The sequence below is a fragment of the Hemiscyllium ocellatum genome, chromosome 37 (genome assembly GCF_020745735.1).
Source record: "Hemiscyllium ocellatum isolate sHemOce1 chromosome 37, sHemOce1.pat.X.cur, whole genome shotgun sequence".
Taxonomy (NCBI): Eukaryota; Metazoa; Chordata; class Chondrichthyes; order Orectolobiformes; family Hemiscylliidae; genus Hemiscyllium; species Hemiscyllium ocellatum.
The window spans coordinates 13674214-14827646 of NC_083437.1; the positions used below are offsets into that span (position 1 = coordinate 13674214).

The following is a 1153433-nucleotide window of genomic DNA, read 5'->3' on the forward strand; positions in this document are numbered from 1 at the left end:
TGAGACCGGGAGTTCAAGTCCACGCTGAGGCTGGGAGTACAAGTCCATGCTGAGGTCGGGTGTTTGAGTTCACACTGAGGCCAAGTGTTTGAGTCCACGCTGAGGCTGGGAATTCGAGTCCACGCTGAGGCTGAGATTTCAAGTCTACACTGAGGCCAGGAGTTCAAGTCCACACTGAGATTGGGAATTCGAGTCCACGCTGAGGCCGGGAATTCGAGTCCACGCTGAGGCCGGGAATTCGAGTCCATGCTGAGACCGGAGTTCGAGTCCACGCTGACGCCGGGAGTTTGAGTTCATACTGAGGCCAGGAGTTTGAGTCCAGGCTGAGGCTGGGAGTTCAAGTCTATGTTGAGGCTGGGTGTTCGAGTTCACACTGAGGCCGGGAATTTGAGTCCACGCGGAGGCCGGGAGTTCGAGTCCACACTGAGGCCGGGAATTTGAGTGCACGCTGAAGCTGGGATTTCGAGTCCACGCTGAGGCTGGGATTTCAAGTCCACGCTGAGGCCGGGAATTCGAGCCCACGCTGAGGCCGGGAGTTTGAGTCCACACTGAGACTGGGAGTTTGAATCCACGTGAGGCCGGGAGTTCGAGTCCATGCTGAGGCTGAAAGTTCAAGTCCACACTGAGACTGGGAATTCAAGTCGACGCTGAGGCCGGGAGTTTGAGTCCACGCTAAGGCCGGGAGTTCAGGTCCATTCTGAGGATGGGAGTTTGAGTCCATGCTGAGGCCGTGTGGTCCACACTGAGGTCTGGAGTTCAAGTCCCATGTTGAGGTCTGGAGTTCAAGTCCACACTGAGACTGGGAGTTTGAGTCCACGCTGAGGCCGGGAATTCGAGTCCACGCTGAGGCCGGTTATTTGAGTCCACGCTGAGGCCTGGAGTTCAAGTCTATGCTGAGGACGGGAAGCCGAGTCCACGCTGAGGCCGGGAGTTCGCGTCCACACTGAGACTGGGAGTTTGAGTCCACGCTGAGGCCGGGAATTCGAATCCACACTGAGACCGGGAGTTTGAGTTCATACTGAGGCCGGGAGTTTGAGTCCATGCTGAGGCCGGGAATTCGAGTCCACGCTGAGGCCGGGAGTTTGAGTTCATGCTGAGGCCGGGAGTTCGAGTCCATGCTGAGGCCGGGAGTTCGAGTCCATGCTGAGGCCGGGAGTTCGAGTCCATGCTGAGGCCGGGAGTTCGAGTCCATGCTGAGGCCGGGAGTTCGAGTCCATGCTGAGGCCGGGAGTTCGAGTCCATGCTGAGGCCGGGAGTTTGAGTTCATGCTGAGGCCGGGAGTTTGAGTCCACGCTGAGGCTGGGAATTCGAATCCATGCTGAGGCCAGGTGTTTGAGTCCACGTTGAGGCTGGGAATTCGCGTCCACGCAGAGGCCAGGAGTTCAGGTACACACTGAGACTGGGAGTTCGAGTCCATGCTGAGGCCTGGAGTTCAAGTCCAGGCTGAGGCCGGGAATTCGAATCCACGTTGAGGCCGGGAATTCGAGTCCACACTGAGACCGGGAGTTTGAGTTCATACTGAGGCCGGGAGTTTGAGTCCATGCTGAGGCCGGGAGTTCAAGTCCATGCTGAGGCTGGAAGTTCAAGTCCACACTGAGACTGGGAGTTTGAGTCCACGCTGAGGCCTGGAGTTCAAGTCCACGCTGAGGCCGGGAGTTTGATTCCACGCTAAGGCCGGGAGTTCGAGTCCATGCTGAGTCCATGTGTTTGAGTCCGCGCTGAGGCCTGGAGTTCAAGTCCATGGTGAGACTGGGAGTTCGAGTCAACGCTGAGGCCGGGAGTTTGAGTTCATGCTGAGGCCGGGAATTCAAATCCGCTCTGAAGCTGGGAGTTCGAGTCCATGCTGAGGCCGGGTGTTTGAGTCCACGCTGAGGCCGGGAGTTCGAGTCCATGCTGAGGCCGGGAGTTCGAGTCCACGCTGAGACAGGGAATTCGAGTCCACGCAGAGGCCATGAGTTCAAGTCCACACTGAGGCCGGGAGTTTGAGTTCATACTGAGACCGGGAATTTGAGTCCACGCTGAGGCCGGGAGTAGAAGTCCACGCTGAGGCAGGGAATTCGAGTCCACGCTGAGGCCGGGAGTTCGAGTCCACTCTGAGGCTGGGAATTTGAGTTCATGCTGAGGCCAGGAGTTCGAGTCCACGCTGAACCAGGAGTTCGAGTCCACGCTGAGGCCGGGATTTCAAGTCCACGCTGAGGCCGGGAATTCGAGCCCACGCTGAGGCCGGGAGTTTGAGTCCACACTGAGACTGGGAGTTTGAGTTCATACTGAGGCCGGGAATTCGAATCCACGCTGAGGCTGGGAGTTCGAGTCCACGCTGAGGCCAGGAGTTCGAGTCCAAGCTGAGGCCGGGTGTTTGAGTCCACGCTGAGGCCGGGAGATCGAGTCCACACTGAGGCCAGGAGTTGGAGTCCACGCTGAGGCTGGGAGTAGAAGTCCATGCTGAGGCCAGGTGTTTGAGTTCACACTGAGGCCAGGTGTTGAGTCCACGCTGAGGTCGGGAATTCGAGTCCACGCTGAGGCTGGGACTTCGAGTCCACGCTGAGGCCGGGAATTCGAGTCCACGCTGAGACCGGGGGTTTGAGTTCATACTGAGGCCGGGAGTTTGAGTTCATACCGAGGCCGGGAGTTTGAGTCTACGTTGAGGCCAGGAGTTTGAGTCCACGTGAGGCCGGGAGTTCGAGTCCATGCTGAGGCTGGAAGTTCAAGTCCACACTGAGACTGGGAGTTTGAGTCCACGCTGAGACCGGGAATTCGAGTCGACGCTGAGGCCGGGAGTTTGAGTCCACGCTAAGGCCGGGAGTTCGGGTCCATGCTGAGGATGGGAGTTTGAGTCCATGCTGAGGCCGTGTGGTCCACAGTGAGGTCTGGAGTTCAAGTCCTATGTTGAGGCCTGGAGTTCAAGTCCACACTGAGACTGGGAGTTTGAGTCCACGCTGAGGCCGGGAATTCGAGTCCACGCTGAGGCCGGTTATTTGAGTCCACGCTGAGGCCTGGAGTTCAAGTCTATGCTGAGGACCGGAAGCCGAGTCCACGCTGAGGCCGGGAGTTCGCGTCCACACTGAGACTGGGAGTTTGAGTCCACGCTGAGGCCGGGAGTTCGGCCCCATGCTGAGGATGGGAGTTCCAGTCCATGCTGAGGCCGTGTGTTTGAGTCTACGCTGAGGCCTGGAGTTCAAGTCCACACTGAGACTGGGAGTTTGAGTTCATGCTGAGGCCGGGAATTCGAATTCACTCTGAGGCCGGGAGTTCGAGTCCATGCTGAGGCCGGGAGTTCGAGTCCACGCTGAGGCTGGGAATTCGAATCCACGCTGAGGCCAGGTGTTTGAGTCCACGTTGAGGCTGGGAATTCGTGTCCACGCAGAGGCCAGGAGTTCAGGTACACGCTGAGACTGGGAGTTCGAGTCCATGCTGAGGCCTGGAGTTCAAGTCCATGCTGAGGCCGGGAATTCAAATCCACGCTGAGGCCAGGAGTTCAAGTCCACACTGAGACTGGGAGTTTGAGTCCAGGCTGAGGCCGGGAATTCGAATCCACGCTGAGACCGGGAGTTTGAGTTCATACTGAGGCCGGGAGTTTGAGTCCATGCTGAGGCCGGGAATTCGAGTCCACGCTGAGGCCGGGAGTTTGAGTCCACGCTAAGGCCGGGAGTTTGAGTTCATGCTGAGGCAGGGAATTCAAATCCGCTCTGAAGCTGGGAGTTCGAGTCCATGCTGAGGCCGGGTGTTCGAGTCCACGCTGAGGCCGGGAATTCGAGTCCACGCTGAGGCCGGGAGTTCGAGTCCACGCTGAGGCCGGGAGTTTGAGTTCATACTGAGGCCGGGAGTTTGAGTCCACGCTGAGGCTGGGAATTCGAATCCACGCTGAGGCCAGGTGTTTGAGTCCACGTTGAGGCTGGGAATTCACGTCCACGCAGAGGCCAGGAGTTCAGGTACACACACTGAGACTGGGAGTTCGAGTCCATGCTGAGGCCTGGAGTTCAAGTCCACGCTGAGGCCGGGAATTCAAATCCACGCTGAGGCCAGGAGTTCAAGTCCACACTGAGACTGGGAGTTTGAGTCCAGGCTGAGGCCGGGAATTCGAATCCACGTTGAGGCCGGGAATTCGAGTCCACGCTGAGACCGGGAGTTTGAGTTCATACTGAGACCGGGAATTTGAGTCCACGCTGAGGCCGGGAGTTCGAGTCCTTGCTGAGTCCATGTGTTTGAGTCCGCGCTGAGGCCTGGAGTTCAAGTCCATGGTGAGACTGGGAGTTCGAGTCAACGCTGAGGCCGGGAGTTTGAGTTCATGCTGAGGCCGGGAATTCAAATCCGCTCTGAAGCTGGGAGTTCGAGTCCACGCTGAGGCCGGGTGTTTGAGTCCACGCTGAGGCCGGGTGTTTGAGTCCACGCTGAGGCCGGGAGTTCGAGTCCACGCTGAGGCCGGGAGTTCGAGTCCACGCTGAGGCCAGGAGTTCGAGTCCACGCTGAGGCAGGGAATTCGAGTCCACGCAGAGGCCATGAGTTCAAGTCCACACTGAGTCTGGCAGTTTGAGTCCATGCTGAGGCCGGGAGTAGAAGTCCACTCTGAGGCTGGGAATTTGAGTTCATGCTGAGGCCAGGAGTTCGAGTCCACGCAGAACCAGGAGTTCGAGTCCACGCTGAGGCTGGGAATTCGAGTCCACGCAGAGGCCATGAGTTCAAGTCCACACTGAGGCCGGGAGTTTGAGTCCACACTGAGGCCGGGAGTTCGAGTTCCACGCTGAGGCAGGGAGTTCGAGTTCCACGCTGAGGCCGGGAGTTCGAGTCCATGCTGAGACTGGCAGTTTGAGTCCACTCTGAGGCTGGGAATTTGAGTTCATGCTGAGGCCAGGAGTTCGAGTCCACGCTGAAGCCGGGAGTTTGAGTTATACTGAGGCCGGGAGTTTGAGTCCACGCTGAGGCTAGGAATTCGAATCCACGCTGAGGCCAGGTGTTTGAGTCCACGTTGAGGCTGGGAATTCGCGTCCACGCTGAGGCCAGGAGTTCCGGTACACACTGAGACTGGGAGTTCGAGTCCATGCTGAGGCCTGGAGTTCAAGTCCACGCTGAGGCCGGGAATTCAAATCCACGCTGAGGCCGGGAATTCAAATCCACGCTGAGGCCAGGAGTTCAAGTCCACACTGAGACTGGGAGTTTGAGTCCAGGCTGAGGCCGGGAATTCGAATCCACGCTGAGGCCGGGAATTCGAGTCCACGCTGAGACCGGGAGTTTGAGTTCATACTGAGGCCGGGAGTTTGGGTCCATGCTGAGGCCGGGAGTTCAAGTCCATGCTGAGGCTGGAAGTTCAAGTCCACACTGAGACTGGGAGTTCAAGTCCATGCTGAGGCTGGAAGTTCAAGTCCACACTGAGACTGGGAGTTTGAGTCCACGCTGAGGCCGGGAATTCGAGTCCACGCTGAGGCCGGGAGTTTGAGTCCACGCTGAGGCCTGGAGTTCAAGTCCATGGTGAGACTGGGAGTTCGAGTCAATGCTGAGGCCGGGAGTTTGAGTTCATGCTGAGGCCGGGAATTCAAATCCCCTCTGAAGCTGGGAGTTCGAGTCCATGCTGAGGCCGGGTGTTTGAGTCCACGCTGAGGCCGGGAGTTCGAGTCCACGCTGAGGCAGGGAATTCGAGTCCACGCAGAGGCCATGTGTTCAAGTCCACACTGAGGCCGGGAGTTTGAGTCCATGCTGAGTCTGGCAGTTTGTGTCCACGCTGAGGCCGGGAGTAGAAGTCCACGCTGAGGCAGGGAATTCGAGTCCACGCTGAGGCCGGGAGTTCGAGTCCACTCTGAGGCTGGGAATTTGAGTTCATGCTGAGGCCAGGAGTTCGAGTCCACGCTGAAACAGGAGTTCGAGTCCACGCTGAGACCGGGAATTCGAGTCCATGCAGAGGCCATGAGTTCAAGTCCATACTGAGGCCGGGAGTTCGAGTTCCACGCTGAGGCCGGGAGTTCGAGTCCATGCTGAGACTGGCAGTTTGAGTCCACTCTGAGGCTGGGAATTTGAGTTCATGCTGAGGCCGGGAGTTCGAGTCCAGGCTGAGGCCGGGTATTCAAATCTACGCTGAGGCCGGGAATTCGAGTCCACGCTGAGACCGGGAGTTTGAGTTCATACTGAGGCTGGGAGTTTAAGTCTACGTTGAGGCCAGGAGTTTGAGTCCATATGAGGCCGTGAGTTCAAGTCCATGCTGAGGCTGGAAGTTCAAGTCCACACTGAGACTGGGAGTTTGAGTCCATACTAAGGCCGGGAGTTCGGGTCCATGCTGAGGATGGGAGTTCGAGTCCATGCTGAGGTCATGTGTTTGAGTCCACACTGAGGCCTGGAGTTCAAGTCCACACTGAGACTGGGAGTTTGAGTTCATGCTGAGGCCGGGAATTCAAATCCGCTCTGAGTCTGGGAGTTTGAGTCCATGCTGAGGCCGGGTGTTTGAGTCCACGCTGAGGCCGGGAGTTCGAGTCCACACTGAGACTGGGAGTTTGAGTCCACGCTGAGGCCGGGAGTTTGAGTCCATGCTAAGGCCGGGAGTTCGGGTCCATGCTGAGTCTGGGAGTTTGAGTCCATGCTGAGGCCGGGTGTTTGAGTCCACGCTGAGGCCGGGAGTTCGAGTCCACACTGAGACTGGGAGTTTGAGTCCACGCTGAGGCCGGGAGTTTGAGTCCATGCTAAGGCCGGGAGTTCGGGTCCATGCTGAGTTTGGGAGTTCGAGTCCATGCTGAGGCCATGTGTTTGAGTCCACACTGAGGTCTGGAGTTCAAGTCCACACTGAGACTGGGAGTTTGAGTTCATGCTGAGGCCGGGAATTCGAATTCACTCTGAGTCTGGGAGTTTGAGTCCATGCTGAGGCCGGGTGTTTGAGTCCACGCTGAGGCCGGGAGTTCAAGTCCACACTGAGACTGGGAGTTCGAGTCCAGGCTGAGGCCGGGAATTCGAATCCATGCTGAGGCCGGTAGATCGAGTCCAGGTTGAGGCCGGGTGTTTGAGTCCACGCTGAGGCCTGGAGTTCAAGTCCATGCTGAGGCCGGGTGTTTGAGTCCACGCTAAGGCTGATAATTCGGGTCCACACTGAGTCCGGGAGTTTGAGTTCACATTGAGGCCGGGAGTTTGAGTCCGGGCTGAGGCCGGGTGTTTGAGTTCACGCTGAGTGCGGGAATTCGAGTCCAGGCTGAGGCCGGGTGTTTGAATCCACACTGAGGCCAGGAGTTTGAGTGTGGGAGTCGAGTTATGTTGAGGTCAGGAGTTCATATTAGATAGGCTCAACGCATGCCAGGCCATATGTAATTTTTGCAGCCCAGAGGAAACAATTTTTCATATTTATTTGGATAATTTTCTAATCCTTTTAAATTTTTTGTTCAGCCTCAGGCTTTTAATCTTTGAACAGCCTGTGTAGAAGCAGCAGGCAGAAGCAAGGACCTCTTTGGGCCTGCTCCTGGGCCTGGCCAGAGTGGTCATCAACAGGTCCAGGCAGTGGGCTGTGGAGGAGGTTGCAGCACTTGGCTGTATACCGCTCTTCTGAGGTTGCATCGGTGCTTGGATCTGTACATGGAGAAGGAACATGAGGAGTCCACTGGCATTGTGTAGATTTTCAGGAATGAATGTTCGCTGCAGGAGCTGGGCTGTGCCATCATTCCTGGTGGTGACATTTTAATTTGATTTTTATAAGTTCCCATTACAGTTCTGTAAGTTTCCTTCAATCGCTTCATTTTTGCTTTGTTACAGTGCAGTTTGTGCAGTTCTGAGCAAGCGTCATATCAGACCTAAAAGGTTCACTCTATTTCTCTTTCCAGCGATGCTGCCAGACCTATTGAGTTTCGCTGGCATTTTCTGTGTGTGTTCCAGTTTTCAAACATTTAGAGTGCAGGTGCATTTTGTTTTCATTTGAGGTAGAAAAGAGGACTAGTGACAGCAAGCAATCACAAGCAACCACTTGTTGGAAACCAGAAAAATGATCCTGACAGCGCTGGTACTGCAGAAATTAGTGTAAAGAGCCCAGTATCTGCAGCTGGCTAACAGTATATTGAAAGATGATATAGGAGACTGCTGGCCAATGATATTCTGTATGTATATTACAAAATAATTTAGATATGTGCATGGTTGGCCTGCATCTATCATTTTGAAACAATTCAATCAAGTGTGATCTTCACACTGCACCAATAAGAACTTCAGGAGCACAGCAATGAACTTGAATTAGGAAGATGAAAAATCACCTCACATTTCTTGAGGAAAACATCCCTGTGCATTCAGAGCCTGTTCTTCTGATTTTCTCTCCAACATTTTGTTCATCTATTACAAAGCAAAAGCTTATCACTCTGAAAGCTGCACTGTTCTTTTTCCAACAATCTCATTAATTTCAGGTCACTTTCATCACTCGAAGGTCGAATAATCATGAATCATGGGTTACATGGCTTGAGGACATATAGCATGGAGTGAATTAGATAACAGATAAAAATCAACAATAAATGATTTACAAGAAATATCCTGTGAATTTGTCCAGCTGAAGAACATGGGCACTAAGTGAAACATGTGAAATGGAAAAGGAAACATTTATTTTTTGCACAATGCTGTCCATTGAGGTGTTTCATTTATTTAAAACTACATGTGTAAAGCAGTTTAAGATTTTTTTTATCACAATGACCACACCAAAATGTCCACCTATACTAACCCCAGTTCCCTGCACTTGGCCCATATCCTTCTAAACCTTTCCTATCCACCTGATGAAGGAGCGGTGTTCTGAAAGCTAGTGCTTCCGATTAAACCTGTTGGACTATAACCTGGTGTTGTGTGATTTTTAGCTTTTTCCTATTCATGTATTTATCTTTTAAATGTTATGAATGTATCCAACTCAACCATTGGCAGCTCATTCCATATGTGTACCACCCTCTGTGTAAAAAAGTTGCCCCTCAGGTTCCCTTTTGTTCTTCCTCCTCTAACATTAAACTGATGCCCTCCAGTCCTCGATTCCCAAACCTTGAGAAAAAGACTCAAAGTATTCACCCAATCCATGTCTCTCATGGTCTTATACACTTCTATAAAACCCCCCTCAGTCTCCTACGCTCTAAAGAAAAGTCCTAGCTTGTCCAGGTTCTCCCTATAACTCAGACCACTGTGTCCTGGTGACATTTTTCTGCACTCTTTTCTATAATAAGGTGACCAAAACTGAGCACAATATTCAAAGTACGGCCTCACCAATGTCCTGTACAGCTGCAACATAACTTCCCAATGTGTATCCTCAATGCCCTGACTGGTGAAGGCCAGTGTGCCAAAAGCCTTCTTCACAAGGCGAAAGTGAGGACTGCAGATGTTAGAGATTATAATCAAGATTAGAGTGATGCTGGAAATCACAGCAGATCAGGCAGCATGTGTGGAGCAGGAAAATCGACGTTTCAGGCAAAAGCCTTTCATCAGGAGTGAGGCTGGGGGCCTCCAGGGTGGAGAGATAAATGGGAGGGAGTGGGGCTGGGGAGAAGGTAGCTGAGAGTGCAGTAGGTAGATGGATGTGGGGGTGAAGGTGATAGGTCGGAGAGGAAGGTGGAGCAGATGGGTGGGAAGGAAGATTGACAGGTGGGACAGGTCATGAGGATGGTGCTGAGCTGGAAGGTTGGAACTAGCCTCAATTTACCCCAGTTCCAACCTGTCAGTCTTCCTTCCCACCTATCTGCTCCACCCTCCTCTTTGACCTATCACCTTCACCCCCAACTCCATCCATCTCAGCTACCTGGTCCCCAGCCCCACATCCCTCCAATTATCTCTCCACCCCCGAGGCTCCCAACCTCATTCCTGATGAAGGACTTTTGCCAGAAATGTTGATTTTCCTGCTCCTCGGATGCTGCCTGACCTGCTGTGATTTTCCAGCACCACTCTAATCTTGACAGCCTTCTTCACTGCCCTGTCTACCAGTGACTCCATTTTCAGAGAACTGTGCACCTGAACTCCACAGTCCCTATGTTCCACTACACTCCCTAAGATCCTACCATTCACCATGAAACTCCTACTTTGATTTGACGTTTGTTACGAAATGGGGTAAACCCTCCTGTTTAATTTAAAGCCAGCAACACAGAAAAGACTTATTCCGTGCAGTAGTCTGTAAAAATTCGAGTGACCAAGAACTATTTAAAGTAAAAATTAATAACTTTATTTCTTAATATATAATAGAACAAAATTAACTAGCAACTGTTTACATTTCCTTTCTGCAACCTATAATTTACCTTCCCTTCTATAATACTAGTCCAAAAAAACTCCCAGTTGAGATTTACAGAAAAATTCACTTTTTACAACAAGCCAGCGATCGAATCTTTATCTTTATCTTCGTTGGTAGATTGGCTCTCCAGGTCGGTGTTGAGGTTTTTCTCTGTGCAAACTCCTTCTCTAGACAGGTACCTTTCAGAAAGTTCTGACTAACAGTCTACAGTTTTGGTCTGGTGGCAGTTCTCCTCTCAATTGTTAAATTTTCCCCAGTTTTATCACCACTATTGTGACCATCTCCCTCCTCCTCAAAAGTCTGAAGCTCAAGTCTAGATGATCTGGAACTCTATCTCAGTATCCAATCTATTTTAATCACTAAGATAATGATGTTATAATATGTCTGGAATTGTTGTACCAAACTGTAAGAAGTTGTGTCATTGGCTTTTAAGATTGTCAGTATACTCAATTCAAACTTGATTGGAATTTGGTATTTTTGGGGTACAATTTAAACTGATTGGCCTAATTTGAATCTGATTTTTCACTTCCAGGCAACCAGCTATCCCAGTAGCTGGAGCATATGTTACATTGTGTCTTACTGAGAACACTTCGTGCTGTCACTGTTAGCTTTTACTCACTTGTGAGTATATTACACCCACATCTTCATAACACTTTCAAAATGCAACACCTCACACTTATCTATATTAAACTCCATTTACCATTTCTCGGCCCACTTGCCCAGCTGATCAAGGTCCGGCTGCAATTTCTGATAACCTTCCTAACTATCCACAATACTGCCTACTTTAGTGTCATCTGCAAATGTACTAATCATGCCTTGGACGTTCTTATCCAAATCATTGATTATAGTTAACAATGGGGCCAGCACCACCTCAGAGGCATTCCATGAGTCATGGACCTCCTTCCATTATTATCGTCTGCTTCCTACCATCAAGTCAATTTATATCCAATTTGCCAGCTCCCCCTGGATTCCATGCAATCTAACCTTCCAGAGCAGCCTACAATGTGGACCCTTATCAAAGGCCTTACTGAAATCCATATAGACTATGTCTACCGCCCTGCCTCATCAACCTTTCTGGTCACTTCATCAAAGAACTCTAACAAATTTGTGAGTGATGATCTCCTATGCACAAAGCCATGCTGACTATTCCTAATCAAACCGAATATGACATAGTTCAGTGTGTCAGCTTGATTGTGATATTCTTTATCTCTTTCTCTGGTTTAAACTTAAACACAATTCACCAAATGTGGATTCAAGTTGACAACACTTGAACTGTTTTGAATTTGCTGATTCTTCTCATTGACCTGTATGGGGTAGGCTTTATGTGTAACAGCCTTTTAATGCAAGCTGCCCATTGTGAAAAAGAAAAGGCCTGGTTATATTAGTTCACAACCTCAGAATCTCCCAAAGTCCCTTATAGCCAATTCATTACTTTTGAAGTGTAATCACACAGGAAAAGCAGTAACAAATTGGCACACATTATTTCAGTAATTTCTTTTTAATGCTTACATTGTCTTTGCAATCGTTACCATCATTATCACCACTGTTGTGACCATCTCCCTCCTCCTCAAAAGTCTGAACCTCAAGTCTAGATGATCTGGAACTCTAACTCAATATCCAATTTGGTTTGTCTGATTTCATCACTAAGATAATGATGTCATAATAATATGTCTGGAATTGTTCTACTAAACTGTATGATGTTGTATGGATTTGTCTGCCCCACATCCCATGATATCCTGCTCAGTCTCACTTCTTGACTGGAATAAGATCAATATCCTTCTATTCCTCCTGAATGTGCCTTCAGGTATTCTCACAATGTAAGATCTCATTTAATCTGTTTTTCCGATAACTGTGATTTTGGACTTCCCATCTTTTAAGTAAACTTCTTGCCCTGGTTTTAGGATTTGTACGGTTTTCCCCACATCTACAATTGCACCATTACTGCTGTTTTGAGCTTTGATATTTTTCAGTTTGTTTTAGCTGTGGTCCTGAGTGGTTACATTTAGAGTCATAGAGATGTACAGCATGGAAACAGACCCTTCGGTCCCACTCATCCATGCCAACCAGATATCCCAACCCAATCTAGTCCCATCTGCCAGCACCCAGCCCATATCCTTCCAAACCCTTCCTATTCATATACCCATCCAGATGAGGCTCAGTGGTTAGCACTGCTGCTTCACAGCACCAGGATCCCAGGTTTGATTCCAGCCTTGGGTGACTATCTGTGTGGAGTTTGCACATTCTCCCCGTGTCTGCATGGGTTTCCTCTGGGTGCTCCGGTTTCATCCCACAGTCCAAAGATGTGCAGGTCAGGTGAATAGGCCAGGCTAAATTGCCCATAGTGTTATCTGCATCATTCAGAGGGAAATGAGTCTGGGTGGGTTACTCTTCGGAAGATTGATGTGGACTTGTTGGGCTGAAGGGCCTGTTTCCACACTGTTGGTAATCTAATCTAGATGTTGTGATCATACCAGCCTCCACCACTTCCTCTGGCAGCTCATTCCATACATGCACCATCTTCTATGTGAAAAGGTTGCCCCTTAGGTCTCTTTTATATCTTACCCCTCTCACCCTGAACCTATGCTCTCTAGTTCTGGACTCCACCACCCCAGGGAAGAGATTGTGTCTATTTATCCTATCCATTCAGTTTGAGGTTGCATTTTAAAATTAGCACATTACTTTTGTAACCTTCTTCCCACTAACAAATCAGCCAGAAAATATCCATTATTCAGTTGTATTGCTCTGTGTTTGAATGGCAATAATTCCCCTTCTGGATCATTGGCTTTATGCAAATAAACCACTCGACTTGCCTCTCCATTTTACTGAGACTGGATTGGAGAACTTGTCACCTGATTGATGCGTTTCTTGAGTGTGAACTTTCTGAAGCCTTTGTTCACAAATCGAGTTCTTCTCTCTATTACTAATTCTTCAGGTATAACATGTAGAATTTTTCAGTGTCTGACCACTGACTGTGCTATGGATAAATGAGGTCTTGTCGCTTGAACCCATCCAGAATAATGGTTGACTAGGAATAGATACATCTTCCCTTTGATGCCAAATACAATTAATGCTTCTCATTGTCTTTCTAGAAATCTTGAGGGAATCAATGGTTCTGTGTGCTCTTGGCTGTGTGAAATATGGGGCTGAAGCTTACCAGATATTTGCCAGTTGTTTTCAGTGAGTTTCTTTGAGGGTTACTCTCTGTCAAATATATTTAGCTTTCTTGCACTATCTTCCCAAACTTGCCTTGTTGCCTATGCATCATGCTTCGAGGTGCCCGCTCAACCAATTTTCCTGCTCGCTGTGTGCAGAATTGCTCATATTTGCCAGGATATACTGGAACCCTTGGTGCAATGCCATCTTTGAAGCCAAGAGTTAGACCTGGTGAAGCATTAGTGCTCTTGAGTTGCCTTTCACCAGAGTGGGGCAGCAACCACAAACAAATGTTCCTCAGGGCATATAGTTTACACAGCAGAAACCTCATTGCACATACAAGTCCTCCAATGCATTACATCGCCTTCCCATTCTATTTGAATTTCTCCCCTTTCACATTGTTAATTCCCTCCATTCCCAGCAATTATAACACGTTAATCCAATGACAGTGTGCAAATAAACTCTTGTTGCTCACTAGCATGAATTTCATCTTGCTGTTCAACACTTGACTGGAAATGAAGTTGTTTTGTTCTAGATGCTGAGAAGCTCCTTGCTGGCCACCACACAGTTTTCCCAAATTTAACCCACATTATTTAAGGGCTGGGATAGTTCCACCCATGATCCTGTGCTTCTTTCGAACATAGAGCATTACAGCATAGTACAGGCCCTTCGGCCCTCGATGTTGCGCTGACCTGTGGAACCAATCTGAAGCCCATCTAACCTACAGTATTCCATTCTCTTCCATATACCTATTCACCTTTTAATGACCTTTTAAATGCCCTTAAAGTTGGCGAGTCTACGACTGTTGCAGGCAGTGCATTCCATGCCCGTACTACTCTCTGAGTAAAGAAACTACCTCTGACATTTGTCCTGTATCTATCACCCCTCAATGTCCCCTTGTGCTAGGCATTATCATCGAGGAAAAAAAGCTCTCACTGTCCACCCGATCAAACTCTCTGATTATCTTAAATGTCTCAATTAAGTCACCCCTCAAACTTCTTTTCTCTAAGAAAACAGCCTCGAATCCCTCAGTCTTTCCTTGTAAGACATTCCCTAATACCAGGCAACATCCTTGTAAATCCTCTCTGAACCCTTTCCGAAGCTTTCACATCCTTCCTATAATGCAGTTACCAGAACTGTATGCACTACTCCAATGTGCCCACTCCAGAGTTTTGTACAGCTGCAGCATGATCTCACGTTTCCGAAACTCAGTCCCTCTACCAATTAAAGCTAACACACTGTACGTCTTCTTAACAGCCCTATCAACTTTTAAGGATCCATGTGCCTGGATACCAAGATCTCTCTGCTCGTCTCCACTGCCAAGAATCTTACCATTAGCCCAGTACTCTGCATTCCTATTGCCCCTTCCAAAGTGAATCATTTCAGACTTTTCTGCATTAAATTCCATTTTCCACCCCTCTCACCCCAGCTCTGTAGTTTCTCTATGTCTCTCTGTAACCTACAACATCCTTCATCACTATTCACAACTCTATCAACTTAATGTCATCCACAAATTTACTAACACATCCTTCTATGCCCTCATCCAGGTTACTTATAAAAATGACAAACAGCAGTGGACTCAAAACAGATCCTTGTGGTACCCCACTAATAACTGAACTCCAGGATGAATATATCCCATCAACCATCACCCTCTGCCTTCTTTCAGCTAGCCAATTTCTGATCCAAACCGCTAAATCACCCTTAATCCCATGCCTCCATATTTTGTGCAATAGTTTACCGTAGGGAACCTTATCTAATGCCTTACTGAAATCCATATACACCACATTGATGGCTTTACCCTCATCCACCTGTTTGGTCACCTTCTCAAAGAACTCAATAAGGTTTGTGAGGCAAGACCTACCCATCACAAACAATGTTGACTATCCTTAATCAACTTATGCCTTTCTAGATGATTATAAATCATATCTCTTTAAGCCTTTCCAACACTTCACCCACAACCGAAGTCAGGCTCACAGTTCTCTCATTACCAGAGTTGTCTTAGCTCCCCTTCTTGATCAAGGGAACAACATTTGCTATCCTGCTGCCTTCTGGCACTATTCTGTAGACAATGACAACATAAAGATCAAAGCCAAAGGCTCAGTAACCTCCTCCCTGGCTTTCCAGAGAATCCTAGGATAAATCCCATCTGGCCCAGGGTACTTATCTATTTTTACCCTTTCCAGAATTGTTAACACCTCCTCCTTTTGTACCTCAGTCCCATCTGTCTAATAGCCTGTATCTCATTAAAAATCACACAACACCAGGTTATAGTCCAACAGTTTAATTGGAAGCACACTAGCTTTTGAAGCGCTGCCCCTTCATCAGGTGGTTGCACCAGCTGATGAAGGAGCAGTGCTCCAAAGTTAGTGTGCTTCCAATTAAATCTGTTGGACTATAACCTGGTGTTGTGCGATTTTTCACTTTGTATACCCCAGTCCAACACCGACATTTCCAAATTAAGCCTGTATCGCAGTATTCTCTTTGACCATATTGTCTTCTTCTAGTGTGAATGCTGACGACAAATGTTCATTTAGTGCTTCCCCTATCTCCCCTGACTCCACGCACAACTTTCCGCTAATATTCTTACTCTCGTCATTCTTTTATTCCTATAGAATAAAAAATATCTATAGAAAGCCTTAGGGTTTCCTTGATCCTATTAGCCAACGACTTCTCATGTCCCCTCATGGCTCTTCTTAGCTCTCTCTTTAAGTCATTCCTGGCTAACTTGTAACTCTCAAGGGTCCTAACTAAGCCTTCTTCTTCCTCTATGTAAGAGATTCAACTTCCTTGGTGAACTACACTCCCGTCCTCAACAACTTCCTCCCTCCCTGACCAGTACAGACTTATCAAGAACCTGCAGTAGCTGGTCCTTGAATAAGCTCCACATTTCAACTGTGCCCATCCCCTGCAGTTTCCATCTCCACCTTATGCATCCTAAATCCTGCCTAATCGCATTGTAATTGCCTTTCCCCCAGCAATGACTCTTACCCTGCATTATATACCTGTCCCTTTCCATCACTAAAGTAAATATAACCGAATTGTGGTCACTATCACCAAAGTGCTCACCTACCTCCAAATCTAACACATGGCCGGGTTCATTACCAAATCTAATGTTGCCTTGCTCCTTGTTGGCCTGTCTACATACCATGTCAGGAAACCCTCCTGCACACATTGGACAAATATTTACACATCTAAAGTATTTGAAATTTAGTATTCTCAGTCAATATTTGGAAAGTTAAAGATTCCCCCATAACAACTACCCTGTCACTCTCGCTTCTATTGAGGATTGTCTTTGCTATCCTATCCCCTATATCTCTGGAACTATTCGGAGGCCTAGAGAAAACCCCTAACAGGGTAATCTCTCCTTTCCTGTTTCTAATCTCAGCCCATACTACCTCAGTAAACGAGACCTCAAATGTCCTTTCTGCAACTGTAATACTGTCCTTAACTAATAGTGCTACACTATTTTAACATTTTCTCTGTTCTTACTGAAACATCTAAATCCCAGCACCTGCAATACCTATTCCTGTCCCCACTCTACTTATGTCTCTGAAATGGCCACAACATCGAAATCCCAGGTACTAAGTTCACCCACCTTATTCCGGATGCTCCTGGCCTTGAAGCAGACACACTTCAAACCAACTTCTTGTTTGCCGACGCCTTCTTGCAATCTTGAAACCTTAGTTCTGCCTTCACTAATCTCAACTTCCCGTATACTCAAATTACAATTTCTGTTCCCATCCCCCTGCTGGATTAGTGTAAACCCACCCGAAGAGCATTAACAAACATCCCCCGGATATTGGTACCCCTCTGGTTCAGGCGAAGACCATCCTGTTTATAGAGGTCCCACCTACCCCAGAAAGAGCTCCAATTATCCAGGAATCCAAAACCTCCCTCCTGCGCCATCCCTGTAGCCACGTGTTCAACTTCTCTCTCTCCCTATTCTTTGCTTCGCTAGCACGTGGCACGGGCAACAAACCCGAAACAACATCTGTCTGTTCTAGCTCTAAGCTTCCACCTTAGCTCCCTGAATTTCTGCATTAAATCCTCATTTTTTTTTTCCTACCTATGTCTTTGGAGCCTATGTGGATCATGACTTGGGGCTGCTCCCCTTCCCCCTTAAGGATACCAAAAACACGATCAGAGACATCACAAACCCTGGCACCTGGGAGGCAACATACCAACCGTGAGTCTATCTCGTTCTCATAGAACGCCCTGTCTGTCCCCCCCTAACTATGGAGTCCCCAATGATGAATGCTCTGCTCCTCTTCCCCCTTCCCTTCTGAGTAACAGGGACAGACTTTGTGCCAGAGATCTATGCCCCACTGCTTACCCCTGGTAAGTTGATCCCCCCAACAGCATTCAAAACAGAATACTTGTTATTGAGGAGATCGGCCCCAGGGGATCCCCTCACCACTGACGGTTCCCTTTCCATCTCCTTATGGTAACACATCTCCCTCCTTCTTTTCCCTGAGGTGTGACTACCTCTCTGTAACTCCTCTCAATAACCCCCTCTGCCTCTCGAATGATCTGAAGTTCATCCAGCTCCAACTCCAGTTCCCTAATGTGGTTTTTGAAGGAGCTGGAGTTGGGTGCACTTCCCAGAGATGCAGTCAGCAGGGACACTACTGGTGACCCTTACCTCCCACATTGTGTGGAAGGGACATTCAACTGCCCTAACCTCTATTCCCATTATTCTGAATTCTCAACGAGACTACTGAAAAACTACAAAAGAAGACTAGTCACTTTACCAAACTGGTGTACAGAGAACGGTGGCTCAGTGGTTAGCACTGCTGCCTTACAGCACTAGGGTCCCAGGTTTGATCCCAGCCTTGGGTGACTGTCTGTGTGGAGTTTGCACATTCTCCTGTGTCTGTGTGGGTTTCCTCCCACAGTCCAAAGATGGGCAGGTGAATTGGCTATGCTAAATTGCCCATAGTGTTAGGTGCATCATTCAGAGGGGAAATAGATCTGGGTGGGTTGCTCTTTGGGTGGACTGGTTGGCATGAAGGGCCTGTTTCCACACTGTAGGGAATCAAAAACCTTTCATTTTGGTGGGAGACACTATATGAGTCATATTTTGGGTAAAGCAACCACCGAAATATAACACCTCACTTACCCAGCAATCCCACGTCTGCTCCTGCTCAGTATGCACTCCACATTTATATCTTTTACATCTTTTAAAATTTACCTTCCCATCGGGCCTCTGGTCCTCGCTGTCACTCCTCCCACTTCAACTACCGCTGAAAAAAATGAACTCCCGAGGAAAGCTTTCATATCTTTTAAAGTTGTTTTGGAATACTTTGGAAATGCTTGGCCATCTGCTGACTAATGCGCTCATGCTCTACACTTTGTGATGCCTGAGTGTTCCCGGTGTCGTCCTTGTCGGATTTCTCTTCTCATTGATTTTGGTGAAACTAATCAATGGTCATAAAATGAATCTTCAAATATTGGCAAGTGTTATTTTTGCTCTGGTGTCTTTTTGGATTATATTTCAATCAGCCTTCCAGCAGATTTGCCAGGCATGCGTCTGCCTCTAATCCTTGCACTTGTGTGGCCATTGTGTACTCCTTGTCAGATTTTTAAGCTGCTCAAATTTCTCTGTGTAGTTTTCCTCAATAGCAGAGAATGGGTTGGTTGTTGCCAAAGAATAAAACTCTACTCCGGCAAGAACATCCTTTTTTCACAATTGATCCAATGTTGCCTTTGGGAATGTATCTGCCCTTAGTTGAGCCTTACCTGGAACATAAACTAATGAGATTCAGTTATGTCATAGTGTAAGTCTGAATGTATGCATGCTTCAAGGCATTTTTGATAATACTTTCAATCCCAGTGATACTACTAAAGGTTTATGGTTTGTCTTGACACGGAGCTTCAGTCTCATGTAGTAGTCCATGAACCTCTCCCAAACCCATGTAACTGCTAATGCATCCATTTCTGTGGTTGCTCACCTCTGTTTATTCTCCATCAAAGTTCTTGATACAAAATGTAGAAGCTTTTATGGTGTTATTACCATTGTAATTAAAATCTGATTGAAGATTTGTAGCTCGGGTATCCGTTGTTGTGGTTCTGCTCGCCGAGCTGGAAGTTTTTGCTGCAAACGTTTCGTTCCCTGGCTAGGGAACATCATCAGTGCTGTTGGAGCCTCCTGTGAAGCGCTGCTTTGATGTTTCTTCCGGTATTTAATACCGGAAGAAACATCAAAGCAGCGCTTCACAGGAGGCTCCAACAGCACTGATGATGTTCCCTAGCCAGGGAACGAAACGTTTGCAGCAAAAACTTCCAGCTCGGCGAGCAGAACCACAACCATTGTAATTCCTCTGTTATGAACATTTTTATCAGGAGTAGGTCTCAACTAATTTCCCTCAACTTAAGCCAGAGAACAGCTACACTCGAGGATGTATTATTCAGATCCATGGAGTTCAACGATCCCTCCTTAAAAAGGGGAAAGGCCATGGGTGTCATCTTCTTCCAATAGTCAAAACTACAATTTCTTTTTAAGTGAAGCGGTAATTTTCCTACATATTGTAAATGTCTGGATGGAATTCCTCAGAAAATATTCCCCCACCAAGGGAATAAGAGTTTGGTTTGCTGAGCTTTTGTACAGAAGACTGCATGAGACATTGTAAATTTTCAGTAAATGTATAAATTTACTAAGAGAAAGCACATAATTTTGAAGATTGTGCATAGAAGTCACAAAGTCACAAAACTAAATAATATCCTGAAAAGTAAACTAGTTCTTATTTTTACAAGAACATTCAAACTTCATCATCTAATAATACATGTACAAGACTTGAAAATAAAGCAAGGATACCAACTGAACATCAAAGCAATGTCACTCTGAACCTTAAGACTGAGACCTATTGGTTTTCAGAATGCATCTGAAGTGGAGGTGACCAATACCAATGACTTGCCCTAATGAATTTGATTGTTTACGTTATGTGGAACTATTTATAACAATTAGTTTTGCTTAATAAAATGGTAAATGACAGATAGTTGTTAGCTCAATAATAGACCATCCCCAATCATTATCCCATACTAGGTGAGATGCACCCCACCCACCCAAAACCCTGCCCCATCCCATTGCAATTATTTACCCATTTAGTTTCCTAGAAATTATTTTTTTTAATGTGTCCTTGAAAACCTACAACTGAATAACAGTCATGTTGGCCAATTCCGTTTGGTTAAAGTATTGCATTTCACCACCATAATAAAATTTCATGCTTAATGTTCCTTCATCAGATTGTGGTTTTACTTATCTGGAATGTCATAGCATTTTAATGCTAGCTTTCATCCCCAAGATCCCCCAATTTAGTAGCTTGTAGGTTTGCATAATCTATATCACCAATTTCACTTTGTTGTGAATAGTGATCTCTGTCTTTAAAACAATGCAGTACACTGTAGGTTTTATTGAAAATTAACTTTAAAGATCAATTTTTGCACTCTTTTGGAAGAATGTACAGTTCCATCAGCTTCACTTGGATAAGGATTGTTTCTGGTCCTGTGGGCTATGTATCTGGAGAGATCAGACTGTATAAGCCTGGATTGAAATGCACCGAATGGCAATATTTTCAAAAGCCGCAGTCTGTTCCTGTCTCTCATACTATTGCAGGCTGTTTTTCAAATGGCTTTGTATGGACCCAGGCTAAGTTAGTGATAAAGGTTCCCATTTGATTCACTCTGCCTGAGGAGCACTGTACATCATTTATGCATTTTGGTGCTAGAAATTCATGCTGGTCTTCTTTGGATCTACCATGGTGTATTATTCTTGGATTATGTGTTCCCGAAATGTATATCATCATTCCAGAGAATTTACGTTTCTCAGTTAGGGTAAGACCTGCATTCTGTAGTGCCCTGAACACATCTTTGTCCCTATGGCTATGTTCCTTCTTAATTTTGCCATGCACTACGATATCATTCATGTGGCAAGCAGTTCCCTGCTTCTCATTTGGGATTCTAGACATTGTTATTTGGAAAATCTCTCATGTAGAAGAGATCCCAAATGGAATTTTGTTGAAGTGAAACTGATTGAATAGTGTCATAAGTGTGGTGGGCAATCTTAACTTGTGGTCTCACAGTATCTGTCAGAACACATTGTTTCTATCCAGATTTGTGAAAAGATTTTTTTTTGCCAAGCTATCATTAACAGACAAAATCAGACAGATTTCTCTTTTATCTCCTTTGTCTAAATGAGTGAGAATCACACACAATCTCAGCGTTCCATTTGTCTTGGCAACAACTATTAGCCCTGAGCAACATTGTGTTGGTTCTGTCAGTGCCGATATGACCCCTGCTTTCAATTGTGCTGACTATTGAGATTATATATTTCCCATCAAAGGTTCAGGAATTTCCTGGGAGTGTAGAGCAGATTGCTTGTATCTTGATGCAGAATACATGCATTTCTGATCAGTAATGATATATTCTAATTCTTCAGTATAAAGAGAGTCTCACAGACTGCCTTTCCTTCCAGCCGTTTGTAATTTAGATTAGATTAGATTACTTACAGTGTGGAAACAGGCCCTTCGGCCCAACAAGTCCACACCGACCCGCCGAAGCACAACCCACCCATACCCCTACATTTACCCCTTACCTAACACTACAGGCAATTTAGCATGGCCAATTCACCTGACCCGCACATCTTTGGACTGTGGAAGGAAACCGGAGCACCCGGAGGAAACCCACACAGACACGGGAGAATGTGCAAACTCCACACAGACAGTTGCCCGAGGTGGAAATTGAACCCGGGTCTTAGGCGCTGTGAGGCAGCAGTGCTAACCACCGTGCCACCGTGCTGCCCACGTCATCCAATTCTATCGTCCTGCATTTGAATTCTTATGGGTTTTTTTTCTCTGGTCTTTGGAGTTCTTTACTTCACCATTTTCTTATACTAAGTCTTCTAGGATCCTTTCCTGCCTTTGGAAGCTTCTTTTTTCAGATCTGAGCTAAGGATATATATTATTGTATGCATATAGCATGCATAGAGCACTGTTTGAACATATACGTGGACATATACTCACCAGTCTTTCATTGGTGGCCCCTCATAGGTGAGAATGACTTTCTTCCACTCTCAGGGTGAATCTGTACAATTCAATGAGGCTACCCCCAGGCTCTGTTATCCTTGGGAAGAAGCTGGTTGTGGGAAAGGGGTGGATGGGGTGTGGCAGCACGCTCCTTGCGCAGTTTCCCCTGGCTTCTGCCTTTCCCGATGGTAAGTCTCAAGGTGCTTGACACCTTCCGGGATGCTCCTTCTCCACTTCTGACAGTCTTGGGCCAGTGATTCCTCAGTGGCTGTGGGAATGACGCACTTCACCAGTGAGGCCTTGAGGGTGTCCCCGAGGCGCTTCCTCTGTTCCACCTGGGGCTCACCTGCCATTTCAGAGCTGGGAATAGAGCACCTGCTTTGGGAACCTTGTGTCAGTCACAGGGATGACAGGCCCAGCTGATTGCAACTGACTGGGGGGGAATGGGGTGAAGGTGGTTTGGTGGTCAATATCTCAATGCTGGGAATGTTGGCCTGTTCAGGGACACTGGTGTTGGTGCCTCTGTCTTCCCAGAGGATTCTCAGGCTGTTGTATAGGCAGTGTTGGTACTACCGCTCCAATGCCTTGAGGTATCAGCTCCACATCTCAGAGCCATTTAAGGGGGTGGGAACCACCACACCTCTGTAAACCATGAGTTAGGTGTTGGACATATACTATCCCTCCAATCAGTGGCACAAATTCAAAATCCTAGAATCTCTTATCCAACGCCATGTAGGAGTTCCATTACCATATGGATGTTAGTGGGTTACTTTCATCCTCTCACATGAACTAGGTTGGATAATGTACATGGATATCACGAACCTCTTCAGGTTTGACTACACATCTAGTGTTTGGTGTAGGTCATGAGGCAGCACATTAAAGGAAGGAGAGAAAGAGCAGGACTTTCTTACATACTCAGGAGCCCAATTCTCGGATTCCAAGCCTATGTCTGTCAGGAGGCAGACCAGGGGAGCTATATTCAAGGAGGTAGCCTTGATGACAGCACTCTGATGTTATCGGCCCAAACACACAACTGGCAATTCCAGAAACTTTAGCAGCGCCACTGGGAGGCGAGGTGTTGCTGAGGCATGAAGATAACTACGAGGATGCCTCAACATGGAAGCACTAATAGGGGAGCAAAAATAATGAAGTGTTTTTGAGGAGGGAAGATGGCAGTCTCCTTGGAACAGATAGAAAAGTCCTCAGTGATCATTGGTGTCATGTGTGTGTGTTCCCATGAATGGGACTCATGGTACCTGGTTCAGCTGACACACCAGCCTGCTGCATGTGGCAGCTTTCTCATGTGGTGGAGGAAGGGAGCCACCAGAAAAGTGATGGTCTGACCAGAAAATCACCCTCAGTTGTTCTCTGAAGTAATAGTTACTTAAATTGGTGTTTTGAGTTCATGGGGAGCCAATCAGCAACCTGGGTGTTTAACCAGAGGTGAGAATGCATCATGGAGTCTTTTGGCATGGCTCCTAAGTTATTCCTGGCCCAATTCCACTAACATTTTTGGTAATCCAGGACCAGGAAAATTCTGTCTAAATTGTCATGGGTGTCCATCTCTTGCAAAGTTTGAGTCTGAGGATTGAATGTTCCTTGGGTGTAGGGGAGGGATTTAGCAATACTTGCCCCTATATACCAATACAAGATGAATTGCAATGGGCTGTTGTAGTGGGTAAATATCTGATGAAACCAGACAGCCACTTTTGATTTTCCAGTGTGTATATGACAGACAATATTCTTCATAGCCTTGTAACCGGGATAATATCCCTTATGTTCGGATATTGTTCATGGTCTGTGGATTGGTTTGCTACATCACAAGCGGTTGGCCATCTTCACATTCATAATATCACAGAATTGTATCATTTGTTTGAATAGATTTAATACATCCATCACATTGTGTGAAGCTAATGGGCTGGAAGAAGGTTTATGTTTTCCACAGTGGAACTTACTACTAATAAATCATAGTTTAGAGATTTTCTATTCACCAATTCCTGCAATGTTGAGGCAATAAGCATAAAACAGATGCATATTTAAAATCAGTAATGGAAAAATTAAACAGTTTGCCTGCTGTGCAGGTAATTGAAGTTGAAACCATAAACGCCATTAAACAGTTGGATGGACAAAATCTAGGTATTTGTCGGATGCACACTAGTTAAACAATGGGCCATAACGTGCTGTAGCTGGGCACCTAAGAAGTCTGCTGTTTGTTAACTTTGCCCTTGAAAATACTTGCATGACAACTTGCTGAAAACATGAGCTGATAATATTGCAGTGAGGGGAACTAAACATCTGGGACTCCTATGAACAGAACAAGCGAGTGTATGTGCTTAATCAGTCAGATTGATTGATTGTAAAATTAATAGAGAATGACTGAGGGGAAATTGTTAATTGAGTCAGTGAATTCAATGTCAAATCAAATATGGAAAGTGAAGTAAAGAGAAGGGAGGAAAGACAGGAGTAAGAAAACAAAGTCAGAAATGAAAAGTTACCAAAACTATATTTAAATTTATCTTTTATAAAATATCCAATAGAAAGCCTCAAGAAATGAAACTCCATACTTGGAATAATTAATTTTCACTGCAAAAGAAGTTGATGGCAAAAATCAACACATCATTAGGATATTAGCCTTCAAATAATGAGAAGTTAACTTTCTGTCATGACTTTAATTTGGAACTGCCATGCTATTGCAGGAATATTATGCCATTCATACATTTTATGGGGAACCAGATGGCAAGAAGCTAACAACAAACAGCGTTCTGGGACAGCAACTTTTGGACTCTGTGTTGAACTGCGTATTTGCCCTCGCCTTAACATTTTACAGCATTGTGTATCCGGTATCTGCCATTAATCAGAGTGATGGTTTTACAGTAAATTATGGTTTGTCATAAATAAACATTATAAATGGATCCTGCGGAAAGATCAGAAGCATTTAAGAGCAGACAAAATTTGTAGATTTGTTTATGGGTCACAAGTCACCTCAATATAAAAATTCCATGTTCTCATGTCAGACCAGTTTTCTGTGGGAAACCTGAATAAGGAGCTAAATAGCAGGACACAAAAGGAAGGAAAAACACTTGCTTTATTCTGGTGCCTTTAAAAAATATTAGCCAGGTTACAAGAAATAACTCATTTGCTATTCTTTGAATAGTGACATGGAATCTTTAGTATCCATTTAAGAGATCAGAGGTCCCCAGCATCACATAGATCAGTGTTCAGGCAATTTGACTCACTCCATGTGAAATCAAGAAACAGCTGAAGGGACTAGAAACTTCAAAAGTTAGAGGTTGTGACAATATTCTGGCATTAGTATTGAAGAGTTCTTCTTCACAACTGGCTGTGTCTCTAGTCAAGCTGTTCCAGCATGGCCACAAAGCTAGCATCTGTCTGGGACTATGGAAAATTGCCTAGGTCTGTCCTGTACACAAGAATCAGGACAGATTCAACTTAGATAGTTACTACTCCCTCAGTTTACTTTTAATTATCAATAAAATGACAGAAGGTGTCATGAACAATGTTATCAAGCAATAACCTGTTCACTGATTCTCAGCCTTAGTTCCACCAGAGCCACTCAACTCTTGACCTCAATACAACTTAATTCCAGAGGTAAGGTAAGAGTGACTGCCCTTGACATCATTTGAGTGAGGGAGGCATCAAGGAGCACTACCAAAACTGGAATCAATGAGCACAAAGGATGATGATTGGAAGTCTGTCATCTCAGTTCCACTGTATCTCTGCAAGAGGTTCCTTAGGATAATGTCCTCTGCCCAACTGTATTCAGATACATCATCAATGTTCTTTGCTTCATCATTATAGGGTCATGGAATATAGAGTTGAGGGTGTGGTGCTGGAAAAGCACAGCAGGTCAGGCAGCATCCGAGGTGCAGGAAAATCACCATTTTGGGTAGAAGACCTTCATCAAGAATCCTGATGAAGGTCTTTTGCCTGAAACGTTGATTTTCCTGCTCTTCGGATGCTGCCTGACCTGCTGTGCTTTGCCAGCACCACACTCTGGACTCTAATCTCCAGTATCTACAGTCCTCACTTTCCCCTCATGGAATATAGGTGCAACATTAGCGTCTTACCTGACAATACAGAAAATTGTCCAGGTCTGTCCTTTGTATAAAAGCCTGGACAAATCCAATCTGTACAATTACTGTCCTGTATATCTACACCATGATCACAAAGAGACGGAAGGATCATCAGCAGTGCTATCATGCAGCACTTTTAAAAATTCATTTATGGGACATGGGCATCGTTGGCTGGTCAACGTTTATTGCTCAGCATCGACAGTTTCCCTTGAACAGTAATAGTGAGCTACCTTTTTGAACCACTGCAGAGCAGGTGCAAAGGAATAACCTGCTTGTGGTGATCACTTTGGATTCCCTCAGTTTGTGACCTCTTTAGAGCCTTTGTTCAAATATGGATGAAAGAGATAAATTCCAGAGGCGAGCTGAGAGTAACTACCCTTGACATCAAAGTTGCATTCGACCAAGTGTGGCATCAAAGAGCCTGAGCAAAACTGGAGTCAATGGGAGTAAAAAGTGAGGTCTGCAGATGCTGGAGATCAGAGCTGAAAATGTGTTGCTGGTTAAAGCACAGCAGGTTAGGCAGCATCCAAGGAACAGGAGATTCGACGTTTCGGGCCAGAGCCCGAAGGCTCTGATGAAGGGCTCTGGCCCGAAACGTCGAATTTCCTGTTCCTTGGATGCTGCCTAACCTGCTGTGCTTTAACCAGCAACACATTTTCAGCTGGAGTCAATGGGAGTCAGGAGTTAGAACTCTCCGTTGGTTGGAGTCATACCTAGCAGGAAGAAAGATAATTGTCGTTTCAGGGTTCAATCATCACAGCTCTGGGACATTTCTGCAAGAGTTCCTCAGGATAGTGTTCTTGGTCCAACCATCTTCAACTGCTTTTTCAATGACCATCCCTCATGCCTAAGGTGGGTATGTTCGCTGATGATTACATAATGTTCAGCACCATTTACAATGCTTCAGATCCTGAAGCAGTCCACGTTCAAATGAAACACAATCTATACAACATTCAGACTTGGACTGTTAACAGTCAGTAACATTCATGCCACGTACGCCAACCATTAATAATCTCCCATATGAGAGAATCTAATCATCATCCTTGATATTCAATGGCATTACCATCACTGAATCCTCCACAGGCAACATTCTTGGCTCCAAACCCAAACTGATCACAATGGTCCCAACTCCAAAGTGATCACAGCGATCCCAATTCAACTGATCACTGTGACCCCAACTCCAAACTGATCACAGTTATCCCAACTCCAAACTGATCACTGTGACCCCAACTCCAAACTGATCACTGTGACCCCAACTCCAAACTGATCACCATGACCCCAACGCCAAACTGATCACAGTGATCCCAATCCAAACTGGTCAAAGTGACCCCCACTCCAAACTGATCACAGTTGTCCCAATCCCAAACTGATCACTGTGACCATGCCCCCTAACCTGAGCACTCTGAGCACCCTATACCAGGCTCTGCCTCAGGTAATCTTTCCTGATAATGATTTAGACAGAAATTTGTCGTTCACATTCAGCAGAGATGAGTCACTAATTTCTATTTCTACTCTCTCTTCCTCCCACTTGTAGCTGAAGGTGATGTTATCTTTCCTCATGGATATGGACACGCTGCTGGCCAGAAGTTTCTTGTACAGCTCCAGCATATCCTGGTCAATCAGGTCCCACAAAGGTAACTACAACTTGAACTGTAAGTCATCTCTTCTGAGAGTTTTACTGTTCTGAAAAGATTTGACGATGCTGGTCAGCTCATCCAAAGTTAACTGTTTGTCCAGACTCTCCAACACGCCATGATCTAAGACCTTTCTGATAGATGAGAGGAATTCCTGAGAGATCATGGTGTTTGTGGACTTCTCGTAATACAGTTTTGCATAAAAGGATTGGCTGATCCTCAAAATTGTTTGACATTAGTGCCTTTTCTGAGCCTCCTCTTTCGATCACAGCTAACTTTCCCTTAGCTTCACTTACCTTTGTATTGTCATTAAATTGGATAAAGTACTTTTGGTCCACTCATTTAAGTCATTGAGATCAAAACATTGATTCTCACAATACTCCGTTTGTTGTCCCCTACTATCCCAAAAATAACTTGTTGATTAAAAAGGCTGAATACCTTGCTCTTTGTTTTTTCAATCCATGCTCACACGTTTACTACAATTTCACATGCCCTAATCTCGAATTACAGTTTCTTAGGAGGCACTTTTTCTTCTGCCTCTTGGGATCCAAATATACTATGTCAGTTGGTTCCCTGTAACTATCCTGTTAAACTACCATCAGAAAACTCCAATAGATTTGTCAAGTACAATTTTATTTTGTAAACGTATGCTAATTGTGCCTAACATTGTGATATCACAAGTGCCCAGTTACTACATCCCCAAGAATATATTTGAGCAGTTTTCTGCGCTGCTGATGCCTGGTTTCTCTCACCCTCCCCATATTCACTATCTTCAGTCCCACCTGTCCTGGATGTATGTCATTATATTTCTGGGCAGGTTGATGAAAAATATTTTTTTAATTTATGGAACCTGTTCCACATCCCAAGTATTATGGACCAGGCCAGACCCTCTCGAAACATTTCAAGAAGGTATCCCAGACCCTAAGTTTTCTAATTTTTGAGCAGGTGTAAAGTGGATATTCCAGGAGGAATGCAGCTGATCAAAACTCCTCAGTTTTAAACAAAACGGAATTTATTTACAGAGTGCCAAATGAAACACAAACAAAAGAGAACAGAATACAGAATAACCTAACCTATCCAAAAACCCAGGAGACAATCCCAACTTAATGGTCCAAATCCCTACAACAATCGCCATAAACACTCCTTGGCAAAAAAGGTGTAATCAAACATAGGATCTTACAGGAGAGAGAGAGAGCATAGAGATTCAGCATGGACACCTTCTTCCAGGTAGCTGTTTCTTTTGATCAGGAGTCTCAAAAACAAAACTGACTAGTAGCTCTAAACAACCAGACGGCTAAAAACCAAACCAAACCAGGAAGGGGGGGTTAGTGGTTGGTGGTGGTGCGGAGAGGGCTGAACTCTTCATGGAGGACAGACTGAGGATGGCACTCCACCAGACCCTGGCTCCCTGTTCCAAGGTCGCCAAGGTGTGGAGGAATGGCCAGCACTGTTGTAAGAGGGTCATGACCATCTCTGCTGTTACAGAGCAAGTGTCACCACCATCTCTCCAATACCTTGCACTCACTCTCTTTGCTACTGCACCCACCTCCCACCAAGGCTCATGTTCTGACAATCTCACTATCAGTGGCAACCTTCTTCCTCATTCCATCTCACACCATCCTGACCTTCCACAACATTGACATTGCATGCCCTCTACACGGCCTCCTCCCTGTTTAGGAACACCACACCATTTTAGCCCCTTTTAAGGAAGGGTCTCTTGACCTTCAATGTTAATTCTGATTTTTCTCCACAGATGTTGCCAGGCCTGCTACGCTTTTCCAGCAATTTCTGGTTTAGTTGCATATTTTACTCACCTGCATCAGAATGAACAACCACTTTCAATGCATTCATTGCTTCCTTTTCTCGCATTACAGAAGAAGGCAGCCAATGGTAAGGCTAAGACAGAGCTTGTAAGGGGTGGTGGAGATGCCGAACATTAGGCTCTTCCCCCCATGAAAGAAGAGAATCCTGGAGAAGATCGGATCCATTCCTGTGATGATGCTGACTCATCAGTGTCCTGCCGAATCTTCATTCCACTGCTACAGTCATATTAACCCCTCTGTGAGTCTTTTCCATTGCACACCACTTCCAGGATGCTTTCTTTCTCATGTAGCCTCAGCTAGCATCTTAACCACTTCCACAGAGAAACTCCTGGGTTCCCACGGGGTCACTCCTCAATCTCTGAGAATGAAAGTATGGAGGCCTCGGAGGGAGCACTGACAAAACTGCCTCCAGTACCCCCTCTCCCTGCACCGATACTGACTCCTCATTGGGAGCGTAGGGCTTAGAACTTGTGGGAACCCAATCTGATGAGCATCTCACTGCAATAGCTCCTCAGCTACACCCCAGGCTGCTGGCACTCGGAGGACTGCTGGTAACCAGACACCTGGTTAGTCCCAGACAGGAGAGGACTTGTGGGTGTCAGCAATCAGGGCCCTGAGGATGCATAGGGAAGAAGAGGAACAGCATGCAGGGATGTGGGAGGCAATGTTTGGAGGCTGCAGCACTGCAGCAAGTCATGTGACCATCTGTCCGGCTCCATGGACAGGCTGGCACTGCCTGTCAGGTCCAGCACCCTCAGGGGTCTGCTAGAGAGACACACACCTACACTCCATCACTCCAGATAGTGGTCCTCAGGACTGGAGGCATGTTACAGGGGACAGAGAACCTGGTGCATACTGCAGACACCTCTTCTCCATATGGTCAGTGCCAGGAGTAACATAGCCTGCTCAGAGGTCTCTATTCAGGACACTCCAAAGGTGACTGTGTCCTCCAATTTCACTCTATCTTCTCCCCTCTAAGTCTTGGAAGTGCATATTGAGGTGCATCTGACAAGGAGACGCGCAGTATTTCTGACTCGTGCAGACATGAGCCACTCTTGGCATCACCCAAATGTCCAGATCCAATAGGATCCACTGCTGAGCAGGGTTTCAGATCAAAGGGTCATTAACCTGAAACATTAACTTTGCTTTCTCTCTCTATTGCTTCCAACTGACCTGCTGAATGTTTCCAACAGCGACAGCATGCATGGTATTTTGCATATGAATGCTGGTACAACCCAAGATATGAAAATACAGTGCCTCAGTGGTTAGCACTGTTGCCTCACAGTGCCAGGAACCTGGGTTAAATTCCCACCTCGGGCAACTGTCTGTGTTGAGTTTACACATTCTCCCTCTGTCTGCATAGGTTTCCTCTGGGTGCACTGGTTTTCTTCCACAGTCCAAAGATGTGCAGGTTAGGTGAATTGGCCATGCTAAACTGCCCGTAGTGTTAGATGGATTTGTCAGGGATAAATATAGTGGGATGGGTTTCTCTTCGGAGGGTCAGTGTGGACTTGTTGGGCCGAAGGGCCTGTTTCCACACTGTAGATAATCTAATCTAAAGAAATGCAAGCACTGAAGGAGCACAAGAATTCAGTAAGCATCCTATAGAACAGAAAATACAGCTGGGATCCTTCATCAGAAATGGCATGGTCAGACTGGTGATACATCTGTATAGAATGGATCAAAACACAGCAAGAGGGCTATTGACGAGAGGTTAATGGCTTTTAAATAGATGCCCTTATGAGTTAATGAGTTTAATGAACTGTAAATAGATTCGAAGATGCTGTTAAAAAAGGTAATTTGCATTGTGCCAAGGTCATATCAAATAGTTATTTTTAAAGACAAAAAATTACAATCACATATGGATCCAGTTTCCAAAATTGGAGGGAAAGGAACAGAATTTAAATAGATGTGTCTACCAGAAAAATGAAGGAGACAACTAAGATCTGCAGATGCTTATGTAATTTCACTAACGGTAGCAAAGAGAACATTGTTTATTGGAAAAACTTTTGAAATTCTTGGATGTCTAAATAGAAGCAAAATTCAGAAAAAAAGAGTTATAATAAAGGAGGCAACATAGACATGATCTTTAAAGTGAAGTAAATGAAAGAAAAATATAAGGGACAGCAACAACTGCTGACCATGGTCGTTTGCAACCTCATGAAATTCTTTGACTCAGTAAATTGTGGAGATTTATGGAATATCCTTTTCCAATTTGGTGTACTCAAAAATTTCCAATCATCCTTGTGCTCTGGAATGTACTGACTGCAAGGCTGATGGAAGGTAGCTTTTTGAATATCATTAAAGCTAGCATTAGGTTCAGAAACAACCTCCAGTTTCTTTGCTGCTCGCTGTCGCCCTTTACTGTCCCATAATGATGTCATCATTTCACTCGACTTCCTTTTGCCCAATGTGGAGTACAGTATATGGTCAGCTCAATGAACAAGTCAGTGTGATCCGGATTGATGGGGCCTCTCTTGGCAGTTTTCATGGCAGCTTGCACAGCAGCCAAAATGGGCAGACCAGCAATTACCATGGATGGAGGGAATGAGCCTTTTATAAACACTGATGACATGTCCCTTAGGACAGTAGCAGTGATGGACTTTCCCTCTTTATGGGCATTTAAACGGGCATTGGATAGGCATATGGAGGATAGGTGGGCTAGTGTAGGTTAGGTGGGCTTGGATCGGTGCAACATCGAGGGCCAAAGGGCCTGTACTGTGCTGTATTTTTCTATGTTCTATGTTCTATAACTGTTGGCCTCATTAATTGCTAAGTGAGTTCATTCCATAGTATCTCAAGCACATTGAACAAACAAAGAGATGGTACTATAGCAAGAGTAAGGTGCTTATAAAAATGCTTTAAGAATTGGTTTTACTGCTTCTTTTGTATGCACTGCATGCCTGTGGATGAGGCCAATTAAGTCCAAGGCGTAACAGCGTGATAGAATGGAACGTGTGAGCACACACCATATTGGATACTTGGGTTGCTGTTTTTTGCCTGCACACTGAATTTGCCACTGAGTTTTATTGATGTTCAGGAGTAATGTCAGCTGCACCAAAAGGTTATTCTATCTCGACCAGTACCTACACAATCGTAAATTCGAACCATGTCACTGGACAGTGAGTGAAATGAACACATTTAGATCAGATCAGGGGATGAATCTTTTATTGTGTCAAGCTGCACAGTTGATGTCCCCAACCATGCTCATTAATCCACCAGGCCATAAGAAATGAACAAAAACAATTCACATTTTAACCTGTACGATTAAAGACTTTTTGCGGAGTCAGGACGACTAAGCGGACATTTAAAAATGGTGAGCAGACTCTTGATCCTGCCTCTCTTTCTGGGCAATTACATTTTTGCTATCGGAGTGGGGCATGAATCGTACAAGAGGGAAAACTGAGTGCTGCAGTCATTTGAAGTTAATGCTGAATTTAAAAAATCCCATTTTGGGAGTTCTAAGGGCTTTGACCCACAATGTGGATGCCACACATTTATGGAGTAGATGTATATCCTTTAAGGGCAGGTTTATCTGATTAACTGTCATGATATGCAGCCTTTTAAATCTGCATTCTTTAAATATGACTAAAATAAAATTAAGCTGTTAAATGAGTGTTAAGAAAAAACTTTCTACTTGTCCAAAGATGTGCAGGGCAGGTGAATTGGCCATATTAAATTGTCCGTAGTGTTTGGTGCATTAGTCAGAGGGAAATGAGTCTGGGTGGGTTACTCTTCAGAGGGTCGGTGTGGACTTGTTGGGCCAAAGGGCCTGTTTCTACACTGTAGGGAATCTAATCTAATCTAATCTAATCTGATGTAATCTATCACTTTGACTGACAAACATCTGGTGCAAGTTAGAAAGAAATTGCTGTCTGTTCAATACAGGATCAATAGATTTCTTTTTTGACATTTTCCAAGTACTATTGTTAAGTTCTTATGAATATTTCAAAATCTAATTCATCTCTACAAGCGACTCTGAATTTGAAGTTTGACTGACAGTTTAAAGGACTAGTAAGAAGATAAAGAGTCTTTGATCCACAGTCTGAACAGAAGTTTGTTTTTTAAGAGGTTAACCATTTGATGATATTGAGCATGAGTTTGAGATTGTTAGAAGTTTAATTCTGTCTTCATGTAGGTCCATCTTCATGTAGGTCCTGAAGTTTATCCATTCTGGATATAGGGTGAATGGCTATAGAATAGAATGGGCTATTGAAAGAATATGGAGGTGGCTGGGGTAAGTAGATATTAGTTGTCCTGGGCCTTGCATGGGGTTTTCTGAGCACAAAGTAATGAGAGCTTATCGAGGTATATATGGGATACCAGTGTGCTTAGAGGGGTCATTTGGTTATTACAGGCAGCAAAATAAGAAATTGCTGGACAAACTCAGCAGGTCTCACATCATCTGTGGAGAGAAAGCAGAGTTAACATTTTGTGTCCAGTGACCCTTCTTCAGAACAGACTGTAGCTCAGAAAAGATTGGTATATGTGCTACAGGAGGATGGAGGGAGTAGGAAAGAGTAAAGAATAGGTGGAGACAATATCGAGATTTAGAGAAAACAGTTGGGCAGACAAAGGAATGAATAAAAGGTCAGCCTGGGAGAGTGAATAGCTGCTCATGGAACCACTAATGGCTGAGAATGGGGTGTTGATGGTTATCGCAGGTTATTATGGGGCTTGGAGGATATGACACAGGAAAAGCCATGAGCAACATGGGGCTGGGGGAGTGAGGTTACAGGGTGAGGGCCCCAGTTGCTTCTAAAACAGCAAGGATGAAATCCCAAATGGCCATGATGGACCTTCTAACCAGCCTTACTTGACACTCACTCATTGTTTAGGTTAAAGTCAGAAGTCACACCGCACCAGGTGTGAGGACTGCTCTCAGAGTGCTGCTCCTTCATCAGCTGAAGTCATCTGATGAAGCAACAGCGCTGCGAAAGTTTGTGATTTCAAATAAACCTGTTGGACTGTAACCTGATGTTGTATGATTTCTGACTTTGTCCACCCCTGTCTAACACCAGCACCTCCTCATCATGGTCAAGCAGGTTTATCACCCAGGATCTTCTTCAGGGTGGGTGGATCTGAATAGATCCCGCTTCCATCTTCTTGGAGTGAAAATTGGATCCAATGGGATCCTTTAAACCAAGACTGTTCTGTCATGTTGGGCAAGTTCAGCCTCAAGCTAGCTACCTCATTAGCGAAAGTTTGGCCCTTAAATTTAAGTGATTGGTCACATCTCACATAATTATCTCAAAGTCCTTTGAAGGTATGAATTTATGGCAAATAGGATCCATTTCATTCAATCTTGCAAACATCTTGAGAAGAAATGAAATCATATGTGTTACATTTAAGGCAATCACATTAGTGATTATCTCTCATGGATCTCATTAATTGAAATTCTAATGTACGGATAAATTGCTTATGTAATTCGAAGCAAACCACATTAGCAAGCAATGGATGACCTTAACAAACATTGCTTTCCTTTGGCATGGATATTATTTGCTTCATGTTCCTTGACAGGTTGTCTGGGAGTTTATGTACCCTGTCCATCAGTTGAGCAGAGATCCTGGCCAAATGTGCTGCAGTGGTTTCACGTCTTTTGGATTTGGGATTAACTGCTTCCACATGATGCCTCAAAATAAATTTTGAGATCTATAAATACTCTCTGTATTCAATTATTTCGTCATAATTTACCACCGAGGTTACTTGTGCAAACATTTGGTATGAACTAAAAAAATTACTTGCAATTGCTCAGTTTCTGGCTTTGTCAGGTATGTGAACACCTTTTGTTCTTTAAGGTCCTCTGTATTGCCAACACAATTGCAGGTGGCGCATTCATTAAACATGTAGCTGCAGAGCCTGCAACATCACAGCAGTCCTCTGGCAACCTTACAACTACACTCTCAAAAACAGCATTTCTGAAGAAATTGAGACAACCAACCCACGTCCATCTCATCCACTCCGTAAAATGAAAAGATATATAAGTATTGGTAAAATTGCTGGAGCTGGGATGCACTTTGTACACAAACGCAGTAAACCAAACAATGAAGGGATTGGAGAACAATAGGGTATGTGGGCCAGTGACAGAAATGCAGAATGGGCTGATGAGTGGAATAAAGATGGGACGGGTGAGGGGAGCAGGGAATAAAGCTATATGCAGAACAGAGGATGAAGTGGAGTACAGAGTGATGAGACAGGAGGAGAGTGGGTGTCAGAGAAATTGAATGGTGAATGGGGTGATGAGGGGAACGGAAGAAAGTCATGGGGGGAATGGAAAGCAGGCTATGAGGGGAGAGAACATGATGATGACCTGAGAAGACAATGGGATTGAGGGAGAGGGGAGTGCATTGACAAGGGGAGAGGAGAATGGAGCAATGAGAGGAAAGAAGAATGAGATGGTGAGGGGAGAGGGGAGTAATTGCAACAATTGTCAACGGATATTAAGCAAAGACAATTTTCCCATAAGATATTATCAGCAGTCCATTTTAGATAAAAGTATGGGATGGGGGGGAAATTGCTAAACAGTAATTTCACACCCCAGGGAAGTGTCAGCTCACAGCGGCTCACATTTCCTTTGTTTCACATGTAACTTTAAATATACTTGAGATAAAAATTCTTATGCTTATTAACATCCTTGGAAGAAAGAGTCTCATTGCAGATATGATGGACTTCATCACATGATGTTCTGACAACTATTTCTAAACAGGGTTTATCACCCTTGCTGTCCCTTTCATCTACTGCAGCATTCCATGGAAGATGAGTGAGTGTGGCTTTCCTGCATCTTTGTCACATCATGAGGACACCTATGGCTGGAACCTGTACCTTGTGAGCTTGCACTACATCTAATGAAAGCAGCTGCTGGTCCTGGACTACGTACGGATGCAGTCAGTGCAGTGGACACAGAAATGACCCCAACTTCTGTGTTTGGATCCACTGGGGATTCTTGCACACGGTGCTGGCGAGGGTTTAGAAAAGATTTTCCAGGCTCTTCCCAAGATTCACCTGATGACGGAGCATCCCTCCGAAAGCTAGTGTGCTTCCAATTAAACCTGTTGGACTATAACCTAGTGTTGTGTGATTTTTAACTTCCCAAGATTGGAAGGTTTGGGTTTTAAGGAGAGGCTGGGACATTCATTGGGGTGAAGAAGATTGAGGGGTGACTTATAGAGGTTTATAAAATCATCTGAATAAAGATAAGGAGAATGGCAGGAGTCTTTTCCCTAATTTTTCAGAGAATTTTAAGACTGGGGGCATATTTTTAGGGTGAGAAGAGGAAGAGTTAAAAAAGACAAGAGGGGCAATTAATTTTACACAAACAGTGGTTTATGTGTGGAACGAACTTCCAGAGAAAGTGGATGTAGGTACAGTTACAATGTTTAAAAAACATTTGGATAGGTACATGAATAAGAAATGTTTGGAATGATATGGGCCAAATACAGGCAATTTGGACTAGTTTAATTTGGGATTATAATCAACATGGACTGGTTGGATCGAAGGATCTGTTTTTCTGCTGTATGACTCTATGATTTTGTGGGCAATATCAGAAACAAACCAGCTCTTTAGCTATGTGTTCATTCGACATTTGCAGATCACACAAGTAACATTTGAACATTGCCTAGAAATCATTTGTGTGCCTCTGAGGCCTCTGACAAGTGGAGGGCAGTGGGATGCCTCCACATGGGCCTTGCTCAATGTTGACCTGATTCAGATATACACATGCAACAATAATGAGAACCTCTTCTCACATTCTCAACCCCCACAATACCCAGAAAAGACAGCTTTGCATTTGGATATTGCTAGGAGAAAGTGAGGACTGCAGATCTGGAGATCAGTCGAAGAGTGTGGTGCTGGAAAAGCACAGCAGGTCAGGTAGCATCCGAGGAGCAGGAGAATCGACATTTCAGACATAAGATTTTCATCAGGAATTTTCCAGCACCACACTCTTCGATTTGGATATTGCTGTGGGCATTTTATAGTCCAAGGTGAGAGGTAAGCATTTCCTGCAAGCTTAGAAAGTGATTGTATTTTTTGCAACTAAAGCAAATCTTCACATTATCAATGTTTCACCATAGGATTCACTTGTAATGTTGAATAAAATGGTCAGGATTGCTTGTGGCAGGATTTTTAGTTGACACAGTAGCTCAATGCATGAGGTCCACAACTAGAACTATGTGATCACAAATGTTAATCACCCATTATGGGCTTCACGTTACACTGAGGTAGAGCCCTCTCCTTTAGAAGAGAAACACTTACACTGCCCGTTCTAGCCATTCATCATTCCAATTGCATCCTTGTGATTTTGTTGAAGATGGAAGGCCACAGCAGGAAGCACTTCATGGAGTGAGTTACAAGCTCAGACTCTGAATCCAATCAAAAACCCCAAACCCTTCATGCTCTTTGTTGCCTTGCCCTCCTTGTGATTCCACTGGCTTTGATTTTCCCCAGTTGCCCACCAACTGTTTATCTAACTGCTCACCTGCTCACTTTACTCCCTCCATCCCAGGTATACAGTGATGCTTCTCACTTCTACAACACCCTTTTGCTTCAGTGCTGTGTCTTCCTTCACCATTATATGTTGAGTTTCCCCAATTCACAATTATTATGCCAACTGCATCTCAGCATGCAAATTCTAATCCCTACAATATCCTTCCCCAGTGCAGCACTGGCCCCTGATAACCCCACTCTCCCACTTTGACTTTCAGTGAATAGACCTCCTGGACTGATCTTGGCTTCATCCACTGACTGATTTGGAAAGCCAGCCCTGACTTATGAGTGACCAGATCCCTGACTAACCCCTGTGCAGTTCCCTGTCTGACTTTCTATTAATTCCTGGTCTGATTACACTGGACTTGCAGGACTGGCCCACTCCCTGGATTGTAGTGATGTGGACCTCCTGACTGATGAACCAAAATACTCAACTGACCATGTCCTGGACTGGCATCAGATGATGCCCTGGACTTATTGTGTCAGTATGTCTCTGGCTGAAGGTTGGCTCCTCTGACCTGACTCGTTCTGCTTAGATGTTGAGATTTGCTTGCAGTGTGTTTTCTGTGTAAGCTGTTGACACATGCTGCCGGTATGATAATGATGTACAGCAACATGTTCACCTCCTCGACTGGTCAGTGCTGACAACTGTGACAGACTGCTCTGCTTTGTGTTTCTGCTGTAGGCCATGTTGGTGACTAGTTTCCCTCCACTACATGAAAGAAGAGGAACCTGCATATAAAAGAGGTGAGATTAAATAATAATGAGATGTTAATGGAAACAAATAAACCCCTCATGCTCATTATCACTATCACGTTAAACATTGAGAATAAGATATTTTCCCTTGACGTTAAGAATCTCAATCTTCATTCTCATCCATCTCATTCTCAACAATATCATTCTTATCTCGTTATATTTTCTCAACAATTCCCCATTGCCCATATTGTCCAGTGGTTGGAAAAATGCAGCCAAATGTATCTATTAACTTTGAAATCGATTGACCTGTTACACATCCCAAACAACCTAAACATGCAGTAGATGTTTTTATTTCGGCTGGGCTGGCATTCATTCTGTGATCACATGATCCAATGTGAACGTGTATTCCCCTAACATCAGGCCTCTTGCAATAATGCAGTTATGACAGCTCACCAAGATGTGGCTGGAAATATCATGAATTTTTCACCTGATTGTTGATTAAATGAAAAAGAGAATATAATAAATCATCATTCCTGCTTTCATGGCTTGCTGTGGAGGACATTAACTTGACAAACTCCACGAAAAAAACATAAAGTGCCATTTATCACAATCAAACTGAAGCTGTTAAAATCCAAGACCACATCAATTTTATTCATGAATTTTACCAGCATTTTGAGTAAGCTCCATACAAGAATTACAGTACAATTTGCACAGCAGATGTATAAATATTCATAACTATTGAAGGACGATCAGAAGAACAGAGTTATTTTCCAGAGTCTGCGTCAGATTCCTTCCTATAATTTTGACATGGTGCTGATATAAATGAACTTGTTGTTGATGAATTAGTTTCCACAACAGTATGTTGCATTTTCAAAACCAATGAAAAATTATTGGCTTTGATATTCTTTTGCTCAGTTTGTAAATACTGCATTCTACACTCAGTGGGTTGTGGCAAATGGCCTTTATTTATCTCAAGCCTGGATTAGACAGTGGATGCTGGCACACATATTTGGTAGCATCAGATCTGGCCAGGTGACATCCTCAGCTAATATCCACACTTGTGCAAATATCCACAGGTATCTCAAGACGGTAATCAGGATTCTTACGTGAGAAAATCCAAGTATAAAACAGTATAAAAAAGTACTGGAAAAGCATTTGGTCTGAAAGTATGAATACATTATCATTTTAGGTGTAACCCTTTGTCAAAATTGGAAGACATAACAGCTCAACAGTTCATAAGAAGGAGTTGAATAAGATTGGAGAAGCCACTAATACAAGGAAAGAGATTGCGACTCCTACAGTTTAGATGGGAATGAGATATGAGTTAAATAACAGGGTGTTAATATGAATATAAATGAATGAATAATGAGAGAAATAGAAAAAAATTACAAAACCCAGGGAATATTAGAATAGTTAAAGCAGATTAGCTTAGATCCCATGGAAAACACACAAACGACTGGAAAATCAGACTCCAAATTCCTAGGAATGTGGTGTAATAATGTGCATTAATTTCAACAACAAATGACAATTCAGCTTCCTCCTGTTGTTAATTTTAAAGGTGTCAGCTAGGGCTCAGCATTTTCTTTGAGTTAAAGAGTTATGACATCGAGCCCCTTTCAGAGTCTTGATAGTAAAATCTAGGCCGTGCACCAGTGCAGTACTGAGGAAATGCTACACTGTCAGAGATGTCTCCTCTGGATGAAATTGATGCCCCATCCTCTCGGATGGTTGTAAATGTTCTTTTGGCGTTATTTCAAATTAGGAATTATTGCTGGTGTCCTGGCCAAAATTATTCCCTCAATCTATATAATCAGAAGAAATTATTGGGTCAGTATCACCTTGCTGTTTGAGGGAGTATTGGGCCCAAGTTAGCTGCTGTATGTCTACATTGTAACAAATGGATCATTGTAAAGCTCTTCATAAGCTATAACGTGCTTTGTGATGTACTTAAGGGCCAGAGAAAAAAAAAGGTTTTAGAGGAGGAGAAAATCAAAATTAAAAAAAAAGTCACATTTAAATGCTAGCTCTGAAATCAAGATCAAGGTGAGGGACACAAAGGAATTGTGAAATCAATGGTTTGAGATGGTTAAATGACCAATTGTGGTGAAGTCCCCGTACAAATAGGTATGCACGATACAATCATGCAAGTTAATGGGTCTAGCTGGCCTTTCAGGCGGTTATCCATCTCTTAAACCAAAATCCCAACTAATGTCACATAAGCATTCAACAAAAACCTGAGGTATTAACCTCCCTTTATTTAAGTGGAAGAATTCAACTTTGAATCCTATTCACAGGCATCAACAATTATAGTGACAGACAGTATCAACATTGCATGGACATACCACATATATAAGATCAGAAAATATTCTACAGCAGTCTTGTTGCTCTTTTGAAGTCATTGTTCACCTTCAACTTGTGTAATGTACTATGGACAGGATAGTGACGAAAATGTAGCTTTTAGTTGGAGGGGACTGAATGCACTTTTGCAAGCAGCAGTCGATCATTTGAGTGAGAAACTGGTTTTACAGGCATTCAAAGATTATTATTCAGCAACTCAAAACATATTTAAAATATTTCTCTAATACTCGTCTGACATATTCTCTAATACTGGTCTGATATATTTTCTAATACTGGTCTGATATATTCTAAATTTACGGCAAAGTCAATTTCATACCAGGCATAGTCTTTGAATGTGGCGGGTGCATTCCTCATTCCAAAGGGCATCACTTTGAAAAAAAAGTGGGTGGCACGGTGGCACAGTGGTTAGCACTGTTGCCTCACAGCGCCAGAGACTCGGGTTCATTTCCCGACTCAGGTGACTGACTGTGTGGATTTTGCACATTCTCCCCTTGTCTGCGTGGGTTTCCTCCGGGTGCTCCGGTTTCCTCCCACAGTCCAAAAATGTGCAGGTTAGGTGAATTGGCCATGCTAAATTGCCCGTAGTGTTAGGTGAAGGGGTAAAGGTAGGGGTATGGGTGGGTTGCGGTTCGGTGTGGTCTTGTTGGGCCGAAGGGCCTGTTTCCACACTGTAAGTAATCTAATCTAATCTGATCTTAATGTAGAAAGACAGAAATCGTCCCAACTGAAGTTATGATTCAATTAATATGAAAATGAGTTACTTTAATAAATATTAGGAGCAGGTGTCACAGTATCTCTGTAGCTGTCAAACTGTCTTCTTAATTGTTTCCTTATTTCTTATTCAATTGTGTATGCCACATCCTTCTCTTTCTCTAGTCCACCGAGATAAACTTTCCCAAGGTTCATCCTCATACTAGCCCTGAATCCATATACTTTTGTAGTTGCCCTCTTAACTTCCCTCATTCCACCTCTGAGTTTTTCTTGTCCAGCAGATCCAATTCCTACTGTCTTCACTCACAGGCTTGTCACAGGTTGAACCAGATGGTTTAGGCAGCTCAGCATTATATTTAACCTTCAGCTGAGCTTCCAACCCTGTAATCATTCCACTACCAAGCTTGTTCATATCTGTTCTATAATATGAAATGTCTTTGTGCTCATCGCAGCTCATCTGCTGTTGAAATCATTATCCATGTAATTGTCACCTCCAAATCTAACCATTTCAATCTTTTCTGGCCAGCCAAACACTTTCACCTTTCATAAGCATTGCTGCCTATTTTGTTCACCAATCATCCCTCTACATCGGCTTCAATTCCTTGATTCATCTATTGCTTTGTTGCTTTGTTCTCCCTCTGTCATATTCTCCATCTCTAGTATATTACAGATCTCGAGGTGAAGCCCAGCGCAGTCTGGACTCAAGGCCCAGCATAGTCTGGAGTCAAGGCCCAGCATAGTCTGGAGTCAAGGCACAGCATGATCTGGACTCAAGACCTAGTGTGGTCTGGAGTCAAGGCCCAGCACGGTCTGGAGCTAAGACCCAGTGTGGTCTGGAGTCAAGGCCCAGCATGGTCTGGAGCCAAGGCCCAGTGTGATCTGGACTCAAGGCCTATCACAGACTGGTGGCTAGGTGCCAGCACGGACTAGCTTGGAAGGACTGTTGTACTAAACTTTTTACTTCTGTACTTCCTAATTTATTCCTACAATCTGCATTGCTGGGCTTTTATTCTTTCATTTTCTAATATTTTTTCTGAAGAATTTGTACTGAAAAATCTGTGCCTTTGTATCTAATATAGCATTGTAAACTTTTCACTGTACTCATCTGAAAACATGTGACAATAAAGTAAATTCAATTCAATCTCTGAATTTCTCAAACTTGTATGTTTCCTACTTTCTTTATTCCATTTGCCTTCTGCTCTCTGAATCCAAAGATTTGGAATTCACTTCTTAAACCACTCTGCTTATCCTTCTTGCTCTTCACATATAAGGTCCTCCTGAAACAAATCATTGATGTCTAAACCCTTTGTTATTCCTTTTAATATCTCCCATTTTTGTACATTTTTGTCTGATCATGTCTCTGCAAAGCACATTGGGATATTTTTCAACATTAAAGGTGTTATATAAATGCAAGCTGTTGAAGTTAGATGCTGGAAATATCAAAGGTTCATTAGAATTCCAGTTTGAGCTACACACAGATGAATCAGACAATATGCTGTCACACCAAGTTCCTGGCTCTAATGTATCTTCAGTTTGAGTTTGCATTTATAAGGCACTCGGTGAATGATATACATCCACTGAGAAAATGCCAGAGATTCGGACTGGAAAATATAATACATTCGTTTTTTAACCTTCATCACTCAAAGCTGTCCCCAAAACCTCAATTCAACACAATGATCACAGAATATGATTTTGAAAGTGTTCCTGAAGAAAACATGATGGTATTTTTGCATTAACAATCACATTTAAAAACACAATCAAATGGTACAAGTGATCTTTCCACATGACAAATCCTGCTGAAGTATGAATTTGTAAAATTTATTCGTAACTTGTAATATCATCTTTGTGATGTTAAACCAAAGCCATCTGCTTTTCTTGTGATTCATGCGGATACCGAAGATTCTATGATGGTAGTAAATTGTCCATCATTTTAGACAATTATTTTCTTAACTAATCAATGTTAAATATTAACCAAGTGTACTTTCATCGCTGTTCGTGGATGTTACTGGTGTAGAATAATTCCAAAATAGCAGTCACAGTGCCTCAAAAGTAATTTAATGTGTGAAATGCTTTGGACATTTTCACATGATAAGTTGTGAAATATGCAAACTGAGAAAGCAATAGTTTCTTCTCGGAAGCACTCCCATGGCAGTAAGACAGAATTAATGATGTTTGAATCCAAATTATAACAAATTAGTCGGAGAGAAAATCACTCTAGTTAGTCAAAGGTGGCAGTATTCACAGCTGTTTGAAGCCAATTCTTTAATCGGTTGTCAAAACGTACTGTCTCTGGGATTATCAGCTTCAAAACACCAAGTGACTATATCTTGCTTTCAACCTGCTTTCTACTGCTTTCAAGTTATCTGTATGCTTGACGAGAGTCTATCTGCCAGACGGACTTCTTGATTATGAATTAAGATGAAAATTTACAACGTCATGCCGCTATAGAGTCATATCGTATCACCCATCAGTCCAACCAGTCCAGACTGACCTTAATTCTCAAACTAAACTAGTCCCACATATCCCTCCAAACATTTACTGTTCATGTACTTATCTAAATTTTTTTAAACATTGTGACTGTAGCCACATTCACCACTTCCTCTGGAAGTTCATTCCATGCATGAACCACTCCCTGTATAAAACAAAATTGCCTCTCATGTCTTTTTAAAATCTTTCTTCTCTCACCCAGTTGTTTCCTCTCATGTTTCTGAAGTGCAATTAGGGATGGGCAACAAATGCCAGTCTGGCCAGTGACACTCACATCCCATGAAAGAATATTAAGAAACCTTTGATCTCATTTCTCATCTGGCACAAGATGGCGGCAGAGCAGCAAGGCTGCGTGGAAGGTTTTGCCTGGGGCCCATCTGCTCTAATCTGCTTCCTTTCCTTGTGTAATGTTTGCTTCTGCTCTTTTCTTTTGTTTATTTTGTTTTATTTTTGGTCTTTTCTTCTTTTTCTCTCAGGAAGCATCGGTGGGGCAGTGAGAATGGGCGCTGGCGGAGTGACAGACTTGGCTGCTCCTGGTGATAGGAGACTGGCAGCAGACAAGTGCATTCGCCTGCCATTCGGGGCCAGTGCCAGGAATAGTGAGGTCATTCTCCTGGCGCTCAGGGCCGGTGGCAGCAGCAGCAAAGCTCCTCCACAGTCAGGGAAGGTGGCAGCGGCAGCAGCGGACTCTCCAAGATGGTGGCACTGGCAAGGTGACATTTGCAGCAGGACCCATGGCCCAACTACGGCCTGGCCTGGCCTGGCAGCGGAGCCAGGGAATCTTTGTTGTGGAGCGAGTGTGGGTTCAGCAACGTCAGTGAAGTGGGCCCAACGGCGAAAAGATGGCACCTAAAGTGGAGCGACTCATATATTGGTGGGTTCAAGGCAACGAGATTGTGGAGGTCTCCCTTAAGGCTAGGTGCTGGTTTGGACTGGGTCAGAACGACTAACATTCTGAACATTTTTCTTCTTTATTTTTCCAATTTATTTCCTGCTGGACTGTTTATTTCTTTACTATCTAATTTTTTTTTTGTTTCCTAAGAATTTAATTTTAAGTATCTGAGCCTAGGTTCTCTTGTACCTAAGATGGCGCTGCAATGCAGCAACTATAGACTTTCCACTGTACTTATTTGAGTATGTGACAATAAAGCCAATTCAATTTAATTCAATTCATTTACGGAGCAATCAGTTAATGGAAAACTTTCATTGAGAGAATGCAAGTCAGCCTGTCTGATAATGCACTGGATTAACTACCTTCCCCTTTCTCACCCTCTTCAGTGGCAGTCAGGGTCTGAGATGAAACAACTTTCGATAAATTAGCCCCATTTTCTATCCTTCCGAGCAGATGGATGCTCCCTGTTTCGGATAAGGTATATATTGAGGTTTTGTCTGCCATCGTAGGCAGAGCCTATCCTTTAGAATCATGGCATTATTTTGAAGATGAGTGAGGGGTATTTCCCCTGCTTTCTAGCCTATATTTGCACATAATTTTTAAGCAATGTTATTATAAAATGGGTTTGCTTGTCATTATTCTATTGTGATTTGTGGCAGTTTGCTTTGTGCTAATGAAGGTGCTGCATTTTTAAAAAAATTCATGGTATGCGGCCTTTGTAAAAACAATGACTGCAGAGGCTGGAAACCAGATTTTGGATTAGTGGTGCTGGAAGAGCACAGCAATTCAGGCAGCATCCGAGAAGCAGCAAAATCGACGTTTCGGGCAAAAGCCCTTCATCTTGATTCCTGATAGAACATAGAACATAGAAGGATACAGCGCAGTACAGGCCCTTCGGCCCTCGATGTTGCGCCGACCGAATCCTACCTAACCTATACTAGCCCAATAACTTCCAAATGCCTATCCAATGCCCGCTTAAATGACCATAAAGAAAGAGAGTTCACCACTGATACGGGCAGGGCATTCCATGAACTCACAACCCGCTGTGTGAAGAATCTACCCTAACATCTGTCCTATACCTACCACCCCTTAATTTAAAGCTATGTCCCCTAGTAACACCTGACTCCATTAGCGGTAAAAGGTTCTTAGTATCTACCCTATCTAAACCCCTAATCATCTTATACACTTCTATCAGATCTCCCCTAAACCTTCTCTTCTCCAATGAGAACAGCCCCAAGTGCCTCAGCCTTTCCTCATAAGATTTTCCTACCATTCCAGGCAACATCCTGGTAAACCTCCTCTGCACTCGTTCTAAAGCTTCCACATCCTTCCTATAGTATGGCGACCAAAACTGCACACAATACTCCAGATGAGGCCTCACCAGAGTCTTATACAACTGCAACATGACCTCAGGACTCCGGAACTCAATTCCTCTGCCAATAAAGCCCAGTACACCATATGCCTTCCTCACAGCACTATTTACCTGGGTGGCAACTTTCAGAGATCTGTGTACATGGACACCAAGATCCCTCTGCTCATCCACACTACCAAGTAGCCTACCATTAGCCCAGTAATCCATCATCTTGTTATTCCTACCAAAGTGAACGACTTCGCACTTAGCTACATTGAATTCCATTTGCCACATTTCCGCCCAGCTCTGCAACTTATCTATATCCCGCTGTAACCTACCACTTCCTTCCTCACTATCCACAACTCCACCGACTTTTGTGTCATCCGCAAACTTGCTTACCCAGCTTTCAAGTCCTTCCTCTAGATCATTTATAAAGATAACAAAAAGCAATGGTCCCAAAACAGATCCTTGTGGTACACCGCTAGTAACTGCGCTCCAAGATGAACATAATCCATCAACTACTACCCTCTGTCTCCTTCCAGCCAGCCAATTCCTAATCCAAACCTCTAATGTATCCTCAATGCCATACCTCCGTAGTTTTAGCATTAGCCTACCATGGGGAACCTTATCGAACGCCTTACTAAAATCCATATACACAACATCTACTGCTTTACCCTCGTCCACTTCCTTAGTCACCTTCTCAAAGAACTCAATAAGGTTTGTGAGGCACGACCTGCCCTTCACAAAACCATGCTGGCTATCCCTGATCACGTTATTCCTACCCAGATGTTCATAAATCTTATCCCTTACCATTCTCTCTAAGACTTTGCCCACCACTGAAGTCAGACTCACTGGCCTATAGTTACTAGGGCTATCCCTACTCCCTTTCTTGAACAATGGGACCACATTCGCTATCCTCCAGTCCTCTGGTACTATTCCCGTTGACAATGACGACATAAAAATCCAGGCCAATGGCTCTGCTATCTCCTCCCTAGCTTCCCATAGGATCCTGGGGTAAATGCCATCAGGCCCAGGAGACTTATCTATATTCATCCTTTCCAATATTCCCAAAACCTCTTCCCTGCATATTTCCAGGGCATCCATTCTAATTATTTGTGATTCCATATTCACATCAGCAACAGTGTCCTGTTCCTGAGTGAATACTGATGAAAAGTACTGATTTAATGTCTCTCCAATCTCCTCCGCCTCCACACACAACTTCCCACTACTATCCTTGACTGGACCGATACCTACCCTAGTCATCCTTTTATTCTTGACATACCTATAGAAAGCCTTTGGGTTTTCCCTAATCCTACCAGCTAAAGACTTTTCATGTCCCCTTCTCGCTTCTCTTAGCTCCCTCTTTAGCTCCTTCCTGGCTACCTTATAACTCTCAATCGCCCCTACTGAACCTTCACGCCTCATCTTTACATATGCCGCCTTCTTCCCTTTTACAAGGGACTCCAATTCCTTACTAAACCACGGCTGCCTCACAAGGCCCTTTACACCATGCCCGACTGGTACATACCTATCGAGGACACGCAGTAGCTGCTCCTTGAACAATCCCCACATCTCATTAGTGTTCTTCTCTTGAAGCCTGTTTTTCCAATCCACACATCCTAAGTCATGCCTCACTGCATCATAATTTCCCTGCCCCCAGCTATAACTCTTGCCCTGCGGCGCACGATTATCCCTCTCCATCACTAAAGTAAAAGTCACCGAGTTGTGGTCACTGTCCCCGAAGTGCTCACCTACCTCCAAGTCTAACACCTGGCCTGGTTCATTACCTAGAACCAAATCCAATATAGCATCCCCTCTTGTTGGCCTGTCGACATATTGTGTCAGGAAACCCTCCTGCACACATTGTACAAACACCGACCCATCTAATGAACTCGAGCTATAGCTCTCCCAGTCAATATCTGGGAAGTTAAAGTCCCCCATAACAACCACCCTGCTACCTTCACTCTTTTCCTGAATCATCCTCGCAATATTATCCTCTACTTCTCTAGGACTATTAGGAGGCCTGTAGAAAACACCTAACAGGGTGACCTCACCTTTCCTATTTCTAACCTCAGCCCAAACTACCTCAGATGGCAAGTCCTCTTCCATCGTCCATTCCACTGCTGTGATACTATCTTTGACAAGTAATGCCACGCCTCCCCCTTTTTTACCCCCATGTCTGATGAAGGGCTTTTGCCCGAAACGTCGATTTTGCTGCTCCTCGGATGCTGCCTGACCTGCTGTGCTCTTCCAGCACCACTAATCCAAAATCAGCATTTATATGCCATTTCTAAATGTTTTTAAGATGGAGCTATGATTGAGGAGTCACAGGCCTAGACTTAATAGGAATGGAAAACGTTCCTGTTCAGAATTACTCATAATGTTTGTGCTGTGGTTTATTCAGACTTTCTATTGCTGGCGTTGGACAGTATAGGCTGTGAATCTCTAGGAGATGAAGGATGAGGGAAGCAAATCAAAATGTGAGAAAATAAAGTCAAATAATAAAGAACAGAATCTAAAGATTCATCATAGACTCTATATTCAATAGAAAGGGTTAAAGGAAAAGAAATGAAGGAAGAGTAGCTGCAGGTGATATATCTACTGGCACTGTGTAGAAAATGCTAATGTTTCATAATAACTGGGTTATTTTCATTCTGATGGAAGGGATAGGTTCTGACACTTCTGTTTGCATAAACCTTGTGACTACATAGAAGGAATATCAATGCCCTCTATTTATACACAGCTGCCTGTGCTGATGGCTACTCCTCATTTATGACAAGTCACAATCTGTCGTGTCTTACTTACCCTCCTACGGATCTGTCAAAATGAGATTGTTGGGATTTAAAGCTTCCTGTGTGATCTGTTCAACCACTGAAAAATAAGGTGACTGCTAGCAGTACGCTCTCAAATTCAAACATCTCTCTGCTCTGCATCTGCTCGCGGGTTGCAAAGTGGAAATTTTCTCTATCCCCACACTGGCTCTCGGTGGGCTGCAATAATGTGTATTACAGAAGCTGTCCAATCTGCAGAATGAGTTCGATCACAATACCCTTTCAACAGTGGAAGGTATTGTGATCAAGCCTGATGTTATCTTTGTCTGTCACCACAAAAACTACCTCTTGAAGATGACTGCTGGATAATAAACAGGGTTGAAACATGTAGCTTATTATTCTTTAGCTGTCCTGGGAATGTTGCGCACATGGGCTGGACTTTTGAGTTTTGCTGAGATGAGAATGGAGGTGGTGGGTGGTGCAGAATGCTAGCAGTGGTTGCAGTGATAGTTTCCTGGTGTAGTTCCCATTGTTGTCAAGCACTAGCAGACGGTAACATTGTGATTGCAAACAATTCTTGATTAAGGTCAGTCAAGGGGGCTGAGGAGAGTCATATAGATATACAGCACAGAAACAGGCCTTTCAGCCCAATTCATTCATGCCGACCAGTTATCCTGAACTGAATTAGTCTCATTTGCCTGTATTTGACCCCTATCTCTCTAAACCTTTCTATCCATGGGCATGTCTAAATGTCTTTTTAATGTTGTAATTGTTGTTCATTAAGAGTTTAGTAATTAGGAGGTGTTGTGATTTTCATGAAGGTACAGGGGTTGTGTGTGCTGTCTGGAGCAGAGAGACTGGAGGAACTAAACTCATGGCCGCTGCAGTGAATTAGCCTGCCTCCATAAATGGGTGAGCGCGGCAAGAGGATTCAACTATTGACAAACAGGTGCCATTGCCACTGTGCTGGTGGCACGGGGAATGGTCAGTAAGTGCTCGGCCAATGTCATGGTGTCAAGGAGTCCTAGCTAAACTGGAGGAATCAAGGGACAAACTCACTGTTGGTTGAAGTCATACCTGACACATAGGAAGGTGGTTGAGGTTTCCAGAAATCAATCATCTCAACTCCGGGACATTTCTGCAGAAGTTCCTCAGGGTAGTACTCTAGGCCTAACCATCTTCAGTTGCTTTATCAATGACTTTCCCTCAGAAGGTCAGAAGCAGGGATGTTTGCTGATGATTGTACAAATTTCAGTACCATTCACGACTATTCAGATTCTGAAACATTCCATTACAAATGCAATATTCAGGCTTGGGCTGACAAGTGGCAAGTAACATTCTTGCCATACAAATTCCTGGCAATGACCAACTTCAATTAGAGGCAGTGTTACCACTACCCCTTGACATTCAATGGTATTACTCCCCCACTATAAACATCCTTGGTGTTACCCTTGATCAGAAAAGCAATTAGAATTACCACATAAACACAGTGTCTACAAGAACAGGTCTTTAGGAATACCATGGTGAGTAACTCACCCACTCCCCCTCCCGACTCATCAAAACCTGTCCATCATCTACAAGGTACAAGTCAGGCGTGTGATGGAATACTTCCCACTTGCCTGAATGAATGCAACCCCAACAACACTCAAGAAGCTTGACATCATCCAGGACAAAGCAGCCGGCTTGATTGGCATCACATTCTCAAGCATCTACTCCCTCCACACTGACACTCAGTAGTAGCAGTGGGTACTATCTATATGGTGCAGTGCAGATACTCACCAAAGGTCCTTAGACAACACCTTCCAAACCACTTCCATCTGGAAGGACAAGGGCAGCAGATACATGGGAACACCATCACCTGCAAGTTCTCCAAACCACTCACCATCCTGACTTGAAAATATATTGTCGTTCCTTCACTGTCATTGGGTCAGAATCCTGAAACTTCCTCCCTGGGGTAATTGTGGGTCAAGCCACAGCACATGTACTGCAGTGGTTCATGAAGGCAGCTCCCCATCGCCTTTCAGGGGCAATTATGGATGGGCAATAATTAGCGATCTAGACAGTGATACCTGTGTCCCACTAATGGATTTTAAAAAAACTCTCCCCTATCCTGGCATTACATGGACATAAGAGCATGGTGTAAGCATGTTAGGCACAATGACAACAAGGAAGGCAGAAACTGGCAATGAGGCAATAAGGAGCAATACACTCTCTAGGAAGGCCAGAGCCCAGGTATCAGCACAAAGGGACTTAAGGCTTGATGGACATAGAGACCATACCCTCAGCACCAAATTTACTGACAAAGATTAAGCTGGGCTGTGGTTACAACAACACTTTCCCCTGTGTGTATGGTTACATTTCGAGAAGTTCTCGTGACCTTTTCATTCTCTGGCAGGCTAGGCTATATAGCTTTTCTCTTGAACTTCCAAAGTCTGTGGATAGCCCTGAGGAAACAAAAGATGTCTTCTGAAGAGTTGGCTATGCACTCCTTTTTGGAACACCTAGACAGAGGCACATGAGACTCAAAGAAAAGCCACCATTAAGAAGGCTTCTTGAGCTTCTGGAGGTATGCTATTTAAACCCAGTGCTTATGCTAGGGGCTAGTGTCCCACCATACATTCCTAGCTGGGCTCACATGTTATGGTGGTTTGCTATGCTCTCTATAACATGGCCCTTGAAGATGAAACTGTGGTGGGAGACCAGTCACCAGACGAAGACTGTATGGCAGGCAGAACACAAAGATTCTCTAGTTGCTGAGCCAGCATGGAGTAGAGGTTGCCATTAACATCAGGGGAACATCTGGTTTAAGAACTTCTCAACTGAGGCCTTCTGACCCAGGATGAACTGTATAACATGTACCATCTTCTAAGTCTTAGGCTAACACTTCCATTGAAGATGCAGCCTAAAGAATATGAAGTCTTCCTGTCAATGAAGGACGAACATCTGCCTGGACCTTTTTATATTTCTTTCATTCCCTGCTCAACCCCACACTAGTTCAGGAAATTCTGATATGTAGGGACACAAATGCTTTTGCTGTTCTACACCCAATCCCATTTCCATGGACTCAAAGTACTGGATCTACAGCCAGCTGAGCTAGGGCTGTATCTGTCTTATCACTCTCAGGGGAACAGACCACAACTGCCTCAGGCTTTGGCATCTCCACTTGTTCACTTGGCTGGGCTCTTCATCCAGTGCCACCAGTGCTGGTGCAATTAAAATTAGAGGTTCTCAAAATGTAGAAACTTACAAGGGCACAGTGAACATACAGAGTTGTTGGTCTGGTGGACATTATATTGAAAGGGAAGAGAAAAGCCATGGTGGGACTTGAAAACAATCATGAGAATATTAAATTTGAGGCCTTGTTTAACTGGAAGCCAATGTAGGGCAGTGAGTAGAGGTGTGATGGTTAAATAGACCATAGGTTTTGGATGCCCTCTATAGAGGATAATTATGGGAGGTTGGCTAGTGTGTTAAAATAGGCACATTGAAGGTAACAAACATGAATGTGGGCTTAAATAGCAGAACAACTGTTATGGAGACAGAGACAAGCAATGTTACACAGATGGAAATAGGCAGTCTAAGTGGAATGTGGTTGAAAACTCATTTCAGGGTATAATTTGATATTGAGGTTGGTTTATTCTTAGACAATTGTCAGGGAGAAGAATGGAATCAATGAAATTGGCCTAACATAACGAGTGTGTCCTTTTGCAGGACATATTGTTGAATTCAGAAGCTGGTGCACACTTAATAAATTGGAACAACACCTATTTCTTTCCTTGACAGAAATTGGAGCAACCAACTGAAAGAACCTTTAAGGAGTTATCCTCTGATTGTTTCACATATGAATCAAATGAAAGGAAACCCATGTTGGAAGTTGTGATGCTCATGAGATAGCTACTAAGAAGTTTGGGAGGCTTTGTTTAATATGCTATCATCTCAGTACAAATTGGGCACAGTGGTCTTCGTGCTGTTACATATATCCTAAAGCTAGGCCGAGGGTCACTATTGAATATATACTGGAGGTCAAATCACAGCAACAGGATTTTAATTCTCTGCTGAGGTTTGGAAAATATACAGAAACATCACTTGTCAATGTCACAGCTGCACAGCGTTTAATAAATCTCTGTCTCGTTCTAAAGCTTTGCAAAAATGAAAGGAAATAGCAAAAGCAAAAGAACCTACATGTTTGGCTGAGTTTCTGAGCCTAGAAACATTCAAGGACATAGAAGTCAATGTAGGAATGTAATATAGAAACAGGACTTAATTATGAGTTTGTTCTCTACAAGGACATAATATGGAAGCTGATGATGAAAAAGTCATATTATGACTTTTCAAATTATAGATAAAATGAAGGGCCAGACCTGGCAGTGGAGGGTAACAGAATGAGATTCCCTGGAGGTGGCAGTCTCACCCCATTTCATCTTGTAAACTGGTCATGTTTTCACATCCAATTTATACTATTCAATTTCATTACTAATGAACAGATAAAATCACTTTGCAGGCTCGGTTTAATTTGTAGCTATAGATTGGAGACTATTATCACTGATATTAATTATACTACCTGAGGTGTATCGAGGGCAGATGAACAATTTTTCAGCATGGCACATATTTGAAGACAATGACCCAGGTTTTGCTGCAGTGGTGAGATTGGCTAATGTACACCATACATTTTCTCATCTGGTGTTCTGCATTTGCTGATGGTAAGTTACTCTGTGGGTTGAGGTGCATAGGTCATGGCACATGCATAAGGAACAGTGGCTGTACCATGCCATTATGGGTCAATTGCCTTGAGGCAGGACCTCCACCCTTTGGAACATTCAGCCTCAGAGTTGTTGTTGAGGAAGAACTAGGTGCTTGGAGTGGGCATGTCCCATTGCGTGTAAACCCCAGTGATGGGACGATGGGGCCCTCTGTCGGAATGAATCATCCATTTAAGTGCTGCCACCTGAGGGCAGGCCATCTGATGTTGCCCCTGCAGCTGTAAAATTGTGACTGGGGCAGCGATGGATGGTTAGGTTTGGGTATTGATTTTACATGAACCGCCGCCTTTAACCCACTGGCAAGTTTCAGTACAATCCAGCCTCATATTTTCCTGCATTTCTGCTTAGAATACATCTCAACATGAATCAGAAGACCTGAGCAAGGTAAGGAAAGATAATGGTTATTCGTGTACCCTCAATTGTGATGAACCCTCAAAGAATAAAGAAAAATCTCCCTCATTAGCTCCCAACAAGAATAGGGTCTAAGTTTAGCTTTAAGGAATTTTATTTCAAAACTATATAAATGTAAGTATTGAATGACTATGGGTAATGTACTGAAAAGTGATGTTTTTCTCTAGCTTTTAAGCATTCCTGAAATGTTGCTCTGCTGTTTGTTAGGAAGGCAGTTTTCTGAAGCAGATGCTAACTCTGATACCTTGACAGGAGGGAGTCTCAGTTGGATTTGCAAGCTGTGAAAGTTTCTCAGATTCTGTGCTGCCAATTGTTTAATCTTTCCAACACTTCAACAGCTATCACCTACACCATACCAAAGTCTTTAACACTGACATATTTGCTCTAAAAATCAAACCTGAAATAAATTATTATCTGCCCATCTGGATTGACAAAAATATCTCTATCATAGTCACGTAGCAAGGAAGAGAAATAATAATGAGAAGAAAAGTAAAATGAATTGAAACTTACTTTGATGTGTTTAATTCCCATAAATAGCTTGAACATTCATCACTGGTCTGGACATAAGGAAGGATTTCTAGCTACTTATTAATTTCCTCAAACATTTCTCACATATCACTGTAGGGAATCTAATCTAATTTAATCATGCATTTCAATGGATTTCAATGTCCACCACCAAGATGGCTCAGCAGCAGTACTACTGATTGAACTGGTTGGGTCCAAAAGGACTTTATGGCTAGACTGGGTCTACGGCAGATGGTGAGGGAACCAACAAAAGAGAAAAACATACTTGACTTCATCCTTATCAATCTGCCAGCAGCAGATGCATGTCTCCATGACAGTATCAGTAAAAGTGAACACCGCGCAGTCCCTTTGGAGATGAAATCCTGCCTTCACATTGACAATACCCTCCGCTGTGTTGTGCGCACTAGCACTATGCCTAATGGTACAGAATTTGAATAGATCTAGCAACTCAAAATTGGGAATCCATGAGGCACTGCTAGCCATCAATAGCACTCCAGAGTTGTACTCCAGCACAATCTGTAACCTCATAGCCCAGTATATCGCTCCACTCAACCTCATTACAATTAAGCCAAGGGATCAATCCTGGTTCAGTGGAAAGTACAGGAGGGCATGCCGTAATAGCACCAGGCAAACCTAAAAATGAGGTGTCAATCTGATGAAGCTACCTAACAGGACTACTTGCATGCCAAACAACATAAGCAGCAAATGATAGACAGAGCTGAGCGATCCCATAAGATCGGATTTACGCTCTGCAGTCCTGCCACATCCAGTTGTGAATAGTGGTGGACAATTATACAACTCTCTAGTAGAGGAAGCTACAGAAAATATTCCCATCCTCAATGATAGAAGAGCTTAGCCTATCAGTGCAAAAGATAAGACTGAAGCATTCACAGCAATCTCCGGCCAGAAGTGCCAAGTGGATGATCCACCTTGACCTCCTCCAGTGGTCTCCAGCATTACAGATACAGTTGGTTCTGCTATAACACGCATTTCTTCAATGCAGATTGGCTATAATGCGATTGAAGAATTTAGACCACTATTTTCAGAACATAAACTTTCCTTGCCAGTATTGGCTATAATGCGATTCCACTCCCATTGGTTTAAATGATGTGGCCATTACACAATTTTCTTATAATATGGGATTGCATGGGTATGGTGCTATTGTATTATATCAGAACTGACTGCACAAGTCTTCAGCCATTTTGATTCTCTGCATTCTCAACCTTTCATCAGGAAATGGTTGGAGGCACTGGATATTACAAAGGCAATTGGCCCCGATAACATTCCATCAATAATACTGAAGACTTGTACTCCAGAAATTGTCACTGCCTTAGCCAAGCTCTTCCAGTGCAGTTACAACACTAGCATTTATCCAGCACTGTGGAAAATTGTGCAGATATGTCCTGTACAGAAAAGGCAGGAAAACTCCAACCCAGCCAAAAACTGTCCCATCAGTCTACTCTCAATCATCAGTAAAGTGATGGAAGGTGTCATCACCAGTGCTATTATACAGCATCTGCTCAGCAATAAATGCTCAATGACACCCAGTTTGTGTTTCACCTGGCCACTCAGTTCCTGATCTCATTACAGCCTTGGATCAAGTATAAGCAAAAGAGATGAATTCGGAGGGACTTGAGTGTGACAACCCATGACATCAAGGATGCATTTGATGAGTGTGGCATCAAGGAATCTAAGCAAAAACTGGAATCAATAGACATCAGGCGACAAACACTCTGATGATTGGAGTTATACCTGGCATATAAGAATATAGTCATGGAAGGTTGGAGGTCAGCCATCTCAGCTTCAGCACATCTTTGCAGGAGTTCCTCAGCTAGTGTCTTACATTCAACCATTTTCAGTTACTTCATCAATGATCTTCCCTCCATCATAAGGTTAGAGGTGGAGACCTTTGTTGATGATTACACAATGTTCAGCCCCATTTGCGACTCCTCAGGTATTGAAGCAGTCCATATTCAAATGCAACAAGATCTGGGCAATAGTTAGTCTTGGGCTGACAAGTGGCAAGTAGCATTTGCACCACATAAATGCCACATAATGACCATCTCCAATAAGAGACAATCTAAACACCATCCCTTGACATTCAATTGGGGTTACCATCACTGAATCCTCCACTAACAACATCTTTGGAGTTTCCATTGACCAGAAACTCAACTGGACTCACTGCCAATGGGATCAGAAAGCAAATGTTATTCAAAATTCAACTGCAGTTCTGCTAAAGGAGTCTAGACAAACTTCAAAATATGCAACCACTGAATGAATAAGGAACCAGACACCTCCCTCCCACAACCTGCTGATCTGTTCAATCACCTATACAATCTAGAACTCCAGAAAAGAGAGACTTCAAGAATTAACAGGGATGCAACAATCTTAGAGATGGATCTTACTTTCATCTTTATAAACATCTTTTATCTTTACCTACTTTTATTCTTTGTATATCTAACCAATGACCTTCTCAATTTTACTTGAATAATTACAACAATAATTTTGCAACAAACAAACTGTTATCTTGTTCGAAGCATAAAATTGTGCTGCCGTATTATTTTTGGGCCGATGCTCTTCAAAAATAAAACAGGATGATGTATGAGCTTAAAGAAATTCTTGGTTCAAGGAAGACACTGAAGACATGCCTGGTGTAGTTGTGAATTGCTCGTTACGATATAGCTGTTTGTGGACCCTTTTGCACAACTTGATAACCACATTTCACTACAGTGAAACAGCGACTGAACATCAAAAGTAGTTAATTGAACATAGAACACATTTCGACATCCTGAGCTTATGAAAGACTCTTCACCTCAGTTTTTCTTTATTATTTTTAATCGTTACTATTCCATAAAGCAATAAAAGATATACAATAATGTTCTCTGTAACTGTAAGTCCATCTTTTATTTCATCAATCTATTTTCAGGCAAATAACATTTACAGTATAAAAGCATCAGGCAATGACTTTTCGCAAGAAGAGAGAATCTAATTTACCATCCATTGACATTCAATAACATTAACATCACTGAATCTTCCACTGTGAACAATTCGGAGACTCCCATTGACCAGAAACTGAACTGGACCTGTGGTACATATGTGGTGGTTATAAGAGCAGGTCAGAGGTTAGGAATTTTGCAGTGAGTAACTTGCCTCCTGTGTCCTCACTGCCTATCAACTACCTAAAGTGCACAAGCCAGCAAATGATGAAATTTTCTCCACTTTTCTGGATAGCTGCAGCTCCTACAACATTCAGGAATGGCAATGCCATCGAGAATAAAGCATTCCACTTGATTTGTACTTCACCTTCAACAGTCATTACTTTCAGAATTGCTATACATTAGCCCCAGAGTGCACAATCTATTAGATGCACTGCAGTGACACAACAAGATTCCTCCAACAACACCTTCATAATCTGTGACCTCAACATTCTAGAAGGCCAAGTGCAGCAAATTCAGGGAACATCATGACTGCAAGTTCCTCTTCAAGCCACACAACATCTTAATTTGGAAATATGTCAATGTCCTTTCAGTGCTACTGGCTCAATACCCTGAAATTCCATTTCTAACAATATTATGAGTGTCCCTACGTCCCAAGAGCTACAGCAAATCAAGAAAGCAGTTCACCACCACCATCTCCCAAGGCAATTAGGGATGGGCAATTAATGCCAGCCATGCCCACATCCCATGAACAAATATTTTTTAAAAAACCCATTGATGACCATTGTAAATATTCTTGTGGTTTAATTAGGTATCAATGTAACCAGAAGTTTATTTGGTTTTTACATGTCTCTTCATCGTTTGAACTCAGCTTTTAACTCTGATAAACATCATCCCAATTTGAGTGATCAATTAAATTTAATTAACTGTTCTCTGAAGCACACACTTGCAATTTAGTTAAGATTGTGAAAATTTTATCTGACTAATTAAATGGTCAGCAATGAATGATATGGGGCATCACATTAAACATTTATATTCACTGGTATTTTAAAAGTAATTACTACAGGTGGCCAAGAAATTTCATATCTATAGAATCATAAAATCAGGCAGTTCAGAATGAGACCATTCATCCCACTGTACCAGTGCTAACTCTTTGTGTCATGCTCTAGCATATTATGAACTGTCAGTCAATACCTTTTAGATTTTGTATACTAAACATATTAAAGAATGAAACCTTTGGCATTTTGACCTGTAGACAGTCTGAAGAATCCAGGAAATACCTAAGTGAATATGATGTTCATAAACATTTGGGGCATTCACATATCCCTTTGTTTAAGGATGGATCTTCACCTAAAGAAACATAGCATTCCGAGTGGACCATTTCTCTTTCTCACATTGGAATAAAGGAAATAATGAAACTTAATGTGTATAAATTGACTGTGAATGGATCCTATTGATTTCAACAAGGTTCCACATAGTAGACTAATCAGTAATTTAGATCACATGGGATTCAAGGTGAACTGCCAATTGGATACATAATTGGCTTAATGGCAGGAGACAAAGAGTGATGATAGAGGGTTGTTTTTAACTGGAGGTCTGTCCCCAGCTGTGTTCCATGGGATTGGCACTGGGTCCTCTTTTGTTTCTCATTTATAGAAATGATTTGGATGAGAATATAGAAGGCAAGACTAGTAAGTTTGCAGATGACATCAAAAGTGGTGGTATAGTAGACAGTGAAGAAGATTTTCTAAGATTACAAAAGGATCTTGATCAAATAGGTCAATGGGGCTGAGAGATGGCAGATAGAGTTCAAATTGGTTAAATGTGAGCCATTGTATTTTGGTACAACAAATAAGTGTAGGCTTATTAATGGTAGGGCCTTGGGTAGTGTTCTCGAACAGAGGGACCTAGGGGTTCAGGTACATAATTCTTTGTCTACATGTGATGAAAACTTCAATGTGGCTAAAATGGTGATTAGCATGCTTGCCATTATTGCTCAGTCCTTTTTGAGTGTGGGAGTACAGGACATTGGTGAGGCCTCTTCTGGAATACTGTGTCTAGTATTGGTCACTCAGTTCTAGGAAGGATATTATTCAACTAGTGAGTTCAGAAGAGATTCACTTGGATTTTGCAGGTTTTGGAAGTTTTGCGTTACAAAGAAAGGGTAAGCTGGGCCATTTTTTTCACTGGAGCATAGTAGGTTGACAAGTGACCTTGTAGAAGATTATAAAATAATGAGGGGTATAGATAGGGTTAGTGGTAGTTGTCTTTTCCCTAGAATGGGGATTTCAATATTAGGGGGCATATTTTTAAGGTGAGAGGAGAGAGATTTTTAAAGAAAATGAGAGGCTAAGTTTTTAGAGGTTGTGGTTCAATGAAATTCCTGAGGAACTGGTGGATGTGGTTATAGTTACAACATTTGAGAGATTTTGATAAGTACATGAATAGGAAACATTTAGAGGGATATGGGCAAGGAGCAGGCAGGTGGGACTAGTTTCGTTTTGGATTATGTTTGGTATAGACAGGTTGGACTGAAGACTGTTTCCGTGCTGTATGACTCTATGATTCTGTGATAGTTACCCTCATCCAAACTAAACTGGATAAATCTCAACATCAGATAAGGATGGGAATCAACAGACACATCACCCTTTGTCTGGTAAAAATAGTTTATTTTGTGAAAGTCACATGATGAGGAAACCATTTTGGTTGTTTGTTTCAAATCAGCGGAGGCCGTTTACAGATAGAAAGAGTTGTATAGAAAACCTTCAAACAAGCTGTAAATAATCAAAGGAAATATTTGAAACTTGTGTCAATGTGTGATACTGTTCATTATATGTTTTCATGCATCCTTTTGCACAATTTGATAACTAAATTTCATTGCAGTAAAACAGTGTCTGCGTATCAAAAGTAATTAATTGACACAAAGTATATTGGGATGTCCTGAGCTTACGAAAGGCACTTTATCTCAGTTTTTTGACCTGGCAACCAAAGATATTTGACTCCAAGAAACTTTGTAAAGTGCTGAAACTCGTCACTTTCATTTCAACAGTAAAGCATCAACTGTAAAGAATCTCCAAGGTTGCCTTAATTGCACTCTGATAATTAAAGTTTGCAACCGTGTTGTTTCACTGTCATCTGAATCTATCCTCAAGTGCGAGAGCATGTGAGATGAGGGAGTGCGACATTGCAAAATCTGCATCAAGAGTGTGATATTAAATAAACTTTATTTTTAAAACTCACTAAAAAGCTTGGTGGTAGAATTATTTGGTTGGAACACTCTTTCTGAGAGTAAGAAAACATTTTATATAACAGCATCCTGATCATAGGCAGTAAATAGAAGCACACAAATTCTGTCCACAACATTTCAGGAAAGTTATCCAATTATTCCCACTTCCCTGGTCCTAACATCACAATTCTGGAAAATGGTCCTTTTCAGTGATGTACTTAATTCCCTAATCACAATTGCTATTCAATCTGCTTTGATCTTTTTTTAGGTAGGCCTTCCAGATCAAAACAACTCTGGATGAACCTTAAATCCAACTGATGGAATATAACATGTGAACTTGTCTATTTTAAGATCGTAAGAATTAGGAGCTGAGTAGACAACTGAGCCCCTCGAGCCTGCTTTGCCATTTGATATGATCATGGCAGATCCCATCATGGCTTCAATTCCACTTTCCTGCACACTGTCTATTACCCTTCACCCATTACCAAGTAAATATCTTTTAATCACCTCCTTAAATTTACTCAGTATCCCAGCACCCACCGTATCTTGGTGCAATGAATTCCACACATTCATGATCCTTTGAGAGAAGTAATTTTTCCTTATCTTTGTTTTAAATCTGCTACCACTTATCATGTGTTCTAGATCACCTCTCTCGGGATACATTGTCAATCCCCTTTAGCATCTTATATACCTCAATTAAATCTCTCATTCATGCCAACTCTAAAGAGGCCTAATCCTCTCAATCCCTCTTCATAAGACACCTTCCTCATATCTAATCAATCTGGTAAACTTCCTCTGAACTGCCTCCAATGCAGATACATCCCTTCTCAAATAAAGGGGCCAAAGTTGCATGCAGTGCTTCAGGTATGTTTCACTAATGGTTTGTACAGTTGCAGCAACTTTTCCCTAATTTTATACTCGGTCCTTTTAGTAATAAAAGCCAAAATTCCATTTTCCATCCTTATTACTTGCTGTATCCGTATGCTAGTTTACTGTGATTCATACACAAAGACACCCAGAAGTACTCAAGCTCTGTGAAATGTACTTCCATTTTACATATTATATTTCCTTCTGACCAAAATGGATAACCTCACATTTATTCATGTTTAATTCTATCAGCCAAAATTTGTCTCATTCATCTAACTTACCCATATTCATTTGAAGATTTCTTATATCTTTATTGCAATTTACTTCCCTGCCTATTTTACTGACATCAGAAAATTTGGCTAAAATGCCTTCTACTCCTGTTACTGAATTGATAGAACATAGAACATAGAACAATACAACACAGAACAGGCCCTTCGGCCCACGATGTTGTGCTGAACATTTGTCCTAGCTTAAGCACTTATCCATGTACCTATCCAATTGCCGCTTAAAGGTCACCAATTATTCTGACTCTGCCACTCCCACAGGCAGCGCATTCCATGCCCCCACCACTCTCTGGGTAAAGAACCTACTCCTGACATCCCCCCATACCTTCCACCCTTCACCTTAAATTTATGTCCCCTTGTAACACTCTGTTGTACCTGGGGAAAAAAGTCTCTGACTGTCTACTCTATCTATTCCCCGATCATCTTATAAACTTCTATCAAGTCAACCCTCATCCTTCGTCGTTCCAATGAGAAAAAGCCTAGCACTCTCAACCTATCCTCGTACGACATATTCTCCATTCCAGGCAACATCCTGGTAAATCTCCTCTGCACTCTCTCCAAAGCTTCCACATCTTTCCTAAAGTGAGGCGACCAGAACTGCACGCAGTACTCCAAATGTGGCCTTACCAAGGTCCTGTACAGCTGCAACATCACCTCACGACTCTTGAATTCAATCCCTCTGCTAATGAACGCTAATAAACCATAGGCCTTCTTACAAGCTCTATCCACCTGAGTGGCAACTTTCAAAAAGCTATCAACATAGACCCCAAGATCCCTCTGCTCCTCCACCTTACTAAGAACCCTACTGTTAACTCTGTATTCCGCATTCTTATTTGTCCTTCCAAAATGGACAACCTCACACTTGACAGGGTTGAATTCCATCTGCCACTCCTCAGCCCAGCTCTGCATCATATCTAAGTCCCTTTGCAGCTGACAACAGCCCTCCTCACTATCCACAACTCCACCAATCTTTGTATCGTCTGCAAATTTACTGACACACCCTTCGACTCCCTCTTCCAAGTCATTAATAAAAATCACAAACAGCAGAGGACCCAGAACTGATCCCTACGGAACTCCACTTGTAACTGGGCTCCAGGCTGAATATTTACCATCTACCACCACTCTCTGACTTTGACCGGTTAGCCAGTTCTCTATCCAACTGGCCAAATTTCCCATTATCCCATGCCTCCTGACTTTCCGCATAAGCCCACCATGGGGAACCTTATCAAATGCCTTGCTAAAATCCAAGTACACTACATCCACTGCTCTACCCTCATCCACGTGCTTGGTCACCTCCTTAAAGAATTCAATAAAACTTGTAAGGCAAGACCTACCCCTCACAAATCTGTGCTGAGTGTCCCTAATCAAGCAAAGTCTTTCCAGATACTCATAAATCCTATCCCTCAGTACCCTTTCCATTACTTTTGTTTGTAAATAGTTGGGGATTAAGGAACAAATCTTGTGGCACCCCAATAGTTACATCTTGCCAACAGGAAAAAAAAGTACGTTTATCCTAGCTCTCTGCTTTCTGTTACTTAGCCAATCCTCTACCCAAAGTGATAAATTAACCTAGCCCCATGTGATCTTACTTTGTGTATTAAGCTTTTGTGTAACAACTTAACAAATGCCTTCTGGAAGTCCCGATATACTATATGTAGAGGATACCCATTGTCTATTTTGTTTGTTACATCTTCAAAGAACTGTAGCAAATTAGTTAAACACAATTTACCCTTCATTAAAACATGCTGACTCTGATGGATTATACTTAGATTTTCCAAATGTATTGTTATTCCTTAATAATGAATTTTAACAAATTCCCAATGGCAGATGTTAAATTAACTGGTTTATAGTTTCTGCCTCCCTGTTTGGATAAGCGTGATATATTATCATTTTCTTAATCCACTGGAACTTTTCCTGCATCCAAGGAATTTAGAAATATTATAACTAATGAGTTCACTAGCTCTGCTGACATTTCTTTTAAGATGCTAAAATGAAGCTTATCATGTGTTGGGGTCGAGTCTGCCTTTAATCCCAATAGTTTGCTCAGTGCTTTTTCCCTAGTAATGATGCTTGTTCTAAGTTCTCCCTTTTTGTAACCTCTGCATTGCCTGTAACTATAAGGATGACACTAGATTACTTACAGTATGGAAACAGGCCCTTCGGCCCAACAAATCCACACCAACCCTCCGAAGAGTATTCTACCCAGACTCATTCCCCTACATTTACCCTGAACACTATGGACAATTTAGCATGGCCAACTCACCTGACCTGCACATCTTTGGATTGTGGGAGGAAACCAGAGCACCCGAAGGAAACCCACGCAGACACGGGGAGAATGTACAAACTCCACACAGAAAGTTGCCTGAGGCGACTCTACATATAGTATATCTAGACTTCCAGAAAGTATTGTTAAGTTGTTATACAAAAAGTTAATACACAATGTAAGATCACATGGTGCTAGGGTAATTTATCAGCTTAGGTAGAGGATTGGCTAACCAACAGAAAGCAGGGAGTTAGGATAAATTCACTGAGTCTTCTTCGACATCACCTTTCACTAGTGTCCTCCACCATGAAAAGAGAAAAGATGGTGAGCTGTCTTCTTGAACTGTTGGATCCACTGTGCTACTGGGGAGGGAGTTCCAAGATTTTGACCCTGCAACCATGAAGGAACGGTGATATATTACCAAGTCTGTACAGCGAGTGACTTGGAAGAGAATTTGCAGGTGGTGGTGTACCCAAGTATCTGATGCCCTTATCTTTCTAGATGATGGTGGTTGTGGGTTTGAAAGGTGATGTCTAAGAAGCCTCAGTGAATTTCATGGAATGTTGTCATCAGTTGCAAGAAGATGAAATATACAAGTGAGAATTTTTCTACAATTGTGTCGGGTATTGGTGAGACCACATCTGGATTGCTGTGTAGACGTTATCTTACGAGGAAAGATTGTACAGATTGAGTCTGTATACATTAGAATTTGGAAGAATGACAAGTGATCTTATTGAAACAGGTAGGTTTCTGAGGGGAATTAGCATGTGGATGGTGAAAAACTGTTTTCTTGTTGGACAGACAATAAGGAGGGAACAATAATAGGAAAAACAATATGGAGATGAAGAGATTTTATTTCTCTCAGAATATAGTTCTATTAATTTCTCTTCCCCAGAGATCCACAGAGTCATTGAATATTTTTAAGGCTGATTAGATAAATTCTTGAGTGATAAGTGTCCAGAAGGTGACAGGGATTTGATCGAAAACTGGAGTTGAGGCCACAGCCAGATTAGTTATGATTTTATCATTCGATGGAACCAGCTAGAGGGGTTAAATGGTCTATTCCTGCATCTATTTGATATGTTTACATGAATATTCCTGCTATTACTTGCCTCAAACAAAGGTTGGCCAAAATCCATAATGAGCAAATTGTACATGATTTGTTGATGGCTTGAGCATGCTCCATAGAAATACATGCCCTATATAGCAATGCGGAGATAGTTAAAGTAACAACAAAACAGAAAAGAAGATACAAAGTGCAAGATTGGAAACTTTTATGACAATTTATAAAAATTGGAATAGTAACTGACTCGTGACAATTCACATCGGGGGCCTGTCCCTTTCATAAAATTCAAGAGCCAAAAGCTTATCTGTACAGCTCTATTCACAGAATCCCTACAGGGTGGCAGCAGACCATTCAGCCCACACTAACCCTCCGAAGAATATCCCACCCAGATCCACACCCGTACCTATATAACTTTGCATTTTACATGGCTAACCTACCTAGCCTGCATATCCCTGGACACAATGGACAATTTAGCATTGCCAATCCACCGAACCTGCTCATCTTTGGACAGTGGGAGGAAATCCATGCAGATGTGAGGAGAATGTGCAAAACTCCACACAGTTGCCCAAGGCTGGATTCAAACCCAGTTCCTTGGCACATTATGGCAGCAGTGCAAACCACTGAATCTGCAGTGCTAACCATTGAGTCACTGTGCCACACAACAAACCCTGAATAAACTCAGAAGACTTAACGTTCAAGAGAAGTCCATGTTGAACTTCAATACCCACAATGCCCTCCCCATCTTCATAGCAGTGCAAAAGGTTACCATGAGTCCATTTTGTTTTGTTCTAAATACCTTCTTATCTGACATTGTCCTTCTGGGTTGCTGTGCACCAAAAATAAATGGAAATTTTTTTAAAAGGCTCATTAAAGCCAGCAGGACCATTGAAATATGATCCCTCAGATCAGGAAATATCTCCGCAGGCCAAAGCGTATTTACTTGCTGCACAGATCACAGTAGCAGGTGTCAGAGTCCTGATTTTCAGCATGCTAATTAATCTATCGTCGTTTGAAGAACAGTGAAAACCATGATGACTTCAGAGAGGCATATTAGATTAACGTGCAGCCTCATTTCCTTTCTAATTAGTGAGTTCCCTGGTGGTGCAGTTTGATGCCAAAATGTATCGGCTGTAATCCATAAATTCTTACAGCTAAAACATATTAAAGGGGAAAATGGCAAAAGAAACAGTTGTGAAGTTCGCCTGTGCCTCATCATTGTGTTTCTTCATTGTAGTGCTAGCTTAGAGTTTTAATGAGAGGACCCTGGGGTACATTAGAAGAAAGTTATTTATAATGTATAAAGTTATAAAGCATCTTCAGAATGTCCTTGAATAATATACAGCCAATAATTTTCTCAGCATCCAATGTGCATACACTGAGATTACACAGCTAACAAATAAGTGAATGACCAGATAAATATACAATACATTTGAAGACTATTTGGATCCTTATGATCCACTCTTTCTACTTCATCACAGCTTTTCAACATATCCTTGCATTTCTTTTCCTTTCAACTTTATTTTTGGGGTCATCTAACCTATTTTTAAATCATTTAAATATTGGTCAGAATCCTTCAGTTACTTGCACTTCTTCAAATAAGAGTGGGATATTTAACCTTCAGATAAGTATGTAAAAAGGGATGCGGTTTAATGTTTCATCTAAAAGAAAGAGCTTCTCTAAATGTAAACTATTCATGGTATTGCAACAAGCTACTTAGAGTATCCATTAAAGTTCTGCATGGAATAACACTTGATGACAGGTCCCATATGTTTCCAACTTGGGACTATTCTGTGCAAGCATGCTTTGCTACTTTTGAAGACCAGTGGTCCCATTCACACTATAATCACAACTGTGGACTCATGTATATACTCAATAAATGCAACACAAAAAGCATTAAGTTAATTATATTTAAAGCACATGTTGGAAACAATTGAGAGAAGGTTTACTAATCTGATAACAGGAATGTGCAGGTATACTTCTGCAAGAAGGTTGGACAATCTAGGCTGGTCCCTGCTGCAGTTTAGCAGTGTGGAAAGACAATTTGTTTGAAGGATATAAGATCCACAGGGTTTTTGTCAAGGTTGATGTGTAAGACATTGGTATGGCCGCAATTGGAATCTGCATATAATTCTGGAAGATAGGAAGGATGTTGTTAAGTTGGAAAGGGTGAAAAAAAAGATTTACAAAGTTACCGAGACTGGAAGGTTTGAGTTAAAGGAAGACTTTGGATGGCCTAGGACTTTTTTCCCTGGAGCGTAGGAGGCTGAGGGGTAACCTTTTAGAGGCTTGTACAATCATTCAGTACTTAAAAAAGGTGAAGAGCCAAGGTCTTTTCCCCAGGGTAAGGGAGTCCAAATCTAGAGGGCATAGGCTTAGGGTGAGAGGGCAGAGATTTAAAAGGGGCCCAAGGGGCAACTTTTTAACACAGAGGCTGTTGTATATATCAAGTGAGTTGCCAGAGGAAGTAGCAGAGGTGGGTAAATTACAACATTGAAAATACATTTTCACATGTGCATGGATAGAAAAGGTTTAGAGGGATATGGGCCAAACACAGGCTAATGGAATTTGTTCAGTTTAGGAAACCAGGGGGTCAGCATGGGCAAGTAGTGACTGTAATGAGGTCAGCCAGATTCACCTTATGGAATATAAGCTCCCTGATTGCGGCTGTTAATCTGGTCCAATCGGGGAGCCCAGGCTGACATAAAAATATGAGTGTCAGACATGCTGACACTCAGAGCTAGCTTTGAGGGAGCTGGATCACTGTCAAGGACTTCCCACATGTAAATAAAGGGTGACTTAGTGGTAGATATCGGCCTCTGTGCAGTTATTTCAGGACAATGTGGGCCTAAGAGCCTGTTATTGTGCTGCATACCTCTATGATTGTTGTGGGAGAACCTAGGAAAATAATGGGTTGCCCACTTAAGAGATAGATTTGTGCATAAGGTAATGGTTCTGAATGAGTTAATGTGTTTGATACATTGAGTTCTTTCCCTTTTGCTATGTCATTTAATCATTTGTAGGTGGTGACAGCGAGTTTGAGACTAGCTTTGATAGGAAGTAGATGTATTCAATGCAGTAGTGCCCAAGAGTCCTAGTAATTAGTTTGACTTGCAGTGCGTATGTACTGATAGTTAACAAGGAGGTTTATTGCATCATAGCCAAGGACAGTAACTCTTCTGTAAAGACTCTATAGTTGTGTATCCTCTACAACTGGTCACTATTAAGTATAGACAAAAGACAATTGGTGTTAGCAAACTATTTCCAAAACCCTTTATTCTAAACCATATACTGGCAGAGGTGATAGATATCAGGAGATGTCAGAAGCAACATTCTGAGTAATGCCACATGATGTGTAGCAGTGAGAATTGGAATTCCATGCAGAGACCATTTACATGAGGAGAAGATCCAGAAGAAGTGGGAAATATAGAAACTAGGAGCAGGGAATAGGCCGTTCAGCCCTTCGTGCCTGCACCACCATTCAATATGCTATTCCTGCTCTCTCTCTCTCTCTCTCTCTGTCTCTCTCTCTCTCCCCCCATATCCTTTGATCCATTTAGCCACATGCAATGCCCAGCTCCCTCTTGAATCTACCTAACAAACTGACCCCAACAGCTTACTGTGGCAGAGAATTCCACAACCTCACAACTCTGAGTGAAGAAATTCTTTCTAATTTCAGTCCTGAATGGTTTACCTGCTATTCTTGGATTGAGCAACATCATTTTGACTGCGGAAGGTGGAAATACATGCAAAGGTTGAGCAACCACTGTTCTGATAGACAGAAAGGGCAGGAAATCTCTGAAAAAAGCTGGGAAAGTATAATATACAGTGCAGAAATACAATATCATAAAGAAACAGATTTGTATTGGTTGAAAGCTGTAAAGTGCTACAGAGCAGCTAGTTAATAGAATTTAAAATGTATTGAATAAGTTAATTCAATATTACTGTAATGCAGTGCATAAGAAAATTGACAAATACAGAAAATAATTTACAATAATTTACAAATTACAGAAATTTAATGTAAGCTAAGGAACATGAAATCATAAGCAGCATTAAATTGATACAAATTCAAAACAACTTTATGATAATAAGATTAAGAAAAAAATTGAGAAGAGTTGGAAAATATTATAATACACAAAGATTCAAGATCACAGAAAGACAATAAAAGATGTCAAGATTGTGCAATGTGAAGGTGACAATTCTTAAGATACAGCATTGTCTCAAAATAAAACACTAAGCTTAGAGATGAGCAAGTTAATGCACCAAGATATTCAGTGTGTCTGATTGTAGATAATCACATTAATCAATAGAGCATTAAAGAGAGAAAACTTTTTATTTACTGCCATCTACATGGGACCAGGAGTGTGGCGGTTGATTAACTATTCTGAATAATCGAGAGGTACACATAACACTGACCAAAAAAAGCTTCAAGACATCAACATCCCTCAATAAATTTATGTACAAACATCACCACACCTCCTAAAATCAATGTAAAAACACACAGTAAGTAATAGAAACATAACACAGGGGTATGCACATCACTGTTATACTTTATTTACAGCATAAATATTTGATATCATGGTAGATCGTGGTAGTTGAGGTACATATTTTTTGCCAGTTGAACAAGATTCAGGGTTGATAAGGTACCGGTTAAATCAAAGTTTGTTGGACACTACTTTTGCAGGCGTCAATTTAAAAACAAATAAAATTCTTGAGTGATAACAACCTAACAGAGGAGTTCAACTTCCAGGTGAATTCATAAACAATTTCCTTAAAGACCTCTGCAGATTAGAGGAAATCTGTTAACATGGAGCTTTGAAATCAGAAATCATAAAAGAGGCAGAAATGTATTTGGAAATTTGACGGAACTTTATTATATTTCTTATAGTTCGAGGAATTTAAACTTTAGAGAAAGCTACTCAAACCATTCTAGTGGCAGAAACCAGAAAGACTCAAGAGAGGTCCTGAAAGGAGTAAACCAACACTACCTCAAGAGGGCAACAGAGCCCATTAACTTTATAACTCTTCAGTCGATCCAATACAGAAAGACAGTTAAACAATAGCTGCTAAGAACTAGTCTCGGTATTGAGGAACAATTAAGCCTCACTGGTACAGAAAACATCCAGCTATCACAAAGGGAGGCTACATTTGCAAAACAGTAGGTCACTGCCAGAAGATGTGTCAAAGTAGAACATAGTTTCAGAACAGGGAAATAACTGGTGGTCAAATATTCAAAAGAGGTCTATAAGTAGTGCAACCACTACCATTGGACAGGATATCTACATTGGAGAAAGTACCACAGATTTCTGGAGGATTGTTGGATGAACCAGAAGAGACAGAACTGATTTGAGTCAGTGGATATCCTGTTAACTCTATGTTTGAAACAGGAGTAGGTGTTATGGTACTATCAGACTGTGGAATAGAAGTATAAATTGCAGCTGACAGAGTTGAGACTACATGCACGGATGGAACAACTGTCAGAAGCTTAGGAATGTGACAAGATACACTGCAACACAATGTGCACAGGAGAATTGACATTTGCACATTGTTCACACTTCAAAAATGCCATCTTTGAGTTTGCATTGACCTCAACTTCATCAGAGGAGCTGGAAGAGATCCCAGAGAAGAACTGGCTCAGAAGAAAGAAACTGTTCAAACACTGGTCAAGTCCAGAGAGCAAAAGTGCTCCTGTCTCGATTAGCTATAGATCATAAATGGGCAACTTAATTCATGGCAGCTTTCCCACAGTTAGTGCAAGAATTAGAAAATGCGATACTTACAGACATTTTTAAACAAACTGAGTGTGTTGTAACAAAACACTGGACCAGGATAGACTTCAACCAAGACCTCCTAGCTCAGGGGTGCATGTTACATATCAGTTTGTTAGATATATTCAAGACGGAGCTGGATGTGGTCCTTGTAGCTAAAAGATCAAGGAGCATGGGAAGAAAGTGGGAATGGGATACTGAGATCGCATGATCAGCCATGACATATTGAATGGTGGTGCAAGTTCAAAGATCCGATTAGCCTACTCCTCCTCAGATTTTCTGTGTTTTTATGTTTTTCTTACCATTGCACCACTAGAACCCCTCAATGTAATACCTGTACTCTCGCACTCATTTGAGGTTGGTCTGAGACAGATTGAAGGAAATTTTACATTACACTTATGTAAAACCAAGAATCTGGTACATAATCTAGATTAGTACTTCAAAACAATGTGAAAATAATGCTGAACTTTGAGAAGTGTTTTATTTTGGGTGGGATGCCTATCATTTCAGGTGGGTGTAAATGATCCTGTGACAATATGAAGAATAAAGAAAAATTCCTTTACACAGAAAGATTAAAATTACGAATTCAATATCATGAGGAATGTTGAAACAAATAACATAGATGCCGAAAGGAAAGCTAGATAAAAGTCTGAGGGAAATGATATTGAAAGATCCTGCTGATAGGTTGGATATGGAGGTAGGAGGAGGCTTATGTGACTAGTCTGAACCAGTTAGGGTGGCACCGTGGCAGGCACTGTTGCTTCACAGTGCCAGGGACTGAGGTCCGGTTCCACTCTTGAGCAACTGTCTGTGTGGAGGTTGTGCATTCTCCCTGAGTCTGCGTGGGTTTCTGCTGGGTGCTCCAGTTTCTTCCCATGGTCCAAAGATGTGCAGGTTAGCTGAATTGGCCATGGTAAAATGCAGAGCTACAGTGATAGGATAGGGGTATAGGTCTGGATGGGATGCTGTTCAAAGGGTTGGTCCGGACTCAATGGGCTGAATGGCCTGCTTCCACACTATAAGGACTCAATGATTCTAATTATGCTGAGTAGCCTGCTCTGAGCTGTAAATTCTGTACACTATAAATAGCAATGAGATTTCTAAGGTCCTGATGAATATTCATCCCTCAACCACTGAAACAGACAATATGGTAATTTGTCTCAGTGCAGGTTGTGGGAACTTTGCTGAGCTGTGATTGGCCACATTACTAAAAAGACTGTTCCAAAGTAAATACTTCATTGGCTGTGAAGCACTTAGGATTTCCCAAATGGCAATGAAAGGCACTGTGGAAATACAGGAATCTACTTTTCCTTCATATAAATGCTAATGAAAAGTATTGAACCAGAATTGCTGCCTCCTTCAACACGTGATGTATTTCTCAGTGCTGAGATTAGTGGTTGGAAATTTAGTAATCAACAGTGATTAGTGCTCACTGCACAGTGTTAGTTTTAGCAAACGATTCAACACAAAGCTCAAGGGTTTGACAGGTAAAACCTGCCTATCTGTATATGGAAGCCAATTTCCGCTAGTGAGTGTCAAACCCAATAATTGAGTCATCACTTAAAGTGTAATGCAAATAATTAAATTGTCACTGAAAACATAATCAGCATAATTAACTTGTCTCTTAAGATTTAGTGACTACCTGAACCAGTCCTTATTGTAGTTTCATTTAACTGCAATTTTTTTTCAAGACTTCATCTTGCCCAAATTTCCACTGATAAAAAAATTTTTATTACTTTGAACAAGGGTCAGCATTGCAAAGGCACTATTATATTGAAAGAAGCAATAGTGGATTATGGTAATATTATCTGAACATGGCTTTTGTCTGTGGTATGGGATTGTGTTGGGGAAATGTGGAAGTCATAGAGATGTATAGCATGGAAACAGACCCTTCGGTCCAACTCATTCATGCTGACTAGATATCCTAACCTGATTTAGTCCCATTTTCCAGCACTTGGCCCATATCCCTCTAAACCATTCCTATTTATAGACCCATCCAGATGCTTTTTAAATGTTGTAATTGTATCAGCTTCCACCACTTCCTCTGGCAGCTCGTTCCATACACGCACCACCCTCTGTGTGAAAAGATTGCCCCTTAGGTCCCTTTTAAGTCTTTCCCCTTGCACCCTAAACTTATGCCCTCTAGTTCTGGACTTCCCCACCCCTGGGAAAAGACCTGGTCTATTTATCCTATCCATGCTCCTCAGGATTTATAAATCTCTGTAAGGCCACCCCTCAGTCTCCAGCACTCCAGGGGAAAAAAACCTAGCCTATTCAACTTCTCCCTATAGCTCAAATCCTCCAACATTGGCAACATCCTTGTCAAATGAGTGCATTAGAATTTGTGACCTTGCCTCCATTTTAATAATCTTTTTTACTTGCAATTTTGTCTCCAAGCTGTGTGAAAGTGAGAGTCCTAAGACATAAAGTTGATGAGCTTACAATAGACTTTTTCTTTCTTGCTCTCTCATAGAATGTGAATGGGAGCAGCATTTCCTGCCCAACTCTAATTGGGCATGCTTGGACATTTCAGAGAGAAGTTAACCCACAATGCTATTGACCTGAAACCATACGTAGGCCAGGCAGTGTAAGGATGGCAGATTTCCTTCCTTTTAGTGAACTGGTTAGGTTTTTCACAACAATGAATGGTAGTTTCATGGTCAGGCTTTCAATTCCAGATTTTATTAAGTGACATTCGCATTAGGCCACCATCTCCCAGATTCCTGGTGAGTACAGGACAAGGGCATCAATGAGAATCCATGCTTCCACACTGAAATCTTTGTTGGGTTTCAGTCGAGAGTGGGTAGGACGCAGCTCTCCCTATCAGGTGGACTTCAAATCTCCTTTCACTCATAGATCTGTTTTTATTCTTCATTGTAGAAAAGGACGGTACAAAATGCAAGGGATAAGAACTGCACAAGAGCTATCACGAACAGTACAGTTCACAGAGAAAGATACTGTGAAGATAAATGAGTTATCTGTTTGCCCTTCAGTGAAGAGATAGGGACCTTGCACAGAGTTGTTGAAAGAACTACAAAACTCTAATGCACACAATGACTTCATTCCACCTGAACTGTTATCTATTAAATTGCACCATTATTTTTCTATTCACTGCTCAATAAATTAACAAGGGACTAATTATTGACTAAAATGTAATAAAATAAATAAGATCACTAAGCAGAGCTGAAATTAGATACCTAAACACTGCCTTGCCCATGATAGTGTTACAAATTTTAAGACAATCTTTAAAAATCAACACAAATGCTGCAGCCATCTTAAGAACGTACGTATGACTTTGGACAGCATTACCTTAAGACAGTTTGAAAATCAGGAAATAGCCTAATTAAATCACGGCCAAGTGAAATTCACACAACACTTCATTTAAGGATGGACAAGAGAGTCATTGAAACTCAATGAGTTTTAGATAAATATGAAATGGATTCCATTGATCCTTCATTGTATTATGGTGACCCTTCATCCCAAACACAAAGACCTTAATTCTCAGAGCATGAAAAACCACAATACAGATGTTTAACAGCCTAACACATCACCTTATTTGGAAAAGGATTTTAGACTTGAAAATATTAATTAAACAAATATATGTTTGTTATTGGCTTCAAAAAAACAAGAGAAGCTGTTCTGAAACTATCTGAAGGTCATTGAACTATGTGAAGAGAACTCCATGTCCAAACAACAAGCATCCATATGTTGAACGTGTGAGAAGGATTTAATCTCTCCTAACTTAAAGTGCACATGAAAGTTGTTCTTCTGGCAATTTAACCATAAGAATCCTCACACCTTACTGAGAATCCTTCACTCCAGCTAAAACATCAATTAACTAAGGCTTGTTACAAAAGAGACCAAAATCATTCTTTATTTAATTTTTAAATTAATTTTCTGGATCCGGTCTTTGTGTATGAAACATAATATGCCTTTAGAGAGTGTGCAATAATAAATCATTTGTATTAGTTATAGTGGAACAAATGGCAGAGGGTAAGAAAACACATTAACTTCACACACAAAATTGCTTGATCACAGACAACAAACTTTATTAATTCTGTCCGTGACAGTGCTTCAGCTTGATAGTTAGGATCCTCAATTTTGCAGTTCCATCCCTTTTGGATTAACAGAAAGTATGCAAAACTCTGATACCAATTACAGAAGGGTCAGTAACTAATAGAGACAGACTTAAGGTAATTGACAAAGCAAGCAGAGACAGTGTGAAGAATCCTTTTTATATGGTCACAAAAGAAATGAAAGATAATTATGTATATTCAGCAAGTGATTTAAAAAACCCAGTAAACAGCTAACAAAGCGCTAACTGTTGTCAGTTATAATCATGTGATTGGATTTGGCAATACCTTCTGGAACCTCCTCTGATGTCAACAATAGCCAATACCTCCTGATGGGTCTGGAATGCTCCCTATTGTGTTAGAATCTGCTGCAAAAGCATTCATCTCCAAGAGAAATACTTACACAATTGCAAATTACATCCATTTTACAAGAAGATGTGCACTCGCTTAGTCACTTATTCGCTGAAGTGGACCATAGACAAAGGGCTATTTGCAAAGGCTTGAAGATAAATGCTTTTCTTCCCTAAGGGGTCTTGGTCACATGATTCCCACAGTTGCTTTTTGTATAAATGATATTAAAACAGCAGGCAGTTTACGGCTGCTCCATAAAACATCTATTGATGAAATTCAACATTGGGCTATAAAGATACAAAAGTCTCTGGTAACAGCATCCAACAATTTGTCTTTGTGCTCTGCAAGTAAAAGTTTTATTTCTTCAAAGTGGTGACGTAGCAGCAAAGCTTCTCAGCAGAATTCTGAAGCAATTTTAAAGGAGAAGAAACTGTTCATAACACCTCAACATTTTGCTGGCCAACCAACTATCTCAACAAAGGAATTCCAGACTGCCAAAGCCATCTTTGGACTTTCGGGCTCTTTAAAATCAAAGACACAATTACACTGGTGTCATAGCATCATAGAACCATACAGCATGGAAACAGGCCCTTAGGTCGAACTCATTAATGCTGACCAGACATCTTAAACTGATCTGCTGCCATTTGCCAGCATTTGGCCCCTATTTCTTGAAACTCTTCCTGTTCATCCTTCAGGTGAAAGTAGGTACTGCAGATGCTGGAGATTAGAATCAAGATTAGAGCGGTGCTGGGAAGGCATAGCAGGTCAGGCAGCATCTGAGGAACAGGAAAATCGACGTTTCGGGCGAAAGCCCTTCATCAGGAATCTTTCAGTTATTTTATTTAGTACATAAATTGTAACCTTTGAGTAATATGCACATCTTTCCCATTATATCTTTCTGTGGATGTTTGAAAAATCCACAATGTCCATGTCTGAGAGTGTGGACTCAGAATAAAACCTTGTTCTGGTTTATAACTTTCTTTCGGCAGTTTAATTTTGACAACTACAAAGTCAGACCCTCCAAACAGAATCAATACAGGAAATGCACCTCTGCTGTTAAATTGAGGGCAAAAAGCAAAAGCACCATTTGCATACAGACAGGTGTTGAGTACAGTAATATTTGTTGTAAAACTCACAACCTATCCATTACAATACACAGCAAATCATTGTGATCACTGCCTAAAGGATCAATGAATCAGATCCAATAGTAACATTACAAAAATGAAGGGCAAATGTCAGAGGTTTTTGGGAAAAAGCGGAGGAATGGAATTAATTGAACGGGTCTTTCAAAAGTGTAGGCATAATGTAGCCAATGTCTTCCTTCTGTAATATTCTATGAATTGTAACATCCTTTCTCCAACTGTTGATTACAAATCAGAAAGTCTCAACAAGTTCTAATGCAATGACAAAATTTGGATGGTCAACTGAGCTGCTGTTTTAACACTTTCCTCTATACCTTGCCATTTTCTCCACTTTCTTTAGTTCCAGATTTTTGTGTAGCATCCTCCCTTGCTTTCTATGAACGTCATTTTCAGTGTCTAGATAAGCAGGCCATCAAGGCAAGCTCTATTCTATATTCATTAAATATACACACCAACATCACAAGGACTCACCCGATAGCAAGCAAGAATGGAAATCCTGATTGATTTACTTAATCATTAACCAGTCCTCTGAGATTTCTGTTCTCTGTTTCGCCCCCTGTCCTGACATCATTTTATATGGATCAGTGGTGCTGGAAGAGCACAGCAGTTCAGGCAGCATCCAACGAGCAGTCATTGTTTTTACCTTTTTACATCATTTTATATGGCTTTGTTTCAAATTTTGTTTGCTTGTGTGGTAGAATGTTTTATTACATTAAAGTAACAAATGTAAGTTTTCGTTCTGCACCATGGAGGTGCAGTTCCACAGGCTATGCCATCCCTTGGTCTTGCATGTTGAAGCCTGGATAGAAGCACTCACTTCTTTTTAAATCCACATTTTTTTATTCTCTGCTTCCCCTGTTTGAGATTCATGAGACTGAAAGTTTGAATAGGGTTATTTTTAATTCTATGTGGATATATTCAAAGTCAACACCAAAATCTATTTGTATCAATGACAACTTGAATAATATTAACATGTTGAAACATAGGTACTGGCACCACTCCCCACCTCTTCCTCTGCTACATTGATGACTGCATTGGCACCACCTCATGCTCCCGTGAGGAGATTGAGCAATTATTCAACTTCACCAACACATTCCACCCTGATCTTAAATTTACCTGGACCATCTCTGACACCTCCTTCCCCTTCCTGGACCACTCCATCTCCATTAATGAACACCAACTCAACACTGACATTTTTTACAAACCCACCGACTCCCATAGCTACCTGGATTACACCTCTTCCCACCCTACCTCTTGCAAAAATGCCATCCCGTATTCCCAATTCCTCCGCCTCTGCTGTATCTGCTCCCAGGAGGACCAGTTCCACCACAGAACACACCTGATGGCCTCCTTTCAAGACCTCAATTTCCCTTCCCATGTGGTTAAAGATGCCTTCCAATGCATCTTGTCCACATCCCGCACCTCCACCCTCAGACCCCACCCCTCCAACCATAACAAGGACAGAACGACCCTGGTACTCACCTTCCACCCTACCAACCTTCACATAAACCAAATCATCCGCCGACATTTCCACCACCTCCAAAAAGACCCCCCCACCAGGGATATATTTCCCTCCCCACCCCTTTCCGCCTTCCACAAAGACCGTTCCCTCCGTGACTACCTGGTCAGGTCCACACCCTCCTACAACCCACCCTCCCATCCTGGCACCTTCCCCTGCCACCGCAGGAATTGCAAATCCTGCACCCACACCTCCTGTCTCACCTCTATCCAAGGCCCTAAAGGAGCCTTCCACAACCAAAGTTTTACCTGCACATCCACCAATCTCATTTATTGTATCCGTTGCTCTTGATGGGGTCTCCTCTACATTGGGGAGACTGGACGCCTCCTAGCAGAGTGCTTTAGGGAACGTCTCCAGTTCACCCGCACCAATCAACCACATCGCCCTGTGGCCCAACATTTCACCTCCCCCTCCCACTCTGCCGAGGACATGGAGGTCCTGGGCCTCCTTCACCGCTGCTCCCTCACCACCAGACGCCTGGAGAAAGAATGCCTCATCTTCCGCCTTGGAACACTTCAACCCCAGGACATCAATGTGGACTTCAACAGTTTCCTCATTTCCCCTTCCTCCACCTCACCTTAATTCCAAACTTCCAGCTCAGCACTGTCCCCATGACTTGTCCTACCTGCCTATCTTCTTTTCCACCCATCCACTCCACCCTCCTCCCTGACCTATCACCTTCATCCCCTCCGCCACTCACCTATTGTACTCTATGCTACTTTCTGCCCATCCCCACCCTCCTCTCGCATATCTCTCCACCCTTCAGGCTCTCTGCCTTGATTCCTGATGAAGGGCTTTTGCCCGAAACATCAATTTTACTGCTCTTCGGATGCTGCCTGAACTGCTGTGCTCTTCCAGCACCACTAATCCAGAATCTGGCTTCCAGTATCTGCAGTCATTGTTTTTACCTCGTTGATTTTAACCCTACTGCGAATCCTCTTGCAAGGATGCCTGCCTTGAAGAAGTTTTCCTCCTCTCTCTACAAGAATCTCAGGGAGTCCCACTCCCACTGCAACTCCCAGGTCATTTCCTCTGCCCTGAAGCTCTTCAACCATGTCCTGAAACAAATTTGCTACCACAGCCACATTTGCTTCTTCAGTGCTTGTCTCCATAACCAACTCAGCTGCAAATGTGTTGCTGGTCAAAGCACAGCAGGCCAGGCAGCACCTCAGGAATAGAGAATTCGACGTTTCGAGCATAAGCCCTTCATCAGGAATAAGAGAGAGAGAGCCAAGCAGGCTGAGATAAAAGGTAGGGAGGAGGGACTAGGGGGAGGGGCGATGGAGGTGGGATAGGTGGAAGGAGGTCAAGGTGAGGGTGATAGGCCGGAGTGGGGTGGGGGCGGAGAGGTCAGGAAGAGGATTGCAGGTTAGGAGGGCGGTGCTGAGTTGAGGGAACCGACTGAGACAAGGTGGGGGGAGGGGAAATGAGGAAGCTGGAGAAATCTGAATTCATACCTTGTGGTTGGAGGGTTCCCAGGCGGAAGATGAGGCGCTCCTCCTCCAGCCGTCGTGTAGTTGTGTTCTGCCGGTGGAGGAGTCCAAGGACCTGCATGTCCTCGGTGGAGTGGGAGGGGGAGTTAAAGTGTTGAGCCACGGGGTGATTGGGTTGGTTGGTTCGGGCGGCCCAGAGGTGTTCTCTGAAGCGTTCCGCAAGTAAGCGGCCTGACTCACCAATATAGAGGAGGCCACATCGGGTGCAGCGGATGCAATAGATGATGTGTGTGGAGGTACAGGTGAACTTGTGGCGGATATGGAAGGATCCCTTGGGGCCTTGGAGGGAAGTGAGTGTGGAGGTGTGGGCGCAAGTTTTACATTTCCTGCGGTTGCAGGGGAAGGTGCCGGGGGTGGAGGTTGGGTTGGTGGGGGGTGTGGATCTGACGAGGGAGTCACGAAGGGAGTGGTCCTTGCGGAACGCTGATAGGGGAGGGGAGGGAAATATATCCTTGGTGGTGGGGTCCGTTTGGAGGTGGCGGAAATGGCGGCAGATAATACGTTGTATGCGCAGGTTGGTGGGGTGGTAGGTGAGAACCAGTGGGGTTCTGTCTTGGTGGCGGTTGGAGGAGCGGGGCTCAAGGGCGGAGGAGCGGGAAGTGGAGGAGATGCGGTGGAGGGCATCGTCGATCACGTCTGGGGGGAATCTGCGGTCCTTGAAGAAGGAGGCCATCTGGGCTGTGCGGTGTTGGAATTGGTCCTCCTGGGAGCAGATGCGGCGGAGACGAAGGAATTGGGAATATGGGATGGCGTTTTTACAGGGGGCAGGGTGGGAGGAGGTGTAGTCCAGGTAGCTGTGGGAGTCAGTCGGTTTATAATAGATGTCTGTGTTGAGTCGGTCGCCCTATAATAGATGTCTGTGTTGAGTCGGTCGCCCTATAATAGATGTCTGTGCTGCACCCGATGTGGCCTCCTCTATATTGGTGAGACAGGCTGCTTACTTGTGGAACGCTTCAGAGAACACCTCTGGGCCGCCCGAACCAACCAACCCAATCACCCCGTGGCTCAACACTTTAACTCCCCCTCCCACTCCACCGGGGACATGCAGGTCCTTGGACTCCTCCACCGGCAGAACACAACTACACGACGGCTGGAGGAGGAGCGCCTCATCTTCCGCCTGGGAACCCTCCAACCACAAGGTATGAATTCAGATTTCTCCAGCTTCCTCATTTCCCCTCCCCCCACCTTGTCTCAGTCGGTTCCCTCAACTCAGCACCGCCCTCCTAACCTGCAATCCTCTTCCTGACCTCTCCGCCCCCACCCCACTCCGGCCTATCACCCTCACCTTGACCTCCTTCCACCTATCCCACCTCCATCGCCCCTCCCCCTCGTCCCTCCTCCCTACCTTTTATCTCAGCCTGCTTGGCTCTCTCTCTCTTATTCCTGATGAAGGGCTTATGCTCGAAACGTCGAATTCTCTATTCCTGAGATGCTGCCTAACCTGCTGTGCTTTGACCAGCAACACATTTGCAGCTGTGATCTCCAGCATCTGCAGACCTCATTTTTTACTCCATAACCAACTCATCCCACTTGGACTCCGGACCACTTTTAAATCAGCAGAGTTCGGACCCAAACAGGACAAACAGCACAGACTACAGATTCAAAAACACCAGCAATGATTCGCCTTCAAGATCCTCCGCTCCATGCTTGCAGCAATGCGCCAGCACCTAACCTCTCTACAGTCAACCCTGTCTCAGCTGAGGGCCACACTCTCTCAGAATTGCAAAGGACCCACTCTGTACTACATCCTCAGGAGAACTCATATTCTCAACAAACAGTATTTCAACTCCATCTCAAACATCAAAAACTGTAAGTACAACAAACTTTTATCTATCCACCTCCGTAATCAGCGCTCTTCAAAAATTCCAGAAGATTCTCCCAGCCTCTGGAATTGCTCGGATGCCATTAGCCATGCGGCATGTGCAGCTGCCACTCCCACGCTGATTGATGATGTCACTTCTGCCCCCATCATGGCCACTCCCACAGCCACTTCCGCCCCTTACATTTCCTCATACATCACACGATATATCACTTCAGCCCCTTACATCATCGCTAATGTCACACGCTCAGTGACTTCCGCCACCCCGTGCTCCCGCGAGGAGGTTGAGCAATTCATCAACTTCATCAACACATTCCACCCTGACCTTAAATTTACCTGGACCATCTCTGATGCCTCCCTCCCCTTCCTGGATCTTTCCATCTCCGTTAATGGCGACCGACTTGACACTGACATTTTTTACAAACCCACCGACTACCACAGCTACCTGGATTACACCTCTTCCCACCCTACCTCTTGCAAAAATGCCATCCCGTATTCCCAATTCCTCCGCCTCCACTGTATCTGCTCCCAGGAGGACCAGTTCCACCACAGAACACACCAGATGGCCTCCTTCTTTAGAGACCACAATTTCCCTTCCCACATGGTTAAAGATGCCCTCCAATGCATCTCGTCCACTTCCCGCACCTCCGCCCTCAGACCCCACCCCTCCAACCGTAACAAGGACAGAGCCCTCCTGTTACTCACCTTCCACCCTACCAACAATCGCATAAACCAAATCATCCGCCAACATTTCTGCCACCTCCAAAAAGACCCCCCCCACCATGGATATATTTCCCTCCCCACCCCTTTCTGCCTTCCGCAAAGACCGTTCCCTCCATGACTACCCGGTCAGGTCCACACCTCCCTACAACCCACCCTCCCATCCTGGCACCTTCCCCTGCCACCGCAGGAATTGCAAAACCTGCGCCCACACCTCCTCCCTCACCTCTATCCAAGGCCCTAAAGGAGTCTTCCACATCCATCAAAGTTTTACCTGCACATCCACCAATCTCATTTATTGCATCCGTTGCTCCAGATGCGGTCTCCTCTACATTGGGGAGACTGGACGCCTCCTAGCAGAGCACTTTAGGGAACATCTCCCGGACACCCGCACCAATCAACCACACCGCCCTGTGCCCCAACATTTCAACTCTCCCTCCCACTCTGCCGAGGATATGGAGTCCTGGGCCTCCTTCACCACTGCTCCCTCATCACCAGACGCCTGGAGGAAGAACACCTCATCTTCCCCCTCAGAATACGTCAATCCCAGGGCATCAATGTGGACTTCAACAGTTTCTTCATTTCCCCTTCCCCCACCTCAACCTAGTTCCAAACTTCCAGCTCAGCACTGTCCCCATGACTTGTCCTACCTGCCTATCTTCTTTTCCACCTATCCACTCCACCCTCCTCCCTGACCTATCACCTTCATCCCCTCCCCCACTCACCCATTTTACTCTATGCTACTTTCTCCCCACCCCTCCACCCTTCAGGCTCTCTGCCTCTATTCCTGATGAAGGCCTTTTGCCTGAATCGTCGATTTTACTGCTCCTCGGATGCTGCCTGAACTGCTGTGCTCTTCCAGCACCATAATTCAGACGTTGAAACATAGATTAATTCAATCAATTTATGGATCCTCAGTTGCCAATGGAAAAGTGTGCATAAATTGAGTTAAGTTGCTAAAGCCCTATGTTCAAGCCATTAAACCTCTCAGTACAGATCCTCATGGTCAATGAAAGCAAAGTCCTTGCCAACCGTACCCTAGAGAGAAGATACGTCTTAAGGATAAAGGTCACCATTTGGATGTTCCAGGAGAGAAGTAAGTTTCACACTGTGAGAGCTGAATTGAGAATGGTGGCCTGCAGACCTTTTGTTGCTTTCCAGTAATTTAGATTTAAATTGGAATGAGCTCTACAATCACAAGTTTCAACACTAATTATGAGGCAATGTGCCATTTCAGTTCCCTCCTGAGCTCATATACTTCACAGTCCAAAATAAAACTCATGCTAAATGCTGCCAATTTAATTTTGTAAGCAGAACAGTCTTGTAAATATTTATCTTCATAGTTTGGGATTGTCAATTACACTGCTTACAAGATTGACATTTTAATTTAACATGTGAAAATCAGTAATGATTATACATTTCTATATAACACTTAAGAGTCAGAGCAGTTATCTGGAATTCATTAGTCTTGCATTTCATATTACAAAAGAATGTAGGATGTGCATACTAATGTGTTGAATCATCTTTTGCAGCAAGGAAACTATGGAGGTAATTGTGAGATTTAGCATTCCTTATATATGATTTCAAGTGACAATACTGTGTACAGGAATTTAGGGACACAGAGATAAATGAAAGATTTTATCTTCATTCAAATGAATGGGTGGAAAATTGTGCAAGTCACAAAATAATATTTTGTGACCTTCGTATTGAAACCTCTGCTATAGTGTCCTGTTTTTGAAGCCATGTAGTGATAGTGCTACATTGTAAGAGTTGGCAAGTCATCAATTTGAGAGTCTGTCATGCATCATCTAAAGAGCAGCAAGTTCATCAGTGGGTGTTTCTGATGGGACATTGGACAGAAGGAAAGATTAGATTATGCATGTTTACCAATGACCATTTGAATCCATGCAAATAGGCTGCAAAATTCATAAACAGAATAAACAGATGATTTTCAATGTCCATCTGCAACTTACTGTTTTGCTGCCAAAGAGAATTTCCAAATAAGTAACATCCTTTGTTTCATCATTTCTTTGTGGCGATCGAGTCCTCCTGGTCTTTGACGTGACTCTGTTGCACTCTGCATTAATTTATTTTAATATTTTACATTGCAGAAATATGCTTTACTCATAAATTATCCATAAGTACATACAAAAGGCCAAAAGCACTTTGTACAGACTTTGAAGAATATGTACATTAGTGCTTGACATTCCTCAGAGTTACCACCCAGTTGCAACAAAGGCCTTTTCTAATCATGCAGAGAAACTATTTGCGTCCTCTTAAGGCAAAGAGGGGGGTCTCTGATCTTAACAGAGTCCCATTATACTTTGACAGAAAGACCTTAGACAGTCGTCCTTCCAGCAGCTATCCTAAGCTTTAGTGTGCCCCTCAGCATGTAGTCCTGTACCTTGGAATGTGCCAATCTGCAACACTTGGTCAAGGTCAACACTTTACACTAGAAAACGGACAAGTTACAGGCAGACCAAAGAGCATCTTTCACTGAGTTGATGGTGCTCCAGAGAAAGTTGTGCATCTCAGGGTATATCCAGAGGAACGCAGAGTCCTGCATCACTGAGCTGCTTGGGCTGAACCTCTACAAAAACCCTTGCATTGCTCTCCAGACCTTCCTTTTAAAGGCACATCACAGCAGGAGATGTGTGACAATCTCCTCACCAGCTCAATCACTTTAAGGCCAGTGTGCAGTGATGCATAGAGAATTAAGAAATTGATGGATAGAGCCCCCCTCAGCAGCAGCTAAGCTATGCCTTGATGCTTGTTGGAAACTTCTGGCCATGAGGCATTTGGCCAAATGACTTTGACAGCCTGCTCAGAAAACCACCCTAGAGGATCCACCCTCTCCTTTTCACATAGGCTCTTGAGGACCCATCCTTCATGGTAAAATAGGGCTGAGTCAACACAGCTTCACCAGGAGGAGGTCATGACTACAAAATCTGTGTGAACTCTTCGAGGAAATAGCAAGCAATTTAGACAAAGGAGAACCTGTGTGTTTGATCTATTTGGATTTCAAGAAAATCTTTGACAAGGTTCCACGCAGGATGCTGCTAAATAAGATGAGTCTGTAGTGTTAGGAATAATTTGCTGGCCTGGATATAGAATTGACTGACTGCCAGAATCAGAGCAGGGATAAAAGGATGTTTTTTGGGTGGCAGTCTAGTTCCACAAGGAACTGTGCTGGGACCACAACTATTCACATTGTACATTAATGAATTGGGTGAAGGAACTGAGGGTTAGGTTTGGCGATGACGCAGAGATAGATTGAGGGATGGACAATGTTCAGGAGGTAGAAAGCTGCAGAAAGACTTGGACAGACTAGGAAGTGGCAGATGGAATGCAGTGTGGGAAAGTGTGAGGTTATGCACTTTGGAAGGAAGGATAGAATCATAGACTATTTTCTAAATGGGGAAAGGCTTTGGAAATCTACAGCACGAGAGGCATTCGGCATCTTAGTTCAAGATTCTTTTCAGGTTAATATGCCGGTTCAGTTGGCAGTTAGGAAGGCAAGTGTAATATTAGCATTCATTTCAAGAAGATCGGAATACAAGAGCAAGAATGTACTGCTGAGGCTGTATAAAGCTCTGGTCAGACCAAGGTTGGAAAATTGTAAGCAGTTTTGGAACCTGTATCTAAGGAAGCATGTATTTACCTTGGTCAATAGGAGGTTTACAAGAATAATCCCAGGACTGAAGGGTTTATCATACAAGTAGTAGTTGAAGACACTGGGTCTGTACTCGATGGAGTTCAGAAGGATGAGAGGGGATCTTATTGAAACTTACAGTGTACTGAAGTCCTGTAAGACCATAAGACATAGGAGTGGAAGTAAGGCCTTTCGGCACATCGAGTCCACTTGCCATTCAATCATGGCTGATGGGCATTTCAACTCCACTTACCCGCATTCTCCCCGTAGCCCTTAATTCCTCGAGACATCAAGAATCTATCAATCTCTGCCTTGAAGACATTTAGCGTCCCGGCCTCCACTGCACTCTGCGGCAATGAATTCCACAGGCCCACCACTCTCTGGCTGAAGAAATGTCTCCACATTTCTGTTCTGAATTGACCCCCTCTAATTTTAAGGCTGTGTCCAGGGGTCCTAGTCTCCTCACCTAACGGAAACAATTTCCTAGCATCCACCCTTTCCAAGCCATGTATTATCTTGTAAGTTTCTATTAAATCTCCCCATAATCTTCTAAACTCCAATGAATACAATCCCAGGATCCTCAGCTGTTCCTCGTATGTTAGACCAACTATTCCAGGGATCATTCGTGTGAATCTCCGCTGGACACGTTCCAGTGCCAGTATGTCCTTCCTGAGGTGTGGGGACCAAAACTGGACACAGTACTCCAAATGGGGCCTAACCAGAGCTTTGTAAAGTCTCAGTAGCATAACGGTGCTTTTATATTCCAACCCTCTTGAGATAAGTGCCAACATTGCATTCGCATTCTTAATCACGGACTCAACCTGCATGTTTACCTTTAGTGAATCCTCGACTAGCACTCCCAGGTCCCAGGTCACAGCCAGGTATATTTATGCTGTGCTTCGTCTCCAGGGGGTCATGCAGCTTGGTATTTTTTGCTGTTTCCATCAGGAATCTGGAAATGAAGTTAGCAACACATCAGCTGAAGTGTCTGGTTACTCGGAGCTGCTGCAGGATGGCCAGCCACTCTCTCTTTACCAACAAGATGAACATTCCTGAAGAAGGGCTTATGCCCGAAACGTCAATTCTCCTGCTCCTCGGATGCTGCCTGGCCTGCTGCGCTTTTCCAGCACCACATTTTTCAACTCTGGTCTCCAGCATCTGCAGTCCTCACTTTCTCCATGTCCTCTCTTTCGCTTACATGTTAATTAGTCTTGGGGAGAATTCCTAAATTTAACCATCTGCTACAAGGCATCCCCCCTCACCCCCCACAACCTCCCCAACTACCTCCTTAACCTCAGAGATGGTAAAGTTGCCTCCTTGTAGCAGAATATCCAGGTCAGAGGCATTACACCAACAAATTTTTCTTCCAAAATAGCATTTCTTGATTCCTGCCCAATTTGCCTTTTAGAAAGTGAATCTGTTAGGATGCTGTGTGAGCGCAAAATTGCCCTTTATTTGGTATTGCACAGAATACACAATACAGGAACAGGCCATTTGGTACAATTCACTTCATGTCAGTATTTATCCCCACTTGAGTCAGCTCGCAGTTTTCAGTATAATAATTTGATGACATGAATGAGCCATATCGTGGTGTGCAGGTGGCCTTTGCTGAGTTAACTGCTTTTTGCTGGACAGTAAATTGGTGCTACAATTGAATCAACTCCCTTGAGTGAAGAAAGAATCACCAACCTCACCACATTGTAAATACTTCCTCCTTAAAATATTCAAATGAGGATTGAATGATAAAAATATCTGCCTGGTATTGCCTGCCAAATTCACACACCAAATGTTCTGCCTGTATCTACGGAACATAAACTTACAAAGGATTATGCACCACAAAAAACATTAATAGCATAATATTCTATTTCCTTCCCCCTCATATCCTTATCTGCCTTTCTATGGCAGTGAGTTTTACATACTCTCCTCTCTGGATAAATACCTTTCTTCTGAATTCCCTGTTTGATTACTCGGCTATCTTATACGGAAGATCTCTGTGTTTGTTCTATTCGATAAATGGGATTTACTGTAAGACAAGTAATCCCACTTCCTTGATCTTCCCAGAGCCATACCTTTCCCCACCAGGGGTCTAAAGTCTCCAGGAAAGGAAAGAGAAGAAGTGGAAGGTAAAGATTATTCAGAGCATGTAGTATCAGGGTAGGAAAAATGGAAGTGTTTTATTAGAAGAGAATTGTTTACAAGCAACTCCAGAATCCCTATATACAAGGATTAAAGGGTGAGGACACTAATTTGAAGAGTACATTAACCACCAACTTGTACACCTTTCTATTTCTCTTGCATGCAGTCCTACATCTGCCTGAACCTGTGACTGCATTACAAATCATGGAATGGATAGATTGTACAACTGTTACTTCAACAGCAGACTTATGGATAAAGCTTTGAATGCTAAATGACTCATTCATTTTTCATCAGCTATTTGCTAAGTCTTAAATTAGCATAGATGTTAAATGTAAGGTTTCTCACTTAGTCTCTAAGATTTGGAGATGCTGGTGTTGTACTGTAGTGTACAAAGTTAAAAAACTCACACAACGCCAGGTTATACTGGAAGCACTAACTTTCAGAGCACTGCTCCTTCATCAGGTGGTTGTGGAGTATAAGATTGTAAGACACAGAATTTATAGCAAAAGTTTACAGTATGATGTAACTGAAATTATATATTGAAAAAGATCTGGATTGTTTGTTAAGTCTTTCATCTGTTAGAATGACCAGTTTGGTTTCAGTTCTTTCATATGTAAATTGCAAAACTTTTTTAAAAGTTGCATTCTCATGTGAACTTTAACACTTGGTGTCATGTTGGCCTAGATAATGTATTGAAGGTGTGAGCATCCCTGTGTGAGACTGTCTGAGCCACAATGGTCAGACTGATTCAAATCTAAGAAATGGATTTACAGAATCTTACATGGATTCATGCAGTTTTTGAGCAAAATAAAATGTAATTCTGCAAGTACAGATTCATCTCATAAACTTATACGTGTACGTGTGCATATGGGTGAGTGTGTGTGTGTTTGTGTTGCGGGTGGGGGGGGTGGAATGGGGTTATGGATGTCTGTGAGAGGGTGTGTGTATGTGTGTGAGTGTAAATGGGTACAAGTCTGAGAGGGTACGTGTGTGAGTGTGGGAGTGTATGTGTGAGCGTATGAGAAAGAGTCTGCATGACTGTCTGTGTGTGTAGGAGTGTGTGTGTGTGTGTGGGAGTGTGTGTGTCGGTCTGTGTGTGTGTGTGTAGGAGTGTCTGTGTGTGTGCTTAGGAGTGTGTTTGTGTCTGTGCAGGAGTCTCTGTGTATGTGTGTGTAGGAGTGTTTGTGTGTGTGGTTGTGTGAGTAGGACTGTCCGTGACTGTGTGTGTAGGAGTGTCTGTGTGTGTGTAGGATTGTGTGTGTGCATCTGTCTGTCTATGTATAGTGCAATGGGGTCACCTGTAGTGTGACATGAACCCATGGTCCCAGCTGTGGTCCTCCCTATGGGTACCGAACTTAGCTATCAGCCTCTGCTCGGCCACTTTTCGTTGCTGCCTGTCCCGAAGTCCACCTTTGAGGACGGTCAGCTGAAAGTTTAAGGTTGAATGTCTCAGACTGCTGAAGTGTTCTCCAACTGGGAGGAAACACTCCTGTCTGTCGATTGTTGTGCGGTGTCCATTCACCCATTGCCGTAGCTTCTGCTTGGTCTTGACAATGTACCATGCCTCAGGGCATCCTTGCCTGCAGCATATGAGATAGACAACATTAGCTGAGTTGCATGAATACCTGCCACGTACATGGTGGGAGATGTCCCCATGTGTAATGGTGGTATCTATGTCGGCATTCTGACACATCTTGCATCGTCTACCATGACAAGGTTGTATGGCATTGTCCTGAAAGCCGGCAGTTTACTATGAACAATGATCTGTTTGAGGTTTGGTGGTTGTTTAAAGGTGAGAAGTGGAGGTGTGGGGAAGGTCTTGGCGAGGTGCTCATCCTCATTGATAATATGTTGCAGGCCGTGAAGAACATGGCATAGTTTTTTGGCTCCTGGGAAGTACTGGACCACAAAGGGTACCCTGTCGTTTGCTGCACGTGTCTGTCTCCTGAGGAGGTCATTATGGTTCCTCACTGTGGCACATCGGAACTGGCGGTCAATGAGTTGAGGATTGTACTCCGTTCTTATGAGGGCATCCTTGAGTACTTCCAGATGCCAGTCTCATTCCTCCTCATCTGAACAGATCCTATGTATGCATAGGGCTTGTCCATAGGGGATGACTGTTTTAATATGTTTTGGGTGGAAGCTGGAGAAGTGTAGCACTGTGAGGTTATCCATGGGTTTGTGGTAGAGTGAGGTGCTGAGGTGCCCATCCTTGATGGAGATGCATGTGTCCAAAAATGAGACAGATAGTAGGGAGTATTCCATGGTGAGTTTGATGGTGGGATGAAACTCGTTGATATTACTATGTAGTTGTTTCAGTGACTCCTCATCATGGGTCCAAAAGAGGAAAATGTCATCAATGTACCTGATGTATAATGTTGGTTGGAGGTCCTGCATAGGGAAGAAGTCTTGTTGGCCTCAGACCTTCATGTGACCGTCCTCCAAAGCAGACTTTGGGACAGGCAACAACAAAAAGTGGCCAAGCAGAGGCTGATAGCCAAGTTCGATACCCATGAGGATGGCCTCAACCGGGGCCTTGGTTTCATGTCACACTACAGGTGACCCCATTGCATTATATACACACACACACACACACACACACACTTGCACACATACACTCCTATACATACATACATACACACTCTCCTACAGACACACACACTCATGCAGACCCTCTCTCATACGCTCACGCACACACTCCCACACTCACACACGCATCCTCTCACAGACTTGTACCCCTTTACACTCACACTCACACACGTATACACACCCTCTCACAGACATCCATAACCCCACAACTCCCCCACCCCCAACACACCCACACCCATATGCACACATACACATATACGTTTATGGGGTGAATCTGAACTTGTAGAATTACATTTTATGTTGCTCAAAAACTGCATGAATCCATGTAAGATTCTGTAAATCCATTTTTTAGATTTGAATCAGTCTGACCATTGTGGCACAGACAGTCTCACACAGACGCTCATACTTTCAATACATTATCTAGACCAACATGACACCAAGTGTTAAAGTTCACATGAGAATGTAACTTTTGAAAAAGTTTTGCGATTTACATGTGAAAGAACTGAAACCAAACTGGTCATTCTAACAGATGAAAGACTTAACAAACAATCCAGGTCTTTTCCAATATATAATTTCAGTTACATCATACTGTAAACTTTTGCTATAAATTCTGTGTCTTATACTCCACAACCACCTGATGAAGGAGCAGCACTCCAAAAGCCAGCACCTCCAATTAAACCTGTTGGACTATAACCTGGTGTTGTGTGATTTTTAACTTAGTCTCTAAGCCATTTCATGTTGCTCTGTAAGTGGATACTAATAAGATATGAAGTAATGGGTTAACAACATGAGGCAGATCAAAATGTTCAGTCACAGATTACAGAGAGCACCTTAAACCTGAACAAGAAGGATTCTGCAGAGTTAATTTGACTTCTGTATCATTATCTTTCTCATCTCTTTGTCTCTTCATGGTGAGACCACAGGTCAGCCATGTTAAATGACAATGGGCTGCATAGGAACAGAAGTAGACTATGCTGCCCATTAAGTCTGCTTTGTCATTCAATGAGATTATGACTCACCTGCTGATCCTCAACTGCACTTTCCTATCTTTTCCTCAAAGCCTTCGATTCTCTTCCTGATTTAAAATCTGTCTATCTCTGCTTTGAATATACTTAATGACCCAATCTCTACAGCTCTCTGTGGTAAAGAATTCCACAGATTCACCCACCCATTGAGGGAACAAATTCCTCCTCATCTTTGTTTTAACTGGATGGTCCCATGCTCTGAGATTATGCAGTTTGCTCATATACACTCCCGTAAGGGAAACCAGCCTCTCAGCATCCACCCTGAGAAATGTCAATCCCCTCAAGAATCTATGTATTTCAGTAAGGTCACCTCTGATTTGTCAAATCTTCAATGCAGAGGAAGAAGACAACTAGAAACAAACCAATGGCTTAGTTAGAAAGGCCAGTGAATTCACATCCAAAAGTGTGCATTTTGATTCAGCTACTTATTCTTAATATTCAATCTTCCTGTGCAGTGATGGGGTCCTGATTATCTTTCAAATGACTCTACTGCAGTGTTCATTTCAAGAAGAACATTTATTTACAGATTTTTTACTTTCACAGTTAGAATTAGACATGATTTATAGTGCGTCTCTATGAGATCTTGCTCAGATATTAGCTTACACTCTCATATCTGATCTACTGCCTTGAGTGCTTTATTTAAGCCCTAAATCATTCCTTCTCACAGTTTTTTCTCATCTCTATTGCTGAAATGCAAAATCTGATGTTGTGTGATGATCTGTGACAGTTTCATGATGGTCATCACTGAACCTTATGTGATTTTGCCCCCAACAGGGCATTTCACCTGATATGACAACATTTATATTTACTTTTTTAAGTAAAAACTGGGTGTGAATATTGAAGAACCTGACAGACATTTACTACAGCTAACTAATATGTACAAACATTACATTACTGAGGCAGTTAACTATCTGGGCTAACGTTAACTTATTGGATTACAACAGAGCAATAGCATTTCATGCTTCAGTTGATCCAAGGTAAGATGGAGTATGAGATCTTTATACCCCCAGGTCATAAAGTATGATGCAGCAATGACTCTTAAAGGTGTACTGCCATACCAATTGTGAAACTTAACATCTCTATTGCTGTTTTTCAACAATAAAAATTATCCTAAACAGATTTGCATTGTTCCTCAAAGACCCATTCTATTAATTTAGTAGTTATGTGAACAGGTAAAATGGAGTTTACTAGTGTAACATTTTTAAGTTTGATATCACACTTTGAAGATTTGACAACACATCCTGATCTGGTAACCATAATCTCATCTGGAGATGCACATGTTGTTCTCTGTGTTTAACCATAGTCCTCTGGTGATTACTGTTACTCACCATCACTATGCAACGTTATTGTTGGGAATGTTCTTTCTCACTCTGTTCATGCATGATTCACATGCCCTACATTAATCTGAATTAGCTTCTGTTCCTTTGCAATATAGAATCAAGATCAGAAATAACTTTGCATGATCTGGGCTGGCTGCATATTCTAGGATTCTTTGTTGGGATCCAAGTATTTGCATTTCTAACTCACTCCCAGTTCAGTGGACAGGTTTGGTAAATCTTTGCTCATTGTGCATCTCTTTAACTCTCTTCTATCTTTGAAGAGCAATATGCTGTGTTTCACAATGGTGAAATAATTTGTTGCTTCAGCTATGTCATGTATGGTGTGTTTCACCACAGGAGGTGTGTGGCTTCAATTTCAGGGATTGTAACTGTAGTTGGATGTTTGTAGGCTGGGAGTTCTGCAAAAGCTGGATTATTGATATGTGCCAACGATTTTGAAGTTCACGTTGAACTTGTGTGTTGGCAGTGCAGTGTCATTCTGCCAATGCATGGAATTGATGATATGTTGTACACTGCAAGATTTTCTCTTGTGGATAGATTAAAATGCGACATTATAATGCAAAAATCTGACTTTGTTGCTTACCTTTTAATAATCATTGATTTGATAGTACATGCTATGGATTCTGCTGGATCATTTAAACATGACCAGTATGATGCTGATGATGCATCTTGGGTCATTTGCCATTTAGTCCATGTTTTAAATAGTTTGCCAGTTGTTGAGGTCCATTGTTAGACACTATCTGATTCTGAGTACTGCATAAAATAGAAGTAGTACTCATCATGTCAGTGATGTTGTGCTATGTTGACAAACAATGGAAAAGTTAGCGAAGCAATCTGTCACAAGGTTGTAATTTTCTCAATGCACTGTGAATAGTGTTATTCCTTTATCATTTCTGTTCAAGGACTGGATGGAACATTGTGTGGATATGTAGGCTCTCTCTAATGTGGTCTAATGCATTTGGCAAGTTTCAAATATATTCATGAGATGTTAACTATCATATTTCTGCCCAGACCAGTATGCAGACTCCTTGTTACCCTGCTTGCGCTTTCAATACCGAAGTCTCCACGGTATGATGTAGACATGATAACTTGGAGTAATGCTTTAGGTGTTAGAACCAGTTTGTCCTTGAAAATAACTTGTCATGATATACCAAATTTGTCTCCACATTACCGAAATGACCAAATCTTCTCAGGTATTTTGTTAATATGGAAGTCTGTCCTCGATAATGATCTTTTACAATTGTTTTAATTGTTCATCTTTAGTGACTGTGGATAGCAACAATTCATACTTGGTTTGGTGCAAGTATAACAGATCAACTTGGAGAATATCTTCAACTTTGTAATCAAGAGCATCAACATGTGAATCAAAAGAAATATCTTGGCTTTGTGTAGGTAGGATAATTTGATTAGTGTTTTGGATGTCATCATCTATGTTCTATCAACCATCATCATTTATATCTCACTTCAGCTACATCATGTATGGTGTGTTCCACCACAGGAGGTATGGCTTGAATTTCAGGGATTGTGACTGTAGTGGGACGTTTGTAGGCTGGGAGTTCTGCAAAAGCTGAATTATTGGTTTATGCCAATGATTTTGAAGTTCAAGTTGAATTTGTGTATTGGCACACTGCAGTGTGATTCTGTTAAAGTATGGAATTGATGATATGTTATACACTGCAAGATTTTCACTTGTTGATACATGGAGTGCCACTTGCTGAGGTGCATAATGGTAATTTATTGGCACTAGTTCCTGTGTGCATTGTTCGACTTTATCAGGATGCATGCTATTAATGTTAAAGCTTCTTATTTACAAAGTTTGGGAGAAGATTTGTAGCTCGGGTGCTCGTTGTTGTGGTTCTGTTCGCCGAGCTGGGAATTTTCAACTCACCAGGACGAAGGACCCGATACCCAGCTTGAGCAAAACCAATATAGCGTACAAAATCCCATGCAAGGACTGCACAAAACATTACATAGGACAAACAGGAAGACAGCTAATGATCCGCATCCATGAACATCAACTAGCCACAAAACGACATGACCAGCTATCCTTAGTAGCCACACACACAATGGCAAGCAACATGAATTTGACTGGGACAACACTACTATTATAGGACAAGCCAAACAGAGAATAGCCAGGGAATTCCTAAAGGTATGGCACTCATCCATAGATTCAATCAATAAGCACATCGACCTGGACCCAATATACCGGCCACTGCAGCGGACAGCTGGAACTGACAACCGGAAGTGGCAGATACAAATCACTATAAATGCCGGAGGAAACATCACAGAAGCGCTTCACAGGAGGGTCCCAAGCACTGAGGATGGGACTAAACTTCTGCAACACAAATTCCCAGCTCGGTTAACAGAACCACAACAACTTCTTATTTACCTTATACCATGTATATGATCTATGAGGTTAACATGTTGATAAACTTGGTATTTTCTGAAATTTCCCTTTTCCTTGGTTGACCCAGAATCTCACTGATATATTGCATTTGTACATTTTCTGAACTCTTCCCTTGCAGACAGTGTTGTGGTATTCTACCATTTTACAGGTCACCTGTGTTTTGCCCTAGGTCTGGCTTAACTTATTACAGATTTTGTTGGGCTGGTGGACTTTGATGGACATAACAATAACAATTGCTGCATCTAAAGCATCCAATTGTTGTTGATCTGCTATGATGGCTTCACGCTTGTGTCTATCCTCTAGTAAAACATCAATGCTGTGGCCCTTTATCTTGCCATCTGAATGTTTTAAATGATGTACCTGCAATGATCAACTCAGTGTACTTCTCTGAAAGTTTCTCTTCAGAAGAATCAAACTCATGTCTTTGCTGCAACATCTTCAGGCAGCCTGGTCAATATATTAATGAGGCCGATGTCTGTATGACGTGTTGGAGTCTACTAATCCTGACAATAATTCTTACCTTGATCTGGGCTTTGAGAATTGTATTTACATCTTTTACATCCATGACTCCTGCTTCTAGTTCTTATGTTCCAATGTTCTTCTGGTCATTCATAGAAAAAAAACAGATGTGCTAGCTCTGCAAAGTCCCTCATTGCCAATGGTAAATAATATTTTAGAGCTCTTACTCAGGATCACCTATCGCTTCAGCTCTCTACAATCCACTGCACTTTATCTCAGTTCAAAAGTGGACTGCAGACTTTAAATTTTTAAGTGAGGCAATTTTATTTGGAAAATCTCACCTTCCAATAACAAAAGTCTGTTTGCTTGGTGCTTAACGTCCTATCTACAGATCTGTACATCTTTCCATACCCACAGAAATGGATGCTATTTAAGGATAAGAAACTTCCCGTTTGTTCCAGTTACAAACCGTTCTCTGAATTAGATTTCCAAAGGTATGCCACAAAGTTGTTGAAATCTGACGTAGATAGCAGCCATTGCTGGCTATAATGTGATTTTGCCCCTAGAACATAGAACAGTACAGCACAGAACAGGCCCTTCAGCCCACGATGTTGTGCCGACCACTGATTCTCATGTATCTAATACCTTGCCCCTGACAAGGTATTAGATCTTATGCAACAATGCTTATCTCCTATAACATAAGAAACTGGTTACGAATGTAGCGATATTAGAGAATCCAACAGACACTTAATACAGCCAGCTATTATGTACAGCAATACATCCACAGCCCGATAAGTGTTTGTGCTAACATTAATCCACAGGTTAAACTAATCTCAGTGACCCCTAGTAAAATGGCGTATGACATCTTTTATAACTTCAGGGCACATGCTACGATGCAGCAATGATATATTGAGCAGATCTCTTAAAAGTATATTCATATACCGACCATGAGATATAACACAACAGATACCAACTCTTGATCACAGATAATTAAATGTAAATTTGAGAAACTTGGTCTTTTTCTAAATTTCATTTGGTTGAATTTGAACCCATACGTCAAGAGCTTTGACCTAGGACTTTGGTTTCATTATCAGTGACATTGTTAACATACCACCATCACCCTTTAAATGAAATCTAAATTTTAATCTAAAATAGAGCTTCTTGATAATTACTCTGGGTGCAGTATCAGAGTTATTGGTACTCATCAAAGATGTAAGAGGCAAAGACCAGCTGCAGACAGAATCTTGTGTCCGATTAATATTGCAGTAATAAAGATTATAAAAGCCTAAAAGAAATTCTCACACACAAAAACAGGATCATGCCTTCAGACAAATGATTCAGATTGACACAAATGCAACAGTATAGTTACATCGTTAAACAAAACAAAAATAATGTTCTTTTTTATAGGGACATTACTGAAGTGTTGCTTTATGTTTGTTTGTTTTCTGATAGACAGGAGAACTGGGGTATTATCAGGTACAATTGATGAACTTTAACATAGCTTTCATCTTCGTGCTTAGTCAATTTGAAGTTATGAACTAAATACATAACTCAGTTTTGCCTTTCTTTTTTTTGGCTCTTGAGTAGAAAGGTTCTCTTTATTTTTTTTTGACAGTTGAGTAAAGTAATAGTTCAGTCAGGTGGTTCTTCCAGATGGAAATAAAATATCTTTTGTCTTGGCAGCGCAGTGTAACTTCTATCAAAGAATAGACATGAAACAAAATAAATTCCATGCTGCTAAACGTATGTGAGTGAATCTGAGCTGGTCACACATTCACTCTTTCTCCCCTTTCTACATCCACAATGCAGGTTTGGAGAGGAGGAAAACCCAAGATGAGTGGTGACACATTTTCAGGTAACCTCCACTAAGGCCATCTCAGAGTGTGGCCAACCCGAGGCAGACTAGGAGCAGTGTTAGTTAAAGCTGATTCCTTAGCTTGTCCATGGTCCCAATCCCCTTCCATAGAGAACAGGATTTGGGGCCAAGTTTTTATCTCTGCTTTTTAAATGAAAATGCAAACATTATTTTATTGGTGAGCCCTCACATTTGGCACTTATTACTCTGGATTTTTTGTAACTGAAATTGATGTTTAGACTTGTGGCAAAGTTTCTGACTTTACTCACTAGTCCCAAAAATGAGAGAAAATTGAAATGTGGCCCTGCTCTTAATCTCTCATGTGCAAAGGTCAGGATCCAAAGAATATGAAAGGAACTACAAACAAGAAATACCTGCTTCAAAACTCAACTTGATTACAATTCATCTCAAACCAAAATGACAGGTCCACATTACTTTTGTCCATATCTCCAGTGGGGTAGCCGTACTTAAGATACAACCTGACCATTATCGAATTTAGCTCTTGCACCAATCTGCCTGATCGCTAACCCAAAAACAAATTGACAATCAATCCTAAAAATAAAACAAGAGATTATATATTAGGAAGCATTTTTTTTTGTCTATGATTGAAACATCAGTACTGTAATTAGGACTCACAATGATGATTGAAGACAAGGGCCTAGCTGCACTCAATTAACAAAAATTGATCCATCATCCAGTCTGACAAGAGATAAATACAAGATCAGTCGACAAATCACATCAGATACTTGATGTGTATTGGATACAGACAGACTTGTCTATGAGATGGACTGTAACTGAAGAGAAATCTGTATGGAAAAGCACATCCTTTTATCTTACTTTCTGTTTGTGGTGAACTTCATCGATTAACATCTGTTGGTTGTCAGCAACATCCCAATTGCATAAGATGATGGACATTAGGAATCAAATCCACTGGGGATGGGAGGACCATGTACAGTGTCTTTTTGCTGGTAGCTGACAGAAACAATCAGCGAGAGGGAGGGTCTGTTACAAGTACTGCATATGAAATGGCTTTCAATATTATGGGGTGTTGTTTTTCGTGCTGATGCCTGTTGTTGAGCATCTGTAGCATTTAAAAAGTGATATATTTGCCAAAGTTTTTAGCTGGAAGGATTCTTTTTATTTCTCGTCTTGACATTTGTCATTTGTAGGTAATGTGACGTAATGGAAGGTTTTAAAAGCTACAAAGTTATCACTTCCTCCATACCTATAACCAACATCATAGCAACCAATAGGGTGGTTAGGCCTAACTGGCAGGATGGTTTTATGGGGTTCTGCAATCCGTATGACAGCGGTCATATCACCATCGCACACTTGAGCATCTCTCTGGAGGTCAAGGAAGTCTGGAGAGGAACGCAGTGGAGTTTGTTGAGGTTTTTCCTGAACAGCTCTGTGACGTGGGATGCCATGCTCTATGGTCTGTTCCCCCAGGATGCACACCGAGATGAGCATCAAATATGCTGGGAGGACCATCAACTCCGTAAAAGATGCACCTTGATCTTCCTGCACTTGCTGGTCTTCCACTTGAAAGAGTTAACCCCGACTGAGTGTTGCAGACTGGCACATTCCAAGGTCCAGGACTACGTGCTGAGGGATGTGCTGAAGCTTGGGGCAGTAGCTGCCAAGGCGCGGTGGGGAAAGACCACCATGTAAGGTCCTTCTACTGAATAATAAGGGGGGGTCGGGTCCATTCAGGAATTATGTCTGTAAATATAGAATATAGAATATGGTGGACATCTGTAAGTAAAAATTTGAGTGCGTTCATTAACTGTCCATGTGCCAAAGATTTATTTTCTGTGAATAAAGTATATTTTTTAAATTTAAAAAAAAATCTCTCTGGAGGTCAAGTGAAAAATATAATTCCAGTCTTGACTCCCTGGGATCTGGCTCAGGGATGGAAATGTGACCACTAAGCTAAATGTTTATTTCATTATTATTCTATCTAGTAAAGAATGCAAATGTCATAGCTTTGCTTCCCCTTTTTCTTTCTGCTCCCAAAGAAAAGTGTCATTCCATGAATATAAAAACAGAAGGGGCAGGAACTGGAGTAGGCCATTCAGCCCCTCAAGCCTGCCATTCTATCAGATTGTGGCTGATTGTCCCAGGCCTCAATTCCTCTTTCATGCCAGCTCCATGTAGCTCACACCTCCTCAATATTTCAAACATCTATCTGCTGCTTCTTTAAATACTTTCAGTGATGCAGCCTCCAAACTCTCTGGGTCGAGAATTCCAAACATTCACTACTGTCTGAGGGAAGAAATTCCTTCACATTTCAGTTTTAACTGAGTGTCCTATTATCCTGTATCAATGTTCCTTATTTTGAGATACCAGCATTATTAGAAATATCTTCTCAACACTCCCCATGTCAAGCCTCCTTATATGTTTCAATAAACTATTACCTCATTCTTCTAATCTTTAATAAATTAAGGCCTGATCACTTTAGCTGCTATTGACAAATCAACATCTTCTCCCAGTAATCAGCCCAGTGACTGTCTTTTAAACTGCCTCCAAAGCCAATATATCCTTCTTAATTTTCAGACTCAAAACTGTACCAATTAGTTTAGAGCTCTACCTATAATCCTAACTGTACAATTTTCGAAATCACAGTTCCCAGCATGCTTCAAATGAAGCCCATCTCAACAGAACAGCACTCCCTGACCCTGTACTTGTGTCAATGCCTGAGACTCGGAACCTATTACTCTCACATCAATTTTTGAACCAAACATTTACCTCTCTCTCATGTATCTTTTATTTATCCTGCACTCATGTAGCTTGACTTGGATAGTAATCCTGATTTTGTTTCCTTGGTGGTTCTGCTTTTTAACTTAACCCTGAGCTGACTCTCAGCAGAATCTCTCTCCTAGTCATTCCTATGTTGTTGGAACCTTTGGGGACCATGTCAATTGGATGCTTCTTTTCCTATTTCAAATGCTTCTCTGGTCCAGAGGAGATGTTCTTAATCTTGAAACCATATGACCACCACAGTCTTTGGGGATCTCTGTCTTTGCCACAGACAGCAGTAGGTATTTCCCTAATTATGCTATCCATTTTACTACTATACCTTTCTCCTCAAATTGAAAGCCGTTCCATATCATGATCTTTGAGTCAGTTCATAACCTCCCTGCAGTCTGTGCCTTGTCACCACTGGCAGCAAGAATCTCATATCTGTTGGTCAGGAGCATTTGTTGAGCCTCGTCCTAAGATAAATTCTGGATCCCAATATCTGCCTCACTCACGTTCAAACCCCTCCCTCCCCAACCACAGATCAAATTTGATGTAATCAATCTAAGAGGTGTGACTGTCTCCTGAAGCACAAAATCCAGGTAACTGTGTCCCCTCTTTGGCGTGTCACAGTGTCTACACCTCAGACGTCAGCTTATCAAATCTGAGCCAAAGTTCCTTAACCAACCAAGACTTGATACAGGATCATGGATCATCCACCAGCTCCCACATGCTACAGCTGCCACACGTTGCCTTCCCAGCTATCACTATTTTACAGAATCAGTTGATTTGAATGTTAAATATTTTAAAAATGGATTTCCTAACCATACCCTTCAGTTGTATTAACGCGTCCTGGTTTAACCCACTTTCCCAATCAGGACAGACCCGGAAGAAAAATTCACTAAAGTATGGTTAATGCAGCAAATTTGTAGAAGGACTTTACTTTTCAAAATGATCCTGCCTGGCGTACATAATAAGAAAGAGCTGGAAGAGTTTTATCTCTCTCTTCTCTTTTTCTCTGTGTTTTTGCAATGGGACAAAGACCTTGAGTACTGGTATAATTGAAAAAATATGAGAATCCTTTTATGCATTTGTTGAAAATTATTTTCTCGATTACATGAGCTGAGGCAATAATCTACACTTTTTGAATGGTTAATGTTTTTATTAAATAGCTGATTTTCCATCTTCCTTTCACTAGCATTCTATAGGAAGGTTTTACCTCTACATGGACAGCCCAGGTTGGGATTACATCATCAAAAGATTCACAAGTATATAACAAAATAAGTTATTGTCATTCTAAAATACCATTCTGTGTAAATGTTAATTTTATTCTGTATCTTCTGTTTATTTGGAATTTATTACCGGCCTTGTATTTCAGAGACATGTGGAAATTATCTAACGATTTGGTGGCACTCAGTGTCATGACAGTTTACTGTGAACAAGATTTGAATCCAAACACATTTTGTTATATCGATATTGGCAGCACTATTCATGCTGAGTCACAACACATTTCCTTTGCTTTTCCAAGATAGGTGAAATCCTGGAAGTCAGCAGCAAACAGAGTGGGTGGCTGGATTGTAATAGCAAATGTTAGCAGAAAATTGTCTCCAAAATTATTGTTGAACAATGGTGACTGTTAAAATTTAGAGTACATATTTCACTCTAAGGAAGCATTTTATATATGAAACATCTTTGAGCTGCCTCAGTCAATTCCGATGGGCATAAGACCATGGTTTGAATCTACTTTATCCCACCTAATTCCAAAGAAGAGACATATTGAACTCGACACATTAATTTTGTCTTTCTATCTACATAGATGCTTGCCAGACCTGTTGTGTTCCGCACGGTTTTTTTTATGTTGTGTTTTTTAAACCTGGGGACTGAAATAAGGAAGAGCTGCTTTAAAAACCAGTGCTTTGAAACTTGGCTGCAGTTCTGAAAGCAAGAAACCTGAAATCCATGCCTGCTTCTTTCTGGAGCTGTTATAGATATGATGGGCCAAGTGGCCTCTTCGTATACTGTAAAATTCTATGATTCTATGCTCATGTAAAGAATTATTTGGACAAGTAATAATTGCAAAGTAGCAGACAATTTGGAGCTGAGGGTGTTTACTGATGCAGCTTTTGTTGGCAACAAGAAGTTGATTGGTCTAGGGCTAGTGATCACAACAATACATTTGCCTGCCAAAAATTTCGCAATAAACTTGAATGGAAGCTTTCCTACAACAATGCTGTAACTTTTAATTGATAAGTCAGATAACAAGTGATTTGACCATATTGTGCCAATCAGTGAAAGCAACTGCAGAAAACTGACTGAACTAATGTGCTGGCCAGCAGAAGTTTTGTAAAGATCCTCTCCACAATGGGACCTGGGACCAAAGACTACTAAACTGTTTGTCCAACTTTTCTCTTCTGTCCTTAACCTATTAACCCTGTCTGTTTCAAAAACAGAAATTTATGGAGAAGTTCAGCAGGTCTGGAAGCATCTGGTGTAAGAAAGCAAAGTCAACCCTTCAGGTCTAGTCACCCATCATCAGATCACTGTCTGCTTGTCTATGTGTGTAAGAGAGAATTTATAAAAGGATTCCAGTTTTAATAAGTAAATGGTTCTAAACTATTTAATAAGTACTTATTAAATAGTTTAGAACCATTTACTTGCAGCCAAAGTCTGATTTATGAATTTTATAAAATCTTTAAATATTATGACAACTTCAGGGACTTGATTTCCAATGCAAAAACCTAGTGAATTGTAACACTTCTTTATTATATTACCAGCTCCTAGATGGTATCAACATACTTTATTTTGGGAAGTCTTATTCGACCAGATTTTTGTAGCCTCCCATTTTTATGAACTTGGTGTCAACATCAAACACATCTTCAGCTAATCCTCAACAATTCACTGAGCAAGCGTAGTTCCACTGGGTTGCAATACAAGGTGTGAAGGTTCTCTGACAGTTGTATCAAGCTCTGGCTAGATTGCATCTGGATGGAATACACCATTCAATTCTGGGCAGTGCACTCTGAGAAGGATATTTCAACATTAGAGGAGATGAAGTTCAGATCCATTGAATGAAAGAGTTAAATTGTGAATAGATTACACAAATTGCATAAATCTCTTTTGTAGAACAGAGAGACCTAGGGGTTCAGGTATATAATTTTTTTTTAAGTTTGCATCACATGTGAAATTGGGTGGTTAAGAAGGCATTAGCATACTTGCCTTCAATGCTCAGATCTTTGAGTATAGGATTTGGGACATCTTATTGAGGTTGTACAGGACACTTGTGAGGCCTCTTCTGGAGTCCAGTTATGGTTGCCCTGTTGTAGGAAGGATATTATTAAGCTGGAGTAGTTTCAGAAAAGATTTTCTAGGATGTTGCCAGGAACGGAGAGTTTGAGTTAAAAAGAGAAGCTGGATAGGCTGGGACTTGTTTCACTGGAGTATTGGAAGATGAAGATGACCTTATTGAGGTTTATAAAATCACGAGGGGTATAGATAAGGTGAATGGCAGATATCTTTTCCCAAGGAGGGCTGCATATTTCAAAACAGAGGACATGTTTTTAAGCTGAGAGGAGAAAGATTTAAAAAATACATGGGGGCAATATTTTTACTTGTAGATTGGCTCGTGTGTAGAATGAACCAGGGGAAATGGTAGATGTGGGTTCAGTTAGTATATTTAAAAGACATTTGGATAAGTTTATGAACAGGGAAGGTTTGAAGGGATATGGGCCAAGCACAGGCAGGTGGGACTAGTTTAGTTTGGTTTTATGGTCTGCACAGATTGGTTAGACTGAAGGGTCTGGATCCATGCTGTTTGATTTTATGACTCTAAGTAAATTTGTTTTCTCTTGAATTCAGAAGATTAGGGGATGATCTAAGAAAGGTGTTTAAGGTGAGTGAAGGATTTCACAGGGCAGCTACCTCCTTTGGTGGTGGCATTCTGAACAACAAGCTATAACCTTAAAGTTAGAGCTGAGCCATTCAGGGGTGTCAGAGAAAGCATTTCTTCATGCAAAGGGTAGTGGAAATCTGGAACTTGAGCCCTCGAATATCTCTTCCGTCTTGAGGTAAACAGAAAATGTTCACACTGAATTGATAGACCTTTGTTACCAATCTAGTAATTGGACGTACAATGGGATGCTTGTGGGCGGTATGGTGGCACAGTGGTTAGCACTGCTGCCTCACAGCGCCAGAGACCTGGGTTCAATTCCCGCCTCAGGTGACTGACTGTGTGGAGTTTGCACATTCTCCCCGTGTCTGCCTGGGTTTCCTTCCACAGTCCAAAAATGTGCAGGTTAGGTAAATTAGCCATGCTAAATTGCCTGTAGCGTTAGGGGAATGGGTCTGGGTGGGTGGCGAGTTGGTGTGGACTTGTTGGGCCGAAAGGACTGTTTCCACACTATAAGTAATCTAATCAATACACGCTTTTGTCGGGTTGAAGGGACTGCTGCATTTTTAAAAGTCTTTCTAAGTACATCAATGGCTCACAAGCAGTGCTATTGGATTGAGGCTGTCAAAACATTTCACTTATAGTTCCTCACTCAAGCGCCAAGGGGATTTCTGTAGAAGGAGGATCAGTATGCAATGTAAATTAGTCTTAAGTATGAAGTCCCCAAATAAAAACAAAACACTAGTTGCCTTCAGCAAATTATATTCTGATAATGGAAAAGTACAAATGTATTACCAGAGCTAAATATGTTTACTTCTGGGCAAGGATAGCATATCATTACAAAAAAAAAGTTTTGAACGCTCAAAAGCTACATGCCGAAGTAATTAAGGAGACTGACAGTTCACAGCTTATTCAGAGATAAGCATTAGTTGATTATCCCTGCAATGCATATTAATGTAAAAATCTGTTTAAAACCATTCATCTCCAGTTTGCTTGTGAACCTCAGTTCCTCTGAGGAGGAGATTAATGCTTTCCATTGAAACATTGCCTTGAGTCAGATAACAGTAGAAATCACAACTGAATATTGCTTGTGAGTTGCATAGTCTCCTTTGCTCATGGGAGAAATGTAATCAATTATGTCACTTGCTGTGTTCCATATGGCTGAATACATTTATGTTGCAAACATTTTGAGCTTATCTGTGTTAAACTTACATGGATTGTACTTTACTGCCTCTGTTATGACACACATGTAGAGACAATCACATGTGCTTCTATCATTTATCGTAGTGTCTGATCAGAAGAGTAGGGGAGAGATAGAATTAACTGGACAGTTTCTTCCAGCAGACAATCACTGTAAGAGATGTGGGTTTAATATTAGAATCATGGAAACACCACAGTGCAGAAAGAGACCATTCAGCTCATCAAGTCTATACTGACCCTCCAAACAGCGTCCTAAACCCCTCCCCTACGTCTTATCCCCATAACTCTGTATTTTACATGGTTAAACCGCCCAGCCTATACATCCCTGGTTACTAGGGACAATTTAGCTTGGCCAATCCACCTAGCCTGCACATCTTTGGATATCTTTGATCAATGGTCAGGGGCAAAGGGAAGTGACTATAAGTTTGGGAAAATAGGGATCCAGCATGTAATGATGTAGTGAGTGGGAAGACAGAGGGCAGGTAAGGAGGCAAAATGCAAAAAGGAACCGGCACTAAATTGAAAATTTGATAAAGGTGGGATATCCTTGGTCAGCTTTTCTCAAGCTATAATTCACACCAAGGCTGAGACTCACTTAGAATTTTAAAATTACATTTTTGTTGAAAGCCTGATTGACATCACTGTTACATGGGGGTAGGTTAGCTTGGCTGGCTGATACAGTGATATCAATAGTGGTGGGTTCAATTCCCACACCAACTGAGGTGACTAGAAGGCCCCTCCTTCTCAAAACTCCCCTTGCTTGAGATGTGGCAGCCGTCAGGTGAAACCATTACCAGTTGCCTCTCTCTAATGAGCGAGCAACCCTATGATCTAGTAGAGCTGTGGTGACTTTATTGTTCACTTCCCACATCAAAGATTAGCACCATACATAACATCGACAAATTCAAAGCTATTTTAAAGATTGCATAATCAATAAAATGCGTTCTTTAACAAATATTTCTTTATTTCAGATATTCCGCAGTGAAGGGTATGGGACCCTCGGGTGGGGTTGTGATCTGGTTCTATTTGGGATTGCAAGCTCTGAGGCAGTAATGGCCACTGTGAAGCTCTGAGTTAAACACTCTCTAAAAGGCTCTTGCTCTCAATTTTCATTCAGTTTTCAGGGGTCGCAGTAACTTTCAATTTTTAAAATGGGAAAAGGTTTTGGAAACACTGCTATAGTTTTAAATGTTTCTCCTTCAAGAGGAGCAGTGAACCGGAGAATGGATCTTGGGGCAGCAAAATGGCATAACCAGCTCACAGTAGGACACCTGAGCTGGGCCATGAAGCAAGTTAGCTCCCAGAGGATGTTCGGGCAGTGAGACAAATATTGGCAGAGCAGTGCGCTGATGTGACATACTGATGAGGTCAGTGCCAACAATCACCTGTACCAGTGTGGCAGCAGGAGATACTACTATCATTCCCGGTCCTAAAGTCTCTTTATTCAGGTTCAGCAACTGTCCAGCATCTTGGGGTTAAGATTGCTCTATAAATATTAATTGCTGTTGTTATTGTTGGTATCTTTAGTAGAGTAGAGAGGCACTAATAGATTAGAAAGCACTATCCTTTTTGAGGCACATTCTGGGTCTGACCTGATAAGAGAAAATCACAAATGTGGCAATCCTTTCAAAGGCGACACTCCCTAATCTGTGAGCACTCATCAAAAATGTCTTCTAAGGCTTGGCCACTTCTGCAGAACGTATGATGCTCATGTACCCGAGGGCTTCCTGTACTGTGAGTGAGTTAGAGCGAGATAATCAGTGGAGCACTCAAACTTCTTCTGAACGGATGTCAAAAAGGATGACACAATGCCCCTGATTATTATTGAGTGGACAGCTAATGACATAGGAAAATGTTGACTCCTTCTGTAAACTGATTTACACCACTCTGATGATTAAAGGTTACAAAGGGCTGACTACTGACACCAAGACCAAAAGCAACAGCCTGCAATAACCTTGATATCTCAGAATGCAGCACTTCTGGCACCATGTCTGTCACCTCTGACCTCTGCTGTCATTGCAAAGGAGTGCCATATGAAGAAACTCCGTTTGAAATAGGTTGTTTGTTGCATGTCCATCATCTTTTTTAGAGGAAAGAATGCTGAAGACAAGATAGTTTTCTCATTGTGCATTGCTGGGCCTGGCTTGGTCTGCTTGTGGAAGGTTGAGATAAGCAGAAGGTTCATTTGTAAGGCCCTCCATAGCACAGAGGTAATGCCCCTGTCCTTGGACCAGGAAACCCAGGTCTAAGTCCCACCAGCTTCTGAGGTGTGTAATAACATCTGTGAACAGTTTGATTAGAAAAATAGGTTAATTACCAAAAAGAAAACCTCATTTGTGCAAGGTGGCCTGCATCTTTAGGTGTTCTTCCAGTTCTGTGCAATGACTGGCTCTGATTCAAAGATGTTTCTTGCAACATTTTATCACCCATTTGATATGGGAATTATAGGATTGCAGCATCAATTAGGAAATGTGGGGGAACTGGGGACAGCATGAGGAGCATCTGCTTGTCAGCAGGGTGGAACTCTGTGTGAGTTTGTAAATGATACTGCTTCCAGTTGATTGGGTATGCACAGGTTGGGGCTGAAGTGAATGCTCACTCATTACCATCTTTAAGAAATAAGAGAAAAACTTCCATTTGTATAGCATCTTATCAAAACCTTAGGACGTTGTTCAGTGTTTCAGGAATGGTTTACTTTAAACTGCTGTTTTTCAGACAAAATTGGAAAGCAATTGTATAAATAAAGGTGCCTAATAGACAATGAACGGTCATTATCCTATTTGTGGTTGTTCTAGGTGATGTGGAATGAGTTAACACTGCACAGGGAGAACACCCGCATTTTCTTTGATTAGCACCGTAGGAACCCTTATTGATCTCCTCAGAAGCTAGTTTAGTTTAACGTGTCCAGAAAATATATGTCTGAGAAGTCTTTCGTAAATGGTATTGAAACATCAAGAGCTGAACTTTCAACTAATATTTACTCATTATCTGTGAGTATAAGCTGCATTGGAAGAGTTGTTGAACCATCAGAGTAACATACACAAGCTCCATTTTACAGCAGGGGTCAATGAATATTCCAAAAATGGGAATCCTTGCTGACATTTTCAATTCCTAACCTGTTCCAGAACCAAATCCTTTGGTAACTGTATTTCCAACATATATTTCCCTCATATTCTCCTTTAGCCCATCAAATCATTACAATGTTGTAATTTCTAAACATTAATGTAAAATACTAATCTAATATTTCCACCATGTCTTTACAATGCATTTTTATGATCTATGTCTAAACATATCACCTCTTTGACTTTACTTTTCACATGCTTGTCAAAATGCTTACTATTCCCCTTCTTTAAGTCTGTAAAGTTTTTTGTGTTCGAAGATGGTCCCAAATTATACGGAGCACTGTGTAGCAAATCACTTTGTAGCAAGTGCTTTTCTAAATTCCTAATAACCAAAAGGAGGGCAGTGACTTCAGTTGGCTGGACAAATGATTTGCAATGCGGAATGATGCCAACAGCGTGGGTTCAATTCTCACATTGGCTGAGGTTATCAGGATGGGTCTCCATCTCAACGTCACTCCTTCTCTGAGTCATGGTGACCCTCAGGTTAAACCACCACCAGCTGTCTCTCCCTAATGAGAGAGTGGGACTGTGGTGACTTTTATGTGGACTAAGCTGTTGATTAGAGGGTACCATTTCTGCTGTGTGCTAACATTTGGCACAGACAAATAATTTCATTTTAATAGGGAAGAATTTATTAATTGACAATGTCAAATAATATATACTGGGAAGTATTTTTTTTATCAGGAGCACTGAAAAAAGGAACAGAAAGAAAATTGAACTCATTACAAACTAATTTGAAAAATTCCAGGCAAAGATTGAGCAATAATATTAGAAATTTAGTGCTTGAGAAATCACCAGAAAAGCAGCCTTGCAACGCAAAATAACTTAAACTGTAGCAAATGGAAATTTCCTGGCTCTTATTCCAGTCATGCTGAAGCATTGCCAAATACAACAGTTTGCAACTATGATGATAGTAATTACAGGCAGATTGCATTTATGATTAAAATTACTTCATGTTTCAAAACAGCGATCTTCAATGAAAAGATTCTAGCTGTGTTTTGAAGTTCACACACCTGCATGTTGAGAGTTGAGCTGTTGTTGGCTGAACAAATATAATAGGGAACATTTGTATCTGGGCCTTCTGATTGTCGCCTTGATTGATGTCCCTTATTCACTGCAAGCGCTCAGTGAAAGGTACCATCTATCGTTTCCATCCAGCAAGGAGAAAATCAGGCAGATCATTTCTTAGATTTGTATTCCAGCAGCTTCAAGGCCCATTATCAAACAGCATGGGGGCAGTTACCTGCACGGTACAATCTGTACTCCTTCACTTTTGCAATTTTTCACTCAACACTTGTACAGAAACTTTGAATAACAAAGTATCCTTCTCAGTTGGTTGTTTAATGGTCCCTGTGCATATTTTACCTTTCAATTCTCCATGCTGTTATTCAATGCTATGAAATCCTCCAGAGTCTGTGACTGCTTTGATATAGGTTTGAATGGCTTCATTACAGGACTAACATTATATTTATATGCTAAGATGATTGTAGGTTCTATTATGGACCTTACCAAATTACCTTGAAGCATACTAAGAAGATGGCCTAGACCATAATTTTACTTACTTCAAAGGCAAGAGCCAGGCGTTATGTTCCGGTTGCAATTTGATTGGTCAAACTAAAGTGCACTTTATGTATACTCGATTGTTAAAATAGAACAAAAGAAAGAACAAATTGGAATAACTTAATGGAATGATGGATTACTTCATTACTAAGCAGTAACTGTATTAACTATAGTGATGTCTCATAAACACACCCCTGGCAAAGGCAAATTCAATAAAATAGATTGTCTCACAGGCAATTCTGTAATCTAGGAGGAATAGCTGAAGAGAAAACTCTGAGGGAGAGAGTAGCAGGGAGAGATATACAGCAGCTCCCTAATCCAGCTTCAAAACCCCAGCAACTGCTACTGCAAAATGAAAACTAAAAATCTCTGGAAGCAGAAAGTCTAAATAGGAAGTGTCAGAGAGTGATAGAGATATGCAGCACGGAAAAGACCCTTTGGTCCAACTCGTCCAAGCTGACCAGATATCCAAAATTAAATCTAATCCCATTTGCCAGCACTTGGCCCATATCCCACTAAACCTATTCATGTATCCTTTTAAATGTTGTAATTGTACCATCCTCCACCATTTCCTCTACTGCTCATTCCATACACTTACCACTCTCTCCAGGAAAAAGTTGCTCCTTAGGTCCCTTTTATATCTTTTCCCTCTCACCCTAAACCTATGCCCTCTTGTTCTGGACTCCCCCACCCCAGGATCTATTTAAGCTATTCATGCCCATTATAGTCACCCCTCAGCTTCTGAAGGTCCAGGGAAAACAGCCACAGCCTGTTCAGCCTCTCCCTACAGCTCAAACCCTCCAAGCCTGGCAACATCCTTGTAAATCTTTTCCGAACCCTTTCAAGTTTCACAACATCCTTCCTTTAATATAATCAGAAGAAACATGCACACAGGAGGACAGGTGGCTCCTTCTGTGTCCTCCTGTAATTTTAGTTTACATTTGAGGCAGCCAATAATATATCGCTTCAGGAAAACCAACTTTTGGCACATGGAATGCAAAAGAGATAACTGCTCGCCTCAATCTCTTCCATTCCTAATTGGGGAATCTCCAACACTACTCCTGACTTCATCCTCGAGGCCCCTTCTGTTCACACTCCAACGCTCCCCAACAGCATTTCAAACACCTGCAAGCCTACCTCCCATTTACTTTGACACCCAGTCATTTCTCCACAAACCGCCGATGATCTCACTCACTTACCTCAGGATTGACACAGGAACATATGTGGATTGAAGCTCTTAGACCCAATCAAAAGAAAGGGGATTGGTGGTAGCACATGATCTTCTACTTAACCCAAAACCCTGCACTGCTCAATGAGTCTGCAGAATTCCCTCTCCATTCAAATGGTTCGGCATTGAGCAGCCATCTTTCATGGGAAGGGAAAAGGATGGTGCAGGTTTAGAATTTTCTCTGCCTTCTATTCAAATCCTGGCATTGGACCCAAGCAGATGTCTGGTACTGGAGATCTCAGAAATTTCCCAGGATGTAAGGGCAGCAATTTGATACATTCCCTAGTGCAATAAAGACGGAAACCCAAACCAATATCTATCACTGAAGAAAAGCCGATTGATTAGCAGTGCGACATTCAAATTGAGGATCAAGTGGTCTTTGGGATTTAATTTCCTAAACTTGGTTTATTCAAAGCAAAACAACACAAAAAGTATGATGCAAACTGCTCTGATGTTCCCTTTACAAGGTCTAGAATTTTTAGATGTTATTTTGTGTTGAGATGAGAAACATGTTTTGCCCATAGAGTATTAAATATGTGGAATAGGCTGCTAATTAAAGCAATTGATATTATAACAATAACCTGTAAATCTAAAGGGAACACTTCCACTTTCTAAACATTCCTAATTGCAATTCTATTACAGGTAAATTACAGGAACCATTTTTCAACTCAGATCAATATTTCAGGAAGGTGATGACCCTCAGTCTGAGGACCAAACAAATGTAATACCAACAAAGACTGTGTCAGGAATGTTTTGTGTTATTATTCACTCATTGGATGGTTACTGGCTGGTGCAGCATTAATTGCCGATCTCTAATTGCCAATGAGAAGGTGGGGAGCTGCCTTCTTGAACCACTCCAAAGCAGGTTGACCCACAATACAGTTAGAATTAGAATTAGAATTAGCTTTATTGAGACATTTACTCAAATGAGTACAGTGAAAGGTTTATAAGTCACCATTTCCATCGCCATCATAGGTACAAAGCTACCTAAGTACAGATTCCCACTGCTCCCACTCTGCACTGGGACACTGCTCCCTCTCTGCACTGGGTCACTGCTCCCACTCCGCACTGGGACACTGCCCCCTCTCCGCACTGGGACACAGCTCCCGCTCTGCACTGGGACACTGCTCCCTCTCCGCACTGGGACACTGCTCCCTCTTCGCACTGGGTCACTGCTCCCACTCTGCACTGGGCCACTGCTCTCACTTCACACTGGGACACAGCTCCCGCTCTGCACTGGGACACTGCTCCCCCTCTGCACTGGGACACTGCTCCCGCTCTGCACTGGGACACAGCTCCCGCTCTGCACTGGGACACTGCTCCCTCTCCGCACTGGGACACTGCTCCCTCTTCGCACTGGGTCACTGCTCCCACTCTGCACTGGGCCACTGCTCTCACTTCACACTGGGACACAGCTCCCGCTCTGCACTGGGACACTGCTCCCCCTCTGCACTGGGACACTGCTCCCGCTCTGCACTGGGACACAGCTCCCGCTCTGCACTGGGACACTGCTCCCCCTCTGCACTGGGACACTGCTCCCGCTCTGCACTGGGACACTGCTCTCATTCTGCACTGGGACACTGCTCCCGCTCTGCACTGGGTCACTGCTTTCATTCTGCACAGGGACACTGCTCCCACTCTGCACAGGGACACTGCTCCCACTCTGCACTGGGACACTGCTCCCATTCCGCACTGGCTCTCTGACCCTGCTTTGCACTGGGTCACTGACCCCATTCCACACTGGGTTACTGACCCCGCTCTACACTAGGTCACTAACCCCGCTGGTTTATGATGTCCCTGGTTCAGAGGTTGGGAATTGGAGGCTGGAGCTGGTTGTCTGAGGCCAAAAGTCTGAGAAGATTAAATAAAAGAAGGAAAACATGGAAGGGAGGAAAATAGGGAGAAAAAGAAGAAAAAGAACAGGCAGAGCATTCTACTCTGCTGCCATCTTTACCCAGACTTCCAGGATTTTCATGCAGTAACATGAGTAACAGCCCTGTTCCCCCCCCCCTCCCAAACCCATCCAACACCTCCCTCTGCCCCTTAACACCTCCCCCCATCTGCCCCGGTCCCCAGCCCTGTCCAACATCTCCCCCCCTCCAAACCCATCCAACACCTCCCTCCGCCCCTCAACACTGCTCCTGGCCCCCAACACCACCCCATCTTGCCCCCCCCTTGTCCAACACCACCACTCAGAGTGGTCCATACCAGCGTGGCCCCCCAATCCAAAGCGTGCGAACCACCGTGCCCCCCCGATCCAGCCCCTCCCACTCCCCATCCGTCCCCGCCCCTCTCCGGAGCAGCCAGACTGTACACCAACAAGACTGCTGCTGCTGCTACTGCTGCCTTTATGGGGTATGTCTCCAAATAGCAGGTTCCATGTTTGCCCTGCCCAATTTTGGACAGATTATTCCTGGGAAGCGGGGAGGGGGGTGGTTTAGGGTGGGGAGACAGAGAGGGCAGGAGATAGGTTATTTGGAAATTGTGCCTGTTTAATCAGTATAAACAAAAGACGCGATCACTGTTGGAAACACGTCTGATGTAACATTTCTATCGGGACCTTGAGATCTCCTTTTTAATCCGATTTTCAGATAATTGGTATTCAGATAATCGAGGTTCCCAGTATAAGGAGCAAGAGGGTAACTATAGAAAGGGTTGGCCCACTCAAGGACAAGGAAGAAAGTTATGCGTGGAGTAAGTTTCTTAACGAGTACTTTGCAGCATTATTCACCGAGGAGAGGGACATGACCGATGCTGAGGTTAGGGATAGGTCTTTGATTATTTTAGGTCAAGTCAGCATAAGGAGGGAGGAAGTTTTGGGTAGTCTACAAGGCATTAAGGTAGACAAGTTCCCAGGTCTGGATGGGATCTACCCCAGGTTACTGAGGGAAGTCAGAGAGGAAGTAGTTGAGCTTTAACAAATATCTTTGCAGCATCCTTGAACCTGAGTGAGGTCCTGGAGGACTGGAGAATTGCTAATGTTGCCCCCTGTTTAAGAGGGGTAGCAGGGATACACCAGGTAATTATAGACCGGTGAGTCTGACATCAGTTTTAGACAAGCTGCTGGAGAGGAGACTGAAGGACAGAATCTCTTCCCATTTGGAAGAAAATGGGCTTATCAGTAATGGACAGCATTGTTTTGTGCAGGGAAGTCATGTATTATAAACCTAATAGAATTCTTTGAGGAGGTGACAAAGTTGATTATAGGGCAAGGGCTGGATGTCATATACGTGGACTTTAGTGAGGCATTTGAGAAGGTTCCCCATGGTAGGCTGATAAAAAAAGTGAAGTCGCGTGGGGTCCAGGGTGTATTAACTAGATGGATAGAGAACTGGCTGAGCAGCAGGACACAGAGAGTAGTAGTGGAAGGGAGTTTCTCAAACTGGAAACCTGTGACCAGTGGTGTCCCACAGGGACCTGTGCTGGGACCACTATTGTTTATTATCTATACAAATAGTCTGGAGGAAGGTGTAGATTGCCTGATTGGCAAATTTGCAGATGACACTAAGATTGGTGGAGTAGCAGATTGTGAAGGGGACTGTCAGAGAATACAGCAGAATATAGTTAAATTGGTGAGATGGGCAGAGAGATCGCAGATGTAGTTCAATCCGGGCAAATGTGAGGTGATGCATTTTGGAAGATCCAATTCAAGAGCGAAAAGTCCTGGGGAAAATTGATGTTCAGAGAGATCTGGGTGTTCAGGTTCATTGTTCCCTGAAGATGGCAACGCAAGTCAGTAAAGTGATTGAGAAGGCATATGGCATGCTTTCTTTCATTGGACGAGGTATTGAGTACAAGAGCTGGCAAGTCATGTTACAGTTGAATAGGACTTTGATTTGGCTGCATTTGGAATACTGCATGCAGTTCTGGTTGCCACATTACCAAAAGGATGTGGATGCTTTGGAGAGGGTGCGGAGGAGGTTCACCAGGATGTTGCGCGATATAGAGGGTGCTAGTTATGAAGAGAGGTTGAATAGGCTAGGATTATTTTCATTAGATAGACAGAGGGTGAGTGGGGACTTGATTGAGGTCTACAAAATCATGAGAGGTATAGACAGGGTGGATAGTAAGAAGTTTTTTTCCCAGAGTGTGGAACTCAATTACTAGGAGTCATGAGTTCAAAGTGAGAGTGGAAAGGTTTAGGGGAGATATATGTGGAAAGTTCTTTACACAGAGGGTGGTGGGGGCCTGAAGCGTGTTGACGGCGGAGGAGGTAGGGGCAGGAATGATAACATCATTTAAGATGCATGAAAGGGATACAGATCTTTAGAAAATAGGGGGCAGGTTTAGATCGAGGATCTGGATCGCTGCAGGCTTGGGCGGCTAAAGGTCCTGTTCCTGTGATGTAATTTTCTTTGTTCTTTGTCCAACAGACAGTTGGCTGGAAGGCTAGAATCAAACCCTGTTCTCTTGTGCTGTAAGGCAGCAGTGCTAACCACTGGGCCACCATGTTATCCAAATATGGCAAGTTAGGTTGAATAAAAGGTAATTAAATAGTAAATGCCAGGCTTAGGGTAGAAGGGGCTGGATCTGAATGAAGTGCTCTTCAGAGGATCAGTGCAGGCTCAATGGTCCAATAGCCTCAATCCATATTGTAGGGATTCTATGATTCTGTATAACAGAGACTATATTGAGTGTGTGGGAGGTCTATGCTAAATGTTTCATGACTTCTTATGTTTTAAAAGTGTTATCTAATTGATTTGGTTGCCAATCGTCTATTGAGACAATTGTACCTTAATAGCCACAGCTGCCCTATTTTGATACCTTAGGACATACCTATACTGTTTTAAAAGTATCCAGTAGAGTGAAATACTGCTCTATTTCCTTCATCAGAACATTCTTAGCCTCGCATGTAACTAGGCATTTGTGAATTCGACATTTTAAATTTATTTATTCACAAGCTCAAGAAAAGCTGACAGGCAAATGATTGAAAAATGTAGGAAAAAAATACTTGGGATTATAAAGCACCTTTCATGACATCATAAACAGTTTCAAGAAATTACTTTTTGGGAGCACAGCTACTAATATTTTGTAGATAAATGTGGCATTTAGTTTGTACAAAGCAATATCTCACAAACAGCGATGAATTAAATGACTTGTTTATCCTGCTGATGGCATTGATTGAGATGTTACACACCATGGCAGGACAACTCGTTGGCTCTTGGCAAATAGTACCACAGCATATTTCATGTCACCTTGAACAGGCAGGAACGTGCTCCTTGGTTTAATAGTACAACTGAAAGTTATCACCTCTATTAAGGCTACTTCCTCAGTTCTGCACCGAAATGTCAGCAGAGATAATGTGCGCAAACTCTAAAGAGGACATGAAACAAGATGAGGCAATTCATTGAGCGGTTCAATGCTTGCAAGCTGGAGTGTCAAACCCCTGTTGGGGGGAATGATGATATATCAGCAGCAGGTTGCGTTTCTGCATGTAAACTGTTGGTGCTTGTTGTTTTTACTGAACACTCAATAGCAAAGTAATAGCAATAAAAGCAAAATATGCAGATGCTGTAAATCTGAAAACAAACACTAAAAGTACTGGAGAAACTCAGCAGGTCTGGCAGCATCAGTTGCCTGATTAGCAAGTTTGCAGATGACACTAAGATTGATGGAGTAGCAGATAGTGAAGGGGCCTGTTAGAGAATATGGCAGAATATAGATAGATTGGAGAGAGGGGCAGAGAAGTGGCAGATGGAGTTCAATCCAGGCAAATGTGAGGTGATGCATTTTGAAAGATCCAATTCAAGAGCAAATCATACAGCAAATGGATAAATCCCTGGGGAAAAATGATGTACAGAGGGATCTGGGTGTTCAGATCTGTGGAGAGAGAAACGGAATTAATTGATTGAACCTGGTGTGACTCCATTTCAGAAAAGAGTCTCTGAAGAAGGGTCAAATCAGACCTGAAATGTTAACTCTGTTTTGCTGTCTATAGCTGCTACCAGACCTGCTGAGTTTTACCAGTAATTTTTGTGTTTGTAGCAAAGTAGGAGTGTCTGATTAGCTATAGGATGGCCATAGATGAAAGGACCGTTCCCCTCACTTCCTTGTTTAGTGGTGGAAGTGAGAAACTACTTCACAACAGTGTGCATTGGCACAATGCCAGAACACTGAGGTTGTGAGTCTACTCCCAGAATGACATTTCTTCAAATGGGAATGCAGCTGACTCAGTCTTAAATGTGAAGTCTGCAGCTGCTTCTCCCCTTTAGGCCTGGTGGTATTATCATGAATCTATAAATCCAAAACCTCAGCTAATGTTCTGTTCAATTAATGAGTTCAAATCCTGCCATGATGGATGGTGGAACTGGAATTTAATAAATAATTCAATTCAGTGAAGAACTGATGACCATGCTGATTGCTGGAAAAAAAATCTTATCCTTCAGGGAAGGAAGTCTGCAAACCACCTGATCTGGCCTACAGGTGACTCCAGACCTGTAACAATGTAGTTGACTCTCATTTGCCCTCCAAAATGGCCTAGAAAGCAACTCTGTTGTTTCAGTTGTTCCAAAGTCTCAATAAAGGAATAAAACCACTTGGCATCAACCTGGGCGCTGAAAATGACAATGGCAGAAACAGCCCTGTCGATTTTGTGAAGTCCTCCTCACTATCATGTGGGGGCTGGTGCCAAAATTGGGAAAGCCGTCTCACAGATTAGTCAAGCAACAGTCTGACATAGTCATACTCATGGAATCATAAAATGTCCCAGACACCATCATCACCATCCCTGGGCAGGTCCTCTCCTCTGGCAGGACAGACCCAGCAGAGGTGATAGCAGAGTAGTATACGGTGAGGCGGAATCCTCAATGTTGACTCTGGATCCCATGAAGTCTCATGGCATCAGGTTGAATATGGGTGAGGAAACCTCCTGATGATTATCATATACCATCCTCCCTGAACTGATTGTCAGTACTCCTCCATGTTGAACAACACTTGGAGGAAGCACTGAGGGTGGTAAGAGCTAGGCATATACTCCAGATGTGGGATTTTGATGTCCATCACCAAGAGTGGCTCGGTAGCAGCACTACTGATTGAGCTGGTCAGGTCCTAAAGGACATAGCTGATACACTGGGTTTGCAGCAGGTAATGAGGGAGCCAACATGAGGGAAAAACATAAATGACCTCAAGCTGCCAACTGCCAGTGCTACTCAACATCACGGATACCAGTCTTCAGCCAATTCAATTCACTCTATGTGATATCAAGAAACTATTGGAGGCACCGGATACTGGAAAGACTATAAGCTCTGATAACATTCCAGCAATAATACTGAAAACCTATGTTCCAGAACCTGCCACAGCCCTAGCCAAGCTCTTCCAGAAAAGTTACAACACTGGCATCGCCCAACAATATGGAAAATTGCCCAGGTGTGCCCTATACACAAACAAAAATGATAAATCCAGTTCAGCCAATTGCTGCCCCAACAGTCTTCCCTTGATCATTAGTAAAGTGATAGAAGATATCATCAACAGTGCCATCAACAGCACTTGCTCAGCAATAACCTGCTTCAGTGATGCGCAGTTTGGGTTTTGCCAGGACCACTGAGCTCCTAACCTTTTTACAGCCTTGGTTTAAACATGGAAAAAAAGATGCTGAATTCTAATGATGAGGTGATAGTAACAGCCCTATGCTGAATTTGAGTTAGTGTGGCATCAAGGAACCTGAGCAAAACTGGAATCAGTGGGAATTGGGAAATCTCTTCACTGGCTGGAGTCATACCATAAGACCACAAGACATAGTAGTGGATGTAAGGCCATTTGGCCCATCGAGTCCAATCTGCCATTTAATCATGGTTGATGGGCATTTCAACTTCACTCACCCACACTCTCCCCGTAGCCTGACACATAGGAAGATGATTGTGGTTGTTGGAGGTCAGTCACCTCAGCTCCAGGATAACTCCACAGAAGTTCCTCAGGATAGTGTCCTAGACCCAACCATCTTTAGTTGCTTCATCAATGACCTTCCCTCCATCATAAGGTCAGATGTGGGGTTGTTCACTAATGATTGCACAATGCTCATCATTTATGACTCCTCAAATACAGAAGCAGTCCATGTTCAAAAGCAACAAGACTGGATAATATCCAGTTGCTGGAAAAGCGCAGCAGGTCAGGATTCCTGAAGAAGGGCTTATGCCCAGAACGCCGATACTCCTGCTACTTGGATGCTGCCTGACCTGCTGCGCTTTTCCAGCAACACTTTTTTCAGCTCTGATCTCCAGCATCTGCAGTCCTCACTTTGTCCTGGATAATATCCAGGCTTGGGCTGACAAGTCGCAAATCACACCACACAAAAACTAGACCATCTTCAATAGGAAAGAAGTGAGGACTGCGGATGCTGGAGATGAGAGTCAAAAAGTATGGTGTTGTAAAAGCACAGCAGGTCAGGCAGCATTTGAGGAGCAGGATGAAGAGCTTAAGCTTGAAACATTGTCTCTCCTGCTTCTCAGATGCTGTCTGACCGACTGTGCTTTCCCAGCACCACACTTTCTGACTCTCATCTCTATTAAGAGATAATCTAACCACCTTCCCATGGCATTCAATGGTGTTACCATCATTGACCCCCCTACTATCAACGTTCTGAGAGTTATTATTGCCCAGAATCTCTACTGGACTTGCCATAGAACCACAATGGTTACAACAGAGGGTCAAATGTTTGGAATACTGCAGTAAATAACTCATCTCCTAACTGTAGTGGTTCTGTTCGCCAAGCTGGAAGTTTTTGTTGCAAACGTTTCGTCCCCTGGCTAGGAGACAATATCAGTGCTCTGGAGCCTCCTGCGAAGCGCTTCTTTGATGTTTCTTCCGGCATTTATAGTGGTCTGTCCTTGCCGCTTCCGGGTGTCAGTTTCAGCTGTCCGCTGTAGTGATTGGTATATTGGGTCCAGGTCGATGTGTCTGTTGATGGAGTTTGTGGATGAATGCCATGCCTCTAGGAATTCCCTGGCTGTTCTCTGTCTGGCTTGCCCTATGATAGTAGTGTTTTCCCAGTCGAATTCATGTTGCTTGTTGTCTGAGTGTGTGGCTACTAGGGATAGCTGGTCGTGTCGTTTCGTGGCTAGTTGGTGTTCATGTATGCGGATTGTTAGCTGTCTTCCTGTTTGTCCTATATAGTGTTTTGTGCAGTCCTTGCATGATATTTTATAAACTACATTAGTTTTGCTCATGTTGGGTATTGGCTCCTTTGTTCTAGTAAGTTGTTGTCTGAGCGTGGCTGTTGGTTTGTGTGCCGTTATGAGTCCTAGGGGTCGCAGTAGTCTGGCTGTCAGTTCTGAAACGCTCCTGATGTATGGTAGTGTGGCTAGTCCTTTTGGTTGTGGCATGTCCTCGTTCCGTGGTTTATCTCTTAGGCATCTGTTGATAAAGTTGCGCGGGTATCCGTTTTTGGCGAATACCTTGTATAGGTGTTCCTCTTCCTCTTTTCGCAGTTCTGGTGTACTGCAGTGTGTTGTAGCTCTTTTGAATAGTGTCCTGATGCAGCTTCGTTTGTGAGTGTTGGGGTGGTTACTTTCATAGTTTAGGACTTGGTCTGTGTGTGTTGTTTTCCTGTGTACCCTTGTGGTGAATTCTCCGTTCGGTGTTCTCTGTACTATCACGTCTAGGAATGGGAGTTGGCTATCCTTTTCTACTTCTCTGGTGAATCGGATTCCTGTGAGTGTGGCGTTGATGATCCGATGTGTTTTTTCTATTTCCGTGTTTTTGATGATTACGAAAGTGTCATCGACATATCTGACCCAGAGTTTGGGTTGAATTTGTGGTAGGGCTGTTTGTTCTAACCTTTGCATAACTGCCTCTGCTATGAGTCCCGAGATTGGTAATCCCATGGGTGTTCCGTTGATTTGTTCGTATATCTGATTGTTGAATGTAAAGTGTGTAGTGAGGCATAAGTCCAGTAGTTTAAGTATGCCGTCTTTGTTGATAGGTTCCTCCTCCTGGTTTCTGTTATGCATGTCCAGTAGGTTGGCTATTGTTTCTCTGGCTAGGGTTTTGTCAATCGAAGTGAACAGTGCCGTCACGTCGAATGAGATCATGGTTTCTTCTTTGTCTATGTGTGTATTCCTGATGGCGTCCAAGAATTCCTGTGTTGATTGTATGGAGTGTTTGGATCCGCTGACCAGGTGTTTCAGTTTCTGTTGTAGTTCTTTGGCCAGTTTGTGTGCTGGTGTCCCTGGTAGTGATACTTCATTCGACGTGACTTTATCAACAGATGCCTAAGAGATAAACCACGGAACGAGGACATGCCACTACCAAAAGGACTAGCCACACTACCATACATCAGGAGCGTTTCAGAACTGACAGCCAGACTACTGCGACCCCTAGGACTCATAACGGCACACAAACCAACAGCCACGCTCAGACAACAATTTACTAGAACAAAGGAGCCAATACCCAACATGAGCAAAACTAATGTAGTTTATAAAATATCATGCAAGGACTGCACAAAACACTATATAGGACAAACAGGAAGACAGCTAACAATCCGCATACATGAACACCAACTAGCCACGAAACGACACGACCAGCTATCCGTAGTAGCCACACACTCAGACAACAAGCAACATGAATTCGACTGGGAAAACACTACTATCATAGGGCAAGCCAGACAGAGATCAGCCAGGGAATTCCTAGAGGCATGGCATTCATCCACAAACTCCATCAACAGACACATCGACCTGGACCCAATATACCAATCACTACAGCGGACAGCTGAAACTGACACCCGGAAGCGGCAAGGACAGACCACTATAAATGCCGGAAGAAACATCAAAGAAGCGCTTCGCAGGAGGCTCCAGAGCACTGATGATGTCTCCTAGCCAGGGGACGAAATGTTTGCAACAAAAACTTCCAGCTCGGCGAACAGAACCACTACAACAAGCACCCGAGCTACAAATCTTCGCACAAACTTTGATCATCTCCTAACTCCTCTCTAAGCCTATTCATCATTTACATGGCACATGCGGAGGAATATTCCTCACATGCTTGAATGAAAGTAGCTCCAACAATGCTCAGAAAATGTGACATCTCTGAAACAAAGCAGCCCACTTGATTGACACCACATCCACAGGTATCCACTCCCTCTATGGTGTCACTCAGTAGCAGCAGTATGTATTATCTACAAGATTCACTGCAGAAATTTGCCAAAGATCCTGAGTCATCAACTTCCAAACCCAGGACTAATTCTAGCTAGAAGGACAAGGGTAGCAGATAGAAGGGAACACCACCACCTGCAGGTTCCCATTCACATTCTGGCTTGGATTAGTTTTTGACGTTCCTTCACTGTTGATGGGTTAAAATCCTAGAATTCTCTCTCTAATGATATTGTGGGTCCAACTACAGCACTTAGACTGCAGTGGTTCAAGAAGGCAGCTCACCACCACTTTCTCAAGGGCAACTAGGAACGGGCAATGAATGATGACCAGTCAGTGATGCCTGCACCACACGTATGAATAAAACAAAATCAGTTGAAACGCCACCTCAGGACTGGAGACTCGTCACTTCAGCATGTTCAAATCCGATAACAGATCGGTGTCTGGCAGTAATGTGCATGGGCTGCAAAGTTATTTTGCACATACTGTTCCACTCCAGTTTCTTCAGAATTGTAATGAGCTTCTTCCTAGAATGGGCAACCTTTTAAACTATTTTTAATCTTCATTTACAGCTGAGTAGTCAGTAGCAAAGTAGTAGGGAGTGATTAACTGTAGAATGATCAGAGATTAATGAACCATTGTCCTCACTCCTCTTGTTGTTATCAAAGGTGTGATACATTTTTCACACTTTCTGGTCACAAAGCTAATAGATGTCATGCTTTTCTGCACAGCTGCTTTATTTGGCTACAATTGCTTTGGTTACGTTTAGTGAAGAGCAAACGGGAAAGTGAGGGGAGAGAAAAAAGTGAAAACTTGCTGTTTTTGCATAAACTTAGAAGGAATCACATGATCAGATGTAGCAAAATATTCAAAATTGATCCTTACAAACTGGCATAGATAGGGTGGGTAGTCCGAGGCTTTTCTCCAATTTGGAAAGGTCAACTATAAGAGGGCACAGGTTCAAGGTGAGAGGGGGAAAGATTGGGGAGAAGTGCAGGGCAAGTATTTCACACAGAGGGTGCCTGGAACACACTGCCAGTGGCAGAAGCAGGCACGCTGGCAGTATTTGGGGCATTTCTTGATCGACACATGAACGTGAGGCATACAGAGGGATTGATATAAGTAATGGGTCTAAATAAGGACTGGGAACCTGTGCAGGCTTGGTGGGTCAAAGGGCCCGTTCCTGTGCTGTACTGTACAATTTCCTTTTCTCCTCTCAGTACTCAGTTTCACAACTATCCCATTTCCCTTACACTATCCATGTAAAAGTACAAAGTTAAAAATCACACAACACCAGGTTATAGTCCAACAGGTTTAATTGAATGCTCACTAGCTTTCGGAGCGATGCTCCTTCATCAGGTGATTGTGGAGGGCTCGATCGTAACACAGAATTTATAGCAAAAATTTGCAGTGAGATGTAACTGAAATTATACATTGAAAAGTTGATTGTCTGTTAAGCCTGTTAAATCTGTTAAATATGTAAAAGTACTTGAAGTAGGGGGTCAGTGGATAGTGATCAGAAGCATAGACTGATCATAGCATCAAAATTTAATAGATGTCCCAGCAATATAAGTATCTCACATAACATCCATTTTTTGAAAAATACATCTCACGCTTCCAGTGCACACAAATTGGAAATTTCGTGGCTTCAAAGAAATGCAAATGAAGTTAAAATCTTTTAGTTTTATTTAAACTTGAATGAGAAGTGAAGAAGTGTGAGGCTGGTTGAAACATGGGTAAGGGGAACAGTGGGAGTCTAGTTCCAATAAAGCAGTGTTGCAGAGATCTAGATAACTAAATATACCTGCAGGTTTACAATTATAACAGCCTGGATATTTTCATATAAATAAAGGATTGGATGGAAATCTGGAGTCAGTGTAGATGTTGCAAAACTAACAACTGCAATTTATAACTAGGTTAACAACTTTAATGTAGTAAAGCATCTGGTGTCACTTCTCACAAGAGAGACCTTATGTACATTTGGCCCAAGACGATTTCAGCTGTGATCTCACTAGTATCTTCTATAGTTTTAGCAAGACCTCATTATTATTATACTCAATTTTCCTGTGAAATAAAAGCCAGCTCTTCATTTGCTTTCATAAAGTCATAGAGTACAGAAGCAGACCCTTTGGCCCAACCCATCTGGGCCCCAGCTATGCCTGCCTCTTCGTAGGATATGTGGAACAGTCCATCTTCCGCAGCCCCACTGGCACCACCCCCCACCTTTTCCTCCGCTACATCGATGACTGTATCGGCGCTGCCTCGTGCTCCCATGAGGAAGTTGAACAGTTCATCCAATTTACCAACACTTTCCACCCCGACCTCAAATTTACCTGGACTGTCTCAGACTCCTCCCTCCCCTTCCTGGATCTTTCCTTTTCTATCTCGGGTGACCAAATCTACACAGACGTTTACTATAAACTGACCGACTCCCACAGCTACCTAGACTACACCTCCTCTCACCCCGCCCCCTGTAGAAATGCCATCCCATATTCCCAATTCCTTCGTCTCTGCCGCATCTGCTCCCAAGAGGTCCAGTTTCAATACTGTACAACCCAGATGGCCTCCTTCTTCAAAGACCGCAATTTGCCCCCAGAAGTGATCGATGATGCCCTCTCCTCCATTTCCCACTCCCCTTCCCACTCCACCAAGCACATACAGGTCCTTGGACTCCTCCATCTCCTCCATTTCCCGCTCCTCCGCCCTTGAGCCCCGTCCCTCCAATTGCCACCAGGACAGAACCCCAATGGTCCTCACCTACCACCCCACCAACATCTACATACATCGTATAATCTGTCGTCATTTCCGCCACCTCCAAACGGACCCCACCACCAGAGATATATTTCCCTCCCCTCCCCTATCAGCGTTCTGAAAAGACTACTCCCTCTGTGACTCCCTCATCAGGTCCACACCCCCCCACCAGCCCAACCTCCACTCCTGGCACCTACCCCTGCAACCGCAAGAAATGCAAAACTTGCGCCCACACCTCCCCCCTTACTTTCCTCCAAGGCCCAAAGGGATCCTTCCATATCCACCACAAATTCACCTGCACCTCCACACACATCATTTACTGCATCCGCTGCACCCGATGTGGCCTCCTCTATATTGGGGAGACAGGCCGCCTACTTGCGGAACATTTCAGAGAACACCTCTGGGACACCCGGACCAACCAACCCAACCACCCCGTGGCTCAACACTTCAACTCCCCCTCCCACTCCACCAAGGACGTGCAGGTCCTTGGACTCCTCCATCGTCAGACCATAGCAACATGATGCTGGAGGAAGAGCGTCTCATCTTCCACCTGGGAACCCTCCAACCACAAGGGATGAACTCAGATTTCTCCAGTTTCCTCATTTCCCCTCCCCCCACCTTGTCTCAGTCTAACCCCTCGAACTCAGCACCGCCTTCCTAACCTGCAATCTTCTTCCAGGCCTCTCCGATCCCACCCCCACTCCGGCCTATCACCCTCACCTTGACCTCCTTCCACCTATCGCATTTCCAACACCCCTCTCCCAAGTCCCTCCTCCCTACCTTTTATCTTAGCCTGCTGGACACACTTTCCTCATTCCTGAAGAAGGGCTCATGCCTGAAACGTCGACTCTCCTGCTCCTTGGATGCTGCCTGACCTGCTGAGCTTTTCCAGCAACACATTTTCAGCTCTGATCTCCAGCATCTGCAGTCCTCACTTTTTCCAACCCATCTGTGTCTATCTGTTATCCCAATCTGACCTCGTTAGCAATTGGCCCATCTCCCCCAAACCCTTCGTATTCGTATACCCATCCAAAAACATTTTAATTGCTGTAATTGTACAAACCTCCACCACTTCCTCTGGCAGCTCATTCCATACCTTCTGCATGGAAAAATTACCCTTCTGGTCTTTTTTAAACATTTCCCCTCTCACCTTAAACCTATATTCTCTTATTTTGGACTCACGCCACCCTAGGGTAAAGACCTTGGCTATCCATGCCCCTCACGATTTCATAGACTTCTATGAAGTGATCCATCAGACTCTTTCAAGTTTCACAGCAGGGAGACTAGAAATGAACACTGTATTCTAAAAGAGCCTCACCTGTACAGCCAAAATGTGACATCCCAACTTCTATATTCAATGCTGAACTGGCACCAGTGCCCTATGAAATGGAACCCATTCTACTTACACAAATGTTTGAGCCATACATTTAACTTTTTTACCCTATGCCAGTTTGCCCTTGGTTCAGGTAGTAAGGCAAAGGTTTTACTTTTCTATTTGGCTCTCAATTGTTTAAGTCCGTTCAGCAGAATCTCCTCTCTAGTCCTATCAATGTCATTGGTACCAATATGGATGATAACTAGATCCCTCTGCTCTCATTCCAAGTTCCATTCCAGCCCTGAAGAGATCACCTTAACCCGGATAATTTAACGCAGAGCTTTGGAAAATAGCGAAGTCAAGCTTCAAGGTTGTAAGGGCTGCTCAGATTTCAAAGTGCAGTTAGGCATGGGGAACTCCTGCATGGAAATGTCTGAACAAAAACTGAAAAAGGTGCAAGAGAAGGCATGTGACATTTATTAACAGGAAGAAAGGTCATCACCCATGTTCAGTAAAGTGTTACAGAGACTCTCGTACTTACGAAGAAGTGAAAGCAACAAGTCCTCTGAAAATACATGGAGGATAAATTCCTCTCCCAACAGGAAACCAATCCTCCTCCAAGAGAAAGCCAATTCTCTCCTGACAGGAAAAATATCTTCTCCCAACAGGAAATGAATCCTCCCTCAACAGGAAACCAATCTTCCCCGACAGGAAACTAACTGTCCCCCAACAGGAAACCAATCCTCCCTCGTCAAGAAGCCAAGCCTCCCCTGACAGGAAACCAATCTTCCCCAACAGGAAACCAACTCTCCCCCAACAGGAAACCAATCCTCCCTCGTCAAGAAGCCAATCCTCCCCTGACAGGAAACTAACTCTCTCCCAACAAGAAAACAATCCCCCCTTGACAAGAAACCAACCGTCCCCTGACAGGAAACCAATCCCACATTAATAGGAAAACAATCCTCTCCTGACCAGAATCTAGTCTGGCCAGTTTTATAGACAGCCATAAGAGCAAAGAGAATTCCTGTCTGTTCTAATATGACGCGATAGTTCTGTTCTCGTGCGATCCTGAGTTATAAGCAAATCGCACAATAGTAGCACCATTTAAATCAATGGGACAGGAATCACGTTATAGCTCATACAGGTAAGGAAAGTTTGTGTTATACAAATAATGGTCTAAATTTTTCAGTCATGTTATAACTTCACATTGAAGAAACACACATTATACCAGAACTGACTGTACTAAGGTAGGACTGCAGCAACAACTCTGAAAATGTAACCCAGCCTCCAGCAGTTTATGTGAGTCCCAGCTGTAGGGATATACAGTGGTAGGATGAGCTCTTCCTGAGGGATGACCACAGCAAGAATTCAATGACCTTGATGATATACTCCCAGGAGAATGAATTGATAAGTGTTATGGGTTATATATAGATGATAAAACGGGGTGTGGTAAAAGAACTTCTGGCAAGATTTACAGGGATTACTGGAGTTGTAGCTCCTGTTGCATTGACTCCACTATTTCCATGGATGTCACATGCAGACTGTGGGGACAATGAATTCTGCTCTAGGTTTCAGAAGGGGCTGATGTATCAGCACCAGTTCCGAACATCCTAGGAATTGTGTCTGAGCAAATGTAGTTGTACTTATTGCTATCATGCCACAAAAACTTCTCGTTATCTAAGAATATCAGTCTATGGTAGTGTGTCTTCTCTCGCTAATTACATATGGGTCCAAGACAAACTGACAGCAAAATACCTCGAGGAACAATGGGAGAGATGGCAAATATCACAAAGTAGCACGAGTGATTATCTGGGAAAATACCACATGGTTGATGTCACTCTCACCACAAGTTGAAGAAATATAGACCGTTCAGACAAGAAGGTATCTCAAGCAAACTTTTTCTTATCATTACCATGTGAAGAAGACAGATGTCTGTCCACTACTGAAATGTCATACAGGTAGAAACAGATAGTGGAAGCAATAAAAAGGCCAGTTCAACACTTGAAGTGCAAATCTTCATTTAGAAGCTGGCAACAGGACAAGAATATGAGCTAAAAAAAAAGAGAGCAAAGGCAGCCATACTTAGAAAATAGAAGGCCTCAATCAAAGAGACTCTGTAATGAGCAACTGAAAGCTTCAGGAGTTAAAGTTAGACATCTCCAAAAGGAAAAGGAATAACCTGAGTCCACCAGCGCCACAGAAGTGGAAAGGCCTCAGAATTTAATCTGAAGGCAAGCAAATATTGTTAAAGAGCTCACACCTATCACCTTCAGAATACTTGCTCCATTTAATGAGATGTCTCCATTGGAGAAGATACTTGAAGCATTCTTGAGGGAACCAACTAGTTGAGTTGGATAAAAGGAATTGAACTCATCCATATCAAATGACGTTCTATTGATTGTGTGTCTGTTACAGGAGTGAGTATTAATATTGTGTCAGACAAATGGCCTTGGATGAAGGAACTGAAGCTGCAAGGTAAGATTCATCACACAGATGGAATGGCTGTCGGAAGATTGGGAATACTAAAAGGTACACCACGATGTAACACACAAAAAATGAATTGAAAATGTGCAAGCTGTTCACAATCAACCAACTTCACCCTTGAGCATGTGTGCATGTCTCAACCTCAATGTCTCAGAGGAGCTGAAAGGATTCATGACCTAGACACCCAGAAGCAAGCATCTGTCCATGCTGGTTCATGAACAAACTATTCTTGATTAACTTCTCAGGAGACAACCTTGCAGTTTCATTGAGTCTCCCAGATGCATAGTGGAGCCCAAGTAGAAAGAGGACTCAAGTGGGATTACTTATAGTAGCATAAGCAAGTTGTTAATACTGTCAACATACAGGAAGTCATAGACATCACAGGACTAGTGGAAGGGTTCAATCCTCTGTTTTTCATAACAGAACAATCAATGCCAGTAGCTGAGATGCTGCTGAGCTACTCTCTATCTTTCAGTAACATAAAACAGATTTCTTCACCAGTCAAACAACTACAATGGGTGACTGAAGACATCAGCCTGATCAATAAGTCAAGCGGGAAAAGAAAAACTGCATGTAACTATGTAGCAGCCAGACACATGCCAACAAATCCAGCACATGGTCAAGAAAAGGTAACTGCATGGTCTAAGCAGTCAGGTTGCTGCAAAAAAGATATGCCTTCTTCCAGTTAGAACATGACCACCTGTACCCAAAATCTAGTATACTAAAAGAAAGGAAGTATTTATTTCAACAGAGCAGCTACATTTAAGGAGGTCAATTGCCTTTCAGAAAAGGTCATGGAAGATAAATGATGCGAATGACATCATTCACAAAGGATATCTGAGGGATAAAAGATCTTCCAGTGGAGGAAAGATCCACAAATCAGAACCTTGGTCAATAATCCTCAAGCAAAAGACCTTCCATTATTCTAGTCCAAAGGGACTTTCTGAGGAAAGTGTAAAACATCAGACCACCTGCATCAGAGATTTAAGGGAAGATGTAGCAGTAGTAAAACAGACATGGCTCTATACATAATTGTATAATGGGTTAGTCAGGGGGATAAATGCTTGGGGATGGGAATGTATAAGATAATAGTCTGAAGGGGTTAATGTACATGTTATGTGATGCTCAAAGCTTTATGCTGATGTTAAACGCAGTCTGAGAGTGGAGACAAGGTGTTCTATCTGAGTTTATAGAGGGAACGGATGAATCTGCACCAGTTCTTAAATGTTCTCGTAGTTATACAAAACTAAATGAAATTGCACGTGTTGCGATCATGCTTCCTCTTTAGATAATTTATTATGGTGTAACTTCTGCTGCTAACCTCCAGGGAGTGAATCCTGCATTAACAGCTGGCACAGGGAGCGGGTCCTAGAGCAGTGGCGGGAGGGTGGGGGGAGTGATCCCAGAGCAGCAGCAGGATATGGGGGGAGTGAGTCCCTGAGAGGCATCAGGGAGTGGGGGGAGTGTGTCCCAGAGCAGCAGCAGGGTGAGGGGGGGGGAGTGAGTCACAGAGCAGCAGCAGCAGGGGGTGGGGGGAGTGCGAGTTGCAGAGCAGCTGCAGGGGTGGGGGGGGAAGTGAGTCCCAGAGCAGCATTGGGGGTGGGGCGGGAGTGTGGGGGGTGTGTGGGGGGAGTGAATCACAGACCAGCAGCAGGTGGTGGGGGAAATGAGTCCCAAAGCAGCAGCAGGGGTTGGGGGCAGTGAGTTGCAGAGCAGCGGGGGGGGGGGGAGGGAGTCCCAGAGCAGCATTGGGGGTGGGGGGGGGTGTGTGGGGGGAGTGAATCACTGACCAGCAGCAGGTGGTGGGGGGAATGAGTCCCACAGCAGCAGCTGGGGGTGGGGGGAGTGAGTCGCAGAGCAGCTGCAGGGGGTGGGGGGAATAATTCCCAAAGCAGCAGGGGTGGGGGTGGGGGAGTGCGTCCCAGAACAGCTGCTGGGGATGGGGGGAGTGAGTCCCAGAGCAGCAGCAGGGGGTGGGGGGAATAATTCCCAAAGCAGCAGGGGTGGGGGTGGGGGAGTGCGTCCCAGAACAGCTGCTGGGGATGGGGGGAGTGAGTCCCAGAGCAGCAGCAGGGGGTGGGGGGAGTGAGTCACAGAGCAGCAGCAGGGGATGGGGGGAATGAGTCCCAGAGCAGCAGCGGGGGTGGGGGGAATGAGTCCCAGAGCAGCAGCGGGGGTGGGGGGGGGGTGGGGGGGGGTGCGGGGAGTGAGTCACAGAGCAGTAGCAGGGGGTGAGTGTGAGTCCTGGTCCCTGTGCTGAGCTGCTGCAATGTAATGTTTATTTGAAATTTTTAAAAATCTGACTGTAATTTCCATCCTTTAACTTGGTCTTATTTCTAATTTATCCCGTAAACATTGCAACTCCATTTTTATTTATTCCTGGTTTGTATCTAAGATTTGTACCAACGTACTCGTACCTGAGATGGCACCATAAAAGGTACATTACAAAGCTTTTCACAGTTCTCCTGTATTTGAGTGCATGTGACAACAAAGGATATTCTACTATTCCAGTCACCAGATAGACCCAAGACAAAGCAAAGACAAAGGAGGATTGGAGGCAGGGAACAACCTCAAATGTCCCTTACCCAGTGCCACATACTGTACTGGTAGAGGTAGCAAATACCACAGGATGCCAGGGGCTCAATGTAAAGTGATCTCCCTTACCATCCTTGGCAGCTCATTATGTTCAGTGAGGAATGCTGCTGTTCAGCGATAAGATCATCTTACCATAACATTCCTCTACCCATGACATATTTTCTTTTTCTTTCATGATTTACCTGAGGGCTGCTCCACAGTTTATAATGTAAACACCTTTTTCATTATGTGGAGAAGCTGGTGTTGGACTGGGGTGGAAAAGTGAAAAATCACACAGCACCAGGTTATAAGTCCAACAGGTTTATTTGGAAGCACTAGCTTTTGTAGCTACCTGATAAAGGAGCAGTGTTCCGAAAGCTGGTGCTTCTAAATAAAACTATTGGACTCTTACCCGATGTTGCGAGATTTTTAACCTTTTTCATTGCAATTCTACTTGGATACACTCAAACGATATGTGCAGTTTTGCCGGTGTCCATTAAATAAACATCGAAACTTGTCTATCGGATCTACCTGCTCAACCAAGGAATTAATTCCATATTTTCTAGACCCATGTCACTATTACATTAAGAGGAGGCAATTTTTATCTACTTTGGAAAATGTCTGCTGCTATCAGATTTAAACTGACTTTTCATATGTTTAAATTTATGATCTCCAGTCCCACTTTCCTGAATCATTTTGTTCTGATGTGACTCAAACCAGATTTTTGTAAACCGTTTAATGTTTGATGCGATTCACTAAGTTTATCCTTGGTGGTCTCATCTCTCCAGGATGTCGAGTTTGGGCGTATATTCTTTTAGCCAATACTTCCCCATTGACATGGGATGTGAAATAAAGCTATTGCAGGCTGCTGTAGTCAGTGTCAATATACCTGGGTGAATGTGGCTGCTGTTTGTGAGAGAAGCTCAGGGTAGGAATGAAAATCTGGGATTATGACAGTGTTAATAAGTGTTGATACTTTACGCTGGCGTTGGCTGGAATAACAAAATGAAAGAGACAAACGTAAATATCTCAATTATCTCACAATAAATTGCACCTCTTCAATCCACATCAAAGATTTTGTATTTTCTTAAGCTTTTGCACACTCAACTTCCAGCTGGAGAAGTGAGGAAACAGTGGTGGCAAAATTGGGTTTCAGCACCAAGGCAAGACAGATGATAGCCAATCAATAGATATTTTACATCCTACCCCAGGAATAGATTAGCCAGTAGGAGCGTATTGAGTGAGGGGGTCTGGGTATGGGAGATGTGGCTGGAGAATCATTGGCTTTCAGCTCCTCTGAGGAGAGGATCCTGATCCAGACCTCCCTGAGGATGCTGAGCGACTGTGTCCAAGTCCCTGGGACTGATATTGGAGGCTTCACCCTACTTAGTGTGCCAGAACGTTCTGGCTATTTCTCTTGATTTAAGTCAGGACTACTCCATTTGACTTTGAGGCATGGTCATTTGGGAGATTCACATGCAGTGGGTTTGCTGCGTCCACATGGTGCCGCACAGCAGTAGGTATGCTCTTTTGGCGGATGATAATGACAACCAATGACAAGCTTTTTGGCTTTGAGTCGGAGGTAGAAGACAAGCCAAGGTGGGAACACTGTGAGTCTGTTAGCTTTAGCTGAATGAGGCAAAATGTTGAAATTTAAGGCAAGCAAGCCATGAGCATCCAGGTCAGGGCTAAATGAGGGAGTGCTAAGGAAGTGACTGAGCAGCTCTGAGATGGCGGCCACTGTAGTCGATACTAAATAAATACCAAAAGAACTGAGGATGCTGTGAATCAGAAACAAAAAACAGAAGTTGCTGGAAGAGCTCAGCAGGCCTGGCAGTATCTGTGAAGAGAAATGAAAGTTCACATTTTGGGTCTGGTGCCCCTTCCTTTTAGGTGTTGGGTGCTCCAGAAATACGGCATTAAAATGCAAAAGTGTTCTATAAGTGGGTCGGAGATGCCCCTTGATGGAGCAAAGATGCTGGCATGTGCCAGGCGCCAACAGTTGTGGATGTGAGCTGTGTGTGGCTGCAGCTCATGGAGCATGTCAAATGTGACTAGGGTTTAAGATGGAGGTTCAGGTAACGACTTAGAATCCAGCAAGTGGCAAGCTGGAGTTGCCAGGTAACCACTTAGACTTTCACATTGGGAGTGATAAGTGTCTACTTTCCATGCAGGTGGACTGCATATTACTGAGGCAAAATGTGGTGATAATGCGCGATAATCCCCATTAATAGGCTCCAGCTCCTTACAAGGATGTTACTGGGGTTGAGCTATAGACTGGGCTTTCTTCCCAGGGTCGCAGGCTGAGGGCTGACATTATAGAGGTTTATAAAATCATGAGGGGCATGGATAGCGTAAATAGACAAAGTATTTTCCCTGGGTTAGGAGAGTCCAGAACCAGAGGGTATACATTTGGACTGAGAAGGGAAAAGTTTAAAAGGGACCTAAGGGGCAACATTTTCACACAGAGGGTGGTGCGTATATGGAATGAGCTGCCAGATAAAGTGGTGGAGGCTGGTACAAATACAACATTTAAAAGGTACCTAGATGAATATATGAATAGGAAGTGTTTACAGGGATATGGATCAAGTGCTGACAAATGTGACTATTAGGTTAGGGATATCTGATCAGCATGGATGAGTTGGACTGAAGGGTCTGTTTCCATGCTGGACATCCCTATGATTCTAAGTGAAAAACCTGCCTTGATATCCAGAGGTTAGTTTGAAAAATTCATCTCCTGCCATTGAGAAAGGCCTCACTTGACTACTCCAACATATTTAGCCATAGTCTATATCATTCAGGCCCTCAGAAGATTCTGTCCATTATATTTGCTTTTATCACAACTACTGATCTTGTCTCATCTTTTCATATTAGATTAGATTAGATTACTTACAGTGTGGAAACAGGCTCTTCGGCCCAACAAATCCACACCAACCCGCCGAAGCGCACCCACCCAGACCCATTCTCCTACACCTAACACTACGGGCAATTTAACATGGCCAATTCACCTGCACAGTTTTGGACTGTGGGAGGAAACCGGAGCACCCGGAGGAAACCCACGCAGACACTGGAAGAATGTGCAAACTCCACACAGTCAGTTGCCTGAGGCGGGAATTAAACCCGGGTCTCTGGCGCTGGTCAATATTAGAGGTCAATGCATTTTAAAATATTAATTTATGCAAGTTGGTGCTGCTAATTGAGGCCTTCAGAGGAAATCAGCAACAATAAAGTAAAATCAATGCAAACTAACTTTCAGTTTATCAGCCCTTAAGTTTTATTATACAATAAACATGTTCAGAAGTACAGTGGCTGTCCTGTGATTCATTAAGCATAGGTGTGATTTTTGTTAAGCTTTGTCACTGTAACTATGGCAGTGCAATGTCAACACTTCCAGATGGTTTCTCCATCAAAGCGACAGCAGCTGATCTGGAGAGGCTCCTGAAGAAATGTACCTTATGACATGGGCTGCAGGTGGGGTTGGGGCTTCTGTGTAACCAGCATGAGAAGTGTCATCCTACCAAACTGAAAATAGAATTCTGGAAATCAGTGATAATCATGCAGGAATGCTCAACGTGTTGAGACTGATACATTTAAATTTGGTAAGGGATTTAGCTTTAGGATTGAGGAAGTCAGCTCGGTCGTAGGAGGGGCCATAAGGACCAGCTTCATCTAATTGAATAGGCAGCAGAAATTTGAGGGCTGAATGGTTTTCTCCTTTTCTGTTTTTAATGAAGGACACAGTTTTAAAATTTGATTTGCTTTGTCTTCTAATATGTCTCATCTGTGCTTTTAACCTTACCCCAATGTAAGCTTACTGTTTGTTCTGTTTTTTTGTAATCCTTTGCTCAATGATCCAATCAACTTTTCTTTCTTTAAACTGAAGTACACCAGTCTTTCTACTCCCTATATCTGCAAAGTGAAGTCTAATTTGCTCACTGACTTGACACGTTCTTCTCCTTCTGAGTCTCAAAACCATGGAATTCCCACCTTCCTCACTGCCACCATCTGCAGCAGACGAATCTTTAAAACCCAAGTCTGTGTCTGCCCTCACCTCCATTGCCTGGACTATCTAACTTCCTACAGCGCTTCACCAAGCACGTCTAAATCATTTTTCTGTGTACGGTGAGACAGACTATAAAACCTGCTGACTCACCATATTTACCAATAGTCACGGGCAGATATTAAAACGCAACCTATGTGTACGGTGAAATGTAAATGATTAAGAGTTTTGCCTGCAGTCCCATGAGGCGTTCAAGAATGGATTTTTGAATAGGTTTGGTGACTGTGACTTCAATTTCTCATTTCTTTCAGTACACACCACAATTCCACTAAATCACCTGCCTTAATAGATGATCTCAAAATCATTTACAAAGTAAGAGGGGAGCAGCTGTAGCTGTAGGGTGATCAGAGATTAATGGGCTGCTTCCCTTGCTTCTTTTCTTTCCATTTGGCAGTGCAATAAATTTTCCACACTCTGCACGCAGAGCAGACACATATCCCACTCTCCCTTCATGCTGCATTTATTTTAACCAGTTCCTTGAGGGATTTATTTAGCTGTGAAGTTGCAATGAAAAATACAGCCTGGTTTCCACACATTCTAACTTATACTAAGAGGGAGAGAACCTCAGCTCAAGAGTGTTTTGAATTAAGAAATAAGTATTTATGTTAACCTGAGTGAACTGTAATTCTCTGATAAATGGGGAATTTATCAGTGGTGTTTTAAGTACTTCCACAAATTGGTCAGTGACAGAGAGTGTCCCTGCCAAACCACTTGCATTTCTGTGTGTTAAAGGGCTCAGTGCCCTTTAACAACTAAGCACCGAACAGGAGAATGATGAGGCGCACTCTGTCTGTGAACAATACTGGGGGGGAGGAATCACCTCCCCCAGATGGGTGAAGCAGCAGAACCATATCTTCAGAAACCTCTGCTTCAACACAGGTCTTAATTACAGCTTGCGCACCAACTTGGCAAAGATGCTGCACTAACTAAATAACCAACACATTACATCCAAAAGGGAGTGCCTATTGCATTATGGTCCCCTCCCTATCCTAGGCCCACCCTGAAATAACTACACAGAGACTGGCATCCTGTCACCAAGTCACCAGTTGTTTACAGGTGGGAATCCTTGACACTGATCCAGTTCCCTCAAAGCCAGCTCTGAGAGTGACCAGAACCTCTGACATAGCTGTTTGTATCTGTCAGCCAGGGCTCCCTAATTGAACGAGGCTAACAGCCCAATCAGGAAACTCATATTTCTATTTGACTTATCTTGTTACAATGCTGGAAAAGCACAGCAGGCCAGGCAGCATCTGAGGAGCAGGAGAATCATGTTTCGGGCATAAGCCCTTCTTCAGGTATTCTGAAGAAGGGCTTATGCCCGAAACATTGATTCTGCTGCTCCTTGGATGCTGCCTGTCCTGCTGTGCTTTTTCAGCACCACACTTTTCAACTCTGGTCTCCAGCATCTGCAGTCCTCACTTTCTCCTTATCTTGTTACAATCACGACTTTCCTCACCCGCTGAGTCAATGGATATAGGCCGGTTCTTGTTTTTTGTAGATCCTCTGTGCGTTTTAGCATCAGGTCAGGTTCCTGCAAGGGCGATGAGTAACATACAGTAGCTTGCCTCTTGCAGACGAAGGGTCTCGGAAGAAATTCAATCTCCTTTTCAGGCAGCAAAGAATTAGGATCCCAGTGTGGAAACAGGTCCTTCAGCCTAACAAGTCCATACCTGCCCTCCAAAGAGTAACTCACCCAGACCCATTCCCCTACCCTATTCTTTTTACCCCTGACTCATGCACCTAATCTACACATTCCTGAACACTATAGGCAACTTACTGTAGTCACTTCACCTGACCTGCACATCTTTGGAATGTGGGAGGAAACCCACAAGATACGGGGAGAATATGCAAACACTAGGCAGACAGTCACCCAAGGCTGGAATCGAACCACTGCGCCACCATGCTGCCCATAAGGCATTGAGATGGTGCCATCCAGTGTGTCCATCTCAGATTCTGAGGTATCTTCAATGCTTGGCCAAGAGGGAGAATCCTCAGGTTCCAGAAAGGCAGTTGAGGAGCTGGGCACATTTTGCTCCCACACCTTTTGCAAGTTTGCAGCTTTTATGTGGTCCACGTGCTTGTTCAGGACTATCACACTTACCTGAACTTTTTACTGGGTTTGACTTCACTTTGACCATGCCTCTTACCCAAGTCAGGCCATTCCCATGGTTCCTACACCAAACTTCACCGTCTGAAATAAACAGTCTCTTTCGCTTAGCGGAGTCTTGTGTTGCACATTGCTGTCCTGATGCAGTTTCACTCTCATTTCCACCCAGGTCTGGGAAGATCAGAGTTAACCTGGTGTTGAGTCTTCTCCTCATGGGTGACTCTGCTGGAACTATTCTTATAATTCCATGAGGGGGTGGTCCTATAATTAAATAGGACTGGGATAGTTTGGTATCTAGTGAAGCTGTAGGCCCTTTTTTAAGCCTGCTTTCAATGTTTGAACTGCTCTTTCTGCCAGCCCATTGCATGATGGGTGGTTTGGAGTTGTCCTTATATGATGAATGCCATTTGACTTTAGGAAATATTCAAATTCTGTGCTGGTAAACAATGGCCCATTATCTGTGACCAACACTTCTGGGAGTCCGTGTGTTGCAAACTATGCACATAGTTTTTCTAATATTGACTAAAAGCATTGAGCCCATGAAAGGAGCCCACGACATAGTTGACGTGTAACCAAGTCCAGGGTTTTGTCATTGTTGCACTCTGGGTACTTCTCCAGCAGCACAGCTCTATCTGTATCCAATCCTGGCCACCAGCCTTAATGTCTGGCTAACATCTTCATTTTGCAAACCCCTGGATAACCCTGGTGGAGTTCAGCCAGTACCTGATGGCGACCTTTGCTCGGGACAATCACTCTTGCTCTGCATAATGATATCCTATCCTCTGCTATAATCTGGTCTGTCCGGGTCCAAAAAGGTTTCAGTTTTGGTTGTGATGACCCTTTGGTTTCCCTCATTACCACCAGCTGTTTCAGTTTTGCCAGGACGGAATATTTCTGCGTCCAAAACCTGTAACTGTGGTCTGTCCAGAAAATTTAAAACCATATGGACTCTTCCAGTGGCAGAACCGTGGATGGTGTGTCTGCCAGCAGGAGGCAGCACAATGCATCCCCATTTGCTACTTGGTCTCCCAGACAGTGTTCCATTGTACATGCTTAGTATTCAAGCCCACCATTGAATTCAGCCTGAAGCTACAGATGGCATTGCCTTGTCCTTTTTAAGTAGATAAACAGGGGTTTATCATCCTTATTATTACAAATTTATATCTGTAAAGGTATTAGTGCAATGTCCTGACTCCAAATTTGACCTACAAACCTTACTTTTCTATCTGGATGCCTTTACATTTTGCATTAGCTGAAGACCGAGATGCATTTGCCGTTGGACATTCCTCTCCACTGGGCTACCTATGAATGAATACTACCCTAATGCCGTACAGGATGGTATCGCATGTCAAACGCTGCCTGGGATCGTGTCATGCCAATACCTTAGGGAATGGTAGCTATTTCTTCACTTCCCTGAAAGCTGTGGCTTGGCCACGTGACCATTTCCAAGGCTGACCCGATTTTAGAAGTTGATGTCAAGGTGCCAGGATGGAGGCCTGTAGGTTGTGTATGAACTTTTTGTAATAATTCACCAAGTAAAGGAAGGACTAAGCTCTGGTATGGACATGGGAGCCAGGGCACCTTTGATCACCCTCACTTCATCTTCCAATGAGTGTAACCTGGTCTTGTTGACTCTGCAGCCCAAGTAGGTCACTTCAGGTGCCTGGAACACACTTTTTTTTCCCTTCTAAGGCATACAACTATCTGGGAGAACTGTCTGAAGTCTATGTCCAAATTCTGTAAATGTTCCTTACTGGTCTTCCCTGTTATTATGTAAAAACAAGGACTGCAGATGCTGGAAACCCAGAGTCTAGATTAGAGTGGTGTTGGAAAAGCACAGCAGGTCAGGCAGCATCTGAGGAGCAGGAAAATCGACGTTTCGGGCAAAAGCCCTTCATCAGGAATAGAGGCAGGGTGCCTGCAGGGTGGAGAGATAAATGAGAGGGGGTGGGGGTGGGGAGAAAGTAGCGTAGAGTACATACGTGAATGGGGGTGGGGATAGAGATGATAGGTCAGAAAGGAGGGTGGGGGAAGGTAGCAAAGTGTACAACCTGATGGCATCAATGTAGATTTCACCAGTTTCCTCATTTCCCCTTCCCTCACCTCACCGCAGTTCCAGCTCAGCACCGTCCTCATGACCTGTCCTACCTGCCTACCTTCCTTTCCACCTATCCACTCCACCCTCCTCTCTGACCTATCACCTTCATCCCCACCCCCATTCACCTATTGTACTCAATGCTACTTTCTCCCCACCCCCACCCCCCTCTCAGTTATCTCTCCACCCTGCAGACACCCCGCCTCTATTCCTGATGAAGGGCTTTTGTCGATTTTCCTGCTCCTCGGATGCTGCCTGACCTGCTGTGCTTTTCCAGCATCACTCTAATCTTCCCTGTTATTAGCAAGCCATTTAGATAAATGGTGACCTTGGGTAGATCTTGTAAAATATTTTCTATCATCCACTGAAAACTAGCACAGGTACATTGGTACAAACCCTTCTAGGTATTAATTGAAGTATACTTCAGGGGATCCTCATCTAATCGCAATTGCAAGTACACATGGCTCATGTCCAGCTTGAGAGAGCATATACCTGCCAGCTTCATGTATAAATTCTCTTTTTGAGGAATTGGGTATTTATCCAGCTGCAATAGATGATTTAGTGTTTGTTTAAAATCCCCACAAAGGACCTGTCAGGCTTCACAGTTGGTACAACTGGTGCTATCCATACAGCAAACTGGACTGGCTTGATGATTCCTTCACTCTCTAGCCTTCTGATATTTGACTCTAGTTTTGCCCTTAAGGCAAATGGCACTGGGCAGATTTTGCAGAATTGTGAAAAATTGCTTCCTGGTCAACATGCAAGGTGGCCCTAGCTCCTTTGATAGGGCCAAGACCTTCCTGAAAAACGTCCAAATATTTAATTAGAACTTCACTCAGGCATGATGTGGAGGTGCTGGTATTGGACTAAAGCGGACAAAGTTAATAATCACACACACCAGGTTATAGTCCAACAGGTTTATTTGGAAGTATGAGCTTTTGGAACGTTGCTCCTTCATCAGCTAGTGGGGCAGGATCATAGGACAGAGTCTACAGTAAAAGACCAAAGTGTCATATTTTGTTTGAAGAATTCAATGTATTGAACAAACCTAGATTGCTGTTAAGTCTTTAATCATTTAGAATAGGGTTGCAGGTTTGATTCATAATATGTGAATCCCAGAACTTCTTTCAAGTTACATTTTCGAGATAACTTAGGATTTCAAGAAAAAGGTGACATCTCAGCTCAGACAATGAATCACAGGTATAAAATTAGCATCTTTCTGTATTCCAACCTTTAATCAGACCGGTTCCATTTCCAAAGTAGGAATTTATACAATGTCATATAGACTGACTGCCTACAGATTGTGCACTCTTTGAACAAAATAGAATGTATCTGCAAATGCACATTAACCTCATAGACTTATATGTGTGTACATGTGTGTAAGGGAGTGAGTGAGTGTGTGTGTGTGTGAGCACATAGTGTAGTGGGATCATCTACAGTGTGACGTGAACCCAAGATCACAGTTGAGGCCATCCCCATGGGTACCGAACTTGGCTATCAGCCTCTGCTTAGCGATTGTGTTGTTGCGTATCCTGAAGTCCACTTTAGAGGATGGTCACCCGAAGATCCGCGGCTGGATGTCCTTGACCGCTGAGAATTGTTCCCTAACTGATTTGTACTTCCAAATAAACCTGTTGAACTATAACCTGGTTTTGTGTGATTTGTAACTTCATAGTGAAAGGATTTGAATAAAGGAGCAAGGATGTCTTGTGGCAATTGTACAGGGCCTTAGTTAGATCATACTTGGATTATAGAGGAAGTGCAATAAAAGTTTATCAGACTGACTCCTGGCATGGCAGGACTCACTTATGAAGAGTGACTGAATGAGTTAGGACAATATTCACTGGAGTTAGATGAATCAGGGAGGTCTCTCATAGAAACCTCTAAAATTCCAACAGGACGATAGAGGATATATACAAGAAGGATGTTCCCAACGAGCAGGGAGTTTAGAACCAGGGTAAAAGGTTAATGATTCGGGGTAGGTCATTTATCACTGAGATGAGAAGAAGTTTCTTCTCCCTGAGTGGTGAGCCTGTGGAATCCTGAACTGCGGAAAGTGGTTGAGGCAAAATATTGAATGTTTTCAAAAAGGAGATAGATACAATTCTTGGGGCTAAAGGGTTAAAAGGGTATGGAGTGAAAATTTGCTCATGGATTGAATTAGACGATCATCGGTGTCCATATTGAATGGTGGAGCAACTCAAGTGGCTGAATGACCTATTCCTGCTCCTATTTTTGATGTTTCTATGGATGCTGAGTCTTGAGTTGCCAGTCTAAGTGTTAAGCCTATCTCATTTAGCACAGTGATAGCGTCATACTAGATAACTTAGAGTATTCTTAACATGAAGAGAGGACTTTAATAACAACCATGCAGTTATTCTTACCAATTCTGTCATGGGCAGATGCATTATGGATGGGTTGTCCTACCAGTTTCATTCATTTTTTGGCTGTTGATAAACCTTCATAAGCCAATTCAGAGGACAGTTAAAAATCAACCACACACTGCTGTGGGTCTGAAGCCGCATGTAGGCCAGACCCGCTGTGCAAACTACATAATGTATGTGGTCACAAAGAAAATAATCATTTATAACGAAATTGAATTGAATGATTTATAGTCGTTTGTACTTTACAGTGAATAATATAGTAAAATACAGCAAAATTCTTCAATTGTCGCTACAACCAGAAGCATTTTGAATAGTTAAGAACAAAAAGATATAACTGAAAGAGAATCTATTTTCATTCCATTGACTCTGTTGTGAGTCCTGAGCCAGCTCACCAGCAATACCTCGCTCTCCCAACCCTCCTCCACCACCTGCACCAGACCTAGCCATGTAGGGGTCACCAGTCTTCAAATGCCATCCCTTCACCATTGGGCCCACTTCGCCACTGCTGATGCCAGGTCCTGTGCTGATCCCACACTTGCGTTGCAACCAATGTCCCCACTCGACTGTTGTCACTGCCTCATTGAGAACCAGGAGTCCCTGGTGAAATAACTCCACAGAGACTGGTGTCCCATCACCACTAAGTCACCCTTTATTTACACATGGGGGTACGTCCTGGGCACTGATCCGGATTCCTCACAGCCAGCTCTCAGAGTGAACAGGATGTCTGACACTGTTGTTCATATCAGCCAGCCAGGGCTCCCTGATTGGACCAGATGAACAGCCCCAATCAGGAAACCCATACGCTATGAGGCCTACCTGGTTGACATCGTTCCAATCACTACATCCAGCCCCAGGCCTACACAATCAGGAGCTACTGCAGCTGCCTAATCGATAACCAGGAAGCCCCTGCTCTGGGCCTACCACAGCCACAAACGGGTGTTCCTGGCTCTGCTGCTACTTCAGTGTTACCAGGAGGCCCCGTTCTGGGCATACCACACTACCACCACTGCAGCTGCCACCTGCCAACACCAGAGTGGCTCTACTGCAACCAGGAGTCCCTGGTTCCACTGCCAGCTCAGGCCACTGCCATCACCATGCCTGGAGCCCCACTCTGGACTCCCTCCTCCAAGATGTTGCCATATCTGACAGGAAGAAGATGAAAAGAGTAAGGACGAAAGAAGGAATTAGCTGGTCTGGAGTGGACAGGCTTAGGAGCCCAAACGCTGCCTAATTTGCTGGAGCTGCCATCTCAGAACATGGAGTTGGAAGTATTGATAATGCATTAATTCTAATTAGTTCCACTTTTGACAGTGTCTGCAGTTGCATTGGATACAATGGATTTCCTGCTGGTCAAAGCGTTGCTTTAGCAGTGCAGTTGTGTATGAAGACCCTACCGAACCTCCATTGTAGGACACTGGAGAAATAGTCCTAGAAATTAAATCTTCAACTGAGCAATTTTCCTAACGTGGAAGCCTCTGAAATTATCCATTTAAATCATACAATTTAGAGGAATCTGATGAAATTAAGTAAAATAGTTACTTGGTAAACATTAGACTGTTAAATACAGAGTCTAACTCCCGACTAGCTACTAAGCTCATCTCATATTTACCTCATATATTCCCAACTGAGTCTCCCTCAGACCCTAACCTGACAACCCCTGCTTTGAACCCACCCCCTGTTATTAGAGCCCACTGAAACTTCACAGAACAAACATTAGTCTGGGATCAAGTAGATACCTGAGGAACAGGCAGTGACAATGCTAATGTGTGCCTTTGGGAGACCTCTTGTTTTAAAGAATATGGATGGATTTTCAGGGAGTTGTAATGTCACACAACTTACCACACTGGCCCTTCCTTTTTAAGAAAAGATGGGAGCACTGCATTTCTGAGAGGAGATTCCATTCAGGACTCCCTCAATATTCCACAGTCATATTTCAACTGTGACAGCAGTTTTATTCACGGTCTTCTGGAATGTCACGTGTCATTAGCAGCTTTTAGCTTGTTTAACTTGGTATTCATTCATTATAGACACTGCACTGAGTGATGTGGTGCTTAATCACATTATTCATACTTGATCAGTAAGGTACTGCTCTTACTTTCCTCAGAGTCAACTCAATTCCTTGATGGTTTACATCAATGTGCTTCAATATCTCTTTGAAGTTTGATTCAAACTGAATTAACTTTATCGTCACATATGCGATGATGCTGTCACTTTAAAAAGGTTATTTTGTCCTGGTTTTTTTGAAGAGAGGTTGTAAAGGCAGAGGTACAAAATGGGAATGAGAGACTGCCTCAGTCAATAATCACAGTTTGAATCAAATTTCAAAGAGATATTGAAGCACATTAATGTAAACCATCAAGGAATTGAGTTGACTCTGAGGAAAATAAGAGCAGTACCTTACTGACCAAGTACGGACAATGGGATTAAGCACCACATCACTCAGTGCAGTGTCTATAATGAATGAATACCAAGTTAAACAAGCTAAAAGCTGCTAATGACATGTGACATTCCAGAAGACCGTGAATGAAACTGCTGTCACAGTGGAAATATGACTGTGGAATATTGAGGAAGTCCTGAATGGAATCTCCTCTCAGAAATGCAGTGCTCCCATCTTTTCTTAAAAAGGAAGGGCCAGTGTGGTAAGTTGTACAATGGAAAGGGAGTAGTCTGTTCCTCCAGTTCAGGCTTTTTTGTTTTCTTAACTGCAGCAGTCACAAGATGTTTTGCATCCAGTAGGGTTGCAAGCTTCAGTCAGTGATTCCTAGCTGATTTTTTCTGGAATCTCTCTGGATGTTGTTTCCTCCTGTCTATAAGAATTTACCTTTTTTACCAAGAGGTGAGTTTATGGGATGTTACTATTAGTTAAATTACTGTATTGAGTATTTAGTTAAGTTTTTCAATAGTTAAATTATTCTAAATTCAGTTTTCTGTTGTTCGAGATTAAATAAACTCTGTTATGCTTAAAGCTGAATGGTTTGACCAGTGCATCACACCTGGAACATCCATTGCACATCTACCTTTAAAATAAGAAAAAGTTGGCGTCCAGGCTACCTTCTTAAATTATATTGAGGGGATCTGGCCAGGTCTATAACACATATACTCAAATGTGTAGAGAGAACATTTTAGAAGTCACCACTTATGGTGCCATCTTATGTACAGATTCTTCAGTTCAGATTTTCTCATTGTCCTAAAGATTGAATTGCTTTTGTACAATTTACCATTCTGGGCTATCACTTCATTTGTATGCGCACAATAGTCTCTGCTAGCAACAGGTGTGTCCTTGATGGTTTCACGCTATCCTTTCATCATAGAGTTATAGAGATATACAGAACTGAAACAGACCCTTCAGTCTGACTTATCCACGCCGACCAGATATCCTAAGCTAATCTAGTCCCATTTGCCAGCACTTGGCCCACATCCCTCTAAACCCTTCCTATTCATAAACTGATCCAGATGCCTTTTAAATGCTGTAATTGTACTAACCTCCACCACTTCTTCTGGCAGCTCATTCTATGCACACACACCTTCTGTAAGAAAACGTTGCCCTCAAGGTCCCTTCTAAATCTTTCCCCTTTCACTCTAAGCTTATGCCCTCTAGTTTTGGACTTGCCTTCCCCAGGGAAAGGACCTTCTCTGTTTACCCTATCCATGCCCCTCACGATTTTATAAACCTATATAAGGTCACCCTCACCCTCCAATGCTCCAGGGAAAACAACCCCACCCTATTCAGCCTCCTGCAGCACTTGGACAATGGAATGGTATTTTATGTAGTTTGTCTGATTTGAGCAGGACACTGTATTTCAGGTTCAGCGTCTCTGCTGGGATGATTACTTCCACAACATACTGAATTGTTGCTCTTTGTTGAATCTGAAAGATTTACACTATCTCTTGGCAAACTGAACCACATTCCTAGGAAGTGCTTCTCTCAACAGCATGTTATCAGCTTGCTTGCATTATCATATAGACAAGATATGCAGAGAAGATATCTCTGCAAACTAAGTAATATTCCATGTAGGTGCTGTGGAGTAGGTAAAGGTAGATTGAGGATGATGATTTGAAGTGGCTTTTAGTTGGGCTCCATTGTTACGATGTGTTTCTCAAACAGGTTTTGATTAACCAGGCAATCTTTCTCTACCGCTGAAAATGTGTTGCTGGAAAAGCGCAGCAGGTCAGGCAGCATCCAAGGAACAGGAGATTCGACGTTTCGGGCATAAGCCCTTCTTCAGGGCTCATGCCCGAAACATCGACTCTCCTGCTCCTTGATGCTGCCTGGCCTGCTGCGCTTTTCCAGCAACACATTTTCAGCTCTGATCTCCAGCATCTGCAGTCCTCACTTTCTCTTAGAAAATCTTTCTCTACCCCAGAGCAACATCATTCAGTTTGTATAAATGCCCTGCAAACAACTGGCTGTTCTGTTGTATAATGTTGCCTGCAAGTCCTGCCTTACTGGCATCATATTGCAATGTGACTTCACCAGAAATCAGCACTAGTTCTGTCACCTCTAGTTGTTTGATTTTAATGAAAAATGCTTCATGGTTTGTAACCCATTGTTACTGCACATTCTTAGCACTGAGCTCATATAAAGGTTTGCACTCTAATGATAAATTAGGTAAGAACTTTACTAAATAGTTTAGAGATGCAATAAAGTGTTGCACTGCTTTTATATTTGCTGGTCGCTGCATCTCTGTTACAATTCTCACAATGTCAGGATCCAAGTGAAGGCCTTTCACTGTCAATACATAATTAATGCATTTGCCTTGAGGCATCTTTAATTGCATATTTTTTCTAGTTCAGCTTCAGGTTCAAGTGGTGAACTATCTAGCAGTGTGATTGTGATCTCCGGTGGCTTTTCCCACAGTGTCTCCTCGTCCACAGAGTAACAGATCATCCATGATAGCTTCATCTCCTGGCTGAACACTGAATATTTCATGCTGTTTGCATTGATACTCTTCTAAAGCAGTGGAAATGCAGGATGGCATGCGCAACCAACTGTACCTCCCAAATGGCATCTGGAATGCAGTCAGAAAACTGCTGCTTGCACCCACCCTAACCCTTCTTCAAACCAACCCTTATTTCTCTCCAACTCAAAGTATACCTCGCAAGAGGTGAACCAAGGGCAATATTGATCAAACTCAACTTCTTAGATCAGCCCCACCTTCATCTTCTACCCAAGTGACTGGATGTGGGGCCTAGACATTATCTTTCTCTAGATTAGTATGGTGCTGGAAAAGCACAGCAGGTGTTCAAAGTTTGTGAAAAGCACAGCAGGTCAAGCAGCATTCGAGGAGCAGGAAAATTGACATTTCGGGCAAAAGCCCTTCATCAGGAATGTGGCAGGGACCATCTGGGGTGAAGAGATAAATGGGAGGTGGATGGGGCTGGGGAGAAGGTAGCTAAGAGTACAACCGGTGGATGGCTCCACTTTCTAATTGAAAAGGGAAAAAAAGGTTTAATAGTTATCTCTGCTATATGGTCATTTTTATTAACTACTGGTTTTAATGATTAATTTGCTGTTTTGGAATATTCCCAACCCTGAAATACATGCTCACTGTTGTGGTACACCTTATCTTTCTAATATAGCAAGCAGGCCTAATGAGTGATGGGTGTTTTAAAACTGACATAAGTTGATTTACAGAAATACAGAACCAATCTAATTCATCATAACTATCATTCCGCTTGCAAATGAGATGATATTAAAATAAATCATAATTCATGAAAAAGTCTCCACTAATATTTTTGTTACTTTTCAGCAACATAATAGTGACGTTTACACCACGTGGTTTTCTAAATATATTTTGTAAACATTTTAGCTGCTTGCATTTGCTTCATGCTCACTCTGTGCCATTGACTGATGAATCTCTTCTATGGTACCTGCAGCTTTCTGATGCTTCCCTCAATGCTTATTTTTCATATGTCCAAAATCTGCAGGTTAGGTGGATTGCCCAGGCTAAATTGTCCATAGTCTGGATCAGTGGTGCTGGAAGAGCACAGCAGTTCCAGGCAGCATCCAATGAGCAGCGAAATCGACGTTTCGGGCAAAATCCCTTCATCAAAAGCCCTTTTGCCCGAAATGTCGATTTCGCTGCTCATTGGATGCTGCCTGGAACTGCTGTGCTCTTCCAGCACCACTGATCCAGAATCTGGTTTCTAGCATCTGCAGTCATTGTTTTTACCTTCCTAAATTGTCCATAGTGTCCACAGATGTGCTAGCTAGATGGATTAGTCATGGAAAATGCAGAGTAACAGGGATAGGCTAGAGGTTGGGTCTGGGTGGGATGCTATTCAGAGGGTTGATGTGAACTCAATGGGCCGAATGGCCTGCTTCCACACTGTAGGAATTCTATGATTCTTTAAGTCAGTCCAAACAGTAAGGATCAGGAGGTCATACAACCGTGGAGGTAGGGGATGTGATGACTTATCCTAATCCTCTATCACTCAATAACTTGCATTTATATTACATTTTTGATGTCCCAGCATATGTCACAACAGTATAATCCAAAAAACAAAGGACGATGATCCAAAGAAGGGATTTATCAGGAAGTGTAAGTTTTAAGAAGGACCTTACAGCAGGAGAGGTAGCAGGAATTTAGGGACAGAATTCCAGATATTTGAGCCAAGATAGCATGGCCGGCATTAGTGAATAGAGTTGAATAGACATGAGATATGTTTATGCAGAATTGTGAAAATCATATTACGCATGACCAGAATATAAACTGATGATGTTAGGTTTGCTGTGCAGATCACTTGCTGCAGGCAATAAGCATCTCTTGGACACATGGACCAATCATTACTGTCTCCAGATGCAGCTGTCTTCATTCTTCTCTGTTGGATTCAGTTTGATTCCAATGATTATTGTTTGAAGAATAGTGGAGTGCGAGCTGCTGAAGAACATCAAACCAACAGTTAATTAAAACAAATCATAGCACCATCAGTAATATAATAATATTGCCAATCAATATGGGGGCAAGCCTTTGACTTAGCGGTCAGTTCTGAAAATTTCAGCTCACAGACTGAAACTCAGACTCTGAGTTTAAAGATAGTTAGTATCCATCAAGGTACTCTGTAACAGAGATGCATAAAACCCTTCTGTCTGTCGGGACAATTTTGACTGTTATAATGATGGCGACATCAATGAGAAGAAGTCACAGTACAATTTGTAAAACAGCTAATGAACCTGTAATTTTTTTCCACCCTTTCACATTGTTCTCTATCGGAGGGTACAGATAAAACAATTCTACTAACATTACTACACAATCCTGAAACTATGTAAAATAGGATAAAATATTGCATGTTTAGTAAGCTTTCCAATTGATACAAAGTTGGGTTTATGGTACGAAACAGAGGGTGGTGGTGGAGGCTGTTTTTTTGAACTGGGGTCCTATGAACAGCAGTGTTCCACTGGGATCAGTGCTGAATCCACTTTTGTTTGCTATGTATATAAGTGATTTGGATGAGAATATATGAAGCATGGTTAGTTAGTTGGCAGATGACATCAAAATTGGTCATAGCGTGAACAGTGATGATTATCTAAGATTACAAAGAGATCTTAATCAAATGGGTCAATGGGCTGAGGAGTGGCAGATGGACTTTACTTTGCACAAATGTGTGGTATTGCATTTTGGCAATAGAAAAAAGGATAGGACTTATATAATTAACAGTCGGGCTTAGGTATTGTTGTATAACAGAGAGTCCTAGGGATTCAGATTCATAATTCTTTGAATTTGCATCACAGGTAGACAGGATGATTAAGAAAGTGTTGATCATACTGGCCTTCATTGCTTAGACCTTTGTGTATAGGCGTTGGGCTGTTATATTTAGGTTGTACAGGATGTCGGTAAGGCCTCTTCTGCGATTATCATGTCCAATTCTTGTCGCCCTGTTAGAGGAAGAATATTGTTAAATTGTAGAGGGTTCAGAAAAGATTTACCAAGATGTTACTGGGAATGGAGGGTTTGAGATATGAAAATAGACTGGAAAGGCTTGGACTTTCTTCACTGGAGTGTAGAAGGTTGAGGGGTGACTTTATAGAGGTTTATAAAATCATGAGGGATATAGATAAGACAAATGACAAGGGTCTTTTTCCTAAGGTTAGGAGAACTCAAAACTAAAGAGCATATTTTTAAGGCGAGAGGAGCAAAATTTAAAAGGGACATGAGGGACCACGTTTTTACACAGAGAGTGGTTTGTGTGTGGAATGAATTGCCAGCTAAAGTGGTGGATGCAGTTACAACATTTAAAAGATATTTGAACAAATTCATGAATAGAGTCAAAGAGTGAGGTGCTGGAAAAGCATAGCTGGTCAGGCAGCATCCGAGGAGCAGGAGAATCGATGTTTCAAGCATAAGCCCTTCATCAGCCCTTCATTCTTGATGAACAGTTTATGCTCGAAACATTGATTCTCCTGCTCCTCGGATGCTGCCTGACCTGCTGGGCTTTTCCAGCACCACATTTTTCGACTCTGATATCCAGCAGTTGCAGACCTCACTTTCTCCTCGTTCATTAAGTTCATGGAAAGGAAAGGTTTGGAGGGATATGGGCCATGCACAGGACTAGGTTAGTTTGGGAACATGGTCGACATTGTTTGGACTGAAGTGTCTATTTCTATGCTATATGACCGTATGGCTTTAAGTTGATATTGGGTTCCCTTCATTACAAATTCTGTTCATTATGTTGGAGCAATATTTGTTGTGTATATCTGAATTAATTTGAGTGTCTAGATGAAGCATGATTTCTAACAAAGCCTTCCAGTGCTGAAGCAGGGGCTGTTATCTCTCACAGTGCAATCACACATCAAATTAAATGTTATCATTGCTGCAGAATGGACTGTGACCAAATTGTTGCTCTATTGTTAAAGTGGTTCAGGAACCTGCTTGATGCCACTGCACCATACAATATCCCAGATGTACTAGGCCAGAGTGAATCGGCAGAAATGCTTTGGGCAGACAGGATTCAAATTTTAAGTTAGAGCACTCTGAGGGAATCTTTTGGACTCGCAACAGTGAACACAAAATAGACCATGACTTTTGTTTTGCTAATCTAACCTTCTCTGTGTGATTCACATCAATTCTCAGCAATAGGAGGTGGAGCAATGCTCCCCTCACAAGAAATCCAAGAGTTAGCTGATTGTTGTGTTGATCTGACCAGTGGACATCTACTGATACTCACATCTCCTCAGCAAATCAGTGGAATCAGGACAATCTTCACACCCAGTTGAAAAAATTCTATACGTATGGATGTCTATGACTGGTCATGGGTATTCCTGATACCTGACTCCTGCAAAACCGAAAGAGGCTTAGGGACTTATCTTCAAAGATTTATAAACATTATTCAGACAGTCTGGAGTGTCATATAGATGCTATGTTCAAATGACAAATCCACATAATTTTTTTTATCAACCTAAGCTGCTTTGTTCCAATTACTTTGAGAGAAGAAATAATGTTATTAAGTTTCTGTTACAATTAAAATAAATGAGGGTTTCCTGTCCTCAGTTGAAGCTCATTCATCAGCAATGCAACCAGAGTCAGTACATTGATCAGGCAATGCTAAAATAGCTTGCAATGTGGATAAAGTAAGTAATTGTGTGAATTTGTTTACCCAGCATGGTGTAATAATGATGAATAGCAACCACTCACAAGGAAGTAATTCAATCAAGTCCAAATGTATGATAAAAACAGACTAGGGTACAAGCATTCCTTCTAAAATAGCTATCAGGAATGTGAACTGGAACTCATTCTAGTTGCTTGTTCTGTTTCTGACAAGTAGAAATTTCTATTCAACAATTTGCACACCACTAAGGTTAGCAGTATTTTGAATCTTTTTAGCAATTTCGATGCAGTAAATCAGTGACAGTCATTTTTATTTCATCATTGTCTAATGGTACTTTCCAATCCAGGACTGAGAAACAAAAGATTATTGAACTATCCAATTGTGAAAAAAGAGGAGTTAAATATTCTTTCCCGCCCTTTCATCAATCTGGCCTCGTGTGAGTGTTATGTGCATCCTTCCTCTGCTTTGGGTAACATAGCTCAGATTGTGGATTTTTCCAGGATTCTTTGTGCTATGCTCTGACATCACTAGCTTCACAAGTTCAGTTTTTCTGCAGCTTCCAAGATGAGATGCTGTATTAGTGACAGTGTTTTTACTCAAGCTAATCAATTCCAGGCAGCAGGACGTCCAACTCCTTATTTGCTCCATTCTGTCTTCAGTATTCGAATGTTATGCAGGTTTCAGATAATGTATACCAATATTTAATGCTAATGTGAAGGTCCAAATTGTGCCAAGTTGCAGAGAGTGAAATACCTTTCATTTTTCCCTAAATTCTACTGGACCACATGTACTGCATGTTAAGGTTTGAAAAGGACCAAGAGTTTCATCTGACATTCTACAATCAGAACATTTGGAATTGATTATTAATTGCTCCTTTTCATCCCATTTTCTCCTTCTTCATCCTTCTCTTACAATTGCGTGGCATTGCCTCATGCAAATGATTATTTATAAATAAAATGTGAGTAGTGAGAAATATAACAGCTAAATCCTTACCATCTATCCCCAGATATGCCAGTTTTCATTGGAACCTCTTCCTGATCCAGAAATTAAAACAAATTGGAGTTTCTTTATTGCTGCACAGAAGAGATATTAAACCTGAGCCTTTCCTAGTCTGTATAGCTCATCGGGAGAGCTTAAACATCAATATTCCAAATGTTAAAAAAAATGACGTCTACAGCTGTTGCACCAAGAAGTAGTTAATTGCAGACAAAAGTTAAAACCTATTGACAGGATTCCAACATGAAATTGGGGGCTTTATTATAGGATTGCAGCCCACTGACTGAGAGGGGAAAGGGCAGGAAGCAACAGAGACAAAAAAAAACAAGGACAGAGAACTCATTGACAATGAATAGAAATTTATTTTGGATTGAATTAAAGCAGCAGTAATACAACAATTTGAATGTCAAATAATTCGACAACAGTTCCTAAAACAGGGAACATTGTTCAAAGATTCCTTTTCTACAAAATTACTTAAGAAATTTACACAATATGGAAAAAGAAATTACTAACTAACAATATACAGTAATTAGAATTATTCAGACTATTTTCAAAACTTTGTTAGATTTTGATACTAATGTAGATGTACTGGACAGTTCAGTACTTCAGAATTAATTGCTTTTCATTCCTGGTTAACCAGTCCTCTCGGTAATATGTTGCGTTTTAGTTCAGTCTCTTTAATTATAAAATGGGGCAACCTATTTTATATTTCCACTTCACTTAACTGACACCAGCCATGGAAAAACATACTCAATAAACTTTTAACAGCTCTTGCAAATTTTGTTATGCAATTTTGACAACAAAAGAACAATGAAGCAGGTTTAATGGCTGAAGCATTGGATGTCAACATCATATCTGGTCTGATACCTCTATTCTTTCAACGCAAGGATGTATAGATAATAAATCTCCTTCAAAAATGAGTGATCCTGCTGCAGAGCTCCCACATTGAGTATCTGTATTATGGGTAAAAGACAACAACCACTGCATCACATTGTATCTATTTCTCCATTTTGTTTCTCGGCCTATCTCAACTAACTTGTATTATTTAACTTTTCCCACCACATAATTGGTATGATGCAATTTTATTACTTTATTTTTATATATCTATGTATTAAAATATAAGTTACAATGTCAATAGGTTATTTCATTTTATACTGACAGTAACTGTCCAATTTTCATTAAACTATAGTGTTGGAGATTGCATTTGTGCATTTTTATCAACAATCTCTAAATGTGTTTTAGTGTGTAATCTACTTGCTTATGCTTGACCATGAAAATGAAATAGCTAGAAACAGATAAACAAAATACAATAGCAAATCAAATGTACCTCACTTCAAAATTGTGGGCCAGGGTTATTGAAGAAAGGAATGCTGTGCCACCAGTAGTGCTTGAAGCAGAGGACACTGCATTCTTTTGGGAATCTGAATGAATATGAAATGCAGTTAAAAAGCCATAGGGAGAGAAAGGGATCAGATTTGGGTTGTTCTCAAAAAAAATCCAGGACAGATTGCGCAGGTTAAATGGTCTCTTTTTGTGTTCTGGATATATGAAACCCAATTTATGTGTGTATATAAATATAATATATATATAGGCAGCTATTGTTTGGCTATTCCTTGTGTTGAAGCACGTACTGAAGAATTGTCAGGGCATGTTGATGAATACTGGATGCTCTGGAACTATTTCTACAAACACTATGCTAAAATTTGGATATGTGAATGGCTGATTTACAACAATCCCCTGCAAACACAATCCTTAATATCGGTCTTGAGTTCATTGACTTACCTTGTCTTGACATTTTAAGTCAACCTCCATAACAGCTTAGTATTCTCCCCAAACAGGCTCACTTTCTGCTGACACTGTTCCCCAATCCTTCATTCCCCACTTTGTTTCAAACCCTGTGTTCATCTCCCTTCTTATCCAATGAGTTTTTCAACTCTCTCTCTCTCACCCTGACAATGCTCATTTTGTCTTGCCTCACCTCAGAAAATCATTCAACACCCCCACTTCCCCAATAATTCTGATTGTTCCAATGCCAGCCAGATGGAGCCAGGCTTTGTGGAGAGTGTGCCAGGAGAGGAGGTGAGCACTATCTGATAGGGGTGCGAAGGAGTGAATGTTGTCTGATGTATGCTGTGCAGCGGGCTGGATGTTGAGCACTATCTGGGAATGGAGAGGAAAACATTATTGATACAGAAGCTGAACATTACTGTGACTATTGGAGGGCTTATTTACTTCTGTCACATTCCTGAACAGGCTTTACACCAGCTATGAAAGTATCTAAGTATTTTTGTAAAAAATCAAAGTAGGGAAAGGGCAAACAGCCTTAGTCTGCATGTTTCTGGTGGTCTGACTGCGCTATTGGTTGAGAAATGGAAGTGCTTGAATTCCCAAGCCAGATGTTGACGGTCAATTCAAATATGGTGAGGAGGGGAACATTAACCCAAATTTCATTAATGTATTTTTCCACCTGAAGTTACTGGATGATAGGTAGGAATGGGAATGAAGGTCACTACTTCACTGCTCTCCAGCCCAAGTGTGTAAAAGCCATTGTATCAACCTTATTGCAACTTCAGACCAGCAATCTCACTACACATTGTCTGGTCCATAAGGTTCACTGCCATATATCTTTATCAAATGAGCCATTACCTATCTCATTAATGATAGCTACCTTGCATTGTTACAGTGGATTAGCTATTCTACTTGCAACTGGGTTAAGCAAATATTTATAAATGCATTCATAATCAACAGACTGAGTTTGTAACCTTTGTCTTTATTATTTCAAATCTACAATTGCTCAGATTGGGGGAGCTGGTTTAGTTTAATGTCTTAAAGCTTTCCTTTTTGCTTAATGTGGGACCAGTTTAGTTTGAAAGGAGATTTTACTATGAAGAAGCAACCTGCGGAAAGATTACTTAGATAGTTTTTGTATGAGTGTACGTATTTGATATATTTCACTAGTGGAAGTGATGATTGTTTGGCTAATATTGAGCAGGGTACTGAGGAAGATGCAGTGTTGGAAGTAAGGGTAAGATATTAAACTAAACATCCATCCGTCCGTGTGGATTTGTTTCACTATTAGAACAAAATCGTTGATTTCTCTGGATGTCCTAAACAAAATTTCTCCCCCACTCTACCTCACCAAAGCTCACTGTTTAGTTATTGAACTTTTCTGTTGTTGTTGAAACTTTATGTATGCAAATTAGCTACCATGTTTATCACTGACATAACAGCAGCTGTACTTCAAGAATTATTAACAAACCAAACAGCTCTTAGATGTCCCAAATTTCTAAAAGACCTAAACCAACAAGAATTTTGACTTCCCTTACAACATGGATATAGGAACACTTGGCATAACACAGCATCATGTAGGTCAGGCCATTAGCATCATTCGAGATGGTAGTGGAAGGGGCTGACTCTATCTGACTTTATGGCCAATGGACTATAAAGGCATATTGTACATTGGTCTAGGTGATCATTCCAGCAAATTCTGTTGGCAGTGTCTGCTTGATGGTCAGATAGAATACATGGGTGAAGAATGGCACTTGGGTGATATTGTGTATGCCTATATCCTTGTGATTACAGGGGACAAGGAGCAAATGAGAGAAACTGGAGAATAAAAAAATGAGTAAGAAGTAAATAAGAGAAATAACTCATGGAAAAGTTATTCAAAAACTGAATTTCACTTTAACCCAGAGCTTGGAGGGTTGAGTTTCAATGACCCATATCACTGAATTTCTGTTGGGAACCATCTTTTCTTAGTTGGTCTTTCACATGATATTTCTTCACGGTGTTGGGAAAAGACTGGTGGTGAAGTGGTCATGCCCTCCATGATTATACCTGCATTGGTTGATCATGAACACATACAGTGTTTGAGATGAATCTGTCCAAACTAACAGAATCTTAGTTAAACAGTTGAAGCCTGTAACAGTTGAAACATGGTAGTAGGAAGGAAATTAAGGAGAGTACCTCAGTATTAACTAGATAGCTGCCAGCTTTCAAATGTAATGAACAGATTTCCTTACAACTATGCGCAAAGGGTATGTCTACCACATATCTAGAACCCGTTGCTCTCAGAATGCATTTTCATTTGTTTCAATGCTTTCCTTACAAATAGTGGAAAATCATAAAGAGTTTGACCATAGTTGTACATCTAAACAGCAGGAAAAGCTGCACTCACACCATTGCTTGCAGTTAGGTCATTACTTATAGCTTCACCAAGTCAGCAATCATCTGCCATACAAAGGAAAGAAACAACTGATACAAAAAAAGTGGCAATAGTCCCAGTTTTTGCATTGTGATGAAATTCCCTTTTTTAAAACATTATTTCTGTTGTCTCTTGTATTAAAGTAGTATAAATAAATTACAGTGTTGATCCATTGGGGAGAGGGATTTTGAATCCCAATTTAATCAATACAAGGCAGACACAGAATCCTCCACCTCCTATGGCCACTACTCCCAGGACTGCTTTAATTAAAGATCTCCTTGAGCGATAGAAGTCACTTGGAGCCAGGATGCTGAGCAGAGCCGTGTTGACCGTCAAGGTGTAGAACATAGAGATGCCAGTGTTCAGGGCAACAATCTTCCCAAACTTGGCAAATGGAGTGATGATGCAAAAGAAGAGGGGGATAGTTGCTATGACTGTAGTGATGGCACTGGACACAATGGCAACACCAACATGGCTCACAGCAGCGAGGGTTCTCCATTTCCCCATTTCGGATTTATCCTATTAATCAAATAAGGCAGGGTGTTATCTAATGTGTTCATCTATCCAATGAAAATAAGACAAAAACTGCAACTACAGATGTCTTTTAGAATTGAAATACACATATACATTTACTGGGAAAATTCGCCCCCTTTTAAGGTTACAATCCTGGTCATTTTGAAGCAATTTCTAATTTCTTTTCTCCAAAACCACCACTTCTTCAATTCCCCCCTTCTTTACATCCTCCCATCACTTTCAATTGTATGGAGTTCACATGACCATCAGATGAGGGAGCACAAGTCGGTCATTCTGCCCTGTGGGTTTGATCCATCATTCAATGAGATCATGGCTGATTCCATAATCCTCCATTCCACTTTTCTGCCTTGGCTCCATAACCTCTACTGATTAAAAATCTGTCTACCCCAGTCATGAATACATTTAACAATCCAGCCTCTACTGCCCTCTGTGGTAATGAATTCTACAGATTTCCTACTCTCCGAGAGAAGAAATTCTTCTTCATCTCTGTCCTAACTGGGTGACCTATTACTCAGTGATAATGACATCTGGTCCTAGACTGTCCTATAAGAAGAAACAACCTCACCACATCTACCCTGTCAAGACTCCTAAGAATCTCATATGTTTCAAAAAAAACCTCTCATTCTTGTAAATACTAATGAGTACAGACCCAACCTACTCAAACTAAGATAATCCCTCGATACCTTGGATCAATATAACAAATGAAAACTGGACTGCTTCTAGTCATTATATCTTTCCTTAGAAAAGGAGACCAAAACTGTTCAGTGTCCTAGGTGTGATCTGACTAATGCCTTGTGTATTTTAGCAAGACTTCCTTATTTTTATACTACATTATCTTTGAAACAGACATTCCATTCACCTTCTTGCTGAACTTGTATGCTCACTTTTCATGAAGGCGTTAATTGAGACTACATTTTTCAGCTGCTTCTTTTTCATATCTCCCTTTCTCTTTGGTGCCAAAGCTGGAGACCCTGAAAGCCTGAAGCAAAATATCATAAGCCCTTAATTAAAGTCATACATGACATCATCTGTGACTCGAATGAACTTCTTGCTCCCTCTGCAGCATTCGACACATTAATCCACATTATTTAGCCTATTTAGCGTCACACAGACACTTCAGTTCAACTCATCTGTATCAACCAGGTATCCAAATCTGACCTGGTTGCATTTGCCTGCATTTGGCTTCTATACTCTTCCTATTCATGTATCCATCCAGGTGCCTCCAACATTTCCACTGGCAGCTCATTTCATACATGCGCCTCCCTCTGCTTGAAAAAACTATCTTTCCCCTCTCACCTTAAACCTATACCCTCTAGTTTTGGGCTCCCCCGCCATAGGATAAAGAGCTTGGCTATTAACCCTACTCATGCCACTCATGATTTTATAAACCTCTATAAGGTTGCTCCTCAGTCTCTGATAGGGAAAAACAGCCCCAGTCTATTCAGCCTCTCCCTACAGCAACATGACACCCCAATGTTCTGACCAATGAAGGGAAGGGTGCCAAATGCCTTCTTCACCGTCTATATACCCATGACTCCACTTTCAAGGAACTATGTCCCTGCACCCCAAGATCTCATTGTTTGGAACACTCCCAGGGCCCTAGCATTAACTGTTTAATTCTTGTCCTGGTTTGCTTGATCAAAATGCAACACCTCACATTCATCTAAATTAAACTCCATCTGCCACTCCTCTGCCTGTTGGCCCACCTGTATACTGAGATAATCTTCTTCACTGTCCACTATATCAATTATTTTGGTGTTATCTGCTAACTTACTAACCATACCTCCAATATTAACATCCAAATCATTTATATAAATGACAAAAAGCAGTGGACCCAGCCCTGATCCTTGTGGCACACCAGAGGTCACAAGATTCCAGTCCTAAAAACAACCTCCACCACCTCTGTCTCCCAACTTCAAGCTAATTTTGAATCCAATTGGCTAGCTCCCCCTGGAGCCATGTGATCTAAACTTATTAATCAGTCTACCAGGCAGAACCTTGACAAATGCTTTTCTGAAATCCATATAGAGAATGTCTACTGCTCTGCCTTCATCAATCTTCTTTGTCACCTCTTCAAAAAACTCAATCAAGTCAGTGAAACATGATTTCTCACACATAATTTCATGCTATCCACAATCAGTCCTTGCCTTTCCAAATGTATGTAAGTCCTGTCCCCCAGACTACTACTGATGTAAGGCTCACTGGTCTATTGTCCCCTGTTTTTTTTCTTGCAGCCTTTCTTAAATAATGACACCACATTAGCCAACCTCTAGTCTTCTGGTACCTCATCTGTGGTTATCGATGGTAGAAATATCTCAGCAAGGGGGCAAATAATCTCTTTCTTAGTTTCCCACAAAGTTCTGGGAAACAGCTGACCAGGTCCCAGGATTTATCTACCTTTATGTGAACAGCACCTCCTCTTCAGTAATATGAACTCCTCATCATCAATATTTATTTCCCCAAGTTTTGTTTTCTTCATTGTCCAGCTGAGTGGGATCACCATTGACTGGTTCCCATTTGTTTATTGATTCCCAGGCTATGTACCTCTGGCCTCAGGACCATTCTAGCACTCAGTGTTCTCTCGTGCATCCCTCAATCATTTTTCCCACCATTCGTGGGTGTGTTAATAAGAGAGTAAATTGCTGAATTCTCTCCATTAAGTATCTTTACCTTTGTCCCTTCTTTTCTGTTAAGACCTTTCAGAAAACCTACCTCCTTGGCCAATCTTTTAACCACCTATTCTAATTATCTCCTTCTTTGACTCAGCACCAATTTTTGTCTGATTAGGTTTGTGAGAGGTGTTTTGGATGTTTTGCTGCATTAAAGGCACTGTTTAGAATGCAATGTTGTGTAAAAACTATGCAAAAAAATCTGAATCAAATCAAAAATGATTGTTTTTTCTTAGCTTTATGTAATATAACCATGATGTGGAGATGTCGGTATTGGACTGTGGTGGACAAAGCCAAAAGTGAAATGACGTCAAGTTATAGTCCAACAGTTTATTTGAAGTCACACGTTTTTGGAGCGCTGCTCCTTCAGTAAATGAAGTGGAAGGAAGCACACAAGCACAGAATTTATAGGTGGAGAGATCATTGCAAAATAATTCCAGGTAATCCCGGCCCTCCAAAAGCTTGTGACTTCAAATAAATCAGTTGGAATGTAACTTGGTGTTGTGTGACTTCTGACCTTATGTAATATAGAGGTGAATAATATAATGGTGAGCATCAATAAGCTTTGCATGTTCAGGAATGATGCTGAAAATCTGTAACAAAATCTGTAACAGAAACTCAGCACGTCTGGCACATCTGTGGAGAGAAAGCAGTGTTAATAGTTTAGGTCCAGTGACCTTTCTTCAGAACTCTTCTTCAGAAATGTAGTTATAATCAGGGATAATATAGTCAGGGCGATAGACACTCTTTGGCTAGGATCGAGAATCCTGAAGGTGATGTTGCCTGGGTTCAGGATATCTCAGCTGGGTTACAAAGGAACTTGAAGTTGGAGGGGAATAGCCAGCTGATGTGGTCCAATGCAGGTACCAATGATATAGGTAGAAAGGTGAAAGAGGATCTGTTAGGGGAGCTGCACGAGGCTAAATTATAAAGCAGAATCAAAAAGGCATGGTGGCTCAGTCGTTAGCACTGCTGCCTCACAGTGCCAGGGGCCTGGGTTCAATTCCCACCTCGGGCAACTATCTGTGTGGAGTTTGCACATTCTCCCCGTGTCTGCGTGGGTTTCCTCCCACAGTCCAAAGATGTGCAGGTTAGGTGAATGGGCCATGCTAAATTGTCCATAGTGTTAGGTGTAGGGGAATGAGTCTGGGTGGGTTGTTCTTCGGAGGGTCGGTGTGGATTTGTTGGGCCGAAGGGCTTGTTTCCACACTGTAGGGAATCTAGTCTAATCTAATCCAATCTGCAGATCACTACCTGAAGCAGGACCTAACTTGCACAGGATAAACAAGATTACAGACATACTGTAAACTGTGGGAGAAATAGGGTTGAATTCATGGGACATTGGCATCAGTACTGGGGAAGGAGGGAGCTGTTCCAATGCAACAGGGTCAGAGTCCTGGTGACTCACAAAACTAGTGGATAGGGATTTAAATTAAATCGCGGGGAACAGGGTGGGTTCAGATGTACGAAAAATGAGAAAATCAAGCATCTGATTGCAGGTTAATAATGGGCTGATTGTTACCAGAAAATAAAAGGAAGGGACAGAATGTAAGTGTCATATTACACCAAGGAAACATAGAAGTGTAGGGGAAAATTTGACAGTAAAGCAAACTTTGCGCAAAGCATTTGGAAGAAGGTAGATGAATGATGGTGTAAACTGAGGTAAAATGAACATGATCTTATCACCATCACGGAAACATGCTTCCAAGGAGATCAAAACTGGGAATTTAACATTCATGACTATTTCACTTTTTGGAAAAATAGGTTGGATGGAAAAATAGAAGGGATAGAAAAGAGGCTAATAGATAAAAGATAAAATGAGGACAGTTGTGAGAGACGATCGAGGCTTGGATGATATAGGGTCCAATTGGGTGGAATTAAGTACCATCATCACCACTAAGAGAAATTGTATGAAGTAAACTAATAGGTTGAAGGCACTTAAGTCCCCTGGCCCTGATGGGTCCAAAAGAGGTAGCGAAAGAGATAGTGGATAATACCATAAGAAAGACCATAGAAATAGGAACAGGAGTAGGCTGTTTGGCTCCTTGAGCTTGCTCTGCCATTAATAGATTCATTGATGATCCAACATTCTGTACATCAATTTTCCTGTATTTATAAGAATGCACTGGTTGTAATTTTCCAAACAATCCTTGGATTCTGGAAAAGAGGATTGGAAACTGCCAATGCGGCACCAATATTCAAAAAGGGAGGGGGGCAAAATTAGCCTAACATATGCTGTTGGAAATGTATTGGAATCATTTATATCGATAGGTTAAGCATTAATATGGATAACAAGCTGGTAATGGAGTATAACGTGAGCAAATGCGAAGCTGTTCATCTTAGAAAGGCGAACAAAAGAACAGCATATTATTTAAATGGCAAAAAAACTGCAGAAAGCTGCAATAAAAAGGGATGGGGACATACTTGCGCACGAAAAACAGGAAGCTAGCACACAGGTGCAGCAGATAATCAGGAAAGTGAATGGAATGTTGGCCCTTAGTTCAAAGGACTTGGTGTATAAGGGTAGAGAAATCTGACTGTAAATGTACAAGGTACAGGTGAGACTACAGCAGCAGCACCATGAGTGGTTTTCATTTCTTTATTTAAGGAAAGATTTCTGAGGCAGTTCAGATAAAATTAATTGGAAAGATCCCTAGTATGGAGGGATTGCCTTAAGAGTGAAGGCTGAAAAGATTGGGACTCTACTCACTGGTGTTTCAAAGAGTGAGAGGCAATCTCATTGAAACATATAGGATTCTTAAGGGGCTTTACAGGGAAAATGTTTTCCGTCATTGGAGAGTCTAGGACCAGACGGTATAGTCTTAGAATAGAGGTGCATCAATTTAAGACTGAGCTGAGGAGGAATTTCATCTCCCAAACAAAGATTCTTTTCTGAGTCTTTGGAACTCCTTGCCACTGAGATTAAGATTGAGATTAAGATAGAGATAGAATCATGATAGAGATAGATAGATTCATTATTAATAGGGGAATCAAGCGTTATGAGGAAAACTTAAGAAAGTGAACATGGGAAATGTTGGATCAGCCAGGAGCCTATTGGAGTAGAGTCAAGGTACCAAACAGCCTATCCTCTACCCATTTCCAGTGGTCTTCTGGTCTTAACAGATTGCAGGCAGGGCAGGAGAAATTCCTGGAGGCCAGTGACATTTCAGTGCAGCTGACAATTAGTTTAAGAAAGCCCGTATGCAATCTATCTGAGAAATATTGGAGCTTGGAGAAATCACAGGCAGAGTGTCAGCACAGTGAATCTAACTATCTGTGAAAGAGCTGGAATTATGTAGGTGCTGGAGTGCAATGTTGGGAATCCAATTTCAGGAAGGATACTGGCAGTCATTGAGGTAGTTTGTGATGGATTGGCTATGGAATGAATTTTAAGGCTAGACAATTGGAAGTGTAGATGTGGGATGTAATGAGATTTGTAAACCATAGTGTCATTAACATCTGGATTGCAACACTGTTGACCCCACTGGCCATTTAAAGTGCAGCCTGAAGAGTGTTTTACCAAAGATTGTCTAAGAATTAATATTACCTCATGGTAATTCTGTTTTTAGCGTATAGGTTATGAATAATTTATGGATTGTTTTACTTTTCCAGTCTTTATAAGATAGCTTGGTTGGTTGGTTCGTTCAAAACAGTGAAAACTTGAGGCTTTACTTTCTTAACCGATACCTGGGATTTCAAAATGTGTTCATTTTAAACAAAAAAAAAGACATTCATCCCTGCAGGAGTATAACCTAAATGTGATGGACTCCCACCTGGTCATAACAAGAGCAGCAGGTAGATGGAGTCCATTTGACCTTAGTTTGTATGCGATCCTTTACTGAATGTAGGAGTGGTTTCAAATGCTAGATACTGTAGCTAGCATTCTTGGTGCAACTGTTCATCTCAACAGGTATTTGTATTATTGAGCAATCGAAAACAAATGGTGAACGACTCTGGCTTTCCAATGATTTTCCACAGCTGTGTATGGTTGGTTACTATGATATTAAGTGATAATTCAACCAGGATTATGATTGTGTTTAAATTTCTCTCAAGTGTAAAGCCATTGATCACGGGAATGAAATATTTTCTATACTTCCCCAAAATGTACTTTACACATATATTCCCATTTACTTAGTTTCACAGCAATTTAGAAAGAAATAACATTTTGCCTCTCGTTCTCTTGCTTAGTTGTCTTAAGTAGACACTACTCATTAGTTATCTCACTCAGCTGAATTGTGTTTGCACTGAATACAAAATGCTCTGTTTCCATTACTGAAACACTTCTCCATTCATAGAGTTTTAAAACCCTAGCTCGTGGCCCTTAGCATCTCCTTCTTAGTTTGAACTCCTTCAGTGAAATTCACTGGAAAACAATTATGCCATTTCACAGTTGCCCTTGTAAACTCCTGTTTGCTCCTTACAAAGGCAGTGATAGTTTTGGGGACTCCCTGTGCATAGAGTCAGATGGGCCAGTGTGGGCTATTTAATTTGCAGTTATCTTTTAGCCTTGAGAATATTACTGGATGGGATCATTATTGTTCAATACTGCCTTGACAGATGATATCTGTTTGATAACCACTTGTCATCTTGAAGAGTGGCATTTCAATTGGATCCACCTATGAGTTTCAGTAAGTTCAATTGTAACTCCAGCAACTAAATGGGATCAATAAGATTTGTCAGGATAAAAGTCATGATATTACAACTTGACTCAACTCAAATCAGTCACCCTTTTTTCTCAGAACTAAAAGAATTATTACTTTTTCCAATAATTTATAGTTTGCAAATGGAATTGGCAACTGGTTGAAAAGGTTGTAGTCTGTCATGCTTGACATTGGGAAGGTGCACTCCATCACTGAAAGAAATTGAACTAGCTGTAGGTTCTACTTACGTCGGTCTCAGTTATTGGAAGGTTTTCTCCTGCTAGCAGGTAACCCTCGACAAGATGGACACAATAATCCACAGAAGAGCCCACTAAGATGGACAGAGAGATGGCTTCCACAGCTCCCATCTCCCAGCTAAACCAATACATGATGGCAACCATCAAGCAGATAACACCTGGCAAAATGTAGTGGATATGCACATATTAATACTAAAATACTCAAATCCAAAGACAATAACAAAAAACAAGAAGGAAGTTAGTAAAACAATGTCCAGAGAAAGGAAAAATCGGGTATAAACTTAAGCTAAGAAAAAGGAGGATCTGGAGTTCACTATGTGCAACAGTGGGTGAGAAAGAACACTAATAATGTTTAAAAAGTTAAAAGCCATATCTTTAAGGCCATGGACCAAGAGCTGAAAATTAGGAATAAAATATATGATTACTTGTTATTTTTAACACAAACATAATGGGCTAAATGTCCCCCTTCTGTACGTTAAATGTCTATGATTTAATAAAAGAATGATTCTGCTTAAGAACCTTTTTGCAGCCAGTGAACCATTATTGCAGTTAGACACAGCTGTTTTTCAGGCAAACAGAATCTAATTTTAGCATAGCAAAGCCCCTTTAAATAACAAAGAAAATAAATGTCAATGTATTATTCTTTGGTCAGGACACAAAAGGTATTATCTGACTCTTATTTAAAAATAGAATCATAGAATCTTGTAAGAATACCTGAGATAGCTGATGGAGCCTTGATTTAACATTTCATTAAAATGATGCCACCTCTGATAATACAGTATCTCTTTAGTACTGGTATTGTGTCAGTTTGTGCTCAAGTCTCTGGATTGAGATTTCATTCCTTAAACCTTTTACTCAGAGGTAGTTCTTATCTAATGAGCTATGGCTCAACAATGATTGATGATTTTGGGCAGGAAGTTCCTTTCTTAATTTTCAATTAGTGTCATGTGATCTTTTATACCTATCCAAGTAGGCAATAAGGCCTTTGTTAATGTCTCATCTGGAATATGGTACTTCTAGGAGTTATCCACCCCAAACTGCCTTCTGTAGAGACCATTCCCTCTGCCACACCCTTGTAAGGTCCATACACCCCACCAACCACTCCTCCACACCTGGCATCTTTTCCTACAGCCAAGGGAGTGCAATACCTGCTGCCACACCTGCTCCCTCTTACCTCCATCCAAGGCACCAAAGAATCAATCCAAGAACAGCAGAGATTCACCTGTGTTTCCTCTAACCTGATTTACTTTATCTATTGCTCCCAATGTGGTCTCCTCTACATCACAGAGACTGAGTGCAAACCCAAGGACTGGTCCAGGGAACATCGATAGTCTGCATGCTCCAATCAATCTAACTTCCCGATTGCCAGTCATTTCAACTCTGTCACCCACATCCCCAACAACATGTCCATTCTGGGCCTCCTCCGCCACCAAAATAAGGCCACACATAAACTTGAGGAAGAACACCTCATCTTTTGTCTTGGGAGCTTACAACCTGATGGCCTCAACATAGAATTTAGCAGCTTCCAAATCTCACCACTCAGAACAGGACCAGTCCTCATCCCAGGACCAGTCCTCTCTCTCCATTGTGCCCCCTTGACCTGACCTAACCTGTCTATCTTTCTTCCCACCAATTCCTTCCAAATGTCCCACTTACCAATCCCATTCACCCTCTACCTGTATTCACCTATCATCCTCCAACCTATCTTCCCCCCAGCCCCTCCCTCTATTTATTTTTCAGCCCCTTGCCTCTCCCCACTTCTATGAGTTCAACACTCCCTAAGTATCATATTAAAGTGTCACCTTAGATGATGTAATCAAACCATTGGAATGTAACTTAAATCCATGATTGTCTTGTTCAAAGTCAAGAAGGCTCCGAAAAAGGAAATTTTAAGAAAGATCAACATTTGTAAATTTTAGTCTGATAATAGTCTTGTGCGTCAAGCCTTACTGCAAAATATTAAAACTAATGGACACAGGGAATTTCATCTAGGTTAAAGTTTTATGTCCAAAAAATAGTTGACGCCTTAGTTCAAGTAAGGCAAATTCGGTTTGAGTCTGTTACTGATTTTATATGTGACAATTTCACTCTGTTATTGATTTTCAGTACAACAGTTAAAATATATACGTAACAATAATCACAAAAATAAGTTCCTCATGCCAACATTTCATTTAGTGATATCACTGTGGTGATGTCGATTGTGGGGATATGTATGGACTCTTGAGATGAAATTGCATTAGTCTGATAGTGGTCTCTGCTGATTCACTTCAGCATTTAATTTCAGCAAATTATGTATTTTCTATAGTGATAAACTTGTCAAATAATTTATCAGTTAGTATACTCTACCTTCAACCATCAATTGTTTTCATTTCAGAATTCCATGAATGGAAGAGTATTTCACAACTTGTACTGAGGAAGCCCCTTTACACAAAAGGATCCTGTGGTGCTTCACTGAAGTTCAGCAGACAAAAGAAAAATAGATGTGGAGCCAAGAAGTAACTATTAGGAGCCTCAGTTTACTTTTAAGGAGGGTCTTAAAGGAACAAGAGAACTATCTGGTGATAGAAGGTAAAGCTACCAATTTTGGGTAAAGAAATGGGCAGGGTGATGTGTAATTATAGGACTGGAGGAGATTGTAGAGATATGGAGAAGTGAAGATAAAATTTTGAGAGATTGGGGGCTACTGTGAATCAGCAAGGATAAGGGCTTGCTGCTGTTGATAGGCAGGTAAATATAGATTAGCTGAAGTCAGTCCCAAATACTATATAAATTAAATTAAATGTTATAAACAGCTGTCTCTGTGGTAACATAAAGTTTACATTCCTTTGAGTAACCATTAATAGGCTTATTAAATATAACATTTTACAAAGCATGATATGAGCTGATGTCCTGTTGGAACTTTACAGATATATTCCACATAATCTGAAAGCACAATGACATTTGCTATTTTTGCACGTTTATTAATTCTTTATAAAATATAGGTATAATCAACCCTTTAGTCTACATCACCTCAAGGTCTTTTATGATACCCATTAACATTTACATCTTTACTCCCACTCCTCTCCCCCACTTAACACATTAATCTCTGACAGCATTCTGAGTTGCTTTAGAGAATGCATAGGATACATGAGTTCTCTCGTCATTGTATCAAAGAGTGGGCTTGGGCTGGAGTGGGATGGCACCTTCTCTGCAGACATTAACATTTCTGAAACACCAGTAGAAGATAGAAGTACATCATTGTCAGTGAGGAACTAAATTTCTGGAGCAGTATATATAAAGTGCTTCTGTATAGCATTGAAGTATTTAGGCTGGATGTCAATTTGGGGACTCCCACAAGCATTTTCTTTTCAAAAATTCATGCTTATCCTACATGCAATCTCAAGTCTTAACAAGGGCTTGCATTTCCATTCTAGCTTTCTGCAATGTTCAAGAGATTTGTTCTTGCTTTCAAGAGTTTTTTTTTCAATTGTAAGGCTACCATTTGTTTATTGTCGCTCAATACTTTCCTCAGATGGTAGTGTCTAATGATTTTCAAGGCTCTGAGTATTTTCATAATAATTGAATAAGAACAGGGGGCTGACTCTGTATTAGTTTCTTTAGGAAATCTGCTGTCACCTTTGTTTCTCAGTCTTCAAGTCTTCATTGTGTCATATGATTGCTAATATCCAAGTCTTCAGTTTAACAGTCTCTTTAAGAATATTGGACAACTACAACTTTGGCTACCTCAAATATCATAGAATCATAGAAGCCCTACAGTGTGGAAACAGGCCTGTAGGTCCAACAAGTCAACACTGACCATTTGAAGAGTATCCCACCCAAACCCATTCCCCATTACTCTGCCCTGACTAATGCATCTAATGTACAAATCCCTGAAAACTGTGGGCAATTTAGCATGGTGAATTCATCTAACCTGCACATCTTTGGATTGTGAAAGGAAACCAGTGCACCCAGAGGGAACCCATGCAGATTCAGGGAAAATGTGCAAACTCCACACAGACAGTTGCCTGAGGCTGGAATCGAACCTAGGTCCCTGGTGCTGTGAGGCAGCTGTGCTGACCACTGAGCCACCGCATTGCCCATATCTTGGAAACTTGTTTTTAGTCCAGGCTTTAGAGATGTAAAGAGGGGAAAATGTATAGGAATTGAAGGAAAACAGGAAAAAACAGTTTCAGGAGTCCTACTTCACAAGATCTGTTGAGTTGGCTCTTCCTGATTAGAAGGCTTCATCTTGGCCTGTTTTTTCCAAATCCATTCACTGATTTGCAAGAAGCACAAGGTAGCTAGTTCACTTCAAAAAGAAAAGGTCTCTGATTTATCATTTAAAATCACAGCTTACAGCAACTGCTGAAGGAAGAAATCAACTGGCTTTCTTTCAGGTTAAAGTGTCTTACTGCAGAGAATAGAGAAGAAGCTCCTGATTGGAGGACACTTGGTAGTTTTTTCCACATGTTGTTCCTCACCCTAGGTTATTCAGTTACCAGACAACCGATTACATAGTTGTCGGGAAGCAACAGGTTTTTGTAATTGATAACTGCTGACTAGACTACAGAGCAATCAATCTCTTGTTGCCAACCAGAGCTCCATCTGAATACAGAACCCCTCAACTCTAGTTGCTTGTTCAAAATCTAAACTTCAATTACTTCTTAATATATATGATGCTTGCCTTGTCTTACTCCACATTCAGTGCACTTAGCCGTTAACAAGTTTAGTTTGGTAGAGAAATGGGGGTGGATGTTATTTGAATTTTCTATTGCTAGCTTTCTAGATTAGTGGATATGTTATTGACTCAGTTAATGACAAAACATAGATTAGAATTTTTGGAAAATAATTAACAAGCATTGCGTGAATATTGAAGAAATGGAAAATAACTTGCATTGATGCAATGCATTCTATATCCTCGAGTTGATTCATTACATTATTTTTGAAATGTAGTCAATTCCATTAAATAAACTTAAGTAAACATTCCTGCAAATTTTCAACAGTATATCTTTATTTAGCTGCAATCTTAAGGTGTTACTGGAAAGCAAAATGCAAGTCATTAAAAGTTAATCTGCTCATTTATTCACTAGTTTCAAATCTGTTGCATTTCAAAACTGTGTAGTGACAGGTAGGATGAGACAATCAGTGGTTTTCTTACCTAGAATGGTCAGCAAGACTGGTAAGAGGAGTAGTACATGGGTGGTAAAAATAGCGACTGCAGCAACACAAATTATCAGGGAGAGAATCAAGCTATATAATGCACTCTGAACACCTGCAGGGATGGAAAAGACAATATAATGTTTCCCAAGTCATTTCAAAGGATAATGGAATATAAAACCATAGCTAAATAACAGTGTTTTGTTATTCTATCAGACAACCTTGTGACAATATTCATTGTGAGACTGAAGCATCAGTATGTTAATCAACAGATGCAAAACCCCTTAACCTACTATCAGATATTGTCCTTTGCTAAGAACCACTAGCAATCTTCTGGTAGCCTTCACAGCAAGACATTTAATTGCAGCAACAACATCATATCATTTAGTACTTAGTAGTTTTCTGTAAAAGTGCAATGGTATTTACATTGTCTTGTTTAATCTTTAATGATATGTAACCTAACTGGAAAATACATAGGACTGAGTTCAATAAAAATGTTGTTTGCTGAGCTGGCTAAGTCTTAAATGATATAGCTACTGGACTGAGTCTACAGAAGATGTGAAAGAACCAAGAAGAGGGAAAAATTTACCTGCCTTGTCCTTTCCAACCTACCTGTCACAGATGCATCCATCCATGACAGTATCATTAATAGTGACCATCACATGGTCCTTGTAGAGATTAAGTCCCATCTTCACATTGAGGATACCCTGCATTGTGTTGTGTGACATTACGCTGTGTAAAATGAGGTGCTGTGGGCCATCAGCAGCAGCATTTTATTCATCACAACCTGTAACCTCATGGCCCTGTTCAATGAAGATGCTGGAAGGCATGCTAGGAGCAGAATCAAGCAGAACTAAACATGAGATATCAGCTTGGTGGCTATTTGCATGCCAAACACTGGACACTGCATGCATACACTAGACATAGTTGTGTCAACCCACAATCAATGGATCAAATCTAAGCTCTGCTGTCCTGCCAAATCCAGTTGTGAATGGTGGCGGACAATTAAGTAACTGACAGGAGGTGTAGGCTCCATAAATATATTCATCCCAAAGATGAGGGAGTCCAGCACATCAGCACAAAAGAGAAGACTTAAGTATTTTTATCCATCTTTAGTCAGAAGTACCAAGTAGATGATCCATCTTGGCCTCCTCCTGAGGTCCCCGCATCACAGATGTCAATCTTCAACCAAGTTGATTCCTTTCACATGATATGAAGCCTCTGGATGCTCCTATGGTTAAGGCCATGACAACATTCTAACAACAGCACCAGAGACTTATGCTTCAGGATAAGAGTGAAGCTGTTCTAATCCAGCTCTAAAACTGGCATACATTTGATAATTGACTCTTAACTGTCTTTTAGGGGACTAGAGATGGGCAATAAATGCTAGCCAGTGACACACATGTCTCAGAAATGGAAAAAAATAACTGGACCAACAATTTAAATATTGTGGCTACAAGAATAGGGCAGAGGCAAGACATTTTGTAATGAGTAACTCATCTCCTGTCTCCCAATTGCTTGACAACAATTCACAAGGTACAAGTCAAAAGTATACTTGACTGTTGCCCCATCCACCCCTCCAACATTTACTCCCTTGACTACCGATACACAGTGGCAACAGTGTGTACCATCTAGAAGGTATCCTTTCAGTAAGTCACTAAAGCTCCTCCAGCAGTACCTTCCAAATCCAAGAAATCTATCTCCTAGAAGGAAAAGGGCTGCAGGTGTAAAGGAGCATGAGCAAGAGAAAGCTCCCCTCCAAACCACCCACCATCTTTTTTAGAATTATATTGCCATTCATGGACTGTCTTTAGGTAAAAATTTTGGAACTTCTTTCCTGTCAGGACTGTGGATGTCCCTGCATTCCAAGAACTGCAGTGATTCAAGAAGGTAGTTCAACACTGCCTTCTCCAGGGCAATTAGGGATGGACTATAAACAGTGACCCAGCCAACGACACCCACGTTTCATAAACAAATTTCAAAGTATCTATTTCCAATTGCTCAAGAGAAGATGTTGATGAGCATTCTTTTTGGGTGGAGTTGGTAACTCAGATAGCTGGACAGCTGATGTGTGATGCAGAATGATATGATCAGTGCTGGTTCAATTTCCACACCAGATTAAGTCAGTATGACCAATCTTGTCTCTGATAGTCAATATGGTTTTGTGCATGGGAAATCATGTCTCACGAACTTCACTGAATTTTTTGAAGAAAACCAAAGAGGAATTGATGAGGGCAGAGCAGTGGATGTGATCTATCTGGACTTCAGCAAGGTGTTTGGAAAGGTTCCTCATGGTAGACTGGTTAGCAAGGTTAGATCTCATGGAATACAGGGAGAACTAGACATTTGAATACTGAACTGGCTTGAAGGTAGAAGACAGAGGGTGGGGGTGGAGGGTTGCTTTTCAGACTGGAGGCCAGTTGTGCGTCACAAAGATCGGTGCTTGTTCCACTGCTTTTCGTCATTTACATAAATGATTTGGATGTAAATTTAGGAGGTAAAGGTAGTAAGTTTGCAAGTGACACTAAAATGGGAGGTGTAGTGGACAGCGAAGAAGGTTACTTCAGTGTACAATAGGATCTTGATTAGATGGGCCAATGGACTGAGGAGTGGCAGATGGAGTTTAATTTAGATAAATGTGAGGTGCTGCATTAATGGTAAGATCCTGGGAAGTGTTGCTGAACAAAGAGACCTTGGAGTACAGGTTCATTTTTCCTTGAAAGTACAGTTATAGATAGATAGGATAGTGAAGAGCGCATTTGGTTTGTTTTCCTTTATTGGACAGAGCATTAAGTATAGGAATTGGGAGGTCATGTTGCAGCTGTACAGGACATTGCTTAGGCCACTTTTGGAATATTGTGAGCAATTCTGGTCTCTCTCCTATAGGAAGGAAATTGTGAAACTTGAAAGAGTTCAGAAAAGATTTACAAGGATGTTGCCAGGGTTAGGGGATTTGAGCTACAGGGAGAGGCTGAATAGACTGGGGCTGTTTTCCCTGCAGCGTCAGAGGCTGATGGGTGACGTTATAGAGGTTTATAAAATCATGAAGGGTATTGATAGGGTAAATAGACAAGGTCTTTTCCCTGCAGCGGGGAAGTCCAGAACCAGAGGCCAGACACTTAGGCTGAGAGGGGAAAAGTTTAAAAGGGACCTAAGGAGCAACATTTTCACACAGAGGGTAGTGTGTATGGAATGAGCTGCCAGAGGAAGTGGTAGAGGCTGGTACAATTACAACATTTAAAAGGCATCTGGGTGGGTACATGTATAGGAAAGGTTTAGAGGGATATGAGCCAAGTTCTGCAAATAGGACTAGATTAGGTTAGGATAGCTGGCCAGCATGGATAAGTTAGACTGAAGGGTCAGATTCCATGCTTTACATCTCTATGACTCTAGCCTGAGGTATGGTGACCCTCATCTCCCTCCTATGAAACAGCAGCCCTCTGGTCCTCTGGGACTTTGGTGATTACTATTGATATAATTAGTATAGTGAGGACACGTGCACAATGTTCTGAGTTAGGGAGCACCAGGATTTTGACCTAATGATGATGAAAGCCTGGAAACAGGGAACTGCTGCATGTCAAACAAAAAGCAAGAGCTAGTTTCCTTTAAAAAGGGGCTAAAAACTAAATTCAGGCAAAATCAAATATATATTCTGTGCCAATCAGAGACAATGACATTTTATCATGAGATATCAGCTTGGTGGCTATCTCATTTGCTGACCAATTGCCATATCTTCTGGATCTGAAGCGGATTATGAAGGATCTAGTTTTCTGGAGGCCATTATAAAACACCAGCGAGTACAAAATACACGGATTATTATGGAGTGCAAATGTTTATGTTCTCATTTGAGAAAAAAAAGGGGCTGATTGTCCTACTCCTGCTCCTGTATTCACCTTTTATACAGCAACACCTGAAATGAATTACCTACAAATAGCTCTTTATGTGGTATCTATTGTGTAATCTGAGTCTTCTGCTCAGTTCTATTTTAATTCCAGTGGCAATACATTTATTTCAAACTACCAATTGAAAATCTCAGGCACTTGTATCTTATCTCATGAACTCTTACACTGATCTTCCTGTGACTTGCCTATTATTTCCATGAATATCTGTTTCCAGTGCTCGCAAGTCTGGAATCCATGATGTAGTGATGATTGTTCCGAAAACTGATGTAACTGCTCTTGAAGGTAGTTCTCCCATTTCAAATAGTCTGCATATGTCTGAAATGATGACTTTCCTTTATAAGTTGTCTGTGAAGAATCAAAGAGATAACAAAAGGAATTAAGATATCTTCAATATATATTGTATCAGTTAAGTCATATTTCTGTCTAAAATACAATGCCAAACATTTTTGTGGAGTATACCATCAACAGCTTTTGTTTCTAATTTAAATTATTTGATTCCTTGATTCTGGAATCTTCCCAAAATTGTTTAGTTTTTCTTACTCTCCTCTTAAAAGTTTGTTGGTTGGATCTCATTCATTCCATTTACATGTCCATTGTAATTGGCACATTGATTTGAACTACTAATATATTAAGTACCACAGTTTCCTGGTTTCTTGGCAAATATCTCTTTCTAAACCATGATCACAATGTGGTCCCATATGTCACTTTTGTCTGTGGAATCACGCCTTGGATAAACTGCCTGCTGAGGTTGCCTATACAGAAAGTAGATTCTCCACTTCAAAGTGCTCCACTGTATGTGAAAAAAATCAGAGGACTTTTTCAGCATCTTTCTATGTGAGGCAAATCACTTTTTTTGGTTCACTAAACAAAATTCTTCCTACATAGTTCAGCTGTTACATAATGACATACTTTGAAATTACAAATGGACCCAACTGGAATAAATTCCATCAGTCTTAGCATGATTCCTCGTAGGGTGATGTTCATTTGGTTTTCACCCATATTCTTGGTTTGTTGAAGAAAACTGTCCTGTGCAGCAGATGGCATCAGAGACTTAAAGAAAACATCATTTTCTCCTCCAATATTACTTTACTCTTCTGGGCAAAATCTTGGGTTTTTGTTTTTGAGCACATTTGTGGTTAAGATAACGTCCTCTGGAAAATTAATCCCCTGATCTGCTTTAGGCAGGAAATGACATTCCACAACAATCCACTGACCAGCTATCATGCACTGTACTTTTTGCACATGTAATCCCTTTATCAGTAAAATGATTGGGTCCTGAATGAATGTGGCACTAACAGTTACCTTCAGTAGACTTAATTCTCATTGGTTTCCACATGTGGTGGAAAACTAATGGAGGTGATTTCCTGAGTGAGGGAAAGTGAGAAATAAAGTCTGAAGGATATATACTCAGTGATCACACATATACACACTTCAAAAAGAGAGCTGACTGGCTATCAGAAACAGATGCTTTGTTGATTTTTCCTTTACCAGCACAGGGATGCTGAGACTGATCATAGTACATTTCAGTGGCTAAGTATCAATTAACATTGGTAGAGACCTATGCTTTGTGATGAATATAACTTCTGCAATAGGAGAAAAGAAAAACTTTATTTTCAAAAGTAGTACAACTGACCAAGATTGATTAAGATAAAGAAGCTCATAGACATTGTGTTAGATGGACAGATATCTTTAGGGCATTAAGAGGCTGTGTTGAAACCTAATGTGCCCTGCAAAACAAAAACAAGGTGTTTAGAGTGGAATGGCAAATTGGAGCAGAGAAATCAAAGGAAAAACATCATTTTGGGGTTTCACCCATTTGTAACAATTTCACAACATAACTGTTTTAAATAGATGTTGATATTCTCTTGCAGGTTGAACAGTATGTTATAATCACATGGATTTCCGTTCTCCTGGGATTCATGATTCAGGTTCTGCCTTGGGTCAAGAATGGACAGCAGTCCTACTATTAGAAACATGAAAATTATCGAGTTTGGAGCTGGAGTAGGCCATTAGGGTCTACCTGCTGGCACTGCCTTTCACTCTGATAATGGTTGTTTATCCAATTTAGTACCCTGTTCCTACTTTCAGCCCATATCCTTTGATTCCTTAGTCCTGAGAACTACATCTACATCATTCTTGAAAGCCGTCAATGTGTTGGCCTCAACAGTTTCTGTGGCTGCAGGCTCTGCAGGCTCACAACTCTCTTTCGTGTGAACAAATTTCTCTTCATCTCTGTCCTAAAAAGCCTGCTCTGAACCTTTAGATGCCTACCCCTGGACTCCCTGGTCATTGAGAACATCCTTTCTGTATCTACTCTGTTTAATCCTGTTACAATTTTACAGGTTTCTATGAGATCCCCCTCAACTGATTCTCCCCGTACATCAGTTCTGCAATCCCAGGAATCAGTCTGGTAAATCTTTTTATCGCTCCCTCAACAGCCAGAATATCCTTACTTAGACATGATTTGGAGGTGCTGGTGTTGGACTGGGGTGCACAAAGTTAAAAATAGTCCAAATAAACCTGTTAGACTATAACCTGGCATTGTGTGATTTTTGACTTCCTTATATAAGGGACCAAAATTGCACATAATAAGACATACATCTGTCCATCCAATATGCTTGAGCTTTTTTTATCTTAATAAATTTTGGCTTGTTTTAATTCTTTTGCAAAGTAAAGTTTTATTTTTCTCCTGTCCCTGAAGGTACATTCACCACATGGTTGCAGTAAGACATCCCTGCTCTTATATTCGAATCCTCTCACTATATATCATTTGCCTTCTTCAATGCCTGATGTACCTGCACAGTTACTTTCAGTGACTGGTGTACAAGGACACCCAGGTCTCATTGTATGCTCCCCTTTCCCAGTCTATCACCATTCAGGTAATAATCTGGCTTCCAGTTTTTGCTACCAAAATGGATAACCTCGCATGTACCCACATTATATGTATCTGCAGCACATTTGTCACTTAATTGGTCCAGATCACACTAAAGTGTCTCTGCATCCTACTCACAACAGACACTCCTACCCAGCTTTTTGTCATCTGCAAACTTGGAGATACTTAATTTCCTCATCTAAATCATGAATATAGGTGATTGACTCGTGATCTGACAAGTCCCATACAGGAACGCTGAAAGTATGGCAACTAATTATTTCTTGCAGAGATGTTAGTGCAATCTTGATACCAACAGTTGATGGGAGCTGGCTTTCTGCAAAAATGCTATTGGAAGACATAAAGGCAACTTGTTTCATATAAACAGCTTTGGGACATTTAAAAAATGCAATCATGATGCTAATAAATTTCTTGATATTCTTATTTTGAAAGCTTACAGATTCAAAGGCCATTGAAATCCACTGGACTTTGCCATCTTTTACTCCAACAGCACCATGAGACAGTTGTCCAGGAAGCAAGTTAGGCTCTGGAATGCTCTTACATTCTGGATGTAACATTTGCACGAAGGTTGAAATACTGTAACCTGGGAAATAAGAAGAACTTAATATTACTTACAAACTTTTCAAGTTGATATATGATAGAAAGGCCAAACTCAAATCTGTATATGGACTTCAGCAAAGTATTCAACAAGGTTCTACATGGTAGATTGGGCAGTAAGGTTAGATCACATGGGATCCAATGTGATCTGGCAAGTGGATAGAAAATTGGTTTGAAAGCGGGAGACAGAGGGTGGTAGTAGAGGGTTGCTTCTGACAAGTGGTATAGTGCTAGGTTTGGTGCTAGGGTTGCTGCTTTTTGACACTTATATAAATGAGTTAGATGTGAATACAGGAGAAATGGTTAGCAAGTTTGCAGATGACACCAAAATAAGTGGTGCAGTGGACAGTAATTAAGATTATCCCAGATTACAATGGGACCTTGATCTGATGGGTCAATGGGCTGAGGAGGGGCAGATAGAGTTTAATTTAGATAAATGTGATATATTGCATTTTGATGAGGCAAACCAGGGCAGGACTTAAGAGACCGAGGGGTGCAGATGCATAGTTCCTTGGAAGTGGAGTCACAGGTAGATAGGATGGTGATGAGGCATTTGGCATGCTTGCCTTCATTGTTCAGAACTTTGAATATAGGAGTTGGAATGTCATGTTGCAGTTTTTCAGTTCATTGGTGAGACCACCTTTAGAATACTGTGTACAATTCTGGTCGTCCTTCCTTAGGAAGATGTTGTTAAGCTTGAGATGATGCATAAAAGATTTACAAGGATGTTGCTGGAACTGGAGGGCTTGAATTATAGGGAGAGGCTGAATAGACTGATGCTACTTTCCCTGGAGTGTTAGAGACTGAGGGATGAGGTTATAGAGGTTTATAAAATCATGGAGAAATGGATACAATTAATAGGTCAGGTCTTTTTCCGGGGATGGGGAGTCCAAAACTAGTAGGTATAGGTTTAAGATGAGAGATGAAAGACTTTAAAAGGACCTGAGGGGTAACTGTTTAACACGGAGGGTTGTGTGAGTATGAAACAAGCTGCCATAGGAAGTGGTAGGCTGGTACAATGACAACTTTTGAAAGGCATTTGGATGGGTATATAAATCAGAAGTGTTTCGAGAGAGATGGGCGAAATGTTGGCAAATCCAACTACGTCAATTGGGATGTCTTGATGGCACAGATGAGTTGGACTGAAGGGTCTGCTTTTCTGCTGTATGACTCTATAACTTTAAATGACAGGAGCTGAATACAGACTAGATGTTTGATTAATTAGGTATTATCATGCCAACAAAAGTGTATGTTCCAGCTTTAAATACTTGTCTGTGAAGAGTTTACTGATGTTAGTCATTGAGCCACAATAGGGGGCACGGGAAGGGAATGGGTAGTGCTGGCAGCTTCAATTGGTGTCAAGGCCCTCTAGGCTACAACTGCACAAAATTCAGGCAGAAAATTATCTTTTGGTCTATCTAAATATTTTCAACTTTAGGATTCACAACATACACACTCTAAATCATCTGTAATCTTAAGACCATAAGATTTTGGCTCATTGAATCTGCTCTGCCATTCTCCTGCTTCTTCCCGTACTAATCAAGAACCTATCTCTGTTGTGCTGATGCTGCTGCTTTAACAAGGTTACGGTGTCCTTGGCTTTTTTTTCAGAGATGTCGTAAAAGACACAGACTCCGAAAAGTCTAAGTGTGAATGGTTTTAGGGCCAATTTCATTATAACTGCAGATATTGCCTCAGACTTTCAAGTTTAAGAAAAGCACTTGTGCAATGTCAGGGAAGTGGCCAGTTCTCCCAGCTCAGCTTTTCTCTGGTTTGGTTTGATTATTCACTGAAAGCAGTCAGGCAGTTGAGAAGCTGCAAGACCCAAAGAAGTAGGTCCATGCTGAACCTCTCTCTCTGACTTCTCTCCTGTAAGATCCTGTGTCAAGGGGTGTTTATGGGGATTGTTGCAAGTATTTGGAACAGCATCATTAAGTGGGGATAGCCTGTTAGGTTTTGGATAGGTTAAGTTATTCAGAATACTGTTCACTTTTGTTTGTGTTTCATTTGGTAATCTTGTAAATAAATTCTGATTTGTTTGAAGCTAAGTTGATTGACCAGCTGCATTACTCCTGGAATATACGCGTTATGCCTGCTTAAAACAACTAGAAAAGTTAGAGTCTGGGCTGCTTTCATGAAATGTTTTGAGGGGTCTGGCCTGGTCCATGACACTGTCTTAAATACATTCAATGACTTGGCTTCCACAGCCTTCTGCAGCATTGTGTTCCACAGATTAACCACCCTCTGGCTGAAGAAACTTTTTCCCCTCATCTCAGCTCTAAAGGGTCATCCCTTCACTCTGAGGCTGTGGCATCTTCTCCACAGCCATTCTATTCAGACCTCTATGTATTCTGAAAGCTTCAATAAAATCCCCCCAACTTTCTAAACTCCAAGTACAGAACTAGAATTTGCAACTACTCCTTGAGTGACACCTTCACGCCTGGAATCATTCTTGTAACCTTCTACGGACCTGCTCCAAAGTCAGCACACCCTTCCTCAGATATGGGGCCAAAAATTGCTCACAATATTCCAAATATTCTGACCAGAGCCTCAGCAGGTACATCCCTGTTGTTGTTTTCTAGCCCTCGCAAAATGAATGCTAACACTGCATTTATCTTCCAACTGCCAACTGAACCTGACATGTTAAGAGAATCCTGAACTAGAACTCCTTGCGCCCTTGTGCTTCAGATTTCTGAAGCTTTCCCTATTTAGAGAATAGTTTATGACTCTATTCCTCCTACCACAGTGCACAGCCTCACATTTTCCCCAGACTGTATTCCATTTGTGACTTCTTTGCCCACTTTTCTAGTCTGTCCAAGACCTTCTGCAGCATCCCTGCCTCCTCAACACAACCTGTCCATCCACCTATCTTGATCTCCCGTGAAAAGCAAGAAAATAGATAAAGAAAGCTTTGATTAATTTGTGGGAAATATCTGGAAAATGCTTGACAGGTGTGCAAGCCACACCCACTCCCCCCTTCCTAATAAAACTCAGGTCAGGTCATTGGAGTTAATTGAGGAGTTCCTCTGATCTTGGCAATTCTATGCAGTATCGATCTTTTGTATAAAGGAAGAGAAAGCATAGTTAGGTTTTTCCATCTTTAACGTTTCTGAAATCAAACAAATACAGTTTTCAAAGGAAATATTTTTTAAAATGTTCAACTTTCCTGAAGATTATTTTTTGGAGAATGCAGAGCAATCCTAAATAGCAATCTATTTAGGGAGATCATTAGAGTGCAAAAAAGGCTAATTGAATGGGCATATTAATGATATTTAAAGCTTTCAGAAGATGATCAAGAAGGAAATAGTCTAGAAAAGAATGGACAACTATCAGTTTTGCAGTCAGAAAATATGGGCTCAGCCTTTCTAATTCTGCTTCATGATTAGTTTGGTTTTACTGCAAGCCATTGAATATGACACTCATATCAACCTTCATCATCCCACCCAAAAAAATTAGCTAAGGGTGCAGAGGCCTCATTAAAATGCAATACTGGAAGGAAAACTGTTTACAACAACCTCAGAAATTAGTTGCGGAAAAATCGCGTCCGTTGCACTGAAGCTTGCTTAAGAGCCACACGTAAGGCTCAATAATTTTTACTATCAAGTTACAGACCATAAATTATATTTTTATGCTCATATGTCATATTATAAGAAACAATCCCATGGCAATACTTTAAATTTCAGCAGGGGCGTGCTCTCCTTATATCTTGTTCAATATTTATACCTCTATTGATATAACTAAAATAACTCATTTGGTTATCATTGCATTATTGATTGTGGAACCTTGCTGTGTGCAAATTGGCTGCTTTGTTTCCTAGATGATATATTAAGACCATACAAAATAGGAACAGGAGTAAGCGGTTTGACCCGTCGAGCCTGCTCTTTCACCCAAAAGGATCATAGCTGACCCAACATTCCTCACAGTCACATTCCCGCATTTTACCCAGAACACTTGCTTCTCCTAATGATCAAGAATCTATCCACAATATACAAGGACTCTATCTCAAAAGCTTGCAATTGCAAAATGTTCAAAAGACTCACAACCCTCTGGGAGAAGAAATTCCTTCTCATTTCAGTCTTTAATTAGCACCCCTTCATTCTGAGACGATGCACTCTCATCCTAGACTCTCCCATGAAGGGAACTACCCTCTCAGCATTTATCCCGTTAAACCCTTTAAGGATCCTATATGTTCCAATGAGATTATCTCTCATTCTTCTAAACTCCAGTGAGTAGAGTTCCAAAATGTTTAGCCTTTGCTCATAAGACAATTTTCCATTTCAGATATCATTCTAGTGAACCTTCACTGAAGTGCCTCCATTAAAATGATATCTTCCCTTAAATAAGAGACCAAACTGCCCTTAGTACTGTAGATGTGGCCTCACTTGCATTATGCACAGTTGCAGTAAGACTTTTCTAATCTTATATTCCCACCCTCTTGAAATAAGGGCCAATATGCCATTAGACTTCCTGATTACCTGCTGTATGCATGTGCTAAATTTTTGTGTTTCATGCAAAAGGACCACCAAGCCCCTTTGAATTGCAGTTTTTTTCTAATTATATTCAAAAATAATAATTTAGCCGATGTTGTGAAAAATGCATTTATTATTCTACAGTGCAAACATTTTTTTCACACTATTGAGATCAAATTCATACCACACATCTATGACCAAGTGACACAATGCTGCTAATTGAGGTACTTGCACATTTCTGCCTCTGGTGAATATTTCTTCACCTTCCAACATGAAATTGTTCCACATCTTTTGGATTTTGATTTTACACATGTCCAAGACCTGAGCAGCACTGACTGCCAGGAATAACTGCAATGTTAGTGTTGATTGATTTCACATCGTAGACCATACTGTCGACAGGATGGGTTTTGAACATGTCCAAGATTTTCTTTGGATTGTCTTGCTGGTATCACATTCTACATTTTTTGTTTGATTCTTTCAACTACCTACAGCCATCCAGCCTTTCTCATGCATGTGGATGACAATGCCTCTCTGAGATTGCTTTTGGGAAGAGATTTGTGCTTGAATATCACCATTGGCTTTAATCTTTGTCATTGCACCATACAAGACAGAACCGTTATGGATCACATTTTTTTGTGGTCAGTCATCTTTAAAAGGATGTCTTTACCGCAAGCTTTGGTCTAATTTACTGGCATGTGAAAGTCCGTCAGTGTTTCACCCATATTTTCAATGCAAAAAAAATGCATCGTCAACAGATGACAAAATGGTGGAATTTAATCACTGATAATTATTGAGATCAGGTAGCATATGCTGTGAAATATATTTTTTTGAATAAGTACCAGATCACACATTTTCATGAATCTTATGCACCTTTTTGTACAGACCTTGAAATTTGGAATACCATTTTTCTTCTCTAATGAGAGCATAGAATTGGATAATTCCAAGGGTGGCATTTTGATTATTTTGCTGATGTTAGTTCACCAATTCTGCTACTTTTAAATTAGAATGTGTATACGTGATTCAATCTGAAAAGTATTGTAATAAATCATGTGATACAATTTGCCTTTTTGATTGGTTCACGGGGATGTACAGGAATGCCGGACCCATGTGCAGCTCTAAATTTGGACCTACTGCATGTCACTGACATGAGCTTAGTGGGTTCTCTAAAGCCTTGAGCCCTGATTACTGGGCCCTGATGTACCCCATGTGTCCTAGGCCCTGGGATGGCTAGGTACTTGTGCTAGAATTGGTGGAGGATAAACCTAAAGTTTCCCAACACTGCCTTTAAATTTGTGAACTGTAGCAATTGCTGGTAAGTAAGAATTAATCACAAAAAATCTACACTTACATGAGATATGTGGAAAATTATGTATTTTTAGGCCAAAGTTAATGAGGCTGGTTTTTACAATGATAACTTTAACATGAATATTTAAATCTAAGTTTTATACAGACAATAATATATGGAATTTGCTTTGTTTCTAAATATGATGATTATATAGCATTATGCATAGAACAATTAGTTGGATATGAGTCAATAAATTACCACTTTTCAGAGTATTTCTGACTTAGTATCATTACAAATATTGTCCGTAACTGCAGCATTTATCTTCGACATTACTTCAAAGTAGCTGTTGAATGATTTTAAAAGTTACTGTGAGCCATTGTTTGTAAACATTTCCTGTAATCAACTTGTTGAAAGACTTCTCTGTTTTTAAACAAAGACTACCCCATCCTGGCCAGTGAACTTCTATATCAGTTCCTGACTGTGACTGAAGTGGATCCAGAGAAGTTTTCTAACTGTCTTTGTTGATACATCTCAGGATTTATATTCACTTTAGTGCTGAATGTGCACTCGATAACTCTTGATCAACACATGTGTGCATCTATTAACTGCCTGGATTTTGAGTACTTTTTTCCAGTTGTGAAGAGCATAACAAATGTACCTTTTCCTGTAATATATGTGTTTAGCTTTTCAAAAATGTTTTAAATTACATAGACAGTCACTTCTATTTTTCAAATTGCTGTTTTTAAATTTGAAAAACGCAAATACATTCACATCAGGCAGAATATGTCACAGTCTCAAATCTTGACCTCAGTAATCACTTGAATTACAGACGAACTGTCATTTTGGAAATTATAGCAAAATCTCTCACTGAGGATGAAATTTTTAAAGGACAGAAAATTATGGAACACATGGACGACTAATCCCATCACAAAGAGACTTGGTGTTCGGGTACAGAGGTCTTTAAAATGTCACAAACTGGTGCAGAAAATATAAAACAAAACAGATGAGATTCTGGCTATTTTATCTAGAAGATTGCAGTATAAAGACGCAGAGATTATGCTACAGTTAAATAAAACCCTGGTTAGAATTCACTTGGAACACTGTGCAGATCTGGGCACCACACTTTGGAAAGGCTATATTGGCTTTGGAGGAGTACAATACAGGTTTACAAGAATGATACCTGGACTTTGGGGGGTTAAGTTATAAAGAGTGAGTAAATAAATTAGGCCTGTTTTCTCTCGAAGTTAAAATGTTAAGGTGTGACCTGATCAAAGTCTTCAAGATTTTAAAAGACAGGGTAGGTAAAATTAAACTATTTCCATGGGGTGGGGATTCTAGAACTAAATAGCTTGAGAATTAGGGCTAGACTGTTCAGCAGAGATGAACTATCCTATAAGGGATGTTAGATTTCTTTTTGTTAAGCAAAGGTATTATAGATATGGGCCAAAGGCATACATATGGAATTCATGTGGCCACAGATCAGCCATGATCTCATTAAACAGTGGAACAGGCTTGAAGAGCTGATTGGCTTACTGTTGTTCCTACGTTCTTTGGGTACCTTCTCTATTTTTCACTTACAGTATTTTACATTCTAATCAAATTGAGTATGGTATTCACTGAAGCAAGGAATGTTAGTAGTTGGGGCACAAAGGAGACTTATTTCGAAAAGCTTGTATTAACATCAAGCATTCTCAAATATTCATCCTCTTCAGATATGCTATGATGCAGCTCTGCAGCAGGTGGGTCTTGAACCCAGATGTCTTGGTCCAGAGGTAGGGGGACAAACTCGGTGTGCCACATGAGCCCTATTAAGAGAAATTAGATGCAGGGTGAAACTCAGCTTACTCTGCACCAGTCATTGCATCTCAGCACAAACTCCTGAACAGTGGGGTTCAATGCTCAAATGGGATTTTTCTTTTCACCAATTGTCCTGTGTTCCCTCACAGCAATTAATGTAAGGTTACAGTTGTTTCTTTGCTAGGGGACCATGCCCATTAGGAACAGGGCTCCATGAGTCAAATTCATAAAAGTACTGGCAAATTTCTCTTGATATTTCTGATATTATTAGATTTTGCACAAAAGAAAATAAATAATTGCATTTATGTAGTGCCTCTTATAACCTCAGGACTTGCAAAAGTACATTTGTTATTGTTGTAGTTTTGAAATATAGTTACTGCAGTGATTTAGAAAAGGTGACAGCTAATTTCCATACATGAAGATTCCAGAAATAGCAACGTAAGAATGAAAAGACAGTTGTTTTTTGAAATGTTGATTGACAGATGAATATTGTTCTAAGAATAGTGCCATGAGATCTTTTACAGCTGAAAATGTGTTGCTGGTTAAAGCGCAGCGGGTTAGGCAGCATCCAAGGAACAGGAAATTCGACGTTTTGGGCCAGAGCCCTTCATGAGATCTTTTACATACAACTGAAATGGCGGATGGAGCCTCAATTTAAGTTATTGTGTGATATCTATTATTTGATAGTACTATAAATTGTCAGTACTACATTTGAGAGATAACCTAAAATTTCTGTGCTCCCTTCTTTGGATTGGGATTAGATCCTAGAGCTATCTGACTCGGAAGGAAGTATGCTCCAAACCGATCCAACATTGACACACTGAGAAGGATGTCATATCATTTTTAAAAATCCATTTATAAGACGTGTGCTTCACTACTTATTGCTGAACGCAAAGTGACCTCGAGCAAACTGTGGTGAACTGACTTCCTAAACCCTTACATCTGTTTGGTAAGGTAGACACGTTAGAAAGGGAGTTCAGAATTTGATTCAGTGACAGTGAAGTAGCAGTGACATATTTCTGAGACAGGATGATGAATGACTTGGAAGGGATCTTGCAGGTCGTGATGTATCCATTTATCTGTTGCCAGTGTCCTTCTAGATGGTAGTGTCATGAGTTTGGAAGGTGCTGTCAAAAGAACCTTGGTGAATTTCTGCAGTGCATCTTGTATATAGTACACACTGTTGCTACTGAGCTTTGGTGATGGAGAAAGTGAATTCTCGTGGCTATGATGCCAATCAAATACGTTATTTTGTCTTGAATGGTGTCAGGCTTCTTGAGTGTTGTTGAGGCTGCACTCATTCAAGTAAGTGGGGAATATTCCATCAACTCCCTGACATGAGCCTGATTGATGGTCGATAGGCTTTGCGCATGAATTACTTGCAGCAGGATTCCTATCGTCTGACCTGCTCTTGAAGTCAGAATGTATGTATGGCAAGTCCAGATTGCTTTCTGATCAATGGTAACCCTACAGGATGTTGAAAGTTGGTTCTAGTAATGATAATGCTATTGATTATCAAGGGATGATGGTTTCATTCATACAGTGAGTTTTACAGCATAAAAAGAGGTCCTCCAGCCCATTGTGTGGCCAATGGTCATCAAGCACCTGCCCACTCTATTTCCATTTTCCAGCACTTGTCACATACGTGTGCTATGCCATTTCAAGTGATCTTCCAAATATTTTTCAAGTGTTGTGATGATTCTTACTTCTAGCACCTTGCAGGCAATGAGTTCCAGATGACCTCTGGATGAAAGAAATCCTTCATTGAATCCCTCTAAACCTCTGACTCTTTACCTTATATCTATGCTTCAGATTATTGATTCCTCTATGAAAGGAAAAGGTTTCTATCTATCCTATCCATGCCCTTCATAATTTTGCTCACATCATCCTTCCCACAGTGCTGTGACCAGAACTGCTACAGGCTATGGCCTAACTAACATTTTGCACAGCTCTATCATAACCTTCCTGTTCTTGCAATCAAAAGCATTTAGTAATTTAAACAAATATACCCTTATGCCTTCTGAACCATCTTATCACTTGTTCTGTTGCCTTCAATTATGTGTGGAGATATACACAATGGTCCTTTTGATCCTCTGTATTTCCTAGGGTCTTATAATTTATCTCGTACTCCCTTGATTTGTTAATCCTTCCAAAATGCATTACCTCACACTTATCAGGATTAAGTTCCATTTGTCATTGTTCTGCCCGTTCAACTAACCCATGTTGTAGTCGAAGGTTTTTCTCCTCACTATTTACCCCACCATTCATTATCTATCATCACTAATTGTATCAAATTACAAATCAAACTTCTTACATTCATGTACAGATCACTAACATACACTACAAACAGACATAGACTTCATATCTCAAAAACAAACTTTAATTATCAACTTGCCATTAAGCAAATTTAAATCCAACTTGCCAAATTGCCCTGGAACACTCCTTGACCAATTTCCTACATAAAAGCATCGAAAAGCTCTATTAAAATCCAGATGAACTATATCCATTGCACCACCTTCATCCACACATCTAATCACCTCTTCAAAAAACTTAATTAAGCCAGTTAGTTATGAGATTCCTTGGAAAAAGCTAACTATTTCTGACAGATAAAAACAAGGGCTGCAGGTGCTGAAAACCAGAGTCTAGATTACAGTAGTGCTGGAAAAGCACAGCAGGTCAGACAGCATCCGAGGAGCAGGAAAATCGACATTTCGGGCAAAAGCCCTTAATCAGGAAGAGAGGCAGGGTGCCTGCAGGGTGGATGGATAAATGAGAAGGGGGTGGGGATGGGGAGAAAGTAGCATAGAGTACAATGGGTGAATGGAGGTGGGGATGAAAGTGATAGGTCAGAGAGGAGCGTGGAGTGGATAAGTGGAAAGGAAGATAGGCAGGTAGGACAGGTCATGGGGACAGTGCTGAGCTGGAAGGTTGGAATTGGGGTGAGGTGGGGGAACGGGAAATGAAGAAACTGGGGAAGTCCACATTGATGCCCTGGGGTTGAAGTGTTCTGAGATGGAAGATGAGGTGTTCATCTTCCTCCTCTTCCGTCTCATCTTCCACCTCTGATATCCTTGCCTCTCCAATGGAGATTCATTTTTTCCCAATAGTTTCCTTACCACTGGTGTTAGACTCCTTAGCTATAGTTGCTTGAGTTATCCCTACCACTTAGCCATACTTCATTTTATATTAATCCAGTCCTTCCATAATGTTTTCTGTCTCCAGACAGGATTTGTAAAATAATGTGAGGGCCTTTGCAATCTCCTCTCTTGCCCACCACATCACCCTGGGATACATCTCATCTGGAGCTGGGGACTCATTCAATTCTAAGCTCACTAAAACCTCCTCCCTCTCAATAGTAATTTGTTCAAATATATCACAGTTCTCTTCCCTGACTTATATACCTATAATGTTCTTCTCCATCATGAATAGAAAAGTAAAGCAATCATTTGAAACCTTACCTATATTTCCCAACTCAATCCAAATTTTGTAACTTAGGCCCCTATTAGGCTCCATACTTTCCCTGGTTATTTTCTTGTTCCTAATATTTGGATTTTCCTTTATTTTACGTGCCACTGCTTTTTCATGCCCCCCTTTGCTATTTATATCTTCTCACACTCTCATATTCAGAGCCCTCAATATCTACCATAAGCTTTCTTTCTTTTCCTTATGCAATCCTGTATATCCCCTCGATACCCAAGGTTCTCTGGACTTTACATCTCACTCTTTAGCTTTACAAAAATGCATTAGCTCTGCACTTGCACTATTTCTTTTGTGAAAGATTCCAACTGCTCTGGTTTTCAATTTCTCTGGATTCTGCTTAATCATATTATAATAAATGAGTTGTGATCTCTATCACTAAAATATTCTGCCAGTGACACTTCTACCACTTACTGGCTTTGTTCATTAATATTCGGTCCAATATTGCTCTGTCTCTTGTAGGAATTTTGACCTACTGGCTTATATGCTCTTCTGGATACATTTTAAAAAATCCATCCCCTCTTGGCCTTTTACATTTAGTCTATCAATCTTGAGAAAATTGAAATGCCCTACTATTATTACTTTTACACTTCTTTGAAATTTGTCTATATATGTGTCGCCTTCTGAAAGTCCAAGTAAACCACATCCACTGGCTCCCTTTATCAACTCATTATTGTCCATGCCATACACAGGGAAGGGAAAAATCTATCTCAGGAGCAAATTAACTCCTGTCTTCCAATTTTTTATGAATCTAGGCAGAAAATAACCTTGCAAACATTGCTAAAAATATTTGGCAGATAGCAAATCAAAAAGTGGGCAGAAAGGCAGAAACAGGTGACACAGAAGAAGGTTGCAAACACACAAATCATCGTGTAGGAAAAGGTTATTTGGCCCATCAAATGTGCTCCACATTATGATGGCCGAAGACGTCATGGATATAAGTTTTCTTGCTCCCTCCCAAAACCCAGCTCCCGCTTGCCTTCACCGAATCACTACACCAATATGTCATTTTCTGCGGTACTTTGTAGATTGACCCTGTGGTCCTCTAATGATTCACTATCTGAACTGACTCTTCCAGATAGTTGAGTTTGGCTTTATGCGTAAGTTCTTATCTCACCTGAAGGTAAACACTGAGCTCCTCCTGGCTTCACCAATTCCGAATTACTGCTGATAGCTTTGCAAATCTTACACAGATTTCCAATTTCTTGGAACAGGTCAAAACTCTCATCGTAGATGACACTGCCCTTTCAGGAGAGAAAAAGAGTGGGAAAGAAAAATAGATAATAAAGAAATTAGTCACATTTCTACATCATAATTTAGCTTAGCTCATCCAAACATCATATATTCTATGACCTTGGTAGACCCAGGAGACTACCATCCACGGCAAAGCAGCTGGCCTGATTGGTACTCCATCCACCAACTTAAGAACACATTGCCTCCAATGTTGATGCTGCAGAACATACTACCTACAAGCTACACTTCAAAAACTTCTAAGCCTCTTTTGACAGTGCATTCAAAATGTGTCACCTTGACAACCTAAGAGAAGGGTAGCAGATGAATGGGAGTATCACCACCTGAATATTCCTCTCCAACCCACAGGCAAATCTTGGCTTGGAACCATGTTGCCATTTCTTCACTGTCACTGCACCACATGGGTTGCAGAGGTTGAAGATGACAGCTCACCACCACTTTCTTGAATGAGATTAGGATGGCCATCAAATGTTTATGTTGTCAAAGATACTCATATCCCTTGAATGAATAAAAGTATAAAAGCTTTTTATTGACCAACTAACTCTCCTGTGATTATTCAGGAATTTGTTGTGACAATCCTCAGTGGTTTATTGGCAATTTTTAAAAACTACTAATTGCAGGGCATTGCTACAATTAAAAACAAAGTGGTTTCAGGGATATGGTCATGTTTATTAAGGCCAACATTTGCTACTTGTTCCAAGTTGCCCTTGAGAAATTGGTAGTGAACCTCCTTTTTTGTCCACTTTAGTGTGATAAAGGCATTTCATTAGTGAGTTCCAGAAATTTGACCTGGTGACAAGCGACATCCCTGAGTCAGAATGATGCTTGATTTTGGAGTTCAGAAGTGACTGTCCCCATCTCCTGCTGTCCTTGTCCTTGCAAATGGTAGAGCTTGTGGGTTTAGTCAATAGGTTGTTCATGGAAGGTCAGGTACTTTCTGCAGAAGCATAGTCTTTCTTGGAATTGGAAAATATCATAAATGGATCATTAAAGAAATCATGCAAATAAAAACAGCATTAGAGAAATGGAAGGACTGACAGGCAAGCCTATCTTGCTCTATAATTCCCATCTATCAGCAAGTATAAGAAATAGAGGGTGAGCTATTCACTGAATTACTTTCATAGACTCCATAGTGACATTTTAGGGAAATATGAAAGAAGTCTTATCCTTTAAAGACCATTATTGTGTAAGGTTTTGAAGTCCGTATCATGGCTTTTATGACATGTAGACAGGGTAATTTTGGAACAGATCATTGGCAAAGGAAGAATACACACAATTTGAAAATAAAATGATTCAAAGGCAGTCACATACCATATCTCCTATCACATGATTATCTTGCTTTCTTGTGCGATTCACTCCCAAAATCCCAAACACAACGAAGACCATAGCACCTGTGTCCACTAGAGGACGCACTGCTGGCTTCCCACAACCATCGTTCATGCAGGGATTGAAATCAAGTGTTGGAGTTTCCTCAACATTCGAGACTAAGAAAGCAGAACAAAAGGACATAATTAAACAAGACATCAGCACCTTTTATAAATTATACACTAGTTTTATAGGCACTGTTTCTCATGATAGTCAAATTCCTTCTTTTTGATCCCTACTTTTTATAAAATATAATTCTCCTCCTCCTGTTCCTTTTCCTGTCCATTATCCAAGGGTTCTTGAGGATGTTAGCAATGTCAGTCTGAAACTAGCCGTTGTATTCTATAGCAATATTTGCTGGCGACACCTTCCATCCACCAGTCAGTGGATAGTTTGGAATTCACCAGCACTGCTTGCACCATGCCATTTTAAAAGCCAGGAGTGTGCATTTGGACAAGGACTGATGATCCAGAGTTATCCTGCACGGTTCCTGACATTTGCACCTGACGTGACTCCCAGGGGGATGTTGGCATCCTGTTTTGTGGGCAGGGTACCGAAAGTCCCGCTGATGCAGTGGTGCTGATATGGGACCTCCTCCTCCTACAGGAACACAAAACCATGTCAGCTTGGCTCAAGTTTGTGACCCAGGTCAGTACAGTCTAAACCATCTGGAGAAATGCCCAGCACTGTAGGAAGAAGGTCAATGAAGAAGGTCAGTGTAGGAAGAAGGTCCACCTTTCCATTTAAGTGCTACCATATTCTCTCTGATATCTCACAATACTCTAACTTTGCTGTACTGGCCACCTAAGACTATATTGTACTGCTCTTACTATTGCACGCAATATCTTCCTTGACTCCCTGCCACCGAATCCCCAACACCACTAAACAGTATACTATCTGTGTTGCCAACTCACTCACTCAGGGCACCTCCCTACCTGCACCCATTATAATAGCTTCATCTCCTGTGGTACCTGCCTTTCCTTCATTCCATTTGGAAAACAGAAAGAGTCAAGACGGGGTGGTGTGTTGCCTATCATTTGGCTTTTCACCAATTATGAGGACAGGATTTGGACTTTGACGGTGCCAAACGGCTGACTAACTATGCTTAAACCCCTGTACTGGTATTAGTGGCTACCAGTTTATTGTTACAGGATTCCTCAGTTGAAGGCTAATCCCCTTGATTTGACTGAGGCCTGCTCACAACAATGACAAGCTTCCTGGCTTTGGTCTGTGTTAAGCAGTAGGCATGTCTGTAGTAAAATGAGCTTGTTATCTCTGACTGAGGGACAAAGCACAAAAAGGGAAGCAAGGCAGGAATGCTATGAACAATCAGGGAGGCTTATAGTGAGTGAGCCCTGTGACAGCAAACAAACAGCCAAGAATGCAGCCTGGTTCTCTGGATTTCAATTTTGCTTGCAGAATTAGCACTTTATAAAATGTATCTTCGAAGTCCATATACACAATATCAATCACATTATTTTATTAATTCTCTCCGTTACCTCATCAAACATCAGTCGTGTCAGTTAAAATTTTATTTCCCTTTAGGTGATAGTAGAATCCTTGTCTAATAAATGGCAGCACTAGTTTGTGAATATTTTTGGATATAAGTTGCTTAGGAAACTGGGGAAGGCAAGAAAGGATGTAGGAAGGCAATGTTACTTAAGGTGAATATTGCAGTACTGGAACATGAGCTAGAGCTGTCAAAGACTAGCAGGTTTGAGTTAAGGAATAATAGTAGTGTTATTACACATTAGGTTTTATTCTTTCAGGCACGGACCAATGGAAAAGAAGGGAAGCAAACACGCAGGGAAATTCAAAATGTTGCAAGGAGTATAGAACAATGGAAATGATGGACCTCTAATATTCTACTCTTACATAAATAAGGTTAGCACTGGTGTATAGAGCAGAGAGGTGGAAGAGTATTGGAACTGTGTTCAGGAAGATTTTCTTAAACAATACATTTCATCCAAACAAAGGAGGAGACATTGCTGATTTCTTCCGTGGAATGAGGTAGACCAAGAGGATCAAGTGTGAGGAGGGAAGACTAAGGGAACACCTTTGTATCATGAGGGTTAAACTATTTATGAAAAAGGACAATGAACCTAGCTGTCTTCCAAAAATCTAATCTTGCACTCTCTGATATTTCTTATATGTTGCCTCTTGGTGAATCATTTAAACTGACAATATTAGTTTTCAGATGTGCATTGATGATACACACAAGTTTAATCTCACCACTACATCTCTTGATCTGTCACTGATTTGTAAATTGTTACATTACTTGGGCAACATTCAACACTGATAAGCAGAAATTTATGCCAACTAAATATTACCAAGTTCAAAGTTATTATCTTTAGTCCTAACACTAACTGGGTCTGGCCACTGATTCCATTTCCCTTCCTTCCATCAATCAGAATGGGCCAGTCTGTATGCTAGCATGATGTCATATTTGACCCCAAGTTGTATTCCTGACCACGTATGCATTGTCTTTAAGAATGCAATATTTCCATGTTGATAACAGCACTTGATATTTGCTTCACCTAATTGGTTTGTGAAACCTTCACCCATGCTTTGGTACCTCTAGATTTCACTATTTAGCCAAGGCTGGCATGCATCCCATGTTCTACTCTCCATAAACTTGACATAATCAAAACCTTGTTGCCTGTGTCCTAACTCACACTAAATCCAATTCATCCAACATTGCAGATCTTGCTGGTCTGCATTAATATTTAAGCATTGCTTTGATTTCAAAATTTGCATCCATGTTTCAAATCACAAATTGTCTTGCTCCTCCCTATCTCCATAACGTTTTTCAATCCCGCAATTTTCTAACATAATCCCATTCTTCTAATTCTGGTCTCCTCTGCATCTTTTAACTTCTCCATCACTGCCATACCTTTCGCTGCTGAGGTTTTAAGCTCAGGAATTCCCTTCCTAAACCTCTCAGTATTTCTACAAAGCTCCTTAAAACCACTCCTTGCTTTTGGTTATATTCCCTAATATTTCCTTATGTGCTGTAGTGTTGAATTACTTTGGTAACATTCTTATGAAATGCTTATGAATTTATCACTATGCCACAGATTTATACAAATGCAATTGATTATTGTTGTTAACATACCTTTCTCATCAGGAACATAGAAAAATCCTTTATTCGGACCATTGGGTCCTGCACTAAGGATGCAGCCAGGTGGTGCTAAGCAGATCCGACTGTGATAGGGAGTCTTCCGCAGCTGAGCAAAGTACAACTTCCTAAAACAAAATTCAGAATTTAAACTGTGAGATGAACTTGTTGACATGAATAAATGTGTCTACGTTGGAGTAGGAATTAATACTTTGGATGTGCAAATCTTAATTAATAGCAAAATATGGGACCAACAGACCTTCTCAAATTGGAAGGTCTTCTAATAGCACAAGGAGACAGCCCTGTTCAAACTTACAGTTTAAAATTATTATTTTCAAGAAAAGCTTTCAGCTAAGATAAAAGTATGCTTTACCTCTTCACTCATGGTCAGTGAATATATTTGGCAACACAATTGCAGAGATGCTGGCCAGAATTTAATTGGTCTTTGGAGTTACAGCTAACTAGAAGGATAGGTACAGTGACATGGGGAGACTTCCATTGGCAGACCTGACAACATAACCCCACCATGCTATTTTCCACTGGCAGGAAAGATGTGGAATGGCCTATCCATCTGGACCCCAACCATTTAAGTGGTCAGTTAAACATCTCTTCCCACCTCCACTGGACAACCCTCCACTGTTCGGGGGAACTGTCAGGTACATTCTGCGGTCCATCTCGTAGGTGCATGAGATGAGTGTGTATCGTTTGGCTTATGAGAAGACCCTTGGAATAATGGCCACTCCCTCAGCACAATGAGGGCAATTCCTGCCCCGAGTGACCCAGTAGCCTCAGACCCACTTACCTTGCTTCAACATGTTCCCTGTACTCCAAAGCAAGGCTCAACAATGAACATCATTCCCAGTAGCTACTAAGGTTACCAAGCTGCTGTATTTCTGAATGAACAGGCGTCTCATCCAACAGTCACTGTCCTTAATATGACGTCACCCTTGGTGACTGCCATTTAATTGACAGTAGCTGGTAACACACAGCTCATGTCCCTATGGCCCACAAACAGGAGCCGCTCCCTGCTTTCAGGCATAGCAGTAGGATCCCAGATATTTCAAATACTTCCAGCCACTGAGTCTTAAAGGAATTAGATTATGGAAGTGTAATGCAACATCTCTGACTGTGTGGAGTTTGCACGTTCTCCCCGTGTCTGTGTGGGTTTCCTCCGGGTGCTCCAGTTTCCTCCCACAGTCCAAAAGATGTGCGGGTCAGGTGAATTAGCCATGCTAAATTGCCCGTAGTGTTAGGTAAGGGGTAAATGTAGGGGTATGGGTGGGTTGCGCTTCGGCGGGTCGGTGTGGACTTGTTGGGCTGAAGGGCCTGTTTCCGCACTGTAAGTAATCTAAATCTAATCATTCCAATGGTTCTATGCAAGATCAAGCAACTAAGATGTTTATTTCCTTATCTGTGGTTGCTTAATCAATCTCAGTTGAAGTGTAGCAACTTGTTACAAATATGTCAGAGTTGCTGAGTTGAGCTGTGGGTTTTGAATGAATAGCCAGGATTCCTGCCTCTGATAGGATTCAGGTATCTCTTGTCTGAACGTTTACTTACATGGATGTTGGGCAAAGATAGATATGGGCTCAGTTATGTGGTGTCTGATAGCTGAATAGTACTCAACATTCATTGTCTGGCTTCATAAATTAAGAATGGCCACTTCATTGACGGACTGAACAATCTGTAATTCCTGCGGGACCAGCCGTATCAGAGAAAATAGGACAAATTATAAATTATCTTGACATAGGGAACTATGTATTCAGGTGTATTTTATCCTACAAACTTCAGAATCAATTTTCAAATTAATCTTGGATTCATAGGTTGATCTTTTTTTTCTCTTGCAGTAAATTGCAATGCTACAGGGACCTTGATCTTTGTTCTTTGTGTAATGGTGTGCAGTGCAAAGCTATCTCTATTTGTTTCTCATTCATAGAAATGCAGGCCTCACTGGCTAGGCCAGTATTTATTATCAATTTCTAATTACCCCGGAGTATTGGTAATAAGTTACTTTCTTGGTCCATAGCAGTCCATGAGGTGTAGGCACACCCACAGTTCTATTAGCAAGTGAATCCCAGGATTTTAACAGTGAAGGAACAGTGATATAGTTTGAAGTCTTCATGATCGAAGACACCAATAATACTCCAATGATAACAGATAAGCAAGCTACTCATGGGAGGAAGGATCTTGCAACAATCTCTATCATGAGGGATAAAATATTTGACAAACTGAAGAGATTAAATACAGACATGTCACTAGGCCCTGATGATCTGCATCCAAGAATTTTAAAGGAGGTAGTTGCAGAAGTAATGGAGACATTGGCTGAAATGTTCCAGAACTCACTGAATTCTGGTTCTAGCAAATTTGAAAACTGCTTATGTAACAAGGGAGGTACACAGAAAGCAGGAAACTGTGAGCCTCACATTTGTCGTTGCTAAAATGCTGGAATCCATTACTAAGGAAGAAATTGGGCATTTAATAAAATTTAATGCAATTAAATAGCTTCATACATGGTTTTCCAAAAACAAGTAATGTTTAACAAATTTTCTAGAGATCGTTGAGCATATAACAAGCAGTGTTGGTCAAGGGGAATTGGTAAATATAAAATAAAACTGGTTTGTTTGGATTTTAATAGGCATTAGATAAGACTCCATATAAAAGTTTATTACACAAGAAGGAACCCATAGTAGTGGCAACATATTAGCATGAATTGAGATCATTGAAAGTATTTAAAGAGGAGGCAGATAGATGTTTGAAATATCAGGGAGGTATGAAAGAGGAGGTTTGGCCTGGTGCAGATCAATTATGATTTCTGAATGGCTTGGCAGGCTTCAGGGGATGAATTGCCTACTCCTGTTCCTATTTCTTATGTTTGGAGTCAGAATGATGTACAGCTTGGAAGGAAACTTGCAGGTGATATTGTTCCTATGTATCTGCTGACCTCCTAATTGATATAGGTCATGGAGTTCAAGAACTGATGGAAGAGCCTTGGTGAGCTATTGTAGTGTGTCTTGAATATGACAGTCACTGCTGAGACAGTGTGCCAGGTGTGGTCAAACTGAAGGTGGAAGGTGGGGATGTGTCAATTAAGTGCGATGCTTTCTCCTGGATGTGTCAAGCTTCTTGAATATTGTTAGATCTGCACCCATCCAGGCAAGAGGAGAGTATTCCATCATATTCCTGATGGAGATGATGGACAAGCATTGGGGAGAGGAGCTACTCCCCAAAGAAAACCTAGCCTCTGACTTGCTCCTGGAGCCATAGTATTTTTGTGGTTGGTCCAATTCAATTCCTCGTCAATAGTAATTTCAGATGTTAATAGTGGGGAATTCAGCAATTGTAATGCCTGTTGAACCTCAAGGGGAGATGGTGAAGTTTTTGCTTGCTGGAGATGTTACATTGCTTAGTATTTAGTATATTTGGCACAAATCTTGGAGGTCCCCTGGTCTGTCTGCATATGGATGTTAATAGTGTCAAATATTGTGCAAATTTCTATGAACATCCCAGCTCCTCAACTTTTGGTGGAGGGATGGTTATTGATGAAATAACTGAAAATGGTTGATCCTAGAACAGCATGATATCATGGGACTGAGATAATTGACTTGCAACAACCACAACCACCTTCCTTTGTGTGAAGTATAACTCTAAACAGTGAAGAGTTTTCCACCTGTTTCCAATTAGCTCCAGTTTTACTAGCTCTTTGATTCAATTGGGATAATTTTGTATAATGTAGCAGTCAAATGGTCATCTCATATTTAAGGGGCATTAACATGGTGTGGTGAGAATAGAGACGATTGGCTGGTGAGAAGGACTCTACTGAGATTGGGTTAAGCCATGCTCTTGGTCCAAATTGACTGAACACTCCTCAAGCATGTTGGAATTTAGTTGATGCTCATCCTGAGTATAGAACATTAAGAATCTGTTCTGACACCACTGACATTCCTTACCTCAAACACAAAACATTTTCACAATTTTTTTTCTCCAGGTGCTATGTGGGCAAGGGGAAGACACAGAAACAAAGCAGGCCATTTAGCATCTTGAGCATGTTCTGACATTAAATTAAATTATGTTTTATCTGTATCTTAACTCCACCTACCTTCCTTGGTTCCTTAATATTTTAACGTTGCAAAATATACAATATGTATATAAGTATAGGTCTAACAATCTGATTTCTGAAATTTGTAATTCACCTAGGTTGAGCAGAATTTTGAGTGGGCTGGCTGGTTGGGGGTGGGGATGGGGTGGGTGGTTGGAGGAGTTAGTGAGGGGGTGAATAGGAGCTCCAGCTTTCCACTACCCTTTTCTGAAGAAGTAGCCTTGGTGTCACCTTTGGATAACCTAGCTCTTATTTAAGTTTTGTTCCATTTTTTTGGTAACGCTCACCAGAGAAACAAAAAAACAGTTTTTCTGGACTGATTTTTCTGGTAAAATAATTTCCCCAGTGGGATCTGACATGCCCAATTTGGCATGCCACAATTTTGTCATTAATCATGCAATTAGCTTTTATGGTGCCAGTCTTGCGGAGTCAAACAGAAGGAGAATCAGCAGTACTCTCTGTTGCTGAAATATGATGTTCATACTGCTGGCGTCATATTTGAGCTCAGGATTCACAGTAATTTAGATGCTTCAAACTAGGAACTACTTCTCACATTGTAATTTTAGACTGTCACCTCTGAGGATATGGCACTGTAAGGTAAGTTAGCTCGACAGTTTACTGAAAGAAACCTGAAGGTGGTCATGGAGGGGATGCTGGAGAGAAGGACAGTGCTGTATCCTGCTGACCAGGCAACAGGGCCAGCCAGCTTAGTCTGAGATAATGGCTGAGTCAATGCAATGCTTGGTATGAAATACAAAAGACAGCAGTGTAGAAACAAGATTAATGATCATTGCGAGGTGCCATTATCTTTTCTCTGCTAATTCATACTCGCAGGGTCACCATTCACTCTGAATCAGCCACTGCACATCCTTCTCACCAAGGCTTATGGACTACGGATCTCAAGAAGCAAAGTGTCCACTCAATGCTCTCACCTACCTCATTCTCTTAAATTACCAACTCTTCTTGTCCTTTGAGCTTCCTATGGATTCACCGTGGCCCAATCCATGGACTGGAAAGGCTCTGGCAGGATTAAGCACCTAACTGACCATGGCCAATCCCTTGGGTAACACCCTTGACTGATTGTGATGGTATCTATTGACTGCTGGACTTTCACACAAGGCTATTCAGTCCAACCTATGCAAAGTGTTTGTTGTGTAAACTGCTGGCACATGCTGTTGGTGTGACATCGATGTAGCGCAGTATGATACAGCAACATGTCAACCTCCTGTAAAAGAGTGGTTCAAGAGAATAGCTCACCATCACCCTCCAGGACAAAGTAGACCATTTGCTTGGCACTGCATTGAATGCCGTCAATATTTATTTCCTTTAACACAAGTGAACAGTGGCACCAGTGTATACCACCTAGAAGATTCAGAACATTACCTCACTAAGGCTCGTCTAACAGCATGTTCTGAATCTGCAACCACTACCACCTACAAGGTCATGGGCAGAAGATGCTTATGAATATCATCACTTGCAAATTCCTCTCCATACACACCATTCTGACTTAGTACTATTTCAACATTCCTTCAGTTTCTCTAGATTAAAGTCCTGGATCCTTTCCTAACTGCACTCTGGATGTACTCATTATATCAGGATTACAGTGGTTCAGGAAGGTAGCTTCACATTCTCAAACATAAGTAGGGATGGACAATAAATTATGGCATAACCAGTGATACACACAGTCCATGAATGAATGAAACAGAATCATTTTAAATAGATCAAATGTATACCCCATACGAACAGGATTAGGCCACCTAGCCCTTCAAGCCTATTCTGTCATTCAAATAGATCAAGGCTGATTTGCAGTTAAATTAATTTACCAACCTTAGTTCTATGACTTTGATGCCTAAGTAAAATCAGCGTGGATAAATGGATCGCAGGTGCAATTCTTAATCTTTGATACTCCAGGGAATGCATTTTGGAGGTGGGGTGGGCAATGGGGTAAGGCAAGAAATGCAAAAGAGACATTTGACAAATCTTATAACTTACTGAGTGTGACGTTGTTTAGTGGCTGCTGCATAGAAATGGAAATCAAGCTTCCAGCCTTTCTTTTTATTGCATGATAATGATGTGATCATCCATTTCTTTGGACACTTGGGACTTGGCAACCCAACAATGGAAGAGCAAACAGTCAGCTTCTTTGTAAAATTACCGTAGGGTGCTGTGTAAACCTTGGAAGCAGAAACAGATAATCAAAGTGATTATTATAATTCAGAATTACATTATCCAAGGTCCCTTAATGCAGGAAAATGTACCTTGGTGTATTTCAGTGGTGAATAATTAATCAAAAATGGACACTGAGGAAGATATTAAAATGAGGTGTGGTTGGCTTTCAGGAGAAGTGAGAGGTAGTGTTATGAATTTGAAGATGTGGACTGCACCTTTAAGGGAGAGTAAATGCTGTTCGGAACTGAGAGCTTTAGAACACCTGTGTTGTGACTAGATAACATTCTCAGGGTGTAATGGAAAATTGAAAATAAGCATTTGGCTGTGAAATGGATACCTGAATTGGTCATTGTTTTGACAACAATTCGAATTTAACAATTTAAATTATGCCCTAGGGTACTAAAACCCAATTGAGTTTGAATTTATTGTTTTGCCAACAACGAACCAATGAGATGATCCAATGTTGGGGATATAAAAAAAGGCAGGCATCTTGAATATTGGAGACAGAGCAGCTGCCATTGAGAGAGAGCCAAGAAATTAGGAAATACTCTCTATCAAAGGTACCTTTTCATATGAAACAAACTCGCAGTAAAAAGAAATAAGACAACCCAGGGAGATCTTCAGCTGGAAGAAAATAGACAATGAAGTTGACAGCTGCTGTGTGGTTTTGAAATTAATATAATTTTCGTAAATGTCTTATTGGAACAGCATACTGTTGTAGAATTTGAGACAGATAATAAATAGTTAAGAGAAAGGGGGGCTTAGAGTTGAGAATAGTTGTTGTTTAATGTTCACTTTTAGAGTTAAAGAATAAATTGATATTATTTTCTTTAAATAGTGGAATTTGGGATTTCCTTGTCACTTATAGTTTAACAGATTATGGGGCAAGGTGAGCTTTTCTGGTGTTTGGTTTAATTAACAGAGGGGTTCACTGCCATGTCATAACAGTTTGGAAGCTCAAGTCTGAGATTTGGACAGATTTAGACAGATCCAGTGTCAGATTTGGACAGATTAGAACATATTTGGGGTAGGAAAGATCCCAGCAGATTTGAACACTTGCTGATTAGTGTCCTAGATCTTTTAATAAAATGTAAGTGAGACAATTTGTTTAATTTCAGTTACTTGTCGTTAGTTAAATTGAAAATAAGAGAAATGGCTCTTCCGATTGCTAAAGAGGTTCTGGGACTTGAAGTTGCTGCCCAAATTTCCTAAGAACGTTTAGAAAGTCAGAGGGAGGATGTAATTTTACAATTAACAAATAGGTTAGAGTTGCTTTTAATCAGGGATAAAAGCAAAGCTGAAATTGTGATGGAGTTGGTCAAGCACTTAGGTACATCAGAGAAACAGACAAGTGAGCAGAGTTAGTAAAACTTAAATTGCAACTGAGATAAATGGAGTTAGAAAGTAAAGAAAGAGAAAGAGAGAGAGAGGAGAAAAAGAGAGAGAGGGATGAGAGAGAGAGAGAGAGAGGAAAGAGAAAGGGAGAGAAGGTTCTTAGTTCAGTAAAGAGAGAAAAGAAAGAGAAAGAGAGAAGGGGAGAGTGAATTTGAACTTCATAAGTTGCAAACTAGTCAGGAAAGTCAAGTCAACAGGGTGGAGATGAAGGCAGAAGGTAGTGATGTATACAAATATATTAAAACAATGCCACATTTTACTGAAAAAGATGTCAAAGCCTTCTTTTTTTCATTTGAAAAATTGGCTAGGCAGATGGAGTGGTCAGAGAACTTGTGGGTAATGCTAGTTCAGATTAAGCTGGTAGGCCGAGCTAGTGAGGTGTTTGCAGTGCCTCAAATACTTGAGGGGTCAAGAGATTATGCAGATGTCAAACGGGCTACTTTGATTGCTTATGAACTGGTATCAGAAGCGTACTGACAGCCATTCAGAAACATAAAGAAGAAAACTGGTCAGACTTATGTTGAGTTCGAAATAATTAAACATTGTCATTTTGAAAGATGGTGCGGGCCTTAAAAATGGGTAAAATCTATGAGGTTCTAAGAGAGATTACTCTGGTGGAGGAGTTTAAAAACTCACTTCCAGAGATGATAAGAATTCATGTGGATGAACAGAAAGCTCAAGAAGTGAGAAGAGGGGCAGAGATGGCAGATGAATAAGCATTGATGCATAAGGCAAAATCTAACTTCCGGCAAGAATTTCATCTTGTGAGCAATAGAAACTGGGAGAAAGGTATAGCCTACACTACAAAACAGAGTGGAGCACACTGGTAATAGTTTACCACAGGTGAAAAAAGAAGCCCAAGTGGGTAAAAAGGGGATGAAAGTCCTCAGGTGTTTCCACTATGGTAAGGTGGCACATGGAAAGTCACGGTGCCGGTTGTTAAAGAAAGGCACTGTGGGAAAAGATGTGGTAAAAGGGGCTAAGCCAGTGGAATTATTGAAGGTAGTAAAGGAGACCCCAGGAAAAGTCGAGGAGCTGCAGGAGAGTGCACAGCCTTGGCAGGGAATTGGTATTGAGTTAGTGTTTGCTCTTTATAAAGACATCGTCTCTGTGTGTAAGGTTTACTCAGGAAGAACATGTGGAGAAGGGAAAGAAGTTATAATTTTGAGAGATACGGACTCTTATCGGTCTCTAGTAGTAAGGGATGAACGTATTTGCACACTTTCTGACATGTTACCTGAGAGAGTGGTAACTTGTGGAATAGATGGATAGAAATTTAGCATTCCCTTATTTAAGGTCAGGTTGAAGAGCCAAATCAAGTCTGGGGAAGTAACAGTGGAAGTGATTGACAGAGTGTCAGCTCCAGGAATACAGTTTGTTCTTGGGAATGATTTAGCAGCATCCAAGGTGGGAGTGACACCTCTTGTTGTGGAGAAGCCAAAAGAAGACCAGGGAACTGAGGAATTAAAAGAAAAACACCCTGGAACTTTTCCAGACTGTGTTGTAACAAGATCCCACTAGCATAATTCACAGCAAGAAGCAAAAACTAAAGAGAAAGATAAAGGAGTTGAGGTTTAGTTAGCTGATACCCTGTTGGATGTAATAATGGTGCAGGAAAAACCTGAACTGGAAGAAGGTCAGGCAGAAATGTTTAGTCTTGAAAGACTAATGGGCTTACAACAGTAAAATGAGACAATAAGATATATACATTGATGCATACTCAGAAAAGGAATCAGAATGTATTCCTGAGGGTTATTATCTTATAGATAGGATCCTAAGATGAAAATGGAGACTACGGCAGGTTAGTGCAGAGGGGAAATGGGTGGAAGTGCACCAGATTGTGTTGCTGGTAGCGCACACACAGGAGGTGTTAAGGGTAGCACATGAGTTACCAGTAGGAGGTCACCTAGATGTGAGGAAGACTCAGGCTAAGGTACAAAAGCATTTGGGTATTGGCCTGGACTGCACAAGGATGTGGTTAAATTTTGAAGTAATCATACTTGTTAAATGGTAGGTAAGTCACAGGCAGTAATGAAACCAGCATCTTTGTTGCCAATTCCCGCATTCAAAGAACCTTTCATGTAGGTTATGATTGATTATGTAGGTCCCCTCCCTAAAACTAAAAGTGGGAACCAGCACTTGCTAACCACAATGGATGTGTTTACTAGAATTCTGGAGGCAATTTCGTTATGGAGTATAAAGGTAAAAACGGTGGTCGAGAAGTTAGCAGCTTTCTTTACATGGTATGGGCTACCCAGAAAGATTCAGTCAGACCAAGGGTCTAATTTTACTGCTAGGCTGTTTAAGAAAGTCATGGATAGCTTAAATCAAGCCCTTTAAATCAAGTGCATACCATCCTGAATGTCAGGGAGCTTTGGAAAGGTGGCATCAGACCTTGAAGACCATGTTAAGAGTATACTGTCAGGATTATCTGAATGATTGGGACAAAGTTAACCTATTTGCATTGTTTACCATTAGAGATGCCCCAAATGAATCTACTCAGTTTACTCCCTTTAAATTAATATTCAGACATGAACTGAGAGGGCCTTTGAAATTAATTAAAGAAAAATTGACAGGACCAAAGTCAAAGATCTCACACTTGGATTATGTATCTGAGGTGAGGGAGAGGTTAAATTGGGTAGGTAAGTTAGTTAAACAGCAACTGAAGAGGGCACAGCATAAAATGAAGCAGGTGGCAGATAGAAACTCTAAAATTCAGACATTTTCCCATGGGGATGATATATTAATATTGTTACCAGTGGTAGGAGAGCCCTTCAATGCCAGGTTTAGTGGTCTCTATCAAATTTGGGAAACACTTGAGTCAGAGAAAAAGTTGATAAAGATGCCGGTTAGAAAGAAAACTGTATTAGGTATGTGTCACAAAGTTGGTCTTTTTACAAGTTTACTATGCCCTTGACTTTTTTTCCCAGAGAGGGGGTAGTTGGCCAGGCTCCAACTAAGCTGAGTTTCAAAGGTGTATTGGGGACCTTTTTATTTACCCCTATCAGATAATGCCTTCAGCCTGAGGTTTTCATGTTTTAAAGCAAAGATATAATCAAAGGGGAGTGGTCAGCCAGCTGTGTAGCTAGCCATCATTTAGATTAGAGGTTTTGAATCAGTTCAGCAGCAGTGTAGGTGAAGGAAGGCTGCTGATTCTCTCCCTCCTTCTGCCCTTCTGACTTTGTAACCTATAAGCGTTTTGTGTCATTCTTACTCTTTGTGCTGAGGGGTTTATTTATGGGGACTGTTACAAGTATTTTATGAACAACATCATTCAGTTGGGATAGTCTGTTGAAGTTTTGGATAGAATAAGTTATCTTGTATTCTATTTTCTATTCTTTATGTTTTATTCTGTTCTTTTGTAAATAAATTCTATTTGTTTAAAACTTGGCAGTAGAATCAGCTAATTCACTCCGGGAATATCCACTATACACTTATTTAAAAGAAAGAGTAAATTTACGGTCTGGACTACCTGCTTAAAACTGTTTTTAGGGGTCAGGTCTGGTCCATGCCATATGTCATGTGATTATGTTGAAACCCTACGATAATAGAGACAGGGAACTAGAGAAACATGTGTTAGTTTCTGCTCTGCAGAGTGAGGAGTCAAATCTAGATGTCATGGAGTTTGATGTGCCTCAAAATATGTTAAACAATGAGGAAGTTCAATAAGTGGGATAGGTTAGTGAACTATCTGTCTCAGGAACAAAGAACCCAGTTGAAAAGTTTGTTGCAGTAGTATAAGGACATATGCAGGAATAAGATGGGGAGGATGAATACGATTGTGCATGAGGTGGAAGTAGGGAATGCTGTCCAATAAAACAAAACCCCTACAGACTTGATCCTCTCAAAGCCACACAGGTCCAGAAGGAAATGCATGTGATGCTCAACAAAAATATCATTGAACCGTGTCAGCGTGAATGGAGTTCACCGATTGTGTTAATTCCCAAACGTGACAGGACTCGATGATTTTGCGTGGATGATCAGAAAAGGCAGTAACAAAATCAGATTCTCATACCCAATATCAAGGTTGGAGAACTGTGTAGAGAAAGTTGGACGAGCAAGTTACATCACAATATCAATACAAAGTGATGTCTTTTGGAATGAAGAACACACCAGTCACATTCCAACGATTCATGAACAGAGCTGGGGCTGGATTAACAAACTGTGCAGTTTATCTGGATGATGTAGTGATCTATAGCGGGTCATGGAAAGGTCACATGGTACAGTTGGCAGAGCTCTTTGAACTATTCCCAGAAGGGTTCACTGTCGTGTTTAACAGTAGAGAGGCATAAGGATGGAATTCTAGTGTGTGGGTCTAACTCATTAGTAGGGTAGCTGTAAAGGATTAAGAGGATAATCCCATTGGAAACCAATCTGAAATGGGAATCAATGAAGGTGACCAAAATTCAACAACTTAATTCTACTTAATTTTACCAGCTGGGGGTGATGATTTATATTCAACCATTTCTGCATTGTTATTAGCTACCTTTACTCAAGTGACTTTATTTTTATCACTATTACATGCAGTGGTTAGATATATTAGTATGAGAGAATAGTTTAGCAATTTTAATTGATGTTTGTATCGAAGCATTTTCTGGTAGAAATCATTGGAATACTGACATAGGTATACTGAAGCCAAACTTAGCACTCTGTTATGGGATCAGCTCCCAGTATGGATCAGGGGTCAATTTCGTAACAGTTATTATTCAAATCTGTACGAGGAGTCATCAGCGAATTCTGTACACAATACAGTTTGTGCCACAGAAAAATTAATGCAATTTATTAGGAAAGTGATGTCGCGAAAATAGAGGGTTTATTACATAGAATTTACAGCAGAACAACAGAAGTCAGTTCTAGTAGACTGTATGAGTACATGTACCATTCAATGTTCTCCTACCTACTTCATCTAATCCTTTCTCAATATCTCCCTTTGTACTTAACTCGTTTGTTTTTGAATGCATTCATGTTATTTGCTTCAAATACTTGTGTGTAGCAATATTCACATTCTAACCACTGTGTGGATAGAGGTATCTCTTCCATATTCCCTCTTAATCAAAGTTTATTTACAGCTTCTAACTTTTTGGCTCCTGTAAGTGCTGCATGACTACCATATAAATGTTTTGTTCATTTTATTCTATTGTCAGCCCAAGTTTTCCCTCTTCTAAAAAATCCTAGTTGATGCATTTTTTAAATTATGAACTTCTTGATGCAGTTGTTAGAGTTCAATAATTCTAGTCTATTCAAAAGACATTTTGCAGGAACTCACTTTAAATGATGGGATCTCCCCATTCTTTGTTGGTGGCAAATGCCATGGCCATGGAACAGAGGAATCCAAAGAAAATCTGTAGATGGCAGGTTGGACATCATCTTCATACTTGGTGACATAAACAGTCCGTAAGGCACCTGAGAAAATGTATTTAAATTGCAAAGATTCTAGTGATAAACAGAAATTGCATGTTCCAAGGGAAATATTAGAACTCAGCATTTCTCTTTTTTATGTTTTCTTTCTTCTCATCTTGATTTTTTTCTTAATTTTTGAAATTTTGTATACACTTGGTGAATTAGTGGAAGACAGACTTGAGCTACCTGTATTGCCAGTGGAATGAGAAACCTAATGCAGCAACATTAGCCACAGAAAGAAGACCTGTAATGATAACAATGTGTTGCCCATTTAAGGAGGCTAAAACCCATTGGATCTAGATATGACAAGATTTTTAGCTCTTTGATGCCAGCACTGCAGGATGAAATGAGCTAAATTGACATTAGATTTCCCCATTTCCATTATGTTATGAAAATTCAGGAATATTTTCAATTTTTGAAATAGTTTATATAAGACTTGTTCACCAATGAATTGCTGAATATTTGGAATCAGTTACCTGAGGTCAAGTTACCACTATTCACACATGCGAGTCTAAATGTTGGCACCAAAGAGGGAATTAATCGTGTCATCAGAACATGTTAAAGTGTATGCAAATTCTAGCAGGTGTAACTAGGAATAGGAACCTTGGGTAAATTTTCCTATTCAAGTCTTGGGTCTTTTTAGTTTTGCACCTCACACGTGCGATCGAATTCTACACTGTATTAAGAGTAAGATGTCCACAATTCCCCCAGATAGTTGAAGATCCATTAATCGGCCCAAGCTGCATCTTCCACCCCATTTTGGGAAGTGGTCTCACTCTCTGATCTCTGCAACTGGGATTACATTCAGTCCCCAGAAGAAATTGTTTTTGAGACTAAACACTAAGTTAAATGAAAGTGATGGGTATTGCCTGGGTCGGGATGGAGAGGTAGGGGCGTGGTATGGTGGGGGAGGGGGGCATAGATGGCAGGATTAGACCTTTGGAAGGAAGGGGGTGCCTTTTCAAGATCTTGAAAATGGGGACCCTGCAAACAAAGTAGCCTTCCATTGCCCACAAACACCCAATGAGTGAAGCACCACTGATCCAGAATCTGGTTTCCAGCATCTGCAGCCATTGTTTTTACCCCAAGGAGTGAAACCTGTTGGGTTTCCCAACTGTCACTGATGACTAACAGGGAAAACGTTGTAGTGACTTGTCAAGAAATCCTGATTTAAATGCTGCAATTAGCATGTGGGAAGAGGCAGCTAAATGCTCCGCCTTCCTGTGTAAAATTGTAGCATTAAGTGGATAGGCACCATAAGCAATGCCTATGGCATTGGATCTAATTTTATGGATCTCTGGACCTGACTGCCAACAACAAAGCCCCACTTTCCCATCCCACCCCTGGGGAAGTATAACATTCACGACAAGGTATGACTTCCTCCAAAAAAAATCTGAGTTGTTTTAGGAAAGAAAGAAAACTCAGTAGGAACGAAGTAACTTTAAGTGGCACAAAAGCAGTGGCAGGTGAGTCTTAGCACTATTTACAATATAGGGAATAATAAAGCAGATAAACAGTCAGTGGAAAGGAAGCTTGTACTAAAGGCCAAATTTATCCATTATTTTTAGGGCAAATGATTTCCTTCATTTAGATCAGGTCAGAAACAACCATTTCCAGCACCTTAAAGAGATTTTGTTGTAAAATTATAACATAACACCAACAATGCACAAAACCTATCAGGTTTACTGTTTCATATTATGCCATTTCAAACTACTAGCCCAAGTGTAATTAAAGTAACATCCCTTTCAAGCTAAAAAACAAATGCTTTGATACACTTTTTTAGGTTCAGACACCAATTTCCTACTATCTCGGCAGAAACAGGCAACAATTTTGGAGGAGAATTAGTAAGAACAAGCCAAAAACGTAACGACACATCTGACCTGTGCCTGTATTCTGTGTCATACCTCCTTTATTCCATGGGAGATTCTCTCCTCGTTTCGTCTTGTCTGAAGATGTTCGCATGTTATTTAGCAGAGGTTGCGGCTTTTCCTGAAACACACCTATTGTATAGAAGCATGCCAATTAGAATACCAACATATCAGCATACACTGATAACTGTAAACTTTAAATGTTTACAGATTTTCATATTGGTTTATTCACACAGTAAAACAAACACATCCAGCAAGTATTAGTAAAAGTATCATGATTAGTTTTATCTAAATTCAATATCTGGGGTGGATATTAGGCTAATTTTTGTGAAGTGAAAATGGCCAGATACCCACAGGCTCCTTGAACAGGAATGTTGTAGGATTGGAATCTAGTTCCTCTATGGTGCCTCAGGTTTAGTTATTACAAACAAAAAAAAAGCTGCCACTAGTACCTCAGCATTAATTGATCCATGATATAGAAGATATTGATATGCCCCATTGTTCTTGCGTCTTTTTTTGAAAATACCTATTTACCTAATAATTTCCTGTCACTATTTCTTTTTCAAACATTTATCAATTTTTCTTGTATATTGTTATTGGTCCAATTCCGCTACTTTTTCTATTAGGGCATTCAATGCCCTAAGAACCATTTGCATGGAAGAATTTCTTGTATCCTCACCTTTTATTCTCTGTTGATGGTTTTAAATTAATGTCCATAAATGCCCTCTAGTTTAAGCAAAAGCAATAGGTACGTTAGACTGTTATTTGATTTCCATCATTAATTAGAGGATGCAGCTGCAAAGTGATGCACAGAAACATGCATGAATACTGTAGCTTTAAATCTAATAAACCATCTATCTGCACAAAATAAAACTCAAGATGCATTAACAAATTAATGCAAACTTTATAAGTGGTTTAAAAATGAGACTTTTACATTGTAATATTTAGAAGTATAACATTTGATTTATACAGAATATATTAGGAGTGGTTTATAAGAGGAAAAAAGTTAAATTATTCCAACTGAGTACTTTTTTTTGGAGCAAATATGTATCTGGAGGATGGGAATGTTTCCTCTACTGTATTTGTGTTGGTCTTGACAAAAACAGAGTACAGTATACACCATCAGAATATCTCTGTTATTCAGCTTCAGAAAGCATTATGTGTAATATTGCTAATGCTTTATATGCAGAAGCAATCTTTCTTTACACAATCTGAGGCGTGGCACAGTGGTCAGCACTGCTGCTTCACAGCACTAGGGACCTGGGTTCAATTCCACCCTTGGGCAACTGTCTGTGTGGAGTTTGCGCATTCTCCCTGTGGGTTTCCTTCCAAAATTGTGCAGGTTAGGTGAATTGGCCATACTAAATTGCTCTTGGTGTTCAGGGATGCATTGGTTAAGTGCATTAGTCAGGGGTAAATATACGATAGGGGAATAGGTCTGGGTGGGTTACACTTTGGAGGGTTTGGTGCGGACTTGTTGGGCTGAAGGGATTCTATGAATCCCAATAAACAATTACAATGCTGATTTTAAATGGTAAGAGACAGCACACCACATACTTGTTTGTACACTGTTATAAGTATGCAGAAAACTGCTAACTTTTCTTGCAGTTGTCGACACTATAGATCAGAGTTGTCAAACTTTTCACATGGGGCCAGATTTCAATATTTCTCTCACTTGGTAGATGGGGGCAAATTGCAGAAAGACAAGTCTTGGCCATCAATGAACAAGAATAAGTATTAAACAGATAATTTTAAAAAATGAGTCATTAATAAAAATGAGCACTTAAAAATGCCAAGCAGCAAGGCTAAAGAATTAAACGTTTTTTGGTATCTTGCTTAAGAAATAGCACTAGAGAGGGAAAGTCTAGGGAAGGGAGAGTTGGGATTCAGAGCCAAGTCAAGGTAGGTCTAACTAACATTGACTTTGAATTACCCCTGGTGGTATACACACCTTTTTTTTTCTAACCCTGTCACTCAAGGAGAGCAACAGCTTAAAAAAAGGGACAGAGAGCCAGTAGAAGTTCAGCACTGTACATGAAGAGCTTGGGAAGAAGCTGGATCGTGAATAGCTGGTGAATTATTCTACTTATTGTAATTGTAACAAAGAGGTTTTTTTAAGTAACAGTAGGGCAGATCAGTTGAGAGAAATGGAACACTCTGGCAGCAGGAAACATGTTTCTGCTGATGAGTGAGTGCCGAACCAGAGGACACAGCTTAAAAATACGGGGTAGACCATTTAGGACAGAGATGAGGAGAAACTTCTTCACCCAGAGAGTGGTGGCTGTGTGGAATGCTCTGCCCTAGAGGGCAGTGGAGGCCCAGTCTCTGGATTCATTTAAGAAAGAGTTGGATAGAGCTCTCAAGGATAGTGGAATCAAGGGTTATGGTGATAAGGCAGGAAGCGGATACTGATTAGGAATGATCAGCCATGATCATATTGAATGGCGGTGCAGGCTCGAAGGGCTGAATGGCCTACTCCTGCACCTATTGTCTATTGAATGTATATTCTCCTTTTTGTGGCTAGTCATGGATGTTCCATGTATCCCAGATGAGCATATCAGCAGGAAAAATCATTACCCTCACAAGTTTGAGCTCTAGGCTTTGGAACTTAGTGGTGACTGGAATCATGGATTTATATCCTGCTGGGGAAAGGTGAACAGCCAGAATCTTGGTACACATTGGTACCAATAACTTGAAGAGAAATGAAGAGCTGAAAGCAGAGCTTAAGAAGTTATGAAGGAAATTTTTTAAAAAACAGGCTCTCAAGAGCAGTAATCTCAAGATTACTCCCAGTGCCACATGCTCGTGAGGAAAGAACTATCAATATTGATTGATTGAACATGTGGCTATAGAATTGGTATAGGAGGAAGGCAACAGGTTTTAAAGGCAATAAGGTGAGCTCTGAGGTAGTTGAGACTTGACAAGCTGTTAAAGTTACACCTTAACAGGATTGCGACTGATTTCCTGGGCAGGGATATTTATTAGTGCTGTTTAGGAGAGTTAAAACCAACTTGATAGAAGGATGTGGACCTGAGAGTAGTTCAAATCGGAAAGAAGTTAGAATTTCAAAAGTGCACTGACACATATGGTAATTGGGAATTTAGCCCTTATTTGTGTTCATTATCAATACATGCAAATCCAAATACAGTACAACCTTGATTATCTGAACAAGATGGGCCGGGAATATTGTGTTCGGATAACTGAACATTTGGATAACTGATCTGATCGTAAACAAGTGGTAACTTATGAGTGCCAGTTATCCGAACGTGCCTCAGTTATCCAGTAGTACATGCCATAATACCATTTAACTGATAACTGATCTGATTGTAAACAAGTGGTAATTTATGAGTGCCAGTTATTGAACATGCCTCGGTTATCCGGCACACCATAATGCCATTTAATTAATAACTGATTGCAAAGTTTCCTAATGCCATTTTCATAGGACCTTGAGATCTTGTTGAGATAATCCAAAATTCAGATAATTGGTGTTCGGTAAGTTTTACTGTACATCTAGTTTCCCAAGTAATTCAATGTGGGTGCTATCTTTAGTAAGAAAGTTCTATTCAGAATACCACAGTAGCTCTTCAATGACTTCAAAACATATAATGATAAACTGCTGAGGGCCTCGGAAGGCTAGTATTATCTCATCTGAGCACTTACATTATGAAAGATATTTGTTAAAAATTACCGTTAAAAATTACAACAGGAACTTATTGCAACGATGTAAACTATGCAACATATCTGCCAAAACAGCTATTCTGAGGAAGCATAATCCTTTCAAAAAGATTGCTGTGAATGCTTTATATGGTGAGACATAAAGTAACACAATTTCAAACCACTTGCACATACAGTTGTGATAAATACTGCAAATTGTTCACCTTTCATCACTAGATGAAATAAAATATTATTTTAAATTAAAACATAAAAATACAAAGTATTTTCAATTTAAGCATTCATCTTGGGTGTTACCATCCCATCTGGCACCATAGCTATTTGCCCTGATAATAAGGTAGAGAACAATCTTCTAGTAGCTTGGTGTAACTGAATAACCTGGCAGACCATCTTACAGCAATAATTAAGAATCAACTTGATTGGAACTAGAGACACAGAGAAGGTCAGATTAGGTAGGGATACCAGATTTCCTACTCAAAATGACATTGGTGAACCGATTAGGATTTTACAATCATCTGACAGCTTCACTGTTATATTAGCAGCTTTTCACTTGCATTAAAACTGAACTCAAATGTTAAAAACTAACCTTCTACAAGTATGATATCAGAATCTGTCATTTACACATTTTTAAACTAAGGAAATAAAATACAATAATTTGAATGCTATCTTCTTGACATTTTGCATTTGAATTTTTCTGACTGTATATTGAAGAAATTTAAATATTTCTACATTAGTTGCATGCTGAAAGATCTGAGTTTGGCCAAATGCATCAATTGAAAAAGGAACTGTTTACTGGCTGGATAATGCAATGCTGGGAAGGTTGGCTACATGTTAAAAATCTTATTCAGCTCATTATCTATTTACAGAGAAGGCAACTACAGGACTTTTAAAGGTCAGATGTTGTATTACCACTAATTGTGAGTACAGTACTTAAAGTATGAACAGTGTACATGATAGAAAGTTATAAAACAAGTCATTTTTGCAAACTTTAAAATACAATGTTCATTACAGTTCATGCGACAGACCACAATAGAAATTCAGGCTGACCATGGTCTATGAAAATGTCATTGACAATCTGTGAAATAACTCTTTGGATGCTGGTATCCTGACACCAATTCACCCTTTATTTGCATGTGTACAGTACGTGGACTCTGACCAGCTAGCTTAGAACCAGTCCCTAGAATGAGGACCCTCCCTTGCGACTCCTGATTATATCTGTCAGCTAGGATTCGATAGTTAACCCTCCCTGATTAGCCCAGGTTAACAGTTCTAATCAGGGAACTCATACTCAATGAGATCCACTGGCTAACCACATTCCTATCAGTACAGTCTGCAATGGGGTTCAGAGATACATCAGTGTAGAACTGACTGATCTGAGTTTCAAGTTACACTTCTAATGAAGTTATATGAACTTCTTTCTGTAGGACATCTTGTATTTCAATGTTTGTAAGACCATTGTTAGAAAAGTTGAAAATTTTGCTTAACTTTACTTCTGTTATCAATTGTAGTAAAGAGTACAAATGTTATAATGATGAATTCAAATGTGGAACTTTGTGATCAGTTATCATGACCTTATAGTTTAAGGATCCCACTTGGAGGGTCTCAGGTGTCAGTTAAAAATATACTTCTGAGACTGGGCAGAATGAATAGAAATTGATGATGTTACCAGCAGTAGTGGAAATAGAAAATGATTTGTTTCCCATTGAAAACAACTTCCACCTCAATGAATAAACATAATAAAAATGCTAAGAAAGCAACTAAACTCTTAAGTTAACAACTTCCATCTTGCTAGCAATATTGTACTCGAAGTATATATGGCAGATGTCACAGGTTAATTGCATTTCTGGGTTCTTCTTTTAACTTCAGGAATACAATTTCAATTCAAAGGTGAAATGCTTCTAGATAACATTAAGAGACATTTCCGTCTTTTTTGTTTTCAGTCATGAATATTTGAAGTCTAAATTAGGAATCATGAATGGCCTGGATTGCACTGGAGATGGTTTTCAACCATGAACAGCTACAATGTGAAACTGTCAGAAACAATTCACTTCTGACTCTCAGTGATCATCAGTCGAGTGCATCTTCATCCTGTGTCACTAAAATATGCTTGTTTCTAAATTTCTCTCTACCTCTTACTCCACTTGACTGGATTTAGTTTCCAGGAAGAATAAGTAATTTCTGAAAAGATTCCAACAATAAAATCCTATACTTTTAGAGTTTGGGACCTATCTTTTCTAAACAGTCTATGCAACCTGAAATGCAGAATTTGTTACAATGTTAGTAAGGTTGCAACCCTCTATTGGGTGAAATATATTTCTCTCTCGAGGTATGACCATAATATCATTAGGGAGGAATTTCTGAGACTTTGACCCAGTGACATTGAAAGAATGAGAATACATTTCTAAGTCAGGATGGTGAGTGGCTTAGAGAACAACTTGCAGCTGGTGGTGTCCTTATGTGCCAATGCACTTCTCCTTCTAGGTGGAAGTCTTCGTCAGTTGGGAAGGTGCAGTCTAAAGAGACCTGCTGAATGTCTGCAGTGTATCTTGTAGATACATAACACTGCTACTGAGCATCAATGATGGAGTGAGTGGATTTTTGTGTATGTAGTGCCAATCAAGTGGCTTGCTCAGTCTTTGGAAGGTGTCAAGCCTCTTGAATGTTGTTGGATCTGCACTTATCGAGGTAAGTAGTGTGTATGCATCACTTTCCTTACTTGTGCCTTTTTCAGGTAATATGTTTATCAACCTCATTCTTTTGCCTTCTCCCTGTAACTCTTGTTCCCCTTACCAATCAATAAACTTTCTATCTCTGTCTTAAATACACTCAATGATTTGGCTTCCACAGCCTGCTGCAGCAATGATTTCCACAGATTAACTACTCTCTGGCTGAAGAAATTCCTCCTCATCTCAGTTCTAAAGGCAAGGCACTCTGAGGTTGTGCCAGCAGGTACGAGTCTGTCCAACTGTTGGAAAATCTTCTCCATGTCGACTCGATTCAGGCCTCTCAGTATTCTGTAAATTTCAATCAGATCTCCCCTCATCCTTCTAAACTCTGAGTATAGGCCCAGAGTCCTCAACTGCTCCTCATAAGACAAGCCATTCACCTTGTGATCAATCATGTAAGCCTCCTCTGGACCCGTTTCAACGCCAGCACATCCCTCCTTTTAAAGGGGCACCATCTTCTGGGTGATAAAGGTTTTCATCACATTCCTCCAAACCTTCTGCCCTTACCTTAAATCTATACCACCTGGTCATTGATCCCTCCATCAAGGTGAAAAAAGTTTCTTCCTGTCTCCCCTTTATTTGCCCCTCATTATTTTATACATCTTAATACAGTCCCCTCTTACTCTCATCTGCTTTAAGGATATAATCCCAATATGTCCAATCTCTCTTTATAACTGAATCTCTCCAGCCTAGGCAACAACCTGGCTAACCTCCTCTTCTCTTATTCTATCACATCCCTCCTATAATGTGGATTCCAGAACTGACACTGTAATCTAGCAGCAGTCTAAACAACGTTTTATGTCTGGATTACAGAACCATTTGTAAGTCAAGCTCAAAGGTCTTACCCATGTCTTAATCTATCCCAACTCGTATCACCTTATGCTCACCCACACCGATGGCCTATTATAGACCCATATGAACACATGTACTCAGATGGCCCCATATCCTACAGGCCAAACCCTTTCAAACTTCTTTGTCCTCAAATACTAGATACCTATTTACCATGATTGTAATTTTAGACTCAAAAATAATATCTTCAAACCAAACAATTAAGATTTCATTGTTAAGCGTTAACAGGACATGACAATGAATATAGAGTCATAGAGATGTACAGCATGGAAACAGATCCTTCAGTCCAACTTGTCATGCCGACCAGATAATCTAACTTAATCTAGTCCATTTGTCAGCACTTGGCCTATGTCCTTCTAAACTCTTCCTATTCATATGCTCATCCAGATGCCTTTTAAATGCTGCAATTGTACCAGCCTCCAATACTTCCTCTGGCAGTCCATTCCAAACATGCACCACCCTCTGTGTGAAAAGGTTGCCCCTTAGGTCTCTTTTATATCTTTCTCATCTCACCCTAAACCTCTAGTTCTGCACTCCCCCACCCCAGGGAAAAAGACCTTATCTATTTATCCTATTCATGCCCCTCATGATTTTATAAACCTCTATAAGGTCACCAATGTTCCAGGGAAAGCAGCCTCAGCTTACTCAGCCTCTCCCTATAGCTCAAATCCTTTAACCCGGCAAAATCCTTGTAAATTTTTTCTGAACCCTTTCAAGTTTCACAACATTCTTCCAATAGGAGGGAGACCAGAATTGCGCGCAATATTCCAAAAGTGGCCTAACCAACACCCTGTACAGACGCAACATGACCTCCCAAGTCCTATTTCAATACTCTGACCAATAAAGGCAAGCATACAAAATGCCTTCTTCACTATCCTATCTTCCTGCAACTCTACTTTCAAGGAACTATGAACCTGCACTCCAAGGTCTCTTTGTTCAGCAACACATCCTAGGACCTTACCATTAAGTGTATAAGTTCCTGCTATGATTTACTTTTCCAAAATGCAGCATCTTGCATTCCCCTAATTTAAACTCCATCTGCCACTCCTCGGCCCATTTGACCAAGATCCCATTGTACTCTAAGGTAACCTTCTTCGCTATCCACTACATTTCCAATTTTGGTGTCATCTGCAAACTTACTAACTACATCTCCTATGTTCACATCCAAATCATTTATATAAATTGAAGTAGCAATTGAAGTAAAGTGGAAAAGTACGTGAAAAACAGGACTAATACAAAAACAGCATGTTCTGACTGAGGGAGACTGCCGGACCTTGAGGGTCGGTGGAAACCGTTTGCTTGTGTTGTCTATGTGAGGCCACCTGGACTTATTAATATCAGGGATTCCGTCTCTCTCCTTGGATGTTCCTTATTGGGCTGGGATTTGAAAACCAGTGCCATGGAAGCTGTGATAGAGCTCTGAGTGTCAGCAATTGTCCCAAGGTGAATATGTCTAATGCAGTTTTGCTAATAGATTCTCTCATGTATATATCTAAATAAATTTACCTATTAAATTTGCTTTATATTAAAGCACATGGGTCTTCTTGTATTCATTTTAATCAGACCTTGAAGAACGAGTTAGGTACTTCCAGCCAAACAATGCAGGGGCTTGATGTGCAGTGAGAATTTTATAGGAAGACATGGCAGCCAAGTTATAATAGGATTGCCCCACAATGAAATGAATGAGCAGGTGGTTAACTTTTAGACAATGTTTGGAGAATACAATGAGATCTTCAATATCTACTCGAATCTACATGGAGATGACATTAAAAACAGTTATTGGGTTAATCCTTCATCTGACAATGCAGAGTTAAGTGTATTACACCAGGGTAACAGGCTACACAGTTCTGAAATTTAACCTACAAACATTTTGATGCAAAGGCAAGAATGAAAACATGTTATAACAATCACATATTAGAAGGATCCATTAATAAAATAACAATTGCTGCACAACTTTACATACCAGTAGTTTGCAGTCACATTAGAAATCCCCTCCATACTGAGGATTCCTAATCTTGATCCAGTTGTAAAAAACCCAACGTAACAGGATACTTTTTCCAAGGGGCTGGGAGAATGAATCTACCCCTGTCCAGTCATGCTAGTAATGATAAAGACCTGTGATTACATTGTTTTTCTAGGCTTTGGGCTGGACAACAACTTGTAGCAGAGAGAGATCTAATAATTCAATGACAAATATGAATTCTTGAGTTTTGGCATATTGGGTTTTTATTCCAGATGAAGTACTGGTCTATCAAGAAGAATATTTAAACTGAGCTAGGAAATAACAAGGAATAGTGAAAGATACAAAATGAACAGTTAAGTAATATCTTACAGGGCATTTTAACAAGCACTTAAACTGTGAACATTTTGTTCAGCTGCTTATATAACATTATACAATGCTTTACAAAATTACGATGAGAGAAGTCACATAAATATAAATAAAATAATTAAGACCGTAAAACTCTCTGTTATCTCAGTCTCTCATCTCTCCTCTTAGCTGAAAACTCTTCCCCATGTCCACTTTATCCAGGCCTCTCAATATTCTGTAAGTATTAATGAGTTACCCCTCCTTCTGAACTCCATTGAGTACAAATCCAGAGTCCTCAACCGCCAGTCGTATGATAAAGCCTTCATTCCATAGATCACTCTTATAAATCCATGCTGGACCCTCTGCAAGGCCAACACATCCTTCCTCAGATGCAGGGACCGAAACTGATCACAGTATTCTTATCTACAGCTTGCATTTGCATAACACCTTTTCATATTGTTATGCCTGCCACAGTGTGTTTAACTCATACCTGACAAAGAAACTGCAAGTTGACTCTTAATAATAGTAAACCATAATATTTATTTATTTAACATTATTAATATTATAATAACAAAATACTCTACAAACTAACAATTTACACTATAAATGTAACTAAATATCTTATGCCTTAATTTAGCTCTGGATCATTATATACCGCCACACAAATCTTGATCTTGATCCACATGGTGATGGTCATCTGGCTTTCTCCCAGTGGTCCCTGGGATGCCTTCTCTTCTTGGTAGTTGGTCTTGAATTACTGCTCCTGAGAGTGGTGTTGTAGCATTATTATACTTAGAAGTCTTTGCTCTCTTTTGGTACAGTCTTCGATGTCCACCAATAGATAAATCAGAGCTTGATTACTCTGATCCAATCATGTGTTGACATGTAAATGGCAGGGTAGTCGTTGGGCATCCATTCCTGGAGGTGTTGGGAGCACATAGGTCAGGTAGCTAAGGGTGTGAGGTGCGCCTGTGTCTGGTAAACAACTCAACGTTTCCGATTGTCCTGGGAATGGCACTCAGGACTATTGTTTGCAGCGGCTGTGTCAGTTGTATATTATCTGTTTGTAGGTGCAGCCTGTCTGGATTCTGCAGCTTATTTATTTCAGAGTCTCTGATCACAGTTACCTTTGCCCAAGGCTTGTCTCAATTTCCCAGTATGCTTCATTTATTGTCCTATTTTTCCTTAAGTCCATCATTTTGAGTGGCCCGTCTGGTCACAATATGAACATCCTGAGGGTCTTTAAAAGTTGGAAAGATTAAGAAGCGAAAATCTGCGTGGGCAAAGTCTTAGATTGCTCCAATGGCTGAATTTTCCTGGTCCTGTCGAGCCAGCATTACATGTAGAGAGGTGTGATATTTTTCATCAACCTGTTCAGTGGTGCAATTGCACAGTTCTGGTACAGATGGACGTGAATCTTGGTCTCCTGGCTCAGAGAGCGGGGCACTCCCACTGCACCACAATAGCCATCATGTCAAGAGGTAATAAATGGGAAGCAAGGGTGTTACCATGGATTCTCCCATTTTCCTCCTCCTGGCAATATTTCCCACTGCGCTGTGGATTGGCTGCCAACTCCGTGGAGTCAATTTATATACTGAAGGCCCCAACAGGGTTTACTTTTCGATATTATCCATTTAACACTTGGATTTGCAACAGCATGTGGGATTTAAACCTAGACCTCCTGGCCTAGACATAGGCTTCTGATTGAGCTGACACTATTGAGAATCTGACTACCTGTTTAACAGAACAGTAATAGTGCAAGTGGTCAATTAGAATGTCACTTTTGGCACTATCACAAAACCTATCTCAGTGCTGGCAAGTTTGGGCTGGGCACTGACATTAGGGCCCTAAACCACACCAAAAGCTTTTGAAGGTTTGAAGATGAACAGCAAACAAAAACGGATTTGAGAAGGGACTGACATGGTTGCAGGTTCTGCCATTAATGATGGAAGCAAAGGAAGGACAATACACCAGGAGTTGGAAATTGTGCGTAGCTCCTTCACTGGAGCATAAAACAGCAGTATAATGGTATCATATGCTTCATGAAATGCACAGGTTATCCAAAATTAGATCACCAACCTCATTTCAAACAGGTTCATGAATTGACTCCTGCCATACTTCTGCAGGCTGCCCATTCAATTAAGTTAATTCTGGCTTGAACCCAAGTTAAATTGAGGAAGGGGAATGGATATGGCTGATGGAAGTGGTTGAGAGATTCATGTAAATATAGATTCATTCCTGGGGAACTCTGTAAATACTGACATGCTCCCAAGATCTATACAAATATTGCCAGACTTAGAGTCATAAAGATGCGCAGCATGAAAACAGACCCTTCGGTCCAACCCGACCAGATTTCCCAACCCAACCTAGTCCCACATGCTAGCAAGCAGCCCATGTCCCTCCAAAACCTTTCTATTCATATACCCATCCAGATGCCTTTTAAATGTTGCAATAGTACTGGCCCCCACCACTTCCTCTGGCAGCTCATTCCATACACGGACCACCCTCTGCATGAAAAAGTTGCCCTTAGGTCTCTTTTATATCTTTCTCCTCTCACCCTAAACCAATGCCCTCTAGTTTTGGACTCCCCAACCCCAAGGAAAAGACCTTGTCTATTTACCCTATCCATGCCCGTCATGATTTTATAAACCTCTACAAGGTCACCTCTCAGCCTTTGATGCTCCAGGGAAAACAGCCCTAGCCTATTCAACCTCTCCCTATAGCTTAAATCTTCCAACCCTGGCAACATCCTTGTAAATCTTTTCTGAACCCTTTCAGGTCTCACAACATTCTTCAGGTAGGAAGGAGACCAGAATTGCACACAATATTCCAAAAGTGGCCTAACCAATGTTCTGCAGAGCCACAATGTGACCTTCCAACTCCTGTACTCAATACTCTGACCAATAAAGGAAAGCATACCAAATGCCTTCTTCACTATCCCATCTACCTGCGACTCTACTTTCAAGGAGCTATGAACCTGCACTTCTTTGAATGCATTATACTAGCCACTAAAAGGTTTTATCAGTGACTGAAAGGAAAAAACAGCATTTATTACAGAAAAAGATTTTTTTTAATAAAAAGCTTACTTTGTTTGGCTAAGTATGAGTTGTGTCAAGTTTTTGGAAGATTTTTCACCATGAGGCCCAGTGTGTTTTCTTGCTGCATCTTATCAAACTTGATTCATTGACTACCTGCCCACCCCTATGATGTTCCTGCAATTGGTTCCAGCTTCATCTTACCAGGTTCTGTTTCCAGAACAACCACTATCCAGAAAACTGGAATTAATCAGCATTCGTTGCACCTGTGTCATCTTTAAAACCCTGTTGTACATCCAGCTAAGAAATGTAAATCCAGAGCTATCCTGCATGGCTCCTGACATTTGCCTTGGATATCGCAGATAGGAAAAATTGGTGTTATGCTTTGTGGGAACTGGAGGGTGTACAGGGTGGTGTACTGGTAGCACTTCCTCCTTTCACAGACCAGATGAGGCCACAACACCAGACCATGCCAGCCTGGTCAGAGGTTGTCACACAGGTTAGACCTATCTCAACTGGAGGAATATCAAGTAGGTAGAATCCAATATCCTTCTACACTTTGCTAGCTTCAGTGCCATCACCTTCTTTCTTATATCTCAAAGTTACTCCATGTTTGGTCCTGTATCAAACTCCCACCAAAGATCATGCTCTGGTACTCATGATTGTATGCAACATCTCCCCTCACACACTGTCTTCTCAGACCCTGACAGCACTAACCTTGCTCTTAGCCCTGACTACTCACTTACACAGGAAACCTCCTGACTTGCCTGTACAGTAACAGCTGTGTCAGTCTCTTGTAATTCCTGTCTCTCTCTATTTCTAGGATAAACCCAGTTTCCAATAAGGAAATTAAAGTGGGCTGCCTGACATTTGGCTCCCACCTCTTATTCAGAGAGCATCTTGGCTCTGATCTGTCTTGAGCAGCTGAGCGACCATGTCCAAATCTCTGGACTGGTATAAGAGTGCTGCCCTTGACTCATTGTCCCTGGGGTTGCTAAGTGAAAGCCATACTCCTCATCTTTCAAGGCCTGTTGACAGTTCATGACAAACTTCCTACCTTTGTGTCTGTGCTAAATAGCACAAGACAGAAATAACATAAAGCTGGTATCTCTGACTGAAGTGAAAAGTGCACAAAGGCATGGTAAGACAATGCAAGGCAGGAATGCTATGAATTTTAAAATCTATGGGCTTAATGCAGGAAAGTTCAACTAATGTTGATAATAGCATGCTTTTGGCAGTACAGACTTGATGTGTCAAGGAGCCTCTACTATGTAGTACGATTCTATGACCATCCAGGCCCAGAACGAGCAAGATCTATGAAAGAAAGTGAAGAGACTGAAGATGCAGCCTGGCACATTCCATTATCTTGTTGTGTATCCCTGAGCTCATGGTGTTTTTGCTGTAGCATTACAATGATTATTGATTGTGTAGCACAAGGTACTGCATAGAATTGCAGGAGCATCCTGTAAGTTGATCAGAGATATGCCTTGAGGGTTCTTAGAGATTGTGGATATGGAATGCATTGGCCAGCGTCCATGGAGGGTGCCCTGAGATGTTGATGCCCCATGTCAACGGAGCAAACATTGAGCTAAAGTCACCAGTATCTGCTCCAATTTCCATGTTGAGATTTCTCAACATCTAGTTTCTTTGGTGTATTTGATAAGATAGGAAACCAAATATTAATGGGGGTGAGTTGGCCATTAACAATGCATTCAATGAGCAATAATCCTTTTCAACTGACAACTCACAATTGCTTTGTGAGAAACTCAGCACACGGCCTATCAAACGTGTACAAGGTGCTCCATATGTCTTGGCAGGCCTCGCCAGACCTATCACATGATTATACCACTAATCTCCCCAGAGCCCACGTCGCTTGTAACCCTCTAACCTTCACTTCAGTTAAAGAAATTTCCAGTCAACATATTAACTAAAAATTTACTATTAAGATGTTTCAAGGCACAGTGATTTTGCACATCAGCTGCAATGCTGCCTGATTCACTCAATCTATTTTCTGTTGTTGCAACTTTCCACATGCAACTTTTACTTCACTGGAGCATTCCCATCAGAATAAGGAATATTACAACTGGAGGACAGACTGCAGAAGTTGGGGAATTCTCAGGTCATGCTCTGGAGAGTGAAAAATTCACATGTCTGAACTGGAGCATCAGTATCATGTAATGAGTTCCTTCAAAGCTCTCTTTCAACAACAGCAAGACTTCTTTGTTTTGTAGCTGTTTAACTTGATTATGTTATTTCATTTTAAAGCTTAGTAAACAGAAAATAGTAAAATGCCCAATATTGTTAGCTGTGTTTAGGAAAATCATGTTTTTGCATGATTCACCAATTACAAAATTTGGGCCGGTTTCACCAATTCCCACAGGAGTATAGTCCTTGAAGGAACAGCTCCAATAATAGAGATGTGCTCTGATTTGTTTTATTTACACACTTCATACCTCATTTCAATTCTCTCTCAGAATCTTTCAAGTGCTATTGTATATACTGCACAGGGCAAGTAATTTACATAAAATAAAGATTGAGGTGACATATTCTGTTCATCGCTCACTCTCAGGCTGTTTGCCATGGTTTTATTATGTATAAATTCTGGGTTGCAATGCATTAGGAAAACAGCTTCACTTTCAGAGGCTGAATTTAATCAGAAGTCTGGAAGCATCAGAGTCGATAGCTACACTAAAATCACATTTGCACAATCTCAACAACACATTCGTAGGAGACAAACATACAAATACAAAATAAAGAGTACTGGAGAAATGATCAAACGTGTCATGCATTTTAGGCAAAGTTGAGGCTGGTGCTCATCGAAAGTGTACAATGAGACAAAATACTAACAAACACGTTAAAACATTTATGAAATTCCACAATCATCTCTTGTAATAAAGTGTAAGTGTCAGCTCAGCTGACTGATAGCACTCCACCTTTGGACTAGCAGATTGTGCGTTCAGGCTGCAGTTAGGCTTGAGCACATTATCAAGTCTGGCACTGCAATGCAGCACTGAGGCAGTACTGGCTGACGAGATGCCAAATGAACACCCTGTCTGACAGCAGTTTGAAGTAAGATTTTCTGCAACATCTCTTCAAGGATCAAGGAGCTCCCCAGCTGCAGATAAGAGAAAAGTGTAATTCTTCCATCAGTTATCCCAGTTTCATTGTTTCTGGGATCCTGTTTGCAAACTTCCTGAAACTTTGGCTAAAAATATTGACGTTATCTCATGAACAATACTTTGTCAGAGAAACACTGAGCTTATTTATTTGGAACAGGATAATGTTGTATAAGGTGATGGTTTTGAAAGGGTTAAAGTTGCAGATTGCATTACTTTCCACCCAATCTGAAAATTTCATCCAATTTTGAATGGGAGTATCAGAGAATGGCTCCGAAGCACAAATACGGCAGATGTGTAATTTATGTTTCTCGATAGACTTCACAACTGTACTGAAGTAGTTAATGTGACATGTAACTAATTGCGTTCATGTAGTAAACTTCATCGTAAGAGAAAAGTCTCTTCTTGTTAAGACTCCCTAGCGATTGTTCCATTGCCACTGTAACCAACTACGCATTCAATCCAGTCAAGCAAGGAAAAGTAGTTGCAGAATCCTTCTCCCTACAAATATCACAGTTACTTTATTTTTAAACAGTATGCTATGATGATTACTCACAATACACAGTCTAGTTTCAAGGGTTGCATTTAATAATACTCCTTCTGACCTTCAACTTCACATCCAATGGTCTCTCCAATTGTAACTTTTCACATTCCTTTGTCATATAATACATCACTCATAAATTTGCTTTGTTTTCTCTTTTCAAATGCTCCTTGGTATTAGGGAGCTTAAAATTAAAATGGAATGAGAAATCATAACTTTTATATTGATAGGATTTTATCTTAAGTTCTTTCGATGAGTTGAACTGAAACTTGCAAACTTACGTACTTAAGTTTTGCAAAGCTGGATGTGGCTCAGATATTAGCATTTATCTAGAAACAATAAAAAGGTTAAATTGTTTGGATCACTTCTTCTTCCGAAAGTATCTCCTTTTTCTAATCTATCCTGTTCTACAGATGCTGTCTTTTCCCCAGATTTAGTTCCACAGTATCAACTGCACGCACAAGTCCAAAAACTCAATTAATGATGTCTATGTCCATGGGAAGAATGCAACAGAAATTACTCCCTCCTTATCCAACAGCACTGTCATGCCTCACTGGAGTGTGCACTAGAAATCAAGCCCTGCTATTCTCAGAGTCATCATAAAAGTTAAAGATTTTATAAAATTATGCACAATTCCCCAATTTACCCGTCTTTATTGAAGCAGGATGACAAAGCATGAACCAAGTTTTTATAGCTAACAAGAATGACAATTAATACAAATGAATAGATTTTAGTTACAGATAAACAATTATGACCCTTTGATACATAACACTACTCATTTAAATTCTAACTCCCTTATAAAATTCCCCTTACAGACATATCTAGACAAACAAACAAACATTGGTGTTGTGTGTGGAGGGCAAAACTGTGAAGGAACTCCAGTAAACACTTGGACTTGTTGAAATCATCCTTTTCACTTGCCAGAACTTCTTGTTCCTCATCTCTCTTCTCCAAGGTATTTTAACTTGCTTGCAGAAGAAACAGAGTGAATGATTCAAAACTTATAAAGTCTCTGACATTTTTGTTGAAAGGAACAGCTTAGACCAACTGGCGAGGGAAAATACACTGGCTTTGTTCAGGCTTTAGGTAATCAACAATGGGTCTCAACTTCAAAGACCAATCAGTTATTTGTTGCCAGCTGAATCTTACTTTTGTTATGACACAGGGTAAACCCTCCTGCTTAATTTAAAACCAGCAACACAGAAAAGATTCATCTCATGCCGTAATCTGTAAAATTCGAGTGGCCAAGAACTACTTTAAGAAATAAAGTTGTTAGTTTTTACTTTAAGTATAACAGAGAATAATTAACTAACAACTATTCGCAAGTCCTTACTCTAACCTATCTTTTATCTTCCCTTCTATAATACCAATCCGATCAAACTCCCAATTAAGATTTACAAAACAACACTTTTTATCTCAAAACAAGACAGTTTTCATTCTTCTATTTGGATCTTCCTATGTCTTCTTTTCTTCTTTTTAAGAATTTCTGCATCACATATTACTGATTGAAAACGTACCTTTTAAGAAAGCTATTTTTGCATGCGTCTGGTACCTGCTGGGGTTTGGCAGTTCTCCTCTCACCTGTTTAATTTTCTGTGGTCTTATACTCCCAAAGCATCAGATTGTGTCTTTGGCTTTTAAGATTGTCAATATACTCAATTCAAACTGGATTGGAGGTTGGTATTTTTCAGGGTAAAATTTAAACTGATTGGCTGCATTTGAATTTGTTTTTGTCTCCAGGTAATGAGCTAATCGAATTGTTCAACCAAGTGTTACATCGTTACCTTATTGAAAACACTTGGTGCTGTGTCCGGTAGTTCTGTTGCTTTTAATGCTCTTAATAGGTATAGTTCATCCACATCTTTATAACTGCCCCCATTAAGAAAAAAAATGAACCATCGTAATGAAAAGATGGCTTCATATTTTTTCTCTACTTTTAAAACGCATTATCCTAACATACAGATAGCCTTAAGATAAGTTTACCTTAACTTCTCCCCATATACCTGTACATATATATAAAATATTAAATAAAGACAAAACTCATCTAAACTCTGTCAGTTAAATCCATGATAATGCATTTGCAATTACATTCTTTCAACCCGCAACAAGTACAATTTGTAAATTAAGAGTCTGAAACATAAGACTCCAACAAAATAGTCTCATATTCTTGTCTTCAAAGCTTTCTAAGAATATAAACAGGTTGTGGTCAGTGTACACAACTATCTCCAACACATTGTTCGTGACATACACATTAAAATATTGTAAGGCCAGTACCAAACTCAATAGTTATTTTTCGATTGTGGAGTATTTCCTCTGGTGGATGTTGATCTTTTACAAAAAGTAACCAACTGGCACTGGCAGTACAATCCCATCCTCATCTTCCTGTAGGAGTACAGCTCCAACTTCAATGTCACTAGCATCGACGGCGACTTTAAAAGATTTTGAGAAGATTGGTGTAACTAAAACTGGTTTGGTGGTTAGTATCAATAACAAATGGTTGAATGCTTCCTGGCATGGTTCTGTCCACAGAAATTTTGTGTTCTTTGGTTAACGATGCCACAACACTGCTGAAGTTTGGAACAAAGTTTCGATAGAATCCGCCAAGTCCTAAAAATCGAAGCACCTCTTTCTTCGAGGTTGGTCATAGAAATTCCTCGATGGCCTTTGTCTTTATGTTCCATGGGGTCAACCTTCCATGACCGATGTTATGTCCCAAGAATGTCACCTCTGCTTTCGAAAATACTGTTTTATTTAAATTTATCACCAGTTTTTCTTAGCATAGTCATTCAAAGAGCTCTGCCAACTGTACCATGTGATCTTTCCAGGACGTATTAAAAATGACTGCATCGTTCAAATAGTTTGTTAACCCAGCCACAACTGTGTTCATGAGTCTTTGGAATGTGGCGGGTCCGTTCTTCATTCCAAAGGCATCACTTTAAACTGATATAGCCCATTTGGGGTTACAAATGCAGAAATTTCTTTGCCATTTCTGATAAAGGTAACTGCCAATAACCATGCATTAAGTCCAACTTAGTGATGTAACTGGCTTGTCCGACTTTCTTGATACAGTCCTCTAGTCTAGAAACTGGATATGAGTCTGATTTTGTACTGGTGTTGACCTTCCGATAATCCATGTAGAATCACTGAGTCCCATCCAGTTTGGGAACTAAGATGATTGGCAAACTCCACTCTCTCTGGCTTCGTTTGATGATGTTCTCGTCGAGCATGGCCTCCACCTCTTTCTGGCCCTGTCTGGCTTTGAAAGGATTAAGCCGACAGGAGTGTTGTTTTATTGGAGCTTTATTCCCTACATCTACTTCATGTATAATAGCATTAGTCCTCCCTGTCTGATTCTAGCGTATGTCCTTGTACTGCAGTAACAAATCTTTCAACTACATTCTATGCTCCTGAGACAGATAGCTTACTAATCTATCCCACTTTTAAAGGACTTCTTCATTTTTTAATCTATTTTGATTTGATTAGATTATATCTGGATTTGATTCCTCATTCTGTGGGGCAGTAACTAACACCTGTTTCTCCAGTTCTTTCTCTCTAGTACAATACAGATTCAACACGAGCACATGACACACTCGATACTTTTTTTTTCTATCTGGCATCTTTACTAAATAGTTCACTTGCCTCAATGTTTTCTCAATTTGATAAGTACCACTAACCCTGGCTTTGAAGGGATCTCCTACCACTGGTAACAGATCTAACATGCTATCCTCTTGGGAAAATGTCTGAGTCTCAGAGCTTTTATCTGCTAACTGCTTCATTCTCTACTGAGCTCTCTTTAGGTGACGTTTATCTAACTCATCTACTCAGTTTACTTGCTCCCTCACCTCCGATACATAATCTAATTGTGAGATTTCCAACTTTGGTCCTGTCAATTTTTCTTTAATCGATTTCAAAGGATCTCTCACTTCGTGACCAAATATTAACTCAAAGGGGAGTACACTGAGTAGATTTGTTTGGGGCATCTCTAATGGCAAGCAATATGAATGGGATGCCTTTATCCCAATTATTCGGGTAACCCTGACAGTATGCTCTCAACATGGTCTTCAAGGTCTGATGCCACTTTTCTAAAGCTCCCTGGGATTCAGGATGATATGCACTGGATTTAAAGGGCTGTATATGTAAGCTATCCATAATCTCCTTAAGCAGCCTCGTAGTAAAATTTGACCCTTGGTCTGACTGAATCTTTCTGGGTAGCCCATACCATGTGAAGAAAGCTATTAACTCCTCTACTACTCATTTTGCCTTGATACTCCGTAATGTAGTTACCTCTGAAAATCTGGTAGACACATCCATTATGGTTAACAAATACTGGTTCCCTCCTGCTTAATTTAAAACCAGCAACACAGAGAAGATTTATCCTATTTGTTACCTATTTGAACTATTTAAAATAAAATATGAATAACTTTATTTCTTAAAGTATAACAGAGAACAAATAACTAACAACTATTAACAAGTCACTACTATAACCTATCTTTTACCTTCCCTTCTATAATACTAGTCCGATAAAACTCCCAATTAAGATTTACAAAATAACACTTCTTATCTCAAAAATCAGGCAGTTTTCAGTTCTTCTATTTGGATCTTCCTATGTCTTCTTTTTAGGAATTTCTGTGTCACGGGTTACTGATTGAAAAGATATCTTTTAAGAGAGCTATTTTTCACATAGTCAGTTACCTGCTGGGGCTTGGCAGTTCTCCTCTCAAATGTTCAATTTTCCCTGCTCTTATACCTCCCTAAAGCATTGTATTGTGTTATTGGCTTTTAAGATTGTCAATATACTCAATTCAAACTTGATTGGAAATTGGTATTTTTCAGGGTAGAATTTAAACTGAATGGCCGAATTCGAATTTGTTCTTGTCTTCAGGCAACAAGCTAATCGAGTTGTTCGACGAAGTGTAACATTGTTACCTTATTGAGAACACTTGGTGCTATGTCTGGTAGTTCTGCTGCTTTTAACCCTCTTAAAAGGTATAGTTCACCCACATCTTCATAACACCTTAACACAGCATTGCCTATTCGTCTGAAACTGAACCTTCCCATTGATTAAATAAAGAAATATAAACAACAATTACAACAAGCTTCAAGTGCAGCAATCCTTCCCACAACCCTTAGTGGTTAAGATAGTCCTTTTCTCAGTTCAGGCCATAATCAAATATACAGAAAAAGGGTATAGACCTTAAACCTACACACTCATGCTGCATACATGCACACACACACAATTTCCAAAAGGGTCACAGTAAGTAGCAGTTGTAGCCTCAACTTACATTTACCTCACCTTCCAAATCAATTACACTCAAGTTGCCATCCTAGCTAGGATCATTTATTAAGTACTGAGTATTGTTGATGTGGCTCTGTTCCAGACTGGACTTTGCATTTACTACATGATCCATGGGGAGAAATTTCTGATAGGTTCAACCTTCAGCAAATTACTTATTATAAATATGGTGCCACTTTCACCCCTATTTTCTGTTGACATTTTCAAGTGGAAACATTTTGTCATTATTGCAGACTTCTGTTCTTAATTAATCAGAAATATTTCAGACAAGATAAAACACTTGTTTAATTTAGTAAATAGAAACCAAATTTTCTGTACTCAGGTAGCAATCATGTCAGTCACTATTAACAGCAGTTTTGAAAAATAATGGTGGCACCACTCTCGAAAGATGAAATCATGCATTAGAATTTAGAAAAACTAACAGATATATGGTGTAACATGATCAGTATAATCAATACATATTAATAGTGTGTTGTGATTTGTTCAACTTCAATGATGGGATGCTGAAGCTTGTGTGGCCATCAGCAATATGTGTGTATCTAACCTAAACCAGATCTGATGAGTCCCAACCAACTAATGATAAATTTGATCTCTGCTCACTTGCAAATTGGATAGGGTAATACATTTAGTGTTTTTCAGATATGAATTAATAATACTGTCGAAGACATATTCTGTTACATGCTGTCATGTATCATCTCCTTTGTGCAAGTTAAAGCAGCAGTTTCTGAATTTCAGGTTGAGATCCAATTTCACGGCAGGTTGGCTTTGACTTGTGCCACTTTGGTATATTGACTTCAATTGTATTCTGGGATTATAAACTCAAGTTGGGGTTAACTGCAAAGGTTTTGAAAGACCATAAAATTGGCTCATTCACAGAAAGCAATCACATGCAGACAAATCAGGGATAAATTATTCTTTTTCCCTTATATTTTTAGTTTGTCTTTTGGTTTCAGCATTGCAGAACTGTACACTAGTAACTGCAATTTGGCATATTTCTTTCTGGAGATTACAGATGCAAAGTGTGCTGAAGATAAACAAATGCGGCAACTTTCTTCTGCTTTTATTTCAGGTCTGATTTTTCTTCTTGCAGCTGCTTCAAGTTAAATGGAAGGCTCCAAAATTTTCCAGAAAAGGTTCCACCCTTTTTCAAAATGCTTTTTGTTACCATTGGAAACAGCTACTTGCCAGGTTGCTGAGCGATAGACCATTATCACAGTTACAGACCCAACCCCATACTATGCTAAAATGGAAAAATTCAGAGCTTAGTTTGTGGCACTATAGAACCAGGGAACCAGCTGAGTTTGCTATTTTTGAGATTCTCTGGATTTCTGCAGCAATGCTCCTAGCATTCGTCAAGATGCCTGTATGTTACTTGCAAGATACGTCATGGACATATTGCTTTGACATGTGGCTATCAAAAGTTACCAACAAGCTGGTTGACCTCTCAGTTCTTGCAGCTCCCATGGGGATTGATGGTTGCAACTTCCTTTCACTTTGAAGATGCACATGTGAGAACATTTATTCTCAGCATCTGTTTACAAAATGATCATATCTCTAACTCATTTTCCATCAAAATCCTTGAGATTACAACTGACTGACAACTTTTATATGGACTCAACACACAAATACTGTGGAATAAGCTGGTTAATTTGGCTGTCACTATCGCGTACAGACCTCAGGAGGTCTGCATGGAAGAAAACAAAACCAGTGGGAACAAATTATTGCAGATGGTGAAATCTCTACTGAGAAAAAATAAACAAATGCTGGAGATGACAGTGGCTCAGACAGCATCCATAGAGAGAGAGAGCAAACTTACGTTCTGAATCTAGATGACTCTACTGATGAAGATGTCATCTAGACTTGAAACGTTTGCTTGTTCTCTCTCCATAAAATTGACAGGAACACTGGTTCCAAGTCACCTACCATTCTGATTTGGAAATACATCAGCGTTCTTTGATTGTTGCTGTATCAAATTTCCTCCACCACAGGGAAGGATGCAGTTCAAGATACCTTTCCACCATGACCTTAAGAGCAATTAGTGGTGGGGAATAAATGCATGACCTATCAGTGACATGCACATGTATGAATGAATTTTAAAAAAGTGGTGCTGGTTAATGATTAATCCATGACTTTACCTGAGCATGTGATGCAGGAAATGCCCTCTGCACTGAGATTATACTTAAGATCGAGGAGGACCTGAATGTTGGTATCAGGACTGAACAGCAATGGTGCTCTGCTGGCAGCTCGCAGTTGGGTTGCAAATCCTATGGACATCACCAGGGTAATGATATAAAGGCCTGAAAGAATGAAAAATAGAACAAAGAAATGTGCTTTTTTGATTAGAAAATAATAGGTTTCGTTCCTAAAAAGTCCTCTGTGTAAGAGGGTAAATTCACTGATGTCACAAATCTGGTGTGCAGATGTGTTTGAACACAGCTTGGGGAAAATTGATGTGGTGTTATCACTTCATCGCCAAAATGAACTGGCATGATCACATTGGTGAATTTAGCATATGGTATATTAATTTTTAAAAGAAATGTGAAATTCCACATTTTAATATATCGTTAATGCCTCCAAAATTACAATCTTAAAATTTGAGCCAGGATATTCAGGCGTCAAATCAAGAAGCACTTCTAAACCCCAAATAATTGTCTCCCCCAATAGGCTGTTGAAGCCACCCAATAGAAATTTTCAGACCGATATCAATAGATTTTCATCAGGTAAGAGTATCAAGGAATATGGAAGGGAAAGCACAGATCAGACATGATCCAATTGAATAGCAGAATAAATTCAAATAACTGAATAACCTGCTTCTGTTCCTATATTTCTATTAATATTAAACCATTAAATAATATATTTCACAAGAATCAGACATGACATGGGATTTAGCAAAGTATGCTTTAATGTGTACATGATAATCATAAAAGTACAGAATTAATGTTCAACTCTAATTTAATCCCCCATAAGCTTAAATTGAGAAATAACCCAACAATCTTTGGTGTCTGACAGGCAAAGAATATTGGTTTACAGTAAGCTTCCATTAGTCCATATGCAACATTCACACATGAAGGAAAAAGCAACATCATCTCAGTAAGGAGTTTAATAAGGTTTCCCATGGTATGCTCATAGAGAAAGTGGGGTCCAGGATGTACTAGCTAGATGGATAGAGATTTGACTGGGCAGCAGGGGACAGAGAGTAGTAGTGGAAGAGAGTTTCTCAAAATGAAGAACTGTGACCAGTGGTGTTCCACAGGGATCCGTGTTGTGACCACTGTTGTTTGTGATATACATTAATGATCTGGAGAAAAATATGGGCGGTCTGATTAGCAAGTTTGCAGATGACACTAAGATTGGTGGAGTAGCAGATAGTGAAGGGGACTGTCAGAGAATGCAGCAGAATGTAGTTAGATTGGAGAGTTGGGCGGAGGAATGGCAGAAGAAGTTCAATCTGGGCAAATGCGAGGCGATGCATTTTGGAAGATCCAATTCCAGAGCGAACTATACGACAAATGGAAAAATCCTGGGGAATATTGATGTACAGAGAGATCTGGGTGTTCAGATCCATTGTTGCCTGAAGGTGGCAACACAGGTCAGTAAAGTGGTCAAGTAGGCATACGGCATGCTTTCTTTCATCGGATGGAGTATTGAGTACAAGGGTTGGCAGGTCATGTTACAGTTGTATAGGGCTTTGGTTCAGCCACATTTGGAACACTGCATACAGTTCTGGGTCACCTCACTACCAAAAGGATGTGGATGCTTTGGAGAGGGTGCAGAGGAGGCTCACTAGGATGTTGCTTATTATGGAGGGCGCTAGCTATGAAGAGAGGTTGAGTAGATTACGATTATTTCCATTAGAAAGATGGAAGTTGAGGTAGGACCTGATTGAGGTTCACACAATCATGAGAGGTATAGACAAGGTGGATAGCAAGAAGCTTTTTCCTAGAATGGGGGACTCAATTACAAGGGATCACAAGTTCAAGGTAAGGGGGGAACAGTTTAAGGAAGATATGTGTGGAAAGTTCTTTATGCAGAGGGTGATGGGTGTCCGGAACGCATTGCCAGCAGAGGTGGTAGAGGCGGGCACGATAGCATCCCAGAAGATGTATCTAGACAGAGACATGAATGGCTGGGAGCAGGGGGATACAGACCCTTAGAAAATAGCCGACAAATTTAGATAGAGGATCTGGATCAGCACAGGCTTGGAGAGTGAAGGGCCTGTTCTCTTGTGTTGTAATTTTCTTTGTTCTTTGTATCTCATTGTCTCCTCAAAATAATCTCTTTCATATTTTTTCTAGAGACAAATATCATCATTATGAATTTGGAAGAGAGATGGTAACCATATAAAATATAAGACCATCAGATATAGGAGCAGAAATTAGGCCATTCAGCTCGAGTCTGCTCCACCATTCAATTATGGCTGACAAGTTTCTCATCGCCACTTTCCTGTTTTCTCCCCGTAACCCTTGATCCCCTTGACACTCAACAACCTATGTATCTCAGTTTTAAATTCATTCAATAACCTAGCCTCCACAGCCTTCTATAGCAATGAATTCCATAGATTTACCACTCTCTGACTGAAGAACTTTCTCCTTATCTCCATTCTAAAAGGTCTTCCCTTTAATCTAAGGCTGTGCATTAATCTCTCTTATCAATGGAAACATCTTCCCAACATCCGGTCGGTCCACGCCATTCAATATTCCGTAAGTTTCAATTAGCTCTCCCGATATCCTTCTAAACTCCATCCAGTATAACCCGAAGTCCTCAAACGTTCGTCATATGTTCAGCTTTTCATTCCTAGGATCATTCTCATGAACCTCCTCTGAACATGCTTCAGGGCCCGTACATCTTTCCTGAGGTATGGGACTCAAAACTGTGCACAATACTCCAAATGTGGTCTGACCAGAGCTTTATAGAGTCTCAGAAGTGTGTCCCTGCATTGATATTCAAAACCTCTCAAAACAAATGCCATCATTGCATTTGCCTTCCTAACTACTGACTCAACCTGCAAGTTTATCTTGAGAGAATCCTGGACTAAAACTCCCAAGTCTCTTTGGTCTTCAGATTTCTGAATTTTCTTCCCATTTAGAAAATAGTCCATGCCTCTATTCTTCCCACCAAAGTGCATAACCTCACACTTTCCCACATTGCACTCCATCTACCACTTCTTTGCCCACCCTCCTAACCTGTCCAAATCCTTCTGCAGCTTCCCTGCCTCCTTAATGCTACCTGTTCCGCTAGCTACCTTTGCATCATCTGCAAACTTAGCCAAAATGCCCTTAGTCTAGATGGTTAGTGTATAACGTGAAAAGTTGTGGTCACAACACTGAGCCTTGCGGAACACCATTTGTCACCGGCTGCCATCCTGAGAAGGACCCTTTTATCCCCACTCTCTGCTTCCTGCCAGACAACCAACTTCTATCCACATTAGCACCTTGCCTCTAACCCCATGGGCCCTTATCTTAATCAGTAGCCTCCTGTGCAGCACCTTGTCAAAGACCTTCTTGAAGTCCAGGTAGATAACATCCATTGGCTCTCCTTGGTCTAAGCTGCTCATTACTTCCTCAAAGAATTCTAGCAGATTTTTCAGGCGTGATCTCCTCTTGATGAAACCATGCTGACTTTGCTCTATTTTACCATACATTTCCAAGTATTCTGAAATCTCGTCTTTCACAATGGATTCCAGAATCTGACCCACAACCGAGGTTAGGCTAATTGGTCTGTAAATTTCCGTCTTTGCATTACTTCCTTTTTAAACAAGGGTATCATGTTAGTGATTTTCCAATCTTCTGGGACTCTTCCTGATTCTAGTGATTCCTGAAAGATCACCACTAACACCTCCACTATCTCTTCAGCTATCTGTTCGCCGAGCTGGGAATTTGTGTTGCAGACATTTCGTCCCCTATCTAGGTGACATCCTCAGAGTTTGGGAGCTTCCTGTGAAGCGCTTCTGTGATGTTTCCTCCAGCATTTATAATGATTTGTACCTGTCGCTTCTGGTTGTCAGTTCCAGCTGTCCGCTGCAGTGGCCGGTATATTGGGTCCAGGTCAATGTGCTTATTGATTGAATCTCTGGATGAGTGCTTTGCCTCTAGGAAATCCCTGGCTGTTCTCCGTTTGGCCTGTCATATAATAGTAGTGTTGTCCCAGTCGAACTCATGTTGCTTGTCATGTGAGTGTGTGGCTACTAAGGATAGCTGGTCGTGTCGTTTCGTGGCTGGTTGGTGTTCATGGATATGGATCGTTAGCTGTCTTCCTGTTTGTCAAATGTAGTGTTTTGTGCAGTCCTCGCATGGGATTTTGCACACTACATTGGTTTTGCTCATGCTGGGTATCGGGTCCTTCGTCCTGGTGAGTTGTTGTCTGAGAGTGGTTGTTGGTTTGTGTGCTGTTATGAGTCCTAGTGGTCGCAGTAGTCTGGCTGTCAATTCAGAAATGATTTTGATGTATAGTAGTGTGGCTAGTCCTTTGGGTTGTGGCATGTTCTCATTCCGTTGTCTTTCCCCTAGGCATCTGTTGATGAAATTGTGGGGGTATCCGTTTTTGGTGAATACATTGTATAGGTGTTCTTCTTCCTCTTTTTGCAGTTCTGGTGTACTGCAGTGTGTTGTGACCCTTTTGAACAGTGTCTTGATACAACTTCTTTTGTGTGTGTTGGGATGGTTGCTTTCGTAGTTTAGGACTTGGTCTGTGTGTGTGGCTTTCCTGTATACCTTTGTGGTGAATTCTCCGTTTGGTGTTCTTTAACACAAATTCCCAGCTTGGCGAACAGAACCACAACAACCAGCACCCGAGCTACAAATCTTCTCTTCAGCTATCTTCCTTGGAGATGATTAGTTGCCAAAGGTATGCAATCTTCTTGGAAATGGGCCAAGTGTCTCCATAAAATCTTAACAATCCTTCAGACCTTTCTGCTGACACTCAAATCCAGTTACAAATCAACCCTGCAATTTATCTTGCACACGTAGTGGGCATCACACTTGTCCACTCGCACCCAAGACCAGCAGTAGGTTTACAACCACCCCAGCCTATTCTTCACAGTAGAAGAGTGGAATGGCAAAGGTTTATTTTCAACCAGTTGTGAAGCATCCAGCAGTTTTGCACATAGACCTGGATAGTCAGCAGTAAGTTAATCCATCAGAAAAATTAGCATGCAGTTGAAATCTTGACATCCAGTGTCAAATATATTAAAGATTGGTACTTAACTTGGGATTGTAAATTTTATTTCTGTATTCTTCAGTTGAATATTTTTAATAGTTTTAGGTTTTGTTCTGTTTGTATGCACTGGAAGATCATTAATCCTTGATATATTTTGCACTTAAGAAAAATGGGAAGAAAAGGCTACTAGATTTTTAAATGTATTTTAAACAAGAAGCCTTGGCTTTTGAAAAAGTTTTCAATTGAGAGATTTTTGGTCAGTTGAGAACACAATGGAAATAAACAGTACTAGTTTAGATCGTATCAATTTCTGAGTAAGTCAGCTGTATTTGAAACAAAGTTTCTTCCCTCATTTTTCTGCACTTATCATTTAATTGCTTCAATTTATAATTAAAATCCATCTCCGATTAAAAAAAAGGAGAGAAATTATATCCTTCTCACCCACAGAAACAGGAGGTAAAGTGACTGATCCCACACCCCAGTTTCATGAGGGCTGCTAACCTAGTGCCAGTCATGTAGCTCTTTCTTAGATTTGCACTGACTTCAAGTGTGGTTTTCCAGCTGGGAGGGTAGGATTAGTAAATTTACCCAAAAATCACATCTCAGAAATGGAATGAAATTCAAAAGAAAAACATAAATCAACTAGCTGTGGAGATGTTGATTCAACTGAAGAATACAGAAATAATAATAGAAGCAATTTCTGTTCCCACTGTGCACAGCTGACATGAGTTAAGCTTCAGTGCATTTATTCTCAGATGATCAAACAGAAATAATAGAAGAAAATTCTCCAAACAAAATCCCATGAACTGAATGTTATGAAGTAGAAATGGGCAAGGTGCTGTGGAACATTCATCAGCAAATTATCTTTGTATCATATCTAAGATTTCTCTATCTTCATTCCCCATTCTGTTCAGAAATTAAAACATAGATTGAGAAATCAAAGCTTTGATGAACAGCAAGTCATTAATTGTATTAAATGATGAAGCATTTAGCAAATTTCAAAAATGAAAAGTGATTGAGGTAAGTGATATTAGTGACCTGATCATTTTTGAAAAATCTTTTACAGAGTTTATAGCATTTAGCGATTAGTGTTTCTGGCTGTTGACCCAGTACAGTCCTCATTTCCCCTTCCTTAAATCCAAAGGCTGAAAAATTGAACAACTCTGGCAGACAAATGGATTAGCTATTTACTTCCAGATCTGCCTGGATAACATGTTGCTCTCTTCTGCAAAAAATAGCTTACTATTTCACAATTATTCTGGATAATTCAGGATTATTCTGGAATGCAAAGCAAAAATCCAGTTTATTTTCTTTACTGCAAGAGGTCTCCTTAAACATCTTTCCCAATTTCTTCCAGTCTCTATAGATGATAAGAATGGCTCATGGATAGTTACCAAGATTGAAGTCATCTAATTAGTTATGTCTGTCACTTCCCTCTCTTCCCCAACACACTGGACCATACCTACAATAAAATTCTCCCTACCCTTGACCTGAACATGTTTTTTTTTCTTACTTCCTGCCTTCTCTAAGCTGATCTCATTCATGAGATCCATTTTGTGTTGTCCTAAATAGCTGATCACCTAGACTCCCTTACTGGTTCGCATGTAAACAGACATAATTAATTGGTTGTTTCTCCTCAGTAACTGTCCAACTTTGCTGCATATCTCTGCCTTCATCACTCGCCTAAAAACAAACAACTTTTGACCCTGCTGGCTTTGCAAGTGACCACCCCATCTCCAATCTCCCTTCCCTTTCCAAAATCATTGAATGAGTAGTCACTTCCCAAATTTGTATCTCGCCTTTCTGGAACTCCATGTCTGAATTCTCCAATCAGGTGTCTGCCCCTACAACTGTAACAAAACAACGCTTATCAACATCAGAAATGACTTCATGTATTACTGTAACAAAAGCAAACCAACCCATCTTGTTTTTCTCAATCTAACTACAGCTTGTGACACAATTGATCACATTATTCTCCTCCCCATTGTCATCTAGCTATTTGATATATTGAATTGCCTGGCTCCATTGTTACTTGTTTAATGGTAGTTATAAAATCATTATCAATTACCTTTATTCCCACCCCTGCCCTTAATATTTCTGGTATTGCCCAAACACTTATCCTTGGACTCTTCATATTTGTCATATAAATATTGCCCCTCAGCAACATCATCCAAAAACTGTTATAACTTCCACAAGAATACCGATGCAATTCAGATCTACCTCATGCCTACCTAGCTCGACATCTGTTAGCTATTGAGTTGCTTATCCAACATCCTGTAACAAAACAGCAGAGATTTCTTCTAATTCAACAATGGGAAAACTGAAGCCATTTTCTTAAATCTGTGCTCCAAGCTCTACTTTGTCATCATAGATTTCATCCTTTTCGGAGGCTAGCTTGTCACAATCCCAGTGTATAAATAGTTCAAGATGAGTTTTCAACTATACCCATTAAGCCAGCCTATTTACATTTCCATAAAATTGACCATCTCTATCTCTACTCACATTCACTGCTGCAGAAACCTTCATTCATGCTTTTGTTACCTGCAGACCTGGTTCTTCCAGCACACAGTTAGTGGCTTTCCATCCTGCAACCTCTGTGAACATGAGTTCATTCAAAACACTGCTAACATTCACCTTGATGTCACTCATCTATCAGCCTAGAGTTGATCTATACCAACTCACTGTTATTTAATGATTGAATTTAAATTCTTATCCTTGATTTTAAAATGCCTCCATAGTGATTTCTGTGCTTTGGATGCTTCAATCAGTTTACGTATTAAAAACATTTTACCGAAGTGGTCTTGATGGCGAGCTGGACAAAGTGACACAGAAATCTGTTTGTGGGCTCAACCTGATTTTACTAATAAATTATTCCTTATTAAAACATCCTGTGAGCATTTCCCAGATTCCCACAATATTTGCTCTGTATTTGGCACATTTGCCTGAGAGAACATTACCCGCACTGATTCAAGTGTTTGAGTTGAATTGTTGGAATCTCCATCGTCTCTGATGTAGGGTTGGCTCTCTTCCACAAAACTGGGTCTTGCAGGTCAGGCTGGATCTTTTCCTTGGTCTTCTTGGGTTGCCACACGATCTTCTGACATGAGACTTCCTTGGGAGTCTTCACCGAGTCTGCCGTGACTGAGGGGATGGCACCCGGAAATGTGTTCTTCTTCTCATTTGCACCAGATATTGCAAAACACTGTGTGGCCTTTGGCAAAAGGGGTCATGAGCTAGGTTCAAATCGTCTGATGGTGTCAAGCTAATACCATTCACTGTTGCCATGTCAGGAGGTGTAAAGTGCATGGCCTCAAGCAATCAAGATGCCAGGACGTCTAATTGACACTTATCTAATACACAACCATTAGGTTGATTTCAACTGGTTCTCCTTGAACTTTTGTAAACTCTTTGTTCTGGGTTTCCACTGTTCTCTGTAGCTGATTGCTGCTGGCTGCTATTTAATTTCGTTTGGCTAATTTTCTGTCAGGCATGATTTCTCCAGCTATGGGCCAATATAGAATGTTTAATTTGACCACAATAGCCTCAGCCTTTCCTCTTCTAGCTCTGCAATACTCGGGGATAGCTACACTCCTTTAATTCTGATCTCTTGTGTGGCTGTGCCTTCTGTTACCTTGGTACTATGTTCTGGAATTCCCTTCCTACTCTGGTGATTAGGACAGCTACCTGATGAAGGAACAGCACTTCGAAAGCTAGTACTTCCAAATAAACCTGTTGGAATATAACCTGGCGTTGTGTGATTTTTAACTTTGTATACTCCAGGCCAACACCGGCACCTCTAAATCATGACTTCCTAATCTTTAAATCTTTATTTCACTTTCCTCTCTTAACACATTGCTTAAAACCTATCTTTATGGTTAAGTCGTTGGTTTTCTGTCCTAGTATTTCCTTATGGGGCTCTGGTTGTTATATTTATTTTTTAATGTTCCTGTGAAACAATTTGGGATGTGTTATTATGTTACAGGTTCATTTATAAACACAAAGGTTTGGCCTTGGAGCAATTTCCACAACAGTGATTACAATTCAGTAAAAATATGTAATTGCCTAGAACGTGCTTCAGGGCATCCTGAAGTCATGAAAGACACTATATAAATGCAAACCTTTTCTTCTTTCCATAACTGAAAAAGTGAATACATTTGCACTATTTCTTCATGTGCATAAGATCAACATTTTACTTAACACTTGTTAAAGGTCTGCTCTCTCATTTTGGATTGAAATACTATCAACAGTTAAATCATAATCAACTTAATTCTTACCTAAAATGACCCATTTACTCTTTACTGCAGGAAGTGCAACAAAGTGGTAAAGTACATCTTGCAGTCTTGTTATCAGTTGACCAGGATTATGTCTTCCATCTTCAGGTGGAGGTGCCTCAGGCACCAGTGAAACCAAAGGCACATCCCCATTGTCTAATGAAGCTTTAGAAAAAAAAGTAATGAACTATTTTAAAATAATGCACTTATATCAAAATATAGCCGGTAATTGATTTTAAATCATGGAAATGGTCCACAATTTTCTACCTCAAAATCAACAAATCTACTCAATCTTGTTTCAAATAAGTAGTGAATATTCAAACATATTTAATTGAACATCAAATGAACATTGGTGAAAATTCAAATTGGTGTTCTAAGCTGTACTTTTAAGAGTAGGCAAAAGTGAGGACTGCGGATGCTAGAAACCAGAGTTGAGATCAGAGTGGTGCTGGAAAAGCACAGCAGGTCAGGCAGCATCTGAGGAGCAGGAAAATCAGTATTTCGGGCAAAAGGGCTTTCGCCTGAAACATCGAATTTCCTGGTCCTCAGATGCTGCCTGACCTGCTGTGCTTTTCCGGCACCACTCTGATCTAAAAACTGTACCTTTAAAAGTGCCCAGGCTTAAGACTTGGTTCTACTGCTGTAGCACTGCTTCCTCTAAGAGGCCAGTGAACCTATCCTAATAACCTAACAAAGGATACTTGTAAAGTGACAATTATCTGCCAGGTTTTATTTTGCTGACATGCCTCCAAGAACTTACTAATTAATTAAGATGCTGCAATGGAAGAAAAGCAGCAAACTTGCCCATTGCTCTGGCTTTGAAGTCTCCCTCAATCAACAGCACCAAAAACAGCTAGGTTAACTGACCTGACTATCTGGGGGACATGTATGTTACAGAATAGTTGCTGCATTTGCTAAAAGAACAGTCACTGCATGCCAAATTCTTCAGTGATTGTAACACTTTAGAGGTTTGTGTGCTAAGATGCTATAATAAAGTATTACTTGCATAGAAACATAAAAACAGGAGTATGTCATTCAATCCTGAGAGCCTGCTTGGCCATTCTAGATCAGGGCTGATCTTTTATTTCAGTTCCACTGTCTTGTGCTATTCCCATACATGTGATGTCATTAGCATTCAGAAATCTGTTGATCTCTGTCTTGAAAACACTCAATGACTAAGCCTCCACAGCCTTTTGAGATAGAAAATTCTTAAGATTCACTACTCTCCGAGTGAAGATGTTCCTTCTCCTCTCAATCCGAAATACTTGTCTCTTTTTCTGAAACTGTGCCCCTTGATTCTCAACCTTCATGGTCAGGGCAAACATCCTTTCTGTAACTACTGTCTTGATGTTTAAAAATTTTGTATGCTTTGATAAGGTAACTTTGCATTTTTCTAAACTTTACAGAATTTGAGCCCAGTTTCCTCAATCTCTCTTCTTTAGTTCTGTGGCAAATATATCTTTTGTCAGGTAAGGGGACCAACCTTGCACGTAATTCTCCGGGTGCAGACTCAACAAGGCCTTATAAAACTAAAACAAAACATACTTACGTACCCAAAATCTCTCATGATAAAGACACAAACTATTTGCTTGTGGCACCTACATTTAACTTTCAGCATCTACAAGGATAACCAGATAATTTTGGCATCTACACTTTCCAATTTCTCACGATTTAAAAGAATTTCTGCAACTCTGTTCCTCCTATCCAAGTGAGTAACTTCACATTTACCTACATTGTATTTTATCTGCCAAGTCTTTGCTCACTCAATCAGCCTTTGCCTCATTTTAGTTCAAATTGCCACTTTGTTTTGTGTTGGCCACAAAGTTGGAATTTTAAGTTTTAATTTTAACTTATTTGGTCCCCATATCTATCATTTCACAGTGCTTTGTATAATTTAATCACATGCATGTGATGGAAATTAGTGTTTTTATACATTAACCTCCAGGAAGAAAGGAAACACCTGCTTCTTCATCAATGGATAGAAGAGGAATATCATCATCCAAGTATTGAAGTATCCCACCAATCACCAATAAATCCTGGTCTGTGACTAGAAGTGACTGATCACACTCTCCTGAATTCTGGGTTGTGTTGCTATCTTTCTTCTTACACACACGTTGACAGCTGAAACAGAAGGTTAAACATGAAATGTACCATCAAAACATAGGGTTTTTGATTCTAACACTTGTACTACCATTCCAAATGGTAGGTAATTCAGCACAGACCAAGGACTGAATTCAGAAACTTCCTGTTCAACTCTTTAAATATTAAACTGTGCTGCATTGTTTATGTGCTAAAAATAAAAAAAATTGAAATGTCAACAGTTACTTGTCTATCTGGGAGAGATGCTTTCACACTTGTGTATTCTCTGATGATCAGAAATGCAACCAATCAGACCATTGTTTAATAATTTATTAGAAACAGAATAACATGTTTATAAATAAGGGAAAAAAGTCAGCATTTTTCTGATACTGCACTTATTGTGTATCTGTTGGACAGTTGGAACTTGGTCGTAGCAAAATATTTCCAAGATGACAGTAGAAAATGATTGAGAGATTTCCTCACAGCCTCCCTTAAGGGTCAAATCACAGTGCTGATTCATGCGAGTTCCTGGTCTGTGACTGACCAAGATGGAAATAATTAATTTGATAAGGCATCGAATACAGTAAGTGGAATCCCCTGGGCCTGTCTGGAGCTTTGAGAAGGTGGTCAGTGACTTTAAGTGGATTGGAGACTAAATTTAAGTGGCCTGATGGCAGATTAATATTTTAGTATGAAATTATTGGAGCCTTTCAGATGGGCTGGCCTGATGGTCAGGAACTTCGTTTGCATTCATTGGCATCCATGAACATCACTGACTGCCCTAGACCATTGGGAATATATTTCATGGGCACAGTGTGAGTGACTTGGGATTGGGTGTATAGTTATCCAGGAGCTGGACTAGAATTTTTTGGCCTAATAGTTCCTGGATACATATCCATGTTAGCTAGATGAAACAGTTGAAGTCCCAGCTCTAGCTCAGAATAGGAGGCATTTTCGAAGGAGTTCTGGTGAGCAGGAGAATTGCTCATCACAAGTTCAAATGTTCTGGGCAATTTCCAAGGCATCAATGTTTTGGGACATCTGAGGGATAGTAATTAGTTTGTCTGAGTGAGAATAATTGGGCTACAGTGATATTTATTGCATAAGGTTTTGATCAAGTTGGTAACTGGGTTTGATAATTGGGAAGAAAGATGTGTAGAATGAAAATTAACATACATATATATGAATTATAAGCAGAAATAGGACATTCAAGAAGGTCATGGTTGATTCGTTTATGTTCTGAATTCCACATTGCCATGTTTCCAGATAACCTATGATTTCCTTGCTTAACAAGATTCTGTCTACCTCCACATAAATATTCAATGACTCTAAGTCCATTAGGTTTCTGAGGCAGAGTTTTGAAATTGCAATAGCCTTGGAGAAAAATGATTTATTGATCCCTGTTCTAAAAGGGTGACTTCTAATGTTAAAAAAAAGCCTTTAAACATCCACTGTGTCAAGAATATTCAGGATCTTATAAACTTCAATCAAATTCAGGATCTTATAAACTTATGCTTCTAAATCTAGTGAAAACAGACCCAGAGTGAAAAATCTTTCCTCATTAGATATACTGCTCATGCTAGGAATCAATATAATAAAAGCAGAAAAGGCTGAACTTAGATTACTTACAGTGTGAAAACAGGTCCTTCGGCCCAACAAGTCCACACCGACCCGCTGAAGCGCACCCGCCCAGACCAATTCCCCTACACCTAACACTTCGGGAAATTTAGCATGGCCAATTCACCTAAGCTGCACATTTTTGGACTGTGGGATGAAACCGGAGCACCCAGAGGAAACCCACGCAGACACAGAAGAATGTGCAAACTCTACACAGATAGTCGCCTGAGGCGTGAATTGAATCCATGTCTCTGGCGCTGTGAGGCAGCAGTGCTAATCACTGTGCCACCGTGCTGCCCACGAAGAAACTAAGCAGGTGTGAATGTATAGTTTCTTGTTTTCTACTCTTCCTTCTTGAATAGCAGGGTTATATTTGTTGCTTTCCAGTCTGATGGAACTTTTCCAGAAACTAAGAAATGTTGAAAATAAGAAATATTGGAAAATTAACACCAACACACCTTCTCTAATGAGAATGAGAGAGCAGGAGTCTGACATTGGATTCAAGGGATTAGATGAGATTCCCTACAGTGTGGGAACAGGCCCTTTGGCCCAACAAATCCAAACCGACCCTCCGAAGAGCAACCCACCCAGATCCATTCCTCTACATTCACTCCTGACTAATACACCTAACACTACGGGCAATTTAGCATGGCCGAACCTGCACATCTTTGGACTGTGGGAGGAAACTGGAGCACCCAGAGGAAACCCACGCAGACATGGGGAGAATATGCAAGTTCCACACATTACAGTTGCTCGAGGCGGAATTGAACCTAGGTCCCTGACGCTGTGAGGCAGCAGTGCTAACCACTGAGTCACTGTGCCACCCCAGCTTCAAACAGTCCTTCAAAATGGGAAAAGGTAAGTCAAAACAGACTGTGATCTCTTGTAACTACAAAGATCAGAAGAGGCTGACAGACACTCAGCAGCAATCCACTCTCCTATGGATTACGTCCCAATCTGCAAATAAAAAGTCAGTTTCAACTCTACTGAAGTGTTCCCGTGAGACCGAACATCCTCTTGTTTGGCAGCCTGGGTTTGAGCATTTGCCTGCTGTTAAAATGATAGTTGAAGAACTAATCCATAGTCATATCTGTGCTGAAGGTAAAGGGGGACCTGGCCTCACTGAGCGCTGTAAGCCATACAAACAGGAACAGGCCAACAAAAGTCATCTCTCTTATTCTGAATACCGGAAATCAATCAGAGTGGAAAGGAAACAGAACTAGAGAATCTGAACAAAATGCAAACTGAAGACATAAAACATGCAATACCCATGCACATAAATTAGAAATTTAGGTGAGTTCAAAAATACAAATGTTTAAAAAAACTGATCAATGTCCAAGTCTCTACATCTCCCATTTCTTCACTATTTAGTAATAAATCCAAAGTTTTGCTCTCCTGAGAATCAACACCTTCTTTTCTCACTTTGTTCCATTTTAGAAATCTGTGAAAATTCTTGCTTTTTTACATTTCTAGCTTACTTTCTCTCATGCTTTAACTTATTTATCCTGATGGTTGTTTTAGCCATTCTCTATTCATCTTTGGATTTCAGTCATTTGCCAAGCACCTTTGTACAATTGTATGCCTTATCCATATTTCTGATGCTTTCCTTAACTTTTTCAGTTAACCATAAAATGCCTATACTGTGGAAGCAGGCCATCTAGCCCATTGAGTCTTCACTGACCCTCTGAAGTGCATCCCATCCAGATCCAGCTCCCTACACTGCACATCTTTTAACTGTGGGAAGTAACCGAAGTACCTGGAGGAAACCCATGCAGACACAGGGAGAACGTGCAAACTCCACACAGATTGTTACCCGAAGGTGGAATCGGACACAAGTCTCTGGTGTTGTGAGGCAGCAGTGCTAACCACTGAGCCACTGTGCCGCCCCATACCATGGATGGTATGTCTTCTTCTTGGAACATTGAACAGTACAGCACAGGAACAGGCTCTTCAGCCCACCATGTCTGTTTTAATCATGATGCCATTCCAAACTTATCCTATCTGCCTACACTTGGTCTGTATCCCTCTATTCCTTGCCTGATTCGTGAGTTTAAATGCGTCTTAAACTTTGCTACCATATCTGCAAATGTTCTTACTATGAATATTCTGAAATATTCCTTTGAATGCTTGCCATTGTATCTCCCCTGATCTATCTCCTAGCCTAATATCTTAGTTCACTTCAGCTATTTCTATTTTCATGTCCAATGGTTGCTCTTTCTCAAATTTAAAATTCAAGTCTCACACCCATTTTTCTCTCTTTCAAACTGGATGTAAAACTCAGGCATATTATGACTATTGTTACCTAGCCCACTGATTCGAGTGTAAACTCATTGACTTCCAGGTCTGGATGAGTACAGAATTGTAAAAGGCAGAAAATATCTGAATAAGAGAATTGCGTTTTTTAATGAAGTAACAAAGAAGGTCGATGAAGGAAATTAATTGAATTTCTAAATTAATTTTCATAAAAGACTACATAACACAACACTGAAGATCACAGAATAGGATGGAGAGTGTCAACTTGGAAGAAACAATATTTAATGATGAAAAACAATAAGGTTTAGTAAATGGCTATTTTTCAGATTGGAGAATGATGAACAGTTAGGTTCCACATGGCCACTGCTGATTTTTCTATCTTTTATTTTTCATTTCAAATATTCATCCAATTCCATTTCAAATAACATTTTGCTCTTTGTATGGAGTAGCTATTTGTAATTAAACATTTATAGTAATACCTATATCCAGAGGGAACCATTTTCCATGTTGGATGGGCTCTCATAACCCAATTGGGTACCACAAGATTTCTTCTATTATCTAATAACAAACCATAGTGTGTACCCTCCTCAGTGACAATGTTCTAAATCAGGGATAATAAATATTTCACTACTAATCTTTCAAAACTTCTAATAGAACATTTCTCAACTTTCTGTTTGAGTTTTAAAAAAATTCAAAATTATTTTTCCATATCAACAATTTTTTTATTGCTGGTATCATTGAGTAGATGCTTGTACGTTTTGTGGCTCTAATACCTGTTTTGTAATGAATGCTCAAAGCAGTATGTAACACTCCAACTTGGCATCAACAATGACTTGCATAAATTTGACGTGAATTTCTTGCTTATGGGCTTTTGACCTGTACTCCATGTAGATTAAGCTATCTGCATCTCTACATCTCTCGGCTCCCTCATTATCCGAAGATCTTTGAGTGCAATTTTATTTTGAACAATAGTTTAAGGCAGACAATTTTGAATAGGCAGTTTATTTTTAATATCACAATTTTAATTTCAATTGAGTTCATTTGAAATGAAAATTACAGTGGGTTGTGTAATAGGGGGTTGATTTGATATTTTCTGCTTTACACTGATGTTCAAAATCAAAATTACTCCTTTGATGTTTAAGATGCGCCACTTTTCACTGCTTTTCTCAAAACTTACAGCTTCACATTTGTCTGCACTGAACTTCATCTGGCACTTTATTGCTCAATTTGCTAAACAGATCTTTCTTCTGTAAAATCTTGAATTCTCCCCTTAGTTTTCCCTGCTCTTGAAATTCATATGATCAGGAAGCTCAACATAACTCCTTTTTACCTATGTTCATCTATGAATGGAAAAAGTAGATCCTTGGCACTGCACCTTAAAGCCCTTGAGAAGATGCAAAGAAAACTTACTACAAATTATATCAGGATGAAGAATGTCAGTTATGTTAAGAAACCAGAGATTCTGAGATCTATACCTACAACAGAAAATGCTGAGTGGCAATTTAATAGAGATGATTAAAATCGTAGAAAATTTTGATTGTGTAGGCTAGCAAGAGAGGTAATCAGAGGACACAGATTGAGGACAATTGGTAGTGGTATCAGATTTTTTTTTACACTGAGTTCTGATGATATGGAATGCTCTATTAAAAGGTTGGTGGAAGAAGATTGAATTGTAACTTGCAACTAGAATTTAAATATACTTGAAAAGGAAAGAAAAACCGAGTTCTTATTGAAGAAATATGGGAATGGAATAAGTTAGATAGCTCCTGTAAAAATGTCAGCAAAAGCATGGTGGATTAAATTGCCAACGTGTGTGTTGCATCATTTTATACTTCTACAATCTATCATATCCAAATCTCAACATAAAGAATGGATACTAATACAAGTTTTGGAAAGGCTGTAAACATATAGTGCAATATCAAAGTAAGTCTTGTTTTCAGAATTGAATAATGGAATAAAATTGGCAAAAAAATTTGTTTGACCTCTCCTTCCATTCTACAGAAGAAGTTGATGTCAAACCTGCCTCTGCTCCAGCAATCTGTCCAATAGCCACTTAACGCTTGGAGAATTGTGGCTCAGAGCAAGACCCCTTATCCATTTGGGAAGCAAACTGTGCCTCCAAGAGCTCTTAGTTGGTCAAACCAAGAACAGTGACCACTGCCAGGAGTAGACCCAATGTCATATGGTTAGATAGGTAGGTAGGTGAGAGGCTTGGTGGGGAGAAATTGAAGCAGTGGGGGCTGAAAGGGTAGGGATCAGGGAGCACAGGTAGGAAATAGGAGGAGAAATCTGGGACCAATTCTCTAACATGCCCAGCAGACTCCAGTCCAATCCTGACAGGCTTAAAAACCACTACTCCTGTCAGCTGAGAGAGAAATTACTGAGATGAGGGAATGAGCCACCTTTCACCCTGCCTCCCAACTGGCTGCTTATAACATTGCAGTGGGTTCATATTGGGAGGAGGGGTGTAGGTGCTGGGAATGCTTCCCATGGCATCATACTTAATTTACACATCCCAATCTGCTCCTGGCGAGAGAGTAAAACGTTGTCCATAAATTTGTTTTTCTCTTCAGATTTATCTATACTTAATGGCCAAATGAAGGCCACCTAATTGCCCAAACTAATGATAATGGTCACTGATGAACCAGAGGTTGTTATTTTTGTACCTTTACTGACAAAATAAGCTGAAAAATTATTATAGGATTAAGGCAACTTTCACATTTAATGTCCTATGCATGGAAAAGTTATAGGTACACAAATTAGCTCATCATCAATGCTGAGATCAAGCAACAATTTGACTTTTGTGAATTGGGATACTGTGGATGGCTCCAATTTTACTGAATTGGGAAATATTCAAAGGCAAATTTTACATTCCTAACATGGTATTGAGACTAATAGGCTGTTGCATACAGTGTTGTAACAATGATTATTTTCTTGCCTTCTTTTCATAACTTTGGTGATTGTTTTGCACTTAGGCAAAAGGCCTAAGCCCAAAGTTTCACAATTTAAAAAAAGTTAGATCAGGAAGATGACCCCTTGAAGAGGCAATTAACTCAAATGGTTGGGTAGAAGATCTAACATGATGTCAAGAAATGGGAGAATAAGCTGAAATAGCTGAGGCTTTCCTTCATATTTTATATTTTTCTGGGTTACAAATTAATGCCTTTAAAGCAAAGTAAGTTTTTAATGCATTGTGAAAGACATGTTTGGCCAAATGACTGATATTGTAATCAAAAGGTTGAGAAAAACTGTACGGATGTTGCTGTATACAGCTTGATCCTATTATTTCTAACTCCAAGTAAGTGTACATGAATGACGAATCTAGATTAGATTTACAGTGTGGAAACAGGCCCTTCAGCCCAACAAGTCCACACCGACCCGCCGAAGCGAAACCCACCCATACCCCTACATTTACCCCTTACCTAACACTATGGACAATTTAGCATGGTCAATTCACCTAACCTGCACATCTTTGGACTGTGGGAGGAAACCGGAGCACCCGGAGGAAACCCACGCTGACACGGGGAGAACGTGCAAACTCCACACAGTCAGTCGCCTGAGTCGGGAATTGAACCCGGGTCTCCGGCGCTGTGAGGCAGCAGTGCTAACCACTGTGCCACCGTGCTGCCCACTATCTGTTAAAGGAATAAACATTTATACAGGAATCATGTAAATGGGGAACAAAAAACAATTCTTTAGTCACAAACAGAGAAAGCTTCTGTAGCTTCAAATTAAAAATAACATATTGTCCAATTAATAGCACATCAAGTGGACGATCCCAACCAGCGTTCTTACCTGCGGCAAGTCCCTTTATTTACTAATTAACTCTTTGTGCAAATTGTCATGCTGTTCACGAAATAAGTTATACAGTTGGGCACTGGTGGTTTTTACATCACTGCTACTCCACAAGCACTTCCTTTGAAAGGCTTCAAATGGGTTGACAAATTTAATGGAGAGGGTTAAAAAAAACTACAAAAATAAAGAAACAAACTTGATGCTTCATGTCAGAAATCTACAGAATTAAAGTGAAAGTCATTTACATTATCAGATGTCCAAGGGAGAAGTGAGACACAGTTACCTATATTATTTTTATTTTAGAAGGCAAGATAATGCAGGACAACAGTAAATTGAAACAGTAGGAAAGTAGATGGGAAGACCAAACAGTGAAAAATCAGGAAAGACAATGGTAATCAAAAAGCAGTAATCAAGCAACACCAAATCTGTAGTTTACATTGAAATGCTATAGATTGCAGCAAATAAATTGAAGCTTCACAAAATCCTTCCAAAAGTGGGGTACCTTGTTAGCAGAGTACAAAATATGTTAAGACACGTAGCGATAATGATTGTAAATGCTCACACTTGTTTCCCTTGAGAGGCATGACAAATCTGTACTGTTTAAGAAGGGAAGTGGCAAAGCCAAACACTACACCTTTGCTGCAGTGGGTATATTTTACATATGTTATTTGAAAAATCCAGGGTGATGTTCACAAGCCTTTGAAAAGATATTTGTACAGAAAGAAAATAAATTACTTGCTGCTGTGTTATGAATTCACCTAAGCATAAAACTGGACAATTCCAGAGCTTAAAATAACAGCAATGTAGTTGAGAAAATCAAGCTGAAAAATATCCAGAGCTTCCAAACTTGGCTTGATAGACCAAGTACTGAATGTTCCTATATTTTGGCAGCGTGTTATTTTAATTTAGCTTTCTGCAAGTCCTAGCAAGTTTTCTTGTGTTCCCATTCCAAATTTACCTTACCACTCTCTCATGGTGTCCCTCTTGGACGGTGCTCGCCCAATCCTACTGCTCATTGTAGTCAAAAGCACTCACCAGAGAGTCATAGAGTTGTACAGCATGGAAACAGACCCTTTGGTCCAACCTGTCCATGCCGACCTGCGTCCACACCTCCTCCCTCACCTCCATCCAAGGCCCCAAAGGAGCCTTCCACATCCATCAAAGTTTTACCTGCACATCCACCAATATCATTTATTGTAACCGTTGCTCCCGATGCGGTCTCCTCTACATTGGGGAGACTGGACGCCTCCTAGCAAAGCGCTTTAGGGAACATCTCTGGGACACCTGCACCAATCAACCACACCGTCCCATGGCCCAACATTTCAACTACCCTTCCCATTCAGCCGAGGACATGGAAGTCCTGGGCCTCCTCCACCACCGCTCCCTCACCACCCGACGCCTGGAGGAAGAACGCCTCATCTTCTGTATAAGAAACTAACTGTACATCAACTAACAACTACAGAAGCCATTACAGGAGCAGCGTCTGACTTCCAGTGTTAACCTCTCCACCAGAGAAATCAAACAATTTGACTCAACAGTTTTACACACAGACATCTTAGGACTCTATTTTTCTAAGTATTCATTTACCTTTTCATACCTATTTTAATCTCTATCCTTAATTTCTTGTTCATAATTTTGATTTTCTCTTTTGGGAACCTTCAGTATTAACTTACAAAAACCAATCTTTTATCCATTTAAACAAAAGCTTGACCTGGTGGTCCTCTTCAATTTGAATCATTATGAATTAAAAGAGGGCTACACATGGTTCACTGACCATGTGTCTGTCACACCTGATGATCACAATGACCAACAAAATCAACCTTTTATGTAAAACCTTTCACAATTTCAGGTTGCGCAAAAATGCTTTACAGCAATGAATTGTTCGAAATATATTCATTGCTGTAATACAGGAAATGGGTGGCCAATTTGTGCACAAGTTCCCACAAAAAAAACAAATAAAAATGGATTATCTACTCATTTGTTTAATGATATTGTCTGAGGCATAAATGCTGATGAGGATGCCAGGATAAACTGTCTCACTTGTCTTCAAAATAGACCCATTTTACTAAAAGGTATTTCAGATAACTTACATAACAAAAGGAATATAAACGATCTTGTCCAGTGTTCACCTTAAGGAGGCATTGTAGTTGATTAGAACATAGAATGGTATATCTCAGTCTTGTCCCTTCAGCCCACAATGTTGTGCTGAGCATTTGTCTTAATCTAAGGTCAACCTAACCTACACACCCCTCAATTTACTGCTATCCATGTGCTTGTCCAGCATTCACTTTAATGTCCCTAATGTCTCTGACTCTATTACCACCACTGCATTGCATTCCACGCACCCACCAGTCTCTGTGTAAAGAACCTACCTCTTACATCTCCCCCATATCTTTCTCCAATCAGCTCAAAATTATGATCCCTTGTGTCAGCCATTTCTGCCCTGGGGAAAAGTCTCTGCCTATATACTCTATCCATACCTCTCATTACCTTCTACACCTTTATCAAGTCACCTGTCTTCCTTCTTCTCTTCAGTATGAAAAGTCCTAGGTCACTCAACCTCTCTTCATAAGACAAGCCCTCAGTAGCATCCTGGTAAATCTCCTCTGCACCCTCCCTAAAGCATCTACATCCTTTCCATAATGAGGTGACCAGACTGGACACAATATTCCATGCATGGTCTAACCAGGGGTTTTATATAGCTGTAGCAAAACCTCTTGGCCCTTAAATTCAATACGCCTATTAATGAAAGTCAAAACACCATATGCCTTCTTAACAACCCTATCAACTTAAGTGGCAACTTTGAGGGATCTACGTATATGGGCCCCAAGATCCGCTGTTCCTCCACACTGTCAAGAATCCTGTCTTTAAACCTATATTCAGCCTTCAAATTCAACCTTCAAAAATGAATCACTTCACACTTATCTAGGTTGAAGTCCATCGGCCACTTTTCAGCCCAGTTCTGCATCATGTCTGTCTTGTTGTAGCCTGCAACAATCCTCGACACTATCTACAACACCACCGACCTTTGTGTCATTGGCAAACTTACTAACTCACCCTTCCACTTCGTCAGCCAATTTATAAAAAAACTACAAAGAGGTGAGGCCCAAGAACAGATTCCTGTGGGACACCACTAGTCACTGACCTCTAGGCAGAGTACTTTCCATTCATTACCACTCGCTGTCTTCTTTAGGTCAGCCAATTCTGTGTCCACACAGCCACATTTTTCTGTATCCCATACCTCTTAACTTTTTGAATGAGCTTACCATGGGGAACCTTATCATGACCTGCCCCTCACAAAGCCGTACTATCTTTAATCACATGGCACAGTAAGAACTTGAAGGCTGTAATTCCCAAGAGTACCAAGTAGGGAACTTGGACAATTCTGTTCATAGCTGTCAGTGTGCAATTGGATGGATTTGGTCATTTGGATTAACCGATTTCATTTGGTAATTGGTGGAGTCATTTGAAATAGTTTATTCTTTTGTTGCGTGGTTTTATGCTCACATCCACATTAAGGGAGACTGGTCAAGAAGGTGGCAAGGTCAAAAGCTGTCTTTAGCTTTAAGCCTTGCTGCTCTCACTGAAAAGCCAGCATGACTGCTTTCAATGCTGAAGTGATTTTCGGAACAGCAGACTTGTATTAGTGCCTTGCAGCATTTAAAAAAGAAAGATCAATCTGAAATTTGCGGCAGAATTTAAGTGCCAACTTGAAAGCAGGAACTAAAAAGGCATAGATTGTTGAAGAATTACCTCACATCTGAGCCAAAAGGGGAAGGGTGAGCTTCAACATGATTTAACTAGAATTCAAATCCAAATAAAACAACTTGAATTAAAGTCAGGCATTAAAACAATTTGAATTCTAGAGAGAATGAGGGGATGAAAAAGGGGGAATGAATGTGAATGTGGTGCCTATCAAATGGGCTGCTTTGTCCTGGATAGAATCAAGCTTCGATTGCTATTGGAGCTGTATTCATTTAGGGAAGTGGGGAGTATTCTCACTCACTCCTGCCTTATGCCTTGTAAATGGCAGACAGGCTTTGGGGATTCAAGAGTGAGTTACTCACTGCAGTATTCCTCTGACCTACTCTTATAACTACTATATTTATATGGTAAGTCTAGTCAGTTTTTGGTCATGATAACACCCAGGAAGTTGATAGTGGGTCATTTAGTGGTAGTAACACTATTGAATGTCAAGGGATAGTGGTTAGGTTGTCTCTTATGGATATTAGGTAAAAACAATGACTTCAGATGCTGGAAACCAGATTCTGGATTAGTGTGGTGCTGGAAGAGCACAGCAGTTCAGGCAGCATCCGAGGAGCAGGAAAATCAGCGTATCAGGAATAAAGGCAGAGAACCTGAAGGGTGGAGGGATAAGCTAGAGGAGGGTGGGAGTGGGGAGAAAGTAGCATAAAGTACAATAGGTGAGTGGGGGAGGGAATGAAGGTGATAGGTCAGGGAGGAGGGTGGAGTGGATAGGTGAAAAAGAAGATAGGCAGGTAGGACAAGTCATGGGGACAGTGCTGAGCTGGAAGTTTGGAACTAGGGTGAGGTGGGGGAAGGGGAAATGAGGAAACTGTTGAAGTCCACATTGATATCCTGGGGTTGAAGTGTTCCAAGGCAGAAGATGAAGCGTTCTTCCTCCAGGCATCTGGTGGTGAGGGAGAGGCGGTGAAGGAGGCCCAGGACCTCCATGTCCTCGGCAGAGTGGGAGGGGGAATTGAAATGTTGGGCCACAGGGCAGTGTGGTTGATTGGTGCGGGTGAACCGGAGATGTTCCCTAAAGCGCTCTGCTAGGAGGCGTCCTGTCTCCCCAATGTAGAGGAGACCGCATCGGGAGCAATGGATACAATAAATGATATTGGCGGATGTGCAGGTAAAATTTTGATGGATGTGGAAGGCTCCTTTAGGGCCTTGGATGGAGGTGAGGGAGGAGGTGTGGGCGCAGGTTTTGCAATTCCTGCGGTGGCAGGGGAAGGTGCCAGGATGGGAGGGTGGGTTGTAGGGGGGCGTGGACCTGACCAGGTAGTCACGGAGGGAACTGTCTTTGCGAAAGGCCGAAATGGGTGGGGAGGGAAATATATCCCTGGTGGTGGGGTCTTTTTGGAGGTGGCAGAAATGTCGGCGGATGACTTGGTTTATGCGAAGTTTGATAGGGTGGAAGGTGAGTACTGGGGCGTTCTGTCCTTGTTACGGTTGGAGGGGTGAGGTCTGAGGGTGGAGGTGCGGGATATAGACGAGATGCGTTGGAGGGCATCTTTAACCATGTGGGAAGGGAAATTGGGGTCTCTAAAGAAGGAGGCCATCTGGTCTGTTCTGTGGTGGAACTGGTCCTCCTGGGGACAGATACGGCGGAGGCGGAGGAATTGGAAATACAGGATGGCATTTTTGCAAGAGGTAGGGTGGGAAGAGGTGTAATCCAGGTAGCTGTGGGAGTCGGTGGGTTTGTAAAAAATGTATTTTCTATGTTCTATGTCAGTGCCAAGTCGGTCATCATTAATGGAGATGGAGAGGTCCAGGAAGGGGAGGGAGGTGTCAGAGATGGTCCAGGTAAATTTAAGGTCAGGGTGGAATGTATTGGTGAAATTGATGAATTGCTCAACCTCCTCATGGGAGCACGAGGTGGCACTAATGCAGTCATCAATGTAGCGGAGGAAGAGGTGGGGAGTGATGCCGGTGTAATTACGGAAGATCGACTGTTCTACGTAGCCAACAAAGAGACAGGCATAGCTGGGGCCCATACGTGTGCCCATGGCTATCTCTTTGGTCTGGAGGATGTGGGAGGATTCGAAGGAGAAATTGTTAAGAGTGAGTTCCTGGGCTAGGGAAGATAGGACAGTGTCGAGGTAGGTAGAAATGAGTTCAGTGGGGCAGGAGCATGCTGAGACAATGGGTCGGCCAGGGTGGTCAGGCTTGTGGATCTTGGGAAGGAGGTAGAACCAGGCAGTGCAGGGTTCCCAGACTATGAGGTTGGAAGCTGTGGGTGGGAGATCTCCTGAGGTGATGAGGTTCTGTATGGTCTGGGAGATGATGGTTTGGTGATGGGGGGTGGGGTCATGGTCGAGGGGGCAGTAGGAAGAGGTGTCCTCGAGTTGGCGTTTGGCTTCAGCAGTGTAGAGGTAGTGTGCCAGACTACTACTGCGCCCCCTTTATCTGCTGGCTTGATGGTGAGGTCGGGATTGGAGCAGAGGGATTGGAGGGCTGCGCGTTGTGAGGGTGAGAGGTTGGAGTGGGGGGGGGGGGGGGGGGGGGGGGGGGGGGGTAGATGGGTTGAGGCGGTTAATGTCCCAGCAGTAGTTGGAAATGAAGAGGTCGAGGGCAGGTAATAGGCGAGCGCGGGGTGTCCAGGGGATGCAGTGTGTTGAAGGTGGGTGAAAGGGTCCTTGGAAGGTGGGTGAGAGTCCGGATTGTGAAAGTAAACTCGGAGGCGGAGGCGGGGGAAGAAGTGTTCGACGTCACGGCGTGTATTAAATTCATTGATGCGTGGATGGAGGGGGATGAAGGTGAGTGTTACTGTATCAGGAGCAACAGATACAATAAATGATGTTGGTGGATGTGCAGGTAAAACTTTGATGGATATGGAAAGCTCCTTTAGGGCCTTAGATGGAGATGAGGGAGGAGGTGTGGGTGCAGGTGTTGCAATTCCTGCGGTGGCAGGGGAAGGAGCCAGGATGGATATTTGTCCAGGCCCTGTGCATTTGAACATAGACTGCTTCCGTGTCTGAGGAGTTGCAAATGATTGCACAATGTCAAGTACTATTGGTGAATATCACCACTTCTGACCTTATGATGGAGGGAAGCCCATTGATGAAGCAGCTGAAGATGATTAGGCCTAGGATACTGCCCTGAGGAACTCCTGCATGTCCTGGAGCTGATGACTGACCTCCAGTAATGACAACCATCTTCCTAATTACCCAGTATGACTCCAACCAGTGCATATTTCTCCACTTGATTCCCATTGAGTTTACTTTTGCTCAGGCTCCTTGACGCCACATTTGGTTAAAAGGGTACTTGATGTCAAGGGTTGTCACTTTCACTTCACCTCTGGAGTACAGCTCTTCTTTATGGTTGAACCAAGGCTCTAATGATATCAGAAGCAGAGTAGCCCTGGTGGAATCCAAACTGGGTGGAAATGAGCAGGTTGTTGCTAAGTAGATGGTGCTTGATAGCACTGTTGATGACACCTTCCATCATTTTACTCCTGATTGAGAGTAGACTGATGAGTCAGTAATTGGTTAGGTAGGATTTGTCCTGCTTTTTGTGACAGCACACACTTGGACAGTTTTCCACATTAATGTGTGGATACCAGAATTACAGATATACTGGAACAGCTTGGCTAGGGGTGTGGCAGTTCGGGAGCACAAACCTTCAGTACTACTGCTGGAATATTGTCAAAGCCCATAGCCTTTCAAGTATCCAAATGCCTCAAACTATTTCTTGATATCATTTGAAGTGAACTGAACTGGTTGAAGGCTGGCATCTGTGATGCTGAGGATTATTTGAGGAGGCTGAGATGGAGTTACCTTATTTTCTTTGTACCATCCTGTCCAGTAGGATTTCTGGGTCCCTATTTCACATCAATTTCGCTTTGTACAGGACCGAGAAGAAAAATCCTCACATATTATTAGAGTTCCCAAGTTACATCATCACAATGTTCATTCCAGTAGTTTCCTCAATAGGAACAGGAAACAGAGCGCAACTCTTCTCATACCATTGCAAAAAAACAGAACTTTGTAATGTTCCATGTAGAGTAATTGGGTATAAAATGCCCACTCCAAGAGTACTTCTAGTAACAAAACACAAGAGAAACTTTATGAATGAAAGCATCTCCTTTCAGTATTTCTGGGCTCAACACAAACAATTTGATTTACACAACATCTTACAAAGTTAGAGTCACTCTAGCCCCAGAGGACTCTCTCACAGAGAGAGAGAGATGACTAGTGGTGGCTTAATCTGAAGGTCACCACTTTTTATAACAAATATGAATCTGTGCAAAAATATACAAGTCTAATCTAAAAATAATGTATTTTACCAGTATTAGTCAAATGTAACCTGTTATCTCATTAAGATGTAAAATACTTCTTGCTTTTCAAATACATCCATCTTCTACAGAAAGATTATTAGTGGTTAATCCTTCATCACTTAATATCAATAAGATACATTGACTAAGTTTATAACAAGGAGAGAGTGAGGCCTGCAGATGTTGGAGATCAGAGTTGAAAGGTGTGGTGCTGGAAAAGCACAGCCAGTCATGACTGCTGATGACAGAAATGACTGATGAAGAGCTTATGTTCGAAGCGTCAACTATCCTGCTCCTCAGATGCTGCCTGACCGGCTATGCTTTTCCAGTGCCACACATTTAAACTTATACTACAAGAAAGGTTGGTGGCATCATACCTACCCAAAGAAGTTTCTAGTAAAACCAAATGTCAACTGGGGCACCTCTAACAAGGGGTGTGGGTGTGTGGTAGGCCATGCAGGGATTTAAAAATAAGAATAAATATTTTAAAATGAAGGTGTCACTGGATTGGGAATCAATGTTGATGCGAGAGCACAAGGATGATAGGTGAATGTGACTTGGTTCAAATCAAGATGTGGGCAGCAGAGAATTGGATAAACTCATGTTTATAGAGATTGCATGGCAACAGGCTAGCCAGCAGCATGTTAGAATAGTTAGGATCTCCTAATCAAGGTTTAAACTTATCCTTTAGGACTAATATATAAGATGCAGCATAAATTTTCTTCTGAGTTTTTATTGCTGAAAGTTGAACAGAGATTTGTCAGTTATCTTGAGAGCTCATAATCATTGTTCTAGCACTGCTGCCTCACAGTGCCAGAGACTGGGTTCAATTCCTGCCTCAAGCAACTGTTTGCGTGGAGTTTGCACATTTTCCCCGTGTCTGCGTGGGTTTCCTCTGGGTGCTCCGGTTTCCTCCCACAGTCCAAAGATGTGCAGGTTAGGTGAATTGGCCATGCTAAATTGCCTGTAGTGTTAGGTGAAGGAGTAAATGTAAGGGAATGGGTCTGGGTGGGTTGGTTTTTAGAGGGTCAGTGTGGACTTGTTGGGCCGAAGGGCTTGTTTCCACATTGTAATTAATCTAAGTAATCTAATATAATCTAAACTGAAAGGTCACAGGCACTCATTACTAACACTAATATTTAACTTAAAATGAATATTCTCACCTCATTCAAATATACTATAACAATATAACTCTAAGGAATCAAAGGACCCAAGTTAAAATGCAAACTTTCAGAACAAGTCAGATTTAACTCTTTCCAGCAAAGGTATAGTAGGGTAATGAAATGCATTGCACTGAGAATATTGTAGTACAAGTAGGTTTGCAAGAAATTATTTTTCAAACTTTCTGCTGACTACTGTGCCATGTTAGTAAATTATAGAGACTATCTTTAATCAGTTAAAACCTGATCAAATAGCAGATTATTACATACCACGGCTGACAACTTCCCCTCAGCAACTGGAAAGACTGAAGTAGGAGGGAAAATGGATGCCAAGAAAAGTGGCTTGCTACCATGCCATTTTCCATCCAAAGGTGGGAGAGTGAACAGGTCCCAAACTATCCAGCTCTTATTAACAAGGTAATTTACATCGTGGAGTGCTTATTAAAGATCATATCTCTGGTAAGTTTTAAAACTTTCAGTAAGTTTGGTAACATTCAGCAGCTTCAGATTTTAGGCCAGCTAGCTGGAGGTGAGAAAAATGAGATGGAGATCGGAAGAGTTTTAAAAGGGGAATGATTTTGCCCTTTACAGTTAATTAGAAAACTGTCAATACAGTAGCATGATTTTGGTCCCTTTTTCTGTATTTCAGGTGGACATCGCTGTTAAGACCTGCATCGTTCTTCAACTGAGTAGCCTATTTCAGACAGCAGCTAAAAGCTAATCACATTGTTATTGTCTGGGTCACATATAGGCCAGACTAAATTAGAACAACAGATTTCCTTCCCTCTAAGTCATTAGCTAACCAGGGTGATCTGTACAACAATGACAACTTCGTGTTCATTGGTACAGAGAAGAGTTTTAGATCCAGATTTTATTTATTGAATTTAGGTTCCACCAGCTGACATGGTGGGATTTGAATATGTGTCTCCAGAGCATGGCATTAAAGTCAATCTTGACTTTGTTATGAATGCATGATTTAACCACTACAAAATAATGTGCTTTTCCAAATTTTCACTTGGCATTTTCAGACATTTTGTCATAGAATTCCCTACAGTGTAGAAACAGACCCTTCAGCCCAACAAGTCCAAACTGATCATCTAAAGAATAACCCACCCAGACCCATTCACCTACCATTATTCTTCATTTCCCCCAAATGACCTACACATTCCTGAACACAATGGGCAATTCAGCATGGCCAATTCACCTAACCTGCACATTTTTGGATTGGGAGAGGAAATCCAGACACGGGGAGAATGTACAAACTCCACACAGACAGTCACCCGAGACTGGAATTGAACCTGGGTTCCTGGTGCTGTGAGGCAGCAGTGCTTGCCACTGTGCCACCCCAATTGTCAGAATTACTAACTTGATGCCTGATGATAGGAATGAAAAGCTAGCATGAACATCAGCCTGGTTGTTGTTTGAAGCATTGCAGGGCCATAACTAGACAGCTGTCTCTGCAAAACAGGTTTGGGAGTGGCCAGGCCCCTGCACTGTCACCTCCAGGCTGGGGCCTCACTACAAATTGTGGAGAGATACAAACAATGCTGCACACTACCAAGGAGTAACCCCCTACAGACCGAGCCGTTTGATTAATCACCTAAACTTTGCCATTAAGGAAGCTAGTAATTGCATTCATGGTTTTGATTTTTCTAAATACACAATAACCTTGACATTGTTTACTCATCCTGCAGGAAAATGTGTATAGCCGTAGCATCTTTGTCAAAATGGGAGAATTGTTCTTTTTCTAATAAAGAAGTTTTATTTACAAGCTGCTATATAAAAATCTAAACTAATATCCCTGTATTAGATTAGATTCTTATATAGCAGATGGTTAATAAAACTTTTAAACTTTGGAGCCAAACACTCTTTAATCTCTCTGTGTAAGGGACTAAACCTTATGTAGATTGTCTCTAGAACCACGAGTAATCGGATGGGTTTCTCGTTTCTCAAAATGAAAGGGACTGATGATTGGCACAATAGTGAGTAAATGGGTTTAATCTAATCTACGAAAACCTGTTTGGTAATAGGAACATGGGAAATTGGAGCATGAGCAGACCAGGATGGCACAGTGGCTCAGTGGTTAATACTGTAGCCTCACAGCACCAGGATCCCAGGTTCGATTCCAGCCTTGGGCAACTGTCTATGTGGAGTTTGTACATTCTCCCTGTATCTGTGTGGGTTTCCTCCCAAAGTTGTGCAGGTCAGGTGAATTGACCATGCTAAATTGCCCATCATTCAGAAGGAAATGGGACTGGGTGGGTTACTCTTCGGACGGTTGGTGTGAACGTTTTGGGCCGAAGGGCCTGTTTCCACACTGTAGAGAATCTAATTTGGTTAATCAAGCCTGATTATGATTCAACTAGAGCATGACTCATCATATACATCAACATAATTTTCCCCGCATTATCTCCAGATTCTTTGATACATTGAATGTCTAAAAATCTATCTACCTATCTTGAATAGACTCAGTAACTTATCCTCCTTATTAGAAAATTCCAAAGATTTACCATCCTCTGAGTGAACAAATTCCTCATCTTCATCTTATTTTGAGACTGTGTCTATAGCAATGGAAAACACCCTTCCAGAACCCAAACTGTGGAGTCCTAAAAGAATTGTGTATGTTTCAAAAAGATCATTTCTCATTATTCTAAACTTTAGAGAACACAAACTAGCCTCCTTAATCTACCTCAAAGGATAATTTAACCATCCCAGAATAAGAACAAATTGAAATCAGATGAATTTAGGCTTACTAAAATCAATGGAGGTATTACTGTTTTTGCCCATAGCAGGACCTCAAACACAAAGAATTTATCTCAAAGAGAATAACTTACTCCCCCCCACTTTTCACAGGATATCAGCCATCTAGTGTGGTTATTGTATATTTGACATTCAATCTGACATAACAAAACTCCACCTTTGTTTTGTCACTGAGTTGCAGGTTTCAGTTGTGAGACAAAATATTCCCACCAGTAGTCATGTTCTCTTTCATCTAACTATTCCTGTGGACCCGATGATCTTTCAGTTTTCCTTCATTTCAGTTGAGCCCTTCCATATTACAATTAACATGCCCACTTTATTCACGAAGGCCATGATTTTGGAAATTCCCGTACCATTGATATCCCTCCCACATAGTGTGACTGTGACCTATAAGGACACCCCCTCCCAGAGATCACAGTCCCTCCTGTTCTCAGAACATTTTAATCTAGAATGGCCCCCTAAAACAGCAGTCTCAACGACCTGCTGCAATGAAACTCATCTCCAGATTTGAGTAGCAATTTTCCTCAGGACTTTACCAACCACCCTGAGAAGTCTGAGATTGACTAGTCCAAACTCCTTTATTGACTTTGCACACCAGCATGGTCCAACCCCTTGGATTTTCTCTCCATAGCATCATGACAGACGTGCCTGTAATCCCTGGACTGGATGTGCTAAATCTGGCCCAATTCCTAGACTATGGACATGAGTCCTCGGATCTGACAGGACCAAGCGCCTGATTGGTGGCCAGTCCTTTGGATGGGAATTGGACAAACCCATTGACTAACTGTGGCAGTCCCCTGACACACTGTACTCTCCCTTTACGCCATAAGGACTTGTACCCTTTGACTTTCAATCATGGCCATTTGCTTGACGCATATGCAGTGCATTTTTAGCAAAAGAAAACTGCTGCATATCTGCTGGTGATACAGCTTGGTGTCAACACAGTGATGGGTCAATTATAAGATTGTTAAGTGCTTCAAATTGTGACTACTTTCTTTACTTACATTGTGAGCTAAAAGGCAATGCAAGCAAGAGGCTAGCTGCCTATAACAAAACTGAAAATCCTTTCCAGTAAAAAGCAATGCGACTCACAAAGACTGGCCCTCTGATCAGAAACTAACAGTCTGCAAGTCAATGATGAAGTCAGTGAATGTACTCTCAGAAGGTCATATGAAGTAGACAGAGTTGTAGCCTCCAAGTAAGTGCAAAATGAGTGAGTGCTGAGGAAGCAAGCTAAGAACCATAAGATGAATCCTGTGTAGATGTATGAGATGCATGCCTTACCTGTGCACAAAATGACCAGACAAAAGCATGTAAATTGTAGATGTTCCTGATTTCCAAAGTGTTGAAAAGTTTAAGTGCTCTGAGACTTTGTCGGTAAGCAAGCATGATGAGTTGAGGCTGGTGGTTTTCTAATGGGTGGATGAAGAGTCGAGGAGGATGGGCGCCATGGAGCATGGAGAGACATTGTGCTGAAGAAACAGTTGGATGATGGTTGGGACATGCATTTGGCAAGCTGTAGGTACCAGGTAATTTGGCTCTGATTTGCATGTTGGGAATGTGTGCCATTTAGCTCCTCGAGGAGGAAGAAAAAGAGAGTTAGATATGGCAGGGAATAAAACAGATGAGATATAAATACATAAAAAAAAAGGACAGTCAATAGCAAAATTCTAAAATTCCCAATTTAAGATGCATAGGAAAAAACTGTGAAAATGTTTTCTTGACATTGATATTCTGATTGTTATATTCTGACTGTATTTTCTCAACTTTCTCACCATTGGTCATGCTAAACTAGAGATGGGAAAATTCCTTATTCCCATTATAAATGATTTTGTCTTTAGTTGCAATGGACTCACATTTGTCTTTGTTGACTTCTTCCTTTTTACATAGCTATGGAAACTTTTCCAGCCTTTTAAGGTTTTAAGGTTTCTTTGGTGCTTACTTTCATATTATGTTTTCTCTTTTTAAAAAAAAAATCAGTTTCTTGGCCATCCTTTTATGAATTTTAAAATACAACCAATTCTCAGACTTACTGTTTCTATAGCAACTTCATAAGTCTCTTCCTTTGATCTAATATAATCTTAACCTTGCTTGTGAGCAATGATGGATCACTTTTCCTGAACCGCTTTGTACCTCAAAAGAAATTTAACAGTTTAATAAGCTTTTCTGTTCTTGGAAAATAGAAAATAATGTTCAATTAAATATCAAATTTAAGGCAAAAGTAAAGACCTGAGTAATTTTGCTTCCTTACTGGTGTCTCTGACTGCAAGAAAAAAAATAGAAGGAGTAGAAGCTGCACTAACCTCTTAAGTAAACAATACTCAATTATAATTCCATAGCTATGTGTTACTGTACCACACTACTGGAAGATAGTGGGTACAGATGTTGGCATGTACATTCATCAGTATATAACCAAATCAGTAACATGTACTTGCACTCTATTGGTTCTTGCATTTGGCAGGCTCAAGGTACAGATTTTCCACATCCATAGCACAATTATCATAGAGCTACCAGGATCTAAACGCTTTCAACAAAAAACAAAGCTAGGAAATTTTCAGTAAATTATAACTATACTACAAGAAATGCAAGGCAGTATAGTGAAGTTTTTTTTGTACAAACACATAAAACAGGAACAGGAGTAGGCCATTCAGCTCCTTGAGCCTACTCTTCTACTTAGTAGAAAATTGGTTGATCTGATTACTCTATAATCTCAAACATCCCTGACAACATTTCATCCCTTGTTGTCCAGAAACTATCTATCTCTGCCTTAAAAATATATACTAATACTCTGTTTCCACTGCTTTTAAAGGAAGAGAGTTCCAAAGAATCTCGACACTGAAAAAATAGCTTCTCACCTCTACCTTAATCGAGTGGCCCCCCATTTTTAAACAGTGACTTCTATTTCCAGATCCTGGCACAGGAAGAAAGATCCTTTCCACACACACCCGATCAAACCCCTCAAGATCTTTTACATTTCAACCAAATCACATCTTAACTTTTCTAAACTTCAGCAGATACAAGCCTAGCCTGTCCAATCTTTCCTCATAAGACAACACAGTCATTCAGGTAGTAGTCTAGTAAATCTTCTTTGTACTGATTCCAAAGCATTTTAATTCTTCCTTAACAAAGAGACCAAGACTGTACACAGTATTCCATGTGTACATGCCTTTAATTCTAAATTCATTACTTTCCAAACTGACAAATGTAATTATCAGCAAATCACTAATAGAATATATTTCAAATAATTAAGAAGAATCAGCTAATTTAACAAAGTTGAATGCAAGAGAAGTCTGTATTAATACAGTGCTAAGAACTCAGAACAGTTCGGATTTCCTTTCTTATTCATTATTTTTTAAAAATAGTTCATATTTAAAGCAGAAACGAAATACTAATGGTATGCTGACAAAGCTGCTTGCAAGTTGGGATATAATCACTGCTATTATAAAACTTTTATACTACAAGCTTGGTCCTTCACCTTTTAAAGTGTAGCTCTGTTCAAAACATTGGGCTAAAGATACCTCACATAATCCATTTTTGCAATAAAAATATACATTTCTGAGATGGTGGAACCCTAGATTTGAAGAGAGACATTGATTCCGAGAATGAGGTAATTTGTTAGCAGTGCAGCAAACACGCTGATTATGTATTTTCATCTATATAGTCTTATAGAGGTGAATCATTTTAAGTTCCCAGTGAGGGAGATATATCGTCTTTCATGTGTGATAATGTCATATGATAATAAGAAAATACTTCAAAGTGATTCGCAAAACAACTTGCCCAAAAACATTTTCTTCCTTTGAACTTCTGCAGCCTTGGTATAAACAGAGCTGCTTCACATTCAGGGCAGCTAAATGGTTAGCACTGTGCCTCGATGCACCAGGAACCCAGGTTCAATTCCACTATGTGTGGTTTGTACATTCTCCCTGTGACTGTGTGGGTTTCCTCCAGGTGCTCTGGTTTCCTCCCACAGTCCAAAAATGTACAGGTTAAGTAGATTGGCCATTCTAAATTGCCCACTGTGTCCAGGAATGTGCAGACTAGGTGGACTAGCCATGAAAAATGCAGAATTGAATGGATGGGTGGGCCTAGATAGGATATTCCTCAGGGGGTTTGTGTGGACTCACTGGGCCAAAATAGCCTGCTTCCGCACTGTAGGGATTCTATAATTTCAGGAATATTATGGAGAAAACTATCAAAGAATCTACATCAAATTGAATAACACTCAAAGAAGGAAACAGTCATCTGGAGAGACATTCTAAAATGCAAATGTGATCTCTTCTTCACCAGAATTATTCCTCCTTTTGAGCTGCAAATATAATTATTTTATACTGCCCTGATTTCAAATCTGTTCTTTAATGTTCTGCTCATACTTTAGGTCATTAGAATATGATAACATTCTTTCAGCTGATAAGTGATTTAATTGCCATTAATGAGTGGATCCTGCATTCAGTTAATTGGTCTTCAAAGGTCAATTGGAGCCCCACAACGAGTGCCTGAACACAGCCTTCAAAGGCTTATTTGACTACTATTTCCACCGGAAATATGACAATTTATTCAGTGTATAAACTCTCGTCTTTCTTCAAATTGATCCCCTTTGGTCAGGTATCGCAGCTCCACGCCCTCTAATAATTAATATATAACCAAACCAGCCACTGAACATCTCAAGTGGCACTTGGTCTAAAAGTTGTTCCTGGACAATGAATCTCTGACTGTTAGTAACAGTGAAATGCTTATCAGTGATATACCTTTGCACTAGATTGAGCTTGTCATCTCATTGCCTTCAAGCAGTATCTCGGTGTTGCACTGCATCACAGTTAAACTCAACAATATTTAAGGCACTGGGTTTTTCTGACATAAAAAATGCATTTAGCAACTCCACGATTATAAGGCCATCTGTCTTTTGTGCCTGTGCAAATTCTTTGCATAATTTGCTTTCTGCTTGTTTGCCATACACTTGACTTTCTTTCACTTCTAATCAAGTTTGCTTTGACATTACTAACGAATCTACTCCAGGATTCTATAAGACAATTAATTTCAGATAAAAATACCTTGTAGTACATTAAAAACAATCACCCACCTATTCTTTTGCTGGACAATTATTTGAAAAAGATATATATCATTAGCCTTTGGTGATGCCCAATATATTATTGTGTGCAGTCCATTTCCAATCCTTTGGAGTGGGCAAGAGAAAATTATGGCTCTGGGTTTGAGATTCTTACAGACATAGCTCATAGATGACCTGATATTTGATTTTACAATGGAAAATCAGAATAGCTATTTTGAGGTTGAAATTGTAGCATGTTTGACCAGAGGAGGAGAACAGAAATTGCATTGTTACATGTTCATATTCCTGATAAAACATCCAAAAACACTTCACTGAAGTGGTTACTTGGAAGTGTAATTATTATTGATATTCCGGTAAGAAGAACAGATACTTTGTGTAGTGTAAGTTCCAATAAAACAGTAAGATGCACGAACAGTAATTTATTTTTGGAGGTGTTTGGTCAGGGAAGAATTTTGTAAATGACATTGAAAGAACTCCCAAATCCTCTCAAATAGATTAGTATAAGAACATCATAAATAGCACAAGTAAACCATAAAGATCCTTTAAGTCTGTTCTGTTACTCACTATAATCATGGCTAATCCGCAGCCTCAAATGAATAATTGGTTATCTAGCTGTGCAATAGCCTTTGGGGAAGAGTAACTTTAATATGACAGAATGCTTTATAAAGGTGGAGAGTGATGTAGTTGATTCTGAGACTAAGGTTCTGAATCTAAATAAAGGAAGCTATGTTACTACGAGATATGAGCTGGTTATGATAAATTGAGGAACATTATTGAAAGGGATGTTGGTGGTTAGGTAATGGCATACATTAAAGCAAACATGCAACAAGGTTCCAATTCTGACCTGAGGGGAACTCCAATACAAATCATCCTCCATCCTGAAAAATGCCTATTGATCATTGGGTGGCATGGTAGCTTAGTGTTTAGTACTGCTGCCTCACAGCTCCAGGGACCCAGGTTTGATTCCAACCTTGGGCAACTGTCTGTATACTGCATGCACAGTCTCCATGTTAATGCATAGATTTCTGTTTCCTCCCACAGTCCAAAGATGTGAAGGTTAGGTAGATTGACCACAGCATCCAGGGATGTGCAGGCTGGTGGGTTCTGATGGGGAATGCAGCGTTACGGAGGTAGGCATGGCTGGGATGCTCTTCAGAGGTGCCTTGTCAAGACGTTTCCTATTCAATCATGGACCTTTCTCATGTCAGAGTTCCCTTCTCTGTTACCATGACCTGAGCATAATCCTCCTCTTTTCTATAAAAAAGGCAAGGTATTGATTTATCACCTCAGTTATTCCCTTTGCCTCCACACTGAAACCCATTTTTGGTCCTACTCCTCATTTAAACGCTCGCTTACTGTTTAATGCTTATAGATAACTTTGGATTTCCCTTTATATTATTATATCTCCTAGTTTACAGATAACACAGAGTTAGGTAGAAGCATGAACTGGGAGGATGCAGAAATGATTTCAAAAATAGCCAAATACATTATTGTCTGAATGATGATCGATTAAAAAAGGGGGAGATGAAACAAGACCTGGGTGTCCTTGTTCACCACTCACAATGTAAGCATACAAGTGCTGCAGGCAGTGAAGAAGTCAAATGATATGTTGACCTTCATAGTGAGAAGATTCAAGTACAGGAGCAGGGATCTTTAGCTGCAATTATCCAAGGCCTTGGTGAGATCACATCTGGAGTACTGTGTGCAGCTTTGATCTCTTTATCTGAGGAAGAATGTCTGGCTATGGGGGGAGTGCAATTAAGATTTGCCAGAGTGATGCCTGGAAGGGCAGAACTGACATATGAAGAGAAGTTGGATTGATTAGGATGAAATTCATTAGAGTTTAGAAGAAAATTCTAACTGGACTACACAAGGTAAGTGCAGGAAGGATGTTCCTGGTATCTGGGGAGTTCAGAATCAGGGGCCAGAATCTAAGGATATAGGCTAAGAGATTCTTGGACTGAGATGAGAAGTGTCTTCATCCAGACAGTGGTGAGCCTGCAGAATTCTGTGTCACTGAAAGTAGTTGAGACCCATATATTTAATATTTTCAAGAAGGAGCTAGATATAACGACCTTGGAGTGCAGGTTCATAGTTCTTTGCAAGTAGAGTCGCAAGTAGATAGGATAGTAAAGAAGGCGTTTGGTATGTTTTCCTTTATTAGTGAGAGCATTGAGAATGGGAGTTGGGAGGTCATGTTGTGGTTGTACAGGACATTAGTTCGGGCACTTTTGGAATATTATGCACAATTCTGGTCTCCCTCCAATAGGAAGGATAATGCGAAACTTGAAATGGTTCAGAAAAGATTTACAAGGATGTTGCTGGGATTGGAGGGTTTGAGCTATAGGGAGATGCTAAATAGGATGGGGCTGTTTTTACTGGAGCATCAGAAGCTGAGGGGTGACCTTAGAGAGATTTATAAAATCATGAGGGACACGGATAGGGTAAATAGATAAGGTCATTTCCATGAGATGCGGGAGTCCAGAACTAGAGGGCACAGGTTTATGGTGAGAGGGGGAAGATTTAAAAGGGACTTAAGGGGTAACATTTTCACATGAATGATGGTGCGTGTATGGAATGAGCTGCCGGGGTAGTGATAGAGAGACTGGGACAATTACAACATTTAAAAGGCATCTGGATGGGTATATGAATAGGAAGGGTTAAGTGAGATATGGGCCAAGTGTTGGCAAATGGAACTAGGTTAATTTAGGATATCTGGTCAGCATGGATGAGTTGGGACCGAAAGATCTGTTTCCATGCTGTACATCTCTATGACTCTACATAATTCTCAGGGTTAAATGTATGAAAGGGCGTACGGGGAAAGCAGGAACAGGGTTCTGAGTTGGATGATCAACCATGATCATATTGAAAGGCAAAGCAGGTCTGAAGGGCTGAGTGGCACACTCCTACTCTCTATGTTTCTAAAACTCCAAAGATTAATAAACCTTTGACAGAAATAAATTCTTCTCATCGGAATCTAAAACGGTCAACCTCTTATTCTGCCTATGTGCTCCTGTATTGGGGAAACAGTTTCTCAGTATTTAGCAGGACAGATGAAAAATTGTGTATGTTTCAATGAGATCATGGGGTTATCTGCTCAGTTTATTCAATCTCTCATCACAGAAAACAATTTATAAGTCCTTTGCTGCACTGCCTCTCCAAATAAATCCATAAATCCTTTAATATAGAGAGCAAAACTGCACATATGTGCAATTCTGTGTTGTCGCATTAAAGCCCTTTATAATTATAGATAAATTGTCATATTGTTGTGTTCCTTGTAAAAGCATACCCTCTCAACATTAACATTTACAAGTTTTGCAAATGCTTTTCTACTTATGTAGCTAAAGTGTACAACATCCATTATATTCCATCAGATTCTTTGTTGCCCACTTACTTAAAATAGGAGAAATTGAGGACTGCAGGTGCTGGAGATCAGAGTCAAGAGTGTGGTGCTGGAAAAGCACAGCTGGTCAGGCAATATCCAAGGAGCAGGAGAATTGACGTATCAGGCAGAAGTCCTTCATCAGGAATGAGGCTTGTGGGCTGGGTGGCAGAGATAAATGGGAGGGGGTTGGGGCTGGGTGGAAGGTAGCTGAGAATGCAATAGATCAATGAAGGTGAGGGAGAAGGTGATAGGTTGGAAAGGAGGGTGGAGTGGATAGATGGGAAAGACGATGGACAGGTCAAGAGGGTGGTGCCGAGTGGGAGACTTGGGACTGGGGTAAGGTTGGGGGGAGGAGAAATGAAGAAACTGGTGAAATCCACAATAATCCTGTGTGGCTGCAGAGGCCCAAGGCGGAAGATGAGGCGTTCTTCTTCCAGGTATTAGGTGGTTAGGGTTTGGCGACGGAGGAGGCCCAGAACCTGCATGCCCTTGATGGAATGGGAGGGGGAATTGAAGTGTTCAGCCAAGGGATGGTGGGGTTGGTTGGTTGGTGGGGTGTTCCAGACCCTCCATCACCCTCTTGACCTGTCCGTCGTCTTTCCCATCTATCTAGCCCCACTCCTCTCCCTTTGATCTCTCACCCTCCCAACCCCAAACCACGTTCCTCCATCTTGCAGCGTGTCAGAATGTGGACATAGATACCACCATTACGCGTGGGGACACCTCCCACCTTGTACATGGCAGGTACTCATGTGACTCAGCCAACGTTGTCTATCTTATACATTGCAGGCAAGGATGCCTGGAGGCATGGTACATTGAGGAAACCGAGCAAAGGCTACGACAATGGGTGAATAGGCACTGCTCAACAATCAACAAACAGGAGTATTCCCTGCCAGTTGGGGAACACTTCAGTGGTCCAGGACATTCGACCTCGGACCTTCGGGTGACCATCTTCCAAGGCGGACTTCAGGACAGTCAGCAGCGAAAAGTGGCCGAGCAGAGGCTGATAGTTAAGTTCGGTACCCATAGGGAGGGCCTCAACCGGGACCTTGGGTTCATGTCACATTACAGGTGATCACCATTGCACATACACACACACACACAGATATTCCTACACACGCACACACACACTCTCACACGCACACAGGCACTCCTATACACATATACACATGGACACACATATACACAGATGCACACACAGACACCCACACACACCCTTACAGACACACACACACTCCCACACTCACACATGCATCCCCTCATAGACTTAAGACACTCTGCACTCTCTACACAATACATACACTTTCTCACACTCACAACACCCAATCCAGACAGACAAACACACACTGACAGACAAAGACCCACATGCACACATATATATTGTGGGGTGAATTTGTACTTGCAGGGTTACATTGTACTTTGTTCAAACACTGCATGCATTCATGTAGAACTCTGAGCTCAAAAACTGCATGAATTCATGTAAAACTCTGTTATCTCACTTTTTAGATTAGAATCAATTTTAACATCGTGGCATAGACAGAGAACATGGGGCTAACACCTTCAACATATTGTCTAGCTATCACCATTGTGGTGGAATGCTCTGCCCCAGAGTGGAGGCCCAGTCTCTGGATTCATTTAAGAAAAAGTTGGATAGAGCTCGCAAGGATAGTGGAATCAAGGGTTATGGAGATAAGGCAGGAACAGGATACTGATTAAGGATGGTCAGCCATGATCATATTGAATGGTGGTGCAGGCTTGAAGGGCAGAATGGCCTACTCCTGCACCTATTGTCTTTTTTACTTTTAACAGCTAACCTGAGAACGCAACTTTTTAAAAAAACGGTTTTGAGATTTACATATGAAAGAAGTGAAACTATCAAGGTATTCTAACAGATGAAAGGCTTAACATATAATCAATATAAAATTTCAGTTACATCACACTGTAAACTTTTGCTATAAATTCTGTGTGTTAGGATTGAACCCTCCACTAGCACCTGATGAAGGAACGACACTCCGAAAGCTAGTGTGCTTCCAATTAAACCTGTTGGACTATAACCTGGTGTTGTGTGATTTTTAACCTTATCAACTCAGTTTACAATAATTCTGGTTTAATCTTAACCAGGGAATGAAGACTATCAAACAGAATTGTGCTGGGTGGAAGATGATAATAATTTGATTTTCCTAGTATTTGACTGGAGGAAATTGCAGGTGAAAAGACTTAATGTCAGATCATGAGTCTAGAAACAAAGATAGTGGCACGACTGATTATAGTGAAGTGAAGCTAGATTTTGCTAGTGTAGAATTAAACAAATCACCTCATTTCAATATATCATGGGAGGCATCAACAGCAAGCCTGCCTTCATTTTATCCAACAATTCAACAAGAATAGTTCAAGAAGTCAGCTTGAAAAGAATATCAATTCGTGGAAAAGGAAACATTTCTAGAGATGCAATATAAATTACTATTCCAAAGACAAGCAACATTCCCATTAATGGATGTAAAGCATTGCTATAGTCTCTGCCACTGTTACTGGTCATGGCTAAAGGAAATGCATTCAGTGTACTTTATTTGCACATGGTCTTATCGAAAGTACAGAAAAAAGCTAACTTGTGTGTCATCTTTGTTCAAGTGATAAAATTCTCAATTTTGTTTTAGATGTGTTCAAGACCAGTCCTTGAGTATAATATCCAGCTGACACTCAGGTCATGCCATGTTGCCAGAGTAATTGTTCCTTTGTTATTATACTAAGGATTCATTCTTACTGGCTTGAAAAAGGTTTTATTGCATTATTTGAAGAACAGCGATGTGTTTTCTCAGTTTCCTGTCTAAAATTCTTCCTTCCAACAAAACCGCTATGGAAACAAAAAATGCTCAAACCATCCCTTTGCAAACTATGATCCAGCTCTGTGCAAAATGTATGTCTATTTAACTCAAGAGCTAGGGTGGAAGCTGAGAGCGAGAACAAACAGAGTTGTTATCTCTGGTTTGTGACCTGTGCCACGTGCTAGCGAGGTGAGGAATGGGGAGAGAGAGCAATTGAACACGTGGCTATATGGATGGAGCAGGAGGGAGGGATTCAGAAAGCTGGATAATTGGGGCTCATTCTAGAGTGGGTGGGACTTCTACAAATGGGATGGTCTAGAACTGAACCAGAGGGCTACTAATATCCTTTTTGTGGGGGGGGGGGGGGTGGGAATGGTGGGGGAGGTTTGCCAATGCTCTTCAGGAGGACGGGAACCTGAATTGTAGCTCCAGCGTACAGAAGGTTGAGAGTAGTGAGGCCATGAATAAAGTTTCAAGATCGCAGGACTGTACTGGCAGGCAGGAAAGTGGTTTGGAGCATGTTTACTTCAACACCAGCAGCAACCAGAATAAGATGGGTGAACTTGGGTTGGTCTCTGGGACTTTGATGTTGTGGCCATTTTGGAGACATGGATAGAGCAGGGATAGGAGTGGTGTTGCAGGTTCTGGGGTTCAGATTTTTCAGTAAGAACAGGAAAGGTGTTAAAAGAAGGAGAGGTGTGGTATTGTTAGTCAAGGACAGTATTATGGTGGTAGAAAGGACGTTTCATGAAGAATTGTCTACTGAGGTTGTATGGGCTGAGGTTAGAAACAGAAAAGAAGTGTTAGGAGTTTTCTATAGGCCTCCAAAAAGTTCCATTGATTTGGAGGAAAGGATTGCAAAGATGATTCTGGTCTGAGCGAAAGTGACTGGGTAGTTCTTATGGGGACTTTAACTTTCCAAATGTTGACTGGAAATGCTATAGTTTGAGTACCTTAGATGGGTTGGTTTTTGTCTAATGTGTGCAGGATGGTTTCCAGAAACAGAATGCAGATAGGTCAACAAGAGGCGAGGCCACATTGGATTTGGTTCTGGGGAATTGAACTGGGCCAGGTGTTAGATTTCAATGTGGATGAGCACTTTGGTGACAGTGATCACAATTTGGTTCTGTTTACTTTAGCGATGGAAAGAGATAGGTGTATAGCACAGAGCAAGATTTACAGCTGGGGGAAAGGCAATTATGATGTGGTTGGGCAAGATTTAGGATGCGTAGGATGGTGAAGGATACTGCAAAAGATGTGCACAATTGAATTGTGGAACTTGTTCAAGGAACAGCTCCTCAAGGAACAGCTCCTGCATGTCCTTGAAAAGTATGCACCTGTCAGGCAGGAAGGAAGCGGTCAAGGGAGAGAACTGTGGTTTACTAAAGAAGTTGAATCTCTTGTCAAGAGGAAGAAGGAGGCTTATGTTAGGACGAGACATGAAGACTCAGTTAGGGGGCTTGAGTGTGACAAGTTAGCCAGGAAGAACCTAAAGAGAGAGCTAAGAAGAGTCAGGAGGGGACATGAGAAGTCTTTGGCAGGTAGGATCAAGAAAAACCTTGAAGCTTTCCATAGGTATGTCAGGAATAAAAGAATGACGAGAGTAAGAGTAGGGCCTGTCAAGGACAGTAGTGGGAAGTTGTGTGTGGAGTCTGAAGAGATAGGAGAGTTGATAAATGAATATCTTTTGTTAGTATTCGCACAGGAGAAAGACAACACTGTCAAGGAGAATACTGAGATACAGGATATTAGACTAGATGGGATTGAGGTTCATAAGGAGAAGGTGTTGACAATTCTGGAAAATGTGAAAATAGATAAGTCCCCTGGGCTGGATGGGATTTATTCTAGAATTCTCTGGGAAGCTAGTGAGGAGATTGCAGAGGCTTTGTCTACAAGAATATTGCCAGAAGACTGGAGTTTAGTAAATGTTGTCCTCTTGCTCAAGAAGGGGGGGGTAGAGACAATCCTGATATTTACAGACCAGTGAGCCTTACTTCAGTTGTCGGTAAAGTGTTGGAAAGGATTATAAGAGATAGGATTTATAATCATCTAGAAAGGAATAATTTGATTAGGAATAGTCAATATGGTTTTGTGAAAGGTAGGTCATGCCTCACAAACCTTACTGAGTTCTTTGAGAAGGTGACCAAACAGGTGGATGTGGGCAAAGCGGTTGATATGGTGTATATGGATTGCAGTAAAGGCTTTTGATAAGGTTCCCCATGGTAGGGTATTGCATAAAGTACAGAGGCTTGGGATTGAGTGTAATTTAGCAATTTGGATCAGATATTAGCTAGCTGAAAGGAGACAGAGGGTGGTGGTTAATGGGAAATGTTTATCCTGGAGTTCAGTTACTAATGGTGTACCAGAAGAGTCTATTTTGGGGCCACTGTTCTTTGTCATTTTTATAAATGACCTAGATGAGGGTGTAGAAGGATGAGTTAGTAAATTTTCAGATGACGCTTAAGTCAGTGGAGCTGTGGACAATGTGAAAGGATGTTGCAGGTTACAGAGGAACATACATAAGCTGCAGAGCTGGGCTGAGAGGTGACAAATGGAGTTTAATGCAGAAAAATGTGAAGTATTCACTTTGGATGGAGTAACAGGAATATAGAGTACTAGGCCAATGGTAAGATTGCTGATAATGTAGTTGAGCAGAGAGATCTCTGTTCTATGTTCATAGATCCCTGAAAGTTGCCACATAGGTTGATTGCCTTGTTATGAATGTGCATGGTGTGTTAGCTTTTATTGGTAGAGGGATTGATTTTCGGAACCATGAGATCATGTTGCAGCTGTACAAAACTCTGGTGCAGTTATGCTTGGAGTATTGTGTTCTAGTCGTTGCACTACAGGAAGGACATCCAAACATTAGAAAGGGTGCAGAGGAGATTTACCAGGTTGTTGCCTGGTATGAGGGGAAGATTTTATAAAGAAATGCAGAGCGACTTGAGGCTGTTTTAGTTAGAGAGAAGAAGGATAAGAGGTGACTTAATAGAAGCATACAAGATGATCAGACGATTGGACAGTTAAACAGTGACAGCCTTTTTCCTCAGATGGTGATAGCTAGCACGAGGGCACATAGGTTTAAACTGAGGGGAGATAGAATAGACAGATGTCAGAGGTAGGTTCTTTACTTGGAGAGTAGCAAGGGCGTGGAATGCCCTACCTGCAGCAGTTAAGTAATGCCAACGTTAAGAGCATTTAAATGGTCATTGGATAAACATATGAATGAAAATGGAATAGTGGAGATTAGATCGGCTTCAGATTGGTTTCACAGGTTAGTGCAACATCGAGGGCCGAAGCGCATTACTGCGCTGTAATGTTCTATGTTCTATCTCACAGCCGCTAAATTCAACACTTCTTGAATTACATAGAAATATTGCATGCTAACGTACTATTTAAGCAATGTCTTTTTATTTGCTCTTGATGGCCAAGAATGTGATTTTGTTCCCTAATATTATTTATCTCCATGCCATTTGGAACTGCCACCTTGGAAGTGCCCCTTAGTCTTTTTGTTCAATTGTAGGTTGGAGGGTAGCCTTCTCTCAGTACTCCTCCATAGAAGAATGCACACTTGAAACAGAAGTTATATACAATGATCAAGAATGAGAAGTTTTGTAATTTTCATCAGAGTCAGAGTCATAAAGTATGGAAACAGATCCTTCAGTCCAACCAGTGCATACTAACCATAATCCCAAACTAAACTAGTCTTACCAGCCTGCATTTGGCTCATATCCCTCCAACTATTTCTAATTCATGTATTTACCTAAATGACTTTTAAACATTGTAAACATACCTGCATTCACCACTTCCTCTGGAAATTCATTCCACACACAAACCACTGTGTAAAAACATTGCCCCTCATGCTTTTTTAAATCTCTCTCTTCTCACCTTAAAAGTATGCCCCTTAGTCTGAAAACCCTCCACCATAGGGATAATACACCTGCTATTCACCTTACCTATATCCCTCGAGAAGGTTACCCCTCAATATCCTATGTTCCAGTGAACAAAGTCCAAGCGTATCCAACCTCTCATTATAACTCAAACCCACCATTACTGGCAATATCCTGTTATATCTCTTCTGAACCTTCTCCAGCTTCATTATATCCTCCTTATAACAGAGTGACCACAACTGGGGCACATAACTGTAGAAGAGGCCTCACCAGCCCCTCATAATCTCAGCATAGTGTCTATTCAGGCTCTACTCGAAGATCTGAGCAATGAAGGCAAGCATGCTAAACACCTTCTTAACCACCCTATCTATATCTGATATAAACATCAAAGCATTATCTAACTGAATGCCTAAATCTTTTTCTTCTTATTGAACCCTGGGACCAAGTGCATTTCATGACTGAGAATTCTTTAGGTGTGAAACAGACCATGGACAGGGATATAAAAATGATGGAATCACTTTCAATCTGTTACAATCATATCTGATATTCAGTTCTTTCAAAGTCAGTGAAACTGATTCTGGAACAGTAGGTGGTTCTAATAGATGATTAATACAACTCTGCACAAGTAGCATATTTGCTAATTTGACCTCCAGTATTATGTTATAAATTTGACAATGGAATTTGGGCCCTTCATGGCTTGAGCAGGATAATTGTTCTTAATGTTAAGTTCAGATGGAAGTTAGAACTTGATAGAACAACCATAGCAACACGACAACATATTGTGAAGGTGTGTTACAAATCACATTCAATCTAAGTTGCTATAGCAACATGCGTTTCTGCATGTTAGCTTTCCCCCATGCTTTCACTGTCTACCATTGGTATTTTCCGAAAGATCTGCAGGTTATTATTCAACTTGACTGGCAATGTTATACAAGTATTTTCTTCAGGCATTGAGCTTTAGACTGCTACTCAACCTCAAAACTCTCGGTCAGAGGCAGAGATGTTAACTATTGCACCACAACCTTTTCCTCATTACAAATTCTAAAAGCACAACTACAAATTTATAGTCCAGTTCATATAAACACAAAAGATATTTTTTAAAAGGCTGCCTCTACCTGGAGCAGCAGGATGCTTCCAGAGGTGAGATGTACAGACTCCAGATACAGAGTGCTGCTGGCATAAGGAACAGAACAGCCATCCAGCAGCAAGCAACTATCAAAGACATGAATAGTCCAAAGTCATGGACAGCTGGGATCTGCGAGGCATAGAATAGAAATATTATAATTATTAAACATCAAAAACAATAACATAGGTCAATGGGCCATGAATCAGTACTGAAAGTGGAATAATCTGAATTTTAGCTGATCATGGTTCAAATCTAGTTGGACTGGTTTCCTGTCTTGCTGGCAAAAAGGTTTATATATGAGATATGTCTTTGGATGTGCATTACATTTCCTGACGGGTGTGAATGTAAGGGTAAACTGGCAGATGGTTCAGTAAGATCAGGTTTGTGGCTGGTTCTGGAAAATAAATACATCCTATTGAAGAAGATGAAGTGCCACCCCAAGTTGTGAAATAAGATATTAAATTGGGGTAATAAAGTAGAAGTTTTACCTTGAATGAAACCATTTTTACTCCTGATCACAGAGGACATGTTGTTAATGCAGATAATCAAATTAAAGGCAATCATCCAAAATTAACATCCTTCACATTAATAATCTCAGAAAAAGTTACTTTCAAACAACATATTTCAAACATTAATAAAATGTAAAAGACAAAGTGAAATAAACATTCCTATGTTATATTCCAGTGGTCAAGAAAGAAACCAGAGCTAGGTCTTAGAATTAACTTGTTCAAAGTGAAACACTGCAAATATATACCTCATGAGTTTACTGTGCCACTGACTGTCTCTTTATAATTATCATTTCTTGACCTATTATGTCACAATTTCTTCAAAATTATATCCTCAGGTTAACTGGTATTTTCTGGCACAAAAATATAGACACTATCACAGTGCCACAAGACCCCACCAAATCTATTCATACAAGATTGAGAGAGACAACACTAAGATTTAAACTAAAAATCTCCTACCTACTATGGAAGTAGTTAATTATGTGTTCAATTAATACCCTCAATCTTTATGCATTCAATTTCAATTGATATAATTATTATTCTGCTATCTAATTATTAATTGGACAGATGCTGAGTTTCTGAACACAAACTGATCAATTTACATTGTTTTTGAACAAACTGAAACTAAATTAATATAGCAGATTTTTAAATTCCGTCTTGGAAAATAAATGTCACGTGCAAAATTGGTATTTATTACTCATCCCAAACTGTTTTGAGAAGTGGTAGTATCCTGCTTAGGTAGCAGTTTGGTACTAAGTGATGTGTCTCAGCACCTCAGAGGATAATTAAGTCAGTCCCGTTGTATAGGATTCCAGTCTTATGTAACAACAACTTGTATTTAAACAAACCTATTAACATGGTCAAACGTTGTATTATGTTATTCAGAAATTATTATTAAATAAAGTATGAGTCAGTGTTATCTAAGGAGATGTTAAGGAAGGTAAAGTCAAAAAGCTGGAAAGAATGGGAGAGAAGGGGAAAGATTTATGAAAGGAATTCAGGTGCTGAAGGTCCTTAGAGGTGAGCTGAAAGTGGCGCAGCAATCAAAAGCCAGAAGTGAAGCGTTCAGATAACCCAGAGTTTTTGAGGCAATGCAGGAATTTGAAACTTATTGCTTAATTGCCAGCCAGTGTAAATTGGTGATAGGTGAAGAGGCAGTAGCACGAGTTAGAACGTGGAGAGTTTATGGAGTTTATGGAGAGTTTATGGAGAGTTTGACCTAATGGAGAGTGTTCAATGGGAGGCCAGTCAGGAGTCCAATGCAACAGTCAGAGGTAGAGATAACTGAGACATGATCTAGATTAGAAAGGCAGGTTTCTCTTTCAAAAGGATATTAGAACAGCGAAAGTGAATTTGAAGTCAAAATGAGACATTTAGCTTTCCAAACTGATATGAGGATTCAGTCATGGTCAGAAATGAACTATCAATTCTTTAAATTTTGAAAATCATACTGATGTTAAAACTAATGCATGTTGCTGCAAATTGGACAAGTGGAACAAGTCAGTTTCAATTGAATATATGGGGCTATAATCAAATAAAGGGGTCCTTGTGGTGCACTGGTAATGTCTCGACTGCTGGCCAGGAACAAATCTCACCTGCTGGAGAGGTGTATCGTAATGTGTCTGAACAGGTTGATGAAAAATAACTATAACCAAGTAAGTTAACAACAATATCAAGGGATTCTGAAATAGCCATTGTGAACACTTTGCTTCATCTAATTAACAGATTTTAGCCAATCCCTCAACCTCTGGAATGAAAGACAGCCCTTGAGATTGACATTATAAACAAACATACTCATGCAAAAATTGTGAACAGAAAGAAACAGGGAAATATCGCAATCAGGCAAATAAAAGAAATCAGTAGACTGCACACAGCATGAAGTTTGTTATAATTAACTGACCTGGGAAAATATATTTGCTGCATAAGCAGCTGCTGTGGTGAATGAGGTGAAGAAGGTGGCTTTCCCTGCTGTTTTAATGGTATGAATCATCCTTTCCTGTGGGTTACGAAGGTGGCTTGCTTGCCGGAAAGTGTTGATGAACACAAATACATCATCCACCCCTGAAAATACAACATTTAACTGAAAAAGCAAACAGATTTTTTTTAAAAATTGAAACACACACAGGAAATTTTGGAAAAACTCATCAGGTCTGGCAGCATCTGTGGAGAGAGAAACTGAGTTAACATTTCAACTCAGATATAACTGAAGTTCTGTTCTGAAGAAGAGTCATGCTGGACTTAAGATATGAATTCTGTTTCTCTCTCCACAGATGCTGCCAGACCTGTTGAGATTCTCCAGTAATTTCTGTGTTTGTTTCAGATTTGCAGTGTCTGCAGAATTTTGCTTTATTAAAAAAAAACTGGCCTTTTGAGCATTTCAAAAGATTGACAATCCTCATTTTATGTTAATGTACTTGGATGAAATTCTTATGTAAAGCTGGTAGAACAGAGATATATTTTCAATGGATTGACTCTTTTAAATGTTTGTAAGTGGTGTTTCACACAGATGCACCATTCAAAAGAACAGCAACATTTCAAATAATGATAGGGTATTGAGTGAAGGGATTTACAGGGATTTACAGGTGAACAGAGCTCTGCAAGATAGGGATTGATAGCTTCAAAATATTAAATTAATACCAGATGCTGTGGAGCAGGATCATAAGACACAGAATCCTGCTCCACAGCTACCTTATGAAGGACCAGCGCTCCAAAAGCTAGTGCTTCTAAAGAAACCTGTTGAACTATAACCTGGTGTTGTGCGTTTTTTAACTTTGTCCACACAATCCAATACCGGCCCCTCCACTTCAAAATATTAAGTTAGATACCAAGGTATGATGATGATATCATGGACATATCCCTTAAAGGTATGTCACACATCTGCTGCAAGACCTAACACAACCATACTTACTGCATACACCATGCAAATATGAATTACTGCATGTGTGTAGCAAATGATAAATCTATTTGATTCCCTTACACCTAAGATTTTGAAGAGGTAAGGTCCCAAGAATCATAATCTTATTTAATAATGGTAGGGAACTGCATTATATGATACATAATGCAGCTTGGATGATGATTTATTTAAATAGCATTCACAGATCATTTGTATTTGGTGAACAGCTGCTTGATGTTCGATTGTTAATGCTACTCGCCAGAGAAATGGAAACTTTGAGCTTCCTCAGGTGGACAGTGCAGTAAGGTACTCATTATGTTGGTAAATAATTAATTGAAGAAAAGATCCCTTGTGTTAATATACTCAGTTCATAGTACACCTAAGTGCAAAACTGAAAACCTGACTGACAACCCTAAATTGGCAGAGTCAACAAAATATATGACAGCAATTTGCTGATTCATTTCTCAGGGTACCGTCTTGACGAATCAGAATGAAGTCATCTGAACAATGCTTAGAAGTTAGCTGCCAATCATCATTAATTGGTACATTCTTCCTAGCAACACAGTTACCAATCAGCATTTTCCTCTCCTAATCGTTCTCCCTTTGCTTTTCAATGATGAAAGGTTTAAATGAAGTGTGTCACTTTTCAACAATATTTTAAAATTAAACAGTCAACTTTTTTTTACACTTATAATAGAAACAGAACAGCTTTAGCTATGAAAGAGTAAATGAGTCATTTTGGGCAGTAAGTTCCCATGAACTCAGGCTCACTGCCCAAAGCAAAAACTCAAATTGAAATTAAGTGGGTAGTCACTTACAAAGACCACAGGATAGCCAACATAGAATAAGGCTTTTTGAGTATGAAAAAAATTTTCAATAGAGTTGGTACTGAGGTATATTGAAGGATCTTTAACAGTGTTGTGTCTCGTCTTTGATTTGATGCTGATAATGGGTGTCTATAATAGCACATATTCTATTCCACAGCATGAAGTTCATTCATTTGAATGAGCATGAAGAAAGAAACAGGACTAGATAATTAAGGCCTTATTCATTTGTATAATAAACTTAGAATCCTTTCTTTACTTTTTAGATGTATAGGTTTACCTTTACTGATTTAAAAAACTGAAATGAACATATTCACAATAAAAACTGAAGAACTGCAGATGCTGGAAAACAGAAATAGCTGGAAAAGCTCAGCAGGTCTGACAGCAGCTGTGGAGAGAAATCAGGGTTAAGATTTCAGGTCCAGTTACCCTTCCTCAGAACTGACAGTAGCTCGGAAAAAGTTGTTTTTTATGCAGAAGATAGCACCCAAAGAAAAGAACAGAATGTATAACTACTAATGGCTAACAATGGGTTGTATGCAATAGCAGACGATGTGATAACAAGACCTGGTGTGTGGGGGGTTGTGCTAAGGACATGGGAGAAGGTGCTTCAAGCTCTAAAATTGTTGAACTGGATATTGAGTCCAGAAGCTTGTAGAGTTCTGAAGTGGAAAATGAGGTGCTGTTCTTCTAACTTGTGCTGAGCTTCACTAGAACACTGCAGCAAGCCTGAGACAGGTGTTGGCCAGGAAACAAGGTACTGAGCTGAAACAATCATTCTCCAAGGCTGATTGTTATCCACTCTTTTGCCTGTTCATCTGTTCTTCTCTGTCTTTGGGCTCTATCTCCACCTATCTTTACTCCTTATCCCCCCACCATATCTTCTGCATAAAACCAACTTTTTCCTAGCTACCATCAGTTCTGAGGAAGGATCATTGAACCTGAAATGTTAACCCTAATTTCTCTCCACAAACCTGCTGAGCTTTTCCAATGAATATATTCACCTCCTGATAGTTAAAACTCCTGATAGTTAAAATGCACAGCAAATGAAATCATTGTCAGATCACTTACCAATACCCACAATGACAAACGCTGCTACTCCATTTAAGATGCCCAGGTACTGGATGCCAAATACTACATGGTATAGAAACAGGGCAACCAAGCAGCTCAAACCAATACTGGCAATTCCAAAGAACGTCAGAAAGGCTGGAGAAACACAAAACAGGTATAAGATTCTGCATAGATTAAAACGGTTTCTTAAAACAGGGAAAAATGAAAAATGCATTCTAAAAGCTAGTTAAAGAAAAAGAAAATATTGCAGTTTAAAGCAAGTGGTAACATTACAGAAACAAATATGCAATTGTGGAACTTGTTTGTTTTAATATTCATTTCAACTCCCATTTAATAGACACACAATAAGATGCTACTATTTATGGACGTGCACCATTAACCGAGCGTCTGAAGTAAGTAAAGAAGAAAATTTGATGCAGGGCTTTTGATTTTAACTATTCATTTAATGTAGCTGAAAATGTGTTGCTGGTTAAAGCACAGCACGTTAGGCAGCATCCAAGGAACAAGAAATTCGACCTTTCGGGCCAGAGCCCTTCATCAGGAATTCATTTAATGTAGCCATGTACAATGGACTTCCAGCAGAGTTACAAAATTTTGCTATTGATTTCAAGGTAGGAGGTAGTGATGGAAAGCGTTCCATTCAGGTGAGTAAAGGAAGAGAGACAACAAAATACATTCACAAGTGTGGGGACAAATGTATGTTATGTAAGTCGGTAACGTATTCACAATGTATTATTTGTTCTTTTGAGGAATACAAGCATCACTGGCCAGATCAGCATTTATTTCTCATCTCTAACGACATTTGAAAAAGTGATGGTGAGGCAGTCTATTGGACTATTGCAGTTCATGTGGTGCAGGTACAGCCACACTTTGTAAGCAATTTTAGACTTCTAACTGTGAAGGAATGCTGAAACAGTTCTAAGTCAAGATGGAGTGCAGGTTGGAGGGAAGCATATAGGTAGTGTCTTCTGTATGCATCTCGTGGTCTTGTCCTTCTTGATAGTAGAGGCTGCAGTTTGGAAAATGCTGTTGACAGAGCCTTGTTGCAGTGCATCTTGTTGATGGTACATACTGCTGCCACAATACATGTGCGATGGAGGGTGTGAATGTACTAAGGTATAAAGAACAGTACAAGTACTGGTAGTAGATACAATCTTAATCAACCATGTTGTTTTGTCCTGGATGGTGTAGAGCTTCTTGAGTGTTGTTGAAGCTGCATTTACCTAGACAAGTGGAGAATATTGCATCATATTACTGACTTGTGCCTTGTAGATGTTGGACAAACTTTGGGGAGTCAGGAGGTGAGTTACTCACCACTGAGATCTCAGCCTTTGACCTGCTGTTGTCGTCACTTATTAGCCTCTGAGAAAGTTTGAGTGATGATGGGGATAGTTTTCAGTCACAACTCTGCACATAGGTAGCCACAGACTGACTGATACACCCCAAAGATCAGGGCAGATGCGGAATTTGTATCTTTTTGTGGCAAGAAAGTAGTCCAAATTTATGGGTATAGTGTTGGGGAAAATAAAGAAACTGGAACCCTAAACATATCCTGTTTACTTGCAACTGCCAGGTTACCAATTCTGAATGGTCACACATTCACTAAAGTTAAGACATAAACAGTAAGACTGCTAGTTACAGTATGAAAATTGGTCTAAGAAATATTAGAATACTTCTAGACAACAATACAAGACCAGAGTCCAGAATAGCCCTTAGTACCAGAATGTTGAATGGATATGACATCCATACAACGGCCTCAAGTGAAACATAGCTTACCGATGAGTTTCAACATGAGGCAGTTGATATGAGCTACACATTTCGCCACATGAAAATTCCAAGGACCAGCCTCATCAATTAGGCATGGGCTTTGATATTTAATTTGAATTGGCATACAAGCTTGACTCAGCCATCCAAGGATCAGTGACCAACTCACCATTCTTAATTTTACATCTTGCAATAATCTTGCAAAATACAACATTCAATAGATCCTACACTTCAACAAAGACACATACAAATGAAGTCAAAGAAAACAGTATGATGATCTCAGCAAGATAATTAGAGAACTCTAACCTTATCCAAGCAAGACAAACTCATTAGTCTTGGTGAATTTCTTGATTGCTGCAGATTGTAACATATGGACAGGAGAAGTACTAGGACACCACTATATTGGCAAAGCAAACTCCAATAGCCAACTCATCTCTAAATGCAATGAATTTGATCTAACCAACAGCAAGCAGTCAAACTTTGTTATGTTGAGGTTGTACAGGATATTGGTGAGGTCTCTTTCATAGTACTGTGTCCAGTTCTGGTCACCCTGTTATTTTATTAAACTGGAAAGGATTCAGAAGAGATTTACCAGGATATTGCTGGGAATGGAGGGCTTTAGTTGTTTGGATAGGCTGAGGACTTTTTCATTGGAGCATAGGAGGTTGAGGGGTAAACTTCTAAAGGTTTATCAAATCATGAGAGGTGTCTTTTCCTTAGGGTGGGGACTTTCAAGATTCAGGGGCATATTTTTAAAGTGAGAGGAGGAAGATTTAAAAAGACATGAGGGGCAATGTTTTTAGACAGAGTGATTTGTGTGAAGAATGAACTTCCAGAGGAAGTGGTGGATGTGGGTACAGTTTAAATGATGTTTCGGTAAGTACATAGAATAAGAAATATTTGTAGGACTACGGGTCAAATGCAGGCAGGTGGGACTAGTTTAGTTTGGGATTATGGTTGGAATGGACTAGTTGGATTGAAGGCTCTGTTCCAGGCTGTATGACTCTACAACTCTAAACTGGAAAGAATTTGGATGCATCCTAGATTCAAAAACTTGCAACACATTGGACTATGTTACTGTCTGTTGTAGAACTCTCAGGATGTTGCTTGACCCGCTTGCTTAGGGGTAAAGAATGTTGGCTTCCAAACAGCTCCTTAGCAATATTCTGTCTTTGAAGATAAAGTTTACGGTGTTGTAGCACAGAGGCAAGCCACAAAGTAAGCCTGATGTAACTTTTCTTAAAGGCATAGCCAAGAGACAAGAATAACAACAGAAACTAGCTACAAACTAGGAATTGCAGATATCCTGCAGGACAACATTGCCATTGATGATTTTTGAAAAAAGTTAAAGGACACTACCGACAGTTAAACAGAAGCTCCAAAACTGATTTGACAACAGTGAAAATATATCACCAATTTCAAGATGATGTCACAAAACACTCAAAGATCTTGTTTCTCTGGCAAAATATCACCTACAAGGAATGGCAGATGCCATTGCGCAAAACACATGCTATGGGCTAAACTGAGAAAAATTAAAAACTATTGGTGGGAAAACATGGCCAATGAACTTCAAGCAGTTGCTAATAAAAATGTCTGAAGGCTCCATCTGAAGGTTTGTATTCAGTGGTGGTCCCAAAACCAATGGTGCGATATCCATCCTCTGAGCGAAGGCAATCTGCAACTGACAAATAGATACAAGATCTGTCTCTTTGAACAGAACACTGACCACATCCTTAATCAAAAATCCGTAGCGTGCAATGATGCCATTGAGATGCATAATGGCATTACACTCTGGAACAGCTTGCTCTTGATCTTTCTCAACTGGAAGTCATGAAAGCCACAAAGCAGCTTGTTGTGGGAAAATCACTGGGAGCTGGTGACATTCTAGAGTACTTGATATTCAGTAAGAATGAAGCATTCAAGTACAGAGGGGCTAACATGGTTAGGAAACTCATTCAACTCTCCAACCTTATCTGAAACCAGCATGCTGTGTTGCAAGACTGCAAGGATGCATTAATAATTCACCTTTACAAACAGAAAGGAATCAAATCTATCTGAGTTTCAACATGGAAGATCATTACTTTTAACTGCAAGAGTTAAAAATCATACAACACCAGGTTATAGTCCAACAGGTTTATTTGTAAGCACTAACCTTCGAAGCGTTGCTCCTTCGGCAGGTAGCTAGTGGGGTAGGGTCATAAGACACAGAATTTATAGCACAAGATTATAGTGTTGTGCAACTGACATATATCAAATGAACCTATAAATTCTGCGTCTTATGATCCTGTCCCACTAGCTACCTGACGAAGGAGCAACACTCTAAAAGCTAGTACTTCCAAATAAACCTGTGGACAATAACGTGGTGTCGTGTGATTTTTAACTTTGTCCACCTCAGTCCAACACCAGTGCCCCCTCATCATTAACTGCAAGAACAATTCTTGCAAGGGCTAATCTCAATTGAACTGTCATTCATCTCATTGACTTGGTGTAGCTTTTATGCAGTTTGGGGGGACATAATTTTTGCAGCATGTCAAATTTAAGGAAATAAGCAAATAAAATAAGGAACTGTATATGATATTTATTGATCTGAACAAAGCTTTTGACACTGCAAACAGTGTAGAGGATCTGTGCAGTTAGAAAGCATGCTCATCAGAGTTCTGTTTCATTGGGTTTGTTATGTGGTTCACATGGAGTACTCCAGAAAACACAAAGCCAGTTGAGCATAGAAACTTGCTCAATGGACTGTATCAAACTTAGATATAAAGATATCTTGAAAACCAACCTCAAAGCTTGCAAAGTCCTAATACATGGAAAGCAAAATAATCTTAGACATACTTATATTGAGGAATCTCTGCATTGAGTGATTTCAGTGTTTCAGAACAGCAGAGTCAAGTGCCTCCAGGGCATAAGTGAGCGCAGTACAATACCAATGCCTCCAGTGAACCTACAACACCAACTTCATAGGCAGTATTTGCATTTGTTAATATAAATTAAATCTTGATCCAATGGCACATGTATGATGATAGCAAGCTAGACTGTAACACTACCTTTTATTTTGTTTTTGAAAGAACACATCCATTTAAGTGATGGGAGAATCCATCAGAGATATCAAAAACGTGAAGGAAAGTTTCAGCAGTAGATGAGTTGATAAGGATGAAGTCAGGCAGAATTACAGAAGTGGAAATAAGTGGTTTTATGATAATGCTAAAGTGGTTGTAAGGTCACCTTAGGGCCAAATGTGACACCAAAGTTTTGAACATTCTGGTTTAGTCTGAAATGAAAGGGAGTGAAATGGAGTCAGTATTAGGGATCTGATTTAGGAGGTTTTGAGGAAAATTTCAACTCATCTAGCATTGGTTGAGGGAATTGTTGGGGAGATAGAATTTGGTGTTGTAAACATGCATTCAAAGACTAATCCAACGCTTTTGAATTATGTCACCAAGAGGCATTATGCAGTTGAAAAACAGAAGCAAGCCAATAATAAATCTTTGGGGTCACCCGATAAAAAAGGTGACATGACGAGCAGTTGTGGGCAGAAATGAATTACTTGGAAGGATAAGGAAAGTACATCCAAAAGTAAAATGTAAAAAAAATTAAATACTTAAAGGAAAAACAATTTATAAAGCAATGAATTAAAAGGACAGGTCTATCAAAGAGCTAGTACAGATATAATGAACCAAATGGATTGCTTGTGTACAATAAAGATTCTATGATTATTGACATAGGCAACTAGATTGCATCAGGGACTTCTAAAAAACAACAGAAACTGAACAGAATCAAATGTTAGAACTTGACAGTTTTTAAAAAATAATTTTTCATAAGGATTGTTTATGACAGGTTTACTCAAAAATGTGATAACAGGAAATTCAAAGCTCAAATCCCCAGAGAGCTTTTAGTGTTACGAGTGAGAAGTTAAATTTTGCAGGCATTCTGTCCATTTTCTTGATAGGAACATTGCATATGTGGTCATTGTGCACAACTTGGCTGCAGAAATTGAAAAGTGAAAACGATATTTAATTTTTTTTGACTAGTGCACAGAACTTTGATGTAGACACACAAGAGTAACTAAAAATAATGCACACACACATTTATGTTCAAACTAAAAAAGAAACAGGTAGTGATAGCTCAACACATTTGAGATACAAGAGTTTTCAATATGGATTATAATAATCTCAGACTTCACATACAACAAAAATACTTTCAAAACTTAATTACAAAATGCTAATTTCCCAATGATAATGATATTTGTTCTTGCACAATTATAAGCACTCACACAATTCATGCTTTCCAGCCGTTAATTTCTAAAAGAAATGAAACATCTATTTGCAATTAACCTCTCCAGTTATTTTGTTGCCCTATTTTCTGAATTGAGAACATCTGGCTTGTGTTGGATAGCAGAAGTACAAATGTATAATATTGCCTGTGAAGTTTTATTGTGCCCATAAAGCACAGCAATACAGAGCTTAAAGGCAATTTAACAAATCACTTTCCATGAAATTGATTGCAGAACCTGACATCCATTAATAGTGTAAACAATCATTTGAACCAATTTGTTAATTCATAGATTTGATTTTTTGATGCATTGCTCTGTCATGCAGATCAAGCTTTCAGAAAAATCTATCCCTTCCATCATCATCGCCAGCTGTATAGATAACAGATGTGTGGTATGACTTTCCAAAATTTCCTGGATTTTAGAACATTTGTTCCTCAAACAAAATTGTGGTCAGTTAACTTATTTAATTGCTATTTGTGGGACTTTGCCTTTGCAAATTACAAAATATTCTTGCAAATGGACTGCCTCATTTTCCTATATTACAACAGTGATTATACTTTAAAGTTTCATCACTGGCTGCTATGGGATGTCCTGGGAAAAAGCATAAACGCAACTCTTTTTTTTCCTCAATAGAAACAAATACAACTGTAGTTGGAAATCTGAAATGAATACAGAGAATGCTACTGAAACTCAACAGATCAAGCAGCATCAGTGGAGAGAGTTTCAGAAAGGTCATATTGAACTTGAAATGTTAAATCTATTTCTCTCTCCACAGATGCTGCTCGACATGCTGGGTTTCTCCAGCACTTTTTGTGCTTGCTTCATTTCTTTTTCCTTCCTGATAAGTTGTTTCCATGTATTGCATCTGCTTGGCCTTTGCAGTTTGAGTCAAATAGTCACTAATTCTCTTAAGATCTTGAAAAGCATTAGGCCCACCCACAAACCAACTCCACTGATTTAACTTTGCTTCTTTAAGGAAGATACAGTGCCATCCTCCCAACTTTAGATTAGATCAGATTACTTACTGTGTGGAAACAGGCCCTTCGGCCCTACAAGTCCACACCGACCCTGCGAAGAGCAACCCACCCAGACCCATTCCCCTACATTTACCCCTTCACCTAACATTAGCATGCCCAATTCACCTAACCTGCACATCTTTGGACTGTGGGAGGAAACCGGAGCACCCGGAGGAAACCCTCGCAGACACGGGGAAAATGTGCAAACTCCACACAGACAGTTGTCCAAGGCAGGAATTTTACCCAGGTCTCTGGCACTGTGAGGCAGCAGCGCTAAGCATTGTGCTGCCCACTCTTTAAGGTGGTTCAATTCAGGACTTTAGTGGAGCTGCTGTTAAATTTACACTCATGCAGTTAATGCCCGTCTTCACTATCATCTCAGTACTCAACGAATTTTTTTCAGAAATGTGGGGAGTATAATAAATTTTAAAAGTCTTTTAGGAACTTATACAACTAGTAGTTGGAGGAATGGCAATTACTGATGCTTAGTTTGATAAATATATCAAGCCATTCAATATTGCTCTCAGCAAAGATTTTGAGTTATATGTTTAGTGGGTGTTTATGATAAATCTATTGCAACTCTATTTGAGCTTCATTAACAATTTCCCATAAAGACTGCTTTAACATGACTACTGCACTGTGTATATACAATAAAAATGACACAGATGAATTATAGAGCTATTATATAATTGAGGCCCTACATAATCTTATAAACCATAGGAGCAAAGAATTGTTGCATATTAAACAATGGGAAGTATGTTTAAACTGTATTGAAGCATACATTTATCTTTATCTCTCAACTTTATTTTTGTAATTTCAGTCTGTGACTGGAATTCCAGTCTTCGAGGACAAATCGCACATTCCACTTAACAGCTGATTTTCTAATGCAACATGCTTGGCTTATTGAGTTTTGTAGCATGCTCTGTGGCACTGAGTTACACAAGCCAGAAGGTCATTGATCAGTGTTGAGTTAACTGATCTCAATTAAAGCAACAGCTGGCGCATGAATAACAAATGGGTTAGAGAGTTGGATGAAGGAGAAAAGGAGAATATGAAAAGTGTCAACTTGAAAATACAAGGACATTCAGGCTAAATATAAAAAGAGAAAGGAAAAAGAAAATTAAAGGAATAAAGGGACCAGAATAAATTGGTAGCAAACACAGAGGCAAATCAAATAAGATCATAAGCTGTAGGAGTAGATGTCAACCGTTTGTCTCAATGAGTCTGCTTTGTCAGTCAAAGGCTGATCTGATATCCTCAATTCAACTTCCCTGTTTTAACCCTATAATATTTGGTTTCCTTATTGATTAAAAAATTGTCGATCACAACTTTGAATAAACTTCATGACTCAGCTTCGTCAACCATCAGCGGTAAAGAATTCCATAGACTGACCATCCTCAGAGAAATATTGTTCCCCATTTGTCTTAAATGGTAGACCTTTACTCTGAGAGTACATCCTTTGTTTCTAGAGACTCTCCCAAAATGGGAAGCATTGTCTTTGCATTTACCCTTTCATGCACCTTAAAAATCTTAGATGTTTCACTAACGTCTCCTGTCAATCTTCTAAATGGCAAGGAGTATAAGCTCAACTTACTTGACCTCATCATAAGAAAATAGCCAGAATCAACTTAATGAATATTCTCTTTATTGCTACCAATGCTAGTTTACCTTAGATAAAGGAACCAAAACTATTCACAGTATTCCATGCGTTATAAAGTTGAAAGAGTGTATGGTCTCTTTCCGAATTTAAAGTACAGCCAACTGCTGCCAATATACAGAATAGCTAAGATATGGGCTGTTCCAGAATAGCTAGATGTGACAATTGGCAGTTAAATGGAAACCTGAGTTTTGGGTTTCTGTTTTGACAGCCAATTCAAATTTAACCAGTTAATTTAAATTATCCCTCATCACGAAGGACTCAAAGCCCTCCGCTTCTTCCTTTCCTGCCGTACCAACCAGTACCCTTCCAATGACACCCTCCTTCGACTGTCTGAACTGGTCCTCACCCTGAACAACTTCTCTTTCCAATCCTCCCACTTCCTCCAAACCAAAGGAGTTGCCATGGGCACCCGCATGGGCCCCAGCTATGCTTGCCTCTTCGTAGGATATGTGGAACAGTCCACCTTCCGCAACTACACTGGCACCACCCCCCACCTTTTCCTCCGCTACATCGATGACTGAATCGGCGCTGCCTTGTGCTCCCACGAGGAGGTTGAACAGTTCATCCACTTTACCAACACCTTCCACCCTGACCTCAAATTCACCTGGACCATCTCAGACTTCTCCCTCCCCTTCCTAGACCTTTCCATTTCTATCTCAGGCGACCGAATCAACACAGACATCTACTATAAACCGACTGACTCCCACAGCTACCTAGACTACACCTCCTCCCACCCTGCCCCCTGTAAAATGCCATCCCATATTCCCAATTCCTTCTTCTCCGCCACATCTGCTCCCAGGAGGACCAGTTCCAATACAGCCCAGATGGCCTCCTTCTTCAAGAACTGCAGTTTCCCCCCAGACGTGATCGATGATGCCCTCCACCGCATCTCCTCCACTTCCTGCTCCTCCGCCCTTGAGCCCCGCCCATCCAACCACTACCAGGACAGAACCCCACTGATTCTCACCTACCACCCCACCAACCTCCATATACAGCATATCATCCGCCGTCATTTCTGCCACCTCCAAACAGACCCCACCAGCAGGGATATATTTCCCTCCCCTCCCCTATCAGCGTTCCTTAAAGACCACTCCCTCCGTGACTCCCTCGTCAGGTCCACACCACCCACCAACCCAACCTCCATTCCTGGCACCTTCCCCTGCAACCACAAGAAATGCAAAACTTGCACCCACACCTCCTCCCTTACTTCTCTCCAAGGCCCCAAGGGATCCTTCCATATCCGCCACAAATTCACCTGCACCTCCACACACATCATCTATTGCATCCACTGCACCCGATGTGGCCTCCTCTATATTGGGGAGACAGGCCGCCTACTTGCGAAACGTTTCAGAGAACACCTCTGGGACACTCGGACCAACCAACCCAACCACCCCGTAGCTCAAAACTTTAACTCCTCCTCCCACTCCACCAAGGACATGCAGGTCCTTGGACTCCTCCATCGCCAGACCATAACAACATGACGGTTGGTGGAAGAGCGCCTCATCTTCCGCCTAGGAACTCTCCAACCACAAGGGATGAACTCAGATTTCTCCAGTTTCCTCATTTCCCCTCCCCCCACCTTGTCTCAGTCAAATCCCTCGAACTCAGCACCGCCTTTCTAACCTGCAATCTTCTTCCTGACCTCTCCTCCCCCATCCCACTCCGGCCTATCATCCTCACCTTGACCTCCTTCCACCTATCGCATCTCCAACGCCCCTCCCCCAAGTCCCTCCTCCCTATCTTTTTTCTTAGCCTGCTGGACACACTTTCCTCATTCCTGATGAAGGGCTTATGCCCGAAACATCGAATCTCCTGTTCCTTGGATGCTGCCTGACCTGCAGCGATTTTCCAGCAAGACATTTTCAGCTCTGATCTCCAGCATCTGCTGACCTCACTTTCTCCTCTAATTTAAATTATGTCCAGGATACCAAAACCCAATTGAGTTTGAATTTATTGTGCTGACAATATTGGACCACTGAGTGGGTATGATGTTGGGGGTTAAAAAAAGGGCTTTTTGAAAATTGGTCAGAACAACTGCCATCCAAGGAAATAAATGTCTTGCTCTCCCAGAAATCTCAGAAGGCACTATCTATCAAACATACCTTTTCCAATAAAAGCAGTAAAACGTTAGAAGACAACCCAGGGAGAAAACAGCAGAATCGCAAGCAAGTAACATATCTGGAAGACTAGAAGGAAGACAGCATAAGAGACTGTATGGACTTTGAGAGATTAAGTTAATGTTATGTTTAATGATTGTTATGGGCATACTTTGTTTTAGAGATGGGGCCAGATAGTAATTAGTTCAGAAAAAGGAGACTCAGATTTATTAACAGTGTTCACTGTTAGAGTTAGGAAAATAAGTTGTTTCTTTTTCTTTAAACAGTGGAAATCAGGGGTTCTCTTTCACTCACTCACTCATCCTTTTAGCAGATTGAGGTGAAACAAGCTATTCTGCATGTTTTACTTATACTTAACACAGGGGCTCGACCTCCGTGTCATAACATTTGTGTGACTTTGACTTGTGTCTTGTATGGCAAGACCTCCCTTGTTCTTCATGCACAAGAACGCCAAATCTGTGTGTTGCAGCTTTCTCCAGTCTTAGATCATTTAAATGATATTCAACTCTTCTAATCTTTGTCAGGTGGATAACCTCATATATCCCCACAAAATATTCCATCTGGAAAGTTTTTACCCACTCATGTAACCTATCTATGTTGATCCTCAGACTTTGTGTCATTCTCAGTACTTGTGCTCCCACCTATTTTTGTGTCATATGCAAATTTAGTGATAGTACATTCATTTCTGTCATTCAAGTAATTGTTTTTATATATTGCTCGTAATAATGTGACCAGCACTGATCCATGTGCACTTGACTAGTTACATGTTGCTGAAAATGGCCTCTTTATCCTAACTCTCAGTTTTCTATTAGTTAGCCAATCCTCCATCCATGCTAATATATTATTCCAACACCATTGGCTTTTTTTCTTCTTCAGTAGTCTTATGGGTGGTACCTTATAGAAAATACTTTAGAAACCTAAATATGTTCCATTCACTGGTTCTCCTTTATCTATGCTGCTTACTATCTCTTCAAATAACGCTATTAGATTTTTCAGGCATGCTATCCCCTTCATAAGCCATGTTGATTCTACATATAAAAATGCCACCTTTATAAATATATCAATGGTGTTGAAGGTGGGGCTATGGTCGAAGAGGAGGAGTCTTATATAGGTGTCCTGTCCAGATGTTCCAGGGATGAGTGTCGAGCTAGGGAAATGGCATTCACTGTGGACCTGTTACTTCGATAGGCAAATTGTAGAGGATTGAAGTAGGCTGGATCGCTAGAGTTGAGGTAGGCTAATCAGCCTTTCGAAGCACTTCATAATTATGGGTACTGAGTACTTGAATATGGTCCAGTCCACCAATCCCAAGCAGTCCTGGTGATGTTCAGTCTGCTTATTATCCCTGCAGTCTGTACACTCATCCACAACAGCCGCAAGAACCTCATACCTATCGGATAACAGCACTGCCTGAAACTCCTCCAACACTAAATGCGGCTCCCCAAAGCTGCCTTACTCACAATCACACTCTCTTGTCCATAGCCAGGGACTAAATTTGATGTAATTCATCTAAGGGTGTGGGTACCTCCTGAAGCACAGTGACAAAATGCCTCTCCTCTCCATATAACCAGGTTGGATTCCAGCTCATCTTTGAGCTGAAGTTTCTCAGGCAGCAAACATTCATTGCAGGCATCCACTAGTTCCCACAGACTACAGGTATAACATAACACCTCTTCAGCCATCTTCACCCAATCAATTAATTTAGATCTTAAATATTTTAGAAGTCACATTTATTAATTGTACTCTTCTGATATAATATTTCCTGATTCAAATCATTTGGCCAATCAAAAGAGATTTCCAGCAACACATTTTTCAGCTCTGATCTCCAGCATCTGCAGTCCTCACTTTCTCCCAATCAAAAGAGAGACAACATAAATATTCACAAATCACTGAGCTGCTTTGTGTGATGTCACATTTCACCCGGAGAGATAGAAACAGTTTAGGGGCTCTCTGCTATCAGTTTTATCACCACAATCGCTGATCTTCTCATCCATGGCTGCCCCTAATTGAGTACTTATTGGATGGAATTGGGCATTCTAGTTCCCATGAGTGAAATCAGGAAGTGGGTGAAAATCCCATTCCCAAGATGTGCTAGCCCATGAGAGGACAGCAGCTGTCCAGTACTGACAATGCCATGGTGGCCACCACTAGTTCTTCAGTATGGCATATATTAGGAATTGACATAAGAGCTCCAGGAAATGGCTTGTGGATTGGGGTTGCTGGGTTGGATGGGTAGGGAGGGAATGAAGGAGTCAGCTTATATAGGGCAGATAAATTCTTATTTTGGAATCTTTTCTTTCAGCCAGTGGATGTCAAAATCTTGCAAGGAGTCTCTGTTAAAGAGCGGTCCCACTTAACAAGCTTGGTTTTGGAATGAGGCTCTTAAGGGTTCACTTAACTGGCATTTCAGAGGAAAGAGTGACTCCATCTTGGAAGGGAAGGTAGTCATGGTCTCAGGATGTTAAATTCTGTCTGAGTTTCAATGTGAGAGCCCAAAATGAAGAGCAACAAATATAAGATAGTCATTCCTAAATCCAACAGGGAATTCAGGAGAAACAGGAGAAAGGGAGAATGGATGCAATTTACTATCACATGAAGATAACTGGCAAAATGCACTTATGGGGAAGTTACGTAAACGTGAGAGGGAAAAGAATAGAAAGATTTACTGATGGTGCCAAATTAAATGGTCTTCAATGGTATAATTAGTTTACGTTTCTATGAAGAAGGATTGGAAGAAACATATATATAGCATAAATACCAGTATTCATTTGTTGGACTGAATGACCAATGAGGTCATAGATGATCTGCAACTGATTCCATTCATCAAAGATTAGCAAAAACAATCCATTTCAGAGACTATATTTACAAAAGATCTAGCATTAATTGTCATTTGTGTAACTCAGTGCCAAAAATATCCTGCCTTTTCTCGGAGAAATGTTTCCTAATTTTACTCCTGAAAGGAACGCTGTCATTTTTACTTCATAGCTCCTATTCCTTGACAACTCAACCAGTGGAAATAATTTTCTTCTCTCGACCTTATCTGTTTCCTTTACCATCTTTACAACTTTGATCAAATACCTTATCTTTTAATTTCCAGGGAATATAAACTTAGTTTGTGTAATTTCTCATTGTAATTTAGACCCTCATGTTCAGTTGGTATTCTGTTTAATCTACTCACACAAAGGCCAACATATCCTTCCTCAAATCTGGTGCTCAGAACTGCTCACACTAAGTTTGAATTCAGTCACCTGCTGCCCTACTTAGTCAATGAGTAATTTATGAAACTGGGATATAAACAAATGGAAAGATTTTTTTCATTGGAAGGGGAGATAAGCAAATTCATTAAATGTGATTGTTGAAATGGTCAAAGTGGCCAAATATGAACAAGCTGCAAAATGAATAGCTAAAGCTTGCCAAATGCCTACAATTCTGCAAATGAAATATTTGCTATTTCATACAAGGTTACCAATATATATTTGCATTAAATAAAACATGTGTAAAATTGTGAAAACATTCTAATACCTTCTACTGGAGCATAATCAAACCAAATATCTATGTGAAGAGATGTTAGAACAGGTCACCTAAATCTTGTCAAAGAATTGAATTTTAAGAAGCAACTCCACGAAAGTGAGGTGCGATGGGTGGGATGAACCACACAAAGAGAGAATTCCAGAACTTAGGGCCTAAGTTGCTGAATGCAGGAATGCATAAGAGGATAAATATGGAGGACCATTTGAGAGCTTGGTGGTTAGTAAGGCTGGTGCATCCTGGTACTTCTTGTTTTAGAAGAGTGAAAAATTAGAACTGAAAGTATTCTGTGTTCCAGCATCTCCCAGTGACCCTTTGCAAAGCAATGCAGGTAAAGGTAAGGGAAAGGGAATAAAATTAATTTACTTCACAATAAAAACAATTAATGGTTAAAATGGGCAGGGGCTTGCTGACCTGAAAATGAGGTGAGAATATACACCAGAACTGCTATACATCCACTGCTGATAAAAGCCAGCAACATATCATTCTTAAATGTTCGTCGTACTTCATAGTCAAACAGGTCTGTTCCACCATATAGGACTTGCACTTTCCTGGAAAATTAATGAAAAAAATTAATGAAAAAAATCAATTCAAATAAACCATTCTATATTCCCACAATGTTGATCTCTATAAATATATTTATATATTTTCACCAGTGTTAAATCATAGATGCAACAGAAGTATCTAATTTAGTGTTACACCTATCTATTCATAAATAGTTAATCATAATAATTGCTAATTTGATGAACCTTTGAAAAAGAAAAATATAAGGTTACGTACAAACAAAAACTGGCTGTCAAGCCCACCCAGTTCAAGACAATGTTTATACTCTGGTGAAGCTTCTTCTCATCTAACATGTATTTACAGAACCCTCTAGTTTTTTCTTTCTGATATTTATCCAGCTTCCTTTTCGAGACAACTGTAGCAAATGCTTCAAATGTTTTAAACATTTACATTCTCACTACTCATAGAGTTCACAGCTTCATTTCTAGGTGACTACTTTATATTGATATTATATTCATTATTGATTTTATATTCTTAATTTGCTCTTCCACACAAGTGGAAAAACTTCGTGTCTGTTCTAGCAAACATTTTTATAAATTTGAAGACCTCTATCAGGTCATACTTCAGCTTTTTAGTTTCAATAGAAAAGAAACCTGTTTATGCTAATTGTGTAGTTGTGCTATTATTCTTGTAAACTTTTTGCAACTTCTCTCATGCCCTTATATCGATTTTATGATATGGTGACTGAAACACACGCTTCCAACTGTGGTCCAAACAAGGTTCAATACAGATTTACCATAAACCTTTCTTCTTTCCAACTCTTTCGTCCCAGTCGCAGCAAGAATATTTTGGTTTGCATTTCTTATAACATAATTTGTCTTCACAATTTTTTGTAATTTTTGTATTTGTACTCCCTGGTTGCTTTGCTCCTAAATTCCATGTAAATTTTTATTCTTATGTAATATGCAACCTTATTCTTACAAAATGCAATGCCCCACATAAATAGAGCCATAGAGATGTATAGCACGGAAACAACCCCGTCCATGCTGACTAGATATCCCAACCTAATCTAGTCCCACTTGCCAGCACCTGGTCCATATCCCTCTAAACTTTTTTTATTCATATACCCATTCAGATGCCTTTTAAATGCTGTAATTGTACCAGCCTCCATCACTTCCTCTGGCAACTCACTCTATACACGTACCACTCTCTGAGTGAAAAAGTTGTCCTTAGGTCTCTTTTATATCTTTCCCCACTCACCCTAAACCTATGCCCTCTAGTTCTGGACTCTCTCAACCCAGGGAAAAGACTTCATCTATTTATCCTATCCATGCCCCTCATGATTTTATAAACCTTGAAACAGTCATACCTCAGTCTCTGACGCTCCAGGGAAAACAGCCCCAGCCTATTCAACCTCTCCCTATAGTTCAAATCCTCCAACCATGACAACATCCTTGTAAATCTTTTCTGAACCCTTTCAAGTTTCACAACATCCTTCCAATAGGAAGGAGACCAGAATTTGAGATTCATTAGCCAATTCCATTCCCATTCTGTAAATGTACTAATGTTTTATTGTAAGTTGTTATAGTGCTTTTCAGTCTTGACTAGCCCTCTCAGTTTACTCTCATAGACACATATAGAAGCTATGAATTAAAAAAAAAGGTGCTGGAGAATCTCAACAGGTCTGGCCTCATCTCTGGAGAGAAACAGTTAACATTTTCAGTTTGATATAACTTCTTCAGAAGTTTTTTTGCAAATTCTAAGGGTCCCCGAACTAATCCTCATGGGGCTCCACATTCACTGTTTGCCACTCTAGTAATTTTGTTTTGCAGATAGCCTGCTATCCACTCTAACACTAGTCATCTAGCTCCATGTGCTCTACCTTATTCATTAGTTCATATGAAGGTTTACTAAACCTATCTATCTCTGTCTTAAATACACTCAATGATTGATAGTCTCCACAGCCTTCTGTCTTAATGAGTGCCACAGATTCATCACCCTCTGGCTGAAGAAATTCCTCCTCATCTCTATTCTAAAGGGTTGTTCCTCACTCTGAGGCTATAACCTCGAGCCCTAATCTCTTCAACTAATGGTAATATCTTCATATCCATTCTATGCAAGCCCCTCTGTACTCTGTAAGTTTCAATGAGATGCCTCCCCCACATCTTCTTAAGTCCATCAATTACAGAACCAGTGTCCTCAACAACTCCTCATATGACAAACCTTTCATCACTGAGATCATGTTTGTAAACTTCTTCTGGACTCCTTCCAATGCCAGTACATCCTTCCTGAGATATGGTGCCCAAAACTGTCCATATTATTCCAAACAAAAAGTTTTATTTATGGAGAATTATGTATTAAGTAGAATATTGAATATTTTTATTTATGTCCTTTGACAATCTCATTTCATTTGCCTACCTAATTGATCTTTTTTGACTTCATTACTCATCCATTTGTATACTCCCTTGCAATATCCATGAAGCTACACATTTTCTTACTTTTATATTTTCCCTTCATTTCTTTTTTCACAACATCTCCTTTATTGGTGAAAAGGAATAAATCAGTTTCCTTCTTTTTAATTATGCAGTGAATGTAGTTCTGGGCACCACATTATAGAAAAGATGTGAATGCAGTGAAGAAAACTGTTTCTGTACTTACAGGAATGGTTGAGGGGATGAGAAACTTCAGTTATAAGGATAGAATAAAAAAGTTAGGACTACACTCCTTGGAGAGAAGAAGGGTAAGAAGAGATCATATTTAGGTTTACAAAATCTTGAATCATGATACAATCATTGGGAGAAACATTTCCCGCTTGTAAAAATAACAAGAACAAGAGGACACAACTTTAATTTGCAAAAGAAGAAAATGTGAGGTGAGAAAAAACAACAAGTAGTGAGGGTTTGGAATGCACTGCCTGAAAGTGTGGTGGAAGCAGGTTCAGTCTGAGGAAGCTGAGAGTATTGGATGATTATGTGGATTGAAATAATGTGTAAGGATATGAGGAAAAGGAGTTTGGCACTGAATAAAGTACTAATTTGAAGGGCGGTACACATATGACAGGCCAAATAGCCTCATTCTATGTCATAACACATTGGTGACCCTATGATTTTTTTGTCAGTCTCCTTAGTTGGTCACAACAAAGATTTAACTTATGTTTAGCACAAGGCTATAATTTTCGCCAGTTAAAATGTGTTAATGTCTGCTGACAACAAAAATGGTGTCAGTATGTGTGTCCAAAATGTGAATGTGCACTGCCCCTGCCAGTACTATTAGCAATATCATTTGCTTCAAGCACATCAATTGCAACCATTTACTTTCCTTAAAAGCACTCAAACATGTTCAACTGCAATCAGTTTAAATCAAATGGAAAGAAAATAAACCTAGGTCATATCAAGGAGATTCTTCAGAATCTTTTGAAGGCCTAGCTGCAAGCTGTGATTGTATACCAAGAAAAAGAACACAGACAAATCTCAAACATCCGCAACGACTACCCAAGTTAGCTGTACTGCTCAGAAGGCAGCTGAACTACATAGACCCTGCTTAAGGCACTCAGAGAGAAATCAATACCAGATGAACGGCTCTACTCCAGAAGAACTTGGATAGTGAGGATTGTTCTGGGTGCTGTGGTCCTTCTCCTGGAGGTACTTGCAGGGGATCCTTCCCTGTTCTGTTTCAACCCCTTCTGACTTCTTTTTGATCTGGAAGTGCCAGCCTCTTATCTCCCCGCTAAATCTGTTTTCCTATAATAGTCTCTTTGCTGTTTCTTTCAAGATGAATTGGTCATCCTGATTATTAGAGGAGGTGCAAATGTCTTTTCCATCAGGGTGAATAGGCTTCCTGATTGTATGGAATGCCTGTGATTATGTGATTGAATATCAATTGAAGTTAGAGGGTTTGGAATTTGCGCAGAGTTCATGTTGTCTGAATTCCCCAGCTTCTAGACAAACTGCCCCTGTGACTGTATATTATAGCATATTTTAACTGCTGGGGTTTTCTTTAAGTTTAATTTCAAAAATAACTCCAAGGTTCTGGTAGAATTTCAGTAATTTTAGATGGTAGGGAATCTTCTCAAAATAATTGAGATTTTTGCTTAATCCTACAGAACACACAGATTGGGTATCCTTTTAATGTAAGGCTTTGACCTGAGATGAGTGAGCAGTTATGAATTTGCAGTTTTTTAAAAGTTTTCAGTTCTCTGATTCTTCTTTTCCAGTCAGTGCTGTCAACTAGGCTCTTCTCTTCTTGAGAAAGAGAAAGATCATTCTCAGGTGTGTTCAGTTCTGCAATCTTAATCCAATATCTCTTGGTCTACCTCAAAAGCTCTTGGAAATATAAGCTGTTTCTATATTCCGTGTCCCCAAAGGTTGTCATTTCCTGACTGGTAACTCAATTAAGTGTTTTGTCTCCAACATTTGAAAATTTTCATAATAGTGTAAATCAGATAAGAGCTTTTCACTCCTCCCACACAGGGTCTAACTGATTTCATTTTGGATTAGTGGTGCTGGAAGAGCACAGCAGTTCAGGCAGCATCCGAGGAGCAGCAAAATCGATATTTCGGGTAAAAGCTCTTCATCAGGAATAGATGAAGGGCTTTTGCCTGAAATATCGATTTTGCTGCTCCTCGGATGCTGCCTGAACTGCTGTGCTGTTCCAGCACCATTAATCCAAAATCTGGTTTCCAGCATCTGCAGTCATTGTTTTTACCTGATTGATTTCATTGCCCTTATTCACTTTAGCTCAGGCTATCTTTTGTCTGATCCACACTGGCTTCATGAAACATGGCCATCCTGTCTGGACAAGTCATGATGTGGAGGAGCTGGTTTTGGATTGGTGTGGACAAAGTTAAAAATCACACAACACCAGGTTATAGTCCAACGGGTTTATTTGGAAGAACAAGCTTTCGGATACCTGATGATATGATATGATATGGATAAGACAATTACTGTGACCATTTAAAATCGCTGTTTTGGTCCTTTCTTTGAAACTATTTCTGTCCATGAAAGTTGTATGCATGCATTAAATTAGCCAAAGAATTCAATCAGTAGTTCATATTTTATATCATCACGACAATATCTAGATGTTCCACTTTTTAATGCAAAGTATATTTTTCCTGGGCTTTGTTCAACACTGTTTACATGCTTCCCAATTCTGTTCCATCTGATTCTTTGGCAATATTGCTGTCCAGCTTGCATATATTTGATATATTGTCAACTCTTGAAAACTAACATCTTTCCAATCTATTATCTTAATCTTTGTCATGTTTGTATTGTTGTGAATTACTTTCTAAATCTTATTACAGTCATGCTTGCCTGGACATTAACCTACTTTAATTTCTTTGACCTGCTTTAATACATTTTCCATTTCTAGAACCACGAGCAAATCCTCCTTTGTGGGGAAGGAGCAGTGAGAGGATGGGGAAGGAGCAGTGAGAGGATGGGGAAGGAGCAGTGAAGGGAGATTAAAGGGGATAGCTCTAACAAAGAGCTAAATAGTCACCTTCTGACAGAATTATTATTTGTTATGGCGCAAAAGGAGGCCATTGACCCACTGTGCTTGCACCTTTTCAATTAGCTACTACTGCCAATTTCCTGTCTTTTCTTCATTTCCACGCACATAATTTCTATTCAAATAATTATCCAATGCCCCGTTGAATGCCTCAGCTGAACTTGCCTCCACCTCATTCACACCCTAACTACTTGCTGTGTGAAAAGCTTCTTTCTCACATCACTCTTATTTCTTTCACATACCACTTCAAATTGTTCCATTTTTCTTATTTTCCAATAACTTCTCCTTCTACTTTTCAGCCACTTATGATTTTGAAAACTTGCATCAAATCTTCTCTCAGGCATCTTATCTTGAAGGAGAAAGTCTGAACTCCTTCAATCACTCATCATAACTGAAGTTTCTCAATCCTGGTTCTATTCTTTAAATTACTTCTGCAATCTCTCCAATGGATTCACATCTTTTCTATTGTGTGGCACCCACAACTGTGCACAATACTCCAGCTGAGGTCTAACAAGTGTCTTGGAGAAAGTGAGGACTGCAGATGCTGGAGATCAGAGCTGAAAAATGTGTTGCTGGAAAAGCGCAGCAGGTCAGGCAGCATCATAGGAGCAGGAGAGTTGATGTTTCGGGCATAACAAGTGTCTTGTACAAGTTCAGCATCTGATAAAGAGACTACATTCAAAACAATAGCTTGCTCTCTGTCTGACCCTCTGATTTCCAACTGTTTTTGTTTTCAGTCCAATACCTCCTCCCTGCAATTGTACTCTATTCCTCATTAATAAATCCAAGAACACTGTATACTTTATTAATTGTTCTCCTCACCAGTCCTGCCACCTTCAATGATCTGTGGACATAAACACCTAGGTCCCTCTGTTTCTGTACCCTTTTAGAATTGTATCCTATATTTTATATTGGCTTTCAAAGTTCTTACAAAATGGCTCACCTCACACCTCTCTGCATTGAACCTCATCTGCTACCTATCTGTTCACTCCATCAATCTATGTCCATCAATCTCCATCTGTCTATGTCCTTTTGGATTTCCACATTGTCCTCCTCACAGTTTAAAATTCTTCCAAGTTTAATGTCATCTACACACTTTGAAATTATTCCTGTAAATCAAGAGCCAGAAGATAAATATATATCAGGAAAATCAAGAGTCCCAATAGTGACCCTTGGGGAACTCCAGTGCAATCAGCTTCCAACCCAAAAAATATCCATTGATCAGTATTCTCTATTTCCTATACTCATCCAATTTTATATTCATGTATCTGTATATACTTTTCTACAAAAACAACAAAAAGCAAAAGTGATCTCAACTATGTGGTTCCTATTCAGTCCCATAGTTCATTTCACAAGAAACAGTGGAGGGTTTTCCCTACAGGCATGGACTTCCAGCCAATAAACTCAATAAAGTCATAAATTTAATATCATTATAAATATATTGCTTCCAGTTTTGAGTTTGTGTAGTGCATTGTTACGAAGTGGATCATAATTAAAACTGAAACACACAGAGAGATTCACCTCATCTCATAATCTGATAAAAGAAGTGTGACAAGGAGTATAACCTACTTCTCAGCCCCCAATCTAATATAAAAGAGTGGTTAAATGAAAGGAATCCCTGATACTCACTTTATAAGAAACAATTTATTTATTTAATCCTAACAATGAATAAATTTAAAAATCACACATCACCAGGTTAAGTCCAACAGATTTATATGGAAGCACTAATTTTCAGAGCGCTACTCCTTCATCAGGGGGTTGTGGAGATTAAGATCATGCTCATAGAATTTATAGCCAAAGGAGTCCATTGTCATGGTGATGTGATACAGTAAACAATCTTAGATTAAAAGTTTCACTTTTACAATGTGATATACTGGTTTCTGTTCTTTGATATGTTCTTACATATGTAATTTTCCATCTTACCACCTACCACAAGCAAATTAGACATTATGATTTTGTGAAATGGCTACCATAATTGTACTTGGCAAATTCAGCTCAGCACTATATCAGTTACCATCTAACAGTATCTCAGGGTATAGTGCATAGGCACCAACCACAAAACCCCCCTGTCTATGAATGTTGGCATATGATAATCGCAAATCCTCAGACCCCTTGTGCACCTCTTTGATCCATTTACAAGAAACTTAGGAAATTGAGACCTGAATTGCAGAGGCATACCAGCAACTAGCATTGATTAGCTGCTGCAAAGAGCTTTGCCACAGGGACAGGTACCCAGGCGACCAGACTGCATCTCAGGCTGTTTGCTAGCTTTCTTAGCACTCCCTCACCTGGGACCTAACCGAACGCTTGCAAGATTTCTGCCTTGCCAACCCAAGCCTGTTAGCACACTGGTGTTTTGCCCACAGATTAAAGGCTATTGGCATGAGCATATTAATGTTCATCGTTTGTGAAGACACACAGACAGGCTGCTTGGTATGGTTGTTAGTAGGGATCTAACCATGTGGGGTAGGTAGGAGGGGAGCATCTTTCTGTATGGTACACCAAGACATTAATCTGACTCTTACAGCATGTGCCAGCTGCCTGCATGATAAACACACTGCATGTTTATTCAACCAAACGGTCATGAATGAGGAAAGTGAGCTAGTCCTCATTCTAGTCAAGGGGATCCAATATTGGTCAAAGGTCCAGATAGCCTCAGTCTCTGGCACAGTCTACATACAGTTCAGGGGCTTGGCCACGGTCAGTCATTTTCTCAGGTGGTTAAGGTCAGGGGATATATCCTACTATAGCCTTGGCAGTAGGCACTGCTCAATTTGTAGGGCTATCTCAAGCAATCAAGGGAATCGCAAAGATAGCAATTAGAGGTCTGGTCAGTCACATCTAGGCATTGTCTGTTGAATTCAATCAGAGGTCTAGAGTAAATAAAGTCCTGGTGTCTTTGTGTTATTGTGGAGGATTGAAGGGCTTTTGGGACAAAGGATCATACTTAGCATCAGTAATATGTAGTGTTCAGGCTCAAGAGGCAAGGGGGTAGGCTGAAGGCAAAGTTCGACATGGTGGGTTTCTAAATGGGTAGAAATGGGCAGTCCAGGCAGTGCAAGGTAAAACAGGACATGGAGACTTTGGAGATGGGGGAGTATGTGGCAACCAGATAGAACATAGTACTGATGGTGACCACCATGAATTGCGTTTCCTGCCACCACTTGCTGTTTACTGAATCCAAACTGCATTGCAGAACGGCTGAGGCAATGCTTAGGGAGGTCGGAGTCAGTGTCAGTTGAGTCAAAATGCAAGCTTCACATCGTATGAGGAAAGGCTGAGGCACTTGGGGCTGTTCTCATTGGAGAAAAGGTTTAGGGGAGATTTGATAGAGGTGTACAAGATGATTAGGGGTTTAGATAGGGTTGACAGTGAGAACCTTTTTCCGCTAATGGAGTCAGCTGTTACTAGGGGACACAGCTTTAAATTAAGGGGTGGTAGGTATAGGACAGATGTTAGGGGTAGATTCTTTACTCAGCGGGTTGTGAGTTCATGGAATGCCCTGCCAGTAGCAGTGGTGGACTCTCCCTCTTTATGGTCATTTAAGCGGGCATTGGATAAGCATATGGAGGTTATTGGGCTAGTGTAGGTTAGGTAGGCTTTGGTCGGCGCAACATCGAGGGCCGAAGGGCCTGTACTGCGCTGTATTTTTCTATGTTCTATCTGCTGGATGCTCAGGCATTGAAGGGGCAAATACATGAAGGATGCACATTGCGTTTAATAGCCAATCATTTTGACAGCCATGTGCAATATCTACACAATTAACATGCTTAGGGTTGAAATGCTGGTCAAAGGCAATTTGCACCATGCCACTGGTGCTAGGAAATTGAGCATTGGCATCTCAGTGACACAGGAGTTAGCGGCAATGTCTTAAAAAGAGACAAATACTGGCCAAAAACAATCTGGTACACATGTTGAGGCTGAGGTTGGATGAATGATAGGAGACATGACCTTTGTTAGTAAGTACTGCATGTTTCACTGTTTGGAAGAATGTACTCAGCCGTCATTTGCAGGGCATGCCACCTCTAACACTTCTTGGCTCTAAGAAACTCTTCTATTACTTAAATTACCAACATACATTAATGCTGACCAGAGTGATGTCCTTAGCCACCGTTGGGATGTTAATCGCTGTTGCTGCCTTTCTAAGAAGGTAAAGGTGAATGCAGGAAAATCAGGAAAACATCAAACTGCTATGGAGGCTGAGAAGTACCCAACTCAGGTAGAGATTGCAGCTGCAGGATCCCTTAGAATGAGTCAGGGTTCTGGAAGGGCTTTTCAGTTCAGTCTCCATTTTCTGGTAATAAGCAGGGTATGCTGTCAATGCAGGCTCCGTATATCCGGTGAAACAGTAATGTAACTATGCTAGATGCTAGAGTGGGACCTGAGGTCTGTAGGAGTGGGAGTTAATCCTCTCCTCTAGCTGTAAACATGACCACAGTCCTTTGAACATCTATTTGAGGGAGTGATTTTTGACCTATGTATAATCTTTCAGTCATTTGTGTGCTTACAAGTGCATCAGGACAGTGACTGATGCAATTTGCACACACTACTTTATTTTGTTTCCTCATGATGAGATCAGTGCTGAAATCCTGACAGGAGGATTGGAAAATGGGGCTGGCTCCCTTAGATGCAAGGTGTCATCAATTGTACACACATTGCATTGATAGGGTCAGATCATAACACTGCAGAACTCGTAGGAAGGGGTTGCATTAATGTCCAGGTGATCTGTGATCACCATTACCACTTCCTGGAGGTGTGTTCATTGTTATATTGACAGCTATCACATCCCCTACTTCCTGAAACATACCCTATGAGAGGTCCAGGAGTCTTAGAAGATGGATTACTGTGGGACAAGGCTATCCTTTGCAACCACTGATGATACCATTGCATAATCCCCTGATTGATGTGGAGCACAGACATAATATTGCTCATGCTTTGACTACGGCTCTGGTGAAGCAGTCATGACTGTAAAATAGTCATTGGTCATCATGCCAATTTGGTTTGCATTGTGGAGGTGAACTGCAGCATCTATTCATTTTGTTTGTGATTGCTTTTGCTGACTGGATATAAAAGCTCATATTTGTAACTGTCAGATTGCTTACCTGTATGTTATGTCCCCCTATTGGACAATGATAAAATGTGGGTCGAAAATAGGCATTGGGGACAGCAGTGAATTAGATAGGATGTAACTAAGGACAGATAAATTGTACAGCCTTGTAGTTAAGCAATGACTAAGATGAAGTCTGAGGACGTATTAGCTATGCTGGCTATGTGCTGTGAACAGTTTGACTTTGTGACTGTTGTGTCATTACTTTGTTGGTGAAGGAAATGCTTCTCTGGGTGTAGAGCAACCTTTTAAATATGGCATGATCACTAGTGATGCTAGTCTTTCTGTAGATACCTGGTGAGTTCTTCTGGGAATGGTATTTGGCAGAAAGAGATGAGAATCATGTGCGAGGTGTGCAATCAATACGGGAGAGTAGTTAATGAGGCGAGTTTGTTGAGGTGATGGAGGCGGTGAGAAGGCTTGCTCAGCCTAGCTGCGAGAAACCCTCCATCAAACCCAACAATACTGACACTTAGCCAAAAGTAAGATTTGGCCTATATTAATTTGTATTTTTGTTTTTTCTATACAATGATGGATCCTCCAATCGAATTTATGTGTTTTCTTGAGTACATGAGCTGTGGTGATCACTGGCTAGGTCAACATTTATTATCCATCCCTAATTGCACAGGAAAAGGTGAATAGAATAGAATGGAATAGAATCCCTACAGTTTGGAAACAGGTCCTTCGGCCCAACAAGTCCACACCGACCCTCTGAAGAGTATCCCACCCAAACCCATTATTCTACATTTACCCTGACTAATGCACCTAATGTACACATCTCTGAACATTATGGGCAATTTAGCATGACCAATTCACTTAACTTGCCCATCTTTGGATTGTGGGAAGAAACCGGAGCAACCGAAGGAATCCCAGGCAGACACAGGGAAAATATGCAAACTCACACAGTCGCCCAAGGCTGGAATCAAACCTGCGTCCCTGGCACTGTGAGGCAGCAGTGCTAATAAATTATCCTCTTTAACCACCCCAGATAATGCAGTACTTATATAGTGATGTGAAGACATTGTTAGGTCAAAAGTCTGAAACTATGAAGGAATGGCAAGGTAGTTAGTTCCAAATTAGAATGAAAAGGAATTTGCCTGTGGTGGTATTCCCATGCATTCATTTTCCTTGTCCTTATGGGTGGTGCAGGGTCATTAGTTTGGAAAGTGATGCGAAAGGAACATTTTTGAATTTCTGCAGTGCATCTTGTAGGTGACAAATCTGCTAGAATTTTTTGAGGAAGTAATAAGCAGGTTAGACCAAGGAGAGCCAATGGATATTATTGATCTGAACTTCAAGAAGGCCTTTAACCAGGTGGCTACTGAGTAAGATAAGGGCCCATGGTGTTAGAGACAAGGTATTAGCATGGATAGAAGATTGGCTGTCTGGCAGAAAGCAGAGAATGGGGATAAAAGGGTCCTTCTCAGGATGGCAGCTGGTGACAAGTGGTGTTCTGCAAGGCTCAGTGTTGTGACCACAACTTTTCACTTTATACATTAACGATCTAGATGAAGCAACTGAGGGCATTCTGGCTAAGTTAGCAGACAATCCAAAGATACATAGAGGGACAGTTCACATTGAGGAGGCAGGGAAGCTGCAGAAGGATTTGGACAGGTTAGGAAAGTGGGCAAAGAAGTGGCGGATGGAGTACAATGTGGGAAAGTGTGAGGTCATGCACTTTGGTAGGACGAATAGAGGCATGGATTATTTTCTAAATGTGGAGAAAATTCAGAAGTCTGATTGCAAAGAGACTTGGGAGTTCTAGTTCAGGATTCTGTCAAAGTAAAGTTGCAGGTTGAGTCAGTAGTTAGGAAGGCAAATGCAATGATGGCATTTGTTTTGATAAGACTTGAATATAAAAGCAGACATGTACTTCAGAGAAAATGCTGGAAAATCTCAGTAGGTCTGGCAGCATCTGTAAGGAGAGAAAAGAGCTGATGTTTCGAGTCTAACTGACCCTTTGTCAAAGCTGCTTCAGAGTTTCTTTAAGGCTCTAGTTAGACCGCATTTGGAATACTGTGCACAGTTTTGGGCCCCATGTCTCAGGAAGGACATACTGGTCCTGGAGCGTGTTCAGGAGAGGTTCATGAGAATGGTCTCAGGAATGAAACGCTTAACATATGAGGAACTTTTGAGGACTCTGGGTTTATACTTGATGGAGTTTAGAAGGATAAGGGGTAATCTAATTGAAACAATGGCCTGGACAGAGTAGATGTTGGGAAGATGTTTCCATTGGTAGGAAAGATTAGGACCCAAGGGCACAGCCTTAGAGTAAAGGAAAGACATTTCAGAATATAGATAATGAGAAACTTCTTCAGCCAGAGAGTGGTGAATCTATGGAATTCATTGCCACGGAAGGCTATGGAGGCCAGCTCACTGAATATATTTAAGACTGAGATAGATAGGTTGTTGAATATCAAGGGGATCAACGGTTACAGGGAGAAAGCAGGAGAATAGTTTTGAGAAAGTTATCAGCCACGAATGAATGGTGGAGCAGATTTGATGGGCTGAATGGCCTAATTTCTGCTCATATGTCTTATGGTGTTATGATATACACTAGCATCGCTGTGCAGTGGTGTTGAAGGGTGTGAATGCTGAAGGTGATGTTTAGAGTACCAATCAAATAGACTGCTTTGTTCAAGTTGGCATTGAGTGTATTGAGTGTTTTGGAGGCGAATGGAGAGTATTCCAGCACACTCCTGACTTGTACCTTGTATATGGTGGACAGGCAGTAGGGATACAGGAGGTGAGTTATTCCCCACAGAATGCCTACCCCTCTGACCTGGTCTTGTAGTCACAGCATTTTAATGGCTGGTCCAGTTCACACTGTAGTCTATAATAACCCTCATATCGTTCATACAGGTGGATTCAGCCATTGAACATCAAGGGCAATAGCTAGACTCCCTCTCTTGTTGAATATTGTCATAGTCTGGCACTTGTGTGATCCTAATGTTACTTATCACTTGTCAGCTGAAACATGGATGTTGTCCAAGTCTTGCTGCACATGGAGCTGAGCTGCTTTACTATCTGAGTAGTCATGAATGGTGCTAAACAATTTGAAATCATCAGTAAACACCCCCACACTGGGGTCCTTATGTTGAAGGTAAGGTCATCAATGACACACTGAAGGTGAATGAACTTAGGACATCCTAAGGAACTTCTATAGTAATGTCCTGTGGCTGAGATGATTGACCTCTAACAACCACAACCACTTTCCTCTGTGCAAGTACTATTCCAATCAACAAATATCTTCCTCACTGATCCCCACTGACTCCAGTTTTTCCAGTCTCCTTGTCACCATACTTGGTCAAATGATCCCTTGATGTCGAGGCACACTCACAATACCGATGGAGTTTAGCTTTTATGCCCATGTTTGGACCAAGGCTGCATTGAAGTCAGGAGCTGAGTGGCCCTGGCAGAACCAAAACTGAGTGTCTGTTAATAGGTGATTCCTTTGCCAGTACTGTTTGATAGCACTATTGATGAGCCCTTCCATCACTTTGATGATGATTGAGAATAGACTGATAGGTAGCAATGGGCCAGATTGGTTTTGTTTTTCCTTTGTGCAAAGAAAGAACAGTGTAATTTCTACATTATCATGTAGATGTCGCTGTTGTAACTGTACTGGAACAAATTGCCTAGGGATGCCGCTAGTTTAATTAGAATTTATTGTCACATGTACTCAAGTACAGAAGTACATGAGTACTGTGAAAAGTGTACAATGTCACCATTCCCAGCACCATGTTAGGTACAAAACCTTAGGTACAATAAACAAACGTGGAGGATGTGGGCAGGTATTGAATCCAATTTTTCTGAACTATTGCCAGAATGATGTCAGGGTGATTAGGCTTTGCGGTATTCAGTGTCTACAGCCATTCTGATGTCTTATTTGATCAATCAAATTGAAGACTTGCAGCTGTAATGCTGGGGACCTCAGGAAGAAGCCAAAATCATCCACTCAGTTGTTCTGAAGATGGATGTAAATACTTCTACTTTGTTTTCGCATTGATGGGGATATTTGTGGAGCCTCAACTTCATACCTAATTGCTTAAATGTCCACCACCATTCATGACTGAATGTGGCAGGACTGCAAAACTTAAAACAATGGCAGCAATGTGTGCCAAATACAAGAGGTAGCATCTCACCACGGCTCCTTTGACTGAAATTCCTAAACATGGAACCCTTACTGTTAAATAAAAAATATTTTTCAGCTAATTAATTACTATTGAGGCATTGTGTGAGAACTCTCACTGGCTTTCATTATTTTGTTTTATTCTTTTCATCATTTTTGGTTTGTAGCTGTGAATTGTGAGCTGAGAGAGGAAAGCTGAAAATGACCTTTGGACTGTGAGCAGGAGCTTGTGTTTTTTTAAAAAAAGAGAACAAACAAACTGATATTCACTTATGAGGGGAGGCCTGAAAGTTAATTGCAGGCTGTTCCTTATTAAAAAGTGCTTAATATATACTTTGACGCTGGAGAGACCTTTGCTCAAGCAGATGGCAGATGTTGAATGTTAGCCTGGACCTCTGGGGACATGGTCAATCTGGCAGGGAGAGGCCACAGTTTGAACTGGTTTTTAGGCTTGGACTGTGTTTAGGTCAGAAAGAGTGTACTTGCTAAAGCTACAGGACAGAGTGTTGGTTCTTCCCTAGTTGCCCCCTCATTATCAATTTATTGAAGATTCAGAGAAGAGAATCTTAGTTATAAGGATAAAATGAATATTCCTCAGAATCTGCCAGAAAAAAATCGTATGCATTGTATTCATAATCAGAAGTGAAATAAAACATACTCCTATGTACTGGTGATGTTACAGATTATGGAGCCTGCTTAAGTTATATCTCATTTGTTTTTTACTTTTGATTTATCCCTTAAATGCATCTGTTTGTCTGTCTGCCTTGTTTGTGTGAGAGTGGGGGCTAGAAGGAAGGAAGACATACTTAGCGTGGAGAGTTTGTTCAAATATGGCAAGTAATCCTGTTTGGTAATATGGTGAAAAACACTCAAACTGGCACAACTGGTATGTAGCCCAAAAAAAGTGTAAAATTTGGCCCATTGTTTATTTCATGTAAGCAACTAGCTAACAGTCACATTGATTTCATAGACATTATGACAGGAGGCTTTGAGAAGGACCAGATGTTATCTCTGACTTCCTTGAGATCGTAAGCTATTATTCCAACTGATCAATATGGCATCATCATCATGGATGATATTTAAGGTACTTTTTAATTATTAATTTCTTTCAATGACTGAAACTACTACTGAACACAGCTTGGGGTTACAGTGTCCTTTTTATAGCAGACTTGAAACAGCCATTCTGGTATTATGTATCTTGAACAATATTCCAGTAAGACATTGAACTTTTCAATGGAAGAACTCAGCAAAAAGTCCAAATCATTTTTTGAATACTGAAAGAAATGTTTCCAATCTGTCTTCACAGCTTGCAAATTCCCTAATGATTCTTTTTGTTTTTAGTGTCTGGAGTTGAATTAGTCTGCGAAATAATTCCACGAAGACTGGTATCCTGCCACCAAGTCACCCTTTACTCACACGTGCAAATACATGACACTGACACAGCTAGCACAGAGCGGACACCTAGAAGAGCAGAAATTTTGACACTCCTGTTTATAACTGTCAGTCAAGATTCCTTGATTGGGACTGTTAACCTGGTCAGTCAGGGAACTTCTATTCTATGAGATCCACCTGGCTGATCTCAGTCCAATCACTTCAGTCTGGAATTCATAAAGAGAAACATTAACAACACTATCTTGTGATGTAAATTGGAGCTGACATCTGCAATGCTTTAACTTGTTTGCAAGTACCTTCAAACCTTTGATCCAATATCCTTCAGGGTTTCCAATCTAACTTTTGATCCGTGAGTTCTCTATTGATAATAATATTAATGTTGCACTTTCATTTTGTGATATGTGTGCTATTCCACAGCATGTACAATTCCATCTGCAGCACTATTTCTAATGGTTCACAAAGCAGGACAATTATCTTTGCAATCCTACTTCCTTCAGAGATTTTGAAATAACCAATAGATTAATTTTTAATAGCAGAACTAGTAAAAACATGTGAAGTTAAATCCCAACACTCCATTAACTATCCTTGTCTCAAGATCCAATACAAAAATGCTGTTCCAAACAGAATAGCTTTTATTATTGTTATACTAATGTCTTAGTTGGCTATTGTCTCTCTCCATACTTCTGCTAATTTACAAATTTTAGATGTGGCATATCTCATTTATTCATATTGCAACTGCAACTATTGTATTTCCAAATGCCCATTCAGATTGGGCAGCATGACAACAATTTCTTATGCAAAGAATATGCCTCTAGGAACCGGCTCTGTGGTGGCTGGGTCAGTGAAATGCACTATGTATGTTTGAGTAAAAGATGACTTGGTGGCGAGTTGCCAGTCTTTGTGGAATTACTTCACAGATTAATATAACTCCAGACACTAAAAACAAAATGAATCATGAGGGAATTAGTAAGTTGTGACAACAGGTTAGTGACATTGTACTTGAAAGCCTCAAAGAATCGGGTACCAAACCAAAATTTCCAAGGCCACTGAGACCATAAGACACACACAGGTTATTGAATGAAACATAGAAAAGCTGGAGAATCTCAGTAAGCTTTGCAGCATCTGTGGTGAGACAAAAAAAAGTTAGTGTTTTGAGTCCAATATGACACTTTTTGAAGAAGTATCTGCAGTATTTTACTATTTTTAACATGTCAAATCAAGCACTCCTATATAAAACTACAACACACTCATAGGCTGTTCTGCCAAATCAGAGGGAATCTAATGGTTTCTCCCTGAGTGCATTTGGAAAGTGGGAGGCATGTTATCAGGCAGAAGGGCGGAAGGTGGGACCTGTAACTTCCTGTTTCTGTCCCAGTGAAGTCCACAGCAAAAAGCCTATGGAGAACATTTCTTACCTCCCACCAATGGAACTTGAAAGTGGCTAATTAATGATCATGTAAGAACCTCATCCTACCGGCACTACCCAGCAATGCTGGGCACTTGCTATACAAGGTACATAACAAGCCAACCCTGATATGATTATTCTTAGGGGGTAGGGGGTGGATTCTCATTTAAAGGCACCTAGTGCCTGACTGAGAGGCCTAGCTTTGGAAAGGAACCAAGCTCACAGAGAGCTAACCCCTTGTAATTGATACAGATCTCATCACTTCCTGTCTGGTGACTTCCATCCTATGACTCCCATCTATGATCTGGGATCCAATAAAGATCCGAGGCCTTGAATGAGTGTTGTACTGACAACACCACTATCTCTCTGGGATACTGTTGTTCTATAAAACTGGTTAACTGGCAGCTTTCAGTGGGTAGGAATTATGATCCTGGAACCCTTATTGCCAGGGAATGACATGCTACTCATCTTCAAGTGCTGTTTAACACAAGAAGTAGCAGGCTCTCCTGAAAAGGAGATGCTGTATTCTTACAGGTTCCCTAACTGGATTCCATCCCCAGTGTTTATCCTTTGCATAATCATTCCCATTCTTGCCAGCTGCATATTCCTTTATTCCCATTTCTTTCAATTATTACAGTAACAAAGATTACATTTTTGCAAATGGTGGCATGGTCTCTGCTTTAACCATCACCTCCACTAGTACATTCCATTGGTCTCCACCCTTTACATGAAATTTGCTTCAGCTTTCTGACCTAATTATTATGTTAAACTTTACATCAATGTTATTTTGGTCTAGACTCCCCAGCCACTGCATGTAAGCCTGTTTATGTCCACCCTCTCCCTTTGTTTCACTATTTTAAACACCAATATCATAACACCAGAGACACAAGATCAGAGATAAGATATGCTACTCTTTGAACTTGATCTGTCATTCAATAAGTTCATAGCTGATTGTATTTTTATTTCACCTGCCTGCTCTGATTCTAAAACCTTTCATGTCCTTGCCTAACAAAAATCTATTATTCAGAGTTCTGAAATTTTCCTACTTTCAGCAGCTTTTTGGGGAAGAGGTCGTTACAGACATCCACTACTAATTATGTAAATACTGAAATAAATCTGTGATCTCCTCTGTTATAATGAAAATACCTTTATTGATAAATTGGATTTATTATTTGCTATGTGCATTTTTGGACATGTATACTATTTCTCTGAGTCTGAGCAGACACTACATAATATGTAGCCAAAATAATCTGGCTAAATTGGCTGATGGAACATTAGTCAATGAACCTGAGTACCAGGTTAACATACATTAGAACCACTCACCCCTCCATTTACTTTCGGTTATTTCTGAGCTGCTGGTGAGCTTGCGTCCTTATATCAGAATTTCTAAAGTTATTTGAGAAACATTTAAATTGTTGAGTCACACATTAAATGGATATCATTATAAAGTTTATATTGTGTGTTATTTAAATCAAGGGAAAATTTGTTGATAAATATTCAACTTTTCCACCCCAAATACTTGCAAACATTTTGAGTGTTTGAGTTCAACCATAGCAGTTGTGTTATGTCGATCAATGGGAATACCCCAGTTATTCTATTGTTGTGGACAATTCATCATGATTTGTGTCTCATTGACTGGTCACAGATGAGGCTATGGATCTGAGTCACAAGTGAATTATAGATTGGTTCCCCTAGCTCTTTGTCAACTTGCTTTATTAAATACCATGAGTTATTTACAATTGGTGACCAGCTTTACAATTTCTTTTGTAATGTAAATGTATACGTATTGCAAAATTGACTACAAAGATGACACTGTTCAAGTAATTCTAGCGTCTAATAGATTGCAGGGTAGTCAAAGACTATGAGGATTCAGGCTAATGATAATTTACATATGAAGCAAATCTTATTCTATTCCTTAGGATATTTATTTTCTGGCATTTGAGACAGTTTGGTATTCTGAATCACACTGTTCTGATTTCAAGTCCTACTTCAAGACTTGAGCACTAACACAAGACTTCCACTTCATTACAGTATTATGTGAAATGAAGTCTCTACTTCAGGTGGACATAAAAGATACCATCTCTTAGCTTTGAAGAAGAGCAGGGAAAATCTCTGAAGTTCTGGTCAATCTTTATTCCTTAATCAACATTAACAAAATGCCTAGCAGTGTTCAGATGGCTGTTGAGGGAGTTTATTGTGCAGAAATTGGCTGTCTTATTTCTTACAAATCACAACAAAGTGCATTTGAAGGGTACTCAATTAGCTGTAAATTGCTTTGAAGTGCCTGTTAGTCATAAAAAGTGCAAAATAAATGCAAGTCTATTTTTCTTTTCAAGTTATAACTTTGGTTTTTTTTGTTCATGACTGTAGAAAAGAAAATAATGTCTTGTATTTGCATCTCATCTTCTGCTTCACAATAGCCTCATGATATCATCAGACTAATAATCCAGATTCTGCTTATGTTTGGGGGATCGGAGTTCGAATCCCATCATAGGAGATGTTGGAATTTGAATTCACTGAATATCCGGCTTAAAGAATCTAATGATGATCATGAAGCCACTGCCGACTGGCAGAAAAACCCACTAATTTCTGGCCTAGATATGACTCTAGACCCACAGCAACGTGGTTAATCTCAACTGTCCTCTGAAACGGCCAGCAGGCCACTCAGTTGTTCCAATCACTGCAAAGTCTCAACAAAGAGACCAGATTCTGTTCTGTTGAAAGGCCACTGGAATCATAGAAACATAGAAGATAGGAGTGGGCAATTTGAACCCTTGAGGCTGCTTCATCATTCAATATGATCATGGCTGATTATTGAATCTTGTGCTCCCCCCATATCTCTAAATCCCTTCAGCCACAAGAGCTAGATCTAACCCCTTCTTGGAGACATATAACATTATAGCGTCAGTCACTTTCTGTGACAGTGAATTCCACAGGCTCACCATTCCCGTGGTGAAAACATTTCTTCTCATCTCATCCTACAATGTTTACCTCTTATCTCTAAACTATGATTCCAGTTTGGGACTCTCACATCATTGGGGATATCCTTCTTGAATCTAACCTGTATATTTACATGTGAATTTTATAGGTTTCTATAAGATCTCCCCTCATTCTTCTAAGTTCCAGTGAATACAATCCTATCCAACTCAGTCTCTCCACATATGCCAGTCTTGCCATCTCAGGAATTTGGTGAACTTTTGAAATGTTAACTCTGCTTCCTCTCCACGGATGCTGTCAGACCTACTGAGTTAGTCCAACAATGTCTGTTTTTGCTTTAGATTTATGGTATCTGCAGTTCTTTGTTTCATTTTAGCTGCTAGACTGGGCCTGCAGCAAGTGGAGCTAGAACTGACAAGGGGCAAAAACATACTTGACCTCATCCTCAACAATCTGCCTCCTGCAGGTGCCTCTGTCCATGACAATATTGACACAACACAGTCTTTATGGAGATGATGTCCTGCCTCACATTGATAATTCCTCACATTGTGTTGTGTAGCACTATACCATAAATACATAAAAAATGGACTTCTATAGGTTCAAATATAGGAAACATTTCATTAAAACAAATGTGGGTCAATTACATGCAGAGTGAAGAGAATTTATAATGGGGAACAAAGAAAAGCTAAAATATTACTTTTGTATCTGTTTTCATTGAAGAAGATATTGTAAATCTTCCAGAACCAGAAATCATGGTGGCTAGGGAGAATAATGAGGAAATTAGTCTCAGTAAGAAGATTGTACTAAAGAAATTTATTGGGCTAAAAGTTGATGAATCTATAGGACTTAATGATTAATATCCTCGAGTGTTAAAAGAGATGGCTCCAGAGACATTAGTATTTATCTTCCAAAACTCTAAACAATCTGTAATGATTTCTGTGGATTGGCAGGTTGAAAATGTCATCCCAGCATCTATGAAGGAACTGAGAGAGAAAGCACGGAAGTGCAAACCTGTTAGCCTTTCATTAGTATGGAAAATGTAATATAATGAAAGATGAGATAAATAGACACTGATTTGAGAATGATCTGATTGGACATAATCAGCATGTATTTACAAATGGAAAATTGTGTTTGATGAACTTGTTGGAGGTTTTTGAAACTATTACAAACAAAATTGATGAAGGAGAGCCTATGGGCTACCATGATGCCAAGGTGTCTGAGTAGGCTGGCAGTCATTTCCAAGATGTCTTTGATGTAAGGGAGAGTGCCTAGGGTTTCTGGACATATTTTGTCTGCTTGTTTGGGTTTGTTGCTGAGAAATCAGCGGACTGTGTTCATTGGGTACCCATTCTTTTTGAATACACTATACAGGTGATTTTCCTCTGCTCAGGCATAGTTCCTCTGTGCTGCAGTGTATGGTAGCTCATTAGAATAATGTTCTGATGCAGCTTCGTTTGTGGATGTTGGGGCAATCGCTTCTGTAGTTCAAAATTTGGCCTGTACGTTTTCTTTCCTGTAGAAGCTGGTGTGAAGTTCCCCATTGGCTGTTTGCCCAACTGTGAGATCTAGTAATGGCAGTTTATTGTTGCTTTCCTCCGCTTTAGTGAATTTTATGCCAGTAAGGGTACTATTGATGGTCTTGAAGTTTCCTTTAATTTGTTTTGTTTAGTGATGACAAAGGTGTCATCCACATAGTGCACCCAAAATTTAAGTTGGATGGTTGGCAGAGCTATTTGTTTGAGTCTCTGCATTATGTCACAGTAGAGTGAACAGCCAATGGGGAACTTCACACCAGCGTCTGCAGGAAAACACCACATACAGACCAAATATTGAAATACAGAAGCAATCACCCTAACATCCACAAACGAAGCTGCATCAGAACATTATTCCAATGAGCTATCACACACTGCAGCACAGAGGAACTATGCAGAGCAAAGGAAGATCACCTATACAGTGTATTCAAAAAGAACGGTCCACAAATTTCTCAGCAACAAATCTAAACAAGCAGACAAAACATGTCCAGAAACGCTAGCTACTCTCCCCTACATTAAAGACATCTCAGAAATGATTGCCAGACCCCTTCGCATCATGGTAGCCCACAAACCCACAAACGCACTAAAACAGCAGCTAACGAACTTGAAAGACCCTAGACAGGCAACAAAAAAAACTAATGTCATTTACAAAATACTGTACAAGGACTGTAACAAACATGACAGTGGACAAACAGGCAGAAAACTAGCCACCAGGATACATGAACATCAACTAGCCACAAAACGACATGACCCTCTCTCAATAGTATCCTTACATATGGATGAGGAAGGACACCACTTTGATTGGGACAACACATCCATCCTAGGACGAGCCAAACAAAGACACGCACGAGAATTCTTAGAAGCATGGCATTCCAACCAGAACACTATCAACAAATACATTGACTTGGACCCGATTCTCATCCCCCGCCTGAGAAAATGAACAGAAAATGACATCACCACCGGAAATGACATCCAAACCCAAAGAAACCAAACATATAAATGGAAAGCAGGAATCATCATCAATGCTTCATCCGGAGGTTCACTGAAGATGTTATCTAGTATGGTGATGAAACGTTTGAAAATGAACCTTCCAGCTCAGTGAACAAACCTATATCCAGAACCTCAACCTGAGCTACAAACCTTCTCAAAACTTATCAAATCTCTTGATGTTACAATTTAGACTTGAAGTGAATTTAGCCTTTTCTTGTCTAACATTAAGTAAATGCTTTCTGTCATCATCAGCAATATTCCTTTTTTGAAACTCTCAATCACTTAGGGATTGCAAAACATGATTTCTCTTCAGTGTTGCAGAATTGACGAAATGAGAAGCTAAGACAAATTTGACTGGGTTCCACATATCAATTGACAACAGCAATGTTTATTTTAGATTCTTCTTTGTCCCAAATCAATATGTTAAATACTGTGCAGATTGTTTAACAGGGTGTCTGCAGATTGTGTAACGGCTCTGCAAACACATACACCTCCCTTTTGTTTTTTCTGCTTTCTGTATATGGGTGGCCACATGTACATGTATATTATGAAGCCTCATTCAGTTAATGGTTCTACTATCCTTAGAATTATGCCTTGGTCTTGGGTAATGTTATCCACTCAAAAGTTACTGTTTGCTTCTTGAAGAAGAAAACATTTTGGACCAGTAATTATGTGTGTTCTCCTCATGAAAAACCATTTGAAGCACATATTTGTTGCCTTATTTCTTGTTTTTTTTCCCCCATCAAATTGCAAGAATTACATGCGTGATCTTTCCAGTGCTGATTTGCAAGTTCCAAAGTATACATTGCCTCCTGAGAACAAAATAGTCTTCAATACTGTGCATCACAAAGCAATATGAAGATTATTTAATTATCCCAATCACAAACTTTGGCATTTTATTTATTATTCATTTGGATTGGATTGACACAAGATATTTTGCAAATTGATCTTAACAGACTGAACAACTTGATGCAGGGTGACTAAATTGTGCTAATGGCAACTCTGACATTTACTATTGTTCTGGGGGTGGTGGGGGGGAACAATGGTGGTACTGGTGAAACCAGATGGGAGTGATGTCGACCCTGAAGTCTGAGATCCACTGTATTCCATCCCCTGGATTAATCACACCCTCACATATCTAGTCTTCCACCCCATCAACCTAATCTACCTTCCTCTCAAGATTGAGCTCCCCCATGATAGAGTCTCCCTGATCCTTTCCAATCCTTCAAAGTGTGGATTTCCCTGAAATCCCTCCCTTCTGAATTCTCCCTACAATCACTCTCTCTTGAACTTCTCTCTTTCCCAACCACTTTGCTAACTCTGTCACCCTCATTCTCACCAAATTTCTCTTTCTCCACAATCTCTCTATCTCACTTCCATCCTGTTTAGATCCTGGTCTCTCTCCTGATCAATCCAACCAATATCTCTCACCTCTAATCTTCCTCTCCTTCCCCTGATCTCTTAACATTTCTGCAGCTACCCAACACGTTGCTCTCTTCAGATCTTCTCTAGATTCCTTCCCAGTTCTGCCCCTAGTTTACCCCCGATTCTCACTGGATCCTTCCCTTGATTTTTCCTGTATGCCTTTCAAGTTTCTCTTGCTCACCTGGATTTCCCCTTGAATTCTGTCCACAAAATTGCTCTACTTCTTGCAATTGTTCTCCATCCTGATAGCTACTTAGCCCCCATGGAATCTCTCATACCAATTTCTATCCCCCTGCCTCTGATAGTCATGTCCCTACACTACTCCACCATCAGTCCTTCCCCAACACCAGCCAGATAATCTCCCCGCCAAGTTCTCCTCCTTCCGGATTTGCGCTCTCTAGTTTCTCTCCTCTCTGTCACCCTGTCTGGATTTTGACTCTGCTGAACCCCTGCTTGTTTGCCTGCAACTACTCCAGTTTCTGCATCCTGCTGCTTTGTGGGGCCAAAGCTGAAATTTGAAATGATATTGCAGATTCAAAATTTGGTCGTACAGTTTAAACTGAAGTCAAAATTGTTTTCACACTCATTCTGTGCAGCTCCAAGTAAAAAGAAATTCTAACACATGGATTACAGTGAAGGGTTTGTAAAAGGAAGTAGGTTGACGGGAGAAAATGTACTAGAGTTGGAAATGCTGGACACTGTTAGTTTTACAAGAATTAAATGGAGAATGGAAGTAGAGAACACGGGTGAGAGAGACAGAGTAGGGGAAGGACTAGAGAGATGGACACTTATTATATTCTGCTACGCCTGCTATTTCAACAAAGTATCCTTTATTTTCCAAAATGGTCGACCTGGCATGGAGGAGTTTGAAACAATAGCAGAGTCAGCCGCTAAAGAGGGGATATGGGGCAGAAGGAACAGGAGAGTTAAATAGTGGAGGAGAAGGTCATTGCGGCATAAATGTAAATTGCTATCCAGGATCCAGCATGATTATTGTCAAATAATGGGAGGCCTGCAGCTTATTATAAATTGTTGACATGGATTCAGATTTTTATGGTTCTCATCAGTTTTGTGGTCTGAGCTTTATTATGGGCTTTGTGCTTGTTATGGTTTTCATCAATTTCATGGATTTGATTGCTTCTTGTGGTTTACATTTTTATAGTTTATTATATTTATACTTTGTTTTGTTTATTGTTTCTATAATTACTGTTTTTATAGTTTTTATGGTTTCATAGATTTTATGCCATATAGAATGAAAACATTTTATGCAATGAATTAGAAGATTAATAAATTCCCATCTGACTTTCCATTAATTTTCTTGGGTTTTTGTGCTTCTTTCAATTGAGGGTCAAAGATTGCATTTGCTGTCAACTGATGCCTTTGGGAGCTTCAACAAAACTGTAGTTGAAAGCTTCTGAATATCTTTGAGGGTTTTAACATGATGAAGCCAATGAGAGTTTTTTTTGATACCTAACCACCATTTTGATCTCTTTAAGTGAAAACATTTAATTACTGCACATTTTTAAAACAACTAAAAGCAGAAGGTGTTGAAGTTTTCTGCTAGAGTTTGCACCCTCTAAGTACTGTGCTGAAGCATCAGCAAAGAGAACAATTTAACTCTGCCAAAGTTTTAGATCCATCCATCTACCCACTTCAAGAATTTGAGTTTTCAGGCAATAGAAACATCTTGCTCAATGAGTATAAGTCTGAGTGTTATTTCTTCTAAATTTTTAGCACTGGAATATATATGATATGCACAATGTTTGCAGTCAAACACGAGAATTCTGAAGGTAATTCAGATTTAAGTATTACTATGGGTGATATTTAATATAGGTAAAGGGTGTCCTGTCTTTCGGCTCAAGAATTGGTATGGGCCTATGTTACCTTTTTTTTAGGGAAGTCCTGCTGCAATTAGTCCACTCACTTAACAGTTAAGCAGTGAGCCTTCCCTGAAATCATGAACCTGAGGGCTGTTGTCTTGTCCATTAAGAACTATGAGCTCATGAAAAGCTGGTAATTCTTCATTGCTCAGTAGATTCTATGGGAGTTGACAGTGTGACAAGTATTACAACACTTGAGGACTGTGATGGATGCAACCAGAGCTGAATAATGGTGACAAGGAAAAATGGAGGGATTGGAGGAGAATGGGTTGGTAGTGATACCAAGGGATGAATCTCAGTGTGCTCCTCTTCATCATGCCAGATACATAAATTAGGCACCTTGAGGATGATTTGAAGCAAACACAGGGTTTATTTCTCAGGGTCTCCACACTCTCCCATCTTTCACAGGATGAATACCAGTGGAAGAGGATAAGGCTCTTAAGTAGGCATCAATTGGTGGTGGGGTGAGAAGCTGTCCATGGGTTGTTCCACCACAGACTTAACTTGGTCATTGACAGGAAGGCAATGGAGTTTTCACCTGCTATTCTGCCAACTTAAATACCAGGTTTGTAAGTTGTTCACTGAGCTGGCAGGTTTGTTTTCAGACGTTTCATCACCGTGCTAGGTAACGTGATCGGTAAGCCTCTGGTGAAGTGCTGGTGTTTTGTCGCACTTTCTATTTATATGTCTTGGTCTCTTACAGTGGGTGATATCATTTCCGGTTCTTTTTCACAGAGGTTGGTAAATGGGGTCCAAATCGATGTGTTTATTGATGGAGTTCCGCTTTGAATGCCAGACCTCTAGGAATTCCAATGTGTGTCTCTGTTTAGCCTGCCTTAGGATGGATGTGTTGTCCTAGTTGAAGTGGTGTTCTTCTTCGTCTGCATATAAAGATACTAGTAATAGTGGATCATGTCTTTTGGCTTGTTGGTACTCGTGTATCCTGATGGATGGTTTTCTGCCTGCCTGTCTAATATAGTGTTTGTTACAGTCCTTGCATGGTATTTTGTAAATGACATTAGTTTTGCTGGTTGTTAGTATAGGGTCCTTTAGGTTCATCAGTCACAGTTCCAGTGTGTTGGTAGGTTTGTGGGATACCATGATGCCAAGGGGTCAGATTAGTCTGCTAGTTATCTCCGAGATGTCTTTGGTGTATGGTAGTGTGACTAGGGTTTCTGGGCGTGTTCAGTCTACGTGTTTGGGTTTGTTGTTTAAGAAGCAGCGGATCAGGTACCCGTTCTTCTTGAATATGCTACATCAATATCACACTTACAGCACAGTTTATGTGGTCACACACTGTTTCAACCGGATTGCTACTGTGACTGGATCACAGCCAGAATTTCTCTCCTCCAATGTAACATTGATACTTTGCTTCTGGAATGTGTGTCTGGATTCCTCAGAGCTCTTTGTCAAAACATGACATTATTTTCCATCTCGGTCTCCATTATACACTGTATCAGGGCAGAACTTAAAGCTCATTGTGATTCATACAAGGGCTTAGGCTCATTATTGAATGCTGCTATATTTCTGACATTCCCTGCAGATTATAGATTCATATATCTGATGATGTATCTTGCTGTAGAGGCAAAACAGCATCATAGGAAGGAGCAATTACAGCACTGTCAGCAAGCAAATGAAGTTGCTGCTGCACATCCTATAGAGGGAGAAGCAGGAAGAAGATTCCTCAAGTAGCCGGAGGGGAATATCAATAACCCTCATCTGGAATAACGTGTGTTTCATCAATGCAAATTGGCTAAAACACAATTGACAAATAGTGGACACTGTTTGGATAGTTCAGACTTTGTACTGCACAGGTAGAGCAATTTTCTATAGTGCAAAGTTACACAGGAATGCATTCATCGTGTTATACTAGAAATACCTGTATCTCCCTCTCATTTTAGACACCTCTCAAAACAACAATTTGAATGCAGATAAAGGATGTCCTGCTCCATCACCACCAAACTGGGTCTTCTGCTGGAGCAAGTCGTGCTCAAAAGGAAAGGGTTGCCATCAAGGTTATAGCTACATGGAATTTTTACGCCTGCAACACATTTCATAGAGGACATGGGAGCCTATGTGGCATCTCCCAACTCTCGACCCACAAATGCACTGGGGTAGCACTGATGCCTTATTTTCCAATTATTACTGATTCTGTACAGTTGCTCACAAAGTGGGTGTTTTGTGTGGATGATCAGTGCAGAACAGGCCCAAACACTATCCTTGCATATTGGCTTTAATCTCAGTGTTGCTCACATTATTAAAATGCAATTCCTTGGTTAAACAATCCATGATATCTGACGCTATCTGCCATCAAGGAGTCAGTTGCTTGTGAGAGATAGAACCATAGAAACATTACAGCATAAAAAGACCCCATTCAGCCCATTGCATCTGCTTCAGCTGAATCAATGCACTGTCCATTCTAATCTCACTTTCCAGTGCCTAAACTGTAGCCTTTGAATTAAAGTCTTTATATACAAATTCAGTTTCTTTTTAATTGGGTTGAGTATTTCCACCACAATCATTAAACTGGGTGCTGCACTGGTGCCACCTCGTGCTCCCAAGAGGAGATTGAACAGTTCATCAACTTCACCAACACATTCCACCCTGACCTTAAATTTACCTGGACCATCTCAGGTACCTCCCTCCCCTTCCTGTACCTTTTCATCTCCATCAAGTGACTGACTCAACACTGACATTTTCTACAAACCCACCGACTCCGACAGCTACCTGGATTACACCTCCTCCCACCCTGTATCCTGTAAAAGTGCTATCACTTCTTCCCAATTCCTCCGTCACTGCCTCATCAGCTTCTAGGAGGACCAGTTCAACCACAGATTACACCAGATGGCCTCCTTTTTTAAAGACCACAATTTCCCCTCCCGTATGGTTGATGATGTCCTCAGTGCATCGCACCTACTTCCCGCACCACTGCTCTTGAACCCCACCCCTCCAACCGCAACAAGGACAGAACCCCCTCACCTTCACTCCACCAACCTCCGTATACATCGTATCATCCTCCGCTATTTCCACCACCTACAAATGAACCAGAGATATATTTCCCTCCCCACTCCTATCTGCTTTACGTAAAGACCATTCCCTCCGCGACTAATTCGTCAGGTCCATGCCCCCCAACAACTCACCTTCCCCTCCTGGCACAAACTCCTGCCCCTGCAGGAACTGTAAAACCTGTGCCCACATCTCCCTCCTCACCTCCGTCCAAGACCCCAAAGGAACATTCCACACCATCAAAGTTTCACTTGCACTTACACATGTCATTTACAGTATCCATTGCTTCCGATGTGGTTCCTCTTCACTGAGCGGACAGGATGCCTATTCGCAGAGCGCTTCAGAGAACATCTCCAGGACACCTGCACCAACCAACCCCACTGCCCGTGGCTGAACACTTTAACTCCCCCTTCCACTCTGCTGAGGACATGCAGGTCCTAGGCCTGCTCCATCCCCACTCCCTTACTACCTGACGGCTGGAGGAAGAACACCTCATCTTCTGCCTCAGGACCCTCCAACCCCATTGCATCAATTTTGATTTCATCAGTTTCCTCTTTTCCCTTCCCCCAACCTTATCTCAGTTCCAACCTTCCAGCACCACCTTTATTACCTGTCCTACCTGTCCATCTTCCTTCCCACCTATCCGCTCCACCATCCCCTCCGACCTATCACCAATACCCCACCTCCATCCACCTTTCGTACCCTCAGCTACCTTACCTCCCAGCCCTACCTCCTCCCATTTATCTCTCAACCCCTACGGCTGCCAGCCTCATTCCTGATGAAGGGCTTTTGCCTGAAACGTCGATTTTTCTGCTCCTCGGATGCTGGCTGACCTGCTGTGCTTTTCCAGCACCACACTCTTGACTCTAATCTCCAGCATGAGTAGTCCTCACTTTCACTGAAGCGAATTCCAGACATCCAGTATTCTTTAGATAAAAAGGCTTTTCCTCATGTCCCCTGTAATGCTTTTACCAATCACCTTGAATCTGTATCCTCCATACTGTTCTCTCCACGAGGGAAAACAGGTCATGTGTCCATACTATCCAAGCCCTGCATCATTTTATATACTGTGATTAAGTCACCTTTTAGCCTCCTATGTTCATAGGAAAACCACCCTAGCCTATCCAATCTTTTCTCAGACCTACAATTTTTAACTGCTGACAACATTCTTGTAAATCTCCCTTGTACTCGTTGGCAATTATGCAATTGGCTAATATGTTCTTCCAATAATATGGTGATCAGCACTATACACAAAGTTCAAGCTACGATCTAACCAGTGTCTTTTATAGTTCCAACATTGGATCCCTGCTTCTGCATTTCAAAGGTCAGTCAATGAAGGCAAGCATCCCATTTAGCTTCTTTGTCACCTTTTCTATGTATCCTGCCTCACACAGAAACCTGCACCTCAAGGTCTTTCAATTCTTTGAGCTGTCTCAATACTGTCCTATTTATTTTGTATTCCCTTGCTTTATTTGCTGCCCCAAATGAGTAAGCCCACAATTCTCCAGATTGAATTCCATTTGCTCTTTTTCCAACCATTCAACGAAACCACTGATATTATCCAACAGTCATTAGTCATATTCTTCACTATCAATTATCTGTCCCTTTTTTTTGTGTTATGTGCAAACCTGCCAATCATGCCTCCCACAATTGAGTCTAAATCATTTAATATTATGAACAGATTGACTGGCCTGTAATTAATTGACCTATCTCTCTCACTTTTTAGAATTATGGTATAACATTTGCAGACCTCCAATCCTCTGTTACCTCACTACTGTAGAACGAAGATAGGAAAATGATTTTAGAGCATCCACTATTTCCTTCCTGGCTTCCTTTAAATAACCTAGGATACAATTCTTCCACTCCTGGTGATCTATCCATGTTGAAGAAGTTTGTGAGAAGATTTGTAGCTCGGGTGCTCGTTGTTGTGGTTCTGTTCGCCGAGCTGGGAGTTTTTGTTGCAAATGTTTCGTCCCATTTCTAGGTGACATCTTCAGTGCTTGGGAGCCTCCTGTGAAGCGCTTCTGTGCTGATTCCTCCGGCATTTATACTGGTTTGAATCTGCCGCTTCCGGTTGTCAGTTGCTGTCCGCTGCAGTGGCCGGTATATAGGGTCTAGGTCGATGTATCTGTTGATCGAATTTGTGGATGAGTGCCATGCCTCTAGGAATTCCCTGGCTGTTCTCTGTTTGGCCTGCCCTATAATAGTGGTGTTTTCCCAATCAAATTCATGTTGTTTGTCATCTGAGTGTATGGCTACTAGGGATAGCTGGTCGTGTCGTTTCGTGGCTAGTTGGTGTTCATGGATGCGGGTTGTTAGCTGTCTTCCTGTTTGTCCTATGTAGTGTTTTGTGCAGTCCGTGCATGGGATTTTGTACACTACGTTGGTTTTGCTCATGTTGGGTATCGGGTCCTTTGTCCTGGTGAGTTGTTGTCTGAGAGTGGCTGTTGGTTTGTATGCTGTTATGAGTCCTAGTGATCGCAGCAGTCTGGCTGTCAGTTCAGAAATGCTCCTGATGTATGGGAGTGTGGCCAGTCCTTTGGGTTGTGGCATGTCCTCATTTCGTTGTCTTTCCCTAAGGCATCTGTTGATGAAATTGCGCGGGTATCTGTTTTTGGTGAATACCTTGTATAGGTGTTCTTCTTCCTCTTTTTATAGTTCAGGTGTGCTGCAGTGTGTTGTGGCCCTTTTGAATAATGTCCTGATGCAACTTCGTTTGTGTGTGTTGGGGTGGTTGCTTTCATAGTTCAGGAAAGTGTGCGAAGCAGGCTAAGATAAAAGGTAGGGAGGAGGGACTTGGGGGAGGGGCAATGGAAATGCGATAGGTGGAAGGAGGTAAAGGTGAGGGTGATAGGCCGGAGTGGGGTGGGGGCGGATAGGTCAGGAACAAGATTGCAGGTTGGGAAGGCGGTGCTGAGTTCGAGGGTTGGGACTGAGACAAGGTGGGGGGAGGGGAAATGAGGAAACTGGAGAAATCTGAGTTCATCCCTTGTGGTTGGAGTGTTCCCAGGCAGAAGATGAAGTGCTCTTCCTCCAGCCGTCATGTTGCTATGGTCTGGCGATGGAGGAGTCTAAGGACCTGCATGTCCTTGGTGGAGTGGGAGGGGGAGTTGAAGTCTTGAGCCACGGGGTGGTTGGATTGGTTGGTCCAGATGTCCCAGAGGTGTTCTCTGAAACGTTCCGCACGTAAGGAGCCTGTCTCCCCAATATAGAGGAGGCCACAGCGGATGCAATAATTGATGTCTGTGGAGGTGCAGGTGAATTTGTGGCAGATATGGGAGGATCCCTTGGGGCCTTGGAGGGAAGTAAGGGGGGAGGTGTGGGCGCAAGTTTTGCATTTCTTGTGGTTGCAGAGGAAGGTTCTGGGAGTGGAGGTTGGGTTGGTAGGGGGTGTGGACCTGACGAGGGAGTCATGGAGGGAGTGGTCTTTCGGAACACTGATAGGGGAGGGGACAGAAATATGTCCCTGGTGGTGAGGTCAGTTTGGAGGTGGCGGAAATGATGACGGATGATACGATGTATATGGAGATGGGTGGGGTGGTAGGTGAGGACCAATGGGGTTCTGTCCTGGGAGTGGAGGATCCGGAGGGAGGTCTGTTGCTGGAGGCTTCGGATTTGTTGTAGGTACTGGTTGTCCTGGTTGGGTCCAAATGTTGTTGGTCTGAACGTAGTCCGGAGTCTGTGCGGGGTTAGTCGGTTCCGTAGGCAGGTGCTGAGGAAGGAGATGTGGTTGTGGTAGCGAGTCTGTTTGAGAACGTGGCTGAAGAGCTTCTGGGCAGAGAAGATGGCTGAAGAGCCATCCCATAACCTTAAAAACTATTTATTAGAGTTAGAATTGTAGAAAATTTTACCAGTACTTTTCAATCAGCCTTCCTTCCTTTACCAAATTAACAGACAATAATGGGATAGTGCTCCTAGTGTAGGCTCCTGTCTCATGTTGTTTTCTCCCTCTGAGAGTATCTGTTCTTGTGGTGTTTTTAAGATCTCCCATTGTTCCCTCTCTAGGTGATGCTAACTGCTTGTCTTGGACTTCACACCTTGTGTGCTTCCCCAGATAATGTTGATTGCCTGTCTTGGGGTCCTCATCTCTCCTGCTCCACTAGGTGGTGTTGAATCCTATCACAGGATCTTCACTTTACCTTCTTCTCTAGATAAGCAGTACTTGTTGATTGTGCAACTCTCAAATGGTTCTGACTTCAGCAAATCCAACAATGATAAAGTCATCACAGCAGATACTTTATCAGTGTGAATAAACATATATACACACACCTATATATATATATATATATATATACACACACACACACGGAGAGAGAGAGAGAGAGAGAGAGAGAAAGAGAGAAAAGCAAGAACAATTCAAGAAGCTTTACAATGAAGTGTCATCTATTTGCCTTCTGGAAGATGATTTCTTCCTTTCTCTTTCACTGTGTAATCCTGACTTCTGCAGCTGGGGCGTCGGGAGTATCCACTATACTTGGTTGTGTGGCTGTGGAAGAATTGGTTGGTCATCTCCAGGGGCATTTGGTGTAGAGGACCGAGCTTACTGACAGTTTCCGCCCAGATACAATGTCATGCTCCACTGTTGGGATTTCTCGACACTCTGCAAGGAGTGATGGATGGGCGAGGGACCTCTGGTTTCTTAAGAAGCATCTGGGTGGCCTGAGTTTAACTCCTCCTCCTGGCAGTTGTCCCCCCTAATGTCTTGACTTTGATGTTGAGCATCTGTGGCTAAAGGAATAGTGTGCATATCTGGAAAAGACTGCACGCTAGATCTGAGATTCTATTGTGGTAAATCCATGTACGCAGCCAGACAGACACCTGCCAGAGCCAGAATGATACTGATAATTTTGGTAGACTGTTTCAACTTTGATCCAGTTGACAGAGTACTTCTAACAAACTTGTCCCTTGGTGCTGGCCTTTTCTTGGTGCAGGTTTGCTGGGTGCTATGAGTATTTGCACAAGACAAAGAAAATTAGTTTAACAAAAAGGAATGAAAGCTTGTGTAGGTTAATAATGAGTTAGCATTAATTGGTAATGGTAGAACAGTCCCACACAGTACAATGAAGGTCCCTGGGTTGATTGCCAAAGTCTTCCACTTTCTGGTGAGTTGACGAGCTTCTATCCATCATCACCTGGCGGTGAGACATTTTTCCTTGCCATGAGACAAAAGGAGGGTAATGCATGCGGGAAATAGTTGGAAGAGCTACTAGTGACAATGGAGGAACAAGACATATGATGAGGTGTCCTCAATAAGTAAGTATGAAGCACAGAGGGCACGAAGGGCTAATAGATTAGATTACTTACAGTGTGGAAACAGGCCCCTTCGGCCCAACAAGTCCACACCAACCCGCCGAAGCGCAACCCACCCATACCCCTACGTTTACCCCTTACCTAACACTACGGGCAATTTAGCATGGCCAATTCACCTGACCCGCACATCTTTGGACTGTGGGAGGAAACCGGAGCACCCGGAGGAAACCCACACAGACACGGGGAGAACGTGCAAACTCCACACAGTCAGTCGCCTGAGTCGGGAATTGAACCCGGGTATCAGGCGCTGTGAGGCAGCAGTGCTAACCACTGTGCCACCGTGCCGCCCACAGATTGGGAGGACAAAGTGAGTGAGAGCAGTCAAGTGAACATGTTACATACAATAGGCATACACATGAATGGTGAGAGGCATGTGCAGCGGCAAGGTTTGAAGAATGGGGAACCTGTTAGTGTGAGGTGGAACTTACCCTTCTAAAGCACAGAAGATATTCCCTTTCCTCCTGAACTGCTGGATATTTATTTTAATCTGTGACACTGTACTAACCCGAGTAACTATCACTGCTCTGGACAAGTGGGTCTGGTTCCATCTCCTTTGCTGGTCAGCAAGAAAAAACATGGCCTTCCTCTGTATCACCTGTCCATCAGCACCTTGAGGCTCCTGCTGAAGAATTTAATTAGTTCATTGAAGTAAAATTCCAACAATTGCCATTGTGGGACTTGAATGGATGTCCCAGGCTTAAAACTCTGATTATTGGTCCAGTGATATTACCAGTATACCACCATCAACTTCCATTTCCAAATTCAAATTGAAAGTTTGTTGAAGTTAGTTGAGTGTTACTGTGTCAGTGAGATTTTCTCATATAGCATAATTTTCACATTTTTTAACCAAGTGTTTCTTCAAGTAACATTTATAGTAGCCAGCTCAGAATGGTCCATGTTGATTTTTCTGTTGGAATTTTCCTTCCATTCTTTATCTTATTAATAATGAAACTGGTCTCTTCTGCCTAGTCTCAAGGAATTGTAAAGCAGGAGAGACTGAAATGCTCACCACTGCCAGGACTTTGCAACATAAAATCATGCTGGTGTCATATTTAAATCCCAGCTGCACACTACTTCAAACAGCTGAATGCTCCAATGTTATCCCCAAGGAAATCAACAATAAATGGAAGTTCAACCCCTGAGGGTCACCACACCATGGGTGAGGGGAAAGGATGAGAATAAAAATCCTTCATGCAGAAAGTTAACCTATGCTATTGGCATCATGCTGCTTTGCAAACCGTCTATCCAGCCAATTGAACTAACTTACCCTCCATTATAAACAGTAATGTGTAGTTATAGATTTTCCAATAAGAGGAAATATCCTATCCATTTCCACCTTGCGAGGATCTCTCAGGAGTTTATATGTTGGGTTGAATGGAACTTATCTTACTCTGTTCTTTATTAGGTAGAAATCAGAACTGTTTTGTTACGAACACTTTAAATGCTGGGTTGGCATTAAAGTAATATAGAAAGACATTTTGGTACAAGTAAATAGCTTTGGGATGATTTTATTGGAATTTTCCTTTATAATCTTTACGATAAGCTTCACATAGTAATCCTTTAAGGTGAGGAAGCTGGCAGCGAGGCAAAATTAATGGCTAACAAGTTCTTGTTTTTCCCCAACTTATATTGCCTTAAGATTTAAATTACTTCAGTGAGATATCCTGATCCGTTGACATAGTAGCAAATTGCAGACCCTGCTAGTCAGTTTGGTTTTGTACAATATTAATATTTGTAATGCAGCTGAAATGTTGTCTTTGTTTTAATGACATGCCAGATCATATACCTTCCCATAACTTATCCATGATACAGGACAATTCTTTATAGAATATTATTTTACTGTTACAAGGAAGGTTTATTCTCAGGCAAGATTCTGAAGAAATCCTTTTAATATTCTTTCATTGTGTGAGCTTGATCTTCACGGCTCAGGGTTCCATTTAAAAGTGAATTGTGGTCACTAATCTTTCTACCTCTGCTCTATCTGCTTTTGTATGAATGCAATTGAGAAAATTACTACATGCTGAGGTGAATGAGTGAAACAAAGAGATCAGTACTGTGAAGCAGGGGTTATGGATACATGCCTGAATATAAAGTAGATAAAAATATAGTGTGAAAGAAACTCCGTCAGAATGCTTATGGAGCAGTTAATGTTTTCACTTTTGATCATTACATTAAGATTCTATAACATGAGTTTTCCCAAATATTGTTCCTTTGTAATGTAGTTACTCAGCTCACTTTTAGTCAGCCCATACCAAGTACCCACAATATTATCAATTCTATTTAATAGAATGCAATTCATAGAAAGGACAACAGAGAACTTAAATGAAAGAGAATGGCTGTGGAGTTTCACAAAAACTAAACATTCTGTAAATACTCAGGAGATTAGGCAAGAACTCTATTTATTAACACAATAAATGTGTTTACGTTTTCTCAACATCTTTAATTAATCTCGCCAAAAGTTATTCAGTCAATCTTAGGAAAGACTCTACTGTCTAACATACAGCTTAGAAATGTTTCTTCAAAATGCTTCCCGGAAGTTTTATCTTATTCACCTTACTCAGGATTCAGTGTCATGAGTTTACAAATAACTTCTTGAAACTGGTCCTAACTGGCCCCTATTTTGAGCTTGTGCCACTTTCTCCTATTGATACAGCTTAAACTGCAGTAGTGCTCTAGGTTTATGTTTCCTACACTTATTGTGAATAAAGTTTGGACAGGCATTCTAATTTTTCCCAAAGTTAAAATATTTAATATTTTAAAGCCTTTCTTTACAAAGCTCAGGTCTGTGATGCTAAAGACCGTTCTTTTGGCTTTCTCCTAACCCACTTCCAGGGCTGACATCTCCAGTATTTCACAGTTACCAGAACTAGGTATATATTGGGATAACTAATTTAAATTTAAACCATGGCCTCCTAATGTAATATAATGTATTCCAAATTCCTTTTTACCTCAATAATTTTTTTCAATCCTACATCATGAATCTGAGAATAAGCCTTTTTATTCGTTTAGTTAGTAACACAAAATAATACTGCTAACATCCTACCATGCATCACACTGCAATAGATGAACTAGGGTTACATTGTAAATTTCACTGCAGCTAAGCCACAAATAGAGTGGAGAAAGATAGGATTGTTTGAATGAGAGAAGAGCTTCCATTACTATTTAATTTTAAAACTTAAAAAAAGCAAACAAAAATAACAAAATTCATTGAATTAACTTTACACATAAAAGCTTTACTCATGGTCCTTCGGGGAACTGCACTACCTAGTAAGGAATTAAGCAAAAGAAAAACCTAAAAGATTCAAGGTTTGACTCCTGGTCTGTGTCGAACTAGCTGATCTCAGTTTTGTTGACAGTAATGTAGTTACAATTGGCCTCTACCAATAGGTAAAAATCTGGAATTTCAGTTCCAATTATAAGCCATTGGCTCTTGCTGAAATGCACATTTGTGGATATTGTTTGTTGTGATTAGATTCAGCTACTAAACACAATGCAAAAGGCACACAAGGAATCATCATTTTGGAAACTTAATGAAGAGAAACATATTTGTGGAAGTATTGCTAAGGCCTTGAGGGATAAAATTTGAAATAGAAAAAGCATCTTTAAAGGAATAATACAGGATTATGTCCATATTAGATATACAAATGCCTGACCAAATTTCTCTTCAGCTCAAACACATACTTATTTTACTCACTTGGTGGATTGTGAGGCCAAAAGGTCAGCATAAGAGATCACAAACTTCTGAAACTTTCTGTGCTGCTCTTCCCATCGGTCATCCACTGAGTAGTAATTGGGAAGTGGGGCTCCAAACAGGATCTCACTACGAAGCAGGGAGCTTTTCATGTTTTCAACTGTTAGTCCCTCATCAACATACCAGTAAAATTCAGGATGAGTAATAGCCAGCTTGAGTGAGCCTGGAAAATTAAAATCAATACAAATCATATCAAAAATAATGAACAAAGATAAATGCTGGCTGTTATTTTTACGAAGTTCTTAAATACTCTGCAGTTTACAGCGATGGGTGCCCACCCATGTTGGCATTTCGTTGATCAAAATCTGAAAAGTCAAATTAATTCGAGTTAAGAAGCTGATGAAGATCTTTAAAACAGTGGTTAAATACGACTACATTTTCCTGAAACATTATCAAAATAAATAGTCATCTAAACTATAGCAGTCAATAATTCATTACTTAACCCAATTTTAACCCACAGTCTTCAAGTCTTTAAAATCACGTAATGAATGGTTATCACTTACTACCTCTCAATTTGTCTCAGTTCCAATCCTACTTCTAAACTTCTACTTCATACACAAAATAATTTGATGAGTTGGATGGTCAAAATGTCATGTGAACAAACTGCATTTAAAATTCATGATCCTGAAATAATGCTGTGAGGGAATAATTTAAAAAAAAACCTTGATATGCTTATTTCCTTCTACAGCCAGGACTTTTCCTACAATATCGTTGCTGCGGTCTAGCTGAGGTTTCTCAACAACAGAACACTTTTTATAACCGAGGGGTCATAGCATTAAACTGAATGATTTTCTTGGTCCTTATTTTCTTTTAAAACACTGGATGAGTTTGATGTGAGCTTATTGAAAAGTAACAAATAGCTTTCTCACATTGAGCTACTTCTAGTAAAAAACTGAAGAAAAAAAGATGACAACTGCCCGGAACAATATGTACATATTTAAAAAGTAAACATTACTTGAATAGAATATACAAAAATATTACTTTTTGTAATCTATCAGTGATTTTAGACATCCTTATACAGGACAGTCCTGCTACTTCTTCATACTTAAGAGGGAAATCAGGAGATCAAAAAGGGGACATGAGATAGCTTTGGCAAATACAATTAAGGAGAATCCAAAGGGTTTTTACAAATATATTAAGGACAAAAGCGTAACTAGGGAGAGAATAGGGCCCCTCAAAGATCAGCAAAGCAACCTTTGTATGGACCCACAGAAATTTGGGGAGATACTAAATGAATATTTTGCATTAGTATTTACTGTGGAAAAGGATATGGAAGATATAGACTGTAGGGAAATAGATGGTGACATCTTGCAAAATGTCCAGATTACAGAGGAGGAAGTGCTGGATGTCTTGAAACAGTTAAAGGTGGATAAATCCCCAGGACCTGATCAGGTGTACGCGAGAACTCTGTGGAAAGCTAGAAAAGTGATTGGTGGGCCTCTTCCTGAGATATTTGTATCATTGATAGTCACAGGGGAGGTGCCGGAAGACTGGAAGTTGGCAAACATGGTGCCACTGTTTAAGAAGGGGCTAAAGACAAGCCAGGGAACTATAGACCAGTGAGCCTGACCTCAGTGGGGGGCAAGTTGTTGGAGGGAATCCTGAGATACAGGATGCACATGTATTTGGAAAGGCAAGGACTGATTAGGAATAGTCAACATGGCTTTGTGCATGGAAAATCATGTCTCACAAACTTGAATGGTTTTTTTGAAGAAGAAACAAAGAAGATTGATGAGGGCAGAGCAGTAGATGTGATCTATATGGACTTCAGTAAGGCGTTCGACAAGGTTCCCCATGGGAGACTGATTAGCAAGGTTAGATCTCATGGAATAAAGGGAGAACTAGCCATTTGGATACAGAACTGGCTCAAAGGTTGAAGAGAGGGTGGTGGTGGAGGGTTGTTTTTCAGACTGGAGGCCTATGACCAGTGGAGTGCCACAAGGATCGGTGCTGGGTCCTCTACTTTTTGTTATTTACATAAATGATTTGGATGCGAGCATAAGAGGTGTAGTTAGTAAGTTTGCAGATGACACCAAAGTTGGAGGTGTAGTGACAGCGAAGAGGGTTACCTCAGATTACAACAGGATCTGGACCAGATGGGCTAATGGGCTGAGAAGTGGCAGATGGAGATTAATTCGGATAAATGCGAGATGCTGCATTTTGGGAAAGCAAATCTTAGCAGGACTTATACACTTAATGGTAAGGTCCAAGGGAGCGTTGCTGAACAAAGAGACCTTGGAGTGCAGGTTCATAGCTTCTTGAAAGTGGAATCACAGGTAGATAGGATAGTGAAGAAGGCGCTTGGTATGCTTTCATTTATTGGTCAGAGTATTGAGTACAGGAGTTGAGAGGTCATGTTGTGGCTGAACAGGACATTAGTTAGTCCACTGTTGGAATATTGTGTGCAATTCTGGTCTCCTTCCTATCGGAAAGATGTTGTGAAACTTGAAAGAGTTCAGAAAAGATTTACAAGGATGTTGCCAGGGTTGGAGGTTTGAGCTATGGGGAGAGGCTGAACAGGCTAGGGCTGTTTTCCTTGGAGTGTCAGAGGTTTTGGGGTGACCTTATAGAGGTTTACAAAACCTGAAATGATGCTATGTAATCACCTACAAAATCTTAATTTGTCTGAAATTATCTCTATTAGACTCACAAAAACAGACGAACTAATCAGATTAAAATAAATGAATTAATGCCTCCACCAAAACAGCATTGAAATGGAATATATTTCAATTTCCATAAACTGGTATGGCACAGTGTAAACTTCAGGACTCCTGCTTTCTCAGATGTGAGTGATGCAGGTAAATCTGTTTGGTGGTGATGGTGGAGGAGGTGGGGGGGGGGGTCTAGGGGGGCAGGAATGGGGTGAGGGTTGCGATGGCAGGTAAGTGTGTTTTCTGGGGCTTGGATGGCTGGGCATCCTGAGAGAAGAGCAGGGATTTGGCTTTTAACCATCAACCCTACAACTCCCCCTCCCACTCAGTCCTGTCAAATGCCCCTGGATCAGAGAAAATCGAGGCATAACTCACCTGGGGAGAATTTGTGAAGGCTACCACTTTTCCTGCCTGATGGGAACACAGTTATTCAGGCTGGTGGGAAATTGAGGTCTTTAAGTGCTTGTTAGTTGACTATCATAGTTTACTGAATTGGCAGGGAGACAAAAAAGTCAACCATGGGTCTTTCTGACCAGAATGATTCCTCGGTTTGCAGAAAGGGGGTCAGTAGATCCATTGTACTAATCCACCCAATCATTTCCCCATCCTGCCAATTCAATGGAAGCTTAAATAACATAATAATGTCAGGCAACTCAACAAAATTCGAGTGCTACTTCCTCCCAGTTTTAGGTTCGACATCACACTTTGTCTCAATATAGCAAGATCCATAGTCTGTATTAAGGCAGCAGAGAGGTATATTATGGACACATTCTATCCCAGTAATATCTTCTGGGCTCCTTTTAGGTTGGCAATTTCAAAGTAACCTGCCTAGATGACTGAGGGAAAAACTGCAAGTGGTAGGGTATATGAAGTGGGCAATACTTAAGAGGCCAGAATTAATTGATAAAAATAAAAACTGTGGATTCTGTAAATCAGAAACAGCAACAGAAAATGTTTTTTTATAGCATAGGAAGCAACAAGACCATAAAAATGTTTGGACAAATAAATGAAAATTTCATTAAAGTTTAAGATATATAAGATGAATGGACATAGATGGTTAATTGACCACTATTTGATGTAGGCTATGAGTTGGGCAGCGGTGTTTTAGATAAGCTCAAGTTGATGGAGGATAGAAGGTAATTCAGGAATGTGCTGGAGCAGCTGACTATTGGGGTGATAAAGGTATGAATGTGGTTCAACAGCAGATCTGCTGATACAGATCAAAGACTACAGTAATTGGAAATAGGAAGTAGTTTTTTGTGATGAAGCAAATGTGCACCTAATGTCACTTGAAACTGCGTTAATCAAGTTTGCCTTACCATGCAAATAAATGGCTAATTCATTCTTTTATTTCCAATTTAGCAACTCAATACATACCACTTTCAATACAACTAGCATATCTAATATGTTCAATGCATTTTCACCAAAGTCTTGCGTGGGACAAGGACAAAACTACAAAACGCAGCTTTGGTCAGAAGCCTTCGGGTACTTACAACCTCATAATATTACACTTTATTGTCTTTCACTAATCTAACTCTTTGATCAAACGGAAGGGCCACTGATTCAGAACTCAACTCAGCTACCCCAAACTACATTCTTCTTACCAGTAATACCAAAACAAAATCAAAAGGTTGGGAAGATTATAAAAACAAACAGAGGATAACAAAGAGATAAATAAGGAAGGAGATGATCAAATATGAAGGTAAGCTAGCTCACAACATTAGGAATGATTATAAAAGTTTCTTTGAAATACATAAGAAACAAATGAGAGGAAGACGTGGAAATTGGGCCGCTTCAAATTGATGCTGGAAGGCTGGTGCTGAGAGGTAAGGAAATAGCTGAAGGGATTTCAGTAAGGCGTTCGACAAGGTTCCCCATGTTAGATTGGTTAGCAAGATTAGATCTCACAGAATACAGGGAGAACTGCCATTTGGATACAGAACTGGCTCAAAGGTAGAAGACAGAGGGTGGTGGTGGAGGGTTGTTTTTCAGACTGGAGGCCTGTGACCAGTGGAGTGCCACAAGGATAGGTGCTGGGCCCTCTACTTTTTGTCCTTTACATAAATGATTTGGATGTGAGCATAAGAGGTGTAGTTAGTAAATTTAAAGATGACACCAAAATTAGAGGTGTAGTGGATAGCGAAGAGGGTTACCTCAGATTACAACAAGATCTTGACCAGTTGGGCCAATGGGCTGAGAAGTGGCCGATGGAGTTTAGTTCAGATAAATGCGAGGTGCTGCAGTTTGGGAAAGCAAATCTTAGTAGGACGCATACGCTAATGGTAAGGTCCTAGGGAGCGTTGCTAAACAAAGAGACCTTGGAGTGCAGGTTCATAGCTCTTTGAAAGTGGACTCGCAGGTAGACAGGACAGTGAAGAAGGCATTTGGTAAGCTTTCTTTTATTGGTCAGAGTATTGAGTACAGGAGTTGAGAGGTCATGTTGCGGCTGTACAGGATATTGATTAGGCCACTGTTGGAATATTGTGTGCAATTCTGGTCTCCTTCCTACCGGAAAGTTATTGAGAAACTTGAAAGGGTTCAGAAAAGATTTACAAGGATGTTGCAGGGTAGGAGGCTTTGAGCTATAGGGAGAGGCTGAACAGGCTAGGGCTGTTTTCCTTGGAGTGTCAGAGGTTTTGGGGTGACCTTATAAAGGTTTACAAAATCATGAGGGGCATGGATAGGATAAATAGACAAAGTCTTTTCCCTGGGGTGGGGGAGTTCAGAACTAGAGAGCATAGGTTTAGGGTGAGAGGAGAAAGATATAAAAGAGACCTAAAGGGCAACTTTTTCACACAGTGTATGGAATTCACTGTCAGAGGAAGTGGTGGAGGCTGGTACAATTGCAATATTTAAAAGGCATTTGGATGGGTATATGAATAGGAAGGGTTTGGAGGGATATGGGCCGGGTGCTGGCAGGTCGGAATAGATTGGGTTGGGATATCTGGTTGGCGTGCACAGGTTGGATCGAAGGGTCTGTTTCCATGCTGTGCATGTCTATGACTCTATAACTTAATAAGTACATTGTTTCAGTCTTCACAGTGGAAGACATGAGCAATATCCCAACAATTAAGGAGAATCAGGGGGCAGAGTTGAGTATGGTAGCCATGACAAAACAGAAAGTATTTGAACAGCTAAAAGGTCTAAAAATTGATAAGTCTCCTGGCCCCGATGGGCTATGTCCTAGAGTTCTGAGGGAGGTGGCTGAGGAAATAGCGGAGCCGCTGACTGTGATCTTTCAAAAATCAATTGAGTCAGGGAAATGTCCAGATGATTGGAAAATCACTGTTGTAACCCCCTTGTTCAAGAAAGGATCAAGACAAAAGATGGAAAATTATAGGCTGATTAGCCTAACCTTGGCTGTAGGTAAAATTCTAGAATCCATCATAAAGGATGAGATTTCTAAATTCTTGGAAGTGCATGGTCAGATTAGAACAAGTCATCAGTGATTTAGTAAGGGGGGGTCGTGCCTGACAAACCTGTTAGAATTCTTTGAAAAGGTAAAAAGTAGATTAGACTAGGGAATCTCAGTGGATATCATCTATCTAGAATTCCAAAAGGCCTTTGATAAGGTGCCTCATGGGAGGCTGCTGAGTAAGGTGAGGGCCCATGGTGTTCGAGGTGAGCTACTGGCATGGATTGGGGATTGGCTGTCTGACAAAAGACAGGGAGTTGGGATAAAAGGTTCTTTTTCGAAATGGCAGCTGGTGACAAGTGGGGTCCCACAGGGTTCAGTGTTGGGGCCACAGTTGTTCACTTTATATCTTAATGATCTGGATGAAGGGACTGGGAGCACTCTGGTGAAGTTCACCAATGATACGAAGTTAGGCAGAGAGGCAGGTAGTACTGAGGAGGTGGGGAGACCGTAGTAAGATTTAGACAGTTTAGGAGAGTGGTCCAGGAAATGGCTGATGAAATTCAAAGTGAACAAGTACGAGGTCTTGCACTTTGGAAAAAAGAATACAGGCATGGACTATTTTTTAAATGGTGAAAAAATTCATAGAGCCAAAGTACAAAGGGATCTGGGAGTGCTAGTCGATGATTCTCTAAAGGTTAACACGCAGGCTGAATCCGTGATTAAGAAAGCAAATGTAATGTTGTCATTTATCTCAAGAGGGTTGGAATATAAAAGCAGCGATGTGCTTCTGAGACTTATAAAAATATAGTTAGGCCCCATTTAAAATATTGTGTCCAATTTTGGGCCCCACACCTCAGGAAGGACATACTGGCACTGGAACATGTCCAGCAGAGATTCATACGGATGATCCCTGGAATGGTAGGTCTAACATATGGTGAATGGCTGAGGATACTGGGATTGTATTCATTGGAGTTTAGAAAGTTGAGGAGACATCTAATAGAAACTTACAAGATAATGCATGACTTAGAAAGGGTGCACGCTGCAAAGTTGTTTCCATTAGGCGAGGAGACTAAGACCCGTGGTCACAGCCTTAAAATTAGAGGAAGTCAATTTAGAATGGAAATGAGGAGACATTTCTTCAGCCAGAGAGTGGTGAGCCTGTGAAATTCATTGCCGCAGAGCGCAGTGGAGCCTGGGACGTTGGGTGTCTTCAAGGCAGAGATTGATAAATTCTTGATCTCACAAGGAATTAAGGGCTACAGGGAGAGTCTGGGTAAGTGGAATTGAAACACCCATCAGCCATGATTAAATGGCAGAGTGGACTTGATGAGCTAAATGGCCTTGCTTCCACTTCTATGTCTTATGGTTTTATGGTCTTAAAGCAGACATTCACGGCTTTGGGAATTGATATTTCAATCCTTATCTGAGGATAGATCCTGTGCTAATATCTCTGAATGCTTCTCTCCTTCTGCAAGAGGAGAACGTGCACATAAGCAAAACCATGTCGAGAACAGTGTGTATGAAGAAAGCCTACAGTGCTCCTGGCTCTCTTCAAGGAGCAGGCAGTGAAGCTGGCAGAGCAAAGGAACTGTATTTGTGCAAAGGGGAGATTAGATACACTTATCTAATGAGGAAAGCTCCATTTTGCGAGCACATGAAACAGCGATTCTTTAAAACATTTTGATAAAATATGGCAGCTCTCAACATTAACAAATCTAAGTTTTTTTGGCTAAATTCAAGTGGTATGGTGTGTTTTTGTTTGGAGTGTTTGTCACCATGAGGTCTGGTAAGATGTCCTACTGTACTTAGTTAAATGTGACACATTTATTTGCCCAACAATGTGTCTCACATCTGATTTCTAATGCATCGTTTTCCATAACACCTCGCTACTCAGCAAATATCAACTCAAAGACTGGCATCCCTTGTACCCACATCACCTTTAAAATGCTGCAATGCATCAGGACAGTATTGAAGGTCATACTTACAAAATACCAGGGAATGGGAAGATGGCAACACAATTCACCAACTGGAACCTTAAGCTCCTGGTGGACAGGGTGTTGCACAGGACAACTGTTCTCTTTTCAGAAGTTTTTAAGAAGTGGTTGTGCCACCAGATCTTAATAGCCGGGTCTGCAGTCAACACCCAGGTCAGTGCCAGCTTCAGGGTGTGAAAGAACAGCCAGGATGCTATAAAAAAAGCCAATTACCTCTCAGTTCTGCAAGGTTAAACTCCACACTTTTTTCTCTCTAAAACTCACAGTCACGATCTCTGCCATTCCACATGCTTCCACATGCATATTGATCCCAACATTCTTCCCCTACCCTGTCAGCCTCCCATACCACTAACTGTGCAAGCCTTTGTGCCTTCTCCTCAGTTCTGTGTTAAATCTCATCACCTTCCCCCCACATGTACCAGGACTGACAGGCATGCCACTGTGTCACAGTAGTGTAATCCCCGATTTATTCTCATTATAAGAGAAGATAGCCTGAATAAGGGCTGAGAGCGCCTGGGCAGTTGGAGGGGTACCTAACATCTGGATCCTTATCCCCAGTAAGAAGGGAAATTTGGCCCTTACAGGAGAAGATTGGGATCACACCTGCACGGATGCTGAAGCATCCATGCTCTGCCAAACAAGTAAGTACTATTCTATATGCTACTGCCACTCTTCCATTAACTGCACTGTCATTTTCAGTCACTGGACACCGCTTCTAACCAGAGGCTGCAATACCTTCTCTCTCTTTGGTCTTGCAGATTTCACAAGATACCCTTGTCCTCAGCACTGAAATGCCTGACTCTATCAGAAATGCCATCCTTTTCCTCTGAGGAGGAGAATACAGAAACCTCAGAGGGAACGTTGGCTGCTATTTCACCCCAACCCCCAAACTCTTTTCCCATGAGTTTCTGAGGATTGACCAGGTGACTGAGGGTGGCTCATGCCCTCGACTGACATGACTGGACAGCTCTGGGCAAGATGTGTTCAAACTCAATTGGTTTCTATACATTTCTCCAACTGCATCAGCCCTTTGCCACACCCCGTACGACTGGCCACTATGGTGCCAATGGACGTCTGTGGCCCACTCCCTGATCTGCAGAGGCATGGACAGACTGAGACTCTGTTGACACCTGATTGTAGCCAATTCCCTGGACTATGGTGGGAAATTATCCTTGGCTTACTGTGCTGAGGACCCCGATGGACTAGTGTCTCAACGGACTTCATTGAGGATGACTCACCTTAGAGTTGTATGACAGTTGGCTGCTTGTTTTATCTGTTGAGAGTGTGTTGCTGGAAAAGCACAGCAGGTCAGACAGCATCTGAGGAGCTGGAAAAATGATGTTTCGGGCTGGAGCCCTTCATCAGGAATACTTGCTTCACCTGCCATATGTTTATTGCATAAGCTACTGGAATGAGGATCAGGTGTGAGTTTGACAGCAAGATGTGCTCTCCTAGACAGATGGTGATGCCAACGTCCATGGAAGAGGACTGAATGTGGCTAGCATCTATATATCATGGTCTGAGTTGTGGTTTGGTCACAGACACATGGAGGTGGGGGGGAGTAAGCAGAGAGCTGAATCTGCCAGGTACAGGCACTGGTTTTCATTTTGAGGTTTCTCAACATTGTCCCAACTTATCAAACTTGCGAGTGTAAATATTAATAAGGAAAGTGTGCTATTGAATAGGCATTTATCAAGCATTAATCCCTATCAATCAGCACCACTCTGCAGAGAATTTCATTACTTCAGTTATTGTAAAAAGCAAAGAGTGAGATAATCTCAATGGTGAGATGAGTCTCTGCACACTTAGTGCCTGATTCTGCCACACATCTCGCCACAGCTCACATCACTCAGACTCCTATCAGATTCTTCCCATTGTGTTTTTCTATACATCCTCCCAATCTCACTCCCAATCCAGGAGAGAAAAATAATGCCTCAGTCCCATCCCAAACACCAACTTGGACAAGGAAGATTTGGCAACCATAGGATATATTGTTAGAGTGTTGCTCTCTACCCTTGATTAATATGGAAATATCCATTTCTGTTTGGCTAATTGTGAGATGCCACACAAGTCCCATTTGAAATCTGCAAGGAGCTTGTGATGAGGAAATTGAATCCTTTTGTGATTTTCAGAAAGATAGGCATTGCCTTTGTCCTCCTGCAGATCTGCTGGAGTTTTATCGTACTTTTTATTTTGACCACTTTTTACTTTGAAACCTTCACGCTTGCTGTGGTCAGGTTTGCTAGCATTAGCCAGTGTGATTGCCTTGTTTGGCCAGGCTGAGTTGGGTACACAGTTTGCATCCCTTACACTATTAGCAGTATACCATGACAATATCTTGCAAGACCAGTTAAAAATTACACTTTTCACAACCTGGGTGATCTGAGTAAACTCTGCTTCTTTCTAGAGGCTGCCAGACCTACTGGATTTCTCTATCACTTTCTACTTATGTCTCACATATAGAATTGGGTTTACGTACAAACTCTTCTTTTTCACTTTTGTCTAGCATAGGGAAATCCTAGGTGTAACCATCTTCAGATGTTTCATTAATAATGTTAATGAAGATCAGAAGTGCAGACATTTGCCAATGATGCACAATGTTGATGACACCTCTGGAACTTAAATGGTCCAAGTCTAAATGCAAGAAGACCTGGACAATATTTAAGCTTGGGCTGTAAAGTGGCAAGTAATAATAGTGCCATAGAAATAGCAAAGACCATCGCCAAAAAGAGACAACCTAACTATCATCCCTTGACATTCAATGGCATTATCATCACTGAATTCTCCACTATCAAACCCTGGGGGATACATTGATCAGAAATTGAACTGGACTACCCATATAATTACTGTGGTTATGACAGCATTTCAGAGGCTCGGAATTCTGCAGAGAGTAACACATCTGACTCCCGAAAACCTGTCAACCATCTAACAAGCACAAGGCAGGAGTGTATAGAATACTTCACACCTTGTAAGTAACTCCGTGAGTGCAGCTCCAATAACACTCAAGAAGATTGACAACGTGCAGTATAAGGTAGCTAGCTTAATTGGCACCACATGGGTGGCACGGTGGCACAGTGGTTAGCACTGCTGCCTCACAGCGCCAGAGACCTGGGTTCAATTCCTGCCTCAGGCGACTGACTGTGTGGAGTTTGCACGTTCTCTCCGTGTCTGCGTGGGTTTCCTCCGGGTGCTCCGGTTTCCTCCCACAGTCCAAAGATGTGCAGGTCAGGTGAATTGGCCATGCTGAATTGCCCGTAGTGTTAGGTAAGGGGTAAATGTATGGGTCGGTTGCGCTTCGGTGGGTCGGTGTGGACTTGTTGGGCCGAAGGGCCTGTTTCCACACTGTAAGTAATCTAATCTAATCTAATCCTTCCACAACAGATACTCAATAGCAGCAGCATATACCATCTACAAGATGCACTGCAAAATCTCATCAAGATTCTTTAGATAATATTTTCCAAATCTATGGCCACTTTCAACTAGAAGGACAAGGGCAGCAGATACATGTGAACACCATCACCTGCAAGTTCCCCTCTAATCACACTCACCATCCTGACTTGGAAACATATTGCTGTGCCTTCAATTTCGCTGGGTGAAAATCCTGGAACTCTCTTCTCTACTGGCATTGTGGGTCTTCCTACGACACATGGAGTGTCGTGGTTCAGGAAAATAATTCACCACCACCTTTTCCAGGCAACTGGGGATGGGCAATATATGCTTGTCTAGCCTGCAATGTTTACATCCCATGACTGAGTTCGAAAAGAAATTGTACCCATGAAAGTAATTGCATCAGGCCGGAGTGTTAGACAACATTCATATAATGCTAATAAATGCAAAACAGATTCCTGGCTTACACATTTGGGACTTTCACATGTGAAAGGTTTTAGGAGCTTGATGCTTAAATTTTAATCCAATGTTGGGAATCACAATTTTGCCTTTCCACTCAAATTTTGCCTTGCTAAATGCCTCAGATGGGTCCAGAAGATTACACTCATTAATCCATTTAACCCACAGTATTTTGTATTATAATGTATTTTTGTTTCAGAGTTTCACAGAATGTGGGTGCCATTGGTAAGACCAACATTTGTTGCCTATCCCTCAAAGAAGATGGTAATGAACCCTATTAAAAAAAAATAAGAACATAAGAGCTAGGAGCAGGAGTTCATCTAGTCCTTCAAGCCTGCTCTGCCATTCAATAAGATCATGGCTGATCTTTTTGTGGCCTCAGCTCATCCTACCTATCCTCTCACTACAACTCTTAATTCCTTTCCTATTCAAAACATTATCTATCTTACCTTTAAAAGCATTTACCGAGGAAGCCTCAACCACTTCACTGGGCATGGAATTCCATCAATTCACAACTCTCTGGATGAAGAAGTTCCTTCTCAATTCAGTCCTAAACCTGCTCCCCCTAATTTTGAGGCTGTGCCCACTTGTCCTAATTTCACCCGCCAGTGGAAATCTCCTCTCTCTTATCTATTCCCATCATAATTTTTATGTTTCAATAAGAGCCCTCTCCTTCTTCTAAATTCAAATGAATATTTTCCCAGTCTGCTCAGTGTCTCTTCATAAGCCAACCACTCAATTCCGGAATCAATCGAGTGCAACTCCTCTGCACCCCTTCTAGTGCCAATACATCCTTTCTCAAGGAAGGAGACTAAAGCTGCACTGTACCCTATCCAGCTGCAACATAACCTCTCTGCTTTTAAACTCAATCTCTTTAGAATGAAGGGCAAAGTTCCATTTGCCTTAACTACTTGTTGCACCTACAAACCAACCTTCGGTGATTCATACACAAGGACACCCAGGTCCCTCTGCACAGCAGCATGCTGCAATTTCTTACCATTTATGTAATAGTTCTTTTTACTGTTATTCCTACCAAAATGGATGACTTCACATTTATTAACATTGTACTCCATCTGCTAGACCTTTGCCCACTCACTGAGAACTATCGATATCCTTTTGCAAAGTTTCAGTCCTCTGCACACTTTGCTCTGCTACTCATCTCAGTATCATCTGTAAACTTTGACACACTACACGTGGTCACCAACTCCAAATCATCTATGTAAATTATGAATAATTGCAGCCCAACACTGATACCTGAGGAACACCACTGATCACTGATTGCCAACCAGAATAGCACTCATGTATTCCCACTCTTTGCTTCCTGTTGGTTAACCAACCCTCCATGCTACTACATTGCACGTAACGCCTTGCATTTTTATCTTATGCAGCAGCCTTTTGTGCAGCATGTGGTTGAATGCCTTTTCGAAATCTAGATGCACCACATTTACTGGGTTCCCGTTGCCCACTGTGTTCGTAATGACTTCATTGAATTCCAAAAGATTACTTAAGTATGACCTGCCCTTCATGAACTCATGCTGCGTCTACCCAACAGGACAATGTCTGTCTAGATGCCTTGCTATTTCTTCTTTGATAATAAACTCAGCCATTTTGCCCACTGCAGAGGTTAAGCTATAATTCTTTATCTTTAGTCCACCTCCCTTTTTAAACATCAAATTTAAGCATCAAATTTGCTGTTTTCCAATCTGCTGGAACATCCCAGCGTCCAGTGAATTTTGGAAAATTACCACAAGTGTATTCACTATTTCTCCCACCATCTCTTTTAGCACCCTGAGATGCAATCATCAGGGCCAGGAGACTTGTCTACCCTTGGTTCCATTAGCTTGCTCAACACCACCTTTTTTGTGATAATGATTGTTTCCAGGTCCTTACCTACCTTTGTTTCTTTGTCATTTACTGACATATTATTTGTCTCCTCCACTGTGAAGACCAACACAAAATACGTGCTTAATGCCTCGGCCATTTCATCATATCCCCTAACTAAATGCCCTTTCTCATCCTCTAATGGATCAATGTTTACTTTAGTCACTCTTTTTTTGTTTTACATATTTATAGAGAGTTTTGCTATCTGCTTTTATATTTTGAGCTAGTTTTTTTTTCTCAATCTACCTTTCTTTTCTTAATAGCTCTTGTTGTGGCTTTCTGTTGACCTTTAAAGCTTTCCCAATTTTGTGGCTTTCCATTGATCTTCACCACTTTGTATGCTTTCTCTTTCAATTTGATAACTGCCCTTTTTTCCTATGCACCATGGAAGATTACCATTTTTCCTACAATCCTTCCTTTTCACTGCTATATACTTTTGCTGAAAACTTCGAAAATTTGCTTTGAAAATCGTTCAATGTTCGTCAACTGCCCTACCATAAAGTCTTTGCTTCCAGTCTACTTTAGCCAACTCCTCCCTCATCCTATTGTGGCCTCCCTTGTTTCAGCACAAGACCCTGATATTGGATTTTATCTTCGCACTGTCCTTCAGTATTCTGAATTCAACCACACTGTGATTGCTCTTTCCAAGAGGAGCCCTAACTATGACATCATTAATTATTCCTGTTTCATTACACAGGACTAGATTCAGGATAGCTTCCTCCCTTGATAGTTCCATTGGATTCTGTTCAAGAAAACTATCGTGGATACATTCAATTAACTCCTCTTCAAGACCACCATGGCCGATGTGGTTCAACCTACTCCTGAAGCACCACAGTCCATTTGGTACATCAACAGTTCTGTTAGGAAGAGATTTCCTGGAGCTTGATCCAGCGATAATAGAGGAATAGCAACATAGTTGCAAGCCAAGATAGTGTGTGGTTTGCAAAGGAACTTGAAGGTGGTGTAGTTCCCACATGTTGTTTTGTTATAGAGGTGGTAGATCTGGAAAGTGTTGTTGAAATTGCAGCTGGTCCCATTGTGCATTGGTGTAAACAGTGAATGTTTAGGTTGGTGGAAGGGGTACTGATTGTGTAGACTGCTTTGTCCTGGATGGTTTTGAGCTTCAGTGTTGGAGCTGTGACATCCAGGGAAGTGAAGACTATTTTCGATTTGTGCATTTTAGATGGTGAACAAGAGTCAGCAAGTGAGTTACTTGCTTTTGCATTCTCAGTTTCAGACCTGCACTTGCAGCTATAACATTTATATGGCTGGTCCAGTTCAATTTCTGAGAACCCCAAGAAGTTGACCATGTGGGATTCAACAATGGCAACTGTAGTGATTGGGACCAGATGAACCTTGCTGACCAAGAGGTTCTTGATTTGGGTCGGTAACCTGGGAGAATCATGAAAGCCTTGGCTTAACAGTATAACCAGGAGATTAGGATCTCCTCAGTTGTGGACTGGCTTCGAACTGGCTAGTTACAGCCAGTGTACTGTACACTAGTAAATAAAGGGTGGCTTGGTGATAGGACCTGGCCTTGGTGTAGTTATTTCAGCAACACAGTTGAATGTCCAAGGGAGATGCTTAGAGATATGAAACAGTGTAAATGTGAATAATTGGACGTTGCTTACATACATCTCTTGCTAGGGTTTTACAGTTGGCAGGATGGAAGGATAAAAAATATTGAAAACTGTTTATTTCTCAGAAAGGATACTGCACAAAAAAGCAAACAATAATTCAAAAAAGTATTTCAGTTTCTCTTAACTATTGCCTTTGAGCAGATGAACAGGAGTATTACTTTGATAATGAAACTGGTTTGTACTATTTGAAATACTGAACTGAACAAAAACATCCAGACTATATTTCACTTGGGGAACATAAACTACTGAAAGTACTTATAATTCAAGAGACCATTATTTACATTAACGAGCAGCTTTCATGTCTAGGAAATAGACTTCATTGCTAATCTACCAAATGTGCAGAGTCTATCTCTGCTACCTGGTCTGATGGAATTGGTATAACAGTTACACAAATAAAAAATCAGTTTTTATTGTATAGGAAATTACCAGGAATGATGGAAAACAGATATTTGAGCCGAGATGACTTAGGAGTGACAGAATGGAGATTTTCAAGATAGTAACAGTTCAGATAATGTAAATAGTGATTGACTATGAAGAAACACTAAACAAATTCCAATCCACCTGGGTATCATCTGGCCCCTTTGAGTAAAATGTCTGACTTACATGATCAGGTGTAAAGATAGCGTCAACATCTGAAATACTTCATCAGGTCCTGATTTTTAAAGAGGCCTCGTTAGCCATGAAAATTGCAGTGGGGCAAACATTAAGAATGCAATCATAATGACCAGCAATTAACCTCAACCCTTCCTCTTTACTGTACAGCAGGGGAAGTTAAAACCAGGTCGTTCCACTCTAATTTGAAAATCACTTACCAGCCCACCTTCTAGTGCTAGATTGGCAGCAACTTAGTTGCTATGAGCTGTGCACACTGATTTATTACTGCAGATTGGTTGTGAAATAATGGTATAATTTTATAAGAGAAAGTATCTTTCCTCACTTTCTCCCCAAGTTGCTTTTAACAGAGAGCTCAAGCCAATCAAATCACTATCCTGGCTGCATTCTACACTTCGATCTGTGATTAGGTGACCTCTGAATATTCATTCAAAATCTCACAGAGCAAAAAATATCTACATTTGTAACAAATTGTTATGAGGTTGAAGGCAGTTACTGTACCTTTAAGAAAGAGAGAATGCTGTTCTGCACTGAAAGCTTACAAGAGCAGTCTCAGAGTATACCGGAAAATTGAAAAAATGTAACATTTGGCTGTGAAATAGATACCTGAGTTGGTTGCTGTTTTGACAACAATTCAAATTTTACCAATGAGTTTAAATTATGCCCCAAGATTTTAAAACCTAATCAAGTCTGAATTTATTGTTTTGCTAACATCAAACCAATGAGATGTTCTGATGTTAGGGGTATATATAAAAAAAAACAGGTGTTTTGAAAGTCAGACAGAGCAACTGCCATTGAAACATTCTCTATCAAAGGTACTGTTTCACAGTAAAAAAAAAGACCCAGGGAGATCTTCAGCTGGAAGAAGAAAGACACTGACAATGACAGCCGCTATATGGTTTTTAAATTAAATTGATGTAATTTTAATAACTGTTTTATTGGAACAGTATATTGTTATAGAATTGAAGGCAAATAATAAGCAGTCAAGAGAAAGAAGGGCTTAGAGTTGTGAATAGTTGTTGTGAATGAAGAATGTTGTTTTAGAGTTAAAGAATAAATTTAAATTATTTTCTTTAAATAGTGAAATTTGGGAGCTCGCGGCCACTTATATTTTGACAGATTATGAGGCGGGATGAGCTTTTATGGGTGTTTGGTTTAATTAACAGAAGAGTTCCCTGCTATGTTATAACAAAATATATAAGAACAAATAAACATCCAAGAGCATTAGATAAGATGAGTGAATGAGGGACGGCTGATGAATTAAATAGCATTTAATACAATGCAACAGGCCTGACAAGTAAGGCAGATGAACACCAGGCATGGACGGGAACATAAGACTGGGATAATATAGCTATTACATAAACATGGCTAAGAGAGGGACAGAAGTGGCAACTTAATGTTTCAGGGTACAGTTGCTATGGGAAGGACAGAAGGGGAGGCAAGAGGGGAAGGGGAGTGTTGTTTTTGAGTAGGGAAAACTTTACAGCAGTATTTACAGAGGATATTCCTGAGGGATTGTCCAGTGAAGTGATATTCGTGGAACTGATAAATAAAAGATTGATGATCACTTCGACAGGATTGTACGAGAGGCTCCCCAATAGTTAATAGGAAATTGAGGAGCCTGGCTGCATTCCACACTTTGATCTGTGATCAGGTGATCTCTGAATATTCGTTCAAAATCTCATGGAGCAACAAATATCTACATTGCTTACAAATTGTTATGAAGTTGAAGGCAGTTACTGTACAGAGATCAAACTTAGCTGTAATAATAGTAGAGTTGTAATAGTAGGGGATTTCAATTTTCCAAACATAGACAGGGGCTGCCTTCATCTCAATCAATATGTGGATGGCCTTACTTGACCTCTTCTGGGCAATAAGGAAGGGCAAGTGACTGAGGTGCTACTGGGGGACAACTTTGGGACTCGTGACCATAATTTTATTAATTTTAAAATAGTTATAGAAAAAGATAGGTCTGGTCCACAAGTTAAAGTTCTAAATTGGGCAAGGCCAATTTTAATGGCATTAGACAGCAACATTCATAAGTTGACTGGGGAAGGCTGTTCGCAGATAAAAGGACGTTTGGCAAGTAGACTTTCAAAAGCAAGGTAACCAGAGTTCAGGGCCAGCATGTTTGTATTAATGTTAAGGACAATGCAGGCAGGAGAAGGGAACAATGGATGACTGGAGATACTGAAGGTCTTGTCAAGAAAAAGGAAGCATTTGTCAGGTGTAGCCAGCTATGATCAAATAAATCTCTTGAGAAGTATAGGAGTTTAGGAGTACATATCAGAAGGAAATCAGAAAGGCAAAAGGGAGACATGAGATATCTTTGGCAGATTAGATTACTTACAGTGTGGAAACAGGCCCTTCGGCCCAACAAGTCCACACCGACCCGCCGAAGCGCATCCCACCCATACTCCTACATTTACCCCTTACCTAACACTACGGGCAATTTAGCATGGCCAATTCACCTGACCCGCACATCTTTGGACTGTGGGAGGAAACCGGAGCACCCGGAGGAAACCCACGCAGACACGGGGAAAACGTGCAAACTCCACACAATCAGTTGCCTGAGTCGGGAATTGAACCCGGGTCTCAGGTGCTGTGAGGCAGCAGTGCTAACCACTGTGCCACCATGCCGCCCATAAAGCAAAGGAGAATCTAAAAAGATTCCACAAGTATACTAAGAGCAAAAGAGTAACCAGGGAGAGAACAGAGCCCTTAAAATCAACAAAATAATCTATATATGTAGCCACATGAGATGGGTAAGATTCTAAACAAATATTTCTTGGTAGCACTTACCTTGGAGAAAGAAATGGAAGCCGTGGAACTCAGGGAAATAATTGTGATGTCTTGAAAATAGTCCACATTACAGAAGAGGAGGTGCTGAAGGTGTCAAAATGCATAAAGCAGAGATATTCATATCATTGACAGCCATGGGTGAGGAGATGGAAGATCGGAGCGTGGCTAAAGTTTTGCCATTATTTAAGTAAGTCTGCAAGGAATAAGTTGGGAACTACAAACCGGTGAGCCTAAGGTCAGTGGTGGGTAAGTTGTTGGAGGGGATTCTGAGAGACAAGACCTACATGCATTTGGAAAGGCAAGGACTGATTCAGGATAGTCAGCATGGTTTTGCACTTGGGAAATCATGTCTCACAAATTTGGTTGAGTTTTTTGAAGAGGTGACCAAGAAGGTAGATGAAGGTAGATTGGTAGACAATGTGTATATATACTTCAACAAGCCCTTCGACAAGGTTAATCATGGTAGACTGGTCAGAATACATAGGATCCAAGGGGAACTAGCTAGTTGGATACAAAATTGTCTTGAAAGTAGGGGACAAAGGGTGGTGGTAGAGGGCTGATGTTTGGACTTGAGGGTTATTCTATAAAGATCGGGGCTATGTCTATTTTTTAGATTAGATTAGATTAGATTAGATTACTTACAGTGTGAAAACAGGCCCTTCGGCCCAACAAGTCCACACCTACCCGCCGAAGTGCAACTCACCCAGACCCATTCCCCTACACCTAACTCTACGGGGAATTTGTTTTTGTTGTTCGTCATTTATCTAAATTTTCTGGAGGAGAAGATAGGAGGCATGGTTAGTAAGTATGTGAGGATGATACCAAAACTGATGGTATAATGGACAGTGAAGAAAGTTATCTAAGAATACAATAGGATCTTGATCAACTGGCTTATTGGGCTGAGGAGTGGCAAATGGAATTTAATTCGGATAAATGCAAGGTGTTGCATTTTGGAAAGACTAAACAGGATAAACGTACACACAGTTAATGCCAGAGCCCTGTCAAGTCCTGTCAAACAGAGTGACCAAGGGGTGCAGTCACATAGTTCCTTGAAAGTAACATCATAGGTAGACAGGATGGTGAAGAAGGTACTTGGCATGCTTGCCTTCATTGGGCAGAGCCCTGAGTAAAGGAGTTGTGATGTCATGTTACAGCTGTATAAGACATTGATAAGGTCACATTTAGAGTACTGCATACAATTCTGGTCACCCTGCTACTGGAAAGGATACAAAAAAGACTTGTAAAATTTATTAATTCACTGGATGTGGCTTTGCTATATCGGATATTACTGAGACTGGAAGGGTTAAGTGATAAAGAGAGGCTGGATACGCTGGGACTTTTTTCCCCTGGAGTGCAGGAAACTGAGGGGTGATCTTATAGAGGTTTATAAAATTATGAGGCGCATGCATTGGGTGAATAACAAATCTATTTTCATCAGTGTAAGGGAGTCCAAAACTAGAGGGCATAGGTTTAATGTGAAAAGGGAAAGATTTAAAAGGGTTTTCCCAGAGAATTGTGTATACATGGGTGCTGGAAAAACTCAGCAGGAGAGGCAGCATTTGAGGGGCAGGAGAATCGATGTTTCAGGCATAAGCCTTTCATCAGAAGTGGGACATATATGGATCAAGCTAGCAGAGGATATGGTAGAGGCAGGTATAATTAAAACATTTAAAAGACATTTGAAAAGTACTTGGTTAGGAAAAGTTTAAAAGGATATGAGCCAAACTCAGGCAAATGGGACTAGTTCAGTTTAGGAAACCTGGTTGGTGTAGACAAATTGGGCTAAAGGATCTGTTTCAGTGTTGTATGACTCTGTGACTTTATGACACTAAAAGCCCAAGTCTGCAATGGTTTAAGATGTTAATTATTGAATATGATGAACTCCATCTTCTAGATCACCCCATTTGTTAATTTGTACTTAGGAAAAATACCATAACCAATCTGTCACTTTGTGAAGATTAAGGCAGAAGCAGAACCAGCAGCAAATCCAGGAGCAGCAGCAAGCAGGCATAGAGGACAAGGAGCAATGAGCTCAGGGAGAGGTCACAACTGGATGTTGACCCAGGATGCATGGGATCTGCAAGAAGACCAGAATGTTTGTCTGTCTCTCCATTTCCTGGGCATGAGTAAAGTGCAGTGCTAATGAAGGCTCCACATATCTAAGAAGCAATGACAGAACTGTGCTGGATGCTGAAGCAGAAACTGAGGGCTGCAGGAGTGGGAGGTCATCTTCTCCTGGTGTTTGAGAAGATGACTGTGGCACTGAAAATCCATGTGACTGGCATTTACCAGGAAACAATGGGAAACCTGTATGTGATTTCTCAGTTGTGCACTTACAAATGCATCTGGATGGACAACAATATGATTTGTGGAAGGTCACATAAATTCATTTTGTTCCCCCAAGATGAGATCAGTGTTGAAACTTGGACAGTTCGATTTGATGACAAAGTTGGGGTTCCTAAGATGCAGTTCGTTATCAACTGCACACATGTGACACAGAGAGCTGTATCACAATTCAGTATAAATCATCAACAGAAAGGGATTCCATTCAATAAATGCTCAGGTAATCTGTGATCACTGTTACCCCTTCTTGGAAGTATGTGCCTATTACCCTGTTAGTTGCGATGACTCGTGCACTATTGAACACTCTCCTGTACCTGGTGTATTTGACAATTTAGTGTCTTATAAGGCTAGTTTCTCAGGAACAAAGGTTATCCACCAGGACCATGACCCATGACACTCTTGAGTAACCCTCTGAGAGTTGTGGAGTGCTGTCCTTATGTAAAGAAAGATTGTGATGGAACAGAGTATGCTGCATTATCCTGGTATATTGTTCCCTGAATAATTAGAGCAGGCAATATGGAGATAGCCTGGATGTCGAGGAATTGGAGGAATGGGACCGGTCTTCTAAGGAAGAGGATGAGGACATGGACATGGGTTGCAATAGGATGTTATTATTCATGATAGAGATCAGCTGTGATGGGCACTACAGGATAGTCAGAACCTCATTGACAAAAACAGAAATTGTTGGACAAACCCAGTAGGCCCGAAAACATATGTAGAGAGAAACCAGAATTAATGTTTTGAGTCCAGTGACCCTACTTCTGTTCCAACAAAGAGCCACTGGAAACAAAACATTAATGCTGTTTTCTTTCACATATACAGAGTTGCTTCTAAAATTTCTGTTTTTGTTTGTTTCAAAGATGGCTTATGTGTAAGGGATATTGGTTTTTCAGCAGACGTCCACTGAGTGGCAGGTTGGTCTGGGTACAAAAAATAATATGACAGGGCAAATATTACACGTGAGAGATGCCATGGGGTAGGATAGTTAACTAATGGGGTGAGTTTGGTACGATATGGTGAGAAATCTCACTAGGCCTCATAGTGATAAACTATCCAAAAAAACTTGATGTGACTCAAAGTTAATCATAAAATGATAAGACTCAGCCCTGGAAAATTGATGCAGTAAATTCCATGTAAATCAATGTGCAGTCTCTAGACGAAAGCTTCAGGAACCTAGGAGCTACTATACGGAGGAGAATGTAGTAGATACTAACATTGTTAGAAAAAACATTTTCATATTAAGGATTATGTGAAAACTGCAAGGGATGGAACTGTTTGGATATTTTACGAATTGAAAAGGCTGTATTGGAAACAAAGTCAACTGTTTAGTGTGTGCTGTGGTTTACCTGTTGTTTATAAAAAAAAGTCAAGTGATTTTAGAAAAAAGGCGCATAAATCTTTCAGGTTGATAAGAGATGGGGCTTACGACTCTTATTTGCTGAAAATAGCTGGCTTTGAAAAAATTATAAGGGCCTCTATGCTAATAAGTACCTAGCAACACTTTCTAGTTAACTGTTTAACATAATTAAGTGGTCAATAAGGAAAAAAAACCCAGAAGCTGTCAATGTTTCTCCCTTTCTATCTCAACAAATATCCTGAGGACCTGATAAAATTTTCAAATATCAATATTCCTTAACTACCATATAAATCCTCTAAAACAGAATTGTGACCATTTTCCAAAGACCTGGATCTACCTTGATTTTCAATCCAAACTGAAAATGTCTGTCAGTCTATGGCTGTCAGCAATTCAATTTCATTCACAAGAAACCCAGTGACCTGTCAGAAGTCAAAGTTATATCATTCATTTTCAGGCCCTGAGCAAACAGGGGTGTTTGTACTTTTGAAAAATAACAATCACTTCATCAGGCTGTTGTTTTTATCTGCTGTTTATATGCATGTGTGTATTCGGGATTAAGGCGATATAGTGTGCATTCTGTATTCTAGTATAGATATTAACTAGTGGTTTCTTGTTTTAAGAACATGTTTTGTGTTATAACAAATTGATTAGTTTGAGTAAATTAAAGTTGCTTTTATTCTGCATATGAGTATAAAATTGATATTGACTATACGTTTTGGTGATTGAATTAACACATTTATACCAATGGCTTGACTGGTGGAGTAGCAGAGCTTGATTACCAGTGCATTCTTCTCATCACAGTCATTACATTGTAATGAACAATATGTCAATTGTATAATTTAATATTGAAAGCTTCTACTTCATAAAGGTCTGTATTTATGTGTTATCACATCTCAAACATCTTAAATTCTATAAGGCACAGAAGCCGTATTAGAAACAAAGATCAAGTTGTTTAACTGTAACCTCAGCAATTCATAGGAAGCATGTTAAGTACGAAGGCTTTTTGCATAGAGAAGTGTGTCAGTTTTGTCATCTTGTACTGATTTAAAAACCGTGGTTTCTGGGAAATTAATGTTTTCCTTGTCTATTGTGGCTTTAAGTTTAATGGAACAGTGATGATTATTGGGGTATTGATGAATTTTCCTAATTTTGCTTCTACATGAGTTCAGATCTCCCATGTATCATCAGAAATACAAAAGAAATTGTAACTAAGTGTATGCCCCACCATCTAGTGAAAGAATTCATGAGACTGAGAAAGGTGAACCTGAAAGCCAGGAGGTAGTCCCCAAAAATCAGAAAGAGAAATCTCAAGAAGAGCCCTAAAAAGGAAAAACATTTTGAACTCTGACTCAGCTCATACAAAACTATGCTGCCCATGTTCAATATTGCAGTAATTCCTGATCATCCAAAACACTTGACCTCACTAATCTATATTGGCTTCCATTTCCCCAGTGCTGCAAATTTAGGATTGCAGTTTCTTCAAAGGCACTAAGTCAACTAATGGTCAGAACGGCAATCTGTCATCTAATTAAAGACAACCAGCAGACTCTGAAAGATAGAAGATAATTAGAGACATTACAGCTTGAAAAGACAGTAGGTAGTAATGAAAGATAAGCAAGTTCAAGAGTACCTCAACAAGGAAACTCCCCTCTTACTTTTTAAAAATAGTTATTCAACAAATAGATTTAATGGCCACGTCACCAGTGGTTGACAGAAAGTTGTGCATTTCTCAGAGAGTGTAAAAGCTAATGGGATTTGTCATGGACTATTGTTTCATTTCAAAGCATTTAAAATAATTCAGCATGTTAACTCTAAAAACTAATGATAATATGTTTTAATCAATCAAGCGTAAACTCAAATTAAAGTTTTTTGTTACTCATTCTTCTTCAGTCAAAAGAAAAGTGTGTTAGATTCCATTTTAAAGTTATGATTTTCTGACTCTAGTACAAATCGAATGGTTCATTGATGTGGAAAATTGGGATATGTTTTGATTCATAGAATGATGCAAATGGACAATTCTTCAATGCAGCATTTGCTCTTTTAAAAAATTGTACATCATGACTAATTAGTGATCATTAATTTTTTTTAAATTTCCCCATGGAAAATAGTTAAATAGTTTTCTTCAGCTGCTGACAAACCATGATGGAGAACAAAATGTCTCTATGATTAATATCTATAACTGTTTACCATATCTATTAGCAGTAGAGTGTGATTGCTTATGATTAGGCTGCCCTGCAATTATATTAAAAATAATAGGAAACATTATAAAGTAAATAAATCCATACATCAACTAAAACACTTATGCAAATCAGCTCTTAATTCTTTCAAACTTTCTCACTTACTGATTGAGATTAGATGAGAACTTACCATGAATATCTGCCAACTTCTGTCCCATTCCATCGTAGTAAATCCTTCCACCTTGTGCTGTTGGAAAAAAATAGGTCATGAGGGAACTGGGAGGCGAGCAATAAGAATATGAACCAAGCGGCATGTCCTTGAGGACTTCATGAGGTTTCCAGCAAAATTCTCGAAACCTAGGATGGTCCATGACTTTCTTCTCAATGTCATGAATTGTCAATAAACGTTCTTTCGTGAAAATATTCCTTTCATCATCACCTCTTGCTAGAAATACAAGCTCCATCCTCCATAATGCATGTGTTTGAGTATCTCCATTAATGTAAGTGTTCGGATAGCTCTTGTGTGACACTGCTCTTGGTTTCCGCATTTTGTATTTATCATGGCTCCTCTTGGTCACAGGTTGTGAGAACAAGTCTCTTTTGCTCAGGCGAGTTCCATCAGGTCCCTGGGCTTCACCTGATTTGTAAATGTTTTTGACATGGGAGGCATCGACTGGCTGAGAAGAATTATTGAGCAGTTTTTGCAGCTCTTCTTTGATGAGTTTTTCTAAGGTAGCAGATGTGTACTCAGCCAAATCACGTCTGTTTCTCCCCCAAGACCCAAACTGTGATTTTAAAGCAAGCGTCAGTGCATCAAAGCGCAGTGAGGATACATGGTTACGAATCTCAAAGGCATTGTAGGATATATCAATATCGAGGGCAGAACAATGCAAAAGCATAACAACAGTCAGAATTGTTGGGATTATGCAACCTATTACTAATATTAAGGCAGTGCAATATGGGTTAGTAAATATCCACCCAACCAGTCCCCAAAAGCCTTTAACTTGCAAATCATAGAATAATCTTTTAAAGTTACAGTGGCACTTCTTGCACAGCCTTTGACCTCTGTAAGAGTTTACCAACACATTGTCTTCTTCTTCCTCCAGCCATAGATGCTGCACCAAAGGGTCATCATCACTTTCCATTTTAGTTTTGCCCTGATGATAGATGTTAGGTGGTGGGGAGAAGGTTCTCAAGCAAAACTGGAAACTTGTTGCTGGAGTCTCCTTTACTTCAGTCTGTCCTCCAGATGAATAGCCTATTTACACCTACAATAGAAAATACAATATAATAAAGTTTATAACTTGGAAAAACTGCAACATAGTTGCTTTAAGCAATTAAGGTGATTTGGCATATAATTTAGGCACACTGTAAAATATGATTTCTAGTAATGAATTCCTAAATTGACCTCTCTTGATTGTTGGTATAGTTAAATTAAAGATAAAGTCATATAATTCCAGAGAACCACTGGGGTACTCTCTCATTAGACACAGATGACTGGTGGTAGTTTAACTTGAGAGTCAGCAAGCCTCAGGCGGGGGGAGAGGTTGAGAAGGAGAGTCATTTGTGGTAACGTCAGTTGGTGCAGGACTTGAATCAACACTGTTGACATCATTCTAATGTAAAACCAGCCATTCTGTCAACAGAGTTAACTGACCCCCATTACTATAAGTTGATATAAAACATCCTCAGCTTTCTTATGGAAATGTTTTGCTACTAGATTGAAAAGTATGCAAATTGAAATTTTTCTACACCAAGATATTAGAACTATTTGGGTGGCACTGTGGCTCAGTGGTTAGCATTGCTGCCTCACAGTGCCTGGGACCCGGGTTCGATTTCAGCCTCGGGTGACTGTCTCTGTGCGTTTGCTCATTCTCCCAGCGTCTGCACGGGTTTCCTCCAGGTGCTCCGGTTTCCTCTCACAATCCAAAGATGTGCAGGTTAGGTGAGTCAGCCATGCTAAATTGCCCATAGTGTTCAGGGTTGTGGAAGCGAGGTGCATTAGTCAGGGAAAATGTAGAGTAATAGCATAGTGGAATGGGTCTGGGTGGGATACTCTTCGGAGGGCCAGTGTGGACTTGTTAGGCCAAATAGTCTGTTTTCACAGTGTAGCGATTCTATGATTATGAATCCATTTTATATGCAAATACATGATAGCAGGTCAACTTTCTTTCATTGTAGAGGCTGCTTGTATGAATTATCTGGAAAAAAATATGTAGCTTGCTTAATTGAAACTTTACAGTGACTCAAGATGTAAAGCTAAAGAGATGCAAGTGGGCAAATGAAGGATAGCTGCAATAGCGTAGAGATTAGGATCAATTGAACAAGCAACTACCACAAGTGAGTCACAGCCTTCAGTTCTAGACACTTCTGGCACCACCTGATTGTCAATAGTATTTGTTCCAGATCACCATAACAAAACAAAGGACAATGAAATTCTGATTCCTGACTATGTAAGACTATCATTTCTTCTCATTAAATATTTATTTTTTCTGTAATCCTTAAACAGCCAAAGAGAAAAGCTTCTGCATGGAATAAATTTCCCTGAGTTTATGGATGTATAACACACAGAATAGCTTGCTAAAGTCAAGATAAGTGGATCAGGAATAGATCTATGATTTAGAATAGTTAGTCTGGTATCAATCTTGATTCCTGCTGTTGCTAAGTCAACTGATTTCAATTGGGGTTTAGATTAGAAGGACACAATTGGATGAAATTTGCTCATTTGAAGTTTAAAAACTGGCAGCAACTATGTTAGATGGTGTAATATCTGCCAATAGCCAGGGCGAAATACCTCATGTGATCATGTGCTTCTCAGCTCATTATCTTCACAATAAGATGTTTCCAAAGTTACTCGATGAACTCTATGTTGAGTGCTCAAAGGCACTGGTACCATATTTATAAGCTAGATAGAGACCATCTCAAATGTAGCAAGCCAGATATGGGATCTAAGAAATTGAACCTTTCTTCCCGCTTTATTGAAACTGCACTCCAGACTCAGCTGGATGGGGTAAAAGAGAGAGGATTAGTCCTACTCCCAACTGACTGAATAAGAAAATCATTCTATTATATTTGGCCAGTTTAGGTAGAGATTACAGTAGTGCCAACTGCTATGGCCATATGAAAACAGAATGGGCAATATTGCCACAAAAGGTCAATGATCTCATGACCTCTACCATCTTCGCTTTGCAAACATTTGCTCACAAGACCATAAGTCACTCTAACTCTGTCATGGCACTCATATCTTGCCCAGGGTCATTCATTTTGATTTCACACCCAGTCTTGTTTGCAATAGTTCCCTCTCAGCAGAGTTCATCACTTTCTGATACTAACATCTACCACTGACGCTTACTCTTTTCTATGTCTCAACTTTAATTCCATTATCATTCCCTTGGCCTTTTGCTCTGGGCACATTTACTAACTGTTCTCCTTGATTCTCCCCATTTTTATCGATATCAAGATAAATATCACTTTAGTTCTGCAGAAGCCATAGTTGATTTGAAACGCTGGTTGGAATCTTAGCACGGGCTATGGTGGGATAAGTGGAAAGATCAGGTGTGATGTAATCATGATGTGGAGGTGCCAGTGGTGGACTGGGGTGGGCAAAGTCAAAGATCACACGACACCAAGTTATAGTCCAGCAGGTTTATTTGAAACCACAAGTTTTCAGAGCCTAGAAATGAGTGGGGGCTCTGAATGCTTGCAGCTTCAAATAAACCTGTTGGACTATAACTCTGTGTCATGTGATTTTTGATGATGTTAATCACAAGATCTGTTTCATCTTACCACAACATCTCTCCTTTGTTTGAGTAGCGTGGTGAGATTCAAGCCAGAGAGAGGCAAGTTCACAATTGACATGCTTTATTGCTTGCCACAGGTTGTGATTTTACCAAATTTACCATACACATTAGTTTTTGGGAAAACTTGACATAGAAAGGAGACCAAATTCTTGACTGGTTCAACTTGCCACTTGATCCAGGAATTCCATTTGGCCATAGACAAACTGGAGAATAAAGCACAATTCACCAGCATCAGCCACACATACCTTTCTACCATGGACATAAGTACTCCACTTTCAGGGAGGTATCACCATCATCCTGGCATCCTCCAATGCACTGATTTACTCCTCCAGTCACAATGCCACACGTAAACTCTGTTTCTCCCTCCATATTTGATGCCAGATTTGATTTTCTCCAAAATATTCTATTTTTATTTCATCTCACCAAGTGTGATAAGCTGTAAGCCTTAAAGTCACACACACCATGCCAACTGGGGATTCACACCTATTTTATTCACTCACATAACTAACCTTTACTGTTCTCAATGTTTCCAACTTACTGGGGATGCTTCAATACTTCATATCATTATGTTAGAATACAAACTGACCCTGCATTCCCATCATGGTCAAATTTTCTCTAAATTTCATTTCGGAAAAAAAACAAGCTAAGACTGGACAGCAGGCTCCTTGCCCTCCTTGATAAATGAATCATAGAAATTCCCAGCGAAGACTGAGCACGCGCATTTGGTGACAAGGAGATACCAATTGTATAATCAATATTTTGTTCTGCTTTTCTTCGATTCTCAATCATGCCAACTCTTTGTCCCGCATATGCTTTTTGTTTCCATCTTCACAAACTAATTTCCTTTTTTATTTGCAGACATTACAGAACCCCGTGAATGTCAGTTTCTTGCACCAACTCTGAGGAGGAAGTGTGTGAACTCTCCGAGGATTCATTGTGACAGTGTTCACCTGAACCCTCCACTAGCACACAATGTCGTGACCCTAAAGTACTGTGGGCATTTTTCATTTATAATTCAGTTTTTAAAAACAAAGTGGCTTGTACAACCAAAAGCGTCTGTGGGTGTAAATTAAACAGTTGTCCAGAGGGAGACATGTGTGGTGATGTCACAGATACAAATGTGAACGGAACTTCAAACAACACATCTGAGAGGGAGTGGGACTAAGAGACAAGTCAAAACAGATTGAATTGAGATCTCTTGTTACACAAAGAGAATAAAGAGCTGATGACCTTCTGCTTAACAGCAAGTCTCCAGTAATGGATTATGCCCAAACTGCAGATATATTTTGTATTGAGTTCTGAGGAAGGGTCACTCAACCCAAAACATTAACTCTGATGTCTCTTCACAGATGCTGCCAGCCTTGCTGAGCTTTTCCAGTTGTTTTAGTTTTTGATTTATAGCATTCGCAGCTCTTTCGGTTTTTATTGAGGTCAACAAAAGGACCAGCTTTCACCCCGAACACTGGAATCTGTAGACAGTCAAAAGGAATCAGAACTACAAAATCTCAACCAATCTGCAAAACTAAGGATCATGAAACTGACTTATGAACTACCCAGTCAATGCTACTGGTAACTTTCATTATAACGGCTGTAACATTCAACTGTTCACTTTTTGTGATCTGTATATCTGCTTCTTTTAAAACTTCTTATCCCTTGGACTTATTTTTAATGTGTGTACATTTGTGTTGTGTTACTTATTCTTCTCAGTTTTAATAATTAATAAACTTATGTTTTGTTAAATCAAGAAAACCTGGCTAAATTGGCTCTTTTTAAAACATAAGTTCATTTAGGTTTGGCACAAAGATATCTGCAAAGGGATGGGAACCATTTTTAAACTGACTTTATTGTGACCATCCAGGGAGGGCAAGTGAACAAAGATGGGCAGCCAGTTCATCCATCATCACCCAGGAATTGAGCAATGTGGGCAAGCCTATCTGGTACCATAACCTACTGGGGAACTTTCCTCAGGATGTGGGCATAACAACTATCACCTCAGGAACTCAACCTCGATTAAACACAAAAACACAATTTGCAGAACACATCACTGACACGTCTGCATAGCTGAAAGAGAAAGAAACACTTCAGGTCTCCGACATTCAAAGGACAATCAGAGACCCTAAACTTGCTGAGCCCCTTGCAGAAGACATTAACATGGCTCAGGGATGGACAAGACTAGCAGCTTAATATATCTGATGATATAGGAAGGATAGAAAGGGAGGCAAGTGTGAGCAGGGGGAGTGGTGTCTTTGGTTAGGGATATATTTCAGCAGTACTTAGGGAGGATATTCCTGGAAGTTATGTGGGTGGAACTGAGAAAATAAAAGGATGATCACCTTGTTGAGATTGTATTAATGGCCTCCCAATCGTCGGTGGGAAATTGAGAAGCAAGTATGTAATGAGATCTCTGATGTCTGTAAGAATAATAGGGTTGTAATGATAGGGGCTTTTAACTTTTCATACATAGACAGGGACTGTCACAGTGTTATGGGTTTGGATGGAGAGGAATTTGTTTAGTGATTTCAAGAAAACTTTCTTAATATTTTGGAGAAGATTTGTAGCTCAGGTTGTGGATCAGATTATAAATCTTTTCACTGAGCTGGTAGATTTGTTCTCAGATGTTTTGTCACCATGCTAGGTAACATCATCAGTGAGCCTCCGGTGAAGTGTTGGTGTTCTGCTCTACCTGTTATTTATCTGTCTCAGTTTGTCATGGTAGGTGATATTATTTCTAGTTCTGTTTCTGACAGGTTGGTAAATAGAGTCCAAATCTATATGTTTGTTAATGGAGTTCTGGTTTGAATGCCAGGCCTCTAGGAATTCCTAAGCGAGTCTTTGTTCAGCCTGTCCCAGGCTGGATGTATTGTCCCAGTTGAACCGCCACACTGAAAGAGCTCCTGATGAATTTAAAGGAGCCCGTACCAACAACCAGTAGAACGAATGTCACATACAAAATACCCTGCAAGCACTGCAACAAACATTACATTTGGCGAACAGGCAGCCACCAGTAACGTGAGCACCAATTAGCCACCAAAAGACATGAACAAGTAACATTGGTATCCAAACACAAAGAGGGACACCAGTTCGACTGGGACAATACATCCATCCTGGGACAGGCTAAACAAAGACACACACAGGAATTCCTAGAGGCCTGGCATTCAAATTGAAACTCCATTAACAAACATATAGATTTGGACCCTACTGAGCAACCGCGCAGAAACAGAACTGGAAATGATATCACCTAATATGTCAAACCAAGGCAGATAACTAGCAAGCGGGACAGAACATCAGCACTTCACTGGAGGCTCACTGATGATGTCTTGTCACCATGCTAGGTAACAAGACATCTGAGAATGTATCTACCAGCTCAGTGAGCAAACTTAGAACACAAAACTTTCTTATTCAGTACGTGGATGTACCTACTAAAGAAGGAGCAAAACTTGACCTTCTGTTGGGAAATAAGGCAGGGTAAGTGACTGAGGTGTCAGTGGGGGAGCACTTTTGGGGCAAGTGATCATAATTCTTTTAGTTTTAATATAGTTACGGAAAAGGATAGAATTTAACAAAATCTTAAATTTCTAAATTGGAGTAAAGCCAATTTTGATGTTATTAGACAGGAACTTTCCGAAGTTGATTGCGGGAGGCTATTCACAAGTGAAGGGATGATTTTGGAATGGGAATTGGGAGGTCTTTAAAAATGAGATAATGAGAGTTCAGAGGCAGTATATTCCTGTGAAGGACAAGGCTGATAGGTGTATGGAGCACTGGATGACTCAAAAAATTGAGGCTCTGGTCAAGAAAAAGGAGGTATGTGTCAGGTATGGACAGCTAGGACCGAGTGAATTCCTAAAGGAGTATAAGGGCTGTAGGAGTATACTTAAGAGGGAAATCAGGAGGGCAAAAAGTGGACATGAGAATGCTTTGGTAAATAGAGTTAAGGAGTACCCAAAGAGATCCTGTAAGTATAATAAGGGCAAAAGAGTAACTAGTGAGAGAATAGGGCTCCTAAAAGATAAACATTACCATCAATGTGTGGGACCACAGGAGATGGGTCAGATCCTAAATGAATATTTTGCATCAATATTGACTGTGGAGAAAGAAAGGGAAGCTAAGGAACTTTGAGACATAAATAGTGATGTCTTGAAAAGAGTTCATATTACAGATAAGAAAGTGCTGGAGGTCTTAAAATGCAAATAGATAGATAAATCCTGGGGAAACCTGATCAGGTGTTTCTCAGAACTTTATAGTAAGAGATCGCTTGGCTCCTTGCTAAAATACTTGTATCATTGACAGCCATGAGTGAGGTGCCGGAAGACTGGAGATTGGCTAATGTAGTGCCATTATGTAAGAAAGGGTGTAAGGAAAATCCAGGGAACTGTAGATTACATCAGTGGTGAGTAAGTTGTTGGAGGAGACTCTGGGGAACAGTATTTACATGCATTTGGAAAGGCAAAGACTGATTAGAGACAGTCAACATGGCTCTGTGCATAAGAAATCGTTTCTCACTAACTTGATTGAGTTTTTTGAAGAGGTTACAAAGAAGACTGACAAAGGCAGAATGCTAGACATTATATATATGGACTTCAGCAAAGCATTTGACAAATTTCTGCACGGTAGACTGGTTAGTAAGGTTATATCGTATGAGATCTAGGGGAACCTAGCCGATTGGATGCAAAATTAGCTTGGCAGTAGATAGCGTGATAAGGGATTGCTAGAATTTATGTAACTACTCCCTTGTACAAAATTAATTTATGAAGTGACTTCATGGACAGACCTGTTACTGTGGATATTGTTCCTAGATTATCAAAGAGCAATTGTGTAAGGCAATAAAGATTACAATGGAAGAACGAGTAGTTTAGGACCAAAAATATCAAAATATCAAAATTAGTGTCAGGAAGTAGACTCTGCTAAAGTAAACCTGATCAGTGCAAAAAAGTAACTTTCATACAGTAAAGATGAGTTTGATGATGAAAAACACAAGGTGGTGACAACGCTTGAGCATTAGTCACAGAAAATGAAACACTTGAATGAGCGTTTGAAATACCCAAATGATCTAAATGTCAAGCAAGACAGGTCTTCAATTAAAACCTAATGAACTTCGACTAATGTAAGCTTCTATAGGGTATTGTGGAGGCATCTTGAATAAGAGTAGGATTTGCTGAATAAAGAATCAGAATAAAGAATCCAGGCGACTGAACAACTGGCAGTTTAACTTGAAAACAGCAATGAAATTCCTTAATTCCAATTTGGAAACAAGAAGGATGTGATATGCAATATAAAAGAGTAGACCTAGACTTTAACAATAGTTCTGAAAAACTTTAAGGTACAAAATGAGAAGCTGACAAGTTGCCACAGCCTAAGAAACAGGCAGTAACTAAGAAGAAATACGTTCTCTAATGAATGGAATGCCGATATGAATGGTCAAACCTATGTGAAGGCTTTGTAACCTCAGAAACAGAAACGCTGACCTGAGTGGAGCAGGCGCTAAGCTGAAAGAAAAGATCAACCAGCCTGAAAACAAATTGGACAATAAGAGAGTAAACAGATGTTTGAAGAGAACTGTAAAAGAAGGGAAGAACTGTAAAAGAAGTTTCTACGTTTGAATCAGTGTGAAGAAAAGAATGCGTGCAGATAATAAGACAAATTACAAAGAGACTTTAGCAAAGGTTTGCTGCCTTCACACCCCTCATGGGTGAGAGACTGGGAGACCTGTCAGTCCGGATTGGGTACAGCATCTTCAACACCAACACGTTGAGCACAGGGCCACCCCCAGGGCCGTGTGCTCAGTCCACTGCTGCTCACCCTGCTGACACACGGCTGTGCAGCGATGCACAGGTTGAATCACCTCATCAAGTTCATTGATGATACAACTGTAGTGGGTCTCATCAGCACGAACGACAAGTCAGCATACAGAGAGGAAGTGCAGAGGCTAACAGACTGGTGCAGAACCAATAACCTGAGTTTGTACGTGGACGAAAGAGATGGTTGTTGATTTCAGGAGGGCACCGAGCAACCACTCTCTACTGGATATTGATGACTTCCCCATGGAGATTGTGAAGAACACCAAATTTATTGGTGGACACCAGGCGGAGAATCTCACCTGGACTCTCAACACCAGCTCCATAGCCAAGAAAGCCTGGCAGCATCTGTACTTTCTGCGCAAATTGAGAAAAGACCACCTCCCACACCTTATCCTCACCACATTCTACAGAGGGTTCATTGAGAGTACCCTGAGTTGCTGCAGCACTGCCTGGTTCAGGAATTTCACTGTTTCGATTGTAAGACCCTACAACAGATAGTGAGGACAGCTGAGAAGATCATTGGGATCTCTCTTCCCTCCATTACAGACATTTACTCCACACATTGCATTTGAAAGGCTAAGAGCATTGTGGAAGACCCCCCTATACCCCTTACTCAAACTCTTCTCCTTCCTATCTGGCAGAATATACCAGAGCATTCAGCCTCTCATGACCAGACTGTGCAACAGTTTCATCCCCAAGCCATCAGGCTCCTTAGCACAGTATGATCAGACTTTTTCCCATCTGAAATTCTTTGCATGACTTTGAATTGCTGCCAGAAAAATGTCTATTATTTATTATTCTTATATTACAATGTAACTTGTGTGTTTTGCATTTCTTATAAACTTTATGACCTGTTCGATTGTGTATTTTGTGTTGTCTGTGTAGCACCCTCGGTCCTGGAGAAACGCTGCCACATTTTTACTTTATCTGTTGTATATGGTAGAAATGACAAGTAAAAAGCTACTCTACTCTACTAACCTATCTCTTATGATCTCCCGATGCCCCTTTGTGATGCTTACCTCTTCGTTCTCGCTATGTATCTTCCATTATCCAGCCATCCAGCACCTACTGTGAATACACCTCTGGATGCTTGGTCAAGTCAAGGGTTTTTCATCAGTTAAGGAGCAGTCATTGTCAGTCAAGGTAGAGTCTGATCCCAGTCCATGGGCTTGGGCATAGTCAGATGGCCACTTGAGACAGTTAAAGTCTTAGCACGATAGTCTGGACAGCGAACCGCAGTGAGTCCTGCATATCCAGTTCAATCAGGAGATTCACGATGTCAGCCAAGAAAATGCATTGAGATCAGTCACAGGCTCAGGCACTCATCAGTTTGGGGTGGCATAATCAGTCTTGGGGTTTGCTAAATGGAAATGAAAAGGGAGTTATCAAAGTTATCTACGGTGGCAGAGCAGCTTGTGAAGTCAATTGTGGGGATTGGAAGCAGCATGCTAGGATGTAGAGGGGACAATAATTGTGAAAATGGCAACTCAGCACAGAAGGATTGGAAATGATAGTATATTGGAGTATATGGATAATGAGGTAGGCGAACATGCCACTCACAAGCACATAGGAGACCTTATTCCAATATAGTAGTAAAAGGTGAGGTCTGCAGATGCTGGAGATCAGAGCTGAAAATGTGTTGCTGGTTAAAGCGCAGCAGGTCAGGCAGCATCCAAGGAACAGGAAATTCGACGTTTCGGGCGCAAGCCCTTCATCAGGAATCCTGTTTCCTAATGAAGGGCTTGTGCCCGAAACGTCGAATTTCCTGTTCCTTGGATGCTGCCTGACCTGCTGAGCTTTAACCAGCAACACATTTTCAGCTTATTCCAATATATACTACACTTGCCATGATGTGCGAATACAGTAGGAAATTGATTTCTGAAACTTATTGTCCCCATGCCCACATCACAAAGACAGCATTGCATATATTAACAATACTCAGTCTTCAATGTAAAAGGAGAACAATTCTGTGCCCTTGTGAAATATTTGAGACCTTGGATTCTGTTTGTGAATTGTGGCCTGCAGGTGACATTTCTAAGTTAATCTGTGATTAGTTCTGCTTCACAGATTTGACTATGATCAACCTGTAATGGGCAATGATTGTTTGTGATTAGAACTTGTATCCCACACGGTTGGATATCGCAAGCATTTCGCACACATTGCATTATGTGACTTCAACCTGTACTTTAATTAATGCAGTCATCCTTTTAAAGGCCTCCTGCCATTCACAACAGAGTCCACACACTCAGACAGATAAAAACACATTTACTCATGTTACTCCATTGCAACCATTTTCCCATTTTTATTCCATGTTTGCAATTCAGATGAGGATAAAAGACATGCTCAGCAGAGTGAGCCAGAGGCTTAACTTAAAAGCCCTCTGAACTGTCATGTTAATTTCTTTCCTTGGACTCTCTGCCAACCGCATCACTACAGGAAGTTCTACAACATTGTAGTTGTGGTCCAACGAAACCTCACTTAATAAAACATTGCTTAATAGAAACAATGGGGCCACTGGGAAAAGTGGGGTTGGTGCAGAGCAGCAAACAGTAACACTCACGATCACGCAAAAATCACCCAAATGCCTAACACAAAGCACAGCACAGCCTGAATGAAGATTGAAATCATATTTATTAATGAAACAAAAATAAATTTAACACAGTACATTTAAAAACTGTAAGAAAGCTGCTCTCTGTGCAGAACCTCTCACAGAAAGCAGCTCTGCTGGCAGCTGACATCAGCGCATGCACAGAATGAAGCGTGCCAACCGATCCCCACTGGAAACGCGTTATTGTGAACAGAGGTAAGTGCTCTTGAGAATAGTGTTCCCTAATTCTTCAGTAATAATATAACCAAATTGCGCTGCTGAAATGTGTGTTATCCCAGAACTACTTGTATTGTTCTTATGCAACTCCTTTATTAATGTTTTCATCTCCCAACATTAACCCCACAGCCACAGCCCAACGGTTCAGTCATGCCACCTATTGTACTGCACTGTGCCCTGCCAAAGCCAATTTTTTTTTATAGAAATGTCCTCAGTAACCTCTTTCCCTTGTGCATCATGAATTTATTTACAAGATGCCTATTAACCACTTTCTTCTTTGTCAAAGGTTCATGTAGGCGAATTCCATAGCTCTCCTTTCGGAGTCCTTCATGTTGTACTGTGTGGAGGATTATGCTAAACTGTCAGTTATATGAGAACTATGTGAATGCTAACTGCTCACATTACTAACAGCTTGTTCTGTTTCTGAAATTCCCCATACAAGTTCATTGGAACCATGACCAATGAATTCAACCACAGCAAGGGACATGGTTGCTGTGGTAACAGTACATGAGGGCACTGAGAAATGGAAAAGTAACAGATGCTTCAGTAAGCCAGGACCAGTAACAACCTTCAAGCAGCTGTTGAACTGTTTCCATATGTAGAAGTTGCAGATGATATAAGGTTCAGGTGGCCAAGTTCTCAATGACATTTCTTACAGATAACCACAGATTGAGGATTTTATGGGACACTGTGCCAACTGCTGAAGTAGAACCTATGGCCTGAAGGATTAAGTAGCCATCCTATTCCAGTGGCCATCAAGATAACACTAAATCTTTACAGGTCGATTACCAGATTGAGCCTGTGACTCACTCTGCTGAGTAGTAGTCTTTGCCGAAACAGCTGACTTCCCCCAGATGAGGGCACTAGAGATGAGGGTGTCACATTCTGTTCAGTAGCAAAGGGCTTCATTCCATAATTGTACAAGTCATGTATGTTCATTGGTACCACAGTTTTGAATTCTGTGCAAGGTATCCTGGGAGCTACTATTATGATTGTAGTCTTGACAGTTCTCATGCTCCTGCTTCATTTCAAAGGCTGGTTGCCATACAAGGATGACTATTGGGTGGTAAGGACTACCTCTGGAACCATAGTTGATAACTCCATTATATAACCCTGACTTAAGCCATGCATAGAAACATTGCAGCCCATTCTTCCACCAGGGCTATTATGGAATAAATGGTTGGTTTCCAGAAGATGAGATTCAATGTTTAGATTGCGTAACTTTCAGTACAGTACAGACAGTCTGTGCTCTATAATTCTAGAAATTGTACTCTGGTAAAGAAGGGATGTGATGATTGCTAAAGATCTGGGAGAGTAATAGCTACCCCCAATGGAGGAAAATGAGGATATTGATCAGGAGAAACATCGTCTTTGGTATGATAGAGCAGTGCAGCATCAATGCAACACAGCAAGAAGCCAGGCAGGACTGAACTGATACCCAGTTCCATAGATAAGAGCTGGGTGCAGTGATCATTCATTAAGTGTAAATATTTTGTTGTTCAAAATGCAAGGGGGGCAATTTTCTTCTAGAAGCACAGGCAGCTTTTCTGTGTCTTCACTTATGTCTTCAGTACAAAATAACATTTTTAACCATTTGAAAGCTTTCCAACTTCAGCATTAAACAATGAGATAATATGCTATGCTGGGCATCTGGGAACAATAACACTCCCTTGAGGCAAGGTTTTAAGATTTTGTGGTGCTAAGGACAGATAGCCTGTGTAGCTCATTCTTATGGCTGTAGTTACAATGATAGTTAATCAGACATATGATGATGTCTGTGGGAGAAGTTTAGTTTGGGTCTGTGCTGTATGACCCTATGACTCAATTTCTGAACATGATCTGGTATATGCATTCAAGAGTCATCTACATGCCCTCACATGCATTTGTTTTTCATTCTCCTCCCATTAAGGGCACTGTGAAGGGTAGCTTCTAGCTAACTGTGCTTGATCTAGTACGCTCTGGTCTCAAAAATAGCACTGGCACCAGAATTCCAGGGAGGTCCCAACAGCGAGAGTACTTTTGCCATTGGTGGCATACAGTAATGACAGCCATGGTACACACATAATGAAGCGAGCTATGAAGAATTGCATATGATAAATTGATAAAGCTCTCAGAGAGATGAAACTCCCCAAATTGACATTCAGTTGGCTTTTGATAAAATTTAGCCCATAAGTGTTGAACATTCTCATGTCTTTCAAAAAAGCAATACTTAGAAAGCTCTCCTTCAAAAAGAGCCATTCCAAAAATATAACTCCCAAGTGGTCACATTATTGTAAAACTAAACAGATCTATTTCTGATGGGAAGTTCACCACACCCCATACTGACCATTCTCATGCAGTCATCCTTTCTTAGTTAAGTAATTATGCCATCAGCATCTGTGATGAAAGGACTGTCTCTCTCAAGTTAAGTGCTGTCCTACAGGTTGCTCAAGATTTTCAGGATAACTTAGCAACCTATTAATTCTGAAATGTTGAAGACCAACAGATGATGAAAACGTTTAGAAGAGATTCCCCATTAAAGTTCCCAACCTGATGCTTATAACGTAAGATTGCACTGTATAGCACTTGGATTCCAAATGTAAGCTAAGTTTTAAAGTCCATCTACCTCCAGCATAATGGTGTCCCGCTGAACACTGTTGACTCCTGAACAGTAAGGAGGACTTGTAATTGCAAATACTTGAAGAAGAAATCAGCTGATGATACCATGCATACATTATATGGATTATAAAAAAATACTCATCAACAGAAACATTTAATAAGTGAAAATAAATAGTCCACATGTACAATGGCTGGACCACAGGCTACTTGCCATTTAAAAAACAGAGACTGATACAATGAAAGAAATCCAAACCCAGCTGACTCCTCCTAGAAGCAGTTTTCAATAAGATCCTGTCTGGTTGCTCGTTTAGACGGTGCATAGGTCTACTATGGTCTCTGAAATGTCCCTCAAAATGAATGTCTTGATCCTCATCATCATCTTCACAAGATTGCTCTTGATCCCATTTTTCATCTGCACTTAAAACATTTCCCCCTTTGTCAGGTCTAGTTGTGAAGGACATGACAAGCCTCAATGATGCAGCATAGCTTTTCTATATTATGCTGAAAAGCACCACAGCAGTGATACTCTCATCAAAATAAGTCTCAGTTGCTCCTTGGGAGGAGCTGCTACCGTAAAATTTCAGAGCAGCTGTGACCTTGATTTGCACCTGGATAGGTTGTCTGCCCGTTCCTTCTGAGTTCAAGTCCTGTATCAGCAAATGACACAGCACAGTGACGATTACCCAGGATATCCCTAGTCTCCACATGCACTAGTTCTTTGATAGCTGCAGATAATCACAACAAGGCAATAATTTAGGGTTTAGTCATTTTTCTCCATCTCTTTGGGTTACATTTAGCTGATTATTCTCTCTGTGGAAGGTGGAATCTGCTTCTCCTTTTTCCCACATGCTGTCTTCTAATCTCTCTGCCTGTTACCTTTCAACTGATTCTCTGTTGGCAAAATAAACCTGACTGAATTATTTCGAAAGCCAAACCTAATGGGGTGTAAAACCTACATAATTGGACATATCATCATTCTGCATACTTTTCTTATGGCCAGTGGAGGCAGGGAACTAGAAAGGAATCCTTCAACTTCAGTTGTAATATTTTAATAATATGGCAATATATCATTATTTTCTTTACCTAGCAATAGTGGCACTTGATTTCATGATATGAGATCCAAAAACAAAGACACATAAACTGCAAAACGCAAGCTAAAATAAATTATAACATAGGGCGAGCTTACATAATCGAATCTGAAAAAACATATCTATTGAACAATATATGTAGAAGGCAAATTGTGGAATTAGGTTACATAATGCTCAAAGAAACATATTGCATTAAATTAATGAATGTTTTGTGATCGAACCAAGAATTGCTTTTGGAGAAGTGGGGACAAAGGCATGATTGGATACTTGAAGATATAACGTTTTGTATTTACACGATAGCAAAATACTTCACATGCTGGAAATCTGGAATAAGAGCATAACGTGCTGTGATGACTTAAAAAAATCAATTACATTTCTAACTTTTCCTGGTTTTGATGAAAGGTCACTGAAATGTGAACTTTGAGCTAGACTTCAGTTGTGGAAATCTTACACATATTGCTAGGTGCGAGTAGGAAGCATGTCTCCAGGTGGATGGTGTAAGGGTGCCAGGTAAATAGAGTGCCAGCTGGGTTAGGGGGTAGGGTGCGAGCATGGGGGGTGGTGGTGAAGGGTTTGGCTGGGTTAGACATTGGGTGGTTAGGATGCTGAAGGGAGTAGTGTGTCAGTTGTGTTGGATGCCAGCTTGCAAGTGGGTCAGGTATGTAATGTTGTGTTTAGTATAGACTGGGGTGAATGAGAGAAAGCAGGGCTGGAAGGGGAATGATGTCAGGTATCAGTGATTTAGATCAAGCAGTAGAGGACTTGGTCATGTGCAGCAAGGGTAAGGGGTTTCAGTTAAGTTCAGTCCAATCTTGACAGGAAGAGAGGGATGGCTGGTTGGGTCCACAGATAAGGGCATTGAGTCGGTGGGGCGGGGAGGGTCAGATGGTAATAGCAGGGTTTGGGTTTCAGAACCTGGGTCTGGTCCGACAGCAATGGGAACAAGTGGGGTCAGGTCTGATAGTGTTAAAGTCTGTGACTGGTTCCAGGATGGGGGTCTGGTCAGGTCCAATAGAGAGATGGATGTCAGTCCAATTGTGGTGGCAGGGTGGAGATCAGGAAACAGATATGCCGTCCAAATTGTGCCTAACAAGTCAATGCAACATACGGAATAAACTGCATCGCGATGTATTAAAAATTTGCCTCTTCTTGTTAAGACTGAATAATGGCCTATCTTCTACCACTTTGACATACCACAGAAAGGAGGATCAGTAACAGCACTCTATACCAGTCACAAGCCACAAGTGGTTGATAGCGTAACATATGACACGGTGATCAACAGTAGAAATGTTACATCAATACCTTAAGATAACAATGGTGAATAAAATCAATTTTACCCATGCAGTATGTTATAGAAACATAGAAACAAAGAAAATTAAAGCAGGAGTAAGCCATTCAGCCCTTCGAGCTTGGTTCACTATTCAATATGATCATGGCTGATCATCCAACTCAGTACCCTATTCCCACTTTCTCTCCATGCCCTTTGATGCTTTTATTCCTAAGAACTAAAACTGACTCCTTCTTTAAAGCATTCAATGCGGTTGGCCTTAACCTGTGCTAGAGAATTCCACATTCTTCACTCTCAGGGTGAAGAAATTTCTCTTCTCAGCCCCACGTGGTCCACCCTGCAACCCTAGTGTGACTACTGGTGCTGGACTCCTGAGAATCATTGTAAATATCCTTCCTGTGTTTATCCTTCTGGAGAATGCAAGTGTTAGCTTGGCCTAGATAGTGCTCATTGCATAGATTAGATTACTTACAGTATGGAAACAGGCCCTTCGGCCCAACAAGTCCACATCAACCCACCGAAGTGCAACCCACCCATACCCCTACATTTACCCCTTATCTAACACTACGGGCATTTTAGCATAACCAATTCACCTGACCCGCACATCTTTGGACTGTGGGAGGAAACCGGAGCACCCGGAGGAAACCCACGCAGACACAGGGAGAACGTGCAAACTCCATACAGTCAGTCGCCTGAGGTGGCTAATAATACTACCTCATAATACCTAATAATACTATCTCATCTCCTTTCCTGCTTGTCTGTCATTTCTAAAAACTGAATACTTCTGGATAGATAGTTCCTATCCCTGGTCAACCTGCAGCCATGTCTCTGTAATCCCACTGCATTTATGCCTGCCTATTTCTATTTATGCAACTAATTAATCTACTTTATTGTGAATGCTCCACCCATTAAGACAGTCGACCTATGGTTTACCATTTTAATATTCTTAGTCCCATTCACATTATTTTGTGCTGTGGCCCTGTTTGATTCTTGCCTTTGAATTTTCTTGATATCACTTGTTTTGTCTTCCACTCTGTCTTTTGTTTTCATCCTTGTTTCTCTCTCCTGTCTCCCTGTATAGTTTCAGATTCCTCCGTCACTTGAATTTAGACAAGGATTATTTCAGAAGAAAAGTGAATGTACCACTTTCGGGACATCTCTGCTTTACATGAGAATTAGACAGTCATTCAGCAGCTGAAATTGTGTGAGAAAATAGACAGCATTTGTAGAATCAGCAGCAGGGGAAAACAGTATTCTCAAAGAAAACCTTCACCTTAAAGCTGGTAAGAACATAAAATAATAGGAGTAGAAGTAGGGTCCACAAGTCTGACCATCATGGCTCCTTTGCCCCAAACCTCAACTTCTCTTTTACACCAACTCAGAATATCTGTCAAATCTCTGATATTTCAAAAATCCATTCACATCCTTTTTGAATACTTTCAGAGATCTAACGTTATAACTCTTTGGATTATTCAGCTCCAACTAGGAGAAAATATTCTTTTGCATCTCAGCTTTAAGTACGCCTTTCCTTATTCCATAACTAAGTCCCTTATTTCAAGGTGCCCCCACCAATGCAAGTACCTTGTAAACCTCTATATTGTCAAACTCTCTCAAAATCTTGTAAATGTCAATAAGATCCTCCCTCATCCTTCTAAATATTTAATGAATAAAGGCAGAACTTGTTTAGCAGTTCTTGATAAATCCATCCTTCACTGCAATAATCAGCTTGGCAACTCTCTTTGGAAGTGCTTCCAATGACAATACCTCTTTTAAAAAAAATACAGGGACTAAAACGAGACTCAGTACTCTAGGTGCAGCCTCACTCGCTCCTGTGCAGTCGTAACAAGACTTCGCTATTCTTAAAACTCCAACCCTTGAGCAATAAAGGCCAAAATTCTGTTTGTCTTCTTAATTACTTGCTGCACCTGCATGCTAACCTCTTTATGTTATGTGCAGAGGAGCACCCAGATCCACCTGTAACTCATCTTTTGGAGTCTATCTCTATTTAAAAAATAGTTTGCCTTTTGACTATTTCCACCAAAGTGCAATACCTCCCATTTTCCTCCATTGAACTCCATCATTGAGCTTTTGCCCACTCACTCATTAAGACATCATTTGTTAATTAATAACACACAGGGATGCATTCACTTCCTTTCTCAGTAAATGCCTTTTGATATAACTGTTTTAACTCCTCACCTTTCTGCTGTAATTCAATCAGCTTAGTAGAACAAAAAATACTTACGTGTTTACCTATTTGCTCTTTCGCTATTCAACCTATCTGATTAAAGAAAGTTTCAGATAACTCTGTCAGCTTCCTTATCTGTGCCTTTTGATCTCTCCTGCTTCAGCTTGTGCCTCTGTGATCTTGTGATCACACAATTAGGGAAAATTCCCTGGATAACGGTCCTTGATTTCTTCAGTTGCCTCCGTCTCCACTGGCTTTTCAACTAGAGTAGGCAGCACGCTTACTAGTGAAACAGCTATATCATTTGTAAGGGCAAACTGTATTCTTGAAGCTGAGAATTTGTCTAGTACTCCTAACACAAATTCTCCACTCTTCTCTGGACTGTCTAGCTTCACTTTACATAACTGAGCACTTTTTGTCTCACCATGAATTCTGTTACCAGTACCTTTCTAGCAATAGTCCCTCAGGAGTACATATCACCTCATCCTTCATCATTACAGATTGAGAGGAGCCTGTGTCCCTTAATATTGTAACATCCTTAACTACTGCTCCTGGCTTATGTGAATAAACTTTACCTTTGCATGTATATTTTTTCAGCAGATCCGGCACTTCCTCCTTAACCAACCTCTGATCATGTTATACACTCTGATACACATTCAAGCACATGAGAAATAGGCAGAGATTCATTAAATTATTTTGCAGTAGGGTATAGAAAAGGGGTGCTGTGGGTTGCGCATGAGCTACCACTTGGAGGTCATTTAGCTGTGAGGAAAACACAGACTAAAATACAAAGACATTTTCACAGGCCTGGACTACATAAGGATGTAGTTGAATTTTGCCAGGCATGCCATACATGTCAGCTAATCAGAAAACCACAGGCAGTAATAATACCTATTCCAGCATTGAGGAACGTTTCACAAGAATCTTGATTGATTGCATAGGTTCCCTTCCTCAAACAAAAAGTGGGAGTGAGAATTTATTAACAATAATGGATGTGTTAACTAGATTTCCAAAGGCGATCCCATTATGCAACATCATAGTTAAAGAGTTGTAGAAGAATTACTTAAGTGTTTTTTACTAGATATGGACTGCCAATAGAGATCTAATCAGATCAAGGATGAAACTTCACATCCATCAAGGAGGTTATGGATAACTTGGGAATAAATCAATTCAAATTTATTGCGCACCATCCGGAATTGCAGGGAACACGAGAGAGATGGCATCAAACACTAAAGACCATCTTGAGGAATTATGGTCAGGATTATCCAGATGAATGGGTTATGGGAGTTCTGCTTGTACTTTTTGTGATCAGAGATGCACCAAATGAATCGACCAAATTCAGTCCATTTGAATTAATTTTTGGGCATGAAGTAAGAGGATTGTTAAAACTGATTAAGGAGAAATTAAGTCAGAATTCAGAGACCACCCATTTGTGCTGTGTGTCAAATTTTAGAGAACCATTAAATAGAGCTGGAGAGTTGGCTAGACAGCATGTAAAAGTATCACTGCATACAATGAAACAGGATGTGGATAAGAAATCACAAATTTGCCATTTTGTAATTGGGGATAAGGTATTGGTGTTACTTCCAGTAAGAGGTGAGCCTTGAAAGCAAGTTTTAGTGGACCTTATCAAATTGAAATGATATTGAGCGAGGTGGAAGAAAGGAAGAAATCTCAGAGTGTGTCATGTGAATATGCTCAAAAAGTATTTTGATAGGGAAGGAAAGCAAGAGGAGAAGGTGTTAATGATTACAGCACAGAAGGAGGAACCAAATTCAAGGGATTCTGAATTGGACATTCCTCAAATCAAATTGAACAATGAAGAAGCTGTCAAAAATTGGGATAAATTATTGAGTTACCTTCCACAAGAAAATAGAAATGACCGGAAAGAGTTATTACTATCACATGGGGAAATGTCCGGAAATAACTGGGAAGTACTAACCTAATTGTGCATGATGTAGATATAGGAGATGCTGTTCCGATTAAACAACATTGTTATAGGCATAACCCTCCAAAGTTGGCGCATGCTCAGAAAGAGAGAGAGCGCATGCTCCAAGATGGCGTACTCAAAGTGAGTCACAGTAACTGGAGCTCACTCATAGTCATAGTACCAAAGCCAAATGGTACCCAACAGCTATGTGCGGACTCTTGTAAAGTTAACGCTGTTACAAAGACTGATGCATAATCAAATCCATGGTTGGAGGACTGTGTTGAAAAACTGGGACAAGCAACTTATATTTCTAAGTCGGACTTGCTCAGAGGCAATTGGTGATTTTGGCTTTCATAACACCTTTTGGACTACATCAGCTCAAAATCATGCCATTTGTATGAAAAATGCTCTAGCCACATTTCAGAGACTGACTAAGGTCATTGCCAGGTTACCCAATTGTGTAGTGTACATTGATGATCTGGTGATTTTTAGTCACTTTTGGAAGGAACATTTACAGCATTTGTTCAACTTATTTGATCGACTTCGGAAGGCAGGCTTGATGGTAACCCTAGCTCAAAGTGAATTTGCCAAAGCCCAAGTAACCTTTCTGTGCCATGTTATTGGACATGGACAAATGCCGCATGGGATGCAAAAACTAAAGTAATTGGGGAATTTCCCATACCGTCGATGTAAAAAGCAGTACTACGGCTCCTGGGATTGAGAGGATTTTACCGAAAGTTTGTGCGAACTTTAGCAGTGTGGCTGCTGCACTCACCAAATTGTTAAAAAAGGGCAAGATGTTTCAGTGGACAGCGGGCTGTCAAAAGGCATTTGACTGCCTGAAAACTGTATTAACCACTGCCCGGGTATTAGCCACACCAGATTACACAAAGCTTTCAAGGTGGCTATCGAAGCTAGTGATATGGGTGTTGGTGCTCTTGCAGGAGGATGATGAGGGAATAGAAAAACCCATCAGGCATCTGAATGTTCATCAACAGAAATGTTCAATGGTGAGGAAAGAGACTTTAAACGTGGTGCTGGCATTGCAACATTTCAGTATTTATATTACCAACAATGCATCTGAGGCAAACACATACACAAATCACAACTTATTGACATTCGTGGAAAAATTAAAGGAAAAAGTGTCAGACTGTTTAGATGGAGCTTGTTGCTGAAGCCATTCAATTTGACAATTGTGCATGTGGCAGATCACGAAAATGTGATTGATGAATGAAATACCGAGGTGTTTGGTGGTGGGTGTACTGTGGCCTGAATTTGCATGTGCATGTTTGCATGTTTATAGTTAATATAGTGCCTATGCGTGTTTAGACTACTAACTGGATTTTCAAGGATTAAAAATAAAGCTGGTTTCGGTATTGATGGTTCTTTTAAGGGGGGAGGTCTCACAAAGCTATTCCATGGCTCAAGGAGACTCTGTCCTTGATTTTTTTCAGAGGAGCAATAAACCAGTCCAGGCTCTGATCGGTCTGGTTTGGTACAGAGGTGAAAAGGATTTTGAGAGGCTCTTGAGCTGAGTAGAGCATTTTAGTTCAGTCTTGAACTGAGAAATTCAACAGGGAGCTGTACAGAAACTCTTGCTCTTTTCTGCCCTTCAACTACAACCTGTAAGCAGGTGTTCCATTTATATGGTTTATAAAAGGGAGTTTGCTTACTGGGACTGTTGTATATATTTGGAACAGCATAATTAAGTCTAGTTTGATAGGCTGAGTAGGGGTTCTTTATTCTGTTTTTTGTATTTCATTGTATAATTTGTGAATGAATTTTTGTCTGTTTTAAAATTTAGGAGTAATCCTAGCTATCTTACTCTGGGTAACTTTTACTTACACTTAGCAAAAGAAATTGCAAAGTTATGGTCTAGAGCTGCCTGCTTAAGAATGTTTTGAGTGGTCTGGTCTAGTCCATAACACTATTATTATTCTCACTGGTTCTAATTTCTGCTGCATTTTTCTGCATTCATTTTCTACTCCTTCCTGTCACATTTTGATGATTGTTTGCCTCTTCATTACTTTTCACTTCTGCTTTCTCATTTCTTTTTAATTTAAAAAAAAAACTCCTTTCAATTGAACATTCCTCCCCACTATTTCATTTAAAGCACTATCTACGACTCTAGTTTTATAATTTGGCAGGACACTAGTTCCAGTATTGCTCAAATAAAGCCAGTACCAATGGGTGGTGCTTAAAAATGGTGGCGATTAGCTAGCCTCTTCAAATTGTTTCTTCCTGTAACAGTCAAAGTGTGACACCACAGGAAAACTGATTCATGACGAGTGTGTCTTTCAGATAGCCAATTGGTTTAAATCAGGAGGCACTATTCTAGCTAAAGAATAAAGTTAAGAAATTCATCTTTAAATATTTAACTTCCAAATTAATTAATTGAATAGAATATAGATGCAGCTATAATATGTGGGAGCTGGGGGACACCAGTTTGATCCACAGTGATCACATCTGCAGCAATCTCTCTTGGCCCAGTATGGCTAACAGTGCCCCATGAGTTGGAAACATTCCTCCCACACCACTTCTGTACCATGCATTTACTTCTCTAATCTTAAACCAACTTGCCTGTGGCTTAGGTAGTAATCCTGAGATTATTACCTTTCTGGTTCTGCTTTTCGATTTAGCTCTGAGCTCCTTGTAATCCCCCAGCTGAATTTATTTACTAGTCCTATCTATGTCATTGGTACCTGTATAGATCATGACAATGAGATGCTTCCAAATTCCTCTTCAGCCCAGAAGAGCTGTCTGTAATCTTGGCGCCAGATAGGCAACACAGCTTTCTGGACTCCTGTCTATGCTACAGAAATCAGTAACTATTCCTTAACAATATTACTTCTGATTGTTACATTTTAATTTTTTCCCATTACATCCACTGGAGTGGAGGTCTAGACCAGAGTGCTCTGGTCAGTTCACTTCTTCTTCCTCCAGTCTATGCCCTTATCTACACCAAATGCTAGAACATCATATTGATTAGTAAAGGGCACTATCTGAGGCTCCTCCAAAGTTAAATTCTAGTTCCTCCATACCTGCCTCTCTTGTATTCACACTCTCTTGTCTCTGACAGGGAACAAATTTGATTTAATTAACCAAAGTGATTGCCTCTTGGAACACAGTGTCCATGTGCTCCTCTCCCTCTCTGATGCGTTGTAATGACTGCAGCTTGGACTCCAGCTCATTAACTCTGAGCCAGCCAGCATTTGCTGTACATGTGGTCACTGTGGATCAAACTGGTATCCACAAGCTCCCAAATATTAAAGCTGCAGTCCAGCCATCTCTATTCTAATCAATTAATAAATTTGGAGGTGAAATTTTTAAAGATGAATTTCTTAACTTTATTCTTTAGCTATCTAATGCCTCCTGATTTAAACACATGGCTAACTGAAAGACACACTCATCATTTGGCTGTTTTCCTGTGACATTACACTTTGGATGTTACAGGAAGAAACAATTTGAAGAGGTGAATTGCCACCATTTTTTTAAATTTCCCACCATTGCGGCCCCTCTCATGAAGATTCACCCTTCTTTTATGAAGCTGCTGAGCCACATTCTCAAGTTCTTTGTGAAGCTGTTGACACCATTTCTGTCCTTTGTTTTTATAAAGCTGCTTTCACATACTCTTTATGGAAGTGCTGTCCCTGCTTTCTCTTGCTATCTCAGAAGCACAGGCTCCTCCTCTCCGCTTAGCTGCACTGAAATGGAAGTCTACACCAGAGTGCTCTGGTCAGTTCACTTACCCTCTCCACCTCTCCCTTGCTCAGTCTGTTTAATTGCTATGCAAAAGTGAGGATTGCAGATGCTGGAAACCAGAGTTTAGATCAGAGTGGTGCTGGAAAAGCACAGCAGGTCAGGCAGCATCCGAGGAGCAGGAAAAATGATGTTTCGGGCAAAAGCCCTTCATCAGAAATAGAGTCAGGAAGCCTCCAGGGTGGAGAGATAAATGGGGTGGGGCTGGGGAGAAGGTAGCAAAGAGTACAATAGGTGAATGGGCTGGGGATGGAGGTGATAGGTCAAAGAGGAGGGTGGAGTGGATAGGTGGGAAGGGAGATTGGCAGGTAAGACAGGTCATGAGAACAGTGCTGAGCTGGAAGGTTGGAACTGAGGTAAGGTGGGGGAAGGGGAAATAAGGAAACTGGTGAAGTCCACATTGATGCCCTGGGGTTGAAGTGTTCCAAGGCGGAAGATGAGGCGTTCTTCCTCCAGGTGTCGGGTGGCGAGGGAGCGGCGATGGAGTAGGCCCAGGACATGCATGTCCTCGGCAGAGTGGGGGGTGGGGATGTTGAAGTATTGGGCCACAGGGCAGTGGGGTTGATTGGTGCGGGTGTCCCAGCAATGTTTCCTGAGGCACTCTGCGAGGAGGTGTCTAGCCTCCCCAGTGTAGAGGAGACCACTCGACAGCAATAAGTGACTTTGGTGGACATGCAGGTGAAACTTTGGTGGATGTGGAAGACTCCTTTGGACCTTGGATGCTAGTGAGGGAGGAGGTGTGGGTGCAGGTTTTGCAATTCCTGTGGTAGCAGGGGAGGGTGCCAGGACGGGAGGGTGGTTTGTTGGGTGGTGTGGACCTAACTAGGTAATCACAGAGGGAATGGTCTTTGCCGAAAGCGGAAAGGGGTGGGGAGGGAAATATATCTCTGGTGGTGGGGTCCGTTTAGAGGTGGTGGAAATGTCAGCGGATGATAAAGCTAATGCGAAGGTTGGTTGGGTGGTAAGTGAGGACCAGGGGGTTTTGTCCTTGTTACGGTTGGAGGTGTGGGGTTTGAGGGCGGAGGCGTGAGTTGTGGATGAGATGCATTGGAGGGCATCTTCAACCACATGTGAAGGGAAATTGCGATTCTCTAAAGAGGGAGGACATCTTGGTGTGTTCTGTTGTGGAACATGTCCTCCTCGGAGCAGATATGGCGGAGGAATTGGCATTTTTTCAGGAGGTAAGGTGGGAAGAGGTGTAATCCAGGTAGCTGTGAGAGTCGGTGGGTTTGTAAATGATGTCAGTGTCAAGACGGTCATCATTAATAGAGATGGAGAGGTCCAGGAAGGGGAGGGAGGTGTCAGAGATGGTCCAGGTGAATTTAAGGTCGGGGCGGAATGTGTTGGTGAAGTTGATGAACTGCTCAACCTCCTCGCAGGAGCACGAGGTGATGCTGATGCAGTCATCAATGTAGTGGAGGAAGAGGTCGGGAGTGGTGCAGTGTAACTACGGAAGATGTACTGTTCTACGTAGCTCTCTCAGTCAATGTCGCAGTGATGCTGGATCACTCCATACACTTTAGAGGCTGCTTCACAGCAATGCTAGCTTGTTGTATATGCCTCCAAATCCATCTGATTGTGATGTTGACTCACTGCACACTCCTCCAGTCTGCTTCAGTGATAGTGACCTGTTGCACACTCTCTCCACCTCCTCCACTAAAAGTTTGCTTCATAGTCATGCTGAGTTCTCCCAAGATGTGTGGGAAAAATACTGTCAGCTAGGTAGAGTGATAAAGTAGTCACACTAGAAAGTTATAGAGCCTTACATGCTCTCTCCATGAGAAACCTTCATGAGGCACAAATACAGTAAACAGAGCAAAGAAAAAACATTAATTTAAGCTATTTTGAAATGATGGGATCCAAATACTAATTTTTAAAAAGTATATTTGTTGACCCACACAAATATACCTGGTACTTATACATAATGGATACATTACTGACGACAAGGCATTGAGTTCAATAATAACAGTGATGCACCTGTAAGGAGAAGGGAGCTTGGATAGAGATATACATCTGGACACCTTTTGAAGAAAAGTCAAATAGCCAGATGATGAGTGGGACTAACTACTGCATTTTTAAATTCCAAGACAGTGTTTGCAATCTTCCTAAAGTAGTAGAAAGTTAGGACTGCAGATGCTGGAGATCAGACTCGAGAGTGTGGTGATGCAAAAGCACAGCAGGTCAGGCAGCATCCGAGGAGCAGGAGAATTGATGTTCAGGTATAAGCCCTTAGTCAGGACTGAGGCTTGTGGGCCGGGGGGCTGAGAGATAAATGTGAGGGGATGAGGCTAGAGGGAAGGTGGCTGAGGATGTAATAGATAGATGAAGGTGACGGAGAAGGTAATAGGTCGGAGAAGAGGGTGGAGTGGATAGATGGGAAAGGTGATGGACAGATCAGGAGGGCGGTGTCGAGTTGGAAGTTTGAGACTGAGATAACGTGGGAAGAGGGGAAGTGAAGAAACTGTTGAAATCCACATTGATCCTGTGCAATTGCAGGGTCCCAATGCAGAATATGAGGTGTTCTTCCTCCAGACATTGGGTGGTTAGGGTTTGGCGATGGAGGAGGCCCAGGACCTGCATATCCTTGGTAGATTGGCAAGGGGAGTTGAAGTGTTTAGCCACGAGTCGGTGGGGTTGGTTAGTGCAGGTATCCCAGGGATGTTCTCTGAAACAATCTGCTAGAAGGCGTCCTTTTTTCCCCAATGTAGAGGAGACCACATTGGGTACAACAGATACAGTAGATGACATTGGTGGAGGTACAGATAAATTTCTGTCTGATGTGGAAGGATCTTTTGGGGCCTTGGACGGAGGTGAGGAGAGTGGTGTGGGTACAGGTTTTGCACTTCCTGTGGTGCAGGGGAAGGTGTTAGGAGTGGAGTGTGGGCTGGTGGGGGTGTGAACCTGTTGAGGGAGTTGCGCAGGGAATGGTTTCTCTGGAACGCTGATAGCGGTGGGTATGGAAATTTATCTCTGGTGGTGGGGACCATTTGTAGGTGGTGCAAGTGGTGGAGAATAATGCGATGTATGCAGTGGTTGGTGGGGTGGAATGTGAGGACCAGGGGGTTCTGTCCTTGTTGAATTGGGATGTGGGGGGGGGTGTTCAAGGGCGGTAGTGTGAGAAGTGGAGGAGAGTAATCCACTGCTATAAGCATTCTGGAGAAACCATGCCCAGAACAACTCCCTTGATAGGTCCACATCCTGCACCATCACACCCACTCCCAGCACCAAGTGGAACATTTCAGAGAACATCTCTGGGACACCCGCATCAAGGTAGAATGGGAGCTGGTCATAAGAGCACTGGAATAATCAAGTCTAAAGATAACAAAGGCATGAATAAGGATTTCATCAAGTGCGGAGTTTCAGCAGAATTTGAATCAGGTTATGGAAGTGAAGGTAGGCCATCTTAGAATAGGTGCGGAAAGGTGGGCAGAAAGTCATCTCAGAGACAAACACAAACTAAGCCTCTGAACAGTCTTATCACTCAGCTTGTGGCAGAAGTCAATTTTTCTCCCCTAAATACACTATACACAGAAGGTAGAGTTTAAAAAGAAAACAAACTGAAAATTGTATTCACTTTATACTGCTCTCAAACCTAATGTACTTGTATCCATTTGTTGAACATTACACAAGAAGGCATTTATTACCCTTGGAATTCCCTGTCCAAACAGAATCAACAACATGGCGATTGATATTGAAGTCTCTGTAATCATCACTTGTTTATTTTCCCCACAACCATATTTTATGCCCTGGATAAAAGGCATTGTTCTTTCACCAACATATCTGAATATTCAAAGATATTCAAATGTACAAAATTTTGTATAACTACAAACTGATTAATGTGTTTTATTTTATGACTACTGACAATGAAGTCAACCTCAGTAGTTTGAGGCTGCAACTCAGGCAACATGAGAAACTGTAACTACTTCAGACTAAAATGTTCACTTTGTAGTTTTAGAATGTAATTTGCTTGAATATGATAAAAACATTGTAAAGTAACCATTTTAAGCTTTGCCTATACTGATAATTGAGTTAATAGCTAGAAAAAACAATCAGAATTAATTTTGCTGTCTATAAATTTAAAAGTGAAGGATAAAGTATGTTTAACATCTCGGTTTTTTTGTTGTCTGAGTTTACTTCAATGTAATTGCCTACTTATCCTGACTGTTTACACCAATGCTGGTGCATGCCTAAAGAATGGCAATCAATCACCCATTAGAAAAAGGGAATCAGTGTGCAAGTGAAAGCTGCATCTTTGAGACATCTTTCTTTACAGACATCAGCAACTTCTGTTGTTTAGTCACCGAATGTAAAAACAAGCCTATTATACTTTAAAAAGTTTGAACCATAAGAATTCTGACATTACAGTTCACAGCAACAAGCCTAACTACAGTTGCAAAACAAACTTTTGCCCAAACATATATACAGCAACTTCCTGTTGCTTTTGCTGATTTTGAGCTGAGGTCAGACATTTACAAGCATCAGCCAGTCCACAGAAACAATTACCCTCTAATTCACTTCAAGGAGTACTTCAGGGAAATTTGTCTCACTATGTGACTACATAAAGCAGTTAGACCATGGAGACTTGGTTGATGCATGATACATTATGTGTGACACAGTTAATCTTTCTCTGAGTATCTTCTACATCTACCTTGAGCAATATTACAGACATTGAGTTGTGCATGTAAATAAAATCCAAAATATGCAAATATTTAAAAGGCATTTCCTACAACATCTCATTTAATAATTAAGAGCTGCCTTCTCAAGCATTTATAATAATTTGGATTTCTTTCTTGGGATTACTGCTTATTTTTCTTACTATAATAAATTTTCTCTTTACACATGTCTGCTTTCTCCTGAACTATATGTAATCCCATTGTGTATCAATCATTTTTCCATTTGGGGCAGGACTTGGTTGATTGACTGCAGGGTTAATAATTTTTAGCCTTGCATCTCAAATATGTTAAAATGGCAGTAATTTTAAAAACTGAAAAGAATTGAACGGACTTGTCAGTCAGTGTTCTGGCTTTCAATGAAGACCCAAATTCCAATCCAGCCCACACTACTGTAGTTTTGTTTCCTTGCTCTCTGCCTCTCTCATTCACAAATTCATAGACTTTTGCAAGCAAAGATTGCTTTTTCGGTTCAGTGACACAGGAAGTATCATTGTGATAGGCAACAGTAAACAAAACCAATAAAAAAACTTCTTATTCACTTGCCTGTGATTACAATGATATTTGAATTAAAACAGCTGAAATGGTAGTATGGTGCTTATTAACTCAAGCACCAAAGTTTAATTTTAACTGTATGCATATTTAAAAATGTGGTGATACAGAAGCTATATTTCGCTCAGTTAATAAAGCAACTGGTTAGAACCATAGTGAATACAGCTACTCATTGGAACCATACAGACAAGGAAGATCCCAGTAGATGGGAGGCAGTCCTTGTCAACATATACCTCTCAACCAACATTTATAAACAAATCACCTAGTTATCATCATATTCTCAGTTTGTGGCTCTAAATCTTATGCAAATTGGCTGCTTCATTTCTTACATTACAATATATGCTACTTCAAAAGTATTTGCTGTCAGTGAAGCACTTTGGGACATTCTGAAATCATGAACAATGCTCTATAAATCCAAGTCTTTAAGTTTTGCTTTGTAACAGTTACTCTCATTGACTCTCACTAGGTACACTCACTACCCATTGACTGGCTAGAGGGGATACAGGGGTGGTAAATACTGGGTGTTGGCAGGATTATCACTATTGTGAACTTTCTCATGATCAAACAATCTTCTGGATCTCACATGCAGATTTGGGACATAAATCAGCAATAGATCTTAGAGTGTATATGGACTCCAGCTCCGGAAAAGCTAACTTTAAGATGGGCAGTCAAAGCAGCAAAGCAGTTGGACTTACCATCAACACTTGAAAGTATACTAATGCATCCTCATATAATCTGGGACTACAGCCAGTAATATCCCTATGCGATTCCAGGATCAGGATGTGCATTTCCACATGAATGTCCTATCAATATAAATGGAGAGAAGGTTACATGTTAAAGAATTTTGAGAATGATAAATCAATGCTTAACTTAGTACACCACAGATAATAGGTCACAAACCAATCATTTAGTTGTACCAACCAAAGTTCCATCTATGCACTACCCCTCAATTCCAGTTCTTCTAAAATCTACAGTCCAATCCCTGCAGCTGTGTAAACTGTGTATGCAATGAATGTCTGTTTACATGCTTCCAAAACATACAGCAATCCCCTTGATTATTACAAGTTTTTTTTTCTCATTTTAATCCACAATAGAAACTGAAGTTCTACAGTGGGCAATAGAATAGAGTTTTTTTCGAAGTTGATGCTCTTGAAAATAATCACGGCTGTAATTCTATAATACCCCATGTAGTCTGGATGGTAGACAAATAGAAGGGGCCTAAAATGGAATGGTGCTGTGCCGACTGCAGATACACTTCGCAGCAATTTACCAGCAATGTGAGAAGTGTCATATGGTCTGCTTGCCCATGGATCATTTGAGGCCCTTCAGTGGTCACAGTTGGAGATGTTATGACATGTTATGAGTTAATAAACATTTTTTGTAATACATAGAAGACAACATTTAAAAAACTGCGACTTGCTGATAAATATAATGTTTGATTTGATTTATTGTCATGTGAAAATACAAATACATAGAAAACTGTCGTTTAGTGGTGCCATCTTAAAACACAGGAAATAAACCAAAATACAGAATACAAAGCCAAAATAAAAGTTCACCTTATCATCTTATTTCAATAAAGTTATGTGGTCTTTGGAACAGCTCTCATTTCTAGCTTGGTCATGGGCCTGGATCAGGACTCCTCCACCGCGATGCCTTGAGTCCCTGCTGCTAAACTGACTGCACTGCTTCAACTGTACTTCACAATGTCCTCGCTGCTGCTGGAAACAGGTGTTATCACTCTCCAACACTACCTTGACTCCACCAGAGGTGCCACTGCCATGAGTTCACATTGAGCTGGCCTCACAGATACAGCCACCGCCGGTGCCACAGGGTCCTGTGTTGGGACCAAACTTGTCACCATCACCACCTCCGCTGGCAGGCACCTGGGCTTACCCTTGACCCTGGAGTCTCGGCTCAGCTTGTGAGTCTGGACCAGAGGATTAAGCCTGGGACCTGATCCTCACTCATTGGGAGACACTGTGCTGGGCTGGACCTGAGGTCACCTTGTCTTGGCAATACTGCTGCCACCGCTGCACACCTTCTCCTTCTTCATTTACTCAGCTTTGCCACTCCCTCAGCCCGCACCGCTATCTTCGTCTACCATTCCATACAGGGTCCACTCTCAGTGATGCCACCGCCAATGCTGCCACATTTGAGGCAAAAGGTAAAAGACTTTCAAGGAAAATAAAGCAATAGTAAAAAGTAAAATTAAAAACAAAAAAAAGGAAAAAAAAAGCAGATGGAAGTAGACGAGCTCCAGGCTCAGTAGCCTGACCAATGCCAACCTGCTGCCACCATCTTGACAGTATATTATTCATTCTAAAATGGATGAAGTGTATTATTGAGTTAGTTTTGCTTTCAATTTTTAACTACAATTTCACTGTCTTCAGTATCCTGAGGAATACGCAAGGGTAAAGATGTCAATTAAAAACCATCCCCAGATTAAAGTCATTCTTCACTTTCAAAACAAACAAACTTACAGATCTGAATCATCAGACATGTTTTTCAACTATCAAACAAAGTAATGTTATGAGATGTTGAACAGATCTTGTGCAGCCAGCATTGGTGGTTCTGCTCCAGCCCATTGAGGTGTCTGCTATAGACAGTCAATGTCTCAGAGCCATATAGGAGGACGGGAGACACCACAGCTCCATAAACCATGAGCTTGGTCTTGGGTCTGATGTTGTTGTTCTTGAACACCCTTTTCCTCAGGTGGCAAAAAGGTTGCACTAGCACACTGGAGGCAGTTCTGGATCTCTTCATCAATAGCTGCTCTGGCTGACAGGACATTCCCGAGGAATTGAAAGTGGTCCTGCGAATCCGCTGGGAAGGAAGACGGACCAACACCAGGGTCTTGACCAGGCCAACATCTCCAGCAAATAGGCATTGACCATCCTTGATTGCTGCAATGGGCTGGGCACAATATTAATTAGGTGGACAGACCCACCTGATACGGTGATAAGGTTGGCACATTTTGTGGAACTTGCAAGAACTTTAGGCCAGAGGTAATTTTCAAGGAAATGGGCTTTGCCTACCCACTAGTTTTGACTCTTGCTCCATTCTCCTCCCTGGCATTACCTCTTGTCATTTGTTCTTACCTTAGGTCATGGAATTTGTTTAATGCTGCTCCCATTTCCGGGCTTCTGTTCTTAACTCACAATGAAAGGCATCATTCACCAAGGCTGAACAGGCTGGGACTGTTTTCCCTGGAACATCAGAGGCTGAGGGGTGACCTTGTAGAGGTTTACAAAATTATGAGGGGCATGGATAGGATAAATAGACGAAGGCTTTTCCCTGGTGTGGGGGAGTCCAGAACTAGAGGGCATAGGTTTAAGGTGAGAGGGGAAAGATATAAAAGAGATCTAAGGGGCAACATTTTTACACAGAGGATGATACGTATATGGAATGAGCTGCCAGATGAAGTGGTGGAAGCTGGTACAATTGCAACATGTAAATATGAATTGGTATATGAATAGGAAGAGTTTAGAAGTATATGGGCCAAGTGCTGGCAGGAGAGACTAGATTGGGTTGGGATATCTGGTCGGCATGGACGGGTTGGACCGAAGCGTCTGTTTCTGTGCTTACATCTCTATGACTCTATGACAGTAACAGACATTTGTCAGCGTAGGTAGTGGTGTGACTCAACAGCTCTTTGCATTGACCAGTCTGTACCATTAGAAGAGGCATTACCAATCTAAAAATGTAGTCATAGAGTGTGATTATTTTTAAAAAGGTTTAATATATTGTATTTCTTTTCTAATTAATAGTGTATTTGATTTTGCTATGAATTTAAGGTAAGAATACACAGCACTGCACATGTAGGGTGCACTGTTTCAACTCATACATTGTTTTGATGATTTTGCCATGCAAGGAAATTTCCAAAATAACCCAACTCCAGCTTTAACAATAATTCTTCTAAGAATCCATGGTTCATTAAAAGATGATTCACCTAAATTAATGATTTTCAGCAATGTAACTACAACTGCACTGAAGACTATTTTAACAAATAAATTATACATTAATAAGTTGCAGGAACAATTGCAAGCAAGATAATTTCCTTTGTCTGCAAAGTTTCTATCACATCAACTGTAACCTGTGTTGAATCCATTGCAATCATACATGCCCAAGAAACTGTGGTACATGCACTGTGAACAGCAGTGTACAATGTCACAGATTAGTAAGTTGTTTTGAAAAGTCTACTTGTTGCAGAGGTGGACTCAAACTTAAAAAAATGCCTCAACGCAAGAGGAGCAATTAGCACCAGGAATGCATAAGTATTAAATTAATCTCCAAAGTACAGTTGGCAGTTCCTGCATTGAAGCATTGATGCCTTTGTTAGGAAAGCTAAGACAGGGACTTATTGATTGGACTACCTGACAATAAGTTATTGATATATATGTAATTACAGCAACCAATTTTCATGCAGTTAAATAGCCCAAAAAGATAGAGGAAAAAAATTGTGATCACAGAAGAAGGAAGTGTGCCTGTTGAATCCACGCCAGTGTTGTCAGCTCAACTTGAGTGATCTAGTTTAATTCTAGTTCCCTGCATCATTTTGTATTCTGTGTTAAAGATCTTTGGATTGCCACTCATTTAGGGAGAGAAAACAGAAACTAAGATCTGGAGTAGGTCAGTCGGCATCTACAAGCCTACTCTGTCCTTCAATCATGATTGGTCCTCCATCTTAAATCCATATTCTCACTTGCTCCTCATTGCATGCCTTTGGTATCTTAAAAAAAATCTCTTTGTTGAATATATTCAATGACTTGGCCTCCATAATTTTCTGTGATAGGGAATTCGCAGGTCCACTTCCTTTTGAGTGAAGAAAGGTTTCATTATCTCAATCCTAAATGGTTTGTCCTGTTCTGAGACTGTGTCCCCTGCTGCTAGACAACACTCCAAACAAGGAAAACATCCTCCTTGCATCTAGCTTGCCCAGCATAGTTAAAATGTTATATGTTCAATCAGATCCTATCTCATTCTGGACTCTCATAAATATAGGTAAAAAGGTCGAGTCGAAACCGATCTCTCCTTATCAGACAGCCTTGCTATCCCTTGTAAAGGAAAATATAAAGTTGCCATTGTCTTACCAGACATAGGGCTGCTCTCTTATTAGAGAGAGAGACAACTGATGGTGGTTTACGCTGAGGGTCACTCATGCCTCAGGACAGGGGAGAGGTTCAAATGGAGTATTCTACATGGTAATCTCAGCCAGTGCATGAATTGAATCCTCACTGTTGATATCACTCTGCATTGCAAACCAGCTGTCCAGTCAACTGAGGTAACCAATTGCCACCCTTGTATCAGCTAAGTGAACATCTGCTGCCCTCCCTCTCTGGCAAATACATCCTTTCTTTGATAGGGAGATTAAAACTGCATACATACATCAATATATGCTTTTCTTTTTTTTACATCAATGGGTGTGATTTCACATTTAGCCACTTTGTACTGCCTCTGTCATGTGTTTCCTCATTTACTCAGCTTGTCTAACTCACCTCAAAGCCTCCTTGCATCGTCCTCACAATAATCACACAGTTTTGTGTCATCAGCAAATTTGGAAATGTTACATTTGATTCCCTCATCCAATTCATTTATAAATAACTTGAATAGCTGGGGCCCAAGCGTCAGATCTTTGCAGTATCCCACTAGTCTTTGCTTGCCATGTGGAAGAGGACTAATTTGTTCGCACTCTCTATATCCAATCTGTTAACCATGGAGACTCAATGGTTAGCACTGCTGCCTCACAGGGCCAGGGACCTGAGTTTGATTCCAACCTTGGATGACCGTCTGTGTGGAGTTTGTATATTCTCCCCATGTCAATGCTGGTTTCTTCCAGGTGCTCCGGTTTCCTCCCACAGTCCAACAATGTGCAAGTTAGGTGGATTGGCTGTGCTAAATTGCCCGTAGTGTATAGGGATATGTAGGTTGGTGCATTAACCATACGAAATGCAGGGTGATAGGGTTGAAGTGTGATGCTCTTCGGAAGGTCAGTGAGGACTTGTTGGGCTGAATGGCTGTTTCCACACTGTGGGGATTCTATGTTGATTCTATAACCAATTCTCAATCCATGCCAAATTTACTTTAATTTTGCTCGCTAAGTTCTCATGTAAGACCTTATCAAAAGTTGTCTAAAAATCCAAATTTTTTGGATATAGACTGGTTCTCTTTATTTATTCTGTTACATATTTAACAGAAATATGCAATAATCATGCTATACATCCCCAAAATTAGTCCAGTAGATTTGTTAAGCATGATTTGCCTTTCATAAACCCATTTCCTTTGTCCAATCCTGTTAATGTTTTCCAAATGTTCTGCTATCAAGATTAGATTAGATTAGATTGACTTTTATAATAGCTTCTAGTATTTTTCCACATGATGTATGGTTCACTGATCTGTAACACTACATTTTTTTGCTCCCTGCCATTATTAAAAATTAGGGTTACATTGAACACCCTCCAATCTGTGGGAACTGCTCCAGACTCCATACCATTTTCAAAGATGACCTCCTATGCATCCTTTACTTCCTTTACTTTTAAGGATGCATATTATCAGTCCTGGAGATTTTTCAGCCTTTGACCACATTAGTTTTCCTGGCACTATTTTCTTGCTAATACTGACTTCCTTTAATTCCTCCCTCTCACCAGACCCTTGTTTCCTTAAAATTTCCTGGACATTTTTTACATTTTATGTTTTGAAGATAAAGTCAAAGTATATATTTAATTCTTATGTCATCCTTTTGCTCACCATTATAAATTCCCCAGTTTCTGCCTATAAGGGACCTACATTTGTCTTCACTACCTTTTTCTCTTCAAAATCTTAAAGACGCTTTTACCATCAGTTATTATGTTCCCTGCAATTTTATTCACAGATACTTTTCCCCTTCCTGATCAAATGCTGTGCCCTCTTTTGCTGAATTCTAAAATGCTCCTAATCCTCAGGCTGGCTGGGTTTTTTCTGGCAATTTTACAGGTCTGCTCTTTGGATCTATTACTGTCCCTAAATTCCTTTGTAAGCCATTGTTGAACCAACTTTCCACTTTTATTTCTGTGCCAGATAGGAAAGGATGATTCAAATCAAAATACTGCAAGTACTGGAAACTTGGAGCAACCACAGAGTATGCTGGACTAATTCAGCATGTCTGGTAGCATCTGTGGTCAGAGAAACAGAGTTAATGGTTCGAGTCCAATACAACGCTTCTTCAGAATTATGAGTTATTGTTGCAATTCATGCATATGTTATTTAAATATTAATCATTGCGTCCACTTGTTAATATTTTTAGTAAGAGCCCCCAATTTATCATGATCAATTTGCTTTTCATATCTCATAGTACCCTTTTTTTTTGAGTTCAGGACTTTAATTTTGGATCTTACTACTTTATTCTCTATCGTAATGAAAAATTCTGTTCTTGTTGCTGTTCCCCAAGAGAGCTGCACAAAAAGATTGTTAATTCATCCTTTCACATTACACAATAGCCACTCGGGAGAAGCCTATTCTCTGTTTGATTCTTCAACGTATTGACCTAAAAACCATCACATACTCTAGAAAATCCTCCTCCACAATATCAGCGTTCATTTGGTTTGCCTGACCTATATCTAAATTAAATTAACTCATGATTAGAATTACCCTTATTCATGCATCTCTGATTTCTTGTTTTAAGGTCTTTCCTTACATCTGCACTACTGTTTGGCAGCCTATAGACAACACCAAACAACTTTTTCTGCTCTTGGTATTTTTTATCGCCATCCATACAGATTTCATATCATGATTTTCCTAGCCAGTATGCTTCTGCACTACTCCTTTATGCATAATGCTTACCTACTTCCTTTACCTTTTTGGCCATTCTTCTTAATTAATGAATACCCCTAGATATTCAGTTCCCATCTTTGGTCAATTATTAGGCATGTCTTTGTAATCATAACCATTTACTGTATATATTTTTGTATTGCTAACTCACCCACCTTATTTTATATGCTCTGCCCTTTAAGACAAAACTCCTTTTGATTTGTCTTTTTAGCCTTGATAGTCATCTTGTCTTTATTTTTCACGATGGTCCAATCTGCTTTTTACCATTTTTTTTTCTGCCTTCCACTTTTGCTTCTTACCTTCCTGTTGTTTTGTTTCTATCCTTGGTTCCTCCTCCTGTCTCCCTGCTTAGGTCCCCAAACTCCTGCCATTCCAGTTTAAACCCTTTCTGACAGCATAAGCAAACAGCAGTCTGAGAACAATGGTTGCTATCTGGCTAGATGCAACCTACCCTGCTTGTACCAAAGTCTCACCTTCCCTAGAATCTGAATCACTCCCTTCAACACCTTTTCTCCAGTCAAGTATTCATCTGGTATATTGTGTTACTTCTGCTCTTGCTAGCACTTGACACCGGTAATAAGTTAGGAACATGATGTATAGATTGTGCAATCACAGCCGACTACATTTTCAATATAACCCAGTAAATATTATTCGACATACAAAGTGACATTTTCACAGAAAAACATTATAATTGTACTACACATACCAAGGACAGATCCTTTTGATCAGCTTTAAATGCACTGATTGATCTATACATTCCACTATACAAAATAAGTACACATAAGTCACTTACAAATGTCCACAATTAACATACATATTAACGCCTAATTGAAAACCCTAACTCAACTTGTCCTTAAACAAAAAGGAAACAGCATTGTGGGATCACGGATCAAACTGCCTGCATAGACGTTATGTGCTTTTTTTTACTGTCGTGGCACGATCCGAAAGCCAAATGCTTGAACAGTGACAGAATCGGACAGGGTCAGCATCGGTATACAAAGGAGAAATCTTGACAAATCTACTGGAATTTTTCAAGAGTGTAACTAATAGAGTTGAGGGGGCAACAGTGGATGTAGTTTATTTGGACTTACAGAAAACGTTTAATAAGGTTCCACATAAGAAATTTGCATTTAACATTAACGTGCATGATTGGAGAAAGTGTATAGACATGGATACAGAACTGGTTGGCATTCAGAAAACAAAGAGTACATTTAAACTGTTCTTTATCCAAGTGGTAGGCAGTGAGTAGTGGGGGTCTTGTGCTTGGACCCCAGCTATTCACAATACATATTAATAATTTAGATGAGGGAAAAATGTAATTTCTTGAGATTTGCAGATTTCCCATTCACAATGCTGAGTGGGAGAACGAGCTGCGAGGAGGATGCAGGGATGCCAAAATGTGATTTGGGCAAATTGAATCAGTGGGCAAATGCATGGCAGATGAAGTACAGTGTGGATAAGTATGAGGCTATCGACCTTAGCGGCAAAAGCAGGAAGGCAGATTATTATCTGAATGGTGACAGATAGGTGCAATGAGACTGAAGTCTCCTTATACACCAGTTATTGAAGGTAAGCAAAGTAGGTGCAGCAGGCGATGAAGAAGGCAAACGGTACTTTAATCTTCAAGAGGATTTAGGAACAGGGTCATTGCATGCAGTGTTCAGAACCAGAGGTCACCATTTAAGGATACGGGTAGGCCACTTAGGATTGAAATAAGGAGAAACTTCTTCCCCTAGAGAGTGGTGAGCCTACAGAATTTTCTGTCACAGAAAGAAGATGAGGCCAAAACATTGAATGTTTTCAAAAAGGAGTTAGACATAGTTCTTAGGGCTAAAGGGATCAAAGTGTGCTGAGTTGGATGACCAGTCGTGAACTTATTGAATGAACAGCTCAAGGCACTGTGAGGCCTACTCCTATTTTCTACATTTTATGTCTACGTTATTTTAGATTAAACACAAAATCTATTTTTTGGTAATCTGTTAATAATGGCACACAACATTAAGGGTCAAGATGTTAATCATTGTGTTATGGTGGTAGGCAAATATATCAAAGGCATTTTCTGTAATCTGAAGCTCCAAGCTGGCAGTTCTGCTTGTGGAAAGTCCATCTTGGGGAGTTTCTGAACAGCACTCCCTGGTAGCAATGTCTCACAATGGAAGCATTGTATTGCTGAACATCTCTACCACCAACACTATTGAGATTCATCCATAAAATAACATAACAATGTCTATCTATGATATAGATGTCCACTTAGAGTGGTTAGTTTTCTGCTTTTTACTCAAGAAGGCATGCTGTTACAAAATTCCAACTGAGCATTTCACATTTATCAACCAGAAAATCATCAACATGAGATTAAAGCCTTGGGAGCTAGCTTTTATGTACTGTGGATCAGAACACAATACAATGACTGTTTCCATAGAAATGGAACATTGTAGGTCCCATTGGCATTGGTACCCCATGAAATTCATCACCAACTTTATGCTGTATAAATACTTAAAATTGAATTTGATAGTAGGCTTATGAATCCTGAGTGGCAGAAAGCTGAATAATTTAATATTTCCAAACTCAGAAAAATGTGCTTCTTCTTTATTATGTAACTTGTGAGCTCTCTTGTCCCTGTTATCTTAGGTAACAATCTCAAGCTAAGCCAATAAAACAGAGAACTTCAGATGCTGGAAGTCAGAAATAAAAAACAAAATTCTGGAAAAGCTCAGCAGCAGTGGCAGCATCAGAACTCCGAAGAAGGATTGCTGACCCTGAAGCATTAACTCTGCTTTCTGCCCACAGATGCTGCCAGACCTGCTGAGCTTTTCCAGCAAATTTTGTTTTGAATCTTACGCTAAAGGCTAGCTGTCACTGTATTGGTGTAACTAAATAAGATAGGGAACTGTTGAATTACCACCTTGTATAGATGATTTGATGTAAGCTGATTAATGGGGACATAAAATATTTAAACTACTATACGAATGCAGCGGAAAGAAAGGTTTGTACAATTGAACAGGTGCGAAAAGTGCATATAAAACACAAAATCTAATCTTTTTAATGAGTTTATTTTCCATAACAATTATAATTCTTTACCAATGTTGTAGCATGTTGCATTTGTTTAAACTACACAAACTCTTCCAGAGCATGAAATCATCTTGTTCATGTCAAGAAATATGGTCAGAGTCTAACAGCAATTGGATTTTGGTCATTCATGGTTACATAGGTCCTTTAATGCCTAAGAAAGCAGATGTTACTTCCTCACTTGCTCCATCACTAAACATTAGTTGATTTCTCCACCTAGCCATGACTCCTACCTTCGAGCTAACAAGAAAGAAATTTTAAAAATATGGTATTTCCCTTAGTAGCCATAGCATAGTGAACTCTCATATTGAAGTGCATTGATGCAATTACTGTTTTTTCTTTATTGTTCTCAGGTTTGATTCAGAACTATAAGCTGAAGTTGAGAACTGAACTTTGTAGAACAGCTTGTTGTAAAAATAAGAGAACAACAAACTGACGTTTGCATGTGGGAACTAGTCTGAAAAGATAATTTCATGTTAATTAAGAACCCTCCTTTTCACACCAAATGTGTTATGCTCTGGACTGGTAGCTGTTTGGATGTCACATTGACCAACCAAGGGGAGGCCAATACTGGCCAGCTAATCACAGAAATGTTGGAAAAGAGAAACCAAAGGTTGAACTGACTTTTGATTGGGTTTTTTGGGCTGTGTGCATTGAAGCTGCTGGACTGGGATGCCATATTTGAGTTTTCCTCTTTCTAGTTTTATATCCAGTTAAAAAAATGATGAATGATCTGAAAAAAAGAATCCCAGTTTATAAGAAATAAGTGAACACTCTTTGGAGCCCACTGGAAGCTGTTTGCATTGACTAGTGACTTAGGAATTCAGGCAAGATCCAATCCTAAGTGTCTGTAATGCAACATGTCACTCAAGGATTTTACAAAGACCTGATACATTGAAACAGTTATTGAACTGGAAAATTATTGTTCTTTTGTTTTCTTTTTTAGGTTATCCCTTAACTGTGTCTGTCTATCTAGGTGACAGAGGGGGGCTATGATCAAAGAAGATTTGGCTTAAAACACAGGCATTAATTAGATTACCTTTTGTTTAGCTTTGCTCTAATAAAGCTACAGGATTAGAAATAAATTGTTAATTTCTATGTAAGTTATAAACTTGGTGTCTGATATCAATTATTTGTCAAGTCCACTAAGTAACAATTGGGCAATTTTGAGGACCACCAAATGCTAAAATTTCAGTGTTGCCATCAGGGAGTTTGATGTGGATTGGCTTAGTATACTTGTGTTGTAATATGTAGTGAACTTTAATATATATCGTGAGAACTATTCATTTGAATTGCAAGCTGAGCAATTACTTGTACCTGTAGACATTATTAGTCATTATTGGATATTGTATTAGAGTAAAATTTCGAAGATGAAGTTGGAGGATTGGTTGACAATGTAGATAATGCAGATTGCTTGCAACACGATACATATCATCAATAGAAAAAGATGGGGTAATGTGTTTCAGCAAAAACAATAGGGAGAGGCAATAATGACTTAATTGTACAGTTCTAAAGCATGTAGAGGAAGACGGGGATTTGGGATTAATGTGCATAGATCTTTGGTAGGAAATAGCAAGATTACAGTTAGCAAAGCAGATGAGATTTTTGGCTTTATAATTAAACTCAATGTATTTTAGCAACCTCACCTCATTAACTATCAATCCTATAGCATGCCTAGCTTCTAGCTCTATCTTACCATGGCTTATTTACAGAATAACTCACCACTCAGCAAATGACTGCCACTCCTGGTACCTACACCATCTTTAAAAGATTGCAGTGCATTGAGACGAGCATTCGCATTCTGGCATTGTCCCTTTCTGAACGCAATGACATAGCAGCCATAAAGCCATACTGGTCACAGCAGAGAGTCAGCATGCCTGATATTCCCTTGTACAGACAATCCTCATCACTGTTTAACCACCAGGCCACACATTTACCTGTCTAGCAACATCCTTCTAAATCCTCTCTAGGTCACTGCTGAACAACATGGAGGCTCTTCGCAGCCAGTAACAAGCTGACACCAAATACCCCACATCGACTTCCATGTCCAGCGTTTTCGATATGTAGTTTGTTTAGCGTATTTGTGATGGAAAGCTAAATATAAATGAGGCAAGTTGTGCCTTGATAAGACAATTAATAAGCAATAATCCCCCTTAATTGACATTCATGGCTGTTTATCAAGGAACTGACCTTGCTGACTGGCAGATCTATAAAAGATGCAGCAAGTTGCTCCTGGCATTGAGATAGGCCACACAGGACTTTGAATGAATGATTTTGCCATAAATCTTGCAACACTCCATGTTGTTCAGTCCATTACAAGATTCTGCTAATTAAGTACAAAATCAGGGATGCTAGTCTAATCTGATTGGGTTAAAGCTAAAGAATCCAGTCTGGCCACAACACTTTAGGAAAGGTATAAGAATCCTTGAGAGGATGCAAAAGAGCTGTGTGAGAACAGTTCCATGGATCAGGAATCTTAGCTGCAAGATCTTGATCCCTTTACCAATAACAAACCTATCTCTGTCTTAAATACTCTCAATGGCTTGGTCTCCACAACCTTTTGCGGCAATGAGTCCCACAGATTCACGACCCTCATACTGAAAAAATTTCTCGTCATCTCAATTCTACAGTCATCCCTTCACTCTGAGGCTGTGCCCATTGGTCCTAGTCCCTCCTACGAGTGGAAACATCTTCTCTATGTCCACTCTATCCAGGTCTCTTAGTATTCTGCAAATTTCCATCTCCTCCCGTTCTTCTACACTCTATTGAGTACAGATCCAGAGTTCTCAACCATTCCTCATATGACAAACCCTTCATTCTTGTGAACCTCCTCTGGATCCTCTCCAATGCCAGCAGATCATTCCTTAGATATGAGGCCCAAAATTGTTCACAATATTCCAAATGTGGTTTGACCAGAGCCATATACGCCTTAGTAATACATCCCTGCTCTTGTACTTCAGCCATCTTCAAATGAATGCAAACACTGATTTGCCTTTCTAACTGCCAACTGAGTTAACTTTAAGAGAATCCTGGACTAGCACTCTCAAGTCACTTTGCGTTTCAGATTTCTGAAACCTTTCCCCATTTATAAGATAGTATATGCCTTCAATCTTCCCATCACACTGCAGAACCTCATACTTTCCCACATTGTATTCCATCTGACACTTCTTTACCCACTCTTCTAGCCTGTCTGTGCCTTTCTGCATTCTCCCCACTTCCTCAGTAATAGCTGTTCCTCCATTTATCTCTGTGTTATCTATGAACTTAGCAACAATGCCCTTCGTTTCTTCATCTAGGTGTTAATGTATAATGTGAATAGTTACGGTCCCAATACCGACCCTGCGGAACTCCACTAGTCACTGGCTGCCATCCTGATAAAGAACCTTTTATCCCCACTCTCTGCCTTCTGCCAGTCAGCCAATCCTCTATCCCTGCCAACACCTTGTCCTAACACCAGTAGCTCTTATCCTATTTAGCAGACTCCTGTGCAGAGTTCTGAGGAATGGTCACTCAACCCAAAACATTAACACTGATTTCTCTCCACAGATGCTGCCAGAGCTTTTCGAGCAATTTCTGTTTTTGTTTCTGATTTAGAGGATCTGCATTTCTTTGGTTTATCATAGAATCCCTATAGTGTGGAAACAGGCCATTTGGCCCAATAAGTTCACACCAACCCTCCAAAGAGTGACTCAACCAGAAAACAGAGACATACACAATGGGAACAGACCCTTTGGTCCAACTCGTCCATGCTGACCAGGTTTCCCAAACCAAACTAGTCCCACTTACCTGCGTTTGACCCACATCCCTCTAACACTTTCTTATTCATGTACCTGTCCAAATGTCTTTTAGATGTTGTAACCCTGTGTCTGCATCTTACATGCCATTGTAAGGACAGACTGATGGGCAGAGGGGGTGGATTGGCCATGTTGGTAAGGGATGATATTCGGTCCCTTGCGTGGGGGGACCTAGAATCAGGGGATGTAGAGTCAGAGTGGATAGACCTGAAAAATTCTAAGGGTAAAAAGACCCTTTTGGGAGTTATCTACAGGCCCCCAAACAGTAGCCTGGATGTCAGATGTAAGTTGAATAAGGTGCTGAAATTGACCTGTTGCAAAGATGTTACTACAGTTGTTATGGGGAATTTCAATATGCAGGTAGACTGGGAGAATCAGGATGGTATTGGACCTCAAGAAAGAGACTTTGTGGAGTGCTCTGATATGGATTCTTAGAACAGTTGGTGCTGGAGCCTACCAGGGAGAAGGCAATTCTGGATCTGGTATTGTGCAACGAACAGAATTGATCAGGGACCTCGAAGTGAAGGAGCCATTGGGAGGTAGTAACCATAATACAATAAGCTTCAATCTGCAAATTGAGAGGGAGAGGGTACAATCGGAAGTGACAATATTTCTGTTGAATAAAGAGAACTCTGGAGCTATGAGGGAGGAGCTGACCAAAGTACAATGGTGCAATACCTTAGCAGGGATAACAGTAGAGGAACAATGGCAGATATTTCTTGTGTATAATGCAGAAGATGCAGGATCAGTTCATTCCAAAAAGGAAGAAAGAGGCAAGTTAAGAAACATATAAAGTTAAAAGAGAAAAAGTATAACATAGCAAAGGTAAGTGGGAAACGGAGGACTGGGAAGCTTTTAAAGAACAACAGAGGATTACTAAGAAGGAAATACGCAGAGAAAAAAATGAAGTACGAAGGTAAACTGGCCAAAAATATAAAGGAGGATAGTAAAAGTTTTTCTAGGTACGTGAAAGGCAAAAAAATGGTTAAGACTAAAATTGGGCCCTTGAAGACAGAAACAGGGGAATATATTACAGGGAACAAAGAAATGGCAGAAGAATTGAATTGGTACTTCGGATCTGTGTTCACTGGGGAAGACACAAGCAATCTTCCTGAGGTAACAGTGGCTGAAGGATCTGAACTTAAGGGAATTTATATTTGCCAGGAATTGGTGTTGGAGATACTGTTAGGTCTGAAGGTTGATAAGTCCCCGGGGCCTGGAGGTCTACATCCCAGAGTATTGAAGGAGGTGGCTCGAGAAATCATGGATGCGTTGGTGATTATTTTCCAGAGTTCGATAGATTCGGGATCAGTTCCTGCAGATTGGAGGGTGGCTAATGTTGTACCATTTTTTAAGAAAGGTGGGAGAGAAAGATTCTAGGAGGAGGCAGGAAATTATAGACCAGTTAGTCTGACTTCAGTGATGGGAAAGATGCTGGAGTCTATTATAAAGTATGAAATTACGACACATCTGAATAGTAGTAACAGGATAGGTCAGAGTCAGCATGAATTTATGAAGGGGAATATGGGCCAAGTGCTGGCAAATGAGACTAGATTAGGTTGGGATATCTGGTCAGCACGGATGAATTGGACCCAAGCGTCTATTTCTGTGCTGTACATCTCTATGACTTTGTGACTCTACGGTGTCTTTCACTGTTAAAACTGATGCAAAGTACCTGTTTAGTTCCTCTGTAATTTCTTTGTTCTCCATTATTACTTCTCCAGCCTCATTTTCCAGTGGTCCAATGTCCACTCTTGGCTCCACCTTACCTTGCATATATTTACAAAATATTCTTGCAATCTTCTTTTATATTTTCAACAAGCTTATTCTCATATTTCAACTCCTTCCTCATCATTTTTTGACAGTTATCCTTTGCTAGATTTAAAAGGCTTACTATGTCATGGAGTAAATCCTCCTGTTTAATTTAAACCAGCAACACAGAAAAGATATATCCCATGCAGTAATCTGTGAAAATTCAAGAGGCCAAGAACTATTTAACAACTTCATTTAAGAACTATTTAACAAAAATTAACAACTTTATTTCTGAAAGTACAACAGAGAATAATTAACTAATAATTATTTACAATTCCTTCCTCTAACCTAACTTCTACCTTCCCTTCTATACTACCAGTCCAAAAATAAACCTGATTAAGATTGACCAAACATTCACATTTTCAAAACCAGCCAGATGTCGAATCTTCTCTTATATTTTCCTCTGTCTTCTTTTCTTCTTTTTAGGGATTTCTGTTTCAGAGGTTACTAATCGATAAAGCTACCTTTGAGAGAGCTATTTTTCAGGCAGTCTATACATACTGCTGCTGAAAATGTGTTGCTGGAAAAGCGCAACAGGTCAGGCAACATCCAAGGAGCAGGAGAATCGACGTTTCGGGCATACTGGTGGCTTGGCAGTTCACCTCCCAACTGTTCAATTTTCCCCAGTCTTACACCCCCCAAGCATTGGATTGCGTCATTGGCTTTTACGATTGTAAATTTACTAAATTCAAAATTGATTGAGTTTGGTATTTTCTGGGGTATAACTTAAACTGATTGGCCAAATTCAAATTTGTTTTTGTTTCCAGGCAACCAGCTACCCTACCTGCTGGACCACATGTTACATTATATCTTGTTAAAACACTTGGTGCTGTCAGGCAGTTCTGCTAGCTTTTAACTCTCTTAAAGGTACAGTACACCCACATTTTCATAACACCTCCCCCCTTAAGAAAAAAATGAACCATTATAATGAAAAGATCGCTTCATTTTTTTTCTATTCTTTAAACACATTATCCTAACATACAGATAACTTTAATCTAAGTTCATCTTAACTTTTTCCTATATAACTATGAAACATTAAGTGAAGACAAATCTCATCTAAACTTTATCAGTTAAATCTGTGATAACACATCTGCAATTACAATCTTATAACCTGCAACATGTATGATTTTTAAATTACGAAACTGTAACATAACACTCCAATGAAATGGTCTCATATTCTTGTCTTTAAAGTGTTCTAAGGATGTAAGTCGATTGTGATCCATGTACTCAACAGTCTTCGACACATTGCTCATGACAGACATGTTAAAATGTTGTAAGGCCAGTACCAACTAAATAGTTCTTTCTCGATTATGGAGTATTTCCTCTGGTGGATGATGATCTTCTTTGACAAGTAACCAACTGGCAGTTCAATTCCATCCTCATCTTCCTGTAGGAGTACAGCTCCAACTCCTGTGGTACTAGCATCTATGGTGACTTTAAAAGGTTTTGAAAAGTTTGGGGTAGTTAAAACTGGTTTGATGGTTAATATCAATTTCAAATGGTCGATGGCTCTGTCCATCGAAACTTTGTGTTGTTCTTCAGCAAATCGATTAACAGTGCCATTACACTGCTGAAGTTAAAAATAACCTTCTGATAGAATCCGCTGAGTCCAAAGAGTCGAAGCACCTCTTTTTTTGAAGATGGTCATGGATATTCCTTGATGGCCTTTGTCTTCGTGCTCCGTGGGGTAAACCTTCCATGACCGATGTTACGTCCCAAGAACTCCACCTCTGCTTTCTCAAATTCAGTTTTGTTTACGTTTATCACCAGTTTTGCTTCTCATAGATTTTTGAAGAGCTCCACCAACTGCACTTACTAAATATCACTACATCATCCAAATCGACCGCACAGTTTGTTAACTCAGCCACAACTGTGTTCTTGAGTCTTTGGAATGTGGCGGGTGCATTCTTCATTCCAAAGGGCATCACTTTAAACTGATATAACCCATTTTGGTTAGAAACACAGAAATTTCTTTTGCCGTTTCTGATAAAGGTACCTGCCAGTAATCACACATTAAGACAACTTGGTAATGTAATTGGCTTGTCCGACTTTCTCGATACAGTCCTCCAATCTAGGAATTGGATAGGAGTCTGATTTTGTAATGGTGTTGACCTTCCCATAATCCATGCAGAATCATCGAGGTCCGTCCGGTTTGGGATCCAAGATGATTGGCGAACTCCACTCGCTCTGACTTGGTTCGATGATGTCCTCACTGAGCATGGCCTCTACCTCCTTCTGAACCTATCTGGGTTTGAAAGGATTTAGTCGTTGTGATGTTGCTTTATCATAGCAGTATTTCCTACATCTACTTCATATACAATAGAATTAGTCCTCCCCATCTGATTCTTACATATGTCCTTCTACTGCAATAACAAATCTTTCGACTGCATTCTATACTCCTGAGACAGGTAGCTTATTAATTTAACCCACTCCTCAAAGACTTCTTCATTTTTTGGTCTACTTTGAGATACATGAAAATCCACATCATCTGGATTTGATTCCTTATTGTGCGAGATATTAACTAACACGTTACTTTAATACTTTAATACGGTTTCAACATGTTCACATGACATACCCAATACCTTTTTTTCCTATCTGGCATCTTTACTAAATAGTTCACCTGACTCAACTTTTTCTCAATTTGATAGGGATCACTAAACCTGGCTTTGAAGGGATCTCCTATCACTAGTTACAGTACTAACAAGTTATTCTCTCGGGAAAAAATCCGAGTTTCAGAGCTTTTATCTGCCAACTACTTCATTCTACACTGTGCCCTCTTTAGGTGCTATTTGGCTAACTCATCTACTTTATTTAGTCTCTCCTTCACCTCCGATACATAATCTAAGTGTGAGATCTCAGACTTCGGTCATGTCAATTTTTCTTTAATTAATTTTAAAGGTCCTCTCACTTCATGACGAAATATTAACTCAAAGGGAGTGAACTGAGTAAATTAATTTGGGGCATCTCTAATGGTAAACAATGCAAATGGGATACCTTAATCCCAATCATTCAGGTAATCCTGACAATATGCTCTCAACATAGTCTTCAAGATATGATGCCACTTTTCTAAAGCTCCCTGGGATCACTGATGATATGCACTGGATTTAAAGTGATGAATACCTAAGCTATCCATAACCTCCTTAAACAGCCTAGCAATAAAATTTGACCCTTGATTTCTGGGTAGCCCATGCTGTGTGAAGGAAACTACTAACATCTCTATCACTCTTTTTGACTTGATACTCCGTAATGGAATTGCTTCTGGAAATCTGGTAGACACATCCATCATAGTTAACAAACATTGGTTCCCCATTTTAGTTCTCAGAAGGGGACCTACACAATGAATTATAACCCATGTGAAAGGTTCTTCAAATGTGGGAATTGGCAACAAAGGTGCTAGTTTTATTATCGCCTGTGCTCTATCTATCATTTGGCATGTATGACACATACGGCAAAGTTAACCACATCCTTGTGCATTCCGGGCCAATAAAAATGTTTTTGTACCTGACCGTTTTGTACCCCTAAGTGACCTCCTACAGGTAGTTCATGTGCTACCTGTAACACCTCCTATCTGTATGCAACCGGCAACACAACCTGGTGCACTTGGCCCATTTCTCCTCTGCACTAACCTGCTGTGGTCTCCACTTCCATCTTAGGATTCTATCTTTCAGGTAATAACTCTCCAGAATATTCTCTGCCTCCTTTTCAGAGTACACATGCACATATGTATTTTTTATCATCTTGTCTTGTTATTGCAAGTTCCTTCACCTTTCAGGACTAAACACTCTGTCTACCCTCTGCCTGTTCCAAGGTTTTCCTGCACCATTAAGTCAAACAGGGTGTCTGCTAACTGAGCCTTAACTCCTTAACCTTTCTCTTTTCACTTCATGCTGTGACTTATGATAGTGGGATCTGGTTACCACATAGTCGGAGAAAAAAACTAGGAAATTTCTGTGTTAACTCCTCAGTTTCTTGCTCTTTCTTGGGCTTCTGTACAACAAGGGGTGTCACTTCCACCTCAGATCCTGCCAAATCATTCCCAAGAACAAACTGAATTCCTGGAACTTGACACTCTGTCAATCACTCCCACGGTAACTTCCACAGACTTGAGTTGGCACTCCAATTTGATCTTACATAGGGGAATGCTGAATTTCTCTCCATGTATCCCATAAATTACCACACTCTCGGGTAAGAGATCAGAAAGAATGCATATTTGCTCACTCTTTACAATCAGCGACTGGTTAGATCTTGTATCTCTCAAAATTATAACTTCTTGTCCTTCTTGTTCTGAGTAGACTTTACCAACAGAGGCAAGTTCTTTGTAGAGATCAGGTACTAACTCCATCTCCAGCCCCTGCTTAGACTGTGCACTCTCCTGCAGCTCCTCGGCTCTTTTGGGGTCTCCTTGACTTAGCTTCTTTTACCATATCTTTTCCCGCCATGCCTTTCTTTAATGACCAGCACTGTGTCTTTACATGTCCCGCCTTCTGGCAGTGAAAACACCTTTTCCAGTGCCCTTCTGAAACCACAGGTATTGTAATTTTCTGTGTCCCACTCCATTATAGTGAAAACATCTGAGACCTTTCACCTCCTTTTCACCCTGTTGGGCTTCTTTAAAATGTGGTAAATTCTTAGCAGTGCTCTCTACTTTTGGTTTTGTAGTTTAGGATCTCCCCTTCTCCTAAATTCTGTTCCTCACAGGACGGAATTCTGGTCGGAAGCTTGTCTTACGCGCCGACATGTACTCATCTGCTAATTTTACTGCCCTTCTCACTTCCTGAACTTTCGGTTCCTCTATGTGAATTCTTGCCATCTCTGGAAGTGAGTTTTTAATCTCCTCCAGCAGAATAATCTCTCTTTGAGTCTCAAGGGTCTTAACGATTTTCAAAGCATGCACCCATCGATCAAAATGACGATGTTTAATTCTTTCAAACTCACCTGGTTCCTTCTTTGTGTTTCTGAACCACTGTCTGTATGCTTCTGGTACAAATTCATAAGCACTTAAGTAGCCTGTCTAACCTCTTCATAATCTCTTGAACCCCTCATCTGACAGCACGGCAAATACATCACTAGCTCTGCCTACCACTTTAGTCTGAACTAGCATTACCAATAAATCCTCAGACTACTCCATCTGCCTAGCCAATTTTTCAAATGAAATAAAGAAGGCTACAACATCTTTCTCATCAAAATATGGCAGAATTTTGATATAATATATCTACCTTTTCTTTTAATCTCGATCCTGTCAACTTGACTTTGATACTTTTGACTATTTTTCCCAATTCTCTAGCTTCCCACTGTATGTTTTCTTTTGCTTTTATGCCCTCCCTGCCTTCCCTTGCCAGGCATGGTTGCCTCATCCTCCCCCCAATATGTTTCTTCCTCCTGGGAATGAATCTCTGCGGTGCCTCCTGAATTACCCCCAATAACTTCTACCATTGCAGCTACCCTGTCTTCCAAGCTACACTCCCCTTCCAAACAACTCTGGCCAGGTTCACCCTCATGTCTTTCTAATTAATTTTACTGAATTGCAATACCATTACATCTGATTCCAGCTCCTTCCTAGGAGCAGGAGTAGGCCATCTGGCCCCTCGAGCCTGCTCTGTCATTCAATTGCTGACCTTTTAGTGGGCTCAGCTCCACTTACCCGTCTGTTAACAGTAATTCCTTTACTGTTCAAAATCTATCTATCTTTGCCTTAAAAATATTTAATCAGGTTGTCTCATTATTTCACTGAGCAGGTAATTCCAGAGATTCACAACACTTTGGGCAAAGAAGTTCCTCCTCAACTCCGACCTAAATCCATTCCCTCTTATTTTGAGGCTATGCCCCCTGTTTCTAATTTCACCCACCAGTGGAAACAACCTCCCTGCTTCTTTCATATTCATTTCGTTTATATTTTTATGTTTCTCAAAGATCCCCCCTCATTCTTCTAAATTCCAATGAGTATAGTCCCAGTCTTCTCAATCTCTCCTCTAAAGCCAACCCTCTCAACTCCAGAATCAACCTTGTGAACTTCCACTGCATCCCATCTATTGCCAGTACATTCTTTCTCAAATAAGGAGACCAAAATTATAAACAGTACTCCAGGAGTGGCCTCACCAGTACCCTATACAGCTGCAGCATATTCTCCCCATTTTTAAACTCAATCCCTCTCACAATGAAGGACAATATTCCATTTGCCTTTTTAATTACCTGCCGGACCTGCAAACAAACATTTGTGATTCATGCACAAGGACATCTAGGTCCCTCTGCACAACAGCATGCTGCAATTTTTCACCATTTAAATAATAGTACATTTTGCCGTTACTGCTACCAAAATAGATGACCTCACATTTATCAATGTTATATTTCATCTGCCAGATCTTTGCCCAGATCCTTAACTTATCTTTAACCATCTACACATTTTCCATGTCCTCTGCACACTTTACTCTACCACTCATTTCATTGTCATCGGTGAACTTTGACACACTACTCTTGGTCTAAATCATCTACGTCAATTGCAAACAATTGTGGTCCCAACACTGATCCCTGAGGCACATCACGAGCCGCACATCACCAACCAGAAAAACACCCATTTATCCCCACTCTTTGCTTTCTGTCAGTTAACGAATCTTCTGTTCATGCTAATACAATACCTGTAACACTGTGCACCTTTATCTCAGGCAGGCTTTTGTGTGGCCCCTTGCTGACCACGGTCTTGAAATTTAGATACACCACATCCATTGTTTCCCCATTGTCCAGCGCAATCATAATTCCTCAAAGAATTCTAGCAAATTAGTTACACATCATGAAGTCATGCTGTGTCTGCCCAATGGGACATTTTCTACCCAGATGTCTCACTACTTCTACCTTGATTACAGATTCAAGCACTCTCCCCACTACGTAAGTTAAGCTAATGGGCTTATAGTTACCCATTGTCTACCTCCTTTTTTAAACAGTGGTGTCACATTTACTGTATTCCAATCTCTTGGAACCTGCGCAAAATCTAGCGCATTTTGATAAATTACCATGAATGCATTCGCTATTTCTCCCGCCATGCCCGAGATGCATTCCTTCAGTGCCAGGGGACTTGTCTACCTTTAGCCTCATTACCTTGTCCAGCACTATCTCTTTAGTGATAATGATCTCTTCTAGGTCCTGCCATAGCCTCCTTGTCATCAATTATTGGCATGTTATTCATGTCTTCCACTGTGAAGACGGACACAAAATACCTGTTCAATGCCTCAGCATTTCCTCATTCCCATTATTGAGGCTCCTTCTCATCCTTTAAAGGACCAATCTGTACCTTTTATATAACTCTTGTTCATTTTATAAATCTGTAGAAACCTTTGTTATTTTATATTCTGAGCTAGTTTATACTCATGATCAATCTTATTTTTCTTTAGAGCTTTCTTCATGGCTTTCTGTTGACCTTTAAAGATTTCCCTATTGCCCCAGTTTCCCACTAATCTTTACCTCAGTGTATGCTTTTGCTTTCAATTTGATATCTTCCTTTATTTCCTTAGTTATCCCGAGCCAATTGTCCCTTTTTCTACAGTCCTTCCTTTTCACTGGTATATATTTTTGCTGAGGCCTGTGAAAAATCACTTTTAATGTCCTCCACTATTCCTCAATTGTCCTATCATATAGTTTTTCCTCCCAGTCTACCTGAGCCAAAATGAGATCATTAATTATTCCTATCTCATTATGCAGGACCAAATCTAGAATAGCTTGCTTCCTCGTTCACAGGTTCCATTGCATAGTGTTCGAGGAAATTATTGCGGATATATTCTATGAACTCCGCCTCAAGGTTGGCTTGACTGACAGGATTTCACCAATTAATATATAGATTAAATTCCCCATGATAATTATAGAGTCAGAATCCTACAGCACGGAGATAGTTCCTTTGGCCCAAACTGGTCCATGCTGACCAAAATGTCCATCCGCACTAACCCCGTTTCCCCTGCACTTTGCCCATATCCTTCTAAACCTTTCCTATCCATGTATTTGTCCAAATGCCTTTTAAATGTTGTTAGTGTACCTGCCTCAACCACTTCCGCTGGCTGATTATTTCATATGCGCACCACTCTCTTTGTAAAAATGTTGCCCTCCAGGTTCCCATTTATTCTGGTTACCTTAAACCGATGCCCTCTAGTCCTCAATTTCCAAAGCCTGAGAAACAGACAGAGTGCATTCACTCTACCCATGCCTCTCATGATCTTACACACTTCTATAAGATCCCCTCACAGTCTTCTATGCACTAAAGAAAAACGTCCTAGATTGTCCAACCTCTCCCTATAACTCATTCCCTTGAATCCTGCCAACAACTTTGTAAATTTCTTCTGCACTCTTTCTTGTTTAATAACATCCTTCTTAATTGCCATACATTTTATATCCATCAATTATTTCTTTGTTTATCGCCTGCCCAGTTGTGATGTTAATATTTGGCCACCTACAGACTACACCTATCAATGACCTTTTCCCTTTATTATTTATAATTTCCACCCACATTGATTCAACCGTTTTCTCTATATCATCTCTCACTATCGCTCTGATGTCATCCTTAAATATCAGAGCTACACCACCTTCCTTTCCTTCCTTTCTGTCACAGAGTCATGGAGATGTACAGCACTGAAACAGACCCTTTGATCCAACTTGTCCATGCCGACCAGATATCCCAACCCAATGTAGTCCCACCTGCCAGCACCCAGCCCATATCTTCCCAAACCCTTCCTATTCATATACCCATCCAGATGCCTTTGAAATCTTGGAATTGTACCAGCCTCCACCACTTCCTCTGGCAGCTCATTCCATACATGTACCACCCTCTTAATGAAAAAGTTGCCCCTTAGGTCTCTTTTATATCTTTCTCGTCTCACCCTAAACCGATGCCCTCTAGCTCTGGACTGTCTGACCCCAGGGAAAAGACTTTGTCTATTTATCCTATCAATGCCCCTCATGATTTTATAAACCCCTTTCAGGTCACCCCTCAGGCACTGACGCTCCAGGGAAAACAGCCCCAGCCTGTTCAGCCTCTCCCTATAGCTCAAATCCTCCAACCCTGGCAATATCCTTGTAAATCTTTTCTGAACCCTTTCAAGTTTCACAACATCTTTCCAATAGGAAGGAGATCAGAACTGCACACAATATTCCAACAGTAGCCTAACTAGTGTCCTGTAAAGTCGCAATATAATCTCCCAACTCCTGTACTCAATACTCTGACCAATAAAGGAAAGCATACCAAATGCCTTCTTCACTATTCTATCTATCTGCAACTCCACTGTAAAGGAGCTATGAACCTTCACTCCAAGGTCTCTTTGTTCAGCAATACTCCCTAGGACCTTGCCATTAAGTGTAGAAGTCCTGCTAAGATTTGCTTTCCCAAAATGCAGTACCTCACATTTATCTAAATTAAATTCCATCTGCCACTACTCTGCCCATTAGCCCATCTGATCAAGATCCCATTGTAATTTGAGGTAACCTTCTTCGCTGTCCATTATACCTCCAATTTTGGCATCATCTGCAAACTTACTAACTATATCTCTTATGCTCACATCCAAATCATTTATATAAATGACGAAAAGTAGAGGACCCAGCACCGATCCTTGTGGCACTCCACTGGTCACAGGCCTCCAGTTTGAAAAACAACCGTCCACCACCCACCCTCTGTCTTCTACCTTTGAGCCAGTTCTGTATCCAAATGGTTAGTTCTCCCTGTATTCCATGAGATCTAACCTTGCTCACCAGTCTCCCATGGGGAACCATGTCGAATGTCTTACTGAAGTCCATATAGATCTCATCTACCGCTCTGCCCTCATCAATCCTCCTTGTAACTTCTTCAAAAAACTCTATCAAGTTTGTGAAACATGATTTCCCATGAACAAAGCCAAGTTGACTATCCCTAATCAGTCCTTGCCTTTCCAAATACATGTACATCCTGTTCCTCATTCCCTCAAACAACATGCCCACCACCGACGTCAGGCTCATTGGTCTACAGGTAATTGGTAACTCTCCCTAGTTAACCTTTTGACCTTTAGATATTTGTAAAAACCCTTTGGATTCTCCTTAACTCTATTTGACAAAGTTATCTCATGTCCCCTTTTGGTCCTCCTAATTTCCCTCTTAAGTGCACTCCTGCTGCCTTTATACTCTTCTAAGGATTCACTCGATCTATCCTGTCTATACCAGACGTATGCTTCCTTCTTTTCCTTAACCCAAACCTGAATTTCTTTAGTTATCCAGCATTCCCTTTCTCTACCAGCCTTTCCTTGCACCCTAACAGGAATATATAGTCTCTGGACTCTCGTTACCTCATTTCTGAAGGCTTCCCATTTTCCAGCTGTCCCTTTACCTGTAAACATCTGCCCCCATTCAGCTTTCAAAAGTTCTTGCCTAATACCTTCAAAATTGGCCTTTCTCCAATTTAGAACTTCAACTTTTAGATCTGGTCTACCTTTTTCCATCACTATTTTAGAACCAATCGAATTATGGTCGCTGGCCTCAAAGTGTGCCCCATTGACACCTCAGTGACCTGAACTGCCTTATTTCTCAAGAGAAGGTCACCTTGTGAATAACTTGATACCCCTTGCATAATTAACTCCCAGTCATTACCACTCTGCAACCATGTGTCTTTAATGGCAACTAAACCATAACCATTCACAATGATATATGCCATCAACTCATTTACCTTATTTCAAATGCTGTGAGCATTCAGGTAAAGTTCTATTATGTAATTTTTATACATTTTTTGAAAGTTCTCACATCACACCTGCACTTTTCCCGTCAATACCTGGTTTCCACTCATCTTAGTGCTACACTGCTCAGCTGCTTCTTGCTTTACATTAACTGTCTTGATTCTCTTTTCCCTTATGCACTCACTCACTCTAACTAACATCAAGCCTCCCCTTGGGTTCCCATCTCCTTGCCAAACTAGTTTAAAGTCCACCCACTAGTGTGAGCAAAACCACCTGAAAGACCATTGATCTGATTGTTTTTTGGGTGAAGACTGTCCTCTTGAAGTGATCACACCTTCCCCAGAAAAATTCCCAGTTATTCAGAAATCTAAAGCCTTCCTCCTTACACCACTGCCCCAGCCACATGTTAAAGTGCCTCATCTGCCAATTCCTAGCCTCTCTAATCTGGAGATTACTACCTATGAGGTCTTGGTTTTCAATCTGGCTCCTAACTCCCTAAATTCTGCCTTTAGGACTTCATTCCTGTTCCTACCTATGTTGTTGATATCAAAAGGTACCATAACCACTAGATGGTTCCCTCCCCACTCAGTAACCTGCAGGACCTTTGCACCAGGGAGGCACCACATCATCCTGTTGTCATTAGAGTGGCTGCAGAAGCAGCTCTCTGTTCCCCTAATGATTGGCTCTCCAATCGCGTTTTTCTTGCTGCAGGTTTTGCTTTGGCTGTAATTCCCTGAGGTATTATCACTATTGCAAGAACCCAGAACAGAGTACAGGTGGCATAGTGGCTCAGTGGTTAGCACTGCTGCCTCACAGGGCCCTGGGTTCGATTCCAGCCTTGGGCGACTGTGTGGAGTTTTCACATTCTCCCCATATCTGTGCTGGTGTCCTCCGGGTGCTCCAGTTTCCTCCCATAATCAAAAGATGTGCAGATTAGGTGGATTGGCCTTGCTAAGTCGCCCACAGAGTTCAGGGATGTGTCAGTTAGGTGCATTAGTCAGGAGTAAATATAGAGGAATGGGTTACTCTTCAGAGGATTGGTGTGGACTTGTTGGGCCAAAGGGTCTGTTTCCACACAGTGGGGATTCTATGAGTACCGGTTGACCATTGGGATGGCCTTAGGGGACTCCTGCACTATCTGCCTCATCTTATGCTTGCATGCAACGGCCATCCATTCCCTATCCTCCTGCACTCTTTTACTCTGTGGGGTGATCACCATCTTGTATATGCCATTCGTATAAACCTCATTCTCCTCAGTGCCTCCAAACCTTGTTCAAGCTCTATAACCTGGCGAGCAGGTTGGAGGTACTGGCTGCACCACTTGCACACATATTACTTGTTGATGCAATCAGCATCCAAGAACTCTCACATGTTACTTGTGGAGCATACTGCTTGAAGGTAGCACGTGCATCTTCGGGATTCCTTCACCTTAAGATCCCTAGACAAGTCTGCCTCATTATACTTTACCAAATCGAGAATTGCTTGTTCTCAACTGGACTCTCCCATAAACTGTAGTCATTGATGAACTCCTTTCTTTGAGTTCTGCTACCAACTTGATTTTCCCAGTATATCTGTATATTGAAGTTCCCATGGTTAATTTAAGAGTGCCTTTTCCATCTTCTGATTTCGAGTCTAACTGACCTTTTGTCAAAGCTTTGACAAAGGGTCAGTTAGACTCGAAACGTCAGCTCTTTTCTCTCCTTACAGATGCTGCCAGACATGCTGAGTTTTTCCAGCATTTTCTCTTTCAGAGAGGGGGTGAGGTTGCGTTGTTAGTAAGAAATGAAAGTAAATCAATAGCAAGAAGTGGAATAGAGTTGGAAGGCATAGGGTTCAGATTCTTAGGAGATTAAATACAATGCCATAAAATGTAACAGACTTAGAAAACAAATTTTAAAAGTGATAAGGCAAGATAATGGTATATAAACTTGAGGTGTAATTGTGAGTCTATATAAAACAGTACACAGACCAGACTTGAACTACTATACACAGTTGTGGCCTCTTCAAGACAGGAAGGATGTTGAGGCAAGAAAGAAAATACAACACAAACTCATGTAAATTTTGCCTTGTTTTAGTACACATAAATACCAGGAAACTTCCAAATTTAGTTTTTGTTATAAAAGGGGGAGATTACGCAGTCATTTAATTGAATTGACAAAATTCCAAAAGACAAATAGGGGTAATAGATGAAGCCTGTTTCCAGTGGTTGATGGGTGCAGAACAAGAGTATAAAGATTTATGATCAAATACAAGAGTTGTTTTGAGAAAACAGTTTTATTCTTACAAAGAATTTGAGAGATTTGGAATGTACTAGTGAAGTCAGAATCTGAATATAATTGTGACATATAAACTGTGTGCCTGTCCTTTGTCAGAAACTGATCTACTGTTATGACATAGGCAATGGCAAGTGCCATTTGTCTCACTATTATTTTGACATCAAAATTATGGCTCACTATCATCTACACTTCCAAAAAAAGGAGAATGCACACATCTTAGACCTTCAGCTGGAGGAGTTGACATGAACCTCCAAGATGAATTTGACACTTACATTTTTGTACTTTAAGAAGTTTAGAATAAAAAAATGATTTTCATTTGGTAACTCTTTTTGAAAGAATTCATTAACTTGGGCTGGCCTGCATAATGCGAAAAATAAACACTCATGGTGTAGGAGGGTAACATTCAAACATGGATAGAAGATTGGCTGGTTAACGGGAAGCATAAAATAGGAATAAATGAGTCCTTTTCAAATCGGCAGGATGTTACAAAACGTGTGCCATGGAAGTGGCTGTTGGGGCCTTAAATGTATACAATTTATATAATTGATTTGGATGATGGGGGCCAAAGCATGGTAGTTAAATTTGTTGATGACGCAAGATATGTAGGAAAACGAGTTACAAAGAGGACATAAGGAGACTACAAAGTGGAATAGATTAAGTGATAGCGAAGATTGACAAATAAAGTACAAAGTGGGAAAGTGTGAAATTGTTCATTTTGACAGAAATTGTGAAAAAGAAGCAAATTATCTAAATGGTGGAAGGTTTCAGAGCTCTGAGATACAGAGAGATCTGGATGTCCTAGTGTATGAATTGCAGAAAGTTCGTATGCAGATACAGCAAACAATCAGGAAAGCTATGCTTTATTGCAAGGGGAATTGAATGCAAGTGTAGGGTGGTTATACAGGACATTGGTGGGATGGTATCTAGAGTACTGTGTACAATCCTGATCATTGTATTTTTGGAAGTATATTAAGGAATTGCCTTGTGAGGAATAGCTAGACAGGCTAAGTCTGTATCTTCTGGAGTTCAGAAGAGCCAGAGGTGACTGAGTTGAAACAGAAAAGATTCGATGGGGATTTGATCAGGTGAATAATGAAAGGATGTTTCCTCTTGTGGGAAAGTTTAGAAGGATGGGTCACAGTTTAAAAATAGGGGATTGCTTATTGAAGACAGAGATAAGAAAACATTTTTCTTTCAGAGTATTTGAGTCTTTGGGATTCTCTTCTGCAAAAGGCATCTATGTAGATTATTTAAATACCTTTAAAGCAGAAGTACATAGGATCTTGATGATGAAGGGGATGGAAGATTATCGGGGATATGCAAGAATACAGAGTTACAGTTAAAATCAAATCAGCCATGATCTTATTGACTGGCAGAGCAAACTCAATGGGCTGAGTGGCCTACACTTGTTCCCTGATTATAAATTCATGTACTCATGCTTCTGAGCCATGCTTTCTGTGCACTCAAATCCCATTCCAGGTACTCAAAGTCATGAATCAGGGCCAACAGCTCATTGCAGTACTAAGGAACTGTTACACTATCAGAGTGGTAAAAACAATGACTGCAGATGCTGGAAACCAGATTCTGGATTAGTGGTGCTGGAAGAGTACAGCAGTTCAGGTAGCATCCAAAGTGTAGCGAAATCGACGTTTCGGGCAAAAGCCCTACATCATATTCCTGATACACTATCAGAATGCTGTATTCCAAATTAAATGATCCATTTGAACTTTCAAACTTGCAGAAAGGATCCCATGCAATATTGCCTGCAAGCTGCATGTTGGCAGGTCTTGCAACAATGCCTAGGTACCATGTGGCAGCTAACAGGCTCTCCTCTTTAAGATACCACAAACAAAACGCTGCACAAGAAAAAGGCATCATAAAATGAAGAGGTCATGCATAACACAGAGAATTAAAAAAGCCATTAATTTCTTAACACCACTCAACGAACAGGGAAATTTTCTGTGTCCTCACCCATATTTATGTCTCAAACAATATCAAATTAAACTATGCTGTCATTTATCTCATCACTGTTGGTGAATTCTTACACAAATTGTCTCTTCTCAGTCTATATAATAACAGTAACACATTTCAACAATTATTTCATAGGCTGTGACTGTAAAAAGGACTACACAGATGCAATTCCCTTTGTTACCATTGCAAAATTCTATGATTACCTCAATAAATCGGCCAATTATTAGCACATACACCACACAAGCATTTGAACTACATATTAATCCAGCAGTATATTGCTAGGATTTTAAGGCAATCCTGCATTATTAAGGTAGGCTTACTTGACAAAAAAGTATAACTACAAGATTATCTAGACATTATCACATTGCTGACTGTGGGAGCTTGCTATACATAAATCTGTTATTGCATTTCAGCCAAATGTCACTACACTTCAAGAATATTTCATCACCTACAGAGCTATTTGGAATTTGTAATGTTATGAGAGACTGTATTGAAATACAAGCCTTTTCTTTTCAAATGTTACATTTTATCTCTTTGCTTATAGAACCAGGAAAGAATGTATATTCTGAAGACATCCCAAAATGCTCATGGTGCTAATTATGTTTGGACCTGTAGAAATCAGAAGCCTAAAAGAATATAGGATACTTTAGAAATGATGAATGATATGTCAAAATCATTTCAGGGATTGTTATATTTCAGGGAAATACATATAAAATGAGCTACTGTATTCAATCAGAGCAGCTCCAATGTTATTGTGCATCGGAATCAAAGTGCATGCCACTTGAGCTTTGATTCAGCTTGAATTTGAACAATGTATAAAAACACAATAAAGCACAACAAAATGAATCAATTGTTTTTTTTTGATTTTTCTCCAAAAAAAATGCAGCAAAACAAGGTGCAATCACAAGCAATAAAGAACAGTAAACAAATCCCCGACCATCTTCCTCACGGTACATACTTCCCCCAAACATATTTTCAAAAAAAATTACAAGCAGCCATAATAAATATAAACATATACAAAGCACACACCATAATAGATTAAACTAGCAGTAAGATAATTGCACGAACAAAAGAAAAAAGGAAAAAAAAAGATAAAAATAATCATCTCAACAGAAGATATCTCAGTCTGGAACAGTTGAAAAAAACACAACACCCTTAGCATATGAAAAAAAGGGTTCCAAATCTATGTAAATTTGTTAGAGGAGCCAGATAAGGGCAATCTAATCTTTTGCAATTTAAGTAAGTATAACACATCTCTAATCCAGTGTGTATTAAGTAGGCAGGATTAGGCATTTCCATTTTAACAATATCAATCTTCTGGCCAGCAGGGTAGTGAATGCTATCATGTCTTTTTTTGAGGAAGTAAGGTTAGGTAAAGAGGGTGACACCCCAAACAAAGCAGTAATAGTATTAGGAGTAAGATTTTCACCAGATACTTTAAGTGTTATTTTTGACATCTTATCTAAAGAAGGGCCAAGCTAGAACATGTGGATAGAATTTGCTGGGGCTTGTTGACACCGATCACAGGACGGAGACACCACTTCAAATATCTTTGCAAGTCGAGCTTTGGTGTAGTGGGCATGGTGTAGAATCTTGTGTTGAATAAAACAATGTTTTTCACAGATCTGTGCACCCTTTATAAAGTCTTATTACACACATCACGGGGAGTTACCTCTTCCAGATCTGTCTCCCAGACAGCTTTAATAGAATCAAGAGAATCTGAGTAGACTTTATGGATGTTTGAATAAATAGCTGAAATAGCCCCCTTTAATGAAGGAATTGGCTCTCGAAAGATGTCAAAATCAGAATCATTAGGAGGGGCAGAGAAAACCTGAAATAAACTATGGACAAAACTGGGAACTTGGAGGTATCTGAAGAAGTGGCTTTTAGGAAGTGAAAACTTATCAAATAATTGTTGAAAAGATGCAAAAACGCCATCAATAGATGAATCTTTCACAGTTTTTATTCCTAACTTAGCCCAACAAGAAAAGGCACTATCCACTAAAAATATGATTTGCTGCCAACGGCGCCTTAGTAGAAAATGACTGAAAGTAAAGTGGCATCTAAATTGAAACCAAATTTTAAGACTGGATAAAACAATAACATTATTCATGTAAATAGAGGTTGAAGAAAGGAGGTGAATGCAATAAAGCCTTCAACGTTACTGGATGGGTGGAATTTGCCTCAATTATCAATCAATTTGGGAGAACATCAACGTTCTCATATTGGAGCCAATAGTTCAAATTTCTGATGTTTGCTGCCAAGTAATAAAACAAAATATTCAGCAACAACATTCTATCTAGTAGCTTAGGCCTCTGTAACAACTGTTTTCATAACCGAGGAGATTTTTTTTATTCCAAATAAGTTCAAGAATGAGACTGTCTATGGAAAAAGGCAAGAGGGAGAAAAATTGGTATGCATTTAAATAAATACAAAATTCACGGAAAAATATTCATTTTAATTGAATTAATTCTAGCAGCAACAGACAAATTAAGGAGTGACCAACATCTCATTTAATTTGTACTGGTAACAGTTCAAACTTTTCTTATACAAATTACCGAGTGTATCTGCCATGTGTACACCAAAATAAACAAATCCAGAGTTGGCAATTTTAAAATGTAAATTATCTCATGGATATTCCCTGGCAGGCTCATTGGTAGCAAATATCTCACTTTTGCTGAGGTTCAATTTATATCAAGAAATATTACTGAAATATTCTAAAATTAAAAGTGCGATTGGAATGGAGAGAATTAAGTTCGAGACAAAAAACAAATGATAATTTGCACAGAGGGCAACCTTCAACTCCATACCATTTCTAGTAATATCTGAAAAATCAGGAGGAATCATATAGCAGTAGACAAAGTCAGAACACATACTATTGGGCCTAACAGAGGCCTGAGGTGATGCATAGAGTATTTTGATCCAGGAAATAATTTTTTCCCCAAAGCCAAATTTCTCCAAAGTAAATAAAAGATAATTCCATTCCACGCTATCAAAGGCTTTTTCAGCAACTAAAAGATATCAACGCCTCAGGGAGTGGTTGGGGAAGAATTGTAAACAAATGTTAAATACCCACTTAGGATTAAAAAGAAGAGTGCCTGGTATGAATAAATCCAGTTTGATCCAAGGATGATAGATGGAAAGATAGCTTCCAAATGTTGGTCCAATAGCTTTGACAATAATTTAAAGTCAACATATGGCAGACGTATCGGACGACATGAACCACATAGTAAGGGATCTTTGCCTTTCTTTAAAAGCAAAGAAATTGATGCCTGAGTTAAAGTTTGAGGAAGACAGCCAGAATTAAATGCTTCAACAAACACATCTACCAAAAGTGTCACCAGCTTTTTCCAAAATGTTTTTCAAAATACGGCCAGAAAACCATTGGGTCCGGGGCTTTTATCGCTTTGTAGTGACCCAGCCGCAGCCTCAATTTCTATTGCTGTGATTGGTTGTTCCAATTTCTTTGTCACATTTTGATCAATAGTAGGAACATTATTCTCATCAAAAATGTCTCAAAATCTGCTGTAGCAGAAGAAGGTTCAGATGAATAAAGTGAAATGTAAAATTCCTTAAAAGTCTTGTTGATTTCTAATGGGTCTGACGTGACACCTGAATTAGCTTTAATTTGTGGGATTAATTGAGATGAAGACATTTGCCGCAATTGATGCACCAACAGTTTACTAGTTCTATATCCTGGTTATAAAATTTTGACCTAGAGTGAAGGAAAACCTCGGTGATGTATTGTGACATTACAACATCATACTCAACCTGAAGGGATATGTGTTCTTTATATACTTCTGGAGACTTAAGATTGCATAAAGAGAGCTGAATTGAGACAGATGTTGCGCTAATCCTACCAAATTGGCAAATTTATTCTTATGTGCTGCATAAGAAATTATTTCACCCCTGCTGAATGCCTTCAGGGTTTCCTATTGCAAGGAAACATCTGGGGTTTGGTAAATTTTTTTTAAAAAATCTATCCACTGAGATATAAAACTAACAAAATCTTCCTCTCAGAGTAAGCCTGTATTGAGATGCCAAGGTGGGCATATACTAAGAAACTGGTCAAAGTGAACATTCATAGAGACAGATGCATGGTCTGATAAAACAACTGAATCATATTTGCAATCGAAATGGATGTGGGCAGTCTGTCATCCATCAAAAAGAAATCAATATGTGTAAAAGTGTGGTGGACATGCAAAATAAATAATATTCCTTTTAGAGGGATTAAAGAACTGCCAAGGATCAACAACATTAAACTCCTCCATAAAAGTCTTCATTAATTTAGCAGATTTGGACTGGGCACTCAGAACAGAGGAAGAACGGTCTAAGTGGGGATTCAACCAACAGTTAAAATCTCCTCTCAAGAATAATTGGTGTGAAGATAAATCCAGTAACATTGAAAGAAACCATCTGGAATAAGCCTCACCGTCTCAGGTGGGAGCACAAACATTTGCCAAGATTACATCAATATCAAAAATCTGTCCATTAATTGTAATAAATCTGCCAGTAGAATCAAAGATAGGTTTAGCATGGTTGAAAGGAATAGACTTGCATAAAAGAATAGCAACTCCTCTAGATCTGCTAGAAAAGGATGAAGAATACACTTGTCCAAGACAATTTTGTTTCAACTCAGGACTGTCTATACTTTTCAAGTGGGTTTCTTGTAAATAATTGTATGGGTATTAAGATGACGTAAGTAATGTAAAACCTTTACATTAATTGGATTGTTCAGGCCTTTGTAATTCAGACTGGCAAATTTACTGATCCTAACTACCAATGGTGTTGAAGCATTAAACTATAACGTGTAATAGTCACACATAAATTCCCAAAAATGTAAACCTTGTAAAAGTGAGGTATGTGCCGCACCCCATCCCCATCAGAACAAAATAAACTCCACTATCCCCCCACAGAAGTGTCTCCCCAAATCGAGTATCTGCCCACCAATCCCTCCCAGCAGAAATACCCCCTTGATGGGTATATGCTCTCTCCACCCATAGTAGGAAAAGAAACTGTTGTCTTTTGTAGCTGAAGCAAACTATACAGTGACCTCAGGGAATATTGAAGTTAACTATAAGTTAACTATACAAAAACTGCATAGCAGAAATGAGTAAAAATATACGTCTAATAAAAATATATACCATACATAGTTAAACAATTAAACTCTACATTCTTTGGTACCAATAGTGCAACCTTTCAACAAAATAAAGTCGTGAGTAAGAAAATATGTACTTCTTGGCGAATAAAATCAAATAGAAGAATACCAAACCCAAGTTTGTAAACACAGCATACCATCCATCTTCATCTCTACAGTGGGAAATGTAGTCTTTGTCTGTGGTAGCATAAAGCTAATGGCTAATCGGCCTAGCTATGCCCAACCATCAATCCGGCACTGCAGCTGCAATCTTTTTAAAGTTTATTTCACAAAGTCCATGACCTGGATCATCAAATTTATGAGTTACACCACTCGGAGAGGTATTATGTAGAATCGCTGAATAACGAATGCCAAATTTAATGTTAGGTCATGAGTGTAGCTCCTTCTTAACCTTGTCAAAAGCCAAATGCTGCTTAGCCACAGATGGGGTGAAATCTGAAAAATGAGTACTCTGTTTCCATTCTATAGAAGGAGAGAAGCATTTCCAGCATGGCGTAGAATGTGATTTCTCACTTGAAACTGCATCATCCTGACAAGCATCGGGTGAAGTAACGTGCCACCTTTCAGTTTAGCACACTGTGTACAATGGGCCCTATCCAACACGAGTTTAGCCTCAAGACTGAGCAGGTCCTGTACCGGTTGGGCCATAAATTCTGTGGGGAGAGGAGCCTAAAATCCTTCGGCTAAATCCACAAATCAAATATTATTCCACCTGGAGCGGGCCAGAAAGTCTTCACATTTCTTAGTCAGAGACTCAACAGTAGCAGATAACACACTAACTTTAACTTGGAGGCTAGCTATCATGCTCATTAGCCGAACATACCATGTCCAAAATAGTCCCACTTTGCGAAGAAACATTTTCCCCCAAAGGCTTCAGTAGGTTGCTACCTCCTTTTTAACTATCTCTGAAATTATAGATTCAAGCTTGGTGATGATTTCGGCCGGCAGATCACCCATCATGCCCTTCATACTATGTAGCGTGGCTTAATTAGTATTCAGCTTCTCCGGAGATTCGGGCTCAGGCGAATAGCTTGGCCTAGTATGACTAGACTTGACTGACTCGAATTTTGCTCGAGAAGTCGCCATTTGAAAGGATACAGGTAAAAAGAGGTTGTGCTTTTTTTTAAAAAAGCCAAGCGGAGTATAGAGAGCATGTAATGACTAAATTTAAGAAACCAAAATATATAAATTTATACATTCCCGAGGAGCAACCCCTAACTACATCCTCCATCACCCGTCCTAAATTTTGGGTGACCGTGCCCTTAAATTTCAGCTCCCCAAAACAGATATTAAGCATATTTGTTTAGGGAAATGGGAGTGATTGCGCGTCCAGGCTAATGGCGAGCAGCCTTGGCCCCGGGTTCCGCCTCAGCCCTGGCCAGCCCAGATCAGTACCTCATAGGCTGAGACTTTGGGCTGCTCCAGGTGCATGGTACAGCATAGCACAGCACTAAGTACAGCCTCTCTTCCAGCTTGTTCTCCACACTGGTCCTTGCCCCCACTCCCCCACTTTGATTGAGCCATCTAATTTTTCCCTTTCAAATAACTAATTTTCTTTGAATATCACTATTAAATCTGCTTCCACCATTCTTTCAGATAATATTTCGAATTACAACTCAGCACGTCAAAAGATGTTTTTCTCATAAGCTCTGGTTCCTTTCCTAATCACCTTAAACCTGTGTCCTTGGTTACCAATCATTCTGCAACCACACAATTTCTTGTCATGTGTTCTATGAAACCCATTCATGCTTTTGAACACGCCTGTCAAAACATCCAGTTCTGAAGAGACCAATCCCGGTTTGCTGGTCACTCCACACAGCATCTGTGATATCACTGGAGTAAATTTCTTCTGCATCTTTTTTCAAAACCGAGTTAATATTGTTTTTAAAGCTTGGTACCCAGAATTGGACAAAATGCTTCAAGTGCTGAGGAAGGTCACTTGAAATATTAACTTTGCTTTCTCTCCACAGATGCTGCAGTGTTTCAAGCAATTTCTGTTTTTGTTTCTGATTTTCAGTTCAGTCTGCATTTCTTTCAGTTTTTATGCTCCAGGTAAGGCCTAACCTTTACTTTATAAATGTTTAAACATAATTTCCTGGCTTATGTAATCCATTCCTCTATTAACAAATTCAAAGTTTCCACATACTTTGTAAACAGCTTCTCAATTTGATCTGCTGCCTGCTAGGATTTGTGTTCAGAAATCTCAGATTTTCTGTTCCTTTTTAAATTGCACGATTTGGTTCATATTGCATTTGCTCACTTGTCCGATTCAATTGTTTGACTTCTCAATTTTCTTTGTTAAACTTTATCCAGCAGATGTTGCTCATTCCACTAATCTATGTCCTCCTGAGATCTGTTATTATCCTGCTTATTGTTTCCTACATTTGGGTTTTGTATTATCTACAAAGTCTGAGGATCAAAATCCAGATTGTTAACATATATTAAAAAAAACAATGGTCGCACTAGAAAAACTTGGGAAACAACAAGCATATTTAGTTTTAGACTCAAAAGCAATAATTCACCTTTTATCTTTGTTTTTATTCTTCAGTTTTGTATTCATGACACTACTGTCCCTTTAATGCCATGTTAACAAGTCTAACAACGCAATGAAACAAATCCCTTTTGGAAGTGTATAAAAACATCAACCACATCATTTTCATTAGTTAACTGAATTCAAACCTGAAGGTGAATTTGAAACAAAAACTCTGGGCTTTCCTTTAGAACTAAAGTTTATTGAGTAAAACAAAGTTGCAACTTCCCTAGCCATCCAGTCCCAGCTGTTTTCTTTCTGAAACATGACATATTTTTAATCAACTTGTTTGAACATTTTATGACATACCTCTATGGCAGATGGGATGCAAACCCAGAGGGGCACTACCACTGCGCCACTTCCTTTTTATGGATATTTTCTCATTAATTTGTTCAAAGGTGATATTACACACCTCTCACGCAGGTGAATCTTGAACCCAAACTTCCTGGCTTAGGGGTTGGGACACTATGATGCTGTAGGGATTGTGCCACTACACAAAAGTCCCCTTTCCCTTTTTATAGCTATTTTTATTCAATCAGATCAGACATGTTCTGACATTGGCTGGAGCAAGTAGTACTTGAAGCTGGACCTTCTAGCCTAGAGGTAGAGACAATGCCACTGCACAAAAGCTCTCTTTTCACCTTTATAGATATTGTCTAATCAATCTGTTTCAATTGTAACTACACATACCTGGAGCAGGTGAGACTTGAATTCATGCTTTCTGGCTCTGAGGTAGGGACACTATAAACAGACAAGGTCTTTTCTAATCAACCTATGATGCTGTGTGACTTCTTGCTTGTTCATTTTGATCTCATTGACTTCGTCCCTTCCCTGGATCTCACACACTGTCTGATGCTATTATATATCAGAGTCAAAAAATGTGATGCTGGAAAAGCACAGCCAGTCAGGCACCATCTGGGGAATAGGAGAGTCGACGTTTCGAGCATCAGACCTTCATCAGGAATGTATGTTGTTATCATATCCTTCTGGATCAGGTAGGACTTGTGCTCCAGTCTACTGGCTCGAAAATAAGGACACTATTAACAGATAATAATGAATTAAATAACACCTATCACCTGTTTCACTGTTATCCAATACCAATTGATATTTGCATCATCAACCTACAATGTGACATCATCTAAGCACTTGGTCACATGAGACAAACATGATTCACTTTAACAATTCAATGCTTCCATTTGTTTAGAACATTGTATTCTAAATTGTTTGAATTTTGTTAGAAATTCTGCTAATATCAATTTTGATGCCAATATAGCATACCATATGCAAGGAGGAGGAACAGGGGGCTCCATAACATCATCTCCCACCACTACACCCCACTTTACCCATTACTTCCCTCAGTTAAATAGGAAGTATTCCATTCAAACAAAGTGGCTTTTTTTGATTTGAAGACTACCAACCTCTGAACTACATCCACTTAATCTGTACTGAAACAAAAACCGTAGATTTTAAACAAAAACAGAAATGCTAAAAAAAACTCAGCAGGTCTGAAAGCAATCATGGAATAAAAAAGACAGACTTAATGTTTCAAGTCCAGTGACCAGCAACGGACACAAAACATGAAGTTCGTTTTTTCTCTCCACAGTTGCTGCCAGAGTTACTGAGTTTTTCTGCACTTTTTGTTCCACTTAGTCTAGGTTTATGTTTCACAAACATTACTACCACTCCTCTTTTGTGGCTACAATGATGGCATTCTCTTCTTCAGTGAAGTTCTTTTGTTCTTTCCGTATTCAGCTCAGTTCTCTACCATACTATGAACCTTAGAATGGCCTTTTATTCAACTTCTATGGTCACCAGGTAGCTTTGACTTAAGATGACTACCTTCCTGCTTATTGGTTTGCTTCTACTCTCTACTCAAACCATGGTTTTAAGGTTTCCTATTGTTCAGTTACTGTTTGCCAAACACTTATTCTTTGCTTTCAATCCATCTGGGCCAAGTCCCTCCACAATCCATTAAAGTTAGCCCTCTACCAGTATTATGTTTTTATGTTTGATTGCATAACTATCCTCAATCTAATGATGTTATGATCACTCATTCCAAAATGCTCTCCCATTGAAGCATACTCCACTTAATACCTAACAAGATCCTGCACTGCCATACTCCCAAGGAGACTCCAGGTTCCTTTCCTTAGTTTCTTCTGTTTTGCATTTGTCCTTCTACATTATGTTCAACTTTCAGTGGTCTCTCACCAATGTCAGCCAGTTACTTCTAATAAATGTTTCCCATGTAAATACCTTTTGTGCCTGATTACTTGTGCTTGAGTAACAACCTAAACATACAGATACTGGGGGTGTATCAGATTTACAATTTCACATTATGTTACAAATTGCAAAAAAAACCTTAAAAGGGCGATGCACATTGGATCAATTCATTTTTCTGTGATCCATTTTATCTTATGCTTTAGAAAACCTGTTCTCTTAAATCAATTGTTGTGAATAATGTACTTTTCTTCACTTGAACCATTTTTACTAGAAAATATTTTGATATATGAATACCCATTCAAAATAAACAGTACTATTTCTTTTGTGTGCAAGAGATCAATGCTGGCTTAAGACTGAAACAAATAAAAGGATGGAATCACAGGCCAAAAAAACCTCAAAAACATAATCAGATGAGACCCCAGTACACAGCAAATTGGCCTTTGGTCCACCTACTGTCGAGTTAGATTTCTAAACGTCCCCAGTTTCTGAATAAGGAAGTTTATTTTAAATTTCTAGATAGCTCTATGCAAAGAAATTATAGCTAATGACAGTACGTTACACGAGTACATTACAAGGTCGGCATGGTGGCTCAGTGGTTCGATTCCATTCTCAGACAACTGTGAGGAATTTGCACACTCTTTCTGTGTCTGCGTGGGTTCTCTACAGATGCTCCAGTTTCCTCCCACAGTCCAAAGATGTGCAGGTGGATTGGCTATGCTAAATTGCATGTAGTGTCCATGGATGTGCAGGCTACATTCCCTGCAGGGAAATGCAGGGTTACAGGAATAGGTAGGGGGGTTGGGTCAAGATGGAATGCTCTCTAGAGGGTCATTGTGGTCTCAATGGACTGAAGAGCCTGCTTCACACTGTGGGGATACTATGATTCTCTTCATCTCTCAATATTAGGAGTCACAATGCATTCTATTTTTAAAGATTACTCACAAGGCCAGCAGTCAGCTTTTAATTAAGAAAGAAGGTACAGATTTTAGAAACCTAATCTGAAACATCCTGATATTGTACTTACACTTAGGTGAGATCAGCTCAGAGCTGCTTGACACAGCTAGCTTTTTCATAGTTTCTTTTACTTGTGTTGTCTGACAGATTGCCCTCAAGGTTGCAAGTTTACATGTGAATTTGAACACAGATCATCTGTGTAAAATTGTGTTTTTTAAGAAAATTACAAATTTCAGCTAAGTCTACTCAAAATGGGAAAGTGCCCCTCATAAAATCATAAATCTTTAACAAAAACGTTTACATTTGTATCCAATTCTAGATACTAAGTTCAACGAAAAGATGCCTCGTAAGCACTTCTTTCCCAGAAATGACGTAAAGAGCTTCATTCTGTTAATTACTTTGGATACAGTGACTATAAATTATTACAACCCATGGACAGCAAGTCATAATAAATCAGTCTCTCTATCCTGAGATTTGTAACACAGGAAAATTAAAACATTTAGTAGATCCCAGAAGTGTATAAGGGCAATAGAAGTATATTAAAGAGGGAATCCAAGAGGGCAAAAAGGGGCCATGAGATAGTTATGTTAAAAACAGTTTAGGTCATGTTACAAACATATTAAGGACAAAGGAATAACTAGGCTGAGAATAGGGTCCCTTAAAGATCAGCAAGGCTGCCTATGTGTGCAATCGCAGTAAGTGGATGAGATACTAAACAAGTATTTTGCATCAGTGTTTACTGGATATGGAAATTAGAGAATATGTGGGAACAAATAGCGATATCTTGAAAAGTGTCCATCAGGGCGGCATGGTGGCACAGTGGCTAGCACTGTGCCTCACAGTGCCAGATACCCGGGTTCAATTCCCGACTCAGGCGACTGACTGTGTGGAGTTTGCACGTTCTCCCCGTGTCTGCGTGGGTTTCCTCCAGCTGCTTCAGTTTTCTCCCACAGTCCAAAGATGTTCAGGTCAGGTGAATTGGCCATGCTAAATTGCCCGTAGTGTTAGGTAAAAGTGTAAATGTAGGGGAATGGGTGGGTTGCGTGTTGGTGTGGACTTGTTGGGCCGAAAGGCCTGTTTCCACACGTAAGTTATATAATCTAATGCTGGGGGGGGGGGTGCTAGATGTCTTAAAATGGATCAAGGTGGATAATTCAGTGGGACCTGATCAGGTGTACCCTAGAACTCTATGGGAAGCTAGAGAAGTGATTGTTGGGCTACTTGCTGAGTGGTTTAAATGGACTTCAACAAAGCATTTGACAAGGTTCTGCATTGTAGACTGGTTAACAAATTTAGATCAAATGGAATACAAGGAGAACTAGCCATTTGAATACATAAGTGGCTTGAAGGTACAAGACAGAGGATAGTGTGGAGGGTTGGTTTTCAGACTGGAAGCCCATGACCAGCAATATGTTGCAAGGATCTGTGCTGGGTCCACTGCTTTTTGTCATTTATATAAATAATTTGGATGTGAACATAAAAGGTATGATTAGTAAACTTGCAGATGACACCAAATTCAGTAGTGCAGTGGACAGCGAAGAAGGTTGTCTCAGTATACAATGGGACTTTGACCAGATCAGTCTATGTGCTGAGGAGTGGCAGATGAAGGTTAAATTTAGATAAATATGAGGTGCTGTGTTTTGGTTAAGGAAAATCAGTGTGGGATGCATACACTTAATGGTAAGGTACTGGGAGGTGTTGCTGAACAAAGAGACCTTGGACTGCAGGTTCATAGTTCTTTGAAAGTGGAGTCTTAGATGGATAAGATAGTGAAGAAGGTGTTTCATATGCTAGCCTTTATTGGTTTGTGCATTGAGTATAGGAGTTGGGAGGTCATGTTACAACTGTACAGAACATTGGTTAGCTCACTTTTGAAATACTGTATTCAATTCTGATCTCCCTGAAATAGGAAAGATGTTGTGAAACTTAAAAGGGTTCAGAAAAGATTTACAAGGATGTTGCTAGAGTTGGAGGGTTTGAGCTATAGGAAGAGGCCGAGTATGTTGGGGCTACTTTCCCTGGAGTGTAGGAAACTCGGTGGTGATCTTATAGAGATCTATAAAATCATGAGGGGCATGGACAGGGTGAATAGACAAGGTCTTTTCCCCAGGGTAGAGGAGTTCAAAACTAGAAAGTATAGGTTTAAGGTGAGAGGGGAAAGTTTTAAAAGGGACCTAAGGGGCAACTTTTTCATGCAGAGGATGGTGTATGTATGGAATGAATTGCCAGATGGAATTGGTGCAGGCTGGTACAATTACAACAGTTAAAAGATGTCTGAATGGGTATGTATGAATAGGGAGGGTTTAGAGGGATATGGGTCAAATGCTGGCAAATGGGACTAGATTAATCTAGTATATCTGGTCGACATAAATGAGTTGTACCGAAGGGTCTGTTTCAATGCTGTACAAGTCTCTGACTCTATGATCTTCAAAACTGCTTGATTGTTCCGAACCTGACATTGAGATTAACAGATATATCACCAAGCTTATAATTTAAACAGAAATTAACAATTATTAATGTAACTTTAGTACAGCATGGATAATCAACAAGGTAATCTCCTTATTATTTAAGTACAATTTTATTTAACTATTTTGCCTCACTGTCACACTAACAGACACAGTTAAATGATAAATTAAAACAAAATTTGCCAGTTCAACTGTTTCACACTGGGTAACAGGCCTTCAGAAGTGCTTGAAGGTGTCCAGAGGCAAGTAACCTCTACGTCTTGCTTGAATTCTGAACAAACAGGTCCCGTAGCCTTCCAGAATTATTCACCCACTTCTTACAGGGGGTATTTTCTTTAAATCACAACATCAACAAGTTAACAACTGCAGTGACTGACAAAGAGAGAGTGAGTGAGAGAGAGGCAGAGAGAGAGATCGCGCAAAGCACAGCAACATACCAAAACATACCAAAAGCTTTAAATTCCAGTCAGTTTTTGTTTTCCTCCCTTTCACCAACGTTCTTTGTGATTAGCTGGCCAACACCAATCCTCCGTTGATTGACCAAATTGCTAGACCTGAACCTAGAACACCTTGTGATGTATTGGTCAAACCAGAAAAACAGCCTTGTAATTAACAAGATATCATGTATTGCTTGTTTGCCAGTAGTTACAGGTTACATAAATATATTAAACATTGACACAGAGACCGAGAGGAGAATATAGATGTTAGGGCTTACTTCTTCAATATCTTAAGCTGTTCTTAAGCTCCCACATAGCTAGTGTGCTTCCAATTAAACCTGTTGGACTATAACCTGGTGTTGTGTGATTTTTAACAATATTCATATTGTTCTTCAATTTTAACCCTTTCAGAAGAAATTCCCCCAAACCAAGCTTCATTTTGCATTATTAACATTAAACATTTGTGTTTGTAATCACATTCACCAGAGATCTGTCTCCCCTACACACCCCTGCAAAGTCTCTGATTTTGCAAACTTAGGCTATCCAAAGTCCCACTGTTCTTCTGGAACACTTTCTCTTCGTATTTGAAAGATTGGTTGTTTGCTGGGTGGATACCTTGGAGTCTCTTCCTGACAGTCTGAGGTCTGCAAGTCTGTTTAAATTGGAAATTCCTTCATGGAAGATGTTTACTTTGTTGAAACAGGCAATTTCTGTTTTGGATACTTGAATCATTGGATATTGCTTGTCCATTTTCAGTGGTGAATTCTATGGAGTTACGTATCACACATCTTCAAACAGTGCCAGGGATTTTTATTTTCAATGTACCTGTAGATTTGTACCAAAGTATATGATTATTTTACTTTAACTTGTTGATCGATTTGAAGTCTCTGACACAGCTTCAGCAATTGACTTTTTTGGTGCATGATCTATTCTTCAGTTCTGGATGTAAATTTGCTTGCTGAGCTGGAATTCCAGCAAACTCACATAGAGAACCTCAACCTGAGCTACAAATCTTCTCAAAACTCAGTAATATTCTTCAATTCTGCTATTTGAGGATTATTTCTTGCTCAGCTTTATCTCTGTCCCTGTCACTGAAGATTCTTCCTGGGAAGATAAGGAAGTCAAATATTCTGCCCGAACATGCCTCTTCCATGCTGCCATAGCATCTAACATCAAACAACTGTCATAAGTACTTGCTCACCCTGAGTTACGTGAGTTATGGATTTATCAATTGGCTGGTCAGTTATATTGCTACATGGCTGCCTCATTGCTTGTGTTCCTCATAAACTTTGCTGATTCTTGCAAACTATTTTTTTCCAATTTTGATCGTGGTAGAAAATATTCATGCCAAACCAGTATAAAAAAGGTTCCAATAGCTAATGTAAATCTGTATCTTTCAAAATGTCTGGCCACTACAGTAATAATTGTGCTCTTGTTCACGCCTATTACCTGCCCTCGACCTCTTCATTTCCATCTGCGGCTGAGACATTAACCGCCTCAAACTGTCTATCCCCCTCCCCCCACTCCAACTCCCACCCTCCCCCCACTCCAACCTCCCACCCTCACAACACGCAGCTCTCCACTCCCTCTGCTCCAATCCCAACCTAACCATTGTGGGCGGCATGGTGGCACAGTGGTTAGCACTGCTGCCTCACAGCGCCAGAGACCCGGGTTCAATTCCCGACTCAGGCGACTGACTGTGTGGAGTTTGCACGTTCTCCCCATGTCTGCGTGGGTTTCCTCCGGGTGCTCCGGTTTCCTCCCACAGTCCAAAGATGTGTGGGTCAGGTGAATTGGTCATGCTAAATTGCCCGTAGTGTTAGGTTAGGGGTATGGGTGGGTTTCGCTTCGGCGGGTCGGTGTGGACTTGTTGGGCCGAAGGGCCTGTTTCCACACTGTAAGTCTAATCTAAAAAAAATCTAATTAAACCAGCAGATAAAGGGGGTGCAGTGATAGTTTGGCACACTGACCTCTACACCACAGAAGCCAGATGCCAACTCAAAGACACCTCCTCCTACCACCCCCTCGACCATGACCCCAACCCCCATCACTAAACCATCATCTCCCAGACCATACAGAACCTCATCACCTCAGGAGATCTCCCACCCACAGCTTCCAACCTCGTAGACCGGGAACCCCACACCACCCGATTCTACCTTCTCCCAAGATCCACAATCCTGACCACTCTGGCCGACCCATTGTCTCAGCATGCTCCTGCCCCACTGAACTCATCGCCACCTACCTCAATACTGTCCTATCCCCCCAGTCCAGGAACTCCCCACATATGCTCACGCTCTCCACCTCCTCCAAGACTTCCCGGCCCCCAATGTCTCATCTTCACCATGGACACCCAATCCCTCTACACCTCCATCTGCCATGACCAGGGCTTCCAAGCCCTCCATTTCTTCCTCTTCCGATGTCCCCAATACTATCCTTCCACTGACACTCTCATTCATTTGGCTGAACTGGTCCTCACCCTTAACAATTTCTCTTTCGAATCCTCCCACTTCCTCCAGACCAATGAGGTAGTCATGGGCACCCGTATGGGCCCCGGCTATGCCTGTCTCTTTGTCAGCTACGTAGAACAGTCCATCTTCCATTGTTACACCGGCACCACTCCCCATGTTCCTCCGCTACATTGATGACAGCATCGGTGCCACCTTGTGCTCCCGCGAGGAGGTTGAGCAGTTCATCAACTTCACCAACACATTCCACCCTGACCGTAAATTCACCTGGACCATCTCTGACACCTCCCTCCCCTTCCTGGACCTCTCCATCTCCATTAATGATGACTGACTTGACACTGACATTTTTTACAAATTCACCGACTCCCACAGCTACCTGGATTACACCTCTTCCCATCCTACCTCCTGCAAAACTGCCATCCCTATTCCTAATTCCTCTGCCTCTGCTGTATTTGCTCCCAGGAGGACTAGTTCCACCACACAATACACCAGATGGCATCCTTCTTTAGAGATCACAATTTCCTTTCCCATGTGGTTAAAGATGCCGTCCAACACATCTCATCCACATTCCGCACCTCCGCCCTCAAACCCCACTCCTCTAACTGTAACAAGGACAGAACCCTCCTGGTCCTCACTTTCCACCTTACCAGCCTTCGCATTAACCTCATCATCCGCCAACATTTCCGCTACCTCCAAACGGACCCCACTATCAGAGATATATTTCCCTATCCGCTTTCCGCAAAAACCATTCCCTCCATGACTACCTGGTCAGGTCCACGCACCCCCCAACAACCCACCCTCCCCATCCTGGCACTCTTCCCTGCCACCGCAGGAATTGAAAAGGCTGCGCCCACACCTCCTCCCTCACCTCCATCCAAGACCCCAAAGGTGCCTTCCATATCCATCAAAGTTCAACCTGCACATCCACCAATGTCATTTATTGTATCTGTTGCTCCCGGTGCAGTCTCCTCTACATTGGGGAGACTGGACGACTCCTCACAGAGCGCTTCAGGAAACATCTCCAGGACACCCGCACCAATCAACCCCACCGTCCAGTGGCCTCACATTTCAACTCCCCCTCCCACTCTGCTGAGGACATGCATGTCCTGGGCCTCCTCCACTGCCGCCCCCTCACACCCGACGCCTGGAGGAAGAAAAGAATGACTCATCTTCTGCCTCGGAACACTTCAGCCCCAGGGCATCAATGTGAACTTCACCAGTTTCCTCATTTCTCCTCCCCCTACCTTACCCCAGTTCCAACCTTCCAGCTCAGCACTGTTCTCATGACCTGTCCTACCTGCCAATCTCCCTTCCCACCTATCCACTCCACCTTCCCCTCTGACCTATCACCTCCATCCCCACCACCATTCACCTATTCTACTCATGGCTACCTTCTCTCTAGCCCCACCCCCCCTCCCCCCCATTTATCTCTCCATTCCTGATGAAGGGCTATTGCCCAAAACGTCGATTTCCCTGCTCCTCGGATGTTGCCTGACCTGCTGCGCTTTTCCAGCACCACTCTGATCCACACTTTGTGATGATTAGATAACTCCCATGATATTTTTATGAAATTTCTCTTTTTGTCAACTTTGTAATAACAATTCTATGATCATACACTAATAATGTTCCCAAATATAATCTGATAATATTGAGAAATGCTGTTATTTCTTGTGGTAACTTTTTAAGCACTTGGGCTGCTGAATTATGTTTTGAGCACTCTTGCAAACAGAATTATCTGACCTTTATGCACCTGTCATCAGATATTTTAGCTGCGTAAATTTGCTTGGGTTTTGTTTCAGCTCCTGGTGATGTATCAGTTATTGTAGAATAAGTCATTACTTAGGCTGGAAAAAAAATCTTTTTCTACTTGATCCACAACTGCCCTTCAGAATGTATCTGCTGTTAGTTGCATCTTGTTGAAAACACAATGGCATAGTCATATCTTATCAGCTAATCCTGAATCTCTGTATGTTGACATATTTCTGGGATTTCTTTGATACAGAAAATAAAATATTACCAAAAGCTTGTGATCTGTCTCAACTTAGAATTTCATGCCACAAGAACATAAGAACATTACAACTTGGAACAGGAGTAGACAATTTAGCCCATCAAGTCTGATCAGAATTCAACATGATATGGCTGATCACATTTTGGGCTCAAATCTACTTTCGTGCCTGCTCTCCCTCACCCACTGGAATTAAAGATCTCTCTGCTCAAATTTATCCAGTATAACAGCATGCACTAAGCTCTGGGATAATGAATTCCACAGATTCACAACTGTTTGATAGAAGCAATTCCTCCTCATCTCTCTTTAAACCTGCCACTTCTTAGCGCCAAATTATGACCTCATTCTAGATTATCCTATCAGGAGAAGCATTCAGTCTAAGCCTACCTTTTAAAATCTATTGCAGAGTCACCAATATCTTGTTGAAATGCAACAATATTTCCCACTTTGATACTTGATTCCTTCAGCAATAATTGTCAATATTCCATTTGCCCCCCCCCATAGTCCTGCACTACCTGTGTACGAGCTTTCTGCAACTTATGCATGAGAACACCCAGATCCCTCTGCACCAAAACATTTTCAAGTTTCTCTCTATTGAGATAACAAGTTGCCTTCCTATTCTTTCAACCAAAATGGATAACTTCACATTTATCCATATTTAACTCAATCTTCCAAATTTTGGCCTTTTCACCTAACCTATCTATATCCATTTGTAAATTTCTTATTTCTTCATTGTACTTACTTTCCCACCTATTTTAGTGTCATCTGAAAATGTAACTATGGTATCTTCTATCCCTATGTCCAAATCATTAATATCATTGCAAATAGTTGGGGCCTAAGGATTGAAACCTGTGGTATCTCATTAGTTCCATACTGCCAACCAGAAAGAGCCATTTATCCTAACTCTCTGCTTTCTGTTGGTTGGCCAATCCTATATTCAAGTTAGTAAATTATCCCTAACATCATGTTACCTTACCTTGTGTGTTAACCTTTTGTGCAGCATCTTACCAAATGCTTTCTGGAAGTTTAGATATACATCTACAGGATTCCCATTATTTACTTTGCTTGCTATATCTCTGAAGAATTCTAGCAAATTAGCCAAACATGATTTACCCTTCATAAAGCCATATCGACTCTGATGGATTGCGTTTTGACTTTCCAAATGTTCCATCATTACTTCCCTAATAATGAAGTCCAACAATTTCCAATGCCATAAACTGGCCCATAATTACTTACATTCTGCCTCCCTCCCTTTTTAGGGTGTTATAATTGAATTTTCCAGTCCACTGGAATCTTTTCAGAATGCAGGGAATTTTGGAATATTATAACCAATGTGTCCATTATCTGTATTGCACTTCCTTTAAGACACTAAGATGCAGGCCATTAGGCTCCAGGAACATGTCTGCCATAAATCCCAATGCTTTCTTCAGTACATTTTCCCCTAAAGATAATAATTGTTTTAAGTTATTCCTCTTCTATAATCTGTATTACCTGTTACTTTTTGGATGGTTTCAGTGTCCTCCACTGTGAAAAATCAGGCAACATACTGATTTAGTGCACCTGACATTTACGTTCTTTGCTATCAATGCCTCAGTGTCATCCTTGAAGGGAATTTTACATTCTTATAGAAACTTTACCATCCATTTTTATATTTTTTGCCAGTTTTCTTTCATTAATTAACCTTTGCTTTTTTATTACTTCTTTGTTGGTCTTTAGAAGTTACCCAATACTCCAGTTTGCCATTGACCTCTGCAATATGGCATGTCTTGGTTTTCACCCTTGCATTATCTTTAACATTTAACGTGTTATCTGGCTTTTATTGCATTGTTGAAATTACCTACTCTACATTAACCAGTTAGTTCTGGGTATTCCACACCTGATCAAAGAGATGCAAAGTGACCTATGTTGATTTGAAGTGCCTCTCTATTAAACATAATTGTAGAAGTTTAATTATGCAATCTCCACTACTTATTTCATTGTTGGTGAAATTTATAAAAATATATTTTCTAAGATTCTTGCAGGGTGGCATTTGAAACCAGAATACACAATTTTGAATGAAGGAACTCTAAGTTACTACCAATGGAAGGTATATTCTGCAGACCCTCAGTTAAGCAATCCCAGAGGGAAAACTGTGAGTTGATTCTATAGCTAGTGTTCCAAATATAGCCCACCAGTGGGTACAACTACAACGTTTGAATCCCTCTGAGTCTGTTAGTCACAACTGTGCAGCTGTGGACTTTACGTTTCAGCCAGAATCTAAAATCTTGAATAAAATGGATGAGGACTGCACAAAATCAAAACTTAAAAATTTATATCAATTACAAGAGTTAATTATGCACTCAGTATTTGCCAGAAAAGCAGATTTGTACCACAGTTCTATAACAGAGCAAAATACACTAAAAGATCTACATATATAGAAAAGAAAAACTTGTTTACATAAGGCCTTTCATGGTCTCAATGTCCCAAAGAACTTTATAGCCAGTGAAATACTTGTGAAGTGAAACCAGTACAACCAGTTTGTGCACAGCAATTCCCACAAAAAGCAATACAATAGTAGATAGATCATCTTGTTTAACATGTTGACTGAGGATTAATTATTGACTAATATACTATGGATAACACTCCTGTTATTTTCCAAAATAGTACTATGGGGTTTTGTTATGCTTACCCAAAAGGGCAGACAGTGCATCATTTTTTGAGGCTGGGTCCTTTATCTAAATGAAGGAATGTATTATGACATGATGTGTGGGCTGGCTATAATAAATTGGGGAACATTATTTAGAGGGATAACAATGAAAGGCAATAACAAAGATTTAAGGAAAACATGGGTGATTGCCACAATTGATCATTCTGTGGCACAAAAATAAAATAGGAAATGTAGCTTGACAATGGATAATATGGGAAATTAGAGATAGAATTAGATCCAAGTATAGAGTATAGACATTTGTTTTTTTAAAAAGCAGCAGAGCCGAGGATTGGAAGTAGTTTAGGTTTCAGCAAATGAGGACAAAGGGTTGGATTAAGAGGGAGAGAATAGAGTAAGTTTGTGTGAAACATATAAACTGATTATAAAGGCTTTAATAGGGTACATAAAGAAAGAAATTAGTAAAGACAAATGAAAGTATCTGATAGTCAGAAACAGGAGAAGTGATAATGGGAAACAAAGAAATGGCAGATCACTTAACATATACTTAGGTGATGATGGTAATGAGTTCAGCCAGGTGGATTTCATAGAATAAGTTCCCTGTTTGGGGCTGTTAATCTGATCCTTTTGATACCATTGATACAGACTCGGGTATGTCCTCCACTCTGCTTCCCGAAGTTGATGACCAGCTCCTTCATATTGAGGACATTGAGGAAGAGGTAGTTGCCTTTACACCATGCTGCCAAGCTGTCCGTCTCTTTCCTATATTTTGTCTCATCGTTATTTGAGATCTGACCCACTACAGTGATGTCATCAGCAAATTTGTACATGGAATTAGAGCTGAATTTGGCCACGTAGTCATATGTATACAAGGAGTATAGTAAGTAGCTGAGTCTGCAGAAAATACCTTCCATCGGTAGTAATTTGGAGCTTCTTCATTCAAAATTGTACATTCTGGTTTCAAATGCAATCCTGCAAGAATCTTTGAAAATATACTTGTACAAATTTCACCAACAATGAAATAAGCGGTAGAGATTGCATAATTAAACTTGTACAATTATGTTCAATAGAGAGGCACTTCAAATCAAATGAGGCACTTTGGATCTCTTTGATCAGATGTGGAATACCCAGAACTAACTGGCTAATGTTGAATAGTTAACTTCATGTATTTTCACTTCCAGGGTACACATTCACTTCTGGGATTCCATTTCAATGTTCAAGTCCATGCCCGTCCATCCATCCATTAAAACATTTGGACACAATATCATGGGAAGTTCAAAAGAATTTATGACATATAAACCAAACAATTGCAATGCATATTAGAGCACAAAATGGATATTAAAAACCCAAATGAATTCTGGCCAGTTTTAGATCCATCTGCTTCTATGGTATAAATAATAATATACATATCCAACAACTATAAATTAGAGGATACTCATTGCTTTTATTCAAGTCATAGAGTCATACAGCACAGAAACAGGCCCTTTGGTCCAAGTAATCCATGATGAACATAATCCCAAACTAATCTAGTCCCATCTAACAGCTCCTGGCCATAATGCTCTTATTCATTTATTTCCTTTTCATCTATCTATATAAATTCTGTAATTGTACACATATCCACCACTTTCTCAGGAAGTTCATTCCACATGCGAACCACCCTCTCTGTAAAAAAATTGCTATGTCTTTTTCAAATCTCTCTCCTCTCACCTTAACCCTGTGCCTCTAGTCTTGAAATCCCTCATCATAGGGAAAATGCAATTACCATGAACTCTATCTACACTTCTCATTATTTTATAAACTTCTATCAGATTGCCTCACAAACTCCTTCACTCCAATGAAAAGAGTCCCAGCCTATCCAGCCTTTCTTTATTACTCAAACTTTCCATACCCAGCAAGATCCTGGTAAACATCTTCTGAACCCTCTCCAGCTTGATAATATCCTTCCGATAACTGGACAACCAGAACTGGACAAAATATTCCAGAAGATACCTCACCAATACCCTGTACAACCTCAATATTACTTCCCAACTCCTATACTCAAAAGGACTGAGCAATGAAGGCAAACATGTCAAACACCTTCTTAACCACTCTGTCTACGTGTGACACAAACTTCAAAGAATTATGTACCTGTACGCCTAGATCCATCTCTTCTACAACATTACCCAAGGCCTTTTTCATCAGTTGTATAAGCCCTATCCTTGTTTGTGGAACCAAAATGCATTCATCCAGATTGAAGTCTATTTGCCAATTTTCAGCCCATTGACCCATTTGATCAAGATCCCTTTGTAATTATAGAAAACGTTCTTCACTATCTACAATGCCACCAATTCTGGTGTTGTCCGCAGGCTTACTGACCATGCCTTCTTTATTCTCATCCAAATCATTTATATAAATTACAAACAAAAGAGGACCCAGAACCAATCCCTGTGGAACACCTCTGGTTACAGGTCTCCAGTCTGAAAAGCCACCCTTCACCATTCCTCTCTGTCTTCCTTCCATTAAGTCAATTATGTATCCAATTGGAAAGCTCACCCTGAATTCCCTGTGACATAACTTTACCAATTAGTTTACCATGCAGATGTGTTATTTAACTTCAATAAATCATTATATTCAGGGCACATTAAAACAAAAATCAATGTGGGCCTTAGATGTTGGCAACATGCTTTTTATTGTTATAGAGATGTACAGCACGGAAATAGACCCTTTGGTCCAACTCTTCTGTGCCGACCGGATATCCTGTTGATGCACGAATTCGTACTCCTTGCATTCCTAACCTAGAATTTGAAATATTGTTTTGTAAATTTCTGAAGTAGTTATTGTTCATGTTGCATCAACTATGTCCATTTTATTACTGCCAAACAGTCAGTGGATGGAGGCAAAATAAAAATCTACTCTATGTTTTAGAGGTGATAGAAATTGGGCCTGATTAAATGTAGTTCCTCTTTTACTCAGAGAACAGTGCTGCTTCGGTGGATATTCTACAGTAATGTATCCTCTACACTAAACACTAGACACTAGATTGGCCAATGACAAATCAAAGATAAAGGAGGATTTCTGTCTTCAGAGTACCTCAAACAAGGTCCAGAACCACATACTGGTAGAGGTGGCAAACAGCATAGGGTACCAGAAATGATCATCAGAAAATATCATATGATTGAACCTACTGCGTAATCATGACAAGTACAGAAGCAGTCAAGTTGTTTCACAGTGTTCTTCAATTGGCACATTTTTAGAGTCATAGAATCATACAGCATGGTAACAGACACTTCAGTCCAACCAGTCCATGCTGAACATAATCCCAAACTAAACCAGTCCCACCTGCCTGTTCCTGGCCATATCCTATTCATGTATATATCCAAATGTCTTTTAAACATTGTAATTGTACCTATATCCAACACTTTCACAGAAAGTTCATTTCAGCTGCAAACCACGCTCTGTGCAAATATTTGCCCCTTATGTCTTTTTTAAATCTTCTCCTCTCACCTTAAAAAATGTGTCCCCTAGTCTTGAAATCCCCTAATCTCTCATTATTTTATAGACTTCTATTGGATCACCTATCAACCTCCTACGCTTCAATGAAAAAGTCCCAGTCTATCCTGCCTTTCTTTATATCTCAAACCTTCCATACCTGGCAACGTCATGGTAAATCTCTTCTGAATTCTCCCCAGCTTGATAATATCCTCCCTATAATTGGGCAACCAAAATGGACACAATATTCCAGAAGAGTCCTCACCAATGACTTCTCAACTGCAATACTCAAAGGACTGAGCAATGAAGGCAAGTGTGTGAAACGCCTTCGGCTAGCTCTCGAATCTATACCTTAGCCCTTTATTTTGGCTTCAAATTTGAATGAAAGAAGCAACAATACAATGCTTGAGGAATGGTCACTGGATTCGAAATTCTGATTTCTGTTCATAGCTGCTGCAGACCTGCAGAGCTTTTCCAGCATTTTCTGTTTCTGTTTCTGATTTCCAGGTTCTGAGGTTCTTTCAGTTTTTTAACAAAAAAGTGCTGATTTATTGTGAGTGTTGCTGAGTGTTGCTGAACAAAAAGATGTTGGAGTGCAGGTTCATAATCCCTTGAAAGTGAAGTTGCTGGCAGGTAGGATAGTGACAAAGGTGTTTGGTGTGCTTTCCTTTATTGGTCAGAGCATTGAGTAAAGGAGTTGGGAGGTCATATGGCAGCTGTACAGCACATTGGTTAGGCCACTTTTGGAGTATTGTGTGCAATTCTGGTCTCCCTCCCATAGGAAAGATGTTGAGAAACTTGAATGGGTTCAGAAAAGATTTACAAGGGATTCCAGAACTAGAGGGCAAAGATTTAGGGTGAGAGGGAAATGACTTAAAAGGGACTTAAAGCACAACTTTTTCACACAAAGGGTGGTGAGTGTATCAAATGAGCTGCCAGAGGAAGTGGTGGAGGCTGTTACAATTACAATATTTAAAAGGCGTTGGATGGCTATATGAATACGAAGGGTTTAGAGGGATACAGGCCAAAAGCTGGCAAATGGGACTAGATTAATTTAGGATATCTGGTCAGCATGGATGAGTTGGACTGAAGGGTCTGTTTCTGTGTTGTACATCGCTTGTGACTTGAAGTAGCAACACGCTATTCAGCCCATTGAGTCTGCCCTGTTATTTAGAATCCCTACAAGTCAACACTGACCCTCTGAAGAGGGTCACCCAGACCCATTCCCCCTACCCTATATTTCCCCCTAACTAATGCACCTAATCTACACATCCCTGAACACTATCAGTAATTTAGCACAACCAATTCATCTAACTTGTACATCTTTGGACTGTCAGAGGAAACTGGAGCACCCAGAGGAAACCCACGCGAACATGGGGAGAATATGCAAACTCCACATGGACAGTCGCCTGAGGCTGGAATTGAATCCAGGTCTCTGGTGCTATGAAGCAGCAGTGCTAACCACTGAGCCACCATGCTGCCCCATGACTGATCTGATCATTCTCAACTCTGTCTTCCTGCCTTTTGCCCATATTTCTTGATTCCCTCGCCGATTAAAAATTCATCTACCTCAGCCTTGTATATATTTAACAACCTACTTTCAACAGCCCTCTACATAAAGAATTGCATAAATTCACTGCCATCTCAGAGAAGAAATTCCTTACATCTCTGTCTTAAATTGGCAGCCCCATGATCTGAAATTATGCCCTCTGGTCCTCGGCTCTCTCATAAGGAGGAATAACCTTTCAACATTATCCTGCTAATGTCCGTTAAGAATTTTACATGTTTCAATAAGGGCACTTCTCACATTTCCAAACACCAATCAATACTAAACACAAATTACTTAACCTCTGCTCATAAGTCAGTCCCCTCCATACCCAGATCAGCCTAGTGAACTTTCCTTTGACTGTTTCCATTGCTAGTATATCTTTCCTTAAATAAGGGGCCCAAAAGTGCTTCCAGATATGGTCTGACTAGTACCTCGTACAGTTCTTTTTTTCAAAATTTGCTCATTTTTATACTGCATTTCTTTTGAAATAAAAGATCAACATTCTATTTGCCTTCCCTATGACCTGCTGAATTTGCATTTTCAAGACTTATGCACGAGACATCCAAAATCCATCTGTGCTGCAGCTTTCTGCAGTCTTTCTCCATTTAAATAATATTCCACTCCTCCAGTCTTTCTGCCAAAATGCAGTTTCATATTTTTCCACAATATATTCCAACTGACATATTTTTAAGCCATTCGCTTAACCTTTCTATATCCCTCTGCAGACTCTAAGTCATTCTCCCACTTGTTTATCCACCTATTTTGGTGTCATTTGCAACTTGACTATATTAAATTCACTTTCCTCATCAAATCATTAATATATATTGTAAATAACTGTGGCTCAGTAATGATCCGTGGGGCACTTGATGAGTTGCCATCCTGAAAATGTCCATCCTTATCTAAAATCTATTAAAAGCTGATCGTCCATCCATTATATAATCCATCAACACCATGGGCTCTTGCCTTATTAAAGAGCTTAACATGTAATACATTAGCAAATGACTTCTGAAAATCAAAATAAATTATATCCACTGTTTCCCCTTTATCGCTCCCGCTTTTTACCTCCTCAAAGAATTCTAATAAATTTGTCAGGCATGAATTCCCCTTCATGAATCCATGTGGACTTCATTTGATCGTATTATGTATTCATAAATGCTATAATATTTTATGCTTTATAATAGAACTCTAACATTTTCCCAATAAAAGACCTTGAAGATAACTGTCTGTAGTTACCTATTTCCTGCCCCCTTCCTTTCTACCATAAATGTCTTACATTGAAATTTTCCAATCCTCCTGAATTTTTGCAGAATCTAAGAATTCTTGGAAGATGACTACCAGTGCACCCACGATTTCTTTTAATATCCTAAGATATATCCCATTAGATTCAGGGGGTTTAATCAGTCTATAGTCCTAATAGTTTTTTTTTAATTTACTTGAGGGATGTGGCATCACTGCCTGGCCAGTATTTATTGTCTGATCCTAGCTACCCATGAGAAGGTGCTGGCCAGCTGCCTTCTTGAGCAGCTATAGCCCACATGTTGTATGTTAACCCACATAACTGTTAGAGAAATTCCAGAATTTGATCCAGTGACAGTGAATGAATTATGATATATTTCTAAGTCAGGATGGTGAGTAACTGGTGAGCTGAGATGGCTCACCTCCAACAACCATGACAATCTTCCTGCGTGCCAGGTGTGACTCCAATCAGCAGAGAGTTTGCTCCCTGATACCCATTGATTCCAGTTTTGCTACGGCTCCTTTAGACCACAATTGTGCAAATGCGGTCTTGATGTCAAGGGCAATCACTCTCACCTTACTTTTGATATTCAGCTCTTTTGTCCATGTTTGAATCAAGGCTGTAATGAGATCAGGAGCTGAGTAGCTTTGCAGAACCCAACTGGGCATCACTGAGCAGGGTATTGTTGAACTGATGCCGCTTAATTGCACTGTTAATGATATGTTACTGATGATCAAGAGTAGATTGAGATGAACGATAACAGTTTGTGCTGAATTTGTCCGCTTTTTGTGTGCAGGACACATCTGGGCAATTTTCCATATTGTCAAGTAGATGTCAGTGCTGCAACTGTACTGGAGGCGATTGGCTAGGGGAACAGCAAGTACTGGAAAACAAGTTTTTGGTACTATACTGAAATGTTGTCAGAGCCCTAGATTTTGCAGTATCCAGTGGCTCCAACTATTTATTGATATAACGTGAACTGAATCTAATTAGCTGAAGACTGATATCTGTGTTGCTGGGGACCACTGGTGGAGGCCTAAACATAAACTGAAAACCTTACTTTTACATTAAAGACTATAAATATTCAACAATCCTACTCACTAATTGGTTGTTTTCTCTGTACTCACATGATGTTGTGATTTGTGGTGACAATCCACCAGTGGTTTTACTGCAGATGGACCTCTCGATCCACATCTTTTAACCTCCTCCATTGGCATCTCACTCTGGAAAGTATTTTATTGCAGCAAACCCTAGTTAAAGCACCTCTGTACTCCATTATACACAATTCCCACTTTGAACAAAATTTCTAACTGTCATAGAGACAGACAGCCAAATCAAATTAGCCTTCCTAAATCTGCATTTACAGCATAGTAAAATTAAAACATTCAAAGGTCATCAAAATTGACCCCAATGATTCTTAACCAGACTTTTGAATAACGAAGAAGAAAGTGAGGACTGCAGATGCTGGAGATCAAAGTCGAGAGTGTGGTGCTGGAAAAGCACAGCAGGTCAGGTAGCAACCAAGGAGCAGGACAGTCGACTTTCGAGTCTAAGCCCCTTCATCAGGAATGTGGGGTGGGTGGGTGGTATTTTGAAATGTAAAGGCCCTGACAGCCACTTGAGAGCTGTTGCCAAAGTTAAGTATACAAGATAAGGATGGGGATGGTTGTGGTGCAGTGATAGTGTCTCTACCTCTGAACCAGGAGGCCCACCTACGTATCTAATTAAATTTAAATCTCATCTGCTCCAGAGGTACATAATAACCTGAGCAGGTTAAGTAGAAAATATCTATAAAAGTGTGATGGGAGTATGTCAGATGAGTAGGGGCAGAGTGCCAGCTAATTAGAATGTGAGTTGGGAAAGCAGGGATAAGGTGTCAACTGGATAGGATACCAACTGTGGAAAGGATAGGGTGCCAATCAGTTAGGGTGCCACTGTGTCAGATAAGTGTTTAGGCTAGGTTGGAGAGGGTTGGGGAATTAGGCTCAGCAGGTGGACTGGATGGGTGTCAGGTCAGAGGGTACAAATGTAGTAAAATTTGGAATCAAGATTATTAGTCAGGATGTTGAGTAGAATGGATTATCTTTACTCCAAATATAATACAGTGGTAGAGGTTAGTTAGTTCATTTGCATGGATAGTTGGTTTGCACTGCAGAATGATGCCAATGGTATAGGTTAAATCTTTACACCAGCTGAGCTTACCATAAAGGACTCTCCTTCCTAACCTTTTCCCTTGCCAGAGCTGTGGTTACCCTCAGGTTAAACCACCATCAGTCCTCTTTCTCAAATGAGAGAACTTGTTTTTTTTTAATGCAGCAGCATGGATGGCTTGGGATTTCTGAAGCACACTAATTTTTAAAATTGTTCATATCTCAAACGTGTGGATGTGTTGTCCCTCTCCTTTTCTTAATTCTGACTCAAATTTGTGTATCTAATTCAATTGCAACACTTGTAACTTCAATAAACAACATGCATGCAATGAATTTCTAATTTGTTTGAAAATTCTTGTACCTATAGTTTAGTTAGTTTTACAACAATTAGTTTGTGCTAAGTTTGGTTGCCAAGAGGAACTGACATCTACAAAATTATAACAAACAATTGTCTGACTTGAACATTATAGTAATCTGGAGACGTCCAGCCCAGAGCATGTGGAGCAGGTAAGATTAGATTAGATTACTTACAGTGTGGAAACAGGCCCTTCGGCCCAACAAGTCCACACCGACCCGCCGAAGCGCAACCCACCCATACCCTTACATTTACCCCTTACCTAACACTACGGACAATTTAGCATGGCCAATTCACCTGACCTGCACATCTTTGGACTGTGGGAGGAAACCGGAGCACCCGGAGGAAACCCACGCAGACACGGGGAGAACGTGCAAACTCCACACAGTCAGTCGCCTGAGACGGGAATTGAACCCGGGTCTCAGGCGCTGTGAGGCAGCAGTGCTAACCACTGTGCCACCGTGCCGCCCACAGGAAACCGGAGCACCCGGAGGAAACCCACGCAGACACGGGGAGAACGTGCAAACTCCACACAGTCAGTCGCCTGAGACGGGAATTGAACCCGGGTCTCAGGCGCTGTGAGGCAGCAGTGCTAACCACTGTGCCACCGTGCCGCCCACATCTCTATAGACATCTCTAAAAAAATCAACATACACAAAAGTAAACGAACACTCACTAAGCAATCATATTTTAAGACAACAATGAATATTCTGTTTGTCCAAAAGATCAATTTAAAGCAGTACTGGTACGAGCCTCTCAAATATAATAGAAAAGAATTCACAATTGCAGTTTTGACCATTTAGAATTTTTTTTATCGTTATCTACTTGACATCTTTGGTCACTAACTAAGTAAATATTTGCTCTATTGGAAGGGATGTGTAGACTGCTGGTAAAGTAAATGAAGGAGGAAGGACAGAATAACAGTATTTTGCAGATCCTGAAATCTCAAACATGGAGAGTTTCAACCTTATAGAAATGTTGCCATTTAAAAGAGGCAAGAGGAACGTAATGTTAATCAAAAGTGGTTTAAAATGCATTCACTTCAAATGGTGAATTGTTAAGAACAGAATAGAAATGAAGGACAAAAGAAAAAGACATTCATTGCAACTAATCCTACCAGGACCCCCTGTGCTCACACGATAAGATTATCAGCAATCTGAAATCCCCAGTGCTTTGTTCCTCCTACCCTCTTTAGAATATTACTCCAAACATTCCACATGGATTAATTAATGTCTATTTTAAATGTTCTCTTCAGTAAAATCCTACATCTATCACTATTCCCTAATTTAATTTCAGTCGTATATGATTACATTCGCTATATGTTTTTAATAATATACAGCTCAAGAGTTCTTTGAGGTCTACTGATGCCCTGAACAATCCTCTCAAACATTCTCACTCACATGTATTATTGTCCCCTTCCTCTGCCCCTATATGATTTTTGTTTCTTTTGGGTTATGGAGTTCATCATAAATTGCTAAATAATCTGTTCCTTAATCAATGTCACTAAAATGGTCTTTACCTCACTGTTGTTTCTGGGACCTTGCTGTATGCAAACTGGCCATCTCTTTATCTATAAAAGTAATATTACCAGAGAGAGAAAAAGATCCATTGGTTCAAAAACCTTTGAGAAATTCTGAGGTCATTGCAGTTGCTATTAACTAGAAGCTCTTTCATTTCTCAGTTGGTATGATTACACACCTCACCAGTTTGTTAAATATGAAACTGTTTTATTATTTTATTTGGATTTTGAAAGTGATAATCCTATCATTACTCTCAGGTCAGTGCTGTGCTTTGTTAATTCTTTCACATTCACAGGCTGTACATATTTCCCACCAAAGTGTAGTACCTGATGTTCATCAGGGACAAACTTCATTTTCAATATTCACAATTGCAAAGTAAATTTAAATCTTCAAATATTTTTTCCCTATTCCTAACCTCTGCTTTTCTTCCTATTTCAGTATTGCCAGCAATCCCATTATAAGACAATATTTATTTCATTTAGTTTCTGTGCATTTTCCTTACAACCTTCATTAAAGATTAAGGATTCAGTTGGTGACGTCAAAAGGATGCTATCATTAAAATGACAAACCATAGGTGAATTGTCATTCATGCACACCTTATCTTTGGTCCCTATGACAGTCATCTCATCCTTGCAATTAGTCAGTGGAATCTGTGAGCAGAATCTTACAGGTGCCTGAAAGACATAGGCTATGCAATATTTGCGGCAGATTGCAAGAGACGTCAGATGAAGCCCATCTTGATACCTGGAGCAGTTTGCTGCACATTTTAGAAATTTGCCAGATGGTGAGGCAGGAGCTTGTAATTAAGAGGGATTATATCACGTAAAGTGTCCTACTAACACTACGATTCAATTAATATTCACTTTCCTGTATATTATTATTTCCTGTCTTACCAAATTTTTAATGTCAAAAATGTACCCGGTGATTTCAGCTTGTTGCTGACTGCAAAGATCCTCTATGTTGTTCAGCATTAAACAGTATCATAGGGCTCGATCCATGGATACCAACTGTTTAGAATACTTGCCCATGGACATTGGCATCCAATATTTGCCAATCCCTTGTGAACATCACGACATCACTTCAATCTGCTTGCAGGACAGTTAGGAAGCAGAAGCACTTAGAGCACACCAGCAGCTAGCATTCTTAGCATGCTGCAGGACACATTGTGCACAGGAAGGCACCCAGCTCACAGACTGGATCAGGCTACATCTCAGTTCTGCTCACCTGCTTTCATAGCATTTGGTCATTTAGCATCCACCTGCATGCTCACAGCATCTATGCCACATCATATCTATTAAATGAGTTGGTGTTCAGCCAGAGCCAAAGGCTATCAGCATTGCCAAATTAATGTGCTCCTTTATACAGGCACGTAAAAATATTGTTTCAATGTACGTCAGTAGGGATTTGTCCAGGAGAAGGGAGGCATCTTGCTGTACATCAACGATTGTATCAATCTATCATCTACAGCTTGGTTGATTTTAACCTTACTGCAAATCCTCTTGCAAAGATGCCTACCTTGAAGACACTCTCCTCTCTCCACAAGAATCTCAGTGAGTCTCTCGCTCACTGCAACCACCAGGTTATCTCCTCTGCCCTGAAGCTCTTCATCCATGTACTGAAACAGACTCGCTACCACAGCCACATTTGCTTCCTCAGTGCCTGCCTCCGTAACCAACTGATCCCACATGGACTCTGGACTACATTCAAACCAGCACAGTCGGAACTGAATAGGACAACCAGTACAGACTACAGATTCAAAACCACCAGGAACGGTTCTCCTTCAGAATCTTCCGCTCCACACTCGCAGCAATGTGCCTGCACCTAATCTGTCTACAGTCAGCCCTGCCTCAGCTGAGGGCCACACTCTCTCAGAACTGCAAAGGACCCCTTCTGTATTTTATTCTAAAAAGAATTCATCCTCTCAACACCATCTCAAACATCAAAAACTGTAAGTACAACAAACTTTTATACACCCACCTCCATAACCAGCACTCCTCAAACATTCCAGAAGATTCTCCTGGCCTCTGGAACTGCTTGGATGCCATTAACCATGTGGCTGGTACAGCTACCATTCCCATGGTGATCGATGACGTCACTTCCACCCCTCATCATAACCACTTCCACAGCTACTTCCGCCCCTCATGATTCCTCATGCACCACGTGTGACATCACTTCGGCCCCCCATGTCATCGCTGACGTTACATACTTCAGCGACTTCTGCCACCCCTACTGCCGTGTTCTACACCACGTCCACCCCCACTAATGCCACTCACCTGCATACTGAGGACATGCCCCCCCACAACAGATCCCATTGTCACCATCCCCGCACCCCAGAACTCTGAGGGGGACATCACCCCTACTTATGACTCCACCTCCATACCCACTACCCGCACGCCCATTCGTTACAGGCTCCGCCCCCACTCCCAGTGTCACACCTACACCAGGTCCCAGGTCCTAGCTCCCAGCCCTGCCAAGTTTTCACTCCAGACCTCCCCCATGCTGAGGACGAACGATCAGTCTTACCTTTGTCTCCCTCTGTCCACTTCTTCTGCCGCCTTCGCCTCCGATCTTACTTTCACAATCAGGACTCCAGCCCACCTTCTGAGGACCTCTTCACTCACCTCCCACACATTCCATCCACCTGGACACCCCACGCTGGTCTATTACCCGCCCTCAATGTCTTAATTTCCAACCGCCAAGACATTAACTACCTCAAACTGTCTACCCCCATCCCCCACTCCAACCTCTCACCCTCATAACGCACAGCCATCCACTCCATCTGCTCCAATCCCAACCTCACCATCAAACCAGCGGGTAAAGAGGGTGCAGTGATAGTTTGGCGTACTGACCTCTATACCGCTGAAGCCAGACGCCAACTCAAAGACAACTCCTCCTACTGCCCCCTCAACCATGACCCCACCCCCCAATCACCAAACCATCATCTCCCAGACCATACAGAACCTCATCACCTCAGGAGACCTCCTATCCACAGCTTCCAACCTCGTAGGCTGGGAACCCCACACCGCCCGGTTCTACCTCCTTCCCAAGATCCCCAAGCCTGATTACCCCGGCCGACCTATTGTCTCAACCTTCTCCTGCCCCACTGAACTCATCTCCACCTACCTCGATACTGTCCTATCCCCCTAGCCGAGGAACTCCCCACATATGTTCGAGACACCACCCACGCCCTCCACCAAGACTTCCGCTTCCCTGGCCCCCAACGTCTCATCTTCATCTTGGAAATCCAATTCCTCTACACCTCCATCCGCCACGACCAGGGCCTCCAAGCCCTCCATTTCTGCCTCTCCCAACATCCCCAACAGCACCCATCCACTGACACTCTCATTCGTTTGGCTGAACTGGTTCTCACCCATAACAATTTCTCCTTCGAATCCTCCCACTTCCTCCAGACGAAAGGGATAGCCATGGGGACACCAACTATGCCTGTCTCTTTGTTGGGTACGTAGAACAATCCATTTTCCGTTGTTACATCGGTGCCTCTCCCCACCTCTTCCTCTGCTACATTGATGACTGCATCAGCGCCACCTTGTGATCCTTCACCAACACATTCCACCCCGATCTTAAATTCACCTGGACCATCTCGGGCACCTCCCTCCCATTTCTGGACCTCTCCATCTCCATTAATGACGACCGACACTGTCATTTTTTTTTACAAACCCACCGACTCCCACAGCTACCTGGATTACACCTCTTCCCAACCTACCTCATACAAAAATGCCAACCCGTATTCCCAATTCCTCCGCCTCTGCCGTATCTGCTCCCAGGAGAACCAGTTCCACCACAGAATACACCAGATGGCCTCCTTCTTTAGAGACCACAATTTCCCTTCCCATGTGGTTGAAGATGCTCTCCAACGCATCTCTTCCACATCCCGCTCCTCTGCCATTAAACCCCACCCCTCCAACTGTAACAAGGACAGAACCCACCTGGTCCTCATTTTCCACACTATCAACCTTCACATAAACAGCATCATCTGATGACATTTCCACCACATACAAATGGACCCTACCATGAGAGATATAGTTCCCTCCCGTCCCCTTTCTGATTTCCGCAAAGACCGTTCGCTCCGTGTCTACCTGGTCAGGTCCATGCCCCCCAACAATCCCCCCTCCCGTCCTGGCACCGTCTCCTGCCCTCCTTCCCCCACCCTCCTCTCTCACCTCCTTCCCCACCCCATTCACCTATTGTACTCTATGCTACCTTCTCCCCAGCCCCACCCACCCCCACTAATCTCTCCACCCTGGAGGCTCCCTACCTCCATTCCTGATGAAGGGCTTTTGTTCGAAATGTCGATTTTCCTGCTCCTCGAATGCTGCTTGACCTGCTGTGCGTTTCCAACACCACTCTAATGCATCTAAAGCATGTGCCATCTGTCTGCATGTCAAAAATTGGTGCGCATTTATTCAATCAAATGGCCATGTCGGAAACTGGGGAGGCACAGTACAGGGGCTTGGCCATGGTCACTCATCTGCTTGAGCCGCACCAAGTCAAGGATAAGTCCAACTAAAGTCTGGGGAGTGGTGTATGGTCAACCTTGTAGGGCTATCACAATGAGTCATTGGAATCACATATAGTCCACAGGGGAGCTACAATCACAGCAGTCAATGACCTGATCATTTATGTTGAGTGGTTATTTGTCAAAATCAGTCAGAGATCTGATTATAGTCCTGGGGAGCAGACTATTTTTCATGAGGGGCTGTGTGAATGCACTGTTGAGGCAGCAGAGGGAAGACTGTCAGAATGAGTGGGACATCAGGTTAGAGAGTGGAAGCAAAGGCATGTGTTGGGGTGATGACAAGCATGTTGACGGAAAACTTAAAGTACATGGTGGGTATCCTTATGTCGAATTGGAATTGGACAGCATGGCAGGCTATGGAAGGGATGTTATTGACATTAACATCAGCACGGCCTCCGGAGGGGAAGCAGAAAGGACCAGGGTGAATATAATTAAGATGCAATGTCAGCGTTCAAGAGTCAGGGAGGACAGTTGGTGACAAAGTTCAACTTCTTGGGTACATTTTTTGGGGGTGATAGGTGGCAATGGACTCCCAGGATAGTGCAAGGTAAAAGGGGTCATGGTGACTTTGGGGGCACCTGGTGCTGATGGTGCCTATCATGAGCTGTGCTCCCTGCCATCACATGCTGTTCTCTATATATGAAAACCTAGTAAATGGCTGGGGCAACATCTAGGGTAGGTGGAGTCAGTGTCAGTCTGATGAATGAAAGCACAGGATCTAAGTCTGATAGATGGTACACTAAAGGTGCAAATACATGAAATATTATTTGCAAACTACAGTTGTATTTGATTCGTAATCATTTCTTTACCGATTTGCAATGCATGCAGAGTGAATGTGCCGAGGCTTCAAATGTTGGTGAAACATTAACTTAACCACTTAAATGGTGCTTGCATATCTAACAGAGGCATCTCAATGATGCAGAAATTAGTGGCAAAGATTTAATAAGAGGCAAATGCTGGCCAAAAACTTCTCACTATTTTGGAAACTTCTGTATCCAAGGATGTTGTGAAAGAATGGAGCATCACTTCAACATACATCACACAAGCTAGTAAGCATGATGATAGACTCTCTAGAATGCGATGCAAACTTTAATGATGGATTTGTATCTGCAATGGAAAGTGGGTCAGAGTTCAGCAGGCACTGCTTTTTCACAGAATGTCAGTCTTTTCGCTGGCGAGAGGCCTTCAACAAGGTGGTGCTCTGCTATAACCAGGGTCGTGGACCAGCGCACAACAGTGCTGCTGAATATGCACTTCTGCCATTTGGACTGGTCTTGGTGTTTCTTCAGGATGGTCTGTTTAGCATGTGCTTCTTCATCTTAGAATATTGTGCTCTGCACAATTGGACCAAACAGTAAGATAATACAATTGATGCTGAGGAACTGGGGAAGCTGTAGCAGTCTTCTAAGACGGAGGACAAGGACATTGGGGTGGAGGAAGCTCTGCTTGTACAAGAAAGAGCTAAAGTATATCAGACACTAAGTCAGATTTGACCTGAACGACAACCAGTTGTATGAGAGCTGGGTGTAGCAGACAATTATGGACTGATGACTTGTTGTTAGTCATGGCGGCAGCATATAATTTGCATGGTGAGGCAAACTGCACCTCAGCCTCCCTTCATTTGTGTTCACTTTTGTTAGCTATAAATCAAAGCTCGTGCTTAGAACAGTCCAATTGCTTTCCTGTACATGATGTTCCGCTACTGGACAATGACAGGCTGCGGTGTCCACTGCTCAATGGGGGCAGAGTAACAGCAACTTAGAGAGGGTGCTTAGATAGGATGTAGCTAAGGAGAGGCAAACTGTGTAGCCTGATGGCTAAACAACAAGTAGAGTAAGAGGAAAGGGTTATATATCTAAAGGAGTGTCAGTCTTGCAGCTATGTGCATGTGCTTTGTAACTGCTATGCCATTACGTTATCAGTGAGAAACAATGGTGATTGCCAAAGCTTGTCAAGGTGTGCAGCTTTTAAAGATGGTAAGGGTGCAAGGAATTTCAGTCTTTCTACAGACATCCACTGAGTGGTGAGCTGCTCTGTGTATGGTGCATGATGAGATGGGGATAGAGGGATGCCATTGGGGTATGGTAGGTAGTTAATGTAGGGGTTGTGATGCTGGAAAAGCACAGCAGGTCAGGCAGCATCCGAGGAGCAGGAGAATCGACGCTTTGGGCATAAGCTTTTCATCAGGAATTCCTGATGACGGTCTTTTGCCCAAAATGTCGATTCTCCTGCTCCTCGGTTGCTGCCTGACCTGCTTGTGTTTCCAGACCACGTTCTCGACTCTGATCTCCAGCATCTGCAGTCCTCACTTTCTCCTAGGTAATTAATGTGGTGAGTTTGGTAAGATATAGTGAGAAAGGATGTTAGGTCTCCTGGCAAAGAAAACCCTCCAAAGAAAATTCAACATAACCAGTACATAGCCAAAATAGTATAAAATTTGGCCCTGCATCTGACATAAAAAACACAAGAAATAAAAGCAGGAGTAGGCCATCTGGCCCTTTGAGCCCACTCCACCATTCAATAAGATCATGGGCTCAGCTCCATTTACCCACCCTCTGTCCATCACCCTTAATTCCTTTACTGTTTTAAAAAAAATATCTTAGCTTTAAAAACATTCAATGAGTAAGCCTCAACTGTTTTATTTGGCATGGAATTCCACAGATTCACAATCCTCTGGGTGAAGGAGTTCCTTCTCAATTCAGTGCTAAAGCTGATCCCCATAATTTTAAGGCTATGCCTTTTTGTCCCTGTTTCACCTGCCAGTGGAAACATCCTCTCTACTTCTCTCTTATAAAATTATGCAAGAAATAGATTTGTTTGTATAAGATCCCCCTCATTCTTTTACAAACTAAATATCAGAGCATGGAATAATAGTCATTCTTGCATCTTTGCCAAATTGAATGTCCTTTGATGCCAGAAAGGGAGAAGTCAGTATGGAGACCAACAGGACATAGGAGCACCACACTTCAGCAAGAAGAAAGGAACACTGCCTGACACTTTTGGTCAGGCAGAGAGAGGGCAAATTTGACTTCACCTGTAAGCATTTCTCAAAAAGTTCAGTCGTAACTTCCTATGAAAGTAAAGGTACCTGCAACCTCTACTTTCAGAGAACAAAAAGAGAGAACTCATCAGGCTGGCTATACTTCCTATCTGAAAAGACTAATTTAAACCATGCAATTTGTTTCTTATTTTTCTATCTCAGCACATGTGACATCTTCAGAACTTATTTAAAATTTGCAATTGTCTGTGTGCTTGAGGGGAGTGAATACTTTCATTGATTTAATTTTGGGTGATGTATGAATAAATATTGATACTTTCTTTTGATTTAAACTTGTCAGAAAGCCTATTTCATGTTTACTCTTTAAAGTGACAACATTCAAATGGCTTTAATATATTTCTTCAAAAAAATACATTTTATCATGGTTGACTAACAGATATGGAAGAAAGTGAAAAGTTATCCTACCACCTGTTTTCCATGCATAAAAACTCAAAAAGTGGTCCATTTAAAAAATATATAAGTTATAGAGCTATAGATTAGCAATTCAATGTATCTGTTTTTAAGCAATGGCCAAAGCAGTTTGATTACAATAAATAATTATTTTCTTGAATTACAGAGTTAGGTAGGATTGACCAATTAAGGGCTTATGCCTGAAATGTCGACTCTCCTGCTCCTTGGATGCTGCCTGACCTGCTGTACTTTTCCAGCTCCACACTTTTCACCTCTGATCTCCAGCATCTGCAGTCCTCACTTTCTCCTTCTCATAATTAAAGCCTGCTGAAACTAGTGGAATTGTCAGCACATTTTACAAATTGTCATTCATGCATTCAAATCTTCTGTCTTTTTTCAATAAATGTGTCAAAGGAAGCATTACAGACAAGTTCAAAGCCTCAAAACTTTGCCCTATAAACAAAAAGGTCATTTCCTGATAACAGATTTGGTTTGCCTTGAAATATTCAATGAAAAATAAAGCACCATAACCAAACCAGTCCTCCTCCACAAAGCAAAAGAAAGGAAGGGTGTAAATATTGAGATCATGCACCTACATGCAGAAACAAAATAAGCAGTTTCAGGTCTAAAATCTACCTTCAGAATTTCTTATCTGTACATTCTAATGGTACACAAGACAATACACTTCAAAGTGATCTATTGTGTAAAGTTCGTTGAGATGGTCCAAATCAAAACAGGGGCTATATAATTGTAAATCTGTTGAATTGTTTGTTCAGGGTTCATGAATAATATACATTACCTAATGCATATCTACCATTAAATCTCTATGCCTTTAATTAACATGTGAGCTGAATTGCTCTATAAATTCTTGCAAGATAGATATTTTTGTAAGAGTACTAACTTGATAACGTTAGAAAAACTAACCATTTTACCAGCAACTATCTTGTCAACAGTACAAACAATGAGAATGGAGAATCTCAGCCTGAGATTTCCTATCTTTGAGTGGCAGGAGGGGGCAGTTTAAATTTTGCATGAACCTTCTTAGGAGATGGAGGAGGTGGGCACAATTATAACTTTTGAAAGACATTTGGATATGTATATGAATAGGAAAGGTTTGAAGGGATGTGGGCCAGGACAGGCGAGCAGACTAGTTTAGTTTGAGATTATCGGGTAAAAAATGAGGTCTGCAGATGCTGGAGATCACAGCTGAAAATGTGTTGCTGGTTAAAGCACAGCAGGTCAGGCAGCATCCAAGGAATAGGAAATTCGACGTTTCGGGCATAAGCCCTTCATCAGGAATGAGGAGAGTGTGCAAAGCAGGCTAAGATAAAAGGTAGGGAGGAGGGACTTGGGGGAGGGGCGATGGAGATGTGATAGGTGGAAGGAGGTCAAGGTGAGGGTGATAGGCCGGAGTGGGGTGGGGACGGAGAGGTTAGGAAGAAGATTGCAGGTTAGGAGGGCGGTGCTGAGTTGAGGGAACAGACTGAGACAAGGTGGGGGGAGGGGAAATGAGGAAACTGGAGAAATCTGAGTTCATTCCTTATGGTTGGAGGGTTCCCAGGCGGAAGATGAGGCGCTCCTCCTCCAGCCGTCGTGTTGTTATGTTCTGCCGGTGGAGGAGTCCAAGGACCTCGGTGGAGTGGGAGGGAGAGTTAAAGTGTTGAGCCACGGGGTGGTTAGGTTGGTTGGTCCGGGCGTCCCAGAGGTGTTCTCTGAAGCGTTCCGCAAGTAAGCGGCCCGTCTCCCCAATATAGAGGAGGCCACATCGGGTGAGGCGGATGCAATAGATGATGTGTGTGGAGGTACAGGTGAACTTGTGGCGGATATGGAATGATCCTTTGGGGCCTTGGAGGGACGTGTGGGAGGAGGTGTGGGCGCAAGTTTTACATTTCCTGCGGTTGCAGGGGAAGGTGCCAGGAGTGGAGGTTGGGTTGGTGGGGGATTAGTTTGAGATTATGTTCAGCATGGACCAGTTGGACCAAAGGGTCTATGTCTGTGCTGTGCGACTCTACGGTTTACAGAAGTAGCTTGCCCATTTTAATTATTATCTGGCCTCCACTCATGTTGAATTTTGTTAGTCCAGGAGTGTGAAACCTGAGGCGTGCAAAGTAGACCTACAAAGAGTAGGTCTGAATTTTGTGCATTTCTTTGGATGGCTAGGGTATCTCAATAGAGACAGTGAGGTCTGCAGATGCTGAAGATCAGAGTTGAAAGTGTGTTGCTGGAAAAGCACAGCAGGTCAGGCAGCATCTGAGGAGCATGAAATCGATGTTTCAGGCCGATGAAACATCAATTTTCCTGCTCCACGGATGCTGCCTGACCTGCTGTGCTTTTCCAGCAACACTCTCAATTCTGATCTCCGGCATCTGCAGAACTCACTGTCTCCTAGCTGATTTTAACCTTACTGTGAAGCCTCTTTCAAGGATGCCTACCTTGAAGAAGTTCTCTTCCCCTTTCTACAAAGATTTAACTGAGTCCCTCTCTCATTGTACTCCCCATGTCCTCTCCTCTGCCCTAAAGCTCCTCAGCCACGTCCTCAAGTAGACTCGCTACCGATTCCGCTCTGCCACGAAATGTCGATTTTCCTGCTCCTCGGATGTTGCCTGACATGCTGTGCTTTTCCACCAACTAACTAAATGGAGAGGTAAGGTACCTCTTTAGAAAGGGTCCAGTTTCAACTTTTGAGAAAACATCCTGGTAAACCTCGTTTGCACCCTATCCAAGGCCTCCACATCTTTCTTATAGTGCAGTGACCAGAACTGCATATGATACTTCAAATATGGCCCAGCTAAACTTTTATACAATTGCGACATGACTTGCCAACTTTGAAACTCAATGCTGTGACCAATGAAGGCAAGCATGGCATATATACCTTCTTTACCACAGGGAACTATGGACTTGCATCTCAAGAACCCTCTACATATCAATGCTGCTAATGGTCCTGCCATTTATTGTACACTTTTTTTCTTCCATTTGACTTCCCAAAATGCATTACCTCACACTTGCTTGGATTAAATTCCATTCGCTATTTCTGTTTCCAACTTTCCTGCTGTATCTTTTGACGACCTTCCACATTATCCACAACTTTACAAATTTCCAGGTCGTCTGCAAACTTACTAAACAAACCCCCGACATTTTAATACAAATCACTTATTTATGTATATGTGTGTAATATATATTACAAACAACAGAGGTTCCAGCACTGATGCTTGGATAGCGCTGCTGGTTAGAGATTTCCAGTCAGAAAAACACTCGCTCCCCACCCCACCCCAACTACCCTCCGCTTTGTACGACCAAGCCACTTTTATAACCAACTTACCATGGATCCCATGTGACTTAATCTTCTGGGCCAGCACAACGAGGGATCCTATCAAATGCTTTATTAAAGTCCATGTAGACAACATCTACCGTCCTATCCTCATTAATCATCTTTAGCACTTGTTCAAAAATTTTAAATTAAATTTGAGAGACGACCTTCCCCACACAAAGCCATGCTGACTATTCCTACTAAGTCCAAATGTGAATAAACCCTGTTGCTAAGAATTTTCTCCAATAATTTCCCTATAATTTCCTGAATTCTTCCTGTTGCCCTTTTTAACAAAAAGGAACAACACTGATTATTCTCTTGTCTTCTAGTACTTGTCTGTGGCTAAAGAGGATACAAAGATCTCTGTTAAGTCTTCATAGATCTCCTTCCATGCCTCCCTCAATATCCCATTAGATCCACTCCAAGTCTGGGGATGTATCTACCTTAATATTTTTCGAGACATCCAATACCACCTCCTTCTTAATATTAACATCCCTTAGAATATCAACATACCCTTCCCCTAATCTTACAATCATCCATATCCTTCTACTTGGTGAATACCAATGCAAAGTATTCATTAGGAACCTCACCCAATTCCTCTGGCTCCACATATAAATTCCCTCCTTTGTCCTCCAGAAACCCTAGCCACTCCCCATACATCAAAGACATCTCAGAAATGACTGCCAGACTACTAAGACCCCTTGGCACCTCGCCCACAAACCCACCAACACACTAAAACAGCAACTCATGAACTTGAAAGACCACATACAAACAAGCAAAACTAATGTCATTTACAAAATACCTTGCAAGAACTGTAACAATCACTATGATGGACAAACAGGCAGAAAACTAGCTACCAGGATACATGAACACCAACTAGCCACAAAAAAGACATGACCCTCTCTCACTAGTATCCTTACATAGAGATAAGGAAGGACAACACATCCATCTTAGGACAAGGCAAACAGAGACACGCACGAGAATTCCTAGAAGCATGGCATTCCAACCAGAACTCTATCAACAAAGACATTGAGTTTGACCCCATCTACCATCCTCTGAGAAAAAGAACAGGAAATGACATCACCACAGGAAGTGACATCACCAACCCAATAAAACCCAAGCATATAAACAGAAAGCAGGAATCATGTATAGTGCTTCACCTGAGGCCCACTGAAGATGTTACCTAGTAGGGCAACAAAACATCTGGAAATGAACCTATCAGCTCAGCGAGCAAACCTACATCCACAGATATTCTCTCTCTTGATTTACTTGACTTAACCTCTACCCACTCCTCAATCACTCCATATGTTAACCCATTGCTCAGGCTCCCACCTCCCCTGCTACATAGCTTAAACATTCCCAAGTGGCATTAGCAAACCTCTCAACATGGATATTTTGCTTTTCCAACTTAAGAGCAACTTATCCTTCTTGTATAGGAAGAGATCTCCCAATACCCCAGGCACATGATCTGGGCACAAAGTGCATAAACACATGAGCTGTCAGGTTAATTGGAACTGTTAACAGGGCAATAATTGATTTACAGACAAAGAGTAAATCATGGATCATCAAATCATGTTAGCACTCAGGTACCCTAAAGAGATATGCACTTAGGACATAGTAGGATATATCGGGACATGGAAAACACAAGCACTCAGAGGCTGGCATTTTTATTAGTCAATTTTTCAGATATTATCAGGTTTCATGAGTATTGAAATATTATAGTAACTCAATTTCCAGAAGATATTTCATGAGGACAATTACAGCTAAAGGTCTGGTGAGAAAAATAGCTCGGCTTCTTTATTCAATATGGATTAGCAATCTCTAATTTCAGGGTTCCAATTTCACATCTAATTTTTCAAAAGAATGAAGTAATAACTTGTGTGAAATAGTGTAGAAGTCCACAGCATATTAACCATGAACTCAGGAAGCCTTAGAGAAAACATTTAAAGCTAATTATCATGAATTTCCCCATGCTTAGTATTAAAGTCCAGATTTTCATTTTTTTGCTGACAGGGATTCCCTACATGAACAAGTAGGTTTCATTCATTTAAATTAATCTCTGGTCATAGGACAAAAAGTCCACTATAGTTAATGAACAAAATATCTCCATCTCCTTCTACCTCACCCGCATTGTCCTGGGCATCTTGTACAATTCTAACCACTTGATATACCTACTCCTGTTTATCTTTCTACAATGGTATTGTTTTAACATGCTAATATGACACAACTGATGTTTCCTTCTGTGATCTGGAGTGTCTGTCAGAGCTTTACCAATCTTTTTAATTGCTGAAAATGTGTTGCTGGAAAAGCACAGCAGGTCAGGCAGCATCTCCTCCACTTTCTCCTACATTCTTTTTAATTACCATGTACAGGCTGCTGAATCTTACTTTCAAAGATTCCTCTGAAAAAGGCAATGACACTTTGTCTCCAGTTTGAAATGTTCTGATTTCTGCATGTTTATTTGCCTATTCTTTGATCTTCATCTTTTTTCAAATGCTCCTGTGCTACTTTGCATGCTCCTATGAGTCTGTATTGAAACATAAATACATAATTCAACTACCTAATGAGTCAGTACTGAAATATTGGAACAGTTAGACACCATATTGTCAAAATCAGAAGGACAACAGAAAGATCTGGTAAGGTAACTACAGATTTCCTTAAATTCCTCAGAGATAAGACAAGGTGTACAACTTTAGCTCGACACAATGTGGATGTAGGGGAACCAATATCAATAAAACACCATCCCAATAGGTTAAGATTAGAAAAACTTGGATGAAAAGAGATTTTCAATACATCTTAGAACATCACTTGATTGAACCTAGTCAAAGTAGTCGGAGTCCTCCAGTGTTGTTATTTCTAAAACTTGATGTGTTGACTGGATTCTGTAGAATTCTTTGAAGAGGTAACAACGAAATGGATAAAGGGGAAGCGACAGATGTACTATATTTGGATTTTCAGAAGGAGTTGGATAACATAGCACACATTAGACTACTTATTAAGATAACAGACCTGTATGGGTGGAGGATTGAGTAACCAATGAAAGACAGAGGGCAAGGATAAGAATGACAATGTGTAAACAGTAATGTGCCACAGGGGTCAGTGCTGGGGCCTAAATTATTTACAATATATAATAATGACTTGGAGGAGCAATGATAATGTATTATAGCCAAGTTTGCATGCACCACAAAATAATTGGAAAGGCAAGTGGTGAGGATGATATGCAATGTCTGCATATGGATACATACAGGTTAATTGATAGAAAACAATGAGAAAAAATGTGAGGTTATCCACTTTGGGAGGAATAGAGGAGCAAAATATTGTTTAAATGGAGAAAGCCTAGAGAAAGCTAATGAATAGAGGGATTAAAGTCCTCTCTCATGACATCCAAGTTCAGTGGGTAATAGGACAGGTAATGGAATATTGGCTTCACAGAGAATGAAGTACAAAAAGTAGGAAAGACTTGTTAAAATTATACAATACACTCATCATACCATATGTTGTGAATAATTTGGGGCTCCTAATTTAAGGAAAGATATAATGGCATTGGACGCAGTCTAGAGAAGGCTCACCAAGGTGACCCGAAATGTTAACTCTTGATTTATCTTCTCAGATGCTGCCAGACCTTCTGAGCTTTTACAGCAACTTCTGTTTTTCTTTTTAATTTACAGCTCTTCAGTTCTCTGTTACAAAGTCTAACCAGGGTTTTATGCAGCTACAACATAATTTCTGAATCCTAGTGCTCCAGTCCTTTAGATATAAAGGCCAGCATTCCATTGGCTTTCTTGATTATTTTCTGCACTAGTTCATGATATTTTAAAGTTTTGACTACCTCTGATGATAATAAACTCTTTAAAATGTGATTGATGCAAGAGAATTAGGGGTGGATGTGGATTTATTGCAAATGATCAATCAAGTATAGAGAAACATGTAGGTACTTTTTTACATGTGAAGCAAAATAAATATTCCACAGTGGATTATTACTAGCTTTTTGAACCATAAAATGACTACATAATATGCTAATATACACTGACCATTTACACTTGGTCATTTCTCAAAACATTTTATTGGAATCTGTTAATTCAAGATTATAACATAAGAATTATGTATATTGATGGAAAAGAAATGGAATATTGCATGCAATTCTGGTCTCCTTCCTATCGGAAAGATGTTGTGGAACTTGAAAGAGTTCAGAAAAGATTTACACGGATGTTGCCAGGGTTGGAGGATTTGAGATATAGGGAGACGATGAACAGGCTGGGGCTGTTTTTCCTGGAGCGTCGGAGACTTAGGCATGATCTTTTGAGGTTTACAAAATTATGAGGGGCATGGATAGGATAAATAGGCTAAGCCTTTTCCCTGGGGTCGGGGCATAGGTGTAGGTTGAGAGGGGCAAGATATAAATGAGACCTAAGGGGCAACTTTTTCACAGAGGGTGGTACAGGTATGGAATAAGCTGCCAGAGGAAGTGCTGGAGGTTGGTACAATTGCAACATTTAAGAGGCATTTGGATGGGTATATGAATAGGAAGGGTGTGGAGGGATATGGGCCGGGTGCTGGCAGGTGGGACTAGATTGGGTGGAATATCTGGTCAGCATAGATGGGTTGGACCGAGGGGTCTGTTTCCATGCTGTACATCTCTATGGCTCTATAAATTCTGAAATAAAGTTTAAATGTTAATCAGTTTGGTTACTTAATGTAAGAACAAATTTGCTTTGAATAAATAAGTTATTTTTCAGTCAATTACCTAAGCCTAGTAGGCATTTCTTTTATTATGCAAAGCATTACCAAAAAAGTAACAAATTGGCCATTTTTTGTAATTCAATAAAACATTTACACTTTGTTACGATATGGAGGTGAACCCCTTTGTTAATTAAATCCAAACACCCAGAAAAGCTCGCCTCATCTTGTAACATGTTTAAATTTGAGTGATAGGGAACTCACAGATTCCAATATTTAAAGACAATAACAAGTTTATTTTTTAACTCTAAAAGTGAGCATTAAACAACTGTTCACCACACTAAGCCTCCCTTTCTCTTGACTGCTTACTATCTGTCTCCAACTCTCTAAAACAATATGCTGTTCTAATAATACACTTATTAAAATTACTAGGAGAAAATGAGGACTGCAGATGCTGGAGATCAGAGCTGAAAAATGTGTTGCTGGAAAAGCACAGCAGGTCAGGCAGCATCCAAGGAACAAGAGAATCGACGTTTCGGGCATAAACCCTTCTTCAGGAATGAGGAAGGTATGCCAAGCAGGCTAACATAAAAGGTAGGGAGGAGGGACTTGGGGGAGGAGTGTTGGGAATGCGATAGGTGGAAGGAGGTTAAGGTGAGGGTGATAGGCCGTAGAGGGGGTGGGGTCGGAGAGGTCGGGAAGAAGATTGCAGGTCAAGAAGGTGGTGCTGAGTCCGAGGGTTGGGACTGAGATAAGGTGGGGGGAGGGAAAATGAGGAAGCTGGAGAAATCTGCATTCATCCGTTATGGTTGGAGGGTTCCTAGGCGGAAGATGAGGTGCTCTTCCTCCAGGCGTTGTATTGCCATGGTCTGGCGATGGAGGAGGCCAAGGACCTGCATGTCCTTTGCAGAGTGGGAGGGGGAGTTAAAGTTTTCAGCCACTGGGCGGTTGGGTTGGTTGGTGCGGGTGTCCCAGAGGTATTCCCTGAAACCTTCCACAAGTAGGCTGCCTGTCTCCCCAATGTAGACGAGGCCACATCGGGTGCAGTGGATGCAGTAAATGATGTGTGTGGAGGTGCAGGTGAATTTGTGACAGATATGGAAGGATCCCTTGGGGCCTTGGAGGGAAGTGAGGGTGGAGGTGTGGGAGCAAGTTTTGCATTTCTGGCGGTTGCAGGGGAAGGTGCCGGGAGTGGAGGTTGGGTTGATGGGGGGTGTGGACCTGACGAGGGAGTGGTCTTTCCGGAAAGTTGATAAGGGAGGGGAGGGAAATATATCCTTGGTGGTGGGGTCTGTTTGAAGATAGCGGAAATTATGAAGGATGATACGATGTATCTGGAGGTTGGTGGGGTGGTAGGTGAGGACCCATGGGGTTCTGTCCTGGTGGCAATTGGAGGGTCGGGGTTCAAGGGCAGAAGAGCGGGAAGTGGAGGAGATGCAGTGGAGAGCATCGTCAACCACATCTGAGGGGAAAATTGCGGTCTTTGAAGAAGGAGGCCATCTGGGTTGTTCGGTATTGGAATTGGTCCTCCTGGGAGCAGATGCGGCGGAGGCGAAGGAATTGGGAATATGGGATGGCATTTTTACAGGGCAGGGTGGGAGGAGGTGTAATGCAGGTAACTGTGGGAGTCGGTCGATTTATAGTAAATGTCCGTGTTGAGTCGGTCACCCAAGATAGAAATGGAGAGGTCTAGGAAGGGGAGGGAGGAGTCTGAGATAGTCCAGGTAAATTTGAGGTCGGGGTGGAAGGTGTTAGTAAAGTGGGTGAACTATTCAACCTCCTCGTGGGAGCACTAGGTAGCGCCGATACAGTCATCGATGTAGCAGAGGAAAAGGTGGGGGGTGATGCCAGTGTAGCTGCGGAAGATGGACTGTTCCACATATCCGATGAAGAGGCAGGCATTGCTGGGGCCCATGCGGGTGCCCATGGCTATTCCTTTGGTTTGGAGGAAGTGGAAGGATTGGAAAGAGAAGTTGTTAAGAGTGAGGACTAGTTCAGTCAGACAAAGGAGGGCGTCAGTGGAAGGGTACTGGTTGGGTCGGCGGGAAAGGAAGAAGCGGAGGGCTTTGAGGCCTTTGTGATGGGGGATGGAGGTGTATAGGGACTGGACGTCCATGGTGAAGTAAAGGCATTGGGGGCCGGGGAAGTTAAAATCATGGCTTCCCCGGCCCCCAACGCCTTATCTTCACAATGGACCTTCCTACCTTCCTACACCGCCTTCTTGACCTGCAATCTTCTTCCCGACCTCTCCGACCCCACCCCCTCTACGGCCTATCACCCTCACCTTAACCTCCTTCCACCTGTCACATTCCCAACGCCCCTCCCCCAAGTCCCTCCTCCCTACCTTTTATCTTAGCCTGCTTGGCACACCTTCCTCATTCCTGAAGAAGGGGTTATGCCTGAAACATCGATTCTCCTGCTCCTTGGATGCTGCCTGACCTGCTGTGCTTTTCCAGCAACACCTTTTTCAGCACTTATTAAAATTACATCAACTTAATTTCAAAAGCACACAGCTGCTGTCTTCTTCTGTCTTCCCTCTTTCAGCTGAGGATCTCCCTGGGTCATCTTTCTTTTTACTGTGAATATGTTTCATATGAAAAGATACCTTCGATAGAGAGTGTTTCCTAATTTCTTGAAGAGCAAGATGGTAGCTCTCCCTGCATTTTTGTCTCAATGACAATTACTCTCTTCAATTTTCAAAATGTCCACAGTTTTATACTCCCAACATCAGATTGTCTCATTGCTTTGATGTTAGCAAGGCAATCAATCCAATCTTGATTGTGTTTTAGTATCCTGGGGTATAACTTAAACTGATTTGATAACTATTCAAATTTAACCAAACAGCAACCAAATTCAGGTATCCACTTCACAGCCAAGTGTTAACATATTTTGAGTTTTCTGGTACACTCTGAGACTATTATTTAGTCATGTATACAGATGCTTGTAAGCAGTCAGTTCAGAACAGCATTCATTCTCTCTTAAAGGTACAGTACATACAGTACAGTCATCTTTAAACAGTATGGCTTGTGGAATAGTATACACTCCTCATGTTACAGAGATAAACCTGGAATTCTCTGAATACCTGCATATCTGATTTGTTGACTGGAAATCGGACCAGGCAACCTGGGAAGTGCTGAGAGAACTGCTGGTTCTATAGTGGATGGGGTGAAAACTCTCTCAAGGCTCCAGCACCATGTCCAAATGAAAATGGAAGAATGAGACAGAAAACATTCCTCCAGCCTTCAACCACCTCATTCCCAAACACTCCTCCTACTTGATTCATAACAATCTACATTAGCTAATGCCCTCTTCCCATCTCCCATTGGCTCTCATACTCTTGTGCCATATTATACCCCTCTAACAGACCCTGTCCCATTCATACACCAATGCCAATTTAGTTTAAACACATAGCTCCATCTACCATCCATTTCATATTCATCTACTGTGCCAATTCACATAGTATCCACAGGTATTCATTCATGTTGGAGAAAAAATGAAGTTATATCTGTTATAATGCTATACTGTAGGCTACATTCTATTGAGAAAAACATTCATTTATTGAAACGCATTTTGAAAGGTTCTATATTCATTGGACAGCTTGACAGTTCCATGAGGTTAATGTAATTTTTAAGCTCAAACCTCTCTATCACTAATAAACCAAATGGATCTCTGATTCCTTATCCCTGCTCTCCCAGGATACCTGACACCAACTTCGTTTCAATGATACTCAAGCCTGAAAACCATATCCATAGAAGTACCTTACCTCTCCAATTCAAACTAATTCAAAATTCACAGCTTCTTTCAGCTTGTCTAATGCACACACTCTAGTCACATGTTACAGGTTGCCAAAATCCCACTTCAATGGGGACTGTTGATGATTTAAGTGGCCATGACCTTCACAAAACACGATACGTAACCCCAGCCTGATTCCACACTTGTGAAAGATGGGATGTGTCACGTTTCACTGTGGGCCACATGATTTTAAGCTAGTTCTGCCACAAGGTTTTTTTCAAAAGAAAAGAGACCCAGTTTGATCATCACCAACGCAAAAGTAAAACACTGTGCAAATAAAAAGAAGTAGGTCTGGCAGTATCTGCAGCAAAAAACAGAACTAAGGTTTCAGGTCAATGACCTCTCATCAGAACTCAAAGGCTCAGCTTTTCCTGCTATGTATATCCAGGCATTTCTGACAGGGTGCTTGAAAGTTTTCTTTACACACTATTCAGTACCTCTAAATCCTTTTTAACAAATAATTTAATTAGTTAAGCTATAAATTAAACAGAGCACTTGTATTTTTATAATCTTAGGAGATAATCATCTTAAAACTCATTAATCATCTTTCTCCTCAACTAACTAATGTCTCCAGACTGTCAAGTCTCCTCATCTTTGCTCCTTCCATCAGACCTCTGTTTGTTTTAAGAAATATCAGAATAGTACCTTTTCTTTCATGGCACCATATTCTCTTGCTTCCAAATTCCCTGCATTAAATGCATTGTAGAAGGATTACACATCCAAGCCAAGCTTTGTTATATGATGTTCAGACTTTAAGACTTTAGATTCAGTTGAGAAGATGGAGCTCAAAATATTGTATACGTGATAGCCTTCATTGCACAAAATGAAGTTTGCTTAAGTTTGTCAGCACTTCATAAGTATTACATCTCATTTGAAAGCTGGAACTGGAAGAGCAGTGAATTGCCATGCCATCACTGAAATAATTCCCTAAGGCCTGTTATCTAACATTACTGTGGATAAAACTATGTTAGTTAAGAGTATGATTTACTGGTCAATTGCACAAAAACAAGAAACAAAAACTTCTGAATCGATTTTTCGACCATTAAAAGTAATAAAAGAATATCTGATAGAAATTTCAAAATTTATGAACTGGAACTGTGGATCGATTGGAAGTTATTTCCTTTGGAGGGTATAGATATTTTCTAACTAACCTGTTTAGAGCTGTTATTACACACTTCTGAAGTAGAAGAGACCTGAAACTAGGCCTCTTGGCCAGAGGTAGAGATAATACCACTGCACCACAATGACCCTGTCTTTGGAGGGTGTGAGCCAAAGCCACAACTGCATTGCAGTCAATCTTGATTATGGTTTGTTGTCAGTTCATACAGTAATACTGATAAATCATTAAGAGTATTAGAAGCTCTCCACCATGAGCCTGTATAATTCGGTAAGAACTCCCAATCTTTATATTAGGTTTTTTGTATATAATAGGTGCAGCATGCAGCCAGTTCAGTCAGTCAACAGTAAATGTGTTCAGTGACTGACCACTAACAAAAATCTAACTTATGGTTGATCAAACCAGGGTTCACATTGGGATCTGATTTGCCTACTTTTATCATCAGCTGGGATCACACTAAACTGAAAACTGCAATGATCAAAGAATTTTCCCATTCTTAATCTTATGACGGAGGGAAGCTGAAGTACATGAAGATGGTTGGGCGTAGGTTGATGGCTGAGGAACCCTGTAGCAATGTCTTGAGGGTGGGACCATTGACGTCCAGTGATTGTAATCATCACCCTATGTTTTGGGTATGATATCAAGGAGTGAAAAGTTTGTTTCAAGGTTTCCCATTGCTTTCAAATCATACCAGATTCACCGATGGGACACTTGGCTAAACTTTGCCTTAATGTCAAGAGTAGTTCCTCCATGTCTGGAATTCAACACCTTCATCCATGTTTGGATAAGACTCTAATGAGCTCTGATCGAGTAGTCCTAGAAAACTGCACATTAGTTGGCAAATTGTGACTAAGTGCCACTTGATGACACTGTAGAAAATACCTTCATAATATTGCTGAAGAAGAGTAGACAAACTCTTGTAAACAGTAAAAGCATTAATTGTCAAACTGAAATTGCCCTGTTTTATGTGACGAGACGTAAGCATGCACTTTTTAAAAAAATTTTGTTGAATAGATACAGGTCTCCAATCAGCAACTAAATTACAATTAAAATCCAGGGAGATTTTATACTGCCATTACAACAATAACCAACATTACTGTTGAAAGAACAACACATTTTTGTCGAAGCCTTTTGTCTTGTACATAAATTGCTATTCTTGAGAATTGTTTTGATAACAGGAAAGCCAACATCTATACTACGTCAAAAGCAATACTGATTGATTGAAAATGTTTTGACTAATCATTGTCTATTTTCTAAAGAGAATGCACGAGTTAATAAAGACAATGTAACGCTTAGATTTTGTTTAAACTAGGCAGATCAATTCTGATTAGTTAAGTCATTCCCTTGAGAAAGGAACAAACCAATGGCCATCACAAATTATGTTGAAGGAAACAAGTGCAGTGGGGTGTTCACATTATTTATGTCTGTAAAGAACAGCTTCACAGTATATGCTGCTTCCAGTTCATGTAAGTGCATCATACCGTGAACCCCATCTATAATCCTAAATTAGTTGTCACCATTATTCTTCACAGACAGGATTATTCAGCAAATATTGTCCAATTGTACAATCACACCTAATGTTGGCCACTGTCCTGTGAATTTTGCATAAGCAAACATCTGAAGAGATATGGCCTTTTAATTTGTTAAAGGTGCTGTATAAATACAAAAAAACCCCCACTTTATTGGAATAATGGAGGCAATAGCCTCATTGTATTATCACTGGACTATTAATCCAGAGATCCAAGCCATGTCCTGGGCATCAGAGTTTGAATCCCATGACGGTAGATGATTGAATTTGAATTCAATAAAAAAAATCTGTAATTAAAAGTCTAACAGTGACAAATGTCAACTACAGTAAAAAAAAACATCTGATTCACTGATGACCTTTAGGAAAGGAAATCTGCCATGCTTTACTTGGTTTGGCCTATATGTGACTCCAGGCCCACAGAAATTTGGTTCACCTTACTTCTCTCTGGGTAGTTAGGGATGGACAATAAATTCTGACTGAGCCAGACACACCCAGACCCAGTGAATGAATAACAAAAAGCTACTATAAATCTAAGCCAAATAAGTCATATAAGGAGACATTGATAAACAGGCGTTTTTCAAGTCATATCTTAAAGAAAGGAGTCAATGTAGGCAGATGGAATATTTGGAGGAGAAAATTTCAAAATTTAAGGCCCAATTAAGTAGTGCACAAATCTTAATTATAGAATGATTAAAATCAGATGCTTAAAAGGTCAGAGGTTCGGAAATTTTAAAATTAAGCCATTGCTTATTTGGGATCTAGTGTAGGTGAACAAACATAGAAGTAAATGCTAGGGCATTTCAGAGAGCAGTTGAAATTCAAACGTATTGCTATGGTCTGGATTCATGTGTAGGCCAGAGCAGGTGAGAATGGCAGATTTCATCCCCAGACAACATGAACGAATGAGATAGGTTTTTCTGACAATCAACAATGGTCATTGAGATTTTTTCTTCACTGAATTCAAGCTCCACCATCTGCCATGGCAGGATTCAAATCCCAGTGCCCAGAACATTTGCTGAGTTTTTGGCTTAATAGTCTATTGATAATACCACTAGGCCATTGCTGCCTCAATGAATATAAGAATATAGCTCGCTGTTATATTGGATCTATATAATATACTAGTTAGGTCACATCTGAAATTTTGTGTAAAGATTTGATCAGAATATTATAGGAAAAACATAATTGCTCTAGATAGTATACAGAGGAGATTTACAAGAATGTTTTCATGGCTTTAAATTATAGGAATGATGAAAGATTTTCAGACTAGGGTTTCCTTTCTCTAGCGCTCCATGTGGTATGCAGTAGATTTGAATTGTTTTATTCCGAAGTTATCCATAACCTCCTTGAATAGTTTGGATGTGAAGTTTGATCCTTGATCTGACTGGATCTCTATTGGTAGTCTGTATCTAGTAAAAAATCTAAGTAATTCTTCCACAACTCTTAACTGTGATGTTGCATAATTGGATCGCCTCTGGAAATCTAGTCGACACATTCATGATTGCTAATAAATAGTTATTCCCAATTTTTGTTTCAGGTAAGGGACCTACTCAATCAACCAAGACTCTTGTGAAAGGTTTCTGAAATGCTGCGATAGGTATTAAAGGCGCAGGTTTTCTTACTGCCTGTAGTTTTCCAATTAGCTGACATGAATGACACGTCTGGCAAAATTCAACTATGTCCAGTAAAAATGTCTTTGTATTTTAGCCTGTGTTTTCCTCACCCCTAAATGATCTCCAAGTGGTAGCTCATTCGCCACTCGCAGCACCTCCTTTATTTACCATACTGGCAAAACAATATGTGGTGGTCTCCATTTCCTCATTAAGGCATCATTTGTTAAGTAATAACACACAGAAATGCAATCACACTCTTTCTCTGTAAATGCCTTTTGATACAACTGTTTTAAGTTCTCATCCTTCTGTGGTAATTCAGTAAGCGGAGCAGAGTGAAAGGTACTTGCATGTTTATTTAGTTGCTCCTGCTCTGTCCCACTTATCCGATCAAAGTCTTGGATAAAGCTAATGCAGTTTCCTCATCCCTCTTGATCTTTCCTGCTTCAGCTTGTGCCTCTGTGATTTTATGATTTCCCACACAATCTGAGAAAATTCCTGAATAAAGATCCTTCATTTCTTCAGTCACCTGCATCTCAACTGGGTCTTCAACTAGAGTTAGCAGCATGCCTACCAGTGAATCAGCTATATCATTTGCAAGGATAAATTGCATTCCTGGAGCTGAGAGTTTATCTAGTACTCCTACCACAAATTCTCCACTCTTCTCTGGACTTTCTAGTCTCACTTTTAGCACATTTTGTCTCACCTGTTACCAGTACCTTTTCTGACAAAAATGCCTCAGGAGTACACATCTCTTCATCCTTCAGCATTGTAGACTGAGAGGATCCTGTGTCCCTTAATATTGTAAGTTCTTTACCTGCTACGCCTGGCTTATGTGAATAAACTTTACCTTTCCATGTGAGGATTTCTCTTTGCCCCAGTTTCTATCCCTCATGGATTGAAATTGATTCTGGAAGCCAACCCGTGTTTTATTGACCCACCCATTTTCATCAGCCACTTCAGCTGCTAACCTTGCCATTTTATCTCTCTGCTCTTCCACATGAGTTTGCACTACTTCAAGCAGTGAATTTTTGAATTCCTCCAAAATAATTATCTGTCTTAGGGTATCATAGGTTTGCTCAATTTTTAAAGCTCTTATCCATCTATCAAAATTACTCTGTTTGATCCTTTCAAACTCAATTTTTGACCTGGGTCCCTTCTTAGATTCCTGAAACACAGTCTATAGGCTTCTGGTTCAAGCTCATATGCACTTTAAATGACTTTTTTCACCTCCTCATACTCCCCAGATATCTCCTCTGATAGGGATGCGAATACCTCACTAGCCCAATCTACAAGTTTCGTTTGGATCAAAATCCAAACTGCCACTGGCCACTGCATTTGTTTAGCCACCTTTTCAAATGAGATGAAAATCGCTTCCACATTCTTATCATCAAATTTAGGCAATGCTTGAACATACTTAAACAGTTTCTCACCAGGTTTTTGACTATCAGGGGCTTGCTTGTTCATCCTCGCTCTCTTCCTCACTAAGCATACCCTCAGCCTTTATCTCTAGCCTTTTAAGCTGACTTTCCTTTTTAAGAGTTAATTTCTGAAGTTCAAAGCTCTCTCTTTATTTTTCTCTTCTGCTGCTCTGTCTTATTCTCCTCTCTTCTGCTTTTAATCATAACTCAAACTGTTTAATTTCTGCTGCCCTTTCCTTATCACTCACCTCGAACTCAAGCTGCTTCATTTGCAATTGAAACCTTACCTTTGAGAGATCCCTTGGTTCCTCTAGCAAGTTTAAATGCTGAGCTACTGCTGTAAATTTCTCTCCTTTCCTCACAGAAGCAGGCAGTTCCAATTCCAAATTGAGTGCTAATTCCTGCAGTTTGGTCTTATTCACCTTTGGAAAGCTTCCAAAGTCACTGCATCTACTTCCAGAAAACATTTGGTGACTGAAAGAGCCATTACTATCCCAAGCTTTGATTGCCCAACCAAACCAACACCCAAAATAAAGACATTAACACTTACCTCTTGCTGTTTAAAATCCCAGACAAGCTTCCAACTTGTCATGGACTAGGCCAGACCACTCAAAACATTCTTAAGCAGGCAGCCCAAACTATAACTTCGCAATTTGTTTCGGTAATTGTACAATGAAAATCACCCAAAGTTAGTGAGGTTGACCACCAGATTTTAAAACAGACAAAAATGTGTTCATGAAAATACACAATGAAACACAAACTGAATGAAGAACCCCGACAGAACTCAGTCTAGCAAGGTAGACTTAATTATAGTATTCCGAAATTAGACAACAGTCCCACAATACAAATCCCCTTAAAACAACAAAAAAATGGAACAGATGCTAACAGACAGATACAGACAGAAGGGCAGAGAGAGTGAGAGTGAGAGAGTGTGAGTGAGAGTGAGAGTGAGAGTTTCTACACAGCTCACTATTGAATGCCCAACTAGTTCTGGACTGAACTGCTCAGCATAGAACTGACCACTCCTCTTTCATAATCTAGGTCACTTCTAAAACATGACCACTTTGACCTAAAGTCTCATCGGTTTACATACAAAAGGCCTCTCAAAATCCTTTTCATCACTGTACCAAACTAGTCTAATCGGAGCCTGGCCCATTTATGACCCTCCCCCCCCCCCCCCCAACCTCCCCCCACCCCCCGCGAAAAAGAAATCAACGACACAGTATCCTTGAGAAAGGAACAGCTTTTAGCAAAAAAAGACCAGCATTGTGACAGTGAGGTGTTGCATTTCCATAAAACAAGTTAGGGTAAGACATATAATTAATGGTAGAGTGTGGGCAATGTTCCCATAATCCAAGATGGAGGATGGGGAAAATATCTGGCTGTAACAGGCTGCTCCTTTTTTGAGGCATTTTAGGTGTTGGAGGTGATTTCCTCGAATTCCAGGAGCAGCAATCATTGTTTTATATGCTGTTGCATTATTTTGGAAGTTTGGAGAAAAAAGCCAAAACAATGGCACTTTTAAAAGGGAGAGGAACAGACAAAGGCAGCATGGTGAGATCAGTGGAGAAGAGAGAGACAGAGACAAAAGACTGATCTTGAAGGAACCTGTTTGGGAGAGGTCACAGCACAGAGACAGATAAATGAATAGTTTTACGTGTGTCCTTGGGGCCTTGCTGCATGTCTGCAGTAGTGAATAGAGTGGGTTCTTTCTTGATTATATGTTTTATTGAGATATGTCTCTTGATTAAACTTAAAAAAATAAGCCATTACTATTGAGTTAGCCAGGAGCAGTGTTTTGTAGAGGAATAAGATGTGCCTATTTTCTGGGTTTGCAGATTGGAAGAAGCAAAAATGGCCCTTAGTAGAATGTTGTGCTTTTCTTATTGAATGTGGAGGTTTAGGCAGAGTTTACGTGTTACTGAGGATTACATCTGAAATAAATGCCGTTGGTAGAGAATCCTATCAGATCGAATGGAATGGTTGGAGCGACAGTTAGACGCAATGAGGAATTTACACGGGTGTGATGGATGGCAGTTACAGGAGGGGAGAAAAGTTCACAGATACAGTTACACAGATGTACTAACTCTAGGAAAGGTAAGACAGGTAGGCAGGTAATGCAGGAGTCTTCTGTGGCTATCCTCATTTCAAACAAGCATGCTGTTTTGGAAAATGTAGGGGTGATGCATTCTCACAGGAATGTAGCACGAACAGCCAAGTTTCTGGTATTGAGGCTGGTACTAATGCAATAAGGGGTACATCAGGTTCCAAGAGATCGATTGCATTAGGGGACTTTCCAGTCCGAGGCACAGGCAAATGCTTCTGTGGCCACCACAGAATGGTGTGTTGCTTCCCTGATGCCATGATCAAAGATGTCTCAGAGAGGGTGCAGAATGTTCTCAAGGGGAAGAGGGATCAGCATGAGCCATTGTACACATTGGAACCAACGACATAAGAATCTCAACCTCTTCCCTTCCTCAGGGAGAATACAAAGAGTTAGGCAGGAATTTAAAAAGGAAGTCCTCGAGCAGTAATATCTGGACTAATTATGGTGCTACAAGCTAGTGATGGTGAGAATAGCAGGATAGAGCAGATGAATACATGGCTGAGGAGCTGGTGTATGGGAGAAGGAGTAACATTTTTGGATCATTGGAATCTCTTCAGGGGTAGATGTGACCTGTATAAGAAGGATGGATTGCACTAAATTGGAAGGAGACTAATACAGCGGTAGGGAGCTTTGCAAGAGCTGCTCAGGAGGACTTAAACTAGTAAGGTGGGGTTGGTGGGACCCAGGGACATACCAAGGAAAGAGATCAATCTGAGACTGAGACTGAGTTGAGAAAAGAAGCTAGCGAAACAGTCAGGGCAGGCAGGGACAAAGCAGAGAACAAGGTAGGACTGATAAATTAAACTGCATTTATTTCAATGCAAGGGCCTAAGAAGGAAGGCAGATGAACTCAGGGCATAGCTAGGAACATAGGACTGGGATAACCTCATCACCTCAGGGGATCTCCCATCATCCATAACCTCATCACCTCAGGGGATCTCCCAACCACCGCCTCCAACCTCATAGTCCCACAACCCCGCATCGCCCGTTTCTACCTCCTGCCCAAAATCCACAAACCTGAATGCCCCGGCCGACCCATTGTCTCAGCCTGCTCCTGCCCCACCGAACTCATCTCCGCATACCTTGACACGGTTCTGTCCCCTTTAGTCCAAGAACTCCCCACCTACGTTCGGGACACCACCCACGCCCTCCACCTCCTCCAGGATTTTCGCTTCCCCGGTCCCCAATGCCTTATTTTCACGATGGACATCCAGTCCCTGTACACCTCCATCCCCCATCACGAAGGACTCAAAGCCCTCTGCTTCTTCCTTTCCCGCCGCACCAACCAGTACCCTTCCACTGACACCCTCCTTCGACTGACTGAACTGGTCCTCACCCTGAATAACTTCTCTTTCCAATCCTCCCACTTCCTCCAAACTAAAGGAGTTGCCATGGGCACCCGCATGGGCCCCAGCTATGCCTGTCTCTTCGTAGGATATGTGGAACAGTCCATCTTCCGCAACTACACTGGCACCACCCCCCACCTTTTCCTCCGCTACATCGATGACTGTATCGGCGCTGCCTCGGCCTCCCACGAGGAGGTTGAACAGTTCATCAACTTTACTAACACCTTCCATCCCGACCTCAAATTCACCTGGACTGTCTCAGACTCCTCCCTCCCCTTCCTAGACCTTTCCATTTCTATCTCAGGCGACCGATTCAACACAGACATCTATTATAAACCGACTGACTCCCACAGCTATCTGGACTACACCTCCTCCCACCCTGCCCCCTGTAAAAACTCCATCCTATATTCCCAATTCCCTCGTCTCCGCCGCATCTGCTCCCAGGAGGACCAGTTCCAACACTGCACAGCCCAGATGGCCTCCTTCTTCAAGGACCGCAGATTCCCCCCAAACGTGATCGATGATGCCCTCCACCGCATCTCCTCCACTTCCCGCTCCTCCACCCTTGAGCCCCGCCCCTCCAACCGCCACCAAGACAGAACCCCACTGGTTCTCACCTACCACCCCACCAACCTCCGTATACAGCGTATCATCCGCCGTCATTTCCGCCACCTCCAAACGGACCCCACCACCAGGGATATATTTCCCTCCCCTCCCCTATCAGCGTTCCACAAAGACCACTCCCTTCGTGACTCCCTTGTCAGGTCCACACCCCCCACCAACCCAACCTCCACTCCCGGCACCTTCCCCTGCAACCGCAGGAAATGTAAAACTTGCGCCCACACCTCCTCCCTCACTTCCCTCCAAGGCCCCAAGGGATCCTTCCATATCCGCCACAAGTTCACCTGTACCTCCACACACATCATCTATTGCATCCGCTGCACCCGATGTGGCCTCCTCTACATTGGGGAGACAGGCCGCTTACTTGTGGAACGCTTCAGAAAACACCTCAGGGACGCCTGGACCAACCAACCCAACCACCCCGTGGCTCAACACTTTAACTCTCCCTCCCACTTCACCGAGGACATGCAGGTCCTTGGACTCCTCCACCGGCAAAACATAACAACACGACGGTTGGAGGAAGAACGCCTCATCTTCCGCCTGGGAACCCTCCAACCACAAGGGATGAACTCGGATTTCTCCAGTTTCCTCATTTCCCCTCCCCCCACCTTATCTCAGTTGGTTCCCTCAACTCAGCACCGCCCTCCTAACCTGCAATCTTCTTCCTAACCTCTCCGCCCCCACCCCACTCCAGCCTATCACCCTCACCTTGACCTCCTTCCACCTATCACATCTCCATCGCCCCTCCCCCAAGTCCCTCCTCCCTACCTTTTATCTTAGCCTGCCTGGCACCCTCTCCTCATTCCTGATGAAGGGCTTATGCCCGAAACGTCGAATTTCCTATTCCTTGGATGCTGCCTGACCTGCTGTGCTTTAACCAGCAACACATTTTCAACTGTGATCTCCAGCATCTGCAGACCTCACTTTTTACCCACTGGGATATCATAGCAATTACAGAAACATGGCTCAGGGACGGACACGACTGGCAGCTTAACATTCCAGAATACAAATAGAACGTAGAACATAGAACATAGAACAATACAGCATAGAACATGCCCTTTGGCCCACGATGTTGTGCCGAACATCTATCCTAGATTAAGCACCCATCCATGTACCTATCCAATTGTCGCTTAAAGGTCGCCAATGATTCTGACTCTACCACTCCCACGGGCAGCGCATTCCATGCCCCCACCACTCTCTGGGTAAAGAACCCACCCCTGACATCTCCCCTATACCTTCCACCCTTCACCTTAAATTTATGTCCTCTTGGAACACTCTGTTGTACCCGGGGAAAAAGTTTCTGACTGTCTACTCTATCTATTCCTCTGATCATCTTATAAACCTCTATCAAGTCACCCCTCATCCTTCGCCGTTCCAACGAGAAAAGGGCGAGAACTCTCAACCTATCCTCATACGACCTATTCTCCATTCCAGGCAACATCCTGGTAAATCTTCTCTGCACCCTCTCCAAAGCTTCCACATCTTTCCTAAAGTGAGGCGACCAGAACTGCACACAGTACTCCAAATGTGGCCTAACCAAAGTCCTGTACAGCTGCAACATCACTTCACGACTCTTGAATTCAATCCCTCTGCTAATGAACGCTAATACACCATAGGTCTTCTTACAAGCTCTATCCACCTGAGTGGCAACTTTCAAAGATCTATGTACATCAGATCCCTCTGTTCCTCCACCTGACTAAGAACTCTACCGTTAACCCTGTATTCCACATTCTTATTTGTTCTTCCAAAATGGACAACCTCACACTTGGCAGGTTGAACTCCATCTGCCACTCCTCAGCCCAGCTCTGCAGCCGACAACAGCCCTCCTCACTGTCCACAACTCCACCAATCTTCGTATCATCTGCAAATTTACTGACCCACCCTTCGACTCCCTCATTAAAGTCATTAATAAAAATTACAAACAGCAGAGGACCCAGAACTGATCCCTGCGGAACTCCACTTGTAACTGGGCTCCAGGCTGAATATTTACCATCTACCACCACTCTCTGACTTCGACCGGTTAGCCAGTTTTCTATCCAATTGGCCAAATTTCCCTCTATCCCATGCCTCCTGATTTTCTGCATAAGCCTACCATGGGCAACCTTATCAAATGCCTTACTAAAATCCATGTACACTACATCCACTGCTCTACCCTCATCCACATGCTTGGTCACCTCCTCAAAGAATTCAATAAGACTTGTAAGGCATGACCTACCCTTCACAAATCCGTGCTGGCTGTCCCTAATCAAGCAGTCTCTTTCCAGATACTCATAAATCCTATCCCTCAGTACCTTTTCCATTACTTTGCCTACCACAGAAGTAAGACTAACTGGCCTGTAATTCCCGGGGTTATCCCTATTCCCTTTTTTGAACAGGGGCACAACATTCGCTACACTCCAGTCCCCTGGTACCACCCCTGTTGACAGTGAAGACGAAAAGATCATTGCCAACAGTACTGCAATTTCCTCTCTTGCTTCCCACATAATCGTGGGATATATCCCGTCAGGCCCTGGGGACTTGTCTATCCTCAAATTGTTCAAAATGTCCAACACATCTTCCTTCCTAACAAGTATCTCTTCTAGCTTACCAGTCCGTTTCACACTCTCCTCTTCAACAATACGGTCCCTCTCGTTCGTAAATACTGAAGAAAAGTACTCATTCAAGACCTCTCCTATCTCTTCCGACTCAATACACAATCTCCCACTCCTGTCCTTGATCGGACCTACCCTTGTTCTCGTCATTCTCATGTTTCTCACATACGCATAAAATGCCTTGGGGTTATCCTTGATCCTATCCGCCTAGGATTTTTCATGCCCTCTCTTAGCTCTCCTAATCCCTTTCTTCAGGTCCCTTCTGGCTATCCTGTATCCCTCCACTGCCCTGTCTGAACCCTGTTTCCTCAACCTTATGTAAGCCTCCTTCTTTCTCTTTACTAGACATTCAACCTTCCTCGTCAACCAAGGCTCCCTCACACGACCATTTCTTTCCTGCCTGATAGGTACATACATATCAAGGACACGTCGTATCTGCTCCTTGAAAAAGTTCCACATTTCCACCACATTCTTCCCTGACAGCCTATGCTCCCAACTTATGCTCCTCAAATCCTGTCTTACAGCATCGTAATTTCCCTTCCCCCAATTGTAAAATCTACCCTGTTGTGCGCATCTATCTCTCTCCATAACCAAGGTGAAAGTCACAGAATTGTGGTCACCATCACCAAAATGTTCACCCACTAACAAGCCCATCACTTGTCCCGCTTCATTACCGAGTACCAAATCCAATATGGCCTCCCCTCTGGTTGGACAATCCACATACTGAGTTAGAAAAGCTTCCTGGACACACTGCACAAACACCGCCCCATCCAATCTACTTGATCTAAAGAGCTTCCAATCAATATTTGGGAAGTTGAAGTCGCCCATGACTACGACCCTGTGGCTTCTGCACCTTTCCAAAATCTGTTTCCCAATCTGTTTCTCCACATCTCTGTGCTATTGGGGGGCCTATAGTAAACACCCAACAAGGTGACTGCACCTTTCCTATTTCTGACTTCAGCCCATACTACCTCCAAAGGCAGATCCCCCTCAAACTTCCTTTCTGCAGCCGTTATACCATTCCTATTTAGCAATGCCACCCCCCTCCTTTTTTACCACCCTCCCTAATCTTACTGAAACATCTGTAACCAGGAACCTCCAACAACCATTCCTGTCCCTCATCTATCCACGTTTCCGTGATGGCCACAACATCGTAGTCCCAGGTACCAATCCACGCCTTAAGTTCACCCACCTTATTTCTGATACTCCTTGCGTTGAAGTATCCGCACTTGAGCCCATCTCTGTGTCCGCAAGTATTCCCTGTCAGTGCTACCTTCTCCACAGCCTCCCTACATTCTTGGACATCCTGACAAACAGCTAGCTTACTTGCTGGACTACAAGTCCAGATCCCATCCCCCTGCCAAATTAGTTTAAACCCCCCCGAAGAGTGCTAGCAAACCTACCCCCCAGGATATTGGTGCCCTTCTGGTTCAGGTGCAACCCGTCCTGTTTGTACAGGTCTCACCTTCCCCAGAATGCAGTCCAATTGTCCAAATACCTGAAACCCTCCCTCCTACACCATCCTTGCAGCCACGTGTTCAACTGCACTCTCTCCCTATTCCTTGCCTCACTGTCACGTGGCACCGGCAACAACCCAGAGATGACGACTCTGTCTGTCCTAGCTTTTAGCTTCCAGCCTAACTCCCTGAGGTCTTGAATGACCTCCCCACCCCTCTTCCTACCTATGTCGTTGGTGCCAATGTGTACCACGACTTCTGGCTGCACACCCTCCCCCTTAAGGATTCTGAAGACACTGTCCGAGACGTCTCGGACCCTGGCACCCGGGAGGCAACAAACCATCCGAGAGTCTCGCCCATGTCCACAGAACCGCCTGTCCGTCCCTTTAACTAGAGAGTCTCCTATAACTAGCACTCTCCTCCTCTCCCTCTTTCCCTTCTGAGTCACAGGGCCAGACCTCACGCCACAGAACCCGTCACTGCAGCTTACACCTGCAAGGCTATCCCCCCCAACAGTTTCCAAAGCTGTATACTTATTGTTTAGGGGAACGACCACAGGGGAACCCTGCACCGCCTGCTTCTTCCTCTTCCCACCTCTGTTACCCAGCTACCTCTGTTCTCTGTCATAACTATGTCCCTGTAGCTTCTATCAATCACCCTCTCAGCCTCTCGAATAATCCTCAGTTCATCCAACTCCAGTTCCAGTTCCCGAACTCGTTCGGTGAGGAGCAGGATCTGACTGCATTTCCTGCAGACCAAGTCGGCAGGAGTATCGGTGGTCACCCCTACCTCAAACATCCTGCAGGAGGAACATTCCACTGCCTGCGCTGCCATGACTGTACACTTTGTCTCCAAAACAAGAACACTGAGTCAATAACACTGAGTCGCTTACCTGTGGAAGGAATGTTATAGGAAGGACAGAAAGGTAGACAAGAGAGGAAGTAGAGTGGCATTTTTGATTAGAGACAGCATTACAGCTGTACTGAACATATAACATAGAACAATACAGCACAGAACAAGCCCTTCGGCCCTCGATGTTGCACCGACCTGTGAACTATTCTCCGCTTGTCCCCCTACACTATCCCAAAATCATCCATGTGCTTATCTAAGGATTGTTTAAATCTCCCTAATGTGGCAGAGTTGACGACATTAGCAGGTAGGGCATTCCATGCCCTTACCACTCTCTGCATAAAGAACTTTCCTCTGACATCTGTACTAAATCTATCACCCCTCAATTTGTAGTTATGCCTTCTCGTACAAGCTGACGTCATCATCCTAGGAAAAAGATTTCACTGTCTACCCTATCTAATCTTCTGATTATCTTGTATGTCTGAGGGTAGGTATTTCCAGAAATACATCCAGGGAAGTTATTTGAGTGGAACTGAGAAATAAGAAAGGGATGATCACGTTTTTGGGATTGTATTACAGACCCCCTAATAGTCAGAGGGAAATTGAGAAACAAATTTGGAAGGAGATCTCAGTTATCTGTAAGAATAATAGGGGTGGTTATGGTCAGGGATTTTAACTCTCCAGACATAGACTGAGACTGTCATAGTGTTAAGGGTTAAAATGGAGAGGAATTTGTTAAGCATGTACAGGAAAATTTTCAATTCAGTAAGTGGATGTACCTACTAGAGAAGGTGCAAAACTTGACCTACTGTTGGGAAATAAGGCAGGGCAGGTGATTGAGGTGTCAGTGGGGGAGCACTTTGGGGCCAGTAACCATAATCCTATTAGTTTTAAAATAGTGATGGTAAAGATAGACCAGATCTAAAAGTTGAATGTTTTAAATTGGAGAAAGGCCAATTTTGACGGTATTAGGCAACAACTTTCAAAAGCTGACTGGGGCAGATGTTCGCAGGTAAAAGGGACAGCTGGAATATGGCAAGCCTTCAGAAATATAATAACAAGTGTGCAGAGATAGCATATTCCTGTTAGGGTGAAAGGAAAGGCTGGTAGGTATAGGGAATGTTGGATGACTAAAGAAATGGAGGGTTTGATTAAGAAAAGAAGGAAGCATATGTCAGTATAGATTGAGTCAATCCTTAAAAGAGTATAAAGGCAGTGAGAGTATACCTAAGAGGGAATTCAGGAGGGCAAAAAGGGAACAGCGTTGCCAAATAGACTTAAGGAGAATCCAAAAGGTTATTACAAACACCTGAAGGACAAAAGGGTAATTAGAGAGAGAACAGGGCCCTTCAAAGATCAGCACGGCAGCCTTTGTGTGGAGCCACAGGAGATAGGGTAGATAGGGGAGATAATAAATGAGTATTTTATATCAGTGTTTACTATGGAAAAGGACATGGAAGACAAAGTATGTAGAGAAATAGAGAGTGATATCTTGAAAAATGCCCATATTACAGAGGAGGTGGTACTGGATGTCTTGAAACGTGTAAAAATGAATAAATCCCCAGGACCTGATCAAGTGTACCCTACAACTCTGTAGAAAGCTAGGGAAGTGATTGCTGGGCCTCTTGGTGAGATATTTGTATCCTCGATAGTCACAGGTGAGGTGCCAGAAAACTGGAGGTTGGCTAACGTGGTGCCTCTATTTAAGAAAGATGGTAAGGGCCAGCCATGGAACTATAGACTAGTGAGCCTGAGGTTGGTGGTGGGCATGTTGTTGGAGGGAATCCTGAGGAACAGGAGGTACATGTATTTAGAGGGACACGGACTGATTAGGGATAGTCAACATGGCTTTGTGCATGGGAAATCATGTCTCACAAACTTGATTGAGGTTTTTGAAGAAGTAACAAAGAGGATTGATGAGGGCAGAGCAGTAGATGTAATCTATATGTACTTCAGTAAGGCGTTCGACAAGGTTCCCCATGGGAGACTGGTTGGCAAGGTTAGATCTCATGGAATACAGAGAGAACTAGCCATTTGGATACGAAACTGGCTTAAGGGTAGAAGACAGAGGATGGTGGTGGAAGGTTGTTTTTCAGATTGGAGTCCAGTGACCAGTGGAGTACCACAAGGATCGGTGCTGGGTCCACTACTTTTCGTCATTTATATAAATGATTTGGATGTGAGCATAAGAGGTGTAGTTAGTAAGTTTGCAGATGACACTAAAATTGGAGGTATCATGGACAGCAAAGAAGGTCACCTTGGATTACAACGGGATCTTATCAGAAGAACCAATGAGCTGAGGAGTGGCAGATGGAGTTTAATTTAGATAAATGCATTTTGGGAAAGCAAATATTAGTGGACTTATACACTTAATGGTAAGGTCCTGGGAGTGTTGCTGAACAAACAGACCTTGGAGTGTAGGTTCATAGCTCCTTGAAAGTAGAGTCACAGATAGATAGGATACTTAAGAAGGCATTTGATATGCTTTCCTTTATTGGTCAGAGTATTGAGTACAGGAGTTGGGAGGTCATGTTGTGGCTGTACAGGACATTGGTTCAGCCACTTTTGGAATATTGTATGCAGTTCTGGTCTCCTTCCTATCAAAGGATGTTGTGAAACTTAAAAGGGTTCAGAAAAGATTTACAAGGATGTTGCCAGGGTTGGACGATTTGAGCTATAGGGAGAGACTAAATAGGCTCAGGCTGTTTTCCCTGGAGTGTGGGGGGTAGAGGGTGACTTTATAGAGGTTTATAAAATCATGAGGGGCATGGATAGGGCAAATAGACAAGGTCTTTCCCTTGGGGTAGGGGAGTCCCGACCTAGAGGGCATAGCTTTAGGGTGAGAGGGGAAAGAGACCTAAGGGGCTACTTTTTCCCACATGAAATGCGCTGCCATAGGATGTGGTGGAGACTAGTACAATTGCAACATTTAAAAGACATCTGGACAGGTAGAAAGGGTTTGGAGGGATATGGGCCAGGTGCTGGCAGGTGGGGCTAGGTTGGTTAGGGATATCTGGTCGGCATGGATGAGTAGGACCGAAGGATCTGTTTCCATGCTGGACATCTCTATGACTCTGCGACGACCTTGGGTGCAGGTTCTTACATTACTTTAAATTGGAGTCACAAGTAGACAAGAGAGTGAAAAAGGCATTTGGTACGGTTCTCTTTATTAATCAGTGCATTGAATATAGGAGTTGAGATGCCATATTATGGCTGTACAGGACATTGGTAGGTCACTTTTGGAATACTGCATTCAATTCTGGTCTCCTTGGTATAGGAAAGATATTATGAAACTTGAATGGGCTCAGAAAAGATTTTCAAGGTTGCTACCAGGGTTGAAGGTATGGAGCTGAATAGATTGGGACTATTTTCCCTAGAGCATTGGAAGGTGAGAGGTGATCTTATGGGCGTTTATAAAATCATGGTGGGCATGGAGAGGGTGAACAGCCAAGGACGTCTTCTCAGCTTATTCCAAAACTTAGCTGGCATAGGTTTAAGGTAAGAGGTGAAAGGTTTAAAAGCGACCTAAGGGTCAATGTTTCCACACAGACCATGGTGTGTGTATGGAATGAACTGCCTGAGGAAATGGTAGAGCCTCATTGTAAGTAATGTCCATATTTGAGAGGCATAAGATGGCTGGCAGCTAAGCTGTCCCTCTCGTCCTGCACAAAATGGCTGATAAGTCTTAAACAGAATTAAAACCTACTCCAACATTTAAGTGAGGCGCAATGGTATCTTTGAGAAAGGGTTATTCTAAGGCAAAGGGGAGCCTAGCACAAATAACAGCTGCAAGAAGATTTGTTAGAGACAGTTAGATAAGTAAGTGTCCAAGGACTGAACAAAGATAGTTTGGACAAGGGGTCTAAATCATCCCAGAAGACGCAGTCAGCCTAGCTCATCATGCAGCTGAGAAAACAACAAATAAAGTTTTTTTTTGCAGCAATTAGTTGTTTCTTTGAAACTTTACATAAAACTAACTTTACAATAGAAATTAATTTTATAAATTTTAAAGCAGTTAGTCAGAATCAAAAGTCTTTTGTATTTTTATTTATAATTATATATAATACAATGGGAAAATATAAGAGTAACAGAATTTGATAGAGACAGCTAATGAATACAATGAACAACAGAATTCAAGCAGTGTTAGCGATAAGCAAGGCTGGACCATATCTGAAGGAGTACAGCCAATAACGTTGGAATGCAAAGTAACAGAATACATGAAAAGATACCGAGGCCTGGAAATTACAATGTCTGTTAAACACCACCATCATTGATTAGGTATTTCACAGGACTGGATGTATAGAATAAAGGAAGAGTACAGTAACCACGCTGTGTGCAATTATTGCAATATAAAATGCATAAAAATATACCTCACTTTAAAAATCAGAGCATCATTGACCTCTCTTCCGATCTGAGCTGAAGGTTAAGGGGATAACTGTGTCCTCCCATTGAGGCCAGATTCATGGAGTGTCTGTGGCCCTTTCCCTGCATGATCCAGTGACTACTTGAATAAAAATTACCTGAACAAAGACTGCCCCATACCCGAATTCTGCCTGATCCCCGAGTCTTTGTCCACAGTTGGGGGTTTTGCTCCTACACTGGTACAACTATATTTAAAAAGCATCTGGATAGGTTCATGAATAGGTAGGGCGTAGAGGGATATGGGTCAAATGCTGGAAAATGGGATTAGATTAACTTAAGATATCTGATCAGCATGGATGAGTTGCACCGAAGGGTCTGTTTTCATGATGTTCAAGTCTATGACTCTACTGCATTAGAGGTCCTGCCTTTCTATCTCCAACACAGCTCCTTGATGTCCGCCTTCACAATCTCATTCCCATCCCAACCTAGGTTTTTGAAGCAACATGGACCACAACCTCTGGCTGATCATCCACCTCAGATGAATGCCATCTATCCCGGAACCGGTGAAGGAATTTACTTCCCCAAGATCATTGTCTGATCAGCTGACTATGGCATCTCGTATCACTATTCTTCAACTCTTCTCACCTGAACCCCATCCTCTCCATGAACAACTGAACCATCCTTGGTACCACCATCTGCCTCTGTCTGCACTCTTCTGAAGCGCTATCAACTTCACCAGTACACAAAATGGAATACCAATTAGCAAGCAAGATAAATCCAGCTGACTACAGTAATACCTGCTTTCCCACTTTGCCTAGATTGCCTGGTGGTGACCTAGTCCCTATCAGCCCTTACATTTCTAAGATACCTGCCTAAAAAAGTGTTATCCATTTGGTTCTCTATAGCACAAATGCACAACATGAACTCCAGCCATTTCTCAAGTTCTGAAACTGAGACCTCTAGCTTGTGCAACTGGTAACACTTTCAGCAGATGTGTTCATCTGGAACACACAATGGACCATGACCTCACAATTACATTTCAAATGTAATGTGTGAAATTATGGAATGTACATTACACATTCTCAAGATGATCTGCCATCCCCTAATTTTATATGCTATTTCTTTCAATTAGAATAACTTATCAGTTTCTTTTCTTGTGATAGATGAAGGGCCAGGAACAAGATGCTGCAACCAAAAAGAGAAAGGAGCAACTTCTAGCCCCTCACAGGAATCTCTTTAACTAATTAAACTCTGTACAACCATAGCAGCACTTAGGATAGACACGGCAGCATTGAGAGAGATCTCTGTTTATACTTCCCAAAAACAATGAATTGAACTTTTAAAAAAATGGTGAAGCTAAAAAATAATTAATTACCTGCACCTTCTGCAAGAACTTTTATACACCTAATTTAAGGCTAAAAATTTGACTTTTCTTAAGTTAAAGTGTAAAGATTACTTAAGCAATACATTAAAGGAAAACATCTTGAACTTCAAGTAACAGAAGACTATTAAATATTATTTTAAAATGTCTCAAACGGAAGGAATTGATGTTGATGCAAAACAATTGATAGAATGCAGAATTAAAATCATGGATTGCAAATTATTAAAACTTTATACTAAGAAGATCAATTAAGTTTTCAACTCCAATGCAACCTGTAGAAAAAGAACCATGACATGCAGTATGGAGGAACAGATACCAACTTTTTAAGCAAAACTTTAAAGATCAGAATGGAGGAGCTAATGAGCAAATTTAAAGAATTTAAGAAGCAGTCCACAATTGTGGAAAAACATTCAAAAATGAACAGAATGCTCAAGTGATGGATTAAACCTGTGTAAGTCATCCATAGATGACTCAAAAACAAAAACAACTGAATTGATCAGTGCAGCTGTGAAATTGAATGAAAAGATAAATCAACCTGAAAAGCAATTGGGCATAGGCAGACTAAACAAATGTTTAGAGGAAATTGAGAATTAAATAGAAATTTAGTCTCTGTTTTTGAAGTATCAAAGGGAATAAAATGAATTTGAGCAGAAGGCTGTAGCACATTGCTCAGCTAAAGCGGAAAATTGTTTTGGTAAAGAAAAACAAACTCCCTTGGTGCAGATTTATTCTCTTAAAACAATATCTATTATTTGGAAAGCGATTGAGGAAGTTACGTTTAACTTTGGTTGTCAATTATAAACATATATTTTCTATAACAAGTGTAAAGCTTTCTAGCTTACTCTGAGCAAATGTACAATCCCTGGAGAACAGGACAGATGAACACAGATCACGGCTCAGCTTGCAGTGTGAACTGCAGGACAGCTGCGCATGCTGCTTCACGTAAACCTGGCTCAATCCATCAATTCCCAACTGCGCACTTCAGGCTGATGGTTTTCTGTCCATCGTATGGATCGTACAGTGTCCTCGGGTAAGACAAAGGGTGGAGGGGTTTGCTTTTTAAATCAACAACTTGTGGTGCATGGACATTGCAACCGTGGGCAGCCGTTGCTCCCCATACCTTGAATTCCTCACCATCAAATGCTGCCCCTTCTATCTCCTATGGGAACTTAGCGCTGCTATACTAACTGCTGTGCACATACCGCCATAAGTAAAGGTTGAGGAAGCTCTGGATGTGCTGTACTCCACCACTAACATCCTGGAGATGGAACACCCCAAGGCCCTGTTTATCGTAACTGGTGACTTCAATCAAGCCAATCTAAGGAAGGTGTTGCCCAAGTACCACCAGAACGTTACCTGCCCAACCAGGGACCTGAACATTTTAGACCACTGCTACACCTCTGTGAAAGATGCCTACTACTCCATCCCCCGTCCTCATTTTGGGAACTCCAATGTTTCTTCGCCCGGCTTACAGGCAAAAGCTCAAGCAGGAGACCCCCTCGCGGATACAGGTCCAGTTCTGGTCGGAGGAGACAGACGATCAACTCCGATGCTGTCTGGAATTGGCCGATTGGGCCATATTCAAACAGTCCGCAGGTACCTTGGACGGGAACGCCACCACTATCACAGACTTTATCAGCAAGTGTGTAGAGGACTGCATACTGAGGAAGTCAATCCAGGTGTTCCCCAACAGAAAACCCTAGATGAATCAGGACGTACAAAACCTACTAAAAACCAGGTGTGAGGCCTTCAGAGCATGAGACCCTCTCAAATGTAAAGAATCCAAATATGACTTCCACAGAGCCATTGAGACAGCCAGGGACCAATACCGATCCAAACTAGAGACCCAGACAGACACCCAGCAACTGTGGCAAGGATTGAGTAACATCACAGGTTCTAGAAAGAGACTGTGCATGATAGCAAATGATGACATATCCTTCCCAGATCGTCTCGACGCCTTCTATGCTCAGAAGAATTTCAGAAGAATTTCGGCAGAGAGGTAACACCTAATCTGACAAGTCCTGACCACCCTACCCCAACAGTCACTGCATCAGAGGTCAGATCAGTTTTCCTTTGTGTGAATCCAAGGAAAGCGATGGGACCAGACGGAATACCAGGCTATGCACTCAGAGCATACGCAGATCAACTGGCAGAGGTCTTCTCGGACATCTTCAATCTCTCCCTGCAGCAGGCCACTGTCCCTGCCTGTTTCAAGAAGGCCAGCATCATCCCTGTGTCTAAGAAGACTCATGCAACATGTCTCATTGACTACCGCCCAGTGGCCCTAGCTTTGGTGGTCATGAAGTGCTTTGAAATACTGGTCATGTCATTAATCAACTCCAGCCTCCCCACTACATTTGAGCCACTCCAATTTGCCTATTGGAGGCATTAGATGCCATATCATTTGCCCTTCACTCCTCCCTGGAACATCTTGACACCAAGGACAGCTATGTAAGAATCCTACTCATTGACTACAGTTCAGCCTTCAACACTATTATCCCTCGAGACTGATCACTAAACTTAGTAATCTTGGACTAAGCCCCACTCTCTGCAATTGGATCCTCAGTTTCCTAATCCACAGGCCACAATCAGAGAAGACTGGGGACAATATTTCATCCTCACTAACACTCAACACTGGAGCCCTCAGGGCTATATACTCTGCCCCCTATTGTAGTCATTGTATACCCATAACTGTGTCGCCAAATACCAGATTAATGCCATTTATGGCATTTAAGTTCACTGATGACACCACCACAGTTGGTCAAATCTCAGATGGCGACGAAACAGACTAGTCGGGAGGTGGAAGACCTGGAAAAATGGTGCACTAAGAACCTAGCTCTCAAAGCCACCAAAACCAATGAACTCATTATTGACTTTCAGCAGGATGTTACACATGCCTCAATACACATTAACAGCACAGAGATGGAATGAGTGGAGAATGTCAAGCTCCTGGGAGTAGTCATCCACCACAAGCTTTATTGGACTCTTCACATGGACACACTGCTTAAAAAGGCCCAATGTCTCTTTTTCCTCAGGCAGCTGAGGAAATTTCGCATGAAAGTGAACACCCTTGCCAACTTTTATAGGTGTGCCATCGAGAGCATTCTGTCTGGATGTATCACCACCTGATATGGCAACTGTACCATTCAAGATCAGGGACAGTAACAGAGAATGGTGAATTCGGCCCGGACAATCACAAAGACCAACCTCCCATCTATAGAATCCATCTATCAGGCCTGATGTCAAGAAAAGGCCGCCAGCATTCTCAAAGATCAATCCCACCCTGGGGATAAAGTACAGAAGCCTGAACACATGCACCAGCCGGTTTCGCAAGTTTCTAACCGACTGTTGTTAGAATGCTGAATGGACTCACAAACTCTTAACATTCATCTGTACCTGTGTTTTTGTTTTTGCTGCTGTTTACCTATTATTTACTTATCGATGCTACTTAATTCCGTGATCTGCCTGTATGCTAGCAAGACAAAGCTTGTCACTGTGCCTCGGTACACGTGACAATAAATACTATTCAATTGAATTCAATAAAGCTTCGAAAAAGATGAAACCTATTTTCAAGTTGAGAAACCCATGTTAAACTCACTTGTATCAGATAGTTGATTCACATGCATCTATAAATGAAGAGGGGCAGCACACTAGAGTGCAGGCAGTCCCTGGGTTATGAAAAGGTTCCATTTTTGAGTCTGTTGTAAGTCAGTTTGTATGCAAGTCAGAACACATCGTCGGATAACATGAAGTAGCTATTCACGAGTCCAGGAAAGGGTTGTATATCAGATCTTTAAAATTAACACCCTGTATGGGGCAGCGGTCATAAATGTGTCCATCTTTAAGTCAGACACTCGTAAATCGGGGACACTTTGTATTAGTTTGAAGTTACACCAGAAAGGTTCAAAACCAAAGGTTCAAAATAAAAGTTGAAGCTGGTCAAAATGTTTTCAAATAAATCTTTGATATATCTTCAGTGCACTTGGTTAACCATTAAAAATGATGAAAAGAACCCTCTAATTGTTGACGTTATGGTCACTTTTTAAAGGATAAGTGAAAAGTCTCAGTGCTGAATTATATTAATATGATCCTTAAATCCAGGTAATCCATGGCTCAGTGGTTAGCACTGCTGCCTCACAGAGCCAGGAACCCGGATTCAATTCCAGCCTCAGGTGACTGGCTGTGTGGAGTTTGCACATTCTCCCAGTGTCTGCGTGGGTTTCCTCTGGGTGCTTTGGTTTCCTCCCACAATCCAAAGATGTGCAGGTCAAGTGAATTGGCCATGATAAATTGCCCATAATGTTATGTGCATTAGTCAGGGGTAAATACAGGGTAGGAGAATGGGTCCAGGTGAGTTTCTCTTAAGAGGGTTGGTGTGGACTTGATGGGCCTATTTCCAGACTGCAGGGAATCTAATCTAATCTAATTTGCTCCATGGGTCTGCTTTGATAATATGGTACATACATAAATGAAAGAATTATACATAAATTCTGAAATAAGTTTTGTTTTGGCGGTTTATCATAAGAATTTGTTATATATTCAAGTCCATTGTAAAGAAACCATCATATTAATGAATGTCATATGGAAAGTGCAATGAAATGCTCAATTTGTATCAGTTTGTTGTACTAAACAAGCCAGCAATCTATGTCTAATAACATGTAGGAAACAGACAGTTCCAAGAGTTGGTTGGTGGTGCTGTTGAATTTTACTGAGCAATGGATGGAGAAAGGAAGAAGTTCATTGCAAGGCTTTTGATAATTCACTCAGGTAGTTCAGGGATCACTGAATCTGAGTTCAAAGGCAACAGTGAGAACGTGAGCATGAGAGGCAAAAACAGATGTTGGGATGCGTCAATTAACTGTATAATTAGAAATACAGAGGTTGGACAAGCTAGGACATTTTATTTAGAGCATAGGAGACTGAAGGGAGACCTTATAGAGGTGTATGAGATCATGAAAGGCATGAATAGGATGAATGCGCTCAGTCTTTTTTCCAAGGGTTGAGGAATCGAGGGCTAGAGGGCATTAGTTTAAGGTTAGAGGGAAAAGAATAAAAGGGAAGCTGAGAGGCAACTTTTCTTTTTACACAGAAGGTGGTAAGCATATTGAATGAGCTGCCAGTGGAAGTGGTTGAGGCAGGCACATTAACAACATTTAAAAGGCATTTGGACAAATACATGGATAGATAAGAATTAGAAGGATATGGGCTAAGTGCAGGGAAATGGGGTTAGCATGGATGGACATTTTTGGTTGGCATGGACGAGTTTGGGCCAAAGAGCCTGTCTCCATGCTCTATGATTCTATGACTCTATGACTAACTACACGGACTCGGTGCAAGGGATTCAGTGAGGAGTCAAAAGCAGCTGGATGGCCCAGTACTGTTTGAACAAACTCAGGAAGAAGTTCAAGGAATTAATGGACACTAAATGTTGGGATCAGGGCTCAGAAGTAGTAGTGGGAGCTGAGTAAGTGGGAAGGTTACTGGCTGTGTGTTGGGGATGTCATAAGTGGTTTTGTAGAAGCCTGTGAGTATTAACTGCAACTTAAAAAATAGTGTTGGAATGGTCACAAGTAGTATTCGCTTGATGTAACTAAGCAAAATGGAGCTTGGAAAAAAATCCAGTGACAGGACTGGCTCAGTGTGAGGCTAGCTGTTGGAGAAGAGCTTGATTTATATTTGAAACAGTCTACTGGAATGCAGTTTCATAAACCAGCGAAATGTAAGATTATGAAGGCGATCGACCAGAATAGGAGCAATCATTAAAGCCATCCATGAAATAGTACTTATAGAGTCATAGAGTCAGCGAGCAAGGAACTAGACCCTTGAGTCCAACCAGTTCACGCTGACCTTAATCCCAAACTAAACTAGTCCCACTTGCCTGCACTTGGTCCATATCCCTCCAAAAAGTTCTTATTCACCTTTATATTTTATAAGATCTCCAGCACCTCCTCTTTTGTAATGTGAACAGTTTTCAAACATCAATATTTATTTCCCTGAGTTTTCTAGCCTCTATTTTTTCTCCACAGCAAAATCTGACGCAAAATATTCACTTAATATTTCTCCCATCTCCTGAGGTTCAAAACAAAGACTTTAAGGGGCCCCATTCTCTCCCTGGTTGCTTTCTTGCTCTTAATGTACTTGCTGAATCATTTGGATTATCCTTAACCTTATTTGCCAAGGTTATCTTATATCCTCTCTTTACCTTCCTGATCTCCCTCTCTTAAGAATGCCCTGACCCTCTTTATACTATTCAAAGATTCATTTGGACCCAGTTGGCTGTATGTAATAAGATGCTTTTTTTTATTCTAGAACCTCAATATCATTATTCACCCATTATCCACTAATTCAACCAGCCTTATCTTTCCTTCTAACAGGAATATAATAACTCTAAACTCTCAATATCATATTCTTGAAAGCCTCGTACTTATCAGACGTCCCGTTACCTGCAACCAATCTACTCCAATCAATTTTTGCAAGTTCTTGACTCATAGAACATAGAACATTACAACGCAGTACAGGTCCTTTGGCCTTTGAAGTTGTGCTGACCTGGAGAACCAAGCTGAAGCTCATCTAACCTACACTATTCTATTTTTATCAATATGTTTATCCAATGACCATTTAAATGTCCTGAAAGTTGGCAAGTCTACTTGCTGTTGCAAGCAGGGTCTTCCACTGTGAATAAAGAAAATACTCTGACATCTGTCCTATATCTATCACCTCGCAATTTAAAGCTATGTCCCATTGTGTTAGCCATCACCATCCAAGGAAAATGGCTCTCACTATCCATCCTATTAAATCTCCTGATTATTTTATATGTCTCAAATAAGTCAACTCTCAACCATCTTCTCTCTAATGAAAACAGACTCAATTTCCTCAGCCTTTTCTCATAAGTTCTTTCCTCCATACAATGCAACATCCTAGTAAATCTCCTCTGAACCCTTTCCAAAGCTACCACATCCTTCCTATAATGCGATGACCAAATCTGTACACAATACTCCGAGTGCAGCTGCACCAGAGTTTTGTACAGCTGCAACATGACCTCATGGCTCCGAAACTCAATCCCTCTACCAATAAAAGCTAACACACTGTATGCCTCCACAACACTATCAATCTTGGTGGTAACATTCAGGGATCTATGTACATGGACACTGAGATCCCTCTGCTCAAACACATTCCCATGAATCTTACCATTAGCCTAGTACTCTTTATTAATCACCTCACACTTTTCCACATTAAACTCCATTTTCTACCTCATAGCTCAGATCTGCAGCTTATCTATGTCCCTCTGTAACCTGCAACATCCTTTGGCACTATCCATAACTCCACCAACCTCAATGTCATCCAAAATTTACTAACCCAGCCTTATACATCCTCATCTAGGTCATTTATAAAAATGACAAACAGCAGTGGACCCAAAACAGACCCTTGTGGTATGCCACTAGTAATTGAACTCCAGGATGACCATTTCCCACCAAAGTCCACCCTCTGTCTTCTTTCAGCTAGCCAATTTCTGATCCAAACCACAAAATCACCCTCAATCCCAAGCCTCTGTATTTTGTGCAATAGCCTACCATGGGGAAACCTTATCAAATGCCTTACTGAAATCCAAATACACCACATCAACCACTTTATCCTTATTCACCTGTTTGATTACCTTCTCAAAGAACTCAATAAGGTTTGTGAGGCATGACCTACCCTTCAAAAAACCATGCTGACTATCCCTAATCAACTTATTCCTCTCTAGATGATTATAAATCCTATCTCTAACTTATTCCAATAACTAATCCACAACTCCCCACTACTGATATTGATAGGCCCTAATCTTACTCTAGTCATTCTTTTATTCCTGACGTACCTTTAGAAAGCTTTCAGGTTTTCCTTGATCCTATCTGCTAGTGACTCCTCATGTTCCCTCCTGGGTCTCCTTAGCTCTCTCTTTAGGTCATTCTTGACTAACTTTGTGACTTGTAACTGAGCCTTCACGTCACATCCTAACGCAAGCCTTCTTCTTCCTCCTGACAAGAGATTCAACTTCTTTAGTAAACCACAGCTCCCTCATTCAACCACTCCCTCCCTCCTTGACAGGTACACACTTATCTTGGACACACAGTAGTTGTTCCTTGAATAAGCTCCACATTTCAATTGTGCCAATTCCCTGCAGTTTTCTTCCCCATCCTATGCATCCTAAATCTTATCTAATCTCATCATAATTGCCTTTTCCACAGCTATAACTCGTGCTGTGGTATATGCTTATTCCTTTTCATCGCTAAAGTAATAGTGATGGAAAGAGATAGGTATACACCATTCTCATACCATTAAAATTTGCTTAACTTGAATTCATAATTTTAATTTTTATGGAAGGCTTATCCTTTTCCAAAACAATTTAAAACAAATACAATTATGATCACTAGACCCAAAGAGTTCCTCTACTATCACTTCAGTAACTTGTCTTGCCTTATCACCCAAGAGAAGGTCAAGGTTTGCTCTCTCTCTTAAGATTTACAGATTGAAAAATAAAGTTTTCTTGAACACTTACAAATTCTTCACCACCCAAGCTTTTAACACTATGGTAGCCCCAGTCGGTATTTGGAAAATTAAAATCACATAGTATTACAACCTTATTATCCTTACATATATCTGTGATCTCTCCACATATATGTTCCTCAATTTTCCTCTGACCATTGGGAGGTCTATAATGCAATCTCATCAAAGGTGATCATTCTGTTTTTATTTCTAATTCAACCCATCAATTTTCACTGGATGGATGCTCAAAAATATCTCCTCTATATGCTGTCACAACTCTTTTGGGAGTGCGCACCAGTTTTGGGTATACTGTTTCCCAAATCATCACAAATGTGAATGTTTAATCAAACAATCAAAATATCTAATTTGCCTAATTGTCTGATTTAGGTTAAAATAAATACCAGATTTTTCTCAATAATAGGAAACCAAAATTGCCCTTTAAACAAAACAGGTAAAACATTTAACCCTATTACAAAGATAGCATGTTTGGAAAAGCAGTCATTTATAACTTTATTAAAATAATTATTTTAATTCAGTTCCATCATAGTGATAATTATCGAGACACAGTAGAAACTACAAGTGCTTGACACCTCTTTATTTTATGTAAACAAACACAATCCAGAACAGTTTAAAGATAAAGAGCTGTCAATCATACTTTTGTTCATTTTTTTGATATGAGGGGTCATGGGATGTGGGTTTGCGTCAGACATGTATTAAGATTAGGCATAAGTGGGCATGGAAAGTGTGTCAGATTAAAGGAAATATAAGGGACTTATTTTTTTTAAAAACTGATATTTGTAACTTGAATTAAGTCTCTCTTCAGGCAATCAAGTCTTTTAAAGAGCCCATCTTGGTACTTGACAACATATGGCTGTCGCCAACCACCTTCCAGGAATGCTGGTATGATTACACACACACACCCATCCATCTCACTGGAAGAAAAATTCCCATTTTCAGCCATTTTCTTCTGAGGCAGGCACACCAAGTTAAGAAACTTTCCAACTCGCACTATCTGCCTCTGGGATGAAAATCTAACATGAAATTGACAAAACTGACATGCTTATCTCTTAGCGTGCAGAACCTATCTAAGGGACATCAATAGTAATAGAAAAATAGATCAAAATTTCACAAAGCTGTACAACTTCCTCACCCATAACATCACAAAATCACTTTCATACTCAACATGCAGAAGAGAATATTGCAACCTTTTGCTATTTCCAAATACAATAAACAGTGCTAAATATAAGTCAGCATAATGTCACTTTAAACATGCTCTCAATAGAATTCAAACACCCTGCAGATTTTACAGCATTCTATAAAGGATAATACGTACTTTTCAGGGATTTTAAATAATTTATTGCTGTTTTGCCTTTTTTTTAAAGTGGTTTGTTATAAAGGTTGTAACATTTGCCTTCAAGTTATGGGCCAAACAAAGTTTGAGAATTTCTGTTGGCATGGATGTGTTAGACCAAAGGGTCGGTTTCTGTGCTGTGTGACTCAACTAAAGTAACTATTAGAACTTAGAACTTAGAACAATATAGCACAGAACAGGCCCTTCGGCCCACGATGTTGTGCCGAACATTTGTCCTAGCTTAAGCAACTATCCATGTACCTATCCAATTGCCGCTTAAAGGTCACCAATGATTCTGACTCTGCCACTCCACCAGGCAGCGCATTCCATGCCCCCACCACTCTCTGGGTAAAGAACCTACCCCTCACATTCCCCCCTATACCTTCCACCCTTCACCTTAAAGTTATGTCCCCTTGTAAAACTCTATTGTACCTGGGGAAAAAGTCTCTGACTGTCTACTCTATCTATTCCCCTGATCATCGTATAAACTTCTATCAAGTCACCCCTCATCCTTCTCCGTTCCAATGAGAAAAGGCCTAGCACTCTCAACCTATCCTCGTACGACCTATTCTCCATTACTTGTTAATTTATGACTGTACAACTTAAATCTGAGTCTTTTTAAATCCCCACACACACAAATAGACACCAAAACAGAAGCAGACAAGATACAAATATTACGGGGTGGAGAGAGAAAAGAATAGTCAGAAAAACACAGTTCTGTATCACCACCAGCCAAGATCATAAAACTGTACAGGTCTGTCTCTAAATCCTTTAGATTCTTTGATAATGCCATGATGTTATTTGCAGAGCAACATGTCTTTAGTTGACAAGAAGGACCCTAGGTCCAACCAATAACTTTTAAAATGATTTATTTTAGGCTCGCCGAAAGTAGTTTTCTTCTTTCAAATTGGAATGAATATAGAGTCATAGAGACTTACAGCACAGAAATAGAACCTTCGGTCCAACTTGTCCATTCCAACCCAATCTAGTCCCACCTGCCAGCACCTGACCCATATCCCTCCAAACTCTTCCCCTTCATACACTCAAACAGATATCTTTTAAATGTTGCAATCGTACTTCCTCTGGCAGCTCATTCCAGACACTTACCATCCTCTGCTGAAAAAGCTGCCCCTTCGATCTCTTTTATATCTTTCCCCTCTCATCCTAAACCCATGGCCTCTAGTTCTGAATTCCCCCACCACAGGGAAGAGACTTTGTCTATTTATCACATCTATGCCCCTCATGATTTTACAAGGTCACCCTCAGCCTCCCATGCTCGAAGAAAAACAGCTCTAGCTTATTCAATAGCTCAAATCCTCCAACCCTGGCAACATGTTTGCAAATATTTTCTAAACCCTTTCAAGTTTCACAGCATCCTACCAATAGGAAGAAGACCAGATTTGCACACAATATTCTAAAAGTGGCCGAACCAAAAGCCGCAACATGATCTCCCAATTCCTGTACTCAATACTCTGACCAATAAAGGAAAGCATACCTAATGCCTTCTTCATAATCCTATCTACCTGTGACTCCACTTTCAAGGAGCTATGAACCTGCACTCCAAGGTCTTTTTGTTCAGCAAAGACTCCTCAGGACCTTACCATTAAGTGTATAAGTCCTTCTAAGATTTGCTTTCCCAAAATGCAGCACCTCGCATTTATCTAAATTAAACTCCATCTGCCACTTCTCAGCCCATTGGCCCAAGCGATCAAGATGCCATTGTAATCTGAGATAACCTTCACTGTCCAATACACCTCCAATTTTGGTGTCATTTGCAAACTTACTAACTACACCTCTTACGCTCACATCCAAATCATTTATATTAAATGACGAAAAGTAGTGGACCCAACACTGATCCTTGTGGCACTGTATTGGTCACAGGCCTCCAGTCTGAAAAACAACTTTACAGAGAAAGAGACAACTAGCTTCTGGAGACTCCACTTCTGCTGAGATTTTCCTCACAGGATTTGTGCTACATTACAGCTGGACCAGATGGTTGTTACAATTCTGAGCTCTCCTGATCCCACAATAGATGATGCCACAAATTGTCTGCATTCAAATGACCCCAAGGAGTAATATCGTCTAATACATGGGTGTTAATTGTTTTTTCCAAGTTTCAAACAACTCCTTGCACAGTCTCTCTTATTAAAAGTAGTGTCCATTTTAGTCATTTTCAGTCCAAAGTCCAGAAATAAAAAGATGGGATTTTTTTATGGCATTTTAAGATCCAAAGCCAGTTTAACAGCTACCAAGAGAGTATATGCATAATAAGTAGGCTGGCAGGTAGTTGAAGGTTGTAGGGTATCAGGTGAGGAATTATGGTAAATTGGGTGTTTTGGGAATTGAAAGAATTAAGGACTATTGAAACAAGTTGGCTTATGGGAAACAAGAATCATGTCAGTTCGGAGCTTGTGGGAGTCAGTAGCAGGAGTCAGACATAAGAGTTTGGAGGAAGGTGGGAGATTCAAATCAATGGTGAGACTAGGTGGTTGTACTGGGTGGAGACTGTTGGGATTATGACATGGGAAGGTGGCTGTCAGTTATCTATGTGGATGTAACATGATGTCAACGGTGTATTTGTCTGGGCAAGGGTTCCAGTTTTATACATAGAAGTTAGAGCAGGTTTTAAGTAATTAACTTTTCTTGGCTAACTATTGAGGGAGGTAAACTTGAATTTCCCAAAGTCTCTGATTTTAACTCAGAATTGGAGAATTTTTGCAGATGGATTCAGACACTGGGTAATTGCCTATCAGAACTTCCAAATTCCCTCACAATTCCCATAGAGGGATAACTGCATTGAAAATTCCATGTGGTCTGATTGCTGAACTCGAGTGAATGCTTCCGCAAGGAAAATCTGGGAAACAGTTTCAGTTTTACCAATACTTAATTGAAGCAAATTTCTTCTCATCTAGCACTGAATGTTGATCAAGCAGTCAGACAATTTAGTGACAGTGAAAGGGCATACTGAGGTGGTTAGACTTAGAGTTAGGGTTAGACAGGGGAAAACAAAGTTATTCAATGATCAAGAGCAACTAATGTGATGATCTTGTCTCTTTAAAAATGTTATTTTGTCCCGAGGTTTTTTAAGAGAAGCTGTAAAGGCAGAGGTACCAAACTAGCTATTGGAACTGGCCTAAGTAAACAACTTAGGAGACCTTGAGGTGTTTTTTTTTAAAAAAAATTGGAACAACGGAAGCAACTTGAATGGGAGTGGTAATCCTCACAGATCAGGTTTTCTAGTTTTTTTTGCTTTAGCAGTCAGAAACTGTTTGAGGTCCCAGAAGAGTTGGGGCTTCAGTGAATGATTTCTAACTGGTACTTTCTCTAAAATCTCTTTTGATGTTGTTTCCTTCTGGATTGGAGAGCTGTATGTAAGGATCTGTATCTGAATTGACCTTTTTGCCAAGGCATGTGTTTACTACATTGGAATAGTTAACTAGTAATAGATAAAGTATCTATTATTCAGTTAACTTTTCTAATAGTTGTGTTATTCTAAATTCCTCTTCTGTTTGTATTTTGTCTATAGTGTTTAAATAAATTGTGCTATGGTTAATGTCAAGCAGCATTACATCTAGAACTTACACTTCACATCTACCTTTAAAATAAGGAAAAGTTAGGGTCGAGGATACCTTCTTAAAATATTTTGAGGGGGATCTGGTCTGGCCCATAACACTGAGGAAAGATTAATGACAAAAGTTAATTCACATCATAATAAAACACTCTGAATTATTGCCCTCGGGACAAAAAAAACTTTATTATTACTAAAATAGCAATAAAAATATTTGGGCAAAATGAGTGGAAAGAAAATTTATTTTAGTTGGTCTGTGTAAATTGATTAGAATTACATACATTGTAAGTTGGAATACTGAGTAAACCCAAACACATTACTGACAGAGCTGTGAACTGGAAATTGAAATGGATGGTCAGTCATTGAGAAATTCATTTTTCAGTATGATATTATACTTGCAGAAATAAAATAGTTTTGGTGAATTTTTTGATTGAAAACCAAAACCACTGGTGTGAATGTTCAAGTGGACAAAAACTGAATTTGAAGATTGCTAGGTGAAATCAAGTTACAAATTTTTTTTTTTAAGAAAGGCATGCGTACAACAAATACATCTGTTTCATGAAATTTGTTTCTACCATGCAAGACAGATTCCATCATATAATCTATTCGACGCATTTGAGTTTCAAAGGTAAGCTTGAAAATTCTTCTCTTGAAACCACAATGTCATAGCAAAATTTACTTGCTGTTATAAAGATACATGAACATTGTATTATATCTTTCTCAGTGCATTTGGACGGGCACAGACATTTTTGTTATAATCACCTGTGCCCACTGTTAAAGACACAAATGTGGATTTAACTTTGCTTTCAAACTAACTTTGAAATGTGCCCATCATTTGTTGGTATTTTGAATAGTTTCACAGAAGCCTGTTCCAAATCCTTTGTGGTATAAGAGGCATCCTTCACAAAGGAATAAAAGAACGTAGTTTACTGTAGTCCTTAGCTTTTAAACATTACTATGTTATTGCTTGGACCTTCATATCTCTAATCTATTCTATGCTTTCCACTTTATAATAAATTGACATTTTACTTAAAATATCATATGTTGTCACACTGTAACCATATCAGATTGCTAAAATATAGAAAGACCTAGTTTTAACTAGTTTAGATAACATAGCGTGAAGTAGGATTCAAAAACTTAGGCCTTTTGTATTAGTATTATTCAGCTCCTTTATTGTCCACAAGGATATTCAGTGAAGTTCACTTCTCATAATTTGACCTACTAATGTGATAATACGTAGATAAACATTTCATTCAATAGTTATGACTGGTTGTTAGCAGTAAATAGGAGAAGAGATTCAGTTCAATATGCACAATTTTGGACTAAGTTAAATATCAAAGAATTGTAGGATAGGTGAATTGGCCATGCTGAACTGTCGGTAATATCTAGGGATATGTAGGCTACATGGATTGGCCATGATAAATGTAGAATTATGGAGGTAGGGTAGGGAGCTGCGTCCAGCTGGAATGCTCTTCAGAGAATTGGTGCAGACATGATGGGCCAAATAGCCTCTTTCTGCACTGTAGGGATTCTGTGATTCTATGAAATATGTGGCAATACTTACTTGAAAATAATAGACTCCTATTGTTGGATCTTTTGAAACATTGCAGAATCTTCTACATAATTTCATTTTTAACATTTAGTCTGGCAGTTGACTAAGAATTACAAACCATACTCTTACCCCTTGTGGGCTTTGCACACTTACAATGGAAACGTGAAACATTTGTAACATACACATATTAAATTTCCAACATTCTCTGCCAGATGATAGCAGGTTTAGGCCTCACATAGGTGTGGCAAATTCATCCAGTACAGGTGGATTTTGAAAATTTCATGATGCATTCCAGACAAAGGCAGTGAAATTTTTCAGGGCCCAAGACATATATTTCTTCTTCGATTCCCTCACCAAAAACATATTTATTTGTTTTATCCTTGTTCATGGGACACAATGAAGAAAACAGCAACTGAATTTGCATAAGAATGGTTTGTAAGGTTTGTAATTTATTGAATATAGAAAGAGTTAAGCATTCTTGTATAAAGCACGACATAGCTATCCAATGCCTTTCCTGATCTTAATGATGGATGTGAAACCAGGATTGAAGTCGACATGATGCTAGACCTCTGCACCATCATTGCTGCTTTACTTCACACCCTGATTCAATGTTAAAAGTTCTATGTATGACTCAAAACAGCACTAAAATCTTTTCCATTTAATTTTAGAAGTTAGTTAGCTCTAAAACAGGGTCAAAAATTCTTTTGATTTTACATATTTCAAAGTCTTTGAACAAATCACAATATCAAGGCGACAAGATATTTATTATCTTGGCATGTGGGTGAAAACTTTACAAATAACTTAAAAAATAGTTTGCAAGTTTCATACTTTTGAGTGACACTTCTTAAAAACAAATGTATCTTTCAGATTTATCTAGTAGTGTGCAGTAGCACATTACACTAATTAAGTCTACAATTAACTACTCTCAAAGGAGATCAGGTGAGACAGATGCCAGAATATTAGACAGATTGATATAAGAGAACTTGATTTCCATTTCATTCACTTTCTTGATGAGGCTACACCAATTTATTTTCTGCTGTAGTCTTTTAATTGTTCAGAGAAAGATTTAGCATGTACCATTTCCTCTTTTTCTCCAAAGGCATAATCTTGTACAAAGGTAAGTCTCAATGAACAGGATGACCTCAGCTACTTTGTTTAAGTGTCTAACAGTTACTTCTGTAATGACCAAATGATAGATTATTAAATGCAAGTTTTCTAGTGGCTACTGGATACCACATAACCAAGGATCAGTACATACAAGTATTCTTGTTCAGTGTCAAAGCAGCTTTAAGGTTGTGTTTGATTAATACAAACCAAGATTTCTGGATTAGCTGCATTCAATGGTGTACTGAAAGCTTGTATTCCATGACTGTAGAATGTCCCCTTGTTAAGCCTTGTGGAATAAAACATATCATAGATATAAAGTGTGGTTTCCCAAAACAAATATAATGAGTAACCCATGAAAGTTGTATTATACAACAGCAAGAGCCAGTGGTACTCATGTGGGAAAAAAACCTAGCACTCAAGAGTAATAGGAAGGTGAAATTCTTTGTAGGTCTCATTTTCATAACGTACTATGGAGGTTGGAAATGATATCAGTCAATTCTGATGTTGCTCATCACCTGCCATCTGCACAATTGCAATTTCCAATTAAACAAAACAGATAAAACCAATTAATCATATTACAACAATGGCGTTTGGAAAAGCAGTAATTTATAAACTTTATTAAAATAATTCTATTACTACAGTTTTATCATTGTGTCAATCATCTAGACACTTTAAAGTTTCAACAGAAGAAAGTGCAAGTACTTGACACCTTTTCATCTTATGTAAATAAACACAATCCTGAACAGTTTAAGTTGAAAGACCTGTTAATCAAATCTTTTTTATATATATATGTGAGTGGTCATGGGATGTGGATTTGTGTCAGACGTGTTGCATGGCTTGGTATAAATGGGCATAGAAAATGTACAGGAATTAAGGGAATATAGGAGACTTATTTATTTCAAATTGATTTATTAGAACTTGAATGAAGTCCCACATCAGGAAATCAAGTCCTTTGAAGAGTCCATTTTGGCACTTGACAATACACAACAGTCTCTAAACACTTTCCAGGGGTTCTGCCTCCAACCCCTGTATGCATACACACATCCATCTAGCTTACTGTAAGAAAAATTCCCATTCGCAACCATTTTCTCCTGAGGCAGGCACACTAAGTTGACAAATTTTCCAATTCCTACTATCTGCCCCTGGGAAGAAAATCTAACCCTAAATTTACGAAACTGGCATGCTTACCTCTTAGCATGCAAAACCTGTCTGTGGGACATAAGTAGTCATTGAAAAGCAGATCAAAATTTGACAAAGCTGCACGACTTCCTCACCTGTAACATCACAAGATCACTTTCACACTCAACATGCAGGTAAGAGTATTGTAAACTTTTACTATTTCCAAATGCAATGAATAGTGCTAAACATCAAGACGGCACTCTCTTCCTGATGAAGGGCTTTTGCCCGAAACATCGATTGTCCTGCTCCTCGGTTGCTACCTGACCTGCTGTGCTTTCCCAGCACCACTCTGATCTAAATATCAGTCAGCTTTATATCAGTTATAACTTGTTCTCAATAGTATCCAAACTTCATGCAGATTTTATAGCATTCACAAGAACATTAACAAGGACAAATTGCATTCCTGGAGCTGAGAGTTTGTCCAGTACTCCAATCACAAATTCTTCACTCTTTCTGGACTCTCCAACCTCACTTTACATAATTGAGCGCTTTTTGTCTCCCTGTTAATTCTCGTTACCAGTATCTTTTCTGGCAATAGCCTTTCAGAAGTACATATCTCCTTATCTTTCAGCATCACAGACTAAGAGGATCCGTTGTCCCTTAATATTATAATCTCTTTACCTGCTACTCCAGGCCTACATGAATAAACTTTACCTTTGCAGGTATACCTTTTAAGCAGATTGGGCACTTCCTCTTTAAACAATGTCCGATTAGCTTGTACATTCTGGTGCAGCTTTCTAGCCTCCACTGGGCTTTCTGTTACCACTCCAACAAAACTCCTGTTTTCCTATATCTGGCTTTCCAGTGCTTCTCCTAGCCCACCAACACTGTGATTTCATGTGGCCTACTTTATTGCAATGAAAACACGAGAGCTTTTCAACTTCTTTGTCCCTTTCAAGGGTTTCCTCTTTAACCTGTGGTAAATTATCTTTATGATCTTCACCCTTCCACATGAGGATTTCTCTTTGCCCCAATTTCTATCCCTCATGGACTGATGTTGATTCTGGAATCCAAACTATATTTTATGCACCACTCAATCATCAGGCAATTCAGCTGATAAACTTGCTTTTCAACTTTCTGCTCTTCCCCATGAGTTCATACTACATTCGGAAGTGAATTTTTGAATTCCTCCAACATAATTATCTCTCTAAGAGAATCATAGGTTTGCTCTATTTTTAATGTTCTTATCCATCTATCAAATTTTGCTTTGTTTGACCCTTTCAAACTCAACATAAGTTTGACCAGGATCCCTCCTTAGATTCCTGAAACGTTGTCTATAGGCTTCTGGTACAAGCTCATATGCACTTAAGATGACTTTCTTCACTTCCTCATCTTCCACAAATATCTCATGTAATAGTTATGTGAATACCTCATTAGCTTTACCTATAAGTTTTGTTTATTTCAACAAAACCCACAAAGTCACTGGCCACTGCATTTGTTTAGCCACTTCTTCAAATGAGGTGAAAAAGGCTTCCACATCCTTCTCATCAAATCTAGACAATGCTTGAACATACTTAAACAGTTTCTCACCAGATTTTTGACTACCAGGGGCTTGTTCATCTCTACTCGCTTCCTCACTAAACTTACCTTCAGCCTTCATCTCCAATCCTTTTAAGTTGAGTTTCCTTCCTACGTGTCATTTTATGAAGTTCAAACTCTCTCTCGCTTTCTTTCTCTTCTGCTAAAGCCCTTCATTCTTTTTCTTTCTCTTCTGCTTTTAATTGTAACTCAAACCATTTAATTTCTGCTGCCCTTTTCTTATCTCTTGCTTTTAACACAAGCTGCTTCATTCGCAATTGATTTTTTTCCATCTCTACAGATTCTGAAGCTGTTTCCAACAAAGTTAAAAGCTCAGCTAATGCCGTAATCAACTCATCTTTCCTCAAGGAAGGAGGTAGCTCCAACTCCAGCTTGTCTGCTAATTCCCGCAACTTGGCCTTAACCACCTTTTGTATAACTCCCAAGGTCACTTAGAGTCAGAGATATACAGCACAGAAAAAGACCCTTTGGTCCAACCTGTCCATGCCGACCAGATATCCCAACCTAATCTAGTCCCATTTGCAGCACCCGATCCAAATTTGCACAGATTTTGATACCCTGCAGCTAACCTACTTATAAGTAGATACATTTCCTTGCTAATATCTTGTTGTGTCTTAAATACGTTTTGAAAGTTAACTTGTCTCTGAACTCCAAGGCTTTCTTACCACTAATCTATTAACAATTTGCCATATCAATGGGGAGAAGACTCCGCACCAGGTTAAATCTGATCTTCCTGGATCTGGGGTGGGGTGGGGAGGAGGAGGGGGGAAGGTTCAGTTCTGGGTTTTGGCAAAAACAGCGTAACTTGAGTGCTCCCTATTTTGAGGTTTGTCCTCATCTCCTTGAAAACTGGTTGAACAGTGGGGTTTTTGTGAACTGCTGTTTTCTGTTTATTGTTTACTGTATTTTGTACTGCTAATAAAATTTAAAAAAATATAAACAGGATTGGCCCTGTACAGACTGCTGCTGCACACTAGCCACCTCTTTTCTCTCTTCCACCACGCTGACACGCCTTGGAGGGCTCCCTATGTGGGACTCCTCCCCCTTTCTTTCAATGATCTGGGATGGAGGGTGCTGCACGCAGCAGTTCCCTACAATCACAGATTGCGATGGTTCACAAACTCCTAGTCTAACTGCTTGTTCTGTGGTGCTGGGGAGTCTGTGGACCATATATATATTGTGTGTGGGCGTTTGCGCTTCCCTTTTGATTTTCTTAAAAACCTTCTTCTCTGTTTTTGGTTACACTTCAGTCCCGCGCTTCTGATCTTCAGGCATCCAGTGTGGAGGGGGAAGGGCAGACCAGAGGACCTCCTCATGGATCTGCTCACGGCCAAATTGGCCATAAACAGGTCCAGGCAGCGGGCCATGGAAGGGGTCATTAGGGCCAATTGCCTGTCCCTCTTCTGCAGTTACGTCAAAGCCCGGGTGTCCCTGGAGACGGAGCACATTATATCTACCAACACTCTTGAGCTGTTCAGGGAGAGGTGGGCATTTCAGGGAGTGGAGTGTATTTTTTTCCCCCACCAACTCGATTTTGATTTAATCCCTGCCCCCCCCCCTTCACTGTTTGATCACATAGCATTGCCCTTTGATAAAAAGGGCACTGCTTGTCACTGGCCACTCAGGTGTTTCCTTTCTTCCTGGTGGTAGAATACGAATAAAGATTTACATACTTGTTGTTCTTCACTGAGTCCGACACCTACACACACACAACCAGAAAGAAAAAAAGGAAAAAAAAGTGTCAAAGTTTCTGTCCACCCTTAAAAAAGAAGAAAAAAAAGCAGGAGTGGCAGAGGTTCTGCTCACTGAGAGCTGCCTCTGAGGGAGCTAGACCAGGGTGAGTGAAGGACTCTGCTTTTTTTTTTCTCCTACATTAAAGAGGAGAGGAGACTGTCTCTGTCGGTGTCTTCCCATTGAAGAGGAGGCTATTTTGAAGTTTTTGTTTCTTCTTTATTTTTATTGTGATTGTTTTTCAAGCAAAAAAAAGAAAAGCCAGAAAACAAAAAAAAATAAACAGGAGTGGCCCTGTATGGTGCACACCATCCACCTCTTTTCCCTCATCCACCGCCTAGACATGCTTTTGCGTGCCGATTTACCACTGGGCAGTGGGGATCCCCAGTGGAGGGCTCTCTACGCAGGAGTCCTCCCCCTTTCTCTCAGGGATCTGGGGTGGAGTGTGCTGATGCAGTGGTTCCCTGCAACCACAGATTGTGGTGGTTCACGGACTCCCAGCCCAACTGCTTGTTCTGTGGTGCTGTGGAGTCCGTGGACAATATACATATTGGGTGTGGGCACTTGCACTCTCTTTTTGATTTTCTTAAAAATCTTCTTCTCTGCTTTTGGTTGGCACTTCAGTCCCACGCTCCTGATCTTCGAGCACCTGGTGAGGAGGGGGAGGGGAGGTCAAAGGAAGTCCTTGTGGGTCTGTTCTTGGGCCTGGTCAAACTGGCCATAACCAGGTCCAGGCAGCGGACCATGGATGGGGTCGTTAGGGCCGATCGCCAGCTGCTCTTCTGTGGTTATGTCAGAAGCCGGGTGTCCCTAGCAAAGGAACACATTCTATCTACCAACCCCCTTGAGCTGTTCAGGGAGATGTGGGCACCGCAGGGAGTGGAGTATTTTATTTCCCCTCCAAGTCTATTTGGATTTAATCCCTGCCCTTCCCTTCAGATTTTTGATCATGCAGCATTGCCTTTTGATGAGAAGGGTGTTGCTTGTCACTGGCCACCCTGGTGTTTCTTTTCTTCCTGGCAGTGGAAATTGAATAAAGATTTGTACACCGGTCGTAAAAAACACAGGAGTGAGCATTGCATTGATTTTTCATGAGAAGGGCATTGCTTGTCACAGGCCATTCTAGTGTTTCCTTTCTTCCTGGTGGTGGAATATAAATAAAGGTCTTCACACTTGTTGTTTTTCACATGCATAACATGGGTGCTGGGGAAAGTAGAAACACTACTGCTGCTAGTCAGTAGTGTGAGCAAGGGGACAAAAATAAATAAATAGGAGTGAGCATTGCCTTTTCATAAGAAGGCCGTTACTTGTCACTGGTCACTCTGGTGTTTCCTTTCTTCCTGGTGGAGGAAAATGAATAGAGATTTGCACATCTGTTGTCTTTCACTGTGTCTCACACCTGTACACACACAAAAAAGAAAAATAAATAACCAGGAGATTTAAAAAGCCCTCATTTAGGGGACTGACCCTGTGCTGGCTGGGCCACAGTCAGTGTGTCATGGCTGCTGTTGGTCTCTGCTAAGAAGGAGAGTTCCCTTTTCTTTCCCCATCTAAAAAAATATAAACAGGAGTGTCATGGACTTCCAGCATCTGCAGTCCTTACTATCTGCGTGACAGAGGTTCTGCTTTCTATGTGCTAGCTGGACCAGTGTCATGTAGTACGCATGTATAAATAAAGTGACTTGGTGATTGAATACTGGTCCTTGTGGAGTTATTTCAGTAACAAAATGCTCACTGCATCTACAGCAGACAGTGGAAGCAGAATAGCTCAGGATTATTTGTGATCTCTATTTATAAAAAAGCAAGTCCCTGGTCCCAGGAATCACATCAAATTTCTCTGAAAGAGATCACAGTATTTCAACTTGAACCAGTTTAGATGAAACTGGTGCAGAAAGTTTGCAGAATTTACTTCTTCAGGAAGTAATTTCTCGGCATGAAATAAATAAAGAAATGAGAATGTGTCAGAAAATTCTTCTTCCTTAGACATCAGCAAAAATTTGGTTGAAGACACAACATGGAAATATAATCCTTTCTTTGAGTCTCTTCGTAAGTATTAGTGTGGATACATGGACTTAATACAACATCTGAATGAGATGAACATTTGTTTTCCACTCAGGCCTTTCTCATTCCTAATAAGGAAATACATTCACATTTACTGTAGCGTAAAACTAATATTAATTCTCTAATGGGTATTGAATGTTTCAATTTTATACCAACAAATGGTAACTTTTCAGCTTATCTAATGGATATTCACCATTTTCAAAATACGCCATCATTTTCCAGTGCTGCACAGAGCACCAATTATTCTTTAGATAGCTTCTCTAGTCAAGCTGCATAGAAGTGTCAGATAACTAAAAGAGAAATATGATTTTTCTATTGCAACATACAAGAAAGGTGTGAAGGAGAAACTTGAAGGTGGAAGATTGGCATACTTTGGTGGCATGGGACAAGATTTGCTGAACACTTTAATATATTCATATATATTCATATTTGAAATATTACTTTAGCCTATGAAGAATATATTATTCTACAGAAATTTAATACTGAAGTAGGTAATTTATTCTTCAGTTGGACAGGGCAATGGAGTGCAATATTAATCACCTTATTTGAGGCAGAATGCAGAATATAAATGCACAGGAAGTACTTCAGAACACGTTTTACCAGACTAATAATTAGGATTTGAATGTTGTTTTATCTGGAAATGTTGCAAAGGCTAGGCTTACATCTGCTGAGCTTAGAACAGGAAGAGAAAAACTAATTGAAACATATAGGATCCTGAAGGGTCTTGACAAGGTAGATGTGGTGGATGTTTCTTTTATGGGAAGAATCTAGAACTAGGGGTCACTGTGAGGCTGAGGGGGGACCTTATAAAATCAGGAGGGGCATGGATCGGGTAAAAAGACAATGTATTTTCCCCAGGGTTAGGAGTTCCAAAGCTAGAGGGCATCGATGTAAGGTGAGAGGGGAAATATTTAAAAGGGACCTAAGGGGCAACTTTTTCACACAGCGGGTTATGCGTGTATGGAATGAGCTGCCAAAGGAAGTGGTGGAGGTTGACACAATTATAACATTTAAAAGGCATCCAAATGGGTATGTGAATAAGAAGGGTTTATAGGGATATGGGCCAAATGCTGGTTAATGGGACTAGATTAATTTAGGGTTTCTGGTCGGCATGGACAAGTTGGACAGAAGGGGCTGTTTCCATGCTGTACATTTCTGTGACTTTTTAATAAGGGGTTGTTCATTTAAAACACAGATGAGGCAAATTATTTTTCTCACAGAGGTTTGAGAGGAAAAGTGAGTGAAAGATGTCATCAAATATATTTAAGGCAAAGATGTGTAGATTCTTGGTAAGCAAGAGGTTGAAAGGTTATCAGTGGCAGGTATGAATTAGATTTGGGAACACAATCAAATTGCCCTTGATCTTATTTAATGAGGGAGCAGGTTCAAGGAATCCAGCTAAAAGAAATGCAGCTATTCAGTTGTGATTTGCACTACATGACAAAGATTTTCCTCTGTACAAAATTATTTTCCATGTTAATTGCACAAGAATTATGTATACTATTTAATACATAATTTATTTTCTTTATCAAAGAGTGAGAATATTACACTCATGACCATGAGGTGCAATTGAGTCATTTAGTTGCACTGATAGAGAAGTTAGAGAAGCACATGAGGGAAATCGCAGATTTGGTACAGAAAATGTGATACATTTAGTTGAACAAAAATGGGAGGAGGTGGAAGTGCAGTATAACTTCCACATGGACTGGCCAGGTTGAATGCCTACTTCTGTGCTATGCAATCTGTGTTCATGACTGAATGCAGCATTCAGCATTTTTTATGTAGAAGCAATAATAAGTAATGGCTAAAAGGCTAAAATTTTGCATTGAACCCAGAAACCAATTATTTTGATTACGAGCAAAAGTCAGTTCAACTACATTGTTAATTGGCCAGGATACACAGGAAGATAGTGACACAACGTTTTACAGGCAGGTAGGAAGTAGATGTGGAAGTTAATATTGCTTTCAGTATCAATGCAGAAACTCCTTGAACATTAGTCTCCTCACAATTGATAAAATTAGCAGAACTTAAAAAAGACAGCTTACATGTTTCCACTGTGATGATACAATGGAAGGAGCGATTATGATATGGTTGAATACAGAATACAGATGGAGAGTGTGAAGATAAAATCCAGTATAAGGATGCTGTGCTTAAGCTAGAAGGACTACAATAGGTTAGAGGGAGGACTTGGCTAAAGTAGATTGGAAACAAAAAATTTATGGTGGGACAGTTGACAAGCAGTGGAGGACTTTCAAAGCAATTTTTCAGAGTTCTCAGCAAAAGAATATTCCAGTGAAAAAGAAGAATTGGAGAAAAAGGGTAATCACCATGGGCGTCTAAGGAAGTAAGGAAGGCTATCTAATTGAAAGAGAAGGCATATAAAGTGGCCAAGATCAGTGAGAAACTATGAAACTGGGAAAACTTTAAAGGTCAACAGAAAAACCACAAAAAGAGTTATGAAGACAGATAGCAAATGTTTCTATGGATATATAAAATGAAAAAGAGTGACTAAAGTAAACATTGGTCTGTTAGACGATGAGAAGGCGCATTCAGTTATGGGATATGATGAAATGGCCAAGGGATTGAACAGATATTTTGTGTTGGTCATCACAGTAGAGGACACAAATAACATGTCAGTACATGACAAAGAGACAAAGGTAGCTGAGGACCTGAAGACAATCATTATTATGGAAGAGATAGTTTGGGCAAGCCAATGGAGCTAAGGATAGACAAGTCTCCTGGCCCTGATGGAATGCATTCCAGGGTAATAAAAGAGGTGGTGGGAGAAATAGCAAGTGCACTTGCAGTAATTTTCCAAAATTCGCTGGATTCTGAGATTGTTCCAGCAGATTGGAAAATAGGAAATCTGATGCCACTGTTTAAGAAGGGAGTTAGTCAAAAGATGGGGAATTATAGATGGGTTAGCTTCACTTCTGTAATGGGGAAGATGCTTGAATCTATTATCAAGGAAGAAATAGCAAGGTAGCTAGATAGAAATTGGGGAGACGCAACATGGGTTGACGAAGGGCAGGTCATGCTTAACTAATCTTTTAGAATTCTACGAAGACATTACGAACAAGGTGGACAACAAAGACACTGTAGATGTGGGGTACTTAGATTTCCAAAAGGCATTCGACAAGATGCCACACAAGAGGCTCCTGTATAAGATAAAGATATATGGTGTTAGGAGTAAAGTATTAGATTAGATTACCTACAGTGTGGAACCAGGCCCTTCTGTCCAACAAGTCCATACCCACCCTCCGAAGAGCAACCTATCCACCTCTGACTAATGCACCTAACACTATGGGCAATTTAACATGGCAAATTCACCTGACCTGCATATCTTTGGACTGTGGGAGGGAAGCCAGACACAAGGAGAATGTGCACATTCCACACAGTCGCCCAAGGCTGGAATTGAACCTGGGACCCTGGTGCTGTGTGGCAGTGGTGCTAACCACTGAGTCACCATGCCATTATTAGCATGGATAGAGGATTGGCTGACTAACAGGAAGCAAAGATTGGGGATAAATGAGTGCTATTTTTGGTTTGCAATCAGTAACCACTAGTGTGTCTCAGGGATCAGTGTTGGGACTGCAATTATTCACATTTTATGTCAATGATTTGGATTTGGGGACCACGTGTAGTGTGTCAAAGTTTGCAGAAGACACTAAAGTAAGTGGCAGAGCAAAGTGTTTTTAGGGAATCTGATCTGGGCGATAACAAATTAGAGGCTCTTCTTGCGATTAAAATCAATAATCCCAATTGGATTAAGATTCTACGAGTCATAATTATTGATGTCTTTAATTTTGGATATTGAATTTGTTTGGTTTAAACAGGGTGTGCCTTGTGTAGTAATGGCTCTTTCCGGCACTAAGAGTTTTCTAGGAGTGGAAGAAGTGACTTCAGGAGATTTATGAAAAGGGACCTTGGGTTCATGTCACACTGCAGGTGACCACCATTGCACTTTACACACACACACACACACACACTCCCACACTCACACATGCATCCTCTCAGAGACTTAGACCAGTCTACACTCACGGACACAAATATGCACTCTCATACTCAACCCCCCAACCCAGACAGACAGACACATACACACAGACACAAAGATCCACATGCACACATATACATATACATTTGTGGGGTGAGAGAGACAGAGAGAGAGAGAGAGAGAGAGAGAATTTCTGCTTCTAAGGATCTTACTACTGGTGCAATGTGCACTAAAAAAACAAATAATAGGGTCTTTGATTTACAAATGTCTGACTCATGAACGCTCCTACTTACAAACGGGATCCCATACAATGGTGTAATTTTAAAGTCAAACTACAAACTTTTCCTTGTATTTACGAATGTCTATTTAACATTGTCCTCCATTATGTTCTGATTTGTATATAAATTGAGTTGCAAATGGACTGAAGAATGGAACCCATTTGCAAACCGGGGACCAACTGTACTTTGTTCTAAAAAAATCACAAGAAATTCTTTACCTCGAAAGATTTATTTATGTGAACTTTACTAAATTACATTGGATATGGTTATCATACACAATGAAGCTCATGTTTGGCATATTCATTCTTCACTTCACTCATTGCCACAACTAGTTTACTTGAAATCATCTGTTCTTTAGGTTTATGTCTAACAAAATTCAGAATTTTAAGGATTTGAATTGAATACCAATTAATTACAGCAAATTTTGAAAATGGTATGCAGAAATGGGCATCTTAGACTATAGTTTACAATTCCAAAATAGATTTCACCTGAAGTTGGGAAAGTGTTAGAACCAATTGTCAAGGAAGCAATACTTAGAAAGTAAAACACCATCCATCAGAATCAACATGGTTTTATAAAGGGCAAATCATGTTTAAATAATTTGCTAAGGTTCTTTGAAGATGTACAAGCATGGTGGAAAATGAGGACGCTGTAGATGTAATTTATCTGGACTTCCAGAAGGTGTTTGATAAGGTCCGCACAAAAGGTTAATTCACAAGATTGGATCGTATGGGATTAGGGGTAATTTATTAGCCTGGATAGATGACTGGCTGATGGACAGAAGATAGGGAGTTGGGATTTTTTTTCTGGGTGGCAAGATGTAACTAATGGGGTGCCTCAGGGTTCGGTCCTTGGACCCCAGCTATTTACAATCTACATTAATGACTTGGATACAGGGATAGAAGGCTCTATAGCAAAATTTGCAGATGACACATAAATGAAGAAATGCATATAGATATGTTAAGAGAATAGGCCAAAATGTGGCAGATGGAATTAAATGTGGATAAGTGTGAGGTCGTGCATTTGGGTCAAAAAAATGGGAAGGCCACCTATCATCTTAATGGGCAGAGACTTCAGGGAATTCTGGTGCAGAGGAATCTAGGTGTACTCGTTCATGAGAAAACTAGCATGCAGGTACAGCAGATAATAAAGAAAGTGAATGGAGTGTTGGCTATTATATCTAAATGAACACAATATAAAGGGAAGGAAGTATTGTTGCAACTATACAAGGTATTGGTGAGACTGCACCTGGAGTATTATGCACAGTTTTGGTCCCCTCATTTGAGGAAAGATGTAGTGGGTATTGGATGCACTTCAGAGAAGATTCACTAGATTGATCCCAGAGATGAGGGGTTTGTCATAAGAGAGATCGAACAGTTTAGGCCTATACTCTCTGGAATTTAGAAGAATGAGGGGAGAGCAAATCGAGGCATTCAAGATGATAAAAAGATGTGGAGTGGGATGCTTTCTCCTGTGGGGGATTCTAGGATGAGAGATCATAATCATAGCATAAGGGGTAGCAAACTTAAAACAGAGTTGAAGACAAACTACTTCTCTGAAATGGTTGTGAATCTGTGGAATTCGCTACCCAGAAAGTGCGGAGTAAATTCAAGGAGGAGTCAGACAGAGTTTTAATTGGTAATGGGCTGAAAGGATATGGAAAAAAGGCAGGAACATGGGGGGTGAGGAGCATATCAGCCATGATCGAATGGCAGAGCAGATTTGATGGGCCGAATGGCCTAATTCTGCTCCTATATCTTATGAACATATGAACGTATGAAGTTACTGAAGAGCATAAATGGTGCTGTTAACTTTTTCAACTTCTTTTTTAGTCAGATACATGTTTGGCTCTTACCATCGTGACATTTACCAATAGTAGCCAATGTGTATTTCCTAGTTTTTAATTCCTGCACTTAACTGTCCACAATGAATATCCCAAATGTTGGTCCTGCGGCTCAAGTCAAATTATTTTTCCACAATGACTCAAACTGTGGTGTACTGCCTATGCAGGTTTACAGGTCCTGAGTTCAATTTTACATAGGTGTTTTTAGCTCCTATTTATCAAAGTAGCCTTTTTTTTTCTGCCTCTTTCACAGCCAGCCATTGGTACATTTACTTCGAGTCCTTTACAGATAATAGCATTTGTTGACGTGGCTCAAACGTTTCAATTATCAATTACAGGGTGTCCCTGATTTATGAACATCCGACTTACAAACATTCATACTTCGGAATGCAATCCCATACAGTGTGTATTAACATTAATTTTAAAGATCCAAAATACAAATTTTCCTTGTACTTACAAATAACTATTTTATATTGTCCTGCATTGTGTTCCAAATCGCACACAAATTGACTTGCAAATGGACGCAAAGAACAAAGCTGTACATCTTCCTCACCTGCAACATCACAAGACCGCTTTCATGCTCAAAATGCAGATAAGAGTATTGTAACCTTTTACTATGTCCAAACACATTGAAGATGCTAAATATAAGTCAGCATAGTGTCAGTTACAACAGGTTTTCAATAGAACTCAAACTTCATGCAGATTTTATAGCATTCACTATAAAGCGTAATAAGTATTTTACAGGTCTCTTAAATAATTTATTGCTTCATTTTCAGGAAGAGGTTTGTTATAAAGATACTAATATTTGAAACATTTGCTTTCAAACTATGGGCCAAACAAAGACAACTTGAGCGAGTTTTGTTTGGGGAATATGGTCAGCATGGATGAGTTGGACTGAAAGGTCAGTTTCCGTGCTGTATGACTCTGACTATAACCCATTCGCAACCTGGTGCAGTACGTCTATACTCCAAATATCTAGATACATGTGCTGACACCTATTACTTCTGCTTCAGAATTACTTAAACTACTGCCATTTCGAAATTCCCCAGTTAATGCATGTTTAAAATTTACTCAGATTACTGCATTATCAAAGACACAGTCCCACACTTACAGCATATGAATGATTATTCGTAAAATAATCCATTGTGGTCTCACAGACTATCATAAGATTGATACCAAACCAGTTCATATCAGATATATGCTCACAGCTTGCATTTTGCAGGAATCAACAGTTTGACATGTCACTTAATTTATAAATCACCATTTCTTTTCACATATTATTGCTAAATAATTATTTAAAAAATAAAACAAATTTCAAGCCTATAATGCACCAATCTATTCACTCTTACTTTTGTGTACAATTCTAGGGGGAAGTCAGTGACATAACAGTAACATCGCAACCCTAGTAATCTGGTGAGTTCAAATCCCACTGCAACCAGAATTTGGAAACAAACAAACATACAAAATAGGAACAGAAGTAGACTACTCAAGCCCATCAAGCTCTTCTGTCATTTTGTAAGATCATTGCTGATCTGCCCCAGTCCTCAACTCCTCTTGCGTGCCAGTTGCTCTTAGCCCTCATTTCTATGATATTTCAAAAGTCTATCTGCTGTTTAAATCCTTGCCGTGATCTAGCATCCACATTTACTACTCTCCTAGAGAAGAATTTAATTCACAACTCAGTCTTAAGCGAGTGTTCTCTCAAGAGAGTTCTGTAACTATGTGCCCTAGTTCGAAAATCCTCCACTTGTAAAACGATCTCCCAACATCTACTCTTTCAATCTGCCTCATAATATTACATGTTTGAAATTATTTTGTTTTTAAATCTAGACTATAAAGCTAGGTTTGGCAATGGTGAGCAGAATCAACTAATTTTGTCAAAACCCCCCACCTAGTTCACTTTAAGGAAGCAAATCTGCCATGCTTAATTATCCAGTTCCATATGTGACTGAAGAAGCCTAGCAAGCCCGTTCAAGAAAAAGTAGAAACGGGCAACAAATCCTTGCCAGCAACTCTGACATTCCATGAAAGAACAAAATAAAGTCTACCAACCGCAATGCGCCTGAAGACCACTAATCAAGAGCTTGAACCTCGGATTTTCTTTTCTCCTGTGACTCTGGGATTAATTAACTAAACATTGATTAATAATTGAACATAGTCTCTTTGTAGCATTCAATTATTCCATGTACCATGCAACTTTCTGTTAATTATGCAGCCAGTAATGACTACTGTAAGGTTGGAATCTTTCCGATTCACCAGCACATGAAATAAGGGCAAATGATGGGACTGACTTTTTGAGTAAGGCATCAATCATGAGTAATACTGGAAACCCGCATCAATATGCTGAACAGTTCTGCCTGGATATTTAGAAACAAAAAGACATCACTTAGCATATGCTAAAAATTATTATTGTGACAAAATTAGCTTTCAGAGTATTACTGCTAAAACATGGTGCATCCTATTATTAAAGTAGCAAGGCTTTCAGTAAATTAAGTCTAATGCACATAACTATTGACATCAGATGACAGTATCCTAAGATTGGTTTTATCCAAGGGAAAGTAAAACTGCTTTAATGACAACGTTTGCAAAGATGCGAAGGTGCAAGTGTTGGACTGGAGTGGACAAAATTAAAAACCACAAAACAACAGGTTAGAGTCCAACAGGTTTATTTGGAAGTACAAGCATTTGGAGCACTGTTCCTTCGTCAGGCAGCTAGTGAGGAAGGATCATAGGACACAGAACTTATAGTAAAAAGATCAACATGTCATACAACTGATGCGATGTATTGAACAAAGCTAGAATGCTGTTAAGTCTTTGATCACTTAGAATGAGTTACAGTTTGCAATTCATTAATATGCAAATCCTAGAACTTCTTTCAAATCACATTTCTGAGATAAGGCTTTATTAAAAAATGCATCTGAGCTAAGATGTCACTGTTTTTTAAATAAAACTTTAAGTTATCTCAGGAATGTGACTTGAATGCAGTTCTGGCATTTACATATTAATGAATTGAAACCTGCAACCCATTCTAAGTTATTAAAGACTTAATAGTAATCTAGGTTTGTTCAATACATCAGTTGTGTGACACTTTGATCCTTTACTATAAATTCTGTGTCCTATGATCCGCCCCCCCCCTAGCTACCTGATGAAGGGGCTGCACTCCAAAACCTTGTACTTCCAAATAAACCTGCTGGACTCTAACCTGGTGTTGTGTGATTGTTTCCATTTGCAAAGGCACTAAAAATGATGGGACAGAGTTGTATGTTTGAAAGCTATGACAAAAATACATGGAGAAGGACAGAGACTAGGAACCTGCAACAAGTTACTCACATCCTGGTTCCCCAAAGTTGTCCCCTAGCTAGAAGAAAAATAAGGAGTGTGAAAAAATCAAATCAGCAGTTCTGACATCATCTGTGGAGAGAAATCCTTCACTCCTTCCCAAAAGTCATAAACAGGGCTGCCTGGGCAGAGCCATTGTTTCTGCCTGCGTCTGCCTTGACTCAATCTTTTCTCCCCTGGACTAGTCCCTGCCCACATACATCCACATGCGGCACACCAGTTTCAGAATTTCCAGTTTTCAGGCTCCAGTTGCCCCCTCTTTACCATGAACACACAATCCCTTTACATGCCCACCCCCCACCAGGATGGTCTCAGAGCTCTTTGCTTATTCTGAACTGTCTCCATATACCTCTTACCTCCTCTGCCTGGCTGAGCTTGTCCATACCCTGACCAACATTTCTTTTAACTCCTCTCATTTTCCTGGAAATAACAGGGCTGATGTAGGATTGAGCAAAAGTCCCTACAATAAGACCCTGGACTTTTTTAACATCTAAAACACTGGACAATAGCCTAAGCTCAGGCTGCACCATTGTTCAAACCAAAAATCCAAGAGAATCTAAGAGAATAATCAACCAGACCTAACACTCTAAACTGAAACCAACTTCTACATGTCGGGCGACAAAATCCAGACACTATGAAATTTATACAGATACCAGACTTAACTTTAATCAATATTCATTCAAAGAGTATCGGGCATTCAACCTCAATCAATGTACATTTACATGCACTTGTTAACTATCTGGAAGCCAACTGACTCCACCAATAACATAATGGCAAGTGCAGATTTGGCGCGAAGATAAGAGGTCTGCAATTAGTATACTGTAAGCCCCAATCTCATGTGAAAGCTATCTCCCAGAGAGCTATACTCCACAGTTAACTCCAGAGGGATCCTAAGAAGCTATATCCTCACGAGCTATCTGCCCAGCTATCTCTAGAAGAGGATCCCAACTTTAATTCTGAAACCGGCTGATACAGGCTTATTCCATACAAAGGAAACCAACAGCTACCAACCATGACCACCAAACCTGAGAACAACAACTTCCAAATATCACTGACCTACCAACACCACTAGGCCTCAGACCCATCCTGAGGTAAAAACTAGGCCTGCAAAACCACCAGAAGTAAGAAAAAACAATTTCTTAGCTGATAAATCCAAATACCCGTCCTTCCACATCAGCGAACTCAACCCAGACTGAACACCTATTCCATTTGAAGTTTTTTTCGAAGGACCAGGTATTATAAGCCGGAACAGTCAGCTATTTTTCAAAAATCACATTTTTCACTAGTGGTGAGGTTAAACTTTCGAGACCTTAACATTTCCAACCTAGCTAGCAGGGAGGGGAAGTTGGGTGATGACAGTGCAGGAACCTCAAGAGTAGGAAGTCTAATTAAAGTTTTCTGTGATTAAAAACTGCTGTTTAGCTTCTAATAGTGTTTAACCTGCATTTAATTTAATAGTATATTTAATTAAAGTCCTCTGTATAATTGCTTGTGTTAATTTCACTGTTTATTACATTTGCCTTTATTTCGTGTATGATACTGACCTTTTGTATTTAATAAATGCATGGATTCTTTTGCCCTGAAACACTTGTCTACAGCTTTCTTCATTTCATTTCCTAAATAAGTCCACTGTCAGAACCAGGGATCTGAGGGTGATTCAAACCACCTAAAAAAATCAGCAAATGACTGACTGCAAACCATAATGCTGCAGTGCTCATGCAAATGCACATGGGCCCCAGTTATGCCTGAATCTCTGTGGGATATGTGGAACATTCCTTATTCCAGTCCTATTCCGGTCCCCACCCACAACTTTTTCTCCAGTACATCAACGATATCATCAGAGCTGCATCCTTCTCTCTTCCGGAATTGGAAAAGATTATCAATTTCACTTTCAACTTCCACTCCACTTTCATCTTCACTCAGTCCATCTCGGACTCCTCTTTCCTTCCTCGACATCAGTTTCCATTTCTGGAGATGGACTGGCCACCAATATCCACAATAAATCCATCAAATCCCATAGTTACCTGGATTATACATGTCCGCCTCCTGCTTCCTGTAAAAACTCTATTCCATTCCTCCAGTTCCTCCGTCTCTGACACATTTGTCCAGATGATGCTAAATTTGACAAAGGACCCTCCGAAGTGTCCACCTTCTTCCTCAACAAAAGATTCCCAGCATTGTTGTTGATGGGCCTTCAGCTGGGTCCAAACTATCTCCTGCACTCATGCATCATCCCTCTCTTCATTCCCACAACAGTGATAGGGTTCCCTTGTTCTTACCTACCATCCCACCAGCATCCACATTCAGAGGATCATCAGACACTATTTCTGCCACCTCCAGCCACATTATTCCCCTCCCCTCCCTTGTCAGCCTTCCACAGAGATCGTTCTATCTGGTTACACTCTGGTTCACACTCAAAATTTCCCCACAGCTTCATGACACCTTCTGCTGCAACCACAGAAAGTGTAATATCTGTCCATTGAGTTTCTCCCTCCTCTGTATCCAAAGGCCAAAACACACCTTCCAAGTGAAGCAGTGCTTTACCTGCACTTCATACAATCTAGTCTACTGCATTCACTGCTCACAATGTGGTCTCCTCTATATAAGGGAAATAAAGAAGAGGCTGGGTGACTGCTTCATAGAACACCTACGTTCATAAAAAGGACCCTGAATTTTCAGTTGCTTGCCACTTCAACATGCCATCCTGTTTCCTGGAGAACATTTCTGTCACAGACTTGCTGTAATGCTCCAGCAAAGCTCAATGTAAGCTGGAAGAACACTATCTCATTTTCCACCTGCAGCCTTCTGGATTCAATATCGAGTTCAATAACTTTAGGTTTTGAGTTCTCACATGTGCTTACTCCAACCCCCACAACCAGCCTTGTTATTACAGAGCGACAGTGAGGACTGCAGATACTAGAATCTGATGAAGGGCTTTTGCCCGAAGCATCAATGTTCCTGCTCCTCAGATGCTACCTGACCTCCTGTGCTTTTCCAACACCACTCTAATCTTGACTTGTTTTTACAGAGCCTGCAATTATACATTATCCATTGTTAGCCACTAACAGTCCCCATTAACAGCTATTCACCCTCCTAACTGGATCGTTATCCACGCCTTTGTCTGTGTAAATGCTCTTCCCTGTCTTTGGGCTCCATCTTCACCTATCATTTACTCCTTGCCCCCTACCCCCATCCTATCTTCTGTACATAAGCCAACATTTGCCTAACCACCATCAGTTCTAAGGAAGGGTCACTTGACCTGAAACATTAACTCTGATTTCTCTCCACAGATGCTTCCAGACCTGCTGAGCTTTTCCAGCAATTTCTATTTTTATTTCTGATTTACAGCATCGGCTGCTCTTTTAGGTCTATTTAGAATGATAGAATACTTCCCACTTGCCCAGATAAGTATGCTTCTGAACAACACTGAAGGACTTGACACTACTGAGGACAAAGGGTCCCACTTGATTGGTATCACATCTAGAAACATTGACTTGTCCTACCACCGACACTGTAGCAGCAGTGTGTATCATCTACAAAACACTTTGCAGAAATTTACAAAGGTTCCTGAGACAACGCCTTCCAAAGCCATAACCACTACCATTAAGATGGAAAGGGCAGCAGATACATGGCAACAACACTACCAGTATGTTCGGCCCCAAGCCATTCATCATCCTGACTTGGAAACATACCATTGTCCTACAAACAGAGAAGGAACAAAGTCCTGAATCTCTCTCCTTAACAGGTAATTCACCACTACCTTCTCAAGGGTTATTAGGGATGTGCAATAAACGCTAGCCCTACCAGCAAAGTCCACGTCATGAGTGAATATTAACAAAAAGAAACAGGACAACTTGAGCAGTGTCCCAGAGGAATCACAAAAGTGGAGAAACTCAGCAGGTCTAAAAGCATCTGCAGAGAGAAAAACAGTTAACATTTTGAGTCAGATATGAACTGAAGAAGTCACATAAGACATATTAACTCTCCGTGTTTCTGCACTGTTGATTCTTCAGCACAAATTTATTTCAAATTTCCAGCATCTGCCATATTTTATTTTTATTCAAGAGGAATCAGCCTGGTTAAATCAATCATCATATCAGACAGAGTCAAAAGGTAATAATAAAAATATGCTCAATGAAGAAGCCATATTTCACAGTATTTGATTGATCTTAATGCAACAATTAAGCATTGGTAAATGGTGCAGCTATGCTTTGATAAAAATGTCCCACAAACTTCAAGTGACAAATTGACTTCGAGGAAAGAACATTGGTTACAACACCAAGAAACCCTTTTCTCTTAAAATAGCACACATATCTACTGTTGCGAAGTTGAGTACAATATTTGTGGATTGGCAAACAGGATGTCAGAATTTCATGTTTGTAAAATGACTGGGGGTTGGTAGGGGGAGAAGACTGTATGGTACCTTTAAAAGAGTATGTTTTTTCCTATGCTTAGTGATTTGAAAATGAGTGTCTATGGGCAGTACCTTGCCAGTTTCAGGTACTTGAATTGGAACATTTACAATAAAAGGCTACATTGTTAGTAGTCAAAGCAGCATTTTTAAATTTAGCCAATTAATATAAACCAGGTACTTGGAGATGAGACCAATTCAATTTAAACCTGATGGTTTTGACAACCTAGAACCAATCCAATTGTAAAGAAATTAATAGGTCATAAAGGGGAAAAAGCAGAGGGCATTTGAAAATTGGCAGAGAGCAAACTGTCATCTGAAGAGATTAGCTCTCTCAGCTCTCAGAGTAACCATCATCTGACTGAAGGTACAGTGCTACTCTTGGCTAATATTCCTGACCAGAATTTGCTGGAGAGAGGCATTTCTCTGAGTGAAAGGATTTAATTTCATTTAACCACTCCTTTATGACAGATTGGGAGGTGACAGATGGGTTGTACTATTTGTCACAATTTTTTCAACAGATTATGAAGCGAGGCAGTCTCTCTGGGCATTTCAGGTTTTAGTTCTCAGAGGAGATTGACCTCCACTTCATATTACCTTCATGACAATAGAACCGATCATATCTGGGTATAGTAGCTCAATGGATACATTAGTGAACCAAAAATTAGAGGCTTAGATTTCAAATGTAAATCTGATCATTCATAGGTTAGCATTGAAAAATGATAATGAAAGTTGACAGTTTTTAATAAAAACCAAATTTTTTCAAAGCATATCCTTCATAGAAAGCACAGTAAATGCAGACATAAACTAAAGAATGCTGATTCAAAGCAGATTTCTTCCATTTATAGGACAGTATAATAAATATAAGAGACTGAACATCTGTTCTTGTATGGCTTAGTTACAAATATAAATAGATCTGCCACGGTGTAAGTAAGAAGGGCCACAATGATCTTCAAGCCTTAGCAAGACCTCTGCTCTGCAGCAGTATTGGAAATCAGACACAAATCAAAACAAATTATGAACTTGCATTCATAATTTGCTCATTTAATTTTCTTGAAAAAAATGTTCAAGGGAGACTTTTTCATAACATTGTTTTCCCAAGGGTCTGATGTGAAATGCAGTGGAACAAAATGATACAAAGGGGGTTTGCATGCTGGAGACAAAGCTCTACTATCGCAAGGTTTGTGAAGGTTTGTAGCTCAGGTTGAGGTTTAGGGTGTAGGTTTGCTCGCTGAGCTGTAGGTTTGATATCTAGATGTTTCATTACCTGGTTTGGTAACATCATGTTACCTAGCCAGGTAATGAAACGTCTGGATATCAAACCTACAGCTCAGCGAGCAAACCTACACCCTAAAGCTCTACTATTCCCAGAGGCTTCACAGCAGTTAATTTTTTTAAAAAGTGCAAAATCCATAAATCACCTGATTTTCAAGCCCAGGTTGTTAGAAGCACAGACCAGGTTGCTATACTTAAGAATAACTATTTGCTCCAGGTCATTAGATTCTTGCCGCAAGTAAACGATTACACTAAGTAAACTCCACAAATTGAAACTGTACACTTCTTAATAAATTTCCTTTGCACGCATACAGACAGAAAAGCACAAATACCTAGATAGTGTTGTAGAGTAGAGGGACCTAGAGGTTCCGGTACATAATTCTTTGAAGTTTGCGGCACATAAAAGGTAGTTAAATAGGGGTTTGGCATGCTCGCCTTCATTGCTCAGTCCTTTGAGCATATAAGTTGGGAAGTCATGTTCAGATGGTATGGAACATTAATGAGGCCTCTTCTGGATTACTGTGTCCAGTTCTAGTCACCCAGTTACAGAAGGATTTTAAGCTGGAGAGGGTTCAAAAAAGATTTTCCAGGATGTTGCCAGGTATGGAAGATTTGAGTTATAAAGGAAGGCTGTATAGCCTGGGACTTTCCTCACTGGAGTATAGAAGGTTGAGAAATGACTTTATAGAAATTTATAATATCATGAGGGGTATAGATAGGGTCAATAGTCAGTGTCTTTTCCCTAGGATGGGGGGATTTTAAGACTAGGGGACACATTTTTAAGGTGAGAGCAGAAAGATTTAAAAAATATGAGGGGCAATTTCTTTACACAGCGGATGGTTTGCATATAGAATAAACTTCATAAAAAATTGGAGGATGGAAATGGCACAGTTACAACATTTAAAAGGCATTTGGATAAGTACATGAACAAGAAAGGGTGGAGGGATATGGGCCAGGAGCAGGCAGGTGGGACTTGTTTAGTTTGGGATAATGTTAAGCATGGACTAGATGGACCAAAGGACCGGTTTCTGTGCTGTATGACTCTGACTGTATGAGTGAAAAAAAATCGACAGAAATATATCAATTTACTCAATAAATTATCAATTAAGGAGTTCCAAGATTCTAACCCAGCAACAGTGAAGATATTGTTATAATGCTGACTTCCAAATATGTGTAGGTTAGGTGAATGCTCGTATTGCCCGTAGTGTTCAGGGATACACAGGCTAGGTGGATTAGCCATCAGAAATGCAGGGTTACAGGGAAAAGTGGCATGGAGGGTCTGGTTGGCATGCTCTTTGGAGGGTCAGTGCAGACCGGCCTCTTTCCTTATTGTAGGGATCCTATAATTTTTTTTTTAGATTAGATTAGACTTACAGTGTGGAAACAGGCCCTTCGGCCCAACAAGTCCACACCGACCCGCCGAAGCGCAACCCACCCATACCCCTACATTTACCCCTTACCTAACACTATGGGCAATTTAGCATGGCCAATTCACCTGACCCGCACATCTTTGTGACTGTGGGAGGAAACCGGAGCACCCGGAGGAAACCCACGCAGACACGGGGAGAACGTGCAAACTCCACACAGTCAGTCGCCTGAGTCGGGAATTGAACCCAGGTCTACAGGCGCTGTGAGGCAGCAGTGCTAACCACTGTGCCACCGTGCCGCCCACTTTCCAAATCAAATTCCAATGCTGGACTAGGAGAGCAAATAGGTGATAGTGTTCCCACTATCTATTGTCTTTGTGCTCCTGGATGATAGGGGATGAGCTTGGAAGATGATGTTGGTTTTAGTGAGTTATTGCAACACATAATAGATAAAGTACACCGTGCTGCTACTGTATATCAGCTGTGAAGGGAGTGACAGCTGAAGATGATGCGTGGCATGCCAATTCAGTGGGTTGCTTTGTCCTAGATTGTGCCAAACTTCTTGAGTGTTGGTAAGAGCTACAGTCTTTCAGGCAAGCGGAAAGTAATCCATCATGCTCCCATCTTGTACCTTGTAGATGGTGAACTGGCATGGGGGAGGACAGAAAGTGGGTTTCCACTGCTGAATTCCTATGCGCTGACTTGGGCTTGTGGACACAGCTTTTGGATGGCTGATCCAGGTCAGTTATAATTAATGGTAGCCCATAAAATGTTGACAGTGGAGGATTCAGTGATAGTGATGCCAATGAACAACAAGATGTATGGTTAGAAACTCTCACTGCTTAAATAGCAACTTCCTTTGTGAATAACAGTTGATTGTAGGCATGATTACAGTCCTATACCTTTCCAAAATACAGGTAGTTCTTCAATAACATGACGGTTGCATTCTTGTGGAACTCTGTGTTCGAGAAAAATTGTGTTTTAGAAACAGCATAAAACATCGGACATTATAGCTCAGCACAGGACCTTCAGTCCTCAATTGTGCGCCAATCTTGAAACCAATCTGAAATCCATCGAACCTACACTATTCCATTCTCGTCCATATGCCTATTCAATGACCATATAAATGCCCTTAAAGTTGGCGAGTCTCCTACTGTTGCAGGCAGAGCGTTCTATGCCCCTAATACTGAGTAAAGAAACTACCTCTGACATCTGTTCTATATCTATCACCCCCCAATTTAAAGCTATATACCCTCATGCTAGCCACCATCATCTAAGGAAAAAGGCTCTCACTGTCCATCCTATCTAACCCTCTGGTTATCTTGTATGTCTCAATTAAGTCACCTCTCAACCTTCTTCTCTCTAACGAAAACAACCTCAAGTCCTTCAGCCTTTCCTTGTAAGACCTTCCCTCCATTTCAGGCAACATCCTAGTAAATCTCCTCTGAATCCTTTCCAAAGCTTCCATATCATTCCTATAAATGCAGTGACCTGTAAATAATACTCCAAGTGCAGCTGCACCAGAGTTTTGTACAGTGGCAGCATGACCTCATGGTTCCGAAAGTCAATTCCTCTACCAATATAAGCTAACACACCGCATGCCTTCTTAACGACCTTATCAAGCTGGGTGGCAACTTTCAAGGGTCAACATACATGGACACTGAGATCTCCTGCTCATCTACACTACCAAGAATCTTACCATTAGCCCAGAACGCATTATTCCTGTTACTCTTTCCAAAGTGAATCACCTCACATTTTTCCACATTAAACTCCATTTGCCACCCCCTCAGCCCAGCTCTGCAGCTTATCTATGTCCCTCTGTAACCTACAACATCCTTCATCACTATTCACAACTCTACTGACCTTAGTATCATCCAAAATTTACTAACCCATCCTTCTATGCCCTCATCCAGGTCATTTATAAAAATAACAAACAGCAGTGGCCCCAAAACAAATCCTTGCAGTACACCAGTAGGAGCTGAACTCCAGGATGAATATTTCCTATCAAGCACCACTTTTGCCTGCTTTCAGCTAGCCAATTTCTGATCCAAACCACAAAATCAACCTCAATCCCATGCTTCTGCATTTTGTGCAATAGTCTACCATGGAGAACCTTAATCAAATGCCTTATTGAAATCCATATACATCACATTAACCACTTTACCCTCATCCACCTGTTTGGTCACCTTCTCAAAGAACTCATTAAGATTTGTGAGGCATGACCTACCCTTCAAAAAACCATGTTGACTATCCCTAATCAACGTATTCCTCTCTAGATGATTATAAATCCTATCTCTAACTTTTTCCAACACCTAACCCACAATCAAAGCAAGGCTCACTGGTCTATAATTAACAGGGTTGTCTGTATTCCCCTTCTTGAACAAGGAGGCAACATTTGCTATCCTCCAATCTTCTGGCACTAATCCTGTAGACAATGATGACACAAAGATCACAGCCAAAGGCTTTGCAAACTCCTCCCTGGCTTCCCAGAGAATCTGAGACTATATCCCATCCAGCCCAGGGGACTTATCTATTTTTACACTTTCCAGAATTGCCTACACCTCCTCTTGTGAACCTCAAGCCGTTCTAGTCTAGTAACCTTTATTTCAATCTCCTCCTTAACAATATTGTCTTTTTCCAGTCTGAATACTGACGAAAAGTATTCATTTAGCGCTTCCCCTATCTCCTCTGACTCACACACAACTTCCCACTACTATCATTGATTGGCCCAAATCTTACTCTAGTCTTTTGTTTATTCCTGATATACCTGTAGAAAGCCTTAAGGTTTCCTTGATCTTATTTGCCAAAGACTTCTCATGTCCCTTCATGGCTCTTCTTAACTCCCTCTTTAGATCTTTCTTAGCTAAGTTGTAACTCTCAAGCACCCTAACTGAGCCTTCATACCTCATCCTAACATAAGCATTCTTCTTCATCTTGACAAGACATTCAACTTCCTTCATAAACCACGGCTCCTGCACTCAACACCTTCCTCTCTGCCTGACAGGTACGTACTTATCAAGGACACACAGTAATTGTTCCTTGAATAAGTTCCACATGTGCCCATCCCCTGCAATTTCCTTCCCCATTCTATGCATCCTAAATCTTGCCTAATCGCATTGCAATTGCCTTTCCCCCAGCTATAAGTCTTGCCCTGCGATATATACCTATCCCTTCCCATCATGAAAGCACTTAATTTGTTGGCAATGTAATCATGTTACAGCCAACACATGTTCAAAGTTTGGGAGAAGATTTGTAGCTCGGGTGCTCATTGTTGTGGTTCTGTTTGCCGAGCTGGGAGTTTTTGTTGCAAACGTTTCGTCCCCTTTCTAGGTGACATCGTCAGTGCTTGGGAGCCTCCTGTGAAGCGCTTCTGTGCTGATTCCTCCGGCATTTATAGTGGTTTGAATCTGCTGCTTCCAGTTGTCAGTTGCTGTCAGTGCCAATGGCACTCATCCACTGATTCTATCAACAAACACATTGACCTGGACCCAATATACCGGCCACTGCAGCGGACAGCAACCGACAACCGGAAGCGGCAGACTCAAACCACTATAAATGCCAAAGGAAACATGACAGAAGCGTTTCACAGGAGGCTCCCAAGCACTGAGGATGTCACCTAGAAAGGGGACGAAACGTTTGCAACAAAAACTCCCAGCTCGGCAAACAGAACCACAACAGCCAACACATGTTTTAAAAGTTCACACTTTGGAAACAATGTCTGCAATTTGTCAATCACATTAGAGCAAATTCGTGTTCAGGCAAAGCATCTTATAGCCCAACAACCTGTAGGCATTACTCATATCAATATCCACCAATGAAGGAAATTGCAAGAGATTTGTGTCAAATTGTCCATGTATATCCCATTCACAAAAACAGCACAAATTCCCTCCCCTTCCTGGACCTCTCCAGCACTGTTTCTGGCAACTGACTAACCACAGACATATACTACAAGCCCACAGCCACCTAGACTACACCGCCTCCCACCTGACCTCGTGTAAAAACACTATCCCTTATTCAAAATTCCTTACCCGTATCTGTTCCCAGGATGACAATTCCACCTCAGAAAGTCCCAGAGAACCTGTTTCTTCCACGATCGCAACTTCCCTTCCCATGTGGTTGACGAAGCTCTCCACTGAATCTCCTCTACTTCATGCACCACCACCCTTGAACCCCACCCCTCCCAATGCAACAAGAACAGAGCCCCCCGGTCCTCACCTTCCATCCTACCAACCTCCACATACAATGCATCATCCTCCGCCACTTTCGCTACCTCCAAACGGACCCCATCACCTGAGATATATTTTCCTCCCCACCCCGATCAGCGTTCCGAAAGACCATTCCCTCTATGACTCCTCATCAGGTCAACTCCCCCCCCCCCCCCCCCCCCAACACTACCACCAGCCCACACCCCACTCCCCGCATCTTTCCCTGCCACTGCAGGAAGTGCAAAACCTGTGCCCATACCACTCCCTTCACTTCCGTCCAAGGCCCCAAGGGATCCTTCCACATCCAACAGGAACTTACCTCTCCCTCTACCAATGTCATCTACTGCATCCGTTGCACCCGGTGTAGTCTCCTCTATATCAAGGAGACGGGTTGCTTTCTTGCAGATAGTTTCACAGAACATCCCTGGGACACCTGCACAAACCAACCCTGGCTGAACACTTCAACTCCCCCTCCCACTCTGTCAAGAACATGTAGGTCCTGGGCATCCTACATTGCCAAATTGTTACCACCCAATATCTGGAGGAGGAATGGCTCATATTCCGCCTTGGGACCCTGCAAACACACAGGATAAATATGGATTTCAACAGCTTCATCATTTCCCCTCCCCCTGCATTATCCCAGTCCCAAACCACCAGCTTGGCACCGCCCTTTGGACCTGTCCATCACTAGCAACCCCCCCCCTTTTACCTTCTCCCTCACCTTCATCCAGCCATTGTTTTCTCAGCTACTTTCCCCCAATCCCACCCCCTCCCACTTATCTCTCAGCCCTGACCCACAAGCCTCATTCCTGATGAAGGGCTGAAGCCCGAAACATTGATTCTCCTGCTCGTCGGATGCTGCCTGACCTGCTGTGCTTTTCCAGCACTATACTCTCGACTCCGAGCTCCTGCATCTGCAGTCCTCATTTTCTCCAAATTTCAATTTGACCAATTATCACTCAGTCTCCTCTCAATCATCAACAAAGTCATGGAAGGTTTCATTGATGATTTGCTACTGACAGCATGACCAATGATCTTCTGACTGATGTTCAGCTTGGGGGTTACACTACGACTATTCATGTCCAAATTTTATTACAGAACTGGGTTAAATATGGACTGAACAGCTGAAGTAAGAATTACTGTTCTTTGATATCATGGCAGGGATTACAGAGAGTGGAGTCAAGGAACCTTGGTACATTTGAAGTCAATCTGAATTAATGCAGGTTCAGAGGCTAGTGGGTTTGGAACTGGTCTGCCAGGGGATTCAAGTAATGGTGGCAGGAAAGAAACCAGTTGGGTCCAGCAGCGGAGAAACCCTGGCAGGAGTAGTAAAGTCAGTTCCAGACAGATCAGGTCCAGGATCAGGTATGGCAGAGACTGGGTTGTTGGATTCAGTCCACTCTGGTGAGGAGGGAAGTGTGGCTCAGGGTTTAGTCCAGGGAGTTGTTAGATCAGAGTCTGTAACTGGTTTGAGAGGTTTGTGCAATTAAGTTTGGGATCTATTGATAGTTATTCAGTATTTAGACTATGAATTTAATTGTCTAACATTTCCTGAGTAACCTTGCAAAGTTTTCAAATTAAATGGAGACTTTGAAAAGACTCCAGGTGCAGAGGAATTATCCAGCAAAAATTCAAATTCTTGGGCAATTTCTTCAGCATGTTCGAAAATGGAGATTTGCATGATCGCAAGCACAACTCCTATCTATGCTGGCATAACAAATGTCTGGCCAAAGTAAAATCCAAGCCAGTGTCTTTCCTTAGATAAGGTGACCAAAAGCACACAAAGTTTTCCAGATGAGGTCTCCTGGCTCCCATACAATTGAAGCAAAAGTACGCTCACCGAGCTGGGAAGTTGATTTGTAGACATTTTGTCCTGTGCCACGCTTCTAGAAATTGTTTGGCTGTCCTCTGTTTAGCTTGTCCTACGATCGTTGTGTTGTCCCAGTTGAATTTCTGGTCCTTGCCATCTGTGTGCATGGCTACTACGGATAGGAGAAAATGAGGGCTGCAGATACTGGAGATCAGAGTCAAAAAGTGTGGCACTGAAAAAGCACAGCCAGTCAGGCAGCATCTGAGTAACAGGAGAGTAGGCGTTTCAAGCATAATCTCTTCATATTATGCTCAAAACATCAACCCCCGCTCCTTGGATGCTACCTGACTGGCTGTGCTTTTCAAGTGCCACACTTTTTGACTCTGGCTACTAGGGATAGCTAATCATGCCATTTATGGCTAATTGATGTTCGTGGATGCGGATTGCTAGTTGTCTGACTGCTTATCCTACAACTCAATGATCATAGGACAAGCTAAACAGAGGACAGCCAGAGAATTTCCAGAAGCATGGCACTCATCCATGGGCCCCATCAACAAACACGTAAACCAATACCAATATATCGGCCACGACAACTAAAACCGGCAACTAGGAGCAGCGTGAACAGCATCAAACAAATTCCAGAAGGCACAGTATAGCATTGCTTCACAGGAGGCTCCAAAGCATTGAAGGTGTCATCTAGATGGGATGGAACATCTGCAAATTGACTTCCCAGCTCAGTGAACATATTCACAACTGTGGCAACTGGCACCTGAGCTACAAATCGTTATGCAAACCTTGAACGTTACTTTTCCTGTACTCAAATCCACTTGCAATAGAGGATAACATTCCATTAGTCTTTCTAATAGCTTGCTGCACTTGCATGTTATCCTTCAGTGACTTATCAACACACACACACATAGGCTCTCTTGTACACCATCACTTTTCAAATTCTGGCCACTTAAGGAATACACCAACACTTCAGTTTCTCCTATCAACTGGGTGACCCCATATTTTTCCACATTATGTTCCATGTTTCTGCCCATTCGTTAAAGTCTGTCCAAATCCTCTGGAAACCACTTTACAACTACCTCACAACACACATTTCTGCTCAGTTTGTATCATCTTTAAATTTGAAAAAATTACATATGGTCTGTTCCAATCATTGGTAAATATTTTGAACAGCTGGAGTCCAAGTATCAATCGGGAATGATTTATTTCTACTTTCTGTTTCCTGCCTGTTGGCTGATCATCAATCCATTCCAATACATTAACTCCAATCCCATGTGCTTTAAATTTTCTAACCAATTTCCTACAAGGCAATTTATCAAAAGCCTTTGAAAATCTAAGAATACAGGGTCTATTGGTTCTCCTTTATCAATTCATTCTTCAAAAAACTACAAGTACATCAAACACAATTTCATTCAAAATTTATCCAATCAGATCATTATCAACCAAGTGTCCTTCCAATGGATACCAGCATTTTCCTTAAGAATGGCATCAGGCTAACAGGTTTGCAGTTCATTGTTTCCTCTCTTGCCCCCTTGAATAGTTAAGGTGACATTTGCTAATCCAATTAACAGGTAGCATTCCAGAATGCATGGCACGGTGGCTCAGTAGTTAGCACTGCTGCCTCACAGCACCAGGGTCCCAGGTTTGATTCTAGCCTTGGGGACTGTCTGTGTGGAGTTTGCACATTCTCCCAGTGTCAGTGTGGGTTTCCTCCGGGTGCTCTGGTTTCCTCCCACTGTCCAAAGATATGCAGACCATGTGAACTGGCCATGTTAAATTGCCTGTGGTGTTAGGTGCATTAGTCAGAGGGGAAATGGATCTGGGTGGGTTACTCTTCGGAGGGTCAGTGTGGGCTTGTTGGGCCGAAGGGCCTGTTTCCACACTGTAGGGAATCAAATCTACAGACTTTTGGAAGTTAGTCACTAATGTATTGACTACTCTTTAGCCACCTCCCTTAAAACTTTAGGATGTAAACTATCGGATCCACGTGTCTTTAATCAGCTTTCAGCCCCATTCATTTCTCTGGTACAATCATCTTACTGATACTAATTTCCCTTAACTCCACATTCTCAATAACCACTTGGCTCTCTAATTCTGAGGGATTTCTGGTTACTTCCTCAGTGAAAACAGGGACAAAGTCAACATTTAGAGGTTTATAAAATCATGAGAGTTATAGGTAGGGTTAATGGCAAGTATTTTATTTCTAGGATGGAGGATTTCAAAACTAGGGGTATATTTTTAAAGATGAGAGGACAGAGACTTAATAAAACATGGCGGACAAATCTTTTTTACACAGGGGGTGATTCGCATGTGGAATGAACTTCCTGATGTGGGCACAGTTATAACATTAAGTACATGAATACGAAATGTTTGGAGGGATATGGCCAGGAGCAGGCATGTGGGATAGTTTAGTTTGGGATTATGTTCGGCATGGACTGGTTGGACCAAAGACTCTATTTCCATGCTGTATGACTCTATGGTCATCTGACACAATGAACAGCCAATCTGTCCACTGTTCATAATACTTTTCATCAGCACAAAAATTATTAGAAGAGGTAAGTTATTCATAAAAGAAAAATGGTACAAGTATTTTATGAATTTACATTTTACTAGAAAATATTGGGAAGCCCACTGAGCAGCGTGTTTGATGTTGTGCTTTTCATCTCAGTTGTCTTGATTAGATTAGATTAGATTCCCAACAGTGTGGTTCTCCCAGGGAAATCTGAATGAAGTGCAAGATGGATTAGTCCACAGACCAAATTCTTCCTTCTAGAGGTTACCTATTTCCTAATGACCTCTTGCCCTTTTTAGTGCTGCCTTCTGTTTGAGGTAAAATTACTGTTTGAGGTAATTTTGCCTACAATCTAGAACTGTTGTTCTTTCAAGAGATATTCATTTATCTTTCATTTGAAAGCAAATGGCATTATGTACATCTTCTACAAAAATGTATGGCCTTTGTAGAGAGAAAGGGGAATTCTCAAGGAGGTGTAGAAACAGAGTGAAATATAACAATACTACTGTTCACATATAAAATAATATAAAATGTAAAGGTACAAAGGAAAACCTATATGAATTTGTTGATTCATCGTTGACGCATATTCAGTATAAAATTCGGTGGAGGACATCCCAGTATGAGAAATATCATATTACATGGTTTAACTGGATGATGACCCCGCTAATCAAATTGCAAAAAAAAATCCAAAAACAGTTATTCCTAAAAATTAATTATACTATAAGGGCCACCGGCTATAATATATGTAAAGATCTACCATATCCCAACATTAAAAAGTACACATCACTCATATCAATTTAAGATTCTGGCTGATTTTATTTAAGTATATTGTATTCCTCGTACAGAATTAGTATCAAGGACAGAAGAGCTATTTTATTTCAAGCAAAAGTAACACAATACATAGGTTGCCACTGTACTGTGCAGAATTTGAAATGCATTCATGCAGTGAAATTAATTCCTCCATTTATTTTCGGAGTGCAATTATAATTTATCACCAATATCAGAGAATTATTTCAAATTTGTCATAGTTTCAGCCTACTCATTTGGTTAAGAGTACTCATTTTGCTAAACATTTCATATCATCGCTCTAATCCATACTGGTCTACACTAGTTACGTTGTATACAGAACTTCACCACCTGTTGCTGTCTCTCTTACTGATTTTAAATTAAGTCTAATTCAAATCTACAGCATCCTAAGCAAAATCACCATTCTTTAAGTACTACTGTAACCTAACTTTAGCTCCTTTACTTTGGCAAGAAAGTTGAAACAGAGCAATGATGTTCAGCATTGACATATGGGTTTTTATCTTACAAGAGGACTAATGAGGGCAGAGCGATAGACATGATCTATATGGACTTCAATAAGGCGTTTGACAAGGTCCCTCATGGGAGACTAGTTCGCAAGGTTAGATTTCATGGAATACAGGGAGAACTAGCCAATTGGACACAGAACTGGCTCAAAGGCAGAAGACAGAGTGGTGGTGGAGGGTTGTTTTTCAGACTGGAGTACAAGGGTTGGTGCTGGGTCCACTACTTTTCATTTACATAAATGACTTGGATGTGAACGTAGAAGGTAGAGTTAGTAAGTTTGCAGGTGGCACCAAAATTGGAAGTGCTGTGGACAGCAAAGAAGGTTACCTCAGAGTACAACGGGATCTTGATCAGATGGCCAGTGGGCTGATGAGGGCAGATGGAGTTTAATTTCGAAAAATGTGAGATGCTACATTTTGGAAAAGCAAATCAGAGCAAGACTTATACACTTAACAGTAAAGTCCTGGGGAGTGTTGCTGAACAAAGAGACCTTGGAGTGCAGGTTCGTTGTTCCTTGAAAGTAGAGTCGCAGGTAAATAGGATAGTGGAGGAGGCATTTGGTATGCTTTCCTTTGTTGGTCAGAGTATTGAGTACAGGAGTTGGGAGGTCATGTTGCAGCTGTACAGGACAGTGGTTAGGCCACTGTTGGAATATTGCGTGCAATTCTGGTCTCCTTCCTATCGGAAAGATGTTGTGAAACTTGAAAGGGTTCAGAAAAGATTTACAAGGGTGTTGCCAAGGTTAAAGGATTTGAGCTATAGGGAGAGGCTGAACAGGCTGGGGCTGTTCTCCCTGGAGCGTCGGAGCCTGAGGGGTGACCTTATAGAGGTTTACAAAATTATGAGAGGCATGGATAGGGTAAATAGGCCAAGTCTTTTTCCTGGGGTCAGGGAGTCCAGAACTAGAGGGCATAAGTTTCGGGTGAGAGGGGAAAGATATAAAAGAGACCTAAGGGGCAACCTTTTCACGCAGAGGGTGGTACGTGTATGGAATGAGCTGCCAGCGGAAGTGGTGGAGGCTGGTACAATTGCAACACTTAAGAGGCATTTGGATGGGTATATGAACAGGAAGGGTCTGGAGGGATATGGGCCGGGTGCTGGCAGGTGGGACTAGATTGGGTTGGGATATCTGGTTGGCATGGACGGGTTTGACCGAAGGGTCTGTTTCCATGCTGTACATCTTTATGACTCTATGACTCTATGTTGCCAGGGCTGGAGGATTTAAGCTATAGGGAGAGGCTGAATAGGCTGGGGCTGTTTTCCCTGGAGTGTTGGAGCTGAGGGGTGACTTTAGAGAGGTTTATAAAATTATGAAGGGCATGGGTAAGATAAATAGACAATGTCTTTTCCTTGGGGTGGGGGGGAGTCCAAAACTAGAGGGCATAGTTCTGGGGTGAGAAGGGAAAGATAAAAGTGGTGGAAGGAGTCTGCTTGTTATGTGTCTGCTTGGGTGTGAAATTCCTGGATTGCCCTTGTTGTGGATGTATCTCCAAAGAGTATTTCAGAGGCTAATGCTGCCATTGCACAGTCATGGCATACACCTAGAGAGTGTAAAACATATCCCTCTCTATAAAGTATACTACTCTCTCAATGGAGAATCTCAAGCATGCAAACTCAAATCCTACTAATCTGCATGATCTGAAAAATGCTCTTCACTCTCAATCCACAGCTCCACATGACCCAGAATTAAAACTATAGTCTTACTGACATGATTTTTTAAAAAATGAGAATCAATAATCATTTCATCGTCATCATTACTAAAGTGCAAACATCAGTCTCAGCTTCATTATCCAACTAGCTGTCAATTCCGGATTTTATTAATTGAAGTTAAATTCCACCAGCTGTGATCATAGCGTTTGAACCGATACCCTACATTAACCTGGGTCTCTACATTACTAGATTAGTAACATTACCAAGAAAGATACACAAGAGTATCTTATAAATGGTGAAAGGCAAGGTTCTGTGAATAAACAGAGATATTTAGGGATTCACTACAAATCTAATCAATAGATACAGCCTGAAACTCTCACTCAACAATGTTACTGTAAACCATTCTATCTTTCATGAAATCTTAATGACACAACAAGGATGAAAAAATGGTTGTCAGCACATTCAACGGTGAATCAAATTTTTTAGTTTCTTCTGCAGGGGTGTGGGTAGAGTATCTTCAGAATATCGGAGGCCCTCAGAAGCAGATATCCACAGATTCAATGATGACACACATCTGGCATTAAATTACTCAACTTGTGAAGCACATGCATTGACCACTAATATATATTACAATACCAGTCACAAGCAATCATGACAATGTCCTTGATTATGACAAATTAATTCAATTAAGCTTTGTGAAACAGGAGTGATCACAGGTAAGCTTAAAAGTTTCAACTGTGTAATTCAATTCTCAAACGCATTCCAAACATCTATAGCTGCATAAGATTGTGGAGATGTTCTTCTTTCATAGGTTAGAATGTGGGCTCTTAAATTCAAAGAGCAAAGAACAGTAAACCATAGCAAAAGGCCCTTCATTCCATCAAGACTCTGCCAACAAATTCATAAATTTGTCATTTATATAAATGAATTGGATGTGAATATAGAAGTTATGATTAGCAAAATTGGTGCTATAGTGGACATTGTCGAAGGTTACCTCAGAGTACAATGGGACCTTGATCAGATAGGCCAATGGGCCAAGTAGTGGCAGACGGAATTTAATTTAGATAAATGTATTGTGCTGTATTTTGGAAAGGCAAATCAGGGCAGGACTTATACACTTAATGGTAAGGTCCTGGGGAGTGTTGCTGAACAAAGAGACCTTGGAGTGGAGGTTATAGTTTCTTGAAAGTGGAATCACAGGTAAATAGGATAGTGAAGAAGGCATTTGGTATGCTTGCCTTTATTGGTCAGTGCATTGAATATAGGAGTTGGGAGGTCATGTTGCGGCTGTACACGACATTGGTTAGGCTGTTGCTAGAATACTGCATTCAGTTTCAGTCTCCCTGATGTAGGAAGGATGTTGCGAAATTCAAAGTGGTTTAGAAAAAAAATTTACAAGGATGTTGTCAGGGTTGGAGGTTTGAGATATAGGGAGAGGTTGCAGAGGCTGGGGCTATTTTCCCTGGAACGTCAGAGGCTAAGGGGTGACCTTTTTGAGGTTTATGAATTCGTGAGGGGCATGGATAGGATGAATAGCTAAAGCTTTTTTCCCCAGGGTAGGGGAGTCCAAAACTAGACAGCATAGGTTTAAGATGGGAGGAGAAAGATTTAAAAGGGACTCAAGGGTCAACTTTTTCATGCAGTGGGTGGTGTGTGTGGAACAAGCTACCAGAGGAAGTGATGGAGGCTGGTACAATTAAAATATTTTAAAAGGCAAATGGATGGGCATATGAATATGAAGGAATTAAAGGGATATGAGCGAATTGCTGGCAAATGTGACTAGATTAATTTAGGATATCTGGTCTGCATGAACTAGAAGGGTCTGTTTCCATATGGTACAGCTGTATGACACTGACTCTAATTATGATGCCTTTCTCAACTAAAAACATTTTGCATCTACATAATCAGTATTACTCTATTCTCTGCCTATTCATATGTCTGTTGAGATGCCTTATTAAAATTGCTGCTGTATTCACCTCTACTACTTCCTTGGCAGCGCATTCCAGTCATTTACCATTCTCAGTGTACAAAACTTGCCTCTCACAACTCCTTTAAACTTAACCAGTTTTTTTTCCTGAAACCTGTGTCTCTTAATAATTAACATTTCTACATTGGAAAAAAGACACTGATTGTCCATACTATTCATGCCGCTCATCATTTTGTAAACTTCTATCAGTTGCTTCCTCAGCCTCCAAGTTGTTCAAGTGAAATCAAACCAATTTGTCTAATTTCTCTCCAAAGCCAATAACCTCCAAACCAGCCAACATCCTGGTAAACCATTTCTACACCATCTCCAAAGCCTCCACATCCTTCTTGGAGTGTGATGACCAGAACTGTACACAATGTTCCAAATGTGACCTCACTAAATTTCTCTTCAGCTGCAACATGACTTGACAAGTGTTTCCAATGAAAGCAAGCATGCCATATGTCTTTTTGACCACCTTATCCACTTGTATTGCCTTCTTCAGGGAACCATGGACCTGTACACCTAGGTCCCTTTGCATGTTGATGCTACTAAGGGTTCTGCCATTAAAAAAAGCTTCTTCCAAGTATGTATTGGTGGCCAGTATGGAATCCCAAAATCCTCAACACAGGATGATCTGAAGTCAGAGCAGATCTATTAATAACCAGCCTGAATCAGGGAACAGGCCTCAGGCATGAAGGTGTGAGAAGCAGAGTTGTTCATGGTAACTCAACATAATGGAATTGAACCTACATTGTTGAGGTTACTCTACATTACAAACTAGTTGTCCAGCCAAACTAGCTAACCGGCCCCCTTCACCACAACATGTAACTCATAAAATTCAGTTCTGAAACCTCTTGGAAATCCACTTTATGAAGAGTGGAAAAGGGAGGGAGCAGTCCTGGGCAGAGATAGACAGAAAACAACAGATAGACAATAAAAATATGGCAACACTTGCAAACAAGTTCTGAATGACTCCAATAAGGCTTCACGTGCTTGACAATCAGACAAAAGGTAGGGAAATCCAAAGAGGAACTGTTGACTATTTAAGCTGGACAGTTAATTGGTGTGGAATGTGAAATGAACACTATCTGAGAATGATCCATTGTTTAATTATTCTGAAGTGCTCGTAACAATCCTTGCCACTTCCGCATCACCAACCTTAACATCACATTACATGCAAAGAGATTGAATTACATCAAGTAAAATTAGAATAAGAGCTAATGCCGGTTGTCTGTGCCATTTTCTTGTGCTTGACCTATTGGTAGACATTCCTATTTGTGCACAGCACTATGAAAAACCATTGCTTTAAACAACAGTAAAAATATCCCATTTAATTATCATCTCTCCCCTCATGCTATCTACAAGCTGCTGTATCAGCATTATGCTGAAACGTTGAAAGAATCCATATACACCACATCATGCACCTACAAATGGACCCCACCACCAGAGATATATTTCCCTCCCCTCCCCTATCAGCATTCCAGAGAGACTATTCCCTCCGTGACTCCCTCATCAGATCCACCTCCCCCACCAGCCCACACCCCACCCCCAGCATCTTCCCCTGCCATTGCAGGAAGTGCAAAATATGCACCCACATCTCCCCTCCCCTCTCAACTCTGCCTTAGGTCCCCAAGAATCCTTCCACATCAGACAAAACCTCCACCAATGTCATCTACTGTATCCATTGCACTCGATGTGGTTTCCTCTACATCAGGGAGACAGGATGCCAACGTGCGGATCATTTCAGAGAACATCTCTAGGGCATCCGCACCAACCAACTCCATCATCCCATGGCTGAACACTTCAACTCCCCCTATCACTCCGCCAAGGACATGCAAGTCCTGGGCCTTCTCCATTGTCAAACCCTTACTGCCTGGAGGAAGAACGCCTCATATTCCACGTGGGATCAATGTGGATTTCACCAGTTTCCTCACTTCCCCTCCCCCCACATTATCTAGTCCCAAGCCTTCAACTCGGCACTGCCCTTTTGACCTGTCCATTACCTTTCCCATCTATCCACCCTCCATCCTCTTCTCTGACCTATCACCTTCTCCCCCACCTTCATCTATCACATTTTCAGCTATCTTACCCCAACGCCAACCCCCTCCCATTTATCTCTCAGCCCCCCAGCCCACAAGCCTCATTCCTGATGAAGGGCTTATGCCTGAAACATTGATTCTCCTACTCCTCGGATGCTGCCTGACCTGCTGTGCATTTCTAGCACCACACTCTCAACTCTGATCTCCAGCATCTGCAGTCCTCACTTTCTCCTAAGTGTAAATTGGCCTTCTAAATAAGAAAACAAGTCGCTGATATCTGAGAATAAAGTACAAGACATTTGCTCCATTGAGGGGTTCAGATGACATAATATCAATTTATTTGGATTTTAAAATGCACTGGGGGAATTCCAGGCTGTGATATGTGCCTCCTTACAACCCCTGTTTTACACACTGGTGCTCCAATGCCCTGATAACATCTGCAAGCTATTTAACCATTTCAACCCCAGGGCATCAATATAAACTTCACCAGTTCCCTCATTTCCCCTCCCTCCACCTTACCCCACTTCCATACCTGCCAGCTCAGCACCATCGTGGGTGGCACGGTGGCACAGTGGTTAGCACTGCTGCCTCACAGCGCCAGGGACCTGGGTTCAATTCCTGCCTCAGGTGACTGACTGTGTGGAGTTTGCACGTTCTCCCCGTGTCTGCGTGGGTTTCCTCCGGGTGCTCCGGTTTCCTCCCACAGTCACAAAGATGTGCAGGTCAGGTGAATTGGCCATGCTAAATTGCCCGTAGTGTTAAGTAAGGGGTAAATGTAGGGGTATGGGTGGGTGGCGCTTCGGCGGGTTGGTGTGGACTTGTTGGGCCGAAGGGCCTGTTTCCACACTGTAAGTAATCTAATCTAATCATCCTCATGACCTGTCCTACCTGCCAATCTTCCTTCCCACCTATCCGCTCCACCCTCCCCTCTGACCTATCACCTTCATCCCCACCTGCCTATTATACTCTTAGCTACCTTCTCCCCAGCCTCACCCCCCTCCCAATTATCTCCCCACCCCCACGACTCCCTGCCTCATTCCTGATGAAGGGCCTTTGCCTGAAACATTGATTTTCCTGCTCCTTGGATGCTGCCTGACCTGCTGTGCTTTTTCAGCACCACTCTAATCTAGAAGCTATTTAGCCAGATGAGGCAAAGAATGAAGGTCAAAGGCTTGGGGATGAGACATTACATCCCAACCTGATCCTGTGCTCACTGACTGCAACAGACATGCACCTGAAAATTTTGATTAAGGAACACATGTCAGGAGTGGGAATTATGAAAGTTTGCCCTCTCCAGTCATTGCATCGTACCACCATGCTTTACAAGCTGCCAAGCAACCAGCTCAGTACAGTGTCAAGTTGTTTGCTTCCTTTCCTCTTTACCTGATTGCTGCCTAACTGTTCAGTATTTGTTGACTAATTTTGGCCATAGCACTGAGCTGGAAATGTCCATGGACAACACTGTCAATTGTTTTGGCTGGTTGCTGTCAGATAGTGTGTAAAAGCATTTAGAATGTAGTGGAGAAGCATATGAAACATGATGTCAAATCTTTGCTTGTCATATTGGCATGACAAAGTCAGAATCCATCTGTGTGCTTTTATATTCTTCCACTTTCTGCTGATAAGCGATTTACAAAGGTTCAATGAACAGAAAATTGAAGATGTGAGCTAAGTTCAGTATAACACATCATGAGAATAAATATTGCTACTGTAGCATTTAAATCACTGCAACCCACCACTATTCTATGAAACATATAGTTCTGAAACTAATTCACTTTTAATACCCTGATAATCACTGGTAAAAGCAGTCATACAATATAATAAACTATTCCTCAATCATCTTCACAAATTACAGGAGAATCCAAGGGCGGTGTGTCATAATTTACAGGCAGAAAGAGCAAGACAGCTACAATGCAGTTGGGAGCATTCACACCTCTGAGACACAAGATTTGAAATTAAGTCCTATGCCATGACTTCAGCACAAAAATCAAGTTTGATCTTCCAGGTGGGGATGAAGGTGATAGGTCAGAAGGGAGGGTGGAGCGGATAGGTGGGAAGGAAGATTGGCAGGTAGGACAGGTCATGAGGATGGTGCTGAGCTGGCAGGTATGGAAGCGGGGTAAGGTGGAGGGAGGGGAAGCAGTGCACAGTCACAGATGTCATCTTTCAAATAAGACTTTGCCTGCCCAGTAGCTGAAAAAGATCTAACAGTACCAGTTTGAAGAAGAGCTTGGGATGTGTGTCCAAAACTTCAAACAACACTGTAAAACAGATCATCTGGTCATTATAACATTGCTGTTTGTGGGAATTTGCTGTGAGTACGTTGGTTGCCTCATTACCTACATTGAAATGCTTGACTGTAATGCGCATGGAGATATCCTGTGGTCATGAAAAGCAATATATTGTTCTTGTATAATTAGTGATTTAATCGTAAGATATACAAATTTTCTGTGTAATTAATCAATCTTGCATTGATAATGAGCAAATAAAATTACACATTTATCTCTAATTTCTGGTATTCAGTCAAAAAGAGTCTGCACTTGACCATGGGGTAGGTTTGCAACCACCATGCTCTTTAAACATCTCCAAGGCCTGCTTGATCTAGCATTGCTGTGAAAACCACTTTTGAGTTGTGATAAATAAGTAGTAGTTTATTGTATATTGGCAACTATTTGCATTAATGAGAGACATTGTTACATAGACTATGAGGAGGACCTACATTTTAGGACCTTGAAGAGGTAAGGCTTAAGTTCTTTGCCAACCAGTTCATATGACATCATCATAGTAGGTGGTGCTTAAAATATTTCTCAGTATTAACAATATCAGACCCATAAACCCTTATACAATTGTTTCCAGAAGAGACCTAAGGGCCACAGGTGCACAGGTTGCAAATTCTTAAGTCTGCCATTAAACTTCATCTGTTCTAGAATCAGCAGGATTACAGTTTGCACCTGACACCAAGCAAATGTAGGGTAGACAATTTGAAAGGAACATTTTTACTTTAATAGACCTGACCTATCCACTGAATCAGTGGAAAATGGACGGATTCTTGTACAGAGTGGAGCTACAAAAAAAAACCTTGCCTTGCATTGACCCAGAAATATCTCTCCTTTTACCACTGGATCAAAACCAAAATTTGAAAATTTTTCAGAAAGAAATATGAATAAATAAATTAAATGCCTGTATCTACAGTCAATTTTGCTAATCCACTGTGGAATAGAAAAAGCTTTCTTGGGTCTTAAGCAAGCTTTGACACATAACTCTAATTAATATATCAAACATTAAATCTACAGGTAAAGTTTTGTTGCGTAAATAAGCTGTATGATACTTGGAGATCCTGTCAAGCAATGTAAAAAAACTGAAGTAATTTTAACCCAACTAATAGATGACCTGCTGATTTAGGATTAACAATGTTTTCACATTCCACTTGATGCCATTGTCACTTACCAGCGGAAAACAAAAGTGTGTTAAGTATAAAATTAGCATTACATCCAATCTTATTAGTTTCCCAACAAGTGATTATACCAAGTTTAAACTGTGCTTCTCCAACCACCCCAACCCATTTCAATGCTCAGTAAATTTATCGAAAGGTCACTACATTACAAATCACAGTGTGGGTTCAAATTGCTAGTCAGCAATGCCACGAGGATCAACTCACACTACTCAGCTTGCACACCATTCATGGATTTCCTGTGGTGTTACTGAGAGGATAATAAAGAAGCCAGAGAATGGTTCTGGCAATTGGAGACTAACCTCAACTATAGGGCATTTCTACAGGAGATCCCCTTAACAGTTTCCTAGACCCAGTCAACTATAGTTATTTCATTAAGAACCTTCTCTCCATCAATGAGATTTTCAACAAGACTGGTCTAACATCTTGACTTTTATACTGTTGTTGAATGCCACTAGGGCAGGTAAGAGTTTCGATATTACGAGAGAGGTGACTCACTTCCAGATTCCCAAAAACCTTTCTACCATCTACAAAGTATAAGACAAAACTGTACTGGAATATTCTTCACTTACCTGGATTTACCTCAAACAACACTCAAGAATTTTTATTCTAAGACAGAAATAAATTACTGGACTGACACCTTACTCATCACCTAAAGAATTGTCTTCTTCCACTACTGGTGCATCATAGTTGCAGTGTGTATCCTCTACAAGATGTACTATATCAATTCACAAAGGCTTTTTAAACCACACCTCCCTAACCCATCACCTGTACCATGTACCTTGCGTCATACAGCATGGAAACAGACCCTTCAGTCGAATTCTTCTATGCTGTTGTGGTGCTTGGTTCATATCCCAGCAAACATTTTCGAGGTAATGGGGACCTCAAATATCCCTCAAAGTTACAAATCACCTTGATCCAGAAATACGTTGCATTCTCATGGTCACTGGATCAAAATCCTTGAAGTCCCTGCATGATACCACTACAAAAGTACCTTCATCACATAAACTACAACAGTCCAAACTGGAAGCTTACTACAAACTTAAGGAAAACTACTGATGGTCAATAATGCTGCTCTTGTCAACAATGGGCATGACCAAAGAACTGATTTGTAAAATTAACTAAGATACAGACAAACACACTGGGTGTTGTGGATGAAATTTAAACTTAAAAGAAAAACAGATTTTCTTCTTTCCGATCAACAAATTTTAAGTTATGAGTTACTGTACATGCAAGAATTCTATCAAGCAAATTTAACTGTGCACTGGGGCAAGCTGGTCCACATGCATCCCGACCCCAGCAACCTCCCCCAACCCAATTGATTGAGGTGATCTTTACTTCCCTAAAAGTTAAACCTCAAAGCAATTGCTTGTACCATTATCCAAACCCAATTGAATACTGTTGTCACGTACAATCTATGATTGTAATCACAAAGGGTGAATAAATGTGAATGCCAATAGCAATCCCCTCTTACATATGTGATGCAATTCTCAATGGAGACATTCAAGATAAACCATTTGGCAATAAAATCTCTATGAATTAAGTTACCCAATGCTTTTGGAGAATGTATGCAAGCACATACAATTAAATAATGGTACCAGGTGATGTGAATGAGATGGATGTATTGAATTAAAACACACTCACATAATAGAAATGAATATTCAAAAATTAGCAACAGAATACCATATACTTCTTGACAGGGTCAAAAAGAAGAGGAGATAAGAACAGAAGTCAAAAAGAGATTGGAACAGCAAATACAGGAAAAACTATATGGACAGTGACAATTTCATATTGCGCCAGCATCCAGGCTGTATAAAGTAACATGTTAAAATGGCAATGCTTCAAATAAAGAACAGGAGGTGTTTCTTCACCGTTGTTTTCTATATTCAAAAATGGTTGATCAGTCATACATTCAGTTAGTTATCCTGCAATATATGTACTGGTAGAGCTTTTTGGGGTGGTTCTATTTTATTTTGAAGAGGCTGGAAACATATGGCACTCCCACTTGCATAAAGTGTTACAGTGCCAAGAAATTTGAATTGCAAGCAAATAACTAAAATCTATTGTAGTATGATGCAGAAGAATAGTATCCTGTGCATTACTTACAGAACGACAAAAGTGGGAGAATGTTATTTGACACGTCACGGACTGTATGTTGACAATGTGTCAATAAGGTCAGTCAAACAAAACTCAAATAAACATAACAGCATCATCTCAGCTCAGACGAAAGTAACAGTTAGGTCTAGGGAATCCTTTGTTGATCCAATGAAAAGGGCACCCACATAAAAACAACGAGTCTAGAACGTGCAGGAGCCATCAGAAATCATAAGTTGCTTCTACACGCAATAGTTAATCCTTTCTGTGTATGCTACTTTGCAGCGGTGAGTGTCCCATTGATCCCAAGAGCAATGCCCCCTGGCAGGACCACCTATGATCATATGGTTGCGAGGGTAGGAACCAGCCAAGGTACAATCCAAAACAAGTCCTCAACAGGATCCAGGCAGAAGATATTCATGTGAAATCAACTGTTTCAATGGTAGAGGAAGGTTGCAGTAATAGGAAGACATCCAGTCATTGAGGTTTCCTTGCCACTGGAACTGGATTGACCTTTTGTCAAACATCAGGCATTTGCTACTGTGCAATAGCATTTGCACACTAAAAGATATCCTGCATAAGGTGTCTACCTAGAGGAATCCTATCCCCTGAAACAAGCACATAAGCCCTATTGCAATTGGCAAGAGGCAACAGGTATAGGATTGAGAGATCTGCAAGTCCCTAGTTTTGGACTGGCACATAGTCGGTGGAATTTGAGTCGGTCATTTTACTCTAGGAATATGAACGGGAGAGCATTTTGGCAAATTTCTTCAGGACTGAGCAGCTCTCTTCAGAAGCCAGACTGTTCACACCACACAGAGAAGGGACAAGAAAAGGTGCCCTAAAAAGTATGTTCCATCACCGACTTGGCTGTAAAATCACATCCAGTATGCTCATCTGACTGTAGCCTGAAAACTAAATTCTGGGATGTGGAACATACGAACCATCAGGGATAATGAAGAAAGCAATTGTCCAGAATGAAGAGCTGCCCTAAATGCCTGTGACCTTGTGTACTTCAACATTGATATCATGCCCTGTAGAAGATTTTCGAGTAAAAAATGAGGTCTGCAGATGCTGGAGATCACAGCTGCAAATGTGTTGCTGGTCAAAGCACAGCAGGTTAGGCAGCATCTCAGGAATAGAGAATTCGACGTTTCGAGCATAAGCCCTTCATCAGGAATAAGAGAGAGAGAGCCAAGCAGGCTGAGATAAAAGGTAGGGAGGAGGGACTAGGGGGAGGGGCGATGGAGGTGGGATAGGTGGAAGGAGGTCAAGGTGAGGGTGATAGGCCGGCGTGGGGTGGGGGCGGAGAGGTCAGGAAGAGGATTGCAGGTTAGGAGGGCGGTGCTGAGTTGAGGGAACCGACTGAGACAAGGTGGGGGGAGGGGAAATGAGGAAGCTGGAGAAATCTGAATTCATACCTTGTGGTTGGAGGGTTCCCAGGCGGAAGATGAGGCGCTCCTCCTCCAGCCGTCGTGTAGTTGTGTTCTGCCGGTGGAGGAGTCCAAGGACCTGCATGTCCTCGGTGGAGTGGGAGGGGGAGTTAAAGTGTTGAGCCACGGGGTGATTGGGTTGGTTGGTTCGGGCGGCCCAGAGGTGTTCTCTGAAGCGTTCCGCAAGTAAGCGGCCTGTCTCGCCAATATAGAGGAGGCCACATCGGGTGCAGCGGATGCAATAGATGATGTGTGTGGAGGTACAGGTGAACTTGTGGCGGATATGGAAGGATCCCTTGGGGCCTTGGAGGGAAGTGAGTGTGGAGGTGTGGGCGCAAGTTTTACATTTCCTGCGGTTGCAGGGGAAGGTGCCGGGGGTGGAGGTTGGGTTGGTGGGGGGTGTGGATCTGACAAGGGAGTCACGAAGGGAGTGGTCCTTGCGGAACGCTGATAGGGGAGGGGAGGGAAATATATCCTTGGTGGTGGGGTCCGTTTGGAGGTGGCGGAAATGGCGGCGGATAATACGTTGTATGCGCAGGTTGGTGGGGTGGTAGGTGAGAACCAGTGGGGTTCTGTCTTGGTGGCGGTTGGAGGAGCGGGGCTCAAGGGCGGAGGAGCGGGAAGTGGAGGAGATGCGGTGGAGGGCATCGTCGATCACGTTTGGGGGGAATCTGCGGTCCTTGAAGAAGGAGGCCATCTGGGTTGTGCGGTGTTGGAATTGGTCCTCCTGGGAGCAGATGCGGCGGAGACGAAGGAATTGGGAATATGGGATGGCGTTTTTACAGGGGGCAGGGTGGGAGGAGGTGTAGTCCAGGTAGCTGTGGGAGTCAGTCGGTTTATAATAGATGTCTGTGTTGAGTCGGTCGCCCGAGATAGAAATGGAAAGGTCTAGGAAGGGGAGGGAGGAGTCTGAGACAGTCCAGGTGAATTTCAGGTCGGGATGGAAGGTGTTAGTAAAGTTGATGAACTGTTCAACCGCCTCGTGGGAGCACGAGGCAGCGCCGATACAGTCATCGATGTAGCGGAGGAAAAGGTGGGGGGTGGTGCCAGTGTAGTTGCGGAAGATGGACTGTTCCACATATCCTACGAAGAGGCAGGCATAGCTGGGGCCCATGCGGGTGCCCATGGCAACTCCTTTAGTTTGGAGGAAGTGGGAGGATTGAAAAGAGAAGTTATTCAGGGTGAGGACCAGTTCAGTCAGTCGAAGGAGGGTGTCAGTGGAAGGGTACTGGTTAGTGCGGCGGGAAAGGAAGAAGCGGAGGGCTTTGAGTCCTTCGTGATGGGGGATGGAGGTGTACAGGGACTGGATGTCCATAGTGAAAATAAGGCGTTGGGGACCGGGGAAGCGAAAATCCTGGAGGAGGTGGAGGGCGTGGGTGGTGTCCCGAACGTAGGTGGGGAGTCCACCGAGGACATGCAGGTCCTTGGACTCCTCCACCGGCAGAACACAACTACACGACGGCTGGAGGAGGAGCGCCTCATCTTCCGCCTGGGAACCCTCCAACCACAAGGTATGAATTCAGATTTCTCCAGCTTCCTCATTTCCCCTCCCCCCACCTTGTCTCAGTCGGTTCCCTCAACTCAGCACCGCCCTCCTAACCTGCAATCCTCTTCCTGACCTCTCCGCCCCCACCCCACTCCGGCCTATCACCCTCACCTTGACCTCCTTCCACCTATCCCACCTCCATCGCCCCTCCCCCTAGTCCCTCCTCCCTACCTTTTATCTCAGCCTGCTTGGCTCTCTCTCTCTTATTCCTGATGAAGGGCTTATGCTCGAAACGTCGAATTCTCTATTCCTGAGATGCTGCCTAACCTGCTGTGCTTTGACCAGCAACACATTTGCAGCTGTAGAAGATTTGAAAAGCAAGCAAATGGCAGCTGAGGGAAGAAGGTTGAGGTTACACCCTTTTCAAGACAGGAAAAATTAGGATCAACCCAGAATATATGGAATTGGATTCACTATCAAGAACAAACTTGACATTTGACTCTTTGAACTCACTGTTGGCAACAGTGATCATCTCATGACTCTCTGTCTACAACTTTCCAAAATCCAGCATGCAATGGCCATGATTGTCTTTGCAACCATGATACCATAGATGAGACCAAAGAAGGCTGGATACAATCCCACTAACATTCAGAAAGAAGATAATATTATTATCTTTGGGGACTTGAACATCTTGTTTGGAAAGGAGGCCCAACTCTGGAATGGAGCCATCAGCAAGAAAGGATTCAGGAATTGCAATTCAAATGGAACTCGCTGCCCAACAAATGTGCGAATCTCTAGCTGGTCATAACCAATGCACTGTTCAAACGTCTTGGAGGCATCAACAATCAAAACATTGGCAAATGATTAACTGTTATACGATCCAGAGACTAAAAGGATGTCCTTTTACCAAATAAAAAAAGTGTCAAGATGTAAATAATATTATGGGATGCAAGATGAAGCAGAGCAAGTTAGCGGATAAAGAAAGCAATGTCCTTTTACGAAAGCAATGACAAATTAGGTGCCTGCTGGATAACCGATGAGCTTATCCGCTCCTTAATGCCTATCAAACAGTATCAGAAACAGCTGAAGACAATGTAACAGTTTAGCAAAAAGCTCAACATTGAGAAGTTTCAAGAGCCAAGCAGACTAGCGAACCTCCAACAATTTTTTCAACAAATCTCCAAAGAGTTAATGGATTGGAGGAAATCTGGAAAGAGTTCATGAACAGCCATCTTCTCATGCATTGAAGAAACCATTGGTTATAAGATCAGGAAACACGAAGACTGATTCAGCAAGAATGACCACATCATGCAAGACTTCACTGACAAGAAGAGGAAAGTTCTCCAAGCTTGGCAAAAACAACATTACTAGCAAGGCAAAGAGCAAAGATTTATTTACAAAGATGGATGAGGGAAATCAAGAATGAATAGTGGACTGAGAACGCTAAAATAGCCGAAACTCCTTGCTGATAAGTTCGACTCCTGGGGCTTCTTCAGTGTCACCAAGGCAATACGCAGACCCAACAACCTTGGCCTCAAGCCAATGCAAAGTAAGAAAGGAACCCTTTTGAGAAACAGAGAAAATACGAGCCTCTGATGGACAGAAAACTGCAAAGAACTCCTAAACCATGATATAATCATTGGCAAGGATTTGTTTGAGGAATTCCACCAAATCCCCATCAAGGACGATCTTGCACTCTCATCTAGTGTGACGGAAGTTAAAATCGCCATTAGACACATAAAGGATGGAAAACCACAGGAGTAGATAGGATTTCAGTGGGGATTTTCAATGTGGAGAGACAGATCCTACCCATCACGTCCATCAACTGTTCTTGAAAATATGGGACAGAGAAGGGATCCCTGCCAATCTCAGGGATGCTGCCATCACCACCATCTTGGAAAAAGATGAAAAAATGGACTGCGGAAACTACTGAGGAATTTTCCTACTCTCCACTACTGGGAAGATCATTTCCCAATTCTTCACTAGGCACCTTCTCTCAATCTCTGAGACAATCGTTCCTGGAAGTCAGTATTGCTTCTGACAAACTATGGGATGATGGGCATGATTTTTACTGCTCAGGAACTCAAAGAGAAATGCCAGAAACAATACCACCAATTCTATATGGCCTTCATAAATCTGATTTGGAGATGGAGCTTCCACCTGAAACACATTAAAACAGCCATTCCCTATGGACAAGCCCTACGCATACACAGGATCTGTTCAGATGAGGAGGAACGTGGCAGGGAGTTGGAAGTACTCAGGGATGCCCTCATAAGAATAGGGTACGATGCTCAATTCATTGACCACCAGTTCCGACATGCCACAGCAAGGAACCGTAATGATCTCCTCAGGAGACAGACACAAGCTGCAACCGACAGGGTACCCTTCGTTGTCTAGTACTTCCCAGAAGCCGAAAAACCACGCCATATTCTTTGCAGCCGACAACACATTATCAATTATTGCCAAGAACTTCCCCACACCTCCACTTCTCACCTTTAAACAGCCAGCAAACCTCAAACAGATCATTGTTCGTAGCAAACTGCCCAGCTTTCAGGACAATACCATACAACCTTGTCACAGTAGACGCTGCAAGACGTGTCAGAATTTCGACATGGATACCACCATTATCCTTGGGGACATCTCCCACCATGTACGTGGTGGGTACTCATGGACTCAGCTAACATTGACTATCTCATACGCTGCAGGCAAGGATGCCTGAAGCATGGTACATTGGCGAGACCAAACTGAGGCTACAGCAATGGATGAATGGACACCACAGAATAATCAACAGACAGGAATGTTACCTCTCAGTCGGAGTACACTTCAGCGGTCTGGAACATTCAACCTTGGACCTTCGGGTGACCGTCCTCCAAGGCGGACTTCAGGACAGGCAACAATGAAAAGTGGCCGAGCAGAGGCTGATAGCCAAGTTCAGTACCCATGGGGATGGCCTCAACCGGGACCTTGGGTTCATGTCACACTACAGGTGACCCCATTGCACTATGCACACACACAGACGGATGGACACACACACACATGCACGCACATGCATGCACACACACACCACCCTCTCTCATACACTCATACATACATTCCGACATACACCAGTGGTGTGGACACTGTCTACAGGCTGGATGATAACCTTTCAACTTTAACCAGTTGAAATCCAAAGAAAACAACACCGGCCTTGCTTATGAAACTTCAGTATGCAGATGACAATGTCATTTCTGTTCTCTGAGAGAAGAATCTTCATGCCTAACTTAACGCTGTTGCGTTAGCACATCAAAGAATTGGGCTCAACCTCAACAAAAGCCAATCTGTCTCAGATCAAGTTACATCCATCCCTCCATTAAGGTCAATGGATAAATCTTCCCAAACATAGATCAGGTCCTTTATCTGAGAAGCTACCGCTCATCCAAGGCTGACATTGCTGCATAAATTCAACTTCACATCCTATCTGTAAGTTTTGCCTTCAGATACCCAAAGATGAGAGTCTTTGATGACCGCAACATCCATGCTGACACCAATATTCTTGCGTATAAGGCAGTCAACCTTCCAACTCTTATATATGGCCTCAAGACGTAGACTATTAGTAGATGCTATTCCAAGACCCTCAAGAAGTACCATCAATACGGTTTGAGGTGGATTCTTCACTTTAGCTGGCATGACAGGCATACTAACATCAGTGTCCTTGAAGCAGCATTGGCATGAGCATTGAAGCCATGATCATCCAAAACCAACTCCACTGGATTGGCCAATGTTTAGTGTGTATGGGTTTTGACTGCCAAAGCAAATCTCCTTTGCCCAGCTCAAGGAAAACACTCAAATGAGCGGAGGAAACAGAAAGCAGAATAAGTATGGAAAAGAAACCAGAGAAAGAAATTCTACTGATTTCAATGCCAAGGCCCATTTCCAGCTCCTGGAAGCCCCTGCCAAATGTGTGATCAGAGTTGCAACCCGAGGATTGGGTCAACAAATGTGAAAAGATCCATAGAAGCCATGACCAGTGACTTGGAATTTCCTCAGTAGACAATCATACTTGGTAGGAATTGATTATCAATGATATCAAGCAGTTTCTGTTTTCAAGTATACTGAAAAGGTTGCATATTTAAGGATTTCAGTCCTTGTAGTCAAGCAGTAAAAGATCCCAATAGGTTTCAATTCTTGTCATCATGGGAAGTGACATAGTAATGAATAAAAAGTTATTTATCTTATGGAAATTTATCTTCTCCACAGATTGTACCATGTCCTTTTTCTCCCTTGGGATTGAGGAAGATTTGCTTCCACTGCAGTTTGATGATGTCCACAGTAGCTGATAACTTCAATGCAGACTGTCACAGGGGCTGTTTGGAGGTTTGTGACCTCTCAGTCATTTTAACATCATCTTAGAGAGACTTTGTCAGTCACACGCAATATGTTTTGTGCCTTCCCAAAATAATCTTCTCCATTTTAGTCAGCACAAGTCAGGGACTCCTGTAAGTTGGCACCAATTTTTGACTTCATCGGAAACATTTAGAGGACTCTTCAAAATGTTTCAATTGCCTTCCTATCAGTCTGTTGTGACCTAATTGTGACTAGAGCAACTGCTTCAAAATCTGACGTCAGTCACATGCACAACATATCTGCTCAGTAGAGTGTGTTTGAGTGATTCGAGCATTGCTGTGGGCATATTGCTGGTAAGACCATATCTGAAGTAATGTGAGCAGTTTTGGTTTCCTTATTTAAGAAAATATGTTATTTCATTGGACACAGTTCAGGGAAAGTTCATTTGGATGATTCTTGGTATGGAGGAATTGTATTATGAACAAAGGTTAAACAGTTTGCGACTCTACTCATTGAAGCTTAGAAGAATGAGAGATGATCTCATTGAAACATACATTTAGGATTCTTAAGGGCTTGACAGTGTAAATGCTGAGAGAACTGTTTCCCTCATGAGAGACGCTAGGAGCAGATAGCATAGTCTCAGAATTAAGGAGCACCAATTTAAGACTTTGATGAGGAGAAATTTCTTCTCTCAGAGGCTTGAGTCTTTGGAACTCTACCTCCACAGCTCTCTGTGGCAAGGAAAGTACTGGTTCATATTTAAGGCTGAGACCTTAGATTAACAAGGAAATCCACTCCCTCCTGAAGATCAGGAGTGCAGCATTCAAGTCGGATGACCTAGACCTAAACAGAAAATCTAGATATGACCTCTGCAAAGCCATCAGGGATGCCAAGAGGTGGTACCGGATCAAATTAGATGCCCAAGCCAACAATACAAACTCCTGCCGCCATGAGGCCTAAACAACATTACAGGATACAAAATGAAGCATAGCAAGACAGTGAACAAAGACATGTCCCTCCCTGATGTGCTCAATACCTTCCATGCTTGGTTTGAGCAGAATGCCAGCGGCATGTTGTCACCTGCTATGACAGCCCTGAATGTATCTGTGACCTCTGTCACCCCTGCAGTCACCAGATCAGTCATCTGGGAGTCAACCAAAGGAAAGTGATGGGCCTGGATGGAGACCAAGGCCAAGTACTTAGCTCCTGTGCGGTCTAACTCTCAAGGTATTCATCAATATCTTCAACCTCTTCAGCCTACAAGCTAAAGTCCCCACCTGCTTCAAGAAGACCACCATCATCCCAGTATTTAAGAAAGCACATGCAACGTGCCTTAGTGGCTACCACTCAGTGGCTCTGACCTCAATAAGCATGCTTCAAGAGGCTGGTCATGGCTCTCATCAACTCTAGTCACCCCACCTGCCTGGATCTTTGACAATTTGGCTATCAATGTAACAGGTGTACAGCAGATGCCATTTCCCTAGCCCTGCACTCATCTCTCTCAAACATCTGGACAACAAGTACACCAATGTCAGTCTCCTGCGTATTAATTGCAGCTTCATGTTCAACACCATTATCCCCTCCAGACTGATGTCTTCCTCCACCCTCCGCAACTGGATCCGGAGATTCCTGACACACAGACCACAATCAGTGAAGATAGACAACAGCACCTCCTTCACAATAAAAATCAACAGTGGAGACCCACAAGGACAGATTCTCAGCCCCTTACTGTACTCCTATACACCCACGACTGTGTAGCCAAATTCTGAACGAATGCCATCAAGTTTGCTGATGACACCATTGTGGTGGAATGGATGTCAAACAATATTGAGTCAGAATACAGAAAGGAGATGGAGGGCTTGGTGACATGGTGCAATAGGAACAATCTTTCTCTCTCAATGTCAGCAAAATTAAAGAACTGATCATTGACTTCAGTAAAAAGGGAGGAGAACACACTCCCATCTGCATCAATACAGTTGAAGTTGAGAGGGTGGAGAGCATCAAGTTCTGAGGAGTGACGATAATCAAAAACCTGTCCTGGGCTTCCCACATAGATGCAACAGTCAAGAAGGCACAACAGTGCCTCTCCTTCCTCAGGCAGCTCAGGAAATTGCCACGTACACAAGGTTCCTCACCAACTTTTACAGATGCACCACTGAAAGCACACTGTCTGGGTCCATAATTGCCTGGTATGTAAACTGCTCTGCCCAGGACTGTAAGAAACTACAGCAGATTGTGCACACAGCCCAGACCATCACAGAAGTCAACCTTCTATCCATGAACTCCATTTACACAGCCCATTGCAGTGGAAAGGTTGCCATGATCAAAGACCCATTGCACCCTAGCAATGCTCTCCTACAACCTCTTCCGTCAGGCAGAAGATACAGAAGTTTGAACACACATGCACCGGCAGGTGTCAGAGCAGCTTCTTCACCACTAACTTCAATGTAACAGGTGTTACACTGGCAATGTTGATCTTGGCAATGCTGATCTTGCCTAGCACACCACAATGCAATGTAATATGTATGCCTCTGTCCAAATGCTTTTTCTTCATCCAATGATCTGTATGTCCTTGCTTACTATGGTCTGCATGTACTGCTCGTAATCAAAGCTTTTCACTGTACTTAGATACAGGTGACAATAAATCAATCAGATTCTTAATCTTGAAGAAGGCTGTATAGTCCATGAGTGTGGGGAAAGGACAGGAAAATGAACGTGCGATTAGCTATGATCCTACAGCTATGATTCTACAGAAAATAGCAGAGCAGGCTTGAGGGGCTGAACAGCCTGCTCCTGTTCCTATTTCAAATGGTTTTGTATTGCTTGGGACTACTCAACTTTCTTGCTTCTGGATTTGACAGATCTTGGGAATCCTGGGTCAGACCACCAAATTTATATTACAATCTGGCTAGGGACCAATACCTTTTTCAAAGTATGAGATTGAGATGATTTACAAAGAGAATAAATCCATGAGATTACATGATTTTGTACAATTGATAAAAATTACAACATTAGAACAGTAATGTAATCCACAATACACCTACAACTTATAGTCTAAGTGGAGAATTGACATGCAGCAAACAAGCGTAATATACTACAATCAAACATCAAATAGCAAATGCAATTAAAACAGAGCCTACAGACACAAATGATCAAGAGATCACCAAATTTCTTTAAGCTTCACAAGGGACCACAATTCTTCACTTTTGCTAAACAGGCCTTTAAACTCCTCTTAACAGCTACTTTGTCATTGATTGCCTCAATAACTACTCGCTCTCTGGTTTATCACCCACCTTTCCTAGCACATACTCGCCTGGATTATGAAGCTACACTCAGTCAGAGGTATAATTTCAGATCTTCACCAGCAGCACACTTCACTGAGATAGTGCAGGCCCTGGATTTTTCCCAAGCTCAAGGCTTGCTCAAATCCCAATTTCTCCGATACAATGATATGTTAGTGAACACAGACTTCTTCCAAGCCATTATGGGATTCCTCAACACAGAACCATCAACCTTCCTTTTTTCTCAGATTATCAAGAGTACTTCTGAGTATTGATACCAATGCTTAGCTGCCTATTAATTCCGAGAACTTCTTCCGGAGTTAATTCCAATAGCATAAAGCAATTCAGCTGCTCTTGACATGTGCTGCTCATGGCACCTCACAGAGAGGAGAGACAGCATCAAAGGAGCAGGAAAATCGACGTTTCGGGCCAGAGCCCTTCATCAGGAATGGGTTTCATATTCCTGATGAAAGGCTCTGGCCTGAAATGTTGATTTTCCTGCTCTTCGGATGCTGCCTGACCTGCTGTGCTTGTCTAGCAACACACTCTTGATTCTGATCTCCAGCATTCGCCAACCTCACTTTCTCCCACCTCACAGAAAACATTGCCTCATTATAGATTTCAATAAACCAAGTGAATTAAGAGTACGGCTGCTGGCGCTTCTAACCTGCTCTGCTATTCAATAAGAACAAGGATGATCTGATTATGACTTAACTCCACATTCTCCTGCTGGGAGCTCAGGTGGTGAGTTGGCCAAAAGGTACCTATGACTTGGCATATTGTTAAGTTGCTTGGTATGTTATCATGCAGAGTGAATATTCTGGAACTCTCTCCCTGACAACGCAGGTGTTCTTCTGTCACATGTTCAAAAAAATGTGTTCAAGAGATGTGATGTCAATAGTAGGCCAGCAATTACTGTCTATCCCAGTAGTCTTGGACAAGATGGTAGCGACTTGCCTTCTTGAATGATGTAGTTGTGGAGACAGTGGAAGGGATACCCACAGTGCCGTTTGAAAGGAAGCTCCAAAGTTTTGGCGCAGCAACACTGAAGGAAATACAAGTTGGGATGATATGTTATTTGGAGGGGAACTTGCATGGTCTGACATTCCCATGTATCTACCACCCTTGTTTTTGCAGCTTGCAGATATCTCAAGTTTGGAAGCTGTTGTCAGAGAAGTCCTGGTGAGTTACTGCAGTAAACCATATAAGAGTTACAGCCATTCAGCCCATGATATCGGTACTGCTAGATGAAATTAACTGCCACTTTCCTGTAAGCCTTACAGGTTACAGCACTTTCAGTGAAGATCCAGGGTCCCTTTAAATAAGTTGAGGGTTTCAGCCTCAACCAAAGTGCAGATTGAATTCCACTCCATAACACCACTGTATGGGTGAAAATCCTTTTCCTTATGACCCCTCCAATCCAATCACATTAAATCTGAGACCCCCGGTATTTAGCCTCTCCATTAGGGGTAGCAAGTCTTCCATCCAAGCCCTTCATTGTTATATTCAAGTCAATTGTTAACCCTCAGCCTCTCCTGTTCTAAGCAAAACATCTCCAGCCTATCCAATCCTATCACATGGCTGTAATTTTCAACCTCTGACAATATTCATATATATCTCATCTGTACTCTGTCTTGGGCATTAAGTCCATCCTGTAATGTGGTGACTAGCATAAACAGTCTTTCATAATTTTGTTGTGGAAATTTTTGGAATCAGATAATAGCATTCCTATTCACAGAAAGTGACCAGTCAAAGACCTTCAGTGTTAAAATGGCTTTTATTACTTAGCTATAACTAGGACTCCAGAACAATGGACTATAGAGACAATTATACTCAAGGATTCAGTCTCAAGAAATTAACAAATACCAATTAAGAGAAGTATAGTTATCTAAACCAAATCATTGCTATTGGTTAGGTTTATATAATGCATACAATATGAGTATAATTAACATTTCACTACATAGGTAAACATATTTAATTACAATATATGGTTGTTGTGAAGGCAGGTACATATTGCCAGGTCTGATTGCACGATAGATTACAATTTGTCAGTACATGATGGTTCATTTCTGACTTTCGAATATCAATCATCTTCCCTTTTCCAATGCCTCTGCTGTTTTAGTGGCTTCTTTCAAGGCTCAGAAATTCAAAGAATAAACAACTGTTTGTTTGACTGTGAGCATTATCTTATTAGTTCTTTGCTATCTTGAATCTAGAAAAAAAAATCCCATTATTCAACTAAAAGTTCACAGTTGTTTCTTATTAAGTATTGTTCTTCAATTATTTTAACAACCATTTTAGTGTCGTAATTACATCTCTGCTTTCATTCCTCAATAAATGAAGCAAAGTATTTCATATATATGTTCTTTACCAACTTAATTACAAACTCTGACACCTTCAGGTGCCTGTGCACATGCACATCGAAGTCTCTCATATCCTCTACCCTCTCAATACCCTTCCATTCATTTTATGCTTTATAAATGTTTTCATCAAAGCATGGGAGCCGTTAGAACTAACTAGAGAACATGCTATACTATTCTTGGTATTTTGTAAAGAGATGGGATTAATTAATTATGTCAGAATAATACTGGAAAATAAATAAATTGTGGGTGAATCTTACTGCCTTTACATTACAGGACACAAAAAAACTTTCCATTAATACCGGTAATTCAGCATGTAAAAGGACAAGCAACCTGGTGAAATTATAATCACTTGGGAAGCAGTACTAAACAAAAGATGATACAATGGTAGGTTGCTAACTGTCTGAGTCCTGATGAATTTCCTCCAAAGGTCTTCAAAGAGGTGAGTGATGAAGCAGTAAATGCAGTGGTGATAATTTTCCAGGATTTAGTATCTTCTGATAAATTCCATAAGAAACAAATATAAACTTTCTATTCAAGAAGGCAGGGAGGCAGAAAACAGGTAACGATAGGTCAGTTAGTTTGATATCCAATGTGATACTAAGGAGGTTATAATTGGGCACTTCAAAGGTTCAAGGCAATTGGAAAGAGTCAGTATGGTTTTTCTGAAACATAAGTTATGTTTAACTATTTTTTGGAATACTTTGAAGGAGTAATGTGCACTGTGGTAAAGGGAAGCTCTCTGATGTGCTCTGCTTGGATTTCTGGAACGCATTTGACAAAGTGCTACCTAAAAGGTTATTATTCAAAGTAGGAGCTCATTGTAGGAGGGTAACGAACCAGAATCTGTAGAAGTTTGGCAGCTGGCAGAAAACATAAATGCATAAACGGGGTTCAATTTCAGATTGTCAGGATCTGACAAGTAAGTTTTAGCAGGAGTCCTCAACATTTTTCAATTTATATCAATAGTATGAAACTAAATTGGCAGTTAAATTTACAGATGGCACAAGATAGTTATGAAAATATGTTGCGAAGAGGATATACCTATATCAGTCTATATCTGCAAAAATCTGGCAGATGGAGTAGAATATGTGAAATTATTTACTTTGGTAGGAGAAAACAAAAGTAGAACATTACATAAATAGAAAATAACTTGAGAATTCAGAGGTATAGAGGGATCCAAGTGTTCACATCCATGAATCGCAATTTATTAATAAGCAGGTACAGTGAGTAACTAACAAGGTTAATGGAATGCTAAACTTTATTACAAGAGAAATTGCACATAAAACTAATGATGATATGCTTCCATTATGCAAGACATTGGTGAGACAACATCTTGAAAACTGTATGCAGTTTTGGTGTGTTATTTAAAGAAGAAGCCAGCTCCCAAAGGTGAACAGAACCTCTGACACTTCTGCTTCTATCTGTCTGCTAAGGTTCCATGATTGGACCAGGTTAACAGCGCCAGTCAGGAAACTCATATTCTCAGGTCCACATAGCTGATTTTGTTACAATCACTACATCCCTCCCCCTCTTAGTCTGGGATCGCAGGCCTGTTCTTTGTCTTGTATCTTCTCTCGGGGCAATTTCATATCAGGTCCAGTTCCTCCAACCTGCACCCAGAGCATCTTGGGAGAAATTCATCCTCTTCTTCAGGTGGTAAAGGCATGAAGGCTGTGACATCCACTGTGTCCATGTCAGACTTCAAGGTTTCTTCAACACTAGATGGAATGGGGAGAATCCATGGGTTCTGTGAGTCCTTCTGGCTGTTCTGAGGGACTAGCTTTGTTTTGGTCCTGCCACTTTTGTGAGTTTGCTGCTTTCATGTGATCCACATGCTTGTTCAGGACCATCTCACCTACCTGAACTTTGTATGTTATGGGACTGGGCCTCGCATTGACCGTGACTCTTAACCATGCAGGGCCATTTGTGTGGTTTTGGCACTAAACTTCGTCCCCTAATGTAAACTGTCTCTCTCGCTTACAGCAGTCTTGTGTCTGGCATTGATATTCCTGATGCCATTTCACCCCCCCTCCAGGGTTCAGGAAGATCAGATTTAAACTGATGTGCAGTCCTCCCCACATTAGCGACTCTGCTGGAACTATCCTGTAATTGCATGAGGAGTGGTCTGATATTGTTGGGTCGAAGGGCCTGCTTCCACACTGTAGGGATTCTATGATTCTATGAATCAAATAGGAACCGGGACAAATTGGTATCAAGTGAAGCTATAGCTTTTTTCTTTAAGCTTACCTTCAAACTTTGGACTGTCCTTTCCGCCAGACCATTGGACAATGGATGTTATGTAGTTGTCCTTCTCTACCGAATGAATATTTCCTAAAGTCAAATGACAAACCCCTTACTGGTAAACGATGGCCCGTTGTCTGTGACCACCACTTCTGGGAGCCCATGATTTTCAAAAGATGCTTGAAGCTATTCTCTCGTCATCGTGGTTTTTGTCGAATTAACTCTATGCATGTCCAATCACTTTGGGTGGACATCACATGGACTAACAACATTGAGCCCATGAAAGGAACTGCAAAGTTGACGGGTAACCGAAAGCAGGGTTTACCCAGCCATTTCCGTGAATGTGTGGGAGCTGCTGGCGGTAACATTTGGTCTTGTTGGCACTCTCAGCACTGCCCACCAACACTGCTATGTCTGCATCCAATCCTGGCTACCAGATACAACTTCTTACTAACATAAATTAGTAAGAAATCTCTGGATGACCCTGCTGGAGTTCAGCCAGTAAATGGCAATGACCTTTGCTCGAGACAATTACTCTTGATTCCCATAATAAAATGCCATCCTCTACAGTGAAGTCGTCTCCAGAAAGATTTCAATTCTGGTTGTAAAGCTTTTGCTTCCCTCACTAGTACCTGCTGTTTTAGTTTTGTGAGGATCAGCTCTTTTTGCATCCATAGTCTGATATGGTCAGCGGTGACTAGAAAGGTATCCAGAATGGACTATTCCACATATCTGCCAGCAGGAGTTGGCTTAAGGCATCTGCATTTGCTATTTGGCCTCCTTTACAGTGTTCCAACTTGTAATTGTACAAATGAGACCCACCACTGAATGTGGCCTGAAGCTATGGTAGGCGCAGCCTTGTCCTCTAGTAAAAAGTGAGGTCTGCAGATGCTGGAGATCAGAGCTGAAAATGTGTTGCTGCTTAAAGCACAGCAGGTTAGGCAGCATCCAAGGAACAGGAAATTCGAAGGGCTCTGGCCCCAAACGTCGAATTTCCTGTTCCTTGGATGCTGCCTAACCTGCTGTGCTTTAACCAGCAACACATTTTCAGCACAGCCTTGTCCTCTGTCAATAACCCTTGCAGAGGTTTGTGGTCTGTTACAACTATAAACATATGTCCGTAAAGGTAATGGTAGAACTTCTCACACTAAAGATGAATAACAGACCTTCCTTCTCTACTTGGGTATATTTGTGCGCTGCATCAGCCAAAGTCTGTGAAGCATACGTTGTTAGACATTCCTCTGCATTGGGCCAACTGCAAGTCACATTACCCCAATACCATATGGGGAGGCATCGCATGTCAGCACCAAATTTCGCTTGGTGTCATAATGTGTCAACACTTTAAACAATGACAGCTACTTTTCATTTTGCTAAAGGCTATGTCTTGGCTATGAGACTATTTCCAAGACTGACAGTTTTTCAGTAGCAGATGTAAGGGTGCCAGGATGGAGGCCAGGTCACACACAAACTTTCCATAATAATTTCCCAATCCAAGGAAAAACCTAAGCTCCGGTACAAACATGGGAGCTGGTACAAATATGGGACCCACACTTTATCTTCCAACTGATGTAACTCAATCTAATCAACTTTGTAGCCTAAGCAGATCACTTGGGACACCTGGAACACATACTTTTCCCTTCTAAGGCATATCCCTGCCTTAGAGAAATGTCTAACAACTTATGTCCAAGTTCTCTAAGTGCTCTTTATTGATCTTCCTTGTTGTTAGCATGTCATCCAGATAAATGGCGACCTGAGGTAGACCTTGTAAAATATTCTCCAACTTACACTGAAAAATGGCACAGGCTGATGATACCCCAAAAAGTAGTCTCATGTATTGGTAAAAACCCTTATGTGTATTAATTGTAGAATCCTTCGGGGAGTCCTCATCTAACCGCAATTCCGGGTACGCATGACTCATGTCCAGATTTGAGGACAGCACCCACTCCAGCTTTGCGTACAAGTCCTCTGTGTGAGGGATTGGGCATTTGTCCGGCTGTGAGAAACACCATAAACTTCAATTCTATGGACACCCAAAACAAAAGTGTAAACACAAAGAGCCTCACAGCCCGACTCCTCGTACAGAATGCACTCACATCAGAGGTATTATGCCAAAGTGCAACCAAATACTTAAAGCAACTAATAACTATATCTCACAGATTAGCAATAGCCTGACATGGTCATACCAATGATTCAAAAATCAAAAGATACTGTCTCAGACACAGGATCATCATCCCCGCAGAAGGGCCACACTATGGTTTACTATTGAGAGACAGTTGCCTTGGAGATCCTCAGCATTGATTTCAGACAACATGAAATCTCTCCCTGACTGCTCCATTACCTTTAATATTGTCACAAATCAAGCAATGGATGAGCAGAAATATCCTCCATGTAAATATTGGGGAGAGACTGCAAACTCCATTGTCAATGACTTCATCCCTCTTAGAGAGAGTAATGTTGGCTAGGACACCAATGCACATTCCTTTACTCTTCTTCCAAATGTACCACAGGAGCTTTTAATTCCATGAGGGGGCAAACTAGGTTTAACATCTCAACTGAAAGACATTACCTCCAGCAGTGCACCTTTGGAATGTGAGCTTAGCTTTTGAGATTCTATCGTGGGATTTGAGTGCTTCCAATTGAATCACAGCTAGTAGTTAAAATTTTAAAAATGGTGCAGTTGAACGTCGGCTGTCAATACCACTATGTTGTTGCTGGTAGTGTCCTCATCAAGCTCGGTGAAGTCGTGCTGATACCTGATATCAAAGAATTGTTTTTTTTCACTCCACTCTAAATGGAATGTTTCTTTTTCTTAACATGTTAATTTATTCAGAGATCGAGATTTGCAGAATTAAACTGTTTGACCAGTTCATTGTTTATAGCCATGAAAGGATCTGTTCATACAGATGGGCTCACCAAGCACTTGGGCTATTAATCTCCAACTGTTATTGAAAACGTTACTGTACATAACACAATTGCCATGGTTACTGCTGTCACCTTCCCACGCCTCCAATTGGAATGTACTCCATGCCAAGGTTGAAAGAACATCATGTTCAGACTCAGGTTTACAATTTATATGAAGGTTTGAACGTTCTACCAAGTATCCTCTGTAACTAGACTCCATCTAACAATACTTTTTTTTAAACAAAAGCGAGTGCTGTAATATTCATGTAATAAACTTTACTAAGTCATTAAAAAATTGATCAAAACAAATATATATTTTAAAAACACACTAGTCACTCACTATTACAATTACAATACAGTTCTTAAGAAGCAACATGAGGGTCAAAAGCAATTAATTAATTGATTACTTTAGTGGTTAGCTTAGAGGGTCAGAACATGATGTCAATGAGCATCTCAACCTTTTTTAGATTACCCATAAACAATGGCACTAGAGATCTAATTTTTTCTTTTTTAAAGAAGTTTAAAGTTTGAATACAAACTATACATTAAAATTCTATGATTTTATTAGTCAAGGAAGAAGAAGTACATGTTAACAATCTGAAATAAAAAAGCACCAAGTGCTAGAAAAATATAGCCGGTCATGTGGTATTCTGGAAGGGAATTAAGTAGAGGTCTGAGCTTCATCTCCTGAGTTTCATCTCCTGAGTGGGCTCTTAAGTTAGTTGATTGCCTCCTGATTGAAGAAACAACTACATTTTCATTGGTTCTGTAATCAGTGTGCAGGATAGTGACCAAATAGTGAGGACAAAAAGTATCCCAAGGTTTTCTACATCTAAACAGTTCTGGTAAAACATCATATTCATCTACCTTTCAATTCGTGTAAAAGGAGTGTACCACAATACGACAATGCATCTATACACATTTTTAGATTAAAGGTACGCATATTGCAAAAAGTACTGAAGAATATATATATACCATTGTTATGCAATTTTATTGGACTAGTAATTCAAAGGCCCTGATGAATACTCTGCAGATGGGATACCAGTTCAAAATTCAATTAAACATTAAATCTGTAATTAAAAGCTGTTCTGATTAATAGTGACTATGTGAACTAATAGTGAACTATTAATGGTGAACTCTCAGACTATCAACAAACCTGTCTGGTTCAACTAATGACCATTTAGAAAAAGAAATCTTCTATGTTTTATTAGCCTGGCCTAAACGCTCTCTGGTCCCACTATGGAATATGGTTGACTATTTACATCTCACTGATGTGGCCTGATAAGCCACTCAGCTAAGCAAAGAAGCTGTTTAAAAAGAAATAAAATCAGACCACTTAACACCAAGTGAAGCACAGAAACCAACAATAGCATCTTCTCCATTTAAATCTCTAAGTATCTAAATAAGCCTCCAGGAACATGTGTCAAAACTGGCAGAACTATCCTGAGGGAGTTACCTGGGGAGATCTGAATAAGGACATCAGGCCAAATAAAGACTCATGGTTATGGTCAAAATAGGAAACAATCTGCTGATTGTCACCAATTGCCCTTATTCAACTGATGAGTCAGCATTCTGCCATGTTGAGCACAACTTGTAAGAAAATGTTAAGGATAGCAAGAACACAGAATGCATTTTGGGTGTGATTTAATGGCCATCACAAAGAATGGCTCAGTATCAGCACCTCTGACCAGGTTGGCTGAGTCCTGAAAAGCATGTCTGCTGGAATGGGCCTGTAGCTTGTAGTGAGGAAACCATCAAGTGGAAAAAAGCCTATTTAATCTCACTCTCGCTACATTAGCTGCCTCAGAGACATCTATGATTGTATTGATAGGAATGACCAACATATAGTTCTGTAGTCATTTAAGGATATTGTTCACTATATTGTGTGCGTTTTATGTGCAATCAAATCAAACCTGCTCCATTGCCTACAATGTTGTATGTGTAAGTAACCCAGGTTGGTACCAGATCAGGTGGAGATTTGCTGCCACCAACCTCTAAGAGTAGGGATCTACAGGTTTTGCTTGGTTTAGTATGCTAAGAAGAATACTTACTGACCTAACTAGAAGTTGGCCTCATGTTGACAACAAAAAGAAACTAGCTGGTCGTCACAGGTTATATGGATGTGATAGTCTCTGTGGGAATCTATGAGGAGGACCTGTCTGCTGGTTCGAACATCTTTCAGATGCTAAGCTGTTCACTATCATCATCATAGTGGATGGCACTTACGGCACTATTCGATATTAACCCTTTCAGACCCATATTCAGCTGTATGGCATTATAACTTTGCTGAATGAGATGGATTTGGAAAACATCCAACAGCACAAAGCAGAGGATTGATAAAGTGCCGTGCATCATCATCATCAGTAGTAGAATTATATTCAACTAAATCTACAACTTCAAGGTTCAGCATATCCCTCAGTCGAAAATTACCAACTAGCCAGAGATTATCTAACCCTAATGAAAAGCAAATTAAAGCTTGCCGAGAACAGCACCAGGGATGCCTAAAATTGGATGCCAATCAAGTCAAGCTACAAGATATTCCTAAACAACCTGTTCAGAGATGTTATGACACATCCCTGGAACAGGTGGGACTTAAATCCAGGCTTCCTGGCTCAGAGGTAGAGCCATGACTACTGCATCATAACAGTCCCAAAAGGTGAAGCTGCAACAATCACATCAAATAGGAGAAGCAGCTAGCAAATAAGTCGAGCTAAGTGTGGTGAATGCTGATGTGCAGTTAAACAATTAGCTGTATGTGAAGGCAGTCCCACAAATATCGACATCTTCAATGATGGGGGAGCCAAGAATACCAGTAAAAAGACATAGACTGAAACAACTGCAAACATATTTGGATAGAAGTAGCAAGTGTTTGATTCATATTGGTCTCCTCCTGAAGGCCCAAAGTTCCTAAAATCTCAGATGCCATTCTCCATCTATTCCATTGCTATGATCTTAGCTGATGATAATAAGCTCAGAATGAAAGCTGACTTTCTAGTTCATTTATTTAATTATTTTGCAGTTTTTTAATTTTGCAGTGTTGTTAGTCACTGAAGCATATTCACACAAGGCTACAAGACATTTTTTCAACAACAGAAATTCATTTTATAATGCAATTAAGAGAAAAGGTCAAACATAGAAGACAGTTCAAAAGATCTTATCATAATCATCAAAAAAAAGAGCTTCAACCTACTTCCCAGCACCATCCATTAGAGATTCATCCCAAAGAAATCTCCACTTAACTGATACTTTTCAATTCTTTTTTGTTGAATCATAGACAATTTTACAATTTCTTTCTGAGTCCAATGGCATGTACCTTTCACAATTCTGAGGGGCTAACTTTTCTTTTTGGTAGCTTCACAGACTGGAAACAACTACTGCTGAGATGACTATCTCCTTGAACCTAACTGGGAAAAAAAACTTTCATTCTTCTGCTGATGTAATTTTGCTTTATTTTGTGGACTGAACTCAATTTCTTCTGAACTAGAACTCTGAACCTTCTGTCTGAGGTCAAAGGAAAACTAACTGCCTGAATACATTTATTCTGCCTGTCATAAGCCTAACAATATAAACGTTTTATTCCATGACATGATAGGACTCCTTCAACACACTTGACTGCAGCCAGATGCCTTTTTGTTACTGATACCCCTAGGCCACTGTACAAATTACTTTCAGACTGGTTTTAAAAAAAGTTTATCTAACTTGCTCTATTTTTAAAAGAAATCTAAATTTCAAAAATGGTAACCTCTTTTAACTTTTCCAGCACACGACTCACTACGCCTAATATGGCACGGGGCAGCATGGTTGCTCAGTGGTTAGCACTGCTCCCTCACAGCGTCAGGGATCTGGGTTCAATTCCAGCCTTGATTTGTGTCGAATTTGCACATTCTCCCCACGTCTGCGTGGGTTTCCTCCAGGTATTTCATTTTACTCCCCAGCCCAAAGATGTACAGGTTGGGTGTATTAGCCACAGGAAATGAGGGTTGCATGGAGAGGGTAGGGAGGTGTGTCTGGGTGGGATGATCTTCAGAGAGTTGGTGTGGATTTGTTGGATCGAATGACCTGTTTCTGCACGATAGGGATTCTATGATATCAAGGAGTAGCAATGCTACATATAGCTATGGATATGGACCTTGACAATGTCTCAACACCAGTACTGAAGACATATTCTCCAGAACTAGATCACTACAAGCCAAAACTGTTCCAGTACAATTGCAACATTGGTACCTACAGGCCATACTGACCAATTAATACTACAGAAATCTATTTGTACTTATCAGCAAAGCAATGTAAGATGTCATCAATACAGTGCTGTCAGGTAGCATTAGATAGCAACACCTTTTGCACCGATGCTCAGTGTGGTTCTGGTGGGGATACTTACCTCAATACAGCCTTGATTCAAACATGGAGAGAAGAATCAAATTCCAGAGGGACAAGAGAATAACTGCTCTTGATGTCAAACCATCTTTTGACTTGGTGTCACACAATGAAACCTTTAATTAAAGTGAAGTGAAGTAAACAATAATCAGAGGAAAATGTCACCAGTGATTGGAGACATATCTAAGACAAATGGATGATTATTGTGGTTTCTGGAAATCAACTATCTCAGCCTCAAGACTTATTTGTAGAACTTCCTCAGGGTGGTTTTCTTGGCCTGATGATCTTCAGCTACTTCAGCAGTGACTTTCCGTCCATCACAAGGTCACAATGAAGATGTTTGCTAATGATTGCAGTGTTTAGTTGTGATAACTCTACTGAAGAAGTCCATGTTCATGGCAGCAAGAGCTAGATAAATCATCAGCCAAAGCCTGAAAAATGCAGCATGTAAGTTCCAGGTAATTACTATCTCCAAATAAGAGAGAACTCAACCTTCTTCCACTTGGATTCAGCTACATTATCATTGTTGAATCACCTTCCATCAATATCTTGGGAGTTACCAATGAAATAGACTAGACATATAAATAATGGTTATAAGGACAAGTCAGAGGCTGAAAATTCTGCAGCAAGTAACTCATCTTTGGAACCTCCAAAACGTGTTGAATACCTTCAAGACACAAATCAAGAATTTGATGGTATCTTCCAATCACCTAGATGAGTGAGGATCCAGCAATACTCAAGAAGCTGGACAAAACCAGGACAAAGCAATCCACTTGGCTGTCAGCCCATCCACCACCATAAACATTCACTTCCATCACCGCGGTGCACAGTGGCAGGAATCAGATACTAGAGCAACTACAGCTGCCAATCACCAAAGTCTCCTTAACAGCACTTCTAAACCATTATGTCTATCATCTAGAAGACCAAAGACAGCAGATTCAAATAAATACCACCACCTGTAACTTCCCCTCCAAACCACATACAACCCTGTCTTTGTTCTGTAGTGGTGTTCCTTAACTGTGGCTAGGTCAAAATCCCAGAACTCCCTTCATGATAGGTGTACCTGCTCCAGATGGATTGCAGCAACTCAGGCCAACAATCTCAAGCCAATGAGGGATGAGTAACAAATGCTGATCTTAACAGCAATGTTTACTTTGCTTTGACTCACCACAGTAACACACTGGAAATTAAAATGTGCTATATCTTTAGTCATCACAAAAATTAAAGATTTCTTAAAGTACATAAAATTTCCCAATTTACCTGACTTTCAGATCCAGGTTGATAAAAAGCATGGAACAGGTTTCTGTACTGAACAAATATTACTCATACACCTAATGGCAAGATCCTAGAGGAGTGTTGCTGAACAAAGAGACCTTGGAGTGCAGGTTCATAGCTCCTTGAAAGTATAGTCGCAGGCAGATAGGATAGTGAAGGCGGCATTTGATACGCTTTTCCTTATTGGTCAGAGCATTGTGTAGAGGAGTTGGGAGGTCATGTTGCGGCTGTACAGGACGTTGGTTAGGCCACTGTTAGAATATTATGTGCAATTCTGGTCTCCTTCCTATGGGAAGGATGTTGTGAAACTTGAAAGGGTTCAGAAAAGATTTACTAGTATGTTGCCAGGGTTGGAGAATTTGAGCTATAGGGAGAGGCTGAATAGGCTGGGGCTGCATTCTCTGGAGCGTTGAAGGCTGAGGGGTGACCTCATAGAGGTTTATAAAATCATGAAGGGCATGGATAGGATAAATAGACAAGATATTTTCCCTGGGGTGGGGGAATCCAGAACTAGAGGGCATAGGTTTAGGGTGATGGCAAAAGATATAAAATGGACCTAAGGGGCAACTTTTTCACGCAGAGGGTGGTGTGTGTATGGAATGAGCTGCCAGAGGAAGTGGTGGAGGATGGTACAATTGCAACATTTGAAAGACATCTGGATGGGGATATGAATAGGAAGGGTTTAGAGGGATATGGGCCAAGTGCTGGCAAATAAAACTAGTTTAGGTTGGAATATCTGATTGGCATGGACGTGTTGGACCGAAGGGTCTGTTTCCATGCTATACATCTCTATGACTATGCTAGCTACAGGTAAACAATCATAAATCGTCTGCATATAACATAATTAATCAATATTCTAATCTGCTTATAAATTCTTCTGACAACACCCATACATATGAACAGTTATTGGCAGAGGAAGACTAAGAATGCAGTTTAGTAGCTTATGTTCTGAAGTTCTGTTGCTGTGATGATTCTTGTTTTGTCTGCTAGCTAGCACATTGTTTAGCAGCTTTTTTTTCACTGGGAGCTTCCACTGATTGGTAAGAGATGCAAGGTGGTTGCTCAGTTATAAAAGGTCTCTGGCTTATCAGTTAAAAATCACAACAACTGTGTAGGTAAGATAAGCTGGTTTGCTTCAGGTTTAAAGTCAGTTTTGACTGCAAAAGAACAAATAGATGGCTTCCAAGCTGGGGAAAAAAAAACATTGTTTGGCTCAATCACTTGTTTTCCAGTTCATGTTTCAGTTACGTGAAAATCAATCATAGTGTTCTTGGGGAGCACAAAGTCAGTTATCGATAACTGGTCAGCGGTCCATGAAACAATCAACTTATTTTTGTTATCAGAGCTACATCTGTACACCCCCTTGGCTTGTAACTTCAATTTTTGCTTGCTCAAACAATTGTTTATGCGATATTTGGCATAGTGCCAGCTTACTTGCTTTCAAAACATGCAGCCACCTTTCTAAAGACTGGTTATAAAACAGTTCTTTCTCATTCCATTTCACAGCTTTCCAAATGCACAAACTAAAAAGACATCCCTATGAAAGAATAAAAAAAACTGTGTACAACATATACAGCTGATGTACAAAAGGAAAATCCTACATAACTGAATACAAACTATGGCCGTATTAATGTTACCTCTGGTGCTACACAGGGAGTTGTTCTGGGTAGTGTGCAATATCATTGAGTGATATTATAAAACTTGCTGATCATGTGAGCTATGGAACAGACAGCAAATAAAATTGATCATCTTCAGAAAAAATTGGACTCATTATGTAAATCAGCTGACATACGGCAGATGCATTTTGATGTTGATAAATGCTTGTGCATACATTATAATTGATATCAAAACTGCATACCAGGCAACAGGATTAGTCTGAAGTCAGATGCTGGAATTTGACAAACCTCAGGCCACAGAAAAAAAAGTGCAAAATTTATATTGAAGCAATTGACTTGCTCAATATAATGAACATGAACATATTATAAGCAATAACTTACAGAAAAAATATTGTTTAAAAATGGTTGAAACAAAGGAAAACATCATAGAGATGTTAACGGCACGTTCTTTCAGAAAGGTCAGAGGACAAATTGAGTTCCTTATTTTTTTGTGATGGATGGAAAATCAAGAAAAAGACAGTGGTGCAGGTGGTCTGGTCAGGAGAGTGAATCCTTTTTGCATTAGTTACATTTGGTAAATGATTTTTTTCGCACTTATTTGCAGCAAAATTCAACCTACACTCAAATGTAAGTTTTCTCCATTTTTTTTAACCTAACATGGACCCAAAACAGCAAATACAATCGAGAACCCTTGCATCATAACAGCACCTATACTATATGTTTTACTTTTTATTTTTACGTACGTCAGACTGAAAAAAACTGTACTCAAGTATGATTTTTTTGTAATAAGATTACAAATCACAAATACATAATTCAATCATATATCTTTCAGGCCATGGTGTCATTGAACTAGTATCCAAGCCAATACTCTAGGGACATGGGACATAAGCCTACTTTGGTCTTATCTCTGCCCTCTGAAACTGGGTCTTCAGTTTTCTGATCCACAGACCACAGTCAGTCAAGATAGTCAACTGCACCTCCTCCACAATAACACTCAACACTGGAGCCTCCTAAGAATTTGTCCTCAGCCCCCTAATGTACTCCCTGCACACCCACGACTGTGTTGCCAAAATCCAAATGTCATCTACAAGTTTGCTGATTACATCACCATAGTAGGACAGCTATCTAACAATGATGAGCCAGAATACAGAAGGAAGATAGAGGGTTTGGTGACATGGTGCTAGGAGAACAATCTCTCTCTCAATGTCAGCAAAACTATTAACTTCAGAAAGAAAGAGGAGAACATGCCCCATCATCAACATTAACAGAGCTGAGATTGAGAGGGTGGAGAGCTTCATGTCCCTCTAAGTGACGATAACCAACAATCTGCCCTGGACCTCCCATGTAGATGCTTCAAGGTGGCACAACACTGCCTCTTTTTCCTCAGGCAGTTCAGGAAATTCAGCACGTCCACCAGGACCCTCACCAGCGTTTACAGATGCACCATAAAGAGCATATTGTCTGGATGCATAATGATCTGGTAAGAAAACTGCTCTGCCCAGGACCGTAAGAAACTACAGAAGGTTCTATGCACAGCCCAGGCCGTCACGGGAGCCAACCTTCCATCAATAGACTCTATTTACGTGGCTCAATGCCTCGGAAAGGCTGCCAACATCATCAAAGAGCCATCATACCCAAGTAATGATCTCCTACAACCTCTTCCGTCAGGCATAAAATACAGAAGCCTCAACGCACACCAGCAGGTTCAGGAACAGCTTCTTCCCGGCTGTTATTAGATTATTGAATGAACTCTCTAGCCTCTAAAAATGCAGATCTTGCTAACATTGATCTCTATTGCATGCCCTGTGCAATGTAACCCATATACCTGTCTAAATCTTTTGTTCTATACATCCTTGCATATTATGATCTGCCTGTACTGCTCATAAGCAAAGCTTTTCACTATATTACGGTCCATATGGCAATAAATTAATCAAAACTAAATCAAAATATCATAGCAGGTAGTGGAATTTAAATTTAAAACATTACATCTGGAATTGAGAGCTCCTCGTAGTAGTGGTGACCATGAAACTAACATTGATTAATGTAAAAACACTTCTGGTTCAGCCAAGTAAGAATGGCCAAATCTGGCATTAAGGAGTCGAAGTAAAATTAGAGTAAAAATAAAAAACTTTGGATGCTGTAAATCAAAACCACAAACAGAAATTGTTGGAAAAACTCAGCAGGTCTGGCAGCATCTGTGGAGAGAAATCAGACTTAATGCTTCGGGTCGAGTGTCCCTTCCTCAGAACCTGTGGAATACCAATTCTGAGGAAAAGATCAGAACTGGTTCTGAGGAAGGATCACTCGACCTAAAACGTTTAATTCTGATTTCTGTCCACAGACGTTACCAGACCTGCTGAGCTTTTCCAGAAATTTCTGTTTTTGTTAGTAAAATTAGAGTCAATTAGAGTCAAGGAAAAACCTCTCTACTGGTTAGAACCATATCCAGAAGAAAGGAAGGTGGTTGTGGTTGTTGGAAGTCAGGTATTTTAGCTCCAGGACATTTCTGCATTTGCTTCTCAGGATAGTGGCCAAGGCCCCAGCGTCTTCTATGCTTCATCAATGACCTTCGCTTCATCATGGGGTCAGAAGTGCCAATGTACAATGATGATTGCACAATATTCAGCACTATTTGAGACTCCTCAGATACTAAAGCATTCCATGTTGTCCAAGTGCAGCAGGACCCATACAATATCAGGCTTGGACTGACATGTGGTAAGAGACATTTGCACCACACAAATGCCAGGGAACAACCATAACAAACAAAAGAACCTAAGCATTGCCCCTTGACATTCAATGTCATTAACAACATTAAACCCGTCCCCCACTATCAACATCCTGGTGGTTACCATTGATCAGAAACTGAACTGAACCATGCGTATAAATATTGTGGTTACAAGAGTAGATCAAAGGCGAGGAATCCTGCAGTGAAATAACTCACCACATAACTACCCAATGCTTATCCCCAACATATATAATGCAAAAGTCAGAAACATGGTGAAATACTCCCCATTTGCTTGGATAAGTACAGCTCAAAGAACACTCAAGAAGCTTGACACCATCCATGACAATACTGCCTATTAGATTGGCACACAATCTGCCATGTTAAACATCCAGTCTCTACATACATCACATGAAGTCTTCGGGGAAGGGAAAAGGTAGAGGGGTATGCCTCCTAGAGAACACCTCCTGGTGCTCAGATGCCACTGATCTGCAGACCTAGAATACCTCACAGTGAAATGCTGGCCCTACTATCTGCCATGCGGGTTCACTTCTGCCATCCTGTTCAAATTAGAATCATACAATCCCGACAGTGTGAAAACAGGCTCTTCAGCCCAACAAGTTCACACTGACCCTCTGAAGAGTAATCCCTCCCAGACTCATTCCTCCTACTCTATATTTACCCCTGATGAATGCACCCAACCTACACATCCTTGATCACTATGGAGTAATTTAGAATAGCTAATTTACCTCATCCCCACATCTTTGGACTGTCGGAGGAAACCGGAGCACCTGGAGAAAACCACGTAGACATGGGGAGAATGTGCAAATTCCCACATAGACAGTTGCCTGAGGGTGGAGTCAAACTCGGGTCCCTGGCGCTGTGAAGTAGCAGTGCTAACCACTGAGCCACCATGCCACCCCTGACAGCAGTCTAAATACCACCCCATGCATTGCAAAAAATGCCCTGGATGAAATTTACATGGCTACAAACATTCTGGAGACGAAGGTCCATGAGGCCTTATTCATCGTGACCGGCAGTTTCAAGCAGGCCAACCTCAAAAGGGTGCTGTCAAAATACCTCCAATACATCTTTTGCTCCACTAGTGGACTGAACATCCTGGACCATCACTACACAACCACCAAAGACTACTACTGCTCCATTCTATGTCCACATTTTGAAAAATCAGTTCACAACGCTATCTTCCTCCTCCCATCTTTCAAGTAGAAATTGAAATGGGAGGATCCTTCACAGAAAGTAGTATAATGCTGGTCTTGGGCAGCAGAAGAGCTTCTCCACGACTGCTTGAAATCAGTGGACTGGGCCATATTGAAGAACTAAGTGGACAACCTGGACTAGTATGTCACCACTGTCACAGACTTCATGAGCAAGTGTATGGAGGACTGCATGCCAAAGAAGTAATTCTAGGTGTTCCTCAGCCAGAAACATTGTATGAACTTGGAAATCCACTGCCTACTGAAGATCAGGCGTTCAGCATTCAAGTCGGATGACTCAGACCTATGTAGAAAATCCAGATATGACCTCTGCAAAGCCATCATAGATGTCAAGAGGCAGTCTCCAACCAAGTTAGAGGTCCAAACTAACCATATGGACACCCGGTGCCTGTGGCAAGACCGACACAATATTATGGGATACAAAATTAAACAGAACAAAATAGCAGACAAAAACACATCCCTCCTTGATGCGTTCAAAGTTTTCTAAGCTTGGTTCAGGCAAATGCTAGAATCATGACATCACCTGCCTCGACAGCTCCCTATGCACTACTACAGACAGCAGATTGGCCTTCCTGAGAGTCAACCCAAGGAAAGCGAAGGGCCCAAATGGAGTCCCCAGCTGAGTATTTAGATCCTGTGTGGACAACTAGAGGAGGTATTCACTGACATCTTTAATCTCTCCCTCCTTCACCACCTGTTTCAAGAAGAGCACCATCATCTCAGTAGCAAAGAAAACACATGCAGCATACCTTAACGACTACAACCCAGTGGCTCTGACTTCCATAATCATGAAGTGCTTTGAGAAGCTGGTCGTGGACCACATCAACTTGAGCCTCCCAGCCTGCCTCGATCCCCTGCATTTTGCCTATCGAAAGAACAGGTCCACAGTGAACATTATTTCCCTCAATCTACACTGATCCCTGGAACATATGGATAACAAGAACACCTAAGTCAGGCTCCTACTCATTAACTACAGCTCAGCCTTCAACACTATAATCTCCTCCAGACTAATCTCAAAACTCAGATCTAGGTCTTGGCTCCACCCTCTGCAACTGGATCCTCACCTTCCTGACCCACAGACCACAATCAGTGAAAACAGACAACAGAACTTCCTTTATGATAATGCTCAACACTGGCATCCTGTAAGGATGTATTCACAGCCTCCTACTGTACTCCCCGCACACCCACAACTGTGTGTGGGGTTTTTGTGATGTTATGGTGTTTTTAACAAAAATATTGGAAAAATCAAAGGATTTAGCAAAAATACCCAGTGAATGCTATATCAAATACAAGTCACTATGAGTAGATATACAATTGGTGCTCGAAACTTTAACATTCAGAAGTAAAATGTAATATGTTGTAATTTTATACAATGTTTTGTTTGTTTTTATTAGGTACTTTAAAAAGACACCTGAAAGAAAGGCTGAAACTGAGAGGAATGAGGGAACATGTAATGGATATAAGAATGAACAGTTAATTAGAAATGAATTCATTGCAGAAATATGGGGAGGTAATGATCACTGAGTTATGAGATTGATGAATCATGTTTAAGTAAAGCTTTCATTAAAAGCGTTGAGTTGGAACTGTTTAAAATCAACTAGGAGAAAGTGAGGATTGCAGATGCGGGAGATCAGAGTCGAGACTTTGGTGCTGGAAAAGCATAGCAGGTCAGGCAGATTCCAAGAAGCAGAGTATTAACGTTTCAGACATAAGCCGTTCATCAGGAATATTTAAAACTGCTTAAAATCAGCTGTCTCTATAATGTATAACAATGGTGTCTGTAACATTTGCCCAATGGTTCCAGTTAGAAACACAACACACAAGGTGGCAAATGCAGACAGAAATGAAACTAAAACACATTTTTCTAAAACTAATATCTATGTGTCTTAGAAAATGAGGGAGGGAAGCCGCCAAAGCTGTTTTTTCTTTTGCTTAATTGGATTGTTTACACAAGATAATTTTCCTCGAATATTCCTCATATTTCAGAAATCTATCCAAGCGACCCTCTTGTCCCTTTTCTATAAAATTGTCTGTAGCTTTATTCCAATATAGATCCAAAATCACCTTTTGGTAACTTGCCAGTTTCAAAAACAAAAAATGCTGGCAACACTCAGCAGATCTGGCAGCATCTGTGCAGAGAAGGCAGAGTTGACGTTTCACGTCCAGTGAGATTTCATCAGAATCGATAGCAGATCGGAAAAATGGTATTTATGATAAACGAGGTTTGGAATGAGGGGAACAATGAAACAGATAGGTGGAGACAGAGCCTAAAGAGGGAGAGAAAGAGAGAGAGATGTGAAAGAGTTAGGCAGATGAGGAGGATTGTTGATAACAGGCCAGGACAGAAGAGAAATTGATTAAGTATAATGAGAGTTGACAGTAGGAGAGAATGGTTTGGCTGTGCTGAAAGCAACCCATTTTATTACAAGACCAGGGTATAGGGGTGGATAAAAAAAATTGGAAATGGAATCAGGCTCTTAAATTATTTAGAGAATGCAGGTTTCCCAAACAGAAAATGAGGTGTTCTTCAGGCTTGTGCTGAGACTCGCTGGAACACTGCAGCTGACTCATTCGAAGTATCAATGCAGCAACTACTTGGACATTGCCTGGATACGTTAAATGACTGATTAGAAGTTACGCTGCATCAAAAAAGTCTACAAATCCGAGTTAGAGTTGCAGACTTCAGAGAGTTTTGACTTGGTTGCATGAATAGTTACTAAAAGTTTTTTTGAGGAATTAAAACTGCTGTAACTTCTGAGTAAGTTACAGCAGCCAACTGTAAAACCAACCCTCTCACCCCTCGACCCAACATGTCAGGAAAAAAAAATGTGATGTATCAAGCCAGATTTTACGATAGGATCTGGTTTGTCATAATAACATTTAGTGGAAGTGGAATGTAAAATGGTAAATTATTTGAAATCTTTTACAAAAACTAAATTGAAGCGGATAAATTGAAGGTAAATTAAAAGCAGGATCTGAAAGATGAGGCGCTTCAAATGTTTGTCCTGAGTTTAGAATTGGGAAAATGGAATTGGGATATCACAGCTAGAATTAGCTAACATATAGTGCAAAATGAGAATATTTGAGCTTGAAGAAAAGCAAAAAGGATAATGGAAATCAATGGGAAAGGGAAACCATAGCAGATGGAAGCAGAGAAAAAGAAAAGTAGAGGACAATGAAATTATTAAAACAAATAGGGAAGTTAGAGGTTGAATTATCTAAAGAAAAGCTTAGAATAAAAGAGGAGATAGGAGGTAATATCATGGATGATGATTATGACTCCATTAAGTGATTTGATTTAATGGAGAACCTATGCATACTGTTTAACTTAACTGCAGTCAAAATGGTATTTTATCTCAATTTAATAATTAGCTGGCCAGACGATGTGGCTGAGAGACATTAATGTTACAGTGTATTCTGATAGGTACAGCTATGACTGTTTATACCAGTATATTCAGTGAATAATCTGTAGAGTACAAGACTGTCAAAAATCATGTATCTGACTGCTGTCAATTAAAGTTCAGGAGCGCACAAAATAAATCTAAACAGAAACCTGTAGAATTCGCAAGTAAATGTTTGGGGTCATTGACTCAGATCACTGAAGCTAGAGAAATGAGTTGAGAATGTAAGAAAATTGTGATCCTGGAAGAATTCAGAAATAGTGTTCCTGCAAAATTAATGCTCATCTAAACAAGATTTTAAGTATTAAGCATCAGAGAAACAGCAGTTCTGGCAGATACCTGTGGAATTTTGCACAGCAAATTGCAGCTGGGGAGACGGTCATCTGAAAATCCACAAAGAGGTTGGAGAAATAGAAAATCTTCAGTTGCATAATGTACTAATTTTAGATAACATACAGAAGGATGTTAAAATCATCAAGAAGGAAGACTGGAACTGAAAAGTGACAAAGAAGTTAACATGTTTCCATTGTAATAATATTGGATGTATCTAAACTAATTGCTGGAAATTAAATGGTTGACAGATTGCAGTAGTAAAAATGTCTAAGGTATTTTCAGAAAAGGGAGCATCAGGAAAAATGGGCATCAAAACTGTGGCAGTACTGCAGAGCAAGTATTTCCTTAGAATGTACTAGGAAATGAGAGGTCGTTCAAGACGGTAATGAGAATTCTTATTCAGATATTGACAAGGAGAATCAGACTGCTGGAGTTTTGAGTATTTTACCTCAGAGTGGAGATATTTCCTATACTTCAAATCAGGATGTAAACCAATAAAGATACTGAGGGACCTGTAGCAAGTCAGTCAAAGAGTTTGACTGATTTTATTATTTGTCTTCCAGAAGGAAACAAATGAAGGAGAAAATATTATTTGGAGGAATTCATGGGCGTTAAAAATCAATCCATTTTTAAACTAAATAGTGATTTGGTAAATGGAGAAATTTTACCCTAAAACACTCCTTTATAAATTAAAAAGAAACAAAACAGATATAGCCCCAAAACACATCTCTTGTACAATATTCAAAACTTCACTTGTAGAATACTCACATTAGAGTTCCTGTATCAAACATCTCTAGGTTTAAGTCACTTGTGACTTCAACTTTTACACTGGAACTGCAGATATCATCTTCCTGGAATGATGATATACCTACTTAAATATACTCAGCTTTAAGTAATCTCTTCAAGTTAACCTAACACATCTGGTCAGGGAAAAATGCGACCTCCATTTGTAAGGTAACGTAGTTCACTCAGGAACATGGGTTTATACAGCCATCCTATTCCAAGGACTTCAGAAGATTGCTACACTCAGTGTTTTAAAAAGGTCAAACTAAAAAATCTCCCTCTCTAAGCTATGTTATTTCCTTAAAACTTAAAAAAAACACAGGTTCCAGAAATTTCTAATGAACTTTGAGGCACCATTGTTTTGTGACTCAGCAAGATAAATAACCTAAATTAACAGAAGTCCATTCATGGTACAAACAAACCTATTTACTCTAATTCCAAGCCTCAAAAACTGTATTTATAAGAAATCATCATGACTACAGGAATACTAACAATTAATAAATTCAGACACACAGAAAAGTTGCTGGTTGCTAACTCAGAAACCAGAAACCTAAACTCACAACAAATAATATTAAACCATATACAACCCCACAATTTACATGACAATTTTGTGTAGGTACTCTGACCCAACAACAGTGAAGAAAAAAATTGTACATTTCCTAGTCATCATGGTGAGGGGAACTTGCCAATGGTGATGCTGCCATGTATATGATGCCTCGCTGATAGGGTTTGTGGATTTGGAAAGTGTTATTTCAGGAAACATGGTAAGTTACTATAGTGCATCTTAAAGATGGTACATAACGTTGCTCTTGTGCCTTATTGGTGGAGGATGTGAATGTTTGAGGCTCTGATCAAGAAAGTTGCTTTGTCATGGTGATCCTGGGAGTGAATTGCTGCATTGCATCTTGTAAATGCTGCCATAGTGCACCTTTGATTTGATTTGATTTATTGTAGTTGCATGAACAACATGTACAGTATTGTAGTCGCATGTACAGTGAAAAGCTTAGTTTTGCGAGCAGTACAGGAAGATCATAGCAAACAAAGGCATACAGGTCATGGGGTGCTTAGACACAGTGAGACATACAAAGCATACAACTGTACAGGATGTGCACAAAGCAAGATCACCACTAACAAGATCAACATTATCTGAAGTTATGAAATCCATTCAACAGTCTAATAACAGCAGAGAAGAAGCTGTTCTTGAACTTGTTGGCGCATGTGTTCAAGCTTCTTCTGCCTGAAGGAAGAAGCCAGAAAAGAACATGACGAAGGTGGGAGGGCTCTCGATGATGTTGGCAGCCTTTCTGTGGCAATGTGAAATGTAAATGGAGTCCATGGATGGGATGTTGGCTTCTGTGATGGTCTGGGCTGTGCACAAACTTTGTGGTTTTTTATGGTCCTGGCAGAGCAGTTGCCATACCAGATTATTATGCACCTGGATAGAATGTTTTCTATGATGCATCTGTAAAGATTGGTGAGGATCCGAAGCTGCCTGAGAAAGAAGAGGTGGTGTTGTGCTTTCTTGACTGTTGCATCTACCTGGAAAATCCAGGACAGATTGTTGGTTATCATCACTCCTAGGAACCTGACGCTCTCAACTCTGTACAAAGCAGCTCCATTGATGGAGGTGGAGGTGTGACCTTCTACTTTCTTCCTGAAGTTAATAATCAGATCATTCATTTTGCCGATATTGAGAGAGAGGTTGTTATCATTGCACAATAACACCAAGCACTATCTCCTTTCTGTACTCCAACTCGTTGTTTGATATCCATCATACCAAAGCGGTATTGTCAACAAGCTTGTTGATGATGTTTGTTTTTATGGTAGTTGTTATGGAGAACTTCAACTTCCTAAATATTGACTGGGAATGCTATAGTTCAAGTACTTTAGATAGGTCAGTTTTTGTCCATTATGTGCAGGAGGGTTTTCTGACACAGTATATAGACAGGCCAACAAGGAGCAAGGCCACATTAGATTTGGTACTGGGTAATGAACCCGGCCAGGTGTTAGATTTCGAGATAGGTGAGCATTTGATGATAGTGACCACAATTGAGTTATGTTTACTTGAGCGATGGAAAGGGATAGGTATACACTGGAGGGCAAGAGCTACAGCTGGAGGAAAGGCAATTACAATGTGATTAGACAAGATTTCGGATGCATAGGATGGGGAAAGAAACTGCAGGGGATGGGCACAATAGAAATGTGGAGTTTATTCAAGGAACAATTACTGTGTGTCCTTGATAACTATGTACCTGTCAGACAGGGAGGAAATTGTCAAACGCAAGAGCCATGGTTTACTAAGGAAGTTGAATCTCTGGTCAAGAGGAAGAAATAGGCTTTAGTTAGGATGAGATGTGAATGATCAGTCAGGGCGATTGAGAGTTACAAGGTAGCTAGGAAAGACCATTAGAGAGAGCGAAGACGAGCGAGGAAAGGACATGAGAAGTTGTTGGCAGACAGGATCAGGGAAACCCCTAAAGCTTATAAGAGATAAATGAATGACTAGAGTAAGATTAGGACCAACCAAGGACAGTAGTAGGAAGTTGTGCGTGGAGTCAGAGGATATAGGGGAAGTGTGAAATGAAAATTTTTCATCAGTATTCGTACTGAAGAAAAGACAATGTTGTTGAGCAGAATACAAAGAAACAGGCTATTCGACTAGACGGGATTGAGGTTCACAAGGAGGTGGGGTTAGAAATTCTGAAAAGTGTTAAAATAGACAAATCCCCTGGGCCGGATGGGATTTATCCTAGGATTCTTTGGGAAGCCAGGGAGGAGATTGCCTAGCATTTGGCTTTGATCTTTATGTCATCATTGTCTACAGGAATAGTACCAGAAGACTGGAGAAAAGCAAATGTTGTTCCCTTGTTCAAGAAGGGGAGTAGAAACAACCTGATAACTATAGACTAGTGAATCTTACTTTGGTTGTGGGTAAAGTGTTGGAAAAGATTATAAGAGATAGGATTTATAATCATCTTGATAGGAATACATTGATTAGGGATAGTCAACACCTCGCAACCTTCTTTTTGTGAAGGGTAGGTCAAACCTCACAAACCTTACTGAGTTCTTTCAGAAGTTGACCAAACAGGTGGATGAGGTTAAAGCCATTGATCTGGCATATATGGATTTCGTAAGGTTCCCCATGGTAGGCCACTGCACAAACTATGGAGGCATGGCATTGAGGGTGATTTAGTGATTTGGATCAGAAATTGGCTAGCTGAAAAAAGACATAACATGGTGTTTGATGGGAAATGTTCATCCTGGAGTTAAGTTACTAATGGTATACTGCAAGAATCTGTTTTGGGTCCACTGTTGCTTGTCATTTTTATAAACAACTTGGATGAGGGCATAGGAGGGTGGATTAGTAAATTTGCGAACGACATCGAGGTCAGTACAGTTGTGGATAGTGCCGAAGGATGCTGTATTTACAGAGGGACATAGATAAGATGCAGAACTGGGCTGAGAGGTGGCAAATGGAGTTTAATACAGAAACATGTGAGGTAATTCAGATTGGAAGGAGTAACAGAAAAGCAGAGTGCTGGGCGAATGGTAAGATTCTTGGAAGTCTAGACGAGTAGAGAGATGGATTCCTCAAACTTGCCACCCAGGTTAATAGGGCTGTTAAGAAGGCATACAGTGTGTTAGCTTTTATTAGTAGAGGGATCAAGTTTCAGAATCATGAGGTCATGCTGCAGCTGTACAAAACTCTGATGCAGCCACACTTAGAGTATTGCATGCAGTTCTGGTCATCGCATTACAGAAAGGATGTAGAAGCTTTGCAAAGGTTCAGAGGAGATTTACTAGGATGTTGCCAGGTATGGAGGGAAGGTCTTAGGAGAGAAGTTTGAAGAACTTAAGGCTGTTTTCATTAAAAAGAAGGTTGAGAGGTGACTTAATTGAGATGTATAAGATAATCAGAGGGTTAGATCGGGTGGACAGTGACAGCCTTTTTCCTAGGATGATGATGGCTAGCTCGAGGAGGCATAGCTTCAAATTGAGGGGTGATAGATATAGGATAGATGTCAGAGGTGGTTTCTTTATTTAGAGAGTACAACGGGTGTGAAATGCACTGCCAGCAACAGTTCTAGACTCACCAACTTTACAGGCATTTAAATGGTCATTGGATAGGCATATGGACAAGAATGGAATAGTGTAGGTTAGATGGGCTTCAGATTGGTTTCACAGGCTGGCATAGCATTGACAGCTGAAGGGCTCGTACTGCGCTGTAATGTTCTGTGTTCTATCTACCACCTCATGGAGACCTGAAGTTTCCGTCACTAAGATACATTTTACTACTGTTCTGATCTTTTTAATTTCCCAGGCTAAAAGATGGCAATAATCTCCTTTTCCCTCAAGAAAAATTATAAATCTCCTGTATTCGAGAAATTAATTGCCAATATTTTCATGACATGCATCATTAACAACAATAACTTTCACATCCCTAGCATCTCCCAAACTTGGAAATTTCAAACACAATGCTCCATTTTAAAAAAATTTTCCTGTGTTTTACTTTCTCGAACAATATCTTCCATCTTGGGAGTTTTCATAGTTACAGTCAACTCCAATGCTTCAAAAACAGGATCTGGCCTTGTTTGGGTGGCAGTTTTCCAATTAAACTTTGTAACCTTTCTATTCCAGTTTTAGAAGCTACTGTTTTTCTTGTGAGTCCCTATTTGATTATTTGCATTAAGGCTAAAATTTTCCAGGTAATATTGCTGGTAGAAAGTGACACTTCATCCATTTCACCTGATTTTTCAAAAGCATTTAAGAGCCCAAGAACCCTGACTTCCATTTTAAGCCCATTTATGACAAGTGTTTCCCAGAAAAAAACCTAGATGCATCATAAAAATGCCTGAAAGCCGACCCTCAGGCTTATGCCCAAAACGTCGTCTCTTCTGCTGTTCAGATGCTGCCTGACCTGCTGTGCTTTTCCAGCCCCACACTTTTTGACCCTCAGGAATGTCAGCAAAAAATGGCAAGTCTTCAATTAACTGAAAACAGCCCAATCTTATTAAGACAGATTTTACTGAGAAATACTAAAATCCTGAGGCATTATTCAATACACATAAACATTCATCTTCCAGAGTTTCCCTCTGCATTTGATGTCTGTTTGCTTTGAAGAATAAAGAATAACTTCATTTTTCAGTTGGTATTACAGATTTGTTGCTTTAATTTGATTTGCACTCCCAAGCATTTTTAGCAAAGCCAACAAAATTTTCTATATCATTTCCTTCAAAATATAGCCTATTAAATCCAATCAGGATTTTTTTTGTGCATATTCACCTATGTGATAGGGTTGATTGTCTCCTATCTGGCACTTGTGAACCCCAAATTCTCTCCAGCTTTGTGGTTCCTGTGGTTTGGAATTTTTTAATTAACTTTCTTCTAGTTTATGAGTGGCCACTAAGACTTCTTGGTTACATGTGCTCTGGTTCTGATGGTATTCCTAGTTTGGACTCTATTTTTCATCAGTTTTGAACCATGCCGTCTATCTTGCCTTCTGTCTCTTTTTGGATTGCTTCTGCTTGACCTTCCCTCCTATTAATGGGATTCCATTTAACAGTCTGTGATTTCTTTCTAGGGCCAGGGACATGTTTACTCCTAGACTCACTATTTCAGCTTTCACTGCATTTTTATGCTTTCCATCTTTGTATTTCATGTTTCCAATCCTTGAGTCTAATCTTTCTGTGTCTAATTATGCACATTTATCTCGCTTTTCTATTTTCCTTCCCAACCCTACTCACAATAGTCACATTTCTCTATTAACAAGCCTCTTCTAGTAAATATTCACTTTAGTACCCACTTTTGGCATCAGAACTAATCTTACTATCATTAGACAAATTGTTTGTTCTTCATAGGTATACAATATTTAGGTATGAGTGGCATATCACTCCTCATTGTTTTCTATAAATCTTTCAGAATCTGAAAATTTATGATCCATACCAAGCAACCTCGAAAAGTGCACCCAAATAGTCTAGTTCTAATGCTGTACAAATTGTTAATTTTCTATTTTCACCTATAATATTTCCCAGGCCTCTCCATTCTTTTAGCCTCTCTCTCATAAAAAAAATCTTCCTGATTAAAGCTGGGTTCAGATTACTTTACCCGATAGTTTAAGGCTTACTGAATGCTTTCTCAGAATTCTATCTGAAAGCTTAGTGCTCTACACTGTTTACTTTGCCTTGTAACCTCTCCCAATGTAAATAAAAATGTCATTACCATCCAAAGTTACTTCTTTTCAGCTTAATTTTGAAATAAATCATCCTGGCTAGAGAAATACAAGATATTCATTAAACACCTTGAGACACATGGAAAACCCATATGCTATAACTTCAAATTTAAAACTGAATAAATCATATTAAAAATGTATAGAAACTACACACTATACATCACAGGAAGTTCAGACTAACAGAGAATTCTTGGGATATTTGTCCACAAATTTCAGAGTATGGTAGGACAGTTAAATAAGGTAGTTAAGATGACATATTGGAAATTTCCCTTTATCAGTTGTAGTATAGATTATAAGAGGTTCTATTGGAGATGTATAAAACTTTGATTAGGTTATAGCTGGAGTACTGTGCACAGTTCTGGTTTCCTCACGATAGGAAGGATGTGATTGTTATGGAGAGATTGTAGAGAAGCCTCACCAGAACGTGGCCTAGGGCAGAAAGTTTTGGCTATGATGAAAGGCTGGGTTGGCTCAAATTGTTCTTCTTTGGTGCAAGGCTAGTGTTAAGACTTGAAGGAGGACACAATCACAATGATTATGTGGACAGAAAAGATGTGTTTACCTGCAATATCGACCCAGATATTATTACATCCGAATATATTTGACCAGAAGTCTTAAAATTACCCTTTTGTTCCAGCCAAGATTCTAAATTTGGCCTATTGTTATAAATGTATCCATGAGAGATTACCAGGGAGCTCAGCAGCCGTTTTGCAGGCTAAGGTACCTGTTACTATATTTTAGGAGTTAAAACATTCTAAAGGCATTTTGACAGTGACTAAGAAAAGTTAAGTACGCAAGATAGGTGAGGGAGGTAAGAGTGGTAGATAGGTAGGGTGTTAAATCAGTAAGGTCGGATTGAGAAGGGTGTCAATCCAGGCCATGTAAGGCTGGAAGGGTATTGTGCGTTATTTCAGGCAGAGTCAGGCTAAGCCAAAGGACTGGTGGGGGTCAAATCAGGGTATAGCACAGTCAAGTCAGATTAGATTGAAACAAAGACAGAAGCTTCTGGAAAAGTAACTGATTTCTCTTCACTGAAAATGTTTCAGGTCCAGTGACCCTTCCTCAGAACTGATGGTAGCTAGGAAAATGTTAGTTAAATGCAGAAGATAGGGTGGGGAAGGGGTAAGGAGTAAATGATAGGTGGGGATAGGGTCCAAAGAGAGAGAGAAGATACTTGAACAGACAAAAGCGTTGATAACAATTTGATTAGGAGAGTGAATAGCTGTTAAAGGAGACTGTTAGTGGCTAACAACAGGTAGTGTGCAAAAACGGAAGAACTGTGCATACTGTAAACCAGAAACAAAAACAGAAGTTGCTGCAAAAGCTGAGCAGGTCTGGCAGCAAATGTGAAGAGAAATCAGAATTAATGAGGTATTGTTCTTCCAGCTTGCACTGAGCTTTGCTGAAACACTGCAGCAAGCCTGAGACAGAGATGTTGGTCAGGGAATAGGGTGGTCTGTTAAAGTGGACTGCAACCGGAAGCTAAGAGTCTTTTTTGCAGACAGAATTCTGGTGTTTTATGAAGTGGTCACCCAGGCTACTTTCCCCAATGTACAAACCACCTCATTCTGAACAGCAAATGCAGTAGACTAGATTGCGTGAAGTACAGATAAAGTGCTGCTTCAACTGGAAGGTATGTTTGGGCCCTTGGCTACAGAGAAGGAAGGGGGGAAAATGAGTAGGTGTTACACCTTTTGCAGTTGTAGCAGAAAGTGCTGCAGGGATTGGGGTGGAGATGGAGTGGTGTTGGGAGTGAAGGAAGAGTGAATGAGGGTGCCCCAAAGGGAATGGTCCCTGCAGAAGGCAGCCAAGGAAGGGGTGGTGTCTGGTGGTGGCATCAGTGGTAGCTGATGGTCTTCTGGATGTGGATACTGATGGGATGGTATGGGAACCCTATCGCTGTTGTGGGAGGGAAGAGAGGGGGTGAGGGTGGAAGTACGGTAGATGGGTCAGACCTAGTTGAGAGCCCTGTCGACAACAATGCTGGAGAATCCTCAGTTGAGGAAGAAGGCGGACATTTCGGAGGCTACCTTGTTGAAGTTGGTCTCATCAGAACATATGCAATGGAAAAGGAGGAACTGAGAGAATGGAATAGAGTCTTTACAGGAAGCAGAATGGGAGGATGTATATTCCACGTGGTTGTGGGAGTCAATGTGTTTATAGGAGATATTTGTAGCAAATGTACCCCAGAAATGGAAACGGACATGTCGAGGAAAGGAAAGGAGGAGTCAGAGAAAGACCAGGTGAAAGTGAGGGCAGAGTGGAAGTTGGAAGCAAAATCGATGAACTTTTCCAATTCCAGATGAGAGAGGAAAACCACACCAATTATAATCAATTATATATTGGGGAAAAGGTTGTGAGTGAGGGCCGGGATAGGACTGGAACAAGGAATGTTCCACACAACCCACAAAGAGACAGGCATAACTGAAGCCCATGTAAGTACCCATGGCCATCCTCTGACCTGAAGAAAATAGAGGAGTTAAAAGAGAAGTTGTTCAGGGTGAGGACAAACTCAGCCAAAATAAGGAGGGTGGTGTTGGGTGGGGGCGTTTCAAGTCTTTGCTCCAGGAATAAGTAGAAAGCCCTGAGACCATCCTGGTGGGGGATGAGTGTGTAAAAGGATTGCGCATCCAGTATAAAGTGGAGGTGGCTGGAGCCTGCAAACTGGAAATTCTGAAACTGGCGTAAAGCATCAGAAATATAATGGATACAAGTGGGCTTGGACTGGACCGGGGAGAAAAGAGCGAGTCAAGGTAGAAAGAGAAGAGTTCTGTGGCGGCAGGAGCAGGCAGAAACAATGCATCTTCCTAGGCAGTCCTGTTTGTCGACTTCTGGAAGGAGGTAGAAGCGAGCTGTGTGCGGGTGCAGGACTATCCATGTGGAGGTGGTGGTGGGGGGGGGGGGGGGGGGCGCGGAATGGGGTAAAGAGATCACCGGATGAAATGAGGTCAGAGACCATAGTTGATACAATTGCCTGACGTTCCATGGTGGGGTCATGGTCCAGGGGAGGTAGAAGGTGCTATCTGAGAACTGGTGCTCAGCCTCTGCAACTTGGAGGTCAATACGCCAGACGACAACACCACCACCCTTATCTGCAAGCTTATTAACAAAGTCAGGGTTGGATAGAAGTGCATGGAGTGTAATCAGTTCGGAGAAAGACAAGTTGAATTGGGTGAGGTGGGGGAGTGGGCAGAGAAATTGAGGTGACTGATGTCACATTGACAGTTCTCAATGAGCAGATTATGTGCAGGTAAAAGGCCAGAGGGAGGGGTCCAAGTGGAGGGAATGTGTTGGAGCTGGGCGAAGAGGTAATTGGGATGGGGAGAGGACATTTGTCCATTCCTTTCTCTGTTCAGCTGTTCCTCTCTTTCTTTGGGCTCTATCCCACACATCATTTACTCCTCCCCTCACCCCATCTTCCACACAAAAACTATCATTTTCCTGTTGGTTAGCCAATCCTCTATCCAAGTAATAAGATACTCCTATCCATGTGATCTTACATAGTGCATAAAAAGTTCGTGTGCAATCTTAGCAAATGTGTTCTCATTGACTACATTTATTGCATACTACATTTACAGGATCACAGTTATACATTTGGCTTGTTACATCTTCAAAGAATTCTAGCAAATTAGTCAAACATGATTTACTCTTCATAAACCCATACTGATTCTGATGGATAACATTTTGACTTTCCAAATGTCCTGTTGCGAGTTTCTTAAAAATGGATTTGGACAATTTCCCAATGACAGATGTTAAACTAATTAGTTTATAGTTTCCTACTTTCTACTTGGCTTTTAGTATGTTTCCAAGTCACTGGAACACTTCTAACATCAAGAGAATTTTGGAATATTAGAAACAATGGATTTATTATCTTTGCTGCCATTTGTTTTCAGACATTAGCTATTCTCTTCCTTTTTATATACTTATAGAAACCTTTGATATCTGCTCTTATAGTTTGAACTAGTTTTTGTTTTCATAATTTGTCATGCTAAAGTTAATGCTGTCCACTGGAGGATGAGACTGGAAATTAATAGTAGGAAGCACAGAAATGGTCGAGACATTAAATCAGTGCTTTGCCTTAGTTTTCACAGTGGAAGACACTAGTACCTTGCTCTTTTTATTACTTTGTTAGTGGCACTTTGATGATCCTTAAAATTTTCCAAATCTCCCAGTCTGCCACTCATCTTTGCAATACGCTATGCCTTTTTTTTTACTTTATGTTATCTTTAACTTCCTTGCTTAGCCAAAGATTTTCTTTTGTCTCCCACTTACAATCTTTGTCATAGCAAAGGACCCTCCAGGGAGAGACCTTTAATCGATTCCATCAAATCCATAATTTAAAATTTCAATACCAGAAATTAATAGACATTATATATTCTTCATGAAAACGAAAGCAATGCCCTGAAATTATTTTTGACCAAAAATGTCATCTCATCTCATAGTTCAGGCAAGAGCTTATTCATGTGCTTAGATATGATGTGAACCATGTAATTGAACTGTTGCTTTCTAATCATTCCTAGATATTTAAAGTTCCCTGATATAAAATCAGAAATTGAAGGAAAAACTCAGCAGGTCTGGCAGAATCTATGGAGAGAAAGTAGAGTTAACATTTCAGGTCCAGTGAACCTTCTTTTGAATGTTTCCTGATTATGGACAAAGAGGCACATGAATGAAAGCAATGTAGATGCTGGAGATCTCAAATAAAGGATCATATCAGATTCAGGACGTTAATTTTGTTTCTCTCTCCACAGATGCTGCCAGACTTGCTTTGCTCTCACTTTGTACAAATCTGTGCCACGCATAAAAATAAACAACAGCCATCATACTGCTCCTCCACAATTTGAGAACTCAAAGCTTCTACAAGACCGTAACTTGTATTTGTCTATTATGCCTTCAATGTAGGAAAACATTCCAGTGCATTTCATTGGAGCATGACAAAACAAAGATGTCATGTTGAGATTGTACATTTCATTGGTGAAGCCTCTTCTGGAGTACTGTGCACGGTTCTGGTTTCCCTGCTGTAAGAAGGATATTATTAAATTGGAGAGGGTACAGAAATGATTTACCAGGATTTTGCGGGGAATGGAAAGTTTGAGTTATATAAAAAAAAATGCTGGGACACTTTACTGAAGACTGAGGGGTGACCTTACACAGGTTTCTAAAAGCATGAGAGCCGGAGATAAGGTACGGGTCTTTTCCTTAGGATGGAGGAGTTCAAAACTATGGGACATATTTTTAAAGTGAGAGGGGAAAGATTTAAAAAGAACATGAGCGGCAACTTTTGTTACATAGAGATTGGTTTGTATGTAGAATGAACCACCAGAGGAAGTGGTGGATGCAGGTACAGTTAGAACATTTAAAAGACATTCGCATAAGTATATGAATAGGAAAGGTTTGGAGTGATTTGACCCAAATGCAGGCAAGTGGGACAAGTTTGTTTTGGCAACATGGCAAGCATGGACTAGTTGGACCAAAGGGTCTGTTTCCATGCTGTATGATTCTATGACTAAAATATGACAAAATCACATATTGGGTTGCATTTCCCTGAGGAGCTAAGAACAGAAACAGAGACAAATGGAGCCTAAATATACCAATGCCAACTGGCGTGCCTGTTTCCTGATGCTGGAAATTATTGCTAAGGCAGATCCACGGTCAGCAGGATTGCACACCATATGAATTTAGTGACTAAGAGAAAGTGAGGACTGAAGACGCTGGAGAGTCAATTGAAAAGTGTGATACCAAAAAATGCACAGCAGGACAGACAGCATCCAAGGAGCAGGAAAGTTGACATTTCAGGCATTCCTAATGAATGGTCTCCTGCTCCTCAGATGCTACCTGACCTGCTGTGCTTTTCCTAAAACCACGCTTTTGAACATATGAATTGAGCAATCAATTTAGTTCATTAACTCTGATTATCAAAATTATTAAAAGGTCACTACTTGGAAATCTCTGAATATTCCAGCTGAAACGTTTTGGATTTGAACATAGGAGGTATGGTTAGTAAGTTTGCAGATGACACCAAAATTGGAGATGTAGTGGACAGCAAAGAAGGCTATGGATGGTGGACTTCCTTCCATTAAAGTATACTGATAAAGCAATCAATATATGATATTATCAATGTATGATAGCTTTTATAGTCACTATTATGGGATTTTTTAAAAATCAAGAATTATGCATTAAATATAAATTCCAATAGGTGGTTTAATGGGATTTGAACTCACCACCCCAGAAGACTAAGCTAGTCCTTTGGATCACTCATCCAATGAACTTATCATTTCTTCCTAAAAGAAGAAACTCTCTCAGCTATTTTAAGTAGGAAGAGGTTGCATCCTATTGACTTTTGTTTTGCTTAATATATGCATTCTTTCACAGGGTAAATGCAGGAAGGATTTTCCCAATGATTGGGAATTCCAGAACCTGGGATCACCGTCTAAGAAAACAAGGGTGGGTCACTTTGGACTAAGTTTAGAAGAAATTTCTTCATCCAGAGAATGGTGAACCTGTGGATTTATTGCCACAAAAGCAGTTGAGTCAAAGCATTTAATATTTTCAAAAATGAAATACTGTTCTTAGAGCTAAAAGGAATCAAAGGGTATGAGAATAAAGCAGGAACAAAATAATGAGTTGGAGGATCAGCCATAGTATATATTGAATGGCAGAGCAGACTTGAAGAGCCAAATGACCTACAGCTTGCATGCTTAAACTTTTTAAAACAAGTCCTCTACAAGATGGTCTCACATCACTTGTCTAAGCAAAACAACAGTGAATTGATTATAGAATTTTTACTTCACCTGAAGCAAAACAACAAGTTGCATTAACATTAACGATCCATTCTAATAATCCTGTTAAAAGCCCAATATCAAAAATGCTAAGCTGGAGATTGGCAGAGAGAGAAAAAAAAAGGCAAGGGTGAAATTTTTTCTAACAAGAAAATATTTTCGATGCTCCATATCTCAACCTAAAGTAGTTGCAGTAATTACTGTTGACAGTTAAAACTTTAAAATTAGCACAGAAAAAAAAACACTTCAAATACTGAAATCAGAATGAAAAACACAAATCAAATTGGAATTGCAGCCTGACTGGACCAAAAGAGAGGAGATGAAAGACAGTTTAACCATCTGAGAATGCACGAACATGTCTGTTTGAGAAAACCAAGATTTGATATTTCCCTTTCACAAATGCTGACTGGACTTTTGTATATTTCAGTTTTTTCTTGTAAACAAGTTGTTGTCAGATAGAATTTATTAGTAGGTAATCTGTCTGAAATTTTTTTCAATATAGAAAGAATGCAGTTATTCATTTCCTTTCAACTTTAGTGTGTGCAGTCTTGTACACCCTGGTATATATGATTGTGTAGCACTTTTCTAACACCTGCTACTACTTTCACATCCCAGAACATTATAAAACTGTCAATCTCAAAAGGATTACACTTCTGAGCATCAGACTTACTTTTGCTTTCAAAAAGCCAAAAGAATAATTCGCAGTTGAATCTACAGAAATAATAAACAAAAAGAGGGATTTGTTCATGTCAAAGGACAACTTCTCCAGTGGTCTTGCATGCTCTTGCTATCCTGATCTCCCTCCTTCTCAGCCCAACCGCTAACATTTCAAATTTAATTCTTTGCCAGAGGCCTGCAGGTTGTTTGAAATCAATAACTGGCAATTTACACAAGTCATACAGAAACAAACACCATGGACCCAATATTCCTTTGCTATCATGGAAACTCAATAAATTCCATTTCATTTACAGAATAACCTTGATTCTATTAATATAAATACACTACTTTTGCTCAAATTATGCAAAAAATTTTAATACGTAATATTTTTATAAAGTAATAGGGACCACACTGAGCTACTGCACTAATTCTAAATATATGTGGTCTTGAGTAAGGTCTTAACTTGGTTGCCTGAAACTATTTTTTGTATTAAATAAAAACTGAATAATAGAAGAATTTAGGAAGTTCATACAAAATACCATCTTAAATCATATGATGACCTCAGCAACACCATGTAGTTGCAAGAAATATCAAATTTTATTGCAATTATATTTCACTTTTCTATTCCTATAACATGGGCACCACTGGCAAAGCTTCATTTATAGCCAAAATCTGGTTGATCTAGGGCAAATCTAATAGTGATAAAATGTCACTTTGAATCACATCAGGTCAGTCATAACAATTCTCACTATTATGTTTTAAATCAAAGACCTTTTTCTTTACAATTTAATGCAGTGTGAGCATTGAGGGCCTATCAGATATATGCACTTACTGTTAGTCAGACTGAGTAGTGTGGCAGCTAAATCTGGTGGATTTTGTTTTGGTAGCCAAAACATCAGCATAGAGCTACTATGTTTGAAAATATAACCTGCCACAGTAAGATTTGAGCACACCACCTCTGGTTTGCTGGTCCACTACCACAAAAAGCCCCTTCTAAACACCATGAAAATATGAGCTCCAAACTGAAATGTAGGCCCATTCATTAAAACAACTAATTAATGATAACTTGTAGGTTCAGTAAATGTTTGATTTGCCTAAAGCTTTCAAAGTGAAAATACTGGAACCAACATGGGATAAAATCCATCTTGGCTTTCCCTTGCTATTTTTAGCACATGTCTTAGGAAGTCAATTTAAATCCCACTTAAAATATACTGACTTTTCTTAGTGCATTGATTGGACATCACAAATAATAGGATTATTGCTTTGACATTTTTAGTCTCAAGTTACAGTCTTTAGAAACTGGTGGATAAATGCCTTAACCTCAAACTGAGTATTAAGGTTTAATTAAAATGTAAACTCTCCCTAATGCTATCACACATCCTTTTGATCAGTTTCAATCTCAGAAGAGCTCATTCTAATTAATTCAGTTTTTTCAAAAAAATGTGAATAAAAAGATGGTGAATACAATGAATATGACATTTTAGTATTTCATATTCCCAGTATTTGACATATAATCATTATGGCAGAGAAAATGGCCATTCAGCTCATCAAATCCATGGTAGATATTTTTGCTTTATGGGATAAGTCAATTATTCCACATGCAGAGAGGAGTCATATGACAAAACAACTAGTGCCAACAATTAATTTAGTGATTATTGCACTAATATGACAACAATATGGCAACAGCACACCTCATCTCCCCACATGCTTGCCTGGAATGCCAGACTGAATTTACCTTTATAAATAAATGATATAGTTTTTCAATCATATCATCCAATATGCAATTCTTTCACACAGTTTGATTTCCTAGTCCTAAATTGGATATTTCAGCCTTAACATCAGTGATTATACCTTTAGGTTTTCAAACACCTGTCTAGTCCAGTATGCCGGGTAAGAATATAAAAAGTAGGAGAAATAGGGCTTATGGCCTCTTAAGCCTGCCCTCCCCTTCAACAATGAAGTCTCAATGCTTCTCTCATGCCAGCTCAGCAAACTGTGTACTCCCTGATATTTCAAAAATCTCCCTCCTCATTAAATACTTTCATTAATCTAGGCTTCACAACTCTCAGGGGCAGATAATTCCAGACATTCACTACCCCCTAGGAGAAGAAATACCTTCACACCTCCATTTAAATGGTTTACTCTGCATCTTTTGAATAACCTTCAAAGCCTAAATATCTTTACTCAAGTACAGGGCCAAATTGTACACAGTACTCCAAATGTGGCTTCATCAACATCTGTACAGTTGCACAATGCTTTTTTATTTTTAAACTATAAGGGGAGGTGACGGACTAGTGGCATTGTTGCTAGATTATTAATCCAGAGACCCTGGGAGTGGGCCAGGCGTGTGGGTTCAAAACCCGGAAATTTGAGTTCAATTAAAAAAAGATAAGAATTAGGAGTCTGATGATGACCAGAAATCCGTTGTCGATTGTTGGAAAAACCCATCTGGTTTACTAATATCCTTTACGGGAGGAAACTGCATCCTTACCTGGTCTGGCCTACACACAGCAATGTGCTTGACTCTTAACTGCCTTCTGGTATGAGCAATAAATTTTGGTCTAGCCAGCGATACTCTCCTCCCATGAATGAATAAAAAACAAATCCAGACCCACATCAATAAGGGTCAAAATTCTATTTGCCTTCTTAATTATTTGTGGCACCTGCATACTAATTATTTTGTGCAGAAGAACATCCAAATGCTACACATATTTGAGTTTCTCTGCATTTCAATAATAGTTTACCTTTTGATTCTCCCTACCAATGTGCATGACCTTACATTTCCCTGCATTGAACACCTTCTGCCAGGTATTTGCCCACTCACTCAACCAATTTGACCCTCTTGCAGATTACTTACCATAAGGCCATAAGATATAGGAGCTGAATTAGCCCATTTAGACCTTCAAGTCTGCTCCACCATTCAATCATGGCTAATATGTTTCTCAACCTCATTCTCCTAATTCATCAAGTACCCGTCTATCTCAGTGACTTGGCCTATACAGCCTTCTATGGCAATGAGTTCCACAGATTCACCACCCTCAGACTGAAGAAATGTGCCCTCATCTCAGTTCTTAAAAGATTGTCTCTTCACATTGAGACTTCACTCAGCTTCTCATCTCTGCTACTATTGGAAGCATGCTTTTGACATCCACTATACCCGAGCATCTCAGGATTCTGAAAATTTCAATGAGATCTCCTTATCTTCCTCAACTCCACTGAGTGTAGACCCAGAGTCCTCAACCTATCAAATGCCTTATCCTTCATTCCCGGGATCATTCTTGTAAACCTCCTCTGGACATCCTTCCTTAGATATGGAGTTCAAAACTGCTCACAATATACTAAATATGGTCTGACTGTAGAAATAGATCATAACCTTACCTGTAACAGGCAGACATGCATATTCAAACAGGTAGCAATAGCCAAGAAGCTAAGGTGAAACCTTCTTTGCTTGTGGAGTTCAAATGACACGTTCTAAAAATCATTTAGAATTATTACAGACATTATCAGGGCACACGTGTCTGTGACTTTCCAATTATGTCTAGAAAATTTATTTTTAATTATTGCAGTTTTCTCCTCCACTTCATATCCCCATTGAATACAAAGACTCTTGAACAAGGTTCCATTAGCACCAGGATTGTGCGCCTTCAGTCTTGAGTTTACACATTTAAAGTTGGAAAGCTAATAACTAGGTTAACTTGCAAATCTGAGCATAAATGTTGTGTAAACCTGACATCCACTCCGGTAAGTTCCAGCTGGATCACCAGAAACAACTGAGCAAAAAGATGGTGGCCAATTTTGAATGAGTGCTTAAAAAAAGGAGTTGCTTCGGCACAGTAGTTGTGTCGAAGAGAGTGCCGCTGGAAAAGCACAGCTGGTCAGGCAGCATCCAAGGAGCAGGAGAATTGACATTTTGAGCATCAGTTCTTCATCAGGAATGAGGGGTGGCCCAAGGGGGCTGAGAGATAAATGGAAGGTGGGGGGGGGGGGGGGGTGGCTGGGGAAAGTAGACACTGCCCTGTGGCGAACGTAGTAAACAACCCCAACGCCCTGTGGCCAAACACTAACTTCCCCTCCCACTCCGCCAAGGATATACGAGTCCTGGGCCTCCTCTACCGCCAAACTCTAGCCACACAACGCCTGGAAGAAGAAGGCCCCACCTTCTGCCTTGGCAGCCTCCAACCACATGAGAACAAAGTGGATTTCACCAGTTTCCTCATTTCCCCTCCCCCTCCCTTATCCCAGATCCAACCTTCCAACTCAGCACCGCCCTCTTGAACTACCTGACCGGTTCACCTTCTTTCACACCTATTCACTCCATCCTCCTCTCAGAACTATCACCTTTACCCCCACTCTCATCCATCTATCGCATTCCCAGCTACCTTCCCCCCCAGCCCCCCCCCCCCCCCCCCATTTATCTCTCAGCCACTTTGGGCCACCCCTCATTCTCGATGAAAAGCTTATGCTCAAAACATTAACTCTCCTACTCCTCGGATGCTGTCTGGCTGGCTGTGCCTTTTCAGCACCACACTCTTCGACTCTGATCTCCAGCATGTGCAGTCCTCACTTTCTCCTAGTTGATTCTAACCTTACTGCAAAGCCTCTTCCAAGGATGCTTACTTTGAAGAAGTTCTCCTCCTCCCAGTAAAAGGGTCTAAGTGAGTCTCTCAATGCACACCCCAGGTTGTCTCCTCTGCCTTGAAATTCTTCATCCATGTCCTGAAGCAGACCCGCTATCACAGCCACATGTCCTTCCTCAGCACTTGCTGACAGTACCAACTGATACCATATGGACTCCGACTATATTCAGATCATCACAATTTGGATCTGACCAGGACAACTAGTACCTACTGCAAATCCAAAGCCTCCAAAAAACAGTTCTCCCTCTGGATCCTCCGCTCCACAATTGCAGGCATGTGCTGTCACCTACTCTTCTTGCAATCAGCCCTCTCCCAGCTCAAGGCCACACTCTCCCAGACTTGCCATGCAGCCGCTCCAGCCACCATCACCACAGTAAATGTGACATCACTTTTGCCTACACCAGCCCACAGACTGTAGCCACTGCCAACTATGCCACCTCCACGATCGCCATCAAAACAACTGCCTCAGTGATCACTGCCAAGACAACCACCTCCGCAGTCAGCAGCAAGACAATACTATCGTAACCATCATGATGTCTACCTGGCAAATCACATCCGCCCTCGTTATCGTCACTGCCTCAGCCATTTTCGCCCCCACCGTGTCACTCACCGGAACACCATCAATGACATAACAACTGTAAAATGTTACATCACTTCCACCCCTGCAGATGCCAACGAAGGCACTGCTTCCAACCCCCGACCCCCAGGGTAAACATGACTTCCCACTCACACCCACTCCAGAGACAGTGTCCAGCCCCACTTCCAACTCCAGCCCCACACCAGGTCCTACCTCCTAGCACTGCTGTATTTTTACCATTCCCCAGACCTCCCCTACACTGAAGATGAATAATCAGTCCTCAGTAAAGGCCTCACCTTCATCGCCCTACACTCCAGGATCAATGAATTCAACACAAGTTGCGAAACTGAACTTTTCTTCCGCCACCCCCGCTTCCGTGCTTACTTTTTCCAATCAGGACTCTGGCCCTCCCTGAGGACCCCTTCTCCCGCCTCCAACACACCCCACCCACTTGGAAACCCCATGCTGGCCCATTACCCGCCCTCAATCACTTCATTTCCAACTGTCACTGTGACACTAACCGCCTCAACCTTTTTACCCCTCCTCACCCACTCCACCCTCTCACTCTTGCAATGTGCAGCCCTCCACTTTCTTTGTTCCAACCCCAACCTCACCATCAAACCAGCAGATGGGCGGGGGGCACTGGTAGTTTGGCCTACCAACCTCTACACTGCTGTAACCAGGTGCCAACACACAGATACCTCCTCCTACTGCCCCCTCAACAATGATCTCACCTCCAATCACCAAACCATCATCACCCAGACTGTCCACAACCTTATCACCTCAGGGGATCTCTCACCAACAGCCTCCAACCTCAGAGTCTGCTGACACCGCATCACTCAATTCTACAGCCCACCTAAAATTCACAAACCTGACTGCCTCGGTTGACCCATTGTCTCAGCCTGCTCCTGCCCCACCAAACTTATCTCCGCTTACCTTGACATCATCCTGTCCCCGTGGTCCAGGATCTCCCCACATACGTTTGAGACACCACTCACGCCCTTCACCTACCCCATGGCTTTCGCTTCTCTGGCCCCCAACATCTCATCTTCACCATAGACATCCAGTCCATGTACACATCCATCCACCATGACAAAGGCCTCCAAGTCCTCCATTTCTTCCTCTCTCTACCAGCACCCTTCCATTGACACTTATTCGATTGGCTGAACTGGTCCACACACAACAATTTCTCCTTCCAATCCTCTCATTTCCTCCAGACCAAATGGGTAGCTATGGGCACCCACATGGGCCCCAGCTATGCCTGCCTCTTCGTTGAGTTCGTGGAACAATCTATCTTCCGCAGCTACACCGGCACCATTCCCCACCTTTTCCTTTGCTACATTGATGACTGTAATACCTTGTACTCCCACAAGGAGGTTGAACAGTTCATCAATCTCATGAGCACCGTCCACCCTGAACTCAAGTTCACCTGGACCATCTCGGTTACTTCCCTCCACTTCCTGGACCTCTCCATCTCCATTTCCGGCAACTGACTCAACATGCCGACATCTACTTCAAAACCAGCGAACCCCACAGCTACCTGGACTATACCTCCTCGCACCCTGCTCCTGTAAAAATGCAATCCCTTATTCCCAATTTCTCCACCTCCGCCTCATCTAATCCCAGGAGAATCAATTCCACCACAGAACATCCCAGATGGCCTCCATTTTCAAAAGACTGCAATTTCCACTCCCACATGGCCAATGATGCCCTCCAACACATCTCCTCCACTTCCTGCATCTCCATCCTGGAATCCCACCCCTCTAATCAGTGCCCCCCCCCACCCCCACCCCAGTCCTCACCTTCCACCCCACCAACTACTGGATACATCGCAGCATCCTCTGCCATTTCTGCCACCTACAAACAGATCCCACCACCGGGGATATATTTCCCTCACCACACTATCTACATTCTGGAGAGATCCTACCCTCTGCGGCTCTCTTATTTGGTCCACACCCTCCACCAACCCACACTCCTTCCACTGCCACCACCTTCCACTGCCACCACAAGAAGTGCAAAGCCTGCGCCTACATCTCCCCCTCACCTCTGTCCAAGGCCCTAAAGGATTCTTCCACTTCCAACAGAGATTTACCTGGACTTCCACACACATCATCTAATGTATCCGTTGCTGTCGATGTGGTCTCCTCTACGCTGGGGAGACAGGACACCAACTTGCAGAATGTTTCAGGGAACATCTCTGGGACACACGCACTAAAACAACCCCACTGGCCTGTGGCCGAACACATTAACTCCCCCTCCCACTCCACCAAGGACATACAAGTCCTGGGCCTCCTCCACTGCTAAACTCTAGCCACCTGACGCCCGGAGGAAGAACACTTCGTCTTCCGCCTTGGCACCCTCCGACCACACGGGATCAATGTGGATTTCACCAGTTCCCTCATTTCCCCTCCACCCACCGTATCCCAGATTCAACCTTCCAACTTGGCACTGCCCTCTTGAACTGTTCTGCCTGTCCATTTTTCCATCTATCCATTCCACCCTCCTCTCCAACCTATCACCTTCACACCCACCTTCATCTACCTGTTGCATTCCCAACTTTCAAGCCTCACCGCTATCCCATTTACCTCTCAGCCCCCTTGGGCCACCCTTCATTCTTGATGAAGAGCGTATGCTCGAAAAGTTGACTCTCCTCAGATGCTGTCTGACCGACCATGCTTTTCCAGCACCACACTCTTCGACTCTGATCTCTAGCATCTGCAGTCCTTATTTTGTCCACAGTAGTAGTGTCCCTATTTCTGAGCCAGGAGATCTGAGTTCAAGTCCCACCTGCTTCAAAAGGTGAGAGCTAACATCTCCAAACAAGTTGAAAGCAAGGAAATCAACAAGTTTGCAAATGAATAACTTTGTTGTCAATTAAGATTATATCAGCTATATCTGTCCATTAAAATAAACATCTGATTTTAGAGTATTGTATCCATTTTCCAAATAACATTGTATAAGGTTGCTCACATTTACTTAATGATCCATTTACAAAATGGAACAGAATGAATATGTTTTCTACATTTTTAAGTTGAAGTACAATCACAGAAAAGCTTCATTGATTCTAAAAATATAGTTATCCCACGCAGAGAGCAAAATGATACCATATATAACAGTAAATGAAATCATATGCAGCCTTGTGTACCCAAAGTTAGAAATAATCACATTTTCAGAAACAAGTACCACAGCTGACATCAAGCTGACACATGATTAATTCAATTGCAAACTATAGCGCTGTCGTGAATGATGTAGCATCCAGAGTAATTCATGTTTACATACAGATATAATATAGCTCTTAATTTTTTTCCAAGTAATATAACAACATAACATTTCCCCAAGTGGAATGACCGAGACATGTTGCATTCTCTCAGCTTTGCAGCATTTCATATTTTCAGGTTGAGGCTAGTTAATCTTATTTGCAGCATACAAGGCAAAGCAGGGAACAAACACCAACATTGGTTGTGGCTTTACAGAAATGTTAATGATCATGAATTAATTTATCATATGACATTTTATACTGTATAATACCAGACGATAACTTTAACATTTCACTCAATTACCATAATAAAGGATTTCCACATTCTAGCTGAGTTGCATTTACCAGGACACGAACACAGGTTTTGTACTTGATTTACTGGTATTATTAACATGGCTGTAATAGCAATCCTGTCCAAGAAGCCTAAACAATTACTCCAATATATTGCTGCAATTTGCACCCTCTCATTTCCAGCTTAGGTTTATTGCTTTCTTGAGTCTTCAATTTACTCGTGTTATTCTCCTTTCCTTGTCAGACAAGTAAATAAATTAAATGCCCTCCACAACCAAATTTCTTTTTCAAATTCAACAGACGAATGACAGTCTTCAAAAGGAGATCAGGCAGATGATAGCTTGAGGGGAAGGAATGGGAAAACGTTTTATTTATCGTAGCAATAGATATAATAGTCTAATCATCAAAGAAATCATCAAGAGGATAAAAGAATTGCTCAAGATGCATGTTCTTGATAAGCAAAAGTACAAATGAATAAACTTCTGTCTGACCTAAGGACATTCTAAAGCACATCTCAAATCATGAATTAGCCTTGAAGCACAAAGAAATTCCAAAAGCAAATACAAAGCATTGATCTATCATTTTGTATTTGGTGGTGTTGGTTGAATTGATTATTTTAACCTTAACATCAGAAGACTGTTCATGAACAGCAAGCAGACATACAGAACCTCTGTTTACTTTCTTAGTGGAAACACTGCAAAGGCAAAAACACCAAACATACTGGAAATACGAAATTAAAGCAGAAAATTCTGGAAATATTTGCCAGATTTGCAGCATCTGTGGAAAGCGAAAAACAGTTAGCATTTCAGGTCAATGGCCTTGCATCATAAAGGGGAATATTGGAGATGCAAAAGGCTTTAAAACAAGTAGTCTCAGTGATGGGAGAGTGTTGGGAAAAGCTGCAAGAGAAGATCTACGATAAGTTAAGAGGCATGAGAGATTCAATAACAAAATGACTAATGGTACAAGATAATAAAGAATGGGGAGAGAAGTAAAGGAACGAATTGATGCAAATGGCAAAAATCATGATCGGCTGCCAAAGAGAAAATGAAACCAATAAAAAAGAAGTTTAGTTAGTATAGATTAGATTACTTACAGTGTGGAAACACGACCTTCGGCCCAACAAGTCCACACCGACCCTCTGAACAGCAATGCACCCAGACTCATTCTCCTAACACCACGGGCAATTTAGCATGGCCAAATTTACGTAACCTGCATATTTTTGAACTGTGGGAAGAAACCGGAGCACCCGGAGGAAACCCATGCAGACGAGGGGAGAATGTGCAAACTCCTCACAGACAGTTGCCTGAGGCGGGAATTGAACCCGGGTCTCTAACACTGTGAGGCAGCAGTGCTAACCACTGAGCCACCATGCTGCTCACTGCCACCGTGCCACCCACTCTGTTAACTCTGTTTCTGTCTCCAAAAATAATTGTTCGTATGAAAGTGGGAACTCAAACAGGCAAAAAAATAATTTCAAGCCACCACTGTTTTGTAGCACCATTCTGCTCCTCAACCAGTTTCTGGAAGGCTGAATAGGACCTGGAACATTCATCTCAGAAGCAGCTGAAGTAATGTTTAGTCAATCTAAAGCCTAATTAAGGATTGAAATTGGTGGTCAAAGGAATTTCCAATTGAGCTGCAGAACCTCACTGCATCAGGACTAATGTGGTTGTCTAGAATTGGCCTACCAATTATGGTGGACCAGGTGGACAGGACACCATTATCTTTGAAACCTTGCCCCACCTACATGGCTGTGTACCCACAGGCTAAATTGAAAAGGATTCTCCCTCATCATTATGATCCTGTCGCTGTTTCAATTATTCAGGCAACTAATTCTTCAACCTGGTGAACCAGTCAAGTTGATGCTCCCATTACAGTGTGGGATTGGGATATACATTGAAGCAAAATTTCCCAATCCAACCACTATCAGATTGCTACACCAGAGCCAAACTGTCTCCACAACCCTCCACAACTAAAGGTTATATATTCAATTTCTGATTGAAATTCTCAGTGAAATGAGCAGCCCCCATATACAAAATTAAATCCTTTCAAAGACAATACTTCTAAAGCATTTTCCTTTAGAAAGAAAGTGTCTAAAAAGGATTAAAACTTTCACTGCAATCCCAGCAGGTCTTTCTGGATCTGTAGCTCAGTTGATCTTTTATTTTACGGAGTGGGAGGTATAGTCGTATAACTGGAGAGTCAATGCCATTTGATCTTTCACCCAAATACTTGGGCAATTTTTATATCATCTTGAGACAAGCTACATAATAAGACTTAAAGCAGACTCCAGTGGTCAACAAAAGAGCACAGTGACTCCAGATACCCAAGCCGATATTATATCAATGTCACTTACACAGCACTTATTACATAAAACTTCAGCAAATTCACCATGGGTAATTTCATGAAACAGTACATCCTGTGAAATTTGACTATTACTGTACAAATTTACACATTTCAAAAAATAGCTGCACTGCTTGGATGCTGGAGTTGTCACTGACCATCTTGCTCACTGTAATCACAGGACTGTTCAGCAATCCAGTAACAAAGTGGTACCTATTGCCCAGAAAGGGTTCTGCATCCATTTGTCAACATGTCCTGCTTTCACGTTTGAAGTTACTGCTGAGGTAAATGATCAGAATTTTAGTTGATTGGCCAAATTTGAGTTTAATGGAAAACTGAAGTCTTTTGAATAACCACGCAACCTAAGGTTAAGCATCAATGTGTTTACCAATTTGCTTCAGTCATCCTTTAAGACCCTGTTATGAACTTATGGTTGACAGCCAAAAGATTTCAGTTTATTGTAAATTTCTTCCCTCCTCCCTACCTGAAATATTCTGTGATAGATTTTCTAATCAAATAAGGTTTTAAACAGGAGTGTGGACTGTTCAGTAAGTTTTGAATTCAAGAAAAAAAAGTGGAATTAAGAGTCTAATGATGACCACGAATCCATTGCCATTTGTCAGAGAAAAAAAAATTGGTTCACTAATATCCTTTAGGGAGGGAAATTGCCATCTTACCTGGTCTGGCTTACATGTGACTCCAGATCCACAGCAATGTGGTTGACTCTTAACTGGGCAATTAGGAATGGGCAATGCATGCTGGCCTAGCCATCAAGGCCCTCATCCTGTGATTGAATAAAAAAGACTAAAGGTAACTTTGTGATGATAAGTGAAGAGGAGATAACACAAATAACATCTTATACAGAAATAAGGGCAATAATGAACAGACAACAAAATGCAGCTGTCACATCCCATAGAGGAACACAGCAAAAAAAAAGACTATTTGGCTCATTAGTTGACAGCAGCTCTTTATGAATTGTCTCTTATTTCAGCTAAATGCATCAACACATTGTATTTAATTCATCTTGGTTCATGTTAAATTATCTGCAATTGTCACCTATCTGTGGTAGCCAGTTCCACATTGCTATGACCTACGTAAGTACATTAATGCCGATCCAGTAGTGGTTGAGAATCAAAGTTAAAGACTTAAACAAAGTCTGCAATTTACCTATCTGATGGAATAGAAAGTACTGAACGGATTACCATACTAAATCAAAACTACTGCTTATAACATATACATAGGTTATAGCCACATGTAAACAAAACCATGAACTAAATACATAACTGCTGTTTGAGTTAAATCCTATAGTTGTTTTAAATCCATACACACCTATAGGTACAGACAGACAAACAAGAAAACATTGGTGTAATGAGTGTAGGGAAAAGAGAAAACTGGGGAAAAAATACAATATAATGACACTCAATAGACTGATATTTCTTTTTCTCCCCAAGTCTTCTGTTCTTCAATCTTCTCCAAGTTCTTTCATTTCTTGACAAGAGGCTAATTATACTAATTTTAAAAAGTCTCTGCGTTTCTGGATGAAGGCAATAAATCAGAGCAGCTAATAAGATAAAATATTAGGCTTTCCTTCAGGCATTTTTAGTGCAGAGGAAACAGACACAGAACCTGCTCATCCAACAGTCTGTAGGTTTTTCACCCTCTATTGTAAAACCCAAAGTTGTCACCTACACAGAAAACAGACAGCTGTTATCAAGCTGATGAATTCAGGTATCCACAACTGGTCACAGTTTCACAAACAGATCAGCTACCTGCTATCAGTCAAATCACTCTCTGCTCAGTCACACACATCCACCCTCCAATGCTGTGCTAACTTACTTTATCTTCCCTTGCAAAGGAAAGAATATAAACACAACTCACAATGAGTTCCAGTCATTCATTTTCAAAAGTGTAGCATTTCTTTCTCTACTGTTTGGTTTTAAAACATTCCTTATTCTATTTCAGTCCACAATCGAAAATAAAAGAAACCTAAAAATAAAATCCTTACAAAATTCTAACCACTAAAGATGTTTATCCTGAATTTCCTGTTAAATGTATCAATATTGACTATTTCCCTTTTCTGGCCTATGGTTTGGACTGTCCAACAAGTAGAAATATCTGCTACATGCTTATCCTATGACAGCTTTCCATAATCAAGTCATCCTCCATCTTATCATTTTTAAGAGAACAAAATGCTTAATTCTCTTAGTATTCCTGTTAAAAAAACATCTTTCAGCTTTAATATCATTTTTGCAAATCCTTCCAATGCTTCTCCAGTGTGTCCTTTTCATAATATAGAAACCAAAACAATGCACTTCACATGAATTGTGACCTAACTAAATGTTCTACAAATGCTTAATACAACTTCTCTGCTTTCAACTTAACCCTTTACAAATGATGCCCAGTCAAACCAAATTATACATGACTCATCATATTTACCGAGTTGCATATGCCTGCTTGTACGTACACAATAACAGAGCAATTGTGAGTGTCTAAATTATTGTGTAGTACCATATTCAGTCTCTCATCTGCTATCTTTTCAAAGAATAGGACAGCTTTAACCAGAGATCCAAGCATCAGTACCTTCATGACTCAGAGACCAAAACCGACAAGACAAAAATTGTGCTGATGTTAAAGGAAACAGTGTAAGAAAAGGGCACAGTAAAGATGATGAAAGAATAGTTGAGCATTCCTGAGCTACTTATTCTCCTTTTTCGTTTGTGAGATCATGAGCAATGCTTGCTAAATCCTTGCTTTGGCACAGATCCTCACTCTATTTTGTTAGTACCTGGTAAGGAGGGATGAATTTTCCCATTCTTACTTAGACCATCACAGTTTGGCTTCAGAATTTAGAGAAGAAGTATATAGTCAATTCTGTACAAGTTCATAATTGCTTTTTGAGGCTATGAAAATTTCAATCTGATAGGTTTCTTAGGTTAAATAATGAACAATTTTATAAACAAAAACTGCTCTGTGCTCAAGCTGAATTGAAAAATGTGGAGCTGGAAAAACACAGCAGGCCAGGCAGCATCCGATGAGCAGGAGAATCGATGTTTCGGGCATAGGTCCTTGTTCCGGAATGAGGCTGGTGTGCCAAGCGGGCTTTGATAAAAGGTAGGGGGAAGGGAATTTGGGGGAGTGGCACTGGAAATATGATCGGTGGAAGGAGGTGAGGGTGAGGGTGATAGGCTGGAGAGGGGGTGGGGACGGAGAATTCGGGAAGAAGATTGCAAGTCAAGAGGGCGGTGCTGAATCGGGGGGGTTGGGACTGAGATAAGGTGGGGGGAGGGGAAATGAGGAAGCTGGAGAAATCTACATTCATCCCGTGTAATTGGAGGGCTCCTAGGCGGAAGATGAGGCGCTCTTCCTCCCGGTGTCATGTGGTCAGGGTCTGGCGATGGAGGAGGCCAAGGACCTGCATGTCCTTGGCGGAATGGGAGGGGGAGTTAAAGTGTTCAGCCATGGGGCGGTTGGGTTGGTTGGTGCGGGTGTTCCAGAGGTGTTCCCTGAAACATTCCGCAAGTAGGCGGCCTGTCTCCCCAATGTAGAGGAGACCATATCCCGACCTCAAATTTACCTGGACCGTCTCAGACTCCTCCCTCGTCTTCCTAGACCTCGTCATTTCTATCTCGAGCAACCGACTCAACACAGACATTTACTACTAACCGACCGACTCCCACAGCTACCTAGATTACACCTCCTCCCACCCTGCTCCCTGTAAAAACGCCATCCCATATTCCAATTCCTTCGCCTCTGCCGCATCTGCTCCCAGGAGGACCAATTCCACTACCAAACAACCCAAATGGCCTCCTTCTTCAAAGACCGCAATTTCCCCTCTGAGGTGGTCGACGATGCTCTCCACCGCATCTCCTCCACTTCCCGCATATCCGCCCTTGAACCCCACCCCTCCAATCGCCGCCAGGACAGAACCCCACTGGTCCTCACATTCCACCCCACCAACCTCCAGATATATTGTATCATCCTCCATCATTTCCACCACCTCCAAACAGACCCCACACCAGGGATATATTTCCCTCCCCACCCCATCAGCGTTCCGGAGAGATCACTCCCTCTGCGACTCCCTTGTCAGGTCCACACTCCCCACCAACCCAACCTCCACTCCTGGCACCTTCCCCTGCAACCGCAAGAAGTGCAAAACTTGCGCCCACACCTCCCTCCAAGGCTCCAATGGATCCTTCCATATCCGTCGCAAATTCACCTGCAACTCCACACACATCATTTACTGTATCCGCTGCACCTGATGTGATCTTCTCTACATTGGGGAGACAGGCTACCTACTTGTGGAACGTTTCAGGGTACACCTCTGGGACACCCGCACCAACCAACCCAACCGCCCCATGAATGAACACTTTAACTCCCCCTCCCACTCTGCCAAGGACATGCAGGTCCTTGGCCTCCTCCATCGCCAGACTCTGACCACACGGCGCCTGGAGTAAGAGCACCTCATCTTCTGCCTAGGAACCCTCCAACCATACGGGATGAATGTAGATTTCTCCAGCTTCCTCATTTCCCCTCCCCCCACCTTATCTTAGTCCCAACCCCCGGATTCAGCACCGCCCTCTTGACTTGCAATCTTCTTCCCCGCCTCTCCGCCCCCACCCCCTCTCTGGCCTATCACCCTCACCTCCTTCCACTTATCGTATTCCCAGCGTCCCTACCCCAAATTCCCTCCCCTCTACCTTTTATCTCAGCCCGCTTGGCACACCAGCCTCATTCATGAAGAAGGGCTTATGCCGGAAACGTTGTTTCTCCTGCTCCTCGGATGCTGCCTGGCCTGCTGTGTTTTTCTAACACCACACTTTTCAACTCTGGTCTCCAGCATCTGCAGTCCTCACTCTCTCCTATGCTCAAGCTGAGACAGATTATGTAATACAACACCATAAGGTTACACACATTCAACTGGGCCTGTATTACATACAAGTATGCAGTGCAAAAGGTGAGGCTCACTGAGCATTGACTGTTCATGAAAACGTTAAAACAAAGGACTATAAAGCTAGCAGTTTGTTGACTTATCTCAAGGGGATGAATTAAAATTGGTGTTTCAGCTTTTCATTTATTCTTTTAGATGTAGTTCTATGGGGTAGATATCCACATTTTAAAACATCTCTATTGTTATGAAGGTGTAGAAGTACTGTACCTTTAAGAGAGTTGAAAAGCTAGCAAAACTGCCTGACACAGCACAAAGTGTTCTGAACAAGATAACAATGTAACACATGGTTGACACAGTGTAGCTGGGTTGCCATGAGACAAAAACAAATTCAAATTTGGCTAATTAGTTTAAATTATGTCCCAAGATACCAAACTCCAATGAAAATTGAATTTTGTATTTTGTTGACATCAAACCAATGAAATGATCCAAGGTTTTAGGGTACGAAACTGGATATTTTGAACAATTAGGGGGAGAAGTGCCATAGGCCAACAGATGTAGTTTAAGAGCTCTGAGAGGTACCTAACTGTGGAAGAAGTCTACGCAGCACAATATCACAACCAACCTGTAGAGAATCTACAAAGGAGATTTGGCAAAGGTGACTGGTTTTGAAATGTAATTTTTTTTCATAAATCGTAATCAGGAATTTTTATCGGACAAGTATTGTAGAGTAGGAGGTAAAAGATAGGTTTAAGAGAAAGGAGTTGTAAATAATTGTTAGTTAATATTCTCTGTTAGACTTAAAGAATAAAGTTGTTAATTTTTACTTTAAATATTTACATCTGGGATAGAACTTTGCCTCTCGTATTTTAACAGATTACAGTAGGTGTTGCTGGTTTATAAATTAGCAAAGTGGTTTACCCATTGTCGTAACACTGTTGACAGTAAAATTTCTTAAAAGGTTGATCACTTCTGTAGAACCAGGAACACCATTTTGGGACAGCTATCAATACCACATTCTTCTAATCTCTCCTTCAACCCCTCAAAGTTCCCTGCTTATTTGTTTATTCCAGAGCAACATTATTAGTTCATGTCTGTGGCAGGTATTGTTCGAAAATAGATAAGAACATTTCAAATCCTTGAGATGAGACATCAAAAAGTTTCCAGCTGCTGTGAAATAATAGAAGATAGGTGTCTTTTATGGTCTCGAGGGATATGATCGGTTTCATCCCACTTGGAATGTAAAGTTGTGAAAATTACAGTAGGCTAGACTGTGTTTATTTTGAAATATCTTTAAGACAAAAATACTTCCTTATAAGGTTCACATATTGGTACTACTGAGGTAATACTTCAAAATCATACTCTTCCTTAATGTCATATAATACATATGGATGAAACTGCACTTGCAGTACAAAGTACAGTATTGGTCCCCATATTTAGGAAAGGATATATCACATTGGAGGTAGATCAAAAGAGATTCCTGGGTAGATTCTTAGGAGATGGAGGTTAACTTATCAAGAACAGGTAAATAGGTTAGGCCTTTACTCAGTTTAAAAGAATGAGTGACAATTTTATTGAAATGTACTAGCTTCTTAAGTGGCTTGACAGGGTAAATATTGAGATATTATTATGTATGTACTTCCCCTTTTAGAGAACTAGTCAGGTGCCCCAGAGGGGTAGAACTTATGTCCGTTCTAGAACTGGCCATGGAGGTGTGAGCATCACCAAAGAATGTTCCTGTTCAGATTTATTTGTCTACCTGGCATATAATTCCTGGTTCCAAAGGAACTTAACAACTGGCAACCAAGATAGGATCCAGCGCGTGAACAAATTGCAAACACCTTTCTTTTTGGATGGAGGAGATGTTGCCAGACTTTGGAAATGGCATGGGATTAAGGAGTTAACGTCAAGAGAAGCAGTCACGAGGGGACTCTGGTCATGGTCCACACCAGGAGAGAAGGTACTCACCAGGGAGCTGTTTGAGGGCAGCAATTGAGAGGGTACTCAAGCCAACAGCTGAAGAAGAGTACACACTTGGGAACTAACAAAGTTGTGTGGAGATTGGTAGTGAGCAAACTCTGGCTTCAGGCAACACCAAGAAGGAATGGTGCACTTGTATAACTGGTGAGTAAGCAGCTGAGGTGGAAGCTGACTGCAAATACCCACTGGATTCCGGCGGCAGAAGCTGGACTCTATACACAGAACACTTTAATTCATTGTTAAAGGCAAACGAAGTGCCTGAGGTCATCATGGCACCAGTTTTCTTTGTACTATTGGGAGTAAGTCTTTGTGATTCTAAGCAGTCTGGTGCAACCTGAGAAACCTGCAGGGAAGACAATGCAAGAGTTGCGTGAAGAATTAAAAAATCATTTTGCAGCCAAACTGCTGATGATTATCAAAGATTTTTGTTTTTATAAACGGGCACAGCATGAAGCAGTATCCATCGCCCAATTCATGGCTGCCTAAAAGGGGTGAGAGGACCATTGCAAATTCAAAGGGTTCCTCCAAGAAACCTTGTAGGACCATTTGCTTTGTGGCCTCTGACACAAATCCAACCATCGTAAGCAACTAATAGGGTGATACATAAACTAAGGCAGCTTTTGAAATTGCTACCCCCAGCAAAGCGATGCAGTCGGCTAATGACGTGCGGGTGCATCAAGTAGTGTAAACTCAGTAGAATGCAGTACCAAATCATTGAATGCCGCTGATGTAGCAAGAATGGCCACAAGGAGTTATCGTGCTGCACTTGAAAAGCCCAATCTCGCAGGTAGAAGCGAGTGGGTCATATTACCAGAAATTGTCAGGTACAACCTAAACAAGGGTAGGATAGTCAGAAAAAATTCTAAGGACAAACATAAAGTACATGTCAGTAGACAGAAAGTCAGCTACATCTGCAGAAGAAGCAGAAGGCCCAGATACAGCAGTTTTAGTTAACAATATTGGTGGTGCAGGGTGAAGCTGATCGTTTCTGGATTCTACCCAATGTAGAGGGGAAGACTAAAAATGGACATGGATATGGATGGAGCAGTGTCTCTGATTCCAGAATCAATCTAAAGGTAGAGATTGAAGGCACTACCACTAAGGTAAAAACAATGACTGCAGATGCTGGAAACCAGATTCTGGATCAGTGGTGCTGGAAGAGCACAGCAGTTTAGGCAGCATCCAACGAGCAGTGAAATCGACGTTTCGGGCAAAAGCCCTTCATCAGGAATAAAGGCAGTGAGCTGGAAGCATGGAGAGATAAGCTAGAGGAGGGTGGGGTGGCGAGAGAGTAGCATAAAGTACAATGGGTGAGTGGGGGGGGAGATGAAGATGATTGGTCAGGGAGGAGAGGGTGGAGTGGATAGGTGGAAAAGAAGATAGGCAGGTCGGACAAGTCCGGACAAGTCATGGGGACAGTGCTGAACTGGAAGTTTGAAACTAGGATGAGGTGGGGAAGGGGAAATGAGGAAGCTGTTGAAGTCCACATTGATGCCCTGGGGTTGAAGTGTTCCGAGGCGGAAGATGAGGCGTTCTTCCTCCAGGCGTCTGGTGGTGAGGGAGCGGTGGTGAAGGAGGCCCAGGAACTCCATGTCCTCGGCAGAGTGGGAGGGGGAGTTGAAATGTTGGGCCACGGGGCGGTGTGGTTGATTGGTGCAGGTATCTCGGAAATGTTCCCTAAAGAGCTCTGCTAGGAGGCGCCCAGTCTCCCCAATGTAGAGGAGACCGCATCGGGAGCAACGGATACAATAAATGGATGTGCAGGTAAAACTTTGATGGATGTGGAAGGCTCCTTTAGGGCCTTGGATAGAGGTGAGGGAGGAGGTATGGGCACAGGTTTTACAGTTCCTGTGGTGGCAGGGGAAAGTGCCAGGATGGGAGGATGGGTCGTAGGGGGGCATGGACCTGACCAGGTAGTCACGGAGGGAACTGTCTTTGTGGAAGGCGGAAAGGGGTGGGGAGGGAAATATATCCCTGGTGGTGGGGTCTTTTTGGAGGTGGCGGAAATGTCGGTGGATGATTTGGTTTATGCGAAGGTTGGTAGGGTGGAAAGTGAGCACCAGGGGCGTTCTGTCCTTGTTACGGTTGGAGGGGTGTGGTCTGAGGGCAGAGGTGCGGGATGTGGACGAGATGTGTTGGAGGGCATCTTTAACCACGTGGGAAGGGAAATTGCGGTCTCTAAAGAAGGAGGCCATAAGGCATCCCCAGAGCACACTTTCGACATGGACAGATGTTGGCTCTGAAGAGCTATATGCATACTGGTGAAAGTACAGTTAAGAGACCAGTGTGAAGAATTGCCATTTTATGTAGTAAAAGGAGAATAACTGCATTATTTGGACACCTCTGATTACAAAAATAAAAGGTTGAATTAGGGCATGGTTAATTGGCTAACAGACTTAAACACGAGTTAGCAAGAAATCCTGGACAAGTACAAAGATGTCTTCAAAGGAACCCTGAGGGAACTGAAAGAGTGGAAACTAAATTACAGCTGAAGCCACGGACTCATCCTAGGAGCCTGAAAGTCATCCAGCCTAAAGCGTAGCAGAACTGGAACGGCTGGTAAATCTGGGAGTGTTGGAACCATTACCCTCCAGTGGATAGGTCATTTGTATCATTCCAGTCTTAAAAGCAGATGGTCTGGTGAGGATTTCTGGTCATTTTAAGGTCACAATCAACCCAGCCCTGAGTGCGGATCAATATCTCTTCCACTTATAGAAAATCTATTCAGTGGATTGGCAGGGGGAAAGAAATTTTTCAAAAATGAATCTGCCACAGGCCTACTTACAGATGAGGGTTACAAAAGAGTCTCAGCTGCTGCTGACAACAGTAGCACACAGGAGACTGTTCCATGACAAGTGGCTTTCTTTGGGCACCACAACAGTGCTAGCTCTGCTCCAGAGGACCATCAATCAAATATTAATATCAAGGTTATCTGGATGTTATTTTGACTGCTGGATCCTCTGAAGTGGAGCATTTTCAAAATTTAGAAGGAACCCTAAAAAATTTGCAGGAACATGATCTGCAACGTAAAAACAGAAATGCAAGTTTTTTAAAGACTGCTTAGAATACTTGAGCCATGAAATTGATGGTGAGGGACTGCACAAGGCACCCAAAATGGAGGCCATCATGAAGGCCAGTAAACCAGAGAATGTGCCTCAACCCAGATTGTTCTTGAGACTTGTAAATTACTATGGCATGTTTGTGACTGATCCCTGACAACCATGCTAAAACCGCTGCATTGGATGCTGGGAGCGGGGCAGCTATGGAAATGGATCCAGAATGATCAGGCAGCTCATCAGAAGGTGAAACAAGCCTTAAAAATGTTAACACATTTCAAATAGAAGTTGCCACTACAGTTAGGGTGTGATGCCTTGCCTTATAGGATTGGCACTGTAATGTTGTACATCTGACAGAATGGAGACAAAAGGCCCATCGCATTCACATCAAGGTCACCAACAAACATGGAAGAGGATTGTGCTTAAATCAAAAAGAAAGGATTGAGCATTGTGATTGGCATTAAGAAGTTCACCATTTTCTTTATAGCAGTCACATCGTGCTACTGACCACCCACAGACCTACAGCCTCCATTTTTGGCCCAAATACAGGCATACCATCAATGGCAGCAGCATATGGGTACAGATGGGAATTGGCTGTATCAGTCTACTCACAGAAGATCAAATACCACAGTCGTGAAGCATGGCAATGCAGATGTCCTGTCAAGGCTGCCACCACCAAGGAATAAAGATGTCCCAGACTGGAACCTGCAAATCATCTAATTTTCCCAGGATGTCAGGGCATCAGATGTAAAATGCTGTTCAGAAAGACCTAGTTTGGAGTCAAGTGGTTGATTTAGTCATGCGAGAGAGGACCAGTCATGGAAACAGCCCAGAACTAGACCCTTACCTGTGCAGGAGTCGGGATTTATCCATCTCAGAAGGGTGTTTAACGTGGGGGATGAGAGTTGTTATTCCTACCCCATTAACAGGAATGATGCTGGAACAAGAGCACCCTGGATTGGTATAAAGGAAAAAGCCAACAGTTACTTTTAGTGGCCAAATGTGGACTGCCAGATAGAGGAGAAAGTAGGATCATGCAAATATTTTTAAGAGGTGCACCAGCATTATCACCCCTTCATCCATGGGAATGACCTCAAACAGCATGGCAGTAGATACACACTGATTTTGTGAGATAGGCAGAGAAAATCATGCTACTTGACGTCTTGGATGTCCACTTCATGTGGGCAAGGTGGCAGTCAAGAGGTCAATATCAGCAGAAGCAACAATAGACCAACTGAATGAAATATTTGCCAGGTTTGGGAAACCTGAACAAGTCGTGACAATGGTCTACAGTTTATGGCATAAGAATTTGAGGAATACCTGGAAAATCAAAACTCAGAAATATGTAATTAGCTCTATATCACCTTTTGATAAATAACCAGGTGAAGAGATTTGTACAAACCTGAAAGGAGGCTTTATAGGTTTCACAAGGGGTGGCATCACTTGGATGGCACCCTTAATGTTCAACTATCAGGTCAGAACCATGTTTGACTTGCTGCAGGCAAAAGAGACCAGAGAGCTAGTAGGGTGAAATCAAGAAGTATAGATATGCAGAAGGGTGGGAACCTCAAGTTTTGAGGGCATTCCAATCAGGACAAACAATGTTGACCTGGAATTATAAGCCAACCATTTCTTGATATTGGAGTAAAAAATGAGGTCTGCAGATGCTGGAGATCACAGCTGCAAATGTGTTGCTGGTCAAAGCACAGCAGGTTAGGCAGCATCTCAGGAATAGAGAATTCGACGTTTCGAGCATAAGCCCTTCCTGATGAAGGGCTTATGCTCGAAACGTCGAATTCTCTATTCCTGAGATGCTGCCTAACCTGCTGTGCTTTGACCAGCAACACATTTGCAGCATTTCTTGATATTGCACAGAGTGAACAAATTGGATGAAGACTAATATCTGTGATACTGGAGGAGGCCAAGATGGACCATCCACTCGGCACTTCTGGCTAGAGAATGCTGCGAAAGCTTCAGCCTGGTCTTTTGCACTGATGTGATGAGCTCTACCATCATTGAGTATGGGGACATTTGTGGAGTCTCCTCCTCCAGTGAGTTGTTTAATTGTCCACCACTATTCACGATTGGATGTGGCAGCACTGCAGAGCTTAGATCTGATCTGTTGGTTGTAGGATCGCTTAGCTCTGTCTATCCCTTGCTGCTTATGCAGTTTGGCATGCAAGTAGTCCTGTTCAGTGACTTCACTAGGTTAACACCTTATCTTCAGGTATGCCTACTGCTGCCTCTGGCCTACCTTCCTGCATTCTCCATTGAACTAGGATTGATTCCCTGGCTTGATATAATGGTTGATGGGGGATATGCTGGGCCATGAAGTTAAAAATTGTGCTGGAGTACGATTCTGCTGCTGTTGACGGCCCACAATGCCTCAGGGGCACCCTGTTTTGAGTTGCTAGATCTGTTCAATGTCTGTCACACTTAGCATGATGCTAGTGGCACACAACACAATGGACATTATTCTCAATGTGAAGGTGTGACTTTGTCACCACAGGGACTGTGCAGTGGTCATTCTTACCAATACTGTCATGGACAGATGCATTTGCAGCTGGTAAACTGGTAAGGATGAATTCAAGTATGTTTTTCCCTCTTGTTGGTTCCCTCATCAATTGCCGCAGACACGGTCTAGCAAATATGTCCTTTAGAACCAGAGCAGCTGAATCAGTAGCTGCTGCCAAGCTACACTTGATGGTGGACATTGAAATCAGATCAGCCACAATTTTATTGAAAGGCAGGGCAGGCCTGATGTGTCAAATGGTCTACTCCTATTCATATTTCTCAAGTTCTTTTGTTCTTATATTTTTATGGGACAAGAAGCTGAAATGGGAATTGGACTGCTGCAAGTGAAATACCAGTAGTGTACTGATGACCTATGACCTCCAGAATTGTTACAGATATATTGGCAATCTAATTGTGAGTATGGATCATAGCATGAAAAGCAAAAGCAATACCTGGCTGGACATCAATTTGCAAAGTATACAGCTGGAACAGACAGTATTCATGCAGCTAAGCCTTGGATAATCAACTTCCTGTTGAAACCAGACAGGCCTGTAACTGCCTGGCCAGGTGCTAACAGCCACATTGTTTCAGAATGAACCAATGTTGACACCTCCAGTGTACCTGCTTTGTTAGTAAAATGTTATGCACATTTTGTGGCACCAAGCTCCTAGGAGGCCAGAGCATTTGATTCTTGAAGATTCAAAATCATCTTCTGTAACCTCCAAATATGTAAATTAGTCACTTACTGGAACGTCTGCTTCTGCCCAATGCTAATATGCAGAATCTTTGAGAAGATCATAAAGAGGTGGATAAAAAAAACAGTCTGGATCTACAGTTCTTTGCTTTTTGCATCTTCAACTGTTTCTCCAGCGAGACCACCTCAGTGAGATAACCCAAAGATGAGAACCAGCCCCAGATAACAGTGGAAGCCCATATTGACGACTGCAGATCCTGAAACATCAGCCAACATTCATAGGCTAACAAACAGTCTATCCCAGTCTTATTGAATAGGTATTACCAATCCTTTCAGCCAACTAGTTCAAATACAGTAATAGGGACCTGTGGATGGGGTGTAGTGAATCCGCAAAAGCACATGTCAAAGGCCAGTTGTACATTTAGATCTACTTATTGAAGACTCTGCTGAATAAATGGATGGAGTTTGATGGAGTTCAATCAAATAGTGGAGTGGAGTCTGATAGATAGTTTTTCTTGAATTAAGTACTCAATAAAGTTGCGCTAAAACTTCCCCAGACTCCAGTCTCCTTTGTCTATCGTAACGTGCCTGAGCTAAGAAGGGTTACTATAAACTGGTCTAGGTTATTCAGGGTATATTTACTCACCTTTTCATATTACAACTGCAGGATTTGCACATTAATAAAAGCAAGAGCAGCAATTGCACCATTTCAGATTGTAAGACCCTACAATGGATAGTGAAGAAAGCGGAGAAGATCATTGGGATCTCTTCTCTCCATCATGGACATTTACCTCACGTACTAAGTAAAAACAATGACTGCAGATGCTGGAAACCAGATTTTGAATTAGTGGTGCTGGAAGAGCACAGCAAGTCAGGCAGCATCCGAGGAGCAGCAAAATTGATGTTTCGGGCAAAAGCCCTTCATCAGGACCTTCCTGATGAAGGCTTTTGCCCGAAACGTTAATTTTGCTGCTCCTCGGATGCTGCCTGAACTGCTATGCTCTTCCAGCACCACTAATCCAAAATTTACTCCACACACTGCATTCGAAAGGCTAAGAGCACTGTGGAAGAGCCTACACACCACTCACTCAAACTCTTCTCCCTCCTGCCAGCTGGTAAAAGATACCAGAGCATTTGGTCTCTCATGGCCAAACTGTGCAACAGTTACTTCCCCCAAGCCATCAGACTCCTTAACACAGTGTAATCAGGCTCATTCCCAACTGAAACTATTTCGTATTGCTGCTAGAAAAATGTATATTATTCATCATTGTTCTGTTACACACAACTTGCATAATTTGCATTTCTTATGCACTTTATGCCATGTACAATTGTGTAGTTTGTGTGTCAATGTAGCACCCTCGGTACTGGAAGAAAGCCGTTTTGTTTTTACTGTATCAGTTGCACATGGTGGAAATAACAAATAAAAGGCTATTCTACTCTACAATGTTGCTTATTGATGCAATAAGACAGAGAATTTGGAGTTAAGAGAAGTCTGTCTGACAACAGTTTCTAATTGATCAACTGCAGCCTGTTTAAAAGGTGTAGGTGCCAGGTGAGCAGCAGACAGAAAATTTTCTTTAAACTTTGCAAAAAACAAATCACCAAATGCCAAGGCCTGCAGTGTGAGAATTATATATAGCCTTTAGATGGAAAGCATTCACCACTCACTCTTCATATAGCGAAAAAGACAGAAATATGACGAAAGAATTTTTAAACAAGGAACCTAAGTTTACTGTCAAATTGAAGAATAGCCATCACCCCACAGACAATGTCACGTTACCATTGTTAAAGATCACGAAGTTAGACAAGCAGGAGGCTGGGAGAACACAGCAAGCCAGGCAGCATCAGGAGGTGGAGAAGTCGATATTTCGGGTGGAACTCCTGGGGGTGGGTGTCAGGGGAGCTGCAGGTAAAGGGAGCTTGGGGGGAGAGCAGGGTAGTGAGGTGAGGGTAGGTGAAGACAAGTAGAGGGTACAACCTGGTTGGTTAATGGAAGGAATGAATCTAGTAGGTGGCCGAGAGAAATGGAGGGGAGGAGGAGTGTTGGGTTCTTCAGGCTGTAGGTGAAAAAGTGAGGACTGCAGATGCTGGAGATCAGAGCTGAAAATGTGTTGCTGGAAAAGCGCAGCAGGTCAGGCTTTCCTCATTCCTGAAGAAGGGCTCATGCCTGAAACGTCAATTCTCCTGCTCCTTGGATGCTGCCTGACCTGCTGTGCTTTTCCAGCAACACATTTTCAGCTTCTTCAGGCTGTAGGCTGCCCAAGTGGAAGATGAGATGTTGCTCCTCCAATGTGCGGTTTGATTTGTTGTGGCAATGGAGAAGACCAAGAGTGGTCATATTGGAAAGAGAGTGGCAAGGGGAATTAAAATGGGCAGTGACTGGGAGGTCCAGTTGACCACTGCAGGTCCTGCTGAGATGATCAGCAAAACGTTCCCTTAGTTTACATTTGGTCTCTCCGACGTAGAGAAGACCACATCGGGAGCACCGGATATAGTAAATTAGGTTGAAGAGGCAGGTGATCATCTGTCTTACCTGCAAGGATTATTGGGGCCCTGGATGAAGGTGAGAGGAGTGATGTGCTGGCAGGTTTTGCAACTTTTCTGAATACAGAGGAAGATACCTCGATGTTCGGGAGGGGTATTGGTGGGGAGAGTGGCGCAAACCAAGGATTGGCAAAGGGAATCATCTTTGTGGAAGGCAGAGAGGATAGGGACGGGAGGATGTGAGTGGGGTCTAGGTAGAGTTGGCGGAAGGATGATGCATTGGACGATGACACTAGTGGGATGGTAGGTGAGGACCAGGGGGTCTGTCTTAACTGCGTTTGTTGTGGGGGGGTGCTTTAGAGCAGTGGAACAGGGAATAGAAGTTTACATGTAACAATTTAACATGTATTACTTTTTTTTAAAAGGATAGGGAATGGCTTGAGTTCCATAGTAGACTGAAAAACCTAACTTGTAGGAAGAGAATTGATAACTGTGCTAGAATAAGTAATTATTTTAGTGTTAATGATGTAAACTGATGTGAATTGCTTTTATAATCAATAGCATTTAGTCAGGCAAGTTGATTAATTTGGTGGTATAATTGGGATTTATATATTCATATATTTTGTGATGGCTTGAGAAACAGCCGGGCACAATTTTCAGCATTATTGTCCCAGTTAAGTTGTGAATAAAGTTTGAGGGTTGATCACTGGGATCTTTTCAATCAGAGTGATGCAAGATTAGAAGTGGAATTAGTGTGTGTAAACAGTTCTGAAAGAAGGGTAACTGCACATGATATGTTAACTCTGCTTTCTCTCCACAGATGCTGCTGGGCCTGAGTTGCTCCAGCAATTTTTGTTTTTGTATCATATTTTCAGCACCTGCAGTTCTTTAGTTTATTAAATATAATTAATCTTCATTCATCGTCATTTGTAACATCATGTCTGTGAACATATGTATGCTTTACCATATAATAAACATATGATAGGGCAGCACAGTGGCTCAGTGGTTAGCACTGCTGTCTCATAGTACCAGCGACCTGGGTTTGATTCCAGCCTCAGCGACTATCTATGTGGAGTTTGCACATTCTCCCCATGTCTGTGTGGGTTTCCTTCCACAATCCAAAAGATGTGCAGGTTAGGTGAATTGGTCATGCTATATTGCCCATAGTGTTCGGTGCATTAGTCAGGGGTAAATTTAGGGTAGGGGAATGGGTTACTTTTCGGAGGATCGGTGTGGACTTGTTGGGCCGAAGGGCCTGTTTCTGTACTAGAGGGAATTTAATCTAAAAATTGTAATAATTTAGTAACACAGACTTGAATATTGCAGATCTGTTCAAAGTCTGCCCCATTTAGCATGATGATAGTGGCACACAACATTGTTCTGAACATGAAAGTGGGACTTTGTCACCACAAGGACTGTGTAATGGTCATTCTTACCAATACTGTCATGGACAGATGCATTTGCAGCTGGTAGACTGGTAAGGAAGAATTCAAATATGTTTTTCCCTCTTGTTGGTTCCCTCACCAGGTGCCGCAGACACAGTCTAGCAAATATCTATAGGATTTACAATTGCTTGCCACAGGACGTCAGACCTTAATGCATGTGGCGTACAGGACCCATTGGGCAGCCTTAAAAGGCTTCCTTGTATTCCCCCAGGCGCCGTGGACTGATGCAGATGCACGAGCAAATTGGCTTGCAGAAACCATTAAGCCTGTTATTATGACAGCAGCATAGCAAGAGGCACACTTTGGAGAAGTTATGTGCTGTCTGCAGAAAGCTAATGAGCCCATGCTTGACTTCCTTGCTTGCTTTAAGGAAGTTTGGGAATCATCAGCGGGCATCCCTCACAATGATCGTTTAGCGGGCCAGACTCTTGTCAATTGCATGCAACCCCACAACACCTAAACCTTCAAATCCTATAACTGCAACTGGCAGGAGACGAACTGGGATCCCCTCCTTCCTGCCGTTATCAATGTGGATCAACAGGGTCTTTTTGATTATAAGAAGCAAAAGGAGGCTTACTCCTGATTAACAAAGGCATGGAATCAGGGACAAAGCCAGGGACAGGGACAGCAATGCAGCGATAAAAGTAGATACAGATGCAGAGCCTATGGGAAATTAGGCCACTGGGTGCGAGAATGCCGGTCCAACCTCCCCCTTCAACAGTTGTCGCAACAGCAACTTCCCCTGCAGGCTCAGCCTCAACAGGCTGTGTTCACTCTTCACGATCCTTTTCCACACACCCCTAATATTTAAGGGTGCTGCATGAGGAAGGTTCTGCAGGCCAGCTCACTACAACTCTCCCACTCCCTGTCATAAAACGCCATTTGAGATGGGGCGTCATGTTGTCTCGGCTTTGATGGACTCCGGAGCCACCCAGACATCTGTGTCTTCCTCAGCGGATCTTCCTCTCAGCTCTGACACAGTTCCCACTTTGGTTGTCTCTGGAGTGCCCAGGGCTGAACTTCTCTCTACCCCGTTCCTATTGTCGTCAGTGTCCGACACTATTATGATTTCCCCTTCCTGTTGGTTGCCCTTCTCGGCCACCAGATTCTCTGCAAACTGAATGCCTCCATTCACTGCTCTCCAAAAGCCCTCACCTTGGAACTCCCTGACTCCAACAACTCATTTTACAGGCTGCCATGAGTGCTCTTCCACCGTCATCCTCTCCTGCTTCTTCCCTTTATGCATGGACCTTCCTGGGCAATCTTTTCTGTTCTTGCCTTATCTCTTGCCTCCTGCATTTGTTGCATGCCCCTCCCGTCCCCGACCACCTCCTTCCTTCACCGAATCATTCAGACAGGCTGTTTTCTGTCCAAGCTTCACTGCACTGCCACTTACCTTACCAACCCTGATCCATCTTATTTCGTTATTGCAGACCCCTACCTCAATTTGCCTCCAACACTAACATTGCCTGGATTTTATTAAGTTGGAAATGAAGGATTAGCTGCTGAAGTTCAGCTCAATGCCAAACAACAACTGCTTTTCTGAAACAACCTTGCCTCATTTCCTCATGTTGCAATCATTGCTAAAGCCTTATGGCACCCAAAGGATTTGGGGCCCATGGTGCCCAGACTCTGCAGTCTGCCAAAAGAATTTAAACCCCTGGACCCTGCGGATCCAGATTCCATGCAGGTTGTCTGCTTAAGAGAGGAGGAGTTTCAGGTACTTTGTTTTGCCTCATCTGAAAAAAAAACCTTTACCTTACAGACCCCATCACTGTCCCCTTCCTATGATAGCCCCTTATTGCTCAATAATGTGCCACCATCAATATGGGCACAGCACTTCAATGACGCAGGCCTAGTCCTATCTGCTCGACCTGATATGGTCACTGTGAAACATGGGGCCGCCTTGCCCTGTGGTAGATAGTACAATTGATCACCACCTGCCAAAGAAGGTATAAAATCAGTTATTGATTCCCTCTTACAGCAGCCCCTGCAACACTCCTATCCTCCTTATTCCTAAGTCAGGAAAACCAGGACAGTGGAGATTTGTGCAGGACTAGAGGGCAGTCAATCCCATTGCTGTCCCCTGCCCCCAGTAATGCCAGACACGAATGCCATCCATACCAGCCTCCCTGCTACTGCACTTGTTTTTCTGTCATTGACCTCTGCTCAACATTTCCCCCACTAAAGTGTCACCAGATAGCCAGTGACAGAAAGCTTATACTTATGGCAACCGCCAATATACATGGACATGGCTTCCCCAAGGGTACACTGAAAGCCCCACCGTATATGCCTCTGAAAGGACCCTGAAAGACCTCCACCTGCCATATAAAAACACCTTGATTCATTCTGCTGATGATATATTCATGGCCTCTGATTCACCTGATGCCTGCATGTACGACACTGCTGCATTGCTCCGCTGTCGGGCTCAGAATGGACATAAGGTCTCTGTTGAAAAGATGTAGCTCTGCCAACAGATAGTACAATATTTGGGCTATGAACTTTCGCATAGTGTTCTGAGACAATCTCAAGATTGCATCGGAACCATCATTAATCTCCTCCCACTACACGAACTGAGTTTTTGTCCTTTTTGGGCATGGTGAATTACTGCAGACATTGGATACCAGACTATCGAGTTATTGATGCATCTGTCCGCCAGGCATCTTCACCAAACCACCTGACCCAGGTGAACTGGACACCTGAAATGGCACAAGCCTTTAAGAACTTAAACAGTGCTTAACTTCAGCACCTGCTCTGGGCATCCTGATTACATGCAGCCTTTTCAACTTTATGTTAATGAAAAGGAGGGAAATGTGTCTGGCATTCTAACACAAATGCATGGGGAACCTCTGGTGCCTTATAGCCTTTAATTCTGTTCAGTTACCACCTGTTGTAAGGGGAATGCTGCTCTGTTTACGAGTTGCAGCAGCTGCCACTGTAATGGTAGAAAAGTCCTCCCCTATTGTACTAGATTATCCTTGTACAGTTTTTGTTCTTCATTCGGTCTCCCTGCTACCTAATTCAGTAGCAATTCAGCATTTTATGGCAGCAAGGAGAACTGGCTGTGAGGTCATCCTACTTTCTCACACTAATCTTATGCTTCAGCGTTCCCCCATTTTAAAAACTGCTAGCCTTCTCCCTATTATATAAGTTTCTCCGGCAGAGGACCATGTTCATCTGCATGAAGTCCATGCCCTGACCTTTTAGACTCTGTCAGACAACGCAGACATGATCCTTTTCACAGACTGATTCTCTTTTCGGCCCTCAGATCACCAAATGCTAGCTGACTATGCGATATGCACACCTTTTGAAACACTTGAATCTGCTGTGCTGCCAGAAGGAACTTCTCCACAAACCAAGTAAGACAGCTGGACACACATTGGAGCTAAGAAATCCTCTTTAGGAATAATGCTGCACCCTAACTGAAGGTTCATTTGCCCTAAAGTCTACTTTCATGTTCTTGCACTGGCTGCCCATAGGTCGACCATGTAGGAAAAGGAGGAATGATATATTAAAATGACTAATATGTCAACAAAATAAAAATGCTAAACCTTTAGCAACATATGATCATCTGCCAGTCTCAGACGAACACTTTAATTATGTACAGATTGATTTCATTCACATGCAAGCTAAACAGGGTTTAAAGTACATGTTGGTAATTGTTGACATGTTTTCTAAATGGGTAGAAGCCCTCCCCACCAGGAAAGACGATGCTAGAACAGTGGTCAAATGCCTCATGAAGGATGTGATCCTTAAGTTTGGAATTCCAGGGAGCATTAACAATGACAGAGGCACTCACTTTACCACAGTAGTTGCAGACAGAAGGTTAACCACTCTACCTGCTGGGTATGCACCCATATCCCCATACACTCTAAGGGAGGAATCCCCCTGAGATCCATTCCATTTAATGAATCCAAAACAGTAGAGTGGTGTTTGGAACAAAACTCCCCCCGGCAGGGGGGGTGGGGGGGGGGGGGGGGAGGGGGGAGGTTTGACCGGGAATCTCAACTCTTTTACGCGAGGCCCTGATGGGACCAATTACTCTGTCAAGGATAAGTTCACTTGGGAGTCCGCAGGTTATAATATGGAAAAGTATAAGGGTTGGTTCCAACCTCTCGCATACACTCCCAGCTCTGTTCCGTACTAATACTACAAGAAAGGGTATACCCATGAGAACCATCTGCCTTAAAAGTAACTACACACCAGTAAATGTATCCATTCCCTGCTCCTTACCCCATCCATGTCTCAATGCACTTCCACTGGGAATATCCTGAACCTTGAAGTTCCCAACAAAGGTGTAGAAAATTTTAAAAATCTGAGTCATAAGGAGCAACACTGAGGCATGGATATTGAAGCTAAAAAAAACTACTACAAGTGCCAAGTTCCAAACTCTTTGGACTGGAACTCAGACCAATTACTTGAGAACTTATAATAGCACCTATTTCATTTGTGGCCACAAAGCCTATCTCTGGCTGCCACTCTCCTGGACTGGTCGTTGCAATCTAGGGTATGTGGTCCCTTTAATTACTACTCGCATTCCTCCCCATTCCAACGGTCTTGGCCTCCCAACAAAACAGTTATAACTGACACTGAGCAGTACTTGGCATTCTCTTCCCCTCTTATGGGACCATTCATAGCGGTCAGGAAATTGGCCTCAGTTCTTGAGGAAATAACGAATGATACATTGGCGGCCCTTGACCAACTTAGTGCAGAGGTAGCTACCATTTGCACAGTCATCTTACAAAACAGATTGGCCTTAGATTATCTACTGACCGAGAAATGGGGCACTTGTGCCTTCATCGGCGCCAAATGTTGCACCTATATTCCCGACTCCAGTGAGAACATTGTCAACCTTGCTGATCACATTCAAAAGTCTGCCTCCAAGCTCCATAAAACCAGCTCCCCTCGGAATCTGTGGAGCTGGATGGGTGGATAGTTCTGTCCTTTAGGAAAGGCCCTCTTGCAGGGCCTTGTTATACTTGTTGTCATTCTCGTTATCATTTCAGTTCTTATCATCCGTCTTAAACAGTGATGTGTACGCTTTGGCTCACTATTACTACCTTCAGTCCCATTAACTTCTCAGTTGGTCAAGATCCCCCTTGCTGAAATCCCTCACCCTGATACAGATGAGTATTCCTTTGATTCTGAGCCTCCACCACCGGATAATACCCCAAGTTCTGGCTACATTCCCTTTCGTGCTGGCAATTCTGACCTGCTGCTTTGATCTTATGATCAAAAAGGAGGGATTGTAGAAGCTATTTTTGATGGACTGCTGTTTTGCAGAGATTTTGGCTAGTGATGGTGTTGCTCTCACCTGGCTTATCCTCTTGCCCTGGGTGACCCTAGCCTGCAACAACATTCTGTAGCAACCACATAAGTTCTGCTTTTATCACATAACGCATAAACTGCTTATCTGTAGAAAGCACAACTCAGGCAAACGTTATCAATTGGCACATGTAGTATCTAGAGTGTGCATTGACTCAAGGTCTGAGAACAATAGCTTATTATGTACAGTCCTGAGAAACTGTCAGCTCAACATCTTTTGTACTACATGAATCCGCGGTGATTAGGAAGTGCTTTGGAGATGCATCAGACTGTACTAAGGAATGGTGTGCTCTTCATGATATCATGCAATAAAATTTTGTCAATCCTCAAGGTCCGAGTCTGGAGAATTTCTTCAGAAACCAAAAGCAAGTTGAGCTTGCCACTTATTCCAAATAACCTCTATTTTGGACAATGGATAAGTTCCATGGGAGCAACATGTTACAGCCTTTAAGAACCCTCATTACACATTTGCAATCCACTTATACTATGCTCCTCTACTGCAATACTGCATCAGCAGCTATCATTTTATTGTTGCTGCAAGAAAACTACACAATCACTGACACACACCCAACTTATGGACTAAACCAGACTACATTGAGTTATTTGATTCTTGTCACAGTGCTCACTAACTCTGAGCTTGCCTGGGTGTTCACAGCATCCCTCTTTGTATTGCTTTGCCTTCTTGCACTTTGCCCCCTCAGCTGGAGATACTAGGCCTATATTTTTAGTCTTGCTTTGCCATTTAGCATGAACACAAATCCAGGAAACTTGTCAACATTCGTCAGCATGCTTTCAGTCAAGAATGATAGCTTTTACTGAGTAGATTCCTGGCAAACTAGGTAAATAACAACCTCTGATACTATTCTAGAGCCTGCTAGAAAGCTCAAGTCTGGAATAGTCAGGAATATCCCCTCATACAGGGTGAGAGCCAAATGACAGACAGCACACCACTCATCTTGAGTCTTTCAGCCTTATTGTAGGCTGTTATCCTCCTTGAAAGGCAAATAGCAAAGGGGTTCAGTGTGGATGATACAGCTAACATTGTTAGCGTAAGTGGATAGGTGTCCTAAGCATGTGAACAGGTGGTGCAGAAGACATGTATGGTTAGCCACATTACAGGCTGGGGCACGTAAAATGTTTTACACATTAATGAAAGTGATAGAGCATGAACCTTGGTGGGTGGCAGGTAAAGTCGCAGAGAAAGAGGAACTCTGTTTTCAGAGAGAACATGGTGGCATTTACTCTGATAGAATGGGAAGGTCAATGATTTGATTCCTATATTATTGCATGTTCCTCTAGAAGGCTGTTGCTGCATTAAGGTGGATAGCAAACACAGACCAGGCTGGTGTGACCTGACATTATAGTTTCCACTGCTGATCTTGGGAAAGAGGAAGAGGAAGAGGAATTGTTATTGGCACATGGTATTAGAGGCAAAATACTGACTTGGATTGAAAATTGGCTGGCTGACAGGAAGTAAAGTGTAGTGATAAACGGGTCCCTTTCGGAATGGCAGGGGGTGACCAGTGGGGTACCACAAGGTTCGGTGCTGGGATCGTAGCTGTTTACAATATTCATTAATGATATAGACAAAGGTACTAAAAGTAATATTTGCTAATTTGCTGATGACATTTAGCTGGGTGGCAGAGTGAAATGTGAAGAGGATGTTATAAGAATACAGGATGTCTTGGACAGGCTAAGTGAGTGGATGGATGCATGGCAGATGCAGTTTAATGTGGATAAATGTGTGGTTATCCACTTTGGTGGCAAGAACAGGAAGACAAATTACTACCTAAATGGAGTCAAGTTAGATAAAAGGGAAGTACAATGAGATCTAGGTGTTCTTGTACATCAGTCAATGAATGCAAGCATGCAGGTAGAGCAGGCAGTGAAGAAAGCTAATGGCATGCTGGCCTTCATAACAAGAGGAATTGAGTAGAGGAGCAAAGAGGTCCTTCTGCAGCTGTACAGGGCCCTGGTGAGACCGCACCTGAAGCATTGTGTACGGTTTTGGTCTCCAAATTTGAGGAAGGACATTCTAGCTATTGAGGGAGTGGAGCATAGGTTAACGAGGTCAATTCCCAGAATGGCAGGACTATCATACGTTGAAAGATTGGAGCATCGGACTTGTATACACTTGGGTTTTGAAGGATGAGAGGGAATCTGATTGCGACGTATAAGATTATTAAAGGATTGGACACTCTGGAGGCGGGAAGCATGTTTCTGCTGATGGGAGAGTCCAGAACCAGAGGACACAGTTTAGAAATAAGGGGTAGGCCATTGAGAACAGAGTTGAGGAGAAACTTCTTCACCCAGAGAGTGGTGGATATATGGAATGCTCTGCCCCAGGAGGCAGTGGAGGCCAAGTCTCTGGATACTTTCAAGAAAGAAATGGATACAGCTCTTAAAGATAGTGAAATAAGGGGATAAATCAGGAACAGGATACTGATTGTGAATGATCAGCCATGATCATAATGAATGGTGGTGCAGGCTCAAAAGGGCCGAATGGCCTACTCCTGCACCTATTGTCTATTGAACTGCCACTTGTGTGCCATCATATCCAGAAAGAGCTCCAAGAGAGTTGTTGCAATTTGAGAGGCTGATTTACTCCAAATTGCCTCGCACAGGGGAAGTGTCAGGAGCAATACAGGGCAACTTTGGACTGACCGCACTTGTCTGGGTGTGCAACAGGTTTTTAAAAGGTGGTGCCTGCACTAGTAATGCCAGTCAATTCTGGGATATTTGGCAGGTGGCGAGTTGTTCTAGAAGCGGTACATGACAAAAATAAATTTCATGATAGGGGAGCAGTCGGCAATAAAGCAGTGAGATTGGTCAGATTTGGCCTGAATATACACTCAACCTTGCGATAAGAATCCCTCCAACAAATTTGATACAACTTGCACTTCGCTACTAAACTGTAAAATTCAGCATTATATTTTGCTCTGACCAAACATTTTACGATAATCAATTGTTCCAATTAATCAAATTACAGAACTCGTATGACCAATCTCTTGTAATAAGTGACTACAAAATTTAGTACACAGTTGCTCTCTGTTCATATTACTGTTGAAGAATGGGTGGCATATATGCTGGTTATCTTTTGGTGCAGGGCACGCGAACCAAAGCATTTTCTTCAGATTTCTGTGTCTCTCTAATTTAATTCAGTTGCTGAGCTGTTGCTGGTATGAGTGCAGACATTATCAATGCAAAATTGTCCACCTCTTCAACTCCAGGCCTTGAATCAAGGATATAAGACAAAGCATCGAGCAGTTTATTTTTCTTAAAATTAATATCTAAACTTATCACCTCAATCTGAATCGCTAATTTAAGAATGTCACTGAGGGTCTGTGGTCTGTCTCTCTATTGAAGTGAAGAACGAGAATGTAACCTGCAAACTTTTCACAAATCCATGGACTAATGTATCTTCCTCTGTCACTGAAAACAATTGCATTGTAAACTGGTCACGCTTTCCACCTGTATCTGAAACAGTACAGCTTCTATTGCAGTTGAGGGATTTGCAACAATGGTGATGGGTATCTCTAGGTCATCGGGAGGCAAAATATCAAGTAATATTAACACCTTTGATTTTCTCAAAAAGTTTCTCTCGCGCTTCCTTGTACTATACTGAAATCACCATATATTGTCTTATCATAGCAGCTAATGGAGCAGTTCATAAAATAACAGCTAGGTTAGGCATGGCAGCACAGCACACACGATTCATATTCTGTGTGGTTCCATGGATCATGTCATCCATGTGAAATATACTGATCCATAGTTTCAAAGATGCTATATATTCTCTAACATTTCTGGCATTGTTGTCACGCTGAAGGGCCATAGATTCAAAGAAAATCTTAAAACAAAGTAAACAAAAACGGTGTGACTACTTTAGACTCTTCAAGGGCGCATTGCATTTTTTGCCATTTTTGTGAAAATTGAACCCTTTCATAATTTTGCTAAGCTCTCACTCACAGACAATATAGGATGAACTTTGCATTTAATAAACTGTGCAAGATCTACACTTATTCTGATACATTATTTAAGGTCTGGCACTAGGATGATCCCCTGGATGAGAATGTTGATTCTATTAAAGATGAACTAATCCCTTCATTCAATATAAAATCAAAATTTCTTCTTTACAATTTGCAAGACTAAATGGGGATTTTTCTTTTCCCTCTCTGTATGCTGCCATCACTTTTCCCAGCCTGTGAAGAGCTATGGAAAATCAACTCTGACCGCTTTAATCTGATCTAAGTTTTAAAGTTCCTCCATTCTGCAAATCAGATGCAATTTAGCATAGGCTTTCCTGCTTACAAGCAAAACACTAATTCAGATTTATGTAAATTTTCAATGATTTTTCTTTCTAAAATATTTCAGTTTTACATCCAGTTGTCTAATGATTTTGAGTTCCATACCTCCTTACATGAGTGGTGATGGAAGATAACTTTTCTTCAAATCAACCATTCAGTATCATCTAGAACTGCTCTACTCTTGTTTAATTTAAAGAATGTCTCATTTCCCTCTACTAAGACATTAGTAATCTAGCAGTTGCCATTTGATTTCTTATTTTTGCTAAGAGAAGGCATACATTATTTTATGGATGTCTACTATTTTATGGATAACTAAATCTTTTGAGAAATTTGCTTTAGATTTATCCTGTATATGTTTCCAGTAGCAAACTCAGCTTGGAAGTGGCCCAACTCCTTGGAAAATGGCACAATCATCCTCATTCTTGTTTGTGTTTGGCCACTTCTGCACTGAAATGTATACTCCACTGATCTTTCACCTATAGAGATAATTATCAACTTTGTTTCTTGACCTCAGATTCTCTACTAAGCTGTGTTGCCTTCATTAATCTTCAGTTATCCCTCACCAGCAAATAGACAATGCTTCATTTCAGACTTTGACATTAATTTTATCCATAATTCTTTTAAGCCACCATATTCAGTTACTCCCGTCCTCCAGTTGACTTATAGAAGTACCAAACTTATTTTCTTGTCTTTGCAACCTTATGCAGTTTAGTTCATTCAACAATATTTGTCCATAATATGGAGTAGGGATGGAACTTCCTATTATAGTATAAAAGGCTTGCTAACTGCATTGTTCTACTCTTACTTGTGAAATACAACATTAACCTTCCAGATTTTGTGAAGAGAATGTTTGCCAATTTTCTCTTTTATTATTTAATAAGGGAGAGAAACCTGATGTATAGTACATAAAAATAATTTAAAATAATTGGCATAAATGCCAACATACCATTTGCCTTCCTAACTGCTTGTTACTACACTTATATACAGGTTTTTAAGTGACTCATGGAGAAGGATACCCAAGTCACTTCGCACTTCCCAACCTCTCATGTTTAATAACTTTTTTCACCAAACTGCATAACTTTACACATTTACCTTGAGTCCAAATCTAAAAAGCGTTTAAGCAGATTAAGAGTCCAGCATTGACCATTCTAGTTCCATCATTAATAATGTGCATCTTTGAGAACAGCCATTGATTCCTACTCTGCTTTCTCTTATAGAATTTGTAATAATCCTTTAAATACTAGCTATTACTGCTATTAAATATTTTAGCACTTCTCCAATCCACACTTTGACAATTTACCAGTTTTCTTTACTCAGATTTAAGATCATAATTTCAGAATAAAATATGTCACGTTCAACTCTATTTTAAATAGAAAATTCTGCCATATTGTGGTCGCAAATTCCCAAAGACCTTTTTACAGCAAGGTTATTAATTAGCCCTTTTTCATTACACAACAAAATTCAAAATAGACCAAACCTTAGTCAGTTTTTAAACATACTGTTCCATCTTGTACGCAATTCATTAGTAATAATTTGGTTAATCCGGTCTATATGTAAATTGAAGTTGCCAATTACTGTCTTACTTATATGCATTTCTAATTTCCTGATTTAAAGCATGGAAAATTAGCACAGCAGTTTAAAGGCATATAAACATTTCCCACCAATAATTGCTTCTCATTGCTGTTTCTCAGCTCCATCCCAAAAGGGCATTCTGAGATTGAGAACTCACTAACAAGACTTTCTCCTTTTTCACATTTTTTTCTCCTTTTTAACTATTCAGAAAGAATTATGAACTGCATTTGGTTACCAAAATTATCTTGTTCCCAATACTTGATCTGTGGAAGGGACCAGAATCAATATCTATTAATGTCATCATTAACCACTCAGGTTCAGCTATGATAATTTAGGTTCTTCCATGCTTTTACACTCAACAAATGTTTCACATCAATATCTCTCTGCACACTAAAAACCAATGCAAACGTTTAAACCTAACAAGTGATTTAACAGGTTGACTTAGGAACACAAGTAAACTGAATTTGGACTTTGATTAAGCAGTTACTCCCACAGAATGATCACAGCTTACGCTGGAACTCTAATTGGCAATCATCACAGAACAATTCCAGCATTCTCTAACCAGAATCATAATATGATCTCCAGAGAATACAAGGAGAAATAAACTGTTCTAAATTCAGACATGGACATCTAAAACGAGGTATGGATGGGTCACAAATGTCATAGCAAATTGAGAATTCAGAATAGGAACATAGAAAAATCATGACACAGTAGATAATTTGGTTCATTGTGTCTGCTGTCATCCAAAAGCAGTGATCCAGCTTACATCAAAGAATAGTTACAGCATAACAGAGGGTCTTTCAGATCATCATGTCCATACTGTTTCTGGCAGCAATTCAGCCAGTACCGATCCCACATCTTTTCCATCTTCGCAGTATAAATCTTTACAGATTATTATCCAATTCTGGTTTGAAATTAGCTGAATATCACAGAATCACACAAGTCTTAAGATGCAGAAAGAGGATGCTTAGCCTTCATGCCTGCACCAGTTCTTCAAATAGTCAGCATTGCCTAGTGCCAGTCTTGTGCTTTTCCCCAAAGCCTCGTGCAATATTTTTTATTCAAATAATCATCCAATGCCCTCTTGAATGCCTCAATTGAATCTGCCTCCACTACATTCTGGGTGGTACATTCCATACCATAACTACTCACAGTGGAAACAGTTCTAATTATATCATCCTTGCTTCTTTTGCAAATCATTTTAAAATCTATGCCCGCTTGTCCTTTGGCAGTTCTACACAGTCGTTCTCACTGTTTATATTTCTTGCAATTTCATATCATCTGAAAACTCTGAACTTGACCACTGCACAAAAAGGCAACATCAACTCCTCTACAAGCCTTCCTCCAGCCTGAAAAAATATCCAGCAACGATTACTCTCGTTCTTGTCAACCCTGTCCAGCTCCATTGTTGCTCCCATTGAAGTCTGCTCTCAGCCAATTGATTTTTCTCACTCTTGATTGTTATATATCATTCTCCACCATCATCCAGAATTTCATGATTAAATGGTCAATATCACATACATATTCCCGACTGGCACATTTGATTCACGTGGCCCCCTCATTATCTACAGCCAGATCTAAAAGTGCATCCTTTCTTATTGGATTAGGCACATCGCCATAGAACGGTCTCCTGCTTGTAATCCAGGAATGTTTATGTCTCTCTGCTACAAGTAACCACTCAAGACACCATACAAGTATTCCGATCTGTTTTTGGAAATTTGAAGTCTCCTATTATAATTCTTCTGTAATAATAGCATCTTGTTAATTTCCCTGCAGATTTGTTCCTATATGTCCTTTCCTACATGCTGTTACTGGTTTATAGACCACATATAACAACGTAATTGTATCCCTTTTGTTCCTTAACTCTAGCTAAATTGATTCTGTCTTTGAACTGCCTGATACATGTTCTTTTCTTACCATTGCAATGACTCCTTAACCAATACTGCTACCCCTCCTCATTTCTTTCCTTTTCTCAACACCTTGTACCCAGGAATATTTAATATCCAGTATTGCTTTTCCTTAAGCTAGATCTCTGCTATCTCCACAAATCATTCTTACACATGGCAAGGTGTTTGTAATTCCTTGATCATATTTATTATATTCTGCATATTTACATATAAGCACAATAACTCCAAGCTGAATGGTTCATTTCCAGATGTTTCATTACCTTACTAGGTATCAGTGGGCCTCATGCGAAACAATGCTAAAAATTCCTGCTTTCTATTTATATGTTTGGGTTTCTTTGGGTTGGTGATGTTATTTCCTGTAGTGAAGTCACTTCCTGTTACTTTTCTCAGGGGGTAGTAGATGGAATCTAACACCATGTGTTTGTTGATAGAGTTCCAGTTGGAATGCCATGCTTCTAAGAATTTTCGTGTGTGTCTTTGTTTGGCTTGTCCGAGGATGGATGTGTTGTCCCAGTCGAAGTGGTGTTCTTCCTCATCTGTATATGAGGATACTAGTGAGAGAGAGTCATGTCTTTTTGTGGCTAGTTGGTGTTCATGTATCCTGGTGGCTAGTTTTCTGCCTGTTTGTCCAATGTAGTGTCTGCTGCAGTCATTGCACGGTATTTTGTAAATTACGTTAGTTTTGCTCATTATCTGTATAGGGTCTTTCAAGTTCATTAGCTGCTGTTTTTGTGTGTTGGTAGATTTGTGGGCTACCATGATGCCAAGGGGTCTGAGTAGTCTGGCAGTCTTTTCCGAGATGCCTTTGATGTAGGGGAGAGTGGCTAGGGTTTCTGGACGTGTTTTGTCTGCTTGTTTGGGTTTGTTGCTGAGAAATAGGTGGACTGTGTTCATTGGCTACCCATTTTTGAATACCCAATGATGTTAAACACCTCCATCAAACCCCCTTTCAACCTTCCCTTCACCAAATGGAAATAAAGTCCAACCTTCACAAATTTATTTACATAATTGAATCCCTCCTCAGTATAATTTTCAAAACTTTCTGCATTCTTTACATGCCATTTCATCATTCCTAAATGATGGTGCTCAGAATATGATGTAATACCCCAATTGTTTTATAAAAGCTTTACTGTAACATCCTTGCTTTTGTACTCCATAAATTCTTTATTTTCTTTCTACTCATTTCTCAACCTGTACTGTCACTTTGTATATGTTTAGTGCAGTGGTACAGTCCATGGAACACAATTTGAGGTTCAAGTTCCACTTGCCCTGAAGGTGCATCATTATATTTCTGAGCAGACTGATTAAAAATATATTTTTAATATCCCCAGGTCTCATTATTTTTTGCACCTCTTTAGATTAAATCCATTATTTTAGATTGCCTCTTCTCGTTCCTCCTACCAAAGTATGCCATTTATCTTTAAAGTATTTAAGGTCACAATCATATTGAATGGCAGAAAAGGATCAACAGGTGTTTCGTTTGCTCCTGATCCTGTTTCTCACATTCTTCCTTCACAATTCTCTGCGTTAAACTTCATTTGCTCCATATCTGTCAATTTTATTAGTCTGTGTCTATCACCATCCTCATCGCAGTTCACTTCAGAGTTTTGGCTCAACTGGAAGTATTAAAATTATGCTCTGCAGACTTATGTCTAGATCATTGATATACATCAAATATTGGTTCTAATACAAACCCTTGAGGAATCATACCATGTCTTTCTGAAGTCAAAATGTTCACCACTCCTTTAGGTTTCCTGTAACTCAGTCAATTTTGTATTCATGCTGCAACTAAGCCTCTTAATCCTTGGACTTCAACCCATAAGCTGAAGATACTTAGTCAGTACCTCAGCTTGCCCATTCAATGTACAAATTCTTTTTAGTGTCCACAATCAACCTTCTTTTTTAAAAAACATTTTTTCATTATCTATGCTTGTACAGGACTCTTTCTTTCTTCGCTGCTAATCAAGCTATTTTCATCTTGTTCTTTTCCCATTCTCCCTTGAGCTTTCTCTATATAAAGTCAAGATTAGAGTGGTGCTGGAAACAAACAGCAGGTCAGGCAGCATCCGAGGAGCAGGAAAATCAACAATTCGGGCAGGAGGCCTTCATCATGAATGAGGCTGGAAGCCTTGGGGTGGAGGGATAAGTGGGAGAAGGTAGCTGGGAGTGCAATACATGGATGGAGGAAGGGGTAAAGGTGATAGGTCGGAGAGGAAGGTAGAACGGATAGGTGGGAAGGAAGATTGACGGGTGGGACAGGTCACAAGGATGATGCTGAGCTGGAAGGTTGGAACTGGGGTAAGGTAGGGGGAGGGGAAATGAGGAAACTGCTGAAGTCCACATTGACGCCATGGGGTTGAAGGATTCCGAGGCGGAAGACGAGGTGTTCTTCCTCCAGGTGTCAGGTGGCGAGGGAAGATTTTCCCTATTTTTACAGCCAGAGCTTTCTTATATCCTCTCTTTGCTTTCCTAATTGTTTTCTAAAGCTCCACCCTGTACTTTCTGTACTCCACTAATGCCTCTGCTGATTTTTTCTACACATACTGAATCTTATGTAGGCACTATGAAAGTCAATAGTGAGTCCCAGTTGAGACTAGGGTCTCATCAGAGCCAGGCCTCAATAAAACAAATGGGTACCCAGATAAGGGCAAGTGAGACGTACAAGATGCCCAAAAAGAGGGTGCCATGCTTGGCCTGAAGAAACTAGGTCACATGGTTTAAGCTTCCACCACCCTACAAAACTTCCAATAGGACATTCCAATGAAGCCAATTAATTGCCCAAATAAGCCAAAGACAAGCAGGCTGTCTAAAGCCTTCCAATGCCTGCAGAGGCAGCTGGGCAACAGGCATGGCAAGACAGGCATGACTGCAATTTCATACTTCCCCAACGATACCCTCCCATCCTAACATGCGGCTGATAGTTCATTTTAGCTCTGCTTCTTAGTATCTGACCATTTGGATACCCATTTAATCAGCTTGCCTTCCCCAAATGCAATGCCTCAATTCTCCAGACTGAATCCCAGTTTAAATTTTCTGATCTCCTAGCAAATACACAAATATTTTCCTGCAACATGCATATTTATTTCTCACTATCAAACATCTTAACAACTCCTATAAAAACCTCACAAAAAAGAACCGAATCACTCTATCCACAGTACTTTATTATATATTTGCAATTTTTGAGAAGATTAAGGTTCAGGTTGTAAGTTTGCTCGCGAAGCTGGAATGTTTGTTTTCTTATGTATCGTCACCATGCATCAGTAAGCCTCTGGTGAAGCATCATGTTCTGTCCCGTTTTCTTTTTATGTGTCTCAGTCTATTAAGGTGGATGATATAATTTCTGGTTCTTTTTCTGAGGTTGGTAAATGGGGTCCAAATTGGTCCAATAAAAAGAAAAATCTGGATAAGCTCACACAAAAGAATAGCACAGACAATTCAGAGGCTTGGATTAAGAACCTATTGGGCTGACCACTAACAGACACAGAAAAAGCCATCCCAGTAAGTGGAATGAAGTACAATTACAGAGATGTGGACAAAAAGGACTTCTTAGCAGCATTCAAATCAACCCTGAAAGATAATGGACTCACAGGAGAAACCCAGCAGACCACCAGACAGACAGTTGCACCAACACTAAGCAGGAAGAAGGAAGACAACACCGTCAACACAGAGAAAAGGAAAACCCTAGAAGGACTCAGAAAAGACAGAAACATTGTAATACTTCCTGCAGACAAAGGGTGTATGACCATCATCCTAAACAGAACACAGTACATTGAAAAGGCGAACTTACTGCTTGCAGATATTAACACTTACCAACAGGTGGTGATAGACTCAACTCCACAGCTAGAAAATTGTATCAGAGCTACTTTGAAGAAGCTTCATAAATCAAATGAAATTATCAAGATGGATTTCCAAAAGATGAAACCTGATGGATCCAACACATCTCATTTCTACGAGCCTGAGGGTGTCCCCCTCAGATCCATAATACCACTCCCTGACTTACCAACATACAGGCTAGCAAAAGAACTCCACTGAAAAATGAAAGACCTAGTGGAAGACTCATGCCAGTCCATCCATTCCACCCAAGAACAAAGTCACCAAAATAGAAGAGGATAAAATAATGGTTTCCTTTGATGTATTAGCCCTAGTCACATCAATTGACATCAGCCTGGCCAAAAAATCACTGACCACACTACTAGACAAACTAAGGACACAAACACAAGACAGTACCAACTTCATCAGCAAGGACAACATCCTCAAGATGGTAGACCTGTGCCTCACTACTCATTTCACCTTAAATGATAAGACAATAAACACATCAATGGAACACCCATAGGATCACCAATATCAGGCTTCTGAGCAGAAGCAATAATGCAGAGACTCAAATGAACAGCCCTCCCCATTATTCAACCCCAAACTTTGGTCTGCTACATGGATGACATCTTTGTCATCACAAAACGGAACAAATTAGAGGAAACCTATATCATCAACAACATCCTTACTGACATAAATTTCACAAAAGGGGAGGAGAACAACAACATACTCCCCTTCCTAGATATCACAATGGAACAAACAATTAATGGAGAACTGCATACCAGCGTCTATAGAAAAGCAACTCACATAGACCAGATACGTAACTCCAGAAGCAGTTATCCCAACACCCACAAAAGGACATTATTTAAATGGACCACAACACACTGCAACACCCAGGAACTACAAGCAGAAGAAAAATAATTATACAGCATATAACCACAGTCCACTGATTTTTAAACAATAAACCCAAACAAGTAGGTACAACATGCCCAGAAACCCTAGCCACACTATCATACATCAAAGACATACCAGACTACTCCAACTCCTTGGCATCATGGTAGCCCACAATCCTACCAGCATAGTGAAAGAGCTATTGACGACCCTAAGGACCCAATACCAACAACCAGCAAAACAAATGTCATTTCCAAAATACCCTGCAAGGACTGTAACAAACACCACATCCGACACACAGGCAGAAAACTAGCCACTAGGATACACAAACACCAACTAGCCACCAAAAGACATGACCCACTATCACTTCGCCTGGAACAACTCATCCATTCTAGGACAGGCTAAACAGAGATACGCATGGGAATTCCTAAAGACCAGGCATTCAAACCAGAACTTTGTCAATAAACATGTTGATTTGGACCCCATTTACCAATGCTGAGAAAAAGAACCGGATATGGTACCACCCACCTTAAGAGACCAAGACGCGTAAATAGAAAATGGGACAGAACACGAACACTTCACCAGAGCCTCAATGATGATGTTACCTAGCATGGTGATGAAATGTCTGAAAGTAAACCTTCTAGCTCAGCGAGTAAACTTACCAACATTTTATATATGTTCAAGTATAATTTCAACAATTTTTAGGATAATGGATCATAACCCTGAAGTATTAAAGACATTTTAACAATTTTAATTCCAAAATGAAGTGTTTTTAAAAAGGACTGCTGTAGAAAAACTGTGGATTTAATGCATTGACTGGCAAACCATGGAATGTTGCACTTGTAAATTAGCAGTGAAACTTCTAATAGAGAGAAAATTAAAAGGAGATAATGAGGGGGTTATCTGTCCCTTCTTAGCAGAAAGTTACTTCTGCTTTATCCTCCAGAGATGTACAGAAAGTGAGTTAATAGTGGACTAGTGTAGCTAAACATTTTTGTGTGTACCTCACTGGGTTTGAATGTTAGTGTGCTGTGAAGATCACAAACAAAACCTGTGCCTCAGTTACCTGCATATCAGGTCAACATTCTTTCACTCAATGTTGAAAATGGTTAATGAAAGGAATCAGGACATCAAACGTGCACACATCTTGATGAGAAACAGAGTTGTTGTGGTTCTGTTCGCCGAGATGGGAATTTGTGTTGCAAACGTTTCGTCCCCTGTCTAGGTGACAAGCTCAGTGCTTGGGAGCCTCCTGTGAAGCACTTCTGTGATGTTTCCTCTGGCATTTGTAGTGGTTTGAATCTGCCGCTTCAGGTTGTCAGTTCCAGCTGTCCGTTGCAGTGGTCAGTATATTGGGTCCAGGTCGATGTGCATATTGATTGAATCTGTGGATGAGTGCCATGCCTCTAGGAATTCCCTGGCTGTTCTCTGTTTGGCTTATCCTATAATAGTAGTGTTGTCCCAGTCGAACTCATGTTGCTTGTCATCTGCGTGTCTGGCTACTAAGGATAGCTGGTCGTGTTGTTTCGTGGCTAGTTGGTGTTCATGGATGCTAGCCACGAAACGACACGACCAGCTATCCTTAGTAGCCACACACGCAGATGACAAGCAACATGAATTCGACTGGGACAACACTACTATTATAGGACAAGCCAAACAGAGAACAGCCAGGGAATTCCTAGAGGCATGGCACTCATCCACAGATTCAATCAATAAGCACATCGACCTGGACCCAATATACCGACCACTGCAACGGACAGCTGGAACTGACAACCGGAAGCGGCAGATTCAAACCACTACAAATGCCGGAGGAAAGATCATAGAAGCACTTCACAGGAGGTTCCCAGGCACTGAGGATATCACCTAGACAGGGGATGAAACGTTTGCAGCACAAATTCCCAGCTTAGTGAACAGAACCTCAACAACAAGCACCCGAGCTACAAATCTTCTCCCAAACTTTGAGAAACAGAGTCTTTTAAAAAGTTTAACTAATTAGATGTGGGTGTTGCTAGCAAGGTCAGCATTTACTGTCCACACCTAATTACCTTTTCCACTAATGGTGGGAGGAGGTAATGCCCTGTTTTAAACAAAATATTTCAAAAACAAATGGATAGATTTCAATAAAACTTTGTACACAGATTGTGTTTCAAAGAAAAAATGCTTGATTTTAGTGCTGATGTGCATTCAAATTTTAATGTTTTAAAGGAATCTGTTAACGTTGAGAGGCAAATTGGAGAATGCTGTGAGCTCTTTTATTTAAAAATGTTTGAATAATTTTGGAGTGTTATGAATTTTCTGGGCTACTTTAGGTGGAATTTGTCACAGATGTCACAATGTGAACAAAGTTTTCAAATAAACTACTGGATGCAGATTAGCTGAAAACTATTCACTGCAGTGGTAGTTTTTAATGAAAAGGTTTTAAAAAAAAAACCTTATAGCTCCGGAGCATGAATTCCAGGAAAAGCTGCATAATTATAATGTTGAACTAACATGAGTGTGGCAAAGGTAAATACTCTAAATGTCCTCTTCATGTCTTGTCCTTGAGAAGGTGGTTGTGAGCCTTTTTCAAATCAATATGTTGTGTATGAAGGTACTATCATGCTGTTCAGGTATAAAATCCCAGATTTGGACTTGGTGATGACTAAGAAATGGTAACATATTTCCAATGCTAGAAAAAATCTTTCCTCCCAAGGCATCTTTCCTCTACTGATCAAAGCTGGTGCAGCAGTGGTAGAGTTGTTATTAGCATCAGCATCCTGAAGTTAGCGAGAAAAGAATCAATTAGGATTAGTATCTAATCACACCTGCTGGAAAATCCAGAGCTGTGTACAATGAGTAAACGGTAAAATCAGGTTTAGCCATGGTGACATTCATGGCTAAACTTGATGACAAACACTAAAAAGTTCACATGAAAATGCCCACTCCAGGCTGTTAGGATCCAAATAAAATGCCAACATCGTCTGAGAGGGGAATGCAGAAAGGGAAGGAAAGAAAAACAAAAATAAACACAAAAATTTAATTCATCAACACATGTTTAATGAACAAGTTAATAAGACTGAAAACATCCTCCAACCTGAAGCATTGGCTCAATCCCAAGAAATACTTTGTACAGATTTACCATATACTAATGCTACAGAAAAACTTCCAGACTCGACGATTTAATCTCAAGGCATCTTAATATTACGCTGCAGTTCTAAGTTTCAATATAGTGGCCTCACAAACATCAACCAACCAATAAGGCATATTTCAAACACAGTGACCACATAATTTTACAACATATTTACACGATCATCACTTTACCTTACTTAATTCTTATTAGCTCTAATCTCCTTTGGATCAACAATGTTTCAAGATCTCTGTACTCCTTAAATTTTGACCTTTTGATTACTTCTATTATTAATTAGGTTGGAATTTCATTTATCTAGGCTCTAAATTCTGTAATTCCATTCCTCACCTCATCCCCAACTCCCTTTCCCCCTTTAGGACTCTCCTTTAAAAGATAGTCCTTAGAATCCTTAGACAATCCTGAAACAAAGTTTTCAGTCATTTGTATCAATTTCTAGTTACTTAAAATTGTAATTTCTAATACTTCTGTGAAGGATCGTGGGACATATTATTGTGTTAGAAACATGTGAGGGTTGAAACATGAAATTATTTTGAAAATCAATACACATCCTCAATTTAATAGTCAGTTTACCAAGAATCAAAAGGCATAGAGATCCACCAATAGGGAATCAAGTCAGTTTTGAACCTTTTGCTCCAATACCTCCTGGTAAATACTGCAATTGCTTGCCTGGAATTTGCAAAACTTGCAGTCAAGGTACATTAATAGTTTAAACCGTTTATATCATCATGGCACACCTTAGTAGTTTGTAAAGGTAGTTTACAAGTGTCTACATATAAATAACACATATTTATTAAAGGGGATTAGTCAAGACCTCTATCAATAATGGCATTGTATAAAAGACAAAACTAACACATTCTATTAAATGCAGCTCTATTTATTAAAAATGAAAATAATCACTAAGCAATTATTTTTGTGACTACTTAAGGATATTATTCCAGAAATCGATGGTCTGAATGAATAGCTTTGAGAGGGGAAGGAAAACACTGTCAGTCATACTAAAATACAACGATTAAATATAGAAACAGTTGTCACTTCCAATGATCAGGAAATTAAACAATTAACTTAAAATAGAAAAAAATCAGAAAGGCCAAACAAACTGTACGTCCTCCCCAGCAAAATTAATGTCCTTATATGTATACACTCTGTTCACACATTATATGCCAAAACGATGTAACTTACCAATTTGAATGCATTTTCCTCACACATAATGCAGCGATGGGAACGATCTTCAGTGAAAAAAAAATGGTCAAAGGAAAAATAAGCAAATTGGATTTGAAAAATGCATCGGAGGTGTTTCGACTTTCGTCGATGTTAAAACTTAATGAGATTTAATTGGGGCGGAGTAAGAGGCTTCAGTGACAGTTGGAGCGGGAGGGATGGCAACACCGGAGCGCGAGCCCGGGTATGGAGCGTGAGCCCAGGAATCCCAGTGCTGTTCGGCTCGCGAGCCCAACGGTTTTAGCTGTCACGCTGCGAGCCTGGGGCGCTCGAGCTACTGTGTTTGCAACGCTGAACCGCCAGCCCCAGCTGCAAAACAAAAATCCCCAGCTCCAGCGCACGCACCGCTTTTTGTTTTGGAAGCGGGGTACACCAAACATCCGCCATAAAGGGAAACTCTGACTTCGGTGTCGCCGGACGACCCGTCTTCTTCCCGCCCGTCTCTCATCGGGCGGGTGCGCGCTGGACTCCCGATGTCTGCTTTCACTCGCAAAGAGCAGCCAGTACTTGCCGTAAGAGTAAAACGGTCTGTTAATTGGTGCTCTGTGGAGACGGGCGACCCCATGCATTTCAGCAGGTTGGTGCGGTCTCACTATATATTAATCTTCCAGGCGCTCTTCTGTTTCTGACACAGTTGGAGCGTGAGGTACTGAGAATGATATAGTTTTTCTGTACCAATGTTGAATTGGTGCGGAAACCAAGTTGTTGAAATTAGGGGCAATATAATGTTTCTGTATAAACACATCAAGATCAATCATGAAACCTAAAAGTAAGGAGTCAATATCCAGGACTATTTTGATGTGTGAGAAAGATTGTTTAAAACAGATGGCGAGGAATAAATAAACTCTTTTGGGGAATAAAACTTTTTTTTAAAAAAAAGTCATTAATTTTTTTAACAATTGTGACCCAGGGCGGAGAGAACCGTGTTAGATTTTTTTTGTTTAGCTGTACTGTATGGATACTTGGGTTATTTAATTTAAATGAGATTTCCCCTAAGGTATGAGTTTAAGTTACGTAAATTCCGATCTTCCCAGGCGCAGTATTTTATTTGCCCAACTTTGGGATAGTGTCATTTTTTTTCTAAAATAAAAGGCAGCTTTTATGAAATACTGAAATTTTCATGCAGGCCCCTTTTCAGCTATAACATACCACAAAAGTATTAAAGCAAAACTTTGTTTTCGAATAAATCGTTTTCCTGCTAATTATACGCAATTGTAAAATTACATTTCCCTCCCTGTAGTCACCAACCTTGTAAAATTCCATGCAATAAGAAACCGCGACGATGGAAATATTGCAACTGCAGAGGGCAGAATGATGAACCATTAAAGTTGTGTATTACTCTCACGATAAATCCAAGCGAATGCCTCAAAGGGAAATGCACTATTAGCGAAGAAGTTCAAAATACGAGGTAAGATAGTTTTTTAAAATTAAAATTTTTTTATTTTAGTTGTGAAGTGATCATAATCGTGTTTTAACTGGTTCCTACACTAAGAAAACGTTAAACGTTTGCGTTTACAGCACATTCCTGACTTGAACTGTCAATTTTGCAGTTTATTATTGGCTATCCAGTTCTTTTCGCTTCTGACCCGTTGTAAACTCAGTTTTTCAAATGAATTAATAAACGCTACGAACAGCAAACTCCTTCGTGCTCCATTTATGTAGCGTCTCAATACTTTATACAGAGGACTGGCTTCAGCATTGAGCGGGTGAAGCAATTAGTTTTACTCGTGGCGTCTTGGTGGCATTTTGGTCGTCACTGGAATAAAAACAGAATTTTGAAATGCACAGGCCGGGCAGTATCTATGGAAAGAAAGGGCTAATGTTCCATATCAATGACATTCTTTCAAAGAAAAACGAAGCACTGAATGTTGGACATCAGAAACAAAAACAAATTACTGGGAAAACTGTCAGCCTGTCTTGTAGCATCAACAGAGAGAGAGAGAGAGCAGAGGTCACGTTTCAGGTCCAATGACCATTCAGAACATCTTTCTTCGAATTTGTGGTATGATGAGGTTAGTAACCCAGAACCAAAGATTTAAAAGAGTAAGCAGAGGAAGTTACATTCCATTAAGTAAAAAATTTGGAACAAAAAGCCAGTCCTGGCAATAGTGACCCTGAAATTATTAATTATCAGGAAAACCCACCAGCCCTTGGGGTGGATGAAGAAAATCAGCTGTTCTTCCTTACTCAGGTGAGTACTGAACATCAAGCCCACAGCTAAGTAGGGAAATGTTAACTACTCCCAGAAATGGCTAAGCCTGCCACTCAGTTGCATTTAAATACAGCCCATAACTAATGATACCCACATTCCATGAATTAGTTTAAAATATTTGTGACTGGCATATTTACACTGATTTATAAAAACAAAACTAGTTAAATTCAAAATTTCAAAGCAATTATGCTGATTATCCATCTTGACGCTTCTCATTATGCACAAAGTGGAATTTATACAGTAGCTACCTTCCCATAGTTAGTCTTAGCTCTGTGACATTTGTCACTGTGTTAAACTGTGTGAATATTCTTCACAGCACAAACACCAAACTGAAACCCAACATTAACCCAACATCACTAATAATTTAACTGAGTTTAAGTATTGTACCAAAATATCCAGATAAGGACAGTGAGCAGCAATCCAGATGGTTCTTGTACAATTGCAAAAGCAAAATCACTTGCTGTCCCAACAGGCTAGCCTGGCAGCATGTGACAAATTCTACAAAGCCAATTGGGAAACCATATTCATGCCATCCCCAAGCAATCTGAGAGCTAATTTTCATGGAAAACTTGTAAGAAAATGATGGACTAGTGCCCTGAACAGATAACCAGGAACTAGGGAGGTCGATCAAATGACCTCTATCTGCAGACCATAAAATTCACAAAGGAATATCAGTAGATCAATTCATCCAGGATAGCCAACTACAGAGAAAACCTCATTTCAAGTATCGTGCTGCAGTTCTGACCAGCTACAGAAGCTTTGTGCATGCAATTAAATTGAGTCCACTGCATAGACTAACCAGGAGAGCTGTAGCAGCCAGCAACAAGATACGGGCCAAAGGAACAGAAGGAGTCTAATTCAGTACCGTGAGCCTGTTGCACCTTTCAATGCCTTAAGTTAGTGAGACCCAATCCTAAACCAAACATAAAGCAAATGCCCAATTTTGAAGTGTTTCTGACTGTTAATATTTTAATTACCCATGCATGTAGTATTAGTTTAATTGATCCAACTGTTTTCTCTTTTGATGGTCCTCTCCTGGCAAAAGGGAGTACTTCAAAAACTAGTGTTTTGTAGCTTTGAGAGAACGATGCCATTTTATTTGTTCAAGATAACAACTGCATGCTAGATCCATTTCCACAGATCACAAAAAAAGTCATCCTGGTGCTGGTGAGCTGAAATAGCTGGAGTAGATTCCAGATCATCACCCAGTGAGTAAGAAGATTACCCTGAGATGAGATACCTTTTAAAGATGAAAATTTGTTAATTGGATTAGAAAAATACTGTCCATCAGAATTTTAATGTATGAAAGGTCAAGAGGTCTGTTCAAAAGTCTGATTAGGAAGAAGCTGTTCTTAATCTGTTGGTACATGTTTTCAAACTTTTCTATCTTCTGCCTGTTAGAAAGGTTGGAAGAGAGGATAAGGAGGGTGGGTAGGGCCTTTGACTACATTGGCTGCTTATCCAAGGCAGCGGGAACTACAAATTGAGCCAATGGATGGAAGCATGTTTGTGTGAGTTATTGAGCTGTGTTCACAACTCTCTGTAATTTCTTGCAGTCTTGGACAGAGATGCCATATCAAGCTGCGATACATCTGCAAAGGATGCTTTCCATGGTACATCAACAAAAATTAAGAGTCGTTGCGGACATGCCACATTTCCTTTGCCTTCTGAACAGATAGAGACATTGGTGTGGTTTCTTGACTGTATTGTTGATGTGGACGAATTAGGACAGATCGTTAGTGATGCTTGCTGCTAGGAATGTGAAGCTTTCGATTATTGATACCGATGGGCATGTCCTACACTCAACTTCCTGAAGTCAATGACCTACTCCTTTGTTTTGTTCACATTGAGGGAGAGATTGTTGTCTTTACACCTTGCCATGAAGTGCTCTATCTCTTTCCTGTAATCTCTCATCTTTTTAAATTCAGAATAATTGCGATGGTATCATCGGCAAACATGCAAATGGAATTAGAGCAGAATTTAGTCCCACAGTCGTAGACTCATAGAGCTATACAGCATGGAAACAAACTCTTTGGCCCAGTTCATCCACGCCAACCAGAAATCTAAAATAAATCTGGTCCCATTTGCCAGTATTTGGGCCATATCTCTTTAAACCTTTCCTATTCATATATCCATCCAGTTGCCTTTTAAATTTTGTAATTGTACTAGTCTCCACCACTTCCTCTGGCAGCTCATTCCACAAACACACTACCCACTGCATGAAAAAGTTGCCTATTAGGTCTCTTTTAAATCTTTCCCTTCTCATTTTAAACCTATGCCCTTTGGACTCTCCCACCCTGAGAAAAGACCTTGTCTATTCACTCTATCCATGCCTCTCATGATTTTACAAAAGTCACCCCTCAGTCTCCAGTGCTCCAGGGAAAACAACCCTAGTCTATTCAGTCTCTCCTTTTGTTCAAATCCTCCAACCCTAGCAACGTCATTGTAAATCGTTTCTGAACCCTTTCAAGTTTCACAACATTTTGCTGATAGAAAGGAGATCAGAACCATAAGCAGTATGCCAAAAGTGGCCTAACCAATGTCCTGTACAGCTGCAACAAGACCTCTCAACTCCATTTCTCATTGCACTGACCTATAAAGGCAAGCATGCCAATGCTGCCTTCACTATCCGATCTACTTGTGACTCTACTTTCAAGGAATTATGAACCTGCACTCCAAGATCTCTTTGTTCAGCAACATCCCTAGGACCTTACCATTAAGTGTATAAATCCTGTCTGATTTGCTTTTCCAAAATGCAGCAGCTTGTGTTTATCTAAATTAAGTTCCATCCACCACTCCTCGACCCATTGGCCCATCTGATCAAGATCCATTGTACTCTGGTGTAACCTTCACTTTCTACTACACCTCCTCAACTTTCGTAAGTCTATAAGGATTATAGTAAGGGACTGATTAAGCACATGGCACCAGTATTGAAGATTATTGTGATTTTGTCACTTGTCCTTGCTGATTGTGGTCTGTGGGTCAGGAAGTCAAGATCTGGTTGCAGAAGACTGAGCAGAATCCAAGGTCTTTGAATTTGGAGATGAGTTTGGTTGGAATTATGGTATTGAAGGCAGAGCTAAAGTAAATAAGAGTCTGACGTAGGATTTACTGCTGTTTCTCTGACCACTCAACCTCAGTTATTTATAGGGTGACCAGTAGCAATAAGAAGAAAGGAGAATCTTCACATAATGTAAGTGTGGTAAAAGTTGAAAGATTATTTGAATTTCAGAAAGCGATTATTCAAAACTGAATTGCCTAGTGTATTATCTGGCCGAGGTTAATGCAGTGGAAGTTCATCTCTGTCTAGAGGATTCTCTGTGAGTGCTTGGGATAAACTCAGCTCTTCACTTATTGAATGTAATCTCATAGCATAACTGGCTTTAATTGTCTTCATTGAATTGACAATCTCATTTTGAGTTGTCAGCTCACCATGCGGGACATGGGGAAAATTCCAATTGGCATATAAAGAATGCTCATCTGAGACTGGGCTGGAAACATATTGAATAGATGGAGCAATGCTTCCTGTTGAAGCTACAACTATGAGTACTTCATTATTGCTAAATTTAGCCACCACTTTGATTTTTAAAATTATTCCATAATGATGCAGTGGGCCACCCAATGGCCAACCAAAAGAACAAGCTCTTTCTTTATTTACGTAGAACATAGAAAAATACAGCACAGAACTGGCCCTTTGGCCCATAATGTTGTGCCGAGATTTAATCCTAATGTAAAATATAGCAACTTAACCTACACACCCCTCAACTCACTGCTATCCATGTGCATGTCCAGCAGTCACTTAAATGTCCCCAATGACTCTGCTTCCATCACCACAGCTGGCAACACATTCCATGCATTCACAATTCTCTGCGTAAAGAACCTACCTCTGACGTCTCCTTAATACCTTCCTCCTAATATCTTCAAACTATGACTTCTCGTACCAGTCAATCCTGCCCTGGGGAAAAGTCTCTGGCTATTGACTCTATCCATTCCTCTCATTATTTTGTACATCTCAATCAGGTCTCCTCTCTTCCACCTTTTCTCCAGAGAGAAAAGTCTGAGCTTATTCAACCTTTCTTCATAAGGCAAGCCCTCCAGTCCAGGCAGCATCTTGGTAAACCTCTCCAAAGCCTCTATCTTTCCTATAGTAGGGCGACCAGAACTGGGCACAATATTCCAAGTGTGGTCTCACCCAGGGACTTGTAGAGCTGCAGCAAAACCTTGTAGCTCTTAAACTCTATCCCTCCTATAATGAAAGCCAAAACACTATATGCTTTCTTAACAACCCTATCCACCTGGGTGGCAACTTTGAGGGTTGTATGTACTTGCCCCCCACCACACCCCCCCCCCCCCACACACACACACCCCCACCCAGATCCCTCTGTTCCTCCACACTGCCAAGAATCCTGTCTTTAATCCTATTTAAAGGATGGAGCTAATAACTAAACATGACCACAAGAGAAAGAAGAGTAAAGTTTCATTCTGGCCATTCAACACTCCATTGCTTTTGCTTTCTGATTGCAAAATGCTGGGATTTTATATGATGCTGAAGGCTGTTGCAAGTTCAAAAGGTTGCACTGAAGGCTGAGCACCCACCACCACCACCATGTAGCAAGATTGTACAATATGTCAATCCACAACAAAATAACACAATCATAGACCTCAATAATGGAATCAGTTTTCTTTTCTAAGGAACAAACCAAGGTGAAAATAAAGGACAGAAAGACAAAGGAAAGTGGGGGTGGAAAAATTTAAGCTTGGAAACCATTGTGAGTGGTGTTATGTGAATGTTATTTTAACAGAGTTGCTAACCCGCTTATTTCAAATGGTTTTAACAATGTCATTAAAATAGAGAAGACAGAAATTTGTCACAAAGGCATGAAGCATTTAAATGTTGACATCTTCATTATTTTCCAAGGTTTATTTTTGAAACACTAAGTGAATAAGAGTAGTATTTATTATGAATGTTCTGGAGCAGAGTCAAGTAAATTCAGAGATTTTAAAGAATAGAATTTAATCCGTTGACAAAGCGCTTTTGCGAGCATATTTAGTAAAATAAGCATTTAGAAAATGTTGTGCTGGTATCACAGCAGGGACCTGTGCTATCCTGAAATCCTTGAAAAAGAATGATGTGAACAGCATATTTGCAGGAGAGCATTGAACAATAAACAGAATGATGCATTCAATGGCAAGTGTTTGGGCAAGAAATGTTTTTTATAATTTCTTCTGCTTATTAAAATGATTATTTCCTTGTGGACTCAGTGTTTTGTTTCCCGGTGCCAGTCTTTGCCTTGGTTTGCTTTTTGATTTAATCATCAACTTATAGATTAAGCTGCAGCAGTTGTCACAGTATTCAAATACGAATTACCAGCTCAACAGTATTGATGTGTGTAAAGTTCCTCTTCAAAAAAAGCTGCTGAGTGTTTTGTTTTTGCATGATGCATTTATAACACTGCTGTGACTCCTGCAGTCAGATTCTGAAAGTAAGTGTAAAGTCAGTCTATACCTTTTTTGTTTTTGATATTCCATTTGTATTCATGCACAATGTGTATTATATTTACTTGGTAGATAAAATGGAAAGGTCATCGATACTCCTTGCAAGCTTTCTCAATCTTAAAGAGCATCTGTGGTTTCTTTTGTTTTCTTCTTCATTCTTACCCACAGAAAGCATTTCTGCTCCTACTGAACAGTTACCGAATCCTACTGGCAAATGCATGTTGGAGTTAGAGGATATTAGGATGCTGTGCAGACATTAACCTCCTTAGAATTAATAGTATCTTGATGCTCACTGTCTCATGAGGGGTAACTACTGGCCATTTGTTGCTGTCAAAATCCTGGAACTCCATATAACACATCGCCAGAAGGGTACTTTTACCACCATAGACTGCAATGGTTCAAGAAGACAATTTGCCATCCCTTTCTCTAGAGCAGACCCAGAAGAGAGGTCAATGATTCAGACCTGGAGAAAAAAAATGACAGCAAGAATATAAACTTGAACGCTTCCAAAACACACTATTATTCAAAAGTAGATTGTTATTAGAAAACAAAAGTCTGTACATACGTAAAATTCAAATTGGCTTCTGTATTTGTAAAAATGATTTTATTTTTTGAAATAAATTCTCAAATAGAACCTTTGTTAAAGATATTTTGACAACCACAAAAATGAAATACCATTCTCAATCTTAACTTTATAAAAGTGAAGGTGTTTTGAGTGAGTTGGGGTTTGTCCAATTGTTCCTATAATTTATTTTTTAAGGCATCTTTATCACAGTTTCCTTTACAAGTGTGCAGTCACTTATCAGTCAATGATGCTGAGAGATATACCACATTCTTAAGTTTCATGAGAACTTTGCCCCTTTGGATTAGAGAGATACTGCGTGCAGGACTGCTTTCTTGATCAACATTCAAATATTGTGGTTCCTTTTTTGTGCATCAGGATGAAAGCAGGGCAAGAGGACAGACTAAGTATGTAATTTTAAAACCTGGCCCCTGTGTATTTGGTGTAACATGTACTCGTCTCATAATGATACTACCTGAAGAAAGCTAGGTCTTTATATTCCAAGCCAGTTTCCACAGGCTCTTGTGGAAAGAGCAGTAGCAGATAACAATATGTGACATTAAGGCAAAAGATGTTTCAATTTGAATGATGCTGAGTTTATTTATGAATTTTCTTATTTAAGAAAGTTTGCAAATGAATTCTTATCCTTATTTTGCTTATAGGTATAGCATGTGGCTTCAAAACAGAGGGGTTACTAGTTATAAAAATTGCTCCACTAAAAATCTGATCTAATCTCTCTGCTTTTGCAAGTTGAGTATAATAGTTTGCAATAAATAGATTTGGGGTCACAATAGGTCCATGACAACATTTCTAATATCTCAATTTCATAAGACTAACCATGCACTTCCATTAAATAAAAGTACCTGCTTATTATATTGAATCGTTTTTACATTGTGAAGAGTATTTAGTACAAGGAAATGATGGATGCTATTTAGGGGAATGATCAAAAACGGTGTTATTTACGTTGCATCTTATTATTTCAATCTTGTACATCATGAAATCACTTAAGGTCAGGAACTATTATTTTAGATCAAGTAAAGAAGTAGGAAGTATGTTTATGAACACAAAATGATCACTTGATCTTTCCTGTGTAGTGCCTTGGAATCTTCAATTTGCAGCTGAGCCATAGGGTTTTAACGAAATATCTAAATAAAGGAAAAACATCTCCAATGATGTAGTGCTTTCTCAGTACAATATTGGAATATAAACTGACTTTATGCAGTCAAGAATTAAATGAGTTTCCAAACCATTTCAAAGACTACTTTAGTATTAGTTGCTCCATGCTGACATGCAAGAAGTTAATGCGATTTATTTAATTTTTATTTGGGTGTTTGGCATCTGAAGTAAAACAATACTCATGCTGATGGGTGATCAAATATTGAATATGTCAATGGATCAGAGATCATTGGAAAACAGTTTGATCACTGAAGGGTTTATAGGTTTGCTGCCAGAGGAAACATTCTGGTTGTTTCTGCTAGCCCACAAGCAGTGTTGGGGAAACACTTACCTCCTCCATATAATGGTTTTCTTCCATTTTGCTGTCAAACAAAAAGAGTTAACCAATGTTGCAGCTAGAACAGAGGTAGACTTTTGAGGCCTACAGACTCAGTTTTAAAAAAAAGTAGATGATATTTTCTAATCAGAAAAACAAACTCTGGATTGAAATTATTTTATGCTCTAATTAGTTGAAAATATCTAATGACTGCACTTCAAAATTATTTCACTACCTGTAAACCACTTTAGTAGCTGTAGGGGTTGTGAATGGCACTGTATAAATTTGTTTTTTCTTTTGGGTTTTATTGTTCATTTCACTGTCACTTCTATTCTAGGAAGGTTTCATTTGTGTCTAACTGCCTGCTCACCTTCATTTCTAACTGTTTTCTTATTTTTGCCAAGATTTTTAGGTTTAATGAAACTTGTGTTTCACCGAACTTTCTCAAGCTTGATCTATGTTCCCATTCTAATGAAACATCATTGAACAGGAACATTAACTTTTATTCTCAATCCACAATTGCTACCTGACTTGCAGAATTGTTCTTCATTCTGCTTTTGTACTTTAGATCTACAATATCCATTCTATTTGCTTATGTTGAAGTTGTTCATGTATTGTTCTAACAAATTAAGCTGTAATTACAAAAGCACTCTTAATTGAATGATGGCAGTTTCCGTGTCTCTGCCTTTGAATCCTGTAGAAAGTTCAGTAATCATCTTTTCAAGAGATTTTCCTTGACTCTTAGCATTCATCCACACAGTTTGGGCGTTTGAATGGAGTTCTGAAATAACTTGGATACCAGAGGATGAAGGAGTCAATACAGCTGCCAGGAAAACAACCCACACTCTCTCTTCATATAGTAGCAGACTAGTTGGACACACAGGAAACGGAAGTCCTTCCTGTTAGTAGATCACATTGGCCAGTTACTTGGTGCCTTGGTGACCAAATGGTTGCAATTAATGATGCCCAGCCCCAACAAAAATCCAGAGATAGAAAAAAGAAATAATTTTCTCTGTTCCTTATATGAATTTGGTAATGAGTGCACCTGTGAACAGTAAAATGCAGTGGAACATAGTGGTTGTTGAGATGCCTCTATAGTCTACAGCTGATCTTCAAAAGCAGTGAGATGTAAAGAAGGTAAAGGCCACTGGCAGAGCAAGATTGCAAGGTCTTCAACCATGATCTCTGTGACAATTTTCCCTGTCATTGGTTGATTTCCAGTTAACTCTCAGTAGCTTCATCTTTGGCAATAAATACTGTTTTGTCTACATTGCCTTTTGATTTTGCCCTTACTATAAAGGATGTTTTGCCGTCATATTACTCATAGTCAGATAGTCATGTGCTCATTGCCAACTGGAGCCTTCGTTCTAAGTAGGTGACTGCCAGTTGTCCTTAAGAAGAGCAAGGCCATGGTTGTCATGGGTCAGGGTGATGTCAGGGGCAGCCATTACTGGCTTCCCTTCTTTCTGAATTGTTTCTGAAGATATGAGTAATCTAGTCTGGCTCTTCATCTCCAACCTTCACAAGCTTTTACTGAGCCTTAACTTGAAAATATATTTCAATTGAGATGCACGAGAATGTAGAGTCATAGTCATACAGCATGGAAACAGACCATTTGGTCCAATCAGTCCAGGCCGACCGTAATCCCAAACTAAACTAATCCCACCTGCCTTTACTTGGTACATACCCCTCCAAACACTTCTTATTCATGTACTTATCTAAATATAAAACTTCAAAGTCAAACACCAATGTTGTTGGGGGCGCATCTGTGTCTGCAGGGGTCCACAAAAATTCAAGTGCATAAAATTTCAGTTGTATTGTCTATTTTCAAAATGCATGTTGCGTACAAAATAAATATTAGTGTCCATTTTTATACAGGTTGAGTTTTTAAAATATTTTTGTGCAAATACTATTAATTTTTTTATGCTGTGTAAACAGTTGGTTCACGTACTTCACCTTGTGGTGTTTCATTGCTACTAGGTTAAGTGAGATGTGAAATCTTCACTAGTGTTAAATATGATAAATTTGCAATAACTTGCAATGTTATGAAAGTAATTTCCCTATTTAATATCACCCTAAAGAATACATTTTAAATTGTACTATTATTAGATTTGGGAATAAAATTGCATATAATGTACTTTTTTTAAAAAATTGAAGATTAATATGGTTAGAAAGATATTACTGGGCAATGTTTCAGAATGAACATCAGGAACTTAAACCTTGCTTCTTTTGAAAGTAATCCTCATAATGCAGATGATGATGCTACACCTCTTCCTGGCCTATGAGATTTTTACATTTGTTAATTTTCAGCGATTTTTCTCCAAACAGGTATGATGAGAACCAGGAATGATGAAGCAATATAAACAAAGTGAGGAGGGGAGATGATACTAGAAATATGGTGGAGTGCTGCTGGTATAATATCTGGCTTTTAAAACTTGAAGTAAGGAATGGGAGAATGGATGCTGAGGGATATACTTGAATAATTCACTCCTAGAGGCTTTGAAGAGGTGGAGTAGCAGAGAGGGAGTGAGATCCAGTCACATAGCAAGAGATCGGCTACCTCTGAGCCAATAGGAGGACCTACTTTGAGATGAGACAACGTGCGAAGGGTGCAAATGGTATACGACCAGTTTCATGATCATAGAAGAGGATGTCAGATCTGCATTGTCCAAGATGCATTTATCTATAAACAGTTCAGGAATAGGGAATACCCACTTAAAAAGTGGCTTATGGTACGTTTACAAACTTGAGTAACAAAAGCTACTATGAACACTAGGTGAATCACATAATAAAAATACATTTCCATTACCTGGACAAATCTGGAGGCTTCTTATCTTGTAGACTGACCAAGGTTTCTGGAATGGTAATGGTGTGCTGTTGTGTGCATAGCGCATAGAGGCCATTGAATGGAGGATATATGAGAAATGCACTTAGCTGCCCTAGATTTCTTGAAAAACAAATCACTAACAGTCCACCACTGCACTCATTTCTCAACATCAGGCAAAAGCCACAATTCCTGTCTGTATCCCAACCCCCACCTCCATCACCTTCTCACCATCAAGGCCACCAACTGACCTAAAATCAATTGAGTGTCCTTTTATATCCCCATTGATCAATGCCATTTCAGGTTTTGCCTTTTATTAAACTACAAAGGCCACCTGACAACCAACCAATGCAAATTGGTGTTGTGGGAAACTGATGCCAAACAAACAAACAACAAATATAAAATATGTAAGACACTTGTGCATATCCTTGTGCAATAACAAATCTTTGCTCTTTCATTGCAACTGCTTCTGTGTCATGTAACCCCTACAATTTTGACATAACAAGCTACTCAAATCCTGTTTTATTGGCCAAGAGAAAATTAACAATGTCCTTTGGGCTTTGGAATCTTTGAAGGTCCTACTAAAAACTGTGTCAGTCATTTTAATCTGAGCATGAGCAGATTGTCACAGTGCCACAAGTCAACATGTTGAGTACTGACTGCAGGTGAGTCTGTGGTCAATTGATGAGAAATTGAAGCTCATTGAACTGCATCCCTACTTTCATACCCCTTTTCTCCATGAATCCTTTTGGGTCCAATCACATGTTATCCACTCTCTGTTTTCAGTTATTTATGAAGTGAAAGTCACCAGGTGAACACCCATCCAGCCATTTAATGAATCATCATCAGCAATCTCAATTAATACTTACAGAACGTATGAAGGGACTATAGGAGGTAAAAGACATGAATGTAATCTGCCAAGATGATCATGTTTGTAGTTATCATTATAAACGTGATCATATTTTCCCTCCTGTTAACATGAAAACAGGACTGATGGTTTTGTGGTACACTGGTAATGTTCCTACTTCTCAACTAGAAGGTCGAGATTCAAGCCCCACTTGCCTCACAGGTATGTCATATGCAAGTTGTTCTAGGGGTCTTGTGGCACAGCCCTTACCTCTGTGTTAAAAGTTTCAGATTTCAGTTTCACTTCAGGACATGATGACAACAGAAGTATATCATTACATAGAATCATAGAGATGCACAGCATGGAAACAGACCCTTCGGTCCAACGCCGACCAGATAACTTAACCTAACATAGTCCCATTTGCCAGACTTGGCCCATTTCCCTCTAAACCCTTCCTTTTCATGTAACTATCCAGAAGCCTTTTAAAGTCTGCATTTGTACCAGCTTCCACCACTACCTCAGGCAGTTCATTCCATACATGCATCACCCTCTGTGTGGAAAAAGTTGCCCTTCAGTCCTTTTCATATCTTTCCCCACTCATGGTAAGCCTATGCCCTCTAGTTCTTATTCAAGATGTTGATTTTAAAAGAAGTTGAAAAAGCAGGGTATCTTGTGGCACAGTAATACTGATCCTACCTCTTGACTAGAAGGTCTGATTCAAGTCTGATTCAAGATATCATTACATATCTGAACAAGTTGATTTAAAGAAAGATTAACATTTTTAACTATTAGGGAAGTCCCGATGTTTCATAAGGACGAGGATGTCAGTGGTGGATAGGTGCATGGGGATCTGAGGAGTGTTCAGATATAAGCTAAAAATAGTATAATATCCAACCATCAGGAAAAAAAAACTACAAATAAATGATTTAGTTCATTTGGACACTAATGATAGCTCACAGTTCAGGCATTTTTATTATCCTAAATGCAACATAGTTCATGCTAGCACTAAACTACAAGGTAAGTCCACATAGGCTCCTTCTTAACTCATTGGTTTAAACAGAAGTATTTATGTTGACACCACAAAGCGGCCATAAATTATATATTTGAGCCCTCTACAGGACTAATCTAGAGCTGACATTTCACTGCATTTCTGAAGGAACGTTCCTTTTTGGAAGGGTCATAGAAAAAGAGAGTTTGCATTCATATAAAATATATTATGATCACAAGTATTCCCATAATGCTTTATAGTCATTAAAGTACCTTTTGAAGTGTATTCAGTATTCCAATGTAAGGAAACCAGTAACCAATACCTGTACTGCAAGTTCCTACAAACAAATGTGATAATAACTAGATTTTCTTTTGCAGTATTTGAGGAACATTTATTGACAGGACACCTTAAGTAAAGCTTTGCAATTGTTACTGTCTGGGGTGGCAGTTAAACCTTAGATTAATGTTTCATGAGAGAAAAAAGAAACAGCGCATCTAACAGTTCAGCACTCACTCACACAACTGAACGGCCATCATAGATTACCAGCTCAGGTTGTGACAGATACTTGAATCCACAAATCCTGACCTGAGGGTTTTGAATGCTACTGATGAAATGTTAACATGTCCATCTTACTTGTGAAAATGTACCAAACATTATAAGTGGATTCTGCACTCAATATTTCTGAAACTGGCTTGGTCTGAGTACAGTGGATTGAGATAAGGAAAAATATTGATTTTTGTTACAATTTTGACTCCATAGTTATGGTGACATCAACTTGAATTGATTAGTTAAGGAGAGTACACAAAAAAAAATCTTGGCACAACATTGAAACTTTTCAACTACATGAAATGATAGATGAGACCTGCCAATGTCGTCAGTCGATGTCACAATGAGTTAACTATTTGTAATTCATGTGTTGTATCTCTGATAATTGATTATACAGGAGTTCTATGCACATGTTCATCACTAACCTAGTTAATTTCAATGCTCCCATATGTATCATAGAATCCCTACAGTGCAGATACAGGCCATGTGGCCCATTGAGTCTGCACCAATCCTTGGAATAGTATCTGTCCTGGACCCAAACCTCCACTCTATCTCCATAATCCTATATTTACCACAGCTAAGTCATTTAGCTTGCACAACTCGAGACAGTACAGGCAATTTAGCATGGCCAACCCACTGAGCCGAGACATATTTGGACTCTGGGAGGAAACAGGGATGAAACCAGGAGAATGCAAACTCCACACAGACAGTCACCCAAGGTTGAATTAAACCTAGTTCTCTGACACTGTGAGGCAGAAGTATAACCACTGCACCACCATGCTACCCATGCACATGGTTTAACTATATTCTGTTCAAAACAGTATATTGTTACTATTTCCAGTTCCCTATTTTGTTCCACTCTTTCTGATGTCACATAGGATAGAATGTGACTTCCCAGTGTTTACGCTTAATTTTCTTCTGAGCTGTAAATGAAAGTAGAGTGGTAGATCTTCAATGAAATTCATCCAAAGAAAACACCAGGCATCTAATGTATACAATTTGTACCAGTCCCACCTTCAGCAACTTCTTCTCTCACTGTGAACAACCAATTCACACTTAGCCCCCACCTCCAAAATCAAATTTAAGCCCGCATTCACCACTCCTCCATTGACAGCCCCCTATCAACAATTCTTCATGTCTTATCCAGTGTCAGACTTAAATTGCTCATTGTCCTCAACCAGCAACATGGTTGGAATTGAGATTGCAGTTGTAAATCAATCTTCCTGTGATCCCCACATTATAACAACATTATACCATCTGCAACACCAAGTAGTGCTTCTGAAATTAGTTACCTCCATTTCTTGATTTTCTCCTTTAATCTTACAAATCCAAAAAAGAATAATTCATAATTTGTTTCAATATGATTTCAAGACATTTTGTCCCAACACACCAACTTAATATTCAGAACTGTTGGTGTACTGAAACGCTACATTTAGCTCAAAACACTTACGTTTGCAAAGCCTGCACAAGTATCATGTGATCAAATGGCAAGAGATCAAATGTCCAGGAATATATCCAAACAGAATTGGCAATCCTTGAAAACATAAATATTCTTTGAAAGCAGGAATAACTGAGATTGAAATCAATGAGATGGTGCAAGAAAAGTATCTAGCTTATTACTATATCCTTGGCATAATTTTTTTCTTATACAATGAGAACTGGCTTAAATATAAAAGACAGAGAGTGGTAATGGAGGGTTGCTTTTCAGACTGGAGGCCTGTGACCGGTGGTGTGTCACAAGGATAGGTGCTGTCCTATTTATGTCATTTTTGTCATTTATATAAATGGTTTGGATGTGAACATAGCACGTGGAGTTAGTAAGTTTAACTAACACCAAAACTGGAGGTGTAGTGGACGGCGAAAAAGGTTATCTCAGATTACAACAGGAGCTGTTTTGTTGGACATGTCTTGAAATCATATTGAGACGCTATTATGACTTATTCATTTTTGGTATATAAGCTTAAAGAAGAAAATCAAGATACGTGGGGATCACGGGAAGATTGATTTACAACTGCAATTTCCTACACATTGAGATCTCGATTCCAACCACATTGCTCATTGATCAGATGGACCAGTGGGCTGAGTGGCAGATGGTGTTTGATTTTGATAAATGTGAGGACCTGCATTTTGAAAAAGCAAATCAAAGTTGTACTTGTACACTTAATGGTCAGGTCCTGGGAGTGTAGCTGAACAAAGAGACTTTGGAGTGCAGGTTCATAGTTCCCTGAAAGTTGAGTCGCAGGTAGATAGGATAGTGATGAAGGTGTTTGGTATGTTTTCCTTGATTGTTCAGGGCATTGAGTATCAGACTTAGGAAGTCATGTTGTGGTTGTACAGGATTTTGTTTAGGCCACTTTTTTAATATTGTATGCAATTCTGGTCTCCTTCCTATGGGAAGGATGTTGTGACATTTGAAATGATTCAGAAAACATTTACAAGGATGTTGCCAGAGTTGGAGGATTTGAACTATGGGGATAGACTGAATAACATGGGGCTGTTTTACCTGGAGTGTCAGAGGCTGAGGGGTGACTTTAGAGAGGTTTATAAAATCATGAGGGGCATAAATAGGATAAATAGACAAAGTCTTTTTCCTAGGGTGAGGGAGTCCAGAACTAGAGGGCATAGGTTTAGGGTTAGAGGAGAAAGATATAAAAAGGACCAAAAGGGCAACTTTTTCACACAGAGGGTGGTGCATGTAAAGAATGAACTGCCAAGCTGGTACAATTACCGCATTTAAAAAGCATCTGGATGGGTAAATGAATAGGAAGGTGTTAGAGGGATATGGGCCAAGTGCTGGCAAATAGGACTATATTAGGTTGGGATATCTGGTTGGCATGGAAGAGTTGGACCATAAGGGTCTGTTTCTGTGTTGTACATTTCAATGACTCTATGTCACCAAAAATGTATTACTGATTTCTGGTTAACCATACTTTTCTGTCAAATTTCAGCCTAGAAAGATGATAATAACAAGGTCAGTTTTCGATCAGCCTTAGAAGTTCTTGTCCATCAGTCAGAGAATTTGCAGGAAACTGCTGTCAGTTCCATGAAGGAGACCTAGCTATGAAATAGCCACTGTCAGATCTTACCTGGCATTCAAGGCCCTGGTGATGGAGATCTCACCTCCTGAAACCTACTAACTTGTCAGAGGTTAGGAGGTCTTCCATACCATTAGCACCACCAAAAGCCCAGGTCCAAGGTAAGTGAGGGTGGGATGGGGATCATCATGACGGGGGACAGGGTGCAGTTAAAGGGAGGGCGACTTTAAATGTGCCAACCCACCATCGATGATCTGAGTCAAAAACTCTGGGACTTTCTATTTAACATTGTGGGAATGCCTGTGCCAAAGTAAGGGTGTGTATATGTGTATGTACCAGACAGATTTAGAGAATAGATGATTAAAGCTATGGCATTCTGGGCTTTATAAACAAGTGTATAGATTACAAAAGAAAGAAAGTTATGATAAACCTGCATGGAACATTGGATCGGCTTCAACTGTAGTATTGCTTCCAGTTCTGGACACCAGACTTTGGGAAGGATGTGAAGGTATTAGATGAGATTCAGAAAAGATTCATGAGAATATTCCAAGGATGAAGAACATCACTTATCTACATAGTTTGAAGAGCCTTGAACTTTGTTTGGAGAAGTAAATATTGAGAGAATATTTGATAGTGGTATTCAAAAGTATGATGTGTTTGGTCAGATCAGATAGAAACTATTCATATTTGAGCTAGATTGAAAACCAAAGAGCTGACATTTAAGGTAATTTGCAAGTGAAGCAAGATTTTTTTTATCTAGCATGTCGTTAAGATGTCTAATATATTGCCTATGAGTGTGGAGGAGTTAGATTCAAATGAGGCAATTGAAAGGGATTTGGATCATTACCTGAAAACAAAAAGTGTGCAGGGCTACAGGGAAAAGGCAAGGCTGGTAGTGGTGGGAGGCAGGATTGCTTGTTCCCATTAGAGGGACAACATAGACACAAGTGGCTGAATAGCCTCTTTCTATGCAGTCACTTTTTACATTAATTTTTCCAGGGTAATTAGATATATCGAAATATTCAACAAATTATTATTATTTTTAAAATCTATCTTACCTATCTTCACTGTTGATATTGTTTCTGCCTCAAACACTAACCCTGGTAATGAGTTCCATAGCCTTCCAAAGATCTGAAATAGACTGCCATAAGTACTGCATAGTGCCTAAGGGATAACACATAATGATTGGACTGTTTCCTCTAAATGTTCAAATCACACGCAACAGTGCAATTAATTAACTATACAGATCATTGCATTGCACCCTGCCCTGGTCATGATTGTACCAGTGTTGTACTCCTATTGATGCAATGAAAATTCAACCTAGTCCCATGTTTGTTTGAATAACTTGACAAATGGACAGTGAAAAAAAAAACTAGCGTAAGGACTGTATTGGAGCTCACCACTTCTCACATCTCTATTCAATAAGGAATAAAAGATTGATGTTAGAAATATGTAATAGGTCTGTGAGCATTGTTATAGAGAAAAGACAAATGAACCTTTCTGATGAAGGGTATAAACAGAAAACACGAGTACATTTTTCTTTTACAGTTGCTGAGCGGTCTAAAATTTATTTCCAGCTTTTAACTCGACCACCAGTATTTAAATGCAAGTACTATATGATTAAGGAGAGTTTTAGTGAGAACGCTTTCACTCGAGTTCTAAGTGTATTTCTTGAACGTACCTAAAAAGAATGTCTGATATTTTCCAAACAGAAACTTAAAGGGAAGTGCCAAAAATTGAATAGAAGGGTGTATCCAGAAATAAATATTTGTAAATAGGTTTGTAAAAAGACTGAGTGAAGCATAAATAGTAAAAATGGTGCAAACTTATCACAAATTTATCAAACAATAAATCTGGTACATCGTTTAAAAATAATTGCTAAAATAAAACAAAGAACAGCAGATGCTTGAAGATCTGAAACAAAAACAGAAACTGTGCGAGAAAGTCAATAGATCTGGCAGCATCAGTTCTGAAAAAAGGGAGTCACTGGACTTGAAATGTTAATTCTGTTTTTTCTCCAGATGCTGCCAGACCTGTTGAGTTTTTCCAGCAATTTCTCTCTTTTTGTTAAAAATTATGATGTTTGGCTAAACATACCAACTTTATTTCTTGCACAAGTGAAAGCCAGCTCTTTTGAACGGCAAGAATTCAAAATTACAAATATACCACAGAGCAAAATTGCTAAATGAAGTTAAATTTAAGTACAGATACTTTCAAAGTTTTACTGGCCATTAATATCAAAAATTTAAGAACGTGGGTAACAACTTAACTTTAAATTATCCAAAGGTTGAAGTTTAGTTTGCAAAGCCAGCAAAGTCTGCAAATTGGATAACTAAAACAACATGAAGGTAGTTTTGTAATTGAAATAGAAATTGCTAGATAAACTCAACAGGTCTGGCAGCATCTGTGGAGAGAAATCAAAGTTAACCATTCGAGTACAATGACCCTTCTTCAGAAGTAACAGTATAGAGAAAAGGTGGTATATATGCTGAAGACAGGGTGGCAGGGAAAAAGCAGTGAGTGATAGTGTGCCATGGGAAAGAAAACTTGATAATGGCGCTGTTAATTTTCTTTCTAATTGGCATACTATCATCCTTCCCTTTGTCTGCCTAATCGTTCTTTTCCTCAGGGCCCCTGTCTCCACCAATCCATTCAATCCAGTTACCCCATCCCTCTCATCTTCCATACCACCTTTCCAGCTATTATCGGTTCTGAAGAAGGGTCACTCTACTCGATCTGTTATCTTTGCTTTCTCTCCATAGATATTGCCTGACTTGCTGAACTTCTCTTGCAATTTTTTTTTTGTTTCAGATTTCCAGCATTTGCAATTCTTCATTTTACAGTTTTGTGACTATTCTGTCTCAACTTAGAGGTAAAATTCCAGATTTTGGAGGACATCACTGAACTAAAAACTGGGAGATCTTCATGTTATTTTACCATCATTTGAAGAATGGGGTACATGACTAACCATAAGCATTCAAATTACAAGTAACAGAATAAAAGTGACATCTCTGAAATCTGGTCGTAATAATATACATATATTAAGTGAACGTCTGAAAGAAAACAACAAGTGGAAACACTTCCCCAAGGACTTTTCAGTCCCCATTCATCATGACTGATTGGCATTTCACTTTGCTAATTCTTTACAAATCTGATAAAGGATGCCCTAATATACATGAACTTAGATATGGAGTAGATGAAAACAATTTTTTTTGCCATTTGAGTAATCTAGAGCTATAGCAAACGGTCTAAAGCTTAGAGACAGGTATTGCAGAGTGAAATTAAGAATGCATCTTAACACAAAGGGTAGTAGAATTTTGGAACTTTATTCCCCAGTTGAAATTGATGGTTGACTAATTTTAGAAATTTAATGATTTACAGAAGTGAGAATGAGAAACTTTTGCTATCCAGTTATATTAGTGGGCATGTGACTAGGGCTTATATACAGATTTAAGTGTCAGATTAACCCTAATTTCATTGAATGGAATAGTACAGTTCATGGGGCTAAATGGCTTGGGCCTGTCCTATATTCCATTTCAATGAGTCCCAAGTATTTCTAGAATGTTCCAGCTGGGTCAACCAGGGGTGTTACAACTTGTTACCTTCCTAATCAATGCAATTCATGCAAGTTTTCACAGATAACACAGCCATATATGTCAGTTGTGCAACCATTGTGTAATTAATTTTAGTCCAAAGTTTGTGCGAAGATTTGTGGCTCGGGTGCTTGTTGTAGTGGTTCTGTTCGCCGAGCTGGAAGTTTCTGTTGCAAACGTTTCGTCCCCTGGCTAGGAGACATCATCAGTGCTCTGGAGCCTCCTGCGAAGCGCTTCTTTGATGTTTCTTCCGGCATTTATAGTGGTCTGTCTTTGCCGCTTCCGGGTGTCAGTTTCAGCTGTCCGCTGTAGTGATTGGTATATCAACAGATGCCTAAGAGATAGACCACGGAACGAGGACATGCCACAACCAAAAGGACTAACCACACTACCATACATCAGGAGCGTTTCAGAACTGACAGCCAGACTACTGCGACCCCTAGGACTCATAACGGCACACAAACCAACAGCCACGCTCAGACAACAACTTACTAGAACAAAGGAACCAATACCCAACATGAGCAAAACTAATGTAGTTTATAAAATACCATGCAAAGACTGCACAAAACACTAGATAGGACAAACAGGAAGACAGCTAACAATCCACATACATGAACACCAACTAGCCACGAAACGACACGACCAGCTATCCCTTGTAGCCACACACTCAGACAACAAGCAACATGAATTCGACTGAGAAAACACTACTATCATAGGGCAAGCCAGACAGAGAACAGCCAGGGAATTCCTAGAGGCATGGCATTCATCCACAAACTCCATCAACAGACACATCGACCTGGACCCAATATACCAATCACTACAGCGGACAGCTGAAACTGACTCCCGGAAGCGGCAAGGACAGACCACTATAAATGCCGGAAGAAACATCAAAGAAGCGCTTCGCAGGAGGCTCCAGAGCACTGATGATGTCTCCTAGCCAGGGGACGAAACGTTTGCAACAAAAACTTCCAGCTCAGCGAACAGAACCACTACAATAATTTTAGTCCAATGAGTGCATAATCCAGGCGGTGTTTTTTGGCAAACTTATTTTTATTCCTTTGGAAGGTGTAGGTGTTGTTGACAAGGACAGCATTTGCTATTCATTCCTCCCTTAAGAAAGTGAGAGAGAACTGCCTTTTTGAATTGCTACTATTCATCCAATGCAGATCCGCACAGTGATGTAGTGATGCTAGAAAGGAAGTGACAGAATTTTGGTTTCATGATATAAAGGAACATATTGCATTGTAGCAGTTAGTACCCATCATCATAACATTGCAAATAAATGTGTCCTCTGATATAAAAGTAACAAGCAAATAATTTAATGACTAGCTGAATATTAATCTTTTTAAGGGAATCCTGCAATAATTATTATATTCAACTCTAGCTATCTGAACTAGTTTAAGCTACAGTTGAAGTGTGGGAAAAGTGTCCATGTTTCCATTCTCAAAAGCTGATTCCCACAATGCACTCAGCATGAATTACGAATTGTTATTTATTTCCAACTTCCAAAAGTACTCTGTTCTCTTTGACTATATCAATGTATGTGTGAGAACTGAATGGTTGACAGTGCTTTAAGTCAGTATGAATGTGGAAGTATATACCCTTTCTTCCTAATGTTTTAATAATATTGTTTAACATCCCCAATTCTCTGGCATAGACCATTTCTGACAAATTATTATATACATGTAATAATGCCTTTTTATTCTCCTCTTTTGATGCTTTCATAATATGCAAATGTAATATTTAGAACAGATTTTATCCTTCATGAATATTTCCCCTCTCTTTAACTTCGACATATTCTGTATCATTTCTAATTTTGTCTTCCAATGTTAGGTCCATCTGATCCATCTCCCTGATAACTATGAAAGCAAAATAATTATTCAATATTTCTGCTGTTTCATGTTGTTGTCTGAGACTTTATTCCGTTCATCCTGTAATAAATTTTCTTTTTCTTAATTTTTCACCTGTAAAATAATTTATGAGTTTGTTCTATACTCCATAATAATTTACTTAGTGTTCCTGTTTTTTTTCCCTTAATGCTTGTTTTAAATTCTCTTCCAGTTTCTTCATATTTTGTATTGCCATCTTCTTCCTACTGTCAATGTATTTGAAAAATATCAGTTTGCCTTAGCTTTCCAAGATGTTTTTCTTCATCCGTGGTGTCTTGTTGGTGTTCAGTTTGTACATGTTTTTCTTTACCAAATATGTATTTCTGGACTCTATTGAAAATTTTTGAATATTTTTATTTTACGATTCTGTAATTTTTTTTTGTCAATATCATTGTCCATTTTATTTTATGTTGTGTTTGGAGCACTTCAAAATCAACATATCTCCAGTCTATCAATGTAGTCTTTGTCATGCTCGTGTCCTTCTCAATTGTTACCTTAAACTATTATTTAGACGTTCTCCTATTTTTCTTTCACCTATCTTTTTTGAATCAGTTTGCATTAATGGATCCAATAACAAGTCATGATGTCCTGACATACAATGTGACAAAGGATTCCTGTACACTTTGTAGAACTCCATTCGCTCATTTCTTTTATCAATGTCTTCTGGTTGATTGGTTTACATGTAAAACTATACATCAATCTTTAATATTTGACATTGCCACAGGAAAGAACCTATTCACCAGACACTTAGGGAAGTGGGGATGTTGTTTGTGAAGAGGAGCAATTATAGACAGTAAATACATGCTAAGCTGACTGGCCCCCTTCTGAAATGTGAAATTCTATGATTCCATATGTGGATATGGTACAGCATGAATGGGGATAGTGTAATGCAGGGAAGGGGATATTGACTACAGTCAGGAGCACTATGGCTTCAAGGGTTGGGGAGACAGTGTATGACCACACCTGGAATGGTCACCTCACGTGTCATTTAGATGAGTCAGGTGGCAATCTGGAGAGGTGGCAATCTGAAACAGGAAATGAGGTTCATGGGAAGATCTATCAGGAAGGGGATCTGGAAGTTCAGAACCTCACTAACATATAGAGATGGAGGCTGGAAACAACTGGCCACAGAGCATTCCCTTTCACCTTCCATCATGTTGGAAATCAAAAGATGCAATGGGAAAGAAGATGGCTGTGGACCACACCACTTCGGAATGGTCCAGGTAAGTGTCTCAACCTATGAGGATGGGGGCTGCCAGGCAGTGATGTGAGACTCTTTAGAAAGCAACAAGATCATGCATACACATTGTTGCACAGTACAGGACTTAGGCCTGCAAGTCCCCAATCCTTGGCAATTTTATGTGTTACTGTTTGGTGCCATACACCTTTCTACCCAGACAATGCTGACTATTTCATTCACACTGTCAAATTTGGAAGCAGAGGCTAAGGAAAGAATAGGGATGCATTAGCACAAGGAACAATGTTGTCAACAAAACTCATTGCCTATGTATGCCTTATTCCTTATGTCCAAATGTTTTCGCATGCGGACACCTAGAACTCTGTTCAACTACACTGCCAAGAATTTTACCATTAGCCTGGTATTCAGGATTTCTGATACTACTTCTGAAGTGAATTACCTCACACTTTTCCACATAAAACTATTTGCCACTTTTCAGCTGAGCTTTGCATCTTATCTATGTCCCTCTGTAACCCACAACATTTTTCGGTACTATCCACAACTCTGCCTACCTTAATGTTGTCCGCAAATTTACTAACCCATCCTTCTATGCCCTCATCCAGATCATTTATAAAAATGACAAATAGCAGTGTCCCCAAAACAGATCATTGTGGCACACCATTGGTAACTGAGCTCCAGGATGAACATTTCCCATCAACCACCACCCTCTGTCTTCTCTCAGCTAGCCAATTTCTGGCTAGCCAATCACCTTCAATCCCGAAACTCCATATTTTGTACGATAGCCTACTGTGTGGCACCTTATCAACCACTTTACTGAAGTGCATATACACCACATCAACTGCTTTACTTTCATCCACCTAGTTTTTCACGTTCTTGAAGAACACAAGGTTAGTGAGGCATGACCTACTGTTCACAAAACCATGTTGACTATCCCTAATCAAATTATTCCTTTCCGATGATTATAAACTCGATCTCTTATAACCTTTTCCAACACCTTATCCACAACCGAAGTGAGGTTCACTGGCCTATAATTACTAGGGTTGTTCCAACTCCCCTTCTTAAACAAGGGAACAATATTTGCTATCCTCCAGTCTTCTGGCACTACTCCTGTTGATAATGATGACATAAAGATCAAAGCCATAGGCTCTGCAATCTCTTCCCTGGCTTCCCATAGAATCTGAGGATAAATCCCATCCAGCCCAGGGGTCTTATCTATATTCACATTTTCCAAAATTGCCAAAACCTTCTCTTTGTCAACTGCAACCCTATCTAATCTAGTAGCCTGTATCTCCATATTCTTATAACATGGCCCTTTTCCAATATGAATACTAACGAAAAGTATTCATTAAGTGCTTCCCTATGTCCTCAGATTGGCCCTAATTTTATTCTTGTCATTCTTTTATTACAGTTATACCTATAGAAGGCCTTCAGCTTTTCCTTGCTCGTATCTGCCAACAACTTCCCATGTCCCCTCCTGGTTCTTCTTCGCCCTCTCTTTAGATCTTTTCTGGCTAACGTATAACTCTCAAGCCCCCTAATTGAGCCTTTATGCCTCATCCTCACATAAGCCTCCTTCTTCCTCTTGACAAGAAATTGAACTTCTTTAGTAAGCAATGGCTCCCTCTCTCAACAACTACCTCCCTGCCTGATAGGTATATACTTATCAAGGATCTGCTGTAGCTGTTCCTTGAATAAGGTCCACATTTCAATTGTGTCTATCCCCTGCAGTTTCCTTCCCCATCTATTCATCCTAAAACTTGCCTAATCACATCATAATTACCTTTCCCCCAGTTATACCTCTTTCCTTCCAGTATATACTTATCCCTGCACATTGCTATTGTAAACTTAACTGAATTGTGGTCACTATTGCCAAAATGATCATCTACCTCCAAATCTAATACCTGGCCAGTTTCATTCCCCAGTAGCAAATCCAATATGGCACCGCCCCTTGTTGGCCTGTCGACATATTTTGTCAGAGTACCCTCCTGCACACATTGAACAAAAACTGACCCATCTAAACTACTTGAACTATAGTATTTCCAGTCAATACTGCGGAAGTTAAAGCCCCCATAACAACTACCCTGTTACTCTCTCGGTCCTATTGAGAATCATCTTTGCTATCCTTTCCTCTACTTCCCTGGAACAATTCTGAGATGTATAGAAAACTCCCAATAGGGTGCCCTCTCGTTTCCTGTATCCAACCTCAGCCCAAATTACCTCAGTGCCTGAGTCCTCAAACATCAGCTGGTATACAATTACCCTTGATTAACAATGCCACGTGCTTTCCCCCCCCCCCACCCCCCGCAACTTTTACCATCTCCTCTGTTCTTACTGAAACATCTAAATCCCGGAATCTGCAACCATTCCTGTCCTTCCTCTAGTCATGTCTCTGAAATAGCCACAATATTGAAATCCCAGGTACCAATCCATGCTGCAAATTCACCCATCTTTTTCCAGATGCTCCTGGCATTGAAGTATACTCATTTCAAACCAACATCCTAATTGCCTGTGCCTTCTTGTGACCTTTTAAACCTATTCCTGACCTCAGTATTCTCAACCTCCTTTATTACAATTAGTTTAAACCCTCCTGAAAAGCATGAGCAAATTTCCCCCTGCCCCCCCCCCCCCCACCCCTCCTAGATATTGGCACCCCTCTGGTTCAGCTGAAGACCATCCTGTTTGTAGAGGTCCCACCTTCGTCAGAAGGACCTCCAATTATTTAAGAATCCAAAACTCTCCTTCCTGCACAATCCCTGCAGCCACATGTTCAGCTCCGCGCTCTCCCTGTTCCTCGTTTCACTAGCATATAGCATGGATAATAAATCAGAGATAAAATCTCTGTTTTTTCTAACTCTAAGTTTTCACTCTAGCTGAATTTCTGCTTGGATCTCCACCTTTCTTCCTACCTATGTCGTTGATGCCTACGCTAATCAGATGGTGAGATAGGGTGGACAGTGGTGAAGGCTAACACGAGGGGAGCTTTAAATTACGGGGTGATAGATTTAGGACAGATATCGGGACAATTTCTTTACTCAGCGAGTAGTAGGGGCATGCCTGCAAAGTAGTAGACTCGTCAATGTTAAGGGTATTTAAATGGGCATTGGACATACATATGGATAATAATGGAATAATGTAGGTTAGATGGGCATCAGACTAATTTCATAGGTCAGTGCAACATCAAGGGCCGAAGCGCCTGTACTGCACTGTTATGTTCTATAATGTAGATGTTGATCCATGATACATCATGTATTTAGGTGAAGTTAGCCATCACACTGGGACAGTTCCATTCAGAGTAATGCAGAGACTCAAGCAAACAGATGTAAAGCAAAACCAATCAAATTTATGCAGCTGTGATACTTTGTATACTGTGCTGTCACCTGTGCTACCAAAGTGCCTCAAAGGTTTTTATTTAACTTTCTTTTTCTCTCACTTCACTTTAGTGATGTCCCAGGATCTGTAGCTGCAGTGCAAGGAACCTGCTCAGCAATGCAGCGTATTGGTCCTGAACATTTGCTTGGAGATTTCTCTGCATTGATGGCCTTGACATGCTGAGGATGTTCTTGCAAGTGGTCTTACCTATCAAGGATTAGAGGGGTCAGACAGGAAAGAGGTGGAGGACTTTGTCACTTCCAGAATGTCCTGAGAGGTGACTTGTAAGGGGTGTGTGCGCGCTACCTCCTTGGACTGGGTGCCTGCCAGCAACACTTCATCACCCTGGCAACTGGGAGCATGTGTTAACTTCCTCATCCCCTGTCACCATGTCTTGGGTCCTGACAGCAGATCAATGTGCTTCTGCAGCAGACTTTGGAAAGTTGCACCTGGCTGTCCAAGATAATGCCAACTTTTCCATACAGGCAGCCAGTCAATCACATGTTTAGGTAGCTGCGTCTGAACAGTCTTCTGGCTGCTGAAACACAGATTGCTAACTTGCCCAAACAGAAAGGTATGCTGGGTACATTAGCCAAGTAAAACTCTGAAGTTACAAGATCCACACACCAGAGACAGTGCAAACATAGCAGCCAATGACATTAGCATAATGTAAAAGGCAACAGCCATCCTGGACAGACATACATCCAACAACTTGTGCACCAAAGAAGAGCCCAGACAGAAGAGTACCGGGTCTTGCTACACAAAGAAACAAACAGTAGCAAGCCATCCAAACTTGACTATGTTTCACACTTTTAAGTCTGTCTTCATGATTGTGCCAGAAAACCATCCAAAAAAGTATGAAAACAAGGTTTACCTGCAGACCAATCTCTCTTTGACCCTCTTGGACGTTCTGAGGAGAACCGCATGACCAAAGGCAGAAACCTGCTGACTGTCCAGAGAGAGAGAGGAAGAGTGAAAGCAGCTTCATAACCCTGCAGAAGTAGAGAGAGTGTGGCTGCACAATCTACACGAGAGTTGGAAAATGTTGCAAGCTTAATGGGCTGAGTAGGATTAGAGATAGTATTGTTTTGTAGTAAAAACTATTGAAACTTGTTTCCTAATAAAGTTTGGACTATTTTGCATTGGTACCAGCTAGTGATTTGACTAGTTCAATATTGTTCAGTGAGGACCATTGTGTTCCACATGCCTGTCTGCCACTTCTGTTTCAATACATGAAATCCCTGATTGCTGACACCATGAATTTTTCTTGTCTAGGGCTGAGCAGACTGCTTGGTCTCAAGCAGTCCTCTGAATGCTGAGGATCTAGGATTTTTTTGCTTAGAAAGTTACAGAACTGCAGTGAGGTGTCCACCAGCTTATGTTTCCAAACTTCTTAAGCCTGATGTTCCAATAAAGGTTATACAGGCATCTGAGATGTGCAGGAGGCAGCCTTGCCAATGCTTCACTGAGGTCTCTGTATTCTCTTCTGCAGAGGTCGAGGAGTTGGTCCTACAAGATAAAAGACAGAAGAGTATAGAGAATGATGGTTAGAAAATGAGTATAATGATTGACACAGCAGCATGTTGACTCAGTGATTAGCAATGCTGCTTCGCAGCATGAGGGACCTGTGTTCAATTCTAGTGTTTGGTGATTACTCATTTTCCCCATATCAGCGTGGATTTCCACAAGGTGGTCCGGTTTCTTCTCACAGTCCAAAGGTATGCAGGTTATGTAGTTTGGCCATCCTAAATTGCCATATAGTGTCTGGGGATGTACAGGCTAGGTGGGTTAACTATAGTTGATGCAGTGTTATGCGGATAGGTTGGAAGGCTGGGTCTGGGTGGGATGCTCTTTGGAAGGTTGGTGTAGAATTGATATGCCAAATGCCCTGTTTCCACACTATAGGGATTTGATGATCCTTTGAAATGGGGCATGAATTTGAAATGCTTGTGGTTCATTTGAACAATAAATAGAACACAAGGTAGATGGACTGTAAACATGAACAGGGAAACTTTACTTAGATCTCACAGATCCACAATCAATCTTTAGACTGCCTCTCTTAGCTTCCACGTCTTTTCGCCTGACCTGCTCTCTTAAAGGAGAAACACACACCCAATTGCATACAAACGTCATTCCTTCTTTATTTCAGTACTCCCCTTATATATATATCTATATATATATCCAACAATTATAACAGTTATACAGGCATTGTAGCTAACATATGTACATTGACAGGAATATTGTCAAAAAAAATGCAAAAAAAAATGAGCCTTCTGTAGTCTACACTAAAATGATCAATCTCTGAGGCGGGTAACCTCTCCTGGAACACCCATCTCCTCCTTTCAGAAACCTATTAAAGTGTAGTATTCCAGGCTTCCAGAAGCTCTTGTTCCATGGATATGTCCCTCTCTGATTGGCTATTACCCTGTATCATTGCAGTTGTCCCCTCCCTGGGTATGGCCAGTCCTGGCTTGGAGACACATGACTCAGTCAACACCATTAGGCTCATTGGTATTCTGAGGGGCACTTTTGCTCCCCCCCCCCACCATTCATGAGGTTCAGCAACCAGAGGTTTCCGCGTATCTTCTCTAAACAAGTTCAACCTGTGACAAGATTGTGCCTTTAAGAGGTATTCTGTGCTGGTTCTCTTACAGAGGTGTATGGACATAGTGGTGCTGAAATGTGTGCTTCAGATAGGCAAGCAGCAAGTTGGTAAGCAGCTTTTCATTTCTCCCTGGTAATCCTTTAAAAATGAGACAAAAGAATCATGAGTGGGCGAATTCAGGGCTCACACAGACCCATGAAGGCTTTTAGTGTTGCTTCAAGTTAGTTGAAGGTTTTCTGCTGGTTGCTGAGTTAAAAGCTTGAGTTCGCGGCTATTATAGTGAAGTCATAGGTAATGAGACTTGCTCTTAAAAAAATCAAAAGGAGCAGATTGTTTCTTTCTTCTGGGCTGGACAGACACCGCACTTGAGAATCATAACTGTTTTGCATTTGTGCCAAAGAGTGTGTTTGTGGGATGCTGCCAATATTGGAACATTTGATTATTAGTGTTTAAATAATACCTTTCCTTATTAGGTATTTCAATAGAGAAAAGGTTTTTTTTGGAATACAATTATGTTGTAAGAATAAAATATGTTTTAGGTAAAGCCTAATGGTCGGTAAATTGAATTACATCAGGAACATAGCGCCTTACACTTGCCTTTCAATAAATACAAAAGTTAGGGTCTAGGCTATGCCCTTACAATACCTGGGGAAGGAGGGTGTCTGATCTGGTCCATAACAATTCCAAGTCAGACCATACATGACTACAGTCCTTTCTGAGCCACCACCACTGTTGGGATCCATTTTTCTCCAGATGTATAATTCCAGATCAACATGATGTGCCCTCTTTGGATTACCCTAAACTGTGAGATTCTTGTCCTTCTGACCATCTTTCCTTGATTTTGCTGAAACACTTCTCTGATGTATTTTGGCCAAGTCAAGCAGGTTCTTAACTGATGATTTGAAGGAGCTGGTGTGGACAAATTTAAAAATCACACAACACCAGGTTATAGTCCAACAAGTTTATGTAGAAGCTACCTGATATTGTGTGATCTTTAACTTCTTCACTGATGGTTGAAGATAAAGGACACCAGCGAGCATTGTCATCATATGTAGCATGTTCCTGCATTTGCTATGGAGCCTGTTGAGTTTCTTCCCTTGCAAATCTTCCCAGATGAGATCTTTAAGGCCTGCTTCAAGGTTTGCACAAATCTCTCCATCTGGCTATATGTCACAGAGTGAAACAGAGCTGATCTCACGTTTCTGACTCCATGACTTTTCAGGTACTCCTTGAACTCATCAAAATTGTAAACCATTGTCACTCATGGCTTATTCGGGCTTCCCAAACCTGACAAATAATTCATCTAGTTGGTCTATCATTGCTTCCACTAATACCACCACGTCAGGCCACTTGGAGTGGGCATCCACAACCACTAGTAATATCCATCCATCTACTGGTCCCATGAATTGTCATGAATCTACTGCCATGGTGATTGAGACTATTCCCATGGATGAAGGGGAGAGAACAGCAGTGTCTCCCTTACTAAGGAACAGGATTCACATATTCTCACTTTGCCCTGAATTTAGAGTCTACCTTCGAACATAGAACATAAGAACTAGAAGCAGGAGTAGGCCATCTGGCCCTTCAAGCCTGCTCCATGTTCAATAAGATCATGGCTGATCTTTTTGTGGACTCAGATCTATTTACCCGCGCTCTCACTGTATCCTTAATTCCTTTATTGTTAAAAAAATAACTATCTTAGCTTTAAAAACATTTACTGAAGTCACATCAATAATGATTGTTCCCAGGTCTTCACCTACCTTTATCTCTTTGTCAATTACTGTCATGTTTTTAGTGTCCTCCGCTGTGAAGACAGATACAAAATACCTGTTCAGTGCATCGGCCGTTTCATCGTATCCCATAACTAAATGCCCCTTCTCATCCTCTAAAGGATTAACGTTTACTTTAGCCACTCTTTTTCATTTTATATATTTATAGAAATTTTAGCTATCTGTCTTTATATTCTGTGCTTGATTTTTTTTTCACGTTCTATCTTACTTTTCTTTATAGCTCTTTTTGTGACTTTCTGTTGACCTTCAAAATTTTCCTAGTGTTCTAGCTTCATGTTGTTTTTGGCCACTATTGTATGCCTTCCCTTTCAATTTGATAGCCTCCCTTATTTTCTTAGATTACCCTTTTTCCGAGTCCTTCCTTTCCACTGGAATATATTTTTGCTGAGCACTTTGAAAAATTTATTTGTAAATCCTCCACTGGTCGTCAACTTTCCCACCATAAAATCTTTGTTTCAGTCTACTTTTGCTAAGTTCTCCCTCATTCTATTATAGTATACCTTGTTTAAGCATAGGACCCCGGTATTGGATTTTATATTCACACCCTCCATCAGCTTCTGGCTATTTCTTTAATTCACATCATTGGCAGAGTAACCTAGGTGCACTTGTTCCAGGAACTTTCCTCTTAATGTGGTAGGGATAACAATTCTCATTCCCCACATTAAACACCTGTCTTTGCTTGGAATAACTGATGTAGAAACAAATTAATGCTGTGACATAAGGTTGCCCATTCATTTATAAATTAAATATTTCTAGAATTACTTTGCATGCTGTGGGAAATTTGCAGAGCACTGCTGTTTCATTATTTTCAGAGTGTTTGTGGAATATGTTACTCATTTATAATTGTACAGAAATCACTTATGGATTGAGATGATAATTAAATTGAAATGCTGTCTATGGTACTTGAAAATGATTCCATAGAAATCCACGAAATGCATGACTCAACAGAGGAATGAAAAATGAGATCAAGACCTCTCTGAAGATGCTGATCCCACAGGTCATTCAATGTTCAAAGCATTTTATGTTGATAAATGCAACTTTGCTGGTTGTGGTATGTTGCTCTTCTGCAACGTAAGTTCCTAGAGAGGACTGCTGACAAAAATAGACTACTTCCGTATAGGAGAAAGTGAGGACTGTAGATGCTGGAGATCAGAGCTTAAAAATGTGTTGCTGGAAAAGTGCAGCAGGTCAGGCAGCATCAAAGGAACAGGAGAATCAACGTTTCGGGCATAAGCCCTTCTTCAGGGCTTTCGGGCTTTTGCCCGAAATGTTGAGTCTCCTGTTCCTTTGATGCTGCCTGACCTGCTGCACTTTTCCAGCAACACATTTTTAAGATACTTCTGTATAGGTAACATTGATCAATGTCTGAAGACAAAGCTTTATATTTCTATTTCAAGCCTTTGCCATTCCATGATTTGTGGCACATTCTGTACAGGTCAGCAATACATATATGTACTATTTCGAGCAGCTTGACCAGAACATAGTGGTGGTCCCAATGTTTGCCATTTTGTTTTTGATCAATTCATTGTGCATAGAAGCATAAATTCCCTACAGTTTGGAGACATGTTAAGAATGTTTCCCTATCAGGTGGGCATTGAACTCAGGCATTCCAGCCAGAGTTAGGAACATTTCCCTTCCACAACAAGACCACCCCCAATGCTCAGCTCGATAGCCTATTTGTTGTGCTAATATTTGCTTCAGGTGACAGAGTGGGACTGTAGCAATAAACATATATTGAAAGATTGAACAGGCTAGGACTTCCTTTTCTAGAAAAGGAAAGGCTCAGGGTGACTTAACATAAGTAAAATTCTGAAGAGGCTTGGTAGGTCAAATAGTTTGATTTGATTTTTTGCAGTCACGTGTACCTAAGCACAGTGAAAAGCTTTGTTTTGCAAGCAGTACAAGCAGATCATAGCAAACAAGGACATACAGATCATTGGTTTTTAGACAGAGCAAGGCATACAGTTACAACTGCACAAGAGGTGCACAAAGCTAGATCAATATTAGCAAAATCAACATTATTTGAAGTTAGACAGCTCATTCATCAATCTAATGGCAGGGAAGAAGCTGTTCTTGAACTTATTGATGTGTCTGTTAAAGCTTCTAAATCTTCTGCCTTATAGAGGAGATTGGAACAGAGCTTTACCAGCAAGGGAGTGGTGTTTGATGATGTTGGCAGCCTTTCCATGGCAACAAGAAGAGTAAATGGAGTCCATGGATGGGTGTTTGGCTTCCCCGATGGTCTGAGCACTGCCCACCGTGTTCTGTAGTATCTTATGGTCCTGGGCTGAGCAGTTGCCATACCAGGCTGTTATGCACCCAGTGAGAATGCTTTCTATGGTGCGTCTATAAAAGCTGAATTTCCTAGGCTGCATGGAGAATTAGAGGTGTTGTACTTTCTTGACTGTTGCATCTATGTGACAAGTCCAGGACAGATTGTCGGTTATCGTCACTCTTAGGACCTCAACACTCTCTACCGTCTCCACAGAGATCTGATTGGCTGACAAGGGACTTACATTAAGGATTAGCCTTAAATAGTGTAGATTCAGAAAGAAATATAATAATTTACTGATTAACAGGGAATATTATTTTTCAGCAAAAAGTAAAGCCTAATTAATTATATTAGAAGGTGAAGTGTTCTTCTTGCATGATGTGGGAGATGATGGATCCAATTGTCAGTCACAGCAACCACATCTGAAACTCAAGGAACTTCAGCTCAGAGTTGATGAGCTGGAATAGGAGCTTCAGAAACTGCGACATATCCAAGACGGGAAAAATTACCTTGAGGCTATGTTCCAGGCAGTCACACCTGTAACTTAAATATTTTAAATGGGCAGGGACAGGAGGGTGTGATAACAAGTGAGGCAGATAGAGGGATTCTGAATGTAACATTAGAGGAGTCTCTGCTCTTGACCTTGTCCAAAAGGTATGAGCTACTTGCTCCCTGTCTGGATGAGGAAAGCGTCAGAAGGGACGATGGTGAAACTGACTGTTGCACCAGGTCCAGAAAATCATTCAAGTGTGAGAGCACAAATAAAAGTGATAGTGGTGGAGAATTCAATAATTAGTGTGACAGATAGCATCTTTTGTGAGCAGAATCGAGTGTTCTGCTTTTTGTGTACCAGTTACTAAGATGAAGGACGTCTTGATTTTGTTTAAAAGGATACTGGAGATAGAGAGGAGGATCTAATTGTTGGGGTCTATATTGACACGAATAACACCGGCAAGAGTAGGCGCAAAATCCTGTTTTGGGAATATCAGGAATTAGGAACAAAATGACAACCAATTAAGTCCTATTTTTTAATATCTGGATTATTGTCTGAGCCAGCTGCAAATTGGCAAAGAGATAATGACGTTAGGGGAGTAAACTAGTAACTAAAGGAGGATACCATTTCATGGCAACTGGCATTGGTTTAGGGACAAGAGGGAATTTAGCAACAGGATAGACTCCATCTAAACCGATTTGGGACCAGGATCTGAGCAAAGGGCTAAATAGAGTGGTCAAAAGACTTTAAACTAGTTGTAAAGTGGGGAAGGGCTGAGGAGAGGTTATTCAAGTTTCCAAAACAATAGAACAGAGAGTATGGAACTGATCATAAACCTAATTTCAGGCACAGCAAATAAGGGGACAGCCATGAGAAGGGTATGGTCAATACAGGACTGAAAGTGTTTTATTTAAATGCACGCAGTTTATGAAACAAGATGTCAATAAAATGTTGTGGGCATCACAGAGATGTGGCTTTAAGGGGATCCGGGCTGGGAACTAAATATCCAAGAATACGCAACCTATCAAAAGGACAGACAGATAGGCAGAAGGAACAGGGTTGCCTTGTTTGTCCGATATCAAATCAAATAGAAAGGAAGAAGTGATAAAGGTGCCGAAGGCACAGTATCTGTGTGGATAGAGTTGAAGAACTGCAAAAGAAAAAAAGACTCTGTTGAAACTTATGTGCAGGTGCACTAGCAATGGTCAGGATGTGGGCAGAAATAAATCAGGAAATAGAAAAACCATGTAAGAAAGGCTCTATCACCATAATTATGGGGTCTCTAATTTGCTAGTGGGAAAATCAGGTGGTTAGTGGATCCCAAGAAAAAGAATTTGTGGAATGTCTACAAGATAGTATTTGGAGCTGCTTGTGGTAGATGACACTATGGAACAGGCATGTCCGACTTAGTGATGTGTAATGAGGCAGAATTGATTAGGGAGCTGAAGATGAAAGAATTTCTAGGATGCAGTGACCACAATATATTAATTAACCTTGCAGTTTGAGAAGGAGTAGCTGGAATCAGATATAATGGTAATGCATTGAGGTAACTACAAAGACATGAGGGAGGAGCTCCAAAGTTGATTAGAAGGGGAGCCTAGCAAGGAAGATGGAGCAGCAATGGCTGGAGTTTCTGGGGGTAATTCAGGAGACACAGCAGAAATTCATCGCAAGGAAAGGGGAAGGTGAGGCTGTCATGGCTAACAAGGGAAGTCAGGGACAGACTAAAACCAAAAGAAAAATCATAGAATAAGGTGACGATTAGTGGGAATGAGAGGATTGGGAAGCCTTTAAAACATGTCAGAGGACAACTAAAAAAGCAATAAGTGGTGACAAGATGAAATTATTGTAACATATCTATTAATGTAAAAGAAGATTGCAAACTTTTTTTTAAGATATACGAAGGGTAAGAGAAAGGCAAGAGTGGACATTTGTGATGCAGCTGCTCCTTTAACAACTTTACGTTATCCTTGGTGTTTTCTTTAGGGAGGTTGTAAATGCAGCGATTCCAGCTTTTGATGGGTTTTAGGGTCAATTTGATTAGGGCTAACAGATACTGCCTCAGGCAAAAGACATTCAAGTTTTTTTTAAAAACTTGCACAATGAAAGGGGAGCGGCCAGTTCTCCCAGTTCAGCTTTTCTTTCATTTGGTTATCAAGTAGTGGTGTTGTGAAGCTGCTGGATCCTAGAAAAAGAAGTTGCTCCATAAATCAAGGCTCAGCTTCCAAAATTAATTTCAATCCATCAGGGATAGAAATTAGGGTAAAGAGAAATCCTCACTTGGAAAGGGAAAGGTAGATCTCGGTGAAGATCATAAGGATAACTTATCACAGGGTTAAAATGAAACCCTTGAAGGGGAAAGAGAAGTTAAAAAGCTCTGCTGTTTTGATTAGATTAGATTCCCTACAGTGTGGAAACAGGCCCTTCAACTCAAAAAGTCCACACCGACAGTCCGAAGAGCAACCTACCCAGACCCATTCCCCTACATTTACCCCTGACTAATCCACCTATGGGCAATTTAGCATGGCCAATTCACCTGACCTGCACATCTTTGGACTGTGGGAGGAAACCGGAGCACACCCACACAGACACGGGGAGAACATGCAAATTCCACACAGACAGTTGCCCAAGGCGGGAATTGAACCCGTGTCCTTGGCGCTATGCGGCAGCAGTGCTAGCCACTGAGCCACTGTGCCGCCTACAGTAAAGTAGGTCACATGAAATCACAGTATTGGTGGGTTAGGAAACTCATGGGGAAAGCAGATTTGGAAAACAGGATAAGCCAGGGAATTTTGTTGGAGTGGTAACAGAAAGCTCAGTGGATGCCAGAAAACTGCACCACAATGTATAACCTGGTCAGAGGTTGGTTAAAGAGTAAGTGCCAGATCTTCCTTAACCATATACCTGCAAAGGTAAAGTTTGGAACATAGAACATTTCAGCGCAGTACAGGCCCTTCGGCCCTTAATTTTGCACTGACCTGTGGAACCAATCTGGAGCCTATCTATCCTACACAATTCCATTTTCATCCATGCCTATTCAATGACCATTTAAATGCCCTTAATGTTGGTGAGTTTAGTACTGTTGCAAGCAGTGCATTCCACGCCCCTACTACTTTCTGAGTAACAAAGCTACCTCTGACATCTGTCCTATATCTATCACCCCTCAATTTAAAGCTGTGTCCCATTGTGCTAGCCATCACCATCCAAGGAAAATGGTTCTCACTGCCCATGCTATCTAACCCTCTGATTATCTTTTATGTCTCAATTAAGTCACCTCTCAACCATCTTCTCTCTAATGAAAACAGTCTCCAGACCCTCAGCCTTTCCTTATAAGACCTCCCCTCCATACCAGGTGACATCCTAGTAAATGTCCTCTGAACCCTTTCCAAAGCTTCCACATCCTTCCTATAATGCGGTGACCAGAACTGTATGCAATACTCCAAGTGCGGTCGCACCAGAATTTTGTACAGCTGCAGCATGATCTCATGGCTCTGAAACTCAATCCCACAACTAATAAAAGTTAACACACTGTATGCCTTCTTAACAACCCTATCAACCTGGGGGGCAACTTTCAGGGATCTATGTACATGGACACTGAGATCTCTCTGTTCATCTGTACTACCAAGAATCTTACCATTAGCCCAGTATGTTTTATTCCTGTTGCTCCTTCCAAAGTGAATCACCTGCCACTTTTCCACATTAAACTCCATTTGCCCCCTCTCAACCCAGCTCTGCAGCTAATTATGTCTCTCTGGAGCCTGCAACGTCCTTCAGCACTATCCACAACTCCACCGACCTTAATGTCATCCGCAAATTTACTAACCCATCCTTCTACACCCTTGTCCATGTCATTTTATAAAAAATGACAAACAGCAGTGGCCCCAATACAGATCCTTACAGTACATCACTAGTACTGAATTCCAGGATGAACATTTCCCATCAACCACCATTCTCTGTCTACTTTCAGCTAGCCCATGTCTGATCCAAACCGTTAAATCACCCTCAATCCTATGCCTCTGTATTTTGTGCAGTAGCCTACCGTGGATAATCTTATCAAATGCCTTACTGAAATATACACCACATCAACCGCTTTACCCTCATCCATCTGTTTGGTCACCATCTCGAAGAACTCAATAAGATAAAAGAAAATGCATGACCTACCTTTCACAAAACCACATTGACTATCCCTAATCAACTTATTCCTCTCCAGATAATTCATTCCTATTTCTTATAACCTTTTCTAACACTTTACCCACAACTGAAGTAAGGCTCGCTAGTATTCACATGGGTCAGAAGCAGCAGACAAAGATGTTACAATATTAAGAGATAGCGGATCTTCTCAATCTGTGATGTTGAAAGATGAGGAGATATATACCTCTAAAGGATTATTGCCAGAAGAGGTGCGAGTAATGGGAATTCATGGTGAGACAAGAAGTGCTCAATTATGTAAAGAATGTCCAGTGAAGAGTAGAGAAGTCATGGTAGGAGTACTGGCCAAATTCTCAGCTCCAGGAATACAATTTGTCCTTGCTAATGATATAGCTGGTTCACAGGTAAGAGTGTTGCCAACTGTGGTTGAAAATCCAGTGGAAACTCAGGCAACTGAACTGTTGCAGGGCATATATTCCTGGAATTTTTCTGACTGTATGTTAATGAGGTCACAAAGTCACCTTTTGAAACAGGAGAAATCAAAGAGTACAGATAAGAAGGTTGAAATGGAATTAGTAAGGATCCTGCTTGATCAAATGGTTGAGACACATATCTTTAGCTCAGATAAATTAACTGTGTTACAGCAGAAAGATGAAAATTCAAAGCAATTGTATCAAAGACCACACACAGAAACAGAATCCAAATATATCCCTGAATGTTATTATCTTAAAAATGATGTCTTAATGAGGAAATGGAGACCATCGCATGTTTAGGCAGATGAGAAATGGGCAGAAACTCATCAAGTTGGATTGCCCGTGAGTTAGAGAAAGGAGGTGTTGTGAATAGCTACCACTAGGAGGTCATTTAGGGGTGAGAAAAACTCAAGCTAAAATACAAAAACATTTTTACTGGCCTGGACTGCACAAGGATGTAATTGAATTTTGTCAGACTTGTCAGGTAATTGGAAAACCACAGGCAGTAATAAAACCTGTACCTTTAATACTATTTCTGCATTTGAGGAACCTTTTATAAGAGTCTTAATTGATACATGGGACCCCTACCTAAAACAAAAAGTGGGAATCAGTATTTGTTAACAATAATGGATGTGGGCACTAAATTTCCAGAGGCCATTCCATTATGCAATATCATAGCTAAAAGGATTATAGAGGAGTTACTCAAAGTTTTCTCTAGATACAGATTACCCACCGAGATACAATCAGGTCAAGGATCAAACTTCATATTGAAATTATTCAAAGAAATTATGGACAACTTTGGAATAAAACAATTCAAATCTATTATGTACCATCCAAAATTGCAGGGAGTACTAGAGAGGTGACATTAGCGGTTAGAGACCATAGACAAGACTACCCAGATAATTGGGATAAGGGAATTCTGTTTGTACTTTTTGTGATCAGAGATGCAACAAATGAATTGCCCAAATTCAGTCCATTTGAATTAGGTTTTGGGCATGAAGTGAGAAGACCGCTAAAATTGATTCAGGAGAACTTGGTAAGTCAGAATTCAGGACCGCATATTTGGACTATTTGTCAAATTTTCGGGAACAAGTAAATAGAGCAGGACAGTTGGCTAGACAAAATTTAAATGCATACAATGACACAGGAAGTAGACTAGAAACCAAAAACGTGCAATCTTGCTGTCAGCGATAAGGCATTAGTGTTACTTCCAGTGATAGGTGAATCTTTAAAAGCAGAGTTTAGTGGACCTTATCAAGTTGAAAGGAAATTGAGTGAAGTGAATTATTTGATAAGGACATTTATTTGAATTGTTCGATCAACTTCGAAAGGCAGACTTGGTGATAAATCTAGCTAAAAGTGAATTTGCCAAAAACCCAAGTCACCTTCCTGGGCCATGTTTTTGGACATGAACAAAAGGCCCCACAAGATGCAAAAACAAAGATAATTGGTGAGTTTTGCATACCATCGACAAAAAGAACAGTACTATGGTTCCTGGGATTGAGTGGATTTTATTGAAAATTTGTACCAAAGTTTAGCAGTGTGGCTGCTCCACTCATTGAATTGCTAAAGAAAAGCAATAGGTTTCAGTGGACAGAAGACTATCGAAAGGCATTTGACAGCATGAAAGCTGTATTAACCACTGCCCTGTATGAACCAAATGTAATTACACAAAGTCATTCAAAGTGTCTATCAACGCAAGTGATGTGGGTGTCAGTGCTGTGTTCTTACTAGCAGATGATGAGAAGATAAAAAGACCCATCAGGTATTTCTCCAGGAAATCAAACATTCATCAGCAGAAATATTCGACAGTTGCGAAGGAGACTTCGGGCTTGGTGTTGGTGTTACATTTCAATGTTTATGTTACTAGTAACATATCAGACAATCATATACATTGACCATAACCCATTGAAGTTTGTGAAGAAACTTAAGGACAAAAATGCCAGACTGTTTGAAAATTGTGCATGTGGCAGGACAGAAATGTGGCAGGATTGCTCATGCGCTTTTGAGACTTGAATGAGAAATGGGGGTATTCAGTGGCAGGAGTAAAACAGACTGAACAGAATGTGGTTGTACATGTTTTAGTAAATGTAATGTATGTGTGTTGTAGTGTACTAACTGTTTAAAATTAAGGGGTTTTAAAATGAAGCCATATTTAGATATTCATAGTTTGTTTTTGAAGGGGAGAGGTCTGATGATGCTACTCCTTTAACAAGGTTATGTTGTCCTTGTTTTTTTTCAGGGAGGTCATAAAAACAGTGATTCTGAAATGTCTAGCTTTCAATGGGTTTTAGGGCCCATTTGATTATAGCTAACAGATATTATCTCAGGCAAAAGGCTTTCAAGTTTAAACAAAACTTGTACAATAAAAGGGGAGTGGCCAGTCTCCCCAGCTTTTCTTTGGTTTGGTTATCAAGTCGTGATGTTGTGAAGCTGCTGGACCCTAGAGAAGCAGGTTTGTGCTGACCCTCCCTCTGACTTCTCTTCTGTAAGACCCTAGTTTTTGATTTTCATGTTTTCTGCCAAGAGCTGTTTATGGGAATTGCTGCAAGTATTTGGAACAGCATAATTAAATTGGGATAGTCTGTTGGTTTATCAGATAGGTTGAGCTATTTGTATTCTGTTCTCTTTTGTTTGTGTTTAATTTGGTAATCTTTAAATAAATTCTGGTTTGTTTATAACTAAGTGATTTGACCAACTGCATCCCTCCTGGAATATCCATGTTATACCTACTTAAAATAACTAGCAAAGTTAGGATCTGAGATACTTGTTTGAAATGTTTTGAGTGTGTCTGGCTTGGTCCATAACACATTGGACCATTGGAAAATGAGATTGGAAAAGCCATCATGGGGATCAAAGAAATGGCAGTGGAACTGAGTAGATACTGTGTCTCAGGCTTCTTGGTGGAAGATATTTTGCATCAGTCTTCACCCTGGATGGGGCAGTTCCAATAGCACTCAAATAGTTTGACACCATCCTGGACAAAGCAACCTGTTTGATTGGCACTACAACATCCATGCCCTCCACCACTGATGTTCAGTAGCAGCAGTGTGTACTATCTACAAGGTTCTCAGATAACACCTTCCAAACCCACAATCATTTCCATCTAGAATGACGAAGGCAGCAGAGACATTGGAACACCACCACCTTTCAGCTCCTCTCCAAGGCACTCACCATATTGGAAATGTATTGCTGTTCCTTCACTGTTGCTGGGTCAAAATCCTGGAATTCCCTCTCTAACAGCATTGTTGGCCAATCCACAGCAGGTGGACTTTTACGGTTCAAGAAGGGCTGGTCTCCACCATCTTCTCAAGAGCAATAGGGATAGGCGATAAATGCTGACATTCTTTGATGCCCACAAATGAATGAAAAAAAATCAGTAGCAAACCATAACTTCAAAAGAGTGAGGGGGAGAAGTGGTGTGGTGGCCATCACCGAGGAGAAGGTACTGGGGAAGATGAAAGGGCTGAAGGTGGATCAATCACCTGAACTGGATGGATTACACCCTAGGGTTCTGAAGGAGCTAGCTGAAGAAATTGGAGAGCCATTGTGGTGTCTTTTAGGAATCACTGGAGTCAAATAGAGTCCAGTGAAAAATGGTGAATGTGATACTTTTTTTTAAAAGGGAATGAGGCAAAGGAGGGGAAATTATAGGCCAGTTTGCCTGTCCTGCAACATTGGTAAGATTTCAGAGTCCATTATTAACAATGAGATTGGAGAGTATTGGAAGTGCATGCTAAAATAGGACTGAGTCAACATGGCTTTGTCAAGAGGGGATCATGTCTGATAAATTTGTTACAATATTTGGAAAGGTAATGAACAAGTTAGATAAAGGACAACCAGTTAACATGATCAATTAGATTTCCAGAAGCTTTTGACAATATGCCACATAGTACGCTGCGAAATAATATACCAACCCATGTTGTTAGAGGCAAAATACTGGCGTGGATAAATGATTCACTGACTGGCAGAAGGCTGGGAGTGGGGAAACAGTTGTCTTTTTTAGTATTGCAACCAGTGCCTAGTGGAGTTGTGCAAGGGTCTGTGTTTGGTCAATAACTATTTACAATCTACATTAATCATCTGGAAGATGGGATTGAAGACATTGCTCTAAGTTTGTAGATGGAATAATGAAAGGTGGAGGGATAGATGGTATTGAGTAAGTGAGGAAACGAGGACATGATAGGAAAGTGGGCAAATGAAATACAATGTGTGCAAGTGTAAGGTTTTGCACTTTAGTAGTAAGAATAGAGGTGTAGACTTTTCTAATAGAGAAAGGCTTCAGAAGTCTGAAGCACAAGGGGACTTCAGGTTCAGTTGGCAGTTTGGGAGGCAAATGCAATGTTAGCGTGCAATTTTGAAAAAACTAGAATAGAAGAACAGGGATGTACTGCTGAGGCTGTATAAAGCTCTGGTCAGACCAGATTTAGAATCCTGTGAGCAGTCTTGGGCCCTGTATCTAAGGAAAGATGTACTGGCTTTGGAGGGGTTCCAGAGAAGTTTTACAAGAATAAACTTGGAAATGAAGGGCTTGTCAAAAAGGAGCAATTGAAGATTTTATGTTTGCACTTGATGGAGTTTAGAAGAATGAAGGGTTTTTGCATTGAAACTTAAAGAATACTGACAGACCTGGATAAAGTGGATGTGGAGAAGATGTTTCCACTAGTGGGAGTTACTAGGACCTGAGGGCACAGCCTCAGAGTGAAGAGATGACTATTTAATCTTAGATGAGTAAGCATTTAATCAGTCAGAGTGTGGTGAATCTGTGGAACTCATTGTGTCAGAAGGCTGTAGAAGCCAAGTCATTCAGTGAACTTAAGACAGAGTAGGTTCTTGATGTGTAAGGGGATCAAGGTTACAGAAAGAAGGCAAAAGAATGATGTTGAGAAACATACCAGCCATGATCGAATGGTGGAACAGACTCAATAGCTGAATAGCCTAATTTTGCTTCTATATCTAATGATCTTCTGTCTATCTATTTCTAAAGGATAAGTTTGATTCACTAATTTCTTCATATAGATAACATAGTAAAACTACTTGAATTGTTAATATAAAACTTTTAGTGGTTTTGAAACATAAAGTCAACAGCAGTCCAACCAGGGTATCTTACTGACATTATGCTCTCCTTGCTTTTGAATTTCTTCTTTTGTTTTCTACTGGACTATTTTAATCTGAGTACTAGTCCTTTTTTAGGATAGTCTGGGGTTTGGGGACAATGAGTGGATTGAATGGTCAAAATGAGAGATGGTCTCAAGTGCTTCATTCTGCACTGACATATTGACTCACAGTTCTGTGATCACCTTTATGGAGACAGGGATAAAGAAGTGACTTTCAATCATAGTTGGCTCAGTAAGCTGGAAGCAGAAGATAGGCTTCCCAATGGTGCAAGCATCTCCCTCATGTTTCGTAGTCCTGGCATTAGTTATGACAAAATTTGTGGATATTTCTTACTATATACATCCCCTCCCTTAGCGTTCAAAATTCTCAATACAAAATTCATTTTACAGGCTGTTCTGGTATAATGCGCATTTTGTTAAGTGACTTGGCTATAATCTGATTAACAGGTTGTGGACACTGTTTGGATAATGTGAACTTTCTACTGAATGGGTATAACTATTTTCTCTAGTGATCTTCTACGGAACAATTTTCTTTAGCAAGATAGCGCGATTTTCGCTAACACAAGGCTGCAGAGGGACACAACCATAACGTTGTATCAGAATATCTTGTAATTCTTACCTTCTCTCAATTTACAGTCAGTTTTTCTATGGATTAGCCACAATCCCTGATCATTTAGAATATGTTTTCATGCTCTTTCTTGCAATAACCATTTGTTACCTGGGTCTACATGTCTGAGACACTTTCTTCAGTGCATTTTCACCATGCATTCCCTCATGTTATTTATTTCAAATGTAACCAATCACTTCCGCACAGTTATTCTAGTATCCCAAGATCAAGCTATGCATTCTTGGTTTTCAGGTAATCTTCTTGAAAGCTCAGTTGGAGATGTGAGTGTATGTATATGATCGTGCTTGATCCCAATGTTTTATGTGGTGGCCAAATCATCCAAATCAATTATCTTATTTAAAGGAAAGGTTCAGATGCAAGGGCACATGTGTCTTCAAGAAAACGTTGTCACTTAATTAGTTTAATCTACACTTTCCCTTCACCTGCTATATTTCGTTGAATTGAGGTGAATTATCACCATTCAATGTTGTGTTATTTTCCAATCACTATCTTTCATTCGAAGTGGGACATCCCATTATTTACCATTCTATCTGATTCAGGAGCTCTGGAGAAATATAATTGTCAGTTTAAAAAATCCTTTCATAATGGAAATCAAATATTACTGTGTTGTTTGAAACACTGCCAAATTACGCTTGTTTGTTCATTCTTAAAAAATGATGCGTAAAGTTTTCTGAAAATTAACTTCCCAGATCATGCTTTTTTTTCTTCTATCTTTTAAAGTTATTCCAAATTCAAATATAGCAAAACATACTTGAGTCTTTTTTGTGTGTGCAGTCTCAATAGTGTTGTTGGGCTAACAGATTTTCTTAGTGGACAATTAATTTCTCCTCAGACAAGTTTTCCCATTTTTATTGTTACAAATTGAAACAACCAAGGCTGATCTATTACCTCTTAATTGATATTAAACTTTTTAAATTGATTCTCTCCTGAAACTTTACTTGAATTTCCCATTGAATTCTTAAAATAGCAACTTGTATCAACGTACTTTATCTATCCCAGCTGTTTTCCTTTTTGGGGAGAATGAGAAAAACGAAGGTATTATGGGATATAAAATTTGATAACACAACTATTGCTGTTAATGTTGGTGGGGATGCATACTAAGCAAGTGAGTAGGCAAGTGAGAAACAATTATTTCCAGGCTAGGTGATTTTAAATGGTGCTTTTATATCAGAGACACAAGTGATCTTAGTCATTTTAAGGCTTTTGCATTCTCCACCAGTTTAAGTGGAATCTTACAGAGGTTGAGTGAAATGGCTAAGGAACATGAGTAGCAGAATTGGATAATGAATGTAGCGAGGCCCACCTCAATGCTGGGGGCATGTCATGCTACCTTTTATGCTTTTAACAACAGCACGGTGAGATTCTTGATAGGCAGTGGTGAGATGTTAGTTGATGGGAATTAATACTTGTTAAACACATTGTCGAAAGTCCAACTCGTTTAATCAATATTCAGATTCTTATGCTGCCAAATCCAAGCGAGACTTTGGAAACACTTGACAAGGATATCAGAGCACGCACCCAGTGGATTGATCTCACCAATTGCTCCAACTGACCTCCATCTTGGAAACCAAAATGTGCACCAACATCTCAGGGTATACTCCATGGGCGTGGACCAGATATAATACTTATACATTCACAGATATTTGCATTCAATATGTTCCAGCCTCTACGAAGCCTCATGACTCATTTTCAATCCACGTACAGGATGATTCTGCACTTTGATGTTGCACCTGCAACTATATTGTAATGCTGTTGCAAGGATACTCAGTTCATGGACCATTCTGCATGACTGGGTTCTTTGCTGTTTTCAGGGTACTCAAAGTATCCCTTTCTTTCACTGTCTTGTTGCATTTTTCCCTCTACACCAGAAATTCCAGGCTCATATTCCTACAGCCTTGCCATGCAGCTTAGTGCACACACAAATCCAGAAAGCTTGTCGTTGTTGTTAGCAGGCCTCAGTCTAGTCAATCAGGCTAGCGTTCACTCAGAGGTTCCCAGCACAGTAAGTCACAGTAGGTCTCATTCCAGTCCAGGACCTGCTTTGGGTGGTCTGAGTCAGGATCCACTCCTCATAAGGGGTGTGAAGCCAAATGATGGGTCACCATCAGTTTTGACTTTCTGGTCTCTTGTGAGCTGTTTTCCTTTTTGGGGAGAATGAGAAAAACGAAGGTATTATGGGATATAAAATTTGATAACACAACTATTGCTGTTAATGTTGGTGGGGATGCATACTAAGCAAGTGAGTAGGCAGAGCAGAGGGTATGCAGGGTTAGCGGTTTCAGGGGCTGGAGTGGGTGAGGTCAAATAGAGATGTTCCAGAGAATTGTGAGAGTGATGGTATATAAGCCATAGTCATAGGTAGGTAGAGTAGCAGAGTGTAAGATATTAGAGAGAAGATGATGGTACGTATGCTTGCAGAATGGAGTAGGACTTTGACCTTCTTACATTGCTGGGCGTTCCTCCACTTGGCTGAGACTGTTTTACTTGAAGGCAACCTCTGACCAGGCTGACAAAGCCTGGTGTTGTGGCCTTCAATACTAGTTCTGGAGGAACAGGAAATCCCACTTTCACTCCACCTCCTACCTCTAGGATCCTACTTGCAAAGCTGGTCACCATTTTCCCCCTGTCAGTCACCTCTGGAGCAAATATCAGCAATTGTACCGGGCACTGCAGGGGAAGAGATGTCATATGGCCTGGTAGGTAATTAATGAGGCGGATTTGGTATGATATGGTGGGAGAACCTGTTTGACTTCGCAAAAACAAATCCTCCAAAAGTAGAGTCCACGCTGTTTCCAAAACCTTTGTTTGACATTTTTAACGTAGTTGAAAAGTGTGGCACTGGAAAAAGCACAGCAAGTCAGGCAGCATCTGAGGAGAAGGAGAGTTATTGTTTCATGCATAAGCCCTTCATCGGGATTGTGGAGGGGGAATGGAACTGAGAGATAAATAGCGGGGTGGGAGTGGGTCTGGAGGGAAGATAGGTGGGATGGTGATAGGTGGGCATTTCTAGCTCTTCACTTCATCCTCCCCATCGATCTATCAAAATCACCTCCCAACTGCATATGCCTATGGCCATCCCACCTACTCTCCCCCCTGTTTATCTCTCAGCCCCCTTCCCCCTCCACATTCCTGATGAAGAAATTATGCCTGAAACATCGACTCTCCTTTTTCTTGGATGCGACCTGACCTGCTGTGTGTTTTTCCAGCGCCACACTTTTCGCATCTGACTCTCCAGCATCTGCAATCCTGACTTTCTCCTAATTTTTAACTTAGTTGTCAAACCTATTTTGGACCTTTTGATGTATGAGAATAGCACCCTGTTTTAAAAAGACTTGACCTAAATATAAAGTAAGTCCTTTGTAACAGTCAAGAAAGTTCCTTGTGAATGTACTCCAGTTTTTTTATTGGGGTCCCTGTAACCTCACAGGATGAGAAGGATGTATACAGATTTATGATGTCCTGTTAACCTATGCTGGATGGTCCTTTGCTCATCCCCTGTACCACTGACTGTGATGATGTTACATTCCAAGTATGTCTTACTACATCAGAGAGAAAGAGCAGAAGGATATTATTTTCAAATCTGTCCCCATACCAACTGGAACTGCTGTCTTACACACTCTTCCAGGAAGGTTCAAAGTCATATGTCCTCATTATCGAGGGAGAAGTCACATTTGCTTGTTGTTTGTAGGTTTCTGCCTAACCCTTTTTATTCCCAGCACTGACTCAGATCCTATCCATATTCAATTCAATGAAAATGGAAACTTGTATTGAATCCTGTCAGAATATCCAGAGATCCTTTTGTGGACTTTGTGAGGAATCATGGATAAATGTGGCAGAGGAGCCAGAGTCAGATAATATTAGTTGCTGCCTCTACTAACAACATTAAAAATCACACAACACCAGGTTATAGTCCAACAGGTTTAATTGGAAGCATACTAGCCTTCGGAGGGATGCTCCGAAATCTGGTGTGCTTCCAATTAAACCTGGTGAACTATAACCTGGTGTTGTGTGATTTTTAACTTTGTACACTCCAGTCCAACACCAGCATCTCCAAATCATGTCTACTAACAACAGTATGGACTATTGGTCTCCCACAACTGTCATATCACAGTGAAGACACCATCTCTCCCTGAGCAGCCTGTCCAAGTCATTGTGGATTGTGGCTTGTTAGCCTCGGAGTTTGGGTCACCAATACAATGATCTGCCAAGTACACAGTCTGATCCTCATGGCTTCTATTGCTGCCTCTGTTCTCTCTAGATGTTGTTTGACTGGGTCAATACCGATTTTTATGGGAAGAGGAAGATGTGGAAAACAGAACTTGCTCTCCTTGTCAAGCTCTTCCCCATCCTATTTGCAACAATCATGGGTGTAATAACTAAACTAATCATAACAGGTCAATGAATTTGGATACCCTTTCTTTGCACAGGGGAGATTCAAACATTTACAAAGGCTATTACTGACCTGTCCCCAGACTATATTAGCATAATAGATCAACTCATCCCAGTCCACTGTTTTACTGTTGCAACCACCCAATGCACTTTGGACCAATAGCTGGAAGAGGGTCTTGAAATTTGGGGAATCACAGTATTCAGCTCTGGATTTTTTTTTCCCTCCTCTGACTGGTTCTTTTTGTAGCAGTATGCAAAATACACTGGAATTTTCAGTGGGGGATTGCTTAATACTAATACTTGTTAGAAATGCATATTTGCTTCCCCCAGTGTCCATCCTGTGTCCTCTTGTAATTCTTGAAGCAGACCTTTTGCTATGATATCCCACTTCGCTTCTGGTTTTAAGTTTAGGAACAGGCAACTAGGAGGATCTACTAAAAGTCATCACTGTCTGAATCTGGATGGGAGTTTTTATGTTTCCCATTTTGGCAAGAGGGGGAGAATGTCAGAGCTCATTTCTATAGTAATGCCCAATTCTTTCCTCAAGGTCTTCACCTCAGCAGATGACATGGGTCTGTAAGTGATTGTGAATTCCCCAACTACCAAGAAAGGATTTTTGCCATTGCCTCCCTCCTGCTTAGTTTTTGTCATGGCTCTTGTGACTACACATAGAAGCTTTAAGACCATAACACATAGGAGTGGAAGTAAGGCCATTCAGCCCATCAAGTCCACTCCGCCATTCAATCATGGCTGATAGGCAGCATTTACCAGCATTCTCCCCGTAGCCCTTAATTCCTCGTGACATCAAGAATCTATCAATCTCTGCCTTGAAGACATTTAGCGTCCCGGCCTCCACTGCACTCTGCAGCAATGAATTCCACAGGCCCACCACTCTCTGGCTGAAGAAATGTCTCCGCATTTCTGTTCTGAATTGACCCCTCTAATTCTAAGGCTGTGTCCACGGGTCCTAGTCTCCCCGCCTAACGGAAACAATTTCCTAGCGTCCACCCTTTCCAAGCCATGTATTATGTACAAGAGGGGCAAAGCAGGAGAGGACTTGCTTTCAACCAAATTATCCCTGAATGCCTGAAATTATCAGGGAAATTATTTTGCACTTGTTTCCCCAGCATTTATCAAGATTGCTGATCCTACTCGGAGACACTGCCCTATCCCGATTCATTGTTGTTTAATTTGTATCTGAAATTGTTTCATTTTGGCTGTACAGTGAGTATGCTCTGCTTCAACGGAGTTAATAATTTTTTGTTGAATGTATTCTTTGTTTCCTCTAGTTCTCTTTTTAATACCAGATTGTCTGCTTGTAAGACATTGCTTTGTTTCTATATTTTCTTTATTTGTTTCTTTTTATGCCATTCCTCATTTCATGCTTCTATCTCCTGAGTTTACTGAGTGTGTAAGCTGTCACCTTCTCTTTGTAACTTGTTCCCTAGATCCCTTGTATTTTTTTAATTCAGCTGTAAGGCACACACATGAATTCAGTTTATTCTAGACTTTATTTTAATCATAATTTTACCCTTCTGAATCTCCATCATGGTCTTTTGCTACGTCTAATACATCTTTAGTTCCAGTTACCCAGTTTTTACAATCAAACTGTCCACCACTCTCTAGCATACTCAAATGACTTTGCAACATCCTGATTTCACTTAGGAATAACTTCACATGCATGTAACTGCAATCTAAGACTGCTGATTCTCAACTTCTTCAAATTTAAAGTAATTAAACCTCGACATCTGTGACATCCCACTTCTGAGACTGGGTATTAGGTTTTGAGGGTTCATGATCTCAGTTGTGTAATATAGGCAATCAAGTGTTTGTGAGCAATTTTCAGAAATTTAATTGAGTTTGTTAAGAAGCAGCAGCTTAGGTACAATGTATGAAATGATTAGACAAAGATAAGAGGTATATAACATGTCACAGTTGGGAATGCTTTACTGATCACAAAATTGTTCTGTATGATGGAGAAGCAACAGGCAGTATGATGGCTCAGTGGTTAGCACTGCTGCCTCACAGCGCTAGGGACCCAGGCTCAATTCCAGTCTCAGGTGATTGTCTGCGTGGAGTTTGCTCTGATTTCCTCACACAATCCAAAGATGTGTAGGTTAGGTGAATTAGCCATGCTAAATTGCCCATATTGTTCCGTGGTGTGTAGGTTAGGTGCATTAGTCAGGGGTAAATGTAGAGTAAGTAGGGGAATGGGTCTGGGTGAATTGCTCTTCGGAGGGTTGGTGTGGACTTATAGAGTCATAGAGTCATAGAAATGTACAGCATGGAAACAGACCCTTCGGTCCAACCCGTCCATGCCGACCAGATATTCCAACCCAGTCTAATCCCACCTGCCAGCACCTGGCCCATATCCCTCCAAACCCTTCCTATTCATACACCCATCCAAATGCCTCTTAAATGTTGCAATTGTACCAGCCTCCACCACATCCTCTGGCAGCTCATTCCATACACGTACCACCCTCTGCATGAAAAAGTTGCCCCTTAGGTCTCTTTTATATCTTTCCCCTCTCACCCTAAACCTATGCCCTCTAGTTCTAGACTCCCTGAACCCAGGGAAAAGGCTTTGTCTATTTATCTTATCTATGCCCCTCATAATTTTGTAAACCTCTATAAGGTCACCCCTCAGCCTCCGATGCTCCAGGGAAAACAGTCCCAGCCTGTACAGCCTCTCCCTGTAGCGCAGATCCTCCAACCCTGGCAACATCCTTGTAAATCTTTTCTGAACCCTTTCAAGTTTCACAGCATCTTTCCGACAGGAAGGAGACCAGAATTGCACACAATATTCCAACAGTGGTCTAACCAATGTCCTGTACAGCCGCAACATGACCTCCCAACCCTGTACTCAATACTCTGACCAATAAAGGAAAGCATACCAAACGCTTTCTTCACTATCCTATCTACCTGTGACTCCACTTTCAAGGAGCTATGAACCTGCACTCCAAGGTCTCTTTGTTCAGCAACACTCCCTAGGACCTTACTATTAAATGTATAAGTCCTACTAAGATTCGCTTTCCCAAAATGCAGCACCTCGCATTTATCTGAATTAAACTCCATCTACCACTTCTCAGCCCATTGGCCCATCTGGTCCAGATCCTGTTGTAATCTGAGGTAACCCTCTTCGCTGTCCACTACACCTGCAATTTTGGTGTCATCTGCAAACTTACTAACTGTACCTCTTATGTTCACTTCCAAATCATTTATGTAAATGACAAAAAGTGGAGGGCCCAGCACTGATCCTTGTGGCACTCCACTGGTCACAGGCCTCCAGTCTGAAAAACAACCCTCCACCACCCTCTGACTTCTACCATTGAGCCAGTTCTGTATCCAAATGGCTAGTTCTCCCTGTATTCTATGAGATCTAACCTTGCTAATCAGTCTCCCATGGGGAACCTTGTCAAATGCCTTCCCGAAGTCCATATAGATCACATCTACTGCTCTACCATCATCAATCATCTTTGTTACTTCTTCAATCAAGTTTGTGAGACATGATTTCCCATGCACAAAGCCATGTTGACTATCCCGAATCAGTCCTTGCCTTTCCAAATACGTGTACATCTTGTCCCTCAGGATTCCCTCCAATAACTTGCCCACCACTGAGGTCAGGCTCACCGGTCTAAAGTTCCCTGGCTTGTTGGGCCAAATGGCCTGTTTCCACACCGTAGGAATTCTATGATAAGCCGGTTAGTGAAATCCTATGCTTTGAAGTGGTGGGGTGTTTACAAACTTCATTGGTATTTCTTGATGATAACAATCTTTATTCTTCCCTCAAACCCTTAGCCATCAAGAAGGTAATGGTCCATTTCCCTCATTTTATTTACCTTTAGTTGGATGATGGCAATCTATGCTATATCAGTCTGCTGTCAGCCAATGACCACGGACAGTTATCTATGATATTAGATGACCATTGTTACTTTGCCCATTTCCATTTGAAAGTTAGTTGTCATTCCTTCTAAAACCAAAGTATCCTGTTCTACAAAACATTGAATTGAAAATAAGATCCTAATAAACACTACATCAGTTCAATGGAACATTGTGATATAGTGATTATTATGAACATTTCTTTGTTTTCATATGCTAGAAATTTGTTTTATGATAGCAAAAGGCTAGTTACTACAATTACACAGTTATTTGAAGTCTCATGCTACACAGGAAGTACTAATCATTGGATACCAATGTTTTTAAATGTTTTAAATCTTTCAAACAATTGTTTACTTCAGTATTTATCAAGAAGTATTTATTACCCATACTTGGCTGTCCTGACAACACTAGGAGTTGACCAAGACTGAAATTGTAACTAGGTCAGACTAAGAGTGGTAGCTAAGTCACATCAATTTTTCCAATAATAGAGCATATTACATTATTGTTTTCTGTTGCCAGATCACATATGATGATCTAACAAATTCAGTTTTACAACTTGCTATTTTACCTAATAAGTTCTAAGTTGCTGGTCCCATGTAAGAGGATAATTTGATAGAAAAACATGGCGAAATGTCAAAGATGCCTGTCTGAACTGGTAAAAGGTAAGTTCAAGGTTGATGGTAAGAAATACATTTTTCTGCAGTGATTAATATTTAAACATGCCCATATATATATATATTTGTCAAGCATGATTTCCTTTTCATAAATCCACACTGACTCTGTCTGAGCCTGTCACTGCTTTTCAAATGATATGGTATTAAATCTTTTATAATGGAGTTTAGCATTTTCCCCACTGCTGATGTCAGAATGACTGATCTATAAATTCCTGTTTTCTCTTTACCCACATTTTTTAAATAGTAGGTTAACATTAGCAAGCCTACAATCCAAAGGAACTGACCAGTGCCTGCAAAAGCTTAAAGGTTACCACCAATGTATCCATTATTTCCAGCACTATTTCCTTTAGTACTCTGGATTATGTGCACTTAGGTTACTTTTAGGATTATGAATGATTACAAAATGTGGATTTAGATGTATGAGTGACATCCCTTACCTGTACTTCTTTTTGTGACCTTTGTACAATCGACACACTGTGGGTAATAGAAGAAAAAATTAGTTTCATAAAGATCAAAGATTAATATTTGGATTACTAATATCACAGACTCATCTATAAGTAGACCATCAGAGTGGTTTCCTTCAAATCTAATTGCTTTCAGACCTCTTTAATTTATCATTTCCAGATAGGTAACTCTGTATTAAGTTGCTTATGTGCTCATCTTCTTGCCTTGACAATGCTCAGTTCTCCCAGGAGAGCTGCTTGCCTAACATTGTTGTAGGTCTGCTGATTGACCAATTCACTTCATTGAACGGTTGTAAATGTGGAATTATTTGCTGTTTTGTTTGTCTTTCTGTTTATAGTCAGAGACAAATACATCAAGAAATTGCTCCAGGTATGTTACTGAGAGGTTAACTTTGCATGACTGCAGGTATTCAGAAACATGTTTGTATTACGGTCTTGTCAGTCATGAAAGCTCTCACCAGCTAGTTGGCTGGCCAATTGATCATTTGCCTCTGTTAAGCAATTAAGTATTTTGTATTGTATTTTATACCCCATACTTCGCACAGAGAAGGGGTGATCAAGGCTTGATATTGCAGAATTCCTGTGAAACTGAAGCTGGCCATAACAAGAATTCCTCACTCTGATGTAGCACCTCGGCTGCTGATACAGAAACTGGAGCAAAAAGAAGACTGTCCTGTATATATAGAAGAAAATCTACCTCAAAAGTAGATGTTAAAGATGGTAGAAGTTAGGAGGCACCTCTCTGTACCTCCCAGTAGACCTGAATGTGAGTCAGAAAGATCACGGCAATCAAAGTTGCCAAATTACCATGGCATTTAGGTTGCATTGAGATTGGTTGTGTGGGAACATGAGATCAGTACAACTGGACAGGTTACCCCTGGGACTGATGTCCTTGGTGGAGTATTTGCCCAGTTGGTGATGCTTTAATCTAAAATAGCACGGGCTGGAACCTAAGCAAAGGAATTCGAGGAAGGGGAATTGAGGACAAGAATAAAAGATAGCTTAATCAGCAAAGAGATAGCCAGACAAATCAAGAGCAAGCATCAAACAAGGCCAAAATTTAAAAAGTAATGGAAATGGGACAAATAATGTTAAACAGACAAATCTTAACACTTTGTACCTTAATACACGGAGCATTCACTGTAAAGTGGATGAATTAATCGCGCAAATAGATGAAAATAGGAATGATATAGACAGGATTACAAAGGCACGGTTGTGGGTGCCAAGGGATGCGAACTGAATATCCAGGGTTATTCAGTATCTAGGAAGGACAGACAAAATGGAAAAGGCAGTTGAGTTGCATTGCTGTTAAAGGGGAATATGACACAATAGTGAGGAAAGGTGAAAATTGAATGGATAGAACTGAGAAATGCCAAGGGTTGAAAAAAAAATTAGTAGGGGTTATATGTAGACCCACAAACTATAGGGAATGACATTAACAGGAAATTAGCGCTGCATGCAAAAAAAGGAACATTTGTAATCATAGGTAACTGTAATCTGCATTTTTAATGGGAAAATGAAATTAGTAGTAATACCGTAGAGGAGAAATTCCTGGATAGTATGCAAGATGGTTTTCTGGACCAATACAGAAAACAACTAACTGGACACCAGGCTATCCTAGACTAGGTATTGTGCAATAAGAATGAGATAATTGACAATCAGGTTGTGCAATGCCCCTCTGGGATGAGCAACCATAATATGATAGAATTCTTTATCAAGATGGAGAATGATGTAATTAATTCTGAGACTAGTGTCCTGAATCTAAATAGAGTTGGCTACAATGATTTGAGATATGAGTTGCCTATATCAGGGAAAATTGCTTAAAGGGATGATGGTAGAAAGACAATAGCAAACATTTAAAGAGCGCAAGCATGAATTAAAATGGGAAAGGAGACCAAACCATGTCTTACAAGCAAAATACAAGGTAATTTTATATCCAAGAAAGAAGCAACAAGTGGACCAGAAAAAAAACCAACAGACCGGAGGAGTGGGAGTAGTTCAGAATTCAACCAAAAAGGACAAAGGGATTAATTAAAAAAAGAAAGATAATGAACAAAGGTAAAAACTAATGGTAAAAGTTTCTATTGATATATGAAGAGAAAAAGATTGGTGAAGAAAAGTATAGTTACTTTACAATCAGAAACAGAGAAACGTATAATGGGGAGCAAAGAAATAGCTGACCAATTAAATTCATATTTTGGTTCTAATACCTCGACTTCAAGGCCTGTTTTTGAGGAGAGGTTTTACAAATTAGCTCTGTTTTCTCTAGAATTTATAAGATTAAGGGATGATCTGGTTGAAGTCTTCAAGGCATTAACAGGAAAAGACAGGTTGGATAAAGATAAACTATTTCCCCTGTTGGGAAATTCTAGAGTGAGGACTTATAGTCTAAAAATTATGGTCAAACCATTCAGGAAAGATATTAGGAAGTACTTCTACACTAAAAGGGTAGAAAGGGTTTGGAACTCTATTCCATGAATGGCAGTGGATGCTACATCAGTTAATTTTAAATCTGAGATAGATAAAAATTTGTTAAGCCAAAGTATTACAGGGATATGGGCCAAAGATAAAGAGAGTTAGACCACAGAGCAGCCATGATCTCATTGAGGCCTGAATGGCCTACTCCTGAACCTGTGTTCATATCTTCTGTGTTCACAGTGGAGGACACAAATGACAGAAACATTGGGAATGCAAAGTTTAATTAAAAGGAAAACCTGAAGGAAATCAAAATTAATAAGAAATAATGTTGGGGAAATTGATAGGATCAAAGGTCCATAAATCCCCAGAGCCTGATAATGTACTTTCTAGAATACTTGAGAAAGTGGCCCAGAAATAATGGATGCATTGTTGATTATCGTCCAAGATTCCATAAACTCTGGAACAGTTCCTATAGATGGAAGGTAGCTTATGTCACCCCTCTTTACATAGAGAAGAAAAACAGTGGAAGAGAGAAAATCAGAAATTATAGACCAGTCAACGTGATGTCAGTAGTGGGAAAAATTGCTAGAGTCCACTATAAAATAATTAATAGCTAAGCACTTGATAAACAATAAGCATATCAAACATAACCAGCATGGATTTATGAAAGGGAAATCATGTTTGACAAATCGACTGAAATTCTTCAAGAATGTAACGAATAGATTTGATTAGGGGTGATGGGAAACAAAGAATAGGAAACACAGACTTTTCTCCAAATGGCAGCAATGACGATTGGGATACTACAGAAATCAATGCTAGATGGGTGGGATGGTCACTATTCTCAAATTGCTGTAAGCATAGTCATTATTTTGACATTAATTCTTCCGTTAGATTTACCTAACCTTATGGTTAACGGTACTCAATTAAGATGTTTATATTATCTGCAAATGAATGCTCAGGTGGTCGTAATAACTGGGTAGGATAGTCAGGTTCCACTCTAATATAATTAGTGAAAGGTGTTCGATGTTGTTTTGAAACAAAAACAGAAATTGCTGGAAAAGCTTGACAGGTCTGGCAGCATCTGTGCAGAGAAATCAGATTTAATGTTTTGGGTCAAGTGACACTTCATCACTCGACCCAAAACATTTACTCTGATTTCTCTCCACCAATGATGCCACACCTGCAGAGCTTTTCCAGCAATTTCTGTTTTTGTTTTTGATTTACAGCATCTGCAGTTCTTTTGGTTTCCATGTTGTTTGAATTGCCTGAAGGTTGTAGCCAAAATGCTTTCTCAGGAGTGAGTTGCAAACAGGTCAGGATTAGAGCGGAAATCTTTCTGGAGCTGGCAAAATGGAACAGTAGATTGCTGACTTGGGTAATGGAGCAAAGAGTGTTGGAACTTTGTGTTTTGCCTCACCAAATGACAACATGGTGTTGAGGTGCTCTAAGTTCTCCCCATGGACCTGACATTGTGGGATATTGATGTTAAATCATTATGTACTCATTTCGCAGCAACTAATATTTTTGTCATTTTGGAATAAAGTAACTTCAACATGGTGAGCTGTCACTAAGTATAAATTAAGGAGCTTAGAGTAAATGATTCAAAGCATGTCTAATCTGCTATCTAGGGAGGGAGTTTTAGGAATTTATCAGAATTCTTGATGTAATTCATCACTGCACCATATAGAATCAATAAATGCCTGCAATAACACCTAATTCAATTCTATATTGCTTCCCTCACCTTGTGTCCAGTAGTCAAGATATGATAAAACCAAATTAGATCTATCCTCAAGTCCCATGTGATGCAGTTGTTAAATCCAAGTATTAAGGAACATAGTGTTGTTTCTGTACATGAAAATGTGAAGATATTTGTGTCCTTGTAGATTTCTCCTGCATAATATGGATTCATAATATCCACATTAGCTCCTTCCCTGCCCTGAATGTGTGATATTTTTATGTCAACCATGAACTATTGAGATAATTAGTTTACTGCTGATATCAAACAGGTAAAATTGAAATTTAGAAGTTACTTTGTGGTCTTCTTCAAGACTTCCTAATTTTAAGTATTCAATGTAGTCATTCATACAACTATCTGTGTAATATTCCTATAAATAGGAATTTTGTTATGATGTTCAGGAGCACTTCTGCCAAAGGTGACACAGGATCGTACCTTGGAATGCACAACATCAATATTCACTGATAGTAGTGTTGGGAAATTATGACAAATATTGTGAAAAACTGGAGAAGCGCACATTCCCCTGCACCACCATCAACACATCTTTCCCTTTCCTCCACTGTCAGTATTCCACAGGGACAATTTCTTCCATAACACCCAAGTCCACTCCTCAATCACTCATAACATTTCCACACATCCCCTTCCTCCAATATGGCACCTTCCCATTCAGTTGCAGAAGGTGTAATATTTACCCTTTAGCCTTCTCCTTCCTCACTAGCCAAGACCTCATTCAGAGCTCATAAATGAAGCACTAATTTACTTTTCTCGATCTAACCTACTGTACACAAATTGTTGTCTCCCTTACATTGGCAAGACCAATTGTAACTTTACAGCACACCTCTGCTCTGTCCTTAGGAATGATCCTGAACTTCCAGTTCCTTGCCATTTCAATAAACCACCTTGGACCCATGCTCACATTTCTGTCCCAGGTCTGCTGCAATGTTCTGTCAAAGTCCAATGCAAGCAAAAGGAAAACATCTAATTTTAGACTGAACAACGTGATATCTGCCCTCTTATTGCCCTTCTATCCCCCATCCCTTCTCCATCTTGCCTGACTTGTGTTTTGTTGACTTTGCTTCCAGCAGCACAGACCCAGTTTCTCCTTTTCACAACTTCCTTTTCACCTATTTTACATCTCTCTTGTGCTTTTATTGCCATCAACACACACCTTTGATTTTGCTCTGGTAGCACTTGCTATCTGTTCTGCTCACCCCTCCTTCCTCTCTGTTAACAGCATTAAACAATCATTTTCAAACCCTTATCATCTATGTGAAAGAATCAGTTTGAGACTCAAAATGTTAATTGTTTCTCTTCTCTTGTCGTTATTTTGGATTTCCAACACCCACAGTAGTTTGTTTTTGCTCCTTTCAAAGGAGCCGTGCTCTGAAAGCTTGTGATTTCAAATAAACCTGCTGGACTATAACCTGGTGTCATCTGACTTCTGACTTTGTCTAACCTAGTCCAACCCCGGGACCTTCACAGCATTGTTGGAGAAGGGTACAAAAAGGCTGTCAGAATGAGCACAGAGATAGCAGATGCTATATAATGCAACATAAGGTGAAATAATATACAGGATGTTCTGGTATAATGTGATGGTTATGTTCCTCTGCAGCATTGTGCTATTGAAAAACCACTATAAAATATTACCAAAGAAAATCACTATATCTGCTTAGTAGACACAACTGACATGCATTGACATTCATTGACAAAATGCACATTATACCAGAATGACCTGTACCTTAGGAGTAAGAAACATGAAAGGATGTTGAACTAAGAAATCTTGAATAGAGAAGCAAAGAAACAATGAGACTTATTGAAGAAATTTAGGCTATTAAAGGCAATGGCTAAGACTACTGAAAAGGCAAATAGATTTCTTTGTTGAAAATCTAGTAACATAGAATACAAAAACAAGCAGAGAGTGTTGTAAACCATCTGGTTGATTTTTAGTTAAAGTACTGTCTAAAATTTTGGACTATCTAAAACAACAGAAATATTTTTCTATTAGAGAACCATTAATGTTTACTACACACAAGTAGGTCATTTAGCTGATTACATCTGCGCCGGAACTGTTCTGGAGCAATTCAAAATTAATTTCACTGCTCTACTTTATCTCCATAATGCTGTACCTTATGCTTGAAAATTTTATGTACTCTTCCTAAAAGAATCAATGGTTTTTGTTACGAACATTCCCAGTAATATTTTCAATAACACTTAACCATTGAGTCCATAACTTAAATCAGTAGAGATTATTATAAATTGCAAAGCACTTGACCAACAGAAAAATAGTATTACACTATTTCCTTCATCAAAACCCTTCATAATTTTATTACATTTTCTCTTAACTCTCCCTGCTCCAGTATAAATAGTCTCTGCATTTAAAATTTATCATAGTTTTCTGGTCCTCGGAATATCAGTTTGCTGATTGGGGCTGTTAATCTGATCCAATCAGGGAGCTCTGGCTGACAGATATAAACAGGAGTGTAAAATAAAAGCACTACTGCTATTAGGCGGTAGTGCAGGGAATAAAGTAAAAAAAATCAGGAGATTTAGAATCTCCTCAGTTTAGGGGACTGATTCTGTATTGACTGGGCCATGTTAAACTGGGACAATCAGGAAAGCCCTGGCCGACTGATATAACCAGGAGATTTAGAATCTTCTTAGTTTAGGAAACCAGGCGTGTAGAGGTTCTATCCAATCTGAGAGCTGGCTCTGAGGAAGCTGGACCAGTGTCAAGTACTATGCACTTGTAAATAAAGGGTGACTTGGTGACATCATATTGGCCTCTATTGAACTCAGGGACTTGTCAATTGGTGCCTTTGGTTGTGAGAACCCAAGTTTACTGAGAGTCTCCTGCACAGATGCAGACTCATCCTTCTTGACTTAAACTGCTGCACAGTTTGGTGTCACGAGCAGGAGAGAGAGTAAGGAACAAGTCACATATAGTCGGTGCTGAGAAGAATCTTTTGGGGTGCCTGTCTGCCACTCCACCTTCTTATGTGTGCTTACTGGTACAGCTCTATCTTCCTGAGAGGGAGGGTCATCTCAGCATCCTATTGCCGTGCCATTGATGCTGTATTCCAATGGCTAAAATGATGGAGTACACAAATAAGTGCATTTCTAGCAGCCACTCGAATTTCCAATTAAAAAAGCCTTCCCTAAGTCTAGTGAATTTTGGAAAATGAAAACCAGCAAATCAACGATCTCACTAGCTATACTTAGGACTCTAAAAGAGCCATACCTTCTATGGAGACAGTCAGGTGCTTGCACTATGTCAGAAAGATTTGCAGGTTGATAATCAACCTCTTTTGCTGCATGATTAATACATCTTCTTTGGGCATTCATTTCTGGAATGAGACCTGACGCTGGAGATTCTAGCTCAGAGCAGGGGCACTTCAAACTGGCCTTTACTTTCTCATCATATGTGTATCCCCTTATTCTCATAATCCTTCTATCATAAATGTAAAGACTTCTACCAGGCCATTTCTTAACTTGCTCAACTCTTGTGAAAGATATAAGTAATACAGGAAGATGTGATGCAGAAATTAGGAGGATAAAGAAAGCTAGAAAATTTTGTGAAGGTAAAGGATGTGTTAATTATAAGAAAATTCACATTTGTAACAGGAAATAACTCATTCATTGCTACAGTCTATCCATTTTCATATATTCCTCAGAAACCTGAAGAAAAGCCAAATACTAGAAAGTAGAGGTTTTTAGTTCTACTGCGACCCTTAGGACTCATAACAGCACACAAGCCAACTTCCACACTCAGACAACAACTCACTAGAACAAAGGACCCAATAGCCAGCACGAGCCAAACTAACGTAGTTTACAAAATACCATGCAAGGACTGCACAAAACACTATTTAGGACAAACAGGAAGACAGCTAACAATCCGCATCCATGAACATCAGCTAGCCACAAAACGACACGACCAGCTATCCCTAGTAGCCATACACTCAGACAACCAGGAACATGAATTTGACTGGGAAAACACTACCATCATAGGACAAGCCAGACAGAGAACAGCCAGGGAATTCCTAGAGGCATGGCATTCATCCACAAACTCCATTAACAGACACATGGATCTGGACCCCATATACAAACCACTACAGCTGAAACTGACACCCGGAAGTGGCAAGAACATCCATCAACAGACACATTGACCTGGACCCCACATACAAACTACTACAGCTGAAACTGACACCCGGAAGCGGCAAGAACAAACCACTATAAATACCGGAAGAAACATCAAAGCAGCGCTTCACAGGAGGCTCCAATAGCACTGATGATGTTCCCTAGCCAGGGAACGAAACGTTTGCAGCAAAAACTTCCAGCTCGGCGAACAGAACCACAACAACGGACACCCGAGCTACAAATCTTCAACCAGACTTTAGAGGTTTTTAGTACTAAAACATATGCTAAAAAAAATGTATATAATGCAAATGATGACATACTAGAAATTACAAGGGCAAAAAGTAACATCAAAAAGAAAAATGTTAATATTTTGGCCATTTGATCAAAGCAGAAAAATCTACAAACATCTAAAAGACAAAGTAGAGTGGAGGAGAAAGAGTAGAAACCTAAGTGTGGTTGAATAATGGATATCACAGAGTTGTTGCAGATAATCTACAGTGGTTATGAGAGGACAGCACGAGACAGGTAAACATAACATATCATGACTGCATTTTTTCCAGCAGATGTAGCTGCAAACAGCAGCAATAACAACAGTCAAATAAGTTTCTGAAAGTTGCATGTAGGTGTGAAAACAGCCAGATACAACAGTTTAAAAATTAAATATTGTTTTAAAATAGATGCATAGAATACTAATTTAAGAACATAAAATAGGACCAGATTTGCTATTCATCAAGATCATAGCTGATCTAACCATGGTCGTAATTTTACTTTATTGCCTGCTGTTCGTTACCCTTGACTATTTTGTTGATCAAAGGTCTGTTCAACCTAGACTTTAATATAATCAGTGACCTAATCTTCAGTGTTCTCTGCAGTAGAAATTTGTAAAGGTTATCAATCCTCTGAGAGAAGAAATTGCTCCTCACCTCCATATTATATAGGAGACTACTTCTTGTCACCATTGGTTCCATAGACTTCCACATAAGGAGAAAGGTCTTCCAAGTACCTACTCTCTCAGCCACCTCGATCAAGATCTTTTGTTTCAATTAAATCAGTCAACCCTCTCTCCATATTCATACATTATCCCCAAAATAAAGAACTTTTACACTGTGCAGCACTCTAATGAATAATTTACGGACTTCACCAGGCACTTTGCTCAACCCCATACAGAAGATGTGTGTGTCCTGTCCTCAGCCCAAATTGAGATGGTCAACCTGCAGAGAGCGAGGGTGAGACAGGGAAATATCAGGCAGCTGTGCCACAGATACCGAAAAGGCTGGAATGAGAATGGAGGAGCCTCATTCATATGGTGGCTGATCTCATTGCAATCACTACAGTGGGCTGTCAAATGAAGTAGCTAGTGAGATAGTTGATTTGTTGGTTTTCATTTCCAAAACTCACTTGATTTAGGTAAGGTTCTTTTAAATTGAATAATACCTAATGTAACTCCTTTGTTCAAAAAGGGAGAGAGGCAGAAAACAGGGAACTACAACTTAGCTTGCCTAGCATCTGCTGTAGGGAAAATGTTAGATGATGTTATTAAAGACATTATAACAGGATACTTGGATATTTTCAAAATAGTCAGGCACAGCTGATATGGTTTTGTCAAAGAGAAATCATGCTTAACTATTGGACATCTTTGAAAAAGTAACTTGTGCGATGGATAAAAGGTGTGACAATGCTGCTCCTTTAACAAGGTTATGTTGTTAGTTATTTTCAGAGAGGTTGTAAAAGACCCAGACTCTGAAAAGTCTAAGTTGAAGAGTTTTATGGCCAGTTCGATTATAGCTGACAGATACTGCCTCAGGCAAAACGCATTCAAGTTTAAAAAAAGCAGTTGTACAATGAGAGGGGAGTGGCCAGTTCTCCCAACTCAGCTTTTGATCATTTGGTTTGGTTAGCAAGCAGTAGTGTTTTGAAGCTGCTGGGCTCCAAGAAGCAATCCAGGCTGACCCCGTTTCTGACTTCTCTTCTGTAAGACCTTCTGTTTTATTTCACCGTTTGTGCCAAGGGGTATTTATGGGGATTGTTGCAGGTAGTTGAAAAAGCATCATTAAGTTGGGATGATTTCTTGGGTTTTTGGATAGGTTAAGTTATTCTGTATTCTGTTCTCTTTTGTTTATGTTTCATTTGGTAATCGTGTAAATAACTTCTGTTTTGTTTAAAACTAAGTGAGTCAGTCACCTGCATAATTCTTGGAATATCTGTGTTACACTGCTTAAAGCAATTGGCAAAGTTAGAGTCTGGGCCACTTTCTTGAAATGTTTTGAGGGAGTCTGGCCTGGTCCATAACAAGGGGATAAAGTAAATGTACTGTACTTAAAATTATGGAAGACATCTATTAAGGTGCTGCATCAAAGATAATTGTGGAAAATAAAAGCTCATTATGTTGGGAATAACATATTGGCATGGATAAAAGATTGGCTGGCTAACAGAAACAGAGAATCGGAAAAAAAATGGGCCTTTTCCAGTATGTCGAGTGTGATGCGTCATAGTGTTCGGTTCTGGAGCCTCAACTCTTTGTAATTTACATAAATAATTGGGATGAAAGGGCTGAAGGTATTGCAGCTAAATATACTGATCATACAAAGATAGGTAGAAAGTGAATTGCAAAGAGGTCATAAGGAGACAATGAAGAAATCTAGAAAAGATGACTAGGTGGACAAAGAACTAGCAAATAGTTTCATGTGGGAAAGTGTAAAATTGCCCATTTCAGCAGGAAGAATAAAAAAGAAGCATAGCGGGTAAGTGCTGCATTTTCCTTGTTTGTTTCTTTAGATTTAGTTGGTTTTTGTTGTTTTTTTTAAGGAAAGCTTACTTTTAGAGGGATGGCAGTGCAGAGAGGGCAATGTTCCTCTTGCAACATGTATGAGGTGAGGGAAGCCATTAGCGTCCCTGCTGAGTACACTTGCAAGAAGTGCACCCATCTCCAGCTCCTCCAAACCCGTGTTAGGGAACTGGAGCTGGAGTTGGATGAACTGCGGATCATTCGGGAGGCAGAGGAGGTCATAGATCGGAGCTATAGGCAAGTAGTAACTCCGAAAGTTCAAGATAGATGGGTGACAGTGAGGGGGAGTGGGAGGAGGAAGCCAGTGCAGGGACCCCCTGCAGTCATTCCCCTCAAGAACAAGTATACCGTTTTGGATACTTGTGGGGGGGATGACTTACCAGGGGCAAGCAACGAGGTTCAGGCCTCTGGCACGGAGCCTGGCCCTGTTGCTCAGAAGGGTAGGGTGGAGAAAGGTAGAGCAATAGTTCTTGGGGACTCGATAGTGAGGGGTACAGACAGACGGTTTTGTGGGGGCGACAGGGACTCACGTTTGGTATGTTGCCTCCCAGGTGCAAGGGTACGTGATGTCGCTGATCGTGTTTTCCGGGTCCTTAAGGGGGAGGGGGAGCAGCCCCAGATCGTGGTCCACGTTGGCACCAACGATATAGGTAGGAAGAAGGGTGAGGATGTCAGACAGGCTTTCAGGGAGCTAGGTTGGAAGCTCAGAGTTAGAACAAACAGAGTTGTAGTCTCTGGTTTGTTACCCGTGCCACGTGATAGAGAGTCGAGGAACAGGGAGAGAGAGCAGTTAAATGCGTGGCTACAGGGATGGTGCAGGAGGGAGGGATTCCGGTTTCTGGACAACTGGGGTCCTTTCTGGGGAAGGTGGGACCTCTATAAAAAGGATGGTCTACACTTGAACCTGAGGGGCACCAGTATCCTTGGGAGGAGGTTTGCTAGTGCTCTTTGGGAGGGTTTAAACTAACTCCGCGGGGGCATGGGAACCAGGACTGTAGCTTTAGGGTACAGGACCTTGAGTGTAGGGAGGTTAGGAATAATGCAGCGATCTCTAAGGAGGGTGCCTGTAACCAGAAAGGTGGATTGAAGTGTGTATACTTCAATGCCAGAAGTATAAGGAATAAGGTAGGTGAACTTGCAGCGTGGGTTGGTACCTGGGACTTCGATGTTGTGGCCATTACAGAGACGTGGGTAGAACAGGGACAAGAATGGCTGTTGCACGTTCCAGGGTTCAAATGTTTTAGTAGGATCAGACATGGGGGTAAAAAAGGGGGAGGCGTGGCATTACTTGTCAAAGACAGTATCACAGCAGTGGAATGGACGATGGAAGAGGACTTGCCATCTGAGGTAGTTTGGGCTGAGGTTAGAAATAGGAAAGGTGAGGTCACCCTGTTAGGTGTTTTCTACAGGCCTCCTAATAGTCCTAGAGAAGTAGAGGATAATATTGCGAGGATGATTCAGGAAAAGAGTGAAGGTAGCAGGGTGGTTGTTATGGGGGACTTTAACTTCCCAGATATTGACTGGGAGAGCTATAGCTCGAGTTCATTAGATGGGTCGGTGTTTGTACAATGTGTGCAGGATGGTTTCCTGACACAATATGTCGACAGGCCAACAAGAGGGGAGGCTATATTGGATTTGGTTCTAGGTAATGAACCAGGCCAGGTGTTAGACTTGGAGGTAGGTGAGCACTTCGGGGACAGTGACCACAACTCGGTGACTTTTACTTTAGTGATGGAGAGGGATAATCGTGCGCCGCAGGGCAAGAGCTATAGCTGGGGGCAGGGAAATTATGATGCAGTGAGGCATGACTTAGGATGTGTGGATTGGAAAAACAGGCTTCAAGAGAAGAACACTAATGAGATGTGGGGAGTGTTCAAGGAGCAGCTACTGCGTGTCCTCGATAGGTATGTACCAGTCAGGCATGGTGTAAAGGGCCTTGTGAGGCAGCCGTGGTTTAGTAAGGAATTGGAGTCCCTTGTGAAAGGGAAGAAGGCGGCATATGTAAAGATGAGGCGTGAAGGTTCAGTAGGGGCGATTGAGAGTTATAAGGTAGCCAGGAAGGAGCTAAAGAGGGAGCTAAGAGAAGCGAGAAGGGGACATGAAAAGTCTTTAGCTGGTAGGATTAGGGAAAACCCAAAGGCTTTCTATAGGTATGTCAAGAATAAAAGGATGACTAGGGTAGGTATCGGTCCAGTCAAGGATAGTAGTGGGAAGTTGTGTGTGGAGGCAGAGGAGATTGGAGAGACATTAAATCAGTACTTTTCATCAGTATTCACTCAGGAACAGGACACTGTTGCTGATGTGAATATGGAATCACAAATAATTAGAATGGATGCCCTGGAAATATGCAGGGAAGAGGTTTTGGGAATATTGGAAAGGATGAATATAGATAAGTCTCCTGGGCCTGATGGCATTTACCCCAGGATCCTATGGGAAGCTAGGGAGGAGATAGCAGAGCCATTGGCCTGGATTTTTATGTCGTCGTTGTCAACGGGAATAGTACCAGAGGACTGGAGGATAGCGAATGTGGTCCCATTGTTCAAGAAAGGGAGTAGGGATAGCCCTAGTAACTATAGGCCAGTGAGTCTGACTTCAGTGGTGGGCAAAGTCTTAGAGAGAATGGTAAGGGATAAGATTTATGAACATCTGGGTAGGAATAACGTGATCAGGGATAGCCAGCATGGTTTTGTGAAGGGCAGGTCGTGCCTCACAAACCTTATTGAGTTCTTTGAGAAGGTGACCAAGGAAGTGGATGAGGGTAAAGCAGTAGATGTTGTGTATATGGATTTTAGTAAGGCGTTCGATAAGGTTCCCCATGGTAGGCTAATGCTAAAACTTCGGAGGTATGGCATTGAGGATACATTAGAGGTTTGGATTAGGAATTGGCTGGCTGGAAGGAGACAGAGGGTAGTAGTTGATGGATTATGTTCATCTTGGAGCGCAGTTACTAGCGGTGTACCACAAGGATCTGTTTTGGGACCATTGCTTTTTGTTATCTTTATAAATGATCTAGAGGAAGGACTTGAAAGCTGGGTAAGCAAGTTTGCGGATGACACAAAAGTCGGTGGAGTTGTGGATAGTGAGGAAGGAAGTGGTAGGTTACAGCGGGATATAGATAAGTTGCAGAGCTGGGCGGAAATGTGGCAAATGGAATTCAATGTAGCTAAGTGCGAAGTCGTTCACTTTGGTAGGAATAACAAGATGATGGATTACTGGGCTAATGGTAGGCTACTTGGTAGTGTGGATGAGCAGAGGGATCTTGGTGTCCATGTACACAGATCTCTGAAAGTTGCCACCCAGGTAAATAGTGCTGTGAGGAAGGCATATGGTGTACTGGGCTTTATTGGCAGAGGAATTGAGTTCCGGAGTCCTGAGGTCATGTTGCAGTTGTATAAGACTCTGGTGCGGCCTCATTTGGAGTATTGTGTGCAGTTTTGGTCGCCATACTATAGGAAGGATGTGGAAGCTTTAGAACGAGTGCAGAGGAGGTTTACCAGGATGTTGCCTGGAATGGTAGGAAAATCTTATGAGGAAAGGCTGAGGCACTTGGGGCTGTTCTCATTGGAGAAGAGAAGGTTTAGGGGAGATCTGATAGAAGTGTATAAGATGATTAGGGGTTTAAATAGGGTAGATACTAAGAACCTTTTACCGCTAATGGAGTCAGGTGTTACTAGGGGACATAGCTTTAAATTAAGGGGTGGTAGGTATAGGACAGATGTTAGGGGTAGATTCTTCACACAGCGGGTTGTGAGTTCATGGAATGCCCTGCCCGTATCAGTGGTGAACTCTCCTTCTTTATGGTCATTTAAGCGGGCATTGGATAGGCATTTGGAAGTTATTGGGCTAGTATAGGTTAGGTAGGATTCGGTCGGCGCAACATCGAGGGCCGAAGGGCCTGTACTGCGCTGTATCCTTCTATGTTCTATGTTCTATGTTCTATATTATTTATGTTTCATCTGTCACAAAATGGATTGTTTTCAATACAATCAATCCATTTTCAAATGCTTATAGTCCTCATTATTAGCTACCTAAATTATTTTCTCTCCTGGCATACTATCAACATTTATCAGCTTACCCTTTTTCCTATCTTTCTCTGGGTTCCCTTTCTACCTATGCACTTACTCCTTTAAATCCCAGCCGCCATCATCAGCATAATGATCATCTTTTCCTAGCTGCTATCAGTTTCAAAGAAGGCTCACTGGACTTGAAACATTTACTCTATTTTCTCTTCACCAATGTTGGCAGACCTGCTGTTCAGAAGAAATTTCTTCAGCAATTTCTGTTTTTGACTCTCCAGCATTTCTAGTTATATGTTTTATTTTTTAATATTATTTAAATTTATATATTATTTAAATGAGAAGAGGCTGTAAAGTTCTGAAATTTAAAATCTGATTGAAGATTTGTAGCTCGGGTATCCGTTGTTGTGGTTCTGTATGTGGGGAATTCCTAGAGGCATGGCATTCATCCCCAAACTCCATCAACAGACACATTGACCTGGACACCATATACAAACCATTACAGCTGAAACTGACACCCGGAAACGGCAAGAACATCCATCAACAGACACAGCGACCTGGACCCCACATACAAATCACTGCAGCTGAAACTGACACCCGGAAGCGGCAAGAACAAACCAATATAAATACCGGAAGAAACATCAAAGCAGCGCTTCACACGATGCTCCAACAGCACTGATGATGTTCCCTAGCCAGGGAACGAAACGTTTGCAGCAAAAACTTCCAGCTCGGCGAGCAGAACCACAACAAGTTCTGAAATGCAAAGACACTCGGGTGCACTAGTGCATGAATCGTAGCAGGTGAGTATACAGTTACAGCAATAGATTTTGAAATTAGGAAAGCTATTACAGTGCAATGATTTGGAGAGTCCCAGTATTGGACTGGGGTGTACAAAGTTAAAAATCACACAACACCAGGTAATAGTCCAACAGGTTTATTGGAAGCACTAGCTTTTGGAGCACTGCTCCTTCATCAGGTGGTTCTGGTGTTAAACAAACAATCCAGATCTTTTTCTCTATCTAGTTTCAGTTACATCACACTATAAACTTTTGTTATAAATTCTGTGTCTTATTATCTTATACTCCACAACCACCTAATAAAGGAACAGCGCTCTGAAAGCTAGTGCTTCCAAATAAACCAGTTGGACTATAACCTGGTGTTGTGTGATTTTTAATGTTAGAGTGTAATGTTTTATTGCAAGGGGAATTGAGTGCAAGAGTAGAATTATACAGGGCATTTATCAGATCGCATCTGGTACTCTGTGTAAAGTATTGTTCTCTGTACTTACAGAAGGATGTTAATGAGTTGGAAGAATTTCGGAAATTTACCATACTAAAACCTGGAATGAATGGATTGCCATATTAGGAAAGGTTATACAGCCTAGGTATACATCCTCTGGAGATAAGAAGAGTTAGAGGTGGTGTAAGTGAAACATGAATCTGAGAGGACTTAACCGATGGATCTCGAAGGCATGTTTCCTCTTGAGGGAGAATCATAGTTTAAAAATAATGGGTTGCCCATTTAAGGCAAGATGAGGAAAATAATTCTCTGAGTGCTGGGAATCTTTTTCGAATTCCTTACTAAAAAGATTAAAGTGGGAGAAAGTGAGGACTGCAGATGCTGGAGATAAAAGTCAAAAAGTGTGGCACTGGAAAAGCACAGCTGGACAGACAACATCCGGGGATACGGAGTCAATGTCAATTTCACCAGTTTCTTCATCTCCCCATCTCCCACCTTCCCCCACATCCAACCATCCAACTCGGTATCACCCACTTGAACTGTCCTGCCTGTTCAGCTTCTTTCCCATCTATCCACTCCATGCTCCACTCTGGCCTATCACCATCACTCCCCGACCTTCTTCTACCTTCTCCCAGCCCTACCCCTTTCCATTTATCTCTCAGCCCCCTTGCCCCCCACCCCCCGTCTACCACATTCCTGATGAAGAGTTTATGCTTGAAACATTGACTCTCCTGTTGCTTGACCGGCTGTGCTTTTCCAGCACCACTTTTTTGACTCTAAAGGCTAAAGTATTTGCCAAAAAGGGACTGACATGTTCTGTACTTGTGATCTTAGTGTGGTATCGTGCTACGTATAAAACTGTACATGTCCTTTCTGACTGATGAATTGACTGTTCAGAATTCCCCACTGCAAAAAGGTGCCTGGCTCAGTTTTTGCAAAAAAAAGCAAGTAATTCTACAGATGCTGCCTGTCGGTTACTCAGCACTAATTATATTCTGCCCTAAAAATCAGACTAAGGCACAGAAGCTACCGGCTTCTAAGTCAGTGCGAAAGACTTTCTGTATTAACAAACAAGCTAAGATACAGAAGATACCCAGTTCCATGTCACCACCAAAAATCCTACCTTGGTATGTACGATGCCAGACTGTTGCTCAGTGGAAAATGACCTGCAATAAGCATGCATGTCTTTGCCCTCCCTCAGCTCTGAAGACCATGTTTGAAGCCCACAAATTATGACTGATTTTGAACAGAAAACAGCATGATGACGTGTGAGGCTGATGCTTTGCCTATACCATGTTGCGTGGCTGAAGGGTCCAGGAAGATTATGTCAGTTGACTGTGGAAGTACATTGTGAAGAAAATGCAATTCATTGTTTAAAAAAAGCTAGTGCAGCACTTTGCGAATTGCAGTGGATGCTGCAAATCACCAGGTGCATGCTCAGATTTGGTAGTCAGATTTCTGTACCATTGTGTTCCTTGACTGGAAAGGAAGGTAGGGAGTGCAATGCTAATGCAATGAGATGGCCTATGAATGAGTGCAAATTCATGAAAATATGCTTCCCACCATCCATTGGAACATTGCCAACCAAGGAATGATTACTTAATCAGGAGAGTTTATCACTATGTTGAGAACCTGATTTTTGACTATTAGCCAAAAAGAAACATTCTCACTACCATGGCCCAAAGTTACAATTGTCCACAATCTAATATGAGTCATTTGCGAATTGCATCTGTGAAGGGAGAAAAAGTTAACATTTTGCGTCTGGTATGGCTCTCATATGACTATCAGACTTGAAATGCAAATCTGTTTCTCTGTCAACAGATGCTGGCAAACTTGCTGAGTTTCTCCAGCATTCTCTCTGTTTGTTTCAGATTCCCTACATCAACACTGTATTGTTTTCATTCACAAATTTGTGTTCTGTGGGAATCAATTAAATTTAGAATAATCACAGGATTCTGTCAAAGGTAAAGGTATTTATTGAATATTTTCAGTTTCCAGTCATTCATGGCTGAAGCCTCAGTAGTTGCTTGTCTTGTAGCTTTTAAACTAACTGGATGTAAAACTACGTTGATTGGTTCTTTATCAAATTTGTGTCAGTGACCTGAGACAGCTGTGAGTGTTGAAATTTTAGGTCCCAGTTGTGCCATTTTGCAGCCTTTTCCAGCCCATCCAAATGTTCAACTTATTTGGATTGTGGAAGGGATTTCTCTATAACAAAGTTATCTTGACTTGTATTAAGTTATGAGTGATGTCAAACAATGCTCAGCTATTCTCATGTACTGTTTGAGGCCATTCTTCCTGCTTTAATCGAATTGGTATGGTCTACTCCTTAGACCTGTCTATCCCATTGCTGATTCTGGAGTCTGTATACTATATTTTTCTGATTTTTTTCTGCGATGGTTAAGTTTCTTGCATCTGAATTTATTCACTCTGTCCTGCCCAATTTCATTTTCTGTCTGTTCTGTTCACTGGTGGAGTCTCTGTGCTCCATTCTCCAGGGGTCTCTGATGGTTTTGGTTTACTATTGAATCATGATCCCTGCTGTTGTCTTTTATTTAAACTTTGTTACTAGGTACCATTCCAATTAGAGTTATACAGCCACAGAGTCATACAGCACAGAAACAGACTCTTCAGTCCAACTCGTCCATGCCGACCATGTTCCAAATTAACGAGTCCCAATTGCCTGCATTTAAACATAGAAACATAGAAGATAGGAGCAGGAGGATGCTGTCCGGCCTTTCAAGCATGTTCTGCCATTCATCATGATCATGGCTGATCGTTAAACTCAATAGCCTAATCCTGATTTCTCCTCATAATCTTTGATCCCATTCACCCCAAGTGGTATATCTACCTGCCTCTTTAATACATTTAGTGTATTATTATCAACATTCGTATTAATGTTTTGGTAACAACTATTTCTTGTGGTCATGATTTAGCCAATATCCGTCCAAACGTTTCCTATTCATGTACTTATCCAAACATCCTTTTAAATGTTCTAACTGTACCTGCATCCATCATTTCTTTCAGAACTACATTCCACACACTAACCACTCCCTGTGTAAGAAAAAGGTGTCCCTCATGTCCTTTTTTAAACTTGCTCCTCTCACCTTAAACATAGTTTTGAACACCTCTACCCCACGCAAAAGATCCTTGCTATTCACCCTACCTACGCCCCTCATGTTTTTATAAACCTCTATAACATTACCCCTCAATCTCTTATGTTCCAGTGAAAGAAGTCCTAGCCTATCTTTATTTCCATTCCCGGCAACATCTTGGAAAGGCTTTTCTGAAATTTCTCCAGTTTACTAATATCCTTCCTGTAGCAGGACAACCATAACTGTACTCAGTACTCCAGAAAAAGCCTTACCAACATCCTGTACAACCTCAACATGTTGACCCAACTCCTATACTCAAGGATCTGAAAGCAATGTTTTCAATGAAGGCAAGCATGCTAAAAGCCTCAAGGTAGGGGTGGAGTACAATGCTTCAGCTAGAGCTTGTTCATGTCTTCCTTCTTACCTTTGTTTTCTCGATGTTACTTTTGTTTTCTCTTTCCTTTGGCAGAGTCTTTTTGCAGTCCTTGACAGTCTCCCAGCCTGGTCTTTCAGCAACCCACAGTGGTCTCTTGGCCTGGATTGTGGGTCTCTCAGCCTGGCATGGCAGTGTCTTGGTGGCCCACAGCAATCTCTCAGCCCGGATTGGGGTCTCTCAACTTGGTCTTTCAGCAGCAATCTCTCAGCTGGGATGGGGTCTTTTTGGTGGCCCGTGACAGTCTTTCAGCTTGGTCTCTCAGTGACCCATGGCAGTCTCTCAGCTCCGCATGGTGGTATCTTAGTGGCCCACTTCAGTCTGTCATCACAAGTTGGGATCTTTCAGCAACCCATGACAGTGTCTTGACCCATGGCAGTCTCTTGGCCCAGCATTTAAGGCAGCCAGCAGTGAGATGGGGCCCAGTGAGTACCTAGTGTTTGGAGAATGTGAACCAGTCCTGTTGTGGAAGTAGCACGAGGAGATCAGAGGCAGCAACTTCAGTGGCAGCAGCAGCGATGATGGCATTGCGGTCCAATGTGAGAAGATTGGGTGGTGTGGGAGGTCCCCAGTATCTGTAGCAGTGACATCAGGAGCAGGCAGCTGAGGTTTCCCAGAAAGCAAGCTAAACAGAAGCGATTGGGCCCCAGCATGCATAGGGACTCAAGATAGACTGTTGAGCTTTTAACTTTATTCCTTTATTTTTTCCAGTTACATGAAGAAGGACTTTATTGTTAACTATTACCTTATTTCTTTAATTTTCTAATTATTTTGTGAAGGAGTGTAATGCTTAACTTTTAAATTTTGTTTCTCTCTTTTATGACCTTGTACCGAGGTAGTTTGTGTGGTGACATTATACAACTTTTCACTGTACTCCTGGAATTCTGTACTTGAGGACACATGACAATAAAATCTAAATCTAACCATCCTGTGTTGCTGTGATGCAAATTTCAAAGAACCGTGTGCCAGCAGTCCTGGATTTCTCTTCTACAACTCTACCTAGTGAGCTCCCTTCTGTAATATGTTCCATTGTATATTAAGAAATGCTGATAGTATGTATTGAATATGTAGATGAATTAATTAAATATAAACATTGTATAAATTAATTTAATTACTTAAGCTACTGCATTTTATCATTAATATAATTAGTGTGGACAGTACGATGATGCTGCAGATTTGCCAGTTTTGAAACTGGAGCTCCTGGTCGACCACTATATATAGGTTACATAGTTTTTCTGTAGTACTTCCACTGGCATCTTGTTAAAATGCTGAAAGGAAGGATTCTTCAGTGTTATAATTACCACCACAGAGTAAATATGCTTAAAGACAGACAGTGAATAGATCATTGCAACCAACTCTTTTTTTCAAATGATATTCACAATAATAAAGAGATCCCAGGCTGACCATCCTATTCCTACACATTGTTTATCTGTGACCTGACATCACTGCTATTGATGTCATCAACTATCCTATTGATAGCTGCTTCTCCTATACTACAGGTATAGTCTTCCATTTTCATTAGCTCGACTCAGCTTTCTCAATATTACTGACTGTGTTAACTCTGAGCTTTGACTACTTTTATTTAATTTACTTTCATTTAATATTTGGGAATGTGAAAATAACCAATTCATCTTAAAAGATCTTGATTGACTTTGCTCTGCTACTGAATCCTGTAATGCTTTCAGTTTCATTTTGACCTTCATTTTCTTTCACTTTGGATTGGAGGCGCAATTTGGATAAAAGGATTTGGTTTCTCGTGCACTCCTGTTGTCAAATTTTCTTTTACAAGAAAATTACTGCATGATCTTATGTATCCAGTCTTCACCTGACACTTGAATGTGGCTCACCAGAATAAAGGACCTAATATCGACTCTGTGCAGGACGAATGTAATTTACAAAATCCCATGCAGCGATTGCACTAAGCACTATGTAGGACAGACAGGCAGGCAGCTAGCGATCTGCATCCATGAACATCAACTAGCAACTAAATGATGTGACCAGCTCTCCCTAGTATCCATACACTCGGACAACAAGAACCATGAGTTTGACTGTGATAACACAATAATACTAGGTCAAGCTAAACAAAGAACAGCAAAGGAATTCTTGGAAGCACGGTACTTATCCTCCGATTCCATCAACAAAAGCGTTTACCTGGACCCAATATACAATGGAAAAACCGGAACCAGCCCCAACTGGAAACAGTTCAAACAGAACCACATAAATTCAAAGTGGAGCAGTCCAGCAGCTCTTCACAGGAGGCAAACCAGCACTGATGTCGTCACCTAGAAAGAGGATGAAAGGTCTGCCAACAACCTACCAGCTCAGTAAACAGACCAACAACAAATCCATGCACCTAATCTCTTTACAGCAATCGCATATTTCTTATCACCTGTATCTTTTTAGCATCTCACAAGCACTGAACATCCTCAACATCATAACTTATCTTCACGTTATCTTGCTTTTCTCTTACTTTGCCAATTGAGTCAGCCTTAAACAAACTGAATATTGTCCTTGTGCAAAGTTAAAGATGACACAACACCAGGTTATAGTCCAACACTGGGAATGGTTTTACAATCGTCACCAACCAGCCACTCACCTTGATCCTCACCCCAACAACTGAAAATGTGTTGCTGGTTAAAGCACAGCAAGTCAGGCAGCATCCAAGGAATAGGAAATTCGACGTTTCGGGCATAAGCCCTTCATCAGGAAACTGATGAAGGGCTTATGCCCGAAACGTCGAATTTCCTATTCCTTGGATGCTGCCTGACCTGCTGTGCTTTAACCAGCAACACATTTTCAGCTGTGATCTCCAGCATCTGCAGACCTCATTTTTTACCCTCACCCCAACAAGTAAATGTACACAGTAAACTGATTGTTAGCATAAAGTCCCAATGAAGGTAAATTTCAGATCGTTAGAAGAACTTAGTCAGCTATACCAAATATAAACTGGGTGCTGTAATTAAATGCATTTCCCCCAATCAAGTGTATACAATATACCACAAGTGCTTTATAACCAAAACAACTTACCATTAACAGCACTTGAAATCCTTACTATAAATTCTAGGATATTATTACCTAGAATGTAAGCATGAGATTACAAATCTTTCATAATTGCTTATGAATTTTTTTTGCAAAAGCCAAATCTAGATTACATTGTGTGCATTAATACAATATCACAGAATATATAAGGCTTAAAGATGATTACTTCACTAACAAAGAGAGTAAATACTCCCAGAAAAGTAAATATTTAATGCCATGTTCAGTTATTATTGAGTGTTGCCTGTATGGCTAATCAAAGATAATTATACCATTACTGTTCTACTTAATATTTATACACAATGTTTAAATCTACCTTAAAGCAAATAAGATTTAGATAAAACTGTGCTCATACTCCAGTAAAATTTCTTTGGAATATCTTTGACTCAACTAATTGACACAATACAAAACCAGTTGTAACTCTGAAAAGAAAAAGCTCTACTTCACAGAGAGAGAAAAAAAAACAGCCATGGACTGCCAAAGAGAAAAGGGATAACATAAAAACCAAAAAAAAACAAAAGCAGCACAAATCCTGCTGATTGGAAAAGAGGCAAAGACCAGCAAAGCAGCTTGTAAGAGCTACTAAAAGGGACTATGAAACAAAGCTTGCAAAGGATTTCAAAATCAATAAGAAGAAATGTTATAGTTACATAAAGGGAACGAAGGAGGTCAGGAGCAATGTTGGCCCACTAAAGACTGAAAGTGGAGATATTGTCAATAACTATAGGGAAATGGCAGTATTGAATAATTACTTTGCCTCTGTATTGGCAGGAGAAAAAGAGGATAGCTAGCTGGAAGTCAATAGGCAATTTATGGTGAACTGGGAACAGAGACTGAATGAAGTTAACATATGTAAAACATCAGTAATGAGGAAATTAATGGAATCAAAGAATAACAAATCCAAGGACCTGACATTTTCCACCTGAGAGTGTTAAAGGAAGTTGGGAACACATTGTAGATTCCCTAACTGTAATATTTCAGAGTTACCTAGATATATGAATCATATCTCAAATTGTGTCTTATAAACTTGGTTGAGTTTTTTGAGGAAGTAACTAAGAAGATTAATGAGGGCTGAGCAGTAGACCTTGTTTACTTGGACTTTAGTGACACCTTTGATGAGGCTCCCCATGGGAGAGTAATTAATAAAGTTAGGTCACACTTGATTCAGGGTGAGCTTGCCAATTGGATACAAAATTGGCTTAAAGGCAGGAGACAGAGTGATAGATGAGGATTGTTTTTTGGACTGAAGGTCTCTCACCAGTGCTATTCCACAAGGGTCAGCGTTGGATTCACTTTTGTTTGTCATTCATGTAAGTAACTTAGATGAGAAGTTAATAAGTTTGTGAATGACACCAAGATTGATGTCTAGTAGACAGTCAAGAAAGCTACCTTAAGTTAAAAAGAGACCTTGATCAATTGGGTCTATAGACTGAGGAGTGAAAGATGGAGTTTAATTTGGATAAATATGAGGTATTGCATTTTAGTAAACAAACAAAGGCAGGACTTATACAATTAAAAATAGGGACTTGGGTAGCATTGTAGAACAGAGAGACCTAGTTCAGGTACATAATTCTTTGAGGTTTGCATCATATATTGATAGAGTGGTTAAGAAGGCGTTTAGCATGTTTGTCTTCATTGCTCAGACTTTTAAGTATGTGAGCTGGTATTTCATGTTGAGTTGTGTAGGATGTTGGTGAGGCCTCTGCTGCAGTACTGTATCCAGTTCTGAAAGTCCTGTTATAGGAAGGATAATGTTTAGCTGGAGAGGGTTCAAAAGAGATTTACCAGGATGTTGTCAGGAATGGATGGTTTGAGTTATAAGGAGAGGCTGGAGAGACTGGGACTATTTTTCACTGGAGCGTCGAAGGTTGAGAGGTAACCTTATAAAGATTTATAAAATCAAGTATAGAGGGGTATAGATCAAGTGAATACTAGGGTGTCTTTTCCCCCATGGGGTGGGTGATTTCAAGACTAGGGGACATATTCTTAAGGTGAGAAGAGAAAAGATTTATAATAGACATGAGCAGCAATTTATTTACATAGTGGACCATGTCTGGAATGAACTTCCAGAGTAAGTGATGGAGGTGGGTACAGTTACAGTGGCGGGCGTTTGGAACGCATTGCCAGCAGAGGTGGTAGAGGCAGGCACGGTAGATTCACTGAAGATGTGTCTGGACAGATGCATGAGTAGGTGGGAAGCAGAGGGATACAAATGCTTAGGAATTGACTGACAGGTTTGGACGGTACATTTGGATTGTCTCAGGTTTGGAGGGCCAAAGAGCCTGTTCCTGGGCTGTAAATTTTCTTTGTTCTTTGTTCTTTGTATAACATTTAAAAGATATTTGGATAAGTACATGAATAAGAAATGTTTGGATGGGTATGGGCCAAGCGCTCACAGGTGGGACTAATTTAGTTTGGGATTTTAGTCAGCATGGACTGATTAGATTGAAAGGTCTGGTTCCATGTTGCATAACAATAGACAATAGACAATAGGTGCAGGAGTAGGCCATTCAGCCCTTCGAGCCTGCACCACCATTCAATATGATCATGGCCGATCATCCTTAATCAGTATCCTGTTCCTGCCTTATCTCCATAACCCTTGATTCCACAATCCTTGAGAGCTCTATCCAACTCTTTCTTAAATGAATCCAGAGACTGGGCATCCACTTCCCTCTGGGGCAGAGCATTCCACACAGCCACCACTCTCTGGGTGAAGAAGTTTCTCCTCATCTCTGTTCTAAATGGTCTACCCCGTATTTTTAAGCTGTGTCCTCTGGTTCGGCACTCACCCATCAGCTGAAACATGTTTCCTGCCTCCAGAGTGTCCAATCCTTTAATAATCTATGTCTCAATCAGATCCCCTCTCAGTCTTCTAAACTCAAGGGTATACAAGCCCAGTCGCTCCAGTCTTTCAGCATAAGGTAGTCCCGCCATTCCAGGAATTGATCTCGTGAATCTACGCTGCACTCCCTCAATAGCCAGCATGTCCTTCCTCAAATTTGGAGACCAGAACTGCACACAGTACTCCAGGTGTGGTCTCACCAGGCCCCTGTACAGCTGCAGAAGAACTTTTTGCTTCTATACTCAATCCCTCTTGTTATGAAGGGCCAGCATGCTATTAGCCTTCTTCACTACCTCCTGTACCTGCATGCTTACCTTCATTGACTGGTGTACAAGAACACCCAGATGTCTTTGTACTGCCCCTTTACCTACATTGATTCCATTTAGGTAGTAATCTGCCTTTCTGTTTTTGCCATTAAAGTGGATAACCATACATTTATCCACATTTATGACTTAATCAGGAGGCTGGAGGAATCATCAAACCAGTCCAGTTTGTGGAATGGACAGCGCCAGTCATCCCAACTGAGAAGCCTGAAGGGTTAGTTCACCTTTGTGGGATTTTAAACAAATAGTAAACGACTTTTTGTAGATGGACAAATACCAATGCCTTGTATAGAAAATTTATACGCAAAGCTGCTGTGAAGGCAGTTCTTTACAAAAGTTCTTTACAAAGTCCACCACAGTCATCATTTATCGAGACGACATGCCAATAACAGGGAAGATCAATAAGGAGCATTTAGAGACTTTGGACATGGTTCTTAGATATTTCTCCCAGGTGGGTGTTAGAAGGGAAAAGCATGTATTCCAGACACCCCAAGTGACCTACTTGGGCTACAGAGTTGACAAGACCAGATTACATCCATTGGAAGATAAAGTGAGGATGATCAAAGGTGGCCCAGCTCCCGTGTCTTTACTGGAGCTTAGGTTATTCCTTGGGCTGGTGAATTATTATGGAAAGTTCATATGTAACCTGGACTCCATCCTGGCATCTTTGCATCAACTGCTAAAAAAGAATCAGCCTTAGAAATGGATGTGCAGCCAAGTCATAGCTTTCAAGGATGTGAAGAAACAGCTCTCGTCCTCTAAGGCGTTGATATACTATGAGCCCGAATGAGATGTGACATTGACGTGTGATGCCTCTCCATACTGCAGTGGTGTAGTATTAGCTTATAGATGCCTCAATGAAGAGGAATGCCCAATAGCCCAGACTTTGGCTAATGCAGAGTGTAATTATGTCCAGATACGGAAGGAAGGTTTGGCAGTCATATTTGGAACTGGAAAGTTCCACCAATACCTTTATGGATGCAAATTTGTAATAATAATGCACCACAAACCCTTGCTAGTTCAACTTACAGAGGACAGGGCAGTATTACCCATAGCTTCAGGCCAAATTCAGCAGTGGACTTTAAAACTAGGTGCATACCATTACAAATCAGAACATCATCTGGGAGACCAAATGATGAATGTGGATATATTGAGCTGCTCCTGCTGGCAGATATATCACCAGTGGTACTGTCACTGGAAGACTCCATAATGGTCTTAAATTTTCTGGATACACTTCCAGTTATAGCTGATAATATTAGACTTTAGACACAGAAAGATGTGGTCCTGGCAAAATTGGTACAGGTGGTGGTGATGGTGGAAAACAAAGGGCTGTCACAACCAGAACTGAAACATTTTTGGACTCAGAGTGACCAGATCACAGTAGAGGATGGCATATTATTATGGGGACCAAGAGTTATTGTCCTAAGCAAAGGTCTCCACCTGATACTGGCTGAACTCCACTAGAGTCGTTGGGGTTCAGATTTCCAAAATCAAGATGTTCATGAGAAGTTATGTCTAGTGGCCAGTGTTACTCACCATGGTTTGAGTAAGGTTCCCAGACTAATCATTTAGCAATGGTACTAAGCTAATGCCCCCTTTAATATGCAACAAAACAATTAATTTGCTTCATTGTTGGAGCACAGTTTGGATAATGATAATCAATTCTTTATAAAATAAAGTCCTCTCACAAGACACAATCTTTTGTTGATATCAGATTTTATAGAGTAATCTATGATGTAAATATATAGCCTTATGGAAAATCCTAACAAATCACATGACCATAACCCAAGAACTGGCACTGTTTTAAAGGATGTAATACCACGTCATTTGTTTAGAATTACCCAGATGAGAAGTCTGGTTGGTGTGGTGGTGGACTCTGTGGTAGTACTGATTCACTGGTGTTGTCATCGATGTTCAGAGTAACTATCTTATACTGTCAGACAAAGTTGAAAGGAATGTATTGTCTAGCATTATCATTAGTATTTTAGCAAAGAGAAGCAGAATCATTCCAAGAATTACCAAAATTAACCCATTTGAGGTCTGAATCTCTAAACATTTGTGGATGACATGACATGTACATCCACCTGCCTTCATATTATAGTAGCTAAAGCGGTATATATTTAAAGCTATAAACTATCAGTAATATTTACAGTTACAAGAATTGTATACTCACGTCAATAATCAAAATGCCTATGTAAGAATATGCAATACTCCAGAATGCATGCTTACAGCAATATTAGACATTACAGTCTTTATTAGATGTACAGATCCATTTGAAGCAAATAATTAATCATAATAATTAATAGACAATTGTACTAACCATCTTAGAAACAAACTGATCCACAATAGTTTGGCATCAGGTGTTAGAATAATTCTCCAAAATATAAATGAGGGCATTTTAAACCCTATGAAATTAAAATAATTAAAAAGCCATAGAATACTAAAAGAAAGTATCCAGTAACCAAATGGCTTACTAATTTTAAAAGTTTACGTCAAATACGAAGAGTATTGCACCAAAAATGGAGCATAACTTCTACATACATGTCGAATGTAGAACTTCTTGATGTATAAGAAATTTTTGTCGTGAATACCTATTTACAATTTCAGTTTGTTGTTCAGCAGGGGGCGGGTGGAGGGGGGGGGGGGGGGGGAGGCGGGCAAACTAATACATGTAATTAACATGGTCATGCAATGCAAAATTTCATTCAAAACATTACTTGCATCAATCCCTATTCATAGAACACCAACAGTCTAGAAACAGGCCATTTGGCCCAACAATTTGGCAGTGACTCTCCAGACAGCATCCCACCCAGACTTACACTCTCTACTGTATCTCTGTAACCCTGCATTTCCCATAGCTAATCCACTAAATCTACATATCGCTGGTCATTATGGGCAATTTAGCACAGCCAATTCACCTTTGGACTATGGGAGGAAACCAGAGCACTTGGAGTTAACACATGCCGATGTGCAAACTCCACACAGTTACCTGAGGTTATAATTGAATTTGGGTCCCTGGTGCTGTGAGGCAGCAGTGCTAGCCACTGAGCCACTGTGGTGCCTATTTGTATTGTAGGAGCTTTGAGTTGTAAGGTTTTTTCTGAATTTGAAATAGGTTGAATTTAATAGCGAGAGTAATATATGTTACCATAAATTTCACACCAAGAGTTGATTTTTAGCAAGCATTCGTATTGTCAAGTCTAATTAGAAGAATGCCTATCCAACAATCTTGTCCTTCATGATAGAAGTGTGTACATTTAAATAAATACTGTTATTTTGAAATTTATTGTTTCAGAAGTTTTAATCTTCATAGTAATCAGTAGCATAAGATACTTTTCAAAGTTAAAAGTCGATCCAAGTTATGCCATAGCAGTACTACTTCTCCATGAGAACACTGAAACTATTCTTTATTCTGTCCCTGGCATGAGAGTTGAGAGAATTGTTCTAATATTGTATTAACAGTTTGCTAGGTTCCTCTAGCTTAGCTTCAGTTAAAACTCTAACTAATTGTTCCAGTGGTTCTTTAATATAAACTATCTGTTTATATTAAAATATATATGTTTTCATCAATTTTTTTTGTTATCGCAAATTAAGGTAGTTATCTTTGTGAATCTCAAACTAATTTTTGATTAACTTGGAATCTAGGAACAGCCATATACTTCTTAACACTTTATTTAGCATCTCCCAGCATTCTTAGTATCATGACTCATTTTCACTTTTTTCTAGTTTTTCTCTTTACTATTGATGTCAGGTCCTAGAAGCGTGTTTAAACTTGATTACCAAGGTGAGTAGTTTTCTATACTGCAGGATTATTGTGTAAGTGAACAAACGTTGTTCAGCTTGTGTCAAAGAAAAAAATGGCTACAAATAGTTCTGTAAAGACCTTGTCACAATCTGTACACTTCATGTGGACGCACTGGTTACAAAGGCCCAACAATGTCTCTTCTTTCTCAGGCAGCTGAGAAAATTTGGCATGATGGCAACTACCCTTGCCAATTTTTTTCAGTGTGCCATCGAGGGCATTCTGTCTGGATGTATCACTACATGGTATAGCATCTGTACCATTCAGAATCGGAGACGGTTACAGAGAGTGGTGAACTCGGCCTGGACAGTCACAAAGGCCAACCTCCCATCTATAGAATCCATCTACCAGGCTCGCTGTGAAGGAAAGGCTGCCAGCATTTTCCCACCCTGGCAATGTTTTTCCACAACCTCTACCATTGGGGAGAAGGTACAGAAGCCTGAGCACATGCGCCAGCCAGTTTTGTAGCCGTTTCTACCCTGCTGTTGTTAGAATACTGAATAGATTCACAAACTCTTAACATTCGCCTGTACCTGTGTTTTTGTTTTTGCCATTGTTTACCTATTATTTACTATCTATGCTGCTTAACTATGTGATTTGCCTGTATTGCTCGCAAAACAAATCTTTTCACTGTGCCTTGATACACGTGACAATAAATTCAATTCAATTCATTTTGTACTCAGGGACATGCACCCAATTGTATCTCCTGGCTGTTCACTTGCTGGCATGGCACTTACTCAATTTGAGTCTACTTGGATGCTCACAGCATCCTTGCCTTGCCATTTTGTGGCTTGGCTCTCAGCCAAAGATAGCAGGCTCAGAGTACTTCAGTCTTGCCTTGTCTTTTTAGACAGACATAAAGTCAGGAAGCTTCTCACCTTTGTCAGAAGTCTGCAGTCAAGTCAAGGAGATAGCCTTTGATTAGGGTATCCTGGTACAGGAAGTGAAAGGCAATCTCTGTCACCAGTTCAGGGGCTTTGACATGGTCAGTCAGTCACTTGGGTCGACAGTAAGGGATGAGGAGCTGAATGAACAGCAGGTCAGGCAGCATCCAAGGAACAGGAAATTCGACGTTTCGGGCCAGAGCCCTTCATCAGGAATCCTGATGAAGGGCTCTGGCCCGAAACATCGAATTTCCTGTTCCTTGGATGCTGCCTGACCTGCTGTGCTTTAACCAGCAACACATTTTCAACTCTGATCTCCAGCATCTGCAGACCTCACTTTTTACATGAGGAGCTGAATACCAGGCAACCCACCACCCATTTTGATTAGTTCAGACTTAATGCGGACTCATTTCCTCCTGGCATGAGAAAGATGTAGGTATTAAGGAAGATGAAAATGTGTGACACATGTATTACTTTTGATATGGGGACAGGTGCCAGCTCATGGATTGTACTGCTTGCTCACTCTCTTAGCACACACTAACCTAGAGGCTGACAGCATCTGTATCTTGCCTTACCTTTTGATGCTTTACCTCTTCAGTCACACCTTAAAGACACAGGGCTTCCATCTTGTCTTGTTGCTCAGCACAGATACAAAACCAATTAGCCTGTCAAGGTTACTCAGTCATCACTCAAAGAGATGGCATGTTCAGAATAGCACAGTCATGTGTCCATCACACACCTACAGCATGCACAAACAGCCTTTCAGCAAACACAATGCAAAAGCTTCAACCAAAAAGCCATGTCTCAAAGTCTCAGGAAGTAGTCTTCAGTCAAGTCAAAGGGTGCTGCCATCAGTCAGTGGGTTCCAGTACAGTCAATTGAAGGCTTTGTCCAAGAGCTTGGACTCTGTAAATAAGCCACTCAGGGCAGTCACAGTCAAAATCCTCTCCTTGTATGAGGTGAGGAGTCAAATGCTGGGCACCTCAACGTGCATCTTGCTTATTCAGCCCTGCAATGGGCTGTTTTCTCCTGGAATGAAACAAAGAAAAAGGTTGAGTGAGATGAAAGTGAGTGACACAGCTATTAGCACTGGTGAAGGTGAGGTAAAGACGGTGAGCTATTCCCAAGTGTGTGAGTTGGAGAGGCAGACATCATTCAGGGTTAATAGCTGTGGTGTGAGTATTTGGTGGATGGGAGTGAGTGAGGAAAGATGTTGCACGTGACAGTGAGAATGATAAAGCATGAGCTTTAGTAAGAGATGAGAGGAGTAACACTGATGAGTGAGCAGTGAGTAGAGAGAATATGGTGGCACATAACCTGATGGAGTGGAGAAAGTAATTGACATTCTTGCAGCATTACTGGCATTCCTCTGGACTGTTGAGACCATACCAAGACAGGTGGTAATCTCAGACCAGGCTGGTAGGGTATGGTGGCATGATCTCCCTTACTAGTCCTGGGGAATTAAAATGGCCAACCTCTGCATGAACCAATCCATCAGGGTCAAACGTCATATCCAAAAAGCAGTGTGTCCACAAACCCTTTTCTGACAAGTCCAGGGCAAATGCCATGAATTGTGAAGGGCAGCTCCAGACTTGACCAATAGCCTTTTCAAGATGGTGCTAGCACCAGGAATCCTGAAATATCCTGGAAGTGGCAAATATTTCTGCCTACAGTAAGTGTGCGAATTGGGCTAGCATTGGACAAAAGTGGTGCCATAAGGTCATGGTATGTAGTTATGAGAAAAATTTGGGAAGAGAGCACAGGAAATCCCGCTAGACCTCATTGAGTGTAACCCCCCCCACCATGTAACTTGATGAAAATGACACTTAGTTAAGATACAGCCTATGGTATCGAACTGTCATGGATGGAAAAGTTCCAGAAAGAACCCAAAGATGAAATGAGAAGAATACATATTCCTTTTGTTAAAAAAAAAGCTCCTAGGCTGATCTGAAGAGAATTGCCTATGGTCATGGCTGCATCCGTGTACTTATTTTCTTCCTGATTTTCCTAGTGCAATTTGCTGCCTGAATATGTATATTTATGCTTGGGTGGATGTGGGCCACATAAAAGGCCCAGAAAATGAAAATTACAGTCTTTTATTGCAACAGGTGTGGTCGTCTTTCTCCTTCACAGAAGAAATTGAGGACTGGTCTTTGGCCAAGAAATAAAATATACAGGATTCATTCCAGCTATATAGATATAGCTATCCAAACAGCTACTGCAATATGTAAAGTAGCCTTCTGAGTGTACTTAAGGACACAATATCACAAAATATCCATCTGCTATGGAAGTTAATTGTATCAAATTAAGTCAAATTAATACTGGTTTGATTCCAACTAGTTTGGATTCCTTCTTATGATGTCATGCTGATTCCCAGTGAAAAAGTTTCATAATTACTCCTTTCAATAAAAGCAATTCTTATACATAATTAAGATAGGTCCATTTAGTTCTAAAGCATTTTCTTGACATAAAATATTGATTTTTAATGCACAAGATAATGCATGTGCTATCAATGGAGGATGAAGCTACAATAGCAGGCATTGTATGTGCTGAAAAAACTGAATTTTATAGGGGATATTATCAAATGCGTCCGTGAGAAAAGCTGTCTAACTGTTGCAGCAATTTAAGTTTTTGACAATCCTTCTCATTTCCATTAGTGGAATTTTAGCTATCTTTTAAGTTAGAAGAAGTTAGAGAAGTGGAAATGCAGCGCGTATATTTGACAGAGGGATGTTTGAGAGCCTCATGGTATAATTGCTGTGGCTTATCTGGTATAAGGACTTTAATATGATAAACTTATTTTCACGCCAGTGCAATCATCAGTACAAGAATCAATTAGCCTGCTACATTTCATGAAAACATGGTGCCATTTTTCCTTGCTTCTTTTTCATATCTGACAATATGGTACTTGCTTTTGTGCTGTGAATGTCAGCCTAGATTTCAATAATTTACTGTGGCATCGACTTTGATTGTGCCAAGAGGAGCTATCTATAGGTAGCCAAGAACTAAATGCATGGGGATATAATCCAATGAACCAAAAAGATAATGTTTAGCAATAGACAATTACTGAAGATGAATAATTGATTCTATGAATGGACATGCTGAATCCCAATAGTTACCTGGTCTATTACAGTTTGCAAATCTTTATTTGGTTATACCAATTATCTTTCACATGAAATAAATAATCCTTTAATTAGTCATATTAAGTGCCAATTGAAGGTTAAGATGGCTTTGGGATTTAGTTTTTTTAACCTCTGCTACTCTCTGCAAAAGAAAATTATGTTTTTTGTTTCATATTTGTTTCATGAAAAATGTTCCCTTTTAGATTTTTGAGCTTTGAATGTTTGGTTGCATGCTCATGTAAAGTATATATAGCCAATGTTGCAACCTTTAAAAAAAGCTCAATATCTATTCTCGATAATACAACATAAACATAATAAACGTATGTACACTTCCTAACTGCAAAACCTTTTCTAGGTGTCATATTTTTGTTACTTTTTCTGTGCCAATTTTTTCCCATTATTAATTCCTATGTCCATATTTACAATGGATTTTATGGATGTAAACTCAAAACTGATTCAGCCACTGGGTTCCAATATTTTGCATAAAATGCTTTTTGAAAATGTTATTTCTAAATAAATAGTTTCTAATACTTAAAACTTAAATTTATAGAAATTCAAAGAAATAAACATTTCACGATAATGTTTGTCCATTGACCTGTCCTTTGCAGTTTTTAATGCTTTCATTGAAGTTTCCACTTGATGGTACCAGCTTCTCCATAAGTCTTGTGCTTGGACATGTACAGAATTGTTTTACACATAGCTAAGACTATGAGGCAAATTTGGATTATGCAGTGTGCCTAATTTTCTAGGATGTGTTAATGCTGTTCACTCAGTCATACTGACTAAATCCACTTCTCTAGTTTCCAGCAATAATGCTTAAAGGTTTTTCAAATTGATCTGAAGATGAAGCAAAATTTCAATTTCTTTTATTTCTAAGTTTTTTCAATTAAGATAGTGTGTATGAAATTGTAATTAATGAGAGTCTACCTGTAGTAGCATATGTTTTATTTTGAGAAACATGTTAATCCCCAAGAGAGATTTCTTCATAACATAGCACGTACTTCAAAATAAATGTTAGATTTTAAAAGTTGTAATTATGTTTTACATTTTGATTTGATGGCAAAAGATGTCTGGAACTTTTATGGATGTTGTCTGATATGCCTTTTCTCAAAGGGTCTCTTGATCATCCACTGAAAAAAAAGAAGGAAATCAGAGACTGTGCAGAAGGCCAGGTGTTTACTTTTTCATAGATTTTTCTGTAAGGCCTATAATCAGTCTTTGCCATGAAAGGAATCCACTTGTATTTTCAAATAAACCTGTTGGGCTATGACCTGGTGTTGTCTCATTTTTAACCGTGCTGCTTGCGGGCTTGGACTGCTTCATTGCCAGAGGATTTGCCAATGGAACAGAATATTGTGTGATCATCAGTGAACTACTCTATTTCTGCCTTTCTCATGGAGTGAAGGTCATTACTGAAGCAGCTGAAGACAATTTGATGTAGGATATCACTTTGAAAGATCCTGCACTGCATTAATTTGTAAAACTATTAAATTAAAGAACTTCATCCCAAGTTCTGTTGAATCCTTGATTCACTTCCAGTGCTATTACATGCAGCATCATCTCTAATGCTGTTAAATCGCAGGACCTCTTTTAAATCCCCAATTGCAGAACTGGTAAGTATTATGCACCTAACTCTAATAGCTACATCAGTCCAACTCCTCGATTTTAATAATTGTAAGGGATAAAATTATTTATATGCTTAACATTTCATTGCTACATGTTTTATTCCATGCTATTCCAGGACTATTTTATTATATGAAAATCAAAAATTACCTTTTGTTATGCTGCCAAGAAGTTTCAATTGTTCAGACACTGTAAATCAGCCGTCATGAAATAATGACCTACAATGCCATGAGAGTCATTTTATATTTCATTAATGTAAAACAGTCAAACATCAGATCGATTCACCAATATGATGAGAAATATCAGAATATATATTATGGCCACTGTTCCTCTGTACATCCTGTAAGTTTCATTTGCTTCCATGAGACTGCCAGCATCATTGTTTCACTGGCACATTGATGCAAACTAAATAGCAGTAAATTAGAATTGAAGAGCTGTGGAAGGTATGATCGAAAGCAGGGAAGACATGCTCAGAAATTTGTAAGAGTTATGAAAATAATCAATCCTGAATGACTCGTCATGAAAGAGGTAAGATGAATCAAAGATGTTGCTCAAAATGCTTTTTGAAAAAGATTTTTGTCATCCCTTTCTCCCTTGTTAGCAATGAAAATTCTTATTAGTTAATATTATTGCTCTGAGAGTGATAATGGGATGAGGAAATATTTAGACCTGGGCAGGCAGGTAGAATGTAGACCCATTCCACAGTCATATTCTAATTCCTTATTTCCATGTTCTACTGAAAACTTTAATGGAAAAATATCTAAACTTGAAACACATAACTACATACTTTCCTCACACCCTCCCTGATCCTAATCAGTGATGAAGCACCTCAAACGACATAACAAGTTAAGAAAGCAGTTTCCATTCTAAAGATGAACATGAAGAGAATCTGTTTCTCATGGCTATAAGGTTGATAATCATTGATACACATTTAAGGTAATTGATGGAAGAACTAGAGACAGCATGAAGAATTCTTTTTCACAATGGCTTGGGGGGCACTGTCTGATACAATAGTGAGAACTGTTTTAGTAGTAACTATTGAAAGGAAAATGGTTGCTATTTGAAGAATGGCTGATATTGTGCATAGTTTTGATCCCTTTATTTGAGGAAAGATGTGGCATTGGAGGCAGTTCAGAGGAGGTGATATGTGGAGCGGATGCTTCCTCTTCTGGGGCATTCTAGAACGAGAAGTCATAGTCTTAGAATAAAGAGTAGCAAATTTAAAACAGAGTTGAAGAGAAACAACTTCTCTCAAAGGGTTGTGAATCTGTGGAATTCACTTCCCCAAAGTGCATTGGATTCTGGGACAGTGAATACATTTAAGGAGGAGTTAGACAGATTTTTAATTGGTAATGGTTTGAAGGGTTATGGGGAGAAGGCAGGAAAATGGGGGTGAGGAGCATATCCGCCATGATTGAATGGTAGAGCAGACTTGATGGGCCGAATGGCCTAATTTTGCTCCTATATCTTATGAACTTATAAGAAAAAAATGTCAGGAATATATGAGGAAAGAAAACCAGTGCTAATTGGAATTTTTGTTTGAGAAAGTTGTGCAGACTTTTTGAACAATGCTCTGCTACTCTATGTTGCTAAGACACAAGATATTATACAATAGGAAAAGCATGAAAGCAGTATTCATAAACACAGGGGCAGAATTTATGCTTTGTGTGGAATTGGCTATTTGGGCAGAAAATACGGTCATTTGGGAAGTGTTTCTATGTCCCTCATAATAACTTGCATATAGGCATAGGCAAAATCTGCAATGGAACTATGCACTTGGGCAGCAGTTTATAACATTTTCTGAAAGATTTCTTTAAAAATATTCCTTGATATATTTAAGAGTGATAACTTGAAGCTTTTTGATTATAGTGGAGATTAGATTTAACACAAAAATTAATCATTTTAATTACAATGTCAATCCACTGTCTGTGTGTAACTGGCATTTAAGTTAATGAAAATTACTTTTCCAAAAATACATTGAATATTTGTAATTGCATTGGAGAACAGTAGTCAGATTCTAACTTGTTCAAATATTCTAATATGTTCAAAAGCTTTTAAATTGTGCCAATTGGTAGCTGTACACTCAAAAAGGTGCACGTTTAGGGACGCCTTGAAGTCCCACAGATTGGCAGAAGTAGTAGATACTTTTCAAGATGATTAATTGATGTTGGTGTGTGGTTAGCTTTGTGGACAAACAACCTTTAGCTTTAAAGCAGCTCAGTATATGAATGAAACTCAATTTTCATTGAATCTTTCCGCCAATTGTCATTGAAATGCACTGAAAAAGCAATGCAATCGACCAGAAATTAATCTTATGATTTTTAATATTTTATAGATACAAGTGAAAAGATTACATATTTCAAAATAATGCGATTCAGCTTTATTCATTGTTCTTATAATGTCTCTGTTTCACATGAATAATGCCATGGGACATTGACTCTGCTATGTATGAATAATGCTTTTGTATCTATTGCATATTTGTCTTGCTTAGATGCCCCACTTCACAGCGAAGAATACTAAAGAGAAAGATAGAAATATCGGCATTTCATACTGGTTTCATTGGTCTTAATGCCAAAAATTTATAAGCATCAGAAATTTATAAACATCAATTTATAAACATCTGCAAATTAAAAATAACCGACAGTTATTAACTTCCATTCGATCCCAAGAATTTCACATTGATGGGTAATCAGATTCCTTAGGGTAGGCTAAACACAAGTCAATCTTTGCAGCAGAGCTATGTTAAAGCAAAGAGCATTGTCTCCAATTCTGGCCATCATCTTTTTTCAACTAATGAAAGTCAAGAACTTTGAAGTCAATAACACAATTTCTAAATTTGTGGATGACATCAGAATCATGTTGATAGCAAGATTGTAATCTCATGATTTTAAAAAAATCACAATCAGTTGCAGAATTTCCTTTGATTTTCTTTCTGTGCAGCATTGGAACTTAGAAGGAATGCGTTCCAAGTGGCAACTTTCTGCTTTCAGAAATTGCAGCAAAACCTCCTCCAAGATGAAGCCGCCTGGCAACATATTTATTCCACTTCATACACAGCCTGAGTTATGACATGCAGCTCATGTCTATCGACCAAGAAGTTCTTCAGAGCTCCTTTGCTATTGTGCCCATTGTTTACCAGGACCCAATCCTCTTCTGAAACAGAGTTGACTCATTTCTTCCCACCTTCAGGAGTAGCATCAATCGTTAGAGACCTGCACTGCCACTGCACCTGAGCTGCCTCATGGGAGCTCCCTCCATGTTCTTCCATGCAACACAGAAGAGAGCGAAGTATTGGCTGCTGCTGTACACATCTACATCGTCTCCTTGATCCACTACCCAGACACACCTTAATATTCCATTCTATGGTTGTTGGTCTCAGTCCCCATTGGAGGACACATTGTGCAGTTCTTCCACTTCCTGTCAGGAAACAGACCACTGTTGCAAATAGTTGTCCCCTGTGATCATCGACTAAAGTGATTTATGGATTTGTAGGCCACCTGTTTATTCAGTAGTACTATGGACCATACCTACCAAGGATACTGAAGATTGCACCCTCTGCTTGTCTATTTTAAATGTCTGTGTTTGTTCTTTGGCTGCACGTCAGCCCCATACTCCTGATCTTTGGGCATATATTTTGCATAGGGTCGGGCTGATCAGAGAATTTCCTCATCAGCCTGCTTTCCAGGACTGGCTAAAGCGCCTATCAACAAGCCCAGGCAGTGGGCTGTTGTGTGGATCATCATTCCTGATGCCTGCCTCTTTTCTGCAGCCATACGTATGTCCAGGTGTTCTTGGAAAGAGAATACATGGTGTTTTCATGTATCCATGAACTTTTAGAGAGAGATGCGTATTATATGGACTGGTGTGCATTATCTCCCCCTCTAACACACTTTTGTTTCCCTCATCTTTTTGAGTTTTTGTTATTGTTACATTGTGCTTCATGGGCAGTGTTACTTGTGAGGCAATTAGGTGATTAGACATTGGTTTAGAAAATACATTGAAAAAACAACAGAAATCCATTTCCAATGGGTTATATAATGCAGTGGTAACGTCTCCTTCTGGGGTTGAGTTCAAGACACATTTGCTCCAGACTTGTGTCATAATATGTCCAAAGAGTTTAATTATAATAACAAGAATTAGGTTCCTCATGGTCAGTATTTGTTTTTGGCGATTGGGTTTTATAAAGAAAATAGAGTTCTGGGGACATATTATTTCCCCTTTTAATGATATTTTGATTTAGCTCTTTGATTTTTGTTATTGTTACTATGTTCCTAATGTGTAGTTTTTGTTTTTTTCTAGAAAATAACAGTACTGGGATCCTTTCTCCCACAAAAGGATCACCAAAGTATTTTAGTCTAATAATCATTGTTTTAAATTGTTTAAGTCACATCGCACACAAAGGGTTCTTTTGTTTAACTTGTGATTATTTTGGTTTGGCTTGCTTACTTGGTTTATTCATCTTTTTTAAAAAAAGATGCTGTGTTCCTCTGAAGTGATGGGTTGATTTCTGGGCGAAAAAAGTTGGGTTCCACCAGGGAAAGTAACTGATCCATAGAAAGACATGATGGCCAGTACTTTTGTGAGTGTGAATAAACCAACCTAGAAGACAAACTCTTGCTTCCTCATTTTCCAAACAAATATTTATTAAAACTCAATTTTAGTATTGGGTGGATCAGATTGAAAACAGGTAAGTTTTACTAAACCTGTGTTGAAGGTCTGTGGGCAGCTGTGATGATGGTTGAAACGGTTTTCAAGACACTGAAAAGGATGCAAAGAAGATTTACAAGAATTGGTGCTGGTTGGAGACCCCTTCCTTCGCTTGGGAGTGTTGTTTAAAGCCACTTAGAGCTTAATTAATGGAACTGGCATTAACAAGGAGTAGGAACCTGCTGACAGTGATTGTTGCTTGACCTTCCTTGACTGCAGATGTCAAAAAACTTATCAGCGTGCATTTGAAACTCATTAAAAACAAAACTTATCAGTTTTGACCCAGTAAGATCTGCCCAATTGAAAATTACACATTTGTTTGCAAACACAACTATAGAGTATGCTCTTACAGAACTTGACTTCTTCCTGAACTTCAGAGAAGATATAGTTCTGTCCTTCAAGCAACATAGTCTGAGTCAAGGTGTATGATTGAATTGTGGTGTAAATTTTCTAACAGGAGGAAAAGCAGCACAGGGTAAGAAGCTAGCTGTCTCTCCAGGGCAGGATGGAATAAAAGAGGTTCAATTTAGAGAAGGAGGAATGATGGCTGGTCAAGTGCGGAGCAGTGTCTGGGGGAAAGAAGGAGTAATGATTGGCTAGGGGTGTGTATTGCACATCTGAGTACGTAAGGGTGGACATAATAACATGGATTGTCTTGTCCTGGGTCATTTGGAATTTAAGAGGATTTTTAAAATATGTATATATCTACAATAAAGAAAAATTCTAATGGGTGGACTCACTATTAGTGGTTAACTAAAGAATTTAAGAAACACATCAAACTAAAAGAATGAGAATATAACTGCATTTAGCTCTGTCTTCACTAAAGATGAGACAAAATATTCCAGTTATAGTTATAAATCAGAAGGTGAAAGGGAAAAAAGAACTTACTGAAATTAATCACTAGGAAAGCAGCACTATGTAAACTGTTGGAGCTGTGTGATGACAAGTCTTTGGTCCAGATGAGCTTTATCCTAGGGTCTTTAAAAGAGATAGCTAATGTAGAATATTTGTTGGTATTAATTTTCCTAAATTTCCTTGATTCAGAAATGATTCCAAGGAAAGTAGCAAATGTAACCTGCCTATTCAAGAAGGCAGGGAGGCAGCAAACAGGACACTATAAGTCATCATGGGGGATGTTGTTAGAATCAATTATGAAAGAAGTTATAGCTAAGAACTTAGAGAAGTTCAAAGCAATCGGGAAGAGTTGGCATGGTTTCACCATCTTTTCTGCCAGCCTCCCCTTCAATTCATCTCTGGCCAGCTCCTCTCTCATTTCTATGTAGTTGTCTTTACTCAGTTGATATATCATTACATCTGATTCAATCTTCTCCCTCTCAAACTGCATGGTGAATTCTAACATCCACACTCCTGTGATGTCTGCACCCAAGCCTGTCATAGTTATCCTCTTTTCTGTTGTGCCTGAAGTTAGATTCCTGACCCTTTCCATATTCTCTGTCCTATGACTTGTTATGGAAACTTTGACTTCTGCTGAGCCCTCCACACTGTAGGTGTTTTCATAGTAATCCATGCAATACTGAATCCAAACCCCATGCCCACCCAACCACCACCAGAACCACCACTACTATTGCATGGAAAATTATGTCCGAAAAGAAAATCCTCTGATTTTGTTAATTTGTACAACTACAAATTTGTTAAGTAGGAAATTCAGTTTGTGAATTGTCCATTTTTCTTTGGGTCTCATTTTTCTTTGTTATATCCTTCTCTACTACATTCACGATTTGACGCACCTATACATTCTCATTTTCTTTATGTTAGTACTCATAACAATAGACTTTGAGCACGGTTTTGAGAGCTTGATGACACCTCTTCAAAGTACCTTGGATCTGTGGATGATACACAATTGATTTTAGTTGCTAAATCCTCAAATTACTGATGATACTTTGAAAATGTTTTGACATTAAGTTTCATCCTTGATCAGACTATACTTTCATTGATGGATGATAACAAGTGAAAGCACGTGTGAGTTTTCCACTACCACTTTAGTTTTGACTGTCCTTAAAGGAATAATGTATAAAAATCAAGTAGTCAGTTCCATGATGATAAGGATACATTCATTTCTGGCTTTCATTTTAGGCAATGTCCCTACATAATCTACTCACATGGAACTAAATCATTCCTGAAAAACTGGCACAGGAATTGGGATAGATTTAATCACATGCTGAAGTTTACCAACAACTTTACTACTACGACATATTTTACAAAACTGCACCATATCCTTATGCAGTCTGGCCAGCTAAAATACCTGTTTATGGATGTCTAGGTTTTCTGAATCTCCATCAGTCCTGCCTTGACAATTTGCAATATTGCCAAACGATAATTGTGTGGTACCACTACCTGATGTAAAACTAACCATTCTCCATCTCTGAGGAGGTCTCCACTTCCTCATCAGCACCCCATTCTTAAGATAATAGCACTCTGGAATTCCTTTGGCTTGTACCCCAGTATGAGCTGACTGCTAATTTATTTATTTCAAGATCTGTTTTTTGCGCTGTAATTAGGGATGTCAAACCCAACTCTCCTCCTGGATTATTTTCACACCTCAGGCAAGTTTCAGCTATCTTTTCACTTACTTGTGGTGTCACATCAATGCTTAATGGTGGATTTTGCCCTGGTTACTACACATGAAGGAAAAATACCCAAGAGCTTGTTACTCTAATTGTTCTGTTTCTTGCACCTCCTTTGGGAATTCTGTAATTACGAGTGAAGCTACTATCCTTAGTCCTGCCAAATTATTACCCAGAAGCAAGTCTACTCCCTCAATAGGCAGTGTTTTTACTACTCCAACAATTTCTCTTAATAATGAATCACATTCTATTGAACTTGATATAATAGAACAGGAATATATCTTCCACTAATCCCATGTATTAATACCTTAGCTCCCATCAAACTCTCCGGATGGAAATCATGGCTTTCTTGTGTAAAAGTGATTGTGTTGCCCTTAAATCTCTTACTATGATTTTAGGTATATGTGGCTCACCTTAAGAAAAAAGGAGTCACCTTTCCTCTTGACAAAAATCCTGCATACCTCTCATCCATCTTCGCCATTTTTTTCCCTAATGACAGGATTCACCTCCAGCATTTAGTTATGGTTAGATCTGTGGTATTATATTTTTGTACCCTCCTCTGACTAATGTTTACTAACTTCTACAATCCCATGGGTCTACCATGTAACTTTCAACTAACCATTCTCTATCTACAGGTCTCTGAGGGCAGACAGTCCAACTTACTACAATAGAAACATTTAAGCTTCCAAACTTCACCTCCACACTCAGCAATTTCCTTCTTAATCTGAGGAGAAGTACTTGGGACAGTCCCTGTTGCTTATTCTGTACCCTGGCTACCTGCCTGCTTTTCAGTCTCCTACATTTTATTTTTCTCAAATTACTGGAGAGTGATGAACAGCAGGTTTATTGATCAGCGCATAATCATCAATCATTATAACTGTTTGTCCTGTTAGTGTTGCTTTTTGGTCTTTAATAGAAGTTTTAAATTCTCATATAACAATAATTTCTCTAAGAGCATCTAAGCTCTCAGACTTTAATGCTCTTATCCACTTATTAACATTATTTTATCTAGTTCTTTCAAACTCGGTATAGTTTGTTCGGGATGTTCCCTAAGTTCTGAAAACTGCCTATATACTTCTGTGACCAGCTCATTTGTGCTTAGAATAGCCATTTTCACTTCATCATAATCCCCAGAATGTTCCTCTAACAGGGATGCATAAATCTCTTTACTGGTTAATTTACTTTGGGCAAGATCCAATCTACTTTTGGCCACTTCGTTTGTATTGCTCAAGTGATATAAAAAATGCTTTCACATCTTTCTCTTCAAATCTTGACAAAGCCTGAACAATTTTAAATATCTCAATGAACCATGGATTATGACTAGAAAGAACCTCTTCCAAATGTTCTTAAATTTTTGATTTAATATGCCTAGATTGCACCATTTTTAATTTAAATTCCCCCCATTCTCTCTTTCTAATTTTCTCCCTGGTTTCTGCCCTTTCTTTCTCTTTTTCTGTCCTTTGGAATCTCATTTTTCTATGTTCTAACTCCCTTTGAAATTCCATCTCCAATTTTCTCATTCCCATGTGCCTGAACTGCAGCTCAAAGTTCACTGTGTCCAATATATTGTTGGATCATTTGACCTGCCAATTTCCAATAAATCCAACTATTTCATCTAATATGTCTACAATTTTTGCTTTCTTAGCTTGCACTGGTGAATTTATTTCCAGTCTGCAACTAAGTCTGCTGCGTTAGTTTTAGTCACAACCCTGTAATTGTGCAGAGGAAACTGCTGACACTTATAAAAACGCTTTAACAATTTTCAATGCCATCTTTAGTCTGACTGCCATTGTACAAAGTGCACCTGCAGCATAGATTGTTGCCTGCACCAGTAGTATTTAACGTAGTTAAGATGTTACCCCTGGACAGAGTTAATTTACATCTGGAGAATAATTTAGCTGGAGTAAAAGATTTAGCTTTGCCTAAAATTACAGAAAGTCCGAATGAGACGAAAGAGAAGGAACAGTTGAAACAACAGATTCCAGGCATTTTTCCATCATTTGTATTGACCAGAGCAACCATTAAACAAAGTCTATCACCAGAGGTTAAAGTAATACCACAAGCAGTTATTATGGTAGCTAAAAGTATCTTTAAGAATGAGGATAGCTCAAAAGTAGTGTTTGTCTTGCCTTCCTGAATTGAGGTTTAGTAGCAGATCCAGATTTAAAGAAGTTAGCACAATCAGCTCACATTACATTGAAACTGAAGGAGTTCTGATGGTGAAGTGGAGACACACAAACACCTGCAAATGGTGATTGGATGGCTGTTCATCAAATAGAGGTACCATTCAGATATTTAAGAAATATCAAGAGTAGCACATGAAATTTCCATACAGGACATTTAGGAATACAGTAAACACAGCCACTGAGAAATAGGTTTTTTACCCAAACAAGACTTCATAACAATATCATGCAATCCTGTAGAATGTGTCATACATACCAAGTAGGAACTTCAACTTGTAATTAAACCAATATTTTTAAGACCCATGCCAGTTTTTGAAGAACCATTCAGTCCAGTATCAGTAGGTTGCATAAGACCATTACCAAAATAAAAACAGGACACCAGTATATCTTTACAATTATGGATATAACAAGATGATTTCAGGACCTACTCTTTTCAGGACAATTACATCTAAAGTAATAGTGAAAAAGTCAAAGCAGGTTTTTACTCATTGAAATAAAATCTTATCAAGTTCCTAGTATTATATCTAAAGTTTCCAGGACATAAGCAGTTTGGGGTTGAAACAACTGAAATGTTAAGTGTTGCGTTTTGGAAAGTCAAATCAGGTAGGCGTTTCATGGTGAATGGGAGGACCATAAGGAGCGTAGTGAAACAGAGGGACCTTGGAGTTTAGATGTAGAGTTCTCTGAAAGTGGAGCCACAGGTAGACAGGGCAATGAAGACAGCTTTTGGCACACTGGCCTTCATTAGTCAAGGCACTGAGTATAGAAGTTGGGAAGTTATGTGCAATTGTGCAGATCACTGATGAGACCGCACTTGGAGTATTGTGTTCAGTTTTGATGACCTTGCTTTAGGAAGGATGTTATTAAACCGGAAAAAGTGCAGAAGAAATTTACAAGGATGTTGCCAAGACTTAAGGATCTGAGTTACAGTGAAAGGTTAGACAAGCTAGAACATTTTTCTTTAGAGTGTAGGAGATTGAAGTGGGATCTTATAGAAGTGTATAAAATCATGAGAGGCATGGATAGGTGAATACTCTCAGTCTTTTTCCCAGTGTTGGGAAATTGAGGACTAAAGGGCATCAGCTTAAGGTACGAGGAGAAAGAATAAAAGGGAACCTGAAGGGCAACTTCTTTACACAGAGGGTGGTACGCTTCTGGAATGAGCTGCTAGAGGAAGTGGTTGAGGAGGAAATATTAGAAGAAATTCAGATAAATACATGGATAGGAAAGGTTTAGAAGGATATGGGCCAAATGAAGGGAAATAGGGTTAGTGTGGATGAATATTTTGGTCGGCATGGACCAGTTTAGGTCGATGGGCCTGTCACCGTGCTGTAGGTCTCTATGACTCAAAGTCAACTGCACATCATTCCACAAACAAAGGGACTTTGGAGAGATAGCAGAAGGCTTTCAAAACCATTCTTGTATTGTCATGAATATGCATAGAATTGGGACAAAGGATTTGATTATTCACTATTGTTCCCAGAGTTTCTCCAAATGTGTACCAGAGTTTCTCCAAATGGGGTAATCTACTAGGTTTGGTATATTTGAATTAAAGTATTGGCATAATATAAGAAGCCCATTATTAATAATTAAGGAAAGGTTTTTAAGACAAAAGTACAAATCCTCAATGTTGGATTATATTTCCATGTTTCAAGGAAGACTCACAGGAGCATGGAAAGCAGCACAAGAATACTTAAAAAAGTTTTGCATGCAAGAATGAAAGAATGGGTAGCCAAACATGCTATAACTAGAATGTTTCATGCAGTAGACAAAATATCGGTATAATTGTCTATGGAAGTTGAATCTCAAAGAAATTCAGTGTTCCATACAAGTTGCTCGGGAGGATTAATAAAGTGGTTTATCTAATAGTGATTTATTCTGATCATAAAAGGAAGAATTGGTTATGTCACATAAATTGTTATAACAATATCATCACAGGGAAGAGGAGAGAAGCAAATATGTCAGATGGAAAGAGTAGTGGAGGAATGACAAACAATAAGAGTGAGGTAAAAGGAGAGATAGTTCAAGAAATACTGGGCCAGTTAGACAGAGTTTTCATAGTTGGAGTAAGGACAATGGGAGGACTTTGGAAGATTACTTAAGAAAAACAAAAATCTATAGCGAAATACCTGGATGTACAATTTTGCTAGCATGATCTGAGTGTAGGAGTGTACTGATAAAAGTATGCCCTGATCAGTTGAACTTTGACAAAAGCAGGCTCTGGTGGAACCAAAGTTTCAATATATGCTAGAAGACCTCTGGATATAACCTAACAAAAGTAATTGGACTGGATCAGTAGTGTTGATTCCTAAATCAGATGTATTGATTAGCTTCTGTATAGGCTACAGAAAATTAATTTATCAAACCCTCACTGTGACTTCAGCAATTATGGAAAGAGCTTGAATATCATGATCTGAAAGACTTGAAAGAAACAAAAAGGTACACCTCATTAACTCCTGTATGGGTGGATACTATTGAGGTGCGATTCCCCAATGTCTTTTTCTCCACCCATAACATCCACGTTTATTTCTTTGTCTGTGTTTGTCTCTATATCTGTGTAGGCATTTAAGCAAGGGTTAGAGTTTCCAACAGAAGAGTTATGTCAATAACTTTTTTTTTGGTTGCCTATAGTTATTGATTTATTTCTATAAAATAGTAGTTCATATTAAGTACAGAAACCTAGTTAATATTTTCTGTTAACCTGAGTACTTCAGGAAGATAACTGAAGGCTTTGAGTAATTTGATTAAATCTTTAACTGTTATGATGATCCTAGGAATGGTAGGGTTTATTATCAGTGCACTTTTCCAGAAGGTCATGACAAGGCAGAATTGTGAGTCAAAGTTAGAAAAATCTGTTTACTAACTCAAACCTGTGTCCACCCTATCTATTTCTAGTTTTAGCTTACCAGAGGTTGTTCAGGTGACCAATTAAGTTCAATGAGACAAGTTTCTGCTGGAGATTTGATAATAATGCTGTGAGCCACATTACTGCAGCTTTTTAACTTTAATAGCTGTCAAGATGGATTTCTAACAGTCAGGGAACCTGGGAAATGAAATAACAGAAGCGAGTGTCCCATCACCAAGTCATCCTTTATTTAAACACAAACCATCCTTGTCTATAGTACTGCCTCAAAGAGAGTCAGGCACCAGGTCAGGATCTCTACCACTTACTTTATTCATATGTCAGCCAGGGCTTTCTGATTGGACTATATTAACAACTCCAATCAGGGGACTCATATACTATGATGTCCAGCTGGCTGACCTCATGACAAACTACAGAGGTTTCCACTGTAAACTGTTGGTGAATTCAGGAATTAAGTGCCCTTCACACTTATCTCCTGGATCCAGGAATCTGCCTGAGAGTCATCTGTGATTTGGGCGTCCTTTCCTCAAAGTGCTTCTCCTAAGGCCTCTGACTTCCTCTTCCTTCAACTTGGCCCAGATTCTCATTCCCTCCAAACCTCTGATTCCTCCCACCACAAGGCTTCAGACTTTATCCACTCCCAGGTTTTGACCAATCCTATCTCTCTGCTTCACCCCATGCTCTAGTTGACACTAAAAGTCAAACCCTTGTAGTAACTATAGCTTTGCTGTTAGTGACTATTAATTTCCAGCACCACCGTCCACCAAAGGTTCCAGCTATTTTGCTGATGTCTGAGCTCAAATTAAAAACAGATGAAGAAAAGCAAATTGTGGGCAGGTATGACTGAAATGGCAACATGTATAGACGGCAGTGAAACATAAAAGAATCCTCCAATGATTATTACTGTAGGCAAGTTCAGCGAGGATAAGATCTGAAGAAACTATTTTATTGCTTGATGTGTCTTGTAAAATAAAACTAATCACACATTCTAGGTGTGATATTATCTCTTTTACAGTCTAATACAAAAAAAGCTGATAACAGATATAACAGTTGAACATAGACCTTTATTGGAGATCTTCTTCCTACTATCGTCACATTTGGTAAGAACGTAAGAAATAGGAACAGGAGTAGACCATTCAGCTCCTCCAGCCTGCTCCACCATTTAATAAGGTCATAGATTGACCAATTAACCCACCACTCCCCTCCACCCCACCCCCCAATAACTCTCTATAGCAAGAAGTTTCAAAGTCCCCCAAACTTCTGAGAGAAGAAATCCCTCCTGGACTTTCCCATGGCGAGAAACATCATCTCAGCATTTATCCTGTCAAGCTCCTTAAGAATCATGTATGCATCAATAAGATCATCTCTCATTCTTTGAAACTCCAGTGAGTAGAAGAATCCCAACTTCTTTAGCCTTTGCTGTTTAGATAATCCCTCCTTACCAACAGTGAATCTTCACTAAACAGCCACGAATACAATCATATCCCTCCTTAAAAAAGGGAAACTAAAACTGCTCACCGTACTCCAAATGTGCTCTTGCCAGCACCTTTACAGTTGCAGTAAGACTATTATATTCCAACCCAATTGAAATAAAGACCAACATTCCATTAGCATTTCTGTTGCATCTTGGCTGAGTGTGTTTCATGCACAAGTCACCCCAAGTCCTTTTGTGTTGCAACTTTTCTCTACTTATGTAATTCTTTGTTATTTTGTTCTTCCTTCCACAATGAACAACAACATATTTTTTCACATTATACTTCACTTGCCAACTTTCTATCCACTTACTTAAGCTATCCATATACCTCTACAAACTGCTTGCATCTCCTATGCAACTTGCCTTGCCCCCTATTTTTGTGCCATCTCCTAACTTGATTGCTATGCACACTAAGATGGTTTTTGTGTCACATGACTACATCACTTCCTGTGATGTCAACTATTTACATAATCTTGCTTTTTAAATGAGTATACTTTTATAACAACAAACATATTATCGCAGCATAGTATGATACAAAAATGTGATTGACGATGCCAATTTGTCAGGAAAAAATGCATAGCTGCCAAAATATTTAGAATTTTAAGTAAAGTATTTAGACACCTTTAAATTGTTTTCAAAAACAGCAAGCTCTCTGGCATTGATAAATGTGTTGATTTTAAACTTTCTTTGTCCCACATGTAAGACTAGAATAAACATATTGGGCAAGACAGCCTCTTTTGGGGATCACAAGCATACTCATGTTATCAGACTGACTGTGGGTGCAAATTTTCAGGAGGTAATTTATCACCTCTTTGATTGCCATCTTTTCTTTAAATATATTTTAATTGAAAAATGGATTTATTAATATTACGACTAAGAGAAAACAATACAATTCAAAATAATACAAAGAAAGAACACCCAAAAATTGTAAAAAAAAACTCAAACTGCCCTCATGTACAAATGTATAAATATGTATTAAACAAACCAACTAACTACTGAACTAAATAAATAATAACTAAGAACAGATGAATAAATAATGATAATACAGCTCAGCAAAACAAAACAAAACACTAACTCTCGAATATCAAAGCATTAATTTTCACCTAATCATACATTCTCAGCACCCCACTCTGGATATTGGACAATTGTTCCTGCTATATAAAAGCCCTTATTAATGTGGCAGACAAATCTGTGTCCAGGTATTCCAAAAAGGGCCACCATGTCTTTGAGAAATTCTTAGTTTTGTGGTGTACTATACTTGTTGTCTTAACTGCCAACTGAATCTACAGATTAATCTTAAGAGAATCATGAACAAGGACTCACAAGTTCCTTACATTTCAGATTTCCAAAGCCTTTCACTGTTTAGAAAATAGTGTGTGCCTCTATTCTTCCAACTAAAATGCAAAAGCCCACCCTTTCCTTTCATCTGTATTTATGTCATTTGTAAACTTAGCAACAATGCATTCAATTCATTTGTCCAGATTGTTAATAGCCGTGGTCCCAAAACAGACCCCTGCAGCACTCTCTCTGCACCTTCTGAACTATCTGTGCAGCTGTAACATTATATTGTGCATTCTGTTCGATTAATCTGTACTTACATAAGGTATAATTTGTCTGGTTAACATACAAAGCAATACTTTTCACTATATCTTGATACATGTAACAGTAATAAATCATCATCTACTAGTCACTGGCTGCAATCCTGAAAAAAGACCTCTTTATCTGCACTCTCTGCCTTCTGCCAGTTAGTCAATCCTCCATCTGTACCAGTATCTTGGCCCAAACACCATGGGCTCGTACCTTATTTCACAGTCTCCTGTGTTGCATCTTGTTAAAGGCTTTCTGGAAATAGTTCACATCCACTTGGTCTACTTTGTCTAACTTGCTCATTACTTCCTCAGAGAATTCTACATATGATTACATCTACTTTTTCCCCAGCACATGAAGTGACCATGTCAGATGTGGACATCAACTTTCACCCTCTCAAGGTCAGGGCTATTCTGTTAGGGGATTGCTCTTGACTGCAGAGGAACCTCCCCATCCCGTATCTCTGCATTCCTCTCCATGATTTATTCTATCCTCCTCTTACAATTCATATTTCCCATTCCATTTGCCTCCAACCTGCAGTCCCAATCTCAATGAACAGTCACAAGTCTCCTTCCCTGTCATGGCAGCAAACCTACTTGTTTCCCTTCCCCTTCCCTTTCGTTCCTGTGAATGGACGAGAGGCCTGATCATGGTCTATTCCCTTGAGCAATCTAACCGAATAGCCCTGGGTGGGTAGTAGCCAAGCCTTTACTGACACTGTGTATATCCCTGACCTGGCTGCTCTGGCTCCATCCCCAGGACTGGCTGTGATAAGGCCACATGCATGACTGACACATTCACTGGACTGAAGGGGCATGAGCGTTTGATTGAGAACACCCCAACCAACTGCCTGACCTTGGCCAATCCCCTGGACAGTAATCAGAGCCGTCTTGCCTTTCTGTGCTTGCTTGCTGCACATGCAGTTTGTTTGCTGCATTAGCTGCTGGTACATTTTCCATGTATGAGTTTCATGTAGCTCACTAATGTACAGCAGAATATTTGCCCCCTTGACTGCTGACCAGCAGGGCAAACTTCCCTGCTTACCTGTCTGTACCAATTGTCATGCCAAAGCAAAGGAAGGCAGGGATGCTATTATCATCCAAATAGGGGTGAAATGACATAGCACTAAGACAGCAAGCAAGCAGCCATGAGATGCAGCCTGGTATAATCCATGAGCTGATTGCCTTTCCATGTTCTCAAATTATGGTTGCAGTAGCTTTTCAGTGCTAATTGCTACCATGCCCTGTAATATCACCTGTGCTTTCCAAGCCCTGTAAAATGGATTGGAATGGTGTTGTGAGGGTCCTGAGAGGATGACAAGTCTCAGATGGCAATGTCTCTAGATAGGGGATGCATGTGGCTGACGCCAATGGATTGTGCCCTGAGATGCTGTTGTGCATTGAGCAACTTGGAGCTTCTTTACAGTCAGCAGCCAGGTACCCACTCCTCTACTCTTGGAGGATTGTCACCTTCTTATGGTAGAGAGGCTTGTGCATATCTATGAACCTGAGAGCTAAACCATCTGGAGTGTGGCTTCTTGCAGGATCACCCATGATGATCACGTTAAGGGGGGAGTTCCAAATAAAGCACAATCCAGGAAGACCTCAACAGTGGTGTAGGCAGAGAATGATAGCTGAACTTAAATTAGAGCAACACAATGGTTTCGGTGGCGAATGAAGGGTGCAACTGAGGAAAGGTGCCAGTCGCTGTCTCTCCATACCACTGGGCTTCAACCCCTCTCTGCCAAGGTCCATGTGGTGGCTTTCTGTGTACCAGCCTCCCTGCATTAAAATACATCCTGCAAAGGTGTCCTACAAAGAGATACCTGCCATACTTACATCTCAGACAAAAGTCCTATGGTGCTCAACTGATGGCACAGGTGGCAGGACTGTGAGAGCTGGAAGCCCCGAGACACAAACTGACACATTAAGTAGTGGGTGTCAGACTCAGTCATCTTACTCCTGGATGAGGCATATAGAGCATCTCAGCACCTGCTCCCGCAACTGACGAGCTCTGTTTATAATCTGATCTGCTCTGCTCACTTCAGGTGCCCTGAAAATAGCTTGCCTCAAAACTCCTGATGGATTACTGCATCCAGAGGGATCACCCACATGTAGTCAGAAACAACGAATAATAAATTTGGAAGCCTGGAATGTAACCAGGCTACAGTTTGGCACTCTTATGCCCCAACACTTGATCTGGAGGAGGATGTAAGGAGACGTACTATGCCAACCTTAACACACTGTTGTTAAGCATCCCTAAAGATCACATGATAATTCTTCTTGGAGACTTCAATGCCAGAATGGGTTGAGACCACAGACATAGGAAGTGAAGATATTGGCAACATCAATGGAGACCTTCTTCACACAAAATGCACTGAGTACAACCTCATGATCACAAATACACTCTACTCTCAGAAACACAAATTCATAGCATCTTGGCAACACCGATGCTTGAAACAATGACATCCCATTGATTATGTCATTGTTCGCTCCAGGGTTACGATTGGCTCAGATGATTGCTGGGTTGATCACTGCCTTATCTGTTTCACAATGCCCAGCAGACTATACAGAAAGAGGATGATTCAGAAGAAGCAGATCTGGCCAAGATTCAACATTGAGAGCCTGAGTGACATGGTCACTACACAGAATCTACAGGTCTCACTTGCCAAAATTGACCTCAGGAATACCCAGAGGACATAGGAGAAGACTGAAGTCTGCTTAAGTCAACCATTCTCAGTTCTTGCAATAAGCACCCTTGGGTACAAGTCCAGAAACTATCAGAACTTCAGTTTGATTCCTGCTACACTACTGAACAGAAGTAACTCTTGCAAAAATAGACAGAATATCAGGAAGGTGCACCCATCACCACCTCCAATCACCATTACCACTCACCAATGCCCACTCCGGAAAAGAATGTGGATTCCACATTGGCCTCTTCAGCCATTCATAAACACACAAATAGGAGCCCATATGTAGGACAAATATACTTGACCTGAGTGATTGATGATAGATAGACCCAATCCGACTTCCCTGTCAAGAGTTCTCAGCATCTAGTTTGCTCATGGAGGTTGGTAGGACAGGAAATTTCATAAAATGAGGTTAGATGTGCAGTTTATTAGAGTCCAACAGCATGGAGACAGGCCTTTTGGCCAAAACTGGTCCATGCTGACCAAAATGTCCATCCATGCTGACTCCATTTCCTTCCACTTAGTCCATATCCTTTTAACATTTCCTATCCATGTACTTGTCCAAATGCTTTTTCAATGTCTTATAAAGAGGTCCTAGCTTGCCAAGCCTCTCCCTATAACTCACACCATTGAGTCCAGGCAACATCCTTGTAAATTTCTTCTAACTCTTCCCAGCTTAATAATATCCTTCCTATAGTAAGGCGACTAAAACTGAACACAACACTCCAAGTGTGGCCTCATCAATGTCCTGTACAACTGCAACATAACTTCCCAACTTCTATACTCAATGCCCTGACTGATGAAGGCCAGTGTGCCAAAAGCCTTCATCACTGCCCTGTCTACCTGTGACTCTACTTTCTGAGAACTGTGAGCCTGAACTCCAAGATCCATTTGTTTCGTGACACTCCTTAAGGCTCTACCATTCACCATGAAACTCCTACCTTGATCTGATTTTCCAAAATGCAAGATCTCACACTTACCTGTATTAAACTCCACTTACCATTTCTCAGCCCACTTCCCCAGCTGATTGAGGTCCTGCTGCAATTTCTGATAACGTTCCTCACTGTCCACGATACCACCTATTTTAGTTGCCTCAGAAAACTTACTAATCATGCCTTGTACATTCTCATCCATAAGATTAATAGAGATAACAAACAGTAATGAGCCCAGCACTCACCCCTGAGGCACTCCACTAGTCACAGGTCTCCAGCTGTTAACAAGCATTAATTTGTGTAATAAGTCACCTACCATTCCTAATAAAAAATCTCTGGATCTTGCTTCAGCTGTCAAGCTAGACCTTGCCAGACCTCTCACATAATTCTGTTGCATTTCTTGACATTGCCATCTTCTTTGTTATCTTTGAGTGAGATAGATAAGCTTGGAACTGTTGATTGCAATCTAAGTGGCTTTGAGTGGGTTAAAATCTTGCCCATTGTATCTGTCAGAAATTAAAATTCTAGATGCACAATCATTGCTTGCAGGTTTTATTAGGGGGAATATCAGCAACAGACAATAGTCATGATGGCTGCAGGAGATTTTGTGTACAGTTGCTGAATTAAGCCACAGGATGATTAGGGCTTGGGTCTTCCCTAACTTCTGTGACAATAGTCCTGCATTTATTCTCAACTAAAGGGTTAAAACCCCATTCCTCCCCCATGGCCTTCAGGCCTTGTTTATGTTAGCTCACATCACCCTAGCACCAATCTCAGTGTCAGCCTGATATGAACACAAATGGCAAAAATATAGTAATCAAGCAGATAGATGTATATTTTGGAGGTTTGAATGATGTCTTCAATAATGATAGTCAGTGCAGCCACAGAAAAGAAACAATAGAGGTTATTTGAGCTATCCTATGACATTCTACAGGTTTCACCTATTGAAAATATTCTGCAAAAATTCTAAATATAAAATGCAGCCCCCTTTTCCAGCTTCTGTTTGCATCTCCTCTGATGGTAGAATTTATACTTAGGAATTATCTGTGGACCATGGTATTCATACAGTGTCTTACCAAGGTCATCAATCCTGTTCTCTCAGACAGTCAGTATCAACATGATAACCAATTGCAGATGGCAGGACAGTGAAGTTTCATCCTGTCCTCATTTGATGTTGACACATTAATAATTCACAACAGAGGCAATGAACGTGCTAACTGGCTCTTCTGCTGATACTATCACACAAGCTGAAATAAATTACAATCATTATACAAGATTAGAATATTGGCAATTTTACGTGACTAAGCATATTATAGTCAAAAATGGAAGTTGCTGGTTAAGCTCAGCAAGTCTGAGGAAGGGTCACTGGACCCAAAACATTAACTTTAATTTCTCTTCACAGATGCTGTCAGACCTGCTGAGCTCTTCCAGCAATTTATGTTTCTGATTTACAGAATCTGCAGTTCTTTCAGTTTTTATTAAGCATATGATAATACCTGTTAAGTTTAAACAAAATATTTGAGTTTCCAGTGAAATTGTAGGCTAGGATTTCAAGTTTTCTTCTTTTACTGTAACAAACTGTAAAACAAAGTCACACATCAAACATTACCTAGTGGTAACTACTACCAGAGCTACAGACAAAGGGAACCAATGTTATTTTGTAGCCCATGCTGCATACATATACTTTATGACACCATTTCCTCTTGCACCTGTTAATTTTTAATAACCTAAACACAAAGTTACAGTCTTTATAAGAAGCATTCTATGCATTCATGACTCCTTGTTCATTGAGTTTAATGTTGAGTGACTTTGATAGGCAGTTCACTTAGGTTTTGGAGAGTTTAACAGGGGACCTGTAGCCTTCACCTCACAGTCAACCATTTCAGTGATTTCTGTCTCTGTCAAATGTCTTTGTGTTTCAATTACTTGTTCTGCTCAAAAATCAAGACAGAAAGACTGGCCACAGCCATTTCAGCTGCTTGTCCCTTTGATTTGAGGGAAGTCTCAACCTAAGCCCCTCACCTCCACTTGTAACCAAGCTACAAAACTTTCTTGTCAGGCAGACCTCATGGCAGAACACATTGTTCTTCATTACCCCTTTTCCCTAAAATTAAACAGATGTTTTCAAACACAATATTATAAAAATTATACTTATTTGCATAGAGGCTGGAGGGGACCACGATCGTGAGTGGGATAATGGGTTGGCATGAGACTGAGTAGAAGGGCATAGGTTGACATAGAGGCTATTGAAGTCTATGGGGTGGTGGGCATGAGTAGGGTTTGGAAGTAGAAAGGGGGTCAGGGCCAGACAGGGCTATTCTTTGTGTTACTGATTATATTAAGTCATTGAAATCTAACATGCTGGTGCAAAAAGCAATTAGGAAGGTACATGGTGTATTCACCTTTATTATGAAACGTGTTGAATATGGGAGTAAAAATATCTTGCTGCAACTGTAAACACCCTTGCTGAGATCATGCCTGGAATACCACGTAGTGACTCACCTAAGGGCCAGACTGCATATGTCATACAGAGAGTACAATGAATGTTCAAGAAACTAATCCCTCAGAGGATGTGACTCTCCAGTGAAAAGAAAAAGGCAAGACTGGGTCAATATTTTCTAGAGTGATCTAATTAAAGCATACAAATTTCTTAGAGGGCTTAGCAGTGCAGATCCATGAAAGTTTCTCTTGCCTGGAAAATTAAGAGCCAAGAAAGACAGTCTCAGAATGAGAAATAGCATACTTAAAATTGAGTTGAGGAGAAATTTCTTCACACTGAGAGTTATGAACCCTTGGAATTTTCCACCCCAGGTGACTCTGGAACGTCAGTCATTGATTATATCCAAGGCTGAGATTAATTATTAATGATATCAAGAGACAGTGGGATAGTTCAGGAATATAGTATTAAGGAAGGAGTTCCAGTTGAATATTGGAACAGACTACAGATTCTGCATGGCTTACTCCAGTGTATATTAACTTTGGTCCTATTGCAATTACTGGGTCCTGGAACACCAAAGTAATCCTTTTGACAAGAACATCTTGGCATTCGAAAGCTCCTATGGCTGTCTCTGCAATATTTCTGAGGGTTTGGGCCGACTCTAGTATACACTCACCTCATCCCCCCTCAGAACTCAGCTTTGATTGTTTTTATTTGGTGTTTTCTTCAGAGGGATATGCCAAATTGAGAATTTTCCCAACTTTGTAAAATTGACTTGACAGTGAATATCCAGGCCTATCTGTAGAAAACATTGGAACAAGACCAAGTCATTCAACCCCTTCAGACTGTTCTACCATTATAAGCGATTAGTACCACAATCCATCTCCCCAAATTTGTTCCATTTTCTTTGATAACCAAACTTTACAAAAACCTATCAATCTCCATCTTGAAAGGTTCAATTGTGCTTGATATTGATAATCTACTGGGAGAGGAAATTCCAGATTTCTGCTGCCTGATGTGTAAAAATGTGTTTCCTAATTTCTCTCTAACTGGTCTAACTTTATTTTAAAATACATTAATCTTGTATCTATTCACTGAAATCTGGTTCTCATGCTAAATACTTAAGAAATACTTAATCATTTAGAGCCAAGAAAATATAAACAGTGTTTTTGCAAACAGTCTTCAATTTGACCCTGTAATCCCCAGTACCATTCCAATGACCAAAAGTAAAATCATTATTTTGGGAACTTTTTCTATTTATAAGTGCATAAAATAGAACAAATGGTTTTGAAACAAATTATCACATCATATTCAGAATTCTTATCATTCCCCTTAATTTCTAAAAACTAAAATTATTGGTGAGCTTTTATTGTTTCTCTAAGTTTTGATAGATACAGCAAGGTTGCAAGTGTATCCTGAAGAACTGCAGGGATCAGTGGAAATAAAGTGGAGATGAATCGCAAAGTAATACTCTGCTTGTGCCTCTCGTTAGCAGCTGATGGAGACAAGAGTAAGTAAACAATGATAGATAAGTCAAAATACAATAACAGTGTTCAGAGGTCATAATGATCACTTTGATAAAACTGCTAGTAAAATGATTTGAGTTAAAACTACAATTGCTGGGCATTAACTTCTCCCTTTCTCTATACATTTTACAACAACAAAAAGTTCTAGCATTGTTTTCCATAACATTTAATCTCAAAATTTCATGTTGGAATGTGGGTAGTCTGTATTTCCAATTTTCAACTCTCTTCCATCCATATTTTTGCAGTTAGGTATATATTTATGGGCGATAGCAACCTGTCGATGCTGAGCCCTGGCCCTCACTTATGCTTTTTGAGCCGTGCTATTGGTCAGTTATTGAACAGGATTGTGATGTTATCAGACTGCTTAATTTTATTTTCTGTCATCCAAGGGCATTAAGGTTATTTTTAATTCCCCTTATCACTATGTAGGCTGAGACCAGCTATCTCCATTCACTGAGAATCACATGCATTTATTAGCTAAGCCTCTGAGGAACTGTGATTTGTATCATAGGCAATATGTTCATGCCAATAAAGATGTGTTTTTTTCAGCAATAGAGGTTAGTTCTCTAATGTTAATTTAGTCAAAACATTGATCTTCTCCATGCATCAATATTGTAGGAAAAAAACTACCTCCAGTACTGATTTTCTGCCACTCTACATGGTATGTGTTTACTCAAGTTTATTCACCACATGATTTGACATAATCTCAAAGCAAAATATTTACAGAGTACAGAACCCATCAGTATTCCTATCTACCAACAAGGTTAAAAAAAGATTATCTGGCCACTATCTCATTGCTGTTAGTGGGTTGTTGCTGTGAGCAAGATGCTTTGTTTCCTACATTATATCAGTAACAACATTGAAACGGCTTATTGGTTATAAAATGCTTTGGAATGTTCTGAGGTTGTGAATTGTATTCTATAAATGAAAGACTTTCTTTTATTATACAGTAGTGCCTCGACTTACGAGTTTAATCTGTTCCAGGAGCCGGTTCGCGAACCGAAAAGTTCGCGAACTGAATCAATTTTTCCCATTGTTTGGATAGTGTAAGAATGCTTGGACAGCTGTTCACAACTTTCCAAGCTCTACTTACAACTTCTTTTGGTTTTCAGAATTATTTACTCCACCTCCAGTTTTCAGATTCCCTTATAAATGACGTTTACAGATTATAGAGTCACACAGTCATACAGCATAGAAACAGGCCTTTAAGTCCAATTCATCCGTATCGACCAGACATCCCAAATTGGCTTAGTCCCATTTGCCAACATTTGACCCATATTGCTTTAAATCTTTCCTCTTCATATATCCATCCAGATGCATTTTAAATGACATGACCCTCTCTCACTAGTATCCTTACATACAGATAAGAAAGGACACCACTTCTACTGGGACAACGCATCTTAGCACAAGCCAAACAGAAACATGCACAAGAATTCCTCGAAGCATGGCATTCCAACCGGAACTCTATCAACAAACGCATCGAGCAAGATCCCATCTAACACCCCCTGAGAAAAAGAACAGGAAATGACATCACCACAGGAGATGACAACACCAACCCAAAGAAACCTAAACATATAAATAGAAAGCAGGAATCATGTACAGTGCTTCGCCTGAGGCCCACTGAAGATGTTATCTCTTCAGTGACGAAACATCTGGAAATGACCTACCAGTTTAGTGAGCAAACCCATATGCATTAGTGCTATTCTACTGCCAACAATCTACTGCATAATAACAGAGATTTAAATATCTAATCCAAATGCATCTCTACAATTGGAGGAACAGGAAATTCAAATATTAAGACCTGTGTTTTACTTGGGGGCAGGGGTAACTTGCAACTTTAATCCTTGGGCTCCACCTTACCCTTGCCCCCACTCTGCAGTCAATTAGTTACTTACTAAAACAGGTGGGCTGCATGGGCCACCAGTGGGAAAGGTTATGGTTTCAAGCAGCAAAGGAATAGTTGGGATGGAGTGTTGGGGAAGTGAAAGAGGCTTCATTAGGGTCTCTCATTCAAGAGAAATGAAGCAAGGAAGTAAGCAGTGGGAAAAGCTAGGGTAGGAGAAGTGTAATGACTCCATGACTGTATAAATCTTCTGTGTGGAAAATAAAAAATAAATGAAGCTCACCACTTTGAGATTTTCCTAATTCTAGATTCTCTTTTCCTTTCAGAAAAGTCATATAGGTTTGTAGGTCCAGGCCATTCATTCTAATTGTAATTCTAATTGTAGGATCCTGATCTTTGTAAATATGAAGCACTCCACTGGCTACTGGTGGGAATCCTCACTTCCTGCTCAGATAACAAGTGAAAATACAAGACATCAGGAAAAAAGGACATCAATAGGTTAATTGCTAGTGTGATTTTAACTAAAATATAGGTAACCTTATGAGATTGCCTGGAAATTGGTGCTCTCTCTCAGCCTGTGTGAACAATCTATTTACAAGATGCAAGTTCCAGGGTTTGGTTGTCTTCTAACTTTAAACACCCAATGTAACATTGAGCATCTTAGAACAGTCATAATTTGATTAGAAACAATAGAAAGCTCCCATGACTGCTAATTCCTATACCTGCCATTGAATTTATTTCTGAGCAAGATACTAATGCACGGTTAAACAGCAATAAATCAAACAACAGTGCTGTGGAAATCCAAAGGTGACATAAAAAGGCTGAAGAGTCAATGACAAGATTGAAGATCTAAAATGGTTGGTAAAAGAAATTAAACAACATGAGGATATAGATTATCAACAATATAGAATTCATGGCTGATCTGGATGTGAACATCGATTTGTCAGGAACCTTCAATGGGGGAGTGCATGAATATCTGGAGGAAAGGAGACGGGTAGGAGAAAGGAGCAAATATGAAGTAAGATCACCTTTGTAACAGCTGGTGTAGATTGAAAGGACTAAATAGGTTTCTTTCAAGCTATACTATTCTAACTAGTCCAATCAATAACTTGAAAAATAGGGAGATATTTACATAACTTTCATGGCTTCACAAAGTCCCAAAGCACTGTACAGCCAATTAAGTCATTTTCTGAAGCACAGTCTTTGGAATATAGGGAAATTTGGCAATCAATTTGTGCACAGCAAAGAGGAAAATGATCATAACTGGATCATGTGCTTCATTGAGTCCAAACTGGTTTCCAGAAGGATTCACACAGCCAGTAGAATAGGGAGATTTTCAAAACTATAGTTTGTCATCTGAATGCATCCTCCAGAGATTTAAACTATTGCTTCATACAATCACTTTGTACAACTTTCCCTTCCATTGCTATTTGATATGCACTGTAGGTAGCTGATCAGTGAATTCTATCCTCTGAAATATTTATGGCTGTTTGTTCAAAAGTAGCTTTTCCTTTTATGCTTGAAGAGAAATAAATGTTTTATTTGTTTGCCTTAAGTATTTGAGGAATAAAGATTGATGAGGATGGAGGAGTGCTTATGTTTCTTAGTGGAAAACTAGGAGGAAAGCTGTTTGCACAAAATAAGTGGTAGAGATTTGTGTTTGAAGGCTGGCTCACTGAGTGGATTAAATGCTGACAAGTGAATAAACAAAAGAATGGATGCTTATTAACAGCTTCGAAATGGCACCTTTAGTATTAGAGCCTTCTTCAGTGTAACAATCAAAAATACCAGGAAGGACTAACTTGAAGGTCACACACTCTCAAATTAGATGTTAGAAAGTGCAGAGGTCTTTTGTTCAGAATATGTTTGATAGAGACGGAACCTATTTATTTACCTCTTAATGTTGGATGCTAATGTATCAAGAACAGATTTTTTTTCCCTACTGGTTACAAAGAGTCTGTATGAATCAACTTTGAACAATTTCAAACCTGATCTCAATGGCTACCAAACCATAATGCACATTGACCATGAGTTGACATGAATCAATGAAGTTTTGCACAACGATCATATGTTAACATATGTGATTCCTATTCTCTAATGTTTCCTGATTTTTCAGAATATAATTCTGTGGATATGGGTGTCCCTAGTGAAGTCAGCATTTACTCATTAATTCCAGTTGCCTTTGAGAAGGTATCAATTGTGCTAATTTCCCAGACCCCTCAACCATGACGTCAGCCCCCACCCCACCCCACCCCCACCCCCAACACCAAACCATCATCTCCTAGACCATACATAACCTCATCACCTCAGGGGATCTCCCACCCACAGCTTCCAACCTCATTGTTCAAGAACCCTACAACACCTGATTCTACCTGCTTCCAAGATCCACAAACCTAACTACTCCAGCTGACTCATTGTCTCATTTGCTCCTCCCCACCGAACTCATCTCCACCTACTTCAATACTGTCCAATTCCCCCCTAGTCCAAGAACTCTCCACATACGATCAGGACACCACCCACGCCCTCCACCCCCTCCAAGACTTCCGCTTCCTCAGCCCCCCACACCTCATCTTCACCAAGGACATCCAATCCCTCTATACCTCCATCCGCCATGACCAGGGCCTCCATGCCCTCCGTTTCTTCCTCTCCCAATGCCCCCACCAGTACCGTTCCATTGACACTCTCATTCGTTTGGCTGAACTAGTCCGCACCCTCAACAATTTCTCTTTCAAATCCTCTCACTTCCTCCACACAAAAGTGGTAGCCGTGAGCATCCGTATGGGCCTCAGAAATGCCTGTCTTTTTGTCGGCTATGTAGAACAGTCCATCTTCTGGATTTACACTGGCACCACTCCCGACCTTTTCCTCTGCTATATTGATGACTGCATTGGCGCCACCTTGTGCTCTCACGAGGAGGTTGAGCAGTTCATCAATTTCACCAACACATTCCACCCTGACTTTAAATTCACATGGACCATCTCTGACACTTCCCTCCCCCTCCTAGACCTCTCCATCTCCATCAACAATGACCAACTCAACACCGACCTTTTTAACAAACCTACCGACTCCCACAGCTGCATGGATTACATCTCCTCCCACCTCACCTCTTGCAAAAATGCTACCCCGTCTCCCGAATTCCTCCGTCTCCACCATATCTGCTCCCAGGAGGACCAGTTCCACCACACCAGATCTTCTCCTTCTTTAAAGCCCATAATTTCCCCTCCCACATGTTTGAAGATGCCCTCCAATGTATTTCATCCACATTCCACATCTCCGCCCTGAAACCTCACTCCTCCAACCACAACAAGGACAGAACCCCCTTGGTCCTCACCTTCCACCCCGCCAACCTCCACATAAACTGCATCATCCACCGACATTTCCGCCACCTCCAAATGGACCCCACCACAAGGGATATATTTACCTCCCCACCCCTTTCCGCCTTCCCCAAAGACCATTCCCTCCGTGACTACCTGGTCAGGTCCACGCCCCCCAACAACCCACCCTCCCATCCTGTCACCTTCCCCTGCCACAGCAGGAACTGAAAAACCTGCACCTACACATCCTTCCTCACCTCCATCCAAGGCCCCAAAGGAGCCTTCAACATCCATCAAAGTTTCACCTGCATTTCCTCAAAAAGCATTTATTGTATCCGTTGCTCCCGATGCGGTCTCCTTTACATTGGGGAGACTGGACACGTCCACACAGAGTGCTTCAGGGAACATCTTTGGGACACCCGCACCAATCAACCCCAGCGCCCCGTGGCCAAACATTTCAACTCCCCCTCCCACTCTGCCAAGGACGTGCAGGTCCTGGGCCTCCTCCACCTCCACCCCATCACCACCCGACGCCTAGAGGAAGAATGCATCATTTTCTGTCTCGGAACACTTCAATCCCAGGGCATCAATGTGGACTTCACCAGTTTCCTCATTTCCCCTCCTCCTACCTTACCCCAGTTCCAAACTTCCAGCACATCGCCATCCGCATGACCTGACCCACCTGTCAATCTTTTTTCCCACCTATCCACTCCACCCTTCTCTCCAACCTATCACATTTATCCCTTCCTCCATCCACCTATTGCATTCCCAGCTACCTTCTCCCCAGCCCCACTCCCTCCCATTTATCTCTCCACCCCGAGGCTTCTTGCCTTATTCCTGATGAAGGGCTCCTACTGGATCCTCGATTTTCCTGTTCCTTAGATGCTGCCTGACCTGTGTGCATTTCCAGCCCCACTCTAATCTTGACTCTAATCTCCAGCATCTTTCGCCTAATTTCCCAGATGACCACTCCTTGTACCTCATGGCATCTACCATCTTTAAAACCTTGTCAGGATTGTTTGAGAAAGTTCTTTACCACTAATCCTCCTTTGTCTTGTGCTTTTCAAGTAGTTTACTCCATAGAGGATACTCCAAAGGATGTCTATAGCAGAGGTACCGTTCTTATAGTAACAAGTTATGTTACATGATAGGAATAATTACAAATACAATTGGTTGCACATAATTACTTGGATATTACAGATCTATCTGCTCATATCAAATTTCAGAGTAGAACTTGTTTTCAACCACATACTGTGAATGACATCAGTTGAATGCATTGACCAAATGTAACATCAACATTATTCCCTTCAGAACTGTTACTTTATACAAGGTTTTAACTGTTCTCTTGAACATTTGAAGTCTGTGTGGTAAAAGTGTTCTCATAGTGCTGTTAAGTTGGGATTTATGAGATTTTACTGCAATGAATATGAAGCAATAATGAGATATTTCCAAATCAGATGTCATGTCATTTAAAACAGAATTTAGAGGTGATATTGCTCCTAACACCTAAGGTCCAGTTTTGATGATACATATCATGGATTTAGGAGATAGCATTAAAGAAGATTCACTATTCCCTGTCCCTGTGAAGTTTTATATACATGCAGTGACATCATCCAGTGCTGTGATTGAATGTCACCATGAGGCACAATAAAATACAGTTGAAGCTCTTGTGGTCCAGTGGCAATATCCCTACCTCTTGGCCAGAAGATTGATGTTCAAGTCTTACTCATCCTTAAGGTGTCTGAACACGTTGATTAAAACTACCTTCAACATAGTCTGTCTGATGTAATCACTAAATTTATTTTGGACAGTCTATAGGAAAATCTTAATATTGCTGTCATTCAATTCAGCTGGAACTCATTCCCTTCGTTTTGCAGGCAAATTAGCTAGCTTCTAAATAGAGTATATGAACTGCAGATTATCAAGCCAGAATAGTCAGTAATTTGACAGTGCCGCAGCAAGTATGTATGAACATTTTGCATTGATTTAGTCATCTCATACTCACAGAATCAGTAACTTCAAGGTAATCTTAATCATGCTGCCATCAAAACACTTTACATCAGAACATTGCAAAAATAAAAGTAAAGGCAAATGAAAGTATCTAAATAAAGAGAGATGGATGTTTTGATGCAGTCAATGGGCCCTAATTAGAGTATTGCCTATTCCTGGACATTTCAAATTAGATTATTAAATGTGTTGATTTTAGACTATCGTCGTCACAGTTATCTAATAGGCAGTGATCTGTAAGCAATTTTCTGACAATTTAAGTTTGGTAAGAAGTTTATATATGATATATTAATTAGTTTAAAAGAAAGTATACCACCATGACAACTGGAGAAAGGGCTTGTGCCCGAAACGTCAATTCTCCTGCTCCTTGGATGCTGCCTGAACTGCTGCACTTTTCCAGCAACACATTTTTCTGTTCCACCATGACAACTGGGGATGGTTCACAGACAGAATGAAAAAGTGTGACGCTGGAAAAGCACAGCTGATCAGGCAACATCCAAGGAGCAGGGGAGTCGATGTTTTGAGCATAAGCCCATCATCAGGAATGAGTGGGGGGAGGGCGCAAGGAGAATGAGGGAAAAATGGGAGGCAGATGGGACTGGGGGGAAGGTAGCTGGGAATGTGATAGGTAGATGAAGGTGGGAGTTGATGGTGATAGGTCGGAGCAGAGGGTGGAGTAGATAGTTGGGAAGGAAGAGGGACCAGTAGGATAATTCAAGAGGGTGGTGCCAGGTTGGAGGGTTGGATCTAGGATAAGATAGGAGGTGGAAAAATGAGGAAACTGGTGATTCTGTGTGGTTCGAGGGTTCCAACGTGGAAGATGAGGTGTTCTTCCTCCAGTCATCGGGTGGCTAGAATTTGGTGGTGGAGGAGGCCCAGCACTTGCATGTCCTCGGCAGAGCGGGAGGGGGAGTTGAAGTGGTCGGCCGCAGGAATTGACCAGACCTCCCAGGCTGCACTTCCTATTTTAATTCCCCTTCCCAGTCCCTTTCCGACATGACCATCCTTGGCCAGTTCCATTGCCACAATGACTCAACCTGCAAATTGGAGGAACAACGCCTCATCTTCCACCTGGGCAGCCTCCAGCCCGGAGGACTCAACATTGAGTTTTGCAATTTCAAATAACCCTCCCTTCCCATCTACCGACTCCCTTCCCAGCCCCTGCCCCTCCCTTGTTCCCTCATCTGCTTTCATGTAAGGGTTTGTTTACCATTCTTTCTAAGCTTGTCTTTAAAATCTACACAACAATAGTACACATTTGGCACCAGATAAATTGTTGATGCTAATTCAATGGGCATCATGACCTTTCTTTTGTAATTCACCCCTTTGTATTCATATGATAGAATTTTAGAAATGAATAATTTTAGAAATTAAAAGCTGTAATACTTTTTAAATGAAATCTCATGACTCACAATAAGTACTAGGAAAACTCAATTTTTAAGGGACCCCAATTTTCAACAATCATCAAGCTATAGCAAACCACCTTCTGTGGTGTGAGATTTCAAAACAAGGGGACATAACTTTAAAAGTAATGCCAGGAGATTGAGGGTAATATGAGGAAGCATTTCCTTCAGAAAATGTGGGATTTTCTTCCAAAACAAAGGTGTCAAGTCTGGGATATTTTGAGCACAAATGATTAATGTATTTTTTAGGCGACGATATTGAGGTTGAGGAATCAAAATGCATGAATGGAATTGTGCTATTGAGACATGGTATAATTGAAACAGACTTTATAAGCTGAATTAACTGCTCCTGTTTGGTTCCCAATTGTTTACAACTCCAATAATTGCTGATCCATTTGTTCACACAATATTTGGCATGGATGTCAGGTTATGTGTTTGAAAACAGCAGCCAATCTTTCAAACACTTTTTTTAAAACTAGTTCCCTCACATTTCAAACTATAGTTTTTAAAAATATAAAGATAAAAAAGATCACTCCTTACAATAGCACTGAAGATTTGGCTTCAAAACTTGCCGTGTTCATAACCAACCTGTTCAAGTGCAACTGCAACACTTAAAGTGGAAAATCACTCAAGTTTGTCGCATGAACAAAATCAACACAGCCAATTACCACCCCATCAGTTTCCTCTTATCATCTGCTAAGTGATAGAAGATATGGTTTACAATGCAATCAAGCAACGCTTGCAAAGGAATAGCCTGCTCATTGACACTCAGCTTGGGCTCTGGCAGGGTCACTGAGCTCCTGACATAACTACAGCTCCTGACCTTGGTCTATACTTGGGCTAAAGAACTGAACCCCAGAGATGAGGTGAGAGTGGCTGCCCTTGACTCAAGGAGCCCATACAAAACTGGAGTCAATGGAAATCAAAGAAAAATCTATCCATTACTTGAAGCCATTTCTAAAACTAAAGGAGACAATTATGGTTGTTGGGAATTGATCTTCTCAGTTCAAGGACATCACTGCAGGAGGTCTTCCAGATGTATCCTAGGCCCTTCAGCTGTTTCATCAATGACCTTCCCTCCATAATAAGGTCAGAAGTAGGGATTTTGAAGACAGCTGCATAATGTTCAGCACCATTAGCCATTTGTCACATACTTAAGCTGTGTTCATTTCAGAAAGACCTGGACCAAATCCAGGCTTGGATTTAAAAGGTCAGGAAATAACGATCTCCACAAAAAGACATCCTAACCATCAGTGCTTGAATTCAGTGGCATTGTCATTGCTGATTCCAATCAGCTTTTTGGAGATTCCAACTGCCCTGAAACTGAATTGGACAAGCCATATAAATACTGTGGCTCTGGGACAGGTCAAGGTCTCGGTATTTTTAAATTACTTCTCTCCATTTACAAGTTAGACATCAGGACTGTGGTGGAATATTTCTACTTGCCTGGATGGGTGTAACTCCAAACACACTAAAGGACCATCCAAGCCAAAGCAGCTACATGTTTAGCATCACAACCAGAAACCTTTCTCCCTCAATCTCTGATGCACAGTGGCAGCAATGTGCATCATCCATAAAATCCACTATTAGAGATTTTCCAAGGGTCCTTTTGATGGTACTGTCCACACCAATGACCTCAACCACCTAAAAGGACAAACATTGGAATAGCATAAAAGATCCGGGTGGCACGGTGGCACAGTGGTTAGCACTGCTGCCTCACAGCGCCTGTAGACCCAGGTTCAATGCCCGACTCAGGCGACTGACTGTGTGGAGTTTGCACGTTCTCCCCGTGTCTGCGTGGGTTTCCTCCGGGTGCTCCGATTTCCTCCCACAGTCACAAAGATGTGCGGGTCAGGTGAATTGGCCAAGCTAAATTGCCCGTAGTGTTAGGTAAGGGGTATGGGTGGGTTGCGCTTCGGCGGGTCGGTGTGGACTTGTTGGGCCGAAGGGCCTGTTTCCACACTGTAAGTCTAATCTAATCCCCAAAACAGCGAGCTTCCCTCCCAATCTCATGCCATCCTAACTTGGAACAAAACCTTCACTGTCGCTGGATCAAAGTAATGGAATTCCCTTCCAAATAACCCTCTAGATGACTCACTGCAATGTTTCAAGGAGGCAGCTGACCATCACCTTCTCAAAGGCAACTGTAATGAACAGTAAATTTTCGTCTAGCCAGCAATACTCACATCTTCAAGAACAAATTAAAAACTCTTGAAATTGGGAGAAGAGTAGTGATTTAATCCCTACAGGTTCTTGAGGATGTGAGTATTGCTGACTTGTCTAGAAGCCAAAGTATTTATAGTGCATGTCCATTTCAGTATAGTTTATGGAAAGCCAGTGCTGCCATGACATGAATCACACCAAGCACTGTAATCACATCTAAATATCTTGATGCAAAGCAAACATGAAAACTTTGTCAGGAATAGGCTGAGTCTTTTGAGTAGAATTGCGTAATACCAAATAATGGTGATCCAATTATTTGGAAGCTTCTTTTTTTAGTAAGTGTTGGCCCAGATTATCGGATAGTCAGGCAGTCATTGCAGCAGTGCAGACTGAGGTTGAGAGTCAGGACCATTGATGTAAATTGTAAACAGTTGAGGGCCCAGCATAGACCCTGAAATGACTGCCAATCAACAAAGACTTATTTAGGCATACTTTGTTTTCTTCAGCCAGTTAGTCTCCTGTCTATGAGCTTGTATGTTCTGCAATAACCTTTGATGTACCATCTTGAAAAATGTCTTCTCATAATCCAGGCTCCCCTTCAGGCTCCACTTTAAACACAGCTCATCCTACTTCTCCAAATAAACGAATTAAACATTATTTCCCTTTCACAATGTCATGTCAACCCTGCCTGATTCCCATGAGTTTGTCTTGGTTCCCACCTTTATAGCAATCCATTCTAGCACCTCCAACCATGACAAATATCATGCTACCTTACCAACATTTTTAGAACATAGAACATAGAACAGTACAGCGCAGAACAGGCCTTTCGGCCCTTGATGTTGTGCCAACCTGTGAACTATTCTCAGCTCATCCCCCTACACTATCCCAAAATCATCCATGTGCTTATTTAAGGATTGTTTAAATCTCCCTAATGTGGCTGAGTTGACTGCATTAGCACGCCCTTACCACTCTTTGCATAAAGAACCTGCCTCTGACATCTGTCTTAAATCTATCACCCCTCAATTTGTAGTTATGCCCCCTTGTGCAAGCTGACGTCATCATCCTAGGAAAAAGATTTTCACTGTCTACCTTATCTAATCCTCTGATCATCTTGTATGTCTCTATCAAATCCCCTCTTAGCCTTCTTCTTTCCAATGAGAACAGACCCAGGTCTCTCAGCCTTTCCTCATAAGACCTTCCCTCCAGATCAGGCAACATCCTGGTAAATCTCCTCTGCACCTTTTCCAATGCTTCCACATCCTTCCCAAAATATGGGGACCAGAACTGTACGCAATATTCCAAGTGCCACCACACCAGCGTTTTGTATAGTAGCAGCATGATATTGTGGCTCCGGAACTTAATCCCTCTACATATGAAACCTAACACACTGTATGCCTTCTTAACAGCTCTATCCATCTGGGTGGCAACTTTCAGGGATCTATGTAGATGGACTCCAAGATCCCTCTGCACATCCACACTGCCAAGAACCTTTCCATTGATCCAGCACTCTGCCTTCCTGTTATTCTTTCTAAAGTGCATCACCATGCACTTAGCAGCATCGAACTCCATTTGCCACCTCTCAGCCCAATTCTACAGTTTATCCAAGTCCGGCTGCAACCTGTAACATTCTTCCAAACTGTCCACTACTTTACCGACTTTAGTGTCGTCTGCTCCTTGCCTCCCTCCCTTCATAAACAGAAAGGTTATGTCGAGGTTTGCTACTTTCTAGATTGATGGAAACTTTCCTGATTCAAAGAATATTTCGAAAATTAACAACTACCGGATCTACTAACTCACTTGCCTCTTCTTTCAAGATCCCAAGGTGAAGTCCTTCTGGACTCAGAGACTTTTCAGCTCACTACTCCATCAGTTTGCTTTGTACCATTTTGCATATTATTGTAATTTTATTATGTTCCACTCTTCTTCAAACTTTTTCTTTATAATTAATATTGGAATTTTTGTATATCCTCTATACTGAAGAATAAGCAAAATGTTAATTTAATCAGCCATTTCCTTATTATCCACAATTAACTATTATTCTCACTCTCTGGAGTCCAACACTCAATTTACTTAATTTTTTCTCTGATAATTTCCTGTAGAAACTCTGGCTATCTGTTTTATATTTCTGAAAAATGTGTTGCTGGAAAAGCAGGTCAGGAAGCATTCAAGGAGCAGGAGAATCGACGTTTCGGGCATAAGCCCTTCTTCAGCTGAGGGAGGAAGAGAGCTTCTTCAAGGAAGGCATCCTTGCAAGAGGATTCGCAGTAGGTTAAAATCAACTAGGAGAAAGTGAGGACTGTAAATGATGAGATCAGAGCTGAAAAATGTCTGCAGGAAAATTGCAGCAAGTCAGGCAGCATCCAAGGAACAGGAGAATCGATGTTTTGGGCATAAGTCCTTCTTCAGAAGAAGGGCTTATGCCCGAAACGTTGATTCTCCTGCTTCTTGGATGCTGCCTGACCTGCTGCGCTTTTCCAGCAACACATTTTTCAGCTCTGATCTCCAGCATCTGCAGTCCTCACTTTCTCCTTGTTTTATATTTCTCACTAGCTTCTTCTCACACTCTTAATTTCTTCCTCCTGATCAACCTTGAAGTCATTCTGTCATTTTTTAAAAATATTCTGACCGTTTGTCAAATGCACATTGTTCCAATGAAAATGCTTTTCCACATAATCTTCCAAGGAGGAACTTTCCTCAGATTGCCCCATGTAAATGATTTCCTTTAGAATGTTAGATAATACACCCCTATATTTAAAGTGCTAGTAGAAAGTAATGTTTTAGCTGCTAAGATACTTTAAAGTTATACTTTTGGCTTCCCAGATCAGTAGACAACATATGTTTTCTTCCCATTAAGTTTCTGATCTCTTCCTAGGACCATGTTCATTCTAGATCCAAGTTTAAAGCTCCTACTGAATTTATTGGGCTTTCACATCTTTACCTCATTTTGCCAATCTATGAATCTTTCTTCCTGTCCCTCATTGTGCACCATCATTTCTTTTTGATGGTGGCTTTCTCTACTCTCCCTATAATTCTTCCATTCATCTGCCCCTTCAGGCACATATATTACCTTCATGCCAAGTTATAGTATTGCCCTCTGAGGCAAGTAGCTGAAAAAGTGTTGCTGGAAAAGCGCAGCAGGTCAGGCAGCATCCAAGGAGCAGGAGAATCGACGTTTCGGGCATGAGCCCTTCTGAGGCAAGTAGTCATGTCCTGCATCTTTATCACCTTATCTATTCATTTAGCTGATCGTCTGCTATAATTTGGTCCATGTAAATATCCAATATGTGTGTATGTGAATTGTCTGGTGCCTCATAACTTTCTATGTCACGTTCAGATTCTGGAAGTTAGTTGGAGGATGCACCCTCGCAGTTTGATTGCCTTGTAAATGTTATTTAAACATTACTATTTATAACCTTACCTGGATATTTCCATTCTTTTTATCTTTTCTTATCACATTCCCCAATTAAAATTTATTTCTGATGACCTTAAATGACACTGTAAGGCTTGCCAAATTTTTTCTGTCATCTGAGTTTTAACTAATATTCTTCTCCATGTATTGCAGAATATTCAGTACTCAGAAAATGAGTAGTTACTAGTGGCAACCCCTTTCCAAGCCATGAAATGACCAATCATTACCGAAAGGCTTTTTGGTTTTTTCTCAAAAAACAATACATACGGAACATAGCTCTCTATCATTTGCAGGGAGTCTTTTTTGCCAGGACTGATCATAGAATCATACAATATCAAATTGGCCCTATAGCCCATCAAGTCTGCCCCAACAAAATACTCTAAGTTAAATTTTCAGCACTTCGACATTAGCCTTGAATGTTAACATTTCAATTGCTCATCCACATAATTTTTTGAAAGTTGTGAGGTTTCCCACCTCAACTATTCTCCCAGGCAATGCATTCTAGATTCAGACTGTCCTCTGGGTAAAAAAGAAACTTTCCTCAAATTCTCTTTAAAGCTCCTGCCTTTCACCTTAAAATTATGTCCCCTTGTTATTGACTCTACAAATAGGAGTAGCTGCTTTCTATTCACCCTGTCCATGCCCCTCATAATTTTATACACCTCAATCAGATCCCCTCTCATCATTTGCTGCTCTTAAAAATAGACCCAAGTTTATTCAGCCTCTCTTCACAGCTAAACTGCTCCATTCCAGGCAACAACCTGTGAATCTCTTCTGCACCCCTTCAGCACAATCACATCCTTTGTTTGGTGGGTAACCAGAACTGCACACAATACTTCAGCTGACATAGAGTCATAGAGTCATGGAGATGTACAGCATGGAAACAGACCCTTTGGTCCAACTCATCCATGCCAACCAGATATCCCAACCCAATCTAATCCCACCTGCCAGCACTTGACCCATATCTTTCCAAACCCTTCTTATTCATATACCCATCTAGATGCCTTTCAAATGTTGCAATTGTACTGGCCCCCACCACTTCCTCTGGCAGCTCATTCCATACATATACCACCCTCTGTGTGAAAATGTTGCCCCTTAGGTCTCTTTTAAATCTTTCCCCTCTCACCTTAAACCTATGCCCTCTAATTTTGGACTCCCCCGCCCCAGGGAATAAACCTTGTTGATTTACCTTATCCATGCCCCTCAGGATTTTGTAAACCTCTATAAAGTCACCCCTCAGCCTCCGATGCTCCAGGGAAAACAGTCCCAGCCTGTTTAGCCTCTCCCTATAGCTCAAATCCTCCAATCCTGGCAGCATCCTTGTAAATCTTTTCTGAACTCTTTCAAGTTTCACAACATCTTTCTGATAGGAAGGAGACCAGAATTGCATTAAATATTGCATTAGTGGTCTGACCAGCCTACAGCCGCAACATGACCTCCCAACTCCTTACGCAATACTTTGACCAATAAAGGAAAGCATACCAAATGCCTTCTTCACTATCCTACCTACCTGCAACTCCACTTTCAAGGAGCTGTGAACCTGCACTCCAAGGTCTCTTTGTTCAAGGACCTTACCATTAAGTGTATAAGTCCTGCTAAAATTTGCTTTTCCAAAATGCAGCACCTCACATTTATCTGAATTAAACTCCATCTGCCACTTTTCAGCCCATTGGCCCATCTAAACATGATCCTGTTGTAATCTGAGGTAACCTTCTTCGCTGTCTACTACACCTGCAATTTTGGTGTTGTCTGCAAATTTACTAACCATACCTCTTATGCTCACATCCAAATCATTTATATAAATGCTGAAATGTAGTGGACCAGCACCGATCCTTGTGGCACTCCACGGGTCACAGGCCTCCAGTCTGAAAAACAACCCTCCACCACCACCCTCTCTCTTCTCCCTTGAAGCCAGTTCTGTATCCAAATGGCTGTATTGCATGAGATCTAACCTTGCTAACCAGTCTCCCATGGGGAACCTTGTTGAACCTTACTGAAGTCCATATAGATCACATCTTGCCTAACCAAAGTTTTACATTGCTCAAATGTAACCTCCCTCCTCTTATAATCTGTGCCTCCACTTAAAAATACAAGCATCCTGTAAGCCTTCTTACCTATCTAACTAATCTGTCCTGCTGCCCTCAGGAATCTGTGGACAAGCACCCCAAGATCCCTCTGTTCCTTTAAGCTTCCTAATGTTCTGCTATTCATTGAGTACTCCCTCATTGCATTACTTCTTCCAAAGTACATCACCTCACACTTATCAGGGTTAAATTTGAACTGCCACTGATATGCCCAACTGACCAATCCATCTCCAACCACTTGGAATCTAAAGCCTTCTTCCTCACTTTTAACCACCTGGGCAAAATTTGTGTCATCTGCAAACTTACTTAAACCACCCCCACACCCATAGTTTTCTCTCTCGTTTATATATATATATATCACAAACAATAAGGAAGTCAACACTGATCAATGTGCTACACCACTCGATAACCATCTCCAATCATGCAGCCTTTTACCCCACCCTCTGTCTCCTACCACTAACCAACTTTGGATCCAACTTGCCAAGTTCCCTTGGATCCTAAATACTTTTACCCTCTTTATCAGTTTCCCATGTGGGACCTTGTCTAAGGCTTTGCTGAAACTCATATAAACTATATTCCTTCCTCTAATTATTTCCTTGAAATATTCAATCAAATTTGTTTGGCATGGTCTCTCGAAAAAAACCATGCAGACTATTGTTGATTAAACCTTGTGTTTCCAAATGGAGATTAATTCTCTCCTTCAGAATTTTCTCCAGTAGTTCCCTACCACTCATTTGAGACTTACCAGTATTTAATTTCCTTATTTATCTCTACCACCCTGCTACATAATGGACCCTCCTCTTTCTCTGGTTATCCTGTTCCCCTTGATATACTTACAAAATATCTTGGGATTCTTTTTCATCTTGCCTGATGGCGTTTCTTGTTCCCCCTCTTTAATCTCATAATAGTTTTGTTAAGACCCCCTCGCACTTTCTACCCTCAACTGGAGCCTCAGTTGATTTGCTCCCTTGGTATCTATTGTTATCCAGGGTTCTCTAGCATTGTTGCTTCCAAATTTCATCCATAAAGGGAACATATTGAGTATGTCATTTCACCAATTCAAATTTAAAGATCCCCTACCCCCACTCATGTTCTGCTGTAGAGGTACTCAGAAGTAGCTGTCCCCAGTTTACTTTGACCAGATCCTGCCTCATTTTAATCTGCCTTTCCCCAATGCAATAACTTTTCTTTGTTTGTCCATAAGAGTGTGGTGTTGTGAGTTTACAACTTGTTTAGTTAATTAAGCTTTTATGAAGCATCCTATCTATGAATGTGTGATTTTCTTTTCACACATTCCATTATTAAAGGGCCTTTCAATTTTTTTAGATTCGATTAGATTCCTTAGTGTGGAAACAGGCCATTCAGCCCAACAAGTCCACACCAATTCTCTGAAGAGTAACCCGCCCAGACCCAATTCCCTCTGACTAATGCACCAAACACCCAGAGGAAACCCACGCAGACGTGGGGAGAATGTGCAAACTCCACACAGACAGTCGCCTGAGGCTGAAATTGATCCTGGGTCCCTGACCCTGTAAGTTGCCATCATCGTTCCCACAATGTTTATATTTTCACAGATGTGCTTAAACTCATCATAAATAAATTTCCTCCTCTAGAGGTCGGTTGAGAATTTAACTGGCATTCTCCTTTTCTATTCTCATTTATGACATTTAGCACCGATCTCTTCCGTCAGCTGGTGTACTCATCATCCTTACTCTTACATTGTTTTGTAGAAGTTTAACCTGTGAATGATAGATGGGCAAACTGCTAATGTAGTTTCAAGATAATTAGCCTTTCATCCTTTAAACTGTTATCTTCTGATGTCAATAAACACCTCCTTAAAATTCTAGAGAGGCTCACTATTGTTCAAAGAGATACTTGAATGTTCAGATTCTGTAAACTGATCAACTGACATTCCAAAACAATTGCCTTGTATTCAATACAACTTGCTCAATGGTGAGGATATTTCACTTGATAGTACAGTATATCTGTGATGATATAGTGGTATATCTCAGCTATTTTGTAGGGAATTGCTGCAATTGCTTAGATGATAACATGATTTCAGCATGTTATCATCTCCAAGCTTGAAACAAGTTAACAAAGAAGAAATGAGGTTACATTTTAACCCATCCATTCCGTACACTGTGGATATATATCCGCTGTCCAATACAATGCAATTGAAGGGGTTTGTGACTAAAGCATTCATTACTGGACTGAAGCTTCTAAATGACTTTACAATTCCCTCTGGCTGATCAGTATCACTATCCTCTCTTTCTTATCCTTCCATGCCATGCCTAAATTTGAACACTTTGTTATTTCATTTAGAATAGTTTATTACCTAATGGTTATTTCAAGTCACAACTAAAATACCTGTTGACGCTATCTAACAGTTGCCAATTCTTGCCATTTGTTTCGCTTTTTTTTAGCAATTGTTCTTCTTTCAAATTGATAGCTTCAGCCTATAACCTGGTGGTCTGACCTTGCCACTAACATTGAATTCTCATTCTTTCACATTATTGCTAAGTGTGCCATTTGAGCTATGAATGCTGGGAATAAATATTTTTGAAAGCATTTGAAATATGTTCCAAACGCACATTTCTTTTAGAAAATCTAACTCCTTTCAATTATAGGAGTCTCTCCATGTTTGACAGCTTAGTACAGTCCAACGAACTTTAAAGGCAAGCGCTCAGTTAAGGATCGCCAAATAGATGTTTATCAATCTTGAACAAAGTCTCATGAATAACATTATAGAGAAGCCAGCCCATTACTGAGTGCCCAACTTTCTAAATTTATCAAATTCTGATTGTACTTCATTGGCATTTAATGGTTCATCTCTCTTATAACTGGTCCATAAATGTTAATAGATTATCTAAACCCTCCTCAATGTGAATTTCTTGAGCCTTTAGCTCTAAGAACGCCTTACACTTAATCCTGAATCTAGTAGGAAGTGAGAATGTCAAGGTCAAATTTTGTTTTTCCTTTGGTAAATATAATTCTTATCCATATAGCTATTTGATTTTTCCATTGACCTTAAGGTTCTATTTCATTGAGCATCATTTGGAAATCATATTGCAATACTTCTCACTTGGCTTTAACCATTCTGTTAAAAAATAATTCAAATTACTACTTTCTATATTAAAAGTACTTTATTTTCCAATTTCTGCGTTTTGGTAATGATCCTCCTATACCAATTTCAAACTGTAAGGAAGGAATCTATCACTGTAAATTAAGTAGTCAATATATTCTATCTTATAGTTTCTTCCACATGCAAACACATTTCACCAGTTCACCAACTTTGAAAAGTTGCAGTGGGCACACTTTGTACCCACTTTCAAACTGGACTAGACTCTGCCTCTGGGATGGTCGTTTCTACTTTCAATGCTTGTTCACTTAGCGAGGACCTACATGCTCAAAGCATCCCTGGTTTATTTCACCTTGCTGTGCCAATGACATTTCTAAGGAGCTACATGCAGACAAAAAAGCAAGAAGACATCACAGTCAGTGATTAGAAATGGTGTGCAATGATTGACAGCAGAATTATTGTGAGAGTTATTGTGGAGTGAATAGTGCTTCTTGTTTAGATGGACATGGGTGTTTTGACATTCCTGCAGGAACAGTCCAAGTCTTCTCCTCTCAGGGCTAGGACGCTCTCCTCATTGAGGTTGAGAACATGAATGTCAGGCATCTCTCGGCCTGTCTGAGCTCTCTCTGTGCCGTAATGGGCTGTCTTCTCTATAATGAGAAAAAAAATAGAGAACTGAGTGAAATTACTGTAGATGGAATGGCTCTTAGTGCTGGCATGTGGGGAAAGGTGTTGAGGTTTTCGAAAGGACTGATGAGGCAGTACAGAGGCCATGCAGGGTTAGTTGTGTGGGAGGTTTGGTGGGGGGGGTGGAGGTGGGGAGGGGGGTGCGGGTGGCAGCGTAAATGAGAAAAATTGTTGCACACAATTGTAAGAGTGGCAGATACCTGAGCCTTGGTAGACAGTCGGTGCAATAGTAAAGATAGAGTACTTGTGAGATTTAGTGATGTGCCAAGGATCCACACCTACCACAATATATTGACAAGAAGACCTTTTATAAAATGAAAGCTCCAAAATTGGACAGTGTCAAAGAAAGATGAAATCTGGAGTTTGTTAAATTATTGCAAAAATGTCTATCTTGATAAACTCCACCAATTCCAAGCTTGTTGACTGTAGTATTTATGTTGTGCTGGATATGACCCTAAGAGAGACACATCAGCTATAATATCCTTGCAATCAAAGTATATTACTATCAATTTCCACTTTTATAATCTAAATCCCACTCTGTCCTGCATCTCTTCAGATGAGGAGAGGAGGTCAGTTGGGGTAATGGGTCACTGTATGATCTCTGTCAATGACCCTCTAACTGTTTGTGGGTGTAGTTGACTTGCAGTTCAGAATTTTTCCCTTTTTTTGTTTCTCATCTTCACTTAAATAGATAATATGATTTGTCAGATTTCTTTTCTGCAAGATATGAAAATTACAGAGAGGCTTACAAAACTGTAAGAAGATCCCTGATGGTTTAATTTGAGAGTAAGATCGAGGTCCTGTCAATTATAATTAAATTTTCTCAGCAATATGCCATTTATCGTCCACATTTCCCATCAGCAAAATTTCGTTTCTCTTTTCTATAAAAATTAACTGTTTTACTGTCATCTATGACTCAGTAGCATTCTTACTTCCGGGATTTGAACACAAAATCTCAGCTAACACTCTAATACCACGCTGAGGGAATGTTGCATCATCGTGCTGTTTCTTGGATGAGATGTTAAACTGAAGTTCCCTTTGCCATCTTAGATGGGCATTAAGGTTCTGTTATGGGTCAGACCAAAACCCCTCAAATATTTTAAGATGATCTGGACTCTAACTTTTTCTTACTTTTAAAGACAAGTGTAATGCATTGTGATGCAATTTAATTGGTCAACCTATCAGGCATAAAGCAAAGTGCACTTTATTTTTACACTATAGTTAAAATACAAACAAAAAGAAAACAAGAATTTGTAATAACTCTATTGGAAGACTTAATAGAATAATAGATTATTTAACTACTAAATAGCAACTGTTCTAGTATAGTAACATCCCATAAACACACCCTTGGCAAAGGCAAAATCCATAAAATAGAATGTCTCACATGCAATTCTCCAATCCAGGGGGAAAGGATCTCAAGAGAAAACACTGAGAGTGTGTGAGAGAGAGAGAGAGAGAGAGAAAGAATGCAGAATGCAGGTGAGATGTATAGCAGCTTCCGAATCCATTTACCTACTGAGAGTTAAACTGAAATCCTGTGTGTGTGGGAACTTAACCCCACCCCTTGATGGTGCTTCAATCTTCAATGGCTTTTAAATGATGGGCCAAGGTCTCACAAGCTGGTTGCTTTAGTGGTTTAGAACAGAGTGCTCATCACTTCTTTCTCAACCTCTCTTCATACAAAAAAAAGGACCACATACCCTGCTTAAAGCCATAATATCATCATAGTTCCTAAACTATTCTGAAGAAGAGCAGGGGTGTTGACAACTGTCATGGTCAATATTCATAACCCAAATAATTCCACGAAAACAATTTATCTGATCATTTATTTCTTTATTTTTATTTATGCATAAATTGGTTTCCGATTTTCCTATCCAATCTAAATGCTTCATTTGTTGCAAACTGCTTTTGGGACTTCCTGGTGGCATGAAAAGTTTTGCATAAATGCAAGTCCGAATTTCTTTTTAATTAAGATGTGAAAAATATCAACTGGCATGAGGCTGGGATAGCTCTGGTCTCAAATTAGTGATTGAACAATTAAATCCATTGAAATACCTGGTTGAAAGATGGTTTTTTTTGGATTAGACTTACAGTGTGGAAACAGGCCCTTCGGCCCAACAAGTCCACACCGACCCGCCGAAGCGAAACCCACCCATACGCCTACATTTACCCCTTACCTAACACTACGGGCAATTTAACATGGCCAATTCACCTGAGCTGCACATCTTTGGACTGTGGGAGGAAACCGGAGCACCCGGAGGAAACCCACGCTGACACGGGGAGAACGTGCAAACTCCACACAGTCAGTCGCCTGAGTCGGGAATTGAACCCGGGTCTCAGGCGCTGTGAGACAGCAGTGCTAACCACTGTGCCACCGTGCCGCCACATGTTCTTGGGCAGTGAGTGTTGTATGGCAGGTATAATAGCAGTTTGCCACGTTGTAGTCTGTTAGTTCATCTGGCTAGCTTTTAAGATTTTGTCAAGTTTGAATGATACCTAATATATCACAAATTAAGGATTTTTTTTAATTTCATAAATGAACTTTGTTCATAAAATTATTTGGGCCTCTTTACAATTGGTCATGTCATTCTTGTGCACACATTATGTTACTTTACATACAGACATCAAAATTTATTTTTCCTATATACAAGTCTGTACATTTACTTTCCAGCTCTTCTGCTGAGGCGTCAGTGGAGCCCAAATGGCTGGGTGGGCCCCCTGCTAATTTATCACAAATTAAGGAATTCTATGCACCTTTACAGAAACATGACCAATTCTGTTGAAGCCATGATTCTTCTTACTCTGATTCTCTTCCCCCTCATGTGATCTCACATTACAGTGTGAGTTGTTACTCTCATTGTTGCAGACATTAAGCTTTTCAAACTCTTACAATGCGGTCATTTGGAACCTTTGACCTTTTAACACTTTCTAATGTTAAAGGATAACCATAAAGGAGCACATTCAGTTTACCTGGGCACAAAATAATTTGAAAATGATGGTAAGTAGGTATCACTCTCCAGGTTTGGCTGCTTCATTAGAGTTGATTTCTCTCCCTATTTATTCCACCATCTAATTTAATTTCATTAGGTTTACATCCAGATGATCCCTCTCAATCAGCAACATTAAGAACCTCACCATGGATCCCTGTCATGCTCTAGTCGGTGCACCATCCAAGTCCAACATTATTATTGCTTAGCCATTTTAAGGCAAACTTATTGACTTCTTAAGTTTTACTTGGACACAATAAAGACACTGCTGAAAATGTGTTGCTGGTCAAAGCACAGCAGGCCAGGCAGCATCTCAGGAATAGGGAATTCGACGTTTCGAGCATAAGCCCTTCATCAGGAATCCTGATGAAGGGCTTATGCTCGAAACGTCGAATTCCCTATTCCTGAGATGCTGCCTGGCCTGCTGTGCTTTGACCAGCAACACATTTTCAGCTGTAATCTCCAGCATCTGCAGACCTCACTTTTTACACAATAAAGACACTGGAAACTATTTTTGTGTTTGAATATTTGTCAACATGTTTGCCTATTCACATACAACGGAATAAAATCTTGATAATGCAAGTAGCGAATTTTGGTCCTTTTACAATAAGGTCACGTGCAATGTGGTGCACACTATAAATTTTCAGTGGAGTTCTAAACATATGTTTAAATGTGTTAACATTCCACTGCACGTAGAGCTTCCGAGGAGGAAAAGAAACAACAAAATAAATTTTTCAGGAAAATGTTTCCAAGCACACATTTTTAGCAGAAAATTCATAAGCATGATTGTAAAACAAAGCAGTCTGAGTTGTTAATTTCAACCATTTAGTTCACTTGTTTACTTGTAACAAGTTTCCCCTGACCTTTAATGTAGAGTGCAATATTGCAAATATTTCACTTTTGGTATATATATAAATCTGTTCTTAGTGGCATAAGGATTAGGGATCAGTTCATCTGATAAATGCCCCTTGTTTGTTAATCCAGTTGTGCGGAAACATGTAGCATTATAATGGTCAGTGTTATTAATATGACTAATTTCCTTGAAACTATTTCTTTCCTACATCCTGAGCCCTGAAAGGCCTCATTGCCAGTGTGCATTCTATGTCTGATTTTGGTTTGCTGAGTCCATAATGAAGATTGTTGGTGCCTGTGATTGCTGTGTTAATGGGAGCTAAAGTTGAGCTCAAAGTTCAGAAATTTTGGCATTGTGAAATTCCTAAAAAGTTTTGTACATCTTATCCTGAAGATGTTGCCTTTGTCAATACCATGTAGTGATGTAATCTTAGGACATCTAACAGATCAGTCTGTCTTGTGGTGTTCACAAGTTATGAATCAGGAGCTGCATACTTGCAGTTTTCAGCCCAGGACAAAAGTCATCTTCTATGACTCACACAATCCTCGAAAATCATTGAACTCCATTCTTTATAGCTCTCCAAAAATTTTATAATCCGTAGAAACCATTAAATTTGTATCTAATGAACTAACCAGATTTGTGTTTAATTGTTTAAATCTGTAATGGGATAAGATTTTATGCAATGATAGCAGTAAGTGCCCAATACTTTACTTTTCACTCCTGACAGCAGTGAATGTGTTCTGCTTCTATCATTTTGAGAAGGTTAAGGGCTGCAAACACATGGGAATGGCATCCCCTGCAAGATCTCGGCAAGTCACACGCCATGAATGATAAATCTTTCCCGCCCAGTCACTGAGTCATAATCTTAGAATTTCCTCTCTCATAGCAATGTGGCTATGTCTACTCTGTATGGGCCAGAGTAGATTAAGAACGTTAGCTTGCCAGTATCTTTTCAACACTAGTTAATGGTTATCAGTAAACTTAGGTTTGCTAGCAACATCCACTTCTCACTAATGTATAAAAATTTGATTTTTATTCTGTTTCACCTTGATCATCTTAACTTGTACATTCTTGTGATTCAATCCTTTTCCCTTGAGTCAGAGAATCAAATCTCCAATTTGACTTTGAATTACCTGAAATGAACACTGATCTCCAATGGACATTATAAAGCTTATTGCTCCCTCTAACATCCTCATCTGTAGATTAAATAATCTGTAGTGTATAGCATTCACCTTTGAATACTTTCTTGGAATTAATGAATACATTTTTACAAATCTATGTGACTATTAGCAAAGATTAGTGGAATATGCAATCGGAACATGAGATGCCAAACACTGCCAACATGTGGTTGCATTGATTACTGTTGACATTACCCTTGTCTAACTGGATCTACAGGGCCAAGTTATAAAGGAAGGCCATGAGGAAACCAAATGAGAAGAGGCTCCAGTCTTAAACAAGATGTAGTTTATTGCATAATCATGTATATTTTGCATTAGTGAGATAAGCATTAATGCTAAGACTATTGAAAGATCTAGGAAAATAGGCCTGCCCTTTTGAGATCCTAAGATGTTCTGCCTTTCCCCACCCAGGTCCTTACATAATCATCAGATTAGTTGATCATGAATATAGGCTTCAGCATCCAATCTTTCAGAATAATTACCTGATGCAACATCCTCCTCAAAGCATTTATCTATGAAGTATATAATTATGTTTACCACTATCCATCTCCATTCCTCCAAATCTCTCACTTCACAAATTCAAATAGCCTGAAGGTTTCACTACTCTTTCAAAAAATTTGTAGGTCTTTGGCTTGAGGCTTATTGACCTTGATGCTGTCAGTGAGTCATTATAATCAAGATCTCCCTCATTTGCAGTCAATTAGTACACAATGAAACGGGGTTTCTGCAGATTCTTCATACAATTTCCCTAACTGTGTATATAACATACAGTTTCGCTGTTCCACTTCTTCTTGAATGATCGTACCTATTCTATTAAGATCCAATATCCATATCCGTTACCTGTGGCCTTCGTTTGTCAAAATTTCCGTGTGGCAAGCTTCCTGCTCCTGGAAAGAGTTTTTTGTTGCATCCATTGCTATAATCCCATGGACATAACTATGAAGTCAACCTTTTTGGTCAGATAGAAAGTTCCATCTTTAGTTTTCTACCAATCAACAACTTACATGGCAATAAGCCACAGTGGAAAGTTGTGAATTTGTAGTTTAACAATGCTATATCATAGTCCGCACTTTACTTCAAAAGTGATTTTGACTACCCGTATCCCATGCTTGGCTTCTCTATTTGCTTGTGAAGACCTTAGTAAGTTTGTTCTCAGTCCAAATTCAGAACTGTTTGTAAATTGGTTGTGAGATTTGTTAGCAAAATAGACCCTTTTCTGACAAGATTACATCAGGAATCCCATCTGTAGCAAATATTTAATGCAAGTCTCTGACATATGGATTTGTAACAGCGGTATTTTACTTTTTGACCTCGTTCCATTGGTGAAAAATATTTGCCAGCAACAAGGTATGTGTCCTTTAAACATAAATAGGTTTCCTCCCACTTATTAGGTCAGATCCTATGAATTTGGGAGTATTCTACCTAATATAGGCATTTGACCAATTGTAAAGAATTTTCAGATATTTTATTAAATGTGTTAAGAAGGAACAGTTTTGAAAAGATAGTTTTGTTAATGAGACAAAGAAGTATATCAACCAAGACAGCGAGAATACTTCACTGATACCCAAAGATGGACAACCACTTGGCACAGAGTGTGTTAATCTCATTAAAGTTGTGAACACAGTATCTTGTTCTCTTGTTGAAGTGTAGGGAAGGCTCCTTTATGTCTTCCTCCTTTCCATTTCTTGGTCCATCTTCCATCTGAAGGTCACCTATCTATCCCAGCCTTCTAACAGTTTCCTAGCTCTGTTCCCTAACTCTGAGCACATGTTGCTATACTGGATTTTCAGTGGCTGGGAGTTAATACTCTCCACCGATCTCTGAAAATTGTGAAATTCACTTCTAAAACAGATTTTTCGAGTATTTCTTGTGTAGCATAGGACCTCCTGCTTTAGTGTGAAAATGTATTCACATTCATAACACTTTGTAGAGATCATTAATGACATTATTTATGGATTCTCCTGTATGCTCAGCTTTTCTATTAAAATTCCACTTTTTAAGAATTTATTTGTGGTCAAATTAAAGTAATTGTTAAAAGCTTGTAGAAAATTTCCAAAAATATCTGTGCTGTTATGCCTTTACCATTAACTATAATCCCAGTTGATTACAAAGTGCGATTGCTTCATCAGCTTCTGCTTTAATGTCTAGTTTGGGTGTAACTGTTTTATCCATGATATCCAATTCTATATTCCATTTGGCCCCTCAAGCCTGTCCCATTATTCAATAGAATCATAGCCAATCTGACATTCCTCATGTCCACTTCCCTAAATTTTCCCTGTGACTCTTGATTCCCCTACTGAACAAGAATCTCTCTCAATCTTAAGTATATACAGGGGCCCTGTCCCTATTTCTCTCTGTGGCAAAGGGTTCCAAAGACTCACAACCCTTTGACAGAGTAAATTTCTTCTCATTTCAGTCTTAAATTGGCAATGTTCTGAGATTAAGCTCACTAGTTCTAAACTCACCCGTGAGGGGAAACATTCTCTCAGCATTAACCCCGTCAAGTGTTATTCCTCTAAACTTCTTTAAGTACAGTCCTCACCTGCCTAGCCTTTGCTCACAGGACAGACTTCTTTTTCACCCAGATATTCAACTTTTTAAACTCTTTCATAGCCTAAAAGTTTTAGAGCAGTGGGAATTTGACTGTAGTGCACGGTAGAGTACTTGGACTGTTGTTTGGAGAATAATAACTGTAATTTAAGTAACTCAATAAGATTTATTCACTTATTTACTAATTTATTTTTTAGTCTAGTAATCACTAGAGTGTTAGAAATGGCAGTTCATGGGCTTTGGCTGTGAGATGTGGGAAAGTAGGGGCAGTTTGAACATCCCTGACAACTATATCTGTAGAAAGTGTGTCCCCCTGCAGTTCCTGTCAAACTGCATGGATCAGCTGGAGCTGCTGTTGGATATACTAAAGAACATGCAAGGGGCGGAAAGCTTCCTAGGCAGGAGTTTCAGGGACAAAGCTTTCTAAAAGCTGAGGTAGATAGACGAGTGACCACCAGGAAGTGCAGGCAGTCAGTGTAGAAGCTCCCTGTGGTTATTCCCCTCTTTTACTGTTGAGGGGGTAGACTGAGTGAGTGACCTATCAGGGATGGTTACAGCAATGGCCAGAACAATGACACCTCAATGCCTCATAGGAGGGTCAAAGTGCAAGTGAGCAGTCTGGTCTCTAGATAATCAGGAGAACAGGTAGGTGTCTCTGTGGCTACAAGTGGGATACCAGGCTCATGCGTTGCCTCCATAGCACCAGGGTCAAGGATGTTTCTGAGTGGGCACAGGATATTCTGAAAGGAGAGGGCGAACAGACAAAGATCATGATCCATGTGGGAACTAGATCATGTCCTGTGAAAGGAATTTAGGGACTGAAGCAAAACATTAAAAAGCAAGACCATGGAATCATTCCCTTGCCATGTGCAAGTCAGGCCAGAACTAAAAAGAGAGCAAAGCTGCATTCATGGCCAAAGGGCTGGTTTTGAGAGAAGGATTCAATATCTGGATCATTGGCATCCCTTCCAGGGCAGGAGGAACCTGTACAAAATGAACGGGTTGCAGCTAAACTGGGAAGAGCAACAATATTTTTGTGGGGAGGTTTACTAGTGCCACTCAGGAGGGTTTAAACATGTATGTTAGTGGGTTCGGAACCGAAGCAACAGATCAGCATGTGAGGAGAAAGTAGATGCTAAAGGATGAACAAATATGGCCCGTGTAGTGAACAAGGCAAGACTGCAAAAGGTAAGATGGGAAAGTGAAATAAAAGGATTCTAAATGACAGCATAGAGTGTACATCCAAAATTAGAGTTATTTATACAAATGCACAGAGTGTAAGAAACAAACTAAATGAACCACAGGTGCAGATTCAAACTGGAAACTGTGATTATGGTAGCCAATGCAGAGACATGGCTGCTGGATTGTCAGGACTAGGAAATAAACATACCAGGTTACAAGGTTTACAGAAAGGTTAGAGAAAACAGCAGATGGGGTAGGGAAACATTGCTTATTAGAAACTGAATCACTTCTGAGGTGAATGAGGATATAATGAGGGAAAGTGCCCTGTGGAGCTGTTACAGGTGGAACTGAGGCATCATAAAGGAACTAATACCACAACAGCTGTCGTATATAGACCATCTGGTAGCAGCTCAGAAGTGCCAGATTGTACAGTTGCTAAAATTAGGCAACTATGTAGCAAAGGCAGAGAAGTATTAAAGGGGGAGGGGATGTAATCTTAACATTACTGGGACAAAAAGATACAAGTACCTGTCAGAAAGGTTGTGAACTGCTAGACTGTGTCCAGGATAGTTTACTATAGCAATAGTAAATGGTTACTCTTTGAAGATTCAATGTGGACCTCTTGGGCCAAATGGCTTGTTTACACACTGTCGGGATTGTATGAATATGTCTTGGATGTGACAAAGGACAAATAATATTCGATTGAGTAATGAGTACTGAGATTGATTTAATCAATGACCTAATTGTTCATGAGCATTTCTCAAATAGTGATCACAGCATGATTAAGTTTCATGTAATGATTGTAAGAGATAAGCAAAGATCAAATGCTAGAATTTTGGATTCGATTGGTCAGACTTTAAAAGGATGAAGCAGAGACAGTCTATAGAAAACTGGGAAGCTCTGCTTATCGGTAAAACAACCATGGAACAGTGCAGGGTGTTCAACAAAACATTTAAAGCTATTCAAAAGCCCATGGTGAAGAAAGCTCCACCTCAAATAACCAGCCATGGACATCTCAGGAGATAAGTGACAGCTTAAAATTACAAGAAAGGGCTTAGAAAATGGAAAGAACAGTACAGATCCTACAGAATGGGACGACTACAAAGACAAGGAAAGGGTCACAAAGTGGCTTATTAAAAGGGATAATGAAAGAAAATTTGCAATGGACATAAAAGGCAATAAGAAGAGACTTTATAGTTATTTAAAGGGAAAGTAGCTAGTTAACAGTACTATTGGCTCACTGGAGGCTGACAGTGGGGATGTTGTCACTGACCAAGGGGAAATGGCAGACATGCTGAATGATAAATTTTTTTCAGTATTCACTGCAGAAAAAGAGGATAGCTTGCCAAAAGTCCCAAAGAAATTTGCAGAGGATCAAGGAGAAAGTCTAAGTAAAATTAGCTTAAATAACTCCTCAATAATGGGAAAATTAATGGAACTGAAAAGTGACAGATCCCCAGGATGTGATGGTTTCCATCCATGGGTGATAACAGAGGTAGGAGAGCACATTGCCTTTGTCATAATAATAATCTTTCAGAGTTCCCTGGATTCAGAAGTTCTACCTCTCAATAGGAAATGTGCACATGTAACTCCACCACTTAAGAAAGGCGACAGAGGAATACCAAAGAATTACAGACCAGTAAGCCTAATATCTGTCATGGGGAAATTGGTGGAGGGTAGGGTAACCACTCACCTCAAAAAAATTCAATTCATCAGGGAGAGACAGCATGGATTCATGAAGGGTAGGTCATGTCTGACAAAACTCATCAAGCTTTTTGAAAATGTAACAAAGGTGGTGGTCAAAGGAAGTTGATGGATGGTGTTTATATGGACTTGCAGAAGGCTTTTGATGAAGTCTCATACAAGAGATTGTTAGCAAAGGTGGAAGCTGACAGAATTGATGGCAAATTACTCACATGGATACAAATTGGTTGAGTGACAGGAAACAGGGACTTTGACTAATGGATAAGTGCTCAAATTGGCAGAACATGACTAGTGCTGTCCTGCAGGGAACTGTGTTGGGGCCTCGATTATTCACATTATTTATTAATGACTCAGTAAATAACAAAAAGAGTCAAATATCCAAATTTACTGACGACACAAAGTTGAGCAATAGTGTTGACAGCAGAATAAATTTACCGCATGATATTGATAGAAAACGTGAATGATTAAAGCTGTGGCAGATAAAGCTGAGTGTCCTTGATAAGTATGTACCTGTCAGGCAGGGAGGAAAGGGTCGTGTGAGGGACCCGTGGTTTAATAAGGAATTGGAATCCCTTGTTAAAGGGAAGAGGGCTGCCTATATAAAGATGAGGCGTGAAGGTTCAATTGGGGCGATTGAGAGTTATAAGGTAGCCAGGAAGGATCTAAAGAGAGAGCTAAGAGCAGCAAGGAGGGGACATGAAAAGTCCTTGGTTGGTAGGATTAGAGAAAACCCAAAGGCTTTCTATAGGTATGTCAGGAACAAAAGAATGACTAGGATAGGAATAGGTCCAGTCAAGGATAGTAGTGGGAAGTTGCGTGTGGAGGCTGAAGAGATTGGGGAGACACTGAATGAATACTTTTCATCAGTATTCACTCAGGAACAGGACATTGTTGCCGATGTGAATATTGAGTCACAATTAATTAGAATGGATGGCTTTGAGGTATGTAGGGAAGGGGTGTTGGAAGTTCTGGAAAGGCTGAAAATAGATAAGTCCCCTGGGCCTGATGGCATTTATCCTAGGATTCTCTGGGAAGTAAGGGAAGAGATTGCAGAGCCATTGGCCTTGATTTTTATGTCCTCGTTGTCTACAGGAATAGTGCCAGAAGACTGGAGCATAGAAAATGTGGTTCCCTTGTTCAAGAAGGGGAGTAGAGATAACGCTAGTAACTATAGGCCGGTGAATCTCACTTCTGTTGTGGGCAAAGTCTTAGAGAGAATTGTAAGGGATAGGATTTATGAACATCTGGATAGGAATAATGTGATCAAGGATAGTCAGCATGGTTTTGTGAAGGGCAGGTCATGCCTCACAAACCTTATTGAATTCGTTGAGAAGGTGACTAAGGAGGTGGACGAGGGTAAAGCGGTAGATGTGGTGTATATGGATTTTAGTAAGGCATTTGCTAAGGTTCCCCATGGTAAACTACTGCAAAAAATACGGAGGTATGGCATTGAGGGTGAGTTGGAAGTTTGGATTAAGAATTGGCTGGCTAGAAGAAGACAGAGGATAGTAGTTGATGGTAAAGTTTCATCTTGGAGTGCAGTTACCAGCGGTGTTCCGCAAGGATCTGTTTTGGGACCATTGCTGTTTGTCATTTTTATAAATGACCTGGAGGAGGGGCTAGAAGGTTGGGTGAGAAAGTTTGCGGATGATACAAAAGTCAGTGGAGTTGTTGACAGTGAGGAAGGATGTGGCAGGTTACAGCTGGACATATTTAAGCTGCAGAGCTGGGCAGAAAGGTGGCAAATGGAGTTCAATGTAGGTAAGTGTGAAGTGATTCACTTTGGTAAGAGTAACAAGAAGATGGGGTACTGGGCTAATGGTTGGATACTTGGTAGTGTGGATGAGCAGAGGGATCTTGGTGTCCATTTACACAGATCTCTGAAAGTTGCCACCCAGGTAAATAGTGCTGTGAAGAAGGCATTTGGCGTACTGGCTTTTATTGGTAGAGGAATTGAGTTCCGGAGTCCTGAGGCCATGTTGCAGTTGTATAAGGCTCTGGTGCGGCCGCATCTGGAGTATTGTGTGCAGTTTTGGTCGCCATACTATAGGAAAGATGTGGAGGCACTGGAACGAGTGCAGAGATTTACCAGGATGTTGCCTAGTATGGTAGGAAGATCGTGTGAGGAAAGGCTGAGGCACTTGGGGCTGTTTTCATTGGAGAAGAAAAGGTTTAGGGATGATTTGATAGAGGTGTCCAAGATGATTAGGGGTTTAGATAGGGTTGACCATGAGAACCTTTTTTCACATATGGAGTCAGCTATTACGAGGGGGCATAGCTTTAAATTAAGGGGTGGTAGGTATAGAACTGATATTAGGGGTAGCTTCTTTACTCAGCGAGTCGTGAGTTCATGGAATGCCCTGCCAGTAGCAGTGGTGGACTCTCCCTCTTTATGGGCATTTAAATGGGCATTGGATAGGCATATGGAGGATAATGGGCTAGTGTAGGTTAGGTGGGCTTGGATCGGCGCAACATCGAGGGCCGAAGGGCCTGTACCGTGCTGTATTTTTCTTTGTTCTATAAATGGATTTTAATATTAATAGATGTGAGGCTATCCATTTTGGACCTAAAATGATTTGATCAGGGTATACTTTAGAAGGCATACAGATAAATACAGTAGATATCCAACAAGATCTGGGGTTCAGGGTGCATAGCTCTTTAAAACACCACAAACAAGTGCAGAAAATAGTCAAGAAGGCTAATGAAATGCTATCCTCCATATCTAAAGACCTGGAGTATACAGATGCAGACATTAGGCTACAGTTATACGAAACCCTAATTAGGCCCCGTTTAGAGTACAGCCAGCAGATCTGGATGCACACCTTAGGAAGATTGTTTTGGCCCTGGTGGGTTTCATTGCAAGTTTATTAGGATGATACTGGTACTTCAGGGTTGAGTTATGTGGAGAAAAATTAGGCCTTTATTCTCTGCAGGCTAAAAGGTTAAGTGGTCATCTAATAAAATTCTTTAGAATATTAACAGGGAAGGACACTGGTAGAAGATTCTAGAACTATGGGGTATTGTCTCAGAATTAGGACTAGACCAATCAGGAAAGCACTTCTACACATAACGAGTAGTGGAGGTTTGGAATTCTCTTCCTCAAACAATGGTCAATGCTGATTCAATTGTTCAATTTAAATTTAAGACAGACATTTTTTTACTAAGCAAGGCTATCAAAGGATATTATACATGTTCCCCTGTTCCTATGTTTCATACCAGGGATCACCTGAATAAACCTCTGAACTGTGCAGGTAGTGGGCTTCGCCAACATGTGGGATTTCCACAGATGCAGGGTGCAATAGACTGCACCCACATAGCAATCAGAGTGTCCTATCAGCAAACAGCATTCTTCATGAATAGGAAAGGCTTCCACTCCATGAATGTTCAGAACATGTGTGACCAGACGGACCATAGAATGTAGGTCTGTGTACAGTATCCAGGAAGCTCTCCATGATATCAGCATTCTGGAATAAGTAGATGATTAAATTAGATTACTTACAGTGTGGAAACAGGCCCTTCGGCCCAAAAAGTTCACACCGACCCTCCGCAGATCAACCCACCCAGATCTATTCCCCTTCATTCACCCTTTCCCCAAACACTATGAGCAATTTAGCATGGCCACTTCACCTAACCTGCACATTTTTAGACTGTGTGAGGAAACCGGGACACCCGGAGGAAACCCACGCACACACGGGGAGAATGTGCAAACTCCACACAGACAGTTGCCTGAGGCGGGAATTGAACCAGGGTCTCTGGCGCTGTGAGGCAGCAGCTCTAACCACCGTGCCACCAAGCTGCCAAAATCTTGTAGCTACTATCAGCAATGACAAAGACAGTTGGCTGGTATGCTCTGGTAACTCTGAAATCATTAGCAGGCCTTCTCCTTAGTGGTAGGGCCTGGATAGCCCAGGTGGGTGATGCTCTCCAACACTGATGCAGGGTGCCCTCCTTGGCCATAAACTGCTGCAGGCATCTGGCTCACTGTCAGAGAGGAGAGGGATGGCCAGATACCTCAGGAGTGTTCAGAGAGCTTGTAGTGTCAAGACTGTCATACATTTTCCATGTGGCACCTGTTGGCACTGCCCATTCCCCTTGGCAAGAGGGCACATGAAATACGTAAAGGTGTCTCATCTCACTCTTAGTTTGCTATTGATGCTGAACATCCATGACTATGGTCATAGAATCATAGAGTCATAGAGATGTACAGCATGGAAACAGACCCTTTGGTCCAACTTGGCCATGCCGACCAGATATTCCAACCTAATCCAGTCCCACCTGCCAGCACCTGGCCCATATCCCTCCAAACCCTGCCCATTCATATACCCATCCAGGTGCCTTTTAAATGTTGCAATTGCACTAGCCTCCACCACTTTCTCTGGCAGCTCATTCCATACGCGGACCACCCTCTGCATGAAAAAGTTGCCCCTTCGGTCTCTTTTACATCTTTCCCCTCTCACCTTAAACCTATTTCTGGACTCCCCACCCCAGGGAAAAGGCTTTTTCTATTTGTCCTATTCATGTCCCTTATGATTCTATAAACCTCTATAAGGTCACCCCTAAGCCTCCGATGCTCCAGGGAAAACAGTCCCAGCCTGTTCAACCTCTCCCTATAGCTCAAATCCTCCAACCCTGGTAACATCCTTGTAAATCTTTTCTGAACCCTTTCAAGCTTCACAACATCTTTCCAATAGGAAGGAGACCAGAAGTGCACACAATATTCCAACAGTGGTCTAATCAATGTCTTCTACAGATGCAACATGATGTCCCAACCCCTGGCTTCAATACTCAGACCAATAAAGGAAAGCATACCAATCCATGCACCTGCCTGGAACCACAATGTTTTGCTGGACTTAAGTCTCAATTGTAGTGTCCACATTTTCCATGGATGTAGTCAAGTGCTTTCATGCTGAAACAACTACAGTATTAAAAGATGGGCAGATTCCTCCATATATCACTGCAGTCTACTGAAGGCCTCATACATCCCTACTTAAAGCTCTCCTGCCTGTTGCTGCAGGTTGAGCATGTCATTTATGACTGTGTGTTGCATGGTGCATAGCAAGTCCCAGCTGCACACCAGTCCTCAGTGTCAGAGACCTTAAGCATTTCTTATTTTTTACTATAGACACATGGCAGTGATGTTCTCACCAGATTGTATCCCAAGTCTTGTTATGTTATTCATTGCCATGGGAGTTTCTGCAGGTAAGCACATTGCTGGTGCAATCTAACATTTAACAGCTTCATAATCAGATGTACTAATGCTGGACAATCTCTAATGTGCTCATTGATTTCACTTGCCAGAAGAGAGGGAATTATTTGCATAAGATTCACAAACTCTTATGTAAAGGAATATGTGAGCGTGGTTCCACATCTAAAAAGATGAGATAATAATATTCTTTACTGGTTTCTGACATTTTGATTATTTTATCTCATCTTGTTCCTTGCCTGTTAGCTGGACAGCATCTTCTTCAAAAGAGGTGAGGATGCAGCAATCTTCTGCAAGGCTGGGCCCTCAGTTTATTTTTTAATATGTGCCAGCTTGACTTGCCATAAAAAAGGGATTGAGTGTGATAGCCCCTCAGTGGTGAAGTTTGCATGCCTATGTGAGGTGGCTGTATAGTGGCCAAATTGGACTCGACAAAATCTCTGTAAGTGCAAATTTGCAATGAGAAGTTGATGGAACTTATCCTTTTGTAATACAGGAAATTACTTATCTACATCTACCACTGGATCTCCCTTTTATGTCTGCCTGAGGGACTGACATCATTTGTGATCTGAGTCCAAATACAGTGAAGGAGCCTCTTCTGCTCATCAGAGGCAAAGAAGACCTCAGGGAAGCCTGGAACAGAGTGTTCAATTAGGTATCTGTGAGGCAAGAGGAATTTTTCAGCATTTTGTTTACAATATTTTGCAGATATCCCCGAGGATGATGTGGATATGGAAGAGACAATCATAGACTGTTGTGGAACTCTTGGTTTGAATGCTCAGGTGACTATTAAATATTGTGCTAGAACCTTGGATCCCAGAAGATGCTGGCTTATCAATGTGAACTGTAACTTTTTGTTAATGAAGTTAGAATTGTTTGGGTATTACTGCACAGATATTGAATTAGGCCAGACTTAAAGGTGAACACCCGTTTGCATATTGTGAATATTCAAGTTATGTGCAATTATCTGACAAAACCGTGGTTCAAAAGTACATCTTACTGAAACCTGAGCCTTCAGTGTGTTTTATAAACTGAGGAACAGAGTGCAAAAGCCAAGATACTTTTCCTATGCCTACAAAACATTTCAACCCCGCTACAGCTGTGGGTCCCAAATCTATCCACCCAAAGGATGTGAGGGAATAGCAGTGGATCAGGAACCTAGGAGCAAGAGAAATGGCAAGACCCATGATTTCTCTTCCTGGCCCTGGTATGCTCATGCTAACAAGTTATCCCACAAACTTACTATCAGAAAGGTCTGTGTGTGCTCCTAATAAAAGTTCAGTTTCATCTTCCAGTTCTTTGTTCAGATTCCATCACTGGGTCACTCACTGATGCTCTAATTCACTAGTTCCTTCAATTTTAAGCCAGTGCTTTAACACATATTATGGTATTTGGGCATAATTCTTGCACCTGACACCCTATCTCCTCTGTAAGCAAATGATCACCGATATAGAGCAAATATTCTCTGGCTGCACAACCATATAATTGACATATTACATTACACAAAAGCCTCATTTGTGAATGCAATTTTGCTACCTGTTCAGCATTTCCTTTGGGAATGAAACAAATGCCTCAAGCTCTGCAATTTCTAAATAGGCTTTTGAATTGTTGACCAGGTTAAAAAGGTGCAGCATGAATATTCAGGAAAGTCTTTAAATGGATTATTGTAAAATGTATAAAAGGTTAAACCCACTTACAACTTAGGTAACCTTTAATTGAAATGTCAGAAAATTTAAAAGCAGATTGCAAACACTAAAATACTTGAATTGACATACCAGTGCTATATGCAGAGAAAAAGCATTTCATCAGAAATGTCAGCTATAATTTAAATGTCATACACTGAATCATTACCATCATGCCTGCCATTTATTACAATGACAACTGATCTCATAGCTTCAAAATACAAGCCTAAATGCCACTGAATTTATCTTAGCAGTATTACACAACTGTAGTTTGCAATAAATTTAGGCCTCTCTCCATTAATTTACAGGTGCAGAAATAGGACTTTGTAGCAATGCAGACTATTTGGAGGATGTAGCTGTTCACATCTTATGCCCTGGACATTTTTCCCCAAGTCTCTCTCTCTCTCTCTTTCTCTTTTGTTTTCCTTCTTTCAGATCTCTAAAGCTTGGAGCAGACCAAGGTTTGATCACCAGTCAAAATCACCCATCTTTCTTTGGTTCAGAAGCAACTATTGTCTTTTGCTCAGAAAAGATAATGAAAGTTATGGAGCTAAGGTAACTTGTGAAAATTCCTTCAACAATATCTTTCAAATCTCTGTCAGAAGGACACGGGCAGTGGACACTTGAGTTGAGAGTGTAATGCTGGAAAAGCACAGCAGGCCAGGCAGCATCCGAGGAACAGGAGAATCGACATTTCAGGCATAAGCCCTTCATCAGGAAATATCACCAACAAGTTCCTTTCCAAACCCCACATCATCCTGACTTGGAACAATATTGCTGTTCTGTCACAATCACAGGATCAAAGACCTAGAATAGCCCTGTTAAACGCTTTATGGGTTCATCTATATCACATGGACCTCAATGCTTCAATTAGGAGCTCACCACCATCTTCTCAAGGGCAATTAGAAATGGGCAATAAATGCTGGCTCTGATAGTGACCATTGTCAAAAACAAATATATTTTAAAAAGTTGGGTAGATGGGATTAAGTTCAGATAATCTAAGTAAATAATGAAATAGGCTGAAGGAAGTAAAGTTCAGTGCTCACAAATTGCAGTTGTGAAATGCTATGGGTCATTTTACAACCTTAAAGAAGCTAAATAAATACAGGCTTTCGTTATTTTGACAAAGCTCCTAATTTGGTATTCTTATTATATATTGAGAGTTTTCCTTTGGAAACTGCACAGTTGAGCACAATGACTTTCTGACCATTTGTTTTAATGGATGTCAAATCACAGACAAGGAAGCAGAATGGGGCAGGGCTACAACTTCTCAAGCATCCCTGTGTGCAAGTGAACTATCTCATCTGGTAGGTTTCAATGAAGAGGTGTCTATCATATCTCAAACTATTATTGTGGTGTGGCTGAGAATTGTTAAAAGTCCTATTGACTCATCAGAGACATAATGTGGAGTTTATGTTTCAAGCAAAATAAAGGGAAAATTTAACTGTACACCTAGGCTTTGCCTGCTCACGTAAGAGTTTTTGATGCTGGTAATGAGTATCAGTGGACAAAAAAGTTCTATTCCCCAAGAATCACAGCTTTTCTCAATTAGCAAACACAAAATTCAGCAAAACCAAAATCTAGACATATGCAATCCGAATATTCTGCTGTTCTATAATATTGTTTACCATTTTGTGCTGAATGCCTTGCAGAAATATTGACTCAAAAATTTTAAAGTTTAATGTAGAACATATATGATTACCCAGGAGCTATCTCTTGACAGGAATCCTGGTATCTATCTATTTTATCCACAGGCTGAACTAACATTCCAATTATACCACTCAAAATAATAGGATGGAGAGTGTTAAATAGATAACTACAAATGATTGATTCCTGATGAAGCCAAGAACAGCTCAACTCCTCTAACGGAAACAGCTTGTCTGACAGCTGGATATTATCTGTCTTTTCAGTCTGATAGCTACAACCTTGAGTTCTCAGTTACAATCCTTTATAGTTCGGCACTGTTCTAAGGGAGAAAAATAAATATAACCATTTAATTTCCCAATAGATCTCACAGTGTGTATTCTCGATGTTCGATACCCTGGCCTTAATCCACCTTAAAATCCTCACAAGGGATTTCAATGGAAATATTTCAGATAAATGTATAACCTTTTCACTCTAACCCCTTGACAAGTAGTAATTTGGAAATTTAATCTCTTTGTCTAGGGAAGAATTTGATGCCTGAATTTGACAGAATAAAGCTGTCCTCCATCAACCTATTTGATTGCATTAAACTTAACTCAGTTTCCAATCCTTAAGAGTTAACTTCTATATGTCACACAATCCTTAGAGAGGAAGTCAGGCTTTGAACTCATTAGTTGATGTGCTTTTATTAATATGTGTAAGATGTGGATAGGGGAGATGGTGGGCAGCTGCAGGCTTAATGGAATGGAGGCAGCAGGTAATTGAATGCTTAGGGCAGCTGTGTACCATAATGTTGCTGCACTCTTGCAACCTTGAGGCTGGAAAGGCCATTGTCCTCCACATAACCTGACTGCAGCTGCTGTTTCTCCCTGTGCATGGGGATTAAGTCCCTGATTGCTAACATCACAGGGTTCTCTTGCTTGGGGTTGAGCCTGTTCTCCCAGTGTCAGCACCCTGCGGTACTTCTTTCTTGACCTCTGCAGTGTTTTACATAGACACTTTCAATATCTCAATATCGCTATATCAGTTGGCAGCTGGCACTGGAGGCAGCCTTGTTGATGCTTACTCTGTAGCCTTGATACTCGCTTCATCAGAGATGGCTTCTTAAACTCAGGCCATTTCTCTGATCAATGGATGTTCTGCTGGTACCTGTAAAACACAAAGGAGAGAAAATGTAACCAAAGATTAGAAGTGGTATTCCCTGCCACATGGCTAACATCTGCCAAAAGACCAGCATGCCTTGCATCCATGCAATCTGTGAAAGGTCACAGTGAGCCCGGATAAGAATAGATAATCCAGTATTGCCCTCAGCAGCAACACAATGGCATGGCAGCCAGAAAGCTGCTTTGCCCATAGCAGTTAGCCAGCATGACTGACACTTACTTGCACATACAACCTCATTCCATTATTCCAAGCCCTGTTTAACCATCGCACACCGATACCATTTGTAGCTACAACTCATCTGAACAACCTCTGAGTTGGAACTCCCTAGTGTCCACTTTAGATTTTCAGCTTGTGTAAATATTATATGCAGACAAACATTCAGACAAAACAAGATGCGCTTTTGTTTAAAGACAGCAAAAGCAAACACAAATAAACCCAACTAAGGATGAAGTTCATACCAACAATGCAACCCCAATTTCAGCATCATGACCAATGTGTGTTTTATTTATTTTTTATTTTTTTTTTCTTTTAGGCACACACTGCCACTGGTCCAACTCCTAACAGGCAAAACACCCGAGTGGCCAGTGACAAGTAGTGCCCCATCCCCTGGTTATATATATTTTTTTCTTTTTTTTTTCTTTTTTTTTTGACAAGCAGTGCCCTTCACCATCCCCTGTTTATTTTTTTTATTTTTTTCTTTCTTTCCCCCACACTGCCGCCTAACTGCGGTAGTGCTTATTATTTTTAACCCCAGCACCCATGGTGTGTGTGCGCAGGTGTGAGACACAGTGAGAAACAAGGTGTACAAATCTTTATTCAATTCCAATGTGTGTTTTACAGTGCATGACGGTCTGGTGTACCCAGCTGTCATCTGTTGGGAGTGATTGTGAATAAGGTTCTGTCTGGCTATTAGTGCCTGACACAGCTGATCTTTGTCATGAACAGAAAGCTTTTTCTTCTTCAAAACCCTCAACCTCCTCCTCAGAAGATTGCTGACATTCCCCACAGATCCTCAGAATCCAGGACACTACCTCATTGCCTGCTCCAATTATGCAGTGCACAACACTCTACAATGATGAGGTTCATTATGTCTGAATTATTCTGGAAGGCTACCCCCAGAGCATTCCAAGCATTGAAACTACATCGTGCAGTCCTGTTTTCTACTCCACCACTGCGCTGTTGAGACAAGAGAGGCATTAAAAGTCTGTTGCTGTGCATCAGTGAAGGGATTGCACAATTGTGCATAAGCCATCGTTACAGTGAATAGCACTTGTGCCCAGATATCAGACTTGTAAATGTTATTGGGCTTCAGCATACCAGTTCATGAGAGTGCTCTAGCCTGTAGGAATCATGGCAGCTGCCACAGTAGCAGGGCACACATCTCTGGGAAGTGATAATGATGGTTACAAATGACCTGAACATGAAAACACATAACGTAGGAGCAGGCCATTTGGCCCTTTAAGCCTGGTCCACCATTCTGCGTGGTTGTGGCTGATCATCCAATTCAGTATCATGTTCCTACTTTTGTCCCAAGGCCTGAGATCGCTTTATCCCTTCATCTTATGTCTAACTTCTTGAAAACATAAATGTTTTGGCATCAACCACTTTCTATGGCAGGGAATTCTACAGATTCACCACTCTCTGGATGAAGAAATGAATGTACTTATACATCAGCATTTAGTAATTGTGCACTTGAACACCTAAATCCCTTTCTTCTGCCAAACTTCTTCATCTTTTAACAAACAGGAAATGTTTTGTTTATCTCTCTTGGTCCCACAGTGAATTACCTCACATCAACCTCCATTTACCATAACTGTGCCCAGCTACTCAGTGTATCTTGGTCCCTTACAACTTTGTGCTCCCTTCTCTATAACTTAGAAAGCCTCTTCATTTGTTGCCATCTGAAAAGTTGGATATTCAATTCTTGATTCATTAATCAGAGTCATTAGGCAATATGGTTAACAGTGATAAAATGTGTGTGTCTCAGATTTGGAAGTTGGTTGCCATATTTGCTTTATAGGTTTTCACATTATGCAAATAAGCTTAATAGCAATGCAGATGCATTGAATACAACCCATAGAGATCAGATTCCCTGAGAAAACACAGAAATGAAGATTCTGATAGCTAGATTGCCTCCTGTAGAGAAGCTAAATATGCTTGGTGACAGTTGATGAGGTTTTCCAATAACTTAAATAGTTTATTATTCAATAGTTAGGCAGAGATTTGCTGTTAGCAGTATTAACTGGGGAATATGCTGGGACTGGGGAATCTGAGATTGCCTGTGAAATGGAGTAGTAAATTCAGCATTTCTGTCAGTAGTATTTTTTTCCTGGGTTTACCATCCAATCTGCACCACTGGTGTGATGCAGTCTTACATGAAACAATCTCAACCTCAGTATTTAAAGCAACAATTCCACGCTAGTATTTGTATTATTCAACGGCAAGGAAAGCAATGTTAACAATGAATATGAAATATGATAATGCTCTACCTAAGTTCATTGATGCCTCACATTTGTATTCCTGATGTTGATAGATGTAATAGTGACTATGAAAGTGACCGTATCAGAAAATGATCAATTACACATGAAAGACCTTCCATTTCTGCAAAAGGAAGGTTTTACAGTAGTAGTCATGACAGCAATAATAAATGAAGTTAAAGCCAAACCTGAATAGATTACCACATGATGAAAACAATATTTAAATCGGCAGAGGAGCAATCGTCCTCATGATTGTAAAGTGTTGGGAGCCACATATAAATTTGAGCATTGATTGATAAAACAGGCAATCAAAGGAAATTAAATCAATAATAACCATTTTTGGGGTTTATTCTAAATCACCAATCCTACTTAGGAGTTGTTACCACAGCTGAGACCATTTTTAGTTTTCTTTTACTTTTCTCATTTTTGTTTTGGAAGCTGCTGGATTGGATTTTTGGTTTTGCTCTCTAGTTATTCTCCAGTCATCAAGTCATAGAGTCCCACAACATAGAGACAGGCCCTTTGGCCCAAATTGGTCCATGCCGACCAAATGTCCATCCACACTAACTCCATTTCCCTGCACTTGGTCCATATCCTTCTGAACCTTTCCTATCCATGTATTTATCCAAAGTCCTTTTAAATGTTGTTAATGTATCCGCTTCAACCACTACCACCAGCAGCTCATTCCCTATGCATAACACCCTCTGAGTAAAAAGGTTGCCCCTCAAGTTCCCTTTTGTCCTTTCCATTCTAACCTTAAACTGATGCCCTCTCATCCTTGATTCCCTGACCCTGGGGAAAAGACTGACTGCATTCACCCTATCCATGCCTCTCATGATCTTATACACCTCTATAAGGTCCTCCTGAGTCTCCTAAACTCTAAAGAAAAAAGGTCCTAGCTTGTCTAACCTCTCTCTATAACTCAGACCTTTGAATCCAGGCAACATCCTTGTAAATTTCTTCTGTACTCTTTCCAGTTTAATAACATCCTTCCTGTAACTAGGTAATCAAAACTAAACACAGTACTCCACGTGCAGACTCGCTAACATCCTGTATAACTGCAATATAACTTCCTAACTTCTATACTCAATGACCTTATCTTGTTGAAAATCCTAAGGAAGGTACTGGAACTCTGATCTATAAGAAATAAGGCAAAGTCTTCAGAGGTCTGCAGAATCTATTTGCATTGATTGCTGAGTTCAGAGTTCAACAAAATACAATCCAATCTGCCTGTAATACAATGCATCAGGTTTCATGAAGGCCTTGTATTCGTTGAAATGGTTTTTGAACTGGCAATTTGCAACTCTTATTTTTAAAAGAATTATCCCTTAGCCAACTATTTGTCTATCAGTGCTTGAGTGGGAGTTTTATTCTAAGAAGATTGAGCTTAGATCATAGGTATTAATTAGATTGCTTCGTAGCTGACCTATGCTCTTCTAAGTTATGTTATGACTAAGAATGTAAGAACATAAGATTAGTTAACTGATAGGAAGCAAAGATTGGAGATAAATGAGTGTTTTTTTAGTTGACAATCAATGATTAGTGGTGTGCCTCAGGGATCAGTGTTGGGACCGCAATTATTTGCAATTTACATACATGATTTGTAGTTGAGGACCATGTGTAGGTGTCAAGGTTTGCAGATGACGCTGAGATGAGTGGTAGAGCAAAGTGTGCAAAGGTGTTTGGTCGCTGATCTGGAAGGTTCATTTTCAGACATTTTGTCCCCACAGTAGGTAATGTCATCAGTAAGCCTCCGGTGAAGCACTGGGGTTAGTGACCCGCTTTCTATTTATGTATTTAGGTTTCTTTGAGTTGGTGATGTGATTTCCTGTGGTGATATCATTTCCTGTTCTTTTTCTCAGAGGATGGTAACTGGGGCCCAAGTCGATGTGTTTGTTGATAGAGTTCTAGTTGGGATGCCATGCTTCTAGGAAGTCTCGTGTGTGTCTATTTGGCTGGTCCTAGAATATGTTGTCCCAGTTAAAGTGGTGTCCTTCCTCATCTGTACGTAAGGATTCTAATGAATTTTATGCCAGTAAGGATATTACTGATGGCCTAAAGAGGAGGAAGACAACAAAAAACTGCCACTTCTAGATGTCACACGAGAGCGAACAGCTGATTTATCATCAACAAACTCAAACAAACAGACAAAATGCATCCAGGAACCCTAACACTCTCCCTTGCATCAAAGACATCTCAGAAATGACTGCCAGACTACTCAAAACTCTTGGCATCATGGTATCCCACAAGCACACCAACACACTAAAACAGCAGCTAATGAACTTAAAAGACCCTATGCAGACAACAAATAAAACTAACGTAATTTACAAAATACCTTGCAAGGACTGTAACAAATACTATATTGGACAAACAGGCAGAAAACTAGCCTCCAGGATACAATAACATCAACTAGCCAAAAAATAACCATTCAAAGTTTGGGAGAAGATTTGTAGCTTGGGTGCTCATTATTGTGGTTCTGTTCGCCGAGCTGGGAATTTGTGTTGCAGACATTTCGTCCCCTGTCTAGGTGACATCCTCAGTGTTTGGGAGCCTCCTGTGATGCCCTTCTGTGATGTTTCCTTCAGCATTTGTAGTGGCAGATTCAACCACTATTTCTTAATAAACTATAGCAGAAACTGAAACACCTGATCAGCGGATCCAGACACTCTATACAGTCAACACAGGAATTCTTGGACATCATCAGAAATACACACATAGACAAGGAAGAAACTATGGTCTCATTCGATGTAATGGCACTGTTCACCTCTATCGACAAAATCCTAGCCAGAGAAACAATAGCCAACCTACTGGACATACTGAACAGACAACAAGACTGGGAACCTATCAACAAAGACTGCATACTCAAACTACTGGACCTGTGCCTCACAACACACTTCACATTCAACAACCAAATATATGAACAAATCAACAGCACACCCATAGGCTCACCCATCTCTGGCTTATAGCAGAAGCGATAATGCAAATGTTAAAACAAACATTCTTACCGCAAATTCAACCAAAGTCTGTGTCCGATATGTAGATGATACCTTTGTAATCATTAAAAACACAGAAATAGAGAACACACACCGGATCAACAATGCCACACTCACAGGAATCCGATTCACTAGAGAGGAAGAAAAGGACAACCAACTCCCATTCCTAGACGTGATGGTACAAAGAGCACCGAACGGAGAATTCACCACAAAGATATACAGGAAAGCCACACACACAGACCAAGTCCTAAACTATGAAAGCAACCACCCCAACACACACAAAAGAAGTTGCATCAAGACACTGTTCAAAAGGGCCACAACACACTGCAGCACACCAGAACTACAAAAAGAGGAAGAAGAACACCTCTACAATGTATTCGCCAAAAGTGGATACCCCCGCAATTCCATCAACAGATGCCTAGGGGAAAGACAATGGAACGAGGACATGCCACAACCCAAAGGACTAGCCACACTACTATACATCAAAATCATTTCTGAACTGACAGCCAGACTGCTGCGACCACTAGGACTCATAACAGCATACAAACCAACAACCACTCTCAGACAACAACTCACCAGGACGAAGGACCCGATACCCAGCATGAGCAAAACCAATGTAGTGTACAAAATCCCATGCAAGGACTGCACAAAACACTACATAGGACAAACAGGAAGACAGCAAACGATCCGCATCCATGAACACCAACTAGCCACGAAACGACACGACCAGCTATCCTTAGTAGCCACACACTCAGATGACAAGCAACATGAGTTCAACTGGGACAACACTACTATTATAGGACAGGCCAAACAGAGAACAGCCAGGGAATTCCTAGAGGCATGGCACTCCTCCACAGATTCAATCAATAAGCACATCGATCTGGACCTAATATACCGGCCACTGCAGTGGACAGCTGGAACTGACAACCGGAAGCGGCAGAGACAAACCACTATAAATGCAGGAGGAAACATCGCAGAAGCACTTCACAGGAGGCTCCCACGCACTGAGGATGTCACCTAGACAGGGGATGAAACGTCTGCAACACAAATTCCCAGCTCGGCGAACAGAACCACAACAATGAGCACCCGAGCTACAAATCTTCTCCCAAAGTTTGAATTGACTGGGAATATTATAGTTCAAGTATTTTAGATGGGTCAATTTTTGTCCAATGTGTGCAGGAGGGTTTCCTAACATAGTATGTCAATAAGCCAACACGGGGCAAGGCAACATTGGATTTGGTACTTGGTAATGAAACTAGCCAGGTGTTTGATTTGGAGATAGGTGAGCATTTTGGTGATAGTGACCACAATTTGGTTATGTTTACTTTAGCGATGGAAAGGGATAGGTATATACTGCAGGACAGGAGTTATCACTGTGGGAAAGGCAATTATGATACGATTAAGCAAGATTTAGGATGCATAGGATGGGGAAGGAAACTGCAGGGGATGGGCACAGTTGAAATGTGGAGCTTACTCAAGGAAGAGCTACTGCATGTCCTTGATGAGTATATCCCTGTCAGGCAGGGAGGAAGTAGTCGAGTGAGGGAGCGTGGATTACTAAACAAGTTGAACTTCTTGTCAAGAGAAAGAAGAAGGCTTATGTTAGGATGAGACATGATGGGTCTGTTAGGGCACTTAAGATTTACAAGTTAGCCAGGAAGGACCTTAGGAGAGAGCTAAGACATGAGAAGTCATTAGCAGATAGGATTAAGGAAAACTCTAAAGCTTTCTGTAGATGTATCAGGAATAAAAGAATGACTAGAGAACGATTAGAGCCAATTGAGGATAGTAGTGGGAAGTTGTGCATGGAGTCCGAGGAGATAAGGGATGCGCTAAATGAATATTTTCCCTTAGTATTCACATTTGAAAAACACAATGTTGTTGAGGAGAATACTGTGATACAGGCTACTAGACTAGATGGGATTGAGGTTCACAAGGAGGAGGTATTAGCAATTCTGGAGAGTGTGAAAATTAGTAAGTCTCCTGGCCGGATGGGATTTATCCTGGATTCTCTGAGAAGCAAGGGAGGAGATTGCAAAGCCTTTGGCTTTGATCTTTATGTCATTATTGTCTACAGGAATAGTGTCACAAGATTGGAGGATAGCAAATGTTGTCTTCTTGTTCAAGAGAGGGAGTAAAGACAACCTTGGTAATTATAGACCAGTGAGCCTTACTTTGGTTGTAGGTAAAGTGTTGGAAAAAGGTTAAGAGATAGGATTTATAATCATCTAGAGAGGAATAAGTTGATTAGGAATAGTCAACACAGTTTTGTAAAGGGTAGGTCATGCCTCACAAACCTTATTAAGTTCTTTGAAATGGTGACCAAACGGGTGTATGGGGTAAAGTGGTTGATGTGGTGTATATGGATTTCAGTAAGGCATTTGGTAAGGTTCCCCACAGTAGGCTATTGCGCAAAATACAGAAGCATGTGATTGAGGGTGATTTAACGGGTCGGGTCAGAAAGTGGCTAGCTGAAAGAAGACAGAGAATGGTGGGTGCTTTGACCAGCAACACATTTGCAGCTGTGATCTCCAGCATCTGCAGACCTCATTTTTTACTTGTTGATGGGAAATGTTCATCCTGGAGTTCAGTTACAAATTGTGTACCGCAAAGATCTGTTTTGGGGCCACTGCTGTTTGTCATCTTTATAAATGACTTGGAGAAGGGCATAGAAGAGTGGGTTAGTAAATTTGTGGATGACACTAAGGTCGGTGGAGTTGTGGATAGTGCTGAAGGATGTTGCAGGTTACGAGGGACATAGATAAGCTGCAGAGCTGGGCTAAGAGGTGGCAAATGGAGCTTAATGCAGAAACATGTGAGGTGATTAACTTTGGAAGGAGTGACAGGAATAAAGAGTACTGGGCTAATGGTAAGATTCTTGGTAATGTAGAAGAGCACAGAGATCTCGGTGTCTATGCATATAGATCCCTGAAAATTGCCATCCAGGTTAATAAGGTTGTTAGAAAGGCATAGAGTGTGTTAGTTTTTATTGGTAGTGAGACTAAGTTTCAGAACCATGAGATCATGCTGCAACTGTACAAAATTCTGGTGCGGCTGCACTTTGAGTATTGCATACAGTTCTGGTTACCACATTATAGGAAGGATGTGGAAGCTTTGGAAAGGGTTCAGAGAAAATTTATTAGGATGTTGCCTGGTATGGAGGGAAGGTCTTATGAGGAAAGGCTGAGGGATTTGAGGCTGTTTTCGTTAGAGAGAAGGTTGAGAGGTGACTTAATTGAGGCATATAAGATAATCAGAGGGTTAGATAGCGTGGACAATGAGAATCATTTTCCTTGGATGGTGATGGCTAGCATGAGGGGACATAGCTTTAAATTGGAGGCTAATAGATATAGGACAGATGTCATAGGTAGTGTCTTTACTCAGACAGTAGTAGGAGCATGGAATGCACTGCCGGCAACAGTAGTAGACTCACCAAGTTTAAGGGCATTTAAATTGTCATTGGATGAATGTATGGATGAAAATGGAATAGTGTAGGATAGCTAGGCTTCACATTGGTTTCACAGGTTGGTGCAGCATCGAGGGCTGAAGGGCCTCTACTGCGCTGTAATGTTGTTGTTCTCTGTTCTAATGGTAAGGCACAAAGCAGGGTGTGTGACAGAACACACCATACTCCAATAACACTCAAGAAGCTTCACACCATCTTGAACAAAGAAGCCTGCTTACCTGGCACCACATCCACAAACATCCAGTCCCTCCACCACTAATGCTCAGTGGAAGCAATGTGTACCATCTACAAGATATACTGCAGAAATTCAACAAATATCCTCAGACAGCACCTTCCTTATCCACAACCACTTCCATCTAGAAGGACAAGAGCAGCTGATACTTGGGAACACCACCACGTACAAGTTCCTTTCCAAGCCAATCGCCATCCTAACTTGAAAAAATATCACCTTTCCTTCACTGATGCTTCAGTCAAAATCCTGAAACACTCTCCCCATTGGCATCATGTGTCTACCTGCAACATATTAACTGCGGTGGCTGAATAAGGTAGCACCCCACCAACTTCTCAAGGACAACAAAGAATGGGAAATAAATGCTTGCCAGCCAGTGATGCTCACATCCCACAGTGGATTAAAAAAAAACCAAAAATGACTCTGCAATTTTAAGCACAGTATCCAAAATTACATTAGATTCTAGGCTGAATAACATTTGAAAAATAAATTGCAAATCTGCTAAGAATTATGCTGACAACAAATGTAAGGTTGTCACTTGGGCTTGCAGATTAGAATACCTGGAAGCAGTGCACTTTAATACATAAGAGTCCTGTTCCTTTCAGACGGAAAGAACATGTACATACTGTGCCTGTTTCAACTGAACAAAATAGATGACTGCTATTGTCTGGTTTATTCCTCATGACAATCCTTAATAAATAAAATAGCTGGTCTAAATTTAAACAAAGTTTTGCAGTTAACTGTCAGTCATTATTTAACTGATACATTTTTATGACAATGTATCTAACAATCAAAGTTAATATACCAACCAATTAGCACGGTCTTCTCATATGGTATAAATCTTGTTGTTCTTTCCATTGGTATTCTTCCAAATTGTTCAAATGAATAGAGAACAAAACGCTTTGACAAAATGTGTCTTTTTGTGGAAATGCTCAAAGGAAATACATATGAGGCATTTCTCAGGTGCATTAACCCACCATTTTAGCTTTACTGAACAAATTCCATATCTCCATTTTCATCCCCAGGTCGTGATCATTGACATTGAATGCATTTAAACATATATAAAATTGGAGGAGATTGCAGAGCTTTACTTAACAGCATTGCAAGTAGAATGTTTAGAAGAGTATGGTAGATTGAAGCTATATTGTCAAATCAGTTTGCACTAGCAGGCAACAGACTTTTAGGAGGCAAAATTATAGTCTACAACACTCAGACTTGGTTCTGAATGGTGGGAAGCTGTCAATTTGAAAGGTATACCATTTCTTTTGACAGACCTTTTTTGCAAGATGCACCATTTGTATATTATGATTTTCTTTTTACTCCATTAACTGTCGTGAATGATGATGCTCTTGGAAGCTGTCTGGAGAGATAGGTTTTCCAAATGGAAGGGATTAGCTTCAAATATTGCTGTGACGACAGATCAGAATCTTAAAGTGTTTATGGACATACCAAACTTAATTCTGACATACTTTGAAAAAGAGAACTGCTTTAGATAAAGGATTCAGTGATTGTCTGGCAGAATCCTATATACTCTCATGGAATGTAATACCTGTGCACAATCAGGAAAACTTCAAATAAGAAAGATACCAGCCACAGAAAGCTTTCTCCTGCAAAGATGTTTATGTTTTCCACTTCGAGGAATATACCAAAAAGCAATAAGAACGGATTGCAACTTTGGTCTTTGTGTTAGTGGCCAGTATGCTAACATATGGACTAGTCTGCTGTGAAGTTGGAAATACCTATTAAACATCGCTGAACTGCAGGTAAGACAAAGCAAAAGGCACTCACACTGAGTTCTGCCAACCAGTCACCATCAAAAGGAATCAGGAAAGAAGAATTTCAATCAATCTACAAAGTCAAGAATCTGGAAGTTGACTCCCTCAATCACTAATATCAACACTGCCACAACTGTCTAATGTATCAGCCTACTGTTCTACTATCGACACTTCAGAATGACTTAGATACTTTTACTTTGCATTGGATGCAATCCTCATCCTTAACCTGTGCGCATGTGCTGCATTATTATTTCTTCTCTCATTTAGTAACTAATAAGATCTCTCTTGTTAATTCATGAAAGCCTGGTTTAATAACCTTCTTTTAAAAGATACGTTATTTTTGTCTGGCTGAAGTGTATCCATAAGGGAAATTATCCATTTTAAATTAATCTTTTTGTGACCAACCCATGGGGGTGGGTGAATTAAAAAAAGTGGAGTGAGCAGATGTCAAGAGGAGATTATCATCAGTGGATGGTGAGATAAATTTTAACAGAGATTTTTGCTTGTTATCTCCCTCAGTTACAGCAAATCCCACTTCATTTATCTGCAGGTTCCTAATCTACCATGTGCCAGATAGAAACTAGATGCTGACAATTCCTAACATGAAAGTCAGAGCAGGCGCTTGGCTTTAATATTGCAGTGTGGAGTGCACTGAGACCTCTCATTGTAATGCTGCTTCAAGGAGTGGTTTTTCATTTCGACTGGAATGATGGATTGGAATAGGCTACATCTCAGGGTTGCTCACTTGTTTTCCAAGCACTGACTCACCTTGCACCTACCTAGATGCTCATGGAATCTCAGCCTTGACCTGCCAACCCTTGCCATTGCCTTGCCTTTCCTTTCAGCACAGGCACAAAGCAAGGTAGTACTGACCCTCTGAAGAGCATCCCACCTGGACCTAGCCACAGGAGTCTCACTGTAGTTTACTGATGCTAGCTCATGGAGAAACATCATGAAGGATACTGGTGTTTACCAGTGCTATGACTCAGTTTGTTCTAGACCATAGGGAAAATGAGAAAATTGGAGTAGGAAAATCCTTATTTCATATGATATGCTCTTGTATATTCCATGCAATTCAAATACTTAATCAAAAGCATGTGTGCTGCAGAGTGGAACTTAAAGTATCTCTTTTTGCTTTGCCTCATGCAACAGTGATGTTGTTTCTAAAATGCATTGTTCTCATTCTGCTGATGTCATTTTCATGTTCAGGTTTTTTTTCAGGTTTGGCAGGTGGCAAGATCTTCATTGTTAGAGTTGAGAGATGTAAAAGCAGCAATTCAATCTGACATTTAAATCTAAAGTTATAGATCAGTGTGGATTTCAGCTTGGAAACAGGAATCGGTCATTTATAAACTGCTTTACCCCTCCCTCTTCAAACAATTTACTTTGAATTTCCTAATGGATTCAGCCGTAATGTTAAAATTGAAACCCATCATGGTACGTCATTGTTGCTGTGAAATGATGTATGTCAATCACTGTCCGGGGTACATTGTAACTTGCTCATAAGCACCTTCTGTCTCTATCCTTCCATTGTGAAAACAAATTACACAATCATATCACTTCATTCAACTGTAATATCCCCGTGTGAATTTTTTCATTTTTTTTATTGCCAAACTCTGGAGACTTCCTAATTGAAATTCCATTTGATGTTTTTTACTATTGTCTTTATAGGGTATAGGCATTGCTAACTGGACCAGTCTTTATTATCCATTTGTAATTTCCCTTGAAGAAATAGTGTTAGGATTCCTTCCTAAACTGCTTTGGTATGTGTTTGTGATGATGGTACTTGATGGTGTTAGGATTTCAACTCAGCAAACATGAATAAGCATATTTTCAAGTGTGCCTCATAGGGGAACATAGCGCTTGTGATGTGTGTATTGCTCTTTTCCAACTAGATGGTTAAGATTGCATGCCTAGGAGATGCTGTTGAACAAGAGTTGGTGGGTTGCAGCATTTTGTACATGGTACACATTACAGTCATGTTGCACTAATCATGGAGGGAGTGAATGTTTAAGGCTGTGTAGGGTGGACTTATCAATTGGGGTTGCTTTATCTTAAATAGAGTTGAGCTTCTTGAGTGTTGTTAGAACCATTGCTTTCACTTAATGTTCATCCTCAATTGCCTTTGAGTAGGCGATGATGAGCTGCTTTCTTGAACTGTCACAGTCTAATTGGTGAAGCTACATCCACAATACAGTTAGGATCCTTGATCCCCATCCAGCAACAGTTATAGAATGGCAATATAGAGCCACATTTTCGGTGGTGAAGCAATATCATGCATTCCACTCTTTTTATGAAGTAAGGGAATTCTGCATTATTGATAAGAGAATCCGATCAAGGTTCCTTCAAAAATACGGAGCTGTAGTTTAATTCTTTAATAGTGCATAACTGTTGGGAGCAGACAAAACAAGTTTTTTTTTACAGCAGTCAGCTACCATATCCTGAAATTTAAATATCCAGAATCACAGACAACCGCTTTGAAGCTGCTGTCAAATGACGAGTATGTAAATAAATGTGAGCTTAATTATCATGAGAGGTGGATGCCAGGTGATTTGGGATAGGGTATCAGGTGGGTCAATGGTGGAGTTGTAGGGTTCCAGGTGAATAGCAGGCCAAGTGGATAGTGGGTAGGATGCTATGCGGTTATGTAGTAGGTGGGTAGGTTTAAAAGTGGATAGGTGCTGGATTAAGAGGTTGGTCAAGTGAGTTGGATGCCAATTTGATGGGTTGCCAGGTCAGTGGGATGCCAAGTGGGTAGTGAATAGGGTTCCAGATATGGAAGGTGCCACACTGCAAGGTGGCTTAGGACCAGATAAATAATGGAGTGTTTAGCGTAGGTTGGGATGGTTGGAGAGACTCGGTCGAGCAGGAACATGGAGATATGCAAAAAGAAGGTGAGTTTAAGGTCCCTTGGGAGTGGATGGGTTGGGTCTGAAAGCCAGGGGAACGGGTTAGGTCCTGGTTGGTGGAGAGTGGAAGCAAATCTGATCCAGAACAGAAGTAGGAGGAAGTGGAAAAAAAGGGGATGGCTCATGGAAAATGCTCCTTCTAAGCTGCTCTGATGTTCCACAAAGAGCATTCATTGTACCAAAATGGATTGTAGCATTAGCTTCCTGTTCCAGGAGCCACTACTGCACACAGACTTCGGATGTCTGAGCAGAAGGAAAAAAAAGGGGGATCACTGAACTTGGGGTCAGTCGGAATGGGTGGGGGTTGGAGACAGATTGACTCCAGCATGGAGGAGGGGGTACTAGTTCCTATGAAATAATGGAGAGGACACAGATCAGGTCCAGTGTGGGAGAAGGTGGGGGCCACTGTTCTGGAATAGGATAAAGGGTGAGTGGGAAGGGGTTAATGGGTTAAGATTGAGATACGGGTGCCAGTTCCTCGGAAAAAGAAGGATGTGTCAGATCAGTGAATGGTGTGTAAGTGCCTTGGGCAAGGTGTGGTTAGACCTGTATGTGATAGGTTATGGATTCAGTTGAATAATTACTCAAGAGTTAACTCTGTATTCAATGGTCTAATATAGCTTGTGTAATCATTGACTTTACTTCTATAGAACAATCTCAATTCATTGATACTTGGTGGGTTCCAACTGTAAAGGAATTGCCCAGGGGAATCTTCAATTTCCAAGGTAATTCCTTCAGAGTCTAATACAATTGAGATTCCTCAGGCTCCCATGCACAATCTTTGCTGGTACAACAACTGTGTGGTCAACAGAAAATCTGGGCCATTGTTTCAAGTCAAGATGATGACAGGCTTGGAAAGGAACTTGCAGGCGGTGATGTTCCTATATATTTGCTGACTTTGTCCTTCTGGATGGTCGTGCTTGGAAGGTGCTGTCTTAGGAGCCTTGATGAATTTTCTGCAGTACACCTTGTAGATAGTACACACTGCCGCAACTGTGCCATCTATGGTGGAGGGACTGAATGTTTGCGGGTGTGGTGGCAATCATGTAGGCTGCTTTGTCCTGTATGGTATCAAGTTTCTTGCTGTTTTAGCTGTAATTGCCTATTTGGGGTAGTGTGAGGGAAATTAAGCCCCAATGTTCCTGAAATTATTTATATAAGTTAAATATTTTAAAAAGCTTGCAGGATTCCCCAATTTCCCTTTTGCTTAGACCAATGTTAAAAAAAAAACACAGACAAGGATACTGGGCTTAACAAGGATGACTAATTATTACAAATAGATAGAGTCTGCAAGGTAAACAATTATGATCTACCAATTTATAATACTGGTTAAATCTGTAACCCTCTTATCACACTCCATACACACTTATAGACAGACATAGATGAAAAAAAGGCATGGATGCAAGGGCCAGAGGGAAAGGCTGTTCAATGATCCCAGTCACAGGCGTCACTGAAATGCTTCTTTTGGCTTGGCAGGGAGTACTGTTTCTTGATTCTACTTCTGCAGATACTTTCATTTGCTTGCAGAAGGTGCAGAGTTACTGATTCACCAGTATACAGTCTCTGGCTTACTTGTTAAGAGCAACAGAGTCAAGATTAGAGTGGTGTTGTGTTGGCAGAGCTCAGCAGGTCAGGCATCATCCGAGGAGCAGGAAAATCGACGTTTCAGGCAAAAGCCTTTCATCAGCAATTTTGCCTGAAATGTTGATTTTCCTGCTCCTCGGATGCTGCCTGACCTGCTGTGCTTGTCCAGCACCACTTCAATTTTGATTCTAATCTCTAGCATCTGCAGTACCCACTTCTGCCTTGTTAAGAGCAAAAGGCTACAGAAACTGCTGAAAGAAAAATAAACCAACTTTCTTCAGGCTTAAGATGTCATTTTCCTTTCAGAGCAAAAACAGCTACTTTCCCTCCAGATATCCAGTGGTTTCTACCAATATATTTACACCCCAACTGAGTTCTGAGGAAGGGTCACTGAAATATTAACTCTGATTTCTCTGCACAGATGCTGCCAGACCTGCTGAGCTTTTCCAGCAATTTCTGTTCCTGATTTTGTTTCTTAGGCTAGATAATTCTTCACACTTTTCTCAGCTCTTTGTTCTGCCAGTCAGGATTGACCTGTCACTATTCTTTCCACCATCCTTTGCCTCTTATCCCTTAATATAATTGCAAAACAAACATCTATGCAGTGCCAGATTCAATCTCTCCACAAAATCAAAGGCTTTCATTCTCGTAAATCTTTCCCGCTCCTTCTCTAATGCCTTCACATTCTTCCTGGTGTGGTCCAGAACTGAATGTAATACTCCAGCTGAGGCTGAGCCAGTGCTTTATGCCACAACTTTTAAGACTCAAGACCACATGTATCTTTGTAATCCTGACACTTCTGATGATTTGTGCACACAGATTTCCATGTCCTTCCATGCCTTAAGCCCCAATACAATGTCCTCCTTCATTTATGTTGCCTCACCTTGTTCTTCCAAGCAAAATGTATCACTTCACATTTCTCTGTCCCCATATTTCATCAGCCACATGTCTGCTTGTTTGCGACCACTTGGTCTATGAGGAGAGGTTTAATAGGTTAGCTCTGGAATCATTGAACATTAGAGGAATAAGAAGTGATCATGAGGAAACATATAGGATTCATCATCATCATAGAATCCTGACATTGTTGAAACAGCCATTTGGCCCAACAATTCCACACAGAGTCTCTGATTTAGCATCTCACCCAGAGTCACTCACTGCCCTATTCCTGTAACTCTGCATTTCCCGTGGCTAACCCACCTAACCTTTCCTGCACACTAAACTGGAACACTTGGAGGAAAACCACAGAGACATGTGGAGAATGTGCAAACGCCACATAAGCAGTCATTCAAGGCTGGAATTGAGCCCGGGTCCTAGGTGCTGTGAGGTAGCAGTGCTAACCACTGAGCCACCATTTTTGGGAACTTAAATAATTTGACAGCTTGACCATTCTTCAGGTCTGAATAACCCTTCTAGATTCTTAGGGGACTTAACAGGGTGGATGTTGAAGATTTGCTTTGCCTTGTGGGGAGTCTAGGACCAGAAGGCAGAGTCTCAGAATAATGAATCACCCATTTAAGGCAGAGATGAACAGAGATTTCTTCTGTCAACAGGTGGTGAATCTATGGAATTCTTTACCACAGAGGATATTCAAAACTGGGTTTCTAAGAATATCCAAAACTGAGAGAGATCGATTTTAATCAGTAAAGGAATCAAGGATACTGGAAAAAAGGCAGGAAAGTGGAGTTGAGGATTATCAAATCAGTCATGGTCTTGTTGAATGGTGGAGCAAACTTAGTGGGCTGAATAGTCTTCTTCTGCCTATACATCTTACAATGTTACGTCCATTGCCAGGGATGCTGGCAATGTATTCCTGTAGAGATGTCCTAGAACTGGGAGGATTGATCTTCAACAACCACAGCCATAGCAGTCAATAAGAGGAAGCATAATTTCTTGAGTTTGCCTCTCTTTTCTTTATTATGAAGAAAATTAGAGAAAGGTGCCAACTAATGATTAAATTTGTAATTCTACTTTCTGAAAGGAAAGCAGATTGTTTTGGGGAATATAAAGCAAAATGATGAAAGTTTGTAAAAAAAAATGCAAACTGAAAATGAGCTAGTCATCTGAAGAGAATTGTGAAATGATTACATTGAATTAAAATTATCAAAGGTTTTGATAGGGTTGATAGTAGACAGATAAAAAGGCATAATCTTAAAACTAGAGCCAGACACTGTTCAGAATGATGCCAATTCAGAGAAAGGACAATGAAAATCTAGAATTCTTTCCTCACAAGCTGTTTGAAGCTGGTGGTTAATTGAAAATTTCAAACCTGAGATTGGTGAATTTTGTTGGAATCAAGCAAAGTAATTAGAACTAGATATCACTCATAATCTAATTTAACAGAAGAATGGGCTCAAGGAGCTGAATTACCTAAACTTCCTACATTTCCATTTTAAACAACCAACATTCCAGGTGTACACTTTTCTTTAGAACTGAATAAGCAAGAATCAAATAAATGTTAATAAAGTCATTAAAAAATGGAAACTTGATTTGTGTGACAGGTGATGTTAGTGAACTGATTATTAAATATTTTATCGAATCACCTTAATCAAAGAATCAAAAGGATTAAATAGAAAAATACAGAGGTGGCATGGTGGCTCAGTGGTTAGCACTGCTGCCTCACAGAACCAGGGTCCCACGTTCAATTCCTGCCTCGGGTGACTGTCTGTGTGAAGTTTGCACATTCTCCATGTGTCTGAGTCTTTCTCAAGTTTCCTACCACAGTCCAAAGATGTGTGGGTTAGGCCAAATTGCCCATAATGTTAGTTGCATTAGTCAGGGGGGAATGGGTCTGGGTGGGTCAGTGTGGACTTGTTGGGCTGAAGGGCTTGTTTCCACACTGGAGGGAATCTAATCTAACAAATAAGTGAAAATGGAACATTTTTGGAAAATAAAACAAACCCAAGGATCAGGCCCCCTTTAGGGTTGAGTTGACTTTGAGATAGCTCAGGTGTGAGATCTTTAGTTTGGAAAGGTGTATTATCTTACTTTCAATCAGCCAAGTGCAAAGTACTCGAGGTCTGTTGATGATTTAGCAGATGGGGAAATCTATAGTAATTTAAATGAAAGTTTTTGGTGAATGCTATTCCACAATATGACTGTGTATTGTAAAATTAATTGGCTTCTGTGAGAATTAAGCATATGATATCTGTTATCATTAACTGCACACACCTCTTATTAAAATGACACATACTCTTGAGAGACTTATATTAAAAATGAATTTCTAGATAATTCAGAAAATCATAGGTTAAGCTCAAGGTAAATTATAGAACTTCTGATATATTTATGGCATGAGAAAAAAGCTGGGAAAATATATTTGGTGTAGAAGATTGGCCATCTTCTTACTCAGTGTCAGACTAGCCTCCTGAGACCATATGGTTTACTCATGTCCTTATCTATTCTAATACATCACTTTTCATGTTTTCTTTTCACATTGGCCAAATGGGAATCCACGTGTTTCTAATTTTTAGTTTTTTTATTTAATCTGTTTTACTAATCAACCTGTTCAGAGATGTTATTACACAGCTCTGGAGCGAGTAGAACTTGAGTGGGCCTTCTGATCCAAGACTAGGGACGTTATCACCATGCTGCAAGAGTGCCTCCTGTACGTTTCTACATTACATAATTCAATTAACCTCAATTTGAACAATAACTTCTCCCAACAGTTTATTATTGTGTTACCTTTACAGAGCTGTCCATCAAATCATTCAACTGGAGATAGTTAAAAGGTGCAATATATTCCTGCAGGTGTATTAACTCTTGCTGTGTACAGATGTGTCCTTAGGCAGTAATCCTATAGGGAACAGCTGAGGTGAAGTTCTGGAAATGAAAGCTTGCAGCTGAATGTATATCAGCTAAAGTCTCTGACTGATCACTTTCAATTGCTCTGTTGTTTTCAGAGAACAAACAGAAACCTTCTTAGTAGGCAAAGGCCAAAAATTAACAACAATAAATCAATATTAAACTATTTATTAATGTTGAGAAAAGATTCAACATATCCTATCATTGGTTAGTTTACAAATATACCACCATAAAGAAAGTAATCATTGTGTAGATAAGTAGTAAAGACCATTTGTCAGGTTCAGAGAACTACCTAAAGGAAATAGAAATGAATTAGTAATGATTGTTTGTTAAATTATAGGGTACTGAAAGCTGGCTCTCACAGCTTGACTTTGTATAAAGTACTACTGACAGGGCCCTTTTGTGGCATAGTGGTAATGACCCTACCCCTTGACCGGGAGGCCCAGGCTCAAAAGCCCACCTGCTCCACAGGTGTGTAATAATACCTCTGAACAGGTTGATTAGGAAAAATAGGTAAAGTACTACTGATTGACGCAAGTCAGAAATATCTTGAAATAACTCCATGGTGGTAGGTATCCTGTCACCAAGTCACCCTTTATTTATGTGCACAGTACATGGCCTCTAATCAGCCAGCTCAGAACCAGCCCCGAGAATAAGGAGACACTCTTAATCTCCTGTTTGTTATATTAAGCAGTACACAGTTTACAAACAATTAACTTGTATACAGAGAAACAGCAATTTACTCGGGAGAGGAGCAACAAAGCCAAATCCCGAACCCCACCGTTTAATCGTTTTCAGGGAAATGAGGACAAATCTCAAATCCCACCTTCAGTCATCACAAAAGTAGCAGTAACAAATACATACAAGACAGTTTAATTACATAAGAAACAGTGTATAGAATCTTGCCTACAGGTTGGAGAGCTCAAAAGATCCCCAAATCACCTTTTTTCAGGAAGGTCCTTCAAAAAAGTGTCAATCAGCAATTTAATGGGGCACAAATGGGTGTTCCTGAGGTTGGAAAGTGTTGTGGTAAGATAATGGATTTGACATACTTGATTTGAGCTACTCTCAAGCACTACATATTCTGATAAACACAAGCACTGAGTGGAGCACTGGGCTGTTTTGATTTGATTTGATTTGATTTATTATTGTCACATGTACCAAGATACAGTGAAAAGTGTTGTCTTATTTGCTTTACAGGCAGATCATACTATACAAGTAACAGAATAGAGTGCAAGATGCAGCTGTGGAGAAAGTGTAGAGAGATTTCAACATTAGCATTCGAGAGGTGCATTCAAACAGTAGGCTGTTCTTGGATCTGTTTGTACATGAATATAAACTTTTATATCTTCTGAAAGGGGGTTGAACAGAGCTGGGGTTGTAAGGGTCTTTGATTATGGTGTCTGCTTTCCAGAAACAGCAGAAAGTGTCAATGAAGTAAATGGGTGGAAGGCTGGTTTGCATGATGGACTGTTTGCAGCTCTGTAGTTTATTTTGGTCATAGAAGAGCAGTTGCCATACCACACTGTGATGCACCCAGATAGGATGTTTTCTATGGTGCATCTACAAAGCTTTGTAAGAACCTTTATAGACTATGAATTTCCTTAGTCTCCTGAGAAAGTAGAGGCATTGTTGTGCTTTCTTCATCATTATCTCAACATAAGTGGACCAGCAAAGATTGTTGGTGATTGTCACTCCCAGGAATTTGATGCTATCAACCATCTCTACATAATGCTAAGAACCAGGCCAGCCCATACTCAAAACATTTCAAGAAGGTAGCCCAGACCCTAACTTTTTAAGCAGATGCAAAGAGAATATTCCAAGAGTGATGCAGCTTGTCAAACCATGAAGTTTTAAACAAAACAATTTATTTACACATGAACAAAAGAGAACCGAGTACAGAATAACATAAATTATCTGAAAACCCAATTGACTCTATTGCAACTTAATGATGCTGTTCCAATTACTTGCAACATTCTTATAAAATCCCCTTGGCAAAACAAGTAAAATCAAACACAGGTTCTTACAGAAGATTTGTCAGCAAGCGAGAGGATCGGTATGGAATTGGTTCTTTGGGTTCCTAGCAGCCTCTCTGGGTTCCCAGTTAAAGCTTGTCCAGCACCTGCAAACAAAACAGTTTGCTCAGACCAAACAAAACCCAAATGCTGAAATAGGAGAACTGACCACTCCATTTGAATTAAACAAGTGTTTGAAAAAACACTTAAAGCTTTCTCAAGTAGATATTTCCAGACATATCAGAACCTCTGCCTTTACAACCCCTCTGAAAACAAATATCAAGGACAGCATAACCTTGTTAAAGGAGCAGCATCGTCACACCTCCCACTTTAAAAAATACTGAAGCATCAATATCCAAAGATGGCTTTACATTAAAACCCTTTACCATAAACTGTTAGCGCATTACATCACACATATACATTACATTGACTATAAACATGCAAACATGCACTACTACATTCTGTTTCAGTCTGTTAACTCCTGCGACTGAACACTTCCATTTGTCATTCAATTCTCAACAATGCATAGACAATCACATTTTCCCATCTTGCCACCTACACAGTTTTTAAATAGAATGGCTGTAACAACAAGCTCCATCTAAACAGTCTGGAAATTTTGTCCGTAAATTTCTTCACAAATATCAATGGGTTAATGGTCAGTGTATGTGATTATCTCAAATCCATAACTGGTAACATAAACATTGAAATGTTTTAACATTAATCCCAAGCTCAAAGTCTCCCTCTCAACTGTTGAATATTTCTGCTGATGAATATTCAATTTCCTGGAGAAATACCCAATAGGTCTTTCTAACTTCTCATTGGCTTCCTGCAGGAGCATAGCACTGACACCCATATCACTGGTATTGATAGCCACCTTGAATGGCTTTGAGTAATTTGTGGCTAATACTGGGGCAGTGGTTAACACAGCTTTCAGGCTGTCAAATGCCTTCAGTCTGCTGTCCACTTGCCTTTCTTTAGTAATTCAGTGAGTGGAGCAGACACACCGCTAATATCTGGTATGAATTTCCGATAAAATCCATTCATCCCAAGAATTGTGGTACTGCTCTTTTTTGTCGATGATATGGGAAACTCCCCAATAACCTTTGATTTCTTCATTCCCGTGACCATTTGTCCATGTCCAATAAAATGGTCTGGGAAGATGACTTGGGCTTTGGCAAATTCATGCCTGGCCAGGTTTGTCCCCAGGCCTGCCTCCCAAAGTTGATCGAACAATGTTGCAAATGTTTCTTCAATGTGACTAAAAGTCAATATAAACTACACAGTTGGGTAATCTGGAAGTGACCTTATTGGTTAGTCTTTGAAATGGGCATGGCGCATTTTTTCATACCAAATGGCATTACTTTAAATTGATACAGTCCATTCGGCATTACAAAAGCCGAAATTGTCTTCGCTCTTTCAGATAAAAGTACCGGTCAGTATCCTCTGAGCATGTTCAACTTAGAAATATAAGTTGCTTGTCCCAAATTTTCAACACAGTCTTCCAAATGTGGAATTAGACATGCATCAGTCTTTGTAATTGCATCGACTTTGCGATACTCGACACGTAACTGTTGAGTACCATCTAGGTTTGGCATCATTGCGATGGGTGAGCTCCAGTCATTGTAACTCACTTCAATTAAATCGTCTTGGAGCATGTGTTCAATCTCCTTTTGAACTGTGTCAACTTCGCATGGTTAAACAAAGAACAAAGAAAATTTACAGCCCAGAAACAGGCCCTTCGGCCCTCCAAACCTGAGCCGATCCAAATGTCTAAACCTGTTGGTCAATTCCTAAGCATCTGTAGCCCTCTGCTCCCCACCTACTCATACATCTGTCCAGATGCATCTTAAATGAATATGTTGCTTAATTGGAACAGCAATCCCTATATCTATATCATGCATAATTAGGCTAGTACTTCCCAGTTTATTTCCACATATCTCCTCATGTGATAGCAATAACTCTTTCAGGTCATTTTAATTTTCCTCAGGAAAGTAACTCAATAATTTATCCCAATTTTTGACAACTTCCTCATTGTCCAAGTTAAATTGAGCTAAGTCCAATTCAGAATCCTCTGAACTTAGTTCTTCATACTGTGTGGTAACCATAGCTTTCCTTCCCTGTCAACATACCTTTTGAGCATATTCACATGACACACTCTGAGAGATTCCTTTCTGTATGGAGTCCTTATCAAATAGTTCACCTCACTCAATCTCATTGCGACTTCATGGAGTCCGCTAAACCTTGCTTTTAAAGGTTCACCTACCACTGGAAGTAACACTAACACCTTATCCCCAATAGCAAAATAATAAGTTTTTGATTTCTTGTCTGTTTCCTGTTTCATTGTATGCTGTGATTCTTTTAAATGGTGTCTAGCCAACTCCCCCCACTCTATTTAACCATTCCTTAAAATCTAACACAAAATCCAAAACTCTGGTCTCTGAAATCTGACTTACCAATTTCTCCTTAATCAACTCATGCCCAAAAACTAATTCAAATAGACTAAATTTGATCGATTCATTTGGTGCATCTCTGATTGCAACAAATACAAACAGAATTCCCTTATCTCAATCATCTGGATAGTCTTGACAATGAGCCCTCAACATGGTCTTTAATGTCTGATACCACCTTTCTATCACTCTCTTTGATTCTGAATGGTACGCAGTAGATTTGAATTGTTTTATTCCTAAGCTGTCCATAACTTCCTTGAATAATTTTGATGTGAAGTTTGACCCTTGATCTGATTATATCTCTGTAGGTAGTTCATATCTATTGAAACATATGAGTAAGCCTTCTACAATCCTTTTAGCTGTGATATTGTGTAATGAAATGGCCTTTGGAAATTTAGTGGACATATCCATTATTTTTAACAAATACCAATTCTTACTTTTTGTTTTAGGTATGAGTCCTACACAAACAACTAAGATTCTTGTAAAAGGTTCCTCGAATGCAGGAATAAGTTTTAAAGATGTGGGTTTTATTACTGCCTATGGTTTTCTAATTACCTGACATTGTATGACAGATCTGGCAAAATTCAACAAATCCTTGTACAGTCCAGGCCAGTAAAAATGTTTTTGTATTTTAACTTGAGTTCTTCTTACCCCTTAGTGACCTCCTACTTTTAGTTCATATGCTACCTGCAACACCTCCTTTGTATAACTCACTGGCAATATGATTTGATGAACTTATGCCCATTTCTCATCTACTTGAATATGTGATGGTCTTCATTTCCTTATTAAGACATCATTTTTAAGACAGTATCATTCAGGGATACATCTAGATTCTTCTTCTGTGTTTATTTTAAACAATTGGTTTAGTTTCTCATCTTTCTGTTGTAATTCAGTTATTTTTTCTGACCTAGAGATTTCTACTTTGTCATCTATCTGCTCCTGTTTTGTTTCAACCATTTGATCAAACAGGATAATTCCACTTCAATTTTCTTATCTGGACTCTTTGACCTGTCTTGTTTCAACTGGTGACCTTGTGACCTTGTTCCCATCGAGTCAGGAAAAAAATTCCCAGGATATGCTTCCTGCAATCTTGCCTGTTTCCACCAGCTTTTCAACCACAATAAGCAGCAGTTCTACCTGTGAACCAACTGTATTGTTAGCAAGGACAAATTGTATTCCTGGAGCTGAGAGTTTGTCCAGTACTCCTACCACAATTTTTCCACTTTTCACTGGATATTCAAACCTGTTATGGAACCAGCCAGACCCTCTCAAAACATTTCAAGAAGGTAGCCCAGACCCTAACTTTTCTAGTTGTTTTGAGCAGGTGTAAAGTAGGTATTCCTGGAGTGATGCAGCTGGTCAAAATCTCTCAGTTTTAAAAACAAAAAGAATTTATTTACAGAGTACTGAATGGAACACAAACAAAAGAGTACAGAATACTGGATAACTTGACCTATCTGAAAACCTAACAGACTATTCTAACTTAATGATGCTGTTCCAAATTCCTGCAACAATCCCCATAAACACTCCTTGGCAGAAAAGGTAAAATCAAACACAGGGTCTTAGAGGAGAGAGAGAGAGATGGCAAAGTGATTCAGCATGGAACACCTTCTTTGACATAGCTGTTTCTTTGACCAGCTAACAGCTGACCAGCAGTCTCAAAAAACTGTTTGCTTGTTCTGAACAGCTCAAATGCTAAAACCCAACTAAACCAAACCAAACCAGAGAAAAGCTGAGCTTGCAGAACTGGCCACTCCTGTTTCATCGTACAAGCGTTTTTTTTATTTAAAAACTTCTTCAAGTAGATCAACCCAGATATTGCAGCGACTCGGCCTCGTACAACACTTTTGAAAAATACCAAGGACAACACAACTTAAATAAAGGAGCGTCATCATCACAAACCTCACTCTACATAATTGAGCACTTCATGTCTCACCTTGAATTCCTGCTACTAGTATTTTTTCTGGCAATAGTCCTTCCAAGGTACACATCTCCTCATCTTTCAAAATCAAAGATTGAGAGGATCCTGTATCTCTTAATATTGTAACCTCTTTATCTGTTGCTCCTGGCAATGTGAGTAAACTGTACCTTTGCAGATACTGTATATAGTTTACGAAAATCTGCCATTTCTTCCTTAATCAGTTTCTAGGTTGTACATTCCAGTGCAGATGTCTCGTCTTCATTGTGCTTTCTGTTAGCACTCCTACAAAGTTCACTGGTTTATCCTGGCGTCTGGCTTCCCAGTGCTTTCTCTAACCCACCAACACTGTGATTTCAAGTGGCCTACTTTATTACAGTGAAATCACAAAAGCTTTTTTAAATTCTCTTTCCCCTTCAAGGGGAAACTTACATTGTGGTAAGTTATGCTTATGATCTTCACTAGGATCTACCTTTCAATTAATATGTGAAGATTTCTCCTTTCCCCGGTTTCTATCCCTCACTGATTGAAATTGATGTTGGAAGCCAAGTTTTGTTTTCTGAACCAACTGATAATCACTAGCCATTTCAGTTGCTAATCATGCCAGTTTAACTGTCTGCTCTTCCACATGAGTTCTCATTACTTCAGGAAGTGAATTTTTGAACTCCTCCAAAATAATCATCTCTCTAAGACCGTAATAGGTTTGCTCAATTTTTAATGCCTTTATCCCCCTATCAAAATTGCTTTGTTTGATCCTTTCAAACTCAATGTATGTTTGACCAGGGTCCTTACTTATTATCCTGAAATGCTGTCTGTAGGCTTCTGGTGTAGCTCATGTGCACTTAAAACAGCTTTCTTCACCTCCTCAGATGCTCCAAATCCTCCACTGATAGTGATGCGAATACCTCACTAGATCTACCTGTAAGTTTTGTTTGGAGCAACAAAACCCACGTGGTCACTGGCTATTGTATTTGTTTAACCACCTTTTCAAATGAGATGAAAAAGGCTTCTACATCCTTCTTATCAAATTTTCGCAATGTTTGAATATATTTAAACAGATTCTCACCAGGTCTTTGTTTGCTCATCTCGCTGTCTTCCTCACTAAGCTTACCTTCTGCCTTTATCTCCATCCTTTTAAGCCAACTTTCCTGTCTAAATGCCAATTTATGAAGTTCAAACTCCCTCCGTTTCTTCCTTTCTACTCTCTTCCTTTCTCTCTCTTCTCTCTATTTCTCTCTCTTTTTCTTTTTGTTCCACTCAGGCCTTTAATTCGTTTCCTCTTTCCTCTGCTTTCAATTGTACTTCAAACCTTTCATTTCCTTTTCTTTTGCCACTAACTCAACCTTCTTCATTTTCAATTGAATTTTAGCCATCTTCCAAGATTCCAATGGCATTTCCAGCAAATTTAAATGCTGAGCTATTGCTGTAATTATCTCTCCTTTTCTTATGGATGAAGGTAACTCCAACTTCAACTTGACTGCCTTGTTCACGTTTTGTAAAACCCCCACAGTCACTTCTTCCAGCCCCAGAAAACCTATTTATGATCCATCCTACACCAGAGACAACTGGGAATCTCTTGACTAGTAATAACAAGAAAGTTTGATTGCAGCATTCTAACTTAACTAAATGAAGTAGCACCTGACCTTCTCATTGCAATTATTGTTGGTGCTGATGGACACTCTTGCATAAAGCCCTGAAGAGATCAACAGAGAAAAGAGACCAGAGGAATCCAAAGAGAAAGAAACCGAGAAGATTATTGCAGAGAAATGTGTCACAACCTTTGGTGCATTCGTCTTTAAGAAAAGAATAGCCAGTCAGTCAGCAGATGGAAGTGTTTAAACAGTTGTCAGGTAGTACAGGTTCATGAGAGCTGTAACTGCATTCTGAGATGGAAGGAAGCCAGATCTGGTGAATAAAAATGCAGAAAAACCCAATATGAACAACAAAATTGGGTAGAGAATGAACAAATTTAAATCAGGAATCTGCTGAGGTATGATTGGACATTAGAGCTTCAGCAGTAAATTAGATTCCTAAAGAAAAAACACATACCTGAACATGAGGTGTTTGAAAAATTAGAACAGGAGTACTTACTAGTAAAATGAGAATGCTGCATTTGTGAATAGGCATCATAGGCCACAAAATTTAAAACAGGGCTATATCTTTGTATCAAAGCTGAGAATGTTAGAAACAAACTTATACATCATGGACTGAATCCTATTTTTGTTTTGGCGAAATCCAGGTTACGTCAAGTTTCTTCAAGAGATTGCTGTTGTGAGGCCATGTAAAATTACTCACTAAATTTTACCAAACTCACTGATTATCTACCAATCCTACCCCTATGGCACCCCTCACATCTAATTCCAGTACCATCTTAACACGCGCCATACCCAGAACAACTTGCCACTGAGTGGATATCCCAGAATTCACCAGCATCCCTTGAGTCTGTACCATCTTTAAAAGTCCATTGTGCGGTAAGACAAGTCCTGTCGGTCTGGAACTGCCCTGTATACTTCCTGAGATTTGCTCCAGTGTAGCAAAGAGGAAATTATGACCTCGCTTCGAGGAGAGGGACCTGGACAATACTATAGCAAGGACTGGACGCGAATGCAACTTCGGATCCTTGCTATAGCATTACAATGATAGTTGCCATTGGTGCCTGAGGTGCAACATTGAAATGTGAAAGTGCACCGTAGGTGGATTGGAGATGTGTTATAAGGGTTCATGAACGCTGACACATGTTGGATGCCAAAGCCCATGAATGGTGGATGCATTTGGCCAGTTCCCATGGAGCATACTGACATGTTGGTGCTCACTGTCAAACATGGAAGTTCTCACTGTGGTATACATGTTGAATTTTCTCAGCATCTAGCTTGTTTAATAGATTTGGTGACATAGAAAGATGAATATTAATGAGATTACTTAGGCTATTAACAATGTGTATAATATGCAATAATGCTCTTTAAATGACAATTTACCACTCCCAAGAGTAAAACTCACTGTACTGTCCATCAGAAGCATAAAAGACAGAGCAAGACAGCAAACTTGGCTTCTCAGGACTTCACAGTCAATTTTACCATAAATCTCATCATTTCACACATCACTCAGGTCAGAATTGAATAAGCACTAAATGAACAGCCTGAAGTTTCCCAAACATCATCCCCAGTTGAGGTGTATTTTCAAAGGAGGTACCTTTCTAATGAAGGTCTTTATCTGTGTACACAATAGTACTTTCACTATTCTGGAACTCCTTTCGACTGCTTTGAAGGTGACCTTTTTACTATAAATATAACACACTTTTGTCATAAGTGAATACTTTTTTTGTCTGTGAGGCGTTTTTGTTCCACAGCATTGACACTGATGCGTAGGGTGGAATCTTCTGGGGGGTCTATTGTTTAACCACATTAAATAGCCCAACTATTATGGCTGCTATAACCTGACTCAATTTATCAGTAACTTTCTTAGCTTTTCAGAACTCAAAGTCAGCCAGACAATCCACACCTCATGTATTTCTGACAGGACTGGAGTGCCAACTATTATGTCTTTAAGAGGAAAGAAACTGATACAATAGAATTGCATATAACCCCTATCCTATAAAAATTAATGTAAAAGTCTTTTGACTTAAACCACTTGGAATAGCCATAGACAGTCCTTCATATGCAATGCAAACCTTTGTTACATTGGTAACTGATTTACTACCACTCTCTGTCTGGAGATTTCATCATGTGACTCCTACAGTGCTGAACCCAGATGTCTTTAACTACACAATTTCCAAATAACAGTCAGTTAAGAAGTCAGCAATGCTTAATACATTGTTGACAAAACCCAAGCCACTATCTCTGGGCTACAAAAGAAAAACCTCCTGCCCATAAAAATGAGCCAAGATCCTACATTTTGTGCTGTCTACAAATAATCAAGTTTCTTTCACCAAAATCATGGAACAGTATTCGAAATTCAGCAATTTGAACAAATATTAATAGAAGACGCTGTCTATGACAAAACAGAAATTGCTGGAGCAACTCAGCAGGTCTGGCAGCATCTGAAGAGAGAATACAGAGTTAAAGTTTTGCATCCAGTGACCCTTCTTCAGAGAACCTTTGAGTTTCTCTAGCAGTTTCTATTTTGGTTTTTATAAACTGTCTATGATTCCTGAACTACTATCACTCCTACAAAGGAAATCCAAATTGTTATTTCCAGCTCCATTTTAAAAATGACAGCATTGATAAACTGGCATACTTTTAAAAATTTTCTACAGGTAGTTGATAATCAATAATCTATTTGTTCCTTTCACTTTGGTCTCTTCTTGTGTATGTTTACCATCAGGCCATCCCCACCAGCACTACCACCACCATCACCCTACATCTAAGTGTGTGTAAAATAAATCCTATTCTGGTTTAACATTTGAAACAGTATTGTTGTCGTTCCTACACAGTCAAAAACCACAAACTGAGATTGTGGGGGGAATGCACAACCACTGTTTAGAAAAGAGATAAATAAAGCAATCTCAGTTTATGTGCAGGTATTGAGAATAGAGAGATAGCTTTATTTTGAAACTTGCAATCTTTCCATAACAACATCAAACCCAAATCCAGGCTTTTGGAAAAGGCTGTGGCCCTTGAGCAGGTTTAAAACCACAAAGGAAATTGAATTTATGAACTTAATCAGGTTACTGTGAAACAGAATGCTTTCATTTTATTTTGTTTAAACTCTTGTTCTGATGAATAGAAATTTTGTTTACTCAGAATAAAAGAAAAGAAAACTGAAAATTATTCGGGATGCTTTTGATCATGTTTTGTGGCAAATGCAATATAATGCCATATAAAAATCAAAGTATAGAGGGTGATGAGTTTAGATGCTTTTTATTTTAAATATGGATTTTACAGTTGAAAAAGTGGATCCAAAAATTATCATGAAAGACTAAAGTTTTGTTGATATGTGGTGTGGCAGATGTGTATTTTATAATAAGGTACAGATATGTTTACAGTTTCCTTTAATGAGCATCAGTTAACAGCAAAATAGTTCTGTGTTATGAATTTTGCCTGTCAGAATGCTATTCCCCAATTAATAATATTGTAGTTATTGCCATCCTCAAGGCTCATAAGTGTTGATGATTTCAAGTGATTTATTTCTGCAGTGTTTGATCAATTTGCTTCCATTACTGTTGCTGTCAATATTCATGGCTTTGGGGATGATTGTGCTAAACTGAACCTGGCTTGGTTATTAGATACAAATGTTCCCACAGCACTAGTTGGGAAAGAAAGATGGGTCTCCTGATGCCTGAGCAAATATTTCTCATTTGACCATCACCAAAAACAGATTACCTTATTATTCTATGATTTGCTATTTGTGGTATTGACTTAAGCACAGCTGAGCTAAGACTTTTGATGTCCAGAATTATTCCACACATACATGTTCTTCCTTTCTATGATGATTTTGTCCATACTTATGTTCCCAAATATCCCTCAAGGTAGAATGTGATTTTGTTACAACACAGGGATAGCAAGCCAGACCACGTTACACTGGCTAACACTGGATTCACAACACGGTGAAAATATTCAGTGATCCTCAAAATTGTCCAACTATTCCAAACCCAGCTTTATGAACAACTAATAATAGACTACACGTTTATAGTTTAAACATAAACAATTTATTATTAACTTTAGCTCAGCAAAGTAGATAAGAAATCTAATTAATGTCTATGATTTAAACCCAATCTTCTTTGATTACAACCCCCACTCACACACACAGACAGACAGGCATGGTTAAGGGATAAATTGAAAGAAAAATAAGAGTTATAACTGGCCAGTTCACTTAAACAGTTTCAAAATATGGTTGCTCAACTTTCATGCAATCCTTGGATAATAAGTTGTTCACAGGCACATGAGATTATATTTAATTTGATAATTAGAGGATAACTTGAGAGCAACAAAACACTCAATCCTGCACCTTTCACAGCTGCACCACCTTCTGCCTAAAAAACAATCAAGATTAGTTCGATTGTGGTTTCTCTTTCTGTTTCTTTCTGATTGGCACTATCTTCCTTTTGATTGTCCTTTTGAATATCCAATCACATTCCAGTTTTGAGCATAATGAACCTCGAGTGTTGAGATGTCTGTGGTGTTCTTAGAACACGGTGGCACAGTGGTTAACACTTCTGCCTCACAGCGCCAGAGACCCGGGTTCAATTCCCGCCTCAGGTGACTCTCTGTGTGGAGTTTGCACATTCTCCCCATGTCTGCGTGGGTTTCCTCCGGTTTCCTCCCACAATTCAAAAATGTGCAGGTCAGGTGAATTGGCCATGCTAAATTGCCAGTAGTGTGAAATGAAGGGGTAAATGTAGGAGTATGGGTCTGGGTGGTATATGCTTCGGCGGATCGGTGAGGACTTGTTGGGTCGAAGGGCCTGTTTCCACACTGTAAGTAATCTAATCTAAAAAAAACAATAATTAACCTGCAGGTAAGTTTTTAGGCCGCATCCCGCAAACAAAGAGCAGTTTGTTTTCTTTCCTTATACATGGCTGCTGCTCAAAGTCCAAAGATTAGAGCACTCGGAGGGAACTCATGCAGACACGGGGAGAATGTGCAAATTCCACACAGTCAGTTGCCTGAGGCGGGAATTGAACCCAGGTCTCTGGCACTGTGAGGCAGCAGTGCTAACCACTGTACCACTGTGCCACCGTGCCACCCACAAGACAAAGTTCAAGTCTTAACTTTAGCTCATAGTTCCAAACCAAAAATGAGAAAAATAAAGAAAAAAAAAGATAATTCCAAACATTTCAATACTGTATGGAATACTCAAGTATTTTCCTGTCATTCTGTCAAGCTACCCAACATACTTAGTTGGAGATATTTCTGGAGGTCATGTGACTAATAACCACACAATGCCTATAAAGTCTTTTACATTTGAATGGCCTCTCATAGGTGAGTAGTTGTATTAGAGGTTTGGAGAACTAGGTGACCAATCACTAGCAGGTGAAAGAACAAAACCAAAAATTGAGGAGAATTTCATATGAGGAAAGCCAGAGAAGTGAATGACTTTAATTCTACTCACTGAAATTTTCACAAGTAATACTAAAATTAATACTTCCCATTGGTGAAAGCATGCTGACTCAGCCCTATTTTGCCATTCATTCTCCAGTCCTCAGCAATATCATTATTAATAGACTCTAAAATCTTACAAATGACGGAGGTCAGAATAACTAGCCTATAGTCTCCTATCTTCTACCTTCTATGTTCTTAAAAGGGGTATTACATTAGCCCTTTCCCAGTCCTCTGGGACTCTCCATGATTCTAGGTATTCCTGAAAGATCACCACTCTCAGCTATCTCCTTCAGATCCTTGGGGTGTAGTCCACCTGGCCTTGCAGACCTTTCAGCTTCCCTGTACCTGTTTCCTTCATGATGACCACTACATTCACCTCTGCCCCTGTCTTTTGTGGATATACCCATTTTGAAGAGGTATGCTGTTTTGGAAAATGTAGGGGTGATGGATTCTCAGGGGAACGTAGCATGAACAGCCACGTTTCTGGTATTGAGACTGGCTCTAATGCAACGAGGGGTACGTCAGCTTCCAAGAGATCAATTGTGTTAGGGAATTCTGTAGTCAGAGGTACAGACAGACATTTCTGTGGCCAGCAGAGAAAAAGCAGAATGGTGTATTGTTTCCCTGGTGCCAGGATCAAGCTTGTCTCAGAGAGGGTGCAGAATGTTCTCACAGGGGAGAGGGACCAGCAGGAGGTCATTGTCCACATTGGAACCAATGATATTGGAAGGGAAAAGGTTGAGACTCTGAAGGGAGATTACAGAAGGTTAGGCAGAAATTTAAAAAGGAGGTCCTCAAGAGTAGTAATATCTGGATTACTCCCAGTGCTACGAGCTAGTGAGGGCAGGAATAGGAGGATAGAGCAGATAAATGCATGTCTGAGGAGCTGGTGTATGGGAGAAGGATTCACATTTTTGGATCTTTGGAATCTCTTTTGGGGTAAAAGTGACCTGTACAAGAAGGACAGATTGCACCAAAATTGGAAAGGGACTAATATAGTGGCAGGGAAATTTGCTAGAACTGCTTGGGAGGATTTAAACTAGTAAGATGTGGGGAGGGGTGGGACCCAGGGAGATAGTGAGGAAAGAGATCAATCTGAGACAGTTGAGAACAGAAGTGAGTCAAACAGTCACGGCAGGCAGGGACAAGGTAGGACTAATAAATTAAACTGTATTTATTTCAATGCAAGGGGCCTATCAGGGAAGGCAGATGAACTCAGGGCATGGTTAGGAACATGGGACTGGGATATCATAGCAATTACAGAAACATGGCTCAGGGATGGGCAGGACTGGTAGCTTAATGTTCCAGGATACAAATGCTCCAGGAAGGACAGAAAGGGATGCAAGAGAGGAGGAGGAGTGGCATTTTTGATAAGGGATAGCATTACAGCTGTGCTGAGAGAGGATATTCCCAGAAATACATCCAGGGAAGTCATTTGGGTGGAACTGAGAAATACGAAAGCGGTGATCACCTTATTGGGATTGTATTATATACCCCCCCCGCCCCCTCCCAATAGTCAGAGGGAAATTGAGAAACAAACTTGTAAGGAGATTTCAGCTATCTGTAAGAATAATAGGGTAGTTATGGTTGGGGATTTTAACTTTCCAAACATTGACTGGGACTGTCATGGTGTTAAAGGTTTAGATGGAGAGGAATTTCTTAAGTGTGTACAAGACAATTTTCTGATTCAGTATGTGGATGTACCTACTAGAGAAGGTGTAAAACTTGACCTACTCTTGGGAAATAAGGCAGGGCAGGTGACTGAGGTGTCAGTGGGGGAGCACTTTGGGGCCAGCGACCATAATTCTATTCATTTTAAAATAGTGATGGAAAGGATAGACCAATTCTAAAAGTTGAAGTTCTAAATTGGAGAAAGGCCAATTTTGATCGTATTAGGCAAGAACTTTTGAAAGCTGATTGGAGGAAGATGTTCGCAGGTAAAGGGACGGCTGGAAAATGTGAAGCCTTCAGAAATGAGATAACAAGAATCCAGAGAAAGTATATTCCTGTCAGGGTGAAAGGGAAGGCTGGTAGGTATAGGGAATGCTGGATGACTAAAGAAATTGAGGGTTTGGTTAAGAAAAAGAAGGAAGCATATGTCTGATACAGACAGGATAGATCGAGTGAATCTTTAGAAGAGTATAAAGAAAGTAGGTGTATACTTAAGAGGGAAATTAGGAGGCCAAAACAGCGACATGAGATAGCTTTGGCAAATAGAATTAAGGAGAATCCAAAGGGTTTTTACAAATATATTAAGGACAAAAGGATAACTAGGGAGAGAATAGGGCTCCTCAAAGATCAGCAAGGTGGCCTCTGTATGGAGCCACAGAAAATGAGGGAGATACTAAATGAAAATTTTTGCATCAGTATTTACTGTGGAAAAGGATATGGAAGATATAGACTTTTAGGGAAATAGATGGTGACATCTTGCAAAATGTCCATATTAAAGAGGAGGAAGTGCTGGATGTCTTGAAATGGTTAAAAGTGGATAAATCCCCAGGACCTGATCAGGTGTACCCGAGAACTCTGTGGGAAGCTAGAGTAGTGATTGCTGGACCTCTTGCTGAGATATTTGTGTCATTGATAGTCACAGGTGAAGTGCCGGAAGACTGGAGGTTGGCAAATGTGGTGCCACTGTTTAAGAAGGGCGGTTAAGAAAAGCCAGGGAACTATAGACCGGTGAGCCTGACCTCGGTGGGGGCAAGTTGTTGGAGGGAATCCTGAGGGACAGGATGTACATGTATTTGGAAAGGCAAGGACTGATTTGGGATAGTCAACATGGCTTTGTGCGTGGGAGATCATGTCTCACAAACTAGATTGAGTTTTTTGAAGAGGTAACAAAGAAGATTGATGAGGGCAGAGCAGTATATGTGATCTATATGGACTTCAGTAAGGCGTTCGACAAGGTTCCCCATTGGAGACTGAGTAGCAAGGTTAGATCTCATAGAATACAGGGAGAACTAACCATTTGGATACAGAACTGGCTCAAAGGTAGAAGACAGAGGGTGATGGTGGAAGGTTGTTTTTCAGACTGGAGGCCTGTGACCAGTGGAGTGCCACAAGGATCGGTGCTGGGTCTTCTACTTTTTGTCATTTACATAAATGATTTGGATGCTAGCATAAGAGGTACAGTTCGTAAGTTTACAGATGTCACCAAAATTGGAGATGTAGTGGACAGCGAAGAGGGTTACCTCAGATTACAACAGGATCTGGACCAGATGGGCCAATGGGCTGAGAAGTGGCAGATGGAGTTTACTTCAGATAAATGCGAGGTGCTGCATTTTGGGAAAGTAAATTTTAGCAGGACTTATACATTTAATGGTAAGGTCCTAGGGAGTGTTGCTGAACAAAGAGACCTTGGAGTGCAGGTTCATAGCTCCTTGAAAGTGGAGTCGCAGGTAGATAAGATAGTGAAGAAAGCTTTTGGTATACTTTCCTTTTATTGGTCAGAGTATTGAGTACAGGAGTTGAGAGGTCATGTTGCGGCTGTACAGAACATTGGTTAGGCCACTGTTGGAATATTGCACGCAATTCTGGTCTCCTTCCTATCGGAAAGATGTTGTGAAACTTGAAAGGGTTCAGAAAAGATTTACAAGGATGTTGCCAGGGTTGGAGGATCTGAGCTACAGGGAGAGGCTGAACAGGCTGGGGCTGATTTCCCTGGAGTGTCGGAGGCTGAGGGGTGACCTTATAGAGGTTTACAAAATTATGAGGGGGCATAGATAAGATAAATAGACAAAGTGTTTTCCCTGGGGTCAGGGAGTCCAGAACTAGAAGGCATAGGTTTAGGGTGAGAGGGGAAAGATGTAAAAGAGACCTAAGGGGCAACTTTTTCACGTATATGGAATGAGCTGCCAGAGGATGTGGTGTAGGCTGATACAATTGCAACATATAAGAGGCATTTGGATGGTATATAAATAGGAAGGGTTTGGAGGTATATGGGCTGGGTGTTGGCAGGTGAGTCTAGATTGGGTTGGGATATCTGATCAGCATGGATGGGTTGGACCGAAGGGTCTGCTTCCATGCTGTACATCTCTATGACTCTAAGACTCTAAATTTCTGCTGTGGCTCCCAAATTACCCTCAGAATTCCTGCCATTTTTGTTCCACCATCTCCTTCCAATCCAGTCTGGCCAGCAATATCCTCATGATGTTGTAGTTATCTTTACTCAACTGTAATACCATTACATCTGATTCTAGCTTCTTCCAGTCAGACTGTAGAGTGAATTCAATCATATTGTGGCCACTGCACCCTATGGGTTCTTTCAGCTTAAGCTCCCTGATCAAGTCTGCCTCATTACACATCACTAAATCCAGAATTGCCTGTTCCCTCGTAATCTTACCACAAGCTGCTCCAATAAACCAACTTCTAGACATTCCACAAATTCCTTTTCTTCCTATTCCTAGTCCGCCTACAAGTTGAAGTCTGCCCTGTGATTGTTGTGAAATGTCTTTCTTCCATGCCTTTTCCACATTTCTTGCCACACATCCTGATTGCTGGTGTGAAGCCTGAACATAGCTCTCATTAAGGTCTTCTTTCCTGTCTGGTTCCTCATCTACTTCCACAGATTTAACATTGTCTGATGCTATAACACTTCTTGCTATCGATTTAATTTAATTTCTTACTAACAAGGCAGCCCTACCTACTTTGCCTAGCTGCCTGTCCTTCAATGATGTGGTAATTTTTAAGTAATTCCGTTGAATTATTTCCCAGTCCAATGGGATTTAGATCATCCTGAAGCAGCTGACATAGGGAACAGACATTACAATCCCAGCTTGTGGTACTATTGGACAAGTTAGATCCCAGAATGATGCATGATAGATTTTTTAACTTTTACAGTTGGTTAGTGTTGGTTAGCCATTGAAACATACTCACACAGGGCTCCAGATTTTCTTTAACAACAGCATGTATGTTAATTACACAAAAGAAGAAAAATCAAACCAAATGAAAGAAAACAGAAAAATACAACTACAAACAACAACACAAAGCTTTGCCCTGATTCCCAATGCTTGATGGCTTCTATCCAAAACTCGTCTGGCTGGAAGCTTCTTACTAAACTCGTCAGCTGTAATAATTGATTCTCCTGTGTTAAAAGCTTGATTCTTCTGCTTGGAGAAATTGTTCTCCCTTTTGAACTGAACTCCTGTTTGTTCTTCACTGAATTCAAAAGCTAAAACTAATGCCTTTCTGATCTGTCATAAACTCTGCCATATTAACATTCCATCCATTAACACAGCAGGTGTCCTGCCAGACTCTTGACCGTTTCACGTGCTTTCTTAGAATTAACCCACTTAGGTCACTGTTATAAATGATTTCTGATCTGTTTGAAAAAACACCTCACAGAACTTTCACATATACATCAGCCCCTACTTTAAAGTTCAAATCCTAAAATATATATGAGACATCTTTTATCATAGACATTGACATGCTCAGCTTTGTCTGACATTGTGTCTCTGATGTTTGAAGGCAGTTAGTCAGTCTGTGGTCTCCTCAAATGCATATTATTCTCTGATTTCAGATTGGCTTTTATTTTCCATCTTCCTGAGCTTTCTGATAATTTGCTGACAGCACATAGAGTCGTAGACTCATACAACAATCAAACAGATTCTTAGATCTAACCAGTCCATGCTGAAAATAATCCCAAACTCAACAAACATGTTGACATTCTTGCTGCTGTTGTGCCTGGATTGGATCATCTTCTAGGTGAAAGTTAGGACTGCAGATGCTGTAGATCAGAGTCAAGATCAGAGTGGTGCTGGAAAAGCACAGCAGGTCAGGCAGGATCCGAGGAGCAGGAAAATCGATGTTTTGGGCAGGAGCCCTTTATTAGGAATGAGGCTGGGAACCTCCAAGGTGGAGAGATAAACGGGAGGTGGTGGGGCTGGGGAGAAAGTAGCTGAGAGTACAATAGATGGATGAGGTGGGGATAAAGGTTTTAGGTCGGAGAGGAGGGTGGAGTGCATAGGTGGGAAGGAAGATTGGTCATGAGAATGGTGCTGAGCTGGCAGGTTGGAACTGGTGTAAGGTGGAGGGAGGGGAAATGAGGAAACTGGTGAAGTCCACATTAATATTGTGGGGTTGAAGTATTCCGAGGCAGAAGATAAGGCATTCTTCCTCCAGGTGTTGGGCAGTGAGGGAGTGGCAGTGGAGGAGGCGCAGGACCCACATGTCCCCGGCAGTGTGGGAGGGGGAGTTGAAATGTTTGGTCATGGGGCAGTGGGATTGATTGGTGTGGGTGTCCTGGAGATTTTCCCAAAAGTGCTCTGCGAGAAGGCGTCCAGTCTCCCAAATGTAAAGGTGACCGCATCGGGGGCAACGGATACAATAAATGACATTTGTGCAAGTGCAGGTGAAACTTTGATAGATGTAGAAGGCTCCTTTAGGGCCTTGGATGGAGGTGAGGGAGGAGGTGTGGGTGCAGGTTTTGCAATTCCTGCGATGACAGGGGAAGGTGCCAGGAGGGGAGGGTGGGTTGTTGGGGGCCGTGGACCTGACTAAGTAGTCATGGAGGGAACGGTCTTTGCGGAAAGTGGAAAGGGGTGGGGAGAGAAATATATCTCTGGTGGTGGGGTCCGTTTGGAGGTGGCGGAAATGTCGGCGGATGATGCAGTTTATATGGAGGTTGGGGGGGGTGGAAGGTCAGGACCGGGGGTTTTGTCCTTGTTACCTTGTTACAGTTGGACGTGTGGGGTTTCAGGGCGGAGGTGTGGGACTTGGATGAGATGTGTTGGAGGGCTTCTTCAACTATGTGGAAAGGGAAATTACAGTCTTTAAAGAAGGAGGCCATCTGGTGTGTTCTGTGGTGGAACTGGTCCTCTTGGGAGCAGATGTGGCGAGGCGTAGGAATTAGGAATACGGGATAGCATTTTTGCAGGATGTAGGGTGAGAAGAGGTGTAATCCAGGTAACTCTGGGAGTTAGTTGGTTTGTAAAAAATGTCAATGTTGAGTTGGTCATTGTTGATGGAGTTGGAGAGGTCCAGGACGGGGAGGGAGGTGTTAGAGATGGTCCAGGTGAATTTAAGGTTGGGTGGAATGTGTTGGTGAAGTTGATTAACTGCTCAAACTATTCGCGGGAGCACAAGGTGGCGCCAATGCAGTCATCAATGTAGCAGAGGAAGAGGTGGGGAGTGGTGCTGATATAACTACGGAAGATGGACTGTTCTATGTAGCCAACAAAGAGACAGGCCTAGCTGGGGCCCATGCGGGTGCCCATGGCTATCCCTTTCATTTGGAGGAAGTTGGAGGATTTGAAGGAGAAATTATTAGAACCAGTTCAGCCAAACGAATGAGAGTATCAGTGGAAGGGTACTGGTGGGGACATTGGGAGATGAAGAAACGGGGGGCTTGGAGTCCTTGGTCATGGCAGATGGAGGTGTAGAGGGATTGCTTGTCCATGGTGAAGATGAGGCATTGGGGGCAGAGGAAACGGAAGCCTTGGAGGAGGTGGAGGGTGTGTGGTTCCTGGACTGGGGGGAAAGGACAGCATCGAGGTAGGTGAAGATGAGTTCGGTGGGGCCGGAGCAGGCTGAGACAATGGGTCGGCCGGGGTGGTCAGGCTTGTGGATCTTGGGAAGGAGGTAGCTTCGGGCAGTGCTGGGTTCCCGAACTTTGAGGTTGGAAGCTGTGGGTGGGAGTTCTCCTATGGTGATGAGGTTGTGTACGGTCTAGGAACTGATGGTTTGGTGATGGGGGGGGTGAGGTCATGGTTGAGGGGACGGTAAGAGGAGGTGTCTTCAAGTTGGCGCCTGGCTTCAGTGGTGTAGAGGTCAGTATGCCAAATTACCACTGCACCCCCTTTATCCGCTGGTTTGATGGTGAGGTTGGGATTGGGGCAGAGGGAGTGGAGGGCTGCGTGTTGTGAGGGTGAAAGGTTGAAGTGGAGGAGGGGGGTAGATAGGTTGAGGGATCTTCTGCCAATCCCTCTACAAATGCTCCAGATTTGATAGAAGTTTTGGCTGTGCTTGACCCCACTTAACTTCCTGAGATGAACTGCAGACAAAAGACAGGCAAAGATGTGGTTAGCATAGTCTTTATGGCTCTCCCTCCTGCCATGGGGATTAATGACTAATGGGAAGCCCTTTATTTGCATCAGTAGCCCTTCTATTGACAGGATATTGAGTATAAGAGCTGGCAGGTCATGTAAAAATTGTACAAGACTTTGGTTCAGCAGAATTTAGAATACTGTGTCCAGTTCTGGTTGCCACATAACCAAAAGGATGTGGACACTTTGGAGAAGGTGCAGAGAAGGTTTACGAGGACGTTGCCTGGTATGGAACGTGCTGGCTATGAAGAGAGGTTGAGTAGGTTAGGATTGTTTTCATTAGAAAAAAGGAGATTGAAGAGGAACCTGATTGACGTCTACAAAATTATGAAGGGTATAGACAGGGTGAGGGATTCAATAACGAGAGGGCACGCATTCAAGGTGAGAAGAGAAAAGTTTAAGGGGGATACACACGGAAAGTACTTTACACAGAGGGTGGTAGGTGCCTGGAATGCGTTGCCAGCAGAGGTAGTAGAGGTAGGCACAGTAGATTTATTTAAGGTACGTCTGGACAGATGCATGAGTAGGTGGGGAGCAGAGGGATACGGATTCTTAGGAATTGGGCAATACGTTTAGAGAGTGGATTATGATCAGCACAGGCTTGGAGGGCCAAAGGGCCTGTTCCTGGGATGTAAATTTTCTTTGTTATTTGTTCTTCTTTTATCAACACATCCCCAACTGTGGACAACTCTTTCCTCAACCCTAATTCCAAGGACTACTTTTTTTCACACAGTTGCATATCTGGACAATCATACATTGATGCAACAGCTGGAAGTCATCACCCAGCACCCTTTCTCAGCTACCCTTGACCTTCAATCAGCTTCAACACTCCTTCCATTAAACTTCCCCATCTTTATTGACTGTTGAGTTACCTATTATCACCACTATGCAACTTTCATTCACTTTGAATGCCTGTTGGTACCATCATTCTGCTTCCTGGCACAGTGGCCAATCAGCCCATTAACTTTCCTTGACCTGCCAAGCATCGTCATTAAACTGATCCTTTATCTGCCCACTGTTGTCTTTGACTTCAGGACCTCTACATTGGCCTTCTCTTTCTAACCCTGACTCTCTTCACATTCATGGCTCTTGTATATCCCCCAAAATGCACCCTGTCTTCCTTCATCTGCCATGTTCTGAGCCCCTTGTGTTGCAGCATCCTGCCTCCTTCCCTCCCTTCCATGGTCTGTCACACATCAATGAGTGTGTTCTTGCCATAGTCCTACAGTTTCTGAGCTAGGAAAGCCATTATCTCCCAGATACCTGTAACTACCTGTGCATTAAGTCCCTGATCGGTAAGACCAGAGTCCTGCCCTGCCTGGGGCTGAGCAGTTGTCTGATGTCTGGCAATCCCTGGGTGCCAGTGAACCAGAGTGTTTCTTCCTTGGTCAAAACAATGACTGCAGATGCTGGAAACCAGATTCTGGATCAGTGGTGCTGGAAGAGCACAGCAGTTCAGGCAGCATCCAACGAGCAGCGAAATTGACATTTTGGGCAAAAGCCCTTCATCAGGAATAAAGGCAGTGAGCTGGAAGCATGGAGAGATAAGCTAGAGGAAGATGGGGGTGGGGAGAGAGTAGCATAGAGTACAATGGGTGAGTGGGAAAGGAGATGAAGGTGATAAGTCAGGGAGGAGAGGGTGGAGTGGATAGGTGGAAAAGGAGCTAGGCAGATCGGACAAGTCCAGACAAGTCATGGGGACAGTGCTGAACTGGAAGTTTGAAACTAGGATGAGGTGGGGGAAGGGGAAATGAGAAGCTGTTGAAGTCCACATTGATGCCCTGGGGTTGAAGTGTTCCGAGGCGGAAGATGAGTTGTTCTTCCTCCAGGCATCTGGTGGTGAGGGAGTGGCAGTGAAGGAGGCCCAGGACCTCCATGTCCTCAGCAGAGTGGGAGGGGGAGTTGAAATGTTGGGCCACGGGGCGGTGTGGTTGATTGGTGCAGGTGTCTCGGAGATGTTCCCTAAAGCGCTCTGCTAGGAGGCGCCCAGTCTCCCCAATGTAGAGGAGACTGCATCGGGAGCAACGGATACAATAAATGATATTAATGGTTGTGCAGGTAAAACTTTGGTGGATGTGAAAGGCTCCTTTAGGGCCTTGGATAGAGGTGAGGGAGGAGGTGTTGTCAATGATGTGCTCACCCGCCTGTGTTTGCAACTGTAATCTAGTTAAAGTTCCATTGAAATGTCAGCTAATACGGGGTGCAGGGGACAGCCTTGTCAGTGCTTCCTCTGAGGCCTCAGCACTCTCCTCCTCAGAGGTACTGGATGGCCTTTCTTTTGGTGCAGCCCACCTGACAATCAACCAGGGGCATTACACTTGTACCTCCATATCGTTCAAGCACCAGTAAGATTCCACTTATGGATTAGTTAAGAGATTATGGATTAGTTAGCTAACAAGATGGCAGAGGGAGTATAATATGTTTGTGAGAAAAGGATAATATGTTTAAATACTGAAGGTCAGGGAAACTGGGTTGTACTTGTATACAAAACTTGAGAAGTTTGCTTGCAAGTGCAGCATCAATGGGGAAGTCAATTGGCATGTTGACCTTTATTGAAACAGAGGAATAATGACAGTTTGCTACAGTTGTCCAAAGCACTGGTTAGATCATATTGGAGAACGGTGTGCAGTTTCAGTCTCCATATTTGAGAAAGCACATATTTGTATTGTTGCAGCATAGTGAAGTTGCACTAGATTAGTCCCTGCAATTTGAAAGCTGTACTGTGATGGCAGGCTTGTAAACTAAACCTATATTTCCTGTAGGTTAGAAGAATAAGAGTGATCTCATTGAAACATACAAGATTCTAAAAGGGCTTGTTAGACTAAATGCTAAGAGTTATTTTTTCACTGGCTGGGGAATCAAGAACACAGATGCTCAGTTGCAAATATTTATGACTTAAACCAGGAAAAATATCTTCATTCAATGGATTATAAATCTTGAAAATTTTCTATCTCAGATGGTTGTGGATGTTTTATTGGTGTGTTTCTTTAAGATTGGGATACTCAGGTCTTTGGTCTCTTCAAACATCAAGGAATGTTGGGAGCAATTGTGGTAATGAAAGTTGTTTTAGGGTCCTCTTGAATACATGTATGCTATTAATTCCAACTATTCCATGTCATAGCAAGTTCTGTGTTCTCGCCGCTCTCTTGGATAAAGGCATTTCCCCTAAAATCCCTTTTAGATTCATCAGTGCTTCCTTCTGATCTTTAATTCATACCTAATTTAAGTTTGGGTCATGTGTAAATTGTACATTGGAAGACTGATATATATGGAGACGCAGTTTACTAATAATTAATAACCTGATTGGAAACAAAAAAGTTAAAAGAACAAGTTCAAGGATTGTGCCAGAAATAAAAACAGGAAATGCTGTAGAAATTCAGCAGTAAGACAAAGGTAATGTTCCGTGTCTAGCTCATGAAGTGGTGGAAGAGGGAGAAGAGAAGAGAGAGGGTGGGAGCAACTGGAATAGTGTGAAAAGGAGAAAATAGGTCCACTCCCTGCTGAAAAAAAAGAAACAAGACAGGTCAGGGGGAGGGGGAATGACATAACAAAAATGGAGAACAGAGGTCATTTCTGAAGTTTGGAACTTAATATTGGGTCCAAGAGGCTGTAAGATACCTAAGTGGAAAATAAGGTGCTGTTCCTTCAGCTTTTGTAGAGCTTTGTTGGAACACAGTAGCAGGGCAAGGACAGAAATGTTAGCATGGGAGGAAGGTAATTTATTAAAATGGAAAGCAACTAGAAGGTCAATGTCATTCCTCCAAACAGAGCTGAGATGTTCAGCAAAGAAGTACAAGCTGCTGTTTCAAGTACAAATGCTGCTTCACATAGAAGGTGTGCTTGGGGAGTTGAATGGTGAACGGGTAGACGGTGAATGGATAGATATTATAATTTCTGTGATTGCAAGAGAAAATGCCTTGGGGGACTGAGGAATTGTTAGGAGTGATGGAGGATTGGACCATGGTATCATGGAGAATGGTCCCTGTGGAATGCTGACAATGGAGGGGAGAAGAAAATGTTTCTTGTGGTAGTACCCTGCTGAAGTGGTGGAAGTGGTGGAGAATGATCCTTTGAATGTCAATGCTGGTAGGGTGAAAGGTACGAACTGCAAAGAGGTGGGCCAGACATGGTTGAGAACACAGTCAACCATGGTAGGGGGTTTCCTCATTTGAGGAAACAGGACGACATGTTGGACTGTGGATTTGAGTACAGGTTGAAACCTATTAAAATATGGAAGAACATTCTTACATGCAACAACAGATCTAAGTATAGAAAACATAGCAACTACAAATTAGAACTATGAAAGGGGTAGGAGGCTAGGTGCTGTTTCACTGAACATATGTTTCTTGTGGAATCCAAGAAAGATCTTTGTATGTCCTGGGCCTAGCAGAGTTCCATTACAACATCAGCTATTTGGGCATGTATCATATGTTTTTTTTAGATTAGATTTACAGTGTGGAAACAGGCCCTTCGGCCCAACAAGTCCACACCGACCCGCCGAAGCGAAACCCACCCATATCCCTACATTTACCCCTTACCTAACACTATGGGCAATTTAGCATGGCCAATTCACCTGACCCGCACATCTTTGGACTGTGGGAGGAAACCGGAGCACCCGGAGGAAACCCACACTGACACGGGGAGAACGTGCAAACTCCACACAGTCAGTCGCCTGAGTCGGGAATTGAACCCGGGTCTCAGGCGCTGTGAGGCAACAGTGCTAACCACTGTGCCACCGTGCCGCCCATGTTAAATCTGAACTCATGTGCGCAAGTTGCTGAGTTAATCAATTCAATGAATATTGATTTACACCATACCATAATGCTGCAATGCAGAGATCGGTGGATTCCTAGAGGGGTATATTAGGTTGGCAATGTCAACTGAGCGCATAGACACTGTATTGCTATCGACATCCAAGTCCTGTATGGCCTTTGCAAATGTGAAGGAATCTTTTAGTGTGCAAATGGAAAATTTGCTCAAAGTGTGCATAGCAATTTACACAGCATTTGGCCAATTCACACTACACAAAACTGATCATAGATTTGATAGAACATGAGGGAACATCAGTTGTGTGTCTTGGGCAGCTCGTACGTGCACGGACACAGTGAGCTATGAGGACAAACAGAATCAAAGACATCATCCACTAGCATTTCAAACTGCATTTAAAATAAATTGACTGGTCACCCATCTCACTACCACTCGTAGGTAAGGTAGTGTACAAATTTATAGATCAAATTGCCCACACAACTACAGTCACTATATTTTAAAATAATTTACCTGATGCAGTAGGCCATTATAACATTCTTTTTTCATTGCTATGATAAAGTCAAAATTCCAATCTGAACAATGAATCAAATTTAGGTGCAGTTATCACCAGAGATCCAGCTCAACTTACACAATGGATTAGAAACAGTGTTGATTGAGTCAACAAAGAATTTTGAAAATGTTTTGCAACCATACATCTAGAGACCAATTGACCTTCAAAGAACAAACTATGAAATCAAAGAGATTGCTGCTGCTTCCCTCTGTGGAGTATGAAACTTGTTATTGACAATCATAAAATGAAGTGGAAAAAAATTAACAAATATTGCACTGATATTGTCCTTAAAAAGCCATGGATGACATCTCTGGGCTCAGAATCATTCTAAATTTGATTAATTGAACAGCCTTTGCAATTTTCTGCAGTAAAACTGGAGAGACTAGAATTGATCAAAATTGCTCACCCTGCTGAGACAGAAGGATTGAGGCTGATCTCAAAGAGCTATAAACTTTAGAGTCAATGATCTTTGAAAAGAAGGCATAAAGAATGTAAATGTATTTATTATCTAATGAAATATTCTTGTTTAAAGCTGAAATCATTTCATGTTTTTGCTAAATACTAAGGCCAAACACTCTCCACATTGAAGAATGGAAACCCCAATTCAAAATGAAATGGGTCAGAGCATTGACTTCGAGCAAACTGCTATCCAAGTGTATTTTGTTTGCCAAAAGGTTATTGCCAACAATGTCTAACTTTATTCATTGTTTTCATTTAGTGGGCTTTTTCCACTTTATGCAGTTACTTCTGTGATTATATAATGTTAACATTACTGCTAAGTGCAAAGAGGAATCCAAAGAGACCTCGGGCTAATTGCTCCCAAAGTTACAATGGCATTTGATGAAATGAGAGGCATTAAAAATTTAGGAGCAGTAGCAATATTGTTATTATTTATTACATCAAATAAAATATGATACTTCTGCATCTGGAGTATTATAATGCCTAATCTAGTACAAAATAATTAGTTTTCCAGTGAAGCTGTGAGATGATAGACAAAGTAATGAAAGAAAGCAAACTTTTAAACTTTTCTCCCGGTTAACAAGTGCTTGCGGCTAATTGCTAGATTGAGGCTGCTAAAATCAAGCTTTCAGCTGTTGGAAATACTTTACTGCTGGGAAATAAAGAACATATCTTTAGGGAGGTGATATTTGCTCTCTTGCAATGAATAATTGCTCATGATTTCACTCCATTGATTTCATCAAGTTGTAATTTTACCGAGTTGTTGCGTGGATGTGGCATGAACTGAGGTATGACATTGTGATTGGTGATTCATCAATACCCTGTTACTGGATTCACTACTCTTTCCCACAGTGAATATCCTTGCTTTACAATCTCTGGGAAACCTGCCATTTAGAAATTCTATTTATGTTCAATTGCTTTCATAAATCTCACCCCATTTTAATCTGACTTGTTTTCAAGCAGTAATCAATTGATATGATAATATTAAATCATATCTGAAATGGAAACACTTGCAGGGCTGTGGGGCAAAAATTGGATGCTGTTACTTATTGGATTGGTCTTTCAAAGGCCAGTCCAAACATATTGGGCCAAATGGTTGCCTTCAGTGCTGATGGATTTTTTGAATGGAATCTTCTATTAACAGTGAGGTTGTTTTCGATAGCAGGAGAGGAAGTGTCTGACACTTCTGCTGGAGGGCAAATGTCTAGTCACATGTGATCATGTGGTGCCTAATTAATTAATAAGTTAGGAATGAGCCAGGATGGAGCAGGAACCATCATTACCTCATCAGGCCAGAGGTCCTGGCCTAAATTTGCAGGTTATAATTAAAGGGTACCTGGACAGACATTCACAAACCAGGAGTATTACTCTTGGTGTTATTTAGCAGTCTGAACAACTTGGATTTTCCCAATCCTCACCTGGAAGTGTAGTGGAGACAGATTCAAGTGAGGCATTCAAGGGGGCATTGAATTATTATTTTGATAAAAGATATGTGTAACAATATGGAGGAGAAGGCGGGAGATTTGCCCTGCCTATTGGTGCTCATTTAACAAGCTGATACAGGCACCGTGGACCTTTGGACCTCCTCCTTCACCTTATCATTTCTGTGATTTGATGATGTCTCAATGAAGGAAAAGTCTAGCCCCAAGGTTCAGTGACGCCTTTTTACAGGTTCTCTTCCAAGCTGTCTGGGAAAGGCTATTTCCCAACAATTCGACAAGTTGCCTCCGAGTAACAAGACCTGGATTGATGTTGCAGTGCAGTATAACAGTTATGGAGCCCATAGTAAAACCTGTATCCAATATTGTAAGTCAATGGACAATCTTCTGTGCTTTGCCTGGGTATGTGCTGTGTTTAGCCATTGAAAAGTGCCATACACGAGAGCATAAAGCAATGTAAATGGACAAGTGCAAGTTTGACAGGCATTTGGGTTTTTGAGCTAAGCATCAGATGAAACATATAGATTGTATGAGAAAATAGCCAGTGTGCATAGCCATCAACTAATTCTTTGTGTTTTCCATTGCAGATTCTTGAAAAAAGGAAGAGAGGACACACTTCTGCAAACTTCACTTCCAACTCCACCACTACTTCAAGTATTGCCTCTGAGGATAATGACTCCACAGGCTCAGAGGTAACACTATCACAACATTCCCCTGCACTTTCCAAAACTGCAGGGATATTCACCTTGGTGAAAACAGATTTTACATTGGACTCTGTGTCACAATATGGTCAGCACATCATAGAATGATGCTCACAGCTGATGGGAGATATGTCTCTGATTCTCAGAGATCTACAAGAGATCAGATTCATGTTGATCCTCATTCAGTTGAACCTTTGGAATAGACCATGAGTCACCTGATAGAGATGCACCAGCATGCAGGGGGTTAACTAGCACAGATGCCAATGACCACATGAAGACTTGAATGGAAGGTGGAGGAGAATGTCCAAGTTCTGATTATTGTCATGGCTCCTGTCACATTAGTTCTCGGCCATCTCTATGGAAAGTTTGGGTACTGTCTTGGAAATCCAAATCCAGCAGAACATGCAGCGGTTACTGAATATGTGTATGTATCTGCACTCCATTGCACTAGCCATGTAGCATTACAGTTACAGGGAAGTGAAGAGGCAGGAAAACATGCCAGAAACAACATCCCAAGGGTCTCTAGGGTATGCTGCCATATCTCCTCCCAACTGCCAGTGATCCCACTACGTCTGCGACATCAGGTTGTGGATAGTAGACTTGCACATGTGCAAGAGATCCTTAGCAGGCTATCCAAAGCAGCCTTCAGGCCTTGGACCAGGAATTTCAGAGTCATTGTGCACTAGAGGATTGGGAGGTGCATTGGAGAAGTTTAAAATAACTGTGGGTTCCTCACAGAACTCAAACAATCAAAGTAAATTAAGAGACAGGCTGAAACAATTCCAAACAAAAATAGTGGAGATGGTCACTTTTGGTGCAGCAATAATTTACCAATTGTTGCTGAACTTTTTCTGAACACACTGCAGCAGGTCCTTTCAAGACTTTTGGTTGGACTGCCTACTGCTACAAATCACCACATTTACAATAATGAAGTCAGGTTGCTGTAAATCATAGGCCCATTGTTAGCACGCTTGTATCTGTGTCAGAAGGCTATGAGGTTAAGTCCCACACCATAGATCTGAGTATGGTAATGTGAGAGTGCTACAGAATCAGAACTCTGTCTTCCATAGTTTTAATCAAAGTCCTACCTCATCTCTCAAGTGAATGAGAACAATCCCAGAGCCCTACTTGAAAGAAAAATGAAATTCCCCCAATATATATCCCTAAGACAAAAATATAAAATGTGTGATCTGGTCATTATTACATTGCCGTTTGGGCGAGTTTGTTGTATGCAAATTAGCTCTTGCATTTTCCACCCTTTCAATAGTAACAATATTTCTTAAAGTATTTCATCAACAGGCCAGTGCCTTTGAACACCCTGAGGGTGTGAAACCCAATGCATAACTTCAAGTTATTCCTTTTTTGGCAGAATGTGAGCTAAATTGCAACTCGCAACAGAAACATTGCCTTGTACATATTACTCATTCTCCAAAGCAACAGCAACAATAGACAATTCAATCTCTAGAATAACAAATAGATCTGTCCTGGGAGCTGATCAAGATCAATCATTTATGATCCAGTAATCCTCTGTCTGGGATGATGGCTGTAGGCTGCATGGCAGTGGAAGAAACATTTGAACATACAATCCCTTCCTGATAAATGCATACCAAGTGAATATACAAAGGCCAGGATTCCTGCAGCTTGTAGATTAGAGCAGGTCATTTAAAAAGGCTTCTGTTTCACTCATTTCAATTTCCAATTCAGCATGGTGAGCTGAACAAGAAAATCTCACCATAAACAACAGAAAACAAAAAATAACATTTTTAAAAAATCTACAATTGAATCAAAGGCTTGAAAAGAAAGTCCTTGAAGTATGCCATTAGTTTAGATGTTACATGTGGAGAGAAAAACTGTATACTGGGGGGAATCTTTTTGAAGCAAAGGAAAACCTAGCCTGGAGACCTAGTGAAAAACCCATGCTGACACTTTTTTGGAAGTTCCACCAAACGGATGTCAATCAGATTATAGTGAGGCCAGAATTGGTCCTATCCCTGTAATCGACAGTGGTGTGTGATTAGTCTCATCCACAATATCTGGCATTCAGGCAGAGGCAGGCATTTCTTGTGCTTGCTGACTCAACAGGAGATGCAACCAAGGACAGAGTTAATTAACAAGAGAAGAATTTTCATAGAGTTGGATCATGGGGAGAGGTGGATCATTTTAAGAGCAGTAATGTGGTTCTTACTGTGTCCTGACCTTTCCAGATCTTGGAGCCCTTGATAAGGTATTGACTGTCCTTAACTGAGTGATTCCAGCTTCCTCATCCCTTAAGGAACGGATGAGCTATTGCAACAGTTGGAGCTGTTAGTGATAGGTTGCCTGCAGCTTTGTTAACACCAGCAGTGAAGGGATGAGGTCCTTAAGTAGTAATTAGTTACTTTATGACTTCAGTTGTTGGTGGGGCAAGATGATCAACGTAATGTCATTCTAATTTAGATAAGTCACATCCCACTAATATCAATGACCTTAGCACCACTTATGTCTGTGATCTTTCAATATAATGGAGAAAACCTGGAAATAAACTAGGCTTTGAACAAATGAAAGGAGAGACTGGGGGAAGAAAAAACAAAAAGGAAGATCTGAAAGACAGTGCAAGGCAAGGAAGATTAAATAGCAATACTCTTGGTTCAAACTCTAAAGGAAGTGTTATTGCATAAAGAAACAGAAGAAAAGTCTAGATTATCAGTGTGAAATACTGGCTAGCAACATTCCAAAACAAACAAGAGAAAACTGAAAACATAAAAAACTAGGTTGTCCCATCTAAACAAATAAGAAGGAAAAACTAGGAGAATGGAATAGAGTTATTATCCGAATGGAGTGTGAGGAAAAGTACTCAAGACAGTTATGGGAATCCATGGTTTTTAGTGAAGAACGGGAGAGCTGTCACACTATCCTCTTCAGGTTAGAAGTGTTAGAAATTAGATATTCGTAGAGAAGAGGAGATTATTAGAATCAAGAACTGTTGAGATGACATTGGGCATTGGAAGAGTTTCAGAAATAGGTAAGAATAAACTGACTAAAGGGGGAAACATAGAGTTGAAATAGGTAGAAATCAACTCCATGAGGCAGGAAATAGCTGAAATGATACATCTATGAAGGTGGCTAGTGGATGTTTATGGATTGTGGGAAAGGGGTAGAAGTGACCTTTGCACGGCAGAGACACTGAGATCACAGGCTGTGGAGGGATGAATTCAATAAAAGTTCAGGATACAATTGCCTGATGGTCCATGGTGGAGTGATGATCCAGGGGAGGAAGGATGAAATGTTAGAGTTAGCTCTTGATCATTACTAAGTAGAGGTTTGTATGCTAAACAACAACAACAACATTATCAACTTGATGAACAGTTTTAATAATGATGTTAGGGGAGACATAAATATTATCAGTAGGGAAGGTGAATTATATCAAAAGCTTTATGGGTCACAGATGTTCAGGAGTTTTTTTTTTGGCTTTCTTTCAACTCCTGATTTTTTATTCATAAACATTGTTGAGAATCCATCTATTCTCCATCTTTCATTCAGTGTCATGGAGTCATAGAGACATACAGCACGGAAACAGACCCTTCGGTCCAAACTGTCCATGCCGACCAGATATCCCAACCCAATCTAGTCCCACCTGCCAGCACCCAGCCCATATCCCTCCAAACTCTTCCTATTCATATACCCATCCAAATGCCTCTTAAATGTTGCAGTTGTACCAGCCTCCATCACTTCCTCTGGCAGCTCATTCCATACACATACCACCCTCTGTGTGAAAAAGTTGCCCCGTAGGTCTTTTTTATATCTTTCCCCTCTCACCCTAAACCTATGCCCTCTAATTCTGGACTCCCTGACACCAGAGTAAAGACTTTGCCTATTTACCCTATCCACACACCTCATAATTTTGTAAACCTCTATAAGGTCACCCCTCAGCCTCCGATGCTCCGGGAAAAACAGCCCCAACCTGGTCAGCCTCTCCCTATAGCTCAAATCCTCCAACCCTGGCGACATCCTTGCAAATCTTTTCTGAACCCTTTCAAGTTTCACAATGGCCTCTGAAGTGTTTGTATTCCATTTTCTTTTCAGCAAGGAAATTTGCACCATTTACAGGTACACCGTAATTGAGAACAGCTAACAGGAGATTCCTATTAGTCCTCCACACCAGAGCAGGAGAGAGAGAGAGATTTAGGTTGTTTCACATTGCAGGCTAAAAGCTTCTACTGTATTATCCACATACAAGGTTATACGTCCATGTGCCCAGGAACTAGTCAAGGAGTATTTGCCATGCTGAGCGCGCGCGCGCACACACACACACACACACCATGTGTTTAGCATTATTGTCCACTGTTCAAAAAGACAACATTGTAGATACGACTTAGAATAACATCCTGTAACCTGTTTTAAGCTGACATGAGACAATAGAGTACTGCCATCTCAGGATGGGATGGATAATACTATATGACTGGAGCAAAGAGAATTAGACAGCTGACATCAGGCTGGTAGTTCTCAATGAAAAGGTGAGGGAATGTAAGTGGCTGGAGAGGTGAGTCCAAGTGAACAGAGAATAATGTTGATGTGTAAAAAATCCACTATGTGGATGGATGCTTTCTGACCAAGGACATGGAGGGAGAGGTGATAAAATAAGAGCTCAGTGTAATACTGAGCTCAAATATGATTCAGTTTGGTCAATTAGGGGATGATGCTATGGCAGATCTAACAGAGTCAGAGAGGAGAGGATCAGCACGAATCACAAATGCATAGCAAGGAGTGAGATTTGAAGAAGAGATGAAATCAAATGAAAATCAAAGGGAAGAAGGATTCTGAGCAATGTTGGTATCCATGAGTTTTTGAAAGTAACGACTTCACACCTGAAAGGAAGATAATAGCTTTTTTGTTAAATTGCTGGATGAGGCGAAGGATGAAATGAAACTGTGAACAGGATAGCTTTGATGTCGTGAGTTGGTGCTGCTGAACACAAAAGTTGAGAATGCACCTTTAGCAGCGCACATGACACTGGGCTCTGCATATTTAGTGTAATTCTAGTAGACAATTAATGCTGTTCATTGTATTGACCATCAGAGGGATATTTTTTCAGTCTCATATTACATGTATTAACATATTAGTCATATAATTTCCCTCACTTTCACACACATAATTCAAAAGGAGATACCCTACAGGAAATCAATAATTGGGACCTTATGTAATTTTCTTTATTTCACCAATGATGTTATCCAGGCTGCAGCTTGTCTGAAACTGACAGACTCAGCACAGACTGGACATTATAACTGGTGTCTTCTGGTCTGCACCATTCAGCTTCAATGACAAATTGCACTTATACAATGCTTTTAATTTTATAAATCTTCATGGGTATCTTAAAGGTTCAGCATCAAAGCACATTTAAAAACTATGCACTATTTGAAATCTTTCAAAACTATGGATTCTCTTTGACCAAGCTTTGGGTTCTGTCCTTACATGACTTAGTGATAAATTTGCCTGATAAAGTTCTTGTGAAGCACCTTGTGAAGTTTTATTATATTAAAGACACCATATAAATGGAAGTTGTTCTTCTTTGTTTACTATTTTGACAGAGGCACTGATATGTCTAAAATAAAGGATAGATATCTCCATTGTACTAACAGCCAAAATAAGTTTCATACTAACAGAGTAAATTGTTTGTTTTATAATATACAATATAATGTTAGGCCCAAAGTTCTTGCAATTTGTTTAAATATTAATCTATAATTCCTTAAAATTAGCATATGAATAGCACATTGTATCTATGAACATAATAATCTCTGTCTCCCCAAAGCACAATAGCTTCTGACTCATTGTGAGCAATGCCACTGAAAATTATAATATTATAAAGAAAATAACTGCTTAGTTAAAACTGGACCATGAGCAACCTTGCAAGGATGAGCTACAGATTTAACTGGAATTGACAGTACGCATTTAGGAAGAAGTGATGGAGTGGTGCTGTAAACATTTCCCTTCAGAAAATGCATCACATTCTTCTGAGTGTTATAGTTCTTGTTGCACTGCATTTTCCTTGTAGTTAAGAAGTCTCAGGCACGTGCATGCAATGAGTTACTTAAAGAAATGTTTGGAACATAAAAATGTATTTAGCCATGGGACTTTAAAATGGACGTCTTAGAATAATTAACAAATGATAACCTTCAATGGAATGCCAAGATAAGTAATGTGGCATCAACTGCAGATGTGACCTAGTTGATTCATTTCTGAACATATTTCTTAGAGTGTAAGCCACTTCTAATTCCTTTTGCTCCATCACATGATCCTTCCTGGTAAAATAGGCTGATGATATGATTCGTCATTGGTCCCTGGGCTAAGGACAGGAGAGGTCCAGCCAGGAAGTCTGCTTAGTGAGCTTTGAGAAGATTTGTAGCTCAGGTTGTTGTAGGTTTTGGATGTAGGTTTGCTCGCTGAGCTGAAAGGTTCATTTCCAGATGTTTCATTACCTTACTAGGCATGCACGAGAATTCCTAGAAGCATGGCATTCCAATTGGAATTCTATCAACAAACACATCAAGTTAGATTCTGGATTACTGGTGCTGGAAGAGCACAGCAGTTCAGGCAGCATCCAAAGTGCAGCAAAATCGACGTTTCAGGCAAAAGCCCTTCATCAGGAATAAAGGCAGTGAGCCTGAAGCGTGGAAAGATAAGCTAGAGGAGGGTGGGGGTGGGGAGAAAATAGTATAGAGTACAATGGGTGAGTGGGGGAGGGGATGAAGGTGATAGGTCAGAGAGGAGAGGGCGGAGTGGATAGGTGGAAAAGAAGATTGGCAGGTAGGACAAGTCCGGACAAGTCACGGGGACAGTGCTGAGCTGGAAGTTTGGAACCAAGGTGAGGTGGCGGAAGGGGAAATGAGGAAACTGTTGAAGTCCACATTGATGCCCTGGGGTTGAAGTGTTCCGAGGTGGAAAATGAGGTGTTCTTCCTCCAGGTGTCTGGTGGTGAGGGAGCAGCGGTGAAGGAGGTCAAGGACCTCCATGTGCTCGGCAGAGTGGGAGGGGGAGTTGAAATGTTGGGCCAGGGGGCGGTGTGGTTGATTGGTGCAGGTGTCCCGGAGATGTTCCCTAAAGCACTTTGCTAGGAGGCACCCAGTCTCCCCAATGTAGAGGAGACCGCATTGGGAGCAACGGATACAATAAATGATATTAGTGGATGTGTAGGTAAAACCTTGATAGATGTGGAAGGCTCCTTTAGGGCCTTGGATAGAGGTGAGGGAGGAGGTGTGGGCACAGGTTTTACAGTTCCTGTGGTGGCAGGGAAGGTGCCAGGATTGGAGGGTGGGTTGTTGGGGGACGTGAACCTGACCAGGTAGTCACAGAGGGAACGGTCTTTGCAGAAGGCGGAAAGGGGTGGGGAGGGAAATATATCCCTGGTGGTGGGGTCTTTTTGGACGTGGTGGAAATGTCGGCAGATGATTTGGTTTATCCGAAGGTTTGTAGGGTGGAAGGTGAGCACCAGGGGCGTTCTGTCCTTGTTACGGTTGGAGGAGTGGGGTCAAGTTAGACCCCATCTACCACCCCCTGAGAAAAGGAACAGGAAGTGACTTTACCACAGGAAATAACATCACCAACCCAAAGAAACCCAACCATTTAAATAGAAAGCAGGATGTTTCAGCATTGCTTTGCATAAAGTCCACTGAAGATGTTACCTAGTAAGGTAATGAAAAGTTTGGAAAAGAACCTTTCAGCTCAGTGAGCAAACCTACATCCACAAGGAAGTCTGCTGTTGCGGATTATTCATTGGTTTTGTTTTTATTTGCACCAGCTGATGACAGTGTTGACCGCTGGCTAACAATCACTGGGTTCAGCCACAATAGATAGAATTTTAGAGAGCAGCTATAATTGGAATCATATCATCCTGCAGGAATGGAATAAAATATATAAAAGAAAATATCCTCTATGATTATGACTTTGAGTATATTCTTCCTCATACATGCTCAGCAACTTGTACACAATGTACTAGCTAACTTGACATAGCCATGTAACCTCTGCCCCTACTTTAACTTGCTCTCATTTTAGTTTGTGGCAACTATTAAATATATTATGTGAATTATGATCAAATTCACTCTCCAGTTGAGAGTGAATATATATATGTAGAAATATAGCAAGGAAGAGTATGACTCACTGGGATAGTGAACTGGAAAGCAACACTGGAAGAGTCATCTTGACTCAAAATATTAACTTGCTCTCTCTCCATGGATGCTGTCTGACCCACTGTGATCTCCAGCATTGGTTGTTTTCAGACCAGATTACAGTATCTGCAGTAATTTGCTCCAAAGCTATTCCTGGTGTTGTCACAATTGAGAAGCTCTGACCAAAAGGCTGAATTGTGCAATTTTTCTCAGTTGTATAGTTTAAGCACATAGACTATGAACATCAGGTTTTTCATTAATTAAAAAAGTCTTTATTTTAATAAAACCTTTTTTGAACCAATGGTAAGAATCAAACATGGGCTGCTAATGTATAGCTCCATAACTTAAACTCTACCCTGTTTCAAAAGTCCTGTACATATAAAAATGAACACATACAGACAAAAGAAGACACAAACATTTTAGTTGGGGAAGGGGAATTAAATCGGAAAAGCATAGATACTGCACTAGACTGGATCAGGCTACTGCGTTGTTATCTTTTGGCTTTCTTTCAGCTCCTAAGTTTTTATTAATGACATGTGGCTGTGATTCTCCTATTCTCCTTCTATGATTCAATGGTTGAAGATGCATCCTTTCATTGCGATGTGTTTATTTTTCCCATTTCCTTTCAACAATGCTATTTGCATCATTAAAAGGAAAATGGTGAGTGAGAACAGCTGCTGGAAGACACCCAGAGAGAGAGATTAAGATTCTTTCTCTCTGAAGGCTAAAAGCAAGCCTTCCAGCTCAGCGAGCAAGCTCACATCCAGAACCTCAACCTGAGCTACAAATCTTCTCAAAACTGTAACATTTACACCCATTTTACATTTCTATTTCTCCCTTACTAGCATTATCACAACCTGTTCCATTTGCTCCTCCGTCACATCCATCACCAGCATAAAAACCACCATTTCTAGTTTCATATGGAATACAAAAGATGAACTCTATTTCCCTTTCCACAGGCATTACCAGACCTGCTCATACTTCATTTCTACTATGTCTATTAATGGTGCTGGTTTGATTATATGTTGAGGTTTTCCTACCACCTTCATGTATGGCATGTCTTACAGAATTGCACTACATTCTTCTGAAGTCTTGACCAGGTAAACACCTTGTTTATTCTTGCTTCAGTTTTTCATATTTCTATGTGTGTTGCATTTGTAATTTGTTTTATTACTCACAATGTCTCATTATGACAGCAGTTTACCCATAGATCTGTGAAAGTGTCTCCATTTCCTCATCACAACCTTCATTTACATGTAATAACACTTCAAACCTTCTTCAACCTCTGTTTCAGTATGAATTGTCTGTGCTATTCTTTTTTTAAAAAACTCTGAATCTAGTTTTGAAGCCTCAATTAATGAGGAAATCCCAAATACTTCATTTGAATTCTCCCCTTCTCTAAAGTCTTAGCTATTCTAACATCTCTCTCTGATATTACTTTGATCTCTGCTAATTAACTTTGCTGAACTATTGCTCTGGCCACTATACAGGATGGAAAAATATCTGGAAGCTGTTATTGTAACTGTTCTATCTCCATAACCCCATTCAGTCTATGGGTGAATCGAGAACCTTTGTTCAGCCAAATCATTACCCAGGAGTAAGTAAACTCCATTTGCAGGATATGTTTTGACAATGCCTACTACAATTATTCAGATTAACAAGCCGCATTCCAATTTTACTTTGCGGAAAGGAACTGTGATATATTCTCCTTTTATCATGTTTATGAATGCTTTTTCTTTCATTTCATTGTCTGGAGGGAAAACCATGTCCTTTTCTGGCAGAAGAGTTTGAGTAGCTCTGGTATCCATGAGTATAGTTATGGGTTTAGCTGCATTATTTGAAGGAAAAGGGGTTACCTTTGCTTTTGATAAAATCTCTTTGTGTCTTTCATCTACCCAATTCACCTCACTGACACTCATAGCAATTTTATCTCTAGACTCATTGTTGTCGTTTCAGCTACAGTTTGATCTGTGGCATTTTCCTTTTGAGTTCCTTTTTCAAATTCACTTACAAACCCCAATAAAGATCATGAATGCCCTCGCAAATTCCAGCATGCTAAATGAAAGTCTTCTACTATGCTGGAATGGAAAGAATTAGACCTTTGTTTTTCACTTCCACCCTCAACACATTTCTTTGTGATCTGAGGAGGGAATCTTAGGGCATCTCCACCTGTCCTTTCCTTATCCTGTCTTTTTAACTTCCTTTTAAATCTCCATTCTCGAATTTATGAGAGAACAGGAAAATAGTTTAATTTTGTGGATCTCTGAAGGTGATTACCTCTGAAGGTACTTTTTTTTAACCTCTTAGCAGAAAGAGTAACTTACAGGCAAATTTGGACAACTACCAGAAGATTTTCTGTTACTACTCCACACCAGAGGAAGTGAGAAAAATTTAGACTCTGATACTATGCAAACTAGAGGCTTCTCCTTTATTTATCACACATGGATTAGATTAGATAGATTCCCTACAGAGTGGAAACAGGTCATTTGGCCCAACAAGTCCACACCGAACCTCGGAAGAGTAACCCACTCAGACCCATTTCCCTCTGATTAATGCACCTAACACTGTGGGTAATTTAGCATGGCCAATTCACCTGACCTGCACATCTTTGGACTATAGGAGTAAACCAGAGCACACCCACATGGGGAATGTGCAAACTCCACACAGTCACCCAAGGCTGAATTCGAACCCTAGTCCCTGGTGCTGTGAGGCAGCAGTGCTAACTATTGAGCTACCATGCCATCCAATGTTGTCATTTGCTCAAGAATCAATTAAGTTATTATGGTTATGCTAAGTCCTTCTGAACCAACAATAACTGATCTTGATTGAAAAACCAATCAAAAGATTGTTGTGAAAATTGCCCTGAACATGCACACATGATGCCAATGTGTCTAGCATTATTTTCCAATGTAAGTATAAGGCAATAATGCACATGCAACTCACAATAACTTCCAGTAGCTCATTTTGCAAACTGCAAACATCTTCTACAGTTTGGCAACATTTGTGAAGATAAATCAGAGTTAACGTTTCAGATCTGATGATCCTGCCTCAGAACTGAGGAAGGGTCACTGGACCCAAAACATTAACTTTGATTTCTCTTCACAGAAGTTGCCAAACCTGCTGAGCTTTTCCAGCAACCTTTGTTTTTGTTTCTGATTTACAGCATTGCAATTCTGTCAATTTTTATTCTTCCACAGTTTTCTTGGTTTAAAGCAAGTCCGCAGTCCAAAAATGAAAGGGGTACTAACAAACTACTATATGCAACTTTAAAGTTGTTCATTCTGCTGCATGAGTCAGAGTAACTGTTAATGTTCCATTTCCTACTGTTGTGGAAATGAAGGAAGATCAGGAGATCAGGAAAGTGATCTGAGTCAGAATTAGAATTCTGTCCACTCTCCATGGTAAACGACTGTTGCAGAACTGAATGAGAGCCCAAAAAATTAAGAGAATCAACCCCGTTGTAAGTGCAGGGGGAAAGTGTGTTCTGAGCAGTATTGCAGCCTTCATCTTGCCGAGGAGAAGAATGCCCACACAGGAGAACGTTTGAAAGCTTTGAAGACATATTTTGAATCCCATGTTAATATGAGTCATGATTGGCATGTATTCAACATCAGAGCTCAAGGAGACGGTCAAATTATTGATCAGTATATGATAGCACTGACACATTTAGCTGAATTGTGAGACTTTAGATAACTGAAAGAATACTTAATTAGAAATCAGATTATCTTAACATAGAAATATAGAAAATAGGAGGAGGAGCAGAGACTTTTGCCCTTTCGAGCCTGCTCCACCATTCAATATAAAAACTAAACGAGCTACAGATGCTGTAAATCAGAAACAAAAACAGAAGTTGCTGGAAAAGCTCAGCAGGTCTGGCAGCATCTGTGAAGGAAAATCAAAGTTTTGGGTCTGGTGCTGCTTCCTCAGAAGTGATGGTAATTAAGAAAACATTGGTTTACATGCAGAAGATAGTATAGCTTGGATTCTTTTGTCTGTCTAACTGATCTTCTCTCTTTTTGGGCTCTATCATTTACTCCTTACCCCCTGCGCCCACCCTATCTTCTGCATATAAACTGACGTTTTACTAGCTACAATCAGTTCTGATGAAGGGTCACCAGACCTGAACCATGAACTTTGATTTCTCTCCACACATGCTGCGAGGCCTGCTGAGCTTTTCCAGCAACCGCTGTTTTCGCCACCATTTGATATGACAGGTAGCGGGCACCGGAACTGTGAGATTGCCAATTAACAGCTGGAGTACATTAATGGGAGAACAGATGAGGTTTCATTATGTTGAAAGGCATCTCAGGCCCAATAAGAACAATAAAAATGGGAAAAAAAGAGAAAGATTTGCAGCAGGATTAAGGCTGGAGAGAATGATGTGAACATTGTGCAAGACATTATGTAAAAGGAAAGGAAGAACATCCAGCATAGAAAAAGCCGTGTTCTAACCACAAGAAACTAAACTAATTTGCACACACATGTCTAGCTAGAAAAAAGGAAAGCAAGCCTATAAAGATGACAGTTAAAGTGATATCAGGTATGAATTCTGACAACTCATTTCATGCCATTCAAGAGGATAGCATCATCAGGTCAAAAGCTGACAAATGATTTCTGATTGTTAGAATGATGACTACAGAATGAAAGCATCAAGTGAACAGAAGGTGGACACTGCGGCTTTGTAGACCTGTGTGAAGTTGTTCAAAATGGTGACCTCCAACATGAAGCCCTCAAAGATATGCATTTGAATGATACTTAATCCAAAAGAACAAGCAATGCTGACAGCCCAATTCAATGGAAAGAATGAAGATCTGGAATCCCAGATAGTTGATATTTAGCAAAAATCCACTCATCTCAGCTATAGCAAATCTGAAGCTTGAACTGATAACTGTACACATGCCAAAAGAGATTTGAAGTGTTTTACGGTCACTGATTAACTGATCCTAAAAGCTTACAAAAACGTATTTTTAGTTCTTGTATGTCTTTGTGGTAAATAGCATCTCAAAATAAATGTGATTGTGAGATTGACTCAGCATCTGTTGATGAGATTTCAGATTTCCATAAATCCCAGCCTGAAAAACAAGATTAATAAAAAGATAGAGAAGAAGAGAATAACTAAAATAACTTCAACAGGCTGAATTAGCAGCATGGTAGCAGTAAAAATAAGAGAAAAGATGAGAGTATGCATAAGTCAGAAAAACCCCAATAAAGCTTTGAAGAAATCTGACTATCCTTTGCGAACTATTAAAGAGAACTTGCCACAACCTGCCAGTGTAAAGATCGTTAATACCCCTGATGTGAAGAATTGTTCCTGGGAAGTGAAGCTGGGTGAAAGCAGTAGTTTTCTCATTACAGTTTGGACTCCATTCAGGAGATGAAGTAGTTGTGCACACTATTCAGCATTCCCATTGTTTCAGAAGGATCAACACAGACAACAGATATAGTCAGTGAATTTCCTGGAATGGAAGCTATAATGGATGATCTGCTAGTCCATGCATGTGGGCCCATGATTGAATGAAGCTCTGCAGACCATGATCAGAAGACAGCCAGAGCTGCCAGATGAATCTGAAGCTGAACAGGCAAACAATACCGTTGAATGAGGAGGCAATGGCCTTATGGTATTCATGCTAGCGTATTAATCCAGAAACTCAGGTAAACTCAAGGAGGTTCAAATCCTGCCACAGCAGATGGTGGAATGTAAATTCCTTAAGAATCTGGAATTAAAATTTTTACAACCCATTGTCGCTTGTCAGAAAGACCCATTTGATTCACTAATGCCCTTTAAGGAAGGAAACTGCCATCCTTACCTGGTCTGGCCTACATGAGACTCCAGATCCATAGCAATGTGGTTGACACTTAACCGCCCTCTGGGATGGGCAATAAATGATGGTCTAGACCATAAGACCATAAGACATAGGAGTGGAAGTAAGGCCATTCGGCCCATTGAGTCTACTCCGCCATTCAATCATGGCTGATGGGCATTTCAACTCCACTTACTCGCATTCTCCCCGTAGCCCTTAATTCCGTGTGACATCAAGAATTTATCAATCCCTGCCCTGAAGACATTTAGCGTCCCAACCTCCACTGCACCCTGTGGCAATGAATTCCACAGGCCCACCACTCTCTGGCTCAAGAAATGTCTCCGAATTTCTGTTCTGAATTGACCCCCTCTAATTCTAAGGCTGTGTCCACGGGTCCTAGTCTCCTCGCCTAACGGAAGCAATTTTCTAGCGTCCACCCTTTCCAAGCCATGTATTACCTTGTAAGTTTCTATTAAATCTCCCCTTAATCTTCTAAACTCCAATGAATACAATCCCAGGATCCTCAGCCGTTCCTCGTCTGTTAGACCTACCATTCCAGGGATCATCCGTGTGAATTTCCGCTGGACATATTACAGTGCCAGTATGTCCTTCCTGAGGTGTGGGGACCAAAACTGGACAGTACTCCAAATGGGGCCTAACCAGAGTTTTATAAAGTCTCAGTAGCACAATGGTGCTTTTATATTCCAACCCTCTTGAGATAAATGACAACATTGCATTTGCTTTCTTAATCACGGACTCAACCTGCATGTTTACCTTTAGAGAATCCTTAACTAGCACTCCCAGATCCCTTTGTACTTTGGCTTTACGAATTTTTTCACCGTTTAGAAAGTAGTCTATGCTTTTATTCTTTTTTCCAAAAGTGCAAGAAAGACCTCGCATTTGCTCACGTTGAATTCCATCAGCCATTTCCTGGACCACTCTCCCAAACTGTCTAGATCCTTCTGCAGCCTCCCCACTTCCTCAGTACTACCTGCCTGTCCACCTAACTTCGTATCATCGGCAAACTTCGCTAGAATGCCCCCAGTCCCTTCATCCAGATCATTAATAAATAATGTGAACAGCTGCGGCCCCAACACTGAACCCTGCGGGACACTGCTTGTCACCGGCTGTCATTCCGAAAAAGAACCTTTTATCCCAACCCTCTGCCTTCTGTCAGACAACCAATCCTCAATCCATAGCAGTAGCTCACCTCGAACACCATGGGCCCTCACCTTGCTCAGCAGCCTCCCGTGTGGCACCTTATCAAAGGCCTTTTGGAAGTCTAGATAGACCACATCCACTGGGCTTCCCTAGTTTAACCTACTTGTCACCTCTTCAAAGAATTCTAACAGGTTTGTCAGACACAACCTCCCCTTACTAAATCCATGTTGACTTGTTCTAATCAGACACTGCTCTTCCAAGAATTTAGAAACCTCATCCTTAATGATGGATTCTAGAATTTTACCAACAACTGAGGTTAGGCTAATTGGCCTATAATTTTCCATCTTTTGTCTTGATCCTTTCTTGAACAAGTCTAGCCAGCAATGTCCTCATGACTGAATAATAAAAAGTTGTCTGAAGTCAAGTACATAGGTCATGTTCAGAAAGGAAAAGGATTTCACTCAAAATCTGATAATATGAGAATTGTATTATCGTTGAGTCTCATTATAAATTACGAAAAGACCACAAAGTAGGGTTGTAGAAATTTGAACCTAGAAGACTAGAAGACTGAGATTTCTAGAAGACTGTCACCTGATCTCAAAAGTCTTTTGGGTGCATTCTCCTGGATTTCCAGAAGGTCCTGCCATTCAGCAGATACATCACTCTCTGCTTGGCTCGCATTGTCCTATGACACTGCTGTTGTCTCCTTGGATTTGACCAACCCTGGTTTGGAGACGCATGTCTTGATTGATACCACAGGCTCCCACCAGACAGGCTCTAATTCTCATTGATGAGGTGTAGCAATCAGTTGGTCCGCATGTCTCCTTGAGACTAGATTAGATTAGATTCCCTATTTAGATTAGATTCCCTACAGTAAGGAAACAGGCCCTTCGGCCCAACCAGTCCACACCAATCCTACGAAGGGTAACCCACCCAGACCTATTTCCCTCTGACTAATGCACCTAGCACTACGGGCAATTTAGCATGGCAAATTCACCTGACCTTCTCATCTTTGGACTGTGGGAGGAAACCGGAGCACCCGAAGGAAACCCACACAGAGATGGGGAGAATGTGCAAACTCCACACAGACAGTCGCCTGAGGCTGGAATTGAACCTGGGACCCTGGTGCTGTGAGGCAGCAGTGCTAATCACTGAGCCACTGTGCCATCCATTCTAGGTTTGCACCATATCTGACAATGGTCCTATTTGAGCCACCAGCATCACTGGAATTCACTTTTCCCCACATGTATAATTTCTGGCCAAAATGATCTCTCCTCTTTGGAATACCCTGAACTTTGAGGTTCCCAACCTTCTGGCCATTTGTCTTTCTTGATTTTGCTCTAAAACTTCTCTGGAGGAGAAAGTGAGGACTGCAGATGCTGGAGATCAGAGCTGAAAATGTGTTGCTGGAAAAGTGCAGCAGTTCAGGCAGCATCCAAGGAGCAGGAGAATCGATGTTTCGGGCATGAGCCCTTCTTCAGGAATGAGGAAAGTGTGTCCAGCAGGCTAAGATAAAAGGTAGGGAGGAGGGACTTGGGGGAGGGGCGTTGGAAATGCGATAGGTGGAAGGAGGTCAAGGTGAGGGTGTTGGCCGGAGTGACGGTGGGGGCGGAGAGGTCAGGAAGAAGATTGCAGGTTAGGAAGGCGGTGCTCAGTTCGAGGGCTTTCACTGAGACAAGGTGGGGGGAGGGGAAATGAGGAAATGGCTGGAGACCTGAGCAGAGTGTGGATGGTCATTGGGCTGAATGCCTGAGTGGAACAGGGATGGTCATTGGGCTAGAGACCTGAGCAGAGTGGGGATGGTCAATGGGCTTGAGGCCTGAGTGATGTGGGGATGGTCAATGGGCTGGAGGCCTGAGCAGAGTGGGGATGGTCATTGGGCTGGACACCTGAGTGGAGTGGGGATAGTCATTGGGCCGGATCTGAGCAGAGTGGGAATGGTCAGTGGGCTGGATGCCTGAGCGGAGTGGGGATGGTCAGTGGGCTGGAGGCCTGAGCAGAGTGGGAATGGTCATTGGGCTGGAGACCTGAGCGGAGTGTGGATGGTCAGTGGGCTCGAGGTCTGAGTGGAGTGTGGATGGTCAGTGGGCTGGACGCCTGAGTGGAATGGGGATGGTCAGTGGGCTGGAGGCCTAAGTGATGTGGGGATGGTCAGTGGGCTGGAGGTCTGAGCTGATGGGAGATGGTCAGTGGGCTGGAGGCCCTAGCGGAGCGGGGACTGTTGTTGGACTGGGGAGCAGTGTGGGTGGTCAGCTGCTTGCGAGCCTGGTCAGACCACATGTGGAAGCCCCCTGCACTGATCTACTGCTGGCCCTTTATAGAAAATCTGTAATGCTTATCTTTTTAACTTTATTTCCTATTTTTCTAACTTACACATTGAATAACTGGAAGGTCATGCAACTTTCTTTTTCCTTTTTATCTTTACTCTATTTTGTATTTAAGATTGTACCTAAGGGGGTGCCATGTGGGGCTACATTGTAAACTTTTTGTCATGACGGTGAATACCCTTGCCAACATTTATAGGTGTGCCATCAAGAGCATTCTGTCTGGATGTATCACTACATGGTATAGCATCTGTACCATTCAGAATCAGAGACGGTTACAGAGAGTGGTGAACTCGGCCTGGACAATCACAAAGGCCAACCTCCCATCTATAGAATCCATCTACCAGACCCACTGTCAAGGAAAGGCCGCCAGCATTCTCAAACATCCATCCCACCCTGGCAATGCTTTTCTACTACTGCGACCATCGGGGAGAAGGTACAGAAACCTGAACACACGCACCAGCCGGTTTTGAAACTGTTTCAAAACCAGCTGGTGTGTGTTGTTAGAATACTGAATGGACTCACAAACACTAACATTCACCTGTACCCATATTTTTGTTTCGCCGCTGTTTACCTATTATTTACTATCTATGCTACTTAACAATGTGATCTACTTGCATTGCTTGCAAGACAAAGCTTTTCACTGTGTGTCAGTACATGTGACAATAAATTCAATTCAATTCAATTCAATTCAATATACCGTACTCCTGTATGTCTGTACTTTGATACACATGACAATTCTGTTCTATTCTGTTCTATTCTATTGTTACTTCTGCTATTACCAAACGTTTTGACTGCCACCTGGGGCCATTTGCAGTTGACACCCATGGATCACTATTAACATTTGGTCCTCTACTGATCCTATGAAATGAATGTGAAACCCCTGCCATGGTGTCATAGACCATTCTCCTTGACTGAAGATAAGACAATGGCAGCACCTTCCTTACAAATGTACAGGATTCATATGATCCCACTTTGTTCTCAATCTGGAGTAGTCCACATTCGGCAACCAAAAGTAGCTCCTAGCTTTTTACTTTATTCACACCGGCTGGAGTGCCCTTGGGGCAATTGTTCCAGCACCTTCCTTCTTAACTGGGAAGAATAGCAACGCCACTCTCCACATTAAACAACCAATACAGACAATTTCCAGTGCCGAGGTAAGGGTGCAATTCTGGGCAATTTCTATGACTGACACTCTCTCTCTCTCTCTCTCTCTCTCAAGACTAGATCCACCACTTGGCTCAAAACAAGGTCATGCCGGGTGATATTCTGCAGTTGACTCACCAACACTCGTGACAATCATTTCCGGGGAAAAGTATATAATTTCAAGTTCCTGGTGGGAACATCAGTATGCCCTGGTAGTAGGAGAAAGTGAGGACTGCAGATGCTGGAGATCAGAGTCAAAATGTGTAGGGCTGGAAAAACACAGCCAGTCAGGCAGCATCCAAGGAGCAGGAGAATCAGCATTTCAAGCACAATATTCCCGAATGAAGAGCTTATGCTTGAAAAGTGGACTGACCTGCTCCTCAGATGCTGCCTGACCAGCTATACATCCCCTTAACAAGTCAACTAAATTGCCATGTTTCTCCGTCTGTCATTATCTGATTTCATAGGAGTAGGCTGATAGAACCAGTGCCATCTCTGCAGGTGTGATGGCCCATTGATGGTATCCTCTTATATAATTATTATATAATGCCCAATTCTTCATTTGACTTAATTAGTGATCTCAATGTGAAAGCAATAGGCTTTTCCTGTCCATTCAGTAAGATATTTAATAGTACAGTGCCAACCCCATTAGGCAAGATGTCACACGTTAACTGTAATGGCAACTTTGTGTCAAAATGTGTTATAAACTTTTCACCTTTTAAATGTTTGTTTTACCTCTCAGTAAGCCTCCTCACAATCCAGGGCCCATTTCCATGGTCACTCTTTTCCCAGCACTGATGCAAGTGTTTTAGCAAGGTTGTCAGATCTGAGATGAACTTATCATAATAATTGACAAATCCCAAGAGCAATTTCAGTTGAGACACATTATCTGGTCTAGGGGCATTCACGATGGCCTCCAGGTTACTGGTCATCTTGGGTAGTTCTTCACCATCGATTACATGGCCCAGGCAGTCTATGGATCTTTAAAAATTCACATTTCTCCCTTTGTACTTTTAGGCCCTTCTCCACAATCTTTTTACGATTGCTTCTAGGTTTCTCAAATGTTCATTTTCAGAAGAGCCAGTGACCTAAGTTCATCTGGATAACACTGAACCCCTGGAAATCCACTTAAAATTTGATCCATGGTCCTCCGGAATAGAACCAGTGCTGACATGATGCCAAAAGGCAGTCAATTATGGCAGAAATGTCCCCTGTGTATTACTATTGTCAGCAGCAGCTGAGACTCTTTTGTGACCCCCATCTGTGGGTGGACCTGTGTCAGATCCATGTTTGAATTTTTTTTTCCTGCCAGTCCACTGAATAGATTTTCCATGTGTGGAAGAGGATATTGATCTGCACTCAGGACTGGGCTGAGACCTTAAAATCACCTCAAATCTTCACCATGTCATCTGTTTTTAGGACCGGAACGATGGGAGTTCACCATGATTCACTGGTTCCAACGCTCCCAGATTTACCGGCCATTTCACCTCCGGTTTAGAACTGGATGGCAAATGGTACTAGAGTCCCCTTCAGACAAAAGGGTGAGCCTAATTTCAGTTGTAACCTAATTTCAACTCCTTTCATTTCCTCCAGGGTTCCTTTGAAAACATGTTTATGTTTGTTCAGGATCTCTTGCAAACTCAAACATGTTTGACTCTTCCAGCTTATTAACCACACCCCAACTGAACCTTAATTTTCGTAACCAGGAGCATCCAAATAATACAAGGTAGTCACCTTTTATTACTTTTGTGATAATTCTGCATGTCTTTACTGTACATTCACCAGCACACAGCCCTTCAGTAGCACCACTCTTCCGTGTATACCACATTGGCAGGCTTCATTGGCAGTGTCCTTAACATCTCCCTATAGACTGTTTTGGGAATCAGGGACACCGTTGTACCCATATCCACCTCCGTCCTTACTGTCTTTCCCTCTAATTTGGAAAGAACGCAGAAAAGATCAGTTTCATCCCAAACTGACAAGATATTTAACCAAAACACTGCTGACGGAGGTCTTTCTGCTTTTTCTGCAAACCCAGCTGACTCCCTGTCTATTCTCTGGCTGGTGACATGTACCTTACGTCTTGTCCTCAAGATTGGTTCCTATTCACTCCTCTTCTCTTATTTGCATTGTAACTGACAATTATGGGCATTGTAGCATACTCACTTACACTTTCAGCACTGAGTTTCTCGAGTCCAACATGTTGACTCCTCATGGCCAGACTCACCACCATAGTGGTAATCTGCAGTTTGCTCGGCATTCTGCTGAGCATCTACTGTGCACGTGAGTATTGACAGCCAAATGTGTTGCTTCACTGGCTGCCAACTCCAACAGTGTAGCAGTTTTGAAAGTTTAAAATCCAGATTTCTCTTTAAACGTAGCTTTCTTTGACTAGCTTCATGCAAGGTGCCTCAAGGCATTCCGGAGGAACCCTCCAAATTTATAATGTTCCACTAACTTCTTTAAGGCAGCCAAGGTTTGGACGATGAACGCTCCTTCATGGTATACCCCTTTATAAAACCGGAAGTGTTCCATAGTCACCAGTGGCTTCAGTGCAAAATGATTTTCCAACAATGCACATAGTTCTTTGTAGGTCTGCTCTGCAGGTTTCTCTAGTTGCAACATACTCCTTAGAATTGTTATGATACGGAGTAAACCTGACACACAGGAAGGTCACCTCATGCCATAATCTAGTAAATTACAAGAGGCGAAGAACTATCCCAGAGGTCACTACTTAAAGTAAAAATTAACAATTTCATTCTTTAAGTCTAACAGAACATTAAAATAACAACTCCTTTCTCTTAAACCTATCTTTTATCTCCCACTCTACAATACTGATCTAATAAAAATACCCGATTAAGATTTACAAAAAAAATCTTAAAATCTTTCAAAACCAGTCAGCTTCATCAATTTTCCTCTGTAGATTATCCTTTGGCTTTTCCTGGGTAGTCTCTTCTTCAGTCTTCTACTGAACGTTTCTTATGGATAGGTACCTTGCAGAGCCTATCTGGCTAGCAGTCTATACTTGTTGGTTTTCTTGGCAGTTCTCCCCCTAACTAGTCAAAGTGTCTGGTTTTATACTCCAAAACATTGGATCATTTCATTGGTTTGGTGTAATCAAAACACTAAATTCAAATTCGATTGGATTTTGGTATCTGGAGCATAATTTAAACCAATTGGCCGAATTTGAATTTGTTTTGTTCCATGGAAACATAACTCCAGCTATTTGTTTCAACCAAGTGTTGCATTTTTACCTTGTTCTACTCTCTCTGTGCTTTCGTTCAATCCTTGCTAGCTTCCTCTCTTTCTTCAAGGTACAATATACATCTACACCTTTATAACAGAATTGTGAAGATTTTCCTCCCAATAATGCTCAAGAAAACTGGTACCATCAAGTCTTCAGTCACTCTGTTTGCCTTCAAGTATGAATTAAAATATTCAGTGTACGAAATTCAATCTTCTGTCTCTTCATTAAATGATCCCATCGCCCAAATTGGCCCGTGTGTTTTTTCGCTAACAAGAACTTTTCTTGCTACTCACGTCTAAAGAGCTCGCAACCCTAGACCCCTCGGTGAACATTCTCCATGACATTTTCAGTAAGTCCCCAGATAAGTACTCCTGTCTTCAGTTGTTGTCAATAGGCTGCTGCTCTCTGTCTGTTCCCTGTTGAGTACCTTTCTTCACCAGCATCTACTACAGTCTGAGTCACCACGCAATCGCTTCCCTCAACATTCTGTTCTATCTCGCAACAAGTCTACCACACTTCCATTCCAATTCCATACCTTTTTCATTCGATATCCTCCCTTTCATTCAAAGATATGGTTGTCACACTTTTTACTGGGCCATGACTCAATATCGTCACCACTTGCTTTGTTTAGATCTAAATTATAAGTAAAATTGCCACAAGGTGAGGCTGTAGAAATTTGAACCAGGAACAGTTTATTCTATGTCTTTATAGCTACACAATCAGACCTAGACTGACCCCCAACTCCTCCCGTGTAAGATGCCCCTTTAAAAGAGCAGCACACACCCATAACCACATATGTAACAAGTTTTAATAAAAATGCAACAATTAGCAAATACAAAAATGTACAATAATGTATTGGACATATGAACTATCCACCAAATTTTTTGCCCGATTTATCATCAGAATGTGAACACTTGTATAAACTCACGGCTAAAATAGTACATTGGAATTGGGGTGCAGAACAAGAAGAGACTTTTACATGAATTAAAAATTAGCAGCAATAGTTCAATATACTTTGGAAGTCATGGATCGAGTAGAGACGTTGAATCTGAAAGACAAATGTCTGATTCTGGTCAGGCACTTGCCAGTGAAGTGACATTTCCCACAGAAACAACTTCATCCCAGGAATGAACAGATACCAGACAAAGTTACAGCAGCTTGCACAGATGTCATGAAAATACTTGAATTCTTTAGAAATAATTGATAAAATGTATGTGTAGACCCGAACGAAAATGGGGCAGACTCGTATCCTTTGTTGATCTTGGACATTTGGTAACTTGAGTAACTTGTAGCTGCTGATGGTAGTGCATGCATTTTTCACAGAAAAAATAGGGTGCTTGAAGAAACACAATTTTACCGAGTGCACTAGCTGGCTTGATGTATTCATGTGACCTCTCCCTCAAATGTAACTTGCTTTCACTTTAGTTTGTGGTAACTATTAAACACATAATGTGAAACTAAATCCATGCACTTTCAGAAAATCCAATCTTTTGCACCCCCCCCATACTGTAATCTCTGGTTTTTCTAAAGACTCTATCCCTGGCCTTTTTTTTTACCTTTCCTCATCTATGTGTTCCTTTGCAACATTACCTGAAGGCAAGGATTTGAAATTTAACATTGAGAATCACCAGCAGTGATGGAGACCACAGGCATATTGGGAACCCCAAGGTTTCAGCACTGTGCTTATTTGTAGCTTCTAAATACAGCCACAGCATTTTTGTCAGTTTTCAAGGTTTCCAAAGCAGAAGGCATAAAACCCAAATTACATCAGTGTCTTTCAGCTTCAATAGTTAATGGGACACTGCAAGGTCAAAATCAAACCATTACTGATGTGATTTGACAGTCAGGATGGCACAGCTGGAGGCTCAACATGGCAACGTAGCATTCTGCTTCAGCAATGACAGCATCAGCATGATGCTGCATGTACTTAGAGTCCACAGGCAGATTCTTTCCTAAATGGAAGTAACAGATGAATCAGCAGCAGGAGTGGAGTATATCATTCTGGTTTATGGTGCCACAACAGGTTTAAAGGCTTAACCAGGCCAGAAAAGCTAAATGACATGCCATGATGAGTTCTGTAATAATCCAGAGAATGTTTATTTTGGATTTTCTTGTGACGAAATGAAAATTAACTAAAATATTATGACTGACTATACAAATTAATTTCCATTGTCCTTACTCATACCAAACTATTGCATTCCTGCCTATAAGACAATCTGATGTGAGACAGTTGAGAGGTGACTTGATAGAGATTTATGGTTTTGAATGCCATTGCCCAAATTACACAAAGGTAACTTTTGGTATAAATCTAAGAATGTGCAAACAGGCAGTTTGCTGTATGAGAACTATGAAGCAGCAGATTGCCTTTTTGCGTATTCTTAGATTTATGTGAAGGTTGCCCTCCCAATGATGCTCAAGAGAACCTGTGCCATCAAGTCTTTAGTCAATACTTTGCCTTCAAGTATGAATTAAAGTATTCAGTGTACAGAATCCAATCTTCTGTCTCCTCATTAAATGGTCCCATCGCCCAAAGTGGTCTACTTTTTACTTTCATTAGCAGGAACTTTTCCTGCCACTTGAGTCTAAGTAATTCGCAACCCTACTCCCCTCAGTGAACACGCTCCATGACATTTTCAGTAAGCTCCCAGATGAGTACTCCTGACTTCAGGTGGTGACAGTAAGCTGCTGCTCTCTGCCTGTTCCCTGTTGAGTACCCTTCTCCTAATACCAGAGGACCAATCAGAGGACCATATAGAGGACAGAAAAATAATGGTGCTTTGAGTCCTGGACAAGAGTCCTCAGTGACAATGCCACCTCAATTTTAATGAGCTGATGAAAGTCACAGTGACCACTTTATTGGAAAGTCTGAGCCTCCTCAGCTTGTAAAAAGTTTATCATCTGTCTGCATATCCAGGTCAAGATACTGCCTCCAGTATCCCAGGACATTATGCTTGTTCACTTTGCTGTGGAAAGTGGATGGTGGCAGTGGTAAAACATATTCATGGGAAATGTCCTCTGAACAAAGCCATTCTGTTATCAAGGGACTAGGTACCAAATTACAGAATGTAAATCTTTGTTTGCCTTTGAATTTTACATTCCCTCCAATTCTCTCTGACCTTGTTCTTGTTTTCTTCGTCACCTCCTCTGTCTCAGTATATCTGTTGAAACCCTCATCCATGTTACTGTCATTTCCAGTTCAATTCTTTCAATGCTCTCTGGACAAGCTTGCCATGATCCTACATTTGTAAACTTTATCTCCTCTAAAACCCTGCTACTAATATCCTAAACCTTATCAAATCCCACTCATCTGTGATTCTTGTACTCACTACTTGTGTTCCTCCAATTCCTTAAACTCCAAGTTTTCATCCTTGTATTTCAATTTATTCCTGGTTTTGTCCTTTCCTCCTTCTTTGCAGTTTTTTTCAAATCAGTTAATCCTCCAAAATGTCTACATTTTCCAACCCTATCTGAAGCATATGGGATTAACAGACATATGCTAATTGCTAGATTGCATTATCAGTAATGTCAGATTGCATTGAATTGGAACTTCCCAGTTTAATTTCTTCTGTACATACTTAATGGTTACCGGCTCTCTTCTATTAAGAACACTCAGACGTTACAACGCTGACAAAAAATATTTAAACTGTTTTGTAAACCTCCCAGTTGGCACTGTGAAAGGCAGCAAACCAAGGAAACAATCAGCCAGTTGAGATGCTCACATCAACAAGCTGTTGCTCAAATTGCTAGAAGTGTCTCATAACTGCTTGTCACAGATAAGCAGAAACCCTTAGCCCATTCCAAACATCTATGCTTAATGCTACCACTTCAATCACAACCACAATACCTCAAAATTTGCCCAATATTCAGTTGAAATTAGCTCAATCTTTTTCTTTATGTAAAGTGGCAACACAGCCAATGGTATTTTATTATACTAGTTGATGAGGAAGAAATTGCTTCCAATAACTCAAGCCTTTGGCTCTCACTTTGATTTGCAACAGACTGGAGAAGTTTCAGCAAGGATATATCCCGAAGCCAGATAATTGGCATGTATTATGGGACCGAAGAAGCTTTTTGGCAAGCAGGGTGGGAAAGTGTAGGGCATGGTGGATTGGTTAGGTGCAAGGCATTTTTCCATGCCTGCATTGTGCTAGTAAGAATCCCCAAAGTTTATAAAACTAGTTTACTGAGTGTCACACATGCTACAAGAAAGGCCATTTTACAACAATATAGCATAGTAGCAATGAACTTTCATCAGAGAGAGAGAGAGAGAGAGAGTGAATCTTCAAGTGTCTGGGAAATGTGTGATACCTTAGACATTTCCTGTTTTAGGCATTTCCTCCACAGCAGAAACAGTGAGTATAGGAAGGACATTGATTTTTGAATTTTGTTCCGATACTTGCTCTGTAGCCAACATTTTCTACTAATTCTCTTTCAGTCTCTCGATGTGTATAATACTGCACACTTCCGTAATGTGGTTGATCACTTTTTTTTGTGGCACCATTCGTAATGTGTGTTTCCTCTGTTGCTGTACAGTGTTGTCTGCTAATTGTAATACTGACACTGGGATTTTAATAAGTCAGTATGTTTTTATGTAGTTAGACTTTTCAAAATCTTGCTTGATATGAATATTCTCCAGTTCCAGTTGATGTTCAACATTAAGCTTTTTTAAAGAACTCCTCATCTCAAGAATCTCCTGAGTCTGAGCACCTGTTCCTTGACTGAAACAAGACTCAGGTTCTGTGAGGCTTACTGCTGAGGTTCAATTGCAGACTCCAGCTTCCATTTCCACCGATAAAAAGCTTTGGAATTTTCAATTATTTGCTTGATCCAATTTGGACTTAAAAGACTTGTGGGACTTATTTCAATGGCAGCTTGCAGTTGGTGCAAAATTGTTAGGTGACCTGTTTCTGAAGTTTCAAGTTTTTCTTTGAATGTATGAAGTTTGTTTTAATGTTCTTTGCTCAGTGAATGGATAATACAGCTAGGAAGTTGTTCATTGGAGCTGAAAATGCTTCATTTTTCAAACCAATGATTTTGCTTCTCCCCAGTTTGCAAAGGAGAAGAGAGAAACGCAGAAGAAGAAGGGAATAAGACTTTTAGTTTGTTGCACTTCTCTATGAACAGGCTGATGATTCGGGTCCTGAAGATTAATTGAATCAGTACTTGTTTGATCAGTCCTCACTGCTTTTCCCTTCAAGATTACTTCAGTGTCACAGTCCAGGTATCAGCTGTAGTGAGATGTTAGTATCCCAGTCAGCTAATGCTCTTGTCTTCCAAGGAAGAAGTAATGGAACCCACACATCTCTCACACACTCAAAATGAGCTGATAACATTCTTGGAGATTGACAACTTCAGCAAAAGAGTCTATTGTGGGGGGAACATTTATTGTGTAGTGTGAAAGATTTGGGGGTGAGGTGGTGGGTGAAGTATAGAGGATTAATAACAATAAGCTAGACTGTATCACCACCAATGTCAGAAAATGTCAGATCAAATAGATTGACTCAGAGACTCATAGAGTCATCCAGATGTACAGTATGGAAGCTGACCCTTCTATCCAACTTGTCCATGATGACCAGATATCCTAAATAAATCTAGTCACATTTGTCAGCATTTGGCCCGTATCCCTCTAAAGCTTTCCTATTCATATACCCATCCAGATGCCTTTTAAATGTTGTAATTGTAGCAGCCTCCACCACTTCCTATGGCAGTTTATTCCACTAACACACCATCCTCTGTGTGAAAAACGTTGCCCCATGGGTTCCTTTTAAATCTTTCCCCTCTCACCTTAAACCTATGCCCTCCAGTTTTGGACTCTCTCACCCCAGATAAAAGACCTTGTCTATTTACCCTATTCATGCCCCTCAAGATTTTATGAACCTCTATGAGGTCACCCCTCAGCCTCTGACATTACAGGTAAAATAGCCCAAGTCTATTCAGCCTCTCCCTGTAGCTCAAACCCTCCAGCCCTGGCAACATCCCAATAAATCTTTTCTGAACTCTTTCAAGTTTCACAGCATCCTTCCAAAGCAGGGAGATCAGAATTGCACGCAGTATGCAATTGTGGCTTGACTAATGTTCTGTAGAGCCGCAACAATAAAGGCAAGTGTACCAAATGCTTTTTTTCACTATCCTATCTACCTGTGACTCCACTTTCAAGAAACTATGAACCTGCACTCCAAGGTCTTTTTGTTCAGCAACACTCCCTAGGAACTTATCTTCAGTTGTATAAGTCTTTCCATGATTTGCCTTTCTAAAATGCTGCACCTCACATTTATCTAAATTAAACTCCATCTGCCACTCCTTAGCCCATTGGCCCATCTGATCAAGATCCTGTTGTACTCTGAGGTAACCTTCTTCAGTGTCCACTACACCTCCAACTTTGGTGTCATCTGCAAACCTATTAATCATACCTCCTATGTTCACATCAAAATCATTTATATAAATGATGAAAAACAGTGGACACAGCACCAACCCTTATGGCACACCACTGGTCACAGGCCTCCATTCCACCCTCTGTCTTCTACCTTCGAGTCAGTTCAGCATCTAAATAGCTAGTTCTCCCTTTATTTCATGTGATCTAATCTTGCTAACCAGTCTACAATGAGGAACCTTATCAAATACCTTACTCAAGTCCATACAGATCATGTACACTGCTCTGCCCTCATGAATCCTCTTTGTTACTTCTTCAAAAAACTCAAATCAAATTCGTAAGAAACTGTTTCCCACACAAAGAGCCGGGTTGACTATCCCTAATTAGTCCTTGCTGTTGTCTGGAGCAGGGTGTCTGTCAGACCCTGCAGAGTCCTCAACCAGTGTACAGAATATTAATTTATCCAGGTAACTTAGCATGTATCAGGAATGGACTACACAGCACAAGTCTGTTCAGTGAACCAGGTTGCAACTTTATTTGAAGACAACAAAGGTTAAGAATTAAACTTTACACTTTTAACAACTGTATTGCTAATTATCCAATTCTTTGTGGGCAGCACAGTGGTTAGCACTGCTGCCTCACAGCGCCAGAGACCTGGGTTCAATTCCTGCCTCAGGCGACTGACTGTGTGGAGTTTGCACATTCTCCCGTGTCTGCGTGGGTTTCTTCTGGGTGCTCTGGTTTCCTCCCACACTCCAAAAAAATGTGCAGGTCAGGTGAATTGACCATGCTAAATTGCCCGTAGTGTTAGGGACAGGGGTAAATGTAAGGGAATGAGTCTGGGTGGGTTGCACTTCGGTGGGTCGGTCTGGACTTGTTGGGCCGAAGGGTCTGTTTCCATACTGTAAGTAATCTAATCTTTAGAAACTTGATACTTCCCAGATACTCGTAACTTTGCTGGTCTGATGAATTGTTCAGTCTGTTCTTCTCTTCACAGGTTGACACTCTCTCTCTCTTCCTCTCTCTTTGGACGGAGGGTAGGCTGTTCTGCTATATTTAATATGTATAATATTATATTGTAATATATTAAATATATTCTGCTATATAAACATCTATTCTGCTCTATCCTAACATGTCTCTAAGTAGGCAGGAGAGTGGGGGAGTACCTCAAGTCCTGCTGGGCTGAGTTCTTGTACCCTCCTGGTTACCTTCCGCGACTTTTCAAGGACTTGATTAAACACAGATAACTATTTAATTTTAACTTTTTAACTTTGTACTATTAAATTGGCTTTATCACCTTGAAATGCTGCCAGTGGCTCTCAATGGCTTGCTTAACAGCAACCCCTTTGATGTGTCTGCTCTTGGGGCCTGGAAGTCTGGTTTTATCCCAGAGCATACAGCTGGGCTTTTGCCTTACTAAGGCATGCCTACCCTTACATCTAGTGTTGTTTGCTTGTCAGGAAGGGCTGAATTGCCCTTTTGCATTTCCTGATGAGTTCCGGTGCCTCTCTGGATTCAATTGTCTGGCTTGAATCTTGCATGACTTGCCCACATGCAGAATTGTCTCTTGTGTCTGTGTTGGCTCAGGCATTCCCAGCATATTTTGCTTTTTGAGGAGAAAGTGAGGACTGCAAATGCTGGAGGTCAGAGCTGAAAATGTGTTGCTGGAAAAGTGCAGAAGGAGAGGCAGCATCCAAAGAGCAAGAGAATCGACGTTTCGGGCATGAGCCCTTCTCCAGATTCCTGAAGAAGGGCTCATGCCCGAAACGTCGATTCTCCTGCTCTTTGGATGCTGCCTGACCTGCTGCGCTTTTCCAGCAACACATTTTCAGCTATTTTGCTTTTTGGCCAATTTTGATGCCATGTTTATTTCAGTTACTGTGTCTATATTTCTGGCCTCACCTCTTAATGATTTTTATTTCAGTTGAGCAGTCACAGGTTGCTACGTTGCCTTTCCAAGTACATGTAAATTCTATCCCTCAGGATTCCGATCAACAACTTGCCCACCACCAATGTCAGGCTCAGCAGTCCATCATTCCCTGGCTTTTCCTTACCACTTTTCTTAAATAATGGCACTACGTTAGCCAACCTCCATGCTTCTGGCACCTTGCCTATGGCCATCGATGATACAAATATCTCAGTAAAAGTCCCAGCAATCACTTCCCTAGCTTCCCACAGAGTTCTAGGGTAAACCTGATCAGGGCCTGGGGTTTTATCCACTTTTATGCATTTTCGGATGTCCAGCACCTTCTCCTCTGTAATATGGATGTTTTTCAATACGTCGTTATTTATTTCCCCACATTCTCTATCTTAAGCTTCCTTTTCTACAGTAAACACTGATGCAAAATGCTCATTTAGTATCTCTCCCATCTCCTGTGGTTCCACACATCGATGACTTGCTGATTTTTAAGGGGCCCCATTCTCTTCCTAGTTACCCTTTTGTCTTTAATATATTTACAAAATCCCTTTGGATTCTCCTTAACCCTATTTGCCAAAGTAATCTCATGTCCCCTTTTTGTCCTCCTGATTTCCCTCTTGAGTATACTCCTATTACCTTTACATTTTTCTAAGGATTCACTCAATTCTTGCTGTCAGTACCTGACATATGGTTCCCTCTTTTTCTTGACCAAAACTTCAATTACTCTAGTCATTCAGTATTCTCTACACCTACCAGCTTTGCCCTTCACCTGAACAGGAATATAATATCTCCGGATTCTTGTTATCTCATTATTGAAGACTTCCCACTTTTCAGCCATCCCTTTACCTGCGAGCATCTGCTCTCAGTCAATTTTTGAAAGTTCTTGTGTAATACTGCCAAAATTAGCCTTCGTCCAATTTAGAACTTCAACTTTTACATCTGGTAAATCCTTTTCCATCACTATTTTAAAACTAATAGTCGCTGGTTCCAAAATGCTCTCCCGCTGACACCTCAGTCACTTTCTCTGCCTTATTTTCCAAGAGTATGTCAAGTTTTGCACCTTCTCTCGTAAGTACACCCACAAACTGAATCAGAAAGTTTTCTTGTATACACTTAAATTCCTCTCCATCCAAGCCCCTAACACTATGGCAGTCGCAGTCTATGTTTGGATACTTAAAATCCCCTGTCATAACCACCCTATTATTCTGACAGATAACAGAGATCTCCTTATAAGTTTGATTTTCAATTTCCTGCTGACTACTGGGGAGTCTGTAATACAATCAGGTGATCATTGTTTTCTTATTTCTCAGTTTGACCCAAATAACTTCCCTGGACGTATTCCCAGGAAAATCTTCTCTAAATACAGCCTTAATGTTATCCCTTACCAAAAATGCTGCTCCCCATCCTCTCTTGCACCCCTTTCTATCCTCCCCATAGCATTTGTATACTGGAATGTTACACTGCCAGTCCCGCCAATCCCTGAACCATGTATCTGTAAGTGCGAAGAGATCCCAGTCCCATGTTCCTAACCATGCCCTGAGTGCATCTGCCTTACCTGTTAAGCCTCTTGCATTGAAATAAATGCAGTTTAATTTATCAATCCTACCTCGTTCTCTCCTTAGGCCAGACTTACTAATTTTCCTAACTTTACCAATCTCAGACTCATCTCTTTCCTCAGTATCTCCCTGGGTCCCCACGCCTCCTCCCCAACCCCCCCCCACCTTCCCCCACAACCCTTATTATTTTAAATCCTGTCAAGTAGCTTTAATAAATCTCCCTGCCAGTATATTCGTCCCCTTCCAAGTTAGGTGCAATCCATCCTTCTTGTACAGGTCACCTCTACCCCAGAGGAGAGTCCAATGATCTACAAATGTGAATTCTTCTTCCCGTGCACCAGTTCCTCAGCTAAGCATTCATCTGCTTTATCCTTCTTTTTCTACCCTCACTAGCTCATGGCACTGGGAGTAATCCAGATATTACTACCCCTGGGGACCTATATTTTAAATTCTTACCTAACTTCTGATACTCTCTCTTTAGAATTCTGTCCTTATCTCTTCCTATGTCATTAGTTCCAATATGTACAATGACCTCCTGTTGGTCTCTCTCCCCTTTGAGAATATTCTGCACCATCTCTGACACCATTCTGATGCCTCACTGTTGGCTGCAGAATTATCTGTCTGTGCCTCTGACTAGAGAGCCCCCTATCACAATTGATCACTTGGATCACATACATCCCATTACATTTGAGCCAGTCTTGGTACCAGAAACCTGGCTGTCAATGCTACATTCCCGTGAGAGTTTTTCACCCCCTACATTTTCCAAAACAGCATACCTGTTTCAGATGGGGATAGCCACAGGAGACTCCTGCACTATTTGCCACCCTCTCCTACTGTTCCTGGAGGTAAACCATCCACCTGACTGTATCTGCGGTTTATCTCACTCCCTGCAACTGCCATCCATCACACCCTCCAGTTCCTGTAAATTCCTCATTGCCTCTAATTGTTGCTCCGACCAAACAATGCAATCCAATTGGATTTGCAAGCAAATACACTTCCTGCATGACATATTCATCAGGAACATAGAAACTTTCCCTAATCTCCCACATCCAACAGGAAGAGTACATCACTCTGACTAAAGGCCATGTTTGCACCTGAACAGTTTACATATGCAGAAAATAACAGTGTTTTTGCTCTAAAAACACTGCTCCAGGCTAGCTTTGTACCTATGTTTTATATTTTAAAGATTAATCAAGAGACAGATCTCACTAACACGTAATAAAGTAACACTCTACTCACTATTGTAGGCTTACAAAAGAAACAGTAAAGTTACATATTAAAAAGCCACTTAGTTGCTACCCTGTTTTGAGCTCCACATATAGGTTTCTCCAAGGTCATCTGTGAATTTCGTTTTTCTTTTATTTTTCTTAGAACAAACTCTAATGTCAAGAGATACTTGAAACCAGACATAAAAGATAGCGGCTTTGCAGGTAACCAACAGCAGTGTTGGTTTCTTCCACAGTTTGAATCACTTCCCATATGATCACTACCTTAGTCTGTCTTCCTCCTTTTAAAGTCCTTTTCCCCCCAAGGTTCCAAAGCAATGCAACAGTTTATAAAACAGTAATTACTGCTTCTAGAATTCAAGGAAATCAATTCAAACTCCAAAAATACCTCAAAAAAGGAATAGCTCTTACAGCCATAACATGTTTCTGTCCCCCAGCTTGGATTACAGTGTGGAAAGTTTTACAGTTGTCCTAGACAGACCATAAGCATTAAAAAGGTTTTTAATTTTCATTACTAAGGTGGTAAACTTCCTTTTGTCAGGAGTAGCACAAATATCATTGACCTCTTTTCTATCTCCCTGATACCTAGCCCATCATTGGTAACCAGGCCTTCAGTAATGTGGATTCTACACTCTTGAATTTTCTTCTTTCTTACTTTATATACTTTGACATAATCTTTTGTTAAACCTCCCAAAGTCTTGTCCTTTTGTTCAATATTCAATGTTTATATTTGAACATGTTTTCAGTAATTTCACATGGTTTCAATGTGCTATATGAATGTGAGATGGTTTAAGTACTCAAAATCAGACCACAGGTAGCAGTGCAGTTATGGTAGCAGCCAGATAGCAGAGACTGGAATCTGTGAAACCATCTCAAGTTTGAGGGTAATTGTTCATGATCAGTCTGAGTCATTGAGTCATTAAGTCAACCCCTTTAGCATTCTCAGAGGAAAGGTTCTGTTATACAATCTGAATGCCTTATCTCCATGCTGCAGTCGAACAGGTTTGCTTGTCATGTTACTTTTGGTGTCTAACTAATTTAAAAATTCCATTACTGTTGGATTAGAGACTTCTACTGTTAAAATAAAGGGTTGTACATTCCTAATGAAACAGCTAGAGTGGGGAAAAAAAATGAACTTCACAATGGAAGCAATTAAATGGATGATGTGTGGCACTATTACAAATTTAAAATTGGTATTTTTTAAAAGTTCTACAAAAATCTCATTCATTGAAATAGATTTTAATGCCTATTATTCATAACAGTTTTTTAGCAAGCTAATCAATCTTCACTTGTGAAGTTAAACTGCTTTGCATAGTTCATTACTTTAGTAATGCAAAACTTGCTGAATAATTAAAATTGTAAATTATAAAGCATTTCTTTGGGAAAATGATCAGTGCAATGAAAGGAAGAACATGTTAGTATGTTTAACAAAATTCAAAAGGTTCAAATACAGTATAATGTATCAAATGTAATTTATTTATTAAAATCTACAAGGAGCTGGTGACAGATTTGCCAAAACGTGTTCTCTTATATGTGATTTCTTTTCATAGCTGTATGCAATTTGAAAGTGAAGAATTAAAATTTATATAATGATATTTGTAATTTACCAGAAAAAAAGAAATGCTTCCATTTTTCTCCTCCTCTTTCTCATGACTCACTCAATAACACACGATTCAATCCATTGCTAGTAATGCAAACTGTATGGGCTGAACTTTCCCATTCCTTGAACAGCATGATCAAGAGTGAATCAGTTGGGTTTGTAGAAGTGAGATTCCTGATGTTAAAAAGAAGTCTGATTTTGCAACCAAGTTTTGAATGATGAAATGAGAGTCTCACTAGTGGGCAGCAAGAGTTCTAGTTGCATGCATTAACATGTTAATAGTACCTAATCTCTCCTCATTTATATGTAGTTTACTCATCTTCCATGCTCTGGAGAGAAACTAGACAATGACCATTTCCGAACATGAAATGAAAGCAAGTACCTGGTAGCTGCAGCTTGCTGCTTGCTGTCACAGGCTTCCAACATAGACAGCAGTTCCCAACATCTCAGAGGATACTCCATGGCCATGGGCATCAATCACTTTCATCCTGATCCCAGTTCACAGAGGTTGAGATTGGACATGCATTACTACATATAACCTCATGGTACTTCTCTGAGACACTTAGAATACAGTTCTCCACTTCGATACTGCACTTTGGAGCACATCAGCACTTTTTTATTGAAACATTATTGGTGGGCCACTTTGCAAAGAGTGACAAGTGTACATCACAATCAGGCAGTTTGTCACAGTTGTCAGTGGTAAAAGGTCAAGGGGGTGGTCATATTGCTGTATGGCAAAAGGTCAAGGGGGTGGACATATTGCTGTATGGCAAAATCCTACACCAATGACTCACCTACCCCATGTACCAGTGTTTTACCCAGCAAAACATTGCATATGCATCAGCGAAATAGAAAAGTAGATGTCCTTAGTCGAGTCTAGCAAGACTGTCATCAGTCAATCCAACAACAGTCAGTAAAGAGGAACGTTCAATCTCAGTCCAGTGGTTTGGACATGGTGAGTTGGCTGCTTGGAGCAGTCAGGATTATGGGTTCCATACCACTCCAGTTGAATCAGTCAGAGATTCCCAGTATTAGCTGCAGTGATTAATCAAGGTCCACAATTGTAGCACTTGAAACCATCACATTCAAAACTGTTGATCGGAAGACCATATACCATGCCATATATGAGCACCACCTGGCATTGCAGGTGACAATCTTCAAACGATTAACTTCATATATTAAGAAACAGCTAAAGACATTGGATGCACCAGATGAAGAGTCCTGACAATGTCCCAGCTGTAGTACTGAAGAAAGGCATTTAGGCAAGTCTTTGGTTACAAACACTGATATCTACTTGGTATTGCACAATATCACCAAAGTATGTCCTATCCATAAAAAGAGGATAAATCCAATCCAATCCATCCTTTTACAAGCAGATATACAGCAATTATCTGCTCACTAATGCTTATCTTGGGCTCCACGAGGGAAACATGGGTCCAGATTTCAATACAGTCTTGGTCCAAGTGTGGACAATGAAATAACTGCTCAAAGGCTGGTATCCTGTCACCAAGTCATCTTTTATTTACGCATGCATAGTACATAACATTAACCCAGCTAATTCAGAGATGCTTCTGAGAGTTAGCAGAATCCCGATAATCCTGTTTATATCTGTCATTAGGGTTACCTGATTAGACCAGGTTAACAGCCCCAATCAGGGAACTCCTACTCACGAGATCCACCTGGCTTTGTTTCAATTGCAACAGATAGATGCTGATTATTGGACGTGGGGCAAGAATTATTGTTTGACATCAAGATAACATTTGACTAAGTGGGGAATCAAGGTGCCCAAGCACCATTGTGTTCAATAGGAATCACTGGAAAACTGGTTGGTAACATAGCTGGCACAAAGAAAGATGTTTGTGGCTGTTTGAAGTCAATCATCTCAGCACCAGGTCATTGCAGCAGGAGTTCCTCAATACTTAGTTCCCTCGATTCAATGATCTTCAGTTGCTGACCTTCCCATCATCATAAGGTCAGAGTTGGGAAGGTTAATTGACTGTTAACATTGACTATAGTGTGTTTAACACCATTTGGAGCTGTTTAGATACCGAAGCATTTCATACCTGAATGCAAGACAGCAGATAACATTCAGGATGGGCTGATAGATACCTTTAATCAACCTGTTCAGACATGTTATCACACACCTCTGGAACAGGTAGGACTTGAACACAGTGTTTCCAACTCAGAAATAGGGATGCTGCCACTGCATTGCAAGAGCCCTCAGGATGGGTGAAATGGCCACTAATATTTTCACCAATTAAATGCCAGGCAATGGCTATCTCCAACAAAAGAAAATCCATCTATTTCACCTGAACACTCAATGCCTCTGCCAGTAATAAGGTTCCTACCATCAACATCCTAAGAGTTCCCATTGACTAGAAAGCCAATTCGACCAAACATTTAAATTTTGAGTTTAGCAGAGTAGATTAGCTGCTGTGAATCTTTCAGTGAAAACATCGCCTCCTCTAATCCCAAAATTTTTCCATCATCTTTATGACATAAATCAGAAGAGAGATGGAAACTATCTAATTAACTAGGTGACTGTGGCTCCAACCACAGTTCAAGAAGCTCATCACCCGATAATACAAAGTAGCCCACTGAATTGCTATTCCATCTATGATTTTTTTTACAAATAAATTGACTCTAGCAACAGGTAAACAATTAAGAATCATCAACATATAATGCTACCAGTTAAACTTCTAATCCCCTTAACTCCCACTCTACAGACAGACACAGGCAGGAAGAAAAAAAAATTGAGGGAGAAAAATTGGGAAAGCAATTTAATGATTCATATTCACAGGATTTACTGAGATGGTTCTTGTGCTGATTGGAATGCTGCTTCTCGATCTGCCTTCCTCACCGCCTGCCTTCCCATCTGTTTTTGTGTCATCCACAAACTTAGAGTCATAGAGCACAGAAACAGATCCATAAGTCCAACTCATCCACGCTGACAAAGTTTCCCAAACTAAACTAGTCCCACTTGTCTGGGTTTGGCCTATATTCCTCTAACCCTTTCATATTCATGGTTCTATCCAAATGTCTTTTAAATGTTGCATCTACAACTTCCTCTGGCAGTTTATTGCACACGCGAACATGCCTCTGTGTGGAAAAGTTGCCACTCAGGTCCCTTTTAAATCTTTCTCCTCTCACCTTAAAATATGCCCCATAGTTTTGAACTCACACACCCCTGGGGAAAAGAATTTTGCTATTCATCTTGTCTATGCCCCTCATGATTTTATAAACCTCCATAAGGTCATCCCACAAACTCTTACACTCCAGTGAAAAATATCCTAGTCTATCCAACCTCATCTTATAACACAGATTCTACAGTATTGGTAACATTCTTGTCAATCTTTCCTACACCTTTTCCAACTTAATAATATCATTCTTATAACAGGGCAATGACAACTGTACAAAATGCTTCAAAAGTGGCCTCACTAACATCCCGTACGACCTCAACATGACGTCCCAACTCCTATACTCAATGGTTTGAGCAATGAATGGCAAGCGTGTTAAATGCCTACTTAACCACCATCTACTTTTGATGCAACTTTTAAAGAACTATATACCGGAACTCTGAGGTCTATCTGTTCAACAACATTCCCCAGAGCACCACCACTATCTGCAAAAATCCTGCCCTCGTTTGTTTTACTGAAATACAATACTTGGCATTTATCCAAATTAAACTCCAACTGTCACACCTCAGCCCATTGATCCAATTGATCAAGATCCCTTTGTAATTTTCAACACGCATCTTCAGTGTCGACTATGCCATCAATTTTGGTGTCATCTCCAAACTTGCTAACATATGCCTTCTGATTTCTCATCCAAAACATTTATATAAATAACAAATAAAACTTGGTAATAGTACATTCATTTCTGTCATCCAAGTCATTTAGTACAAATTATAAATAATTGTGGCCCCAGTACTGATCTCTGTGGGACTCCCCTAATTACAAGTTGCCATCCTGAAAATGCCCCCTTAACGCAACTGCCTGCCTTCTATTAGTTGGCCAATCCCTGCTCCATGCTAATAGATTACCTCCAGCACCATGGGTTCTTAGCTTATTAAGTGCCCTAAAGTAAACTTATGAACGCCCTTTTGGAAATCCATATATATTCCATTTCCTAGTCCTCCTTTATCTATCCCGCTTGCTATCTTTTCAAACAATTCTCATAAAATTTATCTGGAATTATTTCCTCTTTGTAGAACTGTGCTGATTCTGTTTGATTATAATTTGTATCTTGAAGTGCTCTGCTAATGCATCCTTCATGATTAACTCAAAAAGATTTTCCCAATTACAGCTAACTGATTCACAGTTACCTATTTTTTGAAAACCTCCTTTTTTGACTAAGGATGTTCCATTGACCATTTTCTAATTGTCTGGGAATTTTCCAGAATCTGGGGACACTTTGAAGATTACTACCAGTACTTCCACTGTCTCTGTTGCTGCTTTCTTTCATAACGTAGCAAAAAAACCTTTTTGTCTAATGATAGTTAAAGATACTTTCAGATTTTAATACTGTTATGAAGAAACCTTACAATATTTACTCTCCCATTATATAGTCAGTTTGACTGCTACTTTGACAAAATATTTACTCACCCAATTATGCCAGGCTTGATTTTGACGTTGTATCCATATTGCATAGTGGCAGCAAGTTTGAATTCAATGGCAGAGTTGAAACACAAATGACAAACTACCACTGAAAGAGCCAGGAAACACATTAGGAGATTTTTTTTCTGAGGCCCCTCCAATGACAATAATTGCTCATGGCAAATGAAGATGGACGACATCAATGTCACCTTCAGGCATTTGTTTCTATCTGTGACTGCAATTAGACCATTGACTGTCTATGGTTGCTATGATCCTGATTCCAATTTATCATTGGTTACAATCTCGGGGAGTATAACCCAATAAAATCAAATTTTGAGAGACCCCAAAAGATAAAATTGCTTACTAGATCTGAGTTTTTATTAACTTTTAACTTGGTACAAATCAGTACCAGTATAAGTTAAACATGAATTAACCAGCAAACAATGCTTAAAAGGACAGAGTGAATTTAACTTTATTTTGCTGATTCAACAATGACCTATCTTAAACAACCACAAACACCCATATCATTCCCTGCAGACATTGGTTTCACATACAGTTCCAATATTCTCTAACTTGGCATCTGGTATGTAGGATCTCTTACTTTCCAACTCAATTGATTTTAATCCTTAGCTGCATTCACTGGCTTCAGAATTCAGTATTCCTTCAGACTTCCTGGAAACATTGATACTCAAATAGCAAACTCTATATAGCCTCTTTTAATAAGTTCACAATAGTCTTAATGATACAGATTCCACAGAGATTCTTTTTTCTAACCTCATTAATAAATTCCATTAAACTGTCTGGTCACCTCTGGCAAAACTGAAGAGCAGTACAATTCTTCAATTCACAATCCCTGTAATTTGTTTTCTGTCTAGTTTAACACTATTACATATACATATCTCCTTGTAAATGTAGGGGAAAATTACTGTAGAACCAATGGTGTGTCACAAGAATCAGTGCTGGGTCCACTGCTTTTCATCTTTTATATAAATGATTTCGATGTGAACATAGAAGGTATAGTTAGTAAGTTTGCAGATGACATTAAAATTCATGGTGTCATGGACAGTGAGCAAGGTTACCTCAGATTGCAACAGGATCTTGATCAGATGGGCAGATGGACTGAGGAGTGGTAGTTGGAGTTTAATCCAGATAAATATGTGGTGCTACATTTTGGAAAGGAAAGTCAGGACAGGACTTATACAATTAATGGTAAAGTCCTGGGGAGTGTTGACTACCAAAGAGACCTTGGAGTGCAGGTAGTTCTTTGAAAGTGGAGTTGCAGGCAGATGGAATAGTGAAGAAGACATTTGGAACACTTTCCTTTATTAGTCAGAGTATTGAGTACAGGAGTTGGGAAGTCATGTTGTGGCTGTACAGGACATTGGTTAGGCCACTTTTTGAATATTGTGTGTAGTTCTGGTCTCCCTCCTATCAGAAGAATGTTGTGAAATTTTAAAGGGTTCAGAAAAGATTTACAAGGATGTTGCTAGGTTTGGAAGGTTTGAGCTAAAGAGAGAGGCTGAATAGGCTGGGACTGTTTTCTCTGGAGTGTCGGAGGCTGAGGGGTGACTTTACAGAGGTTTATAAAATCATGAGGGGCATGGACAGGGTAAATAGCCAAGGTATTTTCCCTGGGGTGGGGGAGTCCAGAACTAGAGGGCATAGGTTTAGGGTGAGAGGGGTAAGATATAAAAGGGACTTAAGAGGCAGCTTTTTCATGCAGAGAGTGGTGTGTGTATGGAATGAGTTGCTAGAGGAAGTGGTGGAGGCTGATACAATTGCAACATTTAAAAGACATCTGGATGGGTATATGAATAGGAAGGATTTAGAGAGACATGGGCCAAGTGCTGACAAATGGACCTGATTAGTTTAGGATCTCTGGTCAGCATGAATGAGTTGGACTGAAGAGTCTGTTTCTGTGCTGTATATCTCTGTTACTCTATGCTAGAATCTGAACTGAAAACAAAAATTGCTGGCGATCATAATGGGTCAGGCAGCATTCATGGGGAGAAATCAACCCAACGTTTTGAGTCTAGATGATTCTTCATCTGGTGTTGGCTTTCTCTCCATTGATGCCACCTGATCCACTGTGATCTCCAGTATTTTCAGCCCTTCTGTCCTCCCAATTGTCTGCAGCTCTCCTTTGTGTTATGGTTTTCATATGTAAGCTTCCTTGCTCTTGGTAGTTAATCCAGGTTAACCATCATCAGGTCACATGCACCAGTCTTCTTATTCAAAGTAAAAGCTTGTAAGTTCTTCTTAAACATACTTACAAATTATTACAGATTTAACAGACATTTTTAAGAAATTATACATTTTCCACAGTTCACTGCTTCTTGCTCAAGTATTATCATGCTTTGCACAAAGCACCCAGGCAGAATTCATTGGCTCAAAAGTACAATTTAGAATTGTATCTGAAACAACTGTCCAAATTAATGCCAGCACTATCATTTTCTGTGACATTGCACAGCCAAGTTAAATGAGTTCAAGTCCACAAACTATCTCTAGGAGAAACAACCTTGCAATGCAAAACTGGTACTTGTGGCCATGATCCTTCTTTACTGTACATGAATCAGTTGGAGTCAGTTAGACTGACAGTAGGCTAGAATTATAAACAATCACATGTCACACTGGCACCTCAAATAATGGCCAGGTTTGAGCCTCTATGGATGTGAAGCTATTGTGAAGTTTCTGGCAAACAGCTTCTTTCACATGTCCTTAAGAGCAGATAGAAAGTTTGAACACGGGAAAGAAAATGTTCTTTTAGTATTCAGGATAATAGAATCGTTTAAAATATCAGAAGCAACACTAGTGTGAGGTCTGCACTGTTGCTTGTTAGAGAATTAATTTAGGACTTTCTGATTTATGTGAGCAGCCAACATACTCAACTTTGCAGAAGTTACCCTTCTGTGTTAATGTGATTGGAACATTAAAGGGGCTAAAGAAGATAGTATCTGGAAATGGGTGTGGGGAGTCTTTTTACTCAATGCAACAAAGATGACATGCCTACTACATGATGCTGATCATTTGAATGATCTCCATGTACAGCCATTACTACCCACATTGTTGAATGGCTGTGAGCATCAGCAGGTAACTGAAAAAAACATGGCTTGCTGGTACCACTTAAAACTAGCTTACACCTCTTAGAAGAGAAGTATGTTATGACTAGAGCAGTTGCTAGCAATCATACAGGAAATGAATCTGAACTGGAAAGTAAAAATACAAAATATGGAAGACTGAACTAGGTTTTTGGACACTGTGCTGGAGGTCTTTGGTGAGGAGCTGGAAAATACCAGACATATCTGCAAGAATAATAGGATTGTTGTTGTGGTAGGGGATTTAACTTTCCAAACTTGGGCAGCACAGTGGCTAGGTGGTTAGCACTACCAGGTTTTAGTCTTGGGAGACTGTCTAGTTTGGAGCTGAAAATATGTTGCTGGAAAAGCGCAGCAGGTCAGGCAGCATCCAAGGAACAGGAGAATCGACGTTTCGGGCATGAGCCCTTCTTCAGGAATTCTTCAGACTGTCTAGTTTGCACATTCTCCCCGTGTCTGTGTGGGTTTCCTTTGGGTTCTCCAGTTTCGTCCCACAGTCCAAAGATGTGTAGAGTAGGTGGATTGGCCATGAGGACTGCAGGGTTATGTGGTAGGAGGTGGATCTGGGTGGGATATTCTTCAGAAGATCAGTGTGGACTCGATGGGCCCATTTTCTCACTATAGGGACTCTGTGATTCTTCAGAAACATAGTGTTGAGTGCTTGAATGTAGAATAATTTGTTAAGTGTTCACAAGAAACTCTCTTTTTAAATATATGGATGTAACTACTAGAGAAGGAGCAATACTTGACCCTCAGTTGGGAAATAAGGCAGGGCAGGTTACAGAGGTGTATTAATGAGGGGGAGCACTTTGGGGCAAGTGATCATAATTCTATTAGTTTTATAATAGTTATGAAAAGGATAGAACTGATCAAAAAGTTAAAGTTCTAAATTGGAGTAAGACTAATTTTCCATTACTCATTGACCAGCAATCACCATCAATCAGGGCTTATAGCTGGCATTCATACCTTTCATCTCACCTTCACAAGATCAGTATTATTATGCGCACATCTCATACCTTGTGAGACCAACACATCAGACAAATATATTGTATTATACTGAAACACTTCCCTCTATCTTAACAGGACAAGGTTACAGACAACTGAAAGCAGCAAGAACTACCCATTTAAGGACAAGGCCAGCAGCATGTCCTAGTGCCATGGTGGGGATACTGTTAGTCATTATTGCAGTGGCAATGTTGAGGCTGTGGCATAATGATATCCTCATACCTAATCCTTTTTCTCACTTTCCACATCTCTTTTTTCTTACAATAATATCACAATAAGTCAAATTGCAAAGAGAAATTTGTGCAAAAGCTGAAGAAGCATGTATGTAACCTATTTATACTTGTGAACACACTGTGTAAAAATCGAAAACATTGTGATGAGGTAAGTATGGGAAGAATGTCTTTATTTTTCAATTTGTTCACATCTTACAATGATCAAACCTTGTACAGTAAAGACATTGAAAAATGTTGGTAGTTAGCTCTAGAAAAGTCAATATTCTTTTTCTACTATTGTGTTGGTTTTGGATGACTGTAACACATTCTGTTATGTAATCAATGCAATGTTGCAACTGTTAGGATACAACAGTGAACCCCTCTGTTAATTAAACTAAACACCCAGAAAAGGTCACCGCACCTTGTAATCTGTTAAAATATGAGTGACAGAGAACTCCCAAATTCCATTATTTAAAGAAATGGTATCAATTTATTCTTTAAAAATTAACATTAAATAACAACTGCCCACATTGCTTATCCCCCCCCCTTTCTCTCAACTGCTTATAACCTGCCTCCAACTATATGCTGTTCCAATAAAACACTTATTAAAATTATGTTAACTTAATTTCAAAACCATACAGCAGCTGTCTTCTTCGGTGTCTTTCTTCTTCCAACTGAAGATCTCCCTGGGTCATCATCTTTCTTTTTACTGCAAATATGTTTCATATGAAAAGGTACCTTTGATAGGGAGTGTTTTTGGGTCTCTCTTAATGACAGTTCCTCTGTTTGATTTTCAAAATGCCTGCATTTTCTATCCCCAATAGTGGATCATCTCATTGGTTCGATGTTGGCAAAACAATAACTTCAAATTTGATTGGTTTTAGTATTCTGGGGCACAATTTAAACTGATTGGTTAAATTTGAATTGTTGTAAAAGCAGCAACAAACTCAGGCATCTATTTCACAGCCAAAAATTGCATATTTTCGATTTTCCTGTATACTCTGAGACTGCTATCTAGTTATATACACAGGTACGTCCAAGATAGTAGGCGGAGTAAGGGAACTGAGTCTGAGGCTGGTCCTCTCTTGGTGGCTTTCTTTCTCTTTTTCTTCTTCTTTGCACTTCTGCCTTTTTCCTCTTTTGTGGTTTTTCTTCATTTTCTTTTCTTTAAAGCCTAGAGAGTGCTAGGTGAAGGCAGAGGCTTCTGGCAGCAAAGCCAAGGTGAGCCAGACACGGATCCAGTCCAGCCTGGGGTCTCCTGTCACATGAGGAGTGGGTCCTGGGCTGACTACTTTGGCACTGACTCGCAGTCTCCTCTGAGGCTCCAGGTCCACAGCTAGGCCGGGGCACCTGAACAAGAGGAAGCATCGGCATAAGGGACGGACAGTGGATTAGCTGCAGTGTCTGGAGGAGCATTAGATGGGAAACAAGAGGCTTATCCTGGCACAACTTCCATTGTCCCAGTAAGGTGGTGTTGGCACAGCATGGTGGTCTTCTTTGGTGGAGGTTTCCAGCCCAGTATTCTATCAGCCTGATGTGGTAGTCTCATCTTTGCTTGCCCCAGAATGGTGGTCTCATCCCAGTTGTGCCTTCAGCGTATTCTATCACTCTTTAATCAGCTTTCCCTGAACCTAGGAACCATTAACTGGACAGTGATGAAATTTATATAAATTTTCCTTTTTTTTTGTTTTCATCATGTATGACTTCTGTCATTAATATACACCTACGGTGGCACAGTGGTTAGCACTGCTGCCTCACAGCGCCTGAGACCCGGGTTCAATTCCCGACTCAGGCGACTGACTGTGTGGAGTTTGCACGTTCTCCCCGTGTTTGCGTGGGTTTCCTCCGGATGCTCCGGTTTCCTCCCACAGTCACAAAGATGTGCGGGTCAGGTGAATTGGCCATGCTAAATTGCCCATAGTGTTAGGTAAGGGGTAAATGTAGGGGTATGGGTGGGTTTCGCTTCGGCGGGTCGGTGTGGACTTGTTGGGCCGAAGGGCCTGTTTCCACACTGTAAATCTAATCTAAAAAAAAGTTTCAATGTATTTTTCATGTAAAAGTACACATGACAATAATTTTTAAACCATTCTATTGAAGTATCTTTTGTTTATTTTTGTGCTGTAGTGCAAAACTCCGGAGTATCACTGCAGCCTTTGGGGCTTCAGCTGTGGAAACAAATGAGTAGACAGGCACTCATTCACTCGACTCTTCAGGATCTTTGGGTGTTCTTGGGCTCCAAGGTTGGCAAATGTGCTGCAGCTATGATTGCCTCATCATTCAGGTCCACTGTGCTTCTCATTGTAAGTTGCCATGTTTCAGTCTGTTAGAATTTCTATGCAAGCTTCCTACGGGTGATCAAAAACAGTTTTGTCATTAGGCTTCCTCTTAAAATTCGACAAGAACAGATTGTTTACTTTAGTGTTTCTTTCTGCTAGGACAGAAAGAGACAGCATGTGAGAATATGAACTGTATTGTTGAATGCCTTTGACAAAAGTGTTTCTGGAATCCTTCCTATATTGGAACAGATGATGATTAGTGATTAAGCAATATATTAACTTGTTAAGTATTTCAATAAAGTTATGTCAAATCTTCTTCCTTGTTATATTTTAACTGTGTTGTAAGAATAAAATATTTTTCAATAACTATATGAATACTCGACCAACATGATTTACCTTAACAAAGAGCAGTTCTGATCTCCTGCAAGATCTCTTAAACTCACCCGTTGGGAAAAACATAAATTCAAACACAAGTTCTTACAGGAGAGATGTCAGAGAGAGAGGATCAGCCAAGCATCATTTCTGAAGCATAGAACCTCTTCCATTGCAGCTTTCTTTGACCAGCAGTTTCAAACAGACTGTTTCTCTGTCCTGAGATCTTTCTCTGCGTCTGTAACTAAACCATGCAAGAAAAATCCATGGACTGGGAAAACTGACCACTCCACTTTTATTATGGAACTTTTTTTTTAGAGAATCTAAATTCCTCCTCTTAGATACTTAGGCAGTATTTGTTAACCATTATTGAAGCAGCCAGTTCAGACATATCAGTACCTCTACATTTACATCCCCTCTCGAAAAAAAAATAGCAAAATAACTTTGTTAAAGGGACAGCATCATCACAGCCAGGACAACAGAAATGATAACACAATATCAGCTCACTGGAGAGTGAGGCTGCACATTGATTTCCTCACAAAGGATTCAGATGTGAACATTAATGAGTTAGGTGACAGGTAAAGGCGGATAGGTTTGGACAATAAAATAAAGTCATTGAGGTCAACAGCACAGACAAAGACCCTACAGCTGAGACTGCACTGGCCAAAATCAGGCATCTAAATATTATAATTCTATTTTCCAGAACTTGTACCATACCCTTGTATGCTTTGGGATCACAAGCGCACATCTCATAGAGTCATAGAGTCCTAGAGATGTATAGAACAGAAATAAACCCTTTGATCCAACTCATCCATGCCAACCAGATATCCTAACCTAATCTAGTCCCATTTGCCAGCACTTGGCCCATACCCCTTAATACCCTTCCTATTCTTATATCCATCCAGATGCCTTTTAAATGTTATAATTGTACCAGCTTCCAGCTTTTCCCCTGGCAGCTCATTCCATACATGCACCACCCTCTGCATGAAAAAGTTGCCTCGTAGGTCTCTTTTAAATTTTTCCCCTCTCACCTTAAACCTATGCCCTCTAGTTCTGGATTCCCCCATCCCAGGGGAAAGACCTTGTCTATGTATCCTATCCGTGCCCGTCATAATTTTATAAATCTCTATAAGGTCACTCCTCAGCTTCTATTGCTCTAGAGAAAACAGCCCCAGCCTGTTCAGCCTCTCCCTATAGCTCAAATCCTCCAACCCTGGCAACATTCTTACAAATCATTTCTGAACTCTTTCAAGTGGCAGAACACCCTTCTGATAGGAAGGAGATGAAAATTGCATGCAATATTCCAAAACTGGCCTAACGAATGTCCTGTACAACTGCAACATGACCTCCCAACTCCAATGCTCAATGCTCTGACCAATAAAAGAAAGCATACCAAATGCCTTCTTTACTATCTTATCTCCCTAAGTCTCTATTTTCAAGGAACTACAAATTTGCACTCCAAGGTCTCTTTGTTCAGCAACACTTCCCAGGACCTTACCATTAAGTGTATAAGTCATGCTCTGATTGGCTTTTACAAAATGCAGCATCCCACATTTATCTAAATCAAACGCTATCTGCCACTCCTCAGCCCAATGGCCCATCTGATCAATATCCTGTTTTACTCTGAGGTAATCTTCTTCACAGTCCACTACACCTCCAATGTTGGGATCATTTACAAGTTTACTAACTATACCTCATATGTTCACATCCAAATCACTTATCTAAATGATGAAAAGTAGTGGACCCAGCACCGATCCCTTGTGGCACAGCAATGGTCACAGTCCTCCAGTCTGAAAAACAACCCTCCATGATTAGTTCTGCTTGTATTCCATGAGATCTAACCTTTCTAAGCAGTCTACCATGAAAAACCTTGCCGAGCACCTTACTGAAGTTCATAAAGATCACCCCACCTCTTGGCCCTCAACAATCCTCTTCGTTACTTCAAAAAACTCAACCAAGTTCGTGAGACATGATTTCCCATGCACAAAGCCATACTGTCTATCCCTGATCAGTCCTTGCCTTTCCAAATACATGTGCATCCTGTCCCTCAGGATTCTGTCCAACAACTTACCCACCACCGATGTCAGGCTCACCGCTCTATAGTTCCCTGGCTTTTCCTTACAGCCTTTTGTAAATAGTGGCACCACATTAGCCAACCTCCAGTCTTCCGGCACCTCCCCTGTGACTTTCAACAATAGAAATATCTCAGTAAGGTGCCTACCAATCACTTCCCTAGTTTCCCACAAAATTCTCGGGTGTACCTGAGGTCCTGGGGTTTTATCCACTTTTATGTGTTTCAAGACAACCAGCACAGCCTCCTCTGTAATAAGGACATTTTTCAAGATGTCACTGTCCCCACATTCTCTATCTTCCATGTCCTTTTCCACAGTAAACACTGATGCAAAATACTTGTTTAACATCTTTCCAGCTCCTGTAACTCCACACAAAGACCACCTTGCTGATCTTTGAGAGGTCCTATTCTCTCCTTTGTTACCCTTTTGTTCTTAATGTGTTTATAAAATCCCTTTGGATTCTCCTTAACCCTATTAGCCAAAGCTATCTCATGTCATCTGTTTACCCTCCTGATTTCCCTCTTAAGTATACCTCTACTGCCTTTATACTCTGTTAGGGATTCACTCAATCTCTGCTGTCTATACCTGACATATAATTCCTTCTTTTTCTTAACCAAAACTTCCATTTCTCTAGTCATCCAGCATTCCCTACACCTACTAGCCTTTCCTTTCACCCGAATAGGAATATACGGTCTCAGGACTCTTGTTATCTCATTATTGAAGGCTTCCCATTTTCCAGCTGTCCCTTTAGCTGCAACCATTTGCCCCCAATTAGCTTTTGAAAGTTTTTGTGTAATACCGTCAAAATTGGCCTTCCTCCAATTTAGGGCTTCAAATTTTAGATCTAGTCTATCCTTTTCCATCACTATTTTAAAATTAATAGAATTATAGTTGCTGGCCACAAAGTGCTCTCCCACTGACATCTCATTAACTTGGTCTGCCTTATTTCCCAAGTGTAGGTCAAGTTTTACACCTTCCCTGGTAGGTACATCCACATGCTGAATCAGAAAATTGTCTTGTACATACTTAAAAAATTCCTCTCCATCTAAGCACTTAACACTATTACAGTCCCAGTCCATCTTTGGAAAGTAAAAATCCCCTACCCTAACCACCCTAATATTCTTACAGATAATTGAAATCTCCTGACAAATTTGTTTCGCAATTTCCCGCTGACTAATAGGGGGTCTATAATGTAAGCCCAATAAGGTGATCATCCCTTCCTTATTTCTCAGTTCCACCCAAGTAACTTCCCTGGATGTATTTCCAGGAATATCCTCCCTATATACAGCAGTAATGCTTTCCCTTATCAAAAACGCCATTCCCCCTCCTAAATTGCCCCCCTTTCTATCCTTCCTATAGCATTTGTATCCTGGAACATTAAGCTGCCAGTCCTGTCCATCCCTGAGCCATGTTTCTGTAATTGCTATGATATCCCAGTCCCATGTTCCTAACCATGCCCTGAGTTCATCTGCCTTCCCTGTTAGACCTCTTATGTTGAAATAAATGCAGTTTAATTTCTCAGTCCAACTTTGTTCTCAGCTTTGTTCCTGCCTGCACTAACTGTTTGACTAGCTCTTTTTCCCAATTGTACCAGTCTCAAACTGATCTTTTTCCTCACTATCTCCCTGGCTCCCACTCCTCTCTTTGCTAGTTTAAATCCTCCTAAGCAGCTCTAGCAAATCTCCCTGCCAGAATATTAGTCCCCTTCCAATTCAGGTGCAATCTGTCTGTCTTGTACAGGTCACTTCTACCCCAGAAGAGATTCCAATGATCCAGAAAGGTTAACCCTTCTCCCCTACACCAGCTCCTCAGCCACACATTCATCTGCTGTATCCTCCTATTCCTACCCTGACTAGCTTGTAGCACCAGGAGTAATCCAGATATTACTACCCTCGAAGACCTCCTTTTTAAATTCCTGCCTTTGTATATTCTCCCTTCAGAATCACATCCTTTTCCCTTCTTATGTCATTTGTTCCAAGGTGTAGAACGACCTCCTGCTGGGCCCTCTCCCCTCAGAGAACATTCTGCACCTTTCCTGAGATATCCTTGATCCTGGCATGAGGGAGGCTGTACACCATTCTGATTTTTCGCAGCTAGCCATGGAAATGTCTGTGTATGCCTCTGACTAACACAATTGGTCGCTTGGAACTTGATGTACCCCTCATTACATTACAGCCATTCTTAATACCAGAAACTTGACTGTTTATGCTACATTCCCCTGAGAGTCCATCACCTCTTACATTTTCCAAAACAACATATTTGTTTGAAATGGGGATAGCCACAGGATACTCCTGCAGTATCTGCGTATCCTTCCTACCTTTCCTGGAGTTAACCCACCTACCTAAATGCAACTGCAGCTTTTCTCCCTTCTCATAACTGCCATCCATCACACCCCCTAGCTCTTAGAAATTCCTCCTTGCCTCTAACTGCCACTCCAACCAATCCATGCTCTCTGATATGATTCACAACCAAATACACTGCCTGCACACATAATCATAGTAACATGGAAACTCTGCCTAAACTCCCACATCCGAAAGGAAGAACATATCACTCTACTAAAGGCCATCTTTGCTCCTTCACAATTGACAGACCAAGAAAGTAGCAACATCTTATGACTCTTAAAAAAGAGTGCTCCAGGCTAACTTTGTACTTATAGTTTATATTTTTAAAATTTAATCAAGAAACAAATCTGAATGCAACATATAATCAAAAAAGATCCCACCCTACTCACTACTGTAGACTTACAGCAAGGTTACACATAAAAAATATGCACTTGCCTGTTCCTGTGCTGTGAGCTCTCCCACACAGGCTCCTCCAAGGTCAGTTGTGAATTTTGCTGTTTGTTAATTTTTCCTAAAGCATACTCTGATGTCCAGAGATACATGAACTCAAACAGCAAAGGCAGTAAATGTTCAGATTCACTGCTAAATTATTCTTAAATATTATGACTGTTTCTAACTCTACCACCCTTAGAGGCAGTGAGTTCCACATTCCTATCAATCTCTAGGTAAAAATTAATTTCTTCCTATTTCCTCTAAACTCTGCTCTTGACCTTAAATCTATGTTATTTGGTCATTCTACCAAAGGGAACCTGTGGCCTTGTTTGTCCTGCCAAATCTCATGGCTCAGTGGTTAGCACTGCTGCCTCACAGCGCCAGAGAGCCGGGTTCAATTCCCACCGCGGGCAACTGTCTGTGTGGAGTTTGCACATTCTCCCCGTGTCTGCGTGGGTTTCCTTCGGGTGCTCCGGTTTCCTCCCACAGTCCAAAGATGTGCAGGTTAGATGAATGGGCCATGGTAAATTGCCCATAGTGTTAGGTGGATTAGTTGGGGATAAATATAGGGGGGTGTGGTTCTCTTCGGAGGGTCAGTGTGGGCTTGTTGGGCCGAAGGGCCTGTTTCCACACTGTAGGTAATCTAATCTAATCTTTTATTCAGATTGTATTCTCTTTGCCACAGATCAGCCCATCCAACCAGCCTATCTGTATCCTTGTAATCTAAGGCTATTCTCTGCACTACTTACAACCTCACCAAGTTTTGTTAATTTGCTGATCCTACATTCAAGTCTAAGTCACTTATGTATGCCACAAACAACAAGTGCCCCAAATACTGCTCCCACTGGAAACAGGCATCCAGTCACAAAAATACTCCTTGACCATCATCTCTATACTTTCTGCCACTAAGTCAATTCTAGATCCAATTAGCCCACTTTCCATGCATCTCATAGTCTCTTACCTTTGCCATGTGGGCCTTTATCAAAGGTCTTGCTGAAATCCAATTACACTACATCAAATATATTGCTTTCATCTGCACACCTGTTCGCCTCTTTGAAAAATTCAATCAAATTGGTCAGACATGACCGTCTCTGAACAAAACCATGCTGACTGATCTTAATTACACTCTGCTTCTCGAAATTCAGATTAATCTTGGCCCTCAGAATTGCTTTGAGTAGCTTCTCCAGCACTAAGGGTAGGCTGACTGTGCCCGTACTTTCATGGTTTATCCCTTCTTGCTTTCTTGAATAATGGTATCACATTGGCTGGCCTCCAATCCTCTGGCAGCCAAAAAGGAATTGAAAATTATTGACAGCCCACCTGATGTTTGCTCCCGTACCTCATTCAACAGCCTGGCATACATTTCAACAAGTCCTGCTTATTTATCTACTTTTAGACCTGTGAAACCACTCAGAATCTCCTCTCTGTTTCTATTACTTTCCTTAATTAAATCACAGTCCTTCTCCCTGAGGTCTCTACACATATTATCGTTCTCAATAGTGTTTATAGTAATTTTTTTCACATTCATTCACAGGTTGTGGGCATCATTGTCTGGGGCAGCACATCCTTAATTGCTGAGATGGCAGTCAACCACATCTGGAGTTACAAGTAATCCAGACCAAGAAAGGAAGGCAGATTTTCTTCCCTAAAGATCAGAAAACCATATGGTTTATGATAATCAATCATGGTTACATGGTTGCTACGAGAAACATTTTTTAAAAATTAAATTCCATTTTCACCATCTGCAATGTTGGAGTTCAAGCCCAGGTCACCAGGACATTAACGTGTGGTTCTGGATTACTATTCCAGTGTCATTACCATTCTACCACTTCTTCCCTCCAATTAGTGCATAGAAGGTCTGCCCTAAAGCCTACATAAAATGACAAGGAACAAGGAGGCATACAAGAACAAGGAGGCTACGTTGATGTCATAGAAGGCACCAATTCAGTCTTAGCTGGAGAATTGCATCCAATGCACTGCATTTTCAGAAAGTATTAGACAATGTGCATAAAAGGTTTACAAGAATTATTCCAGGGATAAGGAATTTCAATTATGAATATAGATCGGAGAAACCATGGGGCTGTTCTCAGATAAGAGACAATTAAGAAGAAATTTGATTAGAAAATTCAAAATCATGAGAGATCTGAACAACATAAATAGGTAGAATAAGTTCGCATATTTGAAAGGATTGAGAATGACAGAATAGGTTTGAACTAATTAGTAAAAGAAAATTCATGCAACAAATGGTTAGAGTATGGAGTGCCCTGGCTGAGACTGTGGTGGTGACTGTTTACAATTGTAGCATTTAAGAAGATATTAGATTGTTACTTTAAAAAGAAGAATGTGCAAAGATATCAGAGAAGGCATCTCAGTAGGTGAGAAGCTCTTTTAGAGAACTGAGACTGACACGCTTGTCAAACGGCCTCCTTCTGTGCGATAACATTTCATTCTATGCATTAATTATCTAGACGAAGGAATGAGGGCATTCTGGCTAAGTTTGCAGATGATGAAGAGAAAGGTGATGTTAAGGAGGCGGGGAGGTTGCAGAAAGATTTATACAGGCTGGGAGACTAGCAAGGAAATGGCAAGTGGAAAACAATGTGGGAAAGTGTGAGGTCATGCACTTTGGTAGGAAAAATAGAGGCAGATACTATTTTCTAAATGGGGAGAATATTCAGAAATCTGAAGTGCAAAAGAACTTGGGAGTCCTCATCCAGAATTCTCTTAAGGCAAACTTACAGGTTGAGTCAGTTGTTAGGAAAGCAAATGCAATATTGACATTTATTTTGAGAGGTCCAGAATATAAAAGCAGGGAAGAACTTCTGAAGCTTTATGAGACACTGGTCAGACCAAATTTAGAGCATTGTGAGCAATTTTGAGCCCCATAACTCAGGAAGGATGTAGCGGCCCTGGAGCAGATCCAAAGAAGGTTCACGTGAATGATCTCAGGAATGAAAGGGTTAACATATGAGGAACGTCTGAGGGCACTGGGTCCATATTCAATGGAATTTAGACGAATGATGGGGGATCTAATTGAAACTTGCAGAATACTCAATGGCCTGGACAGAGTAGAATCCATTAACAGGAGAGACTAAGACCCAAGGACACATTCTTAGAAGAAAGGGAAGCCCCTTTAGAACAGAGACGAGGAGAAACTATTTCGGTCAGAAGTGGTGAATCTATGAAATTCATTGTCACAGAAGGCTGTGGAGGCCAGGTCATTGAGTATATTTAAGACTGAAATAATTGCTTTCTTGTTGTCCAGGGGATTGAAGGTTACGGAGAGAAAATGGGACAATGGGGTTGAGAAACTTACCAGACATGGTTGAATGGCAGAGCAGCCTAGATGAGTTGAATGGCCTAATTTCTGCTCCTATGTCTTATGGTCTTATGATAACAGCTTGGTAATTCTGTGATTATGTGAGTTTTTAACAGAAAGCCCTTGCAGAAAATAAATGGCAATGTTACCTCCTCACTTCCTGTTTCTCATCACTTCCTGTTTCTCCTCCTTACCGTTATGCCCTTGCTCCTCATCTATTTGACAAATAGTTGATGGTTAGGACAATCCTCTCATACAAAAACAAAAGAACAGAGAGTTGGAATAGGACATTTGACCCCCCCATCCCCCACCGCCCAGCCTACTCCACCATTTGACAGCCTCGTGGTTGATCCTACTGTAGCCTCAAGTGCACTCCTTACTTTAACACAACCTGCTCAGCCCCAAAAACCATTTGCACATCAAAAATATGTATAACTGAGCCTTGAATATACTGAATCACCCAATCTCCTCTGTACGCTAGGGAAGAGAATTCCATCGACAAATTACTCTTTTAGAAAAATGATTTTTCTTCGTCTTCATTTAAATGCATGACACTTGATTTGTAAAATCAGCTGTGGTGTGACCAAAGCACTATGGGAATTAAAGCAAAACCTCTTCACTCTTACATCCCAATCCCTTAATAAATGAAAACATCCAATTCTTTCTCTCCCAACTGCCTGCTGCACCCCGCTGCTCACCCTCTATGATTCACTCAATTTTAACTGGAGATCTCAAACCATCAAGAAGTCTCCTATGCAGTGAGGCCTTGCACAATCAAACAGCCCTTAGTACAATTCTCAGTGACCTCTTCCTTCCCCCTTGAGAGACCCAGGATGATAAAACATACAATTCTGGGTATGCACTTTTGGTGTTGAACACTTGATGTTGTATTTTCTTGGAGATATGTAGAGAAGACCCATATTTCTATGCCTAAAGAGGAGCTTTATTTAAAATATTATTTGATTTCTCATGCTTTCTACTTGTTTTTAATATAGCTACAGTTTCTCCGAAACCATACCAAGCTTGACTCACAGCACACAAAGAATGTTTAACAGGCATACATAATCAAACTTTGAATGATTGAACAATTCAAAAGTGTATCTGGACAACTGAAAAATGGTGGTGTAATGAGTACAATTTTTCACTCAAACTGTATCCAAGGCTTTTTGGTATACAGAGAAGCCTCAATTATGCAAACGACACTGGCAGGAGTATTTTATTCAGATAATCGAATGTTTGGATAATAGAATGCCAGATAACACAGTTTAGCCAAGCATTGGGACCTTGCAATCGTGTTTGGATAATCCGAACTTCGGATAAATGACGTTTTGGCAATTGAGCTTCCCCTGTATTATTAATCTAATATTTACAGATACTTTTAAATTCACTGCTTGAATCACTTTGATGCTTCCTCTATTATTCACTGTTCAGTTCTATGGAGGTCACATTGGTGTAGGCAATGAATCAGCTGTGATTCAGTTGGTAGCATTTTCACCTCAGAGTTAGATGATTTTGGATAAAGATGTTAGTGCAGAAACTTGATCATGACTAATACAGGGACCAACTAGCTTTCAGTTGGGTTTGTTAGGCCCTTTGGAAAAAAACCCAAACTGACCCAAATGAAGTGAAGAGGACCTAAGGCAAAGATTTTTCTCCAAAAGGCCTGAACAAACCTGAACAGACCTATAGACGCATTGAGTTTGGGAAAAACCCTTCACTTTTAGATCAGTTCATGTCTGTTCGGGTTGAGCAATTTTATTTTCAAAGGCCCAAACTCAACTTGTCTACAGGTCCATTCAGATCTGCTTCAGCTTTTAGGTCTTTTGGTTTTTTTGGACATGTGAATAAAGGATAGCCGATTTCTTGTGCAGTTCAGTGCTGAAAGAATGCTCCGTTGTCAGAAGTACAATTTTTCAGATAAGATTTTAAACTGGGGATCTTTCTTCCTCTTAGGAAAATTTAATAGACCCCCTGACACTATTTTAAAGAACTGGGGAGTTATTCCTCAATTAATATGTGGTCATTATCACTTTGCTGTTTGTGGGAGCTTGCTGTGTGTAAATTGACTGCCCTCTTTCCTACAGTTCAGCATAACTGCATTGTGAGGTACTTTGGATGTCCTGAGGGGTGAGAGTCTCATATAAATACAAATATTCCTTTTCTTCCAGATATTAGTGGATGTGGAGAGCAGGGAAATTATGACATCAGTCATGGAGATTTGGAGCTCAATGCTTTAGTCAATGTCCTCTTTTATTTCACACAGCAGGAAAAACTGTCCAGCAAATGCTATGTAAAGCAGGTTAGTTATAGGTTACTTGATTTTACCATGATTCTAAGCACCATGTTTGGCTTTTTTGTTTCAAGATGCAAACTTCTACAAGGAGAGTTATTGCAGATGCCAAGGCTTCCAGAGAAACCATTTCTTATAGCTCCCCTTTTCCTTTTAGCATTTCATTTATTTACTATGTTTTCTTTTTGCTTCAGGTTTTCTTCAGGTTGTATTTCTTGGCTTTCTTTTGTGCTATTGCAAGCTATTGTTTGCTTTCCTTTTTGACTTGTCATGTTTTTTTTTCCCCATGCTGTCTTGCTCAATATTTTTCTGTTCAATTGTCTCTTTTCAGCTTGTTTGTTTTATCTCATCCTACTTGTTGATTTTCATTTCAAAACACAATGGGGATCTGTTCCAGGCCAGGTACCTTGTTCATTTCTCCGTTCCTTGCATCTTGTATATTTTGCAGCAGGACTTCACAGTAAGAAACACAATAAGTGGATGCAAGATAAAGAGAACTGCCTAAAAATAAGGTTATTATTTGGGACAGAATTTGGTTTAAGTTAAGTTGGACAACCACAAGAAGTGAGATATTCAGGTATTCATTAATTAAGTCAGAAAATACTATTCACATGAAAAGGCTCATGTACATGATATACATTCACCAAATTATGAAATAAAGTGGATAATAATTTAAACTAAACTTCGCCTCATCTAAGGTTAATTTAACCCGCTTTTAGAGTGAATAGTGAAACACCTGTGTAAAATGACAATATGATTCTGATCATGAAGGTCCTATTGATAATTCCTCAAGTTATGCAAATAGTTTTATGATTGTGTGAGACAGGTTCCTTTTAAAGGAAAATGCACAGACTGCTTTTAGACTGACTGGCACATTCAACCTAGAGAAGGTACCTTATAGCAGAATTGCATTTGTAATAATGCCTTTTTAACGGAATACCATAAAGCAGACCTGCTGCAATGAATGTATATCTGAATTGTCTCAGACCATGTCATGCATTATATAAATATTATGGTTCATCTAATTATTCCTTCTCATATATTCCAAATACTGTGGACAGGGAAGATGTAGTGTAAAATACTGCCAGATAAATCCCTTTTGTTTAATGACACTTACTTAATGTATTTGCATTAAAAAGTGTGAACTATTTTAGTATATTTGAAATGATTAAGAACATTAGCAGCTTCATTAAATTACTGTGCAAAGCAATCTTATGTCAATGGATAAACAGAACACAACCAGAAATAAATTAAACTACTTAATGGCCAATGCAGCTCATTGAGGATTCCCAATTAAACAGCAAAACTGATTAAACTTTATTGTAGACATGAACAAATCCTGAATCTTGATTATTAAATTCCTCTCCAGCTTTATTCCTCCTTATATTACCTCTCTCTTCCAATATGCCATCCCAAAATCAGTCCATTCGGTGTCTCTTACTCCTGCACCTATAACAAAGCTTCAATTAATCCAATCTTTTTGTTGTTATTAATAATGTTTCCTGCACTTCTCCATTTTCTTACCTTTATTCTAAATTTCAAAGTCTGAGTAAAACCTTTATGGAAGTTCTTGAAATGCCTGCAATGTTGCAAAGATGTCACAGATATGCTCCCCATTCGGTATAAACAGTGCAGTGTGGGTAGAGTTATATTAGTGCATGAAATTGATGGAGGATAGCAGAGTGGAGGTTAGTCATTCAATAATATGACAGTAAGAATAGAGACTAGCATCTCTCACAATACCATGGATATTCATAGTTATTGTTAATATGCAATAAACAGAGTTCTGAAGAAGCCTAAACCTGAATACAGTTCTTTACCTTGCTTTCGCTTTGATTAGTTTATCATGGATCCAAACTTGTAGATGTGGGCCACATGACAAATGAAAACCCATTACAGTGATTGTGCCATCTGTCTTCCTGTTCAAATTTTCCTGAAGTGTTTTCAGTATGCTGCATCACATAAGGTTTCTTACAAATTGCCTGAGTTATGTGTCATGCCAGTATTCAAGATGCCTGGTCTTTGAATATTCATTTAAAGCAGGATGCCTATCAAATAAGTGCACTAACTGCATTTTCTGAAGCTGATTTCTCCAACTGAAAAATGTGTCTGTATTGCTGTGAGCTGTCCATGAGATTCAGGGTGCGACAATGCAAGGGAGGAAGGTCAAAACTACAGACTGACACATCATTTTATATTAATACCATCCATTCAATCACCTCAAGAAAACCATGACCTTGTGTCACATTTAGTGTCTGGATTGGCAAAGTGATACTTTAAAACTGAAGATGGCTTACAAGCTGCTGTCATTAATCAAACTGCCTCAGAAAAAGAAATCATTTTGATGAGCATCGATTTTCATTGTTCTCTGTGCTGAGCTAGGCTTGATGGTAGTTTTATTTTTCATTTCATATTGCATTATTTTAGCCTTGAGCATTTATCTTAAGTTCCTCTTTTCTTCCTTCACCATTTCTCTTCCTCCCCCATCTAATGTCTTTAGTTTCAATAATTCAATTCAATAAAAAAAACAGATTATTAGCACACAGTGAATCAATGCTTCTGACATGTAAAACGGTATGTAGTCTCTAAATTATTCAATTTGACTGATCATTTTTAGGTCCTTATTTTTCTCCAAGACAATTAAATCAATTCAATGTGTTTTACTTGGATGAACGGATTGAATTTAGAATCATTACTTCTGCATGTTTGGTCGAATTTTGTGGGCTCAGGCTAATGCTGAAGTCCCTTGAAAATGGCAAATGATAGCCAAGTTCTAAAGTCCTCCCATTTTTCCACCAGTGAGAGGGGTGTGCTGTGAATCTCACAGCCAGTAATTCAAACTCAGCAGGCCCATTTGATGTTATTGCTGGGTTCACACTGTATAAGAGTCACAAACTTATGCATGAGGCTAAATGTGTTTGAAGCACAAATAAGATCTATTAAGTTTCACAATCTCAACTATTTAAATCCCTAGTCCTTTAAATATGAAGAAGAAAAAAACTGCTTCAATTGTTCAGACTAAAGGTTCAAGCACTTGCTACTCAGGTTCATTGATAATAGGACATCTGGTGTGAGAAGCCATGGGAACCTGGGGTTATAGGGAGTGATGAAAGATGCACACCAACAGCCTTCATAAGGGTCCTGTATTGATTGCCTGATTAGCCCTCTGAAATGCATTTCCCAGACCTTTTACCTTTTTTTCCCTCTCTTTCCTCCAGTAAGAGGCTCTGTAAACCCGCCTCCTTGAAGAACTTCAAGATTATGTGGCTTGAGTTAAATTTAGTTTCATCACTCCTGTGAATTGTTCTGGGAACATTTTATCAGAAGACATAGGTTTAGAGTGTGAGGGGGAAATTTTAAAAGGAACCTAAGGGGCAACTTTTTCCACACAGAGTATGTGTGTGGGATGAGCTGCCAGAGGAAATGGTGGAGGCTGGTAAAATTACAACATTTAAAAGGCATCTGGATGGGTATATAAATAGGAAGGATTTAGAGGGAGATGAGCCAAGTGCGGGCAAATGGGGCTAGATTAGGTTAGGATAGCTGGACGCCTTTGACTGAAGGGTCTGTTTCCGTGCTGTACATCTCTATGACTCCATGACTTAATGATTTAAAAATGCAATTACTGTTACATTTTGGAAATATATACATATGCCTTTAAAAAAATATGAATACACATGTCTGCAGAGAAAAATAAAATGAGAACTCTGCAGAGTTTAAAAGTAACTTTAACGTACATTGACCATCTATTAGTAGTATTCATGAAGAAAAGGATGCGGCATGGATTGCCCTATATTTTCTAATTCCAAAGGTGTTCTGACAATCCTAAGTTTCTGGCATGGTACTGTCTTACTGGGACAGTGGTAGTTGGCTGAACTTCCTTTGCTTCAGATAGTGGACTGGATTCATTCCAAAGAATCCTCTTTAGGAATCCTCCATTGCTCTAAAGTTGACTTTTGGAGTGTTTTCAACTCACTTAGTTTACTGATAGAAATTGCAAGGAAAAAGGGATAACATTGATATAATTTACATTGTATTTTATTTCCAATACATATGATTTCATATTTTCAAAATTGAAATATGCCTGTCATCTATTTGCCCATTTTTCTCACCCATCCAAGTTCTCCAGCGACCTTTTGCAACCCAGAAATATCTCAGTTTGTTGATGGAATGGTATTTTGTGGTTCACTGGAAACAACTTATTCTTCCCAGTTACAACGTCCAATTCATTCTTTGTATTTTGACATCACTGTCACAGTTGGTACTTATTTTCTCATCCTTTGTTGATCCAAATACAGTTGAATGGCTTTCTAGATCACTTCAAAGGGCAGCTCAATTCCAACTATATTGGTGTGGGAATCGAGTGACACACAAGATATGTGGCAGATATCCAATCCAAAACAAAATTAATGAATCAGTTGGATTTTACAACAACATCTTTATTAGCTGTATCAACATGTTGCAGAGGGGCGTTCTTTATTTCCAAATTTTATTAGACTGAATTCAAGTTGAAATTTGAACTAACGGCTTTTGCGTTGCTTGAGTACTAACATAGTTATTTCAGTACCTCTGATTTTGACCTTTCCACTCTGAAACTTGGATTGTGACATAGCTCAGGCTGACACAGGGGAATTTCCCTTTTCTATTAGTTTTAAAGGTACTGTATGGAACAGATTTAATAACATTTTGAGTGGACTTGGTTCCACAACACAAGATAATTTTCATATTATTGTGAAATCCACCTCAGGGATGCTTGAAGAATCCCCAGTGTAGAAGTGAATTAACTTTCTATTAGTTCAGTCAGGCATGATGTCTTGAGTTCGGTGCTAAAGCTTATTGTTTTGTGAGGTGGGAGAGTTTTACAGTTGTCACTCGTTGTACTGTATATGACTTGAGTGTATTCAGGGATAATATTGAGGAAATGCCACTCCCTTGCGCTGTTATGCTTCACTCCAAACAGAATAAAGGTGATGTCACCATAATCTTCCCAGGCCATAGCGCTTCTCTCTTATTACAAAGAGATGACAGACAGTGGTTTAACCTGAGAGTCGCCATCCTTCAGGTGAAGAGAAAGGTTGGGTAGGAGAACCCTTCATGGGAACCTTAGCTGGTGTGATCATTAAAACCATGCTTTCGAAATCACTCTGCATTGCTAACCAGATATCCAGACAACTGAACTAAGTTGAGCACATGCCATGAAAATAAAATTCTTCAAAAGCCCAAAAAAATCTTCCCACACCATTGTATGATGGTTTTTGCAAGGTTTGTGATGGTTTGTAGCTCAGGTTGAGGTTTCGGGTGTAGGTTTGCTCGCTGAGCTGTAGGTTTGATATCCAGACGTTTCATTACCTGGCTAGGTAACATCATCAGTGGCGACCTCCAAGTGAAGCGAAGCTATTATCTCCTGCTTTCTATTTATATGTTTGTTCTGGATGGGGTTCCTGTGGTTTGTGGTGATGTCATTTCCTGTTTGTTTTCTGAGGGGTTGATAGATGGTATCGAGATCTATGTGTTTGTTTATGGTGTTGTGTTTGGAGTGCCAAGCCTCTAGGAATTCTCTGGCATGTCTTTGCTTAGCCTGTCCCAGGATAGATGTGTTGTCCCAGTCGAATTGGTGGTTTTTCTCATCCATGTGTAGGGCTATGAGGGAGAGAGGGTCGTGTCTTTTTGTGGCTAGCTGGTGTTCGTGTATCCTGGTGGCTAACTTTATTCCTGTTTGTCCTACATAGTGGTTGTGGCAGGCCTTGCATGGAATTTTGTAGGTGACGTTGGTTTTGTCTATGGGTTGTACTGGGTCTTTTAAGTTTTTTATTTTTGTTTGAGAGAGTTGGTGGGTTTATGTGCTCCTAGGATTCTGAGGGGTCTTAGTAGGCTGGCTACTAAACCGGCAAACACTGACCAAATACTTAACTACACCAGCAACCATCCCAACGCACACAAACGAAGCTGTATTAGAACACTATTCCAACGAGCCACCACATACTGCATCATGAATGAACTTCGGAAAATAGAGGAGAACCACCTATACAATGTATTCAAGAAGAACAGATACTCAAAAAATACAGTCCGCAGATTCTTCACGAAAAAACCACGACAAGCAGACTAAACAGCCAGAAACCCTAACCACCTTACCATACATCAAAGAAGTTTCAGAAATGACAGCCAGACTACTAAGACCCCTTGGAATCCTAGTAGCACATAAACCCACCAACACTCTCAAACAAAAAATAACAATACAACCCATGGACAAAACCAACGTCATCTGCAAAATTCCACGCAAGGACTGCCACAAACACTACGTAGGACAAACAGGAATAAAGTTAGCCACCAGGATACACGAACACCAGCTAGCCACAAAAAGATACGACCCTCTCTCCCTCGTAGTCCTACACACGGAAGTAAAAAAACAACATTTCGACTGGGGCAACACATCTATCCTGGGACAGGCTAAGCAAAGACATGCCAGAGAATTCCTAGAGGCCTAGCACTCCAACCACAATGCCATAAACAAACACATAGATCTCGATACCATCTATCAACCCTTCAGAAAACGAACAGAAATGACATCACCACAAACCCCAGGAACCCCATCCAGGACAAACATATAAATAGAAAGCAGGAGACAACAGCTTCACTTCACTTGGAGGTCGCCACTGATGATGTTACCTAGCCAGGTAATGAAACGTCTGGATATCAAACTTACAGCTCAGCGAGCAAACCTACACCCTAAATTGTATCATGGTGATATCTTCTTTCAGTTGCAAGGATTTGATTTACAATCATCTCTGCAGTAAATCTCAAATTTGCTCTTGTGCCAATTTCCCAATGTAATGATTGGAGTTAATGCATTTTATGGAAGAACAGAATGGGGAATGACTTCTAATGGAACATGTATAATCTACTCACTCATGGAATCTGACATCTTCTTAAATTCTGGACAGGTAGCTTGCTATCAAATAAAACTTCAGAATGTCTATCCATTTGCAAATGAGTACAAAACCTCTGGCCTGCTCTGTTCTATGGAAAACAGCCTGTCCAAATTCAGCCTCCAAAAGAGCAGAACAAACATTGCTGGATTTCAATAACTCAGTCTATATTTATTCCTGGAGTCATCAATCCCATTCCTAACAGAGTATTTATGTAACTTCTTTTTAATTGTTCAAAGCTATTTTTATTTAAAAATCATCTTCCAAGAGCCAATTTAAGCGATGTTTTACAATTAATTATTACAAGTAAATACCAAAAATGTAAAGGCCATCAGAAAGGACAGAAGGAGTTACTGACCACTAGGTTTTTATATCAAGTGTTAACAATGATTAGAGTTTGTCCATTGTGCAGATGAGATGTGACTTTGGACTAGTCTTAAATTAGTAATTTTACAAATTACTTCTTGAGTCCTGTAGCTGGTAACTATTCTGAGGTCTGTCTGCAGATTACGCATAGCGAAGTTCAGAGTTTGACAACAATCTCATGAAAGAATGGTAGAGTTGATTAAATGTATTCTTGAATATTGCCAGATTGTAATCATGTAAGACATCTGAGTAATTCTGGTAATTAGGGCCAAGGATGACTTAAATGACCTGAAAGGATTAATTAATTTTAAAACGTCAGGATTTACTGGTCGTGGGATATTACTAATTTCTAAATCCATTTGCTACTTTATAGTTGTATCCTCTCTAAACCTAATCAAATAACATTGTATGTTCATATAATATCAATGCAACATTAGAAGCTTACTGAAGAGTTTTGGTGTAAATAGATCTTTACTGACAATGTTGCCAGTACTCTATGTTGTTGGGCTGTCCATATATAATCAAACTGTTGGCATGGCTAAGATTAATCCTTGGTAGACAATAAAGAGTGGCCAAGTTCAATTAGTAACCACAAACTAAGATTTGCCTGGGGCAACATTCATGGTGCTGTCATGTAAACCAGATGACATTTCTCAAGTAGGACTGAAAGGACTCATTACTAAAATGTCCCTGTGTGTACATAATTGTGTCTGTAACTGTGACAGTTAGCAGATATATTATCTGATGAAAAGATAATTTTCTAGCATTGAAGCTATATGAAGTATTAGAACTGGTATTGATTTGCAAAGGTGATGTTCAGTCAGAAGGAAATTTTGAAGGTGCATTACCTTTGTGACAAAATATTTGACAGCCTTTTTTTTCTGCACAGGGATTAAGTGCAGCCAGAGGAATTGCTTGTCATATTTATATAATGAAGCCAGGCGCGAATGAAGCATTAAAGCTTGTTTCTCTCAAACTATGCTATTTCTGTTGACATTTCCCATTGTCAGGCGGGGATTTGGAATACAAAGTCAAAGCTAAAACTTGCAGATCTGGCTTTCAAAGAGGAAGTTAACCGCAAGCCTGTTCTGCCCTTTGAGATGGATGCAAAGATCTCATTGTGTTATTTGGATGAAAATTGGAAAGTTTTCTTGGTGCGTTAGCCAATGTTTATCCCTCAACCAACATCTGTCTGAGGGTTCTCTAGTACACCCGCCAGGGCTGTTCAGCATGCATTGGCATTCCTGTACCCTTAGCAGGTAAGCATTAAGGTCAATTAGAAGGTCATTATTTCTCTGAAGATTGTCAGCTAGTGGCACATCTCTGCTGTCTTCTTTTCCCTCAAGAAGCAGAATGCCCTTTTGTAGTACAGTGGTAGTACCCTTACTTTTGAGCCGGGGGCCTGGCTTCAAGTCCCACCTATTAAGAGGTACAGGAGCATTTATGATTTGAAATTATCTCAAAAGAAGCAAGAAATAAGAGCTCCTTATTCCCTTTTCAGATTATTCTGTATCTACAACATGATATATGCCTGACAGAATCCAATGTTTTGCATAAATAGATTGTTTCCATCAATGCGGGCATGCTGAAGCTTCTGAAAGAATATTTTCCAATCCATTAATTGGAAAATCTAGCACATAATAGCCCACGATTAAGCATCAGCCAAAGGTAAAAATGAAAGCTGATTCAGGCACAAATGAGGAAGACAGCTAAATTAAAGTAGAAATAATAATAGAAGATGCTGGCAAACACTCAGCATGTCTGGCAGCACCTAGGGAGAGAGAGGCAGACTTAGCATTTCAGGTTAATGACCTTGCATCAGAACTCCTCAGAAATGTGTTTTTCAGCACTTTCTGTTTATAGTTGAGATTTTCAAGCTTCAAAGCATTTTGCTATTTTAAAAATAAGTTCTAATAGAAGCGGTCAAAGACATTTGTGAAAAAGAATACTGCAATTATTTTAATATTGTCCAGAGCAGCTACTGTCTCTTGCCATGCATAACATTAAAAAAAATAAATAGGGTGAATTATAGAGGACTGCTTTATCTCATTCATTCTTTAAAAGGCTTTTCATCAAATCTTAGAATTCCCAATGCTGGCCTTCATATTACAGGATTTAAGTAACATCAGGTTCTGTGAAAATTCCTTATTTGTGCTCAAATAGCATGAAGTCATGCCTCAGGAGCAGAGGATTGTAAGATGTAGCCCACAACTTACGGGAGCCTGATGTCTGTCCTTGCATGACATCCAGAGCAGGATTACACACCCAATGTAAAATCCAAGAATATCCCTATAAGTTATTTCCAATTTCTTGGTAAATCCTTCACTGTGAGGAGCTGAAAATGTTTATAGGGATTGGTGAAATGAAAATGAAATTGAATCCCTTCCAGCATTTTGTCTACCTACACAGATGAACAGCAGTGGTTCAAGAAGGTAGCTCACCACCATCTTCAAGCATGCCCATGGAGTTGTACAAAATTTAACTATCTTTCATGAAATTATAACCTGCTCTGTGAGTGTCTTGTGAGGTTAAAATCAGCCTGTTCCTTTCTAATTACTTTGTAAGCTTTGAAACCTTCTAAAAGAAGTGTCGGTGAATCCAAAAAAATCATCCTCTGATACCTTATAATCAGCAATGCTCCTCGGTTGACATTGGATTTATTTTGGTCCAACTTCTTACAGACAGAAATTAGAAACATACCATGGACACACAGATTATCTGCACATCAAACAGGAATCTGTGAGATAGGCATTGGGCTGGTGTGCCTGGTAAAAGTTCCCTTTTATTTGACAGAATGTGGCCTGGCATTTTTTGTAGCTGTTTGCCAACTAAAAAATAGAGGCTGATCAGCAACAGCAGCAGACTATCAACTGACAAGATGTCACTAGCCAGAGTCAAAGGATTGCTCCTGGCACTCAGTAAGATCTAGATTTAGATTTAGAGTTAGATTTTTTTAGATTTTATTGTCATATGTACTCAAGTACAGGAGTACAAGAGTACAGTGACCAAGCATCTAATGTCGCCACACATGACGCCATCTTAGGTACCAAGGTACAAAAAAAAGTTTAGGTACAAAGTAATAAGAGAAATGAGAGTTGAAAAGTTAAGCATTACTTCATAGATTAATAAAAAAATAAAGAAATAGGTAATAGTTTATATTTAAAGTCTTTTGTAGCGAGAAGAAGGTAACCCAAGACAGAGCAATTTTCAAGTATTGCTTGTGGCAACACAGAAACATTCCAGCTTCCCTGGCCCCATTAGGAAAATTAAAAAAAACAGTAGTTCAAAGAGCAGACATTCCTTGAAAGCATCATCAGAGCCTGCATATATGAATACAGGCCCTGCCAGTATCCTTGGGCACCCTTACAGATTGAACTCGAAGACTGTGGGATAATGGTGTGAAATAGGTGTTGGTGTTAGGATCAGTTTATCTGTTAGCCCATCTGGCTCCCACTAAAATTGTCCTGTTTTTCATCAGGCTGAGAAAGGCTGTTCCAAAATGACTTGTTGGCTCCTGTCAAAACGCTATTCTCAAAAGGTTATTTCCATTCAGGAAGCTGACAGCAACCCATGCTTGTCATTTTGGCTAGCAAAGTATCAACTCTCATTCTCCCACCAAACTAGTTTGTCAAACTAAATCAAACCAACAGCTTGTCACATTTCTATGGAGTGGATTCCTCCCATGGACAATTGGCTTAGATGCTGACTCAGTCAAATGCTCTAGGATATCCTGTGAGACCTGCTAGAGAAGGGCTTCAGACTTGTAAGACATGTTCACTGATGGAAGGTATGGCCTTGCAATCTTAAGAGGTGATTGATTTTACCAAACAAAGAGGTATCACTAAAATGCTGCAAATCTAAACAAACACAGAGAATGCTGGAAAAAATTCAACAGGTCTATGGAGAGAGGAATGTTTCAAGTTTGGTATTTCTCTTCTTTCAAACGGAAGAGTATAACATTACCTTCGAGCTTATGCATCCAAATCCTGAAAAGGTGCTTGAATCAAGACCATGTATCATGGCTTCAGGGTGACACTTACATCTGAGTCAGTGGGTAGTGGTTTCAAACTCTGCTCCAGAGATGTGTGTCGAATTAGCCAGACTGATACGATTTAGGTCAGAGGGAGTACTGCACTGTTAGCAGTAGAATGCTTTGAATGAAATGTTAAAGCAAGGTTCTCAGAGGATGCAAAAGACCCTACAACAGCACTATTTCAAAGAAGCGTGGGGGAAGTCACCACAGCGAGCTACTCATTAGTTGACCCTCAAGAAACATCACTGGAACAGCTTATCTGATCATTATCACATTGCCATCTGTGGGAGCTTGCTGGATGCAGTGTGGCTGGTGCATTTCTAATATTTGAAATATTCTTGAGATTAGGAAAGGTGCTGTAATAAGTGCAAGTTATCTTGCAAAAGAGAGGATTGGCCATATTTTGGGGAAAAAAAAATACTTTGTCAGCAGCTTAGCTGCTCCAGTCTGCATGTCCTCAGACTTGGAAATGCATTGGCATAAATTGCAGGGGACATATGATGTGGAATTAAGTTCATTGCAAACTGAATTACAGACAGCACCAGAACTCAGCTCACCTCTCAACCTTAATAACCATTAAAGGTGGGAATTTCTCACTCTCTCTCTCTCTCTCTGACTTAGCAAGGTTTGAAGCAAAGAGGTCCCAGATGTGAGTAGAAATAATTTTTTCATTTTTTGAAAATTGCCAACTGTCTGTATTCATTATGTCTGATGTTTTACTCACAATGTCTTCGGAGAGAGAAGATTTAAAGCCATTGCTCAATTCTTTAAAACCGCACTCTCTAGAGATCCTTCAGTATGCCAAAAAAACTCAGAGAAAGCAAACTTAGAATGTGGTGTCATTCCAAACCAATAAAAAAAAGATTTACTATTATAAATCCAACCCATTAAAAACTCCGTTGGCAGGACATTGATTATAAACACAGCTGCCACCAGCCTGTGCTTCATAATTAGGGCAACAGAGCTGTTTTCTAATCAGTAGCTTCACAGACTCACTGCAAAAAACTACATACACAACATGAACAAAGTTACCACTATTTTCAAAGTGATGCATCATTGCACCCAACCATTTAGCAGATTCTCATTTATTTGGGTAGAATTTCCTGATGGAATTATGCACTACCACAGCACAACCTTGTTTGCTGACAATGGACATTCAGGCACGTTACTGGCATTGTTACTCAGAATTACTGGTGGGCAAGGCTTCTGTTGACTGTCATAGTCAGAAAAGGTCCTATTTTTAATGTCAACTCAATATTTATCGCAACATGGATCAGCTTCAGAAGCAGTGTATTATTGATTCTGCAGCTTACAGAGAGTGCCACATATGTGCAGTTGATGGTCCATTATATTTGAGGGAAGCTAGCAATAGCTGCAAATCCAACAGCTGGAGCACCCTGACGTACTTAGTCTATAGTGAACTAAACATACAGTATTGTTTTTCAGTAAAGGGTATTGGTAAATGTACAAATGCATTTTTGTGCTGCTGCTTGGGAGGTGCCACACAAACTTAAGATATATGTAAGATTCTGATGGGGTCTTGACAAGTTAGATCCAGAAGGGATAGAAATTCTACAATGGAGGATCATTTTTTAAAAATAAGGGCACCCATCTTAGTCAGTGATGAGAGAAGATTTTCTCAGAGGGTCATGAATCTCTGGAAATCTCATCCTCAAAAGGTGATGGAAGCAGAATGAATCATTTTAAGGCAGATTTGGATACATTTATGATTAGCAAACAGGTGAAAAGTTCATGGTGAAAGGAGAGAAGGTGGTGTAATCAGATCAGTGTGACTTCATTTAGTGCTGGGAGCAACAGATGGTTTTCCATCAAATTTATGTGTTTGTATGATCCCACTTGAGGTTTGAAAGGAGTCAGTGGCTTGGACATTCAATGTTGCTGTGATCTTCAGAGCTACAGGCATGGCACTTCCTCCCAAACCACTTGGCTGTAGATCCACCTGCAGGAGATGGCAGATGTAGCTGACAGCCTCCGTGTCATCTGAAGCTGTCTTCAGCACTGCTTTATTTTTCCTGATAAGCAAGTACAGAACAACCTCGATTATCCGAATGAGTATTTTGCTCGGATTGTTTGAACAACTGATGTTTGGATAACTGATTGTTCGGATAATGGATAACGCTTTTATGTGACCTTGAGATCTTCTTCGAATAATCCAAAACTCGGATAAGTGACATTCGGATAACAGAGGTTGATCAGTAAATGCAATACCTTTGGTACAACATCTCTCATTCAATTGCTCAATGATCCTGTAAACTTTGGTTCCCCTTTTCATGTGCTGCTTATTTGTCCATAGTTTCTGCCCTGAGCTTCTTGTATCTGGCTCTATTGGCGTTGTTCATCTGTTCTTATCCTCCATCTTAGCCTGTGTAAAATAAATACAGTTGCTACATTAAGTTAGTCAAATATCTGACATTGAAATACTGATCTGTGAAGCTATAAGGGAAATGAGATGAATATTTCCTAAGTATGATTTTGACACCCTTTAAGCAGCCTAATGAGGGTCCATCTCTTGCATAATAGCCTGCCCTGCAGCCATCATGACCCACAACTGCTTCTCTCCTTCATAATGCTGCCTTTCGCAGGATCTTTGATCTTTACGTAGTACTAATAGCTGTATGGATGGAATATAATGTGTGACTTGCTGACTTCTATTACCCCTATGATACAACCTTGGAATCTGTGGCCTATATAATAGTGTCATTCCCATGTCCTACCTTTTGGGATACTCACGATTGTGAATGTTCCTGTACATCTGCATGTGGATTAACTCCCTGTAGTATCATTACCACTGCTGGTCCTGCTTTAAATGCCCTTCTTGTCAAAGTTTAATTTATGGCAAGACATGGTTGGGATGCTTGAAGCTGAAAGTGCCTCAAGTCTTTCAGTTTCTGATTTGATTTCATCAGTTGGCTATGGTTATTCTGTGACTATACGCAGCAAAAAGATCTTAGGTCCTTCTCATTTCCACAGCACAATCTTTGAGACATCTTACTTTGAAAACTGATTGAGACAAGTGTGGTCATTGTAACTGTTTCCTTGTCTCTCTAGAATGCACTTTCATCTCATAACTGTAGGTGGCCTTTTCTTTTCATTTGGTGTTCCTTCTGCCGTTCTTCAGTCTTCCCCTGTGACTATTGACTTAATTTGACTGGCCAAGGTTTTTATTATCTCCCTTGATGTCCCTGCTTTTCTCTGATCCCATTCCACCCAGATTACCAAACCCAGCCTTACTCTTACACCAATCTTAGTCATTTCTTCTGCTGGTTCTCCATCCTTATTACATATAATTACCCCCAACTATTTCCCACTCTAAATGCATAGCTCAGTCTTCCTAATTCTTTTGCCTCTGTGACAACTATTCTCCACTCCGCATTCCAGTTAGCTTTCTCCTTTCCCAAGATCATTTCAGTGCCTCTGCCAACCACAGATTAAGTGTTCTTTGCACCTCACACACCTTTCTGTAAGCCTTTTCTGTTGAATCTCCCTTTCTGTTGGGTTCTCCATTTCTTGTGAACCCAGCTGAGTCAAGTTTTCTGGTGTCAGCCCTTGGTTGGGCAAGCTAATGGGCTCAATCAACCTTCCTCCTTTACATCATAAGCATTTAACTACAAGAAGTATGATGACACATACCTGATTGATACAGAAAGGTTTCACTGTTTATAATGTAAATGTTTGCACAAAGTAATGGCTTGGTAATAAAGTAACATGAGGAGTTTGTACTCACCAGAGCTTGGAAGGAGTGGTCTATCCTGCTAGGATCATGGAGAAAGTGAGGAGTGCAGATGCTGGAGATCAGAGCTGAAAATGTGTTGCTGGAAAAGCGCAGCAGGTCAGGCAGCACCCAAAGAGCAGGAGAATCGACATTTCGGGCATGAGTCCTTCTTCAGGAAGAAAGGCTTATGCCCGAAACGTCAATTCTCCTGCTCTTTGGATGCTGCCTGACCTGCTGCGCTTTTCCAGCAACACATTTTCAGCCCTGCTAGGTTCATGTCTTGCGTATGAAGCTAGGTTTGCGCACACATGTTTCTCATTTTTGGCAAACAAGATTGCGGTTGAAAATGTCATTCCCACAGACAGGGATTTTAAAGAATATTCATGTAATGTTAATGAATGCAAAAGAGAGAAAACTGGCAAACCTGAAAAGTTCTGAGATTTTAATTGTGAAACTTTAACTTGCTCTTGAGAAATTGAATCTTTGTATCATGCCCAATTAATTTTCCATGTCTGTCCTGCTAAAGACTCTGGATGGCCTGGGGGATTCTGTCCCTTATTTCCTGTGCGTCATTTTAATGGATTATGTTAAATTATCACATTGTTTCTCTTGTTATGGAAGCACTGACACCTAGAGCAGTGCAGTTTCATGTGCCCTCCCTATTGTCTGATACTCCCTCAATTTGAGCACACTACGTATGTGAGACTTGATAATAACTGCCAATAGCTTAATACACTGCAGTGCTATCAATGTACTGGATTAAGCAATCATCAGTCAGTACACTTGCTATCATTGAATAATGATGATATCAAATATTCTCTCTGTTCTTTCCCTTGCTCCTGTTGTGATCAGCTAGTTTCATCTCTGTCTGAGGATGAAGACTTGAACCTCCCTGGTCCAGCACTGAGCTTTCAAAGACAGCTGAATGGGTGATGCCAATTGGATTGACTTGGTATCAGTGCACTTAACTATTGAATGCAATTGATGACAATAATAGATAGCTGTGATATCAGCTGATTAACAACTCTTAATTCGCCAATTTGGATTAGTACAAAGTAGTTAGGTTTACAGATATCCATGTGCATCTAAAATGATGTGATTTCATCAGAAAAATGGAATTAATCCCCTACTTCCAAAACCATTTAGAGCTCTACCATGATATTACTACCCCTTGTTGGTGGAGAATGTGTTGCTAGCTGGTGGAGGAGGGGACACAGACCAAGGTCATGTCCTGTGAATGTCTGGAACAGGCCTTATATGTGCTCTGTTGTTTTACTGTCTGGCAATTAAACATGTTCATCAATTTCTTTAAATTCTTTTGGTGTTGCTGGCTAAGCCAGCATTCTCTAGCTTTTTCTCATTGCTGTTGAGAAGGTGCTGGTGAGCTCCCTTCTTGAATCGCTGCCATCTGTGGTGCAGGTAGAGCCACAATACCGTTAGGGAAGTGTACTGATGGGAAGCAGATTGATTTTGATCACTACGAGGTCATTGATTAAGGTTGTTAACTTGGTCAATCAACCAAGCCCTGGCTGACCAATATAAACAGGAGGCTCCCCAATGGAGGGCTTTCTATGTGGGAGTCCTCCCCCTTACGTTAGGACCTGGGTGTCCTTGGAGAAGGAGCACGCAGTGTCCACCAACACCCTGGAATTGTTCAGGGAGAGGTGGGTGCCGCAGGGAGTGGAGTGCATTATTTCCCCCTCCAACTCTATTTTGATTTAGTCCCTGCCCTCCCTTTCACTGTTTGGTCACACAGCATTGCCCTTTGATGTGAAGGGCACTACTTGTCACTGGCCACCCGGGTGTTTTCCTATCTTCCTGGTGATGGAAATTGAATAAAGATTCGTGCACTTTGTGTCTCTCACTGTGTCTCACACCTGCACACACACACCATGGGTGCTGGGAAAAAAAATTTAAAAAGAGAAAAGAAAAGGAAAAAATAATAATCAGGAGTGTCAGAGATTCTGTTCTTTAAAAAAATATAAACAGGATGCTCCCCAATGGATTCATACACCTTGTGTCTCTCACTGTGTCTCACACCTGCATACACACACCATGGGTGCTGGGGAAAAATAAGCACTACCGCAGTTAGGCGATAGTGCGGGTGTTCTCAGAAAAAAAGCAAAAAAAAGCAAGTGAAAAAAAATAAACAACAGTGTTCCCCCTCCCCTTCACTGTTTGATCACAAAAAAAGAACATAAACAGGAGGCTCCCCAATGGAGGGCTCTCTACGCGGGAGTCCTCCCCCTTATGTTAGGGTCCGGGTGTCCTTAGAGAAGGAGCATGTGGTGTCCACCAACACCCTGGAGTTGTTCAGGGAGAGGTGGGTGCTGCACGGAGTGGAGTGCATCATTTCCCCCTCCAACTCTATTTTGATTTAGTCCCTGCCTCCGCTTCACTGTTTTGATCACACAGCATTGCCCTTTGATGTGAAGGGCACTGCTTGTCATTGGCAACCCGGGTATTTTCCTATCTTCCTGATGGTGGAAATTGAATAAAGATTTGTGCACTTTGTCTCTCTCACTGTGTCTCACACCTATACACACACACACACACCATTGGTGCTGGGGAAAAATAAGCACTACCACAGTTAGGCGGGAGTGTGGGGGTTAATTAAAAAAAAAGAAAAAAAGAAAAAACAATAACCATGAATATGGAGGGCTCTCTATGCGGGAGTCCTCCCCCTTTCTCTTGGAAAAAAATAAAAAAAGAAAAAGAAATATAAACAGGAGGCTCCCCAATGGAGGGCTCTCTACGCGGGAGTCCTCTACCTTACGTTCGGGCCTCGGTGTCCTTGGAGAAGGAGCATGCGGTGTCCACCAACACCCTGAAGTTGTTCAGGGAGAGGTGGGTGCCGCAGGGAGTGGAGTGCATTATTTCCCCCTCCAACTCTGTTTTGATTTAATCCCTGCCCTCCCCTTCACTGTTTTGATCACACAGCATTGCCCTTTGATGTGAAGGGCACTGCTTGTCACAGGCCACTCGGGTGTTTCCTTTCTTCCTGGTGGTGGAAACTGAATAAAGATTCCTGCACCTAAAAAAAATTTTAAAAATATAAACAGGAGGCTCCCCAATGGAGGGCTCTCTACGCGGGAGTCCTTCCCCTTTCTCTTGAGGATCGGGGTGGTGCACGCAAAGGTCCCCTGCAACCATAGATGCGGTGTTTCATGGACTCCCAGCCCAACTGCTTGTTCTGTGGCGCTGTGGAGTCCGTGGACCACGTGTATATTTGGTGTGGGTGTTTGCACTCCCTTTTTGATTTTCTTAAAAACCTCTTCGTCTGCTTTTGATTGCGTTTCAGTCCCACGTTCCTGATCTTCGGACACCCGGTACGGAGGAGTGAGGGCAGGTCTGAAGACCTCCTCGTGGGTCTGCTCCTGGGCCTGGCCAAACAGGCCATAAACAGGTCCAGGCAGCGGGCCATGAAGGGGGTCGTTAGGGCTGACTGCCTGCCTCTCTTCCGCGGTTATGATAAAGCCCGAGTGTCCTTGGAGAAGGAGCATGCGGTGTCCACCAACACCCTGGAGTTGTTCAGGGAGAGGTGGGCGCCGCAGGGAGTGGAGTGCATTATTTCCCCCTCCAACTCTATTTTGATTTAATCCCTGCTCTCCCCTCCGCTGTTTGATCACACAGCATTGCCCTTTTGTGAAGGGCACTGCTTGTCACTGGCCACTGGGGTGTTTTCCGATCTTCCTGGTGGTGGAAATTGAGTAAAGATTCGTGCACCTTGTGTCTCTCACTGTGTCTCACGAAAAAAAATATTAACAGGAGGCTCCCCATTGGAGGGCTCTCTACGTGGGAGTCCTCCCTCTTTCTCTCGAGGATCTGGGATGGAGGTTGCTGCACGCAGTGGTCCCCTGCAACCACAGATTGCGGTGATTCACAGACTCCCAGCCCAACTGCTTGTTCTGTGGTGCTGTGGACCGTGTGTATATTGGGTGTGGGCTTTTGTACTCCCTTTTTGAGTGGAGTGCATTATTTCCCCCTCCAACTCTATTTTGATTTAATCCCTGCCCTCCCCTTTATTGTTTGATCACACAGCATTGCCCTTTGATGTGAAGGGCACTGCTTGTCATTGGCCACTCGGGTGTTTCCTTTCTTCCTGGTGGTGGAAATTGAATAAAGACTCATACACCTTGTGTCTTTCACTGTGTTTCACACCGCACACACACAACAGGGGTGCTGGGGAAAAAATAAGCACTACCGCAGTTAGATGGTAGTGTGGGTGTAAAGCAAAGAACAAGAGTGAAAGGAAGTAAAATATAAACAGGAGGCTGTCCTCAGTAGTGTAGTGGTGAGTATCCCTGCCTGTCACATGGGAGTCTGATGTTCAATTCCCTGTCAGGGAGGACCTGTCTGCTTTGGAGCTTCAAGGTTTGTAGCCCTGGTGATGTGGGCAGTTGTGGGGATGTTTGGCTGATCTAGGAAGTTGGTGTGCAGCTGCTTCCTCCCCTTTGTTGATTTATAACATAATGATATAAATTATGTGCATTGAGCCTCTGGTGTGGAAAATGTGTCTGACTTTGGATCAGAAGGTTATGGGTTTGTGTCCTAACTAGCTTGGATATAATGTGCAACTTTGACCTGATGCAAGTCAATGGTTGTCTGTCAAGTGCTGCAAGGGTTGGATTAGTGTATCTTGTGGTGTGGTACAACTAGGAGATTTAGAATCCCCTCTGTTTAGGGGACTGATCATGAGTTGGCTAGGCCACAGTCAGCGTGTTGGTTTCGATTTGCTTTTGGAGGAAACCTGATTCCTGAACTGGCTGAGTTAGATAGCTAGTTTGTTAACTGGTATTCCTTTTTATTGATTCTAAACTACTTAATTTAAACAGTCAATGTGCTTCAGGTGTAATGCATTCTTATTAGGGAACTGTTGTTTTACTGGCTGGGTCCAGTTTGTGTGTTACCATATTCTGTTTGTTTTTGAGAAAAGGATGATGATTTTGTGGCAGGGCTTAACCCTTGCTCTCTAGGTTAGTCTTTTTGTACGTGTTTTCATTTTTTTGGTGTTTGGGCTGTGCCCCTGTGAGAAAGTGTGTTTTTCCAGATGAGCTGTTCCTGTGGGTGGGCCTAGCCATTGGTCAGTGGACTAGGTCTCTGCAAAGGCTGAACACTACCAGTGTTAGGCTATAGTGTGTAAAAAGGGAGGAAAACAAAAGGGATTTAGAATCTCCTCAAGGGAAAAATATACCAGAGATTGGAGGGGAGATCAGGTCAGAAGACCTTCTTGTGGATCTACTCCTGGCCATTAACAGGTCCAGGCAGTGGGCTGCGGAGGGGGGTCATTATGGCTGATTGCCTGCTCCTCTTCCACAGCTACGGCTGGGCCTGGGTGTCCCTGGAGAAGGAGCACATGGTGTCTATCAACACCCTTGAAATATTCAAGGAGAGGTGGGCACCATGGGGTGCGGAGTGTTGTATTTCCCCCTCTAACTCTAACTCTATTTTGATTTAATTTCTACCACCCCCTTCACTATTTTTGATCTGAGACATTGCCCTGTGATGAGACAGGCACCGCTTGTCACTAGCCACCCAGGTGTTTCTTTTCTTCTGGTGATGGAATATGAATTAAGTTTGCTGCACATGTTTTTCTTCACTGTCCTATACCTGCACACATGTGGCATGTGTGCTGTTTGGTGGTAGTATGGGGGTTTATTTTAACAAAAACCAGGAGATTTAGTATCTCATCAGTTCAGGGGACTGACTCCAAGCTGGTTGGCCAGTGTATGGTGTAGATGTAAAAGGCTGTTTTGGTGATGGGGTACCTATACAATTCTTCCAGGAAGGAATTTCAGTATTTTAACCTACTGACAATGAAGGAACAGCAATATATTTCCAAGTCAGGATGATGTGTAGCTTAAAGGACAATGTGTAAGTGGTGATATTCCCATGTATATGCTGCCTTTGTCCTTCTAGATGGAAATAGTCATGAGTTTAACAGCCTGTTAGTCTCAATTTTGTTTTTAATTCATTCACTATGAAGGCACCATGTGCACAGTGAGTTAACATTCTTCCCTTAAGACTGAATTTAAACACAGATTTCATTTTTAACTAATGAGACAAGTGTTGCCCATGGCTGTCAGCTCTTAGGAGAACGGTGATTTTGTTTTAAGACCAATTCCTACTGGATGTGAGTTCTAATTGACAAGCTTACTGAAAAGGATAGGTAAGCTGATGCAATAAATGGGGAAAAGGATGCAGCAGTGATCATTCAGGTTGACCCAGTCTCCTGGAGTTAGAAGCTTAAGGGCTAAGTTATGTTTTAGTAGTTTAAAAATATGATCTGTGCTGGTACCTCCAATATAGTGCTAAATTACCACCTTACCATAAGTTGTAAAGGTGAGGTGAAGCAGATGTATGTTAGGTATGTGTCTTGATTCATGGGCATGGTACACATTAAGCAGTATTTGAAGCTGCTGGTGCAGTAGTGGGATATGACTTTTGAAGATACATTCATTGATCTACACTATTTTTGTGAATTAATTGATATTTTATGGTGTGGCAACCGGGTGCACAGTGCTCAACTCCTGGGCTTGAGTTGTAATAGCTATCTTATCCCATTGCTTCCTGGGAATTTGTTTGGAGGCTCTTTTGGCTCCCTCCGAATAAAGAACATCTCTCCTCCGTGTCACCTTCACCAAGGCCTCTACTGCCCCAGTGGAAATCTTGAAATCCACATTCTCCCAAATTGCTTGTTTGTATTTAAGGTTTCCCATGGCGAATCAGTTGTAGAAAACCTTCTAACATTTACTATAGCTTCAGTGTAGCATTCCTTTAAGTAGTACTGGGTGGCTTAAAAGTGAAATAACTATAACTGCTGTTAATTAGGCAGCAGCATAAGGTTAGCTTGCTGTCTACAGCGATGGCAATAGATGCAGGTGAACTCTGCTTTGCAATTTTTAGGGTGATTATTTTCCTAGTTCCACACTATTGTGGATGACACTACGTTGTAGATCACCACGTCTCACAATTTCTTCACGGTCTCTAATTCATCATGCAACTCGTCTGACGTACAAAATTGGATGAAGAGAAACTTCTTCTAATGAAGTATTTGAAAGATTGGAGCTGTAGCCTTTAATTCCTGTTACAAACTTGGTTCTATGACTATAATTTCTCTCCTTAGTGACTGTCTGAGTCTAAGCCAGGTTCACAACCTTAGTGATGCATTTGACACAGACACGAACATTCAACGAAAGTGTTGTCAGCAAAAAATATATAGTTTCTGTAACAACATCCAGACTGACATCTGCTCATCTATGGATAACTTAATCCAAGCCTTTTTAAAATTCTTTCATGGGGTGATGGGCCACTAGCAAGGTCAGCATGTTATCTATCCTTAACTACCCTTGACCCAGTGATTGGCTTGTCGTTATAGGACAGTCAAAGGTCACTCATATTGTTCTCTGGTTTGCAGGTCTCTTTCCTTTAGAGGCATTAGTGATCCAGATATATTTTTAACAACAATCATTGATTGTTTCATGATTACCATCACTGAGACCAGCTTTATATTCCAGATTTTAAATTAAAGTTCCACCAGTTGCTATAGTGGTATTTAAATCCACATTCCCAGAACACCGTAATGAATCTGTAGACTTGGAGCAAACTAACATGATAAACTATCATCTGTCCCCAGTTAACAGCTATAACATGCGACTAATGCAATGCTCTCCAACCCAGTCTCCAATCTACTATTCTACCCAAAATTAATCACAGCCCCCAACCAACTCTAGCTCTCAAATAATAATTTGTTTTTAGCCTTGTTTACCCAGCATTCTGGACATGCTGTTTATCATAACTCCTTGTCTAACAAGGCATCAATTTTAAAAGCCTTGTTATATTAAAATGTCTCCATGACCCCATACCTTTCCATTTCAGTAGCCTCTTTCAACTCTACTAACTTCCAGATTATCTACCCTACTCCATTACCCACCTTTTGCATGCTCCCAAAATTTAACTGCCTTTTTCCCTAGCTGCAGAATTGCCTCCTTAAAACATTTCTCTCCACTTAAAACATGTTCTGTAATGTCTATCTTTGAGCATGCTTTTGCTAATCTCTCTCTCATACACCCTCCCGTACACATCCACACTCACGCATGCACCCTCTCAGTTATGTCCCTATACACTTTCACTTACTTGCATGCACATACACTCTCACTCTCTATGGCTCAGGACAAAAAGTGATTTTAATATCACTTTTGTCAAGCCACTTTCTTATGATCAAGGCACTGCATAAATGTAAGCTTAAAAAGTCCCACCACACCAGGTTTTAATCAAATAGGTTTGTTTGGAAGCACTAGCTTTCGGAGAGTTGCTCCTTCATCAGGTGGTTGTGGGGTATAAGATCATAAGACGCAGAATTTATAGCAAAAGTTTACAGTGTGATGTAACTGAAATTATATTGAGAAAGACCTGGATTGTTTGATTCCTTTTAGGATGACCATGTTAGGTTCAATTTTTCCATGCAAATCCCAGAACGTTTTTTTTTTAAAGTTACATTCTCCAGTGAACTTTAACAATAGGTGCCAAGTTGTCTCAATAATGCACTGAAAATGTGAGGTGCCCCGTGTGAGGCTGTCTGTGCCCCAAGGTTCAGACTGATTCTATTTCTAAAAAAGGGACTTACAGTATCTTACATGGATTCATGCAGTTTTTGAGCAAACTAAAATATAATTCTACAAGTACAAATTCACCCCACAAACTTGTATATGGGCATGCTTGGGTATATGAGTGTCTGTGAGCGTGTTGTATATGAGTGTAAACGGGTATAAGTCTGAGAGATGGTGTATGGGTCTGTTGGAGTGTATGTGTGAATAGTGCAATGGGGTCACCTGTGGTATGACATGAACCCAAGGTCCTGGTCGAGGCCATACTTACGGGTACCAAACTTGGCTATCAGCCTCTGCTTGACCACTTTGCGTTGTTGCCTGTCCTGAAGTCTGCCTTGGAGGATGGTCACCTGAAGGTCTGAGGTCCCAGACCAATGAAGTGTTTTCCAACTCAGAGGGAACACTCCTGTCTGATTGTGTTGTTACTGCAACAGATGAAAGGACACCACACAACAAAGTAGCCAGCAGAGGCTGATAGCCAAGTTTGGTACGCATGGGGATGGCCTCATCCGAGACCATGAGTTCCTGTCACACCACAGGTGAACCCGCTGAGCATGTGTGCATGCTCACTCATGCAGTCCCCCTCATGCACAAGCTCTCTCTCATACACCCTCCCGTACACATCCACACTCACGCATGCACCCTCTCAGTTATGTCCCTATACACTTTCACTTACTTGCATGCACATACACTCTCACACTCTCCCAGACACTCAACCTCCCCCACATGTGCATGCACAAGTTTGGGGTGAATTTCTAGTTGCAGAATTACATTTTACTTTGCTCAAAAGCTGCATGAATCCATGTAAGATACTGTAAGTCCCTTTTTTAGAAATAGAATCAGTCTGAACCTTGGGGCATAGATAGCCTCACCCAGGCCCTTCACAACTTCAATGCATTATCTGAGAAGACATGGCACCTATTGTTTAAAGTTCACTTGAGAAGGTAACTTTTTAAAAAAAAGATTCTGGGGTTTACATATGAAAGAACTGAAACTAACATGGTCATTCTAAAAGATGAGAGACTTAACAATCCAGGTCTTTCTCAATATATAATTCACTTACATCGCACTGTAAACCTTTGCTATAAATTCTGTGTCTTATGATCTTGTACTCCACAACCACCTGATGAAGGAGCAGTGCTACAGAAGCAAGTACTTCCAAGTAAACCTGTTGGACTAAAGCTGATGATGTATGATTTTGTGCATCCTAGTCCAACACTGGCACCTCCAAATCATACTCATAAATGCAAGTTTGTTGAGATGTTAAACAAAACACACTCATGACTATAAAGGGTTTCAGGGCATTATGGTAAAGAGGAGCAAGGGAATATTCGTGTCTTAGTCCATATTATCAACATCAGCAAAGTACTTTAATTCGTCGTTTTCATCGGCTGTTTGTAAATTGGCTGCTATTATTTCCTACACTGTAACAGTGAATGTGCTTCAGATTCTGAGCATAAACACAAGTTCTCCTTTCCAGCTTTTATTCCCCAATGTTAACAACATTCACCTTGATTGAAATACCTCCCCCACCCCACCATCTCCTAGAAACTCAAAGCAGAAACTGCAGAAAAAGAGCAAATCTCCACAGTGGTTTACCCATGCCCTATCACTTGGAAACACCTGATCATTTTCTATTAAGCTTGGATCAATCAGTAAGAGATGTGTTCATGATTGTGAATATAATGCCCTTTGGCTCCAGTCAGAGTCACATGAATAATAAGTAACCCTGCCATGGAAATACATTTGTCAGCGCATTAGCATTCAGTAGGCGCCTGCAGAGAGTCTCAAGGGAATGCTGCCCAATATGTACAGAGCCAGCAAAGAGAAATAAACCAAGTACATTTTAAAAGATTCTTTTGATTTTAATTTGAATACATAATGATTACAATTCAGGCCACAGAGGCAGAAGAAGGGGAGCCCAACTGCCAAATTAAACTGTCAACTATTTGAAGACTGACTTGCTGTATTGCATACAATGGCTTCCCAATTACGTTTTAATTATTGTTTGCTTGCAAGTAAGTAAAGAAAGGTGACAGCATGAAATAAAGAGTAATATTGCTTTAAAATGGCAAAAATTACAGGAGATTGCTCAGAATGTGTTTAAGACTCACAACCTGTTTGCATTTCAACAGGGGCCAATTATTACCTTTTCATCTCCTGCATTTTGTCTTCATCCATGATAACGAATCATTCATATTTATTGGTTCCTAGACAATATTTCGAATGTAACTAAACACGGTTCATTACTTTTCCAATATCATGGATGTTCACTCTGTCTAAAATTATGAACTGAATTCTTCAGGGAAAACCAAAGTAGATTGTGAAGTTTTAAATCGCAGAATGCAGTTTCCACTCTAAGTGATTAGAATTACAGGATTTTTAGCACAGAAATAGGTCTCTCAGCCCAACAGATCTGTACCAGAGTCTATGCTCCACATATTCCTCATTCCACCTTGTAACTAACCCTGACAGTATATTCTTCTATTCCATTCTCCTACGTATGTGTATCTAGTTACCACTTCAATGCATCAAACAACATGGAAAGGGCTTGTTAAAGAACTCTTTCCTCTGAGTCATAAGATTGTAGGTTCAGGTTAGGACATAAAATTTATAAAACAATGAGGATTATGGAGTTAATGACAGGCAGCTTTCCCCAGTATAGGGGATTTCACACCTAGTGGGCACATTTGAAGTTGAGAGATTTAACAAAGACGCGAGGGCAAACATTTTATAAGGGTGGTTTGCATGTGGAATGTACTTCCTGAAAAAATGATGGATGTGGATATAATTACAATGTTTAAAAAACACTTGAATAAGAATATGAATAGGAAATGTTTGGAGGGATATGGACCAGGAGCAGGCAGGTGGGACTACTTTAGTTTGGGATTATAATCAACATGGACTAGTTGAACCAAAAGGTCTGCTTCCATGTTGTATGACTTCATGACTGTGACTATGACACTAGGAAGGAGTGCTGCACATCCAAGCTTTTGAATAAGTTGTTAAATCAAGACCCCGTTTGCCCTCTTAGTTGAATATGAAGATTTATGTAATTGTGTTGTGATGAGCTGGCCAATTCTCCCCAGTGTCCTAACCAATGTTTATCCCTCAACTAAAGCAATAAGAAAAAGATTATGTGCATTATGCCATTTCTCTTCATGGAAGTTTGCTTTGTGCAAATTAGCTTCCTGGTTTCCTGCAGTTACTAGACTTCAAAAAACTACATAATTGGCTCCATACAGTTTGAAATGCCCCCTGTTCATGAAAGGTGCTGAACAAATGCAAATTTTTGTTTTATTAATAGACTCTATTGCTAAATGTGGTCGTGAGTTTCACATTCCAACCACTCCATGAGTAAAATAGATTTGCTTGAATCTTTGATTTGATTTATCACTATGTTGCATTTATGATTTCTTGTTTGTGGATTCCACCACAAACCTGGAACCACTTTGTTACGCTTGTGTTGATCTTCCTATGATTTCCATTTGCTCAGCATGATTATTGTCATCTTGACATGTTTGTGATTATTTCAAAGTTATTGTTGGTAAGTTGATTAGGTAGGATGATGCAGCAGCTCACTTTGCCCATTCTCAGACTGGAGCATACTCACTGACAACTGTAACTACAATTAGTCTCCTTGACAGAAGTAAGTTTCACCACATTAACAGTAGGGTCTGTGCAGATTGCATTCCTTCACTTTTTATCATTTCAAATGTAGTCTAAATGTACCCTCAATTTAGTGGAGTGGATATTCTTGTGTTGTTAAATTGGAAAACCTGTGGCACTTTTGTGGCAAATGGACTCATGCCATTTGGTGAAATATAGTAGAATCCCTACGATGTGGAAGCAGGCCAGTTAGCACACCAACCCTCTGAGGAGCATCCCACCCATACTATTCAACTAACCTTGCAGTTCCCATTGCTAAGCCTGCACATCCCTGAACACTAAGAGCAATTTAGCATGACCAATCCATCTAACCTGCACTTCTTTGGGCTATGGGAAGAAAACAGAGCACCCAGAGAAACAAACATAAATACAGGGAGAATGTGAGAAGTTTGCACAGAGTCGCCCAAGGATGAGGCAACAGTGCGAATCACTGAGCCACCATGCTTTTATGGGAAAAAAATCATCTTTTCCTTGATACTTGGTTTATACATAAAGTGTACAATTACGAATCTTTCTCCTAACCACTAACCAACGGTTATAGTCTTTTGACATAACAGAAAACTTCGATCAAACTCAAGGCTGACTACTCCTTAAAGGGCACTGAAACAATTCAAAATTTAAAAGGAAAGTTGATTTAATTCAAAATGTAATACTGAGATTAAGGATGCATCCCAACCCCTGTAATGCCTCCTAGTCACAGAAAACCTTAAGTGTGCATGCCTCCTCTTTCTGACACACCCTGGCTAGATATAACTGCAAAAAGAACAGAGTTTAGATCAGAGTGGTGCTGGGAAAGCACAGCAGGTCAGGCAGCATCCGAGGAGCAGGGAAATCACGTTTCGGGCAAAAGCTCTTCATTAAGAACAGAGGCAAGAAGCCTCTAGGGTGGAGAGATAAATGGGGGAGGATGTGGGGAGCTGGGGAGAAGGTAGCAAGGGATACAATAGGTGATTGGGGATGGGGATGGAGGGGGTAGGTCAGAGGGGAGGGTGGAGTGGATAGGTGGAAAGGCAGATTGGTTGGTAGGACAGGTCATGAAGTCAGTGCTGAGCAGGAAGATTGGAACTGAGGTAAGTTGGGGGAGGTGGGAAATGAGGGAACTGGTGAAGTCCACAGTGATGCCCTGGGGTTGAAGTGTTCCAAAGTGGAAGATGAGGCATTCTTCCTCCAGGCATCGGGTGGTGAGGGAGTGGCAGTGGAGGCTCCCTGCCTCTATTCCTGATGAAGGGCTTTTGCCTGAAACATCGATTTTCCTGCTCCTCGGCTGCTGTGTTTTTCCAGCACCACCCTGATCTAAATTCTGGTTTCCGGCATCTGCAGTCCTCACTTTTGCCCTGCAAAAAGAACAGGCTATTGAGTCTGGCAACTGCCACAGTGCCCTGCTGCCTGACCACTTGGGCCAAGCTCAGGAGCAGTTCCATGAGAAAGTCCTTCAACATGCTCACCCTACAGAGTGACCACAGATCGGGAGGGTGGGCCTGAATTGGAAACAAAATTTGAGAGATCCATTTCAAATAATGAAATAAAGGCTGTAACCTTGTACACCAGGTGTAGATATGGCCCACAGACTCCTTCCAACACTGCAGGAAGTCCCAGGTAGCCTATGAGAATGTGAATGTACTCAATCAATTGACTGTCTTCATACTGTCTTAGAAAAAACCTTGAAACACATTGAGTCAAATTAAGTATGAAATAGTGAAGCCTATTAACACAGTACAGTAATGAAAGAAAATCTCAGAAAGAAACTTAAACAAATTTAAATTTAAATTTGCTTATAGGTGGTAATTTTGCGCCCCAACCTCTATGCTGCCTATGGTCACAGAAGCTGTGAATTGTACCAGTTGACATTCCATATTCCTTTTCCAAGGACAACCGCAGATGGGAGCTATAAGATCATTCATAACAACATTTTGATTGACCCACTGTTCAGACCTGTTAATGGCCCTCTTAGATGGTCCCAGAAGCTGGTACCAGAGAAGGTCCTTTTATTTGCAGCTCCTCCCTCAAGCAATCAAAGATTAGGAGCATGGGGCTAAAATGCAATCAAACTCTGAGGAGTAGCTGTTCAAATAGTGAAAAGGGGCTGCACTCTCACTGTTTACACCGCACAGCCTCTGAAAACACAGGCAGAGAATGTGAACCTATATAATCTACAGGCTTTTTTCATACTATTTTTAATAAATCGAAATTAAGCCAAGTCGAGACAAAGTAATCTAGCAGCAATCCTTAAAGAAGGATCATGATACATAGTTGCCCTGTAGCCATTCAGTGTGGAATGCAGGAAACACAGCAACTTTGTATAATCTGTTCATTTTAATTGTAGCTATTTGTTCTATTTATTGGCTACATGCAGCAGTAGGAGTCCATTATCATTAATTCCTAGCACTATAACACAACAAAAGCCAAATTAAAGATAAGGTGTGTTATGGCTGCTGAGATCATTGGGACTAGTGTGCCTTTCAATAAATAACCATAAAATGGAGAGACCAAGTACAAAATATTTGGACAATGCACTGAACTGCTGTAGAAGAGTGGAAGGAAGAAATATCTCTTACTTTAAGCGAGACCAAAGGGCTTCCAGAATATGCCTAACACAAGTTGGCAAGAGAAAGTCGAGAAGTGCAATAGCATGATTATACCTCCAAGAAAGTGGATGTTATGCATGAAGAAATCAATAATTTCACACAAGATCAAAGTCGACGAATGCATTTCAAATGTCAAATCCCCTCAAACACGCCAATCACAACTTCTTCTATTCAAGTCACCAATTCTGCATCTCTCATCTTACAGTAATCTCTGCTAGTATACCTAACAATCATATGCTTAATCCTGCCCTTACACACACAAAACTGTTGCAAATTTCAAAACCACATCTCATAGACTACCAAGTATTCAACCACAACAATCAGATCACTCCATCAAATTGCACAATATCACTGATGCACTAACCCCTCTCTTGTAGGAGAACGTAGAATACAATCTAAGGCTGCAGTAACTGGCTGCTGGTCTATGTGCATGTCCAAACCCCCTATGGAGGAGACACTGCTCTCCATGGTAGTGGCGCCTGATACTGAGACTAACAATTAAGTTGTGATTGTCTGACAGACAAATTGCTGATGATGTAAGCATTTATTTCTTATTTTCTTCTCATTTTATTCAGCACTTTGCAACAGTTTTGTGTGTGTAAGGGCAGGAATGGAATTGATTGAAAATAAAATTATTCTTGTACCTAATCATTCATCCTTCAGCTGATTCGCTTCTCATCCCACAAGCTCTTCTGACAGACAAATCGCTGATGATGTTAGCATTTATTTCTTATTTTCTTCTCATTTTATTCAGCACTTTGTCTTTCACGTAAAACTGAAGGATTGAAACTTGCTCAAGCTGTGTGGAAAGTGCAGAAGACAATCATGAAGATAAAGAAACATGGCTAATTGATTTCACTGCCAACAGCTGTATTTACTACAACTTAGAACAGCAAGCTGACAGTAGCTCTTCCTAACATGGAAGTTCTTTCTCTCCTCAGACTACTTGTGTCCCCTGAACTGCTTTTCAGTGACACCTAAACTGTCCTGAGTGGTCTGTTGAAATCCCTGCACTGAGCCCAGCCACCATCGCAAGGCATTATTGACTCTTGCCACTTAGCAGCGTGTGGACTGAATGTGCCATAAATACTATATATCTACAGAGAAAGCTATTTTCCCTGTTACAAATGGAAATACAAGAAATGGATTTATTCACAATTGACATACTCATTAGTTTCATGTTGAGATGAAATTTGCATTGAAACATGAGGCATTAATGTACTTGAACTAGGGAAGAATGAAGGGATAGGGCATGCGCATAACCTTTGGGGAATAAGGTCACAAATTAGCTTTGCTGGGGAAGACTCCAGACTAAAGAAGAAGTTTGATTAGTGTACACACTAAAATGTTTGATGCATTGGAATCCTCCCAAAAAGTCTGTCCACATTGTCAAGGTGCATGGAGAGGTGTGGTATTCCTGGCACAGTGCTTAAAACAGAATTTGGAGCCCATCCATTTCAAGGCTACACCAATAGTACACTTATACAGTCACCCATGCTGAAATAACTGATGTTGAAAAGTGTGGCATTGGAAAAGCACAACAGGTCAGGCAGCATCAGAGGAGCAGGAGAGTTGCCATTTCAGCTGATTGCCAATGGCTCAGCTTCCATTGCAGCATAAGCAGCATTCATCCAATGACTAAGTTCTGCAATAGAAGCTCATGATGTCATTAAAGTTTTTGATCCCAGTGAACAAAGAAACTTCCAAGGTGTCACCGAAACCCTGTCATTTACTCCCAAGCAACCTGCTCCCTAGAAACTCTCTATTAAGGCCTCCTGTTGAGAGTCTTTCCTTCCATCTTGCTCTTCCCTCTTCTAACAGCATGTGCTTTTTCATGTGGTGACTTCCTTTTTCCTAATCATGTTCAGCATGTGAATTTCCTTTACTGGCACAAATCGCGATATTGTTTACACAATATTGTGTGGAGTTTGCACATTCTCCCCAGGTCTGGGTGGGTTTCCTCCGGATGCTCCTGTTTTTTTTTCTCACAGTCCAAAGATTAGGTGGATAGACCATGCTAAATTGCCCCTAGTGTCCAGACATGCGCAGTCTAGGTAGGTTAGCTGTGGGAAATGCAGGGTGGGGCTGCGTTGAATGCAGGGTTGTTGCAGACTCAATGGGCTGAATGGTCTGTTTCCACATGGTAGGGATTCTGTGATTCTAATGATATTAACGCAGAAAATGACTGTCACAAACCAACTCATCTTCAAATTTGAAACCTTAATGTAACTTTGCTTTTCAATTCACTGGAGCCCCATGCTAAAAAGTAGATTCTTTGTCTAACCTCACCCCAAGAGTTTCACAGTGAATTGTTTGCTTCAAGTCATTGCCATCAAAGCAGCCTAATTTTGGCAGACCAAGGAGGACATGAGATGAACAAAGAGTTGGTACCTCAGCAGCCAGATGGGAACTTAAGAATTGTTAGTACAGATTACCATCCATGATCACTGCCAGTGGACTGGCTGCTTCATTTTCCATTGTGGTTTTGATCTCTAGCTATCAACATTAACGGAATTATGGTATGCACAAATTTACAGATTGAATTTAAGTGTCACCTATGGTTCAATTGGCATTGTGCTCAGCTCCGTGTTCAACAGCTTAAACCCTACACCGAAGCCAAGCTTAAAGCCTAGACTGACGTTCTCATTACACTGTTTGTGTTGCTATTTTTTGGATGAGTCGCTTTAATGAGGTCATTTCAGATGAACATGAAAGATGTATTGGAACGATTTCAAAGAACGGCAACATGCCCCTTTCAAATCTCAAGCAATGTCACTAAAAGAGAAATTATCTGGCCATTATCACATTGCTGCTTGTGGGACATTGCTGTCATAAGTGGTTGCTATGTCTCCTGCACTATAATATTGACAACATTTCAAAAGCACTTCAAGGGTTTTAAAGCTTTTTGAAAGGAGATCACTGAAGTAATACCAGGTTTTCTTGAAATACAGTAGCCCAGATTTTCTGATCTTTAGTTTCAGAGACAAAAACAAGTTATTTTAGAAAGATAGAATCATCCAGAAGGTCAACAGTGTGTGTGGATTTCTTTAAAAGCAAGAAGCAAGTCATTCAGAGAGAAAAAAGGCCTTTACCATCAATAAAGCAATTTAGCAGTACCCAAATAGGTCTGGACAGAAAAGAAGAGGTCCTGAATGGCTTAATATTAGCAAGAGAGTAGTTTCAAAAACAGAATGCAGAAGGGGAATTTAAAGAGCCCACATCAAGAAATAAGTGTGCTGCATTGGCAATTTGTTTAAGGATCTCAGGAAGAGACATTTAATTGAGAAGTAGCACTGAGTAAATGCAGAATTTTGCTAAAACAAAAATTCAAGCTGTGCTCTCTCAACTTTGTTATCTATATCAGTGATTTGGAGGAGAACGTTCAAGACATGATTATTAATTTTGCTGATGACACTAAAATAGGTGGCATCGTGGACAATGAAGAAGGTTATCAGAAGTTGCAGCAGGACGTTGATCAGCTGGGGAAGTGGGCTGAGAAATGGCAAATGGAGTTTAATATAGATAAGTGTGAGGTTGTATTTTGGAAAGTCAAATCAGGGTAGGAGGTTCATGGTGAATGGTAGGGCCTTAACGAGTTCAGTGGAACAAAGGGACCTTAAAGTTCCGCTGCATGGTTCTATGAAAGAAGAGTCACAGGTAGTCAGGGCAGTGAAGAAGGCTTTTGGCACACTGGCCTTCATCGGTCAAGGCATTGAGTATAGAAGTTGGGAAGTTATATTTCAATTATGCAAGACATTGGTGGGGCCCAGTTGGAGTATTGTATTCAGTTTTGGTCATCTTGTTATTGGAAGGATGTTATTGAACTGGAAAGAGTGCAGAAGAAATTCACAAGAATGTTACCTGGACTCAATGTCTGAGTGATAGGGAGAGGTTGGATAAGCTGGGACTTTTTTCTTTAGCACATAGGATACTGAGGGGGACCTTATATAGCGGTGTATAAGATCATGACAGACATGGATAGGGTGAATGCACTCAATCTTTTTCCAAGAGTTGGGGAATCAAGGACAAGAGGGCATCAGTTTAAGGTTAGAGGGGAAAGAATAAAAGGGAACCTGTGGGGCAACTTATTTTTAAAAACAAAGGGTCAGATGCATAAGGAATGAGATGCCAGCGCAAATGGTTGAGGTGGGTATATTATCAACATTTAAAAGACAAATACATGGATAGAAAAGGATTAGAAGGATTTGGGCCAAGTGCAAGGAAATGGGGTTAGTATCGACGGACATTTTGGTCAGCATGGACCTGCATGGGTCCAAGGTGTTGTCGGACTATATGACTCAATAACAAGGAACCTCAAAGTGGAAAGTAGGTGACCATTCACTGAGCTTTAAGCATCTGTAAAGTAAGTTTAAGAATAAAACGTTTGTGACACCAACAATAAGATTATTTTAATCAGTTTGTGGTGTTTGTAATATAGTTAGTCTTTATTCCTTTTGCATGCAATTACTTTAATGTCCTTTTTATTAAAATTGCACTTGTAGTTTCTTGTCTATGCATTCTGTGACTGATCACCACAGCATCAAGTTGCAAAAAATAAAATTTATGGCTGATTAAGCCAGGTTTTATGCAATGGTCTGACCTGTCAGTATTGCCATTAGCTGGGATCATAATGGGAGGATCCATGATCCAAGTGAAAACACTAATAGAAAAACCAAAGATGCCATGAGAATCTGAGAGGTTCTGACCTGGATGTGGTGAAATTCAGATTCAGTCGTGGCTTTCAAATAGACATTACGTCAGAGCACAAAGATAAAACACTTCTCAGGATGAAAATTAAAGGGGAGGGGAAGGAGTCTAAATGAGTTGCTCTTGCATGCACACAAAGTTTTAATCAGTTTCTTCTGTGCAGTAAATACTCTGTATAGTAAGAATGTCAGGAAACAATGTATATCAGTGCAAGATGCTTCAAAAGGACAAAAATAATTGAATACGCAAGTGAGCCAATGTATGCCCCGTGGGTTTAATATGGATTCTTATTCTTTTGTAGACTATGAGCATTGTTGCTAAGGCAATAATTTGTTATCCATAAATTGTTCTTGAGAAGGTACACTACCTCCTTGAACTATTCCGTCCAATGCGCTTTGGTACAACTCTCAATGTTGTTTGGAATTTCCAGGGTTGTGAGCCAGTGACAGCAAAGGAATTGCAATACAATTCCATGTAAGATTGGTGTGTGGCTTGGATGGGAATTTGCAGGTGATGGGGTTGTAGGATGGGAAAGTGAGTGCTATTGAAGGAATATTGGGTGTTGATGCAGGCATTTTGCTACCTCTGTGTGTCAGTGATATAGGAGTTCAATGGTTAATTTGTTGACTGGACTACCAATGAAGTGAGTTGTTTTTTTTTCTAATGGTGTAAAGCAACTTGGAGTTGCACTCATTCAGTCAAGAGGAGAGCATTCATTCACAATGGCACTGACAATCAGAATGACTTGTCCTTTGTAGATGGTGGGAAGGCTCTGGGGAGCCATGAGTTGAATCACTTGCCCAGCTACAGACATTCTCTTGAAGCCAAAATATTGAAATGACTGGTCCAATTCAGTTTCACCCCAAGGATATTGATAGTAGGAAATTCAGTCATGCTAACATTATGTAGTCAATAGGTAGTTAGATGCTGTCTTGTTGGAGTTGGTCATTATCTGACATTTGTGTCATTTAATGGTTAAGGATGACTCAGCAATAATATTACTCATGTCCAAATAGTCCAAATTGGAAGTCAACGTCTTCCAATAGAATAGGAGGAAGGATCAGAGAGAATTGCTTTTGAACGCTGGCTAGTCTCTCATTACTGAAATGATGCAAATTAAAATCCAAAATTTCATACTGTAGATCAATGGAAACCCTGGAAAAGTGGCATCAATGACTAAAAATACTTTGCTTCAAAGGTTTCCAGAAATCCTTTGCAGAAGGAGAAGTTGGTGCTTTCGGGATATACTGATGAGTGTGAGCAACCAACAGTTATGTAACACCTTCAACAACCTGAAAGCATTCCAAAGCATTTTAAAGGCAATGGTGTGCTTTTAATGTGTAGACAATGTTGCAAAGGAAACACAACAGCCAATCGGTTCAAAGCAATGACCTGCAAAAGGCAAAGTACTAATCACCTGTCACTGATGATGATGTGGTTCAAATGAAAGGTCAACTTGTGTGCCTGACTCTGTGGAAAGAGAATAGGACTTGCTAATTTAAATCATCAACATCTCATCAAGAACTGTTCAGTTCATACATTATCTGAGAACCTCACTTAGCTTTGGTTGGAATAATATTTTTGAATATTGAAGATAGCAGATCGGATGCCGATCATTCAGGCTGCTTTGCTCTGGATGGTATCAAATTCCTGAATACAGTCAGAACTGAAATCCATCACACTCAACTATTCCTTGCTGATGATAGACATATTTTGGAGGTCAGAAAGTTACTTACTCAGGAGGAATTCCCAGCCTCTGACTTATTCTTGTAGCCACAGTGTACAGTATTTATTGCTGATTTAGTTCAGTTTCTGGTTGATGGTAACCTCTAGGATTTTGATGTTGTTGGTCCCCTTAAAGCTGTTGAATGTGAGGGAAATGTGGTTAGATTCTGTCTTGACAGAGATGATAATTTTCTGCCACTTGTGTGATGTGAGTGTTATTTGTGACATCACCTCAGCACCTAAGAAATATCTTGGAGTATTTTCTAAATGATAAAAACGAAGGACCGTTGAGAATCAAAGATATTTGAGAGATCAAACAAAAATCAGTTAAAGCTGTTAGGCAAGTCAGAAAAAAAACGTAATCCAATAGGGCCAATAGGATGCAGTGGGGCTTGAATTTCAAAGAAGATGAAGCTTTTATTGAGTTGTGGTGAGACTTAGTCAGATTTACCTGCAGTCACGAGTGTAGTGCTGAAAAAGCACAGCAGGTCGGGCAGCATCCAAGGAGCAGGAGAGTCGATGTTTCGGGCATAAGCCCTTTATCAGCGGCAATCTTTATTGGTCATCCATCCACTGAGGAAGATATGTCGAGATTTTCCAACAAGCCTACTCCAGATTTACCTGCAGCACTGCCTTTAGTTTTCAGTATTGTACTTTAAGAATCACACATTGCCTGGGAGGAGGTGTGGTGTAGATTCACCAGACTGAATGGAGTGTAAAACTGAGGACTGGTTGATTCCAGGGCCCTGGACAGGAGTTTGGGGTACATGAGGATGAAATAGCTGTGACCCTCTACTAATGGGGGCTTGTGTCAAAAAACAGGACAGGTGGCCGAGGACAGGAGAAGCAATTGGCCCTGCTCTTGGCTGCCTTAAGGAGATCAAAGGCTGGTTCAATAGAGTTAAAAATCACATAACACCAGGTTATAGTCCAACAGGTTTATTTGGAAGCACTAGCTTTCAGAGAGCTGCTCCTTTATAAGGTGGTTGTGGAGTACCACCTAATCAGGGGCCTGATGGTCTACATCCCAGGGTACTGAAGGAGGTGGCTTGGGAAATCATGGATGCGTTAGTGATTATTTTCCAGAGTTCGATAGATTCGGGGTCGGTTCCTGAGGATTGGAGGGTGGCTAATGTTATACCACTTTTTAAGAAAGGTGGGAGAGAGAAAGCAGGAAACTATAGACCAGTTAGTCTGAACTCAGTGGTGGGAAAGATGCTGGTGTCTATTATAAATGATGAAATTACGGCACATCTGGATAGTAGTAACAGGATAGGACAGAGTCAGCATGGATTTATGAAGGGGAAATCATGCTTGACTAATCTTCTTGAATTTTTTGAGGATGTAACTCTGAAGATGGACGAGGGAGATCCAGTAGATGTAGTGTACGTGGACTTTCAGAAAACTTTTGATAAAGTCCCACACAGGAGGTTAGTGAGTAAACTTAGGGCGCATGGTATTGGGGGCAAAGTACTAGATTGGACTGAAAATTGTATGGCTGATAGGAAACAAAGGGTAGTGATAAACGGCTCCATTTCGGAATGGCAGGCAGTGACCAGTGGGGTACCGCAGGGATCCATGCTGGGACCGCAGCTTTTTACAATATATGTTAATGATATAGAAGATGGTATCAGCAATAACATTAGCAAATTTGCTGATGATACAAAGCTGGGTGGCAGGGTGAAATGTGATGAGGATGTTAGGAGATTACAGGGTAACCTGGACAAGTTAGGTGAGTGGGCAGATGCATGGCAGATGCAGTTTAATGTGGATAAATGTATGGTTATCCACTTTGGTGGCAAGAACTGGAAGGCAGATTACTACCTCAATGGAATTAATTTAGTTAAAGGGGCAGTACAGAGAGATCTGGGTGTTCTTGTACACCAGTCAATGAAGGTAAGCCTGCAGGTACAGCAGGCAGTGAAGAAGGCTAATAGCATGCTGGCCTTCATAACAAGAGGGATTGCGTATAGAAGCAAAGAGGTGCTTCTGCAGCTGTACAGGGCTTTGGTGAGACCACACCTGGAGTACTGTGTGCAGTTCTGGTCTCTAAATTTGAGGAAAGACATTCTGACTATTGAGGGAGTGCAGCGTAGGTTCACGAGGTCAATTCCTGGAATGTAGGGATTACCTTACACTGAAAGACTGAAGCGACTGGGCTTGTATACCCTTGAGTTTAGAAGACTGAGAGGGGATCTGATTGAGACATATAAGATTATGAAAGGATTGGACACTCTGGCAGCAGGAAACATGTTTCTGCTGATGGGTGAGTGCTGAACCAGAGGACACAGTTTAAAAATACGAGGTAGACCATTTAGGACAGGGATGAGGAGAAACTTCTTCACCCAGAGAGTGGTGGCTGTGTGGAATGCTCTGCCCCGGGGGCAGTGGAGGCCCAGTCTCTGGATTCATTTAAGAAATAATTGGAAAGAGCTCTCAAAGATAGTGGAATCAAGGGTTATGGAGATAAGGCAGGCAGCGGATACTGATTAGGAATGATCAGCCATGATCTTATTGAATGGCGGTGCAGGCTCGAAGGGCTGAATGGCCTACTCCTGCACCTATTGTCTATTGTCTATTGTCTAAAAGATCGTAGGACACAGAATTTATAGCAAAAGTTAAAGTGGCAAAATACTTCAAGAGGGTAGATAGAGTGAAGTTATTTTCTTTTTGGGTAAAATCAGGAATGAAAGAAGATAAACATAAAACTGGAATCATGTTGTTTATGAGGGGAAAGACTGGTAGAAATATTAACATCTCTGTCACAAAATCTGTGGGTTTTGGAACATTCAGAGCTTTCAAGATGATAACTGATTAAAATTTTGTATGATAAAGTTATCAAATGATATGAAGTTATGGTGGGTAGAGTTGAGACACAGATGAGATATGACCTAGCCCAGGGAGGGCATGGCTAACAATAAAATCCTACTCCTGATGTGACAGACAGCAACATAGAGCACAGAACCTGATAGTCCCTGGTCTGTGTGGTTCAGTAGAAAATTATTGGTCATCCATCCGCTGAGGAAAGTATGTCGAGATTTTCCAACAAGTCTTTTCTTTAGAATTCATTTCTCTCTCTGAGCACATACAATTTTGGAGATGCTCATGGCTGCTAGTGAATCATTTGCATTAATATTTAATTTTTAATTATTCTAGTAATTGATGACTAATGCAAAATACAATTTTATGATTTCAGACTTGCGTTAGGAACTTGGAAATTCTATAATGAATCAATCCCCCCAGGTAAACTTCAAGTTGTTTTTACAATTTCTGTATATTTGTGAAATAAATGATGTGTCAAAGAATCTTTTGTTTTCCCCTCTCACCAAATGCTCTTCTCCTCCCACACCTTCCTACCCTACGGATACTTAGTTCCTACTGTGTTGAGAATCTCTGATTACCAGTTGCCTCCTGGCATCTCCCTAAATAACTGCATCTCTTACGCAGCAAGACTTGCAACCCAGAAAGTGGTGAGTTGAAATCTTACCATAGCAGGTTGTTAAATTTACTAAATCTGTTAAAATGAGAGCTGCAGCGTTGTTGTGAAAAGCCAAACTGCTCACTATTACCCTTTGGGAAGAGAATCTCTTCCCTGTTTCCAGCCCTCTGCTATACTTGACTATATGCCACATAATGAAATTCATCCTCTGTGATCTGGGAGAATATCCCATTTTATGACATAGGCGTTAAATATGTGGCAGGCGCTATTATCTTCTGTAAATACTCATGGTTATTAAGATTCAAAAATTATTCCAAGTTAAGCAGCTTATGAATTAGTTCATTGAAATTAATTAAATCAGGGATGCAGATGATAAAATCTTAGGAATGATCATTGTCCTAAATGGTCTGTGCAGCACGACATTACCGGAAGAAACTGTCATTTGTCAAGATGTTTTATTTCTTCTAGATAATTTACTAAACAAAATAATGAATTTGTGCAAATGGACAAATATATTAAATCTCTTTTAAATTAGTATTAATTATGAGCCAGTAATGCATTAATTAATTAATTTGACACAGCTCCCAAGATGGCAGTCAGTGCATTCTCTTGAGCTGAATCGTACATGCAGGCTCGATCCACAATCTGATCTCAATTTTTACAGTTATCTACACATCAATTAGTCCCAGAGCTCCTAGAGTAGGAATGGTTGAATTAACTCAGAATTATGCCATACAAAGCAGAGGTTCTATTAAATGTAACTCTATACAAGACATGCTAAGGCCATGCTTCTTCAGCCCGACAGACACAGACTCCAGTTTCATGCGATCTGGCATCAATGTAACAGTTGATTTTGCACATGGCTATTTATAAAGCAAACACACAATTAACCCTTTGTGCTACACATACTGTCTTCTGTTATCTGCCAACCTCTGTCCACAATGTAAATTTTGTGACCTCAGTATCTATTAGAAGAGATTAAATTCCCTCATCAATAGAAATGAAGATAAGCTGTTTTTACTAGAGTTGTAGAGTCCGAGTAACAATAGTTGCTCAATTGGTGGCATTCTTACCTCTGACTCAGAAGATTGTGGGTTTAAAGTCTATGTAAGTGAATTAAACTAATCGTCAGAGGTACCATTGATCAGAGGAGATTATTAACTTGTATTTCTCTCTGTCCCAGGATGTTATTTTGATAAACAGTGGAGCAATTCTTCCTCATGGCCTGATCAATTCTTATCCCTTAATCAATGCCATTAAAAATCATATCATTTCATCATCATGACATTCCTGTTTGTGAGAGCTTCCTGTGTATAATTGAATCCCACATTTGTTACGTTCCAACTCTAACTTCACTTCCAAAACTATATATATATATATATATATATATATGCAGGACTCACTCAATTTAATCAAAAGGTTTACAAAAATTAAAATAGAATGCTAACTTGCCCCTATTTTAACCCACTTTTCTCTTTCTTCTCCTCCTCCACAAGAAATAGCCACTTGTGTGACCATCAGTGGTCATTTCCATGACTGACAACAACCATTCGTCACATGGTGATCTCGAAGAGTGGGAGTTACTGTGCTATGTGACAATGGGTGTATGGTTACATTAGGTATACAGCACTGAAACATGCTATTTGTCCTACCATCCCATACCAGAGTTTATACTCCCCTCATGTCTCTTCTCATCTTTCCTCATCTAAATCTATCTTCTTAATCTTTTATTCCTTTCTCCCTCAGACACTTCAGTGTCAAGATTAGAGTGGTGCTGGAAAAGCACAGCAGGTCAGGCAGCATCCAAGGAGTAGGAAAATCGATGTTTCAGGCAGGAGCCCTTCATGAGGAATGAGGCTGGAAGCCTCGGGGGTGGAGAGATAAATGGGAGAAGGTAATTGAGAGTGCAATAGGTGGATGGAGGAAGGGGTAAAGGTGATAGGTTGGAGTGAATAGGTGGGAAGGAAGATTGATAGGTCATGAGGATAGTATGAGCTGGAAGTTTGGAACTGGGTTAAGGTGGAGGGAGGGGAAATGAGGAAACTGGTGAAGTCCACATTGATGCCCTGGGGTTGAAGGGTTCTGACGCAGAAGATGAGGTGTTCTTCCTCTAGGCGTCGGGTGGTGAGGGAATGGCAGTGGAGGGGGTCCAGGACCTGCATGTCCTTGGCAGAGTGGGAGGGGGAGTTGAAATGTTCAGCCACAGGGGCGGTGGGGTTGATTGGTGTGGGTGTCCCAGAGATGTTCCCTGAAAGTGCTCTGCAAGAAGGCATCCAGTCTCCCCAATGTAAAAGAGACTGCATCAGGAACAACGGACACAATAAATGACATTTGTGGAAGTGCAGGTGAAACTCTGTCCAACCTATCACCTTTACCCCTTCCTTCATCTACCTAATAGCTTCAGCTTAAATGCATCTAAATCATTCTTTTCCATTCTCTTGTTATTGAGTGTGTTCACGATGTTTGTTTTTGAAACAATATGCAAATATTCCAATTAGGGAAGGGGCCATATTAGACCTGATTTTGGGAAATGAGCCCAACCAGGTGATCAAAATTTCATTAGAGAAGTATTTCAGGAACAGTGACCATAATTCTGTAAGTTTTAGGCTCGTTATGGAAAAGGAAATGAGTAGTCCTCAGATGAAAGTATTGAAGGAAGGCTGACAATATTAATCAGAAACTGGGGATGTACATTGGGTAGGCTGTTTGAGTGTAAATTTGTATCTGGCAGGACTTTTTTGACTCTAGCGCAGGTCTTCACCATGGTTTTGAACTTAGATTATAGCTCATGCAAAAACAATCTCCTTTCTAGAATAACTTGTATGTTTTGGATGCTAGATCAGGTGGTTAGCACATTAAATTGTCTAAACGATTCTTGATCTCCTGAATGTCTTTTGCTGAAAATGTCTCCCAGATGAATCGAGGTTACATCTTAACAACATCTGGGACACTTTTAGTCTCATCAATTTTTATCATGGAAGATAGCTGCTCACTGAAAATAATTTCTTTTTGTGGATTTCTGAGACCAGGTAATGTCTCATTTTTAACTATATCCTCAGTGTAATGGTATTGGTCTGGCTTCTATAGAGTTGTATGTAGCTCATCTTCATTTTGTAAGCCAAATCTATAATCATAACCTGCTGTAAAATCTGTGTTGAAGTTCATAAACTGTTTACTTCAACTGGTCAATGGTTAGATGTCTTCATGCACCATGCTTCTTGTATCCATGTACTGAACACCTTCTCATCCTCAACATGGTACCAGGGAATTGCTGCTCACGGAGCATTAACCCTGTCACTGTCAATGAATATTCTGCATTGAAAGTGAAGAATTGAAATTATCCTTTTGAACTTCTATTGTCTTTTCATCAGACTTAAAATTCAAAGCCAATGTAATAATTGTTTTGCATAGAACTTTGTTGTCTGAGTGAGTCTTCATTTGACAATTTCTCAATGAGTTTGAGTGAGTTGTACTGCTCATTCTTCTGACAAACTGCTGATTTCTGTCATATGAACATTCTTCAGCATTGATAGGGATGGAAAACATTTCCTTCCATACTTCTGTATTATCACAGATTTTATTTCTGTTGACAGTATAAAATAATTTTCTTATGTCAACATAAATGCCAATATGTTCAATATTCATTTTGGGTTCCACCACGAGTCTATGAAGCTCAATATAATCTTTTACCCTTTGACTGGTTGGATGACAGCGTTTTGTTTCTGAACCTGTTGTTCTCTGAATGCTCAGTGAATAAACTTGGAAAAAAATGTGTTTCTGTTGAGATTTTTGATGTCTCTTGGAAAGAGTTGAACATCCTCTGCAGCCTCAAAGAGTTCGGGGTCAAGACTTCCATGTCGGCACAAAAGTGCATAGTAGTGATTTTGTGTACATTCTCAGCTCTTAAGCTGTTTATACTGTAGGGTCACATGTGACAAACATCTAATCTTGAGGTGGCCATGCCACCTAGACGGTATAGTTTGATCACTGTACTCTGTAAATTCAGTTTCTTCAGCCATGATGTTCAATCTTAATACAACAGCAACACTTGCCCTGCATCAGGTTTAAATCAGTGAGATGTCCATTAAAATGAAGAAAAAAGTGTCTGTCACATCTGAGTTAGTTGAATTACTAACCTTACCTAGGAATGCCAGGGGTATTTTTTAAATGTATCTTGTTTCTTGCATGCATAACCATTTAACATTTGGCTGCTCTGAAACTTAAGCACATCTTCTGGAAGTGACCTACAGTTTTGCAAATATAACATTCTTTTATCAGAGAGAACACTTTTTACGCTTGAAGTGTTGTTATTCTAAAGTACTGACACTGACTCTTGGGGTGAAATATTCCCATATTTTAGCTCAGTTTCATGGAGGCTTTATCACTGTGAAGCTTATTGTCCCAAACTTGCATCAACTACCTAACATACCTATCCCTCCCCTCTCATCTGATGCTAGCCCAATTCTCTCACTTTCTATGGCTGGAACTACTGTCATTGCTGGAATATCCAGGGACATGATATTTTTGAAGGATGAGAGGGAATCTAATTGCAGAATACTGAATGGCCTGGACAGAGTGGAAGTTTGGAAGATATTTTCATTGGTAGGAGAGACCTAAGGGCATAGCCTTAAGAGTAAAGGGAAGACCTTTTAGAATGGAGATAAGGAGAAACTTCTTCAGTCAAAGAGTGGTAAATATACAGGATTCTCTGCCACAGAAGGCTGTGGAGGCCAGGTCATTGAGTCTGTTTAAGACTGAGATAGATAGGTTCTTGATTGTCAAGGGGATTAGATTAGATTAGATTCCCTACAGTGTGGAAACAGGCTCTTCAACCCAACAAGTCCACACCGACCCTCCGAAGAGTAAACCATGTCCCTCTGACTAATGCACCTAACACTATGGACAATTTAGCATGGCCAAATGACCTGACCTGCACATCTTTGGAACGTGAAAGGAAACTGGAGCACCCAGAGGAAACCCACGTAGACACGGGGAGAATGCGCAAACTCCACACAGACAGTCACCCGAGGCTGGGACCCTGGCACTGTGAGGCAACAATGCTAACCACTGAGCCACCGTGCCGCCCCACAGTGTCCGTGGGATTATGGTGAGAAGGCAGGAGAATGAGGATGAGAAACTGATCAACCATGATTGAATGAAATGAACAAAAATGAAAATAAACCTTCCAACTCAGCGAGCAAACCTACATCCATTATTGAATAGCGGTAGACAAGAAAGAGGCTGGGAGAACACAACAAGCCAGGCAGTATCAGACGGTGGAGAATTTCGGGTGTGAACCTTGTTCAGGACTGGAGGTGGGTGTCAGGGGAGCTGGAGATAAAGGGGGTGGGAGTGTAGGGTGGTGAGGTGGGATAGGTGACGACAGATAGAGGGTATGACCTGGTTGTTTCTTAGCATCTAGTTTCTATACAATGGATGGGAAAATGGGAGACTGCATATTAATAAGTCATAATGAGGGTGATAATAAGCAATAATTCCTGTGAATGCGCCTCTTGCTGCTCACTAGCAAGAACCTCACACTGATGCTTGGGATTTAGTTGGAAAATATCATTTTGATCCTGACATCAAGAAGAGTTTCATTTGAAAACACACATGATTCTGCCAAATTTATCACCACAGCTCATGTTGTTCAGAACCAGGGATAATTTCACCTAAAATATCTGCAGTTTAGTCTATTTTTTTGTGGGACCTATATCTTTAGACTTTTGTCCTCTTAAAATGAGAAATCACATGACACCAGGTTATAGTCCAACAGGTTTATTTGAAATCACAAGCTTTCGGAGTGCTGCTCCTTCGTCAGGTGAAAACTGTTCTCCAAAAGCTTATGACCTGTTGGACTATAACCTGGTGTTGTGCGACTTCTCACTTTGCTCACCCCAGTCCAACACAGACACCTCCAATATCTTAAATTGGATAGGTTTCGGTTGCTCAACTTTGAGGTTGTTCTCCCACTCTTAGGTTTATCTTTTTCCTCATTTCTGCTTCTAGTATAATTAGAATACCTTTCTCCAGATACAATTCCTCTTTGGACTGTAAATAAAAAATCAGATGAAAGCTTAACAGTAATTCTAACAACTGTCCTTTATCAATTCTGAGTTCAAGCTCCATTGTCACAGTTTTCCACTAATCTGTTGAGATCATTAATTGTGTTACCAAGGGATGGTCCTGGATTCTGAACTCTTCTGTTAAATTTTGCTGTTTCAAGAAGTTTTGTTCTCCGACTGAAGTAAATATTGAAATAATTTCTTCAAAAGAACTGCCTTATTTTAGGTTTCTATAATTTATGGTATCAGCAAGTGTGGGTTCTATTGAATTTAAGAGAGGTCAGCTTGTGATTAATTCTTTAAATTTGAAGCATTTTATATCTTAAGAATTGTTTTCTCCTATGTTGTATTTGGCCCATTTCTGTATTTAAATTTGCAGGTAATATTTTCTCCTATTTTGTCTCCTCAGTATGATCATTTAATCTTCTTACTTTAATGCTTTTAAATTTTGCAGTATCTCAATGATGCTTAATGCTGCAACTTCTTCCCCTTGAAGAATTTTACTTTAGTAAATAGCAATGTTGTTTTATTTTCTTTGCCTTAGAATATTTAAATATATAGTATAGCAATATTCTATTTATTGCTTTTTAAATCATTTAGTCCACTTAAAAACCATGTTTATGTAACTTTACAGTTTAAGGGATTTGCCACATTTTTGTGATCTAAACGGAGATATTCCACTTTCTGCAGGCAAATTGGAGGTTTCTTACCACCTCTTGGGTAAAATGAACAATCCACCTTTCAAGGCCTAACATACAATGTGTATACTTCTCCGCAAATAAATTCTGGATAAATTCTTTCCATCAGAACCAGAATTTAAACTATGGATCTCCCTCTCTTGTTATGGCTTTGAAGCTCTTCTGTCCCCTGTCTTCTGCCTCCTTTAGCTTTGAAATTAACCCTTTTGTCACAATTTTCCTGACTCATGCATTTCCTGTTTTGCAATCTTAGTATAGAGTGTATTTTTTAAACTAGATTAGATTCTCTGCAGTGTGGAAACAGGCCCTTCAGCCCAACAAGTCCACACTGACCTTCCGAAGAGTAACCCACCCAGATCCAACTGCCTAACCTGTATTTATCCCTGACTAATACACTTAATACTATAGGCAATTCAGTACGGTCAAGTCACTTGAGATGCACATCTTTGGAATGTGGGAGGAACATGGCCCTTGTTTTCTCCACTCTGGCCGTGCCTCATGACCCAGTTTGCTATGGCCTAAGTTTTTGTCTATTTTTATTTCTAGCCTTCTCATCCTGTTTTTGTTGTGTTAATTTAATGCTTTTCCCTTTTCCAACAGGGACCTTTAGTTCTACTTATGGACCACCAATCCTTTCCCTTCTTAAATGAATTTCTAATTGAGAATACATCTGCAAAAGTTTTCAGAAATTTCTCCTCAGTTCAATGGACATTTTCATTGTTTTATTGTATGGTGTTGAGCAATGGTGTGCACCACTGATCACCTTGCATTAATTGTGCACAGAAGGATGCTGCCAGTGTTTCTTTTCATTGATTAGGCTTAATCAATGAGACCTATTTGGTTTGCAGTGATAGAGGAAGAGCCACTAGTGAGTCTTAACAAAAATCTTAACTCAGTAGGATGTTGCATATTGCATGATAGCGATTAGGTTCAGCTTACATTCCTAGTGAGATATTATTCTTAAAGCTATTTAGAGACATAAATGATGCATCTGTCCTCTTTGATATCCAGGGCTATTCTCCCCAATTTCCTCCCAAGTCAGTAGAACATCTTCAGATGGTGTGGAGTTTAATGTAATCTGAATATTATCCCATTCTGAAGCAGATGTCCAATTATCATTGTTCAGCCAAGATGGAAGTGGGACAAACTTGATAGAGTAACTGATTCTTTTCTGCTTACCTGTTTGGTTTATGATTAAATCTTTTTTATGTTTGCATTTTTCTCCAGTGACAAAAGACAGCTCTCGAAGCCTATTATATTGATTGAAGGCCTAAGACTAGATAACAGTCTGGTGCACTAACAGAAATTGCAGTTTGTGTTTCTGATTTCCAGCATCCATAGTTCTTTGGGTTTCTGTCTAGGAATTGTACATCATTGTTCATGAGGAGGGACCAAAATTGTCCATTGTGGGGCCTAAGTTCATTAGTACCTAAACCCTAGTCCAATCCTTACAGTGGACAGCAATAGGCCTGATTATCATTGTCCATTTGTCCTTGGGCTTCATCATCATTATTGTGTCAAACTATTGGCACTAACTGAAGAGCTGTCTGAAAATGTTCAGCTGGGAAAAGAGAATGTCCAGATGAGGCTAAGGTACTCCTGCTCCTTCTGAAACCTCCTTTGGGTAACTTATTACATTGAAATGCCTGTAGGCTGCTTCTACATCCTCCAATTATCACTTGAAGGACAGCTGATTAGTTTACTGCACAACATGAAAAAATAATTGAAGTCCGTAGCAGTCCAAATTCTGATGGTTCTTTACTAACTTTTGGAATTTGCCTATAAATGGTGATGGGAAGCAGAATTTGGGCAAATGTCAGGCTTTCCAAAGCTGACCATGCTGAACTCAGCAAAGGTATAACTTGCACATGTCAAGTACAGGCATTCCCATTGACAAATTTGTCATTGTTGTGTCAGTGCTCCATTTGTAAAGTGGGTGCAATGATAACACCGAATTTGGAATGCAGCCTCTCAGTGTTGAAGTGCTGTACTACTAAGTGGGTGGCATGGTGGCACAGTGGTTAGACCCGGGTTCACTTCCCGCCTCAGGCGACTGACTGTGTGGAGTTTGCACGTTCTCCCAGTGTCTGCGTGGGTTTCCTCCGGGTGCTCCGGTTTCCTCCCACAGTCCAAAGATGTGCAGGTTAGGTGAATTGGACATGCTAAATTGCCCATAGTATTAGATAAGGGGTAAATGTAGGGGTATGGGTGGGTTACGCTTCGGCGGGTCGGTGTGGACTTGTTGGGCCGAAGGGCCTGTTTCCACACTCTAAGTAATCTAATCTAATCTAAGTACGTTAGCCTTCAATGAGCCATCCAATAAAGTTTCATCCATTCAATCTGGTAAATGTTCAAAGCCCGCAGTATAATTCATGATGTATGATTATTCTTTAGTGATTTGCTTACAAATAGTTATTTTACTCATTTAAACAACTTTTGTCTGACTGATTATGTTTGTATTATGACCGCCATGATTTTAAAAGTGTAGATGTTTGAGACATCTTTTTAGAAAGTAAACCTCCATCTGGACAAAATCTACTAAAACCCTGTGGCTCAGACATGATTGTTGATTTGTCTAGAGATACACCAGTGAATCATAACTGAGTTAAACGTTTGAACTGCAGGTAAAACGGTTGCTGCTTGTGATAAATCATTAAGTTTGACCGATTACACTCACTATGAGTGACTGTAGCAACTATTTCGGTGGGGGAGCTGATTAGGAGAGGTCGAACTGTGCTTGGGAAGGTTAGCAAAGGTTATAAATACTTACTGCTGGGATGTTGGGCCTTCATTTCAGGCAGCTGAGCTGAATGGGAGCAATCGAATTGCACTCTGGGAATATGAGTGAATATATTTGGCGAGTGGAGCATCTGCAATGCTAAGGAGGCCGTGGTTAGCACGTTTAGTGAATTAGTCACACCTCAGACTAGGATTGCTAAGAAGAATGGGAATGGGTGACCAAAAAACAGAGACCAGGAAGGCAGTGTAGGTGTCCCCTGCGGTCATCTAGAATCTGTTGGGGGAGATGGGCTCACCAGGGGAAGGAAGCAGTAGCCAGGTTCATGGCACTGTGGCTGGCTCTGCTGTTTGGAAGGGTTATAATAATAGGGAATTCAATTGTAAGGGGAGCAGATAGGCAGCTCTGGAGTCTAAAACGAGACTCCCGAATGGTTTGGAGACTCTCAGGTCCATGGATCAGTGATGTCTCAGATTGGCTGCAGGACATTCTGAAGGGGGAGGCTGAACAGCCAGCTGTCATGGTGCATATAAGCACCAATGATACAGGTGAAAAGCAGAATGGGGTCCTACAAGCAGAATTTAGGGAGTTAGGAGCAAAGTTTAAAAAGTCGGAATTCAGACATAGTAACCTCAAGATTGCTACCAGTGTCACGTGCTAGTCGGGGTAGGAATGATAGAATAGGCAAGATGAATGAGTGGCCTGAGAGATGATGCAGGAGGGAGGGGTTCAGATTTTTTTGGACATTGGGACTGTTTCTGGGGGAAGTGGTACTATTACAAACTGGATGGTCTAAACCTGGGCAGTACTGGAACCAATGTCCCAGGGGGTGCTTTTGCTAATGCTGTTGGGAGGGTTTAAACTAATGTGGTAGGGGGATAGAAACTAAATTAGAAGGTTAGTAGAGAGTAGGGAGGTAGTAATTAAAGCCTGTAAGGAACTAGATAATGAAGTCAGCATGACTAAGGGGAAGAGTCGTCAGAGAGCAGATGATAAAAGCAAAGGGACAGGCGGTCTGAGATGCATTAGTTTAATGCGAGAAGTGGAGCAGGTAAGGCAGATGAACTTTGGGCTTGGATCAGTATCTGGGACTATGATGTAATTGCTATTACTGAGACTTGGTTGAGGGAAGGGCAAGATTGGCAACTAAATATCCCAGGATATAGATGCTTCAGGCAGGATAGAGAGGGAGGTAAAAGGGGTGGAGGAGTTGCATTGCTGGTCAGAGAGGGTATCACAGCTGTGCAGAAGGAGGGTACTATGGATGACACAAGCAGTGAGGCAATATGGACAGAGCTCGAAAATAAGGGTGCAGTTACAATGTTGAGGCTGTACTACAGGCCTCCCAACAGCGGGCATGAGATAGAGGTACAAATATTTAGACAGAATCTGGAAAGATACAGGAGCAACAAGGTGGTGGTGGGAGGAGATTTTAATTTTCCCAACATTGACTGGGATTCACTTAGTGTTCGAGGTCTAGGTGGAACAGAATTTGTAAGGAGCATTCAGGAGGGTTTACTCAAGCAGTCCAACTTCGGGAAGGAGACATTCTGCACCTGGTATTGGGCCCAGCCAGGTGGTTGAAGTTTCAGAAGGGGATTACTTTGGGAATAGTGATCACAATTCTGTAAGTATTAGAATACTCCTGGACAAAGATGAGAGTGGTCCTAAAGGAAGAGTGCTAAATTGAGGGAAGCCCAAGTATACCAAAATTCAGCAGGAGCTGGGAAATGTAGATTGGGAGCAGCTGTTTGAGGGTAAATCCACATTTGATATGTGGGAGGCTTTTGAAGAGAGGTTGATGAGAGTGCAAGACAGACATATCCCTGTGAAAATGAAGGATAGAAATGGTGAGATGAGGATGGCAGGTGAAACTGTAAGACTAACTAAGAGGAAAAAGGTAGCATACATAAAGTCTAGGGAACTGAAAACAGATAAAGCTTTGGAAAAATAACGGAAAAGTAGGACCAATCTGAAATGAGGAGTTAAGAGGGCTAAAATAGGTCTTGAAATATCTTTAGCAAATAGAGTTAAGGAAAATCCCAAAGCCTTTTCTTCATATAAGGAGCAGGAAGGTAACTAGAGAGTGGGTAGGCCCACTCAAGGACAAAGGAGGGAAGTTATGCATGGAGTCAGAGAACATGGGTGAGATTCTTATTGAGTACTTTGCATCGGTATTCACCAAAACGACGGACATGATGGATGTTGAGGTTAGAGATAGATGTTTGATTACTCTCTGTCAAGTCAGCATAAGGAGGGAGGAAGTGTTGGGTATTATAAAAGGCAGTAAGATGGACAGGTCCCCAGGTCCAGATGAGATCTATCCCAGGTTACTGAGCGAAACAAGAGAGGAAATAGCTGGGGCATTAACAGGTATCTATGCAACATACTTGAACAAAGGTGAGGTCCCAGAGGACTGGAGAATTACTGATGTTGTCTCCTTGTTTAAGAAGGGTAGCAAGGATAATCAAGGTAATTATAGACCAGTGAGCCTGACATCAGTGGTACGGAAACTGCTGGAGAAGATACTGAGGATTAGGATCGATTTACATTTGGAAGAAAATGAGTTTATCAGTGATTGGCAACACAGTTTTGTGCAGGGAATGTCATGTCTTACCAACTTAATAGAATTCTTTGTGGAAGTGACAAAGTTGATTGATGTGGGAAGGGCTATAGATGTCATATACATGGACTTCAGTCAGGCGTTTGATAAGGTTCCCCATGGGAGGCTGATGAAGAAAGTGATGTAGCATAGCTAGATGGATAGAGAAATGGCTGGGCAGCAGGAGATAGAGTAGCAGTGGAAGGGAGTTTCTCAAAATGGAGAACTGTGACCAGTGGTGTTCCATAGGGATCTGTGCTTGTATAAGCACTGTTGTTTGTGATATACATACATGATTTGGAGGAAGGTATAGGTAATCTGATTGGCAAGTTTGCAGATGACACTAAGCCTGGTGGAGAAGCAGATATGAAGGGGACCATCAGAGAATGCAGCAGAATATAGATAGATAGATAGATAGATTGGAGGACTGGGCAGAGAAATGGCAGATGGAGTTCAATTCAGGTAAATGAGAGGTGATGCATTTTGGAAGATCCAATTCAAGAGCGAACGATACAGTAAATGGAAAAGCCCTGGGGAAAGTTGATGTACAGAGAGAGTTGAGTGTTCAGGTCCATTGTTCCCTGAAGTTGGCAATGCAGGTTGATGGAGTGGTCAAGAAGGCAAATGGTATGCTTTCCTTCACCAGATGGAGTATAGAGTACAAGAGTTGGCAGGTCATGTTACAATTGTATCGGATTTTGTTCCGGCCATATTTGAAACACTACATACACTTATGGTGGCCACATTACCAAAAGTACATAGATGCTTTGGTGAGGGTGCAGAGAAGGATCACCAGGATGTTGCCTGGTATGCAGGGTGCTAGATATGAAGAGAGGTTGAGTAGATTAGGATTATTTTTATTAGAAAGATGAAAATTAAGGGGGAACCTAACTGAGGTCTATAAAATCATGAGAGGTATAAACAGGGTGGATAGTAAGAACCTTTTTCCCCAGAATAGGAGACTCAATTACTAGAGGTCACGAGTTCAAAGGCGAAAAGTTTACAGGAGATATGCTTGGGAAGTATGTAAGTTAGTTCGCTGAGCTGGAAGGCTTGTTTCAGACTTTTTGTCACCATTTCTCGGTAATAGCTTATCATCAACCTCAGCTACAAATCTTCTCAAAAATTGCTAATATGCATGGAAAGCATAGGGTCATGGGTGCCTGGAACACATTGCCACGGAAGTGGTAGGGGCGGGCATGATAGCGTCATTTAAGATGTACCTAGACAGATACACGAATGGGCAGGGAGCAGAAGGATACTGATTCTTGGAAAATAGGCTACAGGTTTAGACAGAAGATCTGGATCAGTGCAGACTTGGAGGGCTGCAGGGCCTATTCCTGTGCTGTAATTTTCTTTTGTTCTTCTGTTCTAAGACCACACAAAAAAAAATCACAAAGCGCAAAAGGGCAGACAAATAAAAGGTCAAAACAAAATGAGCCTTAGGAATTAGTGAAGCGTGACAAGTATATGCACAGAGAGGCATGCAAAGCAGGGAAAAGAACAATTGGAGTTACTAAGTAAACATAACATTTGAGAAGAATTTAGGTGGGCACTCATGATGCCAAGGCACACAAAGGTATGAGCCAGTTACTGGCAAATGAGTCCAGGGTAATGAGGTCTTGAGACTGAAAGATGGTCATCAGAATGTGCTCAGCTGTTGAGGCAGATAATGAGCAATTGTTTTTGGGACAGTTTCAATGCCAGGCCATCAAAAGTGATGGATCATAATCCCTTGTTAATGAAATTCAGTGCTACACAAGGTTACTAACGTTTTGTTGGGGGTGTGGGGAATGGTATTGCTAAGAAATATGTGGGATCTGTCTTGATGTCAATCACTGTGTGTTGTGTTCTGCAGAATGTTTGATCACAGTTTTGTGTTATCCATTTTTGTCTCATGTTAAGTTTGGGATATTAGAATATAAGCTATATCCATGTTAGCACAGTCTAAACTATTCTGTTGTCATTTATTGTTAGAGCAGGTTTTATTTGCAATAGACTAGTTATTCTCTGCGGACTATAGAAACCTGGCTGAATTGTTTCTGATCACAAACCAGACACACTCTAAAGCTCATAATTGGCCATATCATAGGAACGAAAGAAGAGGACTAGGCCAGTCAGCTCCTTAAGCCCGTTCCACCATCAATGAGCCTAACTTCATGTACCTGCCTTTTGCCCATATTCCTTAAAACCTTTGTTTAACAAAAACTTATCTAATTAACCACTGATCTAGCATTTGTGGAAAAGAATTCAAAATCTCTACCACCTTTTGTGTGTAGAAGTACTTCCTAATATCTGTCCTGAACGGTGTGGGCTTAATTCTCAGACTATTCCCCTGAGTTCTAGAATCCCCAATCAGTGGAAGTAATTTCTCTTTATCTCCACTGTCCTCTCCTGTTAACATCTTGATGAGGTCAATAAAATCACCCCTTGAATTTCTAAGTTCTATAGAAACCATGATTAATTTTTACAATCTCTCCTAATAACTCAACCCTCGAAATCTAGATATCATTCTTGTAAACCCATGTTGTGCTCCCTCCTTATCCTTCCTAAAGTCTGATGCCCATATCTGTTCACAGCACTCCAACATGGGGTCTAATCAGGGTTTTGTACAGCTGCAGCATTACTTCTGCATCTTTATATTCCATTCCTCTAGATAAAAAAGTCACAATGATGATAGATGATAAGTGCCACGATGCAAACTTTAAATTTGTTGTGGCCAATGCAAGAGTCGGAACAGGATGGAATTGTGCACCCCACTAACCTTGGTTGTGACAATTTAAAAGGAAGATTCTTTCTCACCCAAACACTGCTGATGTGTGTGTGTAACGAGACCAGCAGCAGAATGTCCTGTAGCTGGTGACAATTGTGAAAGTGAGCATATGGCAAAACAAATCTTCAGTTATTACTTCACTACTTTCCCAAAATTCTTTGCTTCTCTGTTTGAGAGCGCAGCAAAACAAAATACTAAGGTATAAGGAATGTTGTCACCATGCATACTATATTTAATCCAACAATTAGTTTTCCAGGAAGTTTGAAGATGTTGTTATTGGAACATTAAATATGGCCGTTTATCATGGACACATGTCTGGAATGATTGACTTCACTGTCATTACACTTCCATAAACAACACTCTGAACAATGAACAGCAGACTGCCAGCTACAGGGACATTGCATAAATGTCAGCTCCATACAAAAGAAGCAGGTCTCTCTGCAAGAGCCTCTGGAATTAATGCACCTTTGGTATTTCATGGTTATGAATCTGCTATTTGACGTTCTAGCAGAATAGACCTTGTGGATGTGTCTTTCACATCCCTTTGAACTGCTACTTCACAACCAGTGTTATCTGACTCAAATGTCTGAATATTCCTGTTACTATGAACTTTACCCAGTGAAGGTTCTAAACATGTACATATGAATTAGGAGCAGGAGTCAGCCATTCAACCCCCTTAAGGTTTCTCCATCATTTGATGAGATCATGGCTGATCTGATTGTGGTCTTTGCTTTCTTACCTACTGACTTTACCCTTTAATGTCCTTGTCAATCACAATCTAAGTCGACCTCAAAAATATTCAATGACGCTTTCACCACTGCTCTTTTTGAAGAGAATTCAACAGAGTAACAACATTTCTCCTCATCTTCATCCTAAATAGGTGACCCTTATTTTTAAACAATATCCCCGAATTCAAATCGCTCCCATAGAATCATAAGAAATAGGAACAAGAGAAAGGAGAAATATCCTTTCAGCATCCACTGTGTCAAGACCCTTCAGGATCTTATATTTTGTAATACGATCACCTCTCATTCTTCCAAACTGCAATAAATACAGATCCAATTTGTTAAACTTCACTCATAACTCCCCATCTCAGCTCTTCATCAGAGCTTCATTAGTTGCTATTGTATTCGCTTCCACCACCTCTTCAGCCAGCACATTTCAGGCACTGAGTGCCCTCCGTATTTTAAAAAACACCTGCCTGCACATCTCCTTTAAACTTTCCGCCTTTCACCTTAAACCTATGCCCCCCACTATTTGACATTTCCACTTTAGAAAAAACATTTTGACTAACCACCCTGTCTGTGTCTCTCATAATTTCAGATACTTCTATCAAGTTGCTCCTCAGCCTCTGATACTTTAGCTAAAACAATCCAAATTTTCCAACCTCTCCTTGTGGGTCATATGCTCCAATCCAAACAACATCTTGGTAAATGTCCTTTTGCACTCTCTGCAATGCCTTCACATCCTTTCTTCCTATAACATGGCCACCAGAACAGCATACAGTGCTCCAAATGTGGCCTAACTAACATTTTATGCAGCTGAAGTTTGCATTTTCCTCCAATATATATAATCTGCAATTTTTTTTTGTAACTTTATCTGTTTCCCTTTGCAGACTTGTGCATGCCCTGATCACAATTCACTCTATAACTATCTTTGTGTCATCATCAAATTTGATAATCACATTTTTGATCCATTCATCCGAGCTGTCGACTTAAATAAACGAGGCAGAATTTTGGGCAGACATGTTAGTGTTTGAGCCCAACATATCCTGCCGATTGGGAACACTCTGGACGTGAAGAACTGTATGCCTGCACTATGGTCCAAACTACCTAACTTTCCTGTATGCTCTCCATTGGCCCAATGGCCCCGACCTTAAATCAAGGTGACAGGTGTAGCATGCATGACAGTCCAAAAAGGCCAGCGCACCCAAGGAGTCAGGAGCCATGAAATTTCAGACAATCTCAAGAGCAGATCCTCATTTTCATTAACGCTTCTTGATTTTCCTTAAGATTCGGTCAGCTCCAGGACTTGGCTGCCTGGCAATAGCAGGGAATTCAGAAGCAGGAGTTCATAGCTGGGAACCGATGGCCTCTGACAGCCAGGTAAGTTCTTGAGCCCTGAATCCTTAAAATAAGGAATGCTCATGTTTTCCGAGAAGCAAAAATATAAATAGCTGGAAAAGCTCAGCAGGTCTAGCAGCATCTGTGAAGAGAAATCAGAGTTAATGTTTTGGGTTAAAAGCTCAGCAGGTCTGATGAAGAATCACTGACCCAAAACATTAACTCTGATTTCTCTTCACAGATGCTGCTAGACCTGCTGAGCTTTTCCAGCTATTTCTGCTTTTGGTTCTCATGGTTCCCAGAATTGCTTGGAGTGAGACTTGCAATCACCACAGACCATTCTGCATACTTAAAGGAGGAGCCCACTGCCTTTCTGCACCTTCTCATTGGATGCACATACTGGACCAAGTGCCTTGCGCTGTATGATGGTACCAGCAGATTAACATTGAAGCTCAGCAGTAAAGCTAATGGAATTGCTCATATTATAATTGAAATTTTAAATACAATTGGAACCAACGTTTAAATCGTACACAGGAAAGGAAAACACTGACTTGCTGAGAAATAAATTCTGATACACTCTGTTTCTTAACATGTACAATCAGGCTGACAGTGTCATAAGATGATATGATCATCACGGTCTCAAAATCTCCCTCACAGAGACATGAAGAGAAAGCACCTCACCCCTACCCCAGTCAAAAACTGCTCATCCATTTTTCATGTGACGTTGTGTATTGCTTGCAGTATGAAATAGTAGCCTCTTTCCCTCAGTCTCTGCCTAAATTAGTTCTACGAGTCATGGGACAAAGAGGAGATGTAGAAAGCCTGGTTTGTCTTTCTTTTTTAAGTTAAGAGCAAGAAATGCACAGTTTCTATCAGCTTTGCTGGGACCAGCTCATTCAGCAGTGACTGTGAATCAAATCTGTTTATCACAGCGAAACCAATCACCATTTGAGTGAGAGTGACAATATCAAACCTTTATAACGTGTGTTTGCTATTGATATATCACCCAAAAATATTGAAAATTGTAAAGTGTGCAACTACCCTCTTTCATCCTTGCATCTACTGTTACAACTGCTCACCTTAAAATAATAAAACAAACATTTCAGGGATAATTTGTTTTTCCAGAGGGAATCTTGACTGCTGATAGTCCCTGTCAGAAATTCAGAGGCATGTTGTCTACAATTTTCCGGCCATAATTTCCTGAATAATTTATCACATTCCCTGATTCATCATTGAGGCTGTAATACATCCAAACCCCTCACAGTGCATTGGAAATGGAATCTCATGCTACTTTGCCTGTAGTCAGAGCCTTGTAGGTATAGATACAGTCTGGTGCAGTACTGAACAATTCCAGTTGTGTAATTTTGAATTAAAATTCAGCTCAAATTTGGCTAGTCCTCTATTGCTCACCATTTGTATGAAATAAATGAACAGTTTTAGCATGGGTATAATTTATATATATGTATGTGTGTGTATGTATATATATATATATATACATACACACACATACACACACACACACACACACACATACACACACAAAAGTTTATCATAGTTGGTATGCATTCATAACACAAACTACCCTTAATTCAATATTAATGGCTCATCAAAATTCATAAAAGCCACAGAATCACTAACAGGGGAAATGGAAAAATGTCACGCTGGTTTACTTTGTACTTTTCCGAGCTCATGGCAGAGAAGACATATCCTTATTTGGTATTTCACTGTTAATTGCCTAACTGGGGAGTTTGTGATGCTGACACTGAATGGAAAATCTTCTGCCCCAGTGCTGACATCCCACATCTGGAGGGAAATCATTTCACTGAATGTATTTTCCTGAGCAAAACACAGGAACATTGAATGTGAATTACTTGCACTTGCTTCCACATTTGCTGACAAGTCATTGCCCTGATCCAATCAGCCAACCTTAAAATCTCCAGCATCCAGTCAGACAACAGGGCAGATCATAGCATCTGCTGAGTTCTGCCACAGTTAAAAATAAAGACTCAGTGACAATTCTGAAGTGTTCCTTTATTTCAAATCCCTCCACTACTCTTATGCTATCACAAGGATATGTTTTAAAACCAGCTGGCTTGAAGAAAATAAACAGAGTTAATGTGAGAATAAACTGCCATTTATTTCCAGAGAGCTTTCTTCATTATACTCTGGAGAGAAGTTGGATGAAGAATGCCTTCTACAAAATCATATCAAACTCCTCCTCAGTTTTCATAGACACCATTAAAATTAACTGAAAGTTATGGAACAAACATTAAGAGAGTGATTTGATCTTCCTGAGGGAATCCCGACTGTCACCAGCTCCTGTCAGGAATTCTAGTTTGTTCTATTTACAGTCACCAGCCATAACATGGTTAATTGCCTGAATAATTTTCCCAGGTACCCTGTAAAATAGCTCCACAAAGGCTGGTATTTCATCACCAAGTCATCCTTTATTTACACATGGAGGATCCTTGACAGGTCCAACTTTGTCAGAGCCAGCCCTCAGAGTGAACAGAACCTCTGACACTCCTGTTTATTTATTATTTTATTATTAAACAGCACAGTTTACAAACAATTAACATTAACAGCTGTATATAGAGAAACAACAGTGTACAAGGGAGAGGAGCAGCAAAGCCAAACCCCAGACCCCACTGTCCAACCAATTTTCAGGGACATGAGGACAAACCTCAAATCCTACTTTCAGTCATCACAAAACAGTAACAAAAACATACAAGACAGTTCAATTAGATTAGCTACAGTATTGAAACAGGCCCTTCGACCCAACAAGTCCATACTGGCCCTCTGAAGAGTAACCCACCCAGACCCATTCCCTTACCCTATATTCACCCCTGACACTATGGACAATTTAGCATAGCCAATTCACCTGACCTGCACATCTTTGGATTGTGGGAGGAAACCAGAGCACCGGGAGGAAACCTATGCAGTCACACGGACAGTCGCCAAGGCTGAAATTGAACCTAGGTCCCTGGCGCTGTGAGGCAGCAGTGCTAACCACTGAGCCACTGTGCTAGCCCGAATTAGATAAGAAAAAGTGCTTAGAATGCAGACCATTCATTCCTCCTCCCCATCCCCCCATTTCCATCCCCCCCATTCCCCGCCTCATCCCCCCATTCCCCACCCATTCCCCCCATCCTCCCCATTCCCCCATCTGCCCCCCATTCCCCCCATCCTCCCCATTCCCCCATCTGCCCCCCATTCCCCCCATCCTCCCCATTCCCCCATCCTTCCCATTCCCCCATTCCCCCATTCCCCCATCCAACCCCCATCCCCCCATCCCCCCACTCCCCCCATCCTCCCATCACACCATTCCCCCCATCCCACCCCATCCCCCTATCCCACCCCCATTCCCCCATCCTCCCAACACACCCCCATTCCCCCTGTTTTCCCCCATTTCCCATCCCCTCTCATTCCCCCAACCCCATCCCCAACATTCCCCCATCCCCAACATTCCCCCCATTCTCCCCTTCCCCCCACCATTCCCCCATTCCCCACCCATTTCCCCCCATCCTCCCCATTCCCCCCATTCCCCCATCCTCCCCATTCCCCCATTCCACCCCCATGCCCCCTATCCCCCCCACTCCCCCCATCCTCCCATCACACCATTCCCCCATCCCACCCCATCCCCCTATCCCACCCCCATTCCCCCATTCCCCCCATCCTCCCATCACACCCCCATTCCCCCTGTTTTCCCCCATTTCCCATCCCCTCTCATTCCCCCCAACCCCATCCCCAACATTCCCCCCATCCCCAGCATTCCCCCCATTCTCCCCTTCCCCCCACCATTCCCCCATTCCCCACCCATTTCCCCCCATCCTCCCCATTCCCCCATCTGCCCCCCCATTCCCCTCATCCTCCCCATTCCCCCATCCTCCCCATCCTCCCATCACACCATTCCCCCCATCCCACCCCATCCCCCATCCCACCCCCATTCCCCCATCCTCCCATCACACCCCCATTCCCCCTGTTTTCCCCCATTTCCCATCCCCTCTCATTCCCCCAACCCCATCCCCAACATTCCCCCCATTCCCCCCATCCCCAACATTCCCCCCATTCTCCCCTTCCCCCCACCATTCCCCCATTCCCCACCCATTTCCCCCCATTCTCCCCATTCACCCCATTCCCCCCATTCCCCCATTGCCCCATCGCCCTCCATCCCCCCCAACATCATCCCCCCAGTCCCCCCATCATCCCCCCATTCCCCCATCCCCACATCCCCCTCATCCCCCCATTCCTACCATTCCCCCCATCATCCCCCCAATCATCCCCCCATTCCTCCATCCCCCCATCCCCCTCATCCCCCCATTCCCACCATTCCCCCCATCATCCCCCCCATCATCCCCCCCATCATCCCCCCAATCATCCCCCCATTCCTCCATCCCCCCATAATCCCCCCATTCCCCTATTCCCCCCATCATCCCCCATTCCCCATCACTCCCCCATCCCTCCCCCCATTCCCATTCCCCCCCACCATCACCCCCCCCCCATTCCCACCCCCCCAATTGGGGACTCTTTAAAAATCAGCAAAAGATAACTGAAAAGGCAATAAATGAGGAAAAGATGAAAAACTAGAGTGAGCTGGTAATTTAAAAGAAAGATTGCAAGAGTTTTTTTAGATGTATAAAAGATGAGAGAGGCAAGATTGGACGTCAGATCACTGGAAAATGAGCTTGAAGAATTAGTAATGGGAAATAAAGAAATGGCAGAGGAACTGAATAGGGACTTTGCGTCAGCCTTTATGTGGAAGACAGCAGCATACTTGAACTTCAAGCAAATCAAGGGGCTAAGATGGATATCATGGCCATCACTGAAGACAAGATGCTAGGGAGGCCGAAGGTTCTGAAGGTGGATAGTTCACCCAAACCACTGTATCCCAAAGTTCTGAAGGAGATAGTTTAGGAGATGATAATCTTTCAGGAATCACTAAAGTCAGAGAAGGTCCCAGAAGACTGGAAAATGGCTAAGGTAGCATCCTTGTTTAATAAGTGAGAGAGATAAAAGCAAACTATGAGCTAATCTGACGTCAGTCATAGGTAGGAATTTCAGGTCCATTATTAAGGATGAAATTGGAAGTGCATGACAAAATAGGACTGAGTCAGCATAGCTTTCTCAAGGAGAGGGCGTGCCTGCCAAGCCTGTTAGAATTTACTGAGGAAGTAATGAGTAAGTTAGACAATGGAAAGCCAGTGGATGTGACCTACTTAGATTTCCAGAAGGCATTTGACTAGATGGATGGATTGAGGATTGGCTAACTGGCAGAAGGCATAGAGTCGGGATAAAGGGGTATTTTTCGAGATGACAGCTGGTGACTAGTGGATTCTACAGGGGTCAGTTTTCTAACCACGACAAATCATGTTATACAACAACAATTTGGACAGAGGGCATTGTTGCTATGTTTACAGAAGACACAAAGATGGGTGGAGGAAGTCGGGAGGCTGCAAAAAGTCTTGTACAGGCTAGAAGAGTACACAAAGAGGTGACAGACACAATACAATGTAGAAAAATATGAGGTTATGAACTTTGGTCAAAAGAATAGAGGTGTAGACTATTTTCTAAATGGAGAAAGATTTCAGAAGTCTGAAGCACAAAAGTACTTAGGAGTCCTCATTCAGGTTTCTTTTAAGATTAACATGCAGGCTCAGATGGCTGTTCAGAAGATAAATGCAATGTAAGCATTTCAAAAGAAATACAAGAGCAGAAATGTATTGCTAAGACTATACGAGGCTCTGATCAGACTGCGTTCGGAATTTTGTGAACAGTTTTGGGCCCCATATCTAAGGAAGGATGTGCTGTCATTAGAGGTTTTCCAGAGGAGGTTTACAAGAATGATCCTGTGATAAAGGGTTGGTCACATGAGAAGCAATTGAGGACTCTGGGTTGATATGGAGAGCAGACTCAACCTGAATGGCCTAATTATGTTCCTCCTTCTTATGGTCTTTCCCAATTATGGAAGCTCTAAATCCAGGATTCACCCACAAGTCAACTGAACTTCTCTTTTCATAGAATCATAGAATCCCTACAATGTGGAAATTTCCCATCGAGTCCACATCAACTATCCAAAAAGCATCCCATCCAGACTCATTCTATCCCTATAACCATGCAATTCCCGTGGTAATCCACCTAGCCTTCACATCCCTGAACCACTGTGGGCAATTTAGCATGGCCTATCTACCTAAACTTTGGACTATGGGAAGAAACTAGAGCACTTAGAGGAATCCCAGGCAGATACGGGAAGAACATGCAAAGTCCACACAGACAGCTGCCCAAGAATTTAACCCAGGTCCCTGGCTTTATGAGGAAGCAGTGCTGACCACTGAGCGATCTTGCCACCCATTTTGAACATATAATCAAGGGGTTGGATACATTTTGGTTTCAATGGTGAGCCAGGGTATAATAATTGTTATGAGATCAGCCAGGTAGATTCATAGAATATGAGTTCCCTGACTGCGGTTGTTAACGTTATCCAATCAGGAAGCCCTGGCTGGCAGAAATAAACAGGAGTGCGGTCTGGTCAGTATGTGGTGCGGACAGGTGTCAGGTGTTTGTTTTATCTAGCTATATTGGGTCTGTGTTCTATGTACTGTTTCTCTCTTGGTTGCAATGTCTTGCCTGAGTTTGTTACTGTTATCTTTGTAATGAATGGAAGTGGGATTTGAGGTTTGTCCTCATCTCCCTGAAAACTGGCTGAATGGTGAGATTTGGGGTTTGGCTTTGCTGCCTTTTCCCCTGTATATGGCGGGTTTTTCTGTGAACAGCTGCCTTCTCCTTATTGTATCTTAATTGTTAATAAAACAAAGAAACATGAGTGTCAGAGGTTCAGGTCACCCTGAGAGCTGGCTCTTGAGGGTGGTGGATCAATGTGTGTGCATGCGTGTGCAAGGACTCTCCTCCTTGAAGGTGTCAGAGGGGAAGGGGACTGTCCCTGGACCAGCTGCCCCACATCCTGAGAGGAAGGAAGAAAGAAAGAAAGAAAGAAGAAGAAGAAGAAGGAGGAGGAGGCAGAGGCAGAAGGAGGTGAGAGCTTTGAGTCCTGGGCCTCACCTAGGTCAAGGGAGTGTTGCTGCTGACCTGGGGCTCATTCCCACTGCTGATGTCTGGGACCCCACCCTGACCTGCCTTAGCTGCTGTCTGGGACTAAATTTTGGGGCTGCCTGGGACTTGCCTTGGGGACCCTCCCCAACAGGTCTGCCCCCACCGCTGAGACCAAGGGCCTGCTGGGACATGCCTGAGTCCTGCCTCCACTGCTGCTGTTGCCTGAGGCCTGCCTCCACCACCGCTGCCTGGGACTCACCTTGTGCCCCTCCCTCGGACCTCCACCACTGCTGCTACCTGAGGCCTGCCTCCACCTGCTACTGCCACTGCCTGAGGCCTCACCTGGACTCAACAACAACTGGTTCCTGGGCCTACCAACATTCAGCAGCACAGTATGGCGAGTCCCAAAATCGCAGGGCCCAACTGTACCTACGCCAGGGTAGCCGCTGCCTTAGGGGCGGCTGCTCCAACTCCGGCTACAACCACGACCCCCTTCAGGCACCTGACTAAACGCCTGGGGGTAAAGCGAGGATGTATAGGAAGGCTGTCTTTTCCCTGAAGACTGAGCAGGTGGTCCATCTGGCCATGGAGAGGGGGCTCACTATGGGTGGGACACATCTGCCCTTCGACCCTCTGGAGGTTACGGCCCAAAGGGTTGTGATCTCCAACGTCCCGCCCTTCAGTGCCAGTGAACTCCTTCTTCCCCACCTCAACATCTTGGGGGAGATCCGGTCAGATGTCCAACCGCTCCTGCTCGGTCTTAAGGACCCTACCCTCCGGCACATATACTCCTTCCGACACCAGGTATTCATTTGCCTGGACCGGGAGGAAGTCACCAAGGGCTCCTTTACCCTCCTCCAGACTGCGTGCGGTGCCACCTGTGCCGCGAGGTGGGGCACATAAAAAAATCTGCCCCACACAGAAGGCTGCCCAGCCTACACCAACTGCTGAGGGTGGCACCACTGCACCCACTCCCCCTCCCCCAAAGTCAACACCACAAGCCCCGGTAGCGGGGGCTAAGCCAGAGGCTTCCAATGCCTCAGCCTCTGTCAAGGAGGGGGTGAGCGTCCGGCTGGCTGGAAGGCGCTCAGGAAGACACAACATGCCAGGCCCGCCCACAGGGAGACCACCCTACCACCTTCCCCTACACCTAGCCCATGACCTGCCCCGCCCCGGCACGGGAACCCTGGCCCCCAAACCACCAAACCCAACCACTGCCCTGTCACAAAAACCCCTGGGGCTTCGATGCCTGCTCCTGGCGCTACAACAATCCTCTGACTTCCCTCAAATCTTTACCACATTGTATGCTTGGTTTTTGCTTTTATGCTAATTCTGACTTCCCTTTTCAGCCATGGTTGTCTTGTCCTCCCTTAAGTATGTTTTTCTTCCTTGGGATGAATTTCTGCTGTGCCTCTCTAATTACCTCCAGAAGCTGTTCCACTATCTTCTATGCTAGGATTTTCTTCCAATCAACTCTTGCAAGCTCCACCCTCATGTCTTTGTAGTTATCTTTACTCAACTGTAATACTGTGTCATCTGATTCCAGCTTCTCCCTTTCAAATTGCAGTGTGAATTCTATCATAATATGATCACTGCATCCTTGATGTTCTTTCACCTTCAGCCCTCTAATCAAGTCTACCCCAATACACATCACCTGTTCCCTTGTGGGCTCTACCACAAGCTGTTCTATAAAAACGATCTTGTAGGCATTCCACAAATTCCTTTTTTCTTGGGATCTGCTACCAACCTAATTTTCCCAGTTACCAGTATAATGAAGACCCCTGGAATTATTGTAATAGAGACTTCCTTACATGCCTTTCTTATCTTCTGATTTATTTGCTTCCCCAGATCCTGATTACTGCTAGGAGACCTGACCATAACTCCCATGAAAGTCTTTTTCCTTTTGTGGTTCTTGAGCTCTATCCACACAGATTCTACACAACCAGTTCTATGTCACTTCTGGCGATTGATTTAACTTAGTTTCTTACTATCAAGGCTACCCCATCCCCTTTGCCCACCTGTTCATCCTTTGAAAAGAATGTGAATGTCTGATTATTTAGTTCCCAGCATTGATTGGCTTGCAGCCACGTCTCTGTGATACCTATAACATCATACCTGCCAATTTTATTCTGTGCTGCAAGCTCATTTACCTGGCTTTGATTACTGATTTCATTTAAGTACAACATCCTCAGTCCTACATTGATTGCCCCCTTCTCTTAGTTGCCTGAAGTTAGATTTGTAAGCCTTTCCATCCTCACTGTTCTTTTATTTGTTCTGAGAACTTTAATAACCTCTGCTGAGTCCTCCCACCCTTTTAATCATTTCCATGCAGCAGAACCCATTCCACCACTATTTCGGTCAGGAGGGAGTTTTCAGAAAACTTAATGAAAGCAATCCTACATTTTACAACAAATTATTCAATATTATATTACCTGAGAAGCACTGAGCTTAGGTGTAAATATTAGCTTATGCTGGTAAAAGGACCTACAGTCATGACACAAGTAATATTCCACACGTGTACTGAAACAGGTTTTTTTTTGTGTTATTCATTAATTTTCCCTTCAGCATAACATAAAAAACCAAGCAGAGGAAATGAGCTCCATTTCACCTAGAGCACAAAGCAAAATATATTACTTTAGAAAATAATACAAGGATTTTTATTTTAAATATTGCATTAATCAACACTGGGGCTTATAAAGCCTCATAGTTCCTATAATAGAATTCTAATATAGAAGCAGCAGGAGAACATTAAGCAGAGTTTATGGACAATTTAACAATGTAAAGATGGAATTTCTATTTTATTTTCATCTGGATTTGAGTCCCTAGCAGGGGGTGAGGTTAGAAGTTCCCAATATTTTATATATTCTGCAACAAGAGAAAAACAAATTGAAGTTGAGGTTAAATGCAAAAGTCTAGCACTGTTCAATGGTGAACCAGGGCAGCTCTGCCTCAGTGAACATGGTGTTATTTTCTATTTTAAATTTAAACCGGTTTTTAAGTTATAAAAACAAAAACTCTCATGTTTATAATGTATTTAATGTCATAATATATCCCACAGGCTATTAGTAAACATCATTTGACTTTGGGAGAAAGTGAGGACTGCAGATGCTGGAGTCAGAGTCGATAAATGTGGTTCTGGAAAAGCACAGCGGGTCAGGCAGCATCTGAGGAGCAGGTGAAAGCTTATGCCTGAAATGTCGACTCTCCTGCACCTCAGATGCTGCCTGACCTGCTGTGCTTTTCCAGTGCCACACTTTTTGACTCAGTTAATGTTGGGTGACACAATTTGATATTAGAACAGATGACCCAAAAAAGACACTAACGTGAACCAAATAGTGGATTTGTGAAGAAATTTCACATTCATTGGATCTGATTGGAAGATTAATATTTGCAAGAACAGGGAAGACGATAGAGTCCAATAGGCCTTGTGTGTTTTGGCTTTTTCACCCACCTTACCTCTTCATAGATTCATATTTGTCTTTCCACATATTTAAATCATTAGTTCAACAGCATTCTCTGCTATTTTAATTCATAGCTTCATCAGTCTTTGTCAAAATGTTCTACTTGACTTGCATCTTTTGTCATATATTTTATATTTATGACCAACAACTCCCATTGTTTGAATCCTTTCCCATCATAAATGATTTGCCTGCTTTTCGTTTGTCAATATCAATCATACAATGATGGGATCAAGCTCCACTCCAAACACTTGAGTTCACAATCTAGATTGACACTTGTCACAGCATTGAGGAAGTGTTTCCAGGAGGCACTGTCATTGAAATTGATGTTAAATCAATGTCTGTCTTCTCAGCTGGATGTAAAAGATGCTGCGACATTTTTTCAAAGTATAGCTATAGTATTCTATCCAGGGCCATGGCTAACTACTATAATGAAAACAAAGAAACTGGATTTATCTTGTGTGATTTTTGTTAGTGCTTGTTATGCATACATAAGCTGCCATACTTGCAAAACTACAATAATGGTCGTAAAGTACTTTGGGATTTCCTAATATCATACTTCTCCCTAGAGGCAGATTTTGCAGTCCTTCCCTACATGTAAACACAACAAAGTCTCTTTTGATAATAAATATGAGCTAAATTGAAATATCTTTCTAAGTTACTCACAAAAAAAACTTGATCATGCAACCTCAACCTGTCCATTCATTTGTCATTTCCTGTCCTCCATTGAAGTAACTTGCTGGCTCATTCCATTCTGTAAGTTCTTTTAAGGAGTACATTATCTGTCCTCACATCTGGGCAACATCTGCTTCAAAAGAATCTGTATTCATACATGGACCAAAGAATTGTTCTCTTTTCCATCTGTTCATAAAATAATGACATCTTGATTCAGATTCAAATTTGTTTTGAAAGACAGATCAGGTTCCACACACTGTTGAACTTTCAAAAACGCTGAGTTCAAACAGAAATACTGGAGAAACTCAGCAAATCTGGCATCTATACAGAGAGAAAGAAAGTAAACATTTTGAGTTTGATATGACGTCTTCAAAAAACAAAAAACTACTGAGTTTCTACAGTATTCTTTTAATCTCAGATCTCCAGCATCTACAATATTTTACTTCTATTCCAAAGACTTTGCTTTGTTTTGGTGTAGGTCTTGCCTTACTGGGAGAGGGCAAAGATCAATGACATTTCAAAGCTATGTGACTAGGTGCATGATGCTGATTCAACAATATCTGTCATGTGCCAGAATCCAAATCTAAATGCTTACATAAGGTCCACATTTGAAATAATCTAACTGGGTTGGTGGTACAAAGATCTGGCTCTTTGATTTCCACACACTAAGCTATGGGTTTTCTGTTGTCATTGTTGTGGACCTTAGAAGAGCTTGTGTCTTTGGTAAGGGCGAGAGAGTGTGCTGGAGTGTTAACTGTTTGGGTGGATTAGAAACGGCCAATAAATAGTTACAAATTAATTTTAGCATTTTGATGTCTGTGGGAATTTCAAACAATTTTATTAGTTGTTGGGGAGAATCTGCTATCGGGGTACCTACATTGGGGCTAGGGAGGGGAGCACCATTATTAAAGCAGACACTGTCAGGTACCAGCTAAAACACAGCCATGTAAAGTAAACCCAGCCACTGCAGGACTGACTGCCTGAGGCCACATTCCTGGGGGATTAGAACATGTCCGTCAGTTTCAGATCATCCTGTTACACTCTCATTGTTAATAAAGGAAACCGGTAACTATCGGATAGTGTAAATCGCACCGATACTACACTTGATTGATAAAGTACTTGCTAATGCCTCTGCTGACGTCAAACTCATTCGGGTCCTGTGTTAAATGATAATACCTGTATATTCAACTATGGAGAACTATTGTGAACGCCCAGACAGCCAGGCGCATAGCAATGAGGAAACCCTTCCAAACAATAAACTTTTAAATTACAAGATCGGAAACTGCTAAACCCAGGATGTCTACCCATTGTTCAGCACAGCAGGAGCTGGACAGGTATCTCGGGGCAGCCAATAGAGACACTAATCCCTTCACAGACAGGTGAACCGATCAATGAGAGAACCGAACGAGGGGAACCTAACCGGGAACTCGAGGAAGCGCGAAGTATAACTGCTCCAGGACCGTAGAGGAAGACAGAACGCCTTCTCCAACGAATTTGCATGCTTTTGAATTCGTTGTATAGTTTGCCAGTCTTGATTCTGTAATAAACAGTGTTTTTGCTCCAAACTCTAGCCGGTTTGATCTCTCCTTCCAACGAACACGTGGAGACGAGACCATTCGGTTTCCGTCTCAACAGATGGTGAGCCTGAACGTGGGAAGGGAAAGAGACGACCGCAAGTTGGCCACGTTGGCGGACCAGAGGGCAGACAAACTTTCGGCCGAACTTTTAAAAGGTCAGGAAGCGCCTGTTAAAGCAAAGACTTCCAGTAGGTAAATTTTTTAGTTAGTCAGTCTTTGTCTGCTCCCTGATCCTCACCAACACAAACAGTACTTTTAAATCAGTTTGGCAGCAACGTTGCAGAGTCCATACTGGTAAGCTATTTTCTCACTTCTTCACTAATACCTGCCTGTTTTCGCGGTACTGAAGTGACTAATTGATCCATGGCTAGCCTTAAGTTAATGCGCAGTTTTTGAGTTGAGTTATTACATGAATTTTGGATCCTGGACGCAGTTTTTGAGTTGAGTTAATACGTGAATTTTGGATCCTGGATGAGGTTTTTGAGTTAAGTTAATACGTGAATTTTGGATCCTGGACGCAGTTTTTGCGTTGAGTTAATACGTGAATTTTGGATCCTGGATGAAGTTTTTGAGTTGAGTTAATGCGTGGATTTCGGATCCTGGACGCAGTTTCTGAGTTTTTAAAGTGTGTTTTTCCCGGAGGTCACAAGTGGTTCCGGCAGCCCAATTTTCAGAGGTGACAAAGTGCTCTGACGGACAATTTTCGAAGGTAACAAGGTGCCCTGATGGACTATCTTCAGAGGTAACGAAGGCTCTGACACGCGAGACGTCCAGTACTGCCCAATTTTCAGAGGTGCCAAGGTGCTCTGACGGACAATTTTCGAAGGTAACAAGGTGCCCTGATGGACTGTCTTCAGAGGTAACGAAGGCTCTGACACGCGAGACGTCCAGTGCTGCAGTAATTTTCTTCTGAATGGGGGATTTTGTCGGGCCCGACGCGCTAGGGGGGAAAAAAAACTCTGGGTCTGAGTTAAGGTACAGCGTGGCTTACGGAGCCTGGACGCTTTTTGAAATTAATTAATACAGCGCTGACCGCACTTGACTGATTGGATCCTTTCTCTTTTTAATAAGCACTTTAACTCTGACACCTATCGATAGACACACTCGCTGCTAGCATCCTAAGGGGACAGAGGGCGGATCTCATCTCCTGGTTAGGGTTTACCTGCACAGGCGTTTGCCTTAGACCGGTTGTTAAGAGCAGAGATCTGCCACGCGAAGGTCAGGCTTTTGGAAAACGCTCTGTTTTTAAAGCGGAACCCACCAGGTGAGATCCGTCATGGGGGACTTGAACTTTGGACCACCAAAAATGACCCAATTTCGACCATTACGCCCCAGAGTGCCCTGGTGGCACCTCACGGTTGGCACAGACGTAACTTGGCATGCCCAATTATTACTGGACAGTGTAGCAGTGCACAAGACAGCACTGGATCAAGTGTTTAACCAAGCGCCCGCCCAAAAAGACCTGATATTGACGAGACTAAAAGAGACCTTCACTGATACGGCGCTAATGACCAAGATTTTAAACGGTCTCCTACTCTCGCCGCAGTATTCAGTGCGGCAAACAATAGCCCTAGGGAAACCCCCTACTGATTGGGCACCACCGACCGCCGATAAATCCCTGGGGTGGAAGACGAAACTGTTAGTCACATTCAACCCGCAGTGGCAAGGGGGCCACTGTACCTCCACCACAGCCCCAGCCATTTCGGACGCCCCCGACCGAGATTTGCTACGATTTCACACAGATTGTCAGTTTCTGCGAGGATATAATGCCTCGAAACATGTCACTAAAACTAGGGACAAGGGACTGCGACAGGCTGAGACGAGAGTACGGACACACCGACAGTATGCGTGGATTGGCATGTATGTGGATGAAAACCAGTGTGGGGCCGGCCCAGTGACAGAGGGAGTGAGTGAGTGAGTGCAGTGATTTTAACAGACGTGGCGAACGGAGGTGTCGCAGCAAATGTTTCATCCCAGGTCTCGGTGTACAGTGGACCGGCGCCGACAGCCTGAGTGACAGAGAGGGACCGTGGGAAGCCGCCCAGCAGCCGAAAGCAGTTTTACTGCTGTCGGAGTACGTGAGTGTTGTTCCCTACACTTAGCGGTTTGGGATTGATCACTTAATGGTCTGGGGTTTTTCTCCATAGTCTCGTCTTGATTTTTAGGATTAAATACCGCTTGTTCCCCCACTATCACTTTTAATTACTCTTATACTTGGAAAGGAATACCTGGATGTAGGGAGGGGGCGCAGGAAGGGATGGTGGAGCTTTTTATTTTAATAACACTATGGTTGTGGAATCCTAAGACGGAAAATCCCGGGGTGTCCCGTGCTCACCCTAGTTTTGGCGGGTCACCCTTCTCTGGGCGGGTCACCTCAGTTCTTGGCGGGCTTTCTTGCTTTTGGCGCGAAGGCTCAGGTTGAGCGGGGCCAGCTGACTTTTGGCGCGAACGCTCAGTTGGGGCAATGCCCGTTCGCTTTTGGCGCGAATGCTCACTCTTGGCAGGATTGCACAGTCTAGAAGGGGCTGCTCGCCTGCGGACGTTCCGCCACCCTATTAGCTCAACTATCGCGCCACCACTACACCGATGGGTCTCTCAAGCGTCATTGCCCTACTCCTTGGCATTACTCGATGAACAGGTCCTCTTCAGTTACTGGGATGTCGATATGAATCATGCCTCTAACCACATCTTCTCTGACAGGTTGTACCTTTTACTTTTAACTATAACGTCCCGACCAACAACATGCGCATTGCCGTATCGCCATACTGTGCGTTTTCATTTACAATGTTTTGTATATCCAGTGTTTGGCCGTCCCACTGCCCAAATATCCCCCAACCCACTTATTTTTGTCTCTCTCTCTTTTTCCCCCGCTGGTCACAGGCCTCAGGCCTCCAACTAGGACGTGCTACTCAGCACACAGCAGGGTGCTTGGCCCATCTCTTTTCCTCGCGGCCGCTCACTCATCTTTTTGTCCGCCGACATGGGTGTTTAGGCCATCCCTTTCCCCTTCTGTTCACAAAGTGCCAAGAACGAGGGGGGGCCCACCTACTCCTTCTTCCGTCTATGCCCTCCAAATTTTAATGCCCCTTCTCACGCACCCATTTTTATCTTTTCTCCCAAGTCCACAGATTTTTTCTTTCGCTAAAGCATTATGGACACTCATTTTAAAGCAATTTCCTCCTGCTACTTGTCCCCCCCCCCTCCTCAAGGCTGCGGCTAGGGAGGGTTGAGCTACTGCTGCCACAGACACTGCCATTTCCAGTCCCTAAAGCGGGTATTGGCAACCATGCGGGGTGAAGATGCCAGCCAGTCTACCTGTCTGAGGCTACACTCTCCAATGCTTTGAACATGCAACCTGTACCTGCCAGTCAGTACCAAACCTTCCCATTGAAATCTCGTACAGACTCCTCTTGCCGATTGTACTGCCCTATCCTACAACCCCGCTCCCCATTCCCCACGCCATGGTCACGCCCCTTCATCGTTTTCTCCCAAACCCACACACTTTATGTTCACCGCCGGATCTGAGGTCGTCTTAGTTCTGTCTTTCATTCAGCTTGCATGAATTCAACTGGGTCTTGCTGAATAGAAGATCCGCGGATCCTTACGCTCCATCTCTTCTAAGGTTTTCAGCTCCCTGAGGTTTTCTACCAGGACACAGTAACTCATCTTCTGGCCTCATCTCTCCATTAGGGCATTTCATTCACTACGCTTCCACTGCCGTGCTCTGCGCCCCATCTTCTTTCCAAAGTCTTATGCTCCCTGAGGTTTCCTACCAGGGTTCGGCACGTCGTCTCCAAAAACTAAATGGCTTCTTTCCCCAATCTCATGCTCCCTGAGGTTTGCTACCAGGATTCATCACGTCATCTCCAAATAATAAATGGTGCCACCGCCACTGCAAACTTAAAGGTTCCCGACCCCTCTGTTGCACTGTGGGCGCTCACGCCTGCCTTTCATTTTTCTCTGTTACACTCCTGGCCAACGCTCTCTTTTGTCCTCCACCACACCTACAGTATCGGCAGCACTTTGCCGTCGCCTTTTGCTTGAAGGCATTATACATACAATCGCCTCCCACAGGGATCCTAATTGCCCAGAGTTTTACATTGTCCCCCTCTCCATAATCATCATCATCATATCTTATACTGAGCTGGCTGGAAACACATAGGCCACCGCATGCACCACTTCTCTCATTGCTCCAGGTCAGCACAACCTAATATATCCCTAAAGTCACTCGATGAGACGGGACCTGACGGGGAGGTGCAGAAAGAGAGGGGATCATGCAACCCCACCTTGGCACGGTTTCTACGTAGGGTTTGGGTTGCTGCCCTTCTACACCGACATGGGTCTGTTTCACTGATATCTTTGCTCTTCTGGTACTTTATTCTGCTGTCTAAACTCTTCATTGGGCCTTCTCTTGGGAGGTCCACCTTGTTTATCATGGACTCCGCTTCGAGCGGGCAAATAGCCGCCAGGATAAGTTTGTGCCCTTTAGCTGGTGGCTCAACCCCTTTTTTATCTACATTGGTCTTTCTCCATTGTATAGGCACCTTTCCTGATGTTACCAATACTTTCTGCCTCACAGTCGCGGATCGCTCCAATATTCTACCCAAGTGTCTGGGGGCGACAATCCCGCCCTGCTTGCTAAAGGGGGTCCCCGGCTACCTTGCCGCTTATTCTGCGCGCCCTGTGAGGCTAGGGGCATCTCCTTCTCTTCCCTAACCACACACTGGAATTTCACCTGCTCTATTGTCCTATTACCACAGAGCTGATGGGGATCCTCATCATTTCCACATTAATGACCCTTATCCTAAACGGTCTCCATGGGTGGCTCATCAAACGGTAGTCTTACGACAGCCCCACTGGTTGTGCACCCCGAGCACGGGCAGTTCCCCGCGGTACAAATCGATACTACTTGTGCCCCTTACCGTTCATTATCAAAGCCTACCGTTTGCCTTCCCCTATGCCGTCTACTGTGGTCCCCTTCTCACTATCACCAATCCCACTTCCCTCTCGAGGGACTTACTCTATTTTTTCGACACAACTCTTGGCCAAATGTTTGTTACTCTTCAAACATTGCGTTTTTAATACATACAGGCGTCTGTGCTATCTCTCCGGTGCGTGTCGGCTCCCTCAATGGCTTTCTTTCGAATTCGTCTGATCCTGTTGTACTCATGACTAACTTTTCATCTTCATGTACGCTAAATGAAGCCTGGTTGTCCAAAGAGCCCCCACTTATTTATTTTGCCCGTTTAAATTGGGGATATGTGAATTCATCCTTCCATAACAGCGGGTGGGTGAAATGTACTGTGTGCCTTGGCAATTGAGACACTGCTGTTCTCGCAAGCGGCCTTTGCGGACTGTCCAGTATTCCTGACTGGCCTCAGCCACCCTCGGAGGCCACTGACCATGCTACTGAGCTGCCCACGCCTGTCCTTGGGGTGGTGAAACGGCATCGAGTACTCAATGCAGCACGACTGGTTAGCCAATGACGGGTAAGATCCCTCGGGCGAGGGACAACCTAAGACAGGCACAGTCGCGCATTGACATCGGAACGGGTGGCCTCCGTTCGTCTCCCTTTGATGAGATTTCTGCCTGCCTGCATCCGTGTCGGACGGTTGGACAGCACTGCTGCTCTCTGGAACATACTGATCTACGGGACCACCGGGGCACAGTACAGTTTCACACTGGGTTTCACATCTCTAGCGGGTACCTACCTGCTGGTACCAGGCTGTTCCTACTCCCTTTCCAAACTTACAACGCCTATTTACATTTGCCGGCTCTTTGGACTACAGACTTGCGTTTACTAAATGGCTTACTCATTCTAACGCACTAGTGTACATTCTGCCAGCTCTGAATGACTTATTGCAATGCTTGTCTAATCCTGTGCTTTTCGTTATTTCTGCAGACACTGCCTCAATTACTTCAACTATTAGTTTAGCTTAGCATGCAGCTGTGACCATCTATTGCTTAATTGTGTAGCGGCGCGTTTTTCAGGCCACCCTTCATCCCCACGTGACTGTCTCCTTAGAACCGGTGAGTCTGGTCGATACAACACCGGACACCGGTCGCCTCATGGGGTTGTGTTCCTTATGGGATAAGGGGGTGTGGCCTCTTTCGAGGCCAAGGGAGGGAATGTTGGGGAGAATCTGCTATCGGGGTACCTACATTGGGGCTAGGGAGGGGAGCACCATTATTAAAGCAGACACTGTCAGGTACCAGCTAAAACACAGCCATGTAAAGTAAACCCAGCCACTGCAGGACTGACTGCCTGAGGCCACATTCCTGGGGGATTAGAACATGTCCGTCAGTTTCAGATCATCCTGTTACACTCTCATTGTTAATAAAGGAAACCGGTAACTATCGGATAGTGTAAATCGCACCGATACTACACTTGATTGATAAAGTACTTGCTAATGCCTCTGCTGACGTCAAACTCATTCGGGTCCTGTGTTAAATGATAATACCTGTATATTCAACTATGGAGAACTATTGTGAACGCCCAGACAGCCAGGCGCATAGCAATGAGGAAACCCTCCCAAACAATAAACTTTTAAATTACAAGATCGAAAACTGCTAAACCCAGGATGTCTACCCATTGTTCAGCACAGCAGGAGCTGGACAGGTATCTCGGGGCAGCCAATAGAGACACTAATCCCTTCACAGACAGGTGAACCGACCAATGAGAGAACCGAACGAGGTGAACCTGACTGGGAACTCGAGGAAGCACGAAGTATAACTGCTCCAGGACCGTAGAGGGAGACAGAACGCCTTCTCCAACGAATTTGCATGCTTTTGAATTCGTTGTATAGTTTGCCAGTCTTGATTCTGTAATAAACGGTGTTTTTGCTCCAAACTCTAGCCGGTTTGATCTCTCCTTCCAACGAACACGTGGAGACGAGACCATTCGGTTTCCATCTCAACATAGTCTAGTAATTTATATTTGAGAGTAGATTACTAAATGATATAAACAGGAATAAATATCATCATAAAGCAAAGGCTATTAGGAAAATTTGTCTTAAATTGACTTTCTGCCCTTTTCCTCACAGGAATCTAAATAGTCACCTCCAATGTAATTCTGTACCTTCCCACCCAATCTTTGTGACAATTCTCAACACAACCTTCGATATATGGGCAATCAAACAATTTGTATGAAAGGCAGAATCATGGAATTATTTGGTTCCTTTCTATTGATGATGTTTATTGAGATATTTTGGCTTTTCTCCTGGAAAATAAAAATCTTTACACAGCTTAATAAATATTTGTTATTTTTTTCCCATGCTTTTGATCAATTCCATAAGTGTTACATCTATTTGAGTTGTGGTTCCAGGTCTGATCAGATTTAATTTTGTTTTTATCACAGTCTCCATTATTTCTGATCCAATAAAATCAATGTGAAAAGTAATCTTTTCTTTGAATCAAATCATTCAGTGTTTTCGTTTTTTCATATGTCCTTTAAATATTTCTTTTGGTATTCTTCTTATTTCATCAGGGTTTCTTAAGAAAATAAATCCATTGCTGTTCTTTTCAGTCTTTTAGTTTGAGTGCCTCCAATCACTTTTCTTTTGCATACATAGATGACTGAATGTTGTTTAGAATTTGGACAGGAATTATTTGATTTGTAGATTTTTTTTAAAAAAACATTAGATTGGGTTGACTGCATTAACCTCTTACCAGTTCTGAAAGACAATCAATTCCACCCTATAGAGGCCTAAATGATAGGGACTATGGTGAGAAATGTAGCTGAATTATGTGAGAAGTCAGCAAGTCCTACCTTGATGTTGGGAATAATTCACTGCAACTTTTAACTAATTTCTGGACATCAAGGTGAGATCATTGTTTGTTAATGACTTTGCTCATGGCACATCTTACCTCATTAATATGCAACTTTCTATCTTTCCATCCACAACCAGCAAACTAGATGCTGAGAACACTTGACATGGAAGTAAAAGCTGATACATAGCAACTTGAGCTTGCCGCTAACTGTGAAGAACCTTGATGTTGGTCACCCAAAAACAACATGCTCCGTGAGCACCAGCCATCTGCACCCCATGTCCACAGAAACTGGCATCTGGCATGTGCCTGCTTCTAGGAACCCTGATGATACATCTCTAATCCACTTACAGTTTACTTCTACACTTTCAATTCTGCACCTTGGGGTGCATCAACAACTATCATTGTAAGGCTACAGCAAATGCATTTTGTGCTCAGGGATATGCCCTCAGCCCATGGACTCGATCAGGATGCATCTCTGGATAGTTTGCATGTTGTGTAGTGCTCACTCATTACAGGCTTACCTGGATGCTCACAGGATCACAGCCTTGTATTGCATTGCCTTGTCTTTTTGTGCCTGTCCCTTAGCCAGAGACATAAGGCTCATAAGGTCATCTGTATTGCCTTGTCATTTACTGCTGTCACAAAACAAAAAAACTGACATGGTTATCAACAGTCAAATAAATGGAGATAGCCTTCAGTCGGGGATCCTAATGCAGTAATTCAAGGGCAGCCTTCAATACAAGTCCAAGGACTTGGAAGTAGTTAGTCTCTCAGGATGATCAGAGTTAGGATCCTCTTCTCAAGAGGGGTGAGAAAGTGAATGCCGGGCAGCCCACCTCCTGACTTAACTATTCGTGCCTCTTGGAGTAAGACGGAGGAAGGTATTAGGGAGATGAGAGTATTCAGCATGGTTCTTGCTTTTGGTGCAGATGGCAAGATGTCCCAGGTGGCAGTGCAAAGGGAAGTTAGGGTTGGTGGAATCAGGTGTTGGATTGGGCGCAGTGTGCAAAACTGATGGCAGAGCATGAGCAGCCTCAGTGAGAGTTGGTTTGGTAACAGGCGTAGAGTGAGTATGAGGTATCGAAGTGAAGATAGTGGCACTTATTGACCTTCTTCCTATATTGCTGTGCATTCTTCCAGATAACTGAGACTGCACTGACCCTGTTAGCAACCTTGGAGCAGTCTGGCATGGTGTGATATTGTCACCTCCTCTAGTCATGGGTGAAGAGAACATCCTGTTTGTGCACCACCTCATCCAGCAGAACCTCTACCCTGTCCGCAAAGCGTGGTGCTAATTTTCACTTCTCTGCCAGATCCAGGGAAACATCAGAAACCATACAGGGCAGCTTCAGATTAAATGTGCTTATCAGGGTGCACATCAACCTTTTAAAAGATGGTGCCAAAGATGCCAAGCCATTCCAGTACATCCTGGCAGTGGCATGTTGTCCTGGGTGCAGCAAGTGGTAAAATGGGATTATGGTCAGACGAGAGGGGTGTCATGAGTCAGAGTAGTTATTTAATGAGGTGTGTTTGGTGAGATGTATTGAGAGACCTCACTTGCCCTTACAGAAAGAAACCTTTCAAAAGCTCAATAAAATAATGTTTAGCCAAAAAACACAAGATTCAGCCCACAGATACTAGTGTTAAGACTAGGGGAAAATCATATCATAACTTAGATTTATAGATGACAAAGAACTTGTAACAACTGAGCACAGAAAAAGGATTCCAGGTACTAATGGTTAGACTGGTAACAGCAGGCATGATTTCTGAAATGAAAGTCAATAATGGCAAAGTGATACATATCTGAAAGTCCTGTAGAGGGGAAAAAAGTAGATTAGGTGCAATATTTCAAGTATTTAGGAACCATATCCACAGATGGAAGATATGCCAAAATAAAAGATAACAATGAGGAGGCTATATGTAATAAGATGAGACAATTGTTAATCAGAAGGCTGAGTGAATATTGGAAATGGTAACTTGTAGATAGCTTAATAGCACATAGTGTTTTGGATGGATGAGAGTCTTTGACTTATAGAAAGAGATCAATTTGCTAGATAATTTTGAAATATGGGTTTACAAGAGAATGGAAAGGATTAGTTAGATTGAGAGAGTAGTAAATAATAAGGTCCTTAGGAGATTGAATAAACAAAAAAATTTTCTAAACATAATTTCAAAGAGGCCGAAACTGAGCATTGCATATCTTAAGAGGAAACAGACTAGGGAAAAACAAAACATAGTGGAGGGAAGTTAAAAATCACACAACACCTGATTATAGTCCAACAGGTTTATTTGGAAGCACTAGCTTTCAGTGCTCTGCTCCTTCGTCAGGTAGCTATGAAAGCTAGTGCTTCCAAATAAACCCGTTGGACTATAACCTGGTGTTGTGTGATTTTTAACTTTGTACACCCCAATCCAACACCGGCATCTCCAAATCATAGTGGAGGGAAGATGTCAAGGAAAAAAAGAGGATGAAGAAAGAAAGGAATACCAATGTTGGATGGATAGAGAATTGAAAGAAGTGATGGGTAAATGAAAAGAGATGCACCAGAATAGAAAGATATGGAAGGATTAATATGATCCAAAGATTTGCTTTTTGGGCAGAACATAAATAACGTTGGCTGTGAGAAAGACGAAGGAAAAGGTTAGAACTCAGAATATAGAACAGTGCAGCGCAATACAGGCCCTTTAGCTCACGATGTTATGCCAAGCATTTATCTAAATCTTAATCAACTTAATCTACCCACCCCTCACTTTACTGCCATCCATATACTTGTCCAGCAGTCGCTTAAATGTCCCTAATGTCTTTGACTCAACTACCACAGCTGGCAGTGCATTCCACGTACCCACCACTCTCTGCGTAAAGAACCTACCTCTGACATCTCCCCATTCCCTTCCTCCAAACACCTTAAAATTATAATCCCTCGTGACAGCCTTTTCTGCCCTCAGGAAAAGTCTCTGGTTATCTACTCTATCTATGCCTCTCATCATGTACACTTCTATCGAGACACCTCTCTTCCTTCTTCCCTCCTATGTGAAAAGCCCTAGCTTACTCAACCCCTCTTCAAAGGCAAGCCCTCCAATCCAGGCAGCATCCTGGTAACTCTCTTATTCATCCTCTCCAAAGGCATCTACGTCCTTCCTATAATGAGGTGAACAGAACTGGACACAGTATTCCAAGTATACTCCAGCCAGGGTTTTATAAAGTTGCAGCAAAACCTTCCAGCTGTTAACTCAATCCACCACCCCCCAGCCCCCCCACACCCCCGGTTAATGGATGCCAAGAAACTGTATTCTTTCTTAGCAATCCTATTGACTTGCGTAGCAACTTTGAGGGATCTGTGTACATGGATCCCAAGATCCCACTGTTCCTCCACACTGCCAAGAATCCTGTCTTTAACCCTGTATTCAGCATTCAAATTCGACCTTCCAAAATGAATCGCTTTGCATTTATCCAGGATGAATCCATCTGCTACTTCTTGGCCCAACTCTACATCCTGCCAATGTCTTATTGTAGCCTGCAACAACCCTTGACACTATTAATAACACCACTGACCTTTGTGTCAACAGCAAACTTACAAACCCACCCTTCCAATTCTTCATCCAAGCCATTTATAAAAAAACTACAAAGAGCTAAGGCCCAAGAACAGATCCCTGCAGGACACCACTGGTCACCAACCTCCAGGTGGAATACTTTTCATCCACTTCAATTCACTGTCTTCTTTCGGCTAGTCAATTCTGTATCCAGACAGCCAAATTTCCCTGCATCCCATACCATCTAATTTTCTGAATGAGTGTACCATGAGGAAGCTTATCAAATGCCTTACTGAAATCCATATACATCACATCCACTGCTTGACCTTCATCAACATGTCTCGTCCCATCCTTAAAGAACTCAATAAGGCTTGTGAGACATCACCTGCCCCTCACAAAGCCATGCTGACTTTCTTTGATCAACTATGTTTTTTCCAAATAGTCATAACTCCTTCTCTCAGAATCCTTTCCAGTACCTTGCTTACCACAAATGTACGATTGATTGGTCTGTAGTTCTCAAGGATTTCCCTATTCCCTTTCTTGAACAGAGGAACAACATTCACCTCACTCAATCAGCCGGTACTAGTCTCATGGAGAGTGAGGATGCAAAATCATCACCAGAGGCCCAGCAATCTCATTCCTTGCTTCCCCTAGTAACTTTGAATATATCTGGTTTGGCCCTGTGGACTTGTCTATCTTGATGCTTCCCAGAATTTCTAGCACACCCACTTCCTTAACATCAATCTGTTTAAGCCTATTAACCTGGTCCATGGTGTTCTCACTATCAACAAGGTCCCTCTCTCTAATGAATACTGAAGCAAAAAAACTAATTTAGGGCCTCCACTACCTCTTCAGACCCCAGGCACAAGTTCCCTCCACTATCCTGATCATCCCTACCCTCTTGCTGATCATTCTCTTACTCCTCACATATGTGCAGAATGCCTTTAGGTTTTCCCTAATCCTTCCTGCCAAGGCTTCTTCATGTCCCCTCCTGACCCTCCTTAGTCCATTTTTGAGTTCTGTCCTACCTACCCTGTAATCCTCTAAAATTATGCCAGATCCTTTCTTCCTCAACCTCAAGTAAGCTTCCTTCTTACTTTTGACAAGAAGCTCGTCTGCTCTTATCATCCAAGACTCCTTCACCTTGCCTGTCTTAGTGAGAAAAAGTTATCCAACACTCGCAACAAACGCGCCTTAAACAGCCTCCACATTTCTGTTGTGCATTTCCCATAGAACAATTGTTCCCAATTCTACCCCACAGCTCCTGTCTAATATCAGTATAACTTCCCCTCCCCCAATTAAATACCTTCCCATACTGTCTGTTCCTATCCGTCTCCATGGCTATGGTAAAGGTGAGGCAGTTGTGGTCATTGTTACCAAAATGCTCTCCCACCAAGAGATCTGACACCTGGCCTATCTCGTTGCTTAGCACCAAATCCAGTATGGGCAATATGGCCTCCCCCAGTCGGTCTATCTACATATTGAGTCAGGAATCCTTCCTGGACACACCTGACAAAATCGGGTCTGCGCTAAGGAGGTTCCAATCAATATTGGGGAAGGTGAAGTCACCCATAACAACAATTTTGTTACATCTGCACCTTTCCAGCATCTACTGTCCAATCTGTTCTTCCATCTCTCTGCTGCTGTTGGAGGGGTCAATAGTAAACACCCAAAAGAGTGACTGCTCCTTTCCTGTTACTGACTTCCACCTGTTCTGACTCAGTAGACAAACCCTCCTCAAACATCTTTTCTGGAGCCGAGATGCACTCTCTAATTAACAATGCTACTCTCCCTCCTCTTTTATCCCTCTCCCTGTACTTTTTAAAAGATCTAAACCCTCGAACATCTAGCAACCATTCCTGTCTCTGTGAAATCCACGTCTCCATTACAGCCACAACATCATGTACTGATCCATGCTCTAAGTTCATCACTCTTATTCCTGAAACTCCTTGCATTGAAACAGACACACTTTACCCCATCCCTTTGTCCTATCAACTGTGTATCCTTCCTGATAGACTCTCTGCATTCTATATCTGCCCATTTAACACCTGTCCTCTCCTCTGATCTGTAGATCTGGTTCTAACTCTGAGGCATTAATGCCCAGTGTCCAATATGGAGGTCCTTTGGAGGTAGCAGTGAGTTGAATCTGTCAGATATCCATTCTGGCTTTCTAGTTTGGCGAGTTTGGAAAGGTTGGAATCTGAATATTAATGAGGTATAACATTAACTCATTGTTTAGCAGGAGTTAATCCAATAATTTGATATCTTGCCACTGCCATGCAGGAAACTCTAGCCACAAGTATATAGTGTAAAAGAAGGAGAGAGGTGACCTCAGTGTTGGGATGGGTGTTGCCATACTTGCTCCCTGATTCTGCCATACATTTTGCATTAACCTGCATTGCTCAGAGCCCTGTGAGATTCCACCCCTACATTTTAAAGACAGGACTGAGGATTTGGTAATTAGTTGTGCTTCTCAAGCAAGTTGTCCTTTAGGATGGCTTGGGTTAATTCTGCCATCATTTCCTTGGATTTTGTGTTCTGTACATTGAACCCTAATACATTGAATACTGCATTACAACTGCACAAATCTACAATGAAAAGATCGTTCAGATTCTTTGAAATAAACATTCATTTGATTTCATTAAACTGTTCAGTCTCATGAAAAAGGGTTGTTTTTTTTACCTAAAAAGATGCAAGATGGAACTAGGCAATCCTTCTGCCTGGAGACAGCAACACAATTTGCCCATTTACAAAAGAAGATGCAAGGAAGGGGCAGTGTCATTAGATGTAGTGTGATTCTGGGCTTTAATGACGAAAAATAATGCTAATGGCTGATGAATCAGAGATGTTTTGCAACAGTCCTCAATGTAGAGAATACAAATAACGTCTCAGAAATAATTGTGAATTAGAAGGTGACAGGGAGTGATGACTCTGAAACAATCACAATCACCAGGGAAACAGTACTGAGAAAATTATTGGAACAAAATTCTGGGAAATGGAATCCAACCAAGGGTGTTAAAAGTAGTGGCTGCTGAGAAAGTAAATGCATTAGTTTTAAATTTCCAACTTAAATTCTGAAAGGTTCCAGATGGGAAAGTAGAAAATATGTTCCTGTATCCAACAAAGGTAGAAACAGGAAACTTTCGGTCTGATAGCCTAATATCTGTCATAAAGGTAATGTTAGAATCTATTACTAAGACAGTTTTAGCACAGCACTTTAAAAAAAACAATGCAACCGGGCAGAATCATCATGGTATTTGGATGGGAAATCTTATTAGACTGATTGGTTTTACGAGGAAATAAAGCGACGTCGATAAATGGGCGTTGGTGGACATACTGTACTTAGCTTTCCAGAAAGCATTTTAAGAAGTGCCATATCAAAAGTTATAACATAACTTTAAGAGTTCATGGTGTAGAGGGTTACGTATTAGCATAGACCGAGGATTGTTTGGCTAGTAGGAAGCAGAAAATGGACCATTTTCAAGTTGGTAGGCATGTAACAAGTGGTCTACCACAAGGATTAATGTTGAGACGTCAATCATTTACAATTGTATCAGTAGCTTGGATGAAGGGACTGAATGTATTCTTGTTAAATATGCTGATGATACAAAGAAAGGTAGGAAAGTAAGTTGTCAAAAGGATATAAGGAGTCTGCAAAGGTACATAATAGGGTAACTGAGTGGGCAAAAATTTGGCAGAAAAAATAAAATGTTGGAAAATGTCAATTTGCCCACTTCTTCAGAAAAATAGAAAAGCTGCATATTATTTAAGTATCTAATGATTGCAGAACTCTATAAGGCAGATTGACGCATGTACTCTGGTGCAATTTAGAAGAAAAGTTCAGAAACATGGGCATTGTTAAGCCAACTGGATTGCAATGATTCAAAAAGGCATCTCACTACTGCCTTCTCAAGCGCAATTATGATAGGCATTAAATGCTTGCCCATGCAATGAAATCAATGTACTCTGAACTACTTTTTAAAAAAAATTGCATGAAACGCATAAAGCTTTCATGCAGGTACAGGAAGTGATTAGTAAGGCAAATGAAATGTCATTTATTGCAAGAGAAATGCAATGTAAATACAGGTCTGTTTTGCTACTGGAGTATAAACTATGCCTAAAACTGGTTTTAGGATTTTTGAGTACAGTTTTGGTCTCCTTATTTAGGGAATAATGTAGAAGCATTAGAAGTAGTTCAGTTAAGATTCATGTAAATGATACCTGGAATGGGGAGAATATTTTACTCAGGCTGGGTCTGTATCCATCAGAGTTTAAAAGAATGAAATGTAATCTTATTGAGACATATAAGATCCTGAGGAGACTTGACAAGTATGGATGCCAAAAGGATATTTAACCTAGAGACTAGAACTAGGGAACACTGTCCAAAAATCAGATAGAGTCAGAGAGTCATAGAGTTTTACAGCCCTTTGGCCCAAATTGATCCATGCCAACCAAACTATCCACCTACGCTAACCCCATCTTGCTGCACTTGGCCCATATCCTTTCCTATCCATGTATTTTTCCAAATGCCTTTTAGATGTTATTAAATGACCCACCTCAATCACTTCCACTTGCAGCTCATTGCATATACATACTACCCTCCGAATAAAAAAGTTGCCCCTCAGGTTCCCTTTTATTCTTTCCCCTCTAACCCTAAAGTGATGCCCTCTAGTCCTCAATTCCCCAACCCTGGGAAAAAGACTGAGTGCATTCACCCCATCCATGTCTCCCATGATCTTATACACGTCTATAATTTCCCCCTCTGTCTCCTACGCTCTAAAATAAAAGTCCCAGCTTGTCCAAACTCTCCCTGTAACTCAGACCATGAGTCCAGGCAACAACTTTGTAAATTTCTTCTGCATTCTTTCCAGTTTAATAACATCCTTCCTCTAACAAGATGGCTAAAACTGAACACGTTACCCCAAGTGCGGCCTCACCAATGTCCTTTACAACTGCAACATAACTTCCCAACCTCTGTACTCAGTGCCCTGACTGATGAAGGCCAGTGTGCCAAAAGCCTTCTTCACTGCCCTGTTTGCCTGTGACTCCACTGTCAGAGAACTGTGTACCTGAACTCCAAAAGTCCCTCTGTTTTACTACGTGCTGTAAGGCCCTACCATTCATCATGAAACTCCTACCTTGATTTGACTTTCCAAAATGCAAGATCCCACACTTAGCTATATTAAACACCATTTTCCATTTCTCGGCCCACTTCCCTAGCTGATCAAGATCATGCTGCAACTTCTGCTAACCTTCCTCACCGGCTATGACACCACCTATTTTAAAAGGTAAAAATAATGACTGCAGATGCTGGAAACCAGATTCTGGATTAGTGGTGCTGGAAGAGCACAGCAATTCAGGCAGCATCCGAGGAGCAGTAAAATTGACGTTTCGGGCAAAAGCCCTTCATCAGGAATAAAGGGCTGATTCCTCTTTACTGCTCCTCGGATGCTGCCTGAACTGCTGTGTTCTTCCAGCACCACTAATCCAGAACCACCTATTTTAATGTCATCTGTAACCTGACTAAACTTACTACTCTAGCCTCTTGCAGTGTTTTTGGATATACTGTATCTGGCCAGAACCAGGAGATTTATCCACCTTCATACATCCAAAGCCTCTTCTACTGTGGATGTCTCCTCAACTTTGGATGTCTCCCATTTAAGACTGAGATGAGGAGGTTTGTTTTTTCTATTGGAGCATTGAGAGTCTTCGCATGGTGAAGGGACCATTAAATATTTTCAAAGGCAGAACATTCATGACCAAAAAGAAAGTCAATGTTTATCAGGAATCACTGGGACTGTATATTTAAGGTTACAATCAGATCAGCCATGCCTTTTTAAAATTCATTTATGAGATGTAGGCATCGCTAGCATTTTCGCCCATCCCGAGTTGCCCTTGAGAACCTTTTTGAACAGCAGCAGTCCATTTGGTGTCAGTAAACCCACAATGCAATTAAGGAAGGAGTTCCAGGATTTTCATTCAGAAAGAATAGTGATATATTTCCAAATCAAAATATTGAGTGACTTGGAGGGGAATGTGCACATGGTGGTGTTCCCATGTATCTGCTGCCCTTATCTCTTTAGACAGTAGTGGTCATAACTTTGGAAGCTGCTGTCTATGGAGGCACGGAGAATTTCTGCTTTGCATCCTTTTGGCAGCATACTCTGCTGATACTGAGCATCGGTGGGGAAAGGAGTGGATGTTTGTGGATGTGCCAAACACATGATTGCTACTTCCTGGATAGTGTCTTGCTTCTTGAGTTGTCAAGCTTCTTATTGGATCTCCACTCATCCAGGCAAGTGGGGAGTATTCCATTACACACCTGACTTGTGCTTCCCACTTCCTCCAGACCAAAGGGGTAGCCATGGGCACACGTATGGGCCCCAGCTATGCCTGTCTTTTTGTTGGCTACATAGAACAGTTGATCTTCCGTAAGTACACTGGCACCACTCCTCACCTCTTCCTCCGCGACATTGATGACTGCATTGGCGCCACCTCGTGCTACCGCGAGGAGGTTGAGCAATTCATCAAATTCACCAACACATTCCACCCTGACCTTAAATTTACCTGGACCATCTCTGACACCTCCCTCCCCTTCCTGGACCTCTCCATCTCCATTAATAACGACCGACTTGACACTGACATTTTTTACAAACCCACCCACTCCCACAGCTACCTGCATTACACCACTTCCCATCCTACCTCTTGCAAAAATGCCATCCCGTATTCCCAATTCCTCCGTCTCCGCCTTATCTGCTCCCTGGAGGACCGGTTCCACCACAGAACACACCAGATGGCCTCCTTCTTTAGAGACTGTAATTTCCCTTCCCACAAGGTTAAAGATGCCCTCCAACACATCTCGTCCACATCCCGCACCTCTGTCCTCAGACCCCACCCCTCCAACCGTAACAAGGACAACGCCCCTGGTACTCACCTTCCACCCTACAAATCTTCTCATAAACCAAATCATCCGCCGACATTTCCACCACTTCCAAAAAGACTCCACCACCATAGATATATTTCCCTCTCCTCCCCTTTCCACCTTCCACTAAGACCGTTCCCTCCGTGACTACCTGGTCAGGTCCATGCCCCCCTACAACCCACCCTCCCATCCGGGCACTTTCCCCTGCCACCGCAGGAACTGTAAAACCTGCGCCCACACCTCCTCCCTCACCTCTATCCAAGACCCTAAAGGAGCCTTCTACATCCATCAAAGTTTTACCTGCACATCCACTAATATCATTTATTGTATCTGTTGCTCCCAACGCGGTCTCCTCTACATTGGGGAGACTGGGAGCCTCCTAGCAAAGCGCTTTAGGGAACATCTCCGGGACACCTGCACCAATCACCACCAGACGCCTGGAGGAAGAACGCCTCATCTTCTGCCTTGGAACACTTCAACCCCAGGGCATCAATGTGGACTTCAACAGTTTCCTCATTTCTCCTTCCCCCACCTCATCCTAGTTTCAAACTTCCAGCTCAGCACTGTCCCCATGACTTGTCTGGACTTGTCCTACTTGCCTATCTCCTTTTCCACCTATCCACTCCACCCTCTCCTCCCTGACCTATCACCTTCATCCCCTCCCCCACTCACTCATTGTACTCTATGCTACTTTGTCCCCATCCCCATCCTCCTCTAGCTTATCTCTCCACGCTTCAGGCTCACTGCCTTTATTCGTGATGAAGGGCTTTTGCCCAAAACGTCGATTTCGCTGCTCCTTGGATGCTGCCTGAACTGCTGTGCTCTTCCAGCACCGCTAATCCAGAACCTTGTCAATGTTGGACAGGCTTTAGAGAGCATACCATCCTGGCTAGTCATGCACAAATCTGAAGTATGAATAATTTTGAGAACATTTCATGAACCAAGGATGTCCCGAAGAAATTTACCACAAATAAAATCCTATTGAATAGTGGTCACTGTTGTAATGTAACGAGTTAGTCGGGGAATGGACCTAATACCCTACAATGCGTCAGCCCAGGTGCAGTGGGCTGACCAGCCTCCTCATGTGTTGTTAATCCAATCACACTGATACTTTGACAGTGTTCCAGTGCATGGATGTAAGGAAGTTTCCTTTAAGCATTTTAGCAATGTCATTAAATTGTTTATTTAAAATTTTAGACTCTATTAAATTGTAATGCACTATAAAAAGTGAATTAAGTAATTCACTGCTGACTCTGGATTATCCTTATGAGGCAAATATTTATGAGGATAAATTAAAATAGAGAAACAATCCCAACCACTTCATCCAGCTAAGCTTCATTTAGCCTTACAAGCTCATCTGCTCTCTCTCAAGACAGTGATTTATAGTCATTGTGTTCATACATGGGTACAGCCTTGGTCATCACCATTGTAACAAAGAATTATTGACAGACCTGCCAAGCATCAGTTACATAGAGGCACAGTTACGCAAATCATTCTCTTGTGGTGCTGTCACTTGACTGGCACCAATTGTTCCTCAGCTCAGAGCAATGCCAGCTGCTTTGAATAGTTGGAACTTGGCATCTGTGCATAGCAAATTAACCACAGTCTGTCTGAATGTGTTCAAAATACACTGGAAACAGAACAGTTTGGTGAGAAACACTGTCTCTTGCCTTGCAGAATGACTTCTAGAATATGTCCAAAAGTTATATAGTACAGTGCGATGTGTAGATTATAAAATTAGTTAGCTACAATAGAGATTTACAGCTGAGAGAATTATTCTATTTTTGCTAAATCAACATTGTGCTTTTTGTGAGGGGAATATTGTAAGTTTAATTCTCAAATAGAAAGAAACAAGAAACTACATTACTATAGGACTTTTCACCACCTTAGGTAATCTAAGAAACATGTTTATCGTGAAAATATTTTTGGAACATTATTTTCCAATGTTTGAAGAAACATTCCAATTAATTTATTCTCAGCAAAGTCTATAATCAGCAAAGTGACAGTGATTTGATTATTGGTAATTCCATTCTCCCAGTAGGAAGTATGAAATGCAGCACCATTGGAAGTGCTGGACAGATTAAAATCAGCAGTGTGAAAGCTGCTAGAATTGGAGGAGTTTAGAGATTTGGTAAGGTTCCAGGGATCATAATGGATGCAATGATATGGAAAGGTAAGTGCATGGAGAGATTTGAAAACAAGCATTAGAATTTTAGACATTGAAGCAGCAGTAGCCAAAAAGGCCACAAGCTCAGTGGTATAGGGGAATGTGACTTGGTATCGGTTAGGTAGGCAAAAGTGAGGACTGCAGATGCTGGAAACCAGAGTTTAGATCAGAGTGGTGCTGGAAAAGCACAGAAGGTCAGGCAGCATCCGAGGAGCAGGAAAGTCAACTTTTCAGGCAAAAGCCCTTCAGCAGGAATGGTTAGGTTACAGGCAGCAAATAGTTGAATGAGTGCACTTTAATGGAGTGTGGATAATTGGAGGCCATTGTTACTTCCAGGCTGGAATATTCTGAAGAGTTGGATGAGAGTTTTAACAGTAGATGAGCTGGCGATGAGGTAAATCTCAGCTTCGTCATAGAGGTAGAAATTGGTGGACTTGGCCATAAAGTGAATATATTATTAAAAGTCAGTCTAGGGATCAAATAGAACACCATGGTTATGAAATAACGGATTCAACTTCTGATAGTGACCAAGGAGGTGCATAGAACTGGTGGTTAGGGAATGGACCTATGCCAGGGACAAAAGATAATTGTTTTTGTCTTCCCAATACTTCATTGGATGAAATTTCTGATTATCAAGGATAGGATATTTGGCAAGCAACAGATCAAAACAGAGGGAGGGAATAGTTGAGGATATAACTAGGTGTGATCAGCATATCTATTTGAATTAATGTAGTTTTGGCTAACGTACCTGAGGGATAGAATGTACACAATAATCATCAGGAGGTCAAGGATAACTCACTAAGGATCTTAAAAGGCTAAGGTGTAAGAGTAAGAAGAGTAGTCAGTGGACAGTTACCAGACCTACAAGACATAACGTGCTGCAGGTTAGCTCAGTTGAATTTGACTTTCATCCTTCAGTGATTAGTGGGCACTGCTTGGACTTTAGGAAAAAGTATGGAAAAGGCCTAATAAATCCTCAGATTGGGATAAATTGACACAATTTAACAAGGAGGGTTTGGTCAGCTTAGGGATGCAATGGGTGGTGGGTTTCGGAGAACCATCAAGTGGAAAGGAAAGCGGTACTACATTTAGGCTTGCTCCCAATGGGTGAAAAGTATCCCAAATGGATGAAGGGCATCTTCATTCATTACACAGACATGTATGTTCCCTATTCCTTCCCAACATTCTAACTTTTTTTTTAAACAAGTTCTCCACTTACCTATGACGATAACAATTTCATCGCATGGAGCACATTAGCTTGGTGATAAGCTCATTTGACCTGTAATTATTTATTTCAAAATGTGCCTGCTCATTGTGTTTTGGGGGATGAGCACAGGATGTGTAGGAAGGGACTGAATAGGAATCTACCCTAGACAATGAAACCATAAGACATAGGAGTGAAAGTAAGGCCATTCAGCCCATCCACTCACCATTCAATCATGGCTGATGGGCAATTCAATGCCACTTAGAGTCATTGAGTTATAGAGATGTACACTATGGAAACAGACCCTTCGGTCCAACTTGTCCATGCTGACCAGATATCCCAACCCAATCTAGTCTCACCTGCCAGCACCTGGCCCATATCCCTCCAAACCCTTCCTATTCATATACCCATCCAGATGCCTTTTAAATGTTGCAATTGTACCAGCCTCCACCACTTCCCCGGCAGCTCATTCCAGATATGTGCCACCCTCTGCTTGAAAAAGTTGTCCCATAGGCCTCTTTTATATTTTTCCCCTCTCACCCTAAACCTATGTCTTCTAGTTCTGGACTCCCCCACCCCAGGGAAAGGATTTTGTCTATATACCCTATCCATGCCCCTCATGATTTTATAAACGTCTATCAGGTCACCCCTCAGCCTCCGACGCTCCAGGGAAAACAGCCCTAGTTTATTCAACCTCTCCCTATAGCTCAAATCCTCCAACCTATCCACATTCTCCCCATATCTCTTCATTCCTTGCAAGATTAAGAATTTATCAATCTCTGCCTTGAAGACATTTAACCTCCCGGCCTCCACTGCTCTCTGTGGCAATGAATTCCACAATTCCACATGCCACCCTCTCCCACTGATTGAAGAGTGTTGAAACTCAAGTAGGAAAGATATGCATGGGTGTGGGAGAAAAGAAAATATACAAGGACTGTTCAAAAGGAAAATGAAGGTAGAGATGGACCCACAGTTTGTAAGGACAGATGGTTCAGGGTGGGTAAATATATGGCTTACTTGTGGAGTGGATTGCTGGCTGTGAGTGTGGATGTGCTCGGCGTTCGGAGGTCATGTGATGCTCCGTTGCGCGCAAGAAGGAGGTCACGTGGTCTTCCGTTTCGAGCCCCGGAAGAGTGCGAGGAGGTCACGTGATGCTCTGTTTCGCGGACAACAGGAGGTCACGTGGGGTCGGACATCCGGAAACGCGAGGAGGCAGAGAATGGAGTCAGATCAACAGCTAATCAGAAGACAATCCCACCTCAGTAATTGCATGACGTTTTTTATTGTATAAAAGACTGGGTCAGATGCAGGAATACGTCTTTCTTTGCGAATTGACTCACTTTGTAGTATGTCAGGGACAGAAAGATTTGGACCCAGAGCTCTGTATACTTTATCCACTTACTGCTAAAATAAACTAAGAGTGTGAGACCGAGTATCTTCTCCTACTCATTTAAAGAACACGCAGGACTGGGCTCACACATAGAAGAAAGTAAGTTGGTAGATTGAGCCTAAGTCCAACAGGGACAATCATGGCAAATTTAATAAAGAGGATTACAGTGTTTGAGGAAAGGAAACCATTGATAAGATTAGCTTATGTACGAGAAAGTGAGGACTGCAGATACTGGAGATCAGAGTCAAAAAGTGTGCCGGTGGAAAAGCACAGCAGGTTGGGCAGCATCTGAGCAGCGTGAGAGTTGACATTTCCGGCTTAAGCCCTACATCAGGAATGTTCGATGTGGGGGTTGCGGGGGGGGTGGGGGGGGGTGGGGAGAGGGGGGTGGTAAGGGGGCTGAGAGGTAAATGGGGTGGCTGGGTTTGGGCGGAAGGTAGTTGGTAAGGCGATAGGTGCATGCAGGTGGGGGGGGTGATGGTGTTAGATCAGAGCAGCGGGTGGGGCAGGTAGGTGGGAAGATGGACAGTTCAAGATAGTGGTGCCAAGTTAGAGCTTTGGATCTGGGATGAGGTGGGTGGAGGGGAGATGAGGAAACTGGTGAAATCGACGTTGATACCGAGTGGTTGGAGGGACGCGAGGCGGAAGATGAGGTGTTCTTCCTCCAGGCATCAGTTGTATATAGGAGCTAGGAAGGGAAGGTAGGTGGTCAGCAGTTTGATGAGAAAGGGATCAAGGGAGTAGGAGGTATATCAAATAGATAGTCTGAACTCAAAAAAGGCAATAGATAACCGGAGAAAAATGCAAGTTCAAAGAAAAGTTACAGTAAGCATTTAGCGGATGTTTGCTAATGTGTTTGGGAGCCTGGGTGGTGATAGGGGCTGCAGGAAGTAGAGAGGATTGCTGAACAGATAATTTTAACTTTAGTTACAAAGCAGATTAAGGTAGGTTAGGCATGTGTGAACACAGGAGATAGCGAGAGAATGTGAGAGAGACAGAGAAAGTGAGTGTGATGAGTCAAGAAAGAGATTGAAATGGTAAGAATGAAAGCTCCTAAGACAGAAGTACAAGGAGGAAAGCAGTGACAAAGTCTCTGTGATTCTCTAGCATGAGAGAAACAGACAGAAGACCCACCTGAGATCAGTTCAGAGCAATGAGCTTTATTCACTGTGAAAGAAGCATCAATATTTTGAAAAGGACTAAGTCATTCATTGTTGTCATATCACAGCTATTGCATTAAAGAAATTTTTAATATAGCCAAGTCAAATGGTGACATACAAAACAAGACAGAATTCTTTTCCTCGACAGTAGTTCTATTCACAGGATATAGCCTTACAATTCTCTGACTCCAAATGATTACCTTAATGTTCCCAACTGACTCTTTATGCTACAAAACCAAATAATAGTTATATGGTGGTACAGAACTTGTGTATTATTGAAAATGTCATATTTTGTCAAAGGATTTTTTTCTTGCCCTGATCAAAGTAATTTGTGAGAATTGCGCATGTAAAGGGAAAACAGCACTTATGTACTGTAGGAGAGGAGTGTGGATTGGTTTCTGATCACATCAGTGGATTCTGATGTGTCAAGATATTGACGTATATAATACTGCAGTTTGTCAATGATTCACAGTTAACTGCCAAGCTTTGTTTAAATTTAAGACTGACAATTTGACAAAGATTGGCCAAAACATTGTACAGTTAAATGAACAAAAGAATGACTGTTGTTTTGTTGAATTGACAGGCAAAATGTGTATAGATGTTCCTTCTGTCTGAAAGGAACAAGGATCTGTGTTTTAATATACTTAGTTTACCATCTGAAGGAGGAGGGTGTTATGCCTTTGTTAGCGGGAGGGTATTATTACGTAATCAACCTGGGCATCTTTGTGCTCCAGTCACCCAATGGGAGGTTGTGCTGTAGTCAGTCTAAGTGGGAGTTGTGGTGTGCTCTACTCAGTCCAGGAGTTGTGTTGGAGTCAGTCGGGGCAGGGGTGAATTTGCTGAAGCCTCAGCTAAATACTAAGAGACTGAATGGTTAATAAACAGAACTGTAATATGATAAACGTAAATTTGATTAACTCAATCTGTTCTCCGTAATGTTAAGACATGCAATGTATATATATGAACGGCATGACCAATTGTACAGGTACCAAAGATTTATTTCTATGAATAAAGTATGTTTTGAAATTTTTAAAAAAAGGATGAGTGAGTCCGACCTATACCTGGGGCTCCTTCTTGGAGTCTTGTGAAATGGATAGATTAGGCCACAGGGATACAGGGCAGTTGGATGCAGTAGAATGGAAATTAGAAATTGAGAGTTAAGGAGCTTATGATCTCATGGGGAGGGGGTGTTATGGAACATCAAGGTGCAGGTCACTTCAATATGGGAGTGGTGAGGCTCAGCAAGGTAGTCAGGCCTCAGTTTTTAGGGGAACTGGGGAACTTTGGAAATTTTCATTGTAGCAATAATAGACGTCAGAGTAATAGGTTTATGTAAGCTGGAAAGATGGAGGATCACAGGAGCAACAGGTGAAGAAGGCACAGAATGGGAGCAAATTGTTTAGGTCACAGTGAGGGTTGGTCGACACATCAACATTTATTTTAAAAAGGCTGATTAAAAATACATTTTATCAACATTACTTTATCACATTCCAACAAATTCTCATGAAATCATGGATCAGAAATATATTGTGGTCTGGTTGCCATCTCAGACTGATACAATCAATGCAGCCAGGGAGGCAAATACAATTGGTAAGCTGTCTTATAGAGTCATAGAGTAATACAGCACAGAAACAGACACTTCGGTCGAACCAGTCCATGCCAAACATTATCCCAAACTAAACTAATCCCACCTGCCTGCTCCTAGCCCATATCCCTCCAAACCTTCCTGGGGGCACTCTGGGAAAGTTTGTTGATGATACGAAGTTAGGTGGACAGACAGGTAGTACTGAGGAAGTGGGGAGGATGCAGAAAGATTTAGACAGTTTTGGGAGAGTGGTCCTTGAAATGGCTGATGAAATTCAACGTGAGCAAATGCAAAGTCTTGCACTTTGGGAAAGAAAATACAGGCATGGACTATTTTCTAAAGGGTGAGAAAATTCATATCGCCGAAGTACAAAGGGATCTGGGCATGCTAGTCCAAGATTCTCTAAAGGTTAACTTGCAAGTTGAGTCCATGATTAAGAAAGTGAATTAATGTCGTCATTTATCTCAAGAGGATTGGAATATAAAAGCAGCAATGTGCAATTGAGACTTTTTAAAGCTCTAGTTAGGCCCCATTTAGAATACTGTGTCCAGTTTTGGGCTCCACACCTCAGGAAGGACAGACTGGCACTGGAGCGTGTCTAGTTGATGATCCCTGGAATGGTAGACCTAACATACGATGAACAGCTGAGGATCCTGAGATTGTATTCATTGGAGTTTAGAGGGTTGAGGGGAGATCTAATAGAAACTTGCAAGATAATGCATGGCTTAGAAAGAGTGTTAGTGGGGAATTTGTTTTCGTTTGGTGAGGAGACAAGAGTCTGTGAGCACAGCCTTAGAATTGGGGGATGTGTTTAGAACATAATGGAGTGTCATTTCTTCAGCCTGAGAGTGGTAGGTCTGTGGAATTCATTGCCACAGAGCGCAGTGGAGGCTGGGATGTTAAATGTCTTCAAGACAGAGATTGATAAATTCTTGATCTTGCAAGGAACTAAGGGATACGGGAGAGTGCGGGTAAGTGGAGTTGAAATGCCCATCACCCATGATTAAATGGCAGAGTGGACTCATTGGGCCGAATGGCCTTACTTCTACTCCTATATCTTATGGTCTTATTCAGGTCTTATCCAAATGTCTTTCAAACAGTGTAATTGTGTCCACATTCACCACCTTTTCAGGAAGTTCATTTCACACGCGAACCATCCTCTACGTAAAAGGTTTGCCTCTCATGTCTTTTTTAAATCGCTCTCCTCTCACTTTAAGAATGTGCCCCCTAGTCTTGAAATCCCCCATCCTAGGGAAAAGACAACTATTATTAATTCTGTCTATACCTCTCATTATTCTATAAACTTCTATCGGGTCACCTCTCAATCTCCTAGCCTCCAGTGAAAAATGTTCCAGCTATCCAGCGTTTCTTTGTAACTCAAACCTTCCATTCCTGGCAACATCCTGGTAAATCTGTTCTGAACCCTTTCTACCTTAATAATATTCTTCCTACAAGTGGACGAGCAGTACTGGACACAATATTCCAGAAGTGGCCTTATCAATATCCCATACAACCTCCACATGTCTTTCCAACTCCTATGCTCAAAAGACTAAGCAACGAAGGCAAGCGTACCAAATGCTTTTTAACCACCCTGTTTGTATGCAATGCAAACTTCAAAGAATTATGTACCTGCACCCCTAGGCCCCTCTGTTCTACAACACTACCCAGGGCCCTACCACTAATTGTGTAAGCCCTACCCTTGTTTGTGATCCCAAAATGCAATACCTCACATTTTCCCAGATTGAACTCTATCTACCATTTTTCAATCCATTGACTGATTTGATCAATCTTTGTTATCTTTGAAAACCTTCTTCAGTGTCTACTATGCCACCAATTGGTCTGCCTTCTATATTCTCATCTAAATGTTTCTTTTTAATTGTTGATGGTGTAGACCCTCCATCACAGGGACTACAAGTTTTGACGTCCCACATGAAAGCTATAGCTGCACAAGGGGTGTCAAGGGAGCTGGGGGTTGGCGGGTATGTAGTTGGAGATGACGGAGAGGGGTCAGGCAGCATCATCATGTCAGACCACACTAAAGTTGTTCTGGTCAACCTCTCTGAAAGGAAGTTGCGAAGAATTGCAATGTTTTGAGCCACTCCTCCATCAAAGACTGCCTTTGTCATGTTCACTTCAGAAATTCCGTGTCACTGGTTCTCTGATGAGCTGATAAGCTGCATCTCTGACCACACATTTAGCAGGTGATTCTGGGATGTGAAATTGGTCCATCAAAGAGCAGTTAGAATAAAGAATACTCACATGGAGAAGTCTCACATGGAGAAGTCTCACATTCTGTGGCAGCCTACCTGATTTCAATAGTCATTCCTCCCTCTATCGCCCTTCAGTCCTGCAGAATCTGAACACGCTATATCATTGGCCGTGTATCCCCAATGAATGATCTTCCTGGACTATGGGCTGTATAAATGCAAACACTTTCCAACTCTGTCCTCCTAAGGAATACAGAGAGTCACCTCTTAAGTGTCTATTGCCCGCCTCATGGATTTAGAAGACTATAAAAAACACAGCCAGTTAAAAGAATTTTGTCTCGTGTCCTGTAATTGCACGCTTCACTCTGCATCAGTTCGATTCATCGTCTCTGCAGGACAAGCTATGTAGCTGTTTCAGGCCTGACATACTCCCATTCAACTCATAAGACAAAATAAGCATGCCTGAATATTCCCTCTGGAGCTTTAACTGCACTGTCCAAATGCTAGGTCTGTGATTTTCTTGGTTATGAGAGACACTGCAGGCATGCACATTGCTAATGCTCTCAGAAAATCAAAGGTCGCTTGATGGAAAAGCAGTATCTTCTTATAGAGGAGGATGATGCTTCACTGCTTTGACTAAATTACTCATGTCAGCACCTAGCAGAGAAATGAGACTACAACAGGTGTTAGAAAAGTTGAAGTTAATATATATTTGCATATCTGCAAATGTGTTGCTGGTCAAAGCACAGCAGGTTAGGCAGCATCTCAGGAATAGAGAATTCGACGTTTCGAGCATAAGCCCTTCCTGATGAAGGGCTTATGCTCGAAACGTCGAATTCTCTATTCCTGAGATGCTGCCTAACCTGCTGTGCTTTGACCAGCAACACATTTGCAGCTGTGATCTCCAGCATCTGCAGACCTCATTTTTTACTCGATATATTTGCATATATCAATTCTATATACATTGATGAACACCGTCAAAAAGCCTTCTTCTTCCTCTGCTACCCAAAGCATCTTGGTGCAGCCCTGACATCAGCAATTAACATGAGAGCTTTGAGAATCTCCTGCACTGATGCAGATAGGAGAAGATACATTCTCCTCAACCCGGGTCATTGGTAGAGAGGATGGTACAGCATGTCTTGAGATGATGCACCCGTGGCACCTGTCTGTCCTGTAGGTATTTGCCTACACCACTCTTGCCATGAGAGAAAGGGGGCAACTGGAATGAGGGGAAGTGCCTCATTTCCCTCTCACTTTGCTATTGAGGCTGAGAACCTGTGGTTAAACTGACGGTGTTCAGGTGTGAGTGTGTATCTAGCAGCCCTAAGCATTCTGCTCAATGTGAGTTTTTCATTGAGGCAGCCAAGGGCTTGCATGCTGAAGTGACAATAATACTCAGCATTTAAATGGATTTTTCCATCTTCTCTCCACTTTACTGAAGGGTCTTGCATCTCTGCCTGATGTTTCCCTGCCTGTATCTGCAGGTTGTGCATGTTCCCTATGGTCAGGTACAGCAGCATGACTTCTGTATGGGGTTCAGCAGCTGCCTGATCTCTGGTGGTCCTCTGAATGTCAGAGATCTCTAACATTAATTTCTCCACAGGCTGCATGCACAAGTCAGTGATTTGCTGACCAGATTGTATCCTCGAGTCTAAGCTAGTCAGAGTACTCATTGAGGTGACAAGCTCAGCATTTTTAAATATTCATTCAGGGAATGAGGGCTTCACTGCCTGGGCCAACATCTATTGTCCGTACCTGGCTTAGGCAACTTCATTAGCTCTATCAAAACTTGTAATGTGGCAAATCATCAACTCTGGCAGTGAAGCAAGAAGTACATGGAGTGAGAGAGATTGACAACAATTTATATTCCCCACTACCAGCGAGCAATAGCTTTACATATAAGTAGGCCTAAATCTCCCAGAAAAAAAAACTCTCACTGACTGTCCAATCTACTTTAAAGATATCAAAATATTATTTAACTTTGTGTTAAAAATCCATATAAATAGCATATCAAATGGCACAAATTACTCTAAATAAGTTAATTTTGTTCTATCTGGACAAAATGTACTCGTCAAAATGCAGGACTGACTAAGATACTACATTCATGCTGATTTACACAAGCTGTGATTGAGAGTGTCAAAAATATGACTCTAACCAGAGCTCGGTACAATGCTTAGCAAACTGCTTTCTGTCAGGCTTCTTAGATAATGTATGAACTGAACAAATCCTGGTGAGATGCTGAGCATTTAAATTCACAGCTCCTTTTCCTTCTGCACAGTGCCAAATGCACAGGTTGAGCTTTCACTTGAACCACATCAACATCATTGACACAGATTTTATGGTAATTAGTACTTTGCTGTTTGCAAGACCTTCCTTTGTATAAAATGCATAGAAGTCTCTGAGGATTTTAATACACAATGGTGATTACACATTAAATGAACATCATTGGCTATAAAATGCTTTAAGTTGTCCTCAAGTTGTTAGAAGTGCCATATAAATGTAGGTGATTCACACTCATCTGTACATCTCTAAAACAATTGTAAATCTATCTGCAGCAGGTCTCTGGAAACTGAGAAGAAAATAAGTCATTATTGAGACCCTTTTATGGCATTTATATTGAGATATTGAGTTGTACTGTGGAAATTTCAGGCTTTAACTGGACTCTTTTACAAAATGAAAAGCTATACAGCGTTCCAATGTGCATCTCTGTTCTGATGCCCTCTGCTATTCCATTATGATGTTGGATTGGGGTGAACAATGTTAAAAAACACAACACCAGGTTATAGTCGAACAGATTTATTTAGAAACACTAGCTTTCAGAGTGTGTGCACATGAATGACACACTACAGGTGACTCCACTACACTATACACTCTCTCACAGATGCACACAATCACACATACACTTACTCTTACATACTCACACATTCGCATGAGCTCTCTCAGACACACACACATATACACACCCCACACTCACACCCAAACACACTCTACCAAGCACGCACACATGCAAACACACCTCTCTCACGTGCACTCACACTCACACACATACTTATATGCACACACTCACTCTCTTTCTCTCTCTCTCCCCCTCTCCCTCACATGCACACACTCACATAAGTCTATGGGGTGAATTTGTACTTGCAGAGTTGTATTTGCAGATGCATTTTTTTTTGCTCAAAAAGCACACAACCTGCAGGCAATTAATCCATATAACATTATATAAATTCCTACTTTGGAGATAGAACCAGTCTGATTCAAGATTGGGATACAGGCAGACTCACATCTTTAATATATTTTCTGAGTTCAGATGTCACCTTTTTTTATAAAACCTTAAATTATCTCAAGAATATGACTTAAAAGAAATCTGGGATTTACATATTAATGAACCAAAATCAGCAACCCATCCTAAAAGATGAAAAACTTCGCAGCAATCTAAGTTTGTTCAATGTATTGTTTTAACTGCATGATGCTGTGATCTTTTTCTATAAATTCTGTGTCTTATGATTCTGCCCCATTAGTTACCTGATGAAGGAGCAGTACTCTGAAAGCTAGTACTTCCAAGCTAGTAGGGTTGCACAGTGGTACAGTGGTTAGCACTGCTGCCTCACAGCACCAGAGACTTGGGTTCAATTCCCGCCTTAGGCGACTGACTGTGTGGAGTTTGCACATTCTCTCCATGTCTGCGTGGGTTTCCTCCAGGTGCTCCGGTTTCCTCCCACAGTCCAAAGATGTGCAGCTTAGGTGAATTGGCCATGCTAAATTGCCCATAGTGTTAGGTAAAGGGGTAAATGTAGGGGAATGGGTGGGTTGTGGGTCGGTGTGGATTTGTTGGGCTGAAGGACCTGTTTCCACACTGTAAGTAATCTAATAAAATAAACCTGTTGCACTGTAAGCTGGTGTTGTGATTTTTAACTTATTCCATTATAAGGAAACAATCTCCACTCTGATCATGACAATCTCCACTCTGATGATGCATATTATTATTATTGAATAATCCTCATTCTTGTAATAACACAAGAGTCAGACAAATGATCATCTGCAAGAGAGAATCTAACCATCACCCTTAACATCATTGAATTCCCATATGAATGCGAGTTTATCATTGACCAGAAACTGAACTGGATCAGCCAGTAAATACTGTGACCACACAGAGCAAGTCAGTGACTGAGGATCTTGTGGCAAGTAACTCACCTCTTGACTCCCCAGTGCCTATCCATCATCTACAAGGCACAAGTCAGGAGTGTGATGGAATACTCCCCACTTGTCTGGATGACTGCAGCTCCAACAATATTCAAGAAGCTTTACACTGCAGGGAAAGGCAGCCCTCTTAATTAGCACCACGTGCACCATCTTCAGCCTTCATTCCCTCTACCACCGGAAGTAGCAGTGTGTACCACCTACAAGATGCACTGAGGCAACTCACTAAAATTCCTTGACTAAAATTCCAACCTTCCAAAGCCAAATGACTTATACAACCTAATCAAATGCAAGTTCCCTTCATACTGATATGGAACCTGATTTGCCATTCCTTCACAGTCACCCTTCCCTGTACTACATGGACTGCAACAATTCAAGGATGCAGCTCATTTAGCCCCTTCTTAGGGGTGGGCAATAAATAAAATCTGGTTTAGCCAACAACACCCACATCTCGTAAATTTAAATAAAATTTCTACCACACATTTATATATCCATTAACCAAACTAATTACAGAATTGCACACAGAGTACAGATATGTTCTATATCTAAAAAATCTCACATGTAAAGAACACCACAGCAGTCCCATGTGATTATTAGTTCAAGCCATTTATTGTTCCTCTCCTTAATAGGGGCTAAAGTTCCATAATGAGTTTGCTTTGTGCTCTCATTCATACCATTGTAACAAACAGTGTTATGCTGCTGGTTGGTAGCATTCTTTGCTCTTAGTAAGGGGGGGAGGGGGGTCAAAGTTTCACTTCTAGATTTTTGCATACAAATGAAGGTTCACACTCCATTGCAGTCCTTAAGGTGAAACTTTAAACTCAGGATCTGTTTACCTCTTGGCTATAGGCAAAGATGTCAAGTCTCAATTTTGAAAAAGAGCAGGGGAATGATGTCGTGGTGAATGGATTTCCCTCAAGTAATATAATTCTAACAGATTACCCAGTCGATATCAAACTGCTGTTAATGGGAGCTTGCTGTCTATAAATTGGCTACAGTGTTTCCTACATTATAATTGTGATTGCACTTCAAAAACAGATCTTTGGTGTGAAAGGCTATGGAATGGTCAGTGGTTATGAAAGGCACTGTAACTTTTTTGGACTTCAATAGTGTTGTATCTGATTCTTGCTGAGTTTTCATGTTGTTTTCTAATTTCAATGTTGACTCTGCATTTCAATGTTATATTCTTGTTTCCAGTGTTACCTCAATGACCTCTAATCATATTTTTGTTTTTCCTGAACTATGACTTTACTCAGGAGTGTGATTGTAAGCACACAGTTTAAACCAGATTCAACTGACTCAGCTTTAAACATTGTTCCCTGTTGGTTCAACTCGCTTTGATTCTTATTATTCATTCTCACAATGATACTCAAACCTGATTCTGCCTCTGCTTTTTAGCACTGAATGTTTGTTCACTCAACATCTGTGCAGACACCAAAACAAAACCTTTGACAAAATCATCAAGGGTATAGCTAAAACAAATGAAATCAATCACAATAACAGTCTTCATACCGCACTGTTTGCTCTGAGCGCAAGTTGAAAGTTGTTGTTCGCTGTCTCATTGTCAGTATGTGGGTGGCACAGTGGTTAGCACTGCTGCCTCACAGCGCCAGAGACCTGGGTTCAATTCCCGACTCAGGCGACTGACTGTGTGGAGTTTGCACATTCTCCCCGTGTCTGCGTGGGTTTACTCCGGGTGCTCCAGAGTCCAAAAATGTACAGGTTAGGTGAATTGGCCATGCTAAATTGCCCGTAATGTTGGGTAAAGGTAGGGGTATGGGTGGGTTGCGCTTCGGCAGGTCGGTGTGGACTTGTTGGGCCGAAGGGCCTGTTTCCACACTGTAAGTAATCTAATCTAAAAAAATGTCAGCATGCCTTTAAAAGATGAATTTATGATACCATCACTGCATCATAGCATTTGACTGGAAGGTATAAAGAACTCAGACACCATCTTATCATGGCTCACTTGAAGCATTATACTTTGCTGGAGCATGCTCCTCCACTTATTGTTTTATTAATCATTAAGCTAATTCTACATTTTGCGCTTAAATTAGTCCCACCAGTAAAGTGACTGGAGAATAAAATATTTGGATATGATAGTCAGCTGAAATAAAAATTTAAAAAAGAGAATAATCTGTTGGAATCTTCAATGCCACAATATCCAGACTTTTTTTTAATGTTACATAAGCATCACTGCATCAGCTAAAAACACTCCCATGAGGCAAAATCACATACTTAGTCAGGCCTACATATGACTCCAGGCCAGATGCAGTTGCTATTTAGTGGCCTCTGGGCACCGAGCCAACAATACAATTCCCAAGAGCTAATTTGAAAAATAATCTACAAATCTATACAGCCTTTGTATTCACAGAAACCGATGGGCAGCACAAGGGTGAGGATACTCCCTTTCTCCAGCTGAAAATACCCTCTTTGAGGCCAAATATAACCACTGTACCAGCAGCAGCCATCTATAATAGGCTTCAATATCTTGTTGGAAAATATTTGGAAATGAGTGGAAGCCCATAAGTTCATAAGATATAGGAGCAGAATTGGGCCATTTGGCCCATCGAGTCTGCTCCATCATTCAATAATGGCGGATATCCTCTTCATCCCCATAACCCTTCAACTCTTTACCAATTGAAAATCTGTCTAACTCCTCCTTAAATTTACTGACTGTCCCAGCATTCATTGCACTTTGGAATAGTGAATTCCATAGATGCACAAGCCTTTGGGAGAAGAAGTTACTCCTCAACTCTGTTTTAAATTTCCTCCCCCTTATCCTAAAACTATGACCTCTCATCTTAGAATGGCCCAGGAGAGAAATCATTCACTCCACATCTGTTTTATCCATACCTTTTATCATCTTGAATACCTCAATTTGATCTCCCCTCATTTTTCTAAATTGCAGAGAGTATAGGTCTAAACTGTTCAGTCTCTCTTCATACAACTAAGGCCTCATCTCTGGGGTCAACCCAATGAATCTCCTCTGGACTGCCTCCAATGCTACTACATCTTTCCTCAAATAAGGAAACCAAAGTTGTTCACAATACTCCAGGTACAATCTCACCAGTACCTTGTATAGTTGCAACAATACTTCCTTACCTTTGTGTTCTACTCCTATAGCTATAAAAGCCAACATTCCATTTGCTTTCTTTATTAACCGCTATAACTGCATGCTAGTTTTCTGTGCCTCATGATCTAGTACACCCTAATCCCTCTGTACTGTAGCACCCCATAATCTTTCCCCATTTAGATAATAGGTCACCTTCCCATTTTATTGACCAAAATGCATGATCTCACACTTATCCACATTAAGCTCCATCTGCCACATTTTCATCTACTCTCCTAACCTATCTATATTCATTTGTAAGGTTCTTATTTCCTCATTTCAATTTACCATCTTGCCTATTTTTGTGTCAACTGCAAATTTGAATATAGAGCTTTCCATCCCTATATCCAAGTCATTAATGTAGATTGTAAATAGCTGGGGTCCAAGGACCGAACTCCGTGGCACCCCACTAATTACTTTTTGCCATCCAGAAAAAAAGCCATTTATCCCAACACTCTGGCTGATGGACAGAAAACAGTCACCTATCCAAGCTAATAACTTACCCCAATTCCACATGATCCAAGCTTGAGAATTAACCTTTTGTGTGCACTTGATCAATCGTCTTCTGGAAGTCCAAATATATTACATCTACAAAATCCCCATTATCCACTTTACTTGTTACATCTTTGAAGAACTCTAGCAAATTATTCAAACATGATTTGCCCTTCTGTCAAACATGATTTATCCATGCTGACTCTGTTGGATGGTGTTTTGACTTTCCAAATGTCCTGACATTGCTTCCTTGACAATTGATTCTAACACTTTTCCAACAACAGATGTGAAACTAACTGGTCTGTAATTTCCCACATATTGCCTCCCTCCCTTTTTGAATAAGGGCATTATATTATACAGTCATAGAGATGTACAGCACAGAAACAGAAACCTGTCCATGCTGACCAGATATCCTAACCTAATCTAATCCCATTTGTTAGCACTTGGCCCATATCCCTCTAAGCCCTTTCTATTCATGTATCCATCCAGATGCCTTTTAAATGTTGTAATTGTATCAGTCTCCACCACTTCCTGTGGCAGCTCATTTCATACACACATCAACCTCTGTGTGAAAAAGTTGTCCCTTAGATCCCTTTTAGATTTTTCCCCTTTAAACTGAAACCTGGACTCCCTCACCCTCGGGAAAAGACCCTGTTCATTTATCCTATCCATGGCATTTTCCCAATTTATTTTCCCATGTCCAGAGAATTTTGGCATATTGTAACCAATGGATCCACTATCTTTGCTGCCACTTCCTTTAATTAGTGATTTTTGTGAAGATTTGTTGCCGAGGTTGATGGTAAGTATGTAAGTTAGCTCATTGAGCTTGAAGGTTTGTTTTCAGATATTTTATCACCATACTAGGTAACATCTTCAGTGAGAGTCTCTGGTGAAGCGCTGGTGGTATGTCCTGCCTCTCTATTTATATGTCTTGGTTTCTTAAGGTGGGTGATGTCATTTCCATTTTTTTCCATGGGAAGGTAGTTAGGATCTAAATCAATGTGTTTATTGATAGAGTTCCATCTACCTTCCCCTGAAACCAAAAACTGGAAATGACATCACCCACCTGAAGGAATCAAGACCTATTAATAGAGAGTTGGGACATACTACCAGTGTTTCACCAGAGACTCACTGATGATGTTACCTAGTATGGTGACAAAACATCTGAAAACAAACCTTTAAGCCCAGTGAGCTAACTTACATATTTCCTTTAACTCCCTAGGATGTGGACCATCAGGCTTGGGGAATTTGTCTGCCCTCAATCCTAATAGTTTGCTGAGCATCTTTTCTCTATCAATGTTGATTGTTCTAAGTTGTACCCTTTCTATGGCCTCTGACTCGCCCATTCCAAAAGGAGTGGTACTGTTGTCCACCACTGAGAAAACTGAAGCAAAGCATTGATTTAGTATCTCTGCCCTTTCAGTGGTCCCCACTACTAACTCTATGGTTTCATCTTCCAAGGGACCAACATTCACCTCAGCAATATCTTCCCTTTTATACACCTATAGAAGCTTTTGCTATATTTTTTGATATTTTGTGCTAGTTTTCTTTTGTGATTCACCTTTGCTTTTTTATAATCAATTTTTTAGTACCTCATTGTTTATGTTTGAAAGTTTACCAATCTCTCAACCAGCCACTGGCCTTTGCAGTATGGTATATCTTAGTTTTTTACTTTATATTGTCCTTGATGTCTTTTTTTGGCCATGCATGTTTTTTTTTACCCTCTTTACAATCTTTCCTCCTCACTGGGATATGTTTTAGTTGAGAGGAGTTGAGTAGCTCCTTAAACAACTGCCACTGATCAACCTCTATCTTACCTTTTAGCCTTCCTTCCCAATCTACCTGGCCAAATCTGTGCTTATGCCTATGCAATTTAATTTGTTTAACTCCAGAACACTAGTGTGGACGCTCCATTTTTTCACCCCCAAACTGAATTTTGCACTCTATCATACTAGGGTCACTACTCCCTCAAGGAGGATCCTTAACTATGATGTCATAAATTAATCTCTCTTCATGACACAATATCAAATCCAGAGTAGCATGCTCTCTGGTTGGTTCCTTAACATACTGCTCCAAGAAACAATCTCTAATACATTCAATGAACTCTGCCTCCAGGCTACCCTGCTAATTTGTTTCTTCCACTCTATGTGTATGTTAAAATCATCCATGATTATTGCCATACCTTTCTTGTTTAGTATTTCCTGGTTTAAACTGTGCCCCACTACAGAAGCCCTGTTGGGAACCTATATATTACTCCTATCAAGTACTTCTTCCCTTTGCTGTTTCTTATTTCTACCCAGACTGATTGCACATCTTGATTTCCCGTGCTGATGTCATTTCTTATTACAACACTGATCCCTTCCTTCACCAACAAGGAGTGAGGGACCAATCAGACAACAATTTTGTGTGGATAGGCATCTCGAGAGCATGAGTGAAGCAGATGGATTTTCACACCAATCATTACATGGTTGCCGTTAGACCAATGTTTTAAACTCATTCTTTCAGAAGATTAATTCAAATTTCACCATTTGGTATTAAAGCCAATGAGCCCAGCATAATTGCCAAGCCTTTTGGGTTGCTAGTCCAGTGACAGTCCCACTATTCCTAAGATAGGGCACTAACTACCAAGTAAATAGAGCTAATTTCTTTTTGCTTCAAATGTAATTTTTTTAGAAGACAAAAGCGATCTCTAAAATTAATTTAGTTAAAACAAAAAATAAAAAATAGCTGCAATTCCACTTTTAAGCTGAGACACAAGAGAGCTGGAAAGCTAGTACAATCTGTTCATCATTGTTGATGCATCATTACAACTTTACTCAGGACAATCTTTATTACTGAGGAGCAACAGTTATACACTATATTGTCACAAGTCAATGATATCTTTTAATTTACACTGACTAATGACACGGATCAACCTTTTTGAAAGCAGAGACAGCAATAGCAAAACTGCTATCAGGAGTTGGATACCCCAACTGAATTTTATAAATAAAGATTCACAGGAAGTTGGCTTCGCTGGCAATGCAGCATTTGTCGACTGTCCCCATTTGCCCTTGAAAAGGTGATGATGATGTACCTTCTTGAACTGCAGCAGCCCATGTGCTATAGGTTGACCCACAATACCCTTTGGGTGGGATTTCCAGGACTTTGACTCAGCGACAGTGAAGGAACACAGATATTTTTCCAAGTCAGGATGGTGAATGGCTTGCACGTGCTGGCGTCCCCATGTGTCTACTGCCCTTCTCATTCTAGATGGAAGTGATTGTGGACTTGGAATGTGCTGTCTCAGGATCTTTTGTGAATATCTGGAGTGCCCCTTGAAAATCATACACACTGCTGCTACTGTGTCAGTGTTGGAAGGAGTGAATGTGGTGCCAATCAAGCTTTGAGTGTTGTTGGAGGTGCACCCATCCAGGCAGTGGGAAGGATTCTATCACACTCCTACTTCGTTCCTTGTAGGTAATGGACAGGCTTTGTAAGTCAGGAGTCAAGATATTATTCATAGGATTCCTAGCATCTGACCTGCACCTGCAGCCATTGTGTTTATGTGGCAAGTCCAGTTGAATTTCTGGTCAATGGTAACCCACAGGTTGTTGATAGTGAGGGATTCAGTGATAGAAACATCATTGAATGGGAAGGGATGGTGGTTAGATAATCTTTTACCGGAGATGGTCATTGTCTGTCATTTATATAGTTCAATTGTTACTTGCCACTTGTCAGCTCAAACCTGGATATTATTGCAATTGGATGTGGACAGCTTCAGTATCTGAGGAGTGATGAATGATGATGAACATTGTGTATTCATCCCACGTCTGGCCTTATGATGGTAAGACGGTCATTGACGAAGCAGCTAAAGATGGTTATGCCTCGGACATTATCCTGAAGAACTCTTGCAGTAATGTCCTGGAGCTAAAATGATTGACCTCTAACAACCACAATCATCTTCCTATGTGCCATATATGACTCCAACCAGCAGAGAGTTTGCCCCATGATACTTATTGTTTCCAGTTTTGCTAGGACTCCTTGATACCACACTTAGTCGAATGCAGCCTTGATGCCAAAGGCTGTTCCTCTAACTTCACCTCGGGAATTCAGCTCTTTTGCCCATGGATTAAAGTTTGCTCGCTGAGCTGGAAGGTTTGTTTTCAGATGTTTCATCACCTTACTAGGTAAAATCATCAGTGAGCCTCCAGTGAAGCACTGGTGGTATGGTCTACTTTTTATTTATATGTTGAGATTTCCTTGGGTTGGTGATGCCATTTCTGCATCCAGAAACTGGAGCCACTCTGCCTTACATCAAAGACATCTCAGAAATGACTGCCAGACTACTCAGACCCCATAGCATCATGGTAGCCCACAAACCCACCAACACACTGAAACAGCAGCTAATGAACTTATACAGACAACAAGCAAAACTAATGTCATTTACAAAATACTTTGCAAGAACTGTAACAAATACTACATTGGACAAATAGGCAGAAAACTAGTCACCAGGATACATGAACATCAACTAGCCACAAAGCGACATGACCTTCTCTCACTAGTATCCTTACATACAGATGAGAAAGGGCACCATTTCGACTTGGATAACACATCCATCCTAGGACAAGCCAAACAGAGAGATGCATGAGAATTCCTAGAAGCATGGCATTCCAACTGGAACTCTATCAACAAACGCATTGACTTGGATTCCATTTACCACCACCTGAAAAAGAACAGGAAATGACATCACCAACCCAAAGAAACCTAAACACATAAATAAAAAGAGGGCCATACTACCAGTGCTTCACTGGAGGTTCACTGATGATGTTACCTGGTATGGTAACGAAATGTCCGAAAACAAAACTTCCAGATCAGCGAGCAAACGTACATCCAGAATTTCAATCTGAGCTACAAATCTTGGCAAAACTCTTTTGTTCTTTTGAACCAAAGCTGTACTGAAGTCAAGAGTTGAGTAGCCCTGACAAAACCCAAACTACACATCATTGGTGAGGGTATGGGTAAACAGGTATTGCTTAATAGCATTGCTGATGGCACCTTGCATCATTATACTGATGATTAAGAGTAGACTGATGGCACAGTAATTGGCCAGATTGAATTTGTCATCCTTTTTGTGTACAGGACATTACAGGGTGATTTTCCTCATTGTCAGGTAGACGCCAGTGTTGTAACTGCATTGAAGAGCTTGGCTAAGAGAACAGCAAGTTCTGGAGCATAAGTCTTCAGTACTATTGTCAGAATGTTGCCAGGGCCCATAGCTTTTGCATTATCCAGTGCCTCCAATCATTTCCTAATATCATGTGGAATGATTCAAATTGGCTGAAGACTGGTATCAGTGATGCTAGGAACCACCAGAGGAGGCCTGGATGGATTATCTACTCAGCACCTCTGGCTGAAGATTGCTGTAAAACTTCAGCTTTATCTTTTGCACTTCCGTCATTGAGGATGAGGATTTTGTAGAGTTTGCTTCTGCAATGAGTTGTATAGATAGCCACCACCATTCGCAACTGGACACTTAGATCTGATCCATTGGTTGTGCAATTGCTTAGATCTGTCTATCGATTTCTGCTTATGCTGGTTGACATCCTGATTTTTAGATAAGCTTGGTGTTGCCCCTGAATGCACCACTGCATTCTCCATTGAACGAGGTTGGATTGTCTAGCGTGATGGCAATGGTTGAGTGAAGCATGTGGAGGCTGTGCGATTGCAGATTATGGCTAAAGTCCAATTCTACTGCTGCTGATGGCCCACAGTACCAATTGGATGCCCAGACATGAGCTGCTAGATCTGTTTGAAGTCTTTTCCATTTAGCACAGCGACAGTGCCACACAACACAATGGAGGGTATTCTCAATAAAAAAATGGGACTCTGTCTCTACAAGGACTGTGCAGTGGTCACTCTTACTGATGCTGTCATGGACGGATGAGTCTGCAGCTGGCAGTTTGGTAAGGATTAGGTCAAATATGCTTTTCCCTCATGTTGGTTCCCTCAGCAAAATCTTACCTCCTGCAATACTACAACCCTAGGGAAGTCGCAATTCTCAAAGAAGATACATGACCAAAAGGCTTAGTCTTGTCCTTCGCAAGATGAAAAAAAGTTGCTTTTGATTTAAAATCTCTGTCATATACATAAGTCAACCATTCCAATAGTGAGTGTGAGACATTAGATCTGGTATTTGGCATCATGCTGTTTCACAAATACTTATTTGGCAAGATAATCACCGCTCAAACAGATCATAAGCCACAAAAGCTCATCAATTACAAACCACTAATGAGTGCATTACCACTTTTGCTGTGAATAATTGCCAACATTCACGTATATAACTTTGATGTGAGATATAAACCAGAACAGATTGCACCCAACACTCTGAACAAAGACCAAGATCTGCCTCTTGATCTACACATTGATGCTCTTGACGATGAAGTTGAAGACATTCTCAAGGTTGATTTCTTAAACATTGGCCAGAGCCAATGTGAACCGTTACAGTTGGCAACTGTCAAAGGGAAGCAACTAACAGATTTGCAAATGCTTGTTACCCAGAGATGGTCTGACAGTGTTAAAGAAGTACCTGAGAACATTTTCTTTATTGTGGCCACACAGGAATGAACTTGTCATTTTCTCAGCAAAAAAGACTGAATACCAGAAGCATTATATCAAGATATCATGCCCATGTTACCCCATCTCTTGGATTTTGAATGCACAAGACAACTAACGTTTGAGTTGTTGTACTGGTAAGGGGTGAATCAGAATATTCAATGAATGCATGTGATTCATGCCAAATATATCAACCCTAGCAGTAGAGGGAGCCTCTCCTTCTACAGGATGTTCCATCCACACCTTGAATAACCCTAAAGACAGACCTAATCACAATGCATTGTAAAGATTATATCCTTCTGAATGATTGCTTTCCTAAATTTCCAACTGTTTAAATGCTTAGCAGCACAGGTGTGATTGGCATAATAAACACTATTTTCAGTTTATTCAGTATCTTGGATCAGATATTTTCTGTTATGGACTAACACTTATTTCAAGTCATAGTTGCAAAGCGGATCATGGCTTTATCTCATCTTCTCTTCACGTTCAGTTGGCCGAGTGGAATCTATGACTCACAGACTCAGCCATTTGATCTATTGTGTCCGTGCCAATCAGCAAAGATCTGATTACATTAATCCCATTTTCCAGCTTTTGGCCTATAGCCCTGGAAGCTGTGGCAACGCAAGTGAATATCCAAAAACTGCTTCAGTGTTTCAAGAATTTCTGACACAAGCACCCTTTCAGGCAGTGAGTTCCAGACTCCCCCCATTCTCTCAATGATAAAGACATTTCTCATTTCTCCTCTTAGCCTTCTACCTCTCATCTTTAATCTATAACTCTTGGTTATTGGCCCCTTTACTAATAGAAAAAGTGTCACCTTATCCACCATACCTGTGGCTTTCATTATTTACACACCTCTGTCAGACTCCCTCTCAACCTTTCTGCTCAAAGGAAAACATCCCAGCGTATCCAGTCTTTCTTCATAGTTCGGAATCTCCAGTCTAGACAGCATCCTGGTAAATCTTCTCTGCACCTTCTTCCAAGTGCAGTCACATCTCTCCTGTAATGAGGATACCAAATTTGCACACAAGACTCTAGCTGTGGTCTAGACCACGTTTTGTACAGTTCCACCATAATCTCCTTCCTCTTGTTTTCTATGCCTCGGCTAATAAAGACAACTATCTCTTACAACCTTCTTAATACCTTATCTACCTGCCTGCTACCTTCAGGGAACTGTGGTTATGTACACTGAGGTTCCTCTGATTTTCAGTATTTTCTAGAGTCCTAACATTCATAACGTAATCTCTTACCTTGTTGGCCCTCCCAAGTGGATTACCTCACACTTTATTGGATTGAGTTCCATTTGTCACTGTTCTCCCCACCTGAGCAGTGCATTGTTATTCTCCTTCAGTTTCCAGTTATACTACTCACTATTTGCCAACTGAACAATTATTGTGGTATCCAAAAGTTTTTGATCATGACCCCTATACTTAAGTCAAAATCATTAACAGACAGCACAAACACATACCACAAACAGCAAGGAATGCACGACCTAGCACTGCAGAGTTCACTGGAAACAGACGTCCAGTCACAGAAACAGACCTAAACCATCAACCTCTGCTTCTTGCTTCTCAGCCAATCCTGGATGCAATATGTCATTTTGTCTTGATCCCATGCTCTCTCACTTTCTCACTGGCCTGCCATGAGGAACTTTGTTGATGTTGATCACATGAAATGCATTACTCTTATCAACACTCTTAGTTATCTCCTCAAATTATTCATTAAAATTTGTAAAATACAACCTTTCCCTTAACTGCGGATATACTGACTATCCTGTGTCTCTACAAGTGCAGTTGTATTTTGTTACCCAGAAATCTACTCTTTATTCATTCACTGGATAAGGGCATCATTAGCTAGGACAGCATTTATTGCCCATCCTTAATTGCCCATCGGGCAGTTAAGAGTCATCCACATTGCTGTGGGTATGGAGTCACATGGAGGCCAGACCAGGTAAGCATGGCAGTTTCCTTCCGTGGAGGACATTAGTGAACCAGTTGGGTTTTTCTCCAACATGGTGATCATTAGACTCTTAATTACGATTTTTATTGAATTCAAATTCCACCATCTGCCGTGGCAGGATTCGAACCCAGAGCATTACCTGGGTGTCTGGATTAACAATCCAACAATAATACTACATGGCCATTAACTTCTCATAAATTCCCCACCTCGGAGGTTAGACTGACTAGCTTGTAGTTTCCTGGTCTACTCCTTCCTTGCTTTTTAACAATGGGACAATGTTAGCAGTACCTAGTCTTTTGTGACCAGAGACAATTTGAAAATTACTGCCAGAGACACTCATTATCTCTTCTCTTGCCTCTCTCATCACTATGGGTTACATTGTCACACAGCTTGGCATAATATGATACATACTGTCAGATGAATGATTAATAAGTGCTGAACAACATAACATGATTTTATTATTGCATTACTGCATCTTCATGTAACACTAATGGAGAAAGGATGGGCATCTCAGCACAACTTACATTTGGAAGGCAAGTGTCAAATGATGTTGCTCCTCAACTAATTATTTAACCATTCCAAGATATATGCCATTCTTTTTCAAAGACTGAAGATAATGAAAGGGATACACAATGAATGAGCAGTTAGAGAACTATCAAAACTGCACACTGGGCTGAGAGTATGAGTTAGAAATCTAAATCCAAACACTAAAATCAAACAAATTCACTAATCAACATGGTGCTATATTGCAAAAAATCCAGAAGCCAGTTCAAATCAATGTAGTACTCACTAATTATCCATGAAGAAAGTGATGGTGAACTCTCCAATGATGATACATTTGTGGTGATGTTTCAGTGACAACAGCCAGAAGCAAGACATAAAGGTTGTTAAACAACAGTAATAGATAAAAACGTGTGCCTTTCCAGGTGGGTATAGCATCACCAAATCAGAATGAGTTGTAAAACTTTCAACGAATTACCCTGAAATCTTAAATATTCGTGCTATAAACTCTGTTTTTCTGCTCATTTAGTTATTGACAACACATGTCCATGTATAGTTATGTACACCTATTTGGGGTAATTTTTTTTGTTGAAAAATGCTCATGTTTTACTATGTCTCACGGCAGTATGTCAGTATGCCTTTAAGAGGAAGGCTCACAAAAGCATCACTGCACCAAAGGGAGTATAAAGTGACCTGAGTGTATAAAGATCACTTAAAACATGAAACTCTACTTAAAGCATGCTCCTCTGTCGTAACTTGTCAGCTTAATATTAAACTACACATTTAGTTGTCTGAGGAACGCAATGTTTGTGTATAATAGTTAGCTGTAATAAATGCCTGTTGGATTCTTCAATGCCACAAAATTCCCACCCAGTTTCTTATACTGCATCAGGTAAAAACTCGCACAAGTAAAACCAGGAACGTTGCATGAGAAGTGCATAAGGTGTTATTAGAATGCTCCACTTAAGATAATATGTTCCAATTGCTTCGAGAAGGTTGCTCAAAGCTAATTGCTGCTTTTGCATGAGTTTCTTTATAGCTTAACAGCTGCTTTTAAACCTTTATCTCCTTGAAAGATTAAACAAAGCTGGTGTACTTTGTAGATCGACAGAGAACTTAGCTGCTGGGGAAGCACGATCCCTGGATTTGATGGATTGAATCAGATGCAAGACTTTTCCAGATAACAGTCAATAGGGGCTGATATCCCTTAGGATTTCACTATAAAATGATTGGTCAAGGTTTGTGCGAAGATTTGTAGCTCGGGTGCTCGTTATTGTGGTTCTGTTCGCCGAGCTGGAAGTTTTGCAACAAAAACTTCCAGCTCGGCGAACAGAACCACAACAAAATGATTGGTTGCTGAAATTTTCAATTTGTCATTTTTGTGGCATTTTCCTCCTCATGAAGTAAATGTTGCTAAATTGGGAGTTGAGACTCCCCACAAAAAGAGTCCTTGCTTCTTTGACTCAACTAAGTCCTGCCATATCAGTGGAGATTACTCCATCACAAATGACACAGCTAAGTGGGTCTTACTGATAGGTTCCAGACATTAAATATTTTGGAAATAAGTGAATTTTCCTTCCCTTGCACAGGAGCTGTAATATTGTGTGACAGATTGGATGAAGTATCCTCACAAAAGCAGGAGCTTACTGGACGTTGAAAACAAGGAGTTACTGTGAATGTCCCAGAACATCCTTCACATCATGTACTGCTGTCAATATCAACCATACTCATCCTCTGATGAGGTCATTAATCTGTAGTGCAACCATAAACAACTTATTAAATCTAATTGCTGTAAGTACACAAGCTTATTGTTGAAACTACCTGCAAAAATAAAGCTCCTTCTGGGCAATGAAACTGAGACTTCACCAAAACCTTTCAAGTATTTTCTGAAATTGGATCCTTAAAGTTACTGCTAGGCTGTAGTTACTGATCCACCTAGTCTCTAGTGGAGCAGCTCTCATATATATCACAATCCTGTCATACAAATTTATAGATTACAATAATATGTCTCACTCTAAGTTGTGTGTAAATATAGTTGTGAGGGTTTTCCCATTAAAATCTTCTTTAAGTGTGGCCTCCCCCGAGCTGGTTCCATTTCTCTGCTGCTGATCACTTTGATATTAGTGTGGGAACGAACACATTCTTACAAACATAATAATACCCTTTGAATCATTTAAGTAATTGCTCTGACAGAGCAATATTGGCACCATCATCTCCAGTACAGGTCGTTCTGTTATAATGTGCATTTCGTCAACATGAATCTGCTGTATCGAGATTGATGAATTGGCATTGCTGTTTCTACAGCACAAACATTTAAAATGTGTGTTGGCTATAACACGATTACATTGCTAAAACTTGAAGCGCTGTTTCTAAAGCACATTTTTTCTATAATGCATGGTTACACAAAAACGCAACCATCAAGTTATAGAAGAATTGACTGTATATGTAGGCAGATGGTTAACTCACAAACAGAAAGCAATATATCACTTCTGGTAACATGAGTCAAAATATAGCTAAATGTGGGAGGGGAAAGATTTAAAAGACACAAGAGGCAACTTTTTCACGCAAAGGGCAGTGCCTGTACAGAATGAGTTACCAGGGGAATTATTGGAGGCTGGTACAAATACAACATCTAAAAGCATCTGGATGGGCACATGAATAGAGTGGGTTTGGAGAAATAAGTGCCAAATGCTGGCAAATGGGATTAGATTAGTTTAGGATATGTGGTCAGCATGGACGAGTTGGACCAAAAGATCTGTTTACATGCTGCATATCCATGACTCTATTGACTCTAATCCAAGGTTAAATGCAAACACAATATTCTGAGGACTAGTTGGACAGTTCCATGATGAAGACACAAAGATTTGAACCACAGACATACTATTCTTTAACAACTAGATAACAAATTAGCGGAGAGAGAGAGAGAGAGAGAGAGAGAGAAAACCTGCACAGTTACTACCTTTGAATTCATGTATCACTGGACATCAGCGTGCATCTGGGAAAATTAACAAACAGTGAAATACACAACTTATCTTGGAGGAACCAGTTTGGGTGAAGTTCACAGCACAGAATCAGTTAAGTTTATTGTTGTTTTAAGTGTGTCCAATAGAAAGACTGCAGTAGTGAGTAGAGTGGATTCTTTCTTGATTATATGTTTTTGGAGATATGTCTCTTGATTAAAATTAAAATGTAAGCCATAACTATTAATTTAACCTGGGGCAGTGTTTTGTAGAGGAACAAGACAGTGTTATTTTCTGGGTCTGTAGACTGTGAAGGAGCAAAAATGGCCTTTGCAGTGATATACACTTCTTGTCAGATGTGGGAATTTAAAGACAGTTTAAGGGTTACTGCGGATTATATCTGCCATAAATTCTGTTGGATGCGAATCTTATCAGATTGAATGGATCGGTTGGAGAGACAGTTAGAAGTGACGTGGAATTTGCAACAGCAACAGTATATGATGGATGGCAATTATAGGAAAAGGGGAAAGTCTCAGATGCAGTCACATAGATGGGTTAACTCCTGGAATGGTAAGAGAAGTAGGCACTTAGGGCAGGAGTCTTTTGTGGATATACCCATTTCAAATGGGTATGCTGTTTTGGAAAATGTCGGGGGTGATGGACTCTCAGGGGAACATAACACAAATAGCCAAGTTTCTGGTATTGTGACTGACTCTAATGCAACGAGGGGTACATTGGCTCCCAATTGTGTTAGGGGACTCTCTAGTCCGAGGTACAGACAGACGTTTCTGTGACCAGCAGCGAAAAAGCAGAATGATGTGTTGATTCTCTGGTGCCAGGTTCAAGAATGTCTCAGAGAGAGTGCAGAATGTTCTCATGGAGGAGAGAGGCCAGCAAGAGGTCATTGTTCACATTGGAACCAACGACATAGGAAGGGAAAAGGTTGAGACTCTGAAGGGAGATTACAGAGAGTTAGGCAGAAATTTAAAAAGGAGATCCTTGTCAGTAGTAATATCTGGATTACTCCCAGTGCTACGAGCTAGTGAGGGCATGAATAGGAGGATAGAGCAGATGAATGCATGGCTGAGGAGCTGGTGTATGGGAGAAGGATTCACATTTTTGGATCATTGGAATCTCTGTTGGGATAGAAGTGACCTGTACAAGAAGGACGGATTGTACCTAAATTGGAATGGGACTAATATTCTGGCAGGGAAATTTGCTACAGCTGCTCAGGAGGATTTAGACTGGTAAGGTGGGGTTGGGGGGAGGTGGGACCCAGGGTGATAGTGAGGAAAGAGATTAATCTGACACTGGTACAGCTGAGAACAGAAGTATGGAAGTAAGTCAAACAGTCAGGGCAGGCAGGGATAAGGTAGGACTAATACATTATAATACATTTATTTCAATGCAAGAGGCCTAACAGGGAAGGCAGATGAACTCAGGGCATGGTTAGGAACATGGAACTGGGATATAATAGCAATTACAGAAACATGGCTCAGGGATGGGCAGGACTAGCAGCTGAATGTTCCAGGATACAAATGCTACAGGAAGAAAAGAAGGGGAGGCAAGAGAGGAGGGGGAGTGGCATTTTTGGTAAGGGATAGCATTACAGCTGTACTTAGGGAGGATATTCCAGGAAATACATCCAGGGAAGTCATTTGGGTGGAACTGAGAAATAAGAAAGGGATGATCACCTTATTGGGATTGTATTATAGACCCCCCCAATAGTCAGAGGGAAATTAAGAAACAAACTTGTAACGAGGTCTCAGCTATCTGTAAGAATAATAGGGTAGTTATGGTAGGGGATTTTAACTTTCCAAACATAGACTGGGACTGCCATAGCGTTAAGGGTTTAGATGGAGAGGAATTTCTTAAGTGCATACAAGACAATTTTCTGATTCAGTATGTGAATGTACCTACATGAGAAGGTGCAAAACTTGACCTACTCTTGGGAAATAAGACAGGGTAGGTGACTGAGGTGTCAGTGGGGGAGCACTTTGGGCCAGCGACCATAATTTTATTCATTTTAAAATAGTGTTGGAAAAGGATAGACCAGATCTAAAAGTTTAAGTTCTAATTTGGAGAAAGGCAAGAACTTTCGAATGCTGATTGGGGGCAGATGTTTGCAGGTAAAGGGACAGCTGGAAAAATGGGAAGCCTTCAGAAATGAGATAATGAGAATCCAGAAAAAGTATATTCCTGTCAGAGTGAGAGGAAAGTCTGGTAGGTATAGGAAATGCTGGATAACTAGAGAAATTGAGAGTTTGGTTAAGAAAAAGAAGGAAGCATATGTGAGGTGTAGACAGGATAGATCAAGTGAATCCTTAGAAGAGTATAAAGGAAGTAAGAGTATACTTGAGGGAAATCAGGAGGGCAAAAAAGGGGCATGAGATAGCTTTGGCAAATAGAATTAAGGAGAATCCAAAGGGTTTTTACAAATATATTAAGGACAAAAGGGTAACTAAGGAGAGAATATGGCCCCCTTCAAAATCAGCAAGGTGGCCTTTGTGTGGAGCTGCAGAAAATGGGGGGGTTCTAAATGAGTATTTTGCATCAATATTTACTGTGGAAAAGGATATGGAAGATATAGACTGTAGGGAAATAGATGGTGACGTCTTCCAAAATGTCCATATTACAGAGGAGGAAGTGCTGGATGTCTTGAAATGCATAAAGGTGGATAAATCCCCAGGACCTGATCAGGTGTACCTAGAACTCTGTGGGAAGCTAGAGAAGTGATTGCTGGGCCTCTTGCTGAGAGCTTTGTATCATCGATAGTCACAGATGAGGTGCTGGAAGACTGGAGGTTAGCTAACGTGGTGTCACTGTTTAAGAAGGGTGGTAAGGACAAGCCAGGTGAGCCTGACCTCAGTGGTGGGCAAGTTGTTGGAGGGAGTCCTGAGGGACAGGATGTACATATATTTGGAAAGACAAGGACTGATTAAGGATAGTCAGCATGGCTTTGTGCATGGGAAATCATGCCTCACAAATTTGATTGAGTTTTTTGAAGAAGTAACAAAGAGGATTGATGAGGGCAGAGCAGTAGATGTGATCTATATGGACTTTAGTAAGGCGTTTGACAACGTTCCCCATGGGAGACTGAATAGCAAGGTTAGATCACATGGAATACAGGGAGAACTAGCCATTTGGAGACAGAACTGGCTCAAAGGTAGAAGACAGAGGGTGGTGGTGGAGGGTTGTTTTCCAGACTGGAGGCCTGTGACCAGTGGAGTGCCACATGGATCAGTGCTGGGTCCTCTGCTTTTTGTCATTTACATAGATGATTTGGATGCGAGCGTAAGAGGTGTAGTTAGTAAATTTGCAGATGACACCAAAATTGGAGGTGTAGTGGACAGCGAAGAGGGTTACCTCAGATTACAACTGGATCTTGACCAGATGGGCCAATGGGCTGGGAAGTAGCAGATGGAGTTTAATTCAGACAAATCAAGGTGCTGCATTTTGGGAAAGCAAAACTTAACAGGACTTCTACACTTAATGGTAAGCTCCCACGGAGTGTTGCTGAACAAAGAGATCTTGAAGTGCAGGTTCAGAGCTCCTTGAAAGTGGAGTCGCAGGTAGATAGGACAGTGAAGAAGGCGTTTGGTATGCTTTCCTTTATTGGTCAAAGTATTGAGTACAGGAGTTGGGAGGTCATGTTTCGGCTGTACAGGACATTGGTTAGGCCACTGTTGGAATATTGCGTGCAATTCTGGTCTCCTTCCTATCGGAAAGATGTTGTGAAGCTTGAAGGGGTTCAGAAACGATTTACAAGGATGTTGCCAGGGTTGGAGGATTTGAGTTGTAGGGAGAGGCTGAACAGGCTGGGGCTGTTTTCCCTGGAGTATCACAGGCTGAAGGGAGACCTTACAGAGGTTTACAAAATTATGAGGAGCATGGATAGGGTAAATAGGCCAAGTCTTTTCCCTGGGGTCGGGAAGTCCAGATCTAGAGGGCATAGGTTTAGGGTGAGAGGGGAAAGATATAAAAGAAACCTAAGGGGCAACATTTTCATACAGAAGGTGGTATGTGTATGGAATGATCTGCCAGAGGACGTGGTGGAAGCTGGTATAATTGCGACATTTAAGAGGCATTTGGATGGGTATATGAGTAGGAAGGGTTTGGAGAGATATGGGCCGGGTGCTGGCAGGTGGGACTAGATTGGGTTGGGATATCTGGTCGGCATGGATGGGTTGGACCGAAGGGTCTGTTTCCATGCTTTACATCTCTATGAGTCTATCTCCCATCCTCCATAAACTTACAATTATTTAACACATTCTGGCCACCTCCTAATTTGCTTAAATTCCTGTTCACCTGTTATGTGTTTAAAAAAGCAACAGCTCTATTTTAAAATTCTTATTTTTGATTTCAAATCTTTTCCTGGTCATGTCTCTTTGTATCCCCATAATATATTCCAATGGGTATGGTAGGAGCATTTCTGAACTGACAGCCAGACTGCTGCGACCACTAGGACTCAACTAGGACCACTAGCACACAAACCAACAGCCACTCTCAGACAACTCACCAGGACAAAGGACCCGATACCCAGCATGAGCAAAACCAAGTAGTGTACAAAATCCCATGCAAGGACTGCACAAAACACTATATAGGACAAACAGGAAGACAGCTAACAACCCACATCCACGAACACCAACTAGCCACAAAACAACACGACCAGCTATCCTTAGTAGCCACACACACAGACGACAAACAACATGAATTCGACTGGGACAACACTAATATTATAGCATATGCCAAACAGAGAACAGCCAGGGAATTCCTAAAGGCATGGCACTCATCCACTGATTCTATCAACAAACACATCGACCTGGACCCAATATATCGGCCACTGCAGCGGACAGCAACTGACAACCGGAAGCAGCAGAGACAAGCCACTATAAATGCCGAAGGAAACATGACAGAAGCGCTTAACAGGAGGCTCCCAAGCACTGAGGATGTCACCTAGAAAGGGGATGAAACGTTTGCAACAAAAACTCCCAGCTCGGCGAACAGAACCACAACAACGAGCACCCGAGCTACAAATCTTCTCCCAAACTTTGAACCTACCTATTTGCCCAACCAAACATAATTAACATTTTCACTTTGTGGAAACCCTGATTCCTCAAAATTAACAGATCACCTTTTTTGAGCTTTGAGCCAAATGAAAAAGCCTGGCTAAGAACAGCCTGTGTGCCGATCTCTAAGAAGAAAGCTTTAGAAACTACCAGAGAGGAAAGTTTGAGAGGGAAGACAAAGGGACATGCTGGATATTGTTATGATGAAGCCAAGTACTACTGATCTATCTGCACAAGACAACATCAACCATCCAACTGCAGAAATCATTGCCATAACTGGATCTGACTGCAAGGGTTAAGCTCTTTGCTTCATCAAAGAACTCAACAATAGGCTCCAACAATATACTAACAATAGACAGAGATCCTTTTTCTTTTAAGTATTAAGTCTTAGCTATATTTGTTTTAATTTTGGTATCTGTAATATTTAGTTAATTCCTTTATCTCTTTATCATAACAGCCCTTTAGTAACAGCTTAAAACAAATCAACAGTTAAGCTACTTAAACAAAACCTTGGCTGCTGGTTTGCTTTAGTTTGAATCATTAACACGTAAAAGTAGAGCTATAATAGTCTATAGTTCATTGAACATGTTGTTGTCATGACTGGTGGTTGTGACAAGACAATTTACGATGTTAAAGGCACTATATAAATACAATAGCTGTTGTTATCCTATCTTTTATGTAGTGAAAGTTTCCAAGCCACTCCAGAGAAGCAATTATCAAAATAAAAATTACACTAAGTCACACGAGGAGGCTTTAGGACAGATGACAGAAAGTTTGGCCATAGAGGTAGGTTTTAAGAAGCACTTGAAGGAAAGGCAATGGTGGAGAACGGATATGGAGAAATTTGGAGAGAGGATTCCAGAGTTAAGGATTTCAATTGAATATGCGACCATTGATGATGATGGGGAAGCTTTGGAGCCCAGAAATGGAAGAATATTTGGTATTCAGCAAGTAACACAGGAGGCAGATGCAAACAATGCTTCAGGGTTTCATTTGAACGATCTTCCATTTACTGCTTTTAGCATTTTTTTCAGATTTTCATTGGCTTTTTCACATACTTATTTCAGATGTTTAGTAACTTGCATTAATGATAGAATTGTGTTCAACATTAATGGAGAAGTATTATTTCAATGTAATTTAACAGTCAATCTAGGAAACAGGCTCAGTGGGGAGATTGGGAAGCAGACAGCACTATTGCAGCAAAAATGCTAATTATATGGATTATTTTGGAAAGTATTATATAATGTATTCTTTACAGTAATCTGAAATATGACACACAGTAAAATGCTTGAGGGAGCTCTGGTTTCTATAAAGTTCTTTGTCTCATGTTTGGTTTGTTACAGACTAATTGATAAGATTAATTACTAAGATTAGTAAATAATTACTGCTGCGTCATGTGATTACAATGGAGTAGGCAAACTAGCTTTCTTGCCTGTCAATTTCAATGTTAATAAATTGTAGTATCCTACAAAAATTATTTGTATAATTTGTTTTCACAAGCTGTCTCTAAAGTAGAATTTTATTATTTTCTTGGAGGAGTGCTTGAAGGCCAATTCAACACTAATCATTTTTTGTTGCAACATATTCGCCCCATGTCTGATAGGTTTCCTCCTGGTGCTCCGGTTTCCTCCCACAATCCAAAGATGTGCAGGTCAGGTGAATTGGCCATGCTAAATTGCCCATAGTGTTAGGAGCATTAGTCAGCGGTAAATATAGAGGAGGGGAATAGGTCTGGATGGGTTTCTCTTGGGAGGGGCGGTGTGGATTTGTTGGGCCAAAGGGCCTCTCTCCACACTGTAGAGAATCTAATCTAATCTAATCTAATTCCAAATTAATCTTGACTCCTGCGAAGTCTTATATTGAGGTGGGGGTGGGTGCTGTATCTTCATGTATGTTTTAAAGACTGGCTGCAAATTCAGGGTTTCTAAACATAGACTTAATTCAAACTAGTTAATGATATTGCTTGGACATACATGCTCATTTGACAAACACATAAAATCCTAGGCTTTCAAATGATATACCAAATTTGAAAAGTGAGACCCAATTATTCTTATCTACAATTTGCAGTTTTGAATGGTTGGTCTTAATTTCATGTAACATTTCTTTCAAACTGTTTAAGTGGCATGGATCATGGAAGTCCAACAGATGAGTATGGAAATGTGGACAACTACCAATGAAACAACTGAAATGAGAAGACTGAAAGCAATCAGAGTAAGTGTTTCATGAATGAAACTTTCCCTTGTTTTCACTCATGACCTCTAAGTATGCCACCCTGCCCCTTCTCTGATTCTTGCATTTATACTGGGTATCTTTTCTCAGAATGCACTGGTGCAAATGGTTACTTCTATTTTGTAACTTCAGTGGAAACCTCCCCTCCACCAACATAAACTCAAAAGATTACTCCACTCATCAAAATCAAGATTCATCAGGATATTTTTAAAATTCCTTTCCAGAACCTCAAGTATGCAATCATTCTTTCTTTCTGCCAACTGTATGCTTTTAAAACAATGCAATGGACTACCATTTATTCATGTGCTGAGTGTCTTAAAATCATAAGAAATCTCAGCACAATTTGATCCTGAAATAGAGCTCATCAAAACCATCCTGCAGGAAAATGACTACCGTGACCAGATAATATCTCACTGTATCTTACCCAAATTCATGAATGAGCCAATTACTGTCACTATTAATCCCGAAAAAAGTCCCCAGTTTATTTTAGGTCACCCTGAGGGTTAAGGTATCTCAAAAGTTTAAACAGTTGAAGCTAGCTGTTTTATATTGCTGCCTTACCAAGCCTGTTTATCACAACACCAGGCCTGTTTATCACTAATCACTAGTGTCGAGCAAAAGGACAATCAGCTTAACACACAAATGAGTAATGTGGTGTATGATTTTAAGTGTCAACATGATGCTCGGTGGGTTTCGCATTGCAAAGATTAGTGGATCATATCAAACGGCATATTCACTTGGCTGTTCAGAACAGGCAAGATACTGATCACATCGAACCAGTTCATGTTAGCAAAAATCAAAACACATTATCCAGAATTCATTGTGATTAGGCAACATTTGATAAATAATGTTGGATAATTGAAAACTTAGACTGACAATCAATTTCATATCAGGAGAAAGTGAGGACTGCAGATGCTGGAGATTAGAGTCAAGATTAGAGTGATGCTGGAAAAGCACAACAGGTCAGGCAGCATCCGAGGAGCAGGAAAATCGATGTTTTGGGCAAAAGCACTTCATCAGGAATGAGCTAGGGCTTTTGCCTGAAATGTCAATTTTCCTGGTCCTTGGATAAATTACCTGCTGTGATTTTCCAGCACCACTTTAGTCAATTTCATATTGTCAGATTCATAGTGTGGCATTAGTTGCAACATATATTAATAAACAAGCCTGTTCATGCACAAAACCCAAATCATGTGTACACATTGTGTTTGTTTCAACTCAACAAAATAAATGACAGCAATCTTCAGGTTAATTTCTTAGGGCAGTGCCTTGACCAATCAGAGAGAAATCTGCCTGGTTTAAAATTTAGAAAACATTTGGCAGTTAACTGTCAGTCACCATTAAGTGATGAATTCTCCATGGAAAAGCTCCTATTAGTCAGGTTCCACTTGCTATTCAATTGGTGTTCTCTTCAACTACAGTTATTAGATTAGATTAGATTCCCTACAGTGTGGAAACAGACCCTTCAGCCCAACAAGTCCACACCGACCCTCCGAAGAGTAACCCATCCAGACCCATTTCCCCTCTGACCTAATGCACCTAACACCATGCGCAATTTAGCATGGCCAATTCACCTGACTTGCACATCTTTGGACTGTGGGAGGAAACCGGAGCACTCGGATGAAACCCACGCAGACACAGGGAGAATGTGCAAACTCCACACAGACAGTCGTCTGGATCTGGGACCCTGGTGCTGCGAGGCAGCAGTGCTAACCACTGAGCCACTGTGCCACCCCATAACCATACCTCGGTATTCCTTGCAAATTATCCTACAAGACAGAAGCTTCAGCAATAATAAAAACCCAGGTAGTAAATGGGATGTTGGAATTAAAAAATCATAGTCAATAGCTTACATCCTAATGACAGTGATACGCTGCTTAGTTCAATAGACAATAGGTGCAGGAATAGGCCATTCTGCCCTTCGAGCCTGCACCACCATTCAATATGATCATGGCTGATCATCCTTAATCAGTATCCTGTTCCTGCCTTACCTCCATAACCCTTGATTCCACTATCCTTGCGAACTCTATCCAACTCTTTCTTAAATGAATCCAGAGACTGGGCCTCCACTGCCCTCTGGGGCAGAGCATTCCACACAGCCACCACTCTCTGGGTGAAGAAGTTTCTCCTCATCTCTGTCCTAAATGGTCTACCCTGTAGTTCCTGGAAAAAATAAATTACTCTGTCTTGAGAAAAGACTCTGACCTGGACACCAAAATTATGGGGAGGCTCATAAACATGCTTTTAAATCTGTAGTTGAGGCCTGTGAGGAAGGCTGCAGTTATTCACATGCCTAGTCAAGGGCAACTTGCAAAAAACGATGAAAAACCTTTAAAAAGAAGATTCACCAACTGTACTTTGCATACTTTGTATCTCTTTGGCAAATTAACATTGAAAGACTTGAGGCATGTGCACACGTTGTCTGAATGTTGAATGCTTATATGTGTTACATTACATCAGGGACTACGATTTAAAAAAGAGTATTTCATTGACAGTAAAGCAGTTTGGGATGTCCTCAGGTGCTATATAAATGTGACACAAAAGAGAACTCTATTAACAATAAGAAGTTTCTCTTAGTTCTAAAAGCATTTTTACATTACAGAAGTTCAAAATATAGAGGAAGCCTGTCCTCTGTACAACCAATCTGGTAATTAGGAACTTTTAAATAAAAATACAGGCTACAAATCTGCCAGCAGAATGCCTTTTGCTGCAAAAAGCAAAACGTATGTATGTAAGCACCCCCTGAATACTACATCTCATGATCAATCAGTGCTCCATATTTCATAATGCACTATTGGAATGGATAAACTATAAATCTAATTAGGGAAAAGGAAGGAAACTGCTCCTTGAAGCACCATCAGTCAAGTAAAAGCATCTTAAATCCACTGGATTAATAAGATAATTACTTTTCAGTGGGGACACTTCAGAAGAGAGAAAAAACTTTCATACATCATTCATTAACTAATTCAAATCCAAGTCTTATAAAGCGAAACAAAGAAATCTCACCTGACCATGCAGTTCCTTCAAAGCAATGATCTAAGCACATTGTACTGAAAGCTTTTCAGGACCATTTTTTTCTTTACTTTTGGATCTGTTCATACTTGGTTAAAAGATGGATAACTCATGGACACTGGTTAGAGCACAGAATGGAATAAACAATTAAGTGTTCTCTGTTTAAAATGCATTGGTTGTTAAGGTTATTTTAGCAAAGTGAGCCTGCAATTGTAATCAATTAAAGTGCACACTGCCTTCAATTTTGAAAAACATTTGACTGTTTTGATGGTCTGAACAGAAGCAAAAGAACTTGACAGATTTGTTACAGTCCTTTTTCCTGCAAAGTTAAAAATTACACAACACCAGGTTATAGTCCAACAGGTTTAATATGAAACACACAAGCTTTCGGAGCGATGCTCCTTCATCAGGTGATAGTCAGGAGCGTTGCTCTGAAAGCTAGTGTGCTTCCAATTAAACCTGTTGGACTATAACCTGGTGTTGTATGATTTTTAACTTTGTACACCCCAGTCCAACACCGCTTTCTCCAAATCATGACTTTTTCCTGCAAGTTACCTAATCATGCATACCAATTGTATTATTATATTGTCTAATTCTCATCTTTACATGCTTCTCCTATTCTCTTACTCTGTATACACCATTAATTTTCCACCCAATGTGAAAGTGTCATTACATAAGGACTTATATCTCTCCTCACTCAGATGGATATTTGATTGAAAATAACATTTACTGACAATGGCCTCCCATTGTCATTGAGAGGTAATCAGATTCTCAAAACAAAGCTGAGAGAAAGCCAATGCTTATGAGGAATCTAAACCTGTTTCTAATACCTAGTTTGTTTTCTTCTGATGTGAAGTGTCAGTCCTGAGCCATTTTAAAATTTAAAGGTTGGTTCAGATCTTGCCTCAGGGATTTGAGCATATCTGACACTTTAGTGCACAATAAGGGTGCGCTGCAGTATTTCAGAGAAGATGTTAAACTGAGGCACTATACATTTGCTGAAGTAAATGTAAACAATTGCAATGGCACTCTTTCCAACAAGCGGGCAAGTTCTCCCGGCTGGTCTGGCCAGCTTTCATTTTCTAAATAAGATTATCACACTAGATTATCTAGCCATTAATACGTGACATATTTTTTATTTCATACCTTCACACTTTTTTCCCCCTTTGGAAAATAGTGAAGAAGTATTGAAGAGATGTTTCCTCCTGTTGAGCCATGTTATGAATGCTCTTTCCATGGTCAACTAGCCCTGAAGAACAATTTCAACCCAAATGTTATCAAGACACAAACAAATGAATTAGGAGTAGGAGTGACCCCTTGACCCCCTCAGCCTGTCTCACCGTTCAATAAGCTAATGGTTGCTCTGACTATTCCACTTTACTACATAATTCCAATAAACACTCACTGCTTACCAAGAATCAATTTGCAATTATCTTAAAATATTCAAAATCTATGCTACTGCCAACATTAGGGGGAGAGGATTCCAAAGACTCATAGCAAAAAACATTTTTTCACCTCATTTATGTTTTAGATGTATTGCCTTTTATTTTTGAACTGTGGTTCCTAGTTCTATATTCTCCATTCCTTGGAGGGCATCAGTGGCAGCACGTTAAGCCAGCCCCGACTCGAGATGAAGCCCAACACTGACTCAAAGTGAGGCCGAGCATGGACTTGCAGAATTCCCGGCCTCGAGGTGAAGCCCAGTGTGGACTTCCGGCCTCGAGGTGAAGCCCAGCAGAGACTCATGGCCTCAAGGTGAAGCTCGGTGTGGACTTCCAGCCTCGAGGTGAAGCCCAGCAGAGACTCCCAGCCTCGAGGCGAAGTTCAGTGTGGAATTCCAGCCTCGAGGTGAAGCCCAGAATGGACTCCCGGCCTTGAGGTAAAGCCCAGCAGAGACTCCTGGCCTCGAGGTAAAGCCCAGCAGAGACTCCTGGCCTAGAGGTGAAGCTCAGCACAGACTCCCAGACTCAAGGTGAAGCCCAGCAGTGATGACCCACCTTGAGGTAAAGCCCAGAGTGGACCTCCGACCTCGAGGTGAAGCCCAGCAGAGACTCCCGACCTCGAGGTGAAGCCCAGCAGAGACTCCCGACCTAGAGGTGAAGCCCAGCACAGACTCCTGGCCTCGAGGTGAAGCTCAGCACAGACTCCCAGACTCAAGGTGAAGCCCAGCAGTGATGACCCACCTTGAGGTAAAGCCCAGAGTGGACTCCCGACCTCGAGGTGAAGCCCAGCAGAGACTCCTGGCCTAGAGGTGAAGCTCAGCACAGACTCAAGGTGAAGCCCAGCAGTGATGCCCCGCCTCGAGGTGAAGCCCAGGGTGGACTCCCAGCCTCAAGGTAAATCCCATCACAGACTCCTGACCTCAAAGGGAATTCCAGTGTGGATTCATTTGCTCCATTTGTTTTTTCTTTCTCTGTTTTAGAAAGGGTAAATTTTTAACTTTATTTCAATATTTTTCTGTTTCATATCTAAGATTTTGTACTTAGGTGCCTTTGTCTCTAAGGTGGAGCCAGAAAGAGCAACACTGTACACTTTTCAGTGACTACACTTAGAAGACCCAAAGACATTTACACCAAACACCACTAACCTCATCAACAAGGAGACTATCATCAAACTAGTGGCCCTATGACTTACCACCCACTTCACCTTCAATAACAAAACTTACAGATAAACCAATAGAACACCTATGGGATCTCTGATATCAGGATTCTTAGCAGAGGCAGTAATGTAGAGAAACTTGAGCAAACAGCTCTGCCAACCATCCAACCCAAACTCGGGGTCCGCTACGTGGATGACACTTTTGTCATCACTAAACGAAACAAGTTAGAGGAAACTTTCAAGAGCACCAATAATACCCTTACTGGCATAAAATTCACTAAAGAGGAGGAAAACAACAACAAACTGCCATTCCTAGATGTCGCAGTAAAGCAAACAGCCAATGGGGAACTTCAAACCAGCATCTACAGAAAAACAACATATACAGACCAAATATTAAAATACAGAAACAATCATCCCAACACCCACAAACGAAGCTGCATCAGAACATTATTTCAACGAGCCAACACACACTGCAACACAGAGGAACTATGCAGAACAGAGGAAAATCACCTATACAGTGTATTCATAAAGAATGGGTACCCAATTAACACAGTCCGCTGATTTCTCAGCGACAAACCCAAACAAGCAGACAAAACATGGCCAGAAACCCTAGCCTCACTCTCCCCTTGGAAATGACTGCCAGCCTACTCAGACCCCTTGGTATCATGGTAGCCCACAAACCCACCAAAACACTAAAATAGCAGCTAATGAACTTGAAAGACCCTATACAGACAATGAGCAAAACTAACATCATTTACAAAATACCATGCAAGGACTGTAGCAAACACTACATTGGACAAACAGGCAGAAAACTAGCTACCAGGATACATGAACACCAACTAACCACAAAAAGACATGACCCTCTCTCACTAGTATCCTCACATACGGATGAGGAAGGACATCACTTCTGCTGGGACAATACCTTCATCCTAGGACAAGCCAAACAAAGACACTCACGAGATTTCCTAGAAACATGACATTCTAACAGGAACTCTATCAACAAACACATAAATTTAGATCCCATCTTCCACCCCCTGGGAAAAGGAACAGGAAGTGACTTCACCACCAGAAATGACTTCACCGCAGGAAATGACATCACCAACCCAAAGAAACCCAGACATATAAATAGAAAGCAGGAATTTTCAGCATTGCTTTGTATGAGGTCCACTGAAGATGTTATCTAGTAAGGTAATGAAATGTCTGGAAATGAACCTTTCAGCTCAGTGAGCAAACCTACATCCAAAACCTCAACCTGAGCTATAAATCTTCTCAAAACTTGCTAACACTTTTCAGTGTACTCCTGTATCCCATGTGTACATATGACAATAAAACTTAATTCTAATTTTACACTTTCTATGAGGATAACTATTGAAATGGTATCATCTCTGACATGTAATACAACGCTGACTTTGAAAATGTGTTACATTCACAATGTGGAAAGTCTGTTCATCTTCTGATGAAGGTTTTTCCACTCTGAATTGTGACTTGAATATCTCTTGCTGTGAATTTTGTGTATCGGTCTCTGACACATTCAATGCTTATGTTGCCACACTGATGCCTCATTATCCTTTTTAGTTGTGCCCTGCAGTGGTCTCTAATTGCATCTTTTGAGCCATATTGCTGTGCCGAATGCTTGCAGGTGTCATTGTCCAGCTACAGTGGCTTTATATTTTCTGCCATCTGCTAACAGTGAAGTAATACTGTGACCATTTTCTCCAAGAGACCTTTTTGGAAAGTTCCAATACATGCTGAAGCAATCACCAAATCCATTGTTCACTCTGACAGTTCAAACTCTAAAAACCTAAATTTATTGCCCTTGTTACAGCATCTACTGGCAAATTGAGCCATTAATTCTTGTGGCTTTTTCCCTAAGACATTAATTCTAAGCAATGGATCTTAAAATTGACACCTACTCTAGCACTTTCCATATCTTTCTGGTCCTCTTCAGATTAATCTTAGGTATTGACTCTCCCATTCAAACATACTATGATTGCTGTTACCGAGGGGTGCAATTGCTATGAAGTTATTAAATTAGTCCTGTCTCCTTGCACAATACCAGGTCTGGTATTGGCTGATTTCTGGTTGACTCCAGAATGTGCTGTTCTAAGGAACTATCCCAATACATCCTATGAACTCCTCATCTAGGTTACCATTACCCAGCCATTTTTTTCTAGCTCATATGAAGAATAAAATTATCCCTGAATACCTTCCTGACAAGGTGTAATTATTTCTTCCTTTATACTTCATCCTATTGTGTGGTTACCATTGAGGGCCCTGTACATCACTTCCACAAGTGAACCCTCCCCTTTATCATTTCTCATCTCGACCTGTTTTTCTGAACTTAGATCATTCCTCTCCATTGTGCCAAAATCATCACTCATTAACAGAACTGTCACCTTTTCATGGCTTGCTGCTCTTGCTAAATGCCACAGAACCATCAATATTCAGGTCCCAATCTATATATCTTGCAGCTGTTTCACTATATTTTCTATTAGATTTATTCATATTTGTGCTATTGATTCACTTTTGTTGTTTTGAATGCTACATGTATTCACTTACAAAAGTTAGTGTTTGTTCTTTTATTATTTTTGTAAACTATAGTCCTATTTGCTGATTTGTTCTGAGATTTGAACTCTCTATTCCTCCTTATCATGATCTGTTCTTCAATTCCATATTCATACCTTCATCATCTTGTCTCTACTTTTTGATGTAACACATCTTCTCACCTTTAATCTCTTGTTCCGCGTTCAGGTGTAGACTGTCCAAAAGATACTTTCCCCAATACTGCTGCTAGTGTCCCACGAACTGGTGCCATGTTTACCCACTTCATCCATATGCTACTCTGAGCTTCTGGCTCAGAAATGATGGTGCTATCTACTGAGCTCCTCCACGTGACTGCTATGACACTTATTGTGTCTAAATTGGCCACTGTGATTCCTATGTTGCAAATGTGGTATTTAATTGTAAAGTGTTCTGGGACATCCTGATGTTCTCAAAGGCACATTATAAATAAAAATCTTTCTTTTAAGAGGTTGCAATGCTTTATTACTTTAAAGGTAGTATACAAATGCAAACAATTGCTTCCATACATTTATAAAGAAAAGGTTTACTGAGCAATTTTTTTATTTACTCAATTACTAATGTGCACCATAGTTTCTATTTCCCTACATATTTTCCAATAGTGGCTCCATATAAAACATTAATGTAATCTAGAAAATTGGTAATGTAGAAACAGTGTGCTGGCTTCACTAATTCCCCATCTGTTTTTTTTTCTGGTTCAGCCTTTTAATCTGTGTGTAGTGTAATTAAAGTCATGTAGGGAAACAGAATTGTATTTTAGGATTATTTTAATTACTACACATTAGACAATGCTGCCCAGACAACTGCTCATGCAGTCAATTATTGATTTGTCCAGACACTGTTTAAAGCTTTAAGAACCAAGAACTCCTCCTAAAAGTCAGTTGAGAAAAGAAGACTAAATTAAGCAACTTAACAACAATGAAAGCAAGTTGCAAGATCTTGACAGTCATCACAGAGTCTTGAGAAATAACTTGCCCGTTATTATAAGGGTCTTAGATGCAGGGCCAGGGTCAATAGTGCAGGATACAGTCAGGGTTTAAAGCATGGGTAAAAAGGTACTTAAGGAGAAACTTTCTTTACGTCCAGTTTGGGTTTAAAACCTTTAAAGTTGGAAGAGAAATTAAGGACTCAGTGATGCCTGCAGTATGAAATCCTGGAAATAGTGGTATAGAGTAGGAGATGGACCAGATTGCTAACTTGCCTCAGTTTAGATTGCTTTTGCATTAATTTGTCATTTTAAACTTGCACCACTTGCCTCCAAAAGAGTACAATCATGTAATTCCATTTTTAAGTAGCACTGTCAGAAACAGATACCCAAGCACATTCTCTCACTCCTGTCTGTGGGATCTTTCTATCTGCACATTGACCACATTTTGCTACATAACATCAGTCGTGATGCTTTTTTATATAATTCATCACATTGAAATACTTTGAAACATAATTGCAAAGTGCCAGATAAATGCACATCTCTTTTGCTTTTAACGCAGTGATGGCCTGTAGCTATGATGGTTTGGTTGATAACCCTTACCTACAGGACAGAATGCTGTGGGTTCAAAGTCCTCACCAGAAGTCCTAAATTTCCACACTGATACTCCAGTGCAGTAATGAGAGAGTGCAGCTGCACTTGAGATCCCTCACTGGAGAGCATGTTGGAAATCAGGCCCCGCTATTCTCAGAGTCATTGTGAAAGTTCAGGTTTTTAAAACCTACACAGAATTCCCCAATGTACCTATCTTTTAGACCTGGGCTGACAGATAGCATGGACCAGGTTTCTGTCCTGAACAAGACTCTAAGTAGTGATAAAGTGAGGACTGCAGATGCTGGAGATCAGAGCTGAAAATTTGTTGCTGGAAAAGCGCAGCAGGTCAGGCAGCATCCAAGGAGCAGGAGAGTCGAAGTTTCGGGCATGAGCAAATTGCTCAGAAAACCTTCCTGAAGAAGAGTTCATGCCCGAAACATCGACTCTCCTGCTCCTTGGATGCTGACTGACCTGCTGCGCTTTTCCAGTAACACATTTTCAGCTCTAAGTAGTGATAAACAATTATGAACCGTGAACATATTTCTCTTCTGATGGGGGCTTACATGGAAAAGATGGTTTGCCTACTTTTGAGCCATGAGCCCCAGCTTCAAGTCCCACATACTCCAGGTGTGTAAAATGCATCTCGAAACAGGTTGATTAGAAAATATCTGTAACTCTACTTGTTAAACTTTCAGCACACTTGTAAGACTCTAAACAAACATACAAAAGAAAATGGATATTACAGTCAGAGGGAAAGACTGAGAAGGCAGTTCAGTGATCTCTGTCTACACAGTTTGCTGATTAGAATGCTACTTTTTAATCTTCCTTCATCAGGTACTCTCACTTGCTTGCTGGAATAACTGATTCACACTTATAATAGTATCTGATTTGTTCATTAAAAGTTACAGCTTACAGAAACTGATTACCAGAAATAAGTTGGCTATCTTTAACTGGACTGCTTTCAAGTGCAGAGCATAAACAGCTCCTTCCCTTCCAGAGGCCTGATGGCTTTGGCCCTGACCATTCAGATGGTCAAGCTGTTCAGCTACCTTGAAGCCAATCACATCATTGTTGGCAAGTAATCACTAACTTGCCACAATTTCACAGACTAGTCAGCTATTTGTTGCTGACCGAATCTTCACTCATGCACAGGCCCTTGGCTCCAGCTTCACAATTAATACTGATTTCATTTCCTATCTGTTGATTTAAAAATGTTTGTGTTTTGGACAAAAGGCATGGTAGCAAATCTGCAACAGACCATCTATAGTTGTATTTGAAAAGGTGACATTGTGCCTTCTATTTGAATGTCTTCTGCCCGAGTCCTATAGGAGCCACTTCAATGCTGTTAGGAAGATGTCGGCTGTTGCTAAAATATGCTTTCCTTCTAGAGTCCAGCACAGAGTTATTACACCTATCATGTTTAGACTGTGCCTAATAGCTGATATTTGCTTATCTGGGCTTTACAGATTAGCCCACTCCTCTTCTCACCTGACACTATACCTTAGCTTGCTCAGAAAATCTTCTGAATAATAAAAGGCAATTTTTCTTGCCTATGCACTATGCTCTGAGGCTATGTGTGGCATTCCAACTATTCATAGTTCTCAGATCTACTAGCTCAGCATATGTTGAGAATAAGGGTAAAAAATGAGGTCTGCAGATGCTGGGGATCACAGTTGAAAATGTGTTGCTGGTTAAAGCACAGCAGGTTAGGCAGCATCCAAGGAAAAGCCCTTCCTGATGAAGGGCTTATGCCCGAAACGTCGAATTTCCTATTCCTTGGATGCTGCCTAACCTGCTGTGCTTTAACCAGCAACGCATTTTCAAATATGTTGAGAATAAACCTACCAACTTATGCTCTAAGCAGTTGAGGGTTACTCTGGAGAGTCTCTCATTTTGACCTTTGGCAAAGCTAAAGGTCAATGTATTTTCATGCATTATCAAATCGCTTGCATGAAGATCCTTTAAAAAATAGCAACACTTTGTCATTTACTTATGTTTGGAGTTATGCTCATTTGAGTCAGATTTCTTGCCCTGCAGCAATGTATTGTTAATAGCCCAAGAAAAGTTGGAACAAATATATTGTTCTGAAATTGAGAAAGAATTATTCAATCAAGTGAGGTAAACTATGATATGTCTGATTAAAATTTTCTTTGTGACTAAAACAAGATCAGATTATGTGATTCTCAATGCTTCTTTTCCTTCTGTATGTGGTATCTTTTATTGTAGTTACTATTTAGAAAATCAGTAGTGATTCCTACAATTGCAAAGGGTAATTCTGTATTCTTCATGTCGTCCAGTCGAAAGTCTATAATCCTTGTCTGCAGCTTACTGACTCCTATCAAAAGAATCCTTGAAAGTGAATTTGAGAATTAGATTTACAGAGGCTATTTCTGTTCTCAGTCATGTTAGTTTTGCTGGTGAATCCCTTGCTTGGCATAAATACTTAGGTCCACAACTTCACCAATAAAGTCACTAAAGAAGTTCTATTCAGCTTATTTTAAAGAAAGGAGGGGTACAAGAGACTTCAATTTCACAGAACAAAACATAGGACTGGGATATCTTGGCAGTTACAGAGACGTGGCTCAGGGATGGGCAGCACTGGCAGCTTAATGTTCCAGGATACAAATGCTACAGGAAGGACAGAAAGGGAGGCAAGAGAGGAGGGGGAGTGGCGTTTTTGATAAGGGATAGCATTACAGCTGTACTGAGGGAGGATATTCCCGGAAATACATCCAGGAAAGGTACTTATGAGAAATAATAAAGGGATGACCCACAATATTGGGATTGTATTATAGATCCCTCAATAGTCAGCAGGAAATTGAGAAACAAATTTGTAAGAAGATTTCAGTTATTTGCAAGAATAGTAGGGTGGTTATGGTAGGGGATTTTAATTTTCCAAACATAGACTGGGACTGCTATAGTGTTAAGGGTTTAGATGGAGAGGAATTTGTTAAGTGTGCACAAGAAAAATTTCTAATTCAGGATATAGATGTACTGATTAGAGAAGGTGTAAAACTTGACCTACTCTTTCAAAATAAGTCAGGGCAGGTGACTGAGGTGTCAGTGGGGGGACACTTTAGGGCCAGTGACCATAATTCTATTAGTTTTAAAGTAGTGATGGAACAGGATAGACTGGATCTAAAAGTTAAAGTTCTAAACTGGGGGAAGGCCAATATTGATAGTATTAGGCAAGAATTTCAAAAGTTGATTGGGGGCAGATGATCGCAGTTAAAGAAACGACTGGAAAATGGGAAACCTTCAAAAATGAGATAATTCCTGTTAGGGTGAAAGGAAAGGCTGGTAGGTATAGGGAATGCTGGATGACTAGAGAAATTGAAGTTTTGGTTAAGAAAAAGAAGGAAGCATATGTAAGGTGTAGACAGGATAGATCAAGAGAATCATTAGAAGAGTATAAAGGAAGTAGGAGTATACTTAAGAGGGAAATCAGGAGGGCAAAAAGGGGGCACGAGATAGCTTTGGCAGATAGAATTAAGGAGAATCCAAAGGGTTTTTACAAATGCATAAAGGACAAAAGGATAAATAGGGAGAGAATAGGGCCCCTCAAAGATCAGCAAGGCAGGCAATGTGTGGAACCACAGGAGATGTGGGTGATACTACATGAGTATTTTGCATCAGTATTTTCGGTGGAGAAGGACACAGAAGATATAGAATGTGGGGAAATAGATGGTGACATCTTGAAAAATGTCCATATTACAGAGGAAGTGGTGCTGGATGCCTTGAAATGCATGAATGTGGATAAATCCCCAAAACCTGATCAGCTGTACCCTGGATCCCTGTGGGAAGCTAAGGAAGTGATTGCTGAGCCTCTTGCTGAGATATTGGATCATCGATAGTCACAGCTGAGATGGCAGAAGACTGAAAGTTGACTAACACTATTTAAGAAAGACGGTAAAGAAAAACTAGGGAACTATAGACCGGTGAACCTGACATCAATGGTGTGCAAGTTGTTGGAGGGAATCCTGAGGGACAGGATGTACATGTATTTGGAAAGGCAAGGACTGATTAGGGATAGTCAACATGGCTTTGTGCGTGGGAAATCATGTCTCCTTGATTGAGTTTTTTGAAGTAACAAAGAAGATTGATGAGGCCAGAGTGGTGGACGTGATCCATATGGACTTCAGTAAGGCATTCAACAAGGTTCCCCATGGGAGACTGGTTAGCAAGGTTAGTTCTCATGGAATACAGGAAGAACTAGCCATTTGGATACAGAACTGGCTCGAAGGTAGAAGACAGAAGGTGGTGGTGGAATTTTGTCTTTTAGACTGGAGGCCTGTGACCAGTGATGTGCCACAAGGATCGGTGATGGGTCCACTGCTTTTCATCTTTTATATAAATGATTTGGATGTGAACATAGGAGGTATAGTTAGTAAGTTGGCAGATGACATCAAAATTTGAGGTGTAGTAGACTACGACAAATGCTATGTTAGAGTACAATGGGATCTTGATCAGATCAAGGCAAGATGAAGAAGGAAGCTTACTTAAGATTGAGAAGCAAGGATCAGACAGGGCTCTAGAGGGTTAAAAGGTAGCCAGGAAAGAACTGAAGAATGTATTTAGGAGAGCTAGAAGGGGGCATGAAAAAGCCTTGGCAGGTAAGATTAAGGAAAACCCCAAGGCATTCTGCACTTATGTAAGGAACAAAAGGATGGCCAGAGTGAGGGCCAATCAGAGATAGTGGAGGAAACTTGTGCCTGGAGTCAGGGGATGTAGGGGAGATCCTTAATGTATTCAATATTCATGAGTGAGAGGGATCTTGTCATTTGTGAGAACAACATAAAACAGGCTGAAACACTTGAATAGGTTAATGTTAAGAAGGAGGATGTGCAAGAAATTTTGAAAAACATGAGAATGGATATGTTCCCTGGGCCAGACGGGATATGCCCAAGGTTAAGATGGGAAGCAAGGGAATAAAGTGCTGCTGCTTTGGTGATGATCTCTGTATCCTTGCTGTCCATTGGAGTAGTGCCAGCTGATTGGAGGGTGGCAAATGTTATTCCCTTGTTCAAGAAAGGGCATAGAGGTAACCCTGGGAATTATAGACCAGTCAGTCTTACATCTGTGATGGGCAAATTATTGGAGAGGATTCTGAAAGACAGGGTTTATGATTATTTCGTAAAAGCATAATTTGATTGGAGGTAGTCAGCATGGCTTTGTGAGGGGCAGGTCATGCCTCACAAGCCTTATTGAATTCTTTGAGAATGTGACAAAATACGTTGATAAAAGTAGAGCAGTGGAAGTAGTGTATATGGATTTTAGCAAGGTGTTTGATTAGGTTCCCCGTGGAAAACTCATTCAGAAAGTGAGGAGGCATGGGACACAGGGAAACCTGGCTGTCTGGATACAGAATTGGCTGGCCCATAGAAGACAGAGAGTGGTAGTAGATGGAATGTATTTAGCCTGGAGTGTTCTGCAGGGGTCTGTTCTGGGACGTCTGCTTTTCTGATTTTTATAAAAGACTAAAAACAGGAAGTGGAAGAGTGAGTTAGTAAGTTTGCAGAGGACAGGAAAGTTGTGAATTTGTGGACAGTTTGGAGGGCTGTTGTAGGTTGCAATGGCACATTAACAGGATGTAGAGTTGGGCTGAGAAGTGGCAGATGGAGTTCAACCTGGAAAAGTGTGAAGTGATTCAGTTTGGAAGTCAAATTTGAATGCAGATTACAGGGTAAAAGGCAGGATTCTTGGCAGTTTGAAGAAACAGAGCGATCTTGGGGTACATGACCATAGATCTGTCAATGTTGCCATCCAAGTTGAGAGGGTTGTTAAGAAGGCGTCTGGTGTGTTGGCTCTCATTAGCAGGGTGATTGAGTTTAAGAGCGGCGAGATTATGCTGCAGCTCTATAAAGCCCTAGTCAGACCACACTTGGAATATGTGTTCACTTCTGGTCACCTCATTATAGGAAGGAGGTGGAAGCTTTAGAGAGGGTGCAGAGGAGATTTCCCAGGATGCTGCCTGAACAGGAGGGCATGTCTTATGAAGAAAGGTTGAGAAAGCTAGAACTTTTCTCTTTGGAGTGAAGAAGAATGAGAGGTGACTTGATAGAGGTGTACAAGATGATGAGAGGCATAGATAGAATGGATAGAGACTTTTTCCCAGGACGGAAATGGCTATCACGAGGGGGCATGACTTTGAGGTTATTTTACACAGACCATGGTAGAATGCATTTGCCAGCAGTGGTAGTAGAGTCAGACACATTAGGGACATACGTTAGGGACATTTACATGACTCTTGGATAGGCACATGGATGATAGTAAAGGGAAGGGTATGTAGGTTAATTTGATCTTAGAGTAGGATAAAATGTTGGCGCAACATCAAGGGCTGAAGGGCTGGAACTGTGCTGTATTGTTCTATGTTCTAGGTTCTATTTTCTATGTAAATAGGCACAATGGTCTGAGGAGTGGCAGATGGAGTTTAAATTAGACAATTGTGAGGTGCTGCATTTTGGAAAGGCAAATCAAAGTATGACTTATATGTTTAATGGTAAGGTCCTGAAGAGTGTTGCTGAACAAAGAGACCTTGGAATACAAGTTCATAGCTCCTTGAAAGTGGAATCACAGGTAGCTAAGATAGTGAAGAAGGCTTACTTTGGAATACTTTCCTTTATTTGTCAATGCATTGAGTACAGGAGTTGGGAGGTCATGTTGCGGCTGTGCAGGACATTGGTTAGGCCACTTTTGGAATATTATGTGCAATTCTCGTCTCCCTCCTATTGGAAGAATGTTGTGAAACTGGAAAGGGTTCAGAAAAGATTTACAACAATGTTGCCAGTGTTGGAGGATTTGAGCTTTAGGGAGAGGCTGAATAGGTTGGGGCTGTTTTCCCTGGAGCATTGGAGGTTGAGGGGTGACATTATAGAGGTTTATGAAATCATGAAGGACATGGATGGGGTAAATAGACAAGGTATTTTCCCTTGGGTGAGGGAGTCCAGAACTCAAGGGTATAGGTTTTGAGTGAGAGAGGAAAATTTAAAAGGAACCTAAGGGACAATATTTCAACACAGAGGGTGATGCGTGTATGGAATGAGATGCCAGAGGAAGTGGTGGAAACTGGTACAATTGCAATATTTAAAATATATCTGGATGGGTACATGAATAGGAAGGTTAAGAGGGATATGGGCCAAATGCTGGAAAATGGGACTAGGTTAGTTTAGGATATCTGATATTAGGATATATGGACAAGTTGGACCAAAGAGTCTGTTTCCATGCTGTACATCTCTAAGACTCTATGTCAGGCATTTGACCCTAATGCTAAGCAATTTTGCTTTAATTGGGTAACTGAAGTGAAGACCCTTGGTCTAAATGCACAGAACTCATCTACCATTCATTATTATTGTCATTTTTAAAACATAAACCTTTTTGTTTAATTGAGTTCTCAATGATGTATATTTTGTGAAACTCTCAATCTGCTACCACTCGAACTAAATATTGACGGTAGTGTCCTCAGTGAACGAAAGTTATGGTTAGAACATTAAATGCTTCTTTTGATTTCCTTGTGGGTGCAGCAAAGCTGGTCATTTCCAAATAGGGTGTGGACTTCTTATGTGTATGTCGCTGGAAAAGCGCAGCAGGTCAGGCAGCATTCAGGAGCAGGAGAATCGATGTTTCAAGCATATCCCCTTCATCCCTCATTCCTGATGAAGGGCTTATGACTGAAATGTCGACTCTCCTGTTCTTCGGATGTTGGCCGACTTGCTGTGCTTTTCCAGTGCCACACTCTCGACTCTAATCTCCAGCATCTGCAGACCTCACTTTCCCCTTGTATATGGGTGTGGCTACATGGTTCACTCTTTACCAACTGCACAGTTACAAAACAAGCAGTATATGACCAAAGTCTTCTTGTGATTAGAAACTCTCACTCCTACCTTTCACACAAGTTTTCACATGCATCTTTAAACTCATCAGGGAGGACTGAGGAAGCTACTTTATTTCCCATCTATGAATATATTGAGCAACATTTGTGATTAAACTTACTGACATTAATCAGCACCACTTCTAACGGCATCATAATACCAAATAATAAATACACTCTACCTCCCCACTTTGGTAAAACCACTGACTTGACTAACTGAAAGGACCGTAATTTCCCTTCCCACGTGGTTGAAGATGCCCTCCAACGCATCTCATCCATGTCTCGCACCTCCACCCTCAAACCCCACCCTTCCAACCGTAACAAAGACAGAATCCCTGTTCCTCACCTTCCACCCTACCAACCTCTGCATAAACCGCATCATCCACCGACATTTCTGCCACCTCCAAACGGACCCCACCCACCAGGGATAGATTTCCCTCCCCACCCCTTTCCGCTTTCTGCAAAGACCGTTCCCTCCGTGACTACCTGGTCAGGTCCATGCCCCCAACAACCCACTCTCCCATCCTGGCACCTTCCCCTGCCACCGCAGGAACTGCAAAACCTGCGCCCACACCTCCTCCCTCACCTCCATCCAAGGCCCAAAAGGAGCCTTCAACATGCATCAAAGTTTCACCTGCACATCCACCAATGTCATTCAATGTATCCGTTGTCCCAATGTGGTCTCCTCTACATTGGGAGACTCTGCCTTCGTGCAGAGTGCTTTATAGAGCATCTCTGGGATATCCACACCAATCTACCCCACTGCCCTCTGGCCAAACATTTCAACTCCCCCTCCCACTCTGCTGAGGACATGAAGATCCTGGGCCTCCTCCACCGCCACTCCCTCACCACCCGACGCCTGGAGGAAGAACGCCTCATCTTCTGTCTTGGAAGACTTCAACCCCAGGGCATCAATGTGGACTTCACCAGTTTCCTCATTTCCCTTCCCCCACCTTACCCCAGTTCCAACCTGCCAGTTCAGCACTATCCTCATGATCTGTCCTACCTGCCAATCTTCCTTCCCACCCACCCGCTCCACCCTCCTCTCGACCTATCACCTTCATCCCCACCTCCACCCACCTAGTGTACTCTTTGCTACCTTTTCCCCAGCCCCAGCCCCCTCCCATTTATCTCTCCACCCCAGAGGCTCCCTGTCTCATACCTGATGAAGGGCTTTTGCCTGAAACCTCGATTTTCCTGCCAAAGGGCGTGTCTCTGTGCTGTAGGACTCCATGACTGTGCACACCTGTGCAGCCCCATTTGCCCAGAAATGTTATCTGTGTCAAACAACATCCAAATGAAACCACTTTCACAGCTCCTGTTGGTCTGTAATGTATGAAGAGAAGTCGTATGTGAAAAATGTGTTTATTTTCAATTTGTTCACAACCTACAATGGTCTGACCATTAACAGTGAAAACCATTGAAAAATGTTGGGAACTAAGTCTGAAGAAACCCAATAATCCTTTTCTACTTAGTGTGCTATCTTCAGATGAGAGCAACCTGTCATCCATGCAGTCAAACCTGCTTTAAGTGTTGTTGTGTTGTTCGCATGAAATCCCACAACACTCTGTAGCCTTTGTGACTTTAACAGGAGCGTGAGCAAATCACTCTCTGTCATTTCTTTCCACTGACTGTATCAACTTCACTTTTATTAACTTTACTATCAATTCACACAGCAAGTTAGTATTTAAGAAGAGAAAATACCTTCACCACTTGCCAGAGACCCATCAAACAGCTTGCTCTTTTCTCTTGAGCAGAGCAAAAACTAGCTCCAATGAATCAAGCTCTGTTTCTGACTGTCTTGGGTCCTCACCTCGCCTGCTCCTCTCAGTGATTTCTTTTCATTTCATACATATATTTTATTCATAAAAATATCTTTACATACGTAGTCACAAACGCATTTCAGTTCTAAATGATAGCATATGAAAAAAACAAACAAACATTGAAGTTTGACTCTATCCAGCAAACAAATCAAAAGCATTTCTTACTTGTACAAGATTATGTTTACATTTATTTGAGGTACTGCGAGATTTGATACTTGAAAGAACCCCCATTTAACTTCAACAGAAAGACCTTAGATAGTAGTATGGCCCCACTGCACCTTAGCACCAGCTGCCCCTTTAGTGCATCCCTCAGCAGATAGTTCTCATATTGGAATGTGCCTGTTTTTGGCTGCAATGTGGTCCTCACCTTGCCTGCACCTTTCAGTAATGCCAATTGCCTGACCTGAGGTCTGTACCTCACCCATTCCTCTTGGTGATACTGACTACCTGTCACATGATCCTCACCTTGCCTGATATTGTCAAATGCTATGAATGTTACAATGCTACTTGTTTTTGTTGGCTTCTGAGGTCACATCAATTTTCCAATACTAAAATGATGCCAAATAAAATGTTTGGGAATCACTGCTTTAAACTACTTTTACAGTGGAACAAATCCTCAAAATTATTTTTCAATAGAAAGGTATCAGTTTACCTTTAAGTATTTTGCTTCCCCAAAAGAACGACAAGATGTTAAAACCCTTGTTGAATTTGGGACTGTCCAAGGAATTATGGAAAAGAAATCCTGACTAAATCAGTCATTGACAAACAGGAGAGAATTCACATAATCTTTAACTGGCTTATTCGAGGAGCAGTCCCTATTGGTTTTATATTACCTTCCAAGACTGCGTAAACAAGCTGCAGAACATTTTTAGACCAGCAGGACTTATACACTTAATAGTAAGATCCTAGAGTGTGTTGCTGAACAAAGAGACCTTGGAGTGCAGGTTCAGAGCTCCTTGAAAGTGGAGTCGCAGGTAGATAGGATAGTGAAGAAGGCATGTGGTATGCTTTCCTTTACAGGTCAGAGTGTTGAGTACAGGATTTAGAAGGTCATATTGCAGCTGTACAGGACATTGGTGAGGCCATTGTTGGAATATTGCATGCAATTCTGGTCTCCTTCCTATCGGAAAGATGGTGTGAAAGTTGAAAGGGTTCAGAAAAGATTTACAAGGATGTTGCCAGGGTTGAAGGATTTGAGCTATAGGGAGAGGCTGAACAGGCTGGGGCTGTTTTCCCTGGAGCGTTGGAGGCTGAGCGGTGACCTTATAGAGGTTTACAAAATTTTGAGGGGCATGGATAGGATAAATAGACAAAGTCCTTTCCCTGGGGTCAGGGATTCCAGAACTAGAGGGCAAAGGTTTAGGGTGAGAGGGGAAAGATAAAAGAGACCTAAGGGCCAACTTTTTCACACAGAGGATGGTACGTGTATGGAATGAGCTGCCAGAGGATGTGGTGGAGGCTGGTACAATTGCAACATTTAAGAGGCATTTAGATGGACATATGAGTAGGAAGGGTTTGGAGGGATATGGGTCAGGTGCTGGCAGGTGAGATTAGATTGGATTGGGATATCTGGTTGTCATGGACAGGTTGGACCGAAGGGTCTGTTTCTGTGCTGTACATCTCTATGGCTCTATGACACTGAAGATGAACTGAATTCTTAAACGACACTGGTTTCATTTCAAATACAAATTGTTATTAGAAACTAGCTCACTAGCTCATGGCTCCATTTGAATTATTGAAGAGAATATAGTTTATAGCAAGTGCAGTCATTTTTGAATTCAAAATTATAGGATTTGAAGATTTCACTTTTTACTTGCAAAGGCAAGCTAAAAAAACACACAGAACCGTTTTCAGAGAAAACCAGTGTTGACAGCAATTGAGAATTGCTGAATAAATCCTGTTAGGGGATTAGAACTGCTTTTCGATTTGTTGTTAACATCAACCTCGCAAAAAGGCTTTTCAAGGACAATTTCAGCAATACAGAACATTGCAGAACACAGAAGATTGAAATGGAGCCTCCTGGAAGTTGTTTTCCATTTACTCCTCTCAAATTACTGCTCTGGTGTAGTTCACCGGTCACAACGTAAGTCCTCTGGCTCACAGGTCTTATGTCTACGACTTTCTATGGAGGCATCCATGCTCTAACTACTTAGAGCTACCCAAGGCTACAAGGCTACCCAACCCTGCATGACAATAATGCAAAAAGTTTAAAACCTCCTGGGATATAGGCCAACTAAAATCGGTGAAGTTCTAAGAATCCAAGTTCAGCTGCACTCATACTCTGATTCGAGTGTAGCCTTGCCTGGTCATGATGAGAATCTAAGCATTAGCATTAGATCCCAGTCTGTATCCAGTAATGCTCCAAAGTTTTCACCTGCATCTTTGTGACTCCCTCCCTAATTGATGGCTGAAACAGGCCATCTGTTGACCTCCTTGCCACAGGTATAGAGTTAGAGTTGTCTTTTCACTTTTTACCAACTTTCAATGCCCATCAAAATCTATTATTTAGGGGATGTTTTTGATCATCTTTGCCATTTCTTGCAATATTGCTTGGCACTCCTTTTCTTTCTTTGAAGCACCTGCCTTATAGGTGTGGAAATGCAAGTCACTTCATAAATGCACTACTAAGGTTCCAACTAAGAATATGCTACAGAATGAGCTAATATCAGAGTAATCCAGTGAATTCCAAGACCTTCATAATGAAAAATGCCCTGTTTGGGAATTCAGCATAGAGGGAGAAGGAGAAACAGAACTGCTTATTTAAAATTTAGTGAATAAGAACGTAAAATGGATTAACATTTAGAATAAAAATGGTAACTCAGTGATTTGTGTTCCAGCCAAGTATGGAAATTTTGTGTAATGAGACGGTGGTGGAAATTCTGAATTATTTCACAATTATGAGCTACACTTTCTTACTCGTGGGACACGGGTGTGTCACTGGCTGGGTAAGCATTTATTGCCTCTCCCTAGTCCCTGAGAGGGTGGTGCTGAGTTGTTTTCTTGAACTGCTGCAGTCTATGTGGGTGAACCTACAACACTTTCAGGAAGGGAATTCCAGTATTTTGACCCAGCACCAATGAAGGGGCAGAGATATATTTCAAAATCAGGGTGGCAAGCGGCTAACAAGAATTAATTAACTCACTGAGCAACTGGCTAATTAGCAAAATTAAGTCACTGAGACCAAAAAGGTTGGCAGGGAAGATATGAGCAAGCAGAGAGTGAGGAAAAAGATGCGATGCATATACAAATGAAATTAATAAAGTGCAGAAGAAGAATAAAAATGGAGGAGGAAAATAACACAATTAATTCTAAGCAGGGGAAGAAAATGTATAAAGGAAACAGGTATTAAAATTGGACAAAAGCCTCCAGGGAAAGGAATACCTTTGGAAATGAACTATATAAAAAAAACAAAGCATTTGTATTACGGTGCCCAGAATGTCATAAATAAACTGGGCAAATTAAAAGCAGCGATGTCAGAGGACAATATAGATTTAATAGAAGTGATACATCTCCTTTCATCTTCATCACTGCTATCTAATTTTAAACTTGAAAAATTGGGGTAGTTTGTTTGTGAGCAGAAGAAATAATGGTGTTTTAGTAGAGATGTTTATAGAAGTTTAGAAGTTTATAAAATCATGAGGGGCATGGATGGGGTGAATGGTCAAAGTCTTTTCCCCAGGGTCGGGGAGTCCAAAGCTAGAGGCCATAGGTTTAGGGTGAGCAGGTGAAAGATTTAAAAGGGACTTAAGAGGCAAAGTTCCACAGAGGGTGGTGCGTGTATGGAATGAGCTGCCAGAGGAAGTAGTGGAGGTTGATACAATTACAACATTTAAAAGGCATCTGGATGAGTATGCGAATAGGAAGGGTTTATGAGTCAAATGCTGGCAAATGGGATTAGCTTAATTTAGGATGTCTGATCAGCATGGACGAGTTGGACTGAAGGGTCTGTTTCCAGGCTGTGCATCTCTATGATTTTACAAAGAAATGGGACAGACTGGATGATTTTCAGGTCAAGATCAAGAGATTATGTTTAAGTGATTCAGCAGTGGAAACTTGTCTCAGACGATGATGCAATTTGAGCAGTTTCAGAACCCCCATCCATGTACAAGTTCGATATTCAGTTTTCCTTGTAATTGTTGGAATTGGATAATCATGTGTTTTTAGTCCTTAATTCAGAGAGCAGCAGAAACCTGATAATGGAAGAGGAGGGATCACAGTTTAGGACAATTGCTCATATGTGTGCAAATCACTAAAATGTGCTATTTGCACTGAGTTGCTTTCGTTCATGCTGCAATTTCCCATGTAATTGTAAGTAATCCAATAAAAAGAAAATTGGACATTGACTGTATTTGATAAATAACACTTTACAGTAAAACACCAATGTGTTAAATCATATTACAAAGGAATGAATTGTGAAAAACAGCAGCCCTTAAAATATACCCTTTTGCTTTGAAGTTATTGCTCCAAGTAATCTATCACAGCTGGAAGAATTTTGGTAGTCAGTATATAATCCAATAATGCCACCACATGTGGCATAGACAGCTACATAAAACAGCAAACCCTGGTGCCTTGACTAGCAGTTGCAGTCAGTTTATTAAGCTCAATTCCACATCATAATATTATGATGAATTTTTAAGACATGCCCGCACATATCTGCAAACAGCTTGTTTTGAAGTTGTCACTTATGGGCCCCCCTGCTGAATTGGGAATGTTAAGTGAAATGTCTCCTCATGTCAGCTGGTGAGGAACCGTCTGTAGCAAAAAAATGTTGACCCAGTTCTATATTCATCAACAAGAAAGTAAAATCATTGTTTCTCTCCTTCAGTTACTCTTATATTTTTTGGCTACAAATTTCAAGTACAATGGGAAATACAGCAATGTCAACAAATGACAATACAAAATGTCGGACAAATTTGCTGTTATTAAAGAGCAGTGAGATAGAAACGTGGCTTGAGTAATGGAAATAGAAATTTAATTTGTTTTTGGAAGGAACTGGACAGATTCTTTTGATAGTGTTAGAAATACCCTTTGCAATAGGTGTTAAATAGAGAGTATTTTCCTAATTAGCCTATTCCGAGATGTTGTTCCATACCTTTGGAGCAGGTGGATTTTGAATTTAGGCCGCCTGGCTGAGAGGTGGGGACACTACCACCATTCCACTACAGCCCTGAGGGTAAAGCTAACTAGTTCCAGTGATGATTTAAAGTAGGTGTTGCTCATTGGACTTTGTAGACATAGGTTCAAGTCCCACCTGCTCCAGAGGTGTGTGTAACATGTCTAAAGAGGGTGATTAAAAATATAGTAAGAGCTGGGTTCTTTTGGGTGACACAGGTGATGAGCTGGATTCACAAAAAAAGATAATAACACTGAGTAGTAAAACAGGTAGCTTGGTGGCATTTTAACTTGACAAAAAAAAAGTGGGTCCTTTTCATGACACAGGTGATTTGGTGGTGGTTTATCTGAAAATACAGCTGGGTTCTCAAGTTGAAGTCATCCTCCCGGGCTTGCTCGTGGGCCTGGCCAAAGTGGCTATCGACAGAGTCGAAAGGTGTGGCGCTGGAAAAAACCCAGCAGGTCAGGCAGCATCCGAGGAGCAGGTGAGTCAACGATTCAGGCATTAGCCGTTCATCAGGAATATGGAGGGAAAAGGAGGCTAAGAGATAATTAGTGGGGTGGAGGTGGGGCTGGGAGGAAGGTAGCTGGGAAGCTGTAGGCAGATGCACGTGGCAGGGTAATCATGATAGGTCGATAGGGAGGGTGGAGTGGTCAGGTAGGAAGGAAGATGGACAGTCAAGAGGGTGGTGCTGACTTGGAGGGTTGGATCTAGGATGATTTGGGGCATGGGGAGATTTGGAAACTAGTGAAGTCATTGTTTCTGTTGTGTGGTTGAAGGGTTCCAAGGTGGAAGATGAGGCATTCTTCCTCCAGTTACTAGGTGGCTTTGGTTTGGAGGTGAAGAAGGTGCAGGATTTGCATGTCCTTGGGGAAGTCGATGGGGGAGTTGCAGTGGTCGACCACAGGGCAGTGGGATTGGAAAATCCCACAGATTTTCCCTGGAAGTGCTCTGCGAGTTGGTGTCCTGTCTCCCCAATTTAAAGGAGAGCAACGGACACAGCAGATGAGTAGGTGGATGTGCAGGAAAACCTCTGCCAGATGTAAAAGATCCTTTGTGGCCTTAGACAGAGGTGAAGGGGGAAGTGTGGGCACAGGTTTTACACGTCCTGTGGTGGCAAGGGAAGTTGCTGGGAGGGGAGGGTAGGTTAGGTGGAGGGTGTGGACCTAACGAGGGAGTCACAGAGGGAATAGTTTCTGCAGAGTGCAGATGAGGTGAGGAGGGAAATATATCTTTGATGGTGGGGTCTGATCGTAGGTGACATAAATGGTGGAGGATAATGGGGTGGAAGATAAGAACTGGTAGGGGGTCTATGCTTGTTTCAGTTGGAGGAGTGGAATTCAAGGGCAGAGGTGTGGGAATTGGAGAAGGTGCACTGGAGGACATTGTTGATCATGGGGAGAGGAAATTACGGTCCTTGAAATAGAAGGCCACCTGTGATGTCCAGGAGTGGAATTGCTTCTCCTGGGAGTAGATACAGCAGAGGTGATGGAATTGGGGATTGTGTTTTTACAGAAGCGGGTGGGGGATGGGGCACCTTCCCTTGCCGCCGCACAAAGTTTAAAACTTGCACCCACACACGCTCTCCTCCTTACCTTCATTCAAGGTTCCAAAGGATCTTTACACATCCAGCAGAGATTTTCCTGCACATCCACCCACTTCATCTCAGTGTGGTCTCCTCTACATCAGGGTGTACAGGACGCCAACTCACAAAGCGTTTCAAGGAACATCTCTGGGAAACACACACCAAGCCATCCACAACCCTGTGGCCAACCATTTCAATTCTCCCTCCCACTCCCCCAAGGACATGCAAGTCCTGGATTTCCACCACTGCCAAATCAAAGCCACCCAACAACTGGAGGAAGCATGCCTCATCTTCTGCCTTGGGGGCCCTTCAACCACACGACATCAACATAAAATTCACCAGTTTCCTCATTTCCCATCTCTCCCACCTTATCCCAGATCTAACCTTCCAGCTCAGCACCATTATCTTGACCTGTCCGACCTGTCCATTTTCCTTCCCACCTATCCACTCCACCCTTCCCAACGACCTATCACTATTACTGCCACCCCCCACCAGCATCTACCTATTGCCTTCCCAGCTACCTTCCCCCCAGCCCCACCCACACCCCTCCATATATTTCTCAGACCCCATCCCCCTGCACATTCCTGATGAAGGAATTATGCCTGAAACGTCGATTCTCCTGCTCCTCAGATGCTGCCTGACCTGTTGTGCTTTTTTCAGTGCCACACCTTTTGACCCTGCCTCTGATGCTGCAGTAGTCACTTTCCCCTGGCTATGAACGGGTCCAGGCTGTGGACCTAACTCCTGATCATCTGACCCTCTTAAGTGGCTACATTCATACCCGGGTGTCCTTTGAGAGGGTGTGCAAGGAGTCCACCAATATCCTCAAAGCCTTTAGAAAGGTGTGGGCACCTCAATGACTGGAGTGCCTTACTTCCCCAACAACTCCATTTTAATTTAGTCCCTCCCTCAATTCCTCCCCTTCCTTTATTCTTCTTAGTGTTGCACTGGCCCTACTGGTAATGTTTGTTTTTTTTTATTGCTGATTATTTGCATGATTTGTTGGTGAATTTGTGGGCGGCATGGTGGCACAGTGGTTAGCACTGCAGCCTCACAGCGCCAGAGACCCGGGTTCAATTCCCACCTCAGGCGACTGACTGTGTGGAGTTTGCACATTCTCCCCATGTCTGTGTGGGTTTCCGCCGGGTGGTCCGGTTTCCTCCCACGCTCCAAAAGTGTGCAGGTTAGGTGAATTGACCAAGCTAAATTGCCCGTAGTGTTAGGTGTAGGGGCATGTGTCTGGGTGGGTGCGCTTCGGTGGGTTGGTGTGGACCTGTTGGGCCGAAGGGCCTGTTTCCACACTGAAAGTAATCCATAAAAAAAGAGACTTGGGCTGGTTCCTCCATTCGTGAGCAATGCCTTTTAATTGTTGTTTGTTTTAACTGCACTTTGGGTAATCTGATTACCGAAAGGAAAAGTTAGGCTCTTGTGGACCTGGTTGACCAAGTTGAAGTAATTGGTCCAGACTGAAGGCCGGGAGGGGGGGATCATCAGTCCTGACTGCCTGCCCCTCTTCCACAGCTGTGTTCTTTCCTGGAAGTCCTTTGATCTGGAACAAATTATGTCCACCAATACCCTAGAAGCCTTTCAAGAGAGGTTTCACTATGAGGATGGAGTAAATACCTCCCGCTCCAGCTCCATTTTGATTTAACCCCTCTCTCTCTCCCCAGTCTTCCTTCTTCTTTTTGTTATCTTTGCACTTTCTCTGATGGCAGTGCTTGTTAATTATTGTTTGTTCCATTGGTTAGTTGATTAATTCAGTGATGGATTTTTCAAGTTAAAAGAAAACTCGTGTACTTCCCCAGTAACTGTTCGCATCAAGTTTGGTGTGGAAGTGCTGGGGTGGACAAGATTAGAGTGGTGCTGGAAAAGCAGAGCAGTTTAGGCAGAATCCGGGGAGTAGTACTGCTCCTCGGATGCTGCCTGACCTGCTGTGCTTTTCCAGCACCACTCTAATCCAGACTCTGGTTTCCAGCATCTGCAGTCATTGTTTTTTACCTAGGGTGGAAAAGGTCAGAAGTCAAATGACACCAGGTTATAGTCCAATGGGTTGATTTGAAATCATAGGTTTTTGGAGCAATGCTCCTCCGTCAGGTGAATTCAATGACAAAGGAGCAGTGGTCTGAAAGCTTATGATTTCAAATAAACATGTTGGACTATAACCTGGTGTTGCGTGACTTCTGAACACATCAAGTTTACTATAGCTGTGGACCTCTGATTGGATTTACAGAACCTATACTATCTGACCAAAAGTAAAGTGCCAATATCCAGTGTATTTTGGTTCAAGAACAAGGAATTTAATTATGTACATAAAATACGAGCTTTATCAGAAGGCTGGTGTTGCCGTTAGTTATCTGCACCAAGCTTGAGAATTGTATGAAACAAGCTGAGAAAAATATTTGACAAAATTTTGAAGGTTTTATGAATGATGCAAAATGTGTAATTTACTGCACAGTGATTGTGAATTTTTTATTATTAAATATTAATATTTTTGGATAACCAGTTATAATCTCAGTACGTTTTTGAAATGATGAATGTATTTCTTGAAAAATAAAGAGCTGAGCTCTGCTCCAGTGGGGAGTTGGCTTCTGAAGAGGGAAACGCTTCAAGAGAGAACAGTAGAAACTAATGCTTGTGTTAAAGTATAGATTTATTGTCTCTGACATTTTTGTCTCCATTTTCCCCTCTGATCTTTCATAGAAAGCCCCTGACTCTTTTTGAATTGAATTGAATTTATTGTCAGGTGTACCAAGGCACAGTGAAAAGCTTTGTCTTGCGAGCAATACAGGCAGATCACAGAGTTAAGTAGCACAGATAAGAAAATAATAGGTAAACAGCAGCAAAAACAAAAACACGGGTACAGGCAAATGTTAAGAGTTTGTGAGCCCATTCAGTATTCTAACAACAGTAGGGTAGAAACTGTTTTGAAACCAGCTGGTGCATGTGTTCAGGCCTCTGTACCTTCTCCCCAATGGTAGAGGTTGTAGAAAAGCATTGCCAGGGTGGGATGGATCTTTGAGAATGCTGACGGCCTTTCCTTGACAGCGGGTCTGGTAGATGGATTTGATTGATGGGAGATTGGCCTTTGTAATCATCCAGGCCGAGTTCACCACTCACTGTAACTGTCTCCGATCTTGAATGATACAGTTGCCATACCAGGTAGTGATACATCCAGCCACAATGCTCTCAATGGTGCACCTATAAAAGTTGGCAAGGGTATTCGCCATCATGCCAAATTTCCTCACCTGCCTGAGGAAGAAGAGACGTTGTTGGGACTTTGTAACCAGTGCGTCCACATGAAGAGTCCGAGAAACTTGTTTTGGATGAACACTCTCAGGAGCTTGACACTCATTACATCTCTGTGCTGTTAATGAATAGGGCTGCATGAGTGACATCCCGCCAAAAGTCAATAATGAGTTCCATGGTTTTGCCGGCATTGAGAGCTACGTTGTTCTCAGTGCACCATTTTTCCAAGTATATCACCTCCTGTCTGTAGTCTGTTTCATCACCATCTGCGATTCGACCAACTATGGTGGTGTCATCAGTAAACTTGTAAACAGCATTAGTCTGGTATTTGGCGACGCAGTCATGGTTATACAGTGAGTACAGTAGGGGGCTGAGTACGCACCCCTGGGGGGCTCCAGTGTTGAGTGTTAGTGAGGATGAAATATTGTCCCCAATCTTCACTGATTGCAATCTGTGGGTCAGGAAACTGAGGATCCAGTTGCAGAGAGTGGGGCTTAGTCCAAGATCACTAAGTTTAGTAATCAATCTCAAGGGGATAATAGTGCTGAAGGCTGAACTGTAGTGAATGAGTAGGATCCTTATGTTGTTGTCTTGGTGTCAAGATGTTCTACGCAGGGGTGAAGGGCAAGTGATATGGCTCTGATGTGGATCTGTTGGTCTGATAAGCAAATTGGAGTGGGTCAAGAGTAGTTGGAGAGGCTGGAGTTGATTGTAGGTTAGGATATCCAGCTTTCTGGTCAAGTTGGAAGAGAATTGTTGACAGGATATTGAGGTTCATTGCATGACATAGCTATTTACAGATCACGTGAGTATGACATACATTGCTACAAAGAATCTTTGCAGTGTACTAACCCTTTGTCTGTCTCCCATAAACTCCTTCCTTACTCTGTCTAAGTCCTCATGACAACATCACGATGGATGGTGATTACTGCACACAAACAGGTATTAACCTTTTCAGACCCATGGTAAAAACAATGACTGCAGGTGCTGGAAACCAAATTGTGGATTGTGTGGTGCTGGAAGAGCACAGCAGTTCTGGCAGCATCCAACAAGCAGTGAAATCGACATTTCAGGCAAAAGCCCTTCATCAGGAATAAAGGCAATGAGCCTGAAGCGTGGAGAGATATGCTACAGGAGGGTGGGGGTGGGGAGAAAGTAGCATAGAGTACAATGGGTGAGTGGGGGAGGGGATGAAGGTGATAGGTAGGGAGGAGAGAGTGGAGTGGATAGGTGGAAAAGGAGATAGGCAGGTCGGACAAGTCCGGACAAGTCATGGGGACAGTGCTGAGCTAGAAGTTTGGAACTAGGGTGAGGTGGGGGAAGGGGAAATGAAGAAACTGTTGAAATCCATATTGATGCCCTGGGGTTGAAGTGTTCCGAGGCAGAAGATGAGGCGTTCTTCCTCCAGGCGTCTGGTGGTGAGGGAGCGGTGGTGAAGGAGGCCCAGGACCTCCATGTCCTAGGCAGAGTGGGAGGAGGAGTTGAAATGTTGGGCCACGGGACGGTGTGGTTGATTGGTGCGGGTGTCCCGGAGATGTTCCCTAAAGCGCTCTGCTAGGAGGCACCCAGTCTCCCCAATGTAGAGGAGACCGCATCGGGAGCAATGGATACAATAAATGATATTAGTGGATGTGCAGGTAAAACTTTGATGGATGTGGAAGGCTCCTTCAGGGCCTTGGATAGAGGTGAGGGAGGAGGTGTGGGCACAGGTTTTACAGTTCCTGCGGTGGCAGGGGAAAGTGCCAGGATGGGAGGGTGAGTTGTAGGGGGGTGTGGACCTGATCAGGTAGTCACGGAGGGAACGGTCTTTGCTGAAGGCGGAAAGGGGTGGGGAGGGAAATATATCCCTGGTGGTGGGGTCTTTTTGGAAGTGGCAGAAATGTCGGCGGATGATGTGGTTTATGTGAAGGTTTGTAGGGTAGAAGGTGAGCACCAGGGGCGTTCTGTCCTTGTTATGGTTGGAGGGGTGGGGTCTGAGGGCAGAGGTGCGGGATGTAGACGAGATGTGTTGGAGGGTATCTTTAACCACGTGGGAAGGGAAATTACAGTCTCTAAAGAAGGAGGCCATCTGGTGTGTTCTGTGGTGGAACTGGTCCTCCTGAGAGCAGATACGGCTGAGGTGGAGGAATTGGGAATACGGGATGACATTTTTGCAAGAGGTAGGATGGGAAGAGGTGTAATCCAGGTAGCTGTGGGAGTCAGTGGGTTTGTAAAAAATGTCAGTGTCAAGTCGGTCGTCATTAATGGAGATGGAGAGGCCAAGGAAGGGGAGGGAGGGAGGTATCAGAGATGGTCCAGGTAAATTTTAGGTCAGGGTGGAATGTGTTGGTGAAGTTGATGAATTGCTCAACCTCCTCACGGGAGCAGGAGGTGGTGCCAATGCAGTCATCAATGTAGCGGTCTGGAGGAAGTGGGTGGATTCAAAGGAGAAATTGTTAAGGGTGAGGACCAGTTCGGTCAAACGAATGAGAGTGTCGGTGGAAGGGTACTGTTGGGGACATCTGGAGAGGAAAAAACGGAGGGCTTGGAGGCCCTGGTCATGGAAGATGGAGGTGTAGAGGGTTTGGATATCCATGGTGAAGATGAGGCGTTGGGAGCCGGGGAAATGGAAGTCTTAGAGGAGGTGGAGGGCATGGGTGGTGTCTCGAACGTATGTGGGAAGTTCCTGGACTAGGGGGGATAGGACAGTGTCGAGATATGTAGAAATTAGTTCAGTGGGGCAGGAGCATGCTGAGACAATGGGTTGGCCAGGGTGGTCAGGCTTGTGGATCTTGGGAAGGTGGTAGAACTGGGCAGTGCGGGGTTCCCGGACTATGAGGTTGGAAGCTGTGGGTGGGAGATCTCCTGAGGTTATGAGGTCTGGGAGATGATAGTTTTGTGATGGGGGTGGGGTCATGGTCAAGGGGGCAGTAGGAAGAGGTGTCCTCGAGTTGGCGTTTGGCTTCAGCGGTGTAGAGGTCAGTGCGCCAGACTACCACTGCACCCCCTTTATCCGCTGGCGTGTTGGTGAGGTTGGGATTGGAGCAGAGGGATTGGAGGGCTGCGCGTTGTGAGGGTGAGAGGTTGGAGTGGGGGAGGGGGGTAGACAGGTTGAGGCGGTTAATGTCCCGGGGGCAGGTGGAAATGAAGAAGTCGAGGGCAGATAACAGACCAGTGCGGGGTGTCCAGGTTGATGCAGTGTGTTGGAGGTGGGCGAAGGGGTCCTTGGAAGGTGGGCGGGAATCCTGATTGTGAATTAAGCTCGGAGGCGGAGGCGACGGAAAAATTGTTCGATGTCGCAGCGTGTATTAAATTCATTGATGCGTGGACGGAGGGGGATGCAGGTGAGTCCTTTGCTGAGGACTGATCGTTCGTCCTCAGTGAGGGGGAGGTCTGGGGGTTGGTGAAAACTCAGCAGGGCTGGGAGCTGGGATCTGGTGTGGGTGTGGAGCTGGGAGTGGGGGCGGAACCTGTAACTGGAGTGGGTGTGGTGGTGGGGGGAATGGGGGTGGAGTCATGAGCAGACGCTTGTAGACTCATACAATCAGTGAATTAGAACTCTTTGGAGAATTAGATTACTTACAGTGTGGAAACAGGCCCTTTGGCCCAACAAGTCCACACCTACCTGATGAAGTGCAACCCACCCATTCCCCTACGTTTACCCCTTCATCTAACACTACGGGCAATTTAGCATGGCTAATTCACCTGACCCGCACATTTTTGGACTGTGGGAGGAAACTGGAGCACCCAGAGGAAACCCACGCAGACACTGGAAGAATGTGCAAACTCTACACAGTCAGTTGCCTGAGGCAGGGATTGAACCCAGGTCTCTAGCGCTGTGAGGCTGCAGTGTTAACCACTGTGCCACCATGCCACCGTGGCATAATTCTAAGCAGTCCCATTCCCGTTAGCATGAGAAAATGAAATCTATCACAACTCGTTTGTGTATGCAAAGCTCTTATTCTGAGACTGTTTTGTCTTGCTAGGAAGATCCCAGTCAGGGGAACGTTCTTTTTAATCTCCACCTGACAAACCTTGGTCACTTTGTTTCATGCTTCATGTAGATTTTATCTCCATTCTCTGCAATGCAGCGACCAAAATGCATTCTTCTCAATCTCACCTCATCTGGCAATGCATTGCAGACCTTTACTATATTCTAAGAAAAATTCATACTCTCAACAAACAGTATTTCAACACCATCTCAAACATCAAAAACTGTAAGTACAACAAACTTTTATACACCCATCTCCATAACCAGCACTCCTCAAACATTCCAGAAGACTCCCCCCCCAGCCTCTGGAACTGCTCGGATGCCATTAGCCATGCGGCTGGTGCAGCTACCATCCCCACAGCAATCGATGATGTCAATTCCGCTCCCATCATGGCCACTTCCAGCCCTCACAATTCCTCATGCACCACACATGACATCACTTCCGCCCCTCACATCATCGGTGATGTCATACGCTCAGCGACTTCCACCCCCACCCCCACTGCCTTGTTCGCCACCACGTCCTCCCCCACCAATGCCACTCACCTGCATTCTGCTGATACATTCCCTGCAGATCCCACTGTCACCATCTCCGTTCCCCAGAACCCTTAGGGGAACATCACCCTGCTCATGACTCCAACCCCATTCCCCCTACCACCACGCTCACTCCATTCACAGGCTCTGTCCCCACTCCCAGCTGCATACCCACACTAGGTCCTAACCCCCAGCCCTGCCAAGTTTTCACCAATGCCCCCAGATCCCCCCTCTTACAGAGGAAGAACGATCAATCCTCAGCAAAGGCCTTACCGTTATCCCCCTCCGTCCATGCATCAATGAATTTAATACACGTCGTGACGTCGAACACTTCTTCCACCGCCTCCGCATCCGAGCTTACTTCCACAATCAGGACTCCCGTCCACCTTCCGAGGACCCCTTCACCTGCCTCCAACACACTCCATCCATTTGGGCACCCTGCGCTGGCCTATTATCCGCCCTCGATCCCTTCATTTCCAGTTGCTGCTGAGACGTTAACTACCTCAACCTGTCTACCCCCGTCCCCCACTCCAACCTCTCAAACTCACAACTCGCAGCCCTCCAATCCCTCTGCTGCAATCTCAACCTCACCATCAAGCCAGCAGACAAAGGGGGTGCAGTGGTAGTTTGGCGCACTGACCTCTACACTGCTGAAGTCATATGCCAACTCAAAGACACCTCCTACTGCCCCCTCGACCATGACCCCACCCCCCCCACCCCCATCATGGGACCATTATCTCTTAGACCACACAGAACCTCATCACCTCAGGAGATCTCCCACCCACAGTTTCCAACCTCATAGTCTGGGAACCCCTCACTGCCTCATTCTACCTCCTTCCCAAGATTCACAAGCCTGACACCCCAGCTGACCCATTGTCTCAGTTTGCTTCTGCCCACTGAACTCATTTCTACCTACCTCAACACAGTCTTTTGCCCCCTAGTCCAGGAACTTCCCACATAGGTTCGAGACACCACCCAGACTTCTGTTCCCCCAGCCCCCAATGCCTCATCTTCACCATGGATATCCAACCCCTCTACACCTCCATCCGCCATGACCAGGGCCTCCAACCCCTCCATTTCTTCCTCTCCCGATGTCCCCAACAGTACCCTTCTACTGACACTCTCATTCGTTTGGCTAAACTGGTCCTCAACCTTAACAATTTCTCCTTTAAATTCTCCCACTTCCTCCAGATGAAAGTAATAGCCAAGGGCACCCGTATGGGCCCCAGCTATGCCTGTCTCTTTGTTAGATATGTAGAACAATCCATCTTCTGTAATTACACCGGCAGCACTCCCCACCTCTTCCTCCGCTACATTGATGACTGCATTGGCACCACCTCGTGCTCCCGCGAGGAAGTTGAGCAATTCATCAACTTCGCCAACACATTCCACCCCTACCTTAAATTCACCTGGACCATCTCTGAAATCTCCCTCCCCTTCCTGGACCTCTCCATCTCCATTAATGATGACCGACTTGACACTGACATTTTTTACAAACCCACTGACTCCCACAGTTACCTGGATTACACCTCTTCCCACCCTACCTCCTGCAAAAATGCCATCCCGTATTCCCAATTCCTCTGCCTCCACTGTATCTGCTCCCAGGAGGACCAGTTCCACCATAGAACACACTAGATGGCCTCCTTCTTTAGAGACTGTAATTTCCCTTCCCACGTGGTTAAAGATGCCCTCTAATGCATCTCATCCACATCCCGCACCTCTGCCGTTGAACCCCATCCCTCCAACCATAACAAGGACAGAACTCCCCTGGTACTCAACTTCCACACTACCAACCTTCGCATAAACCGCATCATCCGCCGACATTTCTGCTACCTCCAAATGGACCCCACCACCAGAGATATATTTCCCTCCCCACCTCTTTCTGCTTTCTGCAAAGACCGTTCCCTCCGTGACTACCTGGTCAGGTCCACGCCCCCCCTACAACCCACCCTCCCATCCTGGCACCTTCCCCTGCCACCGCAGAGATTGCAAAACCTGCACCCACACCTCCTCCCTCTGCTCCATCCAAGGCCCAAAAGGAGCCTTCCACATCCATCAAAGTTTTACCTGCACATCTAGCAATATCATTTATTGTATCCATTGCTCCCGATGCGGTCTCCTCTACATTGGGAAAACTGGACACCTCCTCGCAGAGCGCTTTAGGGAACATTTCCGGGACACCCACACCAATCAACCCCACCACCCTGTGGCCCAACATTTCAACTCCCCTTTCCACTCTACCGAGGACATGCAGGTCCTGGGCCTCCTCCATTGCGGCTCTCTCACCACCCGCACCTGGATGAAGAATGTTTCATCTTCCGCCTCGGAACACTTCAACCCTAGGGCATCAATGTGGACTTACTAGTTTCCTCCTTTCCCCTCCCTCCACCTTACTTCAGTTCCAACCTGCCAGCTCAACACCATCCCCATGACCTGTCCTACCTGCCTATCTTCTTTTCCACCTATCCACTCCACCCTCCTCTCTGACCTATCACCTTCATCCCCACCCCCATTCACCCATTGTACTCTTTGCTACCTTCCCCCACCTTCCCCTCTGACCTATCACCTTCATTCCCACCCCCATTCACCCATTGTACTCTTTGCTACCTTCCCCCACCCTCCCCTCTGACCTATCACCTCCATCCCCACCCCCACTCACCTATTATACTCTATGTTACTATCTTCTCACCCCCACCCTCCTCTCATTTATCTCTCCACTCTGCAGGCATCCTGCCTCTATTCCTGATGAAGGGCTTTTGCCCGAAACATCAATTTTCCTGCTCCTTGGATGCCTGACCTGCTGTGCTTTTCCAGCACCACTCTAATTCAGGCCCATTGCAGATATCAGTCTGAAAGCCTTGGTTATATTCATTAAGTTAGATTAGTTCCCTACAATGTGGAAACAGGCCCTTCGGCCTCACAAGTCCACACTGACCATCCGAAGAGTAATCCACCTTGACCCATTTCCCTCTGACTAATGCACCTAACACTATGGGCAATTTAAGATGGCCAATTCACCTGACCTCACCTGGGGCGACACGGTAGCTAAGTGGTTAGCACTGCTGCCTCACAGCACCAGGGACCTGGAATCGATTTCTACCTCGGTTGACTGTTTGTGTGGAGTTTGCATATTCTCCCCATGTCTGCGTGAGTTTCCTCCGGGTGCTCCAGTTTCCTCCCACAATCCAAAGATGTGCAGGTTAGGTGAATTGGCCATGCTAAATTGCTAAATCAGGGGTAGGGGAATGGGTCTGGGTGGGTTACTGTTCGGAGAGTAGGTGTGGACTTGTTAGGCCGAAGGACCTGTTTCCACACTGTAGGTAATCTAATCTTTGGATTGAGGGAGGAAACCCACACAGACACAGGGAGAATGTGCAAACTCTGCACAGACAGTCGCCTGAGGCTAGAATTGAACCTGGGTCCCCAGTGCTGTGAGGCAGCAGTGCTAACTACTGAGCCACTATGCTGCCCTCTATCCTTCCCAGATAAGGGACATGAATATTCGGCATACACATTACTGATGATGTGAGATAAATAAATGGTCTACGAAAGGAAAAACTAGCTTCTCATTCATAGAAGAGAAGATCCGCTACACAATTTACTTCAGCCAATCTCCTATCAGTCTCTGATGTTATATTGAGACTAAAGAAAACATATGTAGTGCAATTAAAGATATATTTACAGTAATGCAAACTGCATATTGTACAGAGACTTTCAGCAGCACACTAGCTCCACATCTTTCTCCTTTAAATTCTTTCCTTACTCTGACAAAATTACAATGCCATCATCACAATGGATGGTGCCTATACACTCAATGAAGTAATAACCCTTTCAAACCCATCAAACAACTCATTCTTGTTTCTGAATAAGGTACAAGGTAAAGCTTGGTACAGTATATTGATGTGTCGTTTGTTCCCACCCTAGCGTGAAATCTCTCACTTCCTGTTTCAATCTTTCCATTTAAACAGTATTGCCGGGGTCATGACCTCTTGGAACTGCCTACTCTTGTTCCTTCAAAGTCCCAAAATCATATTTCTACTTAGTCTTTGTCCAAGAAATACTTCATTGACATTTTGAGATGTCCCATAGTTATGAAAGGTGCATAAATATTGAAGTTTTTCTGTCTATGCTCTTAAAAAAAACAGCAATGTTTATCTTTCACATTATTAGATTAGATTACCTATAGTGTGAGAACAGGCCCTTCGGCCCAACAAGTCCACACCGACCCTCCGAAGAGTAACCCACCCAGACCCATTTCTCTCTAACTAATGCACCTAACACTATGGGCAAGTTGGCATGGCCAACTCACCTAACGTGCACATCTTTGGACTGCAGGAGGAAACCAGAGCACCCAGAGGAAATCAACGCAGACATGGGGATAATGTGCAAACTCCACACAGACTGTTGCCGAAGGCTGTATTTGAACCTGGGACCCTAGCAATGTGAGGCAGCAGTACTAACCACTGAGCTTCCATGCCACCCAATCTGCCACCTATCATCAAGAGACATTTAAAACTCAATTGTAGCCCCATAAAAATTATCAGTCAATTTATTTTGCCTTCTCCCTTTCTGTCCTACAACAATTGGCAGGCAACAGCTAACATTTAAAGAATTAATACATAGTTTACAATAGAGATATATTTGTTTAAACCATAGAATCCAGCAACAAGTGTTCTAATCATGGCTAACAAAATAAATTAAAGATTGTAATGTATCAAAGGAAAAGGCTAATTTTCCCAAAAAATGGGAAAATGTTGTTTAGGAGATTCTGGAAATCTGCAAATAAATACCAACATAAAGATTGAGAAATAAAAGTAGAAAATTAGAGCAAATTATCAAGTTACATTTTTAAAAAATGCAAACGCAGGAAATAAAAACTTCAGGAGGTATGTAAAAAGGCATGGATTAGCAAAAGAAAATGTGGATCCATTACAAGCAGTGCTGGAGAATTTGTAATACGGGATAAAGAAATGACAGAGAAACCAAGCTGTAAGAGAAGTGAAATATAAACGGATGCTGGCAACCTAAACTAAAACCTGAAGGTGTTGGTGAAACTCAGCAGGTCTGGCAGAGTTAATGTTTCAAGCACCTTATGATCGTTCTTCAGAACTAAGGTGCTGAAAATGTTTTTTGTTTCTATGTTGTTGAGACTCATCAAATGAAATACATGGGAGAGATGTCATAATGTAAAAGACAAACAGAGTGCTACTGTGGTAGAAATGGCTTACGTAGGAAAAGGAGGTGTTATGGCAGGTGCTGATATGTTAATGGTGGGTGTTAATAGCAGGAAATGGTTCATCTCTGTTAAGAGAAAATCTATGTTATCAAGAATTGAGGAAATGTGAGCAGGAGATATATCAAAATAAAGTTTATAGTCTAAAGTTGTTGAACTTAATATTTGGATCTAGAAGGTTGTAGAATATCTAAGCAAAAGCTAAGTGCTATTCCTGCAGTGTGCATTGGGCTTTTCTCAACATTGCAGATGGCCAGGACACAAATAGAGTCATAGAGAGTCACAGAGATATACAGCACAGAAACAGACCCTTTGGCCCAATACGTCCATCCCGACCAAATATCCCAACCCAATCTAGTCTCACCTGCCAGCACCTGGCCCATATCCGTCCAAACCCTTCCTATTCATATACCCATCCAGATGCCTTTTAAATGTTGCAATTGTACCAGCCTCCACCACTTCCTCTGGCAGCTCATTTCACACATGTACCACCCTCTGTATGAGAAAGTTGCCCCTTAGGCCCCTTTTATATCTTTCCCCCTCACCCTAAACCTATGCCCTCTAGTTCTGGACTCCACCTACCCCACGAAAATACTTTGTCTATTTATCCTATTCATGCCCCTCATAATTTTGTAAACCTCTGTAAGGTCACCCCTCAGCCTCCGATGGTCCAGGGAAAACAACCCCAGCCTGTTTGGCCTCTCCTCATAGTTCAAATCCTCCAACCCTGGCAACATCTTTGTAAATCTTTTCTGAACCCTTTCAAGTTTCACAACACCTTTCCGATTGGAAGGAGACCAGAATTGCATGCAATATTCCAACAGTGGCCTCACCAATGTCCTGTACAGCTGCAACATGACCTCCCAACTCCTGTACTCAATACTCTGACCAATAAAAGGAAAGCATACCAAATGCCTTCTTCACTATCCTATCTATCTGCGACTCCACTTTCAAGGAGCTATGAACCTGCACTCCAAGGTCTCTAATTTCAGCAACACTCTCTAGGATCTTACCATTAAGTGTATAGCTCCTGCTAAGATTTGTTTTCCCAAAATGCAGCACCTTGCATCTGAATGTTAGCATGAGAAGAAAAATGATATATGAAAACAGTGAGTGACTGGAAGGTTATAGTAATTCATGTGGACAGAATGGAAGTGCTCCACAAATTGGTCATCCAATCTGTGTCTAATTCCACCAATGCACAGGAAATGATAAAGTGAGTGGAGAATACAGTCAACTATATTCAATGAAGGACAAGAAAATTATTGCTTCGCCTGGAAGGTATGTTGGGGTCAATGGACAGTGAGGTAAAGGGATATATATTCCATCATAGGAGTTCTCATGAACAAGTAAAGAATTGTTGGGAATGGACCAGGATATCACTGATAGAAATGTCCCTGCAAATTGCTTACAGATGAGGCAGGGGGAAGATAGTTTAGAAGCAACAACCTCCTGGCAGTGTTGGAAATGGTGCAGAATGAGATAGTTTGAATGTAAACGTTTGTGACATGAGAAGTGGGAACAAGTGGAAACCTATCATTGACTGGGAGAGATGGAAAGGAGAGAGGGCAAAAGTGCCAAAAAGGATCAGACACAGCTGACATTCCTGTCAATGACGATGAGGGAATGCTCAGTTGAACAAAAAGAAAGGTGTTAAAAACTTAATACAAATAATGGACAAACTGCAGATGAGTATAAGTGAGGAGATTCAATATCTTAATGTCAGTAAAATAAAAGGTGGTACTAGCGAAATAATGATGTTTTATAGGAGCTACATCCCCTAGATCTCATGGTCTACATTCCAAACTGCTGAACAAGGTGTGTGTAAGGATAATAGATATGCAATCTTTCTAACTTCTATAGATCCTGGAAGTGTCCCTGCCAAACAGGAAGGTAACAAATGTAACTCCAGTACTTAAGGAAGCGGGGGGAGAGAAAATGAAGAACGAGAGACCTGTTCACCCAAAACCAGCCACTGAGAAAATACTAGCATTCATAATGAAGGATGTGTTAATAGGATAATCGGAAAATAATTGTAAGATTGGACAGAGTCCATTCTGTTTTATTAAAAATAAGTCATGTTTGTCAAAACGTTTGGAGTTTTTGAGGATATGATGAGCAGAATAGCTTGAGCTGAATTGTTGAAAATTATCACCCAAAAGACTGGTTAAAGGCTATTCTAATATACGGGAATAAAAGAAAAATAATAGTGTGAATTTGGTACTGACTAATTGACAGAAGTCTGAGAGTAATCATGTTGGCAGACAATATCTCATGAGGTACTACCATGATCAATGCTTGGACCTCAGCCAGCATAATCAGTCACAATGATTTGAATGTGGGATTAAATTAAACATTTCAAAGTTTGCAAATTATAAAAAAATTGTTGATTTGGTTTATTACTATCACATGTTCCTAGGTATAGTGAAATGTTTTGTTTTGTTATCCGTACAGGCCAAGCATGCCATACAAAGTGCATAGGGTAATAGAACAGAGCAAGGAATACATGTTATGGCTGTGGTGTCAGTAATCAGGCCTGTATGATCATAATATCTTCAAACCTGCAAACAGATTTAAGAGACTATTGTTAATAATTTTAACAAACTTAGAATTGAGGTTTAAAAGAGCAGTATGATTGCATGATATTTAAGAATAAAGTCTGCTGTCGAGAGCTCACAAAGAGTTGCCATGTGTTGGTGCTATCTTGAACCATTCCAGGGAGTGGGAACTATGTGGTAACAAAGACACTGCAAAGGATTTGGAGAAGCTAAGTGAGTGCACAATAATGCGGCAGATGGAATACAACGTGGAGAAATGTGTAGTTATGTACGTTGGTCAAACAATCACTGAGTATTTCTTCAATGTGAGGCCAAGATGTATTGAACTTGAAAGCGCCTGGGGATGTTGTAGATAATGAGTCACTGAAAGATAACATGCAGGTACAGCAAGTCATTAAAAAGACAAATGGTAGAATATATTAGGCTTTATTCCAAGATGATTTCAATATGAGATTGAAGGTGTCTAGCTACAATTATGTAGAGCCTTGGTGAGGCCAGAGTGGAAGTGTTGTGTGCAGTTTTGGTCGCTTTATATAGGATAAGTATATTTACTCCAGAGGAGATAAAACACGGGTTCATCAAACTAATTCCTGGGGTGGAGAGATTGTTGTATGAGGAAAAATTAAATAGAGGGGCCAAGTTTCTCTGGAGTTTAGAGGAATGAGATCACTTGCAAACATATAATATTCTTACTGGGATAGGCAGATGCAGGAAGGATATTTCCTCTACGTCAGGGTCTAGAACGGGATGACAGTTTCAAAATAAGGGACAGACAAGTTAATATTGAGATGAGGATGAGTTTCTTCACTCAGAATTTAGAATTCTCTGCCCCAGAGGACTGTAAAGGCTCAGTCGCAGAATATATCCAAGACCGAGACTGAAACATTTTTGCACATTAACAACATCAAGAGATATGGGAGTAAAACAGGAAAATGGAATTGAGGTAGAAAATCAGCTATGATCCCATTGAAGGCCAGATTAGGCTCAAGGGGCTGAATTGCCTCTATTGCTCCTGTATCTTATAGTTTATGTTCTCAGTGTCTGTGGCCATTTGGATTCTGACCCCTCAAAAACAAACACAATGAATGCTGGAGAAATTCAGCAGGTCCAGCAGTATCTGTGGAGAGTGGCATAAAGTTCTGAATCTTGTGTGACTGTTAAGAATTTTTCCGAATCCTGGTCCTTTAACCCATGACATATGACTGGATTGTCACTTTGTGTGCTTCACACTCTGCTTTGGTTTTGTCTCTTTCGGTTTTCTCTCTATACGACTGCCACTGTTAATGCTTGCTGTCATGAATAAAAATGCAGAACACATATAGTTCAATTGTATTGCTGAAAATAACTCAACCTTCACCAGTACAACCTGTACTTAGTTTGTTTCTGCAGCTCATACACTCACTTCTGACCTCTGATGATTAGACCATGCTGGCTTTACAACGAGAAATCAATCAATATATGGCATCTAGGGTCAGATATAAAACATGGACTGGATCAATACATGGCATCAAGTAGCAGGTACCAAACATGGAATGAATCGATATAAAATATGAAGGCTATGAAATTTTGCTCGCAGAACTGATGCCATGCTGCAGAAGTTCAAAACTGTAAGAATGTTGGTTGGAATGTTTCTGATCTGATCCATATTGAACCATTCACAGGAGGCTCCCAAGCACTGAGGATGTCACCTAGACAGGGGACGAAACGTCTGCAACACAAATTCCCAGCTCGGCGAACAGAACCATAACAACGAGCACCTGAGCTACAAATCTTCTCCCAAACTTTGAACCATATGACCATACCATGACTATTCAACCACAGGAGCGAAAAATAGCATTGTATGCCAGTTGTAGGCAGTGTGAGCAAATTGTATGTGGAACAACATCTAATGTTGATTTGTCACATGACCTGCTTTTTTTGGATCATGCATGTCCAGCTCATAGTCTCTCATAATCATCATATCATGCATCCAGCTGTATGAATGATCTAGCTCTATTTAAAGGAATCACCAGGGGGCTTTCAGGTGAAGAATGTTTGGTAATGTTAAGTTAGTGGAAGTACTGTGTTATTGATGTAGTTTGGAAACAACTTGGGTTCACAACAGAGTGGTGCTACCAGTGTCAGAAGAATGTAAAGATCTATCAGGCAATAGCCTACATCTTCAATGATGTCAGCTATAAATTGCAGTCCATCTTTGGCCACATCATGATTGAGAGATTAAACACAAACATGTAAAGAGGGGATATTATATGCTGAGGGAGGAGGAGAAATGTTCTCATTAAAAAAAAATCCTCCTAATAAGACTCTTCGGGTAGGAAGAGTCAATCTTAGAACTCAGCAATGTCTGAGATGGATGCATTTAGGAAGTTTTACAGGAGGGGTGCACTGATTATAAATGCCACTACTTTACTAGCTGTATCATTCATGTAAATCTTTCAATTCAGTCACCAAAATGGCTAATTAATTCCCTTCTGTAATCTATCCAGATTAAAAAAAGATATTCCCCAGTCTGCTTTAATGAAGCAGACTGTTATAAAACAAAACATTCTTAAAACAAGTAGCAAATTTGGTTCTTATATAAATGATAATCCACAATTAGAACTATGGTCCCTCAATCCGACACAGATACACTCATGGAACACAAAAGACCAACAGTCTCCATAGAGAAGGCACATAATGAAAAAAAGGTAAGGGTTTTTAATCTCAAATAAGGGTGACACGATGGTTCAGTGGTTAGTACTGCTGCCTCACAGCACCAGGGATCCAGGTTCAATTCCTGCAATAAGCGACTGTCTGTGTGGAGTTTGCACATTCTCCCCGTGTTTGTGTGGATTTCCTCCAGGTGCTCCAGTTTCCTCCCACAATCCAAAGGCCAGGTGAATTGGCCATGCTAAATTGCCCAAAGTGTTCAGGGATGTGTAGATTAGGTGCATTAGGCAGGAGAAATGTACAGCAGAGTCAAGAGTGTGTTGCTGGGAAAGCATAGCAGATCACACAATCCTGATGAAGGGCTTATGCCCAAAACATTGATTTTCCTGCTTCTCGGATGCTGCCTGACATGTTGTGCTTTCCCAGCAACACACTCTCAACTCTGACCTCCAGCTACTGCAGTTCTCACTTTCTCCTCCAAAATGTAGAGCAATAAGATAGGGGAATGGGTCGTGTGGACTTGTTGGGCCAAGTGGCCTGTTTCCACACTGTAGGAGTTCTATGATTCCAATATGTGACTGGATAAAATAGTCCACACTGCACCTTTTACATAGAGCAGTATAGGCCTTTCAACCCTTGATCTTTTGCCAATCTTTTATCCTATTCCAAGCTCAAACCTACATACACTACATTTTACTATCATCCACGTGCCTACCCAAGAGTCGCTTAAATGTCCCTAATGTATCTGAATCTACTACCATTGCTCGTAGTGCATTCCACGCACACACCACTCTCTTTGCAAAGAACCCACCCCTGACATCTCACCTAAACCTTCCTCGAATCACTTTAAAATTATGCACCCTCATGATAATCATTTCCACCATGGGAAAATGTCACTGGCTATCCACTTAATCTATGTCTCTCATCAACTTGGACACCTTTATCAACTCGCCTCTCATCCTTCTTCACTCTAATGAGAAAAGCCCTAGATCTCTCAACTTTTCTTCATAAGACATGCCCTCCACTCCAGGCAGCATCCTGGGAAATCTCCTCTGCATCCTCTCTAAAGCTTCCACATCTTTCCTATAATGAGGCGACCAGAACTGATCATAATATTCCAAGTGTAATCAAACCAGGGCTTTATAGAGCTGCAGCATAACCTCGTGGCTCTTAAACCTAATCCCCCTGTTAATGAAAGCCAAAACACCATATACCTTCTTAACAACCTTATCAACTTTGACAGATCTATGGATGTGGAGCCCAAGATCCCTCTATTCCTCCACTCTGCCAAGAATCCTACCTTTTACCCTGTATTCTGTATTCAAATTCGACCTTCAAAATGAATGACTTCATACTTGTTCAGGTTGAACCCCATTTGCCATTTATCAGCCCAGTTCTGCATGCTGTCAATGTCCCGTTGCAACTTACAACAGCCCTCCACACTATCCACAACTCCACCAACCTTTGTGTCATTAGCAAATTTACTAAGCCACCCTTCCACTTCCTCATTTGTAAAAATCAGTGGTCCCAAAGAACAGAGGTCTCAGAACAGATCCCTGTGGAACAGTACTGGTCACTGAGCTCCAGGCTGAATACTTTCTATCAACTACCACCCTCTGTTTTCAATGGGCCAGCTAATTCTGTATCCAGACAGCTAAATTTCCCTTTATTCCATGCCTCCTTGCTTTCTGAATGAGCCTACCATTGGGAACCTCATCAAATACCTTGCTAAAATCCACACACACCACATCCACTGCTCTACCTTCATCAGTGTGTTTTGTCACATCCTCAAAGAATTCAAGAAGGCGTGTGAGGAATGACCTGCCATTCTCAAAGCCATGCTGACTATCTCAAATCAAGCATCTGTAATTCCCAGGGTTTGCTCTATTCCCGGCCTTGAACTAAAGAGTAACATTTACCACCTTCCAATCACCTGGTCCTACTCCACTGGACAGCGAGGGTGCAAAGATCATCACCAAAGGCACAGCAATCCCTTGCTCCCTGTAGAAAGTTTAGGTATACCCCATCTGACCCAGGGGACTTATCTATCCTCATGTTCATAGGTTAGAAGGTACATCACAACACAAATTAGAAAGTTAATGTAATCTCCAAGAAAACACATGGCGAAATTCTTTTCAATGTGGAGAGTTTCCAAACAATTCATATCTTCCAGTTTTTCACATAACCCATAAACGTATTTATATCTTCCCAACAAACAGAGGTGACTATTAAACTGTGTTAACACTTACAACTGGGTGAGTATGATGCTACCAGTGATTGCAAATTACTGCAGCTTTCAATTTCTATTGCAGCATGTTCTTCCAGGATGGAAAGCAAATGCCATTTCCAACATTTAATCGTCTGTGACATTTTGCTGCATCACAGAGGTGATACAACACTCGGTATAGAAGGAGAGGGGTCTTCCTCATCTTTTGTCTCATCAAACAAGTGGGATTCCCAAGATACATGTTGCATTAATTGCAGGCATGTTACTCTGGGGGGCCCCTTTACCAATAGAAAGATGTACTGCAATCTTGAGCTTTACCACCATAGAACATAGAACATAGAACATAGAAGGATACAGCGCAGTACAGGCCCTTCGGCCCTCGATGTTGCGCCGACCGAGTCCTACCTAACCTATACTAGCCCAATAACTTTCAAATGCCTATCCAATGCCCGCTTAAATGAACATAAAGAAGGAGAGTTCACCACTGATACGGGCAGGGCATTCCATGAACTCACAACCCGCTGTGTGAAGAATCTACCCCTAACATCTGTCCTATACCTACCACCCCTTAATTTAAAGCTATGTCCCCTAGTAACACCTGACTCCATTAGCGGTAAAAGGTTCTTAGTATCTACCCTATCTAAACCCCTAATCATCTTATACACTTCTATCAGATCTCCCCTAAACCTTCTCTTCTCCAATGAGAACAGCCCCAAGTGCCTCAGCCTTTCCTCATACGATCTTCCCACCATTCCAGGCAACATCCTGGTAAACCTCCTCTGCACTCGTTCTAAAGCTTCCACATCCTTCCTATAGTATGGCGACCAAAACTGCACACAATACTCCAGATGAGGCCTCACCAGAGTCTTATACAACTGCAACATGACCTCAGGACTCCGGAACTCAATTCCTCTGCCAATAAAGCCCAGTACACCATATGCCTTCCTCACAGCACTATTTACCTGGGTGGCAACTTTCAGAGATCTGTGTACATAGACACCAAGATCCCTCTGCTCATCCACACTACCAAGTAGCCTACCATTAGCCCAGTAATCCATCATCTTGTTATTCCTACCAAAGTGAACGACTTCGCACTTAGCTACATTGAATTCCATTTGCCACATTTCCGCCCAGCTCTGCAACTTATCTATATCCCGCTGTAACCTACCACTTCCTTCCTCACTATCCACAACTCCACCGACTTTCGTGTCATCCGCAAACTTGCTTACCCAGCTTTCAAGTCCTTCCTCTAGATCATTTATAAAGATAACAAAAAGCAATGGTCCCAAAACAGATCCTTGTGGTACACCGCTAGTAACTGCGCTCCAAGATGAACATAATCCATCAACTACTACCCTCTGTCTCCTTCCAGCCAGCCAATTCCTAATCCAAACCTCTAATGTATCCTCAATGCCATACCTCCGAAGTTTTAGCATTAGCCTACCATGGGGAACCTTATCGAACGCCTTACTAAAATCCATATACACAACATCTACTGCTTTACCCTCATCCACTTCCTTAGTCACCTTCTCAAAGAACTCAATAAGGTTTGTGAGGCACGACCTGCCCTTCACAAAACCATGCTGGCTATCCCTGATCACGTTATTCCTACCCAGATGTTCATAAATCTTATCCCTTACCATTCTCTCTAAGACTTTGCCCACCACTGAAGTCAGACTCACTGGCCTATAGTTACTAGGGCTATCCCTACTCCCTTTCTTGAACAATGGGACCACATTCGCTATCCTCCAGTCCTCTGGTACTATTCCCGTTGACAATGACGACATAAAAATCCAGGCCAATGGCTCTGCTATCTCCTCCCTAGCTTCCCATAGGATCCTGGGGTAAATGCCATCAGGCCCAGGAGACTTATCTATATTCATCCTTTCCAATATTCCCAAAACCTCTTCCCTGCATATTTCCAGGGCATCCATTCTAATTATTTGTGATTCCATATTCACATCAGCAACAGTGTCCTGTTCCTGAGTGAATACTGATGAAAAGTACTGATTTAATGTCTCTCCAATCTCCTCCGCCTCCACACACAACTTCCCACTACTATCCTTGACTGGACCGATACCTACCCTAGTCATCCTTTTATTCTTGACATACCTATAGAAAGCCTTTGGGTTTTCCCTAATCCTACCAGCTAAAGACTTTTCATGTCCCCTTCTCGCTTTTCTTAGCTCCCTCTTTAGCTCCTTCCTGGCTACCTTATAACTCTCAATCGCCCCTACTGAACCTTCACGCCTCATCTTTACATATGCCGCCTTCTTCCCTTTCACAAGGGACTCCAATTCCTTACTAAACCACGGCTGCCTCACAAGGCCCTTTACACCATGCCTGACTGGTACATACCTATCGAGGACACGCAGTAGCTGCTCCTTGAACAATCCCCACATCTCATTAGTGTTCTTCTCTTGAAGCCTGTTTTTCCAATCCACACAACCTAAGTCATGTCTCACTGCATCATAATTTCCCTGCCCCCAGCTATAGCTCTTGCCCTGCGGCGCACGATTATCCCTCTCCATCACTAAAGTAAAAGTCACCGAGTTGTGGTCACTGTCCCCGAAGTGCTCACCTACCTCCAAGTCTTTAACACCTGGCCTGGTTCATTACCTAGAACCAAATCCAATATAGCCTCCCCTCTTGTTGGCCTGTCGACATATTGTGTCAGGAAACCCTCCTGCACACATTGTACAAACACCGACCCATCTAATGAACTCGAGCTATAGCTCTCCCAGTCAATATCTGGGAAGTTAAAGTCCCCCATAACAACCACCATGTGGACATACAATTGGTATGTGACCACGCCCAGCAGATATCAGTGAATGCTATTATCATGGCAGCTGACATGTTGCATTCCTCTGTGCCAGTCAGCCATTTCCATTGTCTGGCTGCTGGGTGACAAGAGGTACCTGCTCTTCACCTGGCTCCTGCCTCTGCTCTGACATCCAATCATGCATTGAAGATATGCCATCAAAAGACAGCCATGCTGCTACCAAGAATTCCAAAGAGCAGACCTTGGATTTGAGAAAGGGAAGAACGTAGAAGTATTCTCTCATCCTGAATGCACTTGGCGCATTGATGCAACAGCTTGGGTCAGTGATGACCACATGATGCAGAGTCAATGTGTTCCCCAGAGAGGCTCAAGTAATGGAGAAGCGCTTGACCCCCACCTAATCTCTGCTTATCCCTCCTGTTATAGGCCATCCTGTCCTCCAAGAGATAGTGAAAGATGGAAGACCATCAGTGGTTGTGTTGCAACGTATTAGCATGATGTGCCTCCAAAGCTGAATAGTTGGAGGCATTTGTAAGCTGCGAAAGATAAGTGTGATACCTCGGACAGTAAAATACGTGAGGGTGGTATGTTCTGATTGGGTGAGTGCTGAGAATATGATGCTTTGAGCAACATGAGAGGTCAGTGGTGTACTGAGTAGGAAATGTCATTGAAAATGCATTCACTGACCTTAAAAATCCATGTGAGGTTATCGAACATTTGCTGATATTGCAACTGGGGCCTTGGGCATAGGTTCTGGAAACTGACCAATGGTTCAGCTTGTTTCGATACTCTTTGTCAAAGTGCCTGGAGAGCCTCCCTGTTCTGTGAGGAAACATGGCCTTTCTTCACCCCACTTTCAACCTCCATCACCAAGACCTTCAGTGCTGCATCTGAAAAAACTGGGATCTCTCTTTCAGTCCTGTCACTCCATTTATAGTCTTATTCTTCCCAGTGAAACTTTTCTGAGCCTCTTCCAGTAGCTTATTATCTGAGTGCAGCTCTCCTGCGTTCGAAGCTGATGTTCTATGCAGTAGAACATAGAACAGTACAGCACAGGAGCAATACCTTCGGCCCACGATGTTGTGCTGAACATGATGCCAAATTAAACTATCCTTTCTGCCTTTTAGTGCTTATCCCTCCATTCCTCGCATGCCATCACTTCTACCACCACCCCGGAAGCACATTCCAGATACCTACCACTCTTTATGTAAAAAATTTTCCTCTCACATCTCCTTTGAACTTTAACACTCCCACTTAAATGCATGCCCCTGGTATTAGACATCTCACCTCTGGGATAAGAATTCCGACTGTCAATCCTATCATGCATCTCCTAATTTTATAGACTTCTATCAAGCCTCCCCTCAGCCTTTGCCACTCCCAAGATAACAGCTTTAGTATCTCTAGCCTCTCCTTCTACCTAATACCCTCTAATCCAGACAGCATATTGATAACCCTCTTTGACACCCTTTCCAAAGCCTCCACATCTTTCCTGCAATGTGTTGACCAGAATTGAATGCAATACTCTTAAGTGTGGCCTAACCAAAGTCTTATAAAGCTGCAACATGACATCCTGATTCTCGTACTCAATTCCCTGAACAATGAAGATAAACATGCCATTTGCCTCTTTACCACCCTATCTACTTGTGTGGCCACTTACAGGGAGCTCTGGACGTGAACCCCAAAATCCCTCTGTACACCAGCGCTGTTCAGGATCCAGCCATTAACTGGATACTTTTCTTTAATGTTTGATCTCCCAAAGTGCAGCACCTCACACTTGCTTGGATCAAACTACATCTGCCATTTCTCTGTCTATATCTGCAACTGGTCTACATTTATAGTTTGAATCTATATAGTATTGAATGAGTCTTACATTATCTAGATTACACCATGATCTCACTTATCTTAAAAAAAGACCCAAAGAACTTTGGAAACTGGAAGTCAGGCACAAAAACAGAAAATTCTGAAGAACCTTAGCAGGTCTGGCAGCACTTCTGAAGAGAAAGCAGAGATAACGTTTCGGATGCAGAGGCCCATCTTCAGAATGGGTATCTATTTGATTGGATGCATGAGACCTCACAACACTATTTCAAAGAAGAGAAAAGAAGTTAACAATAGTGCCCTTGCAAATTCTTACTCCTTAACCAATGTTATTACATTGCTGTTTGTGGCAGCTTGTTTTGTGCAACTAGGATTCTGTATTTTCTACATTAGAATGGCGAGTATACATTAGAAGTATTTCATTGGCAATAAATAGTTTTGTGCTGGGCATATAAAAAATGCTGCATAAAAGCAAGCTCCTTCTTTCCTTCAAATATCAAGTATGAAATCCAGAATAGATCAACACTTTAATTCAGGAGCACAATTACCTTCAAAGCAATTGCAAGGTCACCTGCACATGGCAGCAAGCCGAGGTCTGATATTTGAGATGTTCGCAATGCTTTGAGAATGTTGCCACACGGAAAGACAAACTTGCAGATTGTGTGGGTTTGCTATTTCATCATTTGCCTCCAGCCTTCCTAATTTTACACGGAAATGGAGCCATGGGAGATTCAAGACTCACGGTGGTTCCCCAGGATATTATGAAAGCTTGAGAATGTAAATGGAACATTAAAGAGGAAGGTATTAAATATTAAAAAATTAAATAGGCACATAAATAGAGAGTACAGGAAGCTGATAGATTGGTCAATTTGAGTTAGTTATATAACACGTTCCCCACGCAGGAATGATTGAAAAATGGTGGATGAGAGGAGAATGGTTGTTATTATTCTATTGGAATGGCTGTAATCTCAATCTTACTGCATATCTAAGGACAAGTCACCAGTTTTGATGTTCAGACCATTCCTGCGGAATTTTTTTGCACTGAACTATACACTACAGGGATTTGTATCCTATTGGTAATCAATAAGCAACCCTGGAACTGGACAGAACTGGTAGAAAATCTTTTTCTATCAGACAGTTAATTTAACTTTTCTTCCATTGAAATCAAGAAGATATCAAACTGTATGAAAGCAGGGAATAGAGCTTTGATAAAAGTCTTTAAGAAGGACATGCATTTAGAATTGGTGAGGCACTTCAGAAAGATGATTTTTTACAGAATCCTTGCTGGTTTTTGAACCCTGGTTTTCAACAGCTTCTGAAAACAAGCTTAGGGATTGTGATGTGGTGTTAATATCTTACAATGTTGGATGCATGTAAATGATCCTGCTTATTTACATGATAGCTGCAAGCAGCTGAGCAATAAATGTGCAATTGGTGATTGCACACCTCACAAAGGGACACAGATTGTTGCCAGGCTAGTTCCATTTAAACATGTACTCATTGGAAAGGGGACTGATTCTGGCTGCAATGGGTGCTGGAAATGGCTGGAGAATGTGACTTGCAAGAGCACTGACTGATGATAACAGTGCAGAGCTCATGCCCCAGTGTTCTCAGATACTGGAAGCCTTGCAAAAAGTGTACAGTTGGAGAAATATCCTCTATCCATAGGGAACTATGATGTGGAGGTGCAGGTGTTGGACAAGGTCAAAAATCGCATGACAGCTGATTATAATCCATCAGGTTTATTTGAAAACACTAGCTTTTGGGGTGCTGCTCCTTCATCAGATGCCAGTCAGGGAGGAAGACCTTAGACACAGAATTTATAAGGAAAGGATCAAAGGGTCATACAACTCATGCAAATGAATTGAACATACCTAAAATAACTCTTAAATCTTTAATCAGTTGGAATGGAGGTGCAGGTTTCAATTGACTAATATGCAAATCATAGAATTTCTTTCAATTCACTGTCCTGAGATAACGTAAGATGGTATCAATATAAAGGAGGTCAGATAATGTATTTTAGGCATGAGACCATGTTTGGAATCTGTCTGACTCTTAACTGGAGTCAGACTGGTTTTATTTCCAAAGTAGGAGTTTATAAAATGCCACATTGACTGACTGTCTACAAATTGTGACTCCAAACAAAACCTTATGCCTAAAATATATTGTCTCACTGGAGATGTCACCTCCTTTATATTGATAACACCTTAAGTTATCTCGGGGCAGTGACTTGAAAGAAATTTTGGGATTTGCATATTAATCCATCAAAACCTGCACCTTCATCCTAACTGATTAAAGATTTAATAGCCATCTTAGGTGTGTCCAATTCACTTGTGTGACCTTTTGATCTTTTCCTTATAAATTCTGTGTCTAAGGTCATTCTCCCTCCCTAATACCTGAAAGCTAGTGTTTTCAAATAATCTCATTGGACTATAACCTGGTGTCATGTGATTTTTAACCACAGGGAACCGAGAAGATGTCTGCATCTCATCCCCAAGAAGGTGGATGTAGTGCCACAATGTGTTTAATGACTTCATACTTGAAGTGAAAGAGGGCACTTTTTTTAAAATTGTTTCGTCAATACAACCAAACCAACTAACAAGTTATATTAATCACAACACTCTTTTCACACTGGTGTTGTGTGATTTTTAACTTTGCTCCCATAATATTCTTATTGGTTTTCAGGTGGATTTCAAGATACTTTTTAGATCGAATGAAATACCAGCAGGATACTTGGATGCCTTGTTATTGTTATTCTCATGGACTGGTCAAGCAGGTAAGAGAACCAGCATGGTGGAAATATAAAGCTAAGAATAGAACTTCTGCAGGAGATTTCCTGAAGTAGCAGAAACCATAGAGCAATGCTTAATGGACCATCTAAGCCTTTGTTAAGAGGTTGCCACACATCAGAAAGTTCCTCACTCCCTCTCATAAAGAACTGACCATCCCTCAACTTATAAGGAAATGCTATCCATAGAATTTAAGTCAGGAACCTAAGATTTCCATGGATTTTCTCAAAATTCTACACTCTGTACTGTTGAAACTGTAGTGGACTTTAAGGTTTTCATGAAAATCAGTTGCTCAGGTCATTGATGAGGTCATTGGTTAGCTCACCGAGCTGCTGGGTTATCATGCAGACATTTTGTTACCGTTCTGGGTAACATCATCAGTGTGACTAAAGTGAAGCACTGTTGTTCTGTCCTGCTTGGTTTTTATGTGGTCAATTCCAGATCTTCTCTGTAGATACACTGGGTCTATCTCTATGTGTCTGATGATGGCCTTTTTGGTTGAGAACCAGGCTTCCAAGAACACTTTGGCATGTCTCTAGTTAGCTTGTCCCAGAATGGTTACTTTGTCACTGTCAAATTGATGGTCCTCTTGGTTTGTGTATACGGAGATGAGGGAGAGTGGATCATGTCGTTTAGTTGCCAGTTGGTGTTAGTGAAGTTAGATGGCTAGTTTTCTACCTGTTTGTCTGATGTAGTGCTTGTTGCAGTTGTTGCAAAGGATTTTGTACACCACGTTGGCACTTTATGTTGTGGGTTTGGTGTAATTAGTTGTCCTGGTAATTAGTTGGCGTAGTGTGGCTGTTGGTTGGCACCGTTACCATAATACCTAGTAGACCTAACAGCCTAGTACTTAATTCTGATACTCTCTTCACATAGGGTAAAGTGACAGTATATTAGTAAGTACAGTGCCTTCTGGCATAGTCTATTGGATAGGCATCAGCAGACAAAGTTGATGGGGTATCTGTTGTTAGCAAAGACTTTGTGTAAGTGTTCTTCCTCTTCCTTGCACAGTTTTAGTGTGTTGCAGTGTTTCACAGCTCTTTTGAATAGTGTCTTAACACAGGTCGGTTTGTGGATGTTGGGATAGTTGTTATTGTAGTTGAGGATCTGGTCCATGTGAGTGGGTTTCATGGATATTTTGGTTGTGAACTCTCTCCTGTTGGTAATCCGTTCTACTATGACATCTAGGATTGGGAATTTGTTGTTGTTTTCTTCGTCCCTTGTAAACTTGAAGCCAGTGAGGTGGTGTGTTTCCTCTATTCTTGTTGTGATAAATGTGTCGTTCACATATTGTATCCACAGTTTTGGTTGGATCAGAGGAAGGGCTGTGTTTTCAAGTCTCTGCATAACTGCTTCTGCTGTTAGTCCTGAGATGGAGAGTCCACTGGTGTGCCACTGACATGTTGACATATTTCTGAAAAGTGCAAAGCCGGTCAGGTAGCATTCGAGGAGCAGGATAGTCGACGTTTCAGGCATAAGCCCTTCATTAGGAATGTGGAGGGGGAAGGAGGCTGAAAGATAAATATAGGGGGTTAGGGATAGGGCTGGGGGCAGGGGGAGGGGTAGGTGGGAAGGCGATAGGTGGATACAGGTGGAAATGATTCTGATAGGTCCGTTGGGACGGTGAGGCAGATAGGCAGAAAGGAAGATTGACAGGTAGGACAGGTCAAGAGGACAGTGCTGAGTTGGAAGGTTGGAGATAGGATGAGGTGGGGAGTGGGGATATTGGGCTCCCTCCACTGCCAAATCAAAGCCACCGACCAACATCTAGAGGAAGAATGCCTCATCTTCAACCTTGGGACCCTTCAACCATACAGCATCAACATCAACATCAACTTCAATTCAATTCATTTCAACCTCACCAGTTTCCAAATCTCCCCTCCCTCCCACCTCTTCTCAGATCCAACCCTCCAACTTGGCACCACCCTCTTGACCTGTCCTACCTATCCATCTTCTTTCATACCTATACACGCCACCTTCCCCACTATCACCTCTTACCTGCATCCACCTATCACCTTCCCACCAACTGAACCCCAGCTCCACCTCCACCACCCATTTATCTCTCAGCGCCTTTCCCCACCAATGCCACATTCCTGATGAAGGCCTTATGCCCGAAACGTCAATACTCCTGTTCCTCAGATGCTGCCTGACCTACTGTGCTTTTTCCAGCGCCGTACTTTTTGACTCTGACCATCCAGCATCTGCAGTCTCACTTTCCCCTTGTTGCTATGTTTAGCCATTGAAGACAAAGTGGGTGGTGAGGCATAAGTCTAATAGCTTGAACTTGTTGTCTGTGCTGATGGTGCTGCTAGGAGTCATTGTTACTGGATTTTCTGGTAGTGTGGTATTGTTTCCTTGGCTACTGGTGTATCAATAGAGGTGAACAGGGCCGTGACTCATCACTTACAGTGTTCATGAGGCTGTTGAGGAATTCCTGTGCTAAGTGAATGGAGTGGGTTGATCCGCTCATGAGGTGTTTCAGTCTTCATTGTGGTTCCGTGGCCAGTTTGTGCATTGGTGTACCCGGTAGTGAGACTTTGGGTCTGAGTGGCATGTCTGGTTTATGTACTTGCACGAGTCTGTAAAAGCAGGGGGTGTTGCATTCTCAGGTAGTCAGTTTTGGTTAGCTGTCCTATTTATTTCAGTTTATTCAGCATGTATGTAATCCTGTTGGCTAGTTGCGGTGTTGGGTCAGGGTAGGGTACTGTAGAGATACCCTACAGTCACCATCTTGGTAGGTGCCAGTATTATCCAGCAGTGTCTCTGCTTCCTCAACATAGTTCTGTCTGGTCATTATAACAGTCATGGGCTGTTTGTCCATGACTCGTCAATTTCAGTGTTCATGAGGCTGCCGAGGAATTCCTGTGCTAAGTATATGGGTTGACCCGCTTATGAGGTGTTTCAGTCTTCATTAAAGTTCCTTGGCCAGTTTGTTGGTTTATAATAACGATGTTTTTGTCCTTCCTGAGTCCTTTTATCGCTTTCCTTTCTGGTGCACTGAGGGTGTTCAATTTGTTTCTCCAGGTTAGTGCAGGGATTATTTGTTGGATTGACTGCTGCATCTCATCTGTAAGTTCGTTGGTCTTCTGTGTTGCTTCAAGGGCAGCCAGGAAGTCAGTTCTGTCAGCATCTTTGTGAGTCTGTGTATTAGGCCAGCTTTCTCAGTGTCATTAACTATTCTGTTGGATAGATTTCTTCTACATGTGCCTGGTTTGTCTTTGTTATTGTTGTTGTGTGTCAATTTAGCCAGTTTCTCTTGCAGTGTAAGTCTCTTTCTGGTTCTTGTCTTGTGTTGTACAGTAGCGATGACAATGTCCAGAGTCGTAGTCCATTGTTCCTTAGTTGAGTTCAGGTACTGTGATGTTTGACATGCAATTTCCCACAAATATTTTTCTCTTAAGAGCACAAACTAAATGCATATTGTTAAAGGGGAGTGTGAGAAGCCAGAAGTTGTTGGGCACATTGTAAGAATGACATCATTATGGAAAGGGTGAAGGCTTTGCAGAGTGAATATGGGAAGTGAGGTAGAAGGTTAAAGAGTAGAACCTCAAAAATAGTAATCTCTGGATTTTTCCTGGTGCCACGTGCAATAGGGCAGATAAATCAATAGCTGAGGAGATGATGCAGTGAGCAAAGATTCAGACTTTTAGATCATAGGATCTGTTCTGGCGCAGAAAAGATCTGTTCAAAAGGGACAGATTTCACCTAAACTGGAAGGGGATCAATATCCAGAGGGAGATTTGTTAGTATTCGGGAACCTTTAAACTAGTAGTGGGGTGGGAAGTGCTATTCGGGAGCGTTTAAACTGGTAGTGGGTATCCAAAGTCGTAATGAGACTAGGGATGGTTCTGAATTTAAAAAGAGCATGCTAATTAGAAAAGGCAGGCGAGAACAAGTCAGAGAACAAGGTAACTCTGAAGAATTGAAATCTATTTAATTCAATGCAAGGAGTCTTACAGGTAGGATAGGTGAACTCAGGGCATGTATTGCAACATGAGACTGGGACATCATAACCATTACAGAAACATGGCGAAGGCAGGGATAGGACTGGCAGCTCAATATTCTGAGGTTTAGAAGCTATGAGAAGGATACAACAGGAAGCAAGAGAGGAAGAGGAGTGAAAGATTTTGATTAAGGAAAATATTACTGCTGTACTTGGAGAGGATATTTCTGAGGGATCATCCACTGAAGCTACAGATCATTCTGCTTTAATGCGAGTTTCATCAATGCAAATTTGTTGTAACACGATTGACAAATTGGGGACACTGTGCATGTATTGGCTATATCACGATTCCGGCCCCATTAGTTTAAATGGTGCTGCTATTACACAATATAACATGGGATTACACAAGAACAGAACCTCAGCGTTATAGCAGAACTGACTGTATTTGGGTGGAACTCAGAAATAAGAAGGGGATAATCACTGTAATGGGATTGTACTACACCACCACCCCATATTCGGAGGGAAATTGAGGAACAAATATGTAGAGAGATCTCAGGTACCTGTAAGAATAATAGGGGTGTAATAGTAGGAAATTTTAACTTTCCAAACAAAGACTGGAAGTGCCATGGTGTTAAGTACTCATATGGTAAGGAATCTGTTAAAAGTGTTCAAGAAAATTTTTGTTATCAATATGTAAATGTACCTAGTAGAAAATGATCATAACCTAATCTTCTGTTTGAAAATAAGGGCAAGGCAAGTGACTGAAGTGTTAGTGGGAGAGCATTTTGGGACTAGTGATCATAATTTTACTGGTTTTAAAACAGTTATGGAAAAAATAATAGCCTTGTATAAAAGCTAAAGTACTTAATTGTAGTAAGACAAATTTTGATGGTAGAAGATAGGAACTTTCAAGATTTGATTGGAGTAGACTGTTTGTAAGTAAAGGGATGACTGGCAAATGGGAGGCTTTCAGAAGTGAGATAATCAGAGCTCAAAAGTAGCATATCATTGTTAGAGTGAAGGATAAGGCCATTAAAGGTAGGAAATAATGGATGAATAAAGATATTGAAGCTCTAGTCAAGTGTAAGAAGAAGTTATATGTTAGGTATAGACAAGTGGGATCAAGTGAATCTCTTGAAAAGTATAAGGGATGTAGGGGCATTCTTAAGAAGGAAATCAGGAGGACAAACAAAAGGAATGTGAGATAGTTTTGGCAAATAAGGTTAAGAATAATCCAAAGAAATTCTACAAATACATTCAGAACAAAAAAGCTACTAGGGAGAGATTATGGCCTCTTAAAGGTCAGCAAGATTTCCCATATGTGGAACCGCAGGAGATGGGAGAGATACCAAATAAATATTTCAGTTTTTACTGTGGAAAAAGAAATAGAGGCTTGGGAACTTGGGGAAATAAATGTTGATGTCTTGAAAACAGTCCACATTATGGAAGAGAAAGTACTGGAATGCTTAAAAAACATAACAGTAGATAACAGTAGATAAATCTTCGGAACCCGATCAAGTGTATCCCAGGACATTAGGGAAGAAATTGTGGGGCTCTTAGCAGTAATATTTGCATCATCTGCAGCTACTGGTGAGATGCTGGAGGACTGCAGGGTGGCTAATGTTGTGTCTTTATTTAAGAAAGGCTGTAAGGAGAAATGTGGGGACTACAGACCTATAAGCATGACATGGGTGGTGAGTAAGTTATTGGAAGGGATTCTGACAGACAGGATCTACATGGAGAGGCAAAGACTAATTAGGGACATTCAGCATGGCTTTGTGCATGGGAAATTGTGACCCACAAACTTGATTGAGTTTTTTGAGGATGAAACCGAAAAGGTTCATGAGGATAGAATAATTATCTACATGGACTTTAGGAATGTCTTTGACAAGGTTCCACATGGTAGCCTAATTAGTAAGATTAGATCACATGGGATTCAGGGAGAGCTTGCCAATTTGATACAAAATTGACTTGATGTCAGGAGACAGACGGTAGTGATGGAGGGTTGTTTTTCATACTGGAGGCCTGTGACCAGCAGTGTTCTGCAGGGATCAGTGCTAGGTCCACTATTGTTTGCTATTTATACAAATGATTTCAATTAGAAGACAAAGTTAGTAAGTGTGTGGATAACACCAAAATTGGTCATGATTTGGAGATGCCAGAGTTGGACTGGGGTGTACAAAGTTAAAAATCACACAACACCAGGTTATAGTCCAACAGGTTTAATTGGAAGCACACTAGCTTTCGGAGTGACGCTCCTTCATCAGGTGATAGTCAGGAGCATTGCTCCGAAAGCTAGTGTGCTTCCAATTAAACCTGTTGGACTATAACCTGGTGTTGTATGATTTTTAACCAAAATTGGTGGTATAGTCAACAGTGAAGAAGGTTATCTAAGATTACAAAGGGATATTGATCAATTGGGCAAATGGGCTGAGGAGTGGCAGATGGTGCTTAATTTGTGAGGTGTTGCATTTTGATAAATCAAACAAGGACAGGACTCACACAGTTTTGTCGAACAGAGAGACCGAGGGATTCAGGTACATAGTTTTTTCAAATTTGCATCAGGATGGTTAAGAAGGCATTTAGAATGCTTACCTTCAATGTTCAGACCATTGAGTATAGGTATTGGGACATCATGCTGAAGTTGTTGCGATATTATAGACTTCACAATTTTAATAACTGTTCATGAACTGAATGAATCAACAGAAGATAAGCTATTACACACAACAGTAACTCTGTTTGGAATAAACTGTTAAGGAACAAAGACAAGCTGTCACACAGAGACTCAAGCAATTATCCACGTCTTGGTGAGATGGCATAAACAAAACTGCTTTGACACCTGTGATAAACTGGATGCTTTATTGCCACAAACGACAAGGATTGCCCTGCAGAAAAATTTAAGAAGCTAATCACAGGAAAGCTGTATCTTCAAACAGATAGTTAATGCCAAATATAAGAGGACACAAAGAAATTACTCTGGATAAGGAAGCTAGCTGCAGTCATGCAGTAACTTGAATGAAAGACCCTAAAGAAATCATCAATATATCACCTCAGAGACTGAAGGTCAAAAATCTGTAAAGAATTGAACATGAAAATAATTCAACAGTAGAACTTCGATGAACAATGCTGCAGAAGGACAAATCTCTGGAAGCATCCAGAGACCAATCATTGTCAGTTATAGTCCTGGCCAGATTTCACTATTAATCAGGAAATAGCTAAGTTGGGTCACAGGATTATACTTGCTTACTTGAGGGGTCTCATATTTGTTTGCTACATGCAATAACATTTGAGTTATTGTTTCAGTATTTGATTGTCTGTGAGATTTCTTAATAAGTAGCCAAATTAAAGATAATCTGTGGTGATTTACCCACATTATTGTGCAGAATGTTGGTGAGACCACCTTTGGAGTACTGTGTACAATTCTGGTCACCCTGCTATAAGAAGGATATTATTAAATTGGAGAAGGTTCAGAAAAGACTTACCAGGAAGTTTCCAGGACTGGAAGGTTTGAATTATACAGAGGCTGGACAGGTTGTGAATTTTTTCACTGAAGTGTAGAAGGTTGAGGAGTGATCATATGGAGGTTTATAAAATCACAAGAGGCATAGGTAAGGTGAATAACAAAGATGTTTGCTAGGGTGGGTGAGTTCAAAACTAGGGGACATATTTTTAAGGTGAGAGGAGAAAGATTTAATAGGGTCATGAAGTGCAACTTTATCACACAGAGGGTGGTTTGTATGTGGAATGAACTGCCAGAGGAAGTGGTAGATGCAATTTATAAAAAAACATTTGGATTGGTAAATGAATAGGAAGAGTTTAGAGGGATATGGACTAAATGCAGGCGAGTGGGACTAGTTTAGTATGGAAACTTGATCAGCATGGATGAGTTGGACTGAAGGATCCGTTTCCATACTATAAGAATCTATGACTCAACTCCTGACATTAAGAAACCAGAGTAGCAGAGACTCCAATGTAGTTAGTTCACCATTACTCCTTTATAGGCATTAAACATAAGAGCAATTCAGAGAAAAAAATCACTGTCTGCACAGAAGGAATTCAAATTCTCTTTCAAACTTTGCATCATCCATTTTGTAGCATTAGTTTGTAAAATGTCTAGAATCCACATCTGTCCAATTTCTCTTGTTGAACTGAGACACTAAAATGTTATGAAAACAATTCCTCATTTCCATTTCTCTGACAGTGATCAATGACATCATCCTGCACCAAGATATGCTGAAACTCCATTATCATAGAGTTGAATGTCATAATGTGCTGATCGTAGATTTCCAAAACACTCAATTATTGCCTGTTCTGACTGAAATCAATTTATTCCATTCAAGGTCATGCATTTTCCAGATTCTTTCTCTTGCTGTCTTAAAAGCTTTGTCCCTGCTGGGGTATGGCTTCACAAATCAGAATCTGAGGCACCTCAATATTACCTCAGTAGTAGATAATAATAGGCACGGCTTCTGTCACTGTTCCTTTGTCTTAACAGTAAACTTAAAGTGCTCCCCCACCCCCCCAACAGCTTCTCGAACAGCCAACCACTTACTCTCCACACCCTTCCATATTTACAGTCAAAGTGCTATTGCTACCACAGATGCTTCATTGATATCATTGTGGAGATATCCAAGCTTTATCCTTGCTGTGTACAAATGACTGTCTACATCACAAACGGCAACTGCACTTCAGAGCCAATCAGTGTGTGCAATGCACTTTGAGGCATTTGATGAGACACGATGTTAGTGCAAACCATTCCTTATTTTGAATTCACCATTAATTACAGAACTATGAAGCCATTAGAAGCAGTTTTTAGTAATGTTAGTAGAGGGATGAACATTGGAGAAGAGCCCAGGGTAGATTCACCCTGCTAGTCTTTAAAATAGTGTTGTAAATTCTTTCATGTGAACTTTAGTTTAACAGCTTATCTTAACTGGAGCACTCTGACAGGGCTGTGTTTTCTCGGTACTGTAACTGAGTGCCAGTTTTGAACATTGACCTCATGTTGGCCCATTCTGGTCTCATATTATTTGTTTTGACTGATTGCTACAGTGAAGGAGAGGACTGTGAATGCCAAACTCCCATTTGATATTGGGCTCAATTGTTGGGCTATGACTGCCTTGGAAACAAAGAAACAAAATCTGCTCCCCATCTTAAACCTTAGCCGATATCTACTTCAATGCCATATTCTCATGCCATTTCCATATCTTTGATGTTATTTGTAAGTAGAAGTCTATCAATTTCTGTCTTGAACTTAATGATTGAACTGCCACAGCACTCTGGGATAGTGAATGCCAAAGCTTTATCTCTCTCTTTGCCTCAGTCCTAAACAGCTTGCTTCTTTTTCTGATACTGTATGCATTGGTTCTAGGCATTACAGCAAGAGGAAACATCATTTCTGCATCACAGTGTACCCCTTTAAGAATTTTGTCAGTTTCTTCTAAACACGGAGAACAATCTCTCCTCACAGCACTGCCACACCATCCCAGGAATCAAACTGACAAATCTCTGTCACACTCCTTCTCAGTGACAAATATTCCCTCCTTTAGCAAGAACTGTGCACAGGTATTGAATAAAACCCCTTTGCTTCGGTACTCAAATCCTCTTGCAATAAAGTCTAACATACCATTTGCCTTCCAAATTGCTATCTGCAAATGCATGTTAGTTTTCAATGACGTTATGAATAAAAAGCCCTGTGGGCATCAACACTTTTCAATCTCTTTCCATTTAAGAACTACTCTGTACATTTGTTCCTCCTACCGAAGAAGATTACCTCACATTTATCTGCGTTATATATAATCTGCCATGCTCTTGCTCATTCACTCAATATGTCTGAATTCGTTTGAAAAGTCTTTGCATCCTCCTCATAATTCATATTCTCATTACATTTTGTACCACCTGCAAACTTGGAAATATTACAATTGACCCCTCACATTTAATCCATTAACATAGGTTCTGAACAGTTGGGCCCAAATCCTACTCCTTGCAATACTCCACTGGTCGTAGTCTTCCAACCTATAAATGCCCTATTTAGTCCTATTTCCTGCTCTCTGCCTGTTAACCAATCCTCTACTCTGCTCAACCAATCTAACTATGATATATTACCCCAATGCCACATACAATAATATTGGTTATTAAATATTTGTGTGGGACTTTATAAAGTTAACCTTTGAAATGCAGTATATGTCTCTTCTTCTGAAGAAAGGATTGGTGACAGAAACTATCCCAAACAAAAGCCACCATTGGTTGGGACTGCAAAATATGACATAACTTAGCAAACATCAACTGCATTTATATTTATACAACATCAATGCTGAATCCAGAGGGGTAATCGAGCTGAATCTGAAACCATTCCAGTCTTCAATCTACAAAGATCTAAAATTCCTTAACTCTTAAGAAATTCTTTAAGAATATTGCCCACGCTGTCCTCCCCATTTAACTAACCTTTTGAGTGTCTGCATGACTTACAGTTGGACCATTTTTATTATTAAATTGTGAGCAATTTAAATATAATGAATGTGATTCTCTTTTCCTTTTCAGAAATCCTGCAAAGAAACATGTCTCTATGTGTCATCTTACAATCACAGCACGTAAACAGTGAAACACTCACTGAATTGGCAAATGGCTTTTTAAAAGCCTTAGTTTGGTCAAACAAAGAGTGTGGGGAAAAAGGAGAGCCATTCAATCACTCCTGTATTGATTTTAGCAATATCAGAGTCATTTTGTTAAGATTTTCTTTTTTTTTTGCTTCTCTGACAATGTACGCAGAAACAAATCTGACTTGTGATTTGATTTGAGTTTCAGTGTGCCAATGCAACATTTGAGGTGTTGCAGCTACAATGAAATGCAACTGAATTATTAAGCTGTTCATCTTTTAAAATTCTATAGTTTGGAAATTATTACAATTCCCTGCTGACATTTAAATCAAGGCTCCTTACTGTTGGGTGCAACTTTTTCTCCTCTTGAAGTACACAGACACACAAACAGGTGCCATGGCTAACTCCTGAGCATCAATGTCATTTTCATGTTTGTTTCTGAGCAGACTTGTATTTTCAGTAATATCATCATTCAACATTATGACAACGCGAAATAACGTCCTTGGCCCCACCTCACTACAACATCACTATTTTTTTTGTTCATCGCTAGATTGCAAGTTATCCCATTCAGAACTGGAATAATTTTTCATGCTCTTTCTATCTTGGGGTATAGAACACAGTCATTGAAAAAAAGTTTTAAAAAAAGTTAAATTTTTGGAGTGCCTTTCACAATAGCAAGATGATGTATAACACTTCATAACAAATTAACTTCATTCCAGTTTAAACATTCTAGAGGTGGGGTGAGGGAGACAACTCTTGACACCAAGGCTACATTCGACTGAGTGTAACATCAAGGAGCCCTAGCAAAACGGGAATCAGTGGATCTCAAAGGGCAAACTCCCTGATGATTGGAGTCATATCATGCACATGGGAAAATGGTTGTGGTTGTGAGATCAGTTGTCTCAGTTCCAGGACAAGCCTGCAGGAGTTCCTCAGTGTAGTGTTCTTGGCTCAACCAACTTCAGCTGCTCATACAATGGTCATCCTTCTATCATAATAGCATGCTGGCCTGCATAACAAGAGGAATTGAGTATAGAAGCAAAGAGGTCCTTCTACAGCTGTACAGGGCCCTGGTGAGACTGCACCTGGAATATTGTGCCCAGTTCCGGTCTCCAAATTTGAGGAAAGACATTCTGGCTATTGAGGGAGTGCAGCGTAGGCTCAAGAGGTCAATTCCCAGAATGGCAGAACTATCTGCCATTTGTGGGCGGCACGGTGGCACAGTGGTTAGCACTGCTGCCTCACAGCGCCTGAGACCCGGGTTCAATTCCCGCCTCAGGCGACTGACTGTGTGGAGTTTGCACATTCTCCCCGTGTCTGCGTGGGTTTCCTCCGGGTGCTCCGGTTTCCTCCCACAGTCCAAAGATGTGCGGGTCAGGTGAATTGGCCATGCTAAATTGCCCGTAGTGTTAGGTAAGGGGTAAATGTAGGGGTATGGGTGGGTTGCGCTTCGGCGGGTCGGTGTGGACTTGTTGGGCCGAAGCGCCTGTTTTCACACTGTAAGTAATCTAAAAAAAATCTATCTTACGTTGAAAGATTGGAGCGACTGGGCTTGTAAACCCTTGAGTTTAGAAGGATGAGAGGGATCAGATTGAGATGTATAAGATTATTAAAGGATTGGACACTCTGGAGGCAGGAAGCATGTTTCAGCTTATCGGTGAGTCCCGAACCAGAGGACACGGTTTAAAAATAAGTGGTAGGCCATGTAGAACAGAATTAAGGAGAAACTTCTTCACCCAGAGAGTAGTAGGTGTATGGAATGCTCTGCCCCAGAAGGCTGTGGAGGCCAAGTCTCTGGATACTTTCAAGAAAGAGTTGGATAGAGCTCTTAAGGATAGTGGAATCAAGGGTTATGGGGATAAGGCAGGAACAGGAAACTGATTGAGGATGATCAGCCATGATCATAATGAATGGTGGTGCTGGCTCGAAGGGCAGAATGGCCTACTCCTGCACTTATTGTCTATTGTCTATTGTCTGTTGTCATAAGGTCTGAAGTGAGGATGTTTGTTAATGATTCACATGTTTATCATCATATTGATATAGTCCATGTTCAAATGCAACAAGATCTAGACAATATCCAGGCTTGGGCTGACAAGTGGTAAGTAACTTTAATACCATATAAATGTCAAGTAATGATCATCTCCTGCTAAGAGATTATCTAAGCACCATATCTTGAAAATCACTGAGGATTACCAATAACCTGAAACTCAACTGACCTCATTCTACAAATGGAGTCACCATTGAAGAGCAGATCAGAGGCTAGGAATACTACCCAAAATATTGACTTGTCCACCTCCTGATGCTGCCTGGCTTGCTGTGTTCTTCCAGCCTCCTGATTGTCTACTAGGAATACTACGGCAAGTAATTCACCTCCCAACTCCCCAAAGCTGTCCTCAATCTACAAGGCATGAGTCAGGAGTGCGATGGAATATTCTCTGCTTGCCTGGATGGGCACTGTTCCAAAAACACTAAAGAAGCTTGAAACCATCCAGGACAAAGCAGCCCGCTTGATTGGCACCATATCTACAGGCAGCGACTCTCTCCACCACCGATGCAAGATACATTACAGAAATTCACCAAAGATTATTAAACAGGTCCTTAGACAGATCCTTCCAAACCCACAATCCCTTCCATCTGAAAGGATAAGGGCAGCAGGTGCTTAGGAACACCACAACCTACAAAACTGCCCACCAAGCCAGTCACCATCCTGACTTGGAAATATATCACCATTCATTCACTGTTGCTAGTTCAAAATCCCAGAATTCCCTCCCTAAAGGCATTGAGGGTCAACCTACAGCACGTGGACTGGAGCAGTTCAAGAAGGCAGCTCACCACCACCTTCTCAAGGGCAGCTAAGAACGGGCAACAAATGCTGGTCAACCAGCATGGTCACATCCCACAAGTGAATTTAAAACCTTAAACTTTTAAATGTTATCACTGTTGAAATGTTATAAATGCAGCAGCCAGTTTGTAGATGGAGAGTTCTCCCTCTCATCTGCCAAAACTGCAATGGATACTTTCACATGCACCTGAGAGGACACACAGGAACTCACAATAATGTTTTAGCAGAAAGATAGCAGCAACAATCCCTCAGTTCAGTACGAGAGTATAAGAATTTTCTACTCAGGTCTCTGGAGTAGGACTTGAACTTGTGAATTTCAGAAGACAAGAATGTGTCAGAGGAGTCTTTTGTCCCTTAGAAAGTAGCTGTGCCAAAAAGAGTTGTGGGTCAGCCCTGCTATGGCAGAACAAATGACTAAGTGTGTACTTCAACATGATGAGCATGAATTGTTACACAACAATCTATCCACCATAACATTCCTTGTACCATCCGCCATCCCAATGTAACAAGTTATTCTGGTTATTGTTACTAATTTATACCCATTACTCCTTGTATCACCACCCCATCTACACAACTCATAATAATTCTATACACACTTCTTTCCTCCCTACAGTCAAGCTGCTGTGAAATGACATATTAATGGTTCCTTACTATAGCGTGCCAAACATTGAGCCACCTCACTTCACTTATTCTTTCCTTTTTCTTGTACCCTACTAGCTTTAAATATACAAATACATTGCATCTACTGGCTCCCCTTTATTGATCCCGATTGTTTCCTTCTCAGAGAATTGTAATAATTTTATCAGATGTCAGTCCCCCTTCATATGACCATTCTGACTCTCGGTGATTTAATAATGTTTTTGCAACAGCGATTCCTCATTTCATTTGCCTTCCCTCCAATTATCTTCAACATTGTTAATGGAAAGACATATTGGACTTGATCTCATCAAAAGTCTTTTTTTTAATAAGGAGTTTAAAGAGATTTTTGCAATAAAGGTTTCGAAAGAGTCAACTGTAGCTTATAAAGGCAAAGTAGATGATTATTTGAAGGAGAGGGAATTAGAGGCTACCACGAGTGTACAAAGTAATGGGCATCATTTTGACTCTCAAAGAGAAATGAGGAATTAGGAGGGCTGAAAGAGGTTATGAGATACCCTTAGCAAGCAGTGTTAAGGAAAACCCCAAAGCCTTTTATTCATATATAAGGAGCAAGAGGGTAATGAGGGAAAGGTTTGGCCCACTCAAGGACTAAGGAGGAAAGATATGCGTGGAGTCAGAGAAAATGAGTGAGATTCTTAATGAGTACTTTGCATTAGCATTCACTGAGGAAAGGGACATGGTGGATGTTGAGGTTGTGATTAGATCTTTGACTACTCTCGGTCAAGTCAGCATAAGGAGCGAGGAAATGTTGTGTATTCTAAAAGACATTAAGGTGGACAAGTCCTCAGGATCAGGTGGGATCTACTCCAGGTTACAGAGAGAAGTGAAAGAGGAAATAGCTGGGCTTTAAAAGATATCTTTGCAGCATCCTTGAAAATGGGGTAGGGCCCAGAGGACTGGAGAATTACTAAGGTTGTCCCCTTGCTTAAGAAGGGTAGCAGTGATAATCCAGGTAATTACAGACCTGTGATCCTGACATCAGTGGCAGGGAAGCTACTGGAGAAGTTACTGGAGAAGATACTAATATATATACCCATTTGGAAGAAAATGGACTTATCAGTGATTGGCGACATGGTTTTTTTTGCAGGGAAGATCATGTTTTACAAACCTAATAGAAATTATTGAAGAGGTAACAAAGTTGATTGATATGGGAAGGGATGTAGATGTCATATACATGGACTTTAGTCAGGTGTTTGAGAAGGTTCCCCATGGTAGGCTGATGAAGAAGGTGAAGTCGCGTGTAGTTCAGGGTGTTCTAGCTAGATGGATAGAGAACTGTTTGGGTAACAGAAGACAGAGAGTAGTAGTGGAAGAGAGCTTCCAAATGGACCTGTGACCAGCGGTGTCCCACAGGGATCTATGCTGGAACCATTGTTGTTCATTATATACATAAATGATTTGGAAGAAGATGTAGGTTGCTGCATTAGCAAGTTTGCAGATTACAGTAAGATTTGTGGAGTAGCAGATAGTGATTGGGACTGTCAGAGAATACAGCAGAATATAGACAGATTGGAGAGGTGGGTATCGAAATGGCCAATGGAGTTCAATCTGAACAAATACAAGATGATGCATTTTGGAAGATGCAATTCCACAGCCAACAATACAGTAAATGGAAAAGTCCTGGGGAAAGTTGATGTACAGAGAGATCTGAGTATTCAGGTCCATTGTCCCCTGAAGGTGGCAACACAGGTCAGTAAAGTGGTCAAGAAGGCATATGGCATGCTTTCCTTCCTTGAACAGGGTATTGAGTACAAAGTTTGACAGGTCATGTTACAATAAGACTTTGGTTTGGCCACATTTGGAATACTGCATACAGTTGTAATCACCACATTACCAAAAGGAGAGAGTGCAGAGGAGGTTCATTAGGATGTTGCCTGATGTGGAGGGTGCTAGCTATGAACTTAGATTCCCAACAACGTGGAAACAGCTCCTTCAGACCAACAAATCCACACCGACCCTCAGCAGAGTCTCACATGCAAACCCAGTACTTTATATTTACCCCTGCCTAATGCTTTTAACCTACACATCCTGAACACCATGGGCAAGTTAACATGATCAATTCACCTGACGAGCACATTTTTGGATTGTGGGAGGAAACCGGAGCAAATCCACACAGACACAGGGAGAATGTGCAAAGACACAGAGACAGTTGCCCGAGGCTGGAATCAAACCCGGGTCCCTAGTGCTGTGAGGCAACAGTGCTAACCACTGAGTCACCATGCCGAGTCAAGAATTAATCATGGACCTGAAGCATTAACTCAACTTTCCCTCCACATAGTTGCTGCCAGACCTTCTGAGTTTCTCCAAATATTTCTGTTTTAATTAATTAATTGAGTCCAGTCACTTTCTAATTGGTGGGGGAAGTCAGTACTCCACAACAATGGACAGGGCTGAAGATCCAGGACAGTGGTGCAGAGGCAGACTGAGTGGTGACAAGAAATCACATGATGAAAGCAGTGTTAATATGTCCATCCAGCTTCGGTAATCCTAACCTTGTTCGAATAATCATTCTTCATGTCTGTACCAAAACCATTAATAATATTGACAAGTTCATTTATGATGAACAGCAGGATGGCAGATTAGGATAGAGGAGGAAGAATCTGACCTGACTTACATATACATGCACATGCATGCACACTCACACAAACAACCTTAAAGTTAGTCATATTCCTTCCAAAATCAAATCCATTTCAGTGATCCCCTCACCCTGACTCAGACCAGAGAATATACAACATAGAAGCCCCAACTAGCAAACTTAGTAAAAGAGCAAGAGAAATTTTATTTAAATAGTAAAAAAGTAATTTCCTTTGGATTATCAGTCAAGCACAGCTGTCAATTCTTGCACTATTCAGGTCTTATGTGTTTGATCATTTTTGTGAGACTTTTTCCACAATTGAAGGAGTTGCTAAGTAGGAGAAAGTATTTTGCTCCCAGCTTTTGACAGTTTTTAAATCAAGCTCGAACAAACACTGGCTTTAGTCATGCAGAAATACTAAATAGATGGACTGGATTTATTATTCCCTTATCAAACCTAAATAATAATTTAAGCAGTGACCTTTCCAAAACTGAATTATTTGACCTTTTCAGTAATTACAAAATAGTGCATTATTTCTGTCCAATACATATACAGCTCAGAAAATATATCGTAAGTTAATGCTCCAAATATTAAGGCACAAGGAACAATTTGTTAGCAGTAGTTTACGATTTAACCGTTAACTGTTTCAGCATCAAGTCATAATTTTAGCTTTTGCAGTCTCTTTTTGCACCATACTTTGATCAGGGTAAGATATATCACTAATGATCAAATTATATTGCTGAATTAGTGCTGCAAACCATATACTGAAGTTGATTTTCTTGCACACTGCTCCATCAAGTCCTCCCAAGTTAAGTGGAGAATGAATTAAGAGAATTAAGTTAAACTTCAGTTGCCCAACTCAAGCAATGCATGTAATAACCAATATTTGAACAAAAGTAACTACTTAAGCAGGAACATTAAAGCAAGATCAATTACCAAAATAGGAATAGTAGATTGCAGTGTGCATGCATCTTGAAATGGAGTTCACATTGTCCAAAATAATTTTGTACAAAGAGTGGATATTTTCCATCACATTAGCCAAATAGTAGATGTGAAGGAAGAATGTTCTCTGTTATTGCATTAATATTTGACCCAGCATTGTGACATAACATGTATCCTATATAATTATGCTGTTGAGTACATTTCCCTTGACTTTCTTTCTTTTCCATGGCTGCCCATGGGAGGTAATTCAAAGGTGCTAATTTGTCTGCAGCCTGTGTTTCAGCTGCCAAGTTATTGTGTGGATGCTTAGCTTAGAAAGAACATTGGCAGAACTCTTGAAAGCATGGAATTTCACTGAAATTAGCAATGATATGCACAAGTGCAACATGTTGGAATTCTTTTGTATAGTGTTGCACATACTGTAAATGGCGTACTTACTTCCTGACAGATTTTGTTGTTAACATCCCTACCATTGTGGAACAGAGTATTATCTACAGCACTGTGATCAAGTCCAATAACTGATTTGCTTGTGAAGAATATTTAAAAGTATGGGCATTGGTGCCCAGAGGTAGGACTTCAAATATATAAATATAATAGCGAAATCAGCATTGTTCTTCTTGGAGCAGAATTTAAGGGGAGATAAAAGAGACCTAAGGGTCACCTTTTTCACACAGAGGGTGGTACGTGTATGGAATGAGCTGCCAGAGGAAGTGGTGGAGGCTGGGACAATTGTAGCATTTAAAAGGCATTTGGATGGGTATATGAGTAGGAAGGCTTTGCAGGGATATGGGCTGGGTACTGGCAAATGGAACTAGATTGGGTTGGGATGACTGGTCGACATAGACGATTTGGACCAAAGGGTCTGTTTCTGTGCTGTACATCTCTATGACTCGATAGCTGGGAAATGGAATTAATTGTGTATATTTTTAAGAGATGCCTGACGTGTGAGGAGGCAAATGGGCACCTTCTATGCTATATAAAGTAACGATTATTTAATGCATATATTTTCATAATGCACAATTTAAAAAAGTTTGTTGGCAACAAATCAATGTATTTTCAGAGTCAATTAGTGAATGTTAATAAAAATTTTGAGATTATGTGTTCATTTCTAAGAACTGGATGTCGCCTTGACCATATATTGTCGATACATCTCTGGGATCTGACTGTTCTAGGGCTATAGTAACTTGTAAAGGTGCAACATGAAATGAGTCTGAATGGCTATTGTCTGGAATCAACAGTTGGGGAGGGAAAGCATATGTGTTTTCACATAATTGAATGAAATATTTGCATATGAAACATAATCATATCTTTCAGATCTGTTTCAAACAACTTCATGTAGAATATGTTACTTTACAGTGCAGTGATCATTAATGTGTCGTCAAAATCAACAGCTATGTCCTTTAGGAGTTGGCCAGCTAGATTAACATGGTGCTGCCAAGGCACTCTTGGAGATTGATATTGAAATGACCAACCGAGAGTACATTCTATGTCCATGCCACTTCATTTCAAGTTGGGCAGAATGTGGAGGCCTATGAGTAACACCTCATACGCCTCCACGAGGAGGTAAGGTGTACATGGTGGTCAGCAGGAGGTTTCACTGGCCACGCTTGACCTAATGCTGTAAGACTTTATGAGGTCTGCTGTCAATGTTGAGGGCCTGCATAGTAACTCGTTCTGACTGCATACCGTTGTTTCACCACCATTGTTTGGTCTGTCCTTCCTGTGGGACAAGATATACTCAGAGATAATGATAATGTTGTCCGAGTCATTTTCAGTCGGGTACATTTCTATGAGTATGATAAACTTAGGATGTCACTTGATTAGCTTATGAGGCAGCTTTCCAAATTTTGGCTCTAGTACGCAGATGTTAGGAAGAAAGGCTTTGCAAAGTCAATGTGGCTGAGATTGCCATCATCATTTCTGGTACTAGATCAATGGCAGATGGTCCATTTGGTTCCTTTATTTTGAGTCCTTTAAGTGACGTGGGACATCAGAATGGTTGCTTGGCCATTTCAGGGGGCAGTTAAAAGTCAGCCAAATTGTTGTGAGTTTGAAGTCAAATATCAGCCAGACCTGTTAAGGACATCATTAAATCCCACAAATGCTGCTGAGAGGAGTAGTCAGCTGGTGTGTATTTGATGGTGTTAGTTAGTGGAACTTATTCCAGAAACACTCCATTCTCATCTTAAACAGGGCATCAACTTTACTAACACCTTCCATCCCGACCTGAAATTCACCTGGACTGTCTCAGACTCCTCCCTCCCCTTCCTAGACCTTTCCATTTCTATCTCGGGCGACCGACTCAACACAGACATCTATTATAAACCGACTGACTCCCACAGCTACCTGGACTACACCTCCACCCACCCTGCCCCATGTAAAAACGCCATCCCATATTCCCAATTCCTTCGTCTCCGCCGCATCTGCTCCCAGGAGGACCAATTCCAACACCGCACAGCCCAGATGGCCTCCTTCTTCAAGGACCGCAGATTCCCCCCAGACGTGATCGACGATGCCCTCCACCGCATCTCCTCCACTTCCCGCTCCTCCGCCCTTGAGCCCCGCTCCTCCAACCGCCACCAAGACAGAACCCCACTGGTTCTCACCTACCACCCCACCAACCTGCGCATACAACGTATTATCCGCCGCCATTTCCGCCACCTCCAAACGGACCCCACCACCAAGGATATATTTCCCTCCCCTCCCCTATCAGCGTTCCGCAAGGACCACTCCCTTCGTGACTCCCTTGTCAGATCCACACCCCCCACCAACCCAACCTCCACCCCCGGCACCTTCCCCTGCAACCGCAGGAAATGTAAAACTTGCGCCCACACCTCCACACTCGCTTCCCTCCAAGGCCCCAAGGGATCCTTCCATATCCGCCACAAGTTCACCTGTACCTCCACACACATCATCTATTGCATCCGCTGCACCCGATGTGGCCTCCTCTATATTGGTGAGACAGGCCGCTTACTTGCGGAACGCTTCAGAGAACACCTCTGGGCCGCCCGAACCAACCAACCCAATCACCCCGTGGCTCAACACTTTAACTCCCCCTCCCACTCCACCGAGGACATGCAGGTCCTTGGACTCCTCCACCGGCAGAACACAACTACACGACGGCTGGAGGAGGAGCGCCTCATCTTCCGCCTGGGAACCCTCCAACCACAAGGTATGAATTCAGATTTCTCCAGCTTCCTCATTTCCCCTCCCCCCACCTTGTCTCAGTCGGTTCCCTCAACTCAGCACCGCCCTCCTAACCTGCAATCCTCTTCCTGACCTCTCCGCCCCCACCGCACTCCGGCCTATCACCCTCACCTTGACCTCCTTCCACCTATCCCACCTCCATCGCCCCTCCCCCTAGTCCCTCCTCCCTACCTTTTATCTCAGCCTGCTTGGCTCTCTCTCTCTTATTCCTGATGAAGGGCTTATGCTCGAAACGTCGAATTCTCTATTCCTGAGATGCTGCCTAACCTGCTGTGCTTTGACCAGCAACACATTTGCATCTTAAACAGGGCCACTAATTTGAAAAGAACAGGTAGATAGATCATTCTTATAACATTTCTGGCAAAGTTTGACTAGGTTTGACGATTAATACAAAATAACCTGTGGTGTTATGTTTGTCCAGTTTTGACATGTTTTTGATAATGCAGGTGTTACCATATTAAGCAAATTGAGAGTAGACTGCACATGAAAGAGAGGTCATACCGATGTTAATGAATGGTGGTATTAACTTAAATATTGTGAAGACCCATTAGATATAACATGAGGAACTTATGATGTAAATTTTGAGATATCATTTAGTTCAGATTTGTATTTTGAACTAGTAGCAAGAGGCATGTGTATGAGACGTTTTAACGATTAAATTGTCAACCTTTCTGATGCCACGGTTCTTGAAACTAGGATGACGTGCTAGTTTCTGGAGTACCAATGAGAATTTGTTTGCATTGGGAGTGTTTTACAAGTGGACAAAATAATCACTGAAGAATAATAGTCTGCTTTCAGTTAGAAGGATCATGTATTTTTTAAAATGTGTTTGTTTAGGAAAGGCACCCCAAGATCTCTTTGTAAAGCAACATTCCCAAGAACCTTGCCATTAAGTGTATAAGTCCTGTCCTGATTTACCTTTCCAAAATGCAGCACCTCACATTTTTCTAAATTAAACTTCATCTGCCACTCCTCAGCCCATTGGCCCATCTGATCAAGATCTTGTTGTATTCTGAGGTCGCTTTCTTTGCTGTCCACTGCACCTCCAATTTTGGTGTCATCTGCAAACTTACTAACCATACCACCTACATTCATATCCAAGTCTCTTACATAGATGACAAAAACCAGTGGACCCAGCACCAATTCTTGTGTCACACCGCTGGTCACAGGCCTCCATCTGAAAAGCAACCCTTCACCACCACCCTCTGTCTCCTACCTTCAAGACAGTTCTGTATCCAAATAGCTGGTGTGAAGGTTTAGTTTGAAAGTTTCAAATCAGAAGTGTTTCATTAGAACCCTGCAGGGATTACTTGAAGCTGAGAAAGTCTAAGCTCAATTGTGTGAATACTCAAGGAAGAGGCTATCAGACCCTTAAATCCAGGAAATGAAAGCAAACATCATAGCATCATGGAGCTGTACAGTGTGAAACAGATCCTTCAGTTGAACTCATCGACAACCAGAGTTATTCTAAATTAATCTAATTTGAATTGCCAGCACTGTGCCCATATCCCACTCAACCCTTCCTATTCATATACCCATCTGGACATCTTTCAAATCTCATAGTTATAGTAGCCTCCAGCACTTCTTCGGGCAGCTCATTCCATATGCACACTATCCTCTGCATGGAAACATTTCCTCATAGGTCACTTTTAAATCTTTCCCCTCTCACCTTAAACCTATGCCCTCTAGTTTTGGACTCCCCTACTCTGGGAAAACACCTTGGCTATTTACCTTATCCATGTCCCTTATGATTTTATAAACTTCTATATGGTCACCCCTCAGCCTGAAACACACCAGCGAAAATAGGCCCAGCCAAAACAACATCTCCCTATAGCTCAAACCTTCCAACCCCTGGCAACATTCTTATAAATCCTGTCTAAGCACTTTCTATAGCAGGGAGACTAGAGTTGAATGCACCATTCCAAAGTGGTCTCATCAATATCCTGTACAGCCACAAAATGACCTCCCAATACCTATACTCAATGCACTGACTACTAAAGGCAAGTATACCAAATGCCTTCTTCACTATCCTGTCTACCTGGGACTCCAATTCAGGGAACTATGAGTCTGCACCCCAAGATCCCTTTGTAAAGCAACATTCCCAAGGACCTTGCCATTAAGTGTATAAGTCCTGTCCTGATTTACCTTTCCAAAATGTAGCACCTCACATTTATCTAAATTAAACTTCATCTGCCACTCCTCAGCCCATTGGCCCATCTGATCAAGATCTTGTTGTACGCTGAGGTCACTTTCTTTGCTGTCCATTGCACCTCCAATTTTGGTGTCATCTGCAAACTTACTAACCATACCACCTACATTCATATCCAAGTCTCTTATATAGATGACAAAAACCAGTGGACCCAGCACCAATTCTTGTGTCACACCGCTGGTCACAGACCTCCAGTCTGAAAAGCAACCCTCCACCACCACCCTCCATCTCCTACCTTCAAGATAATTCTGTATCCAAATAGCTAGTTATCCCTGTATTCCTTGTGATTTAACCTTGTTAACTAATCTACCAGGTGGAAACATGTCAAACTCCTTACTGAAGCCCCAATAGATCAAATCCACCGCTTCATCAATTCTCCTTATTACTTCTGAAAAAAAACTCAATTAAGTGAATGAGACATGATTTCCCACTCACAACGCTATGTTGACTACTCCTAGTCAGTCCTTGCCTTTCCAAATGCATGCCCATCCTGTCACTCAGGGTTCGCTCCAACAACCTGCCCACCACGAATGTCAAGCTCACTGATCTATAATACCCTGGCTTTTCCTTACCACCGTTCTTAAATAGTGGCAACACATTAGCCAACCTCTAGTCTTCCGGCACCTCACCTGTGACTGTTGAAAATACAAATATCTCACTAAGGGGCCCAGTAATCACTTCCCTAGCTTCTCATAGAGTTCTAGGGTACACCTGATCAGATCCTGGGGATTAATCCACCTTTATGCATTTTAAGACATCCAGGACCTCCTCCCCTCTAATATGGACATTTTTCAAGATGTCGCTATTTATTTCCTCAAGTTCTCTAGCTTCCACATCCTTCATGCAAAATACTTGTTTAATATCTCCCTCATGTTCTATGGTTCCATACATAGATGGCCTTGTTGATCTTTAAGAGGCCCTATTCTATCCCTAGTTACTCTTTTGTCCTTAGTATAGAATCCCTTAATCTGTAGAATCCCTTTGGATTTTCCTTAACTCTATTTGCCAAAGCTATCTCATGTTCCCTTTTGGTCCACCTGATTTCCCTCAAGTATACTCCAACTGCCTTTACACTCTGCTGGGGATTGACTCAATCTTTGCTGTCTGTACCTGACATTTGCTTCCCTCTTTTTCTTGGCCAAAACCTCAATATCTCTAGTCATTCAGTATTCCCTACACCCTAACATACTTAGATTAGATTACTTACAGTGTGGAAACAAGCCTTTCAGCCCAACAAGTGCACACTGGACCTCCGAAGAGCAACCCACCCAGACCCATTCCCCTACATTTACCCCTTCACCTAACACCATGGGCAATTTAGATAGCCAATTCACCTAACCTGTGAATGTGGGAGGAAACCGGAGCACCCGGAGGAAACCCACACAGACACAGGGAGAATGTACAAACTTCACACAGCAATTGCCTGAGACAGGAATTGAACCCGGGTCACTGGCACCGTGAGGCAGCAGTGCTAACCACTGTGCCACCGTGCCACCCATACTGTCTCTGGACTTTCGTTATCTCATTTTTGAAAGTTTCCCATTTTCTAGCCATCCCTTTACCTACGAATATCCACCTTCAATCAACTTTTGAAAGGTCTTGTCTAATACCATCAATCTAGCCTTGCACCAATTTAAAACTTCAGCTTTTAGATCTGGTCTATTCTTTTCCATCACTATTTTAAAACTAATAGTGGTGCTGGCCCCAAAGCGCTCCCCCACTGACGCCTCAGTCACCTGCCCTCCTTATTTCCCAAGAATAGGTCAAGTTTTGCTCCTTTCTGGAAAAGCGCAGCAGGTCAGGCAGCATCCAAGGAGCAGGAGAATCGATGTTTCGAGCATAAGCCCTTCTTCAGGAAGAAGGGCTTATGCCCGAAACATCGATTCTCCTGCTCCTTGGATGCTGCCTGACCTGCTGCGCTTTTCCAGCAACACAGTTTCAGCTCTGATCTCCAGCATCTGCAGTCCTCACTTTCTCCTCCAAATTTTGCTCCTTCTCTAGTAGGTACATCCACATGCTGAATCAGAAAATTGTCGTGTGCTGATTTAACAAATTCATCTCTATCCAAGCCCTTAACACTATGGCAGTCCCGTTCTATGCTTGAAAAGTTAAAATCCCTTACCATAACCACCCTATTATTTTTACAGATAACTGAGCCCTAATCAAAAATGTCATGCCCCCTCCACACACCACCCCCACCCTTTTTATCCTTCCAAGAGCCCGAAACATCGATTCTCCTGCTCCTTGGATGCTGCCTGACCTGCTGCGCTTTTCCAGCAAGGAGCAAAACTTGACCTATCCATCCAGTCCTGTCCATCCCTGAGCTATGTCTCTTGCCGATAGATGTACTAAAGAAGGGAATTCTATACCTGTGTTTGAGAATTATAAAGTGCACCTGATGAATAAGATAGAATATTATATTTTTACTTTTAAAATCTTTCAAATCATGTTAGCTGTAAATTGCTTGGCTTAATCTATTTGTCTTCTTTCATGTAAAAAAATTCTTCTTTATTGTTAAGCCAGACCTTAGTATTGCATGTTTACATGTAAGTTGAAACCTACCTTGTTAAATTAAACTATTAATCTGCCAAACTAGATCTCACTCTGAGATTTCAGTCTATCTTCTCCAGCAATAACATCAACCACGATCCTGAGCATAAAACAGGGACTACACTTCCAAACTTCATCACTGACTGTAATATGACTCGAGAGCTCATAAGCGATGCTGCTCTCTATAAATGCAAGGTCTTTCTTTCTTTGAATAGCTTATCCAGCAGAGTTGAGGGATTGAATTTGGGATCTTTCTTTCTTCATGATTCAGTTCCATGCTAACTGAGCCATAGTTGTGTTCCATAATTTAGAGCTCAATCATAACTCTGTTAGATATATCCTTAACTTATACGAAACAGTGTCCATCCATAGCCCCTCTGTTCACTGGTGTTTCCTGGTCCATCAACACTTCAAATTTAAAGTTCTGGCCTAAATATGGCCCAGCCTCCCAATATCTGCCAACTCTATTAAGTTCCAAAATATCTGTAAGCTTCTAATTTTGATCTTGTGCATGTTCTGATTTTATTTGCTCCTCCATCCCACCTTCAAGTGACCTGGACTTACTCTCTGGAATCCTCTTTTTACATATCTTCAAAACCTACTCCTTTAACCAAGTTAACCATCTGTACTCGATAAAGTCTGGAGGTCCTGCTCAAAACATCGAATCTCTTGCTCCTCAGATGCTACTGGACCTGCTATGCTTTTCCAGCACCACACTTTATCAACTCTGACTCTTCAGCATCTGCAGTCCTCACTATCTCCTAACCATCTGTGCTATCTACTCACATAAATTTATGCAAAGGTTTGTTTTTTAAGCACCTTGAGGAGTTTTAAGTCTGTTCAGGGTGTTATATAAATTCAAGTTGTTGTTGTAGTTCTTCCCTTGCGGAATTAGCTCTATTTGACAGATCTTCAATCCAATTCAGTGGCTTGCTTCTTCATACAACTGAGTAAATAGTTTTTTTTCAATCACATGACCAAAGAAGAATCAGGTTTGCACACAAGCTGCGCAGATTTAATCATAGTGTCAGTTAACTTTCACTTTATCTTCCTGTCTGTTGAGTCAGTTCATTGTATAGCATTTTGTCAGAGTGCAAAGGTTCATTGACCTTTTATGAAATAATCAGGCCATGAACTTCCTCCAAGGTCTAAGTGTGTAGCTGCGCTGCCTGTTTAGCTATAGTGTCGAGCAGGTCAGCAAAGGTCTCAGCTTGGAGTTCAGTCTATGATGAGTTGGTTAGTTGTGGTATTCTGTAGAATCATAGATAAATCCCTGCAGCGGACAAAACAATCGTCCTCAGCAACTTCTACGCAGGAGTCAGCGAAAGTACAGACCTCTGGAATGATATAATTGGGGAAGAGGGAGTAAGGAAGGCCCCCTTCTCTTGACTAAGTACTGAGAACACGACCTCCCCCTCACCAGCACACTGTTCTGCCAAAGGGAAAACTACAAGACAACGTAGCAGCACCCACACTCAAAACATTGTTGGCAATATTGAACAGTCCCTCTTCAGTACCACACAGGTACTGTGCCCCAACTTCCATCCCGCCCTCAAATTCACTTGGTCCATCTGGTGACATCTTCCAGATGGACGTCTACTACAGACCTACAGACTCCCATGACTACCTGGACTACACTTCCTCCCGCCAAGTATCCTGCAATAACTCCATCCCATTCTCCCAATTCCTCCGCCTCCACTGCATCTGCTCAGACAAGGAGACATTCCATTTGCGAGTGTCCCGGATGTCCACCTATTTTGAACAATGTGCTTTTCCTCTCTGTCATCCAGACAGCTCTCTGCTGCACCAGTTCCATTTCCCACTCTACCCCACCCCCACACGCAATAAAGACAGAGTCCCTCTTGTCCTCACTTACCACCTCACCAGTCTCCACGTCCAACACATCATACCTAAGCACTTGCGCCAACGCCAACTAGACCCAACCACCAAGAACATCTTACCCTCCTTACACCCTCAGCCTTTCGCAAGGTCTGTTCCCTTCAAAAGCAACCCCCGCTACTGAACACCTAGGTGCCTTACCCTGCAACCAGAAATGATGTAAAATTTGCCAGTACACGACCTCCCCTCAACTCCATCTAGGGCCCCAAACAGTCCTTCCAGATGAGACAGAGATTCATCTGCGTCTCCCCCAATCTAGTTTACTGCATAAGGTGCTCCCAATGTGGTCTTCTCTATACTGGGGAAACCAGAATGTAAATTTAGGGAATGATTCACCAAGCATCTCATCTGGGCCTGCAGGGCCCTAATGGACCTCCCAGTCACCACCCATTTCAATTCCTCCAACCACTCCCTTTCCACCATGACCATCTTTGGCCTCTTCCATTGCCAAAACAAACCACAGCTCCTATTGGAGGAACAACACCTTATCTTCTGCCTGGGCATCTGACAGCCTGGAGGACTCAACATTGAGTTCTCCAATTTCAATTAACCTTCCTCCTTATCCTGTGATTCCCTTCCCAGCCCCCACCCCCACCCTCCAACTACCACACCACCACTGCTCACTGCCACCAATCGGATTCATTCCTCCCATTGACCAACCAGGATGTACCTTCTACCTGTCTTCATCTATCACCATTTCACCATACTGCCCCACCTCCCCCTTTATCTGCAGCTCCACTTAAACCAACCCCCAGTTCTGAAGAAGGGTAACACCCAAAATATTGACTTCTTCACCTCTTGTTGCTGTGTTCTTCCGGCCTCCTGAATGTCTACCTCTTTGACTACGTCATTGTCAGAGCAAACAATCGGAAAGATGCTACAGTTAAATGCTCCATGACAGGAGACAATGACTACTCGACGGACAATCACCTGATTCGAGCCAAGCCCAATATAAATAATGCCTTGTCGCAGTGGAGACAACAAAAACAGAGGCACAAGAAATTCAACATTGAGGTACTGGAAAAGCTAGCCTCATGCAACCAGCTCTTTTCCATTAACCTAGTGATCCTCGGCAACACTGAGTCACAGGATTTCAACAGCCCCTAGTCTGCCCTCAAGACCATCAACAATCCTTAAAAAAACTCAGTCAGTTACTCAACCAGGAAACAAGAACCAGGTTTGACAAGAATTATCAGGAGATCCAAGAACTGATAAACTGAAAGCGCATGGCGTTTCTGAGTGTAAAAACAGCAACTACACTGGGAAGAGAAAAGGTAAACCTACAGATGACTGAAAGATGACTACAAAGCCATGACATAAAGAACACATGGTGGGCAGAGAAAGCACTGGAAGCCCAATGAATGGCTGACAACCATGATCTGCAGGGTTTCTTCTGGGCTATCAAGACCACTTCTGGGCCAAGCTGCCAACCCACTGCTGGCCAAGGGCAGAGTGACTCTGACCAAAGACAAAGAAGCCATCAAACAACGCTGGAGGGAGCACTTCAGAGACCTCCTCAGCTAGGGCTCAGTTGTCGAATTAAGCATCCTTGACCACATCCCACAGCACGCTACACTCCTCAGCCTCAGCAATGCCCCAGCCCTACACGAAGTAGAGAAGGCCGTCCACCTGGTCAAGAATAACAAAGCTACTGGGGCAGATGGTATCCCCACTGAGGCATTGAAGTGCAGAGGCACAGAGCTCCCAGCACAGCTACATGCCCCTGTCTACCTTATCTGGAAGGAGGACAGCATCCCTGGAGAGCTTCAAGATGTCACAGTTGTGAGCACTTTCAATAAAGGGAACAAGTCCAACTGTGGTAATTACAGGAGAATCTCCCTGCTGTCGATCAGTGGAAAAGTCACCACCATGGTCCTTCTCAACTGTCTCCTTCCTCCGGCTGAGGAACTCATCTTGGAATAGCAGTGGGAGGGGCATAATGGGCATGATTTTCTCTGCTCGACAGCTGCGGGAGAAATACAAAGAAATGAACGTCCCCCTGTATGTGGCAACCTTTGACCTTACAAAGGCCTTTGACACTGTCAACCGGGAAGCATCATGGAGTGTCCTTCTCTGCTTTAGCTACACAACAAAGTTTCTCACCATCTTTCGCCTGCTCCACGACGATGTGGAAGTTGTGGTAATGACAAATAGTGCCATCACCTGCCTATTCCCCATTGCCCCAACACTGTTTTAGATCTACCATCCTGCAATGCTTCACCTCACCACCAACATGCTCCCTGCTGGAATGGAGCTAACTTACAGAATTAGCAGGACAAAAATTCAACATCTGCTACCTTCAAGTCAAAACCAAAGTCACCCCAAACAGTGTCATCGAGCTGCAGTACGCAATGCTTGCGTCTGTGCAATCTCAGGGGATCTAATCCAGACCATTGTCAGCACCTTTATGAGATCTTGGGTCTCACCCTGAACATCCACAAGATGAAGGTCCTCTGCCAACCTGGCCCAGGGGAGAGAACCCTGATCATCAAGGTCCATGGGGAGGCCTTAGACCACTCCAGTACCTCTGGAGTGTGCAGCCAACCAAAGCAGATATTGATGATGAGGTCCAGCACTTTCTCCAGCATGCTAGCACAGCCTTCAGCTGCCTGAGGAAAAGGGTACAACAACATCAGATCCAACCCCAAACTCATGGTGTACAGAGTTGTGGTGGTTCCTGCCCTCCTGTATGACTCCAAGACATGTTGTGTCTACAGCAGATATCTCAAGGCACTGGAGCAGTCCCACTAACACTGCCTGCATGAGATCCTGTGAATCCACTGGGAAGAGTAGTAAGGGTTTGGAATGCTTTGCCTGCAACGGTCGTAGATTCGCCAAGTTTAAGTGCATTGAAGTCGTCATTGAACAGGTATATGGACGTACATGGAATGGTGTAGGTGGGATGGGCTTCAGATTAGTATGATCTGTAGGGCAGCCCAACATTGAGGGCCGAAGGGCCTGTACTGCGCTGTAATGTTCTATATGTTCTAAGACGGATGCAATAACACCAGCTTCGAGGCCCTGACACCCCCCTTGATCGACTGTGATGGGCTGGGCACTACTCCCAGCCTCCAAACAGCTGTTGAGCCCCAGGTGGATAGAGTAAGTACCTCAGGGACACCCTCAAGGCCTCACTGGTAAAGTGTGACATTCCCACAGACACCTGGGAATCACTGGCTCAAGACTGTCCAGGATGAGCCTCCAGGAAGGCAACAGACACCTTGAGGCTTGTCTTTGGGAAAACAAATGGAAGCCAGGTGAAAACAACATCAGGAATGTGCACCCAGACCAACGCCCTACCCATCCCTTCCTGTGACCACCTTCTGACCCAATTGTAGCGGAGTTTGTGGAAACTGCATTGGGCTTAACAGCCATCTACAGACTCACCGTGAGGATGGAAGAGAGTCATCCTCGCCTGCGCGGCACAGCCATTGCTGATGATGATGATGATGATAATATAGGATTTGGTAATATGGTTTACTCTGTCTATCCAGGCCAACAACAATCCATCCAATCAAACCCCACTTTTCAGTTCTTGGTCCAAAAATTATATATTTCAACATTTCAAATCCAAACTCAATTATTTTAAAATATTATAAGAGTTTCTGCCTCTACTACCTTTTCAGCTATTGAGTTCCTGATCCTCTCCAATCCTAGGGGGAAAAACAAATCCACTCAATTCCTCTCTAAACCTCCAATTTCATCATCTAAATCTATGTCCCTGAATTATGGATTCATAAATCAATAGGTCCTTTCTATCACATATCTAGACTCTCAAAACTATGTACGCTTTACTGTCCTCCATTCCTAAGAAAATTATCCTAGTCTATCCAACCTTATATCATAACTAAATATTTCCAGTCTTGGAAGCACCTGCATTAGTCTCCTTTGCATTCTCAGTATTGAAAATACACCCTTCCTATATTGCAGTAAGCAGAATTACTCTAGCCATGGCTAATGCAGCTTTATACATTTTAATACAGCAGATGGAAGACCAGAATTAACCTCATTGATTTAGCGTTGGAGAGCAATTTAATTGTCAGTGTGTTCTCAATTCTGAACACCAGAATGAATTAACCTAACATGATCAGAGTTGGTTTTATTACCTCAATGACTAAGCAATCAGCTGATGGTCAATATTTCATTTCAGACACATTTTCTAGCCTCTTGGGTGAGCGACTAGAACCTCTCCAGTACCTGTAGAACAATACTTAGTTCCAGTCATAACCTTCACAGAGAAGAAGGAGGAACCGATCTGACATTTGATTCACATTTGAATCAAATGGACACAATCTGGTAACAGTCCCAATTTTACCTGCTACAATTGCAATATGACATTCTTGCTGAAAGCAATTGATAATTAGAGAAGGCTTACCATCATAATCTGCTCCAGTGTAGTGATGAGAAGATGCTGCACTGTTGGAGATCTTACAGATGCCCAAAGCTCCATCATTATTTCTCTCAGCGGGACATGAATATTCTGAAGCAATAGCCCTGAAGTTCTGTTTTCCATCAGATCCATCCTGTAGTAACCATAACCAACCCCACTTCCGTTTCCATTGTTTTTGCCGCCAGACCTCTGACACTGGCCATCAAGGAGTCCTCAAGACAGCCTACTTTATGTACTGCCAGGGATGAAGTTGTCCCCCTCCTGATGCCAGAGAACCTGAGAATTCTTAAGGACAACAGCAAATGCCCCATTTCTATATCCTGCAAGTACTGTTGTTAAACTTCTAGGAGCTTTCCGGAATCAGGAAGGTAAGGGTTGTCATGTCTGGGGACATGGATGGGGTGGGGAGATTGGTGGCTAGATTGGAGATTGTATTCAGTGTGGGGGAGGAGCATCAGTGGTGAACTGGGGGTTCCAGTTTAACATTTACCGAGGAGTAGGCTTTATTTCCTCTAAGTTAGGTAACTATTATGGTCAGTACATCAGAACTGCGCAAAGGCTTTGACTCTGACTCAGTGTTGGCGACTTCTTTAGAGGGTTTCAGACATTGGGTAGTTGTCCAAAAGAATATTCATGCTCCCACAGAGTCAGCTGCATGGGGACTTCCTCATGGCATTAATGTACAGCTCCTGTTAACACTGTTTTATTGACTCATATTTTTTGGAAGTTCTAGACCACAATTATGATACAGGGCAATGTAAATGTTGCTTTTATCCCTTTAATATTCAGCTCTCAAGCAAGATCTGTCAGCAGATTATTCAGTCATTATCATATTTCAATTTGTGGAGACTTGCTGTTTGCAAATGTACTGCCATATTTCATAGATTCAAAAAGCACTTCATTGAATACAAAGCGCTTTGAGGTATCTTGTGATTGAAAAAGGAGCTGTTTTAATCCACGTCTTTTATTTTCCTCATCACAAAATGCAAACAGTGGATAACATGCTGAGCTGCAACATCTGAATAGCAACATATTGGCTTTATGTAGGATCTTTTGGTGCAGTGGTAGCATCCCTACCTCGAGAGTAGAATGCTAGGTTCAAGTCCCACCTGTTCCAGAATTGTGTAATAAACATCCCTGAACAGACTAGTTAGAAAATTAGATTAAATGAAATTAAAAACAGAGAACTGTTTATCCTGGGCTGCGGCCAGCCAATGTAAGTCACGAGTGCTAGCTCTATTTTGATTTTCAACAACAAATTATGTCCCTATCCAGTCTGACTTCCTGAGTTATTTCAGGCGAGAGTTCTGATCTTATCATAGATTCAGCTGTGGAAATGTTTAGATTATTTTTGCATGAATATTAACTTGCTATTAGTCCTATCATTATAGAGCTTCATTACAATTTTAAATTATGCAATGAATAGATGCATTCCAACATTTTGAAGAGATATTTTATTTTTGAAAATAACTGTTTTGATTGCATTAGACAATTCACTTGTTTAAAAGTAGCCTGTATTATCATAATTAGACTTTTCACACTGGGTAACATTTCATTTTTATGATATAATAGACGCCAAGAATTTGCTACTCACCTGCATAAATTAACCAAATTATAGTCCAGGCGATAATAATTCACCACATGAGACAGAGGGGTTTTGAAATGGAGAATTCAGGAATTAAGAAGTGTGTCTTATGCACTGAACAGCTTCCAATTCCTTTATAAATCTGTCTTCAACAATAAAATGTTAAAGCTGCCAGGAGAAGGCACAATTTGAAGAATTTTCGATAAAATTGCATTTGGAAGGGAAATTGCATTTATATCATGTCTTCCATGTCCTCAGGATATTCTAGTATAATTTTAGTATTGAGGTGCAGGCTACCAATTTTCATACATCAGATGAATGAACTGATAATCTGCTTTTGCCTGTGTTGTTTGAGGATAAAATGTCAGCCAGGATGCCACAAGAACTTGCTGTTTTTCAAATGATGGCATATCTTTCCCGTCCAGCTGAGCAGACAGACAAGGCTTCCACTTTTCTACATTATAGTACTGGCTTAAACAGACTTTCACTGGAATCATAACAGATGCAGTTTACATGCAAGCTTTTTCCCTTGTTATTCCAGAAACTGCACATCCAACATTGCAGCACTCGTTCAGTGCTCCACTGAGTAGATTGGGTAATGTATTGAAAACCAGGGGCAGGATTTTCATCATAGGCTTCAGAACCCTGTTAGCAGACTCAAATAGAGGTAAGTTGTCTGGTCTGTATGGGATCTGTGCTCATCTGTGACATCTCCAACTTAGAATGAGCAGCAATTTACTTCTACAGACAGAGGGGCCCATTCACTACCTTTTAAAAATTTAAGTTAAAAATCAGGTTAAGTAGCTGATTCACCATTTTGGAGAGGCAGTCCCTCAGAGGGCAAACCTGCAGCTGCATTTCTGATGTATTTCTCTATCCCACCCACCCAGGTCTGCTGCAAGGGTCCTGCAGGTTAACTTGAAGATTTCATTTGGCTTCTGATAATAGGCCTTTAACAAAGCCACTGTTTACAAGTGGTTAATCCCTGTTGCTCACCAACCAACACCTCCCCAGCCACTCGATGGGGGTGTGAAAATGGCCTGGGGCTGGGGTGGAGCCTATTCCATGCCTACCTGTCTTCATCCTTATCATAAAGGATCCTAAAATTTCATTCCCAGGATAAATCGTCAAATAATCCTACCTGTGAGAATAGCTGACTCAAGTTTGTATTTACAAAGTATCTTTATGATTTCAGACTTCCTAAAGCATTTTATAGCTGAAAATGTGTTGCTGGAAAAGCACAGCAGGTCAGGCAGCATCCAAGGAACAGGAGATTCGACGTTTCGGGCATAAACCCTTCATCAGGAATGAGGAAAGTGTGTCCAGCAGACTAAGATAAAAGGTAGGGAGGAGGGACTTGGGGGACGGGCGATGGAGATGCGATAGGTGGAAGGAGGTCAAGGTGAGGGTGATAGGCTGGAGTGGGGTGGGGGCGGAGAGGTCAGGAAGAAGATTGCAGGTTAGGAGGGAGGTGCTGAGTTCGAGGGAATCGACTGAAACAAGGTGGGGGGAGGGGAAATGAGGAAACTGGAGAAATCTGAGTTCATCCCTTGTGGTTGGAGGGTTCCTAGGCTCCAGATGAGGCGCTCTTCCTCCAACCATCGTGTTGTTATGGTCTGGCAATGGTGGAGTCCAAGTACCTGCATGTCTTTGGTGGAGTGGGAGGGGGAGTTAAAGTGTTGAGCCACGGGGTGGTTGGGTTGGTTGGTCCGGGTGTCCCAGAGGTATTCTCTGAAATGTTCCACAAGTAGGCGGCCTGTCACCCCAATATAGAGGAGGCCACATCGGGTGCAGCGGATGCAATAGATGATGTGTGTGGAGGTGCAGGTGAATTTGTGGAGGATATGGAAGGATCCTTTGGGGCCTTGGAGAGAAGTAAGGGAGGAGGTGTGGGTGCAAGTTTTGCATTTCTTGCGGTTGCAGGGGAAGGTGCCGGGAGTGGGGTTTGGATTGGTGGGAGGTGTGGACCTGACGAGGGACTCACGAAGGGAGTGGTCTTTTCGGAACGCTGATAGGGGAGGGGAGGGAAATATATCCCTGGTGGTGGGGTCTGTTTGGAGGTGGCGAAAATGACGGAGGATGATACGCTGTATATGGAGGTTGGTGGGGTGGGAGGTGAGAACCAGTGGGGTTCTGTCCTGGTGGTGGTTGGGGGGGGCGGGGTTCAAGGGTGGAGGAGCGGGAAGTGGAGGAGATGCGGTGGGGGGCATCGTCAATCATGTCTGGCGGGAAACTACGGTCCTTGAAGAAGGAGGCCATCTGGGCTGTACGGTATTGGAACTGGTCCTTCTGGGAGCAGATGCGGTGGAGATGAAGAAATTGGGAATATGGGATGGCGTTTTTACAGAGGGCAGGGTGGGAGGAGGTGTAGTCTAGGTAGCTATGGGAGTCAGTCGGTTTATAGTATATGTCCGTGTTGATTCGGTTGCCCGAGATAGAAATGGAAAGCTCTAGGAAGGGGAGGAAGGAGTCTGAGACGGTCCAGGTGAGTTTGAGATCGGGGTGGAAGGTGTTGGTAAAGTGGATGAACTGTTCAACCTCCTCATGGGACCACGAGGCAGCGCCGATACAGTCATCGATGTAGCGGAGGTAAAGGTGGGGGGTGGTGCCAGTGTAGTTGCAGAAGATGGACTGTTCCACATATCTTACAAAGAGGCAGGCATAGCTGGGGCCCATACGGGTGTCCATGGCAACTCCTTTGGTTTGGAGGAAGTGGGAGGATTGGAAAGAGAAGTTATTCAGGGTGAGGACCAGTTCAGTCAGTCGAAGGACGGTGTCAGTGGAAGGGTACTGGTTGGTACGGCAGGAAAGGAAGAAGCGGAGGGCTTTGACTCCTTCGTGATGGGGGATGGAGGTGTACAGGGACTGGATGTCCATGGTGAAAATAAAGCGTTGGGGACCAAGGAAGCGAAAATCATGGAGGAGATGGAGGGCTGGGTGGTGTCCCGAACGAAGGTGGGGAGTTCTTGGACTAAGGGGGACAGGACCGTGTCAAGGTACGCAGAGATGAGTTCAGCGGGGCAGGAGCAGGCTGAGACAATGGGTCAGCCGGGGCAGTCAGGTTTGTGGATTTTGGGAACCCTCCAAACACAAGGGATGAACTCAGATTTCTCCAGTTTCCTCATTTCTCCTCCCCCCACCTTGTCTCAGTCAAATCCCTCGAACTCAGCACCGCCTTCCTAACCTGCAATCTTCTTCTGACCTCTCCGCCCCCACCCCACTCTGGCCTATCACCCTCACCTTGACCTCCTTCCACCTATCGCATCTCCATCGCCCGTCCCCCAAGTCCCTCCTCCCTACCTTTTATCTTAGCCTGCTGGACACACTTTCCTCATTCCTGAAGAAGGGCTTATGCCCGAAACGTCGAATCTCCTGTTCCTTGGATGCTGCCTGACCTGCTGCGCTTTTCCAGCAACACATTTTCAGCTCTGATCTCCAGCATCTGCAGACCTCACTTTCTCCTAAAGCATTTTATATCCAACATAGTAGCTTTGCAGTGTCATCACAGTTTCGCTTGAGTCACATGGTTTTGATTTTTTTAAAAATATATTTATTTGTGGAACATAGGCTTCACTGGCTGGCCAGCATTTAATGTCTCTCCTTAGTTGTCCTTTGGAAGGTGGTGGTGAGTTGCAGTCCTCCTGCTTTAGGAAGGAAATTTGAATGATTTTGATTTTATTATCACGTGTATTTAACCAAAAATGTGCAGGAGTACAGTGGAAGGTATATAATGTTGCCACACAAGGCACCATTGTGGTACAAAGTAACTGGGTACAGAATCTTAGGTAGAAAGTAAGAACAAAGTTAAAAGTTAAGCTTTGCAGCAATTATTGTATAGCATGAAACATACAAAATAAGGTTAGAAATTACACATTGCAGACCTTCGTAGTTTAACTAGAAAATAAAGAAATAAAACTGAAAATACATTTCAGGACTTGAGCAAACCAATCAGGACGGAGCTTCAGTGTGATACAGAGTGCTGCACTGACAGAGTGATACAAGCAACATAACCTCGATAAAGCACCTACTTCAGAAGCCACAACAGATATCAAAGAATTATTATGTAGACAATTCTTAACAGCAAAGTGTTATTGCTGAAAAATCCCTTGGTAAAACTGCATGCTGATATTGCTTGCAAGTACCTTGATTCCAAATATTTCAACTCGTCAAAGAACACATAAGTTGCATTTTTAATTCTCCTAGTTTCCATGATCCTGATGTTGATTCAATATAGAAAACGAACAAGGAACTGAATAAGAATAAATGTTAATAAACTGAGAATTTAGAAGGTTTCGATTCTGAAATATTTGCATGATTCTCACATCACATCTCATGAATAATAGGACATTCCAAGAACATATGAGTAAAACGTCTCTACAATTTTCATTGCCATCAGTAAAATTAAACAGGCAGCATGATGTACATTCAAATAAGGCAACAATGATTTTCAGCTTTGAAGGTCAATTTTAATTAAGTCATTCAATCAACCTGAGCTTTAATAGTTAAAATAAACTTTTGACAGAGAATTTAATGCTCTTATATTCCCCAGCTTTGAGACACACTGCATTTGGGGAAAAATGACTCATTGTTTGATCTCCAACCTGCACACTCAAGCAGTGCAGAATTTACATGCATATTTTATGTGATCTCAATTTTAACCTCTCCGGGATCCTACCTGACAACTTCCTTGGCCGTGAACATTTTAGTACCTTAATTAGTCGATTGGCAAGACACTGACAAAGACAGGTGGAGACCTGACGATTAATTCTGTTTTTGCTGATGTTGACTAAGGGAGGAAAGAAAGCACTTTGATACACTGCTTTTCACAACTTCAGAACATCCCAAAAGCTTTCCAGTCAATGAAATTACTTCAGAATTGTAGTCACTGTTGATGCTGGAAAAGCTTATTTGCATTCTGCAATGTTCCGTGTACAGCAATACGACAATGATCAGATTGTTTCAAGTTAATGATGTTGGATGAGGGTTAATGATTGGCTAGGAACCCCAGGGATAATTCAGACTGCTCTCAAATGAACCATACTGAGCCCATCTGAGAGAGCAGGAAAAACCTCAGTTTAATGTTCCATTCAAAAAGGGCTCACTGACTGCACAACATACCTAAGTACAGTAAGAGTTAGCCCAGATTTTGTATTCAAATTTCCAGAGTAGGATCTGAACCACAATCTGTTGAGAAAAGAGTCTGAGAAATATAACTTCATTAGTCCTTGACTAGGTAGATAACAAATTAAATTAAAGTTTCTCCTCCTTATTACTATCTAATGATTCATGCTAGAAAACATATTAATGCATGTATTGATGTTGAATAAGCTAGGGTAGGCCTTAATTGTGGTCCCCTCCGTCTTTGACTGGCCAACTGATGCTCACAGCCTCGGCTTGGAGTTGAGGGACGGGCATCTGCAACAAAATATTGAGGATTTCTGTTTCCAGAAACAAGTTTCACGTATTGGCTTTAACACCAAGTGTAAAACTCTTTTCTCAACAGATTGTGGTTCAGATCCTACTCTGGAAATTTGAATACAAAATCTGGGCTAACTCTTACTGTACTTAGGTATGTTGTGCAGTCAGTGAGCCCTTTTTGAATGGAACATTAAACTGAGGTTTTTCCTGCTCTCTCAGATGGGCTCAGTATGATTCATTTGAGAGAAGTCTGAATTATCCCTAGGGTCCTAGCCAATCGTTAACCCTCATCCAACATCATTAACTTGAAACAATCTGATCATTATCGTATTGCTGTACATGGAACATTGCAGAATGCAAATAAACGCAACACAGACTGGGAACTGCATGTGGAACATTTGCATCCTAAGAATTTAGCTGCTGGGATCTGAGGAAATGGTAAAATATGCCTTCTTTGGCATTCAATTCACTTTTGAATACTTCTTAAAGGCATTGCGAGTTGAAAAGTTTTGAACTAGGCAAAACCAATGCCTTCAAAAAGTTCATGTCAAAGGCTCTACATGCGCAGAATAAGAATTATTGTGTGAATTCTTGTGCCTGAAGTCTATTCAAGATGCCTATGGATTAGCCACAGGGGTTTCCACATCCTGAGCACAAACATGGCAATTTGAATAATGCCCTAAAATCAGACCACTTTTATGAATTTATGATTGTTTGCTGGAATATTCCTACAAAAAGAGGATTAGTAATTGAAAATTACTGAACTGACTCGACATGGACACTTTGTTTGAGCAGTGAACTAGGAAAGCCTATCATTGACATGCAAAGCGTGCTAAATATGTTGACTGAATTGGTCAGAATTGGAGCGCATTGACTGTAGTTGAAAAGTTGTAGTTGGTTCTGGAAAAGCGCAGCAGGCCAGGCAGCATCCAAGGAGCAGGAGAATCGACGTTTCAGGCATAAGCCCTTCTTCAGGAATGAGGCTGGTGTGCCAAGAGGGCTGAGATAAAAGATGGAGGTGGAGGGGGAGGGGGGACGGAATTTGGGGTAGGGGTGCTGGGAATATGATAGGTGGAAGGAGGTGAAGGTGAGGGTGATAGGCCGGAGAGGGGGTGGATGATTGGAGAGGCGGAGTTAAGGGCAGAGGTACGGGAAGTGGAGGAGATGTGGTGGAGAGCATCATCGACCACATTGGAGGGGAAATTGCGGTCTTTGAAGAAGGAGGCCATTTGGGCTGATCGGTATGGAATTGGTCCTCCCGGGAGCAGATGCGGTGGAGGTGAAGGAATTGAGAATATGGGATGGCATTTTTACAGGGGCTAGGGTGGGAGGAGGTGTAATCTAGGTAGCTGTGGGAGTCGGTCGGTTTGTAGTAAATGTCTGTGTTGAGTCGGTCACCCGAGATGGGAATGGAGAGGTCTAGGAAGGGGAGGGAGGAGTCTAAGAGGGTCCAGGTAAATTTGAGGTCGGGTGGAAGGTGTTAGTAAAGTGGATGAACTGTTCAACCTCCTTGTGGGAGCGAGTTAAGATTTAAAGATCCCAGGTTTCTTCTAGACCTTCTCAACCTTCAATGACACAATGGCACTCAAATTCCGACTTCACTTTCCAGGATCATGGATATTGTTGAGTGTGTTGGAGATCCCATCATTTGGGGTGCGTTTAGAAGTGAATACTAGAAGAGGAGGAATTGACTTCTCGGAAGGAGGATAGAGACTAGTTACAGATGCTCCATGGTTACAAACCAGATTTGTTAACAAAAGGGCCACAAAACTTTGAAAAATAAGTCTGTCTCTAGATATGCTGATTTCTCTGTCATATTCAGTGTGTAGCAATCTGCATTTATAAAGCACCTCCAGTACAATAAAAGCATCCCAAGGTGCTTCTCAGGTAAATCAGACCAAAATATGATATCAAATCACATAAGGAGGTATTGGAGAATTAAGCAAAATCTTATCAGTGGAGTATTTAGCTGTGTTCATATGAATTGAAAATTTGATGACTTGAGAAAACAGCAGTGATCCTGGTGTAAGTTGGTCCCACACAGAACTCTAGTCCTGTCTATTCAGATTCCTCTCAGCTTCCAATGTCAGAGACACAGAATTAACAGCTTCAGTTTCTTCAACATTGAACATTTGGCTGAGTCATAATGAAAGCAGAGTGTGTTATAAATTTTAAAGAACGATAAATACATTTTTTGTCAACATGAAGGTCTTAGAACAATGGAATTTTGACTCTTTTATTCCAGGCTCTTTCCACTCTTTCTCTTCTATCATTTTCTGATGTCAAATATGGGTTTTCTCAGAGCATAAGCAACACTGCAGATGTCACCATTCATCAGAGTTGCCTCAGTCAGGCTGGAGAGCTCCCTTTCAAGTGATTGATAAGGACAAGTCAGAGCATGTCCAACAGAACAAGAGGTTAGGTAACAGTGAGCTTCAAATATCTCTTGATATAGTTCACAGACTGATTTACAGCAACTGCTGAGCAAGAACAGCATGCTGCAAAATCCTGTATAAAGTAATAGGTGAGCTGGTCAGCTGATGTGGTTTTGCTGGGTTTGGAACAGTAAGGAAAGAATTAAGAAATGTAAATATATTTATACTCTTTAATATGAAAATAGAGGGTGCTGGAGAAATCCAACTAGTCTAGCAACATCTGTGGAGAGAAAAACAGTGTTGACATTTCAAATCCAATATGACCCTTCTTCAGACTTTTTCATACATTGCCTTTTCTCATCATAACTTCTCAGGCTCCTTTACAGCCAAATTAAGTACCTCAGAAAATTGTTATTTTCTTAATGTGGGAGATGCAGAAGCCAATTAGTGAACAGCAAGATCCCAACAACAGCAACGCGATAATGAACAGATCATCTTATTTTATGATGTTGGCTGAGGGATAAATATTTTCCAGAACGCTCTGGGGGACCACCTTGTTGCTTTACAACCTCATGTCGTGGAATCTTTTGCATCCACTTTAGTGAGTTAATAGGGTTAACGTTTCATTTGAGTGTTTGGTCTGGATTTCAAAAATGCCAGACAATTGTTTCTGAAATATGGATGGAAGTTTTCCATTGGGACCCTGTGGAATCCCCATCCTAGCAGACTCCAAACGAGTTGCCTGAGAAATTGAAGATTCCAGTGGACAATTCTACCCTGCCTGAACACTCCAAAAGTATCCATTTAAATGGGAGTTAATGGGGGGGGGGGGGGGGGGGGGGGTTAGTTCTAGCTAAATAAATAGATGTTCATGAAAAGTTACATCACTAAAAATAACTCATTTAACTCCTGAGTAACTATTAAACTGAACCGCCAGCTTATGTTACACAACACACTCAACAACACATCTTACCCAGATCCCTTGGATCCATCAAACCCTGTCCTGATAACCTGCCTCTACAACTGGGATGCAACATCCCCATTCAACCCCCATCCCCTATGGGAGCCAACACCACACCACACATCACTGGGACCTGAAATCTGTGTGTAATTGCCACTAAAAATCTGGGTCAGTGCATCCCACTTGAACTGACAGGGTACTGGTACAATGGGGTTGCACAGGGCATCAATACTGCCCCTGGATCTGCTTTAAATAGTTCCAGGGATCTTAATGCCAAGCCCCGAGTAAACCGAATATCGTTTGGATTTAGAATATCAACTGAAGATTAATTCCTTAATCAAAGTGGCAATTTCAAGAAAGAGATGGATAGAGCTCTTAATGAGAGTGGAATCAAGGCAGGATAAGGCAGGAACAGGGTATTGATTGTGGATGATCAGCCATGATCATAATGAATGGTGGTGCTGGCTCAAAGGGCCTATTGTCTATTGTCGATTGCCTATTGATCAGCACACTGGAGAATCATTTCAAGTTGTGTTCAAGAGACTTGATGTAGAGTTCAAACTCAAAACACTATGTTGGTTTACAATCAAGCTGACAGTAAGTTGTTCACAGTTAAAATCTAAGGAAAAAGATTAGCCTTTTTGGAAAGTATCATTAAATGTTGTTCTCAAATAAATATTAAATGAGGATTAGATGTACAATATTTGAAAGTGAAAATCAATAAAGGTTTGGACACTGACATGAGAAATGTGTTGCAATTCTGAGATTGTCCAGACAGAAAATAAGTTTTAAACTCAGGACTCGACTTATTTTGAATGGCCTTTTCCTTCCCTGCTTACATTTTCCAAAACCTGGATTCACATTTATGTTTGTTTCATTTGGATTGTCCTCCTCACTACAATTAAATTGTGATGAATTTCAAGTGAAAATCACAATCTCATGTAATCTTAAATAGATTCTTTTAGTTGATCTGTCAAATAATCTAGTCACCAAACACAATGAATGAAACTGCTAATTGATACTAAGTTAGAACTTATCGGTAAGCAGTTATTTTTAATATGTTGTACGTTGACTATATCTTGATAGTCAGTTGAGACTGTCCTAAAATCTGTTTGATATTAGATTCCTGAGGGGCAACAGCTCGGCTCCTGGAAATGGACATTAGATAATTCGGCATGACATTGGCAATGCCTGCAGAATTGTCAATTAATTTGCTCAAACAGATGTGCACAGCTTGTTTCTTGCCAAAATTCCTGATATGTGCTAGTGACAAGAAAGTGGATTTGATGGGCTGAATGGCCAGTTTCCACACTGTAGGGATTCTATGATGCTAATATATTAAGTACCAATTACCTTTGTACAATTCAGCCCTCTGTTTCTCTCCAAAGATGCCATCTGACTTGTTGAGTGTATCCAGCATCAAATTCTGCTCAAACATGGAGTGGGGGATTTTATGTTTGTTTAAATTAGCTTTCTTTTCTAAATTAAAAGGCAAATGTTGTGTTGACACTTAAGTCACAGAGGGTGAGTGATTTCTCCAGAATGATTCTGATATTGCTACTCATTGCAACTCTTGTCCTTGTTTTTATAGTAATACAAGGATGAAGTGTTTGAGGGAAAAAGCAGTTTGAGTAACAATGCCAACAACATTGTATTACATAAAAATACTGTATAATGCACAATCCGTCAATGAGCAATAAATCCGTTAGCTCATGGTTAGAGTAACGGCATGGTAACTCTAAGGGGTCCAGTTATACATCAAATTGTGCATGAATGCATCAGCCTTGCACTAATTGAGTTTGAAGGCCAAAACTGATTTTGAAATGAAACCCCTTCTGCGTCTCAGTTTGATTTGTGGCAAACATTGCCTGTGCATTGAGATAGCATTCATATTCTACCTGCTAAATCACCGTAAAATACGACTGCTTTATGACTATCTCATTGACGAGTGTCAAAGGAAATCTTCTTGTTGTCCATATCATTCCATCTAACTTAAGACTCTAAAACTCGCTATGTGCTTGATCCTTCTATGTTCTTATAATGCATTTATGAGCTCCAGCTCTTGCCTGTGAAGCACTTTCTTCTGTGTAACTGTCGAGTAATTCCACCATAATTTTACTTGCAGAATAATTTTTTTTGCAGTCCATCGGTGCTGCAATTGTTGTGTAAATGCACCATAGCTTTGAGTTTGCATCAGGATAAATTGCTCTGTTGTCAGTGAAACATATATCCAGTTGGCATTGAGTAGTGAAAATTCTCAGGGAAACAGAGAAGTCTCAAATTTAACATCTTTCACAAGGATGCCTCCATGCACTCTCCAATGAATGAAGGACTGTTAAAGTGTAGTCATTAAGGCAAGAAACACGGTTGATAATTTGCATATGGCAAGATTTCATAAACTGAGATGTAATATTGACCACATTGTTTACTTTAGGGTTTGATTGAGATGCAATTATAGGCCAAGACACCAGAATGCATTCCCTTGCTCTGCTTGAAAATTATACAATGTTCACCTGAATGGGCAGATGGAACTTCATTTTAATGACTTGACCAAGAGAGAGCACCTTTGACAGCTCTCTCCCCAAGACAATTTATGTTTTTAATCCATTGCATTAAACAAGTGATGAATATTTAGTTCTCTTTAACAGCTTAGGCACATCCTGAGGACTGTTGTTTAAAGTAAAATACTTCTCCTTGGAGACCATGATGTAGCAGTGCTAGTGTTGTTCTGGGTGGACAACGTTAAAAACCATATAACATTTTATAAATGCCTACTTTGAAAATAGAACCGGTCTGACTCAAGCTTGGGATACATTCAGACTCTAACCTCACAACTTTAATACTTCATCTGAGCTGAGATGTCATCTTTTCCATAAAACCTTAAGTTATCTGGAGAATGTGACTTAAAAGAAGTTCTAGGATTTCTAAATTAATGAATCAAAACCTGCAACCTGTTTTTAAAGATGAAAGGCTAACAGCAATCAATATATCATTTTAATTGCATGATACCGTTATCTTTCACAGTATATTCTGTGTCTTATGATCCTGCCTGACTAGCTACCTGATGAAGGAACAGCGCTCTGAAACCTAATACTTTCAAATAAACCAGTTAGACTATAACCTAGTGTTGTGTGATTTTCTCTTTGATGAGACATTGTGGACCTAATGGACATAATAGTCTGTTTCCATACTGTAGGGATTCTATGAATCAATTAATTAAGCTGTTAAGAAAAATTACAGAGCTAGTACAAAATTTTCTTTGTGTTAGGGTTGAAAAGAATATCAATCCCATATGTTATGACGGATGATAGACCTTACATGGAAACCCGAGTGAAGCTCGGGTTATTTTCCTTAAAAGGTTAAGCCCAAATTTACCAGAAAAATGAAAATTTGTGGATTGATTTCATACAGTAAATATGGAGAAACATTTTTTTCTAGAAGCAGAAGTGGCTGGAGACAGATGAGACAGATTAATGTAATGGCAATCAAACCAGAGACAAGATGAGGAGAAATATTTGTACAGTATCTTGCTGTGATCTGGAATGCTTGCAAAGAGGGTACATGCAGATTGAATAAAGTAGTCATCTTAAAAGGAAATTGCATAAATACTTGAAGGGGAAAAGACTTGTTTGTCAACAGAGGAAGATTAGGTGAATGAAACTATTTAGATTGCTCATATCGAAGTTATACTGAGTGACCAATTGATGCCATGGTGTGTTGTACCCTCTATAATGATATTCTTTGAAATTGGGGTGATTTTAAGTAGAATAAAGTTGGGTAAAGATTTAATTGAGGTGTTCAAAGTTTTGAAAGGTTTTGTTAAATAAAATCAGGATAAATTTATTCCCATTGACCAGTGAGTCAGTGCAGGATATCAATTTAAGCTAATTACTAAAGGATTAGGAAAATACTTTTATGTACTTTGTTGGTGGAAGTTGAAATACTCAGCCAGAAATATTGTTGAGTGCAGAATTTCTAATCTTTTTTAAAATGGAACTGAATAAACATTTGAAAGTAGGGAGAGGGCAGGGATGAAGTAGGGAACATTTTCAGAGAAACATAGGTGAGAACTATTCACCAAGTCAGATAACATCTGTGAATCTGGCTTCTGAAAAGTCATTTAAAATTTGTTATAATATTGTCATAGAATGACTACTCAAAAACAACCATTCCCATTAGATGATTGAACTCTATTAAGTTTCATAACTCATGGCTGATGAGGAAGAAACTGTGTTCTGGCAGACAACTCTAAACTTGCAAACTAAATTATTGTCAGTCTGGTAGTTTTTGTGGTCAGATTTAAGGAATGTATAAAAGACAATTCTATGCTTGCTATTCCCTTTAGTTGTAATCTCATTTTTGTGTGTGTTTTCGTCTGTAGTTCTGGTTTGCAGTGTCCCTGATATCATCCTTCTTACTGTTCAATTCTGATACAACTCAAATGCTATCATTTCTCCTTTGAGCTGATATGTAAAGACTAAATTTTTCATCTTGCCAGACCTAGGATTTTTATAAACGCAAACCTTTGTCCTTTCAGAATAACATGGCAGTAACACAGAGGAGAACTTCCAATCCTCACACAAAAGATGTTTTCTTTAAAACGAGCTTTTCAGCAGCACAAAGATACAGCAGGAGTTTGTTTTTCTTTTAAATGAATTAAATCACACAAGCAGAACCACAGAAACCAACATTCGATCTTTTAGTAATATTCTGGTGAGAATCTTCACATGATATAGTAAGTTTGATTATGAACTATGTTTTGAGTTGTTGCTTTCCTCTGTTAACACTTTGGAATTCTGAATATGAATTCTACTTTTGCTGAAATGGCAGTCGTTATGTAATTATGTAATGAGGGAAGAAGTATCAAAATCAGTAATTATTTGATCACAAGACAGAAAGCAGTGTTTAGGGATAAAGAGCTGTAATTCAGAATGACCAAAGGGGAAAAGCAGGATCCCATAAGAATCTGCTTTGTATCTCCATTGTTCACAATTTATATTAATGATCTAGGATTCTGAAATACAAAATACAAAATGTAAATTTGTGGATGACACCAAATGTTGAATTTAGAGGCAGTAGGGTGATGTGATGATAGTGAATGAATGTGATGAAAAGAGCTGCAACAATTTTCAGGATGTTAACAAACTTGTAGAATGGGCATATAGTAAGCAAATGAGTTTCAAATTTCATGTGTTTTTAGTAACTAAAGAAAGGAGGGCACACATTTTGATAAGGTCCACAGATTTTGATGATGTTCTGCATGGGAGACTGATAGTGAAGCTAAAAGCCTATAGGATCCAAGAAAATGTGACAGTTTCACTAAAGAAGGAAGCAAACGGTGATGTTTGAGGGGTGTTTTTGTGACTGGAAGTCTATCTAATGAGGTTCTGCAGGGACCAGTTTCGGGACCCTTGATATGTGTGGAATATATAAATAATTTAGACTTGATCAGACTAAATTGGTTGGGGCAGTAAATAATAAGGAGGATCATCTTAGATTACAGGAGGATATGGTCTGATGGTCTGATCAGTGGCAAATGGAGTTCAGTGTGGATAAGTGAGAGGTGATGTACTTGACAGGACAAACAAGGCGAGGGAATACATGATGAATAGGAGGACCTTGGGAAGCACTGAAGATCAAAGGAACCTTAGTGTGCATGTCCATAGGTCCCTTAACGTCGCGGGACAGGTAAATAAAGTGATTAAAAAGGCAAACATTTAAGAGCAAAGAGGTGATGCTGGAACTATATAAAATGTTAGTTAGGTCACAGTGAGAGTATTATGTGCAATTCTGGAATCCACATTATAGGAGGGATGCAATAGCACTGGATAGCAGAAGAGATTTACCATCATGTTGCTTGGGTGGAGAGATTTAGTTCTGAAGAGAGATTGGATAGGTTGGCATTGTTTCCTTAGAGCAGAGGAAACTGAAGGGAGACAGGATTGAGATGGAAACATTATGAGGGGCATACAGAGGGTAGATGAGAAGAAACATTTCTCCTCGGTGGAAGGATCAATGACCAGAGGCATAGACTTAAGGTAAGAGGCAGAAGATTTTGAGGGGATAAAGGAAACATATTCCATGCAGAAAGTGATGGGAATCATGAACCCACTGCCTATAAAGGTGGTAGAGGTCAATACCCTCATAACAAAAAGAAGTATTTTGATGTCAAGGCATCCAAGACTATGGGTCAAGTGTTTGAAAATGGGAATAGAACAGTTCAGTGCTTGGTTTTAGCTGGTGCAGATTCGATGGGCCATAGGGCCTTGATCTATGTTGTATATCTCTATGACATGTTGAGTTATGAAATAAGAATCTAACTGAAGTAGAGGAGTGAAGGAATCATGGATAACAAATAGCCAAATCAATAAAAGTAATGACATGGGATATTAAAAAAAATTATCTCTGTCTTGTAGTTCCTTGAATCATGGAAGATGTTTGCTGTGGAACTAATAACAGGAGCTTACATGTTGTCTGTACCATTACAGTTAGCACCCAGCTCTGACTGATCAGGAAGTACTTCTGCTCTTACTACCTGCCAGAGGCGTATCAACAAGATGGCAATCAACCGGTTTAATTGCATTACAAATGCACTTTCCGTGGTCATCAAATTCTGCAGGGATCTTGAACCCCAAGTAAAACTCCCTTCCTAACATTATTGTGAGTGTAACCAAATGTACTGTAATGTTTCAAGGAGGCAGCTCACCTTGAGCTTCTCAAGGGCACTGGGATTCGAGATTAATACTGGGCCAGCTAATGGGACCCACGTCCTCTGACTGAATTCAAAAAATGTTTTGGATTCAGAACAAGAGTGCTACTTATGGCATAACAAGGCAATGTTTTAAATCAAGCACTAAAGTTTGCTTGTCGAGGGATAAAACTGAAAAACCTAGAAGTTAAAGTTCTTTGCGGAATCTTTGTTAGAACACAATTGAAAAATGTGGAACTCTGTCCATTGTTTTGTGAAAAGGATATGGAGGCATTGGAGAGAGTGCAAGAAAGATTCCAAAGATGATGCCAGGAATATAAGGTTATATATTTTAGAAAAGGCTAAATTGGCTGAGACTCTTTTCTCCTGTAAAGGAAGGCCCCCATAGACCCCGCTTTGACACCACATGGGTACTGAATTACCTCCAGGATCTGATCCCTAAACTCCTCAACACAACCCCTGCCTCCCCCACTCCTGGGCATCATCCTAGATCTCTGGTATCACCCAATCCCTGTACCTGACAGCTTTCCTTCCAACCTGAACCCAAATCCCCTGGCACCCATCAGGATGTCCAACACTCTCCAACCACTAACCTGAATCCATCCTCACCTTCACCTTGATCTGACCCTACCAATCCCCTTCAGATTGACAATTCCTCCCACACCTTCCCAACCTCCCCCCACCTCTCAGAGCTCATGGCCACCCCTCTGACGAGATCACCCTGACAGTATCCACCCCTACTGACCCTAATCCCAGTCTAAACAAAACATTCCCAAACTGACTGTCCACCCTACAACCCCACCCACCTGATACCACATCCCTACACCGACCTGTCAGTTACCTTTCACACTTATCTTCTTTCAATAGCTGTCAAAATGGTTTCAGAATCTTTAGGTGCTGGAATACAGAGTGACTGTTGTGAAGAAAAATGGTTTTGATGCTAATCTAGTTTGCTGCTGATGGTGGTTCCTAACTTTGACTAGCCTGCTTTAGCTGAAAAGCCCTGAAGGGGGGCTTGGGATTTACATGGAGAATTCCTTCAAAGCTAAGCCTATTGTGTTTTTGTCTGGTCAGGGTTGGAAATAGGAGTTATGAAGTTTAGTAAGATATCAAACTGCATATAAATGCCGCAAGATTAAGTAATAAATTAATGTTAATACATGCAATTTGCCTTCATCTCTTACCAGTGAGCTTCTTGTCTCATGGTTAAAAATTTAGGTAAAAAACTGGACATTTTTCTCCATGTTGAAAATCTCATTTTACTGTTCTCACAATACTTTAGTAACTGACTCATCATTGCCCATGTTATTCAGGGGCTGGGACAATTCTGTCCATTGTCAAGCATTAAATAAACCTGTTTGAGTTTTATGGCTACACTATTGTTATTGATAACCTTTGGTTTGAGGAACATGTTTATGTTTCAAACTTTATTGTTTATCAGATTATTCTCAATTATTCAAAATTATTCTCAATATGCTGTTTAGAAACATTTTTATCATGAAAATGCATAGCTGGAAAAATTATCTGCTCTTTAAGCATCTTACCTTAAAGTTTGATTTAAAGATGACTCTATTGACAATGTTTTGGTAAGGACTAAGTCAAAATATGTGATTGTACAGTTAGGTCTAACTTGATTTCAATTTTTTTTGATACAGAAATTCAATACATGTACAGCAAATTTTGTTTTCATGGGCACCTTATGAACTAGCACTCTTGATAAACCAGCAAAAATCATATATCTCAAACTCTGCAAAGTTTACAATATTATTCTGTGCAGTTATAATAGTTTTCTAAATTTATTTACCTCAACACAAATATACTTGTTGTTCAATTGAATGGCCACATGAAATATCAACTATTGATTCAATTTCTCCTCAAATACCGCGATTAGATTAGATTCCCTACAGTGTGGAAACAGTCCCTTCAGCCCAACAAGTCCACACCGACCCTCCAAAGAGTAATCCACCCTCCTCTGACTAATGCTTCTAACAACTGTAGACAATTTAACATGGCCAATTCACCTGGCCTGCACATCCTTGGAATGTGGGGGGAAACCAGAGTACCTGGAGGAAACCCACACAGACACGGGGAGAACATGCAAACTCCACACAGAAGTCGCCCAAGGCTGGAATCAAACCTTGGTCCCTGGCTCTGTGAGGTAGCAGTGCTAACCAATGAGCCACTGAGCCGCGATCTACCGCGATGTCTGAGCAGTCATTCGAGGGTGCAACCGAGAAGGCTCTCTGCTGGTGAATTTTATTTAAGGCAAAGTTTAATTACCATTTAAGTGATTTTTGCTGTGAATAAAGTGTAACAGTGATATCTATATTTCCTGTTTACATTTCTATTACTTTGTGTTTGTACATTGATTATGTATGACTCCTGATCAACCATAATATTTGATCAATTGGCACACTCCTAGTCCCATCAGTGCTGATTAATAAAGTGCTGCATTTTATATATTATATTTGCATCCTATGAGAAACACAATTTGATAACTATTTGATTTAGAAACACTCGGCTTACAGTTCCTAATAGCTTTTATTTTCAACAAATCTTTTTTTTAAACACCTTCTCATGTTAAAAAAAACCTGTTGACCTCTGACCTGGACGATGAAGGACAGACTTTACATCTACTCATCTGTTTGTATGGTGCTTCCCGAGAGAGAGCTGAGTTTGGTAGAGACCCATAATATAATATATAATCCTTTGTTCCACTTTTGATGAGTGAGACTTTAAGCCAGCTGTACTGGCATCCGGTGTCAGCAGTCAGCTCGGTCAGTTGGCTGGATGTCAGCTAGTTTACAGAACAAGTAACGCCATAAATGTGAGTTCAGTTCTTGCACTAGCTAAGGTTACCATGAAGGAGAAGCCCAGCAGGTCAGGCAGCATCCGAGGAGCAGAAAAATCAACAGATCGGGCAAAAGCCCTTCAACAGGAATGGTTTTTGGCAGATACGTTGATTTTTCTGCTCCTCGGATGCTGCCTATTCTGCTGTACTTTTCCAGCACCACACTCTTGACTCTAATCTCCAGCACCTTCAGTCCTCGTTTTCGCCATGTGGCCATGGAGGACACTGTTCTTAATCTAGCCCCTTTCCTGCAGTGCGGTGACGCTCAGATTAAAGAACCACAGTTGTTTCCTCTCTCTAATGAGACCACTAATCTGTTTTAGCTGAAAAGTCCTGGAGGGCTAGGGATTTACATGGAGAATTCCTTCAAAGCTAAGCCTATTTTTTTTTGTCTGATCAGGGTTGGAAATAGGAGTTATGAAGTTTGGTAAGAAATCAAACTGTATATAAATGCTGCAAGATTAAGTAATAAATAAATGTTAATACTTGCAATTAGGCCTTTCATTTCTTACCAGTGAGCTTCTTGTCTCGTTATTAAAAATTTACTTGGAAAATTGGACATTTTTCTCCATGTTAAAAATCTCATTTTCTTGTTCTCACAATACTATAGCAATTGACTCATCATTACCCACATTATTCATGGGCTGGTAGAACCACAATGATGATACCTTAAATATCAGCAAATTTAGAACATAGAACATTGCAGCATAGTACAGGCCCTTTCGGACTTGATGTTGCATCAATTTGTAGAAACAATCTGAAGCCCATCTAACCGATACTATTCCATTCTCATCAATATGCCTATCCAAAGCCCATTTAAATGCCCTTAAAATTGGTGAGTCTACTACTGTAGCAGACAATGCATTCCATGACCCGACTACTCTCTGAGTAAAGAAACTACCTCTGACACCGGTCCTGTATGTATCACCTCTCAATTTAAAGCTATGTCCCCTCATGCTAGCCATCACTATCAGAGGGAAAAGGCTCTCACTGTTCAACCTATCTAACTATCTCATTATCTCATATGTCTCAATTAAGTCACCTCTCAACCTTCTTCTTTCTAGTGAAAACAGCCTCAAGTCCCTCAGCCTTTCCTTGGAAGACCTTCCCTCCAAACCAGGCAACATCCTAGTAAATCTCTTCTGAACCCTTTCCAAAGCTTCCTGAGCATGATCTCATAGTTCCGAAACTCAATCCCTTTACTAATAAAAGCTAACACACCATATGCCTTCTTAACAACCCTTTCAACCTGAGTGACAACTTTCAAGGATCTATGTACCCGGACACTAAGATCTCTCTACACTATCAAGAATCTTACCATTAGTCCAGTACTCTGCATTCCTGTTACTCCTTTCAAAGTGAATCGCCTTACACTTTTCCACACTAAAGTCCATTTGCTACCCCTCTCAGCCCAGCTCTGCAGCTTATCTATGTCCCTCTGTAACCTACAACATCCTTCGTCAATATCCACAACTACTTACCTTAGTCTCATCCGCAAATTTACTAACACATCCTTCTATGTCCTCATCCAGGTTATTTATAAAAATGACAAACAACAGTGGACCCAAAACAGATCCTTGCAGTACCCCAATAGTAACTGAACTCCAGGTTGAATATTTCCTATCAGCCACCACCATCTGTCTTCTTTCAGCTAACCAACTTTTGATCTAAACCGTTAAATCACCCTCAATCCCATACCTCTGTATTTTATGCAATAGCCTACCATGGGGAACGTTATCAAATGCCTTATTTACCACATCAACTGCTCTACCCTCATCCACCTGTTTACTCCACTTTTCAAAGAACTCAATAAGGTTTGTGAGGCACGACTTACTCCTCACAAAACCATGTTGACTATCCCTAATCAACTTGTTCTTTTCTAGATGATTATAAATCCTATCTCTTACACCTCTTTCCAAAAATTTACCCACAACTGAAGTAAGGCTTACAGGTCTATTAATTACCAGGGTTATCTCTACTCCCCTCTTGAACGAGGGAACAACATTTGCTATCTTCCAGTTTTCTGGCACTATTCCTGTAGACAATGATGACATAAAGATCAAAGGCAAAGGCTCAGTAATCTCCTCCCTGGCTTCCCAGAGAATCTGAGGATAAATCCCATCTGGCGCGGGGGGCTTATCTATCTTTACACTTACCAGAATTGCTTACACCTCCTCCTTATGTACCCATTTAGTCTAGTAGCCTGTATCTCAGTATTCTCCTTGACAACATTGTCTTTTTCTAGTGTGAATACTGATGAAAAGTATTCATTTAGCACTATCCCTATCTCCTTTGACTCCACACACAACTTCCCACTACTATGTTTGATTGGACCTAATCTTACTCCAGTCATTCTTTTATCCCTGATATACCTAGTGAAAGCTTTAGAGTTTTCCTTGATCCTATTCACCAATGACTTCTCATGTCCCATCCTGGCTCTTCTTAGCTCTCTCTTTAGGTCTTTGCTGGCTCACTTGTAAATCTCAAGTGCCCTAACAGAGCCATCACGACTCATCTTAACATAAACCTTCCTCTTACTCTTGACAAGAGATTCAACTTCCTTAGTAAAGCACGGCTCCTGCGCTCGACAACTTCCTCCCTGCCTGACCAGTACTTATTTATCATGGACACCTGTAGCTGGTCCTTGAATAGGCTCCATATTTCATGGGTGGCACAGTGGCGCAGTATTTAGCACTACTGCCTCACAGTAGTTGGCCTGTCTACATACTGTGTCAGGAAACCCTCCTGCACACAGGAGGGACAAAAACCAACCCATCTAAAGTACTTGAACTATAATATTTCCAGTCAATATTTGAAATGTTGAAGTTCCCCATAACAACTACCTTGTCACTCTTGCTCCTATTAATGATCATCTTGGCTATCCTATCCCCTACATCTCTGGAACTATTCGGAGGCCTAGAGAAAACCCCTAACAGGGTGACCTCTCCTTTCTAATCTCAGCCCATACTACCTCAGTAGATGAGTCCTCAAAACTCCTTTCTGCAACTGTAATACTGTCCTTGACTAATAGTGCCACACCACCCCCTCTTTTACCATTTTCTCTGTACTTACTGAAACATCTAAATTCCGGAACCTGCAATAACCATTCCTGTCCCCGCTCTACCCATGTCTCTGAAATGGCCACAACATCGAAATCCCAGGTACCAACCCATGCTGCAGTTCACCCACCTTATTCCGGATGCTCCTGGCATTGAAGTGGACAACTTCAAACCAACCTCTTATTTGCTGGTGCCTTCTTGCAATCTTGAAATCTTAGTTCTGACTTCACTCCTGTCAACCTCCCATATAGTCGAACTACAATTTTGGTTCCCATCCCCCTGCTGAATTAGTTTAAACCCACCCGAAGAGCATTAACAAACATCACCCCCAGGCGAAGACCATCCTGTCTGTATAGGTACCACCCACCCCAGAAAGAGTCCCAATTATCCAGGAATCCAAAACCCTCCCTGCTGCACCATCCCTTTGGTCACGTGATCAACTCCTCTCTCTCCCTATTCCTTGCCTCGCTAGCACGTGGCACGGGCAACAAACCAGAGATAACAACTCTGTTCCAGCTCTAAGCTTCCACCCTAGCTCCCTGAATTTCTGCCTGAAGACCCCATCTCTCTCTTCCAACCTATGTCGTTGGTGCCTATGTGGACCACGACTTGGGGCTGCTCCCCCTCCCCTTCAAGGATCCCAAAGGCAATGTCAGAGACGTCATAAACCTTGGCACCTGGGAGGCAACACACCAACCGTGAGTCTCTCTTGTTCCCACAGAACTCCTATCTGCCCCCCTCGCCCCAACTATGGAGTCCCCAATGACTAATGCTCTGCTCCTCTTCCCCATCCCTTCTGAGCAACAGGGACAGACTCTGTGCCAGAGACCTGTGCCCCATTGCTTACCCCTGGTAAGTCGTCCCCCCCAACAGTATCCAAAACATTATACTTGTTGTTGAGGAGAATGGCCACAGAGGATCCCTGCAACGCCTGCCGGTTCCCTTCCTGTCCCCTCACGGTAACCCATCTACTTTCTTCTTGTACTTGAGATGTGACTACCTCCCAGTAACTCCTCTCAATAACCTCCTCCACCTCCTGAATGATCCAAAGTTCATCCAGCTCCAACTCCAGTTCCCTAATGTGGTTTTCGAGGAGCTGGAGTTGGGTGCACTTCCCAGAGATGCAGTCAGCAGGGACACTAGTGGTGACCCTTACCTCCCACATTGTGTAGGAGGAACATTCAAATGCCCACTATTCTGAATTCTCAATGAGACTACTGAAAAACTTTAAAAAAAGGAAACTAGTCACTTACCAATCCAGTACACAGAGCCTGTTTTTTAGGTTAGAGGAGGAAGAGGAGGAGAATGGGAGATACTACCCGAGTGGTGTTTCAGGTAAAGCAACCAAACAAATATAAAGCCTCACTTAGCCATCAATCCCATGTCTGCTCCTACTCAATGTGCGCTCTCCCTGTACCTGAGGTAAACTTTTATATCTTTTAAAATTTACCTTCCCGTCGGGCCTCTGGTCCTCTCTGCCACTCCTCCCACTCCAACTGCTGCCGAGAAATGAAATGCAGAGGGAGCTACACTAAAGCTCATTAAAATCTTACTTGACATCCAAAAACACATTTTTCAGAAACCTGAGATGCTCAATTCCTTGCTTTCCTATCATAGAAGCTGATTCCAAGACCAGCCCTCATCTAACCAATGTGTTCCATTTCACTTGTTATTGTGCCTTGAAGATAGAGAAGTGAATAACCCACAACGGAAGTTCTAGCCTTAGAACTGCTCTTGTACCCACAGTGTTAGACCATGAGAACCTTTTTCCATGTATGGAGTCAGCTATTACAAGGGGGCATAGCTTTAAATTAAGGGGTGGTAGGTGTAGGACTGATGTTACGTGTAGATTCTTTACTCAGCGAGTCGTGAGTTCATGGAATGCCCTGCCAGTAACAGTGGTGGACTCTCCCTCTTTATGGGCATTTAAACGGGCATTGGATAGGCATATGGAGGAAAGTGGGCTAGTGTAGGTTAGGTGAGCTTGGATCGGCGCAACATCGAGGGCCGAAGGGCCTGTACTGCACTGTATTTTTCTATGTTCTATGTTAAATGATTGGTTGAGTTCAGTTTTTGGGTCAATGGTAACCCCCAAGATAGTGATAGTGAGGAATTCGGAGATAGTAGTGCCATTGAATTTCAAATGTTGATGGTTAGATTATCTCTTGCTGGAGATGGTCATTACCTGCCACTTTTGTGATGCATATGTTGCTTGCCTTCTCGTCCATGTGGTTATTACTATACCAGAGATGAAAGCGCTGGGGTAGTGGCTGCCTTCCTCCAACATGATTATTGGATTTTCCAACCCAAAATCAACCTGTGAACAAATTCTTTTCAAAAAAAAGCTTAGTTAAAAAAAAATCCAATAAGCTTACCTTTAGCACCATGAGTTAACTTTTAAAAAACCTGCATTGAACTCGGTCAAGAGTCAACATCTTGGAAATAGGGCATTAACAAATGATGCCAAAGAGTCCATGTCTAGTTCTCATCAGTACTGCCAGTTTGGCTCTGGCTCAAATGTAATTGAAGTCTACCTCCCGGACTACCAGTGATGTATGTTCTCGAGGGAAACATTGCTGCAGTGAGTGACCTTGATGTAAAACAACTCCATTATTTAATAGCATAACGCTTCACTCACTCCAAAAATGATTCACCACTTAAACAACAGAACAAAATCCACAAAAAAAATCAATGCAATTGTGTCAAGCTAATGTAATGACCTAAAAGGGTGAATTTTATTTTGATCACAATGTTAGCTGATATGTGTAGGACTGGACTTACTGACTGCATGATATTATGCTAATTGTGAAAAGTAATTATAGACACAAATAATAATCATTTATGCATGAGTGTTGTAGAACCCAGATTCCAAAGTGTCTGCTTTAGGAGAAAGAAAGAGTTGTGTTACCACCTTCCACCTGAATGAAAATGAAAATAGTGAGAATGCACTGCAGGGAAAATCAGAAGTTGTGATGTGAATTGAAAAGATGGATTAATTGTTTGTTACACACTCTCTGCCAGAACTGTTAGCATTAACCCCATCTTTACTCTGTTTGGATAAGAATGAAAGGATTGTGTGAATTAATAGATCCATGCATAATAAAGTGCTATATCATTAGAAATGCATTAATGTATTAATTAATGCATTAGAAATGTTTCATGCACATTTTTAGCATTTTCTCTTTTATCATTTTAACTCCTGAGTCTCACATGACCTTCACTGGGATTTTAAGTTCAGGAGATCGCAACCAAAAGCTGGAACAAGCGCTTTCCTTTGCTAATATGAACATAAAGTCATCGGGTGATAACGATGTACAGCACGGAAACAGATCCTTCGGTGCAACTCATCCATGCCGACCACATATCTTAAATTAATCCAGTCCCACTTGCCAGCACTTGGCCTATATCCCTCTAAACCCCTCCTATTTATTTACCCATCCAGATGCCTTTTAAATATTGTTATTCTACCAGCCTCCACCACTTCCTCTGGAAGCTCATTTCATACACGTACACTCTCTGCGTGAAAAAGTTGCTCTTTAAGTCCCTTTTAAATCTTTCTCCTCTCACCTTAAACCTATGCCCTCCAGTTCTGGACTTCCCCAATCCGGGGAAAAGACCTTGTCTATTTATGCTATCCAGGTCACCTTTCAGCCTCCAACACTGCAGGGTTTATAAATATTTGTTAACAATACTAAATAAGCCGTTCTGCTAATACAAGCTAGACTAGAGGGAGCCCCATTAATTTTTGAAAAAAGTTCGATAGGATAGCATACATCCATTTAAGAGAACAAAAGAGACCGCACCTTAATGTCTTGTCCAAACGATGACATGTCTGGCAGTGACGTGCTCCCTCAGTGCTTAAATGGAGTGTTGACCTGAATTCTGTCTTCAAGTATGTTTGGAAATTTCACCCACATCCTTCTGACTCAGTAAAGTGACTAAGTGACAGATATTAAATACATGATAGCTAATGTTTCAGCTATTAGTTTAACTGTTTCTTTCATTACTAAATCAGCAAATTGAGGAATGAAATCCTACTCCAGGGTTATGGCAGATAATTTAAAATGACATGACAATGTGACAGAGCAACACTGAAGGATATTGCAGTGTCAGAAGGGTAAACATACAAATAACATCTTCATAAAAACTAAAAGAATTGCAGATGTTGTATGAATCGGAAACAAAAAATGAACTTGCTGGAAAAGCTCAGTATGTCTGCCGACATCTGAGAAAAGAAATCAGCCTTAACGTTTTGGGTCCCTTCCTCAGAACTGAAGCATTCAAATACAATCCTAACTTCATCAAATAAGTGGGAATGAAGCCATGCCTCTATTTAAAGAAGAGTGGAAATATTCTTTGTATCCCATCCAATACTCAAACAGCTTCACTGAAAAAAAACAGATTAACTGATTATTTATCTCATTGAATGCCTGTGGAATTTGGCTGCGGTGTTTGTGATTCATTGGTGGTAATGTGCTGAAGATCTGATCGATACTGTCTCAGTGCCAATTCTTTCCTACTTTTGAGCTTGTAATTCAAGCTATTAATGAACTTTTTTTATGCCTTCGTAGCCCATTTAGGAAGGGATTTACAACATAACAGACCAAAATGCCAGACAACTGTACCACCAATAGAAAAGTGACAACAAGAAGTTGGGACTTCATTGTAGCTGATGGATTTTAAAGAAGCCTTTGAAGGTGGGGGAGAGGTCAAGACAAAAGTGTTTAATAGAAGAACAGTTACAAGAGTCTGCTGATGTATAAAAGATATTAATGTTATTTAAAGAACATTTTGCTGTGGTGTCTGTATTATTTGAGGGCAGAAGGAGCTGCAACCAGTCCTCTTTCTTCAACCAGGGCTAAGGGCCTATTTGGTTTACAAGGGTAGTGGAACCTTGACATGGCTCTTGTCTTTGCGAGATGCAGTGGTTAATTGCATGATAACCGTCAGGTACAAGTTATATTAACTCGTTTTGTTTCTCTCACAGCTCACTGCAGATGCATGTTACAATTGCTGAGATTCTCCAACACTTCTATTTTAATTTCAGATCTCCAGCATGTGCAGTACTTTCATTTAACACCTTTATAGAACAGCTTCAAGGCTGGCAGAGAGAGCAAAATCATGTGACATTGCCTCACTTCCTGTAACTGCTCAAACTATAAGGCTATAGAGTAAAGAGACAAGGTGGCAATGGGTGAGTGGGAGGAAGAAGATGCATATCAAAAACTTGCATTTTTATAGCATATTTATGGACTATAACATTACAAAACAATTTACAGAAACATTATAAAGCAAAGCTTTGATACCGAGTCACTGAGAACAACATTACAGCAGTCACCCTATAGCTTGGTCAAAGATGTAAATTTTAGAGACCATTTGTAGAAGGAGGAAAAGGTTTAGAGAGGGAATTTCAGCAGTTAGGATCTAAAGCATGGTCATCAATTGAAGACGCTCAAGAGAGTAAATGTAGGTGAGTACAGATATTGCAACAGTTGTGAGCTGGAGGTGGTTACAATGATAGAGAAGAGAAGGCCATAGAAAGATTTAGAAGCAACGATGAGTTTTCAGTCTAACAGGATTACTTTAACATGAACCAATATGGCCTAGAGTGCAAATGTGATTTAAAGAGAGTTGGATTGAGTTAGGATACAAAAGACCGAGTTTGGGAGACCTTCAAAGGTACTCTAAAAGGGTAAAACTGTGGCATAGATAAGAGTTTCGGCAGCAGATGAGCTAAGGCACGGCTATAGTTGATTGCTGTTAAGGAACTGGAAGTAGATGATGTTCATGCTGTCAAGGATATGTAGTCCGAAGCTTGACTCTGGGTCATTTTGACATCAAAGTTGTGGACAGACTTGTTATGCCTCAGGCAGTGATCAAGGAGAGATGTGGATTTGTGTCAGTTTGGAACAGACATAGTTTATAATGGAAGATCTGAAAATAATGGTCTTCCCAATAGTTAGCTAGATGAAATTTCTGCTCATTCAATACTGAATGTTGGATAAGCAGTCCAATAATTTAGCAACAGCTGAGGAGTGTATAGAGAAAGAGGTGAGGTCAAGCTGAGTGTCATCAATACACATGTGAAATCTGATGCTGTGTTCTTGAAGGTGTTGCTAAGGAATAGGATGTACGTGCAAAACAGAAGTGATCGAAAGATCGAATTTTGATAGGGTACCAAAAGTAACTCTGCTTAATTGTTTCATTTCCTTTGCAGATCACTCACAGGCAATGATTTGGTACATAACAATGGAACAATGTCCCAGCCAACTGGATGATAGAAAAAGCCATTTAACATTGTCAAAGGC

At 41.1% G+C, this 1153433-nt stretch overlaps 1 protein-coding gene across 5 annotated transcripts; it reads right to left on the reverse strand.

Annotated features, from left to right (window-relative positions):
- Positions 1-153870: 153870 nt before the first annotated feature.
- Positions 153871-655712, reverse strand: disp3 (dispatched RND transporter family member 3). Of its 5 annotated transcripts, none has more exons than XM_060852437.1 (24): positions 655193-655712; positions 626788-626893; positions 616697-616803; positions 395314-395421; positions 364317-365394; positions 339409-339628; positions 301004-301140; positions 286232-286366; positions 283344-283504; positions 280927-281066; positions 244926-245086; positions 242969-243130; positions 233675-233836; positions 210036-210131; positions 207998-208134; positions 201160-201341; positions 195069-195199; positions 191900-192072; positions 190455-190581; positions 178150-178295; positions 175008-175167; positions 170922-171035; positions 165776-165942; positions 153871-158203 (listed from the first exon to the last, which is right to left on the reverse strand). In XM_060852437.1, exons 5-24 carry the CDS (start codon positions 365269-365271, stop codon positions 157841-157843), a joined length of 4029 nt encoding a protein of 1342 aa, XP_060708420.1. In that variant the 5' UTR covers positions 365272-365394; positions 395314-395421; positions 616697-616803; positions 626788-626893; positions 655193-655712; the 3' UTR covers positions 153871-157840. The 5 variants fall into 5 exon arrangements, with proteins under 5 accessions (XP_060708420.1, XP_060708417.1, XP_060708418.1 ...); XM_060852434.1 differs by having other exon boundaries at positions 244905-245086; XM_060852435.1 differs by lacking the exon at positions 626788-626893 and having other exon boundaries at positions 244905-245086.
- Positions 655713-1153433: the final 497721 nt, after the last annotated feature.

What these genes read in the sequence shown, in the direction of transcription:
- disp3 (XM_060852435.1), bottom strand. Translation starts at nt 365,271, where the DNA reads ATGGAAAGTGATGATGACCCTTTGGTGCAGCATCTATGGCTGGAGGAA. An exon ending in TTGGCCTCACAATCCACCAA is followed by an intron (nt 301,141 to 339,408) that starts GTGAGTAAAATA and finishes TTAATTTTCCAG; the next exon opens with GAAAGTGCAAGTCCTATATG. An exon ending in TATTCTCACCTCATTTTCAG is followed by an intron (nt 286,367 to 301,003) that starts GTCAGCAAGCCC and finishes GTGTTTCTCCAG; the next exon opens with CCTTTCTGACGTTCTTTGGA.